Source organism: Mastigoproctus giganteus, chromosome 1, assembly GCF_048544385.1.
Source record: "Mastigoproctus giganteus isolate SK-2022 chromosome 1, ASM4854438v1, whole genome shotgun sequence".
Classification (NCBI taxonomy): Eukaryota; Metazoa; Arthropoda; class Arachnida; order Uropygi; family Thelyphonidae; genus Mastigoproctus; species Mastigoproctus giganteus.
The window spans coordinates 207,680,040-208,833,472 of NC_143575.1; the positions used below are offsets into that span (position 1 = coordinate 207,680,040).

The 1,153,433-nt window shown below is 37.0% G+C and overlaps 2 protein-coding genes across 8 annotated transcripts; both read left to right on the forward strand.

The window, feature by feature from the left end:
• The first annotated feature begins 18,927 nt into the window (after positions 1–18,927).
• Positions 18,928–78,719, forward strand: Spec2 (CDC42 small effector protein Spec2). 2 transcript variants are annotated; one of them, XM_090384112.1, is made up of 5 exons: positions 18,928–19,296; positions 42,117–42,229; positions 49,223–49,315; positions 61,363–61,458; positions 78,483–78,719. In XM_090384112.1, exons 2-4 carry the CDS (start codon positions 42,173–42,175, stop codon positions 61,456–61,458), a joined length of 246 nt encoding a protein of 81 aa, XP_090240238.1. In that variant the 5' UTR covers positions 18,928–19,296; positions 42,117–42,172; the 3' UTR covers positions 78,483–78,719. The 2 variants fall into 2 exon arrangements, with proteins under 2 accessions (XP_090240238.1, XP_090240230.1); XM_090384104.1 differs by lacking the exon at positions 78,483–78,719 and adding an exon at positions 73,881–74,158.
• A 33,666-nt stretch (positions 78,720–112,385) lies between these two features.
• LOC150091482 (tight junction protein ZO-3-like) lies at positions 112,386–661,812 on the forward strand. Of its 6 annotated transcripts, none has more exons than XM_090375872.1 (28): positions 112,386–112,435; positions 235,742–235,789; positions 251,519–251,643; positions 312,524–312,626; positions 341,778–341,865; positions 363,312–363,415; positions 368,773–368,941; positions 379,760–379,814; positions 401,291–401,448; positions 410,557–410,620; positions 416,451–416,601; positions 425,501–425,603; positions 434,251–434,299; positions 451,763–451,933; positions 471,645–471,784; positions 484,756–484,806; positions 509,358–509,453; positions 529,573–529,661; positions 531,819–532,029; positions 543,496–543,593; positions 556,457–556,711; positions 581,701–581,773; positions 599,952–600,053; positions 618,635–618,748; positions 640,760–640,866; positions 648,605–648,822; positions 651,555–651,617; positions 660,850–661,812. In XM_090375872.1, the coding sequence occupies exons 1-28, from the start codon at positions 112,391–112,393 to the stop codon at positions 661,586–661,588; spliced, it is 3,789 nt and encodes a 1,262-aa protein (XP_090231998.1). In that variant the 5' UTR covers positions 112,386–112,390; the 3' UTR covers positions 661,589–661,812. The 6 variants fall into 6 exon arrangements, with proteins under 6 accessions (XP_090231998.1, XP_090231968.1, XP_090231989.1 ...); XM_090375842.1 differs by lacking the exon at positions 112,386–112,435 and adding an exon at positions 158,812–159,162; XM_090375863.1 differs by lacking the exon at positions 112,386–112,435 and adding an exon at positions 158,812–159,162 and having other exon boundaries at positions 660,853–661,812.
• Positions 661,813–1,153,433: the final 491,621 nt, after the last annotated feature.

Sequence of the window (1,153,433 nt, forward strand, 5' to 3'; positions counted from 1 at the left end):
TAAAGCAGGTGATCAAATGCTTCAATATTATCCAACCATTCTCTTTCAAATAATGTAGTTATAACTAAAATACAAAAGGGATACTGGAGCATACGTATATAACTTTTTCACTTAATATTTATTCAAAATACAAACAGTTGTTAAATTGTTCTCAACACTTATGCAGAAAATTTATCAATTTAAAGCATACACCCACTAAATGTAGTCCTTCATTTGGTTAATCGTAACTGATTAGCAATTATTCATTATAAATATTTATTACAGCCTTCTAAATATATATGTATAAAAATTCTTTACAGTTTTTGAAGTTCAGAGACTTCAGGGTGGGATATGCTGTTTCATTTGAAATGAATCTTTTTACTTTTTATATTTTTATTCAAAACAATAGCTAAAAATACAAAACAATTAAATTTAGATATGAAATCAATTAAAAGACACAATCTTTAAAGATGTTTTCAGTTCAGTTATACTATATTGATTGTGCAAGAAGAAATAAATGTTTAGAATGATAATTCCTAGAGAAAGGATCATATTTAATTCCAAAGTCCTTATTTGGTTAAATATAATGTTATAGTAATAATTTTTTGGAAACTGGATTCTAATCAAGATACACCATGACAAAATGAACAGCTGTGCATGTGTGTGCACACACACACACATTCAAAACTATTCTCCACTCAGTTTACACTGAAATTAAAGAATGCAAAATATAAAAAATACAGAATAAAAATCCACTGCCTTAATTTTAAGCAAAGGCAAATTTCAGCCTCCTGTTTAAAAGAAAAAAAATGGCAAAAGAATTTTCTAAATGGCTTCCTTAATCTTATCAAAAATTTTAGTCATTTTTAGGCCCAGAATTGTGTAACTAGTATAAAATATTGAAAACTTTTGCAGCAAAAAATTGCTAGTTGTTTCTTGTACTCAGTAATTGACATGAATAATCTGTATAAATGTGAAACTGACTGTAAAATTAAAATGAAATTAATTAGGCATTATGCTTACATTTTTTAATCTTCTTCTTCTTCTAGTATATAAATTGTACACGATTTCCTTCCCCCCCCCTTTTGTGATAAGTATTTGGACCACATGGATCTGCAATGATGTTATAAATAGGTAATTTAAAGTAGATTAGAGCTTGATGTAAATATTTTTTTTTTTTTTAAGAATCTGACATTACCTCACTAACCTCCTACCTCAAAAGATAAGGGGTTGGTTATTGTTCAAAGTCAAAACAAGAGCAAGAGGTATCCTGCATGAGAATCTCTTAACAGTTTTGTTAAAATAATGCTTACCTTTCTTTAAATAGAGACATTGTTATAAATGATATCTCTTTATGTACACATTTATATGGTTGGTTGAAAATGTAATTGGACAAAACTGTATATAAAACATTTTCCATACGTTGAAATTCTATATATATATGTACATCAGGTTATTAAAAAAAATGTTCATGACATGATGGTGCAAGAATTACCATTATAATGCAAAATTTATAGTACACCCAAAATTTTATATACTGTGTTAGCAATATTGTCTGTGTTATAAAACAACTGCTATCCTAGTTGATAATCCCACCATCTGTATCTAATACTATGTTGTATGCCACTGCACTTTCATCATTCTAAATCAGTGGAATAGTATTATATATGAATTCTGCTTTGATTTTTGTGAATTGCTTTTTTTTTTTTTTTTTAATTAAGTCCTAAAAATTTTAAATTGTGGAAAAAAAAATAAATCCTAATTTTTATTTTTGTGTTTTTTAAAAAAATATTTAAAACAGAATGAACTGTTTCCTAATGCCTGTCTTGCTGCTGTGATGCCAATTTCTCTTACTGGTTATATGTGGATATTGCAGAAACTCACTGATTCTAAAAATGCATATTCAAATTTCATGTATAAAGTGTGTGTGTGCATGTATATATATGTGTGTGTATATATATATGCACACTCACAAATGTTCATACTGTATATGCACACACAAAATCACAAATATGATTTTCATACATACATATATATGTGTGTCTGAAAGTGATATTTAGCATATTGAGTAGTAGTCTGTACTGCTTTTGTTGAGATTCAGATTTAATTGTATAGAATTATTGTACAGTTTTAGGGAGAGACTTGAACAACGGGAGAGCTATCCCATAAACTTTATATGCCAATAAAAGAAAACTGTAGAAGAGAATTTGTGTTCTTATTTTAATCGTTGCTCATGTATCCTGCAAGAAAAATATAACAGCATTTAGCATATAAACAACATTAACAATGGTTGGCACCAGAATCCCCTCAAAGTTTTCTATGTACAGAATGAATTTTGTTATATGCATTGGTATCGAGATAATATAGTCCAAAAAAGTAGAAACAGGAAGAAAAACCTGTATAAATCAGTTTCAGAAAGTTACTAAAAAGGTACAGAAGAAAAAAATATAATAAAACAAGGTGCAATTTAAATATGAGAAAAAAATTTGTAATAAATGAGAAACTTGTAAAAAAAAATGTTTATAGCAGATCACATAAAGCACAAGTAACTGAGAAAGTCTGTTATATATTCACTTCTTAACTCTCCATTAAATTATGCTTTCAATATATATATATATATATTGATATTAATCATGACTTCTTTTGACATAAAGAATGGTTCCAACCAGGGCCATGCCGAGCCATTTTAGTACCTGAGGCAAGAATAAAAAATTTTGCCCTACTGTTAATGATAGCCGCAGCAATTATTTAATCTTTCTTTTGGAGCCCCTTTCAGCTTTTAACCTGATGCAAGAGCCTTGTTCGCCTCGACACAGCTCTATCTGTTGGTTCAACCACTCTTTATGATGAATAATTGTTGTTAAATCAACAGTGAATAATTCTTATTGGTGTAACCCAAGAAAGTTGTTACACCACAGATAACAAAAAATGGGAGGATGGTTCTGCAAACAAAGGAGAAAAAAACTTTTTTTACAACCATGCTCATAATAATGAACTTTTACTGTAGTTACAGAGGTTATTTGAAATTTGTGTTCTCTGTGACAAATTTACCATTTTAGAGGTCAGAGTTCAAATCCCATTGGAGACTGAAGGAATTCTTCATGTTCTGTTCAATCATTGCAGTAATTAGCCAAACTCAAGGGAAGGAGGTAGATTTCCCTCATATTATTTTGGATTTTTCAGCCAAAACATATAAATCAACCCATGAACTTATGCAGACATGATATACACAACACAGTCTTTAATGCTTCGATATACGGTATATATATATATATATATACTTATATTTGAATAATGTTTGAAATAATTGAAAACTAAATCTTACATAAAAGGGAGGTAAAGCATACATCAGAGGCAGCAAAAAGCATTTTCCACTACATGATACTTGACATATAAACTTAAGTGAGAATAATGATTAAAGAATAAAAAAAAATAAAAAAATAAATAAAAATACCAGCAGCATGGCAAGACAGAAGAGTGAAAATTGTGAAATTATACATAATGATCAAACCAACAGGGAGTGAAGAGAATAAAATTATTGTAGCAGAAACTCTCGAAGATAATTTAGAAGTCTAAATACAAAGATAAAATATAATCAATTAAAATTTGAATAGCCAATTAAATGAAATTTAACGGCGTCCCCTCTGACGGGCACCAGGTCCAAATTTATGTGAAATATCACGAGCAGAGATGAACAACTACAATAAAATAAAATATAACAAAAACAAAAATAGACTGACCATTATGCCCCATCTCAACAGAGGTCCACAAGGCCAATAATGGTCAGGGAATCGCTGCATTTCGATCGCTAGACAAATCGTTGCAAAGGCGAATCGATCGAAAGATCAGTCCGCCATCAGATCCCCAGATCAAACCGCCAATGCAGAGGACTTGAATAGTAGTGGTCCTGATGCAGAGAAAATTAAAAATAGGACAGACACAAGCACTCAAATTCAAAGCCACACCACTGACAAAAGTAATCTTAACCAGATTATATAGGCAAAACATGAACTATGGATGGCAGCATGGGCACAGCGTTAGCAAATCAGCCCACTACTGTCATGTGATATACTTATATTTGAATAATGTTTGAAATAATTGAAAACTAAATCTTACATAAAAGGGAGGTGTTACATAAAGGCATTTGAGTGCTTGACCATTATTCCCTGACCATTATTGGTCAGGGAATCGCTGCATTTTGATCGCTAAACAAATTTTGTCGGCCTTGTCGTCCTCTATTGAGATGGGGCATAATGGTCAGTCTATTTTTGTTTTTGTTATATTTTATTTTATTGTAGTTGTTCATCTCTGCTCGTGATATTTCACATAAATTTGGACCTGGTGCCCGTCAGAGGAGGCGCCGTTAAATTTCATTTAATTGGCTATTCAAAATTTAATTGATTATATTTTATTATCTTTGTATTTAGACTTCTAAATTATCTTCGAGAGTTTCTGCTACAATAATTTTATTCTCTTCCCTCCCTGTTGGTTTGATCGTTATGTATAATTTCACAATTTTCGCTCTTCTGTCTTGCCATGCTGCTGGCATTTTTATTTATTTTTTTTATATTTATTTTTTATATTTTTTATTCTTTAATCGTTATTCTCACTTAAGTATATATATATATATATATGTTACCAGCAATGTGTAATCCAGACATATATAGTTCCTAGGTATTCTATGTAATGCTTAAGTGCCTATATAATGCCAAAGGCAAAAGTATGAAATAAATGAATTTTGTTCTTGCATTTTGTACTGTGCCTTAGGAAATGCACATAACACATAGGCATTTCAGAGAATATTTTAGGCATTATCTAAAATATTCTGTCAAGAATATTTTAGATAAAGTATTAACAAAACAAATTTACTTCATTATATAACATTATATATTAACAAATAAATGAAATTCTTTAAAATGAATTTTAAGTTTTCATTACTGATTGATTGAAGTTTTGATTTTTAAAAATTATGAATCTGACAAAAATATTAAAAATTAATGTTTTGATAAGTGCATAGGTATTATTTATTACAGCAAGCAGAGCTAAATTGATACTTTGAATTACATAGTACCTTCTTTTTAGACAAAAACATTTCATTGTTTGGCACTTGGTTTTGCACATGCACTTCAAAAATCCTTGGCCTATAGATTGCTGAGTTGCAGATGACTTTAGTGAGATTTTCTTGTCGACAGGTGTCTTCCAATGCAGTTAAGTTTATTCCGCATAACGAAAGCTATGACTTGCATATAATTGCTTTAAAGCTCCTTGTGATGTTCCCAACTTATAGAAACCTTCACTCGTCATGTCCATTATGTGATGGTCAAAATATTGTGAGCATCTCCTCAACCTTGATCTATGCCGGGTACAGGAACTCGAATCAAGGCCCCTTGTTCAACTGGTGGAAACTTGTTGTCATACAATCTTTTCATTTTCTTTGCCTGTTGTTCTATGTTATCCTTTGCATTTTGTCGACCTTTACCAGCATTTTTGTTGTTGTGTCAAGAGGACAAAAAGTGGCTGATCCACATCATCACCTCCAATAGGGTTGCCACAGATGACATGAATATTGTGACCACAGATTAGGCACTGGTGAGCCCACCTGTAGCTTTAGAACACATACTACAACAGATAAGGAAAGAAGATGCTTCCATTGTAGGGGAGGGAAGTGATGATGAATTGTAAAGGGATTCTGACACTTCAGTTGAAATGCTAGGTTGTGGTTATTCTTCATTCTTATTTACTTCAATTGAATTGATAATATATTCCAGATCTTCGTTGTGTTGCATGACTTCCTGAGGAAGATTTGATATACTCAACCCAACTTTTAACTTTGCAGCCGAAGAGAGCCTCATGTGGTGATCTCTTGATACCAGCATGGTGGGCTCTGTTTTTCATTAAATGGACAAATTGTTTGCAGAGAATATACGAACAAATTATGTACACCTTGACTCTAATGGGAAGTTTTTTCATCTTTCACCCATGTAGTGAGTGTTTTCTATACCTTGGTTTGTCCATTTTACACATATGCTCTGGAAATGACAAGGTTACCCTAAATGCGAGGTAAGTGCATTTGCAGCTGCTTTACAGGTTCCATTATTATGATATCTAACACATTGTAAATTAACATAAATATATAATGTAAATAAAAATACATACCATGTAATATATTTGTTTCTTTTTTTGCTTTTATTCACTAAAACTTATGAAAATTTTCCAGCAGCTTTCCTCCTATCATAAAATCATAAATCATGTCAATAGATATTAAACTGGCGAGTAGGCAAACACCAAAATTTGTTCCTAAATCTTATGACACAAGCTCATTTCACAAATTCTGCTACTAATTCGCTGATTCAGGTTCAAAGTAATTATCATCGAGTGTTTAGGAAGGATCCACTAAGTGTTTCAACCTTTTATGCATAGATGGAAAAGTTCAAGAAAACTGGAAGTTTACTGCATAATAAAGATAGCATATGGGCTCAAATGCCTGTCAAAGTTCAGGAGAACATCCATAATGCATTCCATCAAAGCCCAAGAAACTTAATTCGGTATACTTCACAAGAAGTTCAAATTTCTAAATCAATGGTATACAGTGTCATTCGTAAAAATTTTTTGATTATTTGCCTATATTTGTTTTTATTGTTCTATGGTAGTGACCTCCAGAAATGTGCTCCTCTGCTCACACTATCATGCCTCACTAAATTTCTGTTCGAACAGAAAAATGTCAGCTCCTGAAAACATGAATAGGCATACAATATCACGAGCTATCTTGTGAATAGAGCGAATGACAACAGTGTGCCTATGACCAATACAACTACAATACATGGGAAATTTAGCGCTTACACATTTGATATTTTTTAAGCTTCGCAAACTGGTATGTATTGCTGTGCAGGTTGCTACGTTCAGCTTGGTGCCTGATTTTGCATTCACCTAGTGTTACAGACGAAATCGCGCATGAGCCAACATTGCATTATTCTCTTTCGCCACAAAGGCAACTAGATCTTTCAGTAATTCCTAAATCATGCAATTTGCATTAATCTAACCATGACCAATCAATAAGAACATAGCTTGTAAGCTTGGGACAAACCATTTGAATTTTACAGAGGCTGCATTTCATAAATTTGGGAAAAATTTTTGTGTAATCTGCCCTTTATCACATGCACTCCAATGCTCTTGCCAGACTTTTACCAAAGCATCCCAGATTCTTGCCCTTTTCTTCCTGGAATCTGCCAAGATGTCCACCTCTATATTCAGAAAAGAACAGGGAATGCCACGGCAGATGAAGTAAGCCAATTCACAATACACCAAATTCAGATCAATAGGCAATACCCTGAGAGAGAGAGAGAGAGAGAGAGAGAGAGAGACAAAAGTAGAAGGGAATCACCAAAAAAGAGAAGAATGATAATATCCAGCCCAGGACCCTGGGTGTGCCAAGACCATACTCAGCAGATGTGAGCCCCTGGTGTTGATGGGTTAATGCTCTGCTATAAAACAGTCAGGTTAGGAGTACAGATTCAGTACTTTCTTTTATGGAGTAACAACACCAACAACCAAAAAAACTGTATGAAGCAGCAGTAACTGGGCATGCAGTGTTGGAATTCAAGAAAAATCAGGATGTTAAGTAATCACTTCCACTACACATGCGTAACACCGCGATAAGGCAAAAAAGCGATAAAAAAAACAAAAACAGAAGCGCTGATTACAAAAAAATAAAAATAAACAAATAATGAGTTTTATAACTCAGTGATGACCACGCAGTCAGAAGAGTTTACAAAATAGAGAGAATGTATTCAGTATCCAGGGATTTAAACGGTGTTTACTCAAAGCACACATCCGTATGTATACTCTTTTGGATGATCACTCAGCAATGGCGATCTATCTATGCGCATATGTTTAATAATACATTTAATCGGGCCTTTATGAACATGATGACATTACACGAATATTATCCATGATCACAATGTGGTGTGCACTGTATGTATAAAAGATAAAGTGCAACTATTATCAACCCACTGCAGGATGGAAGCCTCCTCAACAATTCATGCTGAGAGAAATGGACCATAATCTGCCATGCTGGTCTGGTGCGGGTTGGCAGATCGACCGTATTCAGCAGTCAGGGGCTTGAACTCCGGTCTACTCAGAGAGCATGTGCTACTGCACTCCCACTCCTGACCACTGGGCTACGGAGGCCATCTACTTATGGCTAAATGAAGCCATGCATATATATACCTTGAGCCCCTTAAAATTAAATATAAAATATTTAAATATTATATTAAATATAAATATTAAATAATAAAATATTTAATTTTAAGGGGGCTCAAAGTATAAAAGTTGGCAGTGCTAAATATATCGCAGTGACTAATACAATAAGAGTTACTACACCTTCAAAATCTCTAACCCCAGAGTTGACTGGGGAAGTAATGAAGTCAATCCTGAAAAATTTCATGTAAAATTCAATTTTTAATTACTTTGTAACGATAAAAATAATTTGTTAAATGTTATTTAGGTAAAACTCCAGATCTTGAGTCCAAGTCCATATTTCGACTAACGGTCAGAAAGAAAGCAGTGATTGACAGGTGCTACTCACTGCTTTCCCCGCCCACATGTAACACGCCGAAAACATCGTAATACATCGAAGTCTAAATAAAGATAAAGAGAAACTGCAATACGAAATTAAAATATGTTAGCGAAAATAATTACAAATTTTTAAAAATAACTACATTTTTTTCTTAAATCCCTCCAGAAGTCGCGTAAAAACTAATCTTTATTAAAATATCTCTTACGGCTGTTTTTAAATAGGGAACTCGTTTTCCGCTACAAAAACAGCGGTAAGGCGGAGATAAACACCCTAAATAACGATAGCAAATGCATTCACAATAATCAACCAATCACAGAACTCGACCGTACAATATCTCTATTTCAGACCACGCCCACTGCGCAGAGACACATTCCTAATAAATAACGGTTTTACTCCAGATCAATGTACCCAAGTTATACTCCAGATTTTGGGTACATTGTACCCAAGATCTGGAGTATAACTTGGGTACATTGTACCCAAGATTTGGCGTACAGTATACGAATTTTTTAGGAAAAAATACTAGAAGAACCTGTAATATTATTTACTTGTACAGTTCATAATGTCCAATTAGGAACTTATCGACTGGCTTTTGGCATTGATAAGGTCAAAAGATATACAGGATTTAAAAAAAAAAAAAAAAAAAAAAAAACACCATTCAGCCTCTTTGGTACTACCTAATTAGTACCAAAGAGACTGAATGAAATAATTAAACAAAAAAAAATTCATTAAATAAAAAAAATTATAGCAAGACGGCAATTTATATTAAAAATTAAAATTTGAAAGCAAGCTTGTTGTTTACATTACATTAAAAATGTCCATCAAGAGCAGAGACCTGTCTTATTCACTCAGCATCCGCGCGAACCGATTCTTTAATGGTTACATGCAATCATTAAATAATTCGCTACTTCAGGAAGAGTTGGAAAAATGTACATTGTATTAACCTTAAAACAGCAAAATGGGAAATATGCAGAAGCCTAGAAAATACTGAAAATCGTAATAAGAATATAACTAGCTCTTCGGCAATTTATCTTATAAAAGTACCATAAGTTTTCAGTGATGAGAAGTGTCATTTTAAAATTAGGTGTATAAGGTAGTGTGTCATTGGGGTGACTAAGAAATCTAACTTCACATTACAGCATTTCATAGTATAGGTTCCTATAAGAATATTTCTCGTGCAATTAGTACCCACCAAATCCCATACGTTCAGAATAACTGAGCTTATACTGTACATTATGTTGACTGTTGTGTGTAGCCAAGTACTCCAGTAAAATATATATTAAAACTTCATTCTTGTAACTCAACACGTCCCTTGCATTCATATTCAGATACAGATTAACGCAAATGATTAGCGATTAGCAATGTTACATCTATTACATAATCAACATATTCAGCCGTTCAGTAAACAAACTATTGCAATGATAAGAGAATCATTTTTAGAGAGCGTGTCACTTTTGTATCCTATGTTAACTAAAATTACAATAACTTGCCGTTTTACTACGATTATTCAAAACAGCTTTTTATATATCACTTTAGTCCAATTTAAAAAGTATAAGACAGTAACAATTTTAAAAATACACGTAAACTGCATAATTGGTGCCATTATCGTAAATAAATATGTATTTTATCAACAGATAAAATACATTCTAAAGGGTATTTTTTTTTTTTTTTTTTATGAAAACCCCAAACACGAAAGGTATCAAACCTGTACATAGTACCATGCATGGGCTGAAGGAGAAGTATGGGGTGAGGGGGATGCCGGAAACTTTGCTCTAGAGACTAAACATGGGTTTCACCACTTCAAGCCTCCAATAAGCAAAGTGGTGGTATTTCACCGGTTGATGAAAGTCATCTACCACCTGAATTTTAAAGCTTCTTTTACACAAAAAAGTAGCAAGGAGAGCAACAATATGGGTAAAAATGTAATATATTTTAATATTTTTTTAAGTATATATCATTTTACAAAGTAGTTCAGCATACAGCTGTGTTCACTGTAGGTTGGAGTACCTTACAAACCAGTCTTCAACAACGAAAACAAGCAATTTTCATTTTTGCATTAATTAAAATATTCAATTCATAACAAAATTTACTCTTACCAGAATATTATACAGTATAACAACTGGTATATGAAAAAAAGAAAAAAAATTCACAGCAAAAACATACGACATTTCCATAAAAAATTATACTAATTCATAAAAAGTGTCTGCAATTAATAATTATGCAGATAACGAAAAATGATATCACGGCGCCAAAAGAACCAATATTGAGCGATAAACATTTAATTAAATTTAGGAGAGAAATTTAGTAATTAAGAAAAACAATAAAAATTAAATGTAAATTATCTCATAATTTTATGTTAATTTAATCGGCGAAATTATCATTACTTAAATAAAAGAGTAAATTAATTTGAGAATTAAGTTTAATAAAATAATTTTTGCTGATAAAGAAATAAGTGCACCAATCGCAATTTACATAAAGCAAATTAAAATATAATGTAATTAATATACTTAAGTAATTATTATTATACATTGTTCAACACTGCAAAAAGGGTAGACACAGAGCCATGCAAATATTGCCTGGCAAAGATTGCAGTCCGGCAGTAGTTTCCCTATGCTTTTTACAATTGTTCGTTCCCTGTGAAAGAAGTATCAACAACAAATTGAGGAAAGAATCTAACTAAAAAATCCCATGGTGTAGGAAATCGGCTAGGCAAAAACCATAAGTTTCAAGGGACAAAAACTCGGAATGGTGTTCTGCTTCGTTTAGTTCTCTAAGTCGCTGGATGAGTTTAAGAGATGTTGGAAGATTGTTATGAGTTAGCATTAGCATATGCAAGAAAGCAAGCTTATATAGCATCAGCCAAAAAAAAAAACCCCTTCTCATTTCACCCATCCACGTGCTCCAAATGTTTCTCTAGTTCTGCCTGGAATCTATTTAAGCTATCAACTTTGCCTTTAGCCAGCGGGTGCTGGCTAAAGGCAAACTTCCGCACAACTATCCTACAACTGTCTTTCCTCTATTTGAATTTATGCCTTCTCAGGCGATTATTCTGAGCAAGAGGAAGAGGCCCATCAGCACTGAGCATGCTCAAACCATTCAAGACTTTATACAACTCAATCAGCTCGTCTCGCAGGTGCCTAGCCTCCTGACACTGTAATTCGCAAAAATTAAGCCTTTCTTCGTAAGAGCAACCCTTTGTTCCATTCACTAATCTTGTTGCCCTTCTCTGTACTCGTTCCAGCAGCTTTACATCTTTCTTAAAATGAGGCCTCCAGACCTGTGTACAGTATTCCAGGTGTGGCCTGACAAAGGGATAATCACCTCCTTGACATTGCCTTATACGAGGGGATAATCACCTCCTTATCCCTGCTAGAAAAATTCCTGTATATCATTGACAAGACACCATGAGCTACTCTTGCAGACCATCTGCACTGCTCAGAAAATTTCATATCTGCCTGCACAATTACCCACCCTGTCCTTTTCATTCTCTACCACTGTCAGTGTAGTACCACACAGTTGATACGTTACTCTGGGGTTACTGCTTCCCATATGTAGTACTTTACATTTCTCAATGTTAAACTTCATTTGCCACTTCTTAACCCATCTGCTCAACTTTTCTAGATCCTGTTGCAGCAGCGTACTGTCATTAACAACTCTGCCAATCTTCGCATCGTCTGCAAATGTGGACATTAAGCCTGATATACCATCATCAATATCATTTATAAATTCAGGAAACAACAATGGACACACTGAACCCTGAGGGACTCCACTAATAACATTAGTCCACGAAGAGCAGTATCCATTGATTACCACTCTCTGTCTTCTCCCACTCAACCATCCCTTTATCCATAGCAGCAATTTGCATCCAATGCCACACTGCTCCAATTTGTGCAGAAATTTTCCATATGCAACAGTATCAAAAATCTTACTAAGGTCCAAATATATGATGTTAAAATCATTCTTTGCATTCAGTTCCTTTGTGACCACATCCTAGTATCCAATCAAATTGGTCAGACAAGATTTCCCCTTAACAAACTCATGCTGCGTCCGAGCTATAACTGAAGTCTTGTCTAGGTCCAAGAGATATAAGAACACTTAACCAGATAGCCAATTAAACAGTAATAATATTGATATAATATGAATCTAGGGCAGAACGGTAATCCGTTCTTTAAATTATTATTATTATCATATTTTACTTCTTCGTGTATTAATAAAGTATATCGTTATTGTTTATTGTTATGATATATTTTTCTGACACATTTTTGAAAAGAAACTTTCTTTCAGTGGATCATTGCACGAAATCGGAAATTTTGCAAAACGAACGCTCGTTAATAAAATGTCTTATTTTAAATAACCAAAAATTATATGACATTACCGATACGATTGACGAACAGGAACGGCGTTCTAGTATGTTTTATCACATTCCAGAATTCTATCTGTTGTGTCCATCCCAGGGTTGGACACAATAGGCAAAAATCCAAAACATGAGACAAAATAATAACAATGTTATTTCAATGTTTTGTTACGAACATGAAATAAAATGATAGCACTGTCGCATCCCCTTGTTTAATCAATGGAGCACTCCGTGACTGAGGCAAGCAATGTATATAAGGAAGTCCGTTCGCGCACTTTTTTTTTTAAAGATTTCCAGGCTTCGTATGACACATCTGTTTTAGGCAGTACACATTTCTTTCAGCAGTTCAAGTGATATTCATAACTAAAAGCATACCCACTTAAGAGAGGGCGGTGGAGAGGAAGCTGACTTACAAAAGAACATTATTATTATTAGCCATAGGGTGCAAGGAAGCCTGAGGTTCATGCTGCACCAGCTAAAAAAAAAATTTCTCAGTTACCCTGAGAGAGAGAGAGAAATAAGAAGGGAATCACCAAGAAAGAGAAGAATGATGATATCCAGCTCAGGACCATGGGTGTGCCAAGTCCGTACTCACCAGATTGTGCTGTCACCTGTTGACACTTGTAAAAGCCACCGCTGTGAAACGTACGAGTCACACCCCCAAAAAAAATTTAGTGCGCTACTGCTTACAACCAACATGTCCTTTTTATCATCCCTTATTATTATTCATGCGTAAATATCTTTGGCGGCACCTACTAAACTTCGAACGGTAGTAAAATCAATTTGTTCCGATTTTGCGCGAAAATGACGTCATTTCCGTTTCATAATAAAGAAACACGGAGTCCGGAGAGGACATCGCGCAAAAGATCACGGGAGGCCATCTTTCTGATCACTTACTACATTTCGGACGGTAGTAAAATCAAATTGTCACAATGTTGCAATTTTATGGCAGAAAAACGTTTATGATTCGGGGAATACCACTTAGGTGGCTTTGGGACCATTGCCACCCGTGCCAGAAACCTTTTGGTAACCGAAGAAACGGATATCTTGCAAAATTTAAAGTAAAGCATTTAAAGCAAACGATCATGGGAGGCGATCTTGGATCTGCTCAGAGCTGGCATGAACCAGCTGGTTGCAGAAAAAACGTGGGAAAAGCAAAACAAACAGAGTCGAGAGAGGATATCATGCAAAGGATCATGGGAGGTGATCTTGGATCTGCTCAGAGCTGGCATAAACCAGCTGGTTGCAGAAAAACCGTTATGATTCGGGGAATACCACTTATGTGGCTTTGGGCTAACTATCGACCCATCTCCAACTCTTCCAGCCTGCTAAAGCTCCTGGAGAAGACTCCCCATCCTCACTAAGCAGATCTTGCCCAGTAATCCAGCCGAAATTCACTACTCCCTTCCAAACAGATCAACGATCACCAATCTGCTAGTGACCACGAATACTATCTTGTCAGCATTTGAGAAAATGCAAGAACTAGCTGTTACTTACTTAGACATTGAGGGCGCATTTGATGCCGTCCAAATAAACCAACTTCTCACTCTCCTGGAATGCCACTTCCAGATCACAGGGAGCATACTATGCTTTCTCTTCTCTCTTCTGCATGACAGAGTTATAAAGCTTCATACAGGAGATCGCACTCTTACAAGATCTGTCACTGCAGGAGCCCCACAAGGAGGGGTCCTTTCGGGCATTCTGTTTTCATCTATTATCTCCCCACTGGTTGCACATACTCGGTGTCTACTGAGCTATGCGGATGATATCAAGATACTCACTCCCATCATTCCCAGTCAAGACCTAGATCTGATAAAAGCGGAAATTAACAACACTCTCACCGCAGTCACATCTTGCCTCTGCCAGTGTGGGCTCAAGATCAATCCTGCTAAGTTAGAATTCATGGTGTATTCATTGAAGCAAACTCCTTCGTCTCTCCAGCCTTCAGTCGGCAACGCCCTCATCCCAATTGTGTCCAACCATCGTGATCTAAGCATTGTATTCGACTCCAAACTTCGATTTAACTCCCACATAGAAATGGCTCCTCACACGTGCTTCAAGACTCCAATGGATAGCAAAACAACATCTTCTACACATCACCGATAAAAAGACAACAGTGCAGTACATAAGAACAGTTATCTTTCCACTTTTACTTTATGCCGCTGAAATTTAGGCGTTAGCGGCATCGTCCATAAAGAAACCACTCTTTGCCACATAATTATGGCTCCTAAAGTGGGCCAACAGGAAGCCCAACCTTCCAGCTCTGATTCGCACCACGCAACTTGCCGACTGTCTTAGAATTCCACTTCACACCTTAATCGACGACCAACGCCTCCTAGCAACAGTCAAGATGATAACAGGCATAATTGCAACACCTTCCTTCTGGGATACCTGTGGCTGGAGGATTCCCTCTGCTATCATTAGGGCCAATCCCGAGCTCTACTCGCGTTCAGCACGACTCCATCTCTCGGACAGCTTCCTCCCTCAGCAGATGCTCCAGCAGACCCAGGCAGTTGACGCCGACCTGAACAAATTCGCCGTTGACCGGACATACCGGAAAAAAATTGACTAGCAGGACTAATCAGCAATGACTGATGTGTATCTTGCATCTGCTCCTGTCTGATTGAGCTGGTGCTCTTATCTCGATGTTAAACCAGCTCGATCAGACCTAACTCTCTTGAGGAGTTCTCCCCGTTGTATTAAAATATGTTTTCATTTGTATAATTACCTTTTTTGTAAATAATTGTTCGAGTATCCCGGAAGTATCGGGAGGCTGTAAACCCCTGGCTTTATGGCCGTGAAGGGCAATAAAGATTCTCTCTCTCTCTCTCTCTCTCTCTCTCTCTCTCTCTCTCTCTCTCTCTCTCTCTCTCTCTCTCTCATTGCTACCCATAGCAGAGAAGTAGTTTCTTTGGTTAAAAAGGTAATCAGAGAAATGAATATCTTGAAGGCAGTGATCTTGGATGTGCTAAGAGCTGGATTATGCCAGATCTGAGCACATCCAATATCATTACATTACATGCGCTTCAGCCTTACCAGTCGAAGCGCATGTAACGTAGGCGTTACAGTACCCGTCTGTATTACTGAAGCAGAATGAGGAACTCATTCCTGAAGTTATGCTATGTAATTTTGAGACACCCTGTATAAATATTCTTCACATTGAAATATTCTCACAATGACTGGTGGCAATACATTGCCATCACACAATATAGTATTTCAAAGACGTTTTCAACATATATTGGAGGCACACGAAAGGTAAAGCCGGCAACATATTAAGACATAATGCAAAACAGCATCAGTATTGTACTTTTTTCTTTAATCCATTTTGCTGAATTTTTCTATATATATATTTGGCAAAAGTGAAAAAAAAAAAAACAACCAAATCCTTGTTATCTTCCCCTTCGCAGTTCAATTTTAACAGCATTTATAAATCCTGTCTCAAAATTTGTCATTGTTTGTGGTGATGCAAATGGCATTAATTTTCTTAATTTTTGGGACATCCGAACGTAAGTGTTTTCAGATTTGTCGGGTAATAATGCAAATAATAAAGTAATAACATAATTATTTCTTAAACCGTGAAACGTGTTTTGCTGAGGAAAAAGAGGAGAAACAGTTTTAAACCTATCGTCTGGATATCAGTGCTGGGACTGTGCTAATAATTGAAGGTTTCGTTGTACTGAAAATATTAAATTACGATCAACTTCAGAATCTGTTTTACGCAGTTCTTAACAATAAAAATTCTATAAAACTGCGGATCTTATGGAAAGATTTGTCTTTTAAAATACTACCCTGTATTTGCAATGTGAAGAATGGCTTATATATTTGAATAAAATTTATTTTTTGTCATCTCGGTGAAATGAATATAACAGGCTCTAGAGTAAAAATAAACATTATTACTGTGTTACTGATTCTAATTTATTTTTTGGTGAACTTTGTTTTCTATGAATTGTTTCGGTGAATTTTCCTAGACCTAGGCGCAATAAGGTCTAGTGGACCACTTTTCCAATTACATCGGGAACCCAAAAGTTCTTGAAACGCTTATATTGTACCTCATATTAACAAAAGACTAAGAAGATTACCTGAATAATTATATGTATAACTCTTCAATACGACACTCTCTATTATCCAAATGAATTTAGTAAAATAACTTAAATGTATTCTTACACCCGAAGGAAAATCGATGATAAAATATATCTATATCAATAGTTTTAGAGCTCCAGACCTGGCCCCAAAATACATTAAATCATCAACCAACCAATATTTACGAGTGAAAGACATTAGCATCATAACTAAAAACGAATACGAATAAAATATAATTATAACATTATCCTGAAGTGGACAAAACTTTTCGATAATGGTCATGATCATAGGGTAGTACAACGCGAAATGTGTGACAGAATTTAAAGGTGAGAGATTAGTTGCTTTCTTGGTGCATGCGTATGAAAGACCAAGGTCCGAAATGGAATAGGGGAGACGCTCATTAATCGAGTTTTGATGCAATTTAATTTCAAGGGTTTCTGCTATTAATAATTTCCTATAATTATGCTGAATATTAAGAATCTTTGCTTCATTAAACAGGAAAGTATGTCCTTCCTTAATTTCGTGGAAAGCTAATTCGGATGCAGTGGGACGAGAAGCACGAACAGATGCTGTATGTTGTTTTATCCTCGTATCAAATGTGTAAGGCCTTGAACCTTGATATGAAGAATCACAGTTTTTACAGGATATATTATAGAATAAATCATTTGTTTAGAAAGCAAAGGAAGGTTAAACAGAGTGATTGTAAAGGATTGCATGTAGTTTCCTCATGGGTTTTGATAATATTTTGAATTCTATATCTTTGAAAAGTTTGTTCAACTGGATATGCCATTGTTCTATGTATGGAAACGAAATAAAAAATATATATTTTTATCACATTGCTATTTTTTGATGGTATAAGGTTATGTAACTGATTTTCCTCTTGTACTTTTATATTATTAATTACAGATAAGGGCTGGAATCTATTTGTTAATATTGGTATTTCAGTATTCAAAGCAGATTCAAAAGTAGAGTATTTATATGCATTAAAGAACTGATTTAGGATTATCTGGGCTTCATATTGTACCTCGCGATTCCCATCAAGACCAAACGAGTGTTTTGTTGTATTTTTCACAATGTGGCCCAGTTAGTATATGTGCCTTGAGTATTGCACTGTGTCAGTTGATTTGACTGAAGTGCTTACAATCAATCCAATCAGCCAAAAACACTGCAACATAGACCACATTGCGTCGTACATAATACATCTGTAAATTTCGTGTGTTCTGTGGTCGATTTGCTGCTTGCTTGACGAAAAATCTGTTTCCAGGAGAAAACCATGATACCCTCTCCTGAGCCTGACTAATTCAGCCGCGTTGCGAAAAAAGTCTCATAAATTTCCTCGTGTCATTGACGAGATTCGAAGTCAGTTTTTTCCTCACCTGGTGGGCGATGATTCTACCAAATGCGCAACCCACGAGGGCACTGTTTTGGTCTCTGTTCCAGAAACTGTGGTCTTTCAGAAAAACCGCGAATCAATCATAAAATTAACGCCATTTTCCTATTTTAAGTACCGATATTTCAAAATTGTCGAAACGTTGGCAAAAAATTAATAAAGTATTTCCTATAAAGATTTATTCACTCATTTCTTTCTATAATTATCTTCGTGTAAAGTGCTTAATTGTTAAAACTACCTTTTTTTTTTTCTTTTTTTTTCAACTTTTAATATCTCTGATAAACAGGAAGTGATGTCACTAAACTTTAATCACTGTTATCTCTGTAACTGAAGGACTTTCGTCTCAAATGCTTCCTAAATCAATTCTTGGAATTATATATACACACACCTATATTAATATTCATTCATTAATTAGAAGAATATTTATCATTTGTTTAAGAAATTATTTTTGTTATATAGTAATGTATTGATTTTATCCGAACTGATTTTTTGTTTTATTCCACTAGAGGATGTCAGTATCGCAAGAAGGAAGTAGTTGTATTCATCCGAAAAGTTGGGGATTGTCAAATATTTTGTTTAGTTCAATTTTGTGATTATTATAGCGCCTGTCTTATTGGTTTTACCTCTGACATGAATATAGTGTGACAGTGAGAAGTATTTTTTTATCGACTATTGTTCTTAGGGTCGTTGGTATAAGATTTGTCACTATAAGTAGAGCGGAAGCTCCTTTTCCTTCAGCCAGTGCCGTCATTTGAGTGTTCTTATATATGTTGAATATATCCAAAAGTTAATTCATTAATATGATCTGTTCACTGTAGGTATTTGATATTCAGACGCAACGGGAAGTGAGTCCGTTCATCTAAGCTTTTTTGGAAATTGGTATATTGAAGGTAACTTCGATAGCAGAGCACAAAAAAATCGGTAAGTGAAATGTATTAGTTCGTGAGGCACGTTGACGTTTTCTTGATTTTTTAAAATTATTTTATGTTTTATTTTTAAACATGTTAAATCCTCAAAAATCTCATTATGGCTAGCAATGTGATGGCATCGGTTTAGCTAAAAAAAAGGAATACACTGGAGGCATTGTTAGCATACCGAATTTTTCCTTACTTTTGATTTATTAGGAGTTTGGGAATGGATTTCATTCAACTTAGTTTACGTTAAAGCAGTATTCATGCCTTTAATTTTTTTTTTTTTTTTTTTTTGTCTGCTTTCATTATTTGTAAATTAAAGCAACCTAGCAATTACAAATTGTAAATTACAAATATTTTGAAATGAATCCTGTAATGAAATTAATTTCTGTGATATAAATTCACTTTAGGCTTAAATAAATATCTATAGCAGTTATCGTGATGTGTCGTGATAATGGAAATAGTTTCTTTTGCACTCTTTATAAAAAGTTGATAATTCATTATTATATATTATAATTATTATTTTCAGTTAATGTTTGAGAACTAGTGTGTTGATATCAGCATGCTTTAAAGGAATAAATACTACACTGGCATTTCAGAAAACGTTTTTTGTGTTAGTGAATCACACTAACCTAATCTTGTGGAATATTTTTCAGCAAGCTTTCGTTCTATAAAAATTGAAACCAGTCTGACAGAAGACATATTTCAGAAAAACTTGTATCCATCTTATAAAATACAATGTATGTTCGAAAAATACCCAGGGGCTGTTACCATATGACTAAGCACACTTATAGGGTGGCCAACTTCATTCCCTTTTGAAATAGTGTCTTTGTGAGGCAATGATTTCCCGACTCTTGGAAGCAACTTTAGAAAGTAGTCTTCAAAATGTTGGTGCCTCATTGGTGGGTAAGAAGACACTTTCCACGAAAGTTTCAGGCATACAAAACCTATTAAAAGTTATTGTACAGGGAGACAGTAGCCTTGGTTTTGTACATAGCTATGAGCAGTTTGCCGGGTAAAGTGCCTGCCTGGCAACCCAAAAGTCGCGGGTTCGAATCCCGCCTCGGGCTTGGATTAGAGTAAAAATGCAAAACGTTTGGGAGGTGCATAATGGCCACAGAAGTTGGATGCGCCAACAACTAACAAAAAAAAAAAAAAAAAAAAAAAGGAGCAGTTTGCTATGAAATGCATTTATTCTCCTATCAAACCCAGGGGTTCACATTTGGTGAGTATGGGTTTGACACACCCAGAGTCCTGAGTTGGATATCATCATTATTCTTTCTTTTGGTGATTCTCTCTCTCAGGGTACTCAAATTTTTTTTTTTTGCTGATGCAGCATAAGCCGCAGATTTCCTTGCACCATATGGCTAATAATAATATTTCATTTTTTGTAAAAATTATTGCTTGATATGCTGCTGTGTCATTGTTTTGAAAGTTTTTTTTTTTTATTAAAAAAATTTATAAAAAAATAACTACTGTAGATATGAATTTTATATTATAAATTATGAAAGAATATGCCATTCTCTGCTAGCAGGAAAAAATTCATTGTGAAATATTTGTTTATTTTTTTACTGTTTGCTTTTGAAGTTGGTGTTTAATGGCTGAAAAATGTGCATTTCTCAGGAATCGTATTTTTGAAAAAAAGTTGTTAGTAATATTAAAATTGTATTTTATATTTAGAGTCCATGTAGTTTCGGTAATCAGCGAGAAAAAAAAAAACTGAATAAGAAATATTTAAAAATGTTTAAAAATTCACCCCCCCCCTTTCATGTAATATGAAAATGACTTTCATTTGGCATATCTGATGTTGTAATTTCTAAAAATTTTCTGAATGTAGGACTCTTGTCTCCTTCCAGGATTAGCTTGCATTGGGAAACCATGCTGAATTGCAAAGTTAGTATTAGTAAAGGCAAGTGATGCAAGGAAACAAAAACAAAAAAAAAAAAAAAAGCCCCACACAACCTATTTATTGCTTGTAATAATTATTTGTCTAGTCCTTCCTCAACTTTATTAAAACTGCCTACCACAAAAAAAAAAAAAAACAGGTGGAGATCTGTTACAACAATAATTTACCCCACCTGAAAGCTAATTTTCACAAATCCATCCTGCAGTCATCCTTTCGCACTTTAAATCTGTGCCCCTTTATATATGTTACTCGATTAAGGATGGTATGAGAATTTAGCTTAATCAATTTATTAAAAGTTCTAAATACCTCAATCAGGGCTCCTCATAGGTGCCTAGTTTCGAACACTGCAATTTGCAGTACTCATATTTTTTTATTTTTTTTTTTTAAGAGTACCCTTTTGTTTCCCTCAGTAATATCGTTGCTCTTTTCTGAAACAATTCCAACAGCGCTACAGTACTCAAGATGCTTCTCAACTATTGCCCTCCATGACTGGATAATAATTTCCCCTTCCCTGCTGGCAAAATTCCTGTATATCATTGAAAGAACCCCATAGCTATCACAGCAGCTTTGTGTCTGACTGTACAACTACCCCTAAGTCCTGTTTGTTCTCCATTACCTTGAATATCATCCAGCATGGTGTATCACCCAGGTGATATGCCATTCTGGGACCATTGATATCCCTATGCAGCACCTTGCATTTGTCATTATTAAAACTCAATTGCTTTTCTCAGCCCACCTGCCTAATTGTTCTGTATCTTGTTGCAGTAGCATAACCTGATGACTGTCATTAGCTATGCTGCCAACCTTTGTATTACATGTAAACTTGGACATTAAGCCTTATGTACCCTCATCAGTCTCATTACTTTGACATTTAGAATTTTTAGTTGGTTGCACCAAAAAGAATTGAAAAACTAAGGCTTAGTCAACTTTATGAAAGCAATATCCCTTCCCATTTACCCTTGACAGTTACATCTTTAAGCAAATCTTGCATCAGACACTGATTACTGCCACCTGGTGGATCTTTTAAATGTAGATTCTTAATGCAAGAAATCACTGCTGATAATTAGATCTAAGAATATTGCTTTCCCTCCCTCCCCCTCTTATGCGGGTGTAAGAAGCCATCATCCAATAAATCCAGGAAGGTTATGCTGCTGTGTGAGTGACAGGCTCACAAGTCCTATTCAATATCTGGAATAGACCGGGGTTCGAGCCCGTCACCACCAAATACGGAAAGGTCAGGGAATGACCACCGCATATCCCGGAGCAATATGGCCTTAGTTGCTAATGCTTCTAAAAAACCAAATAAACAAACAACAATATCTGGAAAGTCTCCCATTGTAAGACATTTTGATATTGTCCCAATCTATCTGTATAGCTCTTCATTATACTCATCACAGTCATTTGTCCCATAACATACTCCTGTCTTCATTTTGTTTTTCCAATGCTCATGTCACAGCAAACTGAATCAACATTACAATGGCAACTATGCCAGCAGCCTGCCCCCCCACTGCCATCTGCTCTTTCTGTATATGTACACTTCATATTCAAATTCTACATACTGTGTCAGAGTTGCACAGTGTTTCTGATATCCATAGTGTTCACATTTGATCTAATCAATGCTTCAGATTCCTGAAAGTGATTTACCATACTCTTAGCATTAGATTATAAGCAAGTATATGTATACCTGTTTTTGCTCCTAGTAATGCTAACACATTCCATTTAATTGCTTTTCCCATGAGGTGTGCCAGCATTCCTTGTAATCCTTTCCCCCACCTTACTTTCCAGGCTGCTACATGTTCCAACAGAAGCTGCACAAGAATCATTTAAACCATTGCCTACAGCAGCTGTCTATTAGTCTGTCTCCCCCTTCCCCCAAGCCAGCAGTTATTATTATTAGCTACATGGTGCAAGGAAGCCTGAAGCTTATGCTGCACCAGCCAAAAAAAAAAAAAAATTCCATGAGAGAGAGACAAAAGTAGCAGTTTTCTAACTTGCCTAACACTTCCTCAATGACATCGACAAATATTCTTGCAACCCCTTGTACTTAAGTGTATCCTATCTCTGTAAAAATACTCTCCTGTTAAAAATCACTGAGACTATGCTGAGAAAAATTCTACTTCAAAAGTCATGCCCAGTCTCTCCATGAGTGAAATGATTGAGAAGTTGCTCATCATATACTCTATCCTACCACGTCCTGGCCAATTTGCGGTCACTAAAATTTAACCCCAACTCTTGACTTTTTCTCAACATTGTACCTATTAAATAAATCCTCATATCTCATTTTCTTAATGTCATTAGTGAATGATAGTTCGCTATGGCTGATGTAGTTAGTGAGCTATCATTTATTGTCTGACATACCCTACTACTACTATTCTATGTATTGTTTCTATGAAATGTATTTTCCATTTCCCTGATAAAAAAAATCACTGATAATAGCTACCTCCTATGGTACTAGTTCTTTCTTCTCTTCAGGCTCTCTCTGTTTTCTAATGCATGAGTTTAGGCTCTGGGTTTGAGGTGGACAGCTAAGAGTGTGATAGGACTAGGGTTGCTAGACATCCTTTGTTTTAGCCAAACTGTCCTTTTCCTTTATTGAAACAAGAAAGGATGCAATTTGTCCCTTATTTTCAATGCCCGTGCCTCGTAATGGCAATGGCGGATTTCCGCACAGGCATAGGTATATGCTTCAGACTCCACGTGCACAGGGACCCCCCCCCCCCAAACCAACAAAAAATTACAATTTCATTTCAAAGCTTTAACAGGGGATATGTTAAAAATCCCCTCTAATGCAAAATCCGCCACTGAGAAATGAATCATAACGAGATAATCTTAACCTATAATAGCCTCTCTGGCTCATATATATAGTTTCACGAACACCATGCACTTAACTTCATACTTGATGAAATTATATTTTTTTGACAAAGCATAAAAACTTGCACTGTGGCCATGATCTAATTTTTTCATGAAAATCGTGCAACTGGTAGATAATAAAATCATAGGTATCGGAAAAGTCACTTTTTATAATATGAAGTTCGATGGCTTTGTTTAAACTGTTTTTTTTTCCTGTAACTTTACAAAGAAACATTTATCTATTTTATTTATACGGTTATAGGCACCTAGATATTTCATGTTATATACAAACATATTTTATTTTTTAGCCATCAAAAATGAAAGGTCCCCCCAAAAAAGATGTAGAGGTTTTGTTCTTATAACAAAAATTGGGAGCAAGAATATGAATGGCTAGCTTCAACAAATGATCCTCACAAGGCAAGATGTCACCTTTGCAGAAATGTATTTAAAGTTGGTTATATGGGCACCTTAGCAGTTACTCAGCGTAAAGACTCAAGCTCATAAAGCGGCAAATTCTTTAAATCTTCTTGATAGGTTTCTTGTGAAAAAGAATACGAAAGAAGAGTATTTAGTTACTGCAGCTGAAATAATTCATTTATCATTCAATTAAGCATCACCATTCTTATAATTGAAATGAAATTGAACTTTAAATTTTACAATGATTCAAAAATTGCACCAAAAATATCTGGAATAACTAAATCTGATGCCATTGTTTGTAATATTTTAGATAAAAAAAAGCATTGCAAATTGTTTTGGATGATTTAAAACATGATCCACCTTTATTTTTTTTTTGTTTACAGGTTGATGCTTCTAATGGAAAGAATATGAAAATGTTTCATTTATCAATTTAGTACTTCAACAAAGAATATGGTCTTATAAACTATTCAGTTGATTTTTTTAAAAATGCTGATGAAAGTGCAGATGGAATGTTTTGAGTGCCTAAAAAATTCAATGAGTAATTTTGGATTGGATTGGCAAAGGGTATCTAGTTTCAGTGCAGACAATGCAAATTATAATTTTTGGAGTAATAAATCCTTATTCCAAAATATTAAGAAATTAAATGTAGACATAATTAAAGCAAACTGCCATGCACACATTATTCATAATTTAGTTAAATATGCTTTCGGTAATTTAGATATTGATATAGAAAATATTCATGAAAATATATGGTCATTTTTTTTTTTTTTTTTTTTTCCAGCTAAAAGGGATAATCTTAAAGAATTTCATGAGTTTGCCAAAACATTTTAAGGCACGTACCAACTAGATGACTTTCTTTGCAACCATGTATAGAACAAATTTTGCTTTCATGGAAGGCTTTGAGCCTTTATTTTATAAGCAAACCAAAAGACTGTTCCAAACGGCTTTTTAAAATCCTTCAATTTAACGAAAATTCAACAGCAGTACCTATAATTATAGAATTATATTTTCTTTTCTCAATGTATGCAATTGAAATAATTTGCAAAGCAATAAAAGAGTTTGAAAGAATGAAACGTGTGCCAGTGATATTTTTTATATAATGATCTAAAAATTTTCTTCACTGAAGAATCGTCTTGATCAAGAATTTTTTGGGTGTCTGGTTCATCAGCATTTTCAGAAATTAGACCCTGTAGTTAAAAGCGCAGTAATAAATGATTTCAAGCATATTAAAATATTTAGCAAAGAAATTTAATTTTAATGAAAATACCCCTTTTGAAACTCAGCAAATTAAGCTTTAAAAATGATTGTCCTAATTGTGACTCATTTGTTGAAGTAGCATAATATTTTAAATTAATAGAAAAACTAAAGTTGGATAAGAATGATTTATTTGATGGGGTTTCAGTACTGAAAACAAATTATTAAACTGTGTCAACCCTGAAAAATTTTAAAACTTGTTCGAGTACTTTGAGTCAATGGCATTTAATTTTGAAAAGTGTTGATTTTAAGCTTTTAAATCTTTTCAAGGTCATTTCATTTTTTTTTTTAGTGACGGGGAAATTCAGAAAAAAATTTTAACGTAATGAACTCTAAGTGGAGTAAAAAAAAAAAAGTAAAGTGCAGCCATTATCAACCCACTGCAGGATGGAAGCCTCCTCAACAATTCATGCTGAGGGAAATGGACCATAATCTGCCACGCTGGTCAAGTGCGGATTGGCAGATCGACCGTATTCAGCAGGCAGGGGCTTGAACCCCGGTCTACTCAAAGAGTGTGTGCTACTGCACTCCCGCTCCTGCCCACTCGGCTACGGAGGCCTAAGTGGAGGGATGGGCGAAATAGATTTTAAGTTTCACTCAAAAAGCAAACTAATGTTTTACTTCGATTTTTAAAGATAACTGTGTAGATGTCGAATTAGATGAATGATGCCAAAGTTCTTAAGACTGCTCAAAGTAGTACAAAATATGTTCAATGTGAATGATTTCTATCTATTAAACCTATATATATATATATATATGTGTGTGTGTGTATGTGTGTGTGTGTATATATATATTTTTTTTTTTTACCTACTTAAAATTACTTTTGCTTGATGTCAATTAATGCACTAAACTTGCATTAAAATATTTGGATTAATTTGTACTTTTTATATTATTCATTATCCTTATATATCAATCCATATCCTTCCCCATAGAAAGCCATGGTTTACCATTAAATATTTTAAATTCTAAATTAAGCTAAAATTTGCAAATATTTATAGTCAGTATGAAAACTATAATTTTTAAACAAAAATATAAACAAAATGTTTAACTAAAAAATCATTCAGTTTTATTTTTTGGGGGTGGAGTGAGAGTTGAAGAGTGGTAGCATTAATTATTTTTCAGTGTCCATTAATCCAGTCACAGAAATCTGGCAACCCTAGATAGGACCCACATTTCCTTCAAGGGTACCAACCTAGATCAAGCTCTTATAAACATCCATCATAATGCTGAGTTAATGCTTCATTTCCTCACACCTTGAACCACACACACACACACACACACACACCTCCCTTTGGCTGTATCATATCCTGTTCCAGATAGTTCTGCAAACATTGAACAAGAAGGTTAAAGAAGCATTGCAGGATCATCTAGACAAGACAGCAATAGTAATTCAGACACAGCATGGGTTTGTTAAGGGGAAGTCTTGTCTTACCAAATTTGATTGGATACTATGACATGGTCACAAAGGAACTGGATGCAAAAAAATAATTTTGATATACTTTGATTTCAGGAAAGCTTTTGATACTGTTGCACATGGAAGACTACTGTATAAATTGGAGCAGTATGGCATTAAGGGCAAGTTGCTACGATGGATAAAAGGATAGTTGAGTGGGAAAAGACAGTGGTATAATCAACGGATACTGCTCTTTGTGGACTAATGTTATTAGTGGTACTCCCCCCCCCCAGCGTTTGGTGTTGGGCCCATTGTTGTTTTGTATATTTATCAATGATATTGATGGAGGTATACCAAGCTTAATGTCAAAGTTTGCAGATGATACAAAAATTGGGAGGATTGTTAATAACAGTAATGACAGTATGCTGCTGCAACAGGATCTGGAAAAGTTGAGCAGATGGGCTGAGAAGTGGCAACTGAAGTTTAACATTGACAAATGCAAGGTACTGCATATGGGTAGCAGTAATCCCAGAGAATTGTACCAACTGGGTGGTGTTACATTCATGGTAGTAGAGAATGAAAGAGACCTTGGGGGTAATTGTGCAGTCAGATACGAAGTTTTCTGAGCAATGCAGACAGGCTGCCAGAGTAGGTAATGGGGTCTTGTTAATGATATACAGGAATTTTGTGATCAGGGATAAGGAGGTGATTATCCTCTTGTATAAGGCAATGCTCAGGCCACGCCTTGAGTACAGCATACAGGTTTGGAAGCCTCATTTTAGGAAGGATGTAGAGTTGCTAGAACGAGTACAGAGAAGGGCAACAAGACTGGTGATGGGTGTTCTTACTAGGAAAGGTGTAAGTTCTGCAAATTGCAGCATCTGGAGACTTACACACCTGTGAGGAGATCTGATTGAGGTGTATAAGGTCTTGAATAGATTGAGCGGGCTCAGTGCTGATGAGATCTTCCCTTCCTGTTGCTCATATTGTGCACCTGAAAGACAAACTCAAATTGAGGAAGGACAGCTGCAGAATAGATGTGCGGAAGTTTGCCTTTAGCCAGTGGGTGGTCGATTGCTGGAACAAACTTCCATCTCGTTGTTGACGTTGATAGCTTAAATAAATTCGAGGCAGAACTAGACAAACATATGGGAAGGGGTTTTTTTTGGCTGATGTCTAAGCTTGCTTTCTTGCATCATATGCCTCTACTAATGCTAAAGTAGCTCTTTTTTTTTAAAAATAAAAGCAATTTTCATAGGCGAACTAACCTCCTTAGTTCTCCCCAAGCCATAGCACTCAAACCTTGAGCTCTTTGTTTTACTGCTCTAGTGTGAGGTATGATTTCCATTTAAATTTAACTTAATCGCTTATCGACCTTTTGGCTAAGATCAAGTGTAATGCTAATGTTAATTTGAAATTTCTACGCTAAATTAATAGATACCTAAATGCAGTAATAACTCTAACTATTTACAGATTATGCAACAGTAATATATATTATTCTACAAAGTTACATTATATATTATACTATGCAGTTAAGTTTTGCTATATTATAAAATTATAGTCGTAGTAAAAATATTTATAATATTAAGTGCATTTCAGTGGAACAATAAAAAGGAATATGAAATGAATGCAATTAATATTAGTGATAGAATTCCCCACTTGTTTTCGTAAACACTTCTTGAGTACCATGTTAAAGTTTTTTTAACCACTGAGGTATGTTGGTACGTTATTTGAGAATTAAATGCACCTGAGATGTAACACTATCCATGCATGCAGGTGTCTATACTGACAGATAAACTGAAAGGTATCAATAATTACCTGAATTCTGTTTTTTGGATAGCTGTAATACTTCAGAGAGGAATGCAGATATATAGCTTAAATCTGCAACCATATTTGCTCCACACCCATAAGCTATATTTGTGTGTCATTATTATTATTGTGCATGTATTGTAAATCTATTACATGTTATAATTAAAAGGGGGGGGGAAATTAACGTTTTACAATCCAGGAATACAGGTAACCCTCGTATAACATGGTACTTAGGTTCCTATAAACTGTCATGTTGGGTGAATTTGTGTTGTACAGGACTAAAAAAAAAGTACAAAAAAGGGGTTTACGTTCTAAAAGCTAACAAAAATACACCATTCTAGATTTCGTGTGTATTCTGCTCTCTTTAAAAAATCAGTAATTGCAAATAAATCTTTGTGAATTTCATTGTATGGAACTAAGTATTTTTGAAGCCCCCTTTTGAAATTTGGGCTCCTTTCATTCAAGAATCTTCATTCCAAAAATAAGATTCTAATTGCTAGGCTAACTTTATGCCTTCCCATATGCTTTTTAGTGTACAATTTGGAAGTTTAGAATTTTCATCTGCACTATCAATCTTCTGAATTGATTTGGTTTTAACTCCGATGCCATTTCCACCAAATCCGCCTTTGCCAGTCTCTTTTTCTACCAGTAATTCTTGTACACCTTCAGTAATCGTGATTTTTATTTAATTATTTTATTTATTTATTTTTTTTTTTTTGGAGCATCGGTGACTAAAGCCATGTTACAATGTGTACTGTGTATATTGTCTATAAATTGTGTCCTGGGGTAAATTTTCTGTTTTACCAGATGAAAAATCCTATTTTCTGGAAGAAAAAACCATGCTATCCTTGCCTGAGCCCGATTGACTCAGTCACTTTGTGAAAAAGACCCATAAAAATTCCTCCTGTCATCAGCGGGATTTGAACTCGGGTCTTTTCCACCCGGTTGGGGAGGACGGCGATTCTCTCAACTGTGCTACCCATGACGAGGGCTTCAGTAGTAATATCATCAAACACCTACTGATATTCTCAACATCTCTGCCAATTTCCTTTCTGTTATACAACAATCTTCTCTCATGATTACAGAGATTATGGTTTTTGTGAGGACAGCAGTGGTTGGAGCTCCAGAACTGCAGATTTTTGTGATTGAATCACATCCATCTTTAAACATTCTAAACTATCTGAGTGCGCTGCTATATGAAAGCGTAGATTTGCCATAAGCCTCTTAACATTTCATACAAGCATAAACTTGACTGACCACTAAGGTCACACTGTGTACAAGTCATCTGAGTAGTTGCTATGTAATGCAGCTTGAGTTTATCTTAAATTTCACAGCTCAGCTAGAAATAGCAAGCAGTACAGTTGTCCATGAAAAATTATGATTTTTCTTTATTGAATACCCCTCATAGTTAAAACAAAGCTATTAACTGATTTTGAAATAGCTTGATCTGAAAAATCTTATGCAGCTCTTGGGGTTATAAGTTTTGCATCCCTGTTGCACACACACTCATTCATTCATTGTTGAAACTTGCTTGATAAGCAAGAATTCATTAAATGAAAGTACAGTGCATTTTCCATTAATTCAAAAGTAGTACTTAAAGATATAGTGACTTGTGTGTATGTGTGTTTCCTTTGCTATTATTTGGCTCATTATATATATATATGTGTACCAAATAATAGTAAACGAAAGTAAAGTACAGTATACACATTTCTTATGGTGAACAGTAACAAATTAAAATAAATGTGGTATGACAGAAAGAGAGTGATAGTTAAGGTGCTAAAGTGAGCTGGTAGATGATTCCTTGGCTTGAACATGTTGAATGACATCTGCTAGTTTGTTTATAGAGCTTCCTATAGCAATGAATGTAACCTTCAATTTTTCTGCTAATGTGAAAGGTGTATAATAGCCTTAGACACTAATGCTCCAATTAAATCATAATCAATCAATTAAGCTTATGTAAAAGCTGCATTCCACATTCAAATCGTCTTTGAAAATCTGCCTCAAAAGGGATGAAGGGGGTTGTGCAAGGAAAACTTGCCCTCAAAACAAAAATTCTCCCATGTCAATGAAAGCAATAATGCTTTCACTTGTCACCAAAGTTCCCTCTAATTTTTCTTATAGCTGTGCAGTGCAGAAATGCACCTGAGAAAAAATTTTCAGACAAGATTAAATATGTGCAATATTTTTACAAATTGTTTTGATTATAAGTAGAGACGTGCATAATAATAATAAAAAAATGTTAGCAATAAATTTACAGTTAATTATTTTTCTTGGAATTTTACTCATCTGTTCTTTGTAGAAGTCCATACTTTGTAGACATCATCTACATTTATTGTTGCACCATTAGCTAAATGCAATATGATTCTCATAAGGTCACCCGTAGCCTAGTGGTCAGGCGCGCAGGTGCATAAGTACACGTGCCTTGAATGACCAGGGTTCAAGCCCTTGACTGCTGAATACGGTGCTGTTTCTTGTATTCTGTGTATCTTGTAAACTACTCTGACCATTTGGTTGTCCCTTGAGTATAAACAAAAAATTTATTTGATTTAAATGATCTTCATGTATTCTATTTCGTTTTTTTGTTTTAATTGAATTCATACTGCTAAATCCTCACTTGCAGTCTGCACTTGATGCTTGAAATATTCCCATAATATTATAGAGAATGGATATGTTGCAAAACTCTAAATTTTGTAAGTACGAAATTTATAGTGTCACTGAAAGTTTTAAAAGTTCCAGTTTTAGTTTTTTCGGCAATTATAAATTAATTCTGAATATTCTTCTGATATTTTAGAAATAACATTGCTTTCATTATTTGTAATACATCATAAATGTTTTTTTTTTCCAAGGCATTTCCCAAAGTCAAAATCATTGCTTTCATTTGTGATAGCATTAATTTCAAATACTTTCCAATTGTTTAATTCATCAGGAAATCTGTTATCTAAGTGATCACATACATGTTTGATAAAGCGAATTATAGCTGCAATGTCAACATCACTTTGAATTTTTGATATTTCTTTCACATTTTCACTCCAGAAAATATTTTTTCCAAGATATTGGCTTCTTAACTTGTATATTTTAGCTTTAACATATTGATTAGGGCTTGCATAAAACCGAGAAATTTCAAAACCGAGTTGAACCGAAGTTTACTCTTAAAACCGGTTTTAAAACCGATTTTCTCAGACTTAGGGAAAATAAGTAAAAGCTATAACACAGGTATTTATTTTATCTTGGGTAGATTGTACAAATTGTAATCAAATCTTTTAAACAAAATCTATCACCTCTTATAGTAAAAAAAATAAAAAAATTAAACTGCTCCAAAAAAGTAACCGGCTTGAGATTATACAAAATTACAAATTTTAGTCAAATCCTTTGAATAAAACTATCTTCTCGTATAGTAAACAAAAAAATAATAAGCCCTATAATAATAATAAATAAATAAATAAAAATAATGTGAAAAAACAGCTTAAAGTATTTGTAAAATACTTTACAAATAGTAAAGTATTTAAAAATAAATACTTTACTATTTATTGCTCAGCTTTTTTCTGAAAATGATCCTTAAAAAAACACAGTATATTAAATATTTTTCCTGATAGACTTGACCTTTTTTTTGTGTTAGAGAGACCAGTGATCGAAAACACTCTCTCAGATTGGACACTTGTTGGTTTAATGGTCAGCAGTGCTCTATAAACTTTCTCCAGCTTTTCACTTCTACTGCTAGTTGCCTCCAAAATTTTAAATTCTTTGCTGATTTCCAATTCACTCGGATATGGATATTTTGAAAGCTCTTCAGTTAATCTCTTTATTACACTATCATACTCTCGCATGAGTTTATCTCCAACATCGGAACTAGACGAGTCTTTGTTTTCTTCTAAAAGAACAGTTTGTTTATTTTCAGTTTCTTCATTCAACGCTAAGACTCCTTCGGAATGTTTTGCAAATAATCTTTGATAAATCTCTTCAGCGTGCTTTTTCCAAACTTGCTTACTTGGAAAATCAAAAGTTCTTGAACCTGAATCTTCTTTCCTAAACTTTTTGGGGTTGTGTAGATAGCTCAGCAAAGCCACAGTTGGGCAATTTCGTCTTGCATTGTAACGCTGCAAAAGGCTTTGGTGAAACTTTAAAGCAAATGGGTTTTCTGCTGTATCAAGCTTAGCAAGCAAAAATTCTATTGAAGACTCTGCTTTAAGTAAGTCTGTATCTTCTGAGGTTATAGCCTTCAGAATCATTTCAACTGGTCGCAAAGTTTCACGTAGCAATTCAAATGTTTTCCAGTCATCATCAGACACGGCTTCAGTTGACAGTACTGCACATAGAGCATTTGGAATGCAATTTTTCAATTTCAAAAATCTCTCAATCATATAGAATGTGCTATCCCATCTAGTCTTGCAATCTAATATAAGTTTATATTCTTTCTTATTAAATTTTGCTTTAACAAAATTTTGTAATATGTCATTTTTGGTAGGCGATTTTCGAAAAAGCTTGCAAATTTTTCTGACTTTGTTAATAGTTTGTGCAATATTGGCCATTGGATTGAAGAAATAAATGAGCTCATCGGTAAAGTCGGTTTGATAAAGCATGCCTTGCTGTCTTTCTTCAACTTCTTCATCATCACTACTTTCTTCATTATTTTCATTTTCTTCATTGTCTTTGGGAGACTCGGAGACTGTGGCACCATAATCTTTATGAAAAAGCAATAATTGATTGCTTTTTCATAAAGTACATCTATAACTGACAGATGTATACAATGAGCTATAGATTGTTGATTATTAGGCATAATTTACTTGCCAAACTTAACCATCATTGCTGCTCCATCGGTGGTGCAGGCAACAATATCCTCATCCAAGTTCTAACCAAATTCCTTCAAGTGTCCATTCACAATTTGCTCAGTTCTTCTGCTATCAAGTGAACCATTAATCTCAATAAGACCTAAGGACCAATGATTGTCTTTTGAATGCACATTTATATTCATATACCTTTTATTTTGTATAGACGTATATTCGTCTAGAGTCAATGAATACCGTGCACCCAAAACCAATGAATTTTTGAAATGCTGAATGAGTTCTTCTTTCTTACTTTTATAATAATTCAGAAACATATTTTTAATTCCATTCACTGAGGCTGGTGATAATTTATCGTATTTATTTCTTTGAAGGTGAAGGCTTGATTGTATAAACTCACTCTTGGCAATTGAATTAAAAGAAAATCCATCTAAAGCAGCTAATTTTGAAATCACTTCTTCCGTATGTTTTTTAACGATAAAGTTTTCTAATGTTCTTACCATTTTTACGGGAGGTTCACTGTTATCTTGTTTAATGTTAATCTGATGTAGATTCTCCAGACGACTTCATTATCTTCTGACATTTCGAACATTGTGCTTCATCTTTGCTTTTTCGAGCAAAATAATTCCATACATTTGATTTCATCTTAGACATATTAAGAGTAATAAATATTAATTAGTAGGAATTTATATCACCGACAATTTTAAATAAAAATATTGAAGATAACAAAGGCACAATACTATGCGTCATTCCCGCAAGCACTGAATGAAGAGTCTAAACGAGGCAAGTTTCAAAATTTTCACGAAAGAAATTTTTTATTTATTTACTTGCAATTTTTTTTTCCCCAATTAAATCTATTGTATTTTCAAAATTACATAAAAGCTAAATTTGGTGAAGCTGCTTTTTGGAGAACATTTGATCGCAAATTTAATTGGAATAAAGAAACAAAAAACTTTCTACGATCGAAATTTGATGCAATATTCAGCGAATCTGTTTCTAGTGGGTAACCATCAATAAGGCGCGTTCCATAACTTACCTGGCGAACAAGATAGATGGAACGGAGAAATGTTGAGCATTTTCTTTTAAGCTATCGCTCCGACTCACTCAGTCGTAAATGAGTACACCTGCATCGTGCCATGATACAGGTGAGAAGATAAAAGGTACCTACCCCTCATAGATTTAGGCCACTTGCCCATGAGATTCGTACTTAAACATAAAATAAAATAAAATAAAAAACATGTTTAAAACATAAAGCAGTTGAACGATCCAGACAAACGAACAAACAAAAGAAAATGTGCGTAACAAAAAACTATATTCGAGTGCTAACTAAAAAAATATTCGAATCCGGTTTTAAAAGCTCGGTTTCGGTTTTAACAACTCAATATGAAAACCGGGTTTAACCAGTTTATAAAACCGGTTTGCAAGCCCTAATATTGATGTGCATCAATGTCTAAAGAACTGTTTTGTAGATATTTGCAAAGCGATGCAAGCTCTCCTAATATATCATTGAGCACAATTAATGCCACATCATATTGTGAATTTGTCAAAATTTGTAAACAGTATTTACTAATAGGATCATTACATTCGTTAACTTGCTCATTGCAATATTCGGTTAATATTTCCTAATTTTTTACTAAAGCATCAACTGCAAAATGTCTGGATAACCATCTGACTTCATTTAATGGTCTAAAAGATACAATATCATGTTCTGTAACCTGGGCTAGTTCTTCTAATTTTCCATTTTTTATGTTAGATCTGCTAAACATTGTGTATACAGTTCTAAGCAATGTCTCTATATCTTGCATAATACATTGGTGTTCAAAGAAAGTGCATCGCCTAGGAATTTCACATTTCTAACCCTTTTTCGCAATGGTATGTTACATTAATGACTAATATCACAAATAGAAATATAAACAAAAGATATTTATTAATAGTTAAGGCAAAGCTAAATAATATTTGACCGGTGATCTCAAAATATTCCAAAATGACCGTTTGCAACCTTTATACAGCAGTTTTGGTAAACATGACAATTATGGCTGAAATATTATCAGAAGCACTCATTTGCTTCAGTTTATCATTTTAAATGGAAAACAAAATGAAGAGTTCACCAGGTACAACCTAATATTTAGTTGATCCACCTCTGGCCCTGATGACAGCAGCACACCGTCGAGGCATTGGCAAGATCAATTTCCAAAGATAATCAACTGATAGTTCATGGTTCCAAACACGAATTATGAAGTTTACAAAGGGTCTTTTGAAACAAAAGACCCTTTCTTTCTGGCAACTGCAGATTCCACAAGATGCCAACAGTTCTCTATAGGATTCAGGTCTGGCCGGGCTGTTTCTTGGCCAGCTAAGAGTTGTAATGGACTGGTCTTCCAACCATTTTTTCACCTGTAACAAACCTAAACACATTACTGTCGAACCTCTAATGCAGAAATGAAACTAAAGTAACTACAGAGGTGCCTACTTACACTTTTCACCCGATGATAAGTACCAGAGTCGTCGTCCTGAAAGATGCAGTTACTTGGCAGATTTAAATGGTCTCTAATGGTCAGCAGCAATTTGCCTCTGATGGGAGACAAACAATCGGCGAATCTTTTGTCTCCCATCAAAGCCATGCAGGTTGAATTTCTTCTCATCAAGAAAATAACTGACTTCCACTGCTCTGGAGTCCATTTGACATACTCCTTGCACCAAATTAATCGGGCCTTTTTCATTTTTTGTGTGTGGTGGAGGGGCTTCTTCTTAGGACAACAGGCTAAAAGTCCATTTTTGAAGAGGCATCTTCTGACTGTTACTGCACTTGCTACCACTACTGTATGTTCTTCCCATTCTCTTTTCAGCTCAGATGAAGAAGCTTTATGGTTTTTAAGGCATAAGCGCTTCAAAATGCAGTCCTGTTTTGGCATAGAGACTCATTTGCGTCCGTTGCTTTTTTTTCCTATAGCAGAACCAGTATTCTTGAGTTTGGAAAGCAATCTACTCACTGTCGACTGATTACAAGACACTATAAGCAATATGACTGGAAAAACATACTTCCTCGTGTAAAGCAACAATAGCACTCTTTCTTCGTGGCATTAACTGCACGTAACTTGCCATCCTGACACAAACAAGGAATGATGCAACCCTTGCAGTGTGCTTATATAGCTGAAAGTAACAGCTGATACAATATTACATCATCACCTACGTGTGTCAATCTTATTTGATGCAATCTGTAAGAAATATTGCTGTATACTTACGTTATTCGGACAACAATTACAGTTTTAAGGGGTGATACACTTTCTTTGAACACCAGTGTAGCTACATTTTTCCATGTGTCGTCCAATCCTAAATCTTTTTTTTTGGTTTAATTGAATTCATAGTGCTAAATCCTCACTCGCAGTCTGCACTAGATGTAATATTTCCTTTTTGAGAATTGCTGCTACTCCATTTTTTCTTCCAACCATATCACTTGCTCCATCTGATGTGAACATTATCATCTTTTGAATATCAAGATTATATTTGTCATAAAAAAATCCATTTTTTTTCAAAAATGGACTACTGTCACTTTAATCTTCAAAATACCTCCAAATACTGTTGTTTGTAATGTTTCATTTTTCCCTCTAAATTTAAAATACAAAATTAATACTTTTTGTACTGAAATATCAGCACTTTCATCTACAATTAGTGTGTGGAAAGTAGATTCTCTTATTTCGTTCAGGATATTTTTTATAAGAATGGAATTTATACATTCAACAAATTCAAATGAATAATTTTTGCTTCTCTAATTTTTAGGTATATCTATAAATTTTTCCATGTGTTCATGAATGTCTTGTACAGAGTTCATTGATGCATTAATTTTTATGGCTAATATCACATCATTAATTTAAACCTTAACCATATCAAAATTTGATTTCAATCGTTCACTTCTTTCCTTTTTTTTATGTTACATACTTCTACAGTTTTTTTATGGAGTAGAATACTTAAAATTCCACCTTTTTTCAGATTACATAACTTGGTAACTGCGTCTATATGTATCTTCTGACTTAGATGCTGTTTTAAATAATCTAGTTTCCATTCTTCCCATTTCTCCTGCAACTTTTGCTTCTACACAAAGTACACAAGACGACATTATTTTCTTCATTGTATTGAAAAATATCTTAGTTTTAGGTTTTGTGTTTTGTTTGATGATGGAATTTCAACATCAATTTGTTTTGAAAGCCAATCCTTCTTAAATGTTTTGCAAGTTTTTTTATTTACAGTATTTACGTCTTCAGTTTTTTTTTTTTTTTTTTTTTTAATTTTTTTTTGGACTTTTTTTTATCTGAAAAATTTTAAAATTAAAATTTTATTAATTCTTTGTATTTTGTAAATGAAGTTATTATATAAAATGTTAGGAAAAATCACAAATTTTTAATGCATTATTAAAAATAGTTTGTAAAAATTTTAAAAAAGTTTAATTTTTCATATTTTACCTTCTCTAATAAAATATTAAGTAATACTAAAGGTTTTTGGCTATACATTAAAAAAAAAAAAAAAAATCTGTATCAGTAGATCTGCTGACATTCTGCCCACATATTTTTACGTATTAATTAGTAAAAATTACTGTATGTGTGGTTGAGTGGACGGAATGTAAAAATGCTGACCTACCCTATTATGTGGTATTTATATTATTTTTATAACTATAAACTCACCTTAAAAACATACAATATAAACTACAACCACTATAGTCCTTTATATATTCGTATTGTAATTTTTTTTTCATATAAATAAAAATCAACAACTTTTCACAATGCGCTATGTATTTGTAAAGAAAAGATGTGGAAACATGTCATGCAATAGCAAATCATATGGCATGAGCTATCCCCCCCTTCCTATATCCATTCTTCCACTAATACTCCTCCTGTCGCCATCTAGTATGTCGGCTGTGTGTTTGCGGGAACTAAAAGCACCAACTTCATAAAAATCACTGTGCATGTGTGCAGCTTAGAGGGAACCGTGCTTGTCACCATCATTTGCACTGATATTTGATGGTGTGACAGTCTACAACAGTGTTTTAACTAATGTCCTGTGATTATTCATTACTTGGATATCCATGATGAGAAATAAATTTTTATGTAATTTATAAGTATTGTTTGTGTAAATATGAGTGACATCTTATTTAGTTCATTTTCTTGATTGTTTTTATGTTAATATAATATTTATATACGTTTAAAAAATATACATATTTGTTCTGGTGCTCTTAAATTATGGAGTAATACTGTGTGAGGCACTACAGTTTACTGAAGGTGAAGTACTTCTACATCATACACAATTCAGGTTATATAAACAGGGATGGCAACATACATGTAGTTTGGCATGCTTTTCATTGTAGTGAAAATTCACTGCATAATACTGAAAAAGGGTGCCAATTTTTCAAATGCATTAATGTGAAAGTGCCGCCCATTGCATCCACAAAATTTTGAATGAGCACAGTACATTACATGCAACATGTATAACCTGTTATCTGATTTTGTGATACCCATACTTTTCAGTTTATAACAGTCAAAATGCATATCAAAACCATATGAAGAAATATTAAAATCACTCAGGTAGGTACTTCAATTTTGGAGCATTTGTGACATCAGTAAGTTCATAACAATCACTGGCTCTTTCAAACATGTGAAATTCACAAACCCATTTATCAGATGCACTATATAATGAGAGCAGAATACCTCTTCACATAATACCTTTTAGTTTGTACGCTGTAATAATGAAAGCAGAAACTTGTTTGTTGTAAAACTATTTACCATACGTGAAGCTCCTTTAGCCATTATCTTCTTCCATAGTTATTCATCACATGCTTTCAAAACTGTGCTCACTTTTCAGTCAGAAGAAATCATGTATACTAGTGTGTAATTCAAAATCAGATTCACTTGGGAGAAGAGTGCATCCATAGAAGAAAAGGGTATGCAAGTCCTGCCCAGTGTTCCAGGAAAGTTGGACTTTTGAATAGCTACTGTTGAGGTCTGTTCATCCAATAATAGGCTGTATTTAAATGGTTTGCAAAAACTTGATTAAATAAAGGTTTCAGTAATATGCCTTCTAAAACTTTCAAAATGCTGTAAACACCAAGATGAGACAAAAATCATTAGCATTACAAAGGGGTTTTTTTTTTTTTTTTTTTCTTAGATACCTTAGGAATTGGAATAACTTAACTTTTTGTACTGTTGGGAAAATGTTAGAGAGCAAACCTTATTAAATAACTCATTCAAAATGAAAAGTGAGGCAAATTTAAAACAAAAATTAAGGACTAGTTCAGCCTCTAAGCAGAACTCAGTAAATTCTTAATTAATGAGATTCTTTCTTGCACACAAAACAGACTCCAAGGAAATATTATTCAAATACAACTCCAGATCAGGGGCAGATATTCTCTGGAACCTAAGAATATGCCTAATTCAGTTATCAGTCTGGTGAACCAATTGATCCTGAAGATCAACCTAAGAAAATCTTCTTACCAACCTAGACTGCATTGCTGCGAAGTTCTCTATCACTGTCCTTCTGGCTGCAACAAAACTAGCATGTGCCTCTGAAAAAAGAAGATACATGGTACTGTCTGATGGAAACTTATAATCTTAAATGACTGCTGCTTTTTTTAATATTGTAGTGAAAGGTCAGTGACCTTTTTTATTAATTTCATTCTGATGCCTTAAATGCATTGAAAATTTAAATACTGTAGGCATTGAAAACCATGTAATAAAGGCAGGCCAGCACACTAACCAATAAATCTCTTCTAATGGGAGATTTGATAAGATACCCGAGAGAAATTCTAAAAAAGGGACACTTCTTAAATTGCTTATTTTAGAGTGAACACCTTTTTCACAATGATCTTGTTTTCAGCCACAGAACCAGAATGAAAAATCCTGATGGTCAAACCTAAAAAGTAAATTATCAGAATTGAACTGAAATCCGTGCACCAAGTTTAGATCTATCGCTGAACTATTGGAAAAGACTATCACGGCTTGCTTCAGACCGTGGGGGGGTAACTTAGTGAAGCCTAAAGTGCTTATTAATAATGACAACCTTAGAGGTTGTACAGCTTGCCAAATTAAAATATTTTAAAATCGTTTTATGACGTTACATACAACAATCAATCATCCTAAAATATTCTGTAAGCTTTTAACAATGAAGGGGGATGCAGTGAACAACAACAATCAATGCTTTAAAAAATCATTAAACAGAAATTTCTAGACTTTCTAACTTATCAAGTAACAGCTTTATATTTACAACAGTCAAGGCATTTGAAAGAAAGATCAATGCCACTGCCTAACTTTCGTAAATGGGAGGAAGCATTAAAACCATACCCAAAAAATTGACACACTGAAGGTGAATGACAGTTCTTATTAAGCCAGATCTTGGAGCAGGCAACAATACTGTAACTTAATGACAATAACTCTTTGTTCTTGATATATTGTACACATTCTGGTAAAATACAGTTAGAGGAAACTTGTGAACAGAATGGAATGGGTCAAACAATTCTCCTACCTCTGCAAGAAAACTGATGCTTGAAACTTTCACCAGATCCTCTTTTTCCTATATCCACACCTCCATAGAATACTATACATCCTTAGATGAGAGGAAATCATAGACTCTAAGGAGGCTTGGTAGTTGAAATCCAGACATCGAAACAGGGTTTGAGTAACTGAACATTCCAGTATCATAAAATATAGCAACATAAGGAAACTAAAATGGAAAAATGGGATTACATTAGACTAAAAATTGATGAAATTGAATTAAAAGATGAATGAATTGATGAGGATATCACAGCAGAAAAAAAATTATATAATCAAGGGTTTTGTTTTGTTTTTTTACAAATCTTTTTACTCCCCCCCCCCCCATGTGTGATTTGATTTTTGGCAAATAATTTCTTTCTGACATTGTGCGATCAGGCAAATCTTAAAAAAAAATGTAAGAGCACTTAGATACAAAATTTTCATTTTTACAAAACTTCAATTTCATGAAGAATTTACTCCACAGAGCCTGCCACTATTGGGGGTGGAACCCACTGCTATTAATAGTTTACTATGAGAGACCCATACAATCTCTTTTGAAAAAGTTAAAAGTACAATGTTTACCTAGACATTTGTTACACATAGCTGATAACAAATCCATGTCATAATAACATATGAAATGTAATATCAATTCAAGAGCATTAAAAATGTGAGAATCTAACAATGATACTACTAGTAATATCATTAAAAAATAAATATTACTCTTGCAGATATCCTAACTGTAATCAAGTGATTTTTATATCTTATTCTAATTGTATATTTTATATTCATGCTGCCCAAATAAATGCTAGTCTTATATTAATAATTCTGTGACTTACTCTTATCTGCCATTTTGATAATTGTTATACTGTTTTTTTTTTTTTTTTTTTTTTTTTTTTATCCATTTTGTAGGTCAACAAATTCGGCTCTTGCTCTGACAGACAAGTTTAGAAATACCAGCTAAAAGAATGAGTGAAATCTGGATTCAGTGTTTCACCTGTTGTGTGACTGATGAACCACCTCCGGTAAATGCTTTAGCAGTTCCTCATGAAGTTTCTTAATGGAATAAATTGAACACATGTTATGTCTAATCTGCAGAATTTTTTATTTGAATTGAATATAAATTATTAACCCTAGAACACTAAGGCTAATGACATGTGGGCTAGTGCAGTTGCATCATTTTTAGATGTAATAAACTACACATATAGTTATTATCAACCAAGGTAGATGGATTGGCATCATTTTAATTATATCTCATTATGAATACCTTCACAATGAGTTGCCATGGTATTGCACTATCTCAAATAATGCTTCACCAATGGAGAACATTATTGTTACTTATTCTTGGTGGATACCACCACCCAGATGGCTCTGTTTCAAGACTATTTGGCCTCTCTTTGGTGGGTGGGTGGCTGGTACCCTGGTGTTGCAATAGTGACAACCCAGTTGTGAAATAAAACTCCACAATATGAGAGATGCCTAACGGTGTACACTGAGTTAGACTAAAGGATATTTTTGCCTGGACTTGGGAGTTTAATGACATATACGTTAGTGCAATTGCATCATTTTTATGCATAATAAATTACGCATACGATGATCATCTGCCAAGGTAGATGGATTGGCATCATTTTAATTATATTTCATATTGTGAATATGAGTTGTCACTATTGCAACACCAGGGTACCTGCCCACCCACCCACTAAAGAGAGGCCAAATAGTCTTGAAATGGAGCCTTCTGGGTGGTGGTACCCGCTGAGAATAAGTAACAATAGTCTTCTATGTTGGTGAAGCGTTACTTATTTGAGGTAGTGCAATACCATGGCAACTCATTGTGAAGGTATTCACAGTATGAGATATAATTAAAATTATGCCAATCCATCTACCTTGGTAGATGATCATTGGATGCATAGTTTATTACGTATAAATGATGCAATTGCACTAACCCATATTATTAAACCCTTTCACAGTCTAGGCAAAAATATCCTTTAATTGAATACCCTTAATACTATCACTCATAAACTTGCAACTCTTTCAAAAATATATATATATGTGTTTGAGGGAATGCATGTTATTTACAAAAAATAGTAATGATGACAAATGTGTACCTATCTGAAGCTATTTTAATTTGTTATTGCACAGAAGGGTAGCATTTTGCTCGATGCTATACAAATATTAGCTTCTTGCAATGTTCACACTAAGTGATGGGGTGCCTCTGTAGCCAGGCGGGAAGGAGCAGCAGTGCATAGTAGACGCTTCTTGATTAGACCGGGTTCGAGCCCGTCACCACCAAATTCGGAGGATGCGGAAATGTCAGGGAATAACCACCGCATATCCCGGAGCAGTATGGCCTTAGTTGCTAATGCTCCTAAAAACCAAATAACAAACTAAGTGATGGTCATCCTCTACAGCAGTGGTTTTCAACCAGGGTGCCGCAACAACATTCCAGGGGTGCCATGTAATTTGGGTTTAAGTTACTTAAAATTTTTTAAAAAATTTATATATTTATTTCATTATAAAAAGGTGTACGGCATTCATTGTACCGTATCTTTCTAAATTTTTGATGATCTATAATTGTTTATTTAGTACCTCTATATAAAGAGTAAAATTATTATATGGGTATATATATAATTTGAATTATGAATTGTAATTTTGTTTATAATTATAATAACTATCATATAACATATTTTTTATATATATATATATATATATATATATATATATACACACACACACACACACACACACACACAGCCACTTACCACCTGTTGCAAACTTTAAAAAATCGTGGAAACTTATTTTGCATCCCATAGAAATAAATGAAGGTATCGTGAAAATATCGTAATGTTATCATATGTTCCGTTATAAGAATCAATTTTTGAATGCCTTTGTGATATTTTTCTAAAACACATTTTTGGGGGTCACTACTATAAAACAAAAACAATTTGCACTTTTCGGTTTATTGGGCTTTGCTGTTAGTGCAATCTATTATAAATGGGTAGTAAACTCTATCTTATTGCATTTGCAATAATACTAATAACTGGAATTCTGTGGGTTTTTACATTACGGTATTATGGTGAAATAAGTTCCCCTTCACTGAAGGTTTCAGTGAAGGGGAACTTATGTTTTTCAATCATATAAAAAACAAATTTTCGGAATCTTCTCTTCATTTCTATTTACTTATTACACTGGTGAAGGGAAAGGGACCAATGAAAAGTGCAAGTGCTGGCAGTGCTAGGAAAAGAAACAAAATTGATTTTGTTTATATGGTCAAAATCACACCGGCCTCTGGCTCACCGGGATTTCCCCGGTAAGTTTTATGGACAGTCTGCCTCTGGTAGCAGTGCTACGAAACAAAACAAAATTGATTTTACAAATGAAGATGAAATTGATTAAGAAGCAGGACAAAGTTTGTCATCTATTGCACAGAATTAGGTCTCGCTACTTCAACAGTGAATACTATTTTAAGGGACAGTGCACGTATAAAAGAACATGTTAAAGTATCAACTCATTTAAGATCAATAGTGATCACAAAACAGTGTTCAGGTGCTATATCGAAGATGGAAAAGCTATTAATAATATGGATGGAAAATCCGATTCATAAGTGAGTGCCCCTGGGTCCACTGGCCTTTCAAGCAAAAGCAAGTGGTATTTATGAAGATATTGAGGATAAGTACAGCAAACCCCGAGCCAAGTTTGTTGTAAGCAACAGTGGTTTAATAAGTTCAAGCATCGTGTTGGTTTCCAAAATATTAAAGTATGAGGTGAAGTCTCCAGTTCCGATTCTGCAGCTGTAGAGAAATTTTGTGATGTGTTGGGGAAAAAATCCCTTCTAAATCTCCACAGCCCTCATCTTCCACAGCGGCATGCTTATCAGCTGGAGACGTTGATTCTGGTAACGATGCTCTAAAGATAAAACCTGCTGAAGTTATACTTGTCTCCTCTGTCTTTTTGTAATTTTTCCTGCGCATGAGAAAAATTGAATACTTAATTCTATTTAAGTGTTCGTCGAACATTTATTTTTTGCTTCAATCAAATTTGCTAGTGCTGCATAAGCATTTAGGGAAATTCCGACTTACGTAGAGTTCCGCAGAATGCAACCCTTACATTAGTCATGGAGTGGCTGTATATATGAACACAGAGAATCCAATTATTAAAAGGTTGAAAACCACTGTGTTAGGTATTTCTTTTGGCCAAGGGGTGCCGTGAAAAAATTACTGGGACACTTAGAGGCTCTGCAAACCAAGAAACTTTGGGAACCTCTGCTCTGCAGTCTTGATGTGTTGAAGGTACATATTGTATTAGGGAAAAAAGGATCTATAGCTTTGTAAATGTTGTCAATAAGAAATAAAATCAGTTCTGGATTTTTTCTGAGATATTATTAGAGTTAAAAAAAAATTATGGGAAAATAATACATTAAAATTTCGAACATTAGTAATACTGGTGATATGTAAAATTGATGGCATACCACTTGCTGGAGAGAAAATAATTATTAACAAGATATGATCATGCCATTGCATATGATACAGTGAATTGTGAGAATACATGCATGATCGGTTTTACGGTATGCTGATGTGTTTGTTTAAATTGACAGAGACCATTGCTGTGTTATAAATTTTACAAGGCATAGTATTCTAGGGTTGATATAAGTGGATATATTTTCTGCTGGTGCCTATTTTTAACCATGCATTCAGCAATGATATGCATAACAATGTGAATATGTCATAAATTATTGTAATGCATACATTAATTATACCTTCTAGAGCTACAACAGTAAAGCAGTATCATGTTTAAATTCTAGCATACAGATGTAATTAAGCATTTAATGCAAGTTTGTGTTTATAGCCTCCCTGCTAGAGATTATTGATCGTATATAACAAAATACTTCACATATTGGTAATTAGCTCATTTGGACAAACTAATTTTTATCTGTGGTTCAAAACAAAATTCTTATTTGATGTGGGATTAAATTGTTTAAAGTGGTCTTGTTCTAGTGTTGCCTTTTATATTTATGAAGAACTATATTACCACTTCAAGACATCTTGTATATGCATTTACACTTTGTGTCTTCTTTGGTACATTAACCCAACCATTGCTGAAACAGTGTGCTATTTGAGATATTGTTGTACATCTGCATAGTGAGGAGATGAACAGTCTTACTGGAAGAAGAAATCAGAAACTTCATAAAGTTGAATCATACTCTGTTTACTCATGTCTAGGTAAATGTTCCCATTGATACTTTTCCATGAAGCAGAAAGGGCCATAAATTTTCTGTTGTGAAATAGCATAAAACATTTATTTTTGCTTGCATTCATATTTGATGACTTTAGGGATTTTGAATGCCCCCAAGTTGACTTTCCCACTCAATTGAAAAGTGGCTTAAAAAAGGATTGAGCTGTTGTGCCATCCTCTACAAATTGTATGCTTGCACTAAATGCAACTTGTAAATTTTCAAAAGTAAATGATTCCAGAGAATATGTTACACAGTTGTGTGTAACGAGGACTTTGCTGAAAGAGGTTCTCTAATGTTGCACTGTTTCATCAGTGGTTGGGGGAGGGATATGACCTCTTTTCCATGTTAGGGATATGACCAATTATAAATTAACTTATGTTGTAGTGAGTACTCCTCATAATATGTACAAAAGTCATATTGCACACTAGTCACTGGATGGTACAAAATGCTTTTTCCTTGGAGAAGCTATATTAATAACATACTCTTCCCGGTGTGTGTGAGACAGTACATTTCTGGCAGGGGTTTCAAAAATTCGGAATAGCTATCATTTGAGAATTTATTTCCTTATACATGGTTAGTATTTCATTAGCATATAAAAGTGTTTGATTCTTTTTGAATGATCTTATGTAATTGGGGTGGGGGAGTGAATATACAGCCATCTCCTAAATCTGGCAGTCCATTATTCAGCAGCACTCATTTAACAGCTACGTTTAGGAAAATAAGTGAATCCGTCAAGCCATCTGAGAATTGGCAAATTTAGTTTAGATTGGCCATTCATCAATGCAAGCATCATAGTTGATTACCAGGGCAGGACATTCAGAGGCAGAGTGGAGCACAAATAATAACCCTGCTACTAAATGTAAATCAAAAGGTTGCAAAAAACAATCTTTAAGCAATAAAGAAGGTTCCACTTATCAGCTGTCCAATGCGACAAGTCACAACTCATAATTTCGGGATACAAATTCAGACCCACAAACTGTTTTAATCACACCTCATACACTGCCCTACCATTAATATCAGTACACCCCTCCATGGATGGGGAAACGGGTCCTATGCATACAACACATCACAGAACTTGCTATGAGTATGCACACTGGGCTTCGAACAGACAGTTGCAAAAGTGAGCATGCGAGATAACACGTTCAACTGAATTAAGACTTCCAATGTGGAATGATGGTAGGATGCCACATAAGCAAGCATTCTATATGAGACATTGCAGTACTCTGGGGATTCCTAGGTCAACAGTTAGTGATGTTATATGCAAATGGAAGAGGATTGGGACTGAATCTGCCAAAAAACAGCCCAGTAAACCCCGGAAACTAACAGAATGGAACAAGAGAATTCTGTGAAGAACTGTGCGCCAAATCGTAATTTGCCATTGTCTCAAGTCACACAAACGCTCTGTTGAGAGTAGTGGGACTAATGTCAACACTAGTACAATACAAAGGACACTCCATGATATGGGTTACAATGGTTGTGTAGCTGTTCACAAGCCATTGATCACCTCAACAAATTCTAGATGCCAATTAACATGGTGTAAGGAGCATGAATCTTGGACTGTAGAGCAGTGGAAAACTGTCCTATGGACAGAAGAGTCGAGGGTTGCACTCTACCAGACTGATGGCCATTCCTGGGTGTGGCAAATTCCAGGGGAACAGTTCCTTCCTGATTGTATCTTCCTGACAATGAAGTTTGGTGGACATGGAGCCCCATGGTATGGGGCTCCTTTCATGGTTTGGCTGAGCCCATTAGTCGTTATCGACAAAACCATATGCAATATCAGGACATCCTGGACAATTATGCACTTCCAACATTATGGCAATACTTTGGAGAAAGCCCATACCTGTATCAGCAAGACAACGTGCCATTCCATACTGCTCGGGTTGTAACAGAATGGTTTGAGGATATACGGGTGTGGAAAAGTTGGATTGGCCAGCCCAGAGTCCTTATTTAGTTGAGATCGCTCAAAGAACAAGGCCAAACTGGTGGCTGCATTAAAGGCTGAGTGGAGGAACATATCACCTGACATTTATAAAAAAAACTGGATGAAAGTATGCTGCAAAATTTGAAGGCCGTCGTAAAAGCAAAAGGTTTCAGCACAAATATTAAATGACACAATAAAAGCTTTTTTTTTTTTTTTTTTTTTTTTTGTCTAAAGGCAGGTGTCTAGATATTAATGGTAGGGCAGTGTATATTTCTGCCAAGAAAAATATTTAGTAAAAATTAAATAGGTATGTGAACTCATCTCACTTATATATTTGGTGAGAGGGGATGAAAAGGCTCCAATATGCATTGCTCAAATTGATTTGAGCATAATCGAAGGGCAAAACTTAATAGAAAGTGTGTAGGGTAGTGCACTGACATCATTACTATATTGTGAAATCCTTAACATTGAGATGTTATGGCCTTATGCTTTCAGATAAGCAACTCAAATAAAGATGACTATTGTTGCTGATTCTCAGTAGATTGCTACCACCTAGATCTTTGTTGTATTCTTCCATAGCCGTATGTATGAAGTGAAGGTCATTCATATATTTCACATATCTAAACCAAAATTTTAGGCACAGGTGGATGCTGAAAGTAGTTCTCATTTCATTGAAACGAGAATTAAAGCATTATTAACAGGGAAGGTCAGTGAAATTTTCATTAATGCAGCATTTTTTGTAATGCTGCATTAATGCATTTACAACAAATAATTGTATTTCAATTTAAATATGTATTTCTTTCTACATATTTTTCCTGAGCATTCCTTCTAACAGTCTGTTAATTCTGTTTTTGTGATTCATAGAAACGAAGACGGCAAATAGATAGATCAATGATAGGAAGTCCTACAAATTTTAGGCACACTGCTCATGTTGGCTCTGGAGATATGAATATTCATGTAAGTATCTGTCTGATATTAGCATATGTTTTAATGATTAAGTGTATGTGGAAGTTATTAAATTCTATTTAAAGTACTGTTTAAAAGAATGGATAACAGGTAATAACAGCTTATAGTTTTCCATTTAAATATCTTCTGATTTAACTCATTTCATCATCTGAATATTTACTTCTTTCTTGTCAAATTATTTGACAATAGAGTAGTACAGGCCTTGCCATTTATTTTTCACTGTATGCTATAACTGGAAAATTCTTTCGATAATCAGTCATAGACACTTAGCTCTAAAATTATTGTGGTAATCATAAATGCACAAGAAAAGCAGAATTTGTTCTTTTAACATTGTAAACACTATCAGACTTAAACTCTTAGTGTTTTTGTCCCCTTTATTTTATATTTTAAATAGAAGGTTTGATTTGTAGTCTGTAATCTTAATTACTTATCTAGTAGACCCTAATAAATTTGACATCCTCAGAGAAATCTCTGAAAGTGATTTCTCTAAAAAAGTTGTATTTTGTTAAATAATACAGTAGCTTTGACCCGATCCACAGAACCGTAGTAGCCAGCATTAAACCAAAATGTTGACCCATATTGCTGGATTTGTCCAGTAAATAACGTACTTGCTTAAAATATAAAGGTCTTGAATTCAAATCCTGCCTCTGGTAATGGTGTTGCAATTGTCCAATATTTTTTAATATGAAGTATAAATAGTGAAATATGATTTCAAAAATCCAATCACCTTTAATTGTACTGTATTATTATATTGTGAACTAGTAGTGAATATATAGAAAATATGTTCAACAGAAATATGTACTGCCTAGAAAATATGTAAAATAAATAGAAATTGGCATTTGAAAATTCTTAATGGGACATAATACAAAATTTGGCACATGTGATGTTTCTTTAAATCCTGTATGAAACCTTTTGCTTTTACCCTAGCTCCTGTATGGTCAACTACTCTTGGAGAAAATACGAAACTTTTGCCAGATTTCTGAGCTTCTGTTGTATTTAACAGTGCCATTAAACTTGGACTTTATTAGTATTGCGATGACTAAACATTGTAAAGAAGCAAAGCTTGTGTATCATCTGTCAACAAAAGAAAATATAAATTTAAAAATTGTGAATAAATTAAAATATCATCCTGGTCTAATATTTTATCTACTTATAAATATTTTTATAATCCCTTCTTAAATCTACACTACCAAGCCAGATGGTAACTTGTTCCAATAATTGATATAATCTTCAAATCAGTATTCCCTTTGTTTGCATCATTGTCATAGAAAGAGAAAATATGCTTTATCATTAAGATTGCTTAGCCCTTTTAAGGGCTTGTACATCTCAGTCAGATGCCTAGTTCCCAAAAAAACTGGAGTACTCTTCCTGTAAGAATATTTCTTTATGTTTACAAGTAATTCAAGTTAATATTCTTTCTAAAATGGGACTTCCAGACCTATATACAGTATTCAAAATATTGTCTGGCCATCAAGTTGTACAGTGGTTTAATTACCTCTTTATTGCTACTGGAGAAATTTCTGTATATAATTAAGTTCTCCATCTGCTGCTCTAGTAGTTATACCTGTTGAGAGAACTTTTTATTTTAGACTTAATTCCCCTCCCCCAAGTTGATACACAGTCAACTTTAAAATCCAGCACCCTCAGAGATTGAGAGGTGTTGGATTTTAAAATTAATCCGGATTTTAGAGAGGTATACTTTAGTGGTTAAGCAACTTTAAAGGACCCATTTTAATCCAATCAATGGAGCCTTTATCTCATGGCTATTCCCAACCTCGTGTTGTTTGGCATTACAAGAATGCAAAATGGGATGACCTGCGAGATTTCTTTTCCTTGGTCGGATTACTGTTTCAAAACTTTTGATATCAACGTTTGCTCAGATTATGTCAGTGAAATTATTCTTGTAGGAATGGAATCCTTTATTCCATACTCCACTTTGAAATCTCGTCCTTTATCTAAACCTTGGTTTTCCAATAAATGTGCTAAGGCTGTTCAAGAGAAGAATGTTGCATATCGTAATTGGCTGATTTCCAATTCTTCAGTTTCATTTTCTGCCTACACCAAAGTTCGCAGCAATTGTAAAGCAGTTATCAGTCCAAAACTAGATTTTGAACAGGCTAAGAGTAGAAAACTTGCATTCTTGCCCTAATGGTAGCCGAGCATTCTGGTGTCTTGCCAAAGTTATTGGCTGCAACTTTTGCACATCTTTGCTCCCACCTCTGTCAAAACCAGATGGTTCTGTCGTCACTTCAGCCAAGGATAAAGCTGACTTGCTAGCATTCCATTTTTCTTCCGATTCATGTATTAATGATCTTGGTAAAACATCTCCCACCATTCCCAACACGCTCCATTCAATGCCTACTGTGGTCTTCCTTCAAAAGGCTGTCAGAAGGATTTTGACAAATCTTGATGCAAAGAAAGCTCCAGGTCCTGATGGTATTTCTCCCCTTTTTCTCAAAACCTGTGCTCCTGAACTTACTCCTGTTATTTGTCACATTTTTTTCACTTTCTTATTCCAAAGGTGTTTGTCCTTTTTCCTTCTGCTTGGAAATTTGCTGATATTCAGCCAGTTCCTAAAAAGGGTGACAAAACCCTCCCATCCAATTATTGTCCCATTGCAATTACTTCTACTCTTTCTAAAATAATGGAGAAATCAATTAACTGCCAACTCTTAAACTACCTAGAAACCTTCTGTCTGATCAATGATTGCCAGTATGGATTCTGTCAGTGTCAATTGGTGATATTCTGACTTATGTTACCCATTTATGGACAAATTCAATGGAAAAGTTCGGTGAAACACAAGCAGTTGCTCTTGACATCTCAAAGGCTTTGATCGTGTTTGGGATAAAGGTCTTCTAAACAAGCTTCCGTCTTATGGTTTGCCAACTGTTTTTTGTAATTGGTTATCCAGTTTTCTCTCTGATCGCTCACTGAGGATGATGGTAGATGGCTCTCTGTCTTGTAACTTCTCCACTAATGCCGGTGTCCCCCAAGATTTAGCTCTTTCCCCCACTCTTTTCCTCATATATTAATGACCTTCTTCCATTGACTGGAAATCCTATCCATAGTTTTGCCAATGATAGCACTTTTCATTCCACTTTCCATTTTGAGAAACCTTGCCCTGCTCAATCAGCTTCAACTTCTTGAATATCTGCTACCAATTCCTTAAATGCTGATCTCCAGTGTGGCAAAAACAACTTAGTTGATTTCAATCCTTCTAAAACTCAGTCTTGTCTTATATCTCACAAAAAAGGATTCTTCTGCTCCTATGCTTATCTTTTGGTGACAGTCCGATTTCTAGGCAAGATGATATATCTATTTTGGGGATTACCATGACTTCTAATCTCTCTTGGCACAAGCACATTACAAATATTGCTTCCTCTGCATCTAAAAAACTTGGTTTTCTCTTTCGCTCTTGGCATTACTTTTCTTCCAAACAGCTGTTCACTTTGTACAAATCGCAAATCTGCCCTACCATGGAATATTCTTCCCATGTCTGGGGCAGTGCCCCCTAAACCTCTCTCAGGCTTCTAGATTCCATTCAGAAGAGGGCAGTTAGGTTAATTAATGGTTCATCTCTAACAGTCTCTCCACTCGCTCTCTCATAGATCTACTGTTTCTGCTGCATACCTTTTCTACAGATACTTCCGCGGGCACTGTTCTTTTGAATTGGTTTCTATAATTGCCGCTCTCTCTTTCAAAACAGTCAGAACACGTGCCACCACCAGCCAACATCATTTACTGTTCAACTTCAAACTCACAGAAACAACTTTTCATCTTCCTCGTTTATTCATTGAACTGCTATTTTCTGGAACAATCTTCCTTCATACGTATTTCCTGAAAATTAGTCTGCAGAAGTTCAAGTCTGATGTCAGCAAATATCTTTCATCTTTTCAACCTCTAACCCAAGCACTGTACTAAGTGTTGTAGGTTCTAATACCTCTCGTTTGGGGTTTTCTTAAAAAAAAAAAAAAAAAAAAAAAAAAAAAATGGTAAGCCTGTACGCACTCACAACTGAACTTAATTACATCTGTAAAGATTAGGGATAGGAACAAGAATATTAACATGAAAAGGCATTGGTTCTGCAAATTGAAGCACCTGGAAACTAGGAACCTTTGAGGAGATCTAATTGAAGTATTTGAGGCTTTGAATGGATTGAGTAAGGTGTTTGCTGAGAATTTTTCTTCTTACTCAGACTACACAGAAGGAGCATAAATTCAAATTGAGAATGGATGGTTGCAGGATAGATGTCCAGAAATTTGCATTCAGGCAGCAGTTGGTTGATTGTTGGAACAAACTCCCATCTGGTGTTGTAGAGGTGGGTAGTTTGAAAAGTTCTAGAAAGAACTAAAACTGTTAGAGGGGGATGGTGATATAGGAAGGTGTGTGCGTGCACTTCCTTGCATCATTTGCCACTGCTAACCCTAAACACTTATAACAACTATCTTCTCTTTTCATCTGTTTTTGCAGACAGCAGATTTAAATCTACATGGTTAATGCAATGGTCTTAATTCTCACAATGGAAGAAAACTTGCATTTATAGTACGTTGCAGAGTATTGCACTACTTTCAACAGATAGTTTTAGCTATATTACCATTTTGAAAACTGATTTCATGTACTGCTGGCAGCTCACATTGAACAACTTCTTTACAACTGTTGTCTGTGTGTTGCCAATAGAAATCCCCTGTTATCTAATTAGAGACCAGTTGGATCCGAAACAGGCTTTGATATCAGTTTCATCTTTTAAATAAATGCCCACTTACCTCTTTTGGAAAAGTCATCTGTTTGAAAGTAGTGCAATAGCAGGGCAACTCATTGCAAAGTCAAGTTTGTTCTGTTGTGATAATTAAGATCATTGTAGTATCTAGTACTTCAAATCCCAATGGCTGAAAAATATTAAAGAATAAGATAATCCTGCAAACATCTTATAAAGAAAGAAATTTCATCTTTTTTTTACATGGATTCTTAAAGAAATCACTGATAGAAGTACCAGATTAGTCTGTCCTCGTATAGCACGATAGTTGTGTTCCTAGAAACCCTCGTGCAATGCAAAATCGTGCAATATGAACAACAGGCCCTATGGGAAAAGTGGGGTTAGGTGCCGACCACCCAAGATTGAACACACATTTGGAACCAAAACATTACCAAACACAATAAATAATCGGGTAATTTTAATCGTTATAAAATACTTACGTATTTTATAACGATTAAAATACGTAATAAAAATATAATATTTTTTATTATAATATAATAAATAATAAATATTTTTATTATTTATTATATTATAATAAATATTTTTTATTATTTTTTAATACTAAAAGTATTTTTTACGAATTAAAAATTTATTATATTAAATAAAATAGTAATAAAATACTTACGTATTTTATAATACGTAAGTATAAATTATAATACGTAAGTCGTAATAAAATGCTTACGTATTTTATTACGTAATAAAATATTGCTAATGCTTTTGCTTCTATCGTAAGCAAACTTGTTTTTTGTTTGATTTTCTATCCAAACAGGTGACAGGCGTTTCATCTCTTCCAATTCTTGTCTTAATCTAATGGATTTTAATTACACTTTGAGTCGTTTCCACTATGAAAGTTGTTTTTATTTTCTCCGCATTCTTTGTAATTCTCGGCGTTGCCTCATTTAGGTCTGTAGCACGTGCAATATCACATGGTCTTTCATTTCGCTCAAAGCGTTTCACAACTTCATATTTTTTTCTCTATCGACAGAGGTGGACTGGCCATAAGCCTTACTGGGGAAACCCCGGTGGGCCGGAGGCCGGTGTGATTTTGGCCATAAACCATAGTATGAGGCCACTATAAATTTTCCCGGGTAAGAATTTTTGACCCAGTCCGCCTCTGTTTATCGTTATTGCTTTTTTTTTTTCTCTCTCTGAATCTGCAGTGTCTTCGCCAGGACGCTTCCTTTTCACACCTTTTAAGTATTTTACTAAGTTTTATGGAATAAAGCACAATTACAAAACAAGGAGGCATGCTTAATACACATAAACAAAGCTGCGCGTGTATAGCAACTGAATAAACAACACCGTAAAGGCCGAGATACACTATTAACACCCCACATTTTACTAAAGCACATTTCTGGGGGTTACTACCATAAAACAATAAAAACAATTTCCAGTTTCGTTTCTGCTAGTGGAATCTGTTATAAACTGGTTGTAAACTCCATCTAATTGCATTTGCGATTATATCGATAGCTGGAATTGTGTTGGTTTTTACGTTATTATGGTGAAATATGTTTCCCCTTCACTGATATAAAACACATAAATACATTTTCAGAATCTTCTTCATTCCTATCGTGTTGCGTTCGGTTGGGGTGATTCCGCGTTCGACTGCCATTTCTTGTAAACACAAAGGCGAATCGTGCATAAGCGAATTCGGTTCGTGTTATATAAGATAACGTTCCCCTATTTATAAATCGTGTATGATCGAATTCGTGTAATGTAAACACGTGTTATATGAGGACCGACTGTACTTTTTTTTTTTTATGTGCTGGATTTTATTGAGATTACTGTGACTGACATAAGTAACATAGCTAACAAAATATATCCAAATGAACTTTAGCATTGAAGCATAATCCCCCCCCACCTCTTTTTATTAGCTGTATAATTTGTCTAAAACTTGTTTTAGCTACATACCCTGGTTCTCATTGTTAACAGCCTTGCCCATTTTAATATCAGCTACAAATTTTGACATTAAATCTTTAACGAAAATTACAAATAACAGAACCCTTTATCCATTTCTCCAGTTTATGCATAACACATTAATGGGAAACTGACAAAAACCTTTCTAAATTCTGAAAAAATTATCAGTTTTTATATGCATCCATTTCCTTTGTTCACTACCTTGTAATATTATACTAGAAAGATCAGAGATCTTTCCTTAACAAAACCATGTATGACCCTCTTAATAGTATAACATTCATCCTTAATCATAGATATCATTTTTCCAGCCACAGAAGTCAGTTACAGGCCAGAAGTTCCACAGATCAGTCTTAGAATCCCAAGTTTTATGGGTGAGATATTTGCATATTTCTATTTCCAGTAATTAATATTCTGTATTCTATCTTCTGAAACTCTGCATGATTCTCAGAATGCCTTCATTATTATAGAAAAGGATTTATTGACCTTTCTTTCCTCGTTTTTTCAGCAAAATTGAATAGATACATCAGCCCTTTGTGCTTTCTTCAATTTTAAACCATGCAATAATTTCTCCTTCAGAACTTTCTCACTAGTCACATTCATTTAATGCTAAATAATTATTGGCTAAACAAACAGGTCTTTTTCTCCTAAAAAGTATATGCTTGTGTGAATAAAGGGGGGGAATCTTTTCAAGTTCAATTTTGGGTAATCTATACTGTTCCCACTTCCCTACAGTAGGCTAATGTTGGTTTGTTCCTTTTTTTTTTTTTTTCGATTTTACCTATGCAAAGAACCTTGGACATCTTTTTTACAAGTTTTTTTTTTTTTTTTTTTTCATGATCTTGGAAAGTTCTAGTTATGTGACTATTAGTTGATTTGCTTAACTAATGAAATTTTTGAACCTATTGTAAAAATGTGACTTAACCTCAATATAAATTGAGACAGACATCTCCGTAGATATGAATAGTCGTGGAAATTTGTTTTGGATTTTATAGAAGTTAGTCAGTCATTCAGTGGCTTGTAAAGTGAATCCCAAGGCAGGTTCTGAAATGGCATTAATTAAACATATTTCTCTAGTAAATTGAATGTGCTGGGTGTATGGAAACAATCCTTTATTTACATCTCGGTAAACTTTTTTTTTTTTTTTTTTTGTAGCAAATTCACATGGAGTTTATATTTCATTAATTATATTCCCCTTGTTTTGTGCACATTGGTCTGTTTAATTAAGTTATAAAGGCTAAACAAATGCATGAACCAATAGATACTTCATAATATGCAATTAGTTAATTGCTATGCTTGCATCAAATTTTTTGTGTATAGAATTTGCTGTAATAAATTTATTACAGTTGATAAACAGCAATTTACTAAGTGTGGTGGACTTGCTGCATTATAGCCTGAGCTGCTCGTGCACCATAAAAAGCCAAACCAAACTAGGTGTTGAATAACAGCATTAGACATTTATCTTATTGCCACAATTCACCATACAGGAAAAAATGTATTTACTGCACAAACACTACTTTGGAGGATTAAACCCATCAGTTGATTGCACAAATGATTCCCCCCCCCCCCCAAATCAGTTTACTGGAATAACTGAGCCCTGCCCTCCTGACTAAACTTTGTCACTATTAATTTTAAAAGTCTAATGAAAATATAAAAATGTGTCAAAGTTGGCAGTGCCATGTATATAATTTCACATGACTGTCAATGAGTTAAAGATATGAGGTAAACCAAAAAGTTTCCAGACTGGGCAGTAAAATTGATTTGGGCTTACCTTAATTACACTTTGGCATTGTCCCCTTCAAAGTAGCCTCCTCCAGTATACAGAGATTCCAGTACCTCCTTGCCCACTGGAGCATCTCTGGAACTCTTGTTTCATGATGCTGTCCTTTCTGCAGTTCAGCTGAATCTCCACGTCTTCATATCTTCATCCTTTTACTTGAATTTTCATTTTGGAGAACAGGAAATCACAGGAGGCCAGGTTGGGAGGATAAGCAGGATGTGGGACCATTGTCCTTGGCTAAAAACTGCCAATCTTGATTGCTCCGTTTGTTTTAAGTGTTTTCTCCTAACATCCTCCTTCAAATGCCTTAGGACCAGTCCCGATGTAGAATGTGATTTACAGTTTTACTTGGCAGAAGGAATGCCTGATAAACAATTCCCTCATTGTTAAAGAAAGCAATCAGCATGCTCTTGACATTTGATCTGGTCTGACTTTCCTTTTTTGGATGTGAAGATGAACTTTTCCCCTTGGAGGACTGCTACTTTGCTTCTGGATCAGAACCATGAACCCAGTTTTCATCTCCTTTTATGAACTTGGAAGGGAAGCTTCTGTTTGATGCTCAGCGAGTGGGGGTACAAATTTGCAGCAATCTGCCTCATGTTTAAATTTTCAGTTGAAATGCTTTAGCATGTGCCACATGAAAGGCCTAGAATGCCATAAATATCATTCATCGTATGCTGTCTGTCCTCTTGGATAACATAATACACTTCTTAAGCATTTTCGTCTGACTTGATGAATAACCTAATCACTCAGTCCTCAACCAGCATTTGGATGCCTTGGAAATGTGAATACCATTGAAAAGTTTGTGTTCTATCCATAATATCATCATTACCAGACTGTTTAAGCATTTTGTGAGGATCTGCAGCAGTTTTCTAAAGTTTGACAGAATTTGATGCAAATTCACTGTTCCTTAACATCTGCTACCTTACAAAAAATTGCAAGAAACACTCAACAGAAACACACACCTAAACACCAATTTTACAAAAGCACACTCTATTGGCACAAAACTTGCCACACTAACTCGCAATGAAATAATTCAGCAGTTTCTGACAGCACACTGCTATACTGATGCACTATGGCACATAGATACCGATGTGCCTAAAAAATCTCCAAAAAAAACAAACACTGCTATACTAAGTGTTATTGGTGCTCCATGCGACCAATCAAACTTTTGGCTTGCACCTCATATATCCATTTACTTATTGCTGTGAGGGTAGGGATTAATCCAGGAAATTTTTGAATGAACTACATATATCCTTAATAAGTTGTGTAGGTAGTTATTTCTTTTGAGAGTTCATTTTTTCTAACAGATGACAAATGGAATTAATTTCTTGAAGCTTTAGCATTAGCTATTGGACTACTGCTAGAAAAGAAATACTCTGATGGTGATTAGCTGAATCAGTTTGTTAGATATTTCATTTGGTACCATTAACAGCTTATTACAGTGCTATCAGTTTTGTCATTAATGGATAGCACTACCTGAAAATTTGGTTTGCAACACAGTGGACAACGAATACGGTTCACTCAATCACAAATGTTAAAGTACAGCACAGGAAGACATTGCTTGAAATATTTTTTTAATGAGGAATATAAGAATAGAATATCTTGTTAATGATATAGTACGTTGCTGTAAGTTGCATTTAGTCAAGGAGAAAGTATGATTGATTGGGGATTTTTTTTTTTTTTTTTTCTTTCTGTTTGTTGGGGTTTTTTTTTTTTTTTTTTTTTGTCAGATGCAGAAAAAGTCTGCATCATTTAGCCATTCTTATGCCCAATACATTGGGCACCTCCGTAGCCAGGTGGGAAGGAGCAGCAATGCGTAGCACATGCTTCTTGATTAGACCAGGGTTTGAGCTCGTCACTACCAAATACGGATGATGCGGAAAGGTCAGGGAATGACCACCGCATAACCCTGGAGCAATATGGCTTTAGTTGCTAATGCTCCTAAAAACCAAAAAACAAACAAACAAACCAAATACAGTAAACTTTGTAAAGTCTGGAATTTTTTTAAAATTCAGCACATTTTAGAAAAAAAAAATTAATATCTGGAAATATTAAGAAAGTAATCTAGCACTCATACCAGTGAACACATTTGTCTTTACGAATCCAAGCAAAAAAAAAAGGGGGCTATATTTCTCTCTTTACAGGATTTGAAGCACTGTTTTGTCCCTTAAATTTTGCTAGCCACAAAAACAATGCAATGAGTTGCTGTGTTATTTCACTGCTTTCAACAGAAGGTCTTGCCAAGAGGTTAATCGACCATTTGTTTAAAAGATGAGACTGCCATGGCAGTCTGTTTCAGTACTGGGACAACTGGTCCCAGATAATAGATGGTCTGTAATGGCAACATGCAGACAAAACAGTTAAAGAAGTTCAATGTGAGCTTCCATGCACTGTAAAATCAAAGTATTCAAAGTTGTAATATAGAGCTGTCTATTTTGTCTGCGTGTTGTCACTAGAGACCACATGCTATCTGATGAGGGACTAATTAATCCTGAAACATATTGTAATAGCAGGCTCATCTTTTAAACAACTAGTCAATTAAACTTTTGGAACAGCATCTGTTTGAAAGTAATGCAATACCAGAACAGCTTGCTACAAACCCAAGTTTGTTCTGCAGTGAGAAATAAGACAATTTTATTATCTGTATAGTCTAAATCCTGCAGCTGCAAAAGCAGATGGAAGGACAAAATAGCCCTGCAAACATCTTTTAATTTCTATAAAGGCTATATCATTTTAGCCATGAGTTTGAATTTCTCTCTTTTGGTAACTTATCAGGAACTTCTTTTTGCAAATACTACCCCAGGGGCTCACATCTGGTGAGTATGGGCTTGGCACACCCAGGGTCCTGAGCTAGATATATCATTCTCCTCTTTCTTGGTGATTTCCTTATACTTCTCTCTCTCTCTCTCTCTCTCTCTCTCTCTCTCTCTCTCTCTCTCTCTCTCTCTCTCTCTGGGTCACAGGGTAAATCAATTTTTTTTTTTTTTTTTTTTTTTTTTGGCTGGTGCAGCAAAAGCCTCAGGCTTCCTTGCACCATATGACTAATTATTATTATTACAGCTGTTGCTGGTCTTACAGCACTTGCATGAACTTGTGACTTTGATGTCACATTTGGACAACTGAGAGCAAAGAGGATTAAAAAATGCCACGTGTGGATACAGTTAGAAAAATCTGTGCTTAATCTCTTCCGTAAATAGTGACTTACTGACGTGCTGGTCTTGGCGCATTATAGCCTTAGTTGCTAATGCGCCAATAAAATCCAAACCAAACCAAACTGACATATGCAAATGGTAGATTTAACTCCATGTGACCAAAGTTTTGTTACCAATTTAGTCTATATAGCTCATCAGCTGCATGACTAAAACAGAGAGAAAAACAAATAGATCAAGGTTACTCACTTGGCTTCTTACTCTGTTGTACTAATTATGGAAGAGAAAGCCTAGTGAGCATAATTCATAATTTCCTCTTTTGTATTCATTCATATATGAATTGGCTCATCTCAAATTGATTGTTTCTATATTATGTATTTGAATATTAAATGTTATTTTATGTGTAACTGTAAAAATGCCTATCTTTATTTTTATGTAGTTAGATACTTTGCAGCATCAGATGGCTTCTAAAGGAGGTTATGAATATGCGCTGCCTGTTAATGTTCAAATTCCAGTAGTAGATGTGAAAAATTAGGTAAGCCTAGATATCTTCCATATTTATTAACATACACAAATTAATACAAGCAAGTCATAAATGAAATTCTGAATGAAGAGTATAGAATTTTAATTTCTTGTTAGCTTTATAAGATTTTTCATAAAAGAAAGTCTTAATGTCTTATTAAAAAAAGTAATTTTTTTATTCACTGAGATATTGATACCAAACATTAAATATCTATTTGTTTTCCACAAAATATTTTTCTGACTCTAAAGATTTGTAATTGAGTTGTAGTATGTTTTAAAAATTTGCTTACTTATTTAACACTTTAGAATGTGCATTGGGCTGTATGAAGTCCTGCATATTTTCATAGCTATTTTCTTAGGAATAATAATCCTAGCTCATAATAATCCGTGCCCACTCATTTTATACCTGAAAATATTTAAGCAATATATGTGCATAGCTGCCAAATCTCAACATTCAATATTGAGACACTTCTTTTTTACCTATTAACCACTCACGTTCATAACTTAGTTTTCCATTTTTTTTTTTAAAAAAAAAAAAAGTTATGGCTTTGCTATCAAATTTGGAATTTGAGCACAAATTTTTACTATTCATCACTAGCTAACAAATCAAACTGAGGCATTGATACTGTGTTATATAAAATGTGTAACTCGCAAAATGAAATTACCATAACATTAAACCATATTTTATATGTATGGCATGAAACTAAATTTGATTTAATACTTCCTTTAGTAAGTTGCAAAGAAATATGATGCAGTTGTTAACCTATACCAAGAATGTTGTGCAATCGTGAAAAAGGTAACACATTTGTTTTCATATGCTGTATGAAGTAGGGATTTTTGTTTCAAGTGGAAGGAAATGCAGTGTAAAGCATTCGAACAAATAAGTATAATAAAAATGTACAGTGTTTAGAAAGAAATGCAAAAGGTATGTTTCAGAGCAAAGATGGTAGTGTTGTATGTATTGAATAATTATTTGCATCGTTTATTTATCATAGAACATAATCTTCCTCTCAGCTGCATTCACCATGTAGGTGTATTATTTAGGAATGTTTCTCAATAGTGAAATAATGAAAAACATGGACACTGAAGACCAGAAATAGCAAGCATTATTAGCGAAATTGGATAGAGAAGGAAAGAAGTTGTGATGACTAGTGATCATAATCAATTATGGCATTTTCATAATCTATTTGCAAATTAGGTGATTATGAGAAATTGACAAAAAAAATTACAATGGGAGATTCAATCCAGTGTTATTAGAACTAAAGATAGTGCTGTTATCACTCGGCCAATAGTTCCATTTGGTTACTGTTGTTAGCTTTGTAATAAAGTAATTTGCATATAACTGATTATGAAAATACCATGATCAATTATTATAGATTTTGTAACTGACTAATTTTCATATAATTGATTATTGATCATTCAATTATGACATATTAATTGTTAATGATCACTAGAAAGTGGTAGTGATGACTTGGAAAAATTCTGATTGCTGCCATCTGTCATTACAGATGGCAATAATCAGAATTCAAAATTATTAAAGCATTCAAACTTAATAATGCCCCTATTCAGGGCTGGCTCAAGGGTATATGGCACCCCCCCCCTTCCTGCCAATGTGAAGATTTTTTAGAATGATTAATTTTATCAATTTGTGCCAAGGTTTAGGAGTGTTGACCCCCCCCCCCAAAGCTGGCCCTGCCCCTATTATGGTAGACTAAACTGGAGTGGCAAGGATATTAAAAGAGGAGATTGAGCACTTGGTGGTAATAGGCAGTCCATGTCAACTGATAACTTTCTTTGCTGTAAAGAGGACTTCATGCCATCAGAAGTGAATGAATATTATAAAAGTGCAAAAAAAGAATGATGGGTTTAAGCAGTTTTTAATTAATGCATACCACCACATGAAAAACATTTTGAAATATATGTATTTTGTTCTTTATGGGTATATGTTTAGCTATACCAATAGAATTGTAGTAAACACTGGCAAGTCTTTCTAATAAGGAAATACAAGAAAACTGCTGAGTCTTCAGTGTAGTCCCTATTATGTTTTACACACTTCCTTCGGTGCTGCACTAAAACCTGTCATACAAAATACGGAGGATGCGGAAAGGTCGGGGAATGACCACCGCATATCCCGAAGCAATATGGCCTTAGTTGCTAATGCTCCTAAAAAAAACCAAAACAAAACAAAAAAGCACTAAAACCTAAAGTTCTGGAATCCATCGTGTACCTTCAAAATCTGAGTTTGCAATGAGAAATTACTGGTGCCAAATTCACTTCGTGATCTAGAAGTAGTTTTGAGGGGGAAGAAAAAAGACAAATTGATGAACTTTTGACTCAAACGTTTATTGCAATCAATCCTAAACAGTCCAAGAGAGCTGATAACTCTAGGTGGATTATTTTTACATGGGTCAAATGCAAGTGCACAACTCTTCAAATAGGCCTCTGGGGTTGGGAAAGTTCTGACTCATAACTGCAATGCAACACACCAACAGTCTATAATTAAAACTTTATTAAAATAATAATAATAAAATTTGTTGTAAAAATAAAAGTAAAATACGCTGACTGTAAACTTAAAAGCAATAAAATGATTGATAAAATTAAAATATATGAAATTAAAAGCAATTAAAAACAACTGTAGCTTTCAAAGACGACCACCTCCTTTATCAACAGTAAAAGTTAATTGTTATGGCACATCCTTAAATAACATCCATAGGATCACGGCTTGCAGCACGTGTTACTGTAGGAGCATGGGCATTATCCTCCACATGTGCATGGAGACCGGAAATGGCTCGGGAGCATGCCAAATGGAACTGTTCATCCCGTCCAAGAATTGCGGTTTCAAAGAGGGGATGAATACAGACATCTATCTCTGTTGATGGTATTATGTTCCGAAGAACAAATCCGCAAGCTCTTGAACCATTTGAGGTTCCATTACCTATGCGAACGATCAACGATGATGACATTGCCTGGAGAAATTTGGTCGTTCACCTCCCAGAAGTGTTCATTTTTTTATTTTTACAACAAATTTTATCCTGTCATATTTTATTATTTTAATAAAGTTTTTCAGTTATAGACAGTTGGTGTGTTGCATTGCAGCTATTATGAGCAAGTGCAAATGTTTGAATTGACCATGGTTCAAGCCTGTGTGACTAATAAATATGGTATTGTACTTTTATTCTCTCCATCTTTATATGCAAACAAATAAGTATAATCCTCTGACCTTGTGTGGCTGTCCCAGAGTATAAACTGCAAATTTACATGCTGCACAAGTTTTCACTCTAAAAATTAAAATGTTATTTAAATGAAAGCTATTTCCCAAACAAGAAAACTGCATGCCAATCTTCACTTCATCTGTGTTTTGGTGACCAAAAAGGTGATAATCACATGGAGTTAAGTCTGATGAATATGAAAGATGAGATAGTACTCAGAGTTCATCTCCTCTAACTGATTCACTGTAGAATGGGTAGTGTGAGAACTGGTGTTATTGTTCTACAGGTACATACCTGAGGACAGCAAACCATGTTTCTTTCAAATTACTGGCTTTAAATGAATCATAAGCACATTGTACTATTTGTCATTCATTAATATCACTCTTACTACTTCCAGATAATGTTCCAGAAACGCTCCTTTATTGATTCTAGAATGCATGCTTTCCTGGCTGATGCTTTGGTATTGAATTTCTTTGGTCCAAGTGAGCCTGTATGGTGCTGCTCGGAACTTCCATGTTTGTTTCCTGGTGTGTAAATAGTGCCTCCAAATTTATCTCTGGTTATTATGTGCTCTAAAAAGGCATCCCGATTGTGCTTATACTATCCAAGGAGCATGGAATATACATTAAGTTCTTGTTCCTTCAGGTCTAGTGTTAAACTCAGAAGAATCGAAGCACACTTTTTGGAGATGTAACTTCTCCTCCTTGACAATGATAATATGCACTGAACCAACACTAATTTTGCATATTGTGGCAATTTCTTCAATAGTAATGTTTTCCTGGTGTTGACTTCTGGTGTTGTGATATAATGTGCTTGCCCTGATTGAGGAAAATCCTCAATGCCTTTAATACCTTTCTTAAACTAATTAATTTAAGAATGTTACTGAAGGTGTTGAGGATTTTTTTTTTTTTTTACCCACTTGTAGGCTTCCTGTTGATTAATGCACACTTCACTACACATGACATTTTAAATTAGCTGTTTCGAGATAACAGCAGCATGTGGTGCCATCCCTGTGGCTGCTCTGTTGTGAACAAACTTTGTTCAGTAACCTTACTTAACAGTTTTTGGCATAATATGCATTTTATGTTGGTTTTATAGTTTTCATATGTTTTTCCAGTATATTTCACCATCATTTAAAAAAAAGAATACTATAAGTAGTAGATGTTTTGTAGTATCAGTCTGTCAGTTTCAACATGTAAATCTACCAGCAGGTGTCATGAAGGCTGAAAGAATTGATGATGAAAGAAATGAAAAAATGTCCATGACAGCTAAGTCTGGACAACAGGCATCATTGTATTAAACATAACTTTGATTCAGCATTTCTGAAGATCACAAAGTCAGCAACAGTATCTTCCTTGAAACAATTGTAATCACAATCAGAAAGAAGTATACCAGCTTATTGAAAGCGTACTGTACTGGTAAGCAGTCTTATGGCTTGTCTTGGTATAAAATGTGTACATTTTTAATTAAATTTAGACAAATTTTAAAAGAAGATCTTGCTTTTTTTTTCTGATAAATTAAAATATTTGAAAACCTGTACTGCTCGTAATTCTAAAATTAATTTTAAAAAAATTAATGTAAATAATTAAAATGATTTACATTAATTGTTTACATAAATTTACATAAATTAATTTACATGTAAATTTTATATTAATTTACATAAATTAAAATTACACTTAATTTTAATTTAAAACACAATATCAAAAATTTGAAACTTTAAATCTAATCTTATTATAGAACTTGCCTGCGCCCCCCCCTCCCCCCTTTGATTTAAAAATTAGACTATAAAAATGACTGGAACACTAAAGATAAAAGGCATGCGATACTAGAATTTGTTTTATTTAGTCACCAAAAAACAAATCTAATGTAATAAAAACCAACTCCCCAGTCCTTGAAAATGACTTTTTGAATAAAGTCATTTTCAAGGACTGGCTAACATACTGCAAAAAAAAGAAAAGGTTTAAATAGTGTTTGTTGTAGTAAGTGAGAGAGTATCCTTGTGCACATGCTCAAATGCCAAATAAAAAATCAGAAATTATGAACATCATACAAGGGGGTATCAAAGTTTTTCCCCTGAGCTTCTCTGTATTTTATGAACATTTTTTTTTTACTGTATTGTCTTCTTTATCCAGTAATAGATGCAAAAAGTTTTATTGCTCTTTCTTTTGTTGCAGAGCTGAATGTGTGAGAGAGTATCATCATGGATAAAGTTTTGAATTATTTGAAATCGATCCATTATCAAATTCTTGTTTTAGCAGTGAAGGACTGACTCCATAAAAATGTGTATGCTGTATGGGGATATCTGTCCATCATATGACATTGTAAAACATTGGTGGGGACAGTTCAAGTGTGACCAATAATATCCATAATGAAAGAAGCAAACTTTATTCTGCAGAATTTTGTTTCTAATGCAATTCATACGTTATGGCCTAGGGATGATACTTTCTTCCAATATAGAAAGCACTGAAGATTAATAAATTCAAAGAGAAAAAACTTGCATTTTCAACTAACTTGCATTGCTAATAATCTAGAACCCCATAAGCCAAAACACCATCCTCCATTTACAATAATTTAGTAAAATCCGCCTACCTTGTCAATCGCAGTTATGAAAGACCAATGAGAGAAGTGCAGAGACGGTATACATTGAACATTAGAACAAATTGATGTGGTAAAACTTTAAACCGGTAGCCATTTTTATACATAAGATTAAAAAAAAGTTGGTGCAAGTTTACATGTTTTCACTGGGGTGATTTGTATGGTGATGCAATCCACTGAAATGCTATAACTTCATATATTTAATGCACTTATAGCATTTTTTTAGTAAATTGCTGACTTACTTTGACAGACAACTGACTTTCTGTTGTGAATTCATAAGACCAAACTATGATTTCCATACAGCAATCAAAGTCTCTGCTAGCTCTGAATGGAATTAATAGATAGCAACCCAACTGGAATCATTAAATTAACAGCATTTAACTTAATTGTAATCGTATTTGGAAAATAACTTTTTTGAACTAAATTGAAACAAACAGAATTTAAAAAAATAAATGACAACAGTACTTTTAATGTGACTGAAGGCAAAGAAATAGATATTTTTCAGAACAGTTCTGTCACTTACAATATGAGGACTGACCAGATGCTATTGTGAAAGAAGAAAGAATTGACATAGTAGTCCTTGGTCAGAAACTGACAAGTGCACAAGGAAGCATAAAATATAACAGGTTATTCCGTGCCCGCGCGTGTGTAAAAGCTGAATTCTTTCTGGTTCAGTTTTAGAACTGCTCTTGACAGTCAAGTCTGAACAGTATTGTTAAACAAAACTTGACTCAATTTCTGAATATGTGCAAAGTCTGCTACAAGTAACTTTTTGGAACCAACCATAATCATTTGATGTCTAACAGAAATTTACAGACAAAAAAATGTTAGCTCAATTAATGTTTAAAAGCATATTGTACTGGTAAACAATCCTATAGCTGTATTTTACTATAAAATGTGTATTGTCAGTGAAACTTAATTTCTAGCACAGTGGCGCCTCCGTAGCCAGGTGGGAAGGAGCAGCAGTGCGTAGCACACGCTTCTTGATTAGACCGGGGTTCGAGCCCGTCACCACCAAATACGGAGGATGCGGAAAGGTCATTCAGGGAATGACCACCGCATATCCCGGAGCAATATGGCCTTAGTTGCTAATGCTCCTAAAAACCAAATAACAACAACATCTAGCACAGTGTGGACTTTAAAAAAATAAAGTGTGTGTACCCTGTATGCACGAAAGATGTTTTATGTGAAAACATCCTTGACGAAACTCAGAGCTGTTTTAAGATTGAACGGCTAGAACCGAAGTTATGACCGATGTAACGTTTTATGCTCACACATACTACTTACTCTACCAAATGTTGGGAAGAGGTAAGCAAAATCCAAGCCAACTGTCTAATTCCCATTTGATTGTAGCCATTTGTTGACTAGTATGATTGCAACAATAGAAGTATTTGTATTGTTGCAATCTGCATTTTCATTACATTCCATTGTTAGCTGCCACTGTAGATGTTTGCACATTAATAATTTTCTGATTAGTGAAAGGCACTGAGTGCCACACTGCTATAGATGAGTGTTCAATGATACCCAAGTCAAATGCAGAGCATTGTTGAAAGTATCCAGCAAGCCAACCTAAGAAAATAAAGACTGAGGTAGCAATGAGAACAAAAAAGACTATAGAGACTGTGTAAAAGAGAAACCAAAAATCGAGCATTGGGTTTAGCAGTGCCTTCAACCAGCAATGCTGCTCCATCTAACAACGATGTATCCAAAGTGACTATTATGTACAACAGAACATTTCTCCAATTGTGGAACAGATGAGTTTAAATGATCAAGCTCCTTTTCCTTATGCCGACTACCATTTACATAAGAATGCACATCAAGAGTTTGAAAGGATATTTATCAAAAATGATTTCTATTCTGTATTAGCTATCATCTATGGTTTGAAAACAACACAAAGAAACCAGCTGCTAAAGATACACCATTGAAATGCACTGCATTTCCCAGTGTTGACATCGACGGGATCCTTGTGTGTAATAGCTGTAGAGGATCACTTAAGAACAAGGATCTTAAGTGTTACCCAATGGCCAAGTGATACAATGGTTGGCTACATTTCTCCTAACAGTGACATGCAGGATATAATTGGCTTAATTCGTTTCATTTTGTTGCCATACTCTTACTAGCATATCCATGATCATGAGCAGCAATTTCAACGTTAACTTTGGATTGGAAGAAACTAAATTGTTAATTACTTTCCTGCAAGAAACGTTTGATCTAACTCTCAACACTAATCCCTCAATTTCAACTACAAGATTGGGTACCTCAATCAATGCTGTTTTCCAGAGATATTTAGATACATTGCAATCTCAAGTATATGTCTCTTACTTTAAAGTTATTATTATATTAGTACCACTCTTATACCAAGTGAAATTAATAATATAGTTTATTAGGCTGTTCGCCTACATTACTATACATTAAAGTGATGTTTCAGGTATCTTACCAATACCCGTGATCAGACCATGCTATTGGGGAAAAGGAAAATAGAAAAGGTTACAAATTGTGAATATTCTGGAATAATTTCGCATGGTATTGATTTAATAATAACCTTAATAGCAAACAACCAAGTAGCTTCCTTCCTTAACTATATTGGATCTCTTACTTTGGTTATCATAAATCCATTGTATCTTGTCTTCTAGCTGAAATTATGGAAATTTGTGAATGATCAAAAAATATTTACAATACAAAAGCTCTTATTTCATAATTAATATATACAAATCAAAATACCTAAAAGAAACATGAAGATTAGTAACCTTTACGGAAATGAAGCAAATGGCATCATTTTTACATTGCATTTTAGTGACATATTGGTTTTACTTCAATCCAAAATTTAGTAGGTGCTGCCAAAGATGTTTTCACATAAAAAAAAAAAAAAAAAAACCCTGCCTACAAATACTAATATTCAGCTTTTTGGAAGTTGGCAGTTATCTATGCATTATTATCCCATAAACATATGACAATGGTTTTTGATTATAAAAGTTTGAGCACTTATAAGAATAATCCCTTGCTTGCTACTACACAAACTATTTAAACTTACCAATTTCAGTATATAAGACAGTCCTCATAAATGACATTATTCAAAAAAAGTACATCAGTACAGGTTGAGCTTTGAGCTGAACTTGATTTTTTATTATTTTTTATTAAACTGCACTTGTCTTTTGGTGGCTCACTAAAAAGAAATTCTAATATTGCATGCATTTATTTCTCTTTGGTATTTAGAGTGAAAGGATTCCACAATTTTTAAATGGGAAAAAGGGGGCATTATCTTGCATTATGAGATTTGATCGTGAGAACTCAATTTCATGATAACCGAATCTTTGATATTTTTAAAGTAATTTCCAGATCAAGTATATCATATTTTCATGTAGTTCTAGTAAAAATTACATGATCTCCTGATTTCTGAAAGTTAGAGGTTGGCAGCTCTGCAAATAAAATAACTGATACAAAGCACAGTACAGTAAATTGAGGTGGTGGGGGTCTTCACATATTAAATGGCTGAATTTTATCTGTAATAAAATTCATATATTGATGCCAAGAAGAAAGAAAGATTTTGTTATACCTCTTATATTTTAGTCAATTAAACCTGATTATAGAAAGATTATTTGTAACTGCATGATACATCTACAGGAAAAAAACCCGATTGATCTGTTTTGTTTGAAAAGGGGGCTGTAGCTCAGATTTAGTGCAAATGAGAAATTTTTTAAAAATTATAACATGAAATTTAGCAGTGAAGGCTATTTTCTTATTTCACTAAAGGGGAAAAAATTGCATCACTCTTCATAAATTGATTGTGTTTAGTATTTAAATAATATTTGATTGGTTTTAGCAGTTTATTGGAAAGAACTTTCATGCATTTTATCAGTATTTTAATAAATATAACTAGAATACACAAGAGGCCACTTTATTAGTTTTCTGGGTTCTTCATGGAATGGATTCAGTGATATATCAAAATCATGCCATAGGGTTGGTTGGTGGTCCATGTCAACTCAGTTGCTTCCCATGTTTGTTACAAATTCGATGGTTGCAGATCTCTACTCTGAAGAGCTTGTTCCACCTCATCTCCCAGATGCTAAGTTTTATTCATATCTGATGAATAGGGAGCCACAGCAGGAGGTTGAATTCATTTGTGTACCTGGAACCAGTTGTGTTCAATTCTGGCCTTGTGACATACTTTATCTTGTTGGAAGGATACATTTACAGATAGATATGCTGCAGTTATGAGGGGAGGGTGCACATGATTGGAAACCATAAGGAAAATGTGAATTATTTGACAATTTTTTCTTAAAATGCAAAATTTGATGTAGCACTTCCTTAGGGATGATGATGTTGTCATATGTGAATATTTATTTGCATTGTTTATCATAATGGAATATACTCTTCCTCTTAGCTGGCTTAATTATGCAGGTAATTTTCATAAATATGTTTCCTGATAGAAAAATAGCAATAAAATATGGTCGTGGAAGAGAAACTGCACATATGGGAGAAAGAGGCAGTGACAACTGCCAAAAATGTACCATTTTCCACTTGCTACAGATTGTAGAAAATAAAGTAATTCCGAGCTATATTCCATTGCAGTGACCTTTTGACTTACTAAGAGAGATTAATGAAAAAAATCAACTCAAAAGAATCTTTTTTTCAGTGCCAGCATTGGAAGGCGACTCAATAGGCTACAATTGATCTCTTGTGAACAATCTGAAGTATGTGGGATTCCTCTAAAAAATTTCCTTTCATTTCTCCAGTTTTAAGAGGTTAATAGTCAGGAGAAAAGCTTTATGAGCTTTTTCTTAGTCACCAAATTGAAAAGTACAAGTGATCGCTAGTAAGTGGCACCAACTCATATCTGAATCCAGGTCATGATCCAAAAAAATTCTGAAAGAAAACATTAATGAACTATTTGAGAGGAAAGAACTTCTGGGAACTTCAGGTGAAGACAATCCTAAACAGGCCAAGCAAGCTGATAACTCTAGGTATGTTATCATCACTTCTGCAGAAATTTTGTTCATATGCCTTAATTCTGGATTGAATAAAGCAGCTTGCTTGTTTCTTTTAAATGTTGTTAACATTTGAAATTTTGAATGTAGCTCTTCATCCTAGTTTACCTTGCATCCATGCACTGAGGTTGTTATGCCTAATGACCCTAGTGTATAGAGGTCATTATGTGTAATATGTTTAACTAGATATGGTGAAGGATGTTATTTGCAAATTTGTTGTACCAACAGTTCTTGAATCTTCCACTTCCATTTTGGAAGTTGATTGCTATCATAGGTACAACCTCTATAAAGGAGGTTGTTCCAACTGTTATTTTGCTATATATTACTTCGTTTTAATAACATCAGTGCAAGGGATACCAGTATGTCTAAATCAACCATTGTTTGGAATGATATACTCCATTAGGTAGCATTCTCTAAATCCACTCTTTGGGGAATTCACAGGATCCCTTTCATTATTACAGCAATCAAGAATGTCAGGTAGTGTGATAGTTGTAAGCTGCAACCCATAAAAACCAAGGCTGAGTAACTTCCTTTATATTGTACTCACTTTTAGCCACTTAGTTATGTATAGACCTATAACTTCACTTTGCAAAAATGACTCTCAGTAAGACATTCTCTTGTATTATATCTTGTATTCTAGACTGACAGGTAACAAGTTTTTAAGTAATTTTATTCAAATCAGTTCACTGTACAAAATTTGTCATTTAAATGAAATCATTTGATCCTTTGAACATTTGATGACTTGATTCACCATTTGCGTTCGGCCTTCTATCTGCTCACAGCATGAGCTGCAAGAGAATGCAGCATTATCCAAACCCACTTAAGTAAATTTCAGCAGATCTCAGTGAATAAGCTTCACCCAGATGATTTTTCTGGTGGAATAGTTTTTAGGACAACATAACAATCATAAAAGTTAGGTGATACCTTAAGTTTTAAACTGACAACAATGTAAACCAGGGCAACACAGATCATGCAAGCCAACAAGCTTAGCTGAAAAATTTGTTTAATAATGCACTATATTCAATCCACTCCCAGGTTACTTAGTCTTCTACTCCTCTAGCTGCTTCATTATTGTTTAGGATATTTGGCACCTGGTTTCTGATGTATGGTACATTAGCAGAGACAATGCCTTTCTTGGTGTTGACTTAGCTTTTCAAGGTGTTTTTTTTTTTTTTTTTTTTTTTTTGTAGTTGTTGGCACATCAGCTTCTGTGGCCATAATGCACCTCCCAAGGTTTTTGCAGTACTTTGATCCAAGCCCAAGGTGGGATTCAAACCTGCAACCTTTGGGTTGCCAGGCAAGGTGTTTCAAGAGATCTCTATAATAATTGTGCAGGATAGTAAGGGAAAATCAGTAACAGAATTATGGAGCATTATTAATGAACACTCTTTTCTACCTGAACTGAAAACATCACCAACAGATTCTGTGCCAACACTCGTGGCACAGAATTTGTTGGTGATGCTGATAAGTTAGATTGATTATATTTCTAAATTTGATAAAATTTTGTATTGCTTATGGAAATAGCCCATTAATTTCTTGATAACTGATAACCATTTTTATTTGATTTTTTTTACAGAATTCTTTCACTTTAGTCAAATAGACTATTTACATTGTTCATTAAAATTTTATTTATTTTTTTTTTACAGATGTGTGTCTGTGCCACATATATGTAAACATTTTTGTGAATAGGACTTCATTAGAAGCAATGAATTTTAATTGTCACATTTGTGACTGGGTAACATTGTGACTAGCAAGCAAAACTTTTAGAATGTAATGGCACCTTAATTATTGTGCAAGATGCCATTACTTTTGAAATGGCTTTCTGAGTTTTATCATGAAGTAGTGATGTGACAGGACATTGCCTGAATATACCAGAGTCTTTCTTTCTTTGTCTGTTCTCTGGGTTCCTTAATCTGGCAAAATTGTGCAACTGTCTAACTTTGTATATGCTGATTTTGACTTGTAAATTACTTATAAATAACTGTAAGTTAACAATGAAAAGGATTGGTAGTATTGTAAGATTTTAAATTATTCTTTTCAGCTATTCTTTTGTTTACAACATGGTAATTTTACTTTGTAATTATTGTTTTTAATTTTTTGGGATCCATGCTTTGAGTTTGCTTAGTTGAAATTTGTTTTTGTCTCAAATTATACTGACAATCAAATAATTTGCAGAAATCCTGTTGTATAATATTTCATTAAAATTATTGCACAGTATTCTGATTCCACATAATGTTTCATGAGTTAAGATTGAAAATGTTGCTCCTCACTTTGTTTAAAGGAATACAATTGAGATGTTCAGTTTATTTTCATGTTATAGAAATTAAAGTAAAACATACCACAGATAATAAAAATATACATAACCAAGTCTGTGTAATTTTAAAATTATTGAACATTGTTTGTGAAAAACATGCCATATTGAATTCTCATAAAATGGTTAATAATCCCATCTGTTTGTCGTTTTTTATAATGAATTTATGTGAAAATAATAAATGATTTTATATTTTTTGTGATTTCATTATACAAAAATTAAAGTAAATCTTTTGCATTTAACATTACACTCTGAACTTTTATCCCAAATCAGAATATTTTACTAAAATTTAATTTGAAAATATTAGTCTTTAAAGTTTCATGTAATTTTATTAAAAAAAAAAAAAAAAAAAAAATGATTATGAAAAACCATGCATGTGATTATTCTTAATAGCTTATCATAATTACGACATAAAGAACTAGCTCTAGAAAATTGTATATATTAGAATATGTATATTTTAGATGCACATTTTTAAAATGCAAATATTAATGTTTGCTATTTCAACATCCAGCACTTTATCATATAGTAAAAGCCAACAGTTTTAATATTGATAAACTAGGTTGAGATCAGTTGAAGCTGTAATGTTTTTATTTTTTTTAAATATTCACTTTATATTTTTATGTGCATGTATGATTAATCTGATGAAAATAATAATCACCCAAATATATCATGAATTACAAAATAGGTTTGGTGTGATTAATTTTTTCTTCACTTTTTTTTTTTATTTTAGTAAATAAATGCTTTTATTTTGTTTTATAATTAGCCTTGTTAACCATGCATATAAAAATATACTTACATTATTTTGAGTTCACTGTGTTCTTAAAAAAAAAAGTTGTAAAACAAAACATAGCAACAGTGAGCCTTCAGATACTTTAAATGTTTACAAAATGACAGAAATTGTCATTTTGATTCTGTATGATTATTATTCTTCATCTATAAAAGCCATTTTATACATAGCTGTATAAAAAGCTTATCAAAGTTCTGTTGATGTCATGTGTATTTTTCAAAAAAAAATTATAGTAAAGTGAGCTTTAATTTTATTTTAAAGTAAAATTAATGAACTGCTATAAATCTAAACTTAATATTATTAAATAAAATTACCTTTTTCCTCAAATGTTATTTTAAGGGCTTCCATAAACTATACAAAATATGAAATAGCTACTGATTCAAATTATTTTTTATATTATTCTGAGGCCTTTTTTTTTTCTCCAATTTCTTGTTTCTCCTAAAACAGTATAATTTATTGCCATACTTGTTAATAAATTTGATTTTAAAGAATCTTTCAAATGTCATATGGGTTAATTTGCTAGTTTTTGGAGGATGGAAGAAAAACAACACTGAAGACACAGTTGTCTTGTTTGTGCTGGCTGACTGTTTCTTTTGTACTTTTGCTTAGAGAATTCCAGATAAATTTTTAATTAATATTGTTATATAGGAAAGGTATATACGAGATTATTTGCTGGAAAACTAGTTTACTGCAAGCTTATTGGGTGGTTTTTTTTTTAGCTCCTGTGTATTCACACATGATTCCTCTATACTGTGTACTTAGGCTAGTGCTTTTCACATTGAAGCAATCTCTTTACCAGTTCTCCTGTGAGCAAAGTATAAATATTGTCTTTTTTTCCCACTCATTAAAGACCACAGTGGTTACAATGTATTTTAGATCACCTCAGCTTCTCATATCATTGAAAAGAAATTAACATGCACACACCCCTGTGGTTGTTGATGTTTTGGCCCATTTCCTTAGATTGATTTTATAATTAGTTTTCACCAGCAATATCCAAATTCTCCTTTTTTTTTTCTGCATATATTAAATTGAATTTTGAAATGTACACTCAGAATGGCTCTATTTTATTTTTTTTGTTTTGTTCATCTGTTTATTGAATTTCACATCTTTCTACAACATTTATACAGTATCTTTCAGCAACCTTAGATATCATTGGATACTATCCTTTTTCATGATGAAGTGAAAGATAGAATATGCAGTCTTTGTAAGGGGATAAGTAAGACATCTGATTTATAACCAAAGTTAAACCATGCATTAAAAAAAAAAATCCTTAGCTTGATGCTTACTTTAAAAATTTATTTTTAAAGTAAGCATATTGTAGACTCAGTGTATTTTTAAATTTTGCAATTTTGAAGGCCTAAAAATTTTATATACAACTTTAAATTATTTATGAATAAAATGATCTTTATTTATGGCAATGCTTCATTTTAATATCCACTATAAATCCTAGGTCACCATAAATCATTTTTTTACAGTATAATGATATTACTTCTTTTCATAAGAGGCTGTTCCTCTTTAGAAATGAAATTAATTAATTACACTTAGTTTTCTGTGTTGGTCAATTTTGCTATGTTTTTAACTTCTGCAATGATATACAAGGATAGTAACTGTTGTGTGTCTTTAAGAATACTTATTCAAATTTTTGTATATTTGAAGAAACCTTTTTTTTATTACTTTTCAAAAAGCAACAAAAAAATTTTTTTTTTTTTTTATTGCACGACTAGAGGAGAAATTTCTTCAACTATCACACATTTTTTATTACTATTTGTAATACACATTATAATAAACAGTAACGTTTACTTCAAATGCTTAACAAAAAATAAGTATAATATATCTCATTGCTAAATGAGAATTTAAGATAATTTTGAAATGTAATTATTTTTTGAACTTAATATTGTGCATAGTTTTATTTGAATTTTAAAAAAATTATAAAATGCATGAATTGATGAATAAAAGATACATCTGTCCTTTGAATGGTAATAAAGCTTGTGCCTTTAATATAAAAATGTAAATTTTTTTTGTCATCTATTAATTTACCATTAATTCAACAGGTCAGCAAGGGACGATGGTGTTGCATTAGTAATGAAATTGAACTAGATAAAATCACCATATATGTTTGAAAAGGTTAAAATTCTTTTGAACAAGTTACCTTTTCCAATTTACCATTTGAATTTTTATATTTTGCTTTGTAGTTTTTCTGACTGAAGTTTTCTCCATTATACATGTCATTCATTTATTAAAGTAATTGTTCCTTAGCAGTTTAATAACACTTAATGTTGGGTATTAGGTATAAGCCATACAATTAATCTGGTTTGTATGGCCTGTACCTAATGGCACACAGCTTCATGTGTTTGTATGTGTGGATGTAAATAAAACTTTCTAAGGAAATTTTTGTAAATGATCACCATTCACATACATAAATCAGAAGTGGTAATTTTTCTTTTTTCCAATATGTTTATGGTGCTGATAATTGAAACAGATTAGCAATAACCTCTCAGACTAACCCTTATTACTTTGAGTATAAACTTTAAATACTGCAAAGTTTGTAACTCCACTCAATTAATATCAAACTATATTAAATTATCTCCTGCTTGAGATGAAGCTTGTCAACACTTTCATAATGTTAAGTAAGAATATGTCACTGATTAAGTAATTTTTTTAAATTAATTAATTTAATATTTGCTTTGCCATGTATTTTGTGGCATTCAGTGCATTTTAGGTATTAATTCATTGTATTCACTTGTTATATTTTTATATAATTCCTTTGGTAAAGACTGACTTGTTTTTTTAATGATGCAAAGGATTTTTTTTTTTGGCTTAAACTATATATAAAGTATGTTATTACATCTAGCTGGGGGGCTGTGTTCATTTTTTTATTATTTTCAGCACTTAAAGCACATTCCAAATGAAGTAACTGATCACTTTCAGTACAAGCAGGACAGGGTGATGATTTATGAAAATTTCCTTTTGCTTCGAAGTCTCCAGTTTATCATTTTTCTTTAATAGACTGTTTAGTTTCTGCCGGCACTCTTCTATGCTTGTATATGAGTGTGAATGTTTTGTGATTTGTAAAACTTGTTACTTGAATTTTTTTAAGTTCTTTCAAATATTCATTAATTTTCAAAAATTAGTTGAACTTCCATTTTCTAGCATCAAAAAGTGCAGTCGTTTCCACTTCTTGAATGGGGCAAACTGAAGTTGATTGCAGATTTGTTCTAGTTTTACCAAAATCTCTTGATAATTCAAAAAATTATTCTGTTGGGTGCCAAATCTTGTACTTAGATTCTATATACACATGTACACACGCACACTTTATGGACAGTTTTTATTAAGATTTTAATATGGGATGTCTTTATCAATTCTTGTTATTTTTGCAACAGAAAATGTTTAGAAGTATAGATTTTTTTACTGTATTTTGTAAACTCATTTATCCCCATCATAACTTAAATCATAATATAATAGGATTAGTTAAATTTCAAAGCAATAACTTAGATTTTCATGAAAAATGAATACTGATACTGGTAATCAATATTTGTACTGGAATTGAGGTTTAAAGCTGTTATGAGAGGACTGCTCATTCTTAGAAGTATTCCACTAAAAGTGTTTACACTAAGAATTTTATGCATTTTAAATGCTGGTGATTGTAGTATATGTTAATATGTTATAAGTTATTTAACAAAGTTTGTACTTTATTATGTATATTTAATTAGATAGATACATTTTCTTTTATGCTGCGCTATTATAAACTGTTTAATAATTAGATTCTGCTGCAATATATTCCAAGATCAGAAAATGTAGTTCCATTTGTGTGTTCACAGATGTACATTCTCACCCCCATTTATTACATTGTACATAAGGTCTCAGCTGTAGAATTTAATATATGTTCTTGCTAGTTCCCTGTGGTACATAATTGTAGAAACTCAGCTTATATAAGTGAAATAGAATGCTTGTTCGATGCATTATTTCTCATAATATATTTACTAATAATACTTAATAGGGAACTGTTACTTAAATATATATTTCTAAAGATATATTTGTTTAATATGCTTTTTTGAAAAACATCACACCTAGGAATTTTTTTCAGTACTGGAAATAGAAAATTGAAATGTACACTCAAAAGTCAATATAATATTCCTATCCCTGTAATAGTCTATTGACATGTAATTTTTTGCATTACAAATTGATCTTTACATCTAGTTATAATTAATGCAGTTTTATCTTAACTGGAGTTCTAAATCAGCTGAGCCTTTATAACTGACCTGTTACCAGATAATTCATTTATGTTAAGGCACATGTACTGTAAGTGAAGAAATATAGGGTATTGAAATAAATTGACTGTATATTGAGTACTGTAACCTACTGAAATATAGTACAAGTTGAATTTATCACTATCACCGAGTGGAATTACAGGTGGATTCAGTTACTTGCTTCAGATGCAGTATCTGTAAGTTGTACTGAAAAATAAAATAGTTTTTAATATGACTAACTTGGATCTTTATTTAAAATTAATTTTCTCTTCAAAGTCAAATTTTGTTTTCTTGACATTATACTTTCCATAGAATTTGCTAAAATATTGTGATAGTTTCAGTTCCCAAACTATTATTGGTGATAGGGCAAATTTTAATAGCAAAACCTTTAAAAGCAGCAAACATGTAAATGAATATTTACAGGTTTGTAAAACTATTGTTGATAGGCCAAGTTTTAATAGCAAAACCTTAAAAATAGCAAACTTGTAAATGAATAGAATATATACTAACAAAGGACATTTAGAAATGTAAGCCTGCTGTTGGAAATAAAAATATGGAAATAAAATAATTATGTTAAATAGTTGGTCATTTTGTTCTTATACAGAACAGACTTTTTTTTTTTTCTTGTAGGGTTCTTAACCTTTAAACACCAACTGTTGAAAAATATATAATTGTCTCGTTTAAAATAACAATGCGTGTGTGTTTATGAGAACCCCAAACACAAGCAGTATTAGAACCTTTTAGTGCCGTACATGGGTTGGTGGTTGAGAAAACAAAAGAAGATAATTGTTGGCATTAGATTTGGACTTCTGTAAACTGTAATTTTCAGGAAATACGTATGACGAAAGATTGTTCCATGAAAACTGCAGTTGAATTAATAAATGAGGAAGATGAAAAGTTAGTTCTGTGTGTTTCAAGTTGGACAGTAAATAGATGTTGGCTGGTCACAGAAAGTGTTCGGATTGTTTTGGAAGAGAGAGAGAGAGAGCAGGAATTATAGGAGCCAATTCAGAAGAACAGTGCCCGTGGAAGCATCTAGAAAAGACATACAGCAGATGCAAAACGTCTGAGCTGATAGCGAAAGAGTTTTTTGGAAGCAGAGGAAGCAATATTTGTAATGTGCTTGTGCCAAGAGAGATTACAAGTCAGGGTAATCCCCAAAAGATATATCATCTTGCCTAGAAATCTGACTCACCAAAGATAATCATAGGAGCTGAAGAATCCTTTTTGCGAGATATAAGGCAGGACTGAGTTTTAGAAGGATTAAAATCAACTAAGTTGTCTTTGCCGCACTGGTGAATTACCTGGAGATCAGCATTTAAGGAATTGGTAGCAGATATTTGAGAAGTTGAAGCTGATTGAGCAGGGCAAGGTTTTTCAAAATGGAAAATGAAATGCAATGTGCTATCATCGGCAAAACTGGATAGGATTTCCAGTCAGTGGAAGAAGGTCATTAATATACAAGAGGAAAAGAGTGGGGGAAAAGAACAACCTTGGGGAACACCAACATTAGTAGAGAAGTTAGAAGACAGAGCCATCTACCATCACCCTCAGTGAGTGGTCAGAGAAAACTGGATAACCAATTACAGAAAACAGTTGGCAAACTATAAGATGGAAGCTTGTTCAGAAGACCTTTATGCCAAACATGAAAGCATATATGTCAGGAGCAACTTTGCATTTCATTGAATTTGTCCATAAATGGGTAACAAACCAGAATATCACCAGTGGATTGACACTGATGGAATCCATACTAGCGATTGTTGATCGGACAGAAGGATTCTAGGAAGTTAAAGTTTGCTGTTAATTGATTTCTCATTACTTTAAAAAGAATAAAAATAATTGCGATGGGAGGGATTTGTAACCCTTTTTAGGAACTGGTTGGATATGAGCAAATTTCCAAGCAGAAGGAAAAACACCTTTTGGAATAAGAAAATGAAAAAATGCAAAGAACAGGAGCACATGTTTTGAGAACAAGTGGAGAAATACCATCAGGACCTGGAGCTTTGAGTGCCAATATTTGTCAAAATTCTGACATCCTTTAGAAGAACGACCACAGGAGGCATTGGATGGAGCATGTTGGGAGATGTTTTACCAAGATCATTAATACATGAGTTGGAAGAAAATTGGGATGCTAGCAGGTCAGCTTTATCCTTAGCTGAAGTGACAACAACCATCAGGTTTGGACAGGTGGGGGCAAAAGTTGTGGCCAATAGCTTTGGCAAGAGACCAGAATGCTTGCCTAACATTAGAGCAAGAAGCAAGGTTTCTACTCAGCCTTTTCAAAATCTAGTTTTGACTGATTAATAACTCCTTTACAATTGTTGCGAGCCTTGGTGTAGGCAGAAAATGAAACAAGCCAATTAAGATATGCAACATTCTTCTCTTGAACAGCCCTAGCACATTTATTGGAAAACCAAGGTTTAGATAAATTATGAGATTTTAAAGTGGTGTGGAATAAAGGATGCCATTCCTGCAAGAATTTCACTGCGACATTCTGTGAAAACATTGACATAGGTGCTTAAAGGACCACTCACTTTGGTCATGTACTTAGAAGAGTTGTTTGTGAGAAAATGATCATGTTGACTGTATGGTTAGGATTGTCTGGTATTCTCTTAGGTAAATGAACAATCTGTGCAAAGAAGCCAGCTGGAGTTGTGAACATTAAAATCAAGGAAAATTACCTCTGTTAGGAAAGATGGACTGGAGAAAGTCAAGTTGCAACGAGAGGAAGTCAAAGAGCTCCAAGGATTAGTGGAGTTGGGAGAAGAAGAGACAACAGATGAATTTGACAGAATGGGGCAGAGAGACTAAGCCAGAGAAGGTTGAAAAGAGGAGTTCCCAAATTATCAAGTCTCTGACAGGAAACATCGGAGATATATGCACAAGTACCATCTTTGAGACAAAAGGAATCATACAGCGAATAATTTCGGGAACTGCGATGAGCAGTGGTTGAATCAACTGATAACATATTCTGGCAGAAAAAGTACATGGAGTTTGGCAGACTGCAAGAGGAAATGGACATCATTGAGATTAAAACAGACCACGTATATTTGTGAAATGAACTAGGAAGTGTTTGGTAGGTTTAGATATTTTTGCGGATAAGCTAACTCTATTAGTTTGAAAATTAATGGTGTATTCAATAGTAAGGAAAAGTGAGGGGGGGGGGACATGCTGTATGAAGTAATGAAATTTTGGATATGGTGTACACATGGTAAGAATATACCCAGATCCCTGATGTAACGTGGCTTCGACATTCCCCCCACCCCTTGCATACACACTACTCAAATCCCTGCAGTCACCATCTGGCGGAGTAGAGGTAGCAAGATTATACACTAGCTGATCCGGAAGCCTCCTAGAGAGTTACCAATAGGTTCGGTCCGGTGTACTAACTAGCGGCCGGCCTGCGAACACCGTTTTAGAGCTGTACCCTTTAAATGTAAGGAAGTTTGGATCTTGCAATGATGTCCATCATAACCTCAAAAGATATCAGTCATACTGCATGATGGAAGGATTAACCGGAACTGAGCTCTGGAGACAACGTGAGTTCCACCAATTCAAGCCTCCAATAAGCAAAGTGGTGATATTGCACCGATTGATGAGTCAACTACCACCTAGTATTGCCTGGTAGGTAACACAGATGCGCAGAATTCCTCCATGTGGCATAGATGCCACACCTCGACCCCTGCTTTCGTTTGTTTACACCTGGGTTGTCACCCACCATCGTGAAGGTGTAAGCAGAGGATTTGGCTGTCACAGACCGGCCGGAATTGGGTCCGGTTGACTTGGGTGTCACCCGAATATCAGTTCCATCAGTGTTTTATACTTCCAGGTAGCAAGTACAGCTTGTGTGGCATATCTGAAAATGTCTGCGACAACCTCAAGGACCAATATAAAATAAAAGGACGCTGGACTGGAAAAAAAAGTTGGTCACCTGTGGTATTTACAGCAAAAATAAGACAGCTCTGAAGGTTAAACTGTTTTCTCTCTTTCCACTAAGAAAAGTGGGATCAAGGAGAGATGAGTGGCAAAAATGGTAGGGGTGTGATAGCATGTAGTGGGTTTAAAGGATATCCTGTTAAAGAAGTAGCTGCGCAAAGAACAGTAATAAGAGTTTAAGGGGAATGATGAGTTGTTAACCAAAAATCGGCAGTAAATTGTGTTTAAAAGTTTGTGCTAAGTGATTGGCAATAAATATTACATCTACTTCTTAACTGAAAACTGATGGAAACAAGACAAGAACTGGTTCAAACTAACCAAGTTAACCAAGGACCTCATCTGATTTTTGAAAGGGTTGGGTTTTTTTTTTTAAAGATGATTGTATAACATCTGGAAAATGTCCCAACCCCCCCTACCCCGAAAAGAGACCAGTGTTAATCGCTGCACATAAAAAAAAAAAAACACTTCAATGTGGTTTTTTGACTAATCTAAATTTTGCCTATACTCCAGAGATGAGAAGCACACGGTTCATAAGTAAAGCAAGAAGCATTTCATCCATATTGTATGCAAGGTGTCATACAAGCTAATGAAGTTTCAGTGATGCTCTGGAAGTGTTTTAACTATTATTAAGTGAAATACCAACCATGATGAATTAAGCTGCTATTCAAATATTTAATGATCATGTGCCTTTTGCTGAACATTTGAGGGGTACTCCTGTGTTCTGATGACAATGGTCAGAGACAAAGACATCTATTTTAAACTTGCATGATGATATGTTACGGCATTTAAATTGGCCAGATAAGTCAGAAGATTTAAATCCTCTACAGAACTTGATGGGACTTTAATGGAAAGTTAAAACACAACGTCCACGAAACCTGAATGAATTATGGACTTACTGTATTCAGAATGGCTTAATTTGATATAAACAGCATTGAGGAGGTGGCTGAGTCCCTTGCAATGGGAATCCATGACATGCTTCATGTTAAACGAGGAATCGCACATTAGTGACATTACTAATTGAAAAATTACACAGATGACAAATTTTTTTGTCCAAGTGGCCCAAAAGGCCCTTACCATTTAAAATTACTGACTAAACCTTTTAATGAAAATATCTACGTCACAATTTATCTGTGTTTGTTGGAAAATTTATTACACTTGAAAGATTGCATCCTTTATATATCTATCAACTTGAAAGTTTTTGCTTTGATGATACTCCATAATTTTGTTCAATGTCAATGGTTTTAATTGATTAATGTCATTTTGAATTTTGTCTTTTAACTCTTCAGTGCTTTGTGTTTTTTTTTTTAACAAGCACATCTGGGAACTGCAGATTCACGGTGAAGAAATTGACTTGTTTTGACAGCTGTCTGTTTTCTTTTCACAAAAAATAGTAAAATTGTTTTGAAATTGGAACGATTAAAAAACATTTGGTTGTAGTGCAGTGCAACTGTTTTCCGTAATTTATTTAACAAATGCTAATGAATTTGTTGCTTAATTTCGTTAGTGAATACAGTTGTGATAAACACCTGCGAATGGGCTGTAATTGTTCAGTTAACATATATAAAATATTTTCTGCACGTTTTCATTTCCAATTCGATGCAAGGATGATACCCTCAGGGCTACCGTGTGCAGGTGCACAGCTCAAAAGCGCCTAAATTAAATTCTGTGTGATATCCTTTTCCATGATGGGAGGTGCCATCCAGAATTTAATAGTTTAAAATTGAATGATTTTTCCCATTTTTGTTTTGTACTACAAAAAAGTTACCGGCTTAGATACTTTTAGTATCAGAACACAGTTGGTTCCCTTCCCCACTCCCCAAATATATTTGTCATATTCTTGTAGCGAAATACATTTAAATAACCCTACAATTCTTTTTTGGTGAGGCGCCGATAAGACTGCACAAAGGCAAGTGGTGTTCCTGGACACCTATCAATTTAGAAAGCAATGAAGATTAATAAGAGCTGAAATTCATTAAAAACTAATATAAATGACTTATTTTCATTATTGGTTTTCAACTTCTGGCACGTATTGAAGGTAAAAACAGAATGAGGCAGTAAAATTTCATCATAAGCTGTTTTACCTACGTGATGTAAAGTTACCAGTGCTCAATCGCTGATGGGAAAAAAAAAGATATTTTGCAGATTAGTTTAGTCAGTTTCGATTGTGAGAATCTACCAGATGCTATTACGAAAGAAGAATTCGTCTACGTTCTGGTCGGGTAACTGCCCGACCAGAGCTATATTTTTAGTACTACATGAACGCTTTCCCAAACATGGGGGTGTAGGAGTCAATCTAGGAGGTCATGGTATTTTCATTTCTTAAGAGAGTGGATTTGTGTGGGGGGAGAAGGGGTATGGCAGCTGAACGACTCCATTCTCTCAGCCATTTGGCAATAACCTGTCCTGGATGATGTTTTCTGCTAACGATGGGGCAAACTGGGGTTTCGTCTTAATATCTATCCACACAAACACACCAGCTTGCTTCTGCATCCCATCTTGCTTCTGATTGGCCAGTCCTATAATGTGCTCAATATGGACCCATAATGTATGTACTCATTACAAAAGAGGACACCTCTTTCCACACAGCAGTTTAACCCAGGCCCCCAGGTGGCAATTATTTAAAGGTCAAGCGATTTCAGTGCATTCCACAAAGCGTTATCTTCAAAGTGCTTTTCATTGAATAGGTTACTTTGTTTTAACTGCCTTTTTTATTATAAATTAGAGTAGCTCTTTCACACTACAAGAAGTAGACAAAGGCCCTGAAAAGAAATCCGTGTTTCTATTTCCTTTTCTAGCAATACTAACTGTCTGTGCTGCTTGATCACCTTATGACACTGCTCCTGCCTTCCTGTGGCAGGGTAGAAACTTGGGCAGTAAAGCTAACTCTCAGGGTCAAAAGGAGCAAAATATGGACTGAAAACTTTCCACCGATTAAGAATGAAACAATAACCCAATAATTACTTCACCAACCCAAAGAGACTGAAGACTGTACTGAGTAGAACATCCAAGTTTTCTAATTTTACATCCTTTAACAAACCAGTCCATATGCAATCTATCCCCATTTCTCATACAGAAATGTCTTGAAAGCTTAGCTGGTTTGCTGAGAATGGTGTGAAGACTGAAATCTGGCGACCTGCTGGTTGTAACTAGCAACCACAAATATTCTTACTTCTCAAACACTGCTCATTCTAGGGAGTTCCAATTAAGGTGTCCCCACATGCCACAGACCTCCAAATGTGTAATTTCAGAATGGGACTAAATAATGAATATCTCAGGAGGAAATTGGCCAGCAACTGCAGGATCATAAAGTAACACAGGCAAAGAGAATTATGCTGAAGAATGCTGGTGAGCTTGTTCCAACTACTGCACCATGCTGTTGTAGGGTTTTAGGAGCATCAACAACTAAGACCATTTTGCTCCATGTATATTTTCTGCAAATTGCATATGTTCTGAGGTCGATTTTCTGTTTGCTGAATGAAAAACCCAAGTTTCAGGGAGAAAAAAACCATGCTAGCCTCGCCTGAGACGGATTGACTCGGTCACTTGAAAAAGCCCATAAAAATTCCTCACGTCTTTTCTGCCAGGTACCATCATACTAACATTTACATGCAGTTCACCAAACCTACTTTCATCAGTGAAAGCTGGGTGTTTGAATTGTAGCAGAACCCAATAAGATGATGTGTCAGAAAATTTGACACTTACACTCTTACCCGGCTTACAAGAGTCATTTAGTACTTCGGATATCTCCCTTGATAAAAAATTACACCCTCTTTCGACAAGCCAGGGGGGCTCACATCTGGTGAGTATGGGCTTGGCACACCCAGGGTCCTGAACTGGATATCATCATTCTTCTCTTTCTTGGTGATTTCCTTCTACTGCTCTCTCTCTCTCTCTCTCTCTCTCTCTCTCTCTCTCTCTCTCTCTCTCGGGGTTACTCAAATTTATTTTGCTTGGTGCAGCATAAGCCTTGGGCTTCCTTGCACCATATGCCTAATAATATGATATGACAGACCTGATACAAATACTGCTCATGGAGCAGTAGCCATCCTAGATTCACGAGTCCATTGCAAACTTTCATTGAGCCATCGTAGGTAGCACAGACCACAACAAACAATTACAGTAGGGCCACCCGGAAATTTCTATCACATACCCATATATATATTGTATCTGTAAGTTGCGTATGTTCTCTGGTCGATTTTCTATTTGCTGAACAAAAAAACCCGAGTTTCCGGGAGAAAAAATCCATGCTACCTTCTCCTGAGACTCACTAACTTAGCCACATGTGGAATAGGTCCATAAAAATTCATGTCACCGACAGAACTCGAACTCAGTGTCTTTTCCACCCGGTTTGGGGAGGGCGGTGACGATCTACTACTACCGCACAGGTAGCACACTCACTGGGTGATGCTCCTAAAATCCTACTACAACGACTTCCATTGGAGCTGTTACTACGCATACAGTGATTGGTATTACTGTGACACTTGTTTCGATCTGTCTGCAGCCCAGTTATCCTTGTACCATTCATGAATGTGAAGATCTTATCTGCATTTGCTAATCCCTTTCTGTTTATTGGGCTCCTTCAATGGACACCATCCACGATGGGGTTCTCCCAGTGCAGATGGACAAAGCCTACTCATTGAAATGCTCACTAACAGACAAAATCTAACCATACCAAATACTGGATCACCAACTTGGATCCAGCTACCTACAGGAACAACCTCTGCAATCTATCCACACTCCAAGCCTCTTTCCTAGTATCGAGTGGATAGCTCAAGACCAGGGGTTCCCAACCGGTTGTTCGCGAACCCCTGGGGATTCACGCGTGTTCCAGGAGGTTCACACTAAAAATTCTGTAATGGCATCATCTTAGATTTACATAGGTATATTTTTGTAAACTACAAAATACTGTATAACTAATAATAAACAATAAAGGAAGATAAAATTAAATAAAAAGTAAAGAATTGCCAAAGAAAGAAACCACATTAGTACTTAGTTTTTACCTTATACTTAATAAAAATAATTTTGCATGATTACGTATAAATAATTTTACATGATTTCGCTTATAAACACGTAGTAGTTTAAATATTTTATAATAAAAATGCCGAACTATTATACGATTTCAGAGAATATAGGCTTAGGGGTTCGCGATAAAAAGATTACGTTCAAAGGGGTTCGCGAGGCAAAAAAGGTTGTGTACCGCTGCTAGACGATCTGCTTAATCGTAATCACTACCCATTAATATGTAGAATTCAAACATCACGCTCCATTATCTCAGAAAAGCGCATAAATTAATTTTCCAACGCAGATTGGGCAAAGTACATTTCCAGCGTATCTTTTAATGATCATATCATCGAATCTTATTTGTTGACACAGTCGCTGATCACATTTCGACACAAATACTAGTACGCCTAGTACTAGTATTTAGTAGTAGTACGCTTACTACCATCCCACAATCATAGTCAAGCAACCATGAAACTATAAATTATTGGTGCAACGAAGACTGTAAGAGTGCAAAAAAACCGAGCATGGAATCTATTCTGCAAACACCTTACCACCACCAATCGTTTAAATTATAATAGAGTCAAGGTCTGCCATATTACGAAAAAAAGTTAAAAGCGATTCCTGGATCCGTTTTCCAACCTCAATTCTTAATAAAAATACTAATAAGAATAATATGGAGGAAATAAAGCAACTAAATGGAATTTTTTTTCCATTATCCTCTCTGCTTCATCGGAATGGGCAGGAGCTTTCTACTCCTGCCGAGATTGTAAATACCCTATAGACCTTATTTTCAGTTGTCTGCCTTGACCGCATATGATCTATCATTTCAGGAGATTGAAGCCATATATCACTGCAAAGTGCTGCTGGTCCAGACGGAATAGGTTGCAACTTAAAATAAATCATTATCATGCTGCTAATCTACAATCGCATCTTCATTGAACATACATTCCTCAGTTTGTAGCATCTACGATATGTACTGGCAATCCTCAAACTCAGGAAAGATCACTCTATTCCTTGCAACTATAGATCCATTTTTCTTACCAGCTGCTTGAGTAACCCCCCCCCCACACACACACACACAAAAACGATACACCTTCGACTGACTTGGTATTTTTGGTCCCAAAATCTAATCTCTGTTAATCCAAATTGGTCCAAATAAACCAAATTAATCCAAATAAACCAAATTGGTTTTAAAAAAAAACATCATCCCTGGATCAGATAACCAGGATGTGTTTATAGGGAATGTATCATCAAAATAGCCAAACAGCACAACGTAAAGTTACATTTTACAAGCAACTGCAAAGTTCGCCACAACATAACAGCGTCTGCCCGCGCCTTCCCGGACGTCCTCGACTCCGTCTTTCGCGTGGACTGCCAGTGCGTAAAAGCTACCATCGGACAATCATAATGAAAGTTGGCCGCTTGCATGGCAACGTGCTGGGGCGTCTTGGGAAGGGAATGACATAGCGTTTCAAAGCATCTGGAGAACCATACCTGAGTTCTAAGATCCTTCAGGTCTCGCACAAGCGTTACCAGAGAGATTTCTTGGAAACCTGGTTCATTAAATTCAGCCCAGGTGCTAACATCAACAGAAAAATTGGCATGTTCTCCATCCCTTCCTCTCTCTTGGTTTCATTCTTTTCCAATTTCTGCCCCAGAAAATACCTGATATATATATATATATATATACATACATTTGTGTATATATATATATTTTTTTTTTTTTATGAAAACCCCAAACACGAAAGGTATCAAAACCTGTAGTACTTAGTACCGTGCATGAGTGGAAGGGGAAGTATTGGGGAGGGGAAGGGAATGCCGGAAATTTTACTCTAGAGACAAGTGGTGGTATTGCACCGGTTGATGAGAGTCGTCTACCACCTGGACAGTTAAATTATATTTACATTATGTATATATTAAGTGCAATATATACATAGTCTAAATTTGCTCGCAGCTTGAGGCTTTAGCCCTAAACGCATCTTATTACATTTACATTTATTCTATAACGTTAAACATTTATTGTTCAGCGGTGCCTCCTAAAACTTTTTAGAGAATTACAAACATTCCCCCTCACCTGCTTGCCCATTTGCAGAGTGTGGGGATCATAAAAGACAAAAAAAAAAAAAAAAATAAGTAATAAAATAATAACTAGAAAAGAAGAATGGTTAAGGCGTCCAAGGCCCTGCTGAAGATAGAACTGCCAGCACAAGGAGCTTGAACTCTGTAGAATCACGAACTACACAAGGAGCTGGAGTTGCATTGGATACAGCAAACTCATGCCCCTTACAATTTCCTCACCTTCTAGCAAGCCCAGAGTTAATTCTGCAGACACCAGGAGAATTCGAAACACACTTTTCCGTAAGTTACCATTCAGCCAACCTAACTAAGTACCAACAAATGCGCAGTTAACTTATATAGCACTGCATATTCATAACCACAGAGTAATAAGATATACAGTATCTTACTACTCTGTGTTCAAAACAAGCTATAGCGGCGTAGAGCCAATCAGCATAACACAACTCTCTCCAGACCATGATTGAATATACAGCTCTCTCGGATGTCCGACTTGGACCAATCTTCTACCTTTTTGATCGCCATTATTTATATCGCCCTGTGGAGGTGAATACGTTATGCGCAGTTTTTGTCACTGGGAAAAACTGCACACGATGTATTGAAAAATAACTTAAAATCCACTGTTGAAGGCCAAAACATACGGTAAGCTCCCTTTCTCTTACTTCTTTTTCATTTTTCTGTTTAATTTTACTGAGTTTTACTGTTTATGTTAATGTTTTACTAAATTTAATTTTAGCTTATTGTTATTCGGCGTACGTCAAAAAGCGGCAACTGCCATTTAATAAATTATTTCTAATTCGTGCAGAGCAGTGTGTGCCTTTTCATTCTTAGTACAGTATATGATGATACCGATCGCCAATATGGCTGCCGTTGTTACTGACACGCTGAAACATCGCTCCGCGATTTTTGGATTAAATTATGAGTTCTTAGTGCTTTTATTTCAAGAAAAGTGTATCCAGTGATTTATAAAATACAGCGGACTCTCTAGGTAAGGAACTTTTGAAGTACTTAACTGGAATTTTGCAAGTTACCAGCGTTTTTTTATCTGTTTCCTTTGTTTGCCAGATGTTGCTTACAGTAATACGCGCTCCAAGGACAGTGTCGACAAATGCCTTACAGGTTATTGCAGGTACCATCCCCTTGGATTTACACATTATTTTCCGAGGTATTGTATATAACTTAAAGAAGGGAAGGGCGTTACAAATATTGAATATCACCTCTAATCCAAATAACAACATAAAGGAGGAAAAACGTAGAATTTGGGGCGAGCTTGTGAATTGCTGGCAGCAACGTTGGGATTTGAGTGAGTATGGAACTATTACAAGAGGCTTCATTCTAGCCGTAAGCTTTGCAATGGACAGGAGGGTGTCGTCTTGGTTTGCTCCCACCATGACAACGAGTTACTTAATCACTGGACATGGCTTAAGGGCCAAACTATTTGAAAGAGGATTAGAACCTGACCCCTACTGTTCGTGCGGTGAGGTGGAATCTTGGAGACATGTCATCCTTGAATGCGGACTGTATACTTCAGACAGGCAGGAATTACTAAATAGGTTGCCAAACCTCACGGAGAATAATTTACCTCTCTTGGTTCAGAGGTGGGACATCTTTGCTTTGCTTCAGGAATTCTCGGCCAAAGTTTTTAAAAGAAGACAGGAGCTAAGAAATCTATTGCAGGATAACAATTAAGGGAAGTGCTGCACATTTGACGACAGAACACTTCGTGTAATGTCATCTTTATAGGATGTTTCTTGTTTACAGCGAGATGATCTTCTGCTCCTGGACACCCAATTGCAGGCTTGCATTTGTGGATGGACTCTAAAGTGGAGATAATGTTAATGTTAATGTTTCTAAGTGTTAAGTTAATGTCATTCTAAGTGTATGTATTTGCTATTTACATGTAGATAATCGTATAATGTTGCTTTTGTTCAACAAGTGTACATTGTTCTTAGTTGGAAAATTTTTATTTTATTTTATTTTTTTTTTTATTTTATTTTATTTTATTTTATTTTTTTTTTCGCTGGCCTCCAAGTTTGGGCAGCCTTGGGGGCGGGATTGCTGGCACCTACCAGTATAGCACTACTTCCAGTAGGTGCAGGATTTGTGCATTACAGCACACATAGAGAATGGTGGATCCAGGTGTTAGTTAATCCCTGGTGGCGAAATGGCCTGACATAATGCTCTTTTTTTCAGGCCTGTTTTGCAGACGTTCTGAGCTTTCTCAGGAGTAAAAGGTGGAGATGGGCTTGTGTCTAGGAGCCACCCTTCATATCAGGACACACACAATCAATGTACAGAAAGACTACAGTATATATAAGAGCTTGTATATAAAATCTGTATATAAATATTGTATATAAATTGATTAATATTGTATATAAATCGATTAAGATATCTTGAGAATGTATATACAGTTGTGTGTTAATAAATAAAATAAAAAAAATACAGACCTACGCTGGTCACCATGTCGCAGGCAGCAAGGATATAGAGAGGCACCGATTTTAACGCGGAGGCCACGTTGGTACCTTGTACTTGACTGGGGAGGGTGCCACGATCTGTGATATATCCAGAGCAAAAGCTGCTCCAACAAGCTGTGCTTACAACTGTGTTTAAAAAGACAGTGAATTATGTTTTTAGTGACCCCCTCCCGCGCCATAAACTTTCCATGATGTTGTGGAATCTTTTCTCACTTGCATTTTTCAACATTTTAGATGTCACCATAATCTTTGGTGCCCCCAGGAAATCCCATACGGAGGTAATCCCACTGCTCTAGGGGCATTTTAATACTTGGCTCCCCCCCCCCTACGTGACCTTGGGGATAGCTCAAATCGTTGCCAGGGTATTGTGTGACAACTATACAACGCACGAACTTGTGTGATCCACCAAACTTAGTCTTTTTGAATCAGCTACAAGAATATATAAACAGAATCCCGCTAATCCGAATACTCCAATTTTCCGACCTGGCCAGAAATGCCTTCCGAAGACCCCAACCGAACCGAGGAAAACATCGGGAAAGAACCTGAACCCATCCTGATTGATGGCAATAGGGACGACACCGAGGAACAAAAGCCGGCCCCACTTTCAAAAAAAAAGAAAAAAAAGAACATGAAACTGGGCGTCCCGAAATTCGAACGGGAAACCAGGTCGCAATCTGACCTGAGAAAAAGTAATTTGGAACAACAAAACCAACTGACTGAGATTACTGAAGAAACGCAAACCTAGACCCCACCTTACCAGGGGGCCCAGTACCAGACCAGATTCTCATACTCAGGTCTGCCCTGGAGGAAATTTTCGCAAAGCAGAACAATCGAGTGACAACTACGATTCGAGCAGACACTGTCTCACTGTGGACAACACTGGAAACTATCCTGTACAAAACCCACATAGAGAACGAAAAAATAAACGCCACATTAGAGGCATACCTGCAAGGTGGGGCAAGAGAAATGCCACAGCGCGCCCCGACCTACTCAGAAGCGCTGAGGAGCAAAACCACCACTGCAAACATAAATGAACCTGCAACAGTGTACCCGAGAAGAACACTCCTACCAACACCCAACATAGTCATCCTAAACTCAACAGGACAAGATGAACAAACAAGCGAAGAAATAAAGATCCCAACCTTGGGCCTTACTGCAGAAAACCCTAAGAAGAAAAGGGCCATCTGTCATAATATTTGACGTGGACCAAGACATCACCCCCGAGACTCTAACCGGGGAAATCTATAGGAAAAACCTACAGAAAGGGATGAAAAGCTAATGGTAATTCCCAAGTATAAAACAAGGGCCAGAAGCAGCGGAAACTGTAACTGAGTAGTGGAGCTAGCCCCAGACGCCTGGCAAGTTCTGCGGGAACAGCGATCAATTTATATAGAGTGGAGTAGCCACGATCAATTAAAACTTGAGCAAGGCTCAAGGGGTAGAATGATATCAAGAGTAGGAGACCAGCGGAATTACTTAACAAGTACAGGTCACTGTTGAAAAAAAGCCATGAAGTAGGGTTGAATTTGAAAGTGTCTGCAATTCTGCCCAGACACGATAGGAGGGAGTATATGATGAGAGCCTTGTCGATCAATTCGGCCCTGGAAAGATTGTGCAAGGCTCAAGGGGTAGAATTTTTTTCAGCCTGGACTGTACATGCTAACAGGAGAGATTGCTTCTACAGGGATGGGATACACTTAAATAGAAAGGGTGCAAGAATATTTGCTGATGCTATCTAGGCAGTGTTAGGTGGGTCGGAAAACTGCTAGCTTGGGGGGAGACAAAGACAAATAGATTAACAGTAGCCACTGGCAGAGGTGAAAGAGATTCTTGCACTGCTTCTATTGGAATGAGCAGCAGCCTGGAAAACAAGATGCAGGATATTTTAGAGACTGCTGGGAGTCATTGCGGTACAAGTAAACACATGGGTTGTGTTAGGGTAGCTAAGAATAGAAACAGGTGCATGTATACTTGCGTGTACACCAATGCTAGGAGTTTGGTGTACACGCAAGTATACATGCAAGTATAGGAGTTCTGTGACACTTACCCATCTTTGGAGCAGATATCACAGTGAATATCGTAAAATTTCAATAAACAGTCTTTACAAAAGCAAGTGAGGCCAGGCAAAAGAGAAAACACAAAGAATAACTGATGAACAGATGACAAACTGATATATTCGGACCTTAACTACCCCTTACTTCAATCAGCATATCCGCTGCCTCCTGCAAACAAACGAGTTTATTTAGTAAGTTAAAAAAGCTTGAGGAAAAGGGAATCTTTCATTAGGTTCGAATGCAGAAGCTGTCGTAACCAGTAATCCCCTCTCTCTTCCCCTTATCCGTGCCTGGCACCATCAAATGTTTTTAATAATAACTACGTAATGAATTTTGTGATAAGCGTCTATAATAAAAATAAAAAAAGTTCACGCTTATAAAATAAATATACATATAGGTTAATCAAGAAATATTAGTCGTTACAGAATCAGGAGTGCATGAGGAACACTCGACCTTACCTGCACGTTAGCATTAATACTAAAAGGCGGTAAATATGAACCACCTAAGTTCCCCTCACTTTAAAACTCGTCATAATTTACGGCACTGAAAGTATAATTTAAACTGTATGTGTTTAGCTTCGTTTTCTGATTTTTCAAATGTCTTCTATAAGTATAATTTTTGAAGTTATTTTTTTTCTTTCGGGAAGCGTGCCCTTGGTGACTAGTGGGCGCATTTGGTTTCCCCCCTGGGTGTACTGTATTATGGATCCTGACTTTGTGGCGTGCTGCCATCTACACGCAGAATGTAAAATTATTTTGATGACCTTCAAACATTTGTTATAGTTTATTTATCATATACTGTACATTCTGTATTACAGACTACATATGTAATTAAAATTTTATCATTTCATTGAATATAAAAGAGGGTTAGTATAAAATGCAATCAAGCTTCAAAATGGAAGATTTTTACAAAATGAAACGCTTGTCAAGTAATAGTGTGTATGGTATTTAAACTCATATACATAGCCTTCAACAATGGATATGATAAGCAGGAAGACGCTCCGCCCCTTTTAATTTTTGCTTGGATTAAAATAGATCTAAAGTTTAAAAAAATCATTAAGTATGAACCTTAACAGGCATATTGCAAGTGGTACACTGTTTTCACGATGTTAACGAAAATTGTAATTTTGTCTTCGATAAATTTTTTAGCATTAGCTTTAGTAGAGGCATATGATGCAAGAAAGCAAGCTTATGCAGCACAGCAAAAAAAAAAAAAAAAAAAAAAGAAATCCCTTATTTCACCCATCCACTCGCTCCAAATGTTTGTCAACTTATGCCTTGAATTTATTTAAGCTATCAACTTCTACAACAACAGATGGAAGTTTGTTCCAGCAATCAATCACCCGCTGTCCAAAGGCAAACTTCCGCACATCCATCCTACAACTGTCTTTCCTCAATTTCAATTTATGCCCTCTCAGGTGATTATTCTGAGCAAGAGGAAGAATTCCATCAGCATTGAGCATGCTCAAACCATTCATAGCTTTACATACCTCAATCAGATCACCTCGCAGGTGCCTAGTCTCCAGACACTGTAATCTGCAAAACTTTAGCCTCTCTTCGTAAGAGCAACCCTTCGTTCCATTCACTAATTTTGTTGCCCTTCTCTGTACTCGTTCTAACAGCTCTACATCCTTCTTAAAATGAGGCCTCCAGACCTGTATACAGTACTCAAGGTGTGGCCTGACCATTGCCTTATACAAGGGGATAATCACCTCCTTATCTCTGGATACCATGAGCTACTCTTGCAGACCATCTTCACTGCTCAGAAAACTTCATATCTGCCTGCACAAATACCCCCAGGTCCTTTTCATTCTCTACCACTGTCAGTGTAGTATCACAGAGTTGATACGCTAGTCTGGGGTTATACTTTCCCATATGTAGTACTTTACATTTGTCAATCTTAATTAAAATTTTATTAATAGAATTTTCTGTTTATACTTCGCCACCTCTTAGCCCATCTGCTCAACTTTTCTAGATCCTGTTGCAGCAGCGTACTGTCATTAGTGACCTTAACAACCCGGCCAACCTTCGTATCGTCTGCAAACTTGGACATTAAGCCTGATATACCATCATCAATATCATTTATAAATACAGAAAACAACAATGGACCCAACACTGAACCCTGAGGGGCTCCACTAATAACATTAATCCACGATGAGCAGTGTCCATTGATTACCACTCTCTGCCTTCTCCCACTCAACCATCCTTTTATCCATAGCAGCAATTTGCCTCCAGTGCCACACTGCTCCAATTTGTGCAGCAGTCTTCCGTGTGCAACAGTATCAAAGGCCTTTCTAAGATCCAAATATATGATATCAAAGTTATTCCCTGCATCCAGTTCCTTTGTAACCACATCATAGTATCCAGTCAAATTGGTCAGACAAGACTTCCTTTTAACAAAACCATGCTGTGTCCGAGCTATAATTGAAGTCTTATATAGATGACCCTGCTGTGCTTTTTTATCCAGTGCCCCATTAATTTACCTGGAATAGAAGTTAAACTAACAGGTCTATAATTACTTGCATCGTCCTTTGATCCTCCTTTGTGAATTGGGGTGACATTTGCACATCTCCAATCCATGGGTACCTCCCCTGAGTCCAAGGAAGCTCTCATAATTATGTCTAAGGGTTTGCTTACTTCTTTTGCTGCCTTCTTTAATATAACTGGATAGATCCCATCCACCTGGGTGCCTTTTTTATGTTTACCTTCAACAATTTCTCCTACACTTTCCTCTCAGTTATTACAAAATCATCTAGCTCACTGCCAGAATTTAATTCACCTCTGACATTCCCCTTCCTGAATAACTCTGCATGTGTGAATGTAGATGCAAAATACTCATTTAGTTTATTTGCCACCTGAGCAGGACCATCAACAGTTCATCCATCAATATCCAGTGGACCAATCTGATTCATCCCGTTCCTTCTAGATTTTACATAGGTAAAGAACTCTTTGCTGTTTTACTTTGCATCCTTTGCCAAAGATTTCTCATAATCTGCCTAATCTCCTTGTGACTTGGTTACAGACCAGCTTATATCTATCATAGGCTTCCATGTCACCATTAATTTAAATGTACCTCATGCAATTTTCTTCTCTGCCACATGTCTCATTAGTTCATTTGACATCCATTTAGGCCTAAACCTTGAACAATATTTCTTAGTTGGTATGTAAAGCCTAGTAGCTTCGAAGATTAATTCTTTGAATGCCTCCCATTTTGAACTCACCGTTGGTAACATCATCAGTTGGTTCCACCGTATAGAATTTAAATACTGTTTCAGCTCACCGTAGTCCCCTTTACAAAAGCAAAAACACTTCCCTTTACCCATGATGATAGTTACCTCTTTGGCTAAATCCCACTTCAGCACACTTTAATCACTGCCACCTAGTGCTTCCTTTATCTGTAGGTTCTTAATGCATGAAGAATCACTACTGATAATCAGATCAAGGGTATTACTCTCTCTAGTTCCCTCGCGAACTTGCTGATGTAGGAAACAATCATCCAATAAATCCACAAAAGCCTTGCTAGTGTGTGAGTGACCAATCTACAAATTCCAATCAATATCCGGGAAATGAAAATCCCCCATTATAAGACACTTTGATTTACTGGCCCACTCTATTTCCCTGTACAGTTGTTTATTATACTCATCAGAGTCATTAGGTCTATAACACGCTCCTACTCTCGATTTTGATCTCCCGGTGCTTATGTCATACCAAACTGACTCAACACTGCACTGTCCAGCGTTGTCGACTGGCTGCACTTCCTTGGATTTTATGTGTTTCTTAACTAATAGCATAACCCTTCCTCCCTTCCTATCCTGTCTATCCTTCCTGTACACATCGTACACCCCAGATTCGAGTTCTAAATTCCTTATATCTGTGTGACACCACGTCTCTGATATCCCAACAATATCCGCCTTTGATGTCTTGATCAACACTTCAAATTCATCAAATTTATTTACCGAACTCCTAGCACTGGTGTATACACAAGTATACATGCACCTGTGCCTATTCTTAGCTACCCTAACACAACCCATGTGTTTACTTGTACTGCAGTGACTCCTAGCACCTTCTGAAATATCCTGCATCTTGTTTTCCAGGCTACTGCTCATTCCAAAAGAAGCAGTGCAAGAATCACTTTCATCTCTGCCAGTGGCTACTGTTAATCTATTGGTCCTTGTATCCCCCCAAGCTAGAAGTTTTCCGACCAACCTAACACTGCCTTGATAGCATCAGCAAATATTCTTGCACCCTTTCTATTTAAGTGTATCCCATCCCTCTAGAAGCAGTCTCTCCTGTTAACAAGTACAGTCCAGGCTGAAAAAAATTCTACCCCTTGAGCCTTGCACAATCCCTCCAGGGCCGAATTGATCAACAAGGCTCTCATCATATACTCCCTCCTATCGTGTCTGGGCAGAATTGCAGACACTTTCAAATTCAACCCTAATTCACGGCTTTTTTTTCAACAGTGACCTGTACTTGCTAAGTAATTGCGCCGGTCTCTTACTCTCAATATTATTAGTGTCAACGTGTACACCAATATCACATTTTGTGCCCTTAAAAGATGATATCTGCTGTACAACGCATCAACCTTTGCCCCTGGCAGACATACCCTGGTTCTGTTCCACCTATCCTTTTAAAAAAAAAAAAAAAATTTCTGTTTATACTCCGGCACAACAACCAAGTCAGTAGAGCTTACAATAAATTGTCAATACAAATATCATATTTAGTAGTCACGGGCTTGAACCCAGGTCCTTGCAAGGAACGCATGCTATGCACTCTTTGAGTTTACCACTCGGCTACGTCATTCCTTTACATACCATGTTCCCCCGTTTCCCTGACAACAGAGTCACGACAACTACTAGTTCATGTGGAACCACCGCATTCTGCCTTGGAGGTCGCTGCTGTGTTACGTGATGATCAAGTGCAAGCTCTGGCGTTGATGGGCCCTCTCAATTTAGATCCTTCGAGGGCATCCATCCTGTCCTTCAAGCTCTCATATAGGCCCATAACAACGCTGAGTTGTCGCCTGATTTCCTCAAACTCTTTGCATTGCGCACACACAAAGACTTTCCCCTTGGCAATATCATGTCCTGTACCTCATTGTCCACAAACATCAAACAAGCAGTGCATTTTAAAAGGCTGTGATTCAGAGGGCAACGGCTCCCCTCAGTTCTTCCCTGAGCCACAGCACTCCCATTAGTTTGAGCCTTTTGCTTTTCTGCTCTGGTCTGAGTCATGATTTCGATTCAATTTCAATAAAATTTCAATTTCAGTACAAAATTATAACCTTAAACTTATATCCCAATGCAGCTATAACACTATATATCTATAATGTTATGTTACATTACTTTGCGATGGTATGTTACATTAATGACTAGCATCACAAATAGAAATATAAGCAAAGGATATTTATTAATAGTTAAGGCAAAGTTAAGTAATATTTGACAGGTACTCTCAAAATATTCCTAAATGAGCATTTGCAACCTTTACACAACAGTTTTGGTAAACACGACAAATGATATCAAAAGCCCCCAATTTGCTTCAGTTTATCATTTCAAATGGAAAACAAAATGAAAAGTTCACCAGGTGCAAACTAATATTTAGTTGAACCGCCTCCGGCCCTGATGATAGCAGCACACCGTAGAGGCACAAGATCAGTTTCTGAAGATAACTGATAGTTATCTTCAGAAACCGATAGTTCGTGGTTCCAAACACGAATTATGGCTTCCTGAAGTTCACAAAGGGTCTTTGGTTTCTTTCTGGCAACTACAGATTCCACACGATGCCAACAGTTCTCTTTACTGCAGGGATGGCCAACGAGTTGATCGCGGATTTAATTTCGGTCGATCAGGACGAATTTTAAATATACAGTCATCCCTCGATTTGTGCACCTTGTGCAATGAAATTTTTGAGATGGTAGATTGCGGCTCCTTTTGAAGGAAAAAAGTAGATTGCATCGCAAATTAAGTTGGCCACTCCTGCTCTGTATTATTCACGTCCGGGCTATTTCTTGGCCAGCTAAGAGTTGTAATGGACCATTCTTCCAACCATTTTTTCACCTATAACAAATGTAAACACATTACTGTCAAATCTCTAATGCAGAAATGAAGCTAAAGTAACTACAGAAGTGCTTACTTACACTTTTCGCCCGATGACAAGGAGCAGAGTCGTCCTGAAAGATGCAGTTACTTGGCAGGTTGAAATGGTCTAATGGTTGGCATCAATTTGCCTTCCAATATAGCCAGGTATCCATTGGCATTTACGGAACCTTTTATAAACTGCTGGTGACACGAAAGCACCCCCATATCATTTGGCTGCTAGGGAATTTCATTTTAGACACCATACAGTCTGGATGGTATTCTTCATCACATCTGCGGCGAATCGTTTTTCTGCCATCAGAGCCATGCAGGTTGAATTTCTTCTTATCCCAGGAAAAAACTGACTTCCACAGCTCGGGGATCCATTTGACATGCTCCTTACACCAAATTAATCGGGCCTTTTTCATTGTTTGTGTAAGGAGGGGCTTCTTAGGACAACGGGCTACAAGTCCATTTTTGAAGAGGCATCTTCTGACTGTTACTGCACTTGCTGCCACTCCTGTACGTTCTTCCCTTTGTCTTTTCAGCTCAGACGAAGAAGCTTTACGGTTTTTAGGGCATAAGCGCTTCAAAACGTGGTCCTGTTTTGACGTAGAGACTCGTTTGTGTCCGGTTCCTTTTTTCCTATCAGCAGAATTTCTTGAGTTTGGAAAGAAATCTACTCACTGTCGACTGATTACAAGACACTATAGGCAATATGACGGGAAGAATATCCTTCCTCATGTAAAGCAACAATAGCACTCTTTCTTCATGGCGTCAACTGTACGTAACTTGCCATCCTGACGCAAGCAAAGAATGACTGCAACTCTTGCAGAGCGTGCTTATATAGCTGAAAGTAACAGCTGATACAATATTACGTAATCACCTAGGGTGTGAATCTTATCTGATGCAATCTGTAAGAAATATCGCCATATACTTACATTATTGGGAAGACAATTACAATTTTAAGCGGTGTTGCACTTTCTTTGAACACCAGTGAACGTTGTATCTTATGTAGGGCAGCTCCTAAACGTTAGTTCAACTACGCCGTGGTACACTGTGATGATATACAATTCTGTAAATTGGGCAGAAATGTTTGTAGAGTGTGTGTGTTATGTTGTTTAGCTGTTTCTGGCCACTTTGCTAGCTGGAAGGCGATAACCTGGAAAGCCTGCCCATACCACGAGAAGGTGGACCAAAAATGTGTATGCACTTTCAGATTTAGTAAAGTATTAATTTGTGGTATGTATTGACCTACCAAGTAGAGAGGACAATTAAAAACAAACAAAAAAAAAAAAACCTCACAGGAAAGTTAAGGCAAAAATAAAATAAAGTACAATAAAATAATGAACTAAATTTTAAAAAAATTATATATGGTGCTAGATTATATACAGTGTGATATTATATTATATTATATTCATCTCATCTCATCTCATCTCTTACTGGCCAATGCCAGCAGTTTCAGTAGCGGTCTAAGCTAAGAAGGCGAGGAAGTGTCTAACAGTTGAGTGAGAAAGCATCTCTGGCGACCAAATTATTGCAGAAATTAGACATTCTCTCTGGAAGTCCAGTTCAGTTCCAGAGGTAGTGGAGAAAAGAAGGTTCTGTCAAAAGGTATTGATGGCAATAATATAGAATATTTTCCAGGCTTTTGGGGCGCCGCAAGAATAGAGTGATGATTCAACAAGGCTGAAAGTTACAAGCTTGTAATTAATAGAGCCATAATTGGACAGTAACTAGTAATACAGATCAGGACGCTAACGTGTCAAGTTGACGCTAGGGATAACCTTCAAAGTAACAAGACCCTTGTAGGTAGTGGACTATCTGTCTTGTCAAGACTCCATCAACAGATTCCAACAGCGTGTTTGCTTCGCCTTGATCCAAAGTACCATTAATGGTAATACCCAAGAAAGTTACTGGAACAGCATGGCTGATGTAGACGCACGGGCCTCGGTACAGTCTCCGCGGTAGCACAGTGGTATCGTCCATCCTCCCCACACCGGGTGGAAGGCCTGGGTTCGAATCCCGTCGATGACGCGAGGAATTTTAATGGACTTTTTTCACTCCGTGGCTGAATTAGTCGATCTCAGGCGTAGACAGCAAGGTTTTTTTCCCCAGAAACTGAGGTTTTTCGTACAGCAAACAGACAAGTCAATCATAGAACACACGCAATTAACAGACATAAGACACAGCACGGCAGATGAATTTAATTATTAGGGTGGCCTAAATATAATAGTTGTGTTTTTTTTTTTTTTTTTTTTCGTCCTCGGTACAAACAGATCAAGGGCAGGCAGTTGTTAGGGGCCTGCAAGTCAGGAGTAGACACAGTCCTGCAGGTCGTACATGTGGACGTGTGTATTTTTTTTTTTTATGAAAACCTCAAACACAAGTGGTATTAGAACCTATAATACTTAATACCATGCATGTATTGAAGGTTGGGAAGATGAAAGAAGATACTTGTTACATGTAAATGGCGGCACCTGGAACGTCTGTTCAAGTCCGCCTCGTGTCTCTGTGAAGAATTGAATCACTGTAAAAGGACAAGAAATGTGATTAATGTAGGTTTGTGTGAGTAGTGTGCATGTTCTGTTGTTGTGTTCTGGAAACTTGGCTACCCAGAAGCATCAGTCACCCGGAGAAATTATCCTGGGTACTCGTCCATACGACGGCAAAGTGGGCCAGTTCCAGTAGAGCACGAACTGTCTCAAAAGAGACTCTAACCCAGTGGTGCGCAAACTATGGGGCGCGACCACCAGAGGGTTCGCGGAATAAATTAAAGGGGTCATAGCAATTTTTAAATAAAATTAGCTTTTGTGTACACGAAAGACAAAAAACCTGTTGTTAAAATTACTTTTTCAGTACTGTAAGTGTAGAGATCTTACTACTCGAACAAAGTCTGAGATACGAATGAACCCTATTGCCAGTCTTTATTGTTTAGGGTGGTGTCACGTGTGATGCATGCGGCTTTCTTACTTATTGTCCTTGTGGATAATATGGCTTAATTTGCTCACTGGCTATGGACACACAGAAAGCAGCCGACTAGTGTGACTTCTCAGTATGTATTAATACTTCTCAATGCTACTCAATTGCTGGCTAGCTCTTAATTCGTGCTTCCTACAGCAAAAATTTCTGAAATTGCCTAAAGACCAGAGGAGAGAATATGCGGTGGCAGTAAATAGCAAGTCTGTTGCACGCACGCTTTATTCTGCTTCGTAATTCGGTGCTTTCACATCAACTTCGATGTGTTTTTCATTCTTCTGCTACTTTTTATATTATCGTTGTTTCTAAGAAAACAAAAAAAAATGTACACATTTTTATATATTTTACCATGTACAATTGGGTAATCAGAACAAAACGGTCGAGGAGGGACGACAATAATGTTGCTACAGATATTATTTAAATATATAGAAATCGAATATAATTTAAATATATAGAATATATATAAACTATATAGAAATCTCTGAACGTCCGCTGAAAGTAAATGTTTTGCCATCCAAGATAGCTGAGATGCAAACTGATGTCCCACTCGCACGGATGCGTAGGGTGGACTATTTTGGTTCGCCACTTCGGCATTGATTCTCTTTCTGTGAGGAAAGACCTCGGATTCAAAGTTCTGAACAGCTGAAAATGGCTTTAATCCCGTAGGAGCAACTCCTCGCGCCCAGTAGAGATCTGGAACGTCAGTTCGGAGCGTTGTCTAGTTGTCGTAGATTGCACAGTTAAAGAGCAAGTGGCACCAATCTTCTTTATTCTGCAACGAAATTCTGTTTCTCTGCAACGGAGGGAAAAAAAAAATTTTTTTATTTATTTTTTTATTTTACTTCTTATTCTAGAATGTAAAGGTTTTTTTTTTTATTTCCTGTGTTGATACTATTTATGTCTACGATGTTTAGAGACACACTTTGCCTTTGAAAACCTGAAAAGTAAAGATTTTTATGTGTTCTGTACAGTTTGACGTGTAAATTTCTTTTACCAATGTTGTGAACGGTGGTTCCATCTATTTGTCCAATCTGCAGCTTGAATTTTACTCTATATTTGAAATATAATGCTTTTTACATTATAAAGTAATTTCCCAAAGCTGTTTTAAGATTTTCAAGCTATTGATTAATTCCAATTTTTAAAAAGTGATTTTCTCTTTCTATAGTAACTAAGAAAAGGCAGGTACAATATTTACAAATAGATATTTTTATTGGAGTTAGATTAATATGATTAGCTACAAAACAAAAAGGTTTAAACTATCAAGAGAAAAATTATGGTTGGCTACAATACCATGCATCTGTTGTAAGAACATCATCGCGACTTCTTTCACTTCATGTGATAGGAACCGCAGAAGCTCCCAGACGTAGATTTCTGAAATACAGATCACTCTAATATGTATAGAGGGTAGATTTTACAATTAGAATGTAGTTAAGCAATGTGCTTAAAGAGGAAGCATCGAACCGCTTACAATAAAACTATCAGAGGATAACATCAAAGGAAGTCCCAATTTTAACTTATTTTAACGATTTAATATTGTTGTTTTTAATTGTTTTATCATACCGATTTTATTTCTTTTAGTACTTATTGTAATAGTCCAGTTTACTGTATCATCTTATTTTATTAAATACTTGGCTGGTGTTTGAGTATTAATTTCTCGAATACCCTCTATTCAGAATATATATCCTGAAAATGAAAAACGGTAACTATTTATTATTAGGATTTTTTTTTTTTAGGAGCATTAGCAACTAAGGCCACATTGCTCCGGGGATATGCGGTGGTTATTCCCAGACCTTTCCGCATCCTCCGTATTTGGTGGTGACGGGCTCGAACCCCGGTCTAATCAAGAAGCGTGTGCTACGGGCTGCTGCTCCTTCCCACCTGGCTACGGAGGCGCCCAAACGGTAACACGAGAACAGAAGCTTCCTTTTACATGTAACAAGACATGGAAAATGAAACACACTAATTTTTATCGAATCACTCGGTGTGGCCCGCGAAACAAATCTAATTTTGAATATGGCCCCTGTACGGGAAAATGTTGGACACCACGGGAGTAAGACAATAGGCGGTGTGTCAAAATGCGTGACTATATCATTGATAGTAAATAAATAGTAATGGACCAATGGCAGAGCCCTGTGCAACCGTGAAAGAAAAGATATTGGACAGCTTCTATTAACAGAATCCTTTTTATCGTGAATCAAAAAAAAAAAAAAAAAAAAAACCATGCCGAAACTCGGGAACTTTAGATCTTCAGTCTAACGCTCTCCCAACTGAGCTATTTCGGCACTGCAGAATTCAATTCTCCTTCAAATAATTCATAAGAACAATTATTCTCGTATTTGATTGAATCATGTGAGGAATGTAATTTTTTTTTTTTTTTATTTATAAAAACCCCAATCACGAGAGGTATCAGAACTTATAGTACATAGTACCGTGCATGGGTTGAAGATTGAGAAGTTGAAAGAAGATACTTTTTTTATTATTATTTATTTATTTATTATTATTAGCCCTACGGCACAAGGAAGCCTGAGGCTTATGATGCACCAACCAAAAAAAAAAAAAAAAAAATCCGAATTACCCTGAGGGGGAGAGAGAGAGAGAGAAAACAAGAGTCAGAGGTAGAAGGGAATCACCAAGAAAGAGAAGAATGATGATATCCAGCTAAGGACCCTGGGTGTGCCATGCCCATGCTCACCAGATGTGAGCCCCTGGGTTGTTGACATTAGGCTTGAATTTTTGTAGGTTGTAATTTTCAGGAAATATGTATCCAGGAAAACAGAAGTTGAAGGATAAATGAGGAAGAAGAAAAGTTATTTCTGTGAGTGTGAAGTTGGACAGTAAAGGAATGCTGACTGGTTGTGACACGTGTCATGGTCGGCTTCAGGGACGATCAAATGATGCGGGCGTACAGGGCGCCAAAATTTAGGGGACTCAACCCCCGCAAATTCACTGATTTGCTGTAAATCAGTAGTTTATATTAAATAATTATACTAGGTAAATGTACTATGTAATTGTACGCTATAAACCAGGGGTTTATATTAAATAATTTATATTATAATAAATAACATTATTATATTGCAAAATGTGGTTCATTTATTTATTTCCTAAATAATATATTTGATTCTGTCCTTCAGGGGCTCTCATACATTGTTTCTTTTTTAAAATAAAAAAGTAAGTATTTTTCAGTTAATAGTAAAAATATAATGCGTAAGCTTAATTAATAGGAAGTTGGAGAAGGCGCACCAAAATATCTTGCATGGGCCGCTCATAGACCTAGGGCCGGTTCTAGCACGTGTTCGAACTAGTTTGGAAGAGAGAGCGGGTATATTTATTATTACAATTAGCCGTATGGTACAAGGAAGAGAGGCTTATGAGGCTGGAAGCCTGCACCAGCTAATAAAAATTTCCCAGTTTTTCTCTTTTTTCGGTACTGCAAGACATCTGCGCTGTATGTAAACATCCGATCTCAATATGCCGTTATTTTGACAGTCTACTGTAATTAACATATTAAGTGGTTGTTACCTCCTTAGCCCAACCTTGGATAACTTGTTCTTCGATAACAACACTAAATCAACAAAATAATAGGCCTTTGTCAAGAACAAGCGTAATATTAAAATAAAATTAGTATTAATAAGATTTTGAAGAAGTGAGCAATGATTTCTTTCTGCGGTTTCTTTCGCAATGGAGGATGATTGTAAAAAAACGTGTCGAGCTATACGGCCAATAATAAATGACAAGGACGAATTTTCAAGGCAAAAACCTCAAGGGTACTAATACTATACTTATACACCTAGTCGACTTATGCGCCGGAATATATGATAATAATAATAATTTATTCAAAATTTAAAAAAATAAATGCGTTCACTTTAACACAGTAGAGAGTTCTTTAGAAACGAAGTTACAAATGGTAACTACAAAAAACAGACTTCTAAAAGGTTCCGATGAGATGATAATGATTTATGAATCTCTTGACAGAAAGTATTCTCCCACTCTGAGTGCACAAAAGTATTAGTTTAGGCACAAACTTGAACAGTCTATAATAGATCAGTTCGAACTGTAACGATTGATTTCTGTTTATGTCTGTGGGAATCGGGAAGCAATATTTATTAAGGTAACGATTAACCAAACGGAAAAGGTTTAGTAAATTTTTGACGAGTCAGAACGATATTATTATTATTAATAGCCATATGGTGCAAGGAAGCCTGAGACTTATGCTGCACCAGGAAAAAGTAGAAGGGAATCACCAAGAAAGAGAAGAATGATGATATCCAGCTCAGGACCCTGGGTGTGTGCCAAGCCCATACTCACCAGATGTGAGCCCCGGGGTTATTACGAATGCTTACGCGAAACGGAATGGCGTTTCCAGCGTGCTCCTCTTCATTCCGAGCCCTGGATGGAATACAAATTGCTTCTCAATATCCACTATAAATTTATTATTATTATATTAAGTATAAATTATTAAAATTATAATAAATATGTATTTAACTATTAAATATATTTAAAATATTAAAAACGATACACTCGGTTCCCAGATGGGAAAGGCTGTCTTAATTCCAACAAAGGGGAGTCCCGTCCCCTCAATACAGATGAGAACTCCTCTTGTTATCCATTTCCTCAACATTAACTATCGTACCTAAGCCAATGCTACGGTTAAGTAGCTCTCTCCAAGCAATGGCATCAAGGAAGTTCTGGTACCTTCCCTGATGCTACTGCTTGGAGAGAGCTACTTAACCATGCTAGTCTGTAACAATCCGCAACATTTCTTATTCGGTCTTATCTGTGCTAACTGTGTAGAACTTGCATGCAAACAGTTTTTCGGGAAATTTCATCATGTATGGTTCTGCTGCATGTGTCCTCTCTTTTCTTCTCTGTTCGTAAGTCGAAGCAGTTGGCATTGGCATTAGTAGAGGCATATGATGCAAGAAAGTAAGCTTATACAACATCAGCCAAAAAATCCCTTCCCATTTCACCCATCCATTCGTTTCAAAAGTTTGTCCACTTCTTCCTTGAATCTATTTAAGCTATCAACTTCCACAGCGCTCGATGGAAGTTTGTTCCACCTCTTACTATCACTGGTGTAAAAAAAGTTAAGGCCTAACGTGCGGGTATTTATTTTTTTATTATTTTTTTACCGATACTGTATTAGTTTTAAAAGATTAATGGGGTTTTTTTAATGGTAAATATTTGGAATTTGAATATTATGTTATTTAATAAGCTTTCTGTAAATTCCTTCAAATCATTTCTGGATCATCCTTAGTCAGGGGCAAATTAATTGTCATACGGAAGGGCCAGGGAAATGTTCTGAGCACCACTTTTTTTTTTAATTACAGGTATCTCTCACTGATCTTTGGAATTATAAATCGGCAAACTCTCGTGAACGGTAAATACGCGCTTAAAAGTAGTGGAAAAGAGGAGTTGAAAAATATAGAAACGAGGTTTTTAAAACAGATAAAATTAGCAATGTCAATAAAATGGGGGGGGGGGGATCAGTAATGTAAATTACGTGCTTAATTTACCAAAAATCAGTCACAATTTATACCACATACGAGATTTGACACCACAGGAGATGATAAAGGTGATTTGTTCTTCCAGAGCAAAATGCAGTAAAGTAGTGGAACTAGTAAAGCAATAGAACATGATGTAGTGGAGGTAGAAATCAGCTTCAAAAATTATATGATAGTTCAAATGGATTATATCATGTATGCTTGTACAGACAATACATTACGTGCCTAATTAAACTAGCCAGCGCTGGATTATCCATTAGGCATATCCCAAGGTCTATGACAGCGATTTCCAAACAGGTAGGCACGGACTAGTGCAAAAGGAGGCGCGAAAAGTTTAACAGAAATGTAATTTTCATAACATAACATATATAAATAAAAAAATATATACATATAAATAAACTTTCATAACATAACATTAAATTTTATAACCTATTTTTTAAATCATTTACCGCCACCTATCTCACTCTAATTTCGATATACTGTAAACATAAGATAAACATTTATTTGGAAAAAAATATTATATTTTGCTGAAATGGATTGATGAATTATGATTGATATGATGTAATGTAATATATATATAATTTAGTGCGTACTATGTATGACATATATAGGTAGATTGTAGAGTATAGCAATAGCTGCATGGTTGAAAATATGGTTTCAGCGTTGTGCGATTGTGTTTTTTATTGTTTTTGGCGTGTTACTTACTGATAATAATCGTTAGTAATTTAGAACTACAGATGCTTATTATTTCATGTAGTATTAATAATTATTGTATTAACATATTAAAAATAAGAAATTACACAATTATAGATGCTTTACTTTAAGGGAGGCACTGAGAAAATTTTACAGGTCAAGGGAGGCGTGGGCTCAGAAAGTTTGAGAACCGCTCGTCTACGAAGTTCCCAAGAGCTTACTAAAAAGTTTAGGTCAAAGGGAGAAAAAAAAATCTCAGCTGACTCATAAAAATGAGAAATGGAAGCTGCTATATATCAAACTTAATAATTTACAAACCTTTTTATTATAATAACACACGTACAAATGTTGAAGTATGTATGTACATCCATGTTTATTTCATTAAGTATTTATTTACAATGTAATTTTTTTCGGAGTACCTTTGAAAATATTTTTGTTCGGGGGGGATGATTAGGGGAATTGCGTATCCCCTCAGAGTCTGACTAAATTGGAACAAATACCGTTTGTTTTATGATATTCAGTTGTCGTATAGTAACTATTCATATTACATTTCCTGTATATTGTATAAAGGCTAGGTTAAAAATTCAAAATCCTCCTCAGAAATATATCACCATCATTATATCATCCCTCTCCCCAGGAAAAAAAAAAGTCTAGGTCCGCCCCTGTTCTGTCACTCTTATTTTCAAGCAGTGAAATAAATACTCTGAAAAAAAAAAAAAAAAATATATATATATATATATATATATAAATAAATAAAAAAATATATATATAAATATCAAAGAAAAATACAAAGTATCATAGTCAAGGAAGTATAAAAAACAAAATAAATATTATTTTTCTCATAAGCAGTTTCTATAACCTATAAAATGCTTCACTTTTTCCTCATGTGTAAGATAAACTTTCTTTTTTTCCCCGGGTGCTAAATTATACAGACTCGGCCCTGTTGATATAATAATATTCTTCCACAAAAGATTTGAGAGAATTATATTAGTACATATTGTTCTCTGTTTTAGATTTTTCTGGTTACAACGACCTGTGTACATCAGCGCATATACTGTGCACACGATCCGTTTGCAGACGTTTATAAAATTTGATTGTATTTTGTTCCTCTGCCAAAAAAAAATTATAATAAATAAATAAATAAAATAAAAAATCTACGCCAATTTCCATAAGAGCAGCCACTGCTCTTATGGGAAATCGTGATCCCTTCCCTGAAAAACTGGTTGAGGATTTGTTGGAAAAGTTATGGATTAAAAAAATGTTTATTGATGTTTTATTCTCTGTGATATTTATGAAAATTTAACCCCAGGAGCTCACATCTGGTGAGTATGGGTGTGGCACTCCCAGGGTCCTGAGCTGGATATCATCATTCTTCCCTTTCTTGGTAATTCCTTTCTACTTCTGACTCTCTCTCTCTCTCTCTCTCTCTCAAGGCACAGTATGGCCTTAGCAGTCCTTGTGCCACTAAACAACATATCAACCAACCTTTCTCTCTCGGGGTAACTCGGGGAATTTTTTTTGGCTGGTGCAGCATAAGCCTCAGGCTTCCTTGCACCATTTGGCTAATAATAATAATAACAATAATGAATTACAGTATTCGCCTCCCCCCCGCGCTTCTCTACGTACGGTCCCCCGCAATGCAAGGTCTTTGACGTCGTCCGCACGCCAACTGCATGAAAGTACGAGGCTTGCTGCACGTAGTTATAGAATACTGTACTACTCTGTATACATACGTAGCTACATCAACTGCATAAGCCTAACACTGGCTCTGCATAAAAAACGACACTTTTTAAACCATCTTAATCGCTTTTACGTGTAAATTTGCAGTATAACATTTCTGAATAGTATACTTGTCAAGTGACCTTGACAAAATAAATTATGATTACCGTTCATAGGAAATGTATAATGCAGGATAAAAACTTTTATGAGAGTCGGAAGGAGATTCAGTTCAAAAAGCATCCTGGTTTACTTTTTCCCTACGAGATGGCGGTACGGTCACTTTAGGTTAAGAGTTCACGCATTTCAAAATGGCAGAGGCGGGTGGACTGTCCAGATTGCTGTTACAAGCGAAGGTAAGCTATCCTTCGTAAATTCTCAATTAAAACGTAATCGTAATCTTTATTACACTTAAAATATTGCATATAAAATTCTTGTAAAGAAAATTCCAGAATTATTTATATAAAACTATTTCTAAAAACTGATGGGCTAGCGAAGTGAGTTTAAGAAGTTTCTAGCTTACAGCTCTTACATGCCAACAAGTTATTAACACAAAGTTCCTACATATTATTTTAGTTGTTTATATGTTTATGTCATAAAAGTAATCATTTGAGTGCATCCTGTACGTTGTACTTCCAGCATGTTTCCGACTATAACAGAGCAGTTTATATAAGTTTCAAAGTATTTGCGACAGGTGTCAGTGTAAGGGGAGGGTGGTACACCTGTTTGTTGGGGGAGCACGAACGTACTGTACTAAGTTATTGCAGTTATTACTTCGTCGACTTTAGCAGATTGGGTCAAGTGCGGCTGTTGTTTTAGGTCATTATGTGAAGCATGTTGAAGAAGGTCGGTCAAGCGGAAAGAGAGAGCCTTTGAATTTGTGTTTCTGTGTAATGGACTACGGCAAAGACGCTTCGGGTGGCGTCTGGTGGAGGGAAAACTGGTTTCCCCACTATGACGTATTATGACGTGAACAAAGAGGCACTGTAAGCAATTGCTATCCACTCTCTGCACTAGGAGGGTGGAATGGGTGGATAGCAGCTGCGTTAAAATGTTTCCGAAAATATTTCTGTGCAGATTCTAACTAACAGTAACAGAAGAACCCGCTTGAAATGAAATCCAACTGGGTGGACGTTAAAGAAAAACCTTTACAGCACTCAGTTTACCATGTTACAGTAGTAATTTGAGATATCAGTAGGTTTTCCAGCCGATATAATTGTACTGTATATGGTTTTTTTTTTTTTTTTTTTCACTCTGTGTAGATTTTGGAGAGGGTGATTGCAGATCAAATTGCCCACATTAATTTTGGACTAATTTCGGTTGAATTTTATGTATTAGTAATCTGTTTATACGGGTTGGCAATTGAGGACGCCAGCTGGTTGGCATCCGATGAAAATAATTTTTATAGACAACCGAACATTTTTTTTACTAATACGTACTTGCATTATATATTTCAGAAGAACGTAAGTGAACAACATTCAATGTTTTTAACAACAATAACATATTATAATAATAACAACCAGTTATAAAAGCCGAATTGATACTTGGTTGTTCGCATAACTTGGAAGGCTGGAAGTATTGGGCAGTAACTAAAATAGAGGCGTCATACTGTTACAGGAAGTCTGGAGGAATAACTGTGGGAAGAAATGCATAGGGAGGGAACACCCTTATCTCAGCACTCCGATGCAGTGCCAAGACGATGAGTTCTCCCCTACCCACGCTATGGCGGACCTGCCGGTATGATTCAAAGATCACTCACAAAATTATCTGCTTCGGTAATAAAAAAAAAGTAGCCTATTTTTTAAATTATTTTTCTCAAAAACATATATATATATATATATATATATATATATATATATATATATATATATATATATATATATATATATTTTATATCCATTTCGTTAAGTGCAATAAATGAACTCCATTTTGAGAACAAAGAGGAAATACCTGGAAAAAAATTTTGTTCTGGTCTCTAAAAAAGGTATTTATAGCCTCATTACTTGAAAATCGATGATCACGCAGACGTTTCTACAGATTTCTGAACAGGGTCTATTTGCTAGTGACCAGGACTGGACTCTAGAGTGATTAGTTTCATTTCTGGAAATTGCAATCTCCCAGAGCAGCAATCACTTTATGAGACTTGTGCACAGGATCATTTTCATGAAGAAGTAAGACATTTCGTGTCAATTTCCTTTCTTCTCTGTTCCTTCATGGCCCTCTTAAATTTCTGAAAACAGCTATCTTCAGTGATTGTTTTGTTATGTGGTATGTAGATTATCAAAAGATTCCTTCCATATCCCCAAAAAAAAAAAAAATTGACCGCCGTGATCTTCCGATAGACGATTGAGTCCTGAATTTTTTTGGGCGGTAGTAACCCATGGTATTTCCATTGCATGGTTTCCTCTTTTGTTTCCGGATCCCAGCAATCAATCCACATTTCATCGCCAGTTGTAATTCTTGACAGAAACCTTGTGGATCATGCAGATAAATTTTCATCACAAATTTCAGCCCTGCACTGTTTCTAAAGGGGTGTGAGCATTATTTGACACCCAACAAGAACTGACCTCTGACATTTCCACTTCATTGAAGATGGTCAGTGCCGACCCCCCAAAATATTACATCTCTGGCTAAGGTATTCGTTTAGCAGCATAATGCATAGGTAAACTGTGTCGTTTGAAGATAATAAAGCACTAAAAACCTACGTTGGTATTATTATGTTTATTTCCGAATTGGAAGTATGTACATAATGGGGCAAACGTTTCCTGGTATTTTCTTACTACTTCTTCAGTGACAGCTGTCTTTGCAAGAACAATTTCTTTTGGCCGAAGTTTATGACGTTGATATTGCAAAGGTTTCTGTCACTGAAGAAGTGGTAAGAAAATACAAGGAAACGTTTGCCCCATTATGTACATACTTCCAATTCAGAAATAAACATAATAATATCAACGTAGATTTTGAGTGCTTTATTATCTTCGAACAATTCTGTGGCGATCTTACGCTATCATACGTCTATCCTGCATAATAACTTCGGTTATTATGCAGGTTTTTTGGCACATTTTTCGAGTTGTCACTTTCTTTGGTCGTTCAGAGAGCGGGTCACCTTCTATGGATTCTCGACTCCAATTAAACTGCTTAGACCAAAATTTTATATAGTGTTCAGAAGGGTTCACGAAAAGAGAAAGCATGGCACAGGAATGAGATCAATATGGACCAGCAATGCTGGTCCATATTGATCTCATTGTTTCCCACAATTATTGCAAATTCGATGATTGCAGATCTTTACTCTGAAAAACTCATCCCACCTCATTCCACGGCTGCTCAATTAAACTGAGACCTGAGAGTGGGGAGGCCACCGCAATAGGCCGAATTTGCTCTTATGGCCCGGAAACTAGTTCTATACAATTCTGTCGTTACGACGTGGTTCCTTGTCCTATTGGAAGAGCCCATTTGCAAATGGACACGTTGCGCCAAAGAAGGGATGCGCCTGGTTGGAAATAATTTCAGATTTCATGTGGCATCCAAATGTATTCATAGAATGTCTGTTCGTCGGCCGATTTGCATGTTGTACGGGCTGAAAAACCCAGAATAACTCACTGGGAAAACTCTACTTCTGCCTCTGAGATGCTAACAACAGCTTTTTAAAGATTCTTCAATTCATACACGGGAATCGAATCTAGACCTCTTCAAATGAGTGACAAGTAGCGAAATCACTATACCGTCACTGAGGATGCATACTAGAGGAGCTCTGTAAGTGGCGTTATAGTTCGAAAGAGCGAACATTAAGTTCGAGGTTTAATTTCAATGCCTACAACCCTTTAAATGTGTATGGTTAAAGCACATACACATTACAGCAACCACTAATTCCATTTTATCTTCAGATGAAAATCCATCTAGAATCAGTTTTGTAGCCTGATCTTGAGTATTCTGCCATGGGTATTCATTTCGTCCGTTGACTCCATCGCTAGGTTAGATATTTTTAGCAGTGAACAGTCTGCTCGAACTGACTTAGTTTTTTTTTTTTTTTTTTTCCCCTATTAGAAAAGTAGAGGTGGAATTAAAAAGATAAAGATGCGTTTAGACCAGGGGTAGCAGTCTACTATACTCGTTCCACTCATGAAACGCCTTTCGATTTGGTAAATAATAACGTAATTCACAATTGATTTGAAAATAAGAAATGAGATTAACACGCAGTTTAAATGAGTTTTAACGCCAGTTCAGTGCAGGTGGATATGTGGCGCTAGTAAGCTCATGACATCAATTCTGTATGACCAAACATTTGTTCGTTGACCTATATTAAATTTATTTTATAAACGTAAAACTGTTTTAATTTTTTTATTATTTAAGAGCTTAGCATATAATACCTTTACGTACTCAGCAAAAATATTAGGTGGCGCCAGCAGTGGATCAGTTGGGAGTAGAATGATTGAGTCCCTATAAGGTAAGGTAAGGTAAGCTGCAGCCGTTATCAATCCACTGCAGGATGGAAGCCTCCTCAACAATTCATGTTGATGGAAATGGACCATAATCTGCCACGACGGTCCAGTGTGGGTTGGCAGATCGACCGTATTTAGCAGTCAGGGGCATGAAGCCCGGTCTAAACAAAGAGCATGTGTTTATTACACTTCCGCGAGGCCGTCTGGCTCCCTATAAGAGTCCAACCTAAACGTTTTAGAATGATATTGTTTTTATGGTATTTGTATGTTATTTTAAAATGTACATTTATAAACGTAAACCCATTAATAATATAAAAAATTAAGAAAAAGTGATAAAAGTAATTTGTGTACAAAAATGATTACAAGGAAATAAATTGTAAATAACTTGGTGCAACCCATGAATTTGCAAAAAGATTGTAAACTTCATTTCCACCCGAAGTGTATAATAACTTTATGAATCTGCAAAACTGACACTGTTAGGATGTCGCTGGTTGGCGACCGGCTGTTAAAAGGAGGACCGGAGATATACCGGGTGGTTATAAAATGAGTTTCCCTATTCAGGAGACTCTAATGTCAAAATGGTTAGAGGTAGCGCTGTGAAAATCGGTGGGTATGTCATTTATGGTATGGGGAAGCGATCTGTAGAAGAAAAACAATTAGTTCAAATGTAAGCCACCAGGGGAGAAATTGGCACTGTAAACATGAGATGGAATACTTAACTTAGGATTAGATTTTAATATCAGAACTTAGAAATCTACAGATATTGTTCTATGTGCTTTCCTTCACTTGAGATGACATTCTGAAAACAGAGTACTGCGTGCAACACAGTTTCGCGTAGCATCTCATTGGGGGTGTTGGCTACAGCAGTTTAATGCTTGCTTTCAAATCGACAAGCTTCTGTATACGTCGCCACCGTAATAATATTACGGTGGCGACGCTGTATGCAGTCACGGTAAACTCTGTCTTTCAGGTATCCCCATAGACAGAAATCACAGGGATTGAGGTCTGCTGATCGGGCTGGCCAGAAGTGCGGTCTGCGCGGGTCGCACAGTGGTAGCGTCACCGTCCTAACCACACCGGGTGGAAAAGGCTCGAGTTGGAATTCCGTCGATGACGGGAGGAACTTTAGTGGGCTTTATTCATTCCGTGGCTGAGTTAGTAGGTCTCAGGCGTAGATAGCAAGGTTCCCCCCCCCAGAAACTGGGTTTTTTTTCGTCCAGCAAAACAGACAAATCGACCAGAGAACACACGCAATTTACAGACACGAATACTGGTTAATGTAATCATTTACGGCCTAATATAATATTTTTTTTTTTTTTTTGGCCAGAACTGCGAAAAGTCTCTAGAAATGATTTCCATGATTTCCGAATGTTGAACGGAGCAGTTCCTTCGCTTGTCGATCAACATGGGATAGGGGCACCATCTTGCATGAACACTAGTATCCAAGCATTGCCTTTCTTGCAGAGCTGGAATAATGTGATCTCTTAGAAGAGCGCAGTACCGTTCACTAGTTACCGTACACCTTACGGGGCCATGAGGTGTAGACTCTTCAAAGAAAAACGGTCCGATTATAAAGTCTGCTGTGAATCCACACCATACTGTAACGTATGAGCTATGTAGTGGTCTTTCATACACAGCAGATGGACGAGAAGTTCCCCATATTCGGCAGTTTTGTGCATTTACAGCCCCACGAAGAGTGAAATGTGCTTCATCAGACCACAAGATCATTCGAGCCCATGTATCGTCAAGTTCCATACGAGCTTGAAATCGTAGAGAAAAGTCTATTCGTTGTTGCTGATTCCAAGACCAGTTCTTGCACCATGGGAACCAGCGTAAAATTATTCGAAGCACTTTACGTACAACAGACCAAGGAAGGTTCAAGTCTCTTGACACACGTTTGGTAGTGTTTCGCATTCTGACCATTGCAATGGCCACTTCATCCACTACATCCGTTTCGATACGTGGTCGTCCCCTGCCTGGAATTACACCTAACTCCTCAGTCAGTCTCTTCAAATTTCTTTATTAGTTTTCGAAGCCCCACTGAGGTCAAAGGTCCTTTTCGCAACCTTTTAAGTTTCCGATATTCACGTAGTGCTGCATTAGCGTTACTATTATTCTGGTAGAACAGTTTTACTAAAAGAGCACGTTCTTTTTTTGTAAGAGCCATAATGGTTATTGACGGTGGCATTGGCCTTTATGCTTTTAACTAACAGGATGTCATTTGCGTAAGCAGCGTGTCTTGAAGTAAAAGACAATTTTTACGTATGTGCAGCGCTATTTTTCCCTTGGTGGCGGAAATTTGAACTATATATATATATTTTTTTTTCTCCTACAAATCGCTTCCCCATACCCTAAATGACATACCCACCGATTTTCACTGCGCTAACGCTAACCGTTTTGACACTAGGGTCTCCTGAATAGGGAAACTTATTTTATAAATACCCGGTATATGTAATAATTTTCTCCGCTCTTTGAATTTGAATAACTCAGAGGCTAAACAAGCTTTTGACCTCATTCCTTTTGCAATAAGTTTTGTTTAGCAGTAAAATTCAGCGGGAAAAAAAAAAAAAAAAAAAATCCGACCGATTTTCAAATCCCGAAGATTGATTTAGCTACCAGTGAAACTAACTTGCTGTTTACTTTGAAGGGCAAACAATTTCTTAGCCTTTGTCATCACAATCAACAAATCTCAGGATCAGACTTTCAACAAATTTGGTGTTTTTGCTCACGGACAACTTTACGTAGCAATTTCCAGGTACAGATATTTTTTGTGCAGTTATGGTAATTTTTTTTTAAAGCACGATATAGTCTTACATGTAAAAAATTATCAAATTGTATTTTACCCGAGTCTGTCCTACTTACACCTAAGCTAGCAGCGAAGTGAGCCGAGGGTAAGGTTTTTGTTATTACAGTACTTCGATCTTTACTTCTTCTCTGAAATAGTTTTCGCGAAATATTCCGCCACTGGTATTCTTAGCATTTTATATTTAAGACTATTTAGTGCCGGATTAAGGCCAAGTGATGCCCTGAGCACAGCCCAACAATGGTGCCCCCCTCGGCCTCGGCTTCTCCATTGCCTAACTTACAAGACATTAAGACTCAATAAGTGCTGAACGTAAAATAAGAGTTTGAAAATTTATAACTCTTTTTCAGTTTTCTTCCAAGCAAGACCCCACAACAATATTAAATAAAAACTTTTGGTTTTTTTAATTTTTTTTTTAACAAAACACTAAATAGCAGTCAAAAAATATAAGCAAAGATTTACTTATAGGTTTATATTTATTTATTTACTTTTTAAAACGTTTTCTTCTAGGTTTTTTAATTGCAAAGTCTTTGATCAAGTCCTCAAAACTAATTTAGCATAAGATATCTTCTTTTATACTTTAATTTTATACTTTAGTTTTTTATACTTTTATACATTAAACAGATTGGATGCAGAAACAAGGCATCCAATCTGTTTAATGAGTTAAGTATGTTAGCATACTCTCAATGAGTAGTGCTTCTTTCATGATGAGCAATTACACTAGTATTTCGCCAATCACTGAACCCTTCTCATTCAACAAAACACGAGTAAAAAGTTTACAAAACAGTAAACTGACCCTGTTGATGGTTTGTTTTGTTTGTTATTTGGTTTTTAGGAGCATTAGCAACTAAGGCCATATTGCTCCTGGATATGCGGTGGTCATTCCCTGACCTTTCCGCATCCTCCGTATTTGGTGGTGACGGGCTCGAACCCCGGTCTAATCAAGAAGCGTGTGCTACGCACTGCTGCTCCTTCCCACCTGGCTACGGAGACGCCTCCTGTTGATGGTGTATACAATAACCACTCTCTCTTGTATTGCTCACCATTGGCTTTTACCCCAAAGAAATGTTTTTCTGAACAATATATTTTGTTTGTTTGTCACTTTTGAAAGTTCGGCAAGATTTGTCAAGTGGCCCATTGTGGTGTTGACAGTCACTGGGTCCGCAAGCAATCCAATAAGCCACATCATCAGCAGAAAAATCTCGCCACAACCCTGGATCTTTTGCTTTATTTACTTCATCTTTTGCAGATTGAATCATTTCACCTTGGTCCTGTAGATTTTAATATTCAGCAATCTTTTCAACTTCAGGCAGTCTTGTAGAGCAACTTACCTCAAGAGAATTTACGGGCAAAGTGTGTTCAGTAATGAGACTCGTACCAGTTGAGCCAGCCTGTGACACCTCAACATCATCATGATGTTCTGATCTTGAAGTTGACCGAGCGGTACTGATAGGTATGGAGCTTTGTTCATCTTCATTTTTGTCATAATCAGATACAGTACAAGTAGCTTCTGTTAGCGGAGATCTGTTTTGATTTGAAAGATCAGGTTGTGTAACTTTTATGAAGAAATTAGTCAGCTTTCCAGTATTAGCCACTAAATCCAAAACCTTTTGTTGATTCTTTTTAGCCAGTTTTCTTTTTCTTTTTTGCACCATTTAATTGAACACGTTTCATCTCGGGGCTGAAAATTACAGAAGAATAAATGTTAAAAAATGCACATGAAAATAAGTGTACTGTATTTATTACAAATTATAAATTTGTAATAAATACAGTACACTGATTGAGAATGGATTTTATTTAACCTTCAGTATCACAAGAGTGATATTTTTTTGGAAGAAAACTTTTTTTAACAATGTGGAGAAAAGTCGAACACGGCAGGTAAGAACAATTGCAAAAAATAAACTAAAGTAGCGTGCGGCAGTGAAAGAATTGACATGATAGCTAGAAAAAAACCCAAAAAACTGTGCTTCCCCCTTTCCCTTGGTGCCCTAAGCACGTGCTTATTTTGCTTATTGATTAATCCGGCATTGACTGTATGTTTATGTTTTAGCGAAGTTAAGTAGCCCTTCAGCGCCTGAATAAGGGTACAGACAGACGGGACACTTCCAGGCTCAACAACTCAACGTCAGAAGCGAAACAATGCACAAAAATATAACTAGAGGTATTCTGTAATTTTTTTTGGGAGGGAAAGCATATTTAGTATTTTGCTCAGAGCGCAAAAAATTTTAATCATTTAGAAAAAATGAATTCACCCTGATATTTGATAAACATAAATAAATAAATTTCATACTAAAAGAATGCTAGTACAGTACACTGAAAGGACAGAATTCATGGGATACCTGGTTCCTGGGCAACGCAATGCTGTCACCCCTCTCGCTAGTGGACAAACCCACCGCTTGGCAGGCATATAGTTACACTACATCACTGTATTCACGTGGACGGTAATTCGATGTTAGTATGGATAAGCGTCGTGAGTTAACCGACTTTGAAAGAGGAATGATAGTGGGTGCCCGACGCATGGGTCACTCTATCGCGGAGGTGGTACAGAAATTGCCCCGTTCGGCAGTAAAAAGAGTGTATCGGGAATACGCCATTTCCGGAATAACATCTCATCGTGGAAAGCACTGTGGGTGGAGAAAGGTGGTGGATGAACGTGGCCGTCGATGTCTGTCTCGCATTGTTTCAGCCAACCAGAGAGCAACAGTGGCACAAATCACCGCCGACTTCAACGAGGGAGGTCCCAGAAACATCTTCACCAAGACCATCAGGCGATCGTTAGCCGCAATAGGTTATGGGAGCCGCCGACTCACCAGAGTCCCATTGCTAAACTACGACACAGGACTCTACGCCTCAACTGGGCGAAAGAACATCGGCACTGGACCTTGGATGATTGGAGACGGGTCTCCTGGTCTGATGAGTCCCGTTTCCAGTTATTTCGAGCAGACGGGAGGGTGCGTATCTGGTGAAAACCGCACGAAGCTATGCACCCGTCATGTCAACAAGGAACTGTTCAAGCAGGTGGACGGTCGGTAATGCTCTGGGGCGTGTTCAACTGGCACACGTTCGGACCTCTGGTACGTCCAGACGCATCTCTGAACGGTCCAAGTTACTTGTCCATCCTTGCAGACCATCTGCATCCCTTCATGGTCATCGTGCACCCAGAGGGCAACGGATTCTTCCAGCAGGACAGTGCGCCTTCCCACAGAGCCGTGGTGACTAGAACATCGTTCGAAGAGAATTCCGCAGATTTTACCACCCTGGAATGGCCTCCCCGTTCACCGGACATGAATCCTGCGGAGCATCCTTGGGATGCTGTGGAAAGGTCCGTTCGAGCTTTGGATCCTCCACCCAGGAATGCGATGGAATTATGGACAGCGATGCAGGAAGCATGGATGGAAATACCAGTAGAACGCTTTCGTGAACTAGTGGACTCAATGCTTCACTGTGTGACTGCCCTTATCCCGGCAAAAGGTGGGCCTTCCCCTTTACTAGGTAGTTATCCCATGATTTCTGTTCATTTAGTGTAAATAAGACCCGTTAGAAATGCATTTCTCACATAGTCATGTATCAAACTTCCCCTAACTCATTTTGAACTTACTTCGTGTCGCATTTTGGTTAAATTGCCAACATTTTCTGCGCTCAGTTCGGAATGAAGGTGTAACGTGGCAAATGTCATATGTTTAAAGGGGTGACAGCCTTTCCACTTCTAAAAAGAAAAACAAATTAGTAAAGGATTAGTTCACGGATGTGCATGTTTCTAACAAGTTATTAAGCAGTGCAAGAAGGCTTCTTATTCAACATATTTCGCTTTTTGAAATATCAGTTAGAATTCATTAAGTTCTAACTACGAATATTGCATTAGTAGAGTACCGTAAGCTTCTGACAGAAACAGTGAAAGTATTTTGCGAATAATTCAAGCAGCCTTGAACACCGGCATCAAGCTGCAAGTAATTGTAACCAACTGAGACGACTGGTTTACTGGGTGTTACAATCCTTGGGAGTCGACTAAGGGCGTCAAAAGAAAAACACCCCCGGAAACCGTTTAATTAAGTAGTAATTTGGAAGACTTCAGTTCGAGTTTACTGCGTTGTCATCAGACAGTGGCGACACCTGGATTCATTCCTCTGTCCTTTATCCGGTTTCTGATTAGTAGCAGGCGTTCTTTCACGCACCGGTGCTTTCGGCTGCTGTTGTATTGACTAAGTTTTTCTACTTGCCTCGAGGAATTTTTAAAAAGTATCCGAGGGAAGTTACAAGTCTTCAGTTCGGTGTTTTTTCTTTTTCTTTTTTTAGTTCTCGAAGGCGGTCTCTAGCATGCCTTTCTCCCTGAAATAATTCTTGCGGAGCTTGGGGGTAGGGTGGAAAAACGAGAGAGAGAGAGAGAGAGAGAGAGAGAGGCACCTGAACAAGGTGTTGCGGTGCGCCTGATCTTTCCATTATTCTTTCTCTCTATCGTCCTCCAAGTAGTTTTCACAGTTCAGTGATTCTCTGCAATAAACATACCCTCCCAGATCTCATAAAACATGGGAAAAACAGTCCATTGCCTCTGTAACTCTTATCTCTGTATATTTCGAAACTTGTATCAGGTCTCACAAGTAAACATTTTTCTCTAATTGCCCTGTTGCGGAGTATTATTTCCATCACGCATATTAATTAACTCCCGATAATGAGTATATTCTTATAATATACTCATTATCGGGAGTTAATTTTGTGATAAGAATCCTTAGATACTGTATATATTTTTATGCCACTTAACTTTATGCAGCTTCTACGCCTGCTACTACAGTTGAATTTAGGAAGGCACTTGAAGGGCCAAACTTATCCTCGATCGGTGTGCATAAAAAAATCTACACATTCGAAGAAATATTGGTTCGCTTTTTCCCTTCCCTGCACTTTTTTTCGGTGAGAAACGTCTCTCTCTATCCCTATCTGTGCTCTCGTTTTACTTTTTTGTCTTTCGATTGTTGGCTTGTCAAGTTCGAATACGCTAATCCAGTTAAGGCCTCAGCAGTCAAACATTTAAATTGCATCGACTGTTATAAGCCTATTGGGCTATCCTTTTTTCCCTCTTCTTCTTTTTCTCTAGATAGGACATTGATCTGATATGGAGGGCCTATAGGAATTAAGGACTATCAATTAAGGACTCTACAAGTTGTCATTATATGTACTATGAATGAGGAACACTTATAAAAATATAAGAACATTGTCCTTTATTCTTAATGAGATGTTGCCACTTTAGAACCGCTTCGATGGCGTTGGGGTCTCTTCAGAGGGGTGGACAGACACCCATTAGTGTGTCGTTTATTTTAAGTTTCCCACTTCTTCTCCAGAAAGAATCTCTAATACTCGAATTGGTTCACTGTCGCTGTGGGAGCCGCAGTGATTTTGGTCATCGAATAATAGTCGTGACATGATAACTGGGGCATAATTGATGAGAACTGCCATGACTAAACACGCGCGCTCATCTGTAGCATCGTTGAAATAGTTGGGCGGTATTACCTCATTCCAAATACAGAAAACTCTAATATTTTTTATGGTTATCATTCAGGAATTAGAAACTAAACAGCAAATACTTTTAACTGCTTATTTTTGTGCCGAACTGTACAGAACTGAGCATCTTCAGGGCGATTCAGCATTGTACGTCAAATTCTATTGTGGGCTCCTGATACAAAAGGATTCAAAAATGCCCCCAGGAATTTTGAAAACGGTGTGTTTTTAAGAAAAAAACAACGCAACGTTGTCAGAGTCATATATGTTGTTTCCTGCAGGACAGCGCACCACAATGTCCTGTAGAAAATACTCTCGTTTAAAATACTCATACAGTTTTGGAACAGTTCTCCAGGACAGCAGTAGTAAGTAGCACTCATGATATGCCTTATCTCCAAGAAATTGACTTGAATAACTACTCTCCACCTTAAACAGTGATGGCCAATATTTGTCCAGAGATATGAAATTGCAATCTCCTTCGATATGGCATTTCAGTGATGCTGCTGTACCTGTGTATCTGTATATGGGTGAAGTACAATTTATTGTCACATATCTTTTCAAAGTGCTGGTTTGGCTTACCAGATCTTCCAGATACACGCCAGAAAAAATACAGAGCGAGTCATGCAAGCTTTGACAAGTTCGTATTGTGCAGAGTAGAATGACCAGCCCATACACCCTTTATGGTCACATATGAAGTTGTTTTGTAAGATGGATTTAACGAAACTGGAACGTCATTTGCTGATCAGATTATTTTCACAAAAGAAGAAAAATTCTTTAGAATGTCTCTTCTTTTGTGTGTGGGTAAAACATGGTATCTCTATATGGTACTTCAAATTGAGTGATTTATTTTTAACTGAGTTCAATTACACAGTTGAGCTGGAACTTCCATCATGGCTGTGAGTGTGAGACTGCAAAGTGTCGCAGTAAAATCTCTAAAAGGAGCAAAGTTAACAAATAGTCTTCTTAGTCTTTTTACTACTGCACTCGGGTCCAAAAGTGTGCAAAGATGAAGTTTGAGAGTTCGTTTTCTACGATTTGAATTACCATCTCCTTACATTCCCGACTTGAGCTTGATAATTTTTGTTTTGTCATTTGAAGCTTGTGTGAGCATTTTTCTCGAGTGTGTAGCACATTGTCGTTGTTGCAATAAGGTGTTAGGAACGTCAGCGACCAAGGCTATATTGCTCCGCGTATGCTGTCTGTTAACTGCGTGTGTTCTGTGGTCGATTTTCTGTTTGCTGGACGAAAAACCCGAGTTTTCGGGAGAAAAAACCATGTAGCGCGTTGTGACTGAATTGTTATAAACAAACCTCAGATATAATCATCGTGATTTTTAAATCGAAGTGTAATAAGTGAATTAAGAGAAGTACGGTATCACATGGAATAACAAGGAAAGATAAATACTATTCTTTTTTGAAACATCTGATTGTAGTTTATAAAGTACTTATTTTTAAGATCAAGTTTCACGAAAGCTCCATGCTAGGGGACTGAAAAATTCGTCACAGTCCTTTGACCGGAACTGTGACGAATTTGTGTTAAGTAACTGTGACGTAAGTGTTAAGCCCACTTTTCCTGAATTGTGCATAGAAAATAGTTTGTTAAGATTCTGATACTTTTGTGAATGGCTGGCTTTCAAGTAAATGTATTTGAGATATTATTAATTTAATGCAGATTTTTATGAAAGTTATTTAATTTCGACTTAGAGGAAGGCCAATTTATGAAAAAAATACTAATTTGAACTTTAATGAAAAACTTTAATTAGAAAAATGTCGACAGTATGAGGAGTTGATATATTATCTTATTTTTTGTGTGTTCCCTTATTTTTGTCTAAGAAATACGCACTCCTGGTTCATTCAGGGAGGCACCGTTATAGCCTGTATTATTATTAAAAGTTCTTTCTGTCTTTCTTCGCGACTAAGCAATAAAAGAAGAAAATCTAATTAAACATCTCTAGGGATGCTGTTGCCTGATGTTCTGTCATCGGCGTTTTAATTGGTCCCAGAGGCGTCCGATTATTACTACGTAGTATGTAGCGCAACCTTAGTTGGGAAGGACGCAGATTACGCTTACAAACCCGCAATTGCCGTCAATCGTGAGAAAGGAGCACATTCACCGTGTGCTAGGTTCGTTAACCCAGCAATATCGCAGCAGAGGTATCTTCCGACACTTTGACATTCCTCAATGGGCGCACAGTTTGATCATCCTGTAAACTTTAAATGTTTTGCTTATTTTTATAAGAATTATACTATCATCGCACTGTTTTAATATTTTGTGCTTTTCAGATAAAGAAGTATTTGTTTGCTAGCTGTGATTTGTACGCCGTCTAACCGGCAATTCTTCTTTTCCCCTCTGGGTTCTGTTGATGTTAACGCAACACAGCTTATGTATGCCTTTAAGGAATTCCAAACGATTGCATCACTTCCTTCTCCTCTTCGACCTTAAAGAAAAAAAAAAAAAAAAAAAGAAAGAGAGAAATTTCTTAGAACCGATGACTAACATAAAGAAGCTTTTCTGTTTACCGAAGTCTATATAGTGGACTTTCATTTAAACTAGTGTTGGTGACTGATAGCTTTCACTTGATTGGGCCTCTGTCTAAAAGGTCGTAAATTTATGACCCAAACTATATTTAAATTCAGTATCTTGCAGTAATAATCAATAATTAGAAGATAAATTTGATAAATCTTTTGAATTTATTTACAACATCGTTAAAACTCGTTAGTTTTTTTTAAAGCATTTTTTTTTTTTTGGGATTCGAAATAACGTATGAGGTTTTCTGTGCGAGTTATTTTCAAATACCAAGAAGATCTTATCTGTGTACCAGCAGATGTTATTGGTGAGTGGCTGCAGAGGAAAGGCGTAATATTATACGACTGTCTGCACATTGAGGTCTTGACCGGCCAATGGCTGTGTTTAAGAGATAATAGAGAGAGAGAGAGAGAGAGAGGTCCCCAAGCTGCGCCTTGAAATTTTCGAATTACTTCGGGTAATTGACTCCTACATGTTGATCGTTTATTAGGGCTGAGCTTGGTTTACGAGTGGTTCTCGTATTTTACTGACTGCACGGAAATTCTAAACGGTTCATTCACTAATATAAAAGAAATTCACTAATTCTAAGAAACCTATTACAATTTATTGCAGTAAAGAAAGTGCTGTAATATTTTGTCTCTCTTCAAGCAGTGCCCTATTTTAACAAAATTAATAAATAACTTGTGTGAAAGGCGAACGACACGTGGTTAACCATTAACTGTGATTTAAAGGAAATTAAAAACACTTAAATTACACCTTACAATTTACAGAAATACTTTGATGACATTTCGCGGTTCAAAAAATTCAGACCTGATGACGGGGTTCAGTTGAATATATATAGCCAAAGTATTAAATGTAAATTGATGTGAATCAATTCAATAAACATTTAAAATTCTATCACGTGGTGTAACAGTGCTTTTAATTTCCTTTACATCATAATTCAATAAATAAATTTTCTTCTTATACCCTGGGAAGACCACATAAGGTCAGAGGAGTTCACATGATACAAGAACGTTAATGTTTCAAAGTTGCAGGCACGCCAATAGTGCTTGTATGCTCAACACTTTTTCATACAACACGCAACAATTTTCATATTATGACGCATTTCACGTTAAAACGAATGTGTAATCCACCTGCCCTAAGGTTTTTTAAAATAAATGTTAAAACCACATAACTAATACTGTATACGTTCAGGTAAAAGCTTTTAGAATTGCACAAATATTTTTAAGACTTCACATTTGCTTGGAATTATTTGTTTAGGATTTGTATTTGTATTTTTTTACCACGTGATCAGCCGCTCATCTAATGGGTAGTCCACATTTATTCATTTTAAAGCATCACTCGAGTTTCGCCAACTGCATTTTTAATCTGCATTTATTATTAATCTGCATTTTATCTTTATATTATTCATGAGTTGCCGGAATTTTACATAACAAGAATGGTTTATTCTTTTTATGTAAAAACTATTACTGTATTTAATGCACGCCATATAAGCTAGCTCAATTGGCTAGAACATATCATAAGCTAGAATTTATCATAAGCTAGACCATATCATAAGCTATATGTTCACATTGTCGTTTGTGTATTTCACTGACCAATATATGTATATATACATATATCGTTCATTAAATATATATTTTTAATGTGTGTATACATATTTGTGTATACAAATACGAGTACAGTATATCAAAAATTAAGCTTTAAATAAACTTAATAAAACAAATATACATCAATAAGAATACACAATTTCAATAGACTCTTTTAAGTCCTATTTTCTGTGTTGTTTGTTAAAGCAGTTCTTCTGAAGATCCGATCAGAGAAAGTCTGTAAGGCTATAAAGTTTTGAGCATCTTGTACCAAAATGTGCATACTATCTTCATTGATCGACTGAGTTCGTTGATATCAGTCTTAGATTTTCATATGCTAGACCAAACGGTAACACGTTTCCAACCTTCCATTTCCCCGCAAGTGCAGTAGGGATCGGACTCAAGCCCGAAAAAACAAAGTTTTTCTTTAAACCATCCGTGTCCAGTCAGTAGGAAGGATGTAGTCATTGAAGGGTAAAACCGTTTCCTGATGTCTTTGTTGGCAACAAATCCTGTAGCATCCTGTATATATAGCCTGATAATATTGCCAGTGTCACTTAGCTACCATCTATTCCTCCACTTAGCTGCCATCTATTCCTCCATACTGTTAAGAATTTCGACCATAGGTTTGCTTTCTCTTGTTTAAAGTCCAGCATAGGATTGCTTTCAATGTCGAAGATTTTAACTGACTGGCCTCTTTTTAGGTATGAAACCATTCCTCTAAATGCCACGTACAGATCGAGAGGAATACAGCCTGATATAACCTGCAGCGCATTTGTGGAGGTTGTCCTGCGGCATATGTGTGTATTGTCCTTGTTATTTGGTTTTTAGGAGCATTAGCAACTAAGGCCATATTGCTCCGGGATATGCGGTGGTCATTCCCTGACCTTTCCACATCCTCCGTATTTGGTGGTGACGGGGTCGAACCCCGGTCTAATCAAGAAGCGTGTGCTACGCACTGCTGCTCCTTCCCACCTGGCTACGGAGGCGCCACAGTATATGTGTGTAGCTAAGATCATAGTTCTCTGTATAGATAATAATTTGGCTCTAATCTTCACGAGTGTCACTCTGCTTTGTAGTATAACGCCAACGTATGATGTTTAATACCCCCAGTCATGTCGTGATAAACGAATCACGTTAGCAGTAAATTTTTTGATTTTGTTCACTAGGCTCTTAACATTGGGAATAAAGGAAAGCCTGTCATCATGCAAAACTCCCAGATATTTATTCTGGGAGACGTACGGTATCTGAACATTATTAATGTTCAGATTAACTTTGATTGATGGTGGCTGGTTGTAGTCTAATCTGTTTTGGTCAATCATAATCTTTGTTTTTGACTCAGATTTAAGTTTATTGTTTTTGATTCAAAATTGACTGGTGAGGACTCAAGATGAAAGTGTCAAAGTGTGTTTGTTTTAATTGCTGTTTCCAGGATTTCTCCTATATGCCGCAGTAGCATCTGAAAAGGCAAAAGGCTAGGCTGGCAAGTGTATGTATGTAGTGTGTAAATACGTGTGTTGTTATCTTGAGTGCCGCACCTGGCGACTATTACTATTATTTTTAGGCCACCCGAATAATGAAATTCATCTGCCGTGCTCTGTATCTTATGTCTGTTAATTGCGTGTGTTCTATGGTCGATTTGTCTGTTTTGTTGGACGAAAACCCCCAGTTTCTGGGGGGGGGGACCCTGCTATCTACGCCTGAGACCGACTAACTCAGCCACGGAGTGAAAAACGCCCATTAAAGTTCCTCGCGTCATCGAGGAACCTTTTCCACTCGGTGGTATCACAGTGGAAAAGTATCGCCACCGTCCTCCCCGGTGTGGGGAGGACGATGGCGATACCACTGTGCTACGGCGCAGACTGCACCTGGCGCAGTATGCACCATGTGCATACTGCCATGTTGTATTTTTTCCCGAACAGAAACGGGATCTTCCAAGATCATAATGGGCCGTGTCATCGGGCCCGCACTGCGCACGAGTGGCTCGAGGAACACAGTGAAGATGTCACCCATCTTGGGCCTCCAAATTCACCTTACCTTGATCCAATTGAACATCTGCGGGATGTTTTGGAAGTGAGGCGTACGGACACACAACCATCTTCTATTCCGACACTGTGGAAAGATTTTCAGGCAGCATCGCTGCAGATCCTTACAGACGTCTTCAGACATCTAGTTGAGTCTGTGCCTAGGCGAACAGCTGCTATTATTCGTGCAAACGGTGACCCCACACGGTATTAGGTAGGTGGTCATAATTCAGCGATCACTCAATGTATAAATAGTATACTAAAAGGGGAAGGGAGAAAGTTTCATGGACTAGGACCACAGATAGTCAGAAAGAACCCAACAACCATAATGAATATAAGTTAAGCGGTATAAGTAAAAGATTAAAGAAATATCTGTTTGCGATATTATCATTAGATATAAGAAACGTTATGTTTGGTGCAAAATACAGTATGTGATCTTCCACAAGACAATTTTCTAATTCAAAATTTTTAACTTCATTCTATTTATAAAATTATTCAAGAATTACTGCAAACATATCGAAATTATTAATGGTTAAACAAACGTCTGAATAATTTATCAGCCAGTTGTTATTCATATCCAAAGTAATTATGTTATAGAGAATAGTTGACTAAGGCATAACGGATAATGTTTTGTAAGCACAATGACTGTGGCTAACAGAGATAGCAAATTCTATCAGCAAGTGGCCCCTCTAACTGGCCATTGTGTGCCATATATGTTCACGAATGGTAGGCTTGCGCTTGTGAACGTAAGCGTTAAGTTAGCCATCTTGTCCACAAGATGGCTATCGTAACGCATTTTCTGATTGGTTCCCATATGTTCCAGTAATAAAGTTCAACTGAACGACGAAAGTAAGACTATTTTTCTAATAATTATGTTGAATAAAGGAAATTACGTAATATTGATAACTGAAATATACTCTTAAAAAAAAAAATATATATATATATATATATATATATATAAAAGGGTCTCACTTTATATTTTTATTTTTCAAATTGTTAGCTGGGCTAACTGATTAGCATTGTCCCTGAAAGAGTTCGCGAATCATTGTACCAAATATCCGCGCAGTGATTAATACGTGAAACGCGGTTACACCTTTCTTCTTCATCGTGGAACTGCATGCACCAGCAACTTTCGGGCCTCTTTTTGTTAATTACAAAGGTGCAGTACGCGTTACTGCAACATGCTTGACCACGTTCTTCGTTTCTGTTTTAGACACATGTATGCAGTCAGTGACAAAAGTTTTCAATGTTTTGGCCAGCAAATATACTTTATTATTCTAAAATTGTTCTGTTGACTTCTGGTCTTGAGCAACCGAGCATTACGGTCTTTATATGGATAATATTCCCCAATTTTATGTTTGAATGCTTTTATAGTGAGCAGTAATGGCTAAACTTGTCTAGCTTGATGTCCACCGCATTGTTCAAATCATTGATTCCTTTGCCCTTAATAGTGTCATTGCCATTGCAGGTGTAATTCTTCTGTCCCTTATTGTGCCGTATTACCGAGAATCATTCACTCGTATGAAGGTAGATTGTTAACTTCCATAGTCATTTTAATCTGACCCAGTTATTTAAACGCTTTATGACTTCCTCTAATAAAGTGGGATGCAGTTATCAGATTTAATTGCGCCACTGACTTTTCAGACTTCATTACAACCGTCTGCCTTCTTAATTCTGTTGCATTCTTTTTAATTGAGGCTGCCAGTAATCCGCTGCGAAACTCAGCTTCGCTCGAGCTCTGTTAGGGAAGTTATCTCCAGCATTAATAATATCAATTGACTGAATTCAGTTTTGCTCAAGGACTGATTATATTATCTATGAGATGTGGCCAATTCCACATATCCTGATCTAATTATATCCGGTGATAAATGAAATTTCAAATATTCAGGCAGATGGGCTGAGAAGTGGCAATTGAAGTTTAATATTGCAAATGCAAGGTATTTGATGTGTGGACAATAATCAACGTATCAACTGCGTGGTACCAACTGTGTAGTAAAGAATGAAAAAGAATTGGGGGTAATTGTGCAGTCATATGTGAACTTCTCTGAGCAGTGCAGACAGGCTGCGAGGGAACAGCTCAAGTCTTATGGCGGGGTGCGTGAACTATTAACAAAACCCTCGTGGGGTTTTGTGAATGGTTCGTGGGGGATATTCATGAATTGTTGTGGCGGACCCCAGGGTTCCCCCCATTAGCCGCTATTGTACTTTTTGTGTTGAAGCTTACGCCAAAACCGGCCATTTGTGTGCTGGGTGTGTAAATGTTAATTTGTTCTGTTGTTATGTAGTCGGCCGGTACCTGGCTCTTAGCAGGTGGGAAGCGGCAACACCTGATCATCACGGCCCCCCATCCCCGCCACGTGGAGGCGGCCAGGATCTACTATCATCTTGCTAATCTGTATAATGACAAGGTCACGAGACAGACAAATTAGAGAAAGTGAAAGGGGTAAAGTAGGAATAGTATGGGATGGTTCAGGGAGGAAAGAGAAAGCAAAGAGGGGGGTGAGACAGAGGGATCCACCCTAGAAATAGGAAAGAAGAGTTGAAAATAATGATATACAGGAATTTACGCAGTTACACAATGGTATCGTCGCCGTCCTCCCCACACCGGGCGGAAAAGGCCCGGGTTCAATCCCGTCGATGACGCGAGGAACTTTAGTGGGCTTTTTTTCACTCTGTGGCTGAGTTAGTCGGTCTCAGGCATAGATAGCAAGGTTCTCCCCCCCCCCCCAGAAACTGGGTTTTTTTTTGTCCAGCAAACAGGCAAATCGACCAGAGAACATACGCGATTTACAGACAAAATAAATATGGGTAGATGTAATCATTTACAGAGACCCTAATATTATATATATATATATTTTTTTTTTGTATAAGGCATTAGTTAGAGCACATCTCGAGTACTGCATACAGATCTGGAGGCTTCATTTTAGGAAGAATTCTGGAATGGGTGCAGAGAAGGTCAACGAGATCGGTGAAGGGAACGAAAGAGAGGTCTTACCAGAAAAGTCTTCAGTTCGGCAAATCTGGAGAATAAACACCTGCGAGGAGATCTGATTGAGTCGTTTAAGACTTTGAATGGATTAAACTCAATGCTGATGGAATCCTTCTTGCTGGGAGGCATAAATTCAAACTGAGGACGGATGTTTGCAGAGTAGATGGGCGAAAATTTGCTTTCAGCTAGTTCAGGTGGTCCATTGTTGGAACCAACTCCCATCTGGTATTGTAGAGGTGGGTAGTTTGAATAAATTCAAGGAAGAACTAGACAAGCTGCTAGATCGGATGGACAGGTGATATGGGAAGTTTGGCTTTTTTTTGGTTGTTGTTGCTGTTTAAGCTTGCTTTCTTGCATCGTTATTTGTGTCATCATTTCCCAATACTACAGTAATACTAATACTAGACTACACCTTCGGGAATTCGTTGCCTTTATTTCGATTTTTCCATTATCTAGAAAGTTTTATTTTTAATCCATTTGATGCAGAAATAATGAGGCTAAATAAGAAATAGAGAGAGATTAAGAATGTAATTTTATTAACTGCACATAAAAAAAAAACAAACAAACATAAACATGTTGACGATCCAATGTTATATTCTGCCACTTTTGTACACATTTGCTTACGCCCCGTTCTATTTTCTTTATTATATCAAGTTTAGTCTGCGCAGTAGCACAGTGGTATTGTTACTGTCCTCCCCACACCGGATGGAAAAGACCCGTTTCGAATCCCGTCGATGACGCGAGGAACTTTTATGAGCTTTTTTTCACTGCGTGGCTGAGTTAGTCGGTCTAGCGGTCGGCGTAGATAGCAAGTGTTCCCCCCCCCCATAAACTGAAGTTTTTTTGTCCAACAAAACAGGCAAATCAACCAGAGAACACACGCAATTTACAGACAAAATACACATGGGTATATGAATTAACTTTCCGGGTGACCCTAATGAAATAGTTTGGATTATTTAAGTTTGTCACTAAGCTTTAATGTTATTATTATTATTATTATTATTAATATCCATATGATGCAAGGAAGCCTGAGGATTATGCTGCACCAGGAAAAAAAAAAAAAGTTCCTGAGTAACCCTGAGAGAGAGAGAGTCAAAAGTAGAAGGGAATCACCAAGAAAGAGAAGAATGATGATATCCAGCTCAGGACCCTGGGTGTGCCAAGCCCATACTCACCAGATGTGAGCCCCCGGGGTTAAATTGTTCGTCTTTTCTTCTCTGTATGAGGTTTAATAACTTTAGGAACCATAGTGAGGGGTTTTTAATTTTAAATAAATGTAAAACAGCGGTATAATCCGTGATATCAGTACAAAGTCAAAGTATTTTTTTGTAGTTTACTGTACAGAATTCACTTTGAAAATGGCGAACGTAAACAAATCACGTGATACAGTAATCACGTAATATCATAAATACAGTTTAACAGATCTCGCCCAGGGGGCCATGTGAAGGGGAGGTGTCTTGGATGCTACAACGTATCCAGGCCCGACAGAGAAGTGGGCCCAAAAGCATTTATGAGACGGTATAAAAAAAAAAGGTAAAGTGCAGCCATTATCAACCCACTGCAGGATGGAAGCCTCCTCAACAATTCATGCTGAAGGAAATGGACCATAATCTGCCACGCTGGTCCAGTGCGGGTTGGTAGATCGACCGTATTCAGCAGTCAGGGGCTTGAATCCCGGTCTACTCAAGGAGCGTGTGCTACTGCACTCCCGCTCCTGACCACTCGGCTACGGAGGCTCTATAACAAACGAAAGTTGTCCCAAAACCAGTTACCCTAGTCCCCAGATACTACTGCACACTCCTGGTCTGTCCAATAACTATTTTGGCTTTTTTGGATAAGCATTTTATAAAAATCTGTCTTTTTTATTTATTTTTTATCAATATGAATTCTTAGCACTGTAAAGCTGTTGTTGTTGTAGGATTTTAGACGCTTCAGCGACTAAAATCCATATTGCACTTATATATTTGTAAATTGCGTGTGTTCTGTGGTCGAATTGGCCGTTTTTTGGAGAAAAAACCATACTAACCTTGCGTGAGACTGACTAACTCAGCAACATTGCGAAAAAAAGTCCATAAAAATTCTTCGAGTTACTAAAGGGATTCGAACCCGGAGGTAGGACGGCGGTGTTTATATGCAATGCGCTGCCGAAGGGGTTAAGTTATTGTCACTGAATGTCAATGTTGTTTTACTGGTATTTTGTTTTATGGACTTCTTTGAGTACTTAAGTATGTAACCAAGAGAAAATCCCTGGCATTTCATTTAGTTCTTTCAACACCATAGTTAATTTATCAATTAGATAGGGAAGAAATTTATTTAGTGTAGTTTTCCATTCCGCTGTTTGTTATCTTGCTTTTTAACCTTAGAGAGCTCCATTTCCGTGTGTATTGGAAAGCGATGTACTTTAGCCAAACACTTTAACATCTTCACACGAAGCTGTTTCCTCATCCCATTCTCTGGTACACGCTAAAGTGCACTCTGGCGCCTTAACAAAGAGTAATGGTACATTAAAAGCTATCAAAGTGACATTGTTAACTTGTAACCAGTGGTCCGGACAGAGGCTAGAGACTTACAGGCACGTAATTGGAGTCTAATATATCATACTGTTGTTGCGCACTAATGGTAAAGTAAAACTTTGTTTGTTGAAAATATCCGATTAGTATACATTTACAGCGAATGAAACCAGCGAGAGTGGAACTAGATTAATAGCATCAAAATCTGCATAAAACTAGAAATAACCAAAATAAAAATAATATTAAATAAAATAAACGAAAAGAGGAATACGCCGGGGTGCTAATAAGTTCTCCTGGCCTATAATAGAAAGAACCAAGTTAATACAATTACTGTATATATATAGTGCACTCAACATATTAGCCTTTTAAATCCACACACATTCTACGACGATTCCAGCATACGTAAGCCTCTTAAATAGAAATCAAACGACTTCCCCCACGCCAGGCTCTTGTTGTTTGTATGACGTCATCATCATTTGATATAAATGTGTAACCTTTAAGTGTTTTTTGAGATTTGGGAATAGGCAGTAGTCCGAGGATGCAAGACCTGGTGAATATGTATGGCAATGAAGTTCCCAGACTGGTGCAATTAAAATAAAACGAAGTGAAGGATCTCAAAAATGGTTTTATTTTGGATCAAAGTAATCACCACCTGATTGAATGTACTTATTACACCGTTCTAAAAGTTTCTGAGACGAGTCAGCGAAGACGTCCAAAGAGATGATGTTCAGTTTGGCGGTTACGTCTTTCTGTATGTCGTCAACATCCTGAAACCTCTTTCCTCTGAGGCCAGTTTTCAACTTGGGAAAGAGGAATAAGTTCGCTGCTACAGATCAGGAGAGTAGGGTGGATGGTTTATCTGTACAATGCTGTATTTCGTCAGAAATGTCTTTACAACAAGTACAGAATCGAAATCGGCCTTACCCGGGAAATACGCTTCAATAGCACCTGTACGTAGAACGCAGCATTGACTCTCTTCCTTTCAGGTACAAATTGTGAATCACAACCTGTTTGTCGAAAACCATGATCAGCATTGCCTTGATCCTGCACTTCTGTAAACGAAACATTTTGGGCCTTAGTGTTGATTTGGGTCATACTGAGACATCCAACACTTATATCCAATAATAGTACAGTCGAGGAAATTAGAATTGTCTTGACAAGTCTGGATGAAGTTTATGCGTGATGACACTCTTCATTGCTGATCTGTGCTGCACAAATTTTGCACAGATCTTCCTTTCCCCCAAATCTTCACGCGGAATTTGACGAATCTTCATCTTATTCATGTCCAACTCATCAGCCATCATTCTGAGGGTCAAACAACGATCTCTTGTCATAATTTACCGAAGTTTTGCAACTCTGTACTGATTACTAGAGGTTATCGGATGTCCACTTCTTGTGTCATTGTGAACGTCCTCACATCCGTCTTTGAGCCTCTTATACCATTCAAACACACTGATACGACTTAACCTTTCATCACCACAAACAGTTTTTAACATTCAGTCTTTTCTGTTGCATATTTTTCCAGTTTTCAGCAAAAGTTGATATTCGTTCCTTACTCCTTTGCAAAATAGTAACATGGAACGTTAACGCCACTAATGAAACTGGTTGTTACTTTTAACCTATCAGCCTACTGGACAATCTCTGTACCAACGACTGTTGGAGTAAATTTGAACTGCAACATAGCACTTCTTTTTATTTTCAAACTCATCGAATATGATCGTAACAGAATCAGTCTGGGAACTTTATCGCCACACCTCGTATGATGAATGATGAAGAAGCCGAAAGCCAAATTCAACCAATTTGGTATGTGTTTGATATGCTGTGTGTGTGTGTGTGTGTGTGTGTGTGTGTGTGTGTGTGTGTGTGTGTGTGTGTGTGTGTGTGTGTGTGTGTGTGTGTGTGTGTGTGTGTGTGTGCGCGTGTGACAGAGTACTCTTCGGGTGAGCTTTCCCCTCCCTTTGACCTTTAAATTACTTCAGTTTGTCCAAAAGTGATGAATAATGCTCAACAATTATCGTTTTACCCTTTTCCAGTCAATGAACAAAATCCCATCCTTGTCCCAAAAGACAAAGACCATGACCTTCCCAGCAGACTTCTGAGCGCAGAACTTCTTTGTATATCGGGGAAGCTGCTGTACCTCCATTTTCTCGACTGTTCTTTGGTCTTCGGATCCTAATGAAACAACCATGTTTCCCCTATGGTCACAAGTCGCACCAAAAAGCATTGGCATCCTGCTCAAAATGGTGAAGAATGGCAGTTGAACACAGGGCGCACTGTCGTTTTTGATCAGCATTGAGACATTTGGCCAAAGCTTTCGCATGTCCAGAATATTATGAATAACATATCCAACATGCTTACAGTCTGAGCTATCCGTTTAGCAGAAATTCGTCTATCATACGGTATCGTGTTGTTTATGGCACTAACATTTTCAAGCACTGTCGCAGAAACTTCTTGCCCTCTGTACATCCTTCGTTATCAAAAAAAAAAAAAAAAAATATATATATATATATATATAGATGTATATATAATAATAAAACAAAAATAAATAAATAAAAAAAATAATAAAATAAAAAAAAATTGTAGCCCAGCTTTTGAGGATTACTTAGCATGAACACTGCCTCCCACTAACGTCACGAACATATTACTTTGGTGTTTTTGTTTTTCACTGTAGAAACAGGTATTTCTTAACGGCTGTTTTGCTGAAAGTAACCTTTTGGATTGACAGTCGTTTTTCAGCCTGTGAAAAAAAAGAAAAAAAAAAAAAATGGATATTAGCTTTTTATTTATTATTATTTTTTTGGCAAATGGACTGTTTAACATAAAAAGAGCTCTTTTTATGTTAAAATGCTCTTTCATAATATTACATCCATTTGTCAAAAAAAAAAAAAAAGTTAAAGAAAAATTCAATCTTAAGTATTGAATTCATAGCATTTATTCATAGCAGTTGTTATTTTGCTGGCCACATTACAATGGACGAGTTAGTTCTCAATGTAGGATGGAACATCATACGATAGTGAAAAAGAGGGTTACATAACTTACGTTGAAGTTTCGTATCAAACAAAACCACCACAACAGTTGCAGCAAAATCAGTGTGTCAGTATCATTGCGATTACCATACGTAAGGCTCGTCTGTGAGAACCATCGAGAAGGTTCCCATGGATGAGTTCCATCACACAAACCCATGATAACAAAAGTTAGTCTGCGGTGATTACAACGGAGCTGTGATCGCAGAAACCGAACATTTTAGAATGGAAACGCTTTCCCTGGAGAAGTGAATCATGATGTAAGCTGTTTTAATATGATACAATCTGGGTCTAATAGCCAGAAGGCTGCTTCCATACATATTGCGTCGTTGAATGTATTCCAAATGTGAAGAACAGTGCGGGGGCCCTAGCGGTTAGCACATTTGTTACGATCTTCCTTCCACAGTTAACAGTCTGTAGAAAAGGCTTGGATTCGAATCCCGCTCGATCGGAGGAACGTTTATTGGCTGTTTTCACAAAGTGATGAATTAGTTGGTTTTCTGGCAAGGTCTGCATGGTTTTATCTCCTGAAAATTGCTTCAGGATTTTCCAATTTTTCATCACCTTCCCAATTGTCATATCTACAGACTGACCGAAAAACATATTATATATGCACAATATACTGACGCTTCATATTCTTCGTTGCTTTGGCGCTTAACACACACACCTAAAATAACATCTTTAGAATCCTTGCTTTTGGGACATGTCATGTTGGAAAGTGTAAGGGTCACTTTCATTAAATTGCCACAATGTGGAACATAGAGAATTGTCAACGTAGGAAGCAGCATTCACGGTTCTGCACAGTGACCAGCAAGTACATTTAGTGCATACTATGAGTGAGATCCTCCAGACTGACACATCTTCCTCCCAACTTCATAGTGTAGACATACAACTCGGTAAGCATTCTCCAGGCATCTTCCATACCCAAACATCTCCATCACACTTGAAGAGCGCCTAGTGTACCTCTCTGCTCCACACAGGACTACATTTCATTGAATCACAGCTCACTGTTTAGGAAATCAGTAATCTACTGGGTTCAGTGTGATTTGTACAATGCCGAACGATGATGTGCATTTGTTTTTGTTATTAAAAGCCTGCGGGCTGCAGCCCCTCCGTGATAATTCATGACATGCAGCTCTGATGCGTATAGAAACGCACGTTTACCTGTGATCGCTTGAAGCCCCAAACTCAGACGCTCAACAGTCTGTTGGTGAGATGGACAATGAGCCGATTTTAGGGAATCGTCTCCTGTTAATTATTGTTTTGCACCTAACTAGTTATTTATTAGACTCAGTATCGCCTCAGGACTTTCATTTCTTCGCCATCCTGTCAATTGCAGACTTGGGAATGTTTAATTCTTGAGCAGTAGATGCATAGACAATTTTCCGTCATGAACTATCATTTCCCTTTGATACTCAGTTTTTTCAGCGCACTTATTGATTGGCGTTCAAGTTCGAAATGAATTCCAGGCTAATGCTAATCGCTACATTTATAGATCAAAGTAGTTGCGAATTTTGAAGTTACGTACAGTATTCTGCAATCAGAGGAGTGTCCTATAATCTTTTGGTAGGACAGCGTAAATTTAAGGGTGCAGATACTGTTATATGGGTAATTTCCCCGTAACTGAATCTGCTTATAATCTGACAGCCTTTTGAAGACTATTCGCAGTGGCGAAATTATCATATCGTCATGTTTGCCATCGTGGGAGTGGGGATCGAAATCGAACGGAGGCGACGGTTAGTGTTTTATGGTCACTGGAGAGGGAACTCATTTAAAAAATTCGGAAGGCCCTTAATTTATAGTCACATCTTTGGTTATTTAGCTGTCCAAATATGTACCAGAAAATCGTTTTACATTATACTGCCTCACTAAAGGCTTTTCACAGACGTGTAGGAGCAAAGAGATTGATCCTAAAGATGTCCTGGCTTTATGAAATCAAGGACAGCTTGAACAACTGTCTGTTCGCTGGGAATGAATTTATTAGAGCTACTCCCATGATAATTACCGCCCTGTAGAACTTTTGCTCTCGCTCTGTAGACTTTTGTACTGCGAAATAGGGTGTGGTTGCATTTTTTACATTGCCTTAAAACTCCGTTTAGGAAATCAGTAATCTACCAAGATAAAATAATTTTATTTACTTATATTCCCTGTTGATATCAAATATTTTACTTCCCTTCTCTTATAACACTTTGGTGGCTTAAAATCATGTTCTGATTTAAACAATCAAAAGTCGATTTGAATTATTGAAACCATTGAAGTCATCAAGTTACCAGTAGATGTCAGCACTGAAAGTATATAATATATTTTCCTTCCTAGATGTAAAATATATGTTTTTTGAAATTCACCATTTTATGATTGTGAAAGATATATTTAGAGTTACAGTATAATAAAATGAAATAAAGAGGCACGTGATTGTACTGCTAGTTGTGGTCGGTAAAATATGTTAACTTTTGTATCATTATTTATAGCCGAGGGAAGTGTTCATTTGGAGTAGGGCAAGTGGTCAGAGGCCCCACACTTCCAGCCTTGGGAAAATAGAACTGTTTACATTGCAGTTTGTGACCGCGTGTTACTCGTTCTAAACATCAGCGGTATCACATGACTAGACATTCTCTCACGTAGCGTTGAGAGATTCGGCCACGTACTTGTTTTCACACCGCATATCTTCTGAAGTAGCTGTCCAGGTTGAACTTCACACTTGTATAAAGGGAATGCTTCAAATTAGCTAAAACTGTTTTAAAACCTGGTGGTATAATCGAACGCTGTTTTTAACATGATAAAAGAAATTATCAAAATAAAAAATTGTATTAATACTAAAGAACTTCCGGTTGTTAAATTAAGTTTGTTATCGACCCAGACTTGATTATTGCATGATTATAGGAAATTATATTAATTTTTACGTTGACGTGAACTGCAGAATCATTTTGTGTTCTAGAAAGATGGCACGTGGCAAAACTGTGGCTAACTGATAATGACGTTGAACTGATTTTTTTAATTTTATATTGAAGAACAATTTATTGTTTTGAGTTTAATTATAATGTATTATCGATAACCAGCAGTAACCCAGGTAACATTGAATCGTGTGAAAAGCGAATTCAAACAATGAGGCTAAGATACTGCTTAAAAACTAACAAGGCATCAACCTTCAATCAGTGAAGATGATGGATGAACCCATGCAAGAGTAGTCTGTTTGATAGGTAACTCTTTACGCCACTGATCAGGGCCATGGTTTGCAGGCGGGTTGGTATTCGCTCATTATTATTATTGCACTTATATTATTTCTCCCCGATTGGGGGTTCCATCTCGTGACGGGTATTGCTACCAAGTACACAGGGTGGTTGTTATGTCTGGTGTTACTGTTGGTCGAGGAACTATGACTATCCTGCAGGTGTTCAGGATTGCGACTTTCTGAAGTTCCTTGTAGGTGTTCGCTGGGAGACCTATTGCTGCTAGGCTGTTATGTAGGGTCTTTGGCACCATGCCTGTGGTTGACACGATGTGGTTGACATGATTTTTCCCCCGTGGGTTTTCTGCAGGTTGCCAGTGTTGGGTACCACTGTGTCAATCGGATAGGTAGCCTTTTCCTTCTTGTCCACAAGGGTTATGCCCGGTCTGTTGTGTGGGACTGTCCTATCCGTTATTATGGCGCGGTCCCAGTACAGTTTGTGGGTTGGGGTCTCTAGTATTGCCCGGGGTTCGTACTTGTATTACGGTACACTTTCTTCGATCAACTGGTATTTCCTTGCTAGTTTCTGATGTATTATCCTGGCTACTTAGTCGTGTCTATGAGTTTACTCAGTCTGGGTGATCACCTTGCATCCTGAGGCGATGTGTTGGATCTTTTCTAAGGCCAGGTGGCATCGTCAACATGTGTCATCGAACACTCCGGGCTCTTTGGCGATGCATTTTCTATAGTTCTTGGTGTTGTTTACCTGGTCTTGGATGGCGTGTAAGAATCCTTCAGTCTCGGGGAAAAGCGTCCCGCTCGTGAGCCATGCATTAGAAGCAATTTTATCTATGTGATTTTGATGGAAATCATTGTAGTGTCTGTCATGGAGTGTCTTCTCTGCCCATCTTTCTAGCTTCGTTTGTGCCTCCTGGTTCGGAGGGGGGACTCCTCGCTTAGGTTGAGTGGGGTATACCGCTTGTCTATCTTCCTTCTGGCCTGGTGGAGTGCTGCTGTGTGTTTCTGGAAGTAATCCTTCAGGTTAACTATCGCTGTCTTCTTTTGCTCAATGAGGTCTATCAGGCCCCTTCCTCCTTCTTTCCGGGCAATTGTCAGTCTCTCCACGGCAGATTTCGGGTGGTGTTGGCGGCTCTTGGTCATCATTGTCTTTGTCTTTCTCATGATATCCTCCAGCTCGGTGTTAGTCCAATCTGTGACTCCAAAGGAGTATGTTAGCACGGGGACTGCATATGTGTTGATGGCTTTAACTGTGTTCCCTCCATTCAGCTTTGCTTTCAGCAGGCTTCTGAGTCTCTGATGGTATTTTTCGGTCAGGCAGGCCTTAATTTCCTTGTGCTGTAACTGCTGAGCCTGCATCATCCCCGAATATTTGTAGGCCTCTCCCTCTGCCAGGGCTTCGATCTCTTTACCAGTCTGCAGCTAGTAGTTTCGGTTGACTAATTTTCCCTGATGCAACCCGTGGGTCTTGCATTTCTCTAGACCAAATTCCATCCTAATATCATTGCTGAATTCTTCGGTGATCTGGAGTAGTTGCTGGAGGTGCTTCTCGGTTCCCGCTTAGAGTTTGATCTCATCCATGTACATCAGGTGGGTGAGGGTGTACGGGTTCTTCCTTCCTTTTTTGAGGTTATATCCGTACTTGCTGCTGTTGAGCATGGTGGATAGCGGGTTAAGTGTTAGAACCAAAATGGGCTCAGGGTATCTCCCTGAAAGATTACTCTCCCGATGGGGATTGGCCTAGTTGTGATGTTTTCGACCTTAATGGTGGTACTCCATTTCGCCATCGTTTCTCCTAGGAAGTTTGTCACTATCGGATTGACTTTGTAGACTTTCAGCGCCTCTATTAGCCAGCTATGAGGCACGAAGTCGAAGGCCTTGCGATAATCGATGTAAGTTGTGTACATGTTGCAGCGCTTCTTGTAGGCTTGCTCCATAACCGCGGCATCTATGGTTAATTGCTCCTTGCATCCTTTCTGCTGTTCGGCCATTATGTTCTGGCTCTCCAAGTGGTCTGATATGGTTATGCAGCTGGCCAAGATCGTGTACATTGTTGGAAGGCAGGTGATTGGTCTTTATTTCGCCGGGTTTCTTGTATCTTCGTCTTTAGGCTTCAGATACGTGATTCCTTGTTCCCTTATCTTTCGGGTGAACTGCTCTGCCAGGTGCTTGTGTGTGCAAGTGAGCTTCTTGTACCAATAGTTGTGAACGTTATCTGTTCCTGGAGTTCGCCAGTTGCGAGAGTTCTTGATCTGTTTTAGTTCTTCTTCCCCAATCTCCCACCCTCTCATTTCTTGTGCGTTCTAGTTCTATCCAGGGGACTTAGCTGTTATGTCTTACTTCCTTGCTCCATGTTTCCCCAGAACTCCTCAATCGTCTTCTCCGAGACTCCTGTAGACTCCTCTTTGGTCCCCATCGAAGATTCGGTTGTTTATTTTTCTCTGGGAACTCTCTTTGTATCGGCATAGTCTCTTGCTGAGTGCAAGGAGGTTCTGCTTCAATGTGTCCAAGTGCTCTCCAGTTCTCTGATTTTTTGTCTCATGTTTGCTGTGGATGCTGTCTGTCTTGTCTGTCTGCGCGGTAGCACAGTGGTATCGTCACCGTCCTCCACACACCGGGTGGAAAAGGCCTGGGTTCGAATCCCATCGATGACGCGAGGAACTTTAATGGGCTTTTTTCACCCCGTGGCTGAGTTAGTCGGTCTCAGGCCTAGATAGCAAGGTTTTTTACCCCAGAAACTGGAGTTTTTTCGTCCAGCAAAACAGGCAAATTGACCAGAAAACACACGCAATTTACAGACAAAATACATGTATGGGTATATATTAGAAATAATCGGTGGCCCTAATATAATAATTTGATTTGTGGACTCTGTCTCTGTTGAGGATGCCCTTCACTTTTCCAATTAATTTCTTACTCCTATTGCCCCGTTGGTACTAGGTCAATTATCCTATCTTGACTCTTAATTCTTCTATCTTCTGCTGAAGTCTTCTTTCCCAAGGTGGCGGTTCCTTCTGTTTTTGGTTCTTCTGCTGCTGGTCTCTCGTTTCTTGTTTCTCTTCCATTAATCCTCGTTGCTGCTACCACAGCACAATGCACGGCTGCGTGGATGGCCTCCAGTGTTGCACCATTGCTGTCGAGATAATGCAGTATTATTATTATTAGCTATATGGTGCAAGGAAGCCTGAGGCTTATGCTGCACCAGTCAAAAAAAAAAAAAAAAAAAAAACTGATTTACCCTGTGTGTGTGTGTGTGTGTGTGTGTGTGTGTGTGTGTGTGTGTGTGTGTGTGTGTGTGTGTGTGTGAGTGAGTGAGTGAGTGAGTGAGTGAGAGAGAGAGAGAGAGAGAGAGAGAGAGAGAGAGAGAGAGAGAGAGGAATCATCAAGAAAGAGAAGAATGATGATATCCAGCTCAGGACCCCGAGTGTGCCAAGCCCATACTCACCAGATGTGAGCTCCTGGGGTTCATTACAGGTAGGCAGTTGTTTTCTTTCGAAATTTTACTCTCTTGACAAGGGCATAAGATTTCTGCACCACAGCTGTATCCTAGTTAGCTTCGTGGTCAGTGGCAGCAAACTGAGGATGCAAACCCAATACTCCTGGGAAGTATCTACCAGTTCTTGGGTGCCACCAGTGGCACCTATATAAGTTCATGAAATCTTTTAATTTAAAAAATCTTCATTGCAGTTTCCTTGCATATTTCCCATTTATTTGTGACATGATTTTCTTTGTGACATTTATTTGTGACACAGTAAATACTCTCAATTTGGGATACAAAGTTACAAATACCGATGAAGTCAAGTTTTTCAATCTCTAGGTGTCATTTCTAAACGTTTCCTATGTAATTATAAAATTCTGGTACGATATGCCTCGTGGACGCTCATATCACATCAACAGATCAGTGACTTCCGATTTCGTGCTATGTTGTGGTGATCGTATTTTCCGAACTAATACATTTACTTTTTTTTTTTAATTTTGCCATTCATTGACTATTAATTTGCCATTCATTGAAGTTAGTAAAGAGATTTTTCCACTCGTATTTGTTTCAAGGACTCAGCTTGCGCAATAATGCTTTTTTAATCAAACATCTTTGGAAAGTCTGACTAACTCATTTGGATAATCAATAGAGAATTTGCAATTTTAATAGTCGAAGATAATTTTTCTGATTCAAATAATTGCTTACAGGTGAAAATGGTCTCTTGATCGCAGCGTTCACACCCGACAGAGAAGATGAATTCATCTTTTTTTGTATGCTTGAAATATCAACGTATCCGTGATGAAACTTGTTTCAGTACTATAGATGCATTTTCCCTTGTGCTGTTCGGCTAGTAGGTTCTCATTAAGGTCACAGAACTCATTAAAAAAAACAAAAAAAACTATCATCATAAAGTAGGAAAAGCACTTTCGAAATGATTACTGACTTCATTTTATTCTGTTATTGTTCGTTGAAATAGAGGAATTTCGGAATATTTCAGTAGCTTATGGAAAAACGGGACAGAATCCTAGAAATCAGGACTGCCTCGAAAAATTCGGGACGATTGGTCATGGTATGCATTGGCTAAAGTTCGTTTTTAAGAAATTTCTCTGCTCCCTTAACGCTTGGTGAAGACGTTTATTTATTTTTTTTTTTAAGTTTTAAATTCTTTAACTTAATTATGTATCATGAAATGTCAGTTTTTCTTAAGTTATCTTAGTTACTAAATGCAGATGCATTCAGAAGATTCCTCTAAGTTTTGTAATTCCCCACTCCGAAAAGTAAATAAATAAATAATAAAAATAAAATGGACGTGGGATCGGGTGAACGGGGAAGCCAAAGAATCAGGCTTCTTCTATTCACACCCACTTCTTCGGAAACTAGGCTTTTCATAATAGCAAATTGAAAGCTAGAAGATTGTCCGTCATCTTCACAGATGCATTGTATCATCTGCAAAGACTTCTATCGCAATTTTTTTTTCCAGATCACCTTAACAACAGTAGAAATACCCAGCTCTAAACTTGCACGTGTGCTTGACTTGTTTGCGCGCATTCGTAAGACGTTCTTGACTGCGCAAGAACGTCTTACGAATGCGGTCAGTGATTTTAGCAGGATTTAGCATAAATTTAGCATATACTGTGCTTTCTGTTGAATTATTCCTATCTTTAAACTGACTACCACATAACGTCATGCAGCAGAGTCCTGAGATGTGCGTACAATCCCCCGAAGCTGTTTGAACGGAATTAACTATACAGTACTGACTCCTGCACACTAGCTGATGCTGTTATCAACCAATGAAACTGGAAAAATTTAACTACTCGCGTAAACGCAAAAGTATTGTTCTTCACATTTTCTCTATGGGAGCATATAATGAGAAGTGAAATTATTCATTGTGCTTTAAGATTTCCAGTCTTTCAAGTATTATATTATCTATATAGGAGACAAAAGGGAAGCTATATTTATTTATATATCTTTAATATGTACGTATTTACCTCCACTGAACAACTTAATTGCACTTACAGAGGTGATTGTGATTAGTTTTAATCGGACGTTTGTGAGAGCTGTTACGCTACAGACTATTTCCTGGAGTGACATGGCGTTTAACAGCGTCTACGAGAGCCATACCCTAACTTTAAGAGTCATAGTTCTTCCGTGTCTCGCACGATCGTTTCCGGAGATAGTTCTAAGAAGTCTGGTCAACTCAACACAGCCCAGGTGCCACCATCAACAGCAACATTGACAGTTTCACTGTCTCTCCCTTCTGGATTATCCCTTTTCCCGATCTCAGATTCTGCCCCAGAAAAATACCCCAGCCTCCATTCTCCTCAGATCTTCTACCTAGTTACCCTTCCAATCACCTCTTCTCAAGTCCAGGGTTACTTCTACTGGCATCAGAAGGTTCAAAAGAATTCAAGATAGACTTTTCAGTCAACTAACAACTAGCAACCGCGAACCAAGCAGCGTCCATCGAATTCACGTGTGTGGCGCACGCAATATCATATTGTATCGTAGTCTATCCAACTCCAGGCAATAGCAACTGTTGACAGTATACAGCTCTCACAGACGTCCGGTATTGACCAATCACATTATTTCTCTACCTTTGCAGACGCCATAAAGTAGCTTGTTCTTGGAGGAGAATACTCCTGTGTAGTTTTTGTCAAGTCTAAAAAAAACCCTTCTAAAATCTACTGTTAACACAATAACATTACTGCTGAAACACAAGGTAATTTTCCTTCCTTTACTTACTTTTTTTCTTATTTGTACTTCCGGTGTTTACTGATGTTTATTATTTTATTTTATCATTGTTCAACTAGATACGTCAAAAAGTGCCAACTGCCGTTCAGTAAATTATTTTTAATTTACTGAATTATTTTTAATTTACGCAGAGCAGTTTTCTGTCTTTCATTCTTAGAATAAAAGAGAATTCACTGGAACACTTTAATCAGTTGGAAAGAGACCAACTCAAAAGTATCTGTTCTAATTGGACAATTTCTAATGGGTTAGGAGCAGTTATGATATTCGGTAGAAAATTATATGCAAATAACTTTACTACGGAAATGTATGTGTGTGGAACTTGCGTGAAGAAAGAAATTTGTGGTTTATAAGTTTTGAGTGGAAAATAAGAGGGAATAATACAGTTTTAAGTTATAATTGAACCTCTTAAATGTAGTACAGTATTATCAAAAATCCGGCACTTTTTAATTATTTCTCCTCGAGTGTAATCGATGTATTCTGTCTTACATGTTTCCAAGATTGTACGTCATCGTTAATATGTATTTGCAACATAAAATCCTTTTGCGAGACATTCATTTCTAGTTCATAGAAAATACAGTAGTATGTAATTAGTTTTTTTTTAAGACGATTAGATTGCTGAAATCATATTGTTCTGTTTATACCCCATATTAAAAAATATTGGACACTCAAAAGCCTTACCGGATTCGAACCCGCGACTTTTATTTCTTAGGCAAGCACATTTCTTATTGGATCAACCTGGACGCATGGGTTCGTATTTTGGCTTAATGGTTGCGGCTATTACCCTGTGTAGATTATACAGTGCTACTGTGCTATAATACAGTGCTACTGTATTATATAATTAAATTATTCAAATTTGATTTCCGACAATATTTTTAAATAATTTATTTAATTAGCAAAAATCGTTTTATTATGCAGGCGAAAGCTCTGTCGAATTTTTCTTCTTCCTTTCCCATTAAGTTTCTTGCTTGTTAGGTTAGGATAGAACACCCTCCCACCTTCCGTTTGCCGACTGTTCTCCAGTTCTTTACTATCTTTTCCCACTTCTCATTAACCATCCTTTTTTTTTTCTATTATATATCCATTGATTAATAGGTTTAATTTACGTTGTTTTCTGATTTCCTCATTTTTAACTTTATTTATTTTTTAAATTTTCCTTAGTGTTTTTATTTCTATGATTTCATTGATTCGTTTCGTATTTGCTGTTGTACATCATTCTCAACTATATATGTTATTATAGGTCTTACTATCGTTTTATATATTTTAACTTTAGCATCCTGATTTACGTTTGGAGTCTTCCAATTTATGTTATCTAACCCCTTTCAATGCTCGAACTCACATATTTAAAATTAAAATTCTCTCTGATACCTGACTGCCTTAAATTATGCTATCCATTTTCCCGAGCTTGCCGAGTGTAAAAAACACACATATACATACATAATGTGAATTATTCATGAATACTTATATTATAACAAAAAAAGAAACGAATTTTCAGAAATCCGTCATGTGCCATGTTCCGAGGATGCCGAATAAACTTGTAGTGACAAGTAATAATAATAATAAAAAATAAAAAAAAAACCCTTTAGTTGACAGACGGAAAAATGCAGTATTCTATAGGCTTCGGCGAAATTTTCTCATTTAGTAATAGAACATGGCATAAATAAAGATTCCAAGCCAAGAATTGGAAGGTGATGTGAAAGAACGAGTAGTCCTATGACAGGAGAACGGTGCAGGAGCGCCAGAATGAAAACACCATATAAAAAATTTAAGTCAGCAGCACTGTCTAAAACGATATTTATTATTATTAGCCATATGGTGCAAGGAAGCCTGAGGCTTATGCTGCACCAGCCAAAAAAAATTTGAGTTACCCTGTGTGTGTGTGTGTGTGTGTGTGTGAGAGAGAGAGAGAGAGAGAGAGAGAGAGAGAGAGAGAGAGAGAGAGAGAGAGAGAGAGAGAGAGAGAGAGAGAGAGAGAGAGAGAGAGAAGTAGAAGGAAATCACCAAGAAAGAGAAGAATGATGATATCCAGCTGAGGACCCTGGGTGTGCCAAGCCCATACTCACCAGATGTGAGCCCCTGGGGTCAAATATGATTATAGAAGATAGAAAGAATTGATTGCGTGACAGATTCGTCCTTATGAATGATATGTATTGCTATTGACAAGGTTTATGAATTATTAGTGTTACATTAGATCAGTGGTTTTCAACGTTTTTTTTTTTATAATGACGGTACTCCTACTCAATTTTCTTCCTGTTAGAACCGATTCTTTATGCTATGCGCGCGCGCGCGCGCACACACACACACACACACACACACACTGGTGTTCAAAGAAAGGGCATCACCCTTTAAAATTGTAATTGTCGTCCGAATAACGTAAGTATTATTATTATTATTATTAGCAGCTATATGGTGCAAGGAAGCTGAGAGAGAGAGAGAGAGAGAGAGAGAGAGAGAGAGAGAGAGAGAGAGAGAGAGAGATGAATCACCAAGAAAGAGAAGAATGATGATATCCAGCTCAGGACCCTGGGTGTGCCAAGCCCACACTCACCAGATGAGAGCCCCTGGGGTTATATGGCAATATTTTTTACAGATTGCATCAGGTAAGATTGACACGCGCGTAGGTGATGACGTAATACTGCATCAACTGTTACTTTCAGTTATATAAGCACGCTCTGCAAGAGATGCAGTCATTCCTTGCTTGTGTCAGGATGGCCAGTTACGTGCAGTTGACGCCACGAAGAAAGAGTTTCTATTGTTGCTTTACGTGAGGAACGATGTTAAGATGCCGCGGCACCCCAGTTGAAAACCACTGTAATATATAGTTGTTGTTCATTACAGGTTTATGAATAATAGATACAATATTGTGTAGTGCAGTAAGAACTTAAAAAGAAAGAAAGAAAAAAGAGGAAGAAAGAAAAGGCATGGGGATAATTGTGCAGTCAGATATGAAGTTTTCTGACCGGTGCAGACAGGCTGCCAAGACAGCTCATGGGATTTTGTCAATGATATACAGGAATTTTGCTAGCAGGTATAAGGGGGTGATTATCCCATTGAATAAGGCAATGATGAGGCCACATCTTGAGTACTTACAAGTTTGGAAGCTGCAATTTAGGAAGGATGCTGGAACAAGTATAGAGAAGGGCAACGAGATTGGTGAGGGGAACAAAGGGATGCTCTTAGAAACGGCGCTAGTGTTTGTGGCGCTTGAGGCAAGACCTTGCCACGGCGCCTAATTCTTATCGTATCTTAACACGCATATACTGTATATATGCAGTAGCGCATCTAACAGCGCCTATTTTAGGCAAGTGAGGCACGCCACAGGCGTCGGGCCTGGGTGCTCTTACCAAGGAAGGCTTCAGTTGCAGCTTCTGGAGGCTAGGCATCTGAGAAGTGATTTGATTGAGGTGCCTAAAGCTTTGAATGGATTGAGCAAACTCAATGCTGATGGGATTCTACCTCTTGCTCAGACCACACACACACACACACATGAGGGGCCACAAATTCAAATTGAGGAAGGACGGTTGTAGAATAGATGTGCGAAAGTTTGTTCCAGCGGATTGCTGGAACAAACTTCCGTCTGTTGTTGTTGTGGAAGTTGATAGCTTAAATAAATTCAAGGAAGAACTGGACAAACTTGGAGGGAATGAATAGGTGAAATGGGAGATTTCCGGTTTTTTTTTTTTTTTTTTTTTTTGGCTGATGCTGTAAGCTTGCTTCCTTGCATCGTTAGCCGCTGCTAATGCCAATTAGTTGTGTAAGTTTAGTATGAGTTGATCACATTTATTTAGAAGGCATTCTGTTAGAACAGTGTTTCTCAATAATTTTTCAGATACAGACCACTTTTATACTTGAAGTGGAAACCGCGGACTACAAAAAATATTAAACTGTATGTGCAAATACATATATTAATGCTGCACCATAGCGCTGAACCCTTTTTCCTTTTTTTTCCCATCAAGTGGCGGTAGTATAGCGATTATAACATCTTCCCACAAAAGGTTTGGGTTCGAATCCCATCAATGATACGAGGAACTTTTATGGGTTTTTTTTTCACTTTAGCTGAGTTAGTCAGGCGAGAATAGAAAGATTTTTTTTTTTCTCCTCAGTCCTCTTTTTTATCTTTTTTTTCCCTAACAAAACAGAAAAGCTGACCAAGAACACGCTCAGGTTAGGTGTTTAATTTCACGTAAACAGGTAATTCATGGACTTCAGTGTATTCTCCTGGGTAACCCTAATGTGATTTTTTTAAAGGTGTACCTGTTTTTTTTCATCATTGTTTTTATCAACGATCCCATTAATTAATGGTAAAGCTCTGTTTTATTGTCAATCCCCGGAACACCGGTTGGGAAACACTGCTATGGGAGCACTGGATTAGCAAGATTTGGCAAATGTTAATACAGTTAAAGGGATCGAATTGTAATGATATGCCACTTCAGTGTTCTTTCCAGAAAATTTTGCCAGCCGAGTAGCACAATGAAGTAGCCGGGTGGGGAAGTGTAATACTTCGCAATATTAGAAAATTTTCTGTTATTTATAAATGTGACTTCAGAGCAAAAATTAATTGCATAATTTAACTTTATATGTTCCTGTTGCATTGATCTCGATCGCATAGTATGTTCGAATTAATATTGATCGAGATCAGTGAGCAGTACCATATGGTACCGCCAGAATCGCTTAAATTTTAGCCTGGCGGTCAGTTAATGGGCATCTATTGAACATGTGGTGTTTAATTTCATGAATATCTTCAGAAAATATTTCTGAAGATATTCATTAAATTAAGTTAGCCATATACTGGAATGTGTATCTGTTCGATATCTGTGGCATTTATTTATTATTATTATTATTTTTTTATGAAGTGCATTTAGTAGCCAACGGTGTCTGGCTGTATTGAGATTGTACGTAAATAGTGGAGTGTTAGATAGCACACAAAGCAAAAAATCTTACGTTTTTTCACCGAAAGACGCTATTCCGGTCACTGGAAACCTAACCGTAGATTTGTCTAGCTGTTACCCACATCGCCATTGACAGAACAACTTTGAAAAATGTGTTACTCGCATTAGTGTGTGTAAAAATTGACTTAAGAAACAGGTTTTTCAACTTTAATATTGTTATTACACTCTTTATCGCTAAAATCTTCACCACTTTGCCATAACGTTAGAAGTGGGCAGAAAGTCTGGTAATTCAGGTGATTGTCAGTACAATAACCCTAATGTTATTGTAAATTGATCACGTCTCATTTTATAATACAGTGTACTAATAAATAGCGAATTATTATTATTTTATTTTTTTTGTATTTTCACTATGCATATCTATCGAAAATTCGCATTTTCGAAATTGCAAAAATCTCACTTGTTTATCGAAACAATCCATTTTCGAACTTTCATTGCACTATCAGTTATTGTCATTGTAATATATGTGCAAATGTTTTAAGTTCTTATCGTACAGTTAATTTTGCAATTTTTATCCATCTTTCGAATTTAAAATAGAGAAAATAAGACTTTTTGTTTTTTAAAACAAAAAATCTTATTTTTCTCTATTTTATCAGGGCGCATCAGGCAGACCTCATAGTCGGTAGAATACATATTTTAAAACTGTTCACTCTTATCCAGACATGACAAAGATACGTCATCGACTAAAGTTCTCATTGGTTAATTGCCGGAGTACCACAGTATTGTGTAGCAGCTGACCAATGTGAGCTTTAGTCAATGACGTGTACGAGGAGTGATCGGGGACTAAACTTATTATTCGAGTAATGATGAAGCTGTTTGGATGGATCACTTCCGAAGTAGCACCCTTGACATTGTATGCACATTCCAACGCGTCTGAAAGCATTCATGATAAGCTACTTTTGGAATTGCTGATCAAATCTGTCTTTTCAAGGGGACATTTAGCTTGAGAAACACTAACAAATAAATATATATATAAATTAGTTTCCTTAACCCCAGACAAATCCATTTGCAGTTCTTATGTTCGAAGTCCTCATTACCGAAAGTTTTTCTCCTGCCATCAGTTTTTATTTTTATAGAATTTTTTCCAATGGCCATTTTCCGTTATTGAAACAAAATACCAGTGTTAATTTACTAAAGTGATTTTTATATAATCTTCGTTGATATATTTGAGTGCCTTTCAAAGGGAAAGGTAATTATTTTTATAAAGATCATTTTTGAAATAAGATACTGATAAGTAATAAAAGAAAGATAATATTAGATGATTAAATAGTAATTGTGAAAGATTATTTTTGATTACTTTATTAAATTGCCTTTTTTTTTTTCTTTTCGTTTCGCAATTGAATTCCCGATTCAGAAATAGAATCGGGAATTCAATTGTGTAAAATGATTGAGGTATATTTTTAGTTAACGAAAGCTATTTCTTGTGAATTTTATTTTCAGAATATTCTCTCTCTCATATCACTATTTTTTAGTAAAATGGCTTCAAATGAATATGTTGTTATGATCGGTTCATAGTGAAGTATCATTTTTCCCTTTTATTATGAAGAATAGAAGACTTAAGTACATGGGGCAGAACATTATTATAGAGTTCTAAGATATGACAGCAGCAGCGACACTGTCTCCATATCATGCAATCCTTTGGGGGGACTGTTATATAAACCCACAGATATTCGACTTCATAGAATTTGAGTACTGACAGAAATCAGCGTCATCCAGTCTCTTTGAATGATCGTGTTCATTGCTGGAACAGACTTCCATCTGTTGTGGAAGTTGATAGCCTTAAATAAAGTTAAGGCTGAACTGGACAAACATTTGGAGTGACTGGATGGAAATGGGAAGTTTTTTTTTTTTTTTTTTTGGCTGATGCTGTATAAGCTTTCTTTCTTGCATCATATGCCTCAACTAATACTAATATCTCACATCCATTCAATAAATACTGTATTCACCGCCGTGCATAAAGTATATATAGCATAATAGTATAAAGGTCGTTCAAATGAAACATAATCTTGTAAATAAATAGTTGGAATGTGCACAGAACGAATAGCTGCTCCAGAAGAACTGAATAGGACCGGTGTGTAAGTATAGACAGATAGCGTGAGGCAGAAGTGTCTGCTGTAGTTTGCCTTCTGTGAACAGTGTGGATTGTCCAAATGCGCGCAGATGCACGGTTTGACTGCAAAGAAGGCAAACTACCAGGGAATATTTATTGCTGTACAGCAGCTATGAACAAGGTGAATGGTTTGAAATATGTCATAGTGTTCCAGCGCTGTAAGAAGTTCATACAGTATGGCATTATTCACGATTTTCCATGTGCAAGGCTATTCATGAAACAACTGTACCAGATGGATGTAGCTGGTTGGATCACGTTTCTAATTGCGTCAATAATGCCCATTCCCACAACGTGGGAAGCTTTGTTTTGGTGGTAGAATGAGCGACGAACAGTGCAAGTTGTGGATTAGCAAAAAAAAAAAAGAAAAAAACGAGAAGAAAAAAGAAAAATGTTCGCTCTCCTCTATCCATGAGGTGAGCGAACATTTTTTAGATTAAAACATTGCGGGCGATGACTTTTGGAGCCTCTACTACAACCTGGAGAGACAATGCACGAGTTAACAATAGATGAAAACATCCCAACACCCTCCCCCTCAATACTCAATATACACATCAAAAAACATTCACTCCATACCCCACTACAGGGAAGTGGATGTTAAATTTCTTTTTTGATCAATACGAACCACTGGCGATAGTTTAGCTTACCATTGACATTAGAGTTAATTCCCAGCATATAGCAAAATAATGAAGGTTATAGCAAGCCATAGAGGCAAAATGGCTAGGAAGCTTAATATGTGGCATAGGGTTGTTCCACGATAAAACAACAAATTTTACTCATCTTTGATATTCAGGGTCGGCTGTAGTCCTTGCGTTAGAGGGAACTCGGAGAGGGGGCCGCAAGCTCATTAATTTTTGTTGGAGAATATCCGAGCTCCATGTTAAAAAAAATAGTATGATAAAATTTTAGAATAGAATAGAATCTTTAATTGCAGCAATGATAGACATACAATTAGTCCCGTCACGGCAAGGTGGTGCCAGGGGTTGGGATAACCCTTAGCTGGAATTCTTCTCGAGCGAGCCTCTTGTTAAATTGGCAGCACACCCCCGGCTGTAGCGGGCAAGTGCTGCAACATCTAGCCTGAAGCCTTGATCAGTCATCCGGCAACTATCATATCTTTGGTCCCTTGAAGAAAAAGTGCTCAAGGGTTTTCATTCGGACTGTGAGGTGAAGGAGACCGTCACATATTGGTTTCTTCAGAAGTTGGTGCAATTGTACACGATGTGCCTTGCCAATGAGATGATGGGACTGATATCTGAACACCGCTAAGACTTACTTTTAACCAGATGCGTCTTTGAGTTGTTCATTCCGAAAGTCTGTTTTTCATTTGACCGATCCATATATTTTAGCCAACTCATCCTTTGGCGGATTCGAATGATGATCTGAAGCCCTCATGGTTAGTACAGTGGATAGTTTCGTTTTTTTTAATACTGTATGGAAAAAGTTCTGTTTCGATTCGTATCGTCTTGCCAATATTTGCCGTAGGGAGGAGAGGAACTTTTATGTGTTTTTTCCGCACTGTGACCGAATTATAATTAGATGGTTTTAACCCCCTCCAGAAACTTGGATTTTACATCCTGCTAAACAGGAATCCCGACAACTGAATACATGTTTATAGACACTATTCAAATAATTCTAAAGAGCCAAACTTAGCGCAAATCTGCGATAAGAAAGAGAGAGAGAAAGAAAAAAAAAAAAAAAAAATATATATATATATGCAGCAAATAGCTGAAATATTGCGCAATTAACTGCGCAATTAACTAAAAGGATAATTCTTTTATAACTTTTGTGATAGCTTTTTACACTGCGGCGATTTTCTCCATATGAAATTTTGTGATACTTTAAAAATTGTGGAAGAATGGGGCTACTCGAATCTTGAGCAAAATTTACATACCGTAATAACGATATTCGTAATGATTTTCTTTTTTACTATTAAGATTAAAATTCTCTTCTAGCGTTGTCCTTTCAAAATAAAGTGTAATACAATTAAGGTTATAATTGCCTATTAACTAACCGGAACTGTTTTTATTATCCATAGACGACCTTGATATTAGATACGTCCTCACCCCTGTCTCTACAGTTATGAGTTTAGCGAGTTCTGATAAATGGATAGAAAAAACTGATTCTTTTGGACTATTTCGTTTGATTGATCTCTCCTGTTTTTCTTTCCAGCTTTTCAAATATGCACTGCAAGTATTAATTACATTACGTTGGGCGCTTCTGAAGACATATTGGCTACAGTGAGCATGTTACTGAAATAAATCGACCATGGTGCTGTTTTCGCAATCAGTGTTTAACGAATCTGTGATGCAATTTTTATGTTTCTCTTTAATTAGTGAAAATTACTTTGCTGCTCGCTTGAGTGATAAACATTTTTTTAACAGTTCACCGTTCAGTATGCTATGCATGTCGGCACTGTACCGTATCTAAAGTTACATTCAACATTCGTTCCTTGAACACATGGCGAATCCCTGCATATTACATGATAATCAATTAATGCATTCTTTCACTTCACCATTGGTAGATTATGTTAAGTTTCGACATTGTTGACACATCGGGACCATAAGGGTTATACGTCGGCACTACTGCCCGTGTCACGTGACTTAAGTACGCTTGGCATCCATTACGCAGCTAAGCCCAACATCTGTTGAAGTTATATTACAAAAATGATTGCATGTAATAATAACTGCAACATGGAAGCACTTTAGTAAAATGCTGTTCTAAGATGGCTTTTGGTGGGTATACTTCGAGACCCCCACAAACCTGTCCGTCTCTGAGTGGAACGCACGCACACCTTAAGATACCTGTTGCTTCGGGCCATTTCACTTGCTAGTTAGGTATGCGCTCCGCATGCCAGTCTCGCAGTAACCTTGGTGGAACTCAGACTCGTGCCAGTTGCCGACTCTCTTTTCAGTTTACTTCGTAGATCCGCGAACTTCGTACGTGCATGTTTACCAGCCCCAGCCGCAGACCGTGCACGCGCCGCGACCCTTCCCAAAGCAACTGGTGTGGGGGATTTTATGTGCGTCAGATCCGCGGCATTTGACATGAGGTTTCTGTTATGTAGGGAATGTGGAACTGTCCAGTGTCCAGCTGCCTTAGCAGAGTCGGTGAGCTGAACAACTTGAGTCTTTGTTGAGCAAGTGAGAGTGTGTGTGTGTTGGGACACACGCCGGACAACTTGTATGAAGACGTTGTGCTTTGGATTATTGGATATGGACTCGGGCAGACAGGCTCAGGTGAGTGCAGTGGTTCAAAAGAGAAGATGCTTAATGTATCATCTGGGTTTGTATATTTCGGATTTTAAGTTATATTTTATTGCATTAAATTTTGTCATTTCCATTTAAAGTTTTCTTCGGCACTGTTTATGTACTAACTGTATTGTGCTAATGCTCACTAGTACAGTTCTATTTGCAAAATAAAATGCCGAGAAGCGATACTTAACGCCGTTACGGTGGAGATTAAAGTTCCAGGGAGCAATGGCTGTAAAACGAAGTAGTTGGGCGTAACCCTGACCGGATCACGGTCCTGTTAATGCCTTCTTCCGAAATGTATTCCTTCAGGCATGATTTGTAGTTCCAGAGGAGGAAAATTCGCAGTAAAATCGTGCGTTAGTATTCGGATAAAAACATATTTCGATTTATAAGTTATTTGGATTATTTAGCCTACTGATTTATATAATGAATTTTTATTATATAAAAATTTGTATTGGATTGTATTCTACATTAAGTTGTATGAATTACAGGTTGCCCTCGGTTTGCGTTGGTCCGATTTGCGCGATTCGGAATAGCGCCAATCACTAACCACAACGCCATTTTTCTTTTTATTTATTTATTTTTGCAATGTTTTTTTTTTTTTTTTTCTGCAAAGTTTTTATAAATTGAAAGTTTAAAATCGTCAGACAAAATTTACCGGCATCATACTGTGCTATCCACTGTTTACGTGATTTAGGACAATCTGAGGCAATCGGCAATTAGCACTTCCATATCAGAGACGAGCAAGATTCCCGCCCTCAAAGTACCACTCGTGGATGCGGGTAGTAAAGGTCCATGCGGTGAACCATTCAGTTGGTTGTTGTTTACGCTATTTACACGTGTTGGAAATTTATTACGTTGGCATTTTTTATTAATTGTGCTATTAATAAATTTAATTTAATAGAATAAAGAAACGCCATGTCTGGTAAAAGAAGTTCATTGAATCCTAGTGCAATATTCGGAGGATGGAATCTGGTGAAAGCCGCTCTAATGTGTGTAGGGCTATGAATGTGCCTCCATCGACAATTACTACAACTATGAAGAATGCTAATAAAATAAAACAATCGATGCAAAGTGGTAGGTAAAATTTTTGGAGCCCAGAACCTAATCCTGTGATTTCCGATTGACTCCGTTATATAAACGGTTCCATTTGCGCTGCCTCCCCAGGAACCTAACCCCGACGTCAATCGAGGGCTACCTGTACTTTGAAAACTAATTTCTCAACCGAATTAAGGTAATTTAATTTCGAATTAAGTTATGAGCTGGTCTAAAAATAAAATACGATCGTTAGGTGGAATTCGGGATTAGTTAAAAGGCAGTTACTTCCTGTTTTCCCTTATGCTGTTTGCGATACTGCATCAGGAGTTTTGCTCCCCAATAACCAGTCGGAAACAAATTATATATACAGTAATTGTAATTAGAGGTTAGCTTCACTTTATGAACGTGTTCTTCGCTTCCAGCAGGTAAATGAGCATCTGTGGCAGGATGGTGGACGACATATATTCACCTGCTACCCAATTTAAAGGTGCTGATTCGAATCATGTCGTCTGCCAGGAACGCAATGAAACCGTTTAAAGTGGGGCTGATTACAGGTGGTGGTTTCCATCTAGTAAACAGACAAGTGGGTCCCTCTAGAATCTTTCGATTTATAGACATGAAACACTTGTGCTACCTTAATTCTTTCCATTACCCCTGGTCGTAACCCAAAGCAACCCATCCAGCAGGCACTGTGCAGCATAATATCAGTTTCTAAATTTAACGTATTTTTGTTTTTTGTTTATACCCCGAAGCCCCATAAGGTCAGAAGAGTTGGAAGTCAAGAATATAAGAACGGTACTGTTTTCAGTAGTCATGTACCACGATTAACTCAAACATGTGGTTCTGCTTAACCACTCGGCTGTTTCAGGCCCTTCAACTACGTTGTTCGATTTGCTCTTCTTGTTTATACTCCAACACGACCACCAGGTCAGCGGAGTTTGCAATAAATCAATCAATACAAATGTTAATCGTATTTAGCAATCACGGGGTTGAACCCCGGTCCACTCAGAGCGTGTGCTACTGCAGTCGCCGCCCTTGACCACTCGGCTACGTCAGGCCTTTGTTCGATATATAATGCAGTATTTGTGATATTATGCGCACTCATGTCTAATGTTAAAATGCTTAGGATTAACGATTTCACGATATTAATAGTGTATTAGCGCTATAAAATTTATTCAGTAAATTATATCCTCATGAACAAGCCGATTTTTGTTTCCTGTGCGAGAGTATATTTTGTACTCAAAAATCACAACAGAATTGAACAAACGAGAACTTTATTTCGTCCCATACGTCGAAACTCGCCTGTGCCTTGGCACCGGTCGCACTGCAGTTGCTACGATTCTAGATGCATTCGTCATAAGAACAATGAATATCATCAATAAGATCATCTTGTCAAGTTCTACTCCTCTAACTCTCTTTCATAAATCCTTGGGAACGACGAATCCAAAAAGGTGTGTTTAGCTGTTTATTTTAAAAGCAATAGTAATTTTAATTTTTCTGTTTATACTCCGGCACGACAACCAAGTCAGTAGAGTTTACAATAAATCGTCAATACAAATATTTATCATATTTAGTAGTCACGGGCTTGAACCCCGGTCCACTCAAGGAACGCGTGCTATGCACTAGGGTATTTGCTAGAAATTATCTAAAGATGAGAATTGAAAATATGCAGTTTTAATACACAAAGTAATTATTGCCCTTGGCTTCATTGTATAACCGGTTTCTGTTATCGCTTTCATAATTGTAACTGGCACTTCTGCTAAGTCACATACGTTTTTATCTTCCATCTTGGTCATAGCTCACGCTAATGCGTTTATATTTTAAAAAAAGCCTTTTTTTTTTCTCCAGCAAATGTCGTGATTACTAACGATAACAGAAAATTTTTAGTTTTATTGATTTGAATAAATAAAAGAAAATGTAGAAACATTGGTAAGCCTAATTATAGCGAAGCTATCATTTCACAGCTGCAGTATATATTTAAGATAGTGTACTGAATTCTTAACTATTTCGACAATAGACTTTTAATTAATCCGGTGACGGATCTAGCTGTTGAGTTAGACATTCTTTTGTGATTTTATCTCAAGCGGACCAAGTACACGTGTACACAAAACGCTTATGAGAGCACAACATAAAATGAACAATTAAAATTGTGCCAAGAATGAGGCCAATGTGGTCCCGTTTTACCTTTCACAAGTGCTTGGTGAAGCTTGTCCTAAAAGGAAGGCAGTTCGCATTAGCCTAAAACTAGAATTTTAAAAGTAGAGCAGAAGTGGAAAATAATGAGATTACGATATATATATATATATATATTATTATTATATATATTTTTTCGTTTCATCAAAGGATTCTTTTCCACAATTTATAAATGTCCTAAAATAAAAATTCCATATGCAGTATATGAGGAGAAACTTTGAGATGGTAAAAAATGTATTAATTTAGAAATTTAGGTTAACGATTTAGTTTTTTGCACTCTTTCAACTATTAGCTGGTATTTATTGACAATATTTTACAGTCAGACTTTAAAAGTTCTGATCTGAATTCATAGAAATATGGGAGCAAATAAATTGAGAATAACAATTCTCTCCCCGTCCCCATTCATCGTACAATTCCAGTTGTTAATTGCTATAAATAAATTGTTCCATAAAATATATTAATTTTTCTGTCCTTGACATGCTTAATTCTTTTAGCGCATTCCAAAAAGACTCGTTTCAAGAGCAAGCTATTATTCGGCTATTCCTCCCTGTATGCGATACGAGTATCGCAAACAGGGAGGAATAACCGAGACACTTGTTCCTGCACCAGATGGCCTGTTTCTCGATACTTAACGTGCTTAGGAATACACTTTCGGTGAACTACGCGAATCGTACATGTAATTTGAAACTCGGTACTCTGTCGATAACTCTAGCCTTATAAGTCCTATAGAAGAAAGTGGCATTATCGGGAATCAATTTCTCTGAAGATCACTCCAAAAGGTTCACATATTCTATATGTGATAACAACATCTCTTTATAGAGAAGCATAGATTGAACACTTCTGCGGAATTTTTTCCGCTCTTTGGCTGAATTTAATATTTACGGCATCTCATAGGGTATATACCCCAGTTGTAGATCAAACGACCAATAGCCTGAATTGTGCTAATCGAATTTTGGACCAGCGAAAGTATTAGGTGTGGGTAAGGGAGTGTGTGTATCTGTTTGTTTTTGTTAAAACATATCTCACAACCAAAAAAATTTTTTTTTCCATTTTAATCGAATTTTTTGAATTACATTACCTACGAAGATCATTTTTAAAATTAAAAATTACAATTACGATGTGTGGCAATAAAGGTCTCGGACTGGGGCAATAAAAAGAACCGTTAGGCTTCGGTATAATTTTCTTACCCATAGATCTCTGCGACAATGAGAGATAGGTAGGTATAGCTCCTCCTACTACTGCTTAGTTATTGACTGTTAATCACCACGATTTTGGATGAGAGGGAATGCCGTTTTGCTATCTGTTCCTGTGCGAAATTTTGTTTGCCGATTTAAAATCACCGGTAAAGGGGGGAAATTTACCCGATTTTCTCCCCTTTGCTCTTCATTTAAAATCGGGAAGCGATTTTCCTCCCAGGACTAGATCTTCCAATCACTGAAGCAGTGGGCGGAGCTAGACCCGCACATCACTCATCTTTGCAAAGATCCATAGGTACTGGAGGTTAACCAAAAGAACACAAAGTGATGAGCTCAAAAATTGTGTTATTTTTACACTTATTACACAGTTCTACGAGTTCTAAGTGTAAAGGCATCCGAAAAGATATGGACATGTGTAAGGGCGGCACCTAGAACTTTTGTTCAACTCCGCCTCGTATCTCTGTGAAGAACAGTGTCACTACAAATGGGCCAGATGTGCGTATGACGAATCTGGCCCATTTGTAGTGACACTTTTCTTCAAATGGGCCAGATATGTGTGTGACGTAGGTTTATGTGTATTATGTCTGTTTCTGTTGTTATCCAGAAGCATCAGTCACCCGGACAGATGATTCTGGGTACTCACCACGGGAAGGTGGGCCAGTCCCAGTAAAACACGTACCGCCTCGAAAGAGACTCTGACCCAACTGGTATTGTTAGCAGGTGGGCCACGAACCTCTGGGGCCCCATTCCAGAGGGAAGAGAGAGGAAAAAAAAAAAAAAAAAAACTACCCGAGGTGTAGGTTGTAAAAAAAAAAAAAAAAATTGCCGGTAAAATGAAAAAAATAAATAAAATGAAAAATAATAAAATATTAAAAAATAAAATAAATAAAGGTGCAGGTAAAAAAAATATATATAAACAACAATAATAATAAAAACATAAATTAATAATAATAATAAACATAAAAAATAATAATAATAAGAAAAAAATAATAAAAAAGCTAGTGGTGCAGGTAAAAAAAACAAACAAAAAAAATAATAAAATAAAAATTGATAAGTATGGCAAATTAGCAAAAAAAACCGAACTAAAATAAATAAAAAGATAATAAAAAAAAATTATATATATATATATATAATAATAGATAAATAAATTAAAAAAATAAATTAATAAAAAATAAAATTAAAAAATTGAATTTAGCCTTCCCCCTTCACAAGTGTGGAATCTCAGCTGTGGAATTGTTTGTCTGGTTTTGGTTGGCATTGGCATACAAGGTCTTTCGCCGGGTAAAAATGCCAGATGCAAACTCCTGCAGGGAAGAAAGATTGTCTGGAGTCTGGATTATTTGATCCACATGGTTTGGAGAGAACTTCGGAATTCCTCTCCGAAGTTGCAATCCTCGTACAAGTCACAATCAAAAAGAAGATGGTACCAGTTTTCCTTGGCTCCACAAAAGCATAGGTCGGTAGCGAGAAGCCCCAGTTGGTATAGATTTTCATTCAGGGAGCCGTGGCCAGTCACCAAGAAGGACGTCTCAATGCTGAGAGAGAACCAGGATCTTGCAGTTTTGGTCACTGCAAACTTTACCTCAGGGAGGAATTTTTTGGTTACTGTGCGTTGTGGCTACGAATTCCACCTGGTTTGCCAGATGTTTACCAGTTCATTGTAACATCGTGTTTTTTCATGCTTATCATCTTAAGTGAGATTAAGCTCAATATCCAGAATACTGGTAGGTATTTTCTTTCTGATTCTGAAGCCCATGGAAGATTGTAAACAAATCAAGTGGGAGAGAGTACACGCAATTACCTGAATAGCTGCCGTGGAGACAGTCCTGCATATTCGGCGGGTGACCAGGATCATTCCTCTTTTAATGGAGTTCAGTTTGTTTCTCATTTTTATAACTGCACGGTTGAACCACACACTAGCGGCATAAGTTACAATGGGTAGGAATACTGCTTTATAGTACAGCGATAATGTTCTCTTAGACAAACCCCAATCACTTCGGAGACTGAGAATGGAGGCAGAAAAACCTTTAACTTTGGTGCTGAGGTGTGGCAAGAAGCAGAGTATGTGGTCAATAGTGACCCCTAAGACCCTTCTTTGCATAACTAAAGGCAGTTGCACACCAGAGATCTTGATTTGCAGGGGTCTTCGCAGGTCAAGTTTTTTCTTGAAGATCATCATTTTGGATTTAGCTGGATTTATGTGGAGCTTGTTTAACCTGGTCCAGATGGAGAGATTGGACAAAACATGCTGAGTATTAGGGCGACTCCGTAGCCAGGTGGGAAGGAGCAGCAGTGTGTAGCACACACTTCTTGATTAGACGCGGGTTCGAGCCCGTCACCACCAAATACGGAGGATGCGGAAAGGTCAAGGAAATGACCACCGCATATTCCCGGAGCAATATGGCCTTAGTTGCTAATGCTCCTAAAAAACAAATAACGAACGATGTCTGAGTATTAGCTTCCAGAGCAGGGCATGAATTTCCAGACACGATGATGGTGAGATTGTCCGCAAATGCTACAATTTTTGTGTTGTCGAATTAGTTACCAAGCCAATTTTGGACAACCATGTTCCAGACCAGGGGTCCCAGGATGGAATCCTGAGGACAACCCCGGTAGACAGGCCTTGTGATCTGAAGAAATTTTGATTTTGCTACTATGGAACGCTCTGAAAAGTAGTTCTGGAACAGCTTGTACAAATTGGAAGCGCATCTGGCGGCACAGAGACGTTCAAGGGCACTTTCCCACCATACATTGTCGAAGTCGATGAAAATACCTAATTCCTATTTGGAGGTTGAGTTCTCCAGATGCAGGACCAGATCAAATAGGGCCTCTTTGCAGGAGCGGCCTGGTATGAAGCCATACTGGGATGGGGAGATTAAATCCTGCGAAAGGAACAAAGTGGTAACTCTGTGGGCGGAAGAGATAATGTTCAGTTCGGTGGTTTCGTTTTTTCTTTGTCCTCAAATTTCTCCTCTGAGGGCAGATTTCACCTTGGGAAAGAGGAAGAAGTTCGCTGGTGCTAGGTCGTGAGAGCATGATGGATGGTTGTTCTGTGAAATGCCATGTTTCGTCAGAAATGTCTTCGCTACAAGTGGAGACATTTCTGACGAAATGACAGGTCATTGTCGTGCAACAAGAACCAGTTGCCTTTCTTTCGAAATTGTGGGTTCATCTGGGATATGCTCTCCAATAGTTTTTGAAGCATCTGTGCATAGAACGCAGCATTGATTCTCCCCCTTCAAATGAGGATAAGGGAATCTGGGTAAGTCTTCGCTTGATGACACTTTCGTTGCTTCTGCTCATCCGTGAGGCTGAGCGGATAATTTTCCACAGCCCTTCCTTTTCCCCAAATCTTCATGCAGAATTTGACGAATCGTCTCCTTATTCATATCCAACTCATCAGTCATCATCTGAGGGTCAAACGTCGATCTCTTTCTACAATTTTCTGAAATATGTTGCGTGAGAGTGTAAATACAGTGTTTTGAGTGATTGGGGTTAAAGCCCTTGACTGCTAAATACGGTGCTGTTTCTTGTATTCTCTCTCTCTTGTGAACTCCTCCGACCGTGTGGTCGTCCTGGAGTATAAACAGAAAATTAATTAATTTGTTTTGAGAGATTGATGGAGTCCAACTTCTCGGTTCATCGCGAATGACGTCACATCCGTCTTTGAACCGCATATACCATTCCAACACACTGGCACGGCTTAGCGTTTCATTACCGTAAACAGTTTTCAACTTTTCATACGTCTATGATGCAGATTTACCTAGTTTAATGCATAAAACAAAATTTGATATTTGTTCGTTGCTCAATCGCAAAATCGTGACACAACGTTAACACTACAAACGAAACTGGTTGTTACTTGAAACCTGTCGGCCTACTGGACAATCTGTACCACTCTGTCGGAGGAAGTTTGAACCATAACATACCACTTCCGTTTATTTTCAAACATGACCGCAACAGTACAAGTTTTGGAACTTTACCCCACTTCACATAATTAAAAACCTCAATAATAACATACAAGTATGGATATTTCTATTGAATAACACCTGGGTCCATCTCGCTTATTTTAATTAAAAATAAGCAGGCTATACATTTTTATAGAAACCATAAAAAAAATTCAAATAGACCATGAAGTTATTTAAATACTGTATATATATAAATTTTAGAATATCCTAAATTTTTTCATGTTATATTTACATGAAAAAATCGAGAGAAAGTTATGGAAACCTTCCAGTCTTTCGATAGCATTCATGGATATTTTTTTACGTAATTGTATCCAAAACACCTGTAAACCAAATATACATTTTTAAAATTCGATTTGGAAGAAATAAACCAAAATTCAGTTTGTTTCTTGGTTTTCTTTTAGAGTAGAATGGATTAACTTTTGGTCTTTCTGATATTATCCTCCTCGGCTTTTCTTTTGGCTGACGAGAACTATCTGTCGATTAATTCCTTTTCTTCTTTCTCGTGACTGTTTTTAGTTCCTTCTTGATATCAAATTGTTCTCTTTCTCCAAAAGTGAACTGAAAAAATTTGTACGAGTAAAAATGTTTGAGGTGCACTTTTTTTTTTTTGTGCAGTTCCAGATTTCGCAACTTTTTAACTTTATTTTTCTTGCTAAATTTAAACTCGTTCACCAACAATAAAGGTTTTTCCTCTTCGCTTTCAGCTATTTGAGTACTCATTTTTAACAACGAACGTCTTATCGAACTGCCTTGCGATGTCTCTGTTAGAAGACTCAAACTATATTAGGGCCACCCATAATTTCTTATATAATGCCCATATATGTATTATATTTGTAAATTGCGTGTGTTCTCTGGTCGATTTAAATAAATAAATTTTCTGTTTATACTCCGGCACGACAACCAAGTCAGAGTTTACAGTAAATCGTTAATACAAATATTTATCGTATTTAGTAGTCACGGGCTTGAACCCAGGTCCACTCAAGGAACGCGTGCTATACACTCTCGCTCCTGACCACTGGGCTATGTCATTTTTGCCTGTTTTGCTGGACGAAAAAAACCCAGTTTCTCCGGAAAAAACCTTGCTCTGTACACCTGAGACCGACTAACTCAGCCACGGAGTAAAAAAAGCCCATTAAATTTCGTCGCGTCATCTACGGGATTAGAACTTGTTTATACCTTGATAATCTTTCACTTGAAGAAAATCACTGACCACCCGCTGAGTTCCAGCGTAGCTAATGCCCATCACATCAACTTCCGATACAGTGTGAAAACCGATAACGACACAATGCTGATTACAAGTAACATTACTACATGTGCAGAAATTTGTCCTGTCTGTAGTATCATCATAGTTATTAAAGAATTCTTATATAATATATAAGCAAATTATAAAAATTGATAAATTTTCTAAATAAAACGGTTTGAAAATCGCAGATATGTCAGTGTCTTCTAACAGTTATTCAGGAAATCTCTATTGCAACAACAAAATTACTTTGGATACATTGCAATACGGCCCTTCTCGGTCACAAGGTTAGGGGTTAACAAAAGAGAAATTATGACAACTTCCACGGAAGAGCCCCACATATAGTAGGGGCATACCATGTTGATGTCAGGTGTAAAGCAGGTTAACATAAATAATATTAACCTGCCTTACACCTAAGATTTAGTCTTCCGTTGATTTCAGCGGACTTTGCTTTAACACTATATTTCCACAAAGTAACCGGACGTCTTCATGTTTCAAAACCTTTCGTTGATACAATATTTAACATCGTGTCATTAAATATTGTATCAAGGAATCTCTTCGGTAGACTCCGAACCAGTTGTTGATAACAGGAAGGCGGTATTGGCCCATTTTGCCTTCAACACAACGTCAATTCAGCTACTGATTGCGGCCGTGTTACCCCCGGGGTTAGCACAGTAATTACGATCACCGTCGACACCAAGTGAAAAAGCTTAGGTTCGAATCCCGTCTAGACTGGAAGAACTGTATCGGCTTTTTTCACAATATGCCCGAGTTAGTCGGTCTCCAGCAGACTGCCCGAAGAATATTCACAGTTATAGGCATGATATTCTGATGCCTCGGCGCCATAGTTGCTTTGGTGCCAAGTTGATCTGTTGATCTGGTGCCAAGCCGATGTTTCAGTTCATCTCGGAGGGATTCAATGGCATTAAGGTCGATGAGGCTTTCGCACGTCCATGTCACAAAACCAAGTCACTATAGATTGTATCATTGTACAGTGATGAGGAGCCTTGTCATGCTGAAGCAGAAAAGGCCCTACCCCATACTGCTAACACCCGTTCCAAACCATGAGGAAGAACCGTAGACAACAAGCACAACTTCTGCTAAACTTCACGGTCAGGACGACGACACACTGTGGTGATTAACATTATTTGGAATTTGCGCATTAGGGCTTACAATCCCGGGATCTCGAATACCGGGATCCCGGTCATTTTTTTCCGGTATTGATATAAAAAATACCTGTTTTTCGGTACTAATTTAAAAACATAATTGTTTATAATTTAATCACATAAAGGTTATATCGATAGGACACCATGCAACATTGCAACCAGGGATGCCAGACGTCCCGCAATGCGCGGGCCAGTCCCTCACAAGAGTGATTTGTCCCGCTCCCCGCATAAACATTTAAATGTCCCGCAGGTAAAAAATTAACAGATTTTGACTGTAAAATAATGAAATAATGCCATTAAAAGTGATGGATGCTGTTATGAAATGTATTTCTTTCCTAATATGTATGAATTTTGGACATTGGCGGAAGAGTTGCACACTAATGGTCACGGGACGCGTTAGATGTCAGGGAATCCCCTCGAGCCGCTCGGGAATTTTTAGACGTAAGCGTTTGCGTAAATAGTGCGATCAACGATGTCAGTGCTGTCTGGTGGTCTAAGCTAGGTGTATCTCGAGTGTGTGTTTATCTTTCATTATTAAAAGAATAAAGATTATTTTGACATCTGTCTAATCAGTTCTGAATAAAGATTATTTTGACATCTGTCTAATCAGTTCTGTTACCTATATAAGGTAAATTTCATTTAATTTTTGTTTGAATTTGTCTTATTAAATTAAAAATTAAAATTTTTAGTCTAATGACGAGTGCTTGGCGTAAAGATAGAAATAGGTTGAATCTAAAAAATTTGGAGGCCCAGTTGATGATAAAACAGAATTTCGGAATGAATTGTTCGGAATTCCAATTTTTTTAAAAAAAATCAAGGTTTAATGAAGTGAAATCAAGTGATAAATATTGAATAATTTTTAGGATTATAGTATAAATAAAAATTTAACTCAATTATTTTTGTTGTTTTTTTTTTATTAGAACATTTTTAAATGGCCAAAATGAAGTTTAGAAATTAAAAATGATATGTCAAAATCGTTAATTGTGAAAAAATTTTCTTCAGAAAAATTGCCGCATTTTTTTAAAAATTTTTGTCCCGCGAGACCAAATTTGAAATATGGCAACTCTAATTGCAACCTATTCACAATTCTCGGACAGCTTCATGTCTGACCGTATGGTAACTCCCAAGTCCCGTTCCTCCACCACTGGCTTTAGTTCCACTCCACCAATTGTATAAGTTATTTTGGGGTTGCTGTTCCCCGGGTGTAAGACCTTGCATTTTGTTGAATTAAAGCATAGCTGCAACTTTTCTGACCATCCCAGAAGTCTATCTAGGTCACTCTGGCGACGATCATTAATTACTCTACTGATCTTTACATCATCTGCAAGTTTAGACCTCACGCCCTCCATCCCTTCATAGATGTCATTTAAGATAATCAAAAACAACAGTGGTCCCAATACTGATCCGTGGGGAACCCCACTACTTACATTAACCCAATCTGAGAAATAACCATTTATCACAACCCTCTGCCTGGTGCCCTCAAGCCATCGTGCTATCCATCCAACTTATAAAGTAACCACTCATGTGGGACTGAGTCAAATGCTTTGCTGAAATCCAAATAAACAATGTCGAAATTATTCCCTAAATCCAGCTCACGGGTGACCTGTCAAAATGGCTAACCAGATTTGTTGAACATTATTTTCCCTTTACAAAACCATGCTGTGTATCATACAGAATTCCATCCTTGATCATTGTCTCCATGATTTTCCCTACTACTGGAGTTAGACTGGCCGGTCGGTAATTTCCCGTACTAGAACCGCCCTTAGGTTCCAATCCAACGGAATCTCTCCTTTCCAGTAATGCTCTCATAACTAGCCTTAATGGTTCAATGCACTCGCTTGCCGCCTCCTTTAAGATTATAGGGTATATGCCATCAACAACAGGAGCCTTACTCGCCTGTAGGCGCGAAAGTTTTCATTAAATAATCATTTGAAATTTCAACATCATTAATTACGTTTTTTTCACCTTCACTTCCATAATATTTCATTGACACAAAGAGTTTTTTTTATGTAAATATCGATGCAAAGTAACTGTTGAGTTCATTTGCAACTTCAGCTATGTTATCTAATACAATCCCACGTCCATTACATATGGGTCTAATCTGAATTGTCCTTCTGTTCTTTGCATTTATATATGTGAAGAATTCCTTAACTGCACTCTTTGCTCTCTTCTTTATTCCTTATCACCACTCTGCTCTCTGCCAGACTCAGTAAAGATACTATAGTGAAAATTATACTTCGCTTAATAAAACGTCTTGCTCCTTCAGAAAATGATGAACCTAATTCAACCATGGAAAACCGACATGGAACAGAACATCAGAGTTCTGTAAATTCTTTCCAAAATAAGAAATTGCCTGACTCCAATGAGATTTTAAAAGATGAACTTGAGTGGGAAATTAATGAAATACTATTTTTGCTAAAAAATAGTTAAAAGTATTTCAAAGCCTAGAAAATATTGACTGAGATCGTCTACAATTATCTCAGTACAGTAGTACCAGAATAGAATCCGAAAGGGCGTTTTCTGCCGCTAATCAAATACTGTCTGTACCAAAATTAGATCCATTTTAAACCATCATACTATTGATTGCCTATGTTTCTTAAGAGCTCACTTTATTCGGACAGGTAGTGTGGATGCTTAAACGTAACTTAACTAAACTTTGCTGTAACAATATGTATTTTTTTTTTTTGTTTTTAGAATAACTGTATTTTAATGATTATTTTCAGAATATTTATTATTACAATAAAAGTTTATTTTAAACATGAATTCAAGTAATTACAGTACTTGTTTTTTTCCTTACTCTATTGCACCTAATTGTCATCAAAATTTATTGAGAAAAATTTTTGTTTTTGGAATACCGGTATCCCGGTTTCATAAATTAAAAATACCGAAATACCGGTATTAAGATTTTGACTGATATTGTAAGCCCTAGTTCCAGTGACTAATTATGATAGGTTGGCAAGTCGACGCTACACGTTGTGTGCTCTGATGTTTGGTTTGTGTGCTGTAGCTGTTTGTGGATTCATACGTATCGCCGTTATATTAACGTCAGTACATATGGCTCTCTGAACTATTGACTAACAGTATTCTAGGAGGACTGACTGACCGATGTATGAGCAGTCTCTTTCGGTCAATTTTTGTGGAAAAAGTGAAGGAAAGAAACCAGAGTAGCAGCAGCACCATGACGTTTTAATTTCAAAGTTACATCAGTAACCGTTGACCTAGGGCAGAGGTTCCGAAACTATTAATACTTTAAAATTTAGCTATGAATATACATACTTTTATAAACTAATATACAGTACTTCAATGCATTTAATTTCAAAGAAATAAAATATGAATAATATAAATAAATAAAAAAAAAAAACGCTTCGTACCTGGTTTAGGGATGATTTGTCAATATTTCTCTAAAAAAAAGTATTTCATGAAAATAACAAACGCCCTCTCTAAAAACCAGTTGCGCTCTACCCTTTGGGAATCTCTGATCTAGGGTGTTGCTGTTTTTCCTGCAATGGTAACAAAAGGTTGATTGTTACCCTAATATGGTATCCTATCCTATAATGCCTCTCTCTCTCTCTCTCTCTCAACCGAATGAACTCTCGTATTCTTATAGGTGTACTTTGCAAGCCGCTCCAATTGTAACAACTTATTTGTGTACTGTATTCTTTCAAACGTCATAAACTTGTCATTGACAGAATTAGACAACTTAGATCAACGTAAAATATTTGAACCTACTATAAAGTGTAATTATTGTTAGTTGTGTTAAAATGGAATTGATTTTTCTTCCGCACATCCCTGTTATTTTCACAACTCTTTCTACTGCAAATTAGTTCTTGTTTGGTTAACTACTCCCCCCCCTCTCTCTCTCTCTCTCTCTCTCTCTCTCTCTCTCTCTCTCTCTCTCTCTCTCTCTCTCTCGCTCTCTCTCTCTTCTACACTTAATGTATTTTTGTTGTTGATCTATAGAAGACCCTGTACGTTCGTATTCTTACAGTTGGATAACAACATCCAGGTGTCCAAGTAAATAGTGTTCTTTTTTTTTTTTTATAAAGCAGACTCTCGATTTACCGGGATCGGATTAACTGGGACACTTCAAGACTCCAAATAAAAAAATTAAAAAAAATCAACCAGAAATCATAAAACTCAAGTAATAACTAGAATAGGTATAAACAGATGTTTTGCAAGTAGTAAATAAGCGACAAGAAGCGGCGTTATAAGTCGTTATTGGGAGATTAATGTACCTATTATCTTGCAACCCTCGCTGTCTTCACACCCGCTGCTCAAAAAAAAAAAAATAATAAATAAATAATAATAATAATAAATAAAAAAAAAAAAAAAAGGACCAAATGTTTAGTTTGTTTTAGTGCGTCGCGTCGATTGTTGTGCAACGCAAAAAGACAAACTTTGTTTCGTTATTTATGTCAGGGATATCGAAATTTTTTTTATAGTAAATAAATTTTTTTTTTAGAAATCGCGAAAATGATGGGTAAAACCAAAGGAGTTGCGTTTTCAGTCAAACAAAAACTTGAAATTATTCAAAGGTTTGAAAACGGTGCATCCGTTAAATCTTTAATGATGAACCATTATAATGTTGGTGACTAAGCCATACGCAGCATCGTAAAAAATAAAGGGATGCTATTAGATATAATATTGACATCTCAAAAAATAAAGGGATACTATTAGATTTAATATTGACATCTCAAAAAATAAAGGGAAGCATCGTATTGAACACGCGAATAGTACGTGATAAGTTTTTTCGTTTTTTTATCTGTCGCCATATTTTTTACGTAGGTTACTGAATTCGATACAGTTAGTCCACGACTTACGCAATTTCGGACTTACGTAAAGTTTTTTTCACTCAATTTTTTCTTTTTTTTTTTAGGATTGTAAAATTAAAAAAAAAAACACAAAAAACCCCATAAAATAAGCAATCAATAACGACAATCACGGCACGCACAAATTGCACAAGTGAGATAAGGAGTAACAAGCAAAAAAATATGAAAGAACAGAAGATTCTTACTATTTATGTTTTGTTTTTTTATATGACTAAAGATTTCAGTAAAGGGGACACACATTTCACCATAATAACGTAAAAATCCACAGAATTGCAGTTATCGGTATTTTCGCAAATGCAATAAGATGAGTTTACTACCGTTTATCATTAGATGCACGAACAGAAAAGCCCAATAACACAGAAAGTGCAAATTGTTTTTATTGTTTTTTGGTAGTGACCTCCAGAAATGTGCTTTAGTAAAATGTGAGCTCGTGCGGGGTGGTAATAGTGAGTTTTCGCCTTAACCCTGTGAAGTTCTTTACAGAAAATTCCTTTTGACCGTTATCATGGTGCCGGCGACTAAAATAAAAAATAAAATAAATTTTCTGTTTATACTCCGGGACGACCAAACGGTCAGAGGAGTTAGTGACAGCGGTACTAGTAAATCTACCAAGAAAAGGAAAGCGATCGATTTGGATCAAAAAATTAAACTAATAATCAAGTATCGCGCTGAATTCAGATTTGTCAATAATAATATAGTAGCAATATGTTATTAGTCATTCCCGAGTTACGTAAAACTCGACGAAGTAAGAAGTCCTGGAACATATCTCTTACGTATGTCGGGGAATTCTGTATTTTTGGATTAACCGGGAAATCGATTATCCAGGATTTGTTTCTTATCATCTATCCCGGAAAATCGAGAGTCTACTGTACTTGTATGGAGGAGAATAGGTATAGAAAAATTAATTCCATTTATAACTGAACTAAGGTAAAATTTAATCTGATCATAGAATATCACCTACAGATATATTCTTGACTTAACAGAAAAGGATAAAAGGAGGGGGGGGGGGCAGTGAAATCTAATCTTCCATAAAGCAGCAGGAGTTCTTATGGCAAGATATGAAGTTACTTACCCAGTGTAATCAGAGAAAGATATCATAACCTCTTCATATCAATGATTGACTATGCAAATGTTGCTATCGCTTACAAGTATTGTATAGCATCATTTTCAGTCCCGAAACGCGATGGGGGGGAACAAAAGATGTAGAGTAATAGAGAAGGGATGATGTGATCACCACATACTCTCTTGACCATCAAGTGTTATGTAAGTGATCCAGACCTAAGTCCTAGATCGGAACGGTCCAATGATAGGCCAAGATTCGAACAGAAAATTAACTCGCGTTAATTCTCACTTGGAAAGGATGATAATATTTTAGCACAGGATAATGATTTTTTTCTAGAATGGTAACATTTATTTGTAATAGGCCTTCAAAACGCTATAATGTTTAATGTCTTCTAATACTCTGATGAAGAATAGAATAGAGATTTTCTAGTCTCAACCGCTGAGTTACAATAACAAGAATGGTAACACATTTATTTGTAACATACCTTCAAAACGCTATAATGTTTAATGTCTTCTAATGCTCTGATGAAGAGTAGAATAGAGATTTTCTAGTCTCAACCGCTGAGTTAAAACAAGAAGAATAGTAATACATTTATTTCTAATGTGCCTTCAAAATGCTATAATGTTTAATGTCTTAATTCTCTGATGAAGAGTAGAACAGATTTTCTAGTCTCAGCCAATGAGTTTAAATAACAAGAATGCTAACGCATTTATTCACACTATTCATATATAGTTCACATTTAACTTCTCTCATATTTTACCAATGCATTAGGTGAAAATTCAATGTACCGCTGTTGTTTAATGTCATTAATAAATGTGCTTTGTTTTGCGACTAATAGGCTTCCTCTCTGCTGAATTTTCGTCCACTAGGGAATAATCCAGGAATAGAAACCAAATATCCTTGGAAGGTTTTAGCGGCATCGAAGATTATATTGTTCAGAATCTTCGATGAAAAATTCACAACGCAGGTCAAAGCCGCAGCATTCAGGTCCCTACCCCCTGAATGCCGAGGGCCTTAGAGACTAGTCCTACTTCACCACTAGAAAAATAAATTGGGGAGAGAAGAAGGGGGGAGTTAGAAACAAACGGTGCCTAAAAACGCCATAACTACACTGATGGTAAAAATACTAGAAATCCCCTATTTCCCTTCCCCCTCCACCTCGTAGCGGAAACGCCAACAGTTGTAAATGACATTACTTTGAAGACACTGACGAGAAACCGGAAGTTGTGGATAAACGGAACCGGTAATTGTTCGGCTTTCCTGAAATGTAAAGTTGGCAACACAATGTTTGAAAAAAATTATACATACGCAAGTGAGACAAACTTCCCTCCTCAGTTTCAATAGAACGAACTACATTTAGCAAATAACATTTGCTAAATGTCTGCGTTGAACGCCCTACGGCGATCGCTAAGGTGAACAACCTGACCCTTTTTGGTCAGTCTTTTTATCACTCTTAACTAATATAGATACTTATATATAATGTAGATCTATCTTATATATAAAGTTACAGAAAATTAATTTGACCTCTGTTTTAGATCACTGTGGGGATATGAAATGAGACATACAGTACTCGAAACTACATTAACACACAGGTCAACAAGCTGAAAAGCACTCCTGACATGCCGCCCGGGGTAAGTTCAAAGGAATGATCCTCCTGATTGTGCTTTTAGTGCAAAGTAGCGTTAGGAATGAGGGCAGCGACACCTGGGAGCGCTACGAATGAGGTTTCGACGCAAGGAATGTTCAACAGATGTAGGACGATTTATTTGATTTATAGTAAAGTGACCAGATTTCCTTCAAATCGGGGGCATTTTGGAATAGAGCGCGAAACAAGGTATATTTTATAAAAATCTGGGACATAATATTGGGGACAATGGCATTTCATTAAATGGGAATAAATAATAATAATAAAATAAAAATAATACAATGTATACGTGACTACAGCGCATGCGTAATGATTGAATACAACGAAAAAACTTAGTTCAGGTTGTTAGGTGAAAAAACCCAGACATCAGAAGTTATTTAATTAAGCAATCAGTTAAGAAATATGAGAAAGGCAGACAGGTTTGAAGAAATTTACCTAATTGAGAATGTCAGTCAGAATTGAAGGAATTTACTTAATTGATAATGGCAGTAATCCATAGATAGTTGTGTTTGGAATAGTTTATTAAACGTTTGTAAATTATAGAAACTTCTCAATTTTAGTAATAACCTTCTAGGATGAAGTTACCAGACGTCCCGGATTTAAGACGTTTGCTCCGCATTGCAAACTATCCCAGACTGGACATTTGTAGCCTCCATACTTATATCATGAAGTTAATTGATGCGGACGAAGAAGAAAGTTGACTTTTTGACGATATACTGTATTTAAAAAACCATATGCCGATGGTTCAAAAATAAAAGAATGGAATGATGAAAGAATGCCAACAGATATAAGGTCGGTCGATATAATTAAACATTGTGACACAAGGGATATGCCATGCAGGCATTTTAAAAGAGAAATTGGATTTGCATTATTTTTGTTGGGAACGAACCAATGGTGCAACGGAAAGAGTTTTTTCGGTAGTAAATAAGTTGTGTACGTCAGAAAAAACACAACTAACTGTAGAAACGTTGAAAGCAATACTACATACAAGTTAAGTGCAATTTTGCTAATCATTGTGAAGAGTTTTACGAAGAAATAGCAAATAATGAAGAATTATTAACAAAAATTCACTCTGCGGAAAAATATATTTAATTATATTATTTAATTTCTGTTGTTTTTATTGTTAAAAGAAGTACTGTATGTATTTTTATGATTATTTCACAGAAATACTTATGTAATATAGGTATTTCTGTGAAATAACAGAAATATATGAGGCCTTCGTAGCCGAGTGGTCAGGAGCGGGAGTGCAGTAGCACACGCTCTTTGAGTAGGCCGGGGTTCAAGCCCTTGACTGCTGAATACGGTCGATCTGCCAACCCGCACTAGACCAGCGTGGCAGACTATGGTCCATTCCCCTCAGCATGAATTGTTGAGGAGGCTTCCATCCTGCAGTGAGTTGATAATGGCTGCACTTTATCATTTTTATGTGAAAAAAAAAAAGAAGCTATATTTGTTTATTTTTATGAGGTATGATATTTTATTTTATAAGTTTAGTTAAAATAAGTATATGTATTTAATTTATATTTTGTATAAGAATAGTTTTTATAAAAAATATGTTTTTATGGGAAGAGGGTTGTAAAATCGATTTCCGCATTGGAATACTAAGGATCTAGCCACTTAATTCTAGGAAGACGTAATGGTTGAAAATGCATATTTCCTATTTAGTTCAGAAGTGACTGTTATCTTGATGGTGGTGTCACAGGTGAAAAACTATGTCACATATAGGTGGGGTCCAGATTTGAAATTTGATTGGTGAGTTACTTTTTCGTGCATTGTTTAGAAAAGTATAAAGTTCTCTAATACGGAACTGGTTGGACATGCAGTAATAGAAAACGAGGAGGGCATGAATACCCCCCCCCCCCACGAACTTTCCCTGAATGGTTCTCGTCAAGTGTCAGTTATGGGTGTAGACCAGTTTTTCTCAACCTTTTTTTAATTATCGCCCCCTTAAGGGCTTATTTAGACAATTTTTTTTCCTAATCGCCCCCTCCCCTATGAAATTTTAAACAAAATACTGTACTTTATACTTACTCTTATTATTCAATGGGATCCCTGAGCCTGATGCTTCTTAGCTAAAAGTTCAATGTTCTCTATGATGTTAGTAAGTTTAATTCTAATGTCTCCTCTTTAATATATACCAATTCTGTTTCTTTCCTTTGTTAATATTTTATTTACTGAACTAAAATCACTTTCAACCGTATAAGATGTTGGAAAACAAAGAAATACTTTGGCCACTTCAGACTACATTGTTGGATAAAGAAGTTTACTTGTTTTTGATACCCACAACTCAACCATTCGACCATTTTCGAATTTATATTTTCATTCTTCGTTACATTTTAATTCAATGAGTTCTTGAATTTCTCCACCAGCAGCCCCAGCACCCAATTGGATCTAACATCCATGACTTCACTTCAAAAGAAAATAAATCCGAGAATCTATTTTTCGTTTCACATTTTAAAGAACACAAATGATCTGAATATTTATCTGAATTATTATCAAAATTACTGTAACCCAGAGCGAAAACGGATACAAAATAGATTGTGACAAGTTTAATAATAGGAAATATACATATATTAGATTAGATACATACAAACAAAAAGCTTTCGGTTGTTTTGTCAACCTTCCTCAGTTAAACTGACAGTTAAGAATGGAGCATGAGGCATGTACTGCCAATCTTGTACTTGAAGTGCGTGATTAATTGTTGGATGTTTAAGCCTGTGGCTGTGATGCATGCGGACGTTGCCAGCGTTTGTCAATAGTCAGGATTGCTGTTTCGATGATAGGGTGGACTCGACATCCATTGCTTCTGTTGACTGGGGTATTGGAGCATTTGATGTCCAACGACTCCAACCAGGCGCGTCGTCGATAGTGGCGGGACCTATCCACAATCACGACATCGCGGTGTGGGTCAATGTCGTGGTGGGTTGCCCAAACGTGTTCGGCAATAGCTGAGTGCTCCACATCCGCTAAGCGGATTGCTCTTTCGTGTTTGGAAAGGCGCTTTTCGAGCCGTCTCCCAGTTTCCCCGATGTTTCAGCGACCAACAGAAACATCCAAGGTAATGACTCAACCGCGGGCGCCTTTATCCCACACTACCCAAACCTATCACAACAGGTTTGTAGAGTCTTAAAATCACATGGGATAAAATGCGTTCAACTCCCAGGTAGAAAGTTACGATCCCTCATCTCTAAAGTAAAAACACCGGTCCCCACCTTAACTACAAAGCGGATTGGTCTACCGCATCTCTTGCCGTGACTGCACTAGCTGCTACATCGGGGAAACTGGGAGACGGCTCGAAAAACGCCTTTCCGAACACGAAAGAGCAATCCGCTTAGCGGATGTGGAGCACTCAGTTATTGCCGAACACGTTTAGGCAACCCACCACGACATTGACCCACACCGCGATGTCTTCATTGTGGATAGGTCCCGCCACTATCGACGACGCGCTTGGTTGGAGTCGTTGAACATCAAATGCTCCAATACCCCAGTCAGCAGGAGCAGTGGATGTCGAGTCCACCCTATCATCGAAACAGCAATCCTGACTATTGACAAACGCTGGCAACGTCCGCATGCATCACAGCCACAGGCTTAAACATCCAACAATTAATCACGCACTTCAAGTACAAGATTGGCAGTACATGCCTCATGCTCCATTCTTAACTGTCAGTTTAACTGAGGAAGGTTGACAAAACAACCGAAAGCTTTTTGTTTGTATGTATCTAATCTAATATATGTATATTTCCTATTATTAAACTTGTCACAATCTATTTTGTATCAGTTTTCGCTCTGAGTTACAGTAATTTTGATAATAATGAATCCAGAGCACACAGGCCTCTTTAATCATACAGATCTGAATAATTCTTAAGATCATTCTCGGTGAGAGATTCATTTATTTCAGTTAACTCTTGCATACCATGAAATTGTTTTCTCATTAAATTGCTTTCAAATATTTCCAGTTTTTCAGTGAATACTTTTAATACACGTTTGCAGTCTATTACCGTAATTAATTTCCCTTGAAGTTGAAGTGATACTTCATTAAGTTTTCGAAAAACCGAAGCCATATAATATATGTTGTTTTTCTGTTTGCTGATCTCCTTTGCTAAATCTGTATCCTTCGCTTTCTAAAAAAATAATTATCGTATCAAAAAGGTTTCAGTTTCCTTTAGAAAGCCATCTGACTTCTGCATGTAAAAGAAGCTTCACATATTGTTTTTCATTATCAACACAAAATTTTCTGAAAAGGCGGTCATATTTGCTATGTGATTTTATTTTATTGATGGTTTTAATAACTATACTGAGAGATTGATAAAAAACTGGACTAATGTTTTTTTTGCAACCAGATGAAGTCGGTGCACAATGCAGTGTATTGCAAGAACTTCGGGACATACTTCTTTTAGGTGGGCTATAAATCTTTGTCTTCCAAAAAAAAAAAAAAAAAAAAAATTCACAGGATAACAAATTTTCCAATGGTACTTGTTTTTCATCAAACTATGTTTTTACAGCAGCAAAATGGATGCTCTAGTACAATCAGTTTCTATAGAGTTTACAAACATCTCTTCTTGCAATTTACAATCATCATCTAAATAACAAATGTATGCATTAGAAGGGCAATATTTTCAGTAACTGGATTCATCAATCTGAACAGAAATTTTTCTAGTTTTTAGTTTGTCAATTAGCTCCTCTTCAACGTTAACTGACATCATCAATTCGTCTTCGAATTGAATCGTTGCTCAATGGCAATGCTTTTAAACTACTGGAAGGATTTTGACGAATCTGTTGAAATTAGTCTCTAATGCGGGTCGTATAAGAGTCTCAGCAACTGTATGATCACTACCAGTTTTTTCAATGATTTCTGCAATTTTATAAGACGCAGTCATTCCATCATCATTTGTTTCTGTGTTCTTCTTAAATAAGGAAGTGACAGTGTTACGTTGCTCAAAATTCTGTTTTAAAATTTTAAAATATTCCATATGTTTACCAACTTCATCAGGATGTTTCCGTTTTAAGTGATCTAAAAGTCTCGATGGTTTCATAGCCTCATTTGAAAAAGAACTATTTACACATAGGCTGTCGTAAGTCGAATGGGCTTTCAATAAAATCATAAGCTAGATATTCATCACTGTCGACACTTTTTCTTTTCATCACTTGAGACGATTGATGATGGGTTGAATAACTACAAAGAATTAAATAATAAAATACAAACGATTTTTTTATTTAACTCCCATAGCCCATATCACTCAGAAAATCACTGTGGATCAAAAATTAAAGACATTTGATAGTTATTAACCTACTGAATAAATAAATAAATAAATAAAAAAATTATATTAAAAAAAATATCAGACCCCTAAACACGAAAGAAAGATCTGATAGAAAGAACTATCTTTATATATAAAGTTATACACAAAAGAGAGGGGGAAAAAAAAAAAAAAACCGAACGATTCTTGTGGTTCGTTTTTCTGTGACTTTATAAATATGTTTTTAACTGCTCATATATTTAAAAAATTTGAGATTCGAGGACATCTATTATATGGGGAATCCCTATTCTTCTGAAACAACAATAAAACTTAAGTGAACGAATCAAAGGCGAAAGAAGATTAAGTGCTAACCAGTAAAACAATTTAATTATAAATAGATACAGAATAACTTTGATTACAAATAGATACTGTAGCTTTCGAGACAAATCGTGTCTCTTTTTCAACAGAATTTGAACTTAACGGACACAGTTATGCTTGCAGTGAGGCGTGTGAAGGCGCGTCATTCAACATTAAACTGGTGTTTATTGTTGCTGCGCGGACATGCGTAGTTTTCCTCCAGCGATTGTCTAGGCATAAAATGGTTGTCTCTAAGATGGGGTGTAGTCTCGTGCCTTTGCAGCGGTTCATGGCTCTCGAATTGCTCAATATATTGAGTGACTCTAACCAGAGGCGGTGGCGAAAGTGCCGGGAGTGGTCTATTATTTCATAGTCTCGCTTGGGATTGAGGTCGTGGTGGGTAGTCCAGAAGTGCTCTGCGATTGCGGACTGGTTGGTCTCAGCAAGGCGAATTGCTCTGTCGTGTTCTGTAAGGCGGTCTTGAAGACGTCTCGAAGTCTCTCCTATGTAGCAGCTGTCACAGTCTTTGCAGGTTATGCGGTATATTACACTGCTGCGTAAGAGAGGAGTGACAGGGGTCTTTACATTGGAAACCAGAGAACGTAAGCGTCTATCGTGCAACCGTACGCTTTTTATGCGGTATTCTCTGAGCATTTTTGAGATCCGGCCTGACATGCCTGGACAGTAGGGAACATAGGCTGTAGGTATATTGGCCTGGGTTGGTAGTCTCGGGTGCATTGTGAGCCCCTGTGCTTGCAATAGGCACTTGTCTAGTATGTGCGTTGGGTAGCCACAATTGATTAAGTCTGTCCTCACTCGAGAAATCTCGCTGCGCCTTGCTTCATCTGTGCTGGAATGGCTCCAAGCTCTGGAGAATAGAGTGCGGGCAGTGCTGTTGAGATGACTGGGAGCATGGCCGGATCTGTAGTTTGTGAACTGTCCGCGCCACATAGGCTTACGGCATACTGAGGTTTCCAGATATGGGCCCATGCGTTTTACTAGGACATCCAGGAATGGGAGAGATCCATTAACCTCTAACTCTAGAGTGAACTGGATGAACACAGACAGAGAATTGAGATATTCTAGCAATGCTGTTTCAGAGCCACGTTGTATGACAGTGAAGAAGTCATCAACGTATCTGCACCACGTTGTAATAGGTACTGGTGGGTTCAGGAATATTTGCTCTTCCAGTTCTTCCATGGCGATGTTGGCTACTACAGAACTAACAGGGGCGCCCATAGCAGTGCCATGTACTTGCTGGTATACGGAATCCTCAAACGTAAAGATGCTGCGTAACAAGCACATGTTGAGGGCGGTACAGATGTCGTCAGTAGACAGTGATGTTCTGTTTGGAAGGTTTGAGTCATTTTCAAGGAGCCTCTTGGTGCAGTGTATGGCTTGTTGGACAGGGATTGATGTAAATAGCGACACCACATCAAATGATGCCATAACAGCTTTGTCAGGAATTGAGAGCTCTTTAATAAGGCGAATGAATTCGCTGCTGTTATTGACGGTGTGGGTGGTATTTCCTACAAGAGGTGAGAGGAGACGTGCAATATACTTGGACAGTTCATATGTAGGTGCATTGCAGCATGATACTATGGGTCTGAGAGGAACACCTACAAGACAAGTGCCTATTGCCAGCACAGGAGCTCACAATGCACCCGAGAGCACTAACCCAGGCCAATATACCTATCGCCTACGTTCCCTACTGTCCAGGCATGTCAGGCTGGATCTCAAAAATCCTCAGATAATACCGCATAAAATGCGTGCAGTTGCCGGTAGAAGCTTACGTTCTCTGGTTTTCCCCTGTCACTCCTCTCTTACGCAGCAGTGTAATATACCACATAACCTGCAAAGACTGTGATAGCTGCTACATAGGAGCGACTTTGAGACGTCTTCAAGACCGCCTTACAGAATGCGACAGAGCAATTCGCCTTGCTGAGACCGACCAGTCCGCAATCGCAGAGCACTTCTGGACTACCCACCACGACATCAATCCCAAGCGAGACTATGAAATAACAGACCACTCCCGGCACTTTCGCCACCGCCTCTGGTTAGAGTCACTCAATATATTGAGCAATTCGAGAGCCATGAACCGCTGCAAAGGCATGAGACTACACCCCATCTTAGAGACAACCATTTTATGCCTAGACAATCGCTGGAGGAAAACTGCGCATGTCCGTGCAGCAACAATAAACACCAGTTTAATGATTGAATGACGAGCCTTCACACGCCTCGATGCACGCATAACTGTGTCCGTTAAGTTCAAATTCTGTTGAGAAAGAGACACGATTTGTCTCGAAAGCTACAGTATCTATTTGTAATCAAAGTTATTCTGTATCTATTTATAATTAAATTGTTTTACTGGTTAACACTTAATCTTCTTTCACCGATCATCTAGGATCATCTAGACAAGACTGCAGCAATAATTCAGACACAGCATGAGTTTGTTAAGGGAAAGTCTTGTCTGACAAATTTGATAGGATATTATGATGTGGTTACAACGGAACTGGATGCAAAAAATAATTTTGATATCATATATTTGGATTTCAGGAAAGCTTTTGACACTGTTGCGTATGGAAGACTATTGTACAAATTGGAGCAGAATGGTATTAAGTGTAAGTTGCTACATTGGATAAAGGGATGGTTAAGTGGGAGAAGACAGAGGGTGGTAATCAATGGGTGCTGCTCTTCGTGGACTAATGTTATTAGTGGAGTCCCACAGGGTTTGGTGTTGGGTCCACTGTTGTTTTGTATATTTATTAATGATATTGATGAAGGTATATCAGGCTTAATGTTGAAGTTTGCAGATGATACAAAGGTTGGCAGGGTTGTTAATGACAGCAATGGCAGTGTGCTACTGCAGCAGGATCTAGATAATTTGGGCAGATGGGCTAAGAAGTGGCAACTGAAGTTTAACCTTGACAAATGCAAAGTACTGCATATGGGTAGAAGTAACCCCAGAGAAACGTACCAACTGTGTGGTACTACACTTAAGGTGGTAGAAAATGAAAAAGACCTGGGAGTAATTGTGCAGTCAGATATGAAGTTTTCTGAGCAATGCAGACAGGCTGCCAGGGCAGGTCATGGGGTTTTGTCAATGATATATAGGAATTTTGCTAGCAGGGAAAAGGAGGTGATTGTACCTCTGTATAAAGCAATGGTCAGGCCACGCCTTGAGTACTGCGTACAGGTCTGGAGGCCTCATTTTAGAAAGGATGTAGATTTGCTTGAACGTGTACAGAGAAGGGCAACAAGATTGGTGAGGGGAATGAAGGGTTCCTCTTACCAAGAGAGGCTTAAGTTCAGCAAATTGCAGTGGCTGGAGACTAGGCACCTGCGCAGTGATCTGATTGAGGTGTATAAGGCCTTGAATGGGTTGAGCACGCTGAATTCTGATGGGATCCTTTCACTTGTTCAGATTACGAACCTAAGGGGGCATAAATTCAAATTAAGAAAGGACAGATGTAGAATAGATGTGCGGAAATTTGTCTTTAGCCAGCGGGTGTTATTAATTGCTGGAACAAACTTCCATCTGTCGTTGTGGAAGTTGATAGGTTGAATAAATTTAAGGAGGAACTGGACAGGCATCTGTTGGGAATGGTGTGATTTTTTTTTTTTTTTTTGGCTGATGCAGCATAAGCTCATATAAGCTTGCTTTCTTGCATCACATGCCACTACTACTACCATGGATCCCAGTACAACAGGCCCATTTGTCCTCGAATCGAAGGTTTCGGTTTTACTCGAAAGATCGTATTATTTGTAGATTGTTCCGTGAGTGTTTATAGACGTGTTTTTTATGTTCAAAAATGGTATGGTTGGGCAAATGGTCAATGCATTTCTGAATCCAAGTCAGACAGTGCCTTCTCTTATATCACATGCATCTGCACCATTTAAATCCCTTAATAGTTTTACGAAATAAATTTCTTTCAGATAATATTGATCTACAATTATTTATGTGATATAATGCCGTAATACATTTTAAATTATTATGGGTATGTGCCTTACAATTGGTGTAATTATTCTGAACATTATTATCTTACCGAATATATATATATATATATATATCTGCAGGCTTGTGTTAAAGGTGGGGAGGGGACTGATGCAATAGCCATGATGAGGAACAGTCACTAACGAAATTGCCTCGGGTGCAAGACTGGAAGGGGCGCAAGGGTTAAGGAATTTAATGGTGCAAGTTCATATGAATAGTTAGTTGGGGACGTGCTGATTTTACAAACAAGATAAAACAAGATATTGTATTCGTACACAGTTATACTAAAGAAAATCCTTGAAGCCTCGTTGATTGATCGAGAGAAGTGAGCAGCAGTCGTCTAGTGATGTAACAAACATAGAATGACGTCAGTTGAATAAACGTGTATCGACAACTAATAGAGTATACGTAACGTAAAAAATAAACAAGAAACTTAGTTGTCTAACAACAAACGAAACATTACGTAACATTTCTTGGATTGTAATTGCATGACGTAAGATTGTTTTGGATTACTGTAGAACAGCAATTCTGAAACTGGGGCCCGCAGACTACTTCCAGGGGATCCGCGAAAGGAACCTGTGGAACTGGTCAAATTATTCGTTCTATGTATAGAAAATTTATGATAAATAAAGTTACTATTATATATTTATGTAAAAATTAAAAATTGAGTTTTAAACAAAACTTTGAATTTTATTTTCAGAAAGCCCAGTAAATGATACACATGTAAATGATACAAAGTAAATGATACACAGAAATCACACACACACACACACACACACACACACACAGGGGATCAGCGAACTTTTTTAATTTTTGAAAGGGTCCGTAGATCTCAGTAGTTTGGGAGCCACTGCTGTAGAACACCAAAGGACACTTTAGCAATCAGATCCCCACTATAGGATGAAAAGACAACGGTTTCCTACAGACCCAACTGACTGAGAGCCCAGCTTGTCGAGAACAAATTCCCTTGGAAGTAAAACCTTAACCATAAAGAACCACTGATAGGATGGTAACAAATGTGAGTTTGTACTCGACTCCATTGAATTTATGGTTTGGTGGGGACTTAGTTTCTGTGGAAAATTTTTGGAAGTAACTAGCCCAATCCTCAAAAGTAAGAAAGTTTTTAATATGAAAAATACTGTGAAGTTAATTTAAATACGATAAAGTAACATGATATCATTCTACGCATTAACGGCCGTTGATAATTTCAACTGATAGTGTCCAAATAGAAAAATACTCCTCACCCCGTTAGAACATTGCATTTTCTATAATGCTTGAATTAATTTATTTAATAATATATATTTTTTAAATTTAAGATTTTTCATTGTGCGACAGCAACAAAAAGCTGTTTTATTTTATTATTTTAAATTCACAAAAAAAAAAGCACGCAAGATTTGCAGCTAGTTTTACTAGCTACGAATCAATTCGCTCATCCTTCGAGCTGGACATTTTCAAAGCATCGTTATAAGCATGCGTGAGTTATTATGTGAGGCAAGTTTTACATTAGCATGTCCTTTCGTTCTTGTTGACTTCTGAATACGAGTACGCGATATAACATTTATATCGTTTATACAATTAATACAAAACACATAAATCAATAATAAATACAAAAAGATAATGTGTATTCCGGCGAATAAGTCGACCTATAGACCGACTCAGGGGAGAGCACAGGGGGAATATGCCCCCCCCCTCACTAACCATGAGTATTTTGTGTTCCTATGTCTATCTAAAAAAACACTCAAAAACCTACTGGACCAACTTGACCTATACCCAGGGTGTTTCAAAAATGATGGTCAATAATTTAAGGGTGAAAAGTACAAAAAAACTATTATATTTAGTCCACCCGAATAATTAAATTCATCTGCCGTGCTGTGTCTTATGTCTGTTAATTGCGTGTGTTCCATGATCGGATTTGTCTGTTTGCTGGACGAAAAACCTCACTTTTGGGAAAAAGAAACCTTGCTATCTACGCCTGAGACCGACTAACTCAGCCACTGAGTGAAAAAAGCCTTTTAAAGTTCCTCTCGTCATCGACGGGATTCGAACCCGGGCCCTTTTACACCCGGTGTGGGGAGGACGGTGACGCTACCACTGTGCTACCCACGCCGACAGGTGAAAAGTACAAACTAAAATAATCAAAAAAGTCCCAGTGAACATCGGGCCGCAAATGAACCGTTTTCGAGATAATGTACATTTTCTGTTAAGATCCGCCACTGACTATGGGAGCACTAGTTTAGCAAAAAGCTGTGAATCCTTTGCTAAGTGGTTTTATTAAACATAAAATAATACATTTTTAATTTTTGGTTTCAACGCCACAGGATTTTACAGGTGTTACAAAAGGTGTTCAAAATGCTGTCCTTGCATCCGTCCGCAGCTTTGTAGTCTTCTCTGCATTGAGTTGCGAATCCTCTCAGGCATTCCTGGGTTGTTTGTGATTTGCCGAAAGGCTCCTTCAACCCAACGCTGCAATTACTCAACTGTGTTAATGTCAGCAGTGTACACCAAGTTTTTTTACATAAACCCAGATACAAAAATCCATAGGATTTAAGTCTGGTGATCTGTGAGGCCACATTACAGGCCCACCTCTACCTACCAACCATACGCTGCTTAAGTGGAACATTATCATCATCAAGGAGGTCGGAAGAACATTCTGCAGGAACTGAAGGTACAGCTCTCTTGTTAGCTTGTTTGACAGAAAGTGTGGTCCAATTATTCGGTCTCCTAGTAGGCCTGCCCAGACATTCAACGAGAAACGTTGCTGATGTAGTGACTCATGAATTTCATTAGGATTTTCGTCGGACCAAACGTGACAGTTATGAAAATTAAAAATACCATCACGAGTAAACCCAGCGTCGTCAGTGAACAAAGTTGTTTAAAAATTGAAGGTTCAGGACACACTGTTGTTGCATCCACTGGCAAAAGTTCACTCTGGGAGGGTAGTCTGTATTGCTGAGACCTTGTACACGCTTGATATGGTAGGGGTACAATAATTGGCAATGTAAAATTCGCCACACACTGCTATGACTCAGTACACGCTCTTGCAGGGCAACCCTCATTGTGGAAATTCCTGGATTTTGCTCTATTCTTTCTAATACCCTTTCCTCAACATCAGGTGTTATGCTTCTGGGCCTACCTGCTCGTACTCCATGTGCGAAGCGCCCACGTTCTCTAAGGCGTTGATGTACCCTGATGAATGTGCGCCTGTTGGGCTACCTTCGGCGGGGAAATGCTTCTTGGTACAAACGTACAGCCTCGTGCACTGCCGTTGGCGTTACCATACATGAAGTGCATGTCCGCATACTCTTCGTTGCTGTAACCTCTTTCCATGTTGACTATCCTTTGACAAGTACTAGTATGCCTGCTACGTCTCAGAGCATTGAGAAAGGGGAAAGGGAGAGAATGAGCATAAACGAACAAGTGAGTGGGGGATCCCAGCTCTGTACAGTTCATCTTGTCAGTGGTGGATCCCAACTAGAAATGTGCAATATCTCGAAAACGATTCACTTAAGGACCCATGTTTACTAGGCTTTTTTTGCATATTGTAGTCTGTACAGTTCACCTTTAAATTATTGACCATCACTTTTGAAACACCCTGTATACAGGAACTCCCCGATTCACGTAATATTCGACTTTCAACTTTACGTAATTTCGGAATTTCAACTTTATGTAAGTTTTTGTCGGCCGGTGCAAGCTTAAAAAAATTCGCGGAAACGTATTTTGCATCCCGTAGGAATAAATGGAGGTATCTTGAAAACATCTTAATGTGAATCAAATAACGCGTTTTTTTTTTTTTTTTTGTAATTCGTTCCAAGTCCTTGGAAGTTAAATTTCGCTATATTACTACTAAGCTATCTCTCTAAAAGGTCATATTTATAATGGAAATTGCACAACCTTTTCATCGTTATCCTCTGTTTCCGTTATAAGAATCAATTTTTAATACATTTGTGATATTTTTCTGATATTTATTGCACGGAATTATATTTTTGTGATATTTATTGCACAGAGTTAGGTCTCGCTGCTTCAACAGTGTTTAATGTTTAAAGGAGACAGAGCACGTATAAAAGAACATGTCAATGGATCAACGAACTTAAGATCAACAGTGATCATAAAACAGCGTTCAGGTGCTATATCGAAGATGGATCAGCTGTTAATAATATGGATGGAAAATCAGATTCAGAAGTGAATGCCCCTGGGTCTAATGACCATTCAAGCAAAATCAAGTATTTCTAAAGATATTAAGGATAAGTACGGCGAATTCCAACCAAGTTCTTGGCAAGCAACGGGTGGTTTTATAGGTTCAAACATCTCACAGGTTTCCACAACGTTAAAGTATGCGGTGAAGTCGCCAGTACCAATTCGGCAGCTGTAGAGAATTTTGTGATGTGTTGGAAAAAAGTTTCCAACACATCACAAAATGAAGGCGGCTATTCAACGCAGCAAATTTTTAACGTTGGCGAGACTGCTCTATACTGGGAAAAATTGCAGGATCGAACATACATTGCTAAAGAGGAAACTACAATGCCAGGTTTAAGGCGTCAAAAGATAAGGCCACGCTCTTGCTTGGGGCTAATGCAGCGGGAGAGTTAGTTAGTTATTTGGTTTTTAGGAGCATTAGCAACTAAGGCCATATTGCTCCGGGAAATACGGTGGTCATTCTCTGACCTTTCCTCATCCTCCGTATTTGGTGGTGACGGGCTCGAACCCCGGTCTAATCAAGAAGTGTGTGCTACGCACTGCTGCTCCTTCCCACCTGGCTACGGAGGCGCCAGCAGCGGGAGATTATATATTAAAACCACTGCTTGTGTACCATTTTCGAAATCCTCGTGCATTTAAGGGCATCAATAAAGCCACCCTATCCGTGCATTTCCGATCGAACCAGAGAGCATGAATAACAGTGTCTCTCTTTGGGGATTGGTTTAAATGCTGCTTCATTCCCGAGGTTGAAAAGTATTGTAAAGACAACGACGTTCCTTTTAAGATTTTGATTCTATTAGATAATGCTCCTGGACATCCTACGCATCTAGATGATTTCAATTCGAAAGTGAGAGTCATACCGCCAAACACGATTTCACTCATCCAACCTGTGGATCAGGGTGCTATTTAGAATTTTAAAACACTATTTACGTGCAACATTTGCTCAGGCATTGTCTGCAGTAGACGATGAGAAAAATTTTACGTTAAGAGACTTTTGGAAATCTTACAACATTTACCATGCCATCTTAATAAGGCCTGAGCGGAAATTACTAAAAGTTGTTTAAATGGCGTATGGAAGAAAATATGCCCACGGAACGTAAAAGGCTTCGGGGGATTTGAAAAATACGAATCATATGAAGAGGTTACAGATAAGATTGTAAAGGTTGCAGAGCTGCTTCAGTTGGAGGGTTTGCCAAAAACGTGGAGGAGTTAATAGAGGAAGAAGAGAAGGAATTATATAACGAAGAACTTACTGACTTGCAGGCAGCGATAGTGAAAGAAGAAAATGCTGACGAAGCTCAAGATGAACTAAATGAGGAGCCGAGACGCTTCATCACCAGAGAGATGGCAATGGCATTTCGTGAAATTGCATCGGTAATGGCGAGGTTTGAGAAGATGGATCCTGACAGCAAACGATCCTTAAAATTTAGCAGAGGGTTGAATGATATGCCTGCTTACTAGAAAGAAATCCACGATGAAAAGAGTCCAGTCATCCAATATGTTCTTTTATAAGGTTGAGCGGCCGATAACCGCCCTTAACCTCCGCAGTGGTGTACATATCAGCTGAAGACGTCGATTATGGCAACGATGCTCGAGAGGTAAAACTTAATGTTAAATGTTTTTTGACACTGATGGAATATTTAATCAGAGATTGGTCCCACATGGGAAAGCTGTAAATCTACAAAACGTCTCGAGAAATTGAGCACTCGAAATTAGTTTCTCCATCCTGGATTTTAAAAACACCAACATGGAAATAATTTACAAATGTTAAAGGAAGCAGTTGGCAAATAGTTTGTAAATTTCTGTGCATGTATCTCATCATTTTTCTTTTCTCTCCTCATTTAATTGTAAAAAGCTTGAGAAGAGATGGTTTAAGAAGTATTTTGTAAAGAAATGTACAAAAAACTCCAATTTATTTATGTCTGTCCTGTTGAACATTACCTGTACAATTTCAGAACTGTACATTTTTCAATTGTATATTTGTATATTCATAATTTAAGGAATCACCCCCTAAAAAGTCATTGGCTTATGTGTTCTCCCTTCCTTTTTGCTGTTATCTCCCAAAAAAGTGTAACATAAAATAGGTATAAATAAATTATTATTATCGTGACAACCCTTATACTGACTTTGCTTTTAAATAAAATAAATTCTGTTTATACTTCGGACTGCGCCTCCGGGTGGGCAGGAGCAGCAGTGCGTAGCACACGCTTCTTGATTAGACCGGGGTTCGAGCCCTTGACCACCAAATATGGAGGATGCCGATAGGTCAGGAAATGGCCATCGCATATCCCCTGAGCAATATGGCCTTAGTTGCTAATGCTCCTAAAAACCCAACAACAGAACAACATACTTCGGACGATTACAACAAGGTCAAAGGAATTACAAGACGGAGAAGAATAAAAGAACATCGTCCTACTTAGTAGTCACGAGGGTTTGAACCTCGGCCGCCCAAAATGCGTGTACTTCTGTATCCTCGCTCTTGACAGCTCCATAATAGCAGCCTATTTGTGTAGTAATTTGTTGTCAAAAACTCTGTATGTCTGTAATCTTCCCCCGCTGTCTGTACGCTCCAGATCTAGTACCGTATGACTCTCCTCCCCAAATTGCCGGACTGTTTGTCACAAGGGAACTTTGTTAATAGCAGTAAAAAATAAATTGACGCTTTCAGTGACAATGTGCTCTTTTAGTTGAGAATGGTAGTTGATTGACCTTGACTGGTCTCTGAAATGAAATGGTTGTTGGAAGCGGACTGGTGAAGCATGATCGTTACCACAGAAATAAAACGATAGGGAATTGTCTGGGGAAACCTTAATATCACTAGGTAAAACTGGTTTATTTAGACGAGTAATCAGCCAGTCTTGAAGCAGAAAGCTTAAAATACTCCATTGACATATTAATGAGATATGGAGGGGGAATCTCTCTCTCTCTCTCTCTTACTCACTCACTGAATAAAAATTTTCCACCTTGGGAAAGAGAAGAAAGTCCGCTGGTGCCAGTATAGGAGAGTAAAGTGGATGGTTGATCTGTACAATGCCATGTTAAAAGTCTTCGCAACTGCGGAATGGGTGGGTGCATTGTCGTGTAACAAGAAACATCTGCCTTTCTCTCGAAATTGCGACTTCACTCGGGAAATACGCTTCAATAGTTTTTGCAACTCTGACCTCATTTCGAGAGTTTGACGGATGCCAATTTCTTGGATCATCGCCAACATCCTCACGTCGGACTTTGAACCGCTTATACCATTCAAACGCACTGGTACGACTTAATGTTTCATCACCATAAACTGTTTTTAACATTTCAGACGTTTCTGTTGCATATTTTCCCAGCTCAAGGCAAAATTTGTTATTCCTTCGGTGCTCCATTTCAAAATCGTAACACGGAACGTTAACGCTACTAACGAAACTGGTTATTGCTTGAAACCTGTCGGCCTTCTGGACAATCCGTACCACCATCTGTTGGAGGAAGTTTGAACCACAACATACCACTTCCGTTTATTTTCAAACACGACCGCAACTGCATCGGTAACTATATTGCCACATTTTGTATATACAAGTACTGTATATATATATTTGGAATTGGCAAAATGTTGTTATTATAAATGTCAGAATTAAAAACCAACTGCAATGGGTTTGGGAATGATTCATTATTCCAATGGATCCAGAAATACAATTGTTAATCGTAGGAATTGTTAATCTTAGGAATTATGCTAATAATGTTCGTTTATTGGTGGAAGAGTATTTTCGACAACCTACCGCCAATAGTTTCTCTGTTACACGTTAATTCGTCACTTCTGTGTCGGTCAGACACAGAAGTGATGACATGTTCATGTCAAAAATGCGTTTTTTTTTTTTTCTCTACTTTTTTAATATTTTGTAATTTTGTCTTTTCTGTTTTGTAACGTTAGGTGGAGTTACCTTTTCGCCGTACTTTCAGGCAGACCTATCCAACATGATGTTGTTATTACCTCATTGTAGGAACTAATTGTTTTCTCCACACCCTAAACAGCACTTGCAGAGCCGTTTTAAGAACTCTCGGGGGCCCCCCGACGAATTTTCAAATGTGGCCCCCTATTCAGTTTAAATCTTGTTTTAATTTTTTTTCTGGGTCTCTCTTAGTCGCATTTTAACCCTAAGTGAGGCCCCTGGCGTCGGCTGGGTGCGCCCATGCTTTAAAACGGCCCAGAGCACCTGTATTTTATTTTTTGTGAACTTCATGCGGACACGAGCCACCAATGAAAAACGCTAATTAATGGACAGTTTGAAGCAATCACAGTTGGGCAAGAAACTATTTTGGTTACGTAATAGCCATAGAATTCTCCAAATTCTAAGGCATTTTCATCACCCGGAACTACAGGTTTTTCTGCTTTTCTGATTCTTTCTTAAAACCTTGAATATGAGTAAATATATGCAATACGTAAGTGAGGGGAAGTGCGTTTCCTCTCTTTCCTGTCACCTTTACGTTGTGAAACTCCTGCTTAAAGAAGGCCATTCTTTGTTATATGCTATCATCGTGACGTGTTGTCTAAGGATAGGAATAAACATGTCATGATGTCTGTTCTTGGAATGTTAATAACTTAGAGGAGGGGTCGGTATGCAGCGAAACCTCCGTCTGTGTTGCACAGTGGAAAATACTCTAATTGCCGAGTAGAATCTTGTATAGTTACGAGCCACAGTAGTGCTCTTGGCTAATTAATCCTTTGAGCTCGGTCATTAGTAGTGGTTTTTTTTTTTAATTTTTTATATATATATGTTTTAAGATTAAGAATGTATTTTACTAGCAAACGTAAAGTGCAGGTGTTCATAGTATGAAAAAAAGTAGTAACGATGGGAAATTGGGCAAAGATTAATTTTCTGATGACAAATGCAATTAAAAAGAAATTCAAAGTTAAAATACTATTAATAATTTTGCGCTTGTAGAATATTAAACTGCACCCCTTAAATGATCAGCTGTTCAGAAATACTGAAATTAATATTTGTATGCTGTAGTTTAATAGTAATTTAGTTTCTATAAATAATTCTTTTGACTGCTTTGGATGTTTTCTTCATTGTGTGTGTGTGAGAGAGAGAGAGAGAGAGAGAGAGAGAGAGAGAGAGAGAGAGAGAGAGAGAGAGATTGTTGCAAGTAATTCGGTTCGTCCATGCTTGCTTATCCTCTTTGGAACGTTGGCCAATCTTTGATGTCCAGCTAAATATGGTAGGGTCTGATGTAATATGTTCACGAGCTGAAGAAATTCCCCACGAAGGACAGTTCTATTTAGTTTTATATTCTGAGACAGCTGTGCGGGCAAGAAAGGTTTGTCTGCCAAACACCCTTAATTATATACATATATACTCTGTTTTTCTTAATTACATACATATATATTCTATTTTTTTTTTCTTAATTACATACATATATATTCTATTTTTTTTCTTAATTATATACTATTCTTTTATATCTTCATCTACTTCTCATCTTTATCTTTGGGCATGGCGCATCATGGCCTAAGTTGCCCATGTTCCATAACAATTCAAATTGAATTTTTTATATCCATATTTATATATTTCTTACCTGGACAATGTCTGGATATGAAATATGCACTCTGTAAAAATAATTTTAATAAATGGTAAAAAATGAAAATGCAGACAATTTTGTATGTATGGACTATAAGGTACTTAAATTATCCAGTAAAATTACACGATCAATATGCAAAATTACACGATCAAAATATAGGTGACCCCAGCTTAACGCTGATCATTCGTTCCGGAAAAACAGAGCGCTAAGTGAATCCGCGCTAAGCGAGCGCCGCTTTCCCATAAGGTAACATATGTTTTTGTGAGTTGCGGTCGGTTCCATAGGATATTTCCTAATCAATAATAAACGGTAGTGAAAAGATGCACAAATATCGGTCAAAATAGTTAATATTTGTACATATAAAATATTCTGCATTACATACGTATATAATGTGGTAACTACTTACGTATCAAAAGTAAACTTAAAATTCCATTTAAATAATGAATTTAATTGATTTAATTTAATTGATGAATTTAATCATGAAAAATGTGTGGATTTTGAGTTGAACTTTGGCCCTCTACCAAATAAACTAAAAGGGGTATTAATTTTAAATCTCCCGCAGCGTTACCACCCAACAATAAAGTCAACCGATCCTTCGCCGCTTTGAAACCTGGCATGTTTTTTTCTTCTTTCAATATGAAACTTCTTTTAGGCATTCATTTTCACAAAAGTCCTGCTTCATCTATGTTAAAAACTTGTTGAGAAGTATAACACATAATACCCCTCTTCAATAATTTTAACAAGTTCGGCTCCTTGATCTGCACCTAGCGGCTTCTCCCTGGATTTTAAATCTATCTACCAGCCCTTACCAGTTTTAAATGGTTTCACATTTTTTTTTTTTTTTAGGCGAGTTTTCTTCAGATCATCATATTGGCTAATCTCTTTCTCTCTTTTTTTTTTTTTTTTTTTTTTTTTTTTAATATTTAACTTAACTGAATTCTGCATTGGAATATTATCTTCAATAAAATTAGTCTTTCCATTTCAATCCTAATAGCCGGCCTAGTCCTAGTTGCTTGCAGTGGAACAGCTATCTTTTCCTCTGCTAAAATTAATTCTTTATTTTTTTATAATTGTTCTTACAGTTAAAGTTGCAAGTCCTAAATTATGGCACACATCCGTTTGTCGTTGACCGGAATCGATTCGCTTCAAAACGTCTAATTTAATTTTCAAATTCAGTCTTTTTCTTACATTTATAGTGTTCGTACTGCGCCCAGACGTTGTTGCTTTTTCATTCCTATCAGTCATTATTAGCTCTTCGAAAATGTAACTGCGTTGGTTGCAATAATTATGATACAATGTTCAAGTAAACTGTCCGTTACGCACGATGTCTAATACGGTACTGAGTGATGACTAGACTTCGGATAAATGCATATAACGCAAATATTACAAGCAATATACTTGATCTTTTTTTAAAATGTTAATCTCGGAATTACGTAACAAGTCACTGTACTGCAATTAAATTAGCGTGCGAGAAAATTTCACCGAGCGTGGGAAAATTTAGCGGATCGGCGTGGAAAATGTTTTAATGCTGTTGAGGTTTCGGGGGCCTGCTGTACACACCTGATAATTTAGCGAAAAATGTTATTTTTGAAAGTAATTTTGTTAAATATGTCAAAAATGCAATCTGTAAAAGAGCGTTATAGTGATCTGTGACAGCGTTATAGTCAGATACGGGTTATAATATAAGAACAGCGTTATAACGGGGGTTTGCTGTACAATACACACCTGATGATTTAGTGAAAAATGTTATTTTTGAAAGTAATAAAAAAAGTTACTTTATGAATTAATGTACTAATTTTTGGTATTATTGTAATTTACATTCAAACACCTGATAATTTATTCGCACCTGATATTCACACCTGATAATTTAGCGAAAAATGTTATTTTTGAAAGTAATAAAAAAAGTTACTTTATGAATTAATATATTAATTTTTGGTATTATTGTTGTAATTTACATTCAAAAACTGGAACTGCATCCGACCCGCATTTTGGATTTCCACGGTATTTGACTCTTCCTGTCTACATTTGTACCAGTAACATACAAAGTTGCATGCATACATGGTAAAGTGTAAAGTGTGTTTGGGGTCTAACGGCGCCAGGGGTTTCCCCTATCTCCGCGTAGTATATATACATTGTCGTGTATTACAGTATGCTGTAAAGGCTAGAGATTTAAAAGTGTATGGATATTGTGGGGGTGTAAAGTTGTGTACCGTTGTTCATCTGGCCATTTAGCCGCTGGACCCCTGCTGAGGCCCAACGTTGCCCACATTTGGCCCCGTGGAAGCAGACCTGGTACACCAGTATTATAAATAAGTACTCTGGCAGGTCTGCCACCTAATTTCCTGAGGTTTCAGTGGTTAGGACCTATGTGGGGTGGGAGAATATGGGGTCGATAGAGAAGACGACCCCAGGTATGTCAGTGGGACCTGCCCATGTCCAACCAGAAGGAAAATAGGGTGGGAGGAGATGGGAAGGCCCTCCCCCCCTCTGCCAGGATAGGGAAAGAAAGTGGACCAGGCAAGGTGCCCAGTCCAGATCGCCAGCCGGCTATGCGGCAGCGGAGTTGCTGTCATGATCACAGAAATGTCCAATCCAGGCAGGCCACAGTATGGCTTGTGGTTTCCTCTCAGTGGAGTAAGTCCCGTTTGGTGTTGTCTAATGTGGTGGTTTTCGCTCATAAGGTGATTTGTCATTTCAGGTGATTTTTCTGTCATTTGTGTCTGTCGCTCTTGGGATCAGGTCCCATCCGGTGACTTGTTTCAGTTGAGCTGGGTCAGGTAGTTGTTGGCACATGGTGTTGTGGTCACAGTTTGAGAGACCCGTTCCTGGTTATGCAAGGTTGAGTCTGTCATTTAGTCTGCATCTTGTCAGGGTTTTATTCAAGCATGGGTCGTCGACCCATCTAGTTTTGTCACCGTCAGAAGCCTAGGTGTTGGCTCAGAAGGTTCTAGTTAGTATTCCCTATGAATTGCGTTTAGGGTTCTGCATCTGGTGCACAGTTTTGCGCATATTTGGTCAGGGCCTCATATTCCTCTAGTGAGTCCAGTAGATGCATCTCTTGGTTCCTCGGGAGGTAAGTGATTTCCATTATTAGCCTGCAGCGGAGGTCTTCGTAGTGTGTACAGCCATGCATGATGTGAGTCCATGTTTCAGCCTCGCAGCAAATGCAGTGTGGTTCTTCCAGGATCCTATAGGAGTTCAGTTTCGCATTGAATGCTCCGTGACCCGTTAGCAAGTAGGTCGTGTAGAGGCCAGGTTTGAACCAGGTCGGGGGCTCAGGGTACACCTTGTTAATGTTGGGTAGGAACTTGTTTTTTGTGATTTCTCCCTTGGTCGTTGTGGACCAACGGTCTTGCCTTGCCTGGTGCAGATGTCTTTGGACTCTGATTTTTTCTTCTTTGGGGTAGGAGTTATTGTTACTGTTAAGTCCACTGTAAAGTTCATGAAAGTGCAGGGTAGTCCTTTGGTAATGTGGTAGGAAATGCCACCGTGGGTGATTTCCAGAACCGAGGGGAGGGCCCTCGCCAGGATCTAGAGAGAGTTTGTACTGGTGGTATGGCAGACATGGGTGATGGTGAGTAATATTGTCCTTTGAGTGGCGTCCAAGGTTCGCCGGTTGACGGCCATTGTAGTTTTACGAAACCAAATCGGAGAGGCATAGACTATTGCTGGTAGGAATGTCGTTTTGTAATGTAGAGACAGGATACGCTTGCTAAGCCCTCAATCCCATCTCATTATTCTAGACACCAATGCTGTGTACTTCCTAATATTGGCTCTGATATAATTGAAATGTTGGTTGAAGGAAAGGTTTGAATCCAGGATAACTCCCAGGTATTTCAGTTGGTTCCTCAACCTGACAGTTCTGTTTTTATTTGTGGGGGTCGCCTGAGGTCCAGGGATCCTCTAAGCAGGATCGAGGAGGTTTTGTCCGATGATATTTTCAGATGATGGGTTTGGACGCAAGCTTTTAGGGTAGTCAGGGCCTGGGTTACTTTGGCTTTCAACTGGCCTTTCAATGCATACATGCATGGTGTGCAATGTCTTTTAATTGTAATAATTATTTTGATGTAGACAGGAAGAAACGCATTTTGTTATTGTGCAGTCACCATTGATGGGAGGAGAAGAGAATTAATGTTTATATTTTTTAGATTTCATAAATTTGTTAAATGTCTACAGGCCAATTCTTAATACATGCTTTATTTGTTATAATGGATATTTGCTCTGAATGGCGCTGCTAACGAAGAGTAGTGTAATTTGTGAATTTTGCATGTATTTTTATTAGTTACAGGAAATTTAAAAGCTTCGTTAACATATTTTGCCCTTTTTTCCTTCTTTGCTCGCATAATTGAATTTTATTTTCATTTACAATACAGTTGTCATTAGTTTAAATTAAAAGTTGAATGCTATTGCTAATTAAATAGTTTTTCAATCTTCTTCTTCAGAGATTTTTATTGTTTTTCAATAACTGTTCCTATTGCACATTATTAATTATGTGAGTGGTAGAGGATATCAGGGTATCTATAAATTTGCAGGCGCGAGAAAAAACTTCAAAGAAAGCTGCTGGAAATACCAATTTTGAGAATACAATGACTTCAGTCTGTAGTATGGACTGAAACAACCGTTTGTACTTGCCTAATATCAAAAAATGATGATGCAACAGAACCTAGGCAGAGTTGTCAAGTGCCCTGCGAAATATGGCTTCAAACAGCAGTCTTGTTTGTCTAGATCAGGGGTGGCCAACAAGTCGATCGCGGCTTTAATTTCGGTCGATCACGACGAATTTTAAATACAGTAAACCCCCGCTATTCGCGGTCGCTGATTTAATATAAAATGAAACCTAAAAAAATGTGAATTTTAAAGCGCCGTGAACATTTTCCGCCATAAAAAAACATGGGCGTGGCTAAAATTATCTTTCCCGATCAAAACAGCGCTCAGTGGGTGGAGGGAGAGGGGTGACAAAATCGCGAGCGTGGATGTTTTTCGCTAATCCTTGTTCGTTATGCGGTTGTCATGGAAGGTTTCGTCGTTTGCTTTTAATTTATATGCTTATAAATTTATCAATTTATAAATTAATATGCTTACAAAAGTGATAAATCTACCATTTTGCAGTGTAAAACAGACTTTTTCTAGTGTGTTAATGGACACACTAGAATTTTCTAGTGTGTGTGACTTTATTGTGGACAAGTTCTTTCTAACCCGTACAAAAATATGGCTACGAATAACAAGGGAAATGTGAAAATATCAAAGAAGGTGATGACATTAGCGAATAAAATTGAGTTCTTAGATAAAATTTCTAATGGTGAAAGTGTCTCCTCAGTGGCAAAACATTATAAAATCAATGAGTCAGCGGTACGATCAATCAAGAAATTGGAAGAAAAATCCGCCGTAGTGTCCGTGAAAACGCGCTAATTGCTTCAAAAATTTGCTCTTGTAACTCGTGATGTTAAATTAGAAAAAATGGAAAAATCTTTAAATCTGTGGATAGAAGACCGAACTCAAAATAAAATTCCGTTAAGTTCACTCATCATTCGTGAAAAGGCAAAACTCCTTTATCAACACTTTAGCGAAACTGGTGATAGCACTGGCGGGATAAGTTTTTTAGCTAGCAAAGGCGCTGGTTTGAAAGATTTGTTTTAAATTTCTAATAAACATTACATTTAATATTAAATTGTTTCTTATTTTCATTTCGATGCCATATGCTTGCATTTCACTATGAACATAGTCATATTATGGAGGTACATATAATACATACAAAGACAAAATTTTAGACTAGTTCTCGTTTTCGGTATTCGCGGCATTTCTCAGGAACATAACCCCCGCGAATAGCGGGGGTTTACTGTATATATAAAAACAGATTAGTCAAAATATAAATATTGTTATTCTGCGTCCCACTATACACGCTTATTACAAATCCACTGAACTACGTAACTACTCTTGTTTGCGCTGCCTAGGCTTGTCTAGTGAAAATGCACGCAGTTACGTTGTGGAGAGCATAGTGTATGCGTCGAATTGTTATTTAGTTTACTTATATTAATAACTGGACACTTCTTATACATTAATTTAATAACCATTGATTTAAAATTAATACTACAAAAAATAGCAAAACGTATCATTTTCATCAAGAGTGAGAACTAGAATACTTTTTTGTAATGATAAAAGAAAAATGTTTGATTTGCAATGCTTCCTTGGCTATACCCAAAAAAGGAAATTTAGAAAGGCATCTCAACACAATGATTAATAGTATTTCTGCATATAAATATCAATTTTTGGAAATGGTTAAGGATCTCAAAGAAAAAAAAAAAAAAAAATCGATCATTTTGCAAATATGCAAGATCATTTGCAAAAATTTCCTGTTTTTGAATTTAATAGTGAGAAATATGTTTCTGAAATTGAGAAAGTTGTGGATGATTTTGAAACCAGATTTGGTGATTTTAAAACAATTGAAGACATTGTTCAATATATTTCTTTTCCATTTAATACTTTAAGACTTAGATACGAAACAAATTGCAGAAAAGATCGCTGAGATTTTTCAGATGGAGAAAATATTACTTGAAAATGAAATTACATGTATTACATTACGAAACGATATCTTCCTAAAAGCCAGATCATCAGAAGACGACATTTGGAAATATGTTTGCCGAGAGAAGTACCGAAATGCAAAAAAAATGCAGTGAACTTTTAAATTCCTGTTTTGGTTCCACAAATCTATGTGAATCGGCCTTTTCGTATTTGAAACAAACAAAGAAGAAGGATCGTTCTACTGTTACGGACTTACGGAAGATTCTTTACAGTTGGCCTTATCACGGTATATCCCCGATTTTGAAAGCTTGGCAGATGACACGAAGACACAAACTTCGCATAAATTAAAATTTTAAATACGTATGAATTTAAAATAAGAATTCTGAATTGTATTTCATTTTAAAATTTATCAACAATATTTTTCAATATATGTTGATTAACTTTTTTCACCATGCGCAATGAAATTCTTGTGATGGTAGATCGCGGCACATTTTGAAGAAAAAAGTAGATCGCATCACAAATTAAGTTGGCCGCCCCTGGTCTAGATGAACATTCGTCTCTGGAATACATCAGGGATTATAATCTTGTTTTTGAGTTCCATATTTTGAAGCTCAGTTATGCGTTGTTTAGCATTTTGTTAAGTTATGCTTTAAATCATAATAAATTTAGTTTTATTTGATATAGGTAAATCCTGTGTCAGAAATAAAAAAAATATATATATAAAAAGACAAATGTCTGGTTAAGATGTATTAAACAAAATAAAAGGCAGCTGAATTGAAATCACAATGCATTTATTATAAAGTCTAAGTGGTGTAGTAGCCTGCCAGTTATATTAATTTTACATGCTACTGAACATTAATACAGTATAAGAAGAAGAAATCTTTATTGTACAGTAAGGATACAATAATGTGCCCACCACACCCAGGAGGTCAGGGGCTTTGACAATGTTATAGGGTGATATAAAAACATGTACAGTATAACAAAAAGATAACAACATGAAATTAACTTAAAAACGTGGCATTAACCATTCTATTGATATGAGTATATATGTAGTTCTGAGGCAGACAGTACACCAAGGTATGTACGCGTTCATATTTACAAAGCACATATTTCAGAATATTCACAGAAGTCAGAATATTTCACAGGCGTGCATTAAGTTGTATATGGTTTCGCATTGTCTTGTGAAACAATTTGTCAGTGTACCTGCAATGTACTGTTCTGCGCCTCATAATAGATAGCAGGTGGAGATATCAGTATGAGTCGACATCAGGGGCCAAACAAAAGCAGAACAAGTTCGGCCAACGAGTGCCTGTAATTGCGATCTGAAGAGAATTTCTGGAGGTCTACTCCGATCATTAGCAGGGCTTGTATTGTAGGAAGTACTTGGCCGGGTAGAAATCTGTCACTGATCTTCCACCTATTCCGCTGTAGCTGAAGAATAGGGGTGGCTCTTAGGGAAGGAAGTGGAACATGCCACTGACATATATCCCAGAAGTCAGGGGAGTTGATCTTGCCAACCAGCATTTTGATACTGGTCACAGTTCTCCTCATGTCGATTATTTGAGGCAGCTGTTGGATTTGAAGTTAGTCGGCCATGCTGGGAGTCCTATGTTGGGAGAGTCGATGTTTGCGGGTTGCCCACTTCAGTATCCAGTATTCGCTGGTGAGGATGGGCTTCATGAGAGAAGGTACTGCAGAGGTCCATATTTCAGAGGCATACAAAAAGGTAGGATACACAACGGTTTGCAGATAACTGATTGTAGTTCTTGCATCTGTGTTATGAAGAAGATGTTGACAAGCGCATTTGGCTGATCAAACATCACCTTTTATCCGGAAGAAATTAGGAGATTCAGAAGGGCCGAGATGTTGAGGCTATCAAAAGCAGCTTCGATATCAGCATAAACAACCGCCATTTCTGATCTGATCTCAAATGCATTTAGAATTGCTGTTTGGGTTGCCAGAAGGATTTAGAAAGTTGATCTATTAAGGAGAACATAATGGAGTTTCTTTGGTGGTTGTTGAAGAAGATATGTGGAAGAAGGACTTTTCCAGTAGCTTTAGGAGTGTGGATGTGGATATCGGTCTGTAGTGCTTCAGCTGACTTGGTAGTTGAACTTTAGTTAGTGGGGCGAGAGCGTATTTGCTCCAGGATGCAGGAAGCACTATGAGAGAGGATGGAGTTGAACAAGTAGAGCAGAGGATCAAGGATATATGGACCGCATTTCACTTTACAATGAAATGCGGGACTTTATCCATGCCAGCAGTGCATGATGGATGCAGCGAGTTGATGGCTTGAAGGAGCTGCTGTCGATCGATTTGAATGGAAAACAGCTTATCATCTGAACCAGAAATGGGGTCTGGCTACATAGTTTATCCATTCAACTGGATTGAAATTGGAATCTGGTTCAGAGTTATGGGTAGAGTATGGCACTTTGCCTTTGGATAAGGTTTTGTCAGTATATTTTTTAATAGCTTGAGATTTCAATCTGTTAAACAGTTCTCTAGCTTTGGAGTACTAAATTTGGTCATATGCTGTACCAGACTGTTTCCATTGTTTATGGAGGGACTGTTTGCACTTGAAACTGTAATTTAGCTCCGAAGACGACCAAGCATTAGTTCTAGCAGAGATGGCTACCTGTTTAGCTGCTAAGAACATGGTAACAGTGTGCAACCATCTAGTTAATATGTCTAGAGTCAGTTCTGGGTCTCCTGATTCAAGAACTTCTCAGGGAATTAATCTTGCTGCATCAAGGCATCTGTTCAGTTGTAGGCAGGTGGGAGAGATGATGATCTTCCTTTTCACGTTGTTGGAGATATTAAAGTTGGATGTGGGAGCTGCAATAGGACTATGATGGGTTCATGTTCGGATTCAAAGTGAGTTTCAGGTTTAATGTCAACGCTACAGGAACCAGATGATAATATGAGGTCGAGGCGATGAAGACCTCTAGTTGGGCCTTCATTTATAATCCTGAGGCCACTAGGTGCAATCTTAGCCATAAGTGACTCATGAAGATTTTGGAGACTTGGTGGTAAGTTAAAATCTCTGCAGATGAGGTGGATGGCAGATGTGTGGAGTGTATTTTATTAGCCAGGACGCAATATCATCGATTGTCTGAGCATTGGGTGTTGGGGGTATATATATATATATATATATATATTGCACTGAGATCTAATATGCAGGAGTTGATCTTGATCGTTACAATCAATGCTTCGAACAGATTGGATTTACTGGAGACTACATATACAAACTCAAGTCTGCTGGCATTTATGATAACAGCGACCCCCCCCCTGCCCCACCACATGTGTGAGATCGGGAGGTTAAGAAAGATTTGTAACTGGCAGCTTGAGCAGAGGCAGTTGATTGTTGTGGTTTCAGACATGCAGGTGACGTCAGCCATTTGGGACAGGAGCATCTGCTCAAGTGTCTCAAGCTTATTCCGAATACTGCGAACATTTTGATAAAAAATCTTGAGTGTAAGGTGACACGAGACCTTCAGGAGTGCTGATTTGAAGACAGGATTTTGTTTCTTCGTTGGCTTTTTAGCACGGTTGGTTATAATAGTTGGTGTCAGCTGAGGGTGGATTTCATTGGAGCTGTGGTATTGCAGAGATTGATCAGAGGGTTTTGTCATCAGGGTATGTATAGGGCTGATCATTGTGTGACCCTGGTTCCTGGATTTGGGGCTTCTGAGAATAGGAATGACTATCATGGAGTCATGTTTGGGAGTTGTCTTGGTGGGATAGTGGATTAGCCATGGCTGGGTGTGGGGTGATATTGGATTTAGGTTCATAGTATGGCCTGAGTAGTGATCCAGATGGCCAAAGAGCAGTTGTTGATATGGAGCTGAAATGCTGTGCATCGCACTCAACTTTGAACAATGTATGGAGGGGTGCTTTCTTAAGAAGTGTGATGGACATATTAAGGTGCAGCTCATGCATTATGTATGATTCAATATCATCTGGAGTTGTATTTGGGGCCAGTCGGGAATCGAACAGACTTTGTCAAAGATGGACAGTTGGTGAATGCATCGCCTGCAACTTGGAGGTGGTCAAGGTGCCCATTTTAAATGATCGCCTTCTCTTTAGTACATTTGGGGTTTCTAATTTACCCACTTCAGAGTGGCGAGGTTTACTGCAGTCACTCTGGGCCACAAGTGGAGGAGGAGGAGGAGGAGGTGCAGCTACAACTTCTGCCCAGGATGGTTGCAATGTTAGCAGTGAGGGGCCGCAATTGTGGATTTCAGGTTTCTTCGGCATTGTAGGTTGATACACCCGGTTTGGGTACGAGTAAGGCTCAATGATAGTTTCAGGGTTGGGTTTCCATTGCAATTTAGTAGATTGCCTCTGTGATATGTGGAGTGGGACCCTAAGTGGTTTATCTGGGTTAGCTGATTCTTCCGTAGGATTGGCAGGGTTTCTGGTCTGGTTTTCCTGGCAGGAAAGTTCTTCGGCTGTCTGAATCTCAGGGCAATTTAGTGTTTGGGCTGAATTCAGAACAGTAGTGCTGTAGGATAGGTTATTGTGAGCCTGATTAGTAGTGCAGGTCTGTGTCGTAGCGGATTTAATAGCTGGATCACCGTCATTACATCTACACAAACTACTGTGATCGCGTCACCAAGTTGTTTGTCTGTACAACTGGTAAACTGCCCGCAGGACCTATATTTTTTCGGCTGGTTGTTCTCGCAAGGAAGACTTGCGACGCAGGGCATTTAATTTATGTAGGGATTTTAGGCCTGAACATGATTCGCTAAGTAAGACGGAACATAATTTACACGAGACCGCTTCATTGACTTGCTTGTTGCAGCGGCTGAAAACAGTAGTCGCCTTTAGTTGATTTTTGGTGTTCCTGGATGGCATTGCAGTATGATGGAAAGCGACAATAATGATTTTAGTGGTTAACCTACCAGGGAGGAACCGAAGGCGAAGCAGAACACTTTCTGACAATTGCTATAAAGAGATTAGGCAAGTTGATTGTGGTAGCACAGCTCCCTAGTTTATATCAGGTGCAGTCTTGAAACAGTGGGAGGCAAGGACCTAGATACCAAGAGGGGGAGTACTCACAGTCGTCGAACATTGGTTGTCAATAGCCAACTGCTTTTGTTCTATAGTCAGGCAATAGAAGTTGTATTGTATTGATACAAATAGCCAAAAAATATTTTATGTAATAAAACGTTACCTGGGAAAGATGCAGGCGATTTGGCATTATTACCGGACAGATCATCACCAGAGGAATTCTTTAGTACATCTTTCTCGAAAACCAAAACAGTATAACTGCACAAATTATTAACTTTACGTGATTGTGATAGATAGATAATTCCTTCAGTTTGCACCCCTGAAGCTTGGCACCCTAGGGGAAATTCCCACCCTCTGCATCCCCTTGCTATGCCTCTGCAGACTTTAGTAATTTATAAAAATTACTATTGCAACGGTCTACGATTTGCATATATTTATTAATAAAATAATTTAAATAATACAATGAATATAACAAAACAAAATATCAAAGAAAAAGAAACTTTCAAATATTCGTTTATATCTACAGAGAATTTAATTCTATTTAAACTATAAAGAAAGTACATATAACTACAAAGAAATTAGGAAACCAGATAGTTTGTTTATATATCTGGTATAAAATCATAGAAACAAAATATTGCGAAATATACTACTTTTAGGTGCCTCTGTAGCCAGGTGGGAAGGAGCAGCAGTGCGTACCGGGGTTCGAGCCCGTCACCACCAAATACGGAGGATGCGGAAAGGTCAGGGAATGACCACCGCATATCCCGGAGCAATATGGCCTTAGTTGCTAATGCTCCTAAAAACCAAACAACAACATACTACTTTTAACATTGTAACATAAACTAAAAATATGCAATGAAGGTGTATTATTTTAATTGAATTTTTCTCGCTTTGAAGGACCTTTCACAAGAAGCTACTGTTGCAGGCAGGGTAAGAAAAATTCATAGTGCTATTTCTATATTTAGATAAGATTCTATTAGACAATATTCATGAATGAATTGGAGAAGTTGTAAAGGGGTTACAGATTTAATATCCTGAATTTTCAAATATCTGTTAAAATATCAACAGATATTTGAAAAATTTTGTTTGTCTTCCAGTGGTTAGCACTGGAGGTGGGGCAGAATCATACACCAATGAGCCAAAACGTTATGACCAGTGAGTCGTTATGCAAATCGAAGCAGCTGCTGGTGAACTATGGCACGGGTCGGGACACGGTTTAAAAAACACCTGATATTGAGCTCCATTAATCAGTAATAGTAATAGAGGCATGTGATACAAGAAAGCAAGCATATGAGCTTATGTAACAGAAGCAAAAAAAAAAAAAAAAAAAAAAATTCACACAACCATTCCCTCTAAATTTTTGTCCAGTTCCTCCTTGAATTTATTTAAGCTATCAACTTCCATGACAGATGGAAGTTTGTTCCAGCAATTAACCACCCTGCTGGCTAAAGGCAAATTTCCGCACATCTATTCTACAACTGTCTTTCCTCAATTTGAATTTATGCTCGCTTAGGTTAGTAATTTGAGCAAGTGGAAGAATCCCATCAGAATTCAGCATGCTTACCTCATTCAAGACATTATACACCTCAATCAGATCACCTCGCAGGTGCCTAGTTTCCAGCCGCTGCAATTTGCAGAACTTAAGCCTCTCTTGGTAAGAGGATCCCTTCATTCCCCTCATCAATCTTGTTGCCCTTCTCTGTACATGCTCAAGCAAATCTACATCCTTCCTAAAATGAAGCCTCCAGACTTGTACGCAGCACTCAAGGCATGGCCTGACCATTGCCTTATACAAAGGGATAATCATCTCCTTTTCCCTGCTAGCAAAATTCCTATATATCATTGACAAAACCCCATGACCTGCTCATGCAGCCTGTCAGAAAACTTCATATCTGACTCATATCATATCAGCATTACTCTTGTTCTTCAGATGGGAGAGTCAGTGGACTTAAGCAAGTTTGACAAAGGCCAAATTGTAAGGCCAGACGACCGGGTCAGAGCATATCCGAAACAGCAGGGCTGGTGGAGTGCTCATGGTCAGCTGTGGTTAGTACCTACCAAAAGTGGTCCGAAGAGGGGAAACCCACGAACCGCTGGCGAGGTGTTGGACGACCACGTCTCATCGAAAGGCCAAAAGAAATACTTAAAAGTTCTGTTTATTAAGTAGTTAGTCCAAACAACTTAACAAGTAATGTTGAAACTGTGAACTACCTCGAGCTAGTAGTTTGTGCGGTGTTCGACAGATGTCGAGTATCACTGTGTTTCCCTCAAATTTAAAATATTTCTTGGTGCTCTGGCGGCGCACAGTTTGGGAACTGCTGGGCTAGAGTGTAATTCTCTGAAGAAATAGCTAATGGGACACAGTCCATGTGGCTTAAACATTGTGGGGGTTCAGAGAAACCCCCACGTAGTTCACCTGTCTCAAACACATGTTGTTGAATATTTCTTCAGAATTTTTAAAGCAGAAAATAAAATTTATTTACCTAGATTCTAGTTAGGCTGCTGGTTATTATCCAACATAGTTCATATAGGAATGAAAATAAAAACTTATACTTATTCTTCCTTAATTCGACTTCACTCTTAAAAATATACAGAAAGTATTTTTATGATTTTACCAAAAATTTTTACCTAAGTCTGAATTTATGTAACTCATGCTTACATAAGTTGGAGACTAACTGTGTATATAATATCAACTGTAATAGTTAGAACAAAAGATAGCATTAACAATTCTTAATGGGGGGGGGGGGGGCAGTACGAATAGCACTAACATAATTCGTTGGATTCGGGAACTCATATTCATCAACACAGTTCACTGTCTTAATGCAGACTGTAAAAAAATTATTAGTGAGCAGAGGCAGACTGGGTCAAAATTTCTTACAGGGGAAAACAAATAGAATGTATCGGAGCTCAGAATGTAATACAGTATTGAAAATCACACCGTCCTCCGGCCCACCGGGGTTTCCCCTGTAAGTCTTATGGCCAGTCTGTCCTTTTAGTGAGCATTTAATAATGGACAAAATACAAATATAAACAAAGGGAAAGCAAGGAAGGACTTTTCTACAAAAGCATACAATTCTCATTCCGTTGCTAATTAGAAAGCAGGGATTGTGTCTAAAATGTGCTGTCTAAAAACTGCTAACATTAGCACAATACTCACAACAGTGTAGCAATACTCAGCGTGCTAACAAGTCGTGCGGAAAAGCAATAAACATACAGTAATTGCTACCAGAGGACATTCTCTTGAACTATTGTTCTCTTGTAGCTGTGCTTTATGTGTTTCTTTTTATCCTCAGTTTTATTCGATTACAGGGAGACCCTGGTATCCAAGTATTCATTATCCGACTCCCTGCATTTACGAGGATTTGAAAATTAAATAATTAAAGCTTTTCCCTTGAGAAAATTGACCAAGCACTTGATTTATTTTTTGTGAGAATGATCTTCTTCATGATCGTGCAACAAATATTAAGTGCGAAGTTAAAGACATAACTAAATGCTACGACACAATTTTATCTGAAAAAATACAACAAAAAAAACATGAACAACCCTAGATTCATTCTTTATCAGTACAACTGAAAAATAGTATAACTTCAATAAACGTTTCTTAACCTTACATTGTGTAACATAATAAACAATGTTTAATAAAATAATTCTCATTTTTCAGTTCCTTCATCCATTTTTACTATGTACAAGTACACAAATGAACAATACTATATAATATCGGTGTAGATACACCATATCTACTCATCCTTCACAACGAGTTGCCCATGTATTGCACTACCTCGAATAAGTAATGCTTCACTTGCAATACCAAGGTACCTGCCCACCCACCAATGAAAAGCCAACTAGCTTTGAAATGGTGCTGTCTGGTTGGTGGCACTGACTGAGAATAATTAACAATAGTCTTCTCTATTATTAGTGAAGCATTACTAAATCGGGATAGTGCAATAACTGGGCAACTCGTTGTGAAGGATGAGCACAATATGAGATACAGATGAAATGATGCTTTTCACACTACTATCATAGTTTTTCTTTAAGACTTGTCTGTGGTGTATCTACACCAATATTATATAGATATAGAATCTGAAACTCTTAAAATATTATGCCTAGTTGCATTTAGTTTCATGTAAATAATAAACATTACGAAAACTGGTCCCCGTTTTAAGTGGAATTTTCTGGAACCAATTATCCTCGTTGGATAACGAGGATCCCTTGTATATTTCTATACAATCACGGAGGGGGGAAGGGAAGTAAACTTAGTATTTCTTTTAATAAATGAATTGAAATTGCTCTGGTAGAAAGTTCTGTTGCGGGGTTCTCTCAATTTGGTTGCATTTCTCTATTGGCTGTGTACAGTTAGTCTTGCTTGTTGCGGACAATGGGCAGAGGGGGTCCTACTGGGAAAGTTCTCTGTAGCCCAGTCCGTCTATGGCCACCTCACAGTCCAGATTTGAACTTAGACATGATCTAAGTTCAAAATTTGTGTGTTAGACATGTTCAAAAAGATGTCTCGCAAGTAAAGAGGGCAATCCAGATATGAAACAATGTTTCGAGATTAGCCTTCCTCTGCTGCTCGTAATTTCATTACTTGACTTGGGACTATTATTGATAGAGGAATAAAATTTGAACAGCAATTGTAGTAACCCTTCCCTATCTCTTCCATCATGCAGTATGATTGATGACTTTTGAGGTTATGATGAACATCGTGGTGAGATCCAATATTCCTTACATTTCAAGGGTACAGCTCTAAAACGGTGTTCGCAGGCCGCTAGTTAGTACACTGGACCAAACCTATTGGTGAATGTCTAGGAGGCTTCCGGATCAGTTAGTGTATAATCTTGCTACCTCTACTCTGCCAGATAGTGACTGAAGGGAGTCCGAGTAGTGTGTATGCGGGGAGCATTGTCGAGGCCACGTTATGTCAAGGATCTGGGTATATTCTTACCATGTGTACGCCCTATCCAAAAATTTCATTACTTCATACAGCATGTCCCACCCACTTTTTCTTACTATTGAATACACCATGAATTGTCAAACTATTAGAGCAAGCTTATCTGCGAAAAGATCTAAACCTCCCAAGCACTTCCTAATTCATTTCACAAACATACGTGGTCTCAATTCTAATCTCAACGATGTCCATTTCCACTTGCAGTCTTCCAAACCCCATGTACTTTTTCTCACAGAATCTCAGTTATCGGTTGATTCAACTACTGCTCATCTCAGATGCCCAAATTATTTGCTGTATGATTCCTTTCGCCTCAAAGGTGGTACTTGTGCATATGTCCGTTCTGATATTTCTTGTCAGAGACTTGGCAATTTGGAATCTACTCTCTTTGATCTTCTCTGGCTTAAAATCTCTCTACCTCATTGTGTAAAATTCATCTGTTCTCTCTACTGTTCTCCCAACTCCACTAATCACTCGGAGCTCTTTGACTTCCTCTCTTTGCAACTTGACTTTCTCCAGTCCAACTTTCCTAACAGTGAGGTAATTTTCCTTGGTGATTTTAATGTTCACAACTCCAGCTGGCTTCTGTTTTCTAGTCACACCGACCCAGCTGGTCGAGATGCTGGAGGCTTTTGCAATTACTAATGACCTTGCACAGATTGTTCATTTACCTACAAGAATACCGGACAATCCTAATCATACAGCCAACATGCTTGATATTTTTCTCACAAACAACCTTTCTAAGTACACAATCGAAGTGAGAGGTCCTTTAGGCACTTCAAATCACAACTTAGTGATTGTCTCTTCTCCAATGGAGCCTTTAACTCATCGTGTTGTTTGGCATTACAAGAATGCAAAATGGGATGACCTGCGAGACTTCTTTTCTTCTTTTCCTTGGTCTGATTACTGTTTCAAAACTTCTGATGTCAAAGTTTGCTCAGATCGTGTCAGTGAAATTATTCTTGCAGGAATGGAATCCTTTATCCCACACTCCACTTTAAAATCTCGTCCTTTATCTAAACCTTGGTTTTCCAATAAATGTGCTAAGGCTGTCCAAGAGAAGAATGTTGCATATCGTAATTGGCTTGTTTCTAATTCTTCAGTTTCATTTTCTGCCTACATCAAAGCTCGCAACAATTGTAAAGCAGTTATTAATCAGTCCAAACTAGAGTTTGAACAGGCTAAGAGTAGAAAACTTGCTTCTTGCCCTAATGGTAGCCGAGCAGTCTGGTCTCATGCCAAAGCTATTGGCTAAAACTTTTGCCCATCTCTGCTCCCACCTCTGTCCAAACCAGATGGTTCTGTTGTCACTTCAGCCAAGGATAAAGCTGACCTGCTAGCATCCCATTTTTCTTCGAGCTCATGTATTAATGAACTTGGTAAATCACCTCCCACCATTCCTAACACGCTCCATTCAATGCCTCCTGTGGTCTTCCGTCAAAAGGATATCACAAGGATTTTGATGAATCTTGATGCTAAGAAGGCTCCAGGTCTTGATGGTATTTCTCCACTTGTTCTCAAAACCTGTGCTCCTGAACTTACTCGTATTCTTTGCCACCTTTTTTCACTTTCTTATTCCAAAGGTGTTTTTCCTTTTGCTGGATATGAGCAAATTTCCTTTTGGAAATTTGCTCATATCCAGCTAGTTCCTAAAAAGGGTGACAAATCCCTCCCATCCAATTATCGTCCCATTGCAATTACTTCTACTCTTTCTAAAGTAATGGAGAAATCAATTAACCGACAACTCTTAAACTACCTAGAAACCTTCCGTCTGATCAACGATCGACAGTATGGATTCCGTCAGTGTCGATCCACTGGTGATATTCTGGCTTATGTTACCCATTTATGGACTAATTCAATGGAAAGGTTCGGTGAAACACAAGTAGTTGCTCTTGACATCTCAAAGGCTTTTGATCATGTTTGGCATAAAGGTCTTCTAAACAAGCTTCCATCTTATGGTTTGCCAACTGTTTTTAGTAATTGGTTATCCAGTTTTCTCTCTGATCGCTCACTGAGGGTGATGGTAGATGGCTCTCTGTCTTCTAACTTCTCCACTAATGCCGGTGTCCCCCAAGGTTCAGTTCTTTCCCCCACTCTTTTCCTCTTGAATATCAATGACCTTCTTCCATTGACTGGAAATCCTATCCATAGTTTTGCCGATGATAGCACATTGCATTCCACTTTCCATTTTGAGAAACCTTGTCCGGCTCAATCAGCTTCAAGTTCTCGAAAATCTGCTGCCAATTCCTTAAATGCCGATCTTCAGGTAATTCACCAGTGGGGCAAAGTCAACTTAGTTGATTTCAACCCTTCTAAAACTCAGTCTTGTCTTATATCTTGCAAAAAGGATTTTTCTGCTCCTATGCTTATCTTTAGTGAAACCCCGATTTCTAGGAAAAAATGATATATCTCTTTTGGGGATTAACCTGACTTCTAATCTCTCTTGGCACAAGCACATTACATATATTGCTTCCTCTGCATCTAAAAAACTTGGTTTTCTCTTTCACTCTCGGCATTACTTTTCTTCCAAACAGCTGCTCTCTCTGTATAAATTGCAAATCTGCCCTGCCATGGAATATTGTTCCTACATCTGGGGTGGTGCCCCCAAAACCTCTCTCAGGCTTCTTGATTCCATTCAGAAGAGGGCAGTTAGGTTAATTAATGCTTCATCTCTAACAGTCTCTTCACTCGCTGTCTCATAGACGTACTGTTTCTGCTGCATGCCTCTTCTACAGATACTTCCATGGGCACTGTTCTTCTGAATTGTCTTCTATAATTCCCACTCGCTCTCTCTTTCAAAACAGTCCGAACCCATGCAGCCACCAGCCAATATCCATTTATTGTTCAACTTCAATCTCGCAGAACCAACTTTTCATCTTCCTCGTTTATTCATTCAACTGCTGTTTTCTGGAACAACCTTACTTCATACATATTTCCTGAAAATTACAGTCTACAGATGTTTTAAGTCCAATGTTAACAAATATCTTCTTTCGTCTTCTCAACCTCCAACCCAAGCACGGTACTAAGTACTATAGGTTTGAATATCCCTCGTGTTTGGGGTTTACATAAAAAAAAAAATGAAATAAAAAAATAAATGTAAAAACCCATGTTGTCAGGAGTTAGAATTTAACCGCCTTAGCCTCTGTGTAGTGTCGTAAAAGGGACTAAAAGATTGGCTTTTAGGAAGGACTATCCAGCCATAAAAACTCATGCCATTAACTAAAGCAATCATGGCTTTTATGGATGGCAAGGTGGTTACGGCAGTGTGAATAAGGCCAAACGATACAACTTGGTTATCATGCTTTCTTGTAAGTGCATTAATATGTTTATATCAAAGCATGTATACATTTATGCATTAACATACAATATGACCACCCTGTATTTTGCAGTTGTTATTCTCTTCAGGTTTAGACATGAATTCACATATACCATATACGAATGATAATACAGCAAAACTTGGTTCTTTGTGATTTCAAGTGTAACTGGTAATTCTTGACTGTACATTCTCCCCCACTTTTCTTTCTCCCCCCCTCCCCCCAGTGCATGAGGCATGGAGTCTGGGCAGACAACAGTCTGCTTCCATACATAGTAATTTCTTGCTTACCATATATCCAACTCTCGACCTCACAGGGTTCTTCAGTCACAGTCCGCCTCCAGATGAGGGAGTGATAGGAATGTCTAACAGGATCGCTTGTATTGCCCATATCCTTTCTCTCTGTTCTTTTTGCTACAGAAGTGAGGGTACCAGCCACTAGTAGGGTGTGATTGTCTTGTGACCTTTGGGCGTAAGTGATGCGATGAGTATGGAATGTGCCTGTGCAAGATTTATATGGAACTTTTCTAATCTGCAAATGAAGATAAATGTTGTGGCAGTAAAACAAAGTACTGTATTATATATATATATATTTTTTTTTATTTATTTATTTTTAATTAACAGTACTATATATAGAAAAATTGAGGTAGTCATTGATGGATAATAAAAATACTCCATTTCACTATAGGACTCTTTCTTGCATGAATGATTGATTGATTGTTTTGTTTTTCACTTCAGAAAATTTTGGTAGTGGAACTTTAGGAAATTGGGGAGCAAATGCAAGCACACAGGTGCCAGTACAAATTGAAGTACTGTATAGTAAAACCTCGTTATTCCGATATCCGATATAGCCCATTTCATTTAAAATTCCTGTGTTGAAGGTATAATGAATTACACCTGAAGGTATTCAGGTGTAATTCATTATTTTTATTAGATAATGCATTAGCTTTGATCCCCATAAATGTAACTGGCAACAGACACAAATTCATTAGAGGTGCAGAATGGAGTTAAGCTAAGAAGAATTTATAATTTGTTTTGACAATTTAATAATTATTATTATCTAAATCAATTATTATAAAAGCTTTTCACTTTTATATAAATGTACAAACTTATGGATAATAATTTAGTAATTAATATTTTTATAATGTTATTAGCATATGATGCAAGAAAGAAAGTTTATACAGCATCAGCAAAAAAAAAAAAAAAAACACTTCCCATTTCACCTATCCATTTTCTCCAAAAGTTTGTCTAGTTCTTCCTTGAATTTATTTAAGCTATCAATTTCCACAACAACAGATGGAAGTTTGTTCCAGCAATCAATCATTTGCTGGCTAAAGGCAAATCTCCCCACATCTATTTAACAACTGTCTTTCCTCAATTTGAATTTATGCCCCTCGTGTGTAGTAAGAGCAACAGGAAGAATCTCGTCAGCATTGAGCTTGCCTGATCCATTCAAAGATTTAAACACCTCCATCAGATCACCTTGCAGGTTCCTAGTCTCCAGATGCTGTAATTTGCAGAACTTAAGCCTTTCTTCATAAGAGCAACCCCTTTTCCCTTCACCAATCTTGTTGCCCTTTTCTGTACTTGTTCCAGCAACTCTACATCCTTCCTAAAATGAGGGAACCAGATCTGTATGCAGTACTCAAGATGCGGCCTGACCATTGCCTTATACAAAGGGATAATCACCTCCTTATCCCTGCTCGCAAAATTCATGTATGTCATTGACAAAACCCCATGAGCTGTCCTTGCAGCCTGCCTGCATTGCTCAGAGAACTTCATATCCGACTGCACAAGTAGCCCCAGGTCTTTTTCATTCTTCACTACCCTGAGTGTAGTGCCACACGGTACGTTACTCTGGGGTTATTGCTACCTGTATGTAGTAATTTGCATTTGTCAATGTTAAACTTTAGTCGCCACTTCTCAGCCTATCTGCCTAACTTTTGTTGTCGTTTGTTATTTGGTTTTTAGGAGCATTAGCAACTAAGGCCATATTGCTCTGGGAATATGCGGTGGTCATTCCCTGACCTTTTCGCATCCTCTGTATTTGGTGGTGACGGGCTCGAACCCCGGTCTAATCAAGAAGCGTGTGCTACGCACTGCTGCTGCTCCTTCCCACCTGGCTACAGAGGCGCCCTAACTTTTCTAGATCCTATTACAGTAGCATACTGTTATTAACAACCTTACCAACCTGTGTATAATCTCATATCATTATCATTTAATTAATATTATAATCAATTCAAAAATATTAACATTATAATTTAATTACCTTTATGAAAACAAAAGCGCATTTGCAATATTTAGCCACTGGTGTTAAAATTGCTTATTATTCTTTTACTCATCCCTACGAACTGACTTTTGGTTTAACAATTTAGCTTAATGCTGGCAAGCAATTAAGCCAAATTGTTAACCCGTATTTCTCAATTGGTCTGATGGGTAATGCATAAGAAATAAAGGTGTCAGGTTGAAACTGCCTCCAGTATGGGTGTTGTGATTGTCCAATATTTTTTAATATGAGGTATTAATAGTGCAGTTTTCAGGAAATGAACTGCTTAAAAAACTAAATACAGGTAGGTCCCACTTTACAATGCTTCAATTTACAATGCCATTTCACATTAATGCCCTTTTAAAATAAAACTTGGGGGGAGGGGGAGAAAAATATATATACTGTATATATATATAAAGAAAGTTTGAAATTCGTTGTTATTTTGGTTTTTAGGAGCATTAGCAACTAAGGCCATATTGTTCCGGGAATATGCGGTGGTCACTCCCTGACCTTTCCGCATCCTCCGTATTTGGTGGTGACAGGCTTGAACCCCGGTCTAATCAAGAAGCCTGTGCTACGCACTGCTGCTCCTTCCCACCTGGCTACGGAGGCGCCAAGAAAGTTTGAAAGCGCAAGCATAAATGCAGCACAGGAAGTGGGTACCTAGATGGCGTTAGTGTTGATGTCAGTTGCTTTCTCCTCGTCTGCCAGTGTGCACATGTTGTGACTGTGCAAGACCTTAAATTTTGCACCTTCTACTGTTACGACCATTACGAATAATGCCGAGAAGATGAAGCAGTCACATACAGCAATTGTTAATGTAAGCATTTCTAGAACAACTTATTGAAAGAGTGAGACAGTGAAGAAGATGGAGAAGTTATTAGTGCTATGGATAGACAATTTGAACCAAAATAACATAAGCAGTGGTTATGAGCTTGTTCAATGAAAGTAATGAGGAATTCGGAAGGAATTGAATCATTTTCAGCCAGCAGAGGCTGGTTTTCCTGGTTCAAAAACCGGACCAGAATTCACAATGTAAAAATTTCTGGTGAGGTGGCTAGCGCCGACACTGCAGGTGCTGCTGAATATTCTCCTATATTCCAAAAGTTAATAGATGAAGGCTGCTACACCCTAGATTTGGTATTTAATGTTGATGAAACGGGGCTGTACTGGAAGAAGATGCATGGTAGGACGAATGTAGCCTGTGAAGAGAGGTCTACCCCTGGTTGTAAGGCTAGAAAAGATCGGCTTACATTGCTTCTGGTTGGTAATGCATCAGGCACTTTTAGGTTAAAGTCGATGTTGGTGCACCATTCAGAGAATCCACGTGTTATGAAGGGCATTGTGAAGACTCGACTTCCTGTTTTCTGGCACTCTAATAAGAAGGTGTGGGTGACCCAGACCCTTAATAGTGAATGGTACACTTTATACTTTTGTCCAGAGGTGGCCCAATTTTGTGCAGCAAACAACTTGCCCAAAAACTTGTTTTAGTCCTCAACAATGCTCCAGGACATCCAGCCAACCTTGAAGATGTCCCTAATGACGTTCTGAATGTGAAGGTTGTTTATTTGCCACCCAGCATGACCTCACTGTTGCAGCCAATGGATAAGGGTGTAATTGCGACCTTCAAGGTGTACCATTTATGTATGACCTTCAACGGGATTGTCGAGGCAGTGCAGGCATCTAACTCAGTGACTCTGAGGGACTACTGGAGGTCCTACAACATCCTTAAGGCCATAAGTCACGTTGCTGCAGCCTGGAAAGAAGTGTTGCAGTCATGCATGAATGGCATTTGGAGGAAATCGTGGCCTGATGCAGTGTCTTACTTTCTTGAGTTTGAGCCAGTTTTAGCAGTGTCTGAAGATGTCATTTCAATGGCTGAGGATGTTGGCCTTGACAAGGTTGACATTGATTATGTCAGTGAGTTGCTGCAAAGCCATGGTGAGCCTCCTTGCAAAGAAGGACTTAGAAGAGCTGGCTGCACAACTGGCTAAATAGGATTCTGAGGAGGAAGAGCAAGAGCAGGAGATTGTGCCAATTAGGACCCTCACCACAAAGACACTTCAATCAGCTTTGACACAAATACAAACAGGCCGTGAAACTATGTGATAATGACCCAGACTGGAGATGCAGCTCTTCCATACAAAGAGCTACTAACATATTGAATATGTTAGATTATTATAATATGTTAGAAGAGAGAAAGAGAAAGACTCAACAGACATCATTGCTGTAGTTCTTTTCTAAGGCCAAAGAACCTGCAGAACCGGTTGACCCTCCATCAGGCCTATCCCATTAATGCTGCCCCATTATGCCATTTCCAAAGAACATCAATGGGGGGGGGGCAGACAGTGGCATTGCTACATACTATAAAGATGGACCTACAGGAACAAAGTACTAAGTTAAATTTTTATTTTATTACTTATATTTTATTTATAAATATTATTTATATCACAATTATAAAATAACCATAACTATTTAATATAAAAAACACTTACAGTATTTCCCCATGTAAAAGACGCACCTTAATTTTGGGCCCCGGAATTTGAAAAAAAAAAAAAAATTACATAAAATTATTGAACTCAAGTTTTATTCATCATAAAATTCATACAACTCATCACTGTCAAAACTCCCATCCATTAGCTTGTCCTCATCTGTGTCCGATGATGAATCACTGTCTTCATATATTGCCTCGTCCTCAGTTCCATCTATGGCATTTGAAATGCCACACTTCTTAAATGATTTGACAACGATCTCAATCTTGATATTATCCCAGGATCTTTTCACCCAGGTACAAACTTCTCCTATAGTTGGTTTCTTCACTCTTCCTGCTGGTGTCAAATTGTCCCCAGAAGACTTCATCCATTGGTTCCATTCGTCTCTTATGGCAGCTTTGAAGGGTTTGTTAATGCTGACATTAAGTGGTTGGAGCTGGGATGTCAAGCCTCCAGGTATGACAGCAAGTTTTGTTTTTTGCTCTGCAGCAATCTTCTTTGTATTTTTTGTTATGCGTACCCTGAATTGATCAAGCACCGATAGGGCAGGTTTACATAAGAGCCCACCTAGTCTCCTGCTCCAAACTTTCTCAAAGCCGATCTTCATCCCACCCTGATCCATCCAACCCTTGTCATGAACGGAGGCAGCATAGGAGCTGCCTCCTATAACCAAGGTGCCTCCTATAACCAAGCTGCCTCCTATGCAGCAAGCTGCATAGGAGGCAGCTTGGTTCCATCGGCATAACAAGCTAGAACAACTGTATAATGGCTCTTTTCATGTCCATTTGTCTTCACAGTTACAGTTTTCACCCCCTTCTTATCAACAGTTCTGTTACTTGGGACATCAAATTGAAGGGGGACTTTGTCCATATTTGCAATCTGTCCCAACTCAAACTGATGTGTCTTCCGACATTGAATGACAAAATGATGAAATTCAAGGACCTTCTGCTCATAGCTTTCAGGCATCTTTTGAGCAAGTCTGGTGCATGTATGAATGCTTAGTCCATTCTGTTTCATGAACCTGAAGCACCAATTGTGTCCTCCTTTGAAATCAGTAACTTCTTTTTCATTAGCAATTCTTCTTGCCTCATGCTTCAGTGAACCATCTTTGTGGACACAGGAATTCCAATTGCCCCTTGCTCTTCAATCCATATCTTCAATTCCCTCTCTAAATCAGGCCATTTTGCTGACTTGCCTCTCATGGCCTACTTCTGCCGTGGCGTTTTCAGTAGGGTTTCTTCTTCCCATAGCCAGTCTCGGATTGTTTTCTCAGTTGGAGGAGGACCAAACTTACGTTCAGCAGCATGATTTCCATTCACTTTTGCAAACTTGATCACTTTTAACTTGAATTCAGCACTGCATGAAAATCCTTTCTGAGCCATTTCTGGACAGAACGTGGCAAAACGTAACTTAATATACCAGTAATAAGTGCGAAACAATGAGTGCAAAGACAACAAGCGCGAAAAAGCAGTAAATGCAAGTAAAAAAAAAATCTATAACCACTGTATAAGACGCACCCAGTTTTTAGACCCCAAATTTTTCGAAAAAAGGTGCGTCTTATACATGGGGAAATACGGTATATTAACTCTTATGGTTCAATTTTCATAGCAAAGGAACCTATCTCATTTAAATACATTATAATTCTTCCTCGATTTATGCCACTTCAGCTAACAAATCTGAGGAGGTGGGACGTAACCCCAGCGTAAATTGGAGCCTACCTGTATGTACCAGTAGTATTATACAATGGTGAAATGAGGAAGTAGACTCTGAATCTATCAAAAAAGAAAAAAGTCTCGGATTGTTTTCTCAGTTGGAGTAGGACCAAACTTACGTTCAGCAGCACGATTTCCATTCACTTTTGCAAACTTGATCACTTTTAACTTGAATTCAGCACTGCATGAAAATCTTTTCTGAGCCATTTCTGGGCAGAACGTGGCAAAACGTAACCTATTATACCAGTAATAAGTGCGAAACAATGAGCGCAAAGACAACAAGCGCGAAAAAGCGGTAAATGCAAGTAAAAAAAAAAAAAAAATCTACAACCACTGTATAAGACGCACCCAGTTTTTAGACCCCAAATTTTTCGAAAAAAGGTGCGTCTTATACATGGGGAAATACTGTATATTAACTCTTATGGTTCAATTTTCATAGTGAAGGAACCTATCTCATTTAAATACATTATAATTCTTCCTCGACTTATGCCACTTCAGCTAACAAATCTGAGGAGGTGGGACGTAACCCCAGCGTAAATTGGAGCCTACCTGTATGTACCAGTAGTATTATATAATGGCGAAATGAGGAAGTAGATTATCTGAATCTACCAAAAAAGAAAACAAAAAAAATTGTCTCTCATTCATACCTTCCCTGTTGTCAAAAGGTGGCAAACTAGTTCTACTTTCATCTTTACCAAACTCTCTTTTTTGACTGTTGTGGCAGACAGTTTATTCCAATAATCTAAAGCATGCTGCTTGGAAATAAACACAAGATTTAGCCTTTTGTTCCTCTCCCTCAAATTTATTTATTTATTATTATTATTATTATTATTTTTTTTTTTGTGTGTTCGTCCTGGTTCTTCTTTCTCTTCTGCCAGTGAAAACATACCTTCTTCATTCATTGTACTGTTTCCCTTCAGGGCCTTATATACTTTTGTCAGTTCCTATTCTCTTCCTTAGATGTCCTGTCAAACTTTGCAGTGTGCATGTTCTAAGCCATTCTTCATATGGACATTGATTAGCACCGCTAACAAATCTGGTTGCCTTCCTTGAACCGTTTCTAGAAGCTTAATCTCTTCAAATGTGGCCTCCAGACCTGAATACACTATTCTAAATGTGGTCTTGCCATCATCTAATATAGATCAAGGGATGATTGAGTGGCAGTGATGTAGGGTTGTTATAAATGGGCACTGCTCTTCTTGCATTAATGATATTAATGGAGTCCTCATTGTTCAGTGCTGGACCCCTTGCTGTTTACAATATTTATTGATGTTGATGAATGCATATTAACCTTATTGTCTATACTGTATTTGAAAATGATGAAAGATTGGCAGGGTGGTTAATTACAGGAATCAAGGTATATAGGAAAGTATGCTACTGCAGTGAGACTTAGAAAAATTAGGCAGATGGGTTGAGAAGTGTCTATTGAGGTTTAATTGTAATGTATACAAAGTACTGTATATGAGTTGCAGTAATCTTATAATGCCATACCAGTTGGGTAGTTAAACATCCTAGATAATGGAGAATGAAAGAGACTTAGGGATATTTGTATAGTTTGATATGAAGTGCTCTGAACAGTGTAGACAAGCTGCTAGTACAGCTCATGGGCTTCTATCAGTGATATACAGAAATTTTGCCAAAGCAAGCAAGATGATTATCATGCTGTATAAGGCAATAGTTAGGTAGTATCTTTAGTACTATATATGGTCTGGAAGCCTAATTTTAAGAAGGATGTGCATCCTTTGGAACAGGTGCAGCAAAGAGCAACTAGATTAGTCAAGATTACAAAGGGGTACTCACCACAAAAGATTTTGATTCTGCAAATTGGAGTGCTTGGAAACTAGGTGCTAGTAAGAAAGTTGATTGAATTGTTTTAAGGCTTTAAATGGATTCAATAAACTTGATGATGATATTCTTATTCTTTCTTGGACAATACAGATGTAAGAGGAAAAAACTTAAATTGAAAAAGGATTGCCATGGGATGAGCATGCGAAAATTTTCTTTTGCTTGAGAGTAATTGATTGTTGGAATAAACTGTCATGTGGTGTTGTGGAAGCAGATAGTTTGAAAGAATTAAAGATTTAGACATTGTTAGAAGGGAGATGGATAGATGAGAAGTCAATAGTGTTTTTTTTTTTTTTTTGACTGATTTGTGTAATTTTGTTTCCTTACATTATTTGCCAGTATTAATACTAATGTTACTAAATATTCTGCTATTAGTATTGGCAAATGATGCAAGAAAGCAAGAATATACAGCATCAGCCAAAAAAAAAAAAAAAAAAATTATTGAAGCTATCCACTTCGACAACATTAGAAGTTTGTTCCAGCAATCAACCTCCATTGGCTAAAAGTAAACTTCTGAACATCTATTCTGCAACCATCCTTCCTCAATTTGAATTTATGCTCCTCGTGTGTGTAGTCTGATCAAGAGAAAGAATCTCATCAGTATTAAGCTTGCTTGATCCAGTCAAGGCCTTAAACAGCTCAATCAGATCACTTCACATGTGCCTAGTCTCCAGATGCAGCAATTTTCAGAACTGAAGCCTTTGTTGGTAAAAGCACACTTTTGTTCCCCTCATTAATCTTATTGTCCCTCTCTGTACCCTTTCGAGCAGCTCTACATCCTTCCTAACTGCCTAATCCTAACAAAACTGCCTAATTTTTCTAGATCTTGCAGTAGCATATCATCATCACTGTCATTAACCATCCTGCCAACCTTTACATCACCTGCAAACTTATTACAGAATCATTTAGTACCCCGTTGGAGTTTGATAAATGTTTGGCATCCACTCCACTAAAGCATTCCTCATGTGTGAATGTAAATGCAAAACACTTATTCAGCTTGTCAGTAACCTGTGCAGTATCATCAACAGTTGAACCATCGATATCAAGTGGGCCAGTGTGATTCATCCTTTTCCTTCTAATGTTTACATAAGAAAAAAGTCTTTGCTATTTTTTTTTTTTGCATCCGTTGCCAAATATTTTTCATAATTTGCTTTAGCCTTACCTAACATCCTTTATGACTCAATTGCAGACTAGTTTATATCTATCATCAGCTTCTGCATCTCTTAATAATTTATTTGCATTCCATTTTTCTTATCTGCAATGACATCCATTTAGATCTAAGCCTCGAATGATATTTCTTAGTTGGCATGAAAAACCTAGTAGGTTCTATGATTATTTCCTTGAATGTTTAGTACAGCCACTCCCCGACTTATGTAGGGTCGCGTTCACTGACTGCTACGTAAGTTGGAATTTCCCCCATGCTTGTGCAGCACTTGCAACTGTGTTCACTGCATTGATTGAATCAAAAAAGAAATGTTTGCTGTACATGTAAATAGAATTATTTATTGTATTTATTTAATTTTTTTCTCATGCGCAGGAAAAATGACAAAAGCATGCAATATAAAAAATTATAAAATTACAAAAAAGAGAGGAGACAGGTATAACGTCAGTAAGTTTTACCTCTTGAGCATCGTTGCCAGAAGCGTCGTCTTCAGTCAAAAAGTAGACCGCTGCGGAGGCTGAGGGCTGTGGAGATTTAGAAGGGGTCGGCTGCTCAACCTTACGAAAGAACATATTAATGGATGACTGGATGGTGGTTTTTTTTTCTTTTCATCATAGATTTCTTTGTAGCAAGCAAGCATATCATTCACCCCTCTGTTAACTTTTAAGAATCATTCGCTGTCAGAATCCATCTTCTCAAACCTGGCCATTGCCATCTCTCTGGTGATGAAGCATCTTGGCTCCTCATTTGATTCATCTTGAGCTTCATCAGCATTTTCTTCTTTCGCTATTGCTGCCTTCAAGTCAATAAGTTCTTCGTTAGATAATTCCTTCTCTTCTTCCTCTATTACCTCCTCCACGTCTTTGGCAAACCCTCCAACTGTGAAGTAGCTCTGCAACCTTTACAATCTTATCTGTAACTTCTTCATATGATTCATCTTTTTCAAATCCCCCGAAGCCTTTTACGTGCCATGGACATATTTTCTTCCATACGCCATTTAAACAACTTTTTTAGTAATTTCCACCCAGGCCTTATTAATGTTTAAGATGGCATGGTAAATGTTGTAAGATTTCTAAAAGTCTCACTGCTACTGCAGACAATGCCTGAGCAAATGTTGTGCCTAAACAATATGCTTTTAAATTCAAAATAACACTCTGATCCACAGGCTGGATGAATGAAGTCTTGTTTGGCGGTAGAAATATCACTCTCACAGTTCAAATTGAAATCATCTAGATGCATAGGATGTCCAGGAGCATTATCTAATAGAATCAAAATCTTAAAAGGAATGTCGTTGTCTTTACAATACTTTTCAACCTCGGGAATGAGCAGCATTTAAACCAATCCCCAAAGAGAGATACTGTTATTCATGCTCTCTGGTTCGATCGGAAATGCATGGATAGGGTGGCTTTATTGATGCCCTTAAATGCACAAAGATTTCGAAAATGGTACACAAGCAGTGGTTTTAATCTGTGTTCTCCTGCTGCATTAGCCTCAAGCAAGAATGTGACCCTATCCTTTGAAGCCTTGATACCTGGCATTGTCTTTTCCTCTTTGGCAATGTATGTTCGATCCGGCATTTTTTTCCAATACAGAGCAGTCGTTAATATTAAAAATTTGCTGTGTCGAATAGCCGACTTCATCAATAATTTTTTCCGACACATCACAAAATTTCTCTGCAGCTGCAAAATCGGCACTGGCAACTTCACCACATACTTTAACGTTGTGGAAACCAGCACAATGCTGGTTTGAACCTTTTAAACCACCCCGTTGCTTGCCACGAACTTGGCTTGGGGTTCGCCATATTTATCCTTAATATTTCATAAATACTTCTTGCTTTTGCTTGATTGGCCATTGGACTCAGGGGCACTCGCTTCTGAATTAGCTCTTCCACCTTTGATCTAGTACCTGAATGCTGTTTTGTGATCACTGTTGATCTTAAATGCGTTGATCCTTTAACGTGTTCTTTTATACATGCACTGTCCTTTGAAATAGTATTCACTGTTGAAGCAGTGAGACCTAATTCTGTGGAATAGATGACAAACTTTGCCCTGCTTCGTACTTCTTTATCATTTTCATCTTCATTTTTAAATCAATTTTCCTTCGTTTCTTGGCACTGCCAGCACTTTCACTTTTTGTTGATCACTTTCCCTTCATCATTGTAATACGTAAATAGGAATGAAGAGAAGTTTCTGAAAATTTGTTTCTTTATATGATTGAAGATTTCTGTGAAGGGAACACGTTTCACTATAATAATGTAAAAACCCACCCAATTGCAGTTATCGGTATTATCGCAAATGCAATAAGATCGAGTGTACTACCCGTTTATAATTAGATGCACTAACAGAAAAGCCCAACCAGAAAGTACAAATTGTTTTATGGTTGTAACCTCGAGAAACATGCTTTAGAAAAATATCTCAACGGTGTTCAAAATTGATTCTTATAACGGAACAATGATAACGATGAGGTGTAGTGCAGTTTCCATTATAAAAATGACCTTTTAGAGAGACAAATAGCTTAGTTTTATAGTGAAATTTTCTACTTCCAAGGACTTGGAACAAATTAAAAAAAAAAAAAAAAAAGTATTACCTAAGTTGGGGAGTTCCTGTATTTTGAATTGCCGATTGTACCCTCATCAGTTGGTTGCACTGTATAGAATTTAAAAACTGTCTGAGACCACTGTAGGCTCCTTTATGAAAGCAAAAATCTTTAAGTAAATCCCTCATCAATACATTGTGTTATTACTGCCATCTAGTGGTTCTTTATCTTTAGACTCTCTCTCTCTCTCTCTCTCTCTCTCTCTCTCTCTCTCTCATTGCCTTTCTAACATACTGCTACAGTAAAGTCATTCAAACAATCCATAAAATCCTTACTAGTGTGTGTGTGAGTGACCAATCTACAAGTTCCAGTCAATATCTGAAAAGTTAAAATCCCCCATTATAAGACATTCTGATTTACTCTCTCACTATTTCTCTGTACAGTTCTTTGCTGTACTCATCAGAGTCATTATGCCTATAACACACTCCTACAATTATTTTTGCTCTCCCTGTGCTTATGTCACACCAAACTGACTCAACATTGCACTGTGCACCAATGTCAACTGGATGCAGTGTGTTAGATTTTATGTGCATCTTAACTAAGAGCATACCCCTCCTCCTATCCTGTCTGTTTTTCCTGTACACAATGTACTCCATATATTCAAATTCTGCATCCCTTATATCTGATTGACACAATGTCTCTGATACCCCTATAATGTCTGCATTTGATGACTTGACCAGCACTTCAGATTCATCAAATTTATTTACTGTGCTTCTTGCATTGGTGTACATGCAGTGCTAGGACCCTGTTCCTGTACTTGTTCTTACTGTTAGCATTAGCATTAGTAGAGGCATATGATGCAAGAAAGCAAGCTTATGCAGCATCAGCCAAAAAAAACAGAAAAGAAAAAAAAAAGACCACTCCCCATTTCACCCCTCCGTTCGTTCGAAATACCTGTCCAGCTGAGCCTTAAATTTATTTAGGCTATCAACTTCCACAACAAAGGATGGAAGTCTGTTCCACCAACCAACTACCCGCTGGCTAAAGACAAATTTCTGCGCATCTATCCTACAGCTGTCTTTCCTCAATTTGAATTTATGCCCTCTCAGGTGATTATTCTGAGAAGAGGAAGAATCCCATCGGCATTGAGCATGCTCAAACCATTCAAAGTTTTATACACCTGTATCAGATCACCTCGCTGGTGCCTAGTCCCCAGATGCTGTAATTTGCAAAACTTAAGCCTTTCTTTGTAAGAGCAACCCTTTGTTCCATTCACTAATCTTGCTGCCCTTCTCTGTACTCGTTCCAGCAGCTCTACATCCTTCTTGAAATGAGGTCTCCAGACCTGTACACAGTACTCAAGGTGTGGCCTGACCATTGCTTTATACAAGGGAATAATCACCTCCTTATCCCTGCTAGAAAAATTCCTGTATATCATTGATAAGACACCATGAGCTACTCTTGCAGCCCATCTGCACTGCTCAGAAAACTTCATATCTGCCTGCACAATTACCCCCAGGTGTAGTTCCACAGAGTTGAAACATTGCTCTGGGGTTAGTTTCCCATATGTAGTACTTTACATTTGTCAATGTTAAACTATTCTAGTTAGTTACCCTGACACAGCCCATGCATTCACCTGTTCCATGATGATTCACAGTAGGCCTCGAAATCCCTACCACCTTGCTTTCTAGGCTGCATGTTTCAATAGAAACAGTGGAAGAATCACTTTCACCTTTGTTAGAGGCTTTGTTAATCCATTATTCCAGGTATTTCTCCCTTAATATTTATAAAAAAAAAAAAAAAAATATATATATATATATATATATATATATATATATTCTTCAAATAGTGATATGCTGGTCCTAAAAATATATAAAAATATAATATATTTTTATAGTAGTACTAAAATTAAAGTCTTACTGTAAAAATATTTTAATAGGACAACATAGGGCAAGTGAGAATGAAGAAATATATAAACAAGAACGTAATAAAACTAAAGATATAATAAGGAAGGCTAAAGCAGAGTCATGGGATAGATTTATAAGTACAATAGATCATGATGTTCATGGTTGTTGTTGTTATTTGGATTTTAGGAGCATTAGCAACTAAGGCCATATTGCTCCGGGATATGCGGTGGTCATTCACTGAATTTTCCGCATTCTCCGTATTTGGTGGTGACGGGCTCAAACCCCGGTCTAATCAAGAAGCATGTGCTACGCACTGCTGCACCTTCCCACCTGGCTGCTCCTTCCCACCTGGCTACGGAGGCGCCATGTTCATGGAATACAAAATTTGGCATATAAAATGATGTAACACTTGACTAGCACAGAGAAAGACACTTCAAGAATAAATATAATAAAGGAAGAACAATGGAAAAAACATTATGAAGAATTGTGGAAAGATCCAACATATCAAACAGAAGAGATACAGTTAGACCCAGTTAGTGACATAGATCCGATAACGAAGGAAGAATTGGAAAAGGCATTGAAAGCTACAAAAAATAGGAAAGCAGTGGGAATGGATGGTATAAATGCAGAACTGATCAAATATGGAGGAAGTTTTTTAAAAGATAGGATACTGAATTTATTTAATAAACGTTGGGAACAGTATAAAATACCAGAGGAATGGAATATAGCAAAAATTATTTCAATATTTAAAAAAGGAAATAGAAATGATACAAAGAATTATAGAGGGATTAGCATATTAAATACAGTATACAAAATGTATAGCAAAATAATAAATAATAGAATTAAAATTATCTCTGATGAAATATTAATAGAAGAACCGGCAGGATTCAGAAAAGGAAGATCATGTACAGATAATATATTTATATTAAAACAAATAATAGAAAAATGAAAAGATTTCAATTTAGAAACGCATTTAGCATTTATAGATTATGAAAAAGCATTTGATTGAGTAAACAGACGTAAACTATGGGACATATTGAGTAATAAAGGATACCCAAAGCATCTTACAAAAATAATACAGAGTCTATATCAAGGAACAAAAATAGTAATAGATACAGGTAATAAATTAACAGAAGAAAGTATAATAAATCAAGGAGTTAGACAGGGATGTAGCTTGTCACCAACGTTGTTTATCATATATATCGAGGATATGATATGTAAATGGAAAGAAGATATTAATACAGGTATATATCTAAATACAAAGAATAGGATTAATACACTGTTATTTGAAGATGATCAAGTAATTATTCAAGATAGTGAAGATAATTTACAAAGAGCAGTATTTAAATTAAACCAAATAACAGAAGAATATAAAGTTAAAATATCAACAATGAAAACTAGAACAATGGCTTTTAAGGGGAAAAATATGGTGAGAACAAAAATAGTTATAGACTATAAAATATTAGAACAAGTAAAACATTTTAAATATCTAGAATGTGATATAACATATGATGTCGAAGAAGATATGAACCAGAAATTGGTGAAATTTCAAAATATATGTGAAACAATAAAAAGAACTCTGGCTAAGAAAACAAGGAAAGAAACACAATTGAAATTTTACAAAGTAATTGCAATAACAACACTTCTTTACGGTTCTGAAACATGGATAGTGAAACAAAGAGACATTAATAGAATAAAGCTGCAGAAATTAAATTTTTAGGATATGTTAAAGGATGTACAAAATTAGATAAAATATCAAACGTAAATATTAGAAAGTAATTAAAGATTTACTCAATTAATGAAAAAATTATAGCATATAGACAAAGATGGAAAGAACATGTAGAAAGAATGGAAGATAATAGATTCCCTAAATTAACTTACACATATAGAGCAAAAGGAAAAAGAGACAGGAAGACCAAAGAAAAGATGGGCAAACCTATTTGAGATCGGAACAGGTGGATCGCTTAATCCGTGGAGGAAGACAAGACAAATCTCCCCCTTAATATTTATAAAAATATATATATATATATATATATATATATATATTCTTCAAATGGTGATATGCTGGTCCTAAAAATATAATATATTTTTATAGTAGCACTAAAATTAAAGTGTTACTATAAAAATATTTTAATGTATGTACTAAGGAGGCTTTGCCCCTGCTCGCTGTGCTCGCTTCTTTTGATAAAATAAAATAAAATACTTACAGAAGCTTTTGACACTGTGTGTTTCTCTTCCTCAGCTATGAATACGTTACGATATCTATATAATATCGGTGTAGATACATCATAGCAACTTTTAAAGAAAAACTATGATTGTAGTGTGAAAGGTATCTTTTCATCTGTTTCTCATATAATTCCATCCTTGATCACTGCCCCCCCATGATATTCCCTACTACTGAAGTTAGACTGACCGGTCGGTAATTTCCCACTTCACTCTTAGAACCCTTGTGCATTGGCACTTTTCCAATCCAACGGAATCATCCCCGAGTCCAGTGATGTTCTCATAATTAGCCACAATGGTTCAATGCACTCACTTGCATCCTCTCTTAAGATTATAGGGTATATGCCATCAACCTTGTACCATATGGCTAATGATGATGATAATAATAGTAATAATAATAACCCCAGGAGCTCAAAAGTTTTTGTTAAATTATCATGTGAAATTTCAATATCATTAATTACATATTTTTCAACTTCATTCCCATAATTTCTTTTTGACATAAAGGGTTTTTCTTCTGTAAATATATATGCAAAGTAACTGTTGAGTTAGCTGTTGTTGTTGTTGTTGTTATTTGGTTTTTAGGAGCATTAGCAACTAAGGCCATATTGCTCCGATTGAGTTAGCATTAGCATTAGCATTAGTAGAGGCATTTGATGCAAGAAAGCAAGCTTATGCAGCATCAGCCAAAAAAAAAAAACCACTTCCGCTTCACCCCTCTGTTCGTTCAAAATACCTGTCCAGCTGAGCCTTAAACTTATTTAGGCTATCAACCTCCACGACAAGGGATGGAAGTCTGTTCCACCAACCAACCACCCGCTGGCTAAAGGCAAATTTCCGCACGTCCATCCTACATCTATCTTTCCTTAATTTGAATTTATCCCCTCTCAGGTGATTTTTCTGAGCTAGAGGAAGAATCCCATCAGCATTGAGCATGCTCAAACCATTCAATGCTTTATACACCTCTATCAGATCACCTCGCTGGTGCCTAGTCTCCAGACACTGTAATTTGCAAAACGTAAGCCTTTCTTCGTAAGAGCACCACTTTGTTCCATTCACTAATCTTGTTGCCCTTCTCTGTACTCGTTCCAGCAGCTCTACATCCTTCTTGAAATGAGGCCTCCAGACCTGTATACAGTACTCTAGGTGTGGCCTGACCATCGCCTTATACAATGGAATAATCACCTCCTTATCCCTGCTGGAAAAATTCCTGTATATCATTGACAATACTCCATGAGCTACTCTTGCAGCCCGTCTGCACTGCTCAGAGAACTTCATATCTGCCTGCACAACCACCCCCAAGTCCCTTTCATTCTCTACCACTGTCAGTGTAGTAACACAGAGTTGATACGTTGCTCTGGGGTTGCTGTTTCCCATGTGTAGTACTTTACATTTGTCAATGTTAAACTTCATTTGCCACCTCTCAGCCCATCTGCTCAACCTTTCCAGATCCTGTTGCAGCAGCATAGTGTCAGTAGTGTCCTTGACAACCCTGCCAACCTTTGTATCATCTGCAAACTTGGACATTAAGCCCGATATACCATCATCAATATCATTTATAAATAAATTCATATTGTGCTCATCCTTCACAACGAGTTACCAAGTATTGCGCTACCCCAAATAAGTAATGCTTCACTAATAGAGAAGACTATTGTTATTTATTCTCAGTGGGCGCCACCACCCAGATGGACCATTTCAAAGCTATTTGGCTTTCCATTGATCGGTGCCTTTCACACTACAATCGTAGTTTTTCTTTAAGAGTTGTCTATGGTGTGTATATATACTGATATTATATAGATATAGAATCTTAAAATGTTATCCCTTTTTGCATTTAGTTTATTGAAATAAATACGTTACATATGTAAATCAAGAATGGTATTGTGTGGTCTTGTTAGATAAACATAGCATGTGACCACGTTTAAGCAGAAACTTGATATTAAAACAATTAAAACTTGATATTAAAACACAGTAAAACAAGCTGCTGTTATGTATTTTAGTATTTGTTACGTATTACCACGTAACCCGCATCCCTCTTCTCCCATTGGCTGAATAAATATCATTAGGAGGAAAATTTATTTTTTTGTATAGAAAGATATGATATAAATTTTTTTGCATTATATCTAATAAATAATTTCCCAGAAATATTTTAAAATTTATGCAAGTTTATTTTCATTTAAAAAATTGATTTCATTATTTTTTTTTTAAACACACATGAGTGTCACTAAAAGTAGTCTGTCTGCCTTGGTAATAAAGAAAAAAAAAATTTCTTTAAAAAAAAAAAAAACTCTCAGTAAATATCTCCTTGAATTCACTACTTGTTTTGGTTCTGAGGACAAGGACAAAATACCTGAAAACAAGGAGGCTTTTTTTTCTAGTCTCTTCAAAAGCGGTGTATAGCTTCTTGAGAATAACATGACTTTAAAATTAATACTCACACAGTGTGGGCATTCAGTTTCAAATGATGACAGTATTTGTAGCGAAGCATATTTATAATCAAGGAAGATATTATTGAACCCCTCCCCCCCTGTAAATTGTCCTGATGAATGCCCAGATTTACTGAAATGTAAAGATGACCACACAAGATAGGTTAATTCAGAAATGCAAAATGCATGCCACCACCAATTTTCTTACTTTCTATAGTATGGAAAGTGGCTTTATGATATCATGTCAGGGCATGCTAAGTGAGCATCTGGACCCATTAATATAACAAGGCTCCAATTGGTCACATGATGTTCATTTTTTAATATGGTCAAATTCTGGCTATGCTACTGTTTGTGTCTTAGTAACTTTCGTATTTTAATTTCAAGCCAGATTTACAAGTCAAATCATGATTTTGCCTTTTACTTTATTAAGTAATAAGAATGTTGCAATCATTTATTGCTTATTTTCTAATCATAAATGCTTTACTTGCAAGTGTGTTTTAATTAATTTTCCCCCCCTTCTCTTTCTCTCCGTCCATCTTGTTTTTTTGCAGAGCAGTGATCGTGTAGTATGGGAGTATCACAGTGTTGTTCTTCAACGAGTAAGTAAACTTTTTTCATAAAGTAAATACTAGCTGAATTGTATACAGGATATTTCACAAATGAATTTTAAAGTTTTAAAAAAAATATTATTATATACAGGGTGTTTCAAAAATGGTCAATAATTTAAAGGTGAAAAGTACAACTAAAATAAGCAAAACAGTCCCAGTGAACATCAGGCTGCAAATGAACCGTTTTGAAGATAATGCACATTTTCGGTTAAGATCTGCCACTGACTATGGGAGCACTCTGGGAGGGTAGTCTGTATTGCTGAGACCTTGTACCCGCTGGATATGGTAGGGTTAAGTAATTGGCAATGTAAAATTTGCCACACACTGCTATGACTCAGTACACGCTCTTGCAGAGCAACCCTTCTTGTCGAAATTCCTGGATTTTGTTCTGCTCTTTCTAACACCCTTTCCTCAACATCAGGTGTTATGCTTCTGGGCCTACCTGCTTGTACTCCATGTGCGAAGCACCAATATTCTCTAAAATGCTTCTTGGTACAAACGTGCAGCCTCGAGTGCACTGCCATTGGCTTTACCATACATGAAGTGCATGTCCGCATACTCTTCGTTGCTGTAACCTCTTTCCAGGTTGACTATCCTTTCGCAAGTACTAGTATGCCTGCTATGTCTCAGAGCATTAAGGATGGGGAAAGGAAGAGAATGAGTGTAACCTAACCTAACCTAAACAGACAAGTCAGTGGTGAATCCCAGCTCTGTACAGTTCACCTTGTCAGTGGGGGATCCCAACTAGAAATGTGCAATATATCGAAAATGATTCACTTAAGGACCCATGTGTACTAGGCCTTTTTTGCATATTGTAGTAGTCTTATTACTTTTTGCATATTACAGTTCACCTTTAAATTATTGACCATCACTTTTGAACACCCTGGTGTGTGTGTGTGTGTGTGTGTGTGTGTGTGTGTGTGTGTGTGTGTGTGTGTGTGTGTGTGTGTGTGTGTGTGTGTGTGTGTGTGTGTGTGAGTGAGTAAAACTAACAGAGGTATAGCATGAAAGAATAGAGATTTTTTTTACATCCAGTGTGCAGTTATCTTTCCTTAACTTGAATCTATTCTCTTTCTTAAGGTTACCATTTTTCTTCTTTAAAATCCAGGGATAGAATTAGTTAAACTTAAATACAGGAACTCTCCGACTTACGTAAATTCGACTTTACGTAAGTTTTTGTTGGCCAGTGCAAACTTAAAAAAGTCGTGGAAACATATTTTGCATCCCGTAGGAATAAATGGAGGTATCGTGAAAATATCATAATGTGAACCCAGTAACACATTGGTTTTTTTGATAATTCGTTCCAAGACCATGGAAGTTGAAATTTTTGTTATATAACTAAGCTATTTATCTCTCTAAAAGATCATTTTATAATGGAAATTGCACATATACTTTCATTGTTGTTATATGTTCCGTTTTAAGAATCAATTTTGAACGCCTTTGTGATATTTTTCTAAAACACATTTCTGGAGGTCACTATCATAAAACAATAAAAACATTTTGCACTTTCCGGTTTATTGGGCTTTTCTGTTAGCGCAATGCATTATAAATTGGTAGTAAACTTGATCTTATTGCATTTGCAATAATCCTGATAACTGGAATTGTGTGGGTTTTATTGTTATGGTGAAATGCATTCCCCCTTCACTGAAATCTTCCATCATATAAAAAACATAATAAATAAATTTTCAGAATCTTCACTCCATTCCTATATACTTATTACAATTGTGAAGGGAAAGCAACCAACGGAAGTGCAAGTGCTGGCAGTGCTAGGAAATGAAATGAAACAAAATTGATTTAGAAACGAAGATGATTAAGAAGTAAGAAGCAGGACAAAGTTTGTCATCTGTTGCAAGGAATTAGGTCTCGCTGCTTCAACAGTGAATACTATTTTAAGGGACAGTGTGCCTATAAAAGAACATGTTCAAGGAACAACTTATTTCATACCGGGGCCAGTCCGCCCCAACAGTGATCACAAAACAGCGAAGATGGAAAAGTTTATTAATAATATGGATGGAAAATCAGATTCAGAAACAAGTGCCCCTGAATCTAATGGCCATTCAAGCAAGAAGTATTTTTGAAGATAGCAATAAGTACTGCAGACCCCAAGCAATGGGTGGTTTAATAGTTTCAAGCATTGTGCTGGTTTCAAAAACATTAACGTATGCGGTGAAGTCGCCCGTGCCAATTCTGCAGCTGCAGAGAAATTTTGTGATGTGTTGGAAAAAACCGCTTCTAAATTTTCACAGCCCTCAATGTCCGCAATGGCGTGCTTATCAGCTGTAGATTTAAGAATTAGATCTTAAAAGTTAAAACTTGAGTAGGTTATGCCTGTCACCTCTCTCTTTTTGTAATTTTATAATTTTGAAACTTTTGTAAATTTTCCTGTGCATGAGGTAAAAAAATTAAATAATGCTATTTACAATGTTCGTTGAACATTTCTTTTTTGCTTCTATCAAATTCATGTGCATAGTTGCGACTGCAGAATTTCCCTAAATGCTTATATATGCTTATTTAGGGAAATTCGACTTGTGTAAAATCCGATTTACGTAGCGTTCTGCAGAATGCAACCCTTACGTAAGTCGGGGAGGTCCTGTAATCTAAAAGAAAGAAAAGTATTGTATTCTAGATTTCTGGTGACTGAGAATGAATTTTTGTTTTGACTTCATATAGATTCAGTTTTTTAAGGTATATAAAATGAAATCATTTTCTAAACATGGAACCATTTTTTTGGAACAATTCCATTAAAAATGGAATCATTTTCTAAACATTTCTAGATTCAAATTGATTTTAAGAGGGAAAAAAAAAAATATGATGATTAGGATATAAATTCTTTTATTAATTTCATTAAATTACAATAAATCTAGAAAATATTTCTCAGGTGAGGTTTTTTAGAATACCTTGTTTGAATCCAGATTTATGACAGTTCCTGGAAAATTTACCAGTGTTATTGGGATTGCTTTAGTATTCAATGAATACAATGTAAACACTGAAGTGTTTACATTGTATTCATTGATGAGTGTATTTTCTCTACTGACAGTGTTCCCAGGAAGACTTAATACTAAGTTTTTTTTTTTTTTTTTTTTGTTTCAGTTAAAAGATAAATAAGTTTTACAAAAATACATATATAAAAAAATTCTTCCCCATCACTTGAATTGCAGTTATTGAAGTACCATTTCTTGATTTTATTGGAAGTGACAGGGTTCTTTTAAAATACTAATTAAAATATGTTTTTTATTTCTCTCTCCCAAGAAATCAAATAAATTATTTTTATATACGGTGACTTTAGTTTTTTTTTTTTTTTAACCAGGAACTGTGTGGTTATTTTTATGTAGCTGAACATTGGCAAATATTTTTAAGATGTATGTATAGGCAGGTATATGAAGTGTAAATAATAAGTGTGAATTACTATTAATTTTCTTTCATTAGTTTTTTCTTGTTTCTTTTTTATATGTAGATAATGCATTTCAAATAGATTATCTAAAAATATTGATTATCAAAAATACCTTTTTGTCTTGGATCAAACTTTTAAGGAGATTAATGATTTGATTCGTTTGTGGTTTGTGGTTTGACGGTCCTTGTGCAAGAAATTTGCCAATAAGTGGACCAATATTAAGAGAGAAAGCAAAGTTTTGCTAAAATACTAAACGTTCATAATTTTTCAACTAGAATCGGGTGCCTTGAAAAGTTTTGTAATAGCAACAATATTATGTTGAAATCTGTTTGTTGTGAAAGTACATCAAATAATCTAACACAATTCAGCATTAGATTTCAAGATTAATAGATTTGACTGGGAGCTATGAACAAAACAACATTTTCAGTGTAGATGAAACTGTTTTTTTTTTAAATTTTTTTTTTTTATTAGGCTTTGCCCACAAAATAATTGGTTTTAAAAGGGTAAATGCCATTGTTTTAAAAAAGCAAAACAGAGACTCACAATTTTGTTGTGTACAAATTCACTAGGTGAAAAAGAAAGACCACTAATTATAAACAATGCACTGAGGCCTCACTGCTTCAAAAAAAAAAAAAAAAAAAAAACATGTCCAAACTTGGAGTTGAATGGCATGCAAACGGGCGGATCCAGGTTTTGTGGCTTGTACAATTATTGGCGCTTCTTTAAGGGAAGTATACAAAATTAGGTACGAAAGTGTCTAAATTTATTTATTTCTAAATATTCTAAATCTAAATTTATTTAGAATGAGAAAGAAATCGCAAAAAATTACAAATTTAAAAAGCTGACAAATAGCACAAACATCACAAAAGGGGCCTGTGCAAGCGAGGGAACCAGAAGCTTAAGCTTTATTAGCTTCACAGTAAATCTGCCTCTGCATGCAATTAAAAATGCTTAGATGAGTAGTAAAATTTTCACTCATTGACTAGAAAACGTTAATGAGATTAAGAAAAGGGAAAATAGAAAAGTGTTACGTTTTCTTAGATAATGTACCATGTACTCCAAAAACCATTGTACTGTCAAATGTTCAATTGGTATTTATACCTCTTAATTCTTCAAGTGCCTTGCAACCTTTGGATCAAGGTGTCAATCAAGCATTTAAGGTATGTTTTAGGAAACAGATTTTGACAACATTAATGGTGAAAATGGTCTTTACAGAAAATTTAGAACAACTGATAAAGCAAATTAATCTTTGCGATTTTGTTGAATATATCAAAGGGGCGTGGTAAGCAGTTTCGAAAGATGTCATCAAAAAATGTTTTGAAAATTGTGGAATTAATATGAGAAATATGGAAAATGACATACAAGAGATATTCATCCATCCCTTGAAAAGGAATTAATGCAGCCAGGAGAAGTGGCATATTTTCAAGTAAATTTAACATTTTGAGAGTGATGTACAGATATGTGATGATAACCTTTAAAATCGGGAATAAGAACTTTGAGACTGCCAAGATATTGAACCAGATGACAGCAGACAAAGAGGACAAGCATAGTGATAATGGGGCAAGGAGTGAGACAGTAATACCAGTGAGTGAAAGTTTAACAACTGTTGATGGATTAAGGGCTTCATCAATGCAATTAGGAAATGAAACATTGTTAAATTTATTATTTCAAGTAGAAGTTAAATTGAATAAAGAAATTACAACAAAAATTGTTCAAACAAAACAGATGACTTTAAAAGATTAGTTTGATCAATATCCTTAAATTGCTTTTTAATGTCATAAGTACCAATCACTTTTTAATGTTCTAAGTGCAGTTGCAAAAATAAATAGTAATTGTTGAAAACATTTAATTTACTCCTTATGTACTGCTTATAATATTAAAAACGTTTCTGTATTATGTAATGCCATTTTTGTAATTCCCATAGTAAAGTCAGTTAAAAGAAAATAATACATCAATAGCTCCTCCCTCCCTCCCTAAGGAGGTGACCACCTCCCCAAATGATCTATTTTTGTCAGAACATCAGGTGATCATCTTAGGGAGGTTTTGCTGTATATTCCATTTGCCTCTCCAGAGGATACAGTTGATGACTTTGTCAACCAGCTGATAAACAAGGTTTGTGCCTTAGCAATGTGTTCTTTGTGGGGTCATCAACCTGCTCCCTCTTTCTGTACTTATAGAACAACTGCTGATTGTACCCACTATAATCATAATCACTTGGATAAGATCTTGTCCACTGCTAATGTGATTCTTTCAAAGAGCCTGTTTGAATCCGGCCACCTACCAATTTCAGTGAATAAATGTCTCCCCATCCCAAACTTCCAGGGCTGATCAAGAAACCCATCACTGTGCTGAAGTTTCTCAACTCATCAAGATGCAATGAAGCAGCCAGTTTAATTCTGTGGCATGTTCTCAGCAAGTGTGATCTCAAGCTAGGGATTCATCTTTTCACTGCACGGATCCAAAGAGTTGCCGACTGTTTAACAACAAAGACTGTGAGGATCTTTGCTGATACAAAGGCATGGTAGACTCCTACACTCATCCAGTGCTTCAATGATAAACAGACCCTTCACTGTAGATGGGAAACTCTCAGGAAGGCCACAAGATTGAATTCATTTCTCTCATGCTTGAGCAATGTTTAATAGAATGAAATCATTTGATATTAGGTAACATCTGCAGTCTACCCGTAGGGTAGGCACTTTTTTTTTTTTTTTTTTATAGTGCAGCTCTCACTGAACATAGCAACCTTAATCCTCAAGAGTGGCTACAGTTCATCACTCACTTCTCTCAGGATCTGCCTGCTTCTGAACACACCCACCCACATTTCATACTTTTGTAAAAGGTTGTATTTCAAGGAGCAACTGATCCAAATTATTAATGCTGTTCCTGCAACAGCCACTCACAATGTTGATGATATACCACAATTTATAGTCAAGTGTCTGAACGTTTATATAATTGAATATTGCTATATTCAATAGAATCATGGACTGCTTTTCTCCTATATGGAATCACTGTGTGGCGCCTCCGTAGCCAGGTGGGAAGGAGCAGCAGTGCGTAGCACACGCTTCTTGATTAGACCGGGGTTCGAGCCCGTCACCACCAAATACAGAGGATGCGGAAAGGTCAGGGAAAATAACCACCGCATATCCACGGAGCAATATGGCCTTAGTTGCTAATGCTCCTAAAAAAAAAAAAAAAAATAACAAATGGAATCACTGTTTGGTGAGGTCACTTCCTAAATGCTTAGGAGCTTTTCTCTTTAGCCAGTTCTGTGCCATCACAGCTGCATTCAGTCTGTTTAAAGTCATTGAAAAGGTAATGCTGCCAACAATAAATATGCAGATCTACACTATTGCTCTCCTAACATTCATTGTGTGCCATGAAAATCAATGGCTATCAGTCTTTTAGTCACCACCACTGAAATTCTTTGTGTACTGGAATCAAGATTTGATGGGCTGAGAAGTGGCAACATCTGGAGACTAGGAACTTGTGAGGTGATCTGATTGAGGTGTATAAGGCCTTGAATGGTATGAGCAGGCTCAATGGTGACGGGATACTTCCGCTTGCTCAGACTAAGAACCTGAGGGGCATAGATTCAAATTAAGGAAAGACAGTTGTAGAATAGATGTGCAGAAGTTTGCCTTTAGCCAGCGGGTAATCGGTTGGTGGAACAGACTTCCATCCTTTGTTGTGGAAGTTGATAGCCTAAATAAATTTAAGGTTGAACTAGAAAAACATTTGGAGTGACTGGATGGGCGAAATGGGAAGGTTTTTTTTTTTTTTTTTTGGCTAATGCTGTATAAGCTTGCTTTCTTGTATCATATCATATGCCTCAACTAATGCTAAAGATAGGCAATGGCATTAGCATTAGTAGAGGCATATGATGCATGAAAGCAAGCTTATGCAGCAGCATCAGCCAAAAAAAAAAAAAAAAAAAAAACCCACTCCCATTTCACCTCTCCGTTCGTTTGAAATACCTGTCCAGATGAGCCTTAAATTTATTTAGGCTATCAATTTCCACAACAAAGGATGGAAGTTTGTTCCACCAACTGATTACCCGCTGGCTAAAGGCAAATTTCCGCACATCTATTCTATATCTGTCTTTCCTCAATTTGAATTTATGCCCACTCAGGTGATTGTTGTTTGTTGTTTGTTATTTTGGTTTTTAGGAGCATTAGCAACTAAGGCCATATTGCTCCGGGATATGCGGTGGTCATTCCCTGACCTTTCCGCATCCTCCGTATTTGGTGGTGATGGGCTCGAACCCCGGTCTAATCAAGAAGCGTGTGCTACGCACTGCTGCTCCTTCCCACCTGGCTACGGAGGCGCCACTCAGGTGATTATTCTGAGCAAGAGGAAGAATCCCATCGGCAGCATGCTCAAACCATTCAAGGCTTTATACACCTCTATCAGATCACCTCGCCGATGCCTAGTCTCCAGACACTGTGATTTGCAAAACTTAAGCCTTTCTTCGTAAGAGCAACCCTTTGTTCCATTCACTAATTTTGTTGCCCTTCTCTGTACTCGTTCCAGCAGCTCTACATCATTCTTGAAATGAGGCCTCCAGACCTGTATTCAGTACTCAAGGTGTGGCCTGACCAATGCCTTATACAAAGGAATACTCACCTCCTTATCCCTGCTAGAAAAATTCCTGTATATCATTGACAAGACACCATGAGCTACTCTTGCAGCCCTTCTGCACTGCTCAGAAAACTTCATATCTGCCTGAACAATTACCCCCAGGTCCTTTTCATTCTCTACCACTGTCAGTGTAGTACCACAGAGTTGATACGTTGCTCTGGGGTTGCTGTTTCCCATATGTAGTACTTTACATTTGTCAATGTTAAACTTCATTTGTCACCTCTCAGCCAATCTGCTCAACCTTTCTAGATCCTGTTGCAGCAGCATACTGTCAGTAGTGTCCTTAACAACCCTGCCAACCTTTGTATTGTCTGCAAACTTGGACATTGAGCTTGATATACCATGATCAGTATCATTTATAAATGCAGTAAACAACAATGGACCCAACACTGAACCCTGAGGGACTCCACTAATAACATTAGTCCATAATGAGAAGTGTCCATTGATTACCATTGTCTGTCTTCTCCCCATCAACCATCCCTTTATCCATAGCAGAAATTTGCCTCCAATGCCACACTGCTCCAATTTGTGCAGCAGTCTTCCATGTGCAACAGTATAAAAAGCCTTTCTAAGATCCAAATATATAATATCAAAGTTATTCCCTGCATCCAGTTCTTTTGTGACTGCATCATAGTATGCAATCAAATTGGTCAGGCAAGACTTTCCCTTAACAAAACCATGCTGTGTCCAAGCTATAATTGAAGTCTTGAATTTCATATGTATATGGCTTTCATATACAATGACTTGCAAGCAGCTGTTGGTGCTGTGAGTATCTCTGCTCTGATCAATTTGCTCCAGAATTATTCCTCCCTCATAGGTTGTGTACTTTAGTTCTTCAGTGCCATCTAACAAGAAAGAACAGGGATTCTCTGACATAATCAGAACATGTGATCAAGAAACATTTCAGCAGGAGTATCGGGTATCCTTTAAGTACTACACTCATTTGCTTTTACAAGAAAACCACAACATTATCTGTTATTCTGATGATCTAAAAATTTTCACAAGAATTGGGTCCAACGACCAACATCCTGATGTCAACCGTGTGCTTAGTTCAAAATTAAAACAACAGTCTACAGGCATATTTTCATAACCTTAGAATTAACTCACCCGAATTAGCCATAATAGTGTACTGACTGAGGAATCGTTCAACTAAAGTCTGTGTCTCTTAATAATCTAGAAATACTGGTAGTCGCAACCCACACTGACCTAACTTAAACTGTTAGCTCACATGTCATGCCCAAATAGAATGATTAATCAAGTTTTGCCAACTTATATGGACCACCATACAACAATTATTGCATGTGAATGATCCAGCACTCATTAGAAACTTAATTTATTCAGCCACATACTCTGCCATATATGGAGCTGAAATTTGGGCCTATGCTACCACAACTAAGATCTATGCTAATGAGTACTGGCTGCCATGGTGGGTCACCAACAAGCTGCACATCCTCCAATTGACAGGAAGAGAAAAAAAAAAAGAAAAAAAAAAAAAAAGAAACCAGATGGCACATTCTCTTGGAATTAATTCGGCTAAGGTAAAGAAAGCCCACATGAGAAGCACACAAAAGTTTGATAAATTTACCAGTAAAAGTACTTTGCCGTAACGACACTTGTATTGTTGCTCGCTCAGTAAAAATACAGTGGGTGTTATTGGTTGGGAGTAGAAATTGAATCCCATGGGAGATTGAAACCCTCCTAAAGTGGAGGGGGTAACTTGACCTTTTTTCTTTAGAATCACTGGTGGACTAGTGGATAAATTGCTTATTAAGAATAAAAAAAGCAAAGGTAAAGGAAGCTCACACAAGAAGCATGGCAAACTTCGAAAAAGTTTACCAGTGAAGCTACGTTACGAACATTTTTTACGACGCCAGAACTTCCAATATGACTCTGTTTGTGATTCAGTTAGTCTGTCTCATAGACGTACTGTTTCTGCTGCATGCCTTTTCTACAGATACTTCCATAGGCACTGTTCTGAATTTGCTTCTGTAATTCCCACTCTCTCTTTCAAAACAGTCTAAATATGTGCCACCACCAACCAACATTCATTTACTGTTCAACTTTAAACTCACAGAACCAACTTTTCATCTTTCTCGTTTATTCATTCAACTTCCATTTTCTGGAAAAACCTTCCTTCATATATATTTCCTGAAAATTACAGTGTATCGTACAGAAGTTCAAATCTAATGTCAACAAATATCTTCTTTTGTCTTCTCAGCCTCCAACCAATTCGTGATACTATAGGTACTAATACCTCTCGTGTTTCTGGTTTTCATAAAAAAAAAAAAAACTTATCTGTTATTCTGTTTCTATTTAAATATTTATTTGATTTTACGAGTGAAAAAAAATTGCTTGCAAACATATGTTCAGATTTTCTTTCATTTTCATGGCATTTTCTTTTATTAGCGGAAAATCTTCAGATGGGTAAACCTTGTAGAATTGAAATAGTTTATTTTTGCCGTCTATTTACTTATTTTGGAATCATATTTTGGCTTGAAGATCAATAATTTCAAGTTGCAATCTGGGATTGTAGTTTTCAGCCATAGAAGTAAATGGGTTCTCAAACAAAAGCTTATGTTTTTTCATGGGATTTGATATCAGAAAATTGACTTTAAAACTTGTCAAAAAGTAATTGTAATAACGAAAGTCAATGATTCTTTGGAAATATGTTTCTCCTTTAGCTCAGCACAACATTAAAAGTGAACTAAATTGTCTTGCTCAACTGGGATTTAAATAATAACAATTTATTCTGAAATGATTTGATGTCGCCAAACAAATCAGACCAATTTTCCTTTCCCTTGTAGTTTTAAAAATAAGAGCATTTAAATGACTAAAAATGTATGTATGAATTGCAAGATTAAACAGCCACTTCGTAATTGATAGTTGTTTTATTGGCTTCCCTTTTTCTATGTTGAAACATTCGGTGATGTTTCAACAGCCACACTAAAGCCATGCGATCTTGTAAAATTTACAGTTGAAATAACCACATTCATAATGTGTTGGAGATCCAATATTTTCCCACAAGGAGCTTCTTGATGCACAATGCAGTGAATTCCAGTCGGAGTTTCAGCTCCGATATTTATTATTTTCTTGGTTATTCTAACCATGAGCCCAATGTTTTTACCAATCATATTTTTTGCACCGCCAGTTGTGACTCCTACCAGGTGTTTAATATTTAATCCTAACTTTTCAATAGATTGGCAAAAAATTTTAAAAAGATTTTCATTTGTAGTTGTTCCGTGCATACTCTGTAGATCAGCTAAATCTTGAACTGGTACAAAATTATCATTAATTCCACATATGAAGATGAGGAGTTGGGCATTGTCATTTACATCAGTATTGTCACCCGGTGCCACACTAAAATATTTCATTTGTTTTATGTTTTCCAAAAGTTGTTCGAACAAATTCTTTCCAATATCTTCTACTCTTCACATAATTGTTTGTCGAGACAAACTAATGTCTTGTATCATTGTTTGTTTCTCCGGTCAAATTTCTTCCACAACTTTTAACAAAAAATGCTTAACAAATTCATTCACCATCATTGAACGGTTTACTTTCAAAAGCGATCAAATGTGCAACTTGATAACTGGCACGTACAGCAGATAAATTTCTTGACTGATACGTTTTCAGTATGTTTTGTTGTTTTCTTAATTTGTTTTGTAACTTTGAACGCTTTTTTCTTTTTGCAGCACTCCTTTATGTTGATCATAAGATTTATGATTGGAATTAGTGTCGTTTTAATTATATTCTTTAAAAACTCACACAATCTCCTAAGACACCAAACACTGCTTTTTCATGGTAATCAATGAAGAAATAGTCTTCAATTCACCTTGGATCAAAAACACTTTTTAAGAATGATTTTTTTAAATTCAATACAAATTAATAACTAATTCAATCCAATGAACAAGGTATATCAAAATACATAACTGTATTTAGTGTACTAATGCCTGCACCAAACTACATGTACATGTTTGATACAGTCGAGCCAGATGCTTGCATGCCTGTACACACAGTGGCGATTGATGCTATTTTAGTTCACTTTCCATGCGGCCTTGTAAAAATTATTTGCGAGCTGGATCCAGCCCACAGGCCGCAGGTTGGACACCAATGCTCTAAATGATCAGTATGGATTTATAAACACTAAATTAAACTTAGGTAGAACCAAAAATTATATAAAAATAATTTATATAATTTTTGGTACTAGTTGACACATTTTGCCTGAATAAATGTCACAGTGGTGATCGATGCTGTTTTAGTTCACTTTCAGCGTGGGCCTTATAAAAATTATTCACAGGTTGTAGGTTGGACACCACTGCCCTAGAGTATTATTCCCAAACTACTGAGATCTATGGACCCTTTCAAAATTCAAAAAAAATTTATGGATCCCTTGAAAAAAAAAAGTGTGTGTGTAATAAGGATAAAAATGGGGTGAGAAGTTAAGTGGTAAGGGAGAGAGAAAAAAAAAAATAATAATATTAATTTGCACCTGAGTGCACAAAGCAGCTTGTTTTTGTTTTTTGGTTTTTAGGAGCATTAGCAACTAAGGCCATATTACTCCAGGAATATGCGGTGGTCATTCTCTGACCTTTCCGCATCCTCCGTATTTGGTGGTGATGGGCTCAAACCTCGGTCTAATCAAGAAGCGTGTGCTGCGCACTGCTGCTCCTTCCCACCTGGGCACAAAGCAGCAGCAAAGGATACAAATGTTTATATATATATGAGGTAAAAGTAATAAATCTGTTGAAAAGTACGAAGATGGAGGTGTAAATTATACAAAATGCCAAAACGATTAAGAGAAGGACGGCAGAAATTGGAGTTATTAAAGGAGAGAGAGAGAGAAAGAATGTGAATATCTTGTATGATATAATGAATTAAGCTTAATTCATTATATTGTATAGAATTTTCACATTCTTTCTTTCTATTGCCTTTAATATCTCCAACTTCTGCTGTCCTTGTCTTATTAGTTTTAGCATTTTGTGTAATTTAGTCTTCATCTTTGCTCTTTTCAACAGATTTATCACTTTTACCTCATATATATATATATATATGAAACTCAACTTTATTCTTTTTTTTTATATAAATAATAACTTTATTTATCATCAGTATACATGGAACAAATAATTTGACCAGTTCCAGAAAGTCGGTTCCGCAGCCCCCTGGAACTGAACTACGGACCCCCAGTGGTCCGCAGACCACAGTTTGGGAAATGCTGCCCTAGAGCAAAACTAAATTGTCAATTGATTTTATTAATGCTAGAGATAACTTTCCTAATTGAGTGTAGTACCACACAGTGCATTTCTCTGGGGTTACTGCTACCCATATGCAGTACTTTGCATTTGTCAATGTTAAACTTCAGTTGCCACTTCTCTGCTCAACTTTTATAGCTCAAGTTGCAGTAGCATACTGTCATTAACAATCCTGCCAACCTTTGTATCATCTTCAAACCTGGACATTAAGCCTGCTTTACCTTCATCAATATCATTGATAAATATACAAAACAACAATGGGCCCAAAACTGAATCCTGGGGGACTCCACTAATAACATTAGTCCACGAAGAGCAGTGTTCATTCCTTACCACTCTCTGTCTTCTCCCACTTAACCATCCTTTTATCCACTGTAACAACTTGTGCTTAAGGCCACTGCTCCAATTTGTAACATAGTCTTCCATGTGCAACAGTATCCAAAACTTTTCTGAAATCCAAGTATGATATTAAATTTATATTTTGCATCCAGTTCCTTTGTGACCACATCATAGTTTCCAATCAAATTGCTCAGACAAGACTTCCCCTTAACAAACCCACTATGAGTCTGAATTATTACTGCAGTCTTGTCTAGATGATCCTGCAAAGCTTCTTTAACCAGTGACTCCCTTATTTAGAACAGAAGTTAAACTAACAGGTCTGTAATTACTCGTGTCACCCTTTGATCCCCCTTTGTGAATTGGGGATACATTTGCACATCTCCAGCCTGTGGGTACCTCTCCTGAGTCCAAGTATGCTCTCATAATTATGATTAAGGGTTTGCTTACTTCCTTTGCTGCCACTTCTAAAATAACTGGATATATATCCCTTCCACCACAGGTGCCTTTCCTATGTTTAACTTCAACAATTTTTCCTGCACTTTGCTCTCAGTTATTACAAAATCATTATCTGTCTGTTAGAGCTAAATCAGCTTTTATCTTCCACTTCCCTACAGAATTCCTCATTTGTGAATGTACATGCAAAATACTCATTGTTTGTCAGCTTTCTGAGCAGGATCATCAAAAGTCGAACCATCGATATCAAGTGGACCAATCTGATTCACTCCTTTTCTTGTAGAGTTTATATAAGTAAAGAAGTCTTTGCTGGTTTTCTTTGCATCCTTTGACAAAGATTTCTTGTAATCTGCCTCTGCTTGCCTAATCTCCTTTGTGACTTTATTACAAACTAGCTTGTATCTACCATAGGCTTCTGTGTCGCCTGATAATTTATATGTATCCTATGCATTTTTCTCCTATGCCAAGAGGCTCATCAGCTTATATGATATTCTTTTAAGCCTAAACCTTGAAGAGTTTTTTTTTTTTTAGTTGGAATGAAAAGCCTAGTATCTTCCAAGATTAACTCCTTGAATGCTTCCCATTTAGAATTTGCTGCTGTCGTCCCACTGTATAGAAATTAAAAACTATCACCCTTCCCTTTACCCCTGATGGTAGTTACATCTTTAAGTAAATCCGACATTAGTACACTGATTATTGCCACCTAGTGGTTCCTTTATCTGGAAATTTTTGCAGTTTACAGCAGTGTGTATATTATATCTGCAGTAAAGATTATTTATTTATTTTTGTATTGACCACATGGATATCTAAATATACATCAAGTTGCAGTGTATAACTTGTGGGGGGGAAATAATAATAATAAATAAAAGAAGTGCTATTTGAGAACTCTGTTTAGTTGGGAACTTGCTGTGTGTTCTTTTGTTTAAAGAACTTTACATACTGGTATGTAAAGTCTGCAAAACCTGGGGAAGGAGAGTTAACCCCCAGTATTGAAATTTTCATTAATAGAAGCTTGAATAAATTAAATGATTTTTTTATTTATTTATTTTAAATCTTTATTGTCAGTGGGATGTTTAACTACATTTGATTTTAATTATTATATTGTTTTAGTTTATCTACATTATCATGAAAGTTATTTCCTCTTTTTTATATTTAGATGTAAATTGTTTGCATATTAGTTATTTAATTTATATTACTTTAATTTGTAAATTAGTTTTTTATAAATTGATTTTTATTATGATACTCACCTAAAAAGGTGAGTATCATAATAAATTAAATTAAGCTACGCTATTATATTGTGTCAGTTATAAATGGTACTTTAAGAGATCTACAATTTTCAAATTGATTTTTATTATTCTTTTCCTTGAAGATTTCTAGATATTGTAGTGTAATTATCTGCCATGCATACATTTCTCATTTATTTTTTATTTTTTTTATATATATATATACCAAAAGAGTAATGCAATTACTAGCACTGCAAGACAATTTTATTCCCTCATTTTTAGTTTGTATTGCATTATAAATGAATGCAGATAAACTTTTTTATCTGGATAAGTTTATCTAGCTTCTTTCAGACATCTATTAAATTTTTTTTTATTCATTAAAATCTCTCTGTGCAAACTTACCATTGCTCATCTAATTTTTTCTTATTTTTAGGTGGCAGGATATGGATTTGGAATTGCAGTCAGTGGTGGAAAGGATAATCCCCATTTTGCTAGTGGAGATCCTTCCATAGCAATATCTGATGTACTTAAAGCAGGACCTGCAGAAGGCAAACTTCAGTGAGTTAAATGTTTTGTTTACTTCTTATGAACGGTATCTAAGCTAACAGGTTCAAAAGATTACCCCTCCCATCAAGTATGTCACAATTGCTATATACTAGGACTTCAATTAATACAAGCACATTGAGATATTTAATAATAAAATATCTACAGAATAGGTCTTAATTCAGTAATGAGAATGATTGAAAATTGTATGTGAATTATTTACATTAAAAAATTTGTCTTTAAAATTGTTAATTTTAAACTCCTAATATATACTCACTGGTCGCTGAATTAGACTACCTCAAATATATACATAATGATGCCAATCTTATAACTATTTAGTAGTTAGTTGCGAGCAGATCTGATCCATTTGCACTAACTTGTAATTAAATCACCTCATTCTTAATGGACTGAGCTTCATAGCTCGCATTATAAAAAGCTGAACAGCTTTGTATGCTAGAGAAGTGGCAATTTGCATTTAATCGTGCAAGACAAAGTGATAAAGTAGTAGTTATGGGATGTAGTAAAGATATCACAGAGTTTCAGAGGGTATGATTGTGGAAGCTTGTGCATCTGATGTTTTCCATATTGGAAACAGTACATTTTCTTGGTTGCTCATGGTCTACTTACTGTAGTTAAGGTGCACAAAGAATGGTGTGGAATGGGTCAAACCATCTCCCGACAGAACTGTAAATAATTACATAAGTTAGATGTTTGTGGTGAGCAATGGATGCAGTGTATTTTCTAGACTCAACAGTAGGTCACTTTGCAACAGCTGACATTGCAATATAATATGAGGAATGCAAGAACAATATCTCAAATGATGGTATGCCACATACTCAGACATATGGGGTTCCACAGAAGACAATACAAGAGACACCCTCTCTTCACTACTGATCATTGTCAATGGTGAATGCTTTGTTGTCAACAGAATGCTGGTTGGACACTGAAGGACTGGAAATGAGTGTTCTGGTTGGATGGTCAAAATACTTAGTGCAACATGCTGATGGACACCTTTGTGTGTGGCAGAAGCAACACAATTCCATGGACCCACTGTGCATGGTGACCACTACCCAGGCAGGTGGTGGTGGTGGTTGCTTAATGTTGGGCATGTTTTTCTGACAAGAACTAGGACTCCTGGTGTGTATGGACCAACGTTTTACTTTTAAGGTCTACTGGCAGCTTTTAGGAGCCTTTCTACCCTGCCATGTTGCATTTTTTCCTGGACAGAAACTGGATATTCCAAGATGATAATGTGCCGCATCATCAGGTATGCACTGTGCACGAGCAGTTTGAGGAAAAAAGCGAAGATATTAGTATTAGCATTAGTAGAGACACATGATGCAAGAAAGCAAGCTTAGACAGCCAAAAAAAAAAAAAAAACCCCTTCCCATTCACTCCAAAGATTTTTCTAGTTCTGCCTTGAATTTATCTAAGCTATCAACTTCCACAACAATAGATGGAAGCTTATCCCAGCAATCAACCATCCACCCACTGGCTAAAGGCAAATTTCTTTACATCTATGCCAGCGGTCGCCAACCTTTCAGACCTCACGGACCACTAAACTCCAAAATTTTGAATCCCACGGACCACTACCATGATTTTTTCCATAAAAGTAACATTCTAAATATGAAATGGTACTTACACTTGTTTTTGTACTCCAAGTTATTTGCAAAAAATTGGATATCATTAATGTTAATATAATTAGTAATATAATGGCCTTATAATGATCAAAAAAGTATAATAAATAAATAAACAAAAATATTCATTATGAAAAATGCAAAAAAAAAATGCAAAAAAAAAAAAAAAACATTTTAAATTTCATTTTATTAAAAAAGAATTAACAGAAACAATTAATATTAACAGTTATCAAATATCGAGTGCACCTTGACATAGAGGTGTATAAAGGATTAATTATAGCAAAATAATCAGTGTGACATTTGATGCTGCTTGTTTGAAATAAGCTGTTGGATTCTTGGCTCCAATGACATTACTGCAACATGGAGAGCCGTTTGTATTTCTAGTTGACAGCGGTACTTGTTTTTTAATTGCCGTAACTGATGAAAATGTCTTTTCACACATATATGTAGTTGCGAATGGAATTAAAATTTTGATGGCCTTTTCACTCAGCACTCGGTACTCACTTTTTACGGAAAGCCAAAAATGAGATCTTGTTAGGGACGAGTGGAATTTACCTTTGAGACTGTTGTCGGATGATAGATCGATTAGGCTTTCTTTTTCTTTCATGTTCAAATTACCATCCTCGATTTTCATCGAAAATTGATCTATCATCCATGTATTTCCGTGTCTGGGGTCCTCTTTCTTTTGGGTAATAACGACCAAAAGAGTCAGTGAGCAACTGTAAGTGCAATTGAACAAGAGTTATTACCTGTCGGTTGACATCCTCCTGTTTCATATAATCATCAGAATTTGGGAACATTTCCAGATCTTCAGCCAACTGTGTTTGCCACAGCAGTATCTTCCTTTGAAATGCATCCATTTTGCCTCGCAGTGTGAACACGTCTGTAAGCTGTCCTTGCAAGGACTTGTTCAGCTCGTTTAACAGAGAAAAAAATATCTGCCAGATATGCAAGCTTGGCTAGCCAATCATTGTCGGACAAGAGATCATGGGGCCTCGAATTATTTTGCTGCTCGAAGAATAACTTGACTTCTTGGCGCAGGTTGAACAATCGGGTTAGCACTTTACCCCTCGACAGCCATCTCACCTCAGCGTGGAGAAGAACATGAGTATGCTCAGAGCCCATTTCTTCACAAAGTGCCTCAAATATTCAAGAATTGAGCACTTTGTGGTGAATTTTGTTTACAATTTTAATTACATCAGAGAGTACAGTTCTGGAGATAATCTTTTCGCCACAAGTTGCTCACGATGTATAATACAATGAGTAAACAACATGTCTGGGTGTCCAACATCTTTCACTTTTGCAACAACTCCTGAATGATGTCCAGTCATGTTTGCAGCACTATCTGTGCATATCCCAACACATTCCTTCCATTCAATACTGTGTTTCAGGAAATAACCATTAAGTGCATTGAAAATTTCAGAGCCGAAGATTAGTGAACAGAAGAGTTCTTCCTTTAATTCTCCTCGGCAATCCAACCTCACAAAACAAAGAACTGCCTTTTTAGTTATGTCTATTGATTCGTCAAGTTAAATTGAATAAAACGTAGAATTTTTCACAAGTGCAATCACTTGATTTTCAATACCTTTGGCCATGTCTTCAATAGGAATTAGGAATTCCTTTCAGTTTCTGGACAGCCTGTTTCCCCAAAACCTCTTCACAGGCTTGTAAAAAGCAAGACTTAATTAATTCTTCTCCAATCGTATACGACTTTTTACATCTCGCGATTTGAAGTGCTATCAAATAAGATTTTACTAAGGACTTATCTTCAACAATCATTGTTGCTAATGAACTTTTTTGCTTTTGCAAATTTTCACACATCCTTTGGAAGTATTCAACTGGCTTTTTAGCTAAATCTGGGTGTTTTGACTGCAAGTGCCTGCCGAGTTTTGAAGGTTTCATGGCATCATTGGATAAACTCTCAGAACATATAATACAATACGGCCATGGATCCAGTTCACTTCCAGGATTCTTGAATAAATCCAAACTTCAAGTAGTCTGCATCATATTTTCTTGTAACTTTGAACTTTTTCTTCTCTCTGCCTCCAGTTCTAATGTCCTTCCTGATGATGCCTTGTGGTGGCTGCGGAGGCACTGATTCATTAACCAACCCATGACAACGCGATGTATTACCTAAGAAGTGCAAATTGCTTGCTTGCTTGCTTTTTCTCACTCAATGGGGTTATTTTATTTCAATCTAAAACCAAACAAGAAATAAGATAGTTATCAAACTCAAGCTCTTTATTGCCATTTAAATATCATACTGTGCACAGTTAAAATAAAAATATCATTGGTCACTTACCTGCGAACTGTGCCTTGCCCAGGCTAGACCATCGATAAGAAATAGAAATAGCCTTCTATATTTTTTTACAATAAAAGCATTGCTAATACCGGATATTGCACTGGGCCTTTTATAAACATGCAACATAATAAGGTGAAAATTGCAAAAAAGTAGAATCAGAATATAATGAAACATTTTAAATAAGCACGAAAATTGCAAATATATTCAAATTACTCTGTGGACCACCAAAATTCTCTCGTGGACCACCCGTTGCCAACCACTGATCTACGCTACAACTGTCTTTCCTAGGTTTGAATTCATGCCCCCTCAAGTGCATAATCTGTGCAGGTGGAAGGATCCTATCAGTATTGTGCCTGCTCAAACTATACAAGGCCTTATACACCTCAGTCCGATTACCTTGCAGGTGCCTAGTCTCCAGATGCACAATTTGCAGATCTTAAGCTTTTTTTTGTAAGAGTAACCCTTTGTTCTCCTCACTAATCTCTTCGCCCTTCTCTGTACCCGTTCCAGTAGCTCTACAACCTTCTTAAAATGAGGCCTCCAGACCTGTATGCAGTACTCAAGGTGTGGCTTGACTATTGCCTTATACAAAGGCAATGGTCAGTGGTCGGGCCACAAAAATTCCTCCCACGGGCGCCTCCGTAGCCAGGTGGGAAGGAGCAGCAGTGCGTAGCACACGCTTCTTGATTAGACCGGGGTTCGAGCCCGTCACCACCAAATACGGAGGATGCGGAAAGGTCAGGGAATGACTACCGCATATTCCCGGAGCAATATGGCCTTAGTTGCTAATGCTCCTAAAAACCAAATAACAAACAAACAACAAAAATTCCTGTATATGTCATTGACAAAACCCTGTGAGCTGCTCTGGCAGCCTGTCTGCACTGCTTAGAAAACTTCACATCTAACTGCATAATTGCCCTAGGTCTTTTTCATTCTCCACTACCCTGAGTGTAGTACTGCACAGTTGATATGTTACTCTGTGGTTACTTCTACCCATATGCAGCACTTTGCATTTGTCAATGTTAAACTTCAGTTACCACCTCTCAGTCTATCTGCCCAACTTTTCTAGATTCTGTTGCTGTAGCATACTGTCATTAACAACCCTGCCAACCTTCGTATTGTCTGCAAACTTGTAAATTAAGCCTGATATACCTTCATCAATATCATTTATAAATATAGAAAATGACAATGGGGCCCAACACCGAACCCTGGGGGACTTCACTAATAACATTTGTCCATGACGAGGAGTGTCCATTGATTGCCACTGTCTTCTCTCATTCAGCCGTCCCTTTATCCATAGCAGCAACTTGCCCTTAATTCCATACTGTTCAAATTTGTACAGCATTCTTCCATGTGCAATTGTATCAAAAGCTTTCCTGAAATCCAATTATTTGATATCAAAATTATTTTTCGCATCCAGTTCCTTTGTGACCACATTGTAGTATCCAATCAAATTGATCATACAAGACTTCCTCTTAATAAACCCATGGTGTGTCTGAACTATAACTGCAGTCTTTTGTAGATGATCCTGCATTGCTTCTTTAACCAGTGACTATTATTTTCCCCAGAACAGAAGTTAAACTAACAGGTCTGTAATTGCTTGTGTCACCAGCATCTTGATTGGCCTCCAAATTTGCCTGACCTCAATCCAATCGAACACCTGTAGGATGTTTTGGAATTGTAAGTCAGTCATATGGACATGCAACCATCATCTATTCTGACACTGTTTGCATTATAGCCATAGTAGCTTATGCACCATTAAACTCCCCATAACTCTGACACTGTGGAAAGCTTTGCAGGCAGCTTGGATGCAGATCCCTATGGATGTCTTCAGACATCTGGTGGAGTTGGTGTCTAGGCAGTTTGGCTATTATCCCTGTGAACGGTGGTCCAACATAGTATTAGGTAAGTGGTAATAATTTCCGTGATCACTGAGTTTATATAAAAACAAGAAAAAAAGGTTTATACAGTTAATGTAGAAAAAAAAATTTCATATTTTTGAATATATTTTTCAGTGATAACAGGAACTCTAAAACATAGGAATTTGAAGCTTCATGCTATTCATTTGTTTGTTGTTTAGATTATGGCAAAAAGATGTTTATGTAGTCAAAAATAATTTATTTGTAATGAAAAATCCATTTATGTACTACAAATGGTTTTTATTTACAAATAAACAGATTCATTATTTGGTTGTCAGTCTTGGTATTGGCAAAATTATCCAAGAAGCAAGTTCCTGATCTCATCATCTTAACCAGACTGTTGTTGTGAGACTTGACAATACCTAACTTAAACCAATAATTAATGTCATTTGACATTAATTATTGGTTTAAGGTTAACTTTCTGTACCTTCTTAAATGTAGGCACAGTTTTATTTGAGCAGTTTTGGAAATGAACGGTAATTCATTTAATAAAATTACACATAGAAAGTGCGATAATAATATCGATAACAAAAAACTGAAATAAAAAGTGTTGGAATTGCACTGTATTAAGTGTCCTGGAGCACTGCAATGTGACATTTATAGAATGTGACCAGACAGAACTAGTCACACTCTGTAAGAAAACTGTTTTGCATTTATAACTCATATATAGAAGCTAAGTTCCTATATGTATTTGAAAGAACTTATTTTTGTATATTTCACTATCTTCCTCCCCACCCTCTCATCAGTGCTGGAATGAGCTGAGGTTTCATTATAATTGCTCATGGAATTTGATAAACTAATACCACACTTAACTTTTTCTGGAGTATGTATATACTTCCATAAAAATTTTCCATAACATAATTTTTTTTTGCCGTAATTGGAATTTTGAGATTATAAAGTACAGTGTTTATTTAAAATTCTGAAACTTTATATGATGAATGATTAAATACTGAATAATGTTATGAGACTAATTTGTAGGTAGTTAAATTGATGAGGAGTTGCAGAAGTTAAAAATTTGGAGATTTTGAAGAGTTATAATAATGTGGGTATAAAATTAGAGATAAAAATGATAAATGCATATCATATTTATATCATTTTTATAGATTATTGCCTGACATTCACATACACAGAAATCCTGAGAATTTTAGTGTCTATGAGTTTTCGTATGCATTTATTTTCACGTGCATCAGATTGCATAAAAGTTCTCAGTGACATTAAGAAGAGGAGAGAGGAAGATAGTGAGGCATGTGCATATGGGTGAGTGAATGTACAAGCAGTTTAGAAACTAAATACGCTGTTTTATGATTTTGGCCATTGGAACTTCTTTTAAACAACAACAGCAGCAACAAAAAAATTTAAAATAATAGTTAGTCGCTAAGACTACTGTTCTTTTGCATGTGTCAAAAGGATCTAGATTTTACCTGGACGGAGGAGTTTTATTGGGTTTCTTTTACACCATGACCAAACTAGTCTGTTTTGTGCAAGGATTGAATAGCCTTTTTCTCCTGAAAACTGTGGGATTTCTTCTAAACAGGCAAACAATAAAACCATGGAATATGTGCAGTTTAGGGACTTCAAATATGACTGAATCATTTGCTTTAATCATGACCCTGAGTCATTTTCTTTGTGGGAGTAATCTGTGATTAATTCATATTCCTTACACTTTTTATCCCCAGTTCTCATTCTAGCTTTCTGGATGTCTTTAAAATGTTGTAACCTTCCTGTAACTGACTTTCTCTTCATTTCACCTACATATAGTTTTCCACATCTGCTTGTATTATTGAATTTCTTCTATTCATCAATCCATATGATTCTGAAAGTTACTGTTTCTACTAAAACTGAATAATTTATAATAAAACTGAATGATTATGAGAAAGTAATGATGGGTCCATTTACAAACGTATTGGTAAGGAAAACAGTTTTATATTGGCTGCACATTCAAATCTATTAATAGAACTGATTAAATAGAAGAAATTTAATAATACAAGTGCACATAGAAAAATATATGTGGGTACACTAGGTGAAAGTTATTAGGTGAAAGTTATTTAGAACATTTTAAGGACATTTAGAAAGAGAGGCCAGATTTTGCTGAACAAAAAAAAAAAAAAAAAAAAAAAAAAAAAAAAGTACAAAAATAAAAAAAAATTAAAAAAATAAAAGTACTAATAAAAATGTTAAAATTATTGATAGTGATCATATCACAAAATATCAAATAGAAACTTTTTAGATCATTGAATATGAAAATAGTGAGAAGAGCAACAATCAGATTAGACAAGAACACAAGAGGATACTCTTACCACAAACAACTTTAGTTATGCAAACTGCAGCACTTGGAAACTAAGCACCTGCAAGGAGAATTGTTGAAGTGTTGAAGGCTTTACAGAGAGTAATTGATTGTTGAAAGAGATTTCCAGCTGGTGTTGTGGTGATGGACATTTTGAATAAATTTGAGGAAGGATTATACAACTTTTTGGAGGGGGATGGATAGGTAGGCATGGGATTGCTTTTTTTTTTTTTCTTTTTCCCCCCCCCTCTTCTCTCTCTGATGCTGTATAAGCTTGCTTTCCTACATCATTTTCTACTACTAATAGCAACAAAGGTAAAATGAAAATTACATTAAATCTTTTTAAATGCATTTAATTTAAAATATAATCATTTAATTAACTCTTTATGGTCCAGCATTATTTTCACTGTCTTTCCCATGTAGTCTAGTTCTATCAATCAAACAAATGACTAGAGTTGAAATGTGATGCTCAAAAATTGTTTATTTTCTGGTTGACATGAGTTAATGTATAAAACAGTTGAAAAGCTGTAATGCAATATTTCTTGTTGCAAGAAAATATTCACAATACCTTCCATCCAGATAATTGACAATTTTTTTTTTTGTTTACTTTAGAGCCCTTACTTTGAATTCCTTTGAATTTTAGAGTTATTGATAATAACTCTAAAAATCTCCTTTAGTTCATTTAATGAAACCCGAAACCCAGTCACTCTATATGGAACAGTTTGGAAAACTGTTGCATATAGTTCATATGGGTTTAGGGATTCATTAAATGAACGAAAACCAACTCTTAAAAATAAGATAAAACAGTTTGTTTTATTTTATTTGTAAGAGTTTCCTTTCCCCCTCCTCAAATTCTTTAGAAAGGTGTAACAATTTCTCAATTTTGCCATCAGAAAGGCCCTTTACTAGATCTTGATGGTGTGCCTAAATACTTCACTCTAACACAGATTATAAGTTACTTCATGACTCCTACGCTTGCGCCTCCGTAGCCAGGTGGGAAGGAGCAGCAGTGCATAGTACACGCTTCTTGATTAGACCTGGGTTCGAGCCCGTCACCACTAAATACGGAGGATGCGGATAGGTCAGGGAATGACCACCGCATATCCCGGAGCAATATGGCCTTAGTTGCTAATGCTCCTAAAAACCAAAATAACAACAACAACAACCTATACTTAAAAAAAAAAAAAAAATAGAAGAGAGAGAGAGAGAGAGAGAGAGAGAGAGAGAGAGAGAGAGAGGGAGGGGGGGGAACCACCCGCCATTAACAATTGAATATAAACATCAACTTAATTTTTCAGATTGCTTATTATGAAGTATAAATGATGGCAGTACAACAGGAAAACAGATTTTATAATCAGAAATGATTCTAACAGTCATGCCGATTTCCCACATGGACTCGAGAAGGACAGGGAGAGGAAAAGAGAGGGGTGGGGAAACACCACCCACTTACTATTGAATATAATTATTGATTTAGTTTTTCAGATTGTTTATGTGATGCATAAATAAATAGCAGTACATCAGGAAAACAAATATTATAATCGGAAATGCTAGCTAATGCACTGGTTGTTGAGATGCAGCACCTTGAAGACAAAAAAAAAAAAAAAAAAAAAAACCACCCCATACTGCCTGCTGTGAACAACTGAATATGGATTTAATTTTCCAGATTATTTATATGGCATATAAATAGATCACAGTACAATAATTTAATCAGTACAGTGGGAAGAAAAATTTTATAATTGGAAACGACAGCATTCTCAGCACAATAACATCCACTGAAGGAGGACTTGGGGGGGGGAGAAACACAACACTCACTGCATGTGCTTAATAATGGATTATAAACATCAATAAACATGGATTTAGTTTTTCAGATTTATATGACAGGTAAATAGATGGTAGTACAGTAATTTCGCCAGTACAGCTGGAAAACAAATTCCATAATCTGAAATGCTGATGGGCTCGCTGGATACGATATTGGACTGGGAGTGGAATTTTATGATGTCACACCTAGCGTGATATTGAACTACAAAGGCTTAAAGTCTGTTTGAGGTGACCTTGAATCTGTCTCCACAGAGTGAATTTTTTCAGGGGCAATTTTTAACAAATGTTAAAATGAAAACTTTGTACCTAAATTATTTTAAATATTATTTTTTTCTTATTTTACCTGATTGCCCAACATTAGAGTGAAATTACTGCCAAAAATAAAATCAGAAAATTTAAAAAATTTTCTAAAAAAAAAAAAAAAAAATACGAAATTTGTAAACATGTAATTATTTTTTATTGCAGTAATGTCTTCTATTTATTTATCATTAATTGAATTTCTAAATTCTAGAGAACTTTGTCTTTTTCAAACCCAAATTGCATAATAACAGCTAAAAGGCATTTTCTCCTCTTTTAGTTTTTGTGCTGCCATGTAGCATTAGCATTAGTAGAGGCATTTGATGCAAGAAAGCAAGCTTATGCAGCATCAGCCAAAAAAAAAAAAAAAAAAAACCCACTTCCACTTCACCCCTCTGTTCGTTCAAAATACCTGTCCAGCTGAGCCTTAAACTTATTTAGGCTATCAACCTCCACCACAAGGGATGGCAGTCTGTTCCACCAACCAACCACCCGCTGGCTAAAGGCAAATTTCCGCACGTCTATCCTACATCTGTCTTTCCTCAATTTGAATTTATGCCCTCTCAGGTGATTTTTCTGAGCTAGAGGAAGAATCCCATCAGCATTGAGCATGCTTAAACCATTCAAGGCTTTATACACCTCTATCAGATCACCTCGCTGGTGCCTAGTCTCCAGACACTGTAATTTGCAAAACTTAAGCCTTTCTTCGTAAGAGCACCCCTTTGTTCCATTCACTAATCTTGTTGCCCTTCTCTGTACTCGTCCCAGCAGCTCTACATCCTTCTTGAAATGAGGCCTCCAGACCTGTATACAGTACTCTAGGTGTGGCCTGACCATTGCCTTATACAATGGAATAATCACCTCCTTATCCCTGCTGGAAAAATTCCTGTATATCATTGACAATACTCCATGAGCTACTCTTGCAGCCCGTCTGCACTGCTCAGAGAACTTCATATCTGCCTGCACAATCACCCCCAAGTCCCTTTCATTCTCTACCACTGTCAGTGTAGTACCACAGAGTTGATACGTTGCTCTGGGGTTGCTGTTTCCCATGTGTAGTACTTTACATTTGTCAATGTTAAACTTCATTTGCCACCTCTCAGCCCATCTGCTCAACCTTTCCAGATCCTGTTGCAGCAGCATAGTGTCAGTAGTTGCAGCAGCATAGTGTCACAACCCTGCCAACCTTTGTATCATCTGCAAACTTGGACATTAAGCTTGATATACCATCATCAATATCATTTATAAATACAGAAAACAGTAATGGACCCAACACTGAGCCCTGAGGGACTCCACTAATAACATTAGTCCACGATGAGCAGTGTCCATTGATTACCACTCTCTGTCTTCTCCCCCTCAACCACCCCTTTATCCATAGCAGCAATTTGCCTCCAATGTCACACTGCTCCAATTTGTGTAGCAGTCTTCCATGTGCAACAGTATCAAAAGCCTTTCTAAGATCCAAGTATATAATATCAAAGTTATTCCCTGCATCCAGTTCTTTTGTGAATGCATCATAGTATCCAATCAAGTTGGTCAGGCAAGACTTCCCCTTAACAAAACCATGCTGTGTCTGAGCTATAACTGAAGTCTTGTCTAAATGATCCTGCAGTGCTTCTTTAACCAGTGCCTCCATTAATTTTCCTGGAACAGAAGTTAAGCTCACAGGTCTCTAATTACTTGTGTCAGCCTTTGATCCTCCTTTGTGAATTGGGGTCACATTTGCACATTTCCAGTCTATGGGTACCTCCCCTGAGTCCAAGGAAGCTCTCATAATTATGGCTAAGGGTTTGCTTACTTCCTTTGCTGCCTCCTTTAATATAACTGGATAGATCCCATCCACCCCGGGTGCCTTTCTTGTGTTTATCTTCAACAGTTTCTCCTCCACTTTACTCCCAGTTATTTCAAGATTCTGTAGCTTACTGCTAGAGTTGAATACACCTCTGTCATTCCCCTTGCTGAATAACTCCTCATGTGTGAATGTCGATGCAAAATATTCATTTAGTTTGTTAGCTACCTGAGCAGGATCATCAACAGTTGACCCATCAATATCAATATCAATGTATTAAAGAATCTACTATTAGTGGAAACACAAATTAGAGATGGCAGTACTTATTAGAAGATTTTAGTATTGTTAAGGTTGAATCATGCAAGGAAGCAAATCTTTTTCTTTATCAACCAAAAATAAATAAATAACATAATAAAAATTCAACAGAATACTCATACTATTTTCATTCTCCCAAGGCAATCATTCAATTCTGCTTTAAACTTTGAATCACTGCCTCTGTCATTTTGGGAAGTAACTTATTCCATTGTTTAATAACCCACTTTCCATAGGTGAACTTTATGAGATCCATCCTTCTGTTATTCCCTGAGATTTTATATCTGCATCTTGTGGTTTGTTTCTCACCCAAAAGGGAGATCAGACCTTCCTCATTCAATTTACTCAATTATATTTGATTAAAATGAACGAGATGTCTTTATACACCTGAATTAGATCACCTCTTAGATGTCTAGAAATCAAAGACCACATGGAAAAACACTTTCAAGTGTGACTATAAGGAGTGCATCAGGATTATCAAAAGCGATAAAGTAAACTTAAATTTGTCTATACTGTAATGCCAGGAGTATTGTAAACAATTAATTAAATTTGAGCTTTTGAGTAGATCACCTGGCAATCTCCTGGCAACTTGCCATGATAGGAATAAAGATTATTTATTTATTTATCACGTAATGTTGATTAATAAATGGAAGGCATTCAAGGAATTAATCTTGGAAGCTACTAGGCTTTTCATACCATCTCAGAAATACTGTTCAAGGTTTAGGTCTAAATGGATGTCAGATGAACTAATGAGACTAGTGGCAGAGAAGAAAAGTGCATGCGATGCATATAAATTATCAGGAGACACAGACACCTATGGTAGATGTAAGCTAGTCTGTAATCAAGTTACAAAAGGGGTCAGCAAGTGAAGACAGATTATAAGAAATCTTTGACAAAGGATGCAAAGAGGAAGAGCAAAGATTTCTTTACTTATGTAAATTCTAGATGGAGGGGGATGAATTAGATTGGTCCACCTGATATTGATGGTTCAACTGTTGATGATCCTGCTAAGATAGTAGAAAAACTGAATGAATATTTTGCCTCTACATTCACACACGAGTATTCTGTAGAGAAGTGGAAGACAGAAGTTTATTCAAGTCTAACAGGGAGCTAAGTGATTTTGTAATAATTGAGCGCAAAGTGCAGGAAAAATTGTTGAAGTTAAACATAAGAAACGCACCTGGGGTGGATGGTATCTATCCAGTTATATTAAAGGAGGCAACAAAAGAAGTAAGCAAACCCTTATCCATAATTATGAGAGCATCATTAGACTCAGGAGAGGTTCCCACAGACTGGAGATGTGGAAATATATTTCCAATTCACAAAGGGGGATCAAAGGATGACAAGTAATTACAGACCTGTTAGTTTAATTTCTGTTCCTGGGAAAATAATGGAGTCACTGGTTAAAGAAGCATTGCAGGATCATCTAGACAAGACTACAGTAATAATTCAGACACAGTTTGGGTTTTTTAAGGGGAAGTCTTGTCTGACCAATTTGATCGGATATTATAATCGGAACTGGATGCAAAAAATAATTTTTATATTATATACTTGGATTTCAGGAAAGCTTTTGACACTGCTGCACACAGACGACTACTTTACAATTGGAGCAGTATGGCATTAAGAGCAAGTTGCTACAATGGATAAAAAGATGGTTGAGTGGGAGAAGACAGGTAGTGGTAATCAAAGGACACTGCTCTTCTTGGACTATTTATTAGTGGAGTACCCCAGGGTTCGGTGTTGGGCCCATTGTTGTTTTGTATATTTATCAATGATATTGATGAAGGTATATCAGGCTTAATGTCCAAGTTTTCAGATGATACGAAGGTTGGCAGGGTTGTTAATGACAGTATGCTACACAACTGGATCTGGGTGTGTTTATTATTGACAAGTGAAGTTTAACATTGGCAAATGTAAAGTACTGCATATGGGTAGCAGTAACCGTAGAGTAATGTACCAACTGTATGGTACTACCTTCAGGGAAGTGGAGAATGAAAAAGACCTGTGGGTAATTGTGCAGTCAGATATGAAGTTTTGTGAGCAGTGCAGGGAAGTGAAGAATGGAAAAGACCTGTGGGTAATTGTGCAGTCAGATATGAAGTTTTGTGAGCAGTGCAGACAGGCTGCAAGAGTAGCTCATGGGGGTTTTGTCAATGATATGCAGGAATTTTGCTAGCAGTGATAAAGAGGTGATTATTCCCTTGTATAAGGCAATGGTCAGGCCACACCTTGAGTATTGCATACAGATCTGTAGGACTCATATTAGGAAGGATGTTGAGTTGCTGGAACGAGTACAGAGGAGAGCAATGAGATTGGTGAGTGGAACAATGGGTTTCTCATACCAAGAAAGGCTTAAGTTCTGCAAATTACAGTGTCTGTGGACTAGTCACCTGTGAGGTGATCTGATTGAGGTGTATAATGCTTTGAATGGCATGTGCAAGGTGAATGCTAACGGGATTCTTCCTCTTACTCAGATTCCACACCTGAGGGACATAAATTCAAGTTGAGGAAAGACAGTTGTAGAATTGTTATGTGGAAATTTGCCTTTAGCCAGCAGGTGGTTGTTTGCTGGAACAAGCTTCCAATTGTTGTGGAAGTTGACAGCTTAAATAAATTCAAGACAGAACTAGACAAATGTTTGGAGCGAATGGGTGGTTGAAATAGGAAGGTTTTTTGTTTTTTTTTTTTTTTTTGTTGATGCTGTATATAAGTTTGCTTTCTTTAGCATTAGCAAAGGCACAAGATACAAGAAAGCAAGCTTATATAGCATGAACAACAACAAAAAAAAAAAAAAAAAAAAAAAAACCACCCTTATTTCACCCATCCACTCGCTCCAAATGTTTTTCAAGTTCTTCCTTGAATCTATTTAAGCTATCAACTTCTACGACAGATGGAAGTTTGTTCCAGCAATCAACCACTCGCTGGCTAAAGGCAATCATTCGCACATCTATCCTACAACTGTCTTTCCTCAATTTGAATTTATGCCCTCTCATGTGATTATTCTGAGCAAGAGGAAGAATCCCATCAGTATTGAGCATGCTCAAACCATTCAAGTCTTTATATACCTCAATCAGATCCCCTCGCAAGTGCCTAGTCTCCAGACACTGTAATTTGCAAAAATTAAGCCTTTCTTCATAAGAGCAACCCTTTGTTTCATTCACTAATCTTGTTGCACTTCTCTGTACTCGTTCCAACAGCTCTACATCCTTCTTAGAATGAGGCCTCCAGATCTGTATACAGTACTCAAGGTGTGGCGTGACCATTGCATTATAAAAGGGGATAATCACCTCCTTATCCCTGCTAGAAAAATTCCTGTATATCATTGACAAGACACCATGGGGTATTCTTGCAGACCGTCTGCACTGTCAGAAAACTTCATATCTGCCTGCACAATTACCTTCAGGTCCTTTTCATTCTCTACCACAGTGTGGTACCACAGAGTTGATACGTTACTCTGGGGTTACTGCTTCCCATATGTAGTACTTTGCATTTGTCAATGTTAAACTTCATTTGACACCTCTCAGCCCATCCAATTGATGTTGGATGGGCTGAGAGGCCTAAAAACTTTGCCTGTTAACATGTACTCTCGCACCCACATTTCTTAGATCATATGCCTCTAATTAATGCTAATAATTGTGCTTTGAGATTTGGTACCACTTAGAGATACAAGATGAAGAATTTTGTTTTGGTGAATACTGAGTGTAAGGAGAAATGGGGAGGGTGCATCTAATTTAAAATTACCTGAAGGTAATGAGAATTTTCCCGCGAGTCTGATCAAAGTAATGCAGACATTGAGTTGATGTTAACTTGCATTAAAGGGAAGATATGTTATAGGCCAAACAACTGTAAGGAGTATAACAAAATCTCTTTTAAGTTGAATGAGCCAGAACAACTATCTCATTATAGAGGATTTCAACTTACTCCTTATAGACTGGAATATGCGGTAACAGGTATTGCACAAACTGAATGACTGCTACTTATCCCAGCATGTTGGAGAGTGTATAAGGGGAGGGGCCCTAATGTTTTAGATCTAGTTCTCACTAAGGAGCCTAACTATATCAAAAACCTGATAGGGAGAACCAATAGCAGGCAGTGATCACAATACCATAAAATGGATTGCATCTAAAGAAACTTGTACAGTAAAAGGCAAAGGTGAGAGATTCAATTTCAAGAAATATTTCATTTTGTTATGAGATTATAATGGAATGACATATTTTTTGGGCTTAATGTGACTACTGTATTATGTCGCATACAAATGTGCTATGGGAAATGTTCAGGGGATTTATCCTTGAAGCCACAATTGTATTCATACTAGTAGTAGTAGTAGTAGTGGCATGTGATGCAAGAAAGCAAATGTATGAGCTTATGCAGCATCAGCCAAAAAAAAAATCACACCATTCCCTCCAAATGCCTGTCTAGTTCCTCCTTAAATTTATTCAAGCTATCAACTTCCACAACGACAGATGGAAGTTTGTTCCAGCAATTAACCACCCGCTGGCTAAAGGCAAATTTCCGCACATCTATTCTACATCTGTCTTTTCTTAATTTGAATTTATGCCCCCTTAGGTTCGTAATCTGAACAAGTGGAAGGATCCCATCAGAATTCAGCGTGCTCAATCCATTCAAGGCCTTATATACCTCAATCAGATCACCGCGCAGGTGCCTAGTCTCCAGCCACTGCAATTTGCAGAACTTAAGCCTCTCTTGGTAAGAGGATCCCTTCATTCTCCTCACCAATCTTGTTACCCTTCTCTGTACCCGCTCAAGTAAATCTACATCCTTCCTAAAATGAGGTCTCCAGACCTGTATGCAGTACTCAAGGCGTGGCCTGACCATTGCCTTATAATGTTGAAGTTCCACAAATGTAAGATGCCAAAGTCGATGACAGTGTATGATGGTGAGGCAATGAGTTTGATTGAGCTAATAAAAAAAGGAAGCATAGGACAATTGCATAAATTATATAATTCCAATTTGTAGGAGAATAGGTAACGAAGCCACTGATGGGGTGAGATGGGCAAAAGCTGATTATAAAAAAGCAATAGCAAAGAGAGCTAATAATGAGGATAAAGAGTTCTCACATGTACATAAAGAAAAAAGAGAGTAAATCCAATAGGTCATTTAACTGGTTGCAGTGGAAAGTTCATAGAAGGCCCAGCAGAAATAGCAAATGAGTTGAGCGAATACTTCTCATTGATATTTACATTGAAAACTAGCTTGAAACTTTGGGGAATGTTAAGGTATCAGGCATTTGAAAATCAGTGACATTATGATCTCAGACAATCGCTTCCTAGGAAAACTACTGAGATTAAAGGTGGGCAAGGCTCCAGGAGAAGATGGCATATATTCAGTTGTAATTAAAAAGGCCGCATATGAGAATATCAAACCACTGGCAATGTTAATGAGAGAGTCACTGAATTCCAGGTAGGCAGTTTTTGCTCCCAGTAGATATATATAGTATAGATATACTCTGTTTCTGTGCCACCAGAACCAGAGTTTGGATTGTATTCCTTGTCACGCTAACAATTGAGGCTCCAATCAAGACTACCTCCCGTGGAACCAAGGCATCCTGCATTGGTTGCTCCATTTCTGGGGCTGGATTTGGGAGCATATCGCTTGACACAGCATCAGCTACATAAGTCTCTGATGAATTTACTCTGGGGGCATCAACTTGCTTTCTTAGCAAATCAGTCAAGTATGGCAATATGTTGATTTTTGAATTTATTTCTTCCCAGCATACATTTGATATTTAGTACGAGCAAAAAGGCTGTAATTCACAGGAGAATTGCTGATTGGAATTCTGCCATAAGTTACGTTATCATTTGGCTCGATATGGCAATTTTCTAGATGAATCCATAATTTTTTTTCTGAATAAAATTTAAAATTACAAAATACCTTACAATGAATTCAGAAATTATTTATTCATTACACTTTAGAACACAATTGACTATTGCAGTTTGCTAAACAACAATTTACTAGTCTCATGTTATAAAGGCCCCATCAAAATTTTGATAACAAAGGCTACTGAATATGAATATGTAGTTCAAAATACAAAAATAAGCTAATTAATGTGACTTGGCAATTCAAGTTGTTTATTAATTACAATTTAGGGATTAATTAGCATCTACAATTTAGATGCTAATTAAGTAAAAAAAAAAAAAAAAACTGAAAATTACTTCAAAAACTAACCTGTTATGAAGAGGTTTCAACATTCACTACCACACAATATAGCCACATTCCCAGCAACCCAGAACATTTCAGAACAGTTTCTTCATTTAATAGACATTTTATTTGAATTTTATGTGGAACAACTTTGGAAAATGTAAATTTACATATTTAATTCCAGATCTCTCTCTCTCTCTCTCTCTCTCTCTCTCTCTCTCTCTCTCACACACACACACACACACACACACACACACACACACACACACACACACACACACACACACACACACACACACACACACACACACACACACACAATAAATTTATGTAGTAGGGTGTAATTGTAAGGTGTGTTAGCACACACCTTCAGTTACACTGTTCACACAGTTGTGTAACTAGTGTCACACCTCACATGCACCTTACACTAGTTTTGTAACGTGCATATGATAATATATAGACATGGATTTAGTAATGTGGTGCTTATTCTAATGTTATAAAATCAGACTTGGGTAGTAATGAGTTTCAAAGTTAAAAGCTAGATGTTATTAATTTTGATAACTTTTCATTTAACTCATTACTCTTTTTTACCCAATAAATAAATAAAATTAATTAGTTGAAATTTTTTTTATAAAAGTAATGGGTTTAAGTTAATTGAGTTAAGTTAATTCAGAAATAACAAATTACATATTTCAAGTTCTTTTCCTTAAAAAAAACTTGGTTAAACAAAAATTGTTATCAGAGGGTTATCTTGAATTTTCTGGAAAGTGAATATTTTTAGTGGAGCATGATTTATATAATCTGCACACTAAGATAACATGGATCCCATAATCCCCTTATTAATATGCTGCAACTGTTGGAGGGATTTTATATTACAACTTCTCCCAAACTGCTGTCTCCTATTTGTAACAAAGACTCTACTGTTTTAGACATAAAATAAGAGAAAAATCTTTCTGATTTTTGAATCTGTGCTCAAAACAATATAAATTTGTATTCTCTGCAAAGGTTAATTATTTTGTTGAGAGGAGAATAACATGTATGTTTATAATGAATTAAATGAATGTGAATAACACTAATTAATCCATACGAATTGCAAGTAAATTTGATTTTTCTACTCTGAAAAGTTTAGAAACAGTCACCATATCTGGTTGGCCTGATGATGGATTCAGTATGGAATTCAGAAACTTTACCAATTAAGTAGTTTGTGTAGGAGTTTAATGCACTTAATGCAATACTTTTTTACATAATAAAATTCACTTGATAACTACAATTCAAGTGGTTTAATTAGTATTTTGTTTTGTCTTTATTTCAGATTGTAGTTTGAAATATGAAATAAAAAGTTGTAGACAACATTTCAGAATAGCATACCACAATAATTTATTCCTGTATTAAAAGTTAACCTTGAAACACTGGAAATCTAATGTGAAAGATATATACGTGAATAACATTAATTGAAATATTTATAATTCTAAGAAAAAAAAAACTTCAACCAGCTTTACCAGTTTCAGTGCAAGTTACATTGATGCTTTATTATCATTAACTTGGAACACTACACATTTAGAAAATTTTGTATATATACACAGTAGACGGAATTTACCATTAAGGGTATTTTAAATACTAATATTGTGGTAATTTTGTGAATGAAATGTTTCTGCACAACTCCCAGAATTTGTTCACATGGAATGTTGAGTGGGGAAATTACTATACTGTCATGGAAGGCAATATTTTAGTATTAAGGCTATTCTACAATTGTTGGTTTTGAGATTGGTATTAACAATGCTGTTAGGTCTGTTAGTCATGAGACTAGTTACTGGACGCCTCTTTTGTAGAACAGGTTTGATTCTGAGAATTGTAAATTGCACTGTTTTTATTAGCTAATATGCCAAGATGCATATTTAAACTGCATGGATCAGCTCCTGCTGGTATGCCTCTTTCTTAGAATCAGGAGAAAACTGGAAGGAGCAGCCCAGCCTTCCTCTCTGGAACATTTGCAAGGGAATACAAAATGGACATATTAGTATTAGTAGTGGCAAATGCTGCAAGAAACAAAAAAAAAAAAATCTTTCCACATCATCTGTTCATTTCCTACACTAACTTGTCTAGTTCTTCCTTGAATTTATTCAAACTATCCACTTTTAAAACAACAGATGGAAATTTCTTCCAACTGTCAATCATCCATTGGCTGAAGGGAAACGTCCACACATTTCTCTGCAGCCAATACTTCCTCACTTTGAACTTATGCACCCTCATGTGTAGTGTGAGCAAGAAAAAGAACCAATTAGCATTGAGCTTGCTCAATCCATTCAAAGCCTTAAACACCTCAATCAGATTATTTTAGCATTAGCATTAGCAAAGGCACATGATGCAAGAAAGCAAGCTTATATAGCATCAGCCAAAAAAAACCCCTTATTTCACCCATCCACTCACTCCAAATGTTTGTCAAGTTCTGCCTTGAATTTTTTTAAGCTATCAACTTCTACAACAACAGATGGAAGTTTGTTCCAGCATTCAACCACCCGCTGGCTAAAGGCAAACTTCCGCACATCTAACCTACAACCTTCTTTCCTCAATTTGAATTTATGCCCTCTCAGGCAATTATTCTGAGCAAGAGGAAGAATCCCATCAGCATTGAGCATACTCAAACCATTCAAGGCTTTATACACCTCAATCAGATTACCTCGCAGGTGCCTAGTCTACAGACACTGTAATTTGCAAAACTTAAGCCTTTCTCCATAAGAGCAACCCTTTGTTCCATTCACTAATCTTGTTGCCCTTCTCTGTACTCATTCCAACAGCTCTACATCCTTCTTAAAATGAGGCCTCCAGACCCGTATACAGTACTCAAGGTGTGGCCTGACCATTGCCTTATACAAGGGGATAATCACCTCCTTATCTCTGCTAGAAAAATTTCTGTATTTCATTGACAAGACACTATGAGCTACTCTTGCAGATCGTCTGCACTGCTCAGAAAACTTCATATCTGCCTGCACAATTACCCCCAGGTCCTTTTCATTCTCTACCACTGTCAGTGTAGTATACCAGAGAGTTGACACATTACTCTGGGGTTACTACTTCCCATATGTAGTACTTTACATTTGTCATTGTTAAGCTTCATTTGCCACCTCTCTGCCCATCTGCTCAACTTTTCTAGATCCTATTGCAGCAGCGTACTGTCATTAGTGTCATTAACAACCCTGTCAATCTTTGTATCGTCTGCAAATGTGGACATTAACCCTGATATACCATCATCAATATCATTTATAAATACAGAAAACAACAATGGACTCAACACTGAAACCTGAGGGACTCCACTAATAACATTAGTCCACGAAGAGCAGTGTCCACTGATTACCACTCTCTGTCTTCTCCCATTCAACCATCCATTTATCCATAGCAGCAATTTGCCTCCAATGCCACACTGCTCCAATTTGTGCAGCAGTCTTCCGTGTGCAACAGTATCAAAGGCCTTTCTAAGATCCAAATATATGATATCAAAATTATTCTTTGCATCCAGTTCCTTTGTGACTACATGATAGTATCCAATCAAATTGGTCAGACAAGACTTCCCCTTAACAAACCCATGCTGTGTCTGAGCGATAACTGAAGTCTTGTCTAGATGATCTTGCAATGCTTCTTTAACCAGTGCTTCCATTAATTTCCCTGGAACAGAAGTGAAACTAACAGGTCTGTAATTACCTGTGTCTCCCTTTGATCCTCCTTTGTGGATTGGGGTCACATTTGCACATCTCCCGTCCATGGGTACCTCCCCTGAGTCCAAAGAAGCTCTCATAATTATGGCTAAGGGTTTGCTTACTTCCTTTGCTGCCTCCTTTAATGTAACTGGATAGATTCCATCTGCCCCTGGTGCCTTTGTTATGTTTATCTTCAAAATATTTCCTCCACTTTACTCTCAGTTATTACAAGATTATCTAGCCTACTGGCAGAGTTTAAGAGTTTAATACACCTCTGGCATTCTCCTCCCTGAATAACTCCTCATGTGTGAATGTAGATGCAAAATATTCATTTAGTTTGTTAGCTACCTGAGCAGGATCATCAACAGTTATGGTAATTTGCCATAACTGTTGATGATCATCGTAATTTGCCTTCTCCTGCCTCTAACCTCCTTTGTGACTTGGTTACGGACCAGCTTATATCTATCATAGGCTTCTGTGTCACCTGTTATTTTATATGTATCCCATGCATTTTTCTTCTCTGTCACATGTCTAATTAGTTCATTTAGGCCTAAATCTTGAACAATATTTCTTAGTTGGTATGAAAAGCCTAGTAACTTCCAAGATTAATTCTTTGAACGCTTCCCATTTTGAATTTGCTGTTGGTAACATCATCAGTTGGTCCCACCGTATAGAATTTAAATACTGTCTCAGACCATTGTAGTCACCTTTACAAAAGCAAAAACCTTTTCCTTTACCCCTAATGGTAGTTACCTCTTTGAGTAAATCCCACTTCAGAACACTGTGATCACTGCCACCTAGTGGTTCATTTATCTGCAGATTCTTAATGCATGAATAATCACTGCTGATAATCAGATCAAGAGTATTACTCCCTCTAGTTGCCTCCCGAACATGCTGCTGTAGAAAACAATCATCCAATAAATCCACAAAAGCCTTGGTAGTGTGTGAGTGACCAACCCACAAATTCCAGTCAATCTCTGGGAAATTAAAATCCCCCATTATAAGACACTCTGATTTACTGGCGCACTCAATTTCTCTGCACAATTGCTCATTATACTCATCAGATTCATTAGGCGTATAATACATACCTACTCTCATTTTCCCTTTCCCAGTGGTTATGTCGTGCCATACAGACTCACCATTGCATTGTCCACCAACATCAATTGGATGCACTTCCCTAGATTTTATGTGTTTCTTAACTAACAGCGTAACCCCTCCTCCCTTCCTGTCCTGTCTATCCTTTCTGTACACATTGTTCTCCCCAAATTCCAATTCTGCATTGCTTATGTCTGTGTGAAACCACGTCTGATATCCCAACAATATCTGCATTTGATGTCTTGACTAGCACTTCAAGCTCATCGAATTTTGCAAATGCCTAGTCTCCAGATGCTGCAGTTTGCAGAACTGAAGGCTTTCATGGTATGATCAAGTACCCTGAGTGTTGTACTACAAGGGTGTATATTAATCTGGGATTACTTCTACCCATTTGCATTTTGCAATGCTAAACTTCAGTTGCCAGTTCTCAGCCCATTTGCCTTATTTTTCTAGATCTTGTTGTTGTAGTATACCTTGCTTACTGTCAATAACCACTGCTAATCTTTGTATCATCTGTAGGCTTAGACATTAAACCTGATATACCTTCATCAGTATCATTAATAAATACATAAAAGAACAATGGGTCTAGCAGTGAACCCTAGGGGACTCCACTGATGACATTAGTTCAAAAAGTTCAGTGCCCACGTGATAATCACCCTCTATCCTCTCTCCCACTTAACCATCATTTTATCCATAGCAGTACTTGCTACACTGTTCCAATTTGTATAGCATCTTTTATGGGGGAATGGTATCAAAAGATTTCCTGAAATCCAAGTATTTTTTCCATCCAGTTCCTTTGTTATTGCATCTTGGTATCCAATCAGATTGGTCAGACAAGATTGCCCATTAAGAAATCCATGCTGTGACCATATATAACTGTGTGACTATATATAACTGTATAGCTGCATTCCTGTCTAGTTGGCCTTGCAATATTTTTTTAACCAGTGACTATTATTTTTTTCCTGGAAGAGAAGTTAAGGTAACAGTTCTGTAATTACTCATGTTGCTCTTAGATCCCACCCTTTATGAATTGGGGATACATTTGCACATCTCTGGTCCACAGGGACCACCCCTGAATCCAATGATACACTCATAATTATGGCTAACAGTTTGCTTACCCCCTTGCTAACTCCCTTAATATAATTGGATTGATCCCATCCACATGAAATAACTGTTTTTATGTTTAGCTTCAACAATTTCTCTTCCACTTTTCCTCTCAGTTATTATAACATCATTTTGCTTCCTGTTAGAGTTGGATAAGCTTCTGTCCCCTTTCCCCTTTCCTAAAGAATTCTTCATGTGTCAATGTAGATGCAAAATACCTATTCAGTTTGTCAGCAACCTGAGTTGGATCATCAACAGTTAAACCATCAATATCAAAGGGACTAATGTGAGTCATCTCCTTCCTTCTAGTGTTTACCTAAGTAAAGAAGCCTTTGCTGTTTCTATTTGCATCCTTTGCCAAAGACTTCCCATAATGTTCCTTAGCTTGCCTAACCTCCTTTGCAACTTGATTGCAGACTAGTTTATGTCTACCAGGGTTTATATCTATCTAGGCTTCTGTATTACCTGATAATTTATATGCATCCTATGCATTTTTCTTGTCTGCCATGAATTTCGTTAGTTCATCTTACATCCATACAGGTTTAAGCTTTGAACAGAATTTTTTATTTGGTATGAAAAGCCTAGTAGCTTCTACAATTACTTCCCTGAATGCTTCCCATTTAGAATTTGCTGATGGTTACATCATAAGTTCACCCCACTGCATTGAATTTAAAAACTGTCAGAGACCACTTTTACAAAACCACTTTTATGTCACCTTTACAAAAGCAAAAGCTCTTCCCCTTACCCTGAAGAGTAGTTATGTCTTTAAGTAAATCCCGCATCTATACACCATTGATCACTGCCAACCAGTTGATCTTTTACCTCCAGATTCTTAATGCATGAAGAATTACTGCTGATAATCAGATCAAGAATGTTGCTTCATCTTATTGTCTCTCTAATATGCTGCTGTAGAAAAACAGCAGCCTAATAAATCCACAAAAGTCTTGCTAGTGAGTAACCAACCCACAAGCTCTGGTAAATATCTGGAAAGTTACAATACCCTGTTATAAGACATTGTGATATATTGGTTTACTTTATTTCTCTGTATAGCTGTTTGCTATATTCATCACAGTCATTAGGCCTCTAACACACTCCTACTTTCATTTTTGTTATCCCAGTGCTTATGTCACACCAGCGGTTCCCAACTGGTGGTTTGCAAACCCCCAGGGGTTCGCAAAAGTGTTCCAGGGGGTTCACACTAAAAATTCTGTAATGGTGTCTGCTTAGATTACATAGGTGTATTATTGTAAACTACAGAGTATAACTAATAATGAACAATAAGGTAAAATAAAATTAAATAAAATGTAAAGAATTGCCAAATAAAGAAACCACATCTCCCGCAATTCCTTATAATTAGTTTACTATCTTATAGTATATCATGGTAAATAAATGTTTTCCATAACTAATTTTTTTTTCTTCTTTTTTTTCCCCCATTCTCAAGGACCATTGTTATGTATAGGTACTTTTTTTTTAAAGAACATATAGTACATATAGACAGCCTTCAATCTTTGTGGCAAGCATTTTTATAAATGTCAAGTGATATGTTCCTCCACTCGGCCTTTAACGCAGCCACCAGTTTGGCCTTGTTCTTTGGGCGATCTCGACGTGCACGTACTCGACAATCCAGTACATCCCCAAGATGCTCGATAGTATTCAGATCAGTACTCTGGGCTGGCCAAGCCAACTTTTGGGCCTTCCCCAAAGTATTTCCCTAATGTTGGAAGCATATAATTGTCCAGGATGTCCTCGTATTGCCCAGCATTCATGGTTTTGTTGATAACGACCAATGGGCCCAAGCCAAGCCGTGAAAGGAGCCCCATACCATGTCACTACCTCCACTAAACTTCATTGTTGGGAGGATATAATCATGAAGAAACTGTTCCCCTGGCATTCGCCACACCCGGGAATGGCCATCAGACTGGCAGAGTGCGAACCTTGATTCGTCTGTCCATAGAACTGTTTTCCCCTGCTCTACAGTCCAGGATTCACACTCCTTACATCATGTTAATTGGCATCTAGCATTTGTTGAGGTGATCAATTCTGTTGAACTGTTGAGGTAATTCTATTGAACATGTCATCTTGCATGCCCACTTTTACAATTGTCTGTTCGAAGCCCAGTGTGCATATTTATAGCAGGTTCTGTGATGTGTTGCATGCATAGGATCTGTTTCCACATCCATGGAGGGGCGTCCGGATATTAATGGTAGGGCAGTGTAAGCTAGAATATCACCAGTGGATGGAAGGGATTTTTCACCCTTTTTAGGAACTGGCTGGATATGAGCAAATTTCCAAGAAGAAAGAAAAACACCTTTGAAATAAGAAAGTGAAAAAAGACGATACAAAACAGGAGTAGGTTTGGGGGCACAGGTTTTGAGAACAAGTAGAAAAATACCATCAGGACCTGGTGCTTTCTTTGCATCAAGACTGTTAAATTCTTCTGAAATCCTTTTGATGGAAGACCACAGGAGGCATTGAATGCTTGTTTGTTTGTTTGTTATTTGGTTTTTAGGAGCATTAACAACTAAGGCCATATTGCTCCCGGGATATGCGGTGGTTATTCCCTGCCCTTTCCGCATCCTCCATATTTGTTGGTCATGGGCTCGAACCACAGTCTAATCAAGAAGCGTGTGCTATGCACTGCTGCTCCTGCTCACCTGGCTACGGAGGCGCCCACATTGAATGCAGTGTACTGGGAATGGTAGAAGGTGGTTTGCCAAGATCATCAAATCTTGGCAAACCACCAAGAAAAAAATAGAATGCTAGCAGGTCAGCTTTATCTTTGGCTGATATGGCAACAGGCATCTCATTTTGACAGAGGCGGGAACAGAGATGTGCAAAATTTGCAGCCAATATCTTTGGCAAAAGACCAGAATGCTCTGCTACCATTTGGAGAAGAGCAAGTTTTCTACTCTTAGCCTGTTTGAAATCTAGTTTGGACTGATTAATAACTGCCTTACAAAGTATAAATAATACTTAATAATAATTTTTATTATTACGCAATGTCGCTTATAAAAACGTAGTACTGGAAATATTTTATAATAAAATTCAGAAAAATTATACGATTTCAGAGAATATAGACTTAGTATTTTCATTAAAAATATTACATTGAAAGTTGTTTGGATAAAAAAATATTACGTTGAAAGGGGTTTGTGAGTTAAAAAAGGTTGGGAACCGCAGTGTCACACCAAACCAGCTGAACATTGTACGGTTCACCCATTTTAACTGGATCCACTGCCTTCAATTTAATATGCTTCGTAACTAAGAGCATAACCCCTCCCCCCTCCTCCCCTCTCCTGTGCTGTCTGTCCTTTCTGCGCATATTGTACTCCCCATATTCATATTCTGCATCCATTATGTCCATGACACCGCATCTCTGATATCCTACAATAAAAATAGAGAAAGGCTTGTAGAAATCAGAATTTTTCTTCTGTGAAGTGAAAGCTGTCACTGATTTCAATGTGTTTTACTGAATGCAGTTGCATTTTGTTGATAGTTTAATCACTACAAAATTTATAAAGTAATACCATTAGCACCATGCAAATCTAGGTGGCACATTTCTAATTGTAAGTGTAAAGGTTATGCAGTGGGAGAGGAATGTTCAAAAAGAATTAATAACTTATTTTCAGAATTTTATCAAGAATCATCATCTGCCACTCGTTCGGAGAGGTCTGGGTTTAATTATGTTGACAGCTGTATGAATTTCTAAAGTCCTCTTCAATTAAAGTTGTATTTAGCCCATCTCAGGCAGTGTGAAGTGGGTTTTTCTCCATGAGTTATTTATTTTTAAACTTGCACAATATGCAAATTGGCCCTTGAACACTCTGCTGTGGAAAACTACTCAAGGGGATATCAGTGATAATCTTGGGTGCTGATAAAATAATAACTTGAACGTGACCATTACGTACAGATATTTTAAATGTTTTAAAAATCATTACTCCTAGGTTTTTAAAAATGTAGGAAATTGGGTTGAATTGGATCCAGATTTTGCTGTGAACAGATATAAATTTAGATTACATGCCACATCATCTTAGATTAAATGGGGGATTTTAATTTCCCAGATATTGACTGGAATTTGGGGGCTGGTCACTCACACAGTAGCAAGGCTTTTGTGGATTTATTGGATGATTGTTTTCTACATCAGCATGTTCGGGAGGCAACTAGAGGGAGTAATACTCTTGATTTGATTATCAGTAGTGATTCTTCATGCATTAAGAATCTGCAGATAAATGAACCACTTGGTGGCAGTGATCACAGTGTGCTGAAGTGGGAGTTACTCAAAGAGGTAACTACCATTAGGGGTAAAGGGAAGGGGTATTGCTTTCGTAAAGGCGACTACAATGGACTGAGACAGTATTTAAATTCTATACAGTGGGATCAACTGATGATATTGCCAACAGCAAATTCAAAATGGGAAGCATTCAAAGAACTTATCGTGGAAGCTACTAGGCTTTACATACCAACTAAGAAATATTGTTCAAGGTTTAGGCCTAAATGGTTGTCAGATGAACTAATGAGGCATATGGCAGAGAAGAAAAATGCATGGGATACATACAAATTAACACGTGACACGGACGCCTATGATAGATACAAGTTGATCTGTAACCAAGTTACAAAGGAGGTTAGGCAGGCGAAGGCAGATTACGAGAGATCCTTGGCAAGGGATGTGAAGAAAAACAGCAAGAGTTCTTTACTTATGTAAACTCTAGAAGGAAGGGGATGAATCAGATTGGTCCACTTGAGATCGATGGGTCAACTGTTGATGACCCTGCTCGGGTAGCTAACAAACTAAATGAATATTTTGCATCGACATTCACACATGAGGAGTTATTCAGCGAGGGGAATGCCAGAGGTGTATTCAACTCTAGCAGTAAGCTAGAGAATCTTGTAATAACTGAGAGCAAAGTGGAGGAGAAATTGTTGAAGATAAACACAAGAAAGGCACCTGGGGTGGATGGGATCTATCCAGTTATATTAAAGGAGGCAGCAAAGGAGGTAAGCAAACCCTTAGCCATAATTATGAGAGCTTCCTTGGACTCAGGGGAGGTACCCATTGACTGGAGATGTGCAAATGGGACCCCAATTCACAAAGGGGGATCAAAGGCTGACACAAGTAATTATAGACCTGTGAGTTTAACTTCTGTTCCCGGAAAATTAATGGAGGCACTGGTGAAAGAAGCACTGCAGGATCATCTAGACAAGACTTCAGTTATAGCTAGGACACAGCATGGTTTTGTTAAGGGCAGGTCTTGCCTGACCAATTTGATTGGATACTATGATGCAGTCACAAAAGAACTGGATGCAGGGAATAACTTTGATATTATATACTTGGATCTTAGAAAGGCTTTTGATACTGTTGTACATGGAAGACTGCTGCACAAATTGGAGCAGTGTGGCATTGGAGGCAAGTTGCTGCTATGGATAAAGGGGTGGTTGAGGGGGAGAAGACAGAGAGTGGTAATCAATGGACACTGCTCATCGTGGACTAATGTTATTAGTGGAGTCCCTCAGGGTTCAGTATTGGGGCCTTTATTGTTTTCTGTATTTATAAATGATATTGATGATGGTATATCAGGCTTAATGTCCAAGTTTGCAGACGATACGAAGGTTGGCAGGGTTGTCAAGGACACTACTGACACTATGCTGCTGCAACAGGATTTGGAAAGGTTGAGCAGATGGGCTTCGAGGTGGCAAATGAAGTTTAACATTGACAAATGTAAAGTACTACATATGGGAAACAGCAACCCCAGAGCAACGTATCAACTCTGTGGTACTACACTGACAGTGGTAGAGAATGAAAGGGACCTGGGGGTGGTGGTGCAGGCAGATATGAAGTTCTCTGAGCAGTGCAGACGAGCTGCAAGAGTTGCTCATGGTGTATTGTCAATGATATATAGGAATTTTTCTAGCAGGGATAAGGAGGTGATTATTCCCTTGTATAAGGCAATGGTCAGGCCACACCTAGAGTACTGTATACAGGCCTGGAGGCCTCATTTCAGGAAGGATGTAGAGCTGCTGGAACGAGTACAGAGAAGGGCAACTAGATTGGTGAATGGGACAAAGGGGTTCTCTTACGAAGAAAGGCTTAAGTTTTGCAAATTACAGTGTCTGGAAACTAGGCACCAGCGGGGTGATCTGATAGAGGTGTACAAAGCCTTGAATGGTTTGAGCATGCTCAATGCTGATGGGATTCTTCCTCTAGCTCAGAAAAATCACCTGAGAGGGCATAAATTCAAATTGAGGAAAGACAGATGTAGGATAGATGTGCGGAAATTTGCCTTTAGCCAGCGGGTGGTTGGTGGGTGGAACAGACTTCCATCCCTTGTCGTGGAAGTTGATAGCCTAAATAAGTTTAAGGCTCAGCTGGACAGGTATTTCGAACGAACAGAGGGGTGAAGTGGAAGTGGTTATTTTTATTTATTTATGTTACTTTTTTTTTTTTTTTTTGGCTGATGCTGCATAAGCTTGCTTTCTTGCATCAAATGCCTCTACTAATGCTAATGCTAATGCTAAATCTAAGATGACATGACATGTGTTGTGTGTTTCTGGGTCAGTTGGGGAGGGGAATGTGGCACTATACCAATGGCAAGTGGAAGGAAGCACCAGGAGCTCTTGGCATGGGGCTGAATAAATCTAAGCATTTTCTGCAGAATAAAAAGGCTGTTTTTTAACTGTGGAATGATAATAACAGACATCTGCATAGATCACAAGTTCTTGTGATCTCTTCTTTGTGCAAAAATTTATACAAAATGCATGGTGCCACATATTAAGGTATGATCAGACAAGTGTCAGATATTTGAGAAGGCACTGAATGAAACTCCTGCTGCCGCCAAAATATCTTTGTTTATTTTATTAGCAACTAGTGAAAACAAACTGTGAATTTCTAATAAAAAAAAAAGTTTTTTTTAAATCCACCTTGCCACCATTGTCTCTGCTTCATGAGCTATTTTTTCCTACATTGTGATGATTGTAGTTTCAAGTAATGACTTTGTTCAAGAACTGTTCTTTTAGTTCTTCAGTATTTATCTTGATAAGTATTGATCAGTCAAGTTTCTGATAGCATAGAGAAAGAGCATGCTATTTAAGTTTAGCCCCATGGAAATGCTCTGTCCTTAAATTATATAATTTTTTTTGTGATTTTATTTTATTTATTTATTATTATTTTTTTTTTGTATCCCATTTTACAAAAAAAAAAAGAAAAAAAAAAAGCATTCTTGAAAAGCACTGGCTGCACAGAGATCTGATTATACAAATATATTAGTATTAGTAGTGGCAAGTGATGCAAAAATGGAAGCTTATACAGCATCAGTTAACCCCCCCACACACACACACACCTTCCCATTTCACCAGTCCATCTCCTCTAACAGTTTGTCTAGTTCTTCTTTAAAATTTTATTCAAGCCATCCACATTCACAATATTAGATGGAAGTTTGTTCCAGCAATCAACCCCCTGCTTGCTAAAGGAAAACTTCCGATGCACATATAATCTGCAACCATCCTTCCTCAATTTGAATTTGTGCCCCCTCATCTACATAGTCTGGTGCCTCCGTAGCCAGATGGGCAGGAGCAGCAGTGCATAGCACACACTTCTTGATTAGACTGGGGTTCGAGCCCGTGACCACCAAATACGGAGGATGTGGAAAGGTCAGGGAATGATCACCGCATATCGCTGGAGCAATATGACCTTAGTTGCTAATGCTCCTAATAAAAAAAATAAAATAAAAAATAACTGCATAGTCTGAGAGAGGGTGAATCCTATCAGCATTGAGTTTGTGCAATCCATTCAAAGCCTTAAACACCTCATTCAAAACACCCTGCAGGTGCCTAGTCTCCAGATGCTCCAATTTGCAGAACTGAAGTGTTGCTTGTTAAGAGCGCAACTTTGTTCCTTGTTCCTCTCACCAATCTCGTTGCTCTTCTCTGTAATCACTCTAGCAGCTTACATCCTTTCTAAAATGAGGCCTCCATCTATTGCCTTATACAATGGAATAATCACCTCCATATCCATGGTAGCAAAATTCCTGTACATCATTGACAAAACCTGATGAGCTGCTCTGGCAGCTTGTCTGCATTGTTCAGAAAACTTCCTATCTGATTGCACAATTACCCCAGGTCTCTTTTATTTTCCACTGCCCTGAGTGTAGTACCACACAGTTGGTATGTTAATCTGGGATTACTGCTACTCATGTGCAGTATCTTGCATTTGTCAATTGCCATTTCTCAACCAAACTGCCTAATTTTTCTAGATCGTGCTTCAGTAGCATATCATCATTACTGTCATTAACCACCCTGCTAACTTCGTATCATCTACAAACTTAGACATTAAGCTTTATATATCATTAACAAATACAGAAAACAATGATGGGCTCAGCAATGAGTCGCTGGGGGGGGCTCCATTAATAACATTAGTCCGTGAAGAGCAGTATCCATTGATTACAATTCTCTTTGTCTTCTTCCATTCAACCAACCCTTTATCCATAGCAGTAACTTTCCCTCACACTTCTGCAAATCATACTGCAGTCTATTATGTGCTATAGTATCAAAAGCTTTCCTGAAATCCAAGTACAGTGAATGATATTAAAATTAATTATTTTTTCATCCAGTTCCTTTGTGATTGCATCATGGTATCCAATCAAACTGGTCGGACAAGATTGTCCCTTGACAAACCATGCTGTGACTGAAGTATAACTGCACTCCTGTCCAGATGGTCCTGTATTACTTCTTTAATCAGTAACTCCATTATTTCCCCCAGAACAGATATGGTCTGTAATTACTCATGTCACTCTTTGATCCTTCTCCTTTGTGAATTGGGGATACATTTGCATATCCTGAATCCACTAGGACTTCCCCTGACTTCAAAGATGCACTCAATGGCTATGGGTATAACTTACTTCCTTTGCTGCCTCCCTTGATATAATTTGATAGATCCCACCACAGGTGCCTTTCTTATATTTAACTTTAGCAATTTCTCTTCCACTTTTCTCTCAGTTATTACAAAATCATTTAGCTTCCTGTTAAAGTTTGATAAATTTCTGGCATTCACCCACTTAAAGGAATCCTCATATGTGAATATAGATGCAAAATACTTATTCAGCTTGTCATCAACCTGAGCAGGATCATCAACAGTTGAACCATCGTTATCAAGTGGACTGATGTGATTCCTCCTGTTCCTTCTAATGTTTACATAAAAAAAGAAGTCTTTGCTGTTTTTATTTGCATCCTTTTTCATAGATTTCTCACAACTTGCTTTAGCTTGCCTAACATCTTTTGTGACTTGATTGCAGACTAGTTTATATCTACCATAGGCTTCTGTATCACCTGATAATTTATGTCATCCCATGCATTTTTTTTCTCTGTCACCAGTCTCATTAGTTCATCTGACATCCATTTAGGTCTAAGTCTTGAACAGTATTTTGTAGTTGGTATGAAAAGCCTAGTAGCTTCCTTTATTATTTCCTTGAATGCATCCCATTTAGAATTGCTGATGGTAACACTATTGGTTGGTTGGACTGTATAGAATTTAAAAACTGTCTGAGACCACCATAGTCACCTTTACGAAAGCAGAAATCCTCTCCTTTACCGTTGATGGTAGTTACATCCAGTGCTGTAGTCGTAAAAAATTAGCAGAAGGTATACAATGTGAATGTTACATATGCAGAGAGTATACTGTGCTTATTAATTGAATTCCAGATATATATATATATATATATATATCCAGAAGGTGTATGCTATTCACCAAAAAAAAAAAAAAAAAAAATCCAGATGGTATATGGCATGTACCCTCCTTTACAGCCCTGGTTACATCTCTAATTAAACCCCACATCACTGTGATCACTGCCTCCTAGTGGTTCTTTTTTCTGCTGATTCTTAATGCATGAATAACCACTCTTGATAATCAGATCAAGGGTATTTATTACTTTCTCTTGTTGCCTCTCTAACATCTGCTGTAGAAAACAGTTATCACAAAATAATATATAAATCTATCAGTAATTTTTTCGAATTGGGTGAAAGTCTGATGGTGCTAGAGCTGGTGAATATGTGGGATGGCCCAAGATTTCAATGCTGCACTCATGCAGTATGGCCATGGCAGTGACAGACTTGTGAGCAGAAACATTATCCTGGTGAACAAGACTCCTTTGCTGAATATTCCTCAGTGTTTGTTTTCATACAACCCTTCACAAGGTCTGCATAATAGAGAGAGAGAGAGGAGGGGGGTCATGTCGTGAAAATCGTCCTCAAACCATTGCCTTCTGTTGCTTTCTCCAAATGAGTATGTTCTCATCAGCATGATAAAGTTGGAAACAGACTTCATCAGACCAGGTGACAGATTTCTATGTTGGTTGTCCAGTGCTGATATGTCCAGGAAGTTGCAGTTTCTTATTTCTCACATTGAGCCTGAGTACCCATGGCAGCTTTCAACTGCCATAACATATATGGGCTAATGTCTGTCACATAGTTTGTGTGGATATTGCTCTTGCTATTCCTACATTGTACTGGCTAGTTATCTGTGCTGCATTGTTACAAAACAAGATGCGCAATGCTCACCACAGGTGTTGACTACATGTAGCCATCCCACATGTGACCTTTGGCTGGTTGTTCAGTAGCTGTTGTACCAGTCACGGTAGACTCATGAAACCACAGGAGTACTTAACCATCTTGACTGTTATCGAGATACTGGCATCTGCACACCTTGCTCCCACAATCATTCTACTTTCAAAGTCAGAAATATCTGAATGCTGACCCATTATTCCTTGCAGACACTCAAAACGTGATTGCCACATGTCTGAACTATAACCTTATATGAACTGTACCTGACTTTTAGCTTTCACCAGCATCAAGACCAATTCATTTCTGCATGGGGGTTGTTGCTAATGCAAAGCCAACTGTGTGCGAGTGTGTAATTATTTATTTTGGAGCTTTATTTTCAGGTATTCATAATCCTCTTTATGCAGGTAGATACTTTGTGGTTCAGGTTTTCATAGCATAGGACCACAGCCTCTCAACCCTGCACAATGCAGGATTTAGGGGTTATTGAAATGCTGTGTCCTTTCATTTTGTTCAGTAAGGCCTTGTGGTTCCTGATGAGATGGGGCCCCAGCAGACAAAAATCTGCTTTATATTTTTTCTGAAATATTTTGGGAATTTGGCTTGTATACAGTTTTTGGTTAAGTTTAATAGCATCAGAAAGAAATTTATTTGTAAATGTTTAAAAACAAGTGTTGTGCGTCCAAATGGCATTTCTTCCAAAACAGTATTTAGTACTTAGTTTTTAGTTAACAAACATCATCAATTAAAAACACTGAAATATATGAAAAAAGATTACTAAGATAACATGGAATAATTTGTACAAAATGCAAAACAAGATAATCATTAAGAAAATATCAATCATTAGCATTAAGAAAATATTGGGGACATAACTAGTGTAATTACATAACGAGAGAGAAGTAATTCATAATGAGGAAGATGATTCAGTTAATAAACATCAAATCAGCTTTATCAGAGACATTTGTTTAAAGTCCATATTCCCTTCATTACAGTTTCTTTATTTTTTATATATTTTAATTTTTTCTTAATGATTTAACATAATAACTCATTAAAATCAATCTTATAGTATTAATTATTCTCATTGCAGCCATGGAAATGATTATTTTAATGTGTTGAACCATTAGAAGTTGCTTGTTTGTTGGTCTCAGAATATTCCAACAGTAATGTTCCAGTAGTGGAGAGGCAATTAATTATGATTTTTTTAAATGTTCTAAAATTAAGCCTTATTGGCCTATTGGTTAGTGATATGTAACTTAAGCTATTAATTACTTCAGTTTGGTTCTTATGAATTGGAAGCTAGATTAAACATTAATCCATCTTAATGCAAATTATTCAGCTGCATTAATTTTTAACATGAGTCCCTGCCAACATGGACCTCTGTTATTAGTGGGTGTATGTGACAATAAAAAATAGCATCGTTAATTTCCTATTCCTAATTTGGGTGAAAATTTGCTTAATTCTCTATATAGTTTGTTAAATTCAGCCAGTAAACATCTTTAGAAAAAGGTTCATCGATAAATTACATGGAGGTCTTTAATAAGTGATACCATTTGGAATTAAGGAGCTATTTCTGAGAATTAATAGAATATTAAATCTTAATATTAGTATATATAAGAATATTAGAATTGGAGGATAAAAAAAAAGTAGAAGATCACTTCAATAAAGGACCAAGTATTCCTCTGTAGGGCACTTTCATCAGTTTTCTAAAAACTTGATTATTGTATAAGAATTCAGTATTATAGACTTAACAAACAATTAAGTCTGTGTCACTACATCCATATCTGTAACAAAGTAATCTTTGAGCAGTAAAGAAAGGATATTCAGATTAACTGCATAGAAAACTGATAAAAGATCAAATAGCATCATTCTGTAATTTTGCATTGAAGGAATTTAGTATGTTGACTCCTAGAAAGTAAATTTGTTAATTAAGAGAGCCTGATAAACTATTTTTGTTTGTTATGTTTATAAAGGAATGATTAATTAGTAATACCTGATAACAGTGCTTTTTACACTTTTAGAACTATTGTTTTTGAACTATTGAATTTTGTTTTTCACCAAAGATAAGCGATTTGATCTGTATTGTTATATTTTGCTAAGAATGTATGCTATAATTTGTAATTACTGGGAGTACTGGCACTTGTTTTCCTTTTTCTGAAATTTGCTTTTCCACTGGAATGGCTGTAATGAAGGCTGACAAAAACATCAGGATTGACTTCTGATTTCACTTTAGGAAATTTAGTATGTTACAGTTCACAGAAAGCAAAATTTGTTATTAACTCTTCAATGATGGTACTGGACCTATGAGGTTCCTCTCAGAAATAACAAGCCTGTGTTAATTGTTTGTTGAAAATAAAAACCCATTTTTCTGTACGTTCTGAAATATAATTTGTATTTTGCCTCTTTTTTTTTTTTATTTATTTATTTTCTTAAAGTTATACCATGAGAAAACCTATCAGGGTTTCTCATGGTATAACTTTGAGAAAATAAAATGTTTGCACCATCATGTTTGTTCTTCTTTGAAGCATTTTTTTATTGCTAGCATGGAATCTGAGAGGTTCCCACTGATGTTAGCAATACAGTGGCTGCCTACCTCACTCGATCTCACCCCAATTGAGCATGTTTAGAACCTACTGGAAAAAGACATTTGATGCTGCCACCATCCACCTGACAGTACTCAGACATTACTGGATAAAGCATTGAATGGTGTTTGTTTATTTCTACTTAGTTATTTATAGAACTCTCCCACATGACATAATCTATGGTCTATGGTCATGATGTATTCAAATGGTCTTAAGCGAGTTATTTTTGAACAATTTGTTTGAAAGATTCGTTATAATTTTTGAATAATAATAATGCATTATCATTCATTCAATATTGCATTTTAGCTGGAAATGCAATTTCAATTTAAGGTAATATTTAAGCTCCTCAAGCCGCTTAATTCAAAAGTCCATATGGGGCAATGGCCAGGGTGTTGTAAGCACTGTCTCAGAATGCAAACTGACAAACAGCAAGTGAAAGTTATTTTGTTTTTTTATGATTAAAAAAAAAAAAAAAAAAAGTGATAGTGGACAAAAGTTTTTAAAATATACTTTCCAGTTAAAAGTTTTTATGAATACATGTATAACCATAATATTAGTATACAATCGAACCCAGATTTACCCACTTTGGTCGCCACAGTTTATGATAATATATCAGGGGTAGAAGTAAATTGAAATAATTTTTTTAACTCAAAATTTATTTGTTAAAAAGATCTTAATTGCAATTTAATAAGAACACTTATAGAATAACATTTGCACTTTCAAATCACCATCATACCACTGGTGTAAAATATTTCTCAATCTTTGTTTAAAATTTCTTCAAACTAGCTTTAGAAATATCAATGTATACAGCTGCAGTGTGTTGCGTTATGTTCTTGTCATCTTATTCTGTTCAAAATACCAATCAATTTTTTTTTAACCTACATTTGATCCTTTTTTAGTAGCAACCTTTTTTGCAGGCATCAGGATCCTCATTTTACTTTCACTTTTGACAATAGGTATATCTTCCAGTGTTAGTTTCACAATTTCCCCTACAGTCATTTCTGTAAAAACCTGATTTTCTTCATAGATTTCAATAAACAGTTAACTGGAAAAGAATTTGTCCGCAGTTTTCTACGATTGCACATTGCATTTTGCAGAATTTGAACAGAGTCGCCTTTGCCTTGAAGCTGATATGCACTTGCAACTGCACAGTAGGTGCCTAACAATTGCTGATAGCTTCTAGGGAAGTTTAGTTCTGAACAAATTTTATCATAACACCCAACCTTCCCTCACTTACTTTCATGAACTCAGATATTCTTCTTAAATATTGACAAAAAATAAATCTTGTAAAGAAATTTAGCTGTGCAATATAGTATAGTACAGCTAAACTTTGACTTAATTTACTTAGATTTTGGTAAAGCTTTTTTCACTTCCATTTTACAAGACAATTGTTGAATAAATCGGAGAAAAGTGGCATTAAGGGTAAGTTGCCAGAGACAGAGTAGTTATAATGGCCACTGCTCTAAATAGACTAAAAAAATAGTAGGAGACAGAGTAGTAATAAATGGCTGCTGCTCTACATGGACTAATTTTATTAGTGGGGTTCCACAAGGTTTGTTCTTGACACTCTTACTGTTTCTAATAATCATTAGTGATACTGATGTAGGTAGTGATGGGCATAATTGAATAATCATTCATAACTGAATGATCAATAACCGATTATTTCAGTAATACTTTATTATGAAATGTACAATAATTTAAGAAATTGATTATGGCATTTTCATTATTGATTATATCCAAATTCAGTTGATTATTAAATTGAAATAGAAGAAAGAAATAGAAAGAAACAACAATGGAGTGATTTGATAATCTGATATTACCAAAATCAAAGTTTGTTCCCATTCTTTCCCCCCCCCCCAATTGAGTTGGCTTTACATTAGCAATAGCACCTTGTGTAGAAATGTACTGGTCTGTGCTGGTGAAGGATCAAAGTTGACAATAGCTGATATAAAATTTTATTGTTCTCAAACGTGCTGATCACTTTGAGAATGATGGGAATAATGGGTCAGCATTGAGATCTTTCTAACTTTAAACATAAAATGATTTTGGGGGCAAAATGTGTATATATATTGTAACCTGATTTGCATATAATTGATTATGAAAATGACATAATTGATTATGCCCATTATTAGATAGATATAGGTATTTAAAGTTTAACGTGCTAGTGTTGTGATGATACAGAGGTAAGCAGAGTAGTTAATAACAATTTTCAGAGTATGCTGCTTCAACAAAACAGATAAACTATTTGAATGGACTGAAAAACAATGGCATCCTTAGTATTTCTTGGAAACATACATAAGGGAACATGGATTTAAATTGAAAAAGGATGGTTGTAGGCTTAAATATGTGAAAACTTGCTTTTGATTAGACAGTGATTAATTGCAGGAACAAACTTCCATCTAATGTCGTGGAAGTGTATTTTCAATAAATTCAAGGGAGGATTAGATAAATTATTATATAGGAATGTACAGGCAAGGTTTTTATTTTATTATTGTCTGATGCTATGTAAGTTTCCTTGAATCATTTGCCAATTCTAATACTAACTTGGTAGCTGAGGTTTAATACAGAAAAATGCAAATCCAGCTCCTATAGGTGATACCAGGGCTTACAATACCGGGATCCCAGTAATTTTTTTCAGGTATTGATACCAAAAAATACTGGTTTTTTGGTACTAATTTAAAAAAATAATTGTTTGCAATTTAATTACATAAAGATTATAAAATCACCTTTATGTGATTATGATGTCGTTATCTCTACTAGCAAATGTTCAATAAATCATCGATAGGACACTATGCAACATTGCAACCCATCTACAATTCTCGGACAACTTCAGGTCTGACCGTATCGCAACTCCCAAGTCCTGTTCCTCCACTACTGGCTTTAGTTCAACTCCACCAAGTCTATAAGTTATTTTGGGGTTGCTGTTCCCCAGGTGTAAGATCTTGCATTTTGTTGAATTAAAGCATAGCTGCCACTTCTCTGACCATCCCAGATTTCTATCTAGGTCACTCTGAAGAAGCTTTGCTTGGTGGCGACATTAACTACTCTACTGATCTTTACATCATCTGCAAGTTTAGACCTCACACCCTCCATTCCTTCATAGATGTCATTTAAAATAATCAAAAACAACAGTGGTCCCAATGATCCTTGGGGAACCCCACTACTTACATTAACCCAATCTGAGAAATAACCATTTATCACAACCCTCTGCCTGGTGCCCTCAGGCAATCGTGCTATCCATCTAAGGATTTTCCCTATGATTCCAGCCTGCTCCAACTTATAAAGTAACTACTCATGTGGGACGGAGTCAAATGCTTTGCTGAAATCCAAATAAGCAATGTCGAAATTATTCCTTAAATCCAGCTCCCAGTGACCTGTCAAAATGGCTACCCAGATTTCTTAAACATGATTTTACCTTTACAAAACCATGCTGTGTATCCTACAGAATTCCATTTCCATCTAAATGATCCTGAATTCCACCCTTGATTATTGCCTCCATGATTTTCCCTACTACTGAAGTTAGACTGGCCAGTTGGTAATTTCCTGTTACACTCCTAAAACCACCTTTATGTTCCAATTTACACCAATCCAACGGAATTTCTCCTGTCAGTGATGCTCTCATAACTAGCCTTAATGGTTCAATGCACTCACTTGCCGCTTCCTTTAAAATTATAGGGTATATGCCACCAACCACAGGAGCCTTACTCCCCTGTAGGTGCGAAAGTTCTCATTAAATAATCATTTGAAATTTAAACATCATTAATTACATTTTTTTCAAACTTCACTTCCATAATATCTCATGTAAATATCGATGCAAAGTAACTGTTGAGTTCATCTGCAGCTTCAGCTATGATATCTAATACTATCCCACGTCCATTACATAAGGGTCCAATCTGATTTGTTCTTCTGTTCTTTGCATTTATATATGTGAAGAATTCCTTAACTGCACTCTTTGCTCTCTTCTTTATTTCTTATCCCCACTCTTTGATCTCTTGCCAGACTCAGTAAAGATACTATAGTGAAAATTATACTTCGCTTAATAAAACGTCTTTCTCCTTCAGAAAATGATGAACATAATTCAACCATGGAATTCAACCATAATTCAACAAACATGAAACAGAACATCAGTGTTCTGCAAATTCTTTCCAAAATAAGAAATTGCCTGACTCCAATGAGATTTTAAAAGATGAACTTGAGTGGGAAATTAATGAAATACTTTTACTATTTTTGCTAAAAAAGTTCAAAGCCTAGAAAATATGGACTGAGATCATCTACAATTATCTCAGTACAGTAGTACCAGAATAGAATCCTAAAGGGCGTTTTCTGCCGCTAATTAAATACTGTATGTACCAAAATTAGATCCATTTTAAACAATCATACTATTGATTGCTTATGTTACTTAAGAGCTCACTTTATTCGGACAGGTAGTGTGGATGCTTAAACATAACTAAACTTTGCAGTAACAATATGTATTTTTTTGTTTTTATAATAATTGTATTTTAATGATTTTTTTCAGAATATTTATTATTGCAATAAATGTTTATTTAAAACTTGAATTCAAGTAATTACAGTACTTGTTTTTTTCCTTACTTTATTAAACCTAATTGTCAAAAAATTTATTGAGAAAAATGTTTGTTTTTGGAATACTGGTATTCCGGTTTCATAAATTAAAAATACTGAAATACCGATATTGTAAACTCTAGGCGGTACCACCTGTAGAATTACTACTACTATATCTTGAGTTTGATAGTACCAAACTCGGGATAGTAGTTAACGAAAAAAAAAAAAAAAAAAAAAAAAAAAACTTAACTGTAGAATCTGGAATTTGATATGAAGTTTTTTGAATAGTGCAGACAGGATGCTAGGATGGCACATTAGGTTTTAACAATGATATCTAAGAACTTTACTAGTAGTGATAGAGGTGATTATGCCATTATATGAAACAGTGGTGAGGCTCCATCTTGAATGCATTCTTGCTGACCCCATTTTAGGAAAGATGATAACCTGTTTGAAAGAATACAGAGATGAGATTGGTTAAGGGTACAATGGGGGTATGCTTATCAAGAGAGACTTGGAGTTTTTTTTGTCAGCTACAGTGCTAGAAAACCAGATTGCTATAGGGTGACCTGATTGAGATGTTCAAGGCCTTGAAAGGTTTGAGTAAACTAAATGCCAAGGGAATTTTTATGTTTGGTCATGTGACACACAAGGAATATAAATTTAAATCGAGGAGGATTATTGTAACTTGGATGTTTGAAAATTTTCCTTTATCAAATAATTGATTGAACAGTAGGTGGAACAAAAAAAAAAAAAAAAAAAAAAAAGTAGTAATGAAAAAAAGTTAGTACTTCAAGAGTATTATGCTATTGTTCGAAAAATCCAAACATGGTTCTTTAATCTAACAGACTTCAAAGTCATTGCACCTAGATATGTTGAAGAATGTTATGTGTCAATTTATTTACCAATGGTTTTTAAATCTTTCACTTCCATTTTGAAAACTGATTACCAGCAGGCTAAACCAGAAGGATGAGTCTGATTTATGCATAGACATTTATACTGCCAAGAGAGAGTCTACAATAAGAGGAGATGATTCTGTTCTTTTGCTCAATCAGGAAGTTCTTTTCTTTTGCTCAATCAGGAAGTTCTGTTCTTTTGCTCATTCAAATTCAAAAATGACACACTTGGCAGTGTGTCATTTTTGAATTTGAATTCTTTTGTGGAGAAGTTTCTAGTACTTTTGGTATTTTTACAGATGAAGCAGTAGATGTTTTGTAGCACCATTTCTGTCAGTTTCATCATTAGAACCTACAACATTATGAAAGAAATAAGATTTGATATACTATGGTCCTTGGTTATGGAAACTGACAAGTGTACAAGGAAGTTTGAAATATAACAGATTTTCCCAAGTTATTCTTGTAATTTTAAAAATACCTGGTAGCAGTACTGAGTATGAGAGAATATTCAGCCAGTTAAAAAAAAATCAAAAACTGAGTTCAGGTTATTTGTTTTTTTTTTCCCCTTCTTTTCTTTTAGGAACATTAGCAACTAAGGCCATATTGCTCCAGGGATATGCGGTGGTCATTCCCCGACCTTTCCGCATCCTCCGTATTTGGTGGTCACAGGCTCGAACCCCAGTATAACCAAGGACCAAGTGGGCAGGAGCAGCAGGGCATAGCACTGCTGCTCCTGCCCACTTGTCTACGGAGGCGCCTACTGAGTTCAGATCTTATATTCTCCTTCTGGTGAAGCTTTTGACAAGTATAAACAGTCCTGTGGCTGTATTTTAATATAAAATGTATATTTTTCCAGATAAAATTTAATTTATAGTGCAGTATAGACTTTAAACCTTCTGCTTTTTCCAAAAGTCTTCTGTTTTTCTTAGGAAGACTCCTGATTTTTGTAAAAGATCTCCTGCATTTTAACCTGTTTTCCTTGTGCTTACAAATTCCTGATCTCCTGTTTTTTGAAAGTCAAAATTTGGCAGCTATGCATTGGTTACTTTATATTTAATTTAATTTTTTTTTTTTTTTTTTTTTTTGGTTTGTGCTATATAGGCTTGCTTCCTAACATCATTTTGTCAATATTAATAATGGTACATGCAAAAATATAGGGTAAACTCCAGATCTTGGGTACTAGTCCATATTTCGACAAATGGAGACAGGAACAAAGCAGTGATTGGCAGGTGCCACTCACTGCTTTCCCCACCCACTGTCCTTCTAGGTTGTTTATTCCCCCACTTGCCGCTGTTTTTAAATCGGGAACTCATTTTCTGATTTTAAAAACAGTGGGATGGGGGATAAACAACCTACCTAAGCTAAGCACCCCCCCCACACACACACTTTGACAACACAAAACAATCAGAATGAAAATGCCTTCACAGTAATCATCCAGTCATAGAACTCGACCCTACAATTACTCCATTCTACGCCCACGCCTACTGTGCGGAGACAAGTGATACTGAAATAATGGAGTTTAGCCCAGTAACCTTGGTCCATAAACAATTTCCTTTTTCATTCTCCTTCTTTCCCATTAATCTTTACAATATATATATATATATATATATATATATATATATATATATATATATATAACTAAAATGAAAATAAAATTTAAAATAAAACTCACTCTATTAGCACGGCAATAGAGAATGAAAAATAATAAATAAATAAAATAAAAATAATCAATTAAATTTAGATGCCAATTATATCGAAATTTAATGGCGCCTTCCTTGATGGGTACCAGGTCCAAATTACGTGAAATATCACAACTAGAGATGTAAACTAACTACAATCAAATAAAACCAAAATAAACAAAAATAGACTGACCATTATGCCCCATATCGACAGAGGATCACAAGGCCAATAATAGTCAGGGAATAATTGCATTTCAATTGTTAGACAATCACTGCAAAAGCGAACTGACTAAAAGATCAGCCAGCCATTCGATCCATAGGTCGAACTGTCAATGCAGAGGATTTGAATAAGAGTGATCCTTATGCAGTGTTGAAAAAAAAAAAAAAAAAAAAAAAGCACACACAAGCACTCCAGCACAAGGCCATGCCATGCCACTGACACAATGTAAGCTTAACCAGATTATATAGACAGATAATAACCTATAGCAGGTGGCACAGTTGCAGCATTACCAAATCAACCCACTACTGCCATGTGATATACATATATTTGAATAATGAACCATAGTTGAAAATGGTTAATGAAACAAATTAAAATAAAGAGGTAAAGCAAACATCAGAGGCAGAAAAATGCATACTCCACTTAAAATATAACTAAAATGAAACTAAAAAATAGTATATATATATATATATATATATATATATATATATATATATATGTGATAGAAAGAGAATCTCTAGTCTTGTTAACAAAAAGGCTGAGACATGACTGTCATGGTAATCAGAATGGTAGATCCACTATTTTTATATCTTTTTAAATTTTGAAGCCGTTTCTATCCAGTTGTTGTCAACAGTAAAATCAAACTTTCCTTCTCATTCAGTGAAACTTCATTAGGAAAAATAAGAATAAAAGTATTTTCCAGATTACCAGTTCAGTGGCTGTAGGCTTTGTGTGCAATCTTCTAACATTTTGTAGAAACATTTTAATCGATAAGTCATTATTGCTGGGGTTATAGGGAATCCTATTTCTAATTGTGAGCCTGTGAACAGAGGTTTTCAATGGCATATTCTTATATTTAGTCATATGGTGCAAGGAAGCCTGAAGCTTTTGCTACCCCAACAAAGGGAAAAAAAAAAAAAAAAAAAATCTGAGTTACCCTGAGAGAGAGAGAGAGAGAGAGAGAGAGAGAGAGAGAGAAAGAGAGAGAGAGAGAGAGAGAGCGCATGCGCCTCGGGCTTTCTTGCATCATATTTTTAATAATGATAAAGTTCTGAAAATTTTAGCTTCTGGAGACTAGGCACCTGCAAAGCATCTGATTGAGGTGTATAAGGCCTTAAATGGATTGAGAAACCGCAGTGCTGATGGGATTCTTCCTCTTGCTCAGATTATAAACCTGAGGGGGCATGAACTGAAATTGAGAGAAAGACAGTTGTCGAATAGATGTGTGGAAATTTGCCTTTAGCCAGCAGGTAGTTGATTGCTGGAACAAACTTCCATCTGTTGTTGTGCAAGCTGATAGCTTTAATAAATTCAAGAAAAAAGTGCATGAACTTTTGAAGTGAATGGTTGAATGAAATATATATATATATATATATATATATTTTTTTTTTTTGGCTGATGCTGTATAAGTTTGCTTTCTTGCATCACATGCCTCTGCTAATGCTAATGTCCCAGCCTCTGCTAATGCTAATGTCCCATAGTAGTCTGCCAACATCAGTTTGTTCAAGAAATCTTGGTATCGATTTTCCATTGATTCAGTGTCTCAGTGGAATTGTTTCCTTGCTCATTACCAGTCATTCTAAGGGTTCCAATTAAGAAATCAAAATTCAAATTCAAGAAATGAAGTTTTAGCAATATATAACATTCCATTTCTTTATATGCATGAAGCAGATTTTAACTCTATCTTTGTGTGTGGGAGACCTGTGGTTACCAAAAAGATTTCAAGAAAGCTATTTGAAAGCTTTCCAGGCTTTTATTTCTAATACATGAGGCATTTTTGAAAGCTTTCATCATGCAGAAGCTCTCTGATTTTAGGTCCCACAAAGTTTCCCCTCTTTCACTTTTGTGGCATTGATCTTTGGAATTCCTCACTTAAGTAATGAAATCCTCTGGAATTCATTGTGTCCATCACTTTTGTAAAATTTGAACAAAAATCACTTTTGAACAAAATTTTCAGGACACAAAGAAAAACAGCAAAGAGTTCTTTACTTATGTAATCCCTAGAGGGACAGGGATGAATAAGCTTGGTCCACTTAACATAGATGGTTTGACTATTGATGATCCTGCTCAAATAGCTGATAAACTGAATGAATATTTTGCATCTACATTGGCACAGAAGTTTATCATACTCTAACAGGAAAATAAGTGATTTTGTAATAACTGAGAGCAAAGTGGAGGAGAAATTGTTGAAGTTAAGCCTGAGGCACCTGAGGCAAATGGAATCTATCCAGTTATAATGAAGGAGGCAGTAAGGGAAGTAAGCAAACCCTTAGCCATAATTATGAGAGCATCCTTAGAATCAGGGGAGGTCCCTATCGACTGGAGATGTGCAAATGTACTGTATACCTATTTCACAAAGGGGGTTTAAAGGATGACACAAATAATTATAGACCTGTTAGTTTAACTTCTTTTCTGGGGAAAATAATGGAGTCACTGGTTGAGGTGATACAAGATCACCTAGACAAGACAGCAGTAATAGTTAGAAACAGTGTGGGTTTGTAAAGGGGAAGTTTTGTCTGACCAATTTGATTGGATACTATGATGTGGTCACAAAGGAACTGGATGCAAAAAATGATTTTGATATCATATACTTGGATTTCAGGAAAGCTTTTGATACTGTTGCACATGGAAGACTGCTGTACAAATTGGAGCGGTATGGCATTAAGGGCAAGTTACTGCAATGGATAAAGGGATGGTTGAGTGGGAGACGGCAGAGAGTGGTAATAAATGGACACTGCCCTATGTGGACTAATGTTATTAGCAGAGTCCCCCAGGGTTCAGTGCTGGGCCCATTATTGTTTTGTGTATTTATCAATGATATCGATGAAGGTATATCATACTTAATGTCCAAGTTTCCGGATGATACAGTGGTTGTTAATAACAGTAAAGACAGTATGCTACTGTAACAGGATTTAGAAAGGTTCGGTAGAAGGGCTGAGAAGTGGCAACTGAAGTTTAACATTGACAAATGTAAAGTACTCCATAGGGTAGTAGTAACCCAAGAGAAATGTACCAACTGTGTGGTACTACACTCAGGGAGGTGGAGAATGAAAAAAGACCTGGGGGTAATTGTGCAGTCAGATATGAAGTTGTCTGAGCAGTGCAGATGGGCTGCCAGAGCAGGTCATGGAGTTTTGTTAATGATATATAGGAATTTTGCTAGCAGAGACAAGGAGGTGATTATCCCTTTGTATAAGGAAATGGTCAGACCACACCTTGAGTACTGTATACAGGTCTGGAAGCCTCATTTTAGGAAGGATGTAGAGTTGCTAGAATGAGTGCAGAGAAGGGCAACAAGATTGGTGAGAGGAACAAAGGGGTGCACTTAGGAAGAAAGTCTTAAGGTCTGCAAGTTGCAGCATCTGGAGACTAGCCAGGTGATCTGATCGAGGTGTATAAGGCCTTGAATAGTTTGAGCAGGCTCAATGCTGACGGGATATTTCTGCTTGCTCAGATTAAGAACCTGAGGGGGCATAGATTCAAATTGAGGAAAGACAGTTGTAGAATAGATGTCTGGAAGTTTGCCCTTAGCCAGTGGGTAGGTGATTACTGGAACAGACTTCCATCTGTTGTTGTGGAGGTTGATAGCTTAAATAAACTAAAGGCTGAACTAGACAAACATTTGGAGATGCTAATTCTAATGAAATATACTGCACACTACTTGTTCCTGCTTTGTGTTTTTTTGAAACTAGTTACATCCGATATAATGGTCTGCAATAGAATGGCTGTACCATAGCCATAGGAAATTTCACAAGATACAGTGATTATTTTTTGCAGTGCCAGATTAAGGCACGGCCTAGCAGGACCCTTGCCCAGGGTGCCATTCTTTAAGGGGCACCAAACACAGAATGAGGCAAGAAATATATTTATCCTTAGGAAGAGGGTGCAGAAAAGCTATTCTGCCCGGGGTACAGAGATACCTTGGTCCGGCTGTGATTTTGTGAATACTCCTTGCATTCCCATTAATGCACTGATGACTTTGAGGTCACTGAATATATTCTATCAATGAATGCTATATTGGATTGCTCTGAGTAGTTCTTCATATTATAGTGTCTTTGGATGAACAGGGTGGGCTGGATGGATGGCTTCAATTTCTTGTTATATAAAAGAACAGCATTCGGACTTCGTTTTGTGCAGGTGATGAAGCGGCCAGTTCCATTTAGGTGTTATATGTACTTGTGACAATTCCCACAAAACTATTGATATCATGGCAGTAGTAGAGCAGATCATTTACTGCAAAGAATGTGCTAAAACTTAGTTTCTGATAGTGAGACTGACATTCTTCTTAGTTAAGTGTTTTTGCTTTAGTTTCATGGTAAGAAGTTCAGTTTTATCTTTGGATAGGGGCTAGATCTCTAATGAGTCCATCTTGGGTAAAGGGTTCTGGCTCTGATGCCTCTTTGTCGGGGTGTACTCAGCATTGGCTGAAGTTCTGAGGTCTCCACCAATAAGCTTTCATTACATTCCATTTCATCTTCTAAAGAATCTGGTCCATGCTCTGTAGGTACTATAATCGGCATACTGTCATCGTGTCTAATCACTGACTCCAGATTCCTGTAAACAATCTTGTACTTCATTGAGAATCCAGTTACATTCAAATTACAAAAGTAACAATTGCCATCATGGTCTTTTGGTTCCCTACATATTTGAAGTATGGTAAATGGCAAGTTTTTCCTTTTGATCAATCAGTCATGTATTGTATTTGAACAAGCAATACAAATAACATGCGGTTTCAGTGCTTTATTCTGGTCACTTAGAAGATGGCGAAAGCATAACTTGTAAATTTTTGGAACGTCTGTTGTGAGTATGTACCATTACAGTTTAATTTGGATAGATCTGAACATGTAGTAGAATTTATCGGAGTGATTTTTTACATTTTGAAGCAGGCTGGTTTATTCAAACAATTACACAAATATGAATGTATGAACAATAATATGATAATAAATAAATAATAATTATATTTATGTAGGGCGGCTGAATAGGTGCGTGTTGTGTGATAAGTCTCACCCTGTTCATGTAATAGGTTCTTGTCACAAAAACTGGATGTGTTAGAGGAAAATGGATTTGGAATCAGTATTTCAAAGGTCTATCTAGTCCACATTTTTTTCTGATGAAAAATACTTTTTGACATGTGTTATTAACAAATTTTATTTGATCTTTGTATCTAATTCAATTCAACTTTTATCTATCCCTGTTTATCTCCCTTCTTTTTACAAACGAATGTTTAATGTATGTGAAGATTCCATTTAAACTGCCTGTTGTAGTATTGAGATCAACAGTTTTTGTTTTTTTCTTCTTCTTTCAAAAGAATTTTAATATAGTTGTTTAGCCTTTTAATAAACAAAAACTTAACAACTGAAATTTTGTTTTTGTATATTTATCTGACCATCTGTATTACAACAGTTTAGTATTGACAGGAAGGGAGGTCCTGAGTGCCAATGGTTTCTAGTGATCACACAATTTCTCTGTGATCATAAGGTGATTTCTATAATGATAGAGTATTATATATTACTAGAGTGTGAAGCAGTTCTCCTGTGTGTCTAAAATATAAGAAAGGAAACAAACCTTTCATTTATTTATACACTAACCGTAATTAACTACTAACCTTCTTCTACTTGGTTATTAGGTGGCACTGCCCTTGCCTCTCCATCGCATGCCTGGAACCCTGGGAAGAAAAGCTCTCACTCCCAGGGCTAAAAGAAGAAAACATGAGTGATCCAAACATCACAACCACAGATCCCAAAGCTCTGGCTGCATTGAGTCAGTAAATTAGAACAGCCATTAGGAAAATTGTTGTCATTTGTCTTCCAGAAATGTCTAGACCGTGTGGCCGGAACACTAAAAATGCCAAGCGACTGAAATCAGGCGACATTATAGTCAAAACAGCAAATGCAAAACATGTAAAAAGAGTGCTTAAAATTACATTTGATGGGATTTCAGTAAAAGCTTCTCCCCATAACACCCTGAACAAATCAAAAGGAGTAATTTTTGAATGTTATTGTCAGTGTTTCTAAAGAAGAAATTAAAAATGCATTGGAAGGCTAAGTGCAATAGTTGTGAAAAAGATTAAAGTAACCCCAATGAGGAATCTCATTCTAACTTTTAACACTCCCAAACCACCTACATCAGTCAAGGCCGAATATCTAAATTGTAACATCAGAACATACATTTCCGAATCTTCTATGTTCTTTAAATGCCAGTGGTGGTATGGTCATCCACAAATGGAGTTGCTGTCTGTTCCAAACTGTGGATTTCAGGAACATACCAATCAGAACTGTCTAGCTGAGATACTGAAATGTCCAAACTGCAAAGGGAACCATTCAGTCTATTCAAAAAACTATGAATATTGGAAAAAGAGAAAAGCAAATACAAAGATATAAAGTAGAACATTGTGTCACTTATGAAGAAGTCAAGAGAACTGTACTCCCAACTATCATAAACAGACCTTCTATGCACAAGTCATAAGAAATCTGTGTACAATAGATAACCAAACAGATTTCACAGTTGCGCCAAAGAAGTCCATTTCAGACAGCACGAGAACTACTTATAAAATCCCAATCTAAAATTCAAGAGGAACTCACTAAAATATCACTGTCCATACTTCCCAATGCAAATCACTCAGAAACAAAAAAATCTCTCAAGAAGAATGTAATATCATAAGCCAAAAGCCAGCTAAACAAAGAGACAGATGCGACCAACCAAGCAGACAAATCAGTACTAGAGATTTGTGTGGATAAAGATACGGATACTGGTAAACCATATTTTTCAAAGGAAAAACCTGTTTGAAAATTAAGTTTAAAACAACTTTAGGAAACACTCTGAAAACTTTTCCAAACCCGAATAATGAAACCATAATCCATTGGAACTGCAGAGGATTCCACACTAATATACCTGACATATGGTCTGATTGCACAGCATGCCCCACTGTGTCTTTGCCTACAAGAAACTGGTCTCAGACTACAAGACTACCTCAGTAAAGAACTATATCATATACTGTATCACACAGAGTAACAGGCGACATGATCCATGGTGGTGTGGCAGTTCTAGTAAATTCTCATATTGCTTCCCAGATTCTTCCATGAAACACAACCCTTGAAGCAGTTGCAGTGTGTGTATAGCCACTAAATCCCTCAACCATTATAACAATTTATGCTCCACAAAACCAAGAATTACTACAACACGATTTAGAAGATATAGTAATTCAATTACCTCCCCATTTTTGTATACTGAGAGACCTCAATGGACACAGCCCTTTGTGAGATAACACAACCATAGACAAGAGAGGAATACAAATTGAAAAATGGATAGAAGAGAATGACTTAACCCTGTTGAAAGACAGCACACATCATCCATCAGGAAATAGTGCAGCCTGTTTACATGTTCTCCAACATTATTTCCAATACTTGATTAGTCAGTACATAGTGATCCTCTCGGTAGTGATCGCTGTCCAATAATCATTACTATGGCATTAGGAACCATATGCCAGTCACGTATAAATCTCAGATGGAAAATAAATTAAGTAGATTGGAAAATGTATAAATCTATTGCAAATTAGATGCAGATACTATCAAGTGAAAACCGTTAGATGCAGCAGTACAATATTTAACAATAAACTAATCAAAGCTGCTGAGCAGACTATTCTAAAAACATTGACACACTTTTGAACTTATCCAAAATCATGGTGGAATGAAGAATGTTTGCAAGCTATAAGAGAGAGAAATAAAACCTGGAATACTTTTCAAAGATATCTAACTACAGAGAACCTCATATTGTTCAAAAAGAGCCAGTAGAAAGCATCCTGGATAAAATTTGCATCTACATTAACAGGTTTCATACCATCTCAAACTATCTGGAATAAAATCAGCAAAATGAATGGCAGATACCAGATTAATCTACATCCGATCCTAAACTGGAAGAGACAAGTCACTGCAAAGCCTTCAGAAACAATCAATACACTGGGAAAAACCTTTGCCGAAACATCAGCAACCACCTCATATATTCCTAATTTTCAAATACATAAGGGAAGAATAGAAAGACACAAAGTGAATTTTTCCACAAAAAATGATGACCAGTACAATCTTACTTTAACATTCCATGAATTGAAACATGCTCTATCACAGACAAATCAGAGTGTTGTAGGACCAGACCAAATTCACTATATGATGCTAAAGCAACTTGATGACTAGTCCCAAATAGAATTAATAGGATTGTATAACAAAATCTTCCTAGAAAACCAGTTTCCAGATAGTTGGCATCATCCAATAATTCTAGCTTTCCCAAACCGGGTAAGGATCTCTCTGACCCATGCAACTACTGTCCCATAGCTTTAACAAGTTGCCTAGGAAAATTTATGGAAAAAATTATCAGTTTATCATGGTTTTTGAACAGTAATATATTTTTAATCCAGCACAGCATTTCAGGAAAAATCATGAACCTAGACCTTCTTATCAAATTAGAAAACACTGTATGGAATTTCTTCATCCAAAAAGAACATCATGTCATGATCTGTTTTGATATAGAAAAAGCTTAAGATACAGCATGGTGTTATGGAATTCTTCAAAACCTATATCTCCTTGGATTATGTGGAATCCTCCTAAATATATCTAAAATGTCCTATTACAAAACGGAACATTTCAAATTAGGCTGCGGACTGCCCTTTCAAGTTTTAATCCAAGAAAGCAAAGCTTAGGGGTCTGTGCTTAGCACTACTCTTTTTGCTATTAAATTAAATACCATAACTGAATATATACCAAGAACTGTTGATGATTTCATTATTTCCTATCACTCTCAGAATATGGGGAAATGTAGAATAGCAGCTACAAGGAACAATAAGCAAATGGGCACAAACAAATGGCTTCCAGATTTCCACACAAAAAATTGCATATATACATTTCTGTAGAAAACAAAATATCTACATCCTAATCTTGAACTGAAATTTGATGGATATGTGATCCCAGTAGTATCAAGTATAAGATTCTTAGGGCTTCTCTTGGACTAGAAACAAACATTTCTTGAGCACAACTCAGACTTTTGTGCATCAAGAAAAGATATTCAAAGTCCTTTCCGCAACAACTTGGGGAGCAAATCGATATACACTTCTTAAACTTCATTAAGCAATAATTCTTTCCAAGCTTGATTATGGAGCAGCTGTTTACAACTCGGTGATCAAGTGCAAGATGAAATCTATCACCGATCATCGAAATAGAGATTTTCTGTTTTTATCTAACTGGGAAAATATATAACCAAGCTCAACCACATGTGAATCGACCTGCCAACATCTGTTTGAAAGATTTACTGTTAAGCAAAGAGCTTAATTATGGCAGCATAGCTACTACGATTGCACAGATCATTCCATCATGTAGTAAAGCTCAAACTGAATATGACATGCATTTTCAATCCTGGGAGGAAAAAACTCTTATCGAGAACAAGTTACTAGCAGCTATATATGCAGCATACAAAGTCCAATATGCACATCACACTTTCATATATACTGATGGGCCAAAAACAGAAACTTGTGTGGGAGCTGTGATTCACTTTGAAGATCACACCCTCATCCAACAAATCCCAAAAGAATGCAGTATTTTTACAAGTGAATTACAAGCCATTTTGATGGCTGTGAAACAAATTGAATGGAAACATAATAAGCAACATAATTTTCACTGATTCGCTTAGTTCTCTTATTGCCTTGCAGAATGCTAATACCACAGCACACTCAGTTCTACAAGTCCAATATTCAGTATTAAAGCTATTGCAAAGAAATCACAATATCAGATTCTGCTGGTTCCCAGGCCACACAGGAATAACTGGAAACGAAAGAGCAGACAAAGCCGCAAGAGATGCTACCATCTCTGACTCTGCCTTTCACTCAATACCATATACAGATTATAAGTCCTTAATCCACCAAAGCAGTACAGAGCAATGGCAATGACACAGCATGATCAAACTAAGAACAAATTTTGTCTAATTAAACAAATGCTTTGACCACGGCATACTAGTTTCTGATCCAGCAGACGAGAAGAAGTGACCCTCGCTTGATTGCAAATCAGGTATACACATGTAACTCGCTCCTACTTACTCAGAGGTGAAGACCCTCCTCAATGCCAAAACTGTCAGGTTCCACTAATTGTGCATCACTTTGTAGTGAACTCTCCAAATTTTAATAGGGAATGTCAAAGAGGTCTTCAAGCTAAGAACAATGCTTAAAACAAATTTAGGTGATGAGCCAAATTTTTTATTTTTTGACTGATGTTTTATTTTTTCTTAAGTTAATTTTATACATCTAAACCATATAAAAGTTAATACAATACCTTTTTTTGCAAAAGCTACTTATAATGCAGAATCTTGGTACAGGCAACCCCCGTATAACATGGTACTTCTACAACACGGTTTCACTCTAACACGATTGATAAATTGCGGCAATCCTCACACAACATTGTACTTATATAACATGGTTTCGCTCTAACGCGGTTAGGGAATTTTGGTAAATCTCACATAGCAGTCTTTTTGAGCTTTTGTGTGGGGGAAACCCTGTTATTATGTTGGATGTAATTTGTCAACATTTCCACTATTTTTGAATCCCTGCTGTTGACTCGCTAGTCAAAAAAAAAAAAAAAAAAATATTGAAATATCCCTGTATTTGATTTTGTTGGGAAATCCCCGTGTTACATTCTGTGCTACTGAACTTGTGGAAAAATCTAGATTTCAAAGTTTTATTACTATTGGATAGCACACCAGGCCATCCAGACGTTGAAGTTTTGTTCCTACCGCCACAGTTGTACTAAGTTAATACAACTTTCATTCAGCCATTAGATCAAGGCATTTTATCCACCTTTAAAACTCATTCCATCAGAAAATCATTACAGTGAATTTTGGAAAAAATTGATTCCGAATCTGTTGAAGTAATGGAGGCAGGGAAACATTTCTCATTTGTGAACTGTTTCAGAACCATAGCTTTATCGCTGAAAGAAGTAAAACCGTCAATGTTAAATGCGTGTGGAAAAATGTATGGCCAGAGTCAGTTCATTCAGGAAATATGGTCGAACTGGCAGAAAAGGGAATCAGTGCGATAGTAGAACTTGCTACGTCGGTAGGAGGGGAAGGTTTTGATGACATGACTACTGAAGCCCTCGTGGGTAGCACAGTTGATAGAATTGCCCTCCTGCCATGCTGGGTGGAAAAGACCTGAGTTCGAATCCTGTTGACGATGGGAGGAATTTTTATGGGCCTTTTTCAAAACGTGGCTGAGGCGAGGGTAGCATGGTTTTTCGCTCCTGGAATCTCTGGTTTTTCGTCGAGCAAGACAGAAAATCGACTTCAGGACACACACAATTTATAGACAATACACACAGGTGCCTCCGTAGCCAGGTGAGCAAGAGCAGCAGCGCGTAGCACATGCTTTTTGATTAGACCGGGGTTGAAGCCCGTGACCGCCAAATACGGAGGATGCGGAAAGGTCAGGGAATGATCACCGCATATCCCCGGAGCAATATGGCTTTAGTTGCTAATGCTCCTAAAAACCAAATAACAACAACAATATACACAGATTAACATGGCCTTAGTTGCCTATGCTCTTAAAAAAAAGATATGATTGCTGAAGACGTTCAAGAATTATTGGTAGAAAAAGAGGCTGGTGAAGCAGATTTGGTGGAAATGGCATTGGAGGTAAAACCAAATCAATTCAGAGGATGATAATGCAGATGAAAATTCTAAACTTCCAAATTTTACACTAAAAAGCATACAGGAAGGCATAAAGTTAGCCGAGCAATTAGAATCTTATTTTATAAATGCAGATTCTTGACTGAAAGGAGCCCAAAGTTCAAAAGGGAGCTTCAAAAAATGCTTAGTTTCATATGATGAAATTTGCAAAGATTTATCAAGCAAAAGCAAACAAACAAAGATTACTGATTTTTTAAAGAGAGATTTTTTACACATGAAAATGGTGTATTTTTGTTAGTTTTGTTAACATTTTGTTAATGAAATAGTGTATTTTTTTAGCCTTTGGAACGTAACCCCCATTTTTTGTACCTTTTCTTAGTCCCGTACAACACAGTTTTGCACAACACAACATTTTATAGGAACCTAACTACCGTGTTATACGAGGGTTACCTGTATTCTTAAAATGAGAAATTCTTGAAATAAGAAATTCTCCTAACCTCAACTAGGCACATTATAGTCTAAGCTGCTCTTGTGCCAACAGCTATCAAACATCAACAACAGCAGCAGCAGCAGCAGCAAAGGGGCAAGCTTATTCAGCGTTAATTAGAAAAGCAAAAGTGTAACCAGTGTCACTTCTTCACTTAATCAGCCTATTTCTTTTAAGTGCTTGTCTATCCCTCTTTAACCTACTAGCTGGCCATAATGCATCGCTAAAAGTGACACCAACCCATGCATCTGAGTCCCCCATGGTATCATGAAAATGTTTGGAATAAAGTCAGTATATGATTTAAAATTGGGTCCTTCTTAATGTATTCATTATCTTGATAGTATAATGGATAAATATATAATTTTTTATGAATTAACATTAAACCAGAATTAAAAATCATCACACAACAGCTAGTAGATATTTTCATAAATCTTATTAATGTACACAGAGATATTCTGTGGAATACCTTTCAAGTGCACATGGTAAAAATATATTTGGAAGTTTTGGAATAAGTTGAAGAATAAAATACTAAGAAATAAAAACTTTAAAATAAGTATTAAGCTTATACTCTGTTTTAAAAAATTTAAAGAATTTTAAAAAATTTGTAGAATTTGAGAGACATATTTGCTTCTGCCACTTTTCCCACACTTTATTGAATTTACACAGTCAAGCACATAATATATGTGAATTGGATCACAAATAAAAGTCAACAATAAATCTACAAATAAAATCGATGATATTGTATGCTGATTTTAAAGGTTTATTATTTTATTTGATAGTATTGTGGGCAATAATTGAAGGATGCATGCAGAATTCAAGTGCCAGTGCATTCGGAAATTACTGTCATATCAGCAGCTGCTTAGTGACTGCACTATTTGATGCATCCAGCTGTTCTAGCTGAATATTATCACTAAAAAATGGCAGGAAGACTTTTAAAATCTAAAGTAAGAATTCCACCTGGATTAGCAGCACAAAAGTCCACTAACAACAGTAAAACAATGATAGACCAAATAATATCAGCAAAAAACTTGTAATTCAAAAATTACATTATCCACCAAATTATTAAAATCCATCCTTCAAACTGGAACAGTGACATGTAAGATATGAAATGAAAACCAAAAATAAATTAATATTAGATGTCTACATCTCTGTAGAAGTAATAATTTTTGCTGACCTGTGATGGTACATGGGCCAGAGGTGTATTGCTAAAAAAGAAATAGTACTGGAACGCTCGTCGATTAACTACAAATAGTTACCTACACTTTTTTCATTTGCAAAAATAAATAAGTAAAGATTAAAATATTTGCTCAGTATTTATTTATAACTATTAAATAAAAATTTCAAAAGTAAAAAACAAAGACAAAAAATTTTAAAAAATCAGAAAATAAGAAAAAAAAAATGAAAACAAAAACTCCAAAATAATATAAAAAATACTGTTCAGAAGAATCTTAGAAATTCCCATATAGGATTGATTACGTATTCTTGTGTGACTGCCCTTTTTGTTTGTCGGTCAACAGCAGAACAATGAAACCGCAACAAAGTTCGTACATAAAAATTTGGATTCCATAATTTTACTGGTGGACCATGTAGTTTAATAAACAACAAAACATTTAGAAAAAAGTACCGGAACGTCGTTTCTGTGCATTCCGGTTCCGAATAGACCACTGACATAGGCGTACCAGAATATATAATATTCTTATCTGATTTTTTCATATCTGTCTTCCCTAGGCCATTTGATTAAAACATCTATATAATGCAGCGCACAGTGAGAAGTGTCTGCTTCACACACTCATGGAATTTGCAACAAATGCTTAAGCATATTGTAACATGAATCAGTAGGTAGGCATATACAGAACACCTAACACTGAGATCTGAATTTTTCATATCAGGTTCACTATTCCATTTGCTTAAAACATTCTTGTGATGTGGTGCACAGTGAGAAACAGCTGCAACACATAATTCATGGCATTCTCAACAAGTGTTTGAGCCTATTCTTACATGAACTCGTATATAGGAATATATACGGAACACTTAATACTCTTGATCTGATTTTTTCATATCCTAGTTTCTCAGGCCATTCATTTAAAATATCCATGTGATGCAGTGCATACTGAGAAGTGTCTGATCTCACAGATCTCAAGCATACATAATTCTCAAATTCCAACAAGAATAGAGGTGCAGATCAAAAGTCAGAAACCCACTAAAGGACTATAAAAATTTATTATTATTATCATTAATAATAATAGTAGTAGTGGCAAATGGTGCAAGAAAGCAGGCTTATGCAGCATCAGCCAAAATATAGCTGTACAAAAACTATTAGTCACTCTGATAGCCAATTTAATTTGAAGATTTTTTTTTTTGTTTTTTTTATGCATGATGTGTCATTGCCGGGTTAAGTTTAGAGAAACTTCCACTTTCACAAGAGTAGGTAGAAGCCTTTTCTGATAGCCAATCACTCTTTGACCAAAAAAGTTTTGGAAATCTTTTCTACAATTATCTCCTCCCTTGTGTATGTCATATAGTTTATGTCATATAGTTAATGAGGTGTAGAGATACCTTTTTAGCATTTAGTTTATTCAACCCTCATAAATCCTTAAAACACCTTGGTCAGGTCATTCTGCAGATGCCTAGTTTCAAACACCGTTACTTACAGAACTGAAGTCCCTTCATGTTAAGAATTCTTCTTTGTGCTCTTTACCAATCTTTTTGATTTTCTCTGTACCCTCTTCAACAGGTACACATCTTTCCTAAAATGGAATCTTCAAGTCTCTATGCAATATTCAAGATGTGGTCATTGGATGTTTTTGAACTAAACATTCCATTCAGTGTGGTTTTTGTTCTTTAAAAATATTTTATTCTGTCTCTTAGAAACAAAACCCGTCTGTTATGCTATTGCATTCAAATCATACTCACTGACTATTATTAAAATAATTATTGAAATAGTGCACGTGTGTAATGGAATCAGTTTACAAGCAGAACGTTTTTCTTATTTTTTCTCACAAAAAGTAACCTGTAATTAATAAAATTAATTAATTAAAGGCTCATTTGTAAAATAAATAATAGTGAATAAATATAGATAGCTTTAATTTACAAATCAGTGAAACAAATACAGCACTCAGTTTTGTTAAAAGTATATAATTGGTGAGAGTAAGCAATATGCACACATGTAACTCACAGTGCTACAAACCAAAACTTAAAAACAGTTATAGAAGGTCATCAAAAGAATATACCCAGAATCATTGTTCACATTGGAAAGACACATATTTCCAAATAGTTGGCATAAGGTGCTTTTTAAAAGCTATTCCAAATCATATTAATCACTTATTGCTGTTGAGGCAAATTATTACTGAACAGAAACAAATCTCACTGAACTTTAACTGGTGCCACAACAACAATTAACAAACTGTACAAACAAATAATTCATGCGGACGTGTGAAAAAATTAATGATGCATAAAATTAAATTTTACACTAATTTAATGCTTCCAAGCAATTGAAAAAGAAAACAAAATGTCTTTGCAGATGTGGAGAATATTCTATTAGTGTTTTTCCATTTAATTTTATTTTGCAAATTTTTACACTCTTGAATGAATTTGGTCAGCAGAGGAGACAAGGTAGTTCCAGCAAAAACAAGTTTCAGTAGGAACAGAGCAGATAGTATACTTGAAGTGTTGAGTTGAACATAACTCTTAACTCTCAGATATTTCTATCAAGTCTACAATCCCATCAGTATAAGTCAGTGCTGTTTTGAGAGTGATGGCTAACAGGATGTTATGTTAATTTGTTTTGCTATTTCTAAATATTTGAAATGAAATGTGTTTTAAACTTTTCTGTAGTTGAATTCTAAAGCAGTATAAATGTTTAAATTTGTTTATAGGATCAATGACCGCCTTGTTAGTGCCAATGGAATATCCTTAGAAAATGTGGAGTATGCTATAGCTGTTCAGGTGTTGCGAGAATGTGGTAGCAGTGTTAATCTAGTAAGTAATTTATTAACATTCAGTGTTCAAACAGTATAGGCATATATTTTTGGGAGTGTTTATGATCATTTAAGTTTGCTTAGAATATATAAGGTGAATCAAATGAGATATTGACTTTTGGAATTCAGGGTAGATTAAGGAATGTACAAATAAACAACAAACTGCAGTGCCCAATTGGTCAGATTTGTAAGCATAAATAATGGTGAACCCACATGGAAGAGTATAGTTACAGTACGTTGTACACAGGCAGAACTTGAATTCCTTCAGAGTTATATGGGATTGTAATACTTTTTTTTTGTGCTGAAGGAGAAAGCCAAACTAAAAATTTATTGTTATTTAGTAACCATGTATGGTGATGACTACTTGAAATGGTTCTTCAGTCATGCAAGAAATTTAAACAGAGACACAGCCAAAAAAAATTCGAACTCAAATTGCACCACTCTGCATGGTTTTTGATGTTTGTAAACTAGCAGCCGTTTTTAACTCAAGTTTTTTGCACTGATTTCATAAATGTTATTTGTTTTCTATCATGTACCGTTTTTTCACAAATCACTTAAGTTGATGTTATGAGGTGCATTATTTGAATGTATTATGTTAGGAGCGAATATTGGTAATTTGTAAACTAAATCTTCACGTGTTGGCAACTCTGCCTTCAGTCATTTGTTTCTTGACCTTAAGAGATCCATGCAACATTTTTTATCACTGTGAACTCAGTTTATATTTCAAGTATTTTCTCAAACTTTGGCTGAAAAGTGAGTAAAATATCTTCATGCGAGTTTTTTTTTTTTTTTTATGTAAACCCCAAACACGAGAGATATTAGAACTTATAGTACAGTGGATTCCGGTTATTTGGGCCACCGGTTAATCGGGGCAGCCGTTTATTTGGGGCAAATCTTAAAAAACAAAAACCAATCGAGAAAATAGCCAGGGTTTACATCGCTTAATTGGGACAAAATGCCGTTTAATCGGGGCAGGAGACCCCAGCACTGGAGATTACCCTACGATTGTCTCCGACCGTACCACGTAGTTCGGTCGGATTTCTGGAGGTCACAACCATAAAACAATAAAAACAATTAGCAGTCACCTGTTTATTGGGCTTTTCTGTTAGTGCAATCTATCATAAACGGACAGTAAACTTGAGATCTTATTGAATTTGCGTAAATACGGACAGCTGGAATTCTGTGGGTTATTATGGTAAAACGTGTTTACACTTCCATGGAATCTTCAATCATATAAAAAAAATAATTTTCAGAATCTTCTCTTCATTCCTATTTTTAAAGCTTCGTAATTTGTTACTCCGTTCTCACTTGCGCATGTTGTGTCACTTGCAATTTGTGTGTGCCATGTCCTTTGTTATTGATTGCTTATCTTATTACTGTTTTAAATTTTAACCCCCACCCACAAATGTCAGTGAACAGAAATGTCAACTAGTTTAGTTAGTATGTACACATTATTACAGTACGCATTAATTATTCCGATTATCACTTATATTCTTCCGATTTTCACGTATCATTAATTTTTTAATTGGTAAGGTAATAAAGAGTAAATCTGTACTTAATATATCTTTACTTTTATAGCCTGTGGATAATATTCCTCCTATTTTCGCTAATTAGAATCACTGTTTAATAGAATTAAAATTCAATTCACAATGACCGGCGCTTACTACACATCGTATAATGAACGGTACTTTAGCCGACCGGGCTAGCCGAGTGGGTAAAGTACCTGCCCGGCAACCCAAAGGTTGCTGGTTCGATTCCCGCCTCGGGCTTGGATCAAAGTACTGCAAAAAACCTTGGGAGGTGCAATATGGCCACAGAAGCCGATGCGCCAACAACTACCAAATCAAAAAAAAAACGGTACTTTACTGTTGTGAGTTTGTCGTAATGTGATTTGATTGTACAGTGAACTAATTGTAAAGGGGGGGTAAATTGCATTTTAACTATTTATGTCAGATAATTGGGGCAGCCGCTTAATCGGGCCAAAATGCACTAGTCCCGATGTGTCCCAAATAACCGGAATCGACTGTAATTAGTACCGTGCTTGGGTTGAGAAGACAAAAGAAGATATTTGCTGATGAGTGTTTGAACAATCCAGATTTATCTATATATATATAAAACGCTTAGATATGCTGCCCAAATTTTCCAACTGCTAATTGTTGCCAGCACCTGTTCACGCAGTTCACCTGCATGACCACCATAATGGGCATTCTTTATTAATTTTTGTACTAACATTTTTCAACCGAAGAAACCAACCTATGCCTGAAAGCTATCGATGTATGTTTATTTTATGTCTTCAATTTCAATAAACCATTCGAAGTTTTAAGTGTAAAAATGGCTGAACAGTGTGTAAGAACTTTGAGAAAATGTAGAAGAAATGCTAATGAAACATTAAAGGAGATATCTAATAGACTAAGTGACCGAAATGAGACTCAACGACTATGAAGACGGACAGAAAACATTGAAGAAAGAGAAACAAGATTGGAAATGAGAAGATGGGCAAAATGGCGTAGGACTAATCAAATAGAAGTACTGGATGAAAATAATCAACAAGCTGTAATTAATGTGGAAGAGCATGACATAGGAAATATGTGTTACAACTGTGAGTATTGCAATGCAAGATATTGGGGACATGAGTTAAACACATTGAATAAATACACTAAATGCTGTCATGATGGAAAGGTTTCACTTGACCCACTGTCTGAGACACCTACTCTATTACGAGAGCTGCTTACAGGGGATACACGCGAAGCAAATAACTGCAGAGAACATATAAAAAAAAAGGTAAAGTGCAGCCATTATCAACCCACTGCAGGATGGAAACCTCCTCAACAATTCATGCTGAGGGAAATGGACCATAATCTGCCACGCTGTTCCAGTGCGGGTTGATCGACCGTATTCAGCAGTCAGGGGCTTGAACCCCGGTCTACTCAAAGAGCGTGTGCTACTGGACTCCTGCTCCTGACCACTTGGCTACGGAGGCCAGAATATACAAGAGTACAACTCAGCAATGCCGTTCACATCAATGTGCACAAAGATTAAATCACTGCCTGGAAATGATCCATACTGTTTTAGAATCCATGGCCAGATTTGTCATTTGGTGTCACCGCTATATCCAAACGAGGCGAATAAGCCAGGATATGGACAACTTTATATTTTCGATTCTGCTGAAGCAACAACAAAATGACTTGAAAAACAGTCAAACCAAGGGTGTATGGCCGAAGTAATGCAACAATTGGACAAGGTGTTGCAACAAGTTAACCTATTTGCTGAGTCATATAAACAAATACATCAAATAACCCATGTTAATCCGACAGTGAATGTGCGCATGACAGTTATAGAAGACCCGGCCTTAGATAAGAGATGATATAATGCGCCTACATCTGAAATGGAGGTTTCTGCAATATTTGTTGGAGAAGACGGGGAACCACCTGCAAATAGAGACATATGCATATATCCCACAACTGACTGCTGTAGAATTATATCAACGCTAAACAAAAATGAAGACTGAAGGATCTAGATTAAACTATTTATGCCATAATCAGAAAGATGGCATATGTTACGCCAGGTACAACTAGATTTGTTATATTTAGTTATGTAGTCCTCAAGCAAAGACAAGATATTACAGAATTTGTAAAAAATGTGTATTGTGCTTATTTTGGAGTGAAACTTGGCAACCAAGATAAACAATGGGCTCCACATAAAATTTGTTGAACCTGTGTTGAAGTATTGAGATTGTGGAAAAATGGTAAAAGAAGGCTATGCCATTTGCAATTCCCATGATTTGGCAGGAGCCTACAAATCACCGTGATGACTGTTACTTTTGCTTAGTTAATGTAAAGGGATATAATGCAAAAAGTGAGATGGGCATTGTTTATCCTAATATTCCATCTGCCATTAGATAACCTGCCAATTCCATGCCCTCCACTTATATTGGAGAATGTAGCAGCAGAGAGTGCTGAAAGTGAAACTTTTGAAGATGAAACTATAGTCTACACACCTGGAAACATTGAGTCTAGCCCTCAATTGTTTTAACTGCATAAACCCAATGATCTGGTGGGAGATTTAAATTTACAAAGGAATCTGTAGTACTCTTTGTTTTAGATTTAAGTAAAAAAATTTTATAGCACATGGGATGTGTTTCTCATGGGGCAGGCACAGAGAACAGGAACTAGTTTACTACTTTTCTGAGGGTGATTCTATGATTTTTTTTTGCAGTAATATAAATTACTCAATGAACTATTTAGGAGTTAGTTACATAGTGGTGGAATCGTACATGGAGGAGACGTTATTGACTCATCAAAGAGGAGTCTCAAAGGTGTGTTGCTCCACAATGGAAATAAACATTAGTCAATTCCAGTAGCTCACTCTGTGCATTTGAAAGAAACATATGAGAACTTTAAGTCGTTGACAAATATTAAGTACGAAGAGCATGGTTTGTTGGTCTGTGCTGACTTTAAAATGATAGGCATGTTACTTTGACAGCAATATGGTTGTACAAAAATGCCTTGCTTTTTTGTGTGAGTGGGACAGTTGGGCAAGGAGTAAGCACTGGGATGTCAAGGTATGCCATGGTACCCCAAAACTGTGCTCCATGCACATCAAACTGGGTTTAATGAAACAGTTTGTGAAGCTTTACCTCAGGAAAGTCCCTGCTTCTTCTACCTTTGTACTAAATTCTCATCAATCACCCAAGAGAGGCTAAAAAAGATATATTTGTTGGACCTCAAATTTGCAAACTGATGAGGGACCGAGATTTTGAGAGAAATATGAATAGGTCTATTGTTAAGAACTTCTTAGGGAACATAAAGCCAGACTACAAGAATATAGTTGAAAATATGTTAGCAAGAAGCTGGGCTGCAATGTAAGTGTCAAGGTGCATTTTTTGCATTCCCACATTGACTTCTTCCCAGAAAATTCAGGAATGGTTACTGAAGAACAGGGTGTGAGATTTAACTAGGGCATTAAAGACATGGAGATGAGGTACCAGGAGAGGTGGAATGTCAACTTGATGGCTGACTATTGCTGGACACTGAAGAGGGACTGTAAAGTAGAAGGATCTGCATGAAAATCAAAGAAACAAAAATTTGACCCATCGTAGATCAGTGTTTGAAATGAAAGGTGAGTGTTTAGTGGACTTTTTAATGGTTTTTAACATGTTGTTGTTGTTTGGTTTTTAGGAGCATTAGCAACTAAGGCCATATTGCTCCGGAATATGCGGTGGTCATTCCCTGACCTTTCCGCATCATCCGTATTTGGTGGTGACGGGTTCGAACCCCGGTCTAATCAAGAAGCGTGTGGTACTCACTGCTGCTCTTTCCCACCTGGCTACGGAGGCGCCGGTTTTTAACATGTACTTAAATATAAAAGTCTGATAAAAATAGCATTTTGGGTGAAGGTAAAGAAAGCCAACACAGGAAACTTCAGGAAACTTTTAGCGGTCAAACGCATATCCCGGTACCGCAACTTCTCCCTGCATTCTTGTAAACAGATGGTGCATGTTATCAGTAATGGCAGTAGAAGTCGATAACGATGTATTGATTAGTTTTCTCTCATTATTAAAAGCAGATTATTGGAGTTCATGAGTGTAATGCCTTTGCAGCTGAAATTTACTTACGGGTACACCCTCCAGACTGCCTCAGAAGGGTGTTTATTCTCCCTTCCTGCTGTTTTAGCCCAATAGGAAAATGTCTTCTATTGCAACTACCGATAACACACAATCTGTAGAAGTTGTTTTCATATTGAGTTAAAACAGCAGGAAGGGGGGGGGATAAACATCCTAAGACTGAGGCAGTCTGGAGGGTGTACCCGTAAGTAAATTTCAGCCTACTCATGAACTCTGATAATCTGCTTTTAATAATAAGAAAACACTAATCAATACATTGTTATCGACTTCTACTGCCACTACTAATAACATGCACCATATGTTTACCAAGAATGCAGGGAGGAGCTGCAGCACTGGGAGATGCTTTTGACTGGTAAAAGTTTCCTGAAGTTTCTCATAGTTCTCGTGTTGGCTTTCTTTACCTTAGCCACATTTTGTTATAATTTCAGGTGCACAATTTCTGCCAAAATTAAAAAAAATTGTGAAAAATCAAATTTTTTTTCATGATTTTTGAAGAAACCCTTCATGATGAAAACAAACTGAGGTCATTTTTGAAATCAGCATTAGAAAATGATTCAGAAACACCCTTTTCTGAGAAAACATCAATGAAATTTTTTTCAAAATGCAGAGTACTGATTATTTTAATGGTACCAGAGCTTGTCATTTGTATATATATTTTTTTTCTGTCGAAGTTTGTGCTCATGTTCCAGTTTACATGTTGCTTGGGCTGAAAAACCCAGAATTAATTTGCAGAGGAAATAAACCCTATATTCCCTCTGCTGGAAATTGGGTAACTAGCCTGAATTGAAGAGGAATTCAGAAATTCATTCTAGTTGTCAACAGAATTGAACTGGGACTTCACCATATTAGTGGGAAACTATGATATATTGTGCCAACTAAGCTATCATGGAGGACTAAATAGGGAAGCAGTTCACCCAGAACAGAGATAAGGCAACCATTTGAAAGGTGATGATGTAATACAGGCTAATCAACGTGTAACCCTTTGTACAATAGCATGCAATTGCTTGGGCTGTTATGTGTCTACACAATAATCCATGGTTTATCATAAAATCTGTGCAACAATGCACAGACTTTATGATAATATGATATTTATATATTTATGCTTTATCATAAAGGATAGAAGGTGTGCAACTGTTGTAGCAAAATGCTTGAGTAATGAACAATATGCAGCTTATGTAAGCATACATGCATGGAACATCTGGTGTGCTATTGGGAGGAGTGTAAAGGCTCCGTGGATCAAGTCATTGTGGGCAGTAAGTCATGGTGCCACCATTATCCAGAAACTAAATACACGAGCCATCAATCAATGCAAGCTCTCTTTCACCTGAGAGAGAGAGAGAGAGAGAGAGAGAGAGAGAGAGCTACATTGCGAGATACCCTAAGTAACAAGGAGAGCTTCACAGAAGTGACCATTTGAAACTTGAAGATTTCTCTACTGAAAAATTGTTGTTAAGAAGGTGATCAAAAATTTAGAATTCCTAATGTCTTATAAACTTTAATTCTGTCACTTATTCCAAGTAAAGTTTCCGATTGAAGACGTTCAAAGAATACTGATAAACAGGTAAAGGTGTAGCTGTTGACTTTTGACTTTCGAAAACCCAGAGATCGGGTAATAGTGACCGGAGGAAAACGGGAGATTTTTTTTTGTTAAACACTTGTTCCGTTCTCAGTGATGAGATTTATGTTGCTATTCTTCAACTGAAGAGGACCTTTTTATGGACTAGTTGCTCTATAGTGTTATGATAATTGCTTGTCATTAGGGTAAAACACTGAAATCCTAATGTTTTACCTTAGGGTTCCAGTGGGAATTAAATTATGACACACCATTAAGAATAAGTTACTAGTTAATGCATGGTGCTGTTTTATTGCATGACAGTGCAAAAACCTAATGGGCATTGTCATCCAGAAACATTTGCTCAGTTAGATGGAAAAAAACTTAAATACACACTACATACTCTCTGACTTTTCCTGATGCAGTCATATCTTTAGAACAAATGAAAAGGGCTCAAAGGATATTGCTTATATTTGGATGGTAATATCCAGGAGACTGTCAAAATTGGTTTTGCCAGTAACCGGCAGAATTTTATGCAAAGAATATATACCTCACCTTGTTATATGATGACACAGTGATTGAATGCTGCAGGTGATTTAGTTTAAAATGTATATCGCTGACAGTTCCAAAAGTTTCATTTGATTCACCCTTGTTTGAGAGACAAACAAAATAATTTGATTCACCCTTGTATGCCAGAACCAAACAAAATTAAAAATAAATGTCAAATTATAAAAAGTGTGTATTGACCTTGTTTTCTGTTCAACTTTCTTTACGCTTGGTATAGTAAACATATCAGCGTTATTCTTTTTTTTTAGAAATCAGAACCCACTTGTGACAAAAAACATCTACACTTACTTATATGGTTGTCTATTTTCTCTGTTTTGTTACCAGTAAAATTTTTCTCTTCCTGATTAGGAAGTTATTGCAACTAATTTTGGAAGTAATGGGAATTAAGTAATTCTGATAAGAGATTAAACAGTACTGCACTCCACATAAATTTTAAAGTCAAAAAATTATTCAGTGTAAGCTAGAAAGAAAACTTTACAGAAAACAACACAATTGTTTTTATAGGCCAATTTTGATGTATATCAAAATTGGCCTCTAAACAATTGTTTGAATCCTTGTAGATATTGTCTACAAGGATGCACCCTTGTAGAGTGTATCCTTGTAGATAAGAATTTTCAAGTCTGGAGGGAGGAAAACCAAGGTGATTGTAAGAACTGGTTATATGAAACATTGCATTATTTTTAAAATAAAAGAAATCATGTGAATTATGAAGAAGAAAAAGGATTTAAGATATTCTTATGCTATTTTAGATAAATTATGCAATAATTGTGAAATTGTTATTGTCAAGTCTAGAAAAATGAATGAATGAGGGCGAATTACGACAAATGCCATGCTGTTTTAAGAATTAAAGAAATTAGATGAATTGGGAATGAACACTATTTTCTATAATTTTTTTTCAATAATTATTTTAATTCAATAAAAATAGCATAATATTAATGTGCCCTTTAATATTTGTTGTTTTCGCAACTTCTCTGTTTATATTTTAATTGAAAATAATAGGTAGTAGCCAGTTAGAGAAGTTCCAGGTTCTGTTCCTCTGACAATTAAAATAAATCACGCAGCCTTTAATGTAGCTAGACCTTTAAATCATGTGAGCAATTACTAATCACATAATGTTGACAGTTTCTCATAATTCTATAATGTTGGCAGTTTCTCAGAATCATTTTATTAAATATACAAGGCACCTAATCCATGCAATTTGTTTCTAAATATGCTGGGTGGTTATAAAATAAGTTTCCCTATTCAGGAGACCCTAGTGTCAAAACGGTTAGAGTTAGCACTGTGAAAATTGGTAGGTATGTCATTTAGGGTATGGGGAAGCAATTTGTAGAAGGGAAAAAAAATAAATAAATAAAAAGTTTAAAATTCTGCCACCAGGGAAAAAACGGCACTGCACATTTGTAAAAGTTGTCATTTACTTCAAGACACGCTGCTTACGCAAATGACATCCTGTTAGATAAAAGCAGAAAAGCCAACGCAATAACCATTATGGCTCTTACAAAAAAGGAACGTGCTCTTTCTACCTTGTTCTACCAGAATAATAGTAACGCTAATGCAGCACTACGTGAATATCGAAAACTTAAAGGTTTGCATAAAGGACTTTGACATTGTCAGTGGGGATTCGAAAACTAATAAAGAAATTTGAAGTGACTGACTGAGGAGTCAGGTGTAATTCCGGGCAGGGGACGACCAGGTATCGGAATGGAGGAAGTGGATTAAGTGCAGGTTGCAATGTTCGGAATGCAAAACACTATCAGTAAGTAGTGCCAGAGGTGTGTCAAGAGACTTGAACCTTCCTTGGTCTACTGTACCTAAAGTACTTCGAATAATTTTATGCTGGTTCCCGTACAAGATTCACATAGTGCAAGAAATAAAGTCTTGTGATCAGCAACAACGAATAGACTTTTGCTCTATGATTTCTGGCTCGTATGGAACTTGACAATACATGGGCTCAAATGATCTTGTGGTCCGATGAGGCACATTTCACTCTTCATGGGACTGTAAATGCTCATAACTGCCGAATATAGGGAACTTCTCGTCCATCATGCTGTGCATGAAAGATCACTACAAAGTCCATATGTTACAGTATGGTGTGGATTCACAGCAGAGTTTATAATTGGATCATTTTCTTTGAATACATCCCCCTAAGTGGTAACTAGTGCATGGTACTGCGCTCTTCTAAGAGATCATATTATTCCCACTCTGCAAGAAAGGCAATGCTTGGAGATCGTAGTGTTCATGCAAGATGGTGTCCCTCCCCACGCGTTGGTCGACAAGTGAAAGAACTGCTCCATTCAACATTAGGAAATGATTGCATCATTTCTAGAGACTTTCCACAGTTCTGGCCAGCCCGATCACAGATCACAATCCCTGTGATTATTTTGGCTATGAGGATACCTGAAAGACAGAGTTTACTGTAGCAGCATACAGATGCTTGTCGATTTGAAAGCTAGCGTTAAACACCATGTAGCCAACATCCCCAATGAGATGCTATGCGAAACTGTGTTGCACGCAGTCCTCTGTTTTCAAAATGTCATCTCAAGTGAAGGAAAACACATAGAACAATATCTGTAGATTTCTAAGTTCTGATATTAAAATCTAATCCTAAGTTAAATATTCCATCTCATGTTTACAGTGCCAGTTTCTCCCCAGGTGGCTGAAATTTGAACTAAATTTTTTTTCTTCTACAAATCACTTCCCCATATCCTAAATGACATACCCACTGATTTTCACAGCACTATCTGTAACCGTTTTGACACCAGAGTCTCCTGAATAGGGAAACTTCTTTTATAACCACGTGGTATATAATGTATATTAAATTAAAAGTAAAATTAAGAAAGAGAAAAAATAAAGAAAGAGAAAAAATAAAGAAAGAAAGAATGGCAAACATAAGAGGCTGCATTAGCATATCCAACAAATGTTGCTACTTCAACACGATCTAGAAAAGTTAGGTAGATGGGCTAAGAAATGGCAAGCAAAGTTAACATTGACAAGTACAAAGTATTGCATATGGGTGGCAGTAACCCCAGAGTAGTAGTAGTAGTAGTAGTGGCATGTGATGCAAGAAAGCAAGTGTATGAGCTTATGCAGCATCAGCCAAAAAAAAAAAAAAAAAAAATCACACCATTCCCTCCAAATGCCTGTCCAGTTCATCCTTAAATTTATTTAACCTATTAACTTCCACGACAGATGGAAGTTTGTTCCAGCAATTAACCACCCGCTGGCTAAAGGCAAATTTCTGCACATTTATTCTACATCTGTCTTTTCTTAATTTGAATTTATGCCCCCTTAGGTTCGTAATCTGAACAGGTGGAAGGATCCCATCAGAATTCAGCGTGCCCAACCCATTCAAGGCCTTATACACTTCAATCAGATCACCACGCAGGTGCCTAGTCTCCAGCCACTGCAATTTGCAGAACTTAAGCCTCTCTTGGGAAGAGGATCCCTTCATTCCCCTCGCCAAAGTTGTTGCCCTTCTCTGTACACGCTCAAGCAAATCTACATCCTTCCTAAAATGAGGCCTCCAGACCTGTACGCAGTACTCAAGGCGTGGCCTGACCATTGCTTTATACAGAGGGACAATCACCTCCTGTTCCCTGCTAGCAAAATTCCTATATATCATTGACAAAACCCCATGATCTGCCTAGGCCGCCTGTCTGCATTGCTCAGAAAACTTCATATCTGACTGCTGTGGCGCCTCCGTAGCTAGGTGTTCAGGAGCAGCAGTGCGTAGCACACGCTTCTTGATTAAACCGGGGTTCGAGCCTGTGACCACCAAATACAGAGGATGCGGAAAGGTCAGGGAATGACCACCGCATATCCCCGGAGCAATATGGCCTTAGTTGCTAATGCTCCTAAAAACCAAATAACAACAACATATCTGGCTGCACAATTACTCCCAGGTCTTTTTCATTTTCTACCACCTTAAGTGTAGCATCACACAGTTGGTACGTTTCTCTGGGGTTACTTCTACCCATATGCAGTACTTTGCATTTGTCAAGGTTAAACTTCAGTTGCCACTTCTTAGCCCATCTGCCCAAATTATCTAGATCCTGTTGCAGTAGCACACTGTCATTAATAACCCTGCCAACCTTTGTATCATCTGGAAACTTCGACACTAAGCCTGATATACCTTCATCAATATCATTGATAAATATACAAAACAACAGAGGACCCAACACCGAACCCTGTGGGACTCCACTAATAACATTAGTACATGAAGAGCAGCACCCATTAATTACCACACTCTGTTTTCTCCCACTCAAACCATCCTTTTATCCATTTTAGCAACTTACCCTTAATACCATTCTGCTCCAATTTGTACAATAGTCTTCCATGCGCAACAGTGTCAAAAGCTTTCCCGAAATCCAAATATATGATTTTAAAATAATTTTTTGCATCCAGTTCCTTTGTAACCACATCATAATATCCTATCAGATTTGTCAGACAAGACTTTCCATTAACAAACCCATGCTGTGTCTGAATTATTGCTGCATTGTCTAGATGATCCTGCAATGCATCTTTAACCAGTGACTCCATTATTTTATACGGAATAGAAGGTAAACTAACTGGTCTGTAATTACTCGTGTCACCCTTCGATCCCCCTTTGTGAATTGGGGATACATTTGTACATCACCAGTCCATAGGAACCTCCCAGAGTCCAAGGATGCTCTCATAATTATGGCTAAGGGTTTGCTTTAATATAACTGGATAGATCCCATCCACCCCAGGTGCCTTTCTTTTGTTTAACTTCAACAATTTCTCCTCCAATTTGCTATCAGTTATTACAAAATCATTAAGCACCCTGCTACAATTTGATAACCTTCTGCCATTTTCAAACCTTAATAACTCTTCACGTGTGAATGTAGATGCAAAATACTCATTCAGTTTGTTTGCTATCTGAGCAGGATCATCAACAATAGAACCATCAATATCAAGTGGACCAATCAGATTCACCCCCTTCCTTGTAGAGTTTATATAAGTAAAGAAATCCTTGCTATTTTTCTTAGTATCTTTTGCCAAAGATTTCTCGTAATCTGCCTTCGCCTGCCTAACCTCCTTTGTGACCTGATTACAGACTAGCTTATAACTGCCATAGGCTTCTAAGTCACTTGATAATTTATATGCATCCCATGCATTTTTCTTCTCTGTCACAAGTCTCATTAGTTCATTTGATAACCATTTAGGCCTAAACCTTCAACAATATTTCTTAATAGGTATGAAACTTTTAGTAGCATTCACAATTAATTCCTTGAATGCTTCCCACTCAGAATTTACTGTTGGTAACATTGTCAATTGATCCCACTGTACAGAATTTAAAAACTGTCTGAGACCACTGTATTCACCTTTACGGAGCAAAAGCCCTTTCCTTTACCCCTGATGGTAATTATATCTTTAAGTAAATCCCACATCAGTACACTGTGATCACTGCCATCTAGTGGTTCCTTTATCTGCAAATTCTTAATATACGAATGATCACTGCTGATAACCAGATCAAGAGCATTATCCTCTCTGGTTGCCCCTCGAACATGCTGCTGCAGAAAACAATCATCCAATAAATACAAAAAAGCCTTACTGGTGTGTGAGTGACCAACCCACAAGTTCCAGTCAATATCTGGGAAGTTAAAATTCCCCCATTATAAGACATTATGATTTACTAGCCCACTCTATTTCTCTGTACAATTGTTCATTGTACTCATTCGAGTCATTAGGCCTATAACACACTCCTACTCTTTTTTTTGCTTTCACAGTGCTTATGTCACACCAAACTGACTCAACTGTTCACTGTTCATCTATATCAACTGGATGCACTTCTTTTGATTTTATGTTTTTCTTAATTAACAGCATAACACCTCCTCCCTTCCTATCCTGTCTATCCTTTCTGTACACATTGTATTCCCCAAATTCCAGTTCTGCATTCCTTATATCTGTGTGACACCACGTCTCTGCTATCCCAATAATATCCGCCTTTGATGTCTTGACCAGCACTTCAAATTCATCAAATTTATTTACTATACTTCTAGCATTGGTATACATGCATCTATTCTCATTCTTAGTTACCCTAACACATCCCACATACCCACCTGTTTCAAAACGACTGCCATCAGTCCCTGAAACCCCCTGCACCCCTCGCTCCAGGTTGCTACTTATTCTAATAGAAGTTGTGCAAGAATCACCTTCACCTCTGCCTGCGGCTACTTTTAACCTTTTAATCTGTGAATCCCCCAAGCTAGCAGTTTTCCGATGCATCTAACACTGCCTTGATAGCATCAGCAAATATTCTTGCACCCCTTCTATTTAAGTGTATCCCATCCTTGTAGAAGCAGTTTCTCCTGTTAACAAGCACAGACCATGCTGAAAAAAATTCTACCCCTTGAGCCTTGCACAATCTTTCCAGGGCCGAGTTGATTGACGAGGCTCTCATCATGTATTTCCTCCTATCGTGTCTGGGCAGAATTGCAGACACTTTCAAATTTAACCCTGACTCACGACTTTTTTGCAACATTGACCTGTACTTGTTAAGTAAATTTGCAGATCTCCTACTCTTAATGTCATTGGTGCCAACGTGTACAACAATATCACCTTTTGTGCCCTTAAAAGATGATATATGCTTTACAATGTCATCAACTTTTGCCCCTGGCAGACATATCCTGGTCCTGTTCCATCTATCCTTTTTACACACTATATTCCCCCTCTCCCTGACAATAGAGTCACCAACAATAACTAGTTCCTTTGGGACCAGCGCATTCTGCCTTGGAGATTGCTGCTGTGTTGCCTGATGCCCAACATGTACCAACTGTGTGTTACTACACTCAGGGTAGTGAAAAATTAAGACCTGGGGTAATTGTGCAGTCAGATATGAAGTTCTCTGAGCGGTGCAGGCAGGCTGCCAGCACAGCTCGTGGGGTTTTTGTCAATGATACACAGGAATTTTGCTAGCAGGGATAAGGAGATGATTATTCCATTGTACAAGGCAGTGGTCAGGCGATATCTTGAATACTGCATACAGGTCTGGATCCCTCATTTTGGGAAGAATGTAGAGCTGCTGGAACAGGTGCAGAGAAGGGCAACCAGATTGATGATGGGAAAAAAAAAGGGTTCCTTTTAGATATGGCATTCTGAATAGCACATAACATGGTTCTGTTAAGAAAATCATGTTTAACTATTTTCACACAGTTCATGTCAAACAAAATCACGTTTAACTATTTTCGCACAATTCATGTCAAACAAAATCATGTTTAATTATTTTCACACAATTACTCATGTGCTGGATGTCGCGTACAATTCTGACATAGTTTATTTGGATTTTAGTAAAATTTTTGACACTTTCTTATGCTATAGAGGTTACTGTATAAGCTTGAACAGGTTGGGATTACTAGTAAATTTCTGAGGTGCATTGCTGGGTGACTGCAGGACAGAAGGCAGAGGGTTGTGATTAATGGATATTCTTCAGATTGGTGTCACGTCAGGAGTGGGGTCCCTCTAAGATCAGTTCTTGGACCATTTGTTTATCATTTTTCTAAATAACATTGACAAAAGGATAGAAGGTGTGATGTAAAAATTTGCAGATGACATAAAGATAGGTAAATTCATTAATGATCAGTGCAGCAGTGCTTCTTCAGGATGGCTTGAACAGGCTGCAAGAATAGTCAGAAAAGTGAAAGCTGTGTTTTAACATAGTAAAACAGGCAGGAAAGCCCATGGTGTACTATCGATGATTTATTGAATAGAGATAGGTAAGTCATCAGGGGCATTCCTAGGGTATGTTGAACCTGGGTGCCAATTGAAATTTTCCATCCCCTTTAAAATTTTCTTCATATGTGTATGTAAGTTTCATTTTTTCAGGCACCCCTTGAATGTTGGCACCCAGGTGCAGTGCATCCCTTACATCATCAGCCTGTCCCTATAGATCATAATCCTGTAGAGATAGGAAGTTTATAATCCCACTGTATAAGGAGATTGTAAGACCACATTTGGAATAGCAGTGTCCAAGTATGGAGACCTCATTTGAAAAAAAAAAAAAAAAACCCCACATTGTGCCCTTCTTGAAAGGGTCCAAAGACAGGCAACTCAAATGGTTTGATCGACAAAAGGACGGCCTTACGAGGAAAGACTGCAATTATGTGGGCTACAGAGCTTGGCAACCAGACACCTCAAAGGTGACCTGACTGAGGTCTTGAAGGCTCTGAGGGGGATTAGTGAAATGAATGAAGGTGGGATTTTCACTGTTATAAAGAATTCTAGAACTAGGGGTCATAAATCCAAATTACAGGAGTTGAGGTTTACAGGCACTCCCTGACTTACGTAATACTCTACTTATGTAAATTCAACTTTAAGTAAGTTTTTTCTGAAAACTGGAAACAAAAAAAGAAAAAAAAAAAAAAAAAAGGAAAAAAAGAAACATGTTTTGCATCCTGTAGGAATAAATGGAGGTATTGTGAAAATATTGTAATGTGGACCCAGTAACACGTGTTTTTTTTTTTTTTTTTTTTTTTTTTGGTAATTCATTCCAAGACCTCAGAAGTTGAAATTTTGTCTATATAACTAAACTGTTTATCTCTCGAAAACGTAATTTTTATAATATAAATTATATTAGTTTTATATAAATTTATGTCAAATAAGTACAACACAAAAATTGCTGGATGCAAAAACAAAACATGCTACTATTGGCTGAGAGGAAAGACTATGCAGTCCGGTTGGAGAATGCACTACACTTTCATCATTATAATATGTTCCGTTATAAGAATCAGTTTTGAATGCCTTTGTTGATATTTTTCTAAACCACATTTCTGGAGGTCATGACCATAAAACAATAAAAACAATTTGCACTTTCCAGTTTATTGGGCTTTTCTGTTAATGCAATCTATTATAAAAACTTGATTTTATTGCATTTGCGATGATACCAGTAACTGGAATTGTGTGGGTTTTTATGTTATTATGGTGAAATGCACACCTCCTTCATTGAAATCTTCAAATATATGAAAACCAATTTTCAGAACCCTCTCTTCATATCTATTTACTTATTACAATGATGAAGGGAAAGGTACCAACGAAAAGTGCAAGTGGTGGTTGTCAGAGGTGGACTGGGTCAAAAATTCTAAGTGGGGAAAACTTGTGGCCAAAATCACACTGGCCTCTGGCCCACCGGGATTTCCCTGGTAAGTCTTATGGCCAGTCCACCTCTGGTAGCAGTGCTAGGAAAAAAAACAAAATTGATTTAGAAATGAAGATGAAAATGATTAAGAAGTACGAAGCAGGACAAAGTTTGTTATCTATTGCACAAGAATTAGGTCTCACTGCTTCAACAGTGAATACTATTTTAAAGGACAGTTCACATATAAAAGAACATATTAAAGGATCAATGTCTTTAAGATCAACAGTGATCACAAAACAGCGTTCAGGTGCTATATTGAAGATGGAAAAGCTATTAGTAATATGGATGGAAAATTAGATTCAGAAGCGAGTGCCCCTAAGTTTAATGGCCATTCAAACAAAAGCAAGAAGTATTTGTGAAGATATTAAGGATAAGCACAGTGAACCCCAATTCAAGTTCGTGGCAAGCAATGGGTGAATTAATAGGTAGCTTGGTGCTGGTTTCCACAACGGTGAAGTAAAACTTTCATAATTGCACACTTTTGTAATTTTCCTGCACTTGAGATTAAAAAAATAAATAAATAAATAATTCTATTTACATGTTCGTTAAACATTTCTTTTTTGCTTCAATCAAATTCAATGTAGATAGTTGTGAGTTGCATAAGCATTTAGGGAAATTCCTACTTACGTAGAGTTCTGCAGAACGCAACCCTTATGTAAGTTAGGGAGTGGCTGTATATTAGATTGTAAGAAGTTTTTTTTTTTTTTTTCCAGCAAGTTGTTGATTGCTGAAACAAGTTGCCCTTGCAGATTTTTGAGGCCTTGTTATGTCAAGGAGCCAAGTATATTCTTGCTATGTGTATGCTGTATCCAAAAATTCCATTACTTCATACAACACATCCCCCCCCCCCACCTTTTCTTTGCTACTGAATACATCAAGAACAGTCAAACTAATAGAACAAACTTATCTGCAAAAAGATCTAAACTTCCCAAACATTTCCCTGTTCATTTCATAAATGTACATGGTCTCAGTTCTGTTCTCAGACTATAAGTGGAAATGGACATCTCACTGATGTCCATTTCCACTTATAGTCTGCCAAGCCCCACTTACTTCTTCTGAGAGAATCTCAATTATTGGTTGATTCAACCACTGTTCATCTCAGTTGCCCTATGTTTGGATAGTTCTTAAAGGCAAAGGAATGGGTTATAATTTCAGGAAAGGAAATAGACAACCTATGTGTTTCCCTCCTCTTCCTCCAGCTGACCTTTGAATTTCCCCAAACTGTCAGCCTCTACCACCCATGCAGCTAACTTATTCCAGTAATTTATAACTTGCTGTCTAAAAAAAAAAACTTCCTGCAGTCCAGTCTAAACATTTGCCCCCGTAACTTGAATTTATGGCCCCTAGTTGCAGAATCATTTATAACTGAGAAAATTTCTTCATTCATTTTACTTATGCCTCTCGGGGCCTTAAACACCTCAATCAAGTCTTCTCTAAGGTGCCTAGTTTCCAAGATCTGCAACCCACATATTCAAAGTCTTTCCTCATATGGACCTGTTTTTGCTGATCTCACAAGATGAGTTACTCATCTTTGTACCCTTTCAAGAAGCTCAATGCCTTTGTTTAGTTGCGGTCTCCATACTTGAACACGGTATTCCAAGTGTGGTCTAACAAATGCCTTGTATAATGGGATTATGACATCCTTCTCTCTACTAGAAAATGTTCGATAAATAATCGGACACCAGGGGCCTTCCTTGCAACCTGTCTACAATGCTCGGAGAACTTGTCTGATTGTATCGTAACACCCAAGTCCATTTCCTCCGCTACTGGCTTTAGTTCAACTCCATCAAGTGTATAAGTTATTTTGGGGTTACTCTTTCCCAGGTGTAATATCTTGCACTTTGCTGGATTAAAGTGTAGCTGCCACTTTTGTGACCATCCCTGAAGTCTATCTTAGTCACTCTGATTAAGCTTTACTTGGCAGTGATTAACTACTCTACCAGTCTTTACATCATCTGCAAATTTTGACATCACACCCTCAATCCCTTCATCGATGTCATTTATGAAAATCAAAAACAACAGTGGTCCCAATACTGATCCTTGCAGAACCCCACTTCTTACATCAACCCAATCTGAGGAATAATCATTTATCACAACCCTCTGCCTCGAAGCCATCCTACTCTCCAAGGATTTTCCCTGTGATTCCAACCTGTTCCAGATTATAAAATAACTGCTCATGTGGGACTGAGTCAAATACTTTGCTGAAATCCAAATAAACAGTATCATAATTATTCCCTAAATACAGCTCATGAGTGACCCTATCAAAATAGCTAACCAGATTAGTTAAACATCATTTTCCCTTTACAAAACCATGTTGAGTATCCCTCAGAATTCCATTTCTATCTAAATGGTCATGAATTCCATCCTTGATCACTGCCCCCCCATGATATTCCCTACTACTGAAGTTAGACTGACCGGTCGGTAATTTCCCACTTCACTCTTAGAACCCTTGTGCATTGGCACTTTTCCAATCCAACGGAATCATCCCCGAGTCCAGTGATGTTCTCATAATTAGCCGCAATGGTTCAATGCACTCACTTGCATCATCTCTTAAGATTATAGGGTATATGCCATCAACCTTGTACCATATGGCTAATGATGATGATAATAATAGTAATAATAATAACCCCAGGAGCTCAAAAGTTTTTGTTAAATTATCATGTGAAATTTCAATATCATTAATTACATATTTTTCAACTTCATTCCCATAATTTCTTTTTGACATAAAGGTTTTTCTTCTGTAAATATATATGCAAAGTAACTGTTGAGTTCATCTGCAACATCAGCTGGGGTATCTAATACTATCTCACATCCATTACATAAGGGTCTTATCTGATTTACCCTTCTATTCTTTGCATTTATATATGTGAAGAATTCTTATCCCCACTCTTTGCCAGCGATTTCTCATAATCTGCCTTTGCCTGCCTAACCTTTTCTGTGGCACTATTTCAGATCAATTTGTGGCTGTTATAGGCTTCAGTACTTTTTATAGCTCTTTATCTTTTCCATGCCGTATTTTTCTGCTCAAGTAATCTGGCAACTTCATTATTCATTCAACTTGGAATCCTCCTCATGGAGTATTTTTTTAAATGGTATTTATGCATTCAAGGATTCTGTGATTAATGTTTTAAAAGTATACTGTAATTCAATTGTATTCGCTCCCTGTGAGATATCTATCCAGTTAATAGAGGCCAAGTAGCACCTTAAGCTGTCGTAATTTCCTTTCTTGAAATTATAACCCATTTCTTTGTTTTTAACTACTGCTACCTCTCTCTCTCTTTATCGTACACCATAGAACTCCATGATCACTTCCTGGTACTAGTTCCTGTACTGTCAGCCTTATTATGTCATCTGGGTCATGGGTGAAATATCCAAAGATCGATCATTAAAGCTTTCTATACATCCACAAGAAAGAAAGTTCCTTGCCACAGACCTTGTGCATGGTGGACTCCTGATCTCTGAAAGCTCAGAAAGGAAGTTCACCAAGCACGTAAAAACTACCAGAACCACCGAGACTGGCCTATGCCAGATGTAGCCCAGCTCATTAGAGAGTATAGAAATAAGAAAAATATATATACTAAGGCAATCTCCACCAGGAAAAGGGAAATCTGGTCCAGTTTTGTGCTTGAAAAAAGGGTAACTCAAACCCATGGGGGCTGCTTTATAAAATTGCATGGGATAAAACCTTTACATCAGACATCTCTGGAACTATACAGATGGATCAGATCGAAACTGCCAACTGGACTGAATCAGTAAACGCAATAATAAATGAGCTTTTCCCCGATGACAACCCCCTAGATGATCTCTCTGCACACAAAACCATTCATAAAGAGAATGCTGCATATGCAACTGCAACACAAGCCAAGCCATTTACAAGTCAAGAACTGGGTGCTGCCCTTAAAAAGGTAAATGTCAAAAAATGCCCTGGATTGGATCTAATTGAGTATGCCTTTGTAATTAGATATCATTAGCTAAAGCCTGAACATCTGCTCTTACTATACAACAAATGCCTACACCAATCGAGGTTCTCCCAACTTTGGCAGGTAGTGCTGCTACACCTCATTGCCAAGCTTAACAAACCAACAATTGATCCTAGCTCCTTCAGGCCTATTGCCCGTTTGGCAAACCTGGGGGAAACTTTGGAGCGACTTATGGCCCTCTGTATCACCAATCTATTTTTTTCGAATAATCTGATCTCTCCAGCTCAATATGGCTTTACCCAGGGCAGGTCATGTGAAAATGCCTCACCGACCTGATCCTGCACCTGGAAACATCACAATCAAAGTATAAACTAGCCATTTTCATCGACTTCGAGGAGCCTTTGGCAACATTTGAATATATATATACAGGGTGATTCACTACCAGTGCGACAAACTTGCAGGAGGTGTAGGGGGCACAAAGACGAATTGGAATCACATAGCATTGCAGGGTCCGAAATGCCTTCGTCATGCAGTAGAGGACGTTGAACGGGAGGTCGCGTGAACAGCGATCCCGCTGGAAGTCAGCATTTGCGAATCATTTCTGTTGAAGAAACCAAGTAGCAATAGTCCTCCAGAGTGGATAATCCGCAGGCTCCAATGATTGGACGCGTTGCAGATGGTATGAACTCATTTGGTTTGTTGACAGTATCCTCCATACAGTGGATTGGGAAATACCCAATCGCCCAATCGTTGGCCTATCGCTCGAGTACTTGTACTCGGGATTGCCTTCTGCAAGACGTAGGTCATTCTCGTCATTGTCTGGTGTCCTCGTCGTTCGCTCTCGATTCATGGTACCTCTCGTGAAACAACCAGTCTCATGTGCGAAATCGTATGATGAGGAGCATGCCTGTGTGGGAAACATTCCTGGTACAAGCGCAGAGCGGCACGCCCTTTACAGTCCGCAGCTCCATACACGAGGTGCATGTCAGCCAGTTCAACGTTTGAATACTCGTCCATCCTACTGCCTCGGGAACCGGTTCGCAAATGCTGTCTTCCAGCGGGATCGCTGTTCATACGACCTCCCATTTAACGTCCTCTACCACATGACGAAGGCATTTCGGACCCTGCAATGCTATGTGATTCCGATTAGTCTTTGTGCCCCCTACACCTCCTGCAAGTTTTTCGCACTGGTAGTGAATCACCCTGTATATACTAAGGCAATCTCCACAAGGCAATGATGATTTTGAAAAACCCAAAATCATCATATTCAGTGATCTTACTATTATTGTCACTGGACACGCCAGAGCAGCACTTGAATCAACAGCACAGCGGGTCCTCAATAACCTCACCTCTTGGACATCGCTTAACAAACTTCAGATAAATCCTAACAAATCCAAAATGATGGTTTTTAAAACCAGGCTTGATCTGCGTAAGGTCAAAATCAACAGAATCCAAATACCTTTTGTTGACAAAACCAAAGTCCTTGGAGTGGTAATCGACCACCAGCTATCATTCCTCCCACATCTTCAGCACTTCAGTGCAAAGACCAAGAAGTTCACAGCCTCCATTGTAAGATTATTCAGGAGAGAGTGGGGACTATCAAGGTGTACCTGCTGCTCTACTACAAGGCCATTTTTCTCCCAATTGTCTCCTTTGCAGCTGGAGCTCGGTTTCATTGGCTTCCTATCACCAAAATGAGATAGAACTCAATTTTATTCAGAGGAATGATTTTGGCAACCCATCAGGTCTGCTGTACAGTCTCCACAGCTGCAATCCAAGTAATGACAGGCACCCTTCCATTTGACTTATACATAATCTATAGAGGTCTTTGCTACTGACTCAGGAAAGGCATTCCTACCTTTATCCTTGACATAGAACTCTCCTTAAATACAGATGTTAAAAGAGAGAAAGCTCTATGCGTAATGAGCTTATTAATGTGTGGTAGACCTGATGGGACACCTCAGCCGTGGGGATGTGGTGACCAGAAATTTTCTTCCTCAGATGTGACCTTTGTGATGCCCAAAAAGAATAGTCTGGTTTTCTCTCAGTCTTGAATCCTTGTTCCCTATAACTGAGCATGGATCATTTAATGAAAAACTTCATCAATTTGGGCTTATAAATACTAACTTATGCTTCTGTGGGCAGAGCAAAAATTGGCACCACTTATTATTTGAATGTATCCAGTATCAAGAATACAGAGACTGCCTCAAGAGCAAGATCCCTGAATATCTTCCCAGACCAGGTCCATAAATTTATCAGCACCTCACTAACATCGCTGCCTTCCAAGCCTTTGCCACAGAAGTCTTAGTCCAGTTGAAGTCACTGATTGCAAAACATCAACAAACTGACTTCAACTAAACCTCTCTTTCTTTGTTTCTTTCTTTTTTTAATATATATAAATGCACCACGTGAACATTTCCCCCTCTTCTCTTTTTTTTTTCTATTCATCTTTTTTTTGTCCCCCCACCCCCTTCTGTGTTTCCTTTTTTTTTGTTGTTTCTTTCTTCTTCTTTCTCCTTTTTTTCCCCTTTTCATCTTTTTTCCTCTTTGCTTTTTTTCTTCTGTTGTTTCTTTCTCATCTCTTTTTTTTTTCTGTTTTATTTGTTGTTTCATTTTTTTAAATACACCATGAGAACCTTTTTTCTCATGGTGTTATAAATACACCATGGGAAATTTTTTATTATTATTTTTTTTATTTTCTCCTCTGGAGTAGGCCCATGGAGGAATCTGGCCCACCTTTTGGCAACATCAAGTGGGTCAGAGTCTCGAATTGAGACACTACAAGCACAAGCACAATTGGGACTAGCCCACCTTCCCATGGTGTGGACGAGTACCCAGAATCATCTCTCCAGGTGATTGATGCTCTCCAGGTCAGACACAACAACAGAACACACACATAATACACATAAACCTAGGTCACTCACATATCTGGCCCATCTGTAGTGATACTGTTCTTCACAGAGATAAGAGGTGGAGGTGAACCGACGTTCTAGGAGCCGCCTTTTACAAAAACACGTTTACATGTCTGGGTCATGGGTGATGATCAAGTCTAGAAATTCTTTTCCCTAGCACTTTCCCTGACATGTCAATTCAAATAACAATCATCTAGTTGATTTAAAAATTTTGTCCCCCATGTGGAGTTTCCTTCCAATTTGCTCCAATCAATTAGAGGTAAATTAAAATCACCGATAATAAGACATTCATACTTACTTGCCCATTCCATTTGCATGTAGATGCTCTCATCATAATTTTCACAATCGCCTGGCCTGTAGATTACTCCCATTCTCATTATACCTTTGCTTCCAACTGTCTCACACCAACTTATTCTATGCTAGCATGCAAAATGTCTGAATCCCGGAAAGCTTTCATCATTCTCAGGCTGCTTTTGATAAGAAGCATGACCCCACTACCCTATCTATCTGTCTTGTTCTTCCTAAAAACATTATACATACTGTGCTGATACTCATAATCCTCTATCTCTGGGCGTCACCACGTTTCTGTAAGCCCTATTATATCAGCATTACTTGTTCTAACCAGCAGTTCAAATTCACTCATTTTATTGACAACACTTCCGACAGTACTGTATAAACAATTAAGACTTGGTGCTCTTGTATAGTTAACTACCCTGACACACCCCCTTAAAGCTATTTAAGCTCACTTTGCTGGCATTAGCTACACGCTCATTTTTGAAATTTTCTACCCTCAGAACATCTTGTTAATATGTTCTGTTGCAGTAACAAACAAGAACTCTTGAGGAATATGCAAGTGTTACTTTGACCAGTATTATCAGATAAATGCATATCTATATTAGCCCCCCTCCCCAAACCACCAGTTTCCCTGAACCTTTAAGGTATCCTTTGCACCACCTTTGTTTAAATTTAATTCCATCTCTACAAAACAGATTCCTTCTACCTACAAGTGCAGGCCGAGCTGATAAAAATTTCTTCCCAAAAGCCTTGCAGAGTTCTTCAAGTCTTGAGTTAATCCACAAGGGTTTCATCATATAAACCCTCCTGTCATGTCTGGGCAGAATTGCAGACACATAGATATTGTGACTTGACTCATGGCATTTCTTCAGCATGGTCCTATATTTGTGTAACAAATCGTCAGATTGTGTGTGCTTAATATCATTAGTCACTACATGAATATTAATATTCTCTTTACCCTCCTTAAAATCTAACAATCTGTTGGTGACATCATTGATTATTGCTCCCGACAGACATACCCTGGTTCTAGTCCACCTATCCTTATTACAAAAAAATATTTCCCCGACAATAGGGTCTCCCAATAGAACTAAGTCCTTTTGAACCAGAGTAGCTTGTACTTGGTTATTCTGTTCTGGGGCCCAAATTGGGAGTGCATCACTTGGTAGGTTACTAGAGTCTTGCGTCCATGATGAGCTCCCAGTTACATTATTCTTAAGGGCAAGCACCCAAATTTTCAGTGACTCAAATTTTTCTAACAATGACTTTTTAACTTAAAACGGTGAAAATGAAAAGAATCACCAGATGAGCTATGATTATCCACTAGGTCGACCTTGGAATACATGCCACAGGTTCTGCAAAGGATAAAATCACGACTCACCTGGAAATCACCATCAGCTATTTCCATGTGAGTCATGATACCGTCAGACGAAGTGTTCAAGGCAGATCTTGTAACAACCATTGTAATATTTACTAAATATTAATGAAAGTAACTTTCAAAAAATTATATTTATAATATTATAAAAATCAAACTATTACAGGGAAAAAAAAAACTTATATCAAAATAAGCTTTACAATATAGGAAATAAATTATTTAAAAGCAATATTTAAACCTCTGTAATTCTACTCTACTCCACTAATCCCTAATTCTCTGTAATTACTATGAAGAGCACCACCGAGATACGTCTGTCCACCACAAATGCGAACAGTCAAATGCAGTCAAATTACTCTTTTAGAGATGAAATTCTATATTTCACTCCACCTTAAAATGTCATCCTTAATCTAAATCTTGGTTTTCTAATAAATGGGCTAAGGCTGTTCAAGATAAGAATGTTGCATATTTAAATTGATTTGCATCCAGATTTCCAGGTTCATTTTCTGCCTGTTACCATAGCTTGCAACAAGTGTAAAGTAATTATTAATCAGTCAAAACTATATTTTGAACAGACTAAGACTAGAACACTTGCTTCTTGTTGAAACGGTAGTTGAGTGTTTTGGTCTCTTGTCAAAACTGTTGGACGCAACTTTTTTCCAGCTGTACTCTCACCTCTGGTAAAACCTGATGGTTCTATTTGCCACCTCAGCTAAAGATAAAACAATCTGCTAGCATCCTACTTTTTTTTTAACTTTCTTCTTTTCTTGTGTTGACTACCTGGGTAAACCACCTCCTACCATCCCCAGTACATTCCACTTAATGACTCCTATGGTCTTCTATAAAAACAGTGTCAGCAGAATTTAGAAAAAATCTTGATGCCAAGAAAGCTGCAAAGTTTTGATAGTATTTCTCCAATTTGTGTCAATACATGTACTTCTGAGTTCACTCCTTTTCTGTGTCACCTTATTACCATCTCTTATTTCACTGGTGTTTTTGCTTCCATTTGAATATTTTCTAATATTCAGCCAGTTCCTAAAAAAATGTGACATACTCCTGCCATCCAGTTTTCATCCCAATGCACTCACCTCTACCATTTCTAAAGTAATGGCGAAACCCGTCAACTGCCAACTCCTAAACTATCTTGAGGCTTTCCATTTGATCATTCATCACCAAATATAGATTCCATTAGTGACATACTGGCCTATGTTATCTACCTATGAACAAATTCAATAGTTGAAACTCAAGCAGTTTCCCTTGACATTTCAATGGCTTTTGATCATGTTTAGCATGAAGGTCTCTTCTAAATAAGCTTCCATCTTATGGGTTGCTGACTGTTTTTTGTAATTGGGGGAGGGGGGGTGTCCAGTTTTATCTCTGATCACTCACTGTAGGTTAGAAGATGGCTCTCCATCTTCTAACTTCTCGACTATTGCTGGTGTTCCCCAAGGTTTAGTTCTTTCTCCCAATCTTCTTTCCTCTTATATATTAATGGCTTTCCATTGACAGGAAATCCTATTCATAGTTTTGCTGATGATAACACATTGCCTTTCACCTTCCAGTTTGGGCGACCTTGTCCTGCACAAACAGCTAAACCTTCTCAAATATCCACTACCAATTCCTTAAATGCTGAGCTCTACTTAATTCTCCAAATGGGGACAACTTAGTTAATTTCAATACTTCTAACATTCAGTCTTGTCTTATATCTCACAAAAAGGATTCCTTTGCTCCTATACTTATCTTTGATGACACTCAGATTTATAGACCCAATTGCATATCTCTATTAGGGATTACCCTGACTTCTAATCGCTCTTGGCAAAAGCATGTTACAAATATTGCTTCCTCTGATTCTAAAAAACTGGGTTTTCTCTTTTGCTTTTGGTGTTACGTTTCTTCTGAACGTAACACCAAAACACCAAATGATTTGAGATTTTCAAATAGTTGTCCACTCTGTGGAAATATCACAAATCTTTCCTTCCTTAAAGGGAATATGGTTCCCATGGGCAGTGCCCCCATAACCTCTCTTAGGCTCGTGGATTCCATTCAAAAGAGGATAGTTAGGTTAATTAATGGCCCATCTCTTACACATTCTCTCCATATAGATGTTCTGTTTCTGCTGCATGTTTTCTGTAGATACTTCCATGGACACTTCTGAATTGGCTTGTATAATTATTACCCTCCCCCCTCTCTTCCAAAATAGTCCGAATGTGTGACACAATCTGTCAACATCCATTTACCCTCAAACTTAGAACTCACAAACCAACTTTCCTTCTTCCTCAGTTATCCCTTAAACTACTGTTTTCTAGAACAATCTCCCTTCATGTGTATTTCCTGAAAATTACAATCTACAGAAATTGAAGTGTAATGTGAACAAGTAACTTTTCATCTTCTCAACTTTCAGTTGGTACATAGTATTATGTACTGTAGGTTCTAATACCTTTTTGTGTTTGGGGTTTTCATTAAAAAAAGAAGGGGGGGATAAAGCCTCTGTATTGTACTCTTGATTATTGTTTCCATTGATTTTTTCCTTGATACTGCTGTCAGGCTGACTGGTCTGTAATTATCCACTTTACCCTTAGAATTGCCTTATTTGTTGATATGCTTGCAATTTTCCAATCTGAAGGAATCTTTCTGAAGTCTGATTTCCCCCATAATTAACTGTAGCGGTTCAGTGCAATTTCTTACACTTCTTCAAAATTATTAGGCCTATGCTGTCATCCAAAATAGTACCCTTACAAAACATTTAGGCTCAAATATTTTTCTTATCTTCTATAATTTCAATATTGCTGATTTCATATTACTCCTCTTCACTCTGCTTACTCTGCAGGGTATTTTATTTTAATGATCGATCAAAAGTACCTTTTCAATTCAGCAGCCACATCAGATGGATTATCTAATTTGCCAAACCCATGGAGGTAATTTATTAAGGTATATCTGTTCATATTGTTGCATTTACTTTTCCTGTGATGCATATTGTTATACTTTGACTGTTTATATTTTGAGATTAGCTGCACACAGTGGCAGAAATGAAACTTTTCACTACAACTGTGTGGGGCCAGGGATAAAAATAGCATTTTCAGTCCAATTTTAACTATTCAGTATGAGAGAATTGTAGGAAGTGGCAATGAATGCAGAAACAACTAATTTGGGAATGACACACTACAATGCATTAGCGGCATAATTGAGACAGTTTAATTAATTAATAATTATATATTTCAGCATTCCAAAGATTTTGAAACACTATGGTAAAAGTTTAGATATCTATGTAATGCAGAATCCTTTAGTTACATCTTAGCAGATACAAAGAGGCTAAAGGACACGGAAGAAACTGTTCTTGGGATAAAGAAGTCAGGAGTTCAGAGGCTGTGTTCCTGACTCTTTATGTCAATACAGTTTCTTCTTAATCTCTTTGCTTTCTTTAGATTCTTTGCGTCTGGCAAGGCGTAATCAGAGTATTGTGCATTATGCAGATATCTAAACAAGTTCCCCCTCCCCCCAACTGATGATCAGTTATTAATTAATTAAATGGTTTAAATTATGTTCACACGATGCAGTGTAGTGTAGTGTGTTTAATTATCAAGTCTTGACTATATATATCTCCATAACAAAAAATTCATTTTAATGGCCCATGTTGATTAGGCATTTTTGAATGAGTGTTGTCCTATGGGAGCATCCTGAAAGGAATATATTTAAGAACATCCCTGTATATTTATAAATGGTTAAATGTTTTAACAATAATTATTATTTTTTATTTTTTTAAGGTAATCAAACGAAGAGTCCTTCTGTCCCCTAATTGTACAGAAACTCAAGCGATTAAAATTACTCTTACAAAAAGTAAAAAGAAAGATGGTAAGAACATTGAAGTATTATAGTTGTATTTATCAGTTACCCAAAGCATACTTCATACCAAATAATGTAGCATATAGCTTTTTGGTAAATGTTTAAGAAATTTATTTCTGATTCCTGATAATGTAGAGCCTAATAAGCTTCATGATATAGTATTATAACAATGATGTGTATGTGTAGAGAAAAAGCTTAATTTTATACATGGTGAAAGGGCAAATAAAGTTTACTAGAAATGCATGAAGCAACTGATGTTGCAAGGCAAATTGCTGCAAGTTGACCAGCTTTACAATAATGAATAAACAGTGTGGCTTTTTAAGAAATATATTCCTATTTATTTATAATGCTTGCAATTGTAATATGCCATTTTAGGGCTTCCTAAAATGCCTTCCTTGGTGAGCAAATTGGCATCTATGAGTGCAGAACTTAACTTGTAAAAATATATCATCACCTGGTTGTTAAGTCCTGCACTTAACTTACTTCAGGAAAATTGTGAAAAACACTTCAAATAAAATTCAAAATAGCTTCAGAATTCAAAATAATTGACTCAATTAATGCCAAATGCATTATAATTATATGGGACAGCAAACTTAACTTTTTTCCTTTTTAAAAAATATAATAGGTTTTTTCATGTTTTTGAGTGCTGACTTTAAAATGATTTCAAAATTGCCATGATTCAAGTTTTTGAGGAAAAATTAAGAATTGTTTTATTAATTACATCATTAAATTTCTTTAGCTGGGTCTCTACAAATATGATAGTACAGTAAGTCCCTGACTTACGTAACTTCAGACTTATGTAAATTTTTTTTATTTTTAGGATCGTAAAATTTAAAACAGTAAAAAAAAAAAAAAAAAAAGCAATCAATAATAACGAACACAGCATGCACAAATTGCACAAGTGAGATATGGAGTAACAAACTTAAAAAATAAGAATGAAGGGAAGATTCTGAAAATTAATTTGTTTTTTTTTTATATGACTGAAGATTTCAGTGAAGTTTGTTATTGTTATTTGGTTTTTAGGAGCATTAGCAACTAAGGCCACATTACTCTGGGGATATGTGGTGGTCATTCCCTGACCTTTCCGCATCCTCTGTATTTGGTGGTCATGGGCTCGAACTCCAGTCTAATCAAGAAGCATGTGCTATACACTGCTGCTCCTGCCCGCCTGGCTACGGAGGTGCCTTTCAGTGAAGGGGACACACATTTCACCATAATAACGTAAAAACCCACACAATTCCAGCTATCGGTATTATCACAAATGCAGTAAGATCGAGTTTACTACCCGTTTATAATAGATTGCACTAACAGGAAGCCTAATAAACTGGAAAGTACATATTGTCTTTATTGTTTTATGGTAGTGATCTCCAGAAATGCGAATTTAGTAAAATGTTAGCTTGCTTGAGGTGATAATTATTATTTTTTATTAGCATCTTTTTATTTCACATCAGCGGGCACCCCTGGAACAGCCTGGTTCAGCTAGAGGGGTGTACATTATAAATATTTAAAGCGATTACATTGATTGAATTAAAAGAAAGGAAAACACATTCTATTTACAAGTAAGCTAACATAGAATATAACACTGAAGTTTCAAAACTGTGAAGGCAGTACAGTCAATAGTTCTTGTTTATACGCTTCTTTCAGGGTGTCCTGTCTGTATCGCTTCAAGCTGCAGAAAGCCGAGGTATCAATTCCGAGGGAGTTATATGGTCTGAAGGTATTCGCCGGAAACACTGATCTTAGGTATTGCAGGTTTTGTAGTGAAGATTGTTGACAAGGTGTTGCACTGCACTGTGCCGGGTTTGTTTGGTGGTCCTTGGGTTTGTCGTCACTTCCCAGATGTCTTTTGTTTGTTTGTTTGTTTCGGGATTTATTGGGCGCATCGGCAACTATGACCATAGTGCACCAAATCCCAGATGTCAGGTGAATCTATTCGGCCACAAAGGAGTTGTGCCAGTTTGTGCAGATTCCTCTCCTTGATGATTGTTTCCTATGTTTTCATGCCGAGGTTTGCGTAGAGCACACTCTGAGAGATGGTAAAAGGGTGGCTCATCACCCTGTTTAACCATCTCAGGAGCCAATACTGTGTCCCAAGAAATCTGTTGAGTGGAGCAGAGGAGACTCCTGACCAAAGAACAATGCATAGAGTGGTGTTTCCGCCTTATCCCTGTGAAGTTCTTTACAGAAAATTTCATTTTGACCATTATCATGGTGCCACTGAGAGAATAAGTGACAATGGTACTAGTAAATTCACCAAGAAAAGAAAAGGAATTTGGAAAAGGATTCGGATCAGAAAATTAAAATAATAAAGATGTATGAAAATGGTCAAACATTAATAAGTATCGTGCAGAATTTAGATTTGTCAGTGTCAACAGTGAACACAATAATAAAGGACAAAGACAGAATACGAGAAGCGGCGAAGAGATCGGCACCAATGAAGTCAAGTTTAATAACCAAGGCTACGAAATACATATCAGTTTTTACAGTACAATAGCATGCATTTTTTTCTTCCTTTTATGTTTTCTTTTCTTATGTGCTGCTACTTCATTGCTGTCACCAGATAAAGTTTTTAATTGAACTAATTAAAAATATACAACTATTTTTCTTTATATATATATTCCAATTAATCCAAAAATTAAATAGAGAGATAAAAATAAATAAGAAAATAGTAGAAAAACTAACATCAGTGGCAGCAGAAAAGCACAATCCACTTCTTGTTGCTTATAATAAGCTAAAATAGGATATTTGCCAGTAGCATGGCAAACCAGTAGAGTGAAAATGAACTTAACCAAATAAAATAACAAAAGAACAGAAAAATAGGGGGGGGGATAAAGAAAAGGGTAGTGTTGAAGCAACATTCTTAAAGTAATTTATAAAATTAAGCCAATTAAAAGAAATTTAGCGGCGTTCCCTAGTAGGCACCCGTTTCCGAATTATGTGAAATCTCCCTAAAGTGGAAACGTGGACTAACAACATTACGTGACCAAATAAACTGAAAACAATAAGTTATAAAATGAAATAAAATAGACTGACCATTATGCCCCATCTTGACAGAGGACCACGAGGCCAATAATAGTCAGGGAATCACTGCATTTCAAACGCTAAACAAATCCATGTGACGGAATGATACTAAGATCAAACCGCCGATGCAATAGATTTGCATAGCAGTAGTCCTTAATGCAGCGAAAAATAATTATATCTGTAATAATTATAATTAAAAAGATTATATCTGTCTCTGTCTTAAAAGATTATATCTGCTCTACAATGTCATCAGCTTTTGCCCCTGGCAGACATATTCCATGGCAGACATAGTCCTGTTCCATCTACCCTTTTTTGCACAATATGACAACGTTGTTGTCATATTGTGCATATTGTTGTCATTTCCTGACAATAGTCACCAACAACAACTAGTTTGGTTCCATTCAGTGTGAAAATTTCAGCAGCAATCATTTTGTTTCCTCTCCCTTAGTGCTTTTTACATTTAAATAAGAGGTGTAAAAAGCACTAAGGGAGAGGTTGTGTCTGAGATACCTAGGTTCAAAGCTCTGTAATCTATATATCTTTCTTGTGACTCCTCATAGAGATGTCCCTTTACTATTTTCACTAGACAAATGACATATCTGTGCATCCTTTCAAGTTCCAAATGCCTTTCTTTAGACGCTTCCTCCAACCTGAATACAATACAATATTTCAAATTCAGTTTTGCCACTGATTTGTATAGTGGAGACTATAACTTCCTTTTCCATAAATACAAAGGTATGATAGATATTTGATTTGATAGATATTTCCTGTTCCTCTGCTTACCCAGCTTGGTAATTAGTGTCATCTCTCTCTCTCTCTCTCTCTCTGGGATTGTTTTGCATCCACTGAGTGAATCAGAGTACAGCTACTCCCCGACTTACGTAAGGGTTGCATTCCACGGAAACCTACATAAGTCGGAATTTCCCTAAATGCTTATACAGCACTCACAAATTTGATTGAAGCAAAAAAGAAATGTTCGACGAACATGTAAATAGAATTATTTATTCCATTTTTTTATCTCATGCGCAGAAGAAATTGCAAAAGTTTACAAAATTACAAAAATTTCAAAATTATAAAATAATAAAAAGAGAGACAGGCATAATGTTAGTAAGTTTTACTTTTCGAGCATCATTGCCAAAATTAACTCTCCAGCTGATAAGCACGCTGCTGCGGAAGTTGAGGGCTGTGAAGATTTAGAAGGGGTTTTTTCCAACACATCACAAAATTTCTCTGCAGCTGCAGAATCAGCATGTCACTGCATACTTTAAGGTTTTGGAAACCAGTGCGATGTTTGAACATATTAAACCACCCGTTGCTTGCCACGAACTTGGCTTGGGGTTCTCCGTACTTATCCTTAATATTTTCATAAATACTTCTTGCTTTTGCTTGAATGTCCATTGGACTCAGGAGCACTCGCTTCTGAATCTGATTTTCCATCCATATTAATAGCTTTTCCATCTTCAGTAATGCACCTGAATGCTGTTTTGTGACCACTGTTGATCCTTTAACATGTTCTTTTATAAGCACACTGTCCTTTTAAATAGTATTCACTGTTGAAGCAGCGAGACCTAATTCTGTGCAATAGATGACAAATTTTGCCCTGCTTTATACTTCTTAATCATTTTAATCTTCATTTATAAATCAATTTTGTTTCGTTTCCTGGTACTGCCAACACTTGCACTTTCCATTGGACCCTTTCTCTTCACCATTGTAATAAGAAAATAGGAATGAAGAGAAGATTCTGAAAATTTAATTATGTTTTTGATATGATTGAAGATTTGTGAAGGGGAACTCATTTCACCATAATAACGTAAAGTAAAAACCCACAGAATTCCAGTTATCAGTGTTATCACAAATGCAATAAGATCGAGTTTACTACCCATTTATAATAGATTTCGCTAACAGAAAAGCCCAATAAACTGGAAAGTGCAAATTGTTTTTGTTTTATGGTAGTGACCTCCAGAAATGTGTTTTAGAAAAATATCACAAAGGCATTCAAAATTTATTCTTATAATGGAACATATGATAATGATAAAGTGTAGCGCAATTTCCATTATAAAAATGACCTTTTAGAGAGATAAATAGCTTTGTTATACAGCCCCGGTTTATGTAATACTCGACTTACGGAAATTCGACTTGACATAAGTTTTTGCTGGCCGGTGCAAACTTAAAAAAATCGTGAAAACGTATTTTCCATACCATAGGAATAAATGGAGGTATCGTGAAAATATCGTAATGTTAAACCCAATAACATGTTTTTTTTTTTTTTTTTGGTAATTTGTTTCAAAACCTCAGAAGTTGAAATTTTTGCTATATAACTAAGCTATTTATCTCTCTAAAAGGTCATTTTTATAATATAAATTTCAATGCACTTTCATCTCATATGTTCCATTATAAGAACCAATTTTGAATGCTTTTGTGATATTTTTCTAAAGCACGTTTATGGAGGTCACAACCAAAAAAAAAAAAAAATAATAAAAAAATAATAATAAAAACATATTTGAAAAAAGCAGAAATCATAAAACATCCTGTTTAGATGATTATTTAGGAAATAATTAATCGTTGATAAAGTGTTGTTGAAATGCACCCTTAAAGACTATAAAAAAAGAAAAGAAAAAAAAAGAAAGAAAGAAAGAAAGAAAGAAAAACCGACATTCTATCCTATTTACAAAGAGGGTTATAGAATATTTATATTATGCTTACTTTGTAATCTTTTACATTCTACTTGACTTCTTTTTTATTTCATTGTAATGTTTTAAGGCTCAGGCAACAAACTATTTTTTATTTAAAATTCCCAATATCAATATCGATTTGCTGTATGAAGAATATGTTCTGTTGAAACCATTCCATAGAAATATTGAGACAAAAAGACCTCAAAAATACCACAGATATTTGGATAAAATTTTTAAATGGATACGAAGTACGTAATACAGAAAAAATTATTAATTTCGTTTTTGCTTTGCCTCACTCAAGTGCAATGAGTGAGCCAGTATTTAGCTTAATGTTTAACACATGGAAAAAGGATAGAAATAAATTAGGGATAAAGAATGTTGAAGGAGAACTGTTGGTGAAACCCAATCACAATATGTCACGCGAAGAATGACATATATGCATATGCACTAAAAAATTAAAAACTGTTAAAAGAAAATTTGCTCAAATGAAAAGTATTGCTAGGTAAATATTTTCTTTTTGATAAAATAAATGAGGTTTATTGAATATGTATTGTAAACAATTATATAGTATGAATCAGAGCTGTAATACTCAATATGTTCTACGTTGATAATAATATTAGTAAAATAATAAGAGGAGATCACAGGAATTTTCATTCCTGTGATCACGACATACGGTCGAAAAGTGTTGTCAGCTTCAGGAAGGAAAATCGTTTTGAATATTTTCTTTAGATTCTTTTAATTGCGTTAATTTGATTTTTAATTGTTTTGAATTGATTTGAATTGTGTTAAATTGATTATTTAATTATTTATATTTTCCTCTAATGTACCGGTAAGTTGTCGATTTTTTCGGTTTTTTCGTTTTAATTTCTGGAGGGTATCATACGGAAGTGTTCTACGTACTATATTGAGGTAAACTCCTCTTATTATTTTACTAATGTAAACAATTATGTAAAACATTTGATGTTAATATTTCTAAAAGTTTCCTTTAGTGTTTATAACTCTTGCAATAAAATTTTCTGAATTAAACAAATTAAAGCACAGGCTATAATTCGGTTAATTTTATTAAAATTTGACTAATTTTGCATTCCATGAACTTGTAAAAATCAACAAAATATAGAAATAAAATATTTGATATTAAAATTGTTCGTTTTTCTTAAGATATAATGCGAGTACCCCAAAACGAGGAATGAACCAAACATAAGCATGAGTACCCCGAGATCAAATTTTTAATCTGGTCACCCTACGTTATAGTGAAGCTTCTTCTACGACCGACTTCACAGTTTCAGTGAAGTCGGTCATGACTTCAGTGACATGACAAGAGTCCTGTAATGTGATAATAGTGTGTTTCCGCCTTAAGGATCTTCCCAGTGATTCAACATTTTCCAATTTTATACAGTCACCTTCGTGGGAGACTGAGTCAGATGCTCTGCTAAAATCCAAATAAACAATGTTGAGATTATTTAAATTATTTGCAGCATCCAGCTCCTCCATTATTTTCTGCTCATTGATGAATTTGTCAAAATAGCTAAGCAGGTTTGTTAAACATGATTTTTTTTTTCTCTAGAAAACCATGCTGTTTCCTTCAAATTTCTTTCCAGCTAGATGGCCCTATATCACCCTTGATTATTACCTCCATGATTTTTCCTATCACTGATGCCATACTTGACCAGTTTGTGGCTACCCACTTTGCTCTTTCCTTTAATAGTATTGCACTTCTTCCATTGCACAGAAATCTCTCCTCAGTCCAATAATGCCCTCATAATTAATCTTAATGGTTCATTGCACTCTCTTGCAGTGTTCTTCTGAATTACTGGGTAAATTCTGGGAGATTGAAAACTTTTGAACCTTAGTTCAAAAGTTTTTTTAATAAACAATTTTCTGCAATTTCAGTATCATTGATTTTGTGGTTCTCAGCTTCATTTGCACGGTTTCTCCTCATCATGAAGGGCCTTTCATTTGTAAATATTTATGCAAAGTACCTGTTAAATTCAACTGGAACATCAACTGGGTTTTCTATGACTTACTTTACCAACATGTAAGGGTATTATCTGATTCATTTATTCTTTACTTCTTGTTATTTGAATCATAAAGAGGGTAATTCATGTTTTTTTTCATGGATGAAACAGGATTTTTTTTTTTTTAAATTGCTGTCTGCCCATTACTCTTTTAAAGGCGAGCACTGCTTTGATGGCAAGAAGTCAAATGAAAGGGTCACAGTGATGATTCAATGCAATGTTGGTCGGTCAGAAAAACCTCCCTTGTTTGTAATAGCAAAAAGTTTAAATTTGTGCTCTTTAAAAATGTAAAAAAAAAAACAAAAAAAAAAAAAAAAACCCCAGTAGAATTTATTGCAAAGCAAAAAGCGTGATTGACATCTCGTATTTTTTTGAATTGGCTGCTGACATTAATGCTTCATCTGCCAAAAGAGAAAAATTGCATTGATTATTGATAATTGTCCAGCCCATTTTTTTGATGTAAAATTAACTTAATCAATCTGATTTTCCCCACAAAATGCAGCCAGTGTGACCAGGACATTTTACAGAAATTTAAAACTGCACTGTAGAAAATTACTTTTGAGAATATATCTGACTGCAATTGAAGCAAAACAAGATTTTGGTGTCGGCAGCTGTAGATGCCTGCCACCTTGCTCTGTAATGTTGCCTGTAATCTCGTGACATCAGCAATGATAAAAAAGCTTTTATACACATTGGATTTTGTTCTACCTCAATGGCTGAACCTTCTAAAGAAAATGAAATAGAGCCAATCCTTCTTGAAATGTATTCGGCGCCTCCGTAGCCGGTGGGAAGGAGCAGCAGTGTGTAGCACACACTTCTTGATTAGACCAGGGTTCGAGCCCATTGCCACCAAATACGGAGGATGCGGAAAGGTCAGGGAATGACCACCGCATATTCCCGGAGCAATATGGCCTTAGTTGCTAATGCACCTAAAAAAAAAAAAAAAAAAAAACAACAACCATGTATCAAAACTATCACATGTTTCTCTTTCTCTAATAATGAATAGATAACAGTGGATCAAAACCTTACTATGACACAGATGCTGATGTACAGTGACATTCTAGATACAGTGTGACCTATGAGTTCTCCAAGTGACAGTAATGATGAGTGATCAGAACAAAAATAAATAATAAATGTGGAATTTTACCAGTTCCTAATGCTGTCTAATTTGTTCAATGTTGAGCAGTGTGCATTACTACTTGGAAACTTATCAAATAGTGGAATTGATCAATTAAATCAATGAGTGTATTGATCAATTAGAACATTTTGTTGAGAATAAATTGTTAGAAAATTCTGTACAAAAAGAAAATGACTAACTTTTTTTTCAAGAAGAATTAAATTAAGGTATATGAAAAAATCATGTGTGGAAGCAAAATGTGACTATGCTACTTTTCCACCTTTACCCTAATTTTTTAAAAATCTCCTTCCTTAATATGAAGGAGGGGAAAAAAAAAAAAAAAAAAAAAGGTTTTTCACTATATTAGGTTTTTGAATTAAAAGCCATTTTTAAATGCAGCTGTGTGTACTTTTGGATACACAGGTAGTTCTCAACTTTACGAGTTAATTCATTCCTAGCACACACTTGTAAAGCGAAAATTCGTAAAACAGGAATTCATTTCCCATAGACATAATGTTAAAAACGTTCTCAACAATTAAATTTTACCATAGTAATGTTACATAATGGTCAATAAAACAATGGTTTATGCTTAAACAATGATTTATTTATCCAAAGAAATGAAAAGATAGCCTTAAAATCAAGCAAATTATAATAATAAAGAAATTATTTCTGTCATACAAACATTAAAGAATGTTTATTCTTCTTCATCATCATCAGTGGATGATGTTGAGGAATAATGAGATCACATTTGCTTATGATCTAATTTTGTTTCCAGTGTTATTCCTCTTTGCTGTTTTTTTTTTTTTTATTAAAATCACTCTCTGTAGTATTACTTCGTTTTGACATACTGTACAGTATTAAAAAGCAGGATAAATTTGAAATAAGACAAGACAGTGAAAAGAGCAACACAACTACCCTTTGTAATGTCAGCATGCTTTAGTATGTCAGTCAGTGAGATGCTCTCATCTGCTTGAACAAACAAATGAACGCACAGTAGTACACGTAGCTTCAAATGCCGTATTTATGAATGTTTAGCATTTATTTATTGCAATTAATGTTCATATTTTCAATTTTGTTGATACTTGATACTTCAAAAAATCAAAAAAAAAAAAAAAAAGAACTCATAAAGTGGGAACTGTCTGTATAGTGTATTAATGCCAGTTTTTTCCTCCCTTTCCTTTGATAATTGGTAAAATAGATAGGATTTCTTGGACCATGAAAAATATTCAGAATTCAATGTATCATTCTAATTTTGTTTATTGATTGAGATTTTTTTTTTTTTTTTTATGAAAATTCCAAACACGAGAGGTATTAGAACCTATAGTACTTAGTACTGTGCTTGGGTTAGAGGTTGAGAAGATGAAAGAAGATATTTGTTGACATTAGACTTGAACTTCTGTAGACTATAATTTTTGGGAAATACGTATGAAGGAAGGTTGTTCCAGAAAACGGCATTTGAATGAATAAACGAGGAAGATGAATAGTCGGTTCTGTGAGTTTGAAGTTGGACAGTAAATGGATGTTGGCTGGCAACGGCACGTGTTTGGATTGTTTTGAAAGAGAGAGCTGGAATTATAGAAGCCAATTCAGAAGAACAGTGCCCATGTAAGTATCTGTAGAAAAGGCATGCAATACGTCTTAAGTTTTTTTTAGATGCAGAGGAAGCAATATTTGTAATGTGCTTGGGCCAAGAGAAATTAGAAGTCGGGGTAATCCCCAAAAGAGATATATCATTTTGCTTAGAAATCGGAGTGTCGCCAAAGATAAGCATAGCAGCAGAAGAATCCTTTTTGCGAGATATAAGACAACACTGAGTTTTAGAAAGATTGAAATCAAGTAAGTTGTCTTTGCCCCACTGGAGAATTAACTGAATATCGGCATTTAAGGAATTGAAGATGAAGTATTAAATATGAAATTTCAATCATAATGTAATTAATAAAAATTATTTATTGGTGAAAAACGTGAGTTGAACAATGATTAACCAAAGTACCTCTTAAATTGGCAAATTGGCACCAATTATCCTGGGGGGGGGGATGCTGTTAGGTAGAACAGACAATACATTTATCTATTGTCATTTCTACCTTATAATAATAATAATCATCATCCTAATAATAATAATCCTTCAGTTAAAGATCAAGCCTACATGAAGCTGCGCAACCTGTACACAGCCTACAGCGATTACTGCAAGGCCTTTGACTCCATGCCTTATAGCTGGTTAATAGAGGCCCTGAAGCTTTACAAAGTCAATTCAACAGTAACAAACTTCCTAGAAGTAACAATGACAAAATAGAGTACCACCATTAAGGTAGAGTACATCAGAACCAGACCGATCCCCGTCAGGAGAGGAATCTTTCAAGGAGATGCCCTGAGCCCACTGTAGTTCTGTCTAGCACTCAACCCTCTATCCACCATGTTCAACTGCAGCAAGTATGGATATAACCTCAAAGAAGGAAGGAAAAACCTGTACACTGTCAACCACCTGATGTACATGGATGACATAAAGTGCAAGGTGGCAAACAAGAAGCAACTCAAGCAACTACTCCGGATCACTGAAGAATTCAGCAATGATATTAGGATGGAATTTGGTCTAGACAAATGCAAGATCTGTAGGTTAGGTTGCATCAGAGGAAATTGGTTGGTTGGAACTACGAACTGCAGACTGGTAAAGAGATTGAAGCCACGACAGAGGGAGAGACTTACAAATACCTGGGAATGATGCAAGCTCAGCAGTTAGCACATGGAAATCAACATCTGCCTGATGGAAAAATACTACCAGAGACTGAGAAGCCTGCTGAAAGCAAAACTGAATGGAGGGAACTCAGTTCAAACCATAAACACCTATGCAGTCCCAGTGCTAAGGTACTCATTTGGAATCATAGATTGGACTAACACCGAGCTGGCGGATATCATGGAAAAGACAAGGACAATGATGACCAAGAGCCGCCAATACCACCTAAAGTCAGCTGTGGAGAGACTGACAGTAGCTCAGAAAGAGGGAGGAAGGGGCTTGGTAGACCTCATCAAGCAGCAGAAAACAGCGATAGCTAACCTGAAGGATTACTTCCAGAAAATCACAGCAGCACTCTAACCAGGCATAAGGAAGATAGACAAGCGACATACCCCTAAGCGAGGAGTCTCTTCCCTGCCAGTTGGCACAAACGAAGCTAGAAAGATGGGCAACCAAGACACTCCATGGCAGACACTGCGTCCTCCATCAAGATAACATAGATAAAATGGCTTCCAATGTATGGATCATGAGCAGGATGCTCTTCCCCGAGACTGAAGGATTCGTGCTTGCTATCCAAGACCAGATAATCAATACCAGAAACTATACAAAATACATTACCAAGGAGCCTGGAGTGTTGAATGACACATGTTGACGTTGCTATCTAGCCTCAGAACCGATCCAACATATCACTGCGGGATTCAAGGTATACTTGCTGAGTATATTGAGTATACTTGCAGGCATGACAAAGTAGCCAGGATAATACATCAGAAGCTAGCAAGGTAATACCAGTTGATCAAAGAAAGCATACCGTATTACAAGTATGAACCCCAGGCTGTACTAGAGACCCTAACCCACAAGCTGCACTGGGGCTGCGCCATAATAACGGACAAGACAATCTTGCACAACAGACCGGACATAACCCTTCTTGACAAGAAGGAAAAGGCTACCTATCTGATTGACATAGCGGTGTCCAACACTGGTAATGTCCAGAAAACCCATGAGAAGAAAATCACGAAGTACATGAACGTAAGCCTGCAGATCAAATATGTAGCATATGCAACAAGTAATGACCATCCCGATCGTCATCATCATCGTGTCAATCACTGGTATGGTGCCAAAGACCCAGCATAGCAGCATGAGGTCTCCCAGAGAACACCTACAAGGAACTCCAGGAAGTTGCAATCCTGAACACCTGTATTATAGTCAGAGAGTTCCTCGGCCAACAGTAACATCAGACATGACTACTACCCTGTGTACTTGGTAGCAATACCCGTCACCTGGTGGAACACCCAGTCAGGGAGAAATAATATAAGAACAACAATAATAATCTTTCTATACATTAAAATAATTTTCCTCCTAATGATATTTATTCAGCCAATGGGAGAAGAGAGATGCGGTTACATGGTAATATGTAACAAATACAAAAATACGTAACAGAAGCTTGTTTTACTGTGGTAAAACAAACTTCTGTTTAAGCGTGGCCACATGCTATGTTTATCTAACATGACCACGTGGTACCATTCTTGATTTCCATGTGTAACTTATTTGTTTATTTACAGGCATAATATTTTAAGAGTTAAGATTCTATATAATATCGGTGTAGATACACCATAGACAACTCTTAAAGAAAAACTACAATCATAGTGTGAAAGGCACCCACCAATGAAAAGCCAACTAGCTTTGAAACGGTGCCGTTTGGGTGATGCCTGCCGAGAATAAGTGGCAGTAGTCTTCTCTCTTTTAGTGAAGTGTTACTTATTCGAGGTAGTGCAATACATGGTAAGTCGTTGTGAAGGATAAGCACAATCTGAGATACAGTTGAAATGATGCCTTTCACACTACAATTGTAGTTTTTCTTTAACAGTTATCTGTGGTGTATCTACACCGATATTATATAAATATAGTAACGTATATATGTATTCATGCTGAGGAAGAGACACACACAGAGTCGAAAGCTACCGCAAGTATTTTATTTTATTTTATTAAAATCAGCGAGCACAGCAAGCAGGGGACAAAGCCCCGTAGTATTTATTATTATTATTATTATTATTATTATTCATTTATTTTTTCTGGAAAAAGGTTTGTAGTGTTTTTGAATACTCCTTGGATTATACCACTGCTGGATCTGTTACTAACAATGTATCATATAAGTAGTGCAATAACTTTGCAGTATTTATGTTACTTTTTTGAAAAATTTAGATTTAAAACATTTTTTATATCTGTTATTTTCAACGAGACAAAAGTTTTATTAATTCTGCTGAATAAAGGGGAAAAAAATATAAACATAAAATGAAAAACACAAAACTATTAGTCTCTTTCATTAGCATTAGCAGTGGCAAATGATGCATGAAAGAAGGCTTATATGGCATCAGCCAAAAAAAAAAAAAAAAATAAACGCCACCCCATGACTCCTTCCATTTCACCTATTTGTTCCCTCTAATAGTTTGTCTAGTTCTTCCTTGAATTTATTTAAGCTGTCAACTTCCACAACAACAGATGGAAGTCTGTTCTTTTCTGCAGCTGTCCTTCACCAAATTGAATTTGTGCCTTCTCATATGTGTGGTCTTAGCAAGAAGAAGAATCCCATCAGAATTGAGTTTGCTCAATCCATTCAAAATTGTAAGCACCTCAATCAGATCACTGTGCAGGTGCCTTGTCTCCAGATGCTACAGTTTGCAGAACTGAAGCCTGTTTTGATCAGAGCACCACTTTGTTCTGCTCACCAGTCTTGTTTCCCTTCTTTGTTAACATTCCAGCAGCACTACATCCTTCCTGAAATGGGGCCTCCAGACTATGCAGTACTCAAGGTGTGGCCTGAGCATTGCCTTATACCATGGGATAATTACCTCCTTATCCCTGCTAGCAAAATTACAGAATATCATTGACAAAACCCCATTTGCTGCTTTGGTAGCCTGTTTGCATTGCCCAGAGAACTTCATATCTGATTGCACAGTTACCCCCAGGTCTTTTACATTTTACACTATCCTGTCTGTCTAGTACCAGACAGTTGGTATTACTCCTGGGTTACTGCTACCCATATGCAGTCCTTTGCATTTACCAATGTTAAAATTCAATTGCCATTTCTCAGCCCATCTGCAAACTTTTCTAGATCCTGTTGCAGTAGCATACTGTCATTAATATCATCAACCACCCTGCCAATCTTTTGTATTATCTATAAACTAACCATTAACTTGGCCTGATATGCTTTCATCAACGTCATTGATAAATATAGGAAACAGCAATGGGCCGAACACTGAAGTCTGGAGGGACTTCACTAATAACATTAGTCCATGAAGAGCAATGTTCATTGATTACCACTCTCTGTCTTTTCCCACCCAACGATCCCTTTATCCATAACAACAATTTGCCCTTAATGCCACACTGCTCCAATTTGAACAGCAGTCTTTTATGTGCAACAGTATCAAAAGCTTTTCGGAAATCCAAGTATATGATATCAGAATTATTTTTTGCATCCAGTTCCTTTGTTACCACATCATAGTATCCAATTAAATTGGTAAAGCAAGATTTCTCCTTAACAAACCCACGCTGTGTTATCTGAAATATAATTGCAGCAGCCTTGTCTAGATGGTCTTGCATTACTCCTTTCACCAGTGACTCCATCACCTTCCCTGAAACAGAAGTTAAACTAACAGGTCTGTAATTACTTGTGTCACCCTTTGATCCTTGTTTGTGAATTGGGGATACATTTACACATTTACACAAGGTTGGCAGGGTTGTTGATGACGCTAATGACGGTATGCTGCTGCTGCAACAGGATCTAGAAAAGTTGAGCAGATGGGCTGAGAGGTGGCAAATGAAGTTTAACATTGACAAATGTCAAGTACTACGTATGGTAAGCAGCAACCCCAGAGTGACATATCAACTCTGTGGTACTACGCTGACAGTGGTAGAGAACGAAAAGGATCTGGGAGTAATTGTGCAGGTATGAAGTTTTCTGAGCAGTGCAGACGGTCTGCAAGAGTAGCTCATATTGTCTTGTCAATGATATACAGGAATTTTTCTAGCAGGGATAAGGAGGTGATTATCCCCTTATATAAGGCAATGGTTAGGCCACACCTTGATTACTGTACACAGGTCTGTAGACTTCATTTTAAGAAGGATGTAGAGCTGTTGGAATGAGAACAGTGAGTCCTCATAAAACACGTGTTTACACTACACGAATTCGATCATACATGATTTATAAATAGGGGAACGATATCGTATATAACACGAACCGAATTCGCTTATGCACGATTCGCCTTTGTGTTTACAAAAAATGGCAGTCGAACGTGGAATCACCCCAACTGAACACAACATGATAGGAATGAAGAGAAGATTCTGAAAATGTATTTATGTTTTATATATCAGTGAAGGGCAATCACATTTCACCATAATAGCATAAAAACCCACACAATTCCATCTATCGGTATTATCGCAAATGCAATTAGATCGAGTTTACTACCAGTTTATAACAGATTCCACTAGCAGAAACGCAACTGGAAATTGTTTTTATTGTTATATGGTAGTAACCCCCAGAAATGTGCTTTAGTAAAATATGAGCTAGTGAGTTGTTTATTCAGTTGCTACACACGCACAGCTTTGTTTATGTGTATCAAGCGTGCCTCCTCATTTTGTAATTGTGCTTTATTTCCTAAAAATGGGTAAAATACAATTCCTAAATGGGTAAAATAAATTTGTGAAAAGGAACCGTCCTGGTGAAGACACTACAGATTCAGATAGAAAAAGAAAAGCAATATCGATAAACAGAGGTGGACTGGGTCAAAAATTCTTACCTGGGAAAATTTGTAGTGGCCTCATACTAGCGTTTATGGCCAAATCACACCGGCCTCTGACCCACCGGGGTTTCCCTGGTAAGGCTTATGGCCAATCCACCTCTGTCGATAGAGAAAAAATATAAAATTGTGAAATGCTTTGAGCGAAATGAAAGACCATGTGATATTGCACGTGCTACAGGCCTAAATGAGGCAACGCCAAGAATTACAAAGAATGCAGAGAAATTAAAACAACTTTCATAGCAGTAACAACTCAAAGTGTAATTAATATCGATTAGATTAAGACACAACAAATTGGAAGAGATGGAACGGCTGTCATCTGTTTGGATAGAAAATCAAACAAAAAAACAAGTATGCTTACGATAGAAGCAATAGCAATATTTTATTACGTATTTTTTTAGTCGTAATAAAATACGAAAGTATTTTATTACGATTATTTATTGTGTTTGGTAATGTTTTTGTTACAAATGTGTGTTCAATCTTGGGTGGTCAACACCTAACCCCATTTTTCCCATAGTGCCTGTTGTTTATATTGCACGATTTTGCATTGAACGAGGGTTTCTAGGAACACAACTATCATGCTATACGAGGACTGACTGTACAGAGAAGGGCAACAAGATTAGTGAATGGAACAAAGGGTTGCTCTTACAAAGAAAGGCTTAAGTTTTGAAAATTACAGTGTCTGGAGACTAGGCACCTGCAAGGTGATCTGATTGAGGTGTATAAAGCCTTGAATGGTTTGAACATGTTCATTGCTGATGGAATTCTTCCTCTTGCTCAGAATAATCATTTGAGAGGGCATAAATTCAAATTGAGAAAAGACAGATGTAGGATAGATGTGTGAAAGTTTGCCTTTAGCCAGCGAGTGGTTGGTTGATGGAACAGACATCCATCGTTTGTTGTGGAAGTTGATAGCCTAAATAAATTTAAGGCTGAGCTGGGCAGGTACTTGGAATAAACGGAGAGGTGAAATGGGAGTGTGGTTTTTTTTTTTTTTTTTTTTTTGGCTGATGCTGCATAAGTTTGCTTTCTTGCATCATATACCTCTACTAATGCTAATGCTAAAAAGCCTAATAAATAAGGGACTGCTAATTGTTTTTATTATTTTATGGTTGTGACCTCCAGAAATGCAACTGGACCAAATGATATGGTATCGGAAACAATCGTAAGGTAATCTCGAGGGGTGTCCTATTCAATTAGCATTAGCAAGGGCACATGATGCAAGAAAGCAAGCTTATATAGCCTCAGCAAACACACACACACACACACACACACACACACACACACACACACACACACACACACACACACACACACACACACACACACACACACACACACACACACACACACAAACTTCTCATTTCACCCATCCAATCACCCCAAATGTTTGTCTAGTTCTGCCTTGAATCTGTTTAAGCTATCAACTTCTACAATGACAGATGGAAGTTTGTTCCAGCAGTCAACCACCCGCTGACTAAAGGCAAACTTCCGCACATCTATCCTACAATTGTTTTTTCTCAATTTGAATTTATGCCCTCTCAGGCAATTATTGTCAGCAAGAGGAAGAATCCCATCAGCATTGAGCATGCTCAAACTATTCAAGGCTTTATACACCTCAATCAGATCACCTCGCAGGTGCCTTGTTTCCAGACACTGTAATTGCAAAACTTAAGCCTTTCTTCGTAAGACCAACCCTTTGTTCCATTGACTAATCATGTTACCCTTCTCTGTACTGGTTCCAACACCTCTACATCCTTCTTAAAATGAGGCCTCCAGACCTGTATACAGTACTCAAGGTGTGGCCTGACCATTGCCTTATTCAAGGGGATAATCACCTTCTTATCCCTGCTAGAAAAATTCCTGTATATCATTGACAAGACACCATGGGGTATTCTTGCAGACCGTCTGCACTTCTCAGAAAACTTCATAGCTGCCTGCACAATTACCCCGAGGTCCTTTTCACTCTCAACAACTGTCAGTGTAGTACCACACAGTTGATACGTTACTCTGGGGTTACTGCTTCCCATGTGTAGTACTTTACATTTGTCATTGTTAAACTTCATTTGTCACCTCTCAGCCCCTCCGCTCAACTTTTCCAGATCCTGTTGCAGAAACGTACTGTCATTAGCGTCATTAACAACCCGACCGACCATTGTATCGTCTGCAAACTTGGACATTAAGCCTGATATACCATCAATAGTATCATTGATGAATGCAGAAAACAACAATGGACCAACACTGAACCCTGGAGGGGGGGACTCCACTAATAACATTAGACCACGAAGAGCAGCGTCCATTGATTACCCCTCTCTGTCTTCTCCCACTCAACCATCCCTTTATCCATAGCAGCAATTTGCTTCCAATGCCACACTGCTCAATTTGTGTAACAGTTTTCCATGTGCAACAGTATCAAAAGCCTTTCTAAGATCCAAATATATGATATCAAAATTATTCTTTGCATCCAGTTCCTTTGTGACTACATCATAGTATCCAATCAAAAATTGGTCAGACAAGATTTCCCCTTAACAAACCCATGCTGTGTCTGAGCTATAACTGATCTGTTGTCTAGATGATCCTGCAATGCTTCTTTAACCAGTGCCCCCATTAACTTCCCTGGAACAGAAGTTAAACTAACATGTCTGTAATTACCTGTGTCTCCCTTTGATCCTCCTTTGTGAACTGGGGATACATTTGCACATCTCCAGTCCGTGGGGACCTCCCTTGAGTTCAAAGAAGCTCTCATAATTATGGCTAAGGGTTTGCTTACTTCCTTTGCTGCCTTCTTTAATATAACTGAATAGATTCCATCCATCCCAGGTGCCTTTCTTATGTTTATCCTCAACAATTTCTCCTCCAGTTATTACAAGATTATCTAGCTTACTGCCAGTGTAATACAAGTCTAGCATTCAACTCCCTGAATAACTCCTCATGTGTGAATGTAGATGCAAAATATTCATTTAGTTTGTTAGCTATCTGTGCAGGATCATCAACAGTTGAACCATCAATATCCAGTGGACCCATCTGATTCATCCATTTCCTTCTAGTTTACATAAGTAAAGAACTCTTTGTTGTTTTTCTTTGCATCCTTTGCCAAAGATTTCTCATAATCTGCCTTTGCCTGCCTAATCTCCTTTGTGACTTAGTTACAAACCAACTTGTAACTATCATAGGCTTCCATGTCACCCATTAATTTATATGTATTCCATTCATTTTTCTTCTCTGCCACATGTCTGATTAGTTCATCTGACAACCATTTAGGCCTAAACCTTGAACAATATTTCTTAGTTGGTATGTAAAGCCTAGTAGCTTCCAAGATAAATTCTTCGAATGCTTCCCATTTTGAATTTGCTGTTGGTAACAACATCAGTTGGTCCCACCGTATAAAATTGAAATACTGTCTCAGACCATCGTAGTCACCTTTACAAATTTGAGAAAACCCACTTCAGCACACTGTGATATCTGCCACTTAGTGGTTCCTTTATCTGCAGATTCTTAATGCATGAAGAATCACTACTGAGGACTATGAGTCCAAAGACATTCAACGTTGATCAAACCTGTCTATTATTGAAATGTTTGCCAAAGAAGACACTGACTTTTAAAGGCGATAAATGTTTAGGTGGTAAAAATAAGAAGGAGAGAATTACACTCTTGGTCGCAAATATGGCTGGTAATGAAAAACTGAAGCTTTGGTAATAGGCAAAAGTAAATAACCCCGATGTTTCAAAGGAGTCAAGTCATTAGAGTTGGACTACAACAAAAAAACCTTGAATGACAAGTGAAATTTTTGAGCAGTGGATTTTAAATTTTGATAGAAAGATGACAAAAGAAAACAGAAAAATCGCATTGATTGTCGACAACTGCCCTGCCCACCTTCACTCAGTAATTTCGAAACTTACAAGCGTGAAGCTTGTTTTCTGCCTTCTGAATAATTCATCTTAACTGCAGCCAGTGGACCAAGGCATTATCAAGAATTTGAACATATACTACCGATGGCACATATTGAAAAAAATTATACTGAGAATAGAAACCAACCAACCTATAGATTTGTGGATATGCATATCAGAGTTCGCAAATGTGTGGACTCAAGATGTGACGGAAACAATGATTAAGATTTGTTTTGCTAAAATGCTAATTAACAGAGATGAAAAGGATGATCTACTAGAAGATATTGAGCAATCTTGTGAAGAGTTCCAAGCGAGGTTTGATCAGTGAAGAAATTGTTCTTTACGAATTTTTAGGAGTTGATAATGATGTCATAAAAGCTGAATATATGAGTGACTCCGACATTTTGGAGCGTATTTAAAGAACTAGTGACGATATCGACGATGAGTTGGATGAAAATGAAGACAATATTAAACCTTCCAAACAAATGTTGGCAGCATTTGAACCTTTTTATCAAGGCCTCCAGTGGGAAGAAAATGTAACAGAAAATATATGAGTGTTTAAAGTTTAAACAAAAGTGAATATTTTTATAAACGTGTACAGTAGAATCCAGTGTACAACAAAAAAATAACCAAATATTTTATGACATAATTCTTAAAAGTGTATTAATAAATTGTGGGCATCATGTAAGTAGTCATTTCTTAATATGTATATATTAATAAATTGTTTTAAAATGTTAGAAAATTTATTCTTTTCCATCTTTTTCTATAATTCTGAATTTACAGTATTTTTCATTGTTGTAAATGTCATATTTCTTTATAACGAAATTTCTGTGTAGCAGATTTTTTCAAGGGAATGATCGATTTCGTTATATAGAGGTCCGACTGTATATATATATATATTTCTCCTCTGCCCCTTTGATTCTTCACAAAGATTGTTCTGTAGCTGTCTGCAAATTTCAAATTTATGTGTGTTTCCTAGAGGTAATAAAGCTGCTCTGCAATATGCACCTAAGAAAAAAGGCAGGCAAAGCTGTCTTGATGATCAGAGAAATGAAATATATAAAATATATATCATAGAATTGAACATCACGTTGGTACTGTGCTTAATGTAACATAAGCTTTGGGCTTGTAAATATTAGCTTTCTTATCAAGTTCCTATTTAACATGTGTTACGTTTTTATGATTGTTCTCTCCAAATTTTGATTTTATTTTTATATTTCAGACTTTGGTATCATACTAGGATGTCGAATTTATATAAAAGAAATAATTAATCATTCTCAAATTGAGAAAGATGGTAACATCCATGAAGAAGATGTCATTTTAAAAGTAAGTTTTTAGGCAAATAATTCCTGATTCTGAGAGCAATATAGAGGGAACTTCTGCTTTACATGATTAATGTAACCTGTGAAGATGCTGTTTAAGTGAAAATGTGTTAATCGAATATAATTTCCAATGTAAAATACTGTAATTCATTCAACAGGCTTTAAAAATATTTACTAAATTTTAAAAATTACTGTGTTTATTGCCGATATAACTATAAAGGAGAACAAAGATGTTTGAAACAATTCAGTTTCTTATGTAGTTCATATGTGTAATTTACTTCTGTAATAAGTATTTGTCCAAAGTAGTTTGCATGTTCTTTTATTTCCTTTTCTCAGCATGCATGCATCTCACTATAGCAGCTCAAATTATTGTCTATGTTTTGGCAGACTTGCATTCTGCGCTCGAGGTATGAAAATACCTCGATTATAGGATGTTTAATAGCATACCAAGTAATTTTTTTAAGTAGTTAGTTGTACAAGTAATACTCTTTGAATTAATTTGATAATTTTTAAATTTGATTTCTGTAATATTAAATTAATTTAAATTAAATTAATTTAATTTAAAATTATAAATTTACTCCTACAATGTTTTTAACTTTAATTTATCATTGGAAATTTTGTAATTATAATAAATGGTAATACAAGAGCATCTAAGAATACCATGACACATGACTCAGACTAAATTTCTGAGGAAAATTCCATTGTGAGTCAAAACTTTTATCAGTGTATCTGTAAGTGTTAGTTTAGTAATTATCACTTACAGATACACTATCTTGAAATTGTGACTATTTTTCTGAAAGAATGACTATATTTCAAGAGTGACTATTTTTCTGAAAGTCATTCTTGCACGTGATCATAGCAGGTCTGATGAATCATTTCATGTGATCAATATGCATATCAGGTTTCTGGGAGCATCAGCAAGAGGAGTGTGTCAGCAGTATGGTCTGATGATGGGTATCAGTAAGATACCTGAAATGTTACCTTATGTGTAGTAGTTTAGGGAAAAAACTTAATAAACTATATTATTAATTTCACGTTGTATAAGAGCAGTAATATATTTAGTAATAATCTTAATGGAAAACTACCATGTAACATCCTTCCCTAACTGTATTAAATAAGAACTTTGTGCTTTTGCTATTGAAAGAGAGGGGAACCTAGTGATTTGCCTTGAACCACTAATTAACCTCTGTAAGGAAGTTATCCTTTATCCAAGAGCTCTACTAATGCTAAGTAGAACTTAGCATTAGTTAAGCACTTGTTAACAATTTTTACTCTATCCTGCCCATAAATTCGTGCAGCTGGAATTTGACCATTGTCTGGTCATTTTTGCTTCATTTTAGTGTATGAAAACTGTCAATCAGTCAATGCAGTTAGAGCTGCCATATGGTTTTATTACCCTTCAGTAAAATTACAAAATAAACTGCACAGGTCCAATTTCCTTGTCTGACAGGAACCTCAAACTTCCTGACAGTACAGGCTGTAAAGGCCTAATTGTCTCAACTCTTGGCTGCATTTCATATCTTTCTCTTATCTCAGCATATTTCAACATAGGCAATTTTATGAGAACTCACTTTCCTTCATGTTATTATAATCATTTATTTTTTAATTATTTCTTTATTGAATTTATGCTGACTGTTGATAGTTGGAAACCTTGTTGGTAGACAAAGTTTTCAACCATGATCTAATCAGCTTTTATTATTTACCTATCTGTTAATTGTGAGGAATTGCAATTAAAAACTTAACTTTAAGTATTTTAGAAAGGATGAAATACTTTTTTAAAATTAATTTAATTTAAAATTATAAATTTACTCCTACGATGTTTTTAACTTTAATTGTCACATTCTTCACTCTTAATGGTTAGAAGGTAAGTATTGTGAACAGATTAGATTCTGCTATCAAAGTTAGATTTTAATTTAAAGTATACTAAGTGAAAGGCATGACATGTAAATTAAATGGAAGGTAAATAAATATTTTCTCTATTGTACATGATGAAATAAAATTATATTTGATGACCAACAGTTACAGCCAAAGACTGAAGCTTAAGTCCTGGCTAAAAGAGCACTGTTCCTGCTTTAGATCAATCAATACAGCTGCAAGTGATTTGGTCTTCTACTCTATCACAGAAGATTACTCCTTCAACTTAGTGTAACTTTAAATTTTGGCCAAAGTTACACATAAATGAAAGCAATGAATCATTGCATATATAGTCCATTCCTAATCATGTAAGCAGAAATAGAGGGGAGAACCGCCATGAGCCACTGCCTGCTGGTTGGTCCTATTTTCCAACAACAGATTCTTCAGTCTCTCTCTCCATACTCTTCTTCTCCACTAACCCTTGTCAGTCCACCAGAATAGGTGTTGAAGGTTCTGGATGTAGGATTTCCCAACGTTCCAGGATAAGTAAACTAACTATTGCTTTCAAAACATGGATTTAAATGCTTTTCATATTAGGTAATCTAATTTCATAACCAAGCAACTTAAAAAGGTGAATCTTCTAGGTTTCTTTTTTTTTTTTTTTTTAAATGAAACTATGCTTAGAGTAATGGGATTGTATTTACTTGGGTTATCTTGTAAATTAACTAGCATAAGATTTTTAATTTCTTCATTTGTTTAATTAGTTACTACAATAGGATCATGGCATATATCATAGCATATATAGTTGGAAACGTTGTTTGCAACTATATATGCTATGATCCTATTTGCTATGATATATGCTATGATCCTATTTGCTATGATATATGCTATGATCCTATTTGCTATGATATATGCTATGATCCTATTTGCTATGATATATAAGTATCATAATCTTTAGTAGTAATATTTGTTTAGAGTATGTAAGGGGTTTAAAGTTTTTTTGAGATTTAGTAATTACTACTTACAGATACACTGTCTTGAAATTGGAATCAAGAAAAGAAAATATTAACTGGCAACTGTAATCAGCCATAATCAGTTTTCATTTGCAATGCAATGTGGTTTTGTAATCTTACAACAGGGATCTTATTATGGTAACTAATTACTTTATTTGACAATCAAGTAATTAGTTGATTCAAGTAATTAGATTACAATCACTGAAGAAGTGGAGAAGAAAACATCTGTGAAACGTGTTTATTAGACTATTACTAATAAATTTATTCTAAACACTATATAGGTTAAGTTCTTTTATTTCAAGTGATTTGATCAGGTTAATCTGTGCAACATGCCATTTAAACTTTGACTTAACATAGTTTCTCCATCTTTTTTGCAATAGCAGTTTTTATTGGTCTTCTTTCTTTTTGCAAAAAAAAAAAAAAAACACAAACAAACAGTAAAACTAGTTAAAATTGGGAATTTTTTAAAAAAACTGTGAATTTCTTAATTTCATTAACAAATATGGTCATAATTCTCACTAAGAATAGTTTGTAATAATTGTTCAGATTACTATTTAAAAAATATCCGCAACAGAATCTTTCTTGAAACAGTCATATCAGTTGCTGTCTAACAGACAATCCAAATAGAAAAAATCTTCAGACAGGAAACTTGTAGTTAAGTGAATATTTAAGGCATACTGTACTGGTAAACAATCATGTGGGTATATTTTAATATAAAGAGTGTATATTTTCATTAAATTTAATTTCTAGTGCAGTGTTAACTGTTAGAAACCCCCTGCTTTCTCTGAAAAAAAATCCTGCTTTCTGTTCATTTTTCAACTCAGACAACTCAGATGTTTATCAAATTCTAACAGGGACTTAAATGATTTTGCAATAACTGAGAGTAAAGTGGAGGAGAAATTGTTGAAGTTAAGCATAAGAAAGGCACCTGGGGTAGATGGGATCTATCCAGTTATATTAAAGGAGGTGGCAAAGGAAGTAAGCAAACCCTTAGCCATAATTATGAGAGCATCCTTGGAATCAGAGGAAGTCCCCACAGACTGGAGATGTGCAAATGTATCTCCAATTCACAAAGGGATATCAAAGGGTGACACGAGTAATCACAGATCTGTTAGTTTGACTTCTGTTCCAGGGAAAATAATGGAGTCACTGGTTAAAGAAGCATTGCAGGATCATCTAGACAAGACAGCAGTAATAATTCAGACTCGGCATGGGTTTGTTAAGGGGAAGTCATGTCTGACCAATTTGTTTGGATACTATTACGTGGTCACAAAGAAACTGGATGCAAAAAATAATTTTGATATCATATATTTGGATTTCAGGAAAGCTTTTGATACTGTTGCACATGGAAGACTACTGTACAAATTGGAGCAGTATGGCATTAAGGGCAAGTTGCTACAATGGATAAAAGGATAGTTGAGTGGGAGAAGACAGAGAGTGGTAATCAACGGACACTGCTCTTCATGGACTAATGTTATTAGTGGAGTCTCCCAGGGTTTGGTGTTGGATCCATCATTGTTTTGTATATTTATCAATGATATTGAAGAAGGCATATCAGGCTTGATGTCCAAGTTTGTAGATGGTACAAAGATTGGCAGGGTTGTTAATGACAGTATGTTACTGCAACAGTATCTAGAAAAGTTGGGTAGATGGGTGGAAAAGTGGCAACTGAAGTTTAACATTGACAAATGCTAAGTACTGCATATTTGTAGCAGTAACCCCAGAGTAATGTACCAACTGGGTGGTGTTACACTCAGTTTAGTGGAGAATGAAAGAGACCTGGGGGTAATTGTGCAATCAGATATGAAGGTGTGTGAGTAATGCAGACAGGCTCCCAGAGTAGGTTATGGGGTCTTGTCAATGATATACAGGAATTTTTCTAGCAGGGATAAAGAGGTGATTATACCCTTGCATAAGGCAATGGGCAGGCCACACCTTGAGTACTGTGTGCAGGTCTGGAAGCCTCATTTTAGGAAGGATGTAGAGTTACTAGAACAAGTACAGAGAAGGGCAACAAGATTAATGAGGGGTACAAAGGGGTGCTCTTACGAAGAAAGTGACCAGGCACCTGCGAGGCAATTTGATTGAGGTGTATAATGCCTTGAATGAATAGATTCAAACTGAGGAAGACAGTTGTAGAATAGATGTTTGGAAATTTGCCTTTAGCCAGCGGGTAGTTGATTGCTGGAACAAACTTCTATCTGTTGTTGTGGAAGTTTATAGCTTAAATAAATTCAAGGCAGAACTAGACAAACATTTGGAACGAATGGATCAGTGAAATGGGAAGGGTTTTTTTTTTTTTTTTTAATTTGGCTGATGCTGTATAAGCTTGCTTTCTTGCATCATATGCCTCTACTAATGCTAAAAAAACTGTTTATCTTTTACTTTATTACCCAATGTTCAGGTCCTTGATATGCAAGATATATAACTCTATAAACTGTCATTTATAAAGCAATTATAATATGTCTTATTTAATTTTTTTTCCCCTCTGTAGATTAATAACACAAGCACAGAAAACATGACTTTGAAAGAAGCTAAAAGATTAATTGAAAATAGCAAAGAAAAAGTACAACTTGTTGTGAGACGGGATGGAGAAAGAAGTGCAGTGGGTGATCAGTGGTCTGCTGATAATTTATATGAACCAACAACAAATCAAAATAAAAGTAAATATGTCTCATTTACTTTTTTTTTTTTTTTTTTTGCTATAATATAAGTGTTGCATATTCTGTTTAAATGTTTTTGAGAGCTGTATCAGAAGTTTTACAATTTGTGAAAGTGTTTATTCATTTACTAGCAACAGGGACATTAAAATAGTCTTTTTGTATTTAAAATTTTAATTCCCATCTTACATTGTACTCATTATTTTCATAAGTAAGCTATATATTATTGCATAAAAATAGATACAGGATTAACTGACATTTATTGAGTAAAAAATTGAAATGGGATCAACAGTACCATTGCAGTACATGATGAGAGTGTGAATGGACAGACAGGAGAAACCATTTATTGCAACAGATAATGATGCTCTGCCCAACTCATCATCTGCATGGATTCCTGCCACTATGTTCCATGGTTGAACTGGGCTATTATTTCCTTTGTGGTGGCACACTTGTTGGTCCCTATAATTCTGGTAACCTGCTAGTTTCACTGAATGTCAGTATGAATTTTTAGCTCAGTATATATGTACTAACTGGTCTTTTTATTTTCGCTTATCTGCTATTTGTTGTATATATGGTTTTCACCATTGTGTTTGCACAATCACCATTTCTGCCATTAGAGAATTGTTGGCACCTATCCTTCAGGTCTCTAGAAGCATTTTAGGTTTTAAAATTGCAGTGTTTATTCATTTGTGTTTTGTCATGTAAATATCATTTCCACAACTGCTGGGGTTGTGCCATTTTTCCTGTGATATCTAGCCCAAGGCAAGTTATGTATTGCAGTCACATGACATATAAACCTATATGCATATAGTCTTGTGATGCACTTAAAAGAAAGTGCGTGCGTGCATGTACACATGCACAGTGGGAACATAAGCATAAATGTGCCCCTTTTAAGCTAATTTTTTGGAGGAGTTCATGAATATATGAACAGGAGAGACTTTTTTTACTGGGACAGAATACACTAGAAGAGATGCATGGATATTTGCTATTGCTATTGAGGCAGTGATAGGTGTGTCGGAAAGCTGCTATCTTGGGGGAGGGAATACACAGACTAATAGTTTAACTAGAACTGCAGGGGAGGAGAAAGTGATACTTGCATTCCTACAATTGGTATGTGCAGCAACTTGTAAAGCAAGGTGCCTGGGATTTCAGACCCTGCTTTGGGTTATCATGGAACAAATGAATAAATGAGGTATGTTAGGATAACTATGAGTAAGAACATGTGGATGTATACTTGCATGTACACTAATGCTAGAAACACTGTAAATAAATTTGATGAATTTGAAATACTGATTAAGTCCTCAAATGCAGACATTGTAGGAATAGTGGAGACCTTGTGTCACTCAGACATAACTGATGCTGAATTTGAATATTGGATGTACAATGTATATAGACAAGATAGGAAGGGGTGGAGTGCTCTTAGTTAAGAAGAACATTAAATTTCAGGCACTGCATCTTGTTTACTTGGGGGATGAGTGTAATGTTGAGTAAGTTTGGTGTGATATAAGCACTAGGAAAACAAAATTGAGAGTAGGATTGTGTTATAGACCTAATGATTGTGATTAGTATACCAAACAGCTATACAGGGAAATAGAGTGGACCAGCAAATCAGAATGTTTCATAATGGGCGATTTTAACTTTCCAGATGTTGACTGGAATTTCTACAGCAGCATGTTAGAGAGCCAACAAGAGGAAGCAATACTCTTGATCTGGTTATCAGCAGCGATTCTTCGTGCATTAAGAATCTGCAGGTAAAAGACCCGCTGGGTGGCAGTGATCACAGTGTACTAATGTGGAATTTAATTAAAAACATAACTACTGTTAAGAGTAAAGGGAAAGTCTTTTAAGGGCAACTACAGTGGTCTCAGACAGGTTTGAATGCTGTGAAATGGGATCAACTGATGTTACCGACAGCAAATTCTAAATAAGAATCATTCAGGAAAGTAATTAAAGAGGCTACTAGGCTTTTCGGGCCAACAAAGTAATGCTGTTGAAGGCTTAGACCTAAATGGATGCCAGATAAATTATTTGAGACTTGTGGCAGACAAGAAAAGTGCATGGGATGCATATAAATTATACTGATCAACACCAAAAATGTTTCTGGCTTGAAAATAGTCAATTCTTCTTAATTTGAGCATGAGAAAAATGAATATAAGATTTAAAACTTTTAGTTAGCTCTCGGTTCCACGATATAGCCCCTCTTATGATTAGGGAAATATTAGTGAATACTAGTATTCACTAATATTTCCTAGGGAATTTTGGAGTCTAGAGAATAGATAGGTTGGTAACAGGAACCAATATGCAGTGTGTGTGTGTGTAATTTCTGTGTATCATTTACTTTGCAAGTGATGTTCATTTCTCTTCTTCTTCTTCAGGTTTATGGACCAAAATTACGCAAAAAGCCAGGATTCCACATAAATGTGTTAACAATGTTGACAATTTTTGTTATGTGTGTGGTGATGTGACATTTTGCACTCAGAAACACCAATTGACTCCACTTGTGAAGACAACCTACTACCATTATTTTGGCTGTAAAGTAGAGGATGACGACAAACCCTAGGCACCTCATATTTGCTGCAACACATGTGCTGTAAATCTCTGTGGATGGTTGAATAACAAAGGACATTCAATGCCTTTTGCCATCCCAATGATTTGGAGGGAGCCTTCAAATTATATAAATGACTATTATTTCTGCATGGTGCCTCCTCTTCAGCATAGCATATCAAAAAAAAAAAAAAAAGGAAGTGGGCTGTGGAATATCCCAACGTCCCGTCAGCTATCCAACCAGTGGCACATGGGGATGGTCTGCCTGTACCGCACCCTCCAGAAAAGTACACTTTGGAGTCTGATGAAGATGGGGACAGTGTGAGGAATGATGGTCAACCTGGGTCTTCAGCATCACAGGATCCTGATTTTGTGCCAGAACCTGAGTCGCCAAGTGAGTCTCACAGAATCACTCATGGTGAAATAAGTAATCTAATTTGAGACCTATATCTATCGAAAGATAAAGCAGAGCTTCTGGGTTGGTTTTTGGTTTTTTTTTTTTTAGGAGCATTAGCAACTAAGGCCATATTGCTCCGGGATATGCGGTGGTCATTCCCTGACCTTTCCGCATCCTCCATATTTGGTGGTGACGGGCTCGAACCCCGGTCTAATCAAGAAGCGTGTGCTATGCACTGCTGCTCCTTCCCACCTGGCTACAGAGGCGCCCAGAGCTTCTGGGATCAAGGCTCCAACAGTGGAATCTTCTGCAACCAAATGTCAAGGTGTCTGTGTACAGGAGCAGTGAAAAGTGAAAACAACCTTGTTGCCTGCTGTGATATCAATGGTTTGATGACAGCTTTGAATGTGGATCACAATCCACAGGACTGGAGTCTATTCATAGACTCATCAAAGCCAAGTTTAAAAGCTGTTTTTCTCTAAGATGGCAATGCTCTTCCTTCAATTCCTCTAGGCCATGCTGTCCACATGAAGGAGCCATTGGTGGTCTTTGTACTTCATTGCTTCCAGAATTAATTTCATATTCTCATGTCTCGTATTCTTCAGATCTGTGGAGACCTGAAGGTGATTGCAATACTGCTGGGCATGCAGTTGAGATACACAAAGTACTGCTGTTTCCTGTGTTAGTGGGACAGTCGGGCTAGGTCCTCACGCTACAAGAGAAAAGTCTGGCCTCTAAGGGAAAATCTGCACCCTGGGGGAAAAAGTGTCCAGCACAATCCTCTGGTTGATTGAAGCAAAATCTTCTGCCCCTTTACACATCAAACTGGGACTCGTGAAGAACGTTGTTAAAGGGATGAACCAGGATGGAGAAGCTTTCAAGTACCTGAGAGGACAATTTCCACTGTTGAGTGATGCTAAGGTTAAGGAAGGAATCTTTCTTGGTCTGCAAATTTGTGAACATTTAAAGGAAGAAAGCTTTTAGTGAGTCCTCCAGGGTAATGAGAACGCTGCTTGGAAAGCCTTTAAAAGTGTTGTGCATGACTTTCTAGGAAACCAAAGAGTTGGAAACTATGTTGAGACTGTGAACAACCTTCTAGAAAAGTACCATTGATCAGGCTACAACATGTCACTTAAAATTCACTTTCTTGATTCTCATCTGGACTTCTTCCCTGACAACTGTGGTGCAGTTGAGTGACAATCAAGATGAGCAATTCCACCAAGACATTTCAGCAATGGAAAGAAGATAACAGGGTAGTGGAACGCTTTATGCTTGTACTGTTGGACAGTAACAAGAGATGCCCCAGAAGTGGAATACAAGTGACAAGCGAAAAGAAAGCGCTGTTGTGAATAGACCACATTTTGAGAAAGTACTTTTGGTTTCTGTGCAGTTTTGTTGTGTTCTTGTTTTTTTACGTTTTAATTAAAAACAACTGTGATTTATTGTTATATCAAGAAATTTTAAATATGAGATTGTTTTAATATTACTTTTCATTCCGATTACTACTGAAATTACTATATTCTTAGACAATAGCGAAATTACTGTATCTCAAAAACTGGAGCTAATAAAAAATTTCTGAAGTCATATTCATTTTTCTCGACCCAAAATTAGTAAAGTTTGGCTATTTTAAGAAAGGAAACAAATTCAAAGAATTTTTTTGTTGAACAGTGTTATCAGGTGATACAGAAGCCTATGATAGATATAAATTAGTCTGTAAACAAGTCACAAAGGAGATTAGGCAAGCTAAGGCAGATTATGAGAAGTTTCTGGTAAAGAATGCAAAGAAAATCAGCAAAGACTTCTATGCTTATATTAACAGTAGAAAGAAGAGGTTGTATCATATTGGATTACTTTCACTTGATATTTATGGATTTGCTGTTGATGACCCTGCTCAGGTTCTGGACAAATTGAATAGGTATTTAATCTATATTCATACTTGAGGAATTCTTTAGGGTAAGGGATTCCAGAAGTTTATCAAACTCTAAGGAGGAGCTAAATCACTTTGTAATACCTGAAAGGAAAGTGGAGAAGAAATTCTTGAGGATGAACATAATAAAGGCACCTGGGGCAGATGGAATATATCCAATTATATTAAGGGAGGCAGCAAAGGAGGTAAGCAAACCCTTAGCTGTACTTATGAGAGCATCCTTGGATTCAGGGGAGGTCCCAATGGACTGGAGATGTGCAAATATATCCCCAATTCATAAAGAGGAATCAAAAGGCGTCACGAGTAATTTCAGATGAATTCACACGAATTACTGTGTGAACGTATGTTTCAGAGAACATATGGAATCACTGGTTAAAGAAGTATTGCAGGACCATTTGGACAGGCATGCAATTATATTGCAATCACAGCACAAATTTGTCAATAGGTGGTCGTGTCTAACAATTGTGATAGGTTACTATGATGCTGTGACCAAGAAACTGGATGCAAAAAATAATTTTGACATCATATACATGGATTTCAGGAAGGCTTTAGATACTGTTGCAGATAAATGACTGCTGTATGAACTTGATCAATGTGGCATTAAAGACAAATTACTGCTGTGGATAAATGGATGGTTAAGTGGAAGAAGACAGAGAGTGGTTATCAGTGGGCACTGCTCTTCATGGACTAATGTTATTAGTGGAGTTCCCCAGGGTTCAGTGCTGGATCCATAGTTGTTTTCCATATTTATCAATGATATTGATGAAGGTATATTGGGCTTAATGTCTAAGTTTGCAAATGATACAAAGGTTGGCAGGGTGGTTAACAACAGTCATTGGGATGAGCTACTGCAACAAGCTCTTGCAAAACTGGGTCAATGGGCTGAGAAATGGCAGTTGAAGTTTAACATTGACAAATACAAGGTACTGCACATGGGTAGCAGTAACCCCAGAGTAATTTATCAACTGTGTGGTAATACACTCAGGGTAGTAGAGAATGAAAAAGGCTTGGAGGTAATAACTGTGCAGTCAGACATTAAATTGTCTGAGCAGTGCAGACATGCTGCCAGGACAGCTCATGGGGTTTTGTGAATGATATAAAGAAACTTTGCTAGCAGGATGAGGAGGTGATTATACCTTCGTATAAGGCCATGGTTATGCTGCATCCTGAGTACTGTATACAGGTATGGTGCACTCACTTTAAGAAGGATGTAGATTTACTGGAATGAGTGGAAGGGCAACCAGATGGGTGAATGGAACAAAAGGGTGCTCTTATCTAGAAGGGCTTCAGTTCTGCAAATTGCAGAACTGAAGTCTCGAGAAATTGTCTCGAGCCTAGGCACCTGCAGGGAATTCTGATTGAGGTGTTTAAAGCCTTGAATGGATTGAGTAAGCTGAATGTTAATGGCATCATTCCACTTGGTGAGACTACACACATGAGAGTGCATAAATTCAAGTTGAAGAAGGATGGTTGCAGGATAGATAGATGTGCAGACATTTGCCTTCAGCCAGTGGATGGTTGATTGTTGTAACAGGCTTCTATCTGTTGTTGTGGAAGTGGATGAGTTGAGTAAATTCAAGGTAGAACTTGACAAATTCTTGGAGGGTACGGGTGGGTGAGTTTTTTTTTTTTTTTTTTTTTTTGCTGATACTATATAAGTTTGCTTTCTTGCATAATTTTCTATTACTACTAATAGTCTCTGTTCGCAGTTTATACAGCAGATCTTCTAACATAGTAATTAATCCAAAAATATTGTGGGTTGTGTATTAATAAAATTATCTGTGTGAGAGAGAGAGAGAGAGAGAGAGAGAGAGAGAGAGAGAGAGAGAGAGATTTAGCTTGGATCCTACTACTCCCAGGATTTTTGTAGACAATTTTAAATAATTCTCTTGGCCAATCTTATCTTTAGCTTGTTCTGTGTGAACTGTTTCAATCGACATACATGTCCATTCTTTCAATAGTGCATTATATACATTACATTCAGAATCTGATGAAATTTTTATTTTTTATGGCAGTGCTTTTTCCAGGAATTATCTAACTTAATATTTTAGTTTTAGCATTTTTTGAACAACTATTCAGTAATTTCCTGTTATTTTCCATGGTCCTATAGTCTTACAGTTCACTCTAGTTCTCATTGTGTTAATGTTATAGGAATCCCCAGCAGGCTCCCCTAATATTTTAGTGGTGAAAGAATCTTGGTTTGTGCCACTAAGACATGCTCTATGACATTAACAAGTACTATGCTTGCATCTCCACAATTCCATCTTTATAAAACAAATTCCATCTATCAACTAGAGCACACCAAGCTGTGAAATCCCCCCTCCCCCTCCCCCCCTCCCAATAAGCCTTCAGAATTATCCGGTCTAGAGTTAATTGACAAGGCTCTAATCATACAATTTCAATTTTACTTATCTTATAACATTTCTCAAAATGACATTTTTTGACCAAGTCTTTAGAAGTCATTAGTTCCCATGTGGATAAATGTATGCCCTTTAATTCACTTAAGAGCTGATAACTGGTTAGTAATATCATCTGTTTCTGCACTGAGTAGACATACTCCGGTTCTGTTCCAGATGTTTTATTCAGACAGAAAATATTCCCAGTTTCCTAACAATTGAATCCTCTGCTAAGATTATCTCACCTGGAGCCAATTCCCCAGTTTGAGATATTGCCAATTCCCCAGTTTTCATGCTCTCCGGAGCAATTGGGGATTCATTAGAATTATGGAATATTTTAAAACAGTAGACACAGGAGCCATGAGTGCATATATAGTTAATAAATTATAGTACAAGTAGGATACTCATGATGGATTAATATGGAGCTGGATAGTTTAATAGATCAGAAAAAGATGTCACGAGAAAATTACAAAGCAATGAAAGGGACAGAGCCTATAAAAGTTACAAGATGATCTTTGAATGGTACCATAAAAATGGTTGGGCTTGCAAAGGCTAATTTTGAGAAATTACTGATAAGAGAGTCAAGAATAGGAACAAAGAAGAAAAGAATGAATCAGATCAAACCCTTGGGAAAGTTTCATCAGTGAAAAGAAACTGTGCAAGTGAGCTGAGCAATATGAAGTTATTAATATTGAATTCGAAAAACTTGGAAACCTAAAGGAAGGTAAGCCCCTGGAGTTGGTGGCATATACCTAGTAATTTTGAGGGTTGTGGCAAGACATTAACCTTCAAGGTGCATTGAACCCTTAAGGTTAAATTTGGATTTAAGAAGTGCCAGCATATCACAAGCACATAAAGACAGTTCTAAGAGCAGAGTGGATAACTGCAGACCAATTAGTCTGACTTCAGTGGTAGAGAAAATGATCAGGGCAATATAGGGACGAATGAATAGAAATGGAATTTTGAAGGAAACACAATGTGGGTTTGTAAATGGAAAATCATGTTTAACTAATCTGGTTAGCTATTTTAATAGTCATTCGTAAGTTGGTATATCATCAACGTATAATCTGATAAATCATCAATAGGACTTAAATCGTCCTATTGATGATTTATCAGACATTTTCTTTTGTAGGAATTCATTTTAACATTGTTTATTTGGATTTTAGAACAGCACCTTACTCAGTCCTGCATGAGAGGGGCATGTTGGGATCCCAGGCATTTTTAGTTAGATAGCAGGGGCAGTTGCAGGGCAGGAGGAATTTGACTAATGTTACTCTTCAGATTGGATTAATGTTAGAAATGGGATTGGTAATGGCATCACTGTTGTTTCTGATTTTCTTAAATGCAGTGAAGGAACAGAGGGGCATGATGTCACAGTTTGAAGATGATGTAAAGATTTGGCAGACTGGCTAATGATTAGTGCCAAGCATCATTCCTTCAGGATGATTTGAATAGGCTTCAAGGATAGTCAGAAAAGTGGCAGCTGTTTTAAAGCAGCAAAATGTAAGATCTTGCACTTGGGTAATAGAAACCCAAAATATCTTATACACATATTAAATTTTGTTGGAAGAAAGATCTTTGAAGGTTATCATATAGACTGCATGCAATTGTCTGTGCAGTGTAAATAGGTGACAAAGAGAGCTTGTGGTGTCCTATTGATGATTTATCAGACATTTTCATGTATAAACAGGGAGGTCATAATCTCACTCTACAAAGAAATTATAAGATTTCACTTGGAATACTGTGTCCAAGTATGGGGTCCGCACCTGAAAAAAAAAAAAAAATCACACTTCATAGTTCCAAAGATGGGCAGCACTCCTGGTGAGACTGGCAAAAGGGCCCCAATACAAGAAAAGACTTTGAATATATGGGCTGAAGAGCTCTGGAGTGGACCTGATTAAGATCTATAAGGCTGTCAGAGGGAATAGTAGAAGGAATGAAAGCAAAATTTTGATAGTCATAAATTCAAATTATGTGGGAAAAGATTTATACTGGATTGTAGGAAGTTTACTTTTTTTGTTTACTGGAATAAGTTTGCTTTGTGGGTAGTTGAGGCTGACAGCTTTGGGAAATTCGGAGGTCAGCTGGATAGGTATCTGCATAAGGAAGGAAATACGCAGGTATTTTATTTATTTAAATTTTTTTTGTTACAGTAAAAGCCTGGTGCTTCCTTGTACTATATGACTAATACTAATCTGTTTTCTTAGAGGCTTGGTCTTATCCAAATAGTATGACAAGTTTTGATTTCAGATCATTGCACTACCTACAGGAAGTTATCACCATTGGCTAGGGAATGCTCTATATATACAGTGAATGCAAGCAATAAGACCATGAATCCGAGATGAAGCATTTAACATAATTCCCTCCTTAGTTTGCTTTTCATGCTTTTCAATCAAGAATATTGATTTTAATGTAACTTTGAAGTATATATGTACAACAACAAAAAATTAAATGCCACTAAAATTTACACAGACTAACCTATCTTGCCAGAGTAACAAGAAACAACTTGAAGCTCTTTCCTTTTGAAATGAGTGTTTTCTTTAGCTCTATTTAATTATTTAGCAATTTAACATAAAGTTGAATGAACCAAGTCTCATACTTTTAGATTGTTTTCATCAGTTTTGTGGGTTTCATCATCATGGTTCATCATTGTAATCGTTCTGCCTTATTTATAAATTTTTAAAACTAGTCAACCTCTTACTGTATAGACAAACAACTTGATTCCAACAAACTTGGCTTAATAACTAAGTTGACACCCTTTGCAGATTTCTCCAACTACATAATTTGAAATTTGATATTAATCCTTTGTTTAGAAAATTATAATTTTTATGACATGCATAAAAAAAATCACTTTGCAATATTTTTATGCAAATATGCCTAATGCAAAACGAAAAATATCTGAACATGTTTTTGCAGACAGCACATCCAATAATCCTGTAAAAATTACATAATAAGATCAGCCTTACTTTATACAAGGCAATTCAAAATTCATGTAACCCAAATATTAGTAATTAGTTTTATTAATTATTGTGCTATCGGGTTATGTAATCATAACAACTATAATGATAATAAGTGATTATACAAAATTATAATAAAGGAATCTTAGAAATTAAGGGTTTCCTTCTACCCCACCCATTTGTGTATGCTTGTTTCATGAAAACAAGTTACTAATTGTGAAATTGTTGACTTATTTGGTATTGATGAATCAGGATATTTTTCTCAATTTTGCTTTTCATATTTAGATACAATTTTGAACAAAAGTATTATTTAACTTTGAACGCATTCAGATAGGAAATATGCCATCATGACTTTGTCACAAATAAACTGGTTTGAATGAGTTTCTGTTGGTGTAATCTCACAATCATATTCTGCATGTAGAGGTATGCAGTGTTGGCACCAAGTTAAACGGTTTTGTAAGAATTGTGTATGATTACCAAAATGAGAGATATTATCTTTCATTTTTCATTTGCATGAATTTTGAATTACCCTGTAATTTCACTTTAGCTATTAGCATTGAATATTTCGAAAGTTAATCAGTATATTTTACTCTGATTTAGGTAACTTTCGTCTGTCTTTCCAAGAACGCCCAGATGAGAAGAACAATTTATCAAGGTATAAATAAATATTTTATAAAATAGGAAATATACTATTAATAAATACTAGGGGGCTTTTCCCCCTGCTCGGTGCGCATGCTTCTTTTGATAACGTAAAATAAAATACTTACAGAAGGTTTTGACACTGTGTGTGTCTCTTCCTCAGCTATGAATACATAAATACATTACATATGGAAATCAAGAATGGTATAGTGTGGTCATGCTAGATAAATAAAGTGCATACACAAGGTTTATCTAGCATGATCATGCTAAAACAGAAGCTTGTTTTACCACAGTAAAAGCTTCTGTTACGTATTTTAGTATTTGTTACGTTAGCACCATGTAACCTGCATCCCCCTTCTCCCATTGGCTGAATAAATATCACTAGGAGGAAAATTATTTTAATGTATAGAAAGAAAATGTTATCTTAGTTTTCTTATATACCTGTTACATGTATTTTCCATAGATACTTTATGAGTGCATATAAATATTTCATTATTATTTATATTTCACATAAATTACAAATATGGCCTCTTATGGACTTTTTATTTTAAAACAAATTAGTAGTGTATTATTATATTATATAGAAATAAAATTTAAAAAATCATCCAGATACATTAATAATTTCATCTATACATTATTTTTGAGAAAATTTAATTTTGAAATTAATAAAGAGAAATCTATTTCTTTGGTATCATAAATAACTACAGTCGAAGCTCTATATAACGACCCTCTGGGGAAATGAGAAAAACAGTCATTAAATTGTAAGGATGTTATATCGCTTGTTCATAAAACCCCCAACAAAACAAGTAAAAGCTTGAATACAATGGGCTCCACTTTACGATATCAATCCATTCCAGAGAGACATCATTGTATTGTGAAAATATTGTAATGTGAACCCAATAACACATTGTTTTCTGTTAATTTGTTCCAAGACCTTGGAAGGTGAAATTTTCACTATATAACTAAGCTATTATCTCTCTAAAAGGTGATTTTTATAATGGAAATTGTACATATTGATTTAAAAAATTGATCAAAACTGATATATTCATTAAAGCACAACAAGAAAAATCACTTCAACTAAAGGATGCAAAAACAAAACATGCAGCCACATGTTTACAAAGGTTGCTATTGGCTGAGAGGAATGCCTACTTGGTCTGGTCGGAGATAATCGTAAGCCAAGCCCATCATAAAGGGAAATAAGTAGGCACCTCTTGACATGGTTACTGGTGCTTTATATATGTGTAGAATCAAATTTCAAAAAACCAATTCAACTCATTAAAATGCACTACACTTTCATTGTTATCATACATTGGGTTATAAGAATCAATTTTGCATACCTTTGTGATATGTCTGGAGGTCATGACCATAAAACAGTAAAACCAATATGCAGTTTACTGGGCTTTTGTTTTAGTGAGTGCAATCTATTATAAATGGGTAGTAAACTTGATCTTATTGCAATTGCAATAGTACTGATAGTTAGAATTCTGTGGGTTTTACCTTATTACGGTGAAATGTGTTTCACATTCCATGGAATCATCAGTCTTATAAAAAACAAATAAATTTTCAGAATCTTCTCTTCATTCCTATTTTTTCAATTTTCATAAACTTGTTACCACGTATCTCACTTGTGCATGTCATGTTAGTTGCAGTTTGATACATGCCATTTCTTCGTTATTGATTGCTTATCTTTTTTACTGTTTTAAATTTTTCAACCAAAAAACAAATGTCAGGGAACAGAAATATCAATTAGTTAGCATGTACATATTACAATAGTAATTAACTATGCAATATGTTAATGTAATTTGTTACAATAGTACTATTGTAACATATGACAATAGTAATTAAGCTATGTACGTAAGTGTAAATTTATTTTTATTTTGCTAACCTGTGGAAAATATTCTTTCGATTTTCGTGTATCATTTAATTTTGTTAATTGGTAAGGTAATAAAGCATAAATTTGTGCTTTATATCTTTACTTTTATATCTGTGGATAATATTATTCCTATTTTCACTTATCAGAATCGGAGTTTATTAGAATTAAAATTCAATTTGCAAATGTAATCACAATGATCAGCATTTACCACATATCGTATAGTGAACAGGGATTCCATTGTAATATGATTTGATTGTACAGTGAACCAGTTGTAAAGTGGGGTCCACTGTATTTAATATAATTCTACTAATACAATAATTCTACAGTTAGCGATCAATTTTTCATCAGCTTCATTCCATGCTTAAGCACATAAATACATTGCCTCCAGGATGTTGATTTCGCATTGAATTTTGCTTTCAAGACATAGTACAATTTTATTTAATAGCATTCTTTGGTAGTTTTTCTTAAAAAAAAAACTGGATTACATCTTGATCAAGCGGCTGAAGACCTGATGTTACATTTGGTGGTGGGTACTCAACAGCGATTGCATGTAAGGCGTTTACTTGACAATGAGGAATGCAGTTATCCATAAGGAGCAAAATTTTTTATTCTTCTCACTCATTGTGTTATCTAAGTCTCTGATCCATTGTTTGTAGATTTGTGATGTCATCCATGCCTTTTGGTTTGCTTGATACTTAGTTGGCAATGTCTTCAAACCTTTAAAGCATTGAGGCTTCTGGGTTTTCCCAATGATTAAAGGTCGAAGCTTCTCTGTGACAGTCATGTTTGCTGCTAGGAGAATGATAATCCGTTGTTTGGTCTTTTTTTCCCCCGCCACTATTATTTATCACCTTTAAATGTAAGTGTTTTATCTAGTAGTAATTTAAAAAAAGAGTCCAGTTTCATCAGCAATGAAAAACAACACAGCATGGGCCTCACAGACTGCATGGGCCTCAGATTGCACCTGCGAAAACAGGGAATCTTGGGGCACCTGATGTATGATAGTCGCCTGTACGTGGACATCCGGACACAACTTGAAATTGAGACTGGCTGCTACACCCAAGATGAAGCACCAGAATTAATTGCAACTCAGGCTAACTATGCAGCCTTCTGTAGGTATGCTAATGCCCTCTTCAAGTGTAGGACAACTATTACTAAAGAACAGCGCCAACGACATCCTGATATATAAACTCTAACAAGATCAGACACATTAATCGGACCAATCCTTCGACTGTGACTTACCTAACTTTATTCATAGTAATATCCATTTGGCCTACAGAACCACACCTTGGCAGAAAACACTGCAGACCCTGATTTTCCGAAGGTGGGATCCTCTGTGCTGACCACTGCTTGCGGTAGGATCTATGCTGCTGACCCCCCCACCTGGGGATCTTCACTGCATGCTAACCCCCATCGAGGAGTGGGATCTTTGCTGCTGCCCCCAGCTTGGGATCTTCACTGCCTGCTAACCCCCATTGAGGGGTGGGATCTTTGCTGCTGCTCCTACTGAGGGGTGCAATGGTTTCCTGCTGATCCCTACTGAGGGGTGGGGTCTTTGTCACCTGCTGATCCCACTAGGGATCTTCACTGCCTGCTAACCCCCACTGAGGGGTTGGAGCTCTCCTGCTGAGGGGTGGGATCTTCGTTGCCTGCTCATCGCTACTGAGGGGGGGGATCTTCACTGCTGACCCCTATTTTAGGGGTGGATTCCTGGACCTGCTGTTCAGTGCTCTACTCTATCACTTTAACTAACAACTCCTTCCTACTTCTATGGGGATGCCTCTAACTATCATCTCCATCTTTCTATCACTATATTCCCCCAGTCCCTTCTTCCCCATCTTCTTCCTACTATATATCCACTCTCCTTTCCTACATTTCCCCAGACCATCGGTTCTGGGAATGCATGGCAGGAGCTAAAAGATGAATCTGGCCTGCCTCTGCACAGTTAGAGATATGAGACAGGGAACAATCAAACTTGTGGATGTCGCTCCCTGGTTGCTAAATCACCTGATGCTAGCCACTCAATACAACAAAACTTCACATATTCCAATACTACACACAAACAGCCGGCGATGCTGCTTACCTCACTACAAGATGACAAAGTGGGGAATGGGGAGAACCCTAGAATCCACAAAAAACCCACTAATAATAATAATAAAAATTGAAGATGTTATTGTGGTTGTACGTCAGCAAAACATTTTTTAAACAATTTTCCTTCAATTCTTTTGTAGCATCACTGTCCATGGCTGCACTTTCACCACACACTTTTTTGAAAGACAGGCCATGACAAGTCTTAAATTTCTGGAACCATCCATCTGAACTTTTAAATTCTTTAATATCGATTTGATGCAAATGATTCAGCCTTAGCTTTTAAAAGGTTACCATCTACAGGAACTTTTTTTGCACGCGTCATCATTAGCCATTCCAAAATTACTTTTTCATGATCCAGATACTTCGCCTTTTGTGCTCAAATTCTACCAGGTGCAGGAGCAGATTTCTCTAAATTTTCAATCTTTTTCTGAGCTTTCAGAATGGTGAACAGAGTAGGCTTAGGAATGTGGAACTGTTTGGCAATGTCAGCCTTAAAATGCACACCATTGTCTATAGCTTTAAAAATCCTAATTTTCTGCGATTGGCAAAGCTGTCTGCTTTCTTGGAGCCATACCAATAAACATACACTGTAACTGACTTCTAACCAATTTCATTTGGTTACTGCACTGCAAGAAAAGAGTGTGGGAAATCTTAAAAAATGATTTTTCATAGTCAGGCTGCACGGTCAGAACGACCATATCGATTTGGTCGATATGATTGTTCTGATGACCACGTCTTAAATGCAAATATTGTAATAAAGTGAAAATTCAGATTAAGAGGTAGAAATTTGTGATTGTTATGGAGAAATCCTTTAATTTTCAAGGTCATTATGCCGAATTAATAAATTAAAAAAAATTAATATTTTTTAATTTATTAATTATTATTATGTAGTTATTTATTTTATTTATTTATTTATTTTTTGTTTTTATCATTGTTTTGTTCGGATTTTTTTTTTTTTTTTTTTGGCTGGTGCAGCATAAGCCATAGGCTTTCTTGCACCATGTGGCCGTTACTAATACTAATACTAATGTAAAATAGTATTAGCTTAATAAAAAATTGGCTGGGACGAACCATATAGGATGTTATCGTGTTGGTACGTTAAAAAGATGGGTCACTATAAAGAGTGTTGACTGTATTTCCACTTCAGACAAATTTTCCTCCTTTAACAAATTTTTCCCTCCTTTAAGATCTGTTAGGACTAAAGCCAATATACATTGGCTGATAAATTTATCTTACTTGGGTATAATTTTACAATTTAAAACTATTCTATTACATAAAATAGTACATAGCTTGTAACATAAAATGCATTTTCTTTTATAATGGTTTTTGAAAAGAGCTTACGTTATATTTTTGTTACTCTAATATTTTTTAATGATTTTATTAATTATTACACAAAATGCTATAATTTTATTTTAGAAATAGAATAATTTAAGAGATTTTATTTTTTCATCAACTTGGTGCCTTTTGCAAAAAATTAATTTTAAAATTCCGCTGAAAATCTGAAAACATTATTTATTACACTTAGTTATTTCTAATTGCTTTTGTAAAATTGAGAACTTAAAAAATAAATTTAAATTGAAAGTCTCAGGTGTATGACACCCATGAAACATTAAAATTCACAAAGTTGCAAATGTGTCATTTATTTTAGTCAAAAAAAAAAAAAAAAAAAAAGGAAGCAAATCAAGTTTGCCACAAAATGTATCAAACATCATCTCATAGCAAATTATAATGAGTTGCTTTGGTCTTGTGCTGAAAATTAACAGAACTGCTCTAAGGAAAACTTATGACTTTTCAGGGATTATTGTTCATTCACTCTCTATCTTATATAGCAAATGTGATTTTGACTGATTACAGAAGTGAGGCTTTTTCATGTACTGTAATGTTTTATAACTCTCATTTGCCTGAAACCTTTTCTTTAAATTTATTTGAGTTAGAATTATACACCCCCCTTTTTTTTCCCTCCCCATCTCTCATACTGTGGAAATATATGATCTTTGAGTTAGTATGAGTGGTCAAAAATGATGCAAAGCAGCAAAGTTTTCTGTGCATCAGCCAGAAAAAAAAATACTCTAAACATATTATTCTCAATTCTAGAAAGTGTTCACATGGTTTTAGCTTGAATATATATTGCAAAAATTTCTACTTTGGACACCCTGGTAGGTAATTTATTTTCCAGTTATATACTGCACTTTATCCAAAGATAAAATTCATTGGATGCAGTCTAAAGTTACTTCTTGTGATTCTGTATTTGTGTATCTCGGTTCCTGTGTCACCCACCAATGAGAAGGTACCTCCATCATTTTACTAATTTACTTCAGTTTACCTTACTCATCCCCACCCCATTTCTATTTGTCAGGTTTTGCAGACCATACCCAATAGCCATTCCTTGTACAGACAACATTTACTGCTTTTTACTAATCTGGGCACCCTCTCCTATATTTTATGTTTTATTAGTAAAGGCCAATAAATAAATCATAGACAAGTTTCCACGTACCTTCCTCATTGCCTGTTTACTCTGTATGATAAAATTCATATTTGCATTGCAATCTGAAGTCTTTTTTTGTGTTAAACGTCTTTAACTGTTATTCCTGAGTTTTTGTTTCCCGTGTGCAAATTTTACATTTAAAAGCAACTTTAGTTGCAAATTTTTCAGACCACATTTTTTAAAGCTATAAATCATTTTTAAGCTGCATTGCTTGGTTTTAGTTATTGTTCACTCTCCCAACCTTCAGATCATCAGCAGACTTTGCCCTAGGCCCCTAATCCCTCATTAAGGAATCTCAGAAACAAGAGGGGTGCTATATTAGCCTGCTATGAAGAATGTCCATTTATAAGCTCCTTCTGTCCCCATCTTTCAGCCATCCCCTTATCCATTCAAAATGTTCCTTGTAATTCCAATTTTCTCCAATTTATATAATAACCTCTTCATGTGTGAGTGTATCAAAACCTTTGCTAAAATCTAGACCCTTTTTCATTCTACCCGAAAAAGGGTCTTTTTCATTGTGCAGTCAGACATGAAATTCTCTGAGCAGTGCAGATATGCTGCTGGGACAGCTCATGGGGTTTTATCAATGATATACAGAAACTTTTCTAGCAGGGATAAGGAGGTGATTATCCCTTTGTATAAAGCCATGGTTAGGCTGTATCTTGAGTACTGTATACAGGTCTGCAGGTTTCACTTTAGGAATTATGTAGCTCTGCTGGAATGGGCGCAGAGAAGGATAACCAGTTTGGTGAAGGGAACAAAAGGGTGCTTCTTACTTAGAAGGGCTTCAGTTCTGCAAATTTCAGCATCTTGAGATCAGGCACTTGCGGTGAGATCTTGATTGAGGTGCTCAGAGTAAGCTGAATGTTAATGGTATTCTTCCACTTGCTGAGACTTCACACATGAGGAGGCATAAATTCATGCATCATTTCCATAATTACTAGTACTATTACAAGATGCACTTTACAGTGCTTCTTACTTAGAAGGGCTTCAGTTCTGCAAATTTCAGCATCTTGAGATCAGGCACTTGCGGTGAGATCTTGATTGAGGTGCTCAGAGTAAGATGAATGTTAATGGTATTCTTCCACTTGCTGAGACTTCACACATGAGGAGGCATAAATTCATGCATCATTTCCATAATTACTAGTACTATTACAAGATGCACTTTACACACTATCCTGTGCTTTATTCTTTTCATTTTAAATATTTTAGATTTCTTGCCAGCTATTTCACATATTTATTTTATATTACCACACAGGAGTGAATTATTAGTGATTTTAAGGATGAATCCCTTAAATACTTTCTGTAGTGCACTCATGTCCCATAGCATAATAGTTCTCTGCTGTAGTCCCTTTCCCCCTTGGAATTGAAGGCCTCACTTTTCCCTTTGATCACTAAGACTTCTTTGGATGCTATCCAGTTTATTATGTTGTTATTAGTTCTGCACTGTCATATCCTTGATATTGCTCAAATCCTTGGTGAGAACCAAATCAAGGATATTTGAATTCTTCCTTGTTCTTCCCTCTTTAACAAGCTGGAATAAGTAAGTCATCCAGTAGGGTAAAAAATCTGATTCTACTTGGTGTTATTGTAAATCATTATTTCCAGTCAATAAGAAGTAAATTAAAATCACCCATAACGAATCGCATCTGCTTGCCTCTTCAAGTTGTCTAAACACATTTTTATCATACTCTTTGGAGTCAGCCTGTAACATACCCCCCCCCCATTATGATGTTCTTTTTATCACTAGTCATCTCAAACCACAGACTCAACTTGAACCTAGATGTCTCAAAGATGTTTCCTTGGATCGAATTTCAGCCAGAGGGAATAATGATTTCCCTGTGAGTTATTCTGAGTTTTCAGCCCACACAACATGAAAATATGGCAATTTTGCCCAAGGTGCTAATGCGCCATAAAGCTGCCAAAAACATCCACCTAGACTTGATTGACTGTTGCTTTCAGACAGCTTTTGATAAGAATCTTAACTACCCTTCCCATTTAGCTTTTGTTATTTCTCCTGCGCATAGTGTAATTCACTGTAATGATATTTTCTTTGTTACCTCAGGGTGACAGTTATGTGACCCTGTGTCAGTTGATACTGATACTTAAGACTAAGTATTTTTTGACATAAACAGAATTTCAAATTTATTCGTTTTGTTTATAATACTCCCCGTATCAAGTAAGTCAAAACTCTGCAGGTTATCTTTTGTCTTCTATTATTTAACTTCCATGATATATCTCTTATCATTGCTTAAAGTTTCCTTGTGGCCTATTTCTGTTGATTCTCCTGCTTATTTCATTGTCTCTTTCTTGGATGTGGTAAATTGAGGTGTGCTTTTTAGACTTTTGTCTATGCCACTTACCTATATCTTTACATTATCCTCAATTGGCAATTTTCCCGAATTCTTAACTCTTTCCAGAGTATGTATGATATATAAATTTGTGTTTTGTGTGTAGGCTCTGGGAAATACATAATATGTTCATTTTTCAGGTTGTTTCAGAAACATTTGAATACATCAGCTGGTGTACAGATTCCCTTGAACTCTTCCAGTATGTGCTGCCATCCCTTTTTTGTGTTTCCAACTAATGGACACAGTTTTAATAGATGGGAGCAGCATGAAAATAGCTCTGATATACAGAGGAGGAGCAGGAGGAGAAGATTGCACTTGCTGGCCATTGTTGTCCGATAATTGCATTGATATCAAAAAGCTGGAATTCAGATCCAGAAGTGGATGAAATTGCATTAAACACACACACACACACACACGCGCGCGCTAGCTACAGAGGATATTACTGCATCAAAAAAATAATAACTGTGACTTTTTTTTTTTTTTTTTTAATTCTCTGATTAATTATCGATTGTTCAATTTTTGGCAATAGTTTTGCTGTAAGATTGGGAAATCAGGTGCAAATTAATATCTTTGTGCAGACTTTTAATTTTTATAATTTTTTAAATTGCACGAAAAAATTCACTACATGTAGCTGACTAGCAGTGGAAAATTTATTGCCAACGAGGCTGCGTGTTTGGAAAACTACTTCTGAAAGGGTTAAGGCTTCCTCTGCAGCATTAGTAAAGCTCTTTGTATTCCTCTGTTCAAAGGAATTCTCTCTTTACTAAAAACAATTTCCTTCTAGAAAAATTTTGCCCTACTTCTGTAAAATCTTCCATATTCAGAATTAATTGACAAAGGCCGTCATCATAAAATGCTCCTGTAGTAACCAGTTTGTTACTACAGGAGAATTTTATGATGTTACTGTCTGCAGAACTGCAGACAGTAACATTTTGTCTTGCAGCATCTTTCCATCATGACTTTATATTCTGCAGCCAAGTTTCCAGTTCTTTTATGCTTTATGTCTGCGTATCTCATATGGATAATTATAGTCCATTTAGTTTCAGAATTGATGGCTTGTTGGTAACATCACTGTTTTTGCACTTGGCAGATACAAAATGTTCCCAGTTTCTCTGATAATTGAATTCTCACAAAAATTACCTTGCTTGGAACCAAAACAAACAGTACCTGACCAGGTCCAGCACTGTCAAGCATCACTTGCAGTGCTGGACCTGATGACCACAGGTTGACCACTTTCCAGAGCATCTGATTGCTTTTTCGACAGTCAGTCTTGCCCAGCAGTATGTCAAGTTTCAATTTATGATTGGCGTTGAGCACACAGGAATAATACATCACCATTAGTTAGAGACAGTGCCACATACATGCTACTAAGAGGGTACAAGCAATAAAACTATGAGCTACAGGTGCATCACCAGTGATAGACTGTTGTGACTTCCCTTACCATTTCTAGTGGAAACCACATTTACTATCAGATAAAGTTAAATTGAAATTACAAAAATACCATAATATATTCAATAAAATATTAATTGTAATATAATGAAGTGTTCTTAAAAATACCCTACGCTACAATTTCAAATATAGAACTGCACGCTAAGTATATGATATCATGAACTTAGCCACATACAAACACAAAACCCTCCGTTACTTGCAAAACAGCTTTTCAATCAGTTGTCTTTGAAGTAGTTGCAAAACCCTATGCTGTTTTAAAACATATGGATCCCATGGAGGAGGCACTCTTTAAATACCAAATGTTTTTTTACCAGCTTCTTCGGCTAAAAAATATTTGCTGCTCATTGAGAAACATTTTGCTCAGTTACTTAATTCATATTAATTATATATATAACTGAACTTGAGACATGAACCTTTTTTTTTTTTTTTTTTTTTGAGTGGCACAATTGAAGAGGTAGGGAAAATTCAGTTAGAAATTTTAACCCACACAGGAATCATAGGAGAGAAAATAAGAATTAATGTGTTATTGTCTTAAAAAAAGTAAAAGCTCTTAAAAAAGAACTCCAGATTTCATATTTTGGGGAAAAAAAATGACTGTAAATGAACTTGAAGTATCGTTTCAAGTAGAGGCTTTGAAGGTGCACATTTTTAAATTTAACCTAGTCACTTTAGTCAATATTGAAAGATTGTTCTCTGCATTTAAAATGATTTTGGATGATAAACACTACAGATTTTCATTGAAGCACATTGAAAAATATATTGTTGTTTACTGTAATAAAAGTTATTCCATGAACGACTGTGAAATGATCCTTACCTTAGAACGTTTTCATTAAACACTTTTGTTACTTATAAACCTTGAATGCAAAGAAATTGTAATTCAGTTTCTTGTGTAAACTGGTAATAAATAAAAAACAAAACAAAAAACCCCACATTTTTACATTTATTATCAAAAATACAAAAATATATGCACCAGCATGTTAATGCATTTTATAGCATATTTTGCCTGTTTTTAGTGTATATTTATCTGATGTACCGAGAACTACCATACAGCTTGCTATGGTAGCACAAATAATTGCTTCAGCTTCTTGGGATTTCGTTTTAGGGTTAGATCAAATTTAATTTGTGGAACAGGTCTTCTCTAGAAATCATCTCTGGATCAGGCTTTTAGATTTTTAAATACAGGAACTCCCCAGCTTATGTGATACTCGACTTATGGGAATTTGACTTTACATAAGTTTTTGCCAGCTGGTGCAAACTTAAAAAAAATTGTGGAAATGTATTTTGCCTCCCATAGGAATAAACGAATTATCGTGAAAATATCATAATGTGAACCCAAAAACACATTTTTTTTGGTAATTCATTCCAAGACCTTGGAAGTTGATTTTTCTTATATAACTAAGCTATTTATCTCTCTAAAAGGTCATTTTTATAATGGAAATTGCACTACACTTTCATTGTTATCATATGTTCCATTATAAGAATCAATTTTGAATGTCTTTGTGATATTTTTCTAAAACACATTTCTGGAGGTCACTACCATAAAACAATAAAAACAATTTGCACTTTCTGGTTTATTGGGCTTTTCTGTTAGTGCATGTAATTATAAATGGGTAGTAAACTTGATTTTATTGCATTTGCGATAATACTGATAACTGGAATTCTGTGGGTTTTTACATTATTATGGTGAAATGTGTTCCTCCTTCAGTGAAATCTCTAATCATAAAAAAAACATAAATAAATTTTCAGAATCTTCTCTTTATTCCTATTTACTTATTACAATGGTGAAAGGAAAGGGACCAACGGAAAGTGCAAGTGCTGGCACTTGCACTTTCCTTTGGTCCCTTTCCTTTCCTTTCTAGGAAATGAAACATAATTGATTTAGAAACAAAGATGATTAATTAAGAAGTACAAAGCTAGACAAAGTTTGTCATCTATTGCATGGGAATTAAGTCTCACTGCTTCAATAGTGAATGCTATTTTAAGGAACAGTGCGCATATAAAAGAATATGTTAAAAGGATCAACAAATTTCACACTGGGGCCAGTCCACCCCAGCAGTGATCACTAAACAGTGTTTAGGTGCTATATCAAAGATGGAAAAGCTATTAATAATATGGATGGAAAATCATATTCAGAAGCAAGTGCCCCCTGGATCTAACGGCCATTCAAGCAAGAAGTATTTATGAAGATAACAATAAGTATGGAAAAAAAAACCCCGAGTCAAGTTCGTGGCAAGCAATGGGTGGTTTAATAGGTTCAAGCATGGTGCTGGTTTCCAAAACATTAAAGTATGCGGTGAAGTTGCCAATGCCGATTCTGCAGCAGCAGAGAAATTTTGTGATGTGTTGAAAAAAATCCTTCTAAATCTCCACAGCCCTCAACTTCTGCAGCGACGTGCTTTTCAGCTGGAGGATTAATTCTGGCAATGATGCTTGAAACGTAAAACTTGCTGATGTTATGCCTGTCGCCTTGCTTTTTGTAATTTTATAATTTTGAAATTTTTGTAATTTTGTAATTTTTTCTGCGCATGAGATAAAAAAAATTTAATAATTTTATTTACATATGCGTCGAAAATTTGCTTGTTTGCTTCTATCAAATTCAGTGCACATAGTTGCGAGTGCGGAATTTCTCTAAATGCTTATTTAGGGAAATTCCGACTTACGTAGTGTTCCCGAGAATGCCACCCTAATGTTAATCGGGGAGTGGCTGTAGATGATTTCTACTATCAGTTTAACAAAAAACAATATTCTCCCTTTGTTTATCATGCTTAACTTGAGAGACCTTTGCCCCCCCATGAAGTTCTCTGCATAGGTGAAAGCTTGTATTTCCATGTATCCCCTTTGAGGAGGCAGTGTTACTTACATAATTCTGCTTCATGGGTCCACGTCAATTCATTAGAAGACAATTTGTTGTATAAAGTTCGGTACACGACATTTTCTGTATGTGACAATTTGGTGCATGACAGTTCAGTGTAGGGACAGTATGGTGAATGACACTTTGGTGTATGTGACAATTTGGTGAATTGGCAGCTGCAACAATTTGGTGTATGTGCAACAATTTGGTGAGTGTGTGACAGTTTGGTGAGTGCAACAATTTGGCATATGTGCGACTGTTCAGTGTATGTATGACAGTTTGGTGAGTGTGACAATTTGTGGTGTATGCACGATAGTTCGGTGAATGTGACAATGGTGTATGCACGATAGTTCAGTGAATGTGACAATGGTGTATGCACGATAGTTCGGTGAATGTGACAATGGTGTATGCACAACAGTTTGGTATGTGCAACAATTTGGTGTATGTGCAACAGTTTGGTGAGTGTCACAATTTGGTGATTGCAACAATTTGGCACTTATGGTAATTTGGCATATGCATGACAATTCACTGTATGTGCAACATTTTGACAAATATGATAATCCGGATATGCGACAGTTCAGTGAGTACGACAATTCAGTATATGTATGGTAAAAAATATACTTTTTATCCATTTATTTTGTATAAAAGGATTCGTGCCACTCCTTATAGGCAAGTTCAAAGTGAGTATGTGCCTCTTTCATTACACCATCCATGCGGTTTCAACAACTTTTATAGGAATTGTCTTAATTTATCATTCTTTTTTTAGGCTACTGAAGCCCATGCTTCAGTAGCCTAAAAAGAAAAAAAAAAAACAAACTGTTAATCTTAATTTTTTTCCCCATTCTTCTAGTTTGCATTAATAAATTTCTTCTTTATTCTTCTCAACCTGCAACCAACCAATCCTAGCAACTTGAAAAACATGGACTTCAAAATACCCCCCCCTCCCAAAGTATTTTATAAGTATTTTTTTACATCTTGTCTCCATCCTAATGGACTTTAAGGTAGCATTCATGGTGTATGGAAAATGAGGTGGTTTGAATCCCATCAAAAAGGAGGAATTTTTATGGGTGGATACTTGGTTCCCTCTCTCATCTGGAACTTGGGCTTTTTATGTTTGTTTGTTTGTTATTTGGATTTTAGGAGCATTAGCAACTAAGGCCATATTGCTCCGGGATATGTGGTGATCATTCTCTGACCTCTTTCCACATCCTCCGTATTTGGTGGTGACGGGCTCGAATTCCGGTCTAATCAAGAAGCGTGTGCTACGCACTGCTGCTCCTTCCCACCTGGCTACGGAGGCGCCTTGGGCTTTTTATGAGGCAAACAGACAATACAATATATGGAATTTACAGTCTTTATATACAGACACTTCACAACCTTAGTTGTATGGTGCAAAAATAAACAACCTTTTAAACTCTAACCTCCATTCTAAGTGTCTTTATGTGTACCATCCCTTTGATAGGAGTGTTGAGAACTGCCACAGGCCCTGGTGAAAATGCCTCACTGAGCTAGAGCACTTTTTCAATGCAGGGGACTTGGATTCCAATTCGACCCCTACACAATGTCAAGGGAAGCTTGTCTGCGTACCTTTAACCCATCCACAGTACTAGTCTTCTACTAACTTCTTTCAACAAAACTAAGGTGCTGGTTTTAAACTGAATGTCAGAAGCTGCACATTACCTAGCCAGCATCCATTAATGATCTCTACTTTTGGTCTTTGGAACAACTCTTCCCCCTCCCATGTGTATTTCCTGTTTTAGTGTGCATTAAAAAATGAAAGTGGATAGTGTGCTCCCGCAAAAATATAAAATATCAAGAATGGCATCATTCTTGATATTGGTTCAAATTTACCATTTACAGCAAAACATGTTAAAAGTTTCCATTTTCTGTCTTGCTTTGGCATATACTGAATTCACTGAATTGCCATACTCACCGAATTGTTGTAGCCACCAATTGTCTTTCATCAAATTTTCATATGGACAATTCACCAAATTGTCCTGTACATCAAACTGCCATGCACCGAATTGTTGCATACAATGAACTGTCATGAAGTGAACTCTAGTACAATGAAATGGCTTGCAGCGAATTGACATGATTCCCTGTTTTTAATGTTTGTCCTAACTTAAGCACAATATAAGACTAAGGTGTTTATGTGCCTGAGCCCAAACTGTGGTTATGTATATATATATATATATATATATATAATCACCGTTTGGTTATGTATATGGATCAGTTACTCCTTGAGTATCTAACATAATGCATGGAGTTTAATTTGGTGGTTGATGTGCAGGTTGAAGGATAGCTTGCAATCTTCTGATCGAGGGCTGTTCTTTAGTTAAGTATGTAAATGAGAAGGCTATCTGTTGAGATTTGGATAACTTGATGCTTCAGGATCTTCTGTTTGATAAGTGTATTAATATTATTTAGGCATTCTTGGATTTGATTGCTTAACAGTTTTCCAAACAACGTAGATTTGGCGTAAAGTTATTCATTCATTGGGAGTGTGAAACAGACTACATTTTTGATTTGATTGTATACAGTGGGAATGGAAATTTCTTGGAGTTACAAGGCGCTGACTCTATTTGATTGTATACAGTGGGAATGGAAATTTCTTGGAGTTACAAGGCGCTGACTCTATTTAAAAGTTACAGCTGACAGTTACAGGCTCCGCAAAAATGATAAGTGTTTGCCTTTTATTTACATGATTGTTGTTTTATATTGTACTTAATACGTAGTCATATAGTTATAGTTACGCTGGATATTTTTTATTTTAATTTAGATAAAGAGTTTTTGTGGATTTTACTTACGATAGGTAAAACCGTTATTTTTGTTCGATTTTTGTAGCCATTGTTTTTGTATATAGGGAATTCAAAGTTTTTGTAGGGAATTCAAATTTTTTAATTGAGGTAGCTCTAACGCATAATTATATAGTAATACGCTTCACTGTTTCTATTTCATAGTTTCTATTCAAATACTACTGACATTTAATTTATTGATTTTATTAATTTAAACTACCATGCTCCGAACTAGAACAGCAAAGCAACGGGCACAAAGTGGCAGGAGTGTTGTGACTCGGGTGAGAACTGAGGGGGGCGATTCTCCAACGCGTCACAGCCTAAAAAATGTGCAACTTGTGAAATGTTTGCCGAACTCTCTGGAACGGAACATGATATTGCCATGGGGGATGTCTTTGTGTGTGCGCGATGTAAGGAGTGTAAGGAAATCAGGCGACAACTCAGCGTTGTTATGGGCCTATATGAGAGTTTGAAGGACAGGGTGGATGCCCTCGAAGGAAATAAATTGAGGGGCCCATCAAGCTCTCAGCTGCCCACATCAACGCCAGAGCTTGCACTTGGTCATCACGCAACACAGCGGCAACCCCCAAGGCAGAATGCGCTGGTCCCACAGGAACTATTAGTTGTTGGTGACTCTATTGTCAGGGAAACGGGGAACATGCTATGTAAAAAGGATAGGTGGAACAGGACCAGGGTATGTCTGCCAGGGGCAAAGGTTGATGACGTTGTAGAGCGGATATCATCTTTCAAGGGCACAAAAGGTGATATAGTTGTACACGTTGGCACTAATGATATTAAGAGTAGGAGACCGGCAGAATTACTCAACAAGTACAGGTCACTGTTGAAAAAAAGCAGAGAATTAGGGTTGAATTTGAAAGTGTCTGCAATTCTGCCCAGACACGATAGGAGGGAGTATATGATGAGAGCCTTGTCGATCAATTCGGCCCTGGAAAGATTGTGCAAGGCTCAAGGGGTAGAATTTTTTTCAGCCTGGACTGTACTTGTTAACAGGAGAGATTGCTTCTACAGGGATGGGATACACTTAAATAGAAAGGGTGCAAGAATATTTGCTGATGCTATCGAGGCAGTGTTAGGTGGGTCGGAAAACTGCTAGCTTGGGGGGATACAAAGACTAATAGTTTAACAGTAACCGCAGGCAGAGGTGAAGGTGATTCTTGCACAACTTCTATTAGAATAAGAAGCGACCTGGAGCGAGGGGTGTTGGGGGTTTCAGGGACGGATGGCAGTCATCCTGGAATAGTTGGGTATATGGGATGTGTTAGGGTAACAAGGAATAGGCATAGGAGCATGTATGCTTGCATGTATACCAATGCTAGAAGTATAGTAAATAAATTTGATGAATTTGAAGTGTTGGTCAAGACATCAAAGGCGGATATTGTTGGGATAGCAGAGACGTGGTGTCACAAAGATATAAGGAATGCAGAACTGGAATTTGGGGAGTACAATGTGTACAGAAAGGATAGACAGGACAGAAAGGGAGGAGGTGTTATGCTGTTAATTAAGAAAAACATAAAATCAAAAGAAGTGCATCCAGTTGATATAGATGGACAGTGCACTGTTGAGTCAGTTTGGTGTGACATAAGCACTGCAAAAGCAAAGATAAGAGTAGGAGTGTGTTATAGGCCTAATGACTCGAATGAGTACAATGAACAATTGTACAGAGAAATAGAGTGGGCCAGTAAATCAGAATGTCTTATAATGGGGGATTTTAACTTCCCAGATATTGACTGGAACTTGTGGGTTGGTCACTCACACACTAGTCAGACTTTTGTGGATTTATTGGATGATTGTTTTCTGCAGCAGCATGTTCGAGAGGCAACCAGAGAAAGTAATACTCTTGATCTGGTTATCAGCAGTGATCATTCGTGTATTAAGAATTTGCAGATAAAGGAACCACTAGGTGGCAGTGATCACAGTGTGCTGAAGTGGGATTTACTCAAAGAGGTAACTACCGTCAGGGGTAAAGGAAAGGGTTTTTGCTTCCGTAAAGGGGAGTACAGTGGTCTCAGACAGTTTTTAAATTCTGTACAGTGGGATCGACTGACGATGTTACAAACAGTAAATTCTAAGTGGGAAGCATTCAAGGAATTAATCGTGGAAGCTACTAGACTTTTCATACCGATGAAGAAATATTGTTCAAGGTTTAGGCCTAAATGGTTATCAAATGAACTAATGAGACTCGTGACAGAGAAGAAAAATGCATGGGATGCATATAAATTATCAGGCGACGCAGAAGCCTGTAGCAGATATAAGCTAGTCTGTAATCAGGTCACAAAGGAGGTTCGGCAGGCAAAGGCGGATTACGAGAAATCTTTGGCAAAAGATGCTAAGAAAAACAGCAAGGATTTCTTTACTTATATAAACTCTAAAAGGAAGGGGCTGAATATGATTGGTCCACTTGACATCGATGGTTCGACTGTTGATGATCCTGCTCAGATAGCAAACAAACTGAATGAGTATTTTGCATCTACATTCACACGTGAGGAATCATTACAGTTTGAAAATGGAAGAAGGTTATCAAATTGTAGCAGTGTGCTTAATGATTTTGTAATAACTGAGAGCAAAGTGGAGGAGAAATTGTTGAAGTTAAACATAAGAAAGGCACCTGGAGCGGATGGGATCTATCCAGTTATATTAAAGGAGGCGGCAAAGCAACTAAGCAAACCCTTAGCCATAATTATGAGAGCATCCTTGGATTCAGGGGAGGTTCCCACGGACTGGAGATGTGCAAATGTATCCCCAATTCACAAAGGAGGTTCGAAGGGTGACACGAATAATTACAGACCAGTTAGTTTAACTTCTGTTCCGGGTAAAATAATGGAGTCACTGGTTAAAGATGAATTGCAGGATCATCTAGACAAGACTGCAGCAATAATTCAGACACAGCATGGGTTTGTTAAGGGAAAGTCTTGTCTGACAAATTTGATTGGTTATTATGATGTGGTCACAGAGGAACTGGATGCAAAAAATAATTTTGATATCATATACTTAGATTTCAGGAAAGCTTTTGACACTGTTGCGCATGGAAGACTACTGTACAAATTGGAGCAGAATGGTATTAAGGGTAAGTTGCTACAATGGATAAAAGGATGGTTAAGTGGGAGAAGACAGAGGGTGGTAATCAATGGGTGCTGCTCTTCGTGGACTAATGTTATTAGTGGAGTCCCACAGGGTTTGGTGTTGGGTCCACTGTTGTTTTGTATATTTATCAATGATATTGATGAAGGTATATCAGGCTTAATGTCGAAGTTTGCAGATCACACGAAGGTTGGCAGGGTTGTTAATGACAGTAATGGCAGTGTGCTACTGCAACAGGATCTAGATAATTTGGGCAGATGGGCTAAGAAGTGGCAACTGAAGTTTAACCTTGACAAATGCAAAGTACTGCATATGGGTAGAAGTAACCCCAGAGAAACGTACCAACTGTGTGGTACTACACTTAAGGTGGTAGAAAATGAAAAAGACCTGGGAGTAATTGTGCAGTCAGATATGAAGTTTTCTGAGCAATGTAGACAGGCTGCTAGGGCAGGTCATGGGGTTTTGTCAATGATATATAGGAATTTTGCTAGCAGGGAAAAGGAGGTGATTGTCCCTCTGTATAAGGCAATGGTCAGGCCACGCCTTGAGTACTGCGTACAGGTCTGGAGGCCTCATTTTAGGAAGGATGTAGATTTGCTTGAACGTGTACAGAGAAGAGCAACACGATTGGTGAGGGGAATGAAGGGATCCTCTTACCAAGAGAGGCTTAAGTTCTGCAAATTGCAGTGGCTGGAGACTAGGCACCTGCGCGGTGATCTGATTGAGGTCTATAAGGCCTTGAATGGGTTGAGCATGCTGAATTCTGATGGGATCCTCCCACTTGTTCAGAATACGAACCTACGGGGACATAAGTTCAAATTAAGAAAGGATAGATGTAGAATAGATGTGCGGAAATTTGCCTTTAGCCAGCGGGTGGTTAATTGCTGGAACAAACTTCCATCTGTCATTGTGGAAGTTGATAGGTTAAATAAATTTAAGGAGGAACTGGACAGGCAATTGGAGGGTATGGTGTGATTTTTTTTTTTTTTTTTTTTGGCTGATGCTGCATAAGCTCCTACACTTGCTTTCTTGCATCAGGTGCCACTACTACTACTACTACTACTACATTGTATGTAGATAACCAACACACAAAACCCTGCTATATTTCAGTGGCTCAATAAAAAAAAAAAAAAAAACCCTTGGAATTTAAATAATGAATTGAAAAAAAGCGTTTCCAGGATTAAGAAACATTTTACAAAAAGACAATGTGAATACAAATCAGTGGACACTCTGCTTATTATGTACTTACACAGCAAACAAAATGGCAACTATACATGCTCTTGAAATAGCCAAAGTTAAAAAGATTTAACACACACACACAGACACACACCACTTTTTACTGACTGACTATAATACTAACCTGGATGGAGTTGATAAATAAGATATGCTAAGGAGTACCATGGAAATGTTGTGCAGGACAAAGCTGTTTTTTTTTTTTTTTTTATTACTAATATTAAATAATTTTCACATTGTATAAATGATAACAGTGGTAAAAAGAATTACACAAAAACACCAAATTGGCAGTTGTCAGGTTGATCTTTTGTGATTGTTTAACAACAGGATTACAATCACTGAATAAGTAGAGAAGAAAACATCAATGTTTTCTTCAAATGTAGACTTTATTAGTAATAAGTAGATTTTAAACTTTACCCAATGAAAATGCTTTCATTGAGGTATTTTGATAAGGATAACCTGTGCAACATGCTATTCAAACATTATATTAGTTTTAGTTTACTTTTCTCAAAATTTCTTTTTTCATTATTGGGTAGCAGAAAAAAAAAAAAAAAAGGGGGATTGCTTAAAACAATTAAAGTGTTGCACATTGAATATTAAAAATTAAATATTGAGTCAATATAAATAATATTAATTTTAAAATTGTTTATTAATTATTTATATATATAAATTAGTGTTCATTAATTATTTATACAAAATCCTGATTCTACAGAATTAGTTTCAAATACAACAAATACTTCATTAATGAATGCAATGAATTCCAATATATGGTTACTATTTATGTGGATTCAGTGTATTTCCTTTTCATTACTTAATCATTAATTTATGTTTGTCCTTTAAACAATATATAGGTTCTTAAGCAGTTATTTTTGGGAATTTATTTGCTTAATTAATTTTTAGTTGATCATTTTATATTATTATACCTTTATGTAAATTGTGTCATTCTATAAGATTTCAAACATTGTATTATATGTAATGTGAAATGTAGCACCCCCATCATTACACTCCATCATGGTCCTTTCAGTACGGTTAACTCTAGAGTGGCAATATGATTATTGCCTAATAACTGATTATAACCAGGTTTATCAGGCAACTGATATTTTTGAGATTTTGCACATCTTTTGTTTTCTCAAGATATATAAGTAAAACTATTTTACATAGCTTATAGCAATTAAATAAAATAAAATAAATATATCTATTTGATATATTTTATAATGCCCTTACTATATTCTTTCTGATGTTGTTTTCTTTCATCCTGTCTGAAGGCTACATGCAGGACGTAATCGTGGTCCTTTAATGGATATATCTCTAAGTCAACTAGATCAACCTGCTACTCCTCTTCTCACAGGACATGGCCATTCTAGAGCTCCATTGAGCCTAGAAGAAGAACCTTTACCTAAGCCAACTCTCCCTCGTATTGATGGTACGTCATTTGTTGAACGTTAAATAGTGCTAGCAAATTTTCACTAGGAGGGTAACAAAATTTACCTTTTTAAACCTGGATTTTTTTTTTTTTATATAAGTACACTACAGTCTCAATTTTTTGCATTTCTTTCTTATACTGTAGCTTCAGATATAATGCGGGTATCACATCCTTATTATATGCTCCAATACTTTTTTAAAAAATGAAGTTTATAGCATAACACCAATTTTACAATAAAAATAAAAATAGGTCTTAATTATTGTAGCAGAGAGTGCCAGATACGACTTACAATAGTACTCAACATAATGCAACATAAACATCTATACTTCTCTGTGGGAACCAGTTACTGCAGTGGTTTGTTAAGTCTGGAATATGTACTTAGGGTGGGGGAGGCAGGATGCAAGTAAACATTTGTACTGTACTAACACATTCGGATGAAGGAAGGGGATACAATCAAAACATTGCTAAGCTAAGGAGGGTACCATTACATATAGGTTGGAAACTACTGTATTCTCTTCTGTGGTATATTCAATTACAGAGTAAATTTTTATAAATAACAACCTTATCAGGGACATATTACTGTAGACAGTGGCATAGGAATGCCTTGCCACTGGGGCAGGTGACAAGGGTGCTATTGACAGATCACATGAGTTCTGTGCCAAGCTATTTTGACACCTGAGGCTAGCTGAAGAAATGGTAACCCTAGATGATGTCACATCAGGATGAGAGCAGTGGGTGGGATGAAAATTAATTTCGCCAAATGGTGTGTTTTCAGAAGGCGATTCAAGCCTGCATGCATCCTTAAATCTGAGTACATCTGCATAGATCTATTTTCTGTCCAGAACGTAACTTTGAAGGGACCAATCAGGTGACTGCTTCATCAGTGCATGTTTGAATGCATAGCAGTTTGCAATTTATGCATTGTGTACGTTCAATGATACTGAATAAGTTAAAGTTATAAATAATGTGTTTATAGTGTTTGCTGTATATAACCAGTAATCATGAATATTGTGATTTATAATTTAAATAAAACAACAAAAGCCCAATTAATTTTAGACATGCCACCAAAGAAAAAGAAATAAAAAAAAAAAAAAAAACCCATTCTTGATAACTTACAATATGCCACTCCGAATCTGAAACTGAAAACAAAAACAAACATAATTCGAATGAGGATGAAACAAATGGTGAGGCCACTGAAATGGAAGTCCAAAGTTGATATTATTTTAAAAGAATTAGAAAGTGTGGAGAATAGCGAACAATGGTTGGCAGAAGAAAATAATGATGACAGCAATAATATTAATACGGAACATGTAAGTTTGAATTTTAACACTCCAACCATATGGAATTTTAATATCCACAAAAATGGATCTCTTATAGTGCAACACGGTCCTGAACATATATACAGTGTTAAATATGTATCCTTTCACTAATGGCTGATGTTTCAATAATCTGTGGAAATACAAAATTGAAGGTATTGAGAGAGAGAGAGAGGAAATGGTTATTTTATTGCAAAAACTAAGATGCAATTTATTGTTTGCCATGCCTCCTATTTGTATCTGGCATAAATTTTTTTTGAGCAATACACGAAGGAACCAGTTTTTCCCTGATTCCTTCATGTATCGTGGCCGTGAGGTCCAACCAGAGAGTACGGCACCATTGTAATATCCAAGCCCGAGGCGGGATTTGAACCCGCGACCTTTGGGTTGCCAGGCATGCACTTTACCTACCTGGCTAACCCAGTCGGCTCTGGCATAAATAGTATTCCACTTTGCAGCTCAGATGGATTTAAGGACTGGAATAATCTAAATCCAAATGCTCTATTTCATGAGAATTCATTACAACACAAACAATTTCACAAAATGGAAATTATTAGAAAAGGGTCTTCAAAAAGGCAAACTAATTGATTGATGCTTTGCACAAGCAGCACTATGAAGTGAAATTTTGAAATGGCATAATTTTCAAAATATTTTTTGAAATATTGAAAATATATTAAAATGTGTATTGTTCTGTGCTGAAAATAATTTAGCATTTCATGGACATGCTAGTAATATTGATACTGAAGAAAAAAATTATGGTATATTTTTAAACTTGATCAAATTTGTCGGCCATTTCATGTTGGTATGAAAAATGCACTGGAATTGCATATTAAACACCACACTAATTATTTATTGCCAGAAAATCAGAATGAATTTATTAATTTGTTAGCATAAAAAGTATAAAGTGAAATAATAAAAGAAAGCCAAATAACTAAATGTTATTATATAATATTTGATAGCACTCCAGATGTATCATGGAATTCCACATAGAATGTGGAATATACTTTGATTTACCTACTGGCCATGGATACATAGAAAGTAGTTGACCAGCTCGACTTCTCAATATCAGTCGACTTCTCAATATCAGTCGTGTATTCGGGCCGGAATACACCAGAACAATGTTCCAGTACTTTTTTCTAAATGTCATAATAGAAAATCATTAAATTTATACACCTAATATTATGAAACAATGGCATAATCAAAGGGGAGGGAGAAATAATATCTGTTTTACCCATTGCTACTAAAAGTATATATTAATAGTAATCTTTAAAATTAATAGATTTCTTTAAAAATTTATTTAAAAACAAAAATATAAATTTTGCAATGAAACTTGAATGTTTCTTACTAAAGTACAATGTGTTAGATAAAGAGATCCAACGAATTTGATATACTGTGATGCGTGTGAACGCTACATTTTGATTCGCCGTGATCTGAATGCTAGAACCGGTTGTTTTATAAACTCTGAGTCTGAAGTCTGATTCAGTTACTGCACAGTCGATGTGGCGTTATCATATAGTCTTCTGGAGAACAAGCATTCCGGTACTGTTTTTTTTTTAGCAATACACCTCTGCTCAATATGTGGGACAGGTGGTTGAATAGGTTTTATGAGTACTACGAAGTTGCAGGTCTGAAGGTGGTTGAATAGGTTTTATGGGTACTACGAAGTTGCAGGTGGTAATCACTTTAGCTCTTAATTCGTGCTAGCAACATGCTTACCTAAATTGTTTGAAGGGCAGAGGTACAAAAAATGCGTATCCAGCTAAGTCTCTCATAATCCATTTGTTATATGGAAAAGTTTTTTCATTCTACGGAAACTATTTTAAATGTAATTACCAAGCGGAATTTAAAAAAAAAAAAAAATTGCTATAAAGAAGTTTGTTAAACAGACATCCGACTGTACTTATTATTATTAATTATAATTTTACCGATTATCGAAAAAAGTGCATGGCCATGAATTTGTCATGGGTGCCAAAAACCTAGCTACGTCTCTGACTGTAGGTTCGAAATTTCTCTTCTGAATCACCTCATCCGAAGATGCAATAAAAATATATATCAATGAAATGCTAATTACACAAGTTGAACCTCATAAAAGTTAACTTTTCACTCTGAGAAAGAAACCAACTGTCAGATATATCAGTTGATATATTCATTTAGATTTTATTTATTTAGTATTAGTCATGTAGTGTGCGGAGGCCACTGGCAAAAAAAAGTAGATAAGAAAATACGTATTATGTTCTTCCTTCCTCATTTAGGTAACTATCCAGTTAACCTTTTAATTTCTTCAAACTGTCAGCCTCAACTATAACTGCAGGTAACTGTTCAATGATCAACAGCTCACTGGCTGAAATAAAACTTCCCACAAGCTGGTCTAAACCTCTTTCCTTGTAATTTAAATTTATAGCCTCTAGTTCTGGAATTCTCTAACCTTCTGCCCCCCATTCATTTTGCTAACCCTTCTCAGAGCCTTATAAAACCTCAATCAGGTCCTTCTAAGGTGCCTGATTGCCAATCTCTGTAGCCCACATAATTAAAGCCTTTCCTATTAATATTAGGCTTTAATTTAGGGTACCTTTTGTTCTGAGATTGAATGAATGGAATGGAAACCTCAATTATCAGAACTTACCTCTGAAATTTCTTATAAATTAATGAGTGAACTTAAAAGAAGGAATAGATATTAAATTGGTTAAAATTAAATTGTACATAGAAAATGCACTTTTCTCAGTGCTTGTAATATAAGCAATCACTGTCTAAAAACACTGTGAGCCAAGAGCCTGAATGGAAGACTTTTGTATCATCATTGGTTAGTTCATTATGGAAAAGGAAGTTTCCTATATATGTGTTTCTATTACCCATGATGCTATTCGATCATGTGTGGAAATTTTATTTTTTTCAGATTCCGTACTGGCAAACAAGTTGTGGGGAGTCTGGTATCAAGAATTGCAAACTGCGTGTTTTATTTAAACCATTCTATTGAAAGTATTTTTAAGGCAGTCAGTTTATAACTAAAAGGTAATTTTACTAGTGTTATCGTTGAATTTATTTCTAGTTGGTGATTATTGGAGTCGACGTGTTGGCTGAGTTTTGTTATATGGTGTTCCATGTGTAGACTGGCTTGGTGATAATAAGCTCTGGTATCGGATATGTTTGAGGCACCATATTTAACCATATAAAACAAGTTTTTTGACACTGTGTGGGTGATGAGAATGAAAATTTAAAACTAGGCCCTGTGTGTGCATTTGTGTGCGTGCATTCTTTCTATAGATACAAGTGTTTAATTGATTATAATTATATTTAGAAATCTAATGATAATAATCAGTTATCTTTAGGATTTCTACCTACAAGTGTGGGCCATTCTGATAAAAAATTTCCCTCCAAGATTCTCTCAAGTCTTGAGTTAATCCACAGGTCATGTTTATTTAATATCATTAGTCCAAACATGAACAATAATAATTTTTATAATAATTCTCTATTTTAAAATCTGACAATCTGTTGGTAACACCATCAATTTTTGCTCCCAGCAAACACACCCCGGTCCACCTGTCTTTATTACAAAAAATCGTGCCTGTTTTCCTGACGATAGTCTCCCAATAAAACTAAATCTTCAACCAGAGCAGTATGAATTTGACTGTTCTGCTCTGCAACCCAAATCAAGGGTGCCTCACTTGGCAGGTTACAAGGTACTTGAGTCCCTGATGAGCACCCAGTTACATTTGTTTCTAGGGCAAGCTCATGTTTCTACAGTGACTCAAATTCTTGTATTACTGAAACAAATTTTAATTTGAGATTGGAACTCTCCTTACATTGGGTACAAAGAAAAGAATCACCAGTTGAACTTGGTTTGTTTACTAGACTGACCTTAGAATACATGTCTCAGGCTATACAAGCAATAACTCGTGACTCACACTGGAAATGCCTTCAGGCATTTCAGTCCAAGTCATGGTGTCTTTGGATGATGTATTCAAAGTGGATCTTGTAAAAACAATATTAAAATTATAAAAAGATTATAAAATTTAAATTTACTATATAATAGATAGAAAATACTTTAGAAAAGTGAAGAATTAAATTTACAAAATAGTGTAGAAATCAATTTCACAAAATTACTGAAATAATATTTAAAAATTACAGAAATGAAATCTAAACAAAAATTTTGGCCTCCAGGCACGTGATATTAATCCCCAGTTAATCGGCCGAAGCCAATTTAAATTAAAACACATCTGCTGTCTTTAATTGCCTGCAGTGGAATAGAGGCTTTGACCACCACTTTCAATAATTCATTTGGGTAAATTTTTGTAAAAAATAGCATGTAACATTTTGTAGACTTTGAAGTTGCATTTAGAATACCAAAAACTGATAATAGCATAATTGAAGAGTTTGCATGCTCTTAGTTTGCTAATGGCTGGATTTACTGTTTTCTATGGTTGTGAAGCTTGCTTGTGTTTTTCGTAACCCAAAGAAGTGCATTTTTGAGGTGGGGAGAGGAGACTGACATAATGTAACTCAGCCTTATTACATTATTTTCTGTGGGAAAACAATTTCAGAGATGCTAGTTTTGGCTTATACAGCAATTTCAAGCAATGCATTAATCAACAAATGTGAGGCATAGCTGTTCTCCCTTTTCCCATAATGGTGTGGAGAGATGTGTTTTTATTATTTCATTTAAAGTTGAAACTTTGACATTCTGACTATTTGTTATATTTTTGCAGCTCTGAGTTCCTCATTTCTGAAAACATCACAGTTCAGCTCTGCTTAGCGTTAACATACCATACAACTTGTTTGCTGAAAGAAGCAAGTTCTTTGAAAAGAACTGCACTGTTAAATATTTAAACATTGTGTCCATTGTATTCTTATTAATCAAACTTTGTTAGTTTGCAGCATGAAGCAGAAACTGAGAATAGAGTTAAGCTTCATTTGTGTTTAGTACCTTAAATATAAATATCTGGGTTTGTTTGCTTTATAAATCTTTGTAAATTTCATTGTATGGAACTGAGCATTTTTGAAGCTCCCTTTTGAACTTTGGGCTCCTTTCAGTTGAAGAATCTGAATTAAAAAAAAAAAAAAAAAAAAAAAAAAGACAATTCTAATTGCTCGGCTAACTTTATGCCTTCCCATATGCTTTTTATTGTAAAATTTGAATTATCCTCTGAATTGATTTTTTTTGCCTCGGATGCCATTTCCACCACATCCGCTTCGCCAGCCTCTTTTTCTACCACTACTACCAAATCATCAAAACAACTTAGCAAGTTCTACTATCGCACCGATTCCTATGATTCCGATACAGTCCACAATTAAAAAATGTTTCCATACCTCCATCACTTCAATAGATTCGGAATCAGTTTTTTTCCAAAATCCATTTGTAATGATTTTCTGATGTAATGAGTTTTAAAGGTAGATGTAATGCCTCGATCTAATGGCTGAATTAAAGAAGTTGTATTCAGTGGTAGGAACATTACTTCAACTTTTGGATAACCTAAATCTTTTGGATAGCCTTGGGGCATTATCCAATAGTAATGATACTTTGAAATCTAGATCTTTCCACAAGTTCAACAAGCACAAGTTCAATAGCACAGTACCTAACACAAGGGTTTCCCAATAAATAAAATACAGGTATTTCCCAATATATATATATATATTTTTGCATAACGACTGGTGAATCAACAGCAGGGATTCACAAAAAAGAATAAAATGTTGAAAAATGACATCCAACATAATAGCACAAAAACTCAAAAATATCGTGTTATGCGAGGTTTGCTGCAATTCTCTAACTATGCTAGAGCGAAGCCATATTATATACGTACCATGTTGTACGAGAATTTCCGCAATTTATCAATCATGTTAGAGCGAAACTGTGTTGTAGAAGTACTGTGTTATACGGGGGTTGCCTGTAATATAAAGTGCCCCTCTTTCTTTTGTTATAGAGCAAAAGAAAGGGGGGGAACAAAAATCCAGCCATGCACCCAGGCCCCCAGATACCATTGCATTGTCCTGGGCAAGGCCATCTGTTTGAAAGTAGTGGGATACCAGAGCAACATTTTGCTGTGAGAATTAAGACCATTGCATTATCTATTCAGTTTAAATCCTGCTGGCCACAAAAACAGATTAAAGGACAAGATAGTTCTACAGGCATCTTATAAAGAGAAAGATGTCACCCTTTTTTGTACAGATTCTTTGATACAAATGCCGGATTGATTCCTTAATGGTTCGTAAGGAATTGTTGAATTTTTTTTTTTTTTTTTTTTTTTTCTTTTTAAATATGCCAGATTTTAAAAAACTTCTGAATGATGAAGTGCAAGATTTTACAGAGTGTACCATAATTAATGATTGAGATCAGTGATAAATATGATCAGTGATACTGAAGGAATACTAAAATTTACACTGATGTAATAGTTATTTAAATTTATAAGTTTTACTGCTATTGGTGTAGAATACACTAAATGTGCCAGGAGCTTAGAGGATTAAATAAGTATATTTTTATAATTGGATATATGCAAAATTAGGAGATTGTACCAGGAGGAAAACTGGAGAAAAACCATAATAGGAATTTCTGCCTATTATGGTTTTTAATATTAACTATTTTTATTCACAATGGAAATGTGATTAAGCATAATTTACAATACTGGGTTGCAGAAAATCCAAGATGGACTGAGTAATTGGTGTATCATCAAAGGACCCTATCACTGGGACACATTTCTTTGAAAGTCATTTAAATAATTCACACCCAGTTTTGAGAAATATTTTTCCCGTATTGTTGGACCCCCCATCTCTCTCTCTCTCTCTCTCTTTCTCTCTCTCTTCATGTGTGCATAACCATATGTAGGTAAAGTTGGCAGCTGTTTGTTGGCTACAATTATCACCAGCTATCATCCTTTTTTAATGTCATAAGTGATAATGATAAGAAAAAAATTAATAGGCCCATAATTTTTAAAATTGTTGCTTCTGCAAAAGGATTAACAAATTTTTGGAATTATTATGTTAGGTAAATAAGAGTTTAATCAAACTTTAATAAAGTATAGTTCCATTCAGAACCTCCCTTAATATTTTTCAACAGAAGGAGATGAAGAAGGATCATGAAAACATTTATTAAAGAGTTAATGTTTTAGTGGGTGCAGAAAAATATCTGTGTAATTGATTTTATACACCATTTAATTTAAATTTCTGGGATATATTATGCTATAGCATTCTCAAGAAATAGTTGAAGATGGTTTGTTTTAAATTTTATTTTAACACTGTATTGGATAATAAAGACTAATATCTTTAGATATTAGTTTTTATTATCTTTACTCATGTGGTTCATGAAATGGAAAGTGAGTCAAAATTATGTAAAATTAAAATGAGTGGGCATGTACTGCACCATCTGCAGACATGGTCCTATAAAGAATTTTTTTATGGTCATACTTTTCCAATTAAACACATAATTGGTGAGGTAGATCAAAAGTGAATACCACACTGCAGGAATACTAAAGTTCACTTCAATGTTGCTTTAATAGATATTTTAATTTTTAAATTAATTTCTTTTGGTGTACAAAATACGTTACTATATCCATGTGAGTGTTAATGAACTATATCAAAGAAGTAACAGTTGCAACCATGTTGCAAAAAGTGTTATACTATAACATCTGCAAATGCATCTGAAGCTTATGAAGTGTTTAATATAGCCTTTTGACAAAACATTTTGACAAAACATTAAGTATACAGTATAATAAATTTAGTGTTTTTGCAGTGTTTTTTGTCACTTCTTAAAGTCAGGATTAATTAATATTAATTGTTTTCTCTTTTTTAATATTTCTCTTTTAAGAATATACAGGAAGAAGAGATCAGTTTGATGATGATCCTTTAGCCAGAAGAAATAAAGCACCAGTGTAAGTCACATACGTTTTTTATTTTTTTTATTATTTTTTATTATTAGAAAATACTTGTCATTTTTTTCAACACATTCAAAATTATTTTCACATAAATCATTTGAATATCACTAAAATGTAAATTATGGTCAAATAATGCTTTACAGAATTAAATGTCATTATACATGTTAAAGAAATGTAAACTGCAACAAGTAATGTTGAAGAGATGCTAACTACCATCTTCATTCAAAAATTAAAAGTCAACTTGCCAAATAAAATGGTGCGAATGATGCAGGAAACCTTCCCACTGAATCGGACCATGGGTTTGGTGCATTGGAGGTTTTTTTTTTTTTTTTTTAGATACTTGAATTTCTGTAGATTGTAATTTTCAGGAAATACATATGAAAGGAGGTTCTTCCAGAAAACAGAAGTTGGATGAATAAATGAGAAAGAAGAAAAGTTGGTTCTGTGAGTTTGAAGTTGGACAGCAAAAGGATGTCTACTGTTCTGGCACATGTTCAGACTGGTTTGGAAGAGACAGTGGAAATTATAGAAGCTACTTCAGAAGAACAGTGCCCATGGAAGTATCTATAGAAAAGGCATGCAGCAGAAACAGAACATTATGAGACAGAGAGTGGAGAGACTTTGTTAGAGATGAGTCATTAATTAACCTAACTGCCCTCTTTTGAATGGAAGCTAGATGCCTGAGAGAGGTTTTGGGGGCACCCCCCCATATGTGGGAACAGTGTTCCATGGCAGAGTGGATTTGCAATTTGTACAGAGTGAATAGCTGTTTGGAAGAAAAGGAATGGCAAGAGTGAAAGAGAAAATCCAGTTTTTTAGATGCAGAGGAAGCAATATTTGTAATGTGCTTTTGCCAAGAGAGATTGCAAGTCAGGGTAATCCCCAATAGAGATATATCATCTTGCCTAGAAATCAGAGTATCACCAAAGATAAGCATAGGAACAGAAGAATCCTCTTTGCAAGATATGACACAACCGAGTTTTAGAAGGATTGAAATCAATTAAGTTATCTTTTCCCCACTGGAGAATTACCTGGAGATCAACATTTACACACTGTGTTTGGCAATTTTTTATTATTATTATTTATTTATTTTTTTATACTCCACGTGATTTCTAAATTTCTTGAAAGCTAGTGTACAACTTCTCTGTAAGTTTCCTATCCACATATATGAATGTGTAGCAGAAGCCACCAGTTTTTCAATTCTGGACAGATCTTGTTGCAAGCTGTTGAGAAAATAACTCAGATTTGTGTGTGTGTGTGTGTGTGTGTGTGTATATATATATATATATATATATATATACACATGAAATATGAAAACGAAGAAGTGGAAGAAAAAAATGAAGAAGTGGGGGGGAATAGGAAAAACAGTATGTGTACCTGAATGCACCAAGCAGCAAAACAGGATACATGTATATAAATAAGTGTCACAAATGAAAGTAAAATAAAATAAAACAAAAATAAAAATAAATATAGATGGAGAAGTTATTAATCACAAAATGCCGAGCCTAGTTGAAGAGAAAAAAGAGAGAAAGAATGTTAAGAACCTATAAAAAAAAAAAAAAAAAAAAAAAAAATCATTAAGTAGAATTAAATCTGAATTAATGCCGAATTAGCAGGCTAATCATATGTACAAAAGCTGAAAGAAAAAGAGGGGAGGGTAATAGAGATAAAAATTATAAAATTTAAAAATAAAAATTAAAGAATTAAAAATTTCAAATTATAAAAATATTAAAAATTAAAAATTGGTACATAGATCAGGTATTTCATCAGGGGGCTACGCCTGATCATGTACCAAACACCGTGTTTCTATGCAAACTCATGCTGATGGAGAAGCTATTAAAATGAAATAGATAAAAAAATAAAATAAAATAAATAAATAAAAAATGAAATAAATAAAAAAATTTAATTTTTTAATTTTTTAATCTCCAGAAACATGAGTGAGGTAGCCCCAACGCAGTGTATTTAGATTAATAAATTAAGTAATGTAGTGTATTTAGAAATAAATTGAGTCAATAATATGTAAGAAAGCAAACGCAGTGTGTTTAGTTTAATAAATTGAGTAGAAAGTATGTAATAATGTAAGTTTAAATCGAAAGTATGTAAGTTAAATAATAATAAATAACAAGGTGGCGGTATAGAAAAAGGAAGCAATGCAAGGTAGGGGAGGGTTGTTGTTGTTGTTGTTTTGGTTTTTATGAGCATTAGCAACTAAGGCCATATTGCTCCGGGGATATGCGATGGTCATTCCCTGACCTTTCCGCATTCTCCGTGTTTGGTGGTCACGGGCTCGAACCCCGGTCTAATCAAGAAGCGTGTGCTACGCACTGCTGCTCCTGCCCACCTGGCTACGGAGGCGCCGGTAGGGGAGGGAAAAGAAGTTAAAGAGGCGAAGATAGTGAGAATAAGAAAAGTGAGAATGTCCGAATCACCCTCATATTACACTAATAGTTCAATGGACGGAAAAATGAAGAGCAGAAAGTAGAAAGATGTAAAGAGAAGGAAAAGAGTTTAAAGGATACTAGGCAAGCTGGGTGTGTAAGTACCCAACCTCATAGAGAGGGCCTTGGCTGTGAGAGTGTTAGTAGAAGTGGAAATTAATACCGCTAGCTTGTAGTGTATATTTTGAGTGATAGATATATGAAATATAATAAAAAATATGAAGAGGAGAAAAATTAAATACCTATGATATTTGGCAGAAACAAGTTGAGTATTTAAATTTTCTCCTCTTCATATTTTTTATTATATTTCATATAATAAAATTTTTGTTACCTTTGTTTCACAAGGTAACAAAAATGGGCCATTTTTGATTACTACAGGTGGTAGTAATCAAAGTGATTCCAAGCTATATCCCATTATGGTCACTTTTTGTAATTGGGGGTGGGGGGATCAACAAATTAAAGCAGCCTGCCCTCAGTGCCAGCATTGGAAGGTGACTCTACAGGGTACAAGTTTCTTCTGAAAGATTGGAAGCATCTGGGATTCTTTTAAAAACTATCTGGCACTTAATGTTGATAACATGCCTGTTATGGTAGGCATAGAAACTGGAATAGAAAGAGTATTAAAAGAGGAGATTAAGCATTTGGTGGTAATAGGCTGTCCTTGTCATCTTATTAATTTGTGTGTTGAATAGGGAGCTGCATGCTTTCCTGTGAAATTGGAGGAATAATTGGTAGACATATATTACTATCTAGAGAGAAGTGCTAAAACAGTGTGTGTGTGTGTGTGTGTGTGTGTGTGTGTGTGTGTGTGTGTGTGTGTGTGTGTGTGTGTGTGTGTGTGTGTGTGTGTGTGTGTGCGCGCGCGCGCGCTGACTGTCTGTAGTTAAATGTGTAACTAGACTGGTAAAACAGTGGCAACCTTTGATCTGTTTAAAGAAGAGGTTAGACGTGAGAAAAACAATATGAGCACTTTTCAGAATTACCAAATCAAAGTATTGAGTGGCACTAGCTCTTGTTCAGCATCCAGTTCATGATCCAGAATTATTAAAATAAGACAAATTGATGAACTCAAGAAAAAGAACTCTTGAATTGCAAACTTCTGGTAGAAACAATCCTAAACAGGCACAGCAAGCTGATAATTCTAGGCATTTTATTCTCACTTGAGCAGAACTTTTGTTTGCATTTCTCTCTCCTCTGACTTTAATAGAGCAATTTGCTTGTTTTTTTTTTTTAAATGTTGTTACAACATTTGAAAATCCCAACCATAACTGTTAAATCCAGCATACTTCACATCCATGTCTGAGATTTTTACATCTATATATGCTGGAAGAATGTTATGTGCTAGTTTCTTTTATCAACAATCTCAAATCTTCCACTTTCAAAGGCGCCTCCGTAGCCAGGTGGGAAGGAGCAGCAGTGCGTAGCACACGCTTCTTGATTAGACCGGGGTTCAAGCCCATCACCACCAAATACGGAGGATGCGGAAAGGTCAGGGAATGACCATCGCATATTCCCGGAGCAATATGGCCTTAGTTGCTAATGCTCCTAAAAACCAAATAACAACAACAACAACAACAACATCCACTTTCAGTTTGGAAATTGATTACTATAGCAGATTAAACCAGATAGATGATTCTGACTTAGTCATAGCATTTGTACCAAGATCATGGAGAGTCTAAAGGAAGAGATCTGTTTTTTTGCTCAGTGCGGAAGAACTTTATGGTTGCATGTGACTACATGGTACATAAGTTCCCATTAAAAATTTATGTTCTTACAAATGATGAAGTAGCACAATTTCATCAATTAGTAGTGTGTCATTTTCAAATTTGAAATTTTTTGTAGATAAGCTTCCAATAGTTCTTTGTGTCAATGAAGATAAATAAATGGATGAAGCAATAGATCTTTTGCAACATCAGTTCTGTGAGTATCAGCGTGAGAACTTACCAGATTATATTATGAAAGAAGAAAGAATTGACATATAGTGGTCCTTGATTGGGGAACTGACAAGTGCACAAGAAAGCTTGTAACAAATTATCCTAAATCATTCTTGGTGTTTTAACAATTACTCATAGCTGTGCTGAGTGTGAAAGAATATTTAACCATGTGGGGAGAGGAGGGGAAAAAAATTCAGTTCTCCTCCTTCTGGTGAAACTTTGGAAATGCTCTTGACAACACGGTCTGAGCAGCATTGCCATTGTTATAAACATAACTTTGACTCTATTTCTGAAGAGGGCAAAGTCTGCAACAGTATCTTTTGTGAAACAAAAAATTAGTTGATACTTTATAGAATATTCAAACAGAACTGCACAGACACAAAAATGTTAGGTAAGCTAATGTTGAAAAGCAGGCTGTACTGGTAAAATCTTTTTTATTTTCAGTGAAATTTTATTTCTAGTGCAGTGTGGGCTTAAAAAAAAAAATCCTCTGATATTTCTATAAAATCTAAAACCCCTCATTTTACTCCTTTTTTAGAAGCACTCATGCAATTTTGCAAAAAAAAAAAGAAGAGGTTTTCCTATTGTTTGGTGTAGGAAACAGTAATCCAATGAAATCCCCAAAAGTTGTGCTACTCTGAGTGACCAACTCACAGGTTCCAGCCAATATCTGAAAGGTTAAAATTCATGAGACATTTTAATTTCTTGACCCACTCTGTATGTCTGTATAGTTGTTTGTTTTACTCATCACAGTCTTTAGTCTTATAGATCTCTCTCTCTTTGACAATGCTTGTCATGCCAAACTGAGTCAGCATTTTACTGGTCACCCATGTCAACTAGAGGTACTGCCTTAGATTTTATGTACTTTTTAAGTAAGAGCACAGCCCCCCTGTCATTTTGGAGGGGATTGTGCTTTGAACAAAAGCTAGTATACTGTGATACTAGATGGTTAAAATAGTGCTGAAAGACTGTAACAAATTTTTATTAGTATTATAAGGACAGTCATTATCTCTAATTTGCAATATGATGTCCTTAATTAATGATGGACTATGTGGCCTAGCAGTGAAAGCTGATTTTTATTTTTTACCTTAATCTATGTATTTCATTTTAACTCAATAGAAAATACTAAGGTAAGTTACTAATAAAGAAGCTTTGCTATAATTATTCCTAGTATCTATCACTGAATGTGTATAAAGGTAGAGCAAACACTGCATTTTGCCTGCAGAGAAAATTTCTTAAAAGCGGAAATCAACATTCAAATCTTTCTATTCAAATTATTCAGTAAAATGGATAATTGGATCTGTTATGTGCCTCCCCTTTATCTTAAGTCGTATTTTATATCATTAGTTTTTATTATTATTTATTTATTTATTATTGTATTTTTCTTCTACTTTTAGTTCTTTAATTTTAGCTTATGTTAGTAAATGAGTATTTTCTCCTTTCTTTTCTAAATAGGCCAGACCCTCGTTTCATTTCATTTCAGAAGGATGGCAGTGTTGGAATTCGTTTAACAGGTGGTAATGAAGTAGGAATTTTTGTTACAGCTGTTCAGCCTGGAAGTCCTGCATCATTACAAGGTCTACAACCAGGAGATAAAATTCTTAAGGTTATTAAGAAGTTTTATTTAATTAAATTGTAAGGTATCTTTGCTAATTTTATATTGCACACTATTAAAATATTTGTATTTATTCTCTGTATAACTTCATAATTTTTAATGACTGCAATAATCACCAAGTCTAGATTTCAGTCCCACTGATGGGGGAGAAACTTAAGATTTTTTCATCCAGTGCTGAGTCAGGTGGTCTCAGACTGAGATTGCAACAGTTTCTGCAGGAGCAAATCCTGTTTTTTATTTGCAGGCAGAGAACCTTTAGAGCACACAACTTATAGACAACGTATACTGATTCAGCCTAGTTTGAGTTGCATTCCCACTGTTGAAAAAAGGACAGGCTGCATAGTTATAATGTGTTACAAATGTTGAAGATAATAATCTGAAAAGGAAAGGTTGATAGTTTTAGATAGAAAAAGAAAAAGGAGAGAAGGATAAATGCTGGCAAAAGTACAAATTGGTAGACAGTTACATATATATGATTACAATATAATCAGTGTCACACAAATGGACCACTGTGGCATGAACTGGATACTTAATTGAGCTACTCAGAAGTATGTAAAACAGAATCCACAATTAGTAAGGACATGCACCCAGTGTGCAGTCCTTACTAATCACTGAGGCATTTTCACATACATTTTACTGAAATTCAGAGTAGGTACACAAAGTGTTTCATTTGGACCAGAGAATAATGGTGCACTCATGGGGCGGGGAGATGTTTTCAAATTCTGCGTGATTATCCTGTTGTATAAGGTAATGGTTAGGCTGCATCTTGAGTACTGCATAGAGGTCTGGAAGCTTCATTTTTGGAGGGATGTGTATCTGTTGGAATGAGTGTGGAGAAGAGCAGTGAGATATTTGAGGAGTGTGCTATTATCAAGAAAGGCTTCAGTTCTGCAAATTGCAGTGCCTGGAGACCAGGCACATACAAGGAGATCTTATTGTGGTGTTTAAGGCTTTGAATGGATTGAGTAAACTCAATACTGACAGAATCCTTCCTCTTGTTCAGACTACATATATGGTTGCAAGTGTGCATGTGTGGAAATTTACCTTCAGCCAGCAGTTAGTTGATTGTGGGAAAAAACTGTCATCTGGTATTGTGGAATGAGTAGTTTGAATGAAGAACTAAACAAACTGTTGGAGGGGAAGGGACAGGCAATATGGAAAGTTTTTTTGGCCAATGCTGCATAAGCTCTTTTTCTTGCATTGTTTTTCATCACTAATATTAATACCTTATTAAATCTCATAAATATAAATGTACATTGGTTTATAATTTACTATATTGACAACTCCAAATTCTAATTATAAACAAAACTAAATTGGCTGCTACCTTTAAAACTTCCTATAACTTAAACATAATATGTTATTCATTTTTGATATATTACTCTTCAACATAGTCTAAAGGATGGTATCAATTTAACAAATCATTTTAGAAGAGATTATTTAATAAATTTTTCTGCTGCTCTTAAAAACACTGGCTGCTGCTTTGCTAGCCTTTTGAATGGTGAATGAATGCAGAAAATGAAGTAAATCTCTAACCTCCTTTATCTCAGATACAACTCAACTTCATGAAATCCTAGAATACTTGGAACAGCTTTTTTTTGTCCTTAAAAATTACCCCCCTCCTTTTTTTAAAATTTTTTCCAGAATGAAAAAATAACAATGCATTGCCAAGCTTTCAGTTTGGAAATACTTTTAGATCATTATGAATATGTTCAATAATTATAGCTCAGTTCACATATATTCAATGAAATAGCTTCTTTTAAAAGAAGTATTTAGTATTCCCAATATCACAAAACCACTTTACTGAAAGAATATTTAAATAGTTTTCCATATTCCCTCATACAAATAACTCTATACATATATCACTAGTTTTTCAGTGCTGATTTGTTTCTTCCTTGTTTCTATCTCCTTGTTTATTCCTACTCCAGTATTATTGACCAACATCAGAAATTAGCAAAACTTTCAAATCTTGCTTCCAGAGTTTTTACAGTGAAATGATTATAAGGAGAATTAGCATTAGCATTAGTAGAGGCATTTGATGCAAGAAAGCAAGCTTATGCAGCATCAGCCAAAAAAAAAAAAAAAAAACCCACTTCACCCCTCTGTTCGTTCAAAATACCTGTCCAGCTGAGCCTTAAACTTATTTAGGCTATCAACCTCCACTACAAGGGATGGAAGTCTGTTCCACCAACCAACCACCCGCTGGCTAAAGGCAAATTTCCGCACGTCTATCCTACATCTGTCTTTCCTCAATTTGAATTTATGCCCTCTCAGGTGATTATTCTGAGCTAGAGGAAGAATCCCATCAGCATTGAGCATGCTCAAACCATTCAAGGCTTTATACACCTCTATCAGATCACCTCGCTGGTGCCTAGTCTCCAGACACTGTAATTTGCAAAACTTAAGCCTTTCTTCATAAGAGCACCCCTTTGTTCCATTCACTAATCTTGTTGCCCTTCTCTGTACTCGTTCCAGCAGCTCTACATCCTTCTTGAAATGAGGCCTCCAGACCTGTATACAGTACTCTAGGTGTGGCCTGACCATTGCCTTATACAATGGAATAATCACCTCCTTATCCCTGCTGGAAAAATTCCTGTATATCATTGACAATACTCCATGACCTACTCTTGCCGCCTGTCTGCACTGCTCAGAGAACTTCATATCTGCCTGCACAACCACCCCCAAGTCCCTTTCATTCTCTACCACTGTCAGTGTAGTACCACAGAGTTGATACTTTGCTCTGGGGTTGCTGTTTCCCATGTGTAGTACTTTACATTTGTCAATGTTAAACTTCATTTGCCACCTCTCAGCCCATCTGCTCAACCTTTCCAGATCCTGTTGCAGCAGCATAGTGTCAGTAGTGTCCTTGACAACCCTGCCAACCTTTGTATCATCTGCAAACTTGGACATTAAGCTTGATATACCATCATCAATATCATTTATAAATACAGAAAACAATAATGGACCCAACACTGAGCCCTGAGGGACTCCACTAATAACATTAGTCCGCGATGAGCAGTGTCCATTGATTACCACTCTCTGTCTTCTCCCCCTCAACCACCCCTTTATCCATAGCAGCAATTTGCCTCCAATGTCACACTGCTCCAATTTGTGTAGCAGTCTTCCATGTGCAACAGTATCAAAAGCCTTTCTAAGATCCAAGTATATAATATCAAAGCTATTCCCTGCATCCAGTTCTTTTGTGACTGCATCATAGTATCCAATCAAATTGGTCAGGCAAGACTTTCCCTTAACAAAGCCATGCTGTGTCCGAGCTATAACTGAAGTCTTGTCTAAATGATCCTGCAGTGCTTCTTTAACCAGTGCCTCCATTAATTTTCCTGGAACAGAAGTTAAGCTCACAGGTCTATAATTACTTGTGTCAGCCTTTGATCCTCCTTTGTGAATTGGGGTCACATTTGCACATTTCCAGTCTATGGGTACCTCCCCTGAGTCCAAGGAAGCTCTCATAATTATGGCTAAGGGTTTGCTTACTTCCTTTGCTGCCTCCTTTAATATAACTGGATAGATCCCATCCACCCCAGGTGCCTTTCTTGCGTTTATCTTCAGCAGTTTCTCCTCCACTTTACTCCCAGTTATTTCAAGATTCTGTAGCTTACTGCTAGAGTTGAATACACCTCTGGCATTCCCCTCGCTGAATAACTCCTCATGTGTGAATGTCGATGCAAAATATTCATTTAGTTTGTTAGCTACCTGAGCAGGATCATCAACAGTTGACCCATCAATATCAAGTGGACCAATCTGATTCATCCCCTTTCTTCTAGAGTTTACATAAGTAAAGAACTCTTTAGTAAAGAATACTGAAAACAATGTGCAAAAAAAGACTAGTATAAGTTAGCTTTTTATATTTTTGCTTTCTCTTTTAACGGTGTATTATCAAAATGGAAATAGTCTTTTAAAGCAGATAAACAACAAAGTATATAGTAAGTAATTATACAGAATGTCCTTTTTTTAAAATTTTTATGAAAACTTTATATTTAATGATGTGTTTTTCAGTATACAGCCCATGGTAAACATATACAGTGGAGTTTAGAGTCCTGCTCACATAATATGTCTAAGAGCTGGTAGATAACCCTTTCTTATAATGACACACAGCAGCTCTTTTCTCACATTATACTTAAAAGATGTTGATATTCCCCAACAGATATTAGGATTAAAATGGCTGCAGTCTTTCCAGGTATCATCCTTTTTGGAATAACTTCTGAGGGAATAGTGTGAATAATGCAGTATAGAAGGCTGAAGATCAAATTTGTCTTAATCTTCTGCCATGTAGTCTTATATATTCAGGCCCCCTCAGATTACTGTGTGTTTAAATTAAGAAATCAGTAGTACCTGTACTTGCCCTTTTATATATTACATATTCAGGCGCCCCAGTGTAGTTGTGCTCTCCAGAGACCAGCAGTACTTGCCCTTTACTCATAAGGGGAGTGCACAGTCATATCATCTCTGATTTATTTTAAACTTTGTGAGGATAAAGTATTATTTGAATGAAGGAAATGATCAAGCAGTACAACCATCAATAATCATAGAAACTCAGGGGAAATCAGAGAAAATTTGTTTTGCTCCTACTCAATAAGTGTAGTTTACATTTTGGTATCAGTCCTCATAATCCAAGGGTTAAAGCAAAAGTTTACAATCCAGAGACTGGGGTTCAATATATTTATTTACCTGTGGTAAATAAATATATTTACCAGTATATTTACCTGTGGTAAATATATATTTCTTATTTTGAATCTGTTATACATTATCAAAATCATTTGTGAATATATGTTTGTTCATGATATTGGCCTTGAGTTTTGCATCTACAAAAAAGATAAATCGTATATCATATGTAAATGTCTCAAACAGAAATCAAGTTTATGAGGGTAACCAGAATTTAATCAGATAATTTTTAAATATAAAATTAACTACTAATTGAATTTGCATAAATGACTAGCCAAACATTGTAAATAAGGATATGTTACTGGTTCAACTGTTATCACTATGATAACAGCTGAGCCAGTAATGTAATAGATGAGAGTTTCATGTGTGATTTTATTACTTTGAGCATATGTGATAAAATCTAGATGCAGGCTGCTTTTGGGGGGGATGCAAATTTTCCAACCCCCCACCCCACTCCATAGTTGCTGCCTCCTTGAAGTGGGCACCTTGGTTCCCCAACTTGTGTTTTTCTTGGGGATCTATTTGCTCATTGTGTTTGGTACGTATTTGGAAACGTATTTCCTTGCTTGTTTCCAGCAGCAGCAGCAGTAGTAGTGCCATTCTTTAAGCAGAAAACCACACCTTTTGTGCCTGCCTAGGTGAATGTGGGTTGCCAGCTTATCTATTCTGTATTTTTAATTTTATTTTTATTTGGTAATTTGATTTTAATATTTGCTTGAGTGAAGGTGGCAGTTGTCACCTTTTAAGCTTTACTCGTTGCAATCTACAGCAATTCCATTAACATAGTTTAATTTTGTAAATGATAATTATTATTATGCCCCCCACCTTTCTAACTATCCATGATTCTTTTGACAGAAAAATTGAATGAAATGATATGAGAGATAAATAAAGCTTGTTATTGAGAAGGGAATTTACTGACCAAATAAATAAACCATTGGATGTTAAACTGGAATCTTAGACCTTTTATATATTGAAGTCATAATCTTAATTTAGTAATAAAATATTTTTGAAAATTTAACTTTATTGAAAGATATTTGAGCATGTGTGCTGGTAAATGTTAGGAATCAGTATTATAGATATAAATTTAATATTCCTTTTTAATAAATGTCCACCTATAAGGTAGTGTTTTAAACCTTCCCTAATGGTTTTTGTTTCTATTTATTTATTTTCTTTTCCCTTTTATTAGTTTTGAATTAATTCATCATAAAAATAAAAGAATAGTGAGTGAACTGTTTGTTTATTTTAGTTACTCAACCAGTAACAAAACTGCAAATTCTTGAATGGCGCCTTGCAGTAGCAGGCCTGGCAGTATGACACTTTCACCACGCTCAACTTTATTCATCAATTATCTTACATGATTAATAAGCAATAAAGTACAAAACATACAGATGGCTATAGGTCATGTGTTAAACTGAGTCTAATGATAAAATATTTTCTGCATGACTCTGTTGCTACATTCTAATAATGAATTAGTTTAGAAATATTATAATCAAAGGAGGAAAAAAAAGAAATTGAAAATAAAACAAAAGTAAAAATCAAAAGTAAAAACAAAAAAGTTTAAACACTTAAAAAATATTGAAAAATACCTCACAGCAAAGATGAGCCCCAAATCCCTGACCCTTGGATAGTAGGCTTTCATCTTAACCCCTAAGCCACGAGAGCCGATATCAGTAAGGATTTATCTGACAGGTTTTACCTGTCAGATAAATCCAAGCCGCTCTTATGGAACTTTTCAAAAGACTACTGTTATTTATTTTTAGTGGATACCGCCACCCAGACGATTGTTTCAAAGCTAGTGGGCTTCATTCCTCTTATATATTAATGACCTTCTTCCATTGACTGGAAATCCTATCCATAGTTTTGCTGATGATAGCAAATTGCCATCTACCTTCTAGTTCAAGACACCTTGCCCTGCACAAACAGCTTCAACTTCTCGAATATCCATTACCAATTTCTATATGCCGATCTCCAGGTAATTCTCCAGTAGAGCAAATACAACTTAGTTGATTTCAATTCTTTTAAAACTCTGTCCTAGAGGAGGCAATATTTGTGGTGTATGCATAAGCACATCACCATGAGAAAGAAAAGGCATCTGCATGCCTTTTCTTTCTCTGATTCTAAAAAACTGGGGTTTCTCTTTCACTTTTGGTGTTACTTTTAATCTAAACAGCTAATCACACTGCACAAATCTCAAAGTTTCTGCTGCTGCATGCCTTTTCTATAGGTACTTCCATGGGCACTGTTCTTTTGAATTGGCTTCTATAATTCTCTCTCTCTCTCTCTCTCTCTCTCTCTCTCTCTCTCTCTCTCTCTCTCTCTCTCTCTCTCTCTCATTAAATACCTTTACAAAAAGGAATTATTGAGTGAAAATATTACTAATGATATAGTAAATACAGAGAATCTGCCCCATCATGTGGAATCTGTCAAAAATTGGTTGGCTGAATATAAACATGGCAAAACCAGAATCCAAAACGAATAGCACAGTGAGCATCCATCAAAAACAACTGCTCCAGAAAACATGAGTAAACTTCATGACACGTCGATGATTGATCAGTGAGTAACTGTTGTAGAAATAATAGAGGCTACAGGCATCTCATTTGAATGGATGTAAAACATTCTGTCAGAGGACTTAGGTATGATGAAGGTTCATGCATGATGGGTCTGTTGTCTTTTGACACCTGATCAGAAATGTCTTTGATCCAAAACTTCAAAGCAACTTTTTGCTTTTATCAAGCAGATTCTGAAAGCTTTCTGGCCAGACATGTAACTATTGATGAAACATGGCTTCAGCACTACCAACCAGAGTCAAAACTACAGTCAAAGCAATGGAAGCATGCTGATTCACCATCTTCAAAGAAGGCTGTCAGTCCATCAGCAGGCAATATCATGGCATCCATCTTCTGAGATTCAAAAGGAATAATAATGGTAGGTTATCTTCCAAAAATACAATAAAATAAACAGACAATACTATTCTAGCTTAGTAACTAAATTATGAGATGCAATAAAATCAAAGTCAGGAAAGCTAACAGTGAACCTCTTCGCACATCAGTTATCGGCATGGCAATAAATCAACCTAACCTAACCTGCCATACTTGCATGATCTAGCGCCATCAGATTTTTGAATTTTCTGGAAGGAAATTTGGTCAGATGATGAGGTGATGATTCTCTTTTTTTCCCCAGGACTATCAAGAAAGTAACAGCAAAACTGAAATCATGAATCTAGAGTGTATTCCTGGAAAAAGTGCATTGAGTTACAAGGAAGCTACATCAAAAAAATTATGCAAATTAAACATCAGATAGTAATTCCTTCTTTACTAGGCTAGGAAGTATCAAACAGCCCTCATATTCTCATCCTTGCCATTATTGCTTATAGGAAAAGCAAATGATATCATTGAATTTACAAGATGCATCATTGTTGAGACTCATGTAAATGGGAGAAGTGAAATAGGTATAATTACAGTGGAATCAAATGGAAAGACCTATAACAACAAGACTGAGGCAAGCTGAAAGTGATCAGAATGGAGAATGAGTTTCTATTTTAAAAGCAAAAATCAAAAGCAGTACTATCTAAAATCACCAGAACACTCATTGTCAGATAAAAGATTCTAAAGTCAAGCAGGAGAGAAGAGCCGGGACATGGGTTTTGCAACCATGTCCATCTGCTTTGAATTCAAAATTAGAAAGGATACAAGAATTAAGGAATTCAGTGATGAAATTTAATATGATATAGTAAGCTGGGAGAGTTGTGCACTTCTAGATAGGATACAAAATTGCCTAGAATGCAAAATAGTAGCTTTCTCTGGAACAGAAAACTTTGCCCCATCTTTTTAATATCATGTGTTTGAGGCAGAAGGCTTTATGTAGATTTGCTGGTGAATATTGGAAACCTGGACATACCATTACATCAGTGAAATGACTCCACAATGGACCTGTGCACACTTTGTGGAGTCATTGACTAGGATTGTTGTGGTCTAATTACTGTATACACATACAATATATGTGTGCATAGTATGAAGTTTCAATTTTCATATATTATCTGATAATATTTAATTGAATTAAATTATAGAATGCTCTATTAGCTTTGAAGTCACATATAGTTATCCAGTAGCAAATAAATAGCAAAGAAAGTTCAAATTGTACAAATTTTTTAAAACATGCAATAATTATAATATTCAATGATAAAATTAATAGTTTGCATGAATTTTTACAGGTTAACGATATGGACATGAGAGGTGTAACTAGAGAAGATGCAGTTTTGTTCCTTCTTGGAATTCAAGATCATGTTAATCTAATTGTTCAGCATCATAAAGATGGTAAAGTAAATGCTATTTTTTATCATTTAGCAATAGTAATTATACTGGTTCTTCAAAAGTTGTGTTGTATATAAAATTCCTCCTATTCTGTATTTTTGAGAAATTTTTATTTCTGAAGAAATTCTAATTATTCTTGAGAATTTGCAAGAAATGTATGAGAATTGTACAAAAAATATGCATACTTATTATTATTATTTCTCTTTATATATGAAATTAAAAATAATGTAAGTAAGAAAGCTTTAATATGGACACTTGTTAAGTTATACACAGTCTTAATAAGTAAATAAAATTGGCTAAATCTAGGAGTAATACAGTTCAGTCAACAGTTCTTCAGTTTATTTAAAAATAATATAAAGTCAAACATCAACAGGAGCCGCATCCAAATGAAGCACTCCCCCAGAAAAAGAACACAGATTCTCTGAACCCTCTACAAAATGAAGCCACCTTTCCATAAGTGCACCTTTGCAAACAGCAAATTCCCATCCATGACTAAAACCTCAGAAGCAGATCCAGGAACACCTTCTTTAACCAAGAAGTGTTATTCATTAATGTTTATCTGTTATTTTACCTTAGTTCACAGATTACATTTTTTTTTTTTAGTGATCTCTGTTTTAGGTTATATTATCATTGTTTTTAATTCCAGCTCTACTTTCAGCAAAGTCTCAGTCTTTGCAGTCTCCGTGTGTTTTATTCTGTTCTGCTAGTCTCTATTCTACTTTACAAGGATTAGTATGTATAACAGCAGGGTTTTTAGCAATTTCTGTTTTATTGTAGCTTTTATTTTTCCCTTCTGAAATCAATTCTGTTTTCAGAAGGGGGGGGGGAAATCAAACTGTACCATTGGAGAGACCAAATTGTACTTCTGTGTGGTACAGTTTGGTCTCCCATAGTCAAGGCTTAGAACTCCTCCCAGTAAGTACATGCACTGATTTGATTTTTTTCAAACTTCTTGGCAGGTAACTCATCATTAGAAGGATTATTTTATTTATTTATTTTTTCAATAAAGTCATATAAACAAGTTTTATTTTTTTAAATACTTGTTTCTTATTAAAACCTCATGTTGCTATATGTTTATGTTTTAATTCCAGTAAAAAAAAATTCCCAACTAGGGAATATTATATTGCATACACCTCTGTTTCCTATCTATCTAGTAGAGTGGATATATTTAATGATTAAAGATAAATTCAGAATTTAATTTAAAACTCTGTTAACTATAGAATTGTGTTCATGTCAACCTTTGCAAACTTCTCTTTGTACATAATTTTATAGAACCCAAAAATCCAGACCTGAAAATGGATTTCAGTATTGAAATCCAAATGCAAAAATTCCAGTTTTATTTAGTTATTGGGATTGTAACAACTGATCTTTGCATACCAATAAACTAATTAAAATACTTCATGTAGAAAAGTGTCTTTATTAAATCTTTTTTATTTAGTGGTACTCCACATAATGCCCTTCTTAAGTTTAATTAAAAATGATGTACCTCTGTCACATAAACTATAAAGTGACAAAAAACAGTTAGTGGGGGGGGGGGGGAACCCAAATAGAATACAAAAAAATTTAAGATAAACATTACACATTGTTTCAATCTGTCTGTCAATGCATTGTTGCAATCTGTCTGTCTGTCCATGTGCAATAACATGATTCCCAGTAAATGGATTTGTGTGAAAATTTTTATGTGACTCTCTTAGAAAGATTTAGTAAGCTATCCCAGATTTCATTAAAATCAGAGAATGTTGCAGACATCAGAAGTTTTCTCCCTTTCCCATACATATCTAGATTTACCTGTGCAATGAGTGAATGACCAGTTTATTAGGTACACTGACCTAAAGTGATTGGCATCTTCTTTAGTCCTCAAAACAGCCACAGGTTGTGGACTCCAAAAGGTGCTAAAAGCATTCTGTAAGATGTAGACGTGATCTTTTCTCACAGCTGCCTCAAATTTGATTGTGGCAGACCCCTGTCATGAACATAGATCCACCTCATCACTGAGAAGGCCAGCGAAATATGTGATCATCCTCATGCCACTGTAGATTTTGAAGCAATATGTGCCTTGTGATATGGTGAATTATCCCGCTGGAAGTAACCATTACCAAATGGATAAACTGTGAACGTGAAGGTATGCACCTGGTTGGCAAAATTTAAGCAGGCTCTGACATTCATGTGATGGTTCGCCAGTATTAAGAGACCCGATGTTTGTCATGGAAACACTCTCCATACCATCACTTCTCTCACAAGCCTGCAGTGTTGACAATCTGGCATTATGGGTGCATTGATTCATACTGCTCTCACTGTGCCTGGTCCTGCCATCAGCTTGGACAACTGGAACTGGGATTCTTCAGAACCATGTGATTTTTTTTATACACACCTGAGGTGTGCAGTATCATTGTTCTTATTCTTACAGTATCCATACCTGTTTGTTTTCAGTTGACTCAACTTGTTATATGTTGCACTGTACCATCACTTTTGCTAATTTTAGCCCATCTATTAGATTGCATGATTCTTTTCATCCTTCATTGGTCTCTCATATTAGCAAGCCATCTTTGGCTACAGGATTGCCACTGGTTGTTGAACAATTCTCTGTACACTCAAGATCGCGTGTGTGTGCCCGTGCGTGTGTGCGTGCCCGTGCGTGCGTGTGTGCACCACAACAAGTCAACAGTGTCCTGATATCTGCACCAGTATATCAACTATCATATTATTCATTTGTCTCAGCATTGTGTCTGTGCGTGTGCACATATTGCACACATTATTCTTTGGTATCAATCTGCTTTATATAGCCTAATATGATGATACTGTCACTGACTTAATGGCTGATTCCTTGGATGGTAGAGGTGTAACTTAATAAACTGGCCACTCCATATATATGTATAAAGTGTGTTTATAATGTTTAGAAATTACTCAGTAAAGAAAAGTGTGATCAATACCAAGTGTTAAATGTATGTTCTGTCCTGTGGAAGGTTTTAGGCAAGTGTGACCAGATACATCCTGATATCTGTGATTTGAACAAAAAAATAAGTATTTCTTCTTCTTCTTCTCCTGAACTTTGTGGATTTTAGGCTTATGAAGCCTGTACCATCAACTTTCTTCAAAGAACTGTTCTATCTATCTCTTTCTGGAATGTTCTGTTTCTTTTTTCAATAGGTTTGTAATTCATTGCTAATTTTGGTAGTCTCTCCCTACTCATTCTCTCTACATGTTCTTTCCATTTTAACTAATAATTTTGTATTTCTTCTATTATGTTGGAGGTGTTTAGTTTTTTCTCTCTATATCTGTGTTTCTTTGGTGATCTATTCTTGGTAAAGGTGCCTCCGTAGCCAGGTGGGAAGGAGCAGCAGTGCGTAGCACACGCTTCTTGATTAGACCGGGGTTCAAGCCTGTCACCACCAAATACGGAGGATGCGGAAAGGTCAGGAAATGACCACCGCATATTCCCGGAGCAATATGGCCTTAGTTGCTAATGCTCCTAAAAAACCAAAAAAAAAAAAAAAAAAAAACCCCAAATAACAACAACAAATATTCTTGTTAATCCCAATAGTGGTCTGAGTAATTTCATCTGGGCTGCTTCCAGGCATTGTTTATCTCTCTTCCCAAGTGTCCATACTTCGCTACCATATTTAAGTGCTGCCTTTGATGTTATGTTATGTATTCGTAGTTTCGTTTGTTTTGTCATTTGTTTGCCAAAATTTCTTTTTATTATTCCATTCATTCTGTTGTAAGTTTATAATTTGTATTCCATATCTTTTTTAAATTCTGAAATCCTATTTCTTCCTAAATATTTAAATTCAGTTACTTGTTTAATGATGTTTCCATCTATTCTACCTTTACTTATCTGATATCATTACCACACATTGCCATTGATTTTGTTTTTAAAGCTGATATGTAATTCATTGCTAATTATAGTTCTTTGCTACCATATTTAAGCGATGCATTAATATCTGTAATTCCTTCTCTGTGATTTGGCCAAAAGTACCCAATCAGCATATAGAATCGTGTTAATTTTGCTGTTATTGGATAGCTGGATTCCACCTGTTATAAGTTTTTTCCATTCCTGCAGAATTTTGTTAATATAAACTAGGGGGCTTCGCCCCCTGCTTGCTTCTTTTGATAAAATAAAATAAAATACTTAACAGAAGCTTTCGACACTGTGTGTGTGTGTGTGTGTCTCTTCCTCAGCTATGAATACATAAATACATTATGATATCTATATAATATCTGTATCTAAACCGATATTATATAGATATCGTAACTTTTAAAGAAAAACTACGATCATAGTGTGAAAGGCATCGTTTAATCTGTATCTCATATTGTGCTCATCCTTCACGAGTTACCAAGTATTGCACTACTTTGAATAAGTAACGCTTCACTAATAGAGAAGATTATTGTTATTTATTCTCGGTGGGCACTGATGGACTGTTTCAAAGGTAGTTGGCTTTTCACCAGTGGGTGCCTTTCACACTACGATCGTAGTTTTTCTTTAAGAGTTGTCTATGGTGTATCTACACTGATATTATATAGCTATAGAATCTTAAAATATTATGCCTTGTTGCATTTAGTTTATTTAAATAAATACGTTACATACGGAAATCAAGAATGGTACCACGTGGTCGTGTTAGATAAACATAGCGCTTGACCACGCTTAAAGAGAAGCTTGTTTTACTGTGGTAAAACAAGCTTCTGTTACGTATTAAATGTAACCTGTATCCCTCTTCTCCCATAGGCTGAATAAATATCATTAGGAGGAAAATTATTTTAATGTATATTGAATAGTGTTGGTGATAATCCACAACCTTGTCTTACACCCTTATTTGTTGATAAAGGTTCTGAAATGTGTCCATTCATGTATTTTATGCTAATTTTTGTGTCTTTATATATATACTTCTTATTGCATTTATTAGTTTCTGGTGCTTGTTATCAGTTTCTAAAATTGTCCATAGTGTTTCTTGATTCAAACTATCGTAAGCTTTTTAATAATAAATGAATAATATGTATATTGGTAAATTTTGTTCTCTTCTCTTTTTGATTATTTGTTGCAGAGTGAATATTGAATATTGCATCTGTACATCCTCTTCCTTTTCTGAATCCACACTGTTCTTCTTCGAAGTATTGTTCTGTGTATTCATTCAGTTTGTTCTTCAATATATTTGTATATAGTTTTGATGTAGTTGATAATAACATGATTCCTCTGTAATTCCCACATTTATATTTAGGTCCTTTTTAATGTATGCCGATTACCAGTCCTATCTGCCAATCTTTTGGTATTTGTTTAGATTTCCATATGTTATTAAACAGTATGAGTAATCTTTCCTGAATTAGTTTTTCTCCGTATTTAAACAGTTTATGCATATGCATATGTTATCTAGTCCTGGACTCTTCCTGTTCTTGGACTTGGGAAAATGAGTATTTGAAGTTAAAAATACAGGTCAGTTTAAACTTTTAATTAAAAAAAATCTAGGAAAATAAGAACTTTGCCTTGTTTAGGTAATATGTACTTTAAAAATGAAAAAAAGAAAAAAAAAAAAAAACTGTTCATAGAAGAGAAACTTTGGTTTTGATGTATTGTAAAAATAATTTAGTACCTTTACTCAGTCATATTTCAGCTCTAATCACATTTTGGTCATTTTAAACATCTTATAAAAATCTTTGTGTTTTAATTTATATAATGTAATGGAATGAATCGGTTTTTTTTTACTTCTAGACAGCTTTGTAAATCTGACTACTGAAATTTATTTCTGAAAATATTCTTTCAACATTTTCATGATGTGATGACCAGCTGCCAGAAATTAATTTCAGTGCTTTGATCACCTGGCACATTAACTCATTACTTCTATTATGCAAATTTTGGAATATTGAGTTTTTAGTACTATATTTGCCTATTGAAAATGCCAAACAGACTCTGCATAACATGACAGTAAGTGCCATTTAATGGTGATTCACAAAATTTTACAATAAATTTTGGCAGATTTCCTTAGGGAAAAAATTACAAAAAATTCCACAAATACTTAAAATATTTAATACTTTATCAGTTGCTTTGTATAAATTTGTTATTCACTTCTCATCATTGAAATTATTCCAGCTGGAATGAACAGGGGGATTTACCTGCATGTTGGACTGTAAAATTATCCTTTAATTATTTTTATGCATGACTATGATAAACATATGATAAATCCTGTACAGACCTAAAACTATTAGGTAATCAAGCTGATCAGTGCAGTAGAATGTAATAAATTGACTGTTATAACCCTCAAGGTATGGTAAAGGAATCTGGAGATGCTCTAAAAATTTGATTTTCATAGCATCTCCATGTTGAGAAAAAAGCTGTGTGAGTGTGCAGTGCCTCTTACACATGGAAGGTGAAGTTATGTACAGCCGATAAACTTTGTAAAGGGCCACATTATTAGTTTGTTAGAAGACGCTGGATGTTCAATGTGACAAATTACCATTCATGTGTCATGATAACTGAAAGGTTGGATGCTGTTGGCAACGGTAGTATAAGTAGTGGCAAATGATGCAAGGAAGCAAGCTTATACATCATCAGCAAAATAAAACACCATGTCCCACATCACCTCTCCAACCCTTCTAATAATTTGTATAATTCTTTAAATTTATTCATACCCACTTCTACAACACCAGATAGCAGTTTGTTCTAATGATCAGTTACTTTCTTGCTGAAAGCATATTTTTATACATTTGTCCTGCAGTCATCTTTTATCATTATAACTTTGTCTCCTTATGTGTCTGAGTCAGCATGCCATCAGCATTTAGTTTATTCAATCGATTTTAAATTCGTCGATCAAGTCTCCTCACAGGTGCCTAGTTTCGAAGTGCTGCAATCTACAGAACTGAAGTCTTTCGCGATAAGAGTATCCTTTTGTGTCCTTGAACTAATCTGGTTGCTCTTCTATGCATCCTTTCGAAGAGATCCATATCCTTCTTGAGTACTGCATATAGGCATCCAAACCTGTACGCAGTACTTAAGATGTAGCCTAGCCATTGCCTTATACAATGGAATAGCATTTTCTTAATTCCTGTATATATATTGTTGACAAACTTGCCATGAACTGTCCTAGCTGCCTGTCTGTGCTGCTCAGAAAACTTCATGTTGGACTATACAATTATCCTTAATCTCTGCATTCTTTACCACCTTGAGTGTGATATCACCTAATTGACATGTTATTCTGAAATTACTGCTGCTCTACCTTCAATCCCTTCCATTCCTTAATGGAATACTTTCCTGCAATACCTTCCATTCCTCAGTGTTAAATCCCAATTGCCACTACTCAGCCCACCTACTTAATTTTTCTAAGTTTTATTGCAATAGTATGCCTCGATTCTTGTCATTAACCACCCTACCACACACCCTCATCATCTACAAACATCATCTATAGATGATGATGATTATTAGAAGGGTTGAAGAGATGATGTGGGAAGTGGTGTTTTATTTTGCTGATGATGTATAAGCTTACTTCCTTGCATCATTTGCAACTACTAATACTACTGCTGCCAACAGCATCCAACCTTTCAGGTATCATGACACATCTATCATCTACAAACTTATACATGGAAGGTGATGTAAGCTTGATATGCCTTCATCAATACTGTTAATAAATATAGAAATATATCAGAATTTTTTATGATTATAATGTAATTATAAATAAATTATCATTTTTTGAATCACCTTCATATGAGGGGTGTTTGAAAAGTTCTGAGGCTGGCCACACTTTGGCACTTTCAGAGGCAGTGGAGTGGCAGACATATCATCTTTGCTGCCTCTTAGAGCTAGCATTATAGCATGATAGCATGGAGATCTCCATTAAACTCTTTTTTTTTTTTTTTTGTAATTGCATATAAAGTAAAATATGATTAGGTAGAAATGTTGGAGCTTGTCCATCAAGTTTATGGACCATATTCATTAGTGAGCATTGGCATTTGGATGGTGGAGGTATTTTCGAATTGCAAGAAACCAGTATAACCATTACTATGGAAGAAGCAGTCTTTGACTGCTTCCACAGGAATGGTTATACTGGTTTCCACTTGGGATGCAGAAGTAAGTGTCCCATAATTAAATGGCAACTATTAATTATTATTATTCAGATTCTACAGTATCACTAAAGATACAAATTGGGGGGAGGCTATATATTGAACTCCCCATAGTTTAGATCTCTGTGCAATTTTAACTATTTCCTGTTAGTGACTGTGAGCTGAGACGTGGCTCATATCTGCTTAGAGGCTAGTTCACTTCCATGTTGCAACCAAATTTGGTAAAAAAATCCAACACTTAATATTACACTGAAGAGCATGCCAAAAATCAGCATGTTGCACATTTGAGAAATGGATAGAGCACTGCAAGAAGTGAAATCCATGTGAAGCCCAGTGTTTTGAAAAGGAAACTTGCTGATATATCAGTCAGTTTTGATCCTGAATAACAAGTATAGTCTCAGAACTTTTCTTCAAATAAATAAATAAAGTTCGGAGACTTTTATTTATTTTTTTTGTTTAAAGAAGTCATGCAGAATTTTGTAATTGCTAAAACCTTTAATTTTATACACTTTATGTTTCTCATTTTTCTGTTCTCTGATAACAGTACAATAATAAATCAGTCTATATGTGAGAAATAACATTTTATTCTTTATTTTCAAAACTTCAGAATATGATGAAATAGTGGCCAATCAAAAGGGAGACTCCTTTTATGTGAGGTAATTTAAATTTATTTAATGTCTGATGCTTTAAAATGTGCAATACTTAAAAAAATATTTTATAGCATATTTGTTATTTACTTATTTATTAATAATAAAATAGAACCATATAAGTGAAAGTAAACCTGGGCATTTTTATTCTCTGTTATACTGGTAGCAATCTAAATATTTTCATGATTCTTCTAAGCCAGTCAAGGAATTAGCTATGGTGGGATTACATCCCTGTTTTATAGCCTGCCTAGGTAAAAATAACATACAGTTTTTGTATTAATCATAGCCAGGTCTCAAGCATCACTGCTCATATTACTGAAGCAGTCAAGGAATTTATCAATACAAACAATATTCTTGTTGACACTGATGAGGCAGGAAATGTAAATTAAAAATTTTAAAGTGGTAAAATAATGTCTGCCATTATATAGAAAAAGATATTTTTTTTATTTACTTTCTTTTCACCACTGTAAAATTTTTTGTCACATTTTCTGTCTCATCGGTATCAACAAGAAAATGTGTTTCACTCATGACCTCTAAAAGGGGCCATTATGGTTGATCTCATAGCTTAATGAATACAAACTTGCATCAAAACAAACTGCAATTTTTGTACCTGAATACACATATACATCCATTGAATTGCCGTTGATAAATGAGCACTGTAAAAGGAGGCACATGAAATGAATAACTGAGCGATATCGGCACACTGATCGAACCATGGGTTATTGCATTATGGCTGGAATTTTTATTAGCATCAATTGCACTGTCTAGAGAGTGTTATAAAAGCTGTACAAGTGTACTTAGTTCACAGTTTCACATATTTTTTGCTTATGTTGAAGTTTAGTTTATCTAGTTTAGTATTTTCCACAAGAAGAAAAGGTTAAAATTTTTGATGAAGATTATGCTTGCTGAATTTTAATTCTTTAGTTTGTGAGGCTGCCTGGGGATGGTGTTGAGGCTCTTTGTCATTGTTATCCTGGTCCTTCTCACAATCTCAGAGAATGCTATATATACACACAACATATATATTAATGTTGTTTTGGTTTTTAGGAGCATTAGCAACTAAGGCCATATTGCTCTGGGATATGCGGTGGTCATTCCCTGACCTTTCCGCATCCTCCATATTTGGTGGTGACGGGCTCGAACCCCGGTCTAATCAAGAAGCGTGTGCTATGCACTGCTGCTCCTTCCCACCTGGCTACGGAGGCGCCATAGAGAATGCTATAAAAGCTGTAAATTTGATTCACAGTTTCATATTCTTTGCTTATGTTGAAGTTATTTTATTTAGTTTAGTATTTTACACAGATAGTATGAATCAGAGCTTTAATGCTCAATACGTTCTACGTTGATATTAATAATTGTAAAATAATAAGAGGAGTTTACCTCAATATAGTATGTAGAACACTTCCGTATGATACTCTCATAAATTAGAAATTAAAACGAAAAAATCAAAAAACTTACATTAGAGTAACAAATGATTAAAAACCAATTTAACACAATTAAAATCAATTTAACACAATTAAATCAATTTAACGCAATTAAAATATTTTTGTTAGATTCTTTTTAATTGCGTTAAATTGATTTTTAATTGTGTTAAATTAATTTTTAACTGTGTTAAATTGGTTTTTAATTATTTGTTACTCTAATGTAAGTTTTTCGATTTAATTTCTGGAGAGTATCATACAGAAGTGTTCTACGTACTATATTGAGGTAAACTCCTCTTATTATTTTACAAGTATTTTACACAAAAAAGAAAAGTAAAATTTTTTGAAGATTATGTGTGCTGAATTTTAATTCTTTAGTTTATGAAAAACAAAACATCATCCTTATTTAATGAGCCTGGGGTATCAGAATTGAAAAGGAACAAGGATGGACACTATGTTGAAGCTGATAACATTGAATCAATTCTTTATAATAAGCTATCTGATATTGAAATAGAATTCTATTCAAGTCACATGGTTTTTCAATCTCGTTCAAATGCTTCTGTTGATGTTAAAACCCTACAACAACAGATTCTGGCATTACTTGGAGTGATGACCTTCAGAGATGAAATCGATTTGCTAAAAAGCAGTGCTTACTTGTTACAGAATCTCAGAGAAGTGTCCCAAGGCACATGTAAAGGACCCTTGCAAATATAAAAGGCAATGAGCATGTTAAATTAAGTTATATTCTTTCTGCTTGATTTGAAATTAAACTGTATTTCTTAAATACAAGACATTGCACTGCATATTTTAACAATCTTCATGTATTAGAATGTGTATGAAAAAAGAATAGCTTTATTTTCATTATAATATGAAGCAGTCATCATCAGTGTATGAGGGACATTTGAAAACTTCTGAGCCTGGCATATATGTTTATTTTTTAATTACTCATTTTGTAATATTTTGGATAATTTTTGATGTAATTTGAGTTTTGCACAGTCATTTTGATATCCCCCCTCCTTTTAAGTCAATTTTTGGATATGGTCTTCTGTTAGACAAACCACCGCATATCCCTGGAGCAATATGGCCTTAGTTGCTAATGCTCCTAAAAACCAAACAACAACAACATCTTTTAAGAAATATCTTGTTGGCTAAGATAAAGAAAGCCCACACAAGAAGCATGCAAAAGTTCGATGAAATTTACCGCTAAAAGTACTTTGCCGTAACGGCATTTGTATTGTTGCTCGCTCGGTAAACAGACAGTGGGCATTATCAGTCTGGAGTAGAAGTTGGATCCCGCAGGAGCTTGAAACCTTCACGAAGTGGAGGGGATAAACTGACTTTTTTTCTTTAGAATCACGAACAGAGTCATATTGGAAGTTCTGGCTTCGTAAAAAATGTTTGTAACGTAGTTTCACCAGTAAACTTTTTTCGAAGTTTGCCGTGCTTCTCGTGTGGGCTTCCTTTACCTCTCCCCCCCCCCCTTAATTAACAATTTATCCACTAGTCCACCAGTGATTCTAAAGAAATAAGGTCAGGTTACCCCCTGCACTTCGGAAGGGTTTCAATCTCCCATGAGATTCAATTTCTACTCCTAACTGATAACACCCACTATATGTTTACTGAGTGAGCAACAATACAAATGCCATTATGGCAAAGTACTTTTACCGGTAAATTTATCGAACCTTTGTGTGCTTCTCGTGTGGGCTTTCTTTACCTTTGCCGTCTTGTTTTGTGGGAGTGGTTTAGCGGTGGTGGCGAATTAGTTTGTTAAAGTTGACCATGGGAAGGCATTACATTGGCCGTTTTGTTTAAAGTTGAAGGCCAATTTGAATTGGGGGTTAAGAAGGCTAAATATCTTAGGAAGTTTACCTGATATAAGTACACGGATGGTGCAAAGTAATAGACTCATTATATTGTTTAGGACAAACCCCTGGTCTTGTTGATTGAGGGATGCTTAACTGGTGCTGTCTTGATTTCTTCCATAGGATTACATTACAGCTGCCATATTGTTTCTTCTATGGAGTAATGCTATATTAGTTTTATAATTTTTATTGAATGAGCTGACTGGTGCTGCCACCTGGAATATATCTTGCAAGATATTGTGAAATTTTTCCCTTAGCTTTTGTGAGTAGATGCAAAAAATAGGCATAGTTTTTGAACCCTTGATTGTGTGTGACTGTGTGGCTGTTTATCTGGCCATAACAGCTCATTTATTCACTCGTGAGTATAACATTATTCATAAAGAGCCATTAACATTGGGCTTGGTACAGAATAACTATTGAACTGATTTGTTACTTTATCAGATTTTTAATCGAGGATAAGTAGTAAAAGGCATTGTGTCAGTTGAAGTAGCCCCGTGTAGGGGTGGGAAATCGTAATCCAGAACTGTACCCATGTGACGGGGAAGTGAGCAATTAAACAGATGAGGCAAAAAGGCAGCAGCTAAGTCTTCAAAAAAGAAGGTAGACTGTGATTAAAACTAAGAAGTGTGTGATATTTGATGAAGATGTACTGGGTCAGAAGTCACTTATGGGCTGTTTGGATAATAACTCTCAGAGAAATAAGACCACCGAATTGAATCCTTCAGTGGGGAGAACAAGTAATAAGTACTCTCTGGGTATCCAAGTTAGTCAGGAATGTAAGTCTGGTTTACAGGTCTCTTCCGACTTGGAAGTCAAACAGGGTCAAGGAAACTTCGTCACATGACACTACATATTATAATGAGTTGGAAAATAAGTCAATTGATGGTGGAGTTCATAGACTGTGTGGAAAAAGATAGAAACATTAGGTTATCCAAGAGTGGTGGTACATAAGATGTTTTGTGTAGTGCAGTAATCCCTGTGAGTGATGTACTTGATCCAGACAAGTCCTGTTTGCATGAATGCAGCTTTTCAGGGATCCATGGTTAAGATGCAGACATTAGAAGAGGGATGTAATGAGAAATGGGCAGTAGGACTACATTTAGGTAGTTGACACCACATGTGTCTGGGTTCCTTTGGTGATGAAGGACAGGCTGTTCGTTCCACTGTGACATCCTCCACAACTTCAGTCCGGTTTGTCGGAAACAGTTTTTGTTGTGAATGTGGATTTATTGGATATATCGGAAACTCATTCTGGGGATAGTGTTGATAAGGATGCTGAGTGGAGGTGGAGGTGGATGGAGTGGATGGTCTGTGGACAGTTTACCTAAAGCTGATGCTTCCTTAGAGTCAGCATCTATTCACAGTGATGGAGAGTCTAGGTCAGATTGTCAGGTACTTTCTAAAAAGAAAAGTATTATTTGCCTACTATTGTAGTTTACTGCTCTTTCAACTCTTTGTATTTGTGTCAAAATAATTTTTTACATCCAGTTTCTTTTTTTATTTGTGCTATAGTATCCAATTAGATTGGTTGGACAGGATTTTCCCTTAACAAATCCATATGTTGCCATATAACTGCATTCCTGTCTAGATGTTCTTGCATTGCATCTTTAACCAGTAACTCTATTATATTATTTTCCCTGGAACTGAGGTCAAACTCATGCGTCTGTAATTATTTACTTTGCCCTTTGATTCTTCTTTATAAACAGGAGAGACATTTGCACATTTCCAATATATAGGGACATCCCCTGAATCCAAGGATTCTCTCATCATTATGGCCACTATTTCTTTTGCTACTGCTTTTAATATAAATGGATAGATGCCATTGGCCCCAGGTGTCTTATACTTTTAGCTTAAATAATTTCTCTTCCCCTTTCTTCTGAGTTATCGCAAAATTATTTAGCTTCCTGTTAGAATATTATATACTTCTGGCATCCCTATCAATAAACTGTTGTTGAAGGTATTGTCTATACTTTTTATTCAGTTTATGATAAACCTGACCCAAACAGGATCATGAACATCTATTCCATTCATATCTAGTGGAACAAATGTGATTCATTCCTTTCCTTAGTGTTAATAGAAGTAAAGAAGTCTTTGCATTCATTGCCATAGACTCGTAATTTGCTTGGCTTGTCTGACTCCCTTCTTGACTTGATTGCAGACATAGTTTATATTTACCAAAAATTTTTTTGTTCCTAGCTAATTTATAATCATCTCATGAATTTTTATTCTCTAGTGCTAGTCTCATCAATTCATCAGACATTCATTTAGGTCTAAGTCTTGAACATTATCTCTTATTGCTTTGGTATATTTGAGGAAAGACAATTGTAGAATAGAACTGCAGAAATTTGCCTTTAGCCAGTGGATGGTTGATAGTACAAACTTCCATTTGTTGTAGTGGAGGTCGACAACTTAAACAAGTTCAAGGCAGAAATAGACAAGCATTTGGAGTGAATAGATGGATGAAATGAGTTCCCCCCCTTTTATTTGGCTGATGCTATATAAGCTTGCTTTCTTGCATCATATGCCTTTGCTAATGCCAATAAAAATTACAGTAGTTTCTATGATTAGTTCCCTGAATCATTTCCATTTAGAATTTGCATTGATAACATCAAGGCCACTGTAGTTGCCTTTACAAGAACAAAGTTCTTCCCCTTTACCTTTGACAATAGTTACATCTTTAAATAGATCCCACATCAATATATTATGATCATGATCCAGTTAGATTCGTTGGACAGGATTTTCCCTTAACAAATCTATATGTTGCCATATAACTGCATTCCTGTCTAGATGTTCTTGCATTGCATCTTTAACCAGTAACTCTATTTGGAGTTCCTTTATTTGGAGTTTCCTAATGTGAAGGGTCACTGATGATAATTATATTAAGAGCATTGCTTTCTCTCTCTTTGACTAGCATGCATGTGTAGGAAACAGTCATTCAGTAAATCTAGAAAGTTCTTTCTACTGTGTGAGTCACGAATCCACAAGTTCCAGTCAATATATTCAAAGTTAAAAATCCCCTATTATAAGCCATTCTGAGTAGTTCATCATATTTGGCATAGTCATTTGGTCTATGGCACACTCCTACTCTTATTTTTGTTTTCCCAAATTTGGTGTGATTGCTTATATCACACCAAACTGACTCAACGTTGCACTGGTCACCCACATCTTCGTGCCCTGCCTTTGATTCTATGTGCTTATTAACCAAGAGCATAATTCCCCTCCACTCCTATCCTGTCTGTCCTTTCTGTGTACAATTATGCTCACCATATTCAAATTTTGCATCCCTTATGTCTGAGTGGCACCATGTCTCCAACGTGGTGCCACTGCATCCCTGCATGTCTCTGACATGGTACCACACAATATACAGCAGTGTGCATTGCATTGCATAGAAAGAAATGGAAAAATACATGTTGCATTTTATGTTTATACTGATGTCATACATATTGAATGTTTATTTGTATCTTTTACCAAAGAACAGGATCTTCCTCTTATTGCATTAGCATTAGCAAAGGCATATGATGCAAGAAAGCAAGCTTATACAGCATCTGCCAGGAAAAAAAAAAAAAAAAAAAAAAAAACTTTCAAATTTCACCCATCCAGTCACTCCAAATTTTGATTAGTTCAACCTTAAATTTATTTAAGCTATCAACTTCCACAATGACAGATGGAAGTTTATTCCAGCAATCAACCACCTGCTGTCCAAAGGCAAGCTTCCACACATTTGAATTTGAATTTATACCCTTTCAGGTGATTGTTCTGAGCAAGAGGAAGAATCCCATCAGCATCAAGCATGCTCAAACCATTAAAGGCCTTATACACCTCAGTCAGATCACCTCACAGGTGCCTAGTCTCCAGACACTGTAATTTACAAAACTTAAGCCTTTCTTCATAAGAGCAACCCATTGTTCCCTTCACTAATCTCGTTGCACTTCTCTGTACTCGTTCCAGCAGGTCTACATCCTTCTTAAAATGAGTCTTCCAGACCTGTATATACTCAAGGTGTGGCCTGACCATTTCCTTATACAAGGGGATAATCACCTCCTTATCCCTGCTAGAAAAATTCCTGTATAATCATTGACAAGACTCCATGAGCTACTCTTGTAGACCTGCACTGCTCAGAAAACTTCATATCTGACTGCACAATTACCCCAAGATCCTTTTCATTCTCTACCACTGTCAGTGTAGTACCACACAGTTGATATGTTACTCTGGGGTAACTGCTTCTCATATGCTGTACTTCAGTTGCCACCTCTCAGCCCATCTGCTCAACTTTTCAAGATCCTGTTGCAGCAGCATACTGACATTAACAACCCTGCTGACCTTCGTATCGTCTGCAAACTTGGACATTAAGCCTGATATACCATCATCAATATCATTAAAAAATACAGAAAACAACAATGGACATAACACTGAACCCTGAGGAAATCCACTAATAACATTACTTCGTGAAGAGCAGTGTCCATTCATTACCACTCTGTCTTCTCCCACTCAACCAACCCTTTATCCATAGCAGCAATTTGCCTCCAATGCCACACTGCTCCAACTTGTACAGTAGTCTTCCATGTGCAACAGTATCAAACTCCTTTCTAAGATCCAAATATATGATATCAAAATTATTCTTTGCATCCAGTTCCTTTGTGACCACATCATAGTATCTAATCAAATTGGTCAGGCAAGACTTTCCCTTAAAAAAACCATGATCTGTCCGCACTATAACTGAAGTCTTGTCTAGATGATCCTACAGTGCTTCTTTAACCAGATCCTCTATTAATTTCCCTGGAACAGAAGTTAAACTAACAGGTCTGTAATTACTTTTGTTGCCCTTTGACCCTCCTTTGTGAATTGGGGTCACATTTGCACATCTCCTGTCTATGGGTACCTCCCCTGAGTCCAAGGAAGCTCTCATAATTATGGCTAAGGGTTTGCTTACTTCCTTTGCTGCCTCCTTTAATAGAACTGGATAGATCCCATCCATTCCAGGTGCCTTTCTTATGTTTATCTTCAACAATTTCTCCTTCACTTTGCTTTCAGTTATTGCAAAATCATCTAGCTAACTGCCAGAGTTTAATTCATATCTGGCATTCCCCTTGCTGAATAACTCCTAATGTGTGAATGTAGATGCAAAATATTCATTTAGTTTGTTAGCTACCTGAGCCAGTTCATTAACAGTTGAATCATCGATATCAAGTGGACCAATCTGATTCATCCCATTCCTTTTTGAGTTTACATAAGTAAAGAACTCCTTGCTGTTTTTCTTTGTATCCTTTGCCAAAAAATTCTCGTAATTTGCCTTTGCTTGCCTAACCTCCTTGTGACTTGGTTACAGACCAGCTTATATCTATCATAGGCTTCCGTGTCACCTGTTAATATTATATGTATCCCATGCATTTTTCTTATTATTTCATCTGACATCCATTTAAGCCTAAACCTTGAACTATATTTATTAGTTGGTATGAAAAGTTTAGTAGCTTCCAAGATTAATTCTTTGAATGCTTCCCATTTTGAATTTGCTGTTGGTAAATTCATCAGTTAGTCCCACTGTATACAATTTAAATACTGTCTCAGACCATCGTAGTCACCTTTTTCGAAAGCAAAAACCCTTCCCTTTACCCCTGATGGTAGTTATCTCTTTGAGTAAATCCCACTTCAGCACACTGTGATTGCTGCCAACTAGTGGTTCTATTATCTGCAGATTCTTAATGCATGAAGAATTACTACTGATAATCAGATCAAGAGTCCTTCCTGTAGTAATAGTAGTAGTAGTGGCATGTGATACAAGAAAGCAAGCATATTATGCAGCATCAGCCAAAAAATAAAAATAAAAATAAATAAATTACAAAACAATCCCCTCTAAATGTTTGTTCAGTTCCTCCTTAAATTTATTTAACCTATCAACTTCCACAACGACAGATGGAAGTTTGATCCAGCAATTAACCACCCGCTGGCTAAAGGCAAATTTCCGCACATCTATTCTACCCCTGTCCTTCCTCAATTTTAATTTATGCCCCCTTAGGTTCGTAATCTGAACTAGTGGAAGAATTCCATCAGAATTCAGCGTTCTCAACCCATTCAAGGCCTGTACACACACACTGTACTCCCCAAATCTAATTTCTGCATTCCTTAAATCTGTGTGACACCACATCTCTGATATCCCAACAATATCTGCCTTTGATGTTTTGACCAACACCTCAAATTCATCAAATTTATTTACCAAACTCCTAGCATTGGTGTACACGCAAGTATTCATGCATCTGTTCCAATTCTTAGTTACCCTAACACAACCCATGTGTTTACTTGTACCACAATGTCTCCTGGCAGTCTCTGAAATCCCCTACACTTTGTTTTCCAGGCTGCTGCTTATTCCAATATTCCAGTGCAAGAATCACTTTCAGCTGTGCCAGCAGCTACTGTTAATTATTAGTCAGTTTATCCCTCTAACCTAGCAGTTTTCCAACTCATCTATGGTATTTCTCCACTTGTTCTCAAAATCTGTGCTCCTGAACTTACTCCTATTCTTTGCCGCCTTTTTTCACTTTCTTATTCCAAAGGTGTTTTTCCTTCTGCTTGGAAATTTGCTCATATCCAGCCAGTTCCTAAAAAGGGTGACAAATCCATCCCATACAATTATCGTCCCATTGCAATTACTTCTACTCTTCCTAAAGTAATGGAGTAATCAATTAACCGCCAACTCTTAAACTACCTAGAAACCTTCCGTCTGATCAACGATCGCCAGTATGAATTCCGTCATTGTCGATCCGCTGGTGATGTTTTGGCTTATGTTACCCCTTTATGGACTAATTCAATGGAAAGGTTCAGTAAAATACAAGTAGTTGCTCTTGACATCTCATAGGCTTTCGATCGTGTTTGGCATAAGGTCTTCTAAACAAGCTTCCATCTTATGGTTTGCCAACTGTTTTTAGTATTTGGTTATCCAGTTTTCTCTCTGATCGCTCATTGAGGGTGATGGTAGATGGCTCTCTCTCTTCTAACTTCTCCACTAATTCCGGTGTCCCCCAAGGTTCAGTTCTGTCCCCCACTCTTTTCCTCTTGTATATTAATGACCTTCTTCCATCGACTGGAAATCGTATCCATAGTTTTGCCGATGATAGCACATTGCATTCCACTTTCCATTTTAAGAAACCTTGCCCTGTTCAATCAGCTTCAACTTCTCGAAAATCTGTTACCAATTCCTTAAATGCCAATTTTCAGGTAATTCTCCAGTGGAGCAAAGACAACTTAGTTGATTTCAACCCTTCTAAAACTCAGTCTTGTTTTATATCTGGCAAAAAAGATTCTTCTGCTCCTATGCTTATCTTTAGTGACACTCCAATTTCTAGGCAAAATGATATATCTCTTTTATGGATTACCCTGACTTCTAATCTGTCTTGGCACAAGCACATTGCAAATATTGCTTCCTCTGCATCTAAAAAACTTGGTTTTCTCTTTCGCTCTCGGCGTTACTTTTCTTCCAAACAGCTGCTCACTCTGTATAAATCGCAAATCTGCCTTGCCATGGAATATTGTTCCCACATCTGGGGTGGTGCCCCCAAAACCTCTCTCAGGCTTCTTGATTCCATTCAGAAGACGGCAGTTAGGTTAATTAATGCTTCATCTCTAACAGTCTCTTCACTCGCTGTCTGTTTCTGCTGCATGCCTCTTCTACAGATACTTCCATGGGCACTGTCCTTCTGAATTGGCTTCTATAATTCCCGCTCTCTCTTTCAAAACAATCCAAACACATGCCATCATCAGCCAACATCCATTTACTGGCCAACTTCAAGCTCACAAACCAACTTTTCATCTTCCTCGTTTATTCATTCAACTGCCGTTTTCTGGAACAACCTTCCTTCATACATATTTCCTGAAAATTACAGTCTACAGAAGTTCAAGTCCAATGTCAACAAATATCTTCTTTCGTCTTCTCAACCTCCAACCCAAACATGGTACTAAGTACTATAGGTTCTAATGCCTCTCGTGTTTGGGGTTTACATAAAAAAAAAAAAAAAAACCCTAACTCTGCCTCAATAGCATCAGCAGGTATTCTTGCACTCTTTCTATTTACGTGTATCCCATCTCTGTAGAAGCCGTTTCTCCTGTTTGACCTTTCATAATAATAATAATAAATAGAAAGCAGCTTGCTCTCAGTGTCAATATTGGAAGGTGATTCTACAGGGTACAATACTGGACATCTTCTTCTGAACAAACTGAAAGCATGTGGGATTTTTCTTTCAAAAATTTGTCTGCCACTTAGCATTGATAATTTACCTGTTATGGTAGACCTAAAATCTGGATTAGCAAGGATATCGAAAGAGAAGATTGAACACTTCGTGGTAATAGACTGTACTTGTCATCTTGTTAACCTAATATCTGTACTGAGAAGGGAGCTACATGCCTTTCATGAAGGGGGATAAATAACTGGAGGAATTTTACTGCAACTTAGAAGGAATTGCTGAGAGAGGAGATAGATTTAAATGACTTCAACTGAAGTAATTGACAACGGAAATGAAAAAAAAAAAAAAAAAAAAAAAAAAAAAGATTTTTGAGCAAGTTTGTGCATGTTGGTCTGTATTTGGTGAATTGTATAAGTAGGCTGGTAGAACAGTGGTGACCTTTGGCAAGTTTATTTAAAGAGGTTAGAATTTGTGAGAAAAACAATATGAGCACTTTTCAGGGTTGCTAAATTGAAGAGTACAACAAGCAATTACTAGTGAGTGAAGTTTTGAAAGAAGACAAATTGATGAACCCAAAAAAAAAAAAAAAAAAAAAAACCCCTTCAGAATTGCAAAGTTTTATCAAAAGCAATCCTAAACAGGCGAAGCAAGCTGATAATTTTAGGAATTCTTTCAAAAGTTGTTATTCTCACTCATGTGAAGATAACAATCCTCACTCATGTGAAAAGTATTCCTTTTCACTTTTCTGACTTGAATAAATCAGCTTGCTTATTATTTTTAAATGTTATGCCAAGTTTTAAAATTGGAACATAGCTCTTAAATCCAACATACCTCATCTTCATATGCTGATATCATTAGTCCTATGTATGTTGAAGAATGTTTTAAGCAAATTTATTTTACGAGCAGTTTTCAAATCTTCCAATTTGGAAATTGATTACCGTGGCAGACTAAACCGGAAAGATAATTCTGACTTTGTCATAAGCATTTATACTGCTAAGGTCATGGAGAGAGAGTCTGAAAAATGAGGGGTTGATTCTGTTTTTTTGTTGAATGAGGAATTCTTTATTGTTACGTGTGACTACATGGTGCACAAGTTTCCACTGAAAAATTATGTTTTTATAAATATGAGATAGGACAAATTTAATCAGCTCGCAGTGCATCATTTTCCAATTTGAAATTTTTGTGTACTAGTTTCCAGTACACGGTGTCATTAAAGATAAAGAAATATATGAAGATGACGTTTTGAAGCATCAGTTCTGTGTTTCACTGTTAGGACCTACCAGATGCTATTATGAAAGAAGAAAGGATTGATGTATATCTTCCTTGGTTGGGGAACTGACAAGTGCACAAGAAAGTTTTTAATATAGCAAATTATCCTGACTCATGCTTGGTATTTTAACAATTCCTCATAGCAGTGCTGAGTGTGAGAGAAAATCAGCCAATTTAGAAAAACAAAAACTGAGTTCAGATCTCTTTCTTATGAAGCTTTGGAAATGCTCCTGATAGCCAAGCCTAGACATAAGGCCACTGTTATGAATAAAAACTTTTATCCAATATTTTTGAAGAGGCACAGTTTGCAATGGTGTTTTCCTTGAAACAATTAAAAATCAGTTGATGTCTAATAGCATATCCAAACAGAAACCTACAGACAAAAAAAAATGTTAGGTAAGCTAACGTTTAAAAGCCTATATAAGCCTATGTGTAATTTTTAATATAAAATGTGTACATTGTATTAATATACGCATTTTATATTAAAAAAACTCTTGTTTTCTTCCTGCTTATAAATGCTTTGTCTTCAGTTGCTTGAAAGTCAAAAAGTTGCCAGTTATGTATGTCTAATATAAGAAATTCATGAACTACTTGTCTGAGTAAAATAATAAATACACCTGCTAAATCAGAACAATACAAGCAGTAATGTAACCACAAATTTAAAACCAAACAAAGATATTGAAAAATACTACACAAAAAAGAACTTGCTTAGTAGAGTTTGAAAAATGTGGCTGGTGCTGCTGCATTTAGTGCATGGACACATCCTTGCATAGACTGTGATCATGTTACTTAAAATTATGTGAATATAATTCTTTGTTTTACTAAACTGCATTTCTATACAGGGTTAGTGAAGAGACAAACAACCTATTGCATATTTTCAGTTTTAATTATTATGAACTTAATTAAAGTAGAGAGTAGTATAACCTGAAAGTGTCCCTCTTACCAAAATGTAAGAATTAACCCTTTTCACCATTCTTGATGAAATTTAATTTTGAACACTTGCCTTTGAAATTTCTGACTCAGTATTGATTTTTGATTCTTTGAACTTGGGAGAATTGTTAATGTATGCTATCATTTTTTAGTAGTCCCAAAGAAAAAAAATTTAGATATTGTAATGGGTTCCAATTTTTGGAAGTAATGTGCCCGGAAAAATAGCATCGTGTACTTGTAAATAGGGCGTCTCCATAGCCAGGTGGGAAGGAGCAGCAGTGCGTAGCACACACTTCTTGATTAGACCGGGGTTCGAGCCCGTCACCACCAAATACGGAGGATGCAGAAAGGTCAGGGAATGACCACCGAATATTCCCAGAGCAATATGTCCTTAGTTGCTAATGCTCCTAAAAACCAAATAAGAACAACAACTTGTAAACAGACCACTACTAGTGAGTGCCTGAAGGTTTAACATAGAAACACAATAGCATTAGTAGAGGCATATGATGCAAGAAAGCAAGCTTATACAGCGTCAGCAAAAAAAAAAAAAAAAAAAAAACACCCACCCTTCCCATTTCACCCATCCATTCTCTTGTGTCCAGTTCTGCCTTGAATTTATTTAAGCTGTCAACTTTCACAACAACAGATGGAGGTTTGTTCCAGCAGTCAACCACCTGCTGGCTAAAGGCAAATTTCCACACAATCTATTCTACAACTGTCTTTCCTCAGTTTTAATTATGACCCCTCAGGCGATTAATCTAGGCACAAGAAGCATTAAGCTTGCTCAAACCATTCAAGGCCTTATACACCTCAATCAGATCACCGCACAGGTGCCTAGTCTACAGATGCTGCAATTTGCAGAACTTAAGCCTTTCTTTGTAAGAGCAACCCTTTGTTTCCCTCACCAATCTCGTTTCCCTTCTCTGTACTTGTTCCAGAAGCTCTACATCCTTCCTAAATGAGGTCTCCAGACCGGTATACAGTACTCATGGTGTAGCCTGACCATTGCCTTATACAAGGGGATAATCACCTCCTTATTCCTGCTAGAAAAATTCTTGTATATCACTGACAAGACACCATGAGCTACTCTTGCAGACTGTCTGCACTGCTCAGAAAACTTCATATCTGCCTGCACAATTACCCCCAGGTCCTTTTCACTCACTGTCAGTGTAGTACCACACAGTTGATATGTTACTCTGGGGTTACTGCTACCCACATGCAGTAGTTTACATTTGTCAATGTTAAACTTCAGTTGCCACTTCTCAGCCCATCTGCTCAATTTCTCTAGATCCTGTTGCAGTAGCATACTGTCATTTGTGTCATTAACAGCACTGCCAACCTTCATATCGTCTGCAAACTTGGACATTAAGCCTGATATACCTTCATCAATATCATTAATAAATACAGAAAACAACAATGGGCTCAACCCGTGGGACTCCACTAATAACATTAGTCCATGAAGAGCAGTGTCCATTGATTACCACTCTCTGTCTTCTCCCACTCAACCAACCCTTTATCCATAGCAGCAATTTTCCCTTAATGTCATTCTGCTCCAACTTGTACAGTAGCCTTCCATGTGCAACAGTATCAGAAGCTTTCCTAAAATCCAAGTATATGATATCAAAATTACTTTTTGCATCCAGTTCCTTTATGACCACATATAGTATCCAATCAAATTCGTCAGACATGATTTGCTCTTATCAAACCCATTCTGTATCTGAACTATAACTGCAGTCATGTCTAGATGATTCTGCAGTGCTTCTTTAACCAGTGCCTTCATTAATATCCCTGGAACAGAAATTAAACTAACAGGTCTGTAATTACTCATATCACCCTTTTATCCCCCCCCCTTGTGAATTGAGGATACAATCGCACATCTCCAGTCCATGGGGACATCCCCTGAGTCCAAGGATGCTCTCATAACTATGGCTAAGGGTTTGCTTACTTCCTTTGCTGCCTCCTTTAATATAACTGGAGAGATTCTATCCACCTCAAATGCTTTTCTTCTTTTTAACTTCAACAACTTCCCTTCCTCTTTGTCTCCGTTATTACAAAATCATTTATTCCCCAATCAGAGTTTGATAAACGTTTATCATCCCCCCCTCAAATATCTCCTCATGTGTGAATGTAGATGCAAAATACTCATTCAGTCTGTCAGCTACCTGAGCAGGATCTTCAACAGTCAAACCATCAATATCAGGTGTATCTATTGTCTTCGTAGTTTTTTTAGAGTTTACATAAGTAAAGAATTCTTTGCTGTTTTTCTTTGCAACTTTTGCCAAGGATTTCTCATAATCTGCCTTCACCTGTCTAGCCTCCTTTGTGACTTGATTGCAGACCAGCTTGTATCTACCATAGGCTTCTGTGTCACCTGATAATTTATGTACATCCCATGCATTTTCTTCTCTTCCATGAGTCTCATTAGTTCATCTGACATCCATTTAGGCCTGAACCTTGAACAGTATTTCTTAGTTGGTATGAAAAGCCTAGTAGCCTCCAAGATTAAGTCCCTGAAGGATTCCTATTTAGAATTCACCATTGGTAACATCATCAGTATATACTAAAATTAAAATTGCTCAGAGCGAAACGGATACAAAAATATAGATTGTAACAGGTTTAATAACAGGAAATATACATATATTAGATTAGATACATAAAGCTTTCTGTTATCTAGTTAACCTTCTTCAGTTGATATGAAATGACAGTTAGAATGGAGGCGTGTACTGCCAATCTGGTACGTGAAGCGCGTGGCTAATTGTTTGAGGTTGAAGCCTGTGGTTGTGATGTATGTGGACGTGGTTTAACGTCCACATACATCACAGACTCCTGCTCTCAATTTTGCTTTCCCAGTGTTTATGTCACACCAATATATGTATATTTCCTGTTATTAAACCTGTTACAATCTATATTTTTGTATTTGTTTCGCTCTGAGCAACTGTAATTTTAATTTTAGTAGAATGAATCCGGAGCGCATAGTCCTCTTTAATCATATCATCAGTATATACCACTGTATAGAATTTTAAAGCTGTTTGAGATCACTGTAATCACTAAGAAAACAAAAACCCTTCCCTTTATCCCTGATGGTAGTTGCATCTTTGAGTAAATTCCACATGAGCACACTGTGATTACTGCCACCCAGTGGTTCCTTTATCTGCAGATTCTTAATGCATGCAGAATCACTGCTGATAATCAGATCAAGAGCGTTACTCCCTCTTGTTGCCTCTCTAACATGCTGCTGTAGAAAACAGTCATCCAATAAATCCACAAAAGCCTTGCTAGTGTGCGAGTGACCAACCACAAGTTCCAGTCTATATCTGGGAAGTTAAAATCCCCCATTATAAGGCACTCTGATTTGCTCACCCACTCTATTTCGATGTGTAGTTGCTCATTATACTCACCAGATGCATTAGGCCTATAACACACTCCTGCTCTCAATTTTGCTTTCCCAGTGTTTGTGTCACACCAAACTGATTCAACACTGTCCACCCATGTGAACTGGATGCACTGCCTTAGATTTTGTGTTTCTTAACTAACAGCATAATTCATCTTCCCTCCCTTCCTATCCTGTCTATTCTTTATTGTACACATAGTACTCCCCCAAAAAGCTGTCAGATCTCTGGGGATGACAAGTGGCACTACTTTTGCAGTTGGAATGGAATTCAATGACGTTGTCAGCAATAAATTAACAATTACAATTTGAGTTGCATGAATTCTGACTTACTCTGTTTATTAAAGTTAATGTGAACAAAATATTTGTATGGAATGGTTTTGTTTTTATATACAATGAAATTTTTAATGTGAAATTTCAATTATTTTCAGGACACATTTTAATTATGATAGTACTGGGAAAGGAGAACTGGGTTTCCATGTCGGGGAAGTATTTCACGTGATTGATACTCTGCATAATGGAGTAGTAGGTTCATGGTTGGTATATCGCATTGGTCGTAATGGTCAAGAAATTCAAAAAGGCATTATTCCTAATAGGAGCAGGTAGGAAAATTTTACCTTAAACTAAAATAAATCAACATATTATTTTCGAATATACATTTGTTTCTAAATTTAAAGCAACTGGTCCCCCCCCCCCCCCCCCCCCCCCCGAGATTATTATTTTTCTTGTGGTGTTTTTTGTGTGCTTGATAGTTATTTTTCTTGTGGTATTATTTTTTATGATGCTTGATAAGAAGGCTGATATTGAAATAATTCATAATTATTTCATTATCAGCCTTCAAAGGGGGGGGGAACAGAGAGGAGGCTGGCCATTTTTTTAATGCTAACTAGCTAATTAGCATTAGCGGCATAGTGCAATAAGAGAGTACAAGCCAAGCAGTAGAAACATTGCATAATGATTTTCTTTGATCCCGAGAGAGGAAGAATAGTTAATTGAAGCTGAGACTGTATCTCCTGTGTTCAGTATCGGTGGAAAGCAATAATGTTTACAGATGAGTGGATCAGAATAATTATGGTAGTGAATTTGCTGTTAACCCAGAGATCACAGAATGCTGACAACTACTTCAAAACAAGTTGTCAATATTTACTTTTGATTCTCCCAACTTGTGAGAATTGATCCCAAAGAAATTTTTAATTTTAGTTGAATTCAATACTAAAATTCATTAGGACATTAATTAGGCAAAAAAGAAAAGATGTTGCTATCTACCTAAAACAATACTGGGAAGGACAGATTCTTAAGAATGATTTTATAGGCAGAGCACAAATTGACCTGGCTAAGAATGCACAGAATTCGCCTGGATAGAATTAAGAAGAAAATTGCCAATTCTCTAAATAAGCAATTGATTTCACTTATGGAGCAACAGCAGTCCATAGAAGAAGTTAGAATTCCTGTGCAGAGAAAAGAGTGATTGATTTGGTGGTTAATTTGCATAATAGACAGCATTTGGAAATGAATATAATGTTTTAATTTTGGAGTTAAATTTCAGTCTCAATGGGAATAGATTTCCATTAATTGATTGTGTAGTAGCAATATGTCTTCAATTTTCTAATATGGCTGAAGATAAAGCTGATCTTATATTAGATGTTAATGCACACTTAAAAAAATACGATCATATGGAATCATATAAGCCAAACTTATGAGGAATGAACAAAAAGCATTAAAAAATTTGAAATTGGTTAGGAACATCACCATTATAAAAGAAGTTAAAGGCAATAAAACAGCAGTTTTAAATGAAGCTGATTATATTAAAAAGTTAAATAACTTCATTAGTCTTAATATTGCATACTGGGAGATTTAAAAAGATCCAACAGCTAGCATAGAAAGCTACAAAAGGTGTATTTAGATAAATGGATAAATAATAAAAGGACATACATTTTATTGTATTAATTATCCCTAAGCCATAACTGTCACAGCTTAATATGCTAAAGATTAAAGTAACTATTTTTTGCTTATACCTCTTGTGGTTATCAATATATTTATATTTAGATGATTCTTCCTTTATTTTTGGGAAAAAATATGTTTTCCATATATATTTATACGTTACTGTGTTAAGGAGTATGTATGTATTGAATAAATATTTAGCCTAAATGAACTAATGTGTTAATAAATTTTTTTGTCAGTCTCAGTTTGCTTGATTCAGTATATACTAAAAAGTTTAATATTTAGGAAATGCAAATATTTTAATGCCTATAATTATATTTCAAGATACAGCATACACTGCTTATTACAATCACTTTTGTAATGTTATCACTTTTTTGAAGTCCTGATCAGATGCCTATAAAGAACTATGATTATTGTAATCAGCACTTTGGTTTTTGTTATTGCTTTTTTGCCTTAATGCCATTTACATATGTGCAATGGAAATGATAACATCTTGATTTTTCTCTTACACTCTGACATGTGTGCCTAGTTACTGCTGTTGCTTTGTACAGTTTGAATGGTCATTGTCATTAACCCTTTTCTAAATCTTGATTTTAATATTTTCTTTATTTGTTTTTAATGGTTTTTATGGATTTCTAGAAATATTATGACAGTTTTATTTTTATTAATTACTTGAAGAAATAGTGGAGAGTCAAAGTATTTTATAATGCTTGATTTTAATTTTTTCCTTTCATTCACTTTCACATTATTATGTACACATTTCTGCTCTGCATCAGTAAACTATGCCAAATAGCTGCATCTTTGTTTCTTTGGTTATTATCAATTAAGCTATGTCCCGAAGTGGTCACAATAAGTGGTGTCTACTGTATTTTCTGTTTGAGAAACATAACTTGATCATTCACATTATGTGAATGAGAAGAAAATGGTCACTTTCTTTGTGGATTTCTGTTGGTTTCTTGAATGTCTTTGTGGATTTCTATTGGTTTCTTCTATATAGCCCATAAGAACTAGGTGACTCTTCACACTTATTTTTGTACACATCCATGCAATTGGCCATTTCTAATGTATCACTGCACAGTCACAACTGAAACAAAGTCAGATCAGTTTTCTCTAATTTATCACAAAACATTTTATAGATGTGTAAATTAATTTCAATTCCACATGTAGTTTTTAAATTACAGTTTTGGTGATCTTTCTGATTTGCTATAACACAGAAAGAATATTCAACTCAAATTATGTTTCAAAATCGAAGGCACAGTTTCTGTTTAAAATCTTTTGGTACAAATGAGTTAAACACACTGAGTCTGAATCAAGCAATATCTTTTGGTTCACAAGATGAATCTACTATGTGTAATCTACAGTTACTCAAGGTCATGGTGGACAACTAAACACAAAAAAAAAAAATATTCATTTTGAAACATCAAAATTATAAGAAAAAATGCTTAATTGTTCATCTGTTATGCATTTGGATTGCGACTCAAGTTGAAAAATCTTAAATTGGCTGTCTTTAAAAAGAAAAAATTAATTTTAAAGAAACACTATATATTTCTCTCCTCATTCATATAGCTGCCAATTCATCTGGTCATTGAACTTTCCCAAGCTGTCAACTAGCCACTGTATAAATTAAACTTGCTGGCTAAAAGAAAGGTTCATACAGTTCAGTTTATGCCTCTTCATCTATAATTTTAATTTGTGGCTCTTAGTTCTTCTATTATTTATAATCTTGAAAATTTCATCTCATACGAAAGCCTTATAGGCCTGAATTATATTCCTTCTAAGATACCTGGTTGCCAATCTATGTTACTCATATACTCAAAATACTCAGAAGTCTTTTCTCATATGGATGTACTTTTTGCCATTCCCACCAGTAACATTACCAGTCTTTGGACGTTTTAAAGCATCTCATCTTTTTTTTTTTAAATGTGGTCTTTTTTTTAGATCTAGCATCTCTGTTTTCATAGTCATCTGGAAATTCCCGTATAAACAAAACAGCTATATAAGGAAGATGTATGAGCCACAAAAGTTAGTTGTTCTCATTGTGCCATGTAGAGTTGAGCTTACTGATTTCGAGAAAGGTGTTATTGTTAGATGTTACATTATTGACTTATTGATTTGTACGATTGCTGACAGTCCGTGCCAGTAAAGTTGACTGTCAGTGATGTTCTCATGAAATGGAAGCATTTTGCCACCACCACCACCCCTATGTTAAAATGCACAGGAAGACCAGAGGGTACTTCGAATGTTAATACTATGGTCTTGCTAGAAATCCATGGAAAACATCAACCTGGAGTTTAAGGCCTCAGTGGGAATTGAAGATCTGTACAACACATTAAGTACAGAGCTCCAGAGTCTCAGTTTTCTTGGGAGAGTGGTGGTGGTGCTTAAACCACACATCACTAATTGCAGTTGCTGTCTTGCCTTGCATGGTGCAACAAATGCATAATTAGCTCTTGGTGAAATGTGTGGAAATCAGTTCTGTAATCTACCCTGATAGAGAATATCTGCTGCTGGAGTGCATTGTACTTTGGAGGAGGTGGGATTATGGTGCGATGTTGTTTCATGGAGCTGTTTCCTACATGCCAGTTCATAGTTCCCCTCATTACTGTTGGCCATGTGTGGAACCATGAATGCTGATGCCTACCTTAACCTTTTGGACAATTCCATACCCCCCCCCATGTGGCAATATCAGAATAGGCCAAGTGCCTGAGATGAGTATTGTTGGGGGCTGTAGGGTAGGATGTGATGAGGGTGTACGGGGATAGATAGATGGCCCCTGCAACCATTTATTGGGGGGTGAAGAAGAAATAGCATCCTCTATTACTAGAGGCTGTGACTGCTATAAAAGCTTATTATTAAGTTGTATTTGTTTAATTAGATTTCCCTACTTAATCAGTAACCCCCCAACGTAGTTATGGCTTTATCTGTGTGCCTTGTGGCTTGGTTTAGGACCAGGTCTCGTATACCCTCAACGTAAGAGAGAGATGGGTAACCCATCTTCCCCTTATGCCGCAGTTTGAACCTGTTTGCGTTGTGTGACTAAGGAGGAATTTAATGAAATTACCTTCCTTCCCTAGTGCAGTAACATTAATTGAACTTAATCAACCCAGGTGATTACTGATGTGATCTGAGGTCAGCAACAAGGCAGTATTAGTAACAAAAACAATCATTTATTACTATATATATAAAAACACATTACAAAGGAAAATACACATATATACCTCACTCTCGTTTTTCACAACATTCATCTTCTCATTAAAATTATTAGATTTAAAAGTTACTGCTTTTCATTTACACCATTTTAGTATTATACTGATTTAAACATTACTGTGATTCCTTATGGTTACACTCCTCTTACAAAGGGGTCTTGCAGTTAATATAACAATCTATAATATCCATAAAAAAACATATTTAATTGGCTATTGCCCTTGTTAAATGTCAACTGGATACCAACATCTCTTTTACTCTTTGCTCCTCTGTTTAACTTCAAAACAGTTAATGTTTCAGGCATTTAATATTTAAAGCATTTAATATTTGTGAACGCTTATCGTTTAAGACATTAATATTTTAAGTAATATCCATAAAAAAACATATTTAATTGGCTATTGCCCTTGTTAAATGTCAACTAGATACCAACATCTCTTTTACTCTTTGCTCCTCTGTTTAACTTCAAAACAGTTCATGTTTCAGGCATTTAATATTTAAAGCATTTAATATTTGTGAACGCTTATCATTTAAGACATTAATATTTTAAGTACATATATTGGATCACCAAACCTTTATGTTAACCAGTTAATAGTAATGGTACCCATACTACTGTACCGCGACATATATGTGTAACCCATGTGTAACATACATAAAACATAGCAAGAAATCAGCTTAGAAAGGAATCATCTTTTATAACTGCGTCACTGTAATATTCCATTTAAACAATTTCTCGTTCTCATACGTACATAATGAAACATTTCAGCTTACCGTTTTCCTGTATCTTTTCCCTTGCTTCCTTCGAGCTTCCTCCTTCTCAGGGCATTTCCCTCTGTTTGTTTCTGCTGGCTGGAAACTACTTGGTTCCTTCAATACAGTTTGCACTGGCACAATTTTTGCTAGATAGCGTTTTTTTCACTATAACCAAAAATTGCGACTCTTTTAATCTTCTATCTAAGTCGAACTAATTTTAATTCTTCTCTCTTGATCTCTCTAATTTCTCTAATTCTAAATCTTCATTTCCTTATTATCTCTTTTTCGATTCTCCTCCTCTGCTTTTATATTAGGGTCAAACCCCTTTTGCGTTTTTTCCCATCGCTTGTCTCATTGGATGCTCTAGTTCCAAGGCCAAAGATTTTAGGTGGTCCGAGTATCATGTCATGGTCAAAGAGTCTGTTGACTCTTCTTCTAAACCACTTAACGAGCAACAAACCATAGGTACGTCATGATTTTCTCGGTTGCTAAGAAGGCGTTGCCGACGCTGATGTTACTTTTGACCATCTTTGGGCAAGCGAGAATGTTATCCAATATCACGATCATTGAGAAAGAGCTCAAGGTATCTTGTGGATTATGTGGGGAAGACAATTTTTCCCCTGCTGCAACATCCGAAGCGCTTGTGTGTTTACAAGGGAAGACACTTTCCTTGACTTTCGTGACCTTACAGCAGAAGCTTTTACCGCTGTACTGTACTGTACTGTACTTGGCTTTCTCCTAAGCAAGGTTACGAGTGGGCTGGGTCTTTAGAAGATATTTAATATCTTAATTCTAATTTTGAAAAATATTTGTTTGATTTTACTGGTTTCTATCTTTGTTGATGCTATTGCAAATTTTATGAGTTTTAACGCGACAAAATAAATATCAGCAATTAGGGAAACCAGACTAATACTTAATTTATCAATTACTAAAGATTTGATTTATCCGAAAAGAGAAAGGTGGGATTTATACCACCCATAACAGTATAACGAACAACTATAGAGACAAATAGAGTGGGCCAATAAATAAGATGTTGACCAAAACTTGGGACTTACAATGATTGTTTTCTACACCAGAATGTTAGACAATGAAAGAAAGCAATACTCCTGATCTGAGTATCAGAGGTGTATGTGTGCATTAAGAATATCCAGAAAAAAGAACAATTGGGGGATCTATTTATATATACAAGATCAAGTGGATATTCACTTTTCTCTATGAGTCACTTGAAGTGCTCAGGATATATCCTTGCTGCTGCTTCATCAGCACTGGCAGCCCCACCTGTTAATTTTATATTGTAAATTTGAGTTCACTGCTTGAAATTAGCAAATCAGGTTTCACTTGTTATGAAAGTTTCATTGCTTCTTTCCTTTTCTTTTATCCCATCAAATAAATTCTTTGCCTTATCACAAATAACAATTTGTGTGAGAGGAATGTTTCTTTCATTTAACTTGTCAACCTACAAATGAGAGTAGCTGTTCCATTTTTCCAATCACAGGACCACGTGAGTATCTAAGAGTTGTTTTTTCCTTCTTTGTCTCTTTAATTTTATCAGCATTTTTAATGATTGTTGTTACAGTGAAGGGGGATATGTAGCTTCTTACGAACAGTAGGCTGTGATTGTCCACCCTCCATTCTTCTAATACCTTTCATCATTTCTGCTCTTACAACCAGACATGGTACTACTTTAATTTTTATTTTAAAGAACAAGTTTATAAAAAATTCTAAGGCACAATATTAAAGTACATAATAAACCCTGATAATGCTGCACAGATAATTATAAACATAGTATTCAACTTCACAAACTGAGTTTTAAAATACATTCACCATTAAGTAAAGAGCCACTACTGCACTCAATATTGTATAGAGAATGAACATATGTATATGAATGTATTCCCAAATGCAGCATAGCTATTAATAAATGTCCAGTATCACTGTTCAGTAACTTTTTTTGGTGGCTGCAATATGTAATAGAATTTTCCAGAATTTTTGGGGAAAACTAAGGAAATTACTAGAAATATTTCAAACCAGTGGATACTCAAATTTGCGTAAATAAAAGGCCAACTGTATAACAAATGTCAAGGGTAAAGGGAAGAAATCTTACTTTTGTAAAGGCGATTACAGTGGTTTTAGACAATTTTTAAATTCCCTTCAGTAAATGTGAAACAGTAAATTTAGAGAAGTAATCATAGAAGCTACTAAAACTTTTTATACCAACTTTTTTAAAAATTTTTTTATGTAAACACCAAACACAAAAGGTATCAAAATCTATAGTACTCAGTACCATGCATAGGTTGAAGGAGATGGGGAGGAGGGAAAGGATGCCAGACACTGCTCTGGAGACTAAGTATGAGTTTCACCACTTCAATCCTCCCATAAGCAAACTCATGAGACTAATGGCAGAGAAGAATGCATTGGATGATTATAAATTAGCAGGAGGCACAGAAACCTATAGTACAAATGAATCTGCAATCAAGTCACTAATGGGATTAGGCAAGGTAAGGCAGATTATGAGAATTTTTTTGGCTAAGCATGCAAACAGAAAATAGCAAAGAATGTTTTGTGTATGTCAACACTAGAAGGAATGGGATAAACTACATTATCCCACTAGATACAAATAGCATTAGCTATTGATGATCTAAAGAAATATTTTACTTATATGTAAACGTTCGAAGACGTTTTTAGGGATGGGAATACCAAAAATATATACCAGATTATAATTTGGAGCTAAATTATTTTGCAATAACTGTGAAGAAACTGTTGAAGCTAAATATAAACAAAGCACCTAAGGCTGGTAGGATCTAACTGATTATATTAAAAGAAGCAGCAAAAGAGGTAAGTAGACCTTTGGCCATAATTATAAGAGCATCTTTGAATTCAGGGGCGGTCCCTATAGATTGGAGATGTGTGAATCTCTCCCCAGTTCACAAAGGCAATCACAGGGTTACATAAGTAATTACATACCTGTTAGCTTGACTTTTCTTCTCCAAGGAAAACAAAATGATGGAGTTACTGGTTAAAGGAGTAATGTAGTACTATCTTGAGAGAAATGCTGTTATATGGCAATCACAGCATGGATTTGTGAAGGGGTGATTTTTTTTGACCGGTGTAATTGGATACTGTGATGCTGTAATAATGGAACTGGGTGAAAACTATATTTTTGACATTATATACAGGCACTCCCCAACTTACGTAATATTCAACTTTCCTAAATTTGACTTTATGTAAGTTTTTGCCAGTCCGTACAAACTGGGAAAAATAAAATAAAATATGGAAATGTATTTTACATAGGAATAAAGGGAGGTATTGTGAAAATATCACGTAATGTGAACCCAATAATACTATTCCCCCCTGCTATATAACTAAGCTATTTAAACTCTTTAAATGGTCATTTTTTATAATGGAAATTGCACTAGTTTTATATAAATTTATGTCAAATAAGCACAACAGAAAAATCACTTTTAACTAAAGGATGCAAAACAAAACATGTTTACAAACATTTCTATTGACTGAGAGACTGTGCAGTCTGGCCGGAAGGCACTACATTTTCATCATATCTTCTGTTATAAGGATCAGTTTTTGAACACCTTTGTAACATTTTTCTAAAGCACATTTCTGGAGGTCACGACCATAAAACAATAAAAACAATTTGCACTTTCCGGTTTATTGGGCTTTTCTGTTAGTGAAATATATTATAAATGTGTAGTAAACTTGATCTTATCGCATTTGCGATAATGGTGGGTTTTTATGTTATTATGGTGAAATATGTTTCCCCTTCACCGAAATCTTCAATCATATAAAAAAACATAAATAAATTTTCAGGATCTATTCATTCCAATTTACTTATTACAATGATGAAGGGAAAGCGATCAATGGAAAGTGCAAGTGGTAGCAATGCTAGGAAACGAAACAAAATTGATTTAGAAATGAAGATGAAAATGATTAAGTAAGAAGGAGGACAAAGTTCGTTATCTATTGCATGGGAATTAGGTCTCGCTGCTTCATCAGTGAATATTATTTTAAAGGACAGTGCACGTATAAAAGAATATGTTAAAGGATCAGTGCCTTTAATTAATATCAACAGTGATCACAAAACAGTGTTATGGTACTATATCAGAGATGGAAAAGCTATTAATAATATGGATGGAAAATCAGATTCAGAAGCGAGTGCCCCTGAGTCTAATGGCTATTCAAGCAAAAGCAAGAAGTATTTATGAAGATATTAAGGATAGGTACGGCGAACCCCAAGCCAAGTTTATGGCAAACAACGGGTGGTTTAATAGGTTGAAGCATCGCACTGGTTTCCACAACATTAAAATAAAATTTTTGGTGTAATATGACAATGAAAATTTATACTAAAAACTTAAGTACTGTTTGTTAATTGCTAAATATTGATTTGAGTAAAATTTTTGTAATTGCACACACTTTTCTAATTTTGTACACTTTTGATATTTTTCCTGCACATGAGATAAAAAAAAATTGAACAAATAATTCTATTTACATGTCCGTCGAACATTTCTCTTTTGCTTCAATCAAATTCAGTGTGCATAGTTACGAGTCTGCATTAGCCTTCATGTAAATTTCAACTTGCATAAAATTCTACTTATGCTAAGAGTTCCGTGGAACGCAACCCTTACGTAATTCGGGGAGTGGCTGTACTTAGATTTCAGAAGAGCTTTTTTCATGCTGTTTCATAAAAGACTGCTATACAATTGGAACAGTGTGGCTTGGGGCAAGCTGCTGCTATGGATAAAGGGATGGTTGAGTGGGAGAAGACAGAGAGTGGTTATTAGTGGGCACTGCTCTTCTTGGGCTAATGTTATTAGTGGGGTTCAAGAGGATTCATTGTTGTTTTCAGTATTTATTAATGATACTGGTTAAGGCATGCAAAGCTTGATGTCTAAGTTTGTATATGCTGCAAAGGTTGATAAGATGGTTAATAACAATAATCACGGTATGCTACTTCAACAAGATCTAAAAAATTAGGCAGGGGGGCTGAGTAGTGGCAGTTCAGGTTTAACATTAAATACATTAAAAAAATTACAGCATACGAGTAGCAGTAATCTCATTGTAACATACCAAATGTGCAGTACCACACTCAGGATAGTAGATAAAGGGGGAAAAAAAAAGATTTGGGATAATTGTGCATTTCTCTGAGCAGTGCAGATGAGCTGTTAGGATAGCTCATGGGATTTTGTCAAATATACAGGAATTTTTCCAGCAGGGATAAAGGTAATTATTTTACTGTATAAGGCAGTGATAAGGTCACATCTTGAATATTGCATTCAGAAGCCTCATGTTAGGATTGGTTGATTTGGCATTTAATGGTGCATTGGCAGCTGAGGCCATAATACACAGAATCAACCTCATTTTAGGAAGGATATGGATCTATTGGAACTGGTGCAGAGAAGAGCAATGAGATTAGTGAGGGGAACATAAGGATACCCTTACCAAGAAAAATTTCAATTCTGAAAATTGCTGTATCCGGGAACCAGGCACTTCTAAGGATATCTGATTGAGCTGTCTAAGGCTTCGAATAAATCAAGTAAGCTAGTGGTTTCCATTTGGTGGTTTGCAAAGCCCTGTGGGTTAGTGATGATGGTTCCTGGGTTTGCACTAAAAATTCTTCAATGTAATCTTCAATTTAAACATTTTTTATTAAAAAAATTAGTTGAAAACGTATACTCTGCATGAATCCAGATGATCAATTAATCAAAGACAATATGAAAGACAATAACATAATGCATGTCAATGGTGAATGGTGAATCAGATGTACAGTATTTCAAAATTTATGTAAATTTAGAGATAGATGCCACTGTGTGCAGAAACTCTAATTTCATAGCCCTGAAAAATTTTATAATGCTTACTTTATCAATAATACAAGTTTTCCCTACTTTTTTAAATGTCAATAATAAAATGTTTAGTAAGAAATCTGAAGTAAGCCAGTTAGTTCAGCAAAATATAGAATAAATAAATTTATAAAAGTTTTATATAAGTAAATTTTATATAATATAAATATTTTAAAATTATAATAGCCATAATGGATCATTGGTTGAAGACTGGAAACATAAGGAGAAACCATATTGAGAAACATGTTAATGAGAAGCAAAAAAATCTTTCCACAAATTCAACTCATGATCACTAAGAAATTAGTAAAATGCATTCAATTGATCAAAATTCTCAACTAGTGTATAAAAATGTGTTTGAGATATTGGTATTAAAAAAGAAAAAAAAAAAGAAAAGTGAATATCACATTAAATTTGATGTTTTATTTCTTAGAGATGATAAGTATCCATGCCCACAATGTGTCATTTGTGGAGAAATGCTCGCAAATGGCAGCTTGAAACCTTTTCTTTTGTCAGTTTACAATCAAAACTATGTTGATAAGCCTATTGATTTTTTTTAAATGGAAATCACAAGAATTAAAAAAATAATAATATTTATTCATATATTTCTCTCAACAATCAAGAATGCAAAACAGTGATTGAAGCTATATATTTAGTAAATTACCAAGTTACAAAGGCTGTGGAAGCTCATACTGTTACAGAAGAATTGATTTTGCCATGTGCAAAAGCAATTGTCAAAAGCAATTATATTTGGAGACAATTCAGTTATGAAGTTGGGGATGATAAATTTTTCTAATGACACAGTTGAGGATGATACCCTTTTCTAATCACTGAATACATGATATGTCTGATGATGTTGAATTAGTTATCATAGAGTTTGAAAAAGGGCAGTTTATATTTTGCAGTTAGATGAGACCACTGACGTTTTTAATCTAGCAATTTTAAAAGTGGAGGAAAATACGCTATTTTGTCGTCCTTTAATAGAATGTACAACTGGTGAAGATATTTTTAATCCAGTAAATTTGCATTTTGAAGAAAAACATAAATTGGTTCTTTTTTTTTTTTTTTTTTTTTTTTGTGGGATTTGCACAGGTGGAGCAAAATCAATTACAGGAAAATCTGTAGGAAATTACAGGAAAATGCAAATATATTATGGACACATTGCAGCATACATAGGCAAGCTTAAGCATTGAGACAAATGGCAAAACAATTGAAAAGCTTGTTCGATGATGCTGCCAAAATAGTTAATTTTATAAAATCAAGGCCAACTAACTCCCGACAATATACTACTTTATGAAAAGAAATGGGCAGTGAGCATGTTACAGTTTTAACACTCAGATGTTAGGTGGTTTCCCATGACAAAGTAATTACTCATTTATTCAAGTTGAGACGAGTTAATAGTTTTCTTCACCAGTCATCCTTTTTGCCTTAGTGGGTGTACAACAGATAATACATGCTACAAAGATTAGCATATTTAGCAGATATCTTTTCAAAAATAAATTAACCTAATCTATATACAACCATTTTCAATTTTGAAGACAAGGTTGAAAGTATGATAAAGAAATTTAAATTTTGGAACAACACGATTGAGAAGTACCGAGTGCTTTAGCACAATTAGTGGCATAACTAGGGTTGATGGCGTCCAGGGCAAATAAAAAAATGGTGCCCCTTAAAAACTGTTCTTTTGGAATTTTTGCATTTTTTAACCATAAAAAGGCATCCACCAAATTTGTCACCCAGGGCACGTACTCCACTTGCTTCACCCTAGTTATGCCACTAAGCACAATATATCATTTTTTGACAGAAAATGAACTAACTTTGGACCAAATTGTCAAGAAAGATATCAATAATCAGCTCAAATTTTTAGAAGTGACTTAAGGGAATATTTTCTTCAAATTTAAAATAAATTAAATTGGATCTTTAATCTATTCAATGAATAGACATCATTGGCTGATGATTTAACTATAGACAAAAAAGAAAATCTTATTGATATTTTAACTGATTCTGGGCTGCAAACATTATTCAACAGTAAAAATCTTTTCAATTTTTGGCTTGAATTAAAAAAAAAAGAATATCCATCACTTAGCAAAAAAGCTTGTAAAATCCTTTTGCCATTTTCCACTGCATATGTGCAAGAGAGCTTTTCAATGTATAATGCCTTAAAAATCTAAATACTGCAATAAATTTTGTGCAGAACTAGAGTTAAGACATTGTTTATCTTCATTTGAATCAAATAGTGTGACACTTTGTTCAATTAAACAGGCCCAGATGCATCATTAAATTTATTATTTACAGTAGAACCAGGATAAGAAATTACCGCATAAGAAGTTTTCCCCTGTACTAGGTTGGACCGGGGTTCGAGCCCGTCACCACCAAATACGGAGGATGCGGAAAGGTCAGGGAATGACCACCGCATATCCCGGAGCAATATGGCCTTAGTTGCTAATGCTCCTAAAAAAAAACCAAACCTGTACTAGGTTTGGTTTCTTGATTCCCAATTTCAACTCTATATATTGTAATTTATTATTTTCCCATGTAAGAAGTTTTCCCCGCATAAAAAGTTCATGATAAATAATACAGTGTATTGTTATAATGACGTTTTCCCACTCAATACAGTTTTTAAATATAGAAATTTTTATTTTTATATTTAAAAAATATTAAACATTTTGGTAATTTAACAAGTTAGCACATAGGATAATTTTAGTTCGTAGTAAAACACTGAAGGAGGGGAAATGGCATCGTTTTTATTACATCTCATATTGTGAATGCTCTCACAAGTTGCCTGATATTGTACCACCTCGAATAAGCAATTAGGCTTCTCAACTTTGCCAGTTGCTTAACTAATAACTAATGTTAGTTATTCTCGGCGACCACCACTCCGAGTGGTGGTGGTGGTATTCGCCAGTTGCCCTGATATTGCACTACCTCGAATAAGCCAGTAGAGAAGACTAATGTTGCTTATTCTTGGTGGATACCACTACCCCAGTCCTGGGTGGTGGTATCTGCCAAGAATAAGTAACAGTCTTTTCTACTGATGAAGCGTTGCTTATTTGAGGTAGTGCATTATCAGGGCAACTTGTTGTGAAGGCATTCAAAATATGAGATGTATCAAAAACAATGCCATTTAACCTACTTTGGTGATTTACTATGAAGTGAAATGATGTTATGCACTAACTTGTGCATAACATCATTTCATTGATTAAACATTTTGATATAATGGAAGTGACATATTGCAAATTTTCATCGATATCCATAATTGGATAACGTCGATCACGCGAAGCATTTGCCGTTAAGTTCTGATGGTTTTGAACAGTTCTGAATTAGTGGATTGTTGCTGTGTCTTATTGTAATTGGATCTTTTATTCAGCTTCCAAAAATCTGTTGGAAGCTGAATTTATAATACTTTATTTCTGTAGATTAAAGAATTAGCAAAAATACTAATAGTAAAGAATAACCCTGTTGGCCCTAATTATTTGTCCCTCCTTAGCAGTTTTATTTTAGCACTTCAAATATTAATTATACTGATTGTATTATATTTTTCTAATTTGAAGGGTTAAACTCATTAAACTCATTACCAAATTGGAAGGATGAACTCCAAAGGAGTTCATCCTTCCAATTTGGTAATGAGTTTAATGAACAGAATGTTAAGCAATTAGAAATCCTCAGTTTAAAAATTTTTCCCATAGGCAGAGTAAAATATTTATAAATTCTGAAATAGTACTTAAAATCATCTTTAACTTATGTATTTGTATCTTTTCAGTGTTATTTGTGTAGTTAATATTTCATAACCTTAGGTCATTTTCTCTTCTGAGAAGTTCTAAATTTCCAGTCCCTTGGAAAACTTCTTATTGGGGTTCTACTGTATTTGTTTTTTAACTATTAATATTATGTTATGCATTCTTCACAATTATTGTAACTTCTTTCATTATATATAGATTACAATTTATATAAAATATTATAAATTTGTGAAATAAGTAATTTTTTCCATAATATATTTATTTTTAATTAAAAAAAAAAAAAAAGACCCATTGTTACATATTCATTGGTAATCATTATTTTATTATTATATATTAATTTTCAAAATTTTATCAATGTAACAAAAGCAGTTGTTTTGGAAAGAAACCATAGTTATTTTAAACATTTTATAATATAAATCTAAAACTACTTTAGAGAATATTAATTCACCTAGGATGTTCATATTATGAATTTTGTCTTGAAAGGGGTTTTCGATTACTGCTGGAGTAATCGAAATGTCAATGGCATCTTTGCTCTTGCTTAGACAACACGTAAGGGGGTGTAAATTTAAATCGAGGAAGGACGGTGCAAAAATGGATGTGGAAAAATTCACTTTCAACCAGAGGTAGTTGATTGTTAAAACAATCTTCTATTTGGCATCATGGAAGTTGGTAGTTTGAAAAAAATAATTATTATAGGGATGGACATGTGAAGTCCCCTCCCCATATTGCTGATGCTGTATAAGCTTTGTCTGAATTCAAAATACAGTCAGTTAATTGCTGTTAATTTCTAGATGTCAGTCATCTAGGTGGTAGCATACTAATCTTCAGAACTGAAATAGACAGTTCTGAAGAAATATTCTCACTATACTTTACTGTTGAGATTGACATAGTAATGTTACTAAGACTGATTGGGGGGGGGAAGCAGACAAAATCACATTACAGTTACAACAAATTCCTGTTGTGTTTTAAGGTGCAATTAAATTCATGTATACTCAGCTAACTTAAAAAGAAAATGGAAATAAAATAAGACATTGATGAAAAAGCAAAGCAACACTTCCTCCAGCAGCATAAATGCATGGCTTACAGCTAAAGGGAATGCATGACCACACCCACTAAACGATGAGTGCCACTTTTTGTAAATGAATAATAATTAGAAAGAACTAGGAAATCTAAACTGCCTCTTTAATGAGACATTTTATTTTTAGGTTATCTTGGTATGTAGGAGCAGAATCACATCTTACCAAGTTAGCCTTAAAAGATAGCAATGATATGGTGTATTTGTAATGTGGTTTAATGTTTCCTGTTTTCATAAGTTTTAGTAATATTACCACATTGGTCCCTATAGTAAAGTATAGCAATTTTAAATATGGATGTAATGTAGACGTAACACGGTCCATGATATTAGTGCCCCCTACACTCCTTGATTTATGTTTTCTTTTGTCCTAACTTTTGAATGTTCATAACCACCACTTGGTTTCTTTACTATGTTTTAAAAAATATATTCTATCATTTGGTTTATATTCTGATTTTAATTATGTTAAATTTGTGTATTATGATTTAGTTCAATGTTAATTTGTATATTTGCATTTGGTTTAGACTTGCTGATTGAATGCATTTATGTGGTCAATGATTGAAATTCAATCCTTTTAGAGTTCACAAGCACTGATGTCCCCTGAAGAGGTAGTGCTTGTGAGTTTTCAGTTATTTCTATTTATTATCCACATACAAAAAGTAGCATACATCCTTTGGTGAGTGTGGGTGTTTGTCCCCTTGGGCTGGGAGTCATGCATTCACACTGCTGGAGGTGGGTGTTGCTTTGTTTTATCTTCCTTATCTTAGTTTATTTCATCTTATTTTTAGGTTAGCTTGGTACATAGTAGCAGAATTGCATCTTACCAAGTTTAGCCTTAAAAGACAAAGGGAATTTGCTGTATTTGTACCATGGTTTGGTATGTTCTGTTTTTCTCTAAAGTGTGAAAATAGGCCTCTAGAAAGCTGGCCTTAGCCCAAATCATTTTTAACTACATTTTTGTATTTCCTCTTCTCTTATGTGTATTGATAATTTGGTCATGTAGATCTCAAGAAAAAATCTGTGACAAAGTATTAGTCCCTCAAATGGTTAAACCAAAAATCAAGAATCAAAATTTATGTTCTTACGCTTGCCTAATCAAAAAATGTTCAGTTTCAACTAATTTTACTTAGACTGACTTTTAAGAACTGAATCTCATTCCAATCCATTTGTTGATAAAACCAGGTACTTGAACATTTTATAGTCTGAAAAATTATTTCAACAAGGCTCAGAGCTAAACCAACTTTAATGCCAAACAGTGTTAAATTAGCCAAATCATCTAACATTTTCCATTTTTGTTCTTCACCTGTTAAATCACTTCAGACTGATTCAGATTTTTGGTATTATTGCTCCAAATACAGAAAAGTGTCATGCTGAAACTCTGGCTTGTACAGACAGAACTGGACTTTTTTGTTTATAAATGTTGCCAGTCCTCCATCATGGTATGGGGGTTTTGGTACTTGTCATTCATTTGGAGAGTACTCGGTTCAACTGTTGTTGGAGATCAGAGGAATTCTTTGCCAAGGTCTCGCAGAAGAGTAGGTTATTTCTCTGAGTAATCAGAGTTTTGCAGCCCACATAGTACCCTTGAACACACTTGTGCAGACATAAATACACACAGTGCAGAGTGGCCTTATATGCTATATAAATATTGTAAGTAAATGATAATGAAATAGTATAATAGTATAGTGAAATAGTATAATGAAGTATAGTGAAATAGTATAAACTTGAAATTCTGATATGCAAATATTGCAGAACTAAATTATTGCAGAACTGAATTGCAAATTAAGGATAAATAGTTTATAAACTATTTATTAATGAATGAATTAAGGTTTTATTGGTGTTTAATAGAATTATCATTTTAATATTTAGAATAGACATTTCTTCATTACTGTTAGTTAGCATGATAACTTTGGAAATGGTAGTATAGATGTTAGTAACTATTTATTTTTTTATTTTTTGAGTTGAGATTATTTAAAATATATTTTAAGTGTTGTAAATGGCTTCTGAGAGAACTGTTTGCAGTGTGTTTTATCACTTAAATTTTTTTTGCACATCACCAGAAAGTTAAACTTTTTGATAAATCGAAATTCTGTGTACATTGAATGAATATATTTAGAAATTTATTAAATTACATTAAATTCCATATTACAAGTGTATCTGTCCCATTCTTGGGAATCTTCAGCTCAGCAGGTTTATTAATTAAATTAAAAGCTGAAGTAAATTATAGCAAAAGCTTCAGGCATAGAAGAGCTATGAAACGTTACTGTACATGGGTGGCAAAAACCTCAGTTTGAAGAAGTCTGGGTAAGTACATTGGAGACTGGAGGAATTCTTAAAAGATCTCTTCATTTGAGGCTGTAGTTAGCTGATCTCAGCTGGAGGGAGTTGGGTTTTTCCTCGTGTTATTCCAGGTTTTTCAGCATGCACATTGGCTCATGGGCACACACTTATACTGGCATAATATGCACAATGCAATGTGGCCTTTAAATGCTAGTGTTCTATATTAACAACCACCACCACTACCACCTCCTTATGTATTTGGGTGACTTGAGAAAGTAAGTGCAATAAGCACCACACAGAGGGAGGGGACTATGTATAATAAGCAGACTGTCATACAGGGTCCCAGTGGAGCATATAATTCAAATGGAAATTTTTCTGAGGGATACCAATATGTCTGGGCTGCTTCTGTTAGTTACGTATGCAGTTAAGAGCAAACTAAGTTTACTAAAAAATGCATCAGTTTCATATTGTGAATCAAGTCAGTTAAGAGCTAATTAATGAAAGCTTATTTATTTAAAATCTAGCCAGTTATATTTTAAGCCCAGGGGGCTCACATCTTGTGAGTATGGGCTTGGCAAACCCAGTGTCCTGAGTTTGCCAAGATATATCATCATTCTTCTCTTTCTTGGTGATTCCTTCCCCCCCCCCCCCTCTCTCTCTCTCTCTCTCTCTCTCTCTCTCTCTCTCAGGATAACTTGGGAATTTTTTTTTTTTTTTGGCTGGTGCAGCATAAGCCTCAGGCTTCCTTGCACCATATGGCTAATAATAATACTAATATTTGAGTAATCTGGCCCAGTGGAATTTATGTATTAAAGTCACCAAAGATCACTGACCTTTAGTACTTTCTTTATTATTTTTAAAATGCTGAAAAAATAAATAAAATATTTGCATGTTTGCTGACACTTTGTTTATAAGTTACCTTCTTAAAATGAGAGTTCAAACATTGATCCCCAACAATTTACTAGAATTTTTAGAACAAACCCACTACAAATAAGATCTTTAACCATCTCTTTTAGAATTCTGTCTCAAGTCTCTACTGTTAAGAAATTAATCTCATCATTACAGGATGTAGTTGTTGAGACTATATTACAACAACATCCTTGTCTTTACCAAAAATTTAGTGGTGGACCAGCAGACAATTGTAGTTTTCTTAAATACACTAGTCATTTGTATTCTGTTATTTTTATTTTTCAATAATAACAATTTTTGAAATATTGAGCAGGAATCAGCTGCTCCATTTAAGTACTTTATACGATGCTTATTAGACTTGCTGGACAATATAAGAAAAATATAAACTATCATTTAATATCAGAAATTCAAACTAGGAATTGTCTTAGTTACGAGCATGAAGTTAATTTTTTCATTTCATGTTTAAATTAGATTGATAATCTTGATATTGTTATTAATAAACTGTTCTTAATGCAGACATCACAAATATTAATAACTTAAAAAAAAATTATTATTAGACTTTTTTTTCCCTATTCAGAGCAGAACAGTGGGCACAGGAGCAGCATAACCAGGCAAAGAAAGATGCTGCTTCAGAAAGTCGGGGTAGCTTTTTCAAGAGGCGTAGTGCACGCAGATCTAAGTCACTGAGTAAAGATCACTGGGAGGATGTTGTCTTCGGTATGTGTTTCTCAGAGATATATGCATTCCAAATGCAAAATAGAGAAATCTTAAGTAGACATTAGCATATTGGCAATTACTTAATATTTCAGATAAGAGTTTTTCTTGTAATTTAGTTTCTCAACTGATATTGTGTTATAATTAGTTTGATTATTAAATATTGTGACTCACTTGTGATTCACTACTGAAAGTTCCGGCATTCAAATATATTAGGATAAAAGAGATTAAAAACAAATCACATAGACCTGAATTATGAGTAATTGAAGTACTTTATCCTATGTAAGGTCAAAATCTGTCTTCATTTTTTGATAGCAATAATTGCAGATTTTGCTCAGAAGTTTTATTATGTTTTCTGAACCACTTTATCATTGACAAAATGGTTCAGAAACATATAACTGTCAGTTCACCGGATTAAAATGGAGTATCTAAATTTGACTGGTCTCATTTCCCCATTCCAGTGTAGTAGTAATGGCAAATAATGCAGGGAAGAAAGCAAGCTTATACAGCATTAGCAAAAAAAAAAAAAAAAAAAAAACCCAGTTCATCCATCCATACTCCCTAAGAATTTGTCTAGTTTTCCCTTGAATTTATTCATTCATCTGTTTCCAGAACGATAGATAAAAGCCTCTTCTCATAATCAACTGCCCACTGGCTGAAGGCAAACTTCTACACATCTATCCTGCACCCATCCCTCCTCAATTTATGCCCCCTCCAATGGTGGCTCGTGACTCTGATGTTTGGAGGTACTGCGTCTTAAAGTTACATTAAATTGCCTTGGTTATAAGACATACACAGTAATAATAATAAGCAAGTTAAAAATACTACAAAACATTAACTAGACATTTACCATTAACAGACTTGAACTTTTATTTAAAAACAAAATCCATTCTTCGGTTTTTATTTGTTGAAAATAGATTAATAACTTTTTCATTCAAGTTTGGTGCACTGTTGACCAAGCTATTCTCTATTGAACGCATTGCTTGAGCATTTAGCCTTTCCTGATTCATAGTGCTCCTTAAAAATGTTTTAATTCTTTTTAATATTGAATGGCAGCGTTTGGGCTCTGAAGTAGTCATCGAAATGGTCAAAAGAACTTTTATGAGTTTTATTAAGTTCACCAAGAACTTCAGCTAGATTATTTTCTGAGATAAATTTGAGCAAGTCAGTTAATTTGCAATAATTGTGCAGATCATACCTGCTATAGAAAACTTGTAATTCCGTAAGAAGTTTTTCTCTTTCAATCATGGGATATGTCTCGGTAGTCTCTCATTCCTCTTCTGTGCGCATTTTTGTACGAAAAACAACAAAGTTCTCCTTGTTAAACAGTTTAGCAGCAATTAATTGCTTTGTAAAAGAATATCTCTCTCCTATGTCACCACTTATATAGTCGTATACTTCCTTCGCTTCAATCATGAGTGTTTTTGAAGCATTTTCACAGTACATTGAATTCCTGATTTTTAGAATGCCATTCTTAAGTTTCCTATATATTCATGTATTTTAACTGCCTCAATTTCTCGAGATTGCATTTGATTATAAATAACTTCCATGTGAACCATTATGTGATGGAAAAGTTCTAACCAGAACTCAAATTTTTCATTACTCAAGATGTGCAAAATTCCAGTTGCTTCAGAAATCATCTTACCTCCTTTTGCTGCCGCTTGTAGTTCCTCCATGCGCTTTTTTAAGGATTCAAAATTTTCATAAACGCTGTTCATGGTGCATATATTGAAGTTCCATCATGTAGGGGAAGGTCGGGTAACATGGCTGTCCATATGCTTTCTGAAAACAGAGAGACACTGTGGTGATCTCGAGAAAAATGTTGTTATTGACATGAGGTTCGAAAAGAATATTCTTGACTCTCGGGTACTACTTTCTGCATTTCTCATCATCAGATTCAGTTGTGCATAGCAGTGAATAAAATGTGCATTTTTGTACACTTCTTTTATTTTAGCCTGAACTCCTCCTTTCTTGCCTTTCATTACACTTGCACCATCAAATGTCTGAGCAACCAGTTTTTGCGTATTTCCTTTGAGGATTATATCTAACTGATCTAGTCACTGCGCTTTACAGTGACTTTGATTTGTTTCACCTATAAAAAATGTATATTGGCAAGTTGCCAATATGCTGGTTGCCAGTGGCAACCAACTACCAGATATTCATGAGAATGCAAAAATGTGTCACTGCCTGGTGCACAGTGAGGCCTACGGTTAATTAAACTTCAAAGTTGGAAACCATTTTGTGTTTTTATTCATTTATTATTGAAATGATTACTGGAAATAGAGGGTGTGCATATTGTATGCCGGTCCTGTTAATAAAAATATTCATTGCATTGCATTGTTCTTCACAAAATTTCATATAACTCCGTTCACTGGTCCTGCCCCCCCATGTGTGTAGTCTTGGGAAGTGGAAGAATACCATTGACATTCAGCTTACCCAGTCCAGTCAAGGCTTTGAGCACCTCAATCAGATCTCCCTGCAGGTGCCTGGCCTCAAGATGCTTCAGTTTGCAGAACTGAAGCCTTTCTAGGTAAGAGCACCCTGTTGTTCCCTTCATCAATCTCATGCAGGACAACTCATGAGGTTTTATTAATGATACACAAAAACTTTTCTGGCAAGGATAAGGAGGTGATTATCCCTTTGTATAAGGCCATGGTTAGGCCACATCTTGAGCACTGTACACAGGTCTGGACAACTCACTTTAGTAAGAGTGTAGATATGCTGGAACAGATGCAGCATGTCTGCATTGCTCAAGAGAATTTCATGTCTGACTACACAATTACCCCAAGTCTTTTTCATTCTCCATTACTGAGTGTAGTACCATACAGTTGATAAGTTACTCTGGGGTTACTGCTACCCATGTGCAGTACCTTGTATTTGTCAATGTTAAACTTCAACTGCCATTTCTCAGCTCATTGATCCAGTTTCTCCTAGATCTTGTTGCAGTAGCTCACCCTGATGAATTTCATTAACCACTCTGCCAACCTATGTATCGTCTGCAAACTTAGACATTAAGCCTGATATATCTTCATCAATATCATTGATAAATATTGAAAATAACAATGGACCCAGCACTGAACTCTGAGGGGCTCCACTAATAATATTAGTCCAAGGAGAGCAGTGTCCATCAATAGCCATTCTCTGTCTTCTGCCACTTTTATCCAGTAACTGTCCTTTAATGCCACAGTATATTTGCATAGCAGTCTTTGTGCAAACAAATTTTATTTTATTTTAAGTGCAAATATTTGCAAATAAATGGCCATAACAACAGCATGCAGTGCATAGAAAAAAATGAAAAAATATGTTATTGTATTTTGTGGTGTCAATGATGTTGCAATTTTGTACAGGTGGCAGTAATAAAAGTGATTTTCAACTATATCCTAATTAATAATAAACAACCACAAAAAAGCAGCTTGCTTGCAGGGTCAGCATTGGGAGATGACTCTACAGGGTACAACATTTGACATCTTTTGAATAAGTTTCAAGCATCTGGATTTCTTCAGAAAACTGTCTGCCACTTAGTGTTTTTAATACACCTGTTATGCTAGGCCTAAAAAAATTGGGGTAGCAAAGGTATTAAAAGAGGAGTTGAGCACTTAGCACTAATTGGCTGCCCTTGCAACTGGTTAGGATCTTGTTTGTGTTTTTTATGTACATTGTTGGGAGACAGTCTCAGGTGTACTGTCTTTGGCACCATACTAGTAGTTGAAGGGACGGTATGGAGTAGGTTTTACACTGTGCGGTCGCATGTTTTCAGGCTCCTGTTCAATGAATAGTTTAAAGGATTATGCTCAACATCTTGTCGAGTTTCTGATATCCAGCGAATCAGTTTTTGGTGTGCTTTTTCCTGAGGCAAGTTGTACTCACTAAATGAACAGGTAAACAACTTTATTCTCAATTTAAAAACTTGAATGCATATCTTATTTTGTTCAGCCAAGCATATAGCCAGCGGAATGCTTTCCAGCACAAGGTCACGTTGACCAGCATTTTAGAGATCACCTAAATTAGGTCAACCGGCAGGTGGTCTGTATACTTTGTTTCACTGCAGCGGACATCGGCTACCCGCTGTGGCACTTAAAGAAGGGAAAGTCGTGCTAACGCTAAATATAACTGAACACAAACACTCCTCACATAGTAGGAAGTGCTTTTATTGCCTAGCAGTTGAACACTTTAAAAATAAGGAACTTGAGAAACTAAATAGAATTTGCAGTAATTTTTCTAATAAATTATAAAAAAATAAATAAATAATAATAATAATAATAATAAAATAAAATAATAATAAATAAACAAAAATAATAAAAATTGCAGAAGCCTTCCACCCCAACTGTAGTGCTACCTTAAACATTTGTTCTTTGCAAATTCTCCCTCCTTTTAATAATCATCATCATGCCTGGTCGCGCAAGCCAACAAACTTGTGATTGCTGCGGCAAAAATATTAAAGTCTTTTTGATCTGTAATGGCCCCTGCAAAAGAACCCTAGGGGAGTGCTGTTCTGGAAGTTCTGCGATTCCAAAGATAAGTTCCACGCCTCGATCTAGATACTACTGCAGCCAATGCAAAAGCGGCATTTCAAGTGCTGGAAAAAACAACGCAGAGAGAGACAGCACTACAACTGACCAAAATCACTCTATGAGCAATATGTCGTCAGAAGATTTTTTACACACCTGTCAGGCCTGCCTGAAGAAGGTAAAACACGTAATAATCTGCAATGGCGACTGCAGCCGATCCCTATGCGGAAATTGCTCAGGACGGTCACTAATTTCTAAAATGACAAAGGTAGCTAAAGAGCGTTACTTTTGTGCCCGATGCCAGTGCAAACCTGCCCCGAGGGTCGCCACAGAAGCTAACATGCTGCCAGAGCAGAATGACGACTCCAAAGACTCTACATCACTGAATACAGATGCTAACACCGTACAGTCACTAGATGGATCTATAACAGAACAAATTCATTCACTGCGCCTAAACCTGGAGGCAATAATGGCAGAACAGAGCAATCAAATCACTACCATTGTCAGAGGAGAAATCATAGAAGTATGGTCCCGAATGGAGCATGTTCTGGTAAATCTTCATGTAGAACATGAGAGAACGAAGGCTAAGCTAGAAGCTTACCTTGAAGGAAGGGGGAAAGAAATGCCACAGCGCCCCCTATCCTATACCCAAGCGCTGAGGACAACTCCAGATACAACCGCAAGCATCAAACTACCATCAACAAAGAAGAAAACACTACTCAGCACGCCACATCTGGTCATAATAAAGCCAGTGGAAAACTCGACAATAGACAGTAGCGAAGCAGTAAAAACTACCGTTGTCCAGAAACTGGCCAAGGACTTTAAAACCACAAGAATAAAGTCCATCCGAAAAACAAGAAATGTTGGAGTAATCATTGAAACAACAACCAAGCAAGAGGCTCACTCTATCATCACCAATCCAACAGTCAGTACCCTAGGTCTTACAGCAGAAATCCCTAAAAAGAGAGGCCCATCCATACGTATATTTGATGTGGGCAAGGATATCACTCCAGATAACATCACAGATGAACTCTTCAACAGAAACTTCCAAGAATTAACTGACATAAGTAATGCCAAGGAACACATCAAACCAAAATATCACACTAGCTCCAAGTCTCCCCAGCTATACAATTGGGTGGTGGAGCTTTCTCCACAGGCATTGAACATCCTCAAACTACAGGACAGAGTCTTTATGGGTTGGAGCAGTCACCGCTTCAAGGAGCACGTGCCTGTTCCAAAGTGCTTCCGATGCTGCCATTTTGGGCACACCACCCACACATGCATGCAAACCGTGTCTACCTGTGGGCACTGTGCCCAAAAAGGGCATGACTATAATTCTTGCCCAAACAGATCTACAGATGCAGTTTGTGCAAACTGCAAAGCAGCAAAGCTCGATGCAGCACATTCTCTCAGGGACAGTAAGTGCCCTGTTTATCTAAAAGCTAAGAGGAACCAACAAATAAAGACCGATTATGGCAGCACGCCCTAAATCATTCAACAGCAATATCATAAAGTTTATCCAACTAAACGCCCAGCGAGCCCGTGCAGTAAGTGCCCAGATTAGAATCAGAGCCGAAGAGGAAAATGCTGACATATTAATTCTACAGGAGCCATATACCCATTCAAAGCAAGTCAGGGGATACCCCCTGACTTTCAAAATCATACATACAGATGAAGATACGCCCTGGGCTGCCATAGCTGTCCGTAACCCTAACATCATGGTTACAAGGATTTCCTCCCTATGCACTGCATGGGCGGCGTGTGCCCATGTAATTTGCCCGTTGGGAGCCTTCTACCTCATCTCCCTCTACTGCAGACCTGGCCAAGATATCACTCCAACAATAAATTATCTACGTACAGTCCTTGCTACACTTCCCAACAGCAAGATTATCCTTGGGGCAGATGTCAATTGCCGCTCTCCTACCTGGTACAGCCTGACCACTGATCGCTCTGGGTGCCACAATGGGCAGCTTCTTGAAGATTTCCTGGCCACTTCTCCCTTCCTGGTTCTGAACAAGCCCAATAACCTGCCTACCTATTCCAGCACTCTGTGGGAATCCACAATAGATATCTCCATAGCTACACGATCCATTTCCAGCAAAATTTCTGGGTGGCAGGTCAATGAGGCCTGGACCACCTCAGATCACAGAGCTATTACATTTCAACTTACAAGATCCATTGATCCAACTCCACCACCTCACTACAATATTAGTCGCTATGCCATTAACAAGGCCAATTGGGAAATCTTTTGCTCCACGCTGCAGACCATGATCCAGAACCACAACTCTTCTGATCTTCCAGCACTGGACCACAACCAACATCAAAAGCTCACAACAGAAATCATCATCCAGGCCTGCAATCAATCAATTAGAAAGAAAAGACCAATGCCTAATGCCGTCCCATGGTGGTCCCCAGAGCTGGAGCACCTTCGCCGAATTGTACACTCCAAAAGAAAAGCCTTTCAGAGAGCTCGTACCTCTTGGCCCCCAAATGAGGTCAACACCCTCCGTGAAGAATATCGAAGAGTCAGAAACGACTACACCTCCCTTATAAGGCAGTGTAAAAGATCATCTTGGGAACGACTCGTCAAAACGACTGGCAATACTGAACCCTGGGGGGTGGTGTACCGCATCACCACCAACAAGCTCCCGAGGGGCGAAGTTATCCAATCCACTCTCACACTAAACGGCACTATGACTACATCGTGGGAGCAGTCTATGGTCAATATTCTGGACACACTTTTTGGTACAGATACTGATCCTCTGACAGTACAACAGCAAGAAATATGCCAGGCAAACAACATGTACTTCAACAATGCTGTAGAAGACCAATTTACCACAGATGAACTGCAGCAGGCTCTTACCAAAATGAAAGAGAGGAAATGTCCCGGACCAGATCTCATTGAACCCGAAGTCCTTAAAAAGACCGCCCAAATTAACATCCAGTTTCTACTCGACCTCTTCAATAAGTGCTTGTCCCATGGATCTTTCCCAGAAGAATGGAAAAACGCCAATGTAAAACTGATCATAAAAAATCCGTCTAAACCACTCCAACAACCAGAGTCATACCGACCCATTGCCCTTTTATCCATGGTCAGTAAACTGTTTGAACGACTACTCCTAGTACGGCTCCAAGACCATTACACCAAAGCTGGGCTCCAGTCCAACTTCCAGTTTGGATTTCGACCGGGGCGTTGCACAGAAGACGCACTGCAAAGGATCATCTCTGCAGTCTCAACTTCTACCTCCAAATACTACCTACTAATAGCAATAGATTTCGCAGGAGCATTTGACAGGCTCTGGTGGGCAAGTATCCTTCACAGACTTAGGCAAGCAAATATACCATTAAATTTATACAAATGCATCGAAAACTACTTATCAAATAGGAAAATTACAATCTCCTCAACGTACCGAAGAATTACCAGGTCAATCTACAGAGGTTGCCCCCAGGGTTCAGTCCTTGGTCCTTTTTTGTGGAACATTGTCCTGGATGAGCTCCTTGGACTGGACCTAGGTCCTGTAGGTATACAAGCCTTTGCTGATGATGTGACCATTTCGATTGAGGCTGACAGCAGAGCTTCTCTGGAAGCCAGAGGAAACCAGGCACTTCAAATCCTTCAGAACTGGGCAGCCCTACACAAACTAAGACTCTCACCCCAAAAGACACAATCCATTCTCCTGAAGGGATCACTGCAGCCTACTAGAAACCCCACTATCAAACTTCTAGGCCAAACCGTCAAGCTAGTTTCTACGTTAAAACTACTGGGAATAGTACTTGACTCTAAGCTCACTTTCTCTCCGCATCTTGCACACCTCCACGCGAAAGTGAGAAACTACACTGCTCTCATCGCACGGGTGAGTCGTCGCGATTGGGGATTGAACCGACGCACCCTTAAGATTCTGTACAAATCAATCTTCCTTCCCTTCATAACGTATGGATCAGGGGTCTGGTTTCGCAGGGCAACTCTTTACAACAACAAACGTAAACTGGGAACCATCCAGCGCACCATCCTTCTTACTATTACAAGGGCATGCTGCACAGTTAGCAACCCAGCCCTTCAGGTTCTTGCGGGCGTCCTTCCGCTTGATCTGGAGGTTATTCGAAGGGGCCTCCACTACTGTCTATCCAGGGGTATACCAGCAACTATCCTTGGACACTCCATCAATAACCTGAATGAAATCAGGCAGGAAAAGAAAAAAATTGCCATCCTACTACTTCAGACCTGGCAGGACAGATGGACTGCTACTGACAAGGGCCCAATCACCAAGAAATTTATACCTTATGTGAATGCCGTATTTCCTAAATCTCCAACTTGGTTTTCTCCTGGTCTTCATACCACCTACCTCATCACTGGACACGGATCGATAAACCATAAATTAACATCCATGGGAATCATTGACAACCCCTACTGTGCATGTGGTGAAATAGAAGACTGGAACCATCTAGTATATACCTGCCAACACTATGAGGACCTCCGCAGCATCCTGTTTACTCGTATACAAGATAACCCTCAAGGAAACGAACACTTATTCATCACAGAAGAAAACTACTACTATGAGTTTACCAAGTTTGCACAAGCCCTCTTCACAAGACGGAGCACCCTATTGCCAACACAAAATAGGAACAACCCAAACATCTGATCCTAACCTAACTGGCCAACCGATCTTAACCTGGATAGGATCAACTGACGTATGGACCATCTCATTCCTCAGTGGCAAATTGCACACGGCTCTCTTGCTGCCTTATTTATTGTCCTTCCCGGGTTCCCCTTTCAACTGATGGCGCTTATTGCTCCATTGATAACCTGGAGGATACCTTCGCCTACATCCTCCATATTTCTAGCTATACCCTCCTTTCTTGCGTACACTCTGTACTTCCCCAACTCTACCTTTTTTTTTTTTTTTTTTTTTTTTTTTGTCTCCGTCCAGGAAGCTCTGGCGACCCTGGCGGAGACAAGCCAGAGAATAATGGGCAGACTGGCTACCTCCTAGTGGTGTGTGCGGGCAACGTGGAGTCCCACTAGGGGCCCTGCGGCCAAATGCCAGGACACACAACAGAACCTAACGCAATATTTCATATACAACACACAACACTTTTCTGGCATTTACAGTAGTACTGTATTCCTTCACAGCGAACATATGGCGCAGATGTGGGAAACCACAGGTGGCGCCTGACCCTAATACTATGCACACTATGCACACACTAGTAGTTGATACGATGATCGGGATGGTCATTACTTGTTGCTTATGCCACATCTCTTTGATCTCCTGTATTACGTTCATGTACTTTCCGATTTTTTCCTCGTGTTTTCTGGAGGTTGCCAGTGTTGGGCACCGCTATGTCAATGAGATAGGTAGCCTTTTCTTCTTGTTGACAAGGGTTATGTCCAGTCTGTTGTGTGAGATTATCTTGTCCGTTATTATGGCGCAGTCCCAGTACAGCTTGTGAGTTGGAGTTGCTAGTACTGCCTGGGGTCCATACTTGTAATATGGTATGCTTTCTTTGATCAGCTGGTATTTCCTTGCTAGCTTCTGATGTATTGTCCTGGCTACCTGATTGTGTCTATGAGTGTACTCAGTCTGGGTGATCACCTTGCATCCTGCAGTGATGTGTTGAATCGTTTCTGAGGCCAGGTGGCATCGTCGACAAGTATCATCTGAAACTCCGGGCACCTTGGTGATGTATTTTCTGTAGTTTATGGTGTTGGTTACCTGGTCTTGAATGGTGAGTATGAATCCTCCAGTCTCGGGGAAAAGTGTCCCACTTGTGAGCCATGCATTGGAAGCAGTTTTATCTTGATGGAGGTCATTGTAGTGTCTGCCGTGGTGTCTTCTTTGTCAATTTTTCTAGCTTTGTTTGTGCCATCAGGGTGGGAGAGGACTCCGCACTTAGGTTGAGTGAGGTATGTCTCTTGTCTATCTTCCTTACGGCCTGGTAGGATCTTGTTTGTGTTTTTTATGTACATTATTGGGAGACAGGCTCAGGTGTACAGTCTTTGGCACCATACTGGTGGTTGATACGATGATCGGGATGGTCATTACTTGGTAGAATGCTGCTGTGTTTTTCTGGAAGTAATCCTGAAGGTTAGCTATTGCTATTTTATTATTATTATTATTGTTTCCTTATATTATTTCTCCCTGATTGGGGGGTTCCTCCCCATGACAGATATCGCTACCAAATACACAATGTGGTGGTTGTCTGGTGTTACTGTTGGTCGAGTAACTGTCCTACTATCCCACAGGTGTTCAGGATTACGACTTTCTGGAGTTCCATGTAGGTGTTCTCTGGGAGATCCATTGCTGCTAGGCTGTTATGTCTTTGGCACCATACCAGTGGTTGACACAATGATAGGGATGGTTGTTACTTGTTGCATATGCCACATCTCTTTGATCTGCAGTCTTAGGTTTGTGTACTTCCTGATTTTCTCCTCATGGATTTTCTGAAAGTTGCCAGTGTTGGGCACCACTATGTCAATAATAATAATAATAATTATTATTTTTATTATTATTTTTATTATTATTAATCTCCAAGCTAGTGATTCTTCTATTGTTTTTTTTTTTTTTTTTATTCTTAAAAGAATTTCTTTATGGCACTAAGTATGTCAAAAAACACCTATTGCTATGGTAAATTTCCATTGAGTTTCAGTTTCCTTCTCTTTTCTCCCTCCTGATTACCCTGAGATTTGTCTGTACATTTGGTCGGGAATATTTTTTATGGATAACAAGGATTGTTTCTAATGATGTGTTTTGATCTTATTGAGAATATAATGTCAGAAAGAATATTTCTATTTCTTGCACCTGCTATTGTTTTGGTTTTTGCATGCTCATTAGATCAATAATAATGTTGAATATTCTTGAATTGCCTAATGAATTATTACATAAGATGTATCAACTGGAGCAATGTGGCACTGGGACAATTTACTACTATATAGAACAAGGAATGGTTAAGGAGGAGACAGTAGTTATAAATGGACTTTATTCTTCATGGATTAATGCCCATTAAGAGCAGTAGGGTCTTACAGGATTCAGTTCCTGCCCCCTTGCTATATCTAATATTCAAAAATGATATTCATTTAGGTTTTTCAAGTTTAATGTGTAAGTTTGCTGATGACTCTAAATCGGGCAGGGTGGTTAATGTTATTAATAAGGAAATGCTGCTTCAACAACAAGTTTCCAATACACTATTGAGTGAGCTGAGATGTGGCAGTTGGGCTTTAACATTGGGGTATATAAGGTACTGCATTTGATTAGCACCAAAGTTAATGTAATCCATAATGAAAATGAACTGGGGGTAATTGTACAGGTTTGTAGGACAGATATATAGCAACTTTACCCTCAGGAACATAATGGTGATTATCCTATTGTATAAACAAGGGTTAACCATATTTTTTATACTGTATACAGGTTTGGAAATCTCATTTTAGGAAGAATGAATATATGTTAGAAGGGTGTAGAGAAGAGTAATAATATGATTTTGGGTTCATAAGGGTATTCAAGTCTTTCTTAATAAAGAAAGACTTGAATTTTATAATTGTAATGTCTAGAAAGAAACACTTCATTGCAGTGTGTAAGGCTTTAAAAGTTTTGAGTTAACTAAACCAAGGGGCATAAATTGAAAAAGCATTGTTTCAACTAGAAATTTGCTTTCAGCCAGAAAGTAATTGATTGTTGGTGTGAACGTTTCCCCTAGTTGCAGAGTTAGGAAGTTTCAATAAATTTAAGCAAGAGAGGGGCAAACGAAGTGGATAATTTTTTTTTTTGCTGATTATGTATAAGCTTGCTTTCTTGCCAGTATTCTTATTAATTTCTACCATTTTCCCATAATCTTATTAATTTCCATAGCCCAAATTCCTGTGCTTTGCTATATCTGTCAAAACAGTTGATTTGTGTTGACATTTCCTTAAATGTCTATTAGAGATAGCATCACCAGTGTTAAGTTCTACTTTCTATAGTAAAAAAAATTCATTCCTGCTTTTAGTTGGTTGTGGATCAGTATAGTTGTTATTGTGTCTGTTATATTAATTAGTATTATTGTATGTAACTGTATTCAATTACATAAAACTAATAAAATGGGGCAAGATTCCAGTACACAATACAATATGAACAGCATTACAATATGTATCACATATTGTAATGCTGTTCATAATATAATATATGTTTTGGCACCATAGATATATTAGATAGATATATCAAAGTTGCCCTCATACAGAAAAGTGAAAATGTTAATTTCCTGTATATATATATATATATAAAAAAAATGAAAACTTTAAATATAGTATAGCATTTGTTTATTTCCATAGCATAGTTAAACCTTGTTTGGCTGTGTTAGTTACTAGTTTACCTCTCATGGTTTAGAAAATTTCTTGATCAAGGAATTTTCTAAATGAGCTTGTTTTAAGGAATCAGCTACTTTCTTGCTATTTTGTAAATTTCATTTTACTGATAGTTTGTCCTTTTTTTTTTACAGCAGATGGCATATCGAAATTTCCTGCTTATGAAAGGGTCACACTGAAACATCGTAAGTTTGTTGGTTTTATTAATTAAAAGTAGTTTATATATAGTGTTCCACAGGTCTGGGCCTCATGGGAAAATATTCCTTACTCTCTTTTTAATTACAAATGAAATAACATACAATGGCTAATATATAAGTAGGTTGTTTCAAAAGTAACACAAACCAAATTTCACATCATAATAATATACACTATCTTCCATAAAGTATACAGACACATGCATAGGTTTTGCATCAACATCACTTCCGCTCTCCTCAGTAGCAAAGCAGTTAACCTTCGGCTGCTGTGACACATTGTGCCCTTCTAGTTTGCCTTTTATGAATTAATGATAGTGCAGTGGGTATAGTCATTCCTACCTCTTGCAGAACAGTGACCAGTTAAGCTACTGATGTGCTGTGTATTGGTCTGGACCCTCATGCATTGTTCCAGTTGAGGTGGGCATCATCATTCATTGATTCCCTGCACAACCACAAAAGGGCTTACACCATACCATGAGAAATAGTGCTACACCATAACCCTGCACCGTTCGTTTTTAGCACAATGCTCTCCAGCAACAGACGTTCTCAGGTATCCTGCAGGTATGGGTGCAATATTGGACAGCTTCAGCTGAACAACCTGAAAGCATTCGGGACATCTTTAATAAAAAAAACTATCTGGTACTTAGTTTTGATAATTCACTTGTTATGGTAGGCATAAAAAGTAGCAAGACTATTAAAAGTGGAAATTGAGCACTTGGTGGTAGTAGGCTATTCTTGTCATGTTATTAATTTTTGGAAGGAAGCTGGATGCCTTCCTGTGAAAGTGGATGAATACAGTGAAACTTCCCTTTAACGGACAGCCATGGGGAACGAAAATGTGTCCGTTAGAGAGAAGTGTCCGCTAACAAGAAATCTGAGGGAGGAAAAAAAAAAAAGAAAGAAAGAAAAATCGTTAAACGTTTAATGTAAAATTAAATTAAAATATATACAGATTTTGCACAATATTTTTGTAAATAATATACATACAATTGTGCTATGCATATTATGACTTTATCTTAAGAAAAATGCATACAGTAATCACTTATTTTCTTCTGCACCTTCTTCCGGCTGATAATTTTGTTTTCAACATTTGTTTGGAGTGAAGAAACCATCGAAAGTCCTTCAGTATCTTCTTCAGCGGCGAAAAACATTTTTAAACGATTGATTTGTATGAGCGCTTCTTTTATTTTCATCGGTGGTTCGCCGTTAATATGTTCTTCGACAGAATGACCTCCTTCCATTTCTTCATCCTCATGAGGAACTTCTTGAAAAATATCGATGATAATGTCGTTGATATCTAGAGCATCATCTTCTGTAGTGAGGTTTGAGTCTATATCTTTGTAGCCAGGGTCACTTGTAGCGGAAGTATCGTACATTATCAATAGATGTTGAATTCTTGTTCTTCTTGGTGCTCCACATTGCTGTTCACAACTTCAATTTTTGCATTTGAGAAGCCAGACTTTACAAAGCAGTTCACGACAGTTTGTTGTTTTCTAATTGTGTTTACTGAAGAGGAAACCCATTGAATCGCATCTAGGATGCTTATTTTCTTTGCAAGGTCACTCGCACATGTTACATCGTTCATGTTTGCAATGAGATGTCTTAAAACACGTTTTCTGTAGTGAAGTTTAAAATTTTTTATTATCTCTTGATCCAAGGGCTGACACTCTGCAGATGTGTTTGGTGGCAGAAAAATGATTTGAATGTTGGACAATTCAGTGTGCGGGTGAGATGCAGCATTATCCATGAAAAGAATAATTTTTCTGTTTTGACGAATCATGTTTTGGTTAAAGTGACTGATCCATTTGCTCATGATATCTCGTGTCATCCACGCTTTTTTATTAGACTTCATGTCAACATCCAAAAGATTCAACTTTATGCCCTTGAAACAACAAGGATTTTATGGGTTTCCTACAACAAGAGGTTGTTCAAAGTCTCCCAGCATATTTGTACACAATAGTACAGTCAAGCGTTCCTTAGAAATTTTTCCGCCCTGGCACTTTCCGTTTTTTAGACTCATTGTGTTTTCAGGAAGAGCTTTAAAAAAATCAACCCTGTTTCATCACAGTTGTGAATATCCTTAGCTTCAAAATAACGACATAAATCTTCCAATTTGACGGTCCACTCTGTCACAACTCCATTATCAACAGATCCACCTTCACCACTTACAGTTTTCCAAGAAATTTTATGCCGAGTTTTGAACTTGTCTAGCCATCCCACAGAAGCTTTGAACTCATTTACTCCCATAGATTTCGCAACCTTCAAAGCCTTTTCCCTAATAATAGGCCCATTAATGGGAATTTTTTTAGCATGTGCGAGACAAATTTGAAGTCCAACAGTTTACGGGAATGATTTTTGAACCTGATCATTTCCGTGTTGACAAAATTGTTTGAGCAGTTCATTTTTTTTCTTTAGGATGTCGCTTACCTGCGTCTTCCCGATGTTGAATTTTGCAGCGAGATTGCGAACACTATTTTTTTGCCGATCATACACATTAATGAGTTCGACTTTATCAAGTTAAATGTTTACGAGAAGACATTGTGCACTTCACACGACACTGAACAAAACTGAAAACTGAAACTGAAAAGACGAAAGGCCGATTAAAATCCCCCCCTCCCTGCACACACCGAATTCATTAGAAGTTTTACACGTGCCTTAAAATTTAGAACCGCGATGTAAACCTTGATAAAATTCAGAGAATGGGAAATAGAAAATAAACACACGATTGAGGCAATACGTGGAAGAAACGTTCCTAGAAAAAAGGGCCGTGAGCTCGCCCGCTGTCCGTTATGGGGAGATCAAATTAAGTGCTAATCTAAACGAAACAGTGCAGATTGCCTGTCCGCGTCCGTTACAGAGAATGTCCGCTAGACAGAAGCTGCAAACACGTTAAAACCAATGGAGGTGAGTTGGGGAATTTGAAAATGTCCGTTGTAGAGAGATGTCCGTTAACGAGAGGTGTCCGTTAGGAGAAGTTTCACTGTACTTGATAGAAATTTACTACTATCTAGTGAGAAGTGCTAAAAGGAAAGATAGATTTAAAGTTTGAACTGATGCATGTCACTGAAGAAAAAATTTTTTTGAAGAATTTATATAGATGTTGGCTGTCTTTAGATAAACTTTTAAGTAGGCTGGTAAAACAGTGGCAACCTCTGATAAGTGTACCTAAAGAGAGGTTATAACTGGTGAGAAAAGCCATATGAGTACTTTTCAGAGTTTTCAATTTGGAAAATAGAAAAAGTAATCACTAGTGATTAGCCCAACTCCTGTCCAAATCATGGTTCAAAAGAAGTTTTTAAAGAAGACAAATTAACAATTACTCAAGGGGGGAAAACTTCTTAATCACAAACTTCTTGTGAAAGCAATTCTAAATAGGCCAAGCAAGCTTATCACCTTGGCCAGAGGTTCCAAGCTGTTGTACATTGTGCTGTCCTCTTTAAAATATTTTATACCCCTCCCAGAACAAGTTCAAATAAACAGATCTGAAATAAAATTTACTTGGGTGAGTATACATACTTTTATAAATATACACAGTACGGGACCCTGTATTCAGAATCCCAAAAGGAGGACCTAAAATCTGCATGATTTGACAAAAAATCTCCCCCCCCCCCATTCAGTTATGTGATGCTGCTCTACTGTTATTCTGCCTATCCGTCTGTCAGGATATGGAAAACTGACAGTCATTTTTTTATGCAATTTTAATGGCTGTTATGCATATTCGATAAATGACATTTATTTTTATTTACTGAAGGAATAAATACAACCAATAATTCCTTGGTGGGTTCCGGTAATGCACTGCTGGAGATTATGGTGAAGGTTCCTTCTGTCATAAATAGTTCACCTTCCACATGTGTCATTCCTATGCACATATATTTTCTGTGAAACATGTGTTATGTTTTGTGGCAAATTTTTTCAACCCACTGCAGGCATCAGTAATGACAAAGTGATTTGTTCAATCTTTACCATTAGCATAAGAGGAAGCTTTCATCTTCTGTTCATCTATGTAGGATATCAACTCTGGGCCATTCCAAAAATGTTCAAACTGGCACATGACTTTTTAATTAATTTTGATCAAAGCTTTTTTGCATACAAAAAAAAAAAAAAAAAAAAAAGGTCAGCTGCACTTTCCTGTGACAGATACTGCATTGTTACAGTGATGATTATCAAATTTATTTATAAATAGGAAGGAGTAATTACTGCAGATATTCAGTTTTTTGCCCATCTCACCTCATTTAGAGATGCAATAAAAAAAAATAATAATAAATACAGAACATTAGTTACTTGGTAATTGCACACTGGAAACTAACAAAAAGTAAACGTTTTTCCTTTGAGAGGGGGAAATGAAAATGGGTTAACAGTAATGGGAATGTGTACTTTAAAGTTAAAACTTTACATTGCAATTGTTAGTCTGAAATCCCTTTCAAAACTCAGGAGCTAAGTTTTGAAAGATTTTCAAAGGCACCATCATCATCCAACTCTGTTTAGTAATAATATGTCATGCGATATGTTTATCAAAAGAAGTTTATAACAATTACATCTTTACGAAAAGAATTGCAATATTGAATGTTGATACATTTTATTCTATATAAGCTTTGTTACTTTGTGGTATCAAATGGAGATAAGTTTCATTTGTTTTTCTGCTGTTTAATTGAAAATAACTCACTATAACTAAGCAAGAATATCACTCTTTGTAAAAGAGTTCGGTACATCTTTTGGTCATTGCTGCTGCCCCCCCCACCCAATAAACATAAAGATGAGTAGGATTATGTTCATACGTTTGATACCTTTTAATCCTCACCACATAAAAAGGAAATTGAGTGGCTTCAGACTAGAAACCTAGTAAGCTACAGGCCCCTCCTCATTAACTAATCACCCAAAAATTGTTGCAACTGGATCATTGTTGCATTGGCTCTGTACATAGCAGTGTGCTGTCTTGCTGGAATCAGACTTTCTGTATTTCTTGCTCTGTTAATGTTTCATTAAATTTATCAGTTACTCACAGCATATTTAGGATCTTACTATTTCTTCAAATAAAGTACACTCTACTCTTTTGTCACATCCTTGTGGATGTAATGGAGGTTCTTGGAACAAATATGGATTTGATTATAACCAACGATGTTTATTCTGATAATTAATATAATATAACCACTCAGATGAAACCAAGTTTCATCAGCCAAGAAAAATGTTTTTAAATTTTTAGCCAGTCTCCATTGACTGAACCTAGTCATTTGCAGAATGTGATTATTGCTTTGTTATCTTCCTTTTTTTCAGATCTTGAAAAGTAGAGATGTTTTGTATGAATCTAAGTTTAGCCTACTGCTCCATAGAAATCTGATACGTTGTATGCAAAAAGGTCTGTTCTTTTCAGTTTCAAGTAAAAGTTTAGAGGGGTTTGCAGTAATGCTCCTCACACTATACTAACTGAACTTTCATACTTATAGCATTTGAACACCTTAAACAACAATCAAACAAACATACTAAACAACAACAAAAATCCACAACATTTTTTTTTTACCATAAACCAATATTTATTTATTTACCAATTATTTGTTGAATCCAATGCTAATGGACTATTTCCTTCTGTCCTTTCTGTACACCCCACATTCAAATTCTGCATGCGTTATATCTGAGTGACACTGTTCGATATCCTCACAATATCTGCATTTGATAACATGACCAGTATAGGTTGTTACCCTGCTCTAGTGTGGTTCACTCAGCACTTGTTTGCTATTGCACTCTGTATATATTGATATTCTCCACCAGAGTTATGCTCTGTTCCCCAGAAATAGCACTATTCACTCCAAATATTTTGGGAGGATTTGGTGATTAGCAAATATTCAAGACTGAGAGGCACGGTAAAAAAAAAAAAAAAAAAAAAACCTATTCAGTTCCATTTCCCAATTAACAGTAATTCACAGTACTTGCCTTCATAGGGATGTTCGTTGATTTAAACTGATTTTTAACCAATCCTGTAATTTATTAGAAAATGGCTGAATTGTCACCTAAACTGGAAATGCTGTAAAGCATTTCCAATTTATGAGAAGGAGAAAATTTGAAATCTGTGTGTTTATTACCCTAAAAGTTATTTTTTGTGTCCATGAGTAATTTACATTTCTGTGTTAATTTACTGCAGCTGTTTGTACTAGCACAAGTTTCTTGTGTCCATAGCTGTAAAATGCTACGTGCACTATACCTTGCATATTACAAAAGTATATGCTTTATACAGCCTGGAAGTGTTATGGGAAAGGGAATTCCTTCTCTGTGGTTCTAATTAACTGAAGTTTATTGATTTGCTGTTTATAAAATTTTTCTTTAGTAACTTTCATTTCCTGATGGAGAGATAGCTGCATGCAGTAGCAACACCCGACAATTCTGTTTTCAGTTTAGTTTTGCCTTCCAGTTACTTCTGGCTTATGTATTGTTTATCTGTGTTTTAGCATTAGCATTAATAGAGGCATATGATGCAAGAAAGCAAGCTTATACAGCATCAGCCAAAAAAAAAAAAAAAAAATCCCATTTCACCCATCCATTTGCTCCAAAAGTTTGCCTAGTTCTTCCTTGAATTTATTTAAGCTATCAACTTCAACAATGACAGATGGAAGTTTGCTCCAGCAATCAACTACCCCCACTGGCTAAAGGCAAATTTCCACACATCTATTCTACAGCTGTCTTTCCTCAATTTGAATTTATGCCCCCATTCGTAATCTGAGCAAGAGGAAGAATCCCATCAACATTCTTCCTCTTGCTCAGATTATGAACCTTGTTTTGTGTTTACATGATTGAAGTTTCTTAAAATAGTCTCAAAGAGATCAAGTGAGTCAGGTAGTGCTAATAAGGCAAAGAAGATAAAAATCTATCTGAAAAATTTGCCATTGGAAACTACATAGGGCATTTAAAAAGACTGAATTTAGGATGCTGATAGTGACATTGAGCGATCTTAAAATTAACAACATTATTTACAATAATGCAAGCTGTTATTGTAAATAATATAAGTACAGTACACACATAAGGTTCCATAATTTTAAGGGAAATTTTTTTGAATTATATTCATACAATTGTGTCTGAATATAATGCAATATATGTACTAATTATGTTTTTTTATGCTATGTAAGAAAACATAATCATCATCATCATCATCTGAATTTTATCTGTCCATCTCCTTCGCTGTCTTCCAGGTTTTCTTCTAGCTCCTCTTTGGTACCATTCTGTTATTTTCTTAGTCCATATGTCATCATATCTTCTAGCTATGTGTCCTGCCCAAAACCATTTTAGTTCTTTAGTTTTGATAAGAATGTTTTTTGTTTGAGTTTGCTGCCTAATCCATGTGTTTCTCTTCTTATCTAACAGTCTGACTCCCAGTATAATTCGTTCCATTCTTTGCTGTGTCGTTCTCAGCTTCTTTTCCATTCTTTTGATGAGTGCCCAAGTTTCACTTCCATAAGTCGTGGTGGGGAGTATACATTGGTTCATTATTTTTCATTTCAGACAAATTGGGATATTGCTCCTCAGTATATGACTGTATTTCCTGAATGCTATTCATCCAAAATTTATTTTTCTCTTGACTTCCAGCCGTTTATCATTATCACAGCCAATGACTTGTCCCAGAGAAGTATGTGACTCCACCTTTTCAATTATTGCTCCTTCAATCATTATATCTCTTTCTGTGGCATACTTGTTAATTGTTATAAGAAAACATAGATAACATATACTATTCATTTTATTGCAGAATTTATGTATTTAAAGTTTATATTTAAACATTAAAATGATTCTGCTACATCTAGTATTGTTATATAAAGAAATGGTGGTTTAAAGTCAGACGGAAACACTGGTCATGCTAATCAGTTAAAATTGTCTGCATTGGTTCCTATGGATAAATCTCTCCCACTTAATGTGGGATTCACTAAGCACATTGTTTTTACAGCCCTAATTAAGAGTGCCAAGCGAGGGATGCCTATACTTCATATTTATCATGCTTATAGAATTAATATACATGCATCTGTTTCTACTGTTAGCAGCCCTAACAGAGCATGGACTATGTTAACTCCAGCAGTGTGGCATTAAGGGAAAATTACTACTGTCGATAAAAGGGGTTTGAGTAGAAGTAGATAGAGTGGTTATGAATGGGAATTGCTTTTTTAGAACAAATGTTATTAGTGGAGTTCCCTATGTTTCATTGCTGGACCTAATGCTATTTTATATATTTATTGATGATATCATTGGAGGCAAGTCAGGCATAATGTGTCTGAGTTGCAGATGACAGAATGATTGGCAGGGTGGTTATTTACAGTAATTAGGATATGTTACCAATTTACTATCCTTAAAAACCCTGATTAATGAAACATTACCCCAGGGGCTCACATCTGGTGAGCATGGGCTTGGCAAACCCAGGGTTCTGAGCTGGTTATCATCATTCTTCTCTTTCTTGCTTTCTTGGGAATTCCCTTCTACTTCTGATTTTCTCTCTCTCTCAGGGTAACGTGGAAATTTTTTTTTGGTTGGTGCAGCATGAGCCTCAGCCTTCCTTGCACCATATGGCTAATAATAATAATAATAATAATAATGAAAGTAGAAGAAAGATTAAAAAAGACACATTTGTTTACCGAATAATTAATGAAGATCCAGTGAGGTTCAATGAAGATCCAACAGAGAAAGGCTAATAACAAAAGCAAAAATCATGTTAGATAAAGACATCATCGGAGGGGGGTGGGGGAAGAAACTTAACATGCCAACAAATAGTGAAGCATCTAAATTATTTGGAAATGATAAAAGTCATACAGAGCATAAAGCTATAGTTAGAAAAATTAGACAGATGGATTGCAAAGTGGAAAGCAATTGAAATGCAAGGTACTGTATATCAGTAACAGTAATTTCAGATAAATGAACCATGAGGAACCATACTCACTCAGGATCGCAGAAAATGAAAAAGATCTGGGAGTAATTGTGCAATCAGATATGAAGTTTTCTTAGTAGTACAGGCAGGTTGCCAGGGCACCTCATGGGGTTTTGGCAATAATATACAGGAATTTTGTCAGCAGGAATAAGGGGGCGATTATCCTATTGTACAAGGCACTGGTTACACCACATCTTGAGTACTGTATACCAGTCTGGAAGCCTCATTTTAGGAAAGGATGTAGAGCTGTTGGAACAGGTGTAGAGAAAAGCAATGAGATCATTGAGAGGAGAAAAAGGGTGCCTTTTGCCAAAAGGAAGCCTTTCCTGGTAAGGATCAGTTCTGCAAATTGCAGTGTCTGGATACTAGGCACCTTTTGAGGAGATATAACTCAGGTGTTTAATGGATTGAAGTAAACTCAATGTTGATGCAATCCTTTCTTTGTTCAGACTACACATGAGGAAGGATGGTTGTAGAATAGATGTGTAGAAATTTACCTTTAGCCAGCACATAGTTTATTGCTGTAACAAATTTCCATGTAGTGTTATAGAAGTAGTTAGTTTGGAGGGGGGAGAGATTTTAGAGGGAATGGACAGGTGATGTGGAGATTTATTTTATTTATTATTATTTTTTTTTTGTTGTTGATGCTGTATAATTTTGCTTTCTTGCATTGTTTGCTTATACCAATACTATCAAGATTTTAAAAGCAGATAAATTTAATATGACTGTAGTTATTAACAAATGTGATTACATAAAGAAGGTAGAAGAGTTATTAAAAAGACACATTAGTTTACAAAATGATCAACAAAATTCCAGTGAGGTTCAATAAAGATCCAATAAGAAAAAAAAAAAGAAGCTAATGAAGGGGAAAAAAAAAAAAAAAAAAAAAAATTCTCTCAGATAAAAGCATCATCCTTATAGTTTGAGCGAATAGCTTTAAAATGGTTTTTGCACGCCAGCTACTAGAAATGCCACCAAATCCTATTAGATACTGGTAGCTCTATGAGAGGTACCTAAAAAGCTATAATACCAATCTGGAGTAGTTAGAGCATGAAATAGTTGCCTCTACTCAGCTAATTACTGGAGGGAGTTAGTGTGTATATGAGAGATACTGAGGTCATAATATGCCCAACGAGCTGAGTATGTTCTCATTTTGCATATTTCATATCCAGAAATTTTATTATCCCCCTCCCTTTTGTCTTATCTGCAAAAAGATTGAAATATCCCAATAATGTGCCCATTCATTTAATATATTTGTGGTATCATTTCCATCAATAACAGAATTAGTTGTATCATCTGGTAGTTATCTCATGAGTAATGTCAAAATTTTTCACGTATGTGAATACAATGAAGAAGAAGAAAGCTAATCAAATTGACCATTGTGCCCTCGGTGTGAGAAAATCTTAGATAACCCAGCTGATTTTGTGGATGAATTAAATAGGCACTTTTTTTTTTTTTTTTTTTTTTATGAAAACCTCAAACATGAGAGGTATTAGAACCTATAGTACTTAGTACCGTGCAAGGGTTGGAGGTTGAGAGGACGAAAGAAGATATTTGATAACATTATACTTGAATTTCTGTAGACTGTAATATTCAGGAAATACGTATGAAGGAAGGTTGTTCCAGAAAATGGCAGTTAAATGAAAAAAATGAGGAAGACGAAAAGTTGGTTCTGTGAGTTTGAAGTTGGACATAAAATGGATGTTGGCTGGTGGTGGCACGTGTTCGGACTGTTTTGAAAGAGAGGGAGGGAATTATAAAAGCCAATTCAGAGAATAGTGGGAGTGGAAGTATCTGAAGAAAAGGCATGTAGCAGAAACAGAGGTTTTGGGGGCACCATCCCAGATTTAGAAACAATATTCCATGGTAGGGCGGATTTGCGATAGTGAATAGCTGTTTGGAAGAAAAGTAATGCCAAGAGCGAAAGAGAAAACCAAGTTTTTTAGATGCAGAGGAAGCAATATTTGTAATGTGCTTGTGCCAAGAGAGATTAGAAGTCGGGTTAATCCCCAAAAGAGATCTAACATTTTGCCTAAAAATCGGAGTGTCACTAAAGATAAGCATAGGAGCAGAAGAATCCTTTTTGCGAGATTTAAGACAGAACTGAGTTTTAGAAGGATTGAAATCAACTAAGTTGTCTTTGCCCCACTGGAGAAATACCTGGAGATTGGCATTTAAGGAACTGGTGGCGGATATTCGAGAAGTTGAGGTTGATTGAGGAGGGCAAGGTTTTTCAAAATGGAAAGTGGAATGCAATGTGCTATCATCGGCAAAACTGTGGATAGGATTTCCAGTCAATGGAAGAAGGTCATTAATATATAAAAGAGTAAAATAGTGGGGGACACCAGCATTAGTGGAGAAGCTAGTAGACAGAAAACCATATACCATCACCCTCAGAGAGAGAGAGAGAGAGAGAGAGAGAGAAAACTAGATAACCAATTACAAAAAACAGTTGGCAAACCATAAGATGGAAGCTTGTTTAGAAGACCTTTATGCCAAACACGATCAAAAGCTTTTGAGATGTCAAGAGCAACTGCTTCTGTTTCACCGAACTTTTCCATTGAATTTGTCCATAAATGGGTAACATAAGTCAGAATATTATCACCAGTGGATCGACACTGACGGAATCCATACTGACGATCGTTGATCAGACGGAAGTTTTCTTGGTAGTTTAAGAGTTGGCAGTTAATTGATTTTTCCCTTACTTTAGAAAGAGTAGAAGTAATTGCAATGGGACGATAATTGGGTGAGAGGGACTTGTTACCCTTTTCAGAACTGGCTGGATATGAGAAAATTTCCAGGCAGAAGGTAAAACACCTTTGGAATAAGAAAGTAAAAAAAGGCAGCAAAGAACAGGAGTAAGTTCAGGAGCACAGGTTTTGAGAACAAGTGGAGAAATACCATCAGGACCTCGAGCTTTCTTACCATCGAGATTCGTCAAAATCCTTCTGACATCCTTTTGACGGAAGACCACAGGCGGCATTGAATGGAACATGTTGGGAATGGTGGGAGGTGTTTTACCAAGATCATTAATACATGAGTTGGAAGAAAAATGGCATGCTAGCAGTTCAGCTTTATCCTTGGCTGAAGTGACAACAGATCCATCTGGTTTTGACAGAGGTGGGAGCAGAGATGGGCAAAACTTGCAGCCAATAGCTTTGGCAAGAGACCAGAATGCTTGGCTACCATTAGAGCAAGAAGCAAGTTTTCTACTCTTAGACTGTTCAAAATCTAGTTTGGACTGATTAATGACTGCTTTACAATTGTTGCGAACTTTGGTGTAGGCAGAAAATGAAACTGAAGAATTGGAAACAAGCCAATTACGATATGTAATATTCTTCTCTTGAACAGCCTTATCACATTTATTGGAAAACCATGGTTTAGATCAGTGCTTCTCAAAGTGGGTGATATCACCCCCTGGGGGCATTTGAATTATCCGTGGGGGTGTTAGGCATGAAAGTGGCCCACATGGGGGGTAGGCATGACGGCGTACAACAGGGGGCGTTAGGTATGATTGTGTGTAACAGGCGGCTTGCAATAATTTTCTTAATAATTAATGATACGTATATGCTCTTCTTCTTCTTATTTTTTATTTTTTTTAAATAGGAAGAAAATGGCTGAGCCATAAAAGAAAAAGAAAGGTAGAGACAATATTCTGCGCAATATCTGAAATATGGATTTATATCAGCACCAGCAAACAATCAACTTCCAATGTGCCTTATTTATGAAAAGACATATTCAAGTGAGGCTATGAAGCCTTCCAGATTACTGGAGCACTTAAATAAGGTGCATTCAGATAAGGCAAATAACGACTTGTCTTACTTTCAAAAGCTACATGACAAATTTGAAAAGCACCTAACATTGTTGAGCATGTTTTCTTGTGCTTTGCAACAAAACAATGATGGCTTGCGGGCCTTGTACAATTTTTCACTGTTGATTGCAAAAGCTGGCAAGCCTCATACAATTGGTGAAGAATTAATTTTGCCTGCAATTTCTGAAGTTATCAGTACTGTTTTACATAAATCACAGCACAATATAATAAAATCTATTCCGCTTAGCGATGATACAATTCAGAGGTGGATAGACGAAATGGCCAAAGACACAGAAAATACACTATGCAACATTTTACGAACAACAGAATTTGCCTTATAAATAGACAAATCAACTCTGCCAGGTAACGAATCTTTACTACTAGCATACGTACGTTTTATAAAAGATGAAAAGTTGAACGAAGAATTATTATTTGCAAGATATCTAGAAACGTATTCCAAAGGTGAGTCTATATTTCAGGTTACTGAAAAGTTTTTAAAGACAGGGAAATTCCACTTACAAATGTACTTGCTTGTGCAATGGATGGAGCCATCAATGATTGGTCATTACAAGGGTTTTATGGCTTATTTAAAAAATGCTGTGCCAAATATTATTACTGTTCATTGGGTCATTCACCATCAGTATTTAGTTGTGAAAAAACTTGTTGATCAACTGCACAATTCTCTACAAACTGTTATTACTGCTATAAACAGAATTAAAGCACATTATTTGAATGATCATATATTTCGAAAGCTTTGTGATCAAAACAGTGAAGATTTTGAACGATTGATACGTCACTCTGAGGTTCGGTGGCTGTCAAAAGGCAACAAAAACAGCAAAGAGTTCTTTACTTATGTAAACTCTAGAAAGAAGGGGATGAATCAGATTGGTCCACTTGATATCGATGGTTCAACTGTTGATGATCCTGCTCAGGTAGCTAACAAACTAAATGAATATTTTGCATCAACATTCACACATGAGGAATTATTCAGCGAGGGGAATGACAGAGGTCGATTCAACTCCGGCATAAAGCTAGATAATCTTGTAATAACTGAGAATAAAGTGTTGAAGATAAACACAAGAAAGGCACCTGGGGTGGATGAGATCTATCCAGTTATATTAAAGGAGGCAGCAAAGGAAGTAAGCAAACCCTTAGCCATAATTATGAGAGCTTCCTTGGACTCAGGGGAGGTACCCATAGATTGGAGATGTGCAAATGTGATCCCAATTCACAAAGGAGGATCAAACCAGTAATAATTATAGACCTGTGAGTTTAACTTCTGTTCCAGGAAAATTAATGGAGGCACTGGTTAAAGCAGCACTGCAGGATCATCTAGACAAGTCTTCAGTTATAGCTCGAACACAGCATGGTTTTGTTAAGGGGAAGTCTTGCCTGACCAATTTGATTGGATACTATGATGCAGTCACAAAAGAACTGGATGCAGGGAATAACTTTGATATTATATATTTGGATCTTAGAAAGGCTTTTGATACTGTTGCACATGTAAGACTGCTGCACAAATTGGAGCAGTGTGGCATTGGAGGTAAATTGCTGCTATGGATAAAGGAGTGGTTGAGGGGGGAGAAGACAGAGAGTGGTAACAATGGACACTGCTGATCATGGACTAATGTTGTTAGTGGTATCCCTCAGGGTTCAGTGTTGGGTCCATTATTGTTTTCTGTATTTATAAATGATATTGATGATGGTATATCGGGCTTAATGTCCAAGTTTGCAGACGATACAAAGGTTGGCAGGGTTGTTAAGGGCACTACTGACGCTATGCTGCTGCAACAGGATCTGGAAAGGTTGAGCAGATGGGCTGAGAGGTGGCAAATGAAGTTTAACATTGACAAATGTAAAGTACTACATATGGGAAACAGCAACGTATCAACTCTGTGGTACTACACTGACAGTGGTAGAAAATGAAAAGGACCTGGGGATAATTGTGCAGGCAGATATGAAGTTCTCTGAGCAGTGTAGATGGGCTGCAAGAGTAGCTCATAGTGTCTTGTCAATGATATACAGGAATTTTTCCAGCAGGGATAAGGAGGTGATTATTCCCTTTTATAAGGTAATGGTCAGTCCACACATTGAGTACTGTATACAGGTCTGAAGGCTTCATTTCAAGAAGGATGTAGGTTGCTGGAACAAGTACAGAGAAGGGCAACAAGATTAATGAATGGAACAAAGGGTTGCTCTTATGAAGAAAGGCTTAAGTTTTGCAAATTACAGTGTCTGGAGACTAGGCACTGGCGAGATGATCTGATAGAAGTGTATAAAGCCTTGAATGGTTTGAGCATGCTCAATGCCGATGGGATTCTTCCTCTTGCTCAGAATAATCACCTGTTAGGGCATAAATTCAGATCGAGGAAAGACAGATGTAGAATATATGTGCGAAAATTTGCCTTTAGCCAGCGGGTAGTTGGTTGGTGGAACAGACTTCCATCCCTTGTTGTGGAAGTTGATAGCCTAAATAAATTTAAGGCTATGCTGGGCAGGTATTTCGAACGAACGGAGTGGTGAAGTGGAAGGTTTTTTTTTTTTTTTTTTTTTCTGATGCTGCATAAGCTTGCTGCTTTCTTGCATCATATGCCTCTTCTAATGCTAATGCTAATGCTAAGAGGAGGCAGTGCAAGTAAGGCTGAACCGTATGAAATTAGTGATGTCCTAATTACAGATGATTGTTTATTAGAAAAACTTTTGCACATAAAGGCAAGGAAGGCTCCTGGTTTTGATGGCATATATACCCTGTAGTTTTGAGGGAGAGCGTGAGGGAGTGCATTTAACCATTGAGGTTAAATATGAAGGCATCTTTGGACTTGGAGAGATTCCTTTAGATTGGAGAAGTGACAATGTATTGCCAATACATAAATGTGGTTCTAAGAGGGAAGTTGGTAGCTACAGACTGGTTAGTCTGACTTCAGTGATAGGAAAAACTTTAGAGGTAATGATTAAGAGTGCCATCCAGGGGTGGGGCCCCTCAAGGATTTGTTGTTGAACCACTGTTGTTTCTCATTTTCATAAATGACATCGATGAAGGAACAGAAGGCTTGATGTCAAAATTTGCAGATTATGTAAACATTGGCAGAGTCATTAATGATTCGTGCCAAGCCGTGCCCCTTCAGGATTACTTGAGCAGTGTTCAAAGATGGTCAGAGAAGTGGCAGCTAGTTTTACTACTGCTAAATGCAAGGTCTTACACTTTTTTTTTTTTTTTCCCCCATTTGATGTGAGTATTACACAAAGGAATCAGTTTTTTCCTGCTTCCTTCATTTATCGTGGCCATGAGGTCCAACCAGAGAGTACGGCACCATCGTAATATCCAAGCCTGAGGCAGGATTCAAACCCACGACCTTTGGGTTGCCAGGCATACGTTTTATCCACCTGGCTAGCCCAGTCGGCGGTCTTACACTTGGGGAATAGCAACCCCTCAAATAAATTATACACTTAAGTGTGGTTGAATTAAAAACAGCGGAGGAGGAGGAAAGGGATCTAGGAGTTACAATACAGGCAGATATGAAAGTTTCTGAACAGTGTAAACGGGCAGTCAGGAAAGCCCATGGTGTCTTATTAATGAGAGGTAAGGAGGTCATAATCCACCTGTATAAGGCAATTGTAAGACCACATTTGGAATACTGTTTTCAAGTGTGGAGATGCCATCTGAAAAAAGACACTGAACTTCTTGAAAGTGTCCAAAGACAGGCAACTGAAATGGTGAGATTGGCAGAAGGATAACCATATGAGGAAAGACTCCAATTATGCGGGTTACAGAGCTTGGCAACTAGGCACCTCAGAGGTGACCTGATTGAGGTTTATAAGGCTCTGAGAGGTATTAAGTAAAATGAATGAAGGTGGCTTTCTCACTGTTATAAAGAATTCCAGAACTAGGGGTCATAAATTCAAATTCCAGGGGTTGAGATTTAGATTAGATTGTAGGAAGTTCTCTTTTAGCCAGCGAGTCATTGATTGTTGGAACAAGTTGCCCTCACGGGGAGTTGAGGCTGACAGTTTGAATAAATTGAAAGGTTAACTGGATTGATAAATTGAAAGGTTAACTGTGAGAGGAGGGAAGCATATAATTTGTATTTTCTTATATACTTTTTTTTTTTTTCCAGTGCAGAAAAAGTTTTTGGCTTCCATGCACTATATGGCAAATACTATTACTTATCTCAGTTACCTTAATTATTCACTCTACGATTCCTTTCATTTTGTGTTATTTGTGCGTATGTTTTCACTGACATGCCTCTTCATAGACTTCCCAATCTGGTATCTACTCTGGCTGGAAATCTCTTTATTCCAATTTGTGAAATTCATTTGGTGTGTGTGTTATCCCAGTTCTACAAATTGTGAACTTTGTGAAGGTAAAGAAAGCCAACATGAGAACCACGGGAAACTTTTAGTGGTCAAATGCATTTCCCAGTACTGCAGCTTCTCCCTGCATTCTCGGTAAACAGATGATGGATGTTATCAGTAATGGCAGTAGAAGTCGATAACGATGCTTCTCCCTGCATTCTCGGTAAACAGATGATGGATGTTATCGGTAATGGCAGTAGAAGTCGATAACGATGTGTTCATTAGTTTTCTCTCATTATTAAAAGCAGATTATTGGAGTTCATGAGTGTAATGCCTTCGCAGCTGAAATTTATTTACAGGTAAACCCTCTAGACTGCCTTAGTCTTAGGATGTTTATCCCACCTTCCCGCTGTTTTAACCCGATAGGAAAACAACTTCTATTCTACTGCAACTATCGATAACACGCATCATCTGTAGAAGTCGTTTTTGTATCAGGTTAAAACAGTGGGAGGGGAGGGATAAACACCCTAATACTAAAGCAGTCTGGAGGGTGTACCCACAAGTAAATTTCAGCCCGCTCATAAACTCTGATAATCTGTTTTTAATAATAAGAAAAATCTAATCAATGCATCATTATCGACTTCTGCTGCCACTGCCGATAACATGCACCATCTGTTTACCGAGAATACAGAGAGAAGCTGCAGTACCGGGAAGCACTTTTGACTGGTAAAGTTTCCCGAAGTTTCTCATGGTTCTTGTGTTCACTTTCTTTACCTTAGCTGTAAAATTTTTCACTTCCTTTCTTTGAAACTCTTTTCTAACAGTGAGGTAATTTTTCTTGGTAATTTTAATGTTTGCACCTTCACCTGACTTAAATGTTTCAGTTACATGGACTTAGCTGGTCAAGAATGCTGAAATTTTTGTGATTGTTAATGACCATACATAACTTGTTCATTTTCCTAACAGAATATCAGACAAGCCTAACCACACACCCAACACTCTTATTTTCCTCAGCAGCAACCTTTCATAGAATACACTCAATGTATACTATGAAAGGTTGTCACAGTATACAGTCAATGTTATTGGTTTTATAAGTACCTCAGATCAGAACTTTGTGATGGTCTCTTCTTCAATAGGGTCTTTCTCATGTCAATTGTTAATCTAGTGTCACTTGGTTTGATTTCTTTTCATCTCATGGTTGAATTACTGTTTTAAATTACTCTGGTAACTTCAGTGACAGTCTTCTTGTAGAGATGAAATCCTTTATTCCTATTGTATTCTAAAAGCTCATCCTTTTTCTAAACTTTGGTTTTCCATAAATGTTCTAAGACTCTTCAAGATAACACGTCACAGTTAGCTCTCATCAAAATCTCCATCTTCATTTTCTGCCTACACTAAAGCTTGCAACAATTGTAAAGTAGACTTTACAGTTGTTGCAAGTACATAGTATTTTGGTATCCTGCCAAAAGTTCTATCTCTTCTCCCACCTCTTATACAACCCATTGGTTCTACTTTATCTTCATCCACAAATAAAGCTAACTTTTAGCATCCTAATTTTCTTCCAACTCTTATATTGATGGTCTTGGTAAATCACCTACAAACCAAATGCACTCCAATTGCCTCAATGCTGTTTCAACAGAAGGATTCTGAACAAACTTGTTCACAGAAATTTCCAGGTCCTGATGGCATTTCTCTACTTGTTCTGAAAATTTGTGCTCCTCTTTTTGCTTCAGCGATTCCTTTTTATATCTTTTCCACTGGTCTTTATTTTTCTTCTGCATGGAAAATTTGTCATATCCAGCTAGTTACAAAAAGAGTGACAAATCTCTGCCTTCTAATTCTTATACCATTGTGCTTACCGCTACTTTTTCAAAAGTAATAAAATAATCCATAAACTTCCAACTGTTACACTATCTTAAAACCTTCTCTTTTCAATGATTGACAATATGGATTCTGAGAGTATCAATCAACTGATGATATATCGGCCTGTGTTATCTATCTTTGGACAATGGAATAGTGATGAAACATGAAACTTAAGCAGTTGTCATTGACATTTCCAAGGTTTTCTGATCATATTTAGCATAAAGGTCTTCTTAACACTCTCTCATCTGTTAGAATGCCACCTGTTTTTTAAAATTGTGTATCCAGTTTTCTTGACTGCTCTCTGCAGGTGATGGTAGATGGCTCTTATAACTTTTCCACTAATGTTGGCATTTCTCAAGGTTCAGTTTTTTCTTTCACTCTTTTCTGGTTATAAACTCATGAGCCACTCTGTCTCCACAAGTAGACACATTCTACAGCCTCTAGGAGTGACGTCACAAACCAGAACAACATATAGTAATTGCATGATTAGTGCCTGTCAGTTTGTCACTATGAAGCTAGTGTGCTGAAGAAAGAGAACCTGATGGAATTTGAACAGGGAATGATTTGTGGGGGCCAGCATCTCAGCAACTACAGGCAATGTTGGCTGTTTGAGGGCCACTGCAGTGAAGGTGTTGCGAGAGTGGTCTAAAGAGGGACAACACCCAGCAATGACAGGATTGGGAGACCACCAATGGTTGAAAGTCACAATGAACAGCAATTAGTATGTGCTGCCTGGAACAACAGATGACTCACGATTCCCCAGTTAACAGCAGACTACAACTAGGGTGCACAGAGAAACATTTCAGAGCACATCATCCAGCAGATGCTCTTGCGAATAGGCCTATGGCAGTGGTTCCCAACCTGTGCTCTGCGGAGCCCTAAGGGCTCCACGTACACTTCCCAAGGGCTCCGCTGCCACTCCAGGAAAATAAAATAGCTAAAAATTGAATGAAATTAAAAAATTAGAAACATAAATTAGAAAACTAGAAGTCACATTCTGAATAAAAATTTGCCAAGTTGAATTTTGCGCATTCTCTAGCAGACGACGTTCAGTCATTTTGCTGCCATTAGCTTCAAAATTATTGTAGTACGAGACAGACAGATGACGAGGCAAAGCAGAGCACTGGCATAGTGGCTCTGGCACAGGGGCTCCTCCATAGAAATTGATTCTAAAAAGGGCTCTGTGGGTCAAAAAGGTTGGGAATCGCTGGCCTATGGAGTAGGCAACTTGTTCACATGCCCACGTTGATTGACTGTCATTGACACCTCTTCCTGAAGTGGGTATGGGAGCACCATTCTTGGACATTGAATAACTGGAAAGACTCAATTGGTCTGATGAATTAAGGTTCCAGCTCCACCATACTGATATATGGGTGCCTATTTTGACAGAGTAGGTGAACAGCTGCAACCAGACTGCACAATTGGATGAAAACAGGCTGGTGGCATTATGGTTTGGGGGATGTTTTCATGGTGTCACTGGGTGCCCTCACCGCCAGAACCTACCTTTTTGTTTTGGACCAAGTTTTGCCTTACATGGTGACTGTATATCCAGATAGCACTGGACTCTGAACAAGACAATCCCCTATGTCACAAGGTCTGCATTAACCAGAAATAGTTCTATGATCATGTACAAGTATTTTGTATGCTCTTCTGACCATCAGATTCTACCGACATCAATTCCATTGAATAGTTGTGGTGGGATATTGTGGAATGCAGCATTTACCAGTCTACATCAATGTCTCACTCTGTTCACAAACTCCAGGATGACCTTCTGTCTGCCTGGACCAAGATACCAGAGAACACCTGCAGTTTTGTGGAGTCGATGCTACGTCATGTCCAAGTGGTTATCAAGATTAAAGGTAGCCTAACATGCTACTAGGTAGGTAGCCAAGATCATTTGACTCATGAGTGTATATTAATGATCTTCTTTCACTGATTGGAAATTCTATCAATAGTTTTGTTGATGACAGAATACTACATTCCACCTTCCAGTTTGAGAAACCTTGCCTTGCACAAACAGTTTTGGCTTTTTGGATATACCCAGTATCTATTCCCTAAATGCCAATATCCTTGTAATTCTCCAATGGGGTAAAGTGAACTTAGTTACTTAGTTAACTTTTTTTTTTTTTTTTTTTTTTATGGGGGCCTTTTTTCTTATAAAAACATCTGCTTTTTCTATACTCATCTTTGATGACATTCAGCTTTCTAGACAAGATCATACCTCTCTTAGAGATCATCCTGACTTTTGATTTCCCCTGGCATAAGCACATCACAAATATTGCTTCAACTGCATTAAAAAAACTGGGCTTTCTTTTTCACTCTCAACGTTATTTTTCTTCTAAGCAACTACTCACTCTCTAAAAGTCACAAATTTTGCCTACCATGGAACATTGTTTCTACATGTACACAGAGTTGGAGAAGGCCCGCGGTGCCACTTGACCCTCAACACTTTACTTTACTTTGTGCCTACATTGTGGTGATGGTCTCAAAAATCTCCCTTGAGCTCTTTGACTTTATTCAAAAGAGGGTAGTTATATTAATCAATGACTCATTTCTTGCAAAGTCTCTCCATTCTCTGTCTCCTGGATGTTTGCTCTGCCACATGCATTCTCTATAGATACTTCATTGTTGGGCATTGTTCTTCTGAATTGGCATGTATAATTCCACCACTCTTTTTCACACCATTCTAAACATGTGCCTGAACCAGTGAACATCCATTTGCTCTCAAATTTTAAATTTTGAGAAGTAACTTGTCCTTGTTTATGGCTTCTACTTCTGTTCTGCGAACACTCTTCACATGTATTTTTGAAATTACTGTCTACTAAAATTCATGTACAATGTGAACTGGCATCTTCTGCCTTCTCATCCTTTAATCCAGCATTTCCCAAACTGGGGTCCGTAGACAAGTTCCAGAGGGTCTGCAAAACATTCAGAAGATATCAAGTAATATGTTTATTTTCTTAAAAATATACTGATAGAATCGCAACGAATTTCATTATAGAACATACTTATTTTCAATATGATTAGTATATATAATTGTATACCTATTTCAAATTATTCTTTCTATGTATAACAAATTAATGATAAAGTTATTATTATATATCTGTATAAAAATAAGAATAAAGTTGAGTTGTTTCACACAAAACTTTGAATTTTCTTTTCAGAAAACCCAGTATTCAAACATACGCGTGTGTGTGTGTGTGTGTGGAGGGGGGGGGGGGGTGAATCCACAAACCTTTTTGAAGGTGGTCTGTAAATCTCAGTAGTTTGGAACTTTATTCCATGCATGGTACTAAATACTATAAGTTTTAATACCTTTCATTTTTGGGATTTTCATATACCGTATTTCCCCATGTATAAGACACACCCTCTTTTGAAAAAAATTTGGGGTCTAAAAACTGGGTGCGTCTTATACAGTGGTCGTAGATTTTTTTACTTGTATTTCCCGCTTTTTCGCACTTGTTGTCTTTGCGCTCATTGTTTCGCACTTTTTACTGGTATATTAGGTTACGTTTTGCCACGTTCTGTGCAGAAATGGCTCAGAAAAGATTTTCGTACAGTGCTGAATTCAAGTTAAAAGTGATCCAGTTTGCAAAAGTGAATGGAAATCGTGCTGCTGAACGTAAGTTTGGTCCTCCTCCAACTGAGAAAACAATCCGAGACTGGCTACGGGAAGAAGAAACCCTACTGAAAACACCCGGGCAGAAGAAGGCCATGAGAGGCAAGTCAGCAAAATGGCCTGATTTAGAGAGGGAATTGAAGATATGGATTGAAGAGTAAAGGGCAATTGGAATTCCTGTGTCCACAAAGATGGTTCAGCATGAGGCAAGAATTGCTGATGAAAAAGAAGTTACTGATTTCAAAGGAGGACACAATTGGTGTTTCAGGGTCATGAAACAGAATGGACTAAGCATGCGTACATGCACCAGACTTGCTCAAAAGATGCCTGAAAGCTATGAGCAGAAGGTCCTTGAATTTCATCGTTTTGTCATTCAATGTCGGAAGACACATCAGTTTGAGTTGGGACAGATTGCAAATATGGACAAAGTCCCCCTTCAATTTGATGTCCCAAGTAACAGAACTGTTGATAAGAAGGGGGTGAAAACTGTAACTGTGAAGACAGGTTAAAAGGAGGACATGAAAAGCGCCATTATACAGTTGTTGCTTGTTGTGCCGAACCAAGCTGCCTCCTATGCTGATTTTCAAACGCTAAACAATGCCAAAAGAAGACATTCCTTGAGGAGTGATTGTTCACATTCATGACAAGGGTTGGATGGATCAGGATGGGATGAAGATCTGGTTTGAGAACGTTTGGAGCAGGAGACCAGGTGGACTCTTATGCAAACCTGCCCTATTGGTGCTTGATCAATTCAGGGCACACATAACAAAAAACACAAAGAAGATTGCTGCAGAGCAAAAAACAAAACTTGCCGTCATACCTGGAGGCTTGACATCCCAGCTCCAACCACTTGATGTCAGCATTAACAAACCCTTCAAAGCTGCCATGAGAGACGAATGGAACCAATGGATGAAGCCTTCTGGGGACAATTTGACACCAGCAGGAAGAGTGAAGAAACCAACTATAGGAGAAGTTTGTACCTGGGTGAAAAGATCCTGGGATAATATCAAGATTGAGATCGTTGTCAAGTCATTTAAGAAGTGTGGCATTTCAAATGCCATGGATGGAACTGAGGATGAGGCAATATATGAAGACAGTGATTCGTCATCAGACACAGATGAGGACAAGCTAACGGATGAGAGTTTTGACAGTGATGAGGAGTTGTATGAATTTTATGATGAAAAAAACTTGAGTTCAATAACTTTATTTAATACATTTTTTTTCAAATTTCGGGCCCCAAAATTAAGGTGCGTCTTATACATGGGGAAATACGTTATATATAAAAAAATCTAGGAAAGTATTAGAAAAGCTGGGCACTTCGTTTTTGAAGGAAAAGTTTATATAGAAGAATTTGGCCTAAGCATTCATAAACCTTTTTCTATCCTCACGGAGGCTTTTGATATTAGAACATGGGGGAAGCTGAATTGACAGTATTTTTGATATTTGTGAATAACAAACAAATGTAGATTGATTTGTTTGCAACTGAAATTAAAGAGAAAACAATTTACCATTTTTAGATGCAATCTTCATCAAAACCAATAACAGGCTAAGTAGCAAATATAGTTGGGAAAAGAAAATAAGGGGGAAAAATATTTGAGCAGATATACGAATTTTAATTTGAACCTTAATTGTCATTTTTTAGCCCATCTGCCTAATTTATCCAGCTCTTGAAGTAGTTGACAGTAATCATATATTCTGATTACTGTCATTTCTGACATCAAACTTGAAATACCTATATCAGTATCATTAATATATATATATATTAAAAACAGTATGAGGTCCAATACCAAACCCCTTGGAATCTCACTCTTAACATTATTCCATAAAGAGTAGTGGCTGCTAATAACCACTCTGTCTCCTGTCACTCAGCTATCTCTTTTATCCATAGCAGTTATTTATCTCAGGTTTTAAGGGCTGATTATACTGTAAATTTACCCATTTAACCATTTTTCTTTTATTTAATTGATTTACCCTTCATAATCTCATTTATTACTGTTTGTTTTATATGATATCAGTTTGTGTCAACTCTCAGGTCCTCCCTATAAAGTGTATTGCTATTTTGACAGCTGGATTCATACGACCTGTAGTGTTATTTGGACCTTTAGCAGATGTTGCAAGAGATAAATTGTTAAAAGACTATCCTGATAAATATGCTTCACCTCGTAAGTATCTGCAGATAAACCTATTTGTGTAGCTGGATTAAATGTAATTGATTAATTTACACTTATGAGCCAAAACATTATGGCCACCACTATCTTCCTGAGCGGATGCATCCTACAGCACCTAGTAGTGACATCACTGACTGCTGAAGCATATATAGTGAAGTCATGGGTAGTGCCTGTTATTTTGACAGCACTAAAGCTGTGCAGCGGATGAAGGGAAGGACTGATGGAGTTTCAAAGGGGAATGATTTATGGCACTAGGAAGTCAGGGGCCAGTATCTGAGCAATTGCAAAAATTGTCATCTGTTTGAATAACACTCTAGTGAAAGCATGGTGGTAATGGTGTGAAGCAGGGACACACAACCACCCAAAACGCTCAGACGGGGAGACCACAACTGGTTGACAGTTGAAATGAATAGCAGTTGGCACATGCTGTCCTTGACTACAGACAGCTCACGATCCTGATGGCGGACTAAAACCAGGGTGCACAGAGTAATGTTTCTGCACACACCATCCAACAGACATCCTTGCAGATAAGCTAATGGAGTAGCTGACTGGTTCGTGAGACCAACCACCATTGATACCTCCACCTGCAGTGGTCACAGGAGCATCATTCATAAATATTGTATGATTGGAAAGTTTGCCTAGCCTTATGAATCAAGGTTAGATCCATCATTCCAATGGATGGGTGTATATTCGACGGTGAGCAATCAGACTGCACGGTTAGATGGAAACAGGCTGGTAGTGGTGGTATCATGGTTTGGGGGTTGTTTTCATTGATATAACTTGATCCTCTCATCCCCATTGAACAAACCCTCACCACTATATCCTACCTCAAAATTGTTTTGGACTAGGTTTTGCCCTACATGGTGACCTTATATCCAGATGGTACTGTACTCTTTCATCAAGACAACTGCATCTTCCAACAAGACAACATTCCTGCATAATGCAGGCCTTGAATGTCACAGGGCCTGCATTATTCAAGAATGGTTTGAAGATCATGTCCAAGTATTTGATATGTGTCTCTGGCTGCCAGATTCATCCAACATCAGTCCCATTGAACATTTGTGGGATGCAGCTGAACACAGTGTTTGCCAGTGCCTTGCTCCATTGCCGAACTCTAGGATGTTCTTCTGTCCAGCTGGTCCAGGATACCCGAGGACACCATCCTCAGTCTCATGGAGTTTATGCCATGCTAAGTGCAAGCAGTTATCACGGCATAAAGCAGTCCAACACACTATTCGGTTGGTGGTCATATGGTTTTGGTTCACGAGTGTATATATTTATTAGAATGTATCTTGGAAAACTAATAATAAATATTTCCTCTATGTGAAAATTTTATTGAAAATTTTAGAATGCTATAAGAACTTTTTAATTACTCTCCTCTGATTATTCCATAATTAAGCATTTTTAAAAAAGTTGGGAAGAAAACTTCTAAAAAGGCCTTTTTATAATTACCTTCTTAAGTTTATACAAGGCTTCTCTTTCTTCAACCACTATTTCACTACTAAAGCTTCACCACACTTAGCTTTAATAAAAGCACTGTTATTTTATTAATATCATGATATGTAATATTTTTAGTTCATATAGTATTTTTAGCCAGAAAAACTAATTTCAAATAAAAACAAATTTTCAAGTTGGAGTGTCACAATCAGCCTGCATGATTGCACTTAAGTTGTTGTTTATTGATGTCAAAATGTGGCAAAATGCACCTCGCTTAGGCTATGAAATCTTTTAAATAATTGTCATTATGAATTAAATACTATTCCTAGTTGAATCTTAGTTCATATGCATTAGTGAACTTTTCTGGTTACCAGGAATCAACTAGATAAAATTCTACAGCTCACATCATTTAAATCCCTATGCAACTTGAGAACCAATGGGGAAGTGGCTAGGTGTTCATCACCCAGTAGGCCTCGCAATAGACAGGACCAGCATCAGCCAGACAGATTCAAATACAGGTTTTTGTAGTTTATGTTACTATCAGATCACATAAAAGAGACAAGAACAGAATTGTAAAATGTGGATAGCAATCAGCCTTACTCCAGGTATTCCAACTATCATAGTAAGTGGTTTCAACATGCCAATAATAAGGTAGGAATAAGCGAGAAAATTCCTCAACACCATGACAGCCTTACGGCTAACATAAATATGCCTGCAGATCATCTAGGGGAGAACACTTTCTAGATCTGCTATTTCACAATTTAAGTGCCATTGTCTATACTTTAATTAACTCAAGGTTCTATAAATGGTGTAAACATGAAATTATGCTAAATGTGTTTTCCAATTATTATCCAGGTTCAAAACTGCAAATACTAGATTATTTAGAAACAGTAAACTGAGGTTTATCTAGCTCTGTAAAAGGAAAGGCATATGAAATGAACAACTGAGTGATATCGGCACACTGATTGAAATACAATCAATTTTAATAAGCTGTATTCTTTAAACTTGGAAATTGACAAATAAGTAAGTTTTTCTCTTTCATGCAAATTATTTTTATAGACATTAATGTATGTACGATGTAGTCTCAGCTTTAAATGCAACAGCAGTTTTCCTTTGGATAAAAGAGTCAAAGAAGAATTTTACTGGCCTCTAGTATTCTTCCTCCAAAATATGAAATAGGTATTTTATATAACACACACACACACACACACACACACACATATATATATATATATATACATATATACACACAGTGGAACTTCTCTATTACGAATTTCTATTTAACTAATTTCTCTATATTACGAATTTTTTCGCAAAACATTGCAGCTTGAAACGAAATTACATGTAAAACTAACCCCATATAGCGAAGTGTTAGTCTCTCTATAATGAATTTTTAAAAAAATTAGTAAAAGCATTTTTGAAGATTTTCAAGCATTTACTGCTAAACAGCCGCTCAAATATACTGCCTCCTTCCTTCCGAAATTGCGCACATTAGCATCTGGAATTAAATAATCATCCTTTTAGTGAACACTTGTGGCCACTGATGCCCATAGGAGGGTCTTTATTTCATTTTTGTTACAGTTATTAAACCAAATGGGTTTTCTTAAAAGTGGTCGTAAACTTTACAATAAATAGGGTAGATTTGTAAATTGATGTTGGCTCAGGGAAAAACGAAATTCACTGCAGTAAACTTTAGCATGCTGCGGTGGCAATACATAGAATGCTACCATAGTCGGTTTTTTGTAACGCCTACTGAGTGACATTCGCTTCTCATCTCAACTGTACCACGTGACCTTCCTGTCAATCATTATACGATATGTCCGTTCTCATCTAACTGGACTCCCAATAGATGGTTCTCATGAATTTTTTTTTTTTTTTTTTTTATTTCGTTCGTCATCAATCACATAGGCTATATGATCTTGTATTTTTTTTTTTTCTTTCTGAAAAGTAACATACAGCATATATTAACCATAAATTTCCTTTTGTGTATATATGAGTGAAAGCAGAATAAAAGAAATTCACAGTTGCATATTTTTTCAAAGTGATTGATAGGAAAGGTCACGTGATACTGTTGAATTGGCAAGCAAATGTCATTGAGTAGGCGGTACTAACAATTCACTATTCAGCGCAGCGAAGTTGGCGGTGGTTGTATCATCAAGATCTGCATTTGAGTAATCTTTACAATTGCAGAAACAATGTCAAAGAGAAAGTGTTTAAAGTATTAATGATAAAGCAAAGATTGTTATGATATTGACCAGGATTTTAAGAAAAAAGATGTTGCGGAGAAATGTGGCATGCCTGCAAGCAGTTTATCTTCGATTTTAAAAAATCGAGAATCAATTTTAAATGCAATTGAAGGAGGAGCAGACAAGAAACGAATTAAGTTGTGTATATATGAAGATGTTGATAAAGCTGTTCTAAAATGGATGCAAATGATACGTGAAAAGAATATACCAATATCAGGCCTAATAATTAAGCAACAAGCTCTGAAATTTGCACAGTCCCTTGGATTTTCATTCCAAGGGACTGTGCAAATACAGAATTTAATGCGATCACTGGGTAGTTAGATAAATTTAAGAAGTGCCACAGAATTGTGGAGAAAGTGTTAATGCAAGTGAAGAAGATTGCAACAGTTGGAGGAACAATACCTTAAAGAAGATTTTGGAAGAATATGAGCATAAGGTTGTTTTTAATGCTGACGAAATGGGTTTATTCTTTAAATGTTTACCGAATAGAACACTTGCTTTTAAGGATGATAAATGTTTAAGGATGTTTTTTTTTTTTTCAGGATGATAAAAGGATGATAAATTTTTTAAGGATGATAAATGTTTTGTTTTTCGCCACTTATCATCCTTTTAAGGATGATAAGTGGCGAAACTTTGTGGGTCTACTTTGTTTTTCGCCACTTATCATCCTTTTAAGGATGATAAGTGGCGAAAAACAAAGCAAAGAAAGAATCACTGTGCTAGTTGGAGCAAATATGACAGGAAGTGAAAAATTAAGACTTTTAGTCATCGGAATATCAAAAAACCCAAGATGTTTTAGAGGCACAAAATCTTTGGAAGTTGACTACACCTAATAAAAAAGCATGGATGACAAGTGATATTTTTGAAGAATGGATATTAAAACTAGACAAGCGTATAACAAATAAATTAAAAAGGAAAATCGTGTTGGTAACTGACAATTGTCCAGCACATCCTGCCAAACTTAAAAGTGCGAAGTTGTTTTTACCACTAAACAATGGATCGAGGCATTATTAAAAATTTTAACTTTCATTTTCGAAAGAGAATAATAATGAAGATTGTCAATGTGTTATCAGAAACTAGAAACTTGGAGGTTACAATAACCTTAGAGATGATTGCATCTCTGAACTGGCAAAAGTTTGGACAAACGATGTCACTGAATACACTATTTAAAATTGTTTTTCGAAAGTGGGATTTGCATTGAATACAGAAGTCGAACAACGACTGGACGAACAAGATGAACTGCCTCTTTCACAACTGAAAAACTTTTGGACATTATTAGAATCGTCCGGAACCATTGAAAATGAAATAACACTGGATAGTTATGTTTATGTAGATCACAGCAGAACATCCAAATGAAGATGAAATACTGCTGAACAGTCTTAGACATGACCATGATCACGAAGAAATTAACAATGATGCTGAAGATGCATCACAACAACAACCTGTAGAAAAGACAACTTGCGAAGAAATGATTAACGCTTTTAAAACGGTTCGTGTGGGTCTACAGTTTTGTGAAAATATTCCTGATAATGTTTTTAATGCTCTGAACAAATGTGAGGTTTTCTTTGAGAAATCAGATAATTTTTTAATTGTACTGTGCAAACGAAAATTACAGATTTTTTTAAATTTGTGATACTTACCGGCGAAAATTGTGTAAACGTGATTGAAATAAAATACATTAAAAATAAATGTAGATTCGTTTTCATTTATAATTAGATAACAATTTCTAATAAAAAATATATTCTCTGTATAACGAAATTTCTCTATAACAAATTTTTTCGCTGGATTTATCGAATTCGTTATAGGGAAGTCCGACTGTATATATATATATAGCATTCAGAACAGTACTCTTTCTGTGATGTTCCTTCTACAAGGTTGCTAAAAAGAACCAAAAGTGCTCACCTCACCTTCTTTATAAAAACTAGCATCTTTGATATGCAAATGTTGCACGTATATAATTCTTTATTATCCAAACCTTGTTTATCTTATGCTCTCCTTTTCTTGTTGTATAAATCATCCTTGTTTGTGATTCTAAGGACTTCTGTTTAACTTGTTTGCCGCCAGAATGCAAATTTGTGTCAAAATAAACTTTGTTTTTGTAGCCTTAACACAAATATGTGTACCTTCAATTGTGGTCAATAAATGAGCTCTGTAAAAGGAAAGGCATATGAAATGAACAACTGAGTGATATCGGCACACTGATTGAACAATGGGCTATATCGTTACAGCTGGGATTTTGCTTGGCATCAATCACACTGCCTAGAGAGATATCACACTGCCTAGAGAGATCTCTAGGCAGTGTGATATAAAAGCTGTCTACTTGGTTCACATATTCTTTGATTATGCTGAAGTTATTTTATCTAGTTTAATATTTTTTGTAGATTGTGCTTGCTGAACTCTTTAATTTGTGAAAAACAAAACATTATCCTTTTTGTGAAAAACTTTTGTGAAAAAATTTGTGAAAAACCATAATAAATTTTTTAAAATTTTTTATGTAAATAGTCCATGTGACATTGCTAACGAGGTCATGCTGTGATTAAAAATATATTTGGAAGGGCATTTATCTATGGTAATAGGGTGGAAAAATTATACAGACATCATTGAATAACTTTAACAGTTTACTCTAAATAGCCTATCAATTTAATAATAATTAATCCAAATCAATTTAAAATGTAGTGGTTCCTACACCATCTCACAAGGTGATCAACTTTTAGATTCCAGTCTGCCCATAATCCCACTATGAGCTCTCACTCAAGCACACAAAGGTCATATATTGATGGTTTAATTGACAGGGTAGAAAAGGAAAAGAAAAGTCTTTTCACCTATGTTAAATGTGAAATCATTCTCAGGAGTGTCTCCAACTTCAACTGGTCAGTACCCTTCTCAAAACATTCCGAAGCAGCAGCAGCAGTTCCTTAGTGTTAGAACTCCATTTTGTTATTTCAGGCGATTCCATGGATATATACATAACTTACAGGGCCACTCCTTAGTTCAATACCAATACAAAGCAAGCCTGCCTGAGAAAACAAAGCCTATTGATGCTGTAGAAAAACATAGACCCCAAAAAAAAAAAAAAAAAAAAAGGGAAGTGGTATTAAATCACTTCAGACTCTCAAGAGGACTCCAACAAATGTCAGAATCATAATCATTGAATTGGTTTTTCTTGAAAAGTATAAATCACCATTTGAACAACCTGTGACGCAACAGCTGATGTACTTGAGAGAAGACAGTTCTCATTTTCTCCCTTTATAGATTATAAATAGCCCCAGGAATTGACCTGAAAAAGTTTTGCAGACCTTATAGGATGTAGATACTAATGGAAACTTGCCTACTTGTAGAACTTTAGCTACCAGGTTGCCACATAGGCAGTCAGGCTATAAGTACCCCAAGAGGAAGTGTCTGACTGGCAGATGGTTTGAACACTTGCAATTCCCACCCATTTAGATCACCTTAGTGTCATTAGAAATGTCCTGTATGCTGTGATTACAACCACAACTTAGAGTACATTACTACCTTTTTGACTGCCATATTAGGAGCTAAAGTGACTTTGAACCTCAGTGCATAGGATCTTCAAATACCCAATGAACCTGACTGATCAAATAAATTGCTGCTTTTGTATATTGTAGTAATGATATTAATTCCAAGTAAATGTGAAACTATTACAGAAAAGTGGTTTTATGCTTTGTGGTTAGTTTGTTTTATACCTTTTGTATTTTTTTTTTTTTTTTTTTTTTGTTTAAGGTAGCCTTCCAGTTGTATCAATGAGCCCATCTTGCCTTTTATGGCTATCTGAAGAGGTGATGAACTGAATAGGAAAATGAATGGGGAGAAAGATTAATTGAATTTTGTCATCTGAACAGTCTTGTCATATGTAACACCTTCTTTCAGCAACACCCAAGAAGACTCTATGCATGAATATCTCCTGATCACAAAACAAGGAATCAAATCGATTACATCCTTATTCAGCAAAGAGGCAGTGATCATCAGCTACTTCACATCAATCTCAAGCTGAAGCTGAAAAAGATCGTGAACACTGTTATCCCTAGATGATGGAATGTAGAAAATATTCCTAACGATTATATAATTGAAACAAGCAATTGTTTTCAAGCTATATTAGAACTGGATGAAGATATGCTGCCCGAGGAAATGTGGGAAAATGCAAAAAGCATTATTAAGGATTCGGCAAATAGATACATTAGAGAAAGGAAAAAGATTAGGAATCCATGGATTACAGAAGCCACTTTTAAACTTATTGAACAGAGAAGAATTGCAAAAGCCCAGGGTGTACAGGGAAACAATGAGTATCAGAAACTGAGCAAAGTCATCAAGTGCTGTTTAAGCCAGGACAAGTAGGAATATATCAGTTGAAAGTGCAAAGAAATGAATACCACAATAAACAAAACAACAGTAAGAAGATGTGTGATGTTATTAAGACAAAAGTTCCATTCAAACTTTAATGTAATTAAGGACTCCAAGGGGAAACTTTAACAGAGGAGAACACAATTAAAAGAAGGGGGAAAGAATACTCTGAGCAGCTCTTCATAGCACTTGCTAACACCGATGATCTGCCGCCCCATTTCCAAGAATGTGATCATGAACCAGTTCCACTGAAGGAAGAAGTCAAAAAAGCCATCAGAGAACTGATGAATTTGATTACTTAGGATCAAGAATAAATAAAACAGTGGTGACTGCTCAAATGATGTAAAGAGAAGACAGACTGTCACTGATCTAATGAAATTATGGACAGATCAAGATCTGCCCCTAAAGACAAAACTGAGAATCATTTAGTTGATAATTTTTCCAGTTGCCACATATGGATGTGATGGATGGAATCTGAAAAGAGTTTACAGGAAAAAAATTGAGGCATTTTAAATGTGGTGTTACAGGAGAATACTGGGTATATCTTACCTTGATCGAAGAACAAATGAGTGGGTATTCAATAAAATTGGAAGGCTTAAAATTTTTCTTCATAACATAAACAGAAGAATACTCAAATAATTTGGACACATAGCAAGGAAAGATAACTTTCTGTTGAAGAATATAATGGAAGGAAAAATCTAGGGGAAAAGGAGCAGAGGAAGACCTGCAACTAGTGGAAGGATGGGATCTGTGACCTGGGCACGACAGTTTGCAATGCTGCTCATAGAGCACAAGATTGATGCTGCTCATAAAGCACAAGATTGATGCAATTGGAGGAAATTGTTGGTGGCCACAACAGCACCTTAGGGAACTACGTGACTGGAAGAAGAGGAAGGGGTGAAACCCATTGACTTAATAAAAAGAATAATATTTATATATTTTTTGAGTGATTACAGTATTGTTGCTAAGAAAGAATTTTTTTTTTTTTTTTTTTAAATGAAAACGCTGAACACGAAAGATATTGGAACCTATAGTATTTAGTACTGTAAGATTCAGAAGACAAGATATTTGTTTACATTAGAAGTCAATTTCTACTGATTGTAACTTTTAGGAAATACATATGAAAAAAAAAAAAAAGAAAAAAAAAAAAAAGTTTCTCCAGAAAACAGAAGTAGAAGGGATGAATAAGATAGAGAGAATGTCGGTTCTGCGATGGACAGTGAATAGGTGCTGACACTGGTTGCAGACATGTTTGATAGAGAGTGAGGGAATTACAGATACCAGTTCACAGGAAGTATTTAGGAAAGAGACCCATGGAAATATTTAGTATTAGCAGTGGCCACATGGTGCAAGGTAGCCAATGGATTATGCTGCACAGGCCAGGAAAAAAAAAATAAATAAATAAAATAATAATAATAATAAAAATAAAATAATAGAAAGAAGTAAGTTTAAAAAAATAAATAATTAATAAAAGAAAAGGAAATAGACAACCTATGCATTTCCCTCCTCCTACAGGTATGGCGGCTCGTGACTGATGATTGGGGGTGCTGCATCTTAAAATTACATTAAATTGCCTTGGTTATAAGACACGTAGACATACACAGTAATAATAATAAGCAAGTTAAAAAATACTACAAAAAGTTTTTGAGTTTTCCTCCGAGGATTATGTCTAACTGATCTAGAATGCATTTCGATGTTCCGTCTACTGTTTGGTTTTTCTGGAGTGAAAAAAACCCCAAAAACGCTCAAAAATGTCTCCATTCAGTTCATATCTCAGAACAATTAACCATTTGTATGTTCTGAAACATCTGTTGTGTCATCAGCCATGACAGCTACGAATGAAGCTTCTTTAATTTCTCTTTTTATTTCATCCCGTCATATTTGCAGCAAACAGTCAAGAATATCATTCTGAATAGTTTTTGAAATACCTTTAAATGCTGCATTACTTTCTAAATGGTTCTGTAAATTGGAATCTAATGTACAGGCAAAATTTATTAATCTTCTGAATACACCTGGATTTTTAGAATCATTTTTTTCGTAATGTTCACTTAAAGGAATTACTGTCCACAAAATGTAATGCAGTCTATTATTTTAGATAATACCTCACGATTCTTGGTAACTTTTCTGTTATGTTCGAGATGGAAAGTCTGTAGGCCTCACTAAGCTGTTCTTTAATATTTATGCTTCCTAAAAGCGATAGTGAAATCACATTATCAATATGTTTCTTCGAACTCTCATGTTTTCGAGTTTTTATTTTCTTTCATTCTGTTTATGTTTGTAAAGCCACTTTTTGTCCACATTAAGTCACCTCCGAACACTAACAATGGAAAACAAAACAATGCATTTTTAACTTCACAGCCACAAAGCCAACTATTCCTTTGGTACCATTCAGTTTTAAAACTGTGAATATTTTTCTTATTATTACTTATTCCCTACTGAGAAATTTGAATCTTTGTTGTGGGGCGGCCTTTCTTGGACAGATAATTGTGAAAAACTAAGTTGCTAAAGTTGATTCATTGTCACGCGATTTACTTCATGGGGAAGCTTGGAGGTCACGATCGAATCAAATTTCACAAAATCGTGTGTTGTAGAAATAATGTTTTACTTACACATCACCTCATAATATAACTTCAACTTACCAAGTTCAAGCTCAATTTGCAATTAAGCTATAATCACATAATTACACTGTTGATTGTTGAGTATTGACTTAACACTGATATTATTTAGTTACTTGATGGGAATTCGGGCGAATAACAAAAAGAAACCGACATTGTGGCTAGATACCCATCACGGTCAACGATGAAATCTGCACTGCGCACTTTGCAGTGACTTTGATTTGTTTCACCTATAAAAAATGTATATTGGCAAGTTGCCAATATGCTAGTTGCCAGTGGCAACCAACTACCAGATATTCACGAGAATGCAAAAATGTGTCATTGCCTGGTGCACAGTGAGGCCTACGGTTAATTTAATTTCAAAGTTGGAAACCATTTTGTGTTTTTATTCATTTATTATTGAAATGATTATTGGAAATAGAGGATGCACATACTATATGCAGTCCTGTTAATAAAAATATTCATTGCGTATTGTTCTTCACAAAATTTCATATAACTCTGTTCACTGTATATCTAGATTTAAATAGCTGGGGGTGCTGCAGTGCCTATGGATGAGCTGCTCCTGTAGGTAATTATCCAGCTGACCTTTGAATTTATCCAAATTGTCATCCTCTACCAACATATAAAAATAGCTAACCAGGTTAGTTAAACATGATTTTCCCTTTACAAAACCATGATTTACAAAACTATTGTTCAGAATTCTATTTCTATCTAAATGATCCTGAATTCCATCCTCGCTCATAGCCTCCATGATTTTCTCTACTACTGAAGTTAGACTGACCAGCTGATAATTTCCACTTCACTCTTAGAACTGCCCTTATGTATTGGAGATACATTGGCACTTTTCAAATCCAACGTAATCACTCCTGAGTTCAGTGATACTCTCATAATTAGTCTCAATGGTTCAATGGACCTTCTTGCTGCCTCCCTTAAGATTATAGGGTATATGCCATCAAGCTCAGGAGCCTTACTGGCCTGTAGGCTCAAAGGTTTTTTCATTAAATAATCATGTACTTTGATTGGCTATTGGTGAGAAAAATATCACCTCTGCACAAAAAAAAAAAAAAAAAAAAAACCAAACCCATTTTATTTTTTGCTCTTCATGACCTTTATTAACAACTTTTCACTCTGTATATATCTGAAATCTGCCCTACCATGGAATATTATTCTTTCATCTGGGGTGGGGCCTCTGAAACCTCTCTCAGGCATCTCTATTCCATTAAAAAGAGAGCAATCACAATAAATAATAGTGACCAATCTGTTATGAAATGTCTCCATTCTGTGTCTCATACATGCTCACTTTTTGCTGCATATCTTTTCTATAGATATGTCCATGGGTATTGGTCTTGTGAAATTGCATCTAATTCCTCCACTTTCTTGCAAATCAATCTGAACACATGCTAAAATCAATCATCATCCATTCGCTATCCAACTCCAAACTCACAGAATCAACTCTTTCCCTTCTTTGTTTATCCCTGATACTTCTTTCCTGAAATAATTTTTCTTCACATGCAAGGAAGCAGCCAAGTGTCCAAGTGCTGTCATTGGAGAGACCATGGCAGTCCCCTGCTGTTTATTGCAAAAGGTAATACAGAGGTGTTATATTTAAGCTGTTTCAAATATTGCAATAACCTGCATTTTAAACAGTACCCTTTTATTAATTATAATATTGGTCAGTAGCTTTCCTTTAGGGTTTAATATCCACGTAACATAAAGTTACTTTTCCAACCTTAAGTTTTCTTTCCAGTTTACTGGTTGGCTGCTCATTTTGATTCAGTCCATCTGTTCACCACTTCACACAAGATTACTTAACAGGCTATTGACTTTCTGATGATGGGACCACCAAATTTCAAAATAGGTCACAGCAGTGCCTCAAGTTTTTAATGGATAACGGACTCATGTAATGGATGATGTTATCTGATTAAAAACGATATTAGTTAATTTAGGTTAAAGAAGTGAACAATTGTAGTTGTTTATAAAGAGCACATACTAGAGTGCTGTCACTGGAGAGATCATGTCTCCAGTGACAGCATGGTTGAGAGCAAAAGTTAATTGTAGAGAAGTGTTATGTTTAAACCATTTCAAACAGAAAAAAGTTAGGAGCCATATTTGGTGAATATGAAGACTTTCACAGTGAAATAGTCTTCCATCTGAACACTGTAAGCTGGGCAGAATAAGTACAGTGGATTGGTACATTCTGATGGTGAATTTTACACCGAAGTAATTCTCACTTTTGTGGTAATTTGTAATGCACTGCAACATCAGAGATATTTTAACACTTAGAAATGTTATCTTATAATCTGACCCGGTGGTGTTTTCCTGTGGTTCACAATGCCTCCATAATTGAAGAAAGCAGTCAGTAGTATTTTTAATTTTTCACATACTTGGCATGTTTATTTGATCGTGGTGCTGAAAAAGGACTTTCATTGTAATGATTGTCATTTAGTTTCAGGGTCATAATTTGTAGACTCATTTTTCCATCATATATCATGATGTTTCTTAAGTTTTCTTCAATTTTTATACATTCATTCAAGTAAACTCAGACAGACAGTTCCCTTTCTGCTCCTGATAGAGGAGTTGAATCAATTTAGCTTCCCAGATCTAGAGCTAAAATGGCCAACATGTTACATAAGAAATACCTACCTTTTCAGTCATTTTCCATGAACAGTCCTATGTTAATTTGTATTGAATTACACATTTCAGCTACTGATTCATCATTCTACTAATGGAAGCATACCCTCCAACAAATTTATCCTACTATAAAGTGTTGGAACCATCAAAACTTATGCTGGGCTCATTGTTGCATCTCAAAATTCTAATTCAGTTAAGTTTCAGCTGTTGTCTTTCCAGTTTTCCTGCAAAAATTAGAAAGAAAGAACTGAAACAGATGTGGTGATCTGGTAATATATCGGTGACTTATTTGAAGCAGCACTCCAGCATGATGAAATTTTAGAGATATGCATTCATTCTTAACTCTTTTTTTTTTTTTTTTTTTTATCAGTACTCATATATCAGTCAGTTATGTAGTGAACATTGAACATACAGATTGTCAGAGGCAAATTCATTGTGGGGAATCTGCTACTGATAAAATGAAGCTAATTATCCTTATAAATATACTTTAAAGAAGCTTTTAATTATGTATTTTAATTGTCTAAACCTCTATATTTCAATATTTTGAATAATGAATTCAGTTGATTAATAGGTCTGTAAGCTGTTACATTAGACTAGGCCCCCCCCCCCCTATTTTTCTTTTTAATTTGGGAGTATTGATTATCTGCTATCCCATTTATAGTGATATATAAAATGTAAAATTTGAAGATCAAGGGCCACAAATGCAACATTTCCAAATGAAGAGACAATAGTTCTGTTATCTCTAGAGCAGTTGCATGAGACCAATGAGTTTTTTTTTTTTTTTTTTTTTTTGGTAGCACTGAACTGTCTCACAAAAGTTGTGGCAATACATTAAGAATTGACTTGAAATATAGGATTAAAGAAATAGTAATGCAGATATATAACCACCTCAGGTGTGTTCAATCATTCTGCTCATCAGTATCAAAATAAAGTAAATATGGTAATTGTATATCTACACTTATTGTAGTTAATTTAAATGGAAATGTATTTTATAAATTTCCATTTAAATGACAAATATATATATATATATATATATATATATATATTATTATTTTTTTGTCTTGTGCATACTGTACTGTTTTGTTTAATGATTCTATGTGAATAGATTTTTACAAGCTATATACAGACTGATTGAAATTTTGTATTGCAATATTACTGCAATACAAAAATTTTGTGAATATACTGCTACAGAAGATTAAAGGGTAGTGGAGGACTTAGTGATTTGTTTGCATAATGCTTTGCTGTATGACTGAATACCATTAGTTCAAACTGTAGGATTTGTTGTAAAACAGTTTAATCAAAATTAAACTTTATTACAATCAGTTTGCATTTTCAAGTTATGCTTAGAGGTTAGTTAGATGTTAGTCATGCTAACACACAACCAGTACGTTACATACTGATTGTATGTAACACTTGAATTTATTTTTATAAGGCATTTTCTTCCTTATATAACTAAAATATATATATATATATATATATATTTATATATAAAATTATTTTTATTGTTATGTGTAGAATGTAGTAGGAATATATCTATAATTTAACTAGTGCTAATAATGAAAATACCGTGTACCCTGGGAGCGATATATGTTAATTAAAGGGGGAGAAGAAAGGAAAAGAAAAGTGTAACGTTATAAACAGGAAGAAACAAAGTGCGAATTTTGAAAAAAAAAAAAAAAAAACAAGATGCAAATTTTGAAAAGAACGACCAAGGTAGAAATAGTATTGCAGTATATTTCATAATTTTTGTGTCTTCTTCAGAGGTCATCCACCCAAATTATGAAAAAGAACAGCAATACTCTTACTTTTGTTTCTGACATGTTCTGTATGTCAAAAAGCACGTGTAAGTAGCCACGTGGTAAAAACTAAAAATAATTTAGAATACAAATTTTGAATAAATAAATAAAATAAAATACAAGTTATGCAAAACTATTATGTGCCACTAAAGTATAACATACAGAACATGGATGACCTTACAGAAGTAAGCAGCCCGCTAAAAAAGTGAAGACAAAGGAAGGGAGTGTCCGAATGACAAGAACTTACCGCTACTGGACGGGTTGACAGAAAAGACAGAGCCGGAGGCTAACCCGTGTATATATGTGTAGAAACGCTAGCGGCGCCTAGCATTTTTGGTGTCTGTATATTATGTAATTTATGTATGCGGTGGAGCTACGCTAGGTTAAAGTTAAGTACATGATGCTCAAACACCCGGGATAGCAAAGAAATATATAGGGATAACACCCGGGGGATATATAGGGATATCACTCGGGATAACATCAGAATATTATACAGTAAACTGACCAAAAATCTTTTTCCTATTACATACCTGCGTCATCATATCAATAAAGCCCTTAACATATTAAGGCACAAGAACTTAATAGATATCAATATAAACAGCATTATTAGTTTATAACTTATAATTATTCCCATACGCATCAAGTTTGTATATAGTGTAAATACAATACACTAGGCCTCTTTGGTGTCTTACAGTCTGGAAAACTTGTACCCACCGATTGGCCTGACATAGTGTATTTGCCTTGTAATTAATTTTAAACCTATCTTGATTTATTTATTTATTTAATTGTAACTTATATATACATATTACACTTTTAACACAACTGACTTAAGTACATGATGCACCAACTCTCGGACATTCGTTCAGGGTCCTAACTATAGGAACGGGTTTGCAACCCCGAACTACCGTAGCCCAACTACATATCCCTAATTTAATCATCTTTTTGCTTTACTAATTTCTACTTTTTATGCTCTGTGAGCCATTAGTTTACCGACCTCAAAATCAGAGTACTATTTTTCTTACTATACCCAATCTATATTTTTAGTCTTAACAAAGTTTAGCTGCCTTCTACTGCTACTTTGTAAGCTATTATATTTCTTTGCTATCCCGGGTGTTTGAGCATCATGTACTTAACTTTAACCTAGCGTAGCTCCACTGCATACATAAATTACATAATATACAGACACCAAAAACGCTAGGCGCTGCTAGCGTTTCTACACATATATACACAGGTTAGCCTCCGGCTCTGTCTTTTCTGTCAACCCGTCCAGTAGCGGTAAGTTCTTGTCATTCGGACACTCCCTTCCTTTGTCTTCACTTTTTTAGCGGGCTGCTTACTTCTGTAAGGTCATCCATGTTCTGTATGTTATACTTTAGTGGCACATAATAGTTTTGCATAACTTGTATTTTATTTTATTTATTTATTCAAAATTTGTATTCTAAATTATTTTTAGTTTTTACCACGTGGCTACTTACACGTGCTTTTTGACATACAGAACATGTCAGAAACAGAAGTAAGAGTATTGCTGTTCTTTTTCATAATTTGGGTGGATGACCTCTGAAGAAGACACAAAAATTATGAAAGATACTGCAATACTATTTCTACCCTGGTCGTTCTTTTCAAAATTTGCATCTTGTTTTTTTTTTTTTTTTTTTTTCAAAATTCGCACTTTGTTTCTTCCTGTTTATAAAGTTACACTTTTCTTTTCCTTTCTTCCCCCCTTTAATCAACATATATCGCTCCCAGGGTACACGGTATTTTCATTATTAGCACTAGTTAAATTAAAGATATATTCCTACTACATTCTACACATAACAATAAAAATAATTTTATATATACATTATGGTTGTAGGGTACCTTTGCTCTTGCAGTGTCCCTGATCCATAATTCATATTATCGCTATTCAAATTCAAATCCAATTTCTCTACTTAATTTTAATTTTATTATTCGTAATTATATATATATATATATATATATATATATATATATATATAATCAACAAAGATAGGTATGTTTATTTACTTTATTGCTGCACCAGTAATCTTTTTTTATATATCAGTAATTCTCTCCTCTTCATTACACTCAGAAATGTGGTGTCACACAGATATTAGGAATGCAGAATTGGAATTTGGGGAGTACAATGTGTGCAGAAGGGATAGGAAGTGAGTAGGGGTTATGCTGTTAATTAAGAAAAACATAAAATCTCAGGAAGTGCATCCAGTTGACATAGATGGACAGTGCAGTGTTGAGTCAGTTTGGTGTAACATAAGCACTGGGAAAGAAAAATTAGAGTAGGAATGTGTTATAGGCCTAATGATTCTAATGAGTACAATGAACAATTGTACAGAGAAATAGAATGGGGGATTTTAACTTCCCAGATATTGACTGGAACTTGTGGGTTGGTCACTCACACATTAGCAAGGCTTTTATGGATTGATTGGATGATTGTTTTCTACAGCAGCATGTTTGAGAGGCAACTAGTTGGAGTAATACTCTTGATATCAGCAGTGATTATATGTTCATTAAGAATTTGCAGATAAAGGAACCACTAGGTGGCAGAGATCACAGTGTACTGATGTGGGATTTACATAAAGATATAATTACCATCAGGGATAAAGGGGAGGGATTTTTCTTCCATAAAGGTGACTACAGTGGTCTCAGACAGTTTTTAAATTCTGTACAGTGGGAATAACTGATGATGTTACCAAAAGAAAATTATAAGTGGGGAGCATTCAAGGAATTAATCGTGGAAGCTACTAGGCTTTTCATACTGATTAAGAAATATTGGTCAAGGTTTAGGCCTAAATGGATGTCAGATGAAGTAATGAGACTTGTGGCAGAGAAAAAAAATGCATGGGATGCATATAAATTATCAGGGGACACAGAATCTTGTGGCAGATATAAACTAGTCTGTAATCAAATCACAAAGGAAATTAGGTTTGTTATGTTTGTTTGTTATTTGGTTTTTAGGAGCATTATCAACTAAGGCTATATTGCTCCAGGATATGCGGTGGTCATTCCCAAGGAAATTAGGCGAACGAAGGCAGAATACGAGAAATCTTTGGCAAAGGATGCTAAGAAAAACATCAAGGACTACTTTACTTATGTAAACTCCAGAAGGAAGGGGATGAATCAGATTGGTCCACTTGATATGGATGGTTTGTCTGTTAATGATCCTGCTCAGATAGCTGATAATCTGAATGAGTATTTTGCATCTACATTCACACATGAGGAGTTATTAAGGGAAGAAAATGCCAGAAGTTTATCAAACTGTAACAGTACGCTTAATGATTTTGTAATAACTGAAAGAAAAGTGGAGGAGAAATTGTTGAAGATAAACATAATAAAGGCCCCTGGGGTGGATGGGATCTATTCAGTTATATTAAAAGAAGCAGCAAAGAAAGTAATCAAACCCTTAGCCATAATTATGAGAGCATCCTTGGACTGGAAATGTGCAAATGTATCCCCAATTCACAAAGGGGGGATCTAAGGGGTGACACGAGTTGTTACAGACCTGTAAGTTTAACTTCTGTTCCAGGTAAAATAACGGAGCCACTGGTTAAAGATGCATTGCAGGATCATCTAGACAAGGCTGCAGCATAATTCAGACACAGCATGGGTTTGTTAAGGGAAAGTCTTGTCTGACAAATTTGATAGGATAATATGATGTGTTTACAAAGGAACTGGATGCAAAAAATAATTTTGATATCATATACTTGGATTTCAGGAAAGTTTTGACACTGTTGCGCATGGCAGACTACTGTACAAGGAGCAGAATGGTATTAAGGGTAAGTTGCTACAATGGATAAAAGGGTGGTTGAGTGGGACAGAGAGTGGTAATCAGTGGATGCTGCTCTATGTGGACTAATGTTATTAGTGAAGTCCCACAGGGTTCGGTGTTGGGCCCACTGTTGTTTTGTATATTTATCAATGATATTGATGAAGGTATATCAGGCTTAATGTTGAAGTTTGCAGATGATACAAAGGTTGGCAGGATGGTTAATGACAGTAATGGCAGTGTACTACTGCAACAGGATCTAGAAAATTTGGGCAGATGGGCTGAGAAGTGGCAACTGAAGTTTAACCTTGACAAATGCAAAGTACTGTATATGTTTAGAAGTAACCCCAGAGAAATGTACCAACTGTGTGGTACTACACTTAGGGTGGTAGAAAATGAAAAAGACCTGGGAGTAATTGTGCAGTCAGATGTGAAGTTTTTTGAGCAATGTGGAGAGAGGCTGCCAGAGTAGATCATGGGGTATTGTCAATGATATATAGGAATTTTGCTAGCAGGGAAAAGGAGATGATTATCCCTTTGTATAAGGCAATGGTCAGGCCATGCCTTGAGTATTGCATACAGGTCTGGGGGTCTCATTTTAGGAAGGATGTAGAGTTGCTTGAACGTGTACAGAGAAGGGTAACAAGATTGGTGAGGGGAGCGAAGGGTTCCTCTTACCAAGAAAGGCTTAAATTCTGCAAATTGCAGTGGCTGCAGACTAAGCACGTGTGAGGTGATCTGATTGAGGTGTATAAGGCCTTAAATGGGGTAAGCATGCTGAATTCTGATCGGATTCTTCTGCTTGCTCAGATTACAAACCTGGAGCGCCATAAATTCAAATTGAGGAAAGACAATTGTAGAATAGATGCGTGGAAATTTGCATTTAGCCAGTGGGTGGTTAATTGCTGGAACAAACTTCCATCTGTTGTTGTGGAAGTTGATAGTTTAAATAAATTCAAGGTGGAACTGGACAAACTTTTTGAAGAAATGGATGTGTAAAAATTTTTTTTTTTTTTTTTGATTGATGCTACATAAGCTCATATGCTTGCTTTCTTGCATTACATGCCTCTATTATTACTACTACTACTACTACTACTACTTCATACCAGCCAACAGTAATGGATCAAACAAGAGAAAATTTCTTGTTGTGTATTCAGAATTTTTTTCTTAATTTAAAATATTTGTATTTTATTATTATTTTTGCCTAGAACTTTATAAAGCTTAAATTTATGTAAAACATTTATTTTGCAGAATTAGACAGTCAGTTGGATGATGTGCCAAAGAGTCAAAAATCTTCAGGAATTATTCGTCTTAGTGCCATCAAAGAAATTATTGAAAAAGTAAGTTATATTAATCCTTTATATGTTATTCATTGATATTGTTAGGAAGTAAATTTGGTAAGAGACATGGAGATTAAGATCTCCAGAGTAAAGAATTAAATAAAAGAATTAATTTAAAGAAAGTTGTATTAAAGGACTAAATAATCACAGACCACTATTTAAAATTTATATCTATGCTGACTGACATTGTATGAACAGATATGTACACAGGTTGTTAGATTGGAGAACTGGAAACTGACCAGAAATGCCATGGGTATTGACTCTTAAAAAAAATTATTAATCAGGTAAACAGGTTTATTGCTGGCTTCCAGGGGCTCACATCCGGTGAGTATGGGCTTGGCACACCTCCCAGAGTCCTGAGCTGGATATCATCATTCTTCTCTTTCTTGGTGATTCCCTTCTACTTCTCTCTCTCTCTCTCTCTCTCTCTCTCAGGGTAACGCAGGAGTTTTTTTTTTTTTTTTTTTGCTGGTGCAGCATAAGCCTCGGGCTTCCTTGCACCATATAGATAATAATAATAATAAGCAGCCACTCCTTCAATGTGTTAATTGTGAATATGTCATTGATAATATGATTTCTAAAATGCAATTGTAGTAATCACCAACATCATAGTTTGCATGGACAAAGCAGCTGAAGCTATGGCATGCAAGAATGCACACCACACAAAACTGAGTTACTGGAGCTTTGGAGAACAGTTAGCAGTCAATATAATTGTATTTATACTTGAACACAGTGAACCAAGTATAGGATATTGTACGTGTTGCAATAAGTTATATTAAACCTACAGGTTGATTTAGTAGTGTATGAACTGTACAAATTTATCAGTCTACTGACTAAGGAACAATTCTTAATAACTTATTGGACAAAGACACCACTCATGTGAGAGTATGAGTGCCTCAATATCATAAGAACCACTACAGAGGTCATTATTGACATCAATAATGTAATGTTTTATCAAAAGTCTATCAGTTTTAATTAGTATTATTTATAAACACACAGCTTGTTTGATTTTCAGTTTTGCAAAGACTGGCTGCTCTGAAACTAATGGCTCAATTTTTTTTTCTTGCTTGTGTGATACTGCACACAAAATGTACTGGCATCAGATAAAACTTACTGTGAAGTTTCAACATATCACACTAATTGGTAAGACTGTAGTACTCTATAAAAATAGAGGATGATATTGTGTATGCGAAGCTTTGTGTTATTGAATTTCTCAATGCAGCAAACAATGGTTATTGAGATTCACAGATTTGAAGAACATTTATAGGTACATGAAGGTTCATATGAGTACAGTCAGACAATGGGTTTAGGTGTGTCAGTGATGTGGCAATGAAGTTAGCAATGATGAAAAATGAAAGAGAGAGAGAGAGAGAATAAACTGATTTACAAAGACTTGTGCATTAACAGTTAAGAAGTATGGGAATAGGCCATAATGCATTGAACTGGATAGTCTGGATAGGAAATTGCATGCCAAGGGAGTTCTGCAAATGCTAACGGATGGCTTGTGCTAATCTGCAGTGGTACAAAACCATGTGCAATGACTTTCTTGATAACACCATCACTAAAGATGACACCTGGGTATACACCATGAACTGCAGTCAAAGTCTGTGGAGTGACAACACAAGGATCCACCGATAAAGAGAAATTCAAGGGTCAGCCATCTTTTGGAAAAAAATCATGTTCTGTCTTTTTGGAATAAGAGGGGGGTCCACTGGTGGGGAGACAATCAGTTTTGCTCATTGCGAAGTTACTGAAAGCAGGGATTGCAAGAGTGAAGTCAGAGAAATGAGCAACATTTCTCCTTTATCATGACGACCAGATCCCATACTAGCATCCAGACAAGGGAAACCATTATGGAATTTGGGCGGACTGTCCTAATTGAGCAGATTTTACAAGGAGATTTGGGTGATGCTAAGTCTGATTCAGAGGTGGAACAAATTTACACCAAAAGGTGGTGAATATGTGAAAAAACAAATGCAAGTATTTACACTGCATAACACATGATATAAATTAGCATATATGCAGTGGTATCCAAGGAAACAATTTAGAGGCATTAGTTTCAGAAATAACCCTTTTATTTATCCAGTTAAAGATCATTTAAAGAGGGCCTTGTATATTTAAAGTTATTTTGATCAATTTCATTTTTTATTTATTTAGGGCAAACATACTATTCTTGATATTACTCCAAGTGCAGTGGATCGCCTGAATTATGCTCAGTTCTATCCTATTGTCATTTTTATGCGAGCTGAAAACAAACATGTTGTTAAAGAGCTTAGATCCAGACTCGCAAAATCAAGTCATAAGAGTACCAAAAAGCTTTACGACCATGCTGTAAAACTTGAAAAATTATGGTCTCATATATTTACTGGTAAGTTAAATGAAATAAAACTCCTGTCCATATAATCTGAAAGTTATGTTTAAAATGATGTAATTTAACAACTATTCCTAATTTTTCTTTATCTTTTAATAGCAATTATACAGGACTACAAAGAAACACCTTTTAACCTAGCAAAATTTAAATTTCATATGTTATCTTTTTACTTAGAGGAGTTTCTAAACTAAAACTTATAATGTGGATAGATTAAGAATTATACTTTATAATGACATGAGATAGGTATTTTGGAAGTTTAATAAAATTAATTTTTATGTTTGTCCTCTTAAATAAAATCATTTCCTCTTGCTTACTGAAGTTGATGGATTATTTTAAGGTAGAATAAACTTATTGGGAGGAGCATGAGTAGCTGCTTTTGGGGATTTAGTATTTGACTTTGAGGTAAAGGTGCTGTTGGTTCTTCAGCTTCCTTGAAAAAATGGTTCAAGTAAAGTTGATAAGATCTTTTATACATTATAAAGCATTCCCTGTGCAGTGAATTCATTGTAGACACTTCTATAATGAAGAAAAGTGACAGTGTTAGAATCAGATTCCTCTATTAGTGGTGTTTATAAACCAGTTTTATGATTAAGAGCAGTGGTGAGCTGTAAATATTTTAATAATGGGTTTGCAGTTTTGGCGACTTTTTATTCTTCTTTTTTTTACAACTAGGGAAATATAATAGATATATTTTTTTCATAATAAAATTTTAATATTGCGAAAAAAAAATAACATGAAATATTTCCCATATCACAAATAACCTAAAGAACTTATCATGAAATATTCTAGAATATAAAACTAAATATTACATTAAAAAAAAAAAAAAAAAAAAAAAAAAAACACCACTATTCTAGAAAAGGTACACAAAAATCACAGATTACAAGAAATGAAAAAAATTATTACACAAATATTCAAGAAAAATTAATTCTAAAAATTGCCATATAGATTTTTGTTGTTGATATGCTTTGCTCAATAGCTGAGCGATTGATTACAGAGAAAAGATTTGATGTAATTAACTGGATCAAACTGAAGCAATGGTTAAACATTTAGATTTATGGTCATCATAACTGCAGCATGTTTGATGGTCAAAGATGTTCTTTTTATTGTTACGCTGAAACATTATTATTCATTACGCTAAAAGCTCGCTCAGCTTCAGCACTCCTAATCACAATGGTTTCAAGGATATTTCTGGCTCTTTTAATTGAAAAGGGAATTTCACTTTATTTTAAAGATAAACTGTCTTCGACAAAATATCTAAAATCATTAATTTTTATTTCATATTTTATTAGAAAACTTAAATTTCTTATTCGTTTCTTACCAAGGAGACTGAAGTTCTTCCATATTCCACGTTTCCGGGTTGTATACGTTTAAAATTTCTTTCAATTCCTCATCATCAATGATATCATTATTTTCTTTATTTAAATGTAAAATTACACTGTTGCATTAATAACCTATCCTTTAAGGAGTTATTAAGAACATATTTAAAAATATGTTCTAAAATAACTGATTTCAAAGTAATAACATATTTTTTAATTTGTTCTTACTTTCAATTTTGATTCCTTCAAATTCTTTTGGCTTCAACGTGCTCTCAAATTTCATTATCAATAGCCTTGATAGTACAAATAATTAATTTATCTGCTTTTACTATAGTGACACCACGACTTGGTAAAGCTTCTGAAAGGTAAGATCTCCTGTGGGATGTCGATCATTAATGCTAAATCTTTAAGAAATTCCAGATTTAAAAGTTGGTTTATTAATCCGAAATATTTAACTTCTGATTCAAAATGTTGCACAAAGTGAGATAATTCCTCCAATCCGCAATTGCCGTCAGCAAGCTACAAGCTGCCCATTGGCCCGAACACACGACCAATCTTTATAATTTTCACATCAAGTTCTTTAGCAATCATCCTTAAATCAAGCTGGTTTTTTTGTACTGGTAGATTGTTCTGTTGCTATGTTCGGTTGACCGTTGACTGGGCACAACCTTGTTCATGAACTAGGACATTTGCTGCATTTGAACATCATTGTTTGATAGCTTTTGGTTCGGCGGGACAAAAGGCTGTTTGAATACCCTTCTGCTTGCTAAAAAATTGGCAAATTGTGTAAAATATGCAAGCTAAATGAATGTAGCTGACGAATTCAAGACAACCACGATTACACCGCATAATCAATTGAATGCAGGATTTAATTTAATTTGTAAAATAATTGATTGTTTCAGCAATGGGCTCTTGCGAGCCCACTGTAGCTCACCACTGATTAAGAGCCTTTTTAGGACTTTGTAGACTTTTTTTTTTGCTGCAATTTAAGCAACTCTTCAGTGGAAAGTTCATTGCATGTGATTCCAGCAACCCATTGCAGCAATCTGTATTAATCTCCAAGTTGGGTTGCTTCTCTCCCCACCCCCTTCCCTCTCGCATATTCATAACTTGTTTTGTGATTTTTTGAGAGCCTTCTTATAAAGAAGGCTCTCAGAAAAGCTTCACAATGTAGATGAGTTTCAAAAGAATAGATTCATTGTGGATTCCTTGTTTTAATAGGAGTCAGCTATCAATCAATTGCCCTGATAGGTTTGCTTCAAATAATATTGCTTCAAGGTTGTAATTATAACAAAAAAATCTGTTATTTGAGGTTCAGAACACTACCATTGTGTGTGTGTGTGTGGTTACAGATCCACCACATTTGCTGGATGAATATAATATCAAAATTGATTTTATATACCAGTTATTTATATATACCTTATGATCAAACCTCAGGGTCACAAAGCAGGTGAAATTGAAGGGATACCAAACTTCTAAAAAATGAACACTCTGTGTATGTGTTGCACTTTCTGCATGAACATGGAGTAATAAAAAAAAAATATAGCTATACTTTACAATTAATAATTAATAAGCAGGTGAAAGCAATTATACAGGACTAAAAGTGAATACCATACTGGAGATATACTAAAATACCAACTTTTGGTGACGAAATATGCTAAGGTGTCTACTAGAGGGTTATACTACAGTGACATTTCTGGGATTGTCACTGTGGTGTAATGAGGAGGGACTAGCAATGGATTTAGGCTGTCAGAAGCAAAAAGTCAATAGGTGGAAGGCCCCCCCCATAGTTTTTAAAGGAGAGGCTCTTTGACCATCCAAACAAACTGTTTTATTTTATTTTATCCCTCCTGTGCTTAGGCCGTGATTATGCATGCTGTAGTAGTAACAGGGAACGTTCATCTGTTGTTGTGGCAGACCCCCAGGGGTCCCCTCATTAGCTGCTATTATACTTCTTATGTTGAAGCTTGCACCAAAACTGGTCTTTTATATGTAGTGTGTCGGGTGTGTAATGTTACAATGTGTTCTGTTGTTACATTGTCAGCTGGTACCTGGCTCTTAGCAGGTGGGAAGCAGCAACACCTGGTCACCACGTCCCACTCCCATCCTTGCCACCAGGAGGCAGCCAGGATCTACTATTAGCTCGTGCTAGGTCAACCCAGGGCAGAGACCCAGGAAAACCCAATTAGAGACAGAAAAGAGAAAGATAGAAGGAGAAGTATGGGAACTGGAAGGGGAGGAAAAGATAGAAAAGAAGGGGATCTGCCTTTGAATTTGAAAATAATAGAAATAAAGAAAGAAGAGGAGAAGTGGAACTTGCTTCTCCAACTATTAATTAACTTAAATCACAACACTTACATAGCAAATCACAACTCTGGAATCAACATCAAAAACCAGAGAGGAACAGTTGCTGCAGAGCAAATAGGGCAAAATCCCTCATTATATTTACATACATACAAAACTGACAGTCCAGGAGTGTTGTTGGTAAACAGATCCAAAAAAGAGTCAAATTCAAGTATTGGTTTACTCAAGAAAGTCCATGAGTAGAACCGAAATCCTAATATTCAGGGGATAAAATTTTGCCACAATAGAGCTCTGCCAGAGTTAATAACAACACAAAAAGTTCATGTGTTCAGCCGCTTGGGTAATTCCATAAATAGAATTCAGTTAACACAACACAAAGTACAGTCATAAATCAAGTTATAACCTAAATTAGGTTCAGTCATGAATTAGAAAGTATAATTCAGGTTGATATCCTACAAAATAATTCTAGATCCTAAGATTAAAATGGAATTTGAGCTCTGAGATCCTCTCTTCTCTTGAATGCTTTGGTAGCATAAATGCTTAATGCGTTAAAAGCTGTCTGGGTCTGAATGAGAGCTGGCTTGTTATTCAGATTCAAATCGAGAACAGCACGATGAAGATCCATATGAAAATCTGGGTAGTAATGACACTCAAATAGCTTATGATTGACAGTCTCTTTGCAGCCACATAAACACATCATTGTTGGGGATAAACCCAGTTTATGAAGCTTGGTGTTAATGCTTCTATGGCCTATGAGTATAAAAGTCCTATACAAACCAGATGAAAACCAAAGCAATTCCTTCTTTCTTATCTCCTTGGCAACAGGCATAAATCCCTTGTTCCACTACCTAATTCGGCTGTTGACCAGTCTTGTTGCCACTTCTCTATAAAAATCTCCTGTAATCTTCTTTCTCAGCCATCAGAGGAGCAGCCGAATCCAGCTGGATATCATCTAATGTTGTGGGAATGTTCTGCTTAAGGTAGTACTTGAGATGGCGATATTGTATTTCATACTGGATAGGAAGTTCCTCAAGCAATATTTTTAGAGCCAAGGAGGAAGTTGTTCTACATGCATGGGACATAATCAGGAGGGAAGCCCTTTGTGTTTGCAAGATGGTCCTTGAGGCTGTTGCAGACATTCTCTCAGATGTGTCGGACAAGCTGTGCTTGCTACCTAGGAGTCTAAAATGCTGATGGAACTGATGTTCGGTTGACACTCAAGTCAAGTGGACCTAATTTTGGTGAAGTCCGGATGATCTGTGACAGCCAAAACCTCTGCTTGCACCTTCACGATAGTCGGACTGTTGGTAATTAGCATTAGCATTAGCAGAGGCATTTGATGCAAGAAAGCAAGCTTATGCAGCATCAGCCAAAAAAAAAAAAAAAAAAACCCACTTCCACTTCACCCCTCTGTTCGTTCAAAATAACTGTCCAGCTGAGCCTTAAACTTATTTAGGCTATCAACTTCCACGACAAGGGATGGAAGTCTGTTCCACCAACCAACCGCCCACTGGCTAAAGGCAAATTTCCACACGTCTATCCTACATCTGTCTTTCCTCAATTTGAATTTATGCCCTCTCAGGTGATTTTTCTGAGCTAGAGGACGAATCCCATCAACATTGAGCATGCTTAAACCATTCAAGGCTTTATACACCTCTATCAGATCACCTCGCTGGTGCCTAGTCTCCAGACACTGTAATTTGCAAAACTTAAGCCTTTCTTCGTAAGAGCACCCCTTTGTTCCATTCACTAATCTTGTTGCCCTTCTCTGTACTCGTTTGAGCAGCTCTACATCCTTCTTGAAATGAGGCCACCAGACCTGTATACAGTACTCTAGGTGTGGCCTGACCATTGCCTTATACAATGGAATAATCACCTCCTTATCCCTGCTGGAAATATTCCTGTATATCATTGACAATACTCCATGAGCTACTCTTGCAGCCCGTCTGCACTGCTCAGAGAACTTCATATCTGCCTGCACAACCACCCCCAAGTCCCTTTCATTCTCTACCACTGTCAGTGTAGTACCACAGAGTTGATACGTTGCTCTGGGGTTGCTGTTTCCCATGTGTAGTACTTTACATTTGTCAATGTTAAACTTCATTTGCCACCTCTCAGCCCATCTGCTCAACCTTTCCAGATCCTGTTGCAGCAGCATAGTGTCAGTAGTGTCCTTGACAACCCTGCCAACCTTTGTATCGTCTGCAAACTTGGACATTAAGCTTGATATACCATCATCAATATCATTTATAAATACAGAAAACAATAATGGACCCAACACTGAGCCCTGAGGGACTCCACTAATAACATTAGTCCACGATGAGCAGTGTCCATTGATTACCACTCTCTGTCTTCTCCCCCTCAACCACCCCTTTATCCATAGCAGCAATTTGCCTCCAATGTCACACTGCTCCAATTTGTGTAGCAGTCTTCCATGTGCAACAGTATCAAAAGCCTTTCTAAGATCCAATCAAATTTGTCGGGCAAGACTTTCCCTTAACAAAGCCATGCTGTGTCCGAGCTATAACTGAAGTCTTGTCTAAATGATCCTGCAGTGCTTCTTTAACCAGTGCCTCCATTAATTTTCCTGGAACAGAAGTTCAGCTCACAGGTCTATAATTACTTGTGTCAGCCTTTGATCCTCCTTTGTGAATTGGGGTCACATTTGCACATTTCCAGTCTATGGGTACCTCCCCTGAGTCCAAGGAAGCTCTCATAATTATGGCTAAGGGTTTGCTTACTTCCTTTGCTGCCTCCTTTAATATAACTGGATAGATCCCATCCACCCCGGGTGCCTTTCTTGTGTTTATCTTCAACAGTTTCTCCTCCACTTTACTCCCAGTTATTTCAAGATTCTGTAGCTTACTGCTAGAGTTGAATACACCTCTGGCATTCCCCTTGCTGAATAACTCCTCATGTGTGAATGTCGATGCAAAATATTCATTTAGTTTGTTAGCTACCTGAGCAGGATCATCAACAGTTGACCCATCAATATCAAGTGGACCTATCTGATTCATCCCCTTCCTTCTAGAGTTTACATAAGTAAAGAACTCTTTGCTGTTTTTCTTTGCATCCCTTGCCAAGGATTTCTCATAATCTGCCTTCGCCTGCCTAACCTCCTTTGTAACTTGGTTGCATATCAACTTGTATCTATCATAGGCTTCTGTGTCGTGTTAATTTGTAAGTATCCCATGCATCTTTCTTCTCTGCCATATGCCTCATTAGTTCATCTGACATCCATTTTGGCCTAAACCTTGAACAATATTTCTTAGTTGGTATGTAAAGCCTAGTAGCTTCCAAGATAAGTTCTTTGAATGCTTCCCATTTTGAATTTGCTGTTGGTAACATCATCAGTTGGTCCCACTGTATAGAATTTAAATACTGTCTCAGTCCATCGTAGTCGCCTTTACAGAAGCAAAGGCGACTACGATGGACTGAGACAGTATTATATGGGGGTTATACTCAATCCTGAGTATAACCCCCATGCGCAAGCACACTGTGGGTGACCACCCAGTTGTGAACCAATGTAAGCAGGGGTTGAGGTGTGGTGCCCACACCACACGGAGGAATGCCGCCCCTCTGTGTTACCAGGCAATACTAGGTGCTAGATGACTCTCATCAACCAGTGCATTACCACCACTTTGCTTATTGGAGGCTTGAAGTAATGGAACCCCTGTTTAGTCTCCAGAGTAAAGTTCCGGTCAACTCTTCCATCATGCAGTATGATTGATGTCTTTTGAGGTTATGAGGAACACCATGATGAGATACAAACTTCCTTACATTTCGAGGGTACAGCCCTGAAACCGTGTTTGCAGGCTGCCCGCTAGTTAGTACACCCGACAGAACCTATTGGTAACTTTCTAGGAGGATTCCGGATCAGCTAGTGCCACTTCTTGCTGCCACTACTCTGCCACATTGTGACTGGAGGGAGTCCGAGTAGTGTGTATGTGGAGGGCATTTCTGAGTATATTCATACCATGTGTACACCATATACAAAAATTTCATTACTTCATACAGCATGAACTCCCCCCTCCCCCAACTTTTTCTTACTATTGAATACACCATGAATTGTCAAACTAATACAGCAAACTTATCTGCGAAAAGATCTAAACCTCCCAAACACTTCCTAGTTCATTTCACAAATATACATAGTCTCAGCTGTAATCTCATTGATGTCCATTTCTACTTACCTCAGACTCTAAGTCTACTTTTTCTGACAGAATCTCAGTTATCAGTTGATTCAACCAATGCTCATCTCAGTTGCCTAGATTATTTGCTGTATGATTCCTTTTGCGTCAAAGTGGTGCTTTGTGCATATGTCCGTATAGACTTAGTAATTTGGAATCTCTTCTTTTTGATCTTCTCTGGCTTAAAATCTCTCTACCTCATTCTGTCAAATTCATCTGTTGTCTCTACTGTTCTCCCAACTCCACTAATCACTTGGAACTCTTTGACTTCCTCTCTTAAGTACACGGCTGAAGTGAGTGGTCCTTTAGGCACCTCAGATCACAACTTGGTGATTGTCTCTTCTTCAATGGAGCATTTATCTCATGGCTATTCCCAATATTGTGTTGTTTGGCCTTACAAGAATGCAAAATGGGATGACCTGTGAGATTTCTTTTCTTCTTTTCCTTGATTGGATTACTGTTTCAAAACTTTTGATGTCAACGTTTGCTCAGACCATGTCAGTGTAATTATTCTTGTGGGAATGGAATCCTTTATTCTACACTCCACCTTAAAATCTCATCCTTTATCTAAACCTTGGTTTTCCAATAAATGTGCTACGGCTGTTCAAGAGAAGAATGTTGCATATTGTAATTGGCTTGTTTCCAATTCTTCAGTTTCATTTTCTGCCTTTTCCATTTGCACTTTTCCAATCCAAAGGAATCTCCCCAGAATCTAGTGATGCTCGCATAATTAGCCTCAATGGTTCAATGCACTCGCTTGCTGCCTCTCTTAAGATTATAGGGTATATTCCATCAACTCCAGGAGCCTTACTGGTCTGTAGGCTCGAAAGTTTTTTTCATTAAATAATCTTGCGAAATTTCAATATCATTAATTACATATTTTTTAACTTCGCTCCCACAATTTCCCATTGCCACAAAAGCCTTTTCATTTGTAAATATCGATGCAAAATAACTGTTGGGTTCATCTGCAACGGCAGCTGGTGTATTTATTACTATCCCCTTTCCCTTACGTAAAGGTCCAGTCTGGTTTGTCCTGCTCTTCTTGGCATTTATATATGTGAAGAACAATTATCCATTGTAGCAACTTACCCTTAATACCATTCTGCTCCAATCTGTACAATAGTCTTCCATGCGCAACAGGATGTCAAAAGCTTTCCTGAAATCCAAATATATGATATCAAAAAATCCAAATATATATCAAAATTATTTTTTGCATCCAGTTCCTTTGTAACCACATCATAATATCCTATCAAATTTGTCAGACAACACTTTTCCTTAACAAACCCATGCCGTGTCTGAATTATTGCTGCAGTCTTGTCTAGATGATCCTGCAATGCATCTTTAACCAGTGACTCCATTATTTTACCCGGAACAGAAGTTAAACTAACTGGTCTGTAATTACTTGTGTCACCCTTCGATCCCCCCTTTGTGAATTGGGGATACATTTGCACATCTCCAGTCCGTGGGGACCTCCTCTGAGTCCAAGGATGCTCTCATAATTATGGCTAACGGTTTGCTTAGTTGCTTTGCCGCCTCCTTTAATATAACTGGATAGATCCCATCCACCCCAGGTGCCTTTCTTATGTTTAACTTCAACAATTTCTCCTCTACTTTGCTCTCAGTTATTACAAAATCATTAAGCACCCTGCTACAATTTGATAACCTTCTGCCATTTTCAAACCTTAATAATTCCTCATGTGTGAATGCAGATGCAAAATACTCATTCAGTTTGTTTAATATCTGAGCAGGATCATCAACAGTCGAACCATCGATGTCAAGTGGACCAATCAGATTCATCCCCTTCCTTTTAGAGTTTATATAAGTAAAGAAATCCTTGGTGTTTTTCTTAGCATCTTTTGCTAAGGATTTCTCGTAATCTGCCTTCGCCTGCCTAACCTCCTTTGTGACCTGATTACAGACTAGCTTATATCTGCCATAATCTTCTGAGTCGCTTGATAATTTATATGCATCCCATGCATTTTTCTTCTCTGTTACGAGTCTCATTAGTTCATTAGATAACCATTTAGGCCTAAACCTTGAACAATATTTCTTAATAGGTATGAAACTTTTAGTATCATCCACGATTAATTCCTCGAATGCTTCCCACCTAGAATTTACTGTTGGTAACATCGTCAGTTGATCCCACTGTACAGAATTTAAAAACTGTCTGAGACCACTGTCTTACACACACACACACACACACACACACACACACACACACACTGTGTGTGTGTAAAAATTAAACATACCTGCTCTTTAGCACTACATCATTCACAGTGGAAGTGAAGGTTTGTAGCTACTGAAAGTGGTATTCTTAGGCAAATAGAAACTAACTAACAATGTCAAAATAAAATGTTATTTTTCGTTTTTTTAAAATTTAAGTCATTTATCGTACTGCATAACAAACACTTAATGATTTCATTAGTATGTTATTTGTCTTCTGAAAAATGTTTTTCAGAAAACAAATGTGTTTTTTTTCACATTTGTCTTTTGAAACATAAAACAAAAAAAGAAGAGAGAAAAAAAACACAAAGGTGTTTTTTTCTCTTTTCCTTTTTTTGTTTTATCGTGATTTTCCCATAGAGCATAAAATCCTTATAACATTTTATCTGTTTGCCATTTTTGTGTGCAAGTATATTCACAATGTGCATATTGAAATATTAATATATAAAATTATATTTATAATGAACATTACAGATTTTTCAGCATCACCAGAAATACCTCCATACTTTTTTACAATAATTTAACACTGCTTATTATATACGATGTCAAATTTTTCAGATGGGATTGTCCCTTAACAAATCAATGCTGTGACTGCAGAAAAACTGCATTTCTCTAGATCAGTGGCCAACCGGTGTGCTGCAACCCTCTTCAAGTATGCCACATGATTAGGAAAAATTCCATTGAGTTCAATGGCTGTTGTTTGGTTTTTAGGAGCATTAGCAACTATGGCCATATTGTTCCAGGATATGCGGTGGTCATTCCCTGACCTTTCCGCATCCTCCGTATTTGGTGGTGACGGGCTCGAACCCGGGCTAATCAAGAAGCGTGTGCTTCTTGATTAGCCCTTCTTGATAATCACTGCTGCTCCTTCCCACCTGGCTATGGAGGTGCCTTGAGTTCAATGGCAATCACTGTTTAGGTGTGCTATTAATATTCATCGTTTAACTTAGCGTGTCTTGAGTGACACAATATTGGGAACCACTGCTCTAGATTGTACAGCATTGCCCCTTTAAGCAGTGCCTCCATTATTTTTCCTAGAACAGAAGTCAAGCTAACAGGTCTAATTATTCACGTCTTCCTTTGAATCCCTCTTTGTGAACTGGGGATATACATACATGTCTCGAGTCCACAGGGAGCTTACTTGAAAATGGAAAGATGAGAGGTATACTGGTATGTTTTGAATTGGGAAAATTTTGTTATCCTTTACTATTTAGAATAGCTTGATGTTAAGGATTTTTCTCAATTTCAAACTATGAGTATGCTGATTTAATCATAACACCTGGGTAGGCTCTACAATAATTCAAAATATTATTTTCCATAATATCTAATTTCATTGTCGTGTTATGTGTGCGACTATAAGGATATGTTAAATAAAGCTTTCATTTTTATTTTGCATTTTGTATATTTATATTATTTATTCATTTTGTTACTAGCAACTGTCACTTTGACTAGTGCAGATATGTGGTACAAAAAACTGAGAGAAACAATTGACAAACAGCAACAGCAAGTTATTTGGGTTTCTGAATCTAAGGTAAGTTTCCTGATACAGGTAGATTAACCTTAATAATACATAATTTATATTAGACACTACACATTCATGGAAGGATAACACTGTACTGTGTTGTGATGTAACAAAGAAAATAAAATTTATTGAAACAGCTAGTTGAATTGCTCTAAGGGAATGATTACCTGGTTATTCAAATTCAAAATTTTCCCATTTATAATATAACTATAAATTGAAAAATTCTGAATTTGGATAACCAGGTAAAATATTTGTAATTTATTAGATTAACAAATGGCTATGTTATGGCCAGCTTTTCCAGGCCATCTTCTTATGGTTTAAGTATAGAAATAAAAACTTAAGTTCTTGCATAGCCTGCTTCATTCTCTATGGGTGTCCTGCTTGAATCAGTTCTTCCAAGCAGGCAGCATGAGAAAGACTGCTTAGGTGTTGCTTTTTGCTGACAGTAAGGCTTTTAAGGTTTTTATGAGTTTTATGCTGGATTTTGATTTGTTTGGAGTAATAACCTTTTGAAGAGGTTTTTTTTTTGTGTTTGTTTTTTAATAGGTCAAAAGGTTCTTAACAGCTTTTTTTTTACCCAGTGTTTACCCTAAGCGGAGGCAACACTGGGTAACATATGCTTTTGATATGAGGTGCTATATCTTGAGGCCGTTCTTTGTTGAAAATGACTGTCATGCTTATCAGCTTTACTAATATGAATGAAGTCAGTGCCCTAATATTTCAGGTGTTTGAAGGCATTTTTGCTCTGATGTACTGAGAAGGCTAATTGTGCTGTAAATGTTTCTTTTTCTCTTTTTTTCCTTTTTATTATTTTTTTCCTCTCTTGACATTATTAATTTGTATAAGAAGGTCTAGGGATATGTTTTCCTCATCAGGCTTCTGGAATTTTAGTGTTTTGGACCTTTATTCTCTTCAAGATGCAAATGCTAACAATTTGTACAAACAGTATTCTGTAGAGGGAACTAGATTCGATCTTTTCCCCAGGGTCTCAGATTATTATAGTCAAGGATTTAAACTGGATTGTACTGATATTGTTATTGTTCATCAGATTCATAATTGTTTATGTATCAGAGTTTTAGCTGATGATGTTGCTGAGAGAATTTTGCATCTTAGGCAGAATGAGAGCTAATTCTTCTCTCTAATAACAACCAAAATTGATAGGATCATCTTTTCACATCCTCGCCATGTACCTGATATTATTTTTGACATCTGTTGAAGGCCATGTCTACACATGAAGGATCACTTTGCTGGATTGGATGTAACAATGAAAATAAATTTTATTAAAACTTCTGAGGGAGTTATAAGTATACATGGAAAAATTTAGAATTTGTATAATAAGATAAAATTATAAATTTGGAAGATTAACAAAAGTGGCTTACTTTTTCAGAGCTTTTCTTGACAGAAAAAGGAATAACAGAATTAAAAGCTGAAGTTTTTGTGGCCTGCTTCTTTTGGCACATTAATTGGGTCTTGTTCTTCTAGATGGCTTGAGAAAAACTTTTTTTCCAGGCAAATCTTTCTTAACCCACTGAAAACATAATATTGTGCCTGAAAACATCATCTTGAGTTTTCGAACATTTGCTGTATGTGTTATTAACATTAATAACACATACAGCAAATGTTCACAAGTAAGCAGGTTATGGGTTTGATCCTGTACATTGCCAAGAAAAATGCATGGCCAACTGTGAACAGTGCAAAATAAATAAGTAAACACTTCTGACTTCAGCTGTATCAAGAATAAATGGAAATATAAACGGATATTTATTTCTCTTCAATTACTAGAAGAAGAAAAAATTTCAGAGCAGAAATCAGAAATCATTAGTAGAGGCATATGATGCAAGAAAGCAAGCTTATGCAGCATCAGCCAAAAAAAAAAAAAAAAAAAAAAACCTTCCACTTCATCCCTCCGTTCGTTCGAAATACCTGTCTAGTTGAGCCTTAAATTTATTTAGGCTATCAACTTCCACAACTCCACAACAAGGGATGGAAGTCTGTTCCGCCAACCAACTACCCGCTGGCTAAAGGCAAATTTCCGCACATCTATCCTACATCTGTCTTTCCTCAATTTGAATTTATGCCCTCTCAGGTGATTCATCCCTCCATTCGTTCAAAATACCTGTCCAGTTGAGCCTTAAATTTATTTAGGCTATCAACTTCCACAACTCCACAACAGGGATGGAAGTCTGTTCCACCAACCAACTACCCACTGGCTAAAGGCAAATTTCTGCACATCTATCTTACATCTGTCCTTCCTCAATTTGAATTTATGCCCTCTCAGGTGATTATTCTGAGCAAGAGGAAGAATCCCATCAGCATTGAGCATGTGCAAACCATTCAAGGCTTTATACACCTCTATCAGATCACCTCGCTGGTGCCTAGTCTCCAGACACTGTAATTTGCAAAACTTAAGCCTTCCTTCATAACACCAACCCATTGTTCCATTCACTAATCTTGTTGCCCTTCTCTGTACTTGTTACAGCAGCTCTACATCCTTCTTGAAATGAGGCATCCAGACCTGTATACAGTACTCGAGGTGTGGCCTGTCCATTGCCTTATACAAGGGAATAATTACCTCCTTATCCCTGCTAGAAAAACTCCTGTATATCACTGACTACTCTTTTAGCCCGTCTGCACTGCTCAGAGAACTTCATATTTGCCTGCACAATTACCCCCAGGTCCTTTTCATTCTCTACCACTGTCAGTGTAGTACCACAGAGTTGATACGTTGCTCTGGGGTTGCTGTTTCCCATATGTAGTACTTTACATTTGTCAGTGTTAAACTTCATTTGCCACCTCTCAGTCCATCTGCTCAACCTTTCCAGATCCTGTTGCAGCAGCATAGCTTCAGTAATGTCCTTAACAACCCTGCCAACCTTTGTATCGTCTGCAAATTTGGACATTAAGCTTGATATACCATCATCAATATCATTTATAAATACAGAAAACAATAATGGACCCAACACTGAACCCTAAGGGACTCCACTAATAACATTAGTCCATGATGAGCAGTGTCCATTGATTACCACTCCCTGTCTTCTCCCCCTCAACCATCCCTTTATCCGTAGCAGCAATTTGCCTCCTATGCCACACTGCTCCAGTTTGTGCAGCAGTTTTCCATGGTTTTTTTTTTTTTTTTTTTTTTTTGGCAGTTGTTGCCGTGTAGGCTTCTGTGGCCGTAATGCACCTCCCAAGGTTTTTGCAGTACTTTGATCCAAGCCCGAGGTGGGAATCGAACCCGTGACCTTTGGGTTGCCAGGCAGGCACTTTACCCACCCGGCTAGCCCGGTCGGCAGTCTTCCATGTGCAACAGTATCAAAAGCCTTTCTGGCTTATGTTACTCATTTATGGACTAATTCAGTGGAAAGGTTCGGTGAAACACAAGTAGTTGCTCTTGACATCTCAAAGGCTTTTGATCGTATTTGTCATAAAGGTCTTCTAAAGAAGCTTCCATCTTATGGTTTGCCAACTGTTTTTAGTAATTGGTTATCCAGTTTTCTCTCTGATCGCTCACTGAGGGTGATGGTAGACGGCTCTGTCTTTGATCATCTCTACTAATGCCGGTGTCCCCCAAGGTTCAGTTCTTTCCCCCACTCTTTTACTCTTGTATATTAATGACCATCTTCCATTGACTGGAAATCCGATCCATAGTTTTGCCGATGATAGCACACTGCATTCCACTTTCCATTTTGAGAAACCTTGCCCTGTTCAATCAGCTTCAACTTCTCGAAAATCTGATACCAATTCCTTAAATGCCGATCTTCAGGTAATTCTCCAGTGGGGCGAAGACAACTTAGTTGATTTCAACCCTTCTATAACTCAGTCTTGTCTTATATCTCGCAAAAAGGATTCTTCTGCTCCTATGCTTATCTTTAGTGACACTCCAATTTCTAGGCAAAATGGTACATCTCTTTTGGGGATTACCCTGACTTCTAATCTGTCTTGGCAGAAGCACATTACAAATATTGCTTCCTCTGCATCTAGAAAACTTGGCTTTCTCTTTCGCTCTCGGCATTACTTTTCTTCCAAACAGCTGCTCCCTCTGTATAAATCGCAAATCGGCCCTGCCATGGAATATTGTTCCCACATCTGGGGTGGTGCGCCCCCCCAACCTCTCTCAGGCTTTTTGATTCCATTCAGAAGAGGGCAGTTAGGTTAATTAATGATTAATCTCTAACAGAGTCTCTCCACTCACTTTCTCATAGACGTACTGTTTCTGCTGCATGCCTCTTCTACAGATACTTCCATGGGTACTGTTCTTCTGAATTGGCTTCTATAATTCCCACTCTCTCTTTAAAAACAGTCCGAACACGTGCCGCCACCAGCCAACATCCATTTACTGTCCAACTTCAAACCCACAGAACCAACTTTTCATCTTCCTCATTTATTCATTCAACTGCCATTTTCTGGAACAACCTTCCTTCATACTTATTTCCTGAAAATTACAATCTACAGAAGTTCAAGTGCAATGTCAACAGATATCTTCTTTCGTCTTCTCAACCTCCAACCCAAGCACGGTACTAAGTACTATAGGTTCTAATATCTCTCGTGTTTGGGGTTCACATAAAAAAAAAAAAAAAAAAATCCAAGTATATAATATCAAAGTTATTCCCTGCATCCAGTTCTTTTGTGACTGCATCATAGTATCCAATCAAATTGGTCAGGCAAGACTTTCCCTTAACAAAACCATGCTGTGTCCGAGCTATAACTGAAGTCTTGTCTAGATGATCCTGCAGTGCTTCTTTAACCAGTGCCTCCATTAATTTTCCTGGAACAGTAGTTAAAATCACAGGTCTATAATTACTTGTGTCAGCCTTTGATCCTCCTTTGTGAATTGGCGTCACATTTGCACATCTCCAGTCTATGGGTACCTCCCGTGAGTCCAAGGAAGCTCTCATAATTATGGCTAAGGGTTTGCTTACTTCCTTTGCTGCCTCCGTTAATATAACTGGATAGATCCCATCCACCCCGGGTGCCTTTCTTGTGTTTATCTTCAAAAATTTCTCCTCCACTTTATTCTCAGTTATTACAAGATTATCTAGCTTACTGCCGGAGTTGAATACACCTCTGGCATTCCCCTTGCTGAATAACTCCTCATGTTTGAATGTCGATGCAAAATATTCATTTAGTTTGTTAGTTACCTGAGCAGGATCATCAACAGTTGAACCATTGATATCAAGTGGATCAATCTAATTCATACCCTTCCTTCTAGAGTTTACATAAGTAAAGAACTCTTTGCTGTTTTTCTTTGCATCCCTTGCCAAAGATTTCTCGTAATCTGCCTTCGCCTGCCTAACCTTCTTTGTAACTTGGTTACAGATCAACTTATATATGTATCATAGGCTTCTGTGTCATGTGTTAATTTATATGTATCCCATGCATTTTTCTTCTCTGCCATATGTCTCATTAGTTCATCTGACATCCATTTAGTTCTAAACCTTGAACAATATTTCTTAGTTGGTATGAAAAGCCTAGTAACTTCCAAGATAAGTTCTATGAATGCTTCCCATTTTGAATTTGCTGTTGATAACATCATCAGTTGGTCCCACTGTATATAATTACACTATATAAAAGCCATATGTCTCATTAGTTCATCTGACATCCATTTAGTCCTAAACCTTGAACAATATTTCTTAGTTGGTATGAAAAGCCTAGTAACTTCCAAGATAAGTTCTATGAATGCTTCCCATTTTGAATTTGCTGTTGATAACATCATCAGTTGGTCCCACTGTATATAATTTAAATACTGTCTCAGACCATCGTAATCGCCTTTACGAAAGCAATAACCCTTTCCTTTACCCTGATGGTAGTTACCTCTTTGAGTAAATCCCACTTCAGCACACTGTGATCACTGCCACCTTAATATTTATCACTGCCACATGTAATATTGTAATACATCTTCTAACGTAGTTTTTGTAGAATTGGTCAACAACTTTACACTATATAAAAGCACTGTTAATCGTGGGCCAAGTGTGATTTTATTCCCCTGAAAGTTAATTAAGCTGTAAAATTTATAAGGTGCAGATCTGTGTTTTGCGCTTTGTAATTCGGTCTGAAAGATAAAAATTAATAAGCGACAAACATGCTATAATTATGATGTTACTTACATTAAGAAGAATACTAGCTTACAATTATATATGTGCAGTTTTACATGATACATAAGTGAATGACCGGAAACGAATGAGATTTTAATTTCCAGATATTGTATGGAACTTGTGGGTTGATCACTCACTTGATTGCAGAATCTGTCCTTTTTACTTGACTTGATCCTTATCCATCTAACTGTCATAATATAGTTGGTTATAAAGTTTCACTGTCTCTTTGCAGAAAGTCAAGTTTTCTTCTATCTTTTTCTTTTTACAAAAACCAATTAAATAAAACTATGTTAAAAATTGAATTTTTTAAAAATTTTGTGAAATTTGCTTATTTTATTTAATGAATTGGTTGAATGGTGTGCTGTGGTAATGTACATTGCAAAATAGAAACATTATTTAATAACATCATTCTCTGTTATAGTTCAAAGCTAAATAACAATGCCTTTCATTAAGATGCCAAAGAAATACAACATAAAATTTCAGAAGTAACATACAAAATTTTCCCTGTGTTGTAAAATCAGAAAATGGAAATATGGTTGCCTTGTACCATAGTAGATGTTATTTCCTAAGTTTAAGCAGTGATTTTCCAATTTTAAGAAACATGATATATTCAAACATTTGCAAACAAATAAACATAATTACAGCATGCAGTTTATAGAAAGAAATGGAAAAATAGATGTATTTCATGGTCACAGTGATGTTACATGTGCCATTTTATTTGCATCTTTTGTCATAGAATATATGACAAAAGAGAATAACAAAAACAACAGGAATTGTTAGTGAAACTGCATGGGTGGGGAAAGAAGAGGTAGTGATGGCTCCCCCCCCCAAAATAAATAAAAAAAAAAAAAAAAAAAACCCTCCTGATTTCCTCCTACTTACAAAGCCTGATCTCCAGCTTTTTGAAATTCAAAAGTTGGCAGCTATGAATTGTTGATGATCTTGATTCAGGTTGCTGAGAAACTGATTAAATATTTTGTATCTACATTTATGCATGAATGAAGTTTTTGGAAATGAGATAAACCAGAAATATACCAAGTTATAATTTGGAGCTAAATGATTTTGTGATAATTAAGAGGAATGTGGAAGAGAAACTATTGAAGCTGAAAGTAAATAATGCACTTGGGGCAATGGAATCTATCCAGCTATATTAAAAGCAGGAAGAGAGGCAAGCAAAAACCTCAGTCATAATTATGGGAACATCATCATTCAGGGAAGGTCTGTATAGAGTGGAGATGTGTGACTGTCTCTCCTATTCACAAAGGGGAGAACAAAATCAAAAGATAGTGACTAATTGGTGACCAGTAAGCTTGGATTTTTTTTGTTCCAGGTTAAATAATGAAGTCAGTGGTTAAAGAAGTAATGCGGGATCATCTTGACAGGAATGCCGTTATATGACAATCATAGCATGGATTTGTTAAAGGAATATCTTCTGTGACCAATCTGATTAGATTTATGATGCAGTAACAAAGGAACTGGTTGTAAAATATAATTTTGACATCGTATACTTAAGAGTTCAGTAAAGCTTTCAATACCAACTATCCAGCCTTTTCCGTAAAATTAATTAGCTCCAGTTCTACAAGGTTAGGTGATAATTTAGTGTAACAATTACTAAGCCTTTGATTAAAAGGAAATTCTCTTATGTCCAGTACACAGCTGTCCTTTAATATTTGTGTATGTCCATCTAATTTGTGTAACATGCAAAAGAAAACGGTAACTCTACTATTTAATTTACTTAGACCTTTTAAAGCCTTAAAAACTCGGTCAATAACTCATACAGATGTTTGGTCTTGAGATATTTCAACCCCCTCCCCCCGGAACATTATTCTTCAGTGCACCCTTTTGCAGCAGATCCACCATCCCTCCTAAAGTACGATTCCAAACTTCTCTATAATTCTCAAGATGTGATGTAATCAAGATGTTATATAATGGAGTAATTATCTCTTTGTCCATATGAGAAAATTTCTGTACATCATAGATAAAACACCATGTAACATTCTGTTAGCAATATAATAATGATATAATGCTCCAACATTTTTACACTGCTGAAATAACTTATTAGCATTAGTATATGATGCAAGAAAGCAAGCTTATGCAGCATCAGCCAAAAAAAAAAAAACCCCACTCCCATTTCACTCCTCCATTCGTTCAAAATACCTGTCCAGCTGAGCCTTAAATTTATTTAGGGTGTCAACTTCCACAACAAGGGATGGAAGTCTGTTCCACCAACCAACTACCCGCTGGCTAAAGGCAAACTTCTGCACACCTATTCTACATCTGTCTTTCCCCAATTAGAATTTATGCCCTCTCAGATGATTATTCTGAGCAAGAGGAAGAATCCCATCAGCATTGAGCATGCTCAAACCATTCAAGGCTTTATCGACCTCAATCAGATCACCTCGCAGGTGCCTAGTCTCCAGACACTAATTTGCAAAACTTAAGCCTTTCTTCATAAGAGCAACCCTTTGTTCTATTCACTAATCTTGTTTCCCTTCTCTGTACTCATTCCAACAGCTCTACATCCTTCCTAAAATGAGACCTCCAGACCTGTATACAGTAATCAAGGTGTGGCCTCACCATTGCCTTATACAAGGGGATAATCACCTCCTTATCCCTGCTAGAAAAATTCCTATATATCATTGACAAGACACTATGAGCTACTCTTGCAGCCCATCTGCACTACTCAGAAAACTTCATATCTGCCTGCACAATTACTCCCAGGTCCTTTTCATTCTCTACCACTGTCAATGTAGTACTACAGAGTTGATACGTTACTCTGGAGTTACTGCTTCCCATATGTAGTACTTTACATTTTTCAATGTTAAACTTCATTTGCCACCTCTCAGCCCACCTGCTCAACTTTTCTAGATCCTGTTGCAGCAGCGTACTGTCATTAGTGTCCTTAACAATCCTGTCAACCTTCGTATCATCTGCAAACTTTGACATTAATCTTGATATACCATCATAAATATAATTTATAAATACAGAAAACAACAATGGACCCAACACTGAACCCTGAAGGACTCCACTAATAACATTAGTCCACAATGAGCAGTGTCCATTGATTACCACTCTCTGTCTTCTCCCACTCAAACATCCCTTTATCCATAGCAGAAATTTGCCTCCAATGCTACACTGCTCCAATTTGTTCAGCAGTCTTCCATGTGCAACAGTATCAAAAGATGTTCTAAGATCCAAATATATATCAAAGTTATTCCCTGCATCCAGTTCCTTTGTGACAACATCATAGTATCCAATCAAAACCATGCTGTGTCAGAGCTATAACTGAAGTCTTGTCTAGATGATCCTGCAGTGCTTCTTTAACCAGTGCCTCCATTAATTTTCCTGGAACAGAAGTTAAACTAACAGGTCTATAATTACTTGTGTCGCCCTCTGATCCTCCATTGTGAATTGGGGTCACATTTGCACATCTCCAGTCCATGGGTACCTCCCCTGAGTCCAAAGAAGCTCTCATAATTATGGCTAAGGGTTTGCTTACTTCCTTTGCTGCCTCCTTTAATGTAATTGGATAGATCCCGTCCAACCCGGGTGCCTTTTTTATGTTTATCTTCAACAATTTCTCCTCCACTTTGCTCTCAGTTATTACAAAATCATCTAGCTCACTGCCAGAGTTTAACTCATCTCTGGGTATTTTCCTCCCTGAATAACTCCTCATATGTGAATGTAGATGCAAAATACTCATTTAGTTTGTTAGCCACCTGAGCAGGATCATCAACAGTTGAACCATCAATATCCAGCGGACCAATCTGATTCATTCCTTTCCTTCTAGAGTTTACATAGGTAAAGAACTCTTTGCTGTTTTTCTTTGCATCCTTTGCCAAAGATTTCTCATAATCTGCCTTTGCCTGCCTAATCTCCTTTGTGACTTGGTTACAGACCAGCTTATATCTATCATAGGCTTCCGTGTCACCCATTAATTTATATGTATCCCATGGATGTTTCTTCTCTGCCATGTCTCATTAGTTCATCTGACATCCATTTAAGGCCTAAACCTTGAACAATATTTCTTAGTTGGTATGTAAAGCCTAATAACTTCCAAGATAAATTCTTTTGAATGCTTCCCATTTTGAATTTGCTGTTGGTAACATCATCAGTTGGTCCCACTGTATAGAATTTAAATACTGTCTCAGACCACCGTAGTCGCCTTTACAAAAGCAAAAACTCTTCCCTTTACCACTGATGGTAGTTACCTCTTTGAGTAAATCCCACTTCAGCACACTGTGATCACTGCCACCTAGTGGTTCCTTTATCTGCAGATTCTTAATACATGAAGAATCACTACTGATAATCAGATCAAGAGTATTACTCCCTCTAGTTGCCTCCTGAACATGCTGATGTAGAAAACAATCATCCAATAAATCTACAAAAGCCTTGCTAGTGTGTGAGTGACCAACCCACAAATACCAGTCAATATCTGGGAAATTAAAATCCCCCATTATAAGACTCTCTGATGTACTGGCCCACTCTATTTCCCTGTACAGTTTCTTATTATATTCATCAGAGTCATTAGGCCTATAACACACTCTACTACTCTCAATTTTGATCTCCCAATGCTTATGTCACACCAAACTGACTCGACACTGCACTGTCCAGCGATGTCGACTGGCTTCACTTCCTTGGATTTTATGTGTCTTAAGTAATAGCAGAACCTATCCTGTCTATTCTTCCTTTACATATTGTACTCCCCAAATTCCAGTTCTGCATTCTTTATATGTGTGTGACACCACATCTCTGATAACCCAACAATATCTGCCTTTGATGTTTTGAGCAGTACCTCAAATTCATCAAATTTATTTACCAATATATTCATAATTACTCCTAAATCTTTCATTGTCAACTGCCTTAAATTTATTGTTCCCCAAATAGTAAGATAAACTAGGAATACTATTACATAAAACAGTATATAACTTTATCTTCTTTAGTATTGTACTTTAACTGTCATTTTTCAGACAAAATAAATATATCCATTTGGTTGATGTAGCATCCCTCAGTTACTGTTATTTTATCAACCTCCCAACCTTTTTATCTCTGGCAACTTTTATATCAGTCCTGCTATTCCTTCTTCATTTTCATTAACAGATATCGGAAGCAAGGGTGTCAGTATTGAGTTTTGTAGAACTCCACTATAGAGCTGCAGTCCAACAGCCATTTATAATCATGTTCATTACTTATCTGATCTCAGCATATCCCAATCTAATTTTTGCTTTCCCATCACTTATGTCACACCAAATTGACTCATTATCTTGACAGTTCTTGTTTGTTGGCTGAATTCTTCTAAATTAATATGCTTTTCAGTTAAAAGCATAATGCCTCCTAACCCTTCTGGTATGTTGGTACACATTATATATACCATATTCAAATTCTACATCCATTATTAGAAAGACACCATATTTATAATATTTCTGCATTAGAGTATATAATCAGCATTTAAAATTCATCAGATTTATTAAACTATTTGTTAACATTAGTATACAAATGTGTAAGAGTGTCTTTTTTTGTATTCTTTGCAGTCCTAATGCATTCAGTGTGGTTGCTTATGTCAAGGCTTTTCCATTTGGATATTCACTTAGTACAACTGTTCTGTAATTCTCCATTACTTTCCCATGAGACCACGGGAGTAGTCCCATAGTTTTATGGTCAGTTCCAGAACTTAGAATTTGTGTGATAAGTATCCACAGCAAACATGGTACTCTTTCTACTAGTATAGAAATCACTGCATATCTACATTAGTGCAAGAATTGAATCTACTTATGCTTCTTGTAGCTGTGATAACATTCTTGGTCTCAGTATTCCTCTCCCCACAGAAGTTTCCTAATAGTTATCATTGCTTCAGAAGCATTAGCAGATGTTCTTACTAACTTTATGTAACACAGATGATGGGTATCAACTTAATGGAACACACCCATTGCATTGTATCATAATATATGAGGGCTTAGTTTTAGTTTTAATATGTTCGCTGCCTCAAAGGGAGGCGCCTCCGTAGCCAGGTGGGAAGGAACAGCAGTGCGTAGCACACTCTTCTTGATTAGACCGGGGTTCGAGCCCGTCACCACCAAATACGGAAGATGCGGAAAGGTCAAGGAAAGACCACCACATATCCCGGAGCAATATGGCCTTAGTTGCTAACGCTCCAAAAAACCAAATAAACAGTAAAAACAGCCTCAAAGGATATATGCGTAAAACAGCACTAGGAGTGTTGTGCCGCAATGCCCAAATGCATTCAAAATGCATCCAGGTATGGGCCATAACCCATATAAGTGTTCATTCTTAAGTAGTCAACTAACAAGAGCTGTAAACTTAAAGGCACATGAAATTAACAACTACTGAGTATTAGTACACTAATTGAACACTGCTATAATGTTTATCATTTGTTTATAGACTTGGCACGTAGTTTTTTTTTTTTTTTTTGTTTTTTTTGCTTGTCTCCATGCTAATTTATGTACATGAATAAACTTTTCATAAAATTTTAAGATATGTTCTGAGTTACAGCTTAGCACAAAAGTATGTCTTAAGTGTTTGTTTTAGCAGTGAATTCCAAACTTTAAATTTTAAACCATTATGTACGAATTTCAGGAATATTGGCAATGAATGTTGATTTTGTTCCACATTCCAAAAATTACAGCACATTAAACAAATTCTCTCATATTTAGGTGGCAGCAAAAGTGTTAATGTGAAAATGAGTTAAAAAATTAATAAAAGAGTTTATAATTTCTATTTTCTATTATATGGTATATAGGATCACTATCTTTAATTTTTTAGCCAGAAGAAGCTATTTCTGATGACTTTTTATTTCCCATGACATCACGACTTAGTTATGCATCTTCTCCTGAAAGTGATCTTGATCTGACAACAGATACTAGGCCAATGAGTTTACAAGACACTGCCCCTCCAGGAACTGATCGTCATCTTGTTAAGGCTTCTAGTGATCCAAGCATTGCCACACAGGAAGAAATGGGAGGACCTCCTGCTTATAATCAGTTAACTGGTTATACACTTTCTAGAAATTCAAGACAGGTGATTATGTATATATTTTTATTTTTTAATTATTTGTTATAACTAGAGGAATACCAGAATAAAAGGGAGAATTAAATATCAGGTGTCAAAAACTACCCCAAATGGCACTGTGTACAATTAAACATAATGAGGACAGTATAATAGCTGTATAAATATTAGATAAATCAGTTAAGGTCAAGGCGTTTATGTTTAATTGCTGTCTCCAGGGTTTCCCCTATATACCACTGTAGCCTCTGAAAAGGCATAATGCCAAGTCCTGTGAGTGTGTGTGTGTGCGTGTGTGTGTGTGGAGTGCCGATACCAGGTGACTTTGCAGCCAGAGGAGAAGGGGACTCCAGGTCCCTTTCCCCCCTGACTCCCAACCATGACCACGAGGAGGTGCACCAGGGTCCACTATCCACTTGACACATTTACAGGGGCTATCAGGTAATCCTGAGAGCCCCAAATTTTCAAAGAAAGGAAAATAGGAGGAATAGTAAGGTAGGAAAGTGGATAGAAAACAAGGGGATGAAAGAAACAGGTATCCCTAAAAAGAAGTTAATAGAAGTAGAGGATAGTACTAGTGGACAATATGAAATCAATAATTAATTACATATATTACTATATACAATTACACTGAAGCTGCTAGGTTAGCAATTACCAAGAATAAGTTTTAACTTGTCATTACTTAAACTAAACCGGAAACATCCAGCTGCTCGCTTGCAGCCATAACAAAATTTTAACAACCTATTAATTATTGCAACACCCCTCCACATCATCTATCAGTTATTGGGGGATTCTATCAGTTATTGGAGGATCCCCTCATCTATCAGTTATTGGAGGATTTTAACTTCCCAGATATTGACTGGAACTTGTGGGTTGGTCACTAGCACACTAATAAGACTTGTGTGGATTTATTGGATGATCGTTTTCTGCAGCAGCATGTTCGCGGGGCAACCAGAGAGGGTAATACTCCTGATCTGGTTATCAGCAGTGATCATTCGTCTATTAAGAATTTGCAGATAGAGGAACCACTAGGTGGTAGTGATCATAGTGTACTGATTTGGGATTTACTTAAAGATATAATTACCATCAGGGGTAAAGGAAAGGGTTTTTGCTTCCATAAAGATGAGCACAGTTGTCTCAGACAGTTTTAAATTCTGTACAGTGGGATCAACTGATGATGTTACCAACAGCAAATTCTAAGTGGGAAGCATTCAAGGAATTGTGGAAGCTACTAAAAGTTTCATTTCTATTAAGAAATATTGTTCAACGTTTAGGCCTAAATGGTTATCAAATGAACTGATCAGACTTGTGACAGAGAAGAAAAATGCATATAAATTATCAGTTGACACAGAAGCCTACAGCAGATATAAGCTGGTCTGTAATCAAGTCACAAAAGAGGTTAGGCAGGCAAAGGCAGATTACGAGAAATCTTTGGTAAAGGATGCTAAGAAAAACATCAAGTATTTCTTTACTTATATAAACTCTAAAAGGAAGGGGATGAATCTGATTGGTCCACTTGATATCGATGGTTTGACTATTGATGATCCTGCTGAGATAGCAAACAAACTGAATGAGTATTTTGCATCTACATTCACACGAGGAATTATTAAGGTTTGAAAATGCCAGAAGGTTATCAAATTGTAGCAGGGTGCTTAATGATGTTGTAATAACTCAGAGCAAAGTGGAGGAGAAATTGTTGAAGTTAAACATAAGAAAGGCATCAAGGGTGAATGGGATCTATCCAGTTATATTAAAGGAGGCGGCACAGGAAGTAAGCAAACTCTTAGCCATAATTATGAGAGCATCCTTGGACTCAGGGGAGGTCCCCACAGACTGGAGATGTGGAAATGTATCCCCAATTCACAAAGGGGGATCGAAGGGTGACACGAGTAATTACAGACCAGTTAGTTTAACTTCTGTTCCGGGTAAAATAATGGAGTCACTGGTTAAAGATGCATTGCAGGATCATCTAAACAAGACTGCAGCAATAATTCAGACACAGCATGGGTTTGTTAAGGGAAAGTCTTGTCTGACAAATTTGATTGGATATTATGATGGGTTTTACAAAGGAACTGGATGCAAAAAATAATTTTGATATCATATACTTGGATTTCAGGAAAGCTTTTGGTACTGTTGTGGATTGAAGACTACTGTACAAATTGGAGCAGAATGGTATTAAGGGTAAGTTGCTACAATGGATAAAAGGATGGTTCAGTGGGAGAAGACAGAGGGTGGTAATCAATAGGTGCTGCTCTTCGTGGACTAATGTTATTAGTGGAGTCCCACAGGGTTCAGTGTTGGGTCTACTGTTGTTTTGTATATTTATCAATGATATTGATGAAGGTATATCAGACTTAGTGTCGAAGTTTGCAGATGATACAAAGGTTGGCAAGGTTGTTAATTACAGTTAATGGCAGTGTGCTACTGCAACAGGATCTAGAAAATTTGGACAGATGGGCTGAGAAGTGGCAACTGAAGTTTAACCTTGACAAATGCAAAGTACTGCATATGGGTAGAAGTAACCAGAGAGAAAAGTACCAACTGTGTGGTACTATACTTAAGGTTGTAGAAAATGAAAAAGACCCTAGGAATAAATGTGCAGTCAGATATGAAGTTTTCTGAGTAGTGCAGAATGGCTGCCAGGGCAGGTCATGGGGTTTTGTCAATGATATATAGGAATTTTGCTAGCAGGGAAAAGGAGGTGATTGTCCCTCTGTATAAGGCAATGGTCAGGCCATGCCTTGAGTACTGTGTACAGGGATGGAGCCCTCATTTTAAGAAGGATATAGATTTGCTTGAGCATGTACAGAGCAGGGCAACAAAATTGGTGAGGGGAATGAAGGGATCCTCTTACCAAGAGAGGCTTAAGTTCTGCAAATTGCAGTGGCTGGAGATTAGGCACCTGTGCAGTGATCTGATTGAGATGTATAAGGCCTTGAATGGGTTGAGCACGCTGGATTCTGATGGGATTCTTCCACTTGTTTAGATTACGAACCTAAGGGGGCATAAATTCAAATTAAGGAAAGACAGATGTAGAATAGATGTGCAGAAATTTGCCTTTAGCCAGCGGGTGGTTAATTTCTGGAACAAACTTCCATCTGTCGCTGTGGAAGTTGAAAGGTTAAATAAATTTAAGGAGGAACTGGACAAACATTTAGGGGGAATGGTTGTGTGAAATTAATTTTTTTTTGGCTGATGCTGCATAAGCTCATACACTGGCTTTCTTGCATCACATGCCGGCGCCTCCGTAGCCAGGTTAGCAGGAGCAGCGTAGCACACGCTTCTTGATTAGATCGGGATTTGAGCCCGTGACCATCAAATACGGAGGATGTGGAAAGGTTCAGGGAATGTCCACCGCATATCCCCGGAGCAATATGGTCTTAGTTGCTAATGCTCCCAAAAACCAAATAACAAACAAACAAACAGCATCGCATGCCATTACTACTACTACTGCCACCCTTTTCCACTACTTACAATAAAGCAATAACAAATTCAGCATTTGAACTCAACTGACAAACCTCGGTACAAATTCAATCAAACTCGGACAAACACAGTACATATTCATTTTGTCAAGGCTGCAGTAATATACAACAACAGAATATACATCCAAAAGGAAAGTAAAAAACCATCTGGATTTCCATCCATTTATTACATACAAAACACATTTACCCTTATTATTCTACCATTCTAGAAGAAGTAAGCTATTAAGCTGATCACATTCCAAACCAAATCCAAGTTCTATCTTGTGAGCTCCCACATACATAGACTACAGCCAAGATCAATATACAAAACCAACTAAATTACAGTCCAACGTCAAATATATGACTGCAGTCCAAGTTCTAAAACTAACTGAATATACACCTATAGTGCAAGTCAAAATATGTCCTGCCACACTAGAACTGGGACCACAGTGAGAAACAAATTCAACCCATTGATCATATGATCAACCTCACTCTTATTCAACACCCATTATACACAATGGGATATAACTGAACAAACCTTTTACAGCAGAATATCAAGTTATCTACATTATATACACATTGGGATAATAACATGACTGTTTTTATGAACTGTCCCAAAATGAAAAGTTTAAACTGCAAAAGAGTCATTTTGCCATGGCAAACAGTCATTTTGCCATTCTCCCATAAATTGACTCCTTATTCTAGATTTGTAGAGAGGTGGTTGTTGTTGTTATTTGGTTTTTAGGAGCATTAGCAACTAAGGCCATATTGCTCCAGGATATGCGGTGGTCATTCCCTGACCTTTCCACATTCTCCATATTTGGTAGTCACGGGCTCGAATCCCAGTCTAATCAAGAAGCGTGTGCTACGCAGTGCTGCTCCTGCCCACCTGGCTACGGAGGCACCATTTGTTTGTAGAGAGGTCTGAATTGATGGAATACTGATTAAGTATCACAGGCAGCCCATTACTCCTGTGATACTGTAAGTAGTTGAAGATAACCTCGTATTAATTGGTAATTTACCAGACAAAACCTGAATTGTCGAAGTGGATATTGTCCGGCAAGATCTAGACATAGCTTTAAGAAAGAACCTTTGTGCTTGCGTTAAGTACCTATTTATCAAAGATCTACTTATGCTGAGGCCCTGTACACCTGCAGCATAACGTACTATAGGAATAAAAATACTCTTATAATATTGTGTAAGTGTGGAAGATTTTATACCCCATGAATCCCTTGTAATTTTGACCAACGTGCCAGTCAGTGTTTTAACGTTACATAATATAAACTTTGCATGGGAGATAAACTGGAATTTATTGCCCAACATGACATCTAAATATTTGTAAGTATTTACCAATTTTAGGCTGATCAAGTAGTCTCACATTTGGGGGTCTATTTTGGTTCGGTCTACTAACTAACATTTGTTTAATTTTTGTAATTGAAATTTCAAGCTTGTGTGTCTGACACGAATTATTTAAATCCTTTAGCAAATCATTTGCACAAGTTTCAAGTTAAAGTCTAGAATCTCCAAGAACAAGAACAAGAACAAGAAGGTTATCGGCATGTGCCACCTTTATAATTCTTTCATGTTCATTAGCCAGCCACCCTGTCAAGGACCACATTCCAACAGACAGGTGCGAGAATGGATCCCTGGGGGTAGCCGTGGGTCACCGGTCTTGTAACAAAACTTAATCCATGTGAGACAACAAGAGACCTATTTTGGAAGTAATCAGTTATAAGACTATATAAGGGCACAGAGACCCCAGCTTCCTGGAACCTCACCATGACACTCTGCCACAGAAGTTGCAACTGAATCGATAACATACTTTATAGCGTCCACAGTGGATTTACCCTTTGTGAAGCCAAATTGATTCTATACCTGTAAGCTTTTATTGCTATAGTATTTTGTGACTCTTTCTACAATTAATTTTTCCAGTACTTTGCCAAGGACTGAAAGCAAAGCAATAGGATGATACGAGCAGGTCTGATTAGCTGGATTATCAGGACTTTTCAAAAAAATTTTGAGATTTGCTTTCTTCCAAGAAATAGGGAATAACTCTTCACTAAGACCAGTGTTAAATAACTTTAGGAATAATTGGGAACACTTTGTCCAAACTTGTTTCAAATAGTTACTTCCATCAGATCAAGACAAGGACATTTACCATCTCTCGTTGAACACACCGCAGAGCCAACTTCATCCAGCAAAAAATCCTCCTCAAAAGCAGGTTCTTCGTACATTAAGTGGTCCATTCTGTGACGGGTTTGCTCAGAACTCTCAGGTATGGTAACATCTTGTTTAATCAAATCATCCAGAATGGCATTCATGAAAATGTTTCAGAACTTCAAAGCAGATGAGAAGATCTCACCTACAAGCTTATAAGCTAATCCCCAAGGTTCATTGTCTAAAGTCTTTGACCAGGTGATTCCCAAGCCAATCTCTTATCTCTTTTTATACAATTAAAGTATGTCTTTCTAGCTAATTTATAAAGTTCATTGAAACATTCTGTATCATATGATTGTCTGTTACTTCTTCTTGCTCATTGTAAATCTCATCTAGCACAACTCGATTTTTTTCCTAAGGTCTGTCAGGGACTGAATTTTTCCTTGTTTGTTTCTTTTTGGGTGTAATATCACAGACATTTATGATAAGTTTCATAATTTCATTAGTTATGAAGTCAGAGCTAAATTTCCAATACGGTGGAAATTTATAAAGGTATCAACAATTTTTCCGTCAAAGGATTCCCAGACAACCTGCTGCATTTTATAGTGCGGAAAATCATAAGTAAATCCAAGACCTCCAGAGACCAAGACAGCTTCAATGTCAAAAGAAATAGCATTATGATCACTACCAGACCACGAAGAGTGTACACACCAATTGTTGTTGGGGTTTTTTTTTTTGGTGCAAGAGCTACTTTGGCCATATTGTGCCACACACCAATTACTGATACAGCTACCAAAGGTGCTGTTAGAAAGGGTGATGTCAATGAAGGACTGTCTAGTACAAACAAAAGTTGGAATATGTCCTGGAGGATTCTGAAGAGTCAAGTTTTTGGACAATATGAACTCTTCAAGAAGTTCGCCTTTAGAATTAGATATAGGACTGTTACACAGTGTCGAAGAAGCATTTGCATCAGTCAAAATCAATACTTTTTTCAAGCAAATTTAATCAAAACAGATTCCAAATAATTTAAAAAGGTTTCGATATCCTGGTTTTCATGAGAGCACTGTATATACAATGAAATAAAGAAAATCTGACCAAAGTGTCCTTCTAAACATGTACAAACTGCATGCTTAGTGCATAAACATTTCAATCTGGTAACTGTCGTCTGCGATGACCAGAGCTGCCACACTGGACACAGCATTGCTTCCCACACCACAGATTTGAGTACTTGCCGGGACTACTTTGCATCCAAAAAGCAAACCCTTTACCCTACTCTTATATGAATACAATTCTTGAAGCCACAGGACTTAAACCTTATGGGCTAAAATTATTTTAGACGCATCATTTAACACTGACACTGACCACTGATAATTTAGTTGTACAGCTTTTATTTTCCTTCAGTATTGATTACTGTGTAATGCATTAAACTTAATTTTTTCTGGATTTAGTAATTTCCTGAGACTGAATGTACTCGGAACACTTGGGATCAGAGTGAGAGTGGTCGGACTTCTTTTTCCTTAGTTTGCAATTAGGTCAAACTTCGGAGGAGTTTGGTATAGGAAATGTGTCAACCTTACAGTCCATGCTGACCACAATGCTGACTAGTATGTTCTGATTGTTTACAATTTTTAGCAGAGGGGCCATAGCCTAAGCACTTAAAGCACCGGGGTGCTATTATAAAATCCTTGACATTATGGACTGACCAACCTAAATATACTTGAGAATCTAAATTTAACAATATATGTCTAATATGTGCTGGTACCTAAAAAACCCAATGTTTCCTATTTTTATTTTTGGCATTTATTTTAAACCTAATTTTAACTTCTTAAATTCCTCTTCACTAATGTTATGTTCACTTAAAATTTTAACAAACAAGTCTTCCATACACCCTTGGTCCATAAACTCCTCATGAATATCATAAGCTATGAGGTTGGGTTAAGTTTGCATGGTACGTCAACATTCAAGTAGTAGTAGTAGTAGTGGCATGGGATGCAAGAAAACAACTGTATGAGCTTATGCAGCATCAGCCAAAAAAAAAAAAAAAAAAAATCACACAGCCATTCCCTCTAAATGTTTGTCCAGTTCCTCTTTAAATTTATTTAAACTAACATTAGTAGAGGCATTTGATGCAAGAAAGCAAGCTTATGCAGCATCAGACAAAAAAAAAAAAAAAATAATAAATAAATAAAAAATAACCACTTTCACTTCACCCCTCTGTTCGTTTGAAATACCTGTCCAGCTGAGCCTTAAACTTATTTAGGCTATCAACACTTCCACGACAAGGGATGGAAGTCTATTCCACCAACCAACCACCCGCTGACTAAAGGCAAATTTCCTCACGTCTATCCTACATCTGTCTTTTCTCAATTTGAATTTATGCCCTCTCAGGTGATTATTCTGAGCAAGAGGAAGGATACCATCACCATTGAGCATGCTCAAACCATTCAAGGCTTTATACACCTCTATCAGATCACCTCGCTGGTGCCTTGTCCAAAGACACTGTAATTTGCAAAACTTAAGCCTTTCTTCGTAACAGCACCCCTTTGTTCCATTCACTAATCTTGTTGCCCTTCTCTATTCCAGCATTGCTACATCCTTCTTGAAATGAGGCCTCCAGACCTGTATACAGTACTCTAGGTGTGGCCTGACCATTGCCTTATACAAGGGAATAATCCCCTCCTTATGCCTGCTAGAAAAATTCCTATATATCATTGACAATACACCATGAGCTACTCTTGCAGCCCGTCTGCACTGCTCAGAAAACTTCATATCTGCCTGCACAACCATCCCCAGGTCCCTTTCATTCTATACTATACCATACCACTGTCAGTGTGGTACGACAGAGTTGATACGTTGCTCTGGGGTTGCTGTTTCCCATATGTAGTACTTTACATTTGTCAATGTTAAACTTCATTTGCCACCTCTCAGCCCATCTGCTCAACCTTTCCAGATCCTGTTGCAGTAGCATAGTGTCAGTAGCGTCCTTGACAACCCTGCCAACCTTCGTATCGTCTGCAAACTTGGACATTAAGCTTGATATACCATCATCAATATCATTTATAAATACAGAAAACAATAATGGACCCAATACTGAACCCTGAGGGACTCCACTAATAACATTAGTCCACGATGAGCAGTGTCCATTGATTACCACTCTCTGTCTTCTCTCCCTCAACCACCCCTTTATCAATAGCAGCAATTTGCCTCCAATGCCACACTGCTCCAATTTGTGCAGCAGTCTTCCATGTGCAACAGTATCAAAAGCCTTTCTAAGGTCCAAGTATATAATATCAAAGTTATTCCCTACATCCAGTTCTTTTGTGACTGCATCATAGTATCCAATCAAATTGGTCAGGCAAGACTTCCCCTTAACAAAACCATGCTGTGTCTGAGCTGTCTGAACGTCCACAACAACAGATGGAAGTTTGTTCCAGCAATTAACTATCTGCTGGCTAAAGGAAAATTTCTGCACATCTATTCTACATCTGTCTTTCCTTAATTTGAATTTATGTCCCCTTAAGTTTGCAATCTGAACAAGTGGAAGAACTCCATCAGAATCCAGCGTACTCAACCCATTCAAGGCCTTATACCTCAATCAGATCACCGCGCAGGTGCCTAGTCTCCAGGCACTGCAATTTGCAGAACTTAAGCCTCTCTTGGTAAGAGGATCCCTTCATTCCCCTCACCAATCTTGTTGCCCTTTTCTGTACGCACTCAAGCAAATCTACATCCTTCCTAAAATGAGGCCTCCAGACCTGTACACAGTACTCAATGCATGACCTGACCATTGCCTTATAAAGAGGGACAATCCCCTCCTTTTCCCTGCTAGCAAAATTTCTATATATCATTGACAAAACCCATGTCCTGCCCTGGCAGCCTGTCTGCACTGTTCAGAAAACTTCATATCACTCCCAGGTCTTTTTCATTTTCTGCCATCTTCAGTGTACTACCACACAGTTGGTACATTTCTCTGGGCTTACTTCTATTCATATGCAGTACTTTGCATCTGTCAAGGTTAAACTTCAGTTGCCACTTCTCAGCTCATCTGCCCAAATTTTCTAGATCCTGTTGCAGTAGTACACTGCCATTACTATCATTAACCATCCTGCCAACCTTTGTATCATCTGCAAACTTCGATGCCGCCTCCATAGCCAGGTGGGCAGGAGCAGCAGTGCATAGCACACGCTTCTTGATTAGACCGGGGTTCGAGCCCATGACCACCAAATACGGAGAATACGGCAAGCTCAGGGAATGAGCACTGCATATCCCCGGAGCAATATGGCCTAAGTTGCTAATGCTCCTAAAATCCAAACAACAATAACAGCAAACTTCGACACTAAGCCTGAATTCATCAATATCATTGATAATTATACAAAACAACAGTGGACCCAACACCGAACCCTGTGGGACTCCACACTAATAACATTAGTCCACGAAGAGCAGCACCCATTGATTACCACCCTCTGTCTTCTCCCACTCAACCATCCTTTTATCCATTGTAGCAACTTATCCTTAATACCATTCTGCTCCTTGTACAGTAGTCTGCCATGCGCAACAGTGTCAGAAGTTAAATTAACTGTTCTGTAGTTACTCGTATCACCCTTCGATCCCCCTTTGTGAATTGGAGATACATTTGCACGTCTCCAGTCCGTGGAGACCTTCCCTGAGTCCAAGAATGGTCTCGTAATTATGGCTAAGGATTTGCTTACTTCCTTTGCTGCCTCCTTTATATAACTGGATAGATCCCATGCACCCTGGGTGCCTTTCTCATGTTTAACTTCATCAATTTCTCCTCCATTTTGCTCTCAGTTATTACAAAATCATTAAGCACCCTTCTACAATTTGATAGCCTTCTGGCATTTTCAAACCTTAATAACTCCTCATGTGTGAATGTAGATGCAAAATACTCATTCAGTTTGTTTGCTATCTGAGCAGGATCATCAACAGTCGAAGCATCGATATTAAGTGGACCAATCAGATTCACTCCCTTCCTTTTAGAGTTTATATAAGTAAAGAAATCCTTGCTGTTTTTCTTAGCATCCTTTGTCAAAGATTTCTCGTAATCTGCCTTCGGCTGCCTAACCTCCTTTGTGACTTGATTACAGACCAGCTTATATCTGCTGTAGGCTTCTGTGTCACCTGATAATTTATATGCATCCCATGCATTTTTCTTCTCTGTCATGAATCTCATTAGTTCATTTGATAACCATTTAGGCTTAAAACTTGAACAATATTTCTTAATAGGTATGAATCTTTTAGTTGCTTCCACGATTAATTCCTTGAATGCTTCCCACTTAAAATTTGCTGTTGGTAACATCATTAGTTGATTCCACTGTACAGAATTTAAAAACTGTCTGAGATCACTGTTTTCACCTTTAAGGAAGCAAAAACTCTTTCCTTTACCCCTGATGGTAATTATATCTTTAAGTAAATCCCACATCAGTATACTGTGATCACTGCCATCTAGTGGTTCCTTTGTCTGCAAATTCTTAACACACGAATGATCACTGCTGATAACCAGATCAAGAGTATTAATCCCACTAGTTGCCTCTTGAACATGCTGCTGCAGAAAACAATCATCCAATAAATCCACACAAGTGTCATTAGTGTGCTAGTGACCAACCCACAAGTTCCAGTCAATATCTGGGAAGTTAATATCCCCCATTATAAGGCATTCTGATTTACTAACCGACCCTATTTCTCTGTACAATTGTTCATTGTACTCATTCGAGTCATTACGCGTATAATACACTCCTACTCTTATTTCTGCTTTCGCAGTGCTTATGTCAAACCAAACTGACTCAACAGTGCACTGTTCATCCATATCAACTGGATGCACTTCTTTTGATTATATGTTTTTTCTTAATTAGCAGCATAACACCTCCTCCCTTCCTATCCTGTCTATCCTCTCTGTACACATTGTACTCCCCAAATTCCAATTCTGCATTCTTATTATCTGTGTGACACCACGTGTCTGATATCCCAACAATATTCGCCTTTGATGTCTTGACCAACAAACACTTCAAATTTATTTACTATACTTCTAGCATTGGTATACATGCACCTATTCTTATTCTTAGTTACCTTAACACCAACCTGTTTCACAATGATTGCCATCAGTTGTGATCTTTAAAATTTAGAACAACTTTTCAATTTAATCAAGTCATTTCCGGTCACAGTCTGTATGTCTGTAATTCCTTATCTCTAACTTTATGAATGGATTTAACTTTCATCTGTTTGAATTCAGATCTAAAATAAAATTCTTAGAAATAAACTGCTTAACGAGGACCAAATAACCTGCTCCAAGAGGACCATCCTCGTGGATAGGGACCAGATTCTTACCTAGAGTCCCTGAAGGAATTAATTCTTCGGCAATTTTTCTGCCTGCGCTAGATGTGGCCACACTAGCATATGTAACCATAGGAGTAGACATAGGCATTACCATAGTATCTAGTTGTGTTTTCAACCTTTCATTCTCTATTGTAAGATCTGTGACTAGATGCTCCCTGTTATTCCATATTTTACTATCCTACACCATCATTAGGGAAGTAACCACACTACCAGTCTTAAAAATATCTAACAAGTTATTTTTGAGAGCATACAACAAATTTAGATTTAGGGTAAAACTTGACCACTCCAATTCACAATCATTATTTAGATTTTGGGCATCAGCTTAACCTTCGGTTGATTCCATGGGAGGAAACTCCTTCCCCAAAATATCCACCAGTTCAACCATCGGTTCCTTTAAACTGGTGTCTAAAAATTCAGGTCACTTGGCATATCTAGAGAACTATCATTAGACATTTTATACAGTCTGAGTATACTACACTATATAAAATTCTTTAATCAATGTCCAGATGAAAAACTTGCAATGATTCAGTTCCAGGCACAGAATCACAGTTCTGATTCAACACACCTAGAGTTGGAAGAAAAACACCAATTTAACTACAGACCAGTAGGTCCTGACCTTTGGGAACAGTCCCAGTCAGTTTACATCAGCTCCAACACAAAGGATTATGTGACTATACCCCTATTAGCCATAATAACATAGCAACACATTATACTTAAATAGAAAATTAACTTAAAGTTTAAGAATTTATTTCTCAACATGTAATTTACAGAGGGTGCCACAAAAACTCCGTAAATTAAGTAATTTTATTGGCTCTTTGCAGTAATTTTTCCAGATTTTTTGAGCCAGTAGGAAGACCAAATCACTACTTGAATGGCATTTGTGTGCAAAAAGTGAAAACGTTAAATAACTTACTAAAATAAATCACACTAATGGGGCCTCAATTAATACAAATATATCATGTTCCAAAATATTAGGAGCACTCAAAACAAATTACAGGCTGGCCTCAATTAATGCGATTAATTCGTCCTACGAGTAGATTGCACAAAATGGAAATGCGTTAATTGAATATAATAATCAATAGGAAAAATTATAATTGGTCCATGACCTTCAGGAATGTCCATAAAGAATTTTTAAAATTTCTTTTAAATAACTTTTTAACTGTATACCATGTAAAAGATAATGAAAATAATTATAGAATTAAATGTTTATGGCATAAAATACATAATGAAGAAACTATTTGTTACTGAAATATTTGAACAGAGTCTTTTCTAGGCCCTGGTGAAAGAAATATCACAAAGAACCTCAAACCTTTTGTTTGAGGTTCTCTGCAATAGAAAAGATTTCATCTAGTTCTTTTACTGTTATCACCTTTGCAGTAACATTTTCATCTGGCTCATTTAAAAATTTATATTAAAAATTTTTTTGCATTTAAAAATTAGAATTTTTAAATGCAAAAAGTTTTAAATGCAGACTTGCATTTAAAAATTAGAATTTTTAAATGCAAGTCTTGCAGATGACTTTATTAGCAGAGGACAATAAGTAATAAGTCTGCTTCAGGTGGTTAATAGAATTCACTGAGGGAGGCAGCGGGCAAACGCTTGTTTATTACTTGTACAATGCATGGTAAGCTTACCACATGATTCAAATCTTTTTCAACTATCACATAAAAAAAGATCACATTAACTAGAAAAAATGGTATAATTTTTTTCAAATAGTGGTAACTTAAAAATGTGTTAATTGAACTTGCGTTATGCGAGGCCTGGCTGTATATACAAAAACCAATATTTTTCGCCACCAGTACACACAAACTCCTAGAATCCAAGATCGCATCAACCAAAAACGTTTTTCCTGCTCTTTCTCTAATGAGCTGCCATGACAGTTCACTAAATACTGTGTTTTCTGTATGTACCTCAGTAAACCAGTTATGTCATCCGCTATTTTATCACAAGTAGTGATGTTAAAAACAAAGATGGCCACCACCACCATATACAGTTTCCCTCCAAATTGTCACATGGGAGCCGCCATGACACCCCAATTGGAAGAGGGAGACCACTTGGCAGAGACCAAAATACAAGATCACATATAGAACAAAAGCCAAGTTATATAAAACAAAGTCTGGCTATCGATTGGTAGCAATATTTACACTAAAAAAAAAAATGTCCCCAGCTACCAGCAGACACCCAGTAGTCTAAAATAAGTGATAGTTTAAAATCAGACACTGTTTTGAAAATCAATTATATCAAAGCAATTAATCCACTGACAGCCTCAAACTTATATCAGCGAACTCGCCCAACATTCACAATTCTAATACACTTATTGATTGTTGGGGCATGTCCAAGAAACAGAAAAATCCTGGGAACTAACTTCAAAATGCTAATCACCTTGGTAACATCCATAGTCATTAGATAAAACAGTAGGATAAGTTAGAACAATGGCTATTGATAATAGTAGTGGCAATGGCAAGTGATGTAAGAAAGCAAACCTATAAAAAAAAAAAAAAAAAACCACAGTTCACCCATACATACCCTCCAAGAATTTGTCTAGTTTTCTCTTGGATTTATTCAACCCATCCACTTCCACAACAACAGATGGAAGCTTGTTCGAACAATCAACAAATTGCTGGCTGATGGTAAACTTCTGCACCTCTATCCTGCAACCATCCTTCCTCAACTTGAATTTATGCCCCCTCGTTGTAGTCTCAGCAAGTGGAAGAATACCATTAACAGTCAGCTTAATCAATCCATTCAAGGCTTTAAACACCTCAGTCAGATCACCTTGCAAGGGGCCTAGTCTCGAGACATTGCAATTTGCAGAACTGAAGCCTTTCTAGGTAAGAGCACCCTTTTGTTCCCTTCACCAATCTGGCAGAGCCGGCAGGGGGGGGGGGGAGATCGGTGCGAGTGTACAAGGCCCCGCGCCACTGACTGATTTTGCAAAATAAAAATGGTTTCATTTTTTTTTTTGTTTTAATACTCTCGCAAAATCTAGTGACATCGCCATAAAATGCCCATATTTTTAATATACATAAGAAATAAAATGTCAATAATCATGTTATTAACATTATGTGAAAGCCCGCCAAGAATTCTCCAAAGAACACGGAAAAATATATTTTCTTTCAAATATATTTAAAATATCTCTCCTTACAAATAAAAAAAATAATTATATAATAATTTATTGGAGTTTCATTTGAAATTATTGTATAAATATTCCTCACAAATACTAATATATATATGACAGCTGATCGTACATCGTACATTTTTATCGCGATTCGCGAGGTGTGAAAATAAATAACATATTTGTATCTATTTTGCAACATGATTATTATTATTATTATTATTATTATTAAATCCGTTTATTATTATAGCAAGCGATTGCTTTCACCCCTTTTACACAGCCAACCGGCTAGAAGGGTGTACAAAAATGCAAGAGTGGCAATTTTTACAATGCAGTATTTACAAATCATGTTTACAGTATTTACAGAAGTGCAAATCATTTACAGTATTATTTACAGAATGTAATTATCGACAACTTTAGAAGAGGAAGTTATTCACAGTACCATTTAAAAGTAGATGTCCAACAGCTATTTTATATTTTGGTCATTCCTTCCTATTTATAAAGTTCAAGTTCCTAGCTTTTTCTAGTTCAAGCTTCTTCTTCATACTTTTATAGTTCAAGCAAGCTGTAAGCTTCAGAGAGGCTCTTCACTCTGTACTGCTTGCCTTCACAGTATTTAACAGGATCTATTGCCAATGTGTTGAAAAGGGGGACTGCATTGTTCAGAAAGAAGTTCTTCAGACAGCACAGGTTGGATAGTGTAGAATGCAATGGTAAGTAGGGATTGTCATTACTGCGTCCAGCACGTGGAGTAGCGATAACTCTGTGAAGACTGGGGGCGTCAATCATGCCAGTTAGCATCTGAGACAGAAGAAGAATATTCTTGGATGCAATGTGAACTCTCCACGGAGTGATATTTAAGTTGGTGTATAAAACAGCTCTGGAGATGGTGAATGCGCTGCCCGTGACTCTGTTCATCCATCGCATTACCCAGTACTCGACTGCCAGGAATCTGTTTATGTACGAGGTCGGTGCAGAATACCAGATTGGTGATGCATATAGTGTGATTGGTTGTAGGCACCGCTGGACGTATCCTCCGACTACATCGACGTGGAGTAACCCCGTCAGCTCTTGTCGAATTGCCCACATTACCGAAAAAGTCTTCGTTTTCATGGTCGAAAAATGGTTTTGAAAAGTGAGACTCTCATCCCAACAAGCCGAGGTCGGTGTGACTAGTAGAGACAGAGATGCAGGAAGAAAGTATATGTGTGGCTCTGATAAATGATAAATTGAATTAAAAAAGGAAGAGAGAAGAAATTACGGAAAAACAGAGGAACTCCCTCGCAAAATTTTTAAAAACCGAACATGTGCAACAAACTGAAGAAACGCATAATTCACAGTTACTGGAAGATCAAACTCGCGGAAATGAAATTACGCCGTGAGACATCCACGAAAACGATCCTGATCATCATAAAGCCAGCTCTCATCCTAATGAAGAGGAAAGCGATGATATGAAAACTGTAAAATGGGAAGATAATCATGAAGCAGAGGGAAATGTACAGATGAAAGATTTTTTGTCAGCGTTGAACAAAGAACAAGATGAATTATTCCGAGGACCGCAACTTCAAGAGAATCAACAAAGCGACGAAGACGAAAACGTCGATATCAATGATCCCCTTACTTGGCCTGAAATTATAACTAATTAATTTAGAATGGCTATCAAACAAAATGGCGTGACACAAGTAAAAAACTACGATTTTCCGAAAGATAAAAATAACAGGTTTTTCTGAAAATTAATGAATGGGGAATGTCAAGAACGAAGGTGGTTACTCTACTCAAAGTACAAAGATGCCACATTTGGTTATGTGTGTAAGTTATTCTCTTCAAATACCACTTCTCTGTGTTTAACTGGACTTAACGATTGGGTACATTTAAGTTTGCGATTACAAAGTCATGAAAGATCAGAATATCATTTACAAGCCATGTACAAATTGTTACAACTTGAAAAGAATTTGAAACTTGGAAACACTACTGACAAAGAACATGAAAAAAGAATTAAAAACGAAACACAGCATTTAAAATGTGTTTGTGAACGAATAGTGGCTGCAATTTTATATTTATCAGAGCATAATTGGCGTTCAGGGGCAGTACCGATGCTTTATATAAACTGCACAACGGTAATTTCTTAGATCTCATAAAATCACTTGCAAGATTTGACCCAATCATGAAACAACATTTGGATCGGTGCGTAGAATCAGCATCGCGTTCCTAGTTATCTCATAGAATACAAGATGAACTGATTTCTGCTTAGGCTAAAAAAGTTAGAAAGGAAATAATAAATACAGTTAAGAAAGCTAAGTGCGTATTTCACAATTTTATTAGATTGCACTCCAGACGTAAGCCATCAAGAACAATTATCTGTTATTTTAAGATATGTTAATGTAGATAACTCTGAAAGTGATGTGAGTATACAAGAACGATTTATTTGTTTTGAAACAGTAAAAGACTCAACAGGAAAAGGGTTATCAGCCAAAATTGAAAGCATATTAGAAAAGGAGGAATTAGATTTAGGAAACCGTCAAGGACAGGGGTACGATAATGGAGCTCATATGAGCGGTTTATATAAAGGTGTGCAAGCACTTATCCTGCAAAAGAATTACAAAGCACAGTATATGCCCTGCGGAAGTCATAATTTGAATTTAGTTCTTGGAGACATTTAAAAATCATCTTCTCTTGCAAATTCATTTTTTGGGACTTTACAAAGCATATATAATATTTTTGCAAGTTCTGTGAAACGCTGGGATATATTAAAAGAGCATTTCAAACATCTTACTCCAAAACCACTGTCAGAAACAAGGTGGAAATGTCGCCTCGAAAGTGTGAAATCTGTGAGATACCAAGTACCACAATTTTCTCTACTCTAGCTTTGAAATACCTTTATGAACATACCAGTGACATGAAAACGAAATCCGAAATCCAATCAATCAAAAATAAACTTACTTCATTTGAATTTTTATTAAGTTTGGTCATTTGGTATGACATACTGAATGAAGTAAATATTGTGAGCAAGATATTTCAAAATTCAAATATAGATATCGGTACTGCAAATTCACATTTAAAAGGCCTTTTAAATTTTTTTGAACAGTATCGTGAATCGGGATTCAAATCTTCTATAATAACTGCAAAGGAAATAGCTGAAGAATTACAAGTGACATCTGAATTTAAGAATCAAAGGACTGGACGAAAAACAAAGCAATTTTGTTATGAAGGAACCGATCAGCCTATTTCATCAGGCAAAGAATATTTCAGAATTCAATATTTTCTAGTCATAATCGATAGCGCGATTATTTCTTTTAAGAAAAGATTCGAAATTTATCACGAACATGAGACATCATATGGTTTTTTATATAATTCGGATAATATTCAAAAACTGACTGAAAACGATCTTAAATGTTGCAAAGACTTAAATGCGACCTTGCAAGATGATATTGATTGCCTTGATTTATTTAATGAAATCAAAATTTGTTGTCGAGTTTTGCCTTCCAGGATCACAATATTACAAATATTACAATATTTACTGAAACATAATTTATTTGAATTGTATCAAAATTTTGTTACTGTTTTGAAAATTATATTAACCTTAGCAATTACCATCGCATCTGCAGAAAGATCTTTCTCAAGATTGAAAATAATAAAAATTTACTTGAGATCTAGCATTAGTCAAGAATGATTTACCTTCTTAGCCATTTTATCTATCGAATCCGAAATAGCCAAAAAACTAAATTATGATGATATTATCAACGAATTTGCTATAAAATATGTAAGAAAATGAAACAAAAATCACACCTTATTCGATTAAGTTGCATGCCAAATTGTATTTTATAAGTATATGAAGCAATTATTTTCCTTATTTGATTTATTAAAGATTTTTTTGTGATTGAAATGTTAATTTTATTAAAATAATTTAATTATTTATCATTTTCATATAATCCTTACTAAACCAATTTGTGCAATGTAATAAATATCAAAATGCAATAAATTATTTTGTTATACGAAATTTGTATCAAAGCCCCGCAAGTCAACTTTGCACCGGGCCCTGCTTTTGATCGGGCCAGCTCTGCCTGTTCCAGCAGAGTTACATCCTTCCTAAAGTGTGCTCTCCAGACCTGTATACAGTACCAGCTGAGGCCTAACCATAGCCTTATACAAAGGGATAATCACTTCCTTGCCCCTGCCATCCAAGTTTCTGTGTATGATTAACAAAACACCATGAGCTGTCCTGGCAGCACATCTGCATTGTTCAGAGAATTTTATGTATGACTGCACAATTACTTCCAAGCCTTTTTCATTCTCCACTACCCGAGCGTAAGGTTCGAGCCCGTCACCACCAAATACGGAGGATGCGGAAAGGGCAAGGGAATGACCACCGCATATTCCCGGAGCAATATGGCCTTAGTTGCTAATGCTCCTAAAAACCAAACAAACAAACAAACAACAAACAACAACCCGAGCGTAGTACCACACAGTTGATAAGTTACTCTGGTGTTACTGCTACTCATGTGCAGTACCTTGCATTTGTCAGTGTTAAACTTCAACTGCCGTTTCTCAGCCCATTGACTGAATTTTCCTAGATTTTGTTGCAGTAGCTCACCTTGATAACCACCCTGCCAACCTTTGTATCATCTGCAAACTTAGACATTAAGCATGATATACTTTCATTAATATCACTGATAAATATTGAAAACAACAATGGACCCTGGGAAACTCCACTAATAACATTAGTCCACAACGAGCAGTGCCCACTAATAACCACTCTGTCTTCTTTCACTTAACCATCCCTTTATCCATAGCAGTTAATTGCCCTTAATGCCACATTTCTCTGGTTTGTTTAGCAGTCTTTTATGTGCAACAGTATCGAAAGCTTTCCTGAAATCCAAGTATATGATATAAGAATTATTTTTTGCATTCAGTTCCTTGGTCACTGCATCACAGTATCCAATCAATACTGTAATCAGCTTGGTTAAACAAGACCACCCCCTGACAAATCTATGCTGTGATTGCAGCATAATTGCATAGCTGTCCAAATGGTCCTGCATTGCTTCTTTCACCAGTGATTCCATTATTTTCCTTGTTACAGACATAAAGCTAACAGGTCTGTAATTACTCATGTTGCCTTTTGATCCCCCTTTATGAATTGGGGTTATATTCGCACCTCTTCAGTCTATAGGGACCTCCTATGAATCCAAGTATGCTCTCATAAGTAATTTTCTACCTCCCTTAATATAATTGGGTAAATTCCTCAATGATTTCTCCTCTTTCCTTTCAGTTATCACAAAGTCATTTAGCTCCTCCTAAGAGTTTTATAAACTTCTGGCATCCCTTACCCTAAAGAATTCCCCATGTCTATATAGATGCAAATATAGATGAATATAGATGCAAAATACCTATGCAATCTGTCCACAACCTGAGCAGGGTCATCAACAGTTAATCTATAAACATCAAGTGATCCAAATCTTTCCTTCTACTGTTAATACAACATAGAAGTCTTTGCTGGTTTTCTTTGCCAGAGACTTCTCATAATCTGCCTTGCCTTAGCTTGCCTAACTTCCTTTGTGACTTGATTATAGACTAATTTATATCTACCATAGGCTTGTGTATCTCCTGACCATAGATATGCATCCCATGCAGTTTTCTTCTCTGCTACATGTCTTGAATAGTTCATCTGACCTCCATTTAGGTTTAAGCCTTGAATGGTATTTGTTTGTTGGTTGTTTGTTTGGTTTTTAGGAGCATTAGCAACTAAGGCCATATTGCTCCGGGGATATGCCGTGGTCATTTCCAGACCTTTCCACATTTGGTGGTGATGGGCGCGAACCCCGGTCTAATCAAGAAGCGTATGCTATGCACTACTGCTCCTTCCCACCTGGCATGAAAAGCCTAGTAGCTTCTTTGATTACTTCTTTGAATGATTCCCATTTAGAATTTGCTGTTGGTAACATCATTAGTTGATTCCATTGCACAGCGTTTTAAAAACTGTCTGAGAGACCACTGTAGTTGCCATTAAAAGCTTTTCCCGTTACTCTTGACAGGAATTATGTTTTTAATTAAATTCCACATTAGTACACTGTGATCATTGCCACCCAGTAGTTCTTTTACGTGTAGATTCTTAATGCACGAAGAATGACTAGATAAAGTCATTCTTGATTTAGATAACCTGATCAAGAGTATTGCTTCCTCTTGCTGGATCTCTAACATGCTGTAGGAAACAGTTAAAATCCTCAGTTATGAGACATTCTTATTTGCTGGCCCACTCTATTTCCGTGTATAGCTGTTTGGTATACTTATCACAGTCATTAGGCCTATAACACACTCCTACTTTTAATTTTGTTTTCCCAGTACTTATATCACACCAAACTGACTCAACATTTCACTTGTCACCCAAATCAACTGGATGCACTGCCCTAGATTGAATATTCTTCTTATCTAAGAGCACAACCCCTCTCCTTTCCTGTCTCCTTATATACATTGTACTCTGCATATCAAATTCAGCATCACTTGTGTCTGAGTGACTGTCTCTCCACTATTCTTACAATGTCTGCATTTGGTGACTTAATCAGTACTTCAGATTCATCAATTTATTTACAATGCTCCTAGCATTAGTATACATGCACATGTTCTTACTCTTAGTTACTCTAACACAGTCCATTGTATAGATAGATTGCTGACTTACTGCATAATGGGGGGGAATAAAAAATATATATACAGTAAACCCCCGCTATTCGCGGGGGTTACGTTCCTGAGAAATGCCACAAATACCAAAAACGCGAATACTGAGTTATGGCTCCCACAGTAATAAAGGGGTTCCATTCCAAAGTATGAAATATATAAGAAAAACTAGTCTAAAATTTTGTCTATGTATGTATTATATGTACCTTCATAATATGACTATGTACATAGACAGTACATAGTGAAATGCAAGCATATGGCATCGAAATGAAAATAAGAAACAATTTAATATTAAATGTAATATTTATTAGAAATTTCAAACCAGCGCCTTTGCTAGCTAAAAAACTTATCCTGCCAGTGCTATCACCAGTTTTGCTAAAGTGTTGATAAAGGAGTTTTGCCTTTTCACGAATGATGAGTGAAATTAACGGAATTTTATTTCGAGTTCGGTCTTCTATCTATCCACAGATTTAAAGCCTTTTCCATTTTTTCTAATTTAACATCACGAGTTACAGAGCAAATTTTTGAAGCAATTAGCGCGTTTTCACGGACACTATGGCGGATTTTTTCTTCCGATTTCTTGATTAATTGTACTGTTGACTCATTGATTTTATAATGTTTTGCCACTGAGGAGACACTTTCACCATTAGAAATTTTATCTAATAACTCAATTTTATTCGCTAATGTCATCACCTTCTTTGATCTTTTCACATTTCCCTTGTTATTCGTAGCCATATTTTTGTACGGGTTAGAAAGAACTTTCCACAATAAAGTCACTTTCTTCCATTAACACACTCGAAAAAGTCTGTTTTACACTGCAAAACGGTAGATTTATCACTTTTGTAAGCATATCAATTTATAAATTGATAAATATATTCAATTTATAAGCATATAAATTAAAAGCATACGACGAAACCTTCCATGACAAGTGCATAACACATAATACATACTGAACAAGGATTAGCGAGAAACATCCACGCTCGCCATTTTGTCACTCCTCTTCCCCCACCCACTGAGCGCTGTTTTGACCGGGAAAGATAATTTTAGCCACGCCCATGTTTTTTTACAGCAGAAAAGTTTCACAGCACTTTAAAATTCACATTTTATACTAAATCAACAACCGCGAATAGCGGGGGTTTACTGTATATATATATATATATATATATATACACACAGTAAAAATACATGCCATAACTTCAGGAATGGGTTCCTCATATGTAGATAATAAAAATATTTTATACCAACATAGTTCCGGAAATGCTTGGTTTCCGAGTTTTGTCTATGACACTTAACTGTTCACATCACCTTATAATAATTTTTAAAAATGGCCACCTTCTGCCTGAATACAGGCCTCACATCAACGTCTCATGGACTCACGAAGACGATGCCAAATTCCTGGAATGTTTCGTATTGTCTCACAACCCACCACAATTCGATTGCGGAGAGTTTCGACATCAGCTTCTGGAGTCAAATACACCAGTGACATCAACAAGCATGCAGAACATCCAAAATCTCCTCCTCTACTTCAGAAGTCGTAGATCTTGGTCATCCTCTGTCGGCAGCACGAGGTTAAAGGTCCCATGTTCACAAAGGCGGCAATGGATACCTTCAAACGTTTTCCCTTCTGGACATCTTCGTTCTGGGAACCATTCGTGGTACAAATGACGAGCCTCCAGAGCATTGCCATCCGCCAAACCGTACGTAAAGTGCATATCAGCTTGCTCCTGATTTGAGTACATGGTCAGAATGGGAAAACCACCAGATTCTGTCAGTACCTTGTGATGAAGGAAATCACCTGTGGGAGATAAGACATTCCAGTTAATAACTCGGGAACCAAGCATTTTCGGAACTATGTTGATATAAAATATTTTTATTGTCTACATATGAGAAACTCATTCCTGAAGTCATGGCATGTATTTTTGAGACCCCCTGTATATATAGTTGTGCCCCTGTATCCGTGGTTAATTACAGAAAAAGAATGAAAAAACTTAACACGTACTACTCGCATGTCCAATATGATGCTGCCCTTTATTTTTTACAATGTCGCGTATGGTTTGGTCACCAAATATAGCTTCTTTCCTTCTAATTGACTTATTAATTCAGCCTTTAATTCTTATAAGTCACTGTATCATTTAGGTTTTTTTCACATTCTTTCCCCTATCATCAGCCTTTAATATTTCTCTTTCTTACCATTCCTTTTCCTACTAGTTTTGGCACAGTGTGTTTTTTATACTTCAATCTGTTGGCTCTTTTTCTCTTGCTTTATTTCTTCAATGTTAAATATGTGTGGATATTTAACATTTTAATCTGAATATGTGTGGGGTCTGAATAGCAATTTTCTGATAAGAGTGGGCTCTGTGGAGGTCTCTCCCCCACCAAAGAATTTTAAAATTTTGTAAAAATGAAAACTTTGTTACATAAATTACCTAAACTATAAAACTGAACCTCAGCTGTAAAAAAAAAAAAAAAAAAATCTGTAATCCATTTTAGAAGTTGTATTTGCAAACATTAAAGAATTCATCATTTTAGCTTCTCAATCAATTCTTCATATCCGAAGTATAAAATGAATATAGTTAATAGTATTTATCCTTTAACAAACATTTTATTTAATCATTCAATTTTCCATAAACATATTATAATTTGTTTATGGAAAATTGAATTAATAATGAATAATTTACAAAAATTAAACTACTTATCCATAATTACATATTATATCCAGTTTTATCAATGCAATTATTTAATGCAGTCCCTGAACTTTATCAAAATTTTTGAAACTACCCTTATTTTTTGTAGCTCACCAGTGAGTTGTGATCCACAGGTTGCAAAACATTACTCTAGATTCTGGATTTGAATTTGAAACAATTTCTTCAATTTCAGCTTTTGTAGACTGAAATTGGACAAATGAGGTAACAGGCACAATGTCTTCCTCCTATTTTCAAAACTATTTTTGTGCTATTATCTGTTATAAATTATGTCTACATTTAGTTGGAGATAGAGATAAGAGATGGCAGTATGTCAAAAAATAAATAAATGAAATAAAATAAATTTGCAACAATTCATCATCAGTTAACAGAAATATTGTAAATTATCTTCAAAACATCTAGATAGGTTTATCTATGTATTCTCCAGAGCCTAAGCATGAAAAATGCAGATCTATGTATGTACTCCTGAAAGGGTTAAGATTTAGTGTACTTTATTTCATAGCCATTAAATGATATATAACCAATGTTGACAAATTATATAAATTTATTCAGGAACCAAATTCTCCTTCTAAAGCAGCAGGGCAAGAATATAAAGAACTTTCAACTAGTCCCTTGTATAATTCAGGTAGGATTTTTGAATATTGTTCCTTGATCCAAATGGTATATTAAATCAAAAAAATTATCAATATAAAAATATTTTAAAGTCCTAAAAACGAATGTTAAATGTGTTGCCAGTCCTGTGAAATATACAGTGGATAATAGTTCCCATTTTAATCCCAAGAAGTAGTATGATGTTTAGACCTATTGCAGTATAAACTTGCTCACTCTGCAATTTCTTTAGTCTACCATTCTAAATTATATAATTATTTTAGTTTTGAAGACTAAATGCACAAGGCATAATGTAGATAATTATTTTAGTATATTCGTAGGTGCACTACTTTTATCTGTTCAAATTTATCATTAGCTCATAAGCAAACTACTTTTACTTCAAATTTAATTGTTGTTATCAATAAACTGATGAGAATTGGCAGAAAGCAATGCCATCTGTGTGAGCATTTTGAGTTTGTTTCATCCCCCTCCTCTCATTTGCAATGTTTCTTTTGGTTTCTTTGGTATACCCTATTTCAGTTTTAGGTCTGAAATTTTTCATTTTTCCAAGGACTTATAAAGGTCATAACATAAAGTGAAACCTAAAAGGGATACATGAAATGGTCTGAGACTTGCTGCTCTACTTTGGCACAGTACAATGGTACTGTGGAGTACAGGTCTATCACAGTACAATGGTACTGTGATAGACCTGTTGAATAGACCTGTTGAAAAACTGCTGAATGACATGCCTGTGATACTGTGATAGACCTGTTGAATAGACCTGTTGAAAAACTGCTGAATGACATGCCTATCACAGTACAATGGTACTGTGATAGGCATGTCATTCAGCAGTTTACAATGTCTTCCATACTACTAATTCAGTAGAGGTACTATTGACTTAGTAGTATAGAAGTCATCAGTTAAACTTTTTCATATCTGCAGGTATGCAGCAAGTAAAGTAAGTTTAACTCTGGTGAATGCGAACCAAACAATATTTTGACAAATAGCCTTTTCTTACTAAGTTAGTATTTTCTCTCAAAATCCTTTATTTCATAAAGAGCACCTCAAAGTAAAAGTTAACAGAAGTTCAAAAAGGAAAAACACCTCTTTTCTTTAGTAACATGACTAATACCACTAACTTGCACACCAACTCCCTCACTGGGTGATACCACTCCTGCTTCTGCATGGTGGGCCTGGAAACCTTCTAGGAAAAGTGCTCACATCTGACAAAATAGAGCAATCATGACATCAAGGACACCTAACATTGATCCCTCTAGATTCACTGAAATGGCTCAAATAAACCATAAGAATGAAGAAGAACAGCAGCAAGAGTATAGAAAAAACAGATGCAAAGAACACAGAACAGATGCAAAATACACCTAGTATTGACATTTCTAACCATCCATTCTACCAGTGAACAAACAATAGGAAAACTCTCTTACTTAATTACTTAGTCGCTCCTCTTGTACCAGTTTATGCAAGGATTCACAGAGAGAATACATCTTTTCATCTTGTGATAAACTGTTCTGACCTGTCTCCAGGCCACTCCTCTCTTGGCCAGGCTATTCTGGATATTAATCTTCTAATTTCACATGTGATTTTCCTCTTGGTTGTGCTCTGAAAGGTTTTGGCTTTTTGGCTAAATGTGGAAATTGGTTGTCATCCATTCTGATGACATGGACACTATCAAATTTTGGCTTCTTGAATTTGCATTTGAAGTGGATTTACGTTTAATCCAGCCCATATAGTTTGATTGCAGGCTTGATCTTGTCTTTTGTTCTAGTCTATGAAGGTATCTCATCTCGGCAGGCTGCAGTCGACTCTGATGCTGAGAGGAAAGGGGCCATGACTTACAGCTGTATGTCAAGGTTGGTACATAGGTAGACTTGTACACAGCTAACTTGGGCCTTTAGCTCACCTCCTTCTTGCTGATAAGCCGTTGGTTTATGGCATGGTACAGGCATCCTGAGGTTGCAACCCTTGCATTTAGCTCTTCATCTATTCAGCTGTCCTCACTGATAATAGATCCCAAATATTTAGTGCCAAACCAGCCCAGTGTTTTTCCTCATCTAAGGTAATCAGATTTATGGGACATTACCATAGACTTGGTCTTGCCTGAGCTAAGACCATTCCTCTTTTCACCATAGCTTCCCGCCACACATTTCAGGTTATGTTGAAGATTTTCCATATCGTTGAAAGCAAGTTCAGTGATGGTGACAGGCCTCATCATCCAATTTCCCAACCGGAAGGGCCAGGTAAGTGCCTTGCAGTCCTTGATGACAAAGTAGAGATAAGGGGAGAGAACGTTTCCTTGCCTCATACCTGATATTGTTAAACATTCTTCTGACTTCGCATTGCCAGCTCTCACATAGTTGTGGCATCACTATAGTAACTCCAAATGGCAGCTACTAAGCCTTTAACAGTTTTCTTCTTCTTCAGCACTCAACATAACTCATACCATGGAGCTTTTTCAAATGCATTTTTACAATCAAGGTAGAAAAGATGCACTTTGAGTCAGACCCAATGGATTTCACAATCTGCTTGCTGGAGTGTAAAGATAAGATCTTTTGTGTCCTTCCCTGTCAGAACCTGCATTGGGCTTCCTCCAACTGACCCTCCACCTCTTTCCTGAGCCTCATTTCTAGTATTTGATGCTCAATATCCAATTTTCCAACCGGAAAGGCCTTACACAGTGGTGAGCTGTGAATATTTTAACAATGGGCTCGCAGTTTTTCCTGACTTTATACCGAGTAAATTTGATCGGTCATAGAAATGACGTCATCCGTAGCTTCCACTAGAGGTGCTTCCCATGCTCGCACTACTAGTAGTGTGATTAGAGCACGTGACGCATTTTTCGTGATCGGTATGATATCTCGAGTCAGGGGCGGATTTAGGGGGGTGGACAATTGCGACTTATTACCGCCTTGACCTGTGTATAAGTGATGTGTAAAACGTTCCTAGGTCTATCTAAAAAAAAAAAAAAAACCTGGTCGTCATGCCTTACGATGATAACTGGATACGACAGTGTCTGGAGTTCTAACTTTTTAGAATTTTTGAATAGTATGACATTGCAATCATGCTTCCTGAAGTTACTACTGCAGTAAGTATGATTGCAACAATACAAATATTTGTCAACAATTTCTTTTTTCATCTCGCATTTTCGTTACATTCCATTGTTAGGTTCCCCTAACAGCTGCGTACGTCACTTCAACTACAAGATCGGTACATCAATCAGTGCTTTTTACAGAGATATTTAGATATGTTGCACTCGCAAGTATACATCTCTTACTTTAGTTATCATAAATCCATTGTATCTTGTCTTCCAGAAATTATGAAAATCTGTGAATGACAATAAAATATTTACAATAAAAAAGCTCTTTTATTTCGTAATCGATATATACAAATCAAAATACCTACAAGAAATCCAAAGGATGTTTCACATAAACCATCTACTGCACATGCTCAGCACATGTGCAGCTTTTTTATTTGTCTTTTTTTTAACAACTAGGGAAATATAATGGATACATTTTTTTCATGATAAAATTTTAATATTGCAAATAAAAAATAACATGAAATATTTCCCATATCACAAATAACATAAAAACTATCACAAAACATTCCACAATATAAAAACAAATATTACATAAAAAACAAACTTTCTAGAAAAATAAATAAATAAATAAATTCTTTATTGCTAATAAGTACAGGACATGTACTAGAGACAATAATACTCAACACGGCGACATGGCCAGGAGTTTTACATTATAAATGAAATTATAAATGAAATTAATTGGCAAAAAGGAAAAAAAATACCGTTACATGGAAATTATGAGTTACAAACATGTAAATTAAGAGTTACAAACATGTAAATTATAATAATGAAAAATGAGGACTAAACGTCATATGGAGGAAATTATCCTAGTTCCACAGATGGAATCCACTCGAGGAGCATGTGACGGTATTTGTAGTCGGTAGCTAATTTCTGAAGGTCGACTCCAAGACGGAGCAGTGCCTGAATTTTGGGGAGTGCCTGGGCAGGTAGGAACCGACTACACAGTTTCAACCGGTTGTATTTGAGGATTAGTGTGGGCTCTGACCTCAAGGATGGCATAGGATTGTGCCACTGACAGAAATCCCAGATGTTTGGGGCGTTTATTACTCCTGTGTACATTTTTACTGAAGTCATTAAATGCCTACTGTCAATTAACCTCGGGATCCTGGGTACATTTAGCTGCTCAGCCATGTCAGTTGTTCTCAATTGAGAGGGTCGGCGATGCTTATTTGTGGCCCATTTCAGGGTCCAGTATTCACACGAGAACACCAGTTTTTGAAGTGAAGGCGACACAGATGCCCAAATTTCAGCAGCATATAAAATAGTCGGATAAACAGTGGCTTGAAGATATCTGGTAGTGGTTGCGGCATCGTTGGAATGAAGTAAGTGTTGTTTTGCTTTCCAGCGTAGGGTGTTAAAACGCTTCTGGAGGTATTCTGTGTGATCATTAAATTTCAGCTTCGGATCAAAATATACCCCGAGATCTTTATGGCAGGTAACCACTGGAATCAGAGTACCTAAAACTGAAGGTTGAATTATTGTTGGTTGCTGTTTCAATGAGTAAGTCATTATTGCAGATTTTGACGGGTTAAGGTTTAATCCAAACATCTTCAAGTAAGTTGAAAGAGTGGTCAAGTTCTCTGTGATGGAAGACGTAATTTCCATTGGGTTTGCAGACGGTGGGATTAAGGTAAGAAACTCTATATCGTCGGCATATATTAGAGCATCATCACGATGACTCATGAAAGGAATCAGAATCGCTGAGAAGAGAAGGCCAGACAGGACACCACCTTGAGGGACTCCTGCATTAATTTTTCTTGCAAAGTGGGTTTTCTTCAAAGTGAGGTGGACACTTCTATTCTTCAATAAGGCGGTGAGGAAAGCTAGTAGGTCTCCATTAATCCTGAAGAAGAATTGCAAGAGTCTAAGAAGGGCTGTGACATCTAGGCTGTCAAAAGCAGCTTCAATGTCAGCGTACACTACAGCTAATTCAGATTTAGTTTCGAAGGCTTGAAGAATTGATGTCTGTGCGGCCATGAGGTTTGTTATGGTGGATCTATTTTCAACTGCAAAATGTAACTGTTTCGGCTTCTGTGGCATCAGCTGTATGTTTAATGCCGGAAAGTGGACCTTTTCTAGAAGTTTGAGGAGGGTGGAAGAAGTTGAGATTGGTCTGAAATCTTTTAGGCTTGTTGGTGCTTTGACCTTAGGCAGTGGCCTCACAGAGTATTCATTCCACTGAGCAGGGAAAACTCGTGTGGAAAGAATAGAGTTGTAGATTGAGAGTAATGCATCTAGAATATAGGGGCTAAGGCATTTAATTATGAAATGAGGTATCTTATCACAGCCTGCGGTACTAGATGGTCGCAGGGAGTTAATAGCATATATCAGTTGCTGTCTTGTGATGGAAATTATGGAAAGATCATCAGTAGGAGCAAATTGGGAGTTTTGGAGAGGAATTTCAGCAGAGGCGGAATTGGTATTGAATCTTGAAATGTAGTCCATCCAGTTATCTAGATCAAGATTTGAATTAATGCGACTGTGTCTTGATGAGTATGGTGCTTTTCCTTTAGACAAGGTAGCATCAGTGTATCTCTTTAATGCTGATGCCTTGAGTCTGTTGAACATAGCTCTTGCTCTGGAGTATAGGATTCGATCTAGGGTTGTGCCAGAGATTTTCCACTGCCTGTGAAGATACTGTTTGTTGTGGAAACTGCACGCTAGATCTTTGGTCCACCAAGCTCTAGTTCTTGGAGAAATGTGTACGGTTTTAGCTGACGCATAGAGGGTGACTGTATTTATCCATCTAGTGATTAGATCAACTGCGAGGATTGGGTCACATCCATCAAGCACATGCCATGGAATAGACTGCGCTGCCTCGAGGCACTTTTTTGGATCCAGAAAATTCGGAGAGAATATGATTTTCTTTTCAACAGTATTATGGCAATTGAAGTTGGGCATAGGCAGAACAAGAAGTAATGTAATTGGGTCGTGATCTGAATTGAAGGACGTTTCTGGTGGAATGTCGACTCTGCAAATTCCAGAACATAGAATCAAGTCAAGGCGATTGGTGCCTCTCGTTGGCTCCTCATTGATAATCGTCAACTTTAATGGAAAGAGATTGTTCATTAGTCGTTGAAAGAGAGGGCTCAGGTGGGGTGGAAGATTAAAATCGCCGCACAGTATGTGCGTAGCAGAAGGGTGTAACTTACTCATTATCCAGCCGGTAGCATCGTCAACTGTTGCAGTATCTGGAGCTGGGGGTATGTAGATTGCCGTTAAATCGATTAAACAGGCATTAAGCTTCACAGTCACGAGTATTGCTTCATAAAATAAGGAGTTGCTAGATGTGACGTGCACAAATTTCAGGTTGGAATCTTTGATGAAGATGGCAACACCGCCACCTCTAGATTGAGATCTTGACGTGAAGAACGATGAAAATCCAGCGGCCGGAGCATAGGCTATTGACTCCTGGTCAGGTTGAAGCCATGTTTCTGATAGACAGATTACATCCATGCTGTTGGACAACAAGAGTTGTTCGAGGGTTTCAAGCTTATTTCGGAGACTCCGGACATTTTGGTAGAAAATTCTCAGGGTGAGTTGAAAGTCAATTTTTATAAGTGCTGATCTATTTGTAGATTGTTTTGAACACCTCAACAGATTAGGCTTTGTGGAAATTATCCTGTTAATTGAAAGTGATTGAAAAGCAGGGTTATGTGGTGTCATATCAGTATGTTTATAAGCAGTAGCTGGGACAAGAAAGTGATTGGAGCTGGACATGTGGTGCAGTGGTTTTTGACAGTCGAGAGACACTAGTGTAGTTTCACAATTTGTTAGTCATGCAGGGGGGAGCTGTGTCGTCTTTCGGCTTTGCTCATAAGATGAAGTGGAAATGGATGGTTTTGGGTCTTTCGGTTCATAAAAAAGGCCTGATTAAAGTGCCAACTGGCCATACAGATGTGGATGCAACAGATCTGAACGCCCGACTTTCGCAAACTACTCTAAAGGATGAGTAATTTTACGTTTTCTTGAGTAAATTTGCAGATACTTTGGTATGCAGTTCTTTACTCATTGCAGCCTCAATTTCCTCAGCAGTTTTCAGTGGCCCCAGTCGGGAAATAAAAAGACTTCTGTGCTGGGAGGTGGAAGGCATGCTCATCAATTTCAGAATAGAGGACGTGGAGGTACCAATCCTAATCTGACACTTTTCCTTGATATTGGCAGGGTGGCTCTTAATTTGAAAGGGTGTCCTGGGGAAATGAGGGTTTTGATTAGCTGTTAATTGAGATGAAATAGAATGGGTAGCAGCGATTTTTGCCCAAGATTGTTTGTTCATGACAGGTGAGCAATGGCTGCTTTCAGACAGCAGCACAGATGGTAAAACTGAGGTCAATTTTGGAGGTAGGATGCTAATTTGGTGGGCTTCCACTTATGGATCGCACCTCTGTTCAGCTGCTTGATACGAATTCATGACCGGGACTTCGCTGCTTTCTACATTAGGGAATTGAGGTTCCTCTGAAAGGTGATTGTCTCCCTGAGTATTTGGACAACATTCCAATTCAGCGGGATTGTGTGAGGTCAAAATATCTTTCTCTGCGGATTGGGCGGTGATTTGAGTATTGATTCTGTTAGCTGGTTCATTTTGTTTGGAAAACACTTATGAATTTTGAAACATCCGGTTTTGATTTGCATATTGGTATACAGATCATTAAGAGCAGACATCAGTTTATCTATTAGCACAGGTATGAAATTTCTTTGCAACTCATCTGCTACAGACTTGCTTATTGACTCGTTCTGGATTTCTGGCCTTGTGTTGTCCTTTATGGACAGTGCGGCCGTTGACACTGTTCCTGGCAAAGAGATATCGGTTTGTATTAATGCATTATTATTGCTCCGGGCCTGAGAAACAGTTAATTTGTCATTGGTGCACGACGGTTGCAACAAGCATTGCGACGAAAAACTTATCTCACCCCGGCGTTTTGCAACTGATTAACTTGGGTGCTTCGTTATGATAGTTATTGAGGGTATCCGCAGGGTGGATCGGTTTATCGGTATTACGATTCTTTGAAATTACATCAGATGGAACATCTAGCGACAAAAGTTGTATACTGACCATGTTATTCATATCAGAATTTTCATTCATGTTGTTATGTTCAGATGGTCTGCTCTTGACTGCATCTACCCCTTTTGATTTAAGTTCCATTCCATGCATATTGCAAAATGAAGCATGGTTGTTCCTTGACGTGCACATCATATTATAGATCGTGGTAACTTGTTAACTGAGTTTTTTGTTCCGTTGTTTTTCTTTTTCAGAACTCATTATGAGTTCTTGTTGAGTTGTTAATATCGTGCGATTTGCTGTTTTAAAAGGTCCTGGTTGGTAATGACCGTATCTAGTCTGATTTGTAACTCATCTATATGGGATTTCAAGTCATGATGATTTGTGTACACAATAAATTACAGATTACACAAAAAAAAAATAATTTCACAAATATTCAAGAAAAATTTATTCTAAAAATTGCCATATAGAATTTACTTCGTTATTAATATCTGTTGTTGATCTTCTGCTTTGCAATAGCTGAGCGATAATTACAGAGCAATGATTTGGCGTAATGATCTGGATTAAAATTGAAGCAATGGTTTTCCATTTAGATGTCATAATCTGCAATGTGTTTAATTTTCAACATTATTCATTACGCTGAAAGCTCGCTCAGCTTCAGCACTGCTAATCGCAATGGTTTCAAAGATATTTCTGGCTTTCTTAATTGAAAATGTAATTTCACTCGATTTTAAAGATAAACTGTCTTCGACAAAATCTCTAAAATCATTAATTTTTATTTCATTTTTATCAGAAAACTTAAATTTCTTATTCGGTTTTCATTGTCTTGCCACCGAGATGAAAGTTCTTTCACATTCCATGATTTCGGGTAGCATATGTTTAAAATTTCTTTCAATGGTATTGTTATTTTCGTTATTTAATTTAAAATCGCCCTGTTGCAGCAATAACTTATCCTTTAAGGATAAAACAATGCATTTAATAACTTGTCACAAGGTAATTTTTTTACTTTCAATTTTGATTCCTTCAAATTCTTTCCACTTCAACATGATCTCAATTTTAGCTTCATAATTTCCTTCAGAATTTTTCAAATTAGCAATAGCATTGGTAGTTCGAATAATTAATTTATGTGATTCTGTAAAGCTTCTGAAAGGTAAGAGAGAAAGGATGTCGATCATTAGTGCTAAATGGGTAAAAAATTCCAAAGTCAATTTAATAATCTGGAATATTTAACTTCTGATTCAAAATGTTTGCACAAAGCGGGATGATTCCTCCAACCCACAATTGCCATCTGCAAGCTAAAAGCTGCTCATCATGGCCCGAACACACGACTGATCTTTATAGTTTCCACATCAAGTTCTTTAGCAATCATCCTTAATTTGTGCTAGTTTATTGGGGATTGGTGATACAGTTTTGTTTTTTTAATTATTGCCTGTATGCCATTATATTTTAGAACATTTTCTACACAGTGAAAGGCTCGACAAAGTTTCAAAATCTGCCAACATTTCATCTTCGTAAAGTTTATATAATATCTTAGTTGCCTCAATTCCCCCCCCCCCCCCCCCACCACCACGTTGCTACTCTCACTAGTTCTTTGAATTCAGCACAAAATGTTGGAATCACACGGCTATTCAGCTACTGTGACCATGTAAACATAGACAGGAGAAATTTACTGGAAGGCATGGATCACTCACTTCTCCGAAAAACATATGCCCATTTGTCGGAGTAAAGGGGTACCACAACACACGTTGACTAGAGACTATAATCCGTGTCGAGAATCTTCTTAATCCTCTGACTGGCTATGGAAAGTATATTGACTAGCACGACTTCTTGGTATGTGACTGCATAGGTTTCACGAACACCACTAACTTTGTGAAACGGTAATCCCTTTCACCCTTAATTCGCACTTTCTAATTACCTGAATTGCCTAAAGGCCAGAGGTGAGAACAATGCATACAAAGTTCTCTCTCCTAATCTGTTCGTTACATGGAAATTTTCTTTTCATTTAAAATATTTTCTATTTTCAACAGAAAATATTTTAAATGTAACTACCAAGGGGAATCAAAACAATCCGCTATAAAGAAGTCCGTTAAACAGATGTCGGACTGTAATTAAATCAAAAATGAAGCTTTTAAAATACATAACCGATCAATTGCGCCATTAAAATGCTGGGAATGGGGCCCCACTTGCCCTACCGTAGTTTCAGCTCTGGATACTCAATAATTGCATTCAGGATTTCATTTGCAAAACAAATGATCGTCTCAATAATGGGCTCTCGCAAGCCCACTATAGCTCACCACTGGCCTTACAGTCCTTGATGATGTCATCCATGCTGATGATGAAGAGAATGTCTCCTTGCCTCACACCCAATTTTGTCAAGTATTCTTCTGACTTTGTGTTGCCAGGTCTCACATAGTTGAAGCATCACTTATAGTAACTCCTAATGGCAGCTTCTAAGCTCCTGCTAACATTTTTCTTCACCAGCACTATCCATAACTCACACCATGGAACCTTGTCAAATGCATTCTCAAGGTCAAGGTGGCAAAGATGCATATCTGAGTCATGCTCAATAGATTTATCAATCTGCTGGAGCATAAAGATAAGATTCTGTGTGCTCCTCCTCTGTCTGAACCTGCATTGGGCATCCTTCAGCTGCCCCTCCACCTCTTTTCTGGTATTTGAGAATACAATTTTCCCGATATGCTAAGCAAGGAAATGTCCTGGTGGTGTTGGCACTCCTGGTTGTCACCCTTCTTAAAAATGGGCACAATGACTGTACTGATAAATCCCAGTATCTTCTTACTCTTCCATGGCAGTTGCGTCATTCTCGATAGATGGTGAAGTATATGTCACCCATATACTTCACCACCTCAGGTGCTATGCCATCATGGCCAGCTGCCTTTCTGTCTTTCATCTTTCATATAGCTGCACTCAGCTCTGCCAGACTGATAGCATTCTCCATGCTGTCTGCATCTACAATATCATCACATAAACTAGGAAAATTCTCACAATTTATAATATAGAACCAGAAGGAACAGCTGGAACAACAAAATCTATCAAATGACTCAAGTTGGGAGATATTTCAGTTGCAGTATGCGCATTACAGTATGTTCCATTTACAGCAGGCCCTCGTTATAAGGCGGTTTGCTATAATGCTGTTTTTATATTATAACCTATATCTCACTCTAACGCTCTCACAACTCACTATAACGCTCTTTTACCAGCTTGAATTTTTGGCATGTTTAATGAAAACGTTTCATCTGATGTAGTCAATAGCTTGAAAATGAATAGCAAAGTTTCCCACGCTCAGTGAAATTTTCTCCCACGCTAATTTAATTGCACTATGGTGACTTGTTATGTAGTTCTGAGATCAACATTTTAAAAAAATGATCAAGTATATTGCTTGTAATATTTGCATTATATGCATTTATCCGAAGTCTAGTCATCACTCGGTACAGTGTTAGACATCGTTAGTTTACTCGAACATTGTATCCTAATTAATGCAACGCTCTTACATTTTCGAAGATTAATAATGGCGGATAAGAATTAAAAAGGAACAACGTCTGGAAGCGGTATGAAGCCTACTAAGGTAAGAAAAATATTGAATTTGAAAATTAAATTAAATTATGCGTTTTGAAGCAAATCAATTCCGTTCAATGACAAGTGGATGTGTGCAATAATTTAGGACTGGCAGATTCCACTGTATGGACAATTATAAAAAATAAAGAATTAATTTTAGCAGCAGGAAAGACAGCTGTTCCACTGCAAGCAACTAGGCTGGCTATTATAATTGAAATGGAGAGACTTCTAAATAATTTTATTGAAGGTAATATCCAAGGCACAATTCCGTTAAGTTAAATATTATTAAAGAAAAATCGATTAGCCTATATGATGATCTGAAGAAAGCTTACCTTTAAAAAAATAAATAAATAACATGTGGAACCATTTAAAGCTAGTAAGGGCTGGTAAGGTAGATTTAAAATCCAGGAAGAAGCCGCAAGTGCAGATCAAGAAGGAGCCGAAACTTTCAAAAAAGAACTTCTAAAAATTATTGAAGAGTGGTGTTAAAGTTCTCAACAAGTTTTTAACATAGGTGAAACAGGACTATTTTGGAAACGAATGCCTAAAAGAAGTTTCATATCGAAAGAAGAAGAAAAAAAAAAAAAAAAAAATGTCAGGCTTCAAAGCGGCGAAGGATTGGTTGACCTTATTGTTGGGTGGTAACGCTGCAGGGATTTTAAAGTAAAACCCCTTTTAGTTTACTAGGAAGACAGCCAAAGTACAACCCAAAATCGACCAAAGTTACGAAAACTCGACAGCCCAGGGCAATCGGATTAATAAATTCATGATTTTAAGTTTAATTTTGATATGTAATGTAGTTACTTACCACATAATTATATACATATGTAATGGAGAATATTTTAGATGTATAAATTTTTAATATTAAATATTTTGACCGATATTTGTTTGTCTTTTCGCTACCGTTTATTATTGATTAGGAAATATCCTATGGCATAGATTGCTACTCACAAATACATATGTTACGTTATGGGAATACGACGCTAGCTTAGCACTGATTCACTTAGCACTCTGTTTTTCGGGAATGAATTATCAGCGTTAAGCGGGGGTCACCTGTACTTGCCACCAAACCCAGATCTGCATTATGATCTGGAACTCAACTTGCATCTGCCTTCTCCCATCTATTAGGTAACCTAAATGCAACAGCACACTGTGAGGTAGTATTGACATTAACAGACACATCACTGAATGATTTCTGAATCAAAACAACCTTTCCCTCCTTAATGATAGATTGCACACCTACTGATTTCTTGATCCATACTAGCACAACAGTAGACTAAATGATGTGTACTCTTTCCTTACTCCCAGTTTTCATGTGGGAAATTCATGATAATCCATTAAACAGTGATCATTGCTCATTGATCACAATCCTGCTAGCAGAAGCTCCTGTCATTCTTGCAGAATTCCAAGATGGGAAAAATATAGAAGTTTAGCTGCATTTGACTGCATAGGGTCTGCAAAATCTGCAATTCTCTGAACATTGACACACTTTCCCATTACATCCAAAATCTCGATGGAGAGTACAACAGCAAGAAGGGAACAAAATAAGGCATGGAACAAACCAGTCCTTTACAGGTCATGTACTGTATACAGCATTCTGTTAAAACTGATTGCAGTAGGACCAGATGAAATTCATTATGATATGATAATGCAACCGGGAGAGAGAGGTCACTCACCAGTGAATCCTCTTCTCTTCTCTTGTACAGCAGGATCTACACAGATGTATTTACAGACCAGTGACACCATATACACTCTTAGCCTTTTCCAAATCAAGTAAAGATGCCACAGACCATAAAAATTATCAACCAATTGTATCTGTAGAACCATAGAGAAAAAATGGCCACTCTCCTGCATAATACATAATATGGCTTCAGAAGGACTTGTTCTAGGATAGGCCATTCGGGAAAAAATGAAAGTCACCATTCAAGATGCCTTTATTTGGACTGAACATGAAGTAACTGTATTTTTTAATATTGAAAAACCCTATGACATTGTGTGGTGATAGTGTGTCTTACATGACATATGGACTTTGATGGTACTATTCCCTTTTTATCCAGCCTTTCTGTGTTCAGTCATTGTAAAACTTCAACTGCCATTTCTCAGCTCATCGGCTTACTTTTTCTATATCTTGTTGCAGTAGCTTACTTTGATTACTGTCATTAACCACTCTACCAACTATGTAACACCTGCAAACTTAGACATTAAGCCTGATATACCTTCATCAGTATCATTAATTAATAAATATTGGAAATAACAATGGGCCTAGCACCGAACTCTGGGGAACTCCACTAATAACATTAGTCCACAAAGAGCAGTGCCTGTTAATAACCACTCTCTGTCTTCTCCTACTCAACCATCCCTTTTATCCATAACAGTAACTTGTCTTTAATGCCACACTGCTCCAATTTATACAGCAGTCTTTTACCTGCAACTGTATCAGACGCCTTCCTGAAACTAAGTACGTGATATCCAAATTATTTTTTTTGCATCCAGTTCTTTTTGTTACTGCATCATAATATCCAATCAGATTGGCCAGACAAGCCCCTTAACAAATTTATGCTGTGACTGCAATATAATTTTGTTCTGTCTTGATGGTCCTATATTAATTTTTTAACCAGTGACTCCATTATTTTCCATGGAACAGACATATAGTTAACAGGTCTGTAATTACTCATGTCACCTTTTGATCCCCCTTTGTGAATTGGGGATACATTTGCACATCTCCAGTCCACAGGGTCCTCCCCTGAAACCAAGGATGCTCTCATAATTATGGCTAAGGGTTTGCTTAGCTCCTTTGCTGTCTCCCTTAATATAATTGGATAGATCCACCCACCCCAGGTTCCTTTTTTATGTTCAGCTTCAACAATTTCTCTTCCACTTTCCTCTCAGTTATCATAAAATCAAAAAAGAGTTTGATAAAATTCTGGCATCCCTTTTGTAAAGAATTCTTCATGTGCAAATGTAGATGCAGAATACCTATTCAGTTTGTCAGCAACCTGATCAGGGTCATCAACAGTTAAATCATTAACAAGTGGTGCGATATGATTAAACCCCTTCCTTCTGCTGTTAATATAATCATAGACATCCTTACTGCTGTTCTTTGCTAGAGACTTCTCATAACCTGCTTTAGCCAGTGACTTAGCTTGTCTACTCTTCATTGTGACTTAATTACAGACTAAGTTATATCTACCAAAAGGTTCTGTATCACCTGATAATTTATATGCATCCCACACATTTTTATTCTCTGCCACAAGTTTCATCAGTTCTCTGACATCCATTTAGGTCTATACATTGAATGGTATTTCTTAATATGAAAAGACTAGTAGTTTCTATGATTATTTCCCCTGATTGCTTCCCATTTGGAATTTGCTGTTGATAACATCGCCTTTTGGTCTCACTGCATAGAATTGAAAAACTGCCTGAGACCGCTATGGTCACCCTTTCAATGGCAAAATCCTTTTCCTTTACCAGTGATGGATGTTATATGCATATTTGATCCTTACAACTAGACTTCATTTGCCCTGCACTTGACAGTAATATGGGAGTGCAGGGGGTTATTTCAATGTGATAGTTGAAAGCAAAATTCATATGCTTTACTGCATTCAATTTTTCAATCATTGGGTATCTGCTCCCAATGAAGTTAGATGCAGAGTATTTGGTTATGCTTGGCTTATGTTGTACTTAGAGACAAATATTGTTACCATATTAGTAGTATTGAAATATTCCCTGGCAATCCTTTAGTATTTTACTGTATAGGGCAAATGCAATTTTAAATGGAAGTTTTGCTTTCATATATTGCTTTGTTGGTTGATAATGTGATTGTTAATGGAGGCTAACCGAGTAGTTTTGAAACATTTGTCCCGACAGTATCTCAGATTATTAAATGTACTATGAATTCAACTTTCTAGGTGATAGTCAATCTTTTTATATGATTTTGCCTAAGTTACTAACTTAGGCAAAAAAAAAAAAGGGGGGGGGGCAGTTGTTTCTAAGTTGAACATAACCCAAATCATTCTGCTGAGTGCTTGGCCTCAGTTCTGAGAGTAAAATGATCCCTATGGCTGAAAGCAGTAAAGTGTACATATTTTATTTGAGTTAAGATTTTCTTATTTGCTTCTGTGTATTGCAGACTTCAAACAGTATAGTTATTTTATCACTTATTACTCATTTGAAGGGGTCTGGGTTTGAATCCTTTAAAAATTGATTGAACTGGTAACGGTATGTTTGATCGGGTTATAGTCACCTCATTCCAGGTGGAGGAAGTAGGGTTCCTGCATGGATCGTTCCATGTTTTTTTTCTGAAGGCATCTTCTCTGTAAGCTGTTTTGTAATATTTTGTTGCTTCAAAGTAGAGAAAAATGGGCATGAACCACCTACTTTTTCCTAGTGGGAAACAAAATCTATAAATTACTCATTTTAAAATGCGATGAAACACCTTCTGTTTAATCTGAAGTAATTCAAATTTACTGCAGATTCTTATATATTACTATGTCTAGTAATGCATGAACTGGCCATTTCATGTCACTTTTGCTGCAATTTCAAGATACAAAGTCAGTCCCTGAACATTTTGATTACACCTTGTATATATATATATATATCCAATATTTTAAATTAAATAAACTAAAACATAAGCCAGTAACATGGCAAAAACTGTAGAGCGAAAATTAACATAAAAATAACCCAAATAAACAAACGAACGAAAAGAAAAAATAGACATAAATAGTAGCCTGGAAACCCTTATATAATTTCGAGTTTTAAATCCAATTAACAAAAACTGTACAAGTTTTAGGATAATGCCAATTACATATAAATTTAGCGGTACCCCCCCCCCCCCCCCCGAGAGGTACCAGTTCCGAAAGACGTGAAATATCACCAAAAGAGGGTTAAAGACACTACCAAACAATAACAAAATCAAAATAAATTAAAATAAAATAGACCGACCATTATGCCCCATATCGACAGAGGACCACGAGGCCAATAATGGTCATGGAATCGCTGCATTTCAATTGCCATACAAATCGTCGCCATGGTGAAAAGATCGAAGTACCAATTCACCCTCCCTCCTCCGATCGATCCACCAATGCAGAGGATTTGCATGCCGGTGGTCCTTATGCAACGAAAAATAAACTATAGAACAGACAGCACTCTAGAGCAGAGCCACACCACTGACATACTGTAAGCTGATTCAGCTTATATAGAAGAAAAAAGAAAAATAGATGGCGACACAAGCGTTGCTAAATTAGCATATCGACCCATTACTATTGAATTATATTAAATGTTGACAAAAGTTAAATTATAATAAAATGAATAAATAATTAATTATAATAAAATGAATAAATAATTAATTAAGCATTCATTAGAGGCAGCAACTTGCAATTCCTCCATATGAAGCCGAAATATATACTATCATTGAATCATATTAAATATTAACATAAGTTAAATTATAATAAAGTGAATAAATAAATAATTAAGCATTCATTAGAGGCAGCGATATGCAATTCCTCCATATGAAGCTGAAATACATCCAATATTTTAAATTAAATAAACTAAAACATAAGCCAGTAACATGGCAAAAACTGTAGAGCAAAAATTAACATAAAAATAACCCAAATAAACAAACGAACGAAAAGAAAAAATAGACATAAATAGTAGCCTGGAAACCCTTATATAATTTCGAGTTTTAAATCCAATTAACAAAAATATATATATATATATATATATGTATAAAAATTTTTTTTTTTTTCCTTTTTTGGTCATTCTTATATTAAAATTGTTGAGATATTGGCCCTGTGACTGCAGTGGCTTTAATAAATTTATTAATTGATTTTGACAATACTTTTACTTGTAAGCTATAAAAGAAATTATGGGGGGGTGAGAAATATAGGCAAATACAGTCATTATTTTTATTATTTTATTTTTTATATTTAAATATTAATATTATATTACATTCACATACATTATATTTACAAACATAAATTTTTAAATAGAGTCATTATTATTATTATTATTTTATTTTTTTATATTTACATACATCAACAGGAACCATATCCTTAGGAAATGTTTCACAAGGTTCTCTTTATGCCAATACAAAATTGTTGAAGTGAAATATTTACACTTAAACAATTTTTTAAACACTGCATTCACAGTGTGGTTCACCATCACATTATGAATGCAGTGCAAATATTTCTTTGCTTCAGCATCTGAAATTTTCCTTTAAGAAGAATTTCATAGTGAGATAAAAAAAATACAAAAAAGGCAACAATGACTACCAAAATCATTAGTGATAAGTGATTAAACAGATTATGGAACACGAGCTGTATAATTTATATAAATGTAAATCTATTATAATTTATATAAATTGTAATAAAATATAATAGCTATTATAATTTATATAAATGTACGTCATAATATTTAGAATATTGACGAATATTTTTTATGTATATTACAGTTTTTTTTATTCATGAAAGATATGTTCACAACTCATACTTTTTTTTTTTTTTCCCCTTTTCTGTTTAAACAACTGTTTAGAAGAAAATAAACAAGATTATGTTAGTCGTTCCAATATAGATCCATATTCTACTCTGACTCCCAGTGAGAGGTTTGGAAACAGAATGAATGGTGAGATTCCTGGTAAGTAGCTACCAAACCTGCTAATACTGCCAATACAAATTGGTTGGCATCTCAGAATTACACAAGTTAGCAAATAACATTTTTTTTTTTTTTTTTTTTTTTAAACTTGATATAGATATAAAGTAATATGGATATAATTATAATATAATGTATTATACATCATCAGAAACAACACTCATGAATATATGTTTGTTCATAATATTGGCTTTGAGTTTTTCATCTAGAAAGATAAATTATATATCATTTGAAAGTCTCAACTAGGAATTAAGTTTAATATTAACCAGAATTTAATGAGCTATTTTTAAATATGAAATTAATTAATTGATGCAATTATGCTTATAATATCCTGATTATACATCAATTGCCATTAATCAGGATATTATAAGTACAACAAGAACAGTTGAACCAGATAAGGGTTTCATGTGTGTTTTTATTATTTTGAGCATAAAGTTATCAAATCCAGAGGTAAGCAGTTTTTTATTTCCCTAACTATTCCTTGATTCTTTTGACAGGAAAAAAAAAAAAAGAAGTGATATAAATAAAAGATAAATAAAACAGCATGTCAGCAGGAAATGATTAAATAAACTAACTGCTGAACATTAAAATGAAACCTTATTTTTTACCATTATATCACTCATATCTTTAACTTGGTAAATAATATGTTTTTGAAAAAAAAATTACTTTATTTAGATATTTGAAAATGTGTATCAGTAAATGTTAGGAGTTAGTACTATAATTGTAAATTTAGTATTCTTAAAAAAAAAAAACTACATGCAGTGTAGTGCATTAAAAATTACCTAGCAGTAAACCAGGTTAAGACAAGTAGTAAAGTTACTCAGAATATAAAAAAAATAAGGCAGTTTGAAAAGATGTTGGCAAAGAGAGCAGTAATAAAGAATATTTGTCATTTATGAAACAACGTCATGTCACATTGCAGGAGACTAGTCTCCTGCGATGGTTGGCCTAGTTTCTAGACTAGGCACCTGCGAGGTGATCTGATTGAGGTGTATAAATCCTTGAATGGTTTGAACATGCTCAATGCTGATGGGATTCTTCCTCTTGCTCAGAATAATCACCTAAGAGGGCATAAATTCAAATTGAGGAAAGACAGTTTTAGGATATATGTGCGGAAGTTTGCTTTTAGCCAGCGGGTGGTTGATTGCTGGAACAAACTTCCATCTGTCATTGTAGAAGTTGATAGCATAAACAGATTCAAGGCAGAACTAGACAAACATTTGGAGTGAGTGGATGGGTGAAATGAGAAGGGGGTTTATTTTGGCTGATGCCATATAAGCTTGCTTTCTTGCATCATGTGCCCTTGCTAATTCGAATGCTAATAGAAGAAAGGGACTGAACCATGTTGGTCTATGGTTCAGTCTACTATGGGATAGCTTTGGTAGCATATTTGATTATCCCAATTGATAGCAGATCAGCAAAATCAATTTTTTGCATCATTATTTATATATGAGCATTCCTTTAAACTTCATAGACTACTACCTGGATAACAGGTATTAGGAACTAGGTGATTGTGTGTTTAATAAGAAAGGACTGATAAAGAAATTGTCATGCTTGATGTGAAAAAGAGATGAAGGGTTTTATCCATTGCTGTTAAAGAAGGCATCAGTGTAGTGTGTCTAGAAGCAAAATTTCAGAAATAGAGTAAATTTAAATAAATCAGAACAAATAACTTTTTTTTTTTTTTTTTTTTTAAGACTGATGCGAATAAGCCTAGATTATTTTATTGATTTGCCTTTATTAATCATAATAGTGTATAATAAAGTTAATCAGTGATCTCATTGCTTTGGTTGTGGAATTATTATTAAAACTAAGTTCCCATTTTTGAAGAATGCTATTGTTTAATATAAATTAGTAAGGGAAAATGGCCAATTTGTTCTGAGAATGAATTGGCTATTTTCCCACAAGTTCTGTTTAGCTCCCAAATGACCAACAGTTACAGACATTTTCATGCAAAATGTGTCAACTAGTACCAAAAATTATATAAATTATTTTTGGTACTACCTAAGTTTAGTTTAGTGTTTATAAATCCATACTGATCATTTAGAACAGTGGTGTCCAACCTACGGCCCATGGTCCGGATTCAGCCCACAAATAATTTTTATAAGGCCTGCATGGAAAGTGAACTAAAACAGCATCAATCGCCACTGCATATACAAGGAAAATGCAAGCGTCCAGCTGAACTGTATCAAACAGGTACATGTGGTTCAGTGCAGTCATATTTACGTTAAATACAGTTATGTATTTTGATATAGCTTGTTCATTGCATTGAATTAATTATTAATTTGTATTGAATTTTTAAAAAAAATTTAATTTAAATTTAATTTTAATTTAAAAAATTAAAAAATGTTCCAAAAGGGGAAAATCGATTTGGAGTGTTGTGTTTTTAATCCAAGGCGGACTGAAAACGATTTCTTCATGGATTACCACGAAAAAGCAGTGTGTTTGGGGTGTCAGGAGATTGTGTGACTTTTTAAAGAATATAATTTAAAACGAAACTGATTCCAATCGTAAATCTTATGATCAACATAAAGGAATGCTGCGAAAAGAAAAGTGTTCAAAGTTACAAAACGAATTAAGAAAACAACAAAACATACTGAAAATGTATCAGTCAAGAAATTTATCTGCTGTACGTGCCAGTTATCAAGTTGCACATTTGATTGCTTTTGAAAGTAAACCATTCAACGATGTTGAATTTGTTAAGCATTTTTTGTTAAAACTTGTGGAAGAAATTTGTCTGGAGAAACGAACAATGATACAAGACATTAGTTTGTCTCAACAAACAATTATGCGAAGAGTAGAAGATATTGGAAAGAATTTGTCCGAACAACTTTTGGAAAACATAAAACAAATGAAATATTTTAGTGTGGCACTGGATGACAATGCTGATGTAAATGGCACAGCCCAACTCCTCAAATTCATATGTGGAATTAATGATAATTTGTACCAGTTGAAGATTTAGCTGATCTACAGAGTATGCGCGGAACAACTACAGGTGAAAATCTTTTTGAAAATTTTTTCCAATCTATCGAAGAGTTAAGATTAAATATTGAAAACCTGGTAGGAGTCACTACTGGCAGTGCAAAAAAATATGAGTGCTAAAAACATTGGGATTATGGGTAGAACAACCAAGAAAATGATAGATGTCGGAGCTGAAACTTTGATTGGAGTTCACTACATTGTGCATCAAGAAGCTCTTTATGGAAAAGTTTGATCTCCAACATGTTATGAATGTGGTTATTTCAACTGTACATTTTACAAGATCACATGGCCTTAATGTGGCTGTTGAAACATCACCGAATGTTTCACACAAGAAAGGTGGAAACCAATAAAACAACTATCAAATATGGATTGGCTGTTTGATCTTGCAATTCATACATACATTTTTAGTAATTTAAATGCTCTTAATTTAAAATTACAAGGGAAAATTGGTCTGATTTGTTTGGTGATATCAAATCATTTCAGAATAAGTTGCTATTATTTAAATCCTAGTCAAGCAAGACCATTTAGTTCACTTTGAATGTTGTACTGAGCTAAAGGGGAAACACATTTGCAAAGATCGTTGCCTTTCGTTATTACAATTACTTTTTGACAAGTTTGAAAGTTCTGATATCAAATCCCATGAAAAAACATAAACTTTTGTTTGAGAACCCATTTACTTCTATGGCTGATAAGTACAATCCCAGATTGCAACTTGAAATTATTGATCATCAAGCCAAAATATGATTTAAAAATAAGTATATAGACTGCGAAAATAGACTATTTGAATTCTACAAGGTTTCCCATCTGAAGGTTTTCCGTTAATAAAAGAAAATGCCACGAAAATAGCTACTTTGTTCAGTCATAACATGACTGAACTTTGAACAAAGTCATGACTTGCAAACATATCAATGTATGTTTGCAAGCAGATTTTTTTTCACTCGTAAAATCAAATAAATTTTTAAAAAGAAACAGAATAACAGATGAGCATTTTTTTTTAATGAAAACCTCAAACACAAGAGGTATTAGAACCTATAGTACCGTGCATGGGTTGGAGACGAAAGAAAATATTTGTTGACATTAGACTTCAACTTCTGTAGACTGTAATTTTCAGGAAATACGTATGAAGGAAGGTTGTTCTAGAAAACGGCAGTTGAATGAATAAACGAGGGAGATGAAAAGTTGGTTCTGTGAGTTTGAAGTTGGACAGTAAATGTATGTTGGTTGGTGGCGACACGTGTTCGGATTATTTTTAAAGAGAGAGTGGGAATTATTGAAGCAAATTCAGAAGAACAGTGCCCGTGGAAGTATCTGTAGAAAAGGCATGCAGCAGAAACAGTACATCTATGAGACTGCAAGTGGAGAGACTCTGTTAGAGATGAGTCATTAATTAACCTAATTGCCCTCTTCTGAATGGAATCTAGAAGCCTGAGAGAGGTTTTGGGGGCACCACCCCAGATGTGGGAACAATATTCCATGGCAGGGCAGATTTGCGATTTATACAGAGTGAACAGCTGTTTGAAAGAAAAGTAACGCCGAGAGCGAAAAAGAGAAAACCAAGTTTTTTTTGATGCAGAGGAATTAATATTTGTAATGTGTTTGTGCCAAGTCAGGGTAATCCCGAAAAGAGATATATCGTCTTGCCAAGAAATCACAGTGTCACCAAAGATAAGCATAGGAACAGAAGAATCCTTTTTTGCAAGATACAGGACTGAGTTTTAGAAGGATTGAAATCAAGTAAGTTGTGTTTACCCCACTGGAGATAGGCATTTAAGGAATTGATTGCGGATATTCGAGAAGTTGAAGCTGATTGAGCAGGGCAAGGTTTGTCAAAATGGAAAGTGGAATGCAATGTGCTATCATCAGCAAAACTATAGATAGGATTCCTGATCAATGAAAGAAGGTCATTAATATACAAGAGGAAAAGAATGGAGGGAAAGAACTGAAAATTAGGGGACACTAGCATTAGTAGTGAAGTTAGAAGACAGAGTGCCATCTACCATCACCCTGAGTGAGCGTTCAGAGAGAAAACTGGATAATCGATTACAAAGAACAGTTGGCAAACCATAAGATGGAAGCTTGTTTAGAAGGTCTCTATGCCAAACACGATCGAAAGCCTTTGAGATGTCAAGAAAGTTCGGTGAAACTGCCTGTGTTTCACCAAACTTTTCCATTGAATTTGTCCTTAAATTGGTAGGCCAGAATATCACCTGTGGTTCGACACTGATGGAATCCATACTGGCGATCGTTGATCAGACGGATGGTTTCTAGATAGTTTAAGAGTTGATGGTTACGTCATTTCTCCATTACTATAGAAAGAGTAGAAATAATTTGATGGGAGGGATTTGTCACCCTTTTTAGGAACTGGCTGGATATGAGCAAATTTCCAAGCAGAAGGAAAAACACCTTTGGAATAAAAAAAAGTGAATAAAGGTGGCATAGAACAGGAGTAAATTCAGGAGCACAGGTGTGGAGAAATGCCATCAGGACCTGGAGCTCCATTGAGAAATACCATCAGTACATAATCTTCATTATGTATTGAGTTTGGTGTCACAAATTTGCAACCAAATTTTGAACAATTATTAAAAATATCCAGTCTCAGTCATCTCATTAAATGTTAAGTTTTGTCCAGTAAATGTTACTGTGTATTGTACTTAATAAAATTTTTGAATATTTCAGTTTTAGGTTTATCATTATATTTATTAATTCACCTAAATATCGAAAAGCAGTGATCCTTTTCAGGTTGTATATTTTATAAAATGAACATTTAAAAGCAAAAGTAAAGTTCACAAAACTTCACTTTTGTTTTTTTTTTAAAACAAAAGTGAAGTATTTCAAACAGAAACAAAAGTAAAGTATTTTAAAAAAAAAAGCAAACAAAAGTAAGTAATATTTTTATAATTTTAATAAAATCTAAAAAATAAATCACTGACAGATTTGTTGCACATAAAAGTCCTGGGAATTTGCATTTTTTTAATACAGGGTGTCTCAAAAATATTGGTACAAACGTTTAGGGGAATTAGGTAACATCTAAAGGAATGTGAATCGCATAGGAACCCATAACCGGAAACGTCACCATAAGTCGGTACACGGCGCTGTTCATCAGTTTGTGAGAGGGAAAATTTCTGGTTTACTCATTCAAGCAGTAGTCGCCTCACGAAGAGCATGCATCGATATACGAACTGTGAGCTGGCAGACATGCACCTAGTGTATGGATTAGCAGAGGGCCCACACATTGTGTGCCCCCATGCTGCACAACATTGCTTCGCAATAAATGTGTGGGCAGGTATAGTCGGTGACTGCTTAGTCGGCCCATACCTGTTACCATCCCGCATGAACTCCGCTAAATATCGGATCTTTCTTGAACAAGTTCTACCAGGGTTACTTGACGATGTTCCAGCAAATGTGAGACGCAAGATTTGGTTTCAACACGATGGGGCGCCTGCCCATTATGGAAGGTGTGTTCGTGACCATTTGAACAGGCGTTTTGGGCATCGCTGGAATGGCTGTGGTGAACCCGTTGCCTGGCCCCTGATTTATTGAGCCTTGATTTCTTTCTGTGGGGGTCCTCAAATCTATCGTGTATGAATCGCCTGTGGAGACAGAAATGGATCGCGTGGTGAGACTCGTCTGTGCTGCTGTTACTGTCAAAGAAACTCCAGGTGTGTTCGACCGTGTCCGCCAATCCATGCTGCGTCGGTGTCACGCATGCATCGCGTCTCATGGTGGAACTTTCGAGCATCTGTTGTAACATCATGAAATGCATCCATCTCGTACTCCATTGTTAATATGTCAAATCAATGTTTGTCACTTATTATTGTCTTGTGTCATTTCTGCTTCTACTCTTCTTCTTCTGCTACTACTTTCCCATGATGTTTCCAGTTATGGGTTCCTATGCGATTCACATTCCTTTAGATGTTACCTACCTCCCCTAAACGATTGTACCAATATTTTTGAGACACCCTGTATATATAGCTTGAAAAGAAAAAACGAAAAAGAGGAAAAAAAAAAAAAAACTTTTACGAGTAACAGATATAGAAAATGTGACACACAATTTTTTTCTCAAATCACTTTGTGCGGCCCGTGAAACATCTATCTTTGAATATGGCCCCCGTACGGGAAAAGGTTGGACACCACTGATTTAGAGGATGAAGTTACAGTATAGAACTGCTACTTGTTGGTGGTTGCAAGTTCATATTTCATACATTTGTCTTGCATTGTTTTTCATTTATGGTCCCCCCCCTCTCTCTCTCTCTCTCTCTCGTTAAACCTAATGAAAATTAAAGTAGATATATATATGTTGTATTGTTTTATACTTTTATTTATTAGTATTAGTAATGGCAAGTGATGCAAGGAAAGAAAGCTTATACAGCATAAAAAAAAAAAAAAAAACACTAACAACATTACGCACCTTATTTGCCCAGCACCTCTAATAATTTGTCTAATTCTTCCTTAAATTTATTCAAACTTCCCACCTCCATAACCAGATGGAAGTTTGTACCAATAATCAATTATTTTCTGTCTGAAAACAAATTTTCACACATCTTTCTGATAATCAACCTTCCTCAATTTGAATTTACGTCCCCTCATGTGTAGTCTGAGCAAGAGGAAGGATTCCATTGGCATTGAGTTTACCCAATCTACTCAAATCAGCAGAATTTGAACTGGGGTCTTTTCCACCCAGTGTGTGTGGAGGACAGTGATTACAACCACTTCTACCCATGCAGACTGAAAGGGGGAGCAGAAGGCAGTGGGCTGCTTAATGCTCAAGCTCTGTGGATATAGGAGCTGAACTGTGAATCCATCTGTCAAGCAGATAGCTGGGAGGAAGTTGGATGTATAGTTGTCTTCAAAGGCCATAGACAAACGAAGAGGGAGGGGTGGAAACTCCAACACTGCTAACCTTGACCTTGATTGTTCAGGGGCAGTGGCAGGAGGGGAGGAAGAAGAAGGAGGGAGAGTGGTTCCTAGAGGAGAGTGCAGAGGGAATGGGGATAGGTGGGTGTGTATGGTAGGTGTGTCATGGTTGCTGAGTATGTGTATGATGAGAAAAAGTTTGCAGTTATTTTGGTTTATGTGCAGGGGGAATTGAAGTCAGTCAGATAAAAATAAGTGTGAAGAAATATGTGACTGTGGATTGGGTGGATATTGAGAAGAGAGGAATGGCTGGGAGGGAGTGCATCATCTGTAGTGTTGCCATAGGAGGTGCTAGAAATATACTCATCTCTAATAGCTAGTTCCTAGGCATTAACTACTAGCTATTGCTGTTATTATTGAAGCAGGATGACTGTGTTCTAGTGGAGCTAAATTCACTGCAGTAAATCAAGGCCATGCAGTAGATGCAACTGCATCCTGTGAAGCTCTGAATGGTGGTGTGGCGCCAGTAGATGAAGACAGTGAAATGGTGCAGTGCTCAGTGGGCAGGGGGTTTGCATGGCTACATTTGTCCTCCTGTTCTTGTATATCTAGGTATAGCACTTTTCCCTCTATTTAAATACCTCATTAGTGAATTACAGGAGAGAGAGAGAGAGAGAGAGAGAGAGAGAGAGAGAGAGAGAGAGAGATTTTCTTTAGTTTGAATAAAGAATGTTTCATTTCTGACAGGAAGGCTGTTGAGGTTAATATTAATTGGAAAATATACATATATTAAATTAGATACATACAGAATCTTTCGGTTAGTTTCCATTTCACTCTGTGTCCACAGTAATCCACAATAGTAATAATGAATCCAGAGCACACAGGCCTCTTTAATCATATTTGAACTGTTCTTGACCAACAAACATATGACATAGTCATGAAACTTCAAAAGAACTTCATTTTTATAGCTCGTGGTAGACAACATCTCAGATTTGCCCACGGGTGCAAGTCAAACAACGTCATCCCAAAAGGATTTCTCTACAAACCTTCATTTCCTAACGAATGTATGCGACGTGCCTGTCAAAACTTTAGCTACAAGACCCTCAACATTTGGATCGGCTGCCTTCATCAAGACTTACAAAATTATTCGGCCCTGAGTGCCAAGCGAGTGATCAAAGCGAGTTTAAAAGTGAATTAGAAAGCGTCTTCTCTAGAATCAGCAGATTACTGAGAATCTTCAAGTCTTTATTTGCAAAAATTATTTCTTTTCTGCTTTTCTAAATAAAGAAGCAAGCTTTCCAAAAGAAAGGAAATGTTACCTTCTTCTTTTTGTATATAGAACTAATCTACATAACACACTAACCACTAACCTCTTATCGCTTGGTCACTTTCCCCCAGGTTACTGGCTCACCACGTGGAGGCAGGTAACACTGCTCCTGCCTCCACATGGTGGGGCCGGTAACCTGGGGGAAAAGCTATCCTCCGGGGCTAAAAGGAGCAGCCATGGATACTGACAATTGCCCAGCTCTTGAGCCTAGATGCTCATCTCATGACTTGAATGAATCCGATCATGACGTATCACAAACAAAGAGACTACGTAAGAATGAGAATCAGGAGGAACTTTCAACATACCTTATACTCCACTCTCTTACAACCAAACCTACGAGTGCACTTTCCCCATTTCTAATTCAGAAATGTTTAGAAAGTGTGGCTGGTTCACCGAAAATGGTGAAAAGACCACGATCTGGTGATCTGTTAGTTGAAACAGCTAAGCACCAGAATTCTCAGACCCTATTGAAAATATCAACTTTTGGCGGAATACCTATACAGGTCACCCCTCATGCTACCTTAAATAGTTCAAAAGGAGTAATCTCAAAATGGGACCTAATGAATTTTACTGAAGATGAGCTTGTTGAAGAACTAAAAGAGAAAAAAGTCATCCAGGCAAAATGAATAATGATTAAAAAATATGGTGAACTTGTTCCCACTAGAAGCATTATTCTCACATTTGGCACACCAACCTTACCATCATATGTCAAAGCCGGATACCTGAATTACCATGTGTGACCTTACATACATTCCCAACCCTATCAGATGCTTCAAATGACAAAAATTTGGACACTTTCAAACGTTATGTCGAGGAGACACTGTCTGCCCGAATTGTGGATCTAAAACCCACACACAAACAGATTGCATCGCAGAAATGCCACAATGCCCAAACTGTAAAGGCCAATATCCAGCATATTCAAAAGCATGTGAACTCTGGAGGGTAGGAAAAAAAATTCAAAAATACAAATTTGAACAAAAGGTTACTTACCAAGAAGCTAGGAAGCACGTTATGCTCACCATGCCAAAAGTTACTTATGTTGCGGCAACCCAGAATTACTAATCAATAAGAACACAAACAGCAATCACATTGCCCCCATCCATTTCAATAGCCGACTAGGCTCGATCAGTGTTATCATCCCCACAGAAATCACTAACAGAACAACGTAAAGTAACTTGCACTAGCAATACTCCTCTAACAGTCCCACCAACTGCTCCTGATATTCAGTGAGAAACTGTAAAATTAAAAGCATCAGTTCCAAACATTGAAGACAAACCATGCCCAACAAATATGGACACTGATGCTATCCCACAGGATGAGCCTATCTTAAATTTACATGCAGAGGATGACATGGACATTGGACACCCTACCTTTTCAAAAAACGAAAGGTTGAAACTAGATTGATCCAAACAGGCTGGATAAAAAAATATACAGAACCTTACCCAACTGCTAAATCTAAATAATGCAAAACATTTTGCAATGGAACTGTAGAGGTCTACGAAGCAACATTTTTGATATCTATGATCCAATAAGCTTCTGCCTGCAGGAAACCAATCTAACCCCACAGGTTACGCCAACGATTAAAAACTATAGTGTCTATCAGCAAGATAGAAACGATACCAACTCAACACGAGGAGGCATAGCCATACTTGTCAACAACAAAAATCCTACAAAACAGATCCGTCTGCAGACCACATTAGAGGCTGTAGTGGTACGTATTGTTTTGAATTTTATGCTAACCATAGTTTCTGTGTACCTTTCCCCAAACAAAGAATTCACAGTGAAAGAACTGGAGGATCTCATAAAACAGCTTCCACCTCCTTTCATTCTGCTTGGAGATTTCAATAGGAATTATCCTATGTGGGGATCTCCCCAGATAGATAAACGAGGAAAAATCATTGAAACAGTTCTTGACAACCAGAATCTCATCTCGTTAAACACTGGTGCTGACACTCATATCCACTTTCCCTCCGGAACATCTACTGCTATAGATTTATCAATATGTTCCCCAAAACTGTTTCCAGTCATTCAGTGGTTAATTTCAAATAACCCACTGAATAGTGACCATTATCCAATTATTTGCAAACTGCAAACACAGAATCTCACATATAGCCAGCTGCATAAAATGGAAATTTAACAAAGCAGATTGGAACAGGTTCACCGATGCAGCTTCCTTTGATGACCAAATCATTAAAACCCAGCCTATAGATGATGTTACTGACCATATTACTACACAGATAATAACAGCTGCAACCTGTGCTATACCCAAAACCAGAGTTGGTACTCACAGACAGGTCAATATCTGGTGGAATGATGCATATTGTGATGCCAGAAAAGAACAGAATAAAGCTTGGAATCTGTTTCATAAGTACCCAACAACTAACAACCTGATCAACTTCAAGAAACTTAAAGCTAAGGCCCGTTACAGGCAGAAAAAGATTCCTGGATCCGGTTTGCTTCCACCATTACTAAAAATACAACAGTAAAAAAATTTGGGACAAAACCAAAAAACTGAATGGTAAATCCCTCCCGAAATCAACACCCATCATAAGTTGGAAAGGTAAAGACCTCCCCAGTGGAAGTTGCAAATGCCCTGTCAGAATGCTTTTCTGAAACCTCTGCCACATCTGCATAGAGAGCTCCTTAAATAGATCAGCTAATAGTGCACCAGGGCCTGATGGGATAAATTATTTGATGCTTAAACATCTAAATAAAAGAGCTCTGAATCCATTACTGACCTATTTTAACCAGATATTCTCAGAAGGTTACTATCCTCTTTCTTGGCGCCACTCAATAGTCCTTGCCTTTCCTAAACCTGGAAAGGATCAATCAGATCCACGAAACTATCAGCCAATATCTCTTAGCAGTTGCCTTGGTAAGAAATTTGAAAAAATTATTCACGCTCGATTAGTGTGGTACCTAGAATCTCATTCAATAATGAATAAGAACCAGTACGGCTTTAAGAAAAATTGGTCAACTCTAGACCTTATGATCAAGGCAGAATCCAACATACGGAATGCTTTTATACGTAAAGAACATCTTGTCGTGGTCTGCCTGGATATCGAAAAACCCTTTGATACCATCTGGCACTACGGCATTCTTCAAAATCTGTATGCCATAGGACTGTGGGGTCAGCTACCACTAATTATTCAGCGCTTTCTCCAAAACAGAGCCTTTCAAGTATGTTCCTGTAATTCACTATCCTGTACATTTGTCCAAGAAGAAGGAGTCCCACAAGGATCAGTTCTTAGAGCAACACTCTTTGCAGTAAGGCTAAACAATGCTACGGACAATATTCCAGCTAATGTCGACACCTATCTATATGCAGACGACCTTACAATATCCTGCCACTCACAAAATATGCACTCCATCGAGTGTCAGTTGCAGCTCTCAATAAATAAAATAGAATCATGGGCATCCCACAATGGCTATCACCTCTCTGCAACAAAAACAACTGCTATTCACTTCTGTAAAAAACGTCAGCTCCATCCAAATCCTGAGCTAAGGTTAGGAACTCAACCAATAACACAGCAAAAATATCCAGTTCTTGGGCCTAGTACTTGACACTAAACTTAACTTTCAGGCACATATAATGCAAATGCAAACTCAATGCATGAAAAAAATGAACATGCTCAAAGTTATCTGTTCTATGGCATGGGGAGCTGATCGCTTTACACTTTTACACCTGTATCGAACCTTGATAAGATCTTGTCTAGACTATGGAGCCCCAGTTTATGATTCTGGACAGAAGACAGCATTGGCTTGGCTCAATCCGGTGCAGCATAGTGCTCTCAGGATTACTTTAGGAGCTTTTAAGACATCCCCAGTGCAAAGTCTGTGTATAGATGCCAATGAACCTCCACTACATTTTAGGAGAAAAGTATTGCTTCTCAGCTATGCAGCCAAATTACATAGCATCCCTTATCACCCCATCTGGACATATCTCTTTGAACCTCAATGGACAAACTTCTATAAAAATAAACCCAATGAAAACAGGAGCTAATGCAATGCTGGAACATCTATCTTGGAAATATATCTCATGCCGCAGATGTAATACAAGCACCATGGGCAACACAGTAAACCCCCGCTATTCGCGGTATCTGTATTCGTGGTTGCTGATTTAATATAAAATGGAACCAAAAAAAATGTGAATTTTAAAGCGCCGTGAACATTTTCCGCCATAAAAAAAAAACATGAGCGTGGCTAAAATTATCTTTCCCAATCAAAACAGCATTCAGTGGGTGGGGGAAGAGGTGACAAAATCGCGGCGTGGATGTTTCTCGCTAATCCTTGTTCAGTATGTGTTATGCGATTGTCGTGGAAGGTTTCGTCGTATGCTTTTAATTTATATGTTTATAAATTGAATAAATTTATCAATTTATAAATTGATATGCTTACAAAAGTGACAAATCTACCATTTTGCAGTGTAAAACAGACTTTTTCGAGTGTGTTAATGGAAGAAAGTGACTTTTTATTTGGACAAGTTCTTTCTAACCTGTACAAAATATGGCTACGAATAACAAGGGAAATGTGAAAAGATCAAAGAAGGTGATGACATTAGCGAATAAAATTGAGTTATTAGACAAAATTTCTAATGGTGAAAATGTCTCCTCAGTTGCAAAATCAATGAGTCAACGGTATGATCAATCAAGAAATCGGAGGAAAAAATCCGCCATAGTGTCCATGAAAGCGCGCTAATTGCTTCAAAAATTTGCTCTGTAACTCATGATGTTAAATTAGAAAAAATGGAAAAAGCTTTAAATCTGTGGATAGAAGACCGAACTCAAAATAAAATTCTGTTAAGTTCACTCATTATTCGAGAAAAGGCAAAACTCCTTTATCAGCACCTTAGCGAAACTGGTGATAGCACTGGTGGGATAAGTTTTTTAGCTAGCAAAAACATATGAAATTTCTAATAAATATTACATTTAATATTAAATTGTTTCTTTTTTTTTCATTTCGTTGCCATATGCTTGCATTTCACTATGTACTGTCTATGTACATAGTCATTATGAAGGTACATATAATATATATATAGACAAAATTTTAGACTAGTTTTTCTTATATATTTCATACTTTGGAACAGAACCCCTTTATTATTATGGGAGTCATAACTCAGTATTTGTGGCATTTCTCAGGAATGTAACCTCCACGAATAGCGGGGGTTTACTGTATATATACCTCTGTGTGATAACTCCTTTCTTCAATGGAGAAAATACTCCCTATCAAATCAAAATTTTAGACAGTTACATGATGCTCGTGCTTTGGCTAATACTCACAGCCTTCATGTATATACAGATGGCTCAAAAACTGACATATCCGTAGGAGCTGCATTAGTAGTCTTTCCTACATCCACTGTCTCTGTCCAGTTACCAATTGAATGCAGTGTTTTTACAACTGAACTGTATGCAATAAAAATGGCTTTGAATCTCCTTAATGACCTATTAAATACCCAGGTCATTATATATACAGACTCTTTAAGTGCAGTGAGTGCCTTACAGAATAAACTACAACATTCCCATGCAAATCAGATCACAGTTATGTAACTTCGATGAAAAGAAGCTAACTGTAAAATTCTGCTGGATACCCAGCCACATCGGAATTCCAGGAAATGAGCGTGCAGATGAAGCTGCAAACTGCCTTGCTTGTTTTGACTCCATCTCTGATTTCAAACCAATCATAGAACGGATATGTACTGAAATGTGGTCTGAAATGTGGCATACCCAGACAGGAAACAAACTTCTTGAGATAAAACAGAATCCACAGTTGTGGAGATCCAGTTTCAGACTAAACAGGCACAAAGAGGTCTTGCTTGCAAGAGCACGAATTGGCCATACACATCTAACGCACCTCTTTTTACTGCTAGGAGAAGATCCTTCACTTTTCTTACACTGTAACTGCCTACTTACCGTTAAGCACATTCAAATTGAGTGTGCACATTACCATTCAATTAGAATTGCATGTTTCAAATCAAAGCTTAATTTACAAAAAACCTCTACAACTATCCTATATACTTGGAGATGATAGCAATTTCGCAGAACTTTTTACTTACCTGAAAACGATTAACGTCTACAGTCACTTTAAGACCTATTTCCTGTAATGTATACAGTCATTTCTAGACTAAAGTAACAGGCGCAATTTGCCCATAGTAGCCCTTGCGCCCTTAAACCCCACTCCAACAACAACAACAACAAAATGCTTCGAGTAAAGCAGCCCTGCTAGTCAAACTTAGAAGTTTAGTTCCTGATCCTGTTTACACCGATATAATCCATACCTTATGCTCCCAAGCCATCAGAGAAGCTGAACGCTACTGTACACATCAAAAACATAAGGTCACTGTTTTAATTGGTGAGTCCCGTGAATCTTGTCATTGGTATAGTACCGCTTCCACAAATTGCACACAATTTGTATTGAACTTAAGCAACAAACAGTTATCTACAGAACAAATAGATCTGTTGACACTGGGTATGAAATTTGCTGTTCTCCCAAGAAACCCACCAATCACTGATATTGCTTTAGGCGTAGAAGCGTGTTTAACACATTGGTAGGATAGCCACACCTCACAAGATCCGCCTTGACTTTAGCAATCTCAGTGTGCCTATCATCTACAGAACTAGAGTGGGTGCCGACCGGGCTAGCCGGATTGGTAAAGTGCCTGCCTGGCAACCCAAAGGTCGCGGGTTCGTATCCCGCCTCGGGCTTGGATCAAAGTACTGCAAAAACCTTGAGAGGCACATTATGGCCACAGAAGCCGATGCACCAACAACTACCAAATAAAAAATAAAATAATAAAATAAAAACTAGAGTGGGTCCAGGCATGGGTTAGCAAGGTTTGTGCAGTGGCAAGAAGATGGCTACGCGCTCGCGCTCTCTCTCTCTCTCTCTCTCTCTCTCTCTCTCTCTCTCACACACACACACACACACACACACTGGTTTACAATAGATACAATTTGCCTAAAAACTGCAGCAATTTTGCATCATCCATCGTCATCCTACCGGCAGATGAAGGATGTCGAACAGTCGTAATGAATCGCGCAGATTACGAGATGAAAGTCCTGCTGCTCTTGCAGGACACTTCTGTTTACCAACCCTTAACCGTTCCTCCCATTAAAGCCTTGGAACAATGGGAGTCAAAAGTAAACATCCTTGTCAACAGTTGGTTTAAACAGAAGAAAATAACAGAATCCACACATAATTGCCTCCCTGCTTCCAGCTGCCAGATTCCACAATTCTCATGGACTACCGAAGGTTCACAAAGAAGGTATACCATTAAGATCCATCGTTTCCTGTTGTGGCTCGCCAAGTTATGAATTAGCGAAGTTTGTCTCGGGGCTCCTTTCTCCCCTAGTAGGCAACACCACCAACACCGTCTCCAACAGTAGTGAATTTATAGAATAGATCCCAATCCTATCCATCTCAGAAAATCAAATCATGGCATCATTTCATGTGTCACTTTTCACCTCCATCCCAGTGGAACTTGCCATCACATGTGCAAAGGAACTCTTGGATAACGACAAACCCTTGGCAGCAGGACCAAACTAACGCCAGACGATATCCCTACTGCCCTCAGACTGTGCTTAACAGGTGATGCAATTATGTTCAACAACTCCATTTACCAACAGGTGTATGGCACAGCCATGGGTTCCACAGTTAGTTCAGTCACAGCAAATATCGCGATGGAAGAATTAGAGGGTCATGCATTGATGAATGTACTAGATCCCATTACCTTTTGGTGTCGCTACATGGATGATGTGTGTGTGTGTGGTTATCCCCAGAAATTTGGGTGACTGACTCTTAGACCACCTCAATTCTCTGTTGCCTTTCATAAAATTCACCATCAAGCTAGAATCAGACAATACCATACCATACCATACCATACCATACCATACTTAGACACCCTTGTCCAAGGAAAGGACACGTGCTTGAAGACAACTGTCTATTGTAAACCAATGTGTGCTGGCTAATTTACCAAGATGGCTACGCGCGGTCAGCACCCGCGCGTAGCCATCTTCTTGCCACTGCATGAAACCTTGCTAACCCATGCCTGGACCCACTCTAGTTCTGTAGATGATAGGCACACTGAGATTGCTAAAGTCAAGGCGGATCTTGTGAGGTTTGGCTATCCCACCAATACCCTTGACAGGTGTGACCTACAGACACATGACCAAGTAGCGACCAACAGGAACATCCAAGGTAATGACTCGACCGTGAGCGCCTTTATCCCATACTACCCAAACCTATCACAACAGGTTTCTAGGGTCCTAAAATCACATGGGATAAAATGCATACAACTCCCAGGCAGAAAGCTATGATCCCTCATCTCTAAAGTAAAAACACTGGTACCCACTACAAAGTGATCTAGTCTACTGCATCTCTTGCCGTGACTGCACTAGCTGATACATTGGGGAAACTGGGAGATGGCTCGGAAAACGTCTTTCTGAACATGAAAGAGCTATCTGCTTAGTGGACACAGAACACTCAGCCATTGCCGAACAGGTTTGGTCAACCCACCACGACATGACCCACACCACAATGTTGTGATTGTAGATAGGTCCCGCCACTACCGGCGACGCACCTGGTTGGAGTCATTGAACATCACATGCTCTAATACCTCAGTCAATGGGAGCAGTGGATGTTGTGTCCACCCTATCATTGAAGCAACCATTTTGATGAATGACAAACATTGGCAACGTTCACATGCGTCACAGCCTCAAGCTTCAACATCCAACAATTAACTATCACATCACGCAGTTCATATATATGACTGGCAGTACACGCCCTCATGTTCCACACTCTTAACTGTCAGTTTGACCGATGAAGGTTAGCAAACTAACCGAAAGCTTTTATATGTATCTAATTTAATATATGTATGTTTTCCAATTAATATTAAACTTGTCATTATTTATTCTGTCTCCATTTCACTCTGTGTCCACAGTAATCCACAATAGTAAAAAATATTTACTATAAAAAAAAATTCAACCCTTCTAACAAAAATAAAAACAAAATTTCTTTTTGCCATGCGATGGAACACAATAATCCACGCGGTGCACTGAAACAAACTAAATATTCGTTCTCTTTCTATTGTTTTTTTGAGCATTGAGTATGAAGATAGCAGGGATTGCAGGATAATCGGTACATTCCTCTCCCAATCACAACTTATAACGCCACTTCTTGTTGCTTATTTATGACTTGCAAAACATCTGTTTATACCTATTCTATTTATTACTTGAATTTTATGATTTCTGGCGAATATTTTTTTTTTTACTGAAGTCTTGAAGTGTCTCGGTCAATCCAATCCCCGGTAAATCGAGTCTGCTGTATATTTAAATTGACTATTCACCAAAAAATATATATATAAATAATTTTGCATGTGAGAATAATTTAATTAAATCATTTATGGTAGATCATTTATCTAAAACAAGATCACCACCTCAGCCAGAGCCTCCGCCTCGAGTGGACAGGAGTAGCAAACCGACACATTTCCGAGGAACTCAGGACAGATTCTTCACAGCTAGTGGTAACAAATTTCTTAATCGTATATTCTAATTTCTAGTTCAGTAAAGCAGAGTTGCAGAATAAAGTAGTTAAAAGTTGTAGGGGTTTTGTGAACCAGGAGCATTAAGCAATATACCTGATTCACAAAAAATGTTCAAATCTGAATGCCACAGCCTCTTTGCACATCATTCAAGGGCTATGGCATTCAGATGATCCACTGGTTCGTCAGGGGACCTAATGGGTGCTATGAAAATACTCCCCCACAGCATTACACTTCCTACATCATTCAAGGGCTGTGGTATTCAGATGATCCACTGGTTCAGGGGACCTAATGTGTGTTATGAAAATACTTCTCGCACTATTACACTTCTGCCACCAATCTGGCACAATGGGTCCATTGATTTGTTCTGCTGTCACTATACCCTGGTCCTAGATTTGGCACAGAATAACTGTAACTGGGATTTGTCAGATTAGATGACTTAACCCACTCCTTAAAATATCCAGTGTCGGTGTGCTTGTGCTCACTTATTTCATAACTGCTTGTTATTCTCTGACAAGAATGGACCCTAGTAAGGTCATCTGCTGCCATAACTCATCCATTACAGGGCTCAGTGCATTTCAAAATATCCCTTTGCACACCACTTACTGCACTATAATTTTACCAATTGTGTCCTGTACAATTCATGTCACTTTCCATTGATTTCTCATATTAATAAACTTCCTCCAGCCATAGAACTGCCATTGGCTGGTTGTTGGACCATTTGTGATGCACCCAGCCATTGTTGGGCAAAAACACCCCAGAAGGTAGAAGTGACCATGATATTTGCACTAATCACTTTGCATTCGTGCACATGCAAACAGAGTATCCGTTTGTATCTACCTACTTTCTTTATTATTGCCACCTGGTAGTCATGTGCTGCTGTTTCCAATTGGCTGGTGTAAATGGATGATGTAATCATACTAAATAAGCAGGTCACTAAGTGTATGTAGTGTTACAAAAATCACACATTGAAATCCCTGAATATAAATTAGGTAAATTAAAAACATAAATATTCAACCTAGAAGTAAAGACTAATAAAAAAATATGGTTGATAAACAATGGCAGAGCTAGACCTTTCTCTACGAACTGTGGTAAGAACCACAGGTTATTTGAAGAGATATCTGGGTTCAAATCCCATTGGAGACTTCAAGTTTTCTTAGACTTCTTCAGTCAAGGCTGTAGTTAACCGATATAAAGTAATTACTGTTGAGTCCACTTGCGATCAGCAGGAGTAGGTTTCCCTTGCATTATTCCAGCTTACACAACATGCATGCGTGCACGCACTCATTCACTCTGACATAATATGCATTAAAGATCACATGAAGTAGCTGACCGTAGAATTGTTTGTTTGTTATTTGGTTTTTAGGAGCATTAGCAACTAAGGCCATATTGCTCCGGGGATATGCGGTGGTCATTCCCTGACCGTTCTGCATCCTCCGTATTTGGTGGTCATGGACTTGAACCCCGGTCTAATCAAGAAGCATGTGCTATGCACTGCTGACCATCGGAAGTGACACAAATTAGTCAATTAGTGACCAAATTAGGACAGGATATATCCACAATATGTGAGATGGTGCAGCAGATAAAAATAATAAAATTTAGGGCAATAGCCTCATGTCACAAGAGTTGCAAAACATTGTTCAAGGTATAGCTTCATCCAGTAATGAAGCTATGCCTTATTTTCTGCAATGAGAAAACTGGGTTTGCTACTTTTGATGATGTTTTGTAACTCTTTTAGTATGAAGCCATGCCCTAATTTTACTTGAGTAGATAGTTTTCCAGCCTGCAAACACATACTTGCTCAGACATCATACACTAGTGCAATATGGCCTAAGATGTTGATGTGCTATAAAACCATGTTTCTTGTTCATGGTTCAACAAACATCTCTACTGATAGAGATGTTTGTTGAAAAATTTTTATTTGGTCACATCCACAACGAAGAAAGATCTTATAATGCCATTTTCAAGAACTTGTTTGGGGAAAAAATAAGGGGAAATTGAATGTGCATTATTGAATTTCTACAGTTTTTTAAAGGCATGGACATAGGTGTAAGTAATTTGATATTGCAGCCAATGGCCATTAGGTAGAGCAGCTGAACAGAACTGTGACCGAAAATATTGAGTTTCAGCACTTAACACAGCTGCAAATATATATATGTGTGCAGTAGAGCATCGGTTATCTTGAATAATTGATGTCAGTCCTCTTCTGGATAGCCAAATTATCTGGATAATTTTTGTAGTAAGATTAAATAAATTTAATCTGGTCTTACCTTATCGTAAGGTAAGATTAATTAAATAAAAAAAAAATTATAAACCAATCTCGGAAAACAGAAACATCCATCCAGGCATTTTTATGATTTTTATACAAAACAGGAAAATTAGAAAGATTTTTAAATGTGCTCGGTTTTTTCGATTTACAGATAATGAGCACAGACAATCTGTGTATCGCAGTGGCATCTGCGCACATAACAATTGTAACTCGCCCTTTTGCATCTTAAAACTTGGTGCAGGCATTTCTATTTTAGTGGCTAGGGTTTTTCTCGGTAATGCTTTCCATAATAAGCCCGTCTAAACATTATATAAACGTTTTCTTTCTCATAATTTGCTATAACTGAAGCAAATTTACTTTTAAAGGACACCACCGCTGATTCATCTGCAGAAAGTTCTAGGTTTGAATATCTAGTTCACATATACTATGTCTCAGTTTCAAGTTTTTCAGCCAACCTGTGCTTGCCTTAAAATCTAATGCTTTTTCACACAACATTGGGTCAAACACTGGTTCACCTAAACTTCGCTCTGAAGAAAACAAAAAAAATAAATTGAGTGCAATCTCTAAAGCAGCATTTTCAGGTTTCAACATAGTTTTTTTCCTGCTGGATCCTTCTTCACTATCCATAATCAACACAAATTCTGTTATAGCATTGAAATTTTTCTTGGTGCCGTAAATTTTTCACCATTTCATTAGAAATTCAACTTTTCTAATTCTGTTAATAACTTCCATTTTTTGTTGGAATGTTAAAACTACGCGTTTTCTTTTCGTTCACATTTTACCGGAAAAAATTGAGAAAAGTAATAAATCGTACAGTTTCAGGCCGATATTATTCTTTCACTGAATCTGGAGCTAAACTAATCTGAATTCACTCATGGTTTATAAGAAAACCCAGTAGTCTCTGTGGTATTTTTCTAAAGTACATTTCTGAAGGTCACATGTTTTATGTTTATTATTTAGGAGCATTAGCAACTAAGGTCATATTGCTCCGGGGATATGCGGTGGTCATTCCCTGACCTTTCCACATCCTCCGTATTTGGTGGTCACAGGCTCGAACCCCGGTCTAATCAAGAAGCGCGTGCTACGCACTGCCACTCCTGCTCACCTGGCTACGGAGGTGCCGAAGGTCACATAGCTAGAGATCACAACCGTAAAACAATAAAAACAATTTACAGTTTTTGGTTTATTGGGATTTTTGTTTGTACAATCTGTTATAAACAGGTAGTAAAGTCGATCTTTCGCTTATTATTATCAAATTTCAATTTGCAAATATGATCACTATAACCGGAGCTTACTGTACTACTGTTAATAAAAAAAAGAAAGAAAGATCAGCCTTTCAAATTATACCGGATAACCAACGTTCTACTGTATATTGAAATAAATGTAATTAAAGAGATACTAAATAATAAGAAGAAATAGAGATAACAGTAAAGAAAGACAAGCATCAGTGGCTGTAAAGCACTAACCAAGAACGAGAAAACATGGCCACGAATAGAGATATTTGTAATTTTTTTTTATTTTAAATATGCATATTTAAATATACATATTATATTTAAATATAATTTTTTTTTTTTACAAATATACATTAAAAAAAAAAAAAACCTACATATACAGTGGATTCCAGTTATTTGGGTCACCAGTTAATCGGGGCAGCCATTTATTTGGGGAAAATCTTAAAAAAACAGAAACCAGTCAAGAAAATAGCCAGGGTTTACTTCGCTTAATTGGGACAGCATGCCATTTAATTGGGGCACAAGACCACAGCACTGGAGATTACTCTACAATTGTCTCCGACGGTACTACGTGGTTCGGTAGAAATTCTGGAGGTCACAACCATAAAACAATAAAGACAATTAGCAGTCACCTGTTTATTGGGCTTTTCTGTTAGTGACATCTTTTATAAACGGACAGGAAACTCGATCTTACTGAATTTACGATAATACCGACTTCTGGAATTCTGTGGGTTATTATGGTGAAATGTGTTTACACTTCCATGAAATTTTCAATCATATAAAAAATTTATTTTCAGATCTTCTCTTCATTCCTATTTTTAAAGCTTTGTAACTCGTTACTCCATTCTCGCTTGCGCGTATTGTGTTACTTGCAATTTGTGTGTGCAGTGTTCTTTGTTATTGATTGCTTATCTTTTTACTGTTTGTTTTAAATTTTAACCCCCACCCACAAATGTCAGTGAACAGAAATGTCAACTAGTTTAGTTAGTATGTACATATTACAGTACTATTAATTATTCCAATTATCATGTATATTCTTCCAATTTTCACGTATCATTTAATTTTTTAATTGGCAAGGTAATAAAGGGTAAATTTGTGCTTAAATATCTTTGCTTTTATAGCCTGTGGATAATATTCCTCCTATTTTCACTAATAAGAATCGCTGTTTAATAGAATTAAAATTTAATTCACAAGTGGTGATCACAATGACCACCGCTTACTGCACATCGTATAGCGAACGGTGCTTTACTATGTTGAGTTCGTCGTAACGTGATTTGATTCTACAGCGAACCAATTGTAAGGGGGGTGCATTGTATTTTTAACTATTTACATGAAACTTCGGATAATTGGGGCAGCCGCTTAATCGGGCCAAAATGCACTAGTCCCGATGCGTCCCAAATAACCGGAATGGACTGTATATGTATTCCTTTATTTCCAAGATCTTAAAACAGAAGCGAGTAAAAATACCACGATACAGAATCTTCTAGAGGGGTATACAATGAGGGGGATCAAGAAGATAATGCTATGAATGTAGAATAGCATGAGAGAATTGCTAATTACAAACAAAGTTCAAGAACCTTCTTATGACAGTCTTTTTTAGACCACTGAAAAATAGTGTCTATTCTGTCTGTATTTACTGATAAGCAAAATAATGGTATTGATTAAGAAGGCATCCATTTTCCACATACAATTAAAGAGCAGGACACAACGAGTTTCTTTAGAATTCGCATGAGGAATCTTTAAATTTACAAACCTCTAAAAGGGGAACATCCGATAATCCTGAAAGATAAGAGAAAAGTTTTCTACTCTTAGCCTGTTCAGAATTGAGTTTGGATTGATTTATAACTATTTCAATCATTTGAAGCTGGAGATTTTGATACAAGACAATTCTGATGTGCTACATCCTTATTGTGAATAGTTGTAGCACATTTATTGGTTTAGATAAAGGGTGAGGATTTTAGATTGGAATGTCGAATAAAAGATTTTATACCTACAACAATACATTTCACTGAAATGACCTGAGCAAACAGTAGGATCAGATTTAAAACAGTAATCCAATCAAGGAAAAGAGGAATAGAAATCTTGCAGATTATCCTATTTCACATTCTTCCAATGCCAAACAAACACTAGGTCTGAGGTACCTAGTAATACTTTGAATGGTTCTTGAGGAGGAAAAGATCAAGAGTGTTGGGTTTCTGGTAAGGAAATGAACAAGTTGTGTGAGATTATTAATTGCAAAAACCCCAGCGTATCAATCAGCTAGGTCCCTGTAACTGGAAAATTGGAACCATCTAGATTTATGAACAATAAAATTGCCAAGGAAAATTACCTTACTGTTAGGCAAGTTAAATATACTGGAGAAAGTCAAGTTTCAAAGAAAGGAAGTAAAAAAGTTCTGAATGATTTTAGAGTTTGGAGAATGATAGAGGCAACAGATGAAGTTGACATAATGGGGTAAAGAGATTTTAAGCCAGAGAAAAGTGTAGATTAAGAAATCTCTGAAAAGGAATAACAGAGCAAATATATGCACCAGTGACACCATTGAAGAAAAGGAATTGTAGAACAAATGATTAGGATAACTGAGATGAGTGGTGGCAACTGCCAATTGAGATTCTGTTGGAAATAAGTGGGGCTATAATCTTATAGCTGGAAATGGATATCAGTGAGATGGGAACTAAGACTACACATATTTGTGAAATGGATGAGGAAGTTATTGGGATGTTTAGATCTTTTTTGCAGGTAAGTTTATTCTATTAGTTTGACTATTCATGGTGCATTGAGTAAATAAGGTAAAATTATACAGGGGGAACATGTATGCATTATAGAATTTCTGCATATGGCGTACACAGCAAGAATATAACCAACTCCTTGATATGACATGGCACTGACAATGCCTGCTGCACACATATTACTTGTACTCCCTCAAAATTTAACCCCAGGGGCTCACATCTGGTGAGTATGAGCTTGGCACACCCAGGGTCCTGAGCCGGATATCTTCTTTCTTGGTGATCCCTCCCCCCCCCCCCCTCTCTCTCTCTCTCTCTCTCTCTCTCTCTCTCTCTCTCTCTCTCTCTCTCTCTCTCTCTCTTTTAGGGGTAACTCAGGAATTTCTTTTTGGCTGGTGCAGCATAAGCCTCAGGCTTCCTTGCACCATATAGCTAATAATAGTAATAATCACTGGCAGAGCAGGGGCAGCTATATTATACACTAGTTGATTCAAATGTCTCTTAGAGTTACAGATAGGTTCAGTCTGGTGGGATATCTTTCAGCTGGCCTGCAATAATTGTTTTTGTAATAGCCATATAGCGCAAGGAAGCCACAGGCTTTGGCTGCACTGGCAAAAAAAAAAAAAAAAAAAAAAAAGAGTAGATAAGAAAATACAAATTATTTACTTCCCTCTCCACATAGGTAACTATCCAGTTGACCTTTGAATTTATTCAAACTGTCAGCCTCAACTACCTGCAAATGCCACCTGTTCCAGTAATCAATGACTCACTGGCTAAAAGAAAATTTCGTAGTCTAGTCTAAACTCCTTTTTTTTGTAATTTGAATTTATGTCCCCTTGTTGTGGAATTTATTCCACCTTCATTCATTTTACTAACACTCTCGGTGCCTTATAGACCTCAATCAGGTCACCTCTGCAGTGTTTGGTTGCCGGGCTCTGTATCACACATAATCAGTCTTTCCTTGTATGGTCGCCCTTTTTCGATCCCACCATGCGAGTTGCTTGTCTTTGGACCCTTTCAAAAAGCTCAATGCCTGCCCTCCCCAGATGAGATCTCCGTACTTGAACACAGTATTCTAAATGTAATCTTATAATTGCCTTATACAGTGGGACTATGATGACCTCCATATCTCTGCAGGATAACATTTGATAAATCATCAATAGGACACCATGGGCTTTACTTGCTGCCACTTTACACTTCATAGCCGGCCAGGCTAGCCAGGTGGGTAAAGTGCCTGCCTGGCAACCCAAAGGTCGCGGGTTCGAATTCCGCCTCGGACTTGGACCAAAGTACTGCAAAAACCTTGGGAGGTGCATTATGGCCACAGAAGCCGATGCGCCAACAACTACAAAAAAAAAAAAAAAAAAAAAAAAAAGCACTTCATATCTACTTCCTCTACTGTTTTTAATTCATCCCACCAAGTGTATAAATTATTTTGGGGTTGCTATTCCTCAAGTGTTAAGACCTTGCATTTTGCTACATTAAAAGATAGCTGCCAATTTTCTGATCATTCTTGCAGCCTGTTCAAGCCATCCTGAAGGAGCACTGTTTAGTACTGATTGTTAACTACTCTACCAATCTTTACATCATCTGCAAATTTTTACATCATGCCTTCTATCCTTTTGTCGATATCATTTATGAAAATCAAAAACACCAGTGGTCCAAGAACTGATCTTTGGGGTACACCACTTCTGATGTTACACCAATCCAAAGAATATCCATTAATCACAACCTTCTGTCCTGCAGTTATCTAGCAATCCATCTTAGAATTTTTGCAGTAATTCCAACATGTTCCAGCTTATACAGTAAACTCTCATGAGGGACTGAACCAAATGCCTTGCTAAAATCCAAATAAACTATGACAAGATTGTTCCCTACATCCAGCTCATGAGTAACTGTGTCAAAATAGCCTACTAAGTTAATTAAACATCATTTTCCCATAACAAAACCACACTGTGTGTTATCCAGAATGCCATTTTTATCTAAATGTCCCTAGATTGCACTGTTAATCATTGCCTCCAAGGTTTTCCCTACCACTGAAGTCAGTCAGACTAACCAGTCTGTATAAGTTACTGACTTTGCTCTCAGAACTTTAAATTCTATACAGTGGGACCAACTGATGATGTTACCAACAGCAAATTCAAAATGGGAAGCATTCAAAGAATTTATCTTGGAAGCTACTAGGCTTTACATACCAACTAAGAAATATTGTTCAAGGTTTAGGACTAAATAGATGTCAGATGAACTAATGAGACATATGGCAGAGAAGAAAATGCATGGGATACATATAAATTAACACGTGACACAGAAGCCTATGATACATATATAAGTTGATCTGTAACCAAGTTACAAAGAAGGTTAGGCAGGCGAAGGCAGATTACAAGAAATCTTTGGCAAGGGATGCAAAGAAAAACAGCAAAGAGTTCTTTACTTATGTAAACTCTAGAAGGAAGGTGATGAATCAGATTGGTCCACTTGATATCGATGGTTCAACTGTTGATGATCCTGCTCAGGTAGCTAACAACCTAAACGAGTATTTTGCATCGACATTCACACGAGGAGTTATTCAGTGAGAGGAATGCCGGAGGTGTATTCAACTCTTGCAGTAAGCTAGATAATCTTGTAATAACTGAGAGTAAAGTGGAGGAGAAATTGTTGAAGATAAACACAAAAAAGGCACCTGGGGTGGATGGGATCTATCCAGTTATATTAAAGGAGGCAGCAAATGAAGTAAGCAAACCCTTAGCCATAATAATGAGAGCTTCTTTGGACTCAGGGGAGGTATCCATAGACTGGAGATGTGCAAATGTGACGCCAATTCACAAAGGAGGATCAAAGGCTGACACAAGTAATTATAGACCTGTGATTTTAACTTCTGCTCCAGGAAAATTAATGGAGGCACTGGTTAAAGAAGCACTGCAGGATCATCTAGACAAGACTTCAGTTATAGCTCGGACACAGCATGGTTTTGTTAAGGGAAAGTCTTGCCTGACCAGTTTTATTGGATACTATGATGCAGTCACAAAAGAACTGGATGTGGGGGAATAATTTTGATATTATATATTTGAATCTTAGAAAGGCTTTTGATACTGTGGCACACAGAAGACTGCTGCACAAACTGGAGCAGTGTGGCATTGGAGGCAAATTGATGCTATGGATAAAGGGATAGTTGAGGGGGAGAAGACAGAGAGTGGTAATCAATGGACACTGCTCATTGTGGACTAATGTTATTAGTGGAGTCCCTCATGGTTCAGTGTTGGGTCCATTATTGTTTTCTGTATTTATAAATAATATTGATGATGGTATATCAAGCTTAATGTCCAAGTTTGCAGATGATACAAAGATTGGCAGAGTTGTTAAGGACACTACTGACACTATGCTGCTGCAACAGGATCTGGAAAGGTTGAGCAGATGGGCTGAGAGGTGGCAAATGAAGTTTAACATTGACAAATGTAAAGTACTACATATGGGGAAATAGCAATCCCAGAGCAATGTATCAACTCTGTGGTACTACACTGACAGTGGTAGAGAATGAAAAGGATCTGGGGTAATTGTGCAGGCAGATATGAAGTTCTCTGAGCAGTGCAGATGGTGTCTTGTGAATGATATACAGGAATTTTTCTAGCAGGGATAAAGAGGTGATTATTCCCTTGTATAAGGCAATGGTCAGGCCACACCTTGAGTACTGTATACAGGTCTGGCGGCCTCATTTCAAGAAGGACGTAGAGCTGCTGGAACGAGTACAGAGAAGGGCAACAAGATTAGTGAATGGAACAAAGAGTTCCTCTTACGAAGAAAGGCCTTAAGTTTTGCAAATTACAGTGTATGGAGACTAGGCACCGGCGAGGTGTATAAAGCCTTGAATGGTTTGAGCATGCTCAATGTCGATGGGATTCTTCCTCTTGCTCAGAATAATCATCTGAGGGGGCATAAATTCAGATTGAGGAAAGACAGATGTAGAATAGCTGTGCGGAAATTTTCCTTTAGCCAGCGGGTAGTTGGTTGGTGGAACAGACTTCTATCCCTTGTGGAAGTTGATAGCCTAAATAAATTTAAGGCTTAGCAGGACAGGTATTTTGAACGAACGGAGGGGTGAAATGGAAGTGGTTTTTTTTTTTTTGGGCTGATGCTGCATAAGCTTGCTTTCTTACATCATATGCCCCTACTAACGCTGATGCTAATGCTAACTGCCTTTATGTATTGTTGATACATTGGTACTTCTCCAATCCAAAAGAATCTCTCCTGAGTCCAAAGATGCCCTTAAAATTAACTTCATTGGTTTAATACACTCCCTTATGACCTTACTCAAAATTACTGGGTATATCAACTACAGGAGCCTTATTTGCTTTTATGTTGGAAAGCTTTTCTAATAAACAATCATCTGTAGGTTCAAAATCACTAATTTAATGATAGCTTCCTTCGCACAGTCTTTTCTCAGCATGAAGGTTCTTTCTTTAGTAAAATACTGCAAAGAATCTTTTCAATTCATCCTCAACACCAGCAGGGTTGTCTAAAGCTTTGCTATCATCAGTGCTGATTAGCTTTCTTCTTTGTTGTATTCACTTACATGAAAAATTCCTTGTCCCCATTCTTTGCTCTGTTAGCAATGCGTTCTCATAAGCAGCCTTGGACTCTCTAACCTTATCCCTGGTGCTATTACAAATCAACTTCTAGCTGTTGTAAGCTTCAGTACCTTTCATTGCTCTGTAACTGTCCTGTTCTATCTTTCTCTACTTTATTTGGCATCTTCCTGCAATATTTTCTTAATGGTATGTATATTTCTTAATGGACTCTGACAATTTAAGGCCCTGTATGGCATCTACTCATTGGGCATAATTCAAGTGTATTTTCCCTCACTCTGCAGTATGCCCAATGAGTAGATGCCATATAGGGCCTTAAACTGTCAAAGTTCCCTCTTCTGAAATTAAAATAGGTGCCTTTACCTTTAGCTACTGCAACATCTTTCTTCATATTCTAACTGACAACAGCTTGATCACTACCTGCCAGTGATTCTTGTATTTTAAGACTGTGATGTCATCTAAGTTGTGAGTAATGATGAGGTCAAGAATAATCCCACCCTGTGCTGGTAAAAATAATAATCACGAAATTTTTTTTTTAAATATTTTTTTTTCCATGGCGAGTTTCCCTCCAACTTATCCCAATCAATCTGAGGCAGATTGAGTCACCTATAACACAATATTCATGTCTGTCTATTATTCCATCTGCACATAGAGACTCTTGTTATACTCATTGCAATTTTCTGGTCTATAGATTACTCTCACTCTCAATATTCTTTGCCTTCCAACTAACTAACACTACACAGATTCTATGCTGGCAGAGATTCAGATTCAGCAAAAGCTATTTTTGTGCTCAGGCTGTTTTTGATAAGAAGCATTACACTACCACCCCTCCTATTTTCCCTATCTTTCTTAAATACTTTATACATACCATAGTAGAACTTGTGATCGACAATTTTCAGGTGGCACCATGTTTCTCTTATCCCTATTATGTCAGCATTAGTTGTCCGAACGAGGAATTCAAATTCAGTCATTTTATTGACAACACTCCTGACATTACTATAGACCCAGTTAAGATTAAGTGTTCTTCTACAGTTTACTACCATGATGCATCCCTAGAAGTTATTTAAGCTTGTATCCCTATCTTTAGCATCCTGCTCATTTGAAACATTGCTACCCTCAGAACATCTTGCCAGAATCGGCTGTTGTGGCAAGAAACAAAAATTCTTGAGGTGAGTGCAAGCATTACTTTGACTCATATCATCAGAGAATTGTAGATATATATAATCCCCCCCCCCCACCCCAACTAGCAGTTTTCCTGAACTCTTAAGGCATCCTCAGTGATACTGGAAAAAAAAATCCTTGCACCACCTTTGTTCAAATGAATGCCATCTCTACAAAATAGATTCCTTCCGCCTTCAAGTGCAAGACATGCTGATAAAATTTTCCTGCATAGAGACTTACAGATTCCTTCAAGTCTTGAGTTAATCCACAGGGCTTTTGGCATATAATCCTGTCTATCATGCTGGGCAGAATTGCAGACACATACACATTCTGACCTAACTTTTGGTATTTTTTCAGCATGATCCTATATTTATCCAACAAATGGGCAGGTCATGTTTGTTTAATATCGTTATTCCTCACATGAATAATAATGCTCTATTTACCCCCACCCCCTTAAACTATGACAATCTGTATGTAACATCATCAGTTGTTGCTTCTAGCAAACACACCCTGGTTCTGGTCCTCCTATCCTTAGTACAAAGAATATTACCCATTTCCCCAACAATAGAGTCTCCCAATAAAACTAGATCGCCTTCAACTAGAGTGGTACATACTTGACTATTCTTATCTGGGACCTGAATCAGGAATGCATCACTTGACAAGTCACAAGCTATGTGAGTCCCTGATGAGCTTCCAGGGCAAACACTTGTTTGTTTCTTCAGTGGTGACTCAAATTCTTTTTCTAATTCACCAAGTTCTAATTTGAGATTGGTACACTCCTTACATCAGATGCAAAAAATAGAATTGCCAGTTGAGCTAGGTTTGTCCACTAGACCAACCTTAGAATACGTGCCACATGCTATACAAATTACAAACTTTGTGACCCACAATGGAAATGCCTACAGGCACTTCTGTCTAGATCACGATGTCCTTGAACTTGGTATTGCAAGTGGATCTTGTAGCAACAATTATTAATGTAAAATTTAAACTTTAGAAAGATTACAAATTTTAAATTACCAAAATATTACAGAAATGAAACTGTTGACAAAACTTTAAAAAAAAATTGAGAAGTTAAATTTAAGCTACTGAATGAAAGGTTATCATTATATTAAAACCACTCTTATATACCATGTGAAAATTAATACTATAGTTTATTAGGCTGTTTGCCTCCATTACTAAACATTAATATGACGTTTTGGGTATGTTACTGATACTCATCATTAGACAAAGCTATTAATATAATAATAACCTTAATGGAAAACAACCACGTAGCATCCTTCTCTAACTACACTGAATGAAAGTTAAAGTTTCTGCCAAAATAGTGATAACAAAGGCTATCTAAACATTAAGCTGTAGCTTTTCAAATATTTCAGAAAATTTCAATTTACAATATATTACAGGATTAATTTAACAAAGCACTACAGGATTAAATTAACAAAGTATTACAGCAAATTTTTTTTTTTTTTTTGTAGTTGGCACATCGGCTTCTGTGGCCATAATGCACCTCCCAAGGTTTTTGCAGTACTTTGATCCAAGCCCGAGGTGGGATTCGAACCCACGACCTTTGGGTTGCTAGGCAGGCACTTTACCCACCCAGCTAGCCCGGTCGGCATTACAACAATTAAACTATTAACAAAGTACAGGCAACTTCCGTATAACACGGTTTCACTCTAACATGGTTTGAAAATTGGGGGGAATCTTGCTTAACACGGTATTTTTGAGCTTTTGTGCTGGGGAAAATGCTATTAAGTTAGATGTAATTTTCAACGTTTCCATTCCTTTTTGTGAATCCTTGCTGTTGATTCGCTAGTTGTTATCGCCTTCATGGTATTTTTCTAAAACACATTTCTGGAGGTCACTACCATAAAACAATAAAAATAATTTGCAGGTTCCAGTTTGTTGGTCTTTCCTGTTAGTGTAATCAATTATAAATGGGTAGTAAACTCTATCTTCTTGCATTTGCTATATTACCGAGAGCTGGAATTCTGTGGGTTTTCACATTATTATGGTGAAATGTGTTTCCCCTTCCATGAAATATTCAATCATATAAAAAACATAAATAAATTTTCAGAAACTCATTACTCCACATCTCACTTGTGCGTATCGTGTTTGTTGCAACTTGTGCGTGCTGTGTTATATGTTATTAACTGCTTACCATTTTTACTGTTTTAAATTTTACAACCAAAAGAAAAAGTCAGTGAAGAGAAATATCAATTAGTATGTAAGCATAAATTTATTTTTATTTTGCTAACTGGAAAACATTCTTCTGATTTTCACGTATCATTTAAACTGGGGGGTCCACTGTATTTTGTTGGGAGATTCTGTGCCATTGAACTTGTGCTTGTTTGAGACCATAAAAAATTGTGACTTCAAAGAGTGAAGTTTGCGACTTTTAAAGAGAGCAGAATGTACACAAAATGCAGGTGCTGCAGAAGGATTGTGCTTAGCAGTGATGAAGAGGAAGAAAATTAAATGAATGTACATTATCTGAAATTGTTAAAATATAAGGTAGATCACCATATCTTTTTGTAGGAAATTTCTTCACCCGATACTCACATCAAACTGATCCAGTTAATATAATATAAAAGATCTAGGTTTATAATGCGAAAATATCCTTATTAAAAAATTGTAAAATTATGCAGTATTTTTATAAAACTAATCTTTTCTTTAATTCCCATTATCTACTTACTGCTACCAGGGAAGAGCAAAGCATAGTCAATGTACATCAGTCTACCCCAAACTAAACCCAACAGCAATGATAGACTAGAAACAGAAGACAATTGTCAAACTATATTAAAAACTGTATTAAAATATTTTAGACATCTATTCTTCATACATGACGAGGTATTTCGGTTTTGAACCGTGCTCACAAAAAGTAAAGTGATAATTTAAACAAAATATCCACTCTCTTATACTTTAAAACTAGTGCACCATGACAAGATTATTTTCGTTAACCAAAGTGAATAGCGCTATTCACATGTGCTTGTAAAGGCTCATGAGTCTAATATAGTGTATGGTCTCCGCACATTTATAGAATTGCAGTTTAGTTTCATTTCAAGTGTTTCAGCTATTAACAGTTTTATGTATTCATTTTGTGTATTAATTACTTTAGCCTCGTTAAAAAGAAAACCATGGTTCTCCTGGATGGTGGGAAAGGAAAGTTCAGATGCACCTGTCCTTTTTGCCCTCACAGATGCCTGGTGTTGTTGTAAACGCATCAAAAGATAATTTTTGGTAAAACCAATGTAAAAGGAGTTACATTCCCCACAAACAATTGTTATAGACTATATTGATTCGCTCCATGTTAGAGACTGAGGTTGGTTTCCTCGCCCTCAATATTGTCTGGAGTTTAATTGTCGGTTGTGCAACTATTTTGAATTCTGTAATTTTAAAAATGTTAATAAACTGTTCGTACCATTGTCGTACATAAGGAACTTTAATAAAATATTTATGTGTAGTGTTCTTACTCAGTGGAACCGATTCGGATTTTTGTTTCACCTGTCGCTGAATGTTCCTTATTATACCTAGTGTATATCCCATTTAAAAATCTTGTTGTAAGTTCCCTGAGTTCATCATTGAGAGTTTCTTGTGTAGAACTATATCTGTGCGCATCATAAAATGCATTAAATATGATACTCCTTTTATATGTAAAAGGGTGGTAGCTCGAATAATGCAAAAATTTTCATGTATTAGCAGGTTTATGGTATATTTTAAATTGTATGTCATCGTTGACCCTTGTTAACGTAAAGTTAAGAAAATTTAGAGTTCTCACCTGGTTTTTCCTGTTCCAAGGTGAATTTAAGTCTTGTGTGTATATTATTAAAAGAACTCATAAGATTATTTATGTTGTCTTCATGTGAAATAACAAGGATATCATCTAAGTACCTACCATAAAATGTTAACCTGGGAATAAATGGATTTCAGTGTAATTGCTCAATAATGTTAAGATAAATTTCAACTACTAAACCACTCAGGCTAAGTCCCATCGGAAGGTCAAATATTAAAAAATTTGTCTATAAATGTCCAATTGAAAATCAATATAATTAGCCTCTATAATAAATCTGATTAAATGAAATATTTCAGTTATGGGTAACTTGGTTTTATTTAGCATTAGGGCTTTACTGTTAATCAAATCCCATAATGTGTTGAGCGAATATTAACATCAACATTAGTATACAATGAGACACATCAAGAGAAAACAATTTATCATCATTATCTAACTTTTATCTTTTAATATATTAAAAAGTGAATCGGAATTTTTTATACTGAATTTTAATGTAAGACGTAATGGTTTTATGATTTCATATAAATAAGATGCTAGAGATACAAAAGCCGAATTTTTGTAGGAGACATAGTGGCATAGTGTTTTGTGAAAGGTCCCACCTGTGGTTTCCCACATCTGCACCATGGTACTTTGTGAAGAAGTACAGAATCTCTGTAAAAGCCAGAAAAAGTGTAATGTCTGGTTTCTGTCAGAGTAGTGTTATGTTTTGTTGTTGTGTCTCTGGCTGCTTGGCCGCAGAGCCCCAAGTGGGACCCCACGTTGCCCGCCACCACCACTGGGAGTTGAGCCAGGCTGTCCATTATACCCTGGCTGGCCTTTGCCAGGGTTGCCTGAGCTTCCTGACAAAGGTCAAGTGAAAAAAAGGGGGGGGGGGAGATAAAACAGAGCAGGAGTACGAGTTAGAAGGAACAGAAAGAGGGAAAAGGAGGACGGACTGAAGTTGAGGAGCAGTCCGCTCTTTGTGAGGTGAAAATCAGGGTCTAGGAGTGGGAGTTAAAGTAGCAGGGGACAGGTGCCCCTGCATGATCACCAGAGGCCAATGGACTCTGTATCCCACACTCAAAGTTCTCCAGAATGCCACCAATCCCGCACCAGAACGGTGCCGGCTGATCCTACCCTATAAGGGGTTTGTAGCAGTATCCTGCACTCGATGAGTGCCAGCAGTCCTGCACCAGAATGGTACCAGCAGTTTTCCTACCCTTAAAGGATTAGCAAGTTGTCAAGGCAGTGTCCTCTAGCAGAGAAGGAGCTAGCCCATGCCAGTCTGATTCAGGCCTTGGGCAGCATGATCCAATGTTGTTTTCATTTCAGCAATCTTGGCTAGCCTCAGTGTGAAGATTTCCTGCGCATACACAGTTAGTGCTCTGTACGTGTTTTCAGCGAGGACTCTTGGTTACGTGGATTCCTTTGAATTGCGGTAGCAAACTTGATTCTACTGTTGTCATAGGCAGGGCACTCATACATGAGATGCCCCCCAGGACTCTTCTTCTCCACAATAGCACCGCGGGTCTCTTTCAATCCCCATAGCTGTGAGTTTCTGACGGAAGGGGCCGTGTCCAGTGATAATAAACGTCATGTGCAGACCAGGTGAGAACCAGGGAGGGGGCTCTGGGTGAGTATGGTTTATAGTTGGGAGGAATCGCCTCGTGATGTCTCCTTTCAAGCGATATGGCACCAGAGCTGGTTTCCCAGCTCTGGTGCCATATCGCTTGTAGGTGTTGGGTGATTCTCCTCTTCTCTATCTTGGGATCATTTGCAAGATCCAGCTGAAGATTTACTATTTCAGCTGGTGTTCCTTTCCTAAGGTGGTAATATAGGCCTCCCCTGACTACTTCTAGGTAGAGTGGCTGACAACCTGTTAGAACTTGCAAGGCAGGAGTACTAACAGTGCGGCACGCCCTACTAATTGATAGCAGCATGAACCTTTGAATTGTATCCAGCTTCTGTTTGTTTTTTGTTAGTGTAGCTTGTCTATATCCGGTGGAGGCACCGTAGCAAACAATCGGGACATATACTGCTTTGTATATGAGGGTAAGAGCTTTGTGCTTCAGACCCCAGTCGGCTCTGCTCACCTTCCTGATCATGGCGGCATACTTCCAGATTTTGGTGGCTAGATATTTCAGGTGGTAGCCAGTCTAATCGGATACCCCGTTTTTTACTTGTCCAAACAAGGTTGGTACATTGTTAGTTCTTGCTTTAAGATTCTTTAGTGTCGCCATTGCAATATAATCTTTTCTTCTCTATTCCATTAAAGTATTATTAAACTGTTTTATCAGTTTGTTGAATGTACAGGAATACCTCACATAGCGCGGTTTCGAACAGCGCAGGTTTCACTATAGTGCGGTTTACAAATTGAAAAAAAATTAACTGCATTATGCACCAATACATTTGATATGTATGTATTCCCCACGTAGGCCAATGCATTATGGATTGAAGGCCATTCTGACTGTTGTCGAAACTCCCATTTTATACGGACTCTGCTAGTATTCATACATTAGTAAACACTCTAGATTCCTTGCGGTGAGGTTGTTGATTGTGCGTAAGTTGTACAAATATTTTTCACTGTGTATTTTTATTAAAGATTATTTTTTAAAAATGTTACACCATTATATGCAAATATGAGTGGAAAGAAGAAATGTAATTGCGCTGAGTGTTCTTCTAGATCCAAACATCGAACGAGGTATGAAAGTAAGGCAGGCATTGCAAAAATGACATTCGATGTTATAAAGAGATATATGTAGATAAAAAGAAGAAAAAACTGTGCAAACTAAGCTGATCAGTTATTTTTCCAAATAAAAATACAGTACATACTTCACTTATATTCTTTTGGTATGTACATACTGCAATAAAAATAATTTCTATTGTACTTACTAGTATTTTTCATTTTTATCATTTTAGTTTTTTTTTTTTTTGCAAGAACTTTGTGTGCATCAATTTATAGTAAACAAACACCTATATATTTTTGCAATTCAACCCATATAATCAAATTGTCGGAACGCATTACATTAAAATACATACTAATAATACCTTGATCAGCACGGTATTTTTTTGCACGAATTAACTGTGCTATGCGAGGTATTCCTGTACTTACAGCCACAATGTCCCCTTTATCCGCTCTTTGTATTATGATATTATAATTTTTCTTTAGTTTTTGTAATCCGATTCTTTCTTGTCTTGATAGTTTGGGTATATTAGGATCCTTTGAATTATTGATAATATTATTTATCAGCTGTATTAATCTTTCTCTATTCTTAATATTTCTTAAACTATATTCAAATTCAACTATTTTTTGTTTTTTCGGGAGTCGTGTAGGTGGCAGGTTGTAATTAAGTCCTTTTTTAAGAAGATTTATTTGAACCGAGGATAAATTATACGTGGATAAATTTACGACACCAAGGATCTAGTTATTTCCTTGCGTATCTGTATCATTAAATATAATGTCATTGTATATTGTAACTAAATCCATTCCCTCATGTTGTGTGATATGACTTATACCTTCCACCCCTTCATTAGTGTCATATTTTCTCTACTATGAAAGCGTGTGTTACCCTCCATTCGAACAGCAAATCTATTCTTAGCCATAAATAGACGCTGTATTTTGTTTGTGTGTCTTGTATTTACTTCCTTTACTAATTCCCATTTTCTAATTTCAATAACTGACTTTAGGTAATTCCAATCATTAGAATCAAGATATCTTTTAACTTTATTTTGGAGGTTATATAGTTGATTAAAGTATTTATTCTTACTAATAATTCTACCATCTACTGTCATCTTAACTTTTTTTGTGATACTTTAAAAGCTAATTTCCGTATGCCTGCTATCTTTTGTTTGAGGGAAACTTGCAAATTTAGGGTTTAAATGTCCTTAAGCAATATTTAAGAATCCTAATATGAAATTTATGTGTCTCATATTTTAAAGTAATACCAATATATCCCTGTACCATGTAAATGTGCGGAGATCATACACTATTTCGGACTCATGGGCCTTTAAGCGCATGTGTGAATAGCACGATTCACATTGGTTAATGAAAATAATCTTGTCGCGGTGCACTGATTTGAAAGTATAAGAGAGTGAATATTGTTTAAATTATCACTTTACTTCTTGTGAGCACGGTTCTGAACCGAAATACCTCATCATGTATAAAGAATAGACATCTAAAATATTTTAATACAGTTTTTAATATAGTTTGACAATTATCTTCTGTTTCTAGTCTATCATTGCTGTTTGGTTTAGTTTGGGGTAGAGTGATGTATATCGGCTACGCTTTGCTCTTCCTTGGTAGCAGTAAGTAGACAATGGGAATTGAAGACAAGATTAGTTTTATAAAAATACTGCATAATTTTACAATTTTTTAATAAGGATATTTTCACGTTATAAACTTAGATAAACTTAGATCTTTTATATTATATTATATTAACCGGATCAGTTTGATATGAGCGTCAGATGAAGAAATTTCCTACAAAAAGGTATGATAATCTATCTTATATTTTAACAATTTTACTTAAAGTAGGAAAAATTAGGCTTCATCGCCCTTATATTTTGAAATTATCTGACAAATAAGTATGACAGTTTGTAAGGTAAGACGTATGTTCAATTATTACTATTTAAGTTACTACTATTATAAAAATAAAGTTAAAATATTAAGTTATTACTACTATAAAAATTAAGTTTCCGATAATTATATATATAAAAAAAAAGACTGTGTATTTTTCTTAGCTTTTGGAACGTAATCCCCCTTATTGTACTGGTTCTTAGTCTCGTATAACATGATTTCATATTAATTAGATTTTGTAGGAACCAAAATAACCCTGTTATACGAGGGTTACCTGTATAACAACAATTAAACTATTAACAAAACTTTCATCACTAGTGAAGTTAAATTTAAGCTACCTAACAAAATTTACAAAGTTCTTGCCAAAATATCAATAACAAAGGTTTTCTGAATATTAAACTGTAGCTTTATAAATACTTAACTAAATACAAAATCTAAAATAAAAATAAACTGACCTATATGACTGTGAATTCAAGCTGTATATTAATCACAGTTTAATTTATTAAATAAAAGAAAAAACCTCAAAATTATTCCAAAAACTAACCTGCTATTAGGTTGTGAAATGTACAGCCTCTGTTTACAATCAAGTGCATCAATGTTCTATATGTCTGCACTGGTTGAAGTTTTAAAGGTGTATCCTCATAACCTTAAAAGATGTGACTTACTCTTTTGGGTAGAAGAGACGAGGAACTGCCAGATCTTTGCTTTGGAGGCTAAACATGAGCTTCACAACACCAAGCCATCAGTAAGCAAAGTGGGTGATGTGTCCCCCAGTAAGGAAATTGAGTGGGTGATGAGTCTTCTACCACCTAGTATTGCCTGGTGACACAAAAGGTTAGCTAGTGCTCTGTATGATGTGGATGCTACACCTTTACCCTCCCTTATGCAAGGGTTACACCTGGATGGTCACCTCAGATTTCCTAGGTGTCAGGTTCCTGACTTTGCACATTGGAATATACACTGGATTACTAACAGTCCCCTCATTATCTCAATGTGTGTTGTTATGTGGAATCTAGGGTCACAACACCAAAGTTATTTTATGTCAGACAGTTTGCTGTTGTGATCCTAGTAAAGATCTGTGGGATACATTTCTTGTCTCCTGGAACTATTTACATAATAAAGATATCACTTTAGGATCCTTCCTGGCTCTGATTGGCTTGTTTCTATCATGACAACTACTCTCTACCACAATGAATTGTTCATATGGTACATCTCCATGCAGTTGGTCCATAAAATGTTATTCAAGCAAGCTTGGTATCTATATATTCAGTTAAACTGATTTGGCTTGATTATTTGTAGGTTCTCAGAGCAATCTGAGTCAGATTGCTCTGTTTAAAATTTTCTGTATTTGTTTATTAGAACAATATGTATTTGTACATTTTTTTTTCTTTTTTCATCAGTTAGTTTTGTCTATGTGCACAGTTTTAGTTTGATTTACAAAGAATAATTAGGCAAACTCTACAGAACCTTAACTTGTATCCATCTAATCAACCCGCCTATTTCTTTCTTTTCTCCACCCCCATATCTTTTTCTGTATGGCATTTTAAAAATTTTATTTACTTTAAATTTTAATCCATTCCATTTTTAATTTTCACAGAAAGTTTTCCTATTTAGGTGGCCATAAGAATAAATGGCTACCTAAATAAGCAGTTCAGTTTCAAATGATCAGCTTTCATTTTCTTTGAACAGGTACAGAGAGCTCCCACCATAGAGAGTTCCCACCAGGTGTTACTCCAGATTATATTAACACTGGTTCTAGCAAATCTCATTCTTTAGAAAGGCCAAATGGAAGAATGGTAAGAAAAACTGATTTACTTTTTCCAAAAAATTGATAGATATACAGAGAGATTCTTAAGTACATTTAAGTGTAATAGTAACAAATCAGAGTTGAAAATGCCAACTTAATCAAATGCATAATTTTTTGTGTTATATATATTTTTGCAAAAATATGTAGTAGTAATGGAGGCATGTAATGCAAGAAAGCAAGCATATGAGCTTATGTAGCATCAGCCAAAAAAAAAAAAAAAAACAATTTCACTCATCCATTCCCTCTAAAAGTTTGTCCAGTTCCTCGAATTTATTTAAGCTATCAACTTCCATGACAGATGGAAGTTCGTTCCTCCAGCAATTAACCACCTGCTGGCTAAAGGCAAATTTCCACACATCTATTCTACAACTGTCTTTCCTCAATTGGAATTTATGCCCCCTCTAGTTCGTAATCTGAGCAAACAGAAGAATACCATCAAATTCAGTGTTCTCAACCCATTCAATGCCTTATACACGTCAATCAGATCACCTCGCAGGTGCCTAGTCTCCAGCCGCTGCAGTTTGCAAAACTTAAGCGTCTCTTGGTAAGAGGATCCCTTCGTTCCCCTCATCAATCTTGTTGCCCTTCTCTGTACACACTTAAGCAACTCTACATCCTTCCTAAAATGAAGCCTCCAGACCTGTCTGTATGCAGTACTCAAGGTGTGGCCTGACCATTGCCTTATACGAAGGGATAATCACCTCCTTTTTCCTACTAGCAAAATTCCTGTATATCATTGACAATACCCCATGACCTGCTCTGGCAGCCTGTCTGCATTGCTCAGAAAACTGGCGCCTCCGTAGCCAGGTGGCCAGGAGCAGCAGTGCGTAGCACACGCTTCTTGATAGACTGGGGTTCGAGCCCGTGATTACCAAATACGGAGGATGCGGAAAGGTCAGGGGAATGACCACTGCATATCCTGGAGCAATATGGCCTTAGTTGCTAATGCTCCTAAAAACCAAATAACAAATAAACAAACAAAACAGCTCAGAAAACTTCATTTCTGACTGGACAATTACTCCCAGATCCTTTTCATTTTCTACCACCAGTGCTATGTGTCTAGCAGTTTTAAGTAATGCATGGGAGTCATAACCAACTGCCATGGCTATTGCCATCTCTAGACTTTGAGCCCATTCAAAATTTGTGGAATATTTCATAAGAAGTACACCATTACCAACATTACTTATAAAACAAGGAATAGTTGTTACAAAAATGGAATAATGTTAAATAAATTTAAATACAGTCTAGAAGAAAAGATTCAACTGTTGATGCTGTAACTGGTGGTATTTCAAATGCTGTATCTTTTTAACGAAGACATTTGTGCCCTCATATTTTCATATAAAAAAATAAGCAACAAAATGAAGTTATATGACAGTCGCAGCTTGGATTTAAAGGGTGATCTTGTCTGACCAATTTCACTGAATATTATGATGCAGTAATAAAGAAACTGGATGCAAAAACGAATTTTGATGTTATTTACTTAGATTTCAGAAAAGCTTTTGACATTGTTCCACAGAAGGAGCAGCAGTGCGTAGCACACGCTTCTTGATTAGACCGGGGTTCGAGCCCGTCACCACCAAATACGGAGGATGCGGAAAGGTCATTCAGGGAATGACCACCGCATATCCCGGAGCAATATGGCCTTAGTTGCTAATGCTCCTAAAAAAAAAACCAAAAAATGACATTGTTCCACATGAAAGAATGCTGTACAAATTAGAGCAGTGTAGTTGTTGTTCATTTGGGGATTTATTAGGTGCATTGGCATCTATGGCCATAGTGCGCTGAGGAGAGCAGTGTGGCATTAGAGGCAAGTTACCGCTATGGTTAAAGAGATGACTGAGTGGAAGATGACACAGCATGGTTATCAATGGGCACTACTCTTCTTGCCCTACTGTTATTAGTTTAGTTCCCCAGGGTTCAGTGCTGGATCCACTGTTTTCCGTGATGCTGATGAAGGCATATCAGGCTTAATGCCTGTTTGCAGATGATACAAAGGTTGGCAGCGTGGTTAATGACAATATTCAGGGTATGCTATTGCAGCACATCTTACTATAGAAAAATTAGGCAGATGGGCTGAGAAATGACAATTGAAGTTTAAGATAGCTCCTAATAAGATTCACTCTTTAGATTTATACAGGACTGTGAAGGAAGATTTCATGGAGACTACTGATTGGATAAATACAGTTAATGTTATTCTTGACAGACTATTCCCGGTGGATGATCTAACTACTGATTCTGTTGTACATTCAAATATTCGAGTTGCAAAGTCGCTTTATACCACCAATATTCAGACAGAATTTACCATTGATGAGTTAACCTCTGTTGCTAAAAAGATTAATATTAAGAAATGTCCAGGGATAGACCTGGTTGAAAATACATTTATTTTGCGATTTTTCAAATTGTGTCCACAAGTACTGCTTTTGCTTTTTAACAAATGTCTACAAGAAGGTCTATTTCCTGATATGTGGAAAATTGCACTTTTAAAACGGATTAAAAAACCAGATAAACCAGCATTAAATCCTAGATCTTATAGGCCTATTGCACTTTTGCCAAATCTTGGGAAGTTGCTAGAGCATCTAATGACTCTGCGTGTTACTGATCTTCTTCAGTCGAAAAATATGGTGTCCTCTAATCAATACGGGTTCTGTGTAGGAAAGTCCTGTGAAGTGCACTTGTTGAATTTGTTCGCAGCATTGAGAGTTCAACATCAAAATACACGTTAGCTACCTTTGTTGATTTCGAGGGCGCTTTTGACTCTCTATGGTGGCAGAGTGCTGTCGAACGGTTACAATCCGCTGGATGCTCTCAGCAACTATACCACCTGTTCACAAGCTATTTCAGTAATCTTCACATTTTAGTGAAATCTAAATTTCAGGAGGTGTCTAGAGAAGTTTCACGAGGGTGTCCCCAAGGGTCTATCTTGGGGCCTCTTATATGGAATATGGTATTACAGGATTGGATTTCCCATTGTTTCAGTAGTACTAAAATCATCGCTTATGCCGACGATCTTACTATCTTAATTCGTGGTTCATCTAGATCTGCTATCGAAAGTAATGCCAGTGATGTCTTACAAATTTATTTCAATGGACAGTGGATAATAAATTGACAGTAAGTTCTTCTAAGACTAAAATGATGATCTTTGGATCACATTTAAACCCTCAACGACCTCCTTTAGTGAAGATTAATAATAGCAGGATTTCACTTGTCTCTGAAACTAAATTACTTGGGATTACAATCGACTCAAAGCTTAATTTTGTCTCTCATTTAAATAATGTAACAACAAAGATCAGAAGATTCACTGGTGCTATTGTAAAAATTTCTTGTTCAGACTGGGGACTTTCTAGACATACCATGAGAATAAATTATAATGCCATATTCCTTCCTATGGCTACTTATGCTGCAGGTGTATGGTTTTACAGGCTTAGAACTGTTAAATTTCGATTGAAGTTGGCTACTATGCAATGTACAATATTATTATGTATGTTAAGAGCTTGTCGTACTGTTTCAACTTCTGCACTACAGGTTCTTGCAGGTGTATTGCCATTGGACCTTCACATAGCTCACAGAGGTCTTTGTTATAGGTTAAAAAACTAACTATCAACTGAATTTATGGGTTTGGTTCTGAATATTCATTTAGATATTAAGCAAGAATGTAATCATTTGTGGAATGAAATGATAAATCTGTGGCAGACCGTCATCTGTCACCAGGACTTTTTTCCCTAAGGTGACCTTTTGTGTAAAGCAGAAACCTGTTTGGTTCTCTTTAGACTTATATGCATCCTTCCTCTTAATGGGACATGGATCTTTTAACGAAAAACTATGTTGTTTTGGTCTTTCTAGGGCGGAAGCTTGTCAATGCGGGGAAAATGAAAATTGGAGCCACATTTTATTTGCATGTCCGCTGTATAATGACTTTAGAGATGTTCTTCGTTCGTCAGTTTCTACACTCTCTCATGGGCATGAAACTTTGCTGGTGGGAGACAAGAATTCTTATGTTGCTCTTCAGCAGTTTGCATCTGATGTTTTCACAAGAAGAAGAATTAGTTATATGGCTACGGATAATTCTACTCCTTTTGCTGGTGGAGCTACTCAATAGGGAGCAACATTCCCTATTTTTTATTTTTTTTAAAATATTATTATATATTATTATTATTATTATTTTATATTATTATATATTATTATTATTATTATTATTATTTTATAATTATTATTTATTTATTTATTTTTTTTATTTAACACCACGGGAAATCCCCCCCCCCCTTTTTTTTCCTTCTTCTCCTCTGGAGTGGGCCCCCAGAGGAATCTAGCTCATCTTTTGCCAACATCAGGTGGGTCAGAGTCTCGAATTGAGACAGTGCGAGTTCCATGGGGACTGGCCCACCTTTCCATGGTGTGGACAAGTACTCAGAATCATCTGTCCAGGTGACTGATGCTTCTGATGAGAGATAAGAGGCGGAGATGAACTGACGTTCCAGGTGCCGCCCATTACAAAAACACATGTCCACATGTCCAATTGAAGTTTAACATTGATAAATGCAAGTTACTGCCTGTGAATAGCATTAAAATGGGATTAACATACCAACCTCCAGACCTATACTTGAGGTAGCAGAGGATCAAAAAGACCCTGAGGGTAATTTTGCAGTCAGGCATGAATTCTCTAAGCAGCAGAGATAAGTTGCTAGGACAGCTCATGGGATTTTGTCAATAACATAGAGGAATTTTGCCAGCAGTGATAGAGGAGATAATTATTCCACTGTATAAGACAACAATAAGGCCACATATTAAGTATTACATATAAGTCTAGAAGCATGGTTTTAGGAGCAACGTGAATCTGTTGAAACATTTGTAGAGAAGAACGACAAGTTTAGTGAGGGAAGCAAAAGGGTACTCTTACCAAGAAAGACTCCAGTTCTGTAAAACTGCAGTCTGGAAACTAGATCTGATGGCTTCTTTAGTCTTAATCAGACAATACACACATTATTTAGTTCGTGTTAGTAGCAATGTGAGAAGACAAAGGTTAGATTCATATTTTGACACAAAACTAGATATTAATTTCATAGTTCTGTTTTTAAAATAACAAAGCAAATTTCAAAAGATAGACAGCACTGCCTGTATTTCGAAATTTGCAAATGAGCTATGGCCTTGACCCATATAAAAAGGAAAATTTACAGCACCCAAAATTTAACTTCTCTCACAAGCTGAAATGCTGATTGCAATCCAGTATTCCTAACAGTTATTCATAACATATATAATAATTATTATATATGTTACTAGCCCTTAACTTCATTTTTTTTAAACTCTACAAAAACTGTTTTTAAATTTAATTCATTACAATAAAGAATTAATACTATAGTGATTTTGCCACTTTTCACTTATTTGGAAAGGTCCTGGATTTAGCATTAGCATTAGTTGAGGCATATAATGCAAGAAAGAAAGCTTATACAGCATCAGCCAAAAAAAAAAAAAAAAACCCACCCAATTTCACCCATCCGGTCACTCCAAATGTTTGTCTAGTTCAGCCTTAAATTTATTTAAGCTATCAACTTCCTAAGAAGTTGATAGCTTAAATAAATTTAGGGTTAAAGCCTGAAGCTGCGAGCAAATTTAGACTGTGTGTATATTAAGTGCAATAGCATCATTAATACCCAGCCATTTCTGAATAAACAGAATATTTATAGCTATCAACTTCCACAACAGCAGATGGAAGTTTGTTCCAGCAATTAACCACCCACTGGCTAAATGCAAATTTCCACACATCTATTCTACAACTGTCTTTCCTCAATTTGAATCTATGCCCCCTCAGGTTCTTAATCTAAGCAAGTGGAAGCATCCCATCAGCATTAAGCCTACTCAAACCATTTAAGGCTTTATACACCTCGATCATGTCACCTCGCAAGTGGCTAGTCTCCAGATGCTGCAACTTGCAGACCTTAAGCCTTTTTTCGTAAGAGCAACCCTTTGTTCCACACTAATCTTGTTGTCCTTCTCTGTACTCGTTCCAGCAGCTCTACATCCTTCTTAAAATGAGGCCTCCAGACCTGTATACAGTACTCAAGGTGTGACCTGAACATTGCCTAATACAAAGGGATAATCACCTCCTTGTCTCTGCTAACAAAATTCCTATATATCATTGACAAAACTCCATGATCTGCTCTGGCAGCCCGTCTGCACTGCTCAGAGAACTTCATATCTGACTGCCCAATTACCCCCAGGTCTTTTTCATTCTCCACCTCCCTGAGTGTAGTACTATACAGTTGGTACATTTCTCTTGGGTTACTGCTACCCATATGGAGTACTTTGCATTTGTCAATGTTAAACTTCAGTTGCCACTTCCCAGCCCATCTGTCTAACTTTTCTAGATCCTGTTGCAGCAGCATACTGTCTTTACTGTCATTAACAACCCTGCCAACCTTTGTATCATCTGCAAACTTGGACATTATGCCTGATATACCTTCTTCGATATCATTGATAAATACACAAAACAACAATGGGCCCAACACCGAACCCTGGGGTACTCCACTAATAACATTAGTCCTCATAGAGCAGTGTCCATTTATTACCACTCTCTGCCGTCTCCCACTCAACCATCCCTTTATCCATTGAACTAACTTGCCCTTAATGCCATACTGCTCCAATTTGTACAGCATTCTTCCATGTGCAACAGTATCAAAAGCTTTACTGAAATCCAAGTATATTATTATTATTATTACTAGTCATATAGTGCAAGGAAGCCTGAGGCTTATGCTGCACCAGCTAAAAAAAAAATTTTCCAAGTTACCCTGAGAGAGAGAGAGAAGTAGAAGGGAATCACCAAGAAAGAGAAGAATGATGATATCCATCTCAGGACCCTGGGTGTGCCAAGCCCATACTCACCAGATGTGAGCCCCTGGGGTTGATATCAAAATCATTTTTTGCATCCAGTTCCTTTGTGATCACATCGTAGTATCTAATCAAATTGGTCAGACAAGTCTTCCCCTTAACAAACCCATGCTGTGTCTGAACTATTACTGCTGTATTTGGCACCTCCATAGCCAGGTGGGAAGGAGCAGCAGTGTGTAGCACACGCTTCTTGATTAGACCAGGGTTTGAGCCCGTCACCACCAAATACGGAGGATGCAGAAATGTCAGGGAATGACCACCACATATCCCGGAGCAGTATGGCCTTAGTTGCTAATGCTCCAAATAACAAAACAAACAAACAAAACTGCTGTATTGTCTATGTGATCCTGTATCAGACAGAGTACAACAAACCAGTATAAGCTGGAGTTCCATAAGAACTGGTACACTTTGGACTAAGCAGCAAGTGCACCAAAAATTCCCAGGAATAGAAAAGACAAGACAGATAATATTTAAATTTAAACACAAATATTCACATTATGCAAATTAAATACAGAACACACACTTGAAAAAAAGTAGCTAATGCATATCCCCCCCCCCCCCCAAAAAAGCAATAACTTCAAATTTCTGCATGAATCATGGTCCACTCCGTAGATCAGTGACTAGCAGAGGACTTTCAATATCTGTCACTCTCTTGTTGCTGATTAAAATTTGGCAAAATTTCACATAGTGAAATTTTGCCATTTATACTTATGTGTTGTCTATGTGGATGATAAGGAGTAAACTTTGAAAATAAATTTATAGGAAGTGCATCTATAATTAATCAATAAAGAAACCACTACTGAAATATTAATTTTTACTAATTGTATAACTGCTGTTTAAATTTTTAGGGTGGCTTTGATAGTTCATCATATAGCAGTGACTCCTACAATAAATATTCTTCTAATCCAAACAATCATATTGATGGAAAACCTAGAGATCGTTTTATTTCATCAAACCAAAATAACAGATCTGCACATGATCCATACCGGTATACAAGAAGTACTGCTCAACCTATGAAATCTATTCATATGGATAGGAACAGAATGGTCCTACCACCAAAATACAGGTATGTAAAAAGAATGCTTAAAATTTTTCTGATTTTCATTTAAGTCTTTATACTAGATATTATTTCATAATACAAGAAAAAGCTATTTCTGTAATTGCATAATTTGAAAATTAGCAGCATAATATACATTTATTTTCTTCATTTCATAATGCTTATCAAGGTGTGTTAATTCATATTTTGTTGTTGCTACTGGATATAATTTCTTTTTCTCTTCCATATACAATAAAAAAATGAGTGGAAGAAAACACAGAAGAAAACTGTTTATTGGATAGTCGTTTAAAAATTATCCCTCAAAGGCATTAATAAATTTATCCCATTGTGTCTGAAGTCTGTTTACGCTATGTTCATAGAAAGATTTTAGTAATAGGATTTCTCTAACTAAAAATCTACAGTCCTTCAGCTTTCATTCAAGTTTGTCAAACGTGATAGACAATCAAATAGCAGTGTGTGTGTGCGGGGGGTGTGTGTGCGCACATGCACATGCCCACGTGTATTTGGGAGGGCAGAGAATTTTTTGGCTTTCTTCTCACTTAGACAGTGGCAAAGACTGCTTGACAAAAATATTTGTGTATGCACACATACCTTCAACAAGGATTTTTGAATCTGTTATTAGCTGTATGTCATTTGGCATCACTGTGAAAAAAGAATCACCCCTTTTGTCAAAACCTCTCTGCACTTATTTGGAGGGGGGGGGGGGCACTTGTGGAAAAGAGTTAGTATGTGTATATATATATATATATATATATATATATATATATTTTTTTTAATGGTGAGATGGTCCATACTAAATGAGTGCGCATAGGTACTTCTTGCCATAGGGTTGTGACAGCAGGGATTCCTACCCCAGGTATCACTGGGGTTAGTAAGGAAGGTGAAAATTCATCAAAGACCAGCAGCTGTCTGGCAAAAATGAACACACTCATTTAGAAGGATCTCACCCTGCAGAATGCAGGGCTAGCAAGGAATAGAGGGTGACTTCAGATGTACTTGTCCTGGGCTCCTGCCCAGGATCGTCTAATTCCATCCCAAAGAAAACTATGGGGGATAAGTTGCTTCAGTTGGTAATTAGTCCTAAGGGCATCATCAGAAGAATGTGATGATGGTGATAAATTAAAAGTTACTTCAAAAGGAGTTCACATGGAAAGGAATAGTGTATAATAAAAGTGGTGCATATGATTGTTGCTTTTGCAATTCTATAAGTTTTGATAGTTCTCCATGACAGTATAGTGGTTTTGCCACTTGTCACTCATTTGAAGACTGGAAGGTGACCTTTTCATTCACTGGGGATGTAATTAGCAGAGGGAGTAGGTCTCCCAAATCAGTTATTGTGGATTTTTCAGACCGTACGGCATGTAAATTGGTCTAGGAATGCACACCTCTACAAGCAGAACAGAAAAGGGCAATATGGTGTAGGATCCTAATGCTTCATAAAAACAGTAAAAATCAAATCAAATAAATTTTTATACAGTTAATGACTCTAAAATTCAGGTTGAGTATGATAGAAGAGCACCTGCTGGATATAAAACACTAAATATCAGTTGATACAGGTTTTGAGGATCTTTTGACTGTGCTCTCATCAACGGATAATTAATGTAATGAAAAAAATAGATTAAATTCAGGGTTACAAGTGTTGTATTTAGAATCTCCAGAACCAACAAAACAGGGAAGTTTATCTGGAAAAACTAAACAGTAAATAAATTAGAAAAACAAATAACTCAGTAATAAATCTTTGACCAAAACTCAAATCAGAAGTTATAGCATTTCCTTGTAGAGCAAAAATTTCAAGTTATTTTAACATATCTTTAAACACAGGTTTTAAAGTGGTATAATCGTGCTCACATAAAACTAATGATTTAATTATCTTATCAAAAAGCATAAATTCAATTGTCAGTATGAATATGATTTTATGTTGATTTTTTTTCAGCATCCTCATAAACCAGATTATATATCCCAAACTTAGCTTTACAGATAATTATTCCTAGAGTTAAGTAACTGTGTAAAAGCTAAATTACACATTTCCATTTTAGAATGTATAGAATTTTTTTATACACAAAAACCCTAAAAAATTGTTTAATTAGTGAAGCTTTTGCAGTTTATATAAAAGAACATGCAATTACTAATAACAAACTTTATCTAATATCTAGAGTGGATGTAATATAGAACACCAGCCTATATTCTGTATCACAGTTGCCATTCAGTAGAAACATTTCATCTTCCTACAGCATACTAAAATTGGTGATGTATTCAGTAGTTACCTCTGGCTTTGATGGCTTCATCTGCCTACATTATATAGTGAAACCTTATCTTTTCATTGTTCAAGGTTAACTGAAGATGCAAAACATGAATATCTGTCCAAAATTTCTGACTTTAAGAGAATTAACCCAAATGAAGTTTATTTCTCTTTGGTTGCACCCTCCCTCCATCACCCAAATTTTTATGATACTTGTATTCTTGATTTAAATACAGCTTCGTATTATAAAATGTGAAATAATAGGTGAATTATTCTTTATCATTAAATGTTTTGCTCTTTTCATTTAATATAACAGCAAGATATTAGGTTGCCATCATTTTTATTGCCTTCTAGAATAATTACTGCTGTATGTCTTTCATGAATTGTTTATATATTAATATAAAATTATAAATAATCTTTATACTTTTATATTCAACTACGTACTACTGTACAGATTGAGAAAAGTTAGTATTAAAATGTTATTATTTTTGTGGTTCTGCAGGCAACAAGATGAAAGACCACCACCTCCTTCACCACCACCAAAACCAACAAACTACCAGTTAAGGTAAGAATGAAATTTTTTTCAATTAATGATCACTGGGCCACGATTCCCCCCCCCCACACCAATAGTATGCCTCAAATTCATATTTTTCATTTTCATTGACCGTTGAAATAATTTTAATCAAGAAACTACAGGGTGAGCATAAAGTCTTTCCCTGATTTCAAACATTTATTACACAAGAACTATGCTGGGTACAAACATACAGCTTTTTGCAAATTTTACCTTAACTCAAAAAGTTTTTTTTACCTCTTCAGTACATGTCTACATGTGGTCCGTTTGTTGCCTGGAGAACGTCTAGTCGATACTCAATTTCTCTCCATGTTTTCTCTAACATCTTTTCAGTAACCATCGCGAAAGCATCCATTATCCTCGCCTTTAAAATTTCAGTATCACAAACTGGAGTTGAATACACTTTATCCTTAATATACCCCCATAAAAAAAAAGTCAGGAGGGGTAATGTCCGGTGAACGGGCTGGCCATGGTGTTGGACCATCCCTCCCAATCCATCGGTTAGGAAACATAGCATCTAGGAACTCACAAACAACTAAACTCCAGTGTGGCAGTTCACCATCTAGTTGGAAAATTGCCCATGGCTGAAACTCTTCTAATTGAGATGCAATGTATTGTTCCAACATATCTAAGTAAAAGTTTGCTGAAATGGTGGGCTCAGCAAAAAAAAAAAAAAAGTCCAATAACCTTGTTGTGCATTAGGTCGCACCAATCATTCACTTTAGGACTGTCCCTCTCTTTCTCAAAAACAACACATGGGTTCTCTGACCCCCAAATATGGACATTGTGTCAATTTTTCTTCCCCGAGGTATGGAAGGTAGCCTCATGAGAAAAACAAACATGTTTAAGGTAATTGTTTTCATCAACTCCCTGCAGAATCTTTATAGCAAACGTAGCACGTCGGGGACAATCGTCTTGCTCCAAGGCTTGAACAGTGCTACCTAGATCGTCCGCAGATTGTGCAAAAAACTCTAAGCATTGGCCTTCATTATGACACAAGGTGCAAGTTTCTATCTAGCATAGTTTTTAAGTTAGAAATTTTCTTAATCAGGAAAAGACTTTATTCTCACCCTGTATATTTTAAGTATAGAAAATTCCTTCTGTTTTAAAAACATGGTTTTCAAATCTTGAGACCTGTTATTTTTTAAAAAGACTGCATCTGTACTAAGAGATAATTCTAACATGATGCAAATTCAATAAACCTGTTAATGTAAATACCAAAGTATAAAATAATAATAATAAAAGGGTGCCCAATTAGCCTAGTGGTTATGACATCGTACCATCAAGTTTGAATCCCATGCCAAGGAAAAAAAATTATAATAAATAAAAAATTGGGGGAAGAGATGGAGAAAAATTGCGAAAGTCACTTCAATGGTGTCACTGTTAATAACTACCACCCACCACCAGATGCAAAAGTCAAAACTAAACATTTCCACCTCCATAGTTGGGTGAAGATGAGAAATAGAAATTTGAACATAGTGTATTGAGTGTGGCACAGGATAAAGTCACTCATGTTCAGGCCTTAGGCAGAGGGGTTAGTTTGAAAAGTCAGACAGTCTCCCATGGATGACATTGGAGAAAGTGACATTGTCTCCCATAATGACTACCACATCTGAAGGGCAAGACCGCCTAGGAAGGTAGAAGAAGCAAAAAACGCATGAAATGGAGCATCAAAATGAATACATTCATCATGCAACATATTACAAAGTAACAAAGCCAGAGACAGACATGACAATGTACAGGTTGGAACAGTAACCAACTGTTCAGGTCACTGAACAGCAAAGAGCAGAGCATCATGAAGAACCTGAAAGCTCCTGCAGCCTTGCAAAAAATCAAGCAGGATGTGAGTGACCAACTACAAAGAACAACACATATGGAAACAATCAAATCAGAACTGGAGGAGGAACACCAAGTACAAGCAGACAAGGTCACGATATTAAGAGTAGAAGAAGGCCCTAGCAGTCGAAGGAATGGACCACACCATACCGAAACAGAGATCCAGCAGAATCCTGTGGCAACTCATAGACCACCTGAATCTGTGAATAATACCAATTACCTCAACGAAAACAACGAAGTAACAATAGACACCATCTGCACACCATTTACTGTGCCACTGTAGCAGCCACAAAGATGAACAGAAGAGAAATCAGACACCAAAAGAAAACAAAATCAAAGGCAAAGGATCACCAACCAGGGAAAGATAGACCAATGAGGTAACAGAAGTAAGAAGTTGATCAGAAAAGTGAGGCGCCTCCGTAGCCAGGTGGGAAGGAGCAGCAGTGCGTAGCACACGCTTCTTGATTAGACCAGGGTTCGAGCCCGTCACCACCAAATACGGAAAGGTCAGGGAATGACCACCGCATATCCCGGAGCAATATAGTCTTAGTTGCTAATGCTCCTAAAACACCAAATAACAACAACAACAACAACAGAAAAGTGAAGACCATCCTCAAGAAAGACATCATTCTGCACACATGAGAGATATAATCAGAGGATCGAAGAATACCTTGACACCTTCAAGCAGAAACTCCTGGCATTGAGCAAGAGACTGTTGTTACGTGGAGAGTGCCCAAAGGAAAACAGACAACAGGATATTTAATGAAAACTAGGAAGCCTTCCACAGGAAAATCTGACAAGAGAAGGAAGGAAGGTAACAGATCCCTCAAACCAGAAGGCACTCGGAGAGTTCTCAGGCAACCTGTGAAGCAGCAAGTTAGCGATAATGGCCATGCCCCCTGGATAGATATAGAACGGAAGTAAACCAAGGACATACAAAGGATGACAGAATGGGAGATTCTGGAGGAAGAAGTACAGCAGTCAATCAGGAAATCCCACAACTGGTGAACCCTAGAGATAGATAACATCCACAACTACTGGTACAAGAATTTCAGCTACAGGCACATAGCAGAGCAGTTCACCCAGATAATAAGGTACCCTGACACAATCCTAGAGTCTCTGACTCAAGGAATAACCTGACTAAAGTCAAAGACACCACAAACCTGGCAAAGTACAACTAATCACATGTCTTTCAATGATGTAAAAAATCTTGACCAGCTACACAACTAAGACAATATCAGACCAACCATTTGGAGAGTCAGAACATCATGGCCGAGCAGTAGAAGGGATGTAAGCAGATGAGTGAAGGATGCAAGGAGCAATTGATCATTGACACCACAGTTATGGAATAAGCCTACAAGAAGCACCACAACCTGCACACGGCCTACGTCAACTACTGCAAGGCCTTCAACTCCGTATCCCATAGCTGGCTTATAGAGACACTGAAAATCTACAAAGTCAAATGAACACTGATACACTTCCTAGAAGTGTATCAGTGTTGGAGTGTTATCTGTATCAGCAAAATGGAGGACCATCATCAAAGTTGAGAACATCACTATCAGACCGATCCCCCATCAGAAGAGGAACCTTCCATGGAGATGCCCCGAGCCCACTATGGTTCTGTCTAGCACTCAACCCCACTGTTCACCATGCTTGATAACAGCAAGTACAGATATACCCTAAAAGAAAGGGGTAGAACATGTACACCCTCTCTCACTTGATGTACATGTATGACATCAAACTCTATCCCGCAACCGAGAATCAACTCCAGCAGCTACTCTGGATCATCAAAGAATTCAGCACTGACACTAGGATTCAATTTGGCACAGACATTTCCATTATTCCATTAGACCTTTCCATTATTCAAATTAAAAATAGAAAACATGAAGTCAGTAAAACTGTAATCTAATCTCGTATTCCTATAGTCACACCGAAATTAACATCCTAATGAAGGGAGAACAAACATATGGCGGAAACATTCCTGATCACTATTTGGAATACTACATCTTCAGAGGAATAAAGGAAATCATTTGGCTGATACTAATATATCAGCATAGTGAGCTATGGCATTACTTCAGGTAGGAACAGAAATGAAAAAGCATATGACGACAAAATACAAAAAGAATTAGGAGAGAGAGAGAGACCCCCCCCAATTTCGGAAATTCTAATAGTGTGGTGAGATAAAATGGAAATCAGTAAATGAGAAAGATAAATTTTTAATAAGAAAAGAAAGGTTCATTCTGGAATCTGGCTATGTGACTACTGATCCTCATTAATAAAGGTCCTGGATATCAGATTTATAGGTGATAGGTGTTATTAACAGTGAGATGTTTTATGATACTGGCTACCAGTGAATTACTGATCTGTGTATCTCAATTATCAATCTGATAGCCAATCGTTTACAAATAAGTCCCATAAATTTTTTATACTTCCCCAAGAGGCCGGGAGAGGTTTGATGTTTTTTGTCAGAAAATATTTGAATATCCAGCTTACAATTTTGTAAGTGCTGTATTTTGTATTTTAGTATAGATAAAAACTTTAGTTGTAATGTAGAGGAATTGTCATTTTCTTGTTGGTAGATATATTTCAATAAAGTTAGTATTGTTATTCACAGTTGATCACGTATCTTAATATCATTCCAGGCAGCATTTGCAATGTACATTCAAGCTGTAAATGGGAATGTTCAAGAATCATGATAGTATTAAAGCACACTCTACTAGGAGAACAGTTTATAACTTCCTAGTTTTGAGAGGTGATTCCTGGTAAGCTCGAAGCCTACTCTGTTTGAGAAATATTCTTACACTAAAGGAAATCCTCTATTTCATCTCTTGATGGGGAACTCTGTGTATACACTGGACATCATGCTTGTCCATACACAAACATAAATATCATCAGATCATCTCTGCAGGTGGTTCCTTTGCTTCATAATGCTCTAAATATTGTACTGAATTAACATATAACATTGAATAAGAAAGCTTGCTAAAATAGCATCAGCCACAAAAAAAAAAAAAACAAAAAAAAAACACTCATCCAAACCCTACAAGAATTGTCTAGTTCTCTCTTAAATTTATTCAACCCATCCACTTCCACAACAACAGACAGTAGCCTGTTCCAACAATCATCTACCCACAGGCAAACTTCTGTATATTTATCCTGCAAGCATCCTTCCACAATTTGAATTTAGGCCCCATCATATGTATAGCCTGAGCAAGTGGAAGAATACCATTGACATTCAGCTTACTCAATCCATTCAAAGATTGAATTCTTCTTTCTTCTTCTTTGGTCCTTAGCTGGCAGCTGGGGGAGGCGGTTGGCCACGCGACCAGTATGCTGCTGTAGGTGCCGCAGGGTTTTGGACTTGCTCTGTGATGTTCTTCCATACCTTACGATCCATGGCTTCAGTCCTGGCCTGGTTAAGGTCGAGACGTCGGCTCTTCAAGTCATCTTCCACTTGCTTGGCCCACGTTTTCCTAGGCGCGGTCCGTTGGATGCTCCATTGGGTGGGTCGTTGTCTCCAAAGGAGTGTGGATGGTATTCTGTTCGTGCCCATTCTACATACGTGGCCAAACCATCTGAGCCTTCGCTTCTGGATTTGGTCGGCAATGGTTGGTTGCTGTTGGCATCTGGCGCGGATGGTATCATTAGTGATGCGGTCGCGAAGAGAGATGCCCAAGATCTGCCGCAGGCATCGCATTTGGAATACCTCAAGTTTGTTCAAATCTAACTTGAGACAAATCCATGTTTCCGATCCGTAAAGAAGAATGGGCAGGATCAAAGTCCGGAAGAGTCGGATTTTAGTCTTTGTGGAAATGTTGGTCCTCTTCCATAGACACCATTTGAGCGAGGCGAACGCAGTGGCCGCCTGTCCAATTCTGCTGTGGATTTCCATGGTGGATGCAACTTTCTTCTCCTGGACCAGCGACCCAAGGTATTTAAAGTCCTGCACTTGCTCGATCTGGACGCCTTCGAGATAGATGGTGGTTTGCGACCCATCTGTTGTCAGGGCCTTTGTCTTACCAGCATTGATCTTCAAACCGTATGGCCGGGCAATGCGGGCAATGTCGTAGAGGATGTCCATGGCTTCAGCGTTGTTACCGGCAAGGATAGCACTATCATCAGCAAACATCAGGTCAGTCACATAGTGATCCTTGTCATATTGTATGCCCTGTCTGTTTCTGAATGCTTGCCTCATAATGGCGTCGACCACAATATTGAAAAGCAATGGGGAGGCTACATCCCCTCAAAGATTGAATTGAGGCGATTTAGTGCCTCAATCAGATTTCCTTGCAGGTGCCTGGTTTGAGATACTGAAATTTGCAGAACTGAAGCCTTTCTAGGTAAGAGCACCCCTTTGTTCCCTTCACTAATCTGGTTGCTCCTCTCTGCACCCATTCCAACAGATTTACATCTTTCTAAAGTGAGGCCTCCAGACCTGTTTCAGTACTCAAGACGCAGCTTGACCATGGCCTTATACAAAGGGATAATTACCTCGTTATCCCTGCTAGTAGAGTTTCTGTATATCAATGACAAAACCCTATGAGCTGTTCTGGCAGCATGTCTGCACTACTCAGAGAATTTCATATTTGACTGTATAATTACCCCTGGGGTCTTTTTCATTCTGCACTATCCTGAGTTAATAAGTTACCACACAATTAATAAGTTACTCTGGGGTTACTGCTACCCATGTGCAGTACCTTGCATTTCTCAGCCCATCAACCTAATTTCCTAGATTTTGTTGCAGTAGCTCTCTTTTCTTTTTTTCTTTTTTTTTTGTTAGTTGTTTGTTATTTGGTTTTTAGAAGCATTAGTAACTAAGGCCATATTGCTCCAGGATATGCGGTGGTCATTCTCTGACCTTTCCGCATCCTCCGTATTTGGTCGTGACGGGCACGAACCCCGGTCTAATCAAGAAGCGTGTGCTACGCACCGCTGCTCCTTCCCACCTAACTATGGAGGTGCCAATATTGTTGGTGCATCAGCTTCTGTGGCCATAATGCACCTCCCAAAGTTTTTGCATTTTACTTTGATCCAAGCCCAAGGCGGGATTCAAACCCACCTCGGTTTGGGTTGCCACGTGGGTAAAGTGCCTGCCTGGCAACCCTTTGGGTTGCCAGGCAGGCACTTTACCCACGTGGCTAGCCCAGTCGGCTTGCAGTAGCTCACCGTGATGAATGTTGTTAACCACTCTGCCAACCTTTATATCATATTCAGTTAATTGTAAGATTCCTCTGGTTGCCTGTAGTGGAAATCGTGTCTACATGTCTATGAATAAAAAAAATTATTATTATTATTATTTAGATAGTATGAATCAGAGCTGTACTACTCAATATGTTCTACGTTGATGACAATATTAGTAAAATAATAAGAGGAGTTTACCTCAATATAGTGCGTAGAACACTTCATAGTCGTTTTTTTCGATACGTGGTTAACGTTTTATTGTATTGATTGACCAAATTGGTAAACAGTGCCGGGTATACTTCATGATAAGTGGAGGTATCTGACACAACTGAATCTAACTTATTAATATAATCATGTTTATCTAGTATTACCACCGTATCTCCTTTATCTGCCCTCTGTATAATAATGTCCTTATTTCGGAAGTGTTCTATGCACTATATTGCTGTAAACTCCTCTTATTATTTTACTAATATTATTATTATACCCACAGACTGGAGATGTGCAAATGTGACCCCAATTCCAAAGGAGGATCAAAGGCTGACACAAGTAATTATAGACCTGTGAGTTTAACTTCTGTTCCAGGAAACTTAATGGAGGCACTAGTTAAAGAAGCACTGCAGGATCATTTAGACGAGACTTCAGTTATAGCTCGGACACAGCATGGTTTTGTTAAGGGGAAGTCTTGCCTGACCAATTTGATTGGATACTATGATGCAGTCACAAAAGAACTGGATGCAGGGAATAACTTTGATATTATATACTTGGATCTTAGAAAGGCTTTTGATACTGTTGCACATGGAAGACTGCTGCACAAATTGGAGCAGTGTGGCATTGGAGGCAAATTGCTGTTGTGGATAAAGGGGTGGCTGAGGGGGAGAAGACAGAGAGTGGTAATCAATGGACACTGCTCGTCGTGGACTAATGTTATTAATGGAGTCCCTCAGGGTTCAGTGTTGGGTCCATTATTGTTTTCTGTATTCATAAATGATATTGATGATGGTATATCAAGCTTAATGTCGAAGTTTGCAGAATACAAAGGTAGGCAGGGTTGTCAAGGACACTACTGACACTATGCTGCTGCAACAGGATCTGGAAAGGTTGAGCAGATGGGCTGAGAGGTGGCAAATGAAGTTTAACATTGACAAATGTAAAGTACTACACATGGGAAACAGCAACCCCAGAGCAACGTATCAACTCTGTGGTACTACACTGACAGTGGTAAAGAATGAAAGAGACCTGGGGGTGGTTGTGCAGACAGATATGAAGTTCTCTGAGCAGTGCAGATGGGCTGCAAGAGTAGCTCATGGTGTATTGTCAATGATATATAGGAATTTTTCTAGCAGGGATAAGGAGGTGATTATTCCCTTGTATAAGGCAATGGTCAGGCCACACCTAGAGTACTGTATACAGGTCTGGAGGCCTCATTTCAAGAAGGATGTAGAGCTGCTGGAACGAGTACAGAGAAGGGCAACAAGATTAGTGAATGGTACAAAGGGGTGCTCTTACGAAGAAAGGCTTAAGTTTTGCAAATTACAGTATCTGGAGACTAGGCACCAGCGAGGTGATCTGATAGAGGTGTATAAAGCCTTGAATGGTTTGAGCATGCTCAATGCTGATGGGATTCTTCCTCTTGCTCAGAATAATCACCTGAGAGGGCATAAATTCAAATTGAGGAAAGACAGATGTAGGATAGACGTGCAGACATTTGCCTTTAGGCAGTGGGTGGTTGGTTGGTTGAACAGACTTCCATCCCTTGTCGTGGAAGTTGATAGCCTAAATAAATTTAAGGCTCAGCTGGACAGGTATTTTGAACGAACAGAGGGGTGAAGTGGAAGTTTTTTTTTTTTTTTTTTTGCTGATGCTGCATAAGCTTGCTTTCTTGCATCAAATGCCTCTACTAATGCTAATGCTATTATATGCACACTTAGATATTATCAGACATTAGCCTGATATACCTTCATGATTCTTCCTGATATTATTTCAAGATGTCTAAAATAACAGAAATTTGGGAAATATAGACATAATTCTATAATAATAAACAAATACAAATAACTTGAAGAAAATATATTTATGAGTGTATAAAATATAAGTATTAATTGCTCATTGTTATAAATATTATTTGAGTGTACATAAAAATTACTTTTCAAACAGTTCTTGTTAGTGTATGTGTACAAATATATATGCATACTAATTTTATATAATTTTCTTTTAGCAGACTATCTGACGGAAGACCAGTGCCACCTCCTAAGCCTGCTCATTATCAGCCCAGACCTTGGAGACATGATGATGATGATTCTACTCCCCAACCTCCATTGTCTGGGATTAACCGAACCATGCCACATGAACTGGCTCCATCTGGTATGCCTTTACATTTTGCCCAAAATAGGAGTAGTAGAGATGGTTCTGAATTTATGATGCAGCCTCCCTATTATACACCTAGAGGCTATCCAAATGCTGAACCAATACCTCCTCCTAGGCATTCACCCCCACCACCTCCACCACCTCTTCAAGAAGAGCTGCATGGACTGAGTGATGGTTACCGTAATCATTCTATAAATTCCTCTAGTCGTCATGGTTACCATGATATTGACAATGGAGGATTTGAGTTAGGTCATGGTGGTGGTGGTAGTAGTATGGAAAGAAACTATGATATTAGGTCATATACTAAAGCTGTGGGAAATCCTCCATCTTGGCCAACGATGCATATGAATGGTAGTGGACCATATCACAATATTCCTTATCGTGCTGGAGTGGGTTCCCGTAGAGAACCACCATATCCACCTCCATATGATCACCATGCTTCACCACCTTTGTTGCCTCCACCATCCAGTCTTCTAGATCTCTCAAATAGAGAAAATAGAGGAAGTGCTTTTGAACTCTACAAAAAACCAGATTCCCGCTCACCTATGGGAATACCACCTCCTCCATTCACAACAGAGCGGCCAAAATAACATAAACTATTTTGTAAGAGTGTCCACCCTTACAATAGTTACTTGTAAATGTATAGCAATGGGTATCCATTGTTTGTTTAAAGTTGTATATCATTCTCACCAAAGTGGGACTATTTTTGAAAAATAACTGCCAAGACTGTATATAATTTAATAGTGCTCATCATGTTACATAAAGAACTTATTTGTACAGAATGTAAAATATTAATATTCCTCTCTTCATAAAAATCTGTAAAATAACATCGTCAAAAACTGTTATATTAATAATTCATCATTTTTAATCATCTGTTAACAAGAAAAAGAAAAAAAGACTACTGCTTTCGTTTCTGGCGCTGCTTATCTTCCATGTACAAATCCATCTGTGTATAAAGTTTTACACACGGATATTTATTGCTACTTTATACATTATTAAAAAATGTTAAGTTTTGTATATTTGGAAGTGTTTTTTTTTTTTTTTTTTTTGTAATTTTCCCCCCTTCTCTTGTGTATTTCTGTCTATATACAATTACAGACTCTGCCCAGTTACAGTGTAAAAAGATACACAAACATAAATATGATTTGGACAGTACAGTGAGACTGCATATGGGAGACCACAGGGTTTAAAAATAAATGTCCCTAATTTCATAAAGATTAATAGCAACAATAAGAACAGTAAATAAACCTGCAAATATCCTCTCCTTAATGAATGATATACACTTGTACACCATGTTGCTGTTTGCTGCCACAAGTTCTTAATACAACCTGCAACAGGTACACCTGCTGCAGGTTGTATTAAGACTGCACGATGCATTAAATAAGCCTGATAGAAAGAAATAAGGCACTGTGGGGTCTTTTGTGACCTAGACGGCTAGGTTATGTCTCTTGACATGACTTTTTCTGGTAATATTATCCCAAGCATAGTTACAGTGACTTATGCCAAGTGGCATGGTGCAGCATGTTGTTAGAGCCAAATTTTCTCCTGCAGCTCTAAACATGCATTTCATTTGGCAGAAACATATTCAACATAATGTTAGAAATTAATTGTGACAGTTTCACTATGATACTATTTGAGGGTATGCCACACAAAGTATGATCTGTGTATTTCATTATACAGGAAGACTTTGATCATTTACAACTTCTGCCAATAGATGACAAAAGTTGATAATTCCTTATCTTGCCATTCTGTATTATTATCATCTTGTAAGGCTAGAAGTGATGGACCTTGCAAAGGATGGGGACCTCTGCTTAATGATGTGAATGCCTACATCCTGAAAAAATGAGTGTATTGATCTCTGTCAAATGGCTTCTGCTTTGGATGGGCAAGCCGTGTGGAATGGTCCAAGGTGCAATAAATCATGTTGGAATGTTCTTCTTATAAACTATTTGGCTTCATCTGGATGAAAAATAATGCAGACAACACATTTTGTGTTGCATGTGTAGCATCCAGCATTCCATGGTGGAATGAATAAACACATGTCCACAACAAGCATGTGTGTGGACATGTGTTTTTGTAAAGGGCGGTTTCTTGAACATCAGTTCATCTCCGCCTCGTATCCCTGTGAAGAACAGTATCGCTACAAATGGACCAGATATGTGTTTGACGGAGGTTTGTGTGTGTGTTCTGTTGTTTTGTTCTAGTCACCTGGACAGATGATTCTGGGTGAATCATCTGTCAAGACTATTGAGACAGGCCCACGGGAAGGTGGGCCTGTCTCAATAGTGCTCATGATGTCTCAATTTGAGACTCTGACCCACGTGATGTTGCTAAAAGGTGGGCCAGATTCCTCTGGGGGTCCACTCCAGAGGGGAAAAGGGGGGGGAGTTCCTGCAGCCTATTAAAAAAGAAGAAAAAAAAAAGAGAGAGAGGTTCCCATGGCATATTAGAAAAGGGACGAAGAGAGAGAAAAAAAAAAAAAAAAAAAGTGGTTCCCGTGGCATGTTAAGAGGGGGGGGGTGTTCCCCTGGCATATTAAAAAAAAAAAAAAAAACAGATTTTTTTTTTCCCCCTCTCAGAAAAAACAGAAAGAGAGATTCTCTTCCCCCCCCCCCTTTTTTTTTTCTCTCAATACCCCACAAATTGGAAAAAAAAAAGTTGACATTTATTCATTTACAACAAATCTATTGTTTTATAAACTGGTGAGGATGCAGCCAGACAGTTCGTTGTAAACATCAAACGAATGTCAAGTTGGGTTTGGGTCAGAGGTGTGAATAACTGCTGTCATCTGAGACTGTACAAGCCTTCTCATAAAAGCTTCTTTTGCAAAAGACTGCAGCACTCGGTAATTATCAGAATCCTGCACCAACACTTGACTCTTGACCAGTGGAAAGATTAGGCACTGCTTCCCTAAGCCTGACCCTAGAATACATATAGTTTGGGCATGAATACAGTACATGTTGCCAGTCTTCAACCTCTCCACACTGACATAGATCTGTTGTTGACAACCTAAATTTATATAATTTCACGTTCATTGAACTGTGACCAGTCAGCAAGTATGAAGTAAACATATCCATACTGAACCAGACATTCATCTTGTTGTTCATCAATGGGTAGGCCTCGGGGAAGAATTTTCTTGTAACACAGCCAACTGATGAAGTGTCCCATCTAGATTGCCAAAGGGTTATTAGTTCATTCCAAATTCTTTTACGTTCATGTTTTTGACATCCAAGTCTGAATTAATTGTGATTCCAGTTCTGAGGGAATTTTACATTTTAGTCTGTAGGTCAATCCTCTGTAGATCATGTGTAAATCGAGAGGCAGAAAACCCGCCAGGACCTGAAGTGCGGCAGGCTTTCAGAACACTTAGTAACATTATTCTCTGAAGTTTCATCAATTTAGCTTTGAACTTTACAATTTTGACCCTATGGAACCATGTGCCTGCAGCATAGGCCACCACAGGGTCAAACACAGCTGTATAGTAGAGCCTCAAGGATCATCTGAAAAGGACCCACTCATTTTGAGAAACTCTAACTACAGCATTAGCAAAGCATTTAAATTTTGCACCAAGGCTTGACAAATGCATCCCAAAATTCAATTTATGGTCAATAATAACACCCAGCAATTTAGTTTCCGTGACTATAGGGATTTGAGCATTGCCAATTTGACATGTAGGTGGACACCAGATGTCAAGTTTACCCCCAAGAACCATGATCTTGGTAGGACTTATATCATCAATTTATTATCGTGGGTCCAAATCTGTATGTCTTCTAGGACTATTCTTGCTGATGCTTCCAAAGCAGATCTTGAGTTGCTGATAAGAAGTACTGTTAGATCATCGACATTAGCCATTATCTTGGTATTTTCAAATGCTCTCTTTATCCAGTCCTGTAACACCACGTTCCAGAAGAACAGTCCTAAGACGGCCCTGAGGACACCCTCTAGAAATTTGACGTAGAATCTGGTTATGCTTGGATCTGACCGTGAAGAGGCGGTTTGTAAAGTAGCTCTTGACAAGAAGATATCTGTTGAGGGCATTCTGCAGAATGCAGACATTCGAGGGCACTATCCCATCAAAGGTACCTGAGAAGTCTATGAAGGTAGCCAATGTGTATTTGAATGGAGAGTTTTCAGCATGTCAAATAAAATCTATAAGGGCATCCTCACAAGATCAGCCTGGAGAAAAACCATACTGGTTGGATGCAAGATCTTTTTCAAGGAAAAGAGAGTTCAATCTTAGGGCAACTAGGCGTTCCAACAATTTCCCCAAATTGGCCAGCAGTGCAATTGGCCGATAAGATCTGGGCTTTTTAATCAATCTAAGAAGAGCAGTTTTCCAGAGCTCCGGAAAGTGTCCTTCCTCCAAGCATTTGTTAAAAAACTGTAATAGAATTTCGGGTTTAAGTTTTGCAGTCTCCAAAATAAATATGTTTTCCAGCATATCCATACCCGGACATTTTCTTATATTGATCTGCTTTATAACAGTCTCTAACTCTGCAGCAGTAAATGGTTCAGAATAAGAATTTGATATGTACAAGGAGTTTTCAGAGTGAATACATCTATGAATTTTAGTATCACAACCCAAGCCTCAATCGGAAACAAGTTTTTAGTCTCAACACCATTATGTACAATAGTTCCAAAGACTTTATAAGTTTGTTTCTCTTAATTTTGTATAATAGCCCTCACGGGTTAGCGTTCCCAGAGTTTTGAACAAAATCAGACCAAGTTTCCTTTTTCTAGGGGCAATTTCCCTAACATATTTCTTTTTAAGATTAATATACCTACTATGGAATACCTTAGCATCTTCAGGAGACAAATGTCGTCTCTGGTAAGTCCTACACAATTGGTGAACTTGTATCCTAAGGGCAAGTTTTCACATTAACACACTTCTTCCTAGCCGATTTATACGACACTGTTATCAGGGTTTTTTGAACATAAGATGCAGCAGCAGACTTGGTATCAAGGTGAGGAGAAGCAGAAGCAGGAAAGTCAGACTCTATGGAGAATTTAAAGATATTCCAGTCAATATTATTTAATGAGAATCGTGTGAATTTGGGTACTATACTTTCATAAGACAATGAAGAAACAGAACGAGAAGCTGACACAGTAAAGGAGATAGCTAGATGATCACTGCACGTCCAAGACGGCCGAAGGGTCAATTCAGATATATCAAGTTGGCAATGAGAGTTCGAAAACATAATATCGATAATTGATTCTCCATTTGAGCTTGAGAAAGTGAAATGCTGAGGGATGTTACAGATCCTCATATTGTTGTTAATAATAAACTCCTCCATCATTTCGCCCTGAGCATCTGTTCGAGAACTATACCAGAATTCTGATTTTGTATTTACGTCTCCAGAAATGAAAATATTACTGGGACCGAGAAGATTAATGACAGCCTCAAGATAATTCAGTGAATTGTTCAGGTCACCAGATGGTGGGCAGTATAGAGAGAAAATGTATAAACTAAAGGGGGAGACTGTGATGAGATTCTCATTCATGACTAGAATGGAAGTTTTAGGGTCGTACTGTTCAGGCTGGATGACACGAGTAGACAGAGGAAATCCAAGAACTCTTGTGCAATCATCCGTATGTCCCTTGGCAACATATGACTCCTGGATTGTAACTATATCCACATGGTTTTCTTCAGCAGAAATTCTAATTTCATCCACAACAACTCTGGAAAACTGCCCATTTATTTGCATTACCTTTATCTCACACGATTTTCGCTGCATGTTGGAGACAAGCACTATTCAAATTACGGCGGTCATTATTCACATTATTTGTGAGACCAGGCATCAAGTTATTCATCGGCAATCCTTAAACTTGCAGTTTCTACAGCCCTCTTGTAAACAGGAAAGTTTTTGTCCTTAACAGAATGGTGATAATCTCGTTTCCCTCTTTTGCAATCGATACATACAGGATCCTCAGTTTTGTTCGGGCATTCATTGAACACATATCCGCTGCGTGCGCTATATCCACAGGAGGGGGACTCGTGCGTACAGAACTGGTATTTCCGAATCCCAAGCACAGAAAACATTTTGTTACCACTGTATGGCCTAAACCTATGGGAAATCCCGCCTAGATATTTCTTTCCAGAGTACCGATACACTTGTATATCCTAGAAGTAAAGCTGACAACCCAGTTTACAGAAGAGCCAGCTTTGGCCTTAGTTGAGAATTGGAAAAAATGTTTCCTTTTTGATCTCCTCCAGAGTGAGACCAGAATTACTCAAGTTTTTAACCTGTAAATTCTCCAGAATTTCGTCCTTAGTTAACTCTTTTGGAATGTTAAAGATTAAGGCCACGGGATTATCCTTTTGTGGAACTCTAGAACTAACACCCTTAGACGAAAATGATTCCAATGAGGAAAGACTCCAAATTGGACTTAGTTACTGCTTCTAAAAGAACGCCCTTATTGCATATGAGACGTAAAGATTTGATAAGATATTATGATGTGGTTACAAAGGAAATGGATGCAAAAAATAATTTTGATATCATATATTTGGATTTAAGGAAAGATTTGACATTGTTGCGCATGGAAGACTATTGTACAAATTGGAGCAGAATGGTATTAAGGGTAAGTTGCTACAATGGATAAAAGGATGGTTGAGTAGGAGAAGACAGAGGATGGTAATTAATGGGTGCTGCTCTTCATGGACTAATGTTATTAGTGGAGTTCCACAGGGTTCGGTGTTGGGTCCTCTGCTGTTTTGTATATTTATCAATGATATTGATGAAGGTATATCAGGCTTAGCGTCGAAGTTTGCAGGGTTGTTAATGACAGTAATGGCAGTGTGCTACTGCAACAAGATCTGGATAATTTGAGCAGATGGGCTAAGAAGTGGCAACTGAAGTTTAACCTCGACAAATGCAAAGTACTGCATATGGGTAGAAGTAACCCAGAAAAACGTACCAACTGTGTAGTACTACACTTAAGACGGTAGAAAATGAAAAAGACCTGGGAGTAATTTTGCAGTCAGATATGAAGTTTTCTGAGCAATGGAGACAGGCTGCCAGGGCAGGTCATGGGGTTTTGTCAATGATATATAGGGAAAGGAGTGATTGTCCCTCTGTATAAGGCAATGGTCAGGCCATGCTTTGAGTACTGCGTGCAGGTCTGGAGGCCTCATTTTAGGAAGGATGTAGATTTGCTTGAGCGGGTACAGAGAAGGGCAACAAGATTAATGAGGGGAGTGAAGGGATACTCTTACCAAGAGAGGCTTAACTTCTACAAATTGCAGTGGCTGGAGACTAGGCACCTGCACGGTGATCTGATTGAGGTATATAAAGCCTTGAATGGGTTGAGCACGCTGAATTCTGATGGGATCCTTCCACTTGTTCAGATTACAAACCTAAGAGGGCATAAATTCAAATTAAGAAAAGATAGATGTGCGGAAATTTGCCTTTAGCCAGCGGGTGGTTAGTTGCTGGAACAAATTTCCATCTGTCGTGGAAGTTGATAGGTTAAATAAATTTAAGGAGGAACTGGACAGGCATTTGGAGGGAATGGTGTGATTTTCTTTTTTTTTTGTTTTTTTTGCTTGATGCTGCATAGGCTCATACACTTGCTTTCTTGCATCACATGCCACTACTACTACTATCTTGACGTTTTTTAAGTCCCTCTGAACTAGACTTGCAAGTACTTTCTTCCATGGCCCTGAAGATAAGTACGTTATCAAGTTTTGGTTTGACTTCCTCTGTGGAGGAACATTACCATTAGAAGAGGCATATGATGCAAGAAAGCGAGCTTATGCAACTTCAGCCAAAAAAAAAAAAAAAAAAAACACTTCCATTTCACCCCTCCATTCATTCGAAATACCTGTCCAGCTGAGCCTTAAATTTATTTAGGCTATCAACTTCCACAACAAGGGATGGAAGTCTGTTCCAAAAACCAACTACCCGCTGGCTAAAGGAAAATTTCCGCACATCTATCCTATCTCTGTCTTTTCTCAATTTGAATTTATGCCCTCTCAGGTGATTATTCTGAGCAAGAGGAAAAATCCCATTGGCATTGAACATGCTCAAACCATTCAAGGTTTTATACACCTCTATCAGATCACCTCACTGGTGCTTAGTCTCCAGACACTGTAATTTGCAAATTTAAGCCTTTCTTCGTAAGAGCAACCCTTTGTTCTATTCACTAATCTTGTTGCCCTTCTCTGTACTCATTCCAGCAGCTCTAAATCCTTCTTGAAATGAGGCCTCCAGACCTGTACACAGTACGCAGTGTGCGTACTGTGTACAGGCAATGACCATTGCCTTATACAAAGGTATAATCACCTCCTTATCTCTGCTAAAAAAATTCCTGTATATCATTGACAAGACACCATGAGCTATTCTTGCAGACTGTCTGCACTGCTCAGAAAACTTCATATCTGCCTGCACAATTACCCCCAGTTCCTTTTCATTCTCTACCACTGTCAGTGTAGTACCACAGAGTTGATACATTACTCTGGGGTTACTGCTTCCCATATGTAGTATTTTACATTTGTCAATGTTAAACTTCATTTGCCACCTCTCAGCCAATCTGCTCCACCTTTCCAGATCCTGTTGCAGCAGCATAGCATCAGTAGTGTCCTTAACAACCCTGCCAACCTCTCTTTCGTCTGCAAACTTGGACATTAAGCTTGATATACCATCATAAATATAATTTATAAATACAGAAAACAACAACGGACCCAACACTGAACCCTGAATGACTCCACTAACATTAGTCCACAATGAGCAGTGTCCATTGATTACCACTCTCTGTCTTCTCTCCCTCAACCATCCCTTTATCCATAGCAGCAACTTGCCTCCAATGCCACACTGATCCAACTTGTGCAGCAATCTTCCATGTGAAACAGTATCAAAAGCCTTTCTAAGATCCAAATATATAATATCAAAGTTATTTCCTGCATCCAGTTCTTTTGTGACTGCATCATAGTATCCAATCAAATTGCTCAGGCAAGACTTTCCCTTAACAAAACAATGCTGTGTTCGAGCTATAACTGAAGTCTTGTCTAGATGATCCTGCAGTGCTGCTTTAACCAGCGCCTCCATTTATTTTCCTGGAACAGAAGTTAAAATCACAGGTCTATAATTACTTGTGCCAGCCTTTGATCCTCCTTTGTGAGTTGGGGTCACATTTGCACATCTTCAGTCTATGGGTACCTGCCCTGAGTCCAAGAAAACTCTCATAATTATGGCTAAGGGTTTGCTTACTTCATTTGCTGCCTCCTTTAATATAACTGGATAGATCCCATCCAACCCGGGTGCCTTTCTTGTGTTTATCTTCAATTTCTTCTCCACTTTACTCTCAGTTATTACAAGATTATCTGGCTTACTGCAAGAGTTGAATACACCTCCGGCATTCCCCTCACTGAATAACTCCTCGTGTGAATGTCGATGCAAAATACTCGTTTAGTTTGTTAGCTACCTGAGCAGGATCATCAACAGTTGAACCATCGATATCAAGTGGACCAATCTGATTCATCCCCTTCTTTCTATAGTTTACATAAATAAAGAACTCTTTGCATCCTTTGCCAAAGATTTCTCGTAATCTGCCTTCGTCTGCCTAATCTCCTTTGTGACTTGGTTACACACCAGATTATATCTATCATAGGCTTCTGTGTCACCCATTAATTTATATGTATCCCATGCATTTTTCTTCTCTGCCATATGCCTCATTAGTTCATCTGACATCCATTTAGGCCTAAACCTTGAACAATATTTCTTAGTTGGTATGTAACGCCTAGTAGTTTCCAAGATAAATTCTTTGAATGCTTCCCATTTTGAATTTGCTGTTGGTATCATCATCAGTTGGTCAAACGGTATAGAATTTAAATACTGTCTCAGACCATCGTAGTCGTTTCTACGAAAGCAAAAACCCTTCCCTTTACCCCTGATGGTAGTTACCTCTTTGAGTAAATCCCACTTCAGCACACTGTGATCACTGCCACCTAGTGGTTCCTTTATCTGCAGATTCTTAATGCATGAAGAATCACTACTGGTAATCAGATCAAGAGTATTACTCCCTCTAGTTGCCTCCCGAACATGATGTAGTTTGTTGTTGTTGTTTGTTTGTTATTTGGTTTTTAGGAGCATTAGCAACTAAGGCCATATTGCTCCGGGATATGCAGTGGTTATTCCCTGACCTTTCCGCATCCTCCATGTTTGGTGGTGACGGGATCGAACCCCAGTCTAATCAAGAAGCATGTGCGTAGCACAAGCTCCTTGATTAGACTGGATTAGAGCTTCTTGTGCTGCTCCTTCCCACCTGGCTATGGATGCACCTGCTGATGTAGAAAACAATCATCCAATAAATCCACAAAAGCCTTGCTAGTGTGTGTGGCCAGCCCACAAATTCCAGTCAATATATGTGAAATTGAAATCCCCCATCACATGACTCTCTGATTTACTGACCCACTCTATTTCCCTGTGCAGTTTCTTATTATACTCATTAGGCCTACAGCACACTCCTAATCTCAATTTTGATCTCCCAATTCTTATGTCACACCAAACTGACTCGACACTGCACTGTCCAAAGATGTCGACTGGCTTCAATTCCTTGGCTTTTATGTGTTTCTTAACTAATAGCATAACCCCTCCTCCCTTCCTATCCTGTCTATCCTTCCTGTGCGCATTGTACTCCCCGAATTCCAGTTCTGCATTCCGTATATCTGTGTGACCCCATGTCTGATATCCCAACAATATCTGCCTTTGATGTTTTGAGCAATACTTCAAATTCATCAAATTTATTTACCAAACTCCTAGCATTGGTGTACACACAAGTATAAATGCACCTGTTCCTATTCTTAGCTACCCGAACACAACCCATGTGTTTACTTGCACCGCAATGACTCCCAGCAGTCTCTGAAATACCCTGCATCTTGTTTTCCAGACTACTGCTCATTTCAACAGAAGCAGTGCAAGAATCACTTTCACCTCTGCCAGTGGCTACTGTTAATCTATTAGTCCTTGTATCCCCCCCCCCCAAGCTAGCAGTTTCCCGAACCACCTAACACTGCCTTGATAGCATCAGCAAATATTCTTGCACCCTTTCTATTTAAGTGTATCCCATCCCTGTAGAAGCAGTCTCTCCTGTTAACAAGTACAGACCAGGCTGAAAAAAAATATTCTACCCCTTGAGCCTTGCACAATCTTTCCAGCGCCAAATTGATCGACATGGCTCTCATCATATACTTGTTCCTATCGTGTCTGGGCAGAATTGCAGACACTTTCAAATTCAACCCTAATTCACGGCTTTTTTTCAGCAGTGACCTGTACTTGTTAAGTAATTCCACCGGTCTCCTACTCTTAATATCATTAGTGCCAATTTGTACAACTATATATCACGTTTTGTGCCCTTAAAAGATGATATCCGCTCTACAACGTCATCAACCTTTGCCCCTGGCAGACATACCCTGGTCCTGTTCCGCCTATCCTTTTTACATACCATGTTCCCCGTTTCCCTGACAATACAGTCACCAACAACTACTAGTTCCTGTGGGACTGGCGCATTCTGCCTTGGGGGTTGCCGCTGTGTTGTGTGATGACCAAGTGGCATTGATGTGGGCAGCTGAAAGCTTGATGTGCCTCTCAGTTTATATCCTTCAAGGGCATCCACCCTGTCCTTCAAGCTCTCATATAGGCCCATAACAACGCTGAGTTCTCGCCTGATTTCCTTACATCGTGGATACACAAAGACATACCCCCATGGCAATATCATGTCCCACACCCGACTGCTCCACAAACATCAAGCAAGCAGTGCATTTTAAAAGGCTGTGATTCAGAGGGCAACTGCCTCCCTCAGTTTTCCCCTGAGCCACAGCACTCCCATTAGCTTGAGCCTTTTCCTTTGCTGCTCTGGTCTGAGTCATAATTTTGATTTAATTTCAATAAAATTTCAATTTCGGTACAAAATTATAACCCTCAACTTGTATCCCAACACAGTTAAAACGCTATATATATTTTTCAGTATTGAGTATTATCTACAGTTCCGTTTATATAACTTCCGTATCAAGTTATGTATTAATTAATTATGTTATGCTTGTAAAATCTAAGTCGTTATATGTATTTAGTTAAAAAGTACAATATAATTGACAATGAAGTTTAACAAGATTAATAGATTTTACTGATGAACTGACAATATTATAATTTATACTATACTATACTAAGCTAACGCTATCTAGTTTGGGATATAACGTATCGGATAACAATGGCGGCAAGTTACGAATGGTAAATCTACGGATTATCTATTCCTTCAAATATTCTTCTTTATGAACATAAAGAAGAATATTTTAAGGCAGACTATTGAATGGGGAGAAAATAAAAGATCAATGCTTCTATTTTATAATTAATTATAAAATGCTTTTTCTTGCTGTGATTATTTTAGGCAGAATTACAATGGCAATATATTGTGCTGCTGTTGTTGTTGTTCTTGTTATTTGGTTTTTAGGAGCATTAGCAACTAAGGCCATATTGCTCAGGGGATATGCGGTGGTCATTCCCTGACCTTTCCGCATCCTCCGTATTTGGCTGTCACAGGCTCGAACCCTGGTCTAATCAAGAAACTTGTGCTTTGCTCTGCTGCTCCTGCCCACGGATGCACCAATGTATTGTGCAATGAATTGTGCATGAGCAAAGCAAAGGCACATCTTGTAATTGTGATTTATTACAATGTTTGTGCACCTTGTACATGTGCTGCTATTTATTACAATTGTTAACTGCCAATTTAGATTAACAAAATTATACATTAACTATGAATAATTAGTTCAGAAAAAATAGCTTTACAGGAAAAACAAGACAAGCAGCATCCCCAAAACTTTTTGGTGATGCCAGAATATCCTGGAAAAATATAATGTTTAGTCACCTTACTCATACACCATTTCCCAACCTATACTAGCACAGTAGTAGAATTGCCTGTATGTAAACTCCAACTCTCTTAATAAGGAGGGAAGGCACACATGTCTGGTGATCACTACTGTTAGTTTTTTTTTTAACCTCAATCATTTTAGAATTCCAAGATGGCAATCTGAGAGATAATCCTTCATATCACAAAAACTGATACACAAACATTTGTTTCCCACTACACCCGAAATTTTGGAGTGTGTAGGGCTCAAAATGGAAATCATGTACCAGAATGCTTGTTACCAAAATATCTTTTCTTTAAAACATCTTGTGTGAGGAAGCAGAACACCACTCTAGGATTGAGGAATATATAGCAGCAAGAAGTTAGCAAAATGAAGATTAGAATAAATTTTTCAGATATCCTGCCATATATAACCTTCTGGTACCTAGCCATCCCAGGGTGGTACACATTTTGTGGATAGATAAACAAATAATAACCTCTTTCTTTATTAAAAAAAAAAAAAAAAAGCAAGAGTGGGAAAACCTTTGGATTATATCAAACAATGATATAATCTGCCACATTACAGATGGGAATTTTTATAGGCTTTTTTTGTACATCATAACTGAGTTAATGTCTCAACCAGGCCAATTGAGAGAAGAAATTGATGGGGTCATCTCCCACCTTTTGCAGTAATGACGTTTATGAATCATGTAAGACTATTAATTTCTAGTTGGTGATAGACTGTGCTCCATTCATTGTGTAAATCATTCACAAGCTCCAGTAATAGAGAGGGTCATCATTGCCTTACACTGCAATGTGAAGCCATGATGACCTTACATTGTGCTCATCACATTGTTCACTGCCATTGTGTTTAGAAAGTGGTTATGATCAGTGCACTTGCTTACCATGTGAGAGCACCTGGGTTCAAACCCCATCAAAAATGGGAATGTTTACAGGCTTTTTGTATACTTTAACTAAGATTATTATTGTTATTTTTGGTTTTTAGGGGCATTAGCAACTAAGGCCATATTGCTCCGGGAATATGCAGTGGTCATTCCCTGACCTTTCCGCATCCTCCGTATTTGGTGGTGACAGGCTCGAACCCCGGTCTAATCAAGAAGCGTGTGCTACGCACTGCTGCTCCTTCCCACCGGCTACGGAGGCACCTTAACTAAGGCAATCAGCTTCAAGCAATGGCACTTGATTACTCACACTAATGGAAACTTGGGTTTTTTGTCTAGAAAACTGATCATAGAACAGTGTAATTTACGGCAATACAATGTGGTGTGTGAGCTTTGGCTCTTGCACCTCAAATCAAAAATATTATATGCCTCTGAAATCAACCCACTCAGCTCATTTTAAATGAAGTTCGGGATGGAAATGATCCTTAAACACTCAATAATTTAATTTTACTGATATGGAGAACTTTTCCATAACTCTTTTCATAATACTGTACCTTCATTTTGAGCCTTTGTCCAGATTTAGAAGTATGCACTCTATCATCTGTCTAAACAGCATTTAAAACTTGTGATTATCTTAGTCTAGTGGTTGAATTTCTAAAGTAGTGTTGTTTGGTGGGAAAACTTCACAGCAGTTAATGGAGAAAGCACAGAGTGCCAAAGTTGTCAACCATCAGCAAAGGGCTTTTCATTTTGCAGCCATTTATCAAATTCAACTAACCATGCACTGAATCTGTTTCGGAATTTGCCTGTTTGTTATTGTGATATGCAATGGCAATGGAACAAGACTCAAATATATCCCCTTAAAACAAGTGGATTGCTAGCTTTCACTCTCCTTCTAACATATTGCTTTTGATCTCATTCTTTGCAGGTAACATCTGGCAAAGCATCAGATTTATATATGAGAAATAACAAACCAGTTACAATTAAAAATCCATTTTTAGCAGTGGCTCCATCTGATTTACCAGTCAACATTCAATGTATATTATGGCACTCTGAATTGCTACAATCAGCCAGCACCTGGTTCAAGTATTAAGGCTAACCTGAGGTCACAAGCTTTTGTTTATAGAACTGGTCCACTCAGAGACTAACTAGGGTGAGAGAAGCAGAGAACTTTGTCCACAGTGCATGAAAACCAAGGGCAAAAGAAAAAAAAAAAAAAATGCGAGCTTTAAAAATATATATCTATTGGTAGTTTTTAAATATTATATACAGTCACTTCTGCTATAACGTGGTGCATGTGTTCCTAAAAATCTCGGTATGGTATTTCGCGTATTAAAAACAACAGGGCTTATGGGAAATATAGGAATAGGGGCAGAGAACTCAAAAAAAAAAAAAAAAAGTTCAGTCTGGTAAGTAAAACACTAAAAAAAGTTAGAAACCCAATTAAATTACTAACACAGGTGAAACAACTTAAATTTCTAATAAATAATTAAATATTATAGTAAATATAGCACTTTACCTTGACAATATATGAAGTTTGTTTGTTTCGTTGCTATTTCTGTTCACTGACATTTTCTTTTTTTTTTTTTTTTTGGATTGTAAAATTTAAAACAGTAAAAAAGATAAGCAATCAATAACGGCGAACACGGGATGTACAAATTGCACAAGTGAGATACAGAGTAATAAGTTTACGAAGCTTAAAAAATAGGAATGAAGAGAAGATTCTGAAAATTTGTTTTTTTTATATGATTGAAGATTTCATGGAAGGGGAAACACATTTCATCATAATAACACAAAAACCCATAGAATTCCAGCTAGCGGTATTATTGCAAATGGAATAAGATTGAGTTTACTACCCGTTTATAATTAATTGCACTAACTGAAAAGCTCAATAAGCCGAGAACTGCAAACTGTTTTATGGTAGTGATCTCTAAAAATGTGCTCCTCTGCTCATGCTACCACGCCTCATGGTATTTTTTTTCGAACAGAAAAATATGAGCTTCTGAAAACCTGAGTTGGCCTACAAATATCATGTGTTATCTTTGTGAAAGCAGCGAGTGACAACAGTGTGTCTCCCACCAATACAACTGCAGTAAATGGGAAATATAGTTTTCAGACATTTGACATTTTTTAAACTGTGTAAACTTTATGTATTGCTGTGCCAGTCCCTACGTTCAGCTTGGTTCTGGGTTTTGCCTTCACTTATGTGTTACTCGCAGACGAAATCGTGCATGAGCAAATGTGAGAATTGTGTTATACTCGCATTGTTCCCTAATATATCAATTGCACTGAAGCAAATTCACATCACGAAAATGTGCGTTATAGCAGATAGCAGAACTGACTGTACTACAAATTGAGTGAACAGAGATTTTTCAGTATTCATTATTTATTCATTGTTCAATGTAAAAGTTCCTCTTGAATAGAAGGCAGGGTTAATCATCTGTTATTGTTGTTAAAAGGAATTAGGCAGATACCATTCTTTTAGCATGTTAACTTTTTTCTGGACTCTTATCAGGTTTCACAATTATTTTAGCCAAACTTAGTGTTATCCTTTGAGACACATTTAAAGCAGGTCTCTGACGATTAGCTTACAAGGAAAATTAGTGAACTCTATGTCCATCTCAGAAAACATCAAAGGTTTTGGGATTTTATGTCCATCTCAGAAAACATCAATGGTTTTGGGAGTTAATAAAGAGAAGGGAAGAATGACACATGGTCTATTATTAAATACTAATTAAAGAAATAAAATGTACCTAAGATATTTATTAAAATGCAATACTGTACTATTGTAATTGTTATCCAAATAATAAGTATATGGCAATATTTCCTACAGATTGCATCAGATAAGATTGACATGCATAGGTGATGATGTAATATTGCACCAGCTGTTACTTTCCACTATATAAGCACGCTCTGCAAGAGTTGCAGTCATTCCTTGCTCGTGTCAGGATGGCAAGTTAAGTGTAGTTGATGCCATGAAGAAAGAATGCTAGTGTTGCCTTGCCATCCTAAGAAGTCCCTCCTCGCACAAAAAATGAAAAAGGCCCGATTAATTTGGTGTAAGGAGCATGTCAAATGGACCCCCAAGCAGTGGAAGTCAGTTATTTTCTCAGCTGAGAAGAAATTCAACCTGCATGGCTCTGATGGGGGAGAAACAATTTGCCGTAGACGGGGTGAAGAATACGATACAGACTGTATCGTGTCTAAAGTGAAATTAAGTACCAGCCAAATGATATGGGGGTGCATATTGTATCGTGGAGTAGGTCACCTGCAGTTTATAAAAGGTTTCCTTAAATGCCAATGGATACCTGGCTATATTGGAAGGCAAATTGCTGCTAACCATTAGAGACCATTTCAACCTGCCAAGTAACTTCATCTTTCAGGATGACTGTGCTCCTTGTCATCGGGCGAAAAGTGTAAGTAGGCACTTCTGTAGTTACTTTAGCTTCATTTCTACATTAGAGATTCAACAGTAATGTGTTTACATTTGTTACAGGTGAAAAAATAGTTGGAAGAATGGTTCATTACAACCCTTAGCTGGCCAGGAAACAGCCCCGACCTGAATCCTATAGAGTTGGCATCATGTGGAATCTGCAGTTGCCAGAAAGAAACCAAAAACCCTTTGTGAACTTCAGGAAGTCATAATTTGTGTTTGGAACCACGAACTATTAGTTGATTATCTTCAGAAATTGATCTTGTCAGTGCCTCGATGGTGTACTGCTGTCACATCAGGGCCAGAGGCGGTTCAACTAAATATTAGTTTCCACCTGGTGAACTTTTCATTTTGTTTTCCATTTAAAATGATAAACTGAAGCAAATTAAGCTTCTGATAACATTTCAGCCATAACTGTCGTGTTTATCAAAACTGTTGTATAAAGGTTGCAAATGCTCATTTTGGAATATTTTGAGAGCACCTGTCAAATATTACTTAGCTTTGCCTTAACTATTAATAAATATATATTTTTTATATTTCTATTTGTGATGCTAGTCATTAATGTAACATACCATTACAAAAAAGGGTTAGAAATGTGAAATTCCAAGGTGATACACTTCCTTTGAACACCAGTGTATATTTTAAAAATAGTTGATTCACTTTGATTTTAGTTCCAATTTGTCAACTTTATCCATGTAAGATCTCTATTATATTAATTTATTTTTTGATATATATATCTAAATTTTTGAGTCCTTTTAGAGATTCAAACCAATTTTTAATGTTTGTGGGTAAGCTCCCCCCACTGTTTCTTCCCTTCTTCATTCTAAATTTGCCCCATTGTGTATTCCCCTGAATACAACATATTAACTTTTCTGTGTCATAGCTTACCTGACTGTTATTTGCTTTGTTTTTATCCCCTTTGGCATGGTGATTAAATTTAGTACTGCACTCTCAAAGCATAGCCAGTTTGTATTTAGGTGAACAATTTAGTGTTACATTTCAAGAAATATCTTAATGCAAAAATCACATGGTATGATAGTGTTTTATTCCTTTATATTCTTCAATAGTAGAGTTTAACCTACAGAGGAAATAAGGATGCTGAAACATTGCTCTTAACAGTGAGGTTCCTTAAGTTGTTGAAAGGGTGATGAAATGTTTTTTCTCTTTTATCTAGCGATTTACTTGTAAACAATGAAGTTAGAAAGTAATGGAAGGATGAAATCCTTTACACATTCCAGAGGGGTGCTACAATTTGTTGACAAGGGGCTTGCTTTAGAATTTTAGCTAAGAGTCATCCCTGCTCAGTCTGTTACATTTTATATCAAAATTATTTTTTTTAACAAGGGTGAATGATAGTCCCAAAAATTTAACAAATGGCTTGCAAATGTCCTTCCCTCCAACATACCCCTGCACAGCTCCCTTTGGAAAAACAAAGACCAAGAGCATGCTCAACAATTATTTTCTAAGGTGCAGAAGAAGCTAATGATTGTTATTATTTGAGTTGTGAGTCCTAAAAACATATGAAAAGGAAACCATTAAAACTTTCATCACTTGTCACCCTCACCAGAGCACTGAGTTCTGCTGCAATTTCTAGGGTTAAAGTGATTGCTGAAGGAATCTAACAAAGAAACATGCTTAAAACCAAGCCAAATTATTCAGGTACTTGACAGTTTCCAGTACCTGAATAATTTGTTTCAGGAATTAGCCATTCCTGAAAATGAACACCCTAGCATATCGGATCTTTCACAAGCACTCTCCTCACCTTCACATATCTCAGTATTTGTAACAATATTTTTCAAAATTTAAAGAGCTCCTGGCAGTTAGGTAAAAAAAAATGGGGGGGGGGGGAATTATCCATGCTGGCATCCCATCATTTTGATGAGAATCAAAATCCTTTGACAATTGACTGTACATTGTAGTATGGTTGATTTTGTATCTCTATTTGGTATATATCAGAAATGACTCCATATTTCTGACATGTCCATTTTCATTTGTTGACTTAACCATTATCTTTAATTATCAAATACACCCTCAGCATCAGTATGCAACCACAGAAGAATATCCATTTATGTTCATCATCACTCTAACACATCCCATGTAGTTGTTATGTACTGCTATTTTTCAGTTGGATGTTAAGATAGTTTTAGCATACTCTACAGAATTATTTGCCAATTCCCAATTCTACAGTCCCAGTTTTCATTATAAATAAATAAATATTCTGTTTATACTCTGGAACAACCAGAGAAGTTTACAAGAATGTTACCATATGTGCAATCATGTGGGTTTGAATTGAATCTCTGCATTTGACCTCTTCACTCTGTTAGGCCATGTGAGTGTTATATGAACCCTCAGCAGTCCTGTACTTCCCCCCTACTGATTTCCAAGTAGGTACACATCCCAATAGGAGAGTTCAAAAAAAGCAAGAACCTTATCCACCTTATCTTTTTTCAAGAACTTTATCTTTTAAGGATAATACACTTTGATTGCTGCTTTCCAGTAGTTCCTTTATCTGAAGATTCTTAATATATTATGTTAACTGTATGCTCCCAAACTAGCAATTTTAACCACTAAACTCTGCATTAAAAGTATCAGCAATTATTTTTGAACTTCTTCTATTCAAGTGTACATTTACAGTATTTATCGTTAATATATACTGTAAACAGTAGGTAGCCATGGCCATTTATAACCACCCTTTGTCTTCTGCCACTGAACCATCCCTTTATCCATAGCAGTAACCTGCCCCTAGTGCCACATTGCTCCAATTTGTACTGCAGTCTTTCATGTGGAACAGAATCAAAAGCTTTTGCTCCCGTGTTTCCAGAAATGGTTGAAATTTCTCTATCTCTTCAGTTGTATATATTATGTTAACTGTATGCTCCCAAACTAGCAATTTTAACCACTAAACTCTGCATTAAAAGTATCAGCAATTATTTTTGAACTTCTTCTATTCAAGTGTACATTTACAGTATTTATCGTTAATATATACTGTAAACAGTAGGTAGCCATGGCCATTTATAACCACCCTTTGTCTTCTGCCACTGAACCATCCCTTTATCCATAGCAGTAACCTGCCCCTAGTGCCACATTGCTCCAATTTGTACTGCAGTCTTTCATGTGGAACAGAATCAAAAGCTTTTGCTCCCGTGTTTCCAGAAATGGTTGAAATTTCTCTATCTCTTCAGTTGTATATATTATGTTAACTGTATGCTCCCAAACTAGCAATTTTAACCACTAAACTCTGCATTAAAAGTATCAGCAATTATTTTTGAACTTCTTCTATTCAAGTGTACATTTACAGTATTTATCGTTAATATATACTGTAAACAGTAGGTAGCCATGGCCATTTATAACCACCCTTTGTCTTCTGCCACTGAACCATCCCTTTATCCATAGCAGTAACCTGCCCCTAGTGCCACATTGCTCCAATTTGTACTGCAGTCTTTCATGTGGAACAGAATCAAAAGCTTTTGCTCCCGTGTTTCCAGAAATGGTTGAAATTTCTCTATCTCTTCAGTTGCATTGCTCAAAGTCCCCATGCTTCAAGTTCAGTTATAGAATTAGGTAACCAAACAGAAATGAGTCTTGATGAAAAGCAAATCTTTTTTAACCAAATAATCAGAAAGAATTGCCTTAGCAATTCCTATAGCTGCAGTGTCTAAAGCAATTACAACCTTTTCATAGTTTTTGGAATAAAAAATGCTGCATGTAACCATGTTCTCCATCTTGTCAAAATAGGCCCTGGTGAAAGAGGAAGGCCAAGTTTTGTTATATAACCTACATTACACAACTGTAATATAGGTGATATAATAAAATTTGGCCTTCTCTTTCACCAGAGCCTATTTATACGTATACATGCCTGTAGTATTTGTATTATAACCAAGATATGATCAAAGACCTGAATGCACCCACCCTTTCAGTTTGGCATCCCGTCTTCTAGACCCACCACTGATGTTCAAGATCTTCCAGGTGGTGGACTGCTCAGCAATCACTTAGGTTCTTATTATCATTAATGTCTTCAAAAGGGCATTAAGCACTGTCTGGTGGCTGAGTGTGTGTACCCTAGAGCTAGACCTGCTGGATGTTCCTAAGAAATCCAACATTGTCTTACCAGCTATTTTGTAAACTACAAAAACCACATAATTACCTGGTTATCCTCCTTGAGGCCCCCACACAATCAGTTCTGGAATCCAAGGCAGATCTATTTCTGCTCTGGCCAAATGGACTAGCACCCACAAGCTTACTGTTTCCACTGACAAATATACACTCCTTATGTCCAAGGGCAAGCTCAATGTCAGGAGGCCATCCACTGTTTGCTACAAGAGGACCAGATCAATTGCTGATCATTTCTTCTACACCTCAAGATGATCACAGACAATAGCAAGCAATATATTGCAATGCTCACCATCTTTACAAGGTAGGACCCTACATCTGTTATAAAAAGCAGTTTTTATTTCTATTATAACCTATGGTGTGGTATCACAAATATGACAAGGCCATTCAGAGGCATAGATTCCAGCATTTGATGCTCCTGCAAATGACCAGGTTATTTGCAGGTGTAGAACAGCATCCAATGTCATGCTCCAATTCATCACTGACCAATTTCCACTTGATCTCCATGCAGACCTATGTGAACTGTCCCACACAGTCAAATTAAATAAGGAGACAGAATTTCTTGAAACCTGTTCTGACATGGACATTAAGGTGGAAAAATTGCATGTTTGGAACAAGCTACCTCCGTGTGGCACAATGGTCTGGCACAGAAAAAGCAGTATCACCAAGCAATTTATTTCCACAGTGGCGCGAGCACACGCACGCACACACACACAATGCTCACATTGATTCACTCTGAATTTGAAAACTGCCTACCTCATTACCAGCCATGGCTCTATTAAGAAGCTGCTGGACTGTGCCCTTCCTAATGCCAGGTACCTTACCTCCTACTTCATGGATCCCCATATTGTTGCCGCTTACTGTTGTGGAGCAGCCTCCGTAGCCGAGTGGGCAGGAGCGGGAGTGCAGCAGCACATGCTCTTTGAGTAGACCGGGGTTCAAGCCCCTGACTGCTGAATACGGTCGATCTGCCAACCCGCACTGGACCAGCATGGCAGATTATGGTCGATTTCCCTCAGCATGAATTGTTGAGGAGGCTTCCATCCTGCAGTGGGTTGATAATGGGTGCACTTTACTTTTTACTTTTACTGCTGTGGAGAGCAAGAAGACTAGAATCTATGCACGAATGTAACATATACCTTGAATTAAGGACCAGCTGGTTATTACATTTAACCTTTCCTCTCTAGAGCCAGAGAACATCCTGGTCCAAAACTATGATATTATCCATGCCTTTTCTTCTGTTGCAACTGAAGTGTTCAAAAGACAGCTTTACTAGCTTTCTCTGACTGCACCTCTCCCCAGTGACTGGTCCAGTCCCAGACTACTACCACTCCTCCAGAAGCTCTTGGATTGCCCATATTGCCAGAACACCATGGTTCTCCTGCTTCAACCATCTAATTCTACCACAACTTTGAAGGGGATCATCCCCCATACGTGTCCTATATACTCATTTCTAAATGTCACTCTACTGTTGTGTGAAACCTTTCCTTGCTGATCTTGAACTCTTCCCAAATGGAATTCTTGCACTCTGGTACAATGCTTGGGCAGTGGGATCTCTACTCCAGATACCTTATCTCCTTGGGGACCCAACGTGGATTTTCAGCTTCTTGGTAGCTTATAATTCTGCTCACTCGGGGCCTCCCTCATGGGATTCAGTACAATGACAGTAGTTACTCATTCCACTCGCTCATGGGAACTAACTCATTTATCTGAAGGCCTTGCCCCACTGGGAATCTACTATCCATAATAGGATGTTTCACCTTCTACTGTAGTTTTATTCCTACGATGCTTATCTAGGTGAATCACCAATCCTATTGCTAACTCCCAGGTGTGGGATACTTACCAGGTTTTTCTTGGTGTGGAATTTACCTCTGTGTGGCCTTCAAGTGCTCTGCAGTCGACTACACACTTAAATTTTTCTCTCTACCTTATCCCTGCTCACTTGTGAGAGCGCCTCCGTAGCCAGGTGGGAAGGAGTAGCAGTGCATAGCACACGCTTCTTGATTAGACCGGGGTTCGAGCCCGTCACCACCAAATACGGAGAATGCGGAAAGGTCAGGGAATGACCACCGCATATCCCGGAGCAATATGGCCTTAGTTGCTAATGCTCCTAAAAACCAAATAACAAACAAACAAACAATCACTTGTGAGCATATGGTAAGGTAGAGAGAAGGACTCCAGGCATGTTTGTGGATATTATATAGGCAAAAAGCAGATGAAGCATAATATTGTTGATAGCAATGGGTTTGAAGCGCATATGAAGCCCAATCTGGAATGTCTATGGGAAATCATAATAAGTCATGGGTCCCTGTTGTTTTGATAGTTTAAGATCAACAGAGGGATGGTTTCATGTTAGAGGTTTCGTCTTCTTCTGCACCTTGAATGTGGAGAGAGAGCCCATAAACTGTTTACAATGATTGCTACTTTTGTATGTTAGATATATCAAAGTTTAAAAAGTCTGCAGATCAAAAAATTGTAGTGAATCCCAACATACCATCCTCTATTGTTCCTGTGCCACACAATAAGACTTTACAATTCTCAACCAACCTTGCAGTGAGGAGTCTTCAGAACTGAATAATGGTGAACAGGATAACTAGTTTACACCACAGTAGCTTGTTCAAGTAAACTGCTACATTTCCCTAATCAGCAAGAATTGAATATCTTATTAGCATTAGTTGAGGCATACAATGCATGAAAGAAAGCTCATGCATCATCAGCCCCAAAAAAAAACTCCCATTTCACCCATCTATTCACTCCAAATGTTTGTCCAGTTCAGCCTTAAATTTATTTAAGCTATGAACTTCCACAACAAGAGATGGAAGTCTGTTTCAGTAATCAACTAACTGCTGGATAAAGGCAAATTTCCTCACATCTATTCTACAACTGTGTTTCCTCAATTTGAATCGATGCCCTTCAGGTTCTTAATCTGAGCAAGAGGAAGAATTCCATCAGCATCGAGCTTGCTCAGATCACCTTGCACGTGCCTAGTCTTCGGGCACTGCAATTTCCTGAACATAAGCCTATCTTGGTAAGAGCGCCTCTTTGCTCCCCTCACCAATCTTGTTGTGCTTCTTTGTACTTGGTCTAGCAACTCTACATCCTTCCTAAAATGAATCCCCAAGACCTGCACACAGTATTCAAGGTGTGGCCCGACCAGAAAATTCCTATATATCATTGACAAGACTCCATGACCTGCTCTTGGAGCCTATCTGCACTGCTCAGCAACTTCATATCTGACTGCACAATTACCCACAGGTCTTTTTCACTCCCTGAGTGTAGTACCACACAATTGGTACATGCCTTTTGGGTTACTTTTTTTTTTTTTTTTTTTTTATGTGAACCCCAAACACGAGAAGTATTAGAACCTATAGCACTTAGTACCGTGCTTGGGTTTGAGGTTAAGAAGACGAAAGAAGGTTTTTGTTGACATTGGACTTGAACTTCTGTAGATTGTAATTTTCAGGAAATACGTATAAAGGAAGGTTGTTCCAGAAAACGGCAGTTGAATGAATAAATGAGGAAGATGAAAAGTTGGTTCTGTGGGTTTGAAGTTGGACAGTAAATGGATGTTGGCTAGTGGCGGCACATGTTCGGACTGTTTTGAAAGAGAGAGCAGGAATTATAGAAGCCAATTCAGAAGAACAGTGCCCATGGAAGTATCTGTAGAAGAGGCATGCAGCAGAAACAGTGCGTCTACGAGAAAGCGAGTGGAGAGACTCTGTTAGAGATGAATCATTAATTAACCTAACTGCCCTCTTCTGGATGGAATCAAGAAGCCTCAGAGAGGTTTTGGGGGCACCACCCCAGATGTGGGAACAATATTCCATGGCAGGGCAGATTTGCGATTTATACAGAGTGAGCAGCTGTTTGGAAGAAAAGTAACGCCGAGAGCGAAAGAGAAAACCAAGTTTTTTAGATGTAGAGGAAGCAATATTTGTAATGTGCTTGTGCCAAGAGAGATCAGAAGTCAGGGTAATCCCCAAAAGAGATACAGTCTGTCCTCGTATAGCACGATAGTTGCGTTCCTAGATCCTCCTCGTGCAATGCAAAATCGTGCAATATAAACAACAGGCCCTATGGGAAAAGTAGGGTTAGGTGCCGACCACCCAAGATTGAACACACATTTGGAACCAAAACATTACCAAACACAATAAATAATCGGGTAATTTTAATCGTTATAAAATACGTAAGTATTTTATAACGATTAAAATACGTAATAAAAATAATATTATATTATAATAAAGTATTTTTAGTATTTTTTAATACTAAAAAAGTATTTTTTACGAATAAAATACGTATTTTATTCGTAAAAAATTTATTATATTAAATAAAATAGTCGTAATAAAATACTTACGTATTTTATAATACGTAAGTATAAATTATAATACGTAAGTCGTAATAAAATATTGCTAATGCTTTTGCTTCTATCGTAAGCAAACTTGCTTTTTGTTTGATTTTCTATCCAAAGAGATGACAGCCGTTCCATCTCTTCCAATTCTTTGTGTCTTAATCTAATGGATTTTAATTACACTTTGAGTTGTTCCCGCTATGAAAGTTGTTTTTATTTTCTCCGCATTCTTTGTAATTCTCGGCGTTGCCTCATTTAGGTCTGTAGCACGTGCAATATCACATGGTCTTTCATTTCGCTCAAAGCGTTTCACAATTTCATACAGAAGCGGACTGGCCATAAGCCTTACGGGGGAAACCACGGTGGGCCGGAGGCCCGTGTGATTTTGGCCATAAACCGTAGTATGAGGCCACTATAAATTTTCCCGGGTAAGAATTTTTGACCCAGTCCGCCTCTGTTTATCGATATTGCTTTTTTTTTTTTTCTCTCTGAATCTGCAGTGTCTTAGCCAGGACGCTTCCTTTTCACACCTTTTAAGTATTTTACTAATTTTTAGGGAATAAAGCACAACTACAAAACGAGGAGGCACACTTGATACACATAAACAAAGCTGCGCGCGTGTAGCAACTGAATAAATAACACCGTAAAGGCCGAGATACACTATTAATTAACACCTCGCATTTTACTAAAGCACATTTTTGGAGGTTACTACCAATAAAACAATAAAAACAATTTCCAGTTGCGTTTCTGCTAGTGGAACCTGTTATAAACTGGTAGTAAACTCCATCTAATTGCATTTGCGATTATATCGATAGCTGGAATTGTGTTGGTTTTTACGCTATTATGGTGAAATGTGTTTCCCCTTCACTGATATAAAACACATAAATACATTTTCAGAATCTTCTTCGTTCCTATCATGTTGCATTCAGTTGGGGTGATTCCGCGTTCGACTGCCATTTCTTGTAAACACAAGGGCGAATTGTGCATAAGTGAATTCGGTTCGTGTTATGTAAGATAACGTTCCCCTATTTATAAATCGTGTATGATCGAATTCGTATAATGCAAACACGTGTTATACGAGGACCGACTGTATATCATTTTGCCTAGAAATTGGAGTGTCACTAAAGATAAGCATAGGAACAGAAGAATCCTTTTTGCAAGATATAAGACAAGACTGAGTTTTAGAAGGGTTGAAATCAACTAAGTTGTCTTTGCCCCACTGGAGAATTACCTGAAGATCGGCATTTAAGGAATTGGTAGCAGATTTTCGAGAAGTTGAAGCTCATTGAGCAGGACAAGGTTTCTCAAAATGGAAAGTTGAATGCAATGTGCTATCATCGGCAAAACTATGGATAGGATTTCCAGACAGTGGAAGAAGGTCATTGATATACAAGAGGAAAAGAGTGGGGGAAAGAACTGAACCTTGGGGGACACCGGCATTAGTGGAGAAGTTAGAAGACAGAGAGGCATCTACCATCACCCTCAGTGAGCGATCAGAGAGAAAACTGGATAACCAATTACTAAAAACAGTTGGCAAACCATAAGATGGAAGCTTGTTTAGAAGACCTTTATGCCAAACACGATCAAAAGCCTTTGAGATGTCAAGAGCAACTACTTGTGTTTCATCGAATTAGTCCATAAATGGGTAACATAAGCCAGAATATCTCCAGTGGATCGACACTGACGGAATCCATACTGGTGATCGTTGATCACATGGAAGGTTTCTAGGTAGTTTAAGAGTTGGCGGTTAATTGATTTCTCCATTACTTTAGAAAGAGTAGAAGTAATTGCAATGGGACGATAATTGGATGGGAGGGATTTGTCAACCTTTTTAGGAACTGGCTGGATATGAGCAAATTTCCAAGCAGAAGGAAAAACACCTTTGGAATAAGAAAGTGAAAAAAGGCGGCAAAGGATAGGAGTAAGTTCAGGAGCACATGTTTTGAGAACAAGTGGAGAAATACCATCAGGACCTGGAGCTTTCTTAGCATCAAGATTCATCAAAATCCTTCTGATATCCTTTTGACGGAAGACCACAGGAGGCATTGAAGGGAGCGTGTTGGGAATGGTGGGAGGTGTTTTACCAAGATCATTAATACATGAGCTGGAAGAAAAATGGGATGCTAGCAGGTCAGCTTTATCCTTAGCTGAAGTGGCAACAGAACCATCTGGTTTGGACAGAGGTGGGAGCAAAGATGGGCAAAAGTTGCGGCCAATAGCTTTGGCAAGAGACCAGAATGCTCAGCTACCATTAGGGCAAGAAACAAGTTGTCTACTCTTAGACTGTTCAAACTCTAGTTTGGACTGATTAATAACTGCTTTACAACTGTTGCGAGCTTTGGTGTAGGCAGAAAATGAAACTGAAGAATCAGAAACAAGCAAATTACAATATGCAACATTCTTCTCTCGGACAGCCTTAGCACAATTATTGGAAAACCAAGGTTTAGATAAAAGACGAGATTTTAAAGTGGAGTGTGGGATAAGGGATTCCATTCCTGCAAGAATAATTTCACTGACACGATCTGAGCAAACGTTGACATCAGAAGTTTTGAAACAGTAATCCGACCAAGGAAAAGAAGAAAAGAAGTCTCGCAGGTCATCCCATTTTGCATTCTTGTAATGGCAAACAACACGTGGTTGGGAATAGCCACGAGATAAAGGTTCCATTGGAGAAGAGACAATCACCAAGTTGTGATCTGACGTGCCTAAAGGACCTCTCACTTTGACCGTGTACTTAGAAGGGTTGTTTGTGAGAAAAAGATCAATCGTATTGGCTGTATGATTAGGATTGTCCGGTATTCTTGTAGGTAAATGAACAATCTGTGCTAGGTCATTAGTAATTGCAAAAGCCCAGCATCTCGACCTGCTGGGTCAGTGTGACTAGAAAACGGAAGCCAGCTGGAGTTGTGAACATTAAAATCACCAAGGAAAATTACTTCACTGTTAGGAAAGTTGGACTGGAGAAAGTCAAGTTGCAAAGAGAGGAAGTCAAAGAGCTCCAAGTGATTAGTGGAGTTGGGAGAACGGTGGAGACAACAGATGAATTTGACATAATGAGGTAGAGAGATTTTAAGCCAGAGAAGATCAAAGAGAGGAGATTCCAAATTGCCAAGTCTCTGACAGGGAATATCAGAACGGACATATGCACAAGTACCACCTTTGAGGCAAAAGGAATCATACAGCAAATAATTTGGGCATCTGAGATGAGCAGTAGTTGAATCAACCAATAACTGAGATTCTGTCAGAAAAAGTACATGGGGTTTGGCAGACTGCAAGTGGAACTGGACATCGTTGAGATTAGAATTGAGACCACGTATATTTGTGAAATGAATTAGGAAGTCCTTGGGAGGTTTAGATCTTTTCGCAGATAAGCTTGCTCTATTAGTTTGACAATTCATGGTGTATTCAATAGTAAGAAAAAGTAGGTGGGACATGCTGTATGAAGTAATGAAATTTTTGGATATGGCGTACATGTGGTAGGAATATACCCAGAACCTTGACATAACGTGGCCTCGACAATGCTCCCCGCATACACACTACTCGGACTCCCTCCAGTCACTATCTGGCAGAGTAGATGTAGCAAGATTATACACTAGCTGATCCGGAAGCTTCCTAGAGAGTTACCAATAGGTTCAGTCCGGTGTACTAACCAGCGGCCGGCCTGCGAACACCGTTTTAGAGCTGTACCCTCGAAATGTAAGGAATATTGGATCTCGCCATGACGTTCATCATGAACTCAAAAGTCATCAATCATACTGCATGATGGAAGAGATAGGGAAGAGTTGACCGGAACTTAGCTCTAGAGACTAAACATGGGTTCCACCACTTCAAGCCTCCAATAAGCAAAGTGGTGGTATTTCACCGGTTGATGAGAGTCATCTACCACCTAGTACTGCCTGGTAACATAGAGGGGCGGCGTTCCTCCATGTGGTGTGGGCGCCACACCTCGACCCCTGCTTACGTTGGTTCACACCTGGGTGGTCACCCACCAAGTACTTCTGTATGGAGGTTATACCCAGGATTACTAACAGTCCCACCATCGTGAAGGTGCAAGCAGAGGATTTGGCTGTCACAGACCGTCCGGACTTCGCCGAAATTGGGTCCACTTGACTTGAGTGTCACCCGAATATCAGTTCCATCAGCGTTTTAGACTCCCAGGTAGCAAGTACAGCTTGTCTGGCATATCTGAGAGAATGTCTGTGACAACCTCAAGGACCACTGCTACCCATATGCAGTACTTTCCATTTGTCAATGTTAAACTTCAATTGCTACTTCTCAGCCCATTTGTGCAACTTATCTAGAATCAGCTGCAGTAGCCAACTGCCTTTATTGTCATTAACAACCCTGCCAACCTTTGTATCATCTGAACTTCGACATTAAGCTTGATATACCTTCATCAATATCATTGATAAATACACAAAACAACATTTGGCCCAGCACCAAACCCTGAGGGCCTCCATTGTTAACATTTTCCCATAGAGCAGTATCCATTGATTACCACTCTCTGTTTTCTCCCACTCAACCATCCTTTTATCCATTGTAGCAACTTGCCCTTAATGCCATACTGCTCCATATTATATAGTAGTCTTCCATTTGTAACAATATCAAAAGCTTTCCTGAAATCCAAGTATATGATATGAACATTATTTTTTGCATCCAGTTCCGCTTCTTGATTAGACCGGGGTTCGAGCCCGTCACCACCAAATACGGAGGATGCGGAAAGGTCAGGGAATGACCACCGCATATTCACGGAGCAATATGGCCTTAGTTGCTAATGCTCCTAAAAACCAAATAACAAACAAACAAGCATCCAGTTCCTTTGTGACCACATCATAGTATTCAATCAAATTGGTCAGACAAGACCTTCCTTTAATAAACCCATGCTGTCTCTTAACTATTACTGCAGTCTTGTCTAGATGATCCTACAATGCTTCTTTAACCAGTGACTCCATTATTTTCCCCAGAACACAAGTTTAACAGGTCTATAGTTATTTGTGTCACCTTTTGAATCCCCCTTTGTGCATTGGGGATACATTTGCGCACCTCTAATCCATGGCGATCTCCCCTCCCCTGAGTCCAAGGAAGCTCTCATAATTATGGCTAAGGGTTTGCTTAATTCCCTTGCTGCCACCTTCATTATAACTGGATAGACTCCATTTGCCGCAGGTGCCTTTTTTTATGTTTAACTTCAACAATTTCTCCTACACTTTGCTCTCAGTTATTACAAAATCACTTAGCTCATTGTTAGAGTTTGATAAACGTCTGGCATTATCCTCCTTGAATAACTCCTCATGTGTGAATGTAGATGCAAAATACTCATTCAGTTTATCAGCTACCTGATCATCAATAGTCAAACCACCTATGTTAAGTGGACCAATCTGATTCATCCCTTTCCTTCTAGAGTTTACATAAGTAAAGAACTCTTTGCTGTTTTTCTTTGCATCCTTTGCCAAAGATTTCTTGTAATCCGCCTTTGCCTGCCTACAATCCTTTGTGACTTGATTGGAAACTAGCTTATATCTGCCATAGGTTTTTGTGTCGCTGCTACCCATTGATAATTTATATGCATCCCATCCATTTAGGCCTAAACCTTGAACAGTATTTCTTAGTTGGTATGAAAGGCCCAGTAGCCTCCAAGATTAAGTCCCTGAAGGCTTCCCATTTAGAATTCATCATTGGTAACAGCATCAGTTGATCCTACTGTATAGAATTTAAAAACTGTCTGAGACCACTGCAGTCACCTTTACGAAAGCAAAAGCCCTTCCCTTTACCCTAGATGGTAGTTACATCTTTAAGTAAATCCCACATCAGTACACTGTGATCACTGTCACCCAGTGGTTCCTTTTTCTGCAAATTCTTAATGTATGAACAATCACTGCTGAAAATCAGATCAAGAGTATTACTCCCTTTGGTTGCCTCTCGAACATGTTGCAGTAGAAAACAGTCATCCAATAAATCCACAAAAGCCCTGCTAGTGTGTGAGTGACCAACCCACAATTTCCAGTCAATATCTGGGAAGTTAAAATCACCCATTATAAGACATTCTGAATTACTGGCCCACTGTATTTCTCTGCACAATTGCTCATTATACTCATCAGATTAATTAGGCCTAAAAACACACACCTGCTCTCATTTTCCCTTTCCCAGTGCTTATGTCACACCACACTGACTCAACCAATGCCAATTGGATGCACTTCCTTAAATTTTATGTGCTTCTTAACTAACAGCATAACCCCTCCTCCCTTCCCGTCCTGTCTATCCTTTCTGTACACATTGTAACTTACTGTACTGAATCTATGTGGCACCATGTCTCTGATATCCCAACAGTATCTGCCTTTGATGTCTTGACAAGCACTTCAAACTCATCAAATTAATTAACTATACTTCTAGTATTGATGTACATGCACCTGTTTCTACTCTTACCCTAACACAGCCCATGTATTTACTTGTTCCACTATGACTCCCAGCACCTTGTTTACCAGGCTGCTGCTCATTCTAATAGAAGCAGTGCAAGAATCACTTTCGTCTCTGCCTGTGGCCAATGTTAATCTTTTAGGCTCCGTATCCACCCAAGTTAGCAGTTTTTCGACCCATCTAACACTGCCTCAATAGCATCAGCAAATATTCTTGCACCCTTTCTATTTAAGTGTACCCCATCCCTGTAGAAGCAGTCTCTCCTGTTAAAAAGCACAGACCACGCTCAAAAAAATTCTACCCAATGAGCCTTGCACAATCTCTCCAGGGCCAAACCAATTGACAAGGTTCTCTTCATATACCCCCTCCTATCGTGTCTGGGCAGAATTGGAGACACTTTCAAATTCAACCCTAAGTCACGACTTTTTTTTTCAACATTGAGGGCCTTGAGTCTAATCAGGTCCATTGCAGAGTTCCTCACATCTGATTTAAAAACTGGTGGAATCTACTGGATCCTAGATGTAAGATGTACACATACAGAAATAGACATCACTTATGCATCTTTTATAACATTGCAGAATCCCTAGTAGATATTGCTTTGATTTGGCCTTTATAAAATCAGTATTAGTCACAATCCATAAGAATGGCATCTTTTTATGCAAATTCAAGTAAAAATTTGAAGCTGTACTGCTCCACAATGGAAACACATCCATAAATTTTGTGTTATGCACTCTGCATTAAAGAGAATCATGTAAGAGAAGATCAAGTATGACTAGCATATATGAGATGTCTGGGGACTCCTGGATAGCTTTACTAATTTCCCTTTGCTTTCTCCACCTCTGGGATAATAGAGCAGTAGATCAGTACTAGAGGAGAGTTGAATGTTCTGCTAGAATTGGGATTCAGCCTGGCAAGCACATACACAATACAGTAAACATTCCTTAGTTCCAAGAAACAACCCTGCTTCCACCACTCCATATCTAGTTTGGTAATGGTCAAGTAATTACATGTTACATGTAATTACTTATCCAGTACCTCTGTTTCATGTGGATGAAGCTATGATGGGAAAGCATACCTGGTTTTTGGTTTGGGATGATCACAATTAAGACAAAATATAAATGTGTTCAAATGTACATTTTTAAGAATTTTTTTTAAAATTAACCTTTAGACGGCTTCTACTTCTTAATTTGTGATTTTTTTTTTTTTTTTTTTTTTAGCTTGTTTAGTTGTAGAAAATTAATACTGTATTCTGTACACAAGTTAAATACTGCCAGTAAATCTAATATAGTATTACTGCATATTTATTTTTAGGTGCATTCACATATACAATATGCACATGTTGTCTTCACCGTGTCCACTCATCCATATGTAACAGAGGGCCACCCAGTGGATGGAATTTAAATATTTAGGCCTTTCAAAATATATTTGTTGGCAATTCCAAATTTCATTAAGATTGGACAAATAGAAATACTGCAATTATTATTATTTTTTCAATATAAATTGTATGTAAAAAAAGAAATTCATAGATTAATTGTAGTTTTAAAATGTGGTATTGCTAGATATAGACGGTCTGTGCATGCTTTGCCCATATTTTTATTTAAGAGTTGTGAAGAGATACTTATATATAAAGAGAAAAGAGACTTAAAAGTATATGGAAGAGGAGTAATAAATATACAGTTTTAATTAAACTGTATGGATAAATTTAAAGAATGTAAAACTGGTGTTTTATTAAGTGTTCTAAAAAGTTATAATCTTAGTAATTAATTGATAATATAACTATATTTACTTTTCACTTCTATTAATCACAGAAAAAGAAAATAAAATTCAATTAATTTAATAAAAAAAATCGAACGCACCTGAAATGTAGCACACTGCATACATTAACTGACAAGAATTCATTCTTTTATATCTTGGCAAACCATTCATGACATTCCAAAAACTAAGATCATATTCAGAATCAGCATAGCAAAAATTTACTAAAGGAACCCAACAAATGCAGATAAACAGAACTGTTATGAAAACTGTTTAGTGTTATCAAACTTAAGACTATTCTATTCTGATTTAACAATTTAAAGTACTGATAACTACACCAATCTATAAAAATAACTACAATATTATAGTCAGTTGAATATACTATTTATAATTCCACAGAAAAACGCTTACTTACAATACTGGGTTTTGGTTCTGAAATCATATTCATGATTAAAATATATACATAAAAAAAAAATAAAATAAAAAAAAATTATATTTTAATCCCGAAAAGTAATAGGAACTGAGTAATAATGACTGAAATGTTAAAGGGAATGATGGAAACGAGAGGTGGCAAGAGAATAAACATGTAGAACTTACAGCCAGGCCCTGAGAGAGACCTACTCTACCTTGGTGGGAGGAATAAGCATGGGCTTCAAGACATGTGCAAGATGTATCTGCTTTATTCTTGTGTCACTTTAGAATCAGACTTCACTATTATAGACAGCAATGCAATTAATCATGCATGGAAGACTATTGTACAAATTGCAGCAGAATGGTATTAAGGGTAAGTTGCTACAATGGATAAAAGGATGGTTAAGTGGGAGAAGATAGAGGGTGGTAATCAATGGGTGCTGCTCTTCGTGGACTGATGTTATTAGTGGAGTCCCACAGGGTTAGGTGTTGGGTTCACTGTTGTTTTGTATATTTATCAATGATATTGATGAAGGTATATCAGGCTTAATGTCGAAGTTTGCAGATGATACAAAGGTTGGCAGGGTAAGTTAATGATAATAATGGCAGTGTGCTACTGCAACAGGATCTAGATAATTTGGGCAGATGGGCTAAGAAGTGGCAACTGAAGTTTAACCTTGACAAATGCAAAGTACTGCATATGGGTAGAAGTAACCCCAGAGAAACGTACCAACTGTGTGGTACTACACTTAATGTAATAGAAAATGAAAAAGACCTGGGAGTAATTGTGCAGTCAGATATGAAGTTTTCTGAGCAATGCAGACAGGCTGCCAGGGCAGGTCATGGGGTTTTGTCAATGATATATAGGAATTTTCGTAGCAGGGAAAAGGAGGTAATTGTCCCTCTGTGTAAGGCAATGGTCAGGCCACACCTTGAGTACTGCGTACAGGTCTGGAGGCCTCATTTTAGGAAGGATGTAGATTTACTTGAGCGTGTACAGAGAAGGGCAATAAGATTGGTGAGGGTAATGAAGGGATCCTCTTACCAAGAGAGGCTTAAGTTCTGCAAATTGCAGTGGCTGGAGACTAGGCACCTGCGCGGTGATCTGATTGAGGTGTATAAGGCCTTGAATGGGTTGAGCACGCTGAATTCTGATGGGATCCTTCCACTTGTTCAGATTACGAACCTAAGGGGGCATAAATTCAAAGGACAGATGTAGAATAGATGTGCAAAAATTTGCCTTTAGCCAGCGGGTGGTTAATTGCTGGAACAAACTTCCATCTGTTGTTGTGGAGGTTGATAGGTTGAATAAATTTAAGGAGGAACTGGACAGGCATTTGGAGGGAATGGTGTGATTTTTTTTTTTTTTTTTTTTTGGCTGATGCTACATAAGCTCATACACTTGCTTTCTTAAATCACATGCCACTACTACTACTAATCTTTACTGAACTCTAAGTATAAAATACATGGATGACCATAATATACTTCAACATGTATTGATAATGATCTCCACTGACTTTAATGATATCAACAACCCTCTTAGGAACACTACTACAAGATTTTATTATAGAGAGTATGGAATTCTATACCACCCCTCCTAAGGCTATAGCTAGCAATCTGAACAAGGATGCCTTGTTTAGGCTCTCAACTGATTTTAGATCTGTACTGAAAATGCAGCACTACATTATTCTCTCCAAACCACTGTTTTACTGACTACGCTTTTGTGTCATGAAGCATCAACATGCTGATACAAAATGACCCCCCCCTCTGAAGAATTACCACAATGAAAGTTGATTGATTTGGTGTTTAATGGCACATTGGCAACTGAGGTCCCATAATGCTGGTATGGCAGAATTGTCCATAATGTTAAAACAGAGGTTGCATTCATGTTTCATCAATAATAAAGTCCAAACCACATAAAACAAGCCTGTATTATGACAGTACAATCTGGATGAAACTGTTCTTTGGGAATATGTCATTCAAGTGAGCCCAACTGATGCCTGGACAGGAGTGTTCCTTACTCCACATAACATTTTGCCACTGCTATAATGCTTGCATTCTCTAAACTGGAATAGTCAATGGCATACATTGCTGGGAATCAGACTGGGATTCGAGTCCGTCACCACCAAATACGGAGGATGCGGAAAGGTCAGGGAATGACCACCGCATATCCCGGAGCAATATGGCCTTAGCTGCTAATGCTCCTAAAAACCAAATAACAAACAAACAACAACAACTGGGAATCAGCTTCAGCTTACATACCACTACATAACCATGGTAACCCATTTTAGTGTTTTTCTTAAGTTTGGTGGTTCTACACTTATCCCAGTTCTACAAATAGTTTATCTAGTCATCAAAGGAGTCTTTAGATTTCCTCTCACTATTCATTTCAACTGTCAACATGCTCTGGAAGTCATTAATGGTCGTCTACCTGGCTTGAGATGAACGGTCCCAAGAAGGTTAAGGTTCTCTTCCACTGGCATATGATGTTTACAACAACTGATCTTGGTTGTTCCAATCTTTCTGCTATCTGGAAAATGGACATAGCAGTCCTATTTTACAAATTTCAGAAAAAGATCCATTGCAAATGGACCTAGAAATTACACTCACAATTTGTCAATGAATGTGATTTCTAGGTCCTTTTCTCATCTCATTTTGTTCCTTCCACATGCTAGTGAGTGTGCGTGGCTTTTAACTTTTTTTTTTTTTTTTTATGAAAACCCCAAACACGAGAGGTATTAGAACCTATAGTACTTAGTACTGTGCTTGGGCTAGAGGTTAAGAAGACGAAAGAAGATATTTGTTGACATTAGACTTGAACTTCTGTAGACTGTAATTTTCAGGAAATACATATGAAGGAAGGTTGTTCCAGAAAACGGCAGTTGAATGAATAAACGAGGAAGATTAAAAGTTGGTTCTGTGAGTTTGAAGTTGGACAGTAAGTGGATGTTGGCTGGTGGTGGCACCTGGTACTGCCATCTATCTATCATGTTATCCCTAGAATTAACCAGTAGTTCTCTGGGATGAAGAACCCAATACAATAAACGGAGGATAACATATATCTAACTGAATGAAGTACAATGTAAACATTAAAGAAATACACAGAGACATTACTAATATTAAAGTTTATTTTAACAATTAGTTTCTGTTATCAAAGCGCATATTACAATTCTGTTTTATATCCATTAACAACAGGCAGAATATTAATAAGTTGTGTACACATATCAACAATAACAAAGGTTCAAAAAGCTGTATATACACACACATACATATTTTATATATATATATATATATATATAAGATTATTCATTTACAAATATTCACAATGAGTAAAATCCAGTCTTATTCACAAGAATCTATCATACATAACCTTTATACACATGGCACATGTTAAACTTCTGTATAGGATACAAAATAGGAAGCAAGTGACAACTTGAGTCATATTACCTGTTCTTATACCCGTGTTTTCCACTGGTGGGATTATCAGACACAGTTACATTAAAGTGTTCCTGAGCTATAATACTTTGTTCTGTGAATGTAAGTACTAGAAATGGACTTAATATAGACCTGAGTTTATATTTCATTATTACACATGAGAACAAATGAAAAGATACATTTTAGTTTCTTGCAGCAAAAGATAAAAAAATGATTTAATAGATTACAGACATTATTAGTTTCTGAAAGCTAATTTAAGAAAAAGGGAATCAATATTTTGTGATTAAACAGGAAGCAAACTGATAAAAATGTATAGTTTAAATAAAATACCTATAATATTCTTAAAAATATATATCAAAATAACTATAATAAACTAAAAACCTACTCATCACTTTCAGCTCAAAAGGGCCATCTCATTAGTCTAATGGAAATTTTAAACAAAATACAGTTTACAAATAAATCTATAATATACTATGCCTAAACATCAATCACATTTAATTCAGAGAAAAAATTTCATTTTACACATTATATGAACATGGTTAAATATATTTTCATATGAAAAAAAATTTAATAAATTATTATTAAAATACTTTTTCAGTAAGCAAGTAAAAGCCAGTGACTAAATCCTTAAGAAAATCCTAAATTTGGAAGTTGCTTGTTGTCCCTTTGCATTTTAGAAAAGCTAAGGAAAAACTTTTCTTCAAGGGTGTTGTTAGTTACTACTAGATGAACAGAGTGGTTTTAGAGGGTAAAAGAACAAAATGAAGAAAAAACTGATGCTAATACACATCCCACATACATTCACCAAGGTCAAAGGGACAAACTTTGCAACTAATGAAGTATTAAAGTTTTTAAAATGTTTAAAAATAAGTGTGCAGATGGTTGTCATTAAAACATATTCACAGTGTGTCAGTATGTTTTAATGACAATGTTGTAGATATTTTATCTGAAATATTTGGTTGAATATACAAATTTCTGAAGACCCACTTTGTATTCCCCAAAATTAACAAAGCTTAATAATTCTTAGCAGTTACAATTAAGAAATCATCACAAAGTTAAGGCCATGTAAACTATAAACTTTATTCTTATACTTGACAATGTTTATAAATAGAAAAATGGAAGACTTTCAATAAAGGTCCAATTTTAGCCAGAATGTTCTGGAACTGCTTTTGAGAATCATGCAGTGTTTATTAATTCGAAACCTTTCTTCCAAATCCTTTTTCTTAGCTGTCTGAACCTCTTAGACACTTAGTTGAAAGTAAAACTTCCCTCCATTTCTTTCTGTCCCAACTCACTCTGCACCACTTTCTTGGTTGTCCTCTTGGTTTAGTTCCTTCAGGCTGCAGTCCATAACTCTTCTTAGCTGTACTCTATATTTTTCTTCCTAGCCATCATGGTTGGCTGGCCCTGATTTCTCTAAACAGAGAAATAAATGAAATCAATGTTTTATCAATATCAATTCTCTCAATGATTAGCCTATAAATTTTTTTGTAGGATTTTATTTTAAAAATATTGTAACTTCATCTTATCTGCTTTTTTTTTTTTTTTTTTTTTTTTCTACCCATACATCAACACTGGCCTGGTGACCTTGTATATCTCTTCTTTTGCTTTGTGTGATAGAATGCTAGATGAGAACAGTTTCTGGAGGACACTAAAGGTTTTGCTCCCTGCCAGATTCCTGCATGTCATTCTTGTTTGCTATGATTGTGTCCAAGTAGTTGTAGTGTAGCACTTACTTATATTCATTATCTTCTTCCCTACATCCTCGTGTTTCCTCCTGTCTGTTACTCCTTTCTATTTTTTGTTGATTAACCAGTAGCCCTTTTCCTGGTGTTTTCTTCAATATTTTCATTGTGTTGATGATATCCTCTTTGTTCTCTTCAGTGATTACATTATCATCTGTTAATCCTAATGTTTGCACCTGGATGTCTCCTCTCATTTCCTTTTTAGTCTATCTTTCTGAGGTTTAACTGAAAAGTATTGGTGAGAGTGCATCTCCCAGTCTCAGTCCTGTATTAATGCTGAAAGGATTCAATTTCATTCTGTTAACCAATACAGTCCTATTGGTTCTTATTCAAATATTTCAACCATATTAATTATTTTCTGTGGTATTTCTAATTATTTTAGTATATTCCAGAGTCCTTTCTGTGTATGCTGGCATATGCTCTCTTGAAGTCTACAAACAGATTGGTCATTAGTTTGCTATATGTCTACCTTTTCTATGTTATTTGTCTTACATGAATATTTAGTCAACTATTGATTTCACTACTCTCTGAACCCTGCTTTTTACTCTCCAATATTTCACTCCACAAAGGTTTATTCCTCTATAGTTCTCACGTTCTTTTTTTTTTTTTTATTTCCCTTTTTTTTTGTGGATTGGTATCCACTTTGGCATTTCTTCTTTCTCCCAAATCAGTGTAATTAGTTGAAAGATCTTTTTATGAAGCCTCTCCCCTCCATTCTTTATATACTCTATCGTCAATCTTTCCATATCTCCAATTTTATAACTTCTTAGTGGTCTATAGAGTTTTTCACCTTAATCAGTGTTGGTTTTGCAAATTTAGTTTGACATTGGTCTATCTCTCTCCATCAGGGTTTCTCTGTTCACCATTCCATCAAAGTATTTCCTTGGCCAGTGTTATTAAGGCCACCATAGCCTAGTGGTCAGGCACATGGGTGCCTAAGTACACGTGCCTTGAGTGACCGGGGTTCAAACCCGTGACTACGAATACGGTGCTGTTTCTCGTATTCAATCTATCATGTGAACTCCTCTGACCGTTTGGTCGTCCTGGAGTATAAACAGAAAATTTATTTATTTATTATTATTTCTTTATGTTTGCCATTATTTACTGCTGTTTTATCATTATACCTTTTATTTTTAATTTGAACTCACTGAAAAACTTCTGGCATTCCTTTGCTCTTGCGATCTTAATATTTCTTCTATCTGTTCTTTCGTGTATTTCAGTTTCTCTTTATTCATTTCTCTGCCTTGTGGTTTTGTATATTTCCCACCTTTCACCATGCTGATCTTTCAGCCAATGTTCTTGTGTGTCCTTTTTCTGCCCTTCAGTCATTGACCCATTTTCTAATTTGGTTCCATTGTTGGGTTCCCACTGTCTTTTCTGCAGTTTTTTTATACCTTCCTTTATCTCCCTCCATGTTTGATCCATATCCTCATACACTGTTACCACCTCAATTTGTTTCTTCATCTCCTTTTTATATTTTTCTGTCCTCTATTCTTTAACTTGTCTATATTGTATCTAGTGTCTCTCTCTCTCTCTCTCTCTCTCTCTTCTTTCCCCATAGGTACTGTTGATTTTGATCTTTAGGGTTATTTCCACAAGGTAATGGTCCAAGCTGAACTCTGCCCCTCTGAATCTTTGCATGTTTTATGTAGATTTCCTTAATAGGTAGCTTCATATAATTAATCGGTGTCAAGTTTTTATTTAACATATCCCAAATAATATCTAATTTTTTTAAAACTTAATTAAACTGTTAGTTGAGGCTAACTACATCACCTTTCGAGACAAGGTGTACAAACAAATTTTTGGATTACCAATGGGTTTGAGCCTGAGTGGCTTAATGTCAGAGATCTATCTCTCAACGATTGAGCAGATACATTTGACACCTTTTCGAACCAGTATCACATACTATGGGAGGTATTTAGACGATGTTCTAGTTATTACCGATAGTAATACTATCCAAGACATTTTACATTCGTTTAATAATATTCATTCTAGACTCAAATTTACATTGGAAAGGGAGAATACGGATACAAAGTCATTAAACTTTCTAAATTTCACGCTTACCCGGGACTCGAATAAAATACAATTTAGCATCTATCAAAAACCTACAAACACCGGTATGCTTCTACATTATAATAGCTATCACCCCGTTCACCTACAAAAGACCGATTATCTTTAATCAATTTCTTAATGCCTATAAATATTCAACGGCGGATTCTGCTTTGGACTCAGAAATACAAATATTAACTAGCAGATTCTTAAACAGGGGTTATTCCATTACCACAATAAACCAAATTAGGGTACAAGCTAAGGATAGGATACAAAATACTACACCAATCAACAATAGTAATATCAAAAAATACTTTATTTCTGTCCCATATGTTGAACAGTGGCACAAACAGCTTAACAGATTTTTTAAAGATACCGAATTTAAAATTGTAGCTAGGCCAATACGGAAGTTACACACTATACTGAACAATCGCTCGGTTCTTTCAGCATTCGCAACACAAATTAATGATCTGGTATACAACATTTCTTGCGGTGATTGCGACTCGTCTTACCAAGGTTCGACGCAGTTTTCTCTTAATATTCGTGTAAATCAACACGAAGCCTCAGTTCGTGCTTCTCGTTCAGCAGCGTCAGAATTAGCCTTTCATGCCATTAATGAAAAACATACTTTTTTATTTAACGAGGCCAAAATACTTAACGTTCAACGTAATTATATGCGACTATTAATTGCAGAAACTGTTGAAATTAAATTACACGAGAATTCTGTTAATGTTCGGCAGCCATATTTGATCTCCGATGCATGGACCTTTACGTGCATGCGCGAAGACAAATAATCTCTATTTAAGTATCAGGTTTAACTCGATTCGGTAATTTTCATTCCTGTGATCACGACATACGGTCGAAAAGCGTTGTCAGCTTCAGGAAGGAAAATCGTTTTGAATATTTTCGTTAGATTCTTTTAATTGCGTTAATTTGATTTTTAATTGTTTTAAATTGATTTGAATTGTGTTAAATTGATTATTTAATTATTTATATTTTACTCTAATGTACCGGTAAGTTGTCGATTTTTCCGTTTTAATTTCTGGAGGGTATCATACGGAAGTGTTCTATGCACTATATTGAGGTAAACTCCTCTTATTATTTTACTAATATTATTATCAATGTAGAACATATTGAGTAGTACAGCTCGGATTCATACTATCTAATATATTTTTTTAATAAATACCTTCCCACTCTATTCCATTTCTTAAAAACTCTCGCCTTCCCCTCCTCCTCCCAGCTTGAGCTGAGGTGCAGCTCTTCGGATTCTCTCTCTCTCTCTCTCTCTCTCTCTCTCTCTTTTTTTTTGATTAGATCAAAAATGGCTATTTCACTCAAAAAAGGTTGCAGGACCCTGGCATAGGGTGTCGAATGAAAACAATAAAAATTTGAAATATTCTACAAAAACTTTATTATGAAATGATTTTTACTTATGTTATTATTTTTTACTTATTTTACTCACATTTCACTTATTTTTTTATATACTTGAATAATAAATTTATGCTTAATAAACTGTGTTAATATACTTAATTTGTTGTTCTTATTCTAAATACATTACTACTAATGTAACAATATCGGGAGAAAAAAAAAATTGAGTACTTTTCATATCCTTTTAATTTTCAATTTTTCCTGATAGCAAAGAATGAGTACCGGCACCCATTTTTTTTACAAAAAAAGCACTGATATATATATATATATATATATATATATATAAAACTTGGCATTATTTATACATAACTAAAAGTTTGACATTTCTAGCAATGCTACTAACAATTTTTGGGTCATTAAAGGAAATTAGTTAGAGCTACATGAATTCTGAAAACTAGAGAGAAAGCATAAAGGGGCTTTCAATCATGGTTGTATGTGAAAAATAAAGACCCCAGTTAATCTTCTCTTAAGTTTTGAGTACAAGCTGTACAGGTATCTTAAAGGCAACACGCACACAAGGGGACATGGATAGATTTTGCCTTCAACCACTAGGTTGTTGATTGTTCAGAACAAAGTTCCATCTGGTGTTGTGGAAGTGGGTAATTTGAATAATTTTAAGGAAGAACTAGAAAATTCTTAGAGGGGGAAGGACGGGTGATATGAGGATTGTTATTTATTTTTTTGCTGATGCTGTATAAGCTTGCTTTCTTGCATCATTTCTCACAACTAATACTAAGACTTACATCACCTCTTAACCCACCTGATGTTAAATTTAAATTCAACGACTTTTTAATTCAAGATTCTGACATTGTGGAGATCACTGGAGTCCTGGAAATAGTAGAAATAGCTGCAGTTAAGACTCAATGGATAAAAATTTGGTCTTTGAGGATGCCACAGACATTCTCTCAGATATGCCAGACAATCTGTACTAGGTACCTGGGAGTCTAAAATGCTGATGGAACTGATATTCGGGTGACATTCAAATCAAGTAGACCCAATTTCGGTGAAGTCCAGATGGTCTGTGACAGCCAAATCCACTGCTTGCACCTTCACGATGGTGGGACTGTTAGTAATCCTGGGTATAACCTCCATGAACAAGCACACTGTGGGTGACCACCCAGGTATGAACCAACATAAGCAGGGATCAAGGTGTGGCACCCAAACCACATTGAAGAATGCCGCCCCTCTGTGTTACCAGACAATACTAGGTGGTAGATGACTCTCATCAACTGGTGCAATACCATCACTTTGCTTATTGGAGACGAAGCGGTGGAACCCATGTTTAGTCTCTGGAGCTAAGTTCCAGTCAACTCTTCCCCATCTCTTCCATTATGCAGTATGACTGATGACTTTTGAGGTTATGATGAACATCATGGCGAGATCCAACCTTCCTTACACTTCAAGAGTACAACTCTAAAACAGTGTTCGCAGGCCGGCAGCTAGTTAGTACACTGGACCGAACCTATTGGTAACTCTTTAGGAGGCTTCCGGATCAGCTAGTGTATAATCTTGCTACCTCTACTCTGCCAGATAGTGACTGGACGGAATCTGAATAGTGTATGTGGGGGCATTGTCGAGGCCATGTTTTGTCAAGGATCTGGGTATATTCTTACCATTGAATACACCATGAATTGTCAAACTAATAGAGTAAGCTTATCTGCGAAAAGATCTAAACCTCCCAAACAATTCCTAGTTCATTTCACAAATATACGTGGTCTCAATTCCAATCTCAACGATGTCCATTTCCACTTGCAGTCTGCCAAACCCCATGTACTTTTTCTGACAGAATCTCAGGTATTGGTTGATTCAAATACTGCTCATCTCAGTTACACAAATTATTCGCTGTATGATTCCTTTCGCCTCAAAGGTGGTACTTGTGCATATGTCCATTCCGATATTCCCTGTCAGAGAATTGGTAATTTGGAATCTCCTCTCTTTGATCTTCTATGGCTTAAAATCTCTCTACTTTATTGTGTCAAATTCATCTGCTGTCTCTACCATTCTCCCAACTCCACTAATCAATTGGAGCTCTTTGACTTTCTCCAGTCCAACTTTCTAACAGTGAGGTAATTTTCCTTGGTGATTTTAATGTTTACAACTCCACCTGTCTTCTGTTTTCTAGTCACACCGACCCAGCTGATCGAGATGCTGAGGCTTTTGCAATTACTAATGACCTTGCACAGATTGTTCATTTACCTACAAGAATACCAGATAATCCTAACCATACAGCCAACATGCTTGATCTTTTTCTCACAAACAACCCTTCTAAGTACACGGTTGAAGTGAATGATCCTTTAGGCACCTCAGATCACAACTTGGTGATTGTCTCTTCTCCAATGAAGCATTTATCTCATGGCTATTCCCAACCTCATGTTGTATGGCATTACAAGAATGCAAAATGGGATGACTTGTGAGATTTCTTTTCCTTGGTTGGATTACTGTTTCAAAACTTCTGATGTCAATGTTTGCTCAGATCATGTCAGTGAAATTATTCTTGTAGGAATAGATAACTAATCACCCTCAATCGGGTTCTCTCTAAGGTGCCTGGTTCACAAAATCTGTTTGCCTACGTATTCAAAGCCTTTCTCCATAGTCAGCATTTTGCTAATTTTAAATGTGTCAGCTGCCCATTTTCGAACTCGTTTAAGAAGCTCAATGTGTATTTTCAGCCAAGGTTTCCAATACCTGGACACAAAATTCCAAATAAGGTCTTACAATCGCCTTATACAGTGGGATTATGACTTCCCTGTCTCTACAGGATATTGTTCAATAAATCATTGAACAACAAGCAGTGTAAACAGGTGGCCTTCTTGACCACCTGTTTACACTGCTTAGAGAACTTCATATCTGCCTATATCATAACTCCCAGAACCCTTTCTTCCTCTACTGTTTTTAATTCAATCCAACAAGTGTATAATTTATTTTGGATTTGCTATTCTCCAGAATAACTTATACACTTGGTGGGGTCGAATAAAAGCAGTAAGTGTATAAGACATCTTGCATTCTGTTGCATTAAAACGTAACTGCCACTTTTTTAACCATTCTTGAAGCCTGTTCAAGTCATCCTGAAGGAACGCTGTTCAGCACTAATCATTAATGACTCTCCCAATCTTTACATCATCTAAATATTTTGACATCATGCCCTCTATCTTTCTGTCAATGTTATTTATGAAAATCAGAAACAACAGTGGTCCAAAAACAAAGCCTCGAGGGACTCTCACTTCGGATGCTACATCAATCTGAAGAATATCCAATAATCACAACCTTTTGCTCTGCAGCCACTCTGCAATCTATCTTAGAATCTTTCCGGTAATCCCAACACGTTCCAGCTTATACATTAACCTCTACAGAGAGACTGAGTAAAATATCTTGCTGAAATCGAAATAAAATTGTTTCATACATCCAGCTCATGAGTAACTCTGTCAATACAGCTTATCAGGTTAATTAAACATAATTTTCCTATATCAGAACCATGTTGTGTGTGTGTCCTTCAGACTGCCATTTTTATACAAATGTCCCTGGATTGCACTGATAATCATTGCCTATAAGGTAGTAGTAGTAGTAGTAGTAGTAGTGGCACATGATGCAAGAAAGCAAGTGTAGGAGCTTATGCAGCATCAGCCAAAAAAAAAAAAAAAAAAAAAAATATCACACCATTCCCTCCAAATGCCTGTCCAGTTCCTCCTTAAATTTACCTGTACGCAGTACTCAAGGCGTGGCCTAACCATTGCCTTATACAGAGGGATAATCACCTCCTTTTCCCTGCTAGCAAAATACCTATATATTTCCCTGCCACTGAAGTCAGAATAACCAGTCTGTAGTTACCAATTTAACTCTTAGAATCTTTATGTATTGGCACTTCTCAAATCCCTCCTGAGTCCGACGCTGCCCTCACAATTAACCTTAATGTTTCAATATCTCTCTCTGACTGCCTCCCTCAAAATTACTGGGTATATGCCATCTATACTGGGAGCTTTACTTGCCTTTAGGCTTGTAAGTTCTTCTAATAAACAGTCATCTGTAATTTTGAAATTGCTAATTTCATATGTCTCAGGATTCATTCGCACAGAAGGGTCGTTCGTGAGTAAAGACTGCTGTACCATACTTCATCACTGGCATTACATAAAGCAAGTACACTAATAACTATTATTCATATCTTTCTAGCATCAGAATAGGGGGCTCTGTCAGATAAAATGATTATTAGGCTTTTTTCTATTGTATACTAAAAATATTAAATTCCACCATAATCAGAGGCTTTTACTTGCTTTTAAGATAAAATATAATTTTTAAGGCTATTTTTATGAGTTGAGGAAGTGGGGGTTTAAATCAATACTGTGATTTTTTTTCCCTTTCTTCTTAATATGTTTTCATTAAAAACCAAGCACAATTGTGTCAATGTAACTCAAGCATTCTTGTGTGTCACAAGAAAAAAAAAATTATGAATTATAAAAGATAGTATAACCAGACAAAAATAATTAATGAACTTATTTTCTATGCACAAGGAAATAATAAAAAAAAAAAAAAAAAAAACCCAATGCTCATGAGGGAACTTAAACATGAAATTATTCAGCATTTTGTTTCTGAGCAATATATTTGCTTCAAGGCTAATACTGTAATCTCATTTACTTCCCAGCTGATCCTCATCGATTTCAACCCTACTACATGGGTTTCTAAAGGATATAACTAAAGATATATCTAAATTTATGACAATTAACTAACTAAAGTATGCATTTTAGAAAAAACAACAAATGGCTTCCAGAAAATAAAGCTAGTATGGTACACCACTCCTATATAAAATTAAAAATGACAAATTATAAGAAATATTAATGTTTCAGTATATATATGCATATAAAAACTTAAAACAGTCAAAAGAAATCAGTATTTTTTCTAGCATTTGAAAGCATGATCCAACACTAAAGTTTTAAAACAGTGTTATTCAGTGGAAAAAAAAAAACTTGTTTCCACATTTATAATTCATAGATATAATTTTTCAATTGAACTTTCAAATATTTACTTATGATTAACATCCAAGTATTAAATGAAACCAAGAAATGTGATCTGCATTAAGACTGACATATGAGAATATGTCAGTTTTAATGAAGTTTTTGGTGAAGAACATTCCAACATAAATATTATATTGCCAACAACATTAACAAAAGATTATCAGTCAATGTAAAGAAGTAGGTATTGGCATATGCATGTCAAAAGCTCTTAAAATTGCATATGGACTTTATGATCAGCCAAGTGACCAACCAAGTAATGTATAAAAATAAGATAGAATATCAAACAAATGTTTTTAGGAACACAAGTAAAAACACAATTTTTTTTTTTTTTTTTTTTTTGAGTTATGCCTACCTACAAACAATTGTATCTGTATTTACATTATAAATACAGATATAAACATGGCTGTTTTGCATTGTGTATTTAGGTTACCTAGTATTTTTCCTATATAAAAAATATAAAAAAAATTTCCCATATAAAAATTTTTTTTTCTAGCACTGCATTATTATTATTATTTTTTATTTTTTTTTTTTTTTGTGGCTTTGTTTCCTTTAATGTGCAATGCTCACCTTGTAATCTAGTAAACCCTCAAATTAGGGGTGATATATACATTTTTTAGTGTTTACAGCAAAATTATAATAGTGACCTATCATAGAAAGGTTTACATATTTTAAAGGGTACTTTTCTGGCATGTTAGTAGGCATGATGAAGATTAAAACTCCAGTAAATGCATAAAAAAAAAAAATTCGTACAAGCAGATATGCACATTAAATGCACCATTCAATATTTTCACCGAATGCACCATTCAAACAATCATTTAAAATTGGGCTGTCTGTACTATCACCTTATTTTAATATTATAATGGATACAGCTATGAATCATTTTTATATACATACAAAAAAATTTCATACATATATTTTTAAACAAAGTTTAAAAAATAATAGTACCCAGCAGTATGCTGTATCAGTAAGCCCACCTATAGGAAAAAATGGAGGAGATATGATAAAGTAGGTTACAAGAGTGGGAGCACATTGTGTGGATTCATACATATCTTTTACAGTCTGCAGACTTACAAAATAAGATACATTACAAATAGTGGGCATCATCAATGAAAATATTGTTGTTAGCTAATTTTTTTTATGGCTATACTCCTCTATTTCTAACAAAATCAGCACTACTAGTTGAAAGTCATAATTTTTATTTTTAAACTTTTTTTTTTTAAATTTTAACAGAGAAACTGAAGTAAAAAATTACCTTGGAAAGCACCATGACTGCTATGAATTACTCTAGGTTCAACAATATGGTTTTAGAGTGAAGCCAAGTGAAATGACAAAAAATAATAAAATATAATAATAAAGGAGGAGGTCAAAATATTCCCACTGAACCAAGGTTAAAATTTCCTTCCAACAATATCTACTTACTGCATCCATCAGATGTACAAAGCATTAAAAAAGTATATTTAGAAGGACTCAAATGGAGAGAAGGCAAAAGACAGATTTAAATACAGAAATCTGATATATAGCCAATTTGTCTAGTTATTTGGACTGTCTCGGTCCAAGGATATCAATTTATCCTTGCATAGCAATAAACTGATTAAATGTCTAGATCGTAGATATAGCTTTGCTTAATTTTTCTAGATATAGCTTAGCTTAATCACTGATCAAATGTTTAATGTAGAATGCCAGTCCTTCCAGAAGTCAAGCAAGGACTTGGTAATATCCCCGCATTATGTTCTTTTCAAGCTTTACTGTAATTTTTTTTTTAAAAATGTATTGTGAAATTAAAGTACTTCTCTGCTGTAGGGTTAAATACAAAAACCTGGTAGCAGTGCAAGAGCCATCTATACCCAAGCAAATTTAATGCCATCCTGACTATCCATTCCAATATGCTCAGGCTAAGCAATGTAGAAGGCATTAAAATAACTTCTTCAGGCAGCATTCAGCTGGTATGCACCATTTGATTGAAAGTGGAAGGATCTCATTAATCCATTTATAAATTTCACTAAAATTATACATCGTTTGACAATGTGTCACATTTGTTTCTACAAGGTCGCCATGACAATACAAACCAGTTCTGGTTTATCAGCCTTCTCTTCACTATTTTCCACCACAATATCAATTTCCTGTTAGACCGTTAGCTCTAACCAGAGTAAGCCTTCTTTCTTTTAATCTTGCTTAAGTGCCACTTTCTTGCTTCAAATATCTATTTATCTAATCTCCCTCTTCCCACCCTTTCTTCACATCCATACCATATGGGTTAACTAGTATGGTGGAGTCTCACACACTACAAGATATTTAAAGTTCCCACTTGTGCTGGTTTATTCATGAGCATTCCATACCAATCATCTGTTCAACAGTATTCCCAAAATTTATAACATGCTGACAGACCATAATTACCACCCATACATAACATTTTTGAGTATATAATAATCTGTGTGATTAATTATTGTAATTTATAAGTAATTTTTACTTATTATATGTATTCTATTCCTTACATTTTTGCAAACTGATAAATTTAATCTCTAAAGTTTTGTTAATTTTTATTAACTCTTTTTGTAAAACAAAATGAAAAAGAAATATTAAATAAAGCTTTCTATAATTTATTCAACATCATTTTATATAGTTGAAAATATATTTATATTTTATTAAAATATTTTTTAAGAAAGCCCACAAGCATCAGTTGTAAAAAAATTAGAGTGGTCTCACAGACCACTCTAATTTTTTTATACACAGACTATTTAAAAATTTTTTTTAGACCATAATACTAATTGAACAGAAATCACACTGTACTAGTTAAGGGTTAAATTTCTTGCAATGACCTTTTCACTGGATATGCAGAAAGGTTTTCTTAACTAAAGATTTACTTTTTCTTATTTCTTCATTTGTAATATGGTCTTGCATTGCTTCCATCTGTTAGTTTCATTTATTTTCCTTCAAATTCTGATTCCTAAAGATTCTAATTTTTTATTTCAATCCCTTTATTTCTTACCCAGCTCTCAGATTCGTATATTTAAATAAAATAGGCTTGAAAAATTGTGTTATAAACAGATAATTTTGTCTTTTAGCTAATTTCTCTTTTTCTCCACATGGATTTGTTTAATTAGCTTCCAACACTTCCTGTATTGTTTTTTTCCCCATATTGAGTCATCCATATTCATTAAAGCCTATTCCTGGATACATATACAAAATCACTAACTGGTTCTAATTTTTTCTTATTTAGTATACACTCCAGATTTCAGTCATCTTGCCCAACTTTCTTGACTTTTTTTTTGTGTAAATGATTTCCATAATGATCCAATTTTACATTTTCCACACCATAATCCCACACAATTTTACATCTTCTGTACTGTATCATCTACATATGATTCAATTTTACAGCAGCCACACTAAACTCTGTCAATAATTTGCATTCTTTTATTAAATGGTCCATCAAAATTATAAAGAGTGATAAAGTGCAGTCCAGCATCACATCACACAGAGTTTAACCTTAAACCTTTTTCAAACCCTTCCTCTGAAGTCACACTTTTCTAACATTTGAAAGAACAGATGGAATTCTAGGTAAGCCATGTGCTTTTTTTAAGACCAACAAATCCTAAAAACAGGTTCTTATTACATTTCTATTGCTAATCTACAATCTCTCTTAATGTGATCCTGGTGCCCCCATTTCCCCAAAAACCCGACTTTTCCTTCTTCCCAAAGGTTACATTCAATAATACTTCTAATCCTCTTCTCTAAGGCAATTGCATTGATTTTACCTAATACACAAAAGTATGAAATTCCTCTGTAATTTTTACGTTCTGCTTTATTTCCTTTTCTATATATTGGTACAAGTAATGATTGGCTGAAATCTGAAACTTGTCCTTCTGAAAATGACCTCTGGATATAACAACTGTAACAACACTATTTTCTCTCCAGCTTTTAGCATTTCGGGTCTAATTTCACTTAAAGCCTGCTGGCTTTCCATACTTGATATTTTCCATTACTCTTTCTATTTCAATAATAGAAACAGTATCCAGAATTTCTTTGTTTCAAATCTTTCCTTTTCACTTCATCGTCCTTCTCATTAATTGTCTTGTTTTGTTTTGTAATTGATAATTTTTTATTGTTTTGTAATTTTTTTAGTGATGTCTTCAAATCAAAGTATTTTCTCCTTAATTCCAGAGTATCTACCACATTCTGTTTTAATTTCACCCTTATCACTTTTGATCCCTTTAGTTATGCCCCTCCATTCTAAGATTTCTAACTAAATGCTAAAGCATAAATTCATAAGACCACATAACAAAGATAGTCCCCACGGCAGAGACCTTGACATAAAAGTAAAGGCCTCTGTCATGTGATCAGTAAATGCATTGAAAGGAACAAAATTAAATGAAATGAAAAATAAAATAAAATGCACATTAGATTTCAAATGTGCGGTATCAGGTACCCAAGGGATCATTCCTTAAGAACAAGCTTAGTTAACCGTCTTTACATATGCTACAGTAAATAACAGGTCAGTATTCTATCGATGATTTATATTATATAATGAAAATCATAAATAAGTAAGTAGATATCAATGTGGAGTTCATTAAGGTATCCAAGATATGTGACTGGCACTTAGATGAAAGAATTCCACAATACTTGGGCACAGAGTTGAGAGATTATAAACACATCAACATACTAAACCCAATATTTTGAGTGATTATTGTAGTTGTTCAAGATCCATTTTTCAAGCTTTGTCATAAAAATTTCAACCACTATAGAGGAAAGGTGGTTGCCTTACTAAGGTCATATGTTGGAATATTGCTTGGTTAAAATACAATTTGTTGAAAGAACATCCAGAAAGAGAGAGAGAGAGTGTGTATGTGTGTGCGCACGTGAGTGTGTGTGCATACTTGCAAAAGGGTTAATGCTTATGGTCACGTTTTTATTCTGACATGTAAGCCATCTCTTTTGAGGAATTGATTAACCTTTGAAACATAATATGACTAATGACTGCTATTGTGGGCACTTTGTCTACATTTGTGAAATAGAGCTAGTCACATCTCCTTAAGGATAAAATGCATTGCAGGTGCTCAGAGAACCCGATTTTTCTGTAATATTCAACAGTCTACTTAGTAGATGGCACTGGTCTGGGAAAATTTTATAGTGAACACTGATGTTGAGTTACTTTATAGCAAGGTTCCCATGGATGAAACTTAGCCATCCATGTAGGTTTTTGGATCTTCTCATCCACACTCAATATCCAAAGCTGCTTTCTTCTAAATACATCTGAGCTTACTGAATGTACAGTTGAGTAACTCTACACCAACACTTCTTTAAATTAGGTGAAGTGTTCATGAGCAAGCTTGAAGAATGCCTCTTGAGCAACTACAATAATTCCCTAAAACCTTCAGTAAGATATATTGATAATGTGTTTGCAATCTGGCAGCAATGAAACTACCTTATAAGGGATTTTTGATCACATGAAAAATAGACATCCAGCAATCAAATTTAAACTGAAGAGGAAATTCAATTGCTGACTATTTTTCTTTTATGTAAATCACTAAACAACTAACACACATTTTTTTTTATAAAAAAGAGACCCATAGTCACAAAAATTGCATTTTGAATTTTCTTTCTAACCATTCCTTTCACACAAAGGTAGGTATTATCTGCTCTCATTAGATGAGTTCTCACTGTTTGTGATAAGAAGAGATAAAGAACTTCAGAAAACCATATCCATGTATAACACTGATTGTTATACTAAATGTGTAATGTGCAGGGTCACTAAAATGAACTAAAACTAATTACTGCAATGGTCGCCAGGAACAAAGCCTATGCATGGTTCTCCCACACCTCAGAATATAAACTACGGATCTAGTATCAAAATCTACTCATATCGGCACCCCCATAGCATTAATACATTAATAAACTTCAGAGTCGGTAATCACCACAAACACCGCAGAAATGATCCACTGCATTCTGTGAGGACCAGTAGGATTATCAGATAGAAGATATTTATCAAAGAAATCTTCTTAGAAGTTTCTTTGGAGAACAAAGTTGATTTGCACCCAGAAAGCATAGATTGTGGTCCATACCAGTGAGTCCAACCATAACAGCTCTTATATTAGATCACTTTCATGTCTAGAGATACCAGATTTTTTACTAAGAAACGCAGAAAGCCTTCTGTCAGGCTAACACCACCATTAAACTTTGAGTCAAAAATTTCTGTACAATAATGGGCAAACTATTTTACTGGTGGACGATACTGACACCTTCAATGGGTACTCATATTGCACAAGTTTTTAGTTGTACTGTATATATAATTTAAATAACTCAAATTTAAGAAATGTCAGGAAAATACAGCTTCTGTACATTCAAATGAACTGAATGAAAAATTTAAACACCAGTTTACCATTACTCTGAAAATCCATCAATTCCTCTTTTCCATTATGGTTCAAATGAACACACATTTTTTTTGACTTTCTTTCAGTTGGCATCTAATTTGTTAGTAATGTGGGGGTTAACCCCATATCAGAAATTTGGCTGTTTCTTATATATGATGAAATTTGATACTTGCATGAATATTTACATATGAAAGATGTTCATGGTGAGGAGAAACCTTGCAAGTGAAACTGGAAAATATGAAATTAGCAATGTTCAAATTTCAAAAGATTATTTATAATAAGAAAAACTTTTGAGCATAAAGGCATGTAAGACTCATGGAGTTGATGGCATATACCCAGTAATTTTGAGGGAAGCAGCAAGAGAGAGCATTGAACCATTAAAGTTTACGTTTATGAGAGCATCATTGGGCTCAGGAGAGATTCCCTTATTTTGGAGAAGTGCCAATGTATTGCCAATACATAAAGGCTATCCTAGAGCAAAGCGGGTAACTACAAACCATTTAGTCCGACTTCAGAGGTAGGGAAAATCATGGAGGCAATGATTAAGAGTGATACATGATCATTTAGATAGAAATGGAATTTTAGCATAATAAGGGGAAAATCATATTTAACTAATCTGGTTAGCTGTTTTAAAAGAGTAATAAGATGAAACATGTTGGACTCACAGGGAAATTCCTTGGATGGAATGGCTGCACTGCAGGAGGCAGAGGGTTGTGAGTAATGTTTACCCTTCAGATTGGACTTAACGTAAATAATGCGGTTCCCCAAGGATTGGTACCGGGACCACTATTATTTTTAATTTTCTTAATGACGTTGACAAAGGGATAGAGGGCATGATATCAAAATTTGCAGATGATGTCAAGATCGGCAGAGTAGTTATCAATCAGTGCCAAGCAGAGCGCCTTCGCGGAAACTTCGATAGACTTCAGAGAAGAGGTCAGAAAAGTGGTAGCTATGCTTTAATTCAGCAAAATGCGAAGTCTTACACTATGGAAATAGCTACCTCAAAATAACTGATATACTTGGTGGGGTTGAACTAAAGAGAAGAGGAAGAAAGGGATTTTGGAGTTATGATACAGTCAGACATGAAGTTCTCCAAGCAATGTAAATAGGCAGGTCACAATCCCACTGTATATGGCAAATATAAGACCTACTTGGAATACTGTGCTCAGATATAGATACCACACCTGAAAAAAGACAATGAGCTTCTTGAAAGGGGCATGCTGCCCTGGTTTCACTAGGGCAGTGAAACCAGCAATAGAGCATCCATATGAGGAAAGAATTCAAATGTGTGGCTGCAGAGCTTGGTAACTAAGCAACTTAGAGGAAACTGAAGTTCTGGGAGGAGAAAGTAAAATGAATAATGGTGAAATTTTCAGTTATGATTCCAGAAACTAGGGGCCATAAATTTAAGTTATGGGAGGATGAGGTTTAGAATGGATGGCAGGAAGTTTTTTTTTTTTTTTTGTCCAAGTTGTTAATTACTGGAATAAATTGTCTCCAAATTTGGCTGACAGCACGGGGAAATTCAAAGGTCAGCTGGATAGATATCCAAGAAGAGAGTCATATATGCAGTTTATTTTATTTATTACTATTTTAATTAATTATTGTTATTATTTTTTGGCTGTTGCAGCAAAAGTCTTGGACTTTCTTGCACCATGTGGCTAATAATAATACTAAGTAGGAGAGCATTCTTGTCTAGTCTTGAGTTTTTGTGGCTTGCAGGATTTTAACTGCCTAGATAATAAAATAGACTTAATGCTCACAGCAGGAAAAAACTACCTTAACCACTAGCCGCCTTGGTGGCTAGTGGTTAAGGTAGTTTTTTCCTGCTGTACTTGATTGCACTACTTTCAAATATATTGCATCACTAAAAGTTTAATCTGCCATTTATTATAAAGGTGAGACATTAACATTACTACAGTATTATAAATGGCAGATTAACCTTCTAGCAATGTTATTTGTGTGGCAATTTGTGGTTAAGGCAAATTTTATTCTGCTGCGAACATTAAGAATACTGTATCATCCATACAGTTTAAACCCTGCTGCTAGCCTCAAAAAAAACAAGAGGATGAGAATATTTTCCTAGGTTTCATCATTTTGAAAAGGCCAAAACAGAATTAGCTACTTTGCCCTCTTAAAATACATAATAATGGTAGTTAAAAAGTTTTATTACCATTATAATTTTTTATAGTTTCGTTTTAAATGGAATAACATCCTTTAAATGCTCCTTTACAAAATTAACTTTTTTCCTCTAACAGAAAAATCATCTTTATAATCAGTGCTGTAAGTTGTCTATGAATGAAGAAGCCCTTTTTACTAATTTGGATATGTTACTGCTTTTAATTATATATAATTAATAAATAATAATAAAAAAATCAGCTATAACTGATTTATTATTTTTTTTTACAATTATCATATCAGTCCTATTATTTGCAATTTTATCTTACCAAAAAATCCTTACCCAAAAATTACACTATACACTGCATTATAAGTCTTGAAGGCCTGCAGAATGTGCATCACTGTTTCCAACACCCTTCCCTGCCTTCTTTAGGCTCCATGTTCTGAATCAGGTTATCCAGTCAGCCACAAATCTCTAATGAGTCAAAGCAGGCCTAATTGCACTACATGTCCTATGAGGCCAATATTATGAATAAACATATTCATACATAAACAAACATTCAAGAATGGTTCTGATATTGTATAAGATTGAGTGGCCACACATACATGCACTATTTTTATGCTTGATATGTGTGAACAAAAAAATTGAAGAAATAAGGATGCAGGAATAGGTGGCTTGCTGCCTAAAAATGGGGGGAGGAGGAATTTTTAAAGTAGATGTTACTGAGTTGATGGCTTTCTGGAAATGATGACAATCAAATAAATAATTCTATGTACACACTAAAGAAATTGGGTTTGTATCCATAAGGAGTGCCTGTGACCAAGAAACAGACATAGATTTTGAAATAGCATGTTAGCCAAATAAATGTGATTATCATGGATGTAAACTGTTTTTTAGTAATTTTTAGTCTAATATAGTTTTGTTTTAGTCTACATATAGTAATAACCATTAACTGAATTCAATTCCAACTGGAATTTTTCTTACCACAATGCTGTGTAACTATTTGCCAGGGGCCATCTGGTTTTCTGTGGCTTGCTAAGGGTTTCTTTACTAATATTGTATAGGGTATTGTATAATGTTATATGTAAATCAAAAAAATATATTACATACTTTCCATTCTGTCGATATGCATTATTCCTACATGTGAACTGTCCCAGTACATTCAAAATACCTTGGCTAACACAGAGTTGCTACTTGTTTTTTCTTTTTTTAAAGTAGTCATCACAAGGATGTCTAGGGTATATTTTGACCATCTCAGCACATCTTTGTCTTAGTACAGCTTTCTGGAATTAAAACCTCTATTTTCAGTGTCTCAGCTTTATCTGTTAGTAATAACTGTTTAGTGTTATCCCTCACAATATTATGAATAAACATAATATTGTAAGTTCAGGTTTGCATACTTTGAATTTCATGTCCTAGGTCCATCCAACGTATCATGATATATGTTCCCTGCTTTTAGCCTTTCCTTCTAACAGAGTTATGATACATTTTGTCTTTCCTCCTACTAAATGCTTAGCCGTATGCATACATAATGTCTCTGAATATTTATGTCAGATCAAGATTCCAAAGTAAGAATAATGCATATCAACAGAATGGAAAATATGTAATATTTTTTTTTTTTGTAATTTTACACCAAACCATAGACTAAAGAGTAGAATAAGAAAAGAGCTGAATTGTCTTTGCACAAGACATACTAAAAAAAAAAAAAAAAAAAAAAATTACTCAGACAAAGACTTGAAGTGCTAATTAAATGTTATATGTAAATCAGACAAACTTATATGCCCAATATTCTAAATTTCTTTAAGCAATATATATATAAATTAATTAATAGACTGAGAACTATGAATAAATATAAACAAAAAGATGAAATAAATGAAAATTAATACCGCAAATATCAGTGGCAGCATTTAATATGCACTATCCACTGTATGCTGCTCAAAATAAATTAATTAAATGAAAAGTATATAAAACAATTATCAGCTATGTGAGTGCTAGGAGCTGTTCTATTATAATTTTCATTGCATAAGGGCAACCATTATTCAAATCCATTGCATCTGCAGTCCGATCTTTGTATCAAATCGAAAATGCACGAATCTAATGTTCAAAATGCAGTGATTCCCTGACCATTATTGGTTTTGTGGTTCTCCGTCGAGATGGGGCATAATGGTCAGTCTATTCCATTTTATTTTATTTATTTATTTTTTTTTTTTTTTTGGTTAAGCATTGTAGTCAGTCTTTGTCTCAGTTTCTAGTGATATTTCATATAATTCAGAATCGATGCCATCCTCAGGGCACTGCTAAATTTAACTAATTGTCATATTCTAAAATTGCAGTTGTTTGGTATCATATTTTTGGCTTTCCTAAATTGTTTTAGGAACATTCCTTCTGCAGTACCCTGGGTCTTGTCCCCCTCCTTTTCTTTTTCTATTTCATTATGTGTGGGTTTATTTATTTATTTGTTTCCTCCGCTTCTACTGGTTCTAGTAGAGCAGGGGGAAAAATGCTACTGATAACTGTTTTATTTACTTCTCAATTAATTAATTTATATATATATCCCACTAGTCTTAAGAAGCTGATATCCAATGTGGTAATCCTAAAAATAAGAATATATCAGAACATATAACCTACAAACTACATGCATCATAGTGATACTGCTGAAATTCAAATTCAACACACATACATATCTTGGATACTGCTTGTCAAAAGACAACCCATGTATTACAGGTACACATAATTCTAAGATGGAAAAAGAAATGATAACAGAGTTCCAGTGGGAGTGAATAATCAGAGTTTAGAAGAGACAAGTTCATATGAACTTATTCCCTTGTACTAGTTCTTTCAAGTAGACCACGATGGAATACTTTCACAACTTTACAAAGGCTTATTTTGGAACTGAGTTCCTTTACCTCATGAACACAAATGGCTATGTGTTTTTAAGCTTACAAGTTCTTCTGCTGATCATGCTGTGGAAAAATTTCTGTAGGAAGAGGAGAAGGAAAAAGGTATAAGATGGGCAGTCATGCAACACCAAGTTAGGTGGCTCTATATTTGCTTAAAAATTCATCATTTGCATTAATTCACCAACAGATGGTATCAGAAGGTTGTTGTTAATAATACCTTGTTCATGGCACATGTCCAGGTTCTCTGTCATTATGTGTAAGCAGTGGCGGCTTGCGACTCTGATGTACAGGGGTGCTGCTTCTTAAAGTTACATTAAATTGCCTTGGTTATAAGACATGTGGATATAGCCAGTAATAATAATAAGCAAGTTAAAAATACTACAAAATATTAACTGGACACTTACCATAAACAGACTTGGGTAATCTTGAAATTTTATTTAAAAATAAAATCCATTCTTCGGTTTTTATTTTTTGAAAACAGATTAATAACTTTTCATTCAAGTTTGGTGCACTGTTCAAATCAGCACTGCTCGCTCTGCAATTCCTTTACCTTGTTTTGTCACCTATAAAAAATGTGTATTGGTAACCCGCCAACTAGGCATTGACTGAACTACTGGGACCAAAATGTGGAACTGTGCACTGCACAGTTCCCCCTACATTTATACTTCAAAGTTGAAAACGATTTTGTGTTTTTATTCGTTTATTATTGAAAATAGAGAACGAGTATACTATATGAGGGACCAGTTAATAAAAATATTCATTGCGTTGCACTGTTCTTCACAAAATTTCATATAACTCCATTGACTATATATTTAGATTTAAAAGGATGGGGTGCTGCAGTTCCACAGTGCCTACCAACAAGCTTCCCCTGCATTTAAGGTGAGAACAAGATGCTGCTTTCTCAGGTATGCCATGTATTCATAATTAAACAGTATTTTGCAGCTCATTTGCAGGTAGCCAAAGAGTTTAAAACAAAATATTCAGAAGCTGCCTCATAAGACGGTGATGGCAAGACCACGGACCATTTTTGTTCAAGTGAAATGACAATAAGAAATGGAATGAAAGCTCATTCATTTGACTTTTGGAAAAAGTTACAGTGGTCTCCATAAAAATCACACTCTTATGTTTTGTTGCACGCATTGCACCCTAAGTTCAAAAATTGTGTCAGTTTGTTATACATTATGACAGTATCAGTATACAAATTGAATCCAAATCACCCCACACCCTAAAAATGCAAATTGAAAATGGGTAGCAAGTTAACTTGTGCTATTTCTCAGAGCAGAATTTTCTCAGGAAGAAAACATCAAGCATTGTCACATAATGCTTGACCAACCAAACAATGTGATAGCATGCTTGTGGCAAGAAGCTTGTCAGAATGTGCACAATGCAACAAAAGATGTGGCCCACAACTGAGCATTGAGTGTCTCATCTGCCGACAAGAGGACTTTTTTTATGTGATTAACACCATCTTGGGAAGAAGTCAGTTCGCTTCTAGCAGGTGGGTTAAGAGTATTCTCATCAGAGTTTGAAAAGAAGGCTCTTACTTACTTGCTATTTTCTGAAAAGTAGACCTATCTTCATTTGCTGAAAATTATTCTCTTTGTTATTGTTCTCAAGCTTTTTTTTCAGGATTATTTATTGAACATTTTAAACTTGAAATCTGCTTCTAAGAAGGATAAAGATGACATGGAATATATATATATATATATATTGTATTCATACAATTCACTTCATCTGCTAGTATAATTAACTGGTCCATTGCCAACGAAATTTAATCATATCTCAAGGGCTTTCATGTACAAAAAGGAGGGCTACACAAATGCCATAACAATGATGTTGATAACACCTTCCTTACCTATGACTGTTGCAGAACATAAACACATGGTTGAAAAATACAGAAGCTGATTCCGACAGAGAGAGAGAGAGAGAGAGAGAGAGAGAGAGAGAGAGAGAGAGAGAGATCATGGAGAAAACTAACTCATTAATAATTGATATACTTAATTCAGTGAATTGTAATACTGAAGTGGGGTTGCGAGTGGGAGCAAGGAGGAAAAAAAGAACAGACTAGTACAAAAATTCCATCATAAGTAGTACTACGTGTATATATAATGACTTAAAAAATATGAGCAGCAGAGTCTAACTCTCTTCAGTTTTGACATTTGCATCCACTTTTTAAATTAACAAACCATACAGAGCATCTTGACATACTTTAAAGCACTATTTGTGTTGTCTAATACAAAAAATAACAGCAGTTAAGATATTTTATACACTTATATACATGGTGTTCATAAAGTAAAACAACATTTAAAATTCATTTCATAAACTGACATTTTGTAAAGTGTTATGATTCAAAAATGGATTAAAGAATTTTTTTTTTGTCAGTTAATTCTCTTTTACACAAGGCATCAGTCATCTATAACAAGCATGTCAAACTTCACCGAGATTGGGAGTCTGTTTTGAATTACTGTACTCACTGCATAAGTAACTGCAACAACCTGAAATCAAAGGCATATTAACAATAAGGGGGGGGGGGAAGGACAAACAACTGGGAACACTCATTCCATAAGATGGTAGAAGTGGGGAAGAATCCCTAGTCAGAGTGTAACTAGATATTTTTTAATGGATTAAAAAGGTAAAAGTAAACTGCAGCCATTATCAATCCAATGCAGGATGGAAACCTCCTCAATGATTCATGTTGAGGGAAATGGACCATAATCTGCCCAGTGATACTGGTCCAGTGCAGGTTGGCAGATTGACCGTATTTAGCAGTCAGGAACTTGAACCATAGTCTACTCAAAGAGCGTGTGCTACTGCACTCCGGCTCTTGACCACTCAGCTAGGGAGGCCTTTTAATGGATTACTAGACTCCTATTTGGAGGTGCTGCAGTATAGTCTATCTATAAACAAAATTCATGGACATAACAAACAGATTCTCCAGTCTACTTATTACAGCTCTAGAGCTAGAGCTGTTAATAAGTCCTAATAAGTCCTGCTAATCATTATCTTTTAACTGGTAGTCATCACATATTATTCTATTCAAGCATATAATATAGATTGTTTACAATGGTCCTTTCTCAATGCTATGCAACTGGTCCAAAATGTATTCAGGTTCCATTCCAGCAGTAGCATGAATAAAGTGATTTCTTAACCCTAGGTTAGTTGCACCACTAAAAGGATATCATGTAGACTGTTTTTGTAATCATTATAAAAAAATTATTTTTAGTTTTTTATTGAATTGAAAATTGATGTTTTATCAATTATTGTTTACATCCTATTATTTTCATGTCTCCTATGATACCTTCCCCCCCTCTTACTTTAATTTCTGACTTTTCATCCAACAAACCCCTTGGGAAATAAAAAGCCAAATCACAGAATGTCATTGGTGAGGACTGTACATTCCAGCAACTTCTAAAAAAAAGAAAAAGATGTAGTCACGTGCGTCTATTAAACATCAAACAAACGATGAACCATTATTTGTCATTTATTTTCAAAATGAAAACAGAAAATACTTCACCATTATTTTTAAAAAACTGGAAGGAATGATATATGGGAAAATATGATTTCATTCTAAAAAAAAAAATAAAGCAAAACTTACAGACTTTCTGTTATTGGCATTTAATAATTTTAATATAACAAATTAAGTTGAAAACTATTAACCCTAAAAAAAAAAAAAAAAAAAGAAAGAAAACAATTTGAAATGAGATGACCAGAGAATATATCCTCCTTCCACAATAACTGTACATGCAAATTTTTGATGATGCAGTTCCCACTTTATAGCATTTCAGCGAGTAAGGTCAAATTTGTTTCTGCTTGGAATATGTTTGACATGCTTGGAATATGTCTGACATGCTGGGTCTAAATGTTTATAACTGGAACAGAGATGTAACATTATAAAAATAACAGGCCTATTGCTCCAGCATGCATACAAAGAAAAATATCAATCAAGAAATCAACTATGTATAATTTCAGGATATTACTTTTAAGTTATAAATAAAAAAAATAAATAAATAAAACTGAGTCAAATATCTGAAGGCATATTTGAATTTACTATACAAAAATATAACATAAACTGTACCCAATACATTCAATTACTATATAAGATAAAATATACTAAGTGGGTAATAAAATGAAATCTTAATGTTTATGTACTGTGAACTGAGTTTACGTTAAGTAAACACAATTCAGGTTCACTCAAAGTTTCTGTGTAATCTACACTAGAGCAGATCTAATATTAAATACTTGAGGAGTGAAATCACTTAGAAAAGTTTGTTTCCTGAAAAACTAGAAGCCTTTATAATTGATAAAATTTTGGTTTCAATAAAGCACAAAATCTAACTATGGAAAAATCTTATTCCTTATGAGCTGAGTGAAAATTAGCAAGTTTAGGGGTCTGATGGAGCCAAACAAAATCACATGTATTTGTAAAATGTAAAAATTTAACAAACTGAAAAATGAAAATAAATAATTACAACCAAATTACTTATTCATACTGGCTATTTAAGTTACATACTTTCAAAGCATGTTATATTTAAACAAATATCTTGTATTCTTTTATACAAATTTAACCAGCTAAACCTTCTGCTTCATCTTCTGAGCTGCTTCTCATTCCGAGTGCCATTAATCTATATCGATGCAAAGTTAGTACATCCTCTTCATCTGATACCTCATACCTTGAAACAAAATAAACACTAAATATTTTTTCTCACTTCTATGAAAGAGAAATGTAAATATTTTATCAATTGCAATATAAATATTTGGGTGCAATCTCCAAATAGTGATCTGCAGAATTTTTATCAGTAATCTTCCAAGGTTCCATTTTATTTATTTTTTTAGGGGTGGGGGGGAATCAATGACTGCATAAAATCTTTTGTGTCTTCATTTAATGCATTGTCCTATATGAGAAATGCTATTATTTATTTATTTATTTTTTTTTTTAATTAGATAGTTCACGATCTAACAACTGAAAATTCACATTGTAAAATTCCATCACAACAAACTTAGGCATATGAGAATTATTTTGTTGTAATATATATGCTGCTGGAAACTATTTTAAAACCATTATTTGTTCAAATAACTCCATTGACTGTATATTTGCATTCCATTAATAATTTAATAAACCAATAATTTCTGCATAAATTAACTTATATATGAATTTTAAAATCAAATAATAAATAAAATTGCAAAATTTAAAAATAAGAGTATCATTTAGAAAGCATATTTTATGTATAATAAATAAAATACCACATTATTTTTAATAAACTACACATTCAGAAATATGATACAGTAGGTATAACTTAACATTAATTGACTGTTGTAGCTAAGTGGTCAAATACAAGGTACCCCTAGTATATGTGTTTTGGAGTGACCATGGGTTTAGCCCATGTGACTGGGCTAAACAAATTTATTTATAGTAAATAAATTTGATGAATTTGATTTGTTTGTTTTATTTGGTTTTTAGGAGCATTAGCAACTAAGGCCATATTGCTCCGGGATATGCAGTGGTCATTCCCTAACCTTTCCGCATCCTCTGTATTTAGTGGTGACGGGCTTGAACCCTGGTCTAATCAAGAAGCGTGTGCTACGCACTGCTGCTCCTTCCCGATGAATTTGAAGTGTTGGTCAAGACATCAAAGGCGGATATTGTTGGTATAGCAGAGACGGGGTGTCACACAGATATAAGGAAGGCAGAACTGGAATTTGGGAAGTACAATGTGTACAGAAAGAATAGAAAGGAAGGAGGTGTTATGCTGTTAATTAAGAAAAACATAAAATCAAAAGAAGTGCATCCAGTTGATATAGATGAACAGTGCACTGTTGAGTCAGTTTGGTGTGACATAAGCACTGCAAAAGCAAAAATAAGAGTAGGAGTGTATTATAGGCCTAATGACTCGAATGAGTACAATAAACAATTATACAGAGAAATAGAGTGGGCTAGTAAATCAGAATGTCTTATAATGGGGGATTTTAACTTCCCAGATATTGACTGTAACTTGTGGGTTGGTCACTCACACACTAGTCACACTTTTGTGGATTTATTGGATGATTGTTTTCTGCAGCAGCATGTTCGAGAGGCAACCAGAGAGAGTAATACTCCTGATCTGGTTATCAGCAGTGACCATTCGTGTATTAAGAATTTGAAGATAAAGGAACCACTAGGTGGTAGTGATCACAATATACTGATGTGCGATTTACTTAAAGATTTAATTACCATCAGGGGTAAAGGAAAGGGTTTTTGCTTCCGTAAAGGTGAGTACAGTGGTCTCAGAAAGTTTTTAAATTCTGTACAGTGGGATCAACTGACGATGTTACCAACAGTAAATTCTAAGTGGGAAGCATTCAAGGAATTAATTGTGGATGCTACTAAAAGTTTCATACCTATTAAGAAATACTGTTCAAGGTTTAGGCCTAAATGGTTATCTAATGAACTAATGAAACTCGTAACAGAGAAGAAAAATGCATGGGATGCATATAAATTATCAAGCGACTCAGAAGCCTATGGCAGATATAAGCTAGTCTGTAATCAGGTCACAAAGGAGGTTAGGCAGGCGAAGGCAGATTACGAGAAATCCTTGGCAAAAGATGCTAAGAAAAACAGCAAGGATTTCTTTACTTATATAAACTCTAAAAGGAAGGGGATGAATCTGATTGGTCCACTTGACATCGATGGTTCGACTGTTGATGATCCTGCTCAGATAGCAAACAAACTGAATGAGTATTTTGCATCTACATTCATACTTGAGGAATTATTAAGGTTTGAAAATGGCAGAAGGTTATCAAATTGTAGCAGGATACTTAATGATTTTGTAATAACTGAGAGCAAAGTGGAGGAGAAATTGTTGAAGTTAATCATAAGAAAAGCACCTGGGGTGGATGGGATCTATCCAGTTATATTAAAGGAGGCGGCAAAGCAACTAAGAAAACCCTTAGCCATAATTATGAGAGCATCCTTGGACTCGGGACGTTCCCACGGACTGGAGATGTGCAAATGTATCCCCAATTCACAAAGGGGGATCGAAGGGTGACATGAGTAATTACAGACCAGTTAGTTTAACTTCTGTTCCGGGTAAAATAATGGAGTCACTGGTTAAAGATGCATTGCAGGATCATCTAGACAAGACTGCAGCAATAATTCAGACACAGCATGGGTTTGTTAAGGGAAAGTCTTGTCTGACAAATTTAATAGGATATTATGATATGGTTACAAAGAAACTGGATGCAAAAAATAATTTTGATATCATATATTTGGATTTCAGGAAAGCTTTTGACACTGTTGCGCATGGAAGACTATTGTACAAATTGGAGCAGAACGGTATTAAGAGTAAGTTGCTACAATGGCTAAAAGGATGGTTAAGTGTGAGAAGATAGAGGGTGGTAATCAATGGGTGCTGCTCTTCGTGGACTGATGTTATTAGTGGAGTCCCACAGGGTTCGGTGTTGGGTTCACTGTTGTTTTGTATTATCAATGATATTGATGAAGGTATATCAGGCTTAATGTCGAAGTTTGCAGATGATACAAAGGTTGGCAGGGTTGTTAATGACAATAATGGCAGTGTGCTACTGCAACAGAATCTAGATAATTTGGGCAGATGGGCTAAGAAGTGGCAACTGAAGTTTAACCTTGACAAATGCAAAGTACTGCATATGGGTAGAAGTAACCCCAGAGAAACGTACCAACTGTGTGGTACTACACTTAAGGTAGTAGAAAATGAAAAAGACCTTGGGAGTAATTGTGCAGTCAGATATGAAGTTTTCTGAGCAATGCAGACAGGTTGCCAGGGCAGGTCATGGGGTTTTGTCAATGATATATAGGAATTTTGCTAGCAGGGAAAAGGAGGTGATTGTCCCTCTGTATAAGGCAATGGTCAGGCCTCGCCTTGAGTACTGCGTACAGGTCTGGAGGCCTCATTTTAGGAAGGATGTAGATTTGCTTGAGTGTGTACAGTGAGGGGAATGAAGGGATTCTCTTACCAAGAGAGGCTTAACTTCTGCAAATTGCAGTGGCTGGAGACTAGGCACGTGCACGGTGATCTTATACTCCTCAATCAGATCACCGTGCTGGAGACTAGGCACCTGCGCGGTGATCTGATTGAGGAGTATAAGGCCTTGAATGGGTTGAGCATGCTGAATTCTGATGGGATCCTTCCACTTGTTCAGATTACGAACCTAAGGGAGCATAAATTCAAATTAAGAAAGGGCAGAAGTAGAATAGATGTGCGGAAATTTGCCTTTAGCCAGCAGGTGGTTAATTGCTGGAACAAACTTCCATCTGTCGTTGTGGAAGTTGATAGATTGAATAAATTTAAGGAGGAACTGGACAAGCATTTGGAGGGAATGGTGTGATTTTTTTTTTTTTTTTTTTGGCTGATGCTGCATAAGTTATACACTTGCTCTCTTGCATCAAATACAAGAACAGAATCATATTTATCAGTACTACTACTACTGATAAATATGATTCTGTTCTTGTATTCCATTTATCTTGTAAACATCTGTGGCCATCCTGGATTATAAATCTGAAGGGGCGAGGTCAGAGAATTTGGCATGTGTAGAAAAATATCATGCACTGATTTTTGTTCTTAATGTTTTAACTTTTCCCTCCTCACATTAATATGAAAATTCAACTTTAGTGCAATCAAAAGTGTGTGGATTTAAACTGTACTAAGTTAAACCAGAATAACCTTGAAAAGAATATTATTAAATTATATCACTAATTCTAATGCTTTTTTGCTGAATGACCAACCTGTATGGGAATGTTTCTAGAGTGGTACAGTACAAAAACCTTTTTCACTCAAGAAACATGAAAACATGATTTTTTTTTTTTTTTTTTTTTTCTCCAAGTGAATCCTCCCATAGCTATATTTACAATATGGGTATCACTTGTAATTTTCAAAATTCTTTTTCTGTTGTAAATCCAATATAATTTAGACATAGATAAATATTGACAATAATTCAGTCATTTATGCTGTTGATTTTCTGGAACCTGCATGGTATGATCATCACCGATTATCAGGGTGCAGTCACCATACAATACTCCAATCTTCTGTCCCATTTTTGTACAATTGTCAAGGAAAAACAGAAAAAAATGCTGACCAAGTGTATGCTGTTTCTCTACAACAATGAACCTGTACACAATTTACATGCTGCCATATGGATGACATGCAATATGATTTTGAAATTTTTTATACATCTGCAAATTCTCTGACCTTGCCCCTTCAGAATTCTTCTTCTTTTCATCCCTGAAAACCTTCCTGAGTGGTAAACATTCTCCTAATGATAATATAATGAATTCTGAGACTCAGTTTTAGCTTTAAGAGTAAGCAGAGGTGGTCTACAAAAATAATTCACCATATCTATTGGTGGCAGAAGTGTTCCTCCTCATCCAGCTGGTAGCTATTTTGAGAAAGACTTGATATAGTATTAACTAAATCTCTCTTAAGAAGGTTAGACACTGCTGAGCTAATGAATAATCACAGATATATATCCAAAGAAGTTTCAAACTAACTTATATTAGTAAAGAACTAAAAGATGCATGGGCCTTTGTTGGATCTACCTAAAACAAAATAAATAAATTGTCTACACAACCTGCATCCCTCATATCATACTCTTCCCATAGCAGAAGGCACCAATCCAGCTGTCCCTGTAGTGAAAATTCAATCACAAGAATTTAATCAACCTCATCTACCCAAGGAATGTAGTTCATTCTAGTGGTTGACAACATTCCAATCAAATACAAATTTCCTTAGGTCCAGTCTATTAATTTTCTCTAATAATTTATATTTATGTCTGCATGTTTATGTTTTCCAAAGCAACAATTCCATCAAAGTTCTGTTTGCACACTCTCCTAGTGTCCCTTGTACACATCAAAAAGATCTCTTTCCTGAGATACCTAGTTTTCATCCTTTGTAACCCCACACATTCTAATCACTCCTCACATGGACGTCCCTTCACTATTCTCATTGGATGGATCCACCACCTCTGGATTCCATTCCATCACTAATTTATCATTATAGCCCATATTAATTGCATAATGTCCCATGTGCAATGAATATGGGATATAGTGATGATAATGAAATAAACAAAATTTCAGTGAAGATGAGAAAATAAATTAAATTTTTTTTTATTTAACCATTAAGTGAGCAAGTAAAAATAAAATGACAGTAGTGGGTATACTAGTGTGTGGATCACCATGGCAATACAACTCAATCCTGGTTTAGCTTCCATTCACTATTATTCTCCATGCTATCCTATTTTCTGTTAAGGTCTTTAGCCAGATTAAGTCCTCTTTCCTCTAATACTAATTTGACAACATCAGAGTCTGATTTATGATCTTAGTGGCTCATGGCACTGTTTTCTTATGAAACCCTGAACCATGGTCAGCTCCCCTACTTTGTAAGCTGTTTAGTTCAGATAATGTAAAATACAACCAAAAATTCAGAGCTGTATATTTTATAAAGTAAAAACAAAAAAATAATAATAAAAAATATAAAAAATTAAAAAATAGAGCTCAATATCAATACCTATAAATATTTGATAGTGACATAGTTTAACACATTAAAATTAAAATTAAACAATTCTGGTAAAAAAAAAGTAACTATAATAATTTTTTCCAATGACTTTTTTTTCTTTGAGAATTAATTTCCTCCATTAATCAGAATTCAGAACAGACTAATACGAGACTTTTATTAAATATTTCAATTGAAGAAGAGGATTTTCAAATAACACTTCTGAGTTTGAAGTGACAACTTCTAAACTGAATAAATTCATTAGTAGGCGTGTGATATATTTTGTAAAAATTCATCCCTGATAGCATTTCAACACAGGATTTTAAAAATTTAATGAACCCCTGCATTCATGTTATCACACGTATTGCAATCTGTAACATATGTTATCAAATTCATGTAGTAGGGTAACCCTTAGTAACAGGGGTGGCAATACATCGATTTTTATATCCACAAGTTAACAGGGAATATAAACTTTGCTAATGAAGCAAGGACTAATTTACAGAATGAAATTATAGGGTACATACAGGAAAGTTTTCTTTATGTAATTTTATATGTCTAAAAAAAAACTGCATATCAACAATTAATGGTATTTGAAAATTAAGGGAGTTGTGGTTTGAAATGGCACAATGTGCTAATGATATACCGTTCCTTTTTCTGTCAATGAACTGCTCATGCTGTTTGATTTAATCACACAGGCAAATGTGAAATGAAAGATACACAAAATCATAACATTTAAAATGGATACCTTAATCTAGTAGCAGTGGTGAGTAACCTGACAGGTGACTCTTGAAATTAACATTCCCACATTAGCTATTAATCAATGATTAATACTCTAAAATTTTTCCTACCTTCCTAAGAATAGTCAAACTTTCGCTGCAATAGTTTCCGTGATTTTTTTTTTTATGGTTTTTATACATAAACTGCACATGAGAACCTGTCAAGTGACCCGTCACCATCTTTTCAACTATTTGGCTTTTTTGCTTGACGAGTAGCATGGTACCAGACAAGTGCTGACAATGTATTTGTTTATAGTTTCGGGTTACTTGTTTCTATTCTCCCATTAGTTAAACAAATATCTACATCCTTACCCTAGTTGTTTTTGAAAGATTTATTGCTTTCAGATAGTAAAGATGAGAACACAAAACTCAATATTCTTTCAAGATGGACATGACCCTGCAGGAAGAAACATATATAATTTCAAATTTCACGTGCTGTAAAGCACGCCAAATTTATAGTAAATTTTGAAATAAACCTGAAAACGGAAGTAACTAATAGTATAGAATATATATAATATTGTTTTAAATATTTTAATATTTATGTACATAATAAGTTGAAATATATGTAATGTTTTAAATTCCACACAGTTAGTCTTTTAAGGTGGAAAGTGAAAGTTGTTTCTATTTTATGTTTAAAATTTTTTTAAAAATTTTCTGCAGAATTAATGTTTTTTTTGAAAAAAACATAGCATGTTTTAATTTTTATTTTTTTATTAAAATTAAAAATTACAAAAAGTAACTATTGAAGTCCATTAAAAATATATGGAATACTGGTACTGTTCAAGAAAAATTTAAATATTCCCAAAACATTATCCAGAAATTTAAAAAAAAAAAAAAAAAAGTTGGGTCTGTCAGGTGACCTATGACTGTTTTTGGTACAATTTGGGCACTACCACTGCCAAGTTAATATCCTTCAGGGTTGCCATAGAAATATAACCTTGTTAACATATTATCAGAATTTACAACTACAGATTTTACAGGATTTTCATTTAATAAAGCATGTGTATCATTTACAATGTACTGTAACTTCCTAAGAATTGCGTTGTGTTCATGAAACAATGATGCAACTTTCACTAGCTATTTGTAGATAGTTGTTTTTCTTGGAATGATAAAGTGTGTTTACCATAAAGTTAAGCTTACTAAACTCACCAGCAGACATCCTGCACATTTTATGATTTAAAGAAAAACAAACTGTTTTTCTTGAAATTATTGAAATTATTCTGATTAATTTGGTGTATTTATCCTTTGTAATTATTTAAAAAACAACAGTCAACTTCTGTCACCATTGTTTTCATATTGATATAGCAGATACTGGAAGTTTCTATGTAGCTTGTAACAGTGTAATCAGTATCAAGAGAGGATTATAAACTACAGTAATACCCCGACTTACGCTACCCTGACTTACGCGAACTCGGAGTTACGCGGTTCTTGATTTTTTCGTTTGGCAACACTGCCGCCCACTATCTTCGAGGTCGTTTTTCATATGCTATCGATATACGGTGCGACGGCGGAGAGTGAGAGATGAACAAAATTCAACTTTGCTGCCGCATGAGCTGCACACATATACAAGAATTTGCATTCCAACTGTCATATTTATATGTGTGCGTTCGAATTCATGCTCAACTTTTGTCGGAAATTACATCGTTTTCATGAATAAAAAAACTTTCCAGGCTTTAAGGTTTCCAAAAACCGATTGACAGTGATGGTTAGCGGGAATGCAGCTGGTGATTGCAAGTTAAAACCTCTCTTAATTTATTGCTCAGAAAACCCAAGAGTTTTAAAAAATATATCTAAAATTAGCTTACCAGTGATTTGGGTTTTTTTTTTTGGTAGTTGTTGGCGCATAGGCTTCTGTGGCCATAATGCACCTCCCAAGGTTTTTGCAGTACTTCGATCCAAGCCCGAGGCGGGAATCGAACCCGCGACCTTTGGGTTGCCAGGCAGGCACTTTACCCACCCGGCTAGCCCGGTCGGCCCAGTGATTTGGAAGTCAAATCATAAAGCTTGGGTGACAGCTTCCGTTTTTGAGGACTGGTTTGGTCACCACTTCGTACCCGAAGTCGAACGTTATTGCGAGTCTAAACAGATTCCATTTAAATTGATCCTTCTTATTAACAATGCACCCGGTCACCCTCTTGCCACCCTAATTAATTTCGACCGTGTGAAAGTTGTGTTTTTGCCTCCAAACACAACCAGCTTGCTTCAACCGATGGACCAGGGAATCATCAAAACATTCAAGACCTACTACACGAGGCATTCGTTTGCACGTCTGAATGAAGCTATGAGACAAAATAGTGAGATATCTGTTAAAGACTTTTGGAAACAATTCGATGTTTTAGATGCCGTAAGAATCATTGAAGAATCTTGGGATGAAATTCACAAAAAAACATTGAATGGTGTCTGGAAGAAACCTTGTCCATTTTTTTTCAAAATCGAGACGAAAACAACGCCAGAAACTGATCATGTCGCTCACGTGATAGAAGAAGTTGTTAATCTTGCCAGGCAATTAGATTTGGAAGTCAACAGTGATGATGTCAACGAGCTGATGGATTCACATAGTGAGGAGCTGACAATGAATGAGCTCATAGAGATATGTGAGCAAAACGTCACTAAATTATCCAACACTTCAGACCCAGTTCCACCAGAAAAGCACACGACAATTGCAAGCTTGACAGAAGGTCTCAGCTCAATTGAAAAAGGCTTAAAAATTTTAGAAAACAGACTCCAATGAAGAACGCGTTATAGCTACAAAGCAAGGAATAAAAAAATTATTAGCTTGCTACGAAGAAATTCTGCGTGAAAAAAAGAAGGCACTGTGTCGTCAGACGAATTTGTTAGATTTTATGAAGCCATCAACATCGAAATAACTTTTTTACGTAACTCATTTAATTTTTTAATACATCATTTGTATTAATATGTATAAATAACTACAATTTTAATAAATATTTTTCTTTTAAACTAGTGTTTTTGTTAGTCCTTGGTCCCAATTAAACAAAATTTATATGTATTTATATGCAAAGTTTTACCCCGACTTACGCAAATTCGACTTAAGTGATTTTCGTCGGACCCACGTATAGCGTAACTTCGGGGTATTACTGTATAATTTATAGCACTACATACATGTTTTAATAATTTAACTTTATCACATAATCCATAATGTACAACATTAATATACATACAGCTTTTAATATTGGTGATTTTCCATAGATATAGTATTGCAAATAGCTTGTGCGAGAATTCAAATCACGTAGCTTGGCAATAGACAGTTAAAATTATTACCTATTATAACTACTTAAAATTTACAAATGTAATGCTATAGTGAAATACATATAACTTAAACTTGGTAGGAGATAAGAAATACATATACTGTAAGCTCGATATGTATATGTATATATTTATATATATAAATGTTGTGTTAGTTTGGTGTGACATAAGCAAGGGGAAAGCAAAAATGAGAGTAGGAGTGTGTTATAGGCCTAATGACTCTGATGAGTACAAGGAACAACTAGACTGGACCAGTAAATCAGAATGCCTTATAATGGGAGATTTGAACTTGCCAGATATTGAATGGAACTCGTGGGTTGATCACTTGCACACTAGCAAGATTTTTGTGGATTTACGGGATGACTGTTTTCTACAACCATATGTGCGAGAGGCAACCAGAGAAAGTAATACTCTTGATCTGATTACCAGCAGATTATCCATGCATTAAAAATCTGCAAATAAAAGAACTACTGAGTTGCAGTGATCACAGTGTATTGATGTGGGATTTACTTAAAGATGTAACTACCATCAAGGGTAAAGTGTAGGATTTTTGCTTTTGTAAAGGTGACTATGGCAGTCTCAGACAGTTTTTAAATTCTATACAGAAGGAACAAGTGATGATGTTACCAACAGTAAATTCGAAATGGGAAGCTGGAAAGAATTCAAGGAATTAATCTTGGAAGCTACTATGCTTTTCATACCAACTAAGAATTACTGTTAAAGGTTTAGGCCTAAATGAATGTCAGACAAATTAGACTTGCGGCAGAGAAGAAAAATACATGGGATGCATATAAAATATCAGGTGACACAGAAGCCTATGGCAGATATAAACTAGCCCGTAATCAAGTCACAAAGGAGGTTCGGCAGGCAAAGGTTGATTACAAGAAATCTTTAGCAAAGGATGCAAAGAAAAACAGCAAAGACTTCTTTACATATGTAAACTCTAGAAGGAAGGGGATGAATCATATTTGTCTACTTGATAACAATGGTTTGACTGTTGAAGAGCCTGCTCAGTTAGCTGACAGACTGAATGAGCATACTGCATCTACATTCACACAATAGGATTTCTGTAGAGAAGTGGAGGTGAGAAGTTTATCAAACTCTAATAGCGAGCTAAATAACTTTGTAATAACTGAGAGCAAAGTGGAAGAGAAATTGATGCAGTTAAAAATAAGAATGGCGCCTGGGTTGGACGGGATCTATCCAGTTATATTAAGGGATGCAGCAATGGAAGTAAGCAAACCCTTAGCCATAATTATGAGAGCATCCTTGGACTCAGGGGAAGTCCCCATGGACTGGAGATGTGCAAATGTATCCCAAAATTCTTTTGATACTGTTGCACACAGAAGGCTGCTGTACAAATCGATCAGTATGGCATTAAGGGAAAGTTGCTGCTATGGATAAAAGGATGGTTGAGTGGGAGAAGACAGAGTGGTAACAATGGACACTGCTCATCGTGGACTAATGTTATTAGTGGAGTCCCCAAGGTCGGGTGTTGGGACCACTGTTTTTTTTTTTTTTTCTTTCATTTTTTTTTTTATCAATGATACTGATGAAGGTATAATAGGCTTAATGTCCAAGTTTGCAGATGATACAAAGGTTGGCAGGGTTGTTAATGATAGTAATGATGGTATGTAGCTGCAGCAGGATTTAGAAAAGATGAGCAGATGGTCTGAGAGATGGCAACCGAAGTTTAACATTGACAAGTGCAAAGTACAGCCACTCCCTGACTTACATAAGGGTTGCATTTGGCGGAACTCTACGGAAGTAGGAATTTCCCTAAATGCTTATGCAGCACTCGCAAATATTTGATTGAAGCAAAGAAGAAATGTTTGACGAACATGTAAATAGCATTATTTATTAAATTTTTTTATCTCATGCACAGGAATAATTACGAAAGTATACAAAATTACAAATATTTCAAAATTATAAAATTACAAAAAGAAACAGGAGATGGGCATAACGTCAGCAAGTTTTATCTTTCGAGGATCATTGTCAGAATTAATTCTCTGGCTGATAAGCACACACCACTGCAGAAGTTGAGGGCTGTGGAGATTTAGAAGGGGTTTTCCCCAACACATCACAAAATTTCGCTGCAGCTGCAGAATCGGCACAGGCGACTTCATCACATACTTTAATGTTTTGGACATCAGCGCAATGCTTGAACCTTAAATCACCTGTTGCTTGCCACAAACTTGGCTTGGGGTTCGCTGTACTTATCCTTAATATCTTCATAAATACTTCTTGCTTTTGCATGAATGGCCATTGGACTCAGGGGCACTTGCTTCTGAATCTGATTTTCCATCCATATTATTAATAGCTTTTCCATTTTCGATCTAGCACCTGAATGCTGTTTTGTGATTACTGTTGATCTTAAATGCGTTGATCCTTTAACATGTTCTTTTATACATGCAAGGTCACTTAAAACAGTATTCACTGTTGAAGCAGTGAGACTTCCATGCAATAGATGACAAACTTTGGTCTGCTTCGTAATTCTTAATTAATCATCTTCATTTCTAAATCAATTTTGTTTTGTTTCCTAGCACTGCCAGCACTTGCACTTTTCATTGGTCTCTTTCCCATTGTAATAAGTAAATAAAAATGAAGAGAAGATTCTGAAAATTTTTTGGCGAAGGTAAAGAAAACCAACACGAGAATGACGAGAAACACTGGATAACTTCGCGCGTAAAAGTAATTTCCCGGTATGGCACTCTAGCGCTGCTCACTTGGTAAACAGATGGTACGAGTTATCGGTCTGGAGCAGAAGTTGAGAACGATATTGATTGACAGGTAGGTGTGGCAAACGATGTACTAATTGGTGCGTGAACACAACACACGATAACATCAGTTTAGTATCACCCAGAAGCACTAATGGTGACTTGCCCTAATGAATGCTTTCCATAACGGTGAAAAAAGATCAGGTTACATCCACTTGAATCCCATGGGAGCTTGAACCCCTCCCGAAATTGAGGGGGTAATCTAACCTTTTTTCTTTATAATCATGGGTGGACTAGCGTGTAAATTGTTTATTAACAAAATATCAATTTATTACTGTACTTTTATTATTAAAGACACTCGTGTGGATACACACGTATTATAACATCAGTCAACATCTCAATAGCTATCCACTATCTTTCTTTCTTTTCCTGTTATTTCCTAACCTACCATTTAAGGTCAGGTTACGAAATATAATGAAAAATAAAGAAACCTTTTCCTTTTTTCGTAACCAAACCTAAATCAACAGTATAGTAAAAATACTCATGAACTCCAAAAATCTTCTTTTAATAATGAGAAAAAAAACATAATGAAGAACATAAAAATGAACGGAACGAAACTTTTATTAATTTAGTTTTCATCAAAAAATCAACCGTTTTATTTTTCTTCCATCTTTAAAAGATTCATCGCTATTCTTACCTGTTTACCGTTATCACAAAACTATTATGCATAAACACTCGTAAATACACATTATAATGCTAACCAATGACTACACAGTAGCTTGTCATCTGTCGCGCCCCACCACCAATCATTTCATCGTTTGCCACGCCTGCCTGTCAATCAATATATCCTTCTCGATTTTGGCTCCAGACTGATAACACCTACCATCTGTTTACCAAGTGAGCAGCACTAGAGTCTGGTGTCGGGAAAGTAATTTTCCACATAATTTATCTTATCTGACGTTTCTCATCGTTCTTGTGTTGGCTTTCTTTACCTTAGCCAATTTATTTGTTTTTTATATGATTGAAGATTTTAGTGAAGGGGAACTCATTTCACCATAATGCCGTAAAGTAAAAACCCACAGAATTCCAGTTATCGGTATTATCGCAAATGCATTAAGATCGAGTTTACTACCCATTTATAATAGATTGTGCTAACAGAAAAGCCCAATAAACCAGAAAGTGCAAATTGTTTTATGGTATTGACCTCCAGAAATGTGTTTTAGAAAAATATCACAAAGGGGTTCAAAACTGATTCTTATAATAGAACATTTGATACAATGAAAGTGTAGTGCAATTTCCATTATACAAATGACCTTTTATAGAGATAAACAGTTTAGTTATATAGAGAAAATTTCAACTTCCAAGGTCTTGGAACAAATTACCAAAAAAAAAACAATGTGTCATTGGGTTCACATTACGATATTTTTGCAATACCTCCATTTATTCCTATGGGATGCAAAATACATTTCTATGTTTTTTTTTTTTTTTTTTTTTTAAGTATGCACCTGACAGAAAACACGTAAAGTCGAATTTCTGTAAGTCGAGTATTACGTAATAATGGTAGTGGCTGTACTGCATATGGGCAGCAGTAACTCACTCCAGAGTAATGTACCAACTGTGTGGTACTACACTCAGGATAGTGGAGAATGCGAAAGACCTGGGAGTAACTGTGCATTCAGATATATAGTTTTCAGAGCAGTGCAGACATGGTGGTGGAGCAGCTCATGGGGTCTTTTCATTGATATACAGGAACTTTGCTAGATGGATAAGGAGTTGATTATCCCTTTGTATAAGGCAATGGTCAGGCCACACCTCGAGTACTGCATACAGTTCTGGAGTCCTCATTTTAAGAAGGATGTGGAGCTGCTGGAATTAATACAGAGAAGGGCAATGAGATTGGTGAGCAAAGGGATGCTCTTACCAAGAAAAGCTTAAGTTCTGCAAATTGCACCTGGAAGACTAGGCACCTGTGATGTGATTTGATTGAGGTGTTTAAGTCTTTAAATAGTTTGAGCAAGCTCAATGCTGATGAGATTCTTCCTCTTGCTCATATTACACACTTGAGGGGGCATAAATTGAAATTAAGGAAAGACAGTTGCAGAATAGGTGTGCAAAAATTTGCATTTAGCCAGTGGATGGTTGATCGCAGGAACAAACATCCATCTCTTGTTGTGAAATTTGAACGAATAAATAAATAACTTAATTTAATTAAATTAGTTTAATAAATTAAAGGAAGAAATGGACATAGTTTTGAAGTGAATGGACAGTGTTTTTTTTTTTTTTTTTTTTGGCTGATGCTGTGTAAGCTTGCTTTCTTGTATCATGTGCCACTACTAATGCTAATGAAAGCCATAAAATCTATATTTCATTGGAAGCTGTGAAAAATATTAAGGCTCAAACTAAATATTCTATATATTTTCTGATATGTATATATATAAAAAATTACACAAAGAAAACTTTCCTATGCACTTTAAAACCCCATTCTGTAAATTTTTTTTTTTTTAAGTATGCACCTAAAAGTTCCTATTCCTATTATTTGTGGGTAAAGGAATCGTAAACGCTATAAAAAAGCATGGCACAAATACGTGGTCAGGCATTCACAGGTGGGTGAAAGAATGATTATTTTCTCTACATCACAGAGCTTAGTAAAAGTAAAAAGTAAAGTAAAGTGCAGCCATAATCAACCCACTGCAGGATGGAAGCCTCCTCAACAATTCATGCTGAGGAAAATGAACATAATCTGCCAAGCTGGTCCAGTGCGGGTTGGCAGATCGACCGTATTCAGCAGTCAGGGGCTTGAACCCCGGTCTACTCAGAGAGCGTGTGCTACTGCACTCCCGCTCCTGACCACTCGGCTACGGAGAGCTTAGTATGATAAAGTAAATATAAAAGAAACTAAATATCCTTTAATTTTTTTTTAATTAAATGACTTGAGTTGGTTAATATGATTTATATGACATTATATAAATCATGTCATATGAATGAGGTAGTGAAAGTTTAAATTTAAGAAGAAACACCAAGTGTGTTTGTTTATAAGTATTAAAATGCACTAGTTTAACCAGTGTCACACAATTACATTATGAAAAAAAAATAAAAAAAATTAGTACTAGATTAACTCTTGAAATAAGTAAAGTACAACACAATAAAAATTAAATAAATCTTTACTGAAGTACTGAAATATTTAAATTACAAGAAATGTACTGAAATTCTCTTTCACTACCAATGTTCACAGAATTCTTAATGACTGAATATAGTCAAATTTTATAAATATAATTACAAAGAGTATATGATAATATGAATGGAAATTATGTTAGTAATAATATAATAATACATAGAGCATCAAGATATTAATACACTGTACTGATATAAATCTAGTCATATCAAAGCAGTGGTTAGATAAAAACATCTGAATAATAAGTGTAGACCCATTGCTGCCTACATTTATTATTCAAATGATGTTTTTTTTTTTTTTTTTCATTTCTCTAGCACAATACTGTAATTTTTCTGGCTGTTATGCCAGTCATTGACAAATGAGAATAACAAATGAAGTCACTGGTTTCTACAGAGGGAACTCTTGCTGGGAACCAAATTAGTATTAGTAGCAAATAATGCAAGAAAACAAGGTTATACAGCATCAGCCAAAAAAAAAAAAAAAAAACCTCTTCCCATATAACCTGTTCATTACATCTACCAGTTTGTCTAGTTCTTCCTCAAATATTTTCACACTACCCACTCTATCCCTTAACCATCTTTCTTGAATCAGAATTTATGCCCCCTTGTGTGTAGTCTAGGTAAGAGGAAGGATGCCATCAGCACTGAGCTTACTCAATCCATTCAAAGCCTTAAACACCTCAATCAGATCTCTTTGCATGTGCCTTGTCTCCAGATGCTGCAGTTTGCAGAACTGAAGCCTTTCCTGTTAAAAGCATCCTTTTGTTCCCCCTCACTAATCTGTTGCTCTTCTCTGAACCCCTTCCAACATATTGCATCCTTCCTGCAGTGAGGCCTCAGGCCTACATGCAGTACTCAAGATGTGACTTAATCACTGCCTTTACAACAGGATAATGACCTCCTGATTCATACTGGTAACATTTTTGTTATCACTGGCAAAATCCCATGAGCTGTCCTAGCAGGCTGTCTGCACTGTTCAGAGAACTTCATGTCTGACTACACAATTATCCCCCAGGTCTTTTTAATTTTGTGGTAACCCCTTCTTCCTCTTATTTGCTGATCTAAGATGCTACAGGAACAAGGCTATGATTACTCAATCTTCTCTTTTCTAAATTTAGGTGGAAATTCCTGAAGTGGATTAGTTAGACCTAGGTCGATTCCGACTTGCCCTGCGGTTATGCAGAACTCTCTCTCGGTTACCTGATCCTCGAAGATGCCAATCCATTCAGAATTTATGTTGGTGGGTCCTCAATTTCTACTGAACTGCTAAATGGGAAAATGACTATAAAATGATTCCTTACAGATCTGTCTCAGGGTTCAAGTTATTTCAGTTTTAAAGTAGTGTGCCTGTGCTCAGGACAATAACTAAACAAGACTAAAATCTATCAAACTGAAGATTTTGGATTTCATAGATCTTTTCCATTGGCAAACCCTACTTTACCTTCCTAGATGAATTTTACATTGGATAGATACACAAACTCAACTCCCCCTCCAAGCTATGGGTCCATCCTGCCCCAGACAACACCGTATGTAGTACAGGCTACTGTAAACTCACGGAAACTGATAGTCTAGTGCATTTCAAATCATTCCATCCATCTGCATAGCACAAAAGATGATGAGAGCCTTGTCGATCAATTTGGCCCTGGAAAGATTGTGCAAGGCTCAAGGGGTAGAATTTTTTTCAGCCTGGACTGTACTTGTTAACAGGAGAGATTGCTTCTACAGGGATGGGATACACTTAAATAGGAAGGGTGCAAGAATATTTGCTGATGCTATCGAGGCAGTGTTAGGTGGGTCGGAAAAATGCTAACTTGGGGGGGACAAAGACAGATTAATTAACAGTAGCCACTGGCAGAGGTGAAAGAGATTCTTGCACTGCTTCTATTGGAATGAGCAGAAGCCTGAAAAACAATATGCAGGATATTTCAGAGACTGCTGGAAGTCATTGCGGTACAAGTAAACACATTGGTTGTGTTAGGGTAGCTAAGAACAGAAACAGGTGCATGTATACTTGCGTGAATATCAATGCTAGGAGTTTAGTAAATAAATTTGATGAATTTGAGGTTTTTCTCAAAACATCAAAGGCAGATATTGTTGGGATATCAGAGACATGGTGTCACACAGATATAAGGAATGCAGAACTGTAATTTGGGGAGTACAATGTCTACAGAAATGATAGACAGGATAGAAAGGGAGGAGGGGTTATGCTATTAGTTAAAAAACACATAAAATCCAAGGAAGTGAAGCCAGTCGACATCGATGGACAGGGCAGTGTCGAGTCAGTTTGGTGTGACTTAAGCATGGGTAAATCAAAATTGAGAGTAGGAGTGTGCTATAGGCCTAATGACTCTGATGAGTATAATAAGATACTGTACAGGGAAATAGAATGGGCCAGTAAATCAGAGAGTCTTATAATGGGGGATTTTAATTTCCCAGATATTTACTGGAATTTGTGGGTTGGTCACTCACACACTAGCAAGGCTTTTGTGGATTTATTGGATGATTGTTTTCTACACCAGCATGTTCGGGAGGCAACTAGAGGGAGTAATACTCTTGATCTGATTATCAGTAGTGATTCTTCATGCATTAAGAATCTGCAGATAAAGGAACCACTAGGTGGCAGTGATCACAGTGTGCTGCAGTGGGATTTACTCAAGGAGGTAACTACCATCAGAGGTAAAGGGAAGGGTTTTTGCTTTCGTAAAGGTGACTATGATGGGCTGAGATAGTATTTAAATTCTATACAGTGGGACCAACTGATGATGTTACCAACAGCAAATTCAAAATGGGAAGCATTCAAGGAACTAATCTTGGAAGCTACCAGGCTTTACATACCAACCAAGAAATATTGTTCAAGGTTCAGGCCTAAATGGTTGTCAGATGAACTAATGAGACATATGGCAGAGAAGAAAAATGCATGGGATACATACAAATTAATGGGTGACATGGAAGCCTATGATAGATATAAGTTGGTCTGTAACCAAGTCAGGCAAAGGCAGATTATGAGAAATCCTTGGCAAAGGATGCAAAGAAAAACAGAAAAGAGTTCTTTACCTATTTAAACTCAAGAAGGAAAGGGATGAATCAGATTGGTCCACTGGATGTTGATGGTTCAACAGTTGAGGATCCTGCTCAGGTGGCTAACAATCTAAACAAGTATTTTGCATCTACATTCACACATGAGGAGTTATTCAGGAAGGGGAATGTCGTAGGTGAAGAAAACATTGGCAGTGAGCTAGATGATTTTCTAATAACTGAGAGGAAAGTGGAGGAGAAATTGTTGAGGATAAACATAAAAAAGGCACCTGGGGTGGATGGGATCTATCCAGTTATATTAAAGGAGGCAGCAAAGGAAGTAAGCAAACCGCTGGCCATAATTATGAGAGCTTCTTTGGACTCAGGGGAGGTACCCATAGACTGGAGATGTGCAAATGTAACCCCAATTCACAAAGGAGGATCAAAGGCTGACACAAATAATTATAGACCTGTTAGTTTAACTTCGGTTCCAGGAAAATTAATGGAGGCACTGGTTAAAGAAGCACTGCAGGATCATCTGGACAAGAATTCAGTTATAGCTCAGACACAGCATGGTTTTGTTAAGGGCAGGTCTTGTCTGACCAATTTGATTGGATACTATGATGTAGTCACAAAAGAACTGGATGCAGGGAATAACTTTGATATTATATATTTGGATCTTAGAAAGGCTTTTGATACTGTTGCACATGGAAGACTGCTGCACAAATTGGAGCAGTGTAGCATTGGAGGCAAATTGCTGCTATGGATAAAGGGATGGTTGAGTGGCAGAAGACAGAGAGTGGTAATCAATGGACACTGCTCAACGTGGACTAATGTTATTAGTGGAGTTCCTCAGGGTTCAGTGTTGGGTCCATTATTGTTTTCTGTATTTATAAATGATCTAGATGATGGTATATCAAGCTTAATGTCCAAGTTTGCAGACGATACAAAGGTTGGCAGGGTTGTCAAGGACACTACTGATGCTATGCTGCTACAACAGGATCTGGAAAGGTTGAGCAGATGGGCTGAGAGGTGGCAAATGAAGTTTAACATTGACAAATGTAAAGTACTACATATGGGAAACAGTAACCCCAGATCAACGTATCAACTCTTGATCAACGTATCAGGTCTTGTCTGACCAATTTGATTGGATACTATGATGTAGTCACAAAAGAACTGGATGCAGGGAATAACTTTGATATTATATATTTGGATCTTAGAAAGGCTTTTGATACTGTTGCACATGGAAGACTGCTGCACAAATTGGAGCAGTGTAGCATTGGAGGCAAATTGCTGCTATGGATAAAGGGATGGTTGAGTGGCAGAAGACAGAGAGTGGTAATCAATGGACACTGCTCAACGTGGACTAATGTTATTAGTGGAGTTCCTCAGGGTTCAGTGTTGGGTCCATTATTGTTTTCTGTATTTATAAATGATCTAGATGATGGTATATCAAGCTTAATGTCCAAGTTTGCAGACGATACAAAGGTTGGCAGGGTTGTCAAGGACACTACTGATGCTATGCTGCTACAACAGGATCTGGAAAGGTTGAGCAGATGGGCTGAGAGGTGGCAAATGAAGTTTAACATTGACAAATGTAAAGTACTACATATGGGAAACAGTAACCCCAGATCAACGTATCAACTCTGTGGTACTACACTGACAGTGGTATAGAATGAAAAGGACCTGGGGGTAATTGTGCAGGCAGATATGAAGTTCTCTGAGCAGTGCAGACGAGCTGCAAGAGTAGCTTATGGTGTCTTGTCAATGATATACAGGAATTTTTCTAGCAGGGATAGGGATGTGATTATTCCCTTGTATAAGGCATTGGTCAGGCCACACCTTGAGTACTGTATACAGGTCTGGAAGCCTCATTTCAAGAAGGATGTAGAGCTTCTGGAACGAGTACAGAGAAGGGCAACAAGATTAGTGAATGGAACAAAGGGTTGCTCTTACAAAGAAAGGCTTAAGTTTTGCAAATTACAGAGTCTGGAGACTAGGCATCGGCGAGGTGATCTGATAGAGGTGTACAAGGCTTTGAATGGCTTGAGCATGCTCAATGCCGATGGGATTCTTCCTCTTGCTCAGAATAATCACCTGAGAAGGCATAAATTCAAATTGAGGAAGGACGGATGTCGGATAGATGTGTGGAAATTTGCCTTTAGCCAGCGGGCAGTTGGTTTGTGGAATAGACTTCCATCAGTTGTTGTTGAAGTTGATAGCCTAAACAAATTTAAGGCTCAGCTGGACAGGTATTTCGAACGAACGGAGGGGTGAAATGGGAGTAGTGGTTGTGCTTTTTTTTTTTTTTTTTTGGCTGATGCTGAATAAGCTTGCTTTCTTGCATCATATGCCTCTACTAATGCTAATGCTAATGCTAAAAAGCACTCATAGTAAAAAGCTTAACCTAAAGGATTCTGAGGATTTGCATAGGTCTAGACTTGAAGAGGAATTTGTGCAATGATAAAGAATGTCCTCCTACAAAATGATTAACCCAAGAATTTCATGGACTGCATAATTACCAATTGTGTGTGTATGTGTGTGTGTGTGTGTGTGTGAGAGAGAGAGAGAGAGTGGGGGGGGGGCTGCTATGACAACTATGCTAGCAGAACCAAAACAAGTATATTAATATACTATTCATGCTGAATATCAATAATTCGTCAACTGGAGATGCCAGAGATACAACATTAAAACAGTTTTTTAATAGCCAGTCAATCTTTGACACAGATACACCACTTTAAACTGGAAGAAGTTCATATAATCTCTGTAGATGGATGTAAACAGTAAAGAGCATAAGGAATCATTTTTTATATGCAGTCCCTCTCTATTTAATAGTCACAGAAATCAAGAAGCTGTCAATATAACATATGAATTGATTTAACATCTTCAAGGATTAGGTAACAAGAGAGTTTCTATACTCCACTTAAGAAATGTACACCTTAATTTAAGAGTTAACTTAGTGTTATATTTCTTCGGGGAAGGTAAAGAAAGCCAGCACGAGAACCATGGGAAACATACCAGACAAACTGGTTTGCCGCTACTGCAGTTTCTCCCTGCATTCTCAGTAAACAGACGGTGCATGTTATCGGTAGCGGCAGTACAAGTCGAGAAGGATGTACTGATTGACATGTAGGTGTGACAGATGATAATATCATAGCATTAAGTGATTTAATGATGTTATGATACATATACAGTATATATAAAGAATCTTTCTTTCTTTTCCTATTATTTCCTAATCTAACCTTTTTAAGGTTAGGTTAGGAAAAATAAGAGAAACTTTTCCTATTATTTCTAACCTAACATTTAAGGTTAGGTTATGAAATATAACAAAAAAATAAAGAAACCTAACCTTAAAAAGTACAAATTAATCAGTAATATGGTTTTTTTATAAACCTTATATTAATGCACCACCTCTGTCACAAAATCTGCTGATTGTTTTTTCAGTCACTTCTAATAGAGACAGAAGGCTGAAACTCTGTACATATTCCTAATTCATGTGACAATGCATTCTATCAAAATTTGAGCTAAATCTATAAAGTGGTGAACCATGCAGCGATTGCATGTCATACATTGGCTATCTGGATTTATTAATAGCAAAAACACTCATGAACTCCAATAATCTGCTTTTAATAATGAGAAAAAGCTAATCATTACATCATCTGTTATGCATACGTGTCAATCAATACATTGTTCTCAACTTCTACTGCCACTATCGATAACATGTACTGTCTGTTTACCGAGAATGCAGACAGAAACTGTGGTAGCAGCAAACCAGTTTGTCCAGTAAGTTCGCCAAAGTTAGATTTGGCTTACTCGCGTTTGCTTTCTTTACTTAAGCCATTTTTTCTAGTATTGTAACTGTGTAAGCTAGATTAAATTAATGCATTTTAATACTTACCAACAAAGTGTTTGGCATTTCTTCTCAAATTCAAATGAATCAGGTTTACATAAATAACTCAGACTAGTCCCTAATAATAATTATAACAGATTTATATAATATTACACAGAATTAGATTGAGTTCTAAAGGTCTGCAGAAAGTTCTGTATCTTCTTTAAACACCACTTCTCTACTTCTATGAGTTTTTTCTAGCATGCAGCCTTTGTTTACTTCTAATTATTAGTGCAATACAGTGAATTTTTTGGCAGCTACTGCTGCCTTCCTGTGCATTCAGAGTAAAGCTTTCACATGTTTACTTCTTCAAATTTTAGTCCACCCAACTCCACATCAACATTTAATATAAAGATGTCCTTCCCTCTTCATTTCAGTCAATCACCACTTTAGCTAAGGTATTAAAGTATGCCAAATGCCCCACAAACTTTCCTTCTCATTACTTGTTTCTCTACTATGTTTTTCAGCAATTTTAGTTTATCAAAATTCACAGATGGGTAGCATTTAGCTTGCTGCACAAAGAGGACCCATGGGCTTCATATTGCCCATGTTTAATCCCTGATCCAACATAACTAAATACAGCTATCTTAGAATGTCTCATTATATGTCAAATACACTGCCCTAATATCTAGATAACCCTTTGTTGATTGTTGGTCACATCCAACCCAAGCATCATGTGTCAGAAACAACTATAAATATGCTCGTAAGCTTTCTAGGAGACAGTAGAACGATTATGAATGCAACATACCACAAGCAATGTGCAGGCAAAGTTTTTACAGCTCCAGCAAATCTAAATTTTTTTGCAGTTTTATTGACTTAATTGGCATATTAATTTATCTTCTAGAAGTAGCTTTATAGTCCTAGTAACGTTACTTAGTTAATATGAATTTAGATGGAGATCTTGTAGGTTATTACTTAGTATTGGCAGAACCTTGTACCATTTGAAACTTGCCACCATTTTTATAGTACAGGGGTAGCCGAACTTGCTTAATGTAAGAGCCACATATGATACACTTCAGACGTTTGAGAGCCGTAAGACATGAACAAATATTACACACATTTTTATTGTTACGTGCACATTTTATTACAAAAATGTTATATAAATATTAAGAAATACATCTACATAATAATATTTATTTAAGTATGTAGTTTTTAAACTGTTAATTTGTATTAGTTTCAATAACCACAAAGTATACATATACACTGATGAGCCAAAACATTGTGACCAGCGAATCATTATGCAAATCGAAGCAACTGCAGGTGAACTACAGTGTGTGCACAGGTCGGGATATGGTATAAAAAAACACCCGATACTGAACTCCGTTAATCAGTGTTACTCTTGTTCTTCAGATGGAAAAGGAAGGGGACTTAAGTGAATTTGACAAAGGCCAAATTGTAATGGCCAGACGACTGAGTGAGAGTATATCCAAAACGGCATGGCTGGGAGTGCTCACAGTCAGCCGTGGTTAGTACCTGCCGAAAGTGGTCCAAGGAGGGGGAACCCACGAACTGCTGGCGAGGTTTGGATGACCACGGCTCATCGATGCCCAAGGTGAGTGAAGGCTCTCCCGGATGGCATGTGGCAACAGAAGGGTGAGTGTGGTGCAACTAGCCGGTAATTGGAATGCTGGTGACGGGAGTAATGCGTCACGACACGCAGTACACCAAACCCTGCTGAAAATGGGGCTGCGTAGCCTCAGGCTGCTCTGACTGACTATGCTAACCACTGTTCACCGGCAACAGTGCCTACAATGGGCACGCAAGCATCAAAACTGGTCCTTGAGTGATTTGAAGAAGGTCATCTGGTCTGATGAATCACATTTCCTGTTGCACCATCTGGACAGCCAGGTATGTGTGCATCGTTTACCTGGGGAAGTGATGGTGCCCGAATGCAGCGTGGGACGAAAACAAGTTGGTGGCAGCAGTGTAATGCTTTGGGCAATGTTCTGCTGGGATATCTGGATCTAGTCATCCATGTGCCAGGCACTCTGATGTCTACCACCTACCTAAACATCATGCTGACCAGGTACACCCTTTCATGGCAATGGTCTTCCCCTCTGGCAGTGCAGTCTTTCAGCATGATAATGTGCCATGCCACACTGCCCAGATTGTTCAAGACTGGTTCGCCAAACATGAGGAAGACTTCCAGGTATTGCCCTAGCCTCCAAATTCCCCAGACATCAATCCCATCGAGCATCTGTGGTTTGTGTTGGAAAACAGCAACTCCGGTCTACAGCATCTCAACCACCTTACAGGAGTTAAAGGATCTGCTGGTTACATGTTGGTACCAGATACCACAAGACACATTGTTTTGGGTCATCGGTGTATATACCAAATGTTTTCAAATTCCTGATTGACTGTTTTAATATATTGAGCATATTTAACATGGTAATGAACTACAGAAACAGCTTAGAAAAATATGCAAATTTGCATTTCATTAACATTAAATGAGATTGCCAAAAATAAAAATAAATGAGGTAAAAACAGATATTTTTAATGATATTTATTTGTCTTCGTAAATATCCAATAAATATACATATTTTTCTCCAAACCACAGAGAAAATTATGTAAACCAATAAAATTAGATATTTTAATCAGATACTACCTTGAGGAACTGGAGCTTGTAGATAAACCCAGTGATGTCTCTTTCTACTGCATTGTGAGGTAGCTGTCAACCAAACTTACAAAATTATATTCTTATCATAATATTTTTGTGACACAAACAGACATTGCTACAATTATCAGGCTATTTGCTGCTAGTAGAGGTCTTGTGAGTCTCCATCTTGGCTGTGAGTCATTTAAATTCTGGCTGATATGTTGTCAAGGCTGTACAATGCTTTGACTTGAGAAACTTCATTACAGTGATTCACAACAGTATGTTGTACTGAAAATGGAGATGAGTTGCACACTAGTTTTCTTCAGTTCAGGATATTTTATTTCTGGAACTTACTTCCAGAACTCAATTGTAGACTAGAATTTATGAATCATCTTTAGACCCAGGTCCTCCTGTAATTCTATTAGTTCCATTTCCACAGCAGATGATTCTGTAACCAGAGGTTCGAGAATTGGACAACCATCACTGATCACATAAACCATGAATGGATTTACAAGAAAGGCTGAGCAGGGCTTCAGTTTCTGCAAGTCCTTAAAGCCTGTCCAGGAAATTATCAAGCAGTCCTTGTAATTTATCTTTGTATTCCTCCAGTTTGTGGTCTTTTATTTCAATATTAGGGAATGTATTTACTTCTTGTTTGAGATTGGGAAAATACCTGAAGTTTCTTGACAACATGTTTCTTTGAAAAACTCTTATTTTATTCTGAAAGCTGAAAACTGTTTGAGTAAGATCACAAACAATCTTATCTTTCCCTGGAGTGCCAAGTTGAGAGTTTGTAAATAATTCATTATATCAGTAAGGAATATTAGATCTTGCATCCATTCATCATTTTTCAGTTGAGGATAGAATCTTTTATTTTCTTCAAGAAAGTAATAATAGGTTCCAACAGATTCACAAACCTATTTAAGACATTGCTGGTTGACAGCTACCGCACAATGCAGTAGAAAGAGACATCACTGGGTTTATCTACAAGCTCCAGTTCTTCAATAAAATTTTTGAACTGTTGGTGGGTCTACCGATTTAAGTGTATGAAATTGACAATTTCAAGGACAGATTAGCATTAGTAGAGGCATTTGATGCAAGAAAGCAAGCTTATGCAGCATCAGCCAAAAAAAAAAAAAAACCACTTCCACTTCACCCCTCTGTTCGTTTGAAATACCTGTCCAGCTGAGCCTTAAACTTATTTAGGCTATCAACTTCCACAACAAGGGATGGAAGTCTGTTCCACCAACCAACCACCCACTGGCTAAAGGCAAATTTCCGCACGTCTATCCTACATCTGTCTTTCCTCAATTTGAATTAATGCCCTCTCAGGTGATTATTCTGAGCAAGAGGAAGAATCCCATCAGCATTGAGCATGCTCAAACCATTCAAGGCTTTATACACCTCCATCAGATCACCTCACTGGTGCCTAGTCTCCAGACACTGTAATCTGTAAAACTTAAGCTTTTCTTCGTAAGAGCACCCCTTTGTTCCATTCACTAATCTTGTTGCCCTTCTCTGTACTTGTTCCAGCAGCTCTACATCTTTCTTGAAATGAGGCCTCCAGACCTGTATACAGTACTCTAGGTGTGGCCTGACCGTTGCCTTATACAAGGGAATAATCACCTCCTTATCCCTGCTAGAAAAATTCTTATATATCATTGACAATACACCATGAGCTACTCTTTCAGCCCGTCTGCATTGCTCAGAGAACTTCATATCTGCCTGCACAACCACCCCCAGGTCCCTTTCATTCTCTACCACTGTCAGTGTAGTACCACAGAGTTGATATGTTGCTCTGGGGTTGCTGTTTCCTATATGTAGTATTTTACATTTGTCAATGTTAAACTTCATTTGCCACCTCTCAGCCCATCTGCTCAACCTTTACAGATCCTGTTGCAGCAGCACAGTGTCAGTAGTGTCTGTGACAACCCTGCCAACCTTCATATTGTCTGCAAACTTGGATATTAAGCTTGATATGCCATCATGAATATCATTTATAAATACAGAAAACAATAGTGGACCCAATACCGAACACTGAGGGACTCCACTAATAACATTAGTCCACGATGAGCAGTGTCCATTGATTACCACTCTCTGTCTTCTTCCCCTGAACCACCTCTTTATCCATAGCAGCAATTTGCCTCCAATGCCACACTGCTCCAATTTGTGCAGCAGTCTTTCATGCGCAACAGTATTAAAAGCCTTTCTAAGATCCAAGTATATAATATCCAAGTTATTCCCTGCATCCAGTTCTTTTGTGACTGCATCATATTATCCAATCAAATTGGTCAGGCAAGACTTCCCCTTAACAAAACCATGCTGTGTCCGAGCTATAACTGAAGTCTTGTCTAGATCCTGTGGTGCTTCTGCAGGATCTTCAGATTTCATAACATCTTCATATTTAAAGTATCTGGCTGACAGGTGTTCACAATGAATAATGCAATAAACAGGGAGAAACTCTGGAAAGCTGGAATCACTTTTCATAAGTGCAATTAATCCTGCATTTTTCCCCACCATTGCAGGTGCTCCATCTGTTGCAACACTGATGAGTTTATTCAGTGGAATATCAGCATTTGTTAAGGCTCTGTCAAGCACATTTTTAATGTCAACACCACAAGTTGTTTGTTTTAGTGCCACTAAGTCTAACATCTCTTCTTTCATAGTTACATCAGAGGAAACATAATGAACGAATAGTGCCAGTTGTGGGTGGTTTTGTATGTCTGTAGATTTATCAAGAGCTAAGCTGAATGTCTGTAGATTCATCAAGAGTTTTTTTCATAGACACTTCTGAATACGAAGGAATTCATTAATTCCTTTTGCCTGCAACATCAGCACTGGGAGATATGCCTGTGCAGTGTGGCGTGAAGCTAGTGTTTGTGCTATTAGTTGCTGAAGATTTGTGTTATTTGGATCTAACACTACAACAATTTCAGCTAAGCTATATACTTCTTAACAAATTCGCCATCAGAATATAGGCATTTAGCACAAACAATATTTCATGATATAACAAAACTGGCTTCAGTCGTGGTATCGGCTTCCTTACTGAACGTAGTCAACAGTGTCTGCTGGCTATTTAGTGATGATTTTAACACACTTAACTTGTTTTCCCATAATTCTGATTTAAGTGGATAATCAGATGAAAAGTTTTTGTGATTTGTTTCATAGTGGCGTTTCAAGTTTGTTGTTTGTTTGTTATTTGGTTTTTAGGAGCATTAGCAACTAAGGCCATATTGCTCTGGGATATGCGGTGGTCTTTCCCTGACCTTTCTGCATCCTCTGTATTTGCTGGTGACGACCTTGAACCCCAGTCTAATCAAGAAGTGTGTGCTATGCACTGCTGCTTCTTCCCACCTGGCTACGGAGGCGACCACGTTTCAAGTTACTGGTTTTGTAATGACTGAGTGATACATTGCAGATAACACACAACGGTTTACCTCTGTGCAAAGCAAAATCTTCCAACCACTCTGGCTTAAAATTTCTGTTTTCATCTTCATACTTTTGCTTCTAACAATTTGATGATGTCATCTTCCTTACCAATTTTTCATAGACACTTCTAAAACTTTTAAAGTGAAAAGAAACAATAAGCTCCAACACGCGCAATGCAACCAAAATAAACAATGCCCAGTATCACACTAACACCCCACTAATTTCGCTGCCAGCAAAACACAGGCACACATGCCACAATCACATGATCGCAAGCCATGCCCACTAAAACTAACATTGTCAGCACTGGCTTGTACAATTACTGATTCTCTAGCACAATTCCTCTGTAATCCTTGATAATCCAAAATTTCTTTAATCCCTGACTCAAATCTAGCATCAAAATTATGATTTAAATCTAAAATATATTTACTAACCAAGAACATTAAACTTATGTTTTAATCCAGTGGACTCTCAGTTTATACCCAGTAAATAATTATAAAGCTTGAAAATTTTTTATTTACCCTTAATATGAATTGTAATGCAAAAAGGAGCTCACCCAACACATTCCACGAGCCGCAGTTTGGCAAGCACTGTTATAGTATATTAGATCAATACAGAATAGTGCAAGGTACAATGTAAAACTAAGTAGCATATTATGCAGCACTGTATTAGGAATCTGTTAACTTAGCATTAGCATTAGCTGAGGCATATGATGCAAGAAAGAAAGCTTATACAGCATCAGGAAAAAAACCCATTTTCCCATTTCACCTATCCAGTCACTCCAAATGTTTGCTAGTTCAGTCTTAAATTTATTTATGCTATCAAATTCCACAACAACAGATGAAAGTCTGTTCCAGCAATCAACCACCTGCTGGCTAAAGGCAAACTTCCACACATCTATTCTACAACTGTCTTTCCTCAATTTGGATCTATACCCCATCAGCATTGAGCCTGCTCAAACCATTCAAGGCCTTATACACCTCGATCAGATCACCTATCAGGTGCCTAGTCTCCAGATACTGCAACTTGCAGAACTTAAGCATTTTCTTCGTAAGTGCACCCATTTGCTCTACATCCTTCCTAAAATGAAGCCTCCAGACCTGTATACAGTACTCAAGGCGTGGCTGACCATTGCCTTACACAAAGGGATAATCACCTCCTTGTCTCTGCTAGCAAAATTCCTATATATCATTGACAAAACTCCATGACCTGCTCTGGCAGCCTGTCTGAACTGTTCAGAGAACTTCATATCTGACTGCACAATTACCCCCAGGTCTTTTTCATTCTTCACGTCCCTGAGAGTAGTACCACACAGTTGGTACATTTCTCTTGGGTTACTGCTACTCATATGGAGTACTTTGCATTTGTCAATGTTAAACTTCAGTTGCCACTTCTCAGCCCATCTGTCTAACTTTTCTAGATCCTGTTGCAGCAGCATACTGTCTTTACTGTCATTAACAACCCTGCCAACCTTTGTATCATCTGCAAACTTGGACATTATGTTTGATATACCTTCATCAATATCATTGATAAATAAACAAAACAACAATGGGCCTAGCATTGAACCCTGGGGGCCTCCGTTAGTAACATTAGTCCACATAGAGCAGTGTCCATTTATTACCACTCTCTGCCATCTCCCACTCAACCATCCCTTTATCCATTGCAGTAACTTGCCCTTAATACCATACTGCTCCAATTCGTACAGCAGTCTTCTACGTGCAACAGTATCAAAAGCTTTCCTGAAATCCAAGTATATATCAAAATTATTTTTTTGCATCCAGTTCCTTTGTGACCACATTGTAGTATACAATCAAATTGGTCAGACAAGACCTCCCCTTAACAACCCAATGCTGAACTATTACTGAACTATTATGTCTTGTCTAGGTGATCCTGTATAGCCTCTTTAACCAATGATTCCATTATTTTCCCTGGAACAGAAGTTAAACGGACAGGTCTATAATTATTTGTGTCACCCTTTGAACTCCCTTTTTGAATTAGGGATACATTTGCACATCTCCAGTCCATGGGGAACTCCCCTGACTCTAAGGATACTCTCATAATTATGGCTAAGGGTTTGCTTACTTCCCTTGCTGCCTCGTTCATTATAACTGCATAGATTCCATCTGCCCCAGGTGCCTTTTTTTATGTTTAACTTCAACAATTTCTCCTCCACTTTGCTCTCAGTTATTACAAAATCACTTATCTACCTGTTAGAGTTTCATAAACTTCTGGCATTCCCCTCCTTGAATAACTCCTCATGTGTGAATGTAGATGCAAAATACTTATTCAGTTTATCAGCTACTTGAGCAGTATCAACAATAGTTGAACCATATATGTTAAATGGACCGATCTGATTCATTCTCTTCCTTCTAGAGTTTACGTAAATAAAGAACTCTTTGCTGTTTTTCATTGCTGTTGTTGGTGTAGAGGTTTTTCAGCACAAGGGCAACCGTGGCCAAAATGTGCCTATTCAAATATTTGGAATGGTACCGGAGTTTGCCTTATTTGTTATTAGATACATTCATAAAGTCTAGTTTGTTTGAGATAAGCAAAAAGCTCATTCAGATTGGCATTGTTTCCCAATAGGTGGGTTAGTGATAAAGGTTCTTGCATTTGTGTCAGGGAAAGGAAGGTAGTATTTCTGATATGGGAGTAATACGAACAATCTAACAGAATATGTCGAACTGTAAGTTGTGATGAACAATGCATGCATACAGGAGGGTCATTGCCCATGAGCAGGAACAAGTGGGTCAGGTGTGTGTGCTCTATGCGCAATCTTGCCAGTATTACTTCTTCATGCCTGTTTTTCCTCAAGCTCGAGCTCCATATTTGTGGTTCTTGTTTAATTTCAAATAATTTATTGTTTGTCTGTGTCTTCCAAATGTTTAACCATTGTTCCCTACAGATACGTCGGATATGTTTTAATAAATCTATATAGGGTACTTGGTAAGATGGAGGTGCGTTTCTCTTTGGGTGCTTAGTTGCCTGGTCTGCTGTTTCGTTACCTGTGATTCCAGCATGCCCTGGAATCCAACAGAAACTTACGGTATGATTCAGATTCCTCAAATGATTTAGACAAGACTGGATTTCTTTTATTATGGGATGTGGGGTTGAGAAATTGTTACTTATTGCGGAAAGCGCACTCATAGAGTCTGTATAAATTAAACTATTAGTGTTGAGACAGATATTGATATTGTATATAGCTAGGTGGATTGCATAAAGTTCTGCAGTATAACTGCTACATTCAGTTGGGAGAGATACAGATACTGTAAATGTGGGAAAGACTGCTGTAGCACCTACGGCATCATCTGATTTTGAGCCATCAGTATATATTAAGCAGCTCTGCGCACTGCTAGCGGAATGTGCTTCATGCAATTGCTTGATGTAACAGCTTTCCATGGACTTTTTTCCCCATTGTTGGAAATAGGTATCACAGTAAGGTGGGTTTGAGGACCAAGACGGATCAGATATTTTGGTTTCTTTGAGCGTGTTTTCAAAATGAACATTCCAGCAATGCATCAAATCTTGTAGTCTAATACCAGTTGGTCTATTTTCAGTGGGTTTATTGTTATAGAATGTTACCCTTTCAGGATTGAAAAGCAGCGGGTGATTCGGATGATCTGGAAGGCTTTTAATCCTGGCTGCATAGGTGAGGAGTAACATTTTCCTTCTGAGGTGGAGTGGTGGTTCGTATGCCTCTATATAGAGACTTTGGACCGGAGATGTTCGAAAAGCTCCAAGAGCAGTGCGAAGAGCACTGTGCTGTATTGTATTCAGTCTTGTAAGTACAGTTTTCCTAGCTGAGTCGTATACTATTGAACCATAATCTAGACGAGATCTGATGAGCGAACGATACAAATGCAGGAGAGTGCAGCTATCTGCACCCCATGCCATGGCGGAGATGGCTCTGAGTATATTGAGTTTTTTCAAGCAGAGAGTTCTGAGATAAGTTATGTGCATGGAAAAATTAAGTTTAGTATCTAATATTAAACCTAAAAAGCGGATATTGCTGGCAAGAGGGATTGGTTGGTTTTTTAACTTAAGTTCAGGCTCTGGATGTAATCTGTGCTTTTTACAGAAATGAACTGCAATTGTCTTTTGTTTTGACAGGCGATAACCATTTTGTACAGTCCATGTCTCTAACTTATTTATGGTAAGTTGTAACTGCCTCTCTATGCTGTTAATGGTTGGTGAATGGCATGATATAGCAAGATCGTCGGCATACATATATATTTCTACGGTTTTGGGGATATTCTGCATCATGGTATTTAGTATAATTGCGAAGAGGGTAGGACTAAGTATGGACCCTTGAGGCACCCCTTCTTCTTGAATAAAATATTGTGAAAGTACATTCTGGTGACGAACTTGAAAGGTTCTGCACTTGAGAAAGTTCTGGATGAATTGAGGTATGTGTCCTCTCAACCCTAGGGTATACAGCTCTCAAAGAATGCCATACCTCCATGTGGTAGCGAATGCCTTTTCAATATCTAGACTCACCATTACCAGATGTTCATTTTTAACATATGCATTCTGAATGTTAGTTTCGGCTCTTACCATAAGGTCCAAACAGGATCTGTTTTGTCTGAAACCATATTGGTTGATATTTAGTAGCATTTTGCTTTCTAGTATCCATTTTAATCTCCTATGTATCATTTTTTCTAGTGTTTTACTCAAACAGCTGGTTAGGAAAATTGGTCGGTAGTTTTGTGGAAGCGATTGATCCTTTCCTGGTTTTGGAACGGCAAGAATTACAGAATGATGCCATGAGGAAGGATAAACACATTCAAGAAATATCCGGTTGTAGAATACTAGTAATAATCTTAAAGCTGCATTATTTAGGTGTTTAAGCATTATATAATAGATTCCGTCCGGTCCTGCTGAGCTGTTTGCTGATCTGTTCAGAGCTTCTTGGAGTTCAGCTAGGATGAATGGTTGATTATAAGGAAGGGATTGGTTGGTGTTGAAATTTAATTTATATTTTTCTGCACAGGTTTTGATTTTCAGGAAAGGATTGTCATACGCAGAAGCTGATGATATTTGACTGAAGGTCTTTCCAAGGAAATCGCGTATTTCCTTTGGAGATGACAGTTCTCGTCCATTCTTAATCAAGATTGGAGCAGAGAAGGGAATGTACTTATTATTTAATTGTTGGATTTTCTTCCATATTAGCCGACTGCTGGTGTCCTTCGTGATGGTACTGGCAAATGTTATCCACGCTTCTTTTTTGGCTTGTTTCCTGATTTGTCGTGTCCTTGCCTTTTGTTTTTTATATAAAATGAGGTTGGCTGTTGTAGGAAATCTACGAAATAGGTTCCAAGCTTTATTTTTTTCTCGTTTTGCATTCTTACAGGCCTCATTCCACCAGTGTTTTGCATGTCTTTTTTGGTTTGCAGAGGATTGAGGAATTGCCTCAGAAGCTGCTGCCAAAATTTGTGCGGTGATGTGCTCTGTGACCTTATCTATTGGTTGTGTTTTAATAAATTGATCATCAAAATTAATACAGAATGAATATTTTGTCCAGTTCGCTTTTGTGAATTTCCATTTTACTCTGTAATCTGGAGAGTGGGATTGTTTTGTTTGAATTTTACATATAATTGGAAAATGATCGCTGTTGTGTGGATCATATAAGGCTGACTACTCCATACTGGGGAACAGTATGGGAGAACAGATTGACAGATCAATTGCTGAAGTGGAGCCTGTGGGTAGATGGACATAAGTGTGATGGCGAGTATTTAGCAAGGTTAACTGCTGTTGATTCAGTAATGTCTCTATCATATGTCCTCTTTTATCCCTGCTTGAAGATCCCCACAATGGGTGATGCCCATTGAAATCTCCAAAAAGGCAGAAAGGTTTTGGCAATTGTGCTATAAGATCTTCTAGTTCTTTAAGCATGAAAAGTCTGTTTGGTGGGAGGTATATTGAAACAAGAGTTAGTGTTATTCAAAGCGCAATACGCACAGCAACAGCTTCTAAGTCAGTCTGTAGAGAGATATGTCGAACTGGGATTTTAGAGTTAACTAGTGTTGCTACTCCTCCGAGTGCGGATTTTGCAGTATTCCTGTCTTTTCAGTACATTGTGAAGTTTCTAATTGAGAGAGTTACCTGTGGTGTTAAATTTGTTTCTTGCAGACAAACACTCACTGGATTGTACTTATTAATCAGGTCATATATATCATCAATATTGGCTCGTATGCCTCTGCAATTCCATTGAAGTATGTGCTGCATTACTTGCTTTTAGGAGTTGTGTTTTGATCTGTCTGTTTTTTTGAAGCAGTTTGTTTATAACGATCTGATTTATTTCTGTCTTTTTTGGGGAAAACCGGTCTGTCTGTATCCATGTGTTCTTCTGCATGAAGTTCTAATATAGTTTCTTCTTGGTCAGTTTTGTTGTCAACATCCATATGTATAGGGAATTGTTTCTTGGTCTGAGCATGATCTGTAGGTACTGTTTTTTCTGCTTTTTTTCTAGTTTCAGGCACGTTAGGAGGAACTGAAATTGGTGTATTAATTGCTTGTTTCAGTTGCTTGTGTTTGGCAGGTTGTGGCTTAGCATTAAGCACGGACCTGGCCCAATCTGCAAAAGAAATGTTTGGAGGGACTGCAATGTCAGTTTGAGTAGCAATAGAATGTTTGTGTTGGGTTGCTTGTGCATACGTGCGTTTTGGCATAAACTGCATGATGTGCTTTTTGGCTTCCTGATATGTTACTTTGTTTTCTGTTTTGTATTTTTGTATTTCTTTCCCCACTTTCCACATTTCACAATTTTTTGAATATGCCGGATGGTTACCTTTGTAATTGGGATGGGTGAAGGAGGTTACGGTACAATCAGTGTGAGTGTGTTCTGTTGAACCACAGTTTGGGCAAATCATAGTGCCACAGCAAGCTACCTGAGAGTGTCCATATTTCTGGCATTTGTAACACCTGATGGGATTCGGTATATATGGACGTATACGACAATTCAGATACCCTGCTTTAACCATTGTTGGTAAGTTTGGGGTACTAAAGGTTGTTGTTGTTGTTGTTATTTGGTTTTTAGGAGCATTAGCAACTAAGGCCATATTGCTCCGGGATATGCGGTGGTCATTCCCTGAAGGACCTTTCCGCATCCTCCGTATTTGGTGGTGACGGGCTCGAACCCCGGTCTAATCAAGAACTAAAGGTCAGTATTATGTTCCTTGTTGGCTTTAATTCTCCATCTTTCCAGATTAATATTCTTTTTGCATGTATTACTTTTTGATTTGTCAATTCTTGTACAATTTCATCCTCTGAGATGTTAATCAGATCCCACTCTGCTATAACTCCTTTTGATGTATTCAGAGTGGCATGAGGCGTTATTTTCACGGGAATTCCACCAAAAGTAGTCAGTTTCAATAAAAATTCCGAGTGTTTTGGCTTCATTGTCTCTACCAGCAGATCTCCAGACTGTAATCGCTTTACCATCTTCGGTGATCCTGCAGCATTTTCCAAGCATTTCTGGATTAGAAATGGGGATAATTTGCTAACAGGAGAATCTGATACAGAATGAATAAGGAGAAAGGCTGGGTGATCTTGTTGACATAGATCTGTTTTTTGTCTTTTATTTTGATAAGTGTCATGATCGGGTTGGTCTTGATCAGTAGGTGATCTCAACTGATCAAGTGAGGGAAAGGTTTCTTTGTCCATTTTATACTCCTTTTGGCCCTGAGGGTTGGCTTTCCCACTCAGGTTACCGGCCCCGCCACAGGGAGGCAGGAGTAATGCCACACGTGGCCAAGCAGTTGTTAGGTTAGTTAGGTTAGTAACTCTAATAAAATTAAAAGGAAAGTTGTCTTTTCTTTCCTGACTTAACTTACAACTTGTAAGATGAAGTCTACAGTGCTTTTTTTTAAGAACTTAAGTGAAACTAACGTGGAACTTAAAAGAAGAGTGATTCCTTTAAAGGAGAACACTTTAAATCGCTTTAGAGAGCTCAGAGAATCGCTTGGCCACGGAAAACGCTTGGCATCCGGGGCCTTTTTCATTGCATCCTTTGCCAAAGATTTCTTGTAATCTGCCTTTGCCTGCCTACCCTCCTTTGTGATTTGATTACGGATTAGTTTATATCTACCACAGGCTTCTGTGTCACCTGATAATTTATATCCATCCCATCTATTTTTCTTCTCTGCCACGAGCCTCATTAATTCATCTGACATCCACTTAGGCCTGAACCTTTCATACAAACTATTTCTTAGTTGGTATGAAAAGCCTAGTAGCCTCCAAGATTAAGTCCCTGAAAGAATCCCATTTAGAATTCACTATTGGTAACATCATCAGTAGATCCCACTGTACAGAATTTAAAAGCTGTCTGAGACCATTGTTGTCACCATTACGAAAACAAAAATCCTTCCCTTTACCCTTGATGGTAGTTACATCTTTAATTAAATCCCACATCAGTACATTGTGATCACTGTCACCTAGTGGTTCCTTTATCTGAAAATTCTTAATGCATGAATAATCACTGCTAATAATCAGATCAAGGGTATTACTCCCTCTGGTTGCCCCTCGAACATGTTGCTATAGAAAACAATCCTCCAATAAATCCACAAAAGTCTTGCTAGCATGTGAGTGACCAACCCACAAGTTCCAGTCAATATCTGGAAAGTTAAAATCCCCCATTACAAGACATTAGCATTAGCAGAGGCATACAATGCAAGAAAGCAAGCTTATGCAGCATCAGCCAAAAAAAAAAAAAAAAAACCTCCCATTTCAACCCTATATTCTGATTTACTGGCACATTCTATTTTTCTGCATAACTGTTTATTTTACTCATCAGAGTCATTAGTCCTATAACATACTGCTACTCTCATTTTCCCTTTCCCAGTATTTATGTCATACCAAACAGACTCAACATTGCACTGTCCACCCATGTAAACCTGATGCACTTCCTTAGATTTTATGTTTCTTAACTAACAGAATAACCCCTCCTCCCTTCCTACCCTGCCTGTCCTTTCTGTACACATTGTTCTCCCCATATTCCAATTTTGAAGGGCTTATATTTGTGTGACACCATGTCTCTGATATCCCAACAATATCTGCCTTTGATGTCTTGATCAGCACTTCAAATTCATTAATTTTATTTACTTTGCATCTAGCATTAGTGTACTTTAAGCATACATGCACTTGTTCTTACTCTTAGTTACCCTAACACAGCCCATGTATTTACTTGTTCCATGATGACTCCCAGCAGCTGTTGAAGTGCCCAGCAACTTGCTCTCTAGGATGCTGCTCATTACAATAGAAGCAGTGCAAGAATCACTTTTGCCTCTGCCTGCGGCTACCGTTACTATTTTAGTCTGTGAATCCCCCCCCCCAATCTAGCAGTTTTCCGACCCACCTAACACTGCCTCGATAGCATCAGCAAATGTCAAAGAGCCGCGGGTTGGCCACCACTGTTATAGTATATTAGATCGATACAGAATAGCGTAAGGTATAACTTAGTACAGTATTGTCAATTAATCAATTAAATTTATAAATCTTATTAATTTTCATTGTTAATTAAATTGTATTTAAACAGAAATCATGGCCCAGACTAGAGCAGCAAAGCAACGTGCAAAAAAGTAGCGGGAGTGCTGTGGCTTGGGGGAGAACTGAAGGGGGCGATTCTCCAATGCTTCACAGTCTAAAAAAATGTGCAGAGTGTGAAATATTTGTGGACCTTTCTGCAACAGGACATGATCCAGCCATGGAGGATGTCTTCACATGTGCTAGGTGCAGAGTTTGTCAAGAAATTTTCACCAACTCAGCATTCTGATGGGCATTTTTGAGAGTTTGAAGAGTCAGGTAGTTGCTCTCAAAGGAATTAAAATGGGGAGATAGAATTTTTATCAGCATGGTCTGTGCTTGTTAACAGCAGAGATTGCATCTACAGGGATGTGATACACTTAAATAGCAAGTGTGGAAGAATATTTGCTGGTGCTTTTGAAGCAATGTGAGGTGGGCCTAAAAACTGCTAGCTTGGGAAGATTCACAGACTAATCAAAGGCGAATATTGTTGGGATATCAGAGATGCGGTGTGACATAGATTTAAGGATTGCAGAATTGGAATTTGGGGAGTAAAATGCGTACAGAAAGGATAGACAAGATAGGAAGGAAGCAGGTGTTATGCTGTTAGTTAAGAAACACATAAAATCTAAGAAAGTGCATCCAGTTGACCTACATGGAGAGTGCAATGTGGAGTCAGTTTGTTGGGACGTAAGCACTGGGAGAGCAAACATGAGGGTAGGAATTTGTTATACGCTTATTGACTCTGATGAGTACAATGAACAACTATACAGCGAAATAGAGTGGGCCAGTAAATCAGAGTGCCTTATAATGGGAGACTATAACTTCCCAGATATTGACTGGAACTTGTGGGTTGGTCACTCCCACACTAGCAAGGCTTTTGTGGATTTATTGGATGATTGTTTTCTACAGCACCAGGTTATAGAGGCAACCAGAGGGAGCAATACTCTTGATCTGATTATTCATGCTGATGTGGGATTCACTCAATGATGTAACTACTATCAGGAGTAAAGGGAAGAGTTTTTGCTTTCATAAAGGTGACTATAGCGGTCTCAGAGATTTTTTAAATTCTATACAGTGATACCAACTGATGATGCTACCAACAGCAAATTCTAAATGGGAAGCAGTCAAGGAATTAATCTTGGAAGCTACAAGGCTTTTCATACCAATAAGAAATACAATTCAAGGTTTAGGCCCAAGTGGATGTCAGATGGACTAATGAGACTCGTGGTAGAGAAGGAAAATGCATGGAATGCATATAAATTATCGGGCGACAAAGAAGCCTATGGTAGATATAAGCTAGTCTGTAATTAAGTCACAAAGGTGGTTAGGCAAGCGAAGGCAGATTACAAGAAATCTTTGGCAAAGGATGAAAAGAAAAACAGCAAAGACTTCTTATAAACTCTAAAAGGAAGTGGATGAATCAGATTGGTCCGCTTGATACTGATGGTTTGATCATATATGATCCTGCTCAGATAGCTGCCAAACTGAATGTGTATTTTGCATTCACACATGAGGAATTCTGTAGGGAAGGGGATAACAGAAATTTATTAATTAAACTCTAACAGGGAGCTAAATGATTTTGTAATATCTGAGAGTAAAGTGGTGGAGAAATTTCTGAAGTTAAACATAAGAAAGGAACCTGGGGTGAAAGGGATCGATCCAGTTATATTAAAGGAAGCAGCAAAGGAAGTAACCAAACCCTTATTCATAATTATGAGAGCATTGCTGGACTGAGGGGAGGTCCCTACAGACTGGAGATGTGGAAATGTATATCCAATTCACAAAGGAGAATCAAAGGATAACGAGTAATTACAGACCAGTTAGTTTAACTTCTGTTAGAGGGAAAATAATACAGTCACTGGTTAAAGAAGCATTGCAGGATTATCTACAAAAGACTGCAGTAATAATTCAGACACAGCATAGGTTTGTTAAGGGGAAGTCTTTTCTGACCAATATGATTGGATATTATGATGTGGCCATAAAGGAACTGGATGCAAAAAATAATTTTGATATCATACATTTGTAATTCAGGAAAGCTTTTGATACTGTTGCACATGGAAGACTGCTGTACAAATTGGAGCAGTATAGTATTAAGCTACAGTGGATAAAAGGATGGTTGAGTGTGAGAAGACAGAGAGTTGTAATCAATGGATGCTGCTCTTCGTGGACTAATGTTATGGCATTCAGGGCAGGTTGCTACAATGGATAAATGGATGGTTGAGTGGAAGGACAGAGAGTGGTAATCAATGGACACTACTTTTCATGGACTAATGTTATTGGTGGTATCCCCCAGTGTTTGGTGTTGGGTCCATCATTGTTTTGTTTATTTATCAATGATATTGAAGAAGGTATATCAGGCTTAATGTCCAAGTTTACAGATGATACAAAGGTTGGCAGGGTTGTTAATGACAGTAATAACAGTATGCTACTGCAATGCTATCCAGAAAAGTTGGGCAGAAAAGTGGCATATGAAGTTTAAGATTGACAAATGCAAAGTACTACGTATGGGTGGCAGTAACCCCAGAGAACTGTACCAACTGTGTGGTGTTACACTCGGGGTAGTAGAGAATGAAAGAGTCCTGGGGTTAATTGTGCAGTCATATATGAAGTTTTCTGAGCAGGTCATGGGGTCTTGTCAATGATATACTGGAATTTTGCTAGCAGTATAGGAGGTGATTATCTCCTTGTATGAGGCAATGGTCAAGCCATATCCTGAGTACTACGTACAGGCCTGGAGGCCTCTTTTTAGGAAGGATGTACAGTTGCTAGAACGAGTAGAGAGAAGGGTAACAAGACTGGTGAGGGGAACAAGGAGTGCTCTTACGAAGAAAGTCTTATGTTCTGCAAACTGCAGTGTCTGGAGACTAGGCAGCTTCACAGCGATCTGATTGAGCCATATAAGGCTTTGAATGGATTGAGAAGGCTCAATGCTGATAGGATTCTTCCTCAGATTACAAACCTGAGGGGGCATAAAGTGAAATTGAGGAAAGACAGTTTTTGAATAGATGTGCAGAAATGTCCTTTAGCCAGGAGATAGTTGATTGCTGTAACAAACTTACATTTGTTGTTGTGGAAGTCAATAGCTTAAATAAACTCAAGGAAGTCGATAAACGTTTGGAGAGAACAGATGGGTGAAATGGGTAGGTTTTTTTTTTTTTTTTTTTTTGGCTGATGCTGTATGAGCTGCTTCCTTGCATCATATGCCTCTACTAATGTTAAACTTACAGAGTAAACATACTTCTAGTGTGGAATGATAACAGGATGCCATATATGCAATTGGTCTGTGTGTGACATTTAAATGGCACTGAAGAACCCCATGGTGATGCAATCTGCAAAATGGAAGCCGACTGGTGCTGAAACCATCAAGAAACGACCAGGAAATCCTCCTAAGCTGAAGGAACAAGATAGGAGAATGCTGTAAAGAATTCACTCAAAATGCTGGTCAATATTATCACAACACAGGATGCTGTATGACATGGGTTACCAAAGTCATGCAGTCATCCACAAGCCATTAACACCTTGACTAATGCTAGACTCCACCTAGATTAGTGTAAGGCCCACCATTCTTGGACTATAGACCAATGGAAAGTTGAGATTTGAAGTGCCAAGTTATAGGACATCGTCTACCAGTCTGACAGTCATGTGCAGGTGTAGCACATGCTCAAAGAAAGCTACATGCTAAGCTGTATTGTCCTGACAATAAGGTTGGAAGAAGTATCTCAGCATGATGGTCTATGGCTGTTTTTCATGGTTTGGCCTGGGCCCATTGGTTGTTTTGGACAAAACCATGAATGGTCAAAGTCTATCTAGATGTCTTGGACAATAATGTGTTATCTACATACTGGAAGCACATTGGGAAACTCCATACTTCTATCAGCAGGACAGCACTCCATGTCATGCTGCTCATCTAATAACAGACTTGTTGGATAGGAGCACTGTTCAAAAGTTGGACTGGCCAGGCCTAGAGCCCTGACCTCACTCCTATAGAGAACCTCTGGGATAAACTGAATCATTGGATCCAATGAGGGGAGAGAGAGAGAGAGAGAGAGAGAGAGAGAGAGAGAGAGAGAGAGAGACTGCCCAAAAACCAAAGCTGAACTGGTTACTGCTTTGAAGGCTGAAAGGCAATCCACAGATCACAGATTGTCATAGAGCTAAATGTTTCAACGAACGTTATTAGTTGCAGGTGGCCAGATATTAGTGGTGGGCAGATTTTATTTCTCTCCCCATTGAAGAACTAAGTGAGTTTAATAACACTTGGTCCTTCAATGGGGGGTTAGCACCTCAGATGAAAGATCCCATTTTTACACTAAAGTAGAATAATAATAATAATCAGTATTGAACGAGTTATAGATTTTTTTTTAATATCAAGGAGAGAATTTCATAAATTCATCGATTCTTGCTCTGTTGCACTTTCTTCAACCAGTTTTTTAACTAACCAAAGTTTCAAAGCACAAAAAACTAAAACTGTATTCTAAATTTTTGACATACTGCTTTTTTATGTTTAATTATATATTTTTTTAATTAGTAGTAAGTTTATATATCAGTAATTCTACTACTTACCATGGCTTTTCTCCTATGTCTGCAATTCTAGAACTACTATTAGGCCTTGGGTCCTGCAATATTTAATTTTGCATCAAATTTGTTTGCATTTGATGGCAATGAAATGCAAACAAATAAACATTCAAATTATGCAAAAATATTCAAGAAATACACAATATGAAATTGTGTTTACATTTACATGTACACAACAAAGGATTTGAGTTATACATTAACATTGCAAGAGTGAAAGCTAGCAACCAGATTAAAAATATTGAAGATAATACATTTCTTTAATGGTTAGAAATGCAACTTATTCTCATATTATTTGTTTTGATTTTGTATTCTCATTTTATATATGTTGTGAAGTGGTAGTGTGTGTTAAATGTCGAACAGTTAAAGCAATGAAGTACCAGTATATTGTGTCTGTAATGATGTACATTTTTCAGTTTTGCCTGTTTTGTTGGATGAAAACCCAGGTAGTATTAGTAGTGGCAGCGATGAAAGGAAGAATGCTTATAAAGCATCAGCCAAAAAAAAAAAAAAAAAAAATGCTTCTTATATCACCTGTCTATCCCCTCTAATACTTTGTCTAGTTCCTCCTTGAATATAATCAACTAACCCACTTCGACAACACCAGAAAGGAAGTTTGGTCTAACAATAAACTACCCACGGGCTAAAGTCAAATTTCCTCATTACAAATGAGGAAATTTGACTTCAGAATCTTAAACACCTCAATCAGATCTCCTTGCAGGTGTCTAGTTTCCAAATGCTACAGTTTTTGGTTTACAGAATTGAAGCCTTTCCTGATAGGAGCACTTTTTGTTCCCCTCACTAATCTCATTGCTTTTTTCTGCACCCATTCTAACTGACCCACATTCTTCCTAAAACGGGGCTTCCAGATCTGTACAAAATATTCATGATGTGGCTTAACCACTGTCTTATACTATGGGAAAAATCTGGCAAAATTTCATTAGCATTAGTAGAGGCATTTGATGTAGGAAAGCAAGCTTATGCAGCATCAGCCAAAAAAAAAAAAAAAAAAACCACTTCCACTTCACCCCTCTGTTCGTTCAAAATATCTGTCCAGCTGAGCTTTAAACTTATTTAGGCTATCAACTTCCACGACAAGGGATGGAAATCTGTTCCACCAACCAACCACCCGCTAAAGGCAAATTTTTGCACGTCTATCCTATATCTGTCTTTCCTCAATTTGAATTTATGCCCTCTCAGGTGATTATTCTGAGCGAGAGGAAGAATCCCATCAGCATTGAGCATGCTCAAACCATTCAAGGCTTTATACACCTCTATCATGATTGACAAAATCCCATGAACGTCCTGCAGCCTATCTGCTCTACTCAGAGAACTTCATATCTGACTGCACAATTACCCCAGATTTTTTTTCATTCCCCACTACCTTGAGTGTGGTATCTTATAGTTCAGTTTGTATGTTAATCTGATTACTGCTACCCATAGAACTTGCAACTGTTAATGCTAAACTGCAACTGTTAATGCTAAACTTCAACTGTCACTTCTCAGCCATCTGCATAATTTGTCTAGATCTTGTTAAAGCAGCATACTCTGATTACTCTTATTAACCACTATACCATCCGTCATATCATATGCAAACTTAGATATCAAACCCAATATGCCTTCATCCATCCAACCCTTGCCCAAGACAAAATAACTAAGACATAATGTGAAAAACATGATATAAGTTCCTCCCATCAAGATGGGATTCAAAACCATTCTTTTCCACAGGTGGAAGGAAAGTGGTTGTAACAACCGTGATCATTGCAAGTGCCGTTTGGAAGTAAGCAAGTAGTTTTATAAAATGCAATACCTAACACTGCACTTAAAACTGCTTTTAGTTTTAATCACATAATAATTTGTAATTACTTATGTATTTTGATAAACTTTTTTTCTTTTTAATCCCTATTAAATTGGTTTTATGATTGATTGACTTTATGTTTTCACTACTTGAAAAAAACAAATAATCCTGTAATTCACACTGTACCAACCAACTGATAATTTCACAACTTTACAAATGGCAAACAACCACCTAACCCCAGGGGCTCACATCTGATGAGTATGGACTTGGCTCACCCAGGGTCCTGAGCTGGATATTATCATTCTTCTCTTTCTTGGTGATTCCCTTCTACTTCTCTCTCTCTCTCTCTCTCTCAGAGTAACTAAGGAATTTTTTTTTTTTTTTTTTTTTTGGCTGTTCCAGCATAAGCCTTAGGCTTCCTTGCACCATATAGCTAATAATAATAATAATAATAAAACACTTTTTCCTTAAATTATTATTATCCATATGGTGCAAGGAAGCCTGAGGCTTATGCTGCACCAGCCAAAAAAAAAATCCCAAGTTACTCTGAGAGAGAGAGAGAGAGAGAGAGAGAGAGAGAGAGAGAGAGAGAGAGAGAGAGAGAGCATGCAGTACGACTGATGACTTTTGAGGTTATGATGAACATCATGGCAAGATCCAATCTTACTTACATTTCAAGGTTACAGCTCTAAAACGGTATTCGCAGGTCGGCCGGTAGTTAGTACACCAGACCGAACCTATTGGTAACTCTTTAGGAGGCTTATAGATCAGCTAGATCATCTTGCTACCTCTAGTCTGCCGGATAGTGACTGGAGGTAGTCCGAGCAGTGTGTGTATGTGTGTGGGGGGGAGCATTGTCGAGGCCATGTTACGTCAAGGGTCTGGGTATATTCTTACCATGTGTACGCCATGTCCAAAAATTTCATTACTTCATACAGCATGTCTCCCACACTTTTTCTGACTATTGAATACACCATGAATTGTCAAACTAATAGAGTAAGCTTATCTGTGAAAAGATCTAAACTTCCCAAACACAAAGATCTAAATTTCCCAAATATATGTGGTCTCAATTCTAATCTCAATGATGTCCATTTCCACTTGCAATCTGCCAAACCCCATATACTTTTTCTTACAGGATCTCAATTATCGGTTGATTCAACCACTGCTCATCTCAGTTGCCAAAATTATTCACTGTATGATTCCTTTCGCCTCAAAGGTCGTACTTATACATATGCCCGTTCCTATATTCCCTGTCAGAGACCTTGTAACTTGGAATCTCCTCTTTTCAATCTTCTCTGGCTTAAAATCTCTCTACCTCATTGTGTTTTTGTTTGTTGTGTGTTTGTTATTTGGTTTTTAGGCGCATTAGCAACTAAGGCCATATTGCTCTGGGTGGATATCCGGTGGTCATTCCCTGATCTTTCCGCATCCTCCGTATTTGGTGGTAACAGGCTCGAACAACGGTGTAATCAAGAAGTGTGTGCTACGCACTGCTGCTCCTGCCCACCTGGCTACGGATGCGCCCTTCATTGTGCAAAATTCATCTGTTGTCTCTACCATTCTCCCAACTCCACTAATCACTTGGAGCTCTTTGATTTCCTCTCTTTGCAACTTGAATTTCTCCAGTTCAACATTCCTAACAGTGCTGTAATTTTCCTTGGTGATTTTAATGTTCACAACTCCAGCTGGCTTCCGTTTTCTAGTCACACCGACCCAGCTGGTCAAGACGCTGAGGCTTTTGCAATTACTAATGACCTTGCACAGATTGTTCATTTAACTACAAGAATACCGGACAATCCTAATCATGCAGCCAACACGCTTGATCTTTTTCTCACAAACAACCCTTCTAAGTACACAGTTGAAGTGAGTGGTCCTTTAGGCACCTCAGATCACAACTTGGTGATTGTCTCTTCTCCAATGGAGCCTTTAATCTCACGGCTATTCCCAACCTCATATTGTTTGGCATTACAAGAATGTAAAGTGGGATGACCTGCGAAATTTCTTTTCTTCTTTTCCTTGGCAGGATTACTGTTTCAAAACTTCTGATGTCAACGTTTGATCAGATCGTGTCAATGGAATTATTCTTGTAGGAATGGAATCCTATATTTCACACTCCACTTTAAAATCTCGTCCTTTATCTAAACTTTGGTTTTCCAATATGTGTGCTAAGGCTGCTCAAGAGAAGAACGTTGCATATTGTAATTGGCTTGTTTCCAATTCTTAAGTTTCGTTTTCTGCCTACACCACAGTTTGCAACAAATGTAAAGTAGTTATTAATCAGTCCAAACTAGATTTTGAACAGGCTAAGAGTAGAAAAATTGATTCTTGCCCTAATGGTAGCCAAGCATTTTGGTCTTTTGCCAAAGCTATTGGCCGCAACTTTTGCCCATCTCTGCTCCTACCCTGTCCAAACCAGATGGTTCTGTTGTCATTTCAGCCAAGGATAAAGCTGACCTGCCAGCATCCCATTTTTCTTCCAACTCATGTATTAATGATCTTGGTAAAACACCTCCCACCATTCCCAACACGCTCATTTCAATGCCTCCTGTGGTCTTCTGCCAAAAGGATGTCAGAAGGATTTTGACGAATCTTGATGCTAAGAAAGTTTCAGGTCCTGATGGTATTTCTCCACTTGTTCTCAAAACCTGTGCTCCTGAACTTACTCCTGTTCTTTGCCACCTGTACTTGTTAACAGGAGAGACTGCTTCTACAGGGATGGGATACACTTAAATAGAAAGGGTGCAAGAATATTTGCTGATGATATCGAAGCAGTGTTAGGTGGGTCGGAAAACTGATAGCTTGGGGGGAGACAAGGACTAATAGTTTAACAGTAGCTGTAGGCAGAGGTGAAGGTGATTCTTGCACAACTTCTATTAGAATATGTAGCGACCTAGAGCGAGGGGTGTTGGGGGTTTCAGGGACGGATGGCAGTCATCCTGAAATAGGTGGGTATATGAGATATGTTAGGATGAATAGGAATAGGAGCATGTATACCAGTACTAGAAGTATAGTAAATAAATTTGATGAATTTGAAGTGTTGGTCAAGACATCAAAGGCAGATATTGTTGGAATGCAGAACTGGAATTTTGGGAGTACAATGTGTACAGAAAGGATAGACAGGGTAGAAAGGGAGGAGGAGGTGTTATGCTGTTAATTAAGAAAAACAAAATCAAAAGAAGTGCACCCAGTTGATATAGATGAACAGTGCACTGTTGAGTCAGTTTCGTGTGACATAAGCACTGCAAAAGCAAAAATAACAGTAGGAGAGTGTTATAGGCCTAATGAGTCGAATGAGTACAATGAACAATTGTACAGAGAAATAGAGTGGGCCAGTAAATCAGAATGTCTTATAATGCGGGATTTTAACTTCCCAGATATTGACTGGAACTTGTGGGTTAGTCACTCACACACTATTCAGACTTTTGTGGATTGATTGGATGAGTGTTTTCTGAGCAGCATGTTCGAGAGGCAACCAGAGAGAGTAATACTCTTGTTCTGGTTATCAGCAGTGAACATTCGTGTATTAAGAATTTGCAGATAAAGGAACCACTAGGTGGCAGTGATCACAGTGTACTGATGTGGGATTTACTTAAAGATTTAATTACCATCAGGGGTAAAGGAAAGGGTTTTTGCTTCCGTAAAGGTGAGCACAGTGGGATCAACTCACGATGTTACCAACAGTAAATTCTAATTGGGAAGCATTCAAGGAATTAATCATGGATGCTATTAAAGGTTTCATACCTATTAAGAAATATTGTTCAAGGTTAAGGCCTAAATGGTTATCTAATGAACTAATGAGACTCATAACAGGGAAGAAAAAGGTATGGGATAAATATAAATTATCAAGCGACTCAGAAGCCTATGGCAGATATCAGATAGTCTGTAATCAGGTCACAAAGGAGGTTAGGCAGGCGACGGCAGATTACGAGAAATCCTTGGCAAAAGATGCTAAGAAAAACAGCAAGGATTTCTTTACTTATATAAACTCTAAAAGGAAGGATATGAATCTGATTGGTCCACTTAAAATTGATGGTTCGACTGTTGATGATCCTGCTCAGATAGTAAACAAACTGAATGAGTATTTTGCATCTGCATTCACACATGAGGAATTATTAAGGTTTGAAAATGGCAGAAGGTTATCAAATTGTTACAGGACTTAATGATTTTGTAATAACTGAGAGCAAAATGGAGGAGAACTTGTTGAAGTTAAACATAAGAAAAGCACCTGGGGCGGATGGGATCTATCCAGTTATATTAAAGGAGGCTGCAAAGCAACTAAGCAAACCCTTAGCCATAATTATGAGAGCATCCTTGGACTCAGGGAAGGTTTCCACGGACTGGAGATGTGCAAATGTATCCCCAATTCACAAAGGGGAATCGAAGCGTGACACGAGTAATTACAGACCAGTTAGTTTAACTTCTGTTCCGGGTAAAATAATGGAGTCATTGGTTAAAGATGCATTGCAGGATCATCTAGACAAGACTGCAGCAATAATTCAGACACAGCATAGGGAAAGCCTTGTTTGACAAATTTGATAGGATATTATGATGTGGTTACAAAGGATGCAAAAAAATAATTTTGATATCATATATTTGGATTTCAGGAAAGCTTTTGACACTGTTGTGCATGAAAGACTATTGTACAAATTGGAGCAGAATGGTATTAAGGGTAAGTTGCTAAAATGGATAAAAGGATGGTGGAGTGGGAGAAGACAGAGGGTGGTAATTAATGGGTGCTGCTCTTCGGGGACTAATGTTATTAGTGGAGTGCCACAGGGTTCGGTGTTGGGTCCACTGTTGTTTTGTATATTTATCAATGATATTGATGAAGGTATATTAGGTTTAGTGTCGAAGTTTGCAGATGATACAAAGGTTGGCAGGGTTGTTAATGACAGTAATGGCAGTGTGCTACTGCAACAGGATCTAGATAACTTGGGCAGATGGGATAAGAAGTGGCAAATGAAGTTTAACCTTGAGAAATGCAAAGTACTGTATATGGGTAGAAGTAACCCCAGAGAAATGTACCAACTGTGTGGTACTACACCTAAGGTGGTAGAAAATGAAAAAGACTTGGGAGTAATTGTGCAGTCAGATATGAAGTTTTCTGAGCAACGCAGACTGGCTGCCAGGGCAGATCATGGGGTTTTGTCAATGATATATCGGAATTTTGCTAGCAGGGAAAAGGAGGTGATTATCCCTCTGTATAAGGCAATGGTCAGGCCACGCCTTGAGTACTGCGTGCAGGTCTGGAGGCCTCACTTTAGGAAGGATGTAGATTTACTTGAGCATGTACAGAGAAGGGCAACAAGATTTGTGAGGGGAATGAAGGGATCCTCTTACCAAGAGAGGCTTAAGTTCTGCAAATTGCAGTGGCTGGAGACTAGGCACCTGCGCGATGATCTGATTGAGGTGTATAAGGCCTTGAATGGACTGAGCACGCTGAATTCTGATGGGATCCTTCCACTTGTTCAGATTACGAACCTAAGGGGGCATAAATTCAAATTAAGAAAGGACAGATGTAGAATAGATGTGCGGAAATTTGCCTTTAGCCAGCGGGTGGTTAATTGCTGGAACAAACTTCCATCTCTCGTTGTGGAAGTCGATAGGTTGATTAAATTTAAGGAGGAACTGGAGAGGCATTTGGAGGGAATGGTGTGATTTTTTTTTTTTTTTTTTTTTTGGCTGATGCTGCATAAGCTCATACATTTGTTTTCTTGCATCACATGCCACTACTACTACTACTACCTTTTTTCACTTTCGTATTCCAAAGGTGTTTTACCTTCTGCTTGGAAATTTGCTCATATCCAGCCAGTTCCTAAAAAGGGTGACAAATCCCTCCCATCCAATTATCGTCCCATTGCAATTACTTCTACTCTTTCTAAAGTAATGGAGAAATCAATTAACAGCCAACTCTTAAACTATCTAGAAACCTTCCGTCTGATGAACAATTGCCAGTATGGATTCTGTCAGTGTCGATCCCCTGGTGATATTCTACCTTATGTTACCCATTTATGGACAAGTTCAACGGATCTATTCAGTGAAACACAAACAGTTGCTCTTGACATCTCAAAGGCTTTCGATAGTGTTTGGCATAAAGGTCTTCTAAACAGGCTTCTACCTTATGGTTTGCTAAGTGTTTTTTGTAATTGGTTATCCAGTTTTCTCTCTGATCGCTCACTGAGGGTGATGGTAGGTGGCTCCCTGCCTTCTAACTTCTCCACTAATGCTGGTGTCACCCAAGGTTCAATTCTTTCCCCCACTCTTTTCCTCTTGTATATTAATGACTTTCTTCCATTGACTGGAAATCCTATCCATAGTTTTGCTGATGATAGCACTTTGCATTCCACTTTCCATTTTGAGAAACCTTGCCCTGTTCAATCAGCTTCAACTTCTTGAATATCCGCTACCAATTCCTTAAATGCTGATCTCCAGATAATTCTCTAGCGGGGCAAAGACAACTCAGTTGATTTCAAGCCTTCTAAAACTCAGTCTTGTCTTATATCTCGCAAAAAGATATATCTCTTTTGGGGATTACCCTGACTTCTAATCTCTCTTGGCACAAGCACATTACAAATTTCGTTTCCTCTGCATCTAAAAAACTTGGTTTTCTCTTTCACTCCAAACAGCTGTTCACTCTGTACAAATCGCAAATCTGCCCTACCATGGAATATTGTTCCCACATCTGGGGCGGTGCCCCTAAAACCTTTCCCAGGCTTCTAGATTTCATTCAGAAGATGGCAGTTAGGTTAATTAATGACTACTCTCTAACAGAGTCTCTCCACTCACTGTCTCATAGATGTATTGTGTCTGCTGCATGCCTTTTCTACAGCTACTTCCATGGGCACTGTTCTTCTGAATTGGCTACTATAATTCCCACTCTCTCTTTCAAAACAGTTCAAACACATGCCGGCATCAGCCGACATCCATTTACTGTCCAATTACAAACTCACAGAACCAACTTTTCATCTTCCTTGTTTAATCATTCAACTGTCGTTTTCTGGAACAACCTTCCTTCATATGTATTTCTTGAAAATTACAGTCTACAGAAGTTTAAGTCTAATATCAACAAATATCTTCTTTCATTTTCTCAACCTTCAACCCAATCACGGTACTATGTACTATAGGTATTAATACCTCTTGTGTAGGCGCCTCCGTAGCCAGGTGGGAAGGAGCAGCAGTGCGTAGCACACGCTTCTTGATTAGACTGGGGTTCGACCCCGTAACCACCAAATATGGAGGATGCGGAAAGGTCAGAGAATGACCACCGCATATCCCGGAGCAATATGGCCTTAGTTGCTAATGCTCCTAAAAACCAAATAACAACAACAACAACAACCTCTTGTGTTTGGGGTTTTCATAAAATAAAAAAAAAAAAAATTAAGAGTTTGAATATGATGACTTATTTCTTTTTCACAGTCGAAACAAAACTGCCAGATCATTCTGCCCACCCTGTGTGTGTGTGTGTATATATATATATATATATATATATAATTTTTTTTCCCCCTCATCTAGCATATGTTATTTCTCTTGATAGAAGACAACACTGAAACTGTAAAAGGATAGATTATTGAACAGAATAGTGTACATTACGTTGCAATACGCAGTATTTTTACATTTTTTAATGTATATTATAAGATCACCCCAAATGTGAAAAATTACTAAGATCTAGTGAAAGTCTAGGAAATTTTCAACAATCTTGGACCCTGGGGTTTTTTGTGGACATTTTTCAAGTAATGAAGTTAGGATGAAATCTGAGAGTCTAACACATTGATTGAGGTGATATTCAAGTCCCATATGAAAATTACACCAAAGAGTTGTCTACTGAAATAAACTTTGTTCCTACTGGCAAAACAAAAGAAACCGAACATATACACATACAGAAAATATACAGATGGAGTAAAAAACTGTACTTTTACACTTAATCTCTTGATTTGCTAGATAACTTAAACAAACTTTTGGTTAATAATTATAATTTTCATTTATGTCATTTGTGTTATGTGTAATACAGTGAAATTTTTTATTTTATTTTTTTATTTACAGTGAAATAAAACAAAGATAACATGATGGTAAAATGGCTGATCCACGTGTATGCCCACATTTGAACCTGATAGCCTCCAGTTGATGTCAACATACACTGTGGAGAGCATTGGGCCTTGGAAAATTTATATATTTGGGTGGCACTGCCCTGATTTTGTATCGTGGAAATTTGAGCCTTTAATCAAAATGTGTTGTGAAATTGAAATGTTTAACAGAACTGCATGGTACCATACAGAATGTCATGGACTCTATTCAAGGGTGCTCCTGGTAGAAGCAAGGTTTTCTGTGCACACTTCTTTCTTTGCCAGAGGCTTCTTTTTTAGGGCAAAACCATTTATTGATGCATCTGTAATTTATTGATGCACCTACAAGGGGTTTGATTAAAATTTAAATTTGTTTTTAAAAATATCTATACTTAACACATTATATTTCAAATAGTAACCAACCAAGTTGCATATAGTTTCAATAACATGCTTTTTTAATTACAGGTCTTGAAATCAACAAAGTTGTGTAAATGAGGAAAGATGGAAAAATCAATCACTGTGCAGTCATCCAATATTTGGAAAACAAGGGACTAATGCCAAAGGAAATTCATGAGGATAGGTAATAACATTGGGGGAGCATGTGCCTTCCTGTTCCATGGCTAAGAAGTGGGTAGGAGAATTTAAATCAGGAAAGAGAGTCTGGATGATAACCCACACTGTGGAAGCCCTACAAAGTCCATTTCAGAAGTTGTTGGCAGTACTTTGGTACTTTCTTACCATGAAATACTTGAAAACAGGAATTTGCACAAAGAATGTGCCAAAAAATAAGAGTTGGAAGAGCAGGAGAATCAATAAAATTGTAAAATAAATTGTATATAAAACAGCAGGGCTGAAGATTATGTTATAAATTAGGTGGAATTAAATGAAACCCATTGCACAGAACATTGCATCTCTGTGATGGAACTGTGAAATTTATGATTTCCACTCAAATTTATTTATTTTCTTGAAACAAAGGAAAGAAATAAATCTGATTTTAATACATTCGAGTAGGTTTGAAAGATATTTCTGAAAAAATTTAAGGAAAAATAGCATAACAATCAACAAGAGGTAAAATTAGTTGCTTGAAAAGAATCACGATGGCAGCCTCACTACTCAAAGTTAATGTAGTGTGTTTAATGAAACAAAGACACTGAAACGATTTGGAAACAATGTTATTTATATGAGCTGATGGATGAAGATATAGTAATAAAAATATCTCTGAAGAATATAACATATCTGAAGTAATCAACAACTCCAACCTCCTCCTGATCAACACAATAATTGAATAGTATTAAAGGTTTAAGACAATGTCTGGGAAACCAACATAACTTGAGCTTACTTGTATTTAAAGACATATTGTTTTCATTAAGCCAATATGAGAAGAATTCCAGACAAGACTGTAAAATATGAACATTGCAGTTTGAATCAATAATCCGGCAAACTTTAAGGTTATAAGCAAACATTTGCCATTTGACATCTAAGGTTTGGAGCACTGTTAGTTGAATGAAATATATGATGAACAGTAGAGGGTCCAAAGGAGAGCCCTGTGGCCAGGGGTGCGCCAAGGGTGTTTGCTGCCTGGGTGCGAGAAATAATTTGCCGCCCTTTAGGCCTTTTACCTCAACTGTTTTCTCGTCGGTCACTGAAAAATTAATGAAGATGAGTTTGATTCATATGTACATGCCTTAATTTATAGACTAAATGCACAAGGCATAATATGTTATGGGTTGAAATTAACTATATAATATTGGTGTAAATACACCATAGTTTAACCACAGGTTTAACAACATGTAGTAGTGTAAAGGCGTTTCAGAGCTTGTTGGCTCACTCCTCAGGGGGTGTCTCCTCTGTTAGAGAAGCGTTGTTTATTCAAAGTAGTGCAATACCTGGTATCTAGTTGTGAAGGTAGCCACAATATGATATGAAATCAAATGATGCCTTTACACTACTGCATGTAGTTAAACTTATGGGTAAACTATGGTGTAATTACACCAATATTATAAAGTACATGTCTCATGGACCTATGTCTTTACATTAGTCCGGCAAAGATGCCGGTTCAATATTGGTGCATCATCTGGTCGTAACCATCATACGATGACCTCCAAAAAAACGTCGAACACCTTTTCAGCTATCAGAGTCAAATTTATTTATATGCTTCTGATACTGTTTGTTAACAATTTTGGCCATAACCTTGGATCATGCATATCATTTTCGACACATTTACTGGTCAAATCTGGAGTATCACTGGTAGAAGTTTCTGTCATACATTCAACTTTTGATGAAATTTCTTCAATAGGCGGTTGATTTTCCAAAAAGCAATCTTCTACAGAATTTTGAGTGATGTTTTGTTCCCCACTGATTTTGTCATCATAGAAAGTATCTAACTGTGATTGTGATGATTCTCCAGTTTTTGACTTTTTGCAGATTCAAAAAATCGTGAAATTAAAGAAGTAACTTTTTTTATACTCTCCTCTTTTTCTAATTTTCTTTTTCGGTAGGCTGCACCAGAAAGTTTATTTTTTCTGTCAGCCATATAAAGAGAATGATTCAACAAACTAATGGCTTCTGTTATTTAAATAAACAATATTTAACAAAAAAAAAAAGGTAATTATAATAATAAATCATCAAAAATTATTTAATTTCTATCCAAAATTATTAAAAATATAATTTTAATTTTCTGCTACATTACTTAAGTGACTTAAAATAATAATTAACAAATATTATTTTAAGTCACTTATTATTAATTTTAAAAAATCTTTTATAATTTTTTGTTGAAATTTGTAATATAAGAATTATATAATTTAATGGCCTTTAGCGTCAGCGCCACTAAATATTTAGCGCCCAGGTAAGCACCCTTTGCACCCCCGGTTGGCGCAACCCTATCTGTGACACTCTGCAAGAAGAAAAACAGTGAAGGATGATGTTCCTTTGAGGATAGCCTTTGCTGATCTGTTATTTAATAACTGAATTATACATTAAAGTAAAGGTGGTAACCCTCCATAAGACAGTAACTTAAAAGCTTTGTCAAAAGCTTTGGCAATGTCTATGAATAGACAATCAATTTGATAACCCTTGTCCAGAATAACGTGCAAAAATAAGGCCAAATTGGAGCAGATTAATACATGGGGCATAAACCTGAATTGAAATTTTTGGATAAAAGGATGGATGTATCATTCAAATTCTTGAAGACAGCAGTTTCAAAGTTTCAGCTAAAACAATAATAGAGATGGATTAGTAATTACAGGGATCAGATTTATCTCCCCAATTTTTGAAAATAAGAACTAAGGGTGGAAATGCACTATTGTCACTTCACTCGTATACATATCTAACGTCAAATGTTGGGGAGCATGTTTTTTTCTTCTTTCAATATGAAACTTCTTTTAGGCATTCATTTCCAAAAAAGACCTGTTTCATCTATGTTAAAAACTTGTTGAGCAGTATAACATCCCTCTTCAATAATTTTAACAAATTCTTTTTTGAAAGTTTCGGCTCCTTGTTGATCTGCACTTGCAGTTTCTCCCTGTATTGCTACGTTGTGCAGGTTATAGCGCTTTCTAAATCTATCAAACCAGCCCTTACTAGCGTTAAATGGTTCCACATTTTTTTCGGGGTGAGCTTCCTTTAAATCTTCATATAGGCTCTTTGCTTTTTCTTTAATAATAATTGAACTTAACGGAATTCTACGTTGAATGTTGTCTTCAATAAAATTATGTAGAAGTTTCTCCATTTCAATCATAATAGCCGGCCTAGCCCTGGTCAATTTAGTTGCCTGCAGGGGAACAGCTGTTTTTCCAGCTGCTAAAATTGATTCTTTATTTTTTATGATTGTTCTTACAGTTGAACCTGCCAGTCCTAAATTATCGCACACATCCACTTGTCTTTGACAGGAATCAATTCTCTTCAAAACGTCTAATTTAATTTTCAAACTCAATGTTTTTCTTACCTTTCCAATCTTTGCACCGTGTCCAGATATTGTTGCTTTTTCATTCTTATCCGCCATAACTCTCTGCAAATGTAACTGCGTTGCACTGATTGTGATACGATGTTCGAGTACAGTAAACTGTCTGTATGTCTAACACTGTATGCACTGAATGATATCTAGAATTCCTCTGGCAAGTGAGCTGAAGACGGCGACAAATGTTTTATTTATCTGAAAAGTTCAATTTTACCGTTCAGTAAAATCAAATGGTTGTTTACTGCACGAAAAGTACTGTAAATCAATTATGGTGTGACTCATGGAGAATATTTATGGAATTTCCAAAACAGTAAAACAAACAAATTTTATGTACTTCGGGTGACTACAAGGTCAGAGGAGTTCAGAAGACTAGAGAATACTGTACAAGAAACAGCACCACATTTAGCACTCATGGGATTGATTGTGTAAAAAACATTTCGCAAGTTATAGTTCCCACAGTAAAACAAAAGAAGAGATGGGGAGTAAATCTATTTTTAGTATCTTTCTATTACAGGTCAGAACAGAAAATGCAGACTTCGTAACAACGTATGACACTGGATGGTAAATTTTTTCAACTTGTGTACTAAAAAAGAATTTCTCCCTTGAAACTATCCACACAAGAAAATAAGTGCATATTGAAAGTTTCAATTTTGTACATAGAGTAGAAATTATAAAAATAATTACTGTAGTTAATTTCATGGTGGCTATTTTTTCCTTTTGCCAAAAAAAAAAAAAAAAAAAAGGGCTCAAAACAGACTGGACTGAAGACGGATTTGCCAAAAATTCAATCTGTATGCTAGTAAAATAGCGTTACAGTGAGTTTTGACAGCGTTATAGTCAGATACGGGTTATAATGTAAGAACAGCGTTATATCGAATCAGCGTAAAGCAAACCGCGTTATAACGGGGGCCTGCTGTATTTAGCTCAACGTTTAATGCATGGAAAAACGATAGAAATAAGAATGTTGAAGGAGAACTGTTGCAGAAAACCAATCCCAAAATGTCATGCAAAGAATTTTACGCATGTGCAATAAAAAATGAAGAACTGTTAAAGAAAATTCGCTCAAATGAAAAGTATCGTTAGGTAAACATTTTCTTTTTGATAAAATAAATCAGGTAGATTGAATGTGTATTGTAAACAATTATGTAAAACATTTGATGTTAATATTTATAAAAAGTTTCCTTTAGTGTTTCTAACTCTTGCAATAAAATTTTCTGAATTAAACGAATTAAAGCACAAGCTACAATTCGGTTAATTTTATTTAAATTTGACTAATTTTGCATTCCACGAACTTGTAAAAATCAACAAAATATAGAAATAGAATGGCTGTTATTAAAATTGTCCGATTTTCTTAAGATATAATGCGAGTACCCCTACACAAGGATGAATACCCGAAACATAAGCATGAGTACCTCGAGATCAAATTTTTAATCTGGCCACCCTACGTTACAGTTTCTTCTCCAACCGACTTCGCAGTTTACACTAAACAGGCACCACAGAGTACTACTTTTATGATGAGATTCACGTGACATGATAACAGTATGTTCCTGCCCTAAGTGTCAACTTCTAAAAGCATTAGGATAAACACGAGAGGAAACGCAGAAATTGAACAAATTAGTAAAAATAGCAACTAGTGTATTCTAATATTTTTTAAACAGTATGACTGGGTCCATCAGATCCTGCAGTGATTTGGTAAAAAATAACAGTTAAAATATCACTGGGCTGAAATTCTAATGAACTCAGACAATCCTGAATCATCATCAGCCATTTTCAATCCACTGCAGGATGAAGGCCTCTCCAGCAACTTTCCAGTTCCTTCTGTTTTGTGCAATGGCCATCCATTTACTACCCACAAACTCATGAATTTCATCTGTCCATCTCTGTCATTGTCTTCCAGGTTTTCTTCTAGCTCCTCTTGGATACCATTCTGTTATTTTCTTAGTCCATCTGTCATCATGTCTTCAAGCTATGCATCCTGCTCAGGACCATTTTAGTTCTTTAGTTTTGATAAGAATGTCCTTTACTTGAGTTTGCCTAATCCATGTGTTTCTCTTCTTATCTAATAGTCTGATTCTCAATATAATTCATTCAATTCTTCAGTGTGCAGTTCTCAGCTTCTCTTCCATTCTTTTGGTGAGTGCCCAAGTTTCACTTAAATAAGTCATGGTGGGAGTATACATTGGTTCATTACTTTACGTTTCAGAAAAATTGGGATATTGCTCCGCAGTATGTGATTATATTTCCTGAATGCTATCCACCCAAAATTTATTCTTCTCTTGACTTCCAGACATTTACCATCATTATAGCTAATGACTTGTCCCAGATAAGTCAAAGTCAAAGTATTTTATTATTTTTTGGCGGGCTCCAGGGTTTCCCCTATTCGCCGCTGAAAGTAATCTATACATTGTGTACAACTTATAGTGATTAATTATACATGAAAAGTACAATGATTAATTATACATAAAAAGACTATTTACAATGATGGTACATAAAAAAGCTATATACAATGATGGTACATAAAAAAGCTATATACAATGATGGTACATAAAAAGATTATATACAATGATGGTACATGAAAAGACTATATACAATGATGGTACATAAATAAATACTGGGCTTCGGAGTCCAGCAGACTGATTAATACATCAGGTAAGAGTAATCCAAAGAAACAGTCTAGAATTTTACTGAACCTCAGGAACAAGAATTCTTTTCCTCCGTTTAAACAATTTCTCTGCATAGGTGGAGAAGGCAGTATAATATTCAGAACAGTTAACCAATCTTGGCAGTTCGGAGCAGTCAAATACATTTGTGAGAAGCTGAAAGTCCAGTCTTAAATCATCATGCAGGGGACAATGAAAGACGAGGTGCTCAACAGTTACTTGAGCACCACAACTGCAGAGAGGAGTGTTACTTAATTCTAGTGAGAACAATTTAAAGTTAAGACTTCCATGACCGGTATATAAAAACGTAACGTATAAACCAGGATTGAACCAGTCCATTTTCTTGTCGTAATCAACAACCTCGGGAAAAAACTTAAAGGTCTCCCTACCCAAGGTAGAGGTAGACCAGGTATTTTGCCATACTCTACAACATTCATTTCTCATTCTTTTAATGTCTACCTTTTCTTGCAAGTCAGTATTATACGTTATACCATTTACAATCACAGGAACATTTTTTCTTCTACAATATAAAAGATAATGTAACATTACTTCATATTGGATTGGCAGTCGATGACTGAGGACCTGGAGAGCAGCTGTAGAGACAGTTCGACAAGTTCTACTTACAGCGAGAAGAAAGAATCTTTGTGCTTGGGTAAGATATTTTTGAACAAGGGAGTTACCGATTCTGTATCCCCAGGCCCCAGCCGCATAACACACAATTGGTATAAATATACAACATTAGTATAATTTAAGGGAAGATTTCTTTACACCAAAAGTACTCCTGGTAATCTTAATACTTTTATAGGTCATAGCTTTTATTTTCTGAAGTACATATTTTGTATGGTAATTAAAATTAAGACGGTCATCAAAATAAATTCCTAAGTATTTATGCTGCCGAGTACTCCTAATGATTTCTCCATTCAACTTAATAACAGGTGGTCTATTCACATCAAGAGAGCCTTTTAGCAACATTTGTTTTGTTTTATTGGTCGAGATTTGAAGTTTATGTGTTTGACACCAGATATCCAAGTCCTCTAGAACTTCATTTGCTCTGCACTCTAGCTCCCGGTGGGAATTACCAAAAATCAGAATAGCAAGGTCGTCTGCATAAGCTATCTGAAGGATGTTGTCTCGATCAACCGAGAGCCACCCATCAAGGACCATGTTCCAGCACACAGGGCCAAGAACAGAGTCCTGAGGGCAGCCCATAGAAACAGAACTAGAGACAGAGCAGAATCCTGAGGAAACTGTGATGCTGCGAGAATCAAAGTAATTCGAAAGGAGACGGTAAATAGGAGCAGAGACCCCGGCCTCTCTGGACCTCACCAGGATACTTGGCCACCAAACAGTGTCGAATGCCCCTTGGAAATCAACAGAGACCGAGGACATATTTAGAATTGGAATTTTGAAGAGAACTCAAAACCTGACAAATAGCACCAACAGAAGACCTTCCACATGTAAAGCCAAATTGAAGTGGGGAACTTAGGTTTCTGTCTAAATAGTAATTTAGAAGACGAGAAACAATTAATTTTTCCAAGACTTTGCCAAGGATGGGCAGCAGTGCAATGGGTCTGTAAGAGACCGGATCATTGTCCCAGGTAAGTATATGACTCCCTTTTCAATTATTACTCCTTCAATAATTATATCCCTTTCTGTGGCATACTTGTTCATCATTACTTTTGTTTTAGCCATATTCATCTTTAGTCCAAAATCCTTACTAACTGTGCATAACTGATTAAGGTTTTCCTCTAATTCTTTGGGATCGTGGCTTATGAGCACAATTTCATCTGCAAATAGTAAATGGTTTAGGTACTCTCCATTCACATTGATTCCTTTCTGCGATCAGTCTAATCTTCTGAAAGCTTCTTCAAGGGCAGCAGTAAACAACTTCGGAGATATTGTGTCTCCCTGTCAAACTCCTTTCTCAATTTTAAATTTCCTACTGTCTTTCTCCAGTCTAATAAAGGAGGTAGCATTCTCATATATTTTCTTCAAAATCATAATATATGGTGTATCTATGCCTTGTCTTTCCAGTGCACAAAACATTGCCTTATGCTGCCTTTTCATAATCCACAAATGCCAGGCATAATGGTGTTTTATATTCATTTGCTTTTTTCCATCAGCTGTGATATTACATGAAGGTGATCCATAGTCGAGAATCCTGTCCTAAAGCCAGCTTGCTCTTTTGGTTGATTCTCATCAAGTATTCTTTCTAATCTGTTGGTAATGACCCTTGTGAACAACTTGTAGATGTGGGATAATAAGCTAATTGGTCTATAATTTCCAATTTCTGATTTTTCTCCTTTTTTATGCAGCAAAACTATGATTACATTATTCCACTCCTTAGGCGTCACACCTTTTCTAATGCATTTTGTGAAGAGTCTTGCCAGTTTTCGTGCCATGTGTCTTCCTCCCAATTTTAACAACTCTACAGTAACTTCATCTTCCCATGGGGCTTTCTGATTCTTCATTTTCTTCAATGCATGTTCTATCTCATCAGGAAGAATATCAGGTATATCATACATGTTACTAATTTGTGATGCATCTTCCTCACTGCTGGCATCAATCACTTACTTCTTGTATAATTCTCTATAGTAGTCTTCTGCTATTTGAATTATGCCTTCTCTGCTATTTATAAGTACACCATAGCTATTATTCAGTGTCAGTATCATTTGTCTTTCTGTATTACTGCTCATGGCTGCTGATTTAAACCCTTTGTTTTCCCTTAAATTGTCATCTTTGGTCAATCCTGGATGTCAACTATCAACTGAGAAAATTTGTGTGAAAAGATTTGCCTTTTCTGTAGGAGAAGAAAAGTAAGCATACCACTCATCAAAGAAAATAGGTATTGATTTGGTCAAACTTTTGGCAAGACCCCAGAAAGATTTGATGTTAGAGTCATGTAAAGCATATTCCAGTAAATCTGAGATACTGATGTACTCAGAATTGGTTAAAAATTAACCAATTCTCAGTACAATAGCTGGGTATGATTCTTATTAAAAACACTTATGTAAGAGATTCTTGGAAAAGATCAGAGTTATGAGGATGAACAGTCACACTCATAACTGTGTGAACAGAAGTGGAAAGCCCTTCCACTTGTCATAAAAATAATCAATGTAGCAATGAACAGTTTGAAAACAGATAGGTTACAACAATCAAAATTTGAGAAAAATTGGTTAAAATATGTGAACTCTGCTGATTTGAAACAGTGTGATAAACTGTATAGTCAGTATTATCAAAAAATAAATTGAGTATAACTAGAATATGATGAGATAGAATGACCACATCTCCCCGCGATGCATTAAGAACAACTGGACATGTGCAAAAACTAAATCAGGACAAGAATGATTCCTAGAGTGGACAAATCTGAGTTAAGTTATTGCCAAACCAAATATTGTAAAGTTATTGCCAAGCCAAATTTAATAAAAAAAAACTTTCGAGCCTACAGGCCAGTAATAAGGCTCCTGGGGTTGATGGCGTATACCTTATAATCTTAAGGTGGGGGGGCAGCAATGAGTGCATTGAACAATTGAGGCTAATTATGAGAGTGTCACTCAACTCTGGAATGATTCCGGTGGATTGGAAACGTGCCAATGTATCTCCAATACATTGGGAGATTCTAAGAGTGAAGTGGGAAATTACAGTAGTAGGGAGGCAATGATCAAGGGTGTAATTTAGGATCATTTAGATAGAAATGGAATTCTGAAGGATACTCAGCATGATTTTGTAAAGGGAAAATCATGTTTAACAAATCTGGTTAGCTGTTTTGACAGGGTCACCCATGAGCTGGATTTAGGGAATAATTTCAACACTGTTTATTTGGATTTCAGCAAAGCATTTGACTCAGTCCCACATGAGTGGTTACTTTATAAGCTGGAACAGGTTAGAATCACAGGGAAAATCCTTAGATGGATAGCAGGAGGCAGATGGTTGTGATAAATGATTATTCCTCAGATTGGGTTGATGTAAGAAGTGGGTTTGTTTGTTATTGTTATTTGATTTTTAGGAGCATTAGCAACTAAGGCCATATTGCTCCGGGATATGCGGTGGTCATTCCCTGATCTTTCCACATCCTTCGTATTTGGTGGCGACGGGCTCGAACCCCAGTCTGATCAAGAAGTGTGTGCTACGCATTGCTGCTCCTTCCCACCTGGCTACAGAGGCGCCATAAGAAGTGGGGTTCCCCAAGGATCAGTATTAGGACCACTGTTGCTTTTGATTTTCATAAATGACATGGATGAAGGGATAGAGGGCATGATGTCTAAATTTGCAGATGATGTAAAGATTGGTAGAGTAGTTAAAGATCACTGTCAAGCAGAGTTTCTTCAGAGTGACCTACATAGACTTCAGGGATGGTCAGAAAAATGGCAGCCATGCTCTAATCAGCAAAGTTTAAGGTATTACACCTGGGGAACAGTAACCCCAAAATAACTTATACACTTGAAGTTGAACTAACGTCAGTAGTGGAAGAAAGGGACTTAGTAGTTATGATACAGTCAGACGTGAAGTTCTCCGAGCATTGTAGAGAGGTTGCAAGGAAGGCCCATGGTGTTCCATTGATGATTTATAGAACATTTGCTAGTAGAGATAAGGACATCATAATTCATTATATAAGGCTATTGTTAGACCACACTTGGAATAATGTGTTCAAGTATGGAGGCCACACCTGAAGAAAGACATTGAGCTTCTTGAAAGGGTCCAAAGACAGATAACTCGCCTGATGAGATCGGCAAAAGGGCACCCATACGAGGAAAGGCTTCGAATATGTGGATTGCAGAGCTCGGAAACTAGGCACCTTAGAGGAGACTTGATTGAGGTGTTTAAGGCTCTGAGAGGCATAAGTAAAATGAATGAGGATGAAATTTTCATGTTTATAAATTATTCTAGAACTACAGACATAAATTCAAGTTATGGAGGTAGATGTTTAGACTGAATTACAGGAAGTTTTATTTTAGCCAGCGAGTTATATATTACTGGAATAAGTTACCTATGGAAGGAGGGAAAAGGATAGGTTGTTTATTCTTTTATTGATTATATATATATATTTTTTTAATTTTATTCTTATTATTATTTTATTCTTTTTTATGGCTGGTGCAGCATAAGCCATAAGCTTTCTTGCACCATGTAGCCATTGCTAATACTAATACTAAAACTGAATAGCAGTCAATGTATGTTGTGTACAGAATCAAAAGCACTGGAAATATTAAAATTATCAATAACAATAGGGACAGCCTTGTTTGGCTTGGTCAACATAACTTGATCGATAAAGCTGTCCAAAATTGATAGAATATCTGGGCCAATTGGAGGCAAATAGAATAACATTATGCAATATTGACATCTGGTGAAAATTATTACCAGAGATGTCTAACACTAAGAGGTACTTGAAAGAAACTTTTTTTTTATGAAGAGATGCTGCAATTCCTCTTCCCTAAAATTAGAATTAAACACGACAGATGACATAAGAGGATGGAGACAATTTAGAGTCCAGAAAGCATACTTTTGTCATCATGATAATAGCAAAAAAAATGTGACATTCCAAAAATGAACTAATATCCTTAACTAAACTTCTACAGTTAGCATAGTAAACAAATAACAAACATGATAGAAACATAACCACTCTCTATTCAAATATTTAGGAACATAACTATCCTCTATTCAAATATTCTCCAACACTCAGCATTACTGAATTACTGAGAAGAATCAGCCAGATTGGAAAAAAAAACTCAATAACCATTAAAATGGGAAGCATGACTTGGTATAATCTGCTACATTTCATGCTTCCTATAAACCTGTCAGTTCCCCAACCAAGGGCCACTGTACATAATTTTTTTTTTCCTTTTTTAGTTTCAGAAATAGTGCCAGGAAGGCAACAGCACTGATGCTGCAAAACATTTATAGCTTCATCTATTTCTTTGCCTTCAGTGACACCAACAAATACAGGTAGCCCTTGATTTACCCAGGTTTAGGTTCCTAGGCAGACAGGTGCAAATGGAATCCTTTATATCATGGAGTAAATGGGAAATTACAGGGTTAGGTTCCGGGTACCCAAATATTTTACCTACGCTTTTCAATACTGGAGTATTTAAAGCTCAGAAATAAATTTTTTAATTAAAAGAGTGTTTTATTTTCAACCTACATAAATATAATACTATGCATATTGTCACAGACATTCTCTCAGATATACCAGACAAGCTGTACTTGCTACCTGGTAGTCTAAAATGCTGATGGAACTGATATTCGGGTTACACTCAAGTCAAGTGGACCCAATTTCGGTGAAGTCCGGACGGTCTGTGACAGCCAAATCCTCTGCTGGGACTGTAGTAATCCTGGGTATAACCTCCACACACAAGTACATGGTGGGTGACCACCCAGGTGTGAACCAACGTAAGCAGGGGTCGAGGTGTGGTGGCCACACCACATGGAGGAATGCCGCCCCTCTATGTTACCAGGCAGTACTAGGTGGTAGATGACTCTCATCAACCGGTGCAATAACACCACTTTGCTTACTGGAAGCTTCAAGTGGTGGAACCCATGTTTAGTCTCTAGACTAAGTTCCGGTCAACCCTTCCCTATCTCTTCCATCATGCAGTATGATTGATGACTTTTGAGGTTATGATGAACATCGTGGCGAGATCCAATATTCCTTACATTTCGAGGGTACAGCTCTAAAACGGTGTTCGCAGGCTGGCCGCTAGTTAGCACACCGGACCGAACCTATTGGTAACTCTCTAGGAGGCTTCTGGGATCAGCTAGTGTACAATCTTGCTACCTCTACTCTGCCAGAGAGTGACTGGAGGGAGTCCAAGTAGTGTGCATGCGGGGAGCATTGTCGAGGCCACGTTATGTCAAGGATCTGGGTATATTCTTACCATGTGTACGCCAGATTCAAAAATTTCATTACTTCATACAGCATGTCCCACCCACTTTTTCTTACCACTGAAAAACACCATGAATTGTCAAACTAACAGAGCAAGCTTATCTGTGAAAAGATCTAAACCACCCAAGCACTTCCTAATTCATTTCACAAATATACATGGTCTCAATTCTAATCTTAACGATGTCCATTTCCACTTGCAGTCTGCCAAACCTCATGTACTTTATCTGATAGAATCTGTTATCAGTTGATTCAACTACTGCTCATCTCAGATGCCCAAATTATTCACTGTATGATTCCTTTCGCTGTATGATTCCAAAGGTGATTTGGTTTTTTTTTTAAGGAGCATTAGCAACTAAGGCCATATTGCTCCGGGTCATGCGGTGGTCATTCCCTGACCTTTCCGCATCCTCCATATTTGGTGGTGACGGGCTCAAACCCTGGTTTAATCAAGAAGCGTGTGCTACGCACTGCTGCTCCTTCCCACCTGGCTACGGAGGCGCCATCCACAAAGGTGATACTTGTGCATATGTCCATTCTGATATTCCCTGCCAGAGACTTAGCAATTTGGAATCTCCTCTCTACGATCTTCTCTGGCTTAAAATCTCTCTACCTCATTGCGTCAAATTCATCTGTTGTCTCTACCGTTCTCCCAACTCCACTAATCATTTGGAGCTCTTTGACTTCCTCTCTTTGCAACTTGACTTTCTCCAGTCCAACTTTCCTAACAGTGAGGAAATTTTCCATGGTGATTTTAATGTTCACAACTCCAGCTGGCTTCCATTTTCTAGTCACACCAACCCAGCTGGTCGAGATGCTTAGCTTTTTCAATTACTAATGATCTTGCACAGATTGTTCATTTAACTAACTACAAGAATACTGGACAATCCTAATCATGCAGCTAATAAGCTTGATCTTTTTCTCACAAACAATGTGAGAGGTCCTTTAGGCATTTCAGATCACAACTTGGTGATTGCCTCTTCTCCAATGGAACCTTTATCTCATGGCTATTCCCACACTCCACTTTAAAATCTCGTCCTTTAAATAAACCTTGGTTTTCCAATAAATGTGCTAAGGCTGTTCAAGAGAAGAATGTTGCATGTCGTAATTAGCTTGTTTCTAATTCTCCAGTTTCATTTTCTGCCTACACCAAAGCTCGCAACAATTGTAAAGCAGTTATTAATCAGTCCAAATTAGAGTTTGAACAGGCTAAGAGTAGAAAACTTGCTTCTTGCCCTAATGGTAGCTGAGCATTCTGGTCTCTTGCTAAAGCTATTGGCTGCAACTTTTGCTCATCTCTGCTCCCACCTCTGTCCAAACCAGATGGTTCTGTTGTCACGTCAGCCACAATAAAGCTGACCTGCTAGCATCCCATTTTTCTTCCAACTCATGTATTAATGATCTTGGTAAAACACCTCCCACCATTCCCAACATGCTCTATTCAATGCCTCCTGTGGTCTTCCATCAAAAGGATGTCAGAAGGGTTTTGACGAATCTTGATGCTAAGTAAGCTCCAGGTCCCGATGGTATTTCTCCACTTGTTCTCAAAACCTGTGCTCCTGAACTTCCTCCTATTCTTTGCCACCTTTTTTCACTTTCTTATTCCAAAGGTATTTTTCCTTCTGATTGGAAATTTGCTCATATCCACCCAGTTCCTAAAAAGAGTGACAAATCCCTCCCATCCAATTATCATTCCATTTCAATTACTTCTACTCTTTCTAAAGTAATGGAGAAATCAATTAACCGCCAACTCTTAAACTACCAAGAAACCTTCCGTCTGATCAATGATCGTCAGTACGGATTCCGTCAGTGTCGATCCACTGGTGATATTCTGGCTTATGTTACCCACCTATGGACAAATTCGATGGAAAAGTTTGGTGAGACATACACAGTTGCTCTTGACATCTCAAAGGCTTTCGATTGTGTCTGGCACAAAGATCTTCTAAACAAGCTTCCATCTTATGGTTTGCCAACTGTTTTTTGTAATTGGTTATCCAGTTTTCTCTCTGCTCGCTCATTGAGGGCGATGGTAGATGACTCTGTTTTCTAACTTCTCCACTAATGCTGGTGTCCCCCAAGGTTCAGATCTTTCCCCCACTCTTTTCCTCTTGAATATTAATGACCTTCTTCCATTGACTGGAAATCCTATCCATAGTTTTGCCGATGATAGCACATTGCATTCCACTTTACATTTTGAGAAACCTTGTCCTGATCAATAGCTTCAACTTCTCGAAAATCTGCTACCAATTCCTTAAATGCAGATCTTCGGGTAATTCTCCAGTTCGGGTAAATCAACTAAGTTCTCCAAAGAGAACTTAGTTGATTTCAACCCTTCTAAAACTCAGTCTTGTCTTATATTTTGCAATAGGGATTCTTCTGCTCCTATGCTTATCGTTAGTGACACTCCGATTTCTAGGCAAAATGATATATATCTTTTGGGGATTACCCTGACTTCTAATCTCTCTCTTGGCACAAGCACATTACAAATATTGCTTCCTCTGCATCTAAAAAAACTCGGTTTTCTCTTTCGATCTCAGCATTACTTTTCTTCCAAACAGCTGCTCACTCTGTATAAATCGCAAATCCGCCCAGCCATGGAATATTGTTCCCACAGCTGGGGTGGTGCCCCCAAAACCTCTCTCAGGCTTCTTGATTCCATTCAGAAGAGGGCAGTTAGGTTAATTAATTGTTTGTTTGTTATTTGGTTTTTAGGAGCATTAGCAACTAAGGCTATATTGCTCCGGGGATATGCGGTGGTTATTCCCTGACATTTCCGCATCCTCCATATTTGGTGGGCACAGGCTTGAACCCCAGGTCTAATCAAGAAGCGTGTGCTATGCACTGCTGCTCCAGCCCACCTGGCTACAGAGACGCCAGGTTAATTAATGATTCATCTCTAACAGTCTCTCTCCATTTTCTGTCTCATAGACGTACTGTTTCTGCTGTATGCCTCTTGTACAGATACTTCCATGGGCACTGTTCTTCTGACTTGGCTTCTATAATTCCCGCTCTCTCTTTCAAAACAGTCCGAACACGTGCCGCCACCAGCGAACATCCATTTACTGTCCAACTTCAAACTCACAGAACCAATTTTTCATCTTCCTCATTTATTCATTCAACTGTCGTAGTTGGGTTTTGAAGGCCCTGGTTGAGAAAATTGTCTTTTTTGAAGAAAAGATCAAGTGTTGATCACCTGGATTTCTTCCTCCTTTCTTTAAGAATTTCAAAATAAGGGCTCAGGGTTGATATGGCACTCCTGTTAACTGTGGCACTTCTACCCCAGTCGTGATCAATGTCACAGAGCTCATTAGTGACGGACTCTACACTTGCAAGAATCCATTGCAGATCAATGGTCTTCATAATTTTTAGAGGAGACTCTTCTTCTTTCTCTTCCTCCTGTTGTTGGCTAAGTTCTGCAACTAACTCTTCAAGGGCTCTGTTACATCTTCAACTGTAACTTCTTCTAACCCCGCCTCTTGTGCCAGCCTGCTGATGCGACTACAACATACTGTTGTGGCTTGAATTCTTTGAAATCATGCATGAAATCTGGGAGAAGTTTATGCCACACTTCATTCAGACAATTGACAGTCACTTCTTGGCAGGCTGTGATAATGTGATTGATGCCCTTTAAGACATCATACAACCGCCAATATTCTCTGATGGTGATGTTGGACATGTCAAAAACTTAATGTTTGCCATAGGTAATAAGCTTTAAAGGTGGCTGTTACCACCCCCCCCCCGGTCCATGGGTTGCAAAACTGATGTTGTATTAGCGGGGGATGTAGACAGCATTAACTTTAAGAGGCATTCTCACTTCACCCAGATTTGTAGGATGTCTGGGGAAATTGTCCATGGTTGGGAAATTTTTGTCATTGCAGAATTTAGAACAGTAGGGCAAAAATAGTTGGTGTACCAATCCAAGATGTCCTGTGCCACCAAAGCCTTCTTGTTTGACTTGCCTGTCTTTTGATGCTTTAAACCCAGGAGCGGACTTTTTTTCATGGGCAATGAAGGTCCTTGAGAGCAAATTTTTCCAATAAAATCCTATTTCAACACTGACGATGAGATCTGAAGGATATTCACCCTCCTCCACTATGGCCTGAAACTGTAGGAAATGTGGCAGCTGCCTCAGCATCTGCACTTGCTGCCTCGCTGGTAATTTTCACACTTCTACATTTGGTTCTTGCTTTAAATCTTTCTTTCTTCTTTCTCCTTCTTTCTGCAATTCTTCAAAAATTTACTTAGCCTTTTCGGTTATTACAGCTTGGGTCAAGGGAAGGTTTTTTTTTTTTTTGGTTCAAATCACTGACCCAAAGTGTCATCAATTGCTCCATTTTTTCTAAAAGCTTACTTCTGCTGTAACTAACTTGTGTAGCACTTAGTCTGGCAGCACTTTGCATCGATTGTTTTATTTTATCAGCATTCTTCATAATTGTAGTAATAGTTTACGGAGGCATATTCCTACTGTGTAGGGCTATGAATAAGGTAGCTTTCACCAGCTTCCATCCTCCGAATAACCTCTATCTTATTTCCCAATGTGATAGATCGAGGTGCCTTTTTCACGCTTTCATTTGCACTAGTATTCATTGAACTTCTTTTTCCAGACATGCTGTCTCTTTATTCTATTAAATTAAAAATTCTATAACGCGATTGGCAAAAACTGCACATAGCTATCAGTATTATTAATTATTATTTAATTTATTAATAGCACAATTAACAAAAAATGTTAGCATAATAAATTTCCAACACGTGTAAATAGCATAAACAACAACCAGCTGAATGCTTCACCGCTTGGACCTTTGCTACCTGCATCCACGAGTGGCTGCTATGCGGGAAGCTTTCTCGTCTCTGACTGGCTATGATACAAACATGCTAATTGCTGATTGACTCAGATTGTTCTTCATCACGTGAACAGTGCATCATGACAGTACAGTATGACGCCAATAAATTTTGTCTGATGATTTTAAACTTTCAATTTATAAAAAACATAACAAAAAAAAAATAATAATAAATAAAAATGGCCCTGTGGTTAGTGCCAATGCTACTGAAAATCGGACCAGTGCAAAACGAGGGCTACCTGTACTGGAAACTTGTCCACAAAAAATTTCAAATTTGAAAATGACAGTGCCAAGTGATGAAATTTGCTACCTTGGGGCATTTTATGAGAATATTTTTCAGTGGGAACTTGTGCATCATGTATTCATATGCATCAATAAAGCATTTTCTTAATGAAAAAAAAAAAAAAAAAAAAAAAAATCTCTTGCTTTAGACCCTCCACAATCTTGGCAGTAGAAATGCTTATGCCTAAATCAGAATCATCCTTCTGGTTTAGTTTGCTATGGTAACCAACTTCCAAAATGGAAGTTAGAGATCTGAAAACTGTTGTTAAAATAAATTTGCTCATAACATTCTTCAGCATATTTAAGAGTAATGACCTCACATGGATCTGAGATACATTGGATTTGAAGAGGTATGTTCCGATTTTCAAACATTTAAATAGCATTTAAGCATGACATTTAAAAGAAACAAGCAAAAAACATGAACAGACTTTCTGTTTGAGTGGGGTAATACTAGTATTATCAGCTTTTAGCCTGTTTCGGATTAATTTTACCTGAAATTTGCAATTCAGAAGTTCTTTTCTTGAGCTCATCAATTTGTCTTTCAAATATTTTGAATCACGAATTTGAACATTGGTGATACTCACTAGCGATCACTTGTACTTTTCAATTTCATAACTCTGAAAAGTGCCCATATTTATTTTCTAACCTCTTCTTTAAACATACTTGTCAAAGGTTGCCATTGTTTTACCAGTCCAGTTAGTCATTTAACCAAAGAAAGCAAATGTGTACACATATGCATTAAAATCTTCTTTTACCTCAAGTACATGCTTCATTTTAAACTTTAAATCTGTCTTCCTTTTAGCACTTCTCCCTAGATAGCAGTAAATTTCAGTGAAGTGAAGTATTCATCCACTTTCACAGGAAGGCATGCAGATCCCTCTTCAGTACACAAATTAATAAGATGACAAGAATAGCCCATTATCACCAAGTGCTCAATCTCCTCTTTTAATACCCTTGCTATTCTAGTTTTTAGGCCTATTATGACAGGTGCATTGTCAACACTAAGTGGCTGACAACTTTTTTGAAGGAATCCCACATGCCATGCTTTCAGCTTGTTCAGAAGATGTCCAATTTTTACTCTGTAGATCCACCTTCCAATGCTGACTTGCTGAGAGCAAGATGCTTTCAATTTTATTATTATTTTTTAATTACGAAAGGTCAACACCATAGGATATAGCTTAGAACTTCTTTGATCATTGTCATCTGTAGCAGTTGAAAATGGCACATTTTCCAGAGCCATCTCTACCTCTTCCTTCCATATCTATACAATTTTTTCACTAACAATGCCTCTTGTTTTTGTTCTTCCAAATAAACAATGGGAATGTATTTTCATTATCTTCATCACTATTAAATGCTATATCTATTTTTGCATTTATTTCTATGTGCTGTACACTGTCTTTATGCTTATTTGTTATCAAATCTCTAATTACATCATATTTTCTACAGCTTTAAATTGAAAAATCACATCTGCACACAGTATGCAAGGCAAAGGCATTATCTTTTTTTAGATTTTACAATACATGGAAAATGTTGCATGTGTCTTCTGAAATTATTTATTGTATTTCTTGGGCATCTTACTGAAAAACATTGTAAATTAGCTTTACACTACAAAGATACAAGGTTTTTTTTTTTTTTTTTTTGATTTGGTAGTTGTTGGCGCATCGGCTTCTGTGGCCATATTGCACCTCCCAAGGTTTTTGCAGTTCTTTGATCCAAGCCCGAGGCGGGAATCGAACCCGCAACCTTTGGGTTGCCGGGCAGGTACTTTACCCACTCGGCTAGCCCAGTCGGCAAAGATACAAGGAAATGATTGCACATAACAAAGGACGCCATTATCCCTGCATTTTTATTTTTCAAAGTAGACTAGCACATCTGACAACCAATTTGTCAACAAAAATAAGCATAATTTTATTCTTTACTCGGCCTTGTAATTGCATAAAAGTATCGGTAAAGGTTTCCACGTGTTTCAACTCCGCTAACCGTTCGTAATTTTCCCGCCTTTGTGATACGATATACCGTACTAGATAGCGTTAGTTGAACTTCGTTAGCAGTTAAATTGTACGTTTAAATAAATACATATAACGACTTAGATTACAAACGTAATATAATTAATTTTATTTAACATAATTAATTATACATATAACCACTTAGGTTACGTAACATAAATAATTAGTAAAAACAAATAATTAATACATAACTTGATACGAAAGTTATATAAAGGGATTTCGCAGATAACACTCGTTACTGAAACGTAAATATTTCGTAGATAACACTCGTTACTGAAACGTAAATATTCCGTAGATAACACTCGTTACTGAAACATAAATATAGCGTTATAACTGTGTTTGGATACAAGTTTAGGATTTAATTTTGTACAGAAATTGAAATTTTATTGAAAGTAAATCTAAATCATGACTCAAACCAGAGCAGCAAAGCAAAGGGCTCAAGCTAATGGGAATGCTGTGGCCCAGGGGAGAACTGAGGGGGGCAGTTGTCCTCTGAATCACAGCCTTGTAAGATGCACTATTTGCTTGATGTTTGCGGAGCAGTCAAGTATGGGACATGATACTGCCATGGGGGATGTCTTTGTGTGTGTGCGATGCAAGGAGTGTAAGGAGATAAGGCGACAACTCAGCGTTGTTATGGGCCTATATGAGAGCTTGAAGGATAGGGTGGATGCCCTCGAAGGATTACAAGTGAGGGGCCCATCAAGCTCTCAGCTGCCCACACCAATGCCAGAGCTTGCACTTGGTCATCGCGGAACACAGCGGCAACCCCTAAGGCAGAATGCGCTGGTCCCAAAGGAACTAGTAGTTGTTGGTGACTCTATTGTCAGGGAAACGGGAAACATGCTTTGTAAAAAGGATAGGTGGAATAGGACCAGGGTATGTCTGCCAGGGGCAAAAGTTGATGACGTTGTAGAGCGGATATCATCTTTTAAGGGCACAAAAGGTGATATAGTTGTACACGTTGGCACTAATGACATTAAGAGTAGGAGACCGGCGGAATTACTTGACAAGTACAGGTCACTGATGAAAACAAGCCGTGAATTAGGGTTGAAATTGAAAGTGTCTGCAATTCTGCCCAGACACGATAGGAGGGAGTATATGATGAGAGCCCTGTCAATCAATTCGGCCCTGGAAAGATTGTGCAGGGCTCAAGGGGTAGAATTTTTTTCAGCCTGGTCTGTACTTGTTAACAGGAGAGACTGCTTCTACAGGGATGGGATACACTTAAATAGAAAGGGTGCAAGAATGTTTGCTGATGCTATCGAGGCAATGTTAGGTGGGTCGGAAAACTGCTAGATTGGGGGGATACAAGGACTAATAGATTAACAGTAGCCACTGGCAGAGGTGAAAGTGATTCTTGCACTGCTTCTATTGGAATGAGCCGCAGCCTGGAAAATAAGATGCAGGATATTTCAGAGACTGCTGGGAATCATTGGGGTACAAGTAAACACATGGGTTGTGTTAGGGTAGCTAAGAAAAAGAACAGGTGCATGTATACTTGTGTGTACACCAATGCTAGGAGTTTAGTAAATAAATTTGATGAATTTGAGGTATTGCTCAAAACATCAAAGGCAGATATTGTGGGGATTTCAGAGACGTGGTGTCACACAGATATAAGAAATGCAGAACTGGAATTTGGGGAGTACAATGTCTACAGAAAGGATAGACAGGATAGGAAGGGAGGAGGGGTTATGCTATTAGTTAAAAAACACATAAAATCCAAGGAAGTGAAGCCAGTCGACATCGCTGGAGAGTGCAGTGTCGAGTCAGTTTGGTGTGACATAAGCATTGGGAGATCAAAATTGAGAGTAGGAGTGTGCTATAGGCCTAATGACTCTGATGAGTATAATAAGAAACTGTTCGGAGAAATAGAGTGGGCCAGTAAATCAGAGAGTCTTATAATGGGGGATTTTAATTTCCCAGATATTGACTGGAATTTGGGGGCGGGTCACTCACACAGTAGCAAGGCTTTTGTGGATTTATTGGATGATTGTTTTCTACATCAGCATGTTCGGGAGGCAACTAGAGGGAGTAATACTCTTGATTTGATTATCAGTAGTGATTCTTCATGCATTAAGAATCTGCAGATAAATGAACCACTTGGTGGCAGTGATCACAGTGTGCTGAAGTGGGAGTTACTCAAAGAGGTAACTACCATTAGGGGTAAAGGGAAGGGGTATTGCTTTCGTAAAGGCGACTACAATGGACTGAGACAGTATTTAAATTCTATACAGTGGGATCAACTGATGATATTGCCAACAGCAAATTCAAAATGGGAAGCATTCAAAGAACCTATCGTGGAAGCTACTAGGCTTTACATACCAACTAAGAAATATTGTTCAAGGTTTAGGCCTAAATGGTTGTCAGATGAACTAATGAGGCATATGGCAGAGAAGAAAAATGCATGGGATACATACAAATTAACACGTGACACGGACGCCTATGATAGATACAAGTTGATCTGTAACCAAGTTACAAAGGAGGTTAGGCAGGCGAAGGCAGATTATGAGAGATCCTTGGCAAGGGATGCGAAGAAAAACAGCAAAGAGTTCTTTACTTATGTAAACTCTAGAAGAAAGGGGATGAATCAGATTGGTCCACTTGAGATCGATGGGTCAACTGTTGATGACCCTGCTCGGGTAGCTAACAAACTAAATGAATATTTTGCATCGACATTCACACATGAGGAGTTATTCAGCGAGGGGAATGCCAGAGGTGTATTCAACTCTAGCAGTAAGCTAGAGAATCTTGTAATAACTGAGAGCAAAGTGGAGGAGAAATTGTTGAAGATAAACACAAGAAAGGCACCTGGGGTGGATGGGATCTATCCAGTTATATTAAAGGAGGCAGCAAAGGAGGTAAGCAAACCCTTAGCCATAATTATGAGAGCTTCCTTGGACTCAGGGGAGGTACCCATTGACTGGAGATGTGCAAATGTGACCCCAATTCACAAAGGGGGATCAAAGGCTGACACAAGTAATTATAGACCTGTGAGTTTAACTTCTGTTCCCGGAAAATTAATGGAGGCACTGGTGAAAGAAGCACTGCAGGATCATCTAGACAAGACTTCAGTTATAGCTAGGACACAGCATGGTTTTGTTAAGGGGAAGTCTTGCCTGACCAATTTGATTGGATACTATGATGCAGTCACAAAAGAACTGGATGCAGGGAATAACTTTGATATTATATACTTGGATCTTAGAAAGGCTTTTGATACTGTTGCACATGGAAGACTGCTGCACAAATTGGAGCAGTGTGGCATTGGAGGCAAGTTGCTGCTATGGATAAAGGGGTGGTTGAGGGGGAGAAGACAGAGAGTGGTAATCAATGGACACTGCTCATCGTGGACTAATGTTATTAGTGGAGTCCCTCAGGGTTCAGTATTGGGCCTTTATTGTTTTCTGTATTTATAAATGATACTGATGATGGTATATCAGGCTTAATGTCCAAGTTTGCAGACGATACGAAGGTTGGCAGGGTTGTCAAGGACACTACTGACACTATGCTGCTGCAACAGGATTTGGAAAGGTTGAGCAGATGGGCTTCGAGGTGGCAAATGAAGTTTAACATTGACAAATGTAAAGTACTACATATGGGAAACAGCAACCCCAGAGCAACGTATCAACTCTGTGGTACTACACTGACAGTGGTAGAGAATGAAAGGGACCTGGGGGTGGTGTTTCAGGCAGATATGAAGTTCTCTGAGCAGTGCAGACGAGCTGCAAGAGTAGCTCATGGTGTATTGTCAATGATATATAGGAATTTTTCTAGCAGGGATAAGGAGGTGATTATTCCCTTGTATAAGGCAATGGTCAGGCCACACCTAGAGTACTGTATACAGGCCTGGAGGCCTCATTTCAGGAAGGATGTAGAGCTGCTGGAACGAGTACAGAGAAGGGCAACTAGATTGGTGAATGGGACAAAGGGGTTCTCTTACGAAGAAAGGCTTAAGTTTTGCAAATTACAGTGTCTGGAAACTAGGCACCAGCGGGGTGATCTGATAGAGGTGTACAAAGCCTTGAATGGTTTGAGCATGCTCAATGCTGATGGGATTCTTCCTCTAGCTCAGAAAAATCACCTGAGAGGGCATAAATTCAAATTGAGGAAAGACAGATGTAGGATAGATGTGCGGAAATTTGCCTTTAGCCAGCGGGTGGTTGGTGGGTGGAACAGACTTCCATCCCTTGTCGTGGAAGTTGATAGCCTAAATAAGTTTAAGGCTCGGCTGGACAGGTATTTCGAACGAACAGAGGGGTGAAGTGGAAGTGGTTAATTTTATTTATTTATGTTACTTTTTTTTTTTTTTTTTTTTTTGGCTGATGCTGCATAAGCTTGCTTTCTTGCATCAAATGCCTCTACTAATGCTAATGCTAATGCTAATAAATTAGAAAATTTTTTAAAAAATCCTATTTTAATGCAGTTTTATTCTTTTTTGTGAAAAGAAAAAGATGAAAAAAAAACTACATTTTTGCAAAAAGATGGAGAAACGATTTTCACCAACTATATTACAACAGTGAGATGTGGAATGGATCAAATAAGTAAAAAAGACTGTTTCTCCATCAGAAATTGAGAGTTGGCAGCTATGCATGTAACATTTTCTTGTGGAGTTTCTTGAAAGAAGTAGATCTACAGGAAATCAGTACACCAATGATCTTGAGAGCCATGATTGTTCGGGTGCATGAAATTTAAAAAGGCACATTGTGATGTAATTTGGAAATATCTGGTGTACACCACCAGAACTTTTTTTTTTTCAAAACAGATGACATTGAGTATGTGACTAAAATAATGATTTCCAAAAATGTAAGTCTGAAAAATTCAGAATGCTTGTAAAAATTAATGAATAAACAAGTTCCTTGGGAAACATTTAACTGTGTCACCACTTTGTGCACCATGCTATAATTTGTGTTTGTGTATAGGATTTTCCAAAGGGTACTCCAAATTTACTTGTATATATATTTATTGAAATAGGGACAGATATCGATGTCCCTGAAGTAGTCTTGGGATATGGTCATTTTTGTCAGTAACACATCATAGAATCATGGAAAATCTGCAAAATGTCTAACTCAAAAATCTGATTTAGGAGATTCATCAATGTATAATATGGTCCTTTGCAAATGGATTGGAGGAAATTTTATTTTATTTATTTTTGTTTCCAAGATAATATTTTTTTTTTACATCGTATCCAGGGTTTTCAAACAAAATGCAGGATTATTCTAGAAAAGTATCTAGATTTTTTTCCTTCTGGCATCATTGATCTATTTGATACTACTCCCCAACTGCATTTGGGTCCAGATGTGTAGCAGTATTTTTTAAAAAATGTATACTCATTAAATTTTGGCTGAAAAAATATATTCATTCTTTTTAATCTTTTTTCTGGACCACTTCCTCTTTATGCTGTGTTATAATCTGTAATTTTCTTTTCTAAAAGCCATCTGTATACTTTGTATTTGTGTTTTGTGGTCAATAATTTGATTAAAAATTATATAAATATGCAATATAAAATGTCTATAATAACAGAAATATCAATGGAATTAACTTATAAACACAAGAAAATTAAGTAGTAAGTTTCCCTTTAGTGACAAAGTTTGAGCTTTAAAAGTATTATAAAAATTAAAATAAAATAAATGAATAAATACACAAACTCTGCACGATCGATTCACCTCAGCTGCTTTTTAATGTTAACTGTTTGTCACTTTTTGGGCCTGAGAAGTGCCACCTGCAAGAATTAAGTATTGGAAACAAGAGATCAATCTGAATTTATTTCAATATGTTAGTATTGTGCAAACACATTTTTTATTTAATAACATAATAAATATTTATTATGTAAATACCTTTGCACTGTAGCTATTTACATAATAAGTATACCTCATTTAGAGGTAGCTATACATAAAGGTTTATTGTTTTATGTTTACACTGTTACTAACAAATCAGAATAAATTTACTTATCTAACTGATCTATTGTTTCCAATGTCATATATCATAGAATTTGTGCAGTACCACTGAATATCACCTAAGACATAATGAAGACCCACCAGTTTAAATCATAAAGTCCTCTCTCCCAGGATGAATTGTATCCATTTCCAATTTTTGAAACAATTATTTAGCATTAACCCACAGTACAGGCTGCTATATTTCTGTGCAGTTCCAGACATATTCTTCATTCACTACCTTTCAAGAAAATTTTAAATGATGAGTCAGTAGTAATAAGCTGCATTTAAGTTCAGCAACTGTGAGACAAAGTCATGGTAAAAATTTCTGCCAAGTAATTTCCATGAGATTTCGGTTTGGATATGCTTCACAGAGTGCGGTGGATTGTTTGTGGTAGTGAAACATTGCTTCATGCAGTGATGAAGGCCATGTCAGGGGATTAATAAGTAAAAACCCACAGGAATAATACATTTCTGATGGCAAAGAACACAAAATTTTGCTACTATAAAACATTTTGTTTTCCTTTAGATTCTTGTTAAAGAGGTTTACGTGCCCTGTCCATTTTATTTAAGTTATTGTTTTAGGAAATTGATTAGAATATGATTTTTTTTTGGTCATTAATGCAGTGCTTATTGAAAAAATAAAATAAAATAAATAAAAAGTTTTAAGAATTTATAACAATTAATTTTACAGTAAGCACTGCACTGATGACAAAAAAATTATATATAGGAACATTATAAGCTTCTGAAGGATGGCATTTGGAGAGAGAGAGAGAGAGAGAGAGAGAGAGAGACCCACACATACAATTTTTTTTTTTTGTTTTTTTGCTATCATAATTATATTTTAATGCTAGCAAAAAAAAAAAAAAAAAAAATTGCTAGCCAGGAAACAATCAATTGAGGAATATTCAAAACTACTCACATTTTAACATGCAATGGATTTTACATCACATACCAATACTATATGACAAAATATCAGGGAATGCTCATAGGGTTGTTAAACAGTTTAATGAACCCATAGTATGCAGAACTAGGATGACCTTTCAAAAAGAAGTCAGTCATTTTTCAGAATCTTTACTAAGAGTGGGATTAATGAGAAATTATGGGAGACAGTCCAACCCAGCTGTATTTTTAAAACAAAGTGGATTTAACATCCCACATAACACTACATTACAGTACAAGTAGCTCTCGTTTTGCACCAATTCAATTCGCAATAGCGCCGGTCACTAATCACAAGGCCATGAATATTTATTTTTGAATTTTTTTTTTATAAATTGAAAGGTTAAATCATCGAACAAAATTTATCGGCATGCATCATACCGTGCTATGTATCATGCACTGTTCATGTGATCAAGGACAATCTAAGCCAATCACAGATAATACAACATCAGTTTTGCAACCGATGGATGGATCAGGGGGTAACAGCCACTTTTAAAGCTTATTACCTATGGCAAACATTTACAGAAATTGTAAAAGTTTTAGACGAGTCCAACATTACCATTATACAATACTGACAGTCATTTGATGTCTTAAAGGGCATTAATATCATCATTCTTCTCTTTCTTGGTGATTCCCTTCTACTTCTCTCGCAGAAATTTTTTTTTTTTTTTTGCCTGGTGCAGCATAAGCCTCAGGCTTCCTTGCACCATATGGCCAATAATAATCACATTAACACAGTCTGGCAAGAAGTGATTGTCAATTGTCTAAATGGAGTGTAGTGTAAACTTCTCCCAGATTTCATGTATGACTTCGGAGGATTCGAGCCACAATAGAATGTTGAAGAAAACATCAGCAGGCTGGTACAAGAGGCAGAATTAGAAGTTACAGATGAAGATGTAACTGAGCTCTTGAAAAATCATGCACAGACTCTTTCAAATGAACACCTTGAAGCTAAAGAAGTTGGCCAACAACAGGAGGAAAAGAAAGAAGATCCTCCTCTAAAAATAATGAAGACCAGTGATCTACAACTGATTCTTGCAAGTGTAGAGTCCCTCATTAACCACTTCATGGATTATCCCGAGATATTGCGGGATAAAAGCAAACAATAATACCTCCAAATTTAGTATAATGTATACAAACTGAAATGTATTTTTTTGCGCATTTATATGGCTAATTTTGCACTGGCCAGATAAATCCCAAGATTTCTTGGAGTGAACTCCAAGAAATCTCAGAGTGAACTCAAAGATTTCTCTGGATTTTCTTACTCCTGACAGCAGACGACTGGCTTTCATTTTACTTATATTGTACAGCAATGTCAGAATGTAGTTAGTTCACGATTATTGCTTGTGGGAGGAGGTTACTGCTTATGCATTCCACTTGATTTTTTTCAATTTATTCATATAATGAGTAGCGAAGAAGAGATTAATGATGATTCATGTAGTGAATTGGAAACTTCTGGTGAATCTGTTTCAGTTTTGATTCAGATGAAGAAGATGGTGATGTAAGTGTTTTAGATGCTAGACAGTGGTTCAAAATTGACTGCACTAAAGACCACCTCCAAGATTTCCATTTGCTGCACAGCCAGGTTTCTGCATTGAAAGCAATACAGATGAAATAACTCCCAATAGATTTTTGTTTTTTCTTTATTTTTTGATGAAGAACTAATCAATCTAGTGTGCTCTAAGGCTAATAAATTTGCAGAACAAAGTGGCGCTCATGATTGCAGTTGGACTCAGGTGATGCATGCTGAATTGAGAGTACTTTTTGCTCTGAAAATGCTGCAAAGTATTGTGAAAAAGCCTGAAGAATATATGTACTGGTCAAAAATGCCATTACTTGAGACGCCAGTGTTTAGCTTTTAGATGGTTCTTAGACGTTATAAAAAGATAAAACAATACCTTCACTTCTCAGATAATGAGTCATATGATGCAAATATGCACCTAAATCCAAAACTAAACAAGATTTATATCTATTGCTTCTTAGAAAATAAATTTTGAAGTCTCTATATTCCTAAAAGAGACATAATAATAGATGAAAGCTTGATGCTGTACAAAGGAAGACTCGGTTGGGTGTAATACATGCAATTGAAGCACTCAAGGTTTGGCATAAAGTATTATATGCTGTGTAAATCCAAAAATGGCTATATTTGGACTTTCATAATATATGTAGGAAAAGGTACAGAAATGGATCCAGACTTTATTGGTCTTCCAATGTCTACACAAGTGGTTTTGACTCTCATAAAGCCTCTGTTTGGAAAAGAATATTGCCTCACAGTTGACAATTATTATGCCAGTCCCCAATGGCTTGCTTCTTGTCCTAATGAAACTTGTTTCTTGTCCTAATGGTATCCGAGCATTCTGGTCTATTGCCAAAGCTATTGGCCACAACTTTTACCCATCTCTGCTCCCGCCTCTGTCAAAACCAGATGGTTCTGTTGTCACTTCAGCCAAGGATAAATCTGACCTGCTAGCATCCCATTTTTCTTCCAATTCATGTATTAATGATCTTGGTAAAAAACCTCCCACCGTTCCCAACACGCTCCATTCAATGCCTCCTGTGGTCTTCTGTCAAAAGGATATCAGAAGGATCTTTACGAATCTTGATGCTAAGAAAGCTCCAGGTCCTCATGGTATTTTTCCACTTGTTCTCAAAACCTGTGCTCCTGAACTTACTCCTGTTCTTTGCCACCTTTTTTCACTTTCTTATTCCAAAGGTGTTTTTCCTTCTGCTTGGAAATCTGCTCATATCCAGCCAGTTCCTAAAAAGGGTGACAAATCCCTCCCATTCAATTAACGTCCCATTGCAATTACTTCTACTCTATCTAAAGAAATGGAGAAATCAATTAACTGCCAACTCTTAAACTACCTAGAAACCATCCGTCTGATCAACGATCACCAGTATGGATCGACAGTATGGATTATGGATCGTCAGTGTCGATCCACTGGTGATATTCTGGCTTATGTTACCTATTTATGGACAAATTCAATGGAAAAGTTTGGTTGCACAAGCAGTTGCTCTTCACATCTCAAAGGCTTCCGATAGTGTTTGGCATAAAGGTGTTCTAAACAAGCTTCCATCTTATGGTTTGCCAACTGTTTTTTGTAATTGGTTATCCAGTTTTCTCTCTGACCGCTCACTGAGGGTGATGGTAGATGGCTCTCTGTCTTCTAACTTCTCCACTAATGCCAGTGTTCCCCAAGGTTCAGTTCTCTCCCCCACTCTTTTTCTCTTGTATATTAATGACCTTCTTCCATTGACTGGAAATCCTAACCATAGTTTTGCCGATGATAGCACACTGTATTCCACTTTCCATTTTGAGAAATCTTGCCTTGATCAATCAGCTTCAACTTCTCAAATATCCACTACCAATTCCTTAAACACCGATGTCCAAGAAATTCTCCAGTGGGGCAAAGACAACTTAGTTGATTTCAATTCTTCTAAAACTCAGTCTTGCCTTATATGTCTTTTAAGGGCACAAAGGTTGATATTATTGTACACATTGGCACCAATGACATTAAGAGATCTGCAGATTTATTTAACAAGTACAGGTCAATGTTGCAAAAAAGTCATGAGTTAGGGTTAAATATGAAAGAGTGTGCAATTCTGCCTAGACACGATAGGAGGGAGTACATGATGAGAGCCTTATCAATCAATTCAGATCTGGAGGGAATGTGCAAGGTTCAAGGGGTAGAATTTTTTTAAGCGTGGTCTGTGCTTGTTAACAACAGAGACTGCTTCTACAGGGATGGGATACACTTAAATAGAAAGGGTGCAAGTATATTTGCTAATGCTGTCCAGGCAGTGTTAGGTGGGTCGGAAAACTGCTAGCTTGGCAGGATTCATAGATTAAAAGGTTAAAAGCACCCACAGGCAGAGGTGAAGGTGATTCTTGCACTACTTATATTAGAATAAGCAACAGCCTGGAGTGAGGGGTGCTGGGGGTTTCAGGGACTGAAATCGGTCCGTCCCTGAAACCCCCAGCACCCTCAACCTCAGGGCAGTCATCGTAAAACAGGTGAGTTTATGGGGTGTGTTAGGGTAACTAAGAATAAGAATAGGTGCATGTATACTTCCCTGTATACCAATGCTAGAAGTATAGTAAATAAATTTGATGAATTTGAAATGTTGGTCAAGACATCAAAGGCAGATATGTTGGGATATCAGAGACGTGGTGTCACACAGATATTAGGAATGCAGAATTGGAATTTGGGGAGTACAATGTGTACAGAAAGGATAGACAGGATAGGAAGGGAGGAGGGGTTATGCTGTTAATTAAGAAAAACATAAAATCAAAAGAAGTGCATCCAGTTGATATAGATGGAAAGTGCACTGTTGAGTCAGTTTGGTGTGACATATGCACTGCGAAAGCAAAAATAAGAGTAGGAGTGTGTTATAGGCCTAATGACTCGAATGAGTACAATGAACAATTGTACAGAGAAACAGAGTGGGTTAGTAAATCAGAATGACTTATAATGGAGGATTTTACCCTCCCAGATATTGACTGGAACTTGTGGGTTATTCACTTGCACAGTAGTAAGACTTCTGTGGATTTATTGGATGATTTTTTTTTGCAGCAGCATGTCCGAGAGGCAACCAGAGAGGGTAATACTCTTGATCTGGTTATCAGCAGTGATCATTCGTGTATTAAGAATTTGCAGAAAAAGGAACCACTAGGTGGCAGAGATCACAGTGTACATGTGGGATTTACTTAAAGATATAATACAATCAGGGGTAAAGGAATGGGATTTTGCTTCCGTAAAGGTGACTACAGTGGTCTCAGACAGTTTTTAAATTCTGTACAGTGGGATCAACTGATGATGTTACCAACAGCAAATTCTAAGTGGGAAGCATTCAAGGAATTAATCGTGGAAGCTAATAAAAGTTTCATACCTATTAAGAAATATTGTTCAAGGTTTAGGCCTAAATGGTTGTCAAATGAACTAATGAGACTCGTGGCAGAGAGGAAAATTGCATGGGATGCAATTATCAGGCGGCACAGAAGCTTATGGCAGATATAAGCTATTCTGTAATCAAGTCACAAAGGAGGTTAGTCAGGTGAAGGCAAATTATGAGAAATTTTTGGCAAAGGATGGTAAGAAAAACAGCAAGGATTTCTTTACTTATATACTCTAAAAGGAAGGGGATGAGTCTAATTGGTCCACTTGATATCGATGGTTCGACTGTTAATGATCCTGCTCAGATAGCAAACAAACTGAATGAGTATTTTGCATCTACATTCACACATGAGGAGTTATTAAGGATTGAAAATGCCAGAAGGTTATCAAATTGTAGCAGGGTGCTTAATGGTTTTGTAATAACTGAGAGCAAAGTGGAGGAGAAATTGTTGCAGTTAAACATAAGAAAAGCACCTGGGGTGGATGGGATCTATCCAGTTATATTAAAGGAGGTGGCAAAGCAACTAAGCAAAACCTTAGCCATAATTATGAGAGAATCCTTGGACTCAGAGGAGGTTCCCACGGACTGGAGATGTGCAAATGTGTCCCCAATTCACAAAGGGGGATCGAAGGGTGACACGACGAATTGCAGACCAGTTAGTTTAACTTCTGTTCTGGGTAAAATAATGGAGTCACTGATTATTAAAGATGCATTGCAGGATCATCTAGACAAGACTGCAGCAATAATTCAGGCACAGCATGGGTTTGTTAGGGGAACATCTTGTCTGACAAATTTGATTGGATATTATGATGTAGTTACAAAGGAACTGGATGCAAAAAAATAATTTTTATATCATATATTTGGATTTCAGGAAAGCTTTTGACACTGTTGTGCATGGAAGACTACTATACAAATTGGAGCAGAATGGTATTAAGGGTAAGTTGCTACAATGGATAAAAGGGTGGTTGAGTGGGGAAGACAGAAGGTGGTAATCAATGGGCACTGCTCTTTGTGGACTAATGTTATTAGTAGTTCCACAGGGTTCGGTGTTGGGTCCACTGTTGTTTTGTATATTTATCAATGATATTGATGAAGGTATATCAAGCTTAATGTCGAAGTTTGCAGATGATACAAAGGTTGGCAGGGTTTTTAATGACAGTAACGACAGTGTGCTACTGCAACAGGATCTAGAAAATTTGGGAAGATGGGCTGAGAAGTGGCAAATGAAGTTAAACATTGACAAATGCAAAGTACTGCATATGGGTAGAAGTAACCCCAGAGAAACGTACCAACTGTGTGGTACTACACTTAAGGTGTTAGAAAATGAAAAACACCTGGGACTAATTGTGCAGTCAGATATGAAGTTTTCTGAGCAATGCAGACTGGCTGCCTGGGCAGGTCATGGGGCTTTGTTAATGATATACAGGAATTTTGCTAGCAGGGAAAAGGAGGTGATTGCTCTCTGTATAAGGCAATGGTCAGGCCACACCTTGAGTACTGCGTACAGGTCTGGAGGCCTCATTTTAGGAAGGATGTAGATTTGCTTGAGCATGTACAGAGCAGAGCAACAAGATTGGCGATTGGAATTTGGGGAGTACAATGTGTACAGAAAGGATAGACAGGATAGGAAGGGAGGAGGGGTTATGCTGTTAATTAAGAAAAACATAAAATCAAAAGAAGTGCATCCAGTTGATATAGATGGAAAGTGCACTGTTGAGTCAGTTTGGTGTGACATATGCACTGCGAAAGCAAAAATAAGAGTAGGAGTGTGTTATAGGCCTAATGACTCGAATGAGTACAATGAACAATTGTACAGAGAAATAGAGTGGGTTAGTAAATCAGAATGACTTATAATGGAGGATTTTACCCTCCCAGATATTGACTGGAACTTGTGGGTTATTCACTTGCACAGTAGTAAGACTTCTGTGGATTTATTGGATGATTTTTTTTTGCAGCAGCATGTCCTGCAATTAAGTAATCCTCTTGGTAAGAGGATTACTTAATTGCAGTAATAAAGTAATCCTCTTGGTAAGAGGATTACTTTATTCCTGCATAAAGTAATCCTCTTACCAAGAGAGGCTTAACTTCTGCAAATTGCAGCAGCTGGAGACTAGGCACCTGCGAGGTGATCTGATTGAGGTGTATAAGGCCTTGAATGGGTTGAGCATGCTGGATTCTTCCACTATTACGAACCTAAGGGAGCATAAATTCAAATTGAGGAAAGACAGAAGTAGAAGAAATGTGCAGAAATTTGCCTTTACCCAGCAGGTAGTTAACTGCTGGAACAAACTTCCATCTGTCATGGTTAAATAAATTTAAGGAGGAACTGGACAAACATTTCGAGGGAATGGTGGTGTGATTTTTTTTGCTGATGCTGCATAAGCTCATACGCTTGCTTTCTTGCATCACATGCCACTATTACTACTATCTCGCAAAAAAGATTCTTCTGCTCCTATGCTTATCTTTGGTGACACTCTGATTTCTAGACAAGTTGATATATCTCTTTTGGGGATTACAAAAAAGTGTCCAACAGTACCATCAGAGAATACTGGCAGTCGTTTAATGTCTTAAAGGGCATCGATCACATTAATACAGCCTGTCAAGAATTGATTGTCAACTGTCTAAATGGGGTGTAGCGTAAACTTCTCCCAAATTTCATGCATAACTTCAGAGGTTTCGAACCACAACAGAATGTTGCAGAAAACATCAGCAGACTGGCACATGAGGAAGGGTTAGAAGAAGTTACAGCTGAAGATGTAACTGAGTTCTTGAAAAGTCATGCAGAGACTCTTTCAAATGAACACCTTGAAAAGTTAACTGCAGAACTTAGCCAACAGCAGGAGCAAGAGAAAGAACAGGACCCTCCTCTAAAAATTATGAAGACCACAGATCTCTACATTTGCAAGAATCCATTGATCTCCAATGGATTCTTGCAAGTGTAGAGTCCTCACAAATTGCAGAGATGGGGGAAACCCCTGGTGCTGTCAGACAACTAACAGGCCCTCTTCACTAACGAGTTCTGTGACATTGATCACGATTGGAAGACAAGTGCCACAGTTAAGAGGTGTGTCATATCAACCCTGAGCCCTTATTTTGAAATTCTTAAAGAAAGGAGGAAGAAATGTAGGCAATGAACACTTGCTTCTTTCTTCAAAAAAAGCCAACTTTCTTAACCAGGACCTTCAAAAGCCAACTAAAACTTTGGCTTTTGTCAAAATGTTTTATGTAATTTATTTTTTATTTATTATATGTAACTGTATTTATGTTGGTTAAAAATAAAACACTTTTTTTTTTTAATTAAAAAAGTTTATTTCTGAGCTCTAAATACTCCAGTATTTAAAAGGGTCGGTAAAATTTTTGGCACCCGGAACCTAACCCTGTGATTTTCCACTAATTAATTATATAAAGGGTTTCATTTGCGCCTTGTTCCCTCCACTGAAACCTAACCCCGGCGTAAATCGAGGGCTGCCTGTAGTTTGATTAAATTGTGCAAGCAGTCCACAACAAAAGACCAGCACTGTCTGCAGATGGTCGTTTGCCTGGTATTCCATTGTAATTATTTGTATATCAGTTTTTCATTTACAATTGTGTATATTTAAAAGTGTGGGTCAGAGGTTATGGAATTGTATGCTGCGTGTTTTGTTTATGTTTGGCAGCATATGAGTAATCTTTTACATAAAATTACAACTAAAATTATTTGGACTTCTATTTATTCTAATACAATTAAATCTGGTTCATACACATAGGATAATAAAATGAGCAAACAGACCAAGTTGATTTTTTTTATGAAACTTCTGAAGTGAGTGCAACAGATCTTGAAGAAGTGATTCCTTCTACTTCCAAGAGAAACAGTGCCAGTGATAAATGTGACTTGCCTTCACAGTTTGATTTGAAAAGGCAGAAAGTGATACATCAAAGTATGATCCTAATTACATTGTGGACTATTACCTTGACATGTTTCATGTGTCAAGGTAACAGTCCACAATGTGTGTTATTTGTTCAGAAATTTTGTCAAATAGCAAAACTAAAAAGGCACCTTGATAAAAAAAAACACACCAGCAGTTACAAAACAAGCCAGTCGAGTTTTTTAAAAGAAAACAAAATGAATTTAAAAGGCAGCAGGGATTGTTTAATCAGGTGTGTAATGTAATTGATGCCAGGCTTTATGCATCGTTCTTAATTTCATTTAGCTAAAAGCAAAAAGCCTTTCATTAAGAAGAAAATTTAATCATGTCTTGCTTAGTAGATGCATACAAGATGATTTTGAGAGAGAAGGCTGCAAAAAAAAAAAAAAAAAAAAAAAAAAGGAGAGAAATTTTACCTCTCTAACGATATGATTGTGAGACATATTGCAATGATGAATGAAGACTCATCAGCAGCTTTTAGAGAAAATAAAGAAGCTAGCAAGTTTGCTCTTCAATTGTACAAATCTACAGATATTACTAACAAAGCCGTATTTGTTATGTATGTTCAATATATTAATTGGGACCGTGAAGTGATTCAAGAAGAATTCATAAACAGCTTTTATTTGCCACTCCATTCAATAGGTCTGATCCGTTCCGGGTAATATCTGAATATTTCTCCAAAAAAGATACTGATATTTCAAATTGTTTCGATTTGTAGTGATGGTGCAGCAAATATGACAGGTGTACATGTAGGACTGATTGCAAAATTTAAGGAACTAGTGCCACAAATTCAAAGTACAAATTTTATTATCCACTGAGAAGTATTAGCACATAAAAAGTTAAGCCCAGAGTTGCATGAAGTTTTAGCAATATCCAATCAACAGTAAATTTAATAAAATCCTTTCCTTTAACTTCTGATTACTTGAAATACTATGCCATAAAATGGGGCCTGCACATTCCACACTATTACTGCATGCAAAAGTTTGCTGACTGTCCAAAGGTTGAGTGTTAAAAAGATTATGTGAACTTAAAGAGGAAGTAGTACTATTTTTGTCAGAGAGACATTCATATCTTATTAAATACTACAATGATAACAACTGATACTTGTAACTCTGCTATCTTACAGACATTTTTCAGAATCTGAATGAATTAAATTTATCTTTAGAGGACGACTGAAAATGTATTTCACATGTAAAGTAAAATAAAAGGGTTTAAAAAGAAATCAAAAGTTGTGGATTAACAGAGCCAATGACAACTATCTGATTAGTTTTCTGTATTAACAGAGGTGTTGAATGAAGTGAAAGATAAAAACAATTAATCTAATTATGCAGAACTTAAACTTATCATTTTAAATTACTTGAACAGACTTAGTGATAAATTTGATGACTATTTTCCTTCAGACAAAAATCTAAGAGTAGGATTTTTATGGATAATTGATCCATTTTATGATAACAAAGAAAATAACTTATTGCTAGAAGGACAGGACTTATAAGTTTATCTTTCCTCAGATTGCAGTTTAAAAATTTTAAAGAGGGATTTTCCTCTTGAAACTTTTTTTTTAAAGCTCATAGTGAATTTCCACAGCTAAATGAAAAGGTGCAGAAAGTCCTGTTTTCATCAAAATATATATAAATGAACTAATGAGACTCGTGGCAGAGAAGAAAAATGCACGGGGTGCATATAAATTATCAGGTGACACAAAAGCCTATGGTAGATATAAGCTAGTCTGTAATCAAGTCACAAAGGAGGTTAGAAAAGCAAAGGCAGATTATTAAAAACTTTGGCAAAGGATGCAAATAATTCTTTACTTTATAAACTCTAAAACAAGGGGTTGAATCAGATTGGTCCACTTGATGTTGATGGCTCGTTGATGATCCTGCTCAGATAGCTAACAAACTGAACAAGTATTTTGCATCTCCATTCACACATGAGGAATTCTGTAGGGAAGTGGAGGACAGAAGCTTATTAAACTCTACCAGAAAGTGATTATCTTTCACTTTCACAAGAAAGTGATTATTAAGAGTAGGAGACTGGCGGAATTCCTAAACAAGCAGATCACTGTTGAAAAAAAAAGCCGTGAATTAGGGTTCAATTTGAAAGTGTCTGCAATTCTGCCCAGACACCATAGGAGGGAGTATGTGATGAGAGCCTTGTCGATCAATTCTACCCTGGAAAGATTGTGCAAGGCACAAGGGGTAGAATTTTTTTCAGCCTAGTCTATACTTGTTAACAGGAGAGACTGCTTTTACAGGGATGGGATACACTTAAATAGAAAGGGTGCAAGAATATTTGCTGATGGTGAAAGTGAAAGTGATTCTTGCACTACTTCTATTGTAATGAGCAGCAGCCTGGAAAACAAGATGCAGAGTATTTCAGGGACTGCTGGGAGTCATTGCGGTACAAGTAAACACATAGGTTGTGTTAGGGTAGCTAAGAATAGGAACAGGTGCATGTATACTTGCATATACACCAATGCTAGGAGTTTGGTAAATAAATTTGATGAATTTGAGGTATTGCTCAAAACATCAAAGGCAGATATTGTTGGGATATCAGGGACATGGTGTCACACAGATATAAGGAATGCAGAACTGGAATTTGGGGAGTACAATGTGTACAGGAAGGATAGACAGGAGAGGAAAGGAGGAGGGTTTATGCTATTAGATAAGAAACACGTAAAATCCAAGGAAGTGAAGCCAGTTGACATCGCTGGACAGTGCAATGTCGAGTCAGTTTGGCGTGACATAAGCATTGGGAGATCAAATTTGAGAGTAGGAGTGTGTTACAGGCCTAATGACTCTGATGAGTATAATAAGAAACTGTACAGGGAAATAGAGTGGGCCAGCAAATCAGAGAGTCTTATAATGGGGAAATTTTAATTTCCCAAATATTGACTGGAATTTGTGGGTTGGTCACTCACACACAGTAGCAAGGCTTTTGTGTATTTATTGGATGATTGTTTTCTACATCAGCATGTTTGGGAGGCAACTAGAGGGAAATACTGATCTCATTATCAGTAGTGATTCTTCATACATTAAGAATCTGCAGATAAAGTAAACAATAGGTGGTAGTGGCCACAGTGTGCTGAAGTGGGATTTACTCAAAGAGGTAACTACCTTCAGGGGTAAAGGGAAGGGTTTTTGCTTTCGTAAAGGCAACTACGGTGGTATGAGACAGTATTTAAATTCTATATGGTGGGACCAACTGATGATGTTACCAAGAGCAAATTCAGAATGGGAAGCATTCAAAGAACTTATCTTGGAAGGCTGTTGTTGTTGTTGTTGTTTGTTATTTGGAGCATTAGCAACTAAGGCCATATTGCTCCGGGAATATGCGGTGGTCATTCCCTGACCTTTCTGCATCCTCCGTATTTGGTGGTGACAGGCTCGAGCCCCGGTCTAATCAAGAAGCGTGTGCACGCACTGCTGCTGCTGCTCCTTCCCACCTGGCTACAGAAGCACCTATATCTTGGAAGCTACTAGGCTTTACATACTAATTAAGAAATATTGTTCAAGATTTAGGCCTAAATAGATATCAGATGAACTACTGAGACATATGGCAGAGAAGAAAATGCATGGGATACTTATAAATTTTTTTTTGATTTGGTAGTTGTTGGCGCATTGGCTTCTGTGGCCATATTGCACCTCCCAAGGTTTTTGCAGTACTCTGATCCAAGCCCGAGGCGAGAATCGAACCCGCGACCTTTGGGTTGCCGGGCAGGTACTTTACCCACTCGGCTAGCCGGTCGGCACTTATAAATTAATGGGTGCCATGAAAGCCTATGATAGATATAAGCTGGTCACAAAGGAGATTAGGCAGGCAAAGGCAGATTATGAGAAATCTTTGGCAAAGGATTCAAAGAAAAACAGAAAAGAGTTCTTTTCCTATGTAAACTCTAGAAGGAAAGGGATGAATCAGATTTGTCCAATTGGTATTGATGGTTCAACTGTTGATGATCCTGCTCAGGTGGTTAACAAACTAAATGAATATTTTGCATCGACATTCACACATGAGGAGTTATTCAGCGAGGGGAATGCCAGAGGTGTATTCAACTCTGGCAGTAAACTAGAGAATCTTGTAATAACTGAGAGTAAAGTGGAAGAGAAATTGTTGAAGATAAACACAAGAAAGGCACCTGGGGTGGATGGGATCTATCCAGTTATATTAAAGGAGGCAGCAAAGGAAGTAAGCAAACCCTTAGCCATAATTATGAGAGCTTCCTTGGACTCAGGGGAGGTACCCACAGACTGGAGATGTGCAAATGTGACTGCAATTCACAAAGGAGGATCAAAGGCTGACACAAGGAATTATAGACCTGTGATTTTAACTACTGTTCCAGGAAAATTAATGGAGGCACTGGTTAAAGAAGCACTGCAGGATCATCTAGACAAGTCTTCAGTTATAGCTTGGACACAGCATGGTTTTGTTAAGGGGAAGTCTTGCCTGACCAATTTGATTGGATACTATGATGCAGTCCCAAAAGAACTGGATGTTTGCCTTTAGCCAGCAGGTAGTCGGTTGGTGGAACAGACTTCCATCCTTTGTTGTGGAAGTTGATAACCTTAATAAATTTAAGGCTGAGCTGGACAGGTATTTGTAACGAACGGAGGGGTGAAATGGGAGGGTTTTTTTTTTTTTTTTTTGGCTGATGCTGCATAAGCTTGCTTTCTTGCATCATATGCCTCTACTAATGCTAATGAACAAAATTTCTGTTGTATCAGTGTGAAATGAAACGTTAAAATATATCTCTTTGTATAAGGGAATGGTCAGGCCACACTTTGAGTACTGTGTACAGGTCTGGAGGCCTCATTTTAGGAAGGTTGTAGAGTTGCTAGAATGAGTACAGAGAAGAGCAACAAGACTGGTAAGGGGAATAAAGGGGTGCTCTTATGAAGAAAGGCTTAAGTTCTGCAAACTGCAGTGTCTGCAGACTAGGCAGTTGTGCAGCGATCTGATTGAGGCGTATAAGGCTTTGAATGGATTGAGCAGGCTCAATGCTGATAGGATTCTTCCTCTTGCTCAGATTTCAAACCTGAGGGGGCATAAATTCATATAGTTGAAAGACAGTTATAGAATAGAAGTCTGGAAATTACATTTAGCCAGTGGGTAGTTGATTGCTGGAATAAACTTCCATCTGTTGTCGTGGAAGTTAGGTTAAATATATTCAAGGAAAAACTGGACATACTTTTGGAGTGAATGGATGGGTGAAATGGGAAGGTTTTTTTTTTTTTTTTTGGCTGATAATGTATAAGCTTGCTTTCTTACAACATATGCCTCTACTAATGCTACTTTTTTATGTGAAAGTGGATTTTATCAGCATTAAGACTGTCTCTATCTAAACTTAGCCCAAGAATAGATGAACTGTGTTTAGCATGCAGGCCCAAATATCCCATTAAGTGTAGATGAACACTATATAATCCCTACATTATGTAAAAATTTTAAAAAATCAAATTATCAATTCTCTACTTATTGTTACTGTTACTTTTTATTATTCTTTATTATAATAACATTATTAACAAGATTAAAAACAGTTTTCTATGTTGACAATCATGGTCAATAGAAGGTTGCTATCTGTGCTCCTCCCCCAAAAAAATTTGCTATGAACTTTTATAGTTTTTATAGTTGTTGGTTGAACAGCAATGCTACTATTGAAAAATGTGGATTTTCATTATTTTCATTTGATGGATTATCTTTACTTTATTTACTACGTTTATAGTATTTCCTGCTTCTGTACTAATTGTACTTACTACATTGTTTGAATTGTTTTATTTAATAATTTGATCACAGCATTTCCAGAGTAAGGGTTTGAGTGTTGAAGAATACATTTTCGATAATTTATTAACAAGTATTCTCTGTGTATATATATATATGAGTAAGAGCATGCACACATGCATTTAATGGATTGTTTTTATAATTTAATATTTATGTAAATAAAATATAAAAAAATAGATGCATATGCATATATTTGTTCTGGTGCTTCTCTTAAATTATGGAATATCTTGGGGGGGTTCTCCATTGTCTAATAAAGATTGAGAATACTGGCTTAAGTAACACATTATTGTTCAGGAAATCTAGGCAGACCTCAGCATTCTTGGTTTTGCCCAAAACAACCAATGGTTCAAGGCCAAACCACGAAGAACAACCTCAGACCATTATGTTGCCTCTGCCATGCCCAGGCACAACCATCAGACTGGTAGGTATTTACTGTGACTTGTCACTCCAAAGTACAGCTTTTCACTGGTCTACTGACCAATCTGGCATTAGTCAGGGTGATCAGTGGCTTGTGGATGGCTGCATGACACATATCATGAAGTGTCCTGTACACTGTACTGACATTTATACCCCAATAATCTCAATGAAGGCTGTGTATGCTGCATTAAAGTTGACCTGCATTCCAAACAGATGATTCTTTGTAGGGCACCCCTGTCACATTCCATCAGGTTTGCAGGTTTTCTGGGTTTCAGCACCAGTTCTCTTCTATTTGGATTACATCACCAATCATCAACTTAGGGATCTTCAGCATTGTTGAAACATTATATATGGACTGACTGCTTGTATGGCATCCTATTATCATTCTGCACTGGTGAGAGAATTAACTGGAAGGCTGTTAACTCTCTCGCTCACAGCATCTTGCAATCATAATCATATTACTGTCTTCTCGAAGGTCTACAAGCATACTTATAGTTGTGCCCAAGGGTATCCACATATTAATGGTAGGGCAGTGTATGTAGTACATTCAAACAGATCTCAGAATCACATGATAGTATTTAAATGGTTTGCGCTATGGGCATATGGTTTTATGTAGAGCTGATGATGTCCTTGGTGTGCACACGCATGCAAAATGGGAACCGTCTCAACCACTTCACTCGTGTCACATCTGATTGATTGCGGAATGCAGCAGTTTGAACAATGTGCTAACACTGAGTTCTTTAAACTTGGGTTACAGAGATGCTGCAAACAATACAAAAACTTTATGGAGATGATGTTTTGAAGAAAACAGCAGTTTTATGAGTGTTCTAATTGGTTTCAAAATGAACAGGAAACACTGGAAGATAAACCTCACAGTGATTCATCTCAAAAAATCTATGCAGGATCTGAGCTTCCTAAGAAAAGTGGTCACTGGGGATGAGAGTTTGGCATTCATCTATGATCCAGAGACCAGGGTGGAATAATGTGAGGGCACACAAAAATCTCCCCACAACTCAAGAAGAGTCTCGTGCAATAAAATCCAATGTCAAAGTCATGCTGATCATTTTTTCAACAATGAGGGCATAGTGCACCACAAATTTGTGATGGGGGAAGAATTTACTGCTGCTGCTTACTACATTGAGATTTTAACATGTTTTCATCGGAATGTCAGCAAAGATGACCTCAAAAAATGGAAGGATCCTGCAACATGAAAATGCGCCTAGTCACACAGCGATGGCAGTACAGCAGTTCTTGGCTTCAGAAAAAATCACAGTCATGCAGCAGCCTTCCAACTCCCCCAACCTCGCACAATTTGATTTCTGACTGTTTTATAAAAAAAAAAAAATGGACCATGAAGATAATTTCACTACAGTGGATGATATCAAAGAAAACAGCAAAGCAACCCTACATGTGCTAAAAAAACACAATTTTAAAGAATGTTTCAAAGCTTGGGAAGATCAATGGAGCAAGTATGAGCACATGCACACAGAAGGAAGTTACTTTTAAAGTGATTAAGTTAGTAAGCCCTATCTGTTCATTCAATAAACTTTTATAGTAAAATTCTAGGAACTTTTTGAATGCATCTCATATAATAGAAGTATAGTATTTAGCAATTCATCATTTATTGATCACGTATCTCAAATTGTTGTTTATATAAAACAGCTGATTTGCATGTTTTGCAAGCTGGAAAATCCAGAATAATTCATGGAGAAAATTCTACTCTCCCTGGATGAGGGTAGCTAACTAGAGCGCTGAAACTGAAGAATCCTATACAAATTCCTCCAGTCTCCAATGTAGAATCCCTTAAATCAGTAATAAGGGACAATATAAACAATTACACTGTCTGGAGGACTGTCATGTAGTCCCAAACCTTGGCTTGTTTTGGCCAGGGGACTATTGAGTTTGTCTATTGTGAAGGAGAAGCTGTACTGTGTTTCTTTTTGAACTGTACTGGAACTAACTAGTGAACTGGTAGGAGATACATCTACAATTTTTTTTGTTTTTCTACCTTTTCTTTGCATCTCTGAGAATGTAATAGGTAAGAGTTATTTGCAGGTACCTTGTTAGGTCTTGTCTAACACATCTTCAATTTCAGTTGGTTTTATTACTTCTTGTCCTTCTCTACAAAACAATATTTGCCATTCATTTTCTAGAATTTATTCCATATTACTAGGGCACTGTTTGTTTGGTTTGTTTTACGTTGAAAGAAGTATGGATAATTGACATCCAATTGTATAACCCAGGGATCACTATTGGTGGACAACAAGTGACCTGAACTTAAGTCAATGATCTGTACATAAAATAATTATTTTAATTTTGCATTTCTAATGTGCAAATTAAAATAAAATAAATTCCCTTAATTTGATGTGTGACATTTAATAAATTGATCCTACATTATACTGAATGATTTCTTCACATTAATGATGCCATAAAACTTCCAATATATACATAATTTTATTATAATACAATTTAATAATTAAATAAACAGTTAGTGGATTGAATGGGGAATAGAATTGTTTTACTGTTGTCCTTATACTTTATAACTTAGCTATACATATACGTTAGTTAGAGAATATAATATCTAACATGTATGATTTTAACAAATGATAGGATATACATCTAAATTTGCAGATATGATGATTGGCAGGGTGGTTAATGACAGTAACCAGAGAATGTTACTGGGACAACATCTAAAAAATTGTGCAGATAAACTGAGAAGTAGCAAATGAAGTTCAAAGTTAGCAAGGTACTACATGTGAGGAGCAGTAATTCCAGAATAACATACAGACTATGTTCGGAGTAACTGCATATGAAGTTCTCTGAGCAATGCATATAGGCACTAGTATAGTTCGTGGGGACTTTGTCAGTGATAAACAGGAATTTTGTCAGCAGGGATAAAGAGGTCATAATATTATTGTATAGGCAATGCTTATCTTTAGTACTGCATGCAGCATACAGGTCTGGAAGCCCCATTTTAGAAGGATGTGGATATGTTGAAATGTGTGAAGGGAAGAGCAATATCATTAATGAAGGGAACAAAGGGGTACTCTTAACAAGAAAAACTTCAATTCTGTAAAGTGCTACATCTGGAAATCAGGCACCTATAAGGAGATCTGACTGAGGGTTTAAGGCTTTGAATAGATTGAATAATCTAAATACTGATGGCATCTGTCACCTTGCTTAGACAACATGACAGAGCATAAATTTAAATTGAGGAAGCATGGTTGCAGGATAGTTGTGTGGAAATGTCTTTAGCCAGCAGGCAGTTTGAATAATTTTAAAGAACTAGGCAATTCGTAGAGGGGATAGACAGGTGACGTGGGAATTGTGGGTTTTTTTTTTTTTTTTTTTCTTCTTTTTCTTTCTGATGCTATATATTTTTTCTGATGATATGCCAGACAAGCTGTACTGGCTACCTGGAAGTCTAAAACACTGATGGAACTGATATTCGGGTGACATTCAAGTCAAGTAGACCCAATTTCGGTGAAGTTTGGATGGTCTGTGACAGCCAAATCCTCTGCCTGCATCATCACGATGGTGGGACTGTTAGTAATCCTGGGTATAACCTCCATGAACAAGCACACTGTGAGTGTCCACCCATGTATGAACCAACGTAAGCAGGGTTCGAGGTGTGGCACCCACACCACATGGAGGAATGCCACCCCTCTGTGTTACCAGGCAACACTAGGTGGCAGATGACTCTCATAAACTGGTGCAATACCACCACTTTACTTACTGGAGGTTTCAAGTGGTGGAACCCATGTTTAGTCTCTAGAGCTAAGTTCCGGCCAACCCTTCCCTATCTCTTCCATCATGCAGTATGATTGATGACTTTTAAGGTTATGATGAACATCATGGCGAGATCCAATCTTCCTTATATTTCGAGAGTACAGCTCTAAAACGGTGTTCACAGGCCAGCCGCTAGTTAGTACACAGGACCGAACCTACTGGTAACTCTTTAGTAGGCTTCCGGATCAGCTAGTGTATAATCTTGCTACCTCTACTCTGCCAGATGGTGACTGGAGGAAATCCGAGTAGTCTGTATGTGGGGGGCATTGTCGAGGCCACATTACGTCAAGGATCTGGGTATATTCTTACCATGTGTACGCCATATCAAAAATTTCATTACTTCATTGAGCATGACCCCCCCCCCACTTTTTCTTACTATTGAATACACCATGAATTGTCAAACTAATAGAGTAAGCTTATGTGTGAAAAGATCTAAACCTCCCAAACACTTCCCAGTACATTCCACAAATATACGTGGTCTCAATTCTAATCTCAACGATGTCCACTTACACTTGCAGTCTACCAAACCTCGTGTACTTTTTCTGACAGAATCTCAGTTATCAGTTGATTCAAATACTGCTCATCTCAGATGCCCAAATTATTCGCTGTATGATTCCTTTCGCCTCAAAGGTGGTACTTGTGCATATATCCGTTCTGATATTCCCTGTCGAAGAATTGATAATTTGGTATCTCCTCTCTTCGATCTTCTCTGGCTTAAAATCTCTCTACCTCATTGTATCAAATTCATCTGCTGTCTCTACCATTCTCCCAACTCCACTAATCACTTGGAGCTCTATGACTTCCTCTCTATGCAACTTAACTTTCACCCGCCCAACTTTCCTAACAGTGGGGTAATTTTCCTTGGTGATTTTAATGTTCACAACTCCAGCTGGCTTCCGTTTTCTAGTCACACCGACCCAGCTGGTCGAGATGCTCCTAACCATACAGCCAACACACTTGATCTTTTTCTCACAAACAATCCTAAGTCCCAACCTCGTATTATTTGGCTGAGGCTTTCGCAATTTCTAATGACTTTGCACAGATTGTAAATTTACCTACAAGAATACCGGAGAATCCTAACCATACAGCCAACACGCTTGATCTTTTTCTCACAAACAATCCTAAGTACACGGTTGAAGTGAGTGGTCCTTTAGGTACCTCAGATCACAACTTGGTGATTGTCTCTTCTCCAATGGAGCCTTCATCTCATGGCTATTCCCAACCTCGTATTATTTGGCATTACAAGAATGCAAAATGGGATGACCTCCGAGATTTCTTTTCTTCTTTTCCTTGGTCGGACTACTGTTTCAAAACTTTTGATGTCAACGTTTGCTCAGATAGTGTCAGTGAAATTATTCTTGTAGGGATGGAATCCTTTATTCCACACTCCACTTTAAAATCTCGTCCTTTATCTTGGTTTTCCAATAAATGTGCTAAGGCTGTTCAAGAGAAGAATGTTGCATATCGTAAGTGGCTTGTTTCCAATTCTTCAGTTTCATTTTCTGCCTACACCAAAGCTTGCAACAATTGTAAAGCAGTCATTAATCAGTCCAAACTAGATTTTGAACTGGCTAAGAGTAGAAAACTTGCCTCTTGCCCTAATGGTAGCTGAGCATTCTGGTCTCTTGCCAAAGCTATTGGATGCAACTTTTGCCCATCTTTGCTCCCACCTCTGTCAAAATCAGATGGTTCTGTTGTCATTTCAGCCAAGGATAAAGCTGACCTGCTAGCTTCCCATTTTTCTTCCAACTCACATATTAATGAACTTGGTAAAACACCTCCCACCATTCCCAACATGCTCCATTCAATGCCTCCTGTGGTCTTCTGTCAAAAGGATGTCAGAAGGATTTTGACGAATCTCGATGTTAAGAAAGCTCCAGGTCCTGATGGTATTTCTCCACACCTGTGCTCCTGAACTTACTCCTGTTCTTTGCCACCTTTTTTCACTTTCATATTCCAAAGGTGTTTTTCCTTCTGCTTGGAAATTTGCTCACATCCAGCCAGTCACTAAAAAGGGGGACAAGTTCCTCCCATCCAATTATTGTCCCATTGCAATTACTTCTACTCTTTCTAAAGTAATGGAGAAATCAATTAACTGCCAACTCTTAAACTACCTGGAAACCTTCCGTCTGGTCAACGATCACTAGTATGGATTCCATCAGTGTCGATCCACTGGTGATATTCTGGCTTATGTTACCCACCTATGGACAAATTCGATGGAAAAGTTTGGTGAGACATATGCAGTTGCTCTTGACATCTCAAAGGCTTTCGATTGTGTCTGGCACAAAGGTCTTCTAAACAAGCTTCCATCTTATGGTTTGCCAACTGTTTTTTGTAATTGGTTATCCAGTTTTCTGTCTGCTCGCTCATTGAGGGCGATGGTAGATGACTCTCTGTTTTCTAACTTCTCCACTAATGCTGGTGTCCCCCCCAAGGTTCATTTCTTTCCCCTACTCTTTTCCTCTTATATATTAATGACCTTCTTCCATTGACTGGAAATCCTATCCATAGTTTTGCCGATTATAGCACACTGCATTCCACTTCCCATTTTGAAAAACCTTGCCCTGCTCAATCAACTTCTACTTCTCGAATATCAGCTACCAATTCCTTAAATGCCGATCTCCAGGTAATTCTCCAATGGGGCAAAGACAACTTAGTTGATTTCAATCCTTCTAAAACTCAGTCTTATATTTTGCAAAAAGGATTCTTCTGCTCCTATGCTTATCTTTGGTGACACTCCAATTTCTAGGCAAAATGATATATCTCTTTTGGGGATTACCCTGACTTCTAATCTCTCTTGACACAAGCACATTACAAATATTGCTTCCTCTGCATCTAAAAAACTTGGTTTTCTCTTTCGCTCTTGGCGTTACTTTTCTTTCAAACAGATATTCACTCTGTACAAATCGGAAATCCACCCTTCCATGGAATATTGTTCCCACATCTGTGGCGGTGCCCCCAAAACCTCTCTCAGGCATGCCTTCTCTACAGACACTTCCATGGGCACTGTTTTTCTGAATTGGCTTCTATAATTCCTGCTTTCTCTTTCAAAACAGTTTGAACATGTGCCGCCACCAGCCAACATTCATTTACTGTCCAACTTCAAACTCCCAGAACCAACTTTACATCTTCCTCGTTCATTCATTCAACTGCTGTTTTCTGGAACAACGTTCCTTCATATGTATTTCCTGAAAATTATAGTCTACAGAAGTTTAAGTCTAATGTCAATAATGTTAGTATCTTATTTCGTCTTCTCAACCTCCAACCAAGCACGGTACTAAGTACTATAGGTTCTAATACCTCTCGTGTTTGGGATTCTCATATAAAAAAAAAAAAAAAAGCTTGTTTTCTTGAATTTTGACACTAATAATAGTAATAGATTCACACTTGTATATAGAATTTCTACAATTTTCTGTAGTTCACTGTGCACATGAGTGTCATTTTTAATGAAATTATATAACATGCTATTTTTCTCATTAATGTATATACACCTAATTCTGTTTTTACACGATAGATACGTTCCTGAAAAATACGTGTAAAAAAAGACGTATTTATGGAAGAAAAGAAGATTGGTTCCGGATCTAAAAAAATCAGTAAAAATAATTAAAAAAAAAACACATAAAAATATCCGTTTTAAGCTTATTATTTTATTTCAACAAAATACACATGTAATAATATGTAATTAAAATGTATTAAAATAAATTTGTATGCATATGAAATGAAAAAAAATTCTTCATGAACAAAAAAAATCTGTTTTACACATAACAAGATTTTATTCATTTTCACTTTCTGATAATAAACGGCGCATGCGTTTGCGTACGACTGGAATATCACTGCCATCACTAGAAATGTTGTGGACATCGTCTTCTTCCTCTATTAATGAAATTCTTTCTGTGATCTCTTCAGCAAAATCAGCACGAGTCTCCTCTGGTGCTGATGTTTCGCCGGTTTTACGAACGAATTCAGTTATTAATCGTTGTGTTCGTGTTTTGGTTAGGCCGTTATATAATTCTCTGTAAGAGGCTGTCAACAACTTCAGTTCACGTTGGAACTTCCCAGCGCGTTCCTCATTAGGGTCATGTTTGACAAAATGATTACCTAATTTTCTGACCAGTTCCAGACCTTCTTTTATTAAATCTGCATTTAGAACAGGATCATTTTCTTCATTATCACTACGTTCTGTAGGATAAGGAGTCCCAAGGACAACCTCTAATATTTCATCTTCGCTTAGGGCTTTGTCGGTTAACAATTCATCAATATCTTCAAACGATAGATCATCGAATCCTTCTCCACCAATTCTGTGTGCCATTGTAATGATGTTGGGAGATTCGGTCGTATTAGGGATGATGGGATCTTTGCTTTTTTACACATTGTGGCCAAACCGCTTTCCAACACGCATTTAAAGTTGCTGGTTTTAATTCAGTTAACGCTAATCCAACTTGATTGATACAATCCATAATTGAGAATTTCTTCCACACATCAATGACTGTTAGTGTTTCATCATTCAGTTTGTCCAAAACGTGTTGGAATGTTCGTTTTACGTAGTATGTTTTAATTGTCGCAATTATACCTTGGTCTAGCGGTTGTATCAAAGATGTAGTATTAGGTGGCAGAAATAAAATTTGTACGTTTGGGTGTTCCAAGACAGGATGGCCGGGTGCATTGTCAAGAATCAGAAGAACTTTAAATTCGAGACCTTTCAAATTCATACATAACGTCTGACTTCTGGGACGAAACAGTTGTTGAACCATTCTGTAAAAATAGTAGTGGTCACCCAGGCCTTCTTGTTTGCCATCCAGTGAACAGGCAGTTTATTGATATCTACACCTTTCATTGAACGTGGGTTTAGGGCTCGATTTACCAGCAGTGGTTTCAACATACGATCTCCTGAAGCGTTGGAGGAAAATAATAAGGTCACACGATCCTTAGCTACCTTAAAACCACCAGCAGTTTTCTGCGATTTGGCTACATACGTTCTGTTCGGCATTCGTTTCCAGAAGAAACCAGTTTCATCTGCATTCCACACTTGATCAGGAGTGTATCCTCCATCTTCAATAATTTTTGCAAGTTCCTGCGGGAATACTTTAGCAGCCGATTCATCTGCAGATGCAGTTTCACCTTTAATTTTTATATTATGAAGAGCATTCCTTTTAAGAAACCCTGTCATCCAACCTGTACTTGCAGAAAATTCATACTTTCTGTTTAACTGAGATGAAGTGCTTGGCTCCTTTTCTTTAATCTGTCTGTAAATTCTTAGTGCTGTTTGCTTGATGGCATTTCCATCTACTGGTACTCTTTTTTGTGACTGATCTTCTATCCATATTACCAGGGCCTTTTCCATTTTTTCCTTGACAATATCTCTTGTATATGATGATGAATTAACACTTACTTTTGTTCCAGAACATACCGACTTCCTAATTGCAATTTCATTTTTCTTAATAGTTCTTACGGTAGCTTCATGTACACCAAAATGCTTTCCTACAGACGTAGCCCCTTGTCCAGTTGCAAGACGATCTAAAATTTGAATTTTAAGTTCCAAAGAAATCGCTTTCCTTTTCATTTTGGTAATAGGCGAATTATTCGACATTATATAAGGGCTACCGAAAAATATCTCAGTTATAATTAATAAAAAAAGGTATGAAAATTTTGTAAACTTACAATTTATTGACTATTGGCAAAATTAATAAATTTATATGTGCACAAATTTCACTAAAGATTCTTTCACTTTGAAATAGAGCTTACTACTACATGTCTGCCGAAGATACAATGCACGAATACCGTAGATGTGCACCAAATTCAATAAAAACGTTGATGATTCATAGATACCTAGACGTACACATTGGTAAGCAAAAGCACGCGTTTCAAAACGCATACACTAGCTGTTATCCAATCTATTGGTGCGTGTAATATAGAAATGATACTAATATGCCACAAATAAAAAAAATTTTCTTAGAATTTAGGCAAAAAAAAATTCATAGAAATCGTGTTAAATCAAAATGACTCGCGTAAAAAGAGAATGAAATATTTATTTTGAATTCGTGTTAAATCAAATTCGTGTAAAAAAAGTTCGTGCAAAAACAGAATTAGGTGTATTATATATTTGCAATATAATTATAAATATTATCTCTAAGTATTCTATAGTAATTAATAAAGGAAATAAAGGTATCTGGAGCAGAATGAGTTACATTTTTTATATTGAAGACCAAGAAAAAAAAAATAACTGGAGACCACCAATATGACTCCTCTTTTATTATCAGTTTTACTGTGTTCTCCAAGAATAGTGAACTGACCGTAACCCTCTAAGATAACGGCATTCTAATAAATGTGAGATATTCCTAAAAAAAATCAAATAGAATACTGATAGTTTGGGGATGATCTGGCTAATAGTAATAGATTCATAGTATTAGTATTAATTACACCATGTAATCCAAGAAAGCAAACTTATTCTGCATTAGCAAAAAAAAAAAAAAAAAACCAATCTTACCCCCAAGTCAGTCACAGTTTGCCCATTTCTAAAAATTATCCAATTCTGCATTGAACCTGGTCAGGGTTTCTACCTCCACCAACCTTGGGAGGCAACTTATTCTAATGAACAGCACAATGGCAAAATATGCTGGTCATCATCATGAAATCTGCTCGTGACAAAATTCATGAGATCTAATCTTCTATTGCTACCCAAAATTTTATATTTGTGTCCCCTTATTCTTGTTTCACCTGACAACACGAAAATGCCTTCCTCATTCATTCTGCTCATTCCTTTAAGGACCTCAGATACCTCTATCAGATATCAAGCCCTGCAATCCATATCTTCTAAGATGTTTCTTATATGGACAATCCTTAGCAGTTCCAATCATCTATGTGCCCTTCTATAGACCCTCTCAAGAAGTTCTATGTCCATTAGGCAAGGCTGACAGATCTGAAATAAATATTCTAAATTAGGTTCTTTCCATTATTTCATAAAAAGGAATAATAACATTCTTCTCTCTGTTGGTAAGGTCTACTGATCATTGATAACACACCCCTGCAAAGTATACTAGACAAAAAAAATTCAAATCTGCTTGTATCATAACTCCTAAATGTTCCTCATTCTGAACTATCTTTAATCTGTATATCAACTCAGGATTTCTTTTCCTGTTAGGAATATATAATACCAAAATTGTTTGCAGCATCTAAATGATTCATGATATCATAATAATTAACCAGGTTTGTCAGGCAAGACTCTCCCTTCACAAAGCCATGCTCTGATCCCATTAGGAGGTCATTCTTAATGAGATAGTTCTGTGTCGCATCCTTAATCAGTGGTTCCATTGTTTTACACAATATTGAAGTCAAACTTATTGGTCTGTAGTTACACATTTCCAACCTAACCCTTCCTTTTATGAATGGGTGGCAAATTTGTACTTCTCCAATCTAAAGGAATCACCCATGTCTAGTGACAATTATAGTAATAATAATAGTATTCACCATATAGTGAAAGGATGCCACAGGATTTTGCTGCACTGGCAAAAGAAAACAAAAAAAAAGTAGATAAGAAAACAAAATTTATGTGCTTCCCTCCTCACACAGATAAGTATACAGTTGTCTGGTTGCCAAGCTCTCTAGCCTACATAACTGGAGTCTTTCCTCATACAGTTGTCCTGGCGATCTCACTATTCGAGTTTCTCGTCTTTGGATGCTTTCAAGAAGCACAATGTCTTTTTTCAGATGAGGTCTCCATACTTGAACTCACTATTCCAAATGTGATCTTACAATTGCCTTATACAGTGGAATTATGATCTTCCTATCTCTAAGGATAAGGTTTGATAAATCACTGATGGGCTTTCCTCGCTGCCTGTTTTTACACTCTTCAGAAACTTTATAAACTCCCAGATCTCTTTCCTTCTCAACTGTTTTTAATTCAATCCCCACTAAGTGCATAAATGTATATAATTTATTTGGGGGTTGATATTCCCCAAGTGCAGTTAGCTGCATTAAAACATAGCTGCCACTTCTCTGACCATTCTTGAAACCTATTCAAGTCATCCTGAAGGAGCACTACTTGGCACTGATCATTAACAACTCTGCCAATCTTTACATCATCTGCAAATTTTGACATCACACCTTCTATCCCTTTGTTGATGTTTTTATGAAAAGGAGAAACAACAGTGGACCAAGGACCAATCCTCGAGGGGCTCCACTCACAAAGTTACACCAATCTGAAGAATATCCATTAATCACAACTCTCTGCCTTGCAGACGCCCAGCAATCCATCTTAGAATCTTTTCAGTAATCCTAACCTGTTCAAGCTTATACAGTAACCTGTCACGAGGAACTGAATCAAATGCTTTGCTAAAATCTAAATAAACTATGTCAAAATTGTTCCCCAAATCCTGCTCATGAGTAACCGTGTCAAAATAGTCTACCAAGTTAGATTAATCATACCTTAACAAAGCCATGTTGTGTGTTCTTCAGAATGCCATATCTATGAAAAAGTCTCTGGATTGCACTCTTAATCATTCCTCATTCATTCTAAGATTTTTCCTACCACTGAAGTCAGACTAACTGGTCTGTAGTTACCAACTTCACTCTTAGAACCACTTATGTATTGGTGATACATTGGCACTTCTCCAATCCAAAGCAATCTTCCCTGAGTCCAACGATGCCATCATAATTAATTTAAATTGTTCAATACACTCCCTTGTGCTCTCTTTCTCTCAAAACCATAGGATATATGCCATCAACTCCAGGAGCCTTACTTGTCTTTATGGTCAAAATTTGTTTTGAGCATAAAGTGGCAATCCAAATGATATCATGCACTCCCTTGCTGGATTCTTTAATATAACTGGATGCAACCCATCTACCCAAGGAGTCTTACTCAACAATTTTTATTTTGAGATATCAAAAGAAAAACTATTGAGGATAGGTCCTTCTGAGAGGTCATTATATAGAAGTAAAACTAAAAGCAAATAAGGCACGTGGGGCTAATAGGATATATCCAATTATATTAAAAGTAGTAATAGAAGTAAACAACCATTTTGCCATAATTATGAGAGCATCCTTGGATTCAAGAGAGGTCCCCATGGATTGGAACTATGAAAAGGTGTCTCTCCAATTCACAAAAGGAGATCAAAGAAGATGAAGTGAGTAACTACAGATTTGTAAGCTTCATTTCTGTTCCAGAGAAAATAATGGAGACTGGTTAAAGAAATAATTCAGAATCATCTAGACAAGAATGCAGTTACACAGCATTCACAGCATGGATTTGTTTCATAATTTTGATATTATATATTTCAATTTCAGAAAAGCTTTTGATACTGTTCTACATCAAGACTGCTGTGCAAACTGGAACAGTGTGGCAGTAGGGCAAGTTACTGAAATGGGATGGTTTAATGGTAGAAGACAGAATGGTTTTTAATGATCACTGTTCTTAATGGACTAATGTTATTAGGTGGGTCTCTCGGTGTTTAGTGCCGGGCCTTTCACTGTTCTCAGTTTTCTGATGTATTCAATCAGATCATACAAAGGGTAGCAGGGTGGTTAATGACAGGAATCAGAGTATGCTATTGCAAAGAGAGCTAGAAAAATTAGACAAATAGGCTGATATTTAACACTAGTAAATGCAAGGTACTGCATATGGATATCAGTAATCTCGAAATAAAATACCAATTGTGGGGTACCACACTTAAGGTAATAGAGAATGAAAAAGACCTGGAGGTAATTGTTTAGTCAGACATGAAGTTCTCGAAATAGTGCAGATGGACTGCTAGGATGGGATCACACCAATTCATCGCAAGACAATTCACTATATGACAGTTCGGGGTATGCGACAGTTCAGTGTATGTGACAATTTGGTGCACAACAGTTCAGCATATAAGATAATTTGGTGAATGAAATTTCACTGAATGTGACAATTTGATAAAAGACAACTGATGGCTACACAATTCAGTGCATGGTAAAGTAAGACAGAAAATGCAAACTTTTAACATGCCATGCTATAAATGGTGAATTTAGTGATCATGATACTGTTCTTGATATTTTATACTTTTGATGGAGCATACTATCCACCTTTATTTTTTAATGCATATTATGCTTTTTTTTTTGGAAATCCTATTAAAAAAGTACCATAGACAGGTTAAAGATTAAGATACAAGAGAACCTCATTCACACTTTCACTTCTGTAAGTTGCATTTTATAAATACACAGGGTGGGAGTGTTCCAGACCAAAATTAGAGAACATTAATGAATGCTGGCTGGGTAATGCACATCTTGCAATATTAAGTTTGCAACACAAACTGGTTTTTATTGAAAGAAGTTAGTAGTAAGCTAGCACAGTGAATGAGTTAAGAGTAGGTGGGTAAGCTTCTCTGGGCCATGTTTAAAATGGACTGAGTAAGCTGAATGTTGATGGCATCCTTACTCTTGCGCAGACAATAAACACATACACAAGGGGGAACATATATTTAAATATTCTGAAAGGATGTGCAGAAATTTGTTTTCAGCCAAAGAGTAGTTTATTGTTGGGACAAACTTTCAGCTGGTATTGTGGAAGCAGGTAGTTTGATTAAATTTAAGGATAAGGAGGAATTAAATTAATTATTAGAGGGAATTAATTTCATGGTGGCACCAGCGGAAGAAGCAATGTTTTCACAGTTACAGAGTGGAACTTCCTTTATTGCTTAGAAATGATTGTTTTTTATAACTTTTAATTTAAAATTGGTAGTGCAGTTAATCTTTGTGATTCTCTGATTGAGTTGATGAGGTTGTTTGTTACTTGGCATTTGGAATTGTGTAAGAAACTACAGTCGACTATGCCACTGTGTCATATCAATAAGAATGTTTGAATTTTGCCACCACCATTATAGTATTATAGAGTGAGTAGTAAAGGAATTCTAGTGTTTTAATTACGGTAAATAGGTAGTTTGAAAGTTCAAATCATATAGATTGTTGTTGGATGATTTTAAGATATATTATAAACTTATTTTGAGTAGGCTTATTATTGCATTTAACTTTTGATTTAAAATTAGAAGTGTAGAATTAGAAATTATGATTTTGATTCTCTGATTAAGTTGGTGAATTTGTTTGTTGCTATTGTTTATAACTGCTTAAGAAACCACATTTGACTTCTGCCACCATTGTTATAGTATTGACTGCGTAGTAGTGGAATTCTGGTGTTTTAATTGTGGCAAATAGATAGCTTGAAAGTTCGAATGATGTTGGTTGGCATGTTAGATAAGTTTATCATCTATTATAATTAATTAGAACTTACAAATGTAAAAGTATAGTGTAATACATATAACTTAAACTTGATGAGATACGAAATACATAAAACATAAGCTTGATATAACAATATATATATATTTTTAGTAATGTAAACTTCATTGCATAACTGGTGCATTATTACTGCATTAGATATTACTGTATTAATTTAGTGTGGTATTTTTAATATTGAATTTGAATGAAAATCATGCCTGAGACGACAGCGGCAAAGCAAGGTAGTGGAAGTGCCATTGGCTTGGGGGAGGGGGGGGTGTCCTGAAAATCACGGCTTTATGAAATGTACTGTTTGTTTGGTGTTTTATATTTATCTGGAACGGGACATGATATCACCAAGCGGATTTCTTTGCATGTGTTTTCGATGCAAAGAGTGTGAGGATAACAGAAGTCAACTCAGATTTGTTATGGGCCTTTATGAGAGCTTGAAGAACATGGTGGGTGCCCTCGAAGGATTTAAATTGGGGACCCATCAAGTTGTCAGCTCCCCACTTCAACCCACCGCCTATACTTGCAAATCAGGCAACACAGCAACAACCCCAAGGCAGAATATGCCCTGGGGTTGTCGCTGTATTGGTTGTCCCACAAGAGATAATTATTGTTGGCAATTCTGGTGTAGGGAAAAAGGAAATTTATTGTGCAAAAAAAGATAGGTGAAATAGGAGCAGAGTTTGTCTGCCAGAGGACAAACGTTGATGATGTAGAGCAGATATCACCTTTTAAGGGCACAAAAGCTGATACAGTTGTACATGTTGACACTAATAACATTAAGAGTAGGAAATCTGTGGACTTACTTAACAGGTACAGGTCAATGTTGAAAAACAGTTGCAAGTTAAGGTTAAATTATAACCCTAACTTGCAACAGGAGAGAGTACATGATGTGAGCCTTGTCAATCAATCAATCTGGCCCTGGAGAGATTGTGCAAGACTCACAGGGAAGACTTTTCCTCTGCATAATCTGCACTTGTTAACAAGAAAGACTGCTTCTACAGGGTTGGGATATACTTAAAAAGAATGGCTGCAATAATTTGTGCTGATGCTATGGAAGCAGTGTTATGTAAATTAATAAACTGCCAGCTTGGGGGATGATGCACAGAATAAACAGATTAACAAAGCTGCCACAGGCTGAGGTGAAAGTGATTCTTGCACTGCTTCTACTGAAATGAACAGCAGTCTGGAAAGCAAGGTGCTGAAGACATCAAGGACTGCTAGAGTCATCATCAACAAGTAAATACATGGGCTGCGTTAGGGTACCTAAGAGTAAGAACAGGTGCATGTATACTTGCATGTACACCAATACCAGGAGCACAGTAAATAAATTTGATGAATTTGAAGCACTGGTTAAGACATCAAATGAAGACATTTTTGGTATATTAGACATGTGGTGCCACATGAATATAAGGAATGCAGAATTTGAATTTGGGGAGCACAACGTATACAGCTCTTATGTTAAAACACACACAAAATGTAAGGCACACGTCCAGTTGACTTAGGTTCCCAGTGTAATGTTGGGTCAGTTTGGTGTGACATAAGCACCGGGAAAGCAAAAATGGAAAGCAAAAAGCATTCAAGGAATTAATCACAGAAGTTACTGGATTCTCATACCAACTTGACATCAACTTTGGTCCTTATCACAGACATTCTCTGAGATATGCCAGACAAGCTGTACTTGCTACCTGGGTGTCTAAAACGCTGATGGAACTGATATTCGAGTGACACTCAAGTAAAGTGGACCCAATTTCGGCGAAGTCCAGACGGTCTGTGACAGCCAAATCCTCTGCTTGCACCTTCATGATGGTGGGACTGTTAGTAATCCTGGGTATAACATCCATGCACAAGTACATGGTGTGTGTGACCACCCAGGTGTGAACCAATGTAAGCAGGGTTGAGGTGTGGCGCCCACACCAGATGGAGGAATGCCGCCCCTCTGTGTTACCAGGCAGTACTAGGTGGCAGATGACGCTCATCAACCGATGTAATACCACAACTTTGCTTATTGGAGGCTTGAAGTGGTGGAACCCATGTTTAGTCTCCAGAGCTAAGTTCCGGTCAGCCCTTCCCCATCTCTTCCATCATGCAGCATGACTGATGACTTTTGAGGTTATGATGAACATCGTGGCAAGATCCAATATTCCTTACATTTCGAGGGTACAGATCTAAAACAGTGTTTGCAAGCTGGCCGCTAGTTATTACACCGGACCGAACCTATTGGTAACTCTCTAGGAGGCTTCCGGATCAACTAGTGTATAATCTTGCTACCTCTACTCTGCCAGATAAGGGAGTCCGAGTAGTGTTTATGTGGGGGGCATTGTCGAAGCCACGTGAAGTCAAGGATCTGGGTATATTCTTACCATGTGTATGCCATATCCAAAAATTTCATTAATTCATACAGCATGTCCCATCCACTTTTTCTTACTATTGAATACACCATGAATTGTCAAACTAATAGAGTAAGCTTATTTGCAAAAAGATCTAAACCTCCGAAACACTTCCCAGTTAATATCACAAATATACATGGTCTCAATTCTAATCTCAACGATGTCTACTTCCACTTGCAGTCTACCAAACCCTGTGTACTTTTTCTGACAGAATCTCTGTTATCAGTTGATTCAAATACTGCTCATCTCAGTTGCCCAAATTATTCGCTGTATGATTCCTTTCGCCTCAAAGGTGGTACTTTTGAAAGTGTCCATTCTGATATTCCCTGTCAGATAATTGGTAATTTGGAATCTCCTCTTTTCGATCTTCTCTGGCTTAAAATCTCTCTACCTCATTGTGTCAAATTCATCTGTTGTCTCTACCATTCTCCCAACTCCACTAATCACTTGGAGCTCTTTGACTTCCTCTCTTTGCAATTTGATTTTCTCCAGTCCAACTTTCCTAACAGTGAGGTAATTTTCCATGGTGATTTTAATGTTCACAACTCCAGTTGGCTTCAGTTTTCTAGTCACACCGACCCAGTTGGTCGAAATGCTGAAGTGTTTGCAATTACTAATGACCTTAACAGATTGTTCATTTACCTACAAGAATACCGGACAATCCTAACCATACAGCCAACATGCTTGATCTTTTTTTCACAAATAACCCTTCTAAGTACACAGTTGAAGTGAGAGGTCCTTTAGTTACCTCAGATCACAACTTGGTGACTGTCTCTTCTCCAATGGAGCCTTTATCTCATGGCTATTCCCAACCTCATATTGTTCGGCATTACAAGAATGCAAAATGGGATGACCTGTGAGATTTCTTTTCTTCTTTTCCTTGGTCTGATTACTGTTTCAAAACTTCTGAAGTCAACGTTTGCTCAGATCGTGTCAGTAAAATTATTCTTGCAGGAATAGAATCCTTTATCCCACACTCCACTTTAAAATCTTGTCCTTTATCTAAACTTTGGTTTTCCAATATGTGTGCTAAGGCTGCTCAAGAGAAGAACGTTGCATATTGTAATTGGCTTGTTTCTAATTCTTCAGTTTCATTTTCTGCCTACACCAAAGCTAGCAACAATTGTAAAACAGTTATTAATCAGTCCAAACAAGAGTTTGAACAGGCTAAGAGTAGAAAACTTGTTTCTTGCTCTAATGGTAGCCAAGCATTCTGGTCTCTTGCCAAAGCTATTGGTCGCAACTTTTGCCCATCTCTGCTCCCACCTCTGTCCAAACCAGATGGTTCTGTTGTCACTTCAGCCAAGGATAAAGCTGACCTGCTAGCATCCCATTTTTCTTCCAGCTCATGTATTAATGATCTTGGTAAAACACCTCCCACCATTCCCAACATGCTCCATTCAATGCCTCCTGTGGTCTTCTGTCAAAATTGTCAGAAGGATTTTGACGAATCTTGATGCCGAGAAAGCTCCAGGTCCCGATGGTATTTCTCCACTTGTTCTCAAAACCTGTGCTCCTGAACTTACTCCTGTTCTTCGCGGCCTTTTTTCACTTTCTTATTCCAAAAGTGTTTTTCCTTCTGCTTGGAAATTTTCTCATATCCAGCCAGTTCCTAAAAAGGGTGACAAATCCCTCCCATTCAATTATCGTCCCATTACAATTACTTCTACTCTTTCTAAAGTAATAGAGAAATCAATTAACTGCCAACTCTTATATTACCTAAAAACCTTCCGTCTGATCAACGACTGCCAGTATGGATTTCGTCAGCGTTGATCCACTGGTGATATTCTGGCTTATGTTACCCATTTATGGACTAATTCAATGGAAAAGTTTGGTGAAACACAAGTAGTTGCTCTAGACATCTCAAAGGCTTTCGATCATGTTTGGCATAAAGGACTTCTAAACAAGCTTTCATCTTATGGTTTGCCAACTGTTTTTTTTGCAATTGATTATCCAGTTTTCTCTCTGATCGCTCACTGAGGGTGACGGTAGATGGCTCTCTGTCTTGTAACTTCTCATTAATGCCTGTGTCCCCCAAGGTTCAGTTCTCTCCCCCACTCTTTTTCTCTTGTATATTAATGACCTTCTTCCATTGAATGGAAATCCTATCCATAGTTTCGCCGATGATAGCACATTGCATTCCACTTTCCATTTTGAGAAACCTTGCCCTGCTCAATCAGCTTCAACTTCTCGAAAATCTGCTACCAATTCCTTAAATGCTGATCTTCAGGTAATTCTCCAGTGGGGCAAAGACAACTTAGTTGATTTCAATCCTTCTATAATTATAAAAGCCAATTCAGAATTCCCACTCTCTCTTTTAAAACAGTCCGAACATGTGCCGCCACCAGCCAACAACCATTTACTGTCCAACTTCAAACTTACAGACCCAACCTTTCATCTTCCTCGTTTATTCATTCAACTGCCGTTTTCTGGAACAACCTTCCTTCATACGTATTTCCTGAAAATTACAGTCTACAGAAGTTCAAGTCCAATGCCAACAAATATCTTCTTTCGTCTTCCTAACCTCCAACCCAAGCATGGTAGTAAGTACTATAGGTTCTAATACCTCTTGTGTTTGGGGTCTACATAAAAAAAAAAAAAAAAAAAAAATGCAAAGTACTGATCAAGCTTTAGGGCTAAATAGATATCACATGAACTATTGTGACATGTGGCAGACAAGAAAATGCATGGGATATATATATATATAAACTATAGGCTGATACAGATGCCTATAGTAGATATGAATAGTCTGCAATCAAGTCACAAAGGAGGTTAAACAGGCCAAGGCAGATTACAAGAAGTCACTGGCAAAACGGATGCAAAGACTTCTTTACTTATGTAAACAGTAAAAGGAAGAGGATGAATCAAATTAGTCAACTTGCTATCAATGTTTCAACTCTTGACAATCCTGCTCAGGTTGCTGACAAACTGAATGAGTATTTAGCATCTATATTCACACATGAGAAATTCTTTAGGGAAGTGGATGCCAGAAGTTTATCAAACTCTAATAGGGAGCTAATTGATTTTGCAATAACTAAGAGGAAACTGGAAAAGAAATTGTTGAAGTTAAACATAAGAAAGACAACTGCGGTGGATGGGATTTATCCCATTATATTAAAGGAGGCAGCAAAGGAAGTAAGTAAACCCTTAGACTTAAAATAATTATGAGAGGATCCTTGGATTCAGGGGAGATCCTTATGAACTGGAGATGTGCAAATGTATCTCCAATTCACAAAGGGAGATCAAGGGTGGCACAAGTAATTACAGACCTGTCAGTTTAACTTCTGTTCCAGAAAAAATAATGGAGTCACTGGTTCAAGAACTAATGCAGGATCATTTAGACAAGGCTCCAGTTATGGTTCAGGTATAGCATGGGTTTATTAAGGGAAAACCTTGTCTGGCCAATTTGATTGGATAATATGATGTGGTCACAAAGGAACCGGGCACAAAAATAATTTTGATATCATATAATTGGATTTTGGGAAAGTTTTTGATACTGTTGTACATAAAAGGCTGCTGTACAAATTGAATCAGAATGGAAATAGGTGCAAGTTGCTGCTATGGATAAAGGGATGGTTGGGTAGGAGAGACAGAGAGCTAATCGATGGATACTACCTTGTGGACTAATGTTATTAGTGGAGCTCCGCAGGGTTTAGTGTTGGGCCCATTGTTGTTTTCTATACTTTTCAATGATATTGATGAAGGCATATTAGACGGACATAATGTCCATGTTTGCAGATGATACAAAGATTGGCAGGATTGTTAATAACAGTAATGATGCTATGTTACTGCAACAGGATCTAGAAAAGTTAGGCAGATAAGCTGAGAAATGGTAATTGAAGTTTAACATTAACAAATGCAAAGTACTGCAAATGGGTAGTAGTAACCCCACAGTAAAGTACTAACTGTGTGATATTACGCTTAGGGTAATGGAAAATGAAAAATACCTTGGTTAATTCTGCAGTATTGGGATATCGAGTGATTTCTCATACTCATCTTTTTGGTTTTCTTATTCAATCTGTAGTAAAGATTATTATAAGCTTCTGCTAACTGTATATTAAGTATATTAAAGTAGCACCGCTTAATTTTCAGCACTCACCTCTTGATGAATTCGCTTGGATGTGATGCATTAATGAAGACACATAGTTAATAAGAGTAAGAGACTTACTTGTACTAAATCATTACTGAAGTCATGGTTCAATTTAAATTTAAAAAACTAAACATGAAATTAATTTAAACCCATTAAAATATGCACTTAAGAAGGGAATGTACATTCCATTCCATGGTTGTCAATTAAAATCGTAAAGGTGGGGATAACCTTGAATAGATTAATTATTAATAAAAAGCCAATAGTTGTGCACGAGCAACTTTCGATATTCGTCTTCAGTTAGCTTTGTGAGAAGAGGAACACGAACATTAGTAATAAGAAGAGCTATTACCCGAGATGCAATTCAGAGCATGTGGGAACTTTTTTTGTGCCAAGACCCAAATAGGGGAGAGGTTGATTGGGAGTTTTGTTTAACACATTCAATAACATGTGTTGACGAAACCATTCAATAACTAAAGCTTCATTTTGGAGCCATGACTTCAGTAATGATTTAGCACAAATAAGTCTCTCACTCTTATTAACTATGTGTCGTCTATAACTCATCACATCCAAGCGGTTCATCAAGAGGTGAGTGCTGAAAACTAAGCAGTGCTACTTTAATATACTTATAAGCATCTGCTTATAGTTCTCATATGTTGTAGTGTTGCACGTGATAATTTGTAACTATCCCATCCTCCTTTGGCTGTATATGATCAGCCAACTGTCTTGTCAATCATTTTGGCATTCTTCTTTTGTAATACTTTAATTGAATCAAATATGCTTGCAACTTTCAGGATAATTTGCTTAAACATTTCCATAGAACATCTGCATCCAGTGATGTGAAATTACCACCCTATCTGACAGAGCCCAAGCTTCACGCAATAGTCACCCCCTCCTCTTAAAATTGAAACTCTCTGCTTTACCTTTGACCACTATGACCACTGAAATTTTCCAAGACAGTGTTTATTTGATAACATTGTGGCCACTACCTGTAAGTGGTTCCTCCACTGTGAAAGCTCTGATAATACTTGGTTCACAGTGAGAACCAAATTATGGATATATGGGCTCTCTCTCTCTCTCTCTCTGACTATCTCTTGTAACATTTTGAAATAATACAAGCCATCTAGGTGGTTCAGAAAAGTTAACTCCTACAAGGTGTAACGTTTAGCCACAAATTTCAATTGATACAGGGATGAGTCCCAGTTAACCATAATAATGGCATTCACCCCTGTTCGCCTGTTCAACAAGTTGCTTAAACAGATTTTTATTATATTCGCCAAAATAATTAGACCCGTAGTATGCCCTAAATGTTAAGTTTGTTTGCATTATCACCAGACTAGGACATTTCTCCTATAAAGCAGTGTTTAATAACATGCACTACTTGTTGCATATTTGCAAATCCATCTGTAACAGGACATGATACAGCCAAAAGAGATACCTTTATGTATTTTCAATGCAAAGAGTATGAGAAGGTTCAATGCATATTGAGCATTCAGATAGGAAATTATGAGACTGAAGAACAGGGTTTATACCTCCACAGCAATTAAAACAGGGCAACCCTCAAGTACCTCAGCTGTTCAACGCCACAATGATATCTTTAAAGGCAGAAACCACTAGTCCCACAGAAAGTAGCTGTTGGTGGTGTCTCTACTGTAAGGAATATAGGAAATATACCATGCAAAAAAAAAAGGATACATTGAATAGAATCAGGGTGTGTCTGCCAGAGAAAAAAGTTGTAAAGCTGTCGAAAAATGTTAAAACAGTTATCTTTTAAGAGCACAAAAGGCGATGTTGCAGACAGTACTAGTGATAGTAAGTATAGGCAATCTGAGAATTTACTTAACAGGTATAGGGAAATGTTTATAAAATACATGAGTTGAGATTAAATTTGAAAGTGGCCGGAATTTTACACAGACATGAAAGGAGGGAGTGCATGATGAGAGCACTGTCACTTTGGCTCTGGAGAGATTGTGCAAGGCTCATAGGGTAGAATTTTTTCAGCATGATCTGTACATGTTACTGGAGAGACATTGTTTTTACAGGAATAGGATACACTTAGATAGAAGGGCTGCAAGAATATCTGCTGGTGCTATCAAGACAATGTGAGATGGGTTGGAAAACTGAGTTTGTGGGGATACACAGACTAATAGTTCAATAGATACTGAGCTGAAACTGATCCTTTGCTTCTACCAGGATATACAGCAGCCTGGAAAACAAGGCCTGCTGGGGGTTCTCATGGGAAAAGCAAATATATGGCCAATGCTACTGTTACTAAGGGCAAAAACATGTAAACATACAGTGGCAGACAAAAAAACTGCATTACCTCAAAAACATATAAGATAGTGTTTGAATACGGTCTTTTTGTTTGTCGCAAAGCAAAGGTATTGGGTCAGATAACGGTTTATTGCATCAGACAGTAACTGCAAGGTACTGAATCAGCCGTTGAAATGCTCATTAATATCCTGTTTTGGGGAGGTGTAAGCATGGCTCCATATGTTCAGTTAACACAAATAAAAAAAAAGTGTAGCTGTTGCTCTGTCCTAGGAAGGGCCTTCTACGTGTGCTATCGCTTATAACATAGGATGCCACCAGTCAACAGTTGTTATTATTTGGTTTTTATGAGCATTAGCAACTAAGGCCATATTGCTCCAGGGATATGCGGTGGTCATTCCCTGACCTTTCCGCATCCTGCGTGTTTCGTGGTCACGGGCTCGAACCCCGGTTTAATCAAGAAGTGTGTGCTATGCACTGCTGCTCCTGCCCACCTGGCTATGGAGGTGCCCAGTCAACAGTTTCCCAGGTTTTGTGTCAACAGTTTTGTGCTGAAATTAAAGCATTAAACCAGTGATGTGAAGAGAAGGTTTGGATCAGGCCGTAAGACAGTGACTATGCCATTCCAAGATCGATATTTGAAATGGCTATGCCTTCATAATTGTCATGCTAGTGCTCCTAATCTAAACTGGACTTTGAGATGTTCTCTGGCGTTGAAAGAAGTGCATGAACTATCCAAAGACAGCTTTTGGAATGTGGTCTGCATGCTTATCGGCCCAAGAAGAAGCCTTCGTTGACCCAACAAATAAGGAAGAAGTGACTTGCTTGGGCTAAAACAGCAATGGGACACCGCCATCTTTTCTGACGAATCGAAATTCAACCTGCATGGCTCGGGTGGGAAGCTATATGTCAGAAGACGAAAACTGGAGGTATATCATCCTGACTACATAACACCAACTGTAAAGTTCCCTGCTGGTCAGATGATCTGGGAATGCATAACAAGCAAAGGGGTGGGGCAAATAAGTTTATTAATGGAACAGTGAATGCAGAAATCTACACTGCAATCTTGGAGGAGTACCTGAAACCCGTTATTAGGGATCACCACACAGATGTCCAAGACCGCATTTTTCAACAGGACTCAGCACCTTGCCACAGCAAAACTGGTAAGTTTTATGCTATTTAGATTTAATGATGAGTTTGTCTTCTTGTCTCACAAGGCTGAAAACTTACTTACTCCAATGTTTTCCCTTGTTTTTTTCCCCTTAAGGTGCAGTCATACCTCAGAAATGCTGGCATTACAGTGTTGGACTGGCCCAGCAACAGTTCAGGTTTGAACTCTATTGAAAATTGCTGGTACATAATGTCTAAAATTGTAAGGGTGTGGTACCACAAAATTGGGCAACCGCATATCCAGAAGTTGATTAACTCTATGCTAGGCGGTAATTGCAGCTCGATGAGGAACAACAAAATATTGAGGACTTATTTTGCTGATTTAAAGTACATAATACTATTATGTTTACTTGTCATTTCAGTTTGTACACATAAATGCAATAAAATGTATGTTTGGTTGTCGTGATTGCCATTTGCACGATTTGTCATATTTCATTAATTATGCATTTTACCCTTTGGGAAGATATTTAGGTATATCAGTGGAGTCTTTTTACTGGATTTCATTCACAGAGATATATATATCCCACCTAACAAATGCATTTCAAATATTTCTGCAACTCACAATGCAGTGCAAAACACATTATTTGCACAATTCACAAGTGATACAGTTTTTTTTTTGTTCACCACTGTATACATGCTTGTACACTACCCCTAGGAGTATAATAAATAAATTTGATAAATTTGAAGTACTGGTTAAGTCATCAAATACAAGCATTGTAAGGATATTGGAAATATAGCACCATTCAGGAATGGTGAATATGAATATGGTGAGTACAATGTGTATGGAAAGGACACACCAAATGGAGAAGGGGGCTCTTGATTAAGGAATACATAAAATCTAAAGCAGTATTTGAGCCAGTTTAAAAAATAAAAATAAATAAATAAATAAGAGTAGACACAGTTCTAAGCCAAATGATGACAAATAATGTGATGAACATAATGGACAACCATACAGACAAATAAAATGGGCCAATAAATCAGAATGTCTTATAAATTTTAAGAGTTGTTCACCACAGCAGCATGACTTTTCTAAATTTACAGGATAACCGTTTTCTACACAAGCATGTCAGAGAAATAACAAGAGAAAGCAATACTCTTTATCTGAATATCATCAGTGACTCTTCATGCATTAGCAAGAGCACAATTAATTATTTGATATTTAACCTATTACTAAGCAATGGACATCGTGTTTATGCACAAATAGAAAGCAAGAGGTTGTTCTTGCCCTAATGCATATTGGCCACAGTCGCTTAACTCTTCTGTATCTGCCTAACAGGATGACCTCTTGTTATGCACTAGTTGTCAGTGCCAAATTACAGTATGCCATTCAATCACAGACTGTCTGGTATATTCTAAAGAATGAAAAATGGCATTCTCTCACTTTGACACTTAGGTGGCACCTTGTCTCTTCTGGCATATTATTTTCACCATCTAAGATACGTTTCAAGGAAGGAATGTAATGAGCTTTAGTAATGGACTTAAAAGGTGTTCTTTTAATTGTAAAAACTGCACAGTCTAGTAACAAATGTTTAACTGTTCTTATATGGTACTGGATGTACTGAGGTAGTTCATCACATCTAAGCAAATAAGAATCGATAAGGTATGCATGTATGTCCTATCCTTTGCCTGGACAGAGTTACCGCTTCCTTTCTGACAGATCATTCACTAGATTTACATTGCTTTTAATCTGGCTTTATTAGTAAGAGTTTATTTTGAGTTTGCACATTCCATATCTGTTGCAATTGTCTCTTGCTGTTGGCTCAGATGTTATATTTGTAATCTGTATATGGTACTCTAAAGGTTGAATTTATGGAGATTACCCATAAAGTCAACCTTAAAAGTATCATATATGGATTTTTGCTACATGGTCGCTTATTCATTCCCTTAATTCCCATGTGTACAGAATCCCAACAAAACAAAACATTATGTTTTGTTTTGTTCGGATTGAGGGTTTGGTTAGAAATATTTGAATTTGTTTCAGGACTGGGTTGTAGTCCTTTGCGGCATACCTTATAGCTTGTATTACACTGAGAGAGTCTGTGGCAAAAAATTCGGTGCTATATTTCTAATTGTACTGCTTTTAATTTGACTGTACAGATGCTACACTATGCATATGGTAAATTGCCACTGCATCTATCTTTGTGACAGTTTTGGATTAGTGCATCTGTGTATATACATACATATGCATCAGTAGTGAATTTTTCAATAGATACACAGCATGTAGCTACTGGAAACTGCTTCTTGGTAAGGATCTTTGTCCCCAGGTATGAAACTGAAAGTCACAGACAGGTGCCAATGTATCCCAGGGGAGATATGAGAGCTAGTTTGTTGAAGTTAAGTGATCACTTAGGAAGTTCTCTTAAGGTGCATATCTGCTATTTTGTTAACTGTTGGATATGCTCTGTGCATATTTTCTCATTTTGGTGTGTCTAAAGTTTCTCACACAGGATGATGGTTGAGAATGTAATGGGATTTAGTAATGGACTTAAAAGTAAGTCCTTTTAATTGTAGGCTTCAGCATACAGACTTCAGAGTGGAGAAGTATAATAAAGCTTCTAGGGCTATGGCAGCACATTATCGTGTATATTGGCTAGCCTCTTTTAAGGCAATTGCAGGGTTATAAACTAGTGTTCTATAATCAAGTCAGTATCTTATGAAGGCTCTACAGAAGTATAACAATGTATACCTGTCTGCACCCTATGTTATTGTTGCAGATATAACTCTTAGGATATTTCATTTAATAGGTGCTTAATGATCTGATCTGATTGAGGTGTATAAGGCCTTGAATGGGTTGAGCATGCTAAATTCTGATGGGATTCTTCCGCTTGCTCAGATTATGAACCTGAGGGGCATAAATTCAAATTCAGGAAAGACAGTTGTAGAACAGATATGCAGAAATTTGCCTTTCGCCAGCAGGTGGTTAATTGCTGGAACAAACTTCCATCTGTTATTGTGGAAGTTGATAGCTTAAATAAATTCAAGGAGGGACTGGGCAAACTTTTAGAGGGAATGGATGTATGAAATCGGTTTTTTATTATTATTTTTTTTTTATTTTGGCTGATGCTACATAAGCTCATGCGCTTGCTTTCTTGCTGTTGTTATTATTGTTTGGTTTTTAGGAGCATTAGCAACTAAGGCCATATTGCTCTGGGGGGGGGGGGGGTATGCGGTGGTCATTCCCTACTGTTGTTGGTATTTGTTTTGTTTACTGGGCTGATTTTTATGGTGAGTACTGATTCCTGTGACACTCCTTCCTGCAATTTTATGGTTAGTATTTTAACTTAGAAAGTTCATTCTTGCAAAAAAGTTTCATATATAAATTAGATGTCCTCTCATCCAAAAGTTATGAATGTCCCTAAGTATTCCATATTGCCATGCTACATCATATGCATTTTCTAAATCAAAACATATCATTACTAAGTGTTTTTTTTTAACAAAAGCATTTCTCATGTTATTTTATGCTTTCTAACATCAAGTCTAAAGTGAACCTTTTTTTCTAAAACCAACTGGACTGGATTTAGAAGGTTATGAGCCTCTAAGTACCACATTGGTTGGCAATTTATCATTTTTTTCAAAGATTTTTCCAACATAGCTAGTTAAGGCTATGGACAAAGTGGTCTGGATTTGTGGCATTTTTATCTGATTTTGGAAAGGATAAAACTATTGCATTATGCCCTTTATTTGGGAAATAATTTTTTAGATATATTCTATTATACAGTAGAGCATCAATAATCTAAACTAATTGGGACCGGTTCAGATTTTCAAACTTATCAAAAATACTGTTCTAGAGATTTAAAAAAAAAAAAAAAAAAGTTTAGAGATAAAAACACTAAGTTGTACTTACGTATTTTTATTCACAGGTAACAAAATAAATGAAACTTTCAACCACTAAGTTGTACTTGCGTATTTTTATTCACAGGTAACAAAATAAATGGAACTTTCAACCACAATAACATATATGTATAGGCTTTAATGAAAATAATTACTTATTTTTTGCTGCACCATTTTCAAGCTTTGTTTCTTTGCTACCAGACCTCACTCTTTTCAGCAAGAGGAGTCAAGCTGGACAGCAGTTTGTTGCTCATACCAAGCCGTCGCAGTCTCTAGCACAGAGAATGCCTCAGCATGCGCAGACCCAGTGCTGACGTCATTTTCTTCATCATCATCTTCATCCATATCATTTTCAGGAGCTCCAGTTTCTTTTACATTCACAATTTCATTTTCATTTAAAACAGGAAACCTTGTAGCATCAATATCATTTTTCAGCCAGGCCCTTACACCTCCATCGCTATCTTCAAACCAGGGTTTGACTGAAACAAGATGATCATCCCATTCAGTATTTGTTCCTCATCTCTTTCAGTTTCAGTTTGATTCTGCTCATCTCCTACAGTTTCTTCTGCAATACGCCAATTTTTTTCCAAGCATTTTTTTAAAATTATGTGCAGTGAGTGATTCCCAAGCATCTGCTAACATGTAGCAGTTGTCCTTCAGACTGGGCTTTTTCGAAAAAGCTAAGATGCTTTCCTCATTGCTTTCTGCTAAAAGTAGACGACACAAGATTTGTTTTTCGTATATTCTCTTCAACTTTTCAACGACTCTCTAAGCCATCAGTTGGAAGAGTGCAGTAATGTTTGGTAGAAGAAACATGACTTCAATCTGTAGTCTATTTTGTTTAATGTTTCCACCAAAAGGATGTAATAGCTTGTTGTCTAGGATAAGCAAGACTTTGCCCATTTTGCCTTCTTGTTCACGATACTTTTTGACTTTCAGAATAAAATCATTGGTAAACCAATTGAGTTACCAATGATTTTATTCATTTCTGAGTTCATCCATGCATTTTTTTTTTGCACTTTATAACACAATACAATACAATACAGAGAGGCAGGAGACATTTTTAAAACAACGGGGTTTCTTTGATTTTCTCATTAACTTCAATGGCAAAGCATGAGTTCCATTGACATTAGCGTAAACCATAGCTATAACTTGCTCTTTACTACTTTAAACCCAGGAGCAGCTGTTTCAAGGCAAGAGATGAAAGAGATTTTCGAGGCAGTGACTTCCAGTTTATTTCAGTCTCATCAGCATTGTATACATTATTTTTTGAATAGCCTTCACTTTCCATAAGAACAATAAACTTTTTTTTAAAACAATTCTGCTGCAGCAAAATCACAAGATAAAATTTCTCCTTCAATGTGGAGTTCTCTAATGCCGTGCCATGATTTAAAGTTTTTTAGCCAGCCTGTACTGGCTTTAAAATCTGAGAGATTGCCTAATGTTTTTGTTAAAATCCCGCGCCTTTTTACACAACAAAGGTCCAGATACGGGTTCTCTTAAACTTTGTCTCTGTGTGAACAACAAATAAACAGCATGTTCGAGGAATGGATCATTAACTGTTCTCATAGTTTTTCCTTTTTTTTTTTTTTTTTTTTTTTTGCACTATCACCTGAATCAAGTTTCAATGTTGTTTTTAATGTCTGTTATGGTTGAGCTTCCAATCGTGTAAAATTTTGCTAATGAAGACCCGCTTTCTCCCTTTGAAAATCTGTTTAAAATCTCAATCTTCAATTGTTAAAAATTTCTGCTTCCTTTTAAATGACAAAGAAGAAGATGCCATAACTACAGTAAGGTAAAATAAAACTCTGTAAACAAATGTTCAGAACCTTTTTACTCTGTATCTCACTGCATGTATTGTGTTAGTTGCAATTTCTGCATGTCATGTTCTTTATTATTGATTGACACATCTTTTTTTACTGCTTTAGATTTTATAACAAAAAAAAAAAAAAAAAAAAAATCAGTGAACAGAAATACCAGATTACAAAGTGTGTAGAATAACGGATTAGTTAGCATTATATGTATATTAATTAAGCTATGTATATAAGCATAATTTATTTTTATTTTGCTAACCTGTGGATAATATTCTTCTGATTTTCATGTATCATTTAATTTTATTAATTGATAAGATAATAAAAGTGCAAATTTGTGCTTTATATCTTCATTTTTATAGCCTGTGGATAATATTCCTCTAATTTTTGCTTATTAGAATAGCCATTTAATAGAATCAAAATTCAATTCGCAAATGTAATCACAATAACCGGCCGGCACTTGCTCTAATTATTTTATAGCACTAGCATAAAAAAATAATAAATGCTGGCTCGTTCATATTATTGACGTTCAGATTTTCACTGCCCTACAATATAAAGAGTAACAATATCAATTAGTTCTTGTGTAGTTGTGTATCTGTAATGTTCTATCCGAAATTATATAGACAATTTCATCTGGAGCCACTGCACTCTGCTTTGTCTTGGGAAGAGTTCAGTGGGGTCTGTCAGAGTGAAAGTTTGTTTATATGGTATCCTGAAAAAGGCCTCTGAGGTTGGGAAAATTCATATTTTAGTATTAAATCAGCTCACACCAACCATAAGAATAAGCATTTACTTAACTAGAATATTTATTTACATATTAAGATAAAATAAATATTTACAAAAAACTGCTATTATATTAAATATACATGTAAAAACATTAAAACTGTGATAAAATCCTTGAGATAAAATACACTAAAATAAACCGGATTAAAAGCGATAAAAACGATAAAAATCTCTGGAGCTTTCGGAAGCTTGCGCTCCCTTCCTCAGCAGTAACAAAACTTCCTGCAGCACGTCCATATATATCGCTTTTAATCCGGTTTATTTTAGTGTATTTTATCTCAAGGATTTTATCACAGTTTTAATGTTTTTACATGTATATTTAATATAATAGCAGTTTTTTGTAAATATTTATTTTATCTTAATATGTAAATAAATATTCTAGTTACAGTAAATGCTTATTCTTATGGTTGGTGTGAGCTGATTTAATACTAAAATTTGTTTATATGGCTCAGTATTTTTATTGAAGAAGTTCAAATTATGTTTCTGCATGTGCTTTATATTTTTGAAAAGTTGATTCATGGGAGCTGCTAGCTATCTTTCAAGAATTTTACCAAGAACATTTGCTATGTCTTCTAATTTAGCCTTTTCCCTGTCAATTCTATTTGATGAAAGGAGGTGAAAACTCTGACACTTTTCCATTTTGTTTATCGTTCCAAACTATCTTACAGTCTTGTTTTTCTAGTAAATGTGGATGAAAACCAAATTTAAGCATCTTTTTTATTTTTCTTCGTAATGTGTCTATTTTACTGGTGCTTTTTTTGTATCAAACCACATTGGTTATGGTAGGGTTCTTTTATAAACTATTTCATGTTTTGACTTTCTCGTATTTCACTAACATGCATCATTCCACCATGGTTTTGAATGTATGGTGAATTTTTTGAAGATTTGGGTATTAATTTTTCTGCTTGGTGGAGTTTTCCATTACATACTTCGCTGCAGAGTTGAATGATACCTGTTGGAAGACAAGTTTGTCTTGTCTAATTTTAATTTTTGGAGTGCTTTCTGGTTGACAAGTCATATAAAGTAACTTTTACTGGGAAATGGTCATTATTCAGTGGGTTATTATGAACTGCCCACTCCAGTAGAGGATATATTGTTGTAGTGCACACAGAGAGAGATTTCTTACTGTGCTAGTTTTAGTGGGTATTAGGGTCTAATTATCAAGTAGTTTTTAGTCACTATAAGGAATGATTCAGTTACTGCTATATGCTTAATGGGTAGTTTTTCATTTCAAAATCCCTATTATTTTTTTTTAATTTTTAATAGGCCACTGGGTATTATAACTCATATGGTTGTTTTATAGAAAAATTCAATTCTAGATCAGTTTGCATATGTATGACAGCATTAAGATCAAAAATAATCATTAAGAATATGATTTTTTTTTTTTTTTTTTTTTTATCAAACCACTACTTTTACTTCCTTTCTCCCACTACCTGCTTCCCCCTCTCCCCAACAATCATCTTCTCTTGTGGTTTGAATAGACTTGGGTGAATGAAACATGTAGGTGTATCACTACTTTGTATTTATATTAATAGTGACATATGATGCAAGAAAGCAAACTTATACAGCATCAGCCAAAAAAAATCCCAATTCACCTATACATCCCCTCCAATAGTTTGTCTAGTTCTTCCTTAAATTTATTCAACCTATCCACTCCCACAACAGATGGAGCCTTGTTCCAGCAATTAACCACTTGTTAGCTGAAGGAAAACTTCCACACATCTATTCAACAGCCATCCTTCCTCAATTCGAATTTATGCACCCTCATGTGCATTGTCTGAGCAAGAAGAAGAATCCCATTAGCACTGAGTTTTCTCAAGTCATTCAAAGCCTTTAACACCTCAATCAGATTGCCTCGCAGGTGGCTGGTCCCCAAACACTGCAATTTACAGAACTGAAGCCTTACCTAGCCAAATTATTTTAACCTTCAGAAATTTACACATTCTCAGGAAAGAAAAATTATGCACTTATGCAAAATATTGTAAAATACATTATCACTTTGGTCTTTCATATATGTAATCATACAGAACAATTTAAAAACAAAAGCAAATTTTTACTTTATTCTTATTACTAATGAGTAATAGAACACCTCAATTCTTTCTTTCTTTCTTCCATTTTTATTTAAAAAAAAAAAACATTTAATGTTATAACAGGGTACGTCCAGAAAATTTAAAATTTTTAAACATGTGGTCAAAGAATGATGAAAGAAAATTTCACGTTTTCTGACATCTTTAATAATTTTTCTTATTTACATTTTGATTACAATTAGTAAAATACTAACAATTGCTTAACTACCATCTAAGAAACAGCACTTCTGAAATCATTATACTGCCACCTTACCTTGACATCAATCACTCCATCTCCTATGCAAGCTGTCATCTTAGACTTCTCAGAGATGTTAGAATGTGTCTCAAGATCAGATTTTTTTTGGTCAGCACCACACATTTTCCCCTGAAGAGGCAAGGCAAGAGGATGATCAGAATTAGTCCTTTGCACTTGTGTAGTTTCTTCAATTTTTCCAAGTTGATTCAGATGCTTAATACTTTCTGTCTTGGAAAGATCACTAGGTGGGGAAAGTGCACTCTCTGTTTTTGAAACTTCACTAGGATCGGGAGACAGTCGTCCTGTAACTGATGAATCTAGCACAGCTAGCACAGTAGATGCAGCTGATTCTTTTAAGAGGGTATACCCTGTTTCCTTAAATCCATCATCACCACCACAGGAAGGGGTTTCCAACTGTGAGGCAGAGGATGCAGGTCGAGAGAGAGTACCTGATTTTGTATCTCCTGAACAAGACCAAGACAGCAAAGTACTTGAAGAAGACATATACTGTATCAGCGTACCATGTTCTGATACTGATGCAGGCACTAATTGGTCCACTTCTTCAGAATTTGCAGTATCTAAGGTTAAGTTTGACAGATGTTCAGATAAGCAATTATTGTGTGTTGGCATACCTGAAATTATTGCAGAGTCATGAGTAGAAATTTCACTTTGTGAGGGTAACACAGTGAATAAGCTATTCAGTGCATCACAAACTGGAAGAGAAGAAGCTACAGATGATGACTTCAAAGATGTTGTTTTACTAGGTGTTTCCTCAGATTTTTCTCTATTTTGTACATGAAATAAGGTATCTCCAGAGTGGCAATTTAAATCACAGGAAGACTTAGAACAACTAAATATTTTTTTATCTGCTGATAATTCCTGAATAACATTGGAAGTCTGTTCTTGACTAGATGATTGCAAATTATCACTATTTTTATTATTAATATTAACAGGTGACTTTGAGTATCTTTCTTGAAATCCTTCAGACGAGAGCTCTTCTATTTTTTTTTGTACTCTTGACTTGTGTTTTGATGGCCAGCGACTTCGCAAGGCAAATCTGACAAGAAATCCTTTTTTTTTAATTCCAGTATTATTTACTGTTGGTTGCTCTTCAGTATGAGCAGGTATATGAGAAAGTGAAGCACTGTGCTCATTTTTGGAACTTTGCTTATTCTCCTTCTGTTCAATATTTCCTAACCTAGAATTACTTTTACCCTCCAATGGAGCAAAATGTTTTTTTCTTTCTTTATAAGAAACATTTTGACTGGAACTTTCAGAAAGTACTTGAGCTAATTGATCTGTGTAACTGTTTTTTTTTTTCTGGGTATCCTTAAGCAAATCAGGTTCAGCTAAAGTATTTTCATCTGAGCTACTTGTTTGAAATGATTCTTGTGCTTCAGCTAGCTTTTCAGGACCAATTTTATTAGATGTATTCTGTTTGCATCTATTCCCAACATCACTTACTTTAACTTCAAAACGTTTTTTTAAAAATGGCTTAGGGACTGATTCACATTTCAACAGAGGATTACCACTCTTGCTTGTTTCTTCTACACCAGCACCTTTCCCTAAGTCCTGTTTGTTGTTGTTTGTTTCACCTTCCTTGTTTAACACACATTTCCCATCCACAAAGTTACTTATAAAAGAAGACACAGGGTGAGCTGAAGTAGGAGAATTATTTTCATCACCTTGATGAATCCTTTTACTGATGATTTTAGAATTACTTCCATTATTTTGCAAGTAAGAAGCATCCTCATTATCACTACTTGAAGGCTCCAACACTTCTAAAACAGAACATGTTTCACCTTTCTGCCGTAAACTAGGATTGCACTCAAAGAATCCTTGTAAATCAATGTGTTTCTTAAAGAAAGGAGGGCTCATACCTTGCAAATGTTGTTGGCACTCTCCTGCATTATATTTCTTATTAATATCTTTGCTTTTTGATGTCTGATTTTTATTACTTACTTTTGATATACTGCACTGAATTTTTTCAGTTCTTTTACAAGGAGTTAAATTCTTAAGTGGCTGTTTCACACTGGCACTCATTTTCTGTCTTGAACTTTGATGGCAATTTAATAAACCCACCTTTTCTGAATGTGCTAAAGAGATGCTTGGATTATCCTGTATACGGGAGTTAGTAAACACCACATCAGGGGGAGATAAACGTTTTTTCTCCACAGCAGAAACAGATGAAATTGATTGACATAAATTATCCCACTCATCTCCACTCTGGTTATCTTCTGATGTTTCAGGTGAAGACAAAATATCATAGTGACGGGAGCTGGCTTTAGCTAAAACTTGGGAAAAGTGAGACCTAAGTCAGAGAAAAGGCCTTATAAGGAGTGAAATTTTCTAAAGGACAACAGTAAATACTAATAAAAAGAGATAAAAACATACATATTCTTCATTAATCGAAATACAGTTATTAGTAATCAAAATTTAAATCATTTCCATATAGAAAAGGATTGCATTTAAAAATAATACACAAAGGTAAATACAATGTTTGATCAGAAAGATCAGTGAATAATTCTTGAATACATAACAATAAATGATTGTTAGAAAAGTGAGGCATCTAATGACATCTTTTAACAAGATGGGTTCAATAAGATTTTAGCTTGTTGCACCCAGTCTAGAGAAAAGCTGCTTTGAGTGCACAATTGTTTTACACATTTGTCACATGTATTGACAATGATGAAATTTGAACAATGTGAGAACATTAAATTTTGTTGTAAACTTGGAAAGTCAGCCACAGAAACACACGAAATGCTCATTTGCAGAGAGAGACAGATGTGATGATGGGGGAAAACAGTTTTTCAGTTGTTTAAAACATTTCATGAGAGATATTTTTCGCTTGAAGACAAAGAAAGAAGGAGTAAGTCATCCACATCCCAAAACAATCAAAACAATGAAGTTTGCACCATCGTTTGATCAGACAACTGAACACATGAGAAATTGCATAGGAGATGTCCCCTTTGTTTGGTTTGGTTCAGGCCATTTTGACTGAGGATTTGAGCATGAGGCATATGAGCAAAGTTTGTTCTACACATCCTTACTTCAGATCTAAAACTTCAAGACCTCATTTCATCAGTGTTGATCAAGCAACCTGTCTTACTCCACACTTTTAACAAAAATTATAACTAGTAATGTGTCTAAGAAATAGCATTAGCATATGATGCAAGAAAGCAAGCTTACACAGCATCAGCCAAAAAAAAAAACCAAACTTCCCATTTCACCCATCCATTTGCTCCAAAATGGATGTCCACTTCTTCCTTGAATTTATTTAAGCTATGTTGTTGTTGTAATTGGGTTTTTGGCACGAGGGCCTCTTGGACCATACTGTGCCTGTTCAATATTTGCTTATCACAAATTTCTCATGTTATTGTGATCACAGTCTATTATAAAGATTTATCTGTTTCAAATAAGTAAACAGTTCCTCCAAATTTGCATCATTGCCAAGAATCTGCAATAAGATTATTGGTTCCTTCAAATGGGATAGGGAGGTAAATCTTGATTTTATGGTAATTGAAAGTTGGGGACATTCAATGAGAATATGATTTATTGTTGGCTGCGACTGACAAAAGAAACACTGAGGAGGGTTCTCTCCCATAAGCAAATACAAATGAGTTGGATGTGAATGACCGATGCGGAGCCTTGCTAGAATTACTTCTTGGCGCCTGCTTTTCCTGATACTAGATGTTCACAGTTTTGGCTTTTTTTATCTGCAGCAGTTTATTATTTATTTGAGCTTTCCAGAGGTCAGCCCATTGCTTTCTACATGATGTTTCAATGATGGATTTGTAGTCGGTGTAGGGCAATTTTTGTTGCCTGAAAGAGCCTGAATCAGTGTGTTTAGCGGCGGCATCCGCTTGTTCATTACCTGGAATGCCTACTTGACCAGGTATCCAGCAGAAGGTAACCTTCTGGTTGGCTTTTTGACAGTAAAATAACTTAGACTATATCTCTTTAAGAATCGGATGAGAGGGCAACATGGTAAATTGAATGGCAGTGATTGTGCTTAAGGAGTCTGTGTGTATATCAGAGATTGCTTCATACGGCTATTGTGTATTCTATCTAGAGCTAGTTTTATTGCAAATAATTCTGCAGTATAGATACTGCATTCCATAGGAAGAGATGCAGTAACTGAGAAGGTGGAAGAAACTGCTGCAGCACCAATGGTTGCATCTGTTTTGGAGCCATCAGTATAGATAGGTATTTTATCTGAGTTTTCCAACGAATGAGTTTTATGGAGCTGTTGTTAGTTGATATTTGCCAGAGAGGATTTTCCCCATCTTAAAATGAAATTGTTGCAGAGAAGTGAGAATTCAGTCCAGGGAGTTTGAAATATTCAGAAATATAATTAAATTTCAGAACATATTCCAACTTGGAATATGTTCTGAAATTTAATATCCCAACTGATCATGAGTTCTTGCAGTCAAATCCCAGCAGGGCGGTTTTCATTAGGTTTATTGTGATATAATTCAGAATATTGAGGATCAAAAAGGTATTGCCAGCTGGGGTGGGATGGTATGCTTTTAATTTTTGCTGCATAATTACACAATAAGGATTTTTTCCTGAGATGCAAAGGGGATTCATTTGACTCAATATACAGGCTGTGGACCAGAGATGTTCTGAAGGCTCCCACAGCTATCCTAAGAGCACTATGCTATATGGTGTTCAGACGTAATAGTGAACTTTTCCTAGCGGAGTCATAGACAGGTGATCCATAATCTAAGTGTGATCTTATTAAAGCTCTATAGAGATGAAGGAGAGAGCTTCTGTCGGCACCCCAGGACTTAGCAGAGGCTGCTCTTAGGATGCTCAGTTTTTTAAGACATGTAGTTTGAAGGAAAGCAATATGGGAAGCAAAATTAAGTTTATTATCTAAATATACCCCAATAGACGAAAATTGTTAGTGACAGGAATCAGACTGTTTTTTAAAAATATTTCTGGATCTGGGTGAAGTTTGCGTTTTTTACAAAAATGAATTGCACTAGATTTCTTTTCTGATAGGAAATAGCCATTCCGCAATGCCCATGATTTGATTTTAGCGATGGAAATTTGAAGTTGTCTTTCAATGGTGTTCATGGTTTTGGGATTGACAAGAAACAATGAGGTCATCAGCGAACATATACGATTCTACTGTATTTGGTATATCCTGTGTCATGTTTGTAATTCTTATTGCAAATAATGTCGGACTAAGAATGGACCCCTGAGGAACACCCTCCTCTTGTTCTAATGATTTGGATAAATTGTTCATGTATCTAACCTGAAATGTTCTGTGGTATAGAAAGTTTTGTATAAAGTGGGGTAAATGACCTCTCAAGCCAAAAGAATGAAGATCTTGAAGTACACCATATCGCCAGGTGTTATCAAAGGCTTTCTCAATATCGACATTGATCATGACCAGATGTTGTCCTCTTATGAAGGCATTTCGGATGTTTGCTTCTGCTTTTATCATTACATCTAACCTGTTCGTTTGAAACCCATACTGATTGCTATTTAGCAAGTTGTTAGTTTCCAGGAACCATATTAGCTGCCTGTGAACCATTTTTTCCAGGACTTTGCCTAAACAGCTGGTCAGTGAAATTTACCTGTAATTATGTGGAAAGCTGCAATCCTTTCCTGGCTTTGGAAAGGCTAGTATAATTGAGTGATACCAGGAGTTTGGGTAAGTATTTTCTAGAAAAATTCGATTGTAATATTTTAACAATGCCCTTTTTGTTCTGTTGTTTAGTTGGCTTATCATGACATAGTAGATCCCACCTGGACCAGCAGCAGCACTACTGGATGTTTTATTGAGTGCCCCTAAAAGTTCTGTTAATGTAAATGGCTGGTGTGAAACTCTAGTAGAGAAATTGATCTTATGCTGCTCTGATGATTCTTTAATTTGCTGAAAGATTGGGTTGTAGGTGGATATGCCTGATATACTGGCAAATGATTCGGCTAAGGCATTTGCAATTTCTGCCGGAGAGGACAACTCCTTTCCTTTCCAGTTTAATATTGAAGCCGGGGACTGGACATATTTGCTATTAAGTGTTTGTATTTTCTTCCAGATGAGTCTGATATCAGTGTCCTTGTTTATACTAGAGGAAAAGCTAATCCATGCTTCTTTTTTTGCTTTCCTTCTTATTTGGCAGAACTTGGCTTTCATTCTTTTAAAATTAGGTTACTGGTTGTGGGGAATTTGCGAAACTAATTCCAAGCCCTATTTTTTTCCTGTTTAGCATATGTACAATCCGGATTCCACCAGTAATTACTGCGTTTGCGTTTCCCAGGCAAGGACTTTGGTATTGTAGAGTTGGCAGCTTGTAATATTTGATTAGTTATATGTTGTGTGACATAATCTATGGGCTGGAGTTGGATTATTTCATCACCTAATTAAACATTTGAAGCGTATTCATTCCAGTGTGCCCAACGAAATTTCCATTTGGAGTGACCCGGCAAAGGGGAGTTTACCAGTGTTTGCAGCTTGAAGAGAATTGGTAGATGATCACTATTTAGTGGATTTTCAAGAACAGACCATTCCGTATTAGTACACATAGAGGGAGAGAAGATTGAAAGGTCTACTGCACTCATGGATCCTGTAGAAAAATGAATATAGGTAGGCTCACTAGTGTTCAAAAGGGTAAGTTGACACACATCGAGAAGAGTTTCTATTAGTTTACCTCTTTTGTCGATTGTTGGAGATCCCCACAGCGAATGATGAGCATTGAAGTCTCCGAGCAAATAGAAAGGAGGTGGTAGCTGGTCTATTAGATTTTCTGAGGAGAATGGGGAATTTGGAGGAATATATATAGAAAGGAGTTCGACAAGGAGACACAATATCTCCAAAGCTGTTTACTGCTGCCCTTGAGGAAGCTTTCAGAAGATTAGACTGGTCGCAGAAAGGAGTCAATGTGAACGGAGAGTACCTAAACCATTTACGATTTGCAGATGACATTGTGGTCATAAGCCACGATCCCAAAGAATTAGAGGAAAATCTTAATCAGTTATGCACAGTTAGTAAGGATTTTGGACTAAAGATGAATATGGCTAAAACAAAAGTAATGATGAACAAGTATGCCATGGAAAGGGAAATAATGATTGAAGGAGCAGTAATTGAAAAGGTGGAGTCATATACTTATCTGGGACAAGTTATTAGCTGTAATAATGATAAATGGCTGGAAGTCAAGAGAAGAATAAATTTTGGATGGATAGCATTCAGGAAATATAGTCACATACTGAAGAGCAATATCCCAATTTGTCTGAAACGTAAAATAATGAATCAATGTATACTCCCCACCATGACTTATGGAAGTGAAACTTGGGCACTCACCAAAAGAATGGAAGAGAAGCTAAGAACTACACAGCGAAGAATGGAACGAATTATATTGGGAATCAGGCTGTTAGATAAGAAGAGAAACACATGGATTAGGCAGCAAACTGAAGTAAAGGACATTCTTATCAAAACTAAAGAACTAAAATGGTCTTGGGCAGGACACATAGCTCGAAGACATGATGACAGATGGACTAAGAAAATAACAGAATGGTACCCAAGAGGAGCTAGAAGAAAACCTGGAAGACAAAGGCGGAGATGGATAGATGAAATTCATGAGTTTTTGAGTAGTAAATGGATGGCCAGTGCTCAAAACAGAAGGAACTGGAAAGTTGCTGGAGAGGCCTTCATCCTGCAGTGGATTGAAAATGGCTGATGATGATGATATAGATGCTATTGTAATAGTCATGCCAATTTCTGCGCACATTGCCACTACCTCAAAAGGAGTCTGAAGAGCAACAGGTTTAGATGGAATATTATTTCTAACAAGAACCGCCATGCCTCCACGGGCCAGCGAGTCGATCTCTTCTGAACGTGGTATAATTTTTAATGGTAGGAAACACTTGTGGATTTAAATAGGTTTCTTGTAGGGATATACATGCTGATTCGTGGCAGTTGATGAAATCATGAAAGTCGTCTTTTACATTACAAAAGCTTCTACAATCCCACTGAAGGATTATTTCCATTATGCATTCTTGTTAGTTGTTTTTGTTTCAGACTGCTTTTTGGTTGTAGCTTGTTTATATCTCTCTATTTTTACTTTGTCTTTCTTATGAAAGAAAGGACGTGTCGTGTCCATCTCATCAGTTGCGTGAAGTTCTAAAATTCCATCATCTGAATTATTCTGCTGATCAATATCCATTTCTGTTGAAATCTGTGAATGCACCATTGGGGTTTCTGTAGCTTTTGGTTTCATTGTTGAAGATGCATCGGCTGGAATGGAGATTGGAGTATTGCTGGCTTGTTCAGTTGTTTGTTGTGAAGGACACTGTTTGGGAGAAGTGAGCATGGATCATGCCCAATTCACGATAGATGTATTAGGAGAACTGTAACATCTGTTTGGGTACTTACTGATTGGACCTGTTTAGCAGCTGTGGCATACGTACACTTTGGCTCCATTTTGATTATTTCTCTTGTCGCCTCTGAATAAGTGACTTTGTTCTCCACTTTATATTTCTGTATTTCTGTATTACCATCTCACACATATTGGAGAAAGCTGGTTGATTACCTTTACAATTTTGGCAATGAAGAGTGGTAGCATTGCAATCGGATTGGTTGTGCTCCTTTGATCTGCAGTTAGGACATATTGCCTCACCTCTACATGCAGTCTGAGAGTGTCCATATTTTTGGCACTTATAGCACCTGATAGGGTTTGGTATGTAGGGTCGGACACGGCAATGAAGATAGCCTGCTTTGACAGACGTTGGTAAGATGGGAGAGCTAAAAGTGAGGATTATGCTCCTTGTTGGAACAAGAGTACCATCTTAACGAGTCATGATTCTCCTAGCTTGGATAACTCTTTGTTCTGGTAGCTCTTTGACTATTTCCTCCTCTGATACGGTTAATAATCCCATTCCGCAATTACTCCCTTAGAGGAATTTAGGGTGGCATGGGGAGTGACTTTTATTGGATGTCCGCCGAAAGTTGTCAGATTTAATAACTTTGCAGATTGCCAGGATTTCATGGTCTCTACCAGAAGATCCCCAGACTGGAGTCGCCTTACTGATTTTGGTGAACCTGCAAAGCATTTTTGCACAAGGAATGGGGACAATTTACTCAAAGGCTGGCTGGTCTGATGTAGAGTGCAATATGATGAATGCTGGTATCTCCTCTTGAGGATTTGTTTTCAACTTCTTGGGTTGGGAAAAATCATCATCAGTGTGTTTTGTCGCTAGTTTTGAGCTCGGAGGCTCTAAAGGTGGAAACGTATTGTTATCCATCTTTGCTCCTTTCAGTCCTGGGAGAGTGCATTTCTTCTCCCAGGTTACCGGCCCCACCACAGGGAGGTAGGAGCAGTGCCGCTAGAGTGATCAAGCGGTAGAAAAGTTAGTATATTAGTTAAATGGAAAAAAAGAAAGGTGATTTGCCTTTCTGAAACTTAGTTACAGATCGTAAGACTAAGTTTACTGTTATTTAATGAAAACGTAAGAAAACTTTTATGAATGAACAAAAACTGCAGCTTCGAGAAAAACACTCTAGAAATCACTGAGAATCGCTTGATCACTATAACGCTTGGCACCCGAGGCCTTCATTTAAGCTATAAACTTCCACAACGACAGATGGAAGTTTGTTCTGGCAATCAACTACCTGCTAGCTAAAGGCAAATTTTCACACATCTATTCGACAACTGTCTTTCCTCAATTTCAGTTTATGCCCCCTCAAGTTTGTAATCTGAGCAGGAGGAAAAATCCCATCATTACTGGGCCTTCTCAATCCATTCAAGGCCTTATAAACCTCAATCGGATCACCTCACAGGTGCCTAGTCTCCATACACTGCAATTTGCAGAACTTAAGCCTTTCTTCCTAAGAGCACCCATTTGTTTCCCTCACCAGTCTTGTTGCCCTTCTCTGTACTCATTCTAGCAACTCTACATCCTTCCTAAAATGAAGCCTCCAGACCTGTACACAGTGCTCAAGGTGTGGCCTGACCATTGCCTTATACAAAGGGATAATCACCTCCTTATGCCTGCTAGCAAAATTCCTGTATATCATTGAGAAGACCTCATGACTTACTCTGGCAGCCTGTCTGAATTGCTTAGAAAACTTCATATCTGACTGCACAATTACCCCCAGGTCTCAAATTCCCCACTACTCTGAGTGTAACACCACCCAGTTGGCACATTTCTCTGAGGTTACTTCTACCCATATGCAGTACTTTGCATTTCTCAATGTTAAACTTCAGTTGCCACTTTTCTGCCCATCTGCCCAACTTTTCTAGATAGTGTTGCAGTAGCATAATGTCATTAACAACCTTGCCAACCTTTGTATTATCTGCAAACTTGGACATTAAGCCTGATATGCCTTCTTCAATATCATTGATAAATATACAAAACAATGATGGACCCAACACCAAACACTGGGGGACACCACTAATAACATTAGTCCACGAAGAGCAGCATCCATTGATTACAACTCTCTGTCTTCTCACACTCAACCATCCTTTTATCCACTGTAGCTTAATGCTATACTGCTCCAATTTGTACAGTAGTCTTCCATGTGTAACAGTATCAAAAGCTTTCCTGAAATCCAAGCATATGATATCAAAATTATTTTTTGCATCCAGTTCCTTTGTGACCACGTCATAGTATAAATCAAATTGGCCAGACAAGACTTCCCCTTAACAAACCCATGCTGTGTCTGAATTATTACTGCAGTCTTATCTAGATGATCCTGCAATTCTTCTTTAACTAGTGATCCATTATTTTCCCTAGAATAGAAGTCAAACTAACAGGTCTATACTTACTCATGTCACCCTTTGTTCCCCCTTTGTGAATTGGAGATACATTTGCACATCTTCAGTCCATGGGGAACTCCCCTGACTCTAAGGATGCTCTCATAATTATGGCTAAGGGTTTGCTTACTTCCCTTGCTGCCTCGTTCATTATAACTGCATAGATTCCATCTGCCTCAGGTGCCTTTCTTAAGTTTAACTTCAACAATTTCTCTTCCACTTTGCTCTCAGTTATTACAAAATCATTTAACTCCCTGACAGAGTCTGATAAACATCTGGCCTTCTCCTCCTTGAATAACTCTTCATGTGTGAATGTAGATGCAAAATAAATACTCATTTAGTTTGGCAACTATCTGAGCAGGATCATCTACAGTCAAACTATCGATATCAAGTGGACCAATCTGATTCATCTTCTTCCTTTTAGAGTTTATACAAGTAATAGTCTTTGCTGTTTTTCTTTGCATCCTTTGCCAAAGATTTCTCATAATTTGCCTTTGCTTGCCTAATCTCCTTTGTGACTTGATTACAGACTAGCTTATATCTAGTTTGTAATCAATAAATCAACAAAAACCTTGCTAATGTGAAAGTGACCTACCCACAAGTTCCAGTAAATATCTGGGAAGTTAAAAGCTTCCATTATAACACACTCTGATTTACTGGCACACTCTATTTCTCTGTATAATTGTTCATTGTACTCATCAGAGTCATTAGGTCTATAACAAATTCCTACCCTCATTTTTGCTTCCACAGTGCTTATGTCACACCAAATTAACTCAACGTTGCACTGTTCACCCACATCAAATTTGTTGCACTTCTTAGATTTTATATGTTTCTTAACTAACAGCATAACCCCTCCTCCCTTCCTGTCCTGTCTATCCTTTCTGTACACATTGTACTCCCCAAATTCCAATTATGCATTCCTTTTATCTGTGTGACACCAAGTCTCTGATATCTCAACAATATCTGCCTTTGATGTCTTGTTCAGCACTTCAAATTCATCAAATTTATTTACTATACTTCTAGCATTGGTGTACATGCACACGTTCTTACTCTTAGTTACTGTAACACAGCCCATGTATTTACTTCTTTCATAACTTTCAGCAGTTCCTGAAATCCCTAGCAACTTTCTTTCTGGGCTGCTGCTCATTCCAATAGAAGCAGTGCAAGAATCACTTACACCTCTGCCTGCAGCTACTGTTAATCTATTAGTCTGTGAATCCCCCAAGCTAACAGTTTTCCGACCCACCTAACATTGCCTCGATAGCATCGGCAAATATTCTTGCACCCTTTCTATTTAAGTGTATCTCATCTCTGTAGAAGCAATCTCTTCTGTCTTGAGTATATGGATATGACCAGATGCCAAGGTTTAAAGTTCCCAATGAAAAAGAATATCCAGGCCACAAAAGCATGGCAGTCAAAATCACACATGAAAGTTACACTGATTGCATTTTTTGACAACGAAGGAACAGTGTTATAAGAATCCATTGCACAAAGTATCACTGTTAATGCAGCTTACTACCAGGTTGTTTTAAAATGGTATTTATAATTTAAAATAGTGAAATATAAAATACAAAAAATAGTGAAAAAGGCGGCATTACCAGACAATGTAACATGTCACAAGTCACTTGCCATCCAGCAATTTTTGACTGACAACAACAACATTCCCATCATGCTTCACCTGCCTTATTCTTCTGATTTTGGCATTTCCAAAATTAAAATAGAGCACAAAAGGTAAACGACTTCAGTAATTTTGAGAAATACAACCACATGCAATGGACTGCCTAAAAGCAGTCACAAAAAGAAAACTTACAAAAATGTTTTGATAAATGGCAGGCATAAGTATGTGGAACAAGCGTGTGGTTGCACAAGATTACACTGAAGAATATTAACAATCTAAACATTTATCATTGGATAAAATTAATTTTTTTCAACATTCACAGACCTTTCTTTTTTAATCAAACTTGGTATGTTAAGCCACAAAATAAGCACTGTTTTCCAAATGAGATTAATAACAAGTCAAATTTTTGTTGATATAAAATTGACAGCATAAATGCAATTTGCTTATATTTTTAATATAATAATTACAAGTTCAGCTAACACAGGAAACAATGTGAATGCAATGTCAAACAAGATATCATGGTTGCCCAGCCAATAACAATTAAGCTAAAATGACATTGCAGGCCTCCATAGCCAAGTGGGTAGGAATGGGAGTGCAGCAGCACATGCTCTTTGAGTAGACCAGGGTTCAAGCTCCTGACTGCTAAATATGGTCAATCTGCCAACCTACACTCGACCAGCAATTAAAGTCCATTTCCCTCAACACGAATTGTTGAGGAGGCTTCCATCCTGCAGTGGATTGATAATGACTGCAGCTTATCTATAGTCAATAGCATTTTGATACAGCTAATAAAATGAAAGGATGTCACCCATAGAATAGTGAACGTGGCAATAAATCAAGGATAAGTGATATTATTCTGGCGCAGTGAAGAAAACATTTCAGACTCAGACTTACCAAAGTTGTGCTTCAACTTAAATTGCTAGCCATAACATCGAGATATCTTCAATTATGTGCAACAACATTCAATGTAAATTTTATCCTGGATTCAAATAACAGTCAAAATGGACTTTTGACCTTACCAAATGATAGATGCCAGATGTGAGACTAAGATTAACTAATAAATAAGTTCTTTTATGCCCAGTTAAATCCCAATGCTGTTTTTTACATACTTGAACATTAATTCAACATAAAGCAGAAGGATTCACTTCCTTTAAGAAAAAAACATAAAGTGGAAAGAAGTTGACAAAAAAGTTTTTAAACACTGAGCTCTGTTCAACAATCCATCATACTCCAGCTGAAGAGAAATTTCTGCCCATCTATTCTGCAACCATCCATTTTGAAATATTTTTATAGACCCAATGTTTCAAATATCCCTAAAAACTAAGTCTGCAGAATTAATATTAGATCTAGCAGGCCAGATGTTGTTTGTTAATAAGTTCTTCACCAAATGATGTTCACAGATAGACTATCACCAAGAGGGCCACATTCACTCAATACAAGAATAATCATAATATATAAAAGGCTCATATAGTGGACTTAATTGTGCATATCTATTATAATGCATAGCCTCTTCCATTAGCCTTTTCAATAAAGAAAGTTCCAAAAATAAAGGCTGATGTAAAGCTGTGCCAAAACTGGGTAATACGATTCTTCAATGCTTCCATGAGGACATTCTCTAGCCCTTATTTAGCAATTTCCATTAATTACAAAATCATTAGGTTAAAGGACTTCATTTGTTCACAAGATGATAATCCTTGCTTTGGACAAACAAAAATATGGAGTACATTTTATTGCCCCGTGCCAAAAGAAAACAGGTGCACTCCAAAAAAATAAAATAAAAGATACAAATCTGCTTGCTAATTATTATACGATGGGTAGCATAAAAGTAATGCCTCCTATTTTTTTCCTCAGAAAATTTAATTCCTACAACTATGCCTTTGACATCAATTAATCCTCAATCATTTTCTATGCACATCTGCCATCTCTGAGTCAGATGTATTCTAATCTTGCAAAAGCCCTTATTCTTGCTCCAGAGGGATTCGCACTGTGCTTGAGCTGCAGACTGGTCATCGTCTGCAAAATGGGTTCCAAGGAGTGTATCCTTCAGCAGGCTGAACAGATGACAGTCAGAAGGTGCAAGGACCAGGCTTTGAGAGGGGCAAAGAAGAACAGTGCACCCCAGTTTTGCAATGGCCTCCACTGTGCACAGACTGGAGTGGGTTCATATGTTGTCATGGAGAACCTCATTAAGGTTTTTGTCCAGTGAAATCTTGGGATGCAGGCTTTCAACTTTTTCAACATTTCCACATACCGATCTGAGTTGATTGTTGTGCCAAGCTCCAATATTTTAGAGCAAGACCCCATCTTTGTCCCACAACACTGTCACCATGACTTTACATGCCACTTTCCCCACTCTTAAAATGTTTTACCCAATATCTAACTGTACTCACATCTACAGTATTTTCACCATAAACATTTTTGAGACGCGTATGGATTTTGATAGGCATCACTTCTTCCTTGATAAGAAATTCAATCACCACTCTTTGCTTGATACATATATCTGTAACATCCACCATTTTGAACTATCCATGTGCTGCACTCACGAGAACAATCACAGTGCCACTCAGTATGGTGAAACTAGAGACCTCTAGTGACTATTCAGTGACTTGCAAAATGATCTATGGCACTACATTTGAAAGCAAAAAATTAGGAGGCATTACTTTTGTACCGATTCTTGTATATCCACTGCAATAACCTTGATCACATACATTTATTTATTATTTATTTTTTTCTTGAATTATTTGTACAGAAATGCAGCTATTCACTCAGTAAAAGGAGAATGTGTGCAATTGGTTGGTCACCTATCAACTAAGTTTTTCATTATGCACTCGATCAGCAGCATAACATCAACTCATTCACATGGAATGATAATAGAACTAGCCACTTTGCAAATTTACACTACTACATCTTAATAAACTTAGGCATGGCCCAAGTCGGCAATGACAAACTATGTGTGTACTTATTACCAGCAGCATAAGAGAATACCTTGAATTTTAACATTTTTACGTTGTGCAACATTTTCTAAACAGTGTGTGACTTTTCTCTCTCGATTGGAGCTGGTTATGCCTCTGAACATGCTATGGCCATGTTTCACCACCAGTGTTTGTAGCCCATTTCACTCAACAGTAACAGTAACCTGAAGTGCCAAATTTCTACCAACAGCAAAGTGATTATAATTAAGCCTGATACATTTTTTCTATAACATAGGGAAATACATAACTCTTATGCTGTTGGTAAAAATTTAACACTAGTTTGCCATTACTGTCAAGCACAGACAGGCTGCAAAAATATTCCACGAAACATGGGGCGTGCGGGGAAGGGGGGTGTTGGGTTGGGTATTGGGAACTTGCTTGATATCATACAGGGTGTATCATAACATGTCGGACCCACTTCAGGGATGGACTGAGAACCTAAACACAAAAAAAAAAAGTTCATGTAAACAGAGGTCTGATTCTGCCTTGTTTCTAAGTTATAGACATCTCTGTGTTCCAGCAATTCTTTCCACAAACTGAGTTAGCATAGCTGGCTCCATTCAACTGTTTATAAACAACACTCAATATCTCATAGAAGGTTTTGCTAATAGTTATGTAAACAAGATCCCATAGTATTCTCAGAGTGATTTCAGTTGGTTCTCCTAACAAGGGTGCCACATTTAGAACTTGTTATTAACAATTTGATACTGCATTTGCTGTGATAATGGAGGCTTATTCATACTGAGAGGTAGCAGACATGCATCTCATGTATGCACAGTATCAAAATGTTAATAGATGCAATGCAATGCAGCTGAGCAACACATCTGTATGCAGAAAACTTCCTTATTGCCAAATAAGACCTATCAGAAAATACATGAATGCCTTGTGGCAACTGGTTCATTTAGAAAACGAGTTTCATATAATAGTAATAGATTCATCAGCATAAGAACAGCAAATCCAACAGACACATAGAACTTTTGAGCGGGTGAGGAGGTCTATGATGAGATGTTTGCAGGCTTGTATTCAGGCACATGGTGGTCATTTTGAGCATTTCCTGTAAACATAAGCAGATAGTTGTTAGAATTCAAAAATGGCTGTAACTTGGAAACAAGGCAATATCACATTGTTTATATGAACTTTTTTTAAAATTGTTTTTAGGTCCGAAATCCATCCCCGAAGTGGGTCCCACATGTTATGATACATCCTGTACTTAATAGTAGATATATATTCATTTTAATAGCAAGATATATTAATAGTAAGATAGAATACTATCCCCCTCCCCTTTTTCCCTTGTATAAAGGTCAGGAACTGAATTCAATTAACAGAATCAGTGATGTGTGAATTACAGTTCCTGACTTTTATACAAGGACAAAAGAGAAAGGAAATAGTATTCCTCCCATATTTCAATGTTAAAATTATTTTTGGGGAGGGCATTAAATTTCCCCACATAGGCCAATGTATAAAAGTTGGGAACCGTGATTCACTTACACAACTAATTGTAAATAAAGAACCAAGTATATCAAGCGAGTCCCCAATACCAAATTCTGCTGAATGCAAAAGTTAAACTAGGCATTTTCTATGCTATTTAGAATAATATATCTGACAGTTTTCAGTGGCTGATGTCACTAATTGCTCAGCAGAATCGTTCAAACGGCTGACTGAAAAAAATATGAAAAAAAAAAAAAAAAAACCTCATACCAAACATGTTCCTTTTGATAATATATGTAGCTCACATGTGGGCTGCATAAAAATTAACACTGTGTATCATAATAGCAATAAGAGTATGTGAATGGGTGACTGAGCGACATGTGAGTAACAGATGATAAACTGACTGGAGTGTGGGCGTAACGGACTATAATATCAGAGGTTTAAGTAACTGATGTAATGATTAAGATTAGTCAGCACTTCACAAAAAGCAGTTTTCTGACAGGGTTCTGGCAGTTTATGGAGAGCTTTTTGGAGTTTCTTTCTTTGCCTATGCTATATAAAATTAGCTTTATTTTAACAGATTTTACAAACTACAGAGTGAACATTTGGAAAGTAATCTTTATGCACTTTCTATACATTCTTTACTGACAGTAAGCAATGCAGTATCTTATCAATGAGTGTTAGAAGGCACACGGTCCTTGAGGCTATCGTCGACATTCTCTCAGATATGCCAGACAAGCTGTGCTTGCTACCTGGGAGTCTAAAATGCTGATGGAACTGATATTCAGGTGACACTCAAGTCAAGTAGGCCAAATTTCAGCAAAGTTTGGATGGTCTGTGACAGCCAAATCCTCTGCTTGCACATTCACGATGGTGGGACCAGGCAAAACTAGGTGTAGATGACTCTCATCAGCCAGTGCAATACCACCACTTTGCTTATTGGAGGCTTGAAGTAGTGGAACCCATGTTCTGGTCAACCCTCCCCCATCTCTTCCATCTTGTAGTATGATTGATGTCTTTTGAGGTTATGATGAACATGGCGAGATCCAAACTTCCTTATGTTTTGAGGGTACAGCTTTAAACGGTGTTCACAGGCCAGCCACTAGTTAGAACACCAGATCGAACCTATTAGTAACTCTCTAGGAGGCTTCCAGATTAGCTAGTATATAATCTTGCTGCCTCTACTCTGCCAGATAGTAACTGGAGGGAGTCCGAGTAGTGTGTATGCGGGGAGGGGCATTGTTGAGGCCACGTTATGTCAAGGATCTGGGTATATTCTTACCGTGTGTATGCCATATCCAAAAATTTCATTACTTCATACAGCATGTCTCCCCACTTTTCCTTACTATTGAATACATCATGATTAGTCAAACTAATACAGTCAATTCTACTATAATGTGCATTTTCACACACGAATTTGCTCCAACATGAATGGTATATTAGGAAACTGTGAGTATAGCGCGATTTTCGCGTTTGCTCATGCGTGATTTAGTCTGCGAGTAACACTAGGTGAACACGAAACCCGGCACCAAGCTGAACGTGGCGACCTGTGCAGCAATACATACAAGTTTACGAAGCTAAAAAAATGTCAAACGACAAATGTGTGAGAGCTATATTTCCCATTTACTGTAGTTGTGTTGGTCAGAGACACTGTTGTCATTCGCTGTATTCACAAGATAACAGATGATATTGTAGGCCAACTCATGTTTTCAGGAGCTCACATTTTTCTGTTCGAACAGAAATTTCGTGAGGCGTGAGCAGAGGAGCACATTTCTGGAGGACACTATCATAAATAAAAACTATTTGCAGTTCCCGGTTTATTGGGCTTTTCAGTTAGAGCAATCTAATTATAAACGGGGGCTTAGAGGGGAACAGGTATCCTGTGTGTTATCAGACACTCAGCCTAAAACACTGATGGATCCAATATCTCTCTATTACAGAAGATTAAGGAGAAGTCCGGTTGGCCTGCCTCCCTAAAATCCACTCATGCACAGCTTCTCGATGGTAAGCCCTGTTACGTCACTTAGGTGGCAACGAACGTGTAGAGTGGTTCTCTTCAAAACTCCTGGTCAGCGTGAAGAGGAAAAGACCAAACCCTCCAGCATATGACAGCACGATAAAACAAATGGCCCTGTCCCCAGCAGCTTTCACTCCCCCTCTTATGGCAGCGAGAGGATCAAAGTGGAAGCAGAGGGTGCTAAGAATCTCTGGGTACGACCAGGCTGCCATGCACAGAAACTGAACTTGGCTTATTATAACGTAAGATCACTCATCGGTGAAGAGAGGATATTAGAACTGGAAAAGGAATTAGAAAATGTGAACTGGAATATCATTGGTTTGGCTGAAACAAGAAGAAGAAATGAATCACTTATAAGTTTATCAAGTGGAAATCTGCTGTACACCAATGGAAACAGTGAAAGGAGTGAAGGTGGAGTTGGTTTTCTGGTCCATAACGATTTTAAAAACATTTTGGAATTCAAAAGCACATCACCAAGGGTGTCAAGACTAATACTCAAGATTTCTAAGAGGTACAAGCTAAAGGTTATAATGATTTATGCACCAACATTGAGCCATGATGATGAAGAGGTTGAAGAAATGTACACCGAAATTGAGAGTCTTCTAGACGAGCAGAAAACCCACTACACTAATATTATGGGGGACTTCAATGCTAAGGTTAGAAAAAGACAAAATAGCGCAGAAAGGGGAACTATAGGAAATCTTGGAATTGGTGAAAGAGGTGAAAGACTTGTGGAATTTGCAGAATCTCAAGGACTGTCAGTAATGAACACTTTTTCAAGAAAAGGGTGAACAGAAAGTCGAAGAGTCCAAATGAATTAACAACTAATGAAATCGACTTCATCCTCACTAACAGGAGTCTGCTGACGAGGTTACTAGAGACGGTCGTGTTCAAAGCCGCTAAGTGGATTTTTCTTATTTATTGATTTGAAATTATTGTTTTTCTAAAACTTTTGATTTAAATTTAGTAGTATAACATTATTTTGTGATTTTCTGATTAATTTGGTGTATTTATTCTTTACTCGGCCTTGTAATTGCATAAAAGTATCGGTAAGGGTTTCCACGTGTTTCAACTCCGCTACCGTTCGTAAATTTCCCGCCATTGTGATACGATAGCGTTAGTTGAACTTCGTTAGCAGTTAAATTGTATGTTTAAATAAATACATATAACGACTTAGATTACAAACGTAATATAATTAATTATATTTAACATAATTAATAACATAACATAATTATAATTAATTAATTAATTAATAGAATCATGACTCAGACCAGAGCAGCAAAGCAAAAGGCTCAAGCTAATGGAAGTGCTGTGGCTCAGAGCAGAACTGAGGGGGGCAGTTGTCCTTTAACTCACAGCCTTATAAAATGCACTGTTTGCTTGATGTTTGCAGAGCAATCGGGTACGGGACATGATACTGCCATGGGGGATGTCTTTGTGTGTGCGCGATGCAAGGAGTGTATCGATATCAGGCAACAACTCGGCGTTCTTGTGGGCCTATATGAGAGCTTGAAGGACAGGGTGGATGCCCTCGAAGAAACTAAATTAAGGGGCCCATCAAGCTCTCAGCTGCCCACATCAATGCCAGAGCTTGCACTTGGGCATCGCGTGACACAGAGGCAACCCCCAAGGCAGAATGCGCTGGTCCCGAACGAACTAGTAGTTGTTGGTGACTCTATTGTCAGGGAAACGGGGAACATGCTTTGTAAAAAAGATAGGTGGAACAGGACCAGGGTATGTCTGCCAGGGGCAAAGGTTGATGACGTTGTAGAGCGAATATCATCTTTTAAGGGCACAAAAGGTGATATAGGTGTACACGTTGGCACTAATAATATTAAGAGTAGGAGACTGGCAGAATTACTTAACAAGTACAGGTCACTGCTGAACAAAAGCCGAGAATTAGGGTTGAATTTGAAAGTGTCTGCAATTCTGCCCAGACACGATAGGAGGGAGTATATGATGAGAGCCTTGTCGATCAATTCGGCCCTGGAAAGATTGTGCAAGGCTCAAAGGGTAGAATTTTTTTCAGCCTGGACTGTACTTGTTAACAGGAGAGATTGCTTCTACAGGGATGGGATACACTTAAATAGAAAGGGTGCAAGGATATTTGCTGATGCTATCGAGGCAGTGTTAGGTGGGTCGGAAAACTGCTAGCTTGGGGGGAGACAAAGACCAATAGATTGACAGTAGCCACTGGCAGAGGTGAAAGAGATTCTTGAACTGCTTCTATTAGAATGAGCAGAAGCCTGAAAAACAAGATGCATAGTATTTCAGAGACTGCTGGGAGCCATTGCGGTACAAGTAAACACATGGGTTGTGTTAGGGTAGCTAAGAATAGAAACAGGTGCAGGTATACTTGTGTGAACACCAATGCTAGGAGTTTAGTAAATAAATTTGATGAATTTGAGGTATTGCTCAAAACATCAAAGGCAGATATTGTTGGGATATCAGAGACGTGGTGGCACACAGATATAAGGGATGCAGAACTGCAATTTGGGGAGTACAACGTCTACAGAAAGGATAGACAGGATAGGAAGGGGGGAGGGGTTATGCTATTAGTTAAGAAACACATAAAAACCAAGGAAGTGAAGCCAGTCGACATCGCTGGATAGTGCAGTGTTGAGTCAGTTTGGTGTGACATAAGCATTCGGAGATCAAAATTGAGAGTAGGAGTGTGCTATAGGCCTAATGACTCTGATGAGTATAATAAGGAACTGTACAGGGAAATAGAGTGGGCCAGTAAATCAGAGAGTCTTATAATGGGAGATTTTAATTTCCCAGATATTGACTGGAATTTGGGGGCTGGTTACTCACGCACTAGCAGGGCTTTTGTGGATTTATTGGATGATTGCTTTCTACATCAGCATGTTTGGGAGGCAACTAGAGGGAGTAACACTCTTGATTTGATTATCAGCAGTGATTCTTCATGCATTAAGAATCTGCAGATAAATGAACCACTAGGTGGCAGTGATCACAGTGTGCTGAAGTGGGATTTACTCAAAGAGGTAACTACCATTAGGGGTGAAGGGAAGGGTTATTGCTTCCGTAAAGGCGACTACGATGGACTGAGACAGTATTTAAATTCTATACAGTGGGACCAACTGATGATGTTACCAACAGCAAATTCAAAATGGGAAGCATTCAAAGAACTTATCTTGGAAGCTACTAGGCTTTACATACCAACTAAGAAATATTGTTCAAGGTTTAGGCCAAAATGGATGTCAGATGAACTAATGAGGCATATAGCAGAGAAGAAAAATGCATAGGATACTTACAAATTAACACATGACACAGAAGCCTATGATAGATACAAGTTGATATGCAACCAAGTTACAAAGGAGGTTAGGCAGGCGAAGGCAGATTACGAGAAATCCTTGGCAAGGGATGCAAAGAAAAACAGCAAAGAGTTCTTTACTTATGTAAACTCTAGAAGGAAGGGGATGAATCAGATTGGTCCACTTGATATTGATGGGTCAACTGTTGATGATCCTGCTCAGGTAGCTAACAAACTAAATGAATATTTTGCATCGACATTCACACATGAGGAGTTATTCAGCAAGGGGAATGCCAGAGATGTATTCAACTATAGCAGTAAGCTACAGAATCTTGAAATAACTGGGAGTAAAGTGGAGGAGAAACTGTTGAAGATAAACACAAGAAAGGCACCCGGGGTGAATGGGATCTATCCAGTTATATTAAAGGAGGCAGCAAAGGAAGTAAGCAAACCCTTAGCCATAATTATGAGAGCTTCCTTGGACTCAGAGGAGGTACCCATATACTGGAAATGTGCAAATGTGACCCCAATTCACAAAGGAGGATCAAAGGCTGACACAAGTAATTATAGACCTGTGAGCTTAACTTCTGTTCCAGGAAAATTAATGGAGGCACTGGTTAAAGAAGCACAGCAGGATCATTTAGACAAGACTTCAGTTATAGCTCAGACACAGCATGGTTTTGTTAAGGGGAAGTCTTGCCTGACCAACTTGACTGGATACTATGATGCAGTCACAAAAGAACTGGATGCAGGGAATAACTTTGATATTATATACTTGGATCTTAGAAAGGCTTTTGATACTGTTGCACATGGAAGACTGGTACACAAATTGGAGCAGTGTGACATTGGAGGCAAATTGCTGCTATGGATAAAGGGGTGGTTGAGGGGGAGAAGACAGAGAGTGGTAATCAATGGACACTGCTCATCGTGGACTAATGTTATTAGTGGAGTCCCTCAGGGCTCATGTTGGGTCCATTATTGTTTTCTGTATTTATAAATGATATTGATGATGGTATATCAAGCTTAATGTCCAAGTTTGCAGACGATACAAAGGTTGGCAGGGTTGTCAAGGACACTACTGACACTATGCTGCTGCAACAGGATCTGGAAAGGTTGAGCAGATGGGCTGAGAGGTGGCAAATGAAGTTTAACATTGACAAATGTAAAGTACTACACATGGGAAACAGCAACCCCAGAGCAACGTATCAACTCTGTGGTACTACACTGACAGTGGTAGAGAATGAAAGGGACTTGGGGGTGGTTGTGCAGGCAGATATGAAGTTCTCTGAGCAGTGCAGACAGGCTGCAAGGGTAGCTCATGGAGTATTCTCAATGATATACAGGAATTTTTCCAGCAGGGATAAGGAGGTGATTATTCCATTGTATAAGGCAATGGTCAGGCCACACCTAGAGTACTGTATACAGGTCTGGAGGCCTCATTTCAAGAAGGATGTAGAGCTGCTGGAACGAGTACAGAGAAGGGCAACAAGATTAGTGAATGGAACAAAGGGGTGCTCTTACGAAGAACGGCTTAAGTTTTGCAAATTACAGTGTCTGGAGACTAGGCACCAGCGAGGTGATCTGATAGAGGTGTATAAAGCCTTGAATGGTTTAAGCATGCTCAATGCTGATGGGATTCTTCCTCTAGCTCAGAAAAATCACCTGAGAGGGCATAAATTCAAATTGAGGAAAGACAGATGTAGGATAGACGTGCGGAAATTTGCCTTTAGCCAGCGGGTGGTTGGTTGGTGGAACAGACTTCCATCCCTTGTGGTGGAGGTTGATAGCCTAAATAAGTTTAAGGCTCAGCTGGACAGGTATTTTGAACGAACAAAGGGGTGAAGTGGAAGTGGGTTTTTTTTTTTTTTTTTTGGCTGATGCTGCATAAGCTTGCTTTCTTGCATCAAATGCCTCTACTAATGCTAATGCTATATTGTGAATGATGTTACAGTCCTGAATAAGGTAAATGTTGGAAGTGATCACAGAATGGTAAGATGTACACTTGATATAGATGTAGGAAAGGAAAGGAAAAAACTGACTCGAGTAAATAATACAAAGGTCTTTGAGATAACAAGAAAAAGAAATCAAAAGAAGAAAAAATTAGTCAAGAAACACTTGTCATGATGAACCGAAGACGACAAATGAAGAGCAAGAAAAACGCTGAAAGGGAGAAAATTGAGTATACTGAGTTATGCAAAGCCATTAGAAAGAGACTCAGAGAGGACATAAGAAGATTTAACACAAGAAAAGTAGAACAAGCATTAAGGGAAAACAAAAGATTTAAATCAGCAGCCATGAGCAGTAATACAGAAAGACGAATGATACTGAAACTGAAGAATAGCGATGGTGTACTTATAAACAGCAGAGAAGGCATAATTCAAATAGCAGAAGACTACTATAGAGAATTATACAAGGAGCGATGGAATGATGCCAGCAGTGGGGAAGATGGATTGCAAAGTAGCAACACATACGATATACCCGATATTCTCCCTGATGAGGTAGAACATGCATTGAAGAAAATGAAGAATCAGAAAGCCCCGGGGGAAGATGAAGTTACTGTAGAGTTGTTAAAATTGGGAGGAAGAGACATAACACAAAAACTGGCAAGGCCCTTCACAAAGTGCATTAGAAAAGGTCATCATCATCATCATCATCAGCCATTTTCAATCCACTGCAGGATGAAGGCCTCTCCAGCAACTTTCCAGTTCCTTCTGTTTTGAGCACTGGCCATCCATTTACTACTCAAAAACTCATGAATTTCATCTATCCATCTCCGCCTTTGTCTTCCAGGTTTTCTTCTAGCTCCTCTTGGGTACCATTCTGTTATTTTCTTAGTCAATCTGTCACATCATGTCTTCGAGCTATGTGTCCTGCCCAAGACCATTTTAGTTCTTTAGTTTTGATAAGAATGTCCTTTACTTGAGTTTGCTGCCTAATCCATGTGTTTCTCTTCTTATCTAACATTCTAATTCCCAATATAATTCGTTCCATTCTTCGCTGTGTAGTTCTTAGCTTCTCTTCCATTCTTTTGGTGAGTGCCCAAGTTTCACTTCCATAAGTCGTGGTGGGGAGTATACATTGATTCATTATTTTACGTTTCTGACAAACTGGGATATTGCTCTTCAGTATGTGACTATATTTCCTGAATGCTATCCATCCAAAATTTATTCTTCTCTTGACTTCCAGCCATTTATCATTATTACAGCTAATAACTTGTCCCAGATAAGTATATGACTCCACCTTTTCAATTACTGCTCCTTCAATCATTATTTCCCTTTCCGTGGCATACTTGTTCATCATTACTTTTGTTTTAGCCATATTCATCTTTAGTCCAAAATCCTTACTAACTGTGCATAACTGATTAAGATTTTCCTCTAATTCTTTGGGATCGTGGCTTATGACCACAATGTCATCTGCAAATCGTAAATGGTTTAGGTACTCTCCGTTCACATTGACTCCTTTCTGCGACCAGTCTAATCTTCTGAAAGCTTCCTCAAGGGCAGCAGTAAACAGCTTCGGAGATATTGTGTCTCCTTGTTGAACTCCTTTCTCGATTTTAAATTTGCTACTGTCTTTGTCTAGTCTAATAAAGGATGTAGCACTCTCATATATTTTCTTCAAAATCATAATATATGGAGTATCTATGCCTTGTCTTTCCAGTGCCCGAAACATTGCCTTATGCTGTATGGAGTCAAATGCCTTTTCATAATCCACAAATGCCAGGCATAATGGTGTTTTATATTCATTTGCTTTCTCCATTAGCTGTGATATTACGTGAAGGTGATCCATAGTTGAGAATCCTGTCCTAAAGCAGCTTGCTCTTTCGGTTGATTCTCATCAAGTATTCTTTCTAATCTGTTAGTAATGACCCTTGTGAACAACTTGTAGATGTGGGATAACAAGCTAATTGCTCTATAATTTCCAATTTCTGATTTATCTCCTTTCTTATGCAGCAAAACTATGATTGCATTATTCCACTGCTTAGGCATCACACCTTTTATAATGCACTTTGTGAACAGCCTTGCCAGTTTTTGTGTTATGTCTCTTCCTCCCAATTTTAACAACTCTACAGTAACTTCATCTTCCCCCGGGGCTTTCCGATTCTTCATTTTCTTCAATGCATGTTCTACCTCATCAGGAAGAATATCGGGTATGTCGTATGTGTTGCTACTTTGCAATCCATCTTCCCCACTGCTGGTATCATTCCCTCGCTCCTTGTATAATTCTCTATAGTAGTCTTCTGCTATTTGAATTATGCCTTCTCTGCTGTTTATAAGTACACCATTGCTATTCTTCAGTTTCAGTATCATTTGTCTTTCTGTATTACTGCTCATGGCTGCTGATTTAAATCCTTTGTTTTCCCTTAATGCTTGTTCTACTTTTCTTGTGTTAAATCTTCTTATGTCCTCTCTGAGTCTCTTTCTAATGGCTTTGCATAACTCAGTATACTCAATTTTCTCCCTGGCAGTGTTTTTCTTGCTCTTCATTTGTCGTCTTTGGTTCATCATGACAAGTGTTTCTTGACTAATTTTTTCTTCTTTGGATTTCTGTTTCCCTATAGGTTTCTTGGGCTTTATCACTTTCAGAAAGTTGTAATATTCCTCATCGATATCTTGGTCCTGAGCAGTCTGCAGAAGCTCAAACTTGTTCTTAAGTTCCAGTACATATTGCTTTTTCTCCTCCTCTGTTATTTCAAAAAGGTGTGACGCGTAAACAGTGGAATAATGCAATCATAGTTTTACTGCATAAGAAAGGAGATAAATCAGAAATTGGAAATTATAAACCAATTAGCTTGTTATCCCACATCTACAAGTTGTTCACAAGGGTCATTACTAACAGATTAGAAAGAATACTTGATGAGAATCAACCGAAAGAGCAAGCTGGCTTTAGGATAGGATTCTCAACTATGGATCACCTTCACGTAATATCACAGCTAATGGAGAAAGCAAATGAATATAAAACACCATTATGCCTGGCATTTGTGGATTATGAAAAGGCATTTGACTCCATACAGCATAAAGCAATGTTTTGGGCACTGGAAAGACAAGGTATAGATACCCCACATATTATGATTTTGAAGAAAATATATGAGAGTGCTACCCCCTTTATTAGACTAGACAAAGACAGTAGAAGATTTAAAATCGAGAAAGGAGTTCGACAAGGAGACACAATATCTCCGAAGCTGTTTACTGCTGCCCTTGAGGAAGCTTTCAGAAGATTAAACTGGTCGCAGAAAGGAGTCAATGTGAATGGAGAGTACCTAAACCATTTACGATTTGCAAATGACATTGTGGTCATAAGCCACGATCCCAAAGAATTAGAGGAAAATCTTAATCAGTTATGCACAGTTAGTAAGGATTTTGGACTAAAGATGAATATGGCTAAAACAAAAGTATGCCACAGAAAGGGAAATAATGATTGAAGGAGCAGTAATTGAAAAGGTGGAATCATATACTTATCTGGGACAAGTTATTAGCTGTAATAATGATAAATAGCTGGAAGTCAAGAGAAGAATAAATTTTAGATGGATAGCATTCAGGAAATATAGTCACATACTGACGAGCAATATCCCAGTTTGTCTGAAACGTAAAATAATGAACCAATGTATACTTATGGAAGTGAAACTTGAGCACTCAGCAAAAGAAGGGAAGAGAAGCTGAGAACTACACGGCGAAGAATGGAACGAATTATATTGGGAATCAGACTGTTAGATAAGAAGAGAAACACATGGATTGGGCAGCAAACTCAAGTAAAGGACATTCTTATCAAAACTAAAGAACTAAAATGGTCTTGGGCAGGACAGATAGCTCGAAGACATGATGACAGATGGACTAAGAAAATAACAGAATGGTACCCAAGAGAAGCTAGAAGAAAACCCGGAAGACAAAGGTGGAGATGGATAGATGAAATTCATGAGTTTGTGGGTAGTAAATAGATGGCCAGTGCTCAAAACAGAAGGAACTGGAAAGTTGCTGGAGAGGCCTTCATTCTGCAGTGGATTGAAAATGGCTGATGATGATGATGAATTATAAATGGGAAGTAAACTCGATCTTACTGCATTTGCCATAATACTGATAGCTAGAATTTTGTGGGTTTTTATTATTAATGTGAAATGTGTTTCCCCCTTCCATCAAATCTTCAGTCATATTAAAAACATAAATAAATTTTCAGAATCTTCCCTTCATTCCTATTTTTTAAGCTTCGTAAACTTGTCTCACTTGTGCAATTTGTTCATCCCATATTCGTTGTTATTGATTACTTATCTTTTTTACTGTTTTAAATTTTACAAGCCAAAAAAAAAAAAGGGAAAAATGACAGTGAACAGATATCAAACTTTATATTTTGTCAAGGTAAAGGCTAAATTTACTGTAAGATTCATTTATTTATTAGAAATTTAAAATGTTTAAACCTGTTAGCAATTTTATTAGGTTTCTAACTTTTTTTAGTGTTTTACTTACCAGACTGAACATTTTTTTTTAGTGCTCTGACCCCTATCCCTATTTTTTCCATAAGCCCCGTGGTTTTTAATACACAAAATACCATAAACGGAGATTTTTGGGATCACATGTACCGCGTTATAGCAGAACTGACTGTAGTCGCACTGATTTCTAATCCCACAGATCCAGCTGGTAGAGAAGCTGAGGCTTTTGCAATCACTAATGACCTCGCACAGATTGTTCATTTGCCTACTAGAATACCGGACAAACCTAAACATGCAGTCAACATACTTGATCTTTTTCTCACAAACAACTCTTCCAAGTACACGGTCGAAGGAAGTGGTCCTTTAGGCACCTCAGATCACAACTGTCTTTTCTCCAATGTGATTGTCTTTTCTCCAATGGAGCCTATATCTCATGCTATTCCCAACATCGTGTCTTTGAGATTACAGGAATTGAAAATGGGAAGACTTGCGAGATTTCTTTTCTTCTTTTCTTTGGTCTGATTACTGTTTCAAAACTTCTACTGTCAACATTTGCTCAGATTGTGTCAATGAAATTATTCTTGTAGGAATGGAATCCTTTATTTCACATTCCACCTAAAAATCTCGTCCTTTATCTAAACCTTGGTTTTTCAATAAATGTACTAAGGCTGTTCAAGAGAAGAATTTTGCATATTGTAATTGGCTTGTTTCTAATTCTTCAGTTTCATTTTCTGCCAACACCAGAGCTTGCAACAATTGTAAAGCAGTTATTAATCAGTCAAAACTAGATTTTGAATAGGCTAAGAGTAGAAAACTTGCTTCTTGCCCTAATGGTAGCCGAGCATTCTAGTCTCTTGCCAAAGCTATTGGCCACAACTTTTGTCCATCTCTGCACCCACCTCTGTCAAAACCAGATGGCTCTGTTGTCATTTCAGCCAAGGATAAAGCTGACCTGCTAGCTTCCCATTTTTCATCCAACTTATGTATTAATGATCTTGGTAAAACACCTCCCACCATTCCCAACACGCTCCCTTCAATGCCTCCTGTAGTCTTCCATCAAAAGGATGTCAGAAGGATTTTGACAAATCTTGATGTTAAGAAAGCTCCAGGTCCTGATGGTATTTCTCCACTTGTTCTCAAAACCTGTGCTCCTGAACTTACTCCTGTTCTTTGCCGCCTTATTTCACTTTCTTATTCCAAAGGTGTTTTTCCTTCTGTTTGGAAATTTGCTGATATCCAGCCAGTTCCTAAAAAGTGTGACAAATCCCTCCCATCCAATTATCGTACCATTGCAATTACTTCTACTCTTTCTAAAGAAATGGAAAAATCAATTAACTGCCAACTCTTAAACTATCTAGAAACGTTCCGTCTGATTAACGTTCGCCAGGTTGGATTCCGTCAGTGTCGATCGACTGGTAATATTCTGGCTTATATTACCCATTTATGGACAAATTCAATGGAAAAGTTCGGTGAAACACAAACAGTTGCTCTTGACATCTCAAAGGCTTTCAATCATATTTGGCGTAAAGGTCTTCTAAACATGCCTCCATCTTATGGTTTGTGAACTGTTTTTGTAATTGGTTATGCAGTTGTCTCTCTGACAGCTCACTGAGGTAATAGTAGATGTTTCTCTGTTCTCCACTAATGCGGGTGTCTCCCAAGGTTCAGTTCTTTCCCCCACTCTTCTTCTCTTGTATATTAATGACCTTCTTCCACTGACCAGAAATCCTATCCATAGTTTTGCTGATCATAGCACATTACATTCCACTTTACAGTTTGAGAAACCTTGCCCTGCTCGATCAGCTTCAACTTTTCGAATATCCACTACCATTTCCTTAAATGCCCATCTCCAGGTAATTCTCCAGTTGGGCAAAGACAACTTAGTTGACTTCAATCCTTCTAAAACTCAGTCATGTCTTATATCTCGCAAAAAGGATTCTTTTGCTCCTATGATTATCTTTGGTGACACTCCAATTTCTAGGCAAGATGATATATCTCTTTTGGGGATTACCTTGACTTCTAATCTCTCTTGGCACAAGCACATTACAAATATTGCTTCCTCTGAATCTAAAAACTTGGTTTTCATCTCTCGCTCTCAGCATTACTTTTCTTCTAAACAGTTGTTCACTCTGTACAGATCGCAATCCGCCCTCCCATGGAATATTGTTCCCACATCTGGGGTGGTGCTCCCAAAACCTCTCTCAGGATTCTAGATTCCATTCAGAAGAGGGCAGTTGGGTTAATTAATGACTCATCTCTAACAGTGTCTCTCCATTCTCTGTCTCATAGACGTACTCTTTCTGCTACATGCCTTTTCTACAGATACTTCCATGGATACTGTTCTTCTAAATTGGCTTCTGTAATTCTAGCTCTCTCTTTTTTAAAACAGTCTGAACACGTGCTGCCACCAGCCAACATCCATTTACTGTCCAACTTCAAACTCACAGAACCAACTTTTAATCATCCTTCTTTATTTATTCAACTGCCATTTTCTGGAACAATCTTCCTTCATGCATATTTCCTGAAAACTACAGTCTACAGAAGTTCAAGTCTAACGTCAACAAATATCTTCTTTCATCTTCTCAATTTCCAACCCATTCATGGTACTAAGTGCTATAGGTTCTAATACCTCTTGTGTTTGGAGTTTTCATAAAAAAAAATTAAAAAAAAACACTTTCTTCAAAAAATAATTTCTTTGAATCATACTACTAATCATATCATCCACATTTTTATTTTTTCCTTGTAATTCCAAATTCAGATCACTTAATTTACTGGTAAAATCTGACAAAAAAAAAAGCCAGATCACACAATCACTCCATATCTTGTAACTGCTGATAATCATCTCCTCTTTGATCAACAAATTTTTTAATTTCATTCAGCAAATTTCAAAATCTCTGTAGAAACTTACTCCAACTCAGCCACCTCACATCTGGTTCATTTTCATCGAGTTGCATTTTGAAAAGTCTCCTTTGAACAGATTTTCCTCTCACGGAATTCACGATTTTGAAAGTCATGTCCATAACACTTTTAGCATTTAATCTTTTGCTGGCTAACACGTGTTGGTGGATGATACAAAGGTAACTCAAAATATCTGGGAATTCATCATCCTTTTGGCACAATGTGATGAATCCATTAAGATGCCCTGTCAATGCTATAGCTCCATCTGTTGTTATTGATACGAGCTTAAATAGTGGTAATTTAATTTTTTCAATAAAATTTTTGATTGCGCTAAATATATCAAGATCTCTAGTTATTTCTTTTAAAGAAACCGTACCCAGCAGTTCTTCTCTAGTTGCAGAATCATCAAAAACCATATGAATAACAACATGCAACTGAGCTATATCACTGAGTCTGTAGATTCACCCAGTTATAATGAAAAGGATACAAGATTAGCAATCTGAGCATGCAATTGTTCTCTCATATTTTTACTCGTTTTTTTGATGCATTGCATCACAGTATTTCAAGATAATTGCAGATCTTGAAGAGCACTTTTAATTTCATTGTTGTTCTTAAAATTTTCAAAAAGAGAATCTGTTATTTTTAGAAATAACATCATTTAATTGACCATTAGAAAATGGTTTGCATTTTTTTGCGAGAAGATGACTCACTTTAAATGATGCTACAGTTACTGCTTTTGATTGTAAATTAGATGTCACGAAAAACTTTTGTAGTGCGAATAATCTGGATTTAAGTTCTTTTAATTTATTTTTTCTAATGTCACTATTAGGTAGGAAATCTGATTGGTATTTACCATGTAGTGCGTTGAAGAGCCTTTCTAAATTTCCTTTTTTGGGTATAGTCACAGAAGCATTGCAAATCAAAGAACATTTTTCTTTTATCATTACAAAAGTATTCTAGTTCCCACTCTTCATGAAAATGATACGTTCTACTCTTTTTCATAGTATTCATTTTAAATCAAAGGGTATTCAATTAACATATAAGTACTGTCCAGTTATTAATATTAAGTAAGCTAAATAAGTATTTGATACATACACTATTCTCTTCACAACGTAACTGCATGAATTTTCACTAGACAAGTCTAGCAGCTGCGCAGTGACAAGATTAGTCACGTGGTTCAACGGATTTGTAATGCGAGTATGCAGTGGGGGTGCACAATAATAATAACATTCAGATTTTGACTAATCTATTTTTTATATACAGGGTGTCTCAAAAATACACGGTATAACTTCAGGAATGAGTTCCTTATATGTAGACAATAAAAATATTTTATATCAACATAGTTCCGGAAATGCTTGATTCCAGAGTTATTAACCGGAATGTCCCACAGGTGATTTCCTTCATCACAAGATACTGACAGAATCTGGTGGTTTTCCATTCTGACCATGTACTCAAATCAGGAGCAAGCGGATATGCACTTTATGTGCGATTTGGTAGACGGCAATGCTCTGGAGGCTCGTCGTTTGTACCACGAAAGGTTCCCAGAACGAAGATGGCCAGACAGGAAAACGTTTGAAGGTATCCATTGCCACCTTTGTGAACCTTTCTGTCTGCAATTCACACATAATTGCACATATGGTGCAGGTGCTCCTGTGCAAATTACTTGTGAGTGCCTGGATAGGAAAGGGTCTCAATGGAAGAGCAAACTTTCTGTGTTCAGGTTATCAGCCCCACTACATAGAAACAGGAACTGTGCCACCAAGTGACCAAGCAGTAGTGAATTAGCAATAAAAATAAACAGAAAAAAAAAAAAAAGGTTACTTTCATTTCTAATTTAGTAAAGTGCTTTCTTTACCAAGGACAATCTAATTGAGCTTAAGTGTACTTATTTATGTAAGGGAATGATTTTTAGTTTTTAAAGAAATAGCGCATATTCACTAGATCACAAAATTGCTTGGCACCAGATGCCTTCAAGAAATTTCACTATTAATTGCACATACTACTGACCTGTAATTGTGGCTACACATTTCAGTTAACCAACATGTATCACTCAATAAGCTAAAACTTTTCTTAGCTTCAAGTAATCAATCAACTATATGCATTAGCCTTAGATATGGCAATGGACTCAGATATATGTTAAGGGTCCCCCAATGATCTTTCATTGCTATCTCTTCTGCTGTTGTTAATATTTTTGAATTGACTATTGATGGGTGACCCGAATAACACTATTTTGGCACTCCTAAAATGCTTACCCACATTTTAGGAGTGTCAAAATAATGTATTCTAATCATTACATGTATTTTTTGAACCACATACATATAATACCTTACTTGCACTAGTAAAAAAAAAGAAAAAGAAAAAAAAAAGTTATTATAATTAAACTGAGTTGTTTCAGGAGCTCAAGGATGAAAACCAACTGCACAGAGATAAAATTTAGAATGGACAGTATGCAGCCATGCAGAAGGTATGGTAAAAATAAATTACAGAAAGTAACACTAGGTGAAACTGCCAAGGTAAGAAGAAGTGAATATACAAATCAGATACTGCTAACAAAAACACCAACTTTGTGAAATAAACACATTAATTGGTATCTTTCAATGATTGCCTGCAATCAGTGGAAGAAGCCAACTATTTAAAGATAGTTCATGATAAAATAACCACTACTATACCTGATTGGGTAGCAATGTCATGCAATTGTCTGTGTCAGATTGGTTTCACAACTTAACATTCCATGGATAAATGTTTCCAAAGTACTAAGAAACACATTGCATTATACCCATACAAAATCCACACGATGCAGAAGCCAACAACATTCAATCACTAGACAGTGTTGGCTGTGATCTCCAATTCCTGGCTAAAAAAAGAGGCAAATGATATGTGGCCATCAAATATTCTATGGACTGAAAAAGCATTTCGACCTCAATGAAAGTGTAAATTGTAAATTCCATAATTACAAGTTTTCATATAGCTAACATATCAATATAATAATTTGCTTATGTCCCTTGTCCAGAATGCTTTTTTAACTTGAATAACTCATAGAATAAACAAGCCTTTGACTTCATTCCTTTTGCAGGTTTTAATTAGCAGTAAAATTGAGTGTGTGGGGGGGGGGGGATACAAAAAATTTTCTGGCCAATTTTCAAATCCCGAGAATTGATTTAGCTCCCGGTGAAGCTAACTTGCATTTACTTTGAAGAGAAGACAATTTCTTAGCTTTTATCATTAATCAACAAATCTCATGGACTTTCAACAAAGTTGGCATTATTGCTCATGGACAACTTTATATAGCAGCTTCCAGGTCAAGATAATTTCTGCACAATAACTGTAATTTTTTTAAAGAATGATATAGTCATACATGTAAAAAATTATCAAACTGCATTTTTACCCAAGTCTATCTGACTGACACCTTAGCTAGCAGCAAAGGGAGATGAGGGAAAGGTGTTTACAATTACTTCAATATTAATATTTACTTCTTTGCTGAAACAGTTTTGGTGAAATATTCACCATGGATTTCTAGTTTCCATATATCAACCATGAAATGTCACTATATTCTTAAGTATTAGAACAAAACTACTTTTTTTTCCCTGTGAATTCTCCTTCTTTAAAGTTTCATGCTTATGGTTCTATGATGTGCTGTGAAGTCATTGAGCACAACTATTTTCATGCAGGTTGAGGAACTAGTCCATTCTGCTGACCTAATGACATGGTTGTTTTACATTGCAGAGATAGCACCTACCTTCCTATAAACTTTTACTCTAAGTAACAATAGCGTGTAAATGCCTATAATTACTGTAGAATAATGCCTCGATATTTTTGGTCTCCACATTTTTAAGTTTTAACTTTTAACTGAAGGTTATGCAGGTCAAATTTTATGCAGGTCAAGGCAATCACAAGCAAAGACTAATTTTTTTAGTCTGCCTGGCTATTTATACATGTCTAAACATTCTTAAAATTGTCTAAAAATTATAACGCACCTGTATGAATCTTTAAGTTGTTAAACATCCTTGATTATATGGTTTACTATTTCTTTTAACATAACTTGCTTCACTCACATACATCATAACATCAATTAAATTACCCTCCAAAGCTTATTTCATTTTTACCACCAGTTCTAGAAATGACAGCATTTTGGCAATAGAATAAATAGGGTTGGGGAAAAGAAAACTGAATGGCTGAGTGGCGGGAAAGCTGTGAACAGCTGCTTTATAGCTTGCTATAAAGCAACTGTTTATTCTGTTTATTCAGCTGTTTATTCGACACAATCAATTTCAAGGTGAGTTATGTTTTTTTTTTAAATATTTAACAAGTGAACAAAAACTGTTAAAGGTACAAGCTGAAGAGTTAGAAGAATTAACAATATCATCTGAAATGTTTGAAGAAGCTTGCGACTATTGTTTTCATAATAACGTTTCACAGATTTTTAGATGGATAACGAAGACTACAAGGTGTGGCTATTAAATAACGAGACTGTTGCAATATTGGAAGTTTAAACAGGAAAACTACATGCTTAAATTGCTGGTGGACTACTTAGCCTAGAACGTAATATAAATTTACGAATTTTAATCGGAAGGAGACTGAAATAACTTTTAATCATGAATAAACAATATGTTTCTTCTTTGAGAGGAAGAAACTGTTAACTCCTAGGAAGTGACAAGGATCGCAAGCAAATTTTTTTAAACATGTGAATGCAAGGTTGTTGATGTTTAGAATATTTATGGGAATCCTTTCTAAAATACTGTTTTAGAGTTAAAATTGATTGCCAAGTTAGGGTTAGTCATAAATTGTAATGCTCAAAACTGTGTCAAAATTTGCATGCATACAAAAAAAAATTAAGTTCATTGATTCTGTTACACTCACATAATGATAGGGGGGAGTACAAAATCACACCTCTGATTTATTTCAGAATTTTCACTACTTCCCCACCTACCTGGCCGCTGCACACATTTTATCTCAACCCATGTGACATCTGGTTGTAAATTGTTTCAAGAAAGCATTCAAACTGACAGATTTCAAGGTAACATTACAATGCATGTTACAAACATTCAGCAGACAATGCTGCAAGCAACAAATGGCAATGCAGCCTGCATCTTCCAGCATACATCAACAGTAATCACAATGAACAATTTGATCAACTATACCAGTTTGAATAGCCATGTAAAGCAGATCCAAAAAAAAAAAAAAAAACTTTTTGCATAACAGTTTCAATCTGAAGAAGATTTTTGTATAAAAGTTGCAGTCTGAATATGCTTTTTGAATAGCAGTTCTGAAAAACTTGTGTAATAGCTGCAGTCTGAATAAACTTATTCACTGCTAATTTTACTATAATTGTTTTCTGTTTTGTTTTTTTTTATATTTTACTTTTATTTCCACATGGTCTAGGTCATATTCTACTGTCCATTCTGAATTTCAACAAGTAACCATTTTTTTGTCTTAACAGTCTCCAAGGTAATACAGTTTAATTAGAAACCCATACATTTTTCATGCTGGAACAATGGGCGTCCACATAAAATTTTCCATGAGGGGGGTGTAAAGCTTGGAGACAAATAATTACATCAGTAAATTTATTTAATTATTTAATTAAATAAGTAGATTATAGAATACAGTACTGCATCAATACAAAAACACATACATAATGTATATAAATTTACAATATAAACGAAACAAGAATATATATAGATAATAATTTCAATAATCACGTATCGTATAAGAATTGAATTCTCCGTCTATCGCTTGCAAACCTATTGATGACATTTTCAATAAATTTCTTCTTTACCACTTCATCTTCTAGTTTCTTCCTGTGCACACTAATGATACAGAAACCTGATAAGCGAGTTTCTGAGATAGTGGACACCTTAACCATGTTTTCACACGTCTCAAGGTGCTGAAAACTTCTTTCAATGGTACAGGTCGTAACAGGTAATATCATACCAATAGTTATTGCCGAGTTAATAGAAGGAAAATAGTCGCAATGTTCCAAAACTTGTGGTAAAGTTTGGAGAATATCAGTCGATGAACCAAAAACAGGAACACTTGTTTTATTGCTGCAATAGATGAAACATGTGTTCTATGGTTACCCCTCCGAGTACCGAAACCGACCAACCCATAATAAAATTTTAAGGCAGACAAAGCATCCCATGGTCGAGGGTGTAAGATTACAGCTCAATCACTTTTACGATTATAATTTGTGGAATTTTACTCGATCCCAGGGAGAGGCAAGTGCCCCATTTGCCCCCCCTCTGTGGATGCCCATGGCTGGAACTATTTCAGGTGTAGAATTTGTGGGGTTTTTTTTTTTTTTTATTCCCTTAACAAAGATAATTCCTGAGCTCAAATACAACTAGATTGTTTTGTGAAAGCTTTAAGAGTATCCGTGCCCACAGCGTAATTTAATATTTCAAATATATTGCTATTTTAATATATTTAAAGTGTTAATATGAATTTATTATTAATTTAATATTTCAAATATACACTGGAAAACGTTTAACATGAAAAAATATTCTGATCCCGACAAAATGCTATGTGATTTCATACATTTATTTTCTTTTAACATGAAACAAAAAATGCTTAACATGAAAAGATATTGCATCTCAGAACAAAAAAATATACCAGCCGCCACCTCGTCACTAAATTTTTATGGCACAACTTTCTATGGACTAGGCCGACATCTGATAATAAACAATATGTAGGTTGTACAAGGATGCCGCTTGCCGCACACCACCCTTTTGACAGGCAAAACATTTCATTTATAGTCTTGAAGTGAGTGACACGTACTGTATAAAGTGGTAAATTTTGTGTTTAGTAAAAAATCAGTAAATTTATCACCCTCAACAATGGAAAAATCAGGGTGTAAACAAAGCGCTATTTTGCTTAAAGTTAAAATGGGGTTGCTTAAAGCAGTAGATGTAGGGGATTCTTCGAAAACAGACATTTGAAAAAGTTTGGAATCGCTAACTCTATGTTGTCGGCAATCATAAAGAATAGAGACCAACTTACTGCAACGTTTGAGTGCAGTATGTTAGAGCTAGATAGGAAACGGATGAGAACAGCCAAACATGAAGATTTGGAGGCTGCATTGCTTGTTTGGTTCAAACAAGCTAGGTCTCAGAATGCTCCATTATTAGGCCTCTATTAATGGAAAAAGCGGATGTGTTTGCAATTCAAATGGGGATTGAATTCACTGCCAATCCAGGCTGGTTGTAACGTTTCAAGAAAAGAAACAGCATCATTTTTGAAAATATTTGCAGTGAAGCAAATCAAGTTTCACCAAACATGACGTCGGATTGGCTGCAGTCTACATTGCCCACAGTGATTGAAGAATACAGCGCGAGAGATGTCTTTAATGCCCACGAAATGGAGTTGTTCTATTGCTGCTTACTCGATAAAATTTTATCGTTTAAGGGACAGCAGTGTTCTGGTGGCAAAAAGTCCAAAGAGAGAGGATAACAGTAATGGTGGCTTGTAATTTGGATGGATCTGAAAAGCTGCCCTTATTCGTTATGGGGAAGAGTGTGAATCGGCGCTGTTTTAAAAAAAATACCAGTTGAGTGCATGGCAAACAAGAAGGTGTGGATGACCGCAACAACATTTAATGATTGGCTTTTGAATTTAGATAAGTCTTTTTTTACACGAAAAGTTGCCATGATTGTTGATAATTGTCCAGCTCACTCTGAAGTGAGATTAAAAGCTATAAAGCTTATATTTTTGCCTCCAAACATTACAAGCATTTTACAGTCTTGTGATCAAGGCATAATACAGGATATAAAATGTTATTACAGAAAACAATTGCTATGAAAATATTTGGCCACAATTGAAGCAAAAGAAGATTTCTCTGTCAACTTATTGGATGCATTGCATATGTTGCACACTGTTTGGAACCTTGTAACACTAAAGACTATCGAAAATTGTTTTCATCATGTAGGATTTTCCAAAATGACAGATTTAATTCCTACTCAAGACAATCAAGAAGCTGAACCGACATTCAGTGAAATGATTGGGCGTGTTTCATCTCTTTTAGAAAGTTCAGTATCTTTGGATGAATTTGTCGCAGTTGATGATACTAATCTGTGTACAGCGCTGATTTTAACAGATAATGATATTTTGTACATCGTATGGCATATGGAAGTGGATCCCGTGGGTGAAGATGGTGATGATAATGTAGACAATGACATCAATTTGTTAGTTCCTGTTCCTATTACATCAGACATGCAAAAAATTGATAAAAAGTATGTGCAGATATTTAGATGTACATACAAGTGGTGAAATGAACCAAATGATAGACGATACTGAACATTTGTAGATAATAAGATGATAACACGGTGCAAAAAAATATCAGATTTTTTTTTTAATTTTTACATATTGTATGTGTTTTTTATCTGATGAAGTCAATGAAAATGTTAAGTGTTAATAAACTGTGTTTGTAAAATGCCCCTGGTGTAGTATTATATAGGGCATAAAATGTTAACTTGTTTAAACTTTCTATCTCAACTCTTTTGATTATTAAGACATCAAAAACATTGGTGTTTTTTTTTGTTTTTTTTTTTGTTTACTTCTTTTAACACAAAAAAAACATTTCTGTCCCCATGATTTTATGTTAAACGATTTCCACTGTATTTCAATGATTTCAATGGCACCTTTCAGTGGATGCTCCATTACAAAACTACACTAAAACAGCTAACCATTAATGAAGAAATTATGAAAAAGGGTTTCTAACCAACACTTATTTTTGTGGTTTTTTAATATGGTATGTATGCACAAAATATCAAGTAATAAAGTTGTGTGCTCTTTACAATCTTGTTCTAAGTATCTTTTATTTATGACCAAAAAAAATTTTTTATAATATATTTTATAATCTTATTTTTATATGTACTAATTTACATAAAAACAACATGCCTAAGGAAGTTTTTGTAGCTTATATACAAATTTTACCCTCCTCCAATTCTCACTTACTCACTCTCACAGACTATAGGTATATATTTACCTAACAATATCCAATGGTGATCGCAAATCATTTACATATTTGCCTTGCCTTCTTCTAAGCCTTCTCCACTTCTCTTCAATCATCTGAAGTTTTCCTTGTTCTTTAGAAAGAATATTTGTCAGAATTTGATTGCATTCTCCTAGCCACATAAATGAAGAAGTTCCAGTATTATCTTTCTCACTTTGTCTAAAAAGAATGAAAATTGTCAAATTAAAATTATAAAAAGTAAAGAAGAGATCACATAATAGTGATGATATCACAGCCTTTAATGAGAAAAAATAATAATAATAAATATATCAGCATGCAAACCACTAATCAAAAGATACTTCAACCTCAGGATTTTATTCACAAATTGAATAAAAAGTATGATGATCCAAAAACTGTGCTAGATTTCTTAGAATGTATATATGATATGTGTAGGTACTGAGTAGAAACTTGGGATCAATATAAAATAGAATAAAAATACCTTCAATAAATCTATAAAATGGCAGATCATGCAAAGAGACACCCACTATTTGTATGGCTCACTGTGACAGTTCAGTGATAACCAAATACAGGAAAAATTGCACAGAAACAGCTTGATGAATGCAACCACACGTTGCCATTATGCATAGAAGGGATAAACACCACACTATGCATAGAAGGGATAAACAAAAGTGATTGGAGACACCAACACACATCCAATATTAGAGAAGTAGAATTATGTTCTGATGGAAACTGGCAAAATGCAACAATAATTTATATTCTACTTCTTATCCTAGCACTTCCTGATAGAATATTTTATAGCAACATACCACCACCACATCACATAGTTGAACATGTAACTGGTTAGTTGTTTGTTTTTGGCATTTATGATGCATCACCTACTTAGGTCAAATGGTGCACCTCACGCTTCTTGATTAGACCGGGGTTCGAGTCCATCACCACCAAATACAGAGGATGCGGAAAGGTCAGGGAATGACCACCGCATATCTCGGAGCAATATGGCCTTAGTTGCTAATGCTTCTAAAAACCAAATAACAATGGTGCACCAATTCATATGGGCTTTTATCATGTATTAAGCCTCTACGTGTGTGCGCATGCGTGCACACATTATGTTTGTGGGGCAATTTACATGCCACAAGGACTTAAAAACTCAGGATAACTCACAGTGAAAAAAACTTATCACCACTCTCCAACAGAAAGTAACTACTGCCCCGAAGATGCCTTCAAAATTACTCCAGACTCTGGTGAGATTTGAAGCCAGATCCATCAAAGCAAGTGACAAATGGTAAACTTCCTATACTCTCATGGACAATGAAACATGTGGTAGCATATTAATTAACTAAAGGTATGCCATGAGGAAATCTGCCACTGAAGAAAGTAATTCCTGTTGTAGAAAGCTCTTAATAAATTTATATTGCAAGAATGTGATTTAATTTTGCTCATTTTTACTGCCTTTCTTATTTTATGTTTAATTTATGGTTTATCCAGTTACGCAGTTTTTAAAATAAAGTTGTTTATTTTATCAATTTAAAATTTCCAATCATTTAGTCTGCTTCTTCTTTCATTGTTAGTATTAGTAATAATAAACAATATCCAAGAAAGCAAACTTATACTGAACAAGCCAAAAAAAAATCCCAAGGTCTTTTTCATATTACACAACCAAACAGTAATCTGGAATTGGTTAAACTTCAATTGCCATTTCTCAGCCCATCTGCCTAATTTTCCTAGATCTTGCAGAAGCATATCCTGATTACTGTCAGCACTGAAAACTGGGGAACTCCACTAATAACATTAATCCAAGAAGAATAGTGTATTGATAATCACTCTCTGTCTTTCCTCACTCAAACATCCCTTTATCCATAACAGTAACTTGCCCTTAATGGCACACTGCTTCAATTAGTAATACAGCAGTCTGTTCTACATAACAATATGAAAAGCTTTTCTGAACTCTAAGCATATACAGTAATACTCCGACTTACGCGAACTCGGAGTTACGCGGTTCTTGATTTTTTCGTTTGGCAACGCTGCTGCCCACTATCTTCAAAGTCGTTTTTCATATGTTATCGATATATGGTGCGACGGCGGAGAATGAGAGCGAAAGATGAACAAAATTCAACTTTGCTGCTTTTATGTTTTTTATATCAGTGAAGGGGAAACACATTTCACCATAATAACGTAAAAACAACACAATTCCAGCTATCGGTATGCAATTAGATCGAGTTTACTACCAGTTTATAACAGATTCCACTAGCAGAAATGCAACTGGATTTTTATTGTTTTATGGTAGTAACCCCTAGAAATGCGGTGTTAATAGTGTATCTCTGCCTTTATGGTGTTGTTTATTCAGTTGCTACATGCGCGCAGCTTTGTTTATGCGTATCAAGCGTGCCTCCTCGTTTTGTAATTGTGCTTTATTCCCTAAAAATGAGTAAAATACTTAAAAGGTGTGAAAAGGAAGCGTACTGGTGAAGACACTGCAGATTCAGAGAGAAAAAGAAAAGTAATTATCGATAAACAGAGGCAGACTGGATCAAAAATTCTTACCCGGGAAAATTTATAGTGGCCTCATACTATGGTTTATGGCCAAAATCACACCGGCCCACCGGGGTTTCCCCAGTAAGGCTTATGGCCAGTCCGCCTCTGTCGATAGAGAAAAAATATGAAATTGTGAAACGCTTTGAGGGAAATGAAAGACCATGTGATATTGCACGTGCTACAGGCCTAAATGAAGCAACAGCGAAAAGCACATGACAATTGCAAACTTGACAGGTTGAAAATTGAAAAGGGCTCAATTGTAAATGGCTTAAAATTTTTAGAAAACATACTCCAACGAAGAACGCGTTATAGCTACAAAGCAAGGAATAAAAAAATTATTAGCTTGCTACAAAGAAATTCTGCGTGTAAAAAAGAAGGCGCTGTGTCGTCACACGAATTTGTTAGATTTTATGAAGCCATCGACATCGAAATAACTTTTTTACGTAAGTCACTTGTTTTTTTAATACATATTTTGTATTAATATGTATAAAGAACACTGCAATTTTATTAATATTTTTCTTCTAAACTAGTGTTTTTGTTAGTCCTTGGTCCCAATTAAGCAAAATTTATATGTATTTATATGCAAAGTTGTACCCCGACTTACCCGAATTCGACTTACGCGATTTTCGTCGGACCCACCTATCGCGTAACTTCGGGGTATTACTGTAATTGAAAAAATTATTATTTTTGCATCCAGTTCCTTTCTTTGTGTCACAGAATCCAACTGGACTGCTCAGATAAGATCGCCCCTTAACAAATGCATGGTGTGACTGCGTACAATTGTACTGTCTAGATCAGGGGTCCCCAAACTCTTAGAGAAGCAGGCCCCATATGAATTTTTGGAATATTTGGCAGGATGGAAAAAATTCCTAATTACTAAAAAACTACATTCTCTGCATAACTTTACTATTATGCAGAGAAACAAATTTTATACCTACCTATATCAACAGATTCAAAAATAAATCGATGCATATGTAATAAAAAATATACCAGTTTGTTTATATCAAATTTTAATTATTACTTATTTATTATACTAATCACAAAAATACAGTCAGTAATAGAACAAAATTAATTATTACTTATTTATTGTACTAATCACAAAAATACAGTTAGTAATACAACAAAATTATAATTAATGCAATGAATGTGGTTGTAGAGTGTTTTTTAATATCAGGTTTTAAAGTACTAGTTCCAATTCCTAAAGTCATGTATATGCGGATCAGTTAGATGTGATCATATTTTTGATTTTACATATTTCATTTTTGAAAAGGTCTTCTCATATATATCTGTACTTCCAAATATTTATGTAACTTTTCTTGCAAAATTTTTAATTTTTGGATAATCTGACTCAGATAATATAGAATAAAATTGCATTACATTTTCATTTTCGAATATTGTCTTCAGTGTATCATTAGATTGAAGATATACCAACCCTAATTGTAAATTCCTATCAACGTCATTAATGGATACGTCAAGTGGATTTTGAAAGAGTTCAAACACCTTTGAATTATTCTTAAAATCAGAAAACATATCACTCTTATATCACATGAAATTAATAATATAGTTTATTAGGCAAATTTGCCTAATAAATTACATTATACTTATTATAATATAAAACTATATTATTAATTATAATAGAGTTTAATAAGGTGACATTTCAGGTATCTTACCAATACCCATCATCAGACCATGCTGTGGGGAGAACAGAAAGGGCTACAAATTGGCATATATTAGGATATTACAGTTACAATTACCAATAATACAACTGTAATTACCAATATTACAGTTTGCAAATTACAATTCTAAAGTATTAAGTTTTGAATTGCTGTTACAATAGATAACAGGATATCTAAGGTAATAAAAAGAGATTAAATTTATAACTGCTGACAGCCTCCTCTTGCCAATGTTACCAGAAGCTTTATGTGCATGCAGGCTGCCAGCAGTTAATTTATAGCAGAGGGATTAACTCCATTAACCAATAGGTTTCATGATTTAATGGGATTAGGAAATCCCTAATTACTGTCTCTAATGCTTTTTTTTTTTTTTTGATTTGGTAGTTGTTGGCGCATCGGCTTCTGTGGCCATATTGCACCTCCCAAGGTTTTTGCAGTACTTTGATCCAAGCCCGAGGCGGGAATCGAACCCGCGACCTTTGGGTTGCCGGGCAGGTACTTTACCCACTCGGCTAGCCCGGTCGGCGTCTCTAATGCCTATTGCTATTTAATGACAGGGTCAAGATTAACAAACTATTTTAATGATGTTTCAAAGAATAGCTTTGAGTGGAAATAACAGAATTAACAAGACTAAGCTGACAACACAGAGGCATCAACACTATAAATAAACTGATGAAGGTTAAAATAATCTGTAAAATATGTTTCTCATAAATATTATTATGGTCTAATTTAAACATTAATTTTTACGATCTAATTGAAATATCCACGGGCCAGATAAAATTCTTTTGCAGGCCATAGTTTGGGGACCCCTGGTCTAGATGATCCTGTATTACTTCTGCCACTAGTGACTCTATTCTTTTCCCTGGAACAAAAGTCAAGCTAATGGATCTGTAATTACTTATGTCACACTGATCCCCGCTATGAATTGGGAATACATTAGCATATCTCCAATCCATAGGGACCTCTCCTGAATCCAAAGATGCTCACATAATTATGGCTAAAAGTTTGCTTAACTCTTTTGAAGCCTCCATTAACATAAAGGGATAGATCCCATCCACTCCAGATGCTTTTTTTATGTTTAGCTTCAACAATTTCACTCCCACTTTTCTTTCAGTTATCATTTCAGTATCAATTCAGTTATTATTCAGAAATCATTTAGCTTCCCATTAGAGTTTGACAAACTTCTGGTATCCCCTTCCTTAAAGAATTCCTCATGTGTGAATGTAGATGCAAAATACTTATTCAGTTTGTCGGCAACCTAAGCAGGATCACCAACAGTTAAACCATTCATATCTAATGGACCATGTGATGAATCACATGGTCCATTAGATATGAATTAGATATGTTCATGCTTTTTCTAGTATTTACATAAGTAAAGACGCCTTTGTTGCTTTCTTTACATTCTTTGCTAGAGACTTCTTGCAATCTGCCTTATCTTGCCCGTTCTCCTTTCTGACTTGATTGCACTAGTTTATATCTAGTGTAGGCTTCTGTATCACCTGATAATTCATATGCATCTCATGCATTTTTCTTCTCTGCCACAAGTCTCATCAGTACATATGAGATCTATTTAGGTCTAACCCTTGAACAGTTATCTCCTAGTTGGAATAAAAATCCCAGTAGCTTCTATAATTACTTCCCTGATTGCTTCCTATTTAGAATTTGGTGTTTGTAACATCATCAGTTTTTCCCACTACAGCCACCTTTATGAAAACAAAAACCATTCCCTTTCCTCTTGACCCAACCATGAAAAATGCTTACAAATTTTGAATATATATATAGGTTGATTCATTATTCTGTATAAAAATTGAGAGATTTTACCTAGAAAAGTTTGAGTGAAAAAAAAAAAAAAAAATCAGATATTCTACATAGTTAATAGGTAAGTAAAAGATATACACAAATGTTAGGTTCAGACTATGGCATGCAGATGTGAACAGCATGTCGACTGTAATTTTAAGTTTTTTATGTTGTATCTTCTCACACAAAGTTGACAACATTTCAGTTTTAAAACTGTACACTTGTTCTTCAATTTAACTCTCCAAAAGGTGAATACTATTACTACTGGAGACATAACCACCATTGTTTTTTTCTCATTTTCATAAATGATATTGACAAAGAGAAAGAAGGCATGATGACAAAATTTGCAGATGACGTAAAGATTAGCAGAGTCGTTAATTATCAGTGCCACGCATTACTCCTTCAGGATGACTTGAACAGACTTCAAAGATGATCAGGGAAGTGGCAGCTATATTTTAATGATGCTAAATGCAAGGTCTTACACATTTGGGGAATAGCAACCCACAACTAAATTATACGATTCGTGAGGTTAAATTAAAAACACTGAAGAAGGAAGGGATCTGGGAGTTACAAGGCAGATATGAATTTTTCTGAACAGTGTAAACAGGCAGCCAGGAAAGCCCATGGTATAAGGCAATTGTAAGACCACATTTGGAAAACTGTGTTCAAATATGAAGACCTCGTCTGAAAAAAGACATTGAACTTCTTGAAAGTGTCCAAAGACTAGTAGCTTGAATGGTAAGATTGGCAGAAGGACGAACGTATGAGGTAAGGCTCCAATTATGTGGGCTATAGAGCTTGGCAACCAGGCCTCAATGGTGACTGATTGAGGTTTACAAGGCTCTGAGAGGGACTAGTAAAATGAAGGATGGTGGAATTTCCACTGTTATAAAGAAGTCCAGAACTAGGATTTATAAATTCAAATTAATGGGCTTGAGGTTTAGATTAGATTGTAGGAAGTTTTCTTTTAGCCAGCGAGTTGTTGATTGCTGGAAAAAGCTGCCCTCGCAGGTTGTTGAGGCTGACAGTTTGAATAAATTCAAAGGTCAACTGGATACTTATTTTTGTGTGAGGCGGGAAGCATATAATTTGTGTTTTCTTATCTATTTGGGGTTTTTTTTTTTTTTTTTCCTCTCAATGCACCAAAAACCGGTGCCTTACTTGCACTATATCGTGAATACTATTACTATTCAAGAAACTCAGTATCCAAGCAGGCATGGATATTTCTATGAGAGATTTATGTCCCTACTTTTGTATTTCAGGAAATTAATTATTCATTAACAATTATCATTAATACTGACCAATCTATTAACATTCAAAAAAATGATAAGGGGTCTAGAAACAGTGCGATGAATATCCCATGAGAGAATAGTTCCATTTACACAGGTTAACATCTTATTGAAAAGGAATATGAGGGTTTCTTTAGCCCAATACACAACTGTAATGATTCGACATGGCTTCATCTTACCATACATATGAGGGGGTGTTTGAAAAATATCAACAATAACACTGCACTACACTGGTGTGTCATTTTTTTTTTTTTTTTTTTTATGTAATCCCCAAACACGAGAGATATTAGAACCTACAGTACTTAGTACCATGCTTGGGTTGGAGGTTGAGAGGACGAAAGAAGATATTCGTTGACATTGGACTTGAACTTCTGTAGACTGTAATTTTCAGGAAATAAGTATGAAGGAAGATTGTTCCAGAAAACGGCAGTTGAATGAATAAACGAGGAAGATGAAAAGTTGGTTCTGTGAGTTTGAAGTTGGACAGTAAATGGATGTTGGCGACACGTGTTCGGACTGTTTTGAAAGAGAGAGCGGGAATTATAGAAGCCAATTCAGAAGAACAGTGCCCATGGAAGTATCTGTAGAAGAGGCATGCAGCAGAAACAGTACGTCTATGAGACAGCGAGTGGAGAGACACTGTTAGAGATGGATCATTAATTAACCTAACTGCCCTCTTCTGAATGGAATCAAGAAGCTTGAGAGAGGCTTTGGGGGAACCACCCCAGATGTGGGAACAATATTCCATGGCAGGGCGGATTTGCAATTTATACAGAGTGAGCAACTGTATGGAAGAAAAGTAACGCCGAGAGCGAAAGAGAAAACCAAGTTTTTTAGATGCAGAAGAAGCAATATTTTTAATGTGCTTGTGCCAAGAGAGATTAGAAGTCAGGGTAATCTCCAAAAGAGATATATCATTTTGCCTAGAAATCGGAGTCTCACCAAGGATAAGCATAAGAAGCAGAAGAATCCTTTTTGCAAGATATAAGACAAGACTGAGTTTTAGAAGGGTTGAAATCAACTAAGCTGTCTTTGCCCCACTGGAGAATTACCTGAAGATTGGCATTTAAGGAACTGGTAGCAGATTTTCGAGAAGTTGAAGCTGATTGAGCAGGATAAGGTTTCTCAAAATGGAAAGTGGAATGCAATGTGTGCTATCATTGGTAAAACTATGGATAGGATTTCCAGTCAATGGAAGAAGGTCATTAATATACAAGAGGAAAAGAGTGGGGGAAAGAACTGAACCTTGGAGGACACCAGCATTAGTGGAGAAGTTAGAAGAGAGAGAGCCATCTACCATCACCCTCAGTAAGTGATCAGAGAGAAAACAGGATAACTAATTACTAAAAACTGTTGGCAAACCATAAGATGGAAGCTTGTTTAGAAAACCTTTAGGCCAAACACGATCAAAAGCCTTTGAGACGTCAAGAGCAACTACTTGGGTTTCACCGAACCTTTCCATTGAATTAGTCCATAAATGGGTAACATAAGCCAGAATATTACCAGTGGATCAACACTGACGGAATCCATACTGGCGATCGTTGATCAGACGGAAGGTTTCTAGGGAGTTTAAGAGTTGGCGGTTAATTGATTTCTCCATTACTTTAAAAAGAGTAGAAGTAATTGCAATGGGACGATAATTGGATGGGAGGGATTTGTCACCCTTTTTAGGAACTGGCTGGATATGAGCAAATTTCCAAGCAGAAGGAAAAACACCTTTGGAATAAGAAAGCGAAAAAAGGCGACAAGGAATAGGAGTAAGTTCAGGAGCACAGGTTTTGAGAACAAGTGGAGAAATACCATCGGGACCTGGAACTTTCTTAGCATCAAGATTCGTCAAAATCCTTCTGACATCCTTTTGATGTAAGACCACAGGAGGCATTGAATGGAGCGTGTTGGGAATGGTGGGAGGTGTTTTACCAAGATCATTAATACATGAGGTGGAAGAAAAATGGGATGCTAGCAGGTCAGCCTTATCCTTGGCTGAAGTGACAACAGAATCATCTGGTTTGGACAGAGGTGGAAGCAGAGATGGGCAAAAGTTGCGGCCAATAGCTTTGGCAAGAGACCAGAATGCTTGGCTACCATTAGGGCTAGAAGCAAGTTTTCTACTCTTAGCCTGTTCAAACTCTAGTTTGGACTGATTAATAACTGCTTTACAATTGTGGCGAGCTTTGGTGTAGGCAGAAAATGAAACTGAAGAATTAGAAACAAGCCAATTACGATATGCAACATTCTTCTCTTGAACAGCCTTAGCACATTTATTGGAAAACCAAGGTTTAGTTAAAGGACGAGATTTTAAAGTGGAGTGTGGGATAAAGGATTCCATTCCTGCAAGAATAATTTCACTGACACGATCTGAGCAAATGCTGACATCAGAAGTTTTGAAACAGTAATCTGACCAAGGAAAAGAAGAAAGAAGTCTCGCAGGTCATCCCATTTTGCATTCTTGTAATGCCAAACAACACGAGGTTGGGAAGAGCCATGAGATAAAGTCCATTGGAGAAGAGAGAATCACCAAGTTGTGATCTGAAATACCTAAAGGACCTCTCACTTCGACCGTGTACTTAGAAGGGTTGTTTGTGAGAAAAAGATCAAGCTTATTGGCTGTATGATTAGGATTGTCTGGTATTCTTGTAGATAAATGTACAATCTGTGCAGGGTCATTAGTAATTGCAAAAGCCTCAGCATCTCGACCAGCTGGGTCAGTGTGACTAGAAAATGGAAGCCAGCTGGAGTTGTGAACATTAAAATCAACAAAGAAAATTACCTCACTATTAGGAAAGTTGGACTGGAGAAAGTCAAGTTGCAAAGAGAGGAAGTCAAAGAGCTCCAAGTGATTAGTGGAGTTGGGAGAACGGTAGAGACAACAGATGAATTTGACACAATGAGGTAGAGAGATTTTAAGCCAGAGAAGATCAAAGAGAGGAGATTCCAAATTGCCAAGTCTCTGACAGGGAATATCAGAACGGACATATGCACAAGTAGCACCTTTGAGGCAAAAGGAATCATACAGCAAATGATTTGGGCATCTGAGATGAGCAGTATTTGAATCAACCGATAACTGAGATTCTGTCAGAAAAAGTACATGCGGTTTGGCAGACTGCAAGTGGAAATGGACATCGTTGAGATTAGAATTGAGACCACATATATTTGTGAAATGAATTAGGAATATACACTGTTCTGATACTGTTGTGCAGAGATTGAAGCTGTTACATGCATTAGTCCTGTTTTCATAATGATATTAACATTAGTTGAGGCATATGATGTAGGAAAGCAAGCTTATACAGCATCAGCCCAAAAAAAAAAAAAAAAACCTTCCCATTTCAACCATCCGGTCACTCCAAATGTTTGTCTAGTTCAGCCTTAAATTTATTTAAGGCTGAAGTCTGTTCCAGCAATCAACTACCTGCTGGCTAAATCCAACTTCTGTACATCTATCCTACAACTGTCTTTCCTCAATTTGAATCTATGCCCCCGTAGGTTCTTAATCTGAGCAAGAAGAAGTATTCCATCAGCATTCAGCCAGCTCAATCAGATCACCTCGCAGGTGCCTAGTCTCTAGATGCTGCAACTTGCAGAATTTAAGCCTCTCTGGGAAAGAGCGCCCATTTGTTCCTCTCACCAATCTTGTTGCCCTTCTCTGTACTCGTTGAGCATCTCTACATCCTTTTTAAAATAAGGCCTCCAGACCTGTATGCAGTACTCAAGGTATGGCCTGACAATTGCCTTATACAAAGGGATAATCATCTCCTTGTCTCTGCTAGCAAAATTCCTATATATTACTGACAAAACTCCATGACCTTCTCTGGCAGCCCGTCTGCACTGCTCAGAGAACTTCACATCTGACTGCACAATTACTCACAGGTCTTTTTCATTCTCCACCTCCCTGAGTGTAGATATGTTTCTCTTTTTCATTCTCCACCTCCCCACACAATAGATATGTTTCTCTTGGGTTACTGCTACCCATATGCAGTACTTTGCCTTGGACAATGTAAAACTTCAGTTGCCACTTCTCAGCCAATCTGCCTAAATTTTCTAGATCCTGTTGCAGTAGTATACTGTCTTTACTGCCATTAACAACTCTGACAACCTTTGTATCATCTGCAAACTTGGACATTAAGCCTGATATACCTTCATCGACATTGATAAATACACAAAACAATGGGCTCAGCACTGAACCCCGGAGGACTCCACTAACAACATTAGTCCACACAGTGTCCATTTATTATCACTCTCTGCCATCTCCCACTCAAACATTCCTTTATCCATTGCGGTAACTTGCCCTTAATACCATACTGCACCAATCTGTACAGCAGTCTTCCATGTGCAACAGTATCAAAAACTTTCCTGAAATCCAAATATATGATATCAAAATTATTTTTTGCATCCAGTTCCTTTGTGACCACATCATAGTATCCAATAAAATTGGTCAGACAACACTTCCCCTTGACAAATCCATGCTGTCTGAACTATTATTGCAGTCTTAGGTGATCCTACATCACTTCTTTAACCAGACTCCATTACTTTCACTGGAACAGAAGTTAAACTACTGGTCTATAATTATTTGATGTAAGAAAGGGGGTTTAAAGGGTGAACCCCCTTTGTGAATTGGGGATACATTTACACATCTCCAGTTCATGGGGATCTTCCCTGAATCTAAGGATGCTCTCATAATTATGGCTAAGGGTTTTGCCTCCTTCAATATAACTGGATATATTCCAACCACCACAGGCAGATGGAATCTATCCACCTGGGATCAACATTTAATGTTATATTATGTTATATTTTGATGTGAAGCAGTAGTGAACACAGATGGACCACCAAAAGCAATGCTGCTTCAACAAAATCCAAGTTGTGTGAGGATGAAATGTATGTTTGTATCGTAAAAGATTGCAAGAAATTTGTGGACAAGGTGTTCTCCTATGCTGTGCTGTACTGTACTGTGCCAAGATAGGAGATAAGTTTTTTGAATTGGGGAAGAGAAAATGGAGAACACAAACAAGTCACAATAATAGATGAAAGTCAAGACACATCACTGCTATGAGAGCTCAATTGAATATGGATTGGTGGAGGATATGTGCCTAACTTTCTCATATGGTTCCTACTGGCAGCACATAGAGATTGCCAGATTGCATTTGTATTAGTTTGTACATGAGGCTTTTAAGGCAGGTCTAGCAGACAGAGCTAATCTGGTGATTCTTTTCTTTGCCACAGATGTAAGGAGTGTACCAATCTCAAATTACAACTTGGTGCAAATGAGAAGAAGGTGCATTATGATCTGATTGAGGTATATAAGCCTTGAATGGTTTGAGCATGCTCAACGCTAATGGTATTCTTTCTCTTCCTCAGAACAATCACCTGAGAGGGAATAAATTCAAATTGAGGAAAGACAGTTGTAGGATAGATGTGTGGAAGTTTGCCTTTGGCCAGCAGGTTGTTGATTGCTAGAACAAACTTCCATCTGTCATCGTAGAAGTTGATAACTCAAATCGATTCAAGGCAGAACTAGACAAACATTTGGAGCGAGTGGATGAGTGAAATGAGAAGGGTTATTTATTATTATTTTTTTTTTGGCTGATGCTGTATAAGCTTGCTTTCTTGCATCATATACTAATACTAATGCTAATATAAACCTAAATAACTTCAAGAAGTGTGCCAGAGCAGTAAACTAGAAAATTAATTAGTCTCAACAGTGTCTACAGTAACATAAGGAGCGTTGTCAATAAAATTTAAGAATTTAAACTCCTGGTCAGGACCACTAATGCTGATATCATAGGACTAACAGAAAAGTGTTTCCACCCATAAACTGGTTATAACGAGTTCCACTATGGTATGTATAATGTATTTAGGAAAGATAGAAGGGATGAAAGGGGTCAAGCTTCTCATCAAAAGCAGCCTGACAGCAAAAAGAGCTTATGCTGAGTCTGAAGTTATGTCTGCCAACACAGAATCTTTGTGATGCAAGTTTGTTGGCAGCAAAGGTATAATGAGAGTGGGAGTAATATACAGACAAGAAGACTGGAAAAAGTATGACAAGAGTCTCTAAATAAAGATGGAATGGGCAAGCAAGCGTGAATGTCTTATTATGGGTGACTTGAATCTGGACCAAACTGATTGGAATAAGTGGGAGCTTGGGATAGAAGCTCCCACTTATTCCAATGATGGGGATACTTGCAATGGGGAAAAACTTTTTTAAACATACATGATAATTATTATTTGTATCAGCATGTTAGAGAAAGTACTAGGGTCAAGAATATTCCTGACCTCATCATTACTAACAAATCAGATGACATCACAGGGTTTAAAGTACAGGAACCATTGTCAGAAAGTGATCATGCAATCATCAGTTGGAAGATGAAGGAAGATGGTGCAGTAATTAAAGGTAGAGGCATAGGTTTTTAACTTTGGAAGAGGAAACTATGACGATTTAAGGTGCTATATGACATCTGTGAATATGGAGAATTGCCAAGGGAGGGCAAATACATTTGAATTATGGAATACTTTTAAAGAAAAAAATCACAGAAGCCATGAATGCATAGACACCATTAAGAAAATATTTCAGGAGAAGGATGCTAAAATGGATGAATGCAGAGATGGTTGGTCAAATAGAGCAGAAAAAGTTAGCATGGGATAGTAACAGAATGATGAATGGTACTGAAGCCTACAACAGGTACAAGCTGATTTGTAATAGTACCACAAATAATGTTTAGGAGGGCAAGGCTGCGTATGAGAAAGCATTGCTAACAGAGCAAAGAATGGGGACATGGAATTTTTCATGTAAATGAATACAATAAAGAAGAAGAAAGCTAATCATATCAGACCACTGTGCACTGGGCATGGGAAATTCTTAGATAACCCAGCTGACGTTGCGGATGAACTGAATAGGTACATTGCATCGGTCTTTACTGATGAAAAACTTCATGCTGAAAAGTGCCTGTGCGAGTGAGGCAGAGCTATAAAATTAGCAATTTTGTATTTATGGATGGTTGTTTATTAAAAAAACTTTTGAGCATAAAGTCAAGTAATACTCTCATAATTTATGGCATATACCTAGTAGTTTAGAAGGAGAGCATGAAGGAGTGTAGTGAACCACTGAGATTAAATACACTCCCTGGTTAATTATGAGGGCACCTTTGGACTCAGGAGGGGAGATTCCTTCGGATTGGACAAGAGCCAATGTATCGCCAATACATAAAAGTGGTCCTAAGAGAGAAGTTCATAACTATAGACTGGTTAGTCGGACTTCTGTGGTAAGAAAAATCTTCGAGGCAATGATTAAGAGTACAATCCAGCGACATTTAGATAGTTATAGCATTCTGAAAGACACACAAAATGGCTTTGTTAAGGGTAAATCATGCTTAACTAACTTACACAGGCTATTTTACACAGTTACTCATGAGCTGCATTTAGGGCACAACTTTGACATAGTTTATTGGATTTTAGTAAAGCATTTGACTCTGTCCCTCATGAGAGGTTACTCTATAAGCTTGAAGAGGTTGGGATTACTGTTAAGATTCTAAGATGGATTTCTGGGTGGCTGCAGGGCAGAAGACAGAGGGTTATGATTAATGGATATTCTTCAGATTGGTGTAACATTAGGAGTGTGGACCCTCAAGCATTGGTTCTTGGACCACGCCCGTTTCTCATTTTCATAAATGATATCGACGAAAGAATAGAAGGCGTGATTGCTGAGGGATTAGTAAACTGAATGAAGATAGAATTCTCGCTGTTATAAATAATTCCAGACCTAGGGGTCATAAATTCAAATTGCAGTAGTTGAGGTTTAGACCAGATTGTAGGAAGTTTTCTTTTAACCAGCGAATCAGAACAAACAATCACTTATTCTAGCGTTTGCTAGAACAAGTTGCCCACGCAGGTAGTTAAGGCTGACAGTTTGAATAAATTCAAGGGTCAACTGGATACTTATCAGTGTGAGGAGGGAAGCACATAACTTGCGTTTTCTTATCTACTTGTTTGTTTGTTTTTTTGCCAGTGCTGAAAAAGCCTGTGGCTTCCTTGCACCATATGGCAAATACTATTACTATTATCACATTCGTTACTGCCTAGAATTATGAGGGTGTTATGCGAGATAAGCTGTTCCGGATAAGGTAAAGAAAGCCAACACGAGAACGACGAGAAACATCAGATAACTTACACGGAAAATTAGTTTCCCGACACCGGACTCTAGCGCTGCTCACTCGGTAAACAGACGGTAGATGTTATTGGTCTGGAGCAGAAATTGAGAAGGATATATTGAGTGACAGGAAGGCGTGGCAAACAATGAAATGATTGGTGGTGGACGCGACAGACGACAAGCTACTGTGTAGTCATTGGTTGGCATTATAATGTGTGTTTATGAGTAAAGAATGGCATACTAGATTTGTGATGAACGGTAAACAAGTAATAGAAGCGATGAATCGCTTAAAGATGGAAGAAATTTGTAAGGAAAATAAAACGTTGGTTGATTTTTTGATGAAAACTAAATTAATAAAAGTTTCGTTCCATTCATTTTTATGTTCTTCATTATGTTTTTTTCTCATTATTAAAAGCAGATTTTTATTGATGTTATGATACGTGTGTATCCCCGCACGAGTGTCTTTTAAAATAAAAGTATAGTAATAAAAAATTAATATTTTGTTAATAAACAATTTATGCGCTAATCCACCCATGATTCTAAAGAAAAAAGTTTAGGTTACCCCCTCCATTTCGGGAAGGATTCAGGCTCCCATGGGATTCAAGTGGAGGTAACCTGACCTTTTTTCACCATTAGGGCATATTACTGAACAAGAAAATAAAAATAGTCATAAAAAAATTTATTTTTTATGACTATTTTTAATCACAGTCATATTTAGAAATGTATTTCTAAATATGACTGTGATTCTAAAGAAAAAAGGTTAGGTTACTCCCTCTACTTCAGGAGGGGATTCAGCTCCCTTGGGATTCAAGTGGAGGTAACCTGACCTTTTTTCACCATTATGGAAAGCGTTCATTAGGGCATGTGCAATTAGGGCAAGTTACCATTAGTGCTTCTGAGTGCTACTAAAGTGATACTAAACCGATGTTATTGTGTATTGTGTTCACGCACCAATCAGCACATCGTTTGCCATGCCTACCTGTCAATCAATATATCATTCTCGACTTTGCTCCAGACCGATAACACCTATCGTCTGCTTACCAAGCGAGAAGCGCTAGAGTGCCGTATCGGGAAACTAATTTTCTGATTAAGTTATCCGATGTTTCTCATCGTTCTCATGTTGGCTTTCTTTACCTTTGCTGTTGTTCCATCTAAAGCTGCATATAACTTCTTAGAACATCAATGCAATGTAAGTGACCTCACTGTGCAATTAGGCCCTATCGTTAGTTTTTTTCTTTCTTTAATTTCTTTTCTTATCACTAAAATGCATAATTATTTTACATAAGTGTATTAAAGAAAGCTGTCACATTACAGCCACCCAACAACCAATTCATCTGCTCGTGTAATATGTCCATTAATTCTCTCGCATGACAGTGCACTCCCTATTGCATTGTGTAACAGTGCTCTGATGCCACCAGGTGTCTCCCTTTTCTCTATGTTTGCAATTGCTGACAGAGTGAACAATCGCAAACATAGAGAAAAGGGACACCACTAATGGCATCAGACATCTCCCAAAGATGAGGTAATATATCTATGACAAGGGAGGAAATTTCACTGAAAATTTATTAAAGAGCCAGCCAGCTCTAGAGAATGAACTTTTTCATTTTATACCAGAATTATTGCCAATAATTTTTGGAAGCCATCATACAGTCTCAAAATCATCACAATGATAGTGTCATTACAGAAATAAGACCCCCATGCCCACGGGGGATATGTTTCAAGACCTACTGTGGATGGCTGAAACTGCAGATATAAGCGAACACCTGCTGACCCCATATATAACATGATTTTCTTCCACATACATACATATAATAAAGTTTAACTGATAAATTAAACACACAGTAAGACATTACCAACATTAAATACGGTAATAACAGATCGAGTTTACTACCAGTTTATAACAGATTCCACTAGCTGAAACACAACTGAAAATTGTTTTTATTGTTTTATTAGTGACCTCCAGAAATCTGCATTAGTAAAATGCAAACTAGGTGAGGTGTTAATAGTGTTTCTCTGCCTTTACAGTGTTGTTTATACAGTTGCTACACACGTGCAGCTTTGTTTATGTGTATCAAGCGTGTCTCCTCATTTTGTAATTGTGCTTTATTCCCTAAAAATGAGTAAAATACTTAAAAGGTGTGAAAAGGAAGTGTCCTGGTAAAGACACTACAGATTCAGAGGAAAAATGAAAAGTAATATCGACAGACAGAAGCAAACTGGGTCAAAAATTCTTACCCAGGAAAATTTGTACCGGCCTCATGCTAGCGTTTATGGTCAAAATCACACTGGCCTCCATTGTCTTCTGTCTTCTGGCCCACCGGGGTTTCCCCAGTAAGGCTTATGGCAGTCTGCCTCTGTCGATAGAGAAAAAATATGAAATTGTGAAACACTTTGAGCGAAATGGAAGACCATGTGATATTGCACGTGCTACAGACCTCAATGAGGCAATGCCGAGAATTAGAAAGATGCATAAAAACAACTTTCATAGCAGGAACAACTTAAAGTGTAATTAAAATTCATTAGATCAAGACACAAAGAATTGGAAGAGATGGAACGGCTGTCATCTGTTTGGATAGAAGATCAAATAAAGAACAAGTTTGCTTATGATAGAAGCAAAAGCATTAGCAATATTTTATTACGTAATAGTCGTAATAAAATACTTACGTATTTTATTACGATCATTTATTGTGTTTGGTAATGTTTTGGTTACAAATGTGTGTTCAATCTTGGGTGGTCGGCACCTAACCCTATTTTTCCCATAGGGCCTGTTATTTATATTGCACGATTTTGCACGGCACGAGGGTTTCCTAGGAACACAACTATCGCACTATACGAGGACTGACTGTACTTGCTTGGCGGGCGGTTTGAAAGTTATCAACCGTTTATTTTTATTTATTTTTCTGTAATTTTCCACCAAATTTTTTCATTTTTTTTCCGTGGTTAACCACGGGTAACTGAATCAGCGAATATCGAATCAGCAGATACCAAATCAGTGGATACAGGGGCACAACTGTATACAGGGTTGCTCTTTATGATCTGTATATCTAAGAATACTGGATGATTCATATAGTTTGAGAATACTGCCTGGTTAACTTTTCAGGCAATTGTGCATATGCATCTCCCAAAACTTAGTCATTTTTGTCCTTCTTGATGCTCTTTCCTGCCATAATTGTTGTTATTGATGCTAATAGTTCAAATTTATCACATACTTTTCAAATTTATCGCATATACAAGCTACTGTAAGATGAGTTGGCATTTCTATGCCACACACACTGGACTTCTCTAATATTTTTATACTTCTGGAACCATCCGAAATGTTTCCCTCTGCTCAATTATCAGTTTTTTATTCTTCATATCAATCAGTAACTAAATTACATGAAATATACACAAAAATTAATCATGACATTTGAGATATACAGAAACTTAAATTGTTTATATATATTGAGTCACCCTAAATAACTGAGAATAAACAGGCAAAGATGAATTTCTTAAAATCTATTCTAAGAAATTCACTTTGGCTGTTATGAAATGTTTGGGTTAAACATTGTTTGTTCGTTTGGAGATTTTTTTTTGGAGCATCAGCACCTATCGCCATAGCATGCCATACATAATGTAAGTATGAATGTCATTTCTTACAGGTAGGGATAATTTCATAACTAGGACTACAAAATTAGTACTAACTAAGACTAGCTAAAGGATGTCATATATATTAATCATCTTGAGAAAAGTAATGATGTTTGAGACATTTATTTTATTACCCTAGAGTGAAGGCAAGTGTAAAAGGGTCTATTGTTATGACTGGAGTGAAAAGGTTTTGGCATTCTCTTGCATATTTTGTGCATATTATAAGGATAAGTTTCACTGAAAGTGTAGTGCTCACTCCTGTGCATCAGGAGATGACACTGAGGGGGAATTTCTCCTCTTAAAAGATAACAATGGGTAATATTACTACTCGACATTCAGAGATGAGCTAATATTACCTCCTGTTGTTGAATTCAACTGAAGCTTGAAAGCCATCGCTCAAGTTCTGGTTTAATACTTTGAAACTTATTTTAAGCCGATTTTGCCAGGAAACATGGATTTTTCCTGGATTACTGGTCTATAGGCTTGATGAGGGACTTTCCACTTGTCAGGTGGTAAGTTAGCTGATTTGGCAGCATTGTCCTCTAGTTCATTTCCAGGAATTTCCATATGTTCTGGGACCCAACAGAAGTACAGGTTTCTCCCAAGCTCTGATATTGGGTAAGAGGTTAACCACGTTTGGATAAGATTTTGCAGCTCAGGTGAACACTAAGTTTTTATTATATTTAGCCGTTTCATTGACTTAATTGTTATATTAAATTATTTTCTATAACTAGCTTTATACTCCTAGTCAAGCTCCTTGGTTTATTTTGAATTTAGATTGCGATTTTGAAAGTTAATACTTAGTGTCCGTAGATTTTGCCTTCGTAACTTGCTGCCATTGTTATATGATACAGAATAGCATAGCATACATCACAAACTTGATAGTGTAAGGTTTAACGTAAAACTAGATAGTGAAATATGTAGCACTGTATAAGAAATCTGTTAGCTCAGTATAGTATTATCAATTAATATATCTTATTAAATTAAATTAATTTAATTGTACTTAAATGGAATCATGACCCAGACTAGACCAGCAAAGCAACAAGCACAAAGTAGTGGAAGTACTGTGGCTCGGGGGAAAACCGAAGGGGGTTATTCGCCAAAGAATCACATTCTAAAAAAATGTGTGAAGTGTGAAATGTTCGCAGACCTTTCTGGAACAGGACGTAATCTAGCCAAGACTTTGTGTGTGCTAGGTGCAGAGAGTGTGAAGAAATTAATCTCCAATTCAGTATTCCGATGGGCGTCTATGAGAGTTTGCAGTGTAGGGTAGATGCCCTTGAAGAAATTAATATGAGGGGCCCATCAAGCTCTCAGCTGCTCAACTCAACATCAGAGCTCACTCCTGTGCATCAGGCAACACAGCGGCAAGCAACCTCAGGGACTCACAACTAGTGAGTATGGGCTTGGCACACCCAGGGTCCTGAGTTGGATATCATCATTCTTCTCTTTCTTGGTGATTCCTTTCTAATTCTCTCTCCCTCAGGAATTCTTTTTGGCTGGTGCAGCATAAGCCTCAAACTTCCTTGTGCCATATGGCTAATAATAATAATCTCCAAGACAGAATGCACTGGTCCCACAGGAGCTAGTTATTGTCGGTGACTACTGTCAGGGAGACAGGGAATATATTATGCAAAAAAGGATAGGTGGAACAGGACCAGGGTATGTCTGCCAGAGCAAATGTTGATGACATTGTAGAGCAGATATCAACTTTTAAGGGCACAAAAGGTGATACTGTTGTACACGTCATGACCTTCAGAGTAAGAGATCTGGGCAGATTTACTTAACAAGTACAGGTCAATGTTGAAAAAAAAAAATTAGCAAATTAGGGTTAAATTTGAGAGTGTCTGCATTTCTTTCCATACATGATATGAGGGAGTATCTGATGAGAGCTTTGTCAATCAATTCAGCCCTGAAGAGATTGTGCAAGGCTCATTGGGAAGAATTTTTTTCAGCATGGTCTATGCTTGCTAACAGGAGAGACTGCTTCTCCAGGAATGGACACTTAATTAAGAAGAGTGCAAGAATATTTGCTAATGTTATTGAGGCAGTGTTAGGTGGGTCAGAAAACTGCTAGCTTGGGGGGATTCACAGACTAAAAGATTAACGGTAGCTGCAGGAAGAGGCGAAAGTGATTCTTGCACTGCTTCTATTCCAGCCTTCTGATCCCAGCAGGTTGCTGGGATCATCATGGGACAAGTAAATACATGGGCTGTGTAACAGTAACTAATAGTAAGAACAGGTGCATGCATACTTGCATGTACACCAATGCTAGAAGTATAGTTGATGAATTTGAAGTGCTGATCAAGACATCAAAGGCAGATATTGTTGGGATATCAGAGACATGGTGTCACACAGATATAAGAAGAGCATAATTGGAATTTGGGGAGTACAATGTGTAAAGAAAGGATAGACAGGGTAGGAAGGAAGAAGGAGTTATGCTGTTAGTTAAGAAACACAATATCTAAGGAAGTGCATCCAGTTGACATGAGTAGACAATGCAATGTTGAGTCTGGTTAGTGTGGTGTAAGCACTGGGAAAGGGAATATGAGAGTAGGAATGTGTTATAGGCCTAATGACTCTGATGAGTACAATGAACAACTGTGCAAAGAAATTCAGTGGGACAGTAAATCAGAATGTCTTGTAATGGAGGATTTTAACTTTCCCAATACTGGTTGGAACTTGTAAGTTGGTAACTCGCACTCTAGCAAGGCTTTGGTGGATTTATTGGAGGATTGTTTTCTACAGCAACATGTTCGAGGGGCAACCAGAGTGAGTAATACTCTTGATCTGATTATCAGCAGTGATTATTCATGCATTAAGAATTTGCAGATAAAGGAACCATGAAGTGACAGTGATCACAGTGTACTGATGTGGGATTTACTTAAAGATGTAACTACCACAAAGGGTAAAGGGAAGTGTGTTTGTTTTCATAAAGGTGACTACAGTGGTCTCAGAAAGTTTTTAAATTCTATACAGTGGGATCAACTGATGATGTTAAAAACAGTGAATTCTAAATGAGAAGCATTCAAGGAATTAATCTTGGAAGCTACTAGGCTTTTCATACCAACTAAGAAATACTGTTCAAGGTTTAGACCTAAATGGATGTCACGTGAACTAATGAAGCTTGTGACAGAGAAGAAAAATGTGTGGGATGCATATAAATTTTCAGGTGACACAGAAGATTAGGGCAGATATAAGCTAGTCTGTAGTAGTAGTAGTAGTAGTAGGAGCAGCAGTGGCATGTGATGCAAGAAAGCAAGTGTATGAGCTTATGCAGCATCAGCCAAAAAAAAAAAAAAAAAAATCACACAATTCCCTCCAAATGCCTGTCCAGTTCCTCCTTAAATTTATTCAACCTATCAACTTCCACAACAACAGATGGAAGTTTGTTCCAGCAATTAACCACCCGCTGACTAAAGGCAAATGTCTTTTCTTAATTTGAATTTATGCCCCCTTAGGTTCGTAATCTGAACAAGTGGAAGTATCCCATCAGAATCCAGCGTGCTCAACCCATTCAAGGCCTTATACACCTCAATCAGATCACCGCGCAGGTGCCTAGTCTCCAGCCACTGCAATTTGCAGAACTTAAGCCTCTCTTGGTAAGAGGATCCCTTCATTCCCCTCACCAATCTTGTTTCCCTTCTCTGGACACGCTCAAGTAAATCTACATCCTTCCTAAAATGAGGCCTCCAGACCTGTACGCAGTACTCAAGGCGTGGCCTGACCATTGCCTTATACAGAGGGATAATCACCTCCTTTTCCCTGCTAGCAAAATTCCTATATATCATTGACAAAACCCCATGACCTGTCCTGGCAGCCTGTCTCATTGCTCAGAAAACTTCATATCTGACTGCACAATTACTCCCAGGTCTTTTTCATTTTCTACCACCTTAAGTGTAGTACCACACAGTTGGTACGTTTCTCTGGGGTTACTTCTACCCATATGCAGTACTTTGCATCTGTCATGGTTAAACTTCAGTTGCCACTTCTTAGCCCATCTGCCCAAATTATCTAGATCCTCTTGCAGTAGCACACTGCCATTACTGTCATTAACAACCCTGCCAACCTTTGTATCATCTGCAAACTTCGACATTAAGCCTGATATACCTTCATCAATATCATTGATAAATATACAAAACAACAGTGGACCTAACACCGAACCCTGTGGGACTCCACTAATAACATTAGTCCAAGAAGAGCAGCACACATTGATTACCACCCTCTGTCTTCTCCCACTTAACCATCCTTTTAATCAAGTCGCAAAGGATGCAAAGAAAAACAACAAAGACTTCTTTACTTATGTAAACTCTAGAAAGAAGGGGATGAATCAGATTGGTCCCCTTGTTGTTAGTGGTTTGACTGTTAATGATCCTGCTCATTAACAGTCTTGAATGAGTATTTGGTACCTACATTCACACATGAAGAATTCTGTAAGGACAGAAGTTAACTAAACTTTAACAAGGAACTAAATGATTTTGTAGTAATGGACAGCAAAGTGTAGGAGAAATTGTAGAAGTTAAACATAAAAAAGGCACCCGGGGCAGATGGAATCTATCCAATTATAATGAAGATGGCAGCAAGAGAAGTAAGCAAACCGTTAGACATAATTATCAGAGCAACCTTCGATTCATGGCAGGACCCCGTGAACTGGAGATGTGCAAATACAATTTGTATATCCCCAATTCATAAAGGGGGATTCAAAGAGTGACACAAATAATTATAGACTTGTCAGTTTAACTTCTGTTCCAGGTAAAATAATGGAGTCACTGGTTAAAGAAGTGATGCAGGATCACTTAGACAAGACTGCAGTAATAGTTCAGACACAGCATGGGTTTGTTAAGGGAACTCTTGTCGCACCAATCTGATTGGATACTATGATGTGGTCACAAAGGAAATGGATGCAAAAAATAATTTTGATATCATATACTTGGATTTCAGGAAAGCTTTTGATACTGTTGCACATGAAAGACTGCTATACAAATTGGAGCAGTATGGCATTAAGGACAAGTTGCTGCAATGGATAAAGGGATGGTTGAATAGGAGACAGTAGAGAGCAGTAATAAATGGACACTGCAGCAGAGAGTGGTAATAAATGGATATTTGTGTATTTATCAATGATATCGATGAAGATATATCAGGCTTAATGTTCAAGTTTGCAGATGATACAAAGGTTGGTAGGGTTGTTAATGACAGTAAAGCCAGTATGCTACTGCAACAGGTCCTAGAAAAGTTAGGCAGATGGGCTGAGAAGTGGCAACTGAAGTTTAACATTGACATATGCAAATTACTGTATATGGGTAGCAGTAACCCAAGAGAAATGTACCAACTGTGTGGTACACTCAGGGAGGTGGAGAATGAAAAAGTCCTGGGAGATATGAAGTTCTCTGAGCAACCTAAATTGCTTTTAGTTTGGCAGAGAATATACTAAACTCATATGACAATTTATAGTATAATGTGATGTTTGGAAAAACTATGGTGATTCCAACGGGGGCATCATTTTTTGATCCATCATCAGTATTTACTATGACGAAGCTGTAAACTGGTCCACTACTGCATGGTATAATTGCAAGAAATTTTCTCTATGTAATGTAGATTTATTCGATTTATGAAGGTATAAGATGCATGAAGGTGGAGTGATGCTCCAAGGAGCAAGGGAGAGTGGGAGGGTATGTGCCACATAGTAGGTTGATTTTGGTATAACCTGCTGTGCTGGGGTCTGAAAATTATCTACCAGTTTGGGTTTTCTGGCATAGATCTAATTTTATATGCATGGCAAAGTATAAGTTGACGTCTTCTGATTGAAAGAGGGGGTTCATGTGCTTTGGCATATAAACTATGTACTGGGGATGTGCAATATGCTCCTAGGGCAATGCATATTACACTTTGATGGGTTCAAGCCAGCGAAGAACGCTAGGTCTTCACTGGTGCTCCATAGTCAAGCTTCAATCTTAATAAGGATCTATTTAACTGTATCAAGGTAAGGAGACCACCTCTCTACTTAGTTGCTGAATGATATTTAGTTTTTGCCGACATTATGTTCTTAGTCTTTTAATATGCTCTAAAAAATGTAAATTTATGATTGAATATGATACCTAAGAACAGTATGCTGGGGCGAACTGCTACTGGTTGCCCATTCAGTTGTAGTTCCGGATGTGAGTGAAATTGAAATTAGTAGCAAACATGGATGCACATTTTTTGGAGACAAAGTTGAAATCCATTAGTTTGTGTTCATGAATTGATCCCCTTTTAACTGTCTCTCAACAGTATTCATGTTATTTATTCATACTTATTGCCCCTTTTAACTGTCTCTCAACAGTATTCATGTTTTTCCCCATGACACGAAATGCTAAGTGCATCTACAAATAGCACTGGATCAATAGGGTAGGAAGTTGTTCAGCAATGATGTTTATTACAATTATAAAACGTGTAGCACTGAGTATAGAGCCTTGGGAAGAATCCTTCTTATTGTAAAAATACTTGGGATAACGAAGTTTTAAACTGAACATGAAATGTGCGTTTGTATAGGAAGTTCTATATGAAAATCAGGAGATGACCCCAAAGTCCATGATGATATAATTTGCAAAGTATGCCATACTTCCACATGGAATCGTAAGCCTTACTGATATCAAAGCATACCACTGCATGATGTTCCAATCTAAGGAACGCATTTCAGATGGAGTTCTCAAGTCTTACTAGTATATCTAAGATTGATCTGTTTTGTTGAATATCAATTTGTGCAGAATGTAGGAGATAAAATTTTCTAGGTACCATATCAGTTGATGGTTTACCATCTTCAATAATTTTGCAAGGCAATGGGTCTATAGCAAGTAGGGTTTGTTGGGTCTCTACCTAGTTTAAGGAAGGCAAGGACTGTAGCACGATGCCGTTGTTTAGGGAATGTATCTTCTAGGTATAGTCGATTGAACAGATCAAGGAGAGACTGCAATGATTCAGCACTTAGTTCCTGTTATCATCGAATAATGAATATTACCTGGTCCTATAGCATTGCATTTAGATGATGACAGAACTCCACACAGTTCGCGGATATTAAATAGTAGGTTGTACTTTTCATTCCCTTTTGACAAAAAGTTAAATTTTTGTTTTTCTGTATTTGTTTTAAATCTTCTTAAGGCTGGTGTGCAACTTTCTGTTGCTGATTCTTTGGCAAACGTTTTCCCCTAGGATATTGGCAATTTGAGCAGGGTCAGAAACATTCTGTCCACTTCGTTTCATGATAGGCACAGGAGCCATCTGATATTTACTACTCATTTTTCTGATTATTTTCCAAATTTTATGGGTAGGGGTTTCTTGATTAATGGTTGAAGTAAAACAGATTCAAGCTGCCTTTTTAAAACAGCATCTAATATATCTTGCTCTTGCTCTGGCACATTTATACTGGATAACATTTGCTGTAGGTGTACTGCGACAAAAGGTATTCCAGGCTTTACTTTGATCTTTTTTGGCTGAATAGCATTCGTCACTCCACCAGATTTTTGGCTGTGTCGGTAATTTTGAAGAGGATTTTGGTATGGTTTTTTCTGCTGCACATAATATTGTTTTTGTGGCCTATTCAACCACTTCATCAGTTGAAGATTCTTGGATTATTTCTGGGTCAAATTTAGCTAGAGTTTTATAGATCCACCAAACTGCTTTATTATTGAGCCACTGCAGAATTTTATTAGGATGATAAGAGGGCTTGTTTAATATATATCAACTAGTATGGGAAAATTATCACTATGCAGTGGATCATTGTTTATTGTCCACTTTAGGGTTGGATACAGGGCTGCTGAACAGATGGACAAGTCCATTGCAGTATTAGTTCCAGAAGGAAGGTGAACATATGCAGGTGACCAATCATTTAGAAGAATGTTATCATCATCTAAACATTGTTTAGTTTCCCTCTTTGATCAATGTGATTATTACTCCATAGAGTGTGAGGACCATTTAAATCTCCCAGAATGAGGAAAGGTGTGGGAAATTGGACTATGAGACTATTTAGATCATTTTGTTGGATGGTATAACTTGGTGGAATGTATAAGAAGTAGATTGTAATATGGATGTCAGCAGCTATGCAAACGGCTACTGCATCAAGGGGAAGTTCAGTTAAGGCATGCTTGGTAGGAACATGTGGGTTTACTAAAACGGCTTCACCACTATGTGCAGTATTTTGATGGGTTATGTCTTTTCTAAAGATATTATAATGAGACAGTTTTGGTATATCTTGTGGTTTTAAACACATCTCTTGAAGGCAGAGACATATTGGTGTGTATTCAGAAATAAGATCGTGTAGGTCATCAATATTGGCAAGGAAACCATGACAATTGCACTGAATTATTGTGTTCATTATTAATTTCTTGTTAGGCTTTTCGTGTTGTTATTATTATTATTAGCCATATGATGCAAAGAAGCCTGAGGCTTATGCTGCACCACCCCAAAAAGAAAAAAAAAAAATCCCCACATTACCCTGAGAGAGAGAGAGAGAGAGAGAGAGAGAGAGAGGAATCAACAAGAAAGCAAGAAAGAGAAGAATGATGATATCTAGTTCAGGACCCTGAGTTTGCCAAGCCCATACTCACCAGATGTGAGCCCCTGGGGTGTTGTTGAGGTTCTCTGTTTTTCACTCTTGTTTTTATCATTTTTTGGAAAGAAAGGCTTTCCTGTGTCCATGTCTTCTTCAGCAAAAATTTCTAGGACAGGATCATCTGTAAATTTTTCATTAGTATCCATTTCCTGTTGGTGACTGGGCATTTTGATTTGTTTTTCTTTGCATCATCGGTCCTGGGAGTGGAGGTTTTCAATTGGTATGGAAATTGGCATTTTGACTGCTTCAGTTTGAGTTGATGTATTTTGGTACTCTTAGTTCAGTTTGCGATGCGTTGATTGGAATTTTTTTGGTGATTTGGGCATACGCAGGTCTGTTTGCATGAGTTAGTGGTGAGATGATTTGCTTTGCTTCTTGATAGAAAACATTGATTGGTTTTATATTTCTAAATAAGTTTCTCACTTTTCCAGCGATCACATGTTCTAGCATAAGTGGGGCGATCTTTTTTGCAATTTGGGCATACTGGTTGAGGTGCAGTACAGGATTCACAGTTGTGTTCTACTGACCCGCACTTTGCACAAGTAGAGGCTCAATAGCAAGCTGCTTGAGAATGTCCGTACTTTTGACATCAGAAACACCATAGCAGGTTTGGGATATATGGTCTGACATAGCACACCAAATATCCAGCCTTAATGGATGATGGATGATGCAGTGTGTTAAAGATCAAGTTTAGATTGTGTGTAAGAGTCAGAATGCCACCTTTTTTGTTGGAGATTCTCTTGACTTGAATAACTTCTTGTTCTTTAAACTCTTCTAGCATCTCTTCAGACATCTAATAAATCCCAATATGAGATCACTCCTTTGCAGGACTACCAGTAACTGTGACCTGTGGGGTCACAGTTACTGGTAGTCCTGCAAAAAAATTAATGCTCAACAGTCACTCTGAGTGTTCAGCATTAGAGGTCTCAATGAGAATGTCTCCTGACGTGAGTCTTTTTACTGACTTTGGAGATCCAGCTCTACTTTCTAATTCCTTTTGAACTCTAAATGATGAGAATTTGCCAACTGCATTTTCACCAGTTGAGTGGACGATCAAAAAGTTGGAATTTGGTAGGTCTCTGGCTCAGTATTTTAACATTTTGCAGTCCTGCAGTGGAACTATTTCCCTTTTAGATGTCTGGGGTGCATCTGGCAGCCCAGATATATCAGAGTTTGAATTACTTATGATGTGCTCTTTTGGCCCTGGGAGATTGTCATTTTCCCCCAGGTTCAGCCCCCACCATGTGGAGGCATTTAAAAACTAAAAATAAAAGAGGGATTAAAGAAAGGTGGCTTTTACTTTCTAGATTATACTATTTGAATAGAAGTGTTTAATTCTAATACTCAAGAGTTAATGGACTTTCAAAAGACATTTAAGTGTACCAGATAATCAATATGAAAAGATGCTGTGGTTACTAACATCGCTTGGCACAGAACCGGGTTAACCATTGTTCAAACTCAAAATAAGTATCTTATTTTTATTATATTTTTATCCAGCAATCACATAAAAGAATAACTCTACTTTTGACTATATTCTTTTTATTAATCTCAAACACAATAAATTGCAATGGATGATAAGTTTGATTACTTTATTAATGTTATTTTCTTAAAATGAAGTCTTATAATCAAGAAGGAATTACTTAACCCACACAATTACACCACAATAATTCCACATATAAGAGATAAAATGAACAAAATAGCCCAGGAGCACTTGAGAAGGCACCGACATCACATAAAATAAGCAAAATGTAACTCAGCATTGAAAGTTGACCCAAAGTTTATCATACAGAAACTGCATCTATTAAATCAATAATTGTGAATTTTGTTATTAAATAGCTTTTTGCAAATATAAGTATGTTCTGCAATTTTTTTAAGTTTTTAACATGTTTTTTGTGTTCCCCTATTCTCATATGAAATCTATGAACTGATTCCACAATGTATAGTTTACTGCAGCCACATATATTTTTGTAACTTTGTCTTCTATCCAAATAATAATTTTTTTTTTTTGTTTAAAATTGTTTTCCCACCACATTTACTGGTTTTAAAAGTAACCTCCAACCCATATTTTTGACAAATTCTTTTAGGCTGTTCACTTATCGCTTTTATACACAATACCACAACTTCAAAATTAAAGTACAGTTGTTTCTTCTTATAGCATGGTTCACTCAGTGCTTATTCACTATTGCTCCATAATTTTTGATATCCTCACTCATTGATGTGCTCTCTCCAGGATATTTTGTGCCAATAAAATCAAATCGTCTCTCCAGGATAAGTACTATTCATTCCAAATGCCTTGGAAGGAGTTACCTCTCGAAGCATTTGGAGTGAATAGTGCTATTCGGGTTGGGTCCATGTATTTAGGTGTCTGAAAATAATTTTTTGAGGTGAAAACATCTTTGGCAACACCTACTAAATTCTGGACTGAAGCAAAACCAATCAGTCAAGAAAATAAGAAATGGAAATGACTCAAAATTACATCACTTCCTAAATGATGCTAATGCAATCACTTAACAATTCGGTAGAGTAAGTAGCGGGTGTGAGCATAAAACATTACATCGTTCATACTAAATATTTCGGACTGAAGTAAAATTGATTGGTAACAAAAATGCAAGACGAAATTTAGGAAGTATGCCAGATGTTGTTTTGGAAGTAGCGGGCGCAAGCATAAGCTTGCACCCGCTACTTCGTAAATTATGCTAACTCAGTCACTAACGTTGATTCAGTAGAGTAAGTAGCAGGCATGAGCATAAAACATTACACTGTTCATAATTTTGGTTCTAGCTGTTCGATTTTAAAAAGGATCTGATTTTTGTCAAAGATGTTTTCACGTGGCCTTGAGGCTGGCTTGCAACCTAGGAATCTAAAATGCTGATGGAACTGATATTCGAGTGACACTCAAGTCAAGTGGACCCAATTTCAGCAAAGTCCAGCCGGTCTGTAACAGCCAAATCCTCTGCTTGCACAGTCAAGATGGTGGAGCTGTTAGTAATCCTGTGTGTAACTCCCATGCGCAAGCACATGTGGGTGACCACCCAGGTGTGAACCAACATAAGCAGGGGTCGAGGTGTGGTGCCCACACCACACAGAAGAATGCCGGCCCTCTGTGTTACCAGGCAATACCAGGTGGTAGATGACTCTCATTAACCGGTGCAATACCTCCACTCTGCTTATTGGAGGTTTGAAGTAGTGGAACCCACATTTAGTCTCCAGAGCTAAGTTCTGGTCAACCCTTCCCCATTTCTTCCATTATGCAGCATGACTGATGTCTTTTGAGGTTAATGAAGACCATGGTAAGATCCAAACTTCATTACATTTTGAGGGTACAGCTCTAAAACAAGGTTCACAGGCCGACCACTATTTAGTACACCAGACCAAACCTATTGGTAACTGTCTACGAGGCTTCCAGATCAGCTAGTGTATAATCTTGCTGCCTCTACTCTGCCAGATAGTGACTGGAAGGAGTCAGAGTTATGTCAAGGATCTGGGTATATTTTTACTGTGTGTATGCCATATCCAAAAATTTCATTACGTCATGCATTATGTCCCCCCCACCACTTTTTCTTAATATTGAATGCACCATTAATAGTGAAACTAACAGAGCAAACTTATCTTTGCAAAGATCTAAACATCCCAAACTCTTTCTTGTTCATTTCACAAATATACGTAGTCTCACTTCCAATCTCAGTGATGTCCACTTCCACTTCCAGTCTGCCAGACCCCATGTACTTTTTCTGAAAGAATCAGTTATCAGTTGATTCAACCACTGCTCATCTCAGTTGCCCAGATTATTTGCTGTATGACTCCTTTCGCCTCAAAGTAGTACTTGTGTATATATCTGTTCCGACATTCCCTGTCAGAGACTTGGTAATTTGGAATCTCCTCTTTTCAATCTTCTCTGGCTTAAAATCACTCTACCTCATTCTGTCAAATTCATCTGTTGTCTCTACCATTCTTGCAATTCCACTAATCACTCGGAACTCTTTGACTTCCTCTCTTTGCAACTTGACTTTCTCCAGTCCATCTTTCCTAACATCGAGGTAATTTTCCTTGGTGATTTTAATGTTCACAACTCCTGCTGGCTTACACTTACTAGTCACACAGACCCAGCTGGTCAGGAAGCTGAGGCTTTTGCAATTACTAATGACCTCGCACAGATTGTTCATTTACGTACCAGAATACCGGACAATCCTAATCATACAGCAAACACGCTTGATCTTTTTTTTTTTTTTTTTTTCAAACAACCCTTCTAAATACACAATTGAAGTAAGTGGTCCTTTGAGCACCTCAGATCACAACTTGGTGATTGTCTAGTCTAAAATGAAGCATTTATTTCATGGCTATTCCCAACCTTGTGTTATTTGACATTACAAGAATGCAAAATGGGATGACTTGCAAGATTTCTTTTCTTCTTTTCCTTGTTTGGATTACTGTTTCAAAACTTCTGATGTCAACATTTGCTCAGATCGCATCAGTGAAATTATTCTTGTAGGAATGGATCCACATTCCACCTTAAAATATCGTCCTTTATCTAAACCTTGGTTTTCCAATAAATGTGCTAAGGCTGTTCAAGAGAAGAATGTTGCATATTGCAATTAGCTTGTTTCCAATTCCTCAATTTCATTTTCTGCCCACACCAGAGCTCGCAACAATTGTAAAGCATTTATTAATCAATCCAAACTAGATTTTGAACAGGCTAAGAGTAGAAAACTTGCTTCTTGCCCTAATGGTAGCCAAGCATTCCGGTCACTTGCCAAAGCTATTGGTTGCAACTTTTGCCCATCTCTGCTCCCACCTCTGTCCAAACCAGATGGTTCCATTGTCACTTCAGCTAAGGATAAAGCTGACCTGCTAGCATCCCATTTTTCTTCCAACTCATGCATTAATTATCTTGGTAAAACACCTCAAACCATTGAATGCCTCCTGTGGTCTTCCATCATCAAAAGGATGTCAGAAGGATTTTGATGAATCTTGATACCAAGAAAACTCCAGGTCCTGATGGTATTTCTCCACTTGTTCTCAAAATCTGCACTCCTGTTCTTTGCCGCCTTTTTTCACTTTCTTATTCCAAAGGTGTTTTTCCTTCTGCTTGGAAATCTGCTCACACCCAGCCAGTTCCTAAAAAGGGTGACAAATCCTTCCCATCCAATTATCATCCCATTGCAATTACTTCTACTCTTTCTAACATTATGAAGAAATCAATTAACCACCAACTCTTAAACTATTTAGAAATCTTCCGTCTAATCAATGATTGCCAGTATGGATTCTGTCAATGTAGATCTACTGGTGATATTTTGGCTTATGTTACCCATTTATGGACAAATTCAAAGGAAAAAGTTCGGTGAAACACAAGCAGTTGCTCTTGACATCTCAAAGGCTTTCGTTCATAAAGGTCTTCTAAACAAGCTTCCATCTTATGGTCTGCCAACTGTTTTTTGTAATTGGTTTTCCAGTTTTCTATCTGACCGCTCACTGATGGTGATGGTAGATGGCTCTCTGTCTTCTAACTTCTCCACTAATGCTGGTGTCCTCTAAGGTTCAGTTCTTTCCCCCACTTTTTTCCTCTTGTATATTAATGACCTTCTTCCATCGACCGGAAATCCTATCCATAGTTTTGCTGATGATAGCACACTGCATTCCACTTTCCAGTTTGAGAAACCTTGCCCAGCCCAATCAGCTTCAACATCTGGAATATCTGCTACCAATTCCTTAAATGCCGATCTCCAGGTAATTCTCTAGTGGGGAAAAGAAAACTTAGTTGACTTCAATCCTTCTATAACTCAGTCCTGTCTTATATCTTGCAAAAAGGATTCTACTGCTCCTATGCTTATCTTTGGTGACACTCCGATTTCCAGGCAAGATGATATATCTATTTTGGGATTACCCTGACTTCTAATCTCTCTCTCTCTCTTGGCACAAGCACATTACAAATATTGCTTCCTCTACGTCTAAAAAACTTGGTTTTCTCTTTCGCTCTTGGCTTTTCTTTTCTTCCAAACAGCTGTTCACCCTGTACTAATCGCAAATCCGCCCTACCATGGAATATTGTTCCCATATCTGGGGTGGTGCCCCCAAAACCTCTCTCAGGCTTCTAGAGTCCATTCAGAAGAGGGCAGTTAGGTTAACTAATGATTCATCTCTAACAGTCTCTCCACTCTTTGTCTCACATACATACTGTTTCTGCTGCATGCCTCTTCGACAGATACTTCATTGGGCACTGTTCTTCTGAATTGGCTTCTATAATTTCCGCTCTCTCTTTCAAAACAGTCCGAACATGTGCCGCCACCAGCCAACATCCATTTACTGTCCAACTTCAAACTCACAGAACCAACTTTTCATCTTCCTCGTTTATTCATTCAACTGCCGCTTTCTGGAACAACCTTCACTCATACATATTTCCTGAAAATAACAGGCTACAGAAGTTCAAGTCTAATGTCTACAAATATCTTCTTTCATCTTCTTAACTTTGAACCCATGCATGGTACTAAGTACTATAAGTTCTAATACCTCTCATGTTTAGGGTTTCGTTAAAAAAAACATAAAACATTTTTCGTGCATACAGGATACACATGCAATTTCATGCCTTCAAAGGAGTGTTCTTACGTTCGGCTGTTAAAAACTGACTTTTAACTTACACTGTAATTAATGAGAATACAGCTGAATTGCCAGCGAAACTTTATTATTATTTATGACATTTCTTGCATAAACTTTATACATCCTCTCACCGGGTAGTATTATGGAAAAGGAAAGATGTCTGTTTATTGCCCCAAAAGTTATTTTAATTGTCCATGAGAAATTTTACATCAGTGTTAATTTTATGTAGTTGTTTGTACTGGCACAAGTTTTCTGGCTGTGAAATACTATGGTCATTTGATGCTATAAGTGGGAAAATATATATATTGAAGAGGTCACACGTTTCATTTCTTGCATATACTTTATACATCCTCTCACCAGGTAGTATTATGGTAAAGGGAGTGCTTGCTTTAATTTTGAAGGTTTTAATTTAAAAGGTTTAATTTTGAAGTGTTGTTTATAAAACGTCTGTTTAGGAACTGTTGTTTCCTGACAGGGAATTGCTTTATCTGCACATAGCTCTTTCCACTCAGTTTCTGGTTCCACCAGTACAAAAGTCAAGTTGGCCATAAGGTAACAATTAAGGATAAAATTGCTCGAGTACAGTTCTATAGACAATTTATGGACATTTTGGAAAATTATGCAAATGTTTTGATTATGTCAGACAAGGCCCATTTTCAACTTTCAGGATTTGTTAATGAGCACAACTTTCACTATTGGCCAGGGACATACGCGATAGAGCTCCGTTAAAAATGCCCCCATATAGTGAGGAGATAACCATCTGGTGTGGAGTATGTATCTGCCTTTGGAGTGATCGGACCAAATTTTTTTGAAAGAGAACAATCAGAATGTAAGAGTGACTGCTGAGTAATACGATATGATGTTGGAAATGTTTTCGGTTGAGGGGCTGCACAGGTCTAGTTCAACGAGGCAGACCAACAGTGCACACTTCAAGACAAATTAAGGAGAATGTTTCCTGGATGCTTGGTTTCAAAGTTTGGCAACATCCACCAGCCATCGAGATCTCCCAACTTGACCACCCCAAACATTTTTCTTTGAGGATAACTAAAGGATCAGATTATGGAAGAATTGATTTAAATTTGTTAGAGGGAGTAATGCACAGTTTTATGTGATGACTGCAACAATATTGACTGCACCAGAGGTCATTTGGAACATGTAATTTTTAAAACTTAACATTCAAATACTAAACTGCATTTGTTAATGTTATTATTTCTTTAAATAAAGATTCTCAATTTACATCTCATCTTTTAAAAATAATTCACATCCAATCCTACTGCCCCACCTAGTATAAACAAATGGTGTATAAATAGTAATGTATTACTATTGATGCCATTACATTACATTACTATAAGTAATGTAATGTAATGGCATCTCTCATATTGTGGAAATAACTTCGCAACTATGATGGCATGTTGCATTACCAGGGTACCTGCCCACTCACTAATGATGAACCCAAATAGTTTTGAAACGATCGTCTGGGTGGTGGTGGTATCCACTGAAAATAAATAACAGCAGTCTTCTCTACTAGAGAAGCGTTATTTATTTGAAGTAGTGCAATACCAGCTATCTTGTTGTGAAGGCAACCACAGTATGAGATACAATTAAAACAATGCCTTTTACACTACATACATAGTTCAAATTTATGGGTAAATTATGGTGTATCTACACCGATATTATATAGTTAATTCAAGAAAATGCAAAAAAAATTTATATTTAAATGTTTAAATGCTTCTTATACATTTAATATTGTTTGTAAAATAATAAGAGGAGTTTACCTCAATATAGTACGTAGAACACTTCCCTTTGAAGTGTTCTATGTATTATATTGAGGTAAACTCCTCTTATTATTACAGCTCTGATCCATACTAACTATTTAATATTGTTATATAAAGAAACAGTGCTTTAAAATTGGCAAGGCATTCTAGTCATTCCAACCAGTTAAAATTATTTAACTTATTTGCTATGGATAAATCTTAAGGTAGATTCACTAAGGGCTCTGTTTTTAAGAACCCAATTAAGACTGATAACCATTAGACACCTACATTCTGTATCAGTACTGGTGAGTTAAATTAAAGTGAGAAAATTAAAAGGATTGTTAAAAAGATTGGCTGGAGGTCGTTTTAAAACCAGAATATAATGGGAAACTACTTTTAAGAATCTGGACTGAAAATAGGCTATTTACAAAAATATATGTGAATAGTAAGTTATCAATGGTGAAACAGTTCAGATTAAATGCTGCATATTTGTAAAGAGCCATTTAATATAAAAAGAATTTAGGTTCACTGGGAATGAAAGGATTTTATCAAAAGAATAATAAAGGGACTCATTTCTATTAAAAAGTTTAATAATCTCAATGAATAAAAATAATGATCTGAGATACTGAAGATATTTGAAAACCAGCTGAAAGCATTTAATAGATGCATGTCATGTAGACTAAATGTTCATATTAGCTCTCGACTGATACAAACTTAAAAGGACAAATTAGTCATGATATATATAATGGTCATGATATATATATATATATATATATAAGGTCACGTTGAAAAAAGTGTCACGAGACAGGACAAAATGTTCTCTGCAATTCTGCCCAAACAAGGCAGGAGAGCTTTTACAATAAAAGCCTTGTGTATTAACTCTAGGTTTGAGGGACTCTACAAGGCTTGTGGGATGAAATTTTTTATCAGCATGGTTGGCTTTGGCATGGGACAAAGTTACAATTTCTATCAAGTTGCATATGTTGCTTAATTTTGTGAATAATTCTATTCGTATATTGTTAAGTATTAATATTATAAACAAAAGCGGGGGGGGGGGGGTTATTCCACAAACAAAGAGGGTATTGCTGAATCATTTCAAAAAGTACACTTATCAAACAGAATGGTATTCTGGCTTAATTGGGGCAATGCTTTTATAAAATAAAAAATAAATTAGTAATTGTACATCTTAAAGAAAACAAATTTTAAAACATTCTTAAAGTAAAAATGGAATGAAAGTTTACTTTCTTAATTGCAATATTTAATAAATGCAAATTTAGTGAAATATCATTCTTTATAACTAACTACTTAACACATTTGCTCTCCTAAGCAAACATGCGGCATCAGATTTTTAGAACTTTTTCTTAAAATTCAACAGAAAAAAAAAAACCAGATATATTTTGTCAAACTTTCACTGGAAGCTGATTAATTGAGACAACAGCGAGAAGAAAGCCAAAAAATATCTTGGCCCTTTCCAATCCAGATTGCCCCAATCCTAGGTCAAAAATGTTGTTGGAAAAGCCAGCAGTAAAAGTATTAATGAGAGCGTATGTAAAACTGTTAAGATTTCATCAGTGTATTAACAATTGATTTGGCTACATGTTTTAAATGTGTTGTTTTGGAGGAACTGCATTTGTTTATCATCAGAAAAATTCAGGAATTGTAAATGGAAAATTTTCCATTGCAGGAAAAAGATTTCATGTCAGAAATTATAATGGGGAGAGAAACTACAGTGGTGGGCAAAAAAACTGCATCACCTTAAAAACAGTAACATTTGTAGTGAAATATATAAGATATTGCTTGATTACAGTCATTTTGTTTGTCGCAAAGCAATGGTATTGCACCAGATAATGCTTCTATTGCATCAGACAGTAATTGCAAGGTATTGTGTCAGCCATTTCTATAAATACAGCGTTGGAAGGGTATACACGCTCATTAGTATCCTGTTTTGTGGAGGTGTAAGCATGGCTCCATATGTTCAGCTGACACCAAGAAAAAAAAGTGTAGCTGTTGCTCTGTCCCAGGAAGGGCTTTCAACGCGTGCTATAGCTGATAAAATAGGCTGCCAAAAGTCAACAGTATCCTGGGTGATGAAATTAATGCATGAAACTGGTGATGTGAAGAGAAGACCTGGATCAGTCCGTAAGAAAGCGACTATACCTTCCCAAGATCGATATTTGAAACAGCTATGCCTTCATAATCGCCATGCTAGTGCTCCAGATCTAAAAGTGGCTTTGAGATGGCCTTTGGTTTTGAAACAAGTGCATGAATCATCCAAAGACAGTTTTCGGAATGTGATCTGCATGCCTATCAGCCCAAAAAGAGCCTTTGTTGACCCAACAAATGAGGAAGAAGCGATTTGCTTGGGCTAAAACATGTTTCATGGACAAAAGAGCAATGGGATACTATCATCTTTTCTGACAAATCGAAATTCAACCTGCATGACTCGGATGGGAAGCGATATGTCAGAAGACGAAAATCGGCAGCATACCATCCTGATTGCATAACACCGACTGTAAAATTCCCTGCCGGTTGTTTGTTGTTTGTTATTTGGTTTTTAGGAGCATTAGCAACTAAGGCCATATTGCTCCGCGGATATGTGGTGGTCATTCCCTGACCTTTCTGCATCCTCCGTATTTGGTGGTCATGGGCTCGAACCCCAGTCTAATCAAGAAGCGTGTGACTATGCTTCTGCCCACCTGGCTACGGAGGCGCCTTCCCTGCCGGTCAGATGGTCTGGGGATGCATAACAAGCAAAGGGGTGAGGTGAATTAAATTTATTAAAGGAACGGTGAATGCAGAAACCTACAGTGCTATCTTGGAGGAGTGCCTGAAACCTGTTATTAGGGATCACCACACAGATATCCCAAACTGCATTTTTCAACAGGACTCACCACATTGCCACACAGCAAAATTGGTAAGTTTTATGCTATTTAGATTTAATGATGAGTTTGTCTTCTTGTCTCACAAGGCTTAAAACATATATGCAATGTTTTCCCTCATTTTTCTCCCTTAAGGTGCAGTCATACCTCAGAAATGCTGGCATTAGTGTTGGACTGGCCTGGCAACAGTCCAGATTTGAAACCTATTGAAAATTGTTGGTACATACAAGGTGATTCACTACCAGTGCGACAAACTTGCAGGCGGTGTAGGGGGCACAAAGACGAATTGGAATTACATAGCATTGCAGGGTCCAAAATGCCTTCGTCATGCGGTAGAGGACATTGATCGGGAGGTCACGTGAATAGCGATCCCGCTGGAAGTCAGCATTTGCGAACCGTTTCTGTTGAAGAAACCAAGTAGCAAAAGTCCTCCAGAGTGGATAATCTGCAGGCTCCAATGATTGGACGCGTTGCAGATGGTATGAAATCATTTGGTTTGTTGATAGTGGATTGGGAAATACCCAATCGTTGGCCTATTGCTCGAGTACTCGTACTCGGATTGCCTTCTGCAAGATGTAGGACATTCTCCTCATTGTCTGGCATCCTCATCGTTCACTCTTGATTCATGGTACCTCTCGTGAAACAACCAGTCTCACGTAACTTTCTGTGCACATGTGTGAAAATCGTATGATGAGGGCCTGTGCGGGAAACGTTCCTGGTACAAGCGCGGAGCGGCGCACCCGTTACAGTCCGCAGCTCCATACGCAAGGTGCATGTCGGCCAGTTCAACGTTTGAATACTCATCCATCCTACTGCCTCGGGAACCGGTTCGCAAATGCTGACTTCCAGCGGGATTGCTGTTCACACGACCTCCCGTTCAACGTCCTTTACCGCATGACGAAGGCATTTCGGACCCTGCAATGCTATGTGATTCCGATTCGTCTTTGTGCCCCCTACACCTCCTGCAAGTTTGTCGCACTGGTAGTGAATCACCCTGTATGTTGTCTAAAATTGCTCAGAAGCCAACAAGTAGGATTCAGCTGCAGGAGAGCATTGTAAGGGTGTGGTACCACAAAATTGGGCAACCGTATATCCAGAAGTTGATTAACTCTATGCCAGATTGTTGCAAGGCTGTAATTGCAGCTCGTGAAGGAACAACAAGATATTGAGGACTGATTTTCAGTACATAATACTATTATGTTAACTTGTCATTTCAGTTTGTACACACAAATGCAATAAAATGTATATTTGGTTGTCATGATTGCCATTTGCATGATTTCTTATATTTCCATTAATTACGCATTTTACCCTTTGGGAATCTATTTAGGTATAATCAGGTGGATTTCATTTACAGAGATAGATATCTCATCTAACAAATGCATTTCGAACATTTCTGCAGCACAAAACACATTATTTTCAAAATTCACAAGCGGTGCAGTTTTTTTTTTGTCCGCCACTGTATGTTTTGAAGTTATTCTGTTATTAGAGGAAGATGAGGATTATAAAAAATAAAATAAATGTTCCTCATCAAACATCAGCTTAGATAGCACTAAACAAAATAAAAATAAGTTCTGAAATTACCTTTTTATTAATATTAGGTAGAATAATATTGTTGCTTTGATGATTTTATAATCAAAGTTATACAAATTATAAAACTGAATTAAAAAAAGTCCTGAATCCAAAAAAGGTAATTAAATCTCTAAATTTATTAAATTATATTACTTGACGATAAAATTATGTTTCATTGGAATCAGAAAATTCTAGGATTTATCAATTTTAACCATTAACATATTGTTCAATAAACAAAATTTTGTACTTTCACACATACATCAATTCACTGGTATCAAGGGAGCTGCCTTCTTTTATGGTATTTAGAGTATTAGTTCCTTGTTCCACTTCTTGGCTTTTAGTAAATTTATTAAATGCCTCAAGAATTTCTTGCTGATACCTCAATAACCTTCTGGTTATCAATAATAGCTAAAGGAATAAACAGACAAAAATAAAACAGATTTATTTGTTATAAATATACTGTTGGACAATGAATATGCAATGTTCAAGATTTTGAACTTGACATATTTCAAATTTCATAATTTAAAAAAAAATTACATAAACTGATAATTATACCATTTTGTCTTCCCTTTTAACTTTTATAGATTTTGACACTAGCCCAACTTCTCTATAAATAAAAATTTATCGGTACAATGTCTGATTTTTTTTCAGAAAAATCAATTTTAAAAGCACTACTACAGCAAGGATAGCTAGTGAATTATCCCCCCCCCCAAAAACTGATCTGCACCTGAACCAAGATTATAAATCCTTGGCGCCTCCATAGCCAGGTGGGCAGGAGTGGCAGTGCATAGCACATGCTTCTTGATTAGACCGGGGTTCGAGCCTGTGACCACCAAATACGGAGGATGCCGAAAGGTCAGGGAATGACCACAGCATATTACCGGAGCAATATGGCCTTAGTTGCTAATGCTCCTAAAAACTAAAATAACAACAACATATAAATTCTTACAATAAAAGCAGAATTTAAACTGTATGCCTGTTCCTTGCAAACCTTTTCATAATTATTTGGCACCCCACCCTTTTGTTCCTTATTTTCATTTTGGGTCGAAAACATCTGTATATTCCAGCATATAAGCTAACCATTGAAGCACTAAAAAAACTGTCTAAAATTTTAAGGTCAATTTATGTGCTGAGTATAAAATCTTAAGTTGAATTAAGAACACTTGTTTAGGGTAAGAAAGACATGAATTAATACCAATATATTTATAATTTATTAGATGTATATTTTTACACACATACATATATATATAAAAGTTAATAATAATAAAAAATTAGGGGAAAAAAAGAAATAAAAGAATTGATAACCACAAATGTAAGTGGCCGCATAAACCAATATTGAACAACACATCATGCAGACTACAAAAGAAATATAAATTAGAGAAAAGTGGAAAAAGAGCGAATAAACAAATAAAAAAGATTTATTTGCCTAAAAATACGTTTAGAAAAATGTTTTAAAAATTTAAAAAGAACATTTGAAAAGGCAATTTAGTTAATGTCTGTCTCCAGAGCTGTGCTGAGGGTGAGGCAAATGAGGCTCTTGCCTCAGGTTTAAAGGTATAAAGCCTTGAATGATTTGAGCATGCTCGATGCTGATGGAATTCTTCCTCTTGCTCAGAATAATCACCTGAGAGGGCATAAATTCAAATTGAGGAAAGACAGATGTACAATAGACGTGTGGAAGTTGATAGCCTAAATAAATTTAAGGCTGAGCTGGACAGATATTTGGAACGAGCGGAGGGGTGAAATGGGAGCTTTTTTTTTTTTTTGGCTGATACTGCATAAGCTTGCTTTTTTGCATCATATGCCTCTACTTATGCTAATGCACCGTACAGATACCGAGCTCTGAGGTGCAGCGCTATATGGGGATCCACAATGGTTGTCGCTCCACTAGTTGTCATTTTTATAACCTCAATTTCATTTATTATTAAAACATGCACCAGAAATGTATTTTAAGGGTGGTGAGTTACATTTTGTCTCTCCAGAATACAACTGTTACACTGACTTGGGGGTTCCTGCCAATCCTTTCAGGATTAAAAAAAAAAATATATATATATATATATATAATCATCAAGAATAATACAATAGAGAAGTAAGATTAGATAGTAAGATTTTGTATGAAAAAGAAATAGTTCTTTTTCATACAAAAGCACCTACTTAATGTATTTTACACCAGTAATATTTTATATATATATATATATCTTCTCAGTTTTGTATTCCATTATCTTCTCAATTTTGTGTCCCATAGAGAAAATAATTAGGAAAGCTAATTTCACAAAGTTGAGTTCTTTGTTGGGTTTGGTTTTTGGTGGCACAACAGCATGAAGACTATTGTGCACCAAATGCAAAACAAATCAAAAAACTTGAAATATCATACAAAAATCTTAAGCACAGCATGGTTTTGTTAAGGGCAGGTTTTGTCTGACCAATTTGATTGGATATGTAGTCACATATCCAATCAATATGTACAATATGAAAATATTGTACATATTTTCATGTAGAAAGGTACAATATGAAAATAAATGTATAATAAAGAATGTATAAAGAATGGGCTAAACAGAATAATATAAATTCATACTTTTTAAAAAGAAAAACATCTGACACTATCATCATCATCATATAAAATCTGTCTGAGTGTATACAGCTCAGACAAATTTTACAACCTCTTTTTTTGTATTTGTTGACTAGAAAAAAAAGCTATGATTTCAGATTTAACCTGATAACTTATTTCTTTCCTGTGTAGGCAGAATGCTTGCCACTGTGCATAACAAAGATGATGTACGATCAACATATAGCCAGCACATGGGACTAAAAGACCCTGGTGTACACTCAGGGGCTCTCTCATAATTTGGCTGCCATATTGGCCAAATCATTTCTCTTGATTACAATATGGCTCAGAATCCAGCAAAAGCGAATGTCCACCCCTGATCCCAAAAGACAGTAGAGCATTTTGTGAACCAAACACAGAACTGGATCGGGGTTATACAGCATATCTATAAACACTTGTAAGGCACTCGTGGAGCCTGTATATACTACACACTAAGAATACAGCACAGTTTGAATATCAGTTAGGGTAAGTTCTACAGCATGTATCTCTGCTGTGCACATGCTACACACATGAGGAATTTGATGTAATATAGTACTGTCATCGAAACCACTGCAGATCCTATGGAAGATATAAGAAGGAAATCGAAGAAACTGAGTTCAACATGTGGCATGGAGATGTTGATGGTGTATTGCACTTTTCCCAGTTCTGAAAAAAAAGTTACAGGCAGCAGAATTGGTGCTCCATGATAGAAAGATTTTTATAGATATAGATGTAATAAGATCTACTATCATATTAAAATTATGAAGGATCTCTCAGATCCTGATACCAAACGGTCGATCAACTCTTGGTCGAACATTATAGACTTCTTCCCAGCATGATAAAATGCAGCGTGATCAAGCAACGACTTCAATTCGATTGAAAACTGTAATGATTACTGTATTTGGTGAAGTGAGAGGGATGGTTCATTGGCACCAACATATAAATTGTGTATAGTAGATGTACGGAAGATACAAATAGCACAATGGTGAATTGGATCAAGCCAACGAATGGCACTGGTCCTAATTGAGGCATACACCTCAGCACTATAGTCTAATTTACACTCAATCAATGAATAATATAAATGAAGTCAAGTGCACCATTTGGCAGAACTCGGGGAAAAGACAATGTTGATGCCTTTTAAGCATTTTGTCTGTAACTGGCAAATATGCTCAAGAAATGTCAACTTTCTGTGAAATATAATCCCCAAGGATTTACTTCAGATTTAACTGGACTAGAGTTTCCATCTAGATTTAGTTATGGATTAATGCGAAGGTTTCACTTATGACAGAAGTGGACAGATGGTCTTTTGTGATGAAAACCTGACTCCACTATGTCCATTTACTGAGGTAATCTATAGCCTGTTTCAACTATCTTTCAATTACACTCATATTGAAAGATTGACAGAAGGTGCTGAGTCACCAACATAGAGAGCACTGGAAACCAATTATGGAAGCTAAACCATGATGGAATTTATTCTGTTAGCAATGAGTGCTTAAAATTAAACCAATTTTAAAACTTAAAACTAAATCAATGAGCACTTAAAATTGAACCTTATAAGGTTCGATTTTAAGCATTCCTTACAAAAATTGGAATATGTCTCATAAAACAAAAGTTATAAACACCTTCTAAAATGCCAAATCTCTAACCAATATTATACATGCTTTTTCGATATTGAAACAAAAAACTGAAACTGTATTTGGACTTCAGAAAGGCTTCATAAATATATGTTTAAAATCTGACTTGATGGTCCAGAAAGGAACTGTCCCTTCAAAATCCACACTGTATTTTGGAAAACAGCTCATTTTCTTCCAAGTACCACAACAACTGACTGACCATACATTCTAGCACTTTACATAAAAAGCGAATCAAAGCTATGGGTCAATAATTTATTTGGTTCTGTGGTCATTTCCTGGCTTTGGAAAGGCTAAGACAATTGCCTTTTACCAAGGATCTGGGAATTCCCCTTCAATAAATAACTGGTTGAAAAATACAAGTAACTGAATGATCCATAGATGCTGTTGAGAGATGTTTTAGCATTTTGTAGCAAAGGATGTCTGGTTCAGCACTTGCCTTGGAAAGGCAAAGAGCTAAATGTAGCTCTTCTTCACCAAAATGGCTCATTATATGCCTCAAGCACCTGAGGAATGCTACAGCAATATTAATTGCAAGAAAAATTACCATTGCTCTTCCTTTCTTTCTTTGACGGTCAGAAAAAGGAGGATAAAGTGTTCTTGTGGAAATACTTGCAAACATTTACCCCAAGTGCATCAGCAATTAAACCTTCATTAAACTAGAGCAATGATGGATATGAAGGATATTTGCCCCTAGTTTTTCTAATTTTATCTAGGAAAACTTTAGAATTGATCAACAGGGTTATGGATTATTCAAAACAGATCCAAGATTTCCTCTGACATCTAACATGATGAGCATGATATAAAATGCTATAACATTTTCTGTAGTGGGGTAGCATGAAAAATAGCCCCACACTGTGTTTTGTGCTCTCCTAGCTGCTATGAAATTAGAGGTTCACAACAGTTTTGGTCAAGATGGAAGTCATGCAAATGTTTGTGGGTGAATTGAATGCATTGTTTCCTGGATTATACTTTTTGTAATGCACATTATTCAAGCATCATTGATTGAAACCTGTGAATAGATTGAACTGTTCTAAATGTTTGTAGGCAATTAATTATCCACCTTGATTAGTTTGCATTAATCAAGGTGGGAAGTGATCACTCAAAAAGATTTTCTTCTATCTCCAATGTAAATAATGGGAAGAAAGAAGAAGAGACAAATCAATGGTAGTAAAAGTGCATGTTGGTTGATGGAGAAATTGTTACAGTCCAGTATACACTCTATTATCCAGTCACATCCATTAATACTGGCACTACTTCACAATGTATTGTGACCATTCAAATTACCCAAGAAGAGAACAGGGGTAGCAACTGTGATATAAATTTATCAAGGCATCCCTGCAGAATAGAAAGGGTGCAAGAATATTTGCTGATGCTATCGAGGCAGTGTTAGGTGGGTCAGAAAACTGCTACCTTGGGGGGAGACAAAGACGAATAGATTAACAGTAGCCACTGGCAGATGTGAAAGAGATTCTTGCACTACTTCTATTGGAATAAGCAGAACCCTGAAAAACAAGATGCAGGATATTTCAGAGACTGCTGGAAGTCATTGCGGTACAAGTAAACACATGGGTTGTGTTAGGGTAGCTAAGAATAAAAACAGGTGCATGTATACTTGCGTGTACACCAATGCTAGGAGTTTAGTAAATAAATTTGATGAATTTGAGGTATTACTCAAAACATCAAAGGCAGATATTGTTGGGATATCAGAGACATGGTGTCACACAGATATAAGGAATGCAGAACTGGAATTTGGGGAGTACAACGTCTACAGAAAGGATAGACAGGATAGGAAGGGAGGAGGGGATATGCTATTAGTTAAGAAACACATAAAATCCAAGGAAGTGAAGCTAGTCGACATCGATAGACAGGGCAGTGTCGCAGTTTGGTGTGACATAAGCATTGAGATTAGGAGTGTGCTACAGGCCTAATGACTCTGATGAGTATAATAAGAAACTGTACAGGGAAATAGAGTGAGCAAGTAAATCAGAGAGTCTTATAATGGGGGATTTTAATTTTGCAGATATTTACTGGAATTTGTGGGTTGGTCACTCACACACTAGCAAGGCTTTTGTGGATTTATTGCATGATTGTTTTCTACACCAGCATGTTCGGGAGGCAACTAGAGGGAGTAATACTCTTGATTTGATTATCAGTAGTGATTCTTCATGCATTAAGAATCTGAAGATAAAGGAACCACTAGGTGGCAGTGATCACGGTGTGCTGAAGTGGGATTTACTCAAGGAGGTAACTACCATCAGAGGTAAAGGGAAGGGTTTTTGCTTTCGTAAAGGCGACTATGATGGTCTCAGACAGTATTTAAATTCTATACAGTGGTACCAACTGATGATGTTACCAACAGCAAATTCAAAATGGGAAACATTCAAGGAACTAATCTTGGAAGCTACCAGACTTTACATACCAACCAAGAAATATTGTTCAAGGTTCAGGCCTAACTGGTTGTCAGATGAACTAATGAGACATATGGCAGAGAAGAAAAATGCATGGGATACATACAAATTAATGGGTGACATGGAAGCCTATGATAGATATAAGTTGGTCTGTAACCAAGTCACAAAAGAGATTAGGCAGGCAAAGGCAGATTATGAGAAATCCTTGGCAAAGGATGCAAAGAAAAACAGAAAAGAGTTCTTTACCTATTTAAACTCAAGAAGGAAAGGGATGAATCAGATTGGTCCACTGGATGTTGATGGTTCAACAGTTGAGGATCCTGCTCAGGTGGCTAACAATCTAAACGAGTATTTTGCATCTACATTCACACATGAGGAGTTATTCAGGAAGGGGAATGTCGTAGGTGAAGTAAACATTGGCAGTGAGCTAGATGATTTTCTAATAACTGAGAGGAAAGTGGAGGAGAAATTGTTGAGGATAAACATAAAAAAGGCACCCGGTGTGGATGGGATCTATCCAGTTATATTAAAGGAGCCAGCAAAGGAAGTAAGCAAATCCCTAGCCATAATTATGAGAGCTTCTTTGGACTCAGGGGAGGTACCCATAGACTGGAGATGTGCAAATGTAACCCCAATTCACAAAGGAGGATCAAAGGCTGACACAAGTAATTATAGACCTGTTAGTTTAACTTCGGTTCCAAGAAAATTAATGGAGGCACTGGTTAAAGAAGCACTGCAGGATCATCTAGACAAAAATTCAGTTATAGCTCAGACACAGCATGGTTTTGTTAAGGGCAGGTCTTGTCTGACCAATTTGATTGGATATGTAGTCACATATCCAATCAATATGTATGATGTAGTCACAAAAGAACTGGATGCAGGGAATAACTTGGATATTATATACTTGGATCTTAGAAAGGCTTTTGATACTGTTGCACATGGAAGACTGCTGCACAAATTGGAGCAGTGTGACATTGGAGGCAAATTGCTGCTATGGATAAAGGGATGGTTGAGTGGCAGAAGACAGAGAGTGGTAATCAATGGACACTGCTCAACGTGGATTAATGTTATTAGTGGAGTTCCACAGGGTTCAGTGTTGGGTCCATTGTTGTTTTCTGTATTTATAAATGATATTGATGATGGTATATCAAGCTTAATATCCAAGTTTGCAGATGATACAAAGGTTGGCAGGGTTGTTAAGGACACTACTGATGCTATGCTGCTGCAACAGGATCTGGAAAGGTTGAGCAGATGGGCTGAGAGTTGGCAAATGAAGTTTAACATTGACAAATGTAAAGTACTACATATGGGAAACAGTAACCCCAGATCAACATGTCAACTCTGTGGTACTATGCTGACAGTGGTAGAGAATGAAAAGGACCTGGGGGTAATTGTGCAGGCAGATATGAAGTTCTCTGAGCAGTGCAGACGAGCTGCAAGAGTAGCTCATGGTGTCTTGTCAATGATATACAGGAATTTTTTTAGCAGGGATAGGGATGTGATTATTCCATTGTATAAGGCATTGGTCAGGCCACACCTTGAGTACTGTATACAGGTCTGGAGGCCTCATTTCAAGAAGGATGTAGAGCTGCTGGAACGAGTACAGAGAAGGGCAACAAGATTAGTGAATGGAACAAAGGGTTGCTCTTACGAAGAAAGGCTTAAGTTTTGCAAATTACAGAGTCTGGAGACTAGGCATCGGCGAGGTTATCTGATAGAGGTGTATAAGGCTTTGAATGGCTTGAGCATGCTCAATGCCGATGGGATTCTTCCTCTTGCTCAGAATAATCACCTGAGAGGGCATAAATTCAAATTGAGGAAGGACGGATGTCGGATAGATGTGTGGAAATTTGCCTTTAGCCAGCGGGCAGTTGGTTTGTGGAATAGACTTCCATCATTGTTGTTAAAGTTGATAGCCTAAAGAAATTTAAGGCTCAGCTGGTCAGGTATTTCGAACGAACGGAGGGGTGAAATGGGAGTAGTGGTTGTGCTTTTTTTTTTTTTTTTTTTTTTTTTTGGCTGATGCTGAATAAGCTTGCTTTCTTGCATCATATGCCTCTAATAATGCTAATGTCAGTTCAGAGGGAACATACAGTTAGGAGGAATGCTACAGCAATATTAATTGCAACTACTTATAAGGTGATAATAAGTAAAAGTTGCTTAATTGGTGTATGATAGTCCACTATATGTAGGACTGACCCGTTCCTATCTTTATGAATGATCAAAGTCCTGAGGGCTGGATTTTCATTTTATTTAAGTAAGTTGCCTGTCCACAGAGGAGAACTGGCTCATGCTTAAAGAGAAAAAGTCTTGATGTTCTCAAAGTTGTTTGATAACAGTATACACGCTATTATCCAGTCACATCTGTTAATTCTGGCACTACCTCACAATGTACAGGGGGAGGGAGGTATCAAAAAGTTTGTACCCTTACCTAAAAAAAATAGCCCTAGAAAGGAACTTTAATCCTTTTCGATGTACTCTCCATATATAGTAAGCCATTTCTCCCATCTATGGATCAGTTGTTTAATGCCTTGATCATAGAAGTTTGCACTTTTTGCCTGAAACAATGATTCCATTTCATAGATGACTTCCTGGGACAAATCAAAGCGTGTCCACGCAATGGTTTCATCATTTCTCGAAACAAGAAGTCTGACAGTGCTGCAGTAGCACAAATCCAACAGTTGGCGAGAACATTACATTTGACACTGCTTCTGCAAAGGCATCACAATCTTTGAACCCATCGTGTGGATGCCTTCCAGGTCAAATGGACCCCCCCCCCCAGCAGTAGAAGTCAGTTATTTTCTCAGATGAGAAGAAATTCAACCTGTATGGCTCTGATGAGAAACAAACGATTCATCACAGACGTGGTGAAGAATACCATCCAGACTGTATGGTGTCTACAGTGAAATTCCCTACCAGCCAAATGATATGGGGGGTGCATTTCGTATCTCAGGAGTAGATCACCTGCATTTTATAGTAGGTACACAGGAGTAGGTCACCTGCAGTTTATAAAAGGTTCCATAAATGCCAATGGATACCTGGCTATATTGGAAGGCAAATTGCTGCCAACCATTAGAGACCATTTCAACCTGCCAAGTAACTCCATCTTTCAGGACAACTCTGCTCCTTGTCATCAGGCGAAGAGTGCGAGTACGCACTTCTGTAGTTACTCTAGCTTCATTTCTACATTAGAGGTTCAACAGTAATGTGTTTACATTTGTTACAGGTGAAAAAAATGGTTGGAAGAACGATCCATTACAACTCTTAGCTGGCTAGGAAACAGCCTGACCAGAACTGTTGACATCGTGTGGAATCTGCAGTTGCCAGAAAGAAACCAAAGACCCTTCCATGAACTTCAGGAAGCCATAATTCATGTTTGGAACCACGAACTATCAGTTGATTATCTTGCCTTAACGGTGTGCTGCTGTCATCGGGGCCAGAGGTGGTTCAACTAAATATTAGTTTGCACCTGGTGAACTTTTCATTTTGTTTTCCAGTTAAAATGATAAACTAAAGCAAATTGAAGGTCTCTGATGACATTTCAGCCATAATTGTCGTGTTTACCAAAACTGTTGTATAAAGGTTGAAAATGCTCATTTTGGAATATTTTAAGGGCACCTGTCAAATATTACTTAGCTTTGCCTTAACTATTAATAAATATCTTTTGTTTATATTTCTATTTGTGATGTTAGTCATTAATGTAACATACCATTGCGAAAAATGGTTAGAAATGTGAAATTCCTAAGTGATGGACTTTCTTTGAATACCAGTGTATATTAAAAAAAGGGCATTTTCCTACTGATGTTAAGGGGGGGGGGGGTAGCAACTCTGATATAAATTTATCAAGGCATCTCTGTAGATACCAGTCTAGATGGAACAGAAAGTTAGGATGAATGCTACAGCATTTAGTGCTACAACTTTCATAATTGCAACCACTTATAAGGTAATAATAAATAAAATTTGCTTAATTGGTGTCCACAACTATGACAACTCCACTATGTGTAGGATTGATTCCTTCCTATATTTATGAATGTCACAGTCTTGAGGAGTGGATTTTCCATTTTATTTTAGTAAGTTGCCTGTACACAGAGGAGAACTGGCTCATGCTTAAGAAGAAAAAACCTTGATGTTATCAAAGTCCTGGCAAAGTCCACAGCAATTCCAGTGAATAAATTTTATCTTTATTTAAGTTTAGTAGATTCATCAATTGACTTTCAAGAAGGGAATGGCTTTGCTCTAGGCTTCCTGGACAAAAATTTCCATGGGATTGATTCATCGGGAGCTTCTTTAACCTCTATATCCATTTGTTCTTGGCTTCAGGTGGTGGTGGCAGCTTTGATTGTATTATCTTTATTTTGCTTTTGGGTTTTGCAGAAGTGGGGCAATAGGAGCCACTGAAATAGGAGTAGCTACTGACTGAGGTTTTGTACCAACTTCTGAGAAATCAAAAGGTATTGTGCAAGGGATTGACAGACACTTTAGGCAGAATATGATCAGGAGTATGCCAGTAGCTCTCCTTGACAGTTGACACAATTTGGTTTCATAGTCAAACGTTTCTTGCTCCCGTGGTTTTTAGCGCCACATCGAGAACAGATGAGAGCTTCACAAAAAGTCACATGTCAATGTCCATATTTCTGACATTAAAAACACTGGATTTGTTTCAGTATGTATGGCCTTACTCTGCAATGAATAATCAGCTGTGATAGAATTAGCTGATGTTGGAGAGATAAAGGTAAAGATGGCATTTCTTGTTGGAATCAGATTTCCATCCATGTGCACAAATATTCTTTTTGACCGCTGTTACTCCCTGGGATTTTAGTTCAGTGCAGATTTCCTCCTCCCACTCTGAGATGATGTCTCATGATGAATTAAGAATTTGATGCAGCCTTACATCAATTGACATTCCTCCAATACCAGTTGCCTGAGAAGCCACAATGAGTGTCTTTCCATTTTTGTTCCAATTAAGAGATCTCCAGAATGAAGTCTCTTAATTGACTTGGGAGGATTTTCCAATACTCTAGATCCTCCTGTATAAAAATGGGGGATATCTTTCCAATAAGTTCTTGGTATTGGAATGCATAATCAGGAACTTAGGTATAGGCCTTCATGCTGCTTATGTTTGGGGGATCTCTTTGCAGTGATTAGATTCAAGTTCATGGCTTTCTAATAGGGACCCTGATAGGACCCCTAGAAGAAGTTACATTTATCAGGATTAGTGAAAATTTTTATCTATTGTGGTGCCTGGGCTCTGGGATGAATGGGGGTTCTAGACACCATATTTATACTTCCGCCAGCCAGAATACTGTCCCTAGGTAAACCATTCTAAGACCTCTCATCTTGTTAAAGCAGGGGCCAAAGCAGTGTGTTGAAGCTGAGCCCCCTCAACCACAAGGATCCCCCTTTCTGAGTTTCCACAGGTTACAGAAACCATGCCATTTTCCTATGGTAGTAACCTGTGGGAATTGGATCCCGGTGATGCCAGTCTGAAGGACCAACAGCATCACAGGTCCCCCTCACCATGTACAGGTGCTCACACTAAGCAGAAAGAACAGATATCACAGTTGAAACTCACTCAGTCACTACTGCTTGGCACTCAGGGCCTCTTTTTATGGAACTACCTAAAAGATAGGGTTTAAAGATATTGTCCACAAAACTATTGAGGATATAAAAATTTGAATACAATTGTCACAGAGTACAAGCAAGACTATAAATATTTTAAATAAGACTACATCACCACATTTGCATTTACTGAAGTCAATGGAGCATATAAGAAACATATTTTAAATTAAATATTTATGTGTAAAAAAAACTCTCCACACTTTCAGTAAATTAAACTGAAATTAGTTTTCCCATGTGTGTGTACCTCAATAAAATTTACCAAAAAAGTCTCTTAGCAATGGATCTGTGTATATGTCAAATATTTGATTTAAAATATAAAAATTAAAATTTAATTACCTCTTTAAAATGGTTTTTCAGCTCAGCATTTTCAGTATGTAATCTATAAAAGAAAAAAAAAAAAAAAAACGGTCTTTCACAGACAATATAAACAGACATACCGAAAATTCTTAAATAAAGAAATGAACTAAAATAGCTTTAAAGTAATAAGCTAAAACAGTAGATCAACTTCAATCTCAAAGAGAAAAGTGAAATTTTATTTGAAGAGCTTATTCATGACAGAAATTCAAGTACAGAAATTTAGAAAAATAAGAGTAATAACTAAAACTTACTGTAAAACATTTGCTTCTAAGTGAAGATGCTCAGCTGACAAAGCCAAGCAAGACTCTGCAGCCAGTAAGTAATCTGCACATGCACTATGTTTGCTGTGTACTGCTAAATCAAAGGGTTTCATCCTTGACTCATTCTTACTGTTCATATCCCCTTCATGAAGGATTAGCACCTAGAAACAATAAATAAATAAAAAAGAGCTTTGCATTAGGAATAATACTTGCTACGCATACACGCACATTAGAAACACATCCAAGCATGACTTCTTGTGTGGTGTCTACCATTACTGCTGCCATACAGCACACTATCAGCATAAAGGTAGAGTTTTGCACTACAGTATTCAGTTGACCAGAGTTCAATGGAAGTTGATCATTCAGAATAAATCAGTGGGAGCAATACCTGTCAAAGAAAAACCATCAGATAGAGGTTACATACAGGCTAGCCATGTGTAACTGACCAAAGAGAAAAGAGGACAACTCAACATGTTGTGCACTGGAACCGACATGTCACAGTGGAGCAAATGGAAAGGAAATAACACTGGGGACACCATCCATCATGCATTCAGGATTACCACTGATATAAGCAGATGCACCTACAGTGGCCTGAGAGCAGAGCAGCTGTACGGGCAATTATTGGAAACTGACAAACAGTCAAACTCGAACGTTGTGATATATGCTGTTCATCATCTGACCCAGACCTATCAAATAGTCAGCAACTATGAAAAATTGTTTCTAGATGACTTTGATGTTTTGATTTTCTCACAGTTATTAACAGGAACTAGATTATCAAGTTAGCTTTAGCACTTTTATGCTAACTAGAAAAAAGAAAAAGATTGAAAATAAGATGAACTTCATCATTTCATTTTCACCACTATTACTAATTTATTTCATTGAGGTTGTTCAGGTGACTTGGAGCATTATCAAAAATCTGTAATGCCTTCAATGCAAAGTCGTCCTTGATAAGGTAAATATTTTACAGGGCAGAAAATGGCAGCAGAACCACCCTTGGAACAAGGGCCTGTAACCCAAGCTTTCTTGTTTGACTTACAAACTACAGAAAGCTAAAGTTTTTCAAAGCTCTTTGGTTTTCATAATGGTAAACAAGTGTCAGTTTCAACTGTAAATCAAAAAAAATACCTCCCAGAAGAAGAAGTCATTTGATTCTCAGCTGACTTATAATAGTATTTGCCATATAGTGCAAGGAAGTCACAGGCTTTTACTGTACTGAGGGGGGGGGGGGGCTACCAAGTATATAAAAAAATACAAATTATATGCTTCCATCCTCATACAGGTAATCCAGTTGACCTTCGAATTTATTCAAATTGTCAGCCTCAACTACTTGTGGCTGACAACTTGTTCCAGCAATCAATGACTCATTGGCTAAAAGAAAACTTCCTACCATCTAATCTAAACCTCACCCCTTGTAATTTGATTTTATGGCTCCTAGTTCCAGAATTCTTTATAACAGTGAAAATTACACCTTCACTCATTTTACTAATCCCTTTCTGAGCCTTATAAACCTCATTAGGATCCCCTCTGGGGTGCCTGGTTACCAAGCCCTGTAGCTCACATAAACTGAGTCTTTCCTCGTATGGTCATCTTTTTGCCAGCCTTACCATTCGAATTGCGGGCATTGAGCTTCTTGAAAGGGGTCCAAGAAGTTCAATGTCTTTTTGTCAGATGAGCCTCCATACTTGAACACAGTATTCCAAATGTAGTCTTAAAATTGTCTAATAAAGTGTGATTATGACCTCCCTATCTCTACAGGATAATGTACGATAATTCATCAATAGGACACGATTGGCTTTCCTGGCTGCCTGTTTACTGTCAGAAAACTTCATATCTGTTTGTAAATCTCAGATCCCTTTCCTCTTCCACTGTTTTTAATTCAGCAACAACCAAGTGTATAATTTAATTGGGGGTTGCTATTCTCCAAGTGTAAGACCTTGCAGTTACCTGCATTAAAACATAACTGCCACTTCTCTGACCATTCTTGAAACCTATTCAAGTCATTTTGAAGGAGCACTGCTTGGCACTGGTTGTTAATGACTCTACCTATCTTTACGTCATCTGCAAATTTTGACATCATGCCTTCTATTCCTTTGTTGATATCATTTATGAAAATAAGAAATAACAGCGGTCTAAGAACCGATCCTTGAGGGACCCCACTTCTGATGTAACACCAATCTGTAATCTGTAAGTGTAATCACAGCCCTATGCCTTCTGTAAGATGGATTGTTGGGAGATTTGCATCCACCCACAATCCATCTTACAATCTTACCGGTAATCCCAACTGTTCAAACTTATACAGTATCTTCTCATGAGGGATAGAGTCAAATGCATTGCTAAAATCCAAATAAACTATGTCAAAATTGTGCCCTAAATGCAGCTCATGAGTAACTGTGTAAAATACCCTGTTAATCATGATTTACTCTTAACAAAGCCATGTTGTGTGTCCTTCAGAATGCCATATCTATTAACTGGTCTGTAGTTACCTACTTCACTCTTAGAACTGCTTTTATATACTAGCAATGTACTGGCACTTCACCAATCCAGAGAAATCTCCCCTGAGTCCACAGATGCCCTCATAATTAATAGTTCATTGCACCCCCCTCATGGTCTTCTGTCTAAACTACTGGGTATATTCAATCAACTCAGGGAGCCGTACTTGCCTTTATGCTCAAAGGTTTTTCTGATAAACAATCATCTGCAATTACAAAAACACTAATTTCATATGGCTCAGCCTCTTCTCAGCATGAAGGATCTTTCACCAGTAAAGACCAATCCTATTCAATTCATCCATAACCTTAACTGGGTTATTTAAGACTTTCCAGCACCCAGAGCAGAGGTCTGATCTGATTAGCTTTCTTCTTCGTTGCATTCACACACATGAAAAATTCCTTGTGCTCATTCTTTGTTCTGTTAGCAATATATGTAGCCTTTGCCTCCTTAACCTTATTTGTGGTACTATCACAATTCAGCTTTCACCTGTTCTAGGCTTCAGTACTTTTCATCGCTCTGTAACTATCCCATGCTATTTTTTTCTGCTCTATTTGACCGGCCATCTCTGCATTCATCCATTCATGGCTTCTTTGATTTTTGCTTTAAAAATATTCCATAATTCAAATACATTTGAATTATGGAATCCTAGGCAATCCACCAAATTCACAGATGCCATACAGTGCCTTAAACCATCAAAGTCCCCTCTTCTGAAGTTAAAACTTTACCTTTAACTACTGCAACATCTTTCTTTATCTTCCAACTGATGACTGCATGACCACACCTTGACAATAGTTCCTGTACTTTAAGCCCTGTGATGTCATCTGGTTCATTAGTAATGATGGTGTCAAGAATATTCTTGCCCCTAGTACTTTCTCTAACATGCTTAAAAAGTCTTACCCTATCATGAGTTTCCCTCCCACTTATTCCAATCAATCTGGGACAGAATAAGTCACCCATAATAAGACATTCACACTTGCTTGCCCATTCCATCTGCATTTAGGGACTCTTGTCATACTCTTTCCAATCTGGTCTGTAGATTACTCCCACTCTCATTATACCTTTGCTTCCAACTATCTCGCAACACACAGACTATGCTGGTAGATGTAACTTCAGACTCAGCAAAAGGTCTTTTTGCACTTGGGCCGCTTTTGATAAGAAGCACCATCTCTCCATCCCTTCTATCTTCCCTATCTTTCCTAAATACATTATACATATCATAGTGGAATACATCACCAATTTACGGCCAGAACCACGTTTCTGTCAGACCTATTATATCAACATTAGTTATCCTAACCAGGAGTTAAAATTCTTCCATTTTATTGACAACGCTCCTGAAATTACTGTAGACACAGTTGACACTAAGTAATCTTCTATAGTTTACTGCTCTGACACACCCCGTGAAGTTATTTAGGTTTGTATCCCAAACTTTTTCTTCCCTCTCATTTGAAACATTGCTGCACTCAGAACACCTTATCAACATTGGATGTGGCAACAAACAAGAATTCATGAGGTGAGTGAAAACATTATTTTGACCCAAATCATCAGATAAATGCAAATTTAAATTACCCTTCTCCTCCCCCCACTCCCCCCACAACTAGTAGTTTCTCTGAACCGTTAGGGTGTCCTCAATGATACTGGCAAAAATCCTTGCACCACCTTTGTTTAAATAAATACCATCCCTACAAAACAGATTTCTTCTAACTACAAATGCAGGCCAAACTGATAAAAATTTCCCTGCTAGAACCTTACAAATTCCCTCAAGTCTTGAATTAATCCACAAAGCTTTCAGCATATAATCCCTCCTATCGTGTCTGGGCAGAAATGCCAACACATGCACATTCTGACCTAACTCTCAGCATTTTTTCAGCATATTCCTATATTTATCTAACAAATGGTCAGGTTGTGTACATTTAATATCATTAGTCCCCACATTAATAATAATGCTCTCTTTACTTCCCTTATAATCTGACAATCTATCGGTAATATCATCAAACCTGGCAAACGCACTCTGGTTCTGGACCACCTATCTTTATTACAAAAAATGTTATCTATTTCCCTGACAATAGAGTGTCCGAATAAAACTAGATCACCTTCAACCAGAGTAGTCTGCACTGGACTATTCTTTCTGGGACCAAAATCAGTGGAAGGGGGCATGGGGGCATCACTCGGCAGGTCACGAGATATTCGAGTCTCTGACACACTCTCAGTTACATTTGTTTCTAGGATAAGCACTTGTTTCTTCAGCAAATCAAACTCTTCTCATAATGCACCAAGTTCTAATTTGAGAATGGTGCACACCTTACATCGGGTGCAAAGAAAAGAATCATTAATCGAGATAGATTTGTCCAACTACACCAGCCACAGAATACGTGCCACAGGTTCTACAAATGGTGAAGTTGCAACTCACAACAGTAATGCCCATGGGTGTTTCATCTGAGTCCCAATGTCCTTGGCATTTGTATTATAAATAGGTACTGTAGCAACCACTAAGTAAAATTTGAAGTTTACAAAGTTTACAAAATTTTAATTTACAATATATTTCAGAATTTATGTTAACAAAATATTTCGGAAATTAAACTGTTGACAAAACTTAACCACTAAATTATTTAAATTTAAGATACCGAATGAAAGTTACGAAGTTCCCACCAAAATATCAATAACAAAGGCTCTGAAAATTAAGCTGTAGCTTTCCAAACATACTTTATGAATTTAAACTTACAGTATACTATGGAATTTGAATTAACAAAATATTACCAAAGTATAAAGTATTAACAAAGAATGGTCCTTTAGGTTGTCACAGACATTCTCTCAGATTTGCCAGACAAGCTGCACTTGCTACCTGGGAGTCTAATACGCTGATGGAACTGATATTCGGGTGACACTTAAGTCAAGTGGACCCAATTTTGGTGAAGTTCGGACGGTCTGTGACAGCCAAATCCTCTGCTTGCACCTTCATGATGGTGGGACTGTTAGTAATCCTGGGTATAACCACCATGCACAAGTATATGGTGAGTGACCCACCCAGGTGTGAACCAACATAAGCAGGGGTAGAGGTGTGGTGCCCACACCACATGGAGGAATGCCGCCCCTCTATGTTACCAGGCAGTGCTAGGTGGTAGATGACTCTCATCAACCGGAGCAATATCACCACTTTGCTTATTGGAGGCTTGAAGTGGAGGAACCCATGTTTGTCTCTAGAGCTAAGTTCCGGTCAACCATTCCCTATCTCTTCCATCATGCAGTATGATTGATGACTCTTGAGGTTATGATGAAAATCGTGGCGAGATCCAATATTCCTTACATTTCGATGGTACAGCTCTAAAACGGTGTTTGCAGGCCGGCCGCTAGTTAGTACACCGGACCGAACCTATTGGTAACTCTCTAGGAGGCTTCCGGATCAGCTAGTGTATAATCTTGTTACCTCTACTCTGCCAGATAGTGACTGGAGGGAGTCTGAGTAGTGTGTATGCGAGGAGCATTGTCGAGGCCACGTTATGTCAAGAATCTGGGTATATTCTTACCCTCTGTACACCATATCCAAAAATTTCATTACTTCATACAGCATATCCCACCCACATTTTCTTACTATTGAATACACCATGAATTGTCAAACTAATAGAGCAAGCTTACCTGCAAAAAGATCTAAACCTCCCAAGCACTTCCTAATTCATTTCACAAATATATGTGGTCTCAATTCTAATCTCAACGATGTCCATTTCCACTTGCAGTCAGCCAAACCCTATGTACTTTTTCTGACAGAATCTCAGTTATCGTTTGATTCAACTACTGCTCATCTCGGATGCCCAATTATTCACTGTATGATTCCTTTCACCTCAAAGGTGGTACTTGTGCATATGTCCGTTCTGATATTCCCTGTCAGAGACTTGGCAATTTGGAATCTCCTCTCTTTGATCTTCTCTGGCTTAAAATCTCTCTACCTCATTATGTTAAATTCATCTGTTGTCTCTACAGTTCTCCCAATTCCACTAATCACTTGGAGCTCTTTGACTTCCTCTCTTTGCAACTTGACTTTCTCCAGTCCAACTTTCCTAATAGTGAGGTAATTTTCTTTGGTGATTTTAATGTTCACAACTCCAGCTGGCTTCCATTTTCTAGTCACACCGATCCAGCTGGTCGAGATGCTGAGGCTTTTGCAATTACTAATGACCCTGCACAGATTGTACATTTACCTACAAGAATACCAGACAATCCTAATCATACAGCCAATAAGCTTGATCTTTTTCTCACAAACAACCCTGCTAAATACACGGTCGAAGTGAGAGGTCCTTTAGGCACTTCAGATCACAACTTGGTGATTGTCTCTTCTCCAATGGAACCTTTATCTCATGGCTATTCCCAACCTCGTGTTGTTTGGCATTACAAGAATGCAAAATGGGATGACCTGCGAGACTTCTTTTCTTCTTTTCCTTGGTCAGTTTACTGTTTCAAAACTTCTGATGTCAGCGTTTGCTCAGATCGTGTCAGTGAAATTATTCTTGCAGGAATGGAATCCTTTATCCCACACTCCACTTTAAAATCTCGTCCTTTAACTAAACCTTGGTTTTCCAATAAATGTGCTAAGGCTGTTCAAGAGAAGAATGTTGCATATCGTAATTGGCTTGTTTCTAATTCTCCAGTTTCATTTTCTGCCTACACCAAAGCTCGCAACAATTGTTGTTGTTGTTGTGGGGGTTTTCTGGCGCATGAGCTGTTTTGGCTATAATGCGCCTATTCCTTTATTATAATAATATATGAGAATTTGTCACGTCAGAAGAGGCAAAAATCAGAAATGACTAAAAATTCCAATTTTCTTCAGAAAGTTAAAAAATTCAGGGATATTTGCATTGTCACCAATGACATTCTCTAGAGTTATTGGTTTCCGAAGGTTAACCAAAGATAGCAGGGTTGTGTTTCTGTCTTGATTACAGTGTGGGCATTCAGTGAGAATGTGTTTTACAGTCAAATTTAGAGAACAATGTGGACACTGTGGTGGATCATCTCCTGTGAGTAAATGAAGGTGAGTCAAATGTGTATGGCCTATTCTTGATCTTGAAAGCAGTACTTCTTCTCGTCTTGATGAATGGACACTGGAACGCCAAATTCTAGGATCTTGTTTAAATTGAAAAAGTTTGTTATTTGTTTGAGAGTGCCAGAGTAATATCCATTCTCTTAGGCATGCATCACGAATGATTTGTGGATAATCTGATGCTGGAACAGGGATATTGGTTAAATCTAAGGTAGATGGATTTTTTGCCTCTTTATCGGCCAGTTCATTACCAGAAATTCCAGAATGTGCGGGAATCCAGCAGAAGGTGATCATTTGGTGGCGCTCTTCAATCTGCAATAATAATCTTCTAATTTCGTTTAGAAAAGGGTGAACTTTATCTGTGGAGTTAGATAATGCCATAATTGAGCTGAGGGAATCAGTGTAAATAACAAATTTTAATGAGCAGTCAGAACAGAGATTTTCTAAGGCTAGTTTAATTGCATATAATTCTGCTGAGAAGATACTGAATTCAGGTGGAAGGGCTGCTGAAATAGTTGTATTAAGGAACACTACTGCTGCTCCAACGTTTGAGCTAGATTTAGAGCCATCTGTATAAATTGGAGAAAAGTCAAAATATTTATGAGTGTGAATTGCATGAAGTTGTTTCACATTTGATGCTTGAAGAACATTTTTTCCCCACTGGCAAAGGTAAGTGTCACAGGTGGGTAGAGGAGTACGAGTCCATGGTGGTTGAGTGCATGTTACTACTTCTTGTACAGAATGAATGGAAACTTTCCAAACCTGCATCAGTTCAAGAAGGCGAATACTAGCTGGTTTTACTATACTAGGCTTAATTCTGTAGAGATTTTCTAACGGTGGATTAAATAAGTATGACTGAATTGGATGCGAGGCACAACTTTGTATTTTGACAGCATACTTCAGTAGCAGGGTTTTCCTACGTAGAGTTAATGGGGACTCATGAGCATCAATGTAGAGGCTATGTGCTGGTGATGTTCTGAAAGCCCCAAGTGCAATCCTCAAGGCACTGTGCTGAACTGGATCAAACCAGCGCAAAACACTTGCTCTGGCAGAATCATAGACAGGAGCACCATAATCGAGACGGGATCGGATTAATGCCCTGTATAGCCGAAGTAAGGAGGTGCGATCTGCACCCAATGTTAGGGCGGATAAAGTTCTGAGTATATTTAACTTTTTTAAACAGGAAGTACGTACATTTTTAATATGGTCCAAGAAATTTAATTTGTTGTCAAGGAATCTTGGCATCCTAGAAATCTGATGTTACTAGTGACTGGGATGGAGACGTTAGAAATTTGGAGTTCAGGATCCAGATGGAGTTTGCGTTGTCGACAAAAATGGATAGCAACTGTTTTCTGTTGTGAGAGTCGATAGCCGTTAAGGTTGGCCCATTGTTGTATTTTATTCAGTGATATCTGAATCTACCTTTCAATTGATCTCATGCTTTGGGAATGACAGGAAATGGAAAGGTCATCCGCATAAAGATATGACTCAACCGTGTTTGGAAGCTGTTTCGTGATGGAATCGATTCTAAGAGCAAAAAGAGTGCACTCAGTACAGATCCCTGAGGAACACATTCTTCCTGAATGAAAGTTGTAGAGAGGTTATTTTGGTATTTTACTTGAAACGATCTAGTGTATAGAAAGTTCTGTACAAATATGGGAAGGTTGCCCCATAGACCGAGAGAATAAAGATCACTAAGTATGCCATGTCGCCGGGTGGTGTCAAAGGCCTTCTGTATATCTACAGAAACCATTACAAGATGCTCGTGTTTAACGAAAGCATTGCGAATGGCAAATTCAGCCTTGATCATGAGATCTAAGCATGATCTGTTTTGTTGAAAGCCATGCTGACTATTGCTCATTAGATGTTGTGACTCTATGATCCAGACGAATCTATTGTGGACAATTTTTTCAAGGATTTTGCTGAGGCAGCTTGACAGAGATATTGGTCTATAGCTATAGGGGTTGGATGGATCTTTTCCAGGCTTAAGGAACACCAAAACAATAGACTGGTGCCAAGAAGCTGGATAAACATTTTCTAAAAAAATACGGTTGTAAAAGACCAGGAGAAGGCGCAAAGCTTTGTCATCAAGGTGTTGCAGCATGACATAATAGATCCCATCTGGTCCAGCGGCACCATTATGAGCTGTTTTAATTGCATGCAAAAGTTCGGAATATTGTAGAGGTTTGTTATACGGTTAAATGTGGACAGTTTGAAAGTTAATAGAATACTGTTCTCGAATGTTTTTAATTCGTTGGAAAGATGTAGTATAAGCTGATGTTGCTGAGATCTCAGCAAAAGTATTGCCCAAAGCGTTAGCTATGTCCAAGGGACTAGTTAAATCTCGTCCATTCCAGGAGAGGACTGGAGAAGGTATGGTTGGAAACTTACCAGAAAGTTGTCTAATTTTTTTCCAAATTAATTTGCTGTCAGTATTTCTGTTAATTGTTGATGCAAAATGGGTCCAGGATTCTTTTTTGGCTTGCCTCTGTATGAAGCGTGCTTTTGCCCTTACTTTCTTATAATTTATCAGATTGGCTGTGATTGGATATTGCCAAAACAAATTCCAGGCTTTATTTTTTGCTTTTGTGCATTCCTCATGCTACCAATAATTATAGTGCTTACGGCCTGGTGGATTTGATAATGGTATTGTATCTTTAGCCACGTTTAAGAGATACAACGTGATGTAATCTGTCACATCATCAATACGCTGGAGACGGATTTTTTTCTCATCGAAAGAGATTGATGACTGAAATTTTGCCCAGTTTGCTCTTGTAAATTTCCATTTCCTGCAGGGTTTAGTTAAAGGAGTCTGTGCTATCAATACCTTGCATATGATTGGGAAGTGATCACTGCCCATGGGATCGTTTATAACATACCACTCTATGGTCGGGACCAGTACTGGAGAACAAATGGAAAGATCTATTGCTGAAGTATGTCCAGTTGGGAGCTGAATGTGAGTGTGCGTGCCAGTATTCAGTATGGCGAGGTTTAGTGCCTCTAAAAGACTTTCAATGAGTCGACCCCATCTATCTAATTTAGTAGCATCCCATAGTGGGTGGTGACCATTAAAGTCCCCTAATATACAGAAAGGTGGAGGTATCTGCATGATGAGGTCTTCAAGTTCTTTTAAACAGTATGTGTGGTTTGGCTGCAAGTAGATTGACACAAGTGTTAATGAAATATGGAGCGTTATACGAACAGCAACAGCTTCTATTTCAGTTTGAAGTGGGATATGCTTAGTTGGGATCTTTGAATTTATCAGAATTGCAACACCACCATGGGCAGCATTTGCTGTATTATGATCTCTTCGATAAAGGCAATAGTTCTTTATCGAAGGAGAGATTTGTGAAGTTAAGTAAGTTTCTTGGAGACAAAGAGCAACTGGTGAATACAGATTAATCAGATCATGGATATCATCTGTGTTGCAACGAAAGCCTCTGCAGTTCCATTGCAAAATACAAGGCATTATTTATGTTTAACTAATGGAGCTGTATCTGACTGCTTTTTGAAGGTGACTGGCTTATGGCGTTCTAATTTTGATTTATCTTTTTTGGAGAAAATTGGCCGACCAGTGTCCATTTCTTCTTATTCGGCGTGAATTTCTAAAACTGGATCTTCCTGTATAGATGTGCCATCTGTATCCATGGTTGTGTCCTGGGTATTTTTCATTGTATTTGAGTTTGAAATATCAGATGTATTAGTACTCATTGGAGGAGGAGATGCCCCTGGTATTGTCAGAGGAGTATTATTTGCCTGGTCTGAGACTTTGGGTTGTTGTTTACGTACACTTGGTTGTTTCTCAGAGAGGACAGTTCTAGCCCGATCAGAAATTGATTTATTAGTGGAAACGGTGACATCTGTTTGAGTGGAGACTGTTTGAAATTTTTTTACTGCATTGGCATAGGTTAAATTTTTGTTTATAGTAGGTGTAACTTGTTTTCTTGCTTCTTGGTAGCTGACTTTATTCTCAACCTTGTATTTTACGATTTTTTTCTCTATTTTCCATTTTTCACAAGTTTTTGAATATGCAGGGTGGTCACCTTTGCAGTTAGCGTACGTCATTTTTGTTGCCGGACAGTCATTTTGATTGTGTTCTGAGGACCCACAATTGGGGCAGACTGGAACTCCTCTGCATACTGTTTGCGAATGGCCATACCTTTGGCATTTGTAACATCATAAAAGATTAGGAATATATGGGCGAATGCGGCATAGTAAATAACCTGCTTTTACAGAGGTAGGTAAGTTAGGGGTATTGAACGTGAGGATAATGTTTCTGGTAGGTGTCAGTTGATTGTCTTTTTTAGTCATTATGCGTTTTGCTTCAATGACATTTTGTCCCTGCAGCTCTTTGGTTATTTCTTCCTCGCTGACGTTTAGAAGATCTCAACTGGATATCACACCCTTAGATGAATTTAGTGTTGCTTGAGGAGATATTTTTACTGGAATACCAGCAAAATTACTAAGTTGTAAAAGTTTCTCCGAATGTCTGTGGTTATTGGTTTCCACTAATAGGTCTCCTGATTGCAGTCTTTTGACAGTCTTAGGAGATCCTGCAATACCTTCCAGATGTTTTTGAATCACAAAGGGAGACAGTTTACTCATAGGTTGACTAGAGAGGGAGTGGAAAATTAGAAACGATGGGCAGGGTTGCTCCATCCTATCAGTTTTCAGTCTTTTTGTGTTATTTCCTAAATCGTCATTTGTGTCATGGTCATTGTAATTTTCTATTCTGGAGCTCGAAGGCTCTAACTGTGGATAAGTATTTTTATCCATGTTGGCTCCTTTTGGCCCTGGGGGTTTTTCTTTACCTCCCAGGTTACCGGCCCCGCCACAGGGAGGCAGGAGCAGTGCCACGAGGTGAACAAGCGGCTATTAGTTGTGTTAGTAATAAAGGAAAAAGAAACAGAAAGGTGTCTTTCCTTTCTGGGCCTTTGCCTACTACTTGTAGAGCGAAGAGCTACTGAAATATAAAATGAAATGAAGAAAACGGTATTCAGAAATAAACAGAATATGTACTGGCAAAAGCTCTTTGGATAATTCGCTTGGAAAAACGCACTGAGATCACTTGGCCACGGAACGCTTGGCACCCAGGGCCGCAACAATTGTAAAGCAGTTATTAATCAGTCCAAACTAGAGTTTGAACAGGCTAAGAGTAGAAAACTTGCTACTTGCCCTAATTGTAGCCGAGCATTCTGGTCTCTTGCCAAAGCTATTGGCCGCAACTTTTGCCCATCTCTGCTCCCACCTCTGTCCAAACCAGATGGTTCCGCTGTCACTTCAGCCAAGGATAAAGCTGACCTGCTAGCATCCCATTTTTCTTGCAACTCATGTATTAATGATCTTGGTAAAACACCTCCCACCATTCCCAACACGCTCCATTCAATACTTCCTGTGGTCTTCCGTCAAAAGGATGTCAGAAGGATTTTGACGAATCTTGATGCTAAGAAAGCTCCAGGTCCCGATGGTATTTCTCCACTGGTTCTCAAAACCTGTGCACCTGAACTTACTCATATTCTTTGCAGCCTTTTTTCACTTTCTTATTCCAAAGGTGGTTTTCCTTCTGCTTGGAAATTTGCTCATATCCAGCCAGTTCCTAAAAAGGGTGACAAATCCCTTCCATCCAATTATCGTCCCATTGCAATTAATTCTATTCTTTCTAAAGTAATGGGGAAATCAATTAACCGCCAACTCTTAAACTACCTTGAAACTTTCCGTCTGATCAATGATCGCCAGTATGGATTCCGTCAGTGTCGCTCCACTGGTGATATTCTTGCTTATGTTACCCATTTATGGACTAATTCAATGGAAAGGTTCGGGGAAACACAAGTAGTTGCTCTTGACATCTCAAAGGCTTTCGATCGTGTTTGGCATAAAGCTCTTCTAAACAAGCTTCCATCTTATGGTTTGCCAACTGTTTTTAGTAATTGGTTATCCAGTTTTCTCTGTGATCGCTCACTGAGGTTGATGGTAGATGGCTCTCTGTCTTCTAACTTCTCCACTAATGCTGGTGTCCCCCAAGGTTCAGTTCTTTCCCCCACTCTTTTCCTCTTGTATATTAATGACCTTCTTCCTTTGACTGAAAATCCTATCCATAGTTTTGCTGATGATAGCACATTGCATTCCACTTTCCATTTTGAGAAACCTTGTCCTGCTCAATCAGCTTCAATTTCTCGAAAATCTCCTACCAATTCCTTAAATGCTGATATTCAGGTAATTCTCCAGTGGGGCAAAGACAACTTAGTTGCTTTCAACCCTTCTAAAACTCAGTCTTGTCTTATATCTCGCAAAAAGGATTCTTCTGCTCCTATGCTTATCTTTAGTGACATTCTGATTTCTAGGAAAAATGATATATCTCTTTTGGAGATTACCCTGTGCTTCTAATCTCTCTTGGCACAAGCACATTACAAATATTGCTTCCTTCGCATCTAAAAAACTTGGTTTTCTCTTTCACTCTCAGCGTTATTTTTCTTCCAAACAGCTGCTCGCTCTATATAAATTGCAAATCCGCCCTGGCATGGAATATTGTTCCCACATCTGGGGTGGTACCCCCCAAAACCTCTCTAAGGCTTCTTGATTCCATTCAGAAGAGGGCAGTTAGGTTAATTAACGATTCATCTCTAACAGAGTCTCTCCACTTGCTCTCTCATAGACGTACTGTTTCTGGTGCATGCCTCTTCTACAGATACTTCCATGGGCACTGTTCTTCTGAATTGGCTTCTATAATTCCCGCTCTCTCTTTCAAAACGGTCCAAACACGTGCCGCCACCAACCAACATCCATTTACTGTCCAACTTCAAACTCACAGAACCAACTTTTCATCTTCCTCGTTTATTCATTCAACTGCCGTTTTCCGGAACAATCTTCCTTCATACGTATTTCCTGAAAATTACAGGCTACAGAAGTTCAAGTCCAATGTCAAGAAATATCTTCTTTCATCTTCTCAACCTCCAACCCAAGCATGGTGCTAAGTACTATAGGTTCTAATACCTATAGAACCTATAGGTATTAGAACCTATAGTACTTAGTACCATAGGTTCTAATACCTCTCGTGTTTGGGGTTTACATAAAAAAAAAAAAATTTACAGAAATTATACTGCTGACAAAACTTTTAACTATTAGTTTGTTTGTTATTTAGTTTTTAGGAGCATTAGCAACTTAAGGCCATATTGCTCCGGGATATGCGGTGGTCATTCCCTGACCTTTCCGCATCCTCCGTATTTGGTGGTGACGGGCTCGAACCCCGGTCTAATCAAGAAGCATGTGCTACGCACTGCTGCTCCTTCCCACCTGGCTACGGAGTTAACTATTAGTGAAATTAAATTTAAGCTACTCAACAAAAGTTACGAAATTCTTGTCAAAATATCGATAGCAAAAGCTATTTGAATATTAAGCTTTCGCTTTCCAAAAACGTATCTAAATACAAAAATAAACTAATGTATGTGACTATAGGAATTCAAACTATACAGGGTGTCTCAAAAATACATGGCATAACTTCAGCAATGAGTTCCTCATATGTAGACAATAAATATATTTTAAATGAACATAGTTCCGGAAATGCCTGGTTCCCGAGTTATTAACCAGAATGTCTTATCTCCCGCAGGTGATTTCCTTCCTCACAAGGTACTGACGGAATCTGGTGGTTTTCCATTTCGACCATGTACTCAAATCAGGAGCAAGCAGGCCCCATGTATTTCCAAACAAACTCATAGGACAGGTGTACAGAAACTTTCTGGAAAACAACATGCCTAATTTCTTGGACGACACGCCACTCATCATTCGAAAAGCACATTTCATGCATGATGGTGTTCCCACACATTTCAGCCAACTAGCCCGCAATTACCTGAACCGAAGTTTTCCTGGTCAGTGGATAGGTAGAGGTGGACCATCTGCCTGGCCTCCATGCTCACCTGATTTAAACCCGCTAGATTTCTTCTTGTGGGAACATTTAAAGTCATTGGTGTATTCGACGCCAGTAGCTGATGTAGAAACTCTCCGTAATCGAATTGTGGCAGGTTGTGAGGATATCCAGGAATTTGACATTGTCTTCGCGAGTCCGTGAGACGTCGATGTGAGGGCTGTATTCAGGCAGAAGGTGGACATTTTGAACAATTACTATAAAGTGATGTGAACAGTCAAGTGTCATAGACAGACCTTCAAAACTCGGAAACCAAGCATTTCCGGAACTATGTTGATATAAAAAATTTTATTGTCTTCATATGAGGAACTCATTCCTGAAGTTATGCTGTGTATTTTTGAGACACATTGTATATTAACTACAGTTTAATATATTAAAATAAAAAAATAAAAAAAACCCTCAAAATTATTTCAAAAACTCACTGCTATGAAGAGCTTCAGAAGTATGCAGCCACACACTGTCTTATGACCTAGAAATCTCTTCTTTATGATGAAAGTAACATTAGGCATATTCCTGACTGGCACGATTCTGTTGCTGTTTAAGACTTGTTTTGGACCATATCTAAGCTTTCAATAATTTGTGCAACTTGCTGATGTAGCCTCCTGCTGATTGGTAACAGTACTATATGACTCACAGCCAAATGAATTAGTATTAGAAAAGAGAAAAAAAGCAAGGATGTCAGGCTTCAGTTGCATAAAAATACCTTTTGTCTATACAAACTGTCTCTCTCATGGCGCCTCCGTAGCCAGGTGGGAAGGAGCAGCAGTGCATAGCACACGCTTCTTGATTAGACCGGGGTTCGAGCCCGTCACCACCAAATACGGAGGATGCAGAAAGGTCAGGAAATGACCACCGCATATCCCGGAGCAATGTGGCCTTAGTTGCTAATGCTCCTAAACACCAAATAACTAACTAACTAACTAACATATTGTCTCCATCTTATATTAAGAATAAAAGAACACTACTCTGCATGAATTATAAATAATTTATTGAATGGTAGTTGGTGTTTGTTTGTGAAATAATAAATGAAAATAAACATCAGTAAAAAACAAAGTATAAATAACAGTATTATTTCATTCTTAGTATATCACGTTACCTGCATGTGGAAGATTGCCCTTCCATTTGAATAATCCTCCTATAGTATCCTCTTCTCACTACCAAAAGTGTGCCTATCCAGCTGATCCTTATATTTTATCAGACTGTCAATCATGATCAGAGTTCATTCCAGGGGTCAATGCACTGGCTAAATTTAAACTTCATGGGGTCCATTCTACTAGTTCCCCAATAATTAGTATTTAGGTTATTCCTGGCAGAGTGACACTGCTGAGCAACTGGATGATGCTATCTTTGTGACGTGTTACATATGTGGCACATGAGATAAATAGCATCTTGATGACAGATAAGAGAAACAACAAAGGACATATAAAGGACACACTGTTGTATTGCTGATAATATAGGATAAAAAATTGAGAGGTTTGTCATAAAAATTGCAAATTGAACTATATTTGATGAATATGTGAGAATAAAAATATAAGTAAGAATCCATTACAATAGGAATAATGTTAAAATAAAAAATATGAAGCAAGGCGAATATGAATTTAAAAAAAAAAAAAAATTATCCCAATTTCAAAATTATTTTGTTGAATATATGTCCAAATTTTGATGATCCTTTTTCAGTTAATGCAACTTATCCCAACTTTGTTGCCTTTCTCCAACAACTTGCAGAATTCCACTTATTGATAAATCCGGCAAACTTTAAAAAACAGGCTATGACAGCCGGTTAAAATTCACTTGTCTCTCAGTCAGCTTGTGAATAACAAAGCAGTGTTCTGCATGAGTTGCTAAACAATGTATATAATATAAAACTTAAATACAGAAAAAAACTATATGATCTATGAAATAAAGTTACAACTTGAAATAAACTTTACCACAAAATAAAGTTATCATTTCATTCTGCCACTAATAACAGCAGCCTATTTGTGTTCTGTTCTGTCCTGTAAAAGCTCACAGTCAATTCGCAATTAAATAATGTCTAGTTCAGTCTTAAATTTATTTAAGCTATCACACAACAGATGGAAGTCTATTCCAGCAATCAACTACCCACTGGCTAAAGGCAAACTTCCACACATCTGTTCTACAACTGCCTTTCCTCGATTTGAATCTCTGCCCCTTCAGGTTCTTAATCTGAGCAAGCAGAAGTATCCCATCAGCATTCAGCTTGCTCAAACTATTCAAGGCCTTATACACCTCAATCAGATAACCTCACAGGCGCCTAGTCTTCAGAACCTAAGCCCCTCTTGGTAAGAGCACCCCTTTGTTCCTCTCACCAATCTTGTTGAACCTTCTCTATACTTGTTCTAGCAACTCTACATCCTTCCTAAAATGAGGCCTCCAAACCTGTATGCTGTACTCAAGGTGTAGCCTGACCATTACATTATACAAAGGGATAATCACCTCCTTGTCTCTGCTAGCAAAATTTCTATATATCATTGACAAAACTCCATGACCTACTCTGGCAACCTGTCTGCACTGCTCACAGAACTTCATATCTGGATGCACAATTACTCCACGTATTTTTCATTCTTCACCTCCCTGAGTGTAGTACCACACAGTTGGCATGTTTCTCTTGGATTACTGCTACCCATAGGCAGTACTTTGCATTTGTCAACGTTAAACTTCAGTTGCCACTTCTCAGCCCATCTGCCCAATTTTTCTAGATCCTGTTGCAGTAGCATACTATCTTTTCTGTCATTAACAACCCTGCCATCCTTTGTATCACCTGCAAACTTGGACATTAAGCTGATATGCCTTCATCAATATCATTGATAAAGACACAAAACAACAATGGGTCCAGCACCAAACCCTGGGGCACCACACTAAGGTTCGGTGCTAGAGTCGCTGGTTAAAGAAATGACGCAGGATCACCTAGACAAGGCTGCAGTAATAGTTCAGACACAGCATGGGTTTGTAAAGGGGAAGTCTTGTCTGACCGATTTGATTGGATACTATGATGTGGTAACAAAGGAACTGGATGCAAAAAATAATTTTGATATCATATACTTAGATTTCAGGAAAGCTTTTGATACTGTTGCACGTGGAAGACTGCTTTATATACTGGAGCAGTATGGCATTAAGGGCAAGTTGTTGCAATGGATAAAGGAATGGTTGAGTGGGAGACGGCAGAGAGTAGTAATAAATGTACATGATAAATGAAAATAAAAACAGAAGTTAAACAAACAGGTCTATATTAATTTGTGTCACCCTTTGAACCCCCTTTGTGAATTGGGGATACATCTGCACATCTCCAATCCATGGGGACCTCCCCTAAATCCAAGGATGCTCTCATAATTGTGGCTTGCTGTTTGCTAACTTCCCTCACTGCCTCCTTCAGTATAAATGGATAAATTCCATCTACCCCAGGTGCCTTTTTTATATTTAACTTCAACAATTTCTCCTCCTTCACTCAATAAATCAGATGTAACTATTACCACTATGAACTGATATTGAATATTAAAGGAGAATATACAACCATTACTCGTGGAAAAAAATTATGAAAAATATTCATAAATGAAAGCACTAAACGGATTAAACTTTAGTGTTATTCTGATCCCAAGCAATCAATAAGGAACATTAAATTACTTTCAGTAAGTTGGTTACTTTCTGTTCTATATTCACCACAAGCAAACAAAATCAGATTATACATTAAAGTTCAGGTAACAGTAAACTAAACTTAAAACTGCATGCTGAAATATATTTGCTTCATTCCTATTTGAAAGGGTTCAAGTTTTTTGAAAACAGCATGAAAATATATTGTTTAAATAAAATATGTTTCTTACCTTTACACAAGAAATGTGACCGTACTTTGCTGCTAAATGAAGAGGAGTATTTCCTTCCACATCCTTTAGGTTGATACTGATATTATGCACTTTCATATATTCCACCAACCAAAGGAGAATCTTTTCCTGAAATAGCAATATTCAGGGTGAGTCAAAAATATGTATAAACACCTTCACTAGACATTTTGTACACAAATTGACCAATATGAATAAAAAGTTGTTCATTTTAAAGCTAAAATAATTAATCAGGTTTTAATAAGTTTGTTCCAATTTATTGGTTACTCAATGAGTATGGAGAATAATCAACTAACATTTGAAGAAAGGAAGTAAATTCTGAAAATATTAAAAAGGTTCAGTGTGTATGGGAACGTCAATATGGGAAAGATTCCAACACAACTCACCATAATCTGCCTTCGTGATAAATTTGAAGAACATGTAACTGTTCAAAGCATTAATAAGAAAATGTTCTTAGAAAGAAAACAACATCAAGAAGTGCTGAAAACATCCTTTAGGAGAGGGTATTAGAACTGTGTATAACCAATCAGCCAATAAGACAGTGTTTCCAAGAACCTTCAAAGACATATTCAAACCTTTCATGCCTTACGCTACTGCATACATTCAGGAAGACTATCCTGACTGATGTGCACAATTTTGTGAGCATTAACAGAAGAACAGTGAAGCTGGCAATTTTCAGAAAATAATCATACAGTCAAATGAAGCAACATTCAAATTAAATGGTCATGGTCATTTGAATTGTCACAACTGTGTTTAATGGGACATCAAAAATCTTCACCTCACTCTATAAAAAGACGTTAAACTACCTAGGGATCAACATACATCCAAGCCTCTCCTCGCGTGGAATAACTGGACATTAAATAATCAATGACAATGTTACTGGGCAAAATTATCTTAAATTATTAAATGATGCAGTTCCCAAAATAAGAAACACATTTTCGGAAAAATAGCACACTTTCAACTGGATAATGCCTCTCCATGTTTTCACTCTGATGTCTATAACTATCTGGATGGGTAACAGAGAGGAATGCTTTTGAATAATCCCCAAGTTCACTAGACTTCACTATCGTAAGACTTTTTTTTGCATGGGAATACCTCAAAGATAGAGTGTATACTCAAACTATAAACATTTCAGGATTTGTGGGTAATGATACAAGAGGCAAAATTACAGCTCACATGTGCATCACTGTATGTTAGACTGTTCAGGAATGATGCTATTCATATACGCATGTTGGTGGTAGACATTTTAAGCATCTGATGTAATCTTTGTAATGCATCCCATTTGTACATATTTAACATATTTGAACCCTCTGAACATTGTAATTTTTATTGATGCAGGGTATAACAATGATTTAAAGTGGCTGTTAGTAAAAATATACCCATTGTGCCTAAATATAAGCCATTACACTAAAAGTTCATATTTTCCAAATGCCTCTGCTAGCAGCTTGAATTTTTTTCCAGAGTAAACTGCAGTACCCCAATTATTTACAGCTGCACGATGGCAATGTTACTAAGCATGTGCTGCAGTTTAAGTCATCATCATCATGTCTGTACAATGGAATTTACACAAAATTAAAGGTAATTTGTATGTGTATATGGTCACTGACAGAAAGAAAAATCAGCATTACAAGCTAAGTAAAATTTCAGAACAATATGGCTATATTCTTCAAAGTGAGAAAAGTAGTTACCGATGTAGGACACATCAGTAATAATTATCATTACTGATATATGATTAATGATCAGTAATATCAGTACAATTTAAAATGGCTGTTAGTATTTTAAAATAATAACAAATGAGCTACTGTCTTCATCCACAGAGTTAATTAGACAGGCCACTTAGGACTCAAAATCTGAAGTAAAACAGATTCAGTATGCATAAAGTGTAAAGCTTGATGACAAAACAAAAAAAAAAAAAAAAAAAAAAACACCGCCTTCATGTTAAATCAGACTTATGTGACAACAGCTACCAGAACCAATTTATCAATTAACTCAAAGTCTATTTAATCCAATCATGTTCCATTCAGACATAATTAGTAAAAATTATGAGTATGAATAAGAATCATATCAACATAAATATCTGAGTATACTGCTTAGTAAGTAAATGAAGATCAGTTAATTTGTCAAGAAAAACTACACAGGCTTTTAAAAAACATATGGCATTCATACTGAGAGGCTAACGTGAAAAATTAAATGGAATAGATTATATCAAATAAATTACAGAAATTGCAGTTAATATATATATTTTTTAAAAAATATTTCTGTCTAATAATATAATTACTACATGACAATTAACACAAAAGTACACAGGTAAAAAAAATATATTTATTAAACAGCTATTTATACAAATATACAAAAGTAGTATGAAAGAAGAAAATTACAACCTCTTTCTTCAGGTAATATTATGGTCAAGAATAAATTAATAATTTTTGCTATGTATTAGAGTATTGGTATATTGTATATTGTTTAATTTATTGTTTAAAGAAGTATGTTGTTAATCTAATAATTTTTAAGGTTTGATTTGGAAAGAATATATCCAAAGGACAGATTCTATCGCCCAGCCAGAAACAAAAGGGCTGGTTTTTCTCTTGATTCATACAGATGTGTATGCCTACAATGTCTGAAATGGAAAGAAACTGGCATTGATTGTTATAATATTTAGAAAAAGGAGGAATAGATTTAACTTGAATTAACTTTGGGAGAGGGTATAAATTTAAACAGAAGTTTTGCAGAGATGGAAAGTTCAAACCTAGACTTCATATCAGTTTGCCAACATATAATGAATCAATAAAAATGGTCTCAGAAAAGGAGCAGAAAAGGCTACATTTCCTATCCATAGAAACTGACAGGATAGTGACACAATTTGATATACCGTATCTGATAGAATGTTATATGAATAGCTTTTATGTAACATAGGCATGCAAACTGGAACATGTAGAACAAGATTTCTATTGTAATCTGTTATCTTCTCTAAGTTTGCTACACTGATTTCAAAATTGGCATCTATTTTTTTTTTCTATCATATAAGGATTTTTCCCTAAATTGGGAAAAAGTAAAATGTGTCCTTCCTTATTTTGTAAATTTATTTAATTTATCAAAATAAGAATTTGCATATTTTTTAATAAAATGGACAAACCTGAAAGTGAAGAAAACAGAAGGACGTTACTACAAAGTGAATATCTACATAGATTTGTCATATTTCTTGGAATAAATTCTGGGTCTTCGAGTTTTGTGAATGAATGTTTTGCGGTTTATATTTTATACATTGTGCCACATGGTTCACTTCTCAAAGGTCAGCTGTAATCTCCCACAATGTTTACTTTCTGCCTTCCCTGGTACCTTCTTTCCATTTTCTGTATACCTTGTGGAATTGCTCACCCTGGTGATGAACCAAAATATTCTTTAAAAGTGTGTGTGGGATGGCCAGAAATGAATCCTTGACTTATTTGATATCCTAATTTTTAAAATTTATTACTTTCATAATTGGTATCTTTCTTGTTCCCTAAAAAAGCAGCGTACAACATTTTTTAAGTCAATTTAAGCTTTTTTTTTTTTTTTTTTTTTTCAATTGTTGGTCATCTTTCCTTCAAATTGTTCATATGAAGTTATATTCTCATTCATGGCCCAACAAAACTCTCTTCTTTGAGTTTGTGTCAGATAAGCTTGAAAAATTATTTAAAAAGATACTAGCAGCAATTACCATCAATAATCATAATTTGGCATGAAGTGGAGGTAATAGGACTTTCATGGTTTCATCAGATTTCTGCATCTAATACTTTTTGAACCTGGTACAGTACTCTCACATGGCCGCTGCCTTCTTGTCCAATGCTGACTTTCATTCTCTGCTTCCAGAGAATGAAAAAGTGCTTCCAGGTTTAAAGCAGCAAAAGGCCGATTAACACTGCTTGACGGGCACAATTGCATCTGGGGATATGAAGCTAAAACCAATGCTTGTTTACCATTCTATCTTGTGAACTCCTCTGACCGTTTGGTAGTCCCGGAGTATAAACAGAAAATTTATTTATTTATTTAACTGAGGTATTACTGTACCTTTATTCATTTCTTAGTTATAATTCTTTAAAATCAGGACCCTAACTTAGAATCACCTTGTATGTTAGATATATATCTAACATACAAGGTGGTGACAACCGGAGATAAATAACACTATAAACCACTACAGGGTATGTTAGATATATACCTAACATACTCTGTAGATACAGAAATTGCAACACCCAGAAGGAGGTGGCAAATTTCACTAAAAATTAAAATGATAAAAAGCTACAGAACAAAAGAATAATTGACTTTCTCAGTAATGAGTACATTTATCCAGTAAATCTCACATAATTGGCAATATAAGCAAGCTACATGTCAAGGTAGAGTGATATTGACAAATGGCACTTGTAAAACGTATATCATGCATCTTGCAAGGGGTTGGCCAAGGTAGTTTAGTTTGTGCCAATTACTAATGGGCCCAGGCATGATGATGGCCATGCATGTCCCAAATATTCTCTATTAGAGATATTTGTTGTACATGATCAACCATGTAGTACATGGTTGACCATGGCAGGTTCGCATAACACAGACAATTACGGAGAGATCACAACAGTATGTAAGTGAGCATTATTTTGTATTTTGTAGTATTTATTTTGTAGCATTTATACTGGGTGAAAAATGCCACCCAGTATAAATACTACAAAGGGCAGTGCAACAAGTTACAGGCTGTTGTCAACAGATCCCTAGGCTGTTGGATTCCTTGGAACAGGTACCAGAAAGGACTTGCTATCATAACATATGATGCGAACATTGTAAGACTTTTGCCTGTGGCACTCATAAACAACGTACAGTTTAAACTTCTGGCTATGTCACTGTCATTTGTGGATAGAGTTATCACCCCAGGTGATAATGAAACTCATCACTGAAAATCATGAGATGCTGCTTGTGTCTCCAGATTACTCTACCTTGACACTATTCTTGCTAACAATGGACAAACAATAGCTAGTGAAAAGTTGGCACTACATGTTGTTCAGTGGTTTATAGTATCACCTGCTTGCAACCAGATGTAGGCAGAGGTGAAATTGACTCTCAGATTGCTTCTTCTTTGATATGTAGTAGCCTAAAAGCAGAAGGGGCATTACATGGCCTGATCCACATGAACTAGCAATTACAGTAGGACCTCTCCTTAATGAACTTCCATATAGTCAATTTTTTTGATTTCCTCTTGGTTATTACATTGAAAATAGTTTCCGTATAAGGCATTCAGGCAATAGAGCTGATGCTGTAGAAAGCAGGAATTCAGAGCTAAAACATTCCACAATTTAGTGGTGCCTGTAAAATCTATACAAACACCGTTGCCTTAAAATAAGGTGGCTGTGATTGTATATGTTTTATGGCAACCGTGTCTACTGTATGAAAAAGTTGCGCTGGTCAACTGCTATCTGTGTCCACAGCCACTGGCAAAGATTAAGGCCCATTCCCGACGCAGACATTGGCTCTGGTCAACCTGTTTTCTACTGTAAGCACCCTATTAGAGAATTAAAAGAGAGTGATTTTCCTTTATTCCGCAAATTCATGTTGTTTTGCAGAAATGAGTCATCCACACTTTCAATAAATTTCACCTGTCGCTGTTTACATGGTAAGTAAAAGTGGTGCCTAAATCAGTTTTGTTTTAGCTGCTGTGCAAGTAACCTTAGTTAAGAGGAAATCCTTGAGCGTAGTGGAAAAGGTGGAAGTGCTTAATAGTATAGATCAGGGCGTTAAAAAAAAAAAGAAGAAAATCGCTTTAAAATTTGGTATCCCAACCAGTAGTATGACAACCATTCTGAATAACCGTGTTTCAATTCTCAACCTGTTTGAGGAAACAGAACCCAGTTTTAAGCGTGTGAAGTTATGCCTGTATGAAGATGTAGATGAAGCCATTTTTAAGTGGGTGAAGATGGTTTGAGATGAAACATACTGATATCAGGGCCACTGATAAAAGAAAATGATATGGAGTGCATATTTATTTATTTCCCATCTTGAGGCATAAAACATTCCAAGTCAGGGCGAAGGAAGGTAAACAAAGTCAACACGAGAACAACGGGAAACTTTTAGCGATCAAACACATTTCCTGGTACCGCAGCTACTCCCTGCATTCTCAACTTTTCAGGGCAGCCAGGCTGAAATTCAAGGGATCATGCTGCAAGAAGCTATGTTCATCAGGCCACAAGTACAACGCGAAAATTTCCAACAACAATTCACAGAACTCACCACGCACAGCCCAAAGTCTTAAGCAGATAAATATCAGCGAGGCAGAATTTACGGAAGCCGCGCCACCACTTGATAATACTCAACACTATGCCATTCTGCAAGAAATGAACATCAATATCTAAGAGACTGACACCTCCGCTACAGATATAATGCCTCACACCGACACCTCCTACACACCAACACCAGGCCAGCCGAACCTGTCCGCATCAGATGCAAGTGTCAATGCATCTTCAGTAACCCTTCAGACAGCTTATACAGTCGATTCCAGCTATTTGGGACACATAGGAACTAGTGCATTTTGGCCCAATTAAGCGGCTGCCCCAATTATTCAAAGTTTCACGTAAAAAAAGTTAAAAATACAATGGACCTCCGTTTCACAATTGGTTCACTGTACAATCAAATCACGTTTCGATGGAGTTTTTTTTTTTTTTTTTTTTATGTGAACCCCAAAACACGAGAGGTATTAGAACCTATAGTACTTAGTACCGTGCTTGGGTTTGAGGTTAAGAAGACGAAAGAAGATATTTGTTGACATTGGACTTGAACTTCTGTAGATTGTAATTTTCGGGAAATACGTATGAAGGAAGGTTGTTCCAGAAAACGGCAATTGAATGAATAAGTGAGGAAGATGAAAAGTTGGTTCTGTGGGTTTGAAGTTGGACAGCAAATGGATGTTGGCTGGTGGCGGCACATGTTCGGACTGTTTTGAAAGAGAGAGCAGGAATTATAGAAGCCAATTCAGAAGAACAGTGCCCATGGAAGTATCTGTAGAAAAGGCATGCAGCAGAAACAGTGCGCCTATGAGAAAGCGAGTAGAGAGACTCTGTTAGAGATGAATCATTAATTAACCTAACTGCCCTCTTCTGAATGGAATCAAGAAGCCTGAGAGAGGTTTTGGGGGCACCACCCCAGATGTGGGAACAATATTCCATAGCAGGGCGAATTTGCGAAAGATAAAATTATTCTTTTTTTCTCCATTCCTTTGCCTTTAACAACTGCTAACTCCCCTTTACCATCAAACTCAGAATGTTGTTATCACTCACTGCTAATGGTTCCTGTACTCTCAGCCTTATGATATCATTTGGTTCATGGATGATAATGATCAGATATAGAACATTCTTGCCCCTAGTACTTTAACACGATGACACAAATAAAAATTATCCAGTTAATTTAAGAATTGTTTCCCCTCCTACTTGCTCACATCAATTAGGGTCAAATTGAAACCACTCATAAAAAGACATTTACACTTATTGGCTCACTCCATCTATATGTAGAGGCCCTTGTCATACTGCTCACAATCTTCTGTCATTGGATATGCACAGTCATTTATGTTTGCATCCAACTACCTCACTCCACACAGACTCAGATCTTATACATGTCAAATTCTATGCTGACATATAAATATATATATATATATTTTTTTTAAGCAAATCCCAAACACAAGAGGTATTAGTACCTATAGTACACGGTACCGTGCTGGAGTTGGAGGTTCAGAAGACGAAAGTAGATATTTGTTGATATTAGACTTGAACTTCTGTAGACTGTAATTTTCAGGAAATAAGTATGAAGGAAGGTTGTTCCAGAAAACGACAGTTGAATGAATAAACGAGGAAGATAAAAAGTTGGTTCTGTGAGTTTGAACTTGGACGGCAAATGGACGTTGGCTGGTGGCAGAACGTGTTCGAACTGTTTTGAAAGGGAGAGCAAGAATAATAGAAGCCAATTCAGAAGAGCAGTGCCCATGGAAGTATCTGTAGAAAAGGCATGCAGAAGAAACAGTATGTCTATGAAACACTGAGTGGAGAGACTATGTTAGAGAGGAGTCATTAATTAACCTAACTGCCTTCTTCTGAATGCAATCAAGAAGTCTGAGAGAGGTTTTGGGGTCACTGCCCCAGATGTGGGAACAATATTCCATGGCAGGGCGAATTTGCGATTTATACAGAGTGAACAGCTGTTTGGAAGAAAAGTAACGCCGAAAGCGAAAGACAAAACCAAGTTTTTTAGATGCAGAGGATGCAATATTTGTAATGTGCTTGTGCCAAGAGAGATTAGAAGTCACGGTAATCCCCAAAAGAGATATATCATTTTGCCTAGAAATCGGAGTGTCACTAAAGATAAGCATAGGAGTAGAAGAATCCTTTTTGCAAGATATAATACAAGACTGAGTTTTAGAAGGGTTGAAATCAACTAAGTTGTCTTTGCCCCACTGGAGAATTACCTGAAGATCGGCATTTAAGGAATTGGTAGCAGATTTTCGAGAAGTTGAAGTTGATTGAGCAGCACATGGTTTCTCAAAATGGAAAGTTGAATGCAATGTGCTATCATCAGCAAAACTATGGATAGGATTTCCAGTCAATGGAAGAAGGTCATTGATATACAAGAGGAAAAGAGTGGGGGAAAGAACTGAACCTTGGGGGACACCGGCATTAGTGGAGAAGTTAGAAGACAGAGAGCAATCTACCATCAACCTCAGTGAGCGATCACAGAGAAAACTGGATAATCAATTACTAAAAACAGTTGGCAAACCATAAGATGGAAGCTTGTTTAGAAGACCTTTATGCCAAACACGATCAAAAGCCTTTGAGATGTCAAGAGCAACTACTTCTGTTTCACTGAACCTTTCCATTGAATTAGTCCATAAATGGGTAACATAAGCCAGAATATCTCCAGTGGATCGACACTGATGGAATCCATACTGGTAATCTTTGATCAGACGGAAAGTTTCTAGGTAGTTTAAGAGTTGGTGGTTAATTGATTTCTCCATTACATTAGAAAGAGTAGAAGTAATTGTAATGGGACGATAATTGGATGGGAGGGATTTGTCACCCTTTTTAGGAACTGGCTGGATATGAGCAAATTTCCAAGAAGGAAAACCACCTTTGGAATAAGAAAGTGAAAAAAGGCGGCAAAGAATAGGAGTAAGTTCAGGAGCACAGGTTTTGAGAACAAGTGGAGAAATACCATCAGGACCTGGAGCTTTCTTAGCATCAAGATTCATCAAAATCCTTCTGATATCCTTTTGACGGAAGACCACAGGAGGCATTGAAGGGAGCGTGTTGGGAATGGTGGGAGGTGTTTTACCAAGATCATTAATACATGAGCTGGAAGAAAAATGGGATGCTAGAAGGTCAGCTTTATCCTTGGCTGAAGTGGCAACAGAACCATCTGGTTTGGACAGAGGTGGGAGCAAAGATGGGCAAAAGTTGCGGCCAATAGCTTTGGCAAGAGACCAGAATGCTCGGCTACCATTAGGGCAAGAAGCAAGTTTTCTACTCTTAGCCTGTTCAAACTCTAGTTTGGACTGGTTAATAACTGTTCTACAACTGTTGCGAGCTTTGGTGTAGGCAGAAAATGAAACTGAAGAATTAGAAACAAGCCAATTACGATATGCAACATTCTTCTCTTGGACAGCCTTAGCACATTTATTGGAAAACCAAGGTTTAGATAAAGGACGAGATTTTAAAGTGGAGTGTGGGATAAAGAATTCCATTCCTGCAAGAATAATTTCACTGACACCATCTGAGGAAACGTTGACATCAGAAGTTTTGAAACAGTAATCCGACCAAGGAAAAGAAGAAAAGAAGTTTCGCAGGTCATCCCATTTTGCATTCTTGTAATGCCAAACAACACGTGGTTGGGAATAACCATGAGATAAAGGTTCATTGGAGAAGAGACAATCACCAAGTTGTGATCTGAAGTGCCTAAAGGACCTCTCACTTCAACCTTGTACTTAGAAGGGTTGTTTGTAAGAAAAAGATCAAGCGTATTGGCTGTATGATTAGGATTATCCGGTATTCTGTGCTAGTTCATTAGTAATTGCAAAAGCCTCAGCATGTCGACCTGATGGGTCGGTGTGACTAGAAAACGGAAGCCAGCTGGAGTTGTGAACATTAAAATCACCAAGGAAAATTACTTCACTGTTAGGAAAGTTGGACTGGAGAAAGTCAAGTTGCAAAGAGAGGAAGTCAAAGAGCTCCAAGTGATTAGTGGAGTTGGGAGAACAGTAGAGACAACAGATGAATTTGACACAATGAGGTAGAGAGATTTTAAGCCAGAGAAGATCAAAGAGAGGAGATTCCAAATTGCCAAGTCTCTGACAGGGAATATCAGAACGGACATATGCACAAGTACCACCTTTGAGGCGAAAGGAATCATACAGCAAATAATTTGGGCATCTGAGATGAGCAGTAGATGAATCAACCGATAACTGAGATTCTGTCAGAAAAAGTACATGCGGTTTGGCAGACTGCAAGTGGAAATGGACATCGTTGAGATTAGAATTGAGACCACGTATATTTGTGAAATGAATTAGGAAGTCCTTAGGAGGTTTAGATCTTTTCGCAGATAAGCTTGCTCTATTAGTTTGACAATTCATAGTGTATTCAATAGTAAGAAAAAGTAGGTGGGACATGCTGTATGAAATAATGAAATTTTTGGATATGGCATACATGTGGTAAGAATATACCCAGATCCTTGACATAACGTGGCCTCGAGAATGCTCCCCGCATACACACTACTCGGACTCCCTCCAGTCACTATCTGGCAGAGTAGAGGTAGCAAGATTATACACTAGCTGATCCAGAAGCTTCCTAGAAAGTTACCAATAGGTTCAGTCCAGTGTACTAACTAGCGGCCGGCCTGCGAACACCGTTTTAGAGCTGTACCCTCGAAATTTAAGGAATATTGGATCTTGCCACGATGTTCATCATAACCTCAAACGTCATCAATCATACTGCATGATGGAAGAGATAGGGAAAGGTTGACCGGAACTTAGCTCTAGAGACTAAACATAGGTTCCACCATTTCAAGCCTCCAATAAGCATAGTGGTGGTATTTCACCGGTTGATGAGAGTCATCTACCACCTAGTACTGCCTGGTAACATAGAGGGGCAGCGTTCCTCCATGTGGTGTGGGCGCCACACCTCGACCCCTGCTTACGATGGTTCACACCTGGGTGGTCACCCACCATGTACTTGTGCATGGAGGTTATACCCAGGATTACTAACAGTCCCACCATCGTGATGGTGCAAGCAGAGGATTTGGCTGTCACAGACCGTCCGGACTTCGCCGAAATTGGGTCCACTTGACTTGAGTGTCACCCGAATATCAGTTCCATCAGCGTTTTAGACTCCCAGGTAGCAAGTACAGCTTGTCTCGCATATCTCAGAGAATGTCTGTGACAACCTCAAGCAGTTACCATAGTAAAGTACCATTCACTATACGATGTGTAGTAAGGGCCAGTCATTGTGATCACATTTGTGAATGGAATTTTAATTCTATTAAACAGCGATTCTAATTAGCGAAAATAGGATGAATATTATCCAAAAGCTATAAAAGTAAAGATATATTAAGCACAAATTTACCCTTTATTACCTTACCAATTAAAAAATTAAATGATACATGAAAATCAGAAGAATATACGTGATATTCGGAATAATTAATATGTACTGTAATATGTACAAACTAACTAGTTGACATTTTTGTTCACTGACATTTGTGGGTGGGGGTTAAAATTTAAAACAGTAAAAAGATAAGCAATCAATAACAAAGAACTCAGCGCACACAAAATGAAAGTAACACAATAAGTGCAAGTGAGAATGGAGTAACAAGTTACAAAGCTTTAAAAATAGGAATAAAGTGAAGATTCTGAAAATTAATTAATTTTTTTATAGGATTGAAGATTCCATGAAAGTCTAAACACATTTCCCTATAATAACCCACAAAATTCCAGCTGTCAGTATTATCGCAAATTCAATAAGATCGAGTTTACTATCCTTTTATGATAGATTGCACTAACAGAAAAGCCCAATAAACAGATGACTACTAACTGTTTTTATTGTTTTATGGGTGTGACTATCAGGAATCTAACCATACCACGTGGTTCAGTCAGAGACAATCGTAGAGTAATCTCCAGTGCTGCGGTCTCCAGCTCCGATTAAACGGCATGTTGTCCCAATTAAGTGAAGTAAACGCTGGCTATTTTCTCGATTGGTTTCTGTTTTTTAGGATTTGCCCCAAATAAACGGCTGCCCTGATTAACCAGTGGCCCAAATAACCGGAATCCACTGTATTATGCAAAGATCTGAAAATACTCAAAGTGCACCTGCACGGAGGTCTCAAGGATGTCAAACCGAACCAGCAATTACCATTCAACACCTAAAGTCATCCCTAAAGTAAATCATTAACAGCAAAAGCAATGAAATGGTGGAAGATCTCATGGAAAAAATAACAAGTTGCCTAACAAGTCACCAAATCAATGCTAGCCTGCAAGCCAACTCTCACACACTGGAAACCATGGAAAGCACTATGTGCAAGTCTGCTGATACAACAGAATCGCCCCGATGTGGCTGCACAGCCCTAACAAACACATATACCCCCCGGGATAAGTTATACGCAGAAAACCTGGCCACCAAGTTGAGCAATAGTAGCAAAAACGTCATTAGCATTAGTAGAGACATACGATGCAAGAAAGCAAGCTTATGCAGCATCAGCCAAAAAAAAAAAACCCACTCCCATTTCACCCCTCTGTTCGTTCCAATTACCTGCCCAGCTTGGCCTTAAATTTATTTAGGCTATCAACTTCCACAACAAACGATGTAAGTCTGTTCCACCAACCAACTACCCGCTGGCTAAAGGCAAACTTTCGCACATCTATCCTACATCTGTCTTTCCTCAATTTGAATTTATGCCCTCTCAGGTGATTATTCTGAGCAAGAGGAAGAATCCCATCGGCATTGAGCATGCTCAAACCATTCAAAGCTTTATACACCTCAATCAGATCACCTTGCCGATGCCTAGTCTCCAGACACTGTAATTTACAAAATTTAATCCTTTCTTCGTAAGAGCAACCCTTTGTTCCATTCACTAATCTTGCTGCCCTTCTCTGTACTCATTCCAACAGCTCTACATCCTTCTTAAAATGAGGCCTACAGATCTGTATACAGTACTCAAGGTGTGACCTGACCATTGCATTATACAAGGGGATAATCACCTCCTTATCCCTGCTAGAAAGATTCCTGTATATCATTAATAAGACACTATGAGCTACTCTTGCAGACCGTCTGCACTGCTCAGAAAACTTCATATCTGCCTGCACGATTATCCCCAGGTCCTTTTCATTCTCTACCACTGTCAGTATAGTAACACAGAGTTGATACGTTGCTCTGGGGTTGCTGTTTCCCGTAGGTAGTACTTTACATTTGTCAATGTTAAACTTCATTTGCCACTTCTCAGCCCATCTGCTCAACTTTTATAGATCCTGTTGCAGCAGCGTACTGTCATTAGTGTCCTTAACAACCCTGCCAACCTTTGTATCTTCTGCCAACTTGGCCATTAAGCTTGATATACCATCATCAATATCATTTATAAATACAGAAAACAACAATGGACCCAACACTGAACCCTGAGAGACTCCACTATTAACATTAGTCCACGATGAACAGTGTCCATTGATTACCACTCTCTGTCTTCTCCCACTCATCCATCCCTTTATCCATAGCAGCAATTTGCCCCCAATGCCACACTGCTCCAATTTGTTCAGCAGTCTTCCATGTGCAATAGTATCAAAAGCCTTTCTAAGGTCCAAATATATGATATCAAAGTTATTCCTTGCATCCAGTTCCTTTGTGACCACATCATAGTATCCAATCAAATTGGTCAGGCAAGACTTTCCCTTAACAAAACCATGCTGTGTCCCAGGTATAACTGAAGTCTTGTCTAGAGGATCCTGCAGTGCTTCTTTAGCCAGTGCCTCCATTAATTTTCCTGGAACAGAAGTTAAACTAACAGATCTATAATTACTTGTGTCGCCCTTTGATCCTCCTTTGTGAATTAGGGTCACATTTTCACATCTCCAGTCCATGGGTGCCTTCCCTGAGTCCAAAGAAGCTCTCATAATTATGGCTAAAGGTTTGCTTACTTCCTTTGCTGCCTCCTTTAATATAACTGGATAGATCCCATCCACCCCTGGTGCCTTTTTTATGTTTATCTTCAACAGTTTCTCCTCCACTCATTTAGTTTGTTATCTACCTGAGCAGGATCATCAACAGTTTAACCATCAATATCAATTGGATCAATCTGATTCATCCCTTTCCTTCTAGAGTTTACATAGGTAAAGAACTCTTTGCTGTTTTTCTTTGGATCCTTTGCCAAAGGTTTCTCATAATCTGCCTTTGCCTGCCTAATCTCCTTTGTGACTTGGTTACAGACCGGCTTATATCTATCATAGGCTTCCATGTCACCCATTAATTTATATGTATCCCATGCATTTTTCTTCTCTGCCATATGTCTCATTAGTTCATCTGACATCCATTTAGGCCTAAACCTTGAACAATATTTCTTAGTTGGTATGTAAAGCCTAGTAGCTTCCAAGATAAATTCTTTGAATGCTTCCCATTTTGAATTTGCTGTTAGTAACATCATCAATTGGTCCCACCATATAGAATTTAAATACTGTTTCAGACCACCGTAGTCGCCTTTACGAATGCAAAAACCCTTCCCTTTACCCCCAATGGTCGTTACCTCTTTGAGTAAATCCCACTTCAGCACAGTGTGATCACTGCCACCTAGTGGTTCCTTTATCTGCAGATTCTTAATGCATGAAGAATCTACTGATAATCAGATCGAGAGTATTACTCCCTCTAGTTGCCACCCGAACATGCTGATGTAGAAAACAATCATCCAATAAATCCACAAAAGCCTTGCTAGTGTGTGAGTGACCAACCCACAAATTCCAGTCAATATCTGGGAAATTAAAATCCCCCATTATAAGACTCTCTGATTTACTGGCCCACTCTATTTCCCTCTACAGTTTTTTTTATTATACTCATCAGAGTCATTAGGCTTATAACACACTCCTACTCTCAATTTTGATCTCCCAATGCTTATGTCACACCAAACTGACTCGACACTGCACCGTCCTGCGATGTCAACTGGCTTCACTTCCTTGGATTTTATGTGTTTCTCAACTAATAGCATAACCCCTCCTCCCTTCCTATCCTGTATAAACTTCCTGTACACATTGTACTCCCCAAATTCCAGTTCTGCATTCCTTATATTTGTGTGACACTACGTCTCTGATATCCCAACAATACCTGCCTTTGGTGTTTTGAGCAATACAGGAATACCTCGCATAGCAGGATTTCGAATAATGCGGGTTCCGCTATAGCATGGTTTGCAAATTGAAAAAAAATTAACTGCGTTACGCACCAATACATTTGATATGTATGTATGTATATATGTACAGTCGATTCCGGTTATTTGGGACACACTGGGACTAATGCATTTTGGTCCAATTAAGCGGCTGCCCCAATTATCCGAAGTTTCATATATATAGTTAAAAATACAATGGAACCCCGCTTTACGATTGGTTCACTGTACAATCAAATAACTTTACTTTATGATGGACTCACCACAGTAAAGTACTGTTCCCTATACGATGTGTAGTAAGTGCCGGTCATTGTGATCACATTTGTGAATTGAATGTTAATTCTATTAAACAGCAATTCTAATTAGCGAAAATAGGAGGAATATTATCCAGGCCATAAAAATAAAGATAAATTAAGCACAAATTTACCCTTTATTACCTTTTCAATTAAAAAATTAAATGATATGTGAAAATCGGAAGAATATACATGATAATCAGAAGAATTAATACGTACTGTAATATGTACATACTAACTAGTTGACATTTGTGGTTGGGGGTTAAAATTTAAAACACTAAAAAGAGAAGCAATCAATAACAAAGAATACGGCACACACAAATTGCAAGTAACACGATACGCACAAGTGAGAACGGAGTAACAAGTTACGAAGCTTTAAAAAGAGCAATGAAGAGAAGATTCTGAAAATTAATTTTTTTATATGATTGAAGATTCCATGGAAGTGTAAACACATTTCACCAGAATAAACAGTTGTCGGTATTATCGCAAATTCAATAAGATTGAGTTTCCTATCCGCTTATGATTGCACTAACAGAAAAGCCCAATAAACAGATGACTGCTAATTGTTTTTGTTTTATGGTTGGGACCTCCAGAAATCTGATCGAACCACGTTCTACGGTCGGAGACAATCATAAGGTAATCTTAAGGTAGTGCTGCAGTCTCTTGCCCCAATTAAACGGCATGTTGCCCCAATTAAGCAAAGTAAACCCTGGCTATTTTCTCGATTGGGTTCTGTTTTTTAAGATTTTCCCCAAATAAACAGATGCCCCGATTAACTGGTGGGCCAAATAACAAGAATCCACTGTATTATAATGCCAGCACATAGGCCAATAAGTTATGAATTCAAGGCCTTTCTCACTGTTGTCGAAACTCCCATTATATACGGACTCTTCTAGCATTCATACATTAGTAAACACTCTAGATTTTGAGAAGTGATTGTGCGTAAGCTGTACAAATATTTTTCGCTGTGTATTTTTATTAAAAAATTATTTTTAAAAACGTTACACTTTTATACACAAATATGAGTGGAAATAAGAAATGTAATGGTGCCGAGTGTCCTAGATTCGAACATCGAAAGAGGTATGAAAGTAAGGCAGGTGTTGCAAAATGACATTCGATGTTATAAAGCAGGTATTTTAATGTAATGCATTCCGACAATTTGATTATATGGGTCGAGTTGCAGATAAAAAGAATAGAAAAAATAAAAAGAATAAAAAAGATAAAAAGTAGGTAGATAAAAAGTACAAAAAAAACTGTGCAAACTAAGCTGATCAGTTATTTTTCAAAATAAAAATACAGTACATACTTCACTTATATTCTTTTGGTATGTACACACTGCAATAAAAATGTACTTGCTAGTATTTTTAATTTTTATCATTTTAGTTTCTTTTTTTTTGCGAGAACTTCATGTGCATCAATTTATAGTAAACAACACCTATATATTTTTGCAACTTGACCCATATAACCAAATTGTCGGAACGCATTACATTAAAATAGATACTAATAATACCTCGATCAGCGTGGTTTCGCATAGTGCGATATTTGTTTTTGGCATGAATTAACTGCACTATGTGAGGTATTCATGAAATTTATTTACCAAACTCCTAGCATTGGTGTACATGCAAGTATACATGCACCTGTTCCTATTCTTAGCTACCCTAACACAACCCACGTGTTTACTTGTAACGCAATGACTCCCAGCAGTCTCTGAAAACCTCTGCATCTTGTTTTTCAGGCTACTGCTAATTCCAATAGAAGCAGTGCAAGAATCACTTTCACCTCTGCCAGTGGCTACTGTTAATCTATTAGTCCTTGTATCCCCCCAAACTAGCAGTTTTCTGACCCACCTAACACTGCCTCGATAGCATCAGCAAATATTCTTGCACTCTTTCTATTTAAGTGTATCCCATCCCTGTAGAAGCAGTCTCTCCTGTGAACAAGTACAGACCAGGCTGAAAAAAATTCTACCCCCTGAGCCTTGCACAATCTTTCTAGGACCGAATTGATTGACAAGCCTCTCATCGTATACTCCCTCCTATCATGTCTGGGCAGAATTGCAGACACTTTCAAATTCAACCCTAATTCACAGCTTTTTTTCAACAGTGACCTGTACTTGTTAAGTAATTCCACCGGTCATGCGTCACGCTGTAATATTGTATTGTATTGGTATGGGCGTTAAAGGAAACAAGGGCAGCATAGGCCAAAATGTGCCAGTTCCTATATAGCATTATATAATTATATAATAATTTGGTCCAGTTTTTAGCCTCAGATCGATTCAAAAAAGAGTATTTATTTAAGGAAAGTATACAGTTCAACTAGGTTTTTATTATTATTATTATTATTAGCCATATGGTGCAAGGAAGCCTGAGGTTTATGCTGCACCAGGCAAAAAAAAAAAAAATCTGAATTACCCCGAGAGAGAGAGAAGTAGAAGGGAATCGTCAAGAAAAAAGAATGATGATATCCAGCTCAGGACTCTGCATGTGCCAAGCACATACTCACCAGATGTGAGCTCCTCAGGTTAACATTATTTCCAATGATGTGGGTAAGCGATAGAGATTCTTGGAATCGTGACTGGGAGTGGAAAGTATTTTAGCATTAGCATTAGTAGAGGCATATGATGCAAGAAAGCAAGCTTATGCAGCATCAGCCAGAAGAAGAAGAGAAAAAAAACTTCCACTTCACCCCTCCATTCGTTCGAAATACCTGTCCAGCTGAGCCTTAAATTTATTTAGGCTAACAACTTCCACAACAAGGGATGGAAGTCTGTTCCACCAACCAGCTACCCGCTGGCTAAAGGCAAATTTCCACACATCTATCCTACATCTGTCTTTCCTCAATTTGAATTTATGCTCTCTCAGGTGATTATTCTGAGAAAGAGGAAGAATCCCATCAGCATTGAGCATACTCAAACCATTCAGGGCTTTATACACTTCTATCAGATCACCTCGGCGGTGCCTAGTCTCCAGACTCTGTAATTTGCAAAACTTAAGCCTTCGTAAGAGCAACCCTTTGTTCCATTCACTAATCTTGTTGCCCTTCTCTGTACTCGTTCCAGCAGCTCTACATCTTTCTTGAAATGAGGCCTCCAGACCTGTATACAGTACTCAAGGTGTGGCCTGACCATTGCCTTATACAAGGGAATAATCACCTCCTTATCCCTGCTAGAAAAATTCCTGTATATCACTGATAAGACGCCATGAGCTACTCTTGCAGCTCGTCTGCACTGCTCAGAGAACTTCATATCTGCCTGCACAATTACCCCTAGGTCCTTTTCATTCTCTACCACTGTCAGTGTAGTACAACAGAGTACCACGTTGCTCTGGGGTTGCTGTTTCCCATATGTAGTACTTTACATTTGTCAATGTTAAACTTCATTTGCCACCTCTCAGCCCATCTGCTCAACCTTTCCTGATCCTGTTGCAGAAGCATAGCGTCCTTAACAACCCTGCCAACTTTTGTATTGTCTGCAAACTTGGACATTAAGCTTGATATACCATCATCAATATCATTTATAAATACAGAAAACAACAATGGACCCAACACTGAACCCTGAGGGACTCCACTGATAACATTAGCCCACGATGAGCAGTGTCCATTGATTACCACTCTCTGTCTTCTCCCCCTCAACCACCCCTTTATCCATAGCAGCAATTTGCCTCCAATGCCATACTGCTCCAATTTGTGCAGCAGTCTTCCATGTGCAACAGTATCAAAAGCCTTTCTAAGATCCAAGTATATAATATCAAAGTTATTCCCTGCATCCAGTTCTTTTGTGACTGCACCATAGTATCCAATCAAGTTGTTAAGGCAAGACTTCCAGTTAACAAAACCATGCTGCGTCTGAGCTATAACTGAAGTCTTGTCTAGATGATCCTGCAGTGCTTCTTTAACCAGTGGCTCCATTAATTTTCCTGGAACAGAAGTTAAACTCTAAATTTTTTCTAAAAAGGGAAAAGTGTGTACATTCTAAACGTATATGTTTGACTGTAAGTGATGATTTACAATGCATACATCGAGGTGGGTCGTCCCTGATGAGAAGAAACATATGGGTTAAGTTCGTATGTGCTATCCTGAGTCTTGATAGTACAACTTCTTCCTGTCTGTTTTTTCTGAAGCTGGAATTCCATAATGTTGGTTCCTCTTTTATTTGGAGCAGTTTGTTATTCCTTGCAACTTCCATATTTCTGACCATTGAAATGTACAGACGTCTTTTATATGTTTCAAATAATCCACGTATGGTACTTGGTAAATTGCTGGTGCTTTACTATTTGGTTGTTTGGCTGCCTGATCTGCTCTTTCATTACCTGTGATACCAGTATGTACTGGGATCCAGCAAAATTTCACCAAACAATTTTTATTCCTTAGATGGTTTAAACAGGAAAGGATTTGTTTTATTACGGGATGAAATACTGAATATTTATTGTCCAGTGAAGACAGCACTCATGGAATCTGTGTATGTTACACTGCTAGCATTGGCAACAGTGTTGATTTTCTCTAGGGCTAATTTAATTGCATACAATTCTGTACGCAATTAAATTTAACTGTGTACAATGTGTAACTGCTACATTCAACTGGAAGTGACAAGGAGTCTGTAAAAGAAGGAAAGACAGCCACTGCCCCAACGGCAGAACCTGTTTTTGAACCGTATGTATATATCAATGATTTTTTTGCTCTGCAGAAGTTGTTTTAATTTGTGGTATTCTTTTGTGCATTATTGGATATAATTTGGTATCCTTGATTCTCCTTGAGTTGGTGAGTTCGTACATACCATTTTTATTCCAGACTTTTAAGGAACAGCAATGTTATTAACAATTTTTAAAATTTTTTCTTTGCTGCTCCAGCTACCACATTGTTCCTAACGAACATGGCTGCTCCCATATTAGTCTGACTGTTATTTATTGATGAACTGCTGCTTATTTCGCTTGGAATTAGTAGTATTTGGCTGATTATTAGCTACTAAGTTGCATTTTGGAACACTGGGAAGACTAACTTTACGGGGTTTTTGCATAGGTATACTAGTGCTAATGATAAATTACGAAGCTAGAGGGTGGCCATTGCTTCTTCCTCTTTAGAAACAAAGGGTTTTGTTCATAGACCAAAAGTCACGTAACTGTGCCAACACGTGGTGGATTTGATTTGGCATGCAAATTGGCAGCTCCTCCTTGTGGACGCACTACGAACCAATACTCTGATTAATAACTAAACCACTTGGACAGTCCAATACCAGCCCAATCCTGTGTCACTTACTTTTCATCCCTGACGAGCTGCATCCCTACACTCATACATCAGTGCATACTTTTCATCCCGAACTATGGACTGAAATTTCTACCATGAATACATGCAAGAGCTTCAGTTCCAACACTAAAGAGGGACCTGACCCAGGTAGCCCACCTCAACCCAGTGTCCCAACTGAGACTCCATTAAAGAGTGGCAATCTTGCATTGAAGAAGAAAAGGACAGAAAGAAGATCAAAGAACCAAGGGCTGGCATCTCTCTCTAGCCACATACCCCTCCCAAGATGAGGATTGTCCACTGTCTGTGGCTTCTGACCAGGTCCCTGATGACCCATTGTGTTCTGCCTTGCCAGCCAGCTCTATTGCAGGAACCCTCCCCAACTGGCCACCAAGACTGCTGCACTGATAAGTCCTCCTTCTGCCCTGGCCCTTACCATTGCATCTGGCCTCAAATCTTCTCCAAGGCTAGGAATCCCTCCACCCGCTTCTGATTCAACCTCCTTGTGCCAGGCCATCTCCAAACTCCGACAGACACCTAGTGCTGATGTTCCAGGAGCCACTGATGATTCAACCTCTTTGTACCAGGACATCTCCAAACTCCACCAAGCACTTAGTGCTGCTGCTCCAGGAGCCACTTCTGATTCAACTTAATTGCACCAGGACATATCCAAACGCCACCAGATTCTAGTCCTATTCCTGAATAATGACGCCAACCGTTTCACTAAGACAGTGGGTAATTATGTTCAGGAGCTATGGTCAAGTTTGGAGACCATTACTACTCAGTTGTTAATTCACAACGAAAAGTTGAAAGCAGTGAATGAACAACTGCGATCGAGGACCGATGTGCTGGAGAAGGTGGTAAACACGTTTTCCAAGCTGCCTGTTGCTGTTGGTCCTGAAACCAGTTCCTCTGAGAACTACAGATTCTCCGGCCCCTTGACTAAGGCCACCTCCTACGCAAGTGTTGTTCGCACAGGACAAACCCTGACCGCTACTCAAGAAGGCAAAATACTGCATACCTCAGCTGCCGTAAGGAAACCACATCACTTGCTGCTCTTGAGGGCCAATGAGACTTCAGAGCTTAAAACAAGCAATGATATAAAAGAATTGGTCACCAAAACACTCAAGACTGACTACAGAAGTATCAATTCTGATAGATCACCGAGATCTATCAGAAACTAACGTATCTTCTGGAAACAGTTATACAAAAGGATTTGTCTAGTATCTCCACCTCCAACTCCCTAGACACTGCAGGTATTGTCATTACCCCACCCAAGAAATCAAATCCCTTGCTACTGATTTATGACACCTCTAAAGACCTATCCAATCAGGCCCTCATTGAAGACCTTTTTTCACAAGAACCTGGTTTTGGGTTCTCTTGGGAGGAAGTTAAAGCTGAAGCACCATAAGATTCGCCATTAAGGCCAAATTCAGTTTGACAGAGCACAATGTTGTTAGTCTCTCTCTCTCTCTCTCCACGCCTCTATAAGTACATACTATCAACTGATAGAATCTTCCTTGGCTGCAATGCACAGATTCCACCCATTCACAGTGATGACAAAATGTTTCCTCTGCCTGGGTTATGGGCACACCTCCCAGAATTGTTCCCACAGCTCCCCCTCTTGCGAACACTGTGCTCGCAGTGGACACGTTAATGCTGAGTGTCCCTACTGAGATGAAGAGCCTAGCTGCATAAACTGCAAAAGGTGAAGACGGGAACATAACAATCCTGTCCAGGACATCTCCTGCCCAGAATACCAGAGAGCATTAGAACCAGTATGGCAAAGGACCGCTAATGTTTAGTCCAACCAGCTCTACTCTTCGAGATGGTTCCATTCCTATCCCCCTCCACTATACTGATAATCCCCCTTCTATACCTGTACCCCAGAGTCTAAAGATTATGCAAATCAATGGGCACAGGTCACGTACTTTGGCAGACAAAATCCGCCTTGCTGCAGAGAGACACTCTGCCAACATCATATTGATTCAGGAGCCATTTGTCACTAGGACCTATTCTCTTCTCTCTGCAAAAATCACTGGGTATTCCATTCATACCCGCATCATTCAACCTGCACAGGCAGATCCCAAAACATGCATTATGGTGCTTAACAGAGATCTGGATGTCTTGGTCATTCAGGGACTCTGCAACCAGTTCGCAACGTCCATCCAAGTAACATACTCTGAACAGTCTTTCTATCTGATGTTACTCTACTGCCCCCCAACAGCAGATATCAATAACTCCCTTAACTTCTTGGAGTATACCCTGGACTTCATTGGCCCCAAATCACTCCTCATAGCCACTGATGCCAATGCAAAATCACCAAACTGGTTCAGTTCAACTACCGACACCCGGGGAATGCTGGTTGAGGACTTCATCATCAGCAGGAACCTAACGATCCAAAATCAGCCTAGTCAGTATACAACTTACAGCAGCTCCATTGGAGAGTCAAACATTGATCTCACCATTTCCACAAGGAAACTTGGCCCTCTAGTCTCCAATTGGGAAGACTTCTCTTGTTCTCCATAACATTAACTACAACCATAAACACCAATGACACACTAGGATTTTGGACTTTGTCAGATTTTCCATCAGAAATGTTGACTGGAAAGCTTTCGAAAGATCAACTGTCTCAGATTTCCCTCTCACGGATCCAACCCAATACAGCATCTGCACTGCTGACGAATTAGTTACCACCCTGCAGCAAGCTGTCCTGAAGGCCTCTTATAAATCTGCCAAGAAGAAAGTCTTCCGTCCCACTATGCCTTTGGAGGTGCCTCTGTAGCCAGGTAGGCAAGAGTAGCAGTGCGTAGCACACACTTCTTGATTAGACCGGGGTTTGAGCCCATGACCACCAAATACAGAGGATGCAGAAAGGACAGGGAATGACCACCGCATATCCCCGGAGCAATATGGCCTTAGTTGTTAATTCTCCTAAAAACCAAATAACAACATGTGCCCTTGGTGGACTTAGGACCTCACCTAGCTTAGACAATCCGTCCACTGAGCTCACCAATTTTACCAGTGGCACCGTGACTGGCCAGCCCCAGAAGTAGCACAACTGCACAGCAACTACATCGCTAACAAAAATGAATACACAAAGGCAATTGCAGCAAGGTCTGACTTTGTCAGAGAATCTGGTACGATGAATCCATGGGGCCTAGTCTGCAAGATCATGCAGGACAAAAATGTCCTACACTCCGGACATTTTCAGCACAGTGATTGCAGACTCCCGAGAGACTTCCAACTGGCAGGACTCAGCCAATTTCATTCTTGATAAGCTATTTCCATCAGATGACATTGCTCAGGACTTGCCTGAACATACTGCTATTTGTACAGCAAACAACAGTTACGTTGTTTGCTGTACAAATGAAACCACAGAACCTTTCACCTAGGAAGAATTATCAGCAGTTCTTCAAAATATTAACATCCAAAAACGTCCAAGATTAGATCTCATCAAATACAGTTTCATCCTCCGTCTTCACAAGCTTCGACTGGAGTGTATATACTTTTACTGTACAACAAATGTCTTCAAAAGGGGGTTGTTTTCCTGTGGACTGGAAGATCTCGCTACTGAGACTCATTTAGAAGTTGCACAAAAACCCTACTGACCCGCGTTCTCACCGTTGAATTGCACTACTCGCAACCTTTAGCAAAATACTGGAGCAGCTAATGACACTTAGAACCACAGCTCTCTTTCAAGTACGGAATCTGCTCTTCCCCCTGCCAGTAGAGATTCACTCCAGGACGATCCTGTGAGGAGGCTCTCTTCGATCTAGTTCTGCACATAGAAAACTCTATGTGAAACAAAGTTTAGTTTGGTGTCCAACATTGAACCTAGAAACGAAGGTTACTGGTAAGAGGGATCAGATGGTTTTTCAATCTGAGTTCTGGTTCTGGGTGTAGCGTGCGTTTTTTGCAGAAATGGACTGCAATTGTTTTTGTTCAGATAAACAATATCCATTCTGCTGTGCCTATATCTCCAACTTATTTATGGAAATTTGCATAAATTTGGATGTTCTGTGTTATATTTTTCAGTCTAAGTGAGAATAGGGTAGAACTAAGTACTGATCCTTGTGAGACACCTTCTTCTTGAGTGTAGGACCAAGAAAGTACAGATTGATAGCAGACCTGAGAGGTTCTCTGTTGAAGAAAATTTCTGATGAATTCTGGTAAGTGCCCTCGCAATCCTACGGGAAAAAGTTCTCTCAATATGCCATACCTCCAGGTAGTGTCGAAAATCTTTTCAATATCAAGACTTATCATGACAAGATGTTCATTTTTGTCATAAGCATTGCAGATGTTAATCTCAGCTTTCACCATTAGATCTAAAGTGGATCTGTTTTGTCGGAAACCAAACTGATTGCTGTTCACAAGTTTTTTAGTTTCCAGAAACCAGGTAAGTCATCTGTGTATCATTCTTTCAAGAGTTTTACTTAGGCAGCTAGGAGGGAGATAGGTCGGTAATTTTGAGGCAGTGATTGATCTTTTTTGGTTTAGGAAAGGCTAAAATAACAGGTGATGCCAGGAAGAAGGATATGTACCTTCGAGAAAAATCCAATTATAGAACATTAATAATAAATTCAAGGCAGTACTGTTTACATGTTTCAGCATTACATAATATATTCCATCAGGTCCAGCTGCAATACTGGGTGATCTTTTAATACTGTTTGTAGTTCAAATAGGTTAAATGGTTGATTAAGAGTAGGAGATCTGCAGATTTACTTAACACGTACAGGTCAATGTTGCAAAAAAGTCGTGAGTTAGGGTTAAATTTGAAAGTGTCTGCAATTCTACCCAGACACGATAGGAGGGAGTACAGGATGAGAGCCTTGTCAATCAATTCGGCCCTGGAGGGAATGTGCAAGGCTCAAGGGATAGAATTTTTTTCAGCATGGTTTGTGCTTGTTAACAGGAGAGAGTGCTTCTACAGGGATGGGATACACTTAAATAGAAAGAATGCAAGAATATTTACTGATGCTATCAAGGCAGTATTAGGTGGGTTGGAAAACTGCTAGCTTGGTGGGAATCATGGACTAAAAGGTTAAAAGTAGCCGCAGGCAGAGGTGAAGGTGATTCTTGCACCACTTCTATTTGAATAAGCAGCGGTCTGGAGCGAGGAGTGCTGGGGGTTTCAGGGATTGATGGCAGTCATCATGAAACAGGTGGGTATATGGGATGTGTTAGGGTAGTGCTTCTCAAAGTGGGCGATAAAGGGTGATAGGCATTAAAGGGGGTGACGGGGGCAGAGGGAGAACCATCAATGATTGGCCATTACAAGGTTTTATGGCTTATTTAAAAAATGCTGTGCCAAATATTATTACCGTTCATTGTGTCATTCACCGTCAGCATTTAGTTGCAAAAAAACTTGGTGATCAACTGCACAATTCTCTACAAACTGTTATTACTGCTATAAACAAAATTAAAGCACATTCTTTGAATGATCGTATATTTCGAAAGCTCTGTGATCAAAACAGTGAAGATTTTGAACGATTGCTACTTCACTCTGAGGTTCGGTGGCTGTCAAAAGGCAACTGCCTCAACAGATTTTATGACCTCTTTGATACTGTTGTCGAGTTTTTTGAAGATAGGAACAACGACCTTAATAATGACCTCAAGAAAATGAAAACTGATATTGCTTATCTTGCAGATTTATTTACTAGATTCAACTCAATGAACTTAAATTTACAAGGACAAGATGTAACTCTTATTAAGGCAAAAACTCAAATTTCAGCATTTATTTCAAGATTAAAGCTTTTTATGCGCAATGCAGGACGACATGAATTGTATCAATTTCCAAACCTGTTCGAAATAGAGAAAAAAGAAAAAAATAGCTGATGAAACTCTACTAACTTTTTGTAATCACTAGAAATGTTGCACAGAAATATGCAGGAAAGGTTCGAAGATCTCCTTAATTTGAAAATTCCAGATTGGGTAATAAATCCTTTTTTAAATAATGAAGATGGTGAATGTTTTGTAGAAGAAGAATTGATTGAGTTACAAAATGAAGTTGAACTGAAGCCAAAATTTCAAAATTCATATCAGGAATTTTGGTTACAAAAGAAAATCCCTGACCATTATCCTGCATTGTGGGGAATTGTAAAAAAATTACTTATTTCTTTTCCAACATCATATCTAGTCGAAACCAGTTTCAGTGCTGTACCTCAATTGCTGACAAAACAAAGAAATTGTCTGTATGTTGTTAAACGTGGCAATTTACGACTTCTACTTACAGATATTAAACCTAATATTGATAAGCTAATAAATCTCCACCAAGCTCATCCATCGCATTAAATATTAAAATATAATTAACTATTTCCATTAATATCATGACTTATTTATGTAATTAACTTTAATTTTTATGACTTAATTTAAGTGACTATAACTGACTTTATTTATGTAGTTGTAATTTTTTACAAAGGAATAAAGTGCAGTAAATAGTTTTCTTTATAATTCACACACATACATGCAGGGCTGCATTTATGTTTTTGGAGGCAAACAGACAAATATTCATTTCAGTTATTTAGCTTCACTTTATATTGGTGGGTTAAAAAAACGCCCTTGCCAGGGCTTTTTTTAGGGGGGGGTGATCCAAAAAATTTTGAGAAGCACTGTGTTAGGGTAACTAAGAATAAGAATAGGTGCATGTATACTTCCACGTATACCAATGCTAGAAGTATAGTAAATAAATTTGATGAATTTGAAGTGTTGGTCAAGACATCAAAGGCGGATATTGTTGGGATATCAGACACGTGGTGTCACAGAGATATTAGGAATGCAAAATTGAATTTGTGGAAGTACAATGTGTTGTTGTTGTTATTGTGGTTTTTAGGAGCATTAGCAACTAAGGCCATATTGCTCCAGGGATATGCGGTGGTCATTCCCTGACCTTTCTACATCCTCCGTATTTGTTGGTCACAGGCTCGAACCCCAGTCTAATCAAGAAGCATATGCTACGCACTGCTGCTCCTGCCCACCTAGCTACAGAAGCGCCCAGTACAATGTGTACAGAAAGGATAGACAGGATAGGAAGGGAGAAGGGGGTATGCTGTTAATTAAGAAAAACATAAAATCGAAAGAAGTGCATCCAGTTGATATAGATAGACAGTGCACTGTTGAGTCAGTTTGGTGTGACATAAGCACTGCGAAAGCAAAATTAAGAGTAGGAGTGTGTTATAGGTCTAATGACTCAAATGAGTACAATGAACAATTGTACAGAGAAATAGAGTGAGATAGTAAATCAGAATGTCTTATAATGGGGGATTTAACTTCCCAGATATTGATTGGAACTTGTGGGTTGGTCACTCACACACTAGTAAGACTTTTGTGGATTTATTGGATGATAGTTTTCTGCAGCAGCATGTTCGAGAGGCAACCAGAGAGAGTAATACTCTTAATCTGGTAATCAGCAGTGATTAGCATTAGCATTAGGATTAGTAGAGGCATATGATGCAAGAAAGTAAGCTTATTCAGCATCAGCCAAAAAAAAAAAACCCACTCCCATTTCACCCCTCCGTTCGTTCGAAATACCTGTCCAGTTGAGCTTTAAATTTGTTTAGGCTATCAACTTCAACAACAAGTGATGGAAGTCGGTTCCACCAACCAACCACCCGCTGGCCAAAGGCAAATTTCCGCACATCTATCCGACATCCGTCCTTCCTAAATTTGAATTTATGCCCTCTGAGGTGATTATTCTGAGCAAGATGAAGAATCCCATTGGCATTGAGCATGCTCAAACCATTCAAAGCCTTATACACCTCTATCAGATCACCTCGCCGGTGCCTAGTCTCCAGACTCTGTAATTTGCAAAACTTGATCATTCGTTTATTAAGAATTTGCAGATAAAGGAACCACTAGGTGGCAGTGATCACAGTGTACTGATGTGGGATTTACTTGAAGATATAATTACCATCAGGAGTAAAGGAAAGGGTTTTTTTCTTCCGTAAAGGTGACTACAGTGGTCTCAGACAGTTTTTAAATTCTGTACAGTGGAATTAACTGATGATGTTACGAACAGAAAATTCTTAATGGCTTCTCAAGGAATTAATCGTGAAAGCCACTAAACGTTTCATTACTATTAAGAAATACTGTTCAAGGTTTAGGCCTAAATGGTTGTCAAATGAACTAATGAGACTCATAGCAGAGAAGAAAAATGCATGAGATGCATATAAATTATCATGTGACACAGAAGCCTATTGCAGATATAAGCTAGTCTGTATTCAAGTCACAAAGGAAGTTAGGCAAGTGAACGCAGATTATGAGAAATCTTTGGCAAAGGATGCTAAAAAAAAACAGCAAGGACTTCTTTACTTATATCAACTCTAAAAGGAAAAGGAAGAATAAGATTGGTCCGCTTGATATTGATGGTTTTACTGTTGATGATTTTGCTTTAGGTGGCAGTGTTCATAATATATTGGTGAGGGATTTATTCAAAGAAATAACTACTATCAAGGGTAAAAGGAGAAGTTTTTGTTTTTGCAAAGGTAATTATAATGGTCTCAGGCATATTTTAGTCTTTCAGTGAGTGGGGCTAACTAATGTTGCTGAAAAATGTAAATGCCAAATGGAAAGTGTTTCAAGGAAGTAATCTTAGAGACAACTAAGTAATTTATACTAAGGGATATCGTTTTAATATTTAGACCAAAATAGATGTCAGAGGAACTGATACAGTAAAAAGAGTCCTATAATAAGTACACACGCACTATTTTTTACTTATTATAGGACTCTTTTTACCTGTATCAGTTCCTCTGACATCTATTTCCTCTGACAAAATACTCAGGAAGTTGGGTAAGTTAGTATTAGTATTAGGAATGGCAAATATTGCAAGAAACCAAGCTAATAAAGCAAGAGTAAAAAAAAAAAAACACACACACATACACACTACACCCATTCATACCCTCTAAGATTTTGTCTAGTTCTTCCTTAAATTTATTCAAACCATTCACTTCCACAGCAGATGGAAGTTTGTTGCAACAATCAACTACCTGCTGATTTAAGGCAAACTTCCACACATCTGTCCTGCAACTATTCTTCCTCAACTTGAATTTATGCCCCTTCATATGTTCTCTGCCAGTCTCATCAGATCATTTTACATCCATTTAGGTCTAATCCTTGAAAAGTATTTCTTAGTTGGCATGAAAAGCCTAATAACTTCTATAATTACTTCGAATTTAGAATTTGCTGTTGGTAACATCATCAGCTGGTCCCACTGCATAGAATTTAAAACCTGCCTGAGACTACTGTAGTCACTCTTAAGAAAGCAAAAGCCTTTCCCTTTACCTTGACTACTCTCAAGTAGTTATGTCTTTAATTAAATTACACATTAGTACATTGTGATGATTGCCACCCAGTGGGTCTTTAACCTGCAGATTCTTAATGCTTGAAAAATCACTGCTGATAACCAGATCAAGATTTATTGCTTTCTCTTGATGCCTCTCTAACATGATGCTATATAAAACATTTTATATTAAAACACAGCCATAGGAATGCTTGCCAGTATAGTATAATTTTAAACATTAGCTTACCAAACTTTTAAACATTAGCCTACCAAATCTTCTTTCTGTAGATTTCTGTTTGGATAGTGTAGCTGTCGTGAGCATTTAAGCTTCACCAGAAAGATATCTAAACTCCGTTTCTTTTTTTATAACTCAGTCGAATATGCTCTCACACTCAGTACTCCTACAAGGAATTGTCAAAATGCTAAGCATGATTTATGATAATTTGTTATAAATAAATAGCTCAATTATTTCAGGCTTCCTTGAGAACTTGTAAGTTCCCCATCCAAGGACCACTGTGCATCAATTCTTTCTTCTTTCACAATTTCACGTGGTTAGGTTTTTACACTGAAAATGACAAAACTAAACTGCAAAACATCTATTGCTCCACCTATGTCTTTACCTTTAAAAACAATAAATACTGCAAAACTTGCCCGTAAAAAATTTCAAATTTGGAAATGATCCACTGACAACTGATGTAATTTGTGCTACCTCAGCATTTATAAGAATATAATTTTTCAATGGGAACTTGTGCACTTGTGTAGGTCACATTCAGCCCTAAAGTACGTCCTCACTAAGTAAAAGAACAGAATCTTCTTTTAAATTCTCCACAGCCATGGTAGTAGAAATGTCTATGACTAAGTCACAGGCATTTCTACATCCTTTCGGTTTAAATCTGCTGTGGTAATCAATTTCCAGAATGAAAGATTTGAAATCCATTGTTAAAATAAATTTGCATAATGATATATTATCATATAATAGCCTATAATGATAATGACCTCAGAAAATGGATGTAAAGTATGTTAAAATGAAAGCTATGTTAGGATTTTAAAATGATGGCACATAACATTTAAAAGAAACAAGCAAGTTGCTTTATTCAAGCCAGGAGAGTAGAACACTTTTTAACTAGTGAGATAACAAATCTAGAATTATCAGCTTTCTTGGCTATTTTAGGATTACTTTCACCAGAAGTTTGCAATTCATAAGTTCTTCTTCTTGGGTTCATCAATTTGTCTTGGTTCAAAACTTTTGGATTGTTAAATGGATTGAACAGGAATCAGCACTACTCACTAGTGATCACTTGTACTTTTCAATTTGATTACAATGAAAGAATTATACATTTCTGAAAGTTTCTGGAAATTTCAGAAAGCATGTAACACTAATTGTCAGACAGTTTTTTGGTTAAACTTGTAACCTAAAAGGAAAGTCAGATTAAAACAATTTCAACTGAAGCATGGTGAAAAATTTCCATCAAATATTCATCCACTTTAACAGGAAGGTATGTAGCTCCCTTTCCAGCACATAAATTAATAAAATGATAAGACAACTTATTATCACAACCAGATGCTCAATCTCTATTAATACCCTTGATACTTCAGTTTTAAGCCTATCATAACAAGCAGATTATCAACACCAAGTTCCAGAAAGTTTTTTTAAAGAATCAAACATGCTTTCAGGTTGTACATCAACTTCAGTGCTGGCACTGAGAGCAAGCTGCTTTCAATTTGATAATTTTTTTATTCCAAAAAAGTCACCACAATGGGATATAGTTTAGAATCACTTAGATTACTTCCATCTGTAGCAATCAAAAATCCTCATCAGCCATCATCTTTTCCTCTTGTTTCCCTCTCTGGGCAATTTCACTAACAATGACTGTTGCTTTTGTTCTTCCACCACTGTATTTTCTTGCTATTTTGCTTTCAGGAAACATATTACTGAACAATGCCCCCTACATGATTAGCACAACTCAGAGGAAGGTTATGTTCTATGAAGAAAGATGAAAATGAACATTCTGCATGTGTGACATCATTACCACGAAATCCAGTATCTATTTTTGCATCTCTTATGCATTCACAAGTACTATAAGATCATTGCTTATAACAGACAGCAACAGCATTGGCAGATGTTTCTATTTTGCAATGTAGACTACCAGAGCACATCTGATGGCCAATTTGTTGATGAAAGCATACAGAAATTAAAAAAAAAAAAATCCAATTTTAATATAGATGATTTTTTTTTTTTTGTGAAAAGAAAAAGACAGAGAGAAACTGAGTTTTTCAAAAAGATGAAGAAACTCTTTGTCACCAACTTTTAATGGTAAGACATATTAAGTAAAAAAGGCAGATTCACTGTTTAAAATCCAGAGAGTTGGCAGCTATGTATTAAAATAAGCTGCAAAACAGCATTGGCAGATGTACTGCAGGTGGCTAAACCTCTGCTATGATAATGAAAACATCTTTGGATTCAGAGAAGACCCTGCTGATTGGAGACATGCAAATACTTCCCCTATTTCCAAGGGTGGTTCAAAGGGTGAAGCAGGTAACCACTGACCTGCAAGTTTAACCTCCGTGCCAGAGAAAATAATAAAGCCAATAGTTAAAGGGTGCAAGCTTGTCTTCAGAGAGGCAACCTGCCTGCCACATGAGTCTGATTGGTCACTATGAGCAATTAGATGCAAATATTAATTTTGACATTATATATTTGTGATTTCAGTAAAGTCTTTGATACTGTACCAAATGTACAAATTTTGTATAAATTGGATTGATGTGGCATTAAGAGCAAGTTACAACTAGGGATAAACAGATGGCAGTTCCACAAAGGTTTGTATTAGGCCCTTACTGTTTATAATATTTATGAATGATATTGATACTGGTATTTCAACATGGATTAAAATGAACATCCTCTCTCTGTTCCTATTGACAATTTGGGAGGGAGGATTTTATCAGGAATGTTTCTTTAGAATTGTATTTCTTGTGCTCTATTTCTAGGATCCAAGCCATTTTAACTGGAATACATAATTCTCCGTAATTGGTAAACAACATTGCTGCAGCCAAGGTTTCTAAGCTGGGTGTCCTCTATTCTGATCTATATGACTGGCTGTCAATCAGATTGCACAGGCATTACCCTGACCATCAAATTGCACTGTACGCAGTGCCCTTGATGGTCAGGGTAATGACTTAAAGGAGGAGTGCATACATACTGCATTTACTCTGTTATCCTAGATATCACTTACCCTAAGTAGTATGGAAGAGTGATGGACTGTTTTGTTGTACTTTTCTCATTGTTGTGGGTATGGGGGGGGTCAGAAACCTGGATTGATTCTGCTGAAGCTCAGGAAATAATCACTAACTGTTACTGACAATTTCTAATAAGGTCAAGTTTATTCTTTAAACTCTAGAAGTTGCTATTTTTAGAGTCCTGAGGATTGACTCTTTGACAATCCCTAATTTTATGATGGCAGGATGGTTGTGGCAAATGAGTAGCTATGGCATTCTCAAAGTGCTCAAGACTGATTTCAACGGGAAAGGGCTTTGGTTGTTTTTGATTTCTAAAGTAAAAGAATGTGTGGAATTGTTTACGAAGTGAAAATTTTACAGGTCTCCTCTGCTGTGGTTTCAGAAAACTAGAATGGCATAAACAAATTAGACTCATACCTTAAGCATAGTTAGGAAGGTTGCAAGTGCTGCTGAGAGATATAAAAATGTTATACATGAACACTTATTTCTGTCAGCAGTTTCCCAATGCTGAAACCCTTCTTTTTGGATGTGAAACTGGCCTTGAAAATGAAAGTAGTCCTCACCACCCATAAGATTGAGGAGATCTATAACGTCTGATAGAGTGATATGTGTAGGGATGACCTGTATAAGTGTCACTTTGGATTTCTGTATCAGAGCTAGCTTCAGCATTTGTGAGATGTATGCTGATAAACAATTATTCCACACTGAAGCACACTAACATATATTACTGCTTTATGGAAGTCTGCATGAACCTTGCTAAGGGCTTAGCAGGCTGACAGAGTTGGGGTTTAACACGTTTTCGGAAAGGACAGACACACCATTTTGCGATATATGCCCTTGGCAGTGTTCGCCACTGGCAGTGGGAAATAATAGTCTGGAGACCAGTCTTTATGGGCTTTAATACTCCTGAAGAAACTGACCTTGGGGTCCAGAATTACTGGGGCTTAATCTTTTCAATTTAGCTTGGTCAAATCCTTGTTGAGAAGGTTATTTAGTGCCTGTTTTTATTTCTTCTCTAAGTTCTTGATGAAGTCCTTCCTTTTGAGTAAGCTGTAAGTATTCCTATCATCCAGGGCATAAAATGTCTTGCTACTTACCTGCACCATTATCAGTTATATTGATCTAGATCCCATTTTCCCAAGATTGAAAATCATAGGATTAAGTCAATCTGGATTGGAAAGGCAGAAACATTTTTGGACTTTCTTCTCACTATGGCTGAATTAATCAGCCTCCAGTGAAAGCTGCTTGACAGAAATATCCAGTTTTTCTTCTGTCAAAGTGGAAGACAAAGTTCTAAAAGTAGGGTTGCTATCCTTCCAAGTGGATTAAAATCCAAAGCCTCATATTTGCTCAGGAAGAGGTGAATGTGTTAAGTGGCAATTCTATTAACCAAATATTGAAGAAATAGTACAGGGATGAAAATTATAATTGTATACGCTATACATAATGCACTTTATTATATATTTTTATGAAAAACTTTTGCAGTGAAAGAAAGTTGTCATGTACTTCCATTGTCCATTGATAATATATAATGATACTACAGTAATACCCCGACTTACGCGAACTCGGAGTTACGCGGTTCTTGATTTTTTCGTTTGGCAACACTGCCACCCACTATCTTCAAGGTCATTTTTCATATGCTATCGATATACGGTGCAACGGCGGAGAGTGAGAGTGAAAGATGAACAAAATTCAACTTTGCTGCCACATGAGCTGCACACAAGAATTTGCATTCCAACTGTCATATTTATATGTGTACGTTCGAATTCTTGCTCAACTTTTGTCGGAAATTACATCGTTTTCACGAAGATAAAAAACTTTCCAGGCTTTAAGGTTTCCAAAGAACGATAAGTGATGGTTGGTGGGAATGCAGCTGGTGACTGCAAGTTAAAACCTCTCTTAATCTATCGCTCCAAAAACCCAAGAGTTTTAAAAAATATATCTAAAATAGCTTATCAGTGATTTGGAAGTCAAATCATAAAGCTTGGGTGACAGCTTCCGTTTTTGAGGACTGATTTGGTCACCGCTTCATACCCGAAGTCGAACATTATTGCAAGTCTAAACAGATTCCATTTAAAGTGATGCTTCTTATTGAAAATGCACCCAGTCACCCTCCTGCCACCCTAATTAATTTCGACCCATGTGTGAAAGTTGTTTTTGCCTCCAAACACAACCAGCTTGCTTAGCTTGCTTCAACCGATGGACCAGGGAGTCATCAAAACATTCAAGGCCTACTACACGAGGCGTTCGTTTGCACGTCTGAATGAAGCTATGAGACAAAATACTGAGATATCTGTTAAAGACTTTTGGAAAAAATTCAATGTTTTAGATGCCGTAAGAATCATTGAAGAATCTTGGGATGAAATTCACAAAAAAAAATTGAATGGTGTCTGGAAGAAACTTTGTCAATTTTTTTTCAAAAAAAGAGACGAAAACAACGCCAGAAACTGATCGTGTCGCTCATGTGATAGAAGAAGTTGTTAATCTTGCCAGGCAATTAGATTTGGAAGCCAATGGTGATGATGTCAACGAGCTGTTGGATTCACATAGTCAGGAGCTGACAATGAATGAGCTCATAGAGATGCGTGACCAAAACGTCGCTGAAGTATCCAACACTCAGACCCAGTTCCACCAGAAAAGCACATGACAATTGCAAGCTTGACAGAAGGTCTCAGCTCAATTGAAAAGGGCTTAAAAATTTTAGAAAACATAGACTCCAACGAAGAACGCATTATAGCTACAAAGCAAGGAATAAAAAAATTATTAGCTTGCTATGAAGAAATTCTGCATGAAAAAAAGAAAGCGCTGTGTCGTCAGACGAATTTGTTAGATTTTATGAAGCCATCGACATCGAAATAACTTTTTTACGTAACTCATTTATTTTTTAATACATATTTTGTATTAATATGTATAAAGAACTGCAATTTTATTAAATATTTTTCTTCTAAACTAGTATTTTTGTTAGTCCTTGGTCCCAATTAAACAAAATTTATATGTATTTATATGCAAAGTTGTACCCCGACTTACGCGAATTCGACTTAAGCGATTTTCATCGGACCCACCTATCGCGTAACTTCGGGGTATTATTGTATTACACTCGCTATATAATATAATACTATTATATAAGTAATCATTTTAAAAATAAAATACTTATTTATTTTGCTTCAAATTGTCACTATAGCTACTGAGAGTGTTTTCAAGACTATACAAGGGTCTGCAGTCAAATTCAGTTGTACCACCTTATTCTAATGCTGTCCTCAGAATGCCGATAACTTCATAAGTTTGCCTTTGCTAATTGAGATTCATTCAGGCTCAACGTCACTTTTTTTCATTTTTTTCATTATTTTCCTCCTTGGGTTGATTGTTGGTGAGTGATCTAGCAAGACAGCATTAACTTGTAGGTTATAATCTATTTAACTATATAATATTGGTGCAGATACACCATAGTTAACCCATAAATTTGAACTATGTACGTAGTGTAAAGGGCATTGTTTTAATTGTGGGTGCCTTCACAACGAGATAGCTGATATTGCACTACTTCAAATAAATAATGCTTCTCTAGTAGAGAAGACTACTGTTATTTATTTTCGGAGGATACCACCACCACCCAGACGATCATTTTGAAGCTATTGGGCTTCATCATCAGTGGGCAGGTACCCATCAGCCCAGTAGTTATAATCTATATCCATTCAGTCATTAAACTCCTGTTCACCTATTTCATCAGATTTCTCCACCACATTTATATCCTGACAAGCATCATATTAAATCCTTTCAAATCCTTTCAAAAGCATTAAATCCTTTCAAAACAAAGTGGCTGATACTTGCACTTGGAATAAGTAACAATTTGTTTTTACTTAATAAATTAAGTAAAAACTTTTACTTATTAAAAAAAATATTATTCTTGGATGAGTAACAGTATATTTCTCCTTTGTCTGCGTTTTCTCCATTTTTGGAGATCTGTTTGCTTATGTTTATACAGTTATGTAAAAAAAAGTCATGCTTATGCACTATCTTTGCAGTACTTGTTGAATTCCATAGCTAGAAGCTTCAAACTATGAGTATCAAATTGCATGGAATTCAAACTTCGCCATAACACATTAATCTTGATTTTCTATACCAACTGATAACACAGGTGTCAGTGTTTCAGTAACTTTATTACATGCACCCATCTTCACACAAAGTGTGTCTCAACTAGATATACTGTGAAAATTGTTTGATGAAGTTCCTAAACCATCATCCATAGACCAAATAATGCTTTGCCTCATATCTCATCTATAAAAAGTCTTGAATGTTTTTATAATTCCCTGGTTTAGGAATTGAATCAGCAATGTTGTATTTGGAGGGAGAAAAACTAGTGATACAATGTAAATTCATGTTCAGACAAACCAGTTCCTTTTTCTGTTTTCACTAGTCCCGTTCTGCTCGCTGTTTCATGAGACTTTAACAATTTCAATAACAATGACTGAAGCACTCCCACCACTTCACAGTCACTTCCCTTGAAGCTGCTTAAATTAAGCTCATCACATCTGTCCATAAGCGACAACTTTTCTGTTACACTCAAATCAGTTCTTTTCTTACTAATACAAGGGGTATTCAATAAATTATCTTTCTAAGGTATTTCCATAGTTATATTTCAATGATTTATCACGTTCCTATACACCTCAAATTGAGTCATACTAATTTTGATCCCACTATGTTTTTTAAGTTGTGCTGCAGCAGAAAGAAGGAAAACACCTGTATCAAATTATGGATTTGCTGAAGTTCAAGCATTGTTCAGTCATCAAGTTTGTCACCAAAGAAGGAAATGGGCCAGAGGCCATTCATGAAAGGATGGTGGCTGTGTATGGCAACAGCGCACCTTCAGAGTACCGGGCGAAATTCTGGTCAAAACAATTCAAGTGGGGTAGACAGTCGACTGAAGATGAAACTTCTTGAAGCCTGTGACAGCAGTCACTCCAGAAATGTGCCAAGCTGAGGAAACCCTTGTACTGAATGACAGAAGTTTAAAGGTGTCCCAAATCTCTGGGAATGTGACATATCCGAGAGCCCATGAACGTTTAGGGATGACTAAGGTCAGTGCAAGGTGCATCCCCAAGTTTCTGACCCCCAGTCCAGAAGCAATTCAGAGTACAGTGTTGTGAGGAGAATTTAGAGCTTTATGGAAGGGATCCTGAAACTTTCATCTCCAGAATTGTTATGGGTAATGAAACAGGTTCATCACTGGGATCCTGAGACCAAGCAAGAATCAATGCAGTGGAAGCACAAGGGTTATTCCACCACCCAAAAAATTTCAGACACAACCTTCAGTTGGCAAAGTTATGGCCACCATTTTTTGAGATGTTGAGGGAATTTTGTACATTCACTACTTGAAGCACAGTCACTGGGGAGTCATATGCATCCCTACTGTACAACTTAAGGAATGTCAAAGGAAAAACCCATAAAACTTTCTAGAGCTGTGCTGCTTCTTCAGGACAATGCACCAGTGCACAAGTCACTTGCTGTTGCTGCTTTGAGAGACTGACTTTACAGAACTTTCCCATCCACCTTAGAAGCTGCATCTAGCCCCCAGTGACTATTTCCTGTTTCTACACCTCAAGAAAAACGTGCGTGGATGTTGCTTTGCTGATGATAATGAACTGAAGTCTGCTGTTTCTGCATTCTTTGATGGACAGGACAAAGAATTTTCCAACAAAATGGAACAAGTGTACTGAACTTCGGGGGATTTACACTGAAGAAGAAGAGAAAAAAAAAACGATTTTTTCTTCTATCTCATTTCCTTAAAATGTTAAAAATCAAGTACTGGCTTGTCTGAATTAAAAAAAAAAAAAAAAAAAGGAGAGGCAAACTGCAATACAAAGCCAAATCTGGGAACAGGGCTGCATCAAGGGAGTTTTATGCATGGATATAAATCAAAAATTATCTCCCATGTTGATTTAAAACAATTGGGATTACCAAGACTCAAAAAGAAGGATGCAAAACAAGACTACAAAGAGCATACATAAAAAAGAAGTTTCAAAATACCATAAAAGCCACATTAGTTTTATGATATCATGTGCAAAACTTCACTGTGATAAAGCTTTGTTCTTCCAGCAAAGGGATTTGTGATCAAGATTGATGGTACTGTATGAAAGAAATGCTGACTCAGCTGGAGACCCTTCCTAGGGTTAAGATAGCAATTAGTAAAGTAATATTTGTGACTGCTTCTAAAACGTTTTCTACCGACAATAGGACAAGCTAACCATTATCACAAGGGTTCAGAGGCTAATTTTATTTGGAAGATTTTGTGTTGTTCTGTTGTTTTCAACTTTCTTTTCTTGCTTTAACATATGGATTCTAGAGAAAAGCAACATAGGATAAGCATCTTTGATTCTTACACCTGAAAATCTGATTCTGTGATAAGCACTAAAAATATAGTGCACTTTGATAATTCAAATCTATTTTCTTAAAATTGATTCTAAAAAACAAATGATTCTGGTAATCACATTAAACACCACTTACTGTTAAACTGATGTAACGTTTTTTTTATATTTCCAAATACCATAGCATTTGAAATACACCTTCCACTGGTTTTGATGAGCAAAACTTTTTATTCAGACATTCTTGTCAGTTTTAATGGATACAGTTTCAAAAAGAAATAATTGAAATTTCCTATAATAATGAATGTTTTAGAATCTGGTAAATTTAGAATTAAAAACAATCACTAAGAGGTTAAGAATCATAAAAAGTATCACACTCACACATTTAGTCGATTCAGTAAAATGTGGATCATTTTACTGAAGGAATTGGTTTAAATAAAACAGTACTTTCTATCTTAGTTGCACTTAGCACTGTTCAGTTTTTACAATATTATATTATTTTTATGGTTAATTTAGAATAAAATGATTTAATTCAAGTAACTCAAGAGAAAAATGTTTTTATCTTGAGTTACTGTTTATCTCTATTTTTAAGTAGTGTCTCTTATTTCAGTACTTTGATAATTTATTAATACACTGCCTTCTTCAGTGTATTAATAAATTTGTAAATGGAATTTTATAAAGAAAAAGAATGATGAAATAAAAAGAATAAAAGTATCTTCACCTACCTGTCCATATTTTGCAGAATAATGCAGCAGAGACCGTGTGCCATCTGAAGGTGATAACTGCACCCTGCTCTGTGTATGCTGTACTAGCCATTGTATGGATTCTAAACTACCATTCTATGATTCCAAAGGATAGAAAGAAAGAATAAATGTTACTGAAGATTATACAGCAAAAAAAAAAGTACTTTTCTTCAAATCTTTCAATCACCATTATTTTCCTGAAAATTATATGGAGATATTTAAAAGTTTTGAAATGAATTTACCCACAGAGAAAATGTTGCATTTGAGGTAATTTTGATATTTTAATTATCTATAACTACCAATTTCTTAATTTTTTTAAAGCTGCTAGTAAATGATGATGAGTGTGAACTAGGAATGCCTGTTTGGAACTAGAGAAAGGGGAAGTCCTGTATTACTATAAGCACACATCTGTTCACCCAATCAATATGGTATTTCATCCTTGTTATTCTCTTGTGCAATACAGGATGCATGTGTCAAGTGATATCTTAAGCCTTCATTTAGGGCCTCATCATGTCTAAATTCTGCCCTGCCTGATATTGCCAGCCTTCACCCTTGCTTGTTTATATCTGATGAGGTGCTTAGTCATGGCAGAAACTTTCAACAGCAATTCCATGCCTTGTGTCTACACTTTAGGCTGTATGACAGTCATTATTCCACTAGGATATACATAGTGTGTGACATTTAACTTTCACCTTTGGAATAGTCTCTTTTGCTGGACTGGTAATTTTGTTTTACATAGAAAATTGCTCTATCTAAATCCAAAGATGCAATCTTAGAATCTTCTAAACATGGAGTGAGCTGTGTATTAATCCAGTTTATCACTACAAACTTACAACTATGCAAATATCAATGCACTACCTGCTATTAATTTGCATGCAATAGCATAGTGATCAATATTATAGGTTTCACTTCCAGTTCAAATTCTTGTCATTCTATGATAGGGCATAATGCTCGGAAATAATGTAGTATAACAAGTGGAAAGATCAATAATAGTATCATGTACAAAAGCAAACACATGTATTGAAACTGGTGTTAAGTTTTGTGTGGTTAAGTACTGATTTGAGCAGCTGGACTCACTTGTCCACTTGAGTTGATCTTCAAGCAGATGATATACATTAAAATCACTTAGTAAGCAGAATGGTGCTAGTATTTTCATGAAGGACATCCAAGTTCTTCTTATACATATGAGTTGGTGAAAGATATGTGGAGACAAGCTTGAATATGACAGCAAGTGTGATGCAATTACATTAAAATGGCAACACCTCTGTGAGCTGTTTCATGAATCTGTCTCCTCTGCAAAGAGTGCAATTTTTAATTAAAGATGATGCTTCAGGAATTAAATTGCTTTTTTTTCCTCTTTTTTTAATGAAAATCCCAAACACAAGAGGTATTAGAACCTATAGTACCTGCTATGGTGCATACGAAGGAGATTGAGAAGATGAAAGAAGATATTTGTTGACATTAGACTTGAACTTTTGTAGACAGTAATTTTCGTGAAATACGCATGAAGGAAGGTTGTTCCAGAAAGTGGCAGTATCTGTAGTATGGAAGTATCTGTAGAAAAGGAATGCAGCAGAAACAGTTCATCTATGAGACAGATAGTGGAGAGACTCTGTTAGAGATGAGTCATTGATTAACCTAACTGCCCTCTTCTGAATGGAATCTAAAAGCCTGAGAGAGGTTTTGGGGACACCGCCCCAGATGTGGGAACAATATTCCATGGTAAGGAGGATTTGCGATTTGTACAAAGTGAACAGCTGTTTGGAATAAAAGTAACACCAAGAGCAAAAGATAAAACCAAGTTTTTTAGATGCAGAGGAAGCAATATTTGCTTGTGCCAAGAAAGATTAGAAGTTAGGATAATCCCCAAAAGAGATATATCATCTTGCCTAGAAATTGGTGCCACCAAAGATAAGCATAGGAGCAGAAGAATCCTTTTTGCGAGATATTATTATTAGCCAGATGGTGCAAAGAAGCCCGAGGCTTATGTTGCACCAGCCAAAAAAAAATTCCAAATTACCCTGAGAGAGAGAGAGAGAGAGAGAGAGAGAGAGAGAGGAATCACCAAGAAAGAGAAGAATGATGAGATCCAGCTCAGGACCCTGGGTGTGCCAAGCCGATACTCTCCAGATGTGAGCCCCTGAGGTGATATGAGACAGGACAGGACTGAGTTTTAGAAGGATTCATGTCAACTAAATTGTCTTTTCCCCACTGGAGAAGTAGCTGGAGTTCAGCATTTAACGAATTCATAGTGGATATTTGAGAAGTTGAAGCTGATTGAGTAGGTCAAGGTTTCTCAAACTGGAAAGTGGAATGCAATGCACTATTATCAGCAAAACTATGGATAGGATTTCCAGTCAATGGAAGAAGGTCATTAATGTACAAGAGGAAAAGACTGGGGGGAAAGAACTGAACCTTGGGGGACACCAGCATTAGTGGAGAAGTTAGAAGACAGAAACCATCAATTATCACTCTCAGTGAGCAGTCAAAGAGAAAATTGGATAACCAATTGCAAAATACGGTTGGCAAACCATAAGATGGAAGCCTGTTTAGAAGACCTTTATGCCAAACATGATTGAAAGACTTTGAGATGTCAAAAGCAACTGCTTGGGTTTCACCGAACTTTTCCATTGAATTTGTCCATAAATGGGTAAAGTCAGAATATTATCAGTGGATCAACACTGATGGAATCCATACACACGATCGTTGATCAGATGGAAGGTTTCTAGATAGTTTAAGAGTTGGGGGTTAATTGATTTCTTCATTATTTTAGAAAGAGTAGAAGTAATTGCAATGAGATGATAATTGGATGGGAGGGATTTGTCACCCTTTTTAGGAACCAGCTGGATATGAGCAAATTTCCAAGCAGAAGGAAACACACTTTGGAATAAGAAAGTGAAAAAAGGCGGCAAAGAACAGGAGTAGATTCAGGGGTACAGGTTTTGAGAGTGGAAAAATACCATCAGGATCTGGAGCTTTCTTAGAATAAAGATTCATCAAAATCCTTCTGACATTCTTTTGACAGAAGATCACAGGAGGCATTGAATGGAGTGTGCTGGGAGTGGTGGGAGGTGTTTTACCAAGATCATTAATACATGAGTTGGAAGGAAAATGGGATGCTAGCAGGTCAGCTTTATCCTTAATTGAATGCTCGGCTACCATTAGGGAAAGAAGCAATTTTTCTATTCTTAGCCTGTTCAAAATCTAGTGTGGACTGATTAACAACTTCTTTACAATTGTTGCGAGCTCTGGTGTATGCAAAAAATGAAACTGAAGAATTGGAAACAAGCCAATTACAATATGCAACATTCTTCTCTTGAACAGCATTAGCACACATATTGGAAAACCAAGGTTTAGATAGATAAAGGACAAGATTTTAAGGCGGAGTGTGGAATAAAGGATTCCATTCCTACAAGAATAATTTCACCGACACGATCCGAGCAAACATTGACATCAGAAGTTTTGAAACAGTAATCCAACCAAAGAAAAGAAGAAAAGAAATCTCGCAGGTCATCCCATTTTGCATTCTTGTAATGCCAAACAATATGAGGTTGGGAATAGCCATGAGATAAAGGCTCCATTGGAGAAGAGACAACCACCAAGCTGTGATCTGAGGTGGCTAAAGGACCACTCACTTCGACCATGTAACTAGAACGGTCGATTTTGAGAAACAGATCAAGTGTGTTGGCTGTATGGTTAGGATTGTCCCTGTATTCTTGTAGGTAAATGAACAATCTGTGCAAGGTAATTAGTAATTGCAAAAGCCTCAGCATCTCGACCAGCTGGGTCAGTGTGACTAGAATATGGAAGCCAAATGCAGTTGTGAACATTAAAATCACCAAGGAAAATTACCTCACTCTTAGAAAAGTTGGACTAGAAGAATCAAGTTGCAAAGAGAGGAAGTCAAAGAGCTCCAAGTGATTAGTGGAGTTGGGAGAACGGTAGAGACAACAGATGAATTTGACACAATGACTTAGAGAGATTTTAAGCCACAGAAGATCGAAGAAAGGAGATTCCAAATTACCAAGTCTCTGACAGGGAATATCGGAATGGACTTCAGCACAAGTACCACCTTTGAGGCAAAAGGAATCATACAGAGAATAATTTGGGCAACTGAGATGAGCAGTGGTTGAATAAACCAATAACTGATTCTGTCAGAAAAAGTACATGGGGTCTGGCAAACTGAGAGTAGAAATGGACATCACTGAGATTAGAACTAAGACAACCTATATTTGTAAAATGAACTAGGAAGTGTTTGGGAGGTTTAGATCTTTTTGCAGATAGGTTTGCTCTATTAGTTTGACAATTCATGGTGTTTAGTTAACACATTTCAATAGTAAGAAAAAGTGGTGCGGTTACATGCTGTATAAAGAAATGAAATTTTTGGATATGGCTTACACATGGTAAGAATAAACCCAGATCCTTGACATAACGTGGCCTCGACAATGCCCCCCACATACACACTATTCGGACTCTCCCCAGTCACTCAACGAATTTATGGAGAACGCTTCCCAGACAGACATGTACTGGACCACCGTTTGTTTGCGCGTGTGAACCAAAATTTGTGTGATTATGGGTCATTTAGAGGAAACAGGAGTAGTGTGGGCAGACCACGTTCGACGCAAACTTCAGCCATGGAAGAAAGTGTGTTGAATGCCGTCCAGAATAATCCTACTACCAGCACATGTGCCATTGCCTCTTCCTTAGGAGTGTCTCGTTGCAGTGTACAGCATGTCTGGCACGACGATTCCTTACACCCCTTTCATTTCCAAAGGGTTCAGTTACTGCTCCTCCAAGATCATCCTGCACGTGTGGCTTTTGCGCAGTGGTTTCTCCAAGAAAGTGTTCAAGACTTGAATTTTCCAGCCTATGTTTTGTTCACGGATGAGGCTTATTTCACTCAGGAAGGCTTATTCAATCAGCACAATGCTCATGTGTGGGCTCACGACAACCCATACAGTGTGCGCCTCCGTGCAGTACAACATTGCTTCACAATAAATATGTGGGCAGGTATGGTCGGTGACTACTTAGTCGGCCCATACCTGTTACCATCCCACATGAACTCCGCTAAATATCGGATCTTTCTTGAACAAGTTCTACCAGGGTTACTTGACAATGTTCCAGCAAATGTGAGACGAAAAATTTGGTTTCAACATGACGGGGCACCTGTCCATTATGGAAAGTGTGTTTGTGACTATTTGAACGGGCGTTTTGGGCGTCGATGGATTGACCGTGGTGGACCCGTTTGCCTGGCCCCCACACTCACCTGATTTATCAAGCCTTGATTTCTTTCTGTGGGGGGGGGGCCTCAAATCTATCGTGTATGAATCACCTGTGGAGACGGAAATGGATCTCGTGGCGAGACTCATCAGCGCTGCTGCTACTGTCAAAGAAACTCCAGGTGTGTGTTCGACCATGTCCGCCAATTCATGCTGCGTCGGTGTCACGCATGCATCACATCTCATGGTGGAACCTTCGAGCATCTGTTGTAACATCATGAAATGCATCCATCTCGTACTCCATTATCCTGAAAGAGGCCTCTGAGGTCGGGAAAATTCATGTCTAGGAAATAAGTGAACTCATACACCAACCATTAAATAAATGTTACTATAACTAAACATTTTACAAATAAATATCAAAAAACAATTTATATAAAATTTACAATAAACCGATGGCTGTATATTGCGGAATGCTAAAACTATAATAAAATATTTACTGTAAAATATGCTAAAATATAAAGATTGAAAGCGCTGAAAAACCTGAAGCTTTCGAGAGCGTCAGCTCCCTTCCTGAACAGTAATAAGACTTCCTGCAACATCTCCTTATATAACAGGCTCACGGTACCTCCACAAATGGCATTCCTCCACGTGATTCCCTCGGCGCATGGGCAGAATCGGAAGCGGACATGGCTCGGGTACGTGGCAAACAAAATCGTTCATCCATACTGCGGACAACTGCTAGGCGGTACCCTGTCATTTTTGGATGTACTGGTCTCTAGCCGGGCTAGCCGAGTGGGTAAAGTACCTGCCCGGCAACCCAAAGGTCGCGGGTTCGATTCCCGCCTCGGGCTTGGATCAAAGTACTGCAAAAACCTTGGGAGGTGCAATATGGCCACAGAAGCCGATGCGCCAACAACTACCAAATCAAAAATCAAATCACTGGTCTCTAGGATGGGTTCTAGACTTAAGGCATCACTGTTTAAGAAACCCATGTGTAGAGGCCAATACACCGCTTACAACTCAGCACAAGCTGAACAATATAAGAACAGTGTAGTAAAAGCTCTATTTGATAGAGCAGGATCACACTGCACCACCTCTGAGGATAAAGAAAAGAAAATTAATCGTGTCACGGCACACCTTAGAAAATGGGGATACCCCCAGAGGATCATACCCCCAGAGGATCCTGGACAGATATAGTAGAGGAGTGTCTGAAAATAGGAAGCCGTTCGTTCCGGTAGCCACCGCATACATCCCCTACTATCTGGGCCTTACTGAGCATTTAACGAGAATTTTACTGGGTTATAAGACACGTTGTGTACAGCTTCATGGGAAGAGGCTGTGCACAGCTGTGTCCCAGGTGAAAGACCGTATACCAAAAGACCTCAGTAGTGGAGTTGTATCAGAATAGAATGCCCGGATTGTGGGGAGTGTTATGTGGGGGAAACAAAACGATGGCTCAGGGATCGTCTGGGGGAGCATTCAAATGCTATAAGAACCGCCGATTATAAGTCTGCTATGGCCAAACATTTTTGGGAGAAGCAGCTTCAAATCTCCCCAGATCGGCATGGACCACACACATGGGTACTGGGAGCGTAAGTGGCTAAAGTGTTCACGGATTGACTCATCCAGTAAGAATACCATGAATAGAGACAGCGGTATACGCATACATCCTATTTTTGAAGCAGTTATCCGTAGTACGGATGAATGATTGTTTGCCACGTATCCGAGCCATGTCCGCTTCCGGTTCTGCCCATGCGCCGAGGGAATCACGCGGAGGAATGCCACGTGTGGAGGTACCGTGAGCCTGTTATATAAGGAGATGTTGCAGGAAGTCTTATTACTGTTCAGGAAGGGAGCTGATGCTCTCGAAAGCTTCAGGTTTTTCAGCGCTTTTAATCTTTATATTTTAGCATATTTTACAGTAAATATTTTATTACAGTTTTAGCATTCCGCAATATACAGCCATCGGTTTATTGTAAATTATAGTAAATTATATAAATTGCTTTTTGATATTTATTTGTAAATATCTTTAGTTATAGTAAAATTTATTTAATGGTTGGTGTATGAGTTCGCTTATTTCCTAGACATCATACTCCATTGTTAATATTATGCCAAATAAATGTTTGCCACTAATTACTGTCTTGTGTCATTTCTGCTTCTTGTGCCTCTGCTACTGCTACTTTCCCGTGATGTTTCCAGTTATGGGCTCCTATGCGATTCACATTCCTTTAGATGTTACCTACCTCCCCTAAACGTTTGTACCAATATTTTTGAGACACCCTGTGTGTGTGTGTGTAATATATATATATATATATATATATATTAATTCTTGTTTCCTTTATATTGTAAATTCATATACATTATGTATGTGTTTTTGTATTGATGCAATACTGTATTCTATAATCTACTTGTTTAATTAAATAATTATTTAAAAAATTAAATTAAAATTTATTGATGTAATTATTTGTCTCCAAGCTTTGCCCCCCCCCCTGGAAAATTTTCTGTGGACGCCCATGGTTGTAAGCGTTGATTTATAGTATCATAGTACCCAGGATGGATTACTTTAAACACATGGAAATTTGATTCATGTGAGCTGCCATATTGGTGACAGATTCGTGGGTAATTTAGTGTTTAAAATTTCGTATGATCTATTTTGGCAGAACCATTCTATAACTAGGGCTTCGTACTGGAATATCTTATAATTCAATTTATAGTTTAATTAGTGTAATTGCGTTATCTATTAATGGATTATGATTAAAAGAGTGTACGTGCTGACTGAGTTCAATTCCTGTTTGGTCTGATTTGAAACTATTATGATAGTATGCTCTCGTGTTGGCTGTTCTGGAAGTTCCATATTTTGTTGTGGTGCTACCTATGTAGCATGCATTACATTCAGATTGACATTTTATAAGGTATATTATATTGTTTATGTCAAAGATAAGAGTAAAAACTTTATTATATATATTTACTATATTTAAAGTGTTCTGCTGATTATTTTAAAATTTTAGAAATTTTTCTTGCATAATAAATAATTTAAAATCATTTTTTGCCTTGCATTCAAAAGAGATTTTTCAAATTTAAGTTAAAAAAAAAAAAAGGGTAAATATAAAAATATAAAGACAATGTGACTTTTTATACGCCCAACAAAGGTCAAACTGAAGTGCTTATAAATTAAAATCCGCAGCTGGTGGAAGTCGCATTCAGCTATATATTCAGTGATGCCCCAATTCATTCTAATTAGGCTCTTCTATCTTTTCATATAATAAAATTACAAACCAATAAAATTTCAAACAGTGGTACAAATTGGATTTTTTATGGAACTATGAAAAATTTATTAAGGTAATTATTATATTAATACCACATGAAGTTAATAATATAGTTTATTAAGCTGTTCGCCTAAATCACTGTACATAGTGGCATAGTGTTTGGGGTGCCTCCTGTGGTTTCCCACAGCTGCGCCGTATACTCTGTACGGTAAAACAGTACTCTGTGAAAACCAGAAGTGTGAGTAGTGTGTTGTTTTATGAAGTGTAGTGCTGGTTTGTGTTGTCATCTGGCTTTTTGCCACGGGGCCCCTGATTGGACTACACACTGCCCACCACTAACCTCTAGGAGGTAGCCAGGCAATCCCAAAATCTCTGGCTAGTCTCTGCTAGGGTTGCCCGAGCTTCCTAACAAAGACCACAAAAAAAAAAAAAAAAAAGAAAGAGAGAGAGAGAGAGAGAGAGAGAGAGAGAGAGATAGGATAGCTGTGAGGACAACAGTGAAGGTATCCTCAGGTGAGATGAAGATATCTCCATCGGGCAAAAGAGGGGGAAGGAAAGGGGGGGGAGTGAGTGTAAGGGAGCAGTCCACACAATGTTCCTACCTGTTAACACCTATGTGCATGGTCCACCTGCTCGGCAATAGTAAGAAACAGGAATAAATTAGAATCAATACAAAGGATAGATTCCCACTATTACCAGAGCATGTTGCACAGTTAGCTGTTGTTGTTGTTATTTGGTTTTTAGGAGCATTAGCAACTAAGGCCATATTGCTCCGGGATATGCGGTGGTCATTCCCTGAATGACCTTTCCGCATCCTCCGTATTTGGTGGTGACGGGCTCGAACCCCGGTCTAATCAAGAAGCGTGTGCTACGCACTGCTGCTCCTTCCCACCTGGCTACGGAGGCGCCACACAGTTAGCACACTTGCACTACAGGTGCTGGCCAGAGCTCTCCCACTTTATGTAGCCTTGTGGAAGCAGCCAAAAGAAGTTTGTACTACAGACTTAAAAAGGGCATACCCACAGATTTTCTGGGGATAGTCCTTGACACAGCCAACACCATCAAGGCCAAAAGAAAAAGAATAGCCACAAAGCTCCATAAGTTATGGCAAACAAATCGGAAGGAGGAAACCAGAGGTCTGGTTACCAAAAGATTTCTGCCATGGGTGGCAATGGTTAGCCCAAAGCCAACCTAAGTGATATGCTCCTGGACTTTTTACAACATTTATATTGACAGGTCATGGCTCCCTAAAAGCAAAACTAATCTCCTTAGGGCTGATTAATGAGCCAAATTGCACCTGTGGCAAGTGTAAAGACTGGGCACACACTCTGTATTAATTTTAAAGTATCTAAGAGATAGAAATCTCAATTTATCTCCTTTTTATAAATTTGAGGAATGAAATATAGAGGAACTGACAAGTTGTCTTTTAAACAGAGGTTATCCCCTAAACATCATAAATAATATTAAATTACAGGCTATGAGTGAAGTAAGAAACACACCACACCACATAATAGCATAATTACTAAAAAATATTTTATTTCGCTTCCTTAGGTCGAACAGTAGCATAAGAAATTAAATGCACTTTTCATGAATACAGAATTCAAAATAGTGGCTAGGCCCCCCCCCATAAACTTCAGTCTTTAATTAAAAATTCTTCGCTGTTTTTAAATAATAGTGGTGAGAAAAATGATATCATGTATTGTATTCCTTGTGAAGATTGTAATGGTTTATATATAAGCTCTTCAAAAAAATACACTTTCCGTAAAACTAAAACAACATGAAACTTCTGTTAGAGCTCAATGGTCAGGACCTTCAGAACTTTCTTTCCATGTGGTACACGAAAACCATTCGTTTTTATTTTGGGAAATAAAGGTTCTCACAAATCGGAAGGAGGTTTCCTCCTTCCGATTTGTTTGCCATAACTTATGGGGCTTTGTGGCTATTCTTTTTCTTTTGGCCTTGATGGTGTTGGTTGTGTCAAGGACTATCCCCAGAAAATCTGTGTTTGGGCAATGATAAGCAGCTTGTAGCTTGCAGACAGCAATTGCAGGTTGGAGGAATTATCCCGCTTTGTGCAAACATTTTGAATCAGAAGTTAAATAATTCAGATTATTATATGGACTTTTAAATCTGGAATTTCTTAACCATTTAGCACTAATGATCGACATTCTGCAGGAGCTCTCTTACCTTTCAGAAGATTTACAGATTCACTACAGTAAAAGCAGATAAATAAATTATTCAAACTATCCATGCTATTGCTAATTTGAAAAATTCTGAAGGAAATTATGAAGCTAAAATTGAGAGAGCATGTTGAAGTGGAAAGAATTTGAAGGAATCACAATAGAAAGTAAGAACACATTTTAAAAATTACCTTGTGACAAGTTATTAAATGCACTGTTTTATCCTTAAAGGATAAGAAACACACCACACAATAGCATAATTACTAAAAAAAAATTTTATTTCGCTTCCTTATGTTGAACAGTGGCATAAGAAATTAAATTCCCTTTTCATGAATACAGAATTCATGAAAATTATGTTTAAATTTAATTTAAAATGCATCAGAGCGATTTTAAATTAAATAAGGAAAATAATGATACCATTGACCACAATGAATTGAAAGAAATTTTAAACACAGTTGAAGTGACATACATAGCTGTTAGGGGAATCTAACAAAATAATGCAGCTGTTAGGATAACGAAAATGTGAGGTGGAAAAAAGAAATTGTTGACAAATATTTGTATTGTTGCAGTTATATGATAAACACTTGTATTGTCGCAGTCATGTGACAAATACTTGTATTGTTGCAATCATACTTACTGCAGTAGTAACTTCAGGAAGTATTATTGTGATGTCATACTATTCAAAAATTCCAAAAGGTTAGAAATCCAGATGCTATCGTATCCAGGTATCATTGTAAGGGGAGTTTTTTTTTTAAATAGACCTAGGAACGTTATACACATACACTTATATGCATGGTTAAGGGAGTAATAAGCCCCATCTGTCAACCCCTCTGAATCCGCCCTCGACTCAAGATATCATACTGGTCACTAAAAATGCATCATGCGATCTAATCACATTACTAGTGGTGCGAGTGTGGGAAGCACCTCTGGTGGAAGCAGTGGATAACGTCACTTCCGTGACCAATCAAATTACTTGGTAGAAAGTCGGAAAAACTGTGAGCCCACTGTTAAAATATTCACAGCTCACCACTGCTAACAACACAGACACTATCACTGCATTCTCCCTTGGCCTGCAAAAACTTGCAGCTAAGCCTGCACCAGAACTGAAGAAAAACGAGGCAGTGTTAGGTGGGTCGGAAAACTGCTAGCTTGGGGGGAGACAAAGACCAATAGATTGACAGTAGCCACTGGCAGAGGTGAAAGAGATCTTGCACTGCTTCTATTAGAATGAGCAGAAGCCTGAAAAACAAGATGCATGGTATTTCAGAGACTGCTGGGAGCCATTGTGGTACAAGTAAACACATGGGTTGTGTTAGGGTAGCTAAGAATAGAAACAGGTGCAGGTATACTTGCGTGTACACCAATGCTAGGAGTTTAGTAAATAAATTTGATGAATTTGAGGTATTGCTCAAAACATCGAAGGCAGATATTGTTGGGATATCAGAGACGTGGTGTCACACAGATATAAGGGATGCGGAACTGCAATTTGGGGAGTACAACGTCTACAGAAAGGATAGACAGGATAGGAAGGGGGGAGGTGTTATGCTATTAGTTAAGAAACACATAAAAACCAAGGAAGTGAAGCCAGTCGATATCGCTGGACAGTGCAGTGTGGAGTCAGTTTGGTGTGACATAAACATTGGGAGATCAAAATTGAGAGTAGGAGTGTGCTATAGGCCTAATGACTCTGATGAGTATAATAAGGAACTGTACAGGGAAATAGAGTGGGCCAGTAAATCAGAGTGTCTTATAATGGGAGATTTTAATTTCCCAGATATTGACTGGAATTTGGGGGCTGGATACTCACACACTAGCAGGGCTTTTGTGGATTTATTGGATGATTGTTTTCTACATCAGCATGTTCGGGAGGCAACTAGAGGGAGTAATACTCTTGATTTGATTATCAGCAGTGATTCTTCATGCATTAAGAATCTGCAGATAAATGAACCACTAGGTGGCAGTGATCACAGTGTGCTGAAGTGGGATTTACTCAAAGAGGTAACTACCATTAGGGGTAAAGGGAAGGGTTATTGCTTCCGTAAAGGCGACTACGATGGACTGAGACAGTATTTAAATTCTATACAGTGGGACCAACTGATGATGTTACCAACAGCAAATTCAAAATGGGAAGCATTCAAAGAACTTATCTTGGAAGCTACTAGGCTTTACATACCAACTAAGAAATATTGTTCAAGGTTTAGGCCAAAATGGATGTCAGATGAACTAATGAGGCATATGGCAGAGAAGAAAAATGCATGGGATACTTACAAATTAACATATGACACAGAAGCCTATGATAGATATAAGTTGATATGCAACCAAGTTACAAAGGAGGTTAGGCAGGCGAAGGCAGATTACGAGAAATCCTTGGCAAGGGATGCAAAGAAAAACAGCAAAGAGTTCTTTACTTATGTAAACTCTAGAAGGAAAGGGATGAATCAGATTGGTCCACTTGATATTGATGGGTCAAGTGTTGATGATCCTGCTCAGGTGGCTAACAAACTAAATGAATATTTTGCATCGACATTCACAAATGAGGAGTTATTCAGCGAGGGGAATGCCAGAGGTGTATTCAACTCTAGCAGTAAGTTACAGAATCTTGAAATAACTGGGAGTAAAGTGGAGGAGAAACTGTTGAAGATAAACACAAGAAAGGCACCCGGGGTGGATGGGATCTATCCAGTTATATTAAAGGAGGCAGCAAAGGAAGTAAGCAAACCCTTAGCCATAATTATGAGAGCTTCCTTGGACTCAGGGGAGGTACCCATAGACTGGAAATGTGCAAATGTGACCCCAATTCACAAAGGAGGATCAAAGGCTGACACAAGTAATTATAGACCTGTGAGCTTAACTTCTGTTCCAGGAAAATTAATGGAGGCACTGGTTAAAGACGCACTGCAGGATCATTTAGACAAGACTTCAGTTATAGCTCAGACACAGCATGGTTTTGTTAAGGGGAAGTCTTGCCTGACCAACTTGATTGGATACTATGATGCAGTCACAAAAGAACTGGATGCAGGGAATAACTTTGATATTATATACTTGGATCTTAGAAAGGCTTTTGATACTGTTGCACATGGAAGACTGCTACACAAATTGGAGCAGTGTGACATTGGAGGCAAATTGCTGCTATGGATAAAGGGGTGGTTGAGGGGGAGAAGACAGAGAGTGGTAATCAATGGACACTGCTCATCGTGGGCTGATGTTATTAGTGGAGTCCCTCAGGGCTCAGTGTTGGGTCCATTATTGTTTTCTGTATTTATAAATGATATTGATGATGGTATATCGGGATTAATGTCCAAGTTTGCAGACGATACAAAGGTTGGCAGGGTTGTCAAGGACACTACTGACACTATGCTGCTGCAACAGGATCTGGAAAGGTTGAGCAGATGGGCTGAGAGGTGGCAAATGAAGTTTAACATTGACAAATGTAAAGTACTACACATGGGAAACAGCAACCCCAGAGCAACGTATCAACTCTGTGGTACAACACTGACAGTGGTAGAGAATGAAAGGGACTTGGGGGTGGTTGTGCAGGCAGATATGAAGTTCTCTGAGCAGTGCAGATGGGCTGCAAGAGTAGCTCATGGAGTATTGTCAATGATATACAGGAATTTTTCCAGCAGGGATAAGGAGGTGATTATTCCATTGTATAAGGCGATGGTCAGGCCACACCTAGAGTACTGTATACAGGTCTGGAGGCCTCATTTCAAGAAGGATGTAGAGCTGCTGGAACGAGTACAGAGAAGGGCAACAAGATTAGTGAATGGAACAAAGGGGTGCTCTTACGAAGAAAGGCTTAAGTTTTGCAAATTACAGTGTCTGGAGACTAGGCACCAGCGAGGTGATCTGATAGAGGTGTATAAAGCCTTGAATGGTTTAAGCATGCTCAATGCTGATGGGATTCTTCCTCTAGCTCAGAATAATCACCTGAGAGGGCATAAATTCAAATTGAGGAAAGACAGATGTAGGATAGACGTGCGGAAATTTGTCTTTAGCCAGCGGGTGGTTGGTTGGTGGAACAGACTTCCATCCCTTGTGGTGGAGGTTGATAGCCTAAATAAGTTTAAGGCTCAGCTGGACAGGTATTTTGAACGAACAGAGGGGTGAAGTGGAAGTGGTTTTTTTTTTTTTTTTTTGGCTGATGCTGCATAAGCTTGCTTTCTTGCATCAAATGCCTCTACTAATGCTAATGCTAATGCTAAAACAGTAACTGGATGTGCCCAAAGAGGCAGTGCAGAAAGCAAGAGTCAAACAAATAAAATGAAAGCCAGAAGAATGAATGACAGCGTAAATGTGTGGGAGAAAGAAGACAAACCATAAATGTTACAGTTAAGTACACAATAACCCTAGTTTTAATCTTTTATATTCTTTCTTATTTAGCTTAATTATTATGCATTAGTATTTAAATTTACATTACATACCATTGCATCTCCTCCTGGTGTGCGAGAAATAAGATGAATGAGTGGGTGAAAAAAAAAATATATATATTTATAACAAATCATATACAGTAAGACCCCCGTATCTGCGGGGGATAATTTCCAAGACTTACCATGGATGGCTGAAACCGCGGATAGAAGCAAACACCTGCTGATCCCATATACAGTATAACGTGATTTTCTTCTACATTCATACATATAATAAAGTTTAATTGATAAATTAAATTAATCACACAGTAAGACATTACCAACATTAAATATGGTAATAATAAAGTACAGCAGACTCTCGATTTATCGGGATTGGATTAACCGGGATACTTCAAGACTTCAAATTTAAAAAAAAAAAAAAAAAAAATATCAACTAGAAATCATAAAATTCAAGTAATAACTAGAATAGGTATAAACAGATATTTTGCAAGTCTTAAATATGCGACAAGAAATGGCGTTATAAGTCATCATTGGGAGATTAGTGTACCTATTATCTTGCAAAACCTGCTCTCTTCACACCTACCGCTCAAAACAAAAAAAAAAAAAAGAGAGAGAGAGTCCAAATGTTTAGTTTAATTTAGTGCACCGCATCGATTGTTGTGTTCTGCTGCACCGCAAAAGGACAAATTTTGTTTCATTATTTATGTCAGGGATGTCGGATTTTATAGCAATATTTTATTTTATTTTTTTTTTTTTTTTTTTAGATATCACGAAAATGATGGGCAAACGCAAGAGTTGTGCTTTCAAATTAAACAAAAACTTGAAATTATTCAAAAGTTTTAAAAACGGTATGTCCGTTAAATCTCTAAAGAACCATTATAATGTTGGTGACCAAGGTACGTGACATTGTAAAAAATAAGCATCGTATTGGACAAGCAAGTAGTACGTACTAAGTTTTTTTTTTTTTTTTTCGTGGTTAACCGCAGGTAACTGAATCAGCGGATATGGGGGCACAACTGTATATATATATATGTTAAATGTAATTTAAAGTCAAAGTAACAGTTGATGGAAAAATAAAAACAAAAAATAAAAAATGAATAAGCGAGGTAGGACAAATACACAAAACTGTGCAAAGCAGCAGTAAAGGATATTTAAATGAGTATATGATGACAGTCCTGTCGATCAATTTGGCCCTGGAAAGATTGTGCAAGGCTCAAGGGGTAGAATTTTTTTCAGCCTGGTCTGTACTTGTTAACAGGAGAGACTGTTTCTACAGGGATGGGATACACTTAAATAGAAAGGGTGCAAGAATGTTTGCTGATGCTATCGAGGCAGTGTTAGGTGGGTCGGAAAACTGTTAGATTGGGGGGGATACAAGGACTAATAGATTAACAGTAGCCACTGGCAGAGGTGAAAGTGATTCTGGCACTGCTTCTATTGGAATGAGCTGCAGCCTGGAAAATAAGATGCAGGATATTTCAGAGACTGCTGGGAATCATTAGGGTACAAGTAAACACTTGGGTTGTGTTAAGGTAGCTAAGAAAAAGAACAGGTGCATGTATACTTGCGTGTACACCAATGCTAGGAGTTTAGTAAATAAATTTGATGAATTTGAGGTATTGCTCAAAACATCAAAGGCAGATATTGTGGAGATTTCAGAGACGTGGTGTCACACAGATATAAAGAAAGTAGAACTGGAATTTGGGGAGTACAATGTCTACAGAAAGGATAGACAGGATAGGAAGGGAGGAGGGGTTATGCTATTAGTTAAGAAATACATAAAATCCAAGGAAGTGAAGCCAGTCGACATTTCTGGACAGTGCAGTGTCGAGTCAGTTTGGTGTGCCATAAGCATTGGGAGATCAAAATTGAGAGCAGGAGTGTGCTATAGGCCTAATGACTCTGATGAGTATAATAAGGAACTGTAAAGGGAAATAGAGTGGGCCAGTAAATCAGAGAGTCTTATAATGGGGGATTTTAATTTCCCAGATATTGACTGGAAATTGGGGGCTGGTAACTCACACACTAGCAAGGCTTTTGTGGATTTATTGGATGATTGTTTTCTACATCAGCATGTTCGGGAGGCAACTAGAGGGAGTAATACTCTTGATTTGATTATCGGTAGTGATTCTTCATGCATTAAGAATCTGCAGGTAGATGAGCCGCTGGAGGCAGTGATCACAGTGTGCTGAAGTAGGATTTACTCAAACAGGTAACTATCATTAGGGGCAAAGGGAAGGGTTATTGCTTTCGTAAAGGTGACTACGATGGACTGAGACAGTATTTAAATTCTATACAGTATCTTGGAAGCTACTAGGCTTTACATACCAACTAAGAAATATTCTTCAAGGTTTAGGCCTAAGTGGATGTCAGATGAACTAATGAGACATATGGCAGAGAAGAAAAATGCATGGGATACATACAAATTAACACATGACACAGAAGCCTATGATAGATACAAGTTGATTTGAAACCAAGTTACAAAGGAGGTTAGGCAGGCGAAGGCAGATTACGAGAAAGCTTTGGCAAGGGATGCAAAGAAAAACAGCAAAGAGTTCTTTACTTATGTAAACTCTAGAAGGAAGGGGATGAATCACATTGGTCCACTTGATATCGATGGGACACCGGTTGATTATCCTGCTCAGGTAGCTAACAAACTAAATGAATATTTTGCATCGACATTCACAAATGAGGAGTTACTCAGCGATGGGAATACCACAGGTGTATTCAACTCTGACAGTAAGCTAGAGAATCTTGTAATAACTGAGAGTAAAGTGGAGGAGAGATTGTTGAAGATAAACACAAGAAAGGCACCTAGGGTGGATGGGATCTATCCAGTTATATTAAAGGAGGCAGCAAAGGAAGTAAGCAAACCCTTAGCCATAATTATGAGAGCTTCCTTGGACTCAGGGGAAGTACCCATGGACTGGAGATGTGCAAATGTAACCCCAATTCACAGAGGAGGATCAAAGGGCAACACAAGTAATTATTGACCTGTTAGTTGAACTTCTGTTCCCAGAAAATTAATGGAGGCACTGGTTAAAGAAGCACTGCAGGATCATCTAGACAAGACTTCAGTTATAGCTCGGACACAGCATGGTTTTGTTAAGGGGAAGTCTTGCCTGACCAATTTGATTGGATACTATGATGCAGTCACAAAAGAACTGGATGCAGGGAATAACTTTGATATTATATACTTGGATCTTAGAAAGGCTTTTGATACTGTTGCACATGGAAGACTGCTGCACAAATTGGAGCAGTGTGGCATTGGAGGCAAATTGCTACTATGGATAAAGGGGTGGTTGAGGGGGAGAAGACAGAGAGTGGTAATCAATGGACACTGCTCATCGTGGACTAATGTTATTAGTGGAGTCCCTCAGGGTTCAGTATTGGGGTCCATTATTGTTTTCTGTATTTATAAATGATATTGATGATGGTATATCAAGCTTAATGTCCAAGTCTGCAGACGATACGAAGGTTGGCAGGGTTGTTAAGGACGCTACTGACACTATGCTACTGCAACAGGATCTGGAAAGGTTGAGCAGATAGGCTGTGAGGTGGCAAATGAAGTTTAACATTGCCAAAGGTAAAGTATTACATAAGGGAAACAGCAACCCCAGAGCAACGTATCAACTCTGTGGTACTACACTGACAGTGGTAGAGAATGAAAGGGTCCTGGGGGTGGTTGTGCAGGGAGATATGAAGTTCTCTGAGCAGTGCAGACGGGCTGCAAGAGTAGCTCATGGTGTGTTGTCAATGATATATAGGAATTTTTCTAGCAGGGATAAGGAGGTGATTATTCCCTGGTATAAGGCAATGGTTAGGCCACACCTAGAGTACTGTATACAGGTCTGGAGGCCTCATTTCAAGAAGGATGTAGAGATGCTGGAACGAGTACAGAGAAGGGCAACAAGATTAGTGAATGGAACAAAGGGGTGCTCTTACGAAGAAAGGCTTAAGTTTTGCGAAGACTAGGCACCAGTGAGGTGATGTGATAGAGGTGTATAAAGCCTTGAATGGTTTGAGCATGCTCAATGCTGATGGGATTCTTCCTCTTGCTCAGAATAATCACCTGAGAGGGCATAAATTCAAATTGAGGAAAGACAGATGTAGGATAGACGTGAGGAAATTTGCCTTTAGCCAGTGGGCGGTTGGTTGATGGAACAGACTTCCATCCCTTGTCGTGGAAGTTGATAGCCTAAATAAGTTTAAGGCTCAGCTGGACAGGTATTTTGAACGAACAGAGGGGTGAAGTGGAAGTGGTTATTTTTTATTTATTTATTTTTTTTTTTTTTTTTTTTTTGGCTGATGCTGCATAAGCTTGCTTTCTTGCATCAAATGCCTCTACTCTAATGCTAATGCTAAACAAAATAAAGTAAAAAAAAATTATTATTTTTTTTTTTACTTTATTTTTTGTTTAATTAATATTTTTATTTTACAGTTCCTTCACCTCCAAATGGGCTTTGCAATTCAGCCCATAATTTTCTTAATTCATCATAACTTTTAGAACATTAACATTCTATCGCTTTTTCAAATCTACATTACTTCCTTTTTCCTACTATTCTTACCCTTCTAGTCCTTGGCACTTTGTATAATTTTCACCTCCATCTATGCAAACTTTATGAGACTTATCTAGTCTTACATGCTTATAACAGTTAAATGTGAAGATAGAAGTATAAGTTACACAGAATGCTAAAAGCTGAGAAGAAAATGCTTCATGTTGTTTCATAAAGAAAATTAAAAAAGGAGTGACCTGTAAAAGATTAAATAAGAATGAAAAATAAAAGTGATGATCGCTGTCATCAGATAAGGGTGGGCGAATTTGGCTATAATTCAAAAAGGGGAAATAGACCAAATATGCAGTTAAATCTGATGAGAGCAAAAATAAAACCAAAACTTGATACATGATCAGGTATTTTTCAGGATTCAAGGATTCAAGCTGTTTATGCTTTTTATCTGATGCCAGGGACCATTACTTTTATTTTTCATTCTTATTTAATCATTTTTTACAGGTTACTCCTTTTTAATCATCTTTATGATATAACCTGCATTTTCTTCTAGGCTTTTGGTATTCTGTGCAACTTACACTTCCATCTTCACATTTAACTGTTATATTTCTTACAATATACGTATACAGTAATACCCCGAAGTTACGCGATAGGTGGGTCCGACGAAAATCGCGTAAGTCGAATTCGCGTAAGTCGGGGTACAACTTTGCATATAAATACATATAAATTTTGCTTAATTGGGACCAAGGACTAACAAAAACACTAGTTTAGAAGAAAAATATTAATAAAATTGCTGTTCTTTATACATATTAATACAAAATATGTATTAAAAAAACAAATGACTTACGTTAAAAAGTTATTTCGATGTCGATGGCTTCATAAAATCTAACAAATTCGTCTGACGACACAGCGCGTTCCTTTTTTTCACGCAGAATTTCTTCGTAGCAAGCTAATAATTTTTTTATTCCTTGCTTTGTAGCTATAACGCGTTCTTCGTTGGAGTCTATGTTTTCTAAAATTTTTAAGCCCTTTACAAATTGAGATCTTTTCAATTTTCAACCTGTCAAGTTTGCAATTGTCATGTGCTTTTAGCCGTTGCTTCATTTAGGCCTGTAGCACGTGCAATATCACATGGTCTTTCATTTCGCTCAAAGCGTTTCACAATTTCATATTTTTTCTCTATCGACAGAGGCGGACTGGCCATAAGCCTTACCGGGGAAACCCCGGTGGGCCAGTGTGATTTTGGCCATAAACCATAGTATGAGGCCAGTATAAATTTTCCCGGGTAAGAATTTTTGATCCAGTCCGCCTCTGTTTATCGATAATTGCTTTTCTTTTTCTCTCTGAATCTGCAGTGTCTTCACCAGGACGCTTCCTTTTCACACCTTTTAATTTTACTAATTTTTAGGGAATAAAGCACAATTACAAAACGAGGAGCACGCTTGATACGCATAAACAAAGCTGCGCACATGTAGCAACTGAATAAACAACACCATAAAGGCAGAGATACACTATTAACACCTCACATTTCTAGGGGTTACTACCATAAAACAATAAAAATCCAGTTGCGTTTCTGCTAGTGAAATCTGTTATAAACTGGTAGTAAACTCGATCTAATTGCATTTGCGATTATACCGATAGCTGGAATTGTGTTGGTTTTTACGTTATTATGGTGAAATGTGTTTCCCCTTCACTGATTATAAAAAACATAAAAGCAGCAAAGTTGAATTTTGTTCATCTTTCGCTCTCAATCTCCGCCGTCGCACCGGATATCGATAACATATGAAAAACGACCTTGAAGATAGTGGGCGGCAGCGTTGCCAAACGAAAAAATCAAGAACCGCGTAACTCCGAGTTCGCGTAAGTCGGGGTATTACTGTATATACATCTGCATCCTTTGCTGATGCTTTGCACACTCTGGTGCATTTGTCATATCCAACTTTTTATTTTTCCACTTTTTCTCCTGGTTTTAACTCACTGGTATTATATATATATATATATATATATATATACACAGTGGAAGACAAAAAAACTGCATGATCTAAAAAAAAGTAACATTTATAGTGAAACGTATAAGATATTGTTTGATTACAGAGTCATTTTGTTTGTCGCAAAGCAAAGGTATTGCATCAGACAGTAATTGCAAAGTATTTCATCAGACATTTCTATAAATATGGCATTGGAAGGGTATACACGCTCATTAGTATCTGGTTTTGCAGAGGTGTAAGCATGGCACCATATTTCATGTTGATACTAAGAAAAAAAATTATTGCTGTTTCTCTGTCCCAGCAAGGGCTTTCTACGCATGCTATCGCTGATAAAATAGGCTGCCACAAGTCAAAAGTATCCCTAGTGATGAAATTAAAGCATGAAACCAGTGATGTGAAGAGAAGACCTGGATCAGGCTGTAAGAGAGTGACTTCACCTCCCCAAGATTGATATTTTAAAAGGCTATGCTTTTGTAATCACCATGCTAGTGCTAGTGATCTAAAACTGGACTTTGAGATGGCCTCTGGTGTTGAAACAAGTGCACAAACTATCCAAAGACGGCTTTTGAAATGTGGCCTACATGCTTATTGGCCCAAGAAGAAGCCTTTGTTGACCCAATAAATTAGGAAGAAGTGACTTGCTTTGGCTAAAACAGCAATGGAACACATCATCTTTTCTGACAAATCGAAATTCAACCTGCATAGCTTGGATGGGAAGCGATCCATGCCAGTTGAATGGCTCAGTTGGGAAGCGATATGTCAGAAGACGAAAATCAGAGGCATACCATCCCTGACTGCATAACGCCGACTGTAAAGTTCCCTGCCAGTCAGATGGTCTGGGTGCATAACGAGCAAAGGGATGGAGAGAATTAAGTTTATTAATGGAACAGTGAATGCAGAAACCCACACTGCTATCTTGGAGGAGTGCCTGAAATCCATTATTAGGGATCACCACACAGACATCCAAAATGGCATTTTTTAACAAGACTCAGCACCTTGCCAAAGCAAAAATTGGTAAGTTTTATGCTGTTTAGATTTAATGATGAATTTCTCTTCTTGTCTCACAAGGCTTAAAACATACTTATACCAATGTTGTCCCTCGTTTTTCACCCTTAAGTTGCAGTTATACCTCAGAAATGCTGGCATTACGGTGTATGACTGGCCTGGTAACAGACCAGTTTTGAACCCTATTTAAAATTGCTGGTACATAATGTCATCTAAAATTGCTCAGAAGAAGCCAACAAGTAAGATTCAGCTGCAGGAGAGCATTGTAAGGGTGTGGTACCACGAAATTGGGCACCCATATATCCAGATAATTGCAGCTCGAGGAGGAACAACAAAATATTGAGGACTTATTTTGCTGATTTACAGTACATAATACTATTACGTTAACTTGTCATTTCAGTTTGTACACGTAAATGCAATAAAATGTATGGTTGGTTGTCATGATTGCCATTTGCATGATTTCTCATATTTCCATTAAATATGCATTTTACCCTTTGGGAAGATATTTAGGTGTATCAGATAGTCTTTTTATTGAGTTTCACTTACAGAGATATATATCCTATCTAACAAATGCATTTTGAACATTTCTGCAACCTATAATGCAGTGCAAAACACATTATTTGCAAAATCACAAGTGATGCACTTTTTTGTCCACTGTTATGTATATATAGATAACCTAACAGAAAATATTTTGAAAAAAAATTATTATAAAAACTTAGAAAAAAGTATATTGTTTTTTTGTTGTTTTTTGGTTTTTAGGAGCATTAGCAACTAAGGCCATATCTCCGGGGATATGCGGTGGTCATTCCCTGACCTTTCCACATCCTCCGTATTTGGTGGTCATGGGCTCAAACCCCAGTCTAATCAAGAAGCATGTGCTACATGCTTCTTGATTGCTCCTGCTGCTCCTGCCCACCTGGCTATGGAAGAAAAAAGTATAAAAACAGAATGCAAGTAGAGTGATAATGCAGATTTTGAAATAAACATGTCTCTCCCCCCATCAAGTGAGGGGGAAATTACTCCCCCCACCTGGTGGGTTCTCCACTGCCAGCCAACATTTTTTTTTATTTTTTTTTTTTTTTATGATCCCACTCCAGAAACAAGATGGGTATTCGGAACTGGGAGGGTCCCTTCTGTCATCCCTATCACTCAGGCAGTCACCTTCACACTATGTACAATAGTGACCCAAGGGCTGATGCAAAACTGGAATGCCTGAAGAACACTGACTGCAAAAATAAAATGACAAGAACAAGGAAACCCAAGATGACAAACACTTGTAGGATGCAAAACAACAAAGCCAACTTCCTAAATGTATTTCACAACCGAGAAAACATATTCTCTACCTGATTATGACTATCACTAATGGTGATCTGAACTAGGTGCCCAAGCCTGGTCCACTTTCAACCCCACACCCTTCACAGAGAGTGGGAGAAGACAGGTTCTGTCCCCTCCTCCTCCCTGCCCCCTCTTTCATTTGGCAGGACTTGCCCCTACTGAATCTTTGGGGCTGCCTTCTCTATCATTCGCATATTTCTACCTGTTACACCCTTCTTCAGTCAGCGCCCCTGTAGCCAGGTGGGCAGGAGCAGCAATGCATTGCACACGCTTCTTGATTAGCCGGGGTTCAAGCCCGTGTCCACCAAATACGGAGGATGCGGAAAGGTCAGGGAATGACCACCGCATATCCCCGGAGCAATATGGCCTTAGTTGCTAATGCTCCTAAAAACCAAATAGCAAACAACAAACAAACAAACCTTCTACAGTCTTTACCCATACTCTAACTCATCGTGATTTTTTTTTTTTTTTTAACAATAGGCCCCTGCCACTGAAATCTTCAAAAACTAGGTGGTGGGGCCTGCAGAGCACTAAAGCAATCTATCTATGCCTGACCTGCCTCCTCGGGAAAAGTGTGGGCAATGGGGGACCCAACAGCTAAATGATCAGAGGAACAATATAATGTGACACGACATATCACTAGCACACACACTTGACACTTTTTGAAAAAATCTGGCCTCCATATACAATGCGGAGATGGGGCAGTTTGACAACTAACACTGCATGAACATGCACTAACTTGCATAAATCTGGTCTTTAAAGAGTATGTAATCATTACATAGCTAGACGTGGAGTTGGGGGAAACTCCTGGAGCCGCATTACAATTAACATATAGTCCGTGTGGATATGGACTATGCACAAAAAAAAAATGTTTGCTGTTCATATTCAGGATGCTATTAACCTTTCAGGTATGCAAGATACTTGTGTGTGAAATAAGGCTAATGTGAAAGTGAGTACTGTGCTGTGTCCTTTTTGTTGTGTCCCTGAATATACATGCAAAAAAGAAAAAAAAAAAAAAAAACCATCCTGTGTACTTATCTAATAATAGGTGCATGGCCAAAGTGTGTTGTGTACTTTTCTGGTTAATAGCTCCCTCCCCCAAAAAATATGACTGCAGTTGGGAGATACACCCAAACTAGTTGTTTCCCCACTGCCTGTGCTGGCACCATGCACATCCCCACAGGTTGCACTGTGGAATTTGCTGATACTGGCTTCAGCTGATCTAGCCAATGTGGGAGTACATTGTACTGATAGCCTGATGGTGACCTCCACTCCCCACCCTATGACTTTTAACTCCTCTTAAAATTTGGGACACTACCCACCCCTCCCCACTTTCCATCCCAACTACTCAGGTGGATTCTACCACCCTAAATATTTTTAGTCCTTAATGGTCCATCCCTGGGGGGGGGTTGCCTGTGCAGGGTACACTTTATCCCTTTATCTTTCAATTTCCTGGTGGAAGCCATTCACTTTCTTCACTTTTGTCTATTGCCCATGACTTAAGCTGTCACCCCCACACTCTATCTTCCAACAAAAACTTTTGGCAAAGGTAAAGAAAGCCCACACGAGAAGCATGCAAAAGTTCTATAAATTTACTGGAAAAAGTAATTTGTCGTAACGGAATTTGTACTGTTGCTCACTCAGTAAACATACAGTGGGTGTTATCGGTCAGGAATAGAAATTGAATCCCATGGGAGATTGAAACCCTCCTGAGGTGGAGGGGGTAACCTGAACTTTTTCTTTAAAATCACTGGTGGACTAGTGGATAAATTGTTTATTAAGAAAAAAAAGAGGCAAAGGTAAGTAAAGGAAGCATGGCAAACTTCAAAAAAGTTTACCAGTGAAACTACATTATAAACATTTTTTACGATGCCAGAACTTCCAATATGACTCTGTTCGTGATTAAATTAGTGATTCTAAAGAAAAAAGGTCAGGTTACCCCCCCCCCACACACACACACTTCGGGAGGGTTTCAAGCTCTCATGGGATTCAACTTCTACTCCAGACTGATAACACCCATCATCTGTTTACCAAGCGAGCAACAATACAAATGCCATTACGGCAAAGTACTTTTACCGGTAAATTTCATCAAACTTTTGCATGCTTCTCGTGTGGGCTTTCTTTACCTTAGCCAAACTTTTTTTTCTTCTTTTTTTTTTAAGTGCCCTCTCTGGCAAGCTCAGGTGAAGCCAGGGTTTCCCAGCCAGACAACTTGATCCCTCCTATGTGATCCGGCTCCCTCCACCTGCTATGGTAACCAGAGATGGTGGCATTCCACAGACCCCTAGGCCAAGAAGCCAGATGAACATAACCCTACACTACATAAACCACATATCACACTATCTGGCCTTTACAGGGTACTGTATTCAACAAAAAAGAATTGATCACAGAGTTGGGGGAAACCACTGATGCCACTTGGCCCTAAACTCCAAGTACTAATATGTAGTCCTTGGGGAGAAATGATCTTGCTATTCCTAAACTATACTGGATTGTTAGCTGAATCACTGTGCTATGCTCTGTCGTTGCTATGTTATGAAATGGGACACATGACACTCACTATGGATATTGGCCGCACATGGCTGTCTATGTAACCTTTGGCTGGTTGTTCAACTGCTGCTAAGCCAGTCACGGTAGACTTGTGACACCACTGAATGGGAGCACTTAACCATATTGACTGTTGTTAAGATACTGGCACTTGCACATCTTTCCCTCACAATCATTCCATATTCAAAGTTGGAAAGATCTCAATGCTGATCCATTCTTCCTTGCAGATACTCAAAAGCTGACTGTGAAGTGTGCAAACTACAATGTTATATCACTCATTCCTAACTTTAAGCCTTCACTAGAGCCAGAGACCAGTCAATCCTACTCAAGAGATGTTGCTAGTGCAAAGCTAACTCAGTATATGTAGGTTTTATTTTGACCTATTAAAATATGGCTGCCCATCAAGAATTATCACATAATAAGAAGGTACAGTGTGGGTGAGGCAAGATACTTTTAAGCACAGCATTCCTCCCATTAATATGGGAGAGGTATTCCTGTGCACAATGGAATGGACTGAAAAAGTTCTGCATAATTAACGAACTTGCCACATGCAAATCCCAAGCACACTGACATACTTTTGCAGGTGCATTATGGCCCTACTACCTATGGACCATTAAGGTCAAACAAACAACAGCAATTCATCTCATATATTCTGTTTTGGAAAGCATTATGGTGCAGTAAGATGGGAAGACAAAACCAAAACAGCTAATTTTTAAGCTTACGTGTAGGGCTTATCACTAGATTTATTACAATAATGTTTAACTGTTAACTCCTGCCATACTGTACCATGAAATGGCCATATGTAAGTTTTGAGTTACCCATTGTTACCAATGTTCTTGACATTGATGCAGTTATAAATACTATCAGAAATTCAGAAATTATTTTTTACTGTTAAAAAACAAAGAGTACCTCTGGCTTTCAAAAGCTACTATTTTTATTCACATTTTAAGTTAATAATTTTGTTTTCTTTTAGTTTGCTTTTACCAACTTTTATCAATTTATTTTATACTGATTTTAACTGTACAGTAATATATAATTTTTTATTTCATCATATGCTGTGGTATCTTTAATATCTACAGTACTACACACATATGCACAGGTTACCATCTGTTTTAAAAATAGGAGCATGGTCTACAGTCTTTAAAATTCAATAATAAGCAGCAAATCAATTAACTCACCTTAATGCCTAATACTACTGGATTCAATCCAGCTTTATTTTCATCAGACAATGCTTCATATAAATTGTAACTGCACAGCCATTTCAAGGAATGAAGATGGTTATTAGAGCAACATATATGCCATAAATTATTTCCATTTTTGTCTGATATATTTCTAATCAATGGAAAATCCATATCCTTCAGACTGGTTTTCTGTAAATGATATAAACTTTATTATTATAATTATAAAATATTAGTAAATGAATAATATAGAGAATAAAACAAGGAAGAAAAAACATGGTTTAACTGTGAAGTAAAAGAACTTTCAATCTCTTTGAATAACTTTCAACTCTAGCCACAAGCAGAGTTGAAAGTGATTCTTGCACTGCTTCTACTGGAACACGGAGCTGCCTGGAAAGCAAGGTTTAGGGGATTTCAAAACCTGCTATGAATCAACATGGAACAAGTAAATACAAGGGCTAGGTGTGAGTAACAAGAGTAAGAAAAGCATTAGCATTAGTAGAAGCATTTGATGCAAGAAAGCAAGCTTATGCAGCAACAGTGGAAAAAAAAAAAAAAAAAACCCACTTCCACTTCACCCCTCTGTTCGTTCGAAAAAGCCTTAAACTTATTTAGGCTATCAACTTCCACGACAAGGGATGGAACTCTGTTCCACCAACCAACCAACCACCCGCTGGCTAAAGGCAAATTTCCGCACGTCTATCCTACATCTGTCTTTCCTCAATTTGAATTTATGCCCTCTCAGGTGATTACTCTGAGCAAGAGGAAGAATCCCATCAGCATTGAGCATGCTCAAACCATTCAAGGCTTTATATACCTCTATCAGATCACCTCGCTGGAGCCTAGTCTCCAGACACTGTAATTTGCAAAACTTAAGCCTTTCTTCATAAGAGCACCCCTTTTTTCCATTCACTAATCTTGTTGCCCTTCTCTGTACTCGTTCCAGCAGCTCTACATCCTTCTTGAAATGAGGCCTCCAGACCTGTATACAGTACTCAAGGTGTGGCCTGACCATTGCCTTATACAAGGGAATAATCACCTCCTTATCCCTGCTAGAAAAATTCCTATATATCATTGACAATACACCATGAGCTACTCTTGTAGCCCATCTGCACTGCTCAGAGAACTTCATATCTGCCTGCACAACCACCCCCAGGTCCCTTTCATTCTCTACCACTGTCAGTGTAGTACCACAGAGTTGATACGTTGCTCTGGGGTTGCTGTTTCCCCATACGTAGTACTTTACATTTGTCAATATTAAACTTCATTTGCCACCTCTCTGCCCATCTGCTCAACCTTTCCGGATCCTGTTGCAGCAGCATAGTGTCAGTAGTGTTCTTGACAACCCTGCCAACCTTCGTATCGTCTGCAAACTTGGACATTAAGCTGATATACCAACCTCAATATCATTTATAAATACAGAAAACAATAATGGACCCAACACTCAATCCTGAGGGACTCCACTAATAACATTAGCCCACGATGAGCAGTGCCCATTGATTACCACTCTCTGTCTTCTCACCCTCAACCACACCTTTATCCATAGTAGCAATTTGCCTCCAATGCCACACTGCTCCAATTTGTGCAGCAGTCTTCCATGTGCAACAGTATCAAAAGCCTTTCTAAGATCCAAGTATATAATATCAAAATTATTCCCTGCATCCAGTTCTTTTGTGACTGCATCATAGTATCCAATCAAGTTGGTAAGGCAAGGTTTCCCCTTAACAAAACCATGCTGTGTCTGAGGTATAACTGAAGTCTTGTCTAGATGATCCTACAGTGCTCCTTTAACCAGTACCTCCATTAATTTTCCTGGAACAGAAGTTAAACTCACAGGTCTATAATTATTTGTGTCAGCCTTTGATCCTCCTTTGTGGATTGGGGTCACATTTGCACATCTCCAGTCTGTGGGTACCTCCCCTGAGTCCAAGGAAGCTCTCATAATTATAGCTAAGGGTTTGCTTACTTCCTTTGCTGCCTCCTTTAATATAACTGGATAGATCCCATCCACCCTAGGTGCCTTTCTTGTGTTTATCTTCAACAATTTCTCCTCCACTTTACTCTCAGTTATTACAAGATTCTCTAGCTTACTGCCAAAGTTAAATACACCTCTTGAATTCCCCTCGCTGAATAACTCCTCATGTGTGAATGTCAATGCAGAATATTCATTTAGTTTGTTAGCTACCTGAGCGGGATCATCAACAGTTGACCCATCGATATCAAGTGGACGCATGGTGCATGTATACTTTCAAAAGGTGCATGTATACTTGCACGCAAAAGGTGCATGTATACTTGCATATACACCAATTCTAGGAGCATAGTAAATAAATTTGATGAATTTAAAGTGCTGATCAAGTCATTAAATGCAGACATTGTGTGGAAATCAGAGACGTGGTGTTACACAGAAAAAAGAATGTAGAATTTGAATACTGGATGTATGTGTACAGAAAGGACAAACAGGGGAGGAGGGGTTATGCTCTTAGTTAAAATCAAAGATAGTGAATCCAGTTGACATGGGTGGCCAGTGGAATGTTGAGTCAGTCTGGTGTACTATAAACACTGCAAAAGCAAAAATGAGAATACAAGTGTTATAGGCCTAATGACAATGATGATTATAACCAACCAACTGTACAGAGAAATAGAGTAGCCCACTAAATCAGAATGTCTTATAATAGGGGATTTTAACTTTCCTGATATTGACTAGAACTTGTAGGTCGGTCACTCACACACTAGCAAGACTTCTGTGGATTTATTGAATGACTGTTTTCTACAGCAACATGTTATAGAGGCAACAAGAGAGAATAATACTCTTGGTCTGATTGTCAGCAGTGATTATCCAAGCATTAAGAATATGCAGACAAAAGAACCACTAGGTGGCAGTGATCACAGTATATTGATGTGGAATTTATTCAAAGCTGTATCTACCATCCAGAGTAAAGGGAAAGGTTTTTGTTTTCTTAAAATGACTATAGTGGTCTCAGACAGATTTTAAATCTTATAAAGTGGGATCAACTGATGATATTACCATCAGCAAATTCTAAATGGGAAACATTCAAGGCAATAAACATAAAAGCTACTTGACTTTTCATGCAAACTAAGAAATACAGTTCAAAGGTTTAGACCAAAAAGGAAGTCAAATGAACTAATGTGACTCATGGCTGAGAAGAAAAATGCATAGGATACATATAAATTTTCAGGTGGTACAGAAGCCAACAGTATATATAAACTAGTCTGTAATCAAGCCACAAAGTAGGTAATAGTAATAGATGCATGTGATGCAAAAAAGCAAGCGTATGAGCTTATGTAGCATCAGTAAAAAAAATTCACGTAACCATTCCCTCTAATAAAAGTTTGTCCAGTTCCTCCTTGAATTTATTAAAGCAATCAACTTCCACAACTACAGATGGAAGTTTGTTCCAGCAATTAACCACCCGCTGGCTAAAGGCAAATTTCTACACATCTACTCTACAGATGTCTTTCCTCAATTTTAATCAATTTCCCTCAATTTTATGTCCCCCTTAGGTTCATAATCTGAGCAAGCAGAATAATCCCATCAGGATTTAGCATGCTCAGCCCATTTAAGGCCTTATACACCTCAATCAGATCACTTTGCAGGTGCTTAATCTCCAGCTGCTGCAATTTCAGAACGTAAGCCTCTCTTGGTAAGAAGACCCCTTCGTTCCCAATCAATCTTCACCAGTCTTGTTGCCCTTCTCTGTACATGCTCAAGCAAATCTACATCCTTCCTAAAACGACACCTCTAGACCTGTATGCAGTACTCAAGTGGAGCCTGACCATTGCCTTATACAAAAGGATAATCACCTCCTTTTCCCTGCTAGCAAAATTCCTGTATATCATTGACAAAACCCCATGACCTGCTCTGGCAGCCTGTCTGCATTGTTCAGAAAACTTCATATCTGACTGCACAATTACTCCCAGGTGTTTTTCATTTTCTACCACCCAAGTGTAGTACCACGCAGTTGGTACGTTTCTCTGGGGTTACTTCTACCCATAAGAAGTACTTTGCATTTCTCAATGTTAAACTTCAGTTGCCACTTTGCAGCCCATCTGCCCAAATTTTCTAGACCCTGCTGCAGTAGCATACTGCCATTACTGTCATTAACAACCCTGCCAACTTTTGTATCATCTGCAAACTTCGACGATAGGCCTGATATACCTTCATCAACATCATTGATAAATAAACAAAACAACAGTGGGCCCAACATCAAATCTTGTGGGACTCCACTAATAACATTAGTCCACAAAGAGCAGCATCCAATGATTACCACCCTCTGTCTTCTCCCACTTAACCACCCTTTTATCCATTGTAGCAACTTACCCTTAATACCAATTTGTACAGTAGTCTTGCATGCACAACAGTGTCAAAAGCTTTCCTGAAATCCAAGTATATGATATCAAAATAATTTTTTGCATCCAGTTCATTTGTAACAACATCATAGTATCCAATCAAATCTGTCACACAAAACTTTCCCTTAACAAACCAATGCTGTATCTGAATTATTGCTGCAGTCTTGTATAGATGATCCTGCAATGCATCTTTAACAAGTGACTCCATTATTATCCGGAACAGAAGTAAAACTAACTGGTCAGTAATTACTAGTGTTACCCTTCGATCCCCCATTGTGAATTGGGGACATGTTTGCACAACTCCAGTCTGTGGAGACTTCTCCTGAGTCCAAGGATACGCTCATAATTATGGCTAAGGGTTTGCTGCCTCCTTTAATATAACTAGATAGATCCCATCCACCCGAGGTGCCTTTCTTATATTTAAAATCAACAACATCCCCTCCACCACTTTGCTCTGAGTTATTACAAAATTTGATAAACTTCTGGCATTTTTCTGAGACCACTGTAGTGGTCTCAGATAGTTTTTTCCCCTTTATGGAAGCAAAAATTATTACAAAATTTGATAAACTTCTGGCATTTTTCTGAGACCACTGTAGTGGTCTCAGATAGTTTTTTCCCCTTTATGGAAGCAAAAACCTCCCCCCCCCCCGATGGTAATTATATCTTTAACTAAATCCCACATCAGTACACTGTGATCACTGCCACCTTGTGGTTTCTTTATCTGCAAATTCTTAATACATGAATAATCACTCCTGATAACCAGATCAAGAGTATTACTCTCTCTGGTTACCTCTCGAACATGCTGCTGCAGAAAACAATCGTCCAATAAATCCACAAAAGTGTTGATAATGTGCAATTGACAAACCCACAAGTTCCAGTCAATATCTGGGAAGTTAAAATCCCCCATTATAAGACATTCTAATTTACTAGCCCACTATTTCTCTGTACAACTGTTTGCTGTATTCATTAGTCGTTAGGCCTATAACACATTCCTTCTCTTATTTTTGCTTTCCCAGTGCTTATGTCACACCAAACTGACTCAAAATTGCACTATCCATCTAGGTCAACTGAATGTACTTCCTTAGATTTTATGTTTTTCTTATTTAACAGCATAACCCCTCCTCCTTTCCTATCCTTTCTGTACTCATTGTACTCCCAAAATTTCAATACTGCATTCCTAATATCTATGTGACACCACTACTCTGATATCTTAATATCAGAGTAGTGGTGTCACACTACTCTGATAAAAAAATCGAAAGACCAGCAAAACAATGAGGATCCCCAACCAGAGAACAGCAAAGAATTAAGTAAGCAGCCCAGGCCTACCATAGACCCCAGACTGCCGGATGGAACGGTACTGGACCAGGTTTTGGCCCTCCGGGTGGAGCTTGAGAACAAACTGAAAGACTGCAAGTAGAATCTCAGCCGCCCTTAGGGCTGATATTGTAGGAATATGGACCAAGCTGGAGACGGTCTTCCACAAGGTTCGCAGTGAGGCAGAAAGAAATGCAGCCAAACTGGAGGCCTACCAGGAATGTAGGGTCACACAACAAATGCAACAGCGCACCCCTACCTATGCAAGTGTAATGAGTAATCCACCAAGTGTGACACAGTTGCCAAAAAATGAACAGCCAAAGAAAAAGACACTCCTCCCAATGCCAAACCTGGTAATACTAAGGCCCAAAAATGCCGAGTAAATAAGAACAAGCGAAGAAATTAAGGCAAAACTAATAAGCACCATGAAGGAAGACCTCAAACAAACCCAAATCATAGGAATACTCAAGATGAGGAGCATAAAACTGGTAATAGAAACCGAGACAAAGCAAGAGATACAAGGAATAATATAAAACCCCAAAATAGCCACTTTGGGTCTAACAGCTGAACCACCCAAAAGAAAAGGATCAGCCATAATAATATACGACGTAGATAAAGACATCACACTGAACCAATTAGCGTACGAACTCTACCATAGAAACCTACAGGGTAAAATCCCTAACAAAAATCCACAAGAGATAGCAATGCCCAAATACTCCATTAGAGTGAGGGATGGAATAATCAAAAACTGGGAAGTAGAACTAACCCCAGAAGCCTGGCAAACCCTGAAGAACCAAACAAGGGTGTTTACAGAATGGGACTGCTACCGATATCACGAACGTGTGGTCGTTCTGAAGTGCTACCGCTGCTGCAAGTTTGGTCACACCACGCATAGGTGTGCACAAACCACCCCAACATGCGGCCACTGCTCAGAAAAAGGCCATGAATATAATGCCTGCCCCCACAAAGATGTGGGACCTACCTGCGTAAACTGTAAAAACTTAAAGCTAGAGTACAAGCATTCACTGAGAGACCCCATGTGTCCCACGTACCAAAGAACCAAGAGTTTATAGTAAAGTAGGATTAACTATGGGGAAGAAAATTAAAGCTTACAACACAAATATACTAAAAATAATTCAAATAAATGCGCAGAGGGCTAGAGCAGTAGCCGACAGATCCGGGTTAAAGGTGAAGAGGAAAACACGGATGTCATCATATTACAGGAGCCATACTCGCATGGGAAACGGGTTGTAGGCTACCCACTCACCTACAAAGTGATACACACAGTTGAAGACACCCCATGGGCTGCTGTCCTGGTAAGGAACAGCAATATCACAGTGCACGCAGTTCTGCACGGAGTGGACCGCCTGTGCCCAGCTAAATACAGCTTTAGGGAACCTGTACGTTGTGGCACTCTATTGTAGACCAGGACAACAGATAGATTTTGCAATCGACTATCTTCAATGCCTGCAGGACATCCTACCAAACCAAAAAATCATCATAGGAGCTGACGTGAACTGTCGATCCCCGACATGGCACAGTTCTACCCCCGGCAGGCGTGGAACCCAAAATGGTCAACTCCTTGAGGATTACTTGGCAGGATCACAGCTGACAGTGCTAAATCAACCTCACCACTTGCCAACCTTTTGCAACATCCTCTGGGAGGCTACGATTGATGTATCCCTAGCCACTAGGAACTTGGCAGGATTTGTGACTGACTGGAAGGTGGAGGAGGCATGGACTACCTCAGACCACCATGCAATCACCTTTAAAATAATCAGACAACTGACAAAAGTAACACTAACAAACCAACAGAAAAACAGATATGCAGACTGGATGTCATTCAAAAACCTGCTCATCACAGCCATAGAAAGCAACCCCACCAGTATAAACCCACAGAATGACCCGGATGACCTGCTGAGGGGAGGGACCACAGACCTAATACAAACCATTAGCGATCAAACAATCAAAAGAAAAAACCCAAAACCTGGTGCTGTTCCTTTTTGGTGGACCCCAGAAATAGCCGTGCTTCGATGCCAGATGCAAAAAGCTAGGAAAGATTTCCAGAGAGCCTGTAGAACTTGGCCCGCACATGAAGTGGAGGCTTTAAGACCGCGCTATCGAGAAGCCAGAAATCACTATACGGACGCGATACAGAAAAGCAAGAAACGTTCCTGGGAGCGTCTAGTATCCACAACAGGAAGAACTGACCCCTGGGGTGTAGTTTACAAGGTGGCTACAAACAAACTGCCCGAGGGGGGGGGGGGGTGATGAGCACCACCAGGACCTCGCAAGGAGACTGGTTAGTTGGTTATTTGGTTTTTAGGAGCATTAGCAACTAAGGCCATATTGCTCCGGGATATGCGGTGGTCATTCTCTGACCTTTCCACATTCTCTGTATTTGGTGGTGACGGGCTCAAACCCCCCCAAGGAGACTATAGAACCACTTGGGAGCAATCAATGGGTAATATACTTGACAATTTTCAGGGAACCCGTGACCCTAACTCTGCAAGAACAACATAAGATCTGCGAAGAAAATAAAAAATATATCACCCCTGCACTCTAGTCCCCCCCTTCACCCATGAGGAACTCGGCGCGGCTGCTACCAGGATCAAAAACGGCAAATGCCCGGGACTTGATATGATCGAACCGGAGATACTGAAAAAATAGTAGAAATTGCCCCGCAAATCCTACTCACCCTCTACAACAGATGTTTGGAAACAGGGAAATTCAATGCGGCGTGGAAAACTGCAAACACCAAGCTAATTCTGATAAACCCTACTAAGAACCCAGAATGTCCATCATCATCATACAGACCCATCGCTCTGCTCTCAGTAGTCAGTAAATTATACGAGAGGCTGCCCCACATGCAGATACAGAACCACTACGAAAGGGCAGACCTGGCAGCTAAAAATCAGTTTGGCTTTGAGCCAGGATCCTCTATGGTGGATGCCCTTGGAGATCTGCTTAGGAAAGCACACGAGTGCAGGAAAAAATATCTATTGGTCATTTCAGTTGATTTTGCTGGGGCGTTCGACTCACTTTGGCGGCCGAGCGTCCTGAACAGACTGAGAGAAGCTGCAGTACCAATCAACTTATACAAAGCAATGGAAGACTATCTTTCAGGCAGAAGAGTGGAAATAAATACAAATTATCAAAAAAATAACAAGAAACATACATAGGGGATGTCCATAGGGGTCTGTCTTGGGTCCACTCATTTGGAACATGGTCTTGGACGATTTCCTGTGCCAGGACTTGGGGATGGCGGAGGCCCAGGCCTTTGCGGACAATCTCATTGTTACTATTGAGGCAAGATTCCAGAGTCATTAACATTAGCATTAGCATTAGTAGAGGCATTTGATGCAAGAAAGCAAGCTTATGCAGCATCAGCCAAAAAAAAAAAAAAAAAAAAACCCACTTCCACTTCACCCCTCTGTTCGTTCAAAGTACCTGTCCAGCTGAGCCTTAAACTTATTTAGGCTGTCAACCTCCACCACAAGGGATGGAAGTCTGTTCCACCAACCAACCACCCGCTGGCTAAAGGCAAATTTCCGCACGTCTATCCTACATCTGTCTTTCCTCAATTTGAATTTATGCCCTCTCAGGTGATTTTTCTGAGCTAGAGGAAGAATCCCATCAGCATTCAGCATGCTTAAACCATTCAAGGCTTTATACACCTCTATCAGATCACCTCGCTGGTGCCTAGTCTCCAGGCACTGTAATTTGCAAAACTTAAGCCTTTCTTCGTAAGAGCACCCCTTTGTTCCATTCACTAATCTTCTTGCCCTTCTCTGTACTCGTTCCAGCAGCTCTACATCCTTCTTGAAATGAGGCCTCCAGACCTGTATACAGTACTCTAGGTGTGGCCTGACCATCACCTTATACAATGGAATAATCACCTCCTTATCCCTGCTGGAAAAATTCCTGTATATCATTGACAATACTCCATGAGCTACTCTTCCAGCCCGTCTGCACTGCTCAGAGAACTTCATATCTGCCTGCACAACCACCCCCAAGTCCCTTTCATTCTCTACCACTGTCAGTGTAGTACCACAGAGTTGATACGTTGCTCTGGGGTTGCTGTTTCCCATGTGTAGTACTTTACATTTGTCAATGTTAAACTTCATTTGCCACCTCTCAGCCCATCTGCTCAACCTTTCCAGATCCTGTTGCAGCAGCATAGTGTCAGTAGTGTCCTTGACAACCCTGCCAACCTTTGTATCATCTGCAAACTTGGACATTAAGCCCGATATACCATCATCAATATCATTTATAAATACAGAAAACAATAATGGACCCAACACTGAGCCCTGAGGGAATCAACTAATAACATCAGTCCACGATGAGCAGTGTCCATTGATTACCACTCTCTGTCTTCTCCCCCTCAACCACCCCTTTATCCATAGCAGCAATTTGCCTCCAATGTCACACTGCTCCAATTTGTGTAGCAGTCTTCCATGTGCAACAGTATCAAAAGCCTTTCTAAGATCCAAGTATATAATATCAAAGTTATTCCCTGCATCCAGTTCTTTTGTGACTGCATCATAGTATCCAATCAAGTTGGTCAGGCAAGACTTCCCCTTAACAAAACCATGCTGTGTCTGAGCTATAACTGAAGTCTTGTCTAAATGATCCTGCAGTGCTTCTTTAACCAGTGCCTCCATTAATTTTCATGGAACAGAAGTTAAGCTCACAGGTCTATAATTACTTGTGTCAGCCTTTGATCCTCCTTTGTGAATTGGGGTCACATTTGCACATTTCCAGTCTATGGGTACCTCCCCTGAGTCCAAGGAAGCTCTCATAATTATGGCTAAGGGTTTGCTTACTTCCTTTGCTGCCTCCTTTAATATAACTGGATAGATCCCATCCACCCCGGGTGCCTTTCTTGTGTTTATCTTCAACAGTTTCTCCTCCACTTTACTCCCAGTTATTTCAAGATTCTGTAGCTTACTGCTAGAGTTGAATACACCTCTGGCATTCCCCTTGCTGAATAACTCCTCATGTGTGAATGTCGATGCAAAATATTCATTTAGTTTGTTAGCTACCTGAGCAGGATCATCAACACTTGACCCATCAATATCAAGTGGACCAATCTGATTCATCCCCTTCCTTCTAGAGTTTACATAAGTAAAGAACTCTTTGCTGTTTTTCTTTGCATCCCTTGCCAAGGATTTCTCGTAATCTGCCTTCGCCTGCCTAACCTCCTTTGTAACTTGGTTGCATATCAACTTGTATCTATCATAGGCTTCTGTGTCATGTGTTAATTTGTATGTATCCCATGCATTTTTCTTCTCTGCCATATGCCTCATTAGTTCATCTGACATCCATTTTGGCCTAAACCTTGAACAATATTTCTTAGTTGGTATGTAAAGCCTAGTAGCTTCCAAGATAAGTTCTTTGAATGCTTCCCATTTTGAATTTGCTGTTGGTAACATCATCAGTTGGTCCCACTGTATAGAATTTAAATACTGTCTCAGTCCATCGTAGTCGCCTTTACGGAAGCAATAACCCTTCCCTTTACCCCTAATGGTAGTTACCTCTTTGAGTAAATCCCACTTCAGCACACTGTGATCACTGCCACCTAGTGGTTCATTTATCTGCAGATTCTTAATGCATGAAGAATCACTGCTGATAACCAAATCAAGAGTATTACTCCCTCTAGTTGCCTCCCGAACATGCTGATGTAGAAAACAATCATCCAATAAATCCACAAAAGCCCTGCTAGTGTGTGAGTAACCAGCCCCCAAATTCCAGTCAATATCTGGGAAATTAAAATCTCCCATTATAAGACACTCTGATTTACTGGCCCACTCTATTTCGCTGTACAGTTCCTTATTATACTCATCAGAGTCATTAGGCCTATAGCACACTCCTACTCTCAATTTTGATCTCCCAATGTTTATGTCACACCAAACTGACTCCACACTGCACTGTCCAGCGATGTCGACTGGCTTCACTTCCTTGGTTTTTATGTGTTTCTTAACTAATAGCATAACCCCTCCCCCCTTCCTATCCTGTCTATCCTTTCTGTAGACGTTGTACTCCCCAAATTGCAGTTCTGCATCCCTTATATCTGTGTGACACCACGTCTCTGATATCCCAACAATATCTGCCTTCGATGTTTTGAGCAATACCTCAAATTCATCAAATTTATTTACTAAACTCCTAGCATTGGTGTACATGCAAGTATACCTGCACCTGTTTCTATTCTTAGCTACCCTAACACAACCCATGTGTTTACTTGTACCGCACTGGCTCCCAGCAGTCTCTGAAATACCATGCATCTTGTTTTTCAGGCTTCTGCTCATTCTAATAGAAGCAGTGCAAGAATCTCTTTCACTTCTGCCAGTGGCTACTGTCAATCTATTGGTCTTTGTCTCCCCCCAAGCTAGCAGTTTTCCGATCCACCTAACACTGCCTCGATAGCATCAGCAAATATTCTTGCACCCTTTCTATTTAAGTGTATCCCATCCCTGTAGAAGCAATCTTTCCTGTTAACAAGTACAGTCCAGGCTGAAAAAAATTCTACCCCTTGAGCCTTGCACGAGTCCAACTGGAAAACATCAGTAATCAGGCAATGCAGAAATTACAATACTGGGCCACAAAAGACCAACTAAAAATTTCACCAACAAAAACCATATCCATCTTGTTGAAAAGAACTGTTCAGGTACAATGTCCGCCCCAAATAAAACTAAATGGCCTGACTATCAAACTCACAAAGCAAATGAAGTACTTAAGAGTTATCTTAGATAATAACCTATCCTTCATACCTCGCCTGAAACACATAAGAATGAAAATAAGAAGATACTCAGCCCTAGTGGCTAGGATTACAAGGAAGGATTGGGGACTGAAAAAATGAACCCTAATGCTATATTATAAGTCAACCTTCATCCCAGCAATAATCTACGCAGCTGTTGAATGGTACACCAAAATATCACCGGTAACCAACAAGAAAATCCTGGATATAACACATAGGACCATCCTATTGACAAACACACGAGCTTGCCGCACGGTAAGCACACCTGCACAGCAGGTGCTTGCTAGAGCGCTAGCCCTGGATTTAGAAGCTGTGAAAGCAGGACTGCTCTACCTACACTCAAAGGGAGTGGCCACAAATCATCAGGACTTCACAATCAACCCTGCAAGCAGTCAAAAAACAGAAAGAGCACGACTACAGACCTACCTCCTTCAGGAGTGGCAACAAAGATGGACCATCGGGGGTAAAGGGAAGGGATTTTGTTTTCGTAAAGGCAACTACGGTGGTCTGAGACAGTATTTAAATTCTATACGGTGGGACCAACTGATGATGTTACTAACAGCAAATTCAAAATGGGAAGCATTCAAAGAATTTATCTTGGAAGCTGCTAGGCTTTACATACTAATTAAGAAATATTGTTCAAGATTTAGGCCTAAATAGAAATCAGATGAACTACTGAGACATATGGCAGAGAAGAAAAATGCATGGGATACTTATACATTAATGGGTGACATGAAAGCCTATGATAGATATAAGCTGGTCACAAAGGAGATTAGGCAGGCAAAGGCAGATTATGAGAAATCTTTGGCAAAGGATGCAAAGAAAAACAAAAAAGAGTTCTTTACCTATGTAAACTCTAGAAGGAAAGGGATGAATCAGATTTGTCCAATTGGTATTGATGGTTCAACTGTTGATGATCCTGCTCAGGTGGTTAACAAACTAAATGAGTATTTTGCATCTACATTCACACATGAGGAGTTATTCAGGGAGCGGAATGCCAGAGGTGAATTAAACTCTGGTAGTAAGCTAGATGATTTTGTAATATAACTGAGAGGAAAGTGGATGAGAAATTGTTGAAGATAAACATAAAAAAGGCACCCGAGGTGGATGAGATCTATCCAGTTATATTAAAGGAGGTAGCAAAGGAAGTAAGCAAACCCTTAGCCATAATTATGAGAGCTTCTTTGGACTCGGGGAGGTATCCATTCACTGGAGATGTGCAAATGTGACCCCAATTCACAAAGGAGGATCAAAGGGTGACACAAGTAATTATAGACCTATTAGTTTAACTTATGTTCCACGAAAATTAATGGAGGCACTGGTTAAAGAAGCACTGCAGGATCATCTAGACAAGACTTCAGACATAGCTCGGACACAGCATGGTTTTGTTAAGCAGAAGTCTTGCCAGACCAATTTGACTGGATACTGTGATGCAGTCACATAAGAACTGGATACAGGGAATAACTTTGACATCATATTTTTGGATCTTAGAAAGGCTTTTGATACTGTTGCATACGGAAGACTGTTGAACAAATTGGAACAGTGTGACATTGGAGGCAAATTGCTGCTATCGATAAAAAGGGATGGTTGAGTGGGAAAAGACAGAGTGGTAATCAATGAACACTGCTCATCGTGGACTAATGTTATCAGTGGAGGCCCTCAGGGTTCAGTGTTGAGTCCATTATTGTTTTCTGTATTTATAAATGATATTGATGATGGTATATCAAGCTTAATGTCCAAGTTTGCAGATGATACGAAGGTTGGCAGGGTTGTTAAGGACACTAATGACAGTATGCTGCTACAACAGGATCTAGAAAAGTTGAGCAGGTGGGCTGAGAGGTGGCAAATGAAGTTTAACATTGACAAATGTAAAGTACTACAAATGAGAAGCAGTAACCCCAGAGTAAGGTATCAACTGTGTGGTACTACACTGACAGTGGTAGAGAACGAAAAGGACCTGGGGGTAATTGTGCAGGCAGATATGAAGTTTTCTGAGCAGTGTAGATGGTCTGCAAGAGTAGCTCATATTGTCTTGTCAATGATATACAGGAATTTTTCTAGCAGGGATAAGGAGGTGATTATTCCCTGGTATAAGGTAATGGTTAGGCCACACCTAGAGTACTGTATACAGGTCTGGAGGCTTCATTTTAAGAAGGATGTAGAGCTGTTGGAACGAGTACAGAGAAGGGCAACAAGATTAGTGAATGGAACAAAGGGTTTCTCTTACGAAGAAAGGCTTAAGTTTTGCAAATTACAGTGTCGGGAGACTAGGCACCTGCGAGGTGATCTGATTGAGGTGTATAAAGCCCTGAATGGTTTGAGCATGCTCAATGCTGATGGGATTCTTCCTCTTGCTCAGAATAATCACCTGAGAGGACATAAATTCAAATTGAGGAAAAACATATGTAGGATAGATGTACGGATATTTGCCTTTAGCCAGCGGGTAGTTGGTTGGTGGAAGAGACTTTCATCCCTTGTTGTAGAAGTTGATAGCCTAAATAAATTTAAGGCTGAGCTGGACAGGTATTTGGAACGAACGGAAGGGTGAAATGAGGGCGTTTTTGTTTTTTTTTTTTTTTTGGCAGATGCTACATAAGCTTGCTTTCTTGCACCGTATGCCTCTACTAATGTTAGCTGTTGTTTTTTGTCTGTAGTTACACGTTTTGAAGATTTTCCTGAAATTAGTTAATAAACTACAGTAAACCCTTGCTAATCCAGTTACAGTTAATCTGGATGTCAGATAATCCAGATCGAAATATTAAAATTCTGTTCACAGTGAGTACTTTGAAAGACATGGAATTTAGGAAGTCAGATGAATATTTCTCACTGCACATTGATTGACTGCGCCAAGAGAGGCGGAACATACATTACATTGTCTTGCGTGTTGTTCAGTATCGTTGTTTACTGTGAGTCAGACAGATGTTATTGCATATATCGCTTTATTGGGTACTTCTTTATACGTATATACATATGTATATAAGTTAGCATAGTTTATATAATTATGGGTTCTAAAGAATTAAAATAATGAAATAAAAAGAAAATGCTTCACTTTAATTATCATTAACAAACTCAAAGTGATAGAACAACTTAAATGGTGTTCCTGGAAAAAAAAAATTATTGAAGAATTTGGTATTGGCCAACAGGCTGAGAGTCAGATATTAAAAAACAAAAAGAATCTATAAAGACATTTCCTTTAAAATTCGAAGTGGGGAGTGATAAAAGCAGTGTATCAAATACACAGACATTAAAAAAGCCAAAAGAAGTGTTGCTGAAAGAAGCTGTATTTAAGTGGTATTCACAGCAATGATCAAGAGGCATTGGCATGCAATGCCAGCACCACCTGATAAATATAGAAAAAGACAATATATTTATCCATCTATCGATGGATAAATCTATTGTCTTTGTATAATTTTGAAATAAAGGCTCTACAGTGATATTTATTTTTATCAGAACTACCTATATCATTAAATTTTCCATTTATTTGTGTTCTGAGTTTTTTTTTTTTTTTTTTTGTCTTTTAGGGATATCTTTTGCTTCACTAATCCAGATTATCACTTAATCCGGATGACCACTCCCCCAATTACTCCAGATTAGCAAGAGTTGACTGTATATTCTTTATTATCTTCTTGTAGTTAGGACTTGATAATTAGCATTAGCATTAGTAGAGGCATTTGATGCAAGAAAGCAAGCTTATGCAGTATCAGCCAAAAAAAAAAAAAAAACACCCACTTTCACTTCACCCCTCTGTTCGTTCAAAATACCTGTCCAGCTGAGCCTTAAACTTATTTAGGCTATCAACCTCCACTACAAGGGATGGAAGTCTGTTCCACCAACCAACCACCCGCTGGCTAAAGGCAAATTTCCACACGTCTATCCTACATCTGTCTTTCCTCAATTTGAATTTATGCCCTCTCAGGTGATTATTCTGAGCTAGAGGAAGAATCCCATCAGCATTGAGCATGCTCAAACCATTCAAGGCTTTATACACCTCTATCAGATCACCTCGCTGGTGCCTAGTCTCCAGACACTGTAATTTGCAAAACTTAAGCCTTTCTTCGTAAGAGCACCCCTTTGTTCCATTCACTAATCTTGTTGCCCTTCTCTGTACTCGTTCCTTTCATTAGTGTTGTCAATATTCGACCAAATTTTTTCTTTCCAGAAAAAGTGTTGGAACTGGAATGTTGTAAATGTTGGAATGTTTATATACTGCAACTTGGAATTTTGTTCCATGCTAGTGCTACATTGTTAACATATATTATGATGCAAAGCTGCAATAATTTCTGCCTTTAGATACATCAATCATCCAACATATACAAAATTTGTACATACAACATTCTTTATGAATTCTGCACAAAGAAATAAAGCAGCATTTTTTATTTTTTTTTTATGGCTGGTGAATTTCAAGCCATGCAATGAACCCAACACAATAACAGTTGCCATTCCATGCTAGTGCTACATTGTTAACACGTTTGATATTGATGACTTATGATTCTGTAAGACCTATATTCTTGTCTTTTATTTTTTTCCAAAAATGAACAAAAACTTTCACATATGTTGTCTCTTTGGACATTCTATAATCCCCTGATCCATATACTGAATCATGGATGTTATATTCGGAGACAAAAACATAGCCTTTATGTTCCTTTGTTTGAGTTCCTCACAACTGGGATATGAAACAGCATTATCCAGAAGGAGAACAGCCTTTTCAAGTAAGTTTATTTTTTCAAGTGCTTCTTTACAGAAGGTACAAATTCTGTGGAAAAAAAAAAATAAATAAATAAAAACATTCTTTGAATAATGCAGACACCATCCATGTCGATTTTTGCAAGTGGTAGTAAACTGGTAAAAATGAACAACTTATATAGGAGCAATGCAATTTCCAGTTGCATTGCTGCAGGCTCTGCTTTTGTGTTTTTGCTATCATTTCTGTAAGTGACATCTTATAATTTATACCTGTTGTATCCACGTTGTAGAGTGCTCCCCAAACAATTTTTCTCTGTCAATAAATTACATCTTCTGAGTGGCAGGATGCTTAGATGATCACTCCCTGCTAATACTCAACACATGAGTATGATGATACTTTTTCTAACATTAAAACCATGAGCCACTTTCTATAAAATTTTCACCGATCTGGTTTTTTTTTTTTTTTGATTGATGCTCTTATGAGTCTGCTGACTGCAGTTCCGGCACAAAGCACAGCCATCATGATGTATTGTCTATCTTTAATTTTGCTTAAAGTGGAGTCAGAACTTAACAATCATTGTGAAACAAACTGCAAAATTCTTCCAGATATTATGTTTTTTTCAGTCTTTTACAGTTGTCTGGCCTAAGCTTAATTCAATGGCATTTTTTTTAGAGATTCAATAGAGATTCAAATCTTTCAGAGCAAACAACTTGCACAGTTTTCATAGAAACAACTATCCTTTCTCACCCACATTTAATTAATTTACAAACAAGTCAGAAAGTCGCTTTGCTCCTTCTGCCTTGTGTCACACGAATCTTAATTATACAGTTTTATATTTTAATTTTTAGTGGAGGGGAAATCCACCCACACCCCATTCTTCAGAATTTTTGATTCGTTTTCTGTTAATACAAAGATTTTTAGCTGCCTTCAATTGTCCATGCGAAAAACATGGTGATGTACCTAAGATAATGTTTGACCTTGACTTTTGTTTATTGTCATACTACAGTAAAAGCCAATTTCACAAGAAACTGTGTTCGTTGAAAAATTGAGTTATATTCCTCTTCATTTGAATACATATGAATCCGTGGAATATATGCTTTTGATCCAGTTCTGTCACCTGTTATATGTTCGCAAACCAAACATTTCTTCCTTATTTCCACTATACGCAGTCTTGTGATATAAAAGTAGTCTTTCGTTTTTCGTATCTTTCCTTTCTTAATTGTGAAGCCTTTAACTTATTATTTTCATATTTTTCAATAATTGCTTTGTTTTCTTCGATATCAGGATTTTTAAGTGCTGCTTCATACTCGAGATCTTTTCTTTTCTTCTCAGCCTTTCTGATACGATCTTTCTCTTTTATATTACTGCTATTATTAACATTGCTAATATCTGAAGACACTTGAAAAAATTGAATCGTTACCTTGAGACATGTAGAATTCTAAAAATTAAAAGCACTAAACTAAATATTTTTTATATATAGAAAAATTTAAAGATTGTAAAAAATTAAGAGTTCATAAAAGTGTCTTTGAGATAGACCTGTCAATCACTTTGCTGTGATAAGATGCAATAGCAGTTTGCCCCACCTTGCAGAAAGCAAAAAGTGTGCACGTGAAAAAGCAAAATATTCTTTTATACAGATTTATAACAAATAATTCAATTATTTATAACAAATAATTCAATGATGCAAACAGAGTTTGGATGGTTTTATTATTATTTTTAATTAATTTATTTATTATTATTTTTTTTTTGCTGGTGCAGAGGTTTTTTGCCTAGGGGTTCCTCGCAACATGCGGCTAATATTAATACTATTATAATTAAAAATATAATATTATATTAGGAAATAGTAATCAAATCTCATATTTGCAAAAAAATAAAAAAGTAACTTACAAGGGCATCTAAATCTCCTTTCTTAGCAGAACTAAAAATGGTCTGGATCCAGTCAGGAACTTTAACACGTTTGTGATGAACAGATCTTGATTTTTTACCACACATTTTGTGAGTTGTCACTTTATCTATATTGTTAGGACAATGCAAAGATGTCATAATGTTGTCTCTAATGTTAGACTGTAAAGGTGCAAAGGATTTATTTTCTGAATAAATATGAGAACAAAAACAAGCTTTACCTTGTTTATAAAACGGTGCTGATAGACCAGCTGGTCTTATTTCACTATCAGAGAAGCAGTCTCTGTTATATCCGCTATCTCCTTTCTTTTGGTAGTCATCATGCCAGTTTCTGTGTGAAGTATGTTGACTTCCTTCTTCTTCTTCAGTAGTAGATGACATAGCTTTTCTCAAATGTTTAAGTGTCCTTTTTAAGGAATTGCAAGTAAGAAGAGTGGCATCTATTTCTTCATGCGATGTATCACTCCTTGCAGGCAAAAATATGTGTTTTTTTGAATCAGAATTCAATTGTGTGTTAGCACTCGAAAAATCATGTTTTAAATCACCCAAAATTAATCCATCTACTTGATTTAAAGTAGTTGAATTTCGAGTTGTTTTAGTATTATAATCACACAGTTCATTCTTAATAAAACAAGGTGCATTTTCTTTGTTCACTTGTCTTGCCTGAAAAGGAGAATGGCTAATCTCTGCAAAAGGAGATAAAGCTGAGTCACTTTCAGTGGATGATAAAGTCCTTGAATCCCCAGAATTTGAAGCACTTAATGCCAATTCACTCAGAGTATCTATAATGGATACAGTTTTCAATTTTGATGTTTTATGAATACGACTATGCCTATTAATATCTAATGGAATATCATAAAAATTAAAGAGGCACAGCTCATTGTCATCCAGAATAAATTCTTCAACCATCTTCTCTTTCCTCTTGTTTTCAACTGTTGTACCTCCAGGCAAAGAAGCAGGTGAGGAATCACGAGTTGCAAATCTGTTAATGGATGTCGACCATTTTCCTGTCATTGAGTCAGCTTGTTTCTTAGTTTCACTCTTTTTCTGAAATAAGATAGCTATCTTAATTACAATGGTTTCTAAAATAATCTAAGCCTTTATACAAAAATACACAAGATTTGGATATGGATAAAAGTGAATCATTTTAAAATTGTAACCGTTACCTTTTAAACTCTGTGTTTGATGCACTTTGCCTAAGATGGGAGATTGTAATTAGGCTTGCATGAGGCTCTATAATTCCACCCCCACCACCACCACAGGCAGAAACAGTACCACTTTTCAAAAAAAAATAAAAATAAAAAAAATTCACATTTTCTTGTTTCAGTTGTGGTACAAGTTTTTACAAGTCTTTACAACTAGTAAAGAGCATCCAAGTATGAGGTCCAACGCTGTCTCCTTAGTGAATAAAACAAGTTAATTAATATACATAGTGCGTTACATTTCAGGCATGTTAACAAATAATAACAATTCAGAATTTATAACAAAAAAACAAGTAAAGCTTCAGCTACAATATATGGTATATAGCAGCCTATATGATATGCATGTTAAAAAGGAAAAATAATGATCTCCAAATTTCTATTGATTGGATTTTAATGAAATTTGCGAAAACTGTTCTAGAGGAACCAAATATAAAATTTTATGAAATTCCATCCACTGAGAGTCTAGTTATTATACACAAACTGATAGATGGAGAAAGAAATTATAAATTGCCAAGTTTATAATTGGTGAAATGTTAATGAAATTTGGAATGGCTCAAAAAATCTTTCTGAAAGAGACAAGTGTAAAATTCCATGAAAGTCGATCTACTGGATGTCAGATTATTACATGTGTACATACAAACCCTTCTTGAAAGAAGGTTGCATTATCAGTGACACCTTGAAAATGAATTCTGATAACACCTTTATGGCAATAATAATTGCCACATTTCTACTGGTTTGATTTTAACAAAATTTGGGATGGCATGACAAACTTTTCAAAAAGAGCCAAATAAAAATATTAAGAAAATCCATCCACTAGGAATCAAGTTATTACATGTGGACACATGGACAGACAAGGCAAAAACAGTAGGCACTTTAAGCATATATGCTAATGTGTCAAAAACCGGCAAGTACAGCCACTCCCCAACTTACGTAAGGGTTGCATTCCGCAGAACTCTACGTAGATGGAATTTTACGTAAGTCGGAATTTTCCTAAATGCTTATGCAGCACTCGCAACTATGTGCGCTGAATTTGATTGAAGCAAAAAAGAAATGTTCGATGAACATGTAAATGGCTCCAGGGGCTCACATTTGGTGAGTATGGGCTTGGCACACCCAGGGTCCTAAGCTGGATATCATCATTCTTCTCTTTCTTGGTGATTCCATTCTATTTCTCTCTCTCTCTCTCTCTCTCTCTCTCTCTCTCTCTCTGGGGTAACTGAAATTTTTTTTTGGCTGGTGCAGCAAAAGCCTCAGGCTTCCTTGCACCATAAGGCTAATAATAATAATAATGATAATAATAAAAATAATAGAATTATTTATTCAATTTTTTTATCCCATGCTCAAAAATTACAAAAGTGGTTTTTTTTTTGTTAGTTGTTGGTGAATCGGCTTCTGTGACCATATTGCACCTCCCCAAGTTTTTGCATTTTCTACTCTGATCCAAGCCCGAGGCGGGATTTGAACCCGCGACCTTTGGGTTGTCAGGCAGTCACTTTACCCACCCGGCTAGCCCGGTCAGCACAAAAGTGCACAAAATTACAAAAAGAGAGAAGAGACAGGCATAATGTCAGCAAGTTTTACCTTTCGAGCATCGTAGTCATCGCCCCCATTGCAGAATTAATTCTCCAGCTGATAAGCACACCGCTGCAGAAGTTGAGGGCTGTGTAGGTTTAGAAGAGGTTTTTTCCAAAATATCACAAAATTTCTCTGCAACTGCAGAATCGGTGATGGTGACTTCACAGCATACTTTAATGTTTTGGAAACCAGCGCGATGCTTGAACCACCCGTTGCTTGCCATGAACTTGGCTTGGGGGTTCACCATACTTATCCTTAATATCTTCATAAATACTTCTTGCTTTTGCTTGAATGGCCATTGGACTCAGAGGCACTTGCTTCTGAATCTGATTTTCCATCCATATTATTAATAGCTTTTCCATCTTCTATATAGCAGCTTAACGCTGTTTTGTGATCACTGTTGATCTTAAATGCATTGATCATTTAACATGTTCTTTTATACACGCACTGTCCCTTAAAATAGTTCACTGTTGAAGCAGCAAGACCTAATTCCGTGCAATAGATGACAAACTTTGTCCTGCTTCGAACGTCTTAATAATCTTCATTTCTAAATCAATTTTGTTTCGTTTCCTAGCATTACCAGCACTTGCATTTTCCGTTGGTCCCTTTCCCTTCACCATTGTAATAAGTAAATACAAATGAAGAGATTCTGAGAATGAATAGAATCAGATTCTGAAAATTTATTTATGATTTTTTATAGGATTGAAAATTTCAGTGAAGGGGAACACATTTCACCATAATACCGTAGCATAAAAACCCACAGAATTACAGTTATCGGTATTATCGAAAATACAATAAGATCGAGTTTACTACCCATTTATAATAGATTGCGCTACAGAAAAGCCAAATAAACTGAAAAGTGCAAATGTTTTTATTGCTTTATGGTAGTAAATGTGTTTTACCTCCAGAAATGTGTTTTAGAAAAATATCACAAAGGCATTCAAAATTGATTCTTATAATGGACCATATAATAACGATGAAAGTGTAGTGCAATTTCCATTATAAAAATGACCTTTTAGAGAGATAAATAGCTTAGTTATATAGCGAAAATTTCAACTTACAAGGTCTTGGAGCAAATTACCAAAAAAAAGAAAAAAAAAAAGAAAAAAAAGTGTTATTGTCATTATGATATTTTCATGATACCAACATTTATTCCTACGGGATGCAAAATACATTTCCACGATTTTTTTTAATTTCGCACCAGCTGGCAAAAACTTACGTAAAGTCAAATTTTCATAAGTTGAGTATTACGTAAGCCGGGGAGTGCCTGTACACCTAAAGTATCAAATATTAACTTTTGCACCTGCCCTTTCAGGTTCAGAAGTGACAAGAATTTTTAGTGTCCTATAAAGTGATGTTATGAGTATTCCCTCAATTCCACTGATATAAAATGCCATCTCATCTGTGAACCTAGCTACTGGTCTAAAAGTTGATATCCAACTCTGCTTTCCCCTGATGCATGCAAATAAGAAATATATTTGATGGACCTGTGGCTAAGGTAAAGAAAGCCAACACAAGAACGTCGAGAAACATCAGATAACTTACATGGAAAATTAATTTCCCAACACTGGACTCTAGCATTGCTCTCTTGGTAAACAGGCAGTCAGTGTTATCGGTCTGGAGCCGAAATCGAGAAGGATATATTGATTGATAGGTAGGCGTGGCAAACAATGAAATGATTGGTGGTGGGCATGACAGACGACAAGTTACTGTGTAGTCATTGGTTGGCATTATAATGTGTATTTATGAGTAAAGAACGGTGCATAATAGTTTTGTGATGAACAGTAAACAGGTAATAGTAGCGATGAATCTTTTAAAGATGGAAGAAATTTGTAAGGAAAATAAAATGTTGGTTGATGAAAACTTAATTGATAAAAGTTTTGTTCTGTTCATTTTTATGTTCTTCATTATGTTTTTTTCTCATTATTAAAAGCATATTTTTGGAGTTCATGAGTGTTTTTACTATATTGTTGATTTAGGTTTGGTTACAAAAAAAGGAAAAGGTTTCTTTATTTTTCGTTATATTTCATAACCTGACCTTAAATGGTAGGTTAGGAAATAATAGGAAAAGAAAGAAAGATTCTTTCTTTATATATATATAATGAATAGCTATTGAGGTGTTTATTGATGTTATGATGCGTGTGTATCTGCACGAGTGTTTTAAAAAATAAAAGTACAGTAATAAAAAATTAATATTTTGTTAATAAACAATTTATGCGCTAGACCACCCATGATTCTAAAGAAAAAAGGTTAGGTTATGTTACCCCCTCCATTTCGGGAGAGGTTCAAGCTCCCATGGGATTCAAGTGGAGGTAACCTGACCTTTTTTAACCATTATGGAAATTATGGCAAGTTACCATTAGTACTACTAAAGTAATACTAAACCGATGTTATTGTGTGTTGTAGTCGTGCATCAATCAGCACATCGTTTGCCACCCCTACCTGTCAATCAATATATCGTTCTCGACTTTGCTCCAGACCGATAACACCTACCATCTGTTTACCGAGCGAGCAGCGCTAGAGTGCCGTATCAGGAAACTAATTTTACGCGTAAGTTATCCGACGTTTCTCGTCGTTCTCATGTTGGCTTTCTTTACCTTCGCTGGACCTGTTTATGTAAGGATTCAATATGCTTTACATCATATGAGTACAGCTGCAAATAATTTTGAATGACACACACACTGGCATATTGTGCATGATATGAGCCTAAGAGAGAGAAAAAGAGAGTCGTCTCAGGAAAAACTTCATGGGATATTGAATCAGAAACTACAATTTCTGTTTGGCATGTAGTTTGGTGATGAACCCTGTTTCTTCACACGTCAAAAGACTTCACTAAGGAGTTTATCTTAGGAACATTTTGAACATCATACACACAGTAATACACAAGTTGCACTGCTGTTACAACTTTGCAAACCACAAGATAAACATCACTTGCTACTGAATCATATGCTGCTCATATGCAATTAGCATCACATAACAAGAGTGCACAACAAACAATTCCCATGTTTGACAAACACAACAGAAGAGTGCAGTACTACTTGCTAGCTAACTTTCACAATGTTTTACTTTTATCTATACCTAAATGGATCACCTTATATTCTTCACCAAATGCACAAATATATAACAGTTTAATTTACTGTTAAGAAGTAGATTAAACTGTTAGCTCACTGTTTGCCAGGGCTTCTGGTAAAAAAGGAGAGGAAAACTGCGTGTGCATTTCTACTTGTGTAATAATTCCTCTGAATGCTTAATAAAGTTAATTAATAATCTCAATGTCTCTTTGCGTGGCTTGGTTATATCTATGTAATTCATAATCACACATCAGTGATGCTACTTATTTTTTGGTTTGTAAGAAACCACTGTCATTAACCATTATCAAACTGAATCCTCAAAGTATAACTTTAACAATATAATAAGGAAAAAATTCTCCAAAATTTTAGAGATTAAAACTCATTCACCTTCAACCAAATTATGCATAGTGATTTCATAATGCTTTTATATATGATGGCTGCCTGAAAAGAAAGAAACAGACACTTTTGGGAAGATGCCATGCCTTTAACAATAGCGAAGTAGTTCATGAATAAAGGCACATACAAGGTTTGATCAAAAGGTTTTCAGTGAATATTGGAAAAAGTTAATTTTATTCAACAATAAAATTTACATTGCTAATATTCTTCAATGTAACTCCTTCTGTAACTGCATACTTTTTACATCATACCATTAGTCATAAAATTTTTGGAAATCCACAGTGTTTGATTGGATTTCTTGAATCTACTTGAACTATTTTTATTTCACATTCTTTAATTTTGGAAATACCAAAAGCTGCAGCTGCATAGTACCAAATCAGCTGATTAAGGTGGGGGGGTAACAAAAATAGAATGCTTTTGTTGGTTAAAAATTGGTGGATGGTGCATTGTGATGAAGAGGACAACCATTTCTAGGGTCATTCGTGGTAGATTGCATCTATTGACACTTCTAGAAAGACAATTGCATTAGCAGTGACACCTTGAAAAGTAAATTGTACTTTACTTTTCAATGAGGAGGATGATAACACCATCCTCCTCATTGCAAAAAAAATTGAAATTAGCATGAACTCCACAGGTGATTTTGACTGCCACTCCTTCTTGGCAATCAGCGTCTCATGTGAAAACACCTGGTTTTCTTCAGAGCATCAAGCTCTGTAAACTGTTAATAAGCATTTCACATGTTTTCATGGCTAATTTTCATGGCTAATTTTTTTTAAGTTTACAACAAAATTTAATGTTTACATGTTCTTCAAATTTCAAAATTTCAGTACATGCAACAAATGAGAGAAATAAGTGGTTTAATCAACAAACCTTATATATAGCATTTTTCTTTCTGTTCCAGGATGCTCTGACTTTAAGTGGCGAAATCGGCTAACCCACTTGAAATAGGGTCAAAAGAAGATATATTACAGTTATTCAATTTCTGCATTCTAGCACGACTAAGCCCACAGAAATTCGTGAGCAATTACAACCTGTGTATGGTTGAACTGTCATGTTCAAGAAATAAAACTGTTTTAATGCAATCACAAAAATTAGAAATTGATTTTTTTGAAACTTTCATCATAGAGTAACAATTTATTTTGAATATAGAGTGACAGTTATCTAATTTATTTTTACCATGAACTGCTAATACTAAAAACTTAAAATATAAAATACAATTTAAAAAATTTAAAGATGAAAAAAAAAAAAGCATGAAGTAACAATTTGGAGTGCCACTTAGAGAACACGATATTTTGTTTATTAAAACAAACAAAGATCGTCCCCCCTTTCGAGTGCAACCATTCATACCAAGGAGTGCAGTGTATATCTGCACTATAATAATAAATTAATAACTTCATTTATTATTACACATAAAAAAAATCAACCTTTGTTTTAACTTAAAAAACTAAGTCTAGTTTCCATTCATTTTTTGATAGTATCTTTAAGTGGAGAGTAATAAAAATAACACTAGGATGTTTGTAAGAATTTGAAATGATAACAGTTAAATATATCAATATCTTGGGAGGGACATATCCACCCTTTTGCTTTCCCTGGTTGTGCTTCTACCTCCTCTACCATATTTGCCTTCAAATCACTGAAGCCAAATTTTAAATAAATTACTGATGCAATGGCAAGGCATTTTTACCAAAATAAACCAGGTTGTTGTCAACTGTACTTACCTGATAAATTATGACGTAATTTATCAAGATAAGGACATGCCCTAAAATATCTGAATTGTTTTGATGCTTCAGTATTCATATGTCAGTCACTTCTTGTGTATTTGAATGATTTATATGAAGTTTTTGAAGGTGCACATCTAGAAAAATTTCAAAATTTAGCAAACAGGCCATCCGTTTTAGACCTTAAGTCTAGTAGGCAGCTCGAATAAATTCAAGGCAGAACCAGAAAAACTGTTAGCAGGGATGGGCAGGTGATATGGGAAGTGTCTTTTTTTTTTTGGCTAATGCTGTATAAGTTTGGTGTCTTGCATCATTTGCCACTACCAATACTAACTTCCATTTTTATTTCAATATTTAATGCATTTCATTTTTTTGAAATATTATTGACTTTTTTTTTTTTTTTTCCATTCATTGTTTACAGTAAGGGTAGCAAGAATGTGTGCATATATAGGGACTGTATATGTAATTTTACACACAAAATATATAACAAATCAAAATATGCACCACAGGCTCACAGATGCTAATGAAAAGGAGTAATATGGTGGTTCACTGGTTTCATGCACAGAAGTTTGAAATTTCATGTGAATAATGGCAGACAAGGTGTCAAATAAATATATGCATAACTTGAAATAGGAATAAATATATGCATAACTTGAAATAGGAATAAATATATGCATAACTTGAAACAGGCATTTTAAGATGGCATATTATAGCATGGTTAGCTACAACTGATTTTTAATGAGGCCACTACACCTGTAAAGGTAAACTGCAGCCATTATCAACCCACTGCAGGATGGAAGCCTCCTCAACAATTCATGCTGAGAGAAATAGACCATAATCTGCCATGCTGGTCTGGTGCGGGTTGGCAGATCGACCGTATTAAGCAGTCAGGGGCTTGAACCCCGGTCTACTCAAAGAGCGTGTGCTACTGCACTCCCGCTCATGACCACTCGGCTATGGAGGCCTAAACAACACTAAAGATGCAGCTGAACCAATGCCTTACAAAGAGATAATCATCTCCTTATTCCTGCTATAAAAGTTCCTGTACATCACCAAAAAAAACCATGACCTATCCTGACAACCTGCCTCCACTGCTCAGAAAACTTCATATCTGACTGCACAATTACAATCAGATCTTTTTTATTTCCATTATGCTGAGTATAGTACCATTCAGTTGGTATGTTAATCTGGGATTACTGCTAAATATCTGTAGTACCTTGCATATTATAAACTTCAAATGCCATTTCTCAGCCCTTAGACAAAGGGCTGAGAAAACTTAGACTAAGCCTGAAAAACCTTCATCAACATCATTAATAAATACTGAAAACACCACAAATAAAATCAGTCCATCAAGTACCCATTGATAATCACTGTCTTCTCCCACTCAACCATCCCTTTATCCATGGTAACTTGCCCTTAATGACACATTTCTCCAGTTTGTATAGGTCTTTATAGTTTATATAGTCTTTAATCTGCAACATTATCAAAAGCCTTGTTTAAATCCAAGGATATATCAAAATTATTTTTTGATATATACAGCCCATCCCTTTCTTACTGCATCATAGTATCCAATCAGATTGGGCAGACAAAATTTTCCCTAAACAAACCCATGCTATGACTGCAATATAATTCCATTCCTCTCTAAATTGGTTTGCATTACTTCTTTAACCAGTGATTCCATTATTTCAAGTGCATAGGGACCTCTAATGAAACCAAGGATGTGCTCATAATTTTGACTAAGGGTTTGCTTACCTCCTTTGCTGCCTTCCTTAATATAACTGGATAGATCCCATTTCCCATTCCACCCCAATTCCCATTTCACCCATTCATTTGCCCAGTAAAAGTTTGTCCAGTTCTTTCTTCAATTTATTTAAACTATGAACTTCTAAAATGATAAATGGAAGTTTGTTCCAACAATCAACTACCCGCTAGCTAGAGGCAAATTTCAGCACTTCTATTCTATATGTTTGTTATCTGAGCAAGAGTAAGAATCCCATCAGCATTGAGCCTGCTCAAACCATTCAACACGTTATACGCCCCAATCAGATCACCTTGCAGGTGTCTAGTCGACATACTCCACAATTTGAAGAACTTAAACCTTCTTGGTAAGAGGATTCTTTCGTTCCCCTTGACAATCTTGTTGTTCTTCTCTGTACTTGTTCTAGCAACGCTACATCCTTCTGAAATTGAGGACTCCAGACCTGTATGCAGTACTCAAGGCATAGCCTGACCATTGCCTTATACAAAGGGATAATTACCTCCTTTACCCTACTAGCAAAATTGCTGTATATCATTGAAAGAATCGCAGGACCTCCATTGGCAGCCTGTCTGGAGCACTCAGAAAACTTCATATCTGACTGCACAATTACCACCAGGTCTTTTTCAACCTCTTACCGCACTCAGTGTAGTACCACACAGTTGGTACGTTTCTCTTGGGTTGCTGCTATCCATATGCATTTGTCAATGTTGAACTTCAGTTGCCACTTCTCAGCCCATCTGCCCAACTTTTCTAGTTCCAGTTATAGTAGCATACAGTCATTAACAACCCTGCCAACCTTTCTATCATCTGCAAACTTGGATATTAAGCCTGATATACCTTCATCAATATCACTGATAAATATACAAAACAATGAGCCCAATGCTGAACCTGAAGTAACTGCACTAATAGCAATTACTTCACAAAGTCCATTTGTTACCACTCTGTCTTCTCCAACTCAACCATCTCTTTATCCATAGCAGCAACTTGCCCTTAATGCCACACTGCTCCAATTTGTACAGAAAGTCTTCCATGTGCAACAGTATCAAAAGCTTTCCTGAAATCCAAGTTTATAATATCAAAATTATTTTTTGCATCCAAGTTCCTTTGTGACCACATCAGGTATCCAATCAAATTTGTCAGACTAGATTTCCCCTTAACAAACCGATGCTGTGTCTGAACTATAACTGCAGTCTTGTCTAGATGATTCTGCAGTGCTTCTTTAACCAGTGACTCCATTATTCTCCCTAGAACACAAGTTAAACTAACAGGTATATAATTACTCATGTCACCCTCTGATCCCCCTTTGTGAATTAGAGATACATCTGCATACCTCTGATCCGCGGAGACCTTCCAACTCCAAGGATGCTCTCATAATTATGGCTAAGGGTTTGCTTACTCTCCGCCTCCTTTAGGCCTCATGTAGCCGAGTGGTTATGAGCGCGAGTGCACTAGCACATGCTCTTTGGGTGGACTGGGATTCAAGCCCGTGACTGCTAAATACGATTAACATTTGTACTGATTGATTTATTATATATAAACTCCACTGACCTGGTGGTCGTGCCAGAGTATAAACAAGAGCATTTTTTTTTTTAAATATAAATGCATAGATTCCATCCACCCCTGGTGCCTTTCTTATTTTTAACTTCAACAATTTCTCATTCACTTTACTCTCAGTTATTACAAAATCATTTAGCTACCTGTTAGAGTTTAATAAGCTTCTGTCCCCCACTTCCCTACAGAATTCCTCATGTGTGAATGTAGATGCAAATTACTCGTTTGGTTTGTCAGCTATCTGAGCAGGATCAGACAGCTGACAAACTGAACATCAACAGTCATATCATTGATATCAAGTGGACCAATCTGATTCAACCCCTTCCTTCTAGTTGTTGTTGTTATTTGGTTTTTAGGAGCACTAGCAACTAAGGCCATATTGCTCCGAGGATATACGGTGGTCATTCCCTGACCTTTCCACATCCTCCGTATTTGGTGGTCACAGGCTCGAACCCCGGTCTAATCAAGAAGCATGTGCTACGCACTGCCGCTCCTGGCTACCGAGGCGCCCCCTTCCTTCTAGAGTTTATATAAATTGTTCAAAGAAAGTGCAAAGCTAAGTAATATTTGACAGGTGCTCTCAAAATATTCCAAAATGGGCATTTGCAATCTTTATACAACAGTTTTGGTAAACACAACAATTATGGCTGAACTGTTATCAGAAGCCCTCAATTTGCTTCAGTTTATCATTTTAAATGGAAAACAAAATGAAAAGTTCACCAGGTGCAAACTAATATTTAGTTGAAGAGCCTCTGGCCCTGATAACAGCAGCACACTGTCGGGGCATTAACGAGATCAATTTCTGAAAGTAATCAACTGATAGTTCGTGGTTCCAAACATGAATTAGGGCTTATTGAAGTTCATGAAGGCTCTTTGGTTTCTTTCTGGCAACTGCAGATTCCACACTATGCCAAAAGTTCTCTATAAGATTCAGGTCGGGCTGTTTCCTGGCCAGCTAAGAGTTGTAATGAACTGTTCTTCCAACCATTTTTTCACCTGTAAAAAATGTAAACACATTAATGTCGAACCTTTAAGGCAGAAATGAAGTTAACTAGAGAAGTGCCTACTTACACTTTTTGCCCAGTGACAAGGAGCGGAGTCGTCCTGAAAGATGCAGTTACTTGGCAGGTTGAAATGGCCTCTAATGGTTGGCAGCAATTTGCCTTCCAATATAGCCAGGTATCCATTGGCGTTTATGGAACCTTTTATAAACTGCAGATGACCTACTCTGCGGTACGAAATGTACCCTAATATCATTTGGTTGGTAGAGAATTTCACTGTTGACACCATACAGTCTGGATGGTATTCTTCACCACGTGTACGGCAAATCGTTTGTCTCCCATCACAGTCATGCAGGTTGATTTTCTTCTCATTGAGAAAATAACTGATTTCGACCCAGAGCTCAGGGGTCCATTTGACATGTTCCTTACACCAAATTGATTGGGTCTTTTTATTTTTTGTGTGAGGAGGGGCTTCTTCTTAGGACGACAGGCTACAAGTCCATTTTTGAATAGGCGTCTTCTGACTGTTACTGCACTTGCTGCCACTCTTGTATGTTCTTCCCATTCTCTTTTCAGCTCAGACGAAGAAGCTTTACGGTTTTTAAGGCATAAGCGCTTCAAAACGCGGTCCTGTTTTGACATAGAGACTCGTTTGCATCCGGTTCCTTTTTTCCTATCGGCAGAACCAGTATTCTTGAGTTTGGAAAGAAATCTACTCACTGTCAACTAATTACAAACACACTCTAAGCAATATGATGGGAAGAACATGCTTCCTCATGTAAATCAACAATCACACTCTTTCTTCGTGGCATCTGTTTGCTTGTTATTTGATTTTTAGGAGCATTAGCAACTAAGGCCATATTGCTACGGGAATATGCGGTGGTCATTCCCTGACCTTTCTGCATCCTTCGTATTTGATGGTGACGGGATCGAACCCTGGTCTAATCAAGAAGCGTGTGTTACGCACTGCTGCTCCTTCCCACCTGGCCACGGAGGCGCCCTTCGTGGCGTCAACTGCACGTAACTCGTCATCCTGACACAAGCAAGGAATGTCTGCAACTCTTGTAGAGCGTGCTTATATAGCTGAAAGTAACACCTGATGCAATATTACATCATCACCTACACATGTCACTCTTATTTAATTGTTGATGCACTTTCTTTGAACACCAGTGTAAGTAAAGAAGTCTTTGCTGATTTTCTTTACAACCTTTGCCAAAGATTTCTTATAATCTGCAGGAGGTTTGCCTAACATCCTTTGTGACTTGATTACAGACTAGCTTATATCTACCATAGGCTTCTGTGTCACCTGAAAATTTTGGGGCTTCTAAGAATTTTCTATGCATTTTGGGACTTCTAAAATGTTTGTATGTAGGTCACTTTACTGTCATTTTAAATAAAATTAGTTAAAAATGAACCCTTCCTTCGGAAACATGTCTATTAACAAAAGAAAGTGTCTCTTAATTCGCAAAAAAGTCTAAATTATTCGTGAGTTAGAACGTGGTGCAAAAAATGTTGAAGCGTGTAAAAAGTTTTTGTCCTCTTCAACAGTAATGAAATTGTGGAAGAATAAACATGCTTACATATCAGCACTGGAAAAGAACATAACCGATAAAAAAAAAAAAAAAAATTTGAAATTTTTTTGTTCATTGGTTCACTACACAAAGAAGTGCTGGATTTTCACTAGATGAGCAGATCTTGGTGGGCCAAGTGGAAAAATTTGCTAAACAAATTGGACGCGACAGTATTGTTTGTAACAATACTGTCGGTGGGGTGAATTTAAAAACCGAATAGAAGTATGTTAATACAAATAATATGTAGGTATATACTAATACTGTATTATTTTTTTTCTCTAATATTTCTTTTGTTTTTTGAATCTATCTTTTTATCGAGTTTTTAAAAAAATAGGAGGCAGATTTAACTCATCACTGATTTAGTGAGTAACAGTTATAACAAGGAAATCTTGTCGATCCCTTGATACTCATTATAACCAAGTTCGACTGTATCTTCCGTTCACTGTAAAACAGTTTATTTAATCAGAAATTTGCTCAATCACAATATCAACTTTGTTTGTTAATAATATTGGTATATTTGCACTAACAAATGTGCAACTTCTTTCCAAATCAAGCTGTCAGTAAGCTTCAAACTGCATCTTTGGCCAATTTTATTTTTGGAAAAAGAAGTGTACAAAAAAATAATAATTATATTATTTTAATACCAAAAGCACCATTTTCCAAGCAAAATTTCAGAAGTTAAAAATTAAGTTTAAAGCATTTGTTGTAAACTAAATTTATAGCAAACCCTTAGCCATAATTATGAGAGCATCTTTGGATTCAAGGGAGGTCCCTATAGACTGGAGACGTCTGAATGAATCCCCAATACACAAAGGGGGATCAAAAGGAAACATGAGTACATATAGACCTGGCAGCTTAATTTCTGTTCCAGGGAAAATAATGGAGTCACTAGTTAAAGAAGTAATACAGGACCATCAAAGGAATTTTTTAACAAAGGATACTTATTCTTGTCCACCAGAGGTGGTCAACCTTTTCATGTTGGTGGGCTACTTTTGATATTAATTAAATGGTTGCGGGCACCAAATAATAATGCATTTATTAAGTGTTTTACATTGAATGATATAAACTAGAAAATTAACACATACATTACATACTCTGTCATAACATAATGTTATTTTATGATTTTACTTTTTTAAATAATAAAATAAAAAATTAATTAAAATTAATATGAAAATTGTGATTGCATTTCTTCAGTTATCGAACGAAAATCTGGAGTATAAAATGAACACCAGGCTCGCAAACAATCAATTAGATGTGCATCTGTAAGTCTCGAGCTATTCTTTGACTTTATGAAGAGGTACGTTGAACCAAAGCAAGAGGTCACCATTAGAGTTACATTTTTTAACAAAGGATATTTATTCTTGTCCACCCGATTCCAGAAGTCATTTTCTTTTTTATATGATTGTAAAACAATGTCACTTGAAGGTTAACAATTTCTAGTTCAGTTTCTGCAATGTCTGTTTTAAATACAGTGCATTCCGGTTATTTGGGCCACCAGTTAATTGGGGCAGCCGTTTATTTGGGGCAAATCTTAAAAAACAGAACCCAATCGAGAAAATAACCAGGGTTTACTTCGCTTAATTGGGACAAAATGCCGTTTAATCGGGGCAGGAGACCTCAGCACTGGAGATTACCCTGCGATTGTCTCCGACCATACCACGTAGTTCGGTCGAATTTCTGGAGGTCACAACCATAAAACAATAAAAACAATTAGCAGTCACCTGTTTATTGGGCTTTTGTGTTAGTGCAATCTATCATAAACGGATAGTAAACTCGATCTTATTGAATTTGCGATAATACCGACAGCTGGAATTCTGTGGGTTATTATGGTGAAATGTGTTTACACTTCCATGGAATCTTCAATCATATAAAAAAAAATAATTTTCAGATCTTCTCTTCATTCCTATTTTTAAAGCTTTGTAACTCGTTACTCCGTTCTCACTTGCGCGTATCGTGTTACTTGCAATTTGTGTGTGCCGTGTTCTTTGTTATTGATTGCTTATCTTTTTACTGTTTTAAATTTTAACCCCCACCCACAAATGTCAGTGAACAGAAATATCAACTAGTTTAGTTAGTATGTACATATTACAGTACGTATTAATTATTATTATTATTATTATTATTATTATTAGTTTTATTCCAATTTTCACATACATTCTTCCGAATTTCACATATCATTTAATTTTTTAATTGGTAAGGTAAGGTAATAGAGAGTAAATTTGTGCTTAATATCCTATTTTCGCTAATTAGAATCGCTGTTTAATTGAATTAAAATTCAATTCACGAACATGATCACAATGACCGGCGCTTACTGCACATTGTATAGTGAACGGTACTTTACTATGGTGAGTTCGTCATAACGTGATTTGATTGTACAGGGAACCAATTGTAAAAGGGGGGGGTACATTGTATTTTTAACTATTTACGTGAAACTTCGGATAATTGGGGCAGCCGCTTAATCGAGCCAAAATGCACTAGTCCCAATGTGTCCCAAATAACCGGAATTGACTGTATAAGTTTCCAATTAATACTTAAATCTCAGAAATATCTAAATTATTGAAGGGATTTAGAACATATTTCACAACTGGTTCAATTTTCTTGAAATCCTGGAAATGGCATCTGAATTCCTGCTTTAGCTCTTCAAGATGTTCCACAAAAGGCTGAATATTAAAACTCTTTTCAGTGGCAGTTTCGATAATCAACTTTTTCAAATAAGAGAAGCGTAACAGTGACATTTTTTTATGTTCGATTCCCACAAGTTTAGTTTACCTTTAAACGAACTGATTAAACTAATAATTTCAGCAATATTCTCGTCTTTTCCCTAAGTTCAAGATTTAATACATTAAGTTTCAGATGCATATCAGTGAGAAATGATAAATCTAGCAACCAAGTGTGGTCATTAAGTTGTTGATATTCCTCATTTCTGGATTCGAGAAATACTCGAACTTCAGGAAGGGAAATAACTCGCAAAATCTTTCCAGAATATGCACTCTACTTAACCATCATACTTTGGTGTGCAATATCATCCAATTTTTCACGCAGGCACATGAAAACTCTTCGGCAAGCACCTTGGTACCCACAGTGCATACGGTTGGCGATCCCTGATCTAAACAGAAATGTCATTTCGATGTTATACTGTAGTGACAGCATGAATATATTAAGGAGCAATCTTGTCTGACTAATCTGCTGGATACTATGATGCAATAGCAAAGGAACTGGAGGCAAAAAATAATTTGATACCATATACTTGGATTTCAGGAAAACTTTTGATACTATTGCATATAAAAGACTGCTGTACAAATTGGAGCAGCACTGTAGCATTAAGGACAAGTTACTGCTCTGGATAAATGGATGGTTGAGCTGAAGCAAAAGAGCAGTTATAAATGGACACTGCTCTTTGTGGACTAATATTATGAGTAAAGTTCCCCAGGGTTCACTGCTGGACCCATTGTTGTTGTTTTCAGTATTTATTAATGATACTGATGAAAGTATATCAGACTTAATGTCTATGTTTACAGATGATACAAAAGTTGGCAGGATAGTTAATGACAGTAATCAAAGTAAGCTACTGCAAGATCTAGAAAAATTAGGCAAATGGGCTGAGAGATAGCAACTGAAGTTTAACATTGGCAAATGCAAGGTACTGCATACAGGAAACAGACCTGGGGTAATCCCAGATTAATGTAACAACTGTGTGGTACTATACTAGGGTGGCTGAGAAAGACCCTGGGAGAAAACTGTGCAGTCAAAAGTACTCTGAGCAGTGCAAAGAAGCTGCCAGGTCAGCTCATGTGGTTTTGTCAATGATATACAGGAACTTTTCTAGCAGCGATAAAGAGATAATTATCCCATTGTACAAGGCAATGGTTAGGCTGTATCTTGAGTACTGCATTACAGGTCTGGAAGCCTCATTTTAGGAAGAATGTATACAGAGAGGGGCAATGAGACTGGATGAAGAGAACAAAAGGATGGTCATACCAAGAAAGGCTTCAGTTCTGCAAATTGCAGCATCTAGAGAGTAGGCACCTGCGAAGTGATCTGATTGAGGTATTTAAGGCTTTGAATGTATTGAGAAAGCTCATTACTGATGGCATTCTTTCTCTTGCTCAGACTACACATGTAAGAGTATTCAAATTGAGGAAGGATGGTTGCAGGATAGATGTGCAGAGGTTTTCCTTCAGCCAGCGGGTGGTCAATTGGTGGAACAAATTTCATCTGTTGTTGTGAACACCATAAAAATTATTGGAGAGGATGGATGGGTGATGTGGGAAGGGGTTTTTTTTTTACTGATGCTTTATAAGCTTGCTTTCTAATACTAAAATTCAGTTCATTATCTATCTGCCTTATCATAAATAGTTTGAATACAGCAATATTCAATTAAAATTCACCTGGGAAACTGGTGGCTCTGTGGGCTGCAGAAAAATTTTGAAAGGGATCAGAGGTTGCAAAGGCCTACTCAGGGTGAACTTTGACCAGAAAGATAGAGAAATATACTTCAGCAAGGCCTCCTCTTTGAGACTTTGACAAAGCCCTCAGTGTCTTAAAGGACCAAACAAAAATACTCTTACTTTCTGGATTGGGAATAGGGAGAGAATTCTTTCCATTCTAACCTTCACTGATCTAAATAATAGCTTTACTTTTACATATACAGAGCACTATGCCATTTGTGGAGTATATCAAATTTTACTTACTTGGAGCTGTAGTGACTTAGGCCAAAGGCAGTTACACCTGATATCAGTGCTCTGCCTTCCCACTTGTTGCCTCTTTTCAGTAGGCTGCAAGACATGATGTGAAGCTAACCAAGAAGGTTCTTTCTTGGGAGCAGTATCTACTAGAAAATATATTTTTTTTATTTACATATGAATATTTATTAAGAAATAAACTCAGAAAAATAAAGAACAGAATTATATTGCTTAGAATGGCAAATTTGAAATCAATATAATTTAAAATATTATATTATTATTTTTTTATTTATTATTATTATTCATTATTATTTCATTTATTAAAATCTCATAACACATTTAAATGAAAAATATATTTTTCCAATTTTAAATATGAATTTTAAAGCAAGTTAGTAGTTTAATTTCATACCTGTCCTTGGGAAAAGGACAGACTTTATGATGATAATAAAGCTTATCAAAATATTAACAAGGATTAATTATAACTTCAAAAATACAATTTGGAAAAATATAACAATACTTAAACAGGAGCGTGGGATGGCATATCCTGTATTCCCACAAGGGATATACAGTATAAATATGAACTTTATTGTAAGGTGCACAGGTACCCTAACTTTACAACACCTTTCACGGCACCAAGCCAAGGGTTATATCTCCTATCTGCACAAGGTTGTTTGGTAACAATCTGAAAAGGAAGTTCAAAACACTTTTTTTTTTTTTTTTTTTCCCCCTCTTCCTTCTGGTTACCAGGTTGGCTACATAAGAAGACTTTAAAATTATTGTGTAGAGAATTAGCGGAAGCACAGGCAACAAAGTGATTAAAAAAAAAACTTACTTCAACTTTGACTGTACCTCTTTAAAATCATGCAATGCCTAATACATAGTTCTGTCCTTTAACTTTTACTTATTTCGGAATAACACTTTAGCCCAGTGGTTTTCAACCTTTTTTTAATAACGGCACCCCTAAATAATTTATTTTATTTTGCAGCACCCCTACTCAATTTTCTACCTGTTAGATCCGATTCTCTCTCTCTGTATATATATATAATATTAAAAAATATATATGTTATATGATATTTATTACAATGATATAATTATAAAAATTACATTTCATAATACAAATTATATATATACAGTATATAATAATTTTATTCTTTATATAGAGGTACTAAGTAAACATCAATTATAATCACCACAACATTAAAAAGATACTGTACACCTTTTTATTAAGAAATAAACATAAATTAAAAAATAATAATAAGTTTAAGTAACTTAAAGCCAAATTACGTGGAACCCCTGGAATGTTGTTGCGGAACCCTAAGGTACCGCGGCACTCCGGTTGAAAACCACTGGTTTAGCCAAACAATCACTTTTGGAATACTAAGTTTGTATATTTTCAACTTAGCTTCGTTCTTTCATTTGCGGTTTAAACAGCCTTTTTGAAAAATATTGGTAAATCCAGCCAAAGTAAATGGAAAAGCGAAACATCCATTTCTCACTACTAATAAATTTCTAAACGATTATTATTAATATCAATTTATTTCCAAAGAAATGTCCCTTTACAGCTATCCAGCTAGAGGACACGAGGTTACATGATAATGAATAAATAAATATTGCCATTCCGTTTACAATCTATATACAGAGTACTCAAATGGACTGATACAATACATGACTTAAAACAGCATCTGATTACATAAATACATAATCGGATAAACATAAATACAACAATAAGTGGATAATATAGCATCACAGATGTTATATCACCTACAGTTTGACCAGAGCGTACATATCTGCCAGAGAGGCAGATCCATATGTTTTGTCCATATAGAGCTTCTGACAGTCAATGGATAACCTGTTAAATATTTCCATGGAATTAAATGGAAACATTATCCAGGGAGGTCATGCTGCGCAGCTTGGATCTGAATGGCAGTGCACTGGTATGAGTTCTATTATGATCTGACGGTCTAGCAATATCCCAGATATCAGGTGAGCTAAATTTTCCGGAGAGAAGCTGGGTGAAGATCACGAGGTTCCTGCAGATTATATGCTACTTCCAAGGTAGCATATTTAGATTAGAGAGCATGACAGATTTTGAGATTGTAGACATGCGACCTTATTTAGTCATTTTAAAATCCAGTATTCCAGGGATAGGAACCTGGTTTGGTAAGATGGAGGTACCAAGGACCATATCATTGAGGCATACAATGGAATTGGCGTTATACAACAGAGAATATAGTTAGTGATAAGATGTGGGTTATGGAAATTGGAGATCTCCTGTTTCACTGCCCATATAGCAGCATATGTTTTTTTTTGAGTGGCATTAAAATGAGGCAAGAACGTGAGGTCTTTGTCCCAGGTGAGGCCCAAATCTTTATGCTGGGTGACTTTTTTAACTAGGGGGTTGCCAATCATGATGTTCACATCATTTATATTTCTCTTTTTTTGGTTATAGTAAGTTGAGCAGTTTTTTCATTGTTAATGGAGATCCCAATCGCGTTCAGGTAATTTTCAAGTTGTTGTACCTGTTGGTTGGCAATCACTGTGGTAGACTGCAGAGACTGGTAGCATTTTGTAACAACAAAGAACTTTATATCATTGGCATACATAGTAAAGTTAGCATGATTTGCAAGGAATGGTTCTAACAATGTGACAAAGAGGGCGGCAGAGAGGACACTCCCTTGGGGGAGCCCTCTGGAGCAGATAATCTGATGATGATTATGATCTCTTATCCATAGGGTCCTGGTCTGTAAGAGCTTCTTAAGGAGATCTAATAGATGACCTAGAGATTTTGAAGTAATCACCCAGTATGGCTCATAGTGCATGGATGGACAGATTGCCACCTTGATGTCGAGAAACACAATATCAAGTTGTTCTTTGTTGCTTAATGTATGTTCTACTCTGAAAAGTGTGTCCATGAGGTTGGTAATAGTGGATTATCCAGGTAGAATACTATGGAGGGTTGTGGCCAAACATATGATGGGTGAGAACACGAAGGATGGCTTTTTCCATGATTTTGAGAAAGGTGCATCCTACAGCAATTGGTCTGTAATCGTTGGGTGTTTTTGGATTAGACTTCTTTGGGATGGGAGAAACATAATGTGTTCCAGATGGAAGGATAAGCTCCTGTTGCGAGGATGGAGTTGTATGCATCGAGCAGATGTATGTGCTGCATAATTTGATCATAAAAACAGGGAATCCATCAGGGCCAGTGGTGGACTTGTTGGAAAGATTGTTGATGACTTCAATCAGGCATTCCTTGAAGATGGCTATTTTATTAAGTGATTTTTAGTTTGATGGTGGATTAACCTTTATTAAGGGGATGGGGGCAGGCAGGGGTTTGGTTGAGTGACTTGATCCACTCGAGGAAGACGTCAGTGGTCATGAGGGAACCGTTGGTTCTTATTGGTGTAGATCAATTATGTTCGAAACTTCACTTGTTTCTTCTCACTAAAGCCCCATCTCTCCCCCTCCCCTTTACCACAGCAATGACTGAATCCATACAAAACTTTAAAAGTTCTTGGATTAGAATCTAGGAAAAATAAGACTTTGTGGCTAAAAAAGAAGCTCAGGAAGAAAAAAAGTTTTTACTTATTAAAAAGTTTATTTAAAACTATTTAAAAGCTTATTAAAAAGTTTTTTTACAGCTAAAATCTATTATTGGGGTACCACTTGTCTCTGTGCAGTGGGCGTGGTTGTAGAACGGAGTTATTGTGTGGTCAAGTTCTGTGATTGGATGATTATTGTGAATGCCTTTTGTTTCTGATTGTTTTGCGTCATCGAAGTGGGGGATGCTTAGCATAGGTAGGGTGTTTATTTCCCCCCATCCTGCTGTTTTAAAATCGGAAAATGGGTTCCGATTTTAAAACAGCAGCAAATGGGGGATAAACACCCAAGGCATGTCAACTTAGGAAGCCAGGGGGCGGCAGAAAACAGTGAGTGGCACCTGCCAATCACTGCCTTCTTCCTGACTTTTAGTCGAAGAGACGTACACAAGATCTGAATTTTTACTTATTACTTATAAAAGTCTGAACACAGTTTGCGATTTTTATCCAAATATATATTAAAGGTCTACTTCTTTCCCCATTTTTACCCTTGGATTAAAATCGGAAAGGAATATAAAAAGAATATGATCGATTATTTGAATGGGGATAAAGCAACCTAAGTGAATCACAGTTGAGTTTTTAAACAGCGGCATATGGGAGGAAAACCTTTTGCTCCATACTCACCATTAACGAATCGGAAAAGATATAAAAAAAATGTTTCCGACTTTTGTTCAAGGGAACTAGCCTACTATATTTTAAATGGTAAGTTCAACAACTTTTCTTTGTCATTTGTTAAAAACGCCAGAGTGTCAGTTTTGTATTATTGTTGTTCTGACAGTCCTACGCTTAGAAAACGCGCAAAGTGAAGTTGATCATATATTTTTCATACTGTACAAAATGGGCAGTGAAACTCAGGCTTGAGTATCACAGTTAAATGAATGAATGATAAAATTCATTTAAAAATAAAACTGAACTGTTCTTCACATGTTTACTAGTTATCAAGTTTTCGACTTGGAAACAAACTAAATCACCGGAAGCGCTATTAGCACTTATCATATGACCGAAAATTACATTAACTAAACAAGTAGTAACCTCACCGCATCACCAGCAAGTGGCACTAAGGGCGGAAACACACTATTATCTCTTCACGAGACTTCACTCATATACATATCTAACGTCAAATGATGTGGGAGCATTATTTTATTGCTCGGAGACGCAGTGTTCTAATTGACTGTATTCACAAGATAACACGTCGGGCTTCAAGGCCGAATGACATTGTCAGGAAGTCAGATTTTTCTGTTCGAACAGAAATTTTGTTAGGCATGACTGCGTGACAAGAGGAAAATGCTAATAGAAAATTAAATTAGAAGTAAATAATCTGTTTTGAGCGCACAAGTAAGAATATCCGAAAACAAATAACAACAACATCAAGGACGTTGCTCCTGTGCCTATTCCGAAGCACCCTCCACTTCGACCAGCTATTCGGCATACTCACCGCAAATTTTCAGTCACAGGGATGCTCAAAAATGGCCAAAGGAGAAAAACAGACCAACAGAATTACAAATTGAGAGGGCGAACAAGTCGATCATTTCAATTTGCACAACTCATGACAATTTCTTACAAGTTCAATTTTCAGGGTTTAGAAGAAGTTTTTTGTTGTTATTAAATTTCATTAAAAATTTTTGTTTCGTATTTTGACAGAATACGTCCTTATTCAAAATTAAACTTGCAGTATTTTAACTTTCCTTAAACATATAACTAATTTTTCTTTAGCGCTGATTGAATTTCGGAATTGCGTATTTTGCCCTTGAATGTCATCCTTAATTAGAATATACAGTATAGGAAAATTAAATTCTTCTTTATTCATCCGTAAGTAGATCCTAAAACGATTTTCATCTTCTTCAAGTCCTGCAGTAAATGATGGAATTCGCCTTTTTCTGTTCTCTTCCGGTTGATGTCGTGTATCCATTGCGTACACTCTTTTATTTTCTCGGCTATAAGAGAATTGCGTGCATTTTCTAAATCTTCTTCAAAATCTGAAGAGGAGGATGAACTGTGGCAATTCATTTCGCTTCAGCGTTCCTCAAAGAGAATAACACGTATACAACGTTACAGGTTGTATACGTGTCAGACATACCCCTTTTGGAAGTACTGTATAATAAAATTTCCAAGATACCCCTTTTTTAACATTTGAAAAAAGTTAAAAAAGAAATCATAAAACACCCTGTTGGGATGATTATTTAGGAAGAAAGAATCAACTGACGATAAAGTTGTTGTTGAAATGCACCCTTAATTAAAGACTCAAATACGACATTCTATCCTATTTACAAAGGGGGTTGTAGAATATTTATATTATGCTTACTTTGTAACCTTTTACATTCTACTTGACTTCTTTTTTAATTCGTTGTAATGGTTTAAGGCTCAGGCAACAAACTTTTTTTATTTAAAATTCCCAATATCAATATCGATTTGCTGTATGAAGAATATGTTCTGTTGAAATCATTCCGTAGAAATATTACGACAAAAGACCTCAAAATACCACAGATGGTTGGATAAAATTGTTAAATGTGTACGAAGTACGTAATACAGAAAAAAGATTAATTTTGTTTTTGCTTTGCCTCAAATTGAGGCAAAGCAAAGACATTGAGTGAGAGAGTATTTAGCTCAACGTTTAACGTGTGGAAAAAGGATAGAAATAAGAATGTTGAAAGAGAAACGTTGCAGAAAACCAATCACAAATGTCATGCAAAGAATTTTACACATATGCACTAAAAAATGAAAAACCTTAAAGAAAATTCGCTCAAATGAAAAGTATTCTAGGTAAATATTTTCTTTTTGATAAAATAAATGAGGTTTATTGAATGTGTATTGTAAACAATTATGTAAAACATTTGATGTTAATATTTATAAGTTTCCTTTAGTGTTTATAACTTTTGCAATAAAATTTTCCGAATTAAACGAATTAAAGCACGGGCTATAATTCAGTTAATTTTATTTAAATTTGACTAATTTTGAATTCCACGAACTTGTAAAAATCAACAAAATACAGAAATAAAATGGTTTTTATTAAAATTGTTCAGTTTTCTTAAACGATCATACTATTGATTGCTTATGTTTCTTAAAGCTCACTTTATTCGGACAGGTAGTGTGGATGCTTAAACATAACTAAACTTTGCAGTAACAATATGTATTTTTTTGTTTTTTAATGATTTTTTTCAGAATATTTATTATTGCAATAAAAGTTTATTTAAAACATGAATTCAAGTAATTACAATACTTGTTTTTTTTTTTCCTTACTTTATTGCACCTAATTGTCATCAAAATTTATTCAGAAAAACGTTTGTTTTTGGAATACGGGTATTCCGGTTTCATAAATTAAAAATACCGAAGTGCCGGTATTAAGATTTTGAAAGGTATTGTAAGTCCTAACTGTAAGTCCTAACTGATATTGTAAGTCCTAACTGAAACGATCGTAGATATAGTTTTACTAAGCTATATCTACGATCATCACAGCACATAAGAACTCCTATCATCAGTTAGTTTGTTTTAGTGCGTCGCGTCGATTGTTGTGTTAAGCCGCACCGCAAAAGGACAAATTTTGTTTCCTTATCAGGGATATCGGATTTTTATTATTATTATTTATTATTTTTTAGGTCAATACAGTAAACCCCCGCTATTCGCGGTATCTGTATTCGCGTATTCGCGATCGCCGATTTAATATAAAATGAAACCTAAAAAAATGTGAATTTTAAAACGCCGTGAATATTTTCCGCCATAAAAAACATGGGCGTGGCTAAAATTATCTTTCCCGGTCAAAACAGCGCTCAGTGGGTGGGGGGAGAGGGGTGAAAAAATCGCGAGCGTGGATGTTTCTCGCTAATCCTTGTTCAGTATGTGTTAGTCATGGAAGGTTTCGTCGTTTGATTTTAATTTATATGTTTATAAATTGAATAAATTTATCAATTTATAAATTGATATGCTTACAAAAATGATAACTCTACCGTTTTGCAGTGTAAAACAGACTTTTTCGAGTGCGTTAACGGAAGAAAGTGACTTTATTGTGGTCAAGTTCTTTCTAACCCCTACAAAAATATGGCTACGAATAAAAAGAGAAATGTGAAAATATCAAAGAAGGTGATGGCACTAGCGAATAAAATTGAGTTATTAGACGAAATTTCTAATGGTGAAAGTGTCTCCTCAGTGGCAAAACATTATAAAATCAATGAGTCAACAGTACGATCAATCAAGAAATCGGAAGAAAAAATCTGCCGTAGTGTCCGTGAAACCGCGCTGATTGCTTCAAACATTTGCTCTGTAACTCGTGATGTTAAATTAAAAAAAAATGGAAAAGCTTTAAATCTGTGGATAGAAGACCAAATTCAAAATAAAATTCCGTTAAGTTCACTCATCATTCGTGAAAAGGCAAAACTTCTTTATCAACACTTTAGCGAAACTGGTGATAGCACTGGCGGGATGTTTTTTTTTTTGCTAGCAAAGGCGCTGGTTTGAAAGATTTGTTTGAAATTTCTAATAAATATTACATTTAATATTAAATTGTTTCTTATTTTCATTTCGATGCCATATGCTTGCATTTCACTATGTACTGTCATGTACAGTCATATTATGAAGGTACATATAATACATACATAGACAAAATTTTAGACTAGTTTTTCTTATATATTTCATACTTTGGAACGGAACCCCTTTATTACTATGGGAGCCATAACTCAGTACAGTAATACCCCGACTTACGCTACCCCGACTTACGCGAACTCGGAGTTACGCGGTTCTTGATTTTTTCGTTTGGCAACGCTGCCGCCCACTATCTTCAAGGTCGTTTTTCATATGTTATCGATATACGGTGCGACGGCGGAGAATGAGAGCGAAAGATGAACAAAATTCAACTTTGCTGCTTTTATGTTTTTTATATCAGTGAAGGGGAAACACATTTCACCATAATAACGTAAAAACCAACACAATTCCAGCTATCGGTATAATCGCAAATGCAATTAGATCGAGTTTACTACCAGTTTATAACAGATTTCACTAGCAGAAACGCAACTGGATTTTTATTGTTTTATGGTAGTAACCCCTAGAAATGTGAGGTGTTAATAGTGTATCTCTGCCTTTATGGTGTTGTTTATTCAGTTGCTACATGCGCGCAGCTTTGTTTATGCGTATCAAGCGTGCCTCCTCGTTTTGTAATTGTGCTTTATTCCCTAAAAATGAGTAAAATACTTAATTAAAAGGTGTGAAAAGGAAGCGTCCTGGTGAAGACACTGCAGATTCAGAGAGAAAAAGAAAAGCAATTATCGATAAACAGAGGCGGACTGGGTCAAAAATTCTTACCCGGGAAATTTTATAGTGGCCTCATACTATGGTTTATGGCCAAAATCACACTGGCCCACCGGGGTTTCCCCGGTAAGGCTTATGGCCAGTCCGCCTCTGTCGATAGAGAAAAAATATAAAATTGTGAAACGCTTTGAGCGAAATGAAAGACCATGTGATATTGCACGTGCTACAGGCCTAAACGAAGCAACGGCGAAAAGCACATGACAATTGCAAACTTGACAGGTTGAAAATTGAAAAGGGCTCAATTGTAAAGGGCTTAAAAATTTTAGAAAACATAGACTCCAACGAAGAACGCGTTATAGCTACAAAGCAAGGAATAAAAAAATTATTAGCTTGCTACGAAGAAATTCTGCGTGAAAAAAAGAACGCGCTGTGTCGTCAGACGAATTTGTTAGATTTTATGAAGCCATCGACATCGAAATAACTTTTTAACGTTAGTCATTTGTTTTTTAATACATATTTTGTATTAATATGTATAAAGAACTGCAATTTTATTAATATTTTTCTTCTAAACTAGTGTTTTTGTTAGTCCTTGGTCCCAATTAAGCAAAATTTATATGTATTTATATGCAAAGTTGTACCCCGACTTACGCGAATTCGACTTACGCGATTTTCGTCGGACCCACCTATCGCGTAACTTCGGGGTATTACTGTATTCGCGTTTTCGGTATTCGCGACATTTCTCAGGAACGTAACCCCCGCGAATAGCGAGGGTTTACTGTATTCAGAAACGGGTAACCCTTCCAGACTGCTAGCGATCCGGCCGTGATTGACAGGTGCTGACTCCGCCCAGTGTCACGTGATCTTCTTTTAACAGACGGAAACACTTGGCATGGGTGACACGCACGCACTGCGTGCCAGCCGTGTTACCCATGCCATGTACCTACCAACACTGGAAACACGAGACACGCTTAGGTTCGGCCTCGGGTTTGTCTGCACGCGGTTCGTTCATTTCTTGTGATAGGGTTACAAAACCCAATACGAAACCTAAAAATTAAAAAAAGGACCTTGTGTTTATTTGTACTGTACTGTTCTCGGCTGAATAATTCCAGGGGGTGTGGGGGCTGGAACCCCCCACAGAGACGGGGGTCTGGGTTAGGGGGAAAAATAATAAAAATTAAAAAATAAAGTCACCTAGCTCTGTGATTGGCTGATTACGATTGCGTCATTCCCAGGCTCACTTGGCTCTGGTGGTCAGCACGTGTAATTCACATTTTGGTCAGTTTTCAGCCGCCATATTAGTTGCTGTGCCACGTGCCATCCCCGGGGGAGAAAAGAGGGGGAACGCAGTGAGTAGGCGGAGTCAAACCCGTCAATCACTGCTTTCCTCTCCTCGCCGCCATTTTGAAAGTGGTACCCGTTTCTGAATATCTATCTTTTTTTAGAAATAGCGAAAATGATGAGAAAACGCAAGAGCTTTCAATTAAACAAAAACTTGAAATTATTCAGGTCTGAAAACGGTGCATATGTTGTTGTTATTATTTGAAAGCTATTGGCGCAAGCGCAGCTTAGGCTATAATGCGCCTAGCGTAGGCAGTGTTGCCATTTTAGCGGTTTTCCCGCTGGATTTAGCGGAATTGCTTCAGGTTTAGCGGATAAAAATATGAAATAGCGGATAGCGGATTTTTTAGCGGGAAGAGTATAAATGTTTAGCATTTTATGTATTTTGGCAATGTAACATTTATATTAAGAAATATTAAATTAATTGTTCAATTAATTATTTAATTAACAATAAAAATAATTCATAATTGAAATAGTAGGGATATCATATTTCATAGTTTTTTTTTATAAAGCAAAGAATCGGTTTTATATTCTGGATTTCCCTGAGGAGAACCCCAACAATTTTACGTAGTTACGCTCGCGGTCAAACGACCTGATCATTGGGTCATAGCTTTAAATTGTTGAATCAAATCTAAAAATGTGAAAAAAATTCTAATGACGCCTGTTTTTTGAAACAGCGAAGGAATGGCATTGGATAATTTTTCTTCGTCGTATTTGTTTGGCTTCCAAGAAATGCGATACGAATTACCGACATCTCTTTCAACGTTTCTAATAACCACAGAGCAATAAGTAATAAGAGTAATACGTAATAATTATTTCTAATAACTACAGTGTAATAATATCTTAGTATAGTTAACAAAAAAGCACTGGGTAAGGGTATTGGACAAGATTTTGCAGCTCAGGCGAACGCTAAGTTTTTAATTATATTTAGCCATTTTTATTGACTTAATTGTTATATTAAATTCTTTTCTATAAGTAGCTAATAGGCCTAGTCAAGCTCCTTGGTTTAATTTGATTTAAGATAGCGATTTTGAAAGTTAATTAATACTTGGTGTCCATAGATTTACCGCTCGTAACTTAACGCCATTGTGATACGATACAACGTATATCCTGAACTAGATAGCGTAAGGTTTAACGTAAAACTAGAAAGAGAAACATGTGGCACTGCATTACAAATCTGTTAGTATAGTATTATCAGTTAATCAGTAATATTTATTAATCTTATTAAATTTTGTTGTCATTTAAATTGTACTTTTTTAACTAAATACATATAACGACTTAGATTTTACAAACTTAACATTATAAATTAATAAATATAACTTGACAGGAGATACGAAAGTCATATAACGTAACTCGGAGATAATACTAAGGAGGCAGCAAAGGAAGTAAGCAAACCCTTAGCCATAATTATGAGAGCTTCCTTGGACTCAGGGGAAGTACCCATGGACTGAAGAAATGCAAATGTGACCCCAATTCACAAAGGAGGATCAAAGGTTGACACAAGTAATTATAGACATGTGAGTTTAACTTCTGTTCCAGGAAAATTAATGGAAGCACTGGTTAAAGAAGCACTGCAGGATCATCTAGACAAGACTTCAGTTATAGCTCAGACACAGCATGGTTTTGTTAAGGGGAAGTCTTGCCTGACCTATTTGATTGAATACTATGATGCAGTCACAAAAGAACTGGATGCAGGGAATAACTTTGATATTATATACTTGGATCTTAGAAAGGCTTTTGATACTGTTGCACATGGAAGACTTCTGCACAAATTGGAGCAGTGTGGCATTGGAGGCAAATTGCTGCTATGGATAAAGGGGTGGTTGAGGGGGGGAAGACAAAGTGGTAATCAATGGACACTGCTCATCGTGGACTAATGTTATTAGTGGAGCCCCTCGGGGTTCAGTATTGGGCCCATTATTGTTTTCTGTATTTATAAATGATATTGATGATGGTATATCAAGCTTAATGTCCAAGTTTGCAGATGATACGAAGGTTGGCAGGGTTGTCAAGGACACTATGCTACTGCAACAGGATCTGGAAAGCTGCTGCTATGGATAAAGGGGTGGTTGAGGGGGAGAAGACAAAGTGGTAATCAATGGACACTGCTCATCGTGGACTAATGTTATTAGTGGAGTCCCTCAGGGTTCAGTATTGGGTCCATTATTGTTTTCTGTATTTATAAATGATATTGATGATGGTATATCAAGCTTAATGTCCAAGTTTGCAGACGATACGATGGTTGGCTGGGTTGTCAATTACACTACTGACACTATGCTACTGCAACAGGATCTGGAAAGGTTGAGCAGATGGGCTGAGAGGTGGCAAATGAAGTTTAACATTAACAAATGTAAAGTACTACATATGGGAAACAGCAACCCCAGAGCAATGTATCAACTCTGTGGTACTACACTGACAGTGGTAGAGAATGAAAGGGACCTGGGGGTGGTTGTGCAGGCAGATATGAAGTTTTCTGAGCAGTGCAGACGGGCTGCAAGAGTAGCTCATGGTGTATTGTCAATGATATATAGGAATTTTTCTAGCAGGGATAAGGAGGTGATTATTCCCTTGTATAAGGCAATGGTCAGGCCACACCTAGAGTACTGTATACAGGTCTGGAGGCCTCATTTCAAGAAGGATGTAGAGATGCTGGAACGAGTACGGAGAAGGGCAACAAGATTGGTGAATTGAACAAAGGGGTGCTCTTACAAAGAAAGGCTTAAATTTTGCAAATTACAGTGTCTGGAGACTAGGCACCAGCGAGGTGATCTGATAGAGGTGTACAAAGCCTTGAATGGTTTGAGCATGCTCAATACTGATGGGATTCTTCCTCTTGCTCAGAATAATCACCTGAGAGGGCATAAATTCAAACTGAGGAAAGACGGATGTAGGGTAGACGTACGGAAATTTGCCTTTAGCCAGCGGGTGGTTGGTTGGTGGAACAGACTTCCATCCCTTGTCGTGGAGGTTGATAGCCTAAATAAGTTTAAGGCTCAGCTGGACAGGTATTTCGAACGAACAGAGGGGTGAAGTGGAAGTGGTTATTTTTTATTTATTTATTTAACTATTTATATTATTATTTTTTTTTTTTGGCTGATGCTGCATAAGCTTGCTTTCTTGCATCAAATGCCTCTACTAATGCTAATGCTAGTCAGTCCTCGTATAGCACGATAGTTGTATTCCTAGAAACCCTCGTGCAATGCAAAATCGTGCGTGTAGTAAATCCACCAGCCGACAAAATCAATTCAAATTCAAATATTTATACAGTGTACAGTGCCATAAACGATGGTGCAGATCCGAAAAAGATAGTTCGTTCGTGTCAAACAAGGTGGTTATCCATTGAAGTTGCTATAACAAGAATTTTAGAACAGTATATTGAATTAAAAGCCCATTTTGAAATAACTCGTTTGACTGACAAATGTTATACTGCAGAACTTATTTATTCAATGTTCAAAGATGAAAGTAATTTAGCATATCTTTTATTTTAAAACCTATCTTATCTGAAGTACAAAGAGTAAACAAATCTTTTGAATCAAATACTGCCGATCCTACATTATTACTACATTATTTAAACATGCTATTGTCGATGATTGCCAATAAAATGTTTTTACCAAATACACATATTGAAAGGATAGAAGAGGACGTTAATAATTATTTAGACCCTAAGCCATATTTAGGTTACCAATTTGAAAGAAAAATAAATGAATTAATAATGAATAAACTTATCACAACAGGCAACAGTATATAAACATTACTCTCGTTAAATGGGAAAACATCAACAATACAATGAAGTTTTGGTCAGAAGTTTCGAAATATCGAGATGCAAGCGGTAAAAATCCATTTAAAGAAATTATCGAATTTGCATTGGGTATTTTAATTTTGCCATTATCCAATGCAGATGTGGAAAGAATATTCAGCAACTTAAATCTATTAAAAAACAAAACACGCAACAGAATGAGTGTTGGCACGGTTAATGCAATCTTATCAGTACGATACGGGCTCAAAAGAGTTGAAAAGTGTTGTAAAAATTATGTTTTACCTGAAGAAGTGCTTCGCAAAATAGGTACACAAGAAGCATATGATGAGGAGGTATTGAATTTCGAAATTAATTTAGATTTTTAGATATTGATTTTATATTAAAAACAGAAAAATAAATAACTATTTATATATACTATTTGTTTGTTTGTTTTTATTCACTACAAAGTACAAACAAATGAAAATTTTAAAAATTTGGCGGGTCAAGTGCTAAGAATAGCGGATTTTGAGTACGCGGCTAGCGGGAAATATTATTAAGAGTTGGCAACACTGAGCGTAGGTAGGAGAGTTTCGTATATCAGCTATATATATTTGTGTAGCTTTCTACACAAATATATATAGCAGAATATATATTCTGCTCTATAAATGGTATACTATTAATTTTATATGTTTTGAAAGTATCCAGTTAACTTAAGGAAGGAGAAAACTTCGGTAATATTTGGCCAGTCATCTAAAATTGTTTTAAGCATTAGGTTGTTTTATTTATTCATTATTGATTGAAAGATTCTTTGACGTTCTCTATGAAATTTTAGACAGTTCACCATGAAGTGATGTATAGTCAGCAGAACGTGACAGTTTTGGCATTGAGGGGGGTCTTCACCTCTGAGTAGGTAAGAGTGAGTCATGTGTGTATGCCCGAGCGAGGATCACTTCTTCCTGTCTATTCGACCGGAAGCTAGTAGGCCACGTATTTCTTTAATTAGATGAAGTTTGTTGTTAGTCTGATCTAGCCAGTGTGGTTCCCGTTGTTTTATACTGCTTTGGTTGATCAAGGACTTGTAATCTGTATATGGCATTGTGTGAAAGGCATAATCAGAGGTGGAAGCTTCTTTTGCTGCTTTGTCTGCTCTTTCTTTTCCAGTTATTCCTATGTGGCCTGGGATCCAGCAGAATCTGATATTGTGATTTCTTTGTAATAGCTTTGATACTGAAAATTGGATATGTTGTAGGATTGGGTGTCCTTTGGTATTTGCGTTCTGCAAGGCAGTAACAGAGCTAAGCGAGTCCGTGAAAATAATGCTGTTTATGTTTGATTTGGTTTATAGCCATTTAAATGGCTTGTAATTCGGCAGTAAAAACACTGTATTCTTTTGGGAGTTGTTGGATGAAGGCACGATGCTCAAAATGAATTGCAGCTCCTACACAAGTCGCTGATTTAGACCCATCTGTATATATGAAAGTGTGATGTGGACATTGTTCTTTGTATGCTACATATAACTGCTGGTAGTTTTTTCTTGATAGTGTTTTTCCCCCAGGTTTGAAAATACATATCATATATGGGTTGAACTATGCACCATGGTGGAATGGTCTGTGCAATTGCAGTAGCTACGTTGTCATAATCAAGCTCTCGGCTTAGTAGTAAATCTTTCAGACGGATGTTGGCAAGTCGATTCATCCGTGGATGAATCGACCTGCTTGGTATATGTTTTCCCAGTTGTATGAAAACAGAAAATCTCTATTTGGATGATCACTGATAGATTTTATCTTGACGGCATAGTGTAATAACAAGTTCTGTCGTCTAAGCTCTAATGAAGGTTCATGGGCTTCTGCATAAAGACTTTGTATAGGTGAAGTTCGAAAAGCTCCGAGTGCTATACTGAGTGCACTGTGGTGTATGGGGTCTAACCATCTCAAAGCACTTGGTTTCGCCGAGTCGTAAACAGCTGCTCCATAATCTAGTTTGGCACGAACTATAGATCGATAAAGTTTGAGAAGTGTATATCGATCTGCTCCCCAAGTTGTTGCGGAAAGAACTCTTGAGAATGTTTAATTTCTTTCAGCAAGAAAGTCTGAGTTGTTTAATGTGATCAAGGAATGTTAGTTTCTTATCCAAGAGAAGTACTAAGAAGGTGCATCTGTTAAATTTCTAATGAACCATTATAATGTTGATGACCAAACCATACGCGACATTGTAAAAAATAAAAGGAAGCTATTAGATTTAAAATCGACATCGTAAAAAATAAATGGAAGCTATTAGATTTTAAATCGGCATCATAAAAAATATAGGGAAGCATCGTTTTGGACATGAGGGTTGTGCGTAGTAAGTTTTTTTTCGTTTTTTATCTATCGCCATACTTTTTACGTAGGTTGCTGAACCTTTTTCGATACAGTAAGTCTCCGACTTACGTAGCTTCGGACTTACGTTCCTTTATTTATACAGTATACAGTATTTACAGGATGTCTCAAAAATATTGATACGAACGTTTAGGGGAGGTAGGTGACATCTAAAGGAATGTGAATCGCATAGGAACCCATAACCGGAAACGTCACCGTAAGTCGGTAGACAGCGCTGTTCATCAGTTCGCGAGAGGGAAAATTTCTAGTTTACTCATTCAAGCAGTAGTCGCCGAACTGTGAGCTGGCAGACATGCACCTAGTGTATGGATTAGCAGAGGGCAATGGACAAGCCGCTCAACGAATTTATGGAGAACGCTTCTCAGCCAGACATGTACCGGACCACCGTTTGTTTGCGCGTGTGCTGTTTTTTGTTGTTTATTTAGTTTTTAGGAGCATTAGCAACTGAGGCCATATTGCTCCGGGATATACGGTGATCATACCCTGACCTTTCCGCATCATCCGTATTTGGTGGTGACGGGCTCGAACCCCGGTCTAATCAAGAAGCGTGTGCTACGTACTGCTGCTCCTTCCCACCTAGCTACGGAGGCCCCAGTTTGTTTGCGCGTGTGTATCAAAATTTGTGCGATTATGGTTCATTTAGAGGAAACGGGAGTAGTGCGGGCAGACCACGTTCGACGCGAACTCCCGCCATGGAAGAAAGTGTGTTGAATGCCGTCCAGAATAATCCTACTACCAGCACACGTGCCGTTGTCTTAGGAGTGTCTTGTTGCAGTGTACAGCGTGTCTGGCACGACGATTGCTTACACCTCTTTCATCTCCAAAGGGTTCAGTTACTGCTCCTCCAAGATCATCCTGCACGTGTTGCTTTTGCGCAGTAGTTTCTCCAAGAAAGTGTTCAAGACTTGAATTTTCCAGCCTATGTTTTGTTTACGGATGAGGCTTATTTCACTCGGGAAGGCTTATTCAATCAGCACAATGCTCATGTGTGGGCTCACGACAACCCATACGGTGTGCGCCCCCATGCGGCACAATGTCGCTTTGCAATAAATGTGTCGGCAGGTATGGTTGGTGACTGCTTAGTCGGCCCATACCTGTTACCATCCCGCATGAACTCCGCTAAATATCGGACCTTTCTTGAACAAGTTCTACCAGGGTTACTTGACGATGTTCCAGCAAATGTGAGACGCAACATTTCGTTTCAACATGACGGGGCGCCTGCGCATTATGGAAGGGGTGTTCGTGACCATTTGAACAGGCGTTTTGGGCGTCGATGGATTGGCCGTGGTGGACCTGTTGCCTGGCCCCCAGGCTCACCTGATTTATCGAGCCTTGATTTCTTTCTGTGGGGGCCCTCAAATCTATCGTGTATGAATCACCTGTGGAGACGGAAATGGATCGCGTGGCGAGACTCGTCTGCGCTGCTGCTACTGTCAAAGAAACTCCAGGTGTGTTCGACCGTGTCCGCCAATCCATGCTGCGTCGGTGTTCATGCATGCATCGCGTCTCATGGTGGAACCTTCGAGCATCTGTTGTAACATCATGAAATGCATCCATCTCGTACTCCGTTGTTAATATTATGTCAAATAAATGTTTGCCACTAATTACTTTCTTGTGCCTAAACGTTGTCCCAATATTTTTGAGACACCCTGTATTTTCATATGACTGAAGATTTCAGTGAAGGGGACACACATTAGTGAAGATTTCAGTGAAGGGGCCCAGATGCCAGATGCAAGCCCATACTCACCAGATGCGAGCCCCTGGGGGGCTCGCATCTGGTGAGTATGGGCTTGGCACACCCAGGATCCTGAGCTGGATATCATTCTTCTCTTCTTTCTTGGTGATTCCTTTCTGCTTTTCTCTCTCTCCTCTCTCGGTAATTCAGAATTTGCAGCATAAGCCTCAGGCTTCCTTGCACCATATAGCTAATAATAATAATATTTCCCCATAATAACGTAAAAACCCACAGAATTCCAGCTATCGGTATTATGGCAAATGCAACAGGATCGAGTTTACTACCCGTTTATAATAGATTGCGCTAACAGAAAAGCCCAGTAACAAATTGTTTTTATTGTTTTATGTCAGTGACCTCCAGAAATGAGCTTTAGTGGAATGCGAACTCGCGTGGGGTGATAATATTGAGTTTTCGCCTTAACCCTGTAAAACTTATTATATTATCTTTTCATGTCTTCCTTCACGGATTAGGCGACCCACCTGTTCCGATCTCAAAGAGGTCTGCCCATCTTTTCTTCGGTCTTCCTCTGTCTTGTCTCTTTTCTGTCTTGTCTCTTCCATTCTTTCTACATGTTCTTTCCATCTTTGTTTATATTCTATAATTTTTTCAATAATTGAGTAAATGTTTAATTCCTTTCTAATATTTACGTTTGGTATTTTATCTAATTTTGTACATCCTTTAACATATCTTAAAAATTTCATTTCTGCAGTTTGTATTCTATTAATGTCTCTAAATGAACTTATTATTATAATAATAATAAGTTCTTTTCAGAAAATTTATTTTGACTGTTATCATGGTGCCAACTAAGAGAATAAGTAACAGCGGTACTAGGAAATCTATCAAGAAAAGGAAAGCAATCGAGTTGGATCAGAAAATTAAAATAATAAGGATGTATGAAAATGGCCAAACATCAAGTATCGCGCGGAATTCAGATTTGTCAGTGGCAACGGTGAACACAAAGGAGAAAGACAGAATAGAAGAAGCGGTGAAGCGATCGGCACCAATGAAGTCAACTATAAAACCAAGGCTATGAAATACATATCAGTCTTTACAGTACATTAAAACATGCGTTTTTTCTTCCTTTTATTATTATGATTAGCCATACGGTGCAAGGAAGCCTGAGGCTTATGCTGTACTGAACAAAATAAAAATTTTGAGTTACCCTTAGAGAGAGAGAAATCACCAAGAAAAAGAAGAATGATATCCAGCTCAGGACCCTGGGTGTGCCAAGCCCATACTCACCAGATGTGTGGGCTTGACACACCCAGCACACGAGTCCCTGGGGTTAATGTTTTCTTTTCTTATGTGCCACTCTGGCTACTTAACCGCTGTCCCCAGATAAAGTTTTTAATTGAACTAATTAAAAATATATAATTATGTTTATTCATTCTTCTGAGGATATTACGTAGTTTTCGTAATTTTGGCATATCAGGGATATAGAATGAATAATATTTTATTAGTCATTCCGAGTTAGGTAAAACACGACGTAGGTAAGAAGTGCTGGAACATATCTCTTACGTATGTCGGGAACTTACTGAATTTTTTGATTAACAGGGAAATCGATTGTCCGGGATATTTTTTTTTTTTTTTTTTTTTTTTCATCTATCCCGGAAAATCGAGAGTCTACTGTATTCGATTCATTCATCCACCATTAGACTAACCGGATTTTATTTTCCACAAATGCGAGCCGTGCAGAGTCTGTGCGCAGGTCCCTGCTCCCTATGGAATATTAATAATTTTTGAAACTTTACTTAAATGAATTTTTCATACATATTTTAAACTATTAATTAGAGCTCAAAAACTAATTTTATTGCAGAACCCCAAATGTTATCGCCAAAACCCTAGGGTTCCGCGGAACACAAGTTGGGAACCCGTGGTCTAATATAATCTTATAGGAATAGTACTTATACAGCGCACAAATTCTATAGCTTATAGAATTAGTGCAATCTAATTATAAACGGATAGTAAACTCGATCTTACTGCATTTGCCAAAGGTCCTTCAAAGCGAGAAAAATTCAAGTAACTGTATTTCTCTACTATACACCTTTATTGCATATTTTTAGTTTATGTTATAATGTTAAAAGTACTGTATTTCGCAATATTTTGTTTCTATGATTTTATACTAGATATATAAACAAACTATCTGGTTTTCTCATTTCTTCGTAGTTATATGTATTTTTTTTTTTGTAGTTTATATAGAATTAAATTCTCAGTAGGTATTTGTAAGTCTCTTTTTCTTTGATATTTTTGTTTTATTATATTCATTATATTGTTTAAATTATTTTATTAATAAATATATGCAAACTGTAGACCGTTGCAATGATAATTTTTATAAATTCATAAAGACTGCAAAGGCGTAAGGGGGGGGGGGGGTTTCCCCCAGGCGCCGAGCTTCAGGGGAACGAACTGAAGGAATTATCTATCACAATCAGGGGCACCAGGAAGACATGTCGTCCCCGGGCGTCCAAAACCCAAGCTACGCTACTGAAAGATTGACTACCTGCATATAATGGGGGCGTGCTTATAACAGTTTTGCCCCAGGCGCGGAATTGCGTAGTTCCGGCTCTAGTGATACATAACAAAATCGGCTACATTTTCATTTTTTACTCTCCAGCTTTGTTGCCATCCTTGCCAATGCAGTAAGCGAAAGTTTTTTGCATCTGGATTTCTCATCCTAGGAAGAAGAATACAGCTGAAACTAAAAACTACTGATGTCCTTTTCCGCACAACTTACTAAAAATTTGCAAATTATATTATTAATATGTTTCATTGTTTTTTTAATTTATATATTTTTCTATTTTTATGTATTATATACAAATCCGTAAAATATTAATATTATCGATTTATTTATTTTAAATTAAAGCTAACTATGCATTATTACCGACATGTAAAAAATTTAATATACATATTCTTTTAATATGTCTTTTTTGCGGGTTGCCGCAAAAAAGACATTAAAAGGTTACCGCAGGCGCAGATCGGATGGTGCTCTAACGCTGTGGACCATCACAAGACTCTGTAAGAATATGTTGTATTCTTTTTTAAAATTTATTTATTGTTATTTTTATATATTATATGCAATACAATAAAATATTACAATAGTAGTGACTGATATAACTTAATTTAAATCTAACTATTGTATTATTACTAACGTGTAGAAAATTTAATACAAATTTTCTTATACGTCATTTTTTTTTTTTTTTGGTTAATTTTTTTTATTTCACTTGATCCGTTCATGCTATCTTTCTGCGTTTAGGGAAACTTGCCACTAATGATTTAATTATGTAAGTTCAGCATAAGTGTCTAAGAGGCTGTGGACCGCTCGAAACCAGGCGCCAATTTGTGTCTATAAACTATGTATATTCAATGATTAAAAAAAAAAAAAAAAAGTGTCTATATTCAATGATTAAATAAAAAGAAAAAAAAAAGTTATATCAGGGCTACCACAAAATTACCTCACCTGCCGATGTATACTGTATGTAAATTGCGTGTGTTGTTTGTCGGTTTCCTGTTTTGCTGGACAAAAACCGAGTTTCGTTTCGAGAGAGGGGAACTTGCCTGTGGCGCGTTATACTGTACCTTCATGGGGCCCAAGGCAAAATGGAATTTGGGGGCCCCATCTAAAAACTAATAAAGAACATTTTCAATTTCATTTTATTGTGGCAATAAAACAAACAAATTATGACATAAGAACTAAATATAAAATTTCATCGAAATCGGTAAAGCCATTTTTGAAAAAATTTAATTTTGAAATTAATCTTCATGTAAAGTTCATTGATCCTGGCAGGTAGAAAGTTCAGTTTCCGATTAAAAAAAAAAAAAAAAAAAAATCAACTGAAAAAAGCAATGAGTTTTTGAAACTAATTTTTGGGGGTCCCCTCTGATCGGTTTGTTTGTTTGTTTGTTATTTGGTTTTTAGGAGCATTAGCAACTAAGGCCATATTGCTCCGGGTATATGCGGTGGTCATTCCCAGACCTTTCCACATCCTCCGTATTTGGTGGTCACGGGCTCGAACCATGGTCTAATCAAGAAGCGTGTGCTACGCACTGCTGTTCCTGCCCACCTGCTACGGAGGCGCCCTCTGATCGGGGCCCCCCAAGGCAGATGTTTTTTTTTTTTTTTTTTTGCCTATAGGATAACGCACCACTGTAACTTGCTATCTACGCCTGAGACAAACGAACTCAGCCACGGAGTGAAAAAAGCTCAAAAAAAAGTTCCTTGCGACATTTGATGTGAACCAAACCCGTGCCTTTTTCACCAGGTGTGAGGACGACGGTGATTATAACCACTACCCGCACAGCCTATTTTATAGTCAGATTTCCTGCTTCTTGAGGAAAAACTTACAACCTCCGCTCGGGATTAAGGTCAATTCGGCATTCCTTAAGGACGCCGAATGGGATGCGCCAAAAATCAAAGAGCGGAGACAGAGGGGAAAAAAACTCTCAATCAACATGAAACCAAATTTCAAATTATTATATTAAGTTGTCACCCGTAATTTCTTATGGAAATCTGTATTTGTGTCTGTAAATTGCGTGTTCTCTGGTTGTTTTGCTGGACGAAAAACCCGTTTCTGGGGATGAAAACCTTGCTATCTACGCCTGAGACCGACTAACTCAGCCACCTAGTGTAAAAAGCCCATTAAAAATCCCGTCATCGACAGGATTCGAACCAGGACCTTTTCCACAAGGTGTGGGGAAGATGGTGACTATAGCACTGTGCTAACCACGCAGACTCAACAAGCAACCAGTGAATAGCTTAAAAAAAATTCTATAATAATACGTAATTAGTGTCCGAATTTTTGAACATTGAAAACTTATTAAAGCAAATATCTGCTGCCAAATTGTTTGGTACAATTTTGGGCCAAATAAATATCACGAGAAAGGCACGCTCTAAGCAGTCAATTTTAATATGTCACAAGCTGTTCCCTTAATCTCAGAATCAATCGAATACCTTAAAAATGCAGAAGTGACGATAAATTTAAATAGAATAGAATAGTATCGTTAATTTCAATATATGACATAAAAAATTAACCCCATCACTGCATGGTGGTAAAGTAAAAGTAAACTGCAGCCATTATAAATCCATTGCAGGATTGAGGTCTCCTCAACAATTCATGGACCACAATGTTTATTTGTTATTTGGTTTTTAGGAGCATCAGCAACTAGGGCCATATTGCTCCGGGGATATGCGGTGGTCATTCCCTGACCTTTCCACATTCTCCGTAATTGGTGGTCACGGGCTCGAACCCCGGTCTAATCAAGAAGCGTGTGCTACGCTCCTGCCCACCTGGCTACGGAGGCGCCCATGGACCATAATCTGCCACGCTGGTCCAGTGCTGGTTGGCATATCGACCGTATTTAGCAGTCAGGGGATTGAACCCCGGTCTACTCAAAGAGCGTGTGCTACTGCACTCCTGCCCCTGACCACTCGGCTACGGAGGCCCTATTGGTGGTACCCCGGATTAAATGCTATCAAGACGATGCAAATAAAGTTAGCAATTGAATTGGAAATGAAACCTGAATTAAAACTGATAAGATTTCGCTTCCAAAAAAATAATGTTTACTAATGAACACCAAGATGAAGATGGAACGATAGAAAGTGAAAATTTTAGGACACACTTCATCGACATTTTTAAACAGCGCAATCCAGTCATTGAAAGATAGGTTGGAATTAATCGTAAAACATAACCATCATTTCTAATATGGATTTAGAATTTCTGCATACAAACGATCAGATAGTCATCTCCATCATCGAATTTATATGAAGAATTAAAATATTTGAAACGAAATTTTCGGAAGTTATTCTCGGCGAAAATCCCGCATTTCGAATCTTTTCATGGCGCTGAGAATTCTTGTAATACACTGGTGTGCAAAATTTAAGGACCTGTCAAGTTTTCACCTGTAGCTTCTCATAGGAGTGGCCTGGATATGGGAAAAGCATACCAAAGGAACCTCGTGAGGTACAGAAATGACGAAGGAAACAACAACAGAAACAAAACGGTACAGAGGGACTTGATTCAAAAATGGCAACATAGCACTGACTGTCATGATACAGATGCATCACTGCCAAAGATAAAACAAAAGGAAGAGATGGTCCTAAGTAGAAGATATTTAGGCCTGATGTAGCCCAGTGGTCAGGAGCGAGAGTGTATAGCACGCGTTCCTTGAGTGGACCGGGGTTCAAACCCGTGACTACTAAATACGATAAATATTTTTATGGGCGATTTATTGTGACCTCTACTGACTTGGTTGTCGTGCCAGAGTATAAGCAGAAAATTTATATGGCCACCCCTAATGTCGATACAGGCTTTGCACCGCCTGTCCATACTTAGGACAATGTTGTTGATAAGTTCTTGCGGTAACATTGTCCATTCCTCTGGCAGTGCCATCTTCAGCTGAAAATTTTCTGGTGGGTGTGGACGTGCCGCTAGGCGTCTCCCCAGAGCGTCCCGTATGTGTTCGATGGGATTTAGATCGGTAGAATGGACGGGCAAATCCATACGAACAATGTCCACACTTTCCAAAAGCATATCAACAGCTGCAGTGCGATGGGGTGTGGCGTTATCATCCATAAACACGAACTCGGGGCCAATGGCATTTCTGAACAGGCGCACATGGGGAAGGATTACCTCAGTACAGTAGCGCCTTCCAGTATCTGGAGTTGTGTACGCCCATCCAAGATAACGACCCCCAAGACGAGAACACCTCGACGGCCATATGGGGTGATACCGTGTGCCAACCTCTCGCCAGATTAACTGACGTCCAGAATCTACTCTATCAGTAAAGAGTACCTTAAGTAAAGATTTTGTGGTTTTAACCTTTAGAAAGTATGGTCCTTAAGTTTTGCACACCAGTGTAGTATCAGTGGCCAGGGGTGCTGAAAGGAGCTTTTTCTAAGATGAAATAATCATAACTTACCTCCGTTACACGATGACACAAGATCGGTTGGATGGTTTGGCAACTATCAATTGAAAATGCCATCACCAAGGATTTAGATGTTTGCAATGAAACAATGATTTGCAGCAGTTAAGGCTGGAAAAGTTAATCTTTGAAGCAGAAAATTTAACGAGTATGCAACAATTGATGCTACTTGTTAAATTAATAATTTTTATTTTAGGATTTTAATAAAATGAACTGAATGAATAAAGAAAATTAATCAACGTTTATATTTTATTTTTGAACTGAAAACCCTTTTCAGCTTATATGAATGGGATGAGTGCACGGACGCCAAAGTTGGCTCTGCTCTGCTCAAGACATGATAACTAGGCAAAATCTTTTGGAGCTTTACAGAAATTCCGGCTGACACTGATGGTGATAATGATGTGTGTGTGTGTGTGTTAGTTATTTGGTTTTTAGGAGCATTAGCAACTAAGGCCATATTGCTCCGGGATATGCGGTGGTCATTTCCTGGCCTTTCCGCATCCTCCATATTTGGTGGTGACGGGCTCGAACCCCAGTCTAATCAAGAAGCGTGTGCTACGCACTGCTGCTCCTTCCCACCTGGCTACGGAGGCGCCTTGTGTGTGTTAAGTGCCAAATTAAATAAGGCTATGAATCCTCAGTAAATAAATATGTTCTTTATTGGAAGGTGCAAAGATACACGCAGGTACCCTGACTTCATGGCACTAAGCCAGGGGTTAACAAGCGACAGAGATATAATCATGTCTGTAACTTCGTGTAGTGTTCTTCAATCGGTTTGCCAGAAGAAAAACCAGTTTCCGGGAGCAGAAAAAAAAAAAAAAAAAAACCGCGACCCTCGTCTAAAACTAACATTGCCACGTTTGTGCAAAAGCCCATAAAAATTACTCGCGTCAATGATGGACTTCCAATTCAGGCCTTTTCCACTCGGTGTGGGTGGGTGAAGGTTGTACCCACTGCATACTAACCGCGAGAGCCCTGACTAGAGGCTAAAACCGATAAAATGTTGAAGGTCGCGAGCCAAGAACAGTTCCTTAACACAAATTAATTTCATGCTTTTGATTTTTTTTCTCCCGAAATATGGTACATCACACGGATTTTGATAAGCTGAATCCAAATCTGAAGTCAGTAAGCATTGGCTAGCAGCAACAGATTTAGAGGGATGCACGTCACCCTTATCGAAATTTTAATAAGTATTACAAAAAAATAACGTGTGTGTAGTTGGTTTTTTTTTTTTTTTTGTAATTATCAGGAGCTTCTCTGACCAATGTTTGTCAACATAGTAGGCTTCTACCTTCCATGGTAACAAGTTTATTACTAAGTGTCCAACGTTATCTGGGAAACAGCCTACATGGGAACAAATGAAGATGGATGAATGTCCTTAAAGGAATACTGCAACCGAGATTTTATAATTATCTGCTCTGTTATTGCGCAAAATATGTTCACAAAGTTTCTTCAAGAATTTCTAAGCTTTCAGTTGCAAAAGATTTAACACACTCTTTCAAAATGTTCATCTTTCAGTAACTCTGATCTACGGACTGATGAATACTTTGATTCTGGTGATTTAATGCGCGGAAACTCGGTTTTAAATATTGAAAGCCAACTCTATTTCTGTCCATAGCTTTCATGAAATTCTTTATTAGTGATGGAAAAAAATGTCTGTTCAATCACCAAGTGGCTTAGAGATGGTTCTGGCTCAACTGTCTGATTCGCGCAAAAAGCAATAATATATTGCATAGCCAGATTGTAGATCTAAAAGAATCTCGGCAACTGAAATCTCTGCAGATGTGCCACTTATATTTATTGTACTGTACTTTTCTTAAGAGAAGTCCCGTGTTCTCATACGATTCTTTCATGTAGGCAGCATAACTGATTGGTGTGTATATATATATATATATATATATATGGATGTGTTTCCATTTGAAGTAGCATCACAGCTTTGCGAATTAATTTCGAAGTATTCGTGAAAAGCTTTCATTTTTCTGGTTCTGTTTTTTTTCTGTTTATACTCCGGCACGACAACCAAGTCGGTAGAGTTTACAGTAAATCGTCAATACAAATATTTATCGTATTTAGTAGTCACGGGCTTGAACCCCGGCCCACTCAAGGAATGCGTGCTATGCACTCTCGCTCCTGACCACTCGGCTACGTCAGGCCTGTATGTTCACTTCTAAGAGCATCAAGAAGTCCATCAACATCATTACAGTAGCAAAGCAATTTTTGTCGTTTACTGAACACCAAATATGGTTGCATCTTTTTTTGCTGGTTGGTTGTTGTAGAGGTTTTAAGCGCATCAGCGACTTAGGCGCACTATGTAATGTCTGTAAATTGCGTGTTCTATGGTCAATTTGCTGTTTGTTGGACGAAAAACCACCGGAGTTTCCTGGAGTAAAAACCATGCTACCCCAGCCTGAGACAAACTAACTCGGCCACGCTGTAAAAAAGACATAAAAATTCCTCGTCGTTAGCAGGAATCGAACTCGGGTATTTTCTACCGGTGTGAGAAGGATGGTAATTATGTCAACTGGGATCCCAAAAGCTTTGCCTCTGCCTCAGATTTAAATCGCGCACAATATCATTTAATTCACTTTGAGTTAAAGATGAGGCTTGTTTGGGGAGGGAGCCATTCGCATTCTGATTCAGGAATCGTATGGACTGTTTCCACTGGGTCATCTGTGTTTTGCTCTACTAAAGACGAGGTTCTGGGGAAGATGTGGCTCGTCACTCTAATTGGCCTACTGGCTGACCAGTTATTTAGTTACAGTAGTCATTTTTCCCCAGTCTTTTCTCTTTTCGTGCTACAGTTTGAGTTATATAAAAACAGCAGTGGTTGACATAATCGATTGGCTCCCTCCACACCACAGAACAGCGAATGGCAATGATTCTTCACGTTTATGGTAGCTTACAAAATGTACAAATAGGGACACCTACTGTCGAATCACGAACGTCATGTTCTGATGGAAACTTCAACATGACAGTTCCTTGTAAAGCACGGTTGGACAAGATCTTAAAATCTGAAGATAAGTGCCAATGACTGGAGTAGGAATGCCGATGCTTTATGCCAGATGACTTTATATGAAATCGTTATTGTTGAGACGACTAGTAAATATCCAAATTTTTCTCTGATCTGGTTCTTCAGGTTGATGTTCGAGCCATAGTATCTTCTAAGTATATGAGGCACGTCAAAGTCATAGCCCTATCCGAGGACTTGCGCTTCGAGCCCCACCACTCGGTCTTCTTCAACACAGACCATATCTGGCTTTCTAAGACTAATGTGTGTGTGTGTAAAGTGTAATTTGTGTCACACGGCACCAAGTTTCCCCTATCTCTGCATTGCTTTCATTGTAGGTGTACCAATTCGCTGGGAAGGCCAGAGATTTAAATGTGTATGGATTTTGTAAGTGTTGTGTTGTGTTATGTATCGTTGTTTTTCTGGCCATTTAACTGCTGGACCCCTGTTGAAGCCCAACATTGCTCGCACTTAGTCTCGTAGAGGGCAGACCAGGTACCCAGTAGTTTGATCTTTATACTCTGGCAGGTCCTACGACCAAATTTCCTGATATTTCACTGGCTAGGACCTAAAAAATATAGGAAGCGCGCGCGATTAATGGGGTGAGACGCTAAAAGATTGGAGACCAAGAAGGGGTGATGTGCAATTTTGAACATTTAGATTTTGTTGTGTCAGGTCGCTGTAAGATTCAGTCAAAGTGCGGGAAGGCTGAAGGGAAGAAGTCGGAAATATGGGAACAATAAGGAAGACGGCCCAGGAGATCAGTGGGGCATGCCCATGCCCCACCAAGAGAAGAGAAGAAGAAGAGGGGTGGCGGGGAGGGGACCGTCGCCTCCCGCCGAGGATAAAGAGAAAGGCTGGGCTGGGAAAGGGCGCCCCCACCCAGATTGCCAAAAGGCAATAAGCAGTGATTTCTGTTAAGTCCAATCCCGTGTTCACTCATATGTGATTCTTGTCCTGATTATGGTGATCGGAGTCGTGCCCAGGGAGAATTCTTCCTAGAAGGGGGGGGGGGGGAGTAGTTCCCATCTATGGTTGCTGGTGGGTTCCACGTTCCTTTCCTGTCGGAGTCATTTGGGTGTTTCTGTTCCGGTGTTATTCTAAGTCCTAGGCGCATGTTATGTCCGTTTAGTGTCTATTCCTTATGCATTATCTCCTTGGTATTGCTTCCATCATTTCCTCTGTGCTGTCGCTTTATTTCTATTCATTTGTTGCACCTATTCACGCATTTTGAATTGCAATTTCTGTTCGTCTTCTGTTGAAGGCGTCTAGTGAGAAGTGGCTGAGGGCTTTGTATTCATCTTCTGAATCCAGTTGATAGTACTCTTGGTTTTTTGCAAGGTATTTGATCTCGGTTATAAGTCTGCATCTGTGTTCTTCTTAGCTTTCGCAGTCATACATGATATGGTGCCAAGTTTCCAGTTCCCCACAGGTGCAAGTGGACTCTTCTGTTATCCCAAGTGCATTGAATTTTTCTTTAAGATAGGTTTTTAAGGCTATCGGCTTTTCTATAGTGGGGCGTCAACCTTTCTGATGGAATCTATTAGCCACGATGTTAACTATCGCGTCGCGTCGCGTCGCTTAATCCCAGCACCGTGGGAGCGATGACAACATTGGACCACATGAACCAATATTTCAATTGCATTTACGTACATCCAGCCCTGCAGCTCCTATTATTACTGCGACCTCGTGGGGTGCTCGCAGGAGTGGGAAAATCATTCCCTCGGGCTTTAACTACCTCGATGAACTCGCGTCCGACAGTAACCTAGTGTCATCACCAATCCAGCGGTTTTGAGACTTCATTTTACTTGATTCCTTCAGGCCCTGTCCATCTTAGGACTCATATAACAGTCTTTTGTATTCGGTTAAATAAATGTAAAGTATTATTTTTGAGGAGCCCACTTCTCATCCTGATCGACTAATTTACAGCCAGAAAAAAAAAAAAATTTACATTCCTTAACGCACTGGCGTGACATTTTAAAAGCACGTGCTATTTTTTATAATTTTCGGTCAAGTTCAATTGGCATTATAAACTACAAAAAAGAGCAGTTACTAGGCTATTCTTACCCTAACTGCTCTCTGCATGTCAGACGGATATCTCACTAATAACTCCGACTGATTGACCCAGACAGGTCAATCGAAAGGAGTTATCAGTGAGATATCCGTCTGACATGCAAGGAGTAGTTGGGGGAAGAGTCCAGGAATTCCTGGAAACTGACCACTGCAACAAGATCTAGAAAACTAGACTCCAGAATTTCTTCAGCAGTCCAACTAATGTGAATAGATAGATCAAATATAAGTACGTGAAAATTAAATTGCGAAATATCTTGTGAGGCGAGGCTGCTAGTCAAAAAAGGGCTGTACATTCGAAATCAGCTTTCAAAAATACCCTCAGTTCGATATGCCTCTATCGAAAAAAAAAAAAAAAAAAAAATCAATGTTAGTCGACACTTATGACATTCACATTAGCAACACCCCCTTGCAGACCAATGGGTCTGCAATGCTGGTGAAGGCTCAAGTTCGGGAACGGCTGTTATAATACTGCAATTCGCACACGTCGATCAGTTTGAGTGTCTGCGAGAAAGAATGGGTCGGCATCTAGACCTTTCAGACTTCAAATATGGAACAATTGGGGGGGGGGGAGGCGAGCAGGTGCCAGTATCTCAATAAAAGCCAACATGGTTAAGTGCTCCCATTCTATGGTGTCACAAGTATACCGTGACTGGCTCAACAGCGTTCGAACAACCAGCTAAAATTGATACAAATAGCTGTGTGTGTGTGTGTGTGTGTGTGTGTGTGTGTGGTCGACGTCCATAGTAAGTGTCATGGTCTTGTCTCACAACTTAGCACAGTGGCTCAGTTAACTCAGTACATTGTAGGAATAGCAATATTCATATGGACTATGCGCCAGATAATAGCTCGTATAAGCTGTTGTATTCGACTGCCGTCATGAGTACCCATACTCACTGTGAGACAAGAAATAGCGCCCTGCATAGTAACGTCAGCACCATGTGAAAATCTGACGCTTGATCTGTCGCGTGTATCAGTAAATCCTGTTTTCAACTTTATCATGCTGATGAGCATATCCACATTTGAAGAAAGTAATGAGGCCATTACACCTAGATGCACTGTTGATGTCTGGCAGGCCGGGAGCAGTGATTTTTTTTTTTTTTTTTTATTAAGGCAACTGGAAAGTTATTTCATCTACCCATGTGTATTGTGTGTCTGAAAATTGCGTGTTCTCAGGTCGAATTGTCTGCTTTGCTGGACAGGAAAAAAAAAAAACAGTTTTTCTTAGGAGAAAAAAATTTGCTGTCTACGCCTGAAACCGACTAACTCAGCCAGGGAGTGAGAAAAAAGCCCATGAAAGTTCCTTGCTTCATCGACGATGTTATGATTTGGGAACTATTTTCGTGACACGGCCTCTAATTACCGTTAATTAACAGCTCTGTGGAAACACCCATCTTTCTATCATCGCCGACCAAGTAAACTCTTTCTCGATTCATCCGATCTTAACTCAAATAAGCATGTTTGGGACCTACTAGAAAACAACATTCGATGCTGCGACCATCCACGTTAGAGTGTGAAACGCTAGGGTAGCACTACCACGAGAACACTGCTACACCTTGTGGAGTTCATACCACGTGTACGGAGAAAAGATGGCCTCACGAGATATTAGGTATAATATTATCTACAGTAAAAATATACAGTTTTTTCAAGTCAGTGTGAAACTATAAACTGTGACATTCTAGTTTTAAAGTCGAGCGACCCATAACACAAGATTGCTTACATAGACACAGGCCAAATAACATGAAGGACCGGGCCGTGGGTCGGATATCCATAACATAAAAAATAAAAGGAATTCATACAATCCAAAAATACAAGCGGTAATAAGCAGAGTAAAGCATATGCAGTAATGGGAAGCAATTATATATATTATTAATTGTTGCTAGTTAATAATTAACTAGCAAGTTAGTAATTCACTTTTCATTTCGATCAATCACATAAAATGAAAATTCAATTTAAAAAAATCGAGTACTACTGAAATGAACTGCGAACATAACCTAACTTGTTAAAATCATAAATAGCATCGTGTAAATATAATTTTACATTAATAAAGTAATATGGGCATGAAATTTACTTCAAGATTTAAATTGTAGAAATAATTTGTTGGTAAACTGACATATGGCCAATCCTACATACTGAGGATTAACGACCTTCTCCTGCTATCTGGGCAGCGAAATCACACCAACATTTGCGAGTCGTTCCACTCGCATTCCAATAACATTTTTAAGCTTTGCTCCTAACATTTTCATATTTTCTGAAGTTTTACGCAGATACGAAGCCCAAATTTATATTCAGTTGCAAATAGTACGTAAATGGTACATAAAAGAGTACGAGTACGCTAGAAATCATGAAACATTGGCATAAAATTAATCAGCATGACAAAATTGGAAAGTGTAAAATTAACTTCTCATTACATTAGTTTTTGATGTATGTAAGCTTCCCAGTACTGAAAAAATATATATATATTGTTTTTATTGCACTAATAAAATTTTGAATACGCGAACAATTTGAATAGAATAGAAACGGGTAATAAATGTTTAAAGAAGGAGCGTAATAGTGGCATGTGATGCAACAAAGCAAGCGCATGAGCTTATGCAGCATCAGCCAAAAATAAAAAAATAAAAATTTACACGACCATTCCTCTCAATGTTTATCCAGTTCCTCCTTAAATTTATTTAACCTATCAACTTCCACAACGAAGATGGAAGTTTGTTCCAGCAATTATTAACCACCCGATGGTTAAAGACAAATTTCCGCACATCTATTCTACATTTATCTTTCCTCAATTTGAATTTATGCACCCTTAGGTTCGTAATCTGAACAAGTGAAGAATCCCATCAGAATTCAGCGTGCTCAACCCATTCAAGGCCTTATGTCACCTCAATCAGATCACCTCGCAGGTGCCTAGTCTCTGGCCGCTTCAATTTGCAGCACTTAAGCCTCTCTTGGTAAGAGGACCCATTCATTCCTCTCACCAATCTTGTTGCCCTTCTTTGTACACGCTCAAGCAAATCTACATCCTTCCTAAAATGAAGCCTCCAGACCTGTACGCAGTACTCAAGGCGTGGCCTGACCATTGCCTTATACAGAGGGACAATCACCTCCTTTTTCCCTGCTAGAAAAATTCCTGTATATCATTGACAAAACCCAATGACCTGCTATTGCAGCCTGTCTGCATTGTTCAGAAAACTTCATATCTGACTGCACAATTACTCCCAGGGTCTTTTTCATTTTCTACCACCTTAAGTGTAGTACCACACAGTTGGTACGTTCCTCTGGGGTTACTTCTACCCATATGCAGTACTTTGCATTTGTCAATGTTAAACTTCATTTGCCACTTCTCAGCCCATCTTCCCAAATTTTCTAGATCCTGTTGCAGTAGCACACTGCCATTAACAACCCTGACAACCTTTGTATCATCTGCAAACTTTGACATTAAGGTCGATATACATTCATCAATATCATTGATATTGATATTTTACTGATGATGGCGTAAAAAGCAAAGAAGGGGGAACTTTGATCCATAAAAAGGTCAAGGAACGTTTTCCTGGAAATGACCAAGCCAGGAATTATACAGCGAAACGAACAGAAAGAGTTTTAGATGGTCGACAGGATTAATGGGGATTAGAGAAAATTAAGGGAAAGAGAAATGAGAACATAGGTTGATATATAAGGAATTGAAGAGCGGGAAAATAAGTTGTTCTTTCAGGTAAGGTTTTGGTGGTGTTTGGAGGAGCCAATTTGAGACCACTTTCAGCCAGATCGGTTAGGCGTATCGTTCACAATGGCCGTCTCAAGAAAACGGCTTCCGTATTAATATAAAGATATAAGACCGCTGCGCTTTTCTATGACCAGAAATTCTAAGTAAACATGGATCTGCAACCTCTTTACGGTCTACGAGCCACCCTCGTCCATAGTAAAGTAGGACTATCTTGAACGAGTGACTTATACGAAAATGTAGTGAAGAATAAGAACAATTTATTGGAGTCTCTTTGGATCTGAGGTTAGAATGGGTTAATCCTACAGATATTTTCTATTAGTAAATTAATAAGAGGAGTTTACCTCAATATAGTACTTAGAACACTTCCGTATGATATCCTCCACATATCGTAAAAACGAATTACTATGGTTCAGTTGAAGGAATTGAAGTCCAGAACATACAATATTCCTGCACTTTTCGGTCAGGTAAAATTACACAAGACTGGATTTCCTATTCGACCTATTGTTTCCTACAGGAACTCGGCATTTTCAGCCTTAGCCACACATGTATATAACATTATAAAACCTTTTAGACAGGTTATACAATTTGGGATTAAGAACTACGATACATTATTTAATAATCTTAAAGACTGTAGACTCGGCGACAATGACAATTTATTCTCACTAGATGTTACCTCATTATATACGAATGTAAACGTTGAATACACATTAGATATTATTTGGGATATGTTAAATAAAAACTCGCCACCGATTAATTATACGAAGCTGCCTATTAAGGAAATTTTTCACTTAATTAAACTGTTAGTTGAGGCTAACTACATCACCTTTCGAGACAAGGTGTACAAACAAATTTTTGGATTACCAATGGGTTTGAGCCTGAGTGGCTTAATGTCAGAGATCTATCTCTCAACGATTGAGCAGATACATTTGACACCTTTTCGTCCCCGTATCACATACTATGGGAGGTATTTAGACGATGTTCTAGTTATTACCGATAGTAGTACTATCCAAGACATTTTACATTCGTTTAATAATATTCATTCTAGACTCAAATTTACATTGGAAAGGGAAGATACGGATACAAAGTCATTAAACTTTCTAAACTTCACGCTTACCCGGGACTCGAACAAAATACAATTTAGCATCTATCGAAAACCCACAAACACCGGTATGCTTCTACATTATAATAGCTATCACCCGTTCACCTACAAAAGATCGATTATCTTTAATCAATTTCTAAATGCCTATAAATATTCAACGACGGATTCTGCTTTGGACTCAGAAATACAAATATTAACTAGCAGATTCTTAAACAGGGGTTATCCCATTAACACAATAAATCGAATTAGGGTACAAGCTAAAGATAGGATACAAAATACTACACCAATCAACAATAGTAATATCAAAAAATACTTTATTTCTGTCCCATATGTTGAACAGTGGCACAAACAGCTTAACAGATTCTTTAAAGATACCGAATTTAAAATTATAGCTAGGCCTATACGGAAGTTACACACTACACTGAACAATCGCTCGGTTCTTTCCGCGTTCGCAACACAAATTAATGATCTGGTATACAACATTTCTTGCGGTGATTGCGACTCGTCTTACCAAGGTTCGACGCGGTTTTCTCTTAATATTCGTGTAAATCAACACGAAGCCTCAGTTCGTGCTTCTCGTTCAGCAGCGTCAGAATTAGCCTTTCATGCCATTAATGAAAAACATACTTTTTTATTTAACGAGGCCAAAATACTTAACGTTCAACGTAATTATACGCGACTATTAATTGCAGAAACCGTTGAAATTAAATTACACGAGAATTCTGTTAATGTTCGGCGGCCATATTTGATCTCCGATGCGTGGACCTTTACGCGCATGCGCGAAGACATATAATCACTATTTAAGTTGCAGGTTCAGCCTGATTCGGTAATTTTCATTCCTGTGATCACGACAGTCGGTCGAAAAGCATTGTCAGCTTCAGGAAGGAAAATCGTTTTGAATATTTTCGTTAGATTCTTTTAATTGCGTTAATTTGAATTTTAATTGTTTTAAATTGATTTTGAATTGTGTTAAATTGATTATTTAATTATTTACATTTTACTTTAATGTACCGGTAAGTTGTCGATTTTTTCGTTTTTTCCGTTTTAATTTCTGGAGGGTATCATACGGAAGTGTTCTACGTACTATATTGAGGTAAACTCCTCTTATTAATTTACTAATATTATTATCAACGTAGAACATATTGAGTATTACAGCTCTGATTCATACTATCTAGATATTTTCTATCAAGATCATGTTATTAATTTTATTTAACATGTTACCAGAAGTGAAATTATAAAATCTGTCCTCCCGCGAGATTCTCGAATGCCCCGCCCTCCAATAACCATATCAAATCAAAATAAAGGTTCCTGACTCTTAGGGTTCTACCGAAGTAGAAAACCTGGTGGTGTGGTAGTATCGCCAATGAACTGCCCAACAAGTATGATACTATGCTAAATGTACCATAAAATTTTTGAAAAAACGATTAGCGCAAACTAACTCATGTGTTGGATCGAAATGAAATTTAACAAGCGTTAATTTGTTTTAATGTTAACCAAGTAAAATTGATCACCACGTAAAACAGTGTTCAACAATATACATGCCACTATTTCTGGGGGGGGGGAAATCATGCCACTATGTCAAGTTAATTAAAATAGAGAACCGTGGTTTGCTGATTTCCTCATTCGCAATTTCAGACACTATTTTGGGGATTGCGGACAGCTTCAATTGTAATAGTAGCTATTATTACTGAAAATTACTAGTAACTACTACTGATTCGCTTTCATGATACATCTCCCATATCTTCACAGAGCACAATGGCGGAGCTGAACTAATGTTTTGGAGCCGCTGTACAGAAGATTTTATACATATCTACATTATGGTCGTAAGCTCGATCACGTAATGAATCTAAACTTGCTTGGCAACTGTCAGTTACACATACCCTCGAATAACTTTGCTCTGCTTTCGTTGGTCTGGAGCCTATTGACCAATCACTTTCCTCAGTGATTTCACTGGCAAGTAAACCAACTGTCAATCAATTCAAAGAAATTGTGTTATTAAGTATTTACTATTTCTTTTTCATGGAATCTTGATTATTCTTGACAATCATGAAAATTAATTTAGAAATTTGCATAAAATTTCACGTATTCGGGTACTTGTACAAGTGGAATAAAGCCCTCACTCTGCACGTAGCAATGAGTAAACCAAGTGCATCAATCTCATATTGTGGAGGCACTTCTCCAACGAGATGCCTCTTTATTGTCCTTTACCCAAATAAACAGTAATATAGTTCTCCACTGGAACATTGTTTCTTTAATTTTGTGTAGTACAATACCTAGTCAACTCGTGGTAAAGCGCCCTCGGAATAAGAGATCGATGCACCCCGGCTCATTGGTACGGTCGAAATGAAGTACAGTAATTTGTTTATAATAATGCACACATTACAATGTTATGACTGGTCCACCCCCTATGTAAACATACAACATCAAATAAGAAATTAACATGAAAATACAATAATCTAAGGTGATTATTTTGCATAAAGCATGAGACTAAGATTCACTAGTGAAAGGGTTTCTGCCATTGCACCATGTTTTGTCCGTAGTGAACTGCCGAAGTAGATAACTGGCATCGTTTTAATTGTATCTCATATTGTGAATACGTTCACAACGAGTTACCATGGTATTGCACTACCTCCAATAAATAACGCCGAGAATAAATAACATTAGTCTTCTCCATTGGTGAAGACCAATGGAAAAGACTTGTGTTACTGATTCTCGCCGGATACCACCACCACCACCCAGACGGCTCTGTTTGCAAAAGGGTATGGAATAAAAACTGCGTTATCCACATCTCTGTCCCTATTAGACTTAAGAAAGCAAAAAATAAAGTGATAGTAGAAGAGGAAGAAATGCCGTCGAAAGAGGCAGTTACTTCTCACTCGTAAATCCTTCGAATAGACAACACTTCTCCATCAGGGAATACTGTTGTTAGCTATTCTCGTAACTCGGGCAGAATTAAGCTCCCCCAGACGGCACAGTTTCTTTAATTTTGTTGACCTCTCCTCGGTGGGCGAATACAGTGCCAGATCATGCCCCGAGTAGAAATTTTTTTGGCGCCCCGGGAAAGGGTACTGCTAGCCCATGCCTTAATCCGGCACTAGGCGGATAAGTACCCTAGTGTTGTAATCCTGTTATGAAGTTTAACTCCAACAACATGGGAGAGGCTTGATGGTGTGCACTAGTATAAACTAAAGGTGATTATTTTGCATAATGCATGAGACTATGCGTAAGATTCACGAGTGAACGGTAGTGCTATTGCACTAATCATTTTATAATAATACAGTATATATTTATGCAAAATAATCACCTTAGTTTATACTATTGCGTACCATCAGGAATCTCTCATATTGTGGAGTTACACTTCCTAACTGGATTGTCACGACTGCAATACCAGGGTACCTATACTCCCATCGACGATTGGCCCAACAAGCTTTGAAACGGTGCCGTCTGGGTGGTGGTATCTGCCGCGAATAAGTAACATTAGTCTTCTTCATTAGTGAAGCGTTACTTATTCGATGTAGTGCAATACCATAGCAACTCGTTGTAAAGGTATTCACAATAAGAGATACAATTAAAACGATGCCAATTATCTACAGTGATTTTCAAAGAAAATGCATCATTAGTAATTTCACATTTCTAACCCTTTTTCGCGATGGTATGTTACATGACTAGCATCACAAACAGAAATATAAACAAAAATATTTATTAATAGTTAAAGCAAAGCTAAGTAATATTTGACTGGTGCTCTCAAAATATTCCAAATGAGCATTTGCAACCTTTATACAACAGTTTTGGTAACTACAATTATGGCTGAAATACTATCACAGACCTTCAATTTGCTTCAGTTTATCATTTTAAATGGAAAACAAAATGAAAAGTTCACCAGGTGCAAACTAATATTTAGTTGAACCACCTCTGACCCTGATGACAGCAGCACACCGTCGAGGCACTGACAAGATCAATTTCTGAAGATAATCAACTGATAGTCCGTGGTTCCAAACACGAATTATTGCTGAAGTTGAAGAAGGGTCTTTGGTTTCTTTCTAGCAACTGCAGATTCCACACAATGCCAACAGTTCTCTATAGTATTCAGGTCCGATCTGTTTCCTGGCCATCTAACAGTTGTAATGGACCGTTATTTCAAAATTTTTTTCACCTGTAACAAACGTAAACACATTACTGTCGAACCTCTAATGCAGAAATGAAGCTAAATTAACTAGAGAAGTGCCTAAATGACAAGGAACAGAGTCGTCCTGAAAGGTGCTGTTACTTGGCAGGTTGAAATGGTGTCTAATGGTTGGCAGCAATTTGCCTTCCAATATAGCCAGGTATCCATTGGCATTTACGGAACTGCAGGTGACTTACTCCGCGATACGAAATGCACTCCTATATCATTTGGCTGGTAGAGAATTTCACTGTAGACACCATATACAGTCTAGATGGTATTTTTCACCGGGTCTATGACAAATCGTTTGTCTCCCATCACAGGCATGCAGGTTGATTTTCTTCTCATCGAGAAAATAACTGACTTCGACTAGGAGCTCAGGGGTCCATTTGACATGCTCCTTACACCATATTAATCGGGCCTTTTTCAATTTTTGTGTGAGGGGCTTCTTCTTAGGACGACGGGCTACAAGTCCATTTTTGAAGAGGCGTCTTCTGACTGTTACTGTACTTGCTACCACTCCTGCATGTTCTTCCCATTCTCTTTTCAGCTCAGGTGAAGAAGCTTTCCAGTCTTTAAGGCGTACGCACTTCAAAACGCTGTCTTGTTTTGTCGTAGAGACTCGTTTGCATCCTGTTCCTTTTTTTTTTTCCTATCAGCAGAACAAGTATTCTTGAGTTTGAAAAGAAATCTACTCGCTGTCGACTGATTACAAGACACTCTATAAGTAATACGACAGGAAGAACATCCTCTATCGTGTACAGCAACAATAGCACTCTTTCTTCATGGCGTCTACTGCACGTAACTCGCCATCATAACACTAGCAAGGAATGACTGCAACTCTTGCAGAGCGCGCTTATATAGCTGAAAGTAACAGCTGATGCAGTATTACGTCATCACTTAAGCGTGTCATCTGTAAGAAATAAATACTGTCATATACTTACGTTATTCAGACGACAATTACAATTTTAAGGGGTGATGTACTTTCTTTCAACACCAGTGTATTTCGGCAGTTCACTACGAACAAAACAGTGCAATGGCACTATTTTTTTTTTTTTTTTGTGTTTTTTTTTTTTTTTTTTATTTAGTTGTTGGCGTATCGGCTTCTGTGGCTATAATGCACCTCCCAAGGTTTTTGCAGTACAGTGATCCAAGCCTGAGGCGGGATTCGAACCAGCGACCTTTGGGTTGCCAGGCAAGCACTTTACCCACCCGGCTAGCTCGGTCGGCGCAGTGGCACTAACCGGTTCACTTATAATCAATATCATATAAGTGTTTACAGATTTGAACAAAATATAATAAAATGTGGGTAATAACTAAAAATTGGCAGGCTGAATAGGAGTATACACACACCCGCCCAAAAGTCTGGAATCACAGCGTATGACAACTTATTTTAATATTTTTTTTGGAAAACTGCTATGACAATATAAGGTTTAATATTTAAAAAAAAAAAAAAAAAAAAAAAAAAAACACATTACAAAGAACTAAGATTTTTTATTCAGCACAGCAAAAAATATTGAAATGATTACTAATCTTTCATCAAAATATCCTCCATGTGATTTAATCACTGCCTTTCACAGACGTGGCTTTCTCGCGATTAACTTTTTGTGTGTCTTGACGAAATTATTCCAAGCAATCTGCAAGGTCTCCCAAATTTTTTTTGAAGATGGACAGACTTCACGGTCTTGGTCTATGATTTTCAAACTCTTTTGACCATGACCCACAGTACATTTAACATCGCGACCCAGTACAGTACACGCATATGTGTATATACAGGGTGTCTCAAAAATATTGGTACAAACGTTAAGGGAAGGTAGGTAACATTTAAAGGAATGTGAATCGCATAGGAACCATAACCGGAAACGGCACGGGAAAGTAGCAGCAGAGGCACAAGAAGTAGAAATGACACAAGACTTAGTGGCAAACATTTATTTGACAAAATATTAACAATGGAGTACGAGATGGATGCATTTCATGATGTTACAACAGATGCTCGAAGGTTTCACCATGAGACGCGATACATGCGTGACACCAACGCAGCATGGATTGGCGGACACGGTCGAACACACCTGGAGTTTCTTTTAGCATTAGCATTAGTAGAGGCATTTGATGCAAGAAAGCAAGCTTATGCAGCATCAGCCAAAAAAAAAAAAAAAAAAAAAAACACTTCCACTTCACCCCTCTGTTCGTTCAAAATACCTGTCCAGCTGAGCCTTAAACTTATTTAGGCTATCAACCTCCACGACACGGGATGGAAGTCTGTTCCACCAACCAACCACCCGCTGGCTAAAGGCAAATTTCCGCACGTCTATCCTACATCTGTCTTTCCTCAATTTGAATTTATGCCCTCTCAGGTGATTATTCTGAGCTAGAGGAAGAATCCCATCAGCATTGAGCATGCTCAAACCATTCAAGGCTTTATACACCTCTATCAGATCACCTCGCCGGTGCCTAGTGTCCAGACACTGTAATTTGCAAAACTTAAGCCTTTCTTCGTAAGAGCACCCCTTTGTTCCATTCGCTAATCTTGTTGCCCTTCTCTGTACTCGTTCCAGCAGCTCTACATCCTTCTTGAAATGACGCCTCCAGACCTGTATACAGTACTCTAGGTGTGGTCTGACCATTGCCTTATACAAGGGAATAATCACCTCCTTATCCCTGCTAGAAAAATTCCTATATATCATCGACAACACACCACGAGCTACTCTTGCAGCCCGTCTGCACTGCTCAGAAAACTTCATATCTGCCTGCACAACCACCCCCAGGTCCCTTTCATTCTCTACCACTGTCAATGTAGTACCACAGAGTTGATACGTTGCTCTGGGGTTGCTGTTTCCCATAGGTAGTACTTTACATTTGTCAATGTTAAACTTCATTTGCCGCCTCTCAGCCCATCTGATCAACCTTTCCAGATCCTGTTGCAGTAACATAGTGTCAGTAGTGTCCTTGACAACCCTGACAACCTTCGTATCGTCTGCAAACTTGGACATTAAGCTTGATATACCATCATCAATATCATTTATAAATACAGAAAACAATAATGGACCCAATACTGAACCCTGAGGGACTCCACTGATAACATTAGTCCACGATGAGCAGTGTCCATTGATTACCACTCTCTGCCTTCTCTCCCTCAACCACCCCTTTATCCATAGCAGCAATTTGCCTCCAATGCCATACTGCTCCAATTTGTGCAGCAGTCTTCCATGTGCAACAGTATCAAAAGCCTTTCTAAGATCCAAGTATATAATATCAAAGTTATTTCCTGCATCCAGTTCTTTTGTGACTGCATCATAGTATCCAATCAAATTGGTCAGGCAAGACTTCCCCTTAACAAAACCATGCTGTGTCTGAGCTATGACTGAAGTCTTGTCTAGATGATCTTGCAGTGCTTCTTTAACCAGTGCCTCCATTAATTTTCCAGGAACAGAAGTTAAAGTCACAGGTCTATAATTACTTGTGTCGCCCTTTGATCCTCCTTTGTGAATTGGGGTCACATTAGCACATCTCCAGTCCATGGGTACTTCTCCTGAGTCCAAGGAAGCTCTCATATTTATGGCTAAGGGTTTGCTTACTTCCTTTACTGCCTCTTTTAATATAACTGGATAGATCCCATCCACTCCAGGTGCCTTTCTTGTATTTATCTTCAACAATTTCTCCTCCACTTTACTCTCAGTTATTACAAGGTTCTCTAGCTTACTGCTAGAGTTGAATACACCTCTGGCATTCCCCTCGCTGAATAACTCCTCGTGTGTGAATGTCGATGCAAAATATTCATTTAGTTTGTTAGCTACCTGAGCAGGGTCATCAACAGTTGACCCATCGATCTCAAGTGGACCAATCTGATTCATCCCCTTCCTTCTAGAGTTTACATAAGTAAAGAACTCTTTGCTGTTTTTCTTCGCATCCCTTGCCAAGGATCTCTCATAATCTGCCTTCGCCTGCCTAACCTCCTTTGTAACTTGGTTACAGATCAACTTGTATCTATCATAGGCGTCCGTGTCACGTGTTAATTTGTATGTATCCCATGCATTTTTCTTCTCTGCCATATGCCTCATTAGTTCATCTGACAACCATTTAGGCCTAAACCTTGAACAATATTTCTTAGTTGGTATGTAAAGCCTAGTAGCTTCCAAGATAAGTTCTTTGAATGCTTCCCATTTTGAATTTGCTGTTGGCAATATCATCAGTTGATCCCACTGTATAGAATTTAAATACTGTCTCAGTCCATTGTAGTCGCCTTTACGAAAGCAATAACCCTTCCCTTTACCCCTAATGGTTGTTACCTCTTTGAGTAAATCCCACTTCAGCACACTGTGATCACTGCCTCCTAGTGGTTCATTTACCTGCAGATTCTTAATGCATGAAGAATCACTACTGATAATCAAATCAAGAGTATTACTCCCTGTAGTTGCCTCCTGAACATGCTGATGTAGAAAACAATCATCCAATAAATCCCCAAAAGCCTTGCTAGTGTGTGAGTGACCAGCCCACAAATTCCAGTCAATATCTGGGAAATTAAAATCCCCCATTATAAGACTCTCTGATTTACTGGCCCACTCTATTTCCCCGTACAGTTTCTTATTATACTCATCAGAGTCATTAGGCCTATAGCACACTCCTACTCTCAATTTTGATCTCCCAATGCTTATGTCACACCAAACTGACTCGACACTGCACTGTCCAGCAATGTCAACTGGCTTCACTTCCTTGGATTTTATGTATTTCTTAACTAATAGCATAACCCCTCCTCCCTTTCTACCCTGTCTATCCTTTCTGTAGACATTGTACTTCCCAAATTCCAGTTCTGCATTCCTTATATCTGTGTGACACCACGTGTCTGAAATCCCCACAATATCTGCCTTTGATGTTTTGAGCAATACCTCAAATTCATCAAATTTATTTACTAAACTCCTAGCATTGGTGTACACGCAAGTATACATGCACCTGTTCTTTTTCTTAGCTACCTTAACACAACTTATGTGTTTATTTGTACCCCAATGATTCTCAGCAGTCTCTGAAATATCCTGCATCTTATTTTCCAGGCTGCGGCTCCTTCCAATAGAAGCAGTGCAAGAATCACTTTCACCTCTGCCAGTGGCTACTGTTAATCTATTAGTACTTGTATCCCCCCAATCTAGCAGTTTTCCGACCCACCTAACACTGCCTCGATAGCATCAGCAAACATCCTTGCACCCTTTCTATTTAAGTGTATCCCATCCCTGTAGAAGCAGTCTCTCCTGTTAACAAGTACAGACCAGGCTGAAAAAAAATTCTACCCCTTGAGCCTTGCACAATCCTTCCAGGGCCGAATTGATCGACAGGGCTCTCATCATATACTCCCTCCTATTGTGTCTGGGCAGAATTGCAGACACTTTCAAATTCAACCCTAATTCACGGCTTTTGTTCAACAGTGACCTGTACTTGTTAAGTAATTCCGCCGGTCTCCTACTCTTAATATCATTAGTGCCAACGTGTACAACTATATCACCTTTTGTGCCCTTAAAAGATGATATCCACTCTACAACGTCATCAACCTTTGCCCCTGGCAGACATACCCTGGTCCTGTTCCACCTATCCTTTTTACAAAGCATGTTTCCCGTTTCCCTGACAATAGAGTCACCAACAACTACTAGTTCCTTTGGGACCAGCGCATTCTGCCTTGGGGGCTGCCGCTGTGTTGCGTGATGACCAAGTGCAAGCTCTAGCATTGGTGTGGGCAGCTGAGAGCTTGATGGGCCCCTCACTTTTAATCCTTCGAGGGCATCCACCCTGTCCTTCAAGCTCTCATATAGGCCCATAACAATGCTGAGTTGTCGCCTGATTTCCTTACACTCCTTGCATCGCGCACACACAAAGACATCCCCCATGGCCAGTGGCGGATTTAACAGCGGGCGCACTGGGCGCGCGCCCTGGGCCCCGACTTCTGAAGGGCCCAAGCAAAACCCCAACAAATTAGTTGAACATATTAATTCAACTAATAGTTAAACTAATATGTTCAACTATTAGTTCAAAACTTTGTGATTATTATTATGCTATTATTATATTAATAAATATATTATACATATAATATAAAAATATAATACACCTAATTCTGTTTTTGCACGAACTTTTTTTACACGAATTTGATTTAACACGAATTCAAAATAAATATTTCATTCTCTTTTTACACGAGTCATTTTGATTTAACACGATTTCTATGAATTTTTTTTTGCCTAAATTGTAAGAATTTTTTTTTATTTGTGGCATATTAGTATCATTTCTATATTACACGCACCAATAGATTGGATAACAGCTAGTGTGTGCGTGTTGAAACGCGTGCTTTTGCTTACCAATGTGTACGTCTAGGTATCTATGAATCATCAACGTTTTTATTGAATTTGGTGCACATTTACGGTATTCGTGCATTGTACCTTCGGAAGACATGTAGTAGTAAGCTCTATTTCAAAGTGAAAGAATCTTTAGTGAAATTTGTGCACATATAAATTTATTAATTTTGCCAATAGTCAATAAATTGTAAGTTTACAAATTTTTCATACCTTTTTTTATTAATTATAACTGAGATATTTTTCGGTAGCCCTTATATAATGTCGAATAATTCGCCTATTACCAAAATGAAAAGGAAAACGATTTCTTTGGAACTTAAAATTCAAATTTTAGATCGTCTTGCAACTGGACAAGTGGCTACGTCTCTAGGAAAGCATTTTGGTGTACATGAAGCTACCGTAAGAACTATTAAGAAAAATGAAGCTGCAATTAGGAAGTCGGTATGTTCTGGAACAAAAGTAAGTGTTAATTCATCATCATATACAAGAGATATTGTCAAGGAAAAAATGGAAAAGGTTCTGGTAATATGGATAGAAGATCAGTCACAAAAAAGAGTACCAATAGATGGAAATGCCATCAATCAAACAGCACTAAGAATTTACAGACAGATTAAAGAAAAGGAGCCAAGCATTTCATCTCAGTTAAACAGAAAGTATGAATTTTCTGCGAGTACAGGTTGGATGACAGGGTTTCTCAAAAGGAATGCTCTTCATAATATAAAAATTAAAGGTGAAACTGCATCTGCAGATGAATCGGCTGCTAAAGTATTCCCGCAGGAACTTGCAAAAATTATTGAAGATGGAGGATACACTCCTGATCAAGTGTGGAATGCAGATGAAACTGGTTTCTTCTGGAAACGAATGCAACAGAACGTATGTAGCCAAATCGCAGAAAACTGCTGGTGGTTTTAAGGTAGCTAAGGATCGCGTGACCTTATTATTTTCCTCCAATGCTTCAGGAGATCGTATGTTGAAACCACTGCTGGTAAATCGAGCCCTAAACCCACGTTCAATGAAAGGTGTAGATATCAATAAACTGCCTGTTCACTGGATGGCAAACAAGAAGGCCTGGGTGACCACTACTATTTTTACAGAATGGTTGAACAAATGTTTCGTCCCAGAAGTCAGACGTTATATGAATTTGAAAGGTCTCGAATTTAAAGTTCTTCTGATTCTTGACAATGCACCCGGCCATCCTGTCTTGGAACACCCAAACGTACAAATTTTATTTCTGCCACCTAATACTACATCTTTGATACAACCGCTAGACCAAGGTATAATTGCGACAATTAAAACATACTACGTAAAACGAACATTCCACCACGTTTTGGACAAACTGAATGATGAAACACTAACAATCATTGATGTGTGGAAGAAATTCTCAATTATGGATTGTATCAATCAAGTTGGATTAGCGTTAACTGAATTAAAACCAGCAACTTTAAATGCGTGTTGGAAAGCGGTTTGGCCACAATGTGTAAAAAGCAAAGATCCCATCATCCCTAATACGACCGAATTTCCCAACATCATTACAATGGCACACAAAATTGGTGGAGAAGGATTCGATGATCTATCGTTTGAAGATATTGATGAATTGTTAACCGACAAAGCCCTAAGCGAAGATGAAATATTAGAGGTTGTCCTTGGGACTCCTTATCACACAGAACGTAGTGATAATGAAGAAAATGATCCTGTTCTAAATGCAGATTTAATAAAAGAAGGTCTGGAACTGGCCAGAAAATTAGGTAATCATTTTGTCAAAAATGACCCTAATGAGGAACGCGCTGGGAAGTTTCAACGTGAACTGAAGTTGTTGACAGCCTCTTACAGAGAATTATATAACGGCCTAACCAAAACACGAACACAACGATTAATAACTGAATTCGTTCGTAAAACCGGTGAAACATCAGCACCAGAGGAGACTCGTGCTGATTTTGCTCAAGAGATCACAGAAAGAATTTCATTAATAGAGGAAGAAGACGATGTCCACAACATTTCTAGTGATGGCAGTGATATTCCAGTCGTACGCAAACATATTCGCCGTTTATTATCAGAAAGTGAAAATGAATAAAATCTTGTTATGTGTAAAACAGATTTTTTTTGTTCATGAAGATTTTTTTTTCATTTCATATGCATACAAATTTATTTTAATACATTTTAATTACATATTATTACATGTGTATTTTGTTTAAATAAAATAATAAGCTTAAAACGAATATTTTTATGTGTTTTTTTTTAAATTATTTTTATGTGTTTTTTTTTTAATTATTTTTACTGATTTTTTTAGATCCGGAACCAATCTTCTTTTCTTCCATAAATACAATGTCTTTTTTTACACGAATTTTTTTTACACGTATTTTTCAGGAACCTATCTATCGTGTAAAAACAGAATTAGGTGTATAAATAAATAAAAATATAAATAAAATAAATATAATATAAAAATATATTATACATATAATATTATAATATAAAAAATATATTATACATATATTATATTCAAATTTTATTGAAAATAAAACATTAATAGTACATAATATTTTTTATTTATTTAAAAAAATGGTTAACATGTATTTTTATTTTCACTGTCTCTCTCTCTTTTTTTAAGGGGCCCAATATTTTCTTCTGCGCCCGGGGCCTCAACCGACCTTAATCCACTCCTGCCCATGGCAGTATCATGTCCCGTACCTGACTGCTCCACAAACATCAAGCAAGTAGTGCATTTTAATAGGCTGTGATTCAGAGGGCAACTGCCCCCCCTCAGTTCTCCCCTGAGCCACAGCACTCCCATTAGCTTGAGCCTTTTGCTTTGTTGCTCTGGTCAGAGTCATGATTTCGATTTAATTTCAATAAAATTTCAATTTCAGTACAAAATTAAAACCCTAAACTTATATCTCAACACAGTTATAACGCTATATTTATGTTTCAGTATCGAGTATTATCTACGAAATCCCTTTATATAACTTCCGTATCAAGTTAAGTATTAATTATTTATTTTTTACTAATTATTTATGTTATGTAACCCAAGTCGTTATATGTATAGTTAAAAGTACAATTTAATTGACAATGAAGTTCAACAAGATTAATTATCTGATTAATTGACAATATTATGTACTATACTATATTATATTAAGCTTATGCTATCTATTTCGAGATATTTTGTATCGCGTAACAATGGGGACTATTTACGAACGGTAAATATGTGGATTTGATACCCTTTCTGATACTAAGTAATACCTACAAATTCTCTATCTAAGTTACTTTAATCTAAGTATCATACATAAGAATATAACACTACTCTAGAAAATAAGTTAATATGCCAATTTAAGCTAATAAAACAGAAAATAAATCAGAAAAAACTTCTCTGTTCCAGGAGCGGCAAAAATGTACGTCCGCACAGGCTACTCTCGTTCTCGTAACCAGATTTGAACTCGTAACCAGAACTCGTAACCAGTTCAGATTTGAACCCTATTGAAAACTGCTGGTACATAATGTCGTATTAAATTGTAAGGGTGTGGTTCCATGAAATTGGGCAACTATATATCCAGAAGTTGATTAATTCTATGCCAGATTGTTGGAAGGCAATAATTGCAGCTCGAGGAGGAACAACAAAATATTGAGGACTTATTTTGCTGGTTTACAGTATATAATACTATTATGTTAACTTGTCATTTCAGTTTGTACACATAAATGAAATACAATGTATATTTGGTTGTCATGATTTCCACTCGCATGATTTCTCATATTTCCATTAATTATGCAATTTACTCTTTGGGAAGATATTTATGACAATTAGGTATATCAGGTGGAGTATTTTTATTGGATTTCATTCACAGAGATATATATCCCATCAAACAAATGCATTTCAAACCTTTCTCAACCCACAATGCAGCGGGAAACACGTTATTTGCAAAATTCACAAGTGATGAAGTTTTTTGTTCGCTACTATATAACAAAGGGTGATATGACAACTTAATTTAAGGTAATGGTAGAAATGCATTGTTACTTTAACGGTCATTAATGTCATTAAATAATTGAAGACTGTGTGATTGCTGTATATTTATTGATAATTAAATCTGTTATGTAGTTCAAATTATTTGAGTACAAGTGAAGCAGTGGGCTGTTGATCCACTATTTTCCAGTTTAAAACCAAATTATACCGCCATTATCTTTAGCTTATTAACTAAATTTACTCCCCATTTGATATACAGGCACTCCCCGGCTTACGTACGTTTTTGCCAGCCAGTGCAAACTTAAAAAATTGTGGAAACGTATTTCGCATTCCGTAGGAATAAATTGAGGTATCCTGAAAATATTGTAATGTGAACCCAATAAACACATTACTTTTTTCGTAATTTGTTCCAAGACCTCATAAATTGAAATTTTTACTATATAACTAAGCTATTTATCTCTCTAAAAAGTCAATTTTATAATGGAAATTGCACTACACTTTCATCGATATCATACATTCCGTTATAAGACTCAATTTTGAATGCCTTAGTGATATTTTTCAAAAACACATTTCTGGAGATCACTACCATAAAACAATAAAAACAATTTGCAATTTCCAGTTTATTGCGTTTTTCTGTTAGTGCATCTAATTAGAAACAAGTAGTAAACTCGATCTTACTGCATTTGCGATAATCCCGACAATTGGAAATCCATGGTTTTTTACGTTACGGTATTATAGTGAAAAGAGTTCCCCTTTACTGAAATCTTCAATCGTATAAAAAAAAATAAATAAATTTTCAGAATCTTCTCTTCATTCCTATTTACTTATTACAATGGTGAAGGGAAAGGAACCGACAGAAAGTGCAAGTGCTGGCAGTACTAGGAACCGAAACAAAATTGATTCAGAAATGAAGATTATTAATTAAGAATTATGAAGGACAAAGTTTGTCATCTAATGCATGAAATGAGGTCTCGCTGCTGCAACAGTGAATACTATTTTAAAGGACAGTGCGTGTATAAAAGAACGTGTTAAAGGATTGACACATTTAAGATCAACAGTGATCACGAAACAGCATTCAGGTGCTATATCGAAGATGGAAAAGCTATTAATAATATGGATGGAAAATCAAATTCAAAAGCAAGTGCCCCTGAGTCCAATGGCCATTCTAGCAAAAGCAAGATGTATTCGTGAAGATATTAAGGATAAGTAAGATTAACCCCAAGCCCAGTTCGTGGCAAGCAACGGGTGGTTTAATAGTTTCAAGCATCGCACTTGTTTCCAAACCACTAAAGTATGCAGTGAAGTTGCCAATACCAATTCTGCAGCTGCAGAGAAATTTTGTGATGAGTTGGAAAAAATCCCTTCTAAATCTCCACAGCCCTCAACTTCTGCAGCAGCGTGCTTAGCAGCTGGAGAGTTAATTCTGGCAACGATGCTCGAAAGGTAAAACTTGCTGACATTATGCCTGTCTCCTCTCTCTTTTTGTAATTTTTTAATTTTGAAATTTTTGTAATTTTTCCTATGCATGAAATAAAAAAATTGAATAAATAATTCTATTTACATGTTTATCAAACGTTTCTTTTTTGCTTCAATCAAATTCGGCATGCATAGTTACAAGTGCTGCATAAGCATTTAGGGAAATTCTGACTTATATAGAGTTCTGCAGAAAGCTATCCTTATGTAAGCCGGGAAGTGGCTTTAATTTCTATACCTATTAATAAAAATCTGTTTAACTGGAATATGGATCATAGAAACAGATAAGTTAGGCTGATTGCTTTCAATTGTATATTGATGGGTGTTGGTCTCTAAGCACCAATCAATGTATACAGGCAGTAATCAGCAGGTGATAAATTTAAATATTAAAATATTTATAGTGTTCAATATGTTAAGATTAGTTTTAATATCCCTATTACCATTCTTCACAATTACTCTTAGTTACACATAAATAATTGATACATTAAAAATTCTAGTACATGAACACAATTTATACAAGGGGTAATCATTTAATTTGCAGACTGGTGAAAGATCTTATGTTTACCGTGCTAACTTTCAATAGAAGCACTCTCCCTGATCGCTATTGATCAGGGAGAGTCCGACATGATATCAATTATGATATCATGTTGGACATACAGATTGAACAGCAAGATGCGATTCGTTATTGTGTCTGATGGGGCTTAATTGCATTGGAAACAATTAAAGAGATGAATGAAGAGAATGGTAATGAGTATTTTAGTAGGACAGCCACATTCCGGTGGGAAGTGGTTTCTCCATCAAGACAATGCCAAGCCCCATAGGCTAATATTGTGCAGGCAGTGATCACTGTCACATATGCCAAGATTCTGCTACATTCCCCTTATTCACCGGACTTAGCCCCTTATGATTTCTTCCTGTTTCCACATCTGAAAAAGCTCTGAAAAGCGAGTGTTCTGTGTCTGACACACGATGCTTGTAGAGCCACAATGGAAGAACTTCGCAGCCGTTCGAAAAATGGCTTGCAAGAAGCATTTAACGCATGGATACAATGGCAGCGAAAGTGTACGAAAAAAATTCAAGGAAGAGTATTTCGAGAGAGAGAGAAATCCACAAAAGCTTCTGGTGATAACAATTATGATAAGATCTTGCACCAATCCACGAATTAAATTATCACCCCTCGTAATTTTGCTATGGCTTGTATTATAGATTATAACTTGAATAATTTCAATTGCATAATACCTTTAACTATATAGATATATGCATATAAAGTTATTTTAGTGTATTAGTAGTCACGAATATTTGGAAACAAAAGGGGCAACAAGGTGTACTGAAGACAAGGATTTGTCTGAGGAACGTGCCATGGAATAAGAGAAGAGTGGGAGAATCTATAAAATCTATATTAAATTATAAATAAAACAGCAAGACTACAACTGCAGCAAATTAAGAATTAAACGAAACCTGTTGTATAGGGCAGTGGTTGCGAACCAGTGTGCCAAAGACCTTTTTCAAGTATGCCAAGAGATTGGGATAACCTCAGTGCTATCATAAAATTAGCATAATATGCTATCATATCATAAAATGAATGTTACGAAAAGCAGAGTATACTGTGTATTTTAGGCTTAATAATCGAATTCCAGAGGATACATGGCATATACTGTGTGTGTTTATACACACAGAGCATATTTACTTACTTATATATAAGACATATACTGAAAGGACAGAATTCATAGGATATCTGGTTCCTGAGCAGCACGACACTGTCACCCTTTTTGCTAGTGGACAAACCCACCACTTGGCAGGTATATAGGTACATTGCATCATTGCATTCATATAGATGGTAATTCAATGTCAGTATGGATAAATGTCATGAGTTCACAGACTCTGAAAGAGGGATGATAGTAGGTGCCCAACTCATGGGCCACTCTACTTGGGAGGTGGTACAGAAATTGCACTATCCCCATTCGACAGTATCAAGAGTGTATCGGACATATGCCATTTCTGGAATAACATCCCATTGTGGACAGCACTGTGGGCGGAGAAAGGTGATGGATGAACGTGGCCTTCAACATCTGTCACATTGTTACAGCCAACTGGAGAGTGACAGATTCACAAATCACCAACAACTTCAATGAGGGAGGTGCCAAAAACACATCTCCACCAAGACCATCAGGCAATCATTAGCAGCAATAGGTTATGGGAGCTGCCAACCTACCCAAGTCCCATTTTTAACACCTTCACACAGAATTATGCCTCAACTGGGCGAAAGAACATTGGCACTGGACCTTGGATAATTGGAGTCAGGTTTCCTGATCCGAGTCCGATTTCCAATTATTTCGAGCAGATGAGAGGATGTGTATCTGGTCTAAAAAAAAAAAGCATGAAGCTATGCACCCGTCATGTCAACAAGGAACTGTTCAGGCACGTGGACGGTCGGTAATGGTCTGGGGCGTGTTCAAATGGCAAATGTTGGGACCTCTGGTACATCTCTGAATGATCCAGGTTATGTGTCCATCCTTGCAGACCATCTGCATCCCTTCATGGACATCTTGCACCCACAGAGCAATGGACTCTTCCAGTAAGTCAATGTGTCTCCCAATAGAATCATGGTGAGTAGAGATGGTTTGAAGAGCATTCTGCAGATTTTACTACCTCCCCATTTACCGGACACAAACCCTGTGGAGCATCTTTCAGATGCTGTGGAAAGGTCTGTTTGAGCTTTGCATCCTCCACCCAAGAATGCAACGGAATTATGGAGAGCGGTGCAGCAAGCATGGATTGAAATACCAGTAGAATGCTTTCGTGAACTACTGGACTCGATGCCTAACTGTGTAACTGCCCTTATCGGAGCAAAAGGTGGGCCTACCCATTACTAGGTAGGTATCGCATTATTTCTGTCCATTGTGCATATTAAAAATAATAAAACTAAGTATTGCCTAAGAATCAAATTTTAATAAATTTATTTTTAATGTTTTTTCAAGTCTTTCAAAAACCAAAAGATATACACTATTCACCTAAAAAAATCCAGATGGTATAGCAATAGCATTAGTAGAGGCATACGATGCACAAAAGCAAGCTTATATATACAGCGTCAGTAGGACAAAACAAAAACAATTTCACACATCCATTACTTCTAAAAGTTTGTCCAGTTCCTCCTTGAATTTATTTAAGCTATCAACTACAATGAGAGATGAAAATTAGTTCCAGCAATCAACTAACCGGCTGGCTGAAGAAAAATTTCCGCACATCTATTCAACAACTGTCTTTCCTCAATTTGAATCTATGCCCCCTCAGGTTCATAATCTGAGCAAGCCGAAGAATCCCATCAGCAGTGAGCCTGCTCAAACAATACAAGGCCTTATATATCTCAATCAGATCACCTCAAAGGTGCCTAGTCTCCAGATGCTGAAACTTTCAGGACTTTAGCCTTTCTTGGTAAGAGCACCCCTTTGTTCCTCTCACCAATCTTCTTACCCTTCTTTGTACTCTTTCTAGAAACTCTACATCCTTCCTAAAATGAGGTTTACAGATCTGTATGCAATACTCAAGGTGTGGCCTGACCGCTGCCTTATACAAGGGGATAATCACCTTGTCTCTTCTAGCAAAATTCTTATATATAAATACAGTGGATTCCGGTTATTTGGGCCACCGGTTAATCAGCGCAGGCGGTTATTTGGAGCAAATCTTAAAAAACAGAAGCCAATGGAGAAAATTGCCAGGGTTTACTTCGCTTAATTGGGACAGCATGCCGTTTAATCGGGGCAGGAGACTGCAGTACTGGGGATTACCCTACGATTGTCTCCGACGGTACCACGTGGTTCGGTCAAAATTCTGGTGGTCACAACCATAAAACAATAAAAACAATTAGCAGTCACCTGCTTATTGGGCTTTTCTGTTAGGGAAATCTATCATAAACGGAGAGTAAACTCGATCTTACTGAATTTGCGATAATACCGACAGCAGCTGGAATTCTGTGGGTTATTATGGTGAAATGTGTTTACACTTCCATGAAATCTTCAATCATAAAAAAAAATTAATTTTCAGATCTTCTCTTCATTCCTATTTTTAAAGCTTTGTAACTCGTTACTCCGTTCTCACTTGCGCGTATCGTGTTACTTGCAATTTGTGTGTGCCGTGTTCTTTGTTATTGATTGCTTATCTTTTTACTGTTTTAAATTTTAACCCTCACCCACAAATGTCAGAGAGAGAGAGGGTGCTGACCAAGTACTGGCCACATGCATAGTTTTGGTGCTCCATTATTTGTTGTGCTGTTTATTGGTTTCAAGTGTCACATTTTCATTTATTTTGTGTCCATTTAGCTCCTATTCTCAAGATGTGTCCATGGACATCAACTTCTTGAAGATCGGCCAAGGTAATCAAAAGTTATGGTAATTTTTATTAGCGTTGATCTCGCCGGGTCACAACGTGATTTTGCATTGTATATTGTTATATTGCCAATTTTGTTAAGGTGAACAGTACCACAAATAATTCCTAAATATTGATCATAGTAAATATCAGGAACAGTAATTGAACAGTTCTACAACCACATGTAACTTTCATGATGAATTTTGGATATTTTGCTAGTTTTCCTTGTTTGAATTTAGTATGCTGGTTAATAAACAAAGGCCTTTGTTCTCAGTGTACAACACACGGTCAAGCCCTGATTAGTCAAGCCCTGTTTGAGTGACCATTAGCGTGAATTGGTAGCTACGTACTTCAAGACATCTATATCCAGAATATTTATTGGTACTAAATTTATTTTATTTAAAATATGATAAATAGAAGTTATTAATTTCATTACATTTAAGATATTGAGAATATATATATATATATAAATAAATATGTGCAGTTCCGTTCTCCCATTGACTCCCCAGGACGAACAATAAACCAAGCTCAGCATCCAGTATTCTTCATATCTAGGGGTTAAGACTTCCCCCCACTTGTAAAACTCCGAGACTCTGAACTAAACACTGCACCCCAGCAGCAAAGCAACTCAGCAACTGCCCTTCAGAACCTTTCATCCTGCTGCAAAAAATTATCTTGGCACCATTATCCTATTCTGGGTATGGGAACACAAGACCTGGAGATGCCAGACAGTCAACAAGGCCAGCCAGAGGGTTCCCAGACATTCTACCGACAAGCGAGCGGTGAAACCCACCATGGACAAACCAGAAGAACAGGACAAAACCAGACAAGACACCACCTGCAAGAAGAGAAACAAGAGGTACAATATTGAAAAACCAGACCGGGAAATGAGGAGCAATAGTGAAGCAAGAGATCGACAGGAACTAAGCGAAAACAAGGGGAAAAAATCTTCCCCCCTGGATCTCTCGTTGCCACAGGGAACAGTCCTTGAGCAAGTGCTCACCCTGTGAGCCACTCTAGAAAACATAATGAAAGATAACAGTAGCAGAATTTCTTCAACCTTAAGAGCAGACATAGTCCTTCAATGGACTAAATTAGAAACAATCCTCCTGCAAACAAATGTGGAGCACCAGAGGGTGCTTGCAGCCCTAGAAGCATATAAAGATGCTGATGGTGGCAAACAAATGCTACAGCGCGCCCCATCATATGCTCAAGCGCTGAGGCACACCCCAAGTGAGAAGGAAAAACCAGCAAATTACAAGTGCAAAAGAAGAAAGTACTCACAAAAACTCCAAATATAGTGATACTGAGACCTACCGGGGACAGCAACCAATCAAGTGAGCAAATCAAACAAAAAGTAGGAAGACTTTCAAAACACCAGGATAAAGTCTATTCGCAAAACCAGGAACCCAGGGATCGTGACTGAGACTGAGAGCGAGAAGGAGATAGAAGAAATAAAAGCAAATGAGAAAATAACCACATTAGGGCTAAAGGCAGAATTACTGAAAAATAAAGGCCCAACTATACTAATATTCGATGTAGAGTATGACATGGATCCGTAGCAATTAAACAACGAGATTTATAGAAAGAACTTACAGAGCCACTTCCCAGAGTTGGAACCCTCTGAGCTGATTTTTCCAAAGTTCAAAATAAAAGCAAAGAACGGAATGGGAGTAAATTGGACGGTGGAACTGGTGCCATCTGCTTGGCAAATCTTAAGCACCCAAAACAGAATTTATATAGAATGGAGCAGCCTGAGATACAGAGAACATATATCCATTCCCAAGTGCTTTCGCTGTTGCAGAACACCACCCATACTTGCACCCAAAGAGAGCCGACCTGCGGCCACTGCTCTGGCAAAGGGCATGGGTACAATACCTGCCCCAACAAAACCGACGCACCAACCTGTGCAAACTGTAAGAGTCTGAAACCACACACCATAAACAATTCAACTCCAGCATTCTCACATTCCACCAGCTCAATCCACAGTGTGCCACAGCAGTGGCGGAGCAAGTCTGACTAAAAGCTGACGATGAAAACGCTGACATCCTCATAATATTGGAACCGTACACGCACCAAAAGCAAGTATGGGGATATCCTATTAAATACAAAATTGTGCAGTACAGATGAAACCCCATGGGCAACTGTGATAATCAGGAACCCCCATATCACGGTCACAAAAATCCCACAATTCTGCACACCATGGGCAGCATGTGCCCACCTTGTCACCTCCCTGGGAAGTCTTTATGTGGTTGCTCTATACTGCAGGCCAGGGGCAGAAATCGACTATGCGATAACATACCTGGAGAATCTTCAAACTGCACTAAGCAGACACAAGATACTAGTGGGGGCAGACGTCAACTGCAGGTCCCCCCCTCTGGCACAGTACCACGCCTGAAAGAAGAGGCTCAATGAATGGGCAAGGGCTCGAGGAGCACCTGGCCAACTCTATGTTTGTTGTTAAAAACCAACCCTTCTGCTTCCCGACCTTCTGCAACCTTATGGGAAGCAGAGATTGACATAACATTAGCCACAAGAAACATAGACACCCATATCACAAATTGGACGGTTAGAAACGCCTGGACGACCTCGGACCATCGTACAATAACCTTCACATTAGAAAGGAACCTGACAAGAACACCTTCCAAGAGAGACTATGCACAGCAGACCAGCAATACTTGCGCACACTGAGGGAGCAGGAATGCGGGAGCGAAAACCCGGAACGACTCCAGCAGGATTTAACAAAAATAATAACAGAAGCAGCAGAGAAGAATCCCCATTGCAGGGGCCACGCCCTGGTGGACTCCAGAGCTCACACGAATGAGGAAATTAGTACAACACAGAAGGAAACAATTTCAGAGGGGCTAGAAGGAATTGGCCGCAACAAGAAGTCACTGAACTCAGGAACCAATATAGAATCGCTAGAAATTGTTATACTGAACAGATAAAGAAAAAGAAAAGAGAATCATGGGAGAGCTAGGTAACAGCAACACCTGGGGGGTAGTATACAAAATTACCACTCACAAACTCCCAGGGGGGGGGAGTCGTGACAGCCACCAAAACAGCACAAGGAAATTTAACCATAACCTGGGAGGAGTCGATTGGGAACATCCTGGACAACATCCTTCAGGAGCTGCCAGAAACACTAACAGATGAGCAGCAGGCTATCTGCCAAGCAAACAATTGCTATAATAATGACCAAAGAGAACCTCCCTTCACCTTAGAAGAAATTCAGGATGCAGCAAGCCGTGCAAAAAATAAGAAATGCCCTGGACTGGACCTAATTGAATCGAAGATGGCAAAAGAAGCAACAGAACATATACCGGAATTACTGCTAAAACTATTCAATTGCTGCCTGGAAGCAGGTAAATTTCCACTACAGTGGAAAAAGGCAAATTTAAAACTGCTCCTAAAAAACCCAACAAAAGCCACCAGACACACCTAGTTCCTACAGACCCATAGCCCTGCTTACCAACCCTCAGTAAAATATTCGAAAGGCTGCTACATACCAGAATCACAAGGCATTATAATGAAGTAAATCCTAACGTGACAAAGCAATACGGATTTACTCCTGGCAAATCCACTATCGAAGCAATACAGAACCTCCTCTCTAGAGTCGCCCATTGTAAAAAGGAAATACTTCCTGGTCATCGCAATGGATTTCGCTGGGGCGTTCGACACCCTCTAGTGGCCGAGCGTCTTGGCGAGACTCAGAGCTGCCAACCTTCCATTGAATCTTTATTATTGCATGAAGAATTACGTGGCTGATAGAGCAGTGCAAGTTACCACACCATATAAATGCCTCAGTCGCCCAGTCCGAAAGGGGCTGCCCCCAGGGTTCTGTCCTGGGGCCGCTCCTGTGGAACTTTGTCTAAGACGAATTCCTCGCCATGGATCTGGGTTGTGTGGAGGCCCAGGCCTATGCAGATGAGTTGGTCTTGACCATCGAGGCTGACAGCAAATCCTCCTTAGAAATGCAAGCAAATGATGCCCTGCAAAAGCTGTAAAATTGGACGAAGCTACACTTCCTTAAACTAGCACCTGACAAGACAAAATCGGTGCTGCTAAAAGGTATGCTAGACATAAGGAGACCACCACAAATTAAGATTGAGTACAAAACAGTTAAGCTGTGTGAACAGATTAAATACCAAGGAATAATCCTGGACAGAAAATTAAATTTCAAGCCACACCTAGAATACATTAAACAAAAGATAAAAAGATACAGGCCCTTGTCGCTAGAGCCACTCGCAGGGACTCGGACGTACTACCCTGTCTCTGTACTACAAAGCTCTCTTCATCCCTGTCATCACATATGGTCCCCTGTCTGGTACGCGAGGGCGGCACTAGAAGTGAATAAACGGATCCTCGAAACCATTCAGAGGACCATCCTCCTTACCATGTCAAGAGCAACTAGAACAACTAGCACGGCTGCCCTCCAAGTCCTGGTAGGAGTTCTGCCCTGGATCTCAAAGCTACCCGCTGTGGTCTGCTCTACCATCTTGCCAGAAACATATCGGCTACAATGTATGACCTCACCACTGACATCACTAATGACACAACTATTTGTAGGTGGTAGATGACTTTCATCAACCGGTGAAATACCACCACTTTGCTTATTGGAGGCTTGAAGTGGTGAAACCCATGTTTAGTCTCTAGAGCAAAGTTTCCGGCATCCCCCTCCCCCCATACTTCTCCTTCAACCCATGCACGGTACTAAGTACTATAGGTTTTGATACCTTTGGTGTTTGGGGTTTTCATAAAAAAAAAAATGAGAAGAGAAGAATCACCGACCACCTCGTCCAGATTTGGCAGAGGAGATGGAGCAACACAGAATAAGCTGCAATGACTAGAAGATTCCTCCCCACTGTCACCAAGCTGTACCCTAAGACGCCAGTGTGGTTTCACTCTGGTCGCAATACCACCTTCCTCCTTACAGGACACGGCCCGATTTAAGCTAAACTTCACCAACTTGGCATCATAAATAATGCGGACTGTCCCCGTGGCAACCCGGAGTCCTGGAGACATTTAATGTTTGAGTGCGATTTGTATGATGACCTACGACTACGCCTAATAACGGCAATCCAATATATCCCAGACAACCAAGAACCCAGACTGCTAGACACTCAGTCAATATGCCCAGGATCTATTTTCTAGAAGGAAAACAATGATAGAAATTCACCAAAGGCAACCTGACTAGAAAGAATGCCGGTCAAACAAGTAAAAAAAAACCTCACCATACCACAGAAAGAAAAGACTTTAGGATGATTTTGGATGGCCTACTGTCGAACCGAAACTGCACTCCCTTGTGCGGTATTGTTTTTTCTTTTTTTCGGGGAAGGGGTTTTTGCTCTTCTCCTCGCCTCCCCATATTTTCACTGCCCCATTTTCAGTGGGGGGTTACCTTCCTATCTAACCCCCTCTCCTATTTCATCCCCCATCTACACTACACCCTCCCTCCCATTACTTTCTCTTGTACAGCGACTGCCCCACAGGTCCAAATTTAAATCACATAAAATTTTGCCCGACCCTTTAGGCTCTCTAGAAATAGTTCTTTCAGCGTAAAACCCCATGCAGCGCTTTCTACGTGCAATTTTATTTAAATCAACAGCGATAACTCCAACCTTTATTTTAGGTCCTAGTCACCGAAATCCCAGGAAAGTAAATGGCAGGACCTGCCAGAGTATACTTAGTCTCTTGGTACACCCGGCCGGCGTCCCCGTCGCTAGGTTTTTAAACCTCTGGCATAGACAGGGTATTGTCACTCGATAAATAGAACATACGCATAGATGGGAGAAATTGCCGGAGCCATCAGACCCTCAACATACTTATACCCACAAATGTCCGTGAACGGAAATGTCAACTAGTTAGTATGTACATATTACAGTACGTATTAATTATTCCGATTATCACCGTCCTTGAGGTTGTCACAGACATTCTCTCATGTATACCAGACAAGCTGTACTTGCAAGCTGAAAGCCTAAAACGCTGATGGAACTGATATTCGGGTGACACTCAAGTAAGTGGACCCAATTTTGGCAAAGTCCGGAAGGTCTGTGACAGCCAAATCCTCTGCTTGCACCTTCACGAGGGTGGGACTGTTAGTAATCCTGGGTGTAACCTCCATGCACAAGTACATGGTGGGTGACCACCCAGGTGTGAACCAACATAAGCAGAGGTCGAGGTGTGGCGCCCACACCACTTGGAGGAATGCCGCCCCTCTATGTTACCAGGCAGTGCTAGGAGGTAGATGACTCTCATCAACCGGTGCAATACCACCACTTTGCTTATTCGAGGATTGAAGTGGAGGAACCCGTGTTTAGTCTCTAGAGCTAAGTTCCGGTCAACCATTCCCTATCTCTTCCATCATGCAGTATGATTGATGACCTTTGAGGTTAAGATGAACATCGTGGCGAGATCCAATATTCCTTACATTTCGAGGGTACAGATCTAAAACGGTGTTCGCAGGCCGGCCGCTATTTAGTACACCGGACCGAACCTATTGGTAACTCTCTAGGAGGCTTCCAAATCAGCTAGTGTATAATCTTGCTACCTCTACTCTACCAGATAGTGACTGGAGGGAGTCCGAGTAGTGTGTATGCGGGTAGCATTGTCGAGGCCGCGTTATGTCAAGGATCTGGGTATATTCTTACGTGTATGCCATTACCAAAATTTCATTACTTCATGCAGCATGCCCCACTCACTTTTTCTTACTATTGAATACACAATGAATTGCCAAACTAATAGAGCAAGCTTATCTGCGAAAAGATCTAAACCTCTCAAGCACTTCCTAATTCATTTCACAAATATACATGGTCTCGATTCTAATCTCAACGATGTCCATTTCCACTTGCAGTCTGCCAAACCGCATGTACTTTTTCTGACAGAATCTCAGTTATCGGTTGATTGAAATACTGCTCATCTCAGGTGCCCAAATTATTCGCTGTATGATTCCTTTCGCCTCAAAGATGGTACTTGTGAATATGTCCGTTCTGATATTCCCTGTCAGAGACTTGGCAATTTGGAATCTCCTCTCTTTGATCTTCTCTGGCTTAAAATTCACCTGTTGTCTCTACCGTTCTCCCAACTCCACTAATCACTTGGAGCTCTTAGACTTCGTCTCTTTCCAACTTGACTTTCTCCAGTGCAACTTTCCTAACAGTGAGGTAATTTTCCTTGGTGATTTTAATGTTCAGAACTCCAGCTGGCTTCCGTTTTCTAGTCACACTGACCGAGCTGGTCGAGATGCTGAAGCTTTTGCAATTACTAATGACCTAGCACAGATTGTTCCTTTACCTACAAGAATACCAGACAATCCTAATCATACAGCCAATACGCTTGATCTTTTTCTTACAAACAACCCTTCTAAGTAAACGGTCGAAGTGAGAGGTCCTTTGGGTACTTCAGATCACAACTTGGTGATTGTCTCTTCTCCAATGGAACCTTTATCTCATGGCTATTCCCAACCTCGTGTTGTTAATAACCTTTATCTCATGGCTATTCCCAACCTCGTGTTGTTAATAACCTTTATCTCATGGCTATTCCCAACCTCGTGTTGTTTGGCATTACAATAATGCAAAATGGGATGACCTGCGAGACTTCTTTTCCTTGGTCGGATTACTGTTTCAAAACTTCTGAGGTCAACATTTGCTCAGATCGTGTCAGTGAAATTATTCTTGCAGGAATGGAATCCTTTATCCCACACTCCACTTTAAAATCTCATCCTTTATCTAAACCTTGTTTTCCAATAAATGTGCTAAGGCTGTTCAAGAGAAGAATGTTGCATATCGTAATTGGCTTGTTTCTAATTCTTCAGTTTCATTTTTTGCCTACACCAAAGCTCGCCACGATTGTAAAGCAGTTATTAATCAGTCCAAATTAGAGTTTGAACAGGCTAAGAGTAGAAAACTTGCTTCTGGCCCTAATGGTAGCCGAGCATTCTGGACTCTTGCCAAAGCTATTGGCCACAACTTTTGCCCATCTCTGCTCCCACCTCTGTAAAAAAACCAGATGGTTCTGTTGTCACTTCAGCCAAGGATAAAGCTGAACTTCTAGCATCCCATTTTTCTTCCACCTCATGTATTAATGATCTTGGTAAAACACCTACCACCATTCCCAACACACTCCATTCAATGCCTCCTGTGGGCTTCCGTCAAAAGGATGTCAGAAGGATTTTGACGAAACTTGATGCTAAGAAAGCTCCAGGTCACGATGGTATTTCTCCACTTGTTCTCAAAACCTGTGCTCCTGAACTTACTCTTATTCTTTGTCGCCTTTTTTCACTTTCTTATTCCAAAGGTGTTTTTTCTTCTACTTGGAAATTTCCTCATATCCAGCCAGTTCCTAAAAAGGGTGACAAATCCCTCCCATCCAATTATCGTCCAATTGCAATTAATTCTACTCTTTCTAAAGTAATGGAGAAATCAATTAACTGCCAACTCTTAAACTACCTAGAAACCTTCCATCTGATCAACAATCGCCAGTATGGATTCCGTCAGTGTCGATCCACTGGTGATATTCTGGCTTATGTTACCCATTTATGGACTAATTCAATGGAAAGGTTCGGTGAAACACAAGTAGTTGCTCTTGACATCTCAAACGCTTTCGATCGTGTTTGGCATAAAGGTCTTCTAAACAAGCTTCCCTCTTATGGTTAGCCAACTGTTTTCAGTAATTGGTTATCCTGTTTTCTCTCTGATCGCCCACTGAGGGTGATGGTAGATGGCTCTCTCTCTTCTGACTTCTCCACTAATGCCGGTGTCCCCCAAGGTTAAGTTCTTTCCTCCACTCTTTTCCTCTTGTATATTAATGACCTTCTTCCATTGACTGGAAATCCTATCCATAGTTTTGCCGGTGATAGCACATTGCATTCCACTTTCCATTTTGAGAAACCTCGTCCTGCTCAATCAGCTTCAACTTCTCGAAAATCTGCTACCAATTCCTTAAATGCCAATCTTCAGGTAATTCTCCAGTGGAGCAAAGACAACTTAGTTGATTTCAACCCTTCTAAAACTCAGTCTTGTCTTATATCTCGCAAAAAGGATTCTTCTCCTCCTATGCTTATCTTTGGTGACACTCCGATTTCTAGGCAAAATGAAATATCTCTTTTGGGGATTACCCTGACTTCTAATCTCTCTTGGCACAAGCACATTACAAGTATTGCTTCTTCTGCATCTAAAAAACTTGGTTTTCTCTTTCGCTCTCGTCGTTACTTTTCTTGCATACAGCTGCTCTCTCTCTGTATAAATCGCAAATCCGGCCTGCCATGGAATATTGTTCCCACATCTGGGGTGGTGCCCCCAAAACCTCTCTCAGGCTTTTTGATTCCATTCAGAAGAGGGCAGTTAGGTTAATTAATGATCCATCTCTAACAGAGTCTCTCCACTCGCTGTCTCATAGACGTACTGTTTCTTCTGCATGCCTTTTCTACAGATACTTCCATGGGCACTGCTCTTCTGAATTGGCTTCTATTATTCTTGCTCTCCCTTTCAAAACAGTCCGAACACATGCCACAACCAGCCAACATCCATTTACTGTCCAACTTCAAACTCACAGAACCAACTTTTCATCTTCCTCGTTTATTCATTCAAATGCCGTTTTCTGGAACAACCTTCCTTCATACTTATTTCCTGAAAATTACAGTCTATAGAAGTTCAAGTCCAGTGTCAACAAATATCTTCTTTCGTCCTCACAACCTCCAACCCAAGCACGGTACTAAGTACTATAGGTTCTAATACCTCTCGTGTTTGGGGTTTACATAAAAAAAAAATATATATTCTTCCGATTTTAACGTATCATTTAATTTTTTAATTGGTAAGGTGATAAAGGATAAATTTCTGCTTAATATATCTTTGTTTTTATACCCTGTGGATAACATTCCTCCTATTTTCGCTAATTAGAATTGCTGTTTAATAGAATTAAAATTCAATTCACAAACGTGATCACAATGACCGGCGCTTACTACACATTGTATAATGAACGGTACCACAAATTTAAACAGATACACCACACATTTAAAACTGATTTAATAATAAAATAAAATAATACAAAAGGCTATAAAATAATATTTACAAATCTTGATAATTTACAAAAAACTAGTTTGAGACAAAAATAAAATAAAATAAGTAAATACGTAAAAATGCATTAAAATATAAATTTAAAAACGATAAAAACGCTATTGAAGCTTTCGGAGGTGTCTGCCTCCTTCCTCGGCAATAATGAAACTTAAGCGACACATCCTTAAATACCAGGTCCACGGCACGTGGATGACCAGGCGCATACTTGGTATTCCTTTCACGTGTACCAGAACCGGAAGTGGCCTAGGGGGCATGGAAAATTAAAACGTTTATCTCTGGCAAAAACCACCGCTTCAAAAAGGGGGTGAAGTCGTACTCATCTATCTCTATTCATGCTATTGTTGCCAGAGGATCCAATCCACAGACTTTCCAGCCACTTGCGGTCCCAGAATCTATGCACCCGATCAAGGATGACAGCATTCTTGGGGGAGATCTGGTGTTGTTTTTCCCAATAGTGCAAGGCAATGGTGGATTTATTGAGCTCTGCGGTCCGTATCGCTCTTGAATGTTTCCCCAGACGGTCCTTAAGACGCCATCTTGTCTTCCCCATGTAAGGACTGTCTGGGGGAACATTCAAGAGCGATACAAACCGCAGAGCTAAATGCACTAATCCCAATGTGTCCCAAATAACCGGAATGGACTGTATATCATTAACAAGACTTCACGACCTGCTCTGGCATGATAGCCAGTTGCTCTGGCAGCCTATCTGCACTGCTCAAAAAACTCCTTATCTGACTGCACAATTACCTCCAGTTTATTTTCATTTCCTACTACCCTGAGTGTAGTACCATACAGTTGGTATGTTACTCTGGTGTTACTACTAGCCATATGCAGTACTTTACATTTGACAATATTCAATTTATTGGAGGGTTGAAGTGGTTGAACCCATGTTTATTCTCCATAGATAAGTTCTGGTCAACCCTTCCCTATCTCTTCCATCTTGCAGTATGATTGAGGACTTTTGAGGTTATGATGAACATCGTGGTGAGATCCAATCTTCCTTACATTTCGATGGTACAGCTCTAAAACGGTATTTGTAGGCAGGCCGCTAGTTAGTACACCGGACCGAACCAATTGGTAACTCTCTAGGAGGCTTCCGAATCAGCTAGTGTATAATCTTGCTACCCCTACTCTGCCAGATAGTGACTGGAGGGAGTTCGAGTAGTGTGTATGTGGGGGGCACTGTCAGGGCCACGTAATGTCAAGGATCTGGGTATATTCTTACCACATGTATGCCATATCCAAAAATTTCATTACATCATATAGCATGTCCCACCCTCTTTTTCTTACTATTCAATACACCATGAATTGTCAAACTAATACAGTAAGCTTATCTTCAAAAAGATTTAAACCTCCCAAACACTTCCTAATTCATTTCACATATATACGTGGCCTCAATTCTAATCTCAAAGATGTCCATTTCCACTTGCAGGCTACCAAATCCCATGTGCTTTTCTGACAGAATCTCAGTTATCAGTTGATTCAACTACTGCTCATCTCAGTTGCCAAAATTATTCGCTGTATGATTCCTTTTGCATCTAAGGTGGTACTTGTGCATATGTCCATTCCAATATTCCCTGTCAGAGACTTGGTAATTTGGAATTACCTCTTTTTGATCTTCTCTGGCTTAAAATCTCTCTACCTCATTGTGTCAAATTCATCTGTTCTCTCTACCGTTCTCCCAAATCCACTAATCACCTGGAACTCTTTGACTTCCTCTCTTTGCAACTGTACTTTCTCCAGTTCAACTTTCCTAACAGTGAGGTAATATTCCTTGGTAATTTTAATATTCACAACTCAAGCTGGCTTTCTAGTCACACCGACCCAGCTGGTCGAGATGCTAAGGCTTTTGCAATTACTAATGACCTTGCACAGATTGTTCATTTACCTACAAGAATACCGGACAATCCTAATCATACAGCCAATATGCTTGATCTTTTTCTCGCAAACAATCCTTCTAATTACATGGTTGAAGTGAGTGGTCCTTTAGGCACCTCAGTTCACAACTTGATGATTGTCTCTTCTCCAATGGAGCCTTTATCTCATGGCTATTCCCAACCTCGTATTGTTTGGCATTACCAGAATGCAAAATGGGATGACCTGCGAGATTTCTTTTCTTCTTTTCCTTGGTCGGATTACTGTTTCAAAACTTCTGATATCAACGTTTGCTCATATAGCGTCAGTGAAATTATTCTTGCAGGAATGGAATCCTTTATCCCACATTCCACTTTAAAATCTCGCCCTTTATCTAAACCTTAGTTTTCCAATAAATGTGCTAAGGCTGTTCAAGAGAAGAACGTTGCATATCGTAATTGGCTTATTTATAATTCTTCAGTTTCATTTTCTGCCTACACCAAAGCTCGCAACAATTGTAAATCAGTTATAAATCAGTCCAATCTAGAGTTTGAACAGGCTAAGAGTAGAAAACTTGCTTCTTGCCCTAATGGTAGCCAAGCATTCTGGTCTCTTGCCAATGCTATTGGCCGCAACTTTTACCCATCTCTGCTCCCACCTCTGTTTAAACCAGATGGTTGTGTTGTCACTTCGGCCAAGGATAAACCTGACCTGCTAGCATCCCAGTATTCTTCCAACTCATGTATTAATGATCTTGGTAAAACACCTCCAACCATTCCTGACATGCTCCATTCAATGCCTTCTGTGGTCTTTCGTCAAAAGGATGTCAGAAGGATTTTGACGAATCTTGATGCTAAGAAAGCTCCAGGTCTCGATGGTATTTCTCCAGTTGTTCTCAAAACCTGTGCTACTGAACTGACTCCTGTTCTTTGCCGCCTTTTTTCACTTTCTTATTCCAAATATGTTTTTCCTTCTGCTTGGAAATTTGCTCATATTCCGACAGTTCCTAAAAAGGGTGACAAATCCCTCCCATCCAATTACTTCTACTCTTTCTAAAGTAATGGAGAAAGCAATTAACCGCCAACTCTTAAACTACCTAGAAACCTTCCATCTGATCAACTATCACCAGTACGGATTCCGTCAGTGTCGATCCACCGGTGATATTCTGGTTTATATTACTCATTTATGGACAAATTCAATGGAAAAGTTTGGTGAAACACAAGCAGTTGCTTTGGACATCTCAAAGGCTTTCGATCGTGTTTGGCATAAAGGCCTTTTAAACATGCTTCCATCTTATGGTTTGCCAACTGTTTTTTGTAATTGGTTATCCAGTTTTCTCTCTGGTCGCTCACTGAGGGTGATGGTAGATGGCTCTATCTTCTAACTTCTCCACTAATGCCGGTGTCCCTCAAGGTTCAGTTCTTTCCCCCTTATATATTAATGATCTTCTTCCATTGACTGGAAATCCTATCCATAGTTTTGCCGATGATAGCACATTGCATTCCACTTTCCATTTTGAGAAACCTTGTCCTGCTCAATCAGATTCAACTTCTCAAAAATCTGCTACCAATTCCTTACATGCCGATCTCCAGGTAATTCTCCAGTGGGGCAAAGACAACTTAGTTGATTTCAATCCTTCTAAAACTCAGTCCTGTCTTATATCTCACAAAAAGGATTCTTCTGCTCCTATGCTTATCTTTGGTGACACTCCAATTTCTAGGCAAAATGATATATTTCTTTTGGGATTACCCTGACTTCTAATTTCTCTTGGCACAAGCATATTACAAATATTGCTTCCTCTGTATCTAAAAAACTTGGTTTTCTCTTTCGCTCTCTACTTTACTTTTCTTCCAAACAGCTGTTCACGCTTTGCAAATTGCAAATTTCAAATATTGTTCCCACATCTGGGGTGGTGCCCCCAAAACCTCTCTCAGGCTTTTTGGTTCCATCCAGAAGAGGGCAGTTAGGTTAATTAGTGATTCATATCTAACAGAGTCTCTCCACTCGCTGTCTCATAGACGTACTGTTTCTGGTGCATGCCTCTTCTACAGATACTTCCATGGGCGCTGTTCTTCTGAATTAGCTTCTATAATTCCTGCTCTGTTTCAAAACAGTCCGAACACGTGCCGCTACTAGCCAACATCTATTTGCTGTCCAACTTCAGAATCACAGAACCAACCTTTCATCTCTCTCATTTATTCATTCAACTGCCGTTTTCTGGAACAACCGTCCTTCATACGTATTTCCTGAAAATTACAGTCTACAGAATTTCAAGTCCAATGTCAACAAATATCTTATTTCGTCTTCTCAACCTTCAACCCAAGCACGGTACTAAGTACAGTAAACCCTCGCTATTCACGGGGGTTACGTTCCTGAGAAATGTCGCGAATACTGAGTTATGGCTCCCATAGTAATAAAGGGGTTCCATTCCAGAGTATGTAATATATAAGAAAAACTAGTCTAAAATTTTGTCTATGTATGTATTATACGTACCTTCATAATATGACTATGTACAATGACAGTACATAGTGAAATGCAAGCATATGGCATCAAAATGAAAATAAGATACAGTTTAATAATAAATGTAATATTTATTAGAAATTTCAAACAAATCTTTCAAACCAGCGCCTTTGCTAGCTAAAAAACTTATCCCACCATTGCTATCACCAGTTTCGCTAAAGTGTTGATAAAGGAGTTTTGCTTTTTCACGAATGATGAGTGAACTTAACGGAATTTTATTTTGAGTTCAGTCTTCTATCCACAGATTTAAAGCTTTTTCCATTTTTTCTAATTTAACATCACGGGTTACAGAGCAAATTTTTGAAGCAATTAAAAATCCGCGGTAGTGTCCGTTTTGACGGACACTACCGCGGATTTTTTCTTCCGATTTTTTGATTGATCGTACCGTTGACTCATTGATTTTATAATGTTTTGCCACTGAGGAGACACTTTCACCATTAGAAATTTTGTCTAATAACTCAATTTTATTCGCTAATGTCATCACTTTCTTTGATCTTTTCACATTTCCCTTGTTATTCGTAGGCATATTTTTGTACGGGTTAGAAAGAACTTTAAATAAAGTTCTTTCTAACCCGTAACCACAATAAAGTCACTTTCTTCCATTAACACACTCAAAAAAGTCTTTTTACACTGCAAAATGGTAGATTTATCACTTTTGTAAGCATATCAATTTATAAATTGATAAATTTATTCAATTTATAGACATATAAATTAAAAGCAAACGACGAAACCTTCCACGACAAGCGCATAACACATACTGAACAAGGATTAGCGAGAAACATCCACGCTCGCGATTTGGTCACCCCTTTCCCCCCACCCACTGAGCGCTGTTTTGACCAGGAAAGATAATTTTAGCCACGCCCATGTTTTTTTATGGGGGAAAATATTCACGGCGCTTTAAATTTCACATTTTTTTTATTTTCATTTTATATTAAATCAGCGATCGCGAATACAGATACCGCGAATAGCGGGGGTTTACTGTGCTATAGGTTCTAATACCTCTCGTGTTTGGGGTTTACATAAAAAAAAAAAAAAACTTCAGTTGTCACCTTTCAGCCCATCTGTGCAACTTTTCTAGATCCTGTTGCAGCAGTATACTATCATTACTGCCATTAACAACCTGACGACCTTCGTATCATCTTGAAATTTAGACATTAATCCTGGTACACCTTTGTCAATATCATTGACATAGTTATTCAATATACTTAAATCTGTGCGGGTATATTTATTTAATATCTTAAAAGCATATTAAAAAAATAGATAATTTTTGTTTACAATCCAGGACAATCATATGGTCAGAGGAATTCAGAACATAGAGAATACAAGAAACAGCACACTGTTTAGCAGTCAAGTAGGCTTGAACCACAGTTACTCTAAGTGCTTGTACTTATGTGCCCTCGTGCCTTGTATTTCTTTAAGGGCATAAGTAAACATTTGTATAATGTTTATACTTCTTGTAGTATGATGCATTTACCCTAAATTTACTTGAGTATCCATATATATCTAAGGTTATCTTTTTCTGATATGTGCCGTGTCATCAAAATTATTGTTGTGACTTTGAAAATGTCATAAATGAGTAAAGTTTCACTAAATAATTTTATGAATTAAAAAATTGAGTTGCACAAAAATATATAATAGAACAGTAAAAAAAAAATTACACTAAGTTTCTGCTCATGACTTACTTAAGTCATTTTCAGTAATTACCATTTTCTTCGCTCTGTTTTTTCTACAAGTAAATGTTTCCTCATTACTTATTTTTGTTAATTAAAAATCTGTATGATTCTTAAAAAAACTGATATTGTTTCTAGCTATAATTTAATTTAAAAAAGTCAAATCAGGACCCAGATTTTGCAATTTCAGAAATATTATGTGGGAAATTCATATACTATATATATATCGTAATACATGATACATTACAGTATATAACAAGGAAATTTTGTAAAATAATAAGGAGTTTACCTCAATATAGTACGTAGAACAATTCCATATGATACTCTCCGGAAATTAAAACGAAAAAATCGAAAACTTACATTAGAGTAAAAAATAAATAATTAAAAATCACTTTAATGCAATTAAATTAAACGGAATTTCATTCCTGTGATCACGGCATACGGTCGAAGAGCGTTGTCAGCTTCAGGAAGGAAAATCGTTTTGAATATTTTCGTTAGATTCTTTTTAATTGTGTTAAATTATTTATTTTTTACTCTAATGTAAGTTTTGGATTTTTTCATTTTAATTTCTGGAGAGTATCATACGGAAATGTTCTACGTACTATATTGAGGTAAACTCCTCTTATTATATTACAAATATTAATATCAACATAGAACGAAGTGAGTATTACTGCTTTGATTCATACTATTTAACATGGAAATGCAAAAGTTATAACTAGAATTAATATAAGCTTTTTACTTGACTTTTTACATGAGGTTTCACTGCATCCTCAGGCTGAATCGATCATGCGATTCAGCCTAAGCTCGATATGTTCTACTTTTCCAACTTTTTTAGTTCGCATCTGAAATCCAGATATGCAAAATGCTACAACCATTTCCCCCAGACAGAAAATGCATATTCGTAACTAGTAAATGACATAACAGAGTAAAGTAATGAAAATACTTTCAGGTTTCAATGTTTATTTAATTTTTATTCCTATATGTCGATTAATCAGCTTCGAAAGTTGGTAAAATAAATTTGGCCACTACCGGGCAGGAGTGTCGAGAGCTAAAGTGCGTGAGGAGCTTCCCATCCCTTGCACTTGTATATTTTGCATGTGAGGGTTAAAAAGCAACATGTGAATACTAATATATAATAAACAAATAAGATGAAATATTAATAAAATAAAAACATTTTTATTTTAATTTTGTAGATTTTTTGGCGAGTATTAAAAATGAATTTAATTACTTAAAAATGTATTGGGAGCCCTGAAGAAATGCAGACCTGGACACTGTAGAACCTCTATCCCCCTCTCTTGTAGGGCCTGTACAGGGAAAGCAAATGTGACGTCCAAACTTCGAACGAACAGAGGGGTGAAGAGGAAGTGGTTATTTTTATTTATTTATGTTACTTTTTTTTTTTTTTTTGGCTGATGCTGCATAAGCTTGCTTTCTTGCATCAAATGCCTCTACTAATGCTAATGCTAATGCTAAAATGCTAACTTTATACCACAAGAGAACTGTGCCAAAATCCAATTAGATAACTTCTAAATTTCTACTCAGAGTAGGCCTGATAGAACCAATGACAGCCAACATAAGTATACTATTACTACAGTACACTAAAATAAATTTTATACAAAATTATCTTGCGAATGAAGAACCTAATCCTCCTTTATCCATAGGTCCTTAACCTCGCCGTTCGCGGATATCTTCAGGAACGTAACCACCGCGAACGTCAAGGTCATATTGTATAGCTAGCCTTGCGTGAAAAATAATATGCGAGTTCTTATATACGTTACTGAGTCATTCGTCTTTGATTTATCCCAACCACTTTAAAACGCTATATTCTAATGCTAGTATCTAAAGGCTATAGAATTTTAAACCAAAATGAGTGTAATTTTTCAAGTTATGATGTGTCCAGTTAGCGCTTATACCACGTGTTGAGTACCATTGCCGTAAAAGAATAAATAAAACAAAATCCAATTACACGTGAAAACTGTATGTCTTAAGAACAAACAAAATTTCACTATACTCAAATTTCTAGTTTAAAAATCGAACTCGGTTTCCCTTTCCAGGATTTAAAAAAAGAAGTCATGTGTCATAAAAACTTGATCAGATATATTCCTAAAAAGTACATAGTGAAATTTATACATTCATATATAGTTATAATTTCACTGATATCAGTGAAAACTGGGCCAAATGAGTTCACCATGAACTTATTTTAACCGTTAAAAAATACACACACACACAAATTACATTTATGTTTTTTTTTTTTTTTTTCCAAACCCACCTCTCAGCGTCTTCGATCGCAATTTTCTTTCGTTCCTCTTTCCTCATCTCTCTTGCGAGCGCCTCCTCTGCTCAGTAAAGGCAGGCAAACAGGCACGCACACACTCGTAGGGACACATGAATGCGCAGCAGGTGCGGGTGCACCTGGACCCACGAGGTACAAGGGTAAACCATGGCCCATTTAGAGGTGCATGTTATCTTTTGTTACTTGATCCCACATACCAAATACGTATATAAGAGATGGGGATACTAATCGTTATACGAGTTATTATACGAGTACAAAAGATGAAGAGTTCCGAATGTTTTAAATAACAGTGGGGTGATTACAGGTAACAAACAAAAGTTCCACACACACCTGAAGAAGGTGCAGGGGGGGATTTAATTTTTAATTATTTCAGAAACGCTGATTAATTCAATACTGTATGATGTTTGCGAGAGAGCGGAAGCTTTTTGAAAGTTCAAATTTTATAAGTTTTGATACACTAAAACGGATCACCAAGAATCATAAATATGTACTGGTTTTATTGCTTTCTAAATTTGGTCGAAAATTTATATACAGTATATTTATATACAGTATCTGTTATCCATGCAGTACCAACGGTTACAAGCAAAACAACAAACACACGAGCATATCGAAACGAATCCAAATAATCCAAATATAATTTAAAACAAACAAGTAATTATTACAAGCATTTCGCAATGTGTAGCGATACTTTTTTGGGGGACTCTTAAAATAAAAAAATTAAGAAATTTTTTCTGAAGTTCTTCCTTGCAATCCATGGGGAAGCAGATGTAAGAGGAACTTAAAAAAAATTTGTTGTTCCATAATTAAGCTTGCTATAGTATGGAATATGCAATATTTGGTGAAGCATTCGTAAACAAGATTTCTTTGTGACTTACCAGATTAAGGATAACAAAACAAATTCATCGTTAAAACAACAACAGGCAACCAACTTACCTATGCAAAAATGTTGGCATCTTCAGTAGCCAGAGTTCTGATGTGAGATCAACGACGTAAACAAACAAACATATGGGAATATTAGGTACATAAAATTACAAAAGAATATATTATCATCCATTCTTAATTCTTCGACATGCTATTATGAAGCTCGGAATAGAAAACTTTCTCCTATACGACTGCCACCTGATGCGAGAAGCGTGTGTATGTGTGCTTGCGCGCGCCACTGGCAGGAGAGCTGAGGACGACTTGGGGGAACAAACAGAAATGCGAAGTTCGCGTGGTCGTGAATGCAGTGCGGGGCGCATGGCCTGAGGCTTCAGACCAGGAATTCCAACATACAAAGGCCTAGGAATGCGACCTACCTGACGCCGTATGCAGCGCGCGCGATCATACACACATATTTAAGGGAGCGAATCATGATGAACATTAAGAGCTGAACAATGATCGTTCGTAATTTTGTTTTTATACTAAACTTTCATAAATAATACTTGCATGGTCAATGGAGATTTAAATGACACTTATCAACATGGTTATTATATCTACAAAACCCCTTTAATAACTGACAGCTACACTTTCTGAAAGCAATTTCGTAAGTCAATACAGAGACGACTGCAACTGCCCGCCGAGTTTCAAGTATTTCAACTATTCTCAATAAACTCTCCAACTTTACCACCTAAGGACGAACACACACACACACGCTAATATATATTGTGATCAAGATGCCCTGTTAAAAACGGAGTAGTCTCGCCTTTTCTCGTGTCCGATGTACTGTATATACTGTATAACAAACAAGGCACGGAAAACATATCCGTTGAAAAAGTATACATACATTCCCTCCCACTCAATAATATCTTTCTTATAATAGTTTCTGTGGTAATTAAAGTAGTGATTATTTAAAAAAATATAATAATAAAGAAGTAACTCTTGCAATGTAAACACATACTCCTTATAGCGCGGCTGCCATAGTGTCATACATTGTACACTTTTTTTCTATAGCGTTGCCCCTTATGATACCCTTTACACATATCCGATACAAGCATATGTACGAGAAATTAATAATAATTTTAACCAAATATAATTTGAAGGAAGTCTGTGAGAGAAATAATCTGTTGTTATAGCAAATGTATTTTTAATTGAAATCTAACGTTATGCGTGTATGCGTAAATTTAAAATCTATTGTTATAGCAAATGTATTTGCTAATGTAAATACGGTTAATTGAAATCTAACGTTATGCATTTGTTTCTGAAACGATGAATCGAATTTGTGTAATGCTCTTGTTCTGATAATGAGAGGAATACTACTTATATAAAAAAAAAAAATACACCATAATCTGAATTGCACTGTAAATATTCTACAGATTTTAACTTTTTAGCTGAATATTTTTCTGACAATACGGAAAATGAATTTTGGTTTAAGTGGAGAGTCCCATTACACTTTCAGAAAAGTTTCATAAAAATAATAATGAAATGAATAAAAATAAATGAACAGTTCTAAGTACAAGACTATCTGCATGTGAGACAAGTGCTAACTTTTTTTCTTTTCTTTTTTTTTTTTTTTTTTTTACGCTGCTTTTCTAGTACTATACCCACATTCTCTGCTCACTGTTCTAAATATTGTATATTGTACCTTCAACATTGTGCTTTCTCTTCAATTTCAGGTTTTATGCTGAGTTCCCTGACAATCTACTCAGCCTATGAACATTAAACAGTTGTCATTAATGGCTTTCAGAGGAAAGCGACTGTTTCATATCCTGCATTCCGCCAGGTGATACTCTTTCAGCCTTTTCTTCTATATTTCTTTTTTTCCATTTCTTCTTATGACGATGATCACAGCAGATTCTCGGAGGAGGTACAATGCACACTCAAATCCTAGATTGAAAAGGACCGCAAATCCCTTTCAGAAATTTCTATTTCAGTCCTTTTCCCCAACATTAATCCTTACATTCTTAACCTAGGTCCAGCCTTTCCATTTGATGTAAAACTTCCAGCTAATTCTAACTCCTCTGAATCTGCTATTCTCTCAAAAAATTTACTCTCCAAAACAAAGAATTCGCCAATTATCCTGCTTTGATTAACTTTCAATAGTTCTTAAATCTCAACAATGAAAATTTCTTTCAAAAAGAGGCCTTTTGACGATGTCTCTTTGAGTACCAAAAGCTGACACTCACAAAAACATAGGCATTCATTTTTCGACTCCAGATTTAATTTTCCACCTTATATTAATTCTTTCTTGACAATATTCAAAATTTGCCAATCGCAGACAGCAGACGTTTCTCATTTTGCTCTATGAACGAGTGGATTAAAGACTAAAGGATTAGCAGTTTGGATTAAATTTAAGTTTTTATATTATAGATTTAATTTTTATATTATAAATTGAACTTTGATAAAAATTACTTTATGATCTTTTGTAAATTTAAAAATGATTGTTACAAGATCCACGAACGCTTCCATCCGAGGATATCGTGACTCCGAAGGAATGGCTGTAGGCGATTCCTGCGTGAATCACGAATTTATTGCTTGCATGGCCTGTGGCAATGTACTGTATTTAAAAATCGATCTACGCACACTGGTAAAAAAAAAATATGAACCATTATTCAGCATCGAATCGGGCCGCCTTTGTTTCGAGTAACAGCAAGTGTGCGGAGGGGCACAGATTCTATAAGGTGTTTAGTGCGTCTTGATCTAATTATAACCATTCTTCCAGAAAAACATCGCGTAGCTGCAACAAAACTGAAGGAAGAGGACTTCGTTGCCAAATAGCTCTCTCCAGCACACATTCTCAATAGGATTGAGATCAAGTGAATGTGGAGGCTAGGGAAGAGGGTAAAAATCTGTATCATACAGATTTTTACACAATTCTGGCACGATGCGCTGTTACCTATAAAGTGGCCATTACTTTTGGGTTAAAAGCATAACATTGCGGATACAGCAGATCTGATACAAAACTCAGATATTCCTGGATAACAATCGGCCTTCCACTGCTATCAACGTACCCAGTCCGTGCCAACAAAATATTTCCAGTACCATGATGCCACCTCCAGATGTTTGGGTTGTCTTAACAAGGCAAGCAGAACCCATAGCTTCGTGGGTTCTCGCCACACACTCTGCCTACCGTCAGTAAAAAAAAGTGCCGAGAACGTCGTGTCCAATAACGAAGTTCTCGGCACCGATGCAAGCCCATTTTTCTGTTTTTCTCTGAAACAAGTGGCCTCCGAATAGCAAGCGACTGCCAATACCCAATTTCTTCAATTCCCTGAGCATGGTACGGGTTGAAATAGGGCAATCAATTCTAGCCTTGTTCGAATTCAGATGTTATTTGCTGCACATTGGATGTCCTTTTTTCCGTACAGCCTTCATTGAAGTATTGTTTTTCTGCCACATTTACGCCTTTGAGATGCGGAAGAACCGCCTGCTTTCAGCCATTAAAGCCTTTACGATGGATGCGCTTAAGAAACCAGTTATGTCTTTCATTTCTTGAATCGTGACTCCTGGCTAAACGTGCACCCACGATAAGTCCTTTTTTAAAGTCTGATAGATCATGCGTTTCCCCATTCTGGTTTCAGATTACTTCAGTAGAACGGCCTTTGCAGTCTTTATATCCGACAAAGGCAACAGGTCATCCTTCCACGTCACAGTTTTCTATTTGCATTTATTCGCATTTCTGTTTGTGACTGATTTAATACAAATGTTAGTATATATATATATATATATATATATATATATATTTTTTTTTTTTTTTTTGGCCAGTGTGTAATTAATATTTTATCACTACTCAAATGACGTTTCTTTTCATTGCTCCTGATGTAAGGAGTGTACCAACCAGTCTCAAAAATAACCCAGGGGCTCACATCTGGTGAGTATGGGCTTGGAACACCCAGGGTCCTGAGCTGGATATCACCATTCTTCTCTTTCTTGGTGATTCCTTTCTACTTCTGATTCTTGTTTTCTCTCTCTCTCTCTCTCTCTCTCTCTCTCTCTCTCTCTCTCTCTCTCTCTCTCTCTCTCTCTCTCTCTCTCTCTCAGGGTAATTCAGAAAAAAATGTATTTATTTTCTTTGGCTGGTGCAGCATAAGCCTCAGGCTTCATTGCACCATATGGCTAATAATGATAAAATTAAAACTTGGTGATTCACTGGAAGAATTTGAATCACTGAAGAAACGAATGTTTATCCCAGAGAAAAATGTAACTGGGAGCTCGTCATGAACTCAAGATGCTAGTAACCTGTCAAGTAAAGAAATCCCGATTCTGCTCCCAGAACAGAACAGTCAAATGTATACTACTCTGGTTCAAAAAGATTCCTCTATTGTGCGACTTCATTGTCAGGGAAACTGGTAACACTTTTTGTAATACGGACAGGTGACTAGCACCAGGGTGTTTCTTCTGGGAGCAACAATTAATGATGTCACAAATAGATTGTTAAATTTTAAGGGAGGCCAAGATGGCATTACTATTCATGCCGTAAATAATGATATTAAGTACACAAACTATCTATTATAGTGGGTCTCAAACTTTTTAATGTGAATACACCCTAAATCCATTATGAAAAATTTCCGGCAACCACAGCACTGGGTGCATGGGTTCTAGCAGAATATTTTGTAAGGTGGTGCATGTGGACGGGCAATGAGGGATTTTTTTTTTTTTTGAAAAATGCATGAAAAAAACGTTTCGCTTTTGGTACAGGATTTTTAAACAATTTTTTTTTTTTTTTTTAAATTAGCCTCATACAGCATTTTATTATTATTATTATTAGCCATTGGGTGCAAGGAAGCCTGAGGCTTATGCTGCACCAGTCAAAAAAAAAATCCCCGAGTTACCCTGAGAGAGGGAGAGAGAAGTAGAAAGGAATCACCAAGAAAGAGAAGAATAATAATATCCAGCTCAGGACCCTGGGTGTGCCAAGCCCATGCACAATTTCTATATCTCTAAGAATAATAAATTGTATGAAAAACTCTAAATTAAAGAAATAATATTCGATTGTTTTTTCATACTTATTTTAATGTTTTTAGAACAATAAGTACATTTTCTAATTTATATCCAGAAACTAAAATAATTCAAAATTAAATATATATATATATACAAAATTATATTGAAATTTTAGGAAAAAATGCTTATTACAATAAAAATATATTCTTAAAAAGAGAACAAACATAAAACAATTAATGTGAATCGTGTGCTTGATGCGATTTACATAGTTCGTTTATATTTGGGCGTATTTTAGACGTATTCGCATTTCGTTTTCAAACGACTTCAGTCTTTCCCTCTTTTTAGTTTTTATACACAAGTACGAGGTAGAAAATTGTACCAAAACTTGAAGTGCTCTGGCTCCTACATTGGGATATTCCTTCTTAATTAATATCCAAAAGGATTCGAGTAAAATTTCAGAGTATTTTAATCGTAACGTACGGTCATTGCGAATTTGTATTAATTCCTCTTCTTTAAGGCTTAATTTTTTTATCCATTTTTTTATATAATTTATCCATTATATTAGATGTCAATCCAACAGAAGGTTTTCCTATCCAGTCAAAACTGTCGATAGATATATCAGGAAAATAATGACAAATCTGTTCTTCTAGCGATGTTAAGTTTTCAGATATTAACTTCTTTGTATTTTTATTTTTTTGTTGCAGCTGTCTTTGAAAACATTCGTTAACTTTAATTTTCCAAAATTTTACCCTGTCTTTAAAAGTAGCAATTTTATCAGATTTTAATAAATTTTCATCTCTTCCTTGCATACTGGAATTTACATTATTCAATTGTTCAAATATATCTGTTATATAAGCGAATTTTGTACACAAAAAAATCATTTTTCAACAATTGACAAAATTCACGGTTGTCTTCTTGTTAAAAAAAAGTGAGTAGTTCTACTTTTAATTCGTAAACACGACTCATAGTCGTCCTTTGGACAGCCATCTGACATCATTATGAAGAAGGTTCAAATGCGCAGATCCAACTTCTTCACACAGTTTTGCAAACAACCGTGATTTGAGATTGGCCTGCTCTTAATATAATTAACCATCTTCATTATTTCATTCAGGCCAGTTAGTAATTCCTCTCCTAGTGTTTTTGCGATTAAAGCTTGTCGACGTGAAAAAGAATGAGTAGATATGATATTCTTATTTTCTTTTTTGGCTAGTGATAGAAAATCCTTTACTGACCCAACCATGGATGGTGCCCCATCTGTGCATATTCCCCACACGATTCCCATAATACATCTATTGATTTTAAATATTCATTCAAAACATCTTTACCTGTCGTGGTTTGTTCTAATTTTTTGCAACATAAAAATTGTTCTATTATTTTATCATTTTCAATAATACGAACAAATCCTAGTAGTTGGGTTTTACCTCCAATATCTGTAGATTCGTTTACTTGTAATGCAAATATAGGAGATTCTTTAATTTTAGAAGAAACAATTTTTTCAACATTATCTGATATATCGCAAATACGTCTGCGAATCGTATCATTAAACAAAGGAATTTTCTTTAATTCTTCTTATTCTACCCCAAACATTGTTTTACAAATTACTGCACAGGCGGGGAGAATTAGTTTCTCTACAAAGTATGCGGTTCCATTTCTTTGGCTATTATTTCTGCCACTAAATAGTAGTAGTGGCATGTGATGCAAGAAAGCAAGTGTATGAGCTTATGCAGCATCAGCCAAAAAA

Bases quoted from the DNA above. Each gene is read 5' to 3' on its own strand.
- Spec2 (XM_090384112.1), top strand. From the start codon at position 42,173: ATGAGTGAAATCTGGATTCAGTGTTTCACCTGTTGTGTGACTGATGAA. The intron at 42,230-49,222 runs GTAAATGCTTTA...TGTGATTCATAG, and splicing joins TGACTGATGAACCACCTCCG to AAACGAAGACGGCAAATAGA. The intron at 49,316-61,362 runs GTAAGTATCTGT...ATTTTTATGTAG, and splicing joins CTGGAGATATGAATATTCAT to TTAGATACTTTGCAGCATCA.
- LOC150091482 (XM_090375842.1), top strand. From the start codon at position 159,109: ATGAAGACGTTGTGCTTTGGATTATTGGATATGGACTCGGGCAGACAG. The intron at 159,163-235,741 runs GTGAGTGCAGTG...GTTTTTTTGCAG, and splicing joins ACTCGGGCAGACAGGCTCAG to AGCAGTGATCGTGTAGTATG. The intron at 640,867-648,604 runs GTAAGAAAAACT...TTAAATTTTTAG, and splicing joins AAAGGCCAAATGGAAGAATG to GGTGGCTTTGATAGTTCATC.